General features: G+C 36.2%; 8 protein-coding genes across 24 annotated transcripts in view; 4 read left to right on the plus strand and 4 right to left on the minus strand.

Annotated features, from left to right (window-relative positions):
* The window catches only part of LOC150107813 (TRAF-type zinc finger domain-containing protein 1-like), a 337,022-nt gene extending 280,380 nt beyond the window's left edge, over positions 1–56,642 (minus strand). For 5 of the 8 annotated variants that reach the window (XM_090392067.1, XM_090392063.1, XM_090392066.1 and 2 more), the window contains exons 1-2: positions 56,402–56,580; positions 30,982–31,041 (exon numbers count right to left, since the gene is read on the minus strand). The gene's annotated coding sequence lies outside the window, so the exon portion shown is untranslated. Of the gene's footprint in view, positions 1–30,981; positions 31,042–56,401 lie in introns of all 8 variants that reach the window. The other 3 variants (XM_090392060.1, XM_090392062.1, XM_090392061.1) reach the window with 3 other exon arrangements.
* Positions 56,643–104,077: 47,435 nt separating this feature from the next.
* LOC150107815 (carbohydrate deacetylase-like) lies at positions 104,078–176,894 on the plus strand. 3 transcript variants are annotated; one of them, XM_090391577.1, is made up of 5 exons: positions 104,078–104,306; positions 116,597–116,736; positions 145,831–145,930; positions 150,817–150,994; positions 176,463–176,894. In XM_090391577.1, the coding sequence occupies exons 1-5, from the start codon at positions 104,195–104,197 to the stop codon at positions 176,773–176,775; spliced, it is 843 nt and encodes a 280-aa protein (XP_090247703.1). In that variant the 5' UTR covers positions 104,078–104,194; the 3' UTR covers positions 176,776–176,894. The 3 variants fall into 3 exon arrangements, with proteins under 3 accessions (XP_090247703.1, XP_090247704.1, XP_090247701.1); XM_090391578.1 differs by lacking the exon at positions 104,078–104,306 and adding an exon at positions 104,665–104,731 and having other exon boundaries at positions 176,463–176,893; XM_090391575.1 differs by lacking the exon at positions 104,078–104,306 and adding an exon at positions 104,796–105,516 and having other exon boundaries at positions 176,463–176,893.
* Positions 176,895–239,711: 62,817 nt separating this feature from the next.
* On the minus strand, positions 239,712–240,425 carry LOC150107816 (zinc finger MYM-type protein 5-like). Its single transcript, XM_090392190.1, has one exon. The coding sequence runs from the start codon at positions 240,423–240,425 to the stop codon at positions 239,712–239,714; it is 714 nt and encodes a 237-aa protein (XP_090248316.1).
* A 1,614-nt stretch (positions 240,426–242,039) lies between these two features.
* LOC150107817 (sodium-dependent dopamine transporter-like) lies at positions 242,040–603,223 on the plus strand. Its single transcript, XM_090392068.1, has 12 exons — positions 242,040–242,746; positions 270,607–270,741; positions 301,927–302,329; positions 321,827–322,094; positions 340,156–340,259; positions 370,962–371,086; positions 407,142–407,254; positions 502,377–502,517; positions 517,405–517,504; positions 563,234–563,334; positions 588,408–588,581; positions 601,004–603,223. The coding sequence occupies exons 1-12, from the start codon at positions 242,164–242,166 to the stop codon at positions 601,196–601,198; spliced, it is 2,442 nt and encodes an 813-aa protein (XP_090248194.1). The 5' UTR covers positions 242,040–242,163; the 3' UTR covers positions 601,199–603,223.
* Positions 603,224–603,242: 19 nt separating this feature from the next.
* LOC150107818 (uncharacterized) lies at positions 603,243–924,704 on the minus strand. 4 transcript variants are annotated; one of them, XM_090392071.1, is made up of 13 exons: positions 924,575–924,704; positions 881,371–881,503; positions 747,562–747,673; positions 738,477–738,570; positions 729,130–729,184; positions 712,893–713,033; positions 686,156–686,316; positions 665,476–665,574; positions 650,618–650,763; positions 638,148–638,319; positions 621,142–621,254; positions 613,962–614,046; positions 603,243–603,423 (listed from the first exon to the last, which is right to left on the minus strand). In XM_090392071.1, the coding sequence occupies exons 2-13, from the start codon at positions 881,483–881,485 to the stop codon at positions 603,370–603,372; spliced, it is 1,347 nt and encodes a 448-aa protein (XP_090248197.1). In that variant the 5' UTR covers positions 881,486–881,503; positions 924,575–924,704; the 3' UTR covers positions 603,243–603,369. The 4 variants fall into 4 exon arrangements, with proteins under 4 accessions (XP_090248197.1, XP_090248196.1, XP_090248195.1 ...); XM_090392070.1 differs by lacking the exon at positions 924,575–924,704 and adding an exon at positions 924,138–924,333; XM_090392069.1 differs by lacking the exon at positions 924,575–924,704 and adding an exon at positions 915,487–915,995.
* An 11,579-nt stretch (positions 924,705–936,283) lies between these two features.
* On the plus strand, positions 936,284–936,700 carry LOC150107819 (uncharacterized). The gene has a single exon (XM_090392191.1). The coding sequence runs from the start codon at positions 936,284–936,286 to the stop codon at positions 936,698–936,700; it is 417 nt and encodes a 138-aa protein (XP_090248317.1).
* Positions 936,701–998,954: 62,254 nt separating this feature from the next.
* Positions 998,955–1,058,936, plus strand: LOC150107820 (uncharacterized). 3 transcript variants are annotated; one of them, XM_090392075.1, is made up of 4 exons: positions 998,955–999,156; positions 1,005,126–1,005,440; positions 1,037,606–1,037,650; positions 1,058,080–1,058,936. In XM_090392075.1, the coding sequence occupies exons 2-4, from the start codon at positions 1,005,179–1,005,181 to the stop codon at positions 1,058,760–1,058,762; spliced, it is 990 nt and encodes a 329-aa protein (XP_090248201.1). In that variant the 5' UTR covers positions 998,955–999,156; positions 1,005,126–1,005,178; the 3' UTR covers positions 1,058,763–1,058,936. The 3 variants fall into 3 exon arrangements, with proteins under 3 accessions (XP_090248201.1, XP_090248199.1, XP_090248200.1); XM_090392073.1 differs by having other exon boundaries at positions 1,005,176–1,005,440; XM_090392074.1 differs by having other exon boundaries at positions 1,005,179–1,005,440.
* The window catches only part of Ypel (Yippee-like), a 349,317-nt gene continuing 254,811 nt past the window's right edge, over positions 1,058,928–1,153,433 (minus strand). For all 3 annotated transcript variants that reach the window (XM_090392078.1, XM_090392077.1, XM_090392076.1), the window contains 3 exons: positions 1,140,616–1,140,659; positions 1,073,894–1,074,002; positions 1,058,928–1,060,541 (listed from right to left, as the gene is read on the minus strand). In XM_090392078.1, the coding sequence (XP_090248204.1) occupies positions 1,060,452–1,060,541; positions 1,073,894–1,074,002; positions 1,140,616–1,140,659 (243 nt within the window). In that variant the 3' untranslated portion in view covers positions 1,058,928–1,060,451. The remainder of the gene's footprint in view (positions 1,060,542–1,073,893; positions 1,074,003–1,140,615; positions 1,140,660–1,153,433) is intronic.

The raw sequence follows: 1,153,433 nt of genomic DNA on the forward strand, positions 1-1,153,433 counted from the left end.
TAATGCATGATTTACGTGCAGTTTGGGCTGGTAGCACTGCAGTCCCACCACTACAAATTCTTACGAGTCACCACTGATGACTAGTATTGTAAGAATAGAAAAATTAGGATCTCAAGGAGTTTTTTCACTATGTGGTGACTAGGAGGAAAAATGATAGTTACAATGGGTGGAGATGGGATTTGGGTGACCAAAGCAGATGATACAGTTGAACTATTTAATGATCACTTTATTCGTGTTCCATCCTGGTACTACAGGCTTTATTCCCAGAAGGATAATGTGGTAAATGTTAGAAGTGAATGAGGATGATGTATTCTGAATACCGAGTACACTAAATGTCAACAATGCAGTGGGACAAGATGGAATTTCACCATGTATATTAAGGGAATGTGCTACAGAACTGACTCTGCAGTTAACTTGGCTGTTTAATGCAAGTCTTGGAATTGGGAGATTTCTATAAAGTGGAAGGAGGGTAAGACAGTACCACTGCATAAGGATAGTAGAATGGAGGTATAAAATTATAGTTCTGTTTGTATTTCTTCTGTAATTGTTAAGATTTTGGAGAAATTGATAAGAACTCATATACAGAATTGGGCAGGTGAGGATAAATATTATTTATGCAGGCCAGCATGGATCTGTTAAAGGGTGTTCTTGTTTTAGTAATCTCGTTACCTTTTACAACAGAGTAACAACAACAGTGTCTGAAGGTAAGGCATATGCTGTAATTTTATTTATTTTATTTTTTTGGGGGGGGGGGGATTTTCCAAAGCATTTGGCAGGGTGTTGTAAAAATAGGGGAGGGGTATTTCTCGTTAGTCACTTGTTTCTTGTTTTTTATTATTATCCTGGGATGCTTTACTTATATATATATATCTAGGTGAAGCCGCGACAGTGTATTATATCATCACTTAATTTTATAAGTTCCCCTTTTTATACTCTAGATTCCTACCTTCTGTATTCTATACTCCTTCTATCCGAGAGCAATGGAAATATTTATTTAGATTTATGACTGTGCCATCCATGCCTCGATATGGTGCAAGAAATATAGTACTTCCAGTAGGTTATTAAATCTTTCACAACAAAATCTCTAAATACTAAATATTATTATTCGCACAGAACAAGAAATTTCTAGGTGGGCATTAACAATCGTAATTAGTCATCAACCATGCATTACATTATATGACTTAGATTCTCATCTTAAAGACTTAATTAATTGACTGACAATCACATTGGCATATTTCATACCCTTTGATTAAAACAGCTCTATGATGTGATAATAAGCAATTAATTAACACACATTAATCACAGGAAATCTTAATTAGCCCAATCTTTCTTAGGGAAATTAACTATGCTCAAATTAAACTCAATAATAATTTTTTCACAGATCTAAGAGCAATTCATGAACCTTAAACCACTATTTTTCTATATTAAGTAGTTCAGCAGTTCCTTGAGGGGAATTCTCTTAAATCACAAACATAAAATAATTAACATACAGACTTACGTGGGTCTCTGACTGTCTTGCACACGCCTTCCCTCCTTGTTTCTTTTTCTTTTCTTTTCCGGGGCATCAGGGGTTTCTTCTCCATTCCGTGTTTTCTTCATTTCCTTCATGGGAAAAGAAGAAAACACAGTGGAAGAAAAACAAGGGAGTCACAGGGCAACGTTAAGGAATCGTGTCGGCCAAACGGGACACAAGACTAGCGTCTTCTTGAGTCAGGAACTGACCGGTGAAGAACTGCATAGGCTGATGGGCATGCACGTACTCGAACAGAGCAGCAAAGGCTTCAGGACCAGTAGCAGGAATTCTTCTTAGACTGTTGCCTCCGATTTTATCCTTGGCTTCAGACTGGAAATTCCCTTGGTGGACAGAACTCTGTCTATTCCCCCCCCCGAACTAACCAATGGCACTTCTTCCTCACGGCCTCTCGTAGATAGCTCACTCAAGATGGAAACAGGGAGTCTTTCTCCACAAAATTCCAAGCCTTATATTCATATCCCTGCACTTTGGTTTAAGTTTATTGGACCCCAAATGTCCCGGTACGTCTTGCGTATAGTTACGAGAACCACATACAACAGGACGTGACTGGCGGGTCTCGAACTTTCGCCGACAAATTCTATTCTTCCCCTTTGATGTCCTTAAACCGGCTACGTGGCCTACAGGACTTTCCGACTGATGGAGGCTGTCCCTTTTCAATACTGACCTTGAAGGTCACCTGCTACAGGACTCGTAAATGCGTTTCAAAAGGAACTGCCGACTTACAGACACTACCCTTGGTTTCAAACATCCTACTTCTGCTCTTAAACAATCATTGCATGTACCCTCAAGGGGTGTACAGGATATGATAGTACTACATGAAAAAAATTACATCATTATTAATTTCCTATCTACAATTTTCCTCCAAATCAGTCTGTTACTTGTCAACACTCCAATATTATCAGATCTTATATTTCTATCGTCTAAAGCACTTTGTACCGTATCAATCCACCTATATCTTGGTCTTCCTTTCGGTCGTTTTCCTGCCAACCTGGCAGAGAACACTTGTTTTGCAAATCTTTCCCCGCCCATTCTGTTTAAGTGACCATACCACCTGAGATTAGCTCTGCTAATGCATTCCTGGATGCTGACAATGTCAAGTTCTTTCCTAATATCCTCGTTTTTAATATGATACTGCCATTGATGCCATCTGTTCACGCCTATAATCTTTCTCAGGACTCTCATATCTGAAGTCTCTAGTCTTTGGTCAAGTGTTTTACTTCTGACCCAGCTCTCAGATCCATAAGTTAAAACTGGTTTGAACACTGTCTTGTATACAGCTAATTTAGTGTTCTGACTAATTTCTCTCTTATTCCATATGAATTTATTCAATTGACTTCCCACCATACCAGCTTTGCTGATTCTGTTGTCTATTTCTATATTTAATTTACCATCTTCAGTAAAAATCGTGCCTAAATAGCTGAAATGTTTTACTTCTTCCACAGGTTCTCCATTAACAACACAGTTGACATTTTCAATGATTCTGCCTATTTTCATTGTCTTTGTCTTTTTATTGCTGACCTTCATACCATATCTATTACAAGAGCTATTCAATTTAGTCAGTGAATCTTGCAGACTTGTAGCGGATTTATTTAGAAGTATAACATCGTCTGCATAAAGCAAAGAGCTGACATTAACATCTCCAATTTTGATATCATGTTTAATACCACTTTCCTTCATAATGTGATCCATATAGATAATGAATAACAGAGGGGATAATGTACATCCATGTCTCACACCAGAATTAACATTAAACCATCTTCCGGTACTTCCTTCAATTCTAACTGCTGACTTACAACTCAAATAAAGACTAAGTATTGCTTGATATAATGTCCCACTGACACCATATAACTGCAGCGTATTGAATAGCTTCTCTCTTGGGACCTTGTCATATGCCTTTTCCAGATCGACAAAACTTAAATACAGATCTTTGTTATATTCCCATGCTTTCTCGACTATTTGTCGTAAAGTGAAGATCTGATCCTGATAGCCTCTATTTGGCCTGAATCCAGCTTGTTCTTCACCAAGCTTTTCTTCCACAATTTTTCTCAACCGTTTCTCAAGTATACTTGGATAGATCTTGCCAGGAACACTCAGTAGGGAAATACCTCTGTAATTCTCACATGCAGTTTTATTTCCCTTTTTATATATGGGTACTATGAGAGCTCTACTCCAATCATTGGGAATTCGTCCCTCTGCCCAGGTTTCTGAACTATGCAGTGCAGCCACTGTAAGACTCTTATACCACCATACGTCAGCATTTCTGGTCGAATATCATCTACTCCTGCTGCCTTTCCACATTTCAAGCCTTTGATAGCTTTTTCTACTTCAAGCATGGATATGTATTCCTGACTGCATGCCTGGTCAGTGTTTTTTACCACTGTGCTCTCATCACTGCTTGTTTCATTTAGCAGTTTTTCAAAGTAATTACTCCATACTTCAAGGATATCTTTTTCTCCCGTTTTCATGTCACCTTTATCATCTCTAATTCCTTTTATAGCACTCTTTCCTCTATTCTTAAGCTTCTTCAACAACCTCCAGAATATTTTGTCACCTTCTTGATATTTATTTTCTATATTCTTGCCAAAGTCCTCCCATGACTTTGGCAAGAATAGCTAGTTTTACACAGTGTTTAGCATTCCTGCATTTGTCTCTATATTCTCTAAGAGCACAAGCTGACTTATTTGACAGGAACTTTTGGTATGCTTTCTTCTTTTCCTTCACTGCCTCTTTAACCTCCTGTGTCCACTAGGGAGTTCTGATATTTTTATCCTTACAAACAACCTCACCACATGCCTCTCTGGCAGAATCAATCAATGTTTTCTTCAGAGTTTGCCACTGAATCTCCAAGGTTTGATTCCTGTTCTCAAACTCTTTCATTTTTCCTTCAATAATCTTTGTGTATTTTAGTCTACAGCTCACATCTGAGAGCTGCTCAACTTTTATTCGCTTTAAAACTTTCTTACATGTTATTCTTTTCAATATGAAATTCAATTTTATCCTGCTCAAGACTAAATAGTGATCACTTCCAATTTCAAATCTTCTGTACACTCTGGTGTCCTGCACCAGGGAGAAAACATCACTATCAACAATAACATAGTCAATGAGACTTTTCTTATTCCTAGCCTCTGCTCTCCATGTGAATTTGTGCACATTTTTATGTTGGAACATGGTGTTAGTAATAACCAGTCCATGTCCTGAGCAGAAATCCAACAGATATTTGCCATTATTATTAGCTTTGCTCTTTTCTCCAAATTTTCCCAAAATATTTTTGTATGTCTCACAATCATTTCCTACTCTGCTGTTTAGATCCCCAACAAGGACCAACTTTTCATTTTTCATTGTGTCAGTTGCTTTTTCAAAAGCCTCAAAAAATTCCTCCACTTCTACCTTAGTAGAACCTTCTGTGGGACCATAGGCACAAATAAGTCTCATTGTCCAGTTCCCCATTCTCATATTTGCCCACATTACTCTACTTGAGACTGACTGCCGTTCAAGAAGATTAGCCTTGTATTTTGTGTTGAATACTATGGCTACTCCTTCTTTTCCTTGATTGTCATTGCCTGAATATAACATTTTGTATTTATTGCTCAGAAAGATCTCACCAGGTTTTGTCTTTTTTGTTTCAGTCACCCCTATTATGTCAATCTGGTACTTATCTAATTCCTCAGCTAGCTCCATTTCTTTGCCATTCAGGCTTCTTACATTGATAGTACCGATCTTTAACTCTGGTGATGTTGAGTTGGGGTTTATTTTCAGATTTGTTCCAGTAGCTGACTTTTCGCTGTTCGCCCTGGTTCCCTGGTGAAAACAACGGGGGCCTTGTTTAACCGGGCGACGCCCCAGCCGGCATGAAATTTTGTCATGTTGTACCATCATTCTATATTTTGGTTTAACCAATAAGAATACAATTTGGTCGGCTAAATCCAAAATTGCCAGCCCATCCTCGTCCGTTCAGTATCCAAGTAGATACCCAACAGGGTGCACCACGAGAAGGTGAGGATTGGACATTAGGTCAGAAGCCCTGGTCGGTTCTCCGCATTCCTTTAAAGGCTATATGAAGGTCTCCTCTCAGTTATACAGCTTTGACCCTTATGCACCCCCTCTTAAACAATGAGCGAGTTAATTCCCTTTGGGCTTATTTTGATCTTTATACAAAGTTTAAACATACAAAAGATAGATACATTACATACAAGGTTTTTAAGGTGTGTTCCTAAAGTAAAAATTGATGTACAAGAGATTTTATTAATTTTTGTAACATCGAGTTTTTACAGTGTCTCACGAGAGGTTGATTTTTAAGTCGCATCATATAACTGTATTGGATTGGTGACTGGCTCTCTGATAGATATCAGTGCTGTATATGTGGAGCAGTATCAGAGAGTAGGAAGGTTACAAGTGGAGTTCCCGTGGAACTCCACTTCTAAAATAAATATTAATAACAACAACAATAATAATAATAATGATATTGGAAATTTATTTTTCACTTGGTTAGACTATAATAAATTTAGTTTAATCCTTTATCCAAGTGTAAGCAAACAACGTTTGCACCTGAAAATATCTTCAGGACTTGGGTAAGGTAGTGCAACACCAGGCAACTCCGAGTAAAGGTGGACTAAGCTCTCATCACTCCTTGTCTCAGTATCTCCCATAATGCAAAGCACATCTCCTTGCAGACATGTATACTGCTATGCATTAAGGGAATGGCCACTACCCAGACTGGTTTCAACCTTTATTGAGGTGTATTTAAGTAAAGACCTCTCTAAAAATTAGACGATCCCGAAAGATCGCCCAACTCAGCTTTGTTCCACTCAGTGACAAGCTCACCACATCACCAAGAACTTCTCAGCGTTGGCTCTACCCAAGTGGTAGCCTCACCCCACTACCAGACAGAGCCATAATCGCAGCAGTGGCTCGACTCAGAGACAGGCAAAAATCTACCCCAAGCAGAGCCTCTCATATATCCAGCATGGGAGGCAGACCCAAACGTGGAGATACTAAGGCAGAAGCAATAGGAGAGGTCATATTTATGTAAAGGAGTTGCCAACAGGTGTACCATCTTTTTATTGAATTACTCTGGATTTAGAGAAAGATGTGGGAAGTTTATTTTTCACTTGGTTAGACTATAATAAATTTAGTTTAATCCTTTATCCAAATGTAAGCAAACAACACTTGGTACAACAGGTGGTATAACTGTTAGCAACTCCTTTAGGTAAATATGACCTCTCCTATTGCTTCTGCCTTAGAATCTCCACATTTGAATCTGCCTCCCGCTGACGAGACCTCAATAAAGGTTGAAACCGGTCTGGGTAGTGACCCTTCCCTTAATGCATAGCAGTATACATGTCCACAAGGAGATGTGCTTTGCATTATGGGAGATACTGAGACAAGGTGTGATGAGAGCTTGGTCCACCTTTGCTCGGAGTTGTCTGGTGTTGGACTACCTTACCCCAGGCCTGAAGATATTTTCAGGCGCAAACTTTGTTTGCTTACACTTGGATAAAGGATTAAACTAAATTTATTATAGTCTAACGAAGTGAAAAATAAATTTCCAACATCTTTCTCTAAATCCAGAGTAATTCAATAAAAAGGTGGTACACCTGTTGGCAACTTCTTTAGGTAAATATGACCTCTCCTATTGCTTCTGCCTTAGTATCTCCACGTTTGGGTCTGCCTCCCACTGACGAGACCTCAATAAAGGTTGAAACCGGTCTGGGTAGTGGCCCTTCCCTTAATGCATAGCAGTATACGTGTCCACAAGGAAATGGGCTTTGCATTATCGGAGATACTGAGACAAAGAGTGATGAGAGCTTGGTCCACCTTTGCTCAGAGTTGCCTGGTGTTGCACTACCTTACCCCAGTCCTGAAGATATTTTCAGATGCAAACTTTCTTTAAAAAAACGTTTAATTTTCTTGACCAAAAAGCTCTGGAAAGACTTTTATTGGGATTATATTGATCAAGTGCATATAATAAACAACTAAGTATACCAACTAGTTTCACCAACTAAGTCAGTTGGCATCTTCAGGGTACATAACTGATGTGAGGCACTAAAAAGTAAAAAAACTGTTACAAACTCTAATCAACCAATTACAATTATATTAAACAAAGAACAGAGTGCGTACAATACATTCATAGAGCGTGGATGATATCACTTGTTATTTAGGAACGTTCTATAGTTGGCACTATAATTCAGTCTGGCGAGTTGAAGGATCTGATAAGTCTTCCAGATCACGGGCAAGATTAGTCCTTGGTTCCTGTTAAGGTTTTGTATACAGCAGGCAACTGTTGTGGCCTCCTTAAAAATTCGGGAGCGGAAGTCCTCCTCCATGTAAGGAATTGTGCTTCTATCCCACTCTATGGTATGGTTCGTTCTTGAAATATGAAAAATTAACCCCGATTTTTCTTCTCTGTTATTATTGATGTCACCTATTTGTTCTTTTTGCCTAATTTCAAGGCTCCTTGAAGTTTGGCCAATGTAATTCAAGCCGCACGAGCATTGTAGGTTATAAACTCCAGCATATTTGGAGAAAGGATGGCTATTTTTTGGAGATCTTAAGAATTGTCTAATCGTTTCTGTGGGTTTAAAGCCACTCTTATTTTATGTGGTCTAAGGAGTCTAGCAATCTTATTGGAAACTGGTCCTAAGTATGAAATGATGATGGTAGAAATATAACGTACATCATCTTGTTGTTTTTGTCGGGGTTCAGAGAAAAGTATCTTGTGGACGAGTCTTCGAGGAAATCCATTCATGGTAAGGTTGGTGGATATCAGGGATAGTTCTTCCCAGAGGTCTTGTTGATCTGTTGTAAGGAGAGAGGCACGATTCTTCAACATGTGTACAATACTAAGTTTCTGAGAAATGTGGTGGTAGGAAGTGAAATGTAAATAACGTCCTGTATTGGTAGGTTTGCGGTAAACTAAGAGGTTGATACCACCATTTGGAAGCTTCTTAATTAAAGTGTCCAGAAATGATAATTGGTTATCTTCTTCAAGTTCTAGAGTGAATTTGATTTGATTGTGTTGAAAGAGTTGATTTTGTTAAGAAAGTCGAACAGGTCCTTTTTTGTATGGTTCCAAACGATAAAGATATCGTCCATGTATCTCCACCATACTGTGGGTTTACGGTCTGTTTGAGTTAAGATTTTACTTTCAAAATCCTCCATAAAGAGATCAGCACAAGATGGAGAGAGGGGGCTACCCATTGCAAGGCCAGTCAATTGCTGATATATGGTTTTATTCCATAAGTAAAAGTTTGATGTTAAACAATGACGGAACAGAGAAGTAATGTCTTGTGGGAGCAAACTTCCTAAAATGTTGATGACTTCCTCCACAGGGATGTTAGTGAATAGAGATGTAACATCCCGGCTGGTGAGTAAATCCGTATTGGAGATAGAGATGTTGTTCAGTTTCTCAACGAAATGTTGCGAATTTTGTATATAAGTGTCCGAATTATGGATGTGAGGTTTGAGGAGGCCTGCCAGGTGTTTAGATAACAGATAAGTTGGCGAATTGATTCCATCCACAATCGGGCGTAGTGGTATTCCATTTTTGTGTACCTTAGGAGCGCCATATAGTCTTGGTGTTAGTGGATGCATGGATTTCCATCTTCGTTTTAAGTCTGTAGACCAGTTCTCCATATGACATATTAAATCGTTGGTATCATTGCGGTTCTTTAGAGTTGGGTCTATGACGAGGACACGGTATGTTGAGGTATCCGACAACAAGCTGTTAATCTTATCTTCGTAATCACTGGTGTTTAAAATCGCTGTTGAATTTCCCTACAATATGATAATGTCTTTCTTTTTCTTCAAACTATACAATGTTCTTTTTTCCAGAGTAGTGATGTTTTTGTTAGGAGTTCTGGAAGATGACAGGATGATACTACTTTTTAATCTAATATCATTAGCTATGGGTTCCGGTAACAATGAGACTGCCTTTTCTATATTACAAATGATATCCACTTTAGGGATATTATGAGGTGTTATCGCAAAATTGAACCCTTTTTTAAGTATATTGATCTCTGGTTTTGTTAATACATGATCCGATAAATTAAAAATAACTTTCTGTCTGAGAGAAGGTTTTGACTTAAAATGTTTTGTATAAAGATCGTTAAATTTTTTTATTTGGTTTCGTTTGCTTGTTGTAAAGGCTTTATCATAGCTAGTAGTGACCATATATCTTGATCTAAAGTACTAGAAATTTTATGTGGTCTAAGGAGTCTAGCAATCTTATTGGAAACTGTCCCTAAGTATGAAATGACGATGGTAGAAATATAACGTACATCATCTCGTCTTTGTCAGGGTTCAGAGATAATGAGATAAAATAAGAGTGGCCTTTAAACTCACAGAAACAATTAGACAATTCTTAAGATCTCCAAAAAATAGCCATCCTTTCTCCAAATATGCTGGAGTTTATAACATACCATGATCGTGCGGCTTGAATTACATCGGCCAAACTTCAAGGAGCCTTGAAATTAGGCAAAAAGAACACATAGGTGACATCAATAATAACAGAGAAGAAAAATCGGGGTTAGCTTTTCATTTCTCAAGAACGAACCATATGTGGGATAGAAGCACAATTCCTTACATGGATGAGGACTTCTGCTCCCGAATTTTTAAGGAGGCCACAACAGTTGCCCGCTGTATACAAAACCTTAACAGGAACCAAGGACTAATCTTGCCCGTGATCTGGAAGACCCTTATCAGATCCTTCAACTCTCCAGAACTGAATTATAGTGCCAACTATAGAACGTTCCTAAATAACAACACGTGATATCATCCACGCTCTATGAATGTATTGTACGTGCTCTGTTCTTTGTTTAGTATAATTGGAATCGGTTGATTATAGTTTGTAACAGTTTTTTACTTTTTAGTGCCTTCATCAGTTATGTACCCTGAAGATGCCAACAGACTTAGTTGGTGAAACTAATTGGTATACTTAGTTGTTTATTATATGCACTTGATCAATATAATCCCAATAAAAGTCTTTCCAGAGCTTTTTGATCAAGAAAATTAACCGTTTTTTTAACATGAATAGAATCCATGGGGAAACCAAAAGAAAGGTACACCGTTTTGAATTCCTTAAATGTAAAAAAGCCAAACTATTAAATCACCTCACTTTGAAAAGATGTAGAGATAACAAGATAATTCCAAAGTTTCTATTTTTAAAAGAACAATTTCATTCAAGACGAGCAAAACATATTTATTTTAAAACATCTTTGGCACTTCTACGTGAACGGATACAGCATACCAGAATTCTTTTAAGCCAAACAGATTTAGACTGTTATCAGATTTATGACTTATTGATTTATTTTAGAAGTGGAGTTCCACGGGAACTCCACTTCTAAAATAAATATTAATAACAACAACAACAATAATAATAATAATATTGGAAGTTTATTTTTCACTTGGTTAGACTATAATAAATTTAGTTTAATCCTTTATCCAAGTGTAAGCAAACAACACTTGGTACAACAGGTGGTACACCTGTTGGCAACTCCTTTAGGTAAATATGACCTCTCCTATTGCTTCTGCCGTAGTATCTCCACGTTTGGGTCTGCCTCCCGCTGACAAGACCTCAATAAAGGTTGAAACCTGTCTGGGTAGTCGCTCTTCCCTTCATGCATAGCAGTATACATGTCCGCAAGGAGATGGGCTTTGCATTATCGGAGATACTGAGACAAAGAGTGATGAGAGCTTAGTCCACCTTTGCTCGGAGTTGCCTGGTGTTGCACTACCATACCCCAGGCCTGAAGATATTTTCAGGTGCAAACTTTGTTTAAAAAAACGTTTAATTTTCTTGACCAAAAAGCTCTGGAAAGACTTTTATTGGGATTATATTGATGAAGTGCATATAATAAACAACTAAGTATACCAACTAGTTTCGCCAACTAAGTCTTGGCATCTTCAGGGTACATAACTGATGTAAGGCACTAAAAATTAAAAAACTCTTACAAACTATAATCAACTGATTCCAATTATATTAAACAAAGAACAGAGCGCGTACAATACATTCATAGAGCGTGGATGATATCAGTTGTTGTTATTTAGGAACATTCTATAGTTGGCACTATAATTCAGTTCTGGCGAGTTGAAGGATCTGATAAGGGTCTTCCAGATCACGGGCAAGATTAGTCCTTGGTTCCTGTTAAGGTTTTGTATACAGCGGGCAACTGTCGTGGCCTCCTTAAAAATTCGGGAGCGGAAGTCCTCCTCCATGTAAGGAATTGTGCTTTTTTTTTGCATTTGAGAGTTCATAACATTAAAACTAGTATAAGAAAGCACCCTGGATTTGCAGGAATTCCTACATGACGTGGAAGAGCTTAGTTTATCAATTGCATTAACAGATGTTTCTGTGTTGGGACACAAACTCTGAATCAGTAATTCTTCTCTTAATTCAGGCTTCAATCCATTTTTGAATTGATGAAACAGAGTTCTTTTCAAAAACTTACTATCTTAATAATCAATTTTATAATCATATTGCAGTTTAGTTAACCAAAAATAAAATTGGGAGACAGATTCTTTTTGCATCTATACATATGAGTGAACTTTCGAAAGATTTGGACCAAATTCCTGTCTTTTGGAAAATTCCTCAAATCAGAAGATTTTTAAAGGTTGCATAGTCAGAAACTAATCTTTATCTTCTGGAATTCTGAGCAAGATGCTTAGCTTTACCTTGCAATTTAGACTTTAAAATTAAAAACATCTGTTCTTCAGACCATCTACCAATTTTCTTAACTGATTCTGTGGCTGCCAAAAATGATTCAATATTTTCATTAGAATCGTCATTAAAGGTTGGTATAACATAAACCAAGTTAACATACAGAAGACAACAGAACTCAACGGTTACACACCGAAGCAGGTTACACACCTGCTTCGGTGTGTAATCTCCTTCTGTTATCATTATTATTATTACCACCACAAGATCTCATGGAGTCAAAGACTCATCTGGGAGGTCCTTTTATCACAAACACACACAGCTCATCATACCGTCCCTTGAACACATTCAAACTCCTTGCACACACCACACTCTCAAGCAAGGCATTCCAATCATTTACAACTCTGCACGAAAAAAACCTGCCTCTCACTCCCTTACTGACACCCTCTTTATACAGTTTCCAGGGATGACCTCTGGTTTTCCCCAATCTCCCACTATTTTCTGTAGAACTTCTCCAGCATTGATCCTATAACAACCCCTTACCAACTTGTAGGTCTCTATCATATCTCCCCTCTTAGTCCTGGCCACCAGACTCTGCAAATTACATTTTCTCAATCTTTCCTCATACTTGACATTCCAGAGGTCAGAAACTACCTTAGTCAGTCGCCTTTGGACCTTTTCCAACATCTCTTCATCCTTCTGAAAACCAGGTGACCAAATCTGGGCATAATAGTCCATGTGTGGCCTAATCAAAGCCTTATACAACGGAACAAGAATCTCCCTACTTCTACATGTCAGTGTCCTCGCATCATTCCCAGAAGCATTTATGTTGTCTTCACAATTTTGGCTATGTGTTCCCTAATTTCAGATCCTTATCCACTATCAACCCCCAGATGTCTTATTTCTTCCACCTCCAACCAGGTCACCCTCCTTGCCTGGTCTTTGTAGACCTGGTGGAATTGGTTATTTCCACTTCTCTTATGCTGCCTTCACAATGCCCTTTTTCTCTGTATCGCATGCTTGCTTAATCACTTTATTCATCCATCTCACACCTAACTTATTTAATCTTCTCACCCTTGGAATACATTTAGACATTGCATCTACTAGATAGTTTTTGAAAACCCCCAAGCTACATTGATCTCTTTTCCAGCTAACTCTTCATTCCATGCTACACCTGCAAGCTGTCTCCTGAGCTCTTCATAATCAAACCCCTTGTAGTTCCACATATACCCTCTTCTCACAGAGGTCCTCACACTGCTGGCAACCACCCAGGTAATCACCTCATGGTCACTCTCACCAATTGGTGGATGATTTTACACCTCATTGATAATTACATCCTCTGATGAAATGACCAAATCCAAGACCCTCAATCCTCGGGTGTCCTCTGTTACATACTGTCTGAGGTAGTTATCCCTCAAAAACTGAAGAAACTCTTTTTCTTGATTTCCAGTTGCTATCTCATCATTCCAGTCTATATTGCCATAATTAAAATCACCCATAATGATCACCCTTTTCTTATTTGCTTGGCTAATTTGACCATACATTTCATTATCATCACCATCCACATTACCTGATCTATAACGACATCCCACCAAGTTCTGTGAAGTTACCATAATTTTAAAATAGTGAACTGCATTAAAGTGTAATTAAATAAGGCAGATGAGAAGAAGGGGATTGACCTTTTCTGCCTCAAAACCACTGGCACTATTTCTCTCTTGCATCTCTACTTTGTATGGACATAACTCTTTCTCTATCATCAATAGCACTCCCCTCCCTTTTAACCCCTTCTATCCTCATGAAACACATCATACCCTTCCATCTCTATTCCTGCCAGGATGTTGTCCTCTTCCAACCATGTCTCACTTATTCCGACAATCTTTGGGTGAACAGATGCAATTAGTGCAACCGTTTCATCTGCCTTGTTTCTTATACTTCTAGCATTTGTATACAAACACAACAGCTTATTTCTGGATCGACAGTTAGTTCCACTGTTACTACTCACTCGATGTGATCTCTCCATGCTCGACTGGGGCCATTTCCCTTTCTGCTTATTCATTTTAAAACCCTTTTCAATTCCAACTGTTTCCTCTTGATCCCAGGGCATCCCATTTCTTTCCTGTCTACACATGCTCTCACCTCCTCTCAGAGCCTTTCTCATGCTGTGTACCCCTGTCCACCCTCAGCCTCCCTGTTTCCCTGCTCCTCTTGCACACCCATTCTCTCATTTTCTATACTCATACCACTCACTTCCTCATTCATAACCACCTCTTCACCTGTCTTACTCTCCTGCTCTTCCACATCACTTCCCTGCTTAATCTGATTCATTCTCACACCATAACCACTCAAATGCAGTCCATCGCTCCCATACAGTTCACTTCGTCCTTCAAACTCATTCCACACATTAACAAACTGTACTCCCGTCTCCTCACATATTTCAGCCAGCATATCATTCATAATCCTTGCTCTCTGCCTCATCTCACCACAGTCATACCTAGGCAACATGCTGACTTCCCTTCCTGTCACACTATTCTCTTTTATTCTTCTAAGCAGCCTCCTGATATCCATTCTGACGTGCTCTTTGTCCTCTGTCAAATCATTCGTACTTATTAAAATCCTCAACTCCTTTGCTCGCTACCTCCTCATATCCTATGCCTCAATCATTCTACTCATTTTACCTCCTGGAAAACATACCTTGTGCATCCTATCATCCAGTACATCTTTACTAATGGAGTCGCCATACAACGGCACTCGCTCTTCTTTCGTGCCGTCATGATTTGTATTAATAGTTTTTACCCGAATTTTCTTAATTTCATTCCACATCCATTTCATCTCTTTCCTCATCCAATCCAATTCAACTTCCAAATCTCGCACCACATTCTCTCTATCATTCAATCTTCCTAATTTTCTAACTCTATTGACCCCCTCTTCTCACTTTCACTCTCGTTCATCCTTCTGTGTTTCCGTACTTTCGGTCCAATATGCGCCCAACTTTCGCTACCATTCATTCTTTCAATTTCTGCATCATGACATTTCCAGTTTCATTCATTCACTCAATTTCGTTTCCTTCTGCCACTCTCTCACCTCACTTTCGTCCTTTTTAACATCTATTACAGTTTTTAAATCACTCGTTTTCTTTATTATTGATTTTTTAACATTCTTTCGCCTCTCTTTCACACCATCCTTCCCTTTCGAATGTGCAGTCATTTTCCCCACAACATTCACACTACTAACAATTTCTGTCATCAATTTCATATTAGCATTCATCAATTCCTTGTTCAGGTCACACTTAGCACACACACACACATGCTCGTTCCATCTGCCCTAAACATCCACAAATCATTTATGTAATCGAAAGAATACATATAGCACACCTCACACTTAACAAAATGACTGAAGTCTAAATTAAAGTCATGGAATGACAAAGTCGCTGCCATGTTTCCTCTGCTGGTTACTACTCTAAGGTCTAATAATAAAGAATTTGTAATTACGTTCAGGCAAAAGAAAATCCGCCACACTAATAATACTGGTAGCGCACAACTTTTACAGCAACTCTTATTCAAACAAATACTCATATATACAGGAATACCTCAATTATCACGGTTATTGTTGCCACAAAAAATACCGCAATAATCGAATCCGCGATAATCAGGATAAATAATGTGTGTAAAATGGGTGATCAATGCCAAGGATTTTTCAAATCTATTAATTAAATTTTATCATCATCATCATGCATATCAAAGATTTAGGCCTAGCATGGCCTGTTCCATTTTATATATCAAGTAAAAAAGAAATGTGTTTAACGTGTTAATTAAAAAATGAAGGTTCATTAAGAAAAACAAGATTATTCTTTAATCTTTATTTATATATAAGCAGTATATACAATTATTCTTTCTGGGATAAAAATTGATGTAGAGTTGTCTGGTGGAATTTTTTCTTTCTTTTTTCTTCATATAAAACTCGGTAGCAATGGACGGAATTTTCAATTTCCTGACGAACTTTCAGTGATCGCTCGAGATTAGGATCGCCATTCAAGATTTTTTCTTTAAAATTTTCAGCAATTCTAAACATTTCGTCCATTTCTTTCAGGGTAAATTCCTTCTGTGGCAAGTCAATTTGTTCGTCATTATCATCGATTTGAGCATCATAAGCACGTTCTCTCTCTCGAGGTTAATTAGGTCTTCATCATCCAGCTCCTTATCATGTGAATGAAGCAGGTCCTGAGAACATCACCTTTTTCAATTTCTTTTAGTCCTAGATCGAAGCCCTAGAGTTTGCAGTGTGGTCTAAAATATGGCGAACAGTTGATTCATTTTGACCGTACTCTCTTGCAACTTTCATCATCATCATGATTATCAGGATTTAGGCCTAGAATGGCCTGTTCCGGCCTCCTTAGAAGTCATCATTGAATCATTTAAGAGGACATCCTGGTTTTCTTTTTCCTAATGGCTTGCAATTTTGGCTTTGGTTATGCCTGCTTCATACTTATTTATCATATGCAACTTATCTTCTAAGCTGATCACTCTACGTTTCTCCTTGATAGCTGCAGACTTGAAATCATCCTTGTTTATTTTAGCATTCATTGTAGGGGTAAATAACAAGAGAAATAAATATCCACATGTACTTCAGGCAAGGGTGGATAGATACTGGTAAGTGGTGAGAAGGTGCCATCAGAGAAAAACGAAGCACTACAAGAGAGCGATACCTGGAGAGTGGCGACTCGAACTGGTTGCATATGTAGTGGGCTACATCTCGCGGTCGCGATCATTTGAATTTGGAACACAATAATTGGAATTTTGGTATCAAATTATAAACCGTGATAAATCGAGAATCTATATAATCGAAGCTGCGATAATTGAGGTATTCCTGTACTTAATTATTCCAAGAATAACTTAACTCACTCCGGAGCTCTTCTTACACATCCGCCACGGTTGACTCGCGAGAGCCCTCTGATTATCTTTGCTTTGAAGAGATCATTCAGTGGCAACATGATCTGCAGCTGCGGCCTCACTGATCATGTTGAGATTGTGGAATGTATAGGGATTCTTATAGTGGTCAAACCACCACAACTTGCAGCAAAAGATGTCAATTGCTTTTTGTCTTTCGTAAGACCTTCATATTTACAGATAAATGCTATCACATAGACCAATAAGGCAGTAAGGGACACTGAACACAGTGGACAAGGGTAGGAAATAAGATGCATGTGTAAAAGCTTCCTCAACCTCAGATAGCAAACAGCAAAAGTCCTCATGTACTGAAATGAAACCATGTATGTGCAAAACTGCAAGTAACAAAAGTGTATATAACAAGAGTTACCTGTATTTTGAAAATTCTTCATTCTGCAATGAAGATGCAGAATTTTCACCTGTTACACTTGAATTATTCATTTTCTTAAGCTAATATTACTCAACATTATTCTTATGACTCAGTTTCTTAATTAATAATCATGTCAGCGAATGCACTATTCTATGTATATGTATGTGTGCATGAATATATATTTTTTACTTATTCCCTCACACTCCAAGTAGTTAAAACTCCTAAATTTAAAACAAAAAAGAAAATACCTGATACTCTAAATCCAGCTTGCACACAGGTTCATATCCTTGGATAATAACAAACATTTAATTTCTAAATTAACCCATTAAGAGACTGAGTCTTCAAACACCTTATAACCAAAATAAAAATTTTAATTTACAAAAACCACAAATATATACATCAAATCAACTACTTAACTATGCAAGTGCCAAAGTAATTTTCAGATTATGGCAAGAAAAACACTTTAATGTACACAACTTCCTTTCAGTCACATAAACCAACAGGTATTATCCTCTATGGACAAAACTTCTGGAATTCAGCTACTTTGCTTTTTATATAAAACTTTTATTCCTTCTTGAATTCACAGAGGAGAAACACTAACACAGAAAATTTCTTTCTATATGACAGCAACATAAGTCAGTCAGATTCTTCTTGTATCTTAAAATCACAGAACACTGAAGAAAACATATCTTGTCTTCATCCAAGACAGTTCAGAAACTTCACTTTTTATATCAAAGTAACAACAGTTCCACTCAATAAACTACTTAAAACCATATGAATCAACTTTTTATATGAAAGTCTCAGAATTCTTGAAACCTTATCAACAGTTTTAACACTTCAGAACAAATTTACCTTCTATATGAAAGTTTTATTCATATAGAAGCAATAACTAAAACCATATCGCCTGTTAGAAATGACTTATCAGACTGAGAATCCTAAATAAAACAAATAAAACACATTATGAAACTTATGGATACAACTATCGTGTTAGAGTAGAACTTTAGTTTAATATAAACCAAAATACACACTTGATGTTTTGACCTTCACATTAAGGTCATCTTCTGGAGTACACGTATATATACAGAGAAACAAGCTGCACTACAATCTACATGGCTAAAGTTACTGATCAACGGTTAAAACTATTTGCCTATCCTCTGATGTTGAAAAAAAAAACTCTCACTACATCAAAGCTAGAGTCCTGTTATTATTATTATCTATTAGGTTATAAAGTTAAATTAAGTGGAAAGTAATAATAGACAAACAAAAAATAAAATTACTTATATAAGGATACATATAAATTGCAACAACTGGTATGGATAGTGGCCAATAAACGATGAAAAATTGCTTAGAGTCCTAAAGGGTTTGCTGGAAATTTAAATGGGCTGAATGTGTGTCACTCTTGGGATTTTTAAGCCCCCATTATTATTAAGATTAGGGTGGTTAATCAAAATTTCACGGGCTTCTTTAAATTTCCATTCACACCAAGTTTTTGTATGATGCAAAGAACAAGTACTTTTCCAATCAATTCAATGTAGGGTATTAAAGAGTGTGATCCAAGAGGTCTGCTTCACCAAAATTATTATATGTTTGTTTTTTTTTTTTTTTTTTTTTTTTTTTTTTTTTTTTTTTTTTTACGGATAGGGATTGTACGTCCAGTTTCCCCAATATAAAGTAAGTTACAGGTGTAATGGATGCAATAAACTCCAGAGTATGCCAATGGGGGGAGAGGATCCTTAAAGGTGTTGAATAATTTTTTAATTTTAAAGGTGGTTTAAAAGTGGCATTAAGTTTATAATGATGTTGGATTCTATTAATTTTTTCTGATAACCCTTTAATGTATGGGAGTGTTATGGTTTTACTGTAATCTATATTACTTTTTTGATGAAGTTTTATGAAGAATTTTATTAATAGTATTTTTGCTATATCCATTATTTATAAATGTATTGCTAATAATTTTTAATTCTTGTTTAAGAGCTTGTTCATTAGAGAAAATTGTTATGGCTCTATTTTTGAAGGTGTTGATGACTCCAAATTTTTGCGAAGGGTGGTGATATGAGTTAGCATGTATATATATAGGCCGGTGTGTGTGTGTGTGTGTGTGTGTGTGTGTGTGTGTGTAGGCTTGCGGTAAACAGTGAAGGATAGACTGCCTGAGGGAAGACATGTCTAGTGTATCCAGGATACAGTATATGTGACTAGTGTATCCAGGAATGGGAGCGAGTTCTGATTTTCAATCAAAGAAAGAAAAGAAAGAAAAATAAATAAATAAAACTTTACTGGGTTCATTTCTATATGAACTGGAGAGCAATAAAGTTCTTTCAGTTTTAAATGAAATAAATCCTATATGGATTAATGACTACAAAAACTGCACTTATCTTTTAAAGGATAAATCCTCTCTGTTTACTATCATTTATAACTTTTCTTCTGATTTCCGTTCAGTCCATACTGAAGACACAGAATCCACAGTTTTTCTCATACTGTGTTCCTTTCCTACTCCCCAAATAGCTGAATGCTTAGTAGTATTCCATAATGTTCTCCTCACTTCCATGCATGCTCAGAAATACATTAAAGCAACTTCTGCTCCAGCCTACCATTGTGTGCACAGCACATTACTGCTGTCAGTGTAGAGCTTGAAATGAAGAAGTTCTTTCTTCATAGTTTTGGAAAGTTTATTTAATTATAATTTTTGTAGTAAAAGTAGCAGAAATTATAACAATTCTTCATTTCATGATCTTTTATGTACTGAGATAAGTTCATTTAATCACTTTCACAACATGAATTACAACAATAACTTTTGCTTCTCTTGTAATTGACGACATATTTTGTAAACAACGTTTGTCAACATACAAACAGCTCGGACAAAATTACAATTTAGCTTAGTCTAATAACAAATTTTAATAAATTTAAAAGCAAGACTTCAGTAGCCAAAAATAAAAATAACATTTCAAAACATCTTGTTCATGACATAAAAATTAACAACTTTTCATAATGGAACCATAAACTCTTTATTTCTACATATTAAGATCCTCTACATAATCAGATGTGATGACTGAACTTGTGCAATGTGACCCCTGAACTTCAGCTTCCTATCCACCACTACCAGATTTTTCATCTCCTCCATCTCCTTCAAATTCCCACTGAGTATACTTTGCATCCTATCCTTGCCGATCAAATTTCAGAACCTTACACTTTGCAAACTGATAGTTTGACTCACTTTTCCATCCATGCAATCTATTCTCATCTTTCTGTAAGGTCACACTACTTTCTCATCTTTCTACCTAGTTTTGCATCATCAACAAATAAATATATATCTCCAGTTAAAACCATTCCAAGGCTTCAAAACAGATCCCAGCAGGTGCACCACTAGTGACTTTTCTCTTTTCAGATAACATGGTCCCATACACAATTTGTTGATACCTATCTAAGAGCCAATCACCTATCCAACTCACTACTCTAGTATGCAATCCCATACATTCCAATTTAGTTATCCACCTACCATGTGACAGTCTATATGAAAAGTCTTTGCAAAATCTATGTATATCAATGTATGTGTATCTCCCTTATCCAATGCATCCATTACCTTGTAGTGCATAAGTAAACTGGTAAAAGATGACTGCCCTGTAACAAACAAATGTTGACTAGCATAGAGAATACTACTGTTATCAAACCACTTCTGTATCCTAGCTCTGTCAATCCAACATCTTAACCATAATTCCAAATATACAGATTGGCCTCTAATTTTTGTGAAGTGGAACAATTTTAGCCTCTTTCTACTCCTTTGAGATTGTGCTGTTGCACTGCAGAAATGACCATTAACAGCATCTTACCATAATCCTTTCTTCTATTTGCTACACATCAAACAAACTCGCTAGAATTTTTCTTAGTCTGATTTGATTATTTCTGCTCATATTTCTCTTTTGCTGTCCTTATCAACTGAGTCTAGAACCTCTGTAGTTCAGTTGGCACAGACGAAGCCCTTTGGTCAGAAAGACCTGTGTTCGATTCCTGTCCATGACGTGAGGAACCTTTATTTGGTCTCTTTTGACTAAAGGTGAGTTAGCTAGTCCCATACAGAGGTAGAGGGTTTTTCACCCAGAAACTCTGGTTTTTCATCTGTCAGAACATGGATTTACAACAAAAAATACATACTTAAAATCCCTCATTGCAAGGCCCAACCAGTCCTAAGGGATGGATGCTTACCAGTCCTTAAGGGATTGATGCTAATTATGCTTACCCTAGCAAGGCCTTCTAAGTCCTTCTCAGTGGTGTCAAGCGTAGGCACAAGTCCATATCAATGCAATATAAGTGTCAAAACAACTCGACCATAATGTTTTAGTGTGGAAACTGCTGTATGATATGGGTTCATCAACTGTTTATGATGTAAAGAAGCAAAGGGACAAAATACTGAAATTCTTTACAGAAACTGATTCCAAGAAACAAATGAGTGTTAGAAACTATAAAAAATGTATTGAGCATGATTGAGCAATGATGGAATAGTTTTCAACAACACAACACCAATACTAAAGAAATGATGGCACAAGTTTTGTTTCCCTTTAATTTTTCTCTTTTGTGCATGTCTTGATGTTTGATAATTCTCCTGATGAAAATACTGGTGATAGCTTTACAGGATTCAATGTATCAAACTTATGAACTTAAGAAGCTGTTCATAAATTGTTTGAGTATGCAAGAAAGTGTTATGGGATGACCTGCTGCCAAAGATATAGGAAGTAGATTTAATGAAAAAAATCTGGTCATGTGTTAATGGATAAACACTAACAAAGAAACATCTGTTGTTCATCACTATACTGACTAAAATTATATTGTTCTGATTCCTGATAAAAACAATAAATGATGATGAGGAGAAGGACTGTAATGAAACTGAAACAGAAGTAAATAAAAATTACTACAAGCTAACTGACTTGAATGGGTGAATTATTCAAAGGGATAGAACAATGCACCTTTCTAATGAAACAAGAGGTAATGAACTTTCATTTATGTATGAAAATTATGCAAGAGTAAGATTAAAGCACATAAAACAATTTTGTTTCAAGATATCCCCACTCCCTCCTGCACCATCAAAGATCCATGATAGGAAATGATTGACTTATACTTGTAGACATTTGCGATTAGATTTACAAGATCAGTAAAATTCTCAATTTTGCCACTTTGGAAGCAGTACTATTGCAACATTCTTTGTTAACAGAGCAATTAATAAACCTCTTTTCATTTATACTGTACTAAACTGATAAAGCTGTATTATTTCTATCTGTATGCATTTCATTAAATCATTTAATACCTGTTTAATTAATAATCCTGTTTCATTGATACTAATAAACTTGTATCATTTATACTAACACATTTAATTTAGTCACTTAACATTTAATTTACATTTCAAATTTGTTTGAATTTCTAGTGGTCCATAGTGCTTTAGATAAGGGAAGGGTAATTGGGGGATCATTATTATGACACGTATGTTGATCCAGCAAAGCTAATTTGGCAAGATTTTATTATTATTATTATTATTATTATTCAGGCCTCCATGGAGTCAAAAGACTCATCATGGGAGGTCCTTTCTAAGAAACACAAGTCTATCAAGACTTATCGAGGGAGGTCCCTCCTAGGAAACAAGTCTATCATACCACTCCTTAAACGCATTGACCATTCTCGATCTCACCACTCTATCAGGCAATGCATTCCATGGTTCAACCACCCTCCATGCAAAGAAACCACTCCTCACCCTCTTTCTCACAGTTTCCTTTTGCAACTTCTAGGGATGGCCCCTTGTCATGACTCCTTCCTGCTGTTCAACCAAGCGAAGGAACTCCCCAGTGTCAACCCTGTAACCACCTCTCAACAGTTTAAAAGTCTCTATCATATCGCCTCTCCTTCTTCTATCCACCAAACTCTGCAGTCCACACTCTCTCAGCTGATCCTCATAAGTAACATTGTACAGTCCTGACACCATCTTTGTTATCCACCTTTGTACCCTTTCCACAGTTAATTTATTCCCTTCAAATCCTGAGGATCAGATCTGAGAACAATAGTCTAAGTGTGGTCTGATCAGAGTCTTATACAACGTAATGATAACCATTTTATCTCTGCAGACCAGTGTCCTTATTATTGCAGCAATCCTCTGTGTTATCTTCACTACCTTTGCAATATGTCCCCTAAATTTCAGTTTTCTATCAATCATCAACCCCAGATCTCTTTTCTCCCCTACTTCCTCCAGTTTAACTTCTCCCATAGAGTATGTAGCGTCCCATCGATGTGTCCCAAACCTCAAGACCTTACATTTTGTTGCATTAAACTGACACCCCCCCATTCATTTGCCATCTGTATAGCTTATTCAAATCCTCTTGCAGGGCTACCACATCTGCACTATTGCTAATAACCCTTCCCAGCTTCGCATCATCCACAAACAACTGATATCCCCTTGCAATCCACGGACAATGTCATTGATATAAAGAGGCTAAACATATAGGTCCCAGCACTAAGCCCTGTGGAACACCACTTGTAACCTTCTGCCTCTTTGATCCACCATACACAACTCTCTGATACCTATCGGACAGCCAATCCTGAATCCAGTTGACCAATCTGATTTTTGATACGAAGAATGCCAGAAAATCAGTGGTGTACCTGTATTACCATTATTTGTCATGTGTTCCTCCAAAATACTTTCTTCCAGCTTTTATACTTAATCCCTTCATTTATCCATTTGACACTGCAGAATACATCCATGCACACTGATGATGTTAAATATCTTGGTCAACACCCAAGCAGCATTTATCTTGTTTCTGCTTAACTCCTCATTCCATGCTTTAGCTCCAAGTTGTCTAAGCTTTTCATAATCACCAGCCTTGTAGTTTCACATATATCCTTTTCTCACAGAGGTTTTAACATGGCTGGCCACTACCCAGGTTATCACCTCATGATCACTTTTGCCAAATGGGAAATGCAACACCTCATTCATGACACATCATCTGATGAAATTATTATATCACTCATTCCTCATGTCTCTTTTACATACTGCCTAAGACAGTTGTTTCCCAAGAACTGAAGAAATTCATTTTCCATATATTCCTCTTAATTTTTTGTGTTGCTTATGTTATTAAATTCTCATATTGTATTCCAGATGATGCCACCGTGACAGACAAAATATTAGAACCATTAACCTGTGTCTAATTCTTACATTGTGCTGTTCTCTTCTCTCTCTTCATAAAACCTCCATTAAGCCTAAATACAATATAAAGAGCATAAGCGGGACATATGAGCTTAGTGACAATATCTTAACATGTAATAATAATGAAGAACCCATGTTGCCTGTTATAAGAATTAAATGGAGATAGACTAGTGCATGATCCAGTAAGAAGAAGAATATGCAGAACTGAAAAGTCATATGACTATTAAATTCTTTAAGGAATTTCCAACATATACTGGAATATTAATTAAAAGAAACTTTAATAAATACCTCCTATATTTCGGCAATGTCACATTGCCATCTTCATGGGAACATACAACTATGACATGCACTACAAAAAGCAAATGAAGCAGAAGAGAGAAACCCACTGTTGTTCCTAGAGTCCTAAAGTTTCCCCCTAGCAGGCTACATTGGGTTGTCTTGGCTGTTGGGCTGAAGTTCTCAAGATACAAGCTTCCCAAATTTGGGGCAGTCTCATGCACCCAAATTTGTTGAGGTTTGGAAAGTTTTTTTAGAGCTGAGGCTGATTCCATGAATAATATTTCATATTTAAATTTGCTGAGGTGTATAATGTGTGGAATCTGCCTCAGCTCTAAAAAAAACTTCCACACCTCAACAAATTTGGATGCATGAGACTGCCCCAAATTTGGGAAGCTTGCATCTTGAGAACTTCAGCCCAACAGCCAAGACAACCCAATATATCCTGCTAGGGGACACCTTTAGGACTTTAGGAACACCAGTAGTTTTCTCTCTTCTGCTTCATTTGCTTTTTGTAGTGCCTGCATGCATGTGTCATAGTTGTATGTTTCCATGAAGATGGCAATGTGACATTGCCAAAATATAGGAGGCATTTATTAAAGTTTCTTTTAATTAATATTCCAGTACATGTTGTAAATTCCTTAAATAATTTAATAGTCATGTGTTACCAACGTATAAGCCTATCTACAAGAATGAAAAGTCATATACACTCAATGGACAAAACATTAGAGATAGGGGTGATGGGAAGTTGACAGACATTGGGGTTTCCTAACAGTGTGTTGCAATCAATGAACAGGTAAATGTGGAAATCTGAGCAACTTTGATCATGGACATATTACCGGTGCAAGACAGATATGGGTCATTCTATCGCCCAAGTGGTAAACTCATCTGAGTGTGGGACCATCCAATAGCTTCCAAGGTCCCTGGATTTAAATTTGATCGAGTCTCTGGGATGCCATAGAGTGAGTCATCAGATCCATGTGTCTAAGGTATAGTTGTGGACAATGCTGCAAAGATATGGCTGGAATTATCTCCTGTAACCCTATAGCATCTGGTGGACTCAATGCCTTGGAGAGTACAAGCTGTTACTCGCACTAGAGGATGACCAAAGCATTAGGTAGGAATCTCTAATGTTTGGTCCATTGAATGTATTATGAAAGGTAGAAAGGAGATTAGGATAGATGGCTGAAATTATTTTTGTCTTCATGAGCTTTAGTTGATTAAAGCTCATGAAGATAATTTATTGCATGTTAATTACATGTGTTCTATGACCACTTTTTTTTGAGAGAGGGAAAAAGTTTCTGGAAGAAAACTACCATGATTAGAAGACTAGCTAACTGACTTCCAGTTCAAAAATAAAACAAAAATGTTTCTCATGCTCAAACTCAGATTTTTCAAGGCAGTCATCAGAGACTGGAGGATAAACAGAGGTGCAAAAGAAGATGAATAATGAGATTATGTAAAGTAAGCCAAACAAAATCTTATGGTGTTCTTTAGTTATGTGGTGAAGCTGGTCTATCTGATCATGCTCTGAACACTTGACATAGAACTGACTGGAAAAGCACCTATTGTTTACATCACACCAAAACATGGTATGAACATAAATTTAAGGAGGCCTGTGAGATTCTTATCAATCACCCTAATCTTAACAATAATGACAGTCTAAAAATCCCAAGAATATGGAAGGCACATATTCTACCCACTTAACCTTTCTCCTAAGAGTTAATTATAAACAGGACTATATATATAGGTAATCCAGGATCCTAAATCTAATATAACAATTGCTATGTTAAATTAGGACATCATTTTTAATGTAACAAAACTATCTATATGAAGGAATGTTTCTCTGATGTTGACTACATCAAAACTATATTCTTAAACAGAATATAGCTTTGATGTAATTAATTGATTTTATTTCATTTATTTATTGTAATTTTATTTTCAATAGAGGTCAGGCCAGTAGAATAACCGTTGATCAAATCATTGTCTCTTCAGCATACTGTGTGAAATGTAATTTAGCTTGTCTCTGTATATATATATATATATATATATATATATATATATATATATATATATATATATATATATATGTGTGTGTGTGTGTGTGTGTGTGTGTGTGTATATACTCCAGATGATGACCTTAATATGAAGATTGAAACGTTGGAAAATTAAAATAATTATTTATAACAGGGTTGTAGAGTCCATAATTTGTGTAAAATGAATGCTGATCACCATGTAACACTAAAGGAAAGGGATCATTTACAGTTTGGATAAAAGTGGTATTTTGAAGCTTAGAGAGGTAGAACCTAGAGTCATCCTTGGAAGCAGGCTAGGTGTCTCTAGAACAAGTGTGTAAATGGACCTTCTCTCGATAAGTCCTGAGACTTCATCACTATGACTGTTCTTCCAGAAACTGCACAGATGCTACTTTATAACTTGATCAGTGACTGGCAAGACAGGAAAGATTGTTTACAATATTGCTCAGTCATGTTTCAGAGTCTATTGAGACTCATGACTGAGTCTCAGTAGAAGTTAATGGGCATCCAGAGATATTAACCACCTGATTGTCAATGGTGTGTGTTGAGTAGGAGAAGGGTAGTGCTTTGCAAAGTTTGAACAACAGTTCAAAGTTTCTGATTAAGAATGCATAAGTTGTTCTCTAAGGAAAAAAGTGGAGAATGTTTCCTTAGAGAACAGCTTATGCATTCTTAATCAGAAACTATTTTGAAATATTTAGTAAATCTGTACTAAGGATGGCAGAGATGATCTATCATAATTTAACAATGGACTGAATATTCTTAGCAAGTCCTCATTTAGTGGTCATAATCAATTATATACAGTACCCATCGACAGAGTGTAGCATAGAGGCAGCCTGCCTCATGGTGCGTCTTAATAAGGGCGTTCGTTCAGTCATATTGCGGTAGGCGGTGTCGCCACTTCTACGCTAACAATTCCTGTTAGCGTGCGGAAAGAAGTTTTTCCGAGCTTAAACTGATTAAAAATTATTTGAACAGCAATGACCCAAGAAAGATTGGTTGGTCTAGCAACTATCGATAGAGACAGACATAGCTTATAATTTAAATTTAGAAGAGCTTATAAAAATTTTATTGTGCGATATCCCCGTAGACCAAGCATTTAATTAATATTATTATGTAATCATTTTGCATTAATGTTTCTCTTGTAATAAAAACAAAATAGCAATTGGAGATTTTCTTATATTTTTGTCTTATCATGGGCGATATTTAATTGTTTGCCTCAGGGCATGATCTAATCTGGCAACGGCCCTGATTATACATAAATGTAATGACCTCCAGGAGACAAAGGTCTCATTAATTCTGGCAAACACAGGAATAATCAGCAAATCACATCTTGATTTACAGATTATTCCTATAAAAGAGCAAAGCATACTTTGCTGAACAGATAGTTTGCTTAATTTACCAATGTATTTAGTAATTATGTCTTCTCATCCTTCACAGAAAGGGATGAGAAGACATAATTTCAAAGGCAACCAGCCTGGTTGGCTAAGTTGTTAGCATATACACTCTTCAACCAGGAAGCTGCAAGTTCAAATTCCACTGTGATTATGGATGTTTATGATTGTCTTATAGGTCTGAGATGAATTTCATCATTCAGTGTGATCCTGCTTATTGAAGACCTGAAGCTTCATGGTTGGTCTCAAATGCATAATTTCTGGACTATGTAAAAAAAATAAATAAAACATTGCTGCATAGTTAATATTGATATAAACATGTAAACACAAGAGAAATAACAGAATGTTTTATGCTATTAATAATCAGATATTTTGGACAAAAAATAAGCACTGGATTTCAAGGCCTATAAGTGTTGAAAATCAATATTACTTGTTAAAAAAATACATAAAAATATTACTCCAGGAAATACACAAGAAGATAAGCTGTTGTAAAAGAAGATAGCAGTTGAGAGAATGAATGAAGAAGAGAAAAAATAAATTGTTTTATAAGTCTGGAGCTGAAATGTAAAATGAGTAGTAATTAGATACTGTACATGTCATATATATTTGGAAGAGGATGGAAGAATACCCAGTGCCAATTCTGATAAACAGCAATCATGAAAATATCTGTAGATAACGCATGCAATATGCTGATACTGGATGTTTAATTTATAACAGAAGCAAATAAAACTAGTATGAAGCAAAGATGCAACAAAATTTCTGTGAGAGAAATAGTCACTAAACAAAGAATTTTTAGGAAGTAGTATTTAGAGGCACAATCATTATTCAGTGATTAGATGAATTTGTGACTTTGTTAATGCTAGTAGCAAAAAAGAAAATCTAATGCTTTATAATAATGACAAGAAAAACTGAAAAAGCAAAAAAAGCAGTTACCCATGAAACAAATTCTTTATACAAATTTGGTTTAAAAAGTTAATTTTTTTGTTAAGAAATTGGATGGAAATGAAATCTGCTAGTATAGGGTGATGATAGAATAAACTATTCAAGGGTGTTTCTTTAAGTGTTTGAGTGTAGCTACCATTTTAAAGAAACACAGTCTGTACAGTGAGTATAAACAAAATTAAAGTGATACTAGATGATCATTATAATTAATTTTAACAAAGCCAAACCATTGAACCAAATCCATATTTAGAAGAGAAGTTTTTAAGCATTTGCACAATGAAATATGCTAAGAATAGCTGTAACAATGGATACCTGAAAAATGGATACATTCACCACGACCACTAATGTACATACATCCTGATTTCTGCTAAAATTTTTGCAAGATATAAGTAACCCACTAGCATAATATCTTCCAGACTTACCAGAATGGCTGTATGTCACTTTTTCTACATTCCTCAACTTAATTATTATTATTCCCATGGAGTCACAGACTCATCTAGAAGGTCCCTTTTGTTATACACATAGCTCATCATTGTTGTTGCTGCTGCTGCTGTTGTTGTTAGCCTATAGTATCCCACTGCTGGGCAAAGGCCTCCCGTATGTTATTTCATTTGGCTCTATTTTGGGCCGTTCTCAACCCGGTTGATCTTGCTGTTAGAGTAAGTTCATCTCTCCCTCTCATCTTCTGTCTACCTTAAACACATTCAAATTCTCTGCGGACACCACGTTCTCAGGTAATGCATTCCAATCATTCACAACTCTCCATGCAAAGAACCTGCTTCTCACTCTCCTGCTCACACCTTCCTTTATAATTTTTAGGGATGACCTCTTGTTCTCCTCCAGTCTCCCATCATTTTATGAAAAACCTCTTCAACATTAATCCTATAACAATCCCTTACTAACTTGTAGATTTCTATCATATCACTAATCTTCCTCCTATCCACTAGACTATGTAAATTGCGTTGTCTCAACCTTTCTTCATATTCAACATTCCAGAGATCAGAAACTATTTGGGTCAATCGCCTCTGGACCCTCCAACATCTCCATCCTTTTGAAAACCAGATTCATTACCTGAGCACAGTAGTCTATATGTAGCCGAATCAGAGAGAACCTTATACAATGGAACCAGAATCTCCTTACTTCTACAAGTCAATTTCCTCCACATCATTACCAGAATTCGTTGTGTTTTACTCACAATTTTGGCAATATGTCCACATTCAAATATCTCAGAGTAATAATTAGTCTACAAGTTACACAATATCAACACACATTTACTATAAAATTTACTTATCTTGCATAGCCCGATGACCGATGTTTAACTCATGCCACCTAGCATGAGATCCAAAGAAAGGCAAAATATTCGATATTAATATAATTCAAGAAAATGCAAATAGAACTCATATCAGAATTTGAAAGGTGTTTTTATAGTAAGAATAATAAAATACTTGAAAAAAATATGAAAGAAATTATACTGCATAATCAGGAAGAGAGAGAGAGAATACGGTTAGTAGGTTGGTAAGAGAATGGGAGGGGAAGGATGAATCTCATCCTTGTTATATAACATTTTTCACAGTTTCAAACTTGATTTTTTTTTCCCAAATAAATATTAAAATAAAAACTCAAACATAATAATAATACATAAAAGGGACATATACCTTCTAAGCAACAGATTTCAAGATTTCTGCTTGTGGTACATTGATTCTTCTGCTAGTCACCTAAGTAAAGGAAAACAGTGTATAACTTTAAATATATAAAAGTTTATATATTTAAATAGAGATAAAATGTCAATAATGAATACTTAAAACAAATAAACATCTGGAAAGGTGAAAACGGTCTCAGATAGAGGAAATGATATTAGGATAACAGTCTCTCCAACTGAAGTAGATAATTAATATCACAAAACATGCATAATGACATATTATATATATGATACTAATGAACAGACAAAAGTAAAAATTAACAAGTTACCATATATAACACAGAACCAATTTCTACCTCACTCCCTTAATATTTATATTAAGCAATACAATTTGTTTCACAAAATAAATCACATTACATAATATATACAGTAATATTTCAGTAATAGCTCAGAAGTTCTGTGAGTATCGAGACAAGATAAGAACGTGTGGACAGACTTATGTGTTCGTCGAACATGTTGTTTATTATTTTAACGGTATAATAGAACACAGAAACTAAGTAAATAATTAATTTATTGACTTGATGCTGATATTTCGCTGGTATTAGAACTCATATGTTTTTCCTTTACTTAGGTGACTAGCAGAAGAATCAATGTACCACAAGCAGAAATCTTGAAATCTGTTGCTTAGAAGGTATATGTCCCTTTTATGTATTATTATTATGTTTGAGATATAAGGAGACAGGTGAAGAGATGCATGAGGAATATAAGACACAGGCCAGAAGAGTGACTCGTGTGGTAAGGAAAGCGAAACTGGAATATGAGAGGAGATTGGCCCTAAGATCCAAAGAAAATCCTAGGGAATTTTTTAGCTATGTGGCCAGTAGGAGGAGAAATGACTGTGGAAGAATGATATTGTGGGATAAAAATGGGAATAGAGTGACTGATGCAGAGGACATAGTGGAATTGTTCAATGAACACTTTATTGGAGTATTTCATCCTAGAGGAGTCAGTTTTAATGCTAGAGGGATAGGACTGGTACGAGGTCTGGAGGTACAGGAGGAGAGTGTGTTTCAGATACTGAGTACTCTGGATGTCAGTAAAGCTGTGGGACTGGATGGTATTTCGCCACGAGTTTTGAGAGAATGTGCTAGGGAATTGACAATACCTTTAACGTGGCTTTTCAATGAAAGTCTGGCTTTGGCAAAGGTGCCCAGGGAATGGAAGGAAGGTAAGATAGTGCCATTGCATAAGGGTGGTAACAGACTGGAAGTGTCTAATTATAGGCCAGTCTGTGTGTCATCAGTAGTTGTTAAGATCTTGGAGAAAGTAGTGAGGGACCGTGTACAGCATTGGGCAGATGAGGGTAATGTTATCTGTGAGAATCAACATGGATTTGTGAAAGGACGCTCTTGTTTTAGCAATATGCTAGCCTTTTATAATAAAGTTACAAGAGCATTAGATGAGGGAAAGGCATATACTGCAATTTTCTTAGACTTGGCGAAGGCATTTGACAGGGTGCCACATGATAAGCTGATATTTAAGTTGCAGCACATGGGTCTGGATGTCAGATTGGTCAACTGGATTCAGGATTGGCTGTCTGATAGGTATCAGAGAGTTGTGTATGGTGGAGCAGTTTCCAGGAGGCAGAGGGTTACAAGTGGGGTCCCACAGGGCTCAGTACTAGGACCTATATTGTTTAACCTTTATATCAATGACATAGCCAGTGGATTGCAGGGGGATATTCAGTTGTTTGCGGATGATGCGAAGCTTGGAAGGATTATTAGTAATAGTGCAGATGTGGTAGCCCTGCAAGAGGATTTAAATAAGCTAGATAGATGGGCAAATGAATGGGGGTGTCAGTTTAATGCAGCAAAATGTAAGGTCTTGAGGTTTGGGAAACATCGATGGGATGCTGCATACTCTATGGGAGGAGTTATACTGGAGGAAGTAGGGGAGACAAGAGATCTGGGGTTGATGATTGATAGAAACCTGAAGTTTAGGGGACATATTGCAAAGGTGGTGAAGGTAACACAGAGGATTGCTGCTATTATGAGAAGGACACTGACCTGCAGAGATAAGAGGGTTATCATTCCGTTGTATAAGTCTCTGATCAGACCACACTTGGACTATTGTTCTCAGATTTGGTCCCCAGGATTTGAAGGGGATAAATTAACCGTGGAAAGGATACAAAGACGGATGACAAAGATGGTTTCAGGGCTGTACAAGGATAGTTATGAGGATCGGCTTAGAGAATGTGGACTGCAGAGTTTGGTGGATAGAAGAAGGAGAGGTGATATGATTGAGACTTTTAAACTGTTGAGAGGTGGTTACAGGGTTGACACTGGGGAGTTCTTTCGCTTGGTTGATCAGCGGGAAGGAGTGATGACAAGAGGCCATCCCTGGAAGTTACGAAAGGAAACTGTGAGCAAGAGGGTAAGGAGTGGTTTCTTTGTGCGGAGGGTGGTTGAGCCGTGGAATGCATTGCCTGATGGAGTGGTGGGAGCGAGAACGGTCAGTGGGTTTAAGGAGTGGTATGATAAACTTTGTGTTTCTCAGGGGGGGACTTCCCCTCGATGAGTCTTGACAGACTTTATGTCTTAGAAAGGACCTCCCTCGATGAGTCTTTTGACTCCTTGGAGGCCTGAATAATAATAATAATAATAATAATAATAATAATTATAACCAGCATCTTCAGAGCACAAAAACACTGTTTGTCACAATACGCGAGACTAAAACAACATGGTGTACTTAACCAAAATTGTAGCAGCAACACAAAGACTAGAGTCCTGATTTTGGCACCCTCTATCTGGAAAAAAAAAAAAAAAAAAAAAAAAAAAAAAAAACTGTGAATATCCGCATCAGCGAACATAAACGATACGTCCGAAAATATCATTATGGGAAGTCGGGCCTAGCAGACCATGCTCTGGATACCCCTGCACACAGGATCAACTGGAAAAACACAAAAGTACTACACAGAAACCCATATAAATCAGAGAGATTGTTCTTAGAGGCGACAGAAGCCCTAAAACACACTCCAAATCTCAACAAATATGGCTGTATTAACTTGCCGAAGATCTGGGAGACAGTCATATTAAGAAAAAACTAGCACTTTTCTAGGACTCTAGTAATATATGATAGCGTTTTTTTTTTTTTTTTTTTTTTTTTCAGATAGAGGGTGCCAAAATCAGGACTCTAGTCTTTGTGTTGCTGCTACAATTTTGGTTAAGTACACCATGTTGTTTTAGTCTCGCGTATTGTGACAAACAGTGTTTTTGTGCTCTGAAGATGCTGGTTATAATACCAGCGAAATATCAGCATCAAGTCAATAAATTAATTATTTACTTAGTTTCTGTGTTCTATTATACCGTTAAAATAATAAACAACAAGATAAGAACATTAGTGTGGCCAATTTTCACATATGGAAGTGAGACCTGGATATTCAAGAAGAGTACGGCAACAGATAATGGCCTTGTAAATGTGGTGCTATAGGAGAGCTCTGAAAATCCCATGGACAGAACATGTGACAAATACAGATGTCCTACAGAGAATGAGAACACAGAGATCTTTATTACAGGAAATGATCCAGAGAAAGATGAGATTGGCAGGACATGTACTGAGAGGTTCAGCAGGGCAGAGGATATTAACAGTTTTAGAAGGAAAAATTATGGGAAAAGGATGAAGAGGCAAAAAACGAAGGACATGGCTTGAAGATATAAGATCATGGACAGGATCACATGGCTATGCAGAAACAAAAAGGAAAGCCACTAACAGAAAGAACTGTAAGGACATGGTGCTGCACCCTCTCACTGAGGAAGCTACATGAAGAAGAATATTTCAGTTATTCAATCATGTTTGAAACTCAATTTGCTGGCTGATTAAATGAAAGCACAATTATATGACAGTTGGATTAACAAAGATCACTTTGTTTCTTAATGTGAATCCCACCAATGAAAAGTTATAAGCCTATCATAGATTCAGTGCTATGGACAGGCTATTAAATAATCCAGAAAAGAAAAAATCAAGTATGTAATTTTTCAATAAACTTCAAGCCTCCATCAAGCAGGATTGTGGTCATACCAGATAATGAAATTCATCCACTACCTGATGATATCAACAGGTATCATCCACAGTGATTAAAATGTTTTAATTAAAAGTTTAATTAAAAATTAACAGTTTGACAACACTCAAATTTCCAGACAAGATGAGATTTCTCTTCTTGGAATCACTCTGACATCAGCCTCTGCTAGCATAAACACGTCACAATCGTTGTGATAACCATTGCCTCCTCAGCTTAAAAAAAACTAGGATTTCTCTTTCACTCAAGACCAGGGCTCCCCACATCCTGAAGTAGGCCCCAGGCCAAGATTTTTGGCAGCCCCCTCCCTACCTGTCGCTTTAAGGACAACACATTGCTCTACAGGGTTTAGGATCAATTAGTTTAAATGATAACACAAAAGCTTAGCCAAATCATTTTCGATGCACAAAATTGCTGGGGGATTAAGTCGTTCTTAGCTATATCTAATATACCTAAGAAATTCCCATTATGAACATCTCAATCTTCATGTTCTCTCCTTGAAATGCTAAACCTCTGGATGATAAAAATAACGTTCATCTACAATCCATTGCAGAAGTGCTCTCCACTTATTTGTTTCATATTGAATTTGTAGTTGTAAGTCTTTATCGATTTGATGTCCTTTCAATGACTGCAAAAGGGATTTCCAAGCCAGAAATTGTTTTCTGTGTTCGTCACTATTTTCGTGAAGAGGCGACATACCATACAACTTTTTCCAATGCTTATTTCTAGGCGAAAATCCTTCTTGGGCTAAACTGCTTAAGTTTTCGTTATTAGAGTCGCAAAAAATACGACATGGTAGACAATAAAGAATTTCTTTCGATACACCCCCATGTTAACCATTCTCGTGGAAAATGTTCTCTTGTTCTTTCATCTTTCGTTTTCGTATAGAGCAAAAAATCTTGAAATTTCATACCATTAAGATCTCTTGGCAATTCCTTATAAATCTTTTGGAATTCTTGAAAGCTGATAGTTTGTACTATCTCTTGCCGCATATTGTTTGAGATTACTCTGGGCCAAATACCAGGGTCATCATATTTTATATCAAATTTTTCAACAGGGTCTGCAACTGAAGCATCAACTGTACCATATTCTATCGATACAAAATTAATAATGGAAAAAACTCACGTACAAAGATTATTTAATAGTATAATTTTCGCCTGTGTGTCACAGGCATCTTCAGTACATTAAGCTCAAATTAAACAATAACTGACAATTCCAAAAAGCACCACCTAAATAGCTGGTGTAAGATAACTAAAAAGGTCAATAACTTTCCTAAAAAAAAAAATTTTAAAAATCAATACAATAAAGAGTTAGGAAAGATTAGCTGATTTGTAAAGTACTATCTCCCATAAAGGGGACAGACGTAAGCCGTCGGATCTGTTTAAGGTAGGAGAATGAAGTAGAGTTTCACATGTTTCTTTATAAAGGTGTTCCATGAGAAACTGACTTTTGTGAAGAACTCTTGTCTTTCTCCAATGAACTCTGTCTAGTGAAGATGGCATGTTCTGCAAGTCCAGACTTTTCAGGTTTAAAGTATTCGATATAAGATTGGTGTTCTTCTAGCCGAATAGAGGCAGATCTTCTCGTTTGTCCAAAATAAGATAATCCACAAGAGCACGGAATCTGGTAGACACCTGGATGATTAAGATGTGGAAGCTTTTTCTAAACGGTCGAAAGGCAACAAAAATATTCAGTGGTTTTAAAACTTTTGCTATACATTCACTGATGCCTTGTTCATAAGGGATAATAATGTGTGTTATTTCTTCTGTGTTTGAAGAGGAAGACATATTAAAACTACTCAAAGTTCTTTTAATGAAGCAATTTTTATAACCATTAGGTAGAAAGGAAGAAGTTATATATTGTAGTTCTTTCTGTAAAAGATCGTCTGAAGAACAAAAGGAGTGGGCCCGATGAACCACTGTTTTAATAGTTCCTACCTTTTGACTGGGATGGTGATGAGATTCCGCATGGATATAATTGCTTGTATGAGTCTTCTTTCTATAAACTGAGAAATGTAGGTTACCATCTGGCTGGCGAAGAATTAAAAGATCTAAAAAGGCTAACTGCTTATTTGATTCTACTTCTAGGGTAAACTTGATCCTAGGATGAAATGCGTTTAACTTAGTGAGAAATTGTTGAAGTTCATCCAAAGAGCCATTCCATACAGCAAAAATATCATCGACATATCTGAACTAATGAGTAGGTCTGGGAGAAATATTGTCAAAGATACGTTGTTCAAAATGTTCCATAAAGAAATTGGAGATAACAGGAGAAAGAGGATTACCCATTGCTGTTCCTTCAATTTGTTGATACAACTTATTTTTAAAGGAAAAATAACCAGAATTTATTAGAAAATCAAATACGTTTACAATGTCTGAAGGAAATTCCTGTTGTAGCATTCAATGCTTTCCGAAAGAGGCACATTTGTAAATAAAGAAACAACATCTAAACTGATCATGATATCAGAAACGTCCAAATGAAGATCTGAAATTTTATTTTTGAAATCCAAAGTATATTTTATATAAGTATCGGTTCTTCTAGTTGAAGAGGAGAGTAAATTTGATAAAAATTTTGAGATTTTGTAAGTGGGGCAACCTATACAATCTACAACTGGTCTTAACAGAATGCCTGGTTTATGAACATTTGGAAGACCATACAATCTAGGTGGATGACCGAAGAAGGTTTTAAGTTTTTTCTTTTGATCTTCATTCCATGTAGATACATTATCTATAAGAGAATTAAGTCTCTTCAATTGACTCCGGGTAGGATCCGATGTAAGAGGCCTATAAGTTGAATAGTCGCAAAGTAAAAGAGACATTTTTCTCTCATATTCCTTCCTATCTTGAATCACTACAGCCTTCCCCTTATCAGCTTTCGTAATAATTAAATTATTGTTATTCTTCAGTAATTTCAATGCTTTAAGCTCAGAGTAAAAAAAAGATTAGGACGAGGGGGCTTGGCATGAAAAAGAATTTGTGCACATTCAAAACGTAACCTGTTGGCTGTTTTTTGGGATAAGGATCAAATACCCCTGACTGTGTTATGAAAAAAAATCCATAAGTGACACCTTATTCAGCATAACAGCGAAATCATGTCCTTTTGATAAAACAAAATGTTCACAGTCTGTTAATAATAAGGGGAAGGCTGTAGTGATTCAAGATAGGAAGGAATATGAGAGAAAAATGAAGTGGAGATACCAGGCAGAAGCATTAGCAAGGTCATCTCTACCTATAGGAGTTGCCAAATGGTGTGCCACCCTTTTTTAATAAATTGCTCTGGATTTACAGAAAGACGTTGAAAGTTTATTTTTCACTTGGTTAGAGTATAATAAATTTAATTTAATCCTTTATCCAAGTGTGAGCAAACAAAGTTTGCACCTGAAAGTATCTTCAGGACTGGGGTAAACTAAAATTATTATATTTTAACTAGAACATCTTTGTTTGCTTGAGAGCAATTTATTTAAATTTTTTAATATCTCAAATTTGTATATTCTGAAAAGAAATAATAATTAAGTTTGTTTCATACAAAAAAATCATAACTAAAAAAGCTTTATATTTTCTTTTACTTACTAACTAGCAAAATTTTAATTCAAATAAGACAAATCCTTCTCAAATAAAGAATTTTGTAGAAAATTTTCAGTTTCTTGAGATCAACTTAACCAACTAAAACTATCAAATAAAGCTTTCTCTTTTATGAATAAAATAAAATTCTCTCAGCATCCATAGCATAGGCACTGGTAGGGTAGTGTGCTGGTAACATTGGGGCAGCATCGGCATCGAAACAACGGCGTGCATAGAAAGCGAGATGGACGAACGAAAACCGAAAACTAAAGTAAATCCTTTCGATTTGGAAGTTGAAGCATAACCATAAGTCTGAAAAGATGGATAATGGGTTGGAAACGATTGCAAAAAGCTAGTTGTCCTTCTTAGCACATATTCATTCTTATTTGATAAAGTCTTTTTGTCTTTTGTTAGTCTCACTTAACTGGCCGACCCAACAAGACGGGCCCCCTAATTCTGGGCCCCTAGGCTAGAGCCATGTCAGCCCTACCCTTGTGGGGGGGTCATGCTCAAGACATTATTTCACCTCTGAACAGCTGTTAACCTTATACAAATCAAGAATCCATTCAGCTATTGAATACTGCTCTCACATTTGGGATGGGACCCCTAAGAGCCCCCTTAAAATGCTTGACTCAATACAGAGGAGGGCAATTAAAGTGATCAATAACCTATCTCTTACCAACCCACTACACCCACTTTTGCACAGCAATTGGTTTCTGCAATATGTGTATTCTATAAATATTTCCATGGCAAATGTTCATTTGAAAGAGCATCAATAATTGCTCCAATCAGTACTAAATCTGTAACATGTGTCACTGCTGCCCAACATCCCTTTACAGTACACCTTGAAACCCGCAGAACAAGTTTCTTTTTCTCCTCCTTCATCCCTGCTACTGCTGTATTGTGGAATAGTCTTCCCTCTTACGTGTTTCCTAAGGAATAAATATACAGGCTTTTAAATCAAATGAAAACAAGTTTCTCCTATCCCAACCCACTAACTGTACACAGTACTAAAGCACTCTAGGTTGATTAACCAACTTCTTGTTTATGGGTGCAACATAAAAAAAAAAAAAAAGTCTGGTTGGAGAGCAGAAATACTGTCCATCATGTGGCCAACAAGACTGGTTATATAATGCAATTTCATAATATCAAAAACGACAGTGCCTTGCTCCTGTTAAAATAGTGGGTCCTGTTTTAAAAAAAAAAAAAAACTATATTTAACATTATTACACTTGTAAAAACCTTAGGTAATGAGAAGTACAAACAGTAATCATTACAATGGGCTTTTTTACTGAGAAGAAATCTAGAAATTTTTTATAAATGGAAAGTTGCTAAATCTGCTGATTAACAGCACTGTCTTTGTATAAACTGGAACAATATTTTTTGAGGGGGGAAGACAATAAAAATTGGTAAAATCAGTTAACTACTACCTCTTGAGTCAATAATGGGATGAGAAGGAAGAGAATTCACACAAGACCTCCAGTCTTCTGTCACCAACAACATGATATAGGTCCTCTAGTGTGTTTTTAAAATAAGAGAGTAGATGCAAGATGCTTAAAGACAGTTGGTGTTAAGTGAAATTTGGTTATCTGAAAATGAAGTATTGTTGGGAATACATACAGAAGGATAAAAATTTTTCTGGAAGGACAGGAAGACAAAAAAGGGGAATGCTGTTAATGATAGCAGAGGAATTGTATCAACTGAGAGTGCAATTGAAAATGGTAGTGCGCATAAAGATTTTGTATCTGTTTGATGGAAAGTAAATTAACAGACCAGTGGCCTACATTCCCTGATCTATAAAATCTTATCTAATAGGATGTTGTTAGAGGCCAGGGAATACAGATTGCACAATGTTAATCTATGGAAACAAGGGGAGCAAATTTTGAATTTCTAGGAATAACTATATTAAGCAGTGTGTGATGGAGCAACTTGAGGTTTTAGTATTCAATTTGGTGATATCCTCAGAGGATGTGATTGTCAATGAGGTATCAACCCTGCCACCTACTGCTGAGAGGGATCATGACGTACTAGTTTAGGAAGTGTACAAACAGGAAACAGTTACTGTCAAAAATGGATACATGTGAAATTATAAGGCTTGGAGCTTATGAGAAGCTCCAAAGTCAAGTAGCATTAACACTTAAAGTTGACGAATTCTGCAGAGAAAGACAATTACAGAGCATGGAAACTAATCAGGCAGCATCTGGCAAGAGCAGTGCACCACTGTATACCAAGAATTAAACAAATGGAGTAGCAGTGAAATAGATGAACAGTGACATCAGCAAGCTGTGATGGAAAACATCTTATGGAGAATTTACAAGACAGTTAGTAGTGATCTGATGCATGAGAAATATAAAGTGCATGCTAGAAAGATGACAAAGCATGGTAAAGAAAGAAAAAGTGCACTAGGAAAAACAATGTGCAGTGGCAATGGTGTGTGCAGTAGAGTACTCTCTCAATGATTCCTTAAGCTCCTTGAAGGTGTGATGTAACAGTAATAATAAGAGGAGCTTGCATAGTCAGTTCAAAGGGAAGAGTGACACTAATGGACAATTATGGTGCAGAATGACCAATTCAATGGATGTAGTGGAGTTATTTAATGCACACTTTAAACAGAGTTTGTCTCCCTTTCAGAAGGGAGACAAACATTAGACGAATTCAGCTGTTAATTGGGTTAGATGCTAATAAGGATATGGATGTATCACCACGTATTTTTAAGAAATGCACGATTAACTATGCCCTTGAACTGGTTATTTAATGAAAGGCTTGTGGTGGGAAAGGATCCCTAAGGAGTGGGAAAAAGGTAAAAAGGCATTCTACGACCATGATTCTAGGATAGAAGTTTCCAACTGTAGACCAGTCTACATAGTTGCAGTCGAGGTATTGGAAAAGTTGATTAGGAATACAAACAAAATAGAAGTGCATTAATGGACATAGGATTCTTTATAATGGCCCGCATGGATTTGTAAATTATTCCAGCAATCTATTTACATTTTATAAGGTGACAGATGTATTGGATAAGGGAGATTTACATACAGTGATATTCTTGAACTTTGCAAAAGCCATTTTGATAAATTGCCTCATAAGTTGGTTCAAAGCTTCAGAGGATGGAAATGGATTACTGACTGGTTAGATGGACTGAAGACTGGCTCTATAAATGATACCAGCAAGTTGTGTGATGAAGCAGTGTTCTGTTCTAGGATCCCTGATATCATTAACTTATTTTTTAATATTTCATGTGGATTGACTGGGATCTTCAGATGTTTTCTGATGATGCAAAGTTGGGAATTATTATTATTATTAAGAGAGACATCCTGGGAGTCAGGGACTCATTGAGGGAGGCCACACACTACACGCACCAGTGATGCTACTTATTCTTGAATTCATTCACAGTGCTTGCACACACCACATCCAATGATAAATCCATCACAATCATGTACCATCCTATAAGAGAAAAATCAAGCCCTCACCCCCTTTTTAGTGGCATTCATTCTCAGCTTTCAAGGATGCTCTCTCTCTTGTCCTTTCTCCACCCTCCATAAAATGAAAAATTCCATCAATTGAAATCCTGTATGACCCTTTCAGAAGTTAGTAAGTCTTAATCATATCAGCCCTTTTACTTCTGTTTGCTAGTGTCTGCAGTATACAAATTCTCAATCTGCCTTGATAATTAGTATTCCACAATCCTGATATCAACAATCTCCTTTGCACTCTCTAAATTTAGAAGAGGAGGAATAAGTTTACCTCCTTCAACTACAATCATACAGTCTGCAAAAGCCTTGGCAGAAAATGGGACATTCAGTAGATCGTCAATATTGTTTCCCATTGCAAATATGGGCAAAAAAGTTATAAATTATTTATAGAAAATTACATATTAAAAACTTGTATATACCAGTGTCATAAACACATCAGTTCACACTTCATGAACACAAAACAGATGAAACACAGAAAACAAAAACAGCAACTCATGACAAATGACAATGTCCAATTGGATTGCTTCACACAAAACCAATCACAGCTACTAACATCTTCTAGGTGCTGTTGTCTCAGCACACACCCACCCTTGCCCTCTGAGCCATTTAAAACCACTGGAACGCTAAGAATGTGACACGCTGCACAATCTGTGTGTCTGCTAAAAAGGCTCAAAGGTGTCTGTAGTGATGCAATGTTTACATATTAAAAAGTGTCCTCTTCATGAAGCATTCAGGAGAAGCCAGGAAACAATTAGGGGAATCTTTAACAGGAATAAATGCAAAAATATAATATTGGTGATACTGCTATTCCATGAGTGTGCACTGCACGCCTGGCACACTCAGAACATATGCCCCTGATTCCAACATCAGCTTACGATGAAGCTGACCTTCTGGCATCACTCTCCTTATCAAGCCCCTGCACAGATGACCAAGGAAAATCACCTTCACCTGAAAAATTGCATTTCATTCCTCTTGTGATAGCCTTCCACCAGAAAGATGTCAAAAGAAACATAAACAACCTGGAGACCAAATGTGCTCAGGATATTTGCTTCTGAACTAATAGGTGTTCTTTATCATCTATACAATATATTATACTGAGTTCGCATTCATCCTACAGAATAGAAGTAAGCTCATGTACAGTCAATTTAATGATAAAAAAAAAAGTGATGTGTCTATCAAACTATCGACCCATTGCTCTCACCTCAGTGTTGTCTAAAGTAATGGCAAGGTCATCTTCTTTAGGTCAACTTCTCAGTTAACTTCTTTGAAAAACTTTCAACTAAACAAATCTTAGTATGGACACCCAGAGAACTCTCAACTAATCAGATGACAGTTTTCCATGTGATTGTTAAATCTTGAATGAAAGGTTTAAATTGTCATTAAAACATTTCATTCGAGATTTAACTAGGATACAAATAAATTTTCCTAAAGATGTACTTGTATATAAGTATAAATGAAATTGTCTGTGCGGTTAGCCTAGTGGCTATGCGCTTCGCAACCATATATGCTTGGGGAAGGAGTGTCCTAGGTTCGATTCCCGTCGGTGACATGAGGAGCTGAAGGATCTTCCTCAGCCATAGCCAAGTTAGCCAGTCTTGGGCGTGGACAGCAGGGTTTTTTCCCCAGTTTATTCTGGGGTTTTTCATCCCGCAAAGCAGGCAAACTGGCCTTAAGAACTCAACACTACAGGCCATAGGATACACCGGGGCATAAGGCTGACCACCTTATCCTGTAAATGGAGTTAGGTCCGATGATAATGGACCCTCGACACCGCAAGGTAAAAGAGGGTATAAGGAAGATGAGATGAGATTGTAAATAACGTATGTCCTTTGTTTTGTGAATTCCCCTGTTTTGCTATATTGTTAACTGTCCTATGTATAACCAAAAGGATACTGGTAGAAGTGGCATGAGCGAACAGGAAGGATGATGGTCAGCAGCGGCTAAGCGACCAGGCAGCAGTGCAGTCAAGGCATATCTACGGTACAGCTAGACAGTCAGCGAGAACTGAAGCTTCATGCCGAATCACAAGGACCTGTCCAGGCAGAGCAGTCTCGCCCACATTGGCAAGAGGGTGATTCATGAACATAGTCACTAGAGGGTCATATCCAAAACAACAGGCCGTAGAATGAGGTAACAAGCCACGTACTCACAAAGCACTGATCGGCAGAAAATACCAGCACGAACCAGATGGTCGGTAATGTAAAATCTTTCTAGTTCCGTTGTATTCTGAACTAAGCTGAAGTGCAGAAAAGTGCTGAAATATTATGTGGTAGGACTTGATAATTAGTAACAGGACTCAAGTACTTACCCTATCGATAAATTACTGTAACTCTAAAAGTACATAGTAGTAGAGCTTGACATTGAATTGTTGAGGTATGCCATTGTCTGTTAGCCTTAGATGAATGAGATAATCGCTAGCTTAATTGTCAACTTAAATTTGATATTGTCTCATTATGTGATGTATTGACTGTAGTTCAATTTTGTCTGGTTAATAATTGCTATGTGCAAGTGCAATTTAGTTTAGTTAAGTGAACTTTTGATAAATATACATCGAGCTAAAGAATGAATTAACGTTCATGTTTTCTTTACCTTTCTTTTAGGGTTACACGGTGATCAGCATTCATTTCAAAATTTTAGATACATTTGTCATTCTAGATACACTTGTCACAAGTCTTCCCTCTGGCAATCTTTCCTTCACTGTTTACTGAAACTGACACATACGGGACAATACATAAACTCCTACCACCACCCAACACAAAAACTAGGTGTCATCAACACGCTAAAAAACAGAGCTCAGACGATTTGTTCCAGTGAACAGGCACTGAAAGACGAATTTAAAATTATCAGTAATAACTTACAAAAAACCGGATACATCTAAAAAACTATAAACAAAATTCTCTACAAAACCACAATAAAAAACAAAGACAAACCAGACTACAGTAAAACTATAGCCATTCCCTACATTAAAGGAATATCAGACAAAATAAACAGAGTACTACAAAAGTACAACCTCAAAGCACCCTTTAAACCTCCTGCAAAATTAAAAAGCTTACTCAACTCATCCAAAGACTCACTCCCTCCACTAGCTCACCCGGATTTATTGTACTTGAAACATACCATATATAGGAGAAACAGGACGCACTATTCCTATTAGACAAAAAGAACATAAACGACACATTAAATATAATAATTATGGTGAAGCTGGCCTTTTTGATCATGCCCTGAATACCTTACACAGAATTGACTGGAAAACCACCAGCTGTCTACATCACACTAGAACATGGTATGAACGGAAATTCAAGGAAGCCTGTGAGATTATCAGCAACCACCCCAATCTGAATAACAAGGAAGGTTTAAAAATCCCAAACATATGGAAGGTATATATTCGACCTTCCTCACCAAGAACAACTATAAACAGCACTGTAGAAAATCCAGTATTGTAAATCAAAAATAAGAATTATAATACTAAAAATAGGACACCAATTGTTTCTGAAAGAAAACCATCTAAAAGAATGTTTATTCCTGTCATTGTAAAAATAGAATTTAGCTTGATGTAAAAATTTATTTTTTATTTTATTTTATTATTATTATTTTATTTTTTTTATTTTTTTTCCACCAGAGGTCATGCCAGTAGAATAACATGTGATCAAATCATTGTTTCTCTAGCTTACAGTTAATGATGTAACTCAGCTTGTCCTGTATATTTATGTATGCTCCAGATGATGACTTGATGTGAAAATCGAAACGTCAGGATAATAAAAAAAATTTTTTAACACTGTTGTAAATTCCATAAAATTTTTAAAATGATGTTTTCCTTACCTTATAAAGTTGCCTAATCTCTAAAATCAATGCACCACTCACTAAAATCAGAACCTGTATGAATTCAAATGCGAGGGGGTTTGGCTACGACTGCATGTAGAATAAGTTTGTTAAGGATTTGTAATCGGAATTGCTGTTTGCTAGATTCTAGAATCATAAAATAGTCTGTGTGTTAACTCCATGACAAGGAGATTTCTCTTGTAGAGGAAATAAGATGGTGCAGCATTATCAAACAAAATTTTCTTAATTCTGAAAGGGAGTTAATTCTGGATTTTGCATTCAAAGAGGCTTGACTCTAGTCTGAGACAGACTCTTTGTCTGCTGAGCTTTGCACTCATAACCAACCGAAGGAGTGGCCACTGAGGGGAATAGGATTTAGCTAAAGCAGATTATAGTAGAAGAGGGATCAAGGATTGATAAATAAATTACTATATTTGCAGGTACATCTAACAATTTTCGAACAGAGTTGAGTAAGGATAAGGGAGAGGAATTCTAGCACACCTTGAAAACACTAAAATGTAAGAAAACAAACAATAATAGCCAAAACAAACATGATGAAGCTGACCACCTACATTGATTTTGCCAATAAGATCTACAATAAATTTTGCCTACATTACCTAACTCTGGTTATGTGGAAAGGTTTGGAGAAATCTATGCTGTTGCATTTGACATTTCCAGAGCAGTTGATAGGGTTTGTCATTGAGAACTTCTCAGCAAATTGCCATCTTATGGTCTGTCTTCCTCCCTGTAACTGTATTGCCAGTTTTCTCTCAGGTTATTCACTCATCCTACTCAGATGAACAACCTTGTAGTGCTCAAACATCTCAAGATCTTCACACCATCTCTCAATAGAATAAGAACAATCAAGTCAGCTTCAATGCTTCCAAAACACAATGTAGTCTTCTTTTCTCAAAAGAAAAGCCTTAATTCTTTCCCTTATCTTTGATAATGCTTAATGTAACAGTCAAGACTAGGTTTTTCTTTTTGCAGAGTGATTCTTGCTCGTAACATAATTATATCACTTCAATAGCATCCTCAGTTTCCAAAAACATGGCATCCATTTTTGCTCAACATGTTACTTTTCATCTGTCCAGTTACTTAATCAGTACAAATTCCAAATCCCACCCACACACACACACACGCGCACCAATTTTGGAATACTGCTCGCATATTTGGATGGTGCACCTGAAACGTCTAAAAATTCTTGATGCTGTTCAGTAGAGGGGGGGGAGGGTCCAGTTGAACTGTCAAACCCTACAATGTGGCACTTTGGCTATTGTATTATAGAAAGCCAGTGCCCATCTGTTCAGCAGAACTAACATCCATTATGACAACCATCTGTCCCTGATTTCTGCTAAACCTACCAAGCAACAGCTGCCCAAAATACTTTCAGAGTTGAACTGCTGACTCAGTACCTGCTACTCCCAGCTGTTTTTTGCTCCATCTGTATCACCCCTGTGGAACAATCTTTATATTATTATTATTATGTGACACCTCCAGGGAGTCCAAAGACTCGTCGAGGGAGAGTGTGCCAACAGCATCGATCAATTGATTTCCTTCCAACTACTAACCCCGCTCAAACTTGCTTAACTTTTTGCTGAGCCGTTAGTAGCAGAGGCTCTATCAATCGACTAACCTTTATATAATCTTTGTTTTTAAGTAGGCTAATGATAAGGACTACAGAAAAACTCCAAAATGCCTGTGGGCTCCATATCACATTGTAATTCTTTTTTTTTTTATTGTTTATATTATACTGACTCCATACATGAGTTCATAAGATCTGCAACATGACAGTGCCATGTGTGGACAAATGATTAAGGAGAAAGAAGAAACCTATTAACAAGTTTCTTGAAAATTTGGAGTTATGCTCACAGAAAAAATAGGGGAAAGCTGTTAAAAAGAAGAGGTAGATGGAATGAAAGGAGTTCATAAGATCTGCAACATGACAGTGCCATGTGTGGACAAATGATTAAGGAGAAAGAAGAAACCTATTAACAAAATTCTTGAAAATTTGGAGTTATGCTCACAGAAAAAAATAGGAAAAGCTGTTCAAAAGAACAGAGATAGATGGAATGAAAGGAGATGATGAAACATTGGTTTGATATGTTTGTAGTTGGACTCTGTAGAGATGGTGACCAGTGGTTAGAAGAAAGTGAAGCAATGGTAGTGGCCGGTTCAACTGAGGAATGCCCATGAAAATACCTATAAAATATGCATAATTCAGAAACAGAGCACACATGGGAAAATGACTGGAGTAAGAGAGAGAGAGAAGTGGAATGTACTCTTCTGTTACATTCAAGAATTGTTTTGGAGGTTTTGGGTGTGCCACCTCAAATGTGAGAATATTCTAAAGTTGGCTGGATTTAAGATTTATAGTGTTAGGAATTGAGCAAGAGAGAAGTAGTGCTTTGAAAACAAAAAAAAAAAAAATACCAAGTTTTTAGAGACAGAGAAGACTAATGTAACATATTCATGCCGGGATAAGTTTGATATGAATGTTGATCCATGAATGGGGAACTGATCTAGAAAATTATATTGGAATATTATCAAAAATATAAAAGGACATGTAGTAGGATGATCTTCTTGAGGATAAATAAGGCAGGACTGTATTTTAGTAGTGCTGAAATGCACTAAGTTGTCTTCACTGCACATGAGACTGGGCAACAAGATCAGTGTTGAAGACACTGATTATGAAGTTAAAGAGAGAGAGAGAGAGATCTTTACATCAAAAGATGTAAAGATCTGTAGTCTCATGTGGGTAAGACTACAGAACCCTGGGGGTACTTCAGCATTGACAAAAAAATCTGATGAGGAAGCCATTCACCACAAATGATAAGAAAGAATGATCAAATAGGAAGCTTGTTGGTAGCCTATTGAGAAAGCATCAGTGTCAGACAAGATCAAATGACTCAGATATTAAGAGAGACTACATTAGTTTCTCCAAATCTTTCTTATGCGCATTTGGATGAATTCTGCTATAAAACAAAAATGGCAGAATCCATATTGGTAATCACTAATTAGCTGATGGGTGAAAAAGCTGGTTGTTTAAAACATTCTCCACCGCTTTTTAGAGTACTATGGTGAAAACAATGAACAATAGTTTGATGGCTGATTTTATCTTCCTTTGTAGGAGCAGGCTGGATAAAGGTTTGCTTCCATGCTGTTGGGTAGATGCCAGATAAATATGACAGTGATACGGTATGGGTGTTAATTATGGAGCACAACTGGAGGGATACTAGCTGAACCAGGAGAGTTATTACTATCAAGACTAATGATTTTTCTGATATCCTTAGGGTGAAAGATCATAGGACATAATCCATTTGACACTTGTAGTGCCATAAGGTTACAAGGCTGAGATGAAAATGAACTCCCTGGAAGGAGGAGAATGATCGCTTGAAAAGAAGTGGCCAAGAAGAGAGCAGACATCTATGGTGTATTTGGGAGAACTGGTTAAGAAAATATGAGAACTGTCTGGTATTCTAATTGGTATGTTAACTATTTGTGATAGTTTTCATGATAAATGATAATTCAACTTTCCTTCTGGCTTGATCTACAAAATTAGAAAAAACGGGGGCCAGTTTGTGTTATAACGTTATGAAAAATCTCTCATGATATGTGACTACGTAACTTATGTTCGTTTTTACATGTTTTTCTAAGGAGATTGCACTTAAAGAAATGTTAATTTTATCTGTAATCTTGTGTTTGTAATAACTTAACCATGAGTCTTTGTTAAAATAATAAAATGCACATGATGTCACATTATGTAACACTGTTAGCCCATGTCCATATATGACAATTTCAAAAAATGTGCAAAGTATGACATCATCATGTTCGGATGTCCATATATGACCATATATGGAAGTTTGGAGAGAAATGCTCGCATGCGTACAACAGAAGTTCGGGCCTTTATAAGGCGAAACGTCGAGAACAACTTTGTCTTCGTTCTCCAAACCTTCTCTTGCCTGAGTCCACCACTACCACGTGAGGTCCGATGTCAGTAATCAAAAGAGAAGCGTCGTAGGTCTGAGGGTTCTCAATTGTCTCCTACCTGCGTCTGCCACCATGAGAAGTATTGTGTCGATCGTCAGGATGTCTGGCTAAGAAAGAACTGCACATTGCTGCCATGTTAAGGGTCCTAGAGAGCATACAACAGTCAATGATTTGAACAAAAAGAAGAAAATTGGCAGGAAGTCATGAATGAGCCAACAGAAGAAAAGAAAAAGGAGCACTTTTGTGTGGACAAAAGATTCATGTAAAAGGAATGCTGAACGAGAATTGTAAGTACTTATATATGTGATATTCCCAAGCAAGAATGGACATCAAGTGTGTGTCTGTTTATAGGTACAATAAGATTGTGTAAATTAATATCGAAATAAGCTCACTCAAGGTGTGTCTTAATCTCTTAATTATTGTAAGAGTAAGAAGGACACAATAAAGAATCAAGAAAAAGAATTTTGGAAGAACTTGTTACAGGAAGATTTAAGAATAGAATGGGTACAGAAAATCACAAATGAAGAGCTCTACCGGAAGATACAACCAAAGGAAAATCTAATGCAGAAGATTACAAAATGGAAGCTGCAGTTATTTGGACACATCTGCAGAATGAGTGAACACCGGAAGATAAAGACATTCTTGTTTGGTATTATGGATGGTGTAAACAGAAGAGGTAGACCATACAGTGAATGGATAGACGACATAAAAGACTGGTGTGGAATGGATGTACAGAAACTGCGACACTGTGCACTGGACAAAGAAAGGTGGAAGAAGATAGTGAAGGGAAGCATCGGACACCAATGGGCAGTGAGCCCATGGTTCGTGATGATGATGAAGCATACTGTACTGGATAGTATACTTTAATATTGATTTAAGCTTACTCAAGATATGCTTTGTTTTCAGTTTGTGTATGTATGACTAGTAGGATATTCTAGATTGTGATTTAACTTTAAGGGAAGAAACATAGAACTAAGTCTGAATCAGGAAGAATTGAAATTGACAAAGACTTGTAATGCAATTGTGTATATATATATACTGGGGGGGCTCCGCCCAGCCCCCTATGGCACCCAACCTCCCGAGTGCCAGGCTGGTAAGCCAGTTCTCCTTCAATTCTGATGACTCAAGACATGAGACAACAATGTGTTTTTCTCATGAAAGCAAACACATTGTTGGACGTTTCAAAACAATGAAGTGACAAAAAACGTGACATAAAAACGTTTCAAATTTCGGCTTATCTTCTTTTTATATATAGAATAGATAGATGTGTGTGTGAGAGAGAGAGAGAGAGAAAGAGAGAGAGAGAGAATATTCCTTTTTTATTTAATTAAATGGTTTGTGAACACATTGGACTGATTCTGTCAATGCCTTATCCTGAAAATTTCAAACTTGCATAAGATAAAGTTTAAGTGATCAGTAATTAAGCCATGACTAATTAAAGGTAAAGATGAACATAAGCAGGGAATGCTAACAATATCTGCTTTGTCTTTAGTTTAAAATCTTATAATCTCACACTCCATACAGTCTTACTGGTGCAGTCATAAAACAAATAAATTTGTTAGACTACAGAGCATGAGAACATAAGATCTAGTATAAATAAATAAATGGCAACAGTTGACTATTCACGACAATTCGAAGTTTTAATTAAGTTTTGTTTGCCTGTCCAGCTATAAGTCTTTATAGATCCTAAATTCACTCAATCCTTAGAATACTGCTTCCACATGTGAGTAGTACACTAAATACCTCTCAAAAAATTCTCAATGAAACCTCTCTCTCACTCTTACAGATTTTCTCCAGCCACTGTCTCAGTGATGATCAGTTTCCACATTGTGTCTTTTCTAGAAATATTACCATGGATGTTGTTCAGCAGAACTGGCATCCATCATTCCTCTCTGTTTCTTCTGAAATTACAGTAATACAAGCAACACTTGCCCATTATCCATTTACAGTTCAACTACTAACCTACTGAACCTGCTAATCCCATTCATCTTTCATTTCATCTGCCTCTATTCTCTTAACAGCCTTTCTCATGAAATATTCTCCAAAAACTAAATGACTGGCTAATTTTCTCCAAAAGAAGATCAACCAATTTCTTCTTTTAAACACTTGCTCATACACATCAATTTGCTATATGTTCTGCAACCTGTCATGCATGTGTGTGTGTGTGTGTGTGTGTGTGGGTGGGTGTTATGATGATGATGATGAAAATCAATGAAATGTTTTCTGTAGTAAGGAATTAAATTAAATTCATACAATCATACTGCTGGCCTAGTTGGCCGAGTGGTTAGCATATCCACTCTACAGTCAAAAGGCTGCAGGTTCGAATCCCACCGTGGGCATGGACGTTTGTGATTGTCTGTGAAATACTAGGTGGTAGTGGGCGGTAGATGGTGATGATAGTTGATGAATTGAGTGGTGAAGACAGAGTTATAGAGTAGGTGCCCTCCTCTCGATGAGTCTTTGGACTCCCTGGAGGTGTCACATAATAATAACAACAACGTCTCAGCTATGCTGACTATCATCTTGGAACATATTCATATTCCTGTCTATTCACCTTGCAACAAATTCAATGCTGCAAGGTAAATAGACAGGAAGAGAGACCTCTGGTTACTGGACTAAAAATTCAACCAAAGCATAGGAAAAGGTTAATTAATGAATTAGCTGCTTTAATATTGGTGTGTAAGTTGACATACTTAGAAAAATTAAACATAAAAACTAAAACTTAGGTGAAATAAATTTATTAGTTGTAAAATTTTTGCTTATGTACCATAGGCATCCTTAGTATGTTGAAAATGGAACACAATATAAAATTACTATTAAAGAATCATTTTCAAAAAACTCCACTATCACATCAATAGGACATCTATGAGGAATCTACTTCTATGTAAAACTTAGTTGTACAAAAAAACTCTAGAATTGTTTGAGATGGCATGTTCTGTTAGGCCAGACCATCCTGATTCATGGTAAAGGATGTAAGATTTATGATCCTCACCACAGATAGCTGCAGCTCTGCTAGACTGTCCAAAGTAAGAAAAACCAGGAGCATGTGATTTTGGCTTTAGAACGTTAGATGTATGTTCAGAAATCCCTTTAATATAAGGAGTGGAATCTGAATGATATCTTCAGGATGTCTGGAGACTGGTTGTCTAAAGGTGTTAAAGGCTTTCTTAATAAAAGACTCATTGAAGCCATTTTTCATAAAAGCATATTTGATATAATTCAATTCTTGCTGTAAAAGGTCTTGCTGTGTGGGTTTAGGAGAAACATTTTTAAGGAGACAATCCTCAAAATTCTCCATGTAGTAATTTGCAAGGATAGGAGAGATAGGGCTACCCATGGCTGTTCCTTCAACTTCTTGGTATAATTTGTCTTGTACATTGAAATGACCAGAGTGGATTACAGTGTAACAATTTGATAATATTAGGAGAAGTGGGAAAAGAAGAATCGGAAGACCAAAAAAGAGATGGCATGAGACCGGAACAGGCCACATGGCCTATATTCCATGATAGGCAGAAGAAGAAGAAGAAGGAGAAAAAATCTTGTTTAAGTAAATTAATAGTATCTGCCAAAGGACTATTTTTGAAAAGAGATACTATATCAAGAAAATATATACTTGTCTAAATATGAGTTGCTCAATCGTGAAGTTTCTTCATGCACAAATTTGTTTGCTTACGCTTGGAGAAAGGATTAAACCAAGAATATAATTTCTTGGCATCTTTAATTTATAAACAAGTGGAAAAATTTCAACATCTACCTCTAATCCGGAGTATTTTAGTAATAAGGTGTGACACCTTTTGGCTACTTGTATATGGAAATATCACTTCTGCATTACTTCAAACTTTGATATCACTTCTGAGTCTGGCTCCCACTGATATGCTTTTGTGCCAAATAGGTTGCTTTCCCTGAGATGAGCTTTTTCTCTCTTAAGGTTTCTTCCAGACCTTCTCTCTTAAGGTTTCTTCCAGATCTAGCTCCCACTGACAAGGGGGGAGACTTAAAATTTTGGAGGAGTTTTGCTCGAGAGAGCAACTTGAGTGTCTGGGGATTGGCATTTTCCTGCAGGGCCTCTATCGGGGTTGTGTTGGTGATTACTCCCCTGGAATATGAGCGGCTCTGCTCAGTGATAAGGTGAGCCTGTAACTGAGTAGAACCAATGCTGAGTTGGATGATCTCCCAGTCACTTGTAGCGAGTGGTCTGGGGAACTGCCTAATTTATAGAGACAGCTTTACTTATATGGTGAAGTGGTCACCACACTGAGATATGAGAGACTCTGCTCAGGGGCAGGTTTTTTGCCTGTCTCTGAGTGGGGCCACTGCTGAAATTATGGCTCTGCTCAGTGGTGGGGTGAATCTGCCAATGGGCTGAGGAACCCACAACCACCGCCAAGGATTCCTCAGCAGTGACTGTGGGGGCATGGCAGTCCTGTCACTGAGTGGAACCACCTTTGCTGAGTTTAGAGTGATCTGGGAGATCGCCTGAGTTTTTGGAGACTTCCCTTTATTTATATAATGAAACCAATTTGGTTAGTGACTCTTCCCATGGTGCATAGCATTATACATGTCTGGAAGGATATGTGCTTTGCATTATGGGATACTAAGGCAAGTGATGTGAAGTCATTAGCCTCTATATACGAATTGCCCAGTTGTGAAGTTATTTCACATGCAAACTTTGTTTGCTTACACTTGGAGAATGGATTAAACCAAGAATATAATTTCTTGGCAGCTAGTGCACTGTACTTATATTTTTTCCACAGCAAGAATTGAATTATATCAAATCTATAAATTAAAAGATGCCAAGAAATTATATTCTTTTTAATCGTTTTTCCAAGTGCAAGCAAATAATGTTTGCACATGAAGTATCCTCACGACTAAGAAACTTATATATAGATGCTAATGACTTCACATCAATTGCCTTAGTAACCTGTAATGCAAAGCACACACCCACACTCTTTCACATGTGTATAATACTATGCATTATGGGAAGGGCCACTACTAAGACCAGTTTTGACCTTATTGAGGTATGTTTAAGTGTGGCAATACTCCCCAAAAATTATCTACAAGATCACTCTAAATCTCACTGAGTGACCCCAAAGGATCATTAATAAACTCATCACTCTTGACCTGAATCACTCCAGGACAGGAAAATCAGTGGTGGCTCCACTCAGTGATAGACAAAAACCTGCTATAAATAAAGGGAATTTTCCAAAAACTCAGCAATCTCCTAGATCACTTTAATCTCAGTGAGTGACCCAAAGAATCATTTAAATAATATCTCAGAAGTGATTCCACTCAGTGATAGGTCTGCCCTACCACCGAGAAGAACCCTCAGCAGCGAGTTCCTTTTGTCAGTCTGCTGCTCTATAATTTACAACTCTTTTGTTCAGTGAAGGCTGCACCTGTCTTTACTTCCAATGTCATAACTACATGATGAACCCCACAAAACCATAAAAAATTTCAGTATAAAAGATTTCAGTGGAATTCTGGTTGGGCTGGATTTTATATTTCGCTACATAATTCATATTTAAAAAAATATTTAAAAAAAATGGGTTTTGTGTATAATTTTTGAAATATTGTTTTCAAAGACATGATCTTGTAACATATGGGGGGGAGTCTAATTTTTCATGATTTTTTCTGTTTATTTATTTATTTCAATATTGTGAAATTTGCTTCTTCAGAAGAAAAAATGACTTTAAACAGTCTTAGCACAGATCTTAAGAAAAGAAAAAAAAGAAAAAAAAAACTCGGATTTAAAATTGTCTTCAATATTTCTCTGTAATGGATACATACTTTTTTTTACACGATCAGATAAACAACGCATATATATTGGCATGAATACACACGCACGCACACACACAATAGGAACGGATATTACATTTAATTTAAACTTCAGATTTTTAACCTCGCACTTTGAGAGATAATTTGGTAAAAATTCCGAATGAGTACTATTTATATTTATATTTAGAACTCTTGAGACTTGGCCTAATGTGTCATTACCATAAAATATCTTTGAAATGATTCTTTGTTTATGTAGAATGTTAATCGTGTAACTCAGTCATTCTCACACAAAATAAAATGTTGTAATTTTCTGATATAACGCGAATCTGATTACAAATTTCCTACATATCATAGGAGATATGAAAGCGAAATCAGTACGAAAGCGAAACTAAATTTCTTCGGCTTACATTTAACATTCACTTTTAGATTCGAAAAAAAATAATGAATACGAAATTGTTTATAGAAACTCTTCAAGTATTCAAAATTTTCACAGTAATAGTGAATTATTATGTTAGAAAATTATTAATAACTATTCAAAATTCAGTATTTTATGCTCCCTCAACTTTTATATAAAATAACCGTAACGGCAACTTGCGGTTATCAGATGAAAGTACCCCTGCGATTATCACTTATAATATACTTATTTTCATATATTATTATTATCTTAAGTGAACATCAATGACTATGACTACTAGGATGCTGAATGCTAACATTAAAATTTCAATGATTAAGATTATTTCAGAGTACCTAAATGATTATTTGCTGTGATCCTACTTAACCATGGGAATTATCACATAATGAAATATATCATGGTGCAAATCTAGTGAAACGGCATGAAACAATATATATCATGGTATAAAAATAAAACACACCGTTAAAAAATCTCTGGAAGCCAATTTCCAGAATTAAACTAAACATAAATAAACAATAACTCACAAACACAAATACAAACTAAACCTTGAATCACAAGGAGTACAACAGCTGATTCACGAATCCACGGGGATATATAGTAATGTGATGCGATAAACTATATGAAGACTTCTCCCTCAAACAATACTTTGCATCCCTGATTTTTATATGCATTTTTTTTTTTTTTTTTACAAAAGTAAGCAAAAACAAAGCTAAGTGGTTATTAGTGCGTTCTGTAGATATATTTAATTCAATTCTATCTAAGACCTGCCATACTATTATAATCATATATGTAAATACCCCTGTGTGACAACAGATTTCAGCTTATAAGAATATGAAGATTTTATGACATTGAAATGGAATGATAAAGTAAATTACAACAGTGTATAAAGCTATTTGGAGTTTCATGGAAAGAGGTAAGGGAAATATTGTAAATGTCTAATTATATGACGAGCCAAAGGCTTCAATTCGGCGACATGAACTTATTTAAATTAAGGGATATTACATCCCAAATCGTTTCTTAGCCGAATAAGAAACTCAAAGAGTTTCATGCCGAATATAGAAACTATATAAAGTTCGGCGATCCCAAGCGTAAGCAAATACCTGGATAGTGCAGCATCTAACCCATTTGGTAGTGCAAACTGAGGCAACTTAGTAAGGGTGGAGCAAGATCTGATCACTATTCTTGGTATTTACCAATAATGTGAACTTAGCTCCTAGGAGCTGTATTACTGTTCTACATTATGAGAGAAGGTCACTACCCAGACCGGTTTCAACCTTTATTGAGGTCTCATCAGTGAGTAGGTAGACCTAGTTAATACCAAGTTTGTAGCGAACAGAACTTACATCCCTTCTATGAGAATTGCCAAGAAGGTGTCCTAATAAATTACTAATTATATGAAGAGCCAAAGGCTTCAATTCGCTACAAACTTGGTATTAACTAGGTCTACCTACTCACTGATGAGACCTCAATAAAGGTTGAAACCAGTCTGGGTAGTGACCTTCTCTCATAATGTAGAACAGTAATACAGCTCCTAGGAGCTAAGTTCACATTATGGGTAAATACCAAGAACAGTGATCCGAGCTTGCTTCGCCCTTACTATGAGTTGCCTCAGTTTGCACTACCAAATGGGTCAGGTGCTGCACTATCCAGGTATTTGCTTACGTTTGGAATCGCCGAACTTTATATAGTTTCTATATTCGGCATGAAACTCTTTGAGTTTCTTATTCGGCTAAGAAACAATATGGGATGTAATATCCCTTAATTTAAATAAATATTGTAAATGTGAAAAAATTACTCCTCAACACGAGATAGCTCAAAATCTTAGCAATGCTAAATCCCATAATAAACGTAAAAAGAAATTGATTGTAAGAAACTTTTGAGAAAAGTTTACTTTGATTTCAATGGCATCGGATATTTTGTTTCTTTTTCTTTTTTATCTCAGAATTTACATAGTAATGTGATGCAATATCCTATATGAAGACTTGAACGCTTCAGGGAAACAGCTCATATGAAAAGATTATATCAGAAGATATCCACATGTATGCACCTGAAGTAGCTATGTTAGAACAAGAAATAATTACTAATTCTAATAAAAATGTACCCATCTTTTCATGTACAGTGTGGTGAAAAATGGAGTCCTCAAGTTTTCTTGAATACTGCATATCAAAGACAAACCATCTGCCATCATAAGTATAAAGATAAGGCACTGCACATATTAACTATCGCTTGGTTGGCCGAGTGGTTAGTGTATCTGCTGTCCAACCAAGAATCTGTGGGTTCGAATCCCGCTATGGGAATAGATGCTTGTGATACTGTTTGGAAAGGACATCTGCGACCCTGTCACTTCTAGCAAAAGGCTCAATCTCTTATGAGATATGGAAGTGACCAAACGGCGTCTGGTGATGCCTCGTGTGAATAACTAACTTGCACATTAAATGGCTTCAATTGCGTGCACAACTGTGGTGTATTTTGGAAGGAGAATGAACTAGAAAAAGTATCTCGTGATAGCGAAGAATTGAAACTCAAACTGTGTTAATATGCGATCGGAGTAGTTAGTGTTGCTAGCGGTATGAGTGAATAAAAATAAGGTGGTGGTAAGGGTAAGAATGGCACACATACGTGGAGTTCTCCATAGAACAAAACGTGAGACTGAGTGGTTGGAAAAATACCTAGCAGATGTTATGACACAGAAGCGAGAGAAAGCATGCAAGCAAAGATCAGATTTTGTATGGCGAAGTGAAATCGTTTAATCCTGAAGTTAAGATAAACGATATCAGTGATACTGAAAGATGTGGGGAGGTAAGGTAAAAGAGCAATGTTTATTTTGGCCGGTAAATGATTTAGCAGGAGACGTGTGATATGCGAGAAGACATCAAAAGTTTGCTAGTGCATGCAAAAAAGTGTGTGTGTGTGTGTGTGTGTGTGTGTGTGTGTGTGTGTGTGTGTGTGTGTGTGTGTGTGTGTGTGTGTGTGTGTGTGTGTGTGTGTGTGTGTGTGTGTGTGTGTGTGTGTGTGTGTGTGTGTGTGTGTGTGTGTGTGTGTGTGTGTGTGTGTGTGTGTGTGTGTGTGTGTGTGTGTGTGTGTGTGTGTGTGTGTGTGTGTGTGTGTGATAGAAGCGAGTTGAACAAAGAGCTATACTCAGGAATGATTGCTTGCATCAATGTGGATTTGGTGTCAGGGGTCTTGAGAAACGTTTCCTCAGTGAACGTTTGGAAGTACAGAGTCAGAGAAATTAGAATATTTAGGGCGATGCTGGTGAGCATAGGTCCAAGTAATCTAGAGGCTATTAAGTGGAAGAGTGATCACATGATGTAGAATGCAACACCTTAGTCTCTCAACTTTAGTAGGATAAGTAACACAAGGTATAACGCAGGTTGTGGGTTGAAGCAGGTATTGTAGTATATGTATACTAATTCCAGAAGTGTTCGAAATAAGGCTGAGGATTTTTGGCATTGGTTAGTGCAAATTGTTCAAACGTTATGGGCATTATTGAGAGGTAATTGGCCAATGATGATGTGATCATAAAAATAGAATGCGAGGGAGGATCAAGATTGGGAAGGGATTTTGCTAATCGTAGCAGACGGATTAAACCCAAAAAGAGTATAAGTGCATTATGGGAAAAGGATTTAGAAGACAGTTCATTTGAGCCTATCTGGTTTAAATTGGAGGCCAACAGAACTAATTTATGCACTTTATTGCTGCTGTAATCCAGGGAGTATACAGGATAATGTACATATCACGGTCACTGAATTCGCAGCAATTACCGATAGTCTTAGGCCAGCTACTATCTCTGATTGGTTGGCTACCGGTGGAGATTGAACCCCCACTCAGTATCCAAATGTTACATAGGGCTAAAACGCTTCGCCTACTCCCTAGAAGGGAATAAAAGGTGTCGCTATTTTTTTAATATACAGATATTCCTAAATATAATTTAAGCAGCCTATATGCAAAACACTTGGTTATGTGAGTCAACACATGTTCTAGACCAGCGTTTCCCAAATGGTGGGTCACTACCCGGCACCGGGTCACCAAAGCTGAATACCGGGTAGCCTAAAACTCTCGAAAACCTAGGTGTTAGGTTTGAATGTTTTCTTTTTTTCACGAAACTCTAAAATATAAGTAAATAGCGTTTAATCGGGACTAATGAATAAATAATTTAATTAATAGAGAAGAAACACGCGTTTCATCTGCGTCGCCATTCACAGTCTCTTTGTTCGCGGTAAAGTAGCTTAACTAATGGAGAGGCTGCGCGTGGCAACCGCGCCACCAGTCGAATTGTTTGGTGGTGTTGCGTTTTTTCTACTCGCTCGCCACGTACTCACTTTGCTTGCTCAGTTAAGCATCGAGAGAGAGTATGTTTTTTTGTATTTTCTGATTACGTGTACCTTGCCCATTGGTTCGGCTGAACAACCGTAATTATTATAATTGTTTCTAAATAATTTATTTCATTCTTTCTTCACCTCGCTTGCCATTACCTATTTAACGATGGGTAATATAACAACAAACAGACAATGTGCTGGTTACAAACCCTTCGATTAGCACCAGTGAACAATCGAGTGACGTGCAGCCAACACGAGTTCTAAGAACAGCACTAACAAACGGCCATACGATGTGTTGTCTACTACTCTTACAAAACTTATAGTTAAGAAGTGCTTGCATGAAGCAATGGCTGACTGTATACCTAGAGTCCGAATAATAAATCAAGTAGGGGTTAAATCGATGAATAACACCATTAAGCTTGAGTTGCAAAAAAAGAAACAACTATGGAGGGAATTTAAGGAGAAGGGTGACCGGCAGGCACATGAACGGTATAAAGCGCAGGCCAGAAGGGTGACGAGTGTGGTAAGAAAAGCAAAAAAGGATTACGAAAGAACATTGGCCATGCAGGCTAAAGAGAATCCTAAACAGTTTTTTAGATATGTAGCAAGTAAAAGGAAAAATGTACATGGCAGATTGATTTTAAAGAATGCCGATGGTAGGGAGGTAACTGAATCAGTTGAGATTGTTGAGTTACTGAGTGAGCACTTTGCAAAAGTATATCATCCAGGTGGTGACATTGCAGAAACGAATAAACCAGTAGATTATATGGGAACTGTGGTTAATGAAGTGGAGGTGAGTAGTCTATTGCATAACCTCAATGTCAATACATCTGTGGGATTGGATGGTATACCAGCTTGTGTTGTACGAGAAGCAGCTAAAGAATTGTCAGTACCCTTGACCATTTTGTTTAATTTGAGTCTCGGGTCTGGGTTAGTCCCGAGCGGGTGGAAAGAGGGGAAACTAGTTCCACTGCATAAAGGTGGTTCCAAGACTGCTGTTGTAAATTACCGACCGATTAGCATATCAGGAATCATTGTCAAGGTCTTAGAGAAAATAGTCAAGAGGAAAATACAAGATTGGATATAAGAAAATGGGATACTGTATCGGGGACAGCATGGTTTTGTGAAGGGTAGGTCATGCCTCAGTAACTTGTTCACGATTCATATCACAGTGACGGCTGAACTGGATAAGGGTAATGAGTTTACGGTGATTCTACTGGACCTTGCCAAGGCCTTTGACAGGATTCCACATGGAATTCTAATCAGTAAATTGCAGCATATGGGAATGGACATAGGGTTGGTGAGATGGATAGGAGGGTGGTTGACGGAGAGATATCAGAGAGTGGTTTACTCGGGAGTAGAGTCCACAAGACGGCCTGTGAATAGTTGTGTGCCACAAGGATCTGTTCTTGGACCACTGCTGTTTAATTTGTTCATAAGTGATATAGGAAATGATCTGAGAGGAACAGTTCATTTGTTTGCGGATGATGCGAAGTTGGGTAGGGCAATAGTGAATGCAGATGACGTCAAAATTTTGCAGGATGATTTGGATAGATTGGAGGTCTGGGCTAAGGAGAATGGATGTCAGTTTAATGTGGCAAAATGTAAGGTATGCATTTTGGAGTGAAAAGATTGGCGGCAGTTTACTGCATTGGTGGAACCCTGCTCCAGGAAATTGATGAGGCACGAGATTTAGGAGTGTTGGTAGATAAGGAATTGAAATTTAGGGGACACATTGCAAAAGTGACCAAAACAGCTAATCAAATCACTTGGTTGCTGAAGAATACGTTGACAAGCAGACACAAGCAGGTTATTGTTCCTCTCTATCGAGCCTTGATAAGACCCCATCTAGACTACTGTGCTCAGATTTGGTCACCTAGGTTTCTTCTTGATGGGGAGGAGGTGGAGAGGATCCAGAGGCGAGTGACCAAGATGATAGCAGGTCTGTGGAATGAACCGTATGAGAACAGGTTGAGGATTTGTGGGTTGCAAAAATTGGTTGATAGGCGGAGGAGGGGAGATATGATTGAGACATTCAAATTACTGAAGGGTTTCTATAAAATTAATTCAGAAGCTATTTTGAGAACAGGGCTGGTTGTGGGAGGACTAGGGAACATCCATGGAAACTGGGCAAAAGTGTGGTTAGTAAGGGTGTTAGAGCTGGGTTCTTTACTTTTAGAGTAGTGAATGAGTGGAATGCGCTCCCTGAGTCTGTAGGGGATGCTGTGACAGTGAATGAGTTTAAGGCGAGGTATGTTAGATACTGTATGAATGTCAAATAGTTGTGATGAATATGATTTGGGGCCTCCCTCGATGAGTCTAATGACTCCCTGGAGTTGCCCGTAATAATAGTAATAATAATAAAAAAAGAAGATGTACTGGACCCCACAGTATTCTGAGGATTACATACAATTCGGTTTCATCGAGGGGTGCTGATGTGGCACTTTCAAACGAGTCCACGAGACCTTCAAAGTTGAAGTGACATTTGGAATTGAAACATCAGAACTACAGTAATAAGGCAATAGATTTCTTTTTAAATGAAAAGAGAGAACTAATAGCTACCAAGAATACCATGTCTTCGAATTTTTCTCAGGGAGCTCAGTCTGAAAACCTTGTAATGGGGTTCTTATGAAATATCAAAATTAATTCCTGAAACTGGTTATCCTCACACAGTTGCCGAGAAATTAATAGTTCCAGCAATGAAAATGTTAGCATTTCGAATATGTGATAAAAAACAGGAGAGCCAAGTAAATATGCTTACGCTATCAAATAACCAGTGAAGCGTAGAATCATGTAGCTGGCAGATAATATCGAAGAAACTGTCATAGGTCACTTAAAAGAGTGCAATTTTTTTTCCTTGACCAGTCGATGAAAGTACAGACATATCGGACAATGCCAATTTAATGTGTTTTGTGAGATACGATTGTGACAATACAACTCACACAGAATTTCTTTTTTGTACACCTCTGACAACAAGAACAATAGCTGAAGAAATTTTGAATCTGATTGCAAATTACATCAATGAAAAGGGTATTGAATGGAAGAAATGTGTGGAACTGAGTAGCGATGGAGCCCGCGTAATGGCAGGCGCACGTACTGGACTTTTTCCCAAGATCAAAACCGAAGAACCAGACTGTTGATGGGTGCATTATAGCATTCACAGAGAAGCATTGGCCGTCAAAAGTATAATATGAGTTCCATTGCTTTTAAATGCAACTATTCAAGAGTGTGTACAACTTATAAACTTTTTAAAATCTCGTTCATTAAATTCAAGAATATTCTCTGCGTTGTGCAAAGAAATTGTGAGTGAGCATGAACATCTCTTACACTGCGAGGTCCTGTGGCTGTCAGTAGGGAATGTTTTAAGAAGACTTATTGAAATCACCGATTAAGTTTTAATATTCTTAGACCAACATCCCCCAATCGCTATGGATGTAATATTTGAATTCAAAGACAGTTTTCATGATGTCAGTTGGTTAATCAAGGTTGCCTACCTTTGTGACATTTTCGATTTTTTGAATAATTTAAATCAGACATTACAATGTAGCAATGTAACTATATTTAAAGTACAAGAGAAGGTGGAAGCTTCAACAAAAAAAAATTAATTTGTGGTCCCATCGTGTGGAAGCAGGGACTTACAAATATTTTATAAAGCTAACAGAATTACAAAAAGAGTATAATATGAGTTCCATGTCGGATGAGATTTTCAGCTTCATCAAGGAACATATGCTAGGACTGCAGGCAGGTCTGAAGGAATATTTCCCCCAATCAACAGCAACAAAACATGGATAAGGAAACCTTTTACAGTGAACGTAGAATCTGAGACAGAATTGCTGGATTCAGATATTGAATCTATAATTGAACTGTCGTGTGATACGCTCAAACACATCTTCAACACAATACCACTGATGGAGTTTTGGCTGTCTTGCCGTCAGGAGTACCCAGTTTTAGCAGAAAAAGCGATAAAATTTCTAATGCCTTTTGTCTCAACCTATAAGTGTGAAACAGGATTTTCAACACTGGTTTTTCTAAAAAATAAATATAGAAACCGATTGGAAGTCGAACCGGATTTAAAAATAAAGTTATCATCTTTTACAAACCTGAAGTTTCTAGTTAACAAGAATCACACTTCTCATTAATAAATTACTTGGTTTTAGTTTAATTTCTTTATATTTTTGTAAGAGTAAATGCTTCTTTATTATAATAATAATAAATGAAAGCTCTATGAACATTCAAATCTGTTTTATTTTACCTATTGGCCATAAAAAGTTTAGTGTGTCACGAAGATGAAGAATTAAAATAACCGGGCCAAGAAAAAAAAAAGTTTGGGAAACCTTGTTCTAGACAACTATATAAGAAAGCTGCTGGTCAGTAATGGATAGAGAGTTTATTGTGGGTGTTCATCTGGATGAAGCGACGATTTTAAAACTGCAGAGATCATCAGGTGTTCCATGTTGTGCCACACAGGTCTTCCCAAAGTGGTCCTGTTATGCTTTTCTGTAGGCTTCAACTCTTTGAAGATCAGGTACTCCAGACTTGCCATCAATCCATTCAGTCTGCTCCTTCCTCTGTTCCAGGAACTTTACCTTACCAGAGAGATATCCTGGATGTTTAATCAGTAGAATAATGATCAACATTGCTTGTCTAGAGGCATACCTGTGGTCCTAAAACAGTCTGTCAATAATAACATCACCGTCATCTGAGAAGGCTTGTACAGGCAAACAGAACTTCCTGCGTGCAGCAGTTGACCAAAGCGTTTAACCACCTAACTGCCCATTATGGATCAAATATGCATCCTCATACGCTTCGTATTCAACATCTAGTTCAATGTAATATCAATAGTATTACAATTTTAATACCCACTTAGCATCCATGATAACCTTGGCATCTTCACCGGTAACATGGTTAATGAAAGCTGTTCCAGACCAATATCTCACCGAAATCTGCACAATGAGTTGAAGTAGATGTATGGGAAGTTGCTAAAGGAAATCCAAAACGGTATTAAATAAATTATTCTAATTCAGTAGCCGATATGTATACTTGACTTGCACTTGCAAATTAGCATGAACAGTACTGCCTGAGTAAATATTAAAGGGGATTTCAATTATGGGGATATAAATAGGAATGCTCACAGATAGGGAAGGGAAAACAATTTATTCAGATTCTGAGAGAAAATCACCTTAGACAACATATAATGCACCCGACACGATGTTCGAGAGTGCTGGATCTGATCATTGCATCAAAGAATTGAACACTAACCAGTTTGCTATACTGTCTCCACATGGAGTAAGTGATCATGTAGTTTTGAACTGGGAGATTGCCACATGTGCAGAATTTTCTTTTAGTAAGGGATATATGGGGAAATACAAAGCAGGTGATTATGACAAGGTGATGCATCAACTTTCAGCACAGCCATTGCATAATTATTTGGAGGGGAGAAAAGATGGTAGTGAATGGGAGGTGGTTAAGGAGTGTTTGAAGAAAGTAGTATCTGAATGTGTAGCTAGAGGAAGCAGGATAAATGACATAGGAGTTTGAGTAAATAGCTTCATTAATAAGCAGGACTTGCACACAAACAAAAGGCTATGATGGTATTAAAAAGGAAAAGGTGATCAGAATGTCAATCAGGCATATGTAGCTCAGTGGAAGTAGTGCTTGCATCTTCTGCGCTAGGCTGCCCAAAAAGTACACTTAAATTCAAGTCTAATCGCTGACTGGAGGAACTTTTTCTAAGCATTTCTTCAACAGGTTCCCGAGTTAGTCGATCGCTAACATGGGCAAGCAGTTTTTTCTCTCGAAAACTCAGGTTTTTCATCCCATAAACTCAAAAAAATCGACCCTAGAACCCACATTATTTCATAGTCACATATCTTGTTACAAGAATAACCTTGTTTGCGTGTCTCTTCATCGGTGCTGCCTATAATTATTAATAGACAGGGGTCAGCTATCTCGGACTGGTTTATTTTTTTATTGCATACCAATGAGCAGTACAAGGCACATGCAAGAATGGAAGCAGGTATACGAAGGAATGATGAGAAAAACCTGTGTTTAGGGTGGCATGGTAACAGAATCAAAGAAAATATTTGAATTCTGAGTGAGCAGATTGCAGGGGTATACCATATAGGTGGTGATATTGCAATGTTAGATGTGACATTGACAGGAGAATAGAGGTTGAAAAAATGGAGGTGCATACAATATTGCAGAACCTCAATACGAACACTGTTATTGGATTACATAATATATTGATGAGAGTAAGCGAGGTTGTTTTAGCCTTATCTGACTTTCTGGAGACTGAGGGGCAGTTCAATCTCCACTGGAGGCCAATTAGAGATAGCTGGTCCAAGATTATCACTGAAAATATCCAGCATCCAGTGAAGAGAAGCGGCTGAAATATGCTGCCAGCTCGTAGTCCCTAATCTTAACACTATATGTTTATTGTCTGCGACAGTGTAAGTTGTACAGTTGATATTCGTGAGCTTACGGGAGAAAAAATCTGCTTGCCTATGCCAGGGACACATGATTATATACAAACAACAAATATTAAGGTGAGATTCTACTGTTTATAACTTCTTGCTAAAATGATTGCATACTACTTATACATTATATATTTACCACATATATAATGTATAAGTGGAATTTACCACAGATCTTTTAGCTAACCTATAATAATAAGAATAATATTTTTTTTTCACTTTGCATTCACTTTTGCATTGCCTGTCAGAGAAATGAAATACACAGTGTTAAAATTTCTAACGTTACCCTTTTCACTCGTTAATAACTTTAGAATTTGCATAATGTGGAATTCACATAAGAGAATAATAGCGATCACAGTAATCGTTTGCAAATATAGTTCACTGCTCCACTAGGTAGTTAATATGATTACATGCTGCATTTTAAATTTTATTATATATATATTTATTTCCCTTTTTTTTTTAATTTGACAAAGTGTTAGCATTTTCATACAGCTTTTTACCTTTAGACTATTCACACATAGTTTTGGTTTAGTACAGCATGTCATATAATAATAATAACAATAATAATAGCTATTCTTATTATCACCCTTGTTATAATCGGTTAAGGTATTGAGATATTGAAATTTATTGTAGTGATTGGCTAATCAGGACTATTTGTTTAAGCTGTGCTAATTCCACCTACTTCGAAAATAGGATTAGCTTTTATGAAGAGAGTGGGATTAACATACACTATTTAGGCTTGGTATTTTTTTATGGCTGGAAAGCAGGCGTTGGATGCTGGTGGTTTGCGAAGTGAAAATAGGTATGAGTGCTGTATTAATTGTGTTGGTATAGCTTCTACAGTTCGTGTTTTAATGCTCTGTAATTGTCTATGTGTTTTAAATTTTGTGGTTGGTTGTTCAGTAGCTGGGTATGTGATGTGATCTCAATGCAAAACCGTAGGAGTTGTTGAAGGATCTAGGTGTGTAAAGAGTTGAGGTATGTCGCATTATGTGACACGTGTCTCTGTTGTTATGATAGGTGTTGTTGAGGTAATTACTTAGTTACATTAATTAGTCTTTCAGATTTTTTTATGCTCAGCATTTTGTGCATCGATATACACAGTTCGCTTGTTGGCGATTGTGTTTGAGGCCTCCAAGTCATTGTTGAAATAACTTTCCGATGTAATTCCTGCGGAGGTTTCTATGGTTAAGAAGTTTAATATAGTTATTCCGGTTTTGTGACACATGTTTATTAAAGAAAACTGTTTTTAAAACGAAACAAGTACTAAAACCAACACCTGACAGTTTTCGTTAGTCGTCAGACTAACATCTTCAGGGGTAAAGAGAACTAAAAGTTTAAAGCACGAACTACTAGAAATTACGAAAATTAGTTCATTTGTTGGTACTGTGAACATCTAAACAGTTAGTTAAAAAACACAAGCAAAAATAGGCCTAATAAAAACCTTAAGGAATAAAGCATACAACATCCCTAGTACAGAAGACAGAAGATAAACGGAAAGAAGAAATACAATACTTAACACAGATCCTACAACTGAATGGTTTCAATACTAAGTTAATTAAGAAAATTCTCAATACAGCACCTACAAGAAACTTAAATAAACAAGATTTCAAGAACGCAGTCACCCTTCCTTATATCAAGAATAGAACAAATAAATTTGTCACACTTCTCTAGAAATACAACATAAAAGTGACTTTCCTGCCATTTGAAAAAATATCAAGATCTCTTCATCCTCCGAAACATCCACATCACCCAATGAAAAAAACAGGGGTTTATAATATTCACTTTTCCTATAGCATCTGTTATGTGGGCCAGATGGGAAGATCGGGAGAAATACGCATGAGCGAACATCAAAAGGACGTACGAAATAAGAGAGAACATAAATCCGAATTGGCATTTTACACAACCGCTACCGGTCATGGTATACTCTGGGATAGAACAAACATGTCCTATATAGATAAGAATTGTTTCACAAGAAAATTCAAAGAGGCAGCAAATATGATTAAAATTGCTACGCAATGCAACAAAAATCAAGGTTTGATTTTAAATCAAGTTTGGTCATCGTTTGTTAACAATTTACCAATTTCAGACCTCTGACAGAGTGAGCGTGAACCACAGAACGCAACAACAAATAGCATTGTCTCCAGCTAACACGCATTAACGCTTCTATAGATCTGTTATTCGGTTTTTTAAAGAAATGTTTAGATCACATATGGGCAACGCTCGGCCCGCGGGTCGGATTCGGCCCTAATCTATTTCAGCGAAGTTTGTCTGATTCATGGTGGGAGAAAACATGGTGTGTTCGACTAACTCACATTAAGCTGACGTCATATGACTTGCACAAAACACACTCTGTTTTCTCCAACCAAGATCTCTTTCTCACTTTGATTGGCGGCGTGTGTGAGCGTGTTACAACATGTCACTTCGGTACTTGCGTTGGTGTTGTACTTTGTTCAGTGCCTGCGTTGACGTTGTGTTCTGTTCAGTGCCTGCGGTGTAGAAGATAGTTTTGTTTTTCAATTCTGAATATCTTATAAATTTGGGACAATGTCAGATGTTATTGCAAAAAAAAAAAAAAAAGAAAAGCAGATGAAGAGAATCGTCAATTTCAAGACAACTGGACCGAGGATTATTATTTTATTCTGAATAAAGGTTTGCCTGTATGTTTGCTGTGCAACGAATCCGTATCCGTGAACAAAGAATACAACTTGAAGATACACTTTACTTCGAGACATGCGGATCACCCAAAAATTGATGGACAACTACGAAAAGATAAAATACAGAAGTTGAAGAAGAACCTGGTTACCCAGCAGCAAATGTTCAATAAGCAAAGAACGCAGCACCACAGCATTGTCAAAGCCAGCTTTGTGGTAAGCGAAAAAAATCGCTAAGCATTCTAAATCATTTGGTGAAGGAGAATTTATCAAAGAATGTCTGCTGGATGTTGCAAGTATAATATGTCCTGAAAAGAAAAAAGACTTCGAGAATATTCGTTTGTCGAGACATGCTGTTATCCGACGGATAGATATTATGGCTGATGATATCAAAAAAAGTTTAAAAGAGAAGATTGCTAGATTGGAAGCATTTTCAATTGCTTTGGATGACAGCACAGAAACCTCCGATACAGCACAACTAGCAATATTTATTCGAGGAGTTGATGCGGGATTGAAACAGTCAACACAGTCTTCGAGCGATCTAGGCTTAAATGGAGTTCACTATCTGGCATATGCACTGATGGAGCCCCTGCAATGGTTGGTGCACAGAAGGGATTTATTGGAATAGTTCGTGAAAGAGCAATGGAACTACAGATCCATCCAGAAAATTTAACAAATTTTCACTGCATTATCCACCAAGAAAATCTGTGTGCAAAATCGATTAAATTCACAAATGTTATGGAAGTTGTATTAGCCAGTATTAACTTTATTAAGTCACGTGCACTTAACCACCGCAAATTTAAGGAGTATTTGGCAGACCTATTTTCAGATTATGAAGATGTGTCTCTTTTTGTGAAGTGAGGTGGTTGAATAAAGGTAAAATGTTAAAAAGATTTTATGATCTGAGACAAGACATTGCAGATTTTCTGGACATAAAAGGAAACAGTTAACCAAGTAAAAGATGATGAGTGGGTGTGTGATTTAGCATTCCTTATAAATGTCACAGGATACTTAAACGAACTGAATCTTAAATTGAAAAACAAGGACAATTGGTTCATAAACTGCATGGACATGTCAAACCTTTTTGTAAAAAACTAAGATTGTTGGAAAGTCAGATAAGAGCTAAAAATTTACTCTGGCAACTCATAAAAATATCCCGTATAATTGTTATGGAGATGAACTGAAGGCATTAATAGAGCAATTTGATACAAGGTTTGCCGACGTCAAAAACAAAGACTCCACATTCGCTATATTTGCTCGTCCGATGGATGCTGATGTAAATAAGGCGGATTTAGTGCTAAAATCACAATTTAAGAACATTGCTTTGACGGATTTTTATAAATTTTATTTGGTGGAAGTAAAATATACAAATGTTTGCCTTTTGAAGAAAAATCATTTGTCTTTTAGGCAGCATATATATGTGTGAACAGTTTTTTTCGAGGATGAAATACAATAAATCAAAAATTTGGACAGGAATAACGGATGAAAACCTCGAAAAGTCTATGCGATTATCCTTAAGTAATATTAACGTCAATATTGATAGTCTCGTAGTTGAAGTACAAGTCCAACCTTCACATTAAATTGTTATGTCGTTCATTATATTATAAAATTTATGTAGAGCTTTATACCAAAGCATTACATTATAAACAAATGAAATATGAAATAGCAACTTGTTTTAATTCATTTAATATTAATTTATTTCATTTAATAATTTTGTCCGGCCCTTGACTCGGAGCCAGAATGATAATTTGGCCCCCGAACTAGGATAGGTTGCCCATGACTGGTTTAGATGTTCATAATACCAACAAATTAACTAATTTTCGTAATTTCTAGTAGTTCGTGCTATAAACTTTTAGTTCTCTTTATCCCAGCTGATGTTAGTCTGATGACTAACGAAACTTGTCGAGTGTTGTTTTTAGTCTTGTTTAGTTTTAAAAACAGTTTTCTTTAATAAGCATGTAGTCACAAAACCGGAATAACTATACTGAACTTCTTAAGCACAGAAACCTCAGCAGGAATATACCATTTATTATTAGTATTATTATTATTATTATTATGATTCAAGCATTCATGAAGTCACAAGTTTCATTGTAGGAAGCCCACCCTAGAAAACAGTCCATCATATCACTTCTTGGACTCATTGACCATTCACGCTCTCACCACTCTATCAGGCAGTGCATTCCACTGTTCATTTACCCTCCACGAAAAGAAAACACTCATCCTCTTCCTCACAACTCACTTTTGTAACTTCCAGGGATGGTCCCTTGTCCTTGTACCTTCCCCCATTCCACCAAATAAAAGAACTCTCCAGTGTCAATCCTGTAACTACCTCTCAACAGTTAAAACATCTGAATATCACCTCTCCTGTAAACATGTGGTCGCAAAACCGTAATAACTGTATTTCCGATGTAATGTTTCTGTTTTCGCTACATGGCTATTTGATGTGTTTGCGTAGACTTTTATTCCGTACCTGAGAAGCGAGTCGCAAATACTGTGATATAGGAATTTTTTTACGTTATATAGAATGATGTATTTTACCTGGAAAAGTTTTGCTGCAATGATGCGGAGTTTAGTATGTAAGTATTCTAAATGTTTTGTCCATTTGTAGTGGTAATCTATGTAAAGACCAAAGTATTTTGCATGTGTTAAGGGTGTGATTTCGGGACATTGGCAGCTATTTTTGTTTTAATGCAGTGGTATGTGTGATAGCATAGCGATAACAGTGCGGTGCTATTCATTATAATTGAGTTTTTGTAAAAGTAAGTTGTGATTTCATTTATGTCTTGTTGTTTGGAAAGAGCGTTGTTGATGTCTTTGTGGATTGCCAATAACACGGTGTCGTCTGCGTATTGATATACTGTATTTTACTTTGCGTGGTCAAGTTATGAATGTTGTTAATGTAATATGTTGAACAGGATAGGTGATAATATAGCGCCTTTTGGGACTCCTTGTTTTATCTGTATATCCCTGCTAATAGTATAACAGCCACTAGTGACAAAATCAAGATCAGGATAAGATAAGGAATCGTGACGTGAATTGATGACGTCATTGTGTTTGACGTCATTGGTATGGAATGTTTCGAATTTCCCTGTGGGCATATGTGTCAATGACTTCATTTCTTGTGTTTTGGTTCGCGTATGTCATTATGGGTGATGATAGAGATAAGGATTCGTGTTGTGAGTGGTGGTGTAGTAGTGACCAGATGAAGATCAAGATAAGATATGGGATCGTGTGGTGGGTGGGTGTTGTTATCAGATGTAGATAAATGACGTCATTTGTTATTTGTAAATAAATGACGTCATTTGTTATTTGTAAATAAGTGACGTTGTTGTTTTGAATGGAAAGGGAGATATATTAGTGTATAAGGAATTGTGTAGTGATTGGTGGGACACTTCTGACCAGATCAAGATCAAGATAAGATAATGAATCGTGACGTGATTGTTTGATGACGTCATTGTGTGTGACGTCATGGGTGTGGGATGTTTGGAATTTCTCCGTGGGCATATGTGTCAATGGCTTCAGTTGTTGTGTTTTGGTTCACGTATGGCATTATGGGTGATGATAGAGATAAGGATTCGTGTTGTGATTGGTGGGACACTTCTGACCAGATGAAGATCAAGATAAGTGATCGTGACGTGAATGTTTGCTGTTATAGAGAATGAAATGTTAGGAATTTCCCTGGGGGTATATATGTCAATGGCTTCAGTTCTTGTGTTTTGGTTCGCGTATGGAATTATGGTTGATGGTTGAGATAAGGATTCGTGTTGTTATTGGTGGACACTTCTGACCAGATGAAGATCAAAATAAGATAAGGAATCGTGACGTGAATGTTTGTTGTTATGAGATGTAGATAAGGGACATCATTTGTTAGTTGTAAATAAGTGACGTTATTGTTTTGAATGGAAAAGGGAGATATATTAGTGGATAAGGAATCGTGTCGTGATTGGCGGACACTTCTGACCAGATCAATACCACTTCTGACCACGTCACGATTCCTTATCTTATCTTGATCTGGTCAGAAGTGTCCCACCAATCACGACACGATTCCTTATACGCTAATATAGCTCCCTTTCCATTTAAAACAACAACGTCACTTATTTACAAATAACAAATGATGTCATTTATTTACAAATAACAAACGACGTCATTTATCTACATCTGATAATAACACACACCCACCACACGATCCCTTATCTTATCTTGATCCTCATCTGGTCACTACTGCACCACCAATCACAACACGAATCCTTATCTCTATCATCACCCATAATGACATACGCGAACCAAAACACAAGACCTAAAGCCATTGACACATATGCCCACAGGGAAATTCCAAACATTCCATACCCATAACGTCACACACAATGACGTCATCAACGAATCACGTCACGATTCTTTATCTTATCTTGATCTTGATCTTGTCACTAGTGGCTGATATACTACTTCTGCTGTAATCTGTGCCTATTTTTGTCACGTGTTCTGTTTGAGAGATAGTTCCTGAACCAGGTATGCAGCGTTTCTCTTATTCCGACGGAATGTAGTTTAGGCAGCAGTATATTATTATTATTATTATTATTCGTGACACCTCCATGGAGTCCGAAGACTCATCGCTGGAGGACACGTACTATACAACTCTCCGTCTCCCCTACTACACAGAACCTCTACTACCAATCACCTACATCAACGCCATCTACTTCCCACTACCACTATGTTCAGCTTGTTTTTATCGAGAGCTATATTTATGGCGTCGGTAATATCATGTAATAAGGTGATGGTGCCTTTTGTTTTCTGGAAGCAGTATTGATTTTGTGTTATAATATTGTACTTTTGTAAATCGTTCTGTAGTCTGGTGTGTGTGTTATTTTTTCAAGAATTTTGGAAATGACTGATAGATTAGTCATTGTCTGTAGTTTTGTGTATCGCTTCTTTTGTCATGTTTGTAGATTGCGTGATTATTGCAGTTTTTAGTTGTGGAATAATACCGGTGTCGAATAGTATGTTCACGAGTCTCAGAGGTATAGGATTTATTTGTGCAAAGTGTGTTAAAAGGTTTGTGAGTCTTATTTCGTCTATTCCTGGAGTAATCTTTGTGTTTAGCTCTGAGAGAGCTTCCTTCAGTTCCTATTTTGTTACTGGTGGAAAATACATTGTTTGCTGTTGATTTTGTACTGGTAATTTTTTGTCGATGTTTTTCTTTTTATTTAGTTTTTATTTAGTCTTTGTTTTTAGCTGTAAGAGAGATTCTTTCAATTCCTGCTTTGTTACTGGTGGAAAATATATGATTTGCGGTTGACAAGCTTTTTGCGATAAAATCTTGTGGCGAAGTTTTCTTTTTCCTAGTTATTAATTCGTTAAGTGTAACCCATGTTTTGTTCATGTTTTCATTATATTCCATAAATGTTTGATAGTATAGTACGCCCACACTTTGTAGAACTCCTCTTGGCTTTCTGCCAAGAATAGTCGATTCATGCTGAAGGGGGAGAGAGAGAAATGATGTACGAATTGGTCATCAACATGCGAAATCACGTGCTTTCTTGTCTGTCGCTGTAGTAGTTTAAAAACTACAATGTTTGTAAAAGAAAAGCTAAATTTTCCGACCTGTATAATAAACAAACTCATCCCAGAAGACGGATTGATTACTCTATTATCGGAATGATTCTCCTTTTTGTGATATGCGGAGAAGTGTCAAAGGGTCTCGAATTTGTGGGCGTACCTTAGTAGTGTCTTTTTGTTGTACGATGTTTGTTGTTAGCTGATTTCTTGTCTTTTTATATAATCTTTGTAGTTTAGTTACTGTGTGACTTCTTAGTCTTTTTATAGATTTTCCTTTATAGTAATGCTATTTACAATGTCGCTATTTATTCTGGATTATTGTCGGTTTGTCACGTCGTTTGTGTAGGCTTTGTTGCTTTTTTGTACTGTGAACATTAGTTGGAAGTTCTTATACAAAGTTACCGGATCATTTATTTTAAGTAGGCAATTCCAGTCTGAATTTTTTACAAGGTTTTCGACAATGCTCTTTAATATGATCGATTTTGTGTTTTCGGGAAGGGGGGGTGTGACATAATGAAACGAAGTTAAGAAAAAGTAGTGATCGGCACTTTTAAAGTTAATTACTGATGATGTATATGGATGGATGGGAGCGCGTATGCTGAGGTGGTCATTGCATGATTGTGTTAGTGAATTGTTGAATATTTCTTTTCTTGTTGGGGAGTTTATGGTCGGGTTTATGTTGTACTGAATTAGTATAAAAGGTATGTGTTAGTGGTTGATGAAGCATGGTCAAGAGTATTTATGTTAATGTCTCCTATTAGGATGAGCCTATAATAATAATAATAAAATATCACATTTTCGACGATATCAAGTCTATTCCTAGGCCTCTGCTTAAGGCCCCAATTGAACTCAAAGATTTCATTATTCTATGTGAAGTTTCGTGTTACTTTTTGACTCTGAACTCTGTTAATTGAATATAATAACTATTGTATATCGCAGTTTGTTATTATATGACGTATTTACATATATACTATCAAAACATTATCGTTATATTCAATGCTTTTTTCTGGCCAAAAGGTGCCGGTACTTACCATAAAGATGTTATTACATCAACTTCCACAATGTTAACATATCCTCCGATATACCCTCGTCATCTCTAGATCGCTTCTTGCTTTTGGTATCAACTGCAGAATGACGACCTCGGAGCAGCTGAGTTCACATATTTGCTAGGGTTGAACTGAGTGAGAGGAGGTCCTACCTTGATGAACATCAGTATAGAAGTTATCTGTACAAGCAGAGATGACCTAGATGAAGATTCTATAAGATTCATATGAAAGAAACCCTTTTCACATTCACTGGAAGAGATTGCTATTGTGCCCAAAGTGTGCTTTAGAGGAAATAGTATGCCCGGGACTATATTTTCTTGAAGATATTCACGGAAACCATGAACTGCTTCTCTTTCATTTAAGCGAAATTTGTGTGCTAACTTTTTAATGTCAGCTTCACTAAATGTCAGATGCTTCCCAGGATTTTCTGGCCAATACTTGGAATCTAAAATCTTAGCACATTCAAGCAAATCAGCACCATCTCCTTCAAGCAGACGCTTTCCCACAGCTTCTTTCAGACTTTTATGTAAAGTAGATGAACTTATTGCAGGACTGTGTCTTTCATTTTTGTGGATCTCAATCCCTTTGAACTTCATATTGTTCTGACTTTGAAGAGATATACTGTAGTGTTGACTAGGATTTTCAATTCTTTCTTCAAAAAGTTGAACTGTATTCTTTATCTTCCTGTCTGCTTTGTACAAGTCAATATTTCTCTCTTGTAAATCTAGATTTAGTTCACTAAGTTCTTGGAGAGCATCATACATGAGGCCCAAATCAAGAACAAAGCTCGCATGATGTTATTTTTCTTAAAAGACCCTCATAAAGAAATCGATCTGTTTTGCTTCTTCTGCTGTCATCTTTTGCCTCCAGAAAGTGATGGACAAGGGGCTGCAAAGTCTTGCCATACTGCAGAAACAGAGCGAAAGCTAGATGCAATCCAGCGAGTGCTTAAAATTCTGCCAATTTTAAGAAGTTGAAGTTCTAGAGTCGCTGCACATTCCTGTAATTCCCTAGCATTATTAGGTGAAGCATGATAAGTCACATAAAGTTTGTCCACGAAACTCTTAAATCGATTCACTTCTGCTACATTGTTCACTGTGCCACCAACAGACAATTCATGGCTATGGCTAGCACAATGCCAGAAAATAACAGTAGGAAACTTCTCTTGCATTATCCTCCTTACACCATTACGTACAAAAAATAACACGGCTGCACCATCACAAGTTACAGACAATAAATACTCCTTTAACTAATCTTCAAATAATCCTAGACCCTCAAGATGATTAATTAAAGAGTTTAGAATTAATCTGGCAGTTACATCTGATAATTCGATCAAAAGACTCAGGAGCCGAAAATTCAGGATGAACTACACGAACAATACAAATCAATATTGTTGTATTACTCACAGTTGTCGATGCATCAATAAGTAACGATATTTTGTTCTTGGAGTTCACTTTATTGTCTATTAATGTTTTTCTCCTTTCATTTGCGATATGGCTCACAATGTTAATGCAAGCATTTGCAGAATGAAGAATATATCCCATGGCTAAGCCATTAAGTTCCTGTAAATTTATTTCGTCTTCAAAGTTGTTAAATAATTGATTTCTCCTCGCAACTTTGTAAGTGATTCGAAACACTTTTCCTGTTACGTCTTTGTTATGAGACAAATTATTTAGGAAAACTTTCTATAATATTTTCTTTTTTGCTTCAGATTTTATTTTTTGGCACGCTTTGTGCGCTGCACTCTCCTTATGATCGTAAATCTTTTTTTTCTTAATGACATTAACTGTTGTTTGCGAGATTCTCCAAAATAACTGATGTTACCATTTGCCCACTCCGCTGAAATTTTCGTTTCCATGTGTTTATCGACGGCAAGACCGACATCACGACACACTTTACAGCCCAACATTTTATTACTGACGTACAGTCACTGATTTCTCTCGCAGAAGTCATTTTTCTGCAAAAGTGTTCAACATTCGGGCCAATCATTATCAGAAACTTCTTCCTTTTGACCACGTGGATCTTTGGTCTTGGTTTCGTGATCCTCTTCACCAGTTTTCTATTTCTTGATCCTCTTCACTAATTTTCTGTTTTACAGGATCACAAGTAGATTCAACAATTTCTGCTTCTTCAGCCTTCCTTTTTTTACTTATTGGCATAAAGTAACTACTTATTTTATTTATTTTGAACAATGATTGCACTGATTTAACTTAGATTAATTCAAAACTCACTTGAAGACCTGCCTGTTGCAGGGTGAATATAGAACTGATAAACTGATATTAGAACTAAATGGAAGTGAACGCAACTTCCTGTTTCCGGTTGGGTACCAACCTATGAAACAGGAAAGCAGGATACCAACTTATCAGCAATCAAAACTGAAAATTCAATTCGTGAACACAGTATCATCTACCGGAATATTTATAAAACATTTTCCTGTCAATAAATCGCAATTTTTACCGTTGCATACCGCCAGAAAAAAAAAAAACACTGGTTACATTTTCTATCACTGCAGAATAGTATACAAATCACAGAGTATATTCGTTTTTGATAAATTTGTTTCTTAATTTGGGTAGCATTCCTATTGATTCCTTGACGGCTTGTGCGTAGCTTACCTGAGGACGATTATAATCTAAATGGTCCAAAGATAAGCAAAGAAAATGAAGAACCATGCAAAGAAAAAGTGCATGTATTTTGGCTCAAATACTTGGCCAGTGCTTATGCTCGAGTAGCTCAACAATTTAACTATTGCAAACAGACTTTAGGAATATTATTCTTATGTAAAAAAGTATAGACTCTAGAGCAGGGGTCGACAAGCTTTTTTAGATCATTGACCGCTTCAGGGAATCTTTGATCCCTTATCGACCCCCCATCATGTTAAATAAATGAATAAATGTTATTCACAGTGGCGGCCTGTACATAAGCACTGCGACACTGCAGCACCCCCCCCCAAGGAAAAAACGAAAAAAATAAATATTTTGCTTTTGTTTATAAATAATAACAATGCTGATAACATTATATAAATGCAATGCAACATTTTAAAGGTTACAGCTTATGTTTCGACATTGATTGAATAGTTAATAATTGGAATTTTCGATTAACGCTTTAGATTACGAAACAAATGCACTGCGATCAAACGCAATGTCGGAATTATCACGTTCGACCAATTGCAGCTAGGCTCGCCGATATTCGTTTGCACTTGTCACTGCATGTAACAAGTGAATCCGACACTGCTCGTGGAGCAGTGTTGCTACAGATAAATTGTATGCTTGCGCATGTTATTTCTGTGTACGAAATTTTTATTATAGGTGTGTGTTCGTGGTAAGGGTGAAATATTTTTAAAAAAGCAATTCTTTTAATATGTAAATTTATTTATTAATAAATTGGTTACTGATTAGGAAAAAATGAATTATATTTCTTATTTTGTATATGCAGTACTCCCCACTTAAAATTTTCGTCGGCCGCCACTGGTTATTAATAATGAATTCTTCCTCAATTTAAAAATAATAATTCCTTCTTCACCTTTTGACTTGATTACTGCTTCTCGATAAGAAATATTTAAAGAAATTTAAAGAAAATACTTAAAGAAATTTGTAAAGAACATTAAAAATTTACATCCCCCTTTGGCCTCTAGACATTTATCGACCCCTTGGATAGCCACATCGACCCCTAGGGTTAGATATCGACTACTTTGCCGACCTCTGCTCTAGAGTATTTACGTTAATGGCCCCTATTAAAATGAGCCTGTGTGTTGTACGGGGTTCAATGCTGCTTAGCCATGCTTCTAATCCATGCAGAAAGCTGAGTGGATTTTTATCTAGAGGGCTGTATATTATGTTTATCGTGTATTTGTGTTTGTCGTTATTTGTGATTTCCCATAATAGTGTTTCCACGTGTTCGAAACGAGTTTATTTTTTTGTCACGTTCTATTTTTCTTTGAGAAATGCCATGATGCCGCCTCCTTTGTTTGGTCACTGATATTGACCAAATATTGATCTGATATTGACCAAATATCAGTGACCAATATCAGTGACTGATAGTCACTGATATTGTATGCATAAGCTTGTCTGTCATTTATTGCAACTTCGATCAGGATTAGTACATCTATGTTCCTCAAGGTGTATTTCTGCAGTGTTATCAATGTAAATCAGTGTTTCCTGATACTTGTGTTTGTGTGTATGATGGTGAAGTCAGTATTTGTGGAAATGTTGTCTGTCCATTTCTTCGAAGAGTCAATGACTTTGAAATTTATATTTTCTGACTGGATATGTTTACCCAGATTTGGGATCTCCTTGCTGTAGGTGTTATGGATAATTTTAAATCCTGCTCTTAAGGATGAGGAGAGTTAATGTGCTATGTTGGTAGAATGCTTAGATTGGATTCTCTTGCAGTTATATAAACTCGAGTGATTTCATTCTGTCTCATAAATATCTGTGAATCCTTAGTCCACAGATACCCGTAGTTTTTTTTTTATTTTGTTTTCCTTGCCTAGTATAGAAGATTTTTAAAGAGTTTTTGCTTGTCAGTTAGAACCGATGTTGTTGGCCTTGTTTTCTTGCTATCTGCTAGAATGCTGTCTCTCAGACTTTTGCTGGTAAAACGTGCGATGATTTGTGGCGGTCCCTATTTATTTTTTGTGGTCCTCGAGTAGCAGAGGTAATGTCCATGGTTGTGACTGAAATGCCGATGTTAGTGCCAGTCCACTTGTGCTAGATCTCGATTTTAACTTGCACTATGAAGCTTAAATTTTCTGTCTTTTCTTTTCTTTTGGTATTCCTCTATTTATACTTCTTTTATTCGTTCTTTATGTAGTATGTGCTCGATTTGGCATTTGCAAGGCCTCATTTATACTTTTGGAAGCTTTACGCGCATCATTATGAGGCCTCAAAAGAACAAATCTATTTCATTAATCAAATTCATATTTCATTAATGAAATCAATATTTCATTAGTTTATTGAAAATATAAGTCGACAATTCCATAATAACTCATTTTAATAAAATAAAAATAACACAACATTAGTGTGTGTGTGTGTGTGTGTGTGTGTGTGTGTGTGTGTGTGTGTGTGTGTGTGTGTGTGTGTGTGTGTGTGTGTGTGTGTGTGTGTGTGTGTGTGTGTGTGTGTGTGTGTGTGTGTGTGTGTGTGTGTGTGTGTGTGTGTGCACTAATATTGTGTTATTTTTGTGTTAATATATATATTATATTGATGGGAATATATATACCAATGAAAATGACATTCTAGCAAGTTTTGACATTATATCTTTGTTTACTAACGTTCCTACAGATGAGGTACTTACATTACTAAAGGACAAATTATCCAAAAAAATGTTTGCTTTATTAAAACATTGCTTTCATTTGGGTTACTTCAAATATCAGGACTCCGTTTACCAACAAAAACAAGGCCTGGCAATAGGCAATCCTTTGTCCCCAGTTCTAGCTAACATCGTCCTTGAAGATTTTGAAACGAAAGCCATATCTTCCTTCTCATTTAAACCGAAAGTTTGGAAAAGATATGTTGATGATATTTTCATTGTTTGGAATCACGGGCACACATCTCTCATAGCTTTTCTTAATCATCTTAACATCCAACATCCTAATATAAAATTTACTGCTGATCTAGAAAATAATAACTCCTTACTTTTCCTGGATGTCATGCTTACACGTTGCTCTGAAAGATTAAAAATCTCTATATACAGAAAACCTACTCATACCAATAGATATCTGCATAATCTTTCTCACCATTTTCCGGAACTATATCTACCTTAGGACACAGAGAACACTCTCTCTCTCTTGAATGAACAAGATGAACTACAAAAAGAAATAAATCAACTCTCGCTTATCTTTAAACAAAATGGTTACTCTGAAAACACGATTAAGAAATTTCTTCTGGATCCTCCTAGACAGTGCACTACAGGAACTAGTAATTTTAAAGGCAGCATCTCCATCCCATATATTAGCACAGTCTCTAACAAATTAGCAAAATTCCTTAAAAAATATAACATCAAGACGTTCTTCACCACCCTTCCAAAAATCCGTTCTCTAATCAGTCATCCAAAGCCTCCTCATCACAACCTAAAATATCCAGGTGTATATAAATTATGGTGCGATTGCAATATCCCTTATTTCGGACAAACTAACAAATCTGTTGAGCAACGTATAGAAGAGCATAAAAGAGACATCTCTTACAAAAGATCACATGCAACTGCGTTATCCAGTCATGTTCTTTTTTCAAATAATCCTAATGATGATCAACAAAGCCACTCCGTTTGCTGGGATAGATCAGTTTGAGAGAAAAATTATAGAATCAAGAGAAATCCTTCTGAATCCTGTCCACTTAAACAACAATTTGAGTTATAACATCCCAGATAGCCATGCTGCAGTTATTCAATATTGGCGTTCACGTGAGTCTGCACGCATACTTGCAATAAACAATGGCACGTCTGTTAGAACAACTTGAAAAAATACAACGATTTTTATGTATCAATTATGTGTGGCGATATTTTACCTGTATTTTCAAGTTTTTAGATACTTCAATGTTTATTACTATTCTCTTCCTTTAAGAATACCTGATGAAGGCTATTATTAGGCAGTACGTAACGGAGGGTACACGAGGATCAAGAGTATTGGATTTGATCATCTCATCAGATGATGTTATTATAAATGAGGTGTCAAATCTTCCACCAGTTGGTGAGAGTGACCACGAGGTGATCACGTGCAGGGTGACCAGTCATTCGAGGACGTCTGTTAGAAAGGGATATATGTGGAATTATAAGACTGGTAATTACGAAAAGCTCAGGAGACAGCTTGCGATAATAAATTGGAAAGAAGAACTGGATGGAAAGGATATCAATGCTGCTTGGGCCATACTCAAGAACTATTTGGTGGAGGCAATATCAGAGTGTATTCCGAGGGTCAAGAGGGTAAACAGAGTGGGTGTAAAATGGATGAATCAAGAAATAAGGTATGCAATATGGAAGAAGAAGGTATTATGGAAGAAACACAAAATGAGTATACGAGGGTATACTCATTTTGTGTTTCTTCCAGTTGCACGAGAAGTACAAAGAGCAGGCGAGGAAGGTGGTAAGCTTGATAAGGGTAGCAAAAATGCAGTATGAGCAGCAGTTAGCTAAAGCGGCCAAAAAAAATCCTAAGGAGTTTTTTCGATATATCGCCAGTAGAAGAAAGAATGATTATGGTAGAATGGGATTGATTGGTGAAAACGGAGGAATGATAACCGCTGCGGAGGATATAGTTGAGATATTTAATGAGCAATTTCTAACGGTATTTCACTCTTGCGAATGTGATATCATGCAGAACTTGAAAGTTGTGGGAGAAGAGGAGGAGGAGGAGGAACTGTTAGTAAGTGAACAGGAGGTATATGAGGAATTGAATAGACTTGATGTAAATAAGGCTGTGGGACTTGATGCTATTTCACCACGTGTCTTGAGGGAATGTGCCAGAGAGTTAACAACAGCTTTTGTATATCTTTTCAACATGAGTCTCTCACTGGGTCAAGTTCCAAAAGAGTGGAAAGAAGGTAAAATTGTTCCAATTCATAAGGGAGGTGATAAGAGTAAGGCCTTGAATTATAGACCAGTCTGTGTGTCTGGAGTTGTGGTCAAGGTATTAGAGAAGTTAGTTAGGAATAAAGTTCAGAATTGGGTTGACAACAGAAAAAATACTCTTTGGTGGCCAGCATGGATTTACTAAAGGAAAATCATGCTTTAGCAATCTGCTTACTTTTTATAATAAAGTGACAAATGCGTTGGATAAGGGTATTGCATATACAGTGGTATATTTAGATTTTGCAAAGGCGTTTGATAAATTGCCACATGACAAGCTGGTAATTAAATTGGAACGGATGGGGCTGAACAGTAGATTGGTTCACTGGATTGGAGATTGGTTGTCTGATAGGTATCAGCGAGTTGTCTATGGAGGAGCGATATCGCAGAAGAGGAAAGTTACTAGTGGTGTACCTCAAGGGTCTGTTTTGGGTCCATTGCTGTTTAATTTGTATGTAAATGATATCTGGAGAGGTCTGAATGGTGATGTGCAGTTGTTTGCAGATGATGAAAAGTTGGGCAGAGCTATCAGGAGTAGTGTGGATGCTGTAGCTTTGCAAGAGGACTTGAATACACTGTCTGAATGGGTAAATAAGTGGGGATGTCAATTCAATGTCTCAAAATGTAAGGTTTTGAAATTTGGGAAGCAGAGATGGGATGTAAAGTACACAATCGGTGCGAATATCTTGGAAGAGGTAGAGGAAATGAGAGATCTGGGAGTGATTGTAGACAAGGACCTAAAATTTCGGGGTACATGTTGCTAAAATAGTGAAGACAACACAGCGGATAATGGGAATGATGCGGAGGACATTGACTTGTAGAAGTAAGGATGTTATGGTTCCTTTGTATAAGGCTTTGATCAGGCCACATATGGATTACTGTGCACAGATCTGGTCACCTGGTTTTCAAAAAGATGAAATTGCGTTGGAAAAAGTTCAGAGGCGATTGACTAAGGTGGTTTCTGGTCTCTGGAATGTAGATTATGAAGACAGATTGACAAAATGCAATTTGCAGAAATTGGTGGATAGAAGGAGGAGGGGGGATATGATTGAGACATATAAGCTGTTGAGTGGTTATTACCAGATTAACGTCGGGGAGGTTTTGCACAGAATGGGTGAGGATAGCAGGAGAACAAGAGGTCATTCCTGGAAGCTGTATAAGGAGGATGTGAGCAAGAGAGTGAGGAGCAGGTTTTTTGCATGGAGAGTGGTGAGTGATTGGAATGCTTTGCCCGAGAGTGTGGTGTGTGCAGAGACAGTGAATATATTTAAGGCACAGTATGATAAACTGTGTGTATAACAGTGGACCTCCCACGATGAGTCTTTGACTCCATGGAGGTTTTTGTAATAATAATAATAATAATAATAATAATAATAATAATAATAATAATAATAATAATAATAATAAGCCGAAACTAGTTGTATTAATCTTATTAAATCTTTATAAGTAATCTCGGTTTTTAAGTCATTAAATCTATTTAAAAAAAAATAAATAAATATATATATATATATATATTTGCATTTAAAAAAAGTATAAAAATAAATCAGTTCAAATTTAAGTTTTTTTTAAAAAAAATAATAACTTAAAGTTGTTTTTTTTCTGGCTTTTGTTTTAGCTAATATATCTATAATGTCATCATAATTAATGGAGTCTACTACATCTGATGCAATGCATAATAACGACAGGTCACGTGTTTATTTTGGTGCAAGTTGCTTCTTAAATAATTTTTTATTCGTTTCAACACTGAAAATGAGCGTTCAGCACTTGAATTTGAAATAGGCATCATCAAAAATATTTTTCAAATTATTTCTTCTTTCGGAAAAGTAGACCTTCCCCCTATAGGAGATATCGATCTTCTAGTGAAGAGTATGGCTGTGCGCTTCTGGGGATTTACTTGTACTCTCCATTTGGAGAACCATTGCTCTAGCCTTAGGAGGTTTTCTTGAAGTTTTTTGGTAATATCTGGCTAATATTGCTGTATCGTCCACATAGAGGGCCATGATTGATAACATTGGTTTGTGCGGAATATCTGACATATATATTGAAAACAGTATCGGAGCCAGTAAGGAACCCTGTGGGACTCCAGCTAGGATATGGTGCTGGGGTAAAATTGTTCCGTTTATCTTGACTTGCATGCGTCTGTCCAGAAGATAAGATTTAATTATGTGTATTATTTTCAATGAGATGAGACTTTCTAAGTCAAGAAAAACAACTCCAGTATATTGATGCCAGTTGTAGCCGATAGTAGTGTAATTTTCATAATCAGTAACCAAGATTTATTTATTAATAAATTGGATCCTGATTAGGAAAAAAAGAATTTTTTAAAATTATTTTGTATAGACAGCACCCCCTAATAAAACTTCACGGGTGCCACTGTTCAAGAGTGATCTTGAGTCCGCAGATCGATGTCAAGTTATAGATGTTTTTGTAGGCCCGATGGATTTCAACCAAGACCAGAGGCATTGGACTCTTGTCAGCTTTGATCATTCTGCTGACCTTGAGGGTGGTAGATCTTGATAGCTGAGATCAGCGGCGATTTCATCTGTAGATAAGTCTTCAGAAACCCCTCAAAGAACCACCTTCAGGTTTTTCTCCGAGCAGAGGGAGCAGGTGTGATATTGTGCACCTTGTGAGTCTAATTCTTTGGTCAATCATTTGTAGTCCATTACAGCGGCGGGCTGGATCTTTATGCTCGTTGTCTACAATTTAGGCTGTTTTGCATGATATTTGCAGATCGGACATGATGGTCCTTATGGACGTCCATCTGCGCTTTTCACGGAGAATGATCGCAGATACCTTCTCTTTGGGAGAGAGGCAGGGGTGTCCAAGATGGGACCATCTTCATCCATTTTGTTGTCCTTGGGTGGCTCTATGGTAATTGTTTTGCACTTCTTGCGCGCCACATACCTCTTCAAAGTCTATCGGAGTGGAGACCAATAAATCCAGCTTCTCTTCCATGTGGGCAGTGAATTCGCCCTTATCATCTTCTCCAGACAAGGAGTATAAGTTATGAACGCCAGGCCACTCGTGTTCAAATTTTTTTATAAGTTTTTTTGAAAGTGCTGAGCGCCCAGCCACTATCCAGCGATTCTATGAAAGCATCATCTTCCTTCCAGCTAATGGCGATTACGGCACTTTATTACAGATTGAGGTGGTCTACTAGCAATGTTTCTGAGAATGTGGGAAGAAACCGTGAAACTTACTTGGCTCGACTCGAAATTACCTACCTCCATAAAACCATACATCCATCACTGGTTCTCATTACGGGTGGGGTCTACGCGGCCATTGACCTCGAACACATTTCGTGTAGAGGGGGAACGCGGTAGGAATTCGGCAGGGTCAGAGCCAGTGCAATGCAAGATTTACGGAATACCTCCTTAAGTAGCATAATACAGCCGCGCTCTTTTAGACTGTATTATAGGCTGTTTATTTAGGCTGTTTCTAGCAGAAGGAAGTAAACACGTCTGTCGTCGTCATACTCCAAACTCCTAATCAGTCAAACTCCCTCGCTTTTTACAGGAAAAATGTGATTAATTTACATTTCTGAGATATATTCTATTACGTTCTCCGTATTATTATTATTTTTTTAATTTTTGAGTTTACCAACATTCTGAGTATATTTATTAAAATATGATCAATAAGCTGGTTTTCCTTTTTCCTGAGTCGTTTTCTTTTACTAGCTCCATATACAAACTTACTTGGCATCATCATTATGTGTATTATACTATCAAAAGCGAAATAAATATTTATTATTATGTGACACCTCAAGGGAGTGCATGGACCCATCGAGGGAGGGATACCTGCTCTAGAGCTGTCTCCACTATTCAATCCACCAACTACAACAAACCGTAACTACACTAACGCAATCTACTGCCGACTACCACACCACCAGTATTTCCACAGACAATCACAAACATTCATGCTCATGGTGGGATTCGAACCCGCAGCCTTTTGGCTGCAGAGCGGATATAACCAGGTCGGCAACCAGGGTTATTAAATCCAAAAATCTAAAAAAATACAAAAAGAGAAACAATAGTATGTTGGTTTTGTTAAAATAAACGAGTAGCAGTAAAATAAGAATAATAAATTCGTTGAAAAATATATTTTTACCGACTGCGAGAACTAGTTTAACCAATATTAGCCAAATAACGGTATCTAAACTACCAGTTTATATAAATCAAGTAGATATTAAATCCAATATTTTTTCCAAATGAAGAAACTATGAAAGTTTAGTACAAAATTTCACCAGAGAGCTTACGGGAATACACTCGCCGGCATTTACGAGTTGCCCTTGCATGGACCTTATAGAAGACATGATCGCTTGCCCAAGGGTCCATATATTCGCCTCCTGTTGGTCCATTTTGATAAGATTTCACTGGCCTGACAGCTGTTTCGAACTGGTTGGTTCTCCTCAGAAATCAGTCAACTATGTAAGTAGCGTCCTTTCTAAGAATTAGGTGATCCCAGACCACTCCCTACGAGTGACCGAAGGATCGTCCAACTCGGCGTTAGTTCCACTCAGTGACAGGCTCACTCAACCAATGAACAGAACCGCTCATATTCCAGGGAAAAGCACCCACGACATGTCCCCGATAGAGGCCCTGCTGGAGAATGCAAATCCCCAAAGACTGAAAATGCTCTCTCAAAGCAAAACTCTTCTGAAATCTTAAGCCCTCTCAGAGGGACAAGCCCTGGAAGAAACCTTAAGAGAACAAAAACTATCGTTCATTATTAAAGAACGTTGACGTTAACGTTATTGATTCCATGGGTGAAGGTGTTGCTTTTTATACTCCCTGCTGTCTAATAGGGATACAGCGATGGAAAATTTTATGACCTGTTTGCTCGCCCTGAGAAGGAATGGAGATTATGCATCAATATTAGAAATTAATATGGCTTTTCGTCTTTTATGTTTGAATAGATCCGTTTCGTCGTAGTTTCCAGCTTGTGGAACCAGTTCATTGGGGGTGTGTAGACTTTTTAGGAAGAACTTTGTTGCTAAAGAATGTAAGAAAGAGTAGATATAAGGGATATTTGTGTCTCGATGAAGTTGAATGACTTTGACAAACCGCGGAGCTTTCAGAATCATTCGCAAACATTTGTTTTGCACACGTTGCAACCAGAGAATATTAGTATTTGATGTATGGCTCCAGACTGATGAAGCATACGTGATTAAAGGACGAATCATCAGCTGGTATTGAAGCACTTTAATTCTGATGTTTCACTTGCTGTTCCTGTCAATTAGGGAGTAGAGTTGGGCAATGGCTTTAGAGGCCTCTGCACATGAGGTCTTGAGTCTTGAAGTCTGGAAAGGATGACTTTCTCCGAAATTTTACCCAAGTTAGAGTTCAGGATGATGGGGCAATAATTTTGAAGTAAGTGTGGGTCTTTTCCTAATTTATGTATTGGGATTATAACTGCGAGTTTCCAAGAGGACAGAAAATATGAAACCTGAAGATTGCATTTATTGTGGGTAACATGCACAACAGCTTTGGGGGGGAAGTAGCTTGATGACTTTGTTTGTAATGCCATCAGGATGAGGAGGTTTTTTGTTCTTTAAGTTTTTATGATATCGTTCCACTGGTGAAGTAGGTGCGATTTGAGGTATCAGGGAGTTTTAATGAGTATCTGACATGTCGATGAATTTTGTACAAGTGGTTAAAGTTTAAGTTTTCGTATACAGGCTTACATTGCCTTTCTAAATTTTCTGCTATGGCTTCTGTCTTTTCTGCATCTGTATATAGAAAGCCCAGGTCTGATTGTAGAGGGGAGGAGGAAAGAGATTTGCTTCTGTTTCTCAGATTCCTCAGTAGTTTCCAGATAGAGTGATCGTATGTGAGATAGAAGCTAACTTTTCTTCTCACAGATGATCTCTGTAAGCTTTAAGAGAGTCTCTCACTACAAACAAAGACAGTAAGACAGTATAGAGCTAAAGCTCTATACTGTCTTTGTTTTTTTTCTCTAATAAAGTGCATGATGTCTTCTGGCAAACGACTAGGCTTGGGAATAGCTGTGGATAAGGTGACTGCCGTTACAGCTGAATTAATATGTTGGGCGATAGTTTTGACTGATGTTTCTACATCGTCCTTTGATCTAATATTAGGAATAGGGCCGGTGTATTCTGGGAGTTCTTTTGATATTTTTTCCAAGATATGAAGGAGTAAGGGGAAGGAGACTGTTGTTCTTGTGTTCCCAACTGGTGTAGAATTGGGTTATGATCGGATGATAATTCATTTAATGATTTTAGGCTCTACTGAAATTTAATATTTTGCAGAATTACTGTCTAAGTTATCAACAGTGCCAATCGGACTGTGATTAGTGGTTTAATAGTGCCTGTCACAACGTCGTAGTGAAATCCTGAGTAGTTGAAAAGAATGCGTCCGATCTTGTTGGTAGTTCTACTGTTCCATGCAGGATGCTTTGAATTTGAGTCCCCAGCAATAATGATTGGTTCACTAGTTCCCAAGACGGTATTTAGATCTGATTGTAGCAAGGTTTTTAATTGTGAGTTGTAGGCTGCATAGATGTTTAGTTATCGGCAGAGTTGGTGAGAACTTCTACTCCTGTAATCTCGAGATTGGTGGCTGAAGGGTTGAAGGGTTAATGTATGATGATTGATGTAATTTTTAATGAAGATGACACTGACGCCGCCTTTGTAATCGAGCCTATCGTTTCTATGTAGTTCGTATCCTTTGAGACTGGGATTGTCCGCCGGCCTCAAATGGGATTCATTTATCAATACGATATCTGAGTTCTATCTCCGGGTAAATTTTTGAAGTTCTAATATTTTGTTTTTGAGGCCACGCGATATTCTGGAGAGAATTTGGAATTAATTTAATTCATTCTGTTCATTGATGAAAGCAGAGAGGATGGATTGAGTTTCGTGTAGGAATCATTCTGTTGAGGACAATGAAGGGTTGGATTTGCTGAAATCTGGTAACATATTTGCCAGAGAGGCAGTGATGGTAGATGTTAGATTTGAATATGCTATGGCTGATTCCGCTCCTGTGTTGGCTTCTTTTAACGGGCCACTTCAGTATATTCAGGATTGTCTGTTGATCAGAATTTAATCTCTTGGAAGTCTCAAGCTGTGGTAGATGAGCATCTGTAGCTATATACTCTCTGGTGCCGGACTCTGGAGTCGGAGCTTCAGGAGATCTAGTTATAGATAAAGGGGAAGATTGTTTGTTTGCCTCAACCCATCTATTCTTTGGCTGATGAGTGCATCCTCTATAGTTGGCAGGGTAAGGGCTACCGCAGTTAGTACACCTAGCTGGGGTGGTTTTTGGCTTGGTGCAGGTGTTAGTGGGGTGGCTCTCATCGAATTTTAGGCATTTGTATTCTGATCTACATAACTTCAGAGCGTGGCCAAACCTCTAACACCTGAGGCATTGCCCTCAGTGATTCCGAGGTAATCCGGAGACCACAGATTGATTTTAACTCATGGACCAGTGGCATCTCCACTAGGACTAGTGGCATCAGACTCTTTTCAGCTCTAGTCATTCTGTTTACCTTTAGAGGTGGCAGGTCCTGCAAGCAGAGATCAGCAGTTATTTCATCTGCAGTTATGTCCTTGATACACCTCGGAGAACTACTTTCAGAATCTTCTCCGAGCCGAGGGAGAAGTTGTGGTATTATTTACCACTGGAGTCTAATGCTTTTGTCAGTTTTCTGTAATCCATAGTGGTGGCAAGCTGGATCTTAATCCCATCATCCACATTCTTTGCTGAAGTCTATTGTGTTTGAAGTTTAGTCATGGTGGACCTTTAAGATGTCCATCTTTGTTTCTCTCGGAGAACGATCGAGGGCACCTACTCTTTGGAGGAGTCGAACATGGTACCGTCTTCTTCCATTCCAATGTCTTTGGATAGCTCGGTGTTTGCAGTTTTGATCTTCTTGCACGCGTGGGTCTCTCTACTGTCAGAGGAACGGATACCACCAAATCTAGTTTCTGCTCCATTTGAGCAGTGTCTTCGCCCTCATCTTCATCTCCGGACAAAGCGTATAAATTGAGGAAGCTGGACCACTTGAGCTCAAACATTTTTAAAAGCTTTTTTAAATAGCTGAGCGCCAGCCCTTTGTCGAGGGATTCTATGAAGTCTGGATCAATCTCGCTCATGACGTTGACAGCGCGATTAGTCGCAAGCGAAATCCTGCAGGTCCAGGGACCTGCCAGCAAATTCCTGTAGACACTGGAAGTGTACTAGCAAAAATCAAGAAGTGATTGTAGTGTTGTGTGTGTGTGGAGGGGGTGATATCGTGATCTTACTTGGCTCAGCACAAACTACCTACCTCCCTAGAAACTAAAAATCGACCACTGGTTAGGCTGACCATATGTACCGTTTTGAACCGGACAGTACCGTTTTTTTTTTTTTTCATATTTCCCGGCCGTCACTTCGTTTTCAAAAAATGTCAGGTTTGTCCCGTTTTTAGTAAAAACTATAAATATACTTTAATATTTGTCAATAATAAATTATTATTCATAACCTATACTCGTATATCAATATCATGGATACCAGAAATTTGTATAATCACGGAGTAACATTCTTCGATACTAAATATCGATATCTGCAGTGATTTATTCAGAGAAAATAAAAAATACATGTTGAGGCGCGGCGTCTGTTCTGCTAGCGTTAGTTTTTTTTTGCCCGTATGCCAACCGGTGGTTTAAATTTCATATTTTTAAAAGTTTTAAGTCTATCCTTGCAATGTCAAAGAGGCGAAACTGCAGTTTTAATGACGATCTCCAGAAAGAATTCAAATTTATTAAACTGGACAAGCTGTGTAGTGATGGAACAAAAGTGGTATGCCAACACTGTAATGTTCATTTTTCCGTTGCTGATGGAGGAAGAAGTGACATATCAACTAACATCTACATAGCCAGAAACATAAGGATGGTTAAAAGATTGTAATAGTGGAAGCGATAAAATTGCAGGAAGTGAAACTCCCTTTGCTTATCAATTGTGCGTCACGGCCAATGTTTTCACAGAAATGACTGCTTGTCGACATTGATAAATAAAATTTATAAACCAAAATTTTCTTCAGCATGTACCAAATCAGAATGTTTAAGCTAGAGATGTAGCCATTACCCTGCCAAATATTGAAAATCTTGTAAACGATTTAGAGTCCAGAAAAAGTGAAGTGTTTTTAACTACTGATGTCAAAAACAACTGAAAATGTTAGTATTCAGGAGAAATTAATGAGGCTAATTTTTTTGAGGTAGTTGAGAATTTCTATGAAACCAGCTAGAATATGTCAAGAAGTGGAAGTGCAGTTTAGGAAACACTGAGAAGTTCAAATAGGTGTTACTAAGGAAGACACCTGAATGGAAAGAAATACAAGCAACCGGAACGAGGAACTCATCACACGCACAGAAACAGAAGAAACTCGTGTATGCGATAAGTGGACCATCATAATATCTGTAATTGTGAGGCAATTGGATACATGGAATAAAGAAATCATTCTTGTATCTGATAGATGGGTACAGATTTTTTTTTTCAAATGAGCGAAAAACGCCTAGATTTTCAAGACTTTTTTAATATTGTCGAGTTTATTCTATGTCTTCCAGGAGGTACAGCACCTCTCGAGAGAATATTTTCTGTTATGAACAATATGGTCAAAGGAGAAATCTGGATTAATGTACCAATTAAAAATCAGAAAGCGGTCGTTTTTCTGCCAATTTTTTGGGCGAGTTTTGCGCGTGCGGGATTTGCTGGATCAAATTTATCATTATTTGAAAAATAATGATGAATTTGTGCAAACGCAAACGAAATAGCCGATACGCGCCATTGGCAACTTTTCTCGGCTGAAAGGAAATAGGCATAAGATTGTCTAGCGTATATATTCGGTTGTATTTATATGTGAGACCAATATTCAAATCAATTTTGGTGCAATGAACAAAAGCCGTGTCACAGACGTCGTTGTATGTTAAGGGCTTAAGTGAGACAATGGGCGCTATGTTAGTTATAAGGTCTATTAACAGAACCTTAATGTGAATACATCTGTGGGATTGGATGGTATACCGGCACGGGTCTTGTGTGAAGCGGCTAAGGAATTATCAGTGCCCTTGACCATGTTGTTTAATCTGAGTCTCTGGTCTGGTTTAGTCCCGAAGGTGTGGAAAGAGGGGAAAATAGTTTCACTGCATAAAGGAGGATCCAAGACTACGGTTGCAAATTACCGACCGATCAGCATATGAGAAGTCGTTGTCAAGGTCTTGGAGAAAGTAGTCAAGGGAAAAATACAGGAATGGATTGATGAAAATGAGATACTGTACGGGGGAACAGCATGGCTTTGTAAAGGGTAGATCATGCCTCAGTAATTTGCTCAAGTTTTATAACAAGGTGACGGCTGAACTGGATAAAGGAAATGGGTTTGCAGTGATACTGCTGGACCTGGCAAACGCGTTTGACAGGATACCACATGGAATTCTAATCCGTAAACTACAAGATATGGGAATGGATATAGGGTTGGTGAGATGGATAGGTGGGTGGTTGATGGAGAGATATCAAAGAGTAGTTTATTCAGTAGTAGAGTCCAAAAGGCGGCCTGTGACTAGTGGTGTGCCGCAGAGTTCTGTTCTTGGACCACTGCTGTTTAATTTGTTCATTAACGATATAGGAAAGGATCTAAGAGGAACAGTTCATTTGTTCACTGATGACGCAAAGTTCGGTAGGGCGATAGTGAATGCAGAAGATGTCAAAATCTTGCAGGACGACTTGGGTAGATTGGAGTTCTGGGCTAAGGAGAATGGATGTCAATTTAATGTGACAAAATGTAAGGTTATGCATTTTGGGGTGAAAAGATTAGCATCAGTATACCACATTGGTGGTACCGTACTCCAGGAGATTGATGAGGCCATGGACTTGGGAGTGTTGGTGGATAGGGAGATGAAGTTTAGGGGGCACATTGCAAAAGTAGCTAAATCAGCTCATCAACTCACTTGGTTGTTGAAAAATACCTTAACGAGCAGAGACAAGCAAGTTATTGTACCTCTGTATCGAGCCTTGATAAGACCTCATCTCGACTACTGTGCCCAGATTTGGTCACCTAGGTTCCTTCTTGATGAGGAGGAGGTGGAGAGGATCCAGAGGCGACTGACTAAGATCATAGCGGGTCTATGGAATGAACCATATGAGAACAGGTTGAAGATTTGTGGGTTGCAGAAATTAGTTGATAGGCGGAAAAGGGGAGATATGATTGAGACATTCAAATTGCTAAAGGGTTTCTATAAGATAAATTCAGAGGATATTTTTGGGATCAGGACTGGTGGTGGGAGAACTATGGGACACCTGTGGAAGCTGGGCAAGAGTGTGGTTAGCAAGGGTGTTAGAGCTGGGTTCTTTACTTTTACAGTGGTAAATGAGTGGAATAAGCTGCCAGAGTCTGTTGTGGGTGCTATGACAGTGAGCGAGTTCAAGGCAAGGTATGATAGATACTGTGAGAATGTTGCACAGCTGTGTGAACATGATGTTTAGGGCCTCCCTCGATGAGTCTAAGGATTCCCTGGAGTCTCCCGTAATAATAATAATAATAATAATAATAATAATAATAATAATAATAATAATAATAATAATAATAATAATAATAAAGACAAAATTGTATCACGGATTTTGAGAAATTTTATGATAAAGTGATAAAAGACTTAAATTTGTTGCGCGAGATCACTTCATTGGAGAAATATTCATTTCACGATCGTGATGAAATACAGTTCCCCTCTATCTAAATTTTTGTATGGGTTCTGTCACTGAAGAATAATGGTGAGCTCAATATGCTTATCTAATAAAACTTTTTTTATCATCTTACTTTTTCATGAATACAGAATGTTACATAACGCTATCCCGTTTTTGTCTCAAGGAAATATGGTCAGCCTACCGCTGGTCCTCTTAGCGGATGAGGCCTATGAGTTCATTGTCCTCGTACACATTTCGTGCAGAGGAGAAGGAAGAGACAGTAGGAATTCGAATTGGGTTAGAGCCAGTCCGATGCAAGACTGACGAATACACCTCCGATAGTAGAACAGTAAAACCTAATACAATTTAGTTATCTAGCAGAAATAAATGAACACGTACGTCCTTGTCAATCGTCCAACTGAAAAAACTCTCTTACTCAACCTCGCTTTCACTACCCAATTCTTTTGCCATAGAATAAAAAATGCATATTAAGGAACTAGAACTAGAACTTTACTGTCTTTATGGATGAAGCATAATGCTTTTAATCCCTGCTACTGATAAAGTTACTGTGTAGGGAGAAATTTATGAACTACGTGCTCAGCCCGAGTTGGGCAAGTTATAGGTCCTGAAATGGAACTAGGATGGACTTAGATCGTCTATATTTGCATAATTTCAATTTATCATAATTTGCTGCTTGTTGAACTAATTCATTTGGGTGTGAGGACGATTTCAAGAAGTACTTTACCGCTAAAGATTGCGGAAAGAGTAGATATAACGGGCATTTGTGTCTCAATGAAGTTCAACATTTCTGATGTACCATGGTGTATTTAAGATCATGTGTAAGCATTTGTTTTGCAGTATTAGCAGTTTAAGGATATTTGAGCTTGAAGTATGGCTCCAGGCGGGTGATGAATAAGTAATAATTGGACGAATCATAAACTGGTAGAGGAGCAATTTGATTTTAATATCCAGTTTGCTGTTCCTATTGATAAGAGGATAGAAATTGAGCGATGACTTTTTGTTGCCTTTGCACATGAGGATTTTGCATGCGGTCTGAAGGTTAGTTTTCTATCTAGCAATACAAGGAGATATTTGGCTTCTGTTTTCCAGGGAATTTTGATGTTAAATAGGAAGATGTCTTCTATGGGAGATATCGAACTTTTTGTGACCAGCAGAGCTATGCTTTTTGAGGGTTTACTTGTAATCTCCAAATGTAGCACCAATGTACAGCAGTACTGGCCAGATCTCTTAAACCACATAGAAAGCAATGATAAATGACATTGGATTATGCGGGATGTCCGCCATGTAAATCGAGAAAAGTATCGGGGCCAGGAGGGATCCTTGAGGCACTCCAACTAAGATCCATCGCTGGGTAGATACTGTCCCATTTAGTTTAACTTGCATGTGTCTTCCAGAAAGAAAAGACTTTATGAGGTGGATCAGATCCAATGGAATGCTGGCTAAGATCAGCTTCTATAGGAGTCCAAAGTGCCATAGTTTGTCAAAGGTCTTTTCTAAGTCAAGAAAGACTGCTTCGGTGTATTGATGCCAGTTAAAGTTAGTGGTAATGTATTCAACTAGTCTGTGGATCTGTTGAGTAGTGCTGTGGAGTTTGCAAAAACCGAACTGTTCTGTAGGAAGGATATTTAGCTTGTTTATAGAGATTTGAAATTTGGAGAGGATGACTTTTGCAGCGATTTTGCCCAAATTGGATATCAGACTGATTTGACGATAACTTTGTGGCAACTCTGGGTCCTTACCAGGCGTATAAATAGGGACTAAATCCGCCAACTTCCAAGCATATGAAAAGTATTTAAATTTAAACATGGCATTTATTATTGTTGTAAGATGTACGATGACCTTTTGGGGTAGCAGTTTAATAACTTTATTAGGAATGCCGTCAGGTCCAGGAGCTTTTTTTATTCTTCAAATTCTGTATGATGTCATAGATTTCGGTTGTAGAAGTAGGTGTGAGTTGGCTGGTACAGGTATCAGACCGTCCCAACACGTATCTGACGTGACGCTGGATTTTATAAATATAATTGAAATTCAAATTATATAAAGGGCTACACTGCTTTTCTAAAATTTTAACTATGGTTTCGGCTTATTCAGTATCTGAGTGAAAAATGCCTAAATCTGATTTGGGAGGAGGAAGTGTTTTATTTTTATTTTTGATGTTTCTTAACAGTTTCCAAACGGTTTGATCAACATGTGAAATGGAAGCTAATTTATCTTCCCATAGCTTGTTTCTGTGGACCTTCAGTGCATCTATCACTGCGCCATTCAACCTGTTGAGCAACTCTTTATCTTGAGAAGCCCATGTATTAAGGTAGCGTATTAAGAAATTGAAAATTGACAATTGACATTTATGACTTAAGGGGTGAAGCGAAAAGCTTTTCATATTCCCCGTTGTCTGTTACGGTCAGAGTGAGGGAAAATATTATGAACAGTTTGCTCTCCCAGAATGGGCATGGAGATTATACATCACTGTAGGAAGTTAAAATGGCTTTTGTGTTTGAATGTATCCGTAGGCTCATAGGCTACAGCTTGCTGAACTTGATCATTGGGATGAGTGGACGTCATTAGGAAGAACTTTGCAGCTAAAGTTTGTAGGAAGGAGAAGATATAAGGAATATTTCGGTGAAGTTGATGATTTCTGACGAACCATGGGACGTTTAGGATCATTCTCAAGCCTTTGTTCTGAACCCGTTGCAATTTAATAATCTTTTTAGCGGAAGTGTGGCTCCAGGTTCGAGAAGCATAAATGGCTATAGGACGAATCATCAGCTGGTATAAAAGCAGTTTGATTCTGATGTTTAGCTTCCTGCTTCTGTTTATTAGAGGGTAGATCTGAGCGATGGCTTTAGATGTCTTTGTACATGTAGCCTTGATGTGTTGGTTAAAAGTTAATTTTTTGTCGAGGACGACACCTAACTAATTTGTTTCCGTCTGCCAGAGAATTTTGGTGTTGAATAATAAGATGTCTCCTACAGGAGATATCGACCTTTTTTGTGAAGAGAATAGCTGAACTTTTTAGGGAATTTACTTGTAATCTCCATTTGGAAAACCATCTTTCTAATTTTAGAAGGTTTTCTTGAAGTTTTCTAGTAACGAAATGTGGTCTGAGAGATCTGACTAATAATGCTGTGTCATCTTCATACAGGGCCATGATGGATGTCATTGGGTTGTGCGGGATATCAGACCTGTATACAGAGAACAGCAATGGAGCCAGTAGTGATCCCTGTGGCACTCCGGCGAAGGTGGGTCGCTGAGATGAGGTAGTGCCGTTAATCTTGAGCTTGCATGGTCCTGTTTTGCAGATGTAAACTAATTAAATGTGTCAATTTCATTGAGATACCAGCTGAGATAAATTTATGTAGCAATCCAAAGTGCCATATTTTGTCAAATGCTTTGAATAGGTCAAGGAAAACAGCTCCCGTGTATTGACGTCAGTTGTAGCTGGTAGTAATGTATTCCACAATTCTGCGGATTTGGTGAGTAGTACTGTGGTATTGCCGAAAGCCGAATTGCTCTTTAGGAAGGATGTCTAGTTCATTTATGGAGGCTTGAGGACGTGCGAGGATGACCTTCTCTACAATCTTGCCTTGGTTGGAGATAAGACTGATTGGACGATAATTTTGAGGCAGGTGAGGATCCTTGCCTGGCTTATGTATAGGAATTACATCGGCCAGTTTCCACGTGTAAGGAAAATAGTGAAGACCTAGGATTGCATTTATAATTGTGGTCAGGTGAACTACTGCTTTTCGGGGAAGAAGTTTAATCACCCGATTAGTAATGCCGTCTGGCCCAGGAGCTTTTTGTTCTTTAATATTTTAATAATGTCATATATATCTCAGCAGGTGATGTTGGTGCAATATGGTCAGTGCTGGTGTAAGGAAGTTTGAGTGAGTGTCTGACCTTGCTGTGAATCTTATACATGTGGCCAAAGTCAAGGTTTTCATACGAAGGCCTGCATTGCTCCTCCAAATTGTTTGCTATAATTTCTGCTTTGTCTACTTCTGTGTGAGCAAGGCCCTGGTTAGAGAATATTGGGGGAAGGGATCTGTCTTTGTTTCTGATATTTTTCAGTAGTCCCCAGATGGAGTGATCAATAGGTGAAATGGAGGTTAACGTTTCTTACCATACTTGGTCTCTATGAGCTTTGAGTGCATCTCTTACTGCCCCATTCAATCTGTTTAGAGCTGTTTTATCTTGTGGTGCACACGTGTTACGGAATCTTTTCCTAGCTCTGTTTTTGTCTCTGATCAAGTTCATGATGTCTTCATGCAAATGGTCTGGCTTGCCAGCAGATTTGTAGGAGGTAGCTACCGTTATAGCAGAATTAATTTGTTGTATGAGATTTGTAACTGCAGTTTCTACTTCTTCTTTAGTGTGTATATGAGGAACAGGTCCAATATAATTCTTGAGTGCTGTTGACAGTCTTTCTCATGCTATGTAGGAGTGAGAAGGAGGAGCCCGGTATTCTTATTTTCCCAACTGTACTAGAATTGGGTTGTGCTCGGATGATAGTTCATCCATAGATATAATGCTGTAATGAAGTTTGATATTCTGTAGGATAGCTATATCCGGGATGTCAGCAGTGTACTGAGATGAGCTGGTTCGGTGGGGCTGCCACAACAGGATTGCTTGATTCTAAGTAATTGGAAAGGATGCAACCATTTTTATTGGTGGTTGTGCAATTCCACGAAGAGTGCTTGAAGTTCAGATCCCCGGCTATAATGGTGGGCTCTCTGACGCATAAGATGGCATTTAGGTCAGAGTATAGTAGAGATTTTTGGGGAAGGGTTGTAAGCTGAATAGATTTTCAGTCTGCCAGCCGTGCTGGTGACTACTTCCACGCCTATGATCTCAAAGTTAGTGGTTGAAGGGTTGCTCACAGAGTGGTGCTTAATCTAACTTTTAATGAAGATGGCAGTGCCGCTGCCTCTTTAGAGTAATCTATCATTTCTGTATAGGCAATAACCCCTTATTTTAGGATTGCATGAGGGTCTTAATGAGTTTCACTGATTAATATAACATCTGGTTGATACCTATATGTGAAATCTCGGAGTTCTAGAATTTTGTTTTTGAGGACATTTGCATGCCAAGCAACGATCTGAAGAGATGCTGGAATGAGTTTGTTACTGTTCATTTATGAGAGCTGTGAGGATGACCTGCGTTATACGAAGAAATCTTTTAGTGGAGGTTGCAGTAGGGCTTGACAGGCTGAAATCTTGAGGCATGTTTGCTAGTGAGGCCGTAATAACAGCTGTTAGATTTTTAGGTGCTGTTGGTTGATTTTTCAGGTATTGGTCTATTTGTACGGGTCACCTTTGCATAACTTCTTGTTTGCTTTTGGGTGTCTCAATTATTGGAGGTCTCTGACTGTGGCAACTGAGTCTGTGGTTTTGATGCCTTGGCCTCTGGTGTTCTTATGCTGTAGGAGGAGGGCTGATGGACTGCCTCCATCCGTCTGTTCTTTGGGTGCTGAGTACATCCTTTGTAGTTCGCAGGATGAGGACCACCCCACCGCAGTTGGCTAAGGTGGTCCTCGGCTTTGTGCAGGTATTGGTTGGGTGGCTGTCCCCACATTTCAAACATCTATATTCCGCTCTACATAGATTCTGGGCATGGCCAAACTTCTGGCACCTGTGGCACTGCCCAGAAGATGATCTTTTCCGGAGTGGTTCTGGTGTGACGATGAGACCATAGACTGTTTTTAAGTTGTAGATATTTTTGTAAATTTTATGAATCTCTACCAGGACTAATGGCATTGGAGTCTTGTCTGCTTTGTACATTCTGCTGACCTTGACTGGAGGCAGATGATCCTGAGAATTAAGGTCAACAGCTATTTCCTCAGTATCAATGTCTTCACAGACACCACGAAGGACCACTTTTAAGTTTTTTCCGAGCTGAGCACAAAGGTATGATACTGGATGCCTCTTTCGTCTAGATCTTTGGTCAACCTTCTATAGTCTGTCATTGTTGCTTTTATTACATGCTTTTATTACATAAAACATGCTTCATGTTTTTGGCCTTAATGATGCCAATGTGCAGATGGACATTGTGGATCTTAAAGCTGCCCATTTCTGCTTTTCTCTAAGGATGATCGGAGGCACCTTTTCTTTGGGAGAAATAACGGCGTCCGAACCCTGAGCATCCTGTTCCATTTCGTTGTCTTTGTGCGGTTCTTCTGTTACTTAAATTAAGGGGATATTAAATCCCGCATAGTTTTAAAACAGAATAAGAAACTCAAAGATCGGAATCAGAGAGTTTCTTGCCGATTATAGTAAACTATAAAGTATCGGCGACACTAGTATTAGCCAATCCAAGTGATCCTAGTACATAGTACAATACCGGGCAACTCGTTGCAAAGGTGGGGGAAGTTCAGATCGCTATTCTTAGGTATTTTCCATAATGTAAAAACGCATTTCCTAGGAAATGTATGCTGTTATTACATTATGGAGGGAGGTCACTACCCAGACCGGTTTCAGCCTTTATTGAGGCTTCATCAGTGAGTAGCTAGACTTAATACCAAAGTGTATAGCGAAAAGAACTTATGTACTCTGCGAACGAGTTTTCCAAACAGGTGCAACCATTAAGTTACTTAAGTATAAAGAGCTAATAAGCTTCATTTCGGCAATGAAAACATTACTTAAATTAAGGGGATATTAAATCCCGCATAGTTTTAAAACCGAATAAGAAACTCAAAGATCGGAATTAGAGAGTTTCTTGCCGATTATAGTAAACTATAAAGTATCTGCGACACTAGCGTTAGCCAATGCAAGTGATTTGCAACGAGTTGCCCGGTATTGTACTACGTACTAGGATCACTTGCATTGGCTAACGCTAGTGTCGCCGATACTTTATAGTTTACTATAATCGGCAAGAAACTTTCTGATTCCGATCTTTGAGTTTCTTATTCGGTTTTAAAACTATGCGGGATTTAATATCCCCTTAATTTAAGTAATGTTTTCATTGCCGAAATGAAGGTTCTTCTGTTGTTGTTCTTCGCTTTTTGCCTGCCCACACTTCTACAAAGTCTGAAGAAGTAGAATGCACCGATTCTAACTGATCTTCTGTGATACTTTCCGGGGGAAACGTGTCGTAAAGGTTCACTTTTCCAGGCCAATAAGATGTTAAGTAGTTCACCTAGTCTTATAAATTCTCTATATACCTCCTCGAATATTGTCTCATTTAGCTGTTTTTCCCTGACTATCAATGTGAAGTATCTAAAGTTGGGAAAAAAAAAAAAATGCTTACCGTGCAGTTGAAGCCTTATCGGCACTTATGCAGGAGTCTGAATTTTTTGGGTAGGCGCACTGATATGTAATGGCGTGGTGTTCAGGACACATTTACAACAAATATCACTTGCCGGTCACTTGGTCCGTAATCCTCTCAATCTATCCGCGATTCACCATCAATAATACACGAAACTAATACGTGAGCCGCCATCTTAGTCATCATCCGATCAAATTTCCTTTTTAAGAAAGTTCTTAAGTTCTTAAAAGAACTGGGCGATGGACTGAGTCCTTGACTCTTTATCCCGTCATCTGAATTAAGAAAATCTGTGTGGATGGGGTGTTATTGAGCTAAAAGCTCTAGTCATGACTGGGTAACAGCAATAGCCGAGCCTCAGTTAAAACTTCAAGAAACTCAATTTTTTGGAAAAGTGTATTTTTCCTAAGCAAACTTTCGGTCGGTACGTAAAGTATTTACTAAAAATAAAGGACCTAACGTCTTCAGTTCGGCGATGCAAAATGATATAAATCAAGTGGATATTAAATCCAGCGTTATTTCAAAGCCGAATGCAGAAACTATGAAAGTTTCGTACGAAATTTTACTAGAGAGCTTACGGGAGTAAGTTTTCTAGTAAAATTACGAGTTGCCCTTGCGTGGATTTGGGAACAATCATGTCTTCTATGTTGTCCCCGCTAGGAAAACTCGTAAATGCCGGTTAGTGTATTCCTGTAAGCTCTCTGGTCAGATTTCGTACGAAACTTTCATAGCTAATACATTCCGCTTTGAAATAATGCTAGATTTAATTATTATTATTATTATTATTATTATTATTATTATTATTTTAACGGTGTCTCCACGGAGTCAAAAGACACATCGCGGGAGACCCGACATTGACACACTAACCATTATTTACACAATACCTGTCATACCTCTTCTTAAATTCATTCACAGTTAAAGCATTCACAACCAGTTCTGGCAAAGCATACCACCCATTCACAACCCTCCAAGTAAAAAATCTAGTCCTAACACCCTTGTTAACCACACTCTTACACAATCTCCAGGGATGGCCCCTCGTTCTCTCACAATATTCATTTGATTCGTATAATTTTGCACCGCTGAACTTAAGGGTTTTGGCTCTTTGTTTTTAGTAAACTATCAGTTGTTACGCGTGCGCACGAACGACACTTAACCTCCCTACCTGCCAAGGTGGATGAAATAGCCAGATTACCCCAGCTGTTTTCATGGATCAAAACTTCATCGGCATTCTACCTTTTATCATGCAATTACTCCCCTTCCCCGTTAATCCTTGAACTGCGATTTTAGAGCCGTTAACGGATTAACTGTGGTGGAGCGACCTCTGTGTCACTGGTCTTTACGTGTACTGTGTTACTTGGAATTTCCTTTACTTACCTATGATATTTCACTTTTTTTAGCTTGACAAATATTTTAGCAGCCTCTGATTTTTATATTATGAATTTAATATTTAAAAATGAGTATTTTATTTTGCAACTATAACTAGGCTGCTTTAATATTGTTGTTTGTGGGGAGTAAGGTTTAAAATGCGGTCCCCATAGAGAGTGAGGTCCCAGCTTGCGCCTAATGCGCTTTATGGTAAATGCGGGCCCTGTGCATACATCTCGCAGACATTGCACTGTACGAAGTCCCTTTGGTTGAATTTTTAATGAAGCCTTGGATGCCATTCTTCTGCTTCGCATCGGTGCCATGTGGTACGCTATGTACTTACTGTGCAAAAATACTATATTTAAAACAAAACTTCTAACTTAAATCTAATTAACACCACAGTACAATCTAATACTAACACAATTTTTAACTGATATGACTATTTTTTAAAAACTAAACACCAAAGTCTCTGATGACATTACCACTTCAGATGTCTTTACTCTTTCAATAATATCGTCAGAGACTTTGGTGTGATTTCCAATCCACGTATTCCATTTGTGATCCAGTTTTGTGATACCAAGCCCACTTCTTTCCATGCTGATGTTGTTTTCAATTTTGGAATTTCTTTTGCATTTTGTGTCATGTTTCAAAGCTATTTGTCAATATAGAAAGAATACATTGGTTAAAAACTTTCCTTTTCAGGCATTATGGTGACTAGCTGTAATGTTCCAACTGCTTTCCACAAAGCATTGTATGTCTTTTAATTTCTTCCATAATAATTTAATCCATTGTCCTAAGTATATTTAATGATTTACTGTTCAGTTTCACCATTATTGATTTTTATTATTTCTGGCTGTACATAACTATTGAACATAACTTGGGTATTCTTTAGGTTTAAGCCATCTGTTTTGCTAGCAGTTTGGCTTATGGATAAGAACCTGTTGTCATTATTATTATGTGATACCTCCCGGGAGTCCAAAGACTCATCGAGGGAGAACATCGAGCTTCTTCGAACTACTAACCGCGCTCAAACTTGCTTAACTTTTTGCTTGGCCATTAGTAGCGGAGGCTCTACCATTCGACCAACCTTTGCCGGCATTCTGTAATTCATGTGCAGTTGAAGTAAAGCTAACTGTGTCATCTGCAAAACGCAAATGGCTTAAATATCTTACGTTTATCTTCAGATCTTGGAACTATGGATACGTTTATCTTCAGACTTTGGAATTATGGATACGTATTTACTTGTAAATGTATTAGTGAATTATACGATATACGGATGCAAACCTATACTGGAAATGAATGTGTAAGCATGTTTACTGGAAACAATTGCACGTGGTAAAGGTTTGCAGCAAGCTAAGTTAACCATGAGAGCTTTAATAATCAATGCCGATGATTTTGGTTACTGCGAGAAACGAAACGATGGAATAGTTGAATGCATTACTAAGGGGTCTATTCGTTCCGTTTCTGTGATGGTTTCCGGGTGTGCTGTGGATGCCGTGAAACAACTAAAAAGTTTATTGAATACTGCTACCATTGGTAGGTTATGGTTTTGTTCTTTGTTTAATACTTGACTGGAACCCTAGGAACTAGGACTGTTATTTTTATTATTATTATATTTTATTGTATTAATTTTTTTGTCCGTGTTGATAGTTCTGGCTCTTAATATTATTGAGTCATATTTTGAACCGAAAATATTGCTATGTGACACCTCTAGGGAGTACAAAGACTCATCCAGGGAGGGCACCTAATCTACAACTCTCCGTCTCCACCACATAAAAATATCATTTTTGTAAAATTTGAAAAAGATAGTTTGAAGAGGAATGTATTAATAAAAATGTGAATAAAGATGATAATTTTTTTATAATTTTCAAAATACTGAGCTCCATGTCATTTATAGTTAACTTTTGTTATGTATTGTGGTAGTAAAATATTTGTTTTGAAAATTTGTTGTTGCTGATTTTTAGAATGGTAGGGACATTAAATAAAAAATTGTGTTTTAGCATGTTCTTATGAATGGTGATAGTTACAGATAAGTGTTCATATTCTATACTGCCTAATTATTACAATATATCTATAATGCCAAGCAGTTCATTAGAGTTACAACTTATGTACCTAAAACTTAGAGTTATAACATATTATTATTTTGGTAACCTCCATGGAGTTAACAGACTCATTGTGAGAGGCCCACTCAATCAGTAATGTGCCATTCATAATGAACTTTGAAGTTATTTACACCCCCAGCATTCACAAATAGCTCTGTCAATGCATTCCACACACTAACGACTCTCCACATAAAAAAAAAAAAAATTACTCCTCACAACCTTCTTTGCCATATCTTTATACAACTTCCAGGGATGGCTTCTCATTCTTCCCATCTTAACATCCACTCTTTTTATAATTCCTTCTGTATTAATCTGATAGAATCTCTTAACTAATTTGAAGATCTCTATCATATCTCCTCTTTTCTTACTATCCTGTAATCCACATTCTCTCAAATGCTCTTCATAACCAACTCCAGAATGACCAAAGACTCACTTTGGCCATTCGTCTTTGGGCCTTTTCTAGTGTTTTCATATCACAATGAAAAATAGCTGACCAAATTTGACAATAGTCCATATGTAGTCTTACCAATGCTTTATATAAAGGTGCCACCACTTCCTTATCCCTACATGTCAGTATACCTTTTTATCATAACAGCAGTGTGATGTGCAACATTACAACACTTGCAATATGCCTTAGGAACTTCCATCCACTGTTTATTATCACCCCAAGATCCTGAATCTTATCTGCTTCCTGAAGTACAGCTCCACCAATACAGTATGTAGCTTATATCCCAAAGTGTAACATATTAAAATTGCAATTCCCCCCTCATTAGTCCAAGTTAAAAGTGTATTCATATCTTCCTGTAGAGAAATAACATCAGCACTACTCCTGATATTTCTACCTAACTTTGCATAATCGGCAAACCTTTGAAGATCCCAGTCAATCCTCATGAAATATCATTAACAAATACGTTTAACAGTATGGGCCCAAGAACAGAACCCTAAGTTATGCCACTGGTCACCTTCTTTTTCTGAGACACTACTCCATCATACCAGGGCCAGTTTTATCATTAGGTGAACCTAGGCAATCGCCTAGGGACGATAAGACGTAGGTGTATGTGTGCTTGTGTGAGTATGACAAAATATATATAGAGAGACAGTGTATAGGGGCACCTAAATTTTCTTTGCCTAGGGGCATTGGATACTCTCTGACTGGCCCTGCATCATACACAACTTTCAGAAAGCCAGTCTTCAGTCTATCTAACCAATCTGTTATCTGATCCCATCTTCTGCATCTTATACACCAATCTGTCATGTGGTAATCTATCAAATACCTTTGCAAAGTCCAAGAAAATCACAAAGCAGGCAAACCAGCCTTGAGAACTCAACACTACAGACATAGGATACACTGGGGCGTAGGGTTGACCACCTTATCCTGTGAACAGTTTGAGGTCCGATGATTAATAAACCCTTGACACTGCAAGGTAAAAGAGGGAATAAGGAAGATGAAGATGAGAAGAAAATCACTGTATACGAATCTCCCTTATCCAACATATTCATCACCTTATCACAAAAATGTAAGCACATACCTAAAACAAGACCTACCCTTCACAAACCCATGCTCACCATCATAGAAATGTTATGTCCATCAATTCAGGCCTATATTCTATTTCTAACCAATTTTTCTAGTACTTTTTTCTGTATGTGAGTGTAGAGAGAGAGAAAGAAAGAAAGACACACACACACACACAGAGAGAGAGAAAGAGAAAGACAGACACACAGTAACGGACTTATACCAAAGTACTATGGAAAGAAGTATATTATTTGGGAATTGAAAGAGCATAGAAGGTTAAAAAATATACAGACATTAGACAGAACATGAAAACTGTTCATGTTATATTATTATTACTATTTGTGCTTCTCCTTGGAGTTTGAAGACTCACACTGTTATTCATGCGATACTTATATACCTCTTGAACTTGTTTACTGACAAAGCAACAAACTGTAGCAACCCATTCCAACACATTCATCTTTTTTTAAGCAAAAAAAACTTTTTCATGCTCTTGCTAACCATACTCTTTTGCAATAGTTTCCAAGGATAATTTTTTATTCTTATCAATTGCAAGAAAATTTCTTCTGCATCAATCTTATAAACATTTTTGGTAACCACTCTTCATATCTCAGTTAGTATCAACAGTACTCTTTGGTAAGAAAGATTGTGTTCAAATTCTGTCTAGGAAGTAAAGAATATAATGGCTTTTCAACTGAATGTGAATTAGCTGGTCTCATTTGGAGGTGGTGAAAATTTTCATCCTTCAAAACAGATAATCTAGCCAGAAGAATGTGCATTCAATTTACGGAATGAAAATTTGGAATGAACAAAAATTATGGAATGAACAAATATGCCCGAGGCACTAGCCTTGGGCATATTTGTTTTTGTTATTAAAAAAAATAATGAAATGAAAAGGAAAATAGAAAGCCCTGTGTAGCTCAATGAATGAGGCATTTGCACACCACTACGCTTGACCTCATGAAAGAAGACTTGGTTTCAAATTTAGTTGGCGACTAGAGGAAATTTTTCTAAGCCTTTTTTCGACCTGTTTGTGAGTTAGTTGATCTCTGATGCAGGCAAGTGGGTTTTTTTCTCCTGGAAACTTGGATTTTTCGTCTCGTAAATTCAAGAAAATTGACTGTAGAATCGACACTATTTCAGACATTAAAAATATATTATGTTAGGGTTAGGGACCACAAGATGGTGGCACTTGTTGAGCATATCTCTTCACTTCTCATGGAAAGACTTAGACGTTGATTATGCATTTTTACTAAACAGCTTAAGGAAATTACAATGTATACTAGGATATACATTAAAATAAATTTTAATACACTTCCAATATTTCGGCAACATCACGTTGCCATTTTCATAGGAACTTAACAACAAGACACGTGCACGCAAGCACAACAAACAGTAAATGAGAACGAAGCAGGAAGCTATTCTTTCTCCTAAAAGTCCTGATGGTGCCCCCTAGCAGGCAACATTGGTATTCTTAGGCGATTGGGCTGAATGTGTTCTGATGTAGGTTTCCCAAATTTGGGCAGTCTCATTTAACCAAATTTGTTGAGGTTTGGATTGTTTCTTAGGGCTGAGGCTGATTCCATGAAAAGCCTTTCGTATTTGAATTTACTACGGTGTATTATTATTATTATTCCTGACACCTCCAAGGAGTCTGAAGACTCATCGTGGGAGGATACCTACAACTGTCTCAACCACTACACCGAACCTCTACTACGAATCAACACCGTATCAACATGATAATACACCGTAGTAAATTCAAATACGAAAGGCTTTTCATGGAATCAGCCTCAGCCCTAAGAAACAATCCAAACCTCAACAAATTTGGTTGCATGAGACTGCCCCAAATTTGGGAAACCTACATCAGAAGACCTTCAGCCCAATTACCCAAGAATACCAACATTGCTCGCTAGGGGGAACCATCAGGACTTTTAGGAGAAAGAATAGCTTCCTACTTCGTCCTCATTTACTGTTTGTTGTGCTTGCGTGCATATGTCTTGTTTTTAAGTTCCTATGAAAATGGCAACGTGACGTTGCCAAAATATTGGAAGTGTATTAAAATTTATTTTAATGTATATCCTCGTTGTAATTTCCTTAAACTGCTTAGTAAAAAAAACATCTCTTCACTGCTTGCCGCTTAATTACTGATAGCCTTGGGCAAGCTATCTCTGATTGGCTACCAGTGGAGATTGAACTGCCCGCTCAGTCTCCAAATGTTTGATAGGACTAAAATGGCCTCACCATACTCCCTATATGGGAATAAAAGGTGTTAGCTGATTTTTTAACTGGAAAAATTACATACAATGTAATTTTTCCAGTTATGCTCCTTAAGGAACTTGCCAAATAAGTACTACATGATTAAGTTTTTCTTTATTTTCATTATTGCTAACTTCCTGTCAACAGTTTTCTTATGGGAATGAAAGAAGAGGAGAGAATGGAAACAATAGGAGCGATGGAATGGTAAGAGGTATAATGTATGGTGACTCAATGATCCGTGGTGTTCAGGATAGGATGCGTGAGGAGTGTTTGCCAGGAGGAACAATAGAAAGGGTGGCTATGGCAATTAAGAGAAGTGAAAGGGTGGATGAGATGATTGTGATGGTAGGAACGAATGACTTGAGTGGTAATGTAAGTCGGGCAGCGAGAGATATGAGATTTTTGCTTGAGACTGTACGGAAGAAGACAGAGAGAGGAAAAATAGTGTGCGTGTTGCCTAGGTATGATAATGATGAGCTGAGCAGAAGAGCGGTGATATTGAATGGCATAATAGCGAGAATGTGTGACAAGAGAGGACTGGTATATGTGGATGCTTGGAGTGCGTTTGAGGAAAGAGAGGAGTTGTTTGCGAGAGACCGTTTGTATTTGAATGAGGAAGGACGTAGGCATCTGGAGAGATTGCTGTTCTGAACGAGTCAGTGTATCCCAGGGAGGATGATAGCAGGGGTGGCCTCTTGTGGGAATGGATACTTGGGAGAAGGGAGACAATGTCAGGTAAGACTGAGCCCAGTGGAGTCTAGAAGGGATAATGCTGGGTATAGAAACAATGGCATTTATATGCTGTATACTAATGCCAGGAGTATCCGGAATAAGGGAGAGGAATTGGTGGCGCAGATAGCATCAGCCTGGCCAAAAATTATTGCGATCACTGAGACGTGGTTGACAGAAGGGGATATAAAAACAGGAATAGAAGTCACTGGGTATAGCATTTTTCGCCAGGATAGGAGGGGAAAGCGTGGTGGTGGGGTGCTGCTTATGATAAGTGATGACCTATGTCCTCTAAGAGTGGAGAATTTGGAAGGTAGTGAGACAAATGATTTTGAGAGCGTATGGTGTGAGGTAGAGGTAGGCAAGACAGGATATTTAGTGGGGTGTTGCTACAGACCCAGGAGCACAGAGGATGGGGACCAGGAGATGTTTAGACAGCTAAGTTTGGCAAGTGCAAGAAGAATGATTGTTATGGGAGATTTTAACTTCAGTAGTATAAATTGGAGAGAGGAAGATGCATGTAACAATAGGGGAATGGAATTTCTAGAATTCTTGAGGGACAAATGTCTTAGGCAACATGTAACAGAGGGAACAAGAGGTTCAAAAATTTTGGATTTGGTTATAGCATCAGAAGAGTTGATAATAACTGAGTTGACGTCTCTCCCACCAGTTGGAGAGAGTGACCATATGGTTTTGACTTGGAAAATGAATAGACATGCAGGAGTATCAAAGAGACGGGAACTTATGTGGAATTATAAGGCAGGTGATTATAATAGTCTTAGACGTCAACTTCGGGAAGTTTCATGGAGGGAGGAATTGGAAGGCCGCGATATCACCAGTGCGTGGGAAATTGTGAAAGAATATTTGTTATCAGCAATGGTAAGTTGTATACCACGAGTGAAGAAGAGGGCGCAATTTGGAGTAAAGTGGATGACAAACAATATTAAACAGGAATTGCATGCGAAAAAGAGGCTATGGAAGAGATATAAGGAGACAGGTGAAGAGATGCATGAGGAATATAAGACACAGGCCAGAAGAGTGACTCGTGTGGTAAGGAAAGCGAAACTGGAATATGAGAGGAGATTGGCCCTAAGATCCAAAGAAAATCCTAGGGAATTTTTTAGCTATGTGGCCAGTAGGAGGAGAAATGACTGTGGAAGAATGATATTGTGGGATAAAAATGGGAATAGAGTGACTGATGCAGAGGACATAGTGGAATTGTTCAATGAACACTTTATTGGAGTATTTCATCCTAGAGGAGTCAGTTTTAATGCTAGAGGGATAGGACTGGTACGAGGTCTGGAGGTACAGGAGGAGAGTGTGTTTCAGATACTGAGTACTCTGGATGTCAGTAAAGCTGTGGGACTGGATGGTATTTCGCCACGAGTTTTGAGAGAATGTGCTAGGGAATTGACAATACCTTTAACGTGGCTTTTCAATGAAAGTCTGGCTTTGGCAAAGGTGCCCAGGGAATGAAAGGAAGGTAAGATAGTGCCATTGCATAAGGGTGGTAACAGACTGGAAGTGTCTAATTATAGGCCAGTCTGTGTGTCATCAGTAGTTGTTAAGATCTTGGAGAAAGTAGTGAGGGACCGTGTACAGCATTGGGCAGATGAGGGTAATGTTATCTGTGAGAATCAACATGGATTTGTGAAAGGACGCTCTTGTTTTAGCAATATGCTAGCCTTTTATAATAAAGTTACAAGAGCATTAGATGAGGGAAAGGCATATACTGCAATTTTCTTAGACTTGGCGAAGGCATTTGACAGGGTGCCACATGATAAGCTGATATTTAAGTTGCAGCACATGGGTCTGGATGTCAGATTGGTCAACTGGATTCAGGATTGGCTGTCTGATAGGTATCAGAGAGTTGTGTATGGTGGAGCAGTTTCCAGGAGGCAGAGGGTTACAAGTGGGGTCCCACAGGGCTCAGTACTAGGACCTATATTGTTTAACCTTTATATCAATGACATAGCCAGTGGATTGCAGGGGGATATTCAGTTGTTTGCGGATGATGCGAAGCTTGGAAGGATTATTAGTAATAGTGCAGATGTGGTAGCCCTGCAAGAGGATTTAAATAAGCTAGATAGATGGGCAAATGAATGGGGGTGTCAGTTTAATGCAGCAAAATGTAAGGTCTTGAGGTTTGGGAAACATCGATGGGATGCTGCATACTCTATGGGAGGAGTTATACTGGAGGAAGTAGGGGAGACAAGAGATCTGGGGTTGATGATTGATAGAAACCTGAAGTTTAGGGGACATATTGCAAAGGTGGTGAAGGTAACACAGAGGATTGCTGCTATTATGAGAAGGACACTGACCTGCAGAGATAAGAGGGTTATCATTCCGTTGTATAAGTCTCTGATCAGACCACACTTGGACTATTGTTCTCAGATTTGGTCCCCAGGATTTGAAGGGGATAAATTAACCGTGGAAAGGATACAAAGACGGATGACAAAGATGGTTTCAGGACTGTACAAGGATAGTTATGAGGATCGGCTGAGAGAATGTGGACTGCAGAGTTTGGTGGATAGAAGAAGGAGAGGTGATATGATTGAGACTTTTAAACTGTTGAGAGGTGGTTACAGGGTTGACACTGGGGAGTTCTTTCGCTTGGTTGATCAGCGGGAAGGAGTGATGACAAGAGGCCATCCCTGGAAGTTACGAAAGGAAACTGTGAGCAAGAGGGTAAGGAGTGGTTTCTTTGTGTGGAGGGTGGTTGAGCCGTGGAATGCATTGCCTGATGGAGTGGTGGGAGTGAGAACGGTCAGTGGGTTTAAGGAGTGGTATGATAAACTTTGTGTTTCTCAGGGGGGGACTTCCCCTCGATGAGTCTTGACAGACTTTATGTCTTAGAAAGGACCTCCCTCGATGAGTCTTTTGACTCCTTGGAGGCCTGAATAATAATAATAATAATAATAATAATAATATGGTCAACTCTAGCTTCACCCCCCCACACACACACACACCTGCTACCATCTTGGTCACTCGCCTCTGGATCTTCACCTCCTCCTCATCATCAAGAAACCTCTAAACTCAGATCTGCATGCAGTAGTCAAGATTGGATCTTATCAAGGCTCAATAACCAGCTTGTCTCTGCTCATCAAAATGTTCTTCAGTAACCAAGTGATCTGATGAGCTGTTTTAGCCACTTTTGCTATGGGCCCCTAAACTTTAACTTCCTATCCACTAACACTCCCATGTCATCCCATCCCATCAGTTTTCTGGAGTACAGTTCCACCAATGTGGTATACACGTGGTAATCTTTTCATCCCAAAATGCATAACCTACACTTTGCCACATTAAACTGACATCCATTTTCCTTTGCTCAGTCTGCCAATTTATCAAATCATCCTGCAAAATTTTGACGTCATCTGTATTAAGTGTTGCTCTACCCAACTTTGCATTGTCGGCAAATGTTATTATTATTTGTCACCTCCAGTTAGTCGAAAGACTCACTGAGGGAGGGCATCTGCCCTACAACCCTGTCACCACCCACAATCCACCAATTATACCAACCACGCAACTACACCAACGGCATCTATCGTCAACCATCACCACTGGTATTTCCACTGACAATCACAAACATCCATGCCCACGGCAAGATTCGAACCCGCAGCCTTTTGGCTGGAGAGCAGATATGCTAACTACTCGGCTAGCCAGGCTGGCAAATAACTGGACAGTTCCTCTCAAATCCTTTCCTATATCATTAATGAACAAATTAAACAGATTTAGAGACTGGTTTTCTAATGCTGTTAAAGGCTTTCTTAATTCATTTAATCCATCTTTCATTAAAGCAGATTTGATGTAATTCATTTCTTGTTGTAAAAGACCTTCAGTGGAACAAATATTATGAACATAATATTTGTTCAGGAACAAATTTGAACTATTAAAACCCTGTTACATTATAACGTAACAGGGTTTTAATAGTTCCAATCTTTTACTAGTATGATGATGGAAATTTCCGGCCTGGTTGGCTGAGTGGTTAGCGTATCCACTCTCCAGCCAAAAGGCTGCGGGTTTGAATCCCATTGTGAGCATGTGTGTTTGTGATTGTCTGTGAAAATACTAGTTTTGGTGGTCGGCGGTAGATGCCGTTGGTGTAGATGCTGAAGGTAGTTGGTGGATTGGTGGAGATGGAGAGTTGTAGAGTAGGTGCCCTCCCTCAGTGAGTCTTTGGACTCTCTGAAGGTGTTACGTAATAATAATAAAATTAACATGAATTTTCATGTTAATCAATATGCATCTCTTTTTTTAAAAATAGGAAATTATAAACTACCCATCTGGTTGACAAAGAATTAAAATATCTAAAAAACCTAGTTAATTGTTTTTTTTGCTTCTTCTAAAGTAAAATTAATTCTCAGATGAATCATATTTATTTTTAAAACAGATAGTTTTAAATACTGATGATGAACCTTTCCATATTTCAAATATATCATCTACATATCTGTACCACTGTAGGTTTAGGAGAAATGTCTTTAAGGAAACAATCTTTGAAATGTTCCATGTAGTAATTGGTTTCATTTTAAATTTTACAACTAACAAATTTATTTTATGTAATTTTAAGTTTCCATCTTTAATTTTTCTAAGTATGTCAACTTACCTACCTATATTAAAACACTTAATTCATATTTCTTCATCTGTTAATCGTAGTTAATTAATAAAAACACTATTAATATTTAATAAGATGACTGCTTGCCAATTAGTTATTGACAATCAGTCACCTTATTGCAACTTAATGTCTTGCTCATCATTGCAGCAATTCTTTGTGATCACAGTCCTTTTTGATGCTTTGTCTTCTACAATTTGGTCCCTTATTGACAGTCACATCAAGATCTCTCGCTAGTAATAGTGCCGAGTGGTAGTCATGCAAGAGGATTTGAATAAGCTAGAAGATGGGCAAACAAATGGGGGGTATCGGTTTAATGCAGCAAAATGTAAGGTCTTGAGGTTTGGAACATATCGATGGGACACTACATACTTTATTGGAGGAGAGGTACTGGAGGAAGTAGGGGAGGAAAGAGATCTGGGGTTGATGATTGATAGAAAACTGAAATTTCGGGGACATATTGCAAAGGTAGTGAAGATAACACAGAGGATTGCTGCAATAATGAGAAGGACACTGGCCTGCAGAGATAAAATGGTTATCATTCCATTGTATAAGACTCTGATCAGACCACACTTAGACTATTGTTCTCAGATCTGATCCCCAGGATTTAAAGGGGATAAATTAACTGTGGAAAGGGTACAAAGGTGGATAACAAAGATGGTGTCAGGACTGTACAATGTTAGTTATGAGGATCGGCTGAGAGAGTGTGGACTGCAGAGTTTGGTGGATAGAAGGAGAGGCGATATGATAGAGACTTTTAATTAAACTGTTGAGAGGTGGTTACAGGGTTGACACTGGGGAGTTCCTTCACTTGGTTGAACAGCGGGAAGGAGTCATGACAAGGGGCCATCCCTGGAAGTTACGAAAGGAAACTGTGAGAAAGAGGGTGAGGAGTGGTTTCTTTGCATGGAGGGTGGTTGAACCATGGAATGCATTGGCTGATAGAGTGGTAAGATCGAGAACGGTCAATGAGTTTAAGGAGTGGTATGATAGACTTGTTTCCTAGGAGGGACCTCCCACGATGAGTCTTGATAGACTTGTGTTTCCTAGGAAGGACCTCCTGCAATGAGTCGTTTGTCTCCTTGGAGGCCTAAATAATAATAATAATAATAATACATTTATTTCTGGAAAATTTGCAAATCTTATAGAATTCCATTCTGTTTCATTTATATTATATTTCAGCTTCATCCTTCAAAATATTGTTCACTCCATGCAAAAGAATTTAATTCATTCTTTCTTATTCAAGAAACTTTTTTTATAATCATGCTAATTAATAATTATTGTTAAGGGCATTTTAAAACAAGTTAAATATTCACATGTTTAAAAATTAAATGAGACTGGCAAGGAAAGAAGCATTCATATTGTCTTTAATTAGTGAGATTTCTAATCAGTTTTGTTTTGGTTTTGTAGGTCTGCATTTTAATATTTCAGAAGGTAAGCCTATGAGTCCATTGAAAGATGTGCCATCTTTACTGAACAAGCAGAATCTTTTTAAGGGGAAATTTGGATTGAGAGAAGCTATATCAAAATCTGAAATTAACTTAAAGGAGGTTAGATTAATGTATATTTGAAAAATATAAAATTTGTTCATTATATGTATAACATTTGAAATTAGTTTCTATATATAATTTTTCAAAAATGAGGGACAATTCTGTATTTGTAATATAGAAAATTGGATTATTAACCATTGAGCTGTTTGTCATTTATTCAAAAAAAAAAAAAAATTACTCAGCATAGGGAATGTTTATTGTCTTTTCCAGGTGTCTTCTATATTATTATACTCAACAAAGTAAAGGACTTGGTTAACAAGTGGCTTAGAGATGAGCAAGGTAGATTAAGAAAGGAAAGAAGCTGCATAGACTGAATATTTTCACTGAGGCAGATCCTTGAGAAATGTTAGAATATCAGAAACCTTTGATCACATGTTTTATTTACTTCAAAAAGCTTTTTATTCAGTTGTAGTCAAAATTAATGGATGATTGTTTATACAATACTTGACAAACTTAGCCAACTTATATGATAACAGTGAAGCTTGTTTTAGCTCCTTTGATAAAAAAAAAATTACATAGAATATCTTGCAAGGATAAAATATATAAAACTGGTATCTTCAGAAATGATGGCAAGTTGACATGGTCTCTCTCTCTCTCTCTCTCTCTCCCCCCACAAGTATTCCTCATAATGAGACAATAGAATTTCTATCCCAAGAATTTCCATCAGACATTACTGACTTATTCAAATTCATGATCACAGTTGGTTACTTCCCATGGAAAGGTAAATTATACAAACAAATTGAAAGAACTGCAGTGGGCTTACTGCTATCAGCTAGCCTAACTAATTTTTATCTAGGATTACTGGAAGAAAGAATCTTCTCTCTCTCCACCCAAAACTGTCTATTTGACTATGTTACATAGATGATGTTTTTCCTATTTGGAAGTGCACAGAGGCAGAACTGTGTTCATTTCTACGAAAAAAAAAGCAACAGTTTACATCTTCATTAAATTTATATTGATTCAGGATTGATTGGCTGTCCAATAGGTATCAGAGAGTTGTGTATGGTAGGGCAGAGGGTCACAAGTGGGGTTACCCACAGGGCTTAGTACTGGGACCTATACTGTTTAACCTTTATATCAATGACATTGTCAGTGGATTGCAAGGGGATAGTCAGTTGTTTGCAGATGATGTGAAGTTGGGAAGGATTATTAGTAATAGTGCAGATGTGGTAGCCCTGCAAGAGGATTTGAATAAGCAAGGCAAATGAACAAATGAATGGGGGTGTCGGTTTAATGCAGCAAAATGTACAGTCTTGAGGTTTGGGACAAGATAAGCATGACAAGAGATCTGGGATTGATGATTGATAGAAACCTGAAATTTATGGGACATATTGCAAAGGTGGTGAAGGTAACACAGAGGATTGCTGCAATAATGAGGACACTGACCAGCAGAGATAAAAGAGTTATCATTCCATTGTATAAGACTGATCAGACCACACTTAGACTATTGTTCTCAGATTTGGTCCCCAGGATTTGAAGGGGATAAATTAACTGTAGAAAGAGTACAAAGGCAGATAACAAAGATGGTTTCAGGACTGTACAATGATAGTTATGAGGATCGGCTGAGGGAATGTGGACTGCAGAGTTTGGTGGATAGAAGAAGGAGAGGCGATATGATTGAGACTTTTAAACTGTTGAGAAGTGGTTACAGGGTTGATACTAGGGAGTTCTTTCACTTGGTTGAACAGCTGGAAGGAGTGATAACAAAGGGCCATCCCTGGAAGTTACAAAAGGAAACTGTGAACAAGAGGGTGAGGAGTGGTTCTTTGCATGGAGGATGGTTGAACCATAGAATGCATTGCCTGATAGAGTGGTGAGAGCGAGAACAGCCAATGAGTTTAAGGAGTGGTATGATAGACTTTGTGTTTCCTAAGAGGGACTTCCCATGATGAGTCTTCATAGACCTTGTGTTTCCTAGGAAGGACCTCCAACGATGAGTCTTTTGACTCTATGGAGGCCTGAATAATAATAATAATAATAATAATAATAATAAAAAGGACTCATCAAGAGGAAATTCCTTTCTAGGCATACATATCAAATGGGAACCTGGTGGATAACTTTCTACTTCTGTCTACGAAAAGCTAACTTTTACAGGATGATATATTCATAATGCATCTGTTTGCCATCCATCTCAAAAATATGTTATTGTAAATCCTTAGTTCTAGTGCACACAAAATTTGTTTCTCTGAAGGATTGCCCAAACATGAACTAGAAACTTTCAAACAAATAGCTACAACCGAAGAATAACACAAAAATTAATTAACAGCCCCCTCCTATACAACATGCAAGAGAAGAACAAGAAGTCCACAGTATTCCTATACTTTATATTTAAGGCACTTCTGAATGTGTAGCAAAGATTGTAAAAAATAAATTGCTATCTTCAAACTGATCAATCAAATTCACAATCTATTCACTTCTCCAAAGGACAAACTTTCACGAATAATGCTACTACCTAATTTAAAGTATAAGATTCATGCAAATTGTCTTATTACGGACAAACAGGAAGATCAGTCAAGAAACTTATTTCTAAATATCAGGAACATCCATAGCACAGCATGGAATTGAAACCTCTAGCCATGGGATCTAGCAGGATAACATCAAATGTTATATAGATCAATATATAAATCTGAACTTTTATTCAAGGAAAGTGCAGAAGCCCTACTTCATTGGCCAAACCGTAATCATAATGACTGCTTTACTGTCCATAAAGTTTGTGAAATGGTTATCTCCACTGTATTAAAGAGGTTGTATTTTATTTTTATTTTTGTTTTAATTTTACCCTCAACCCAATAGTGTTTTTATCCTAACCAATACGCTACTGCATATATAGACTGATTCTAATGTAACACAATGCCATTTTCCGTTTCTTTTGTTCAGACTCCTCACTGTTCTTTGCCAGCTACACTGAAGATGTCTTACAATATGCAAGATGAAAATGTGTACAGTAAATGATTTTTACTGTGGTACACTTGTGTTTTAGAATTAAGGAAAAGAGGTAGGCCTCAAAAGAGATACATAGACAATATCAGACAATACTAAATTGAAATGGCATGAAGCAGCTGTATACACCCAGGATGATATTTTGATGATATAGCATCCTAAGGCTGCATCACCAAATCAAACTTTTTCTAGGGAAAAGAAACTTATAAATTCATGTGTTACTAACTTCCTTATGTACTATAACAAGGTGACAAATGTCTTGGATAGGGAAGATGCATATACATTGATGTACTTGGATTTTGCAAAAGCTTTTGTTAGACTGCCACATGACAAGCTGGTAAATAAATTGAGACAGATGGGATTGGATAACAGACTTCTGAGTTGGGTCATTGACTGGCTGTGTGATAGGTATCAGAAAGTTGTATATGGGGGGGGGGGTGCAGTATCCTGAAAAAGGAAGGTCACTAGTGGTGTACTGCAGGGGTCAGTTTTGGGACCATTCTTGTTCAATTTGTATATTAATGATATTAAGATGGGTTTAACTAGTGATATGTAGCTGTTTGCAGATGATGTAAAATTGGGAAGTATACAGAGTCAAGCAGATATTATGGCCTTACAGGAGGACTTAAATAGATTGCATGAATGGGCAGGTAAGTGGAACTGTCAGTTCAGTGTTACAAAGTGTAAGGTTTTTGAAATTTGGTAAGCAGCAATGGGATGCAAACTTTGTGGGGAAACTTTAAAGGAGGTAGAAGAGATGAAAGATCTGGGAGTGGTGGTGGACGAGGACCTGAAATTCAGGGGCAACATTGCACAAGTTGTGAAGATGTCACATTGGATAATGGCAATAATGCGGAGGACCCTAACATGCAGAAATAAAGAGGTTATGATGCCACTGTATAAGGCCTTTATCAGGCCTCATGGATTATTGTGCACAGATGTGGGTGCTGAGTTTTCATGGTGATGAGGATATGTTAGAAAGGGTCTAGAGAAGACTCACAAAAGTGGTCAGTGGTCTTTGGAATTGACCAAAGACCACTGAGCATAAGGACAGATTGAGAGAATGTAAAATGCAAAGCCTTGTGAATAGGAGGTGGAGGGGGGGAATATGATCGAGATGTATAAGCTAGTCAGGGGTTGTTATCAGGTTGACATAGAGGAGATTTTTCATAGAATGAGAGAGGGAGATAAGACAAGAGGCCATCACTGGAAATTGTTTAAGGAGGAGTGAGAAGAAGGTTCTTTGGATGGAGAGTGGAATGCATTACCTGAGTGTGTTGTGAATGTAGACACATTGAATCAGTTTAAGGCATGGTTGGATGAGCATTGTGTGTGATAGTGTGTACTTCTCACAATGAGTCTCTGACTCCATGGAGGTCTGATGTTAATAATAATAATAATAAATAACGTGTTAGAGTATTCAGTTCTTGGAATATGGCTTTTCAACCTGCTAATGGTTTGGTAACAGCACAGAAGTAAATTCTGTTTCACCTGACAGTAACTAAAGCATTTTCAGGGATAAAGATAACAAGATAATGATATCAAGCAAGCATTCAAATATTTTGACTATGCACTCTGAGCACAGTCAAGGGTGGCTAGTTTTTTTTTTTTTTTTTTTTGTCAATTTAAATGCAGAATCTACCAGATATTTGGAAGTTTCCTATTCCTACATAAATGCTTGTTAAGAATTGGAACTGTTCTGTAAAGCATAGACAGATTTCCAGAATGATCTGTTGCATTTGAAGTGTAGTCTTTTTTTTTTTTTGAGTAATAGATTAACTGCACGTAGGGTATTGAGTGCTTGATTGAACTTGCTTGATATTTTATGTTCTTATTCAAATTACACTATCTACCAATAATTGTCCAGACACTTCAGCAATTTACAATTGATACCAGCAGGTGAACCCTAATATTGGGTATGTCCACTTTTGGCTTTGATCACCTCCTACACCCTTTGAGGGAGGCTTTCCACCAATGTGTGGCAGACATCAGGTGGAATTTGTTTCCATTCCTCCATCAAAGCAGCAATGAGTTTAGTGACAGATCGAGGATGTGCTGCTCTGGACTTCAGTTGCTGCTCCAATTCATCCCACAGGTGTTCGATGGGGTTGAGGTCAGGACTCTGTGCAGGCCAGAGTAGTCATTTAACACCCATCTCTTCATACCATTCCATAACAGCTGCAGCTTTGTGGCATGGGGCATTGTTGTCTTGATAGTAACATGGGTTCATTCCATAAAAACACCACAGTGTAGGCAGCACCTGATTATCCAGAATATCAAGATACTTAGCTGCCTTCATGAAACCACAGACAATGACCAGTGGTCCCACTCCAAACCAGCTGAATGCAACCCACACCATTGCTCCTCCACCACCAAACTTTACAACATACTGTGATAACAAATATCCACCAGGCTGCCACACATCTGCACCCTGCCATCAGACTAGAAACAGGTGAAACTTGATTCATTGCTCCAGAGTACCATTTTCCACTGGTCAGTTGTCCGGTTCACATGCTCTTTGCACCAGGCCAGATGAGCTGGCTTGTTCGTTGTTGTGATGTTTGGCTTGTGTTCTGCTGTTGCCCTTCCATGAAAACCAACTAAATGGAGTTCTTTTCATACAGTATTAGTGCTTACTATGGTATTATTGGCAATCTGGAACTCATCAAGGATGGTCTGTACTTCCTGCACTCATGATGTGATGCCAGAACATTTCCATTTGTTGATCACATCGCCAACCGTTGATTTTGGATGCTCCATTTGAGCAGCAATGGCACATATGGACATGCCACCAATATGACAGCCCACGATGACACATCGCTTGAAGTCATCGAGTTCCAGTTGTGTTGCCATACCACCTGCATTCAACTGCTACAATAAATACTGCTTTCTACTATCTGTACACCGGATTTTGTTATTAACAAATCTGGAATGTTCCATAACTTCAAATAATAGGAGTGAATGGATAATTATTTGTAGGGTGTGTATTTTGTTAACTTTATTATCTTTATCCTTGAAAGTGTCTCACTTACTGTTAGGTGAAATATTGGGATAAAATATTAATTTTTTTTTTTTTTTGCTTTTATGGTGTTAATAAAACATTAAAATTCTTTATTAACATGTATAAACAACACATATGTCTAAATAAATGCAACTTTAAACCTCTTTTTTAAATTATATCTTTGGTAGTACTGAAAGGAAGTGTTTCGTTTGCTTGTTAATATTGGGAAGTATGAGGGGAATATATTTTGTATTAGAAGGAACAGCTGACAAGAAAAAGGAAAGCCATTCGTGTTAAAGACCTAAAGCAGAGTAGGAAACAAATATAACATATATGAACATGTTTGAGGAAAATTTGCAGCAAAGTAAGTAATACTTAACAGATTTCTGTTTAGGCAGGGACTAATCATTACTAACACCAAGTTCCAACATACAAGTAAAGTGTGTATATATATATATATCATCAAATTCCTGCCATGTACCCTCAAGAGGTGTACAGGATATGATAGTACTACATGAAAAATTTACATAATTACTAACTTCCTGTCTACAATTTTCTTCCAAATCAGTCTGTTACTTGTCAAGACTCCAACATTATCAGATCTTATATTTCTATCGTCTAAAGCACTTTGTACCGTATCAATCCACCTATATCTTGGTCTTCCTCTAAACCGTTTTCCTGCCAACCTGGCAGAGAACACTTGTTTTGCTAATCTTTCCTCGCCCATTCTGTTTACGTGACCATACCACCTGAGATCAGCTTTGCTAACGCATTCCTGGATGCTGACAATGTCAAATTCCTTCCTAATATCCTCGTTTTTAATATGATATTGTCATTGATGCCATCTGTTAACGCCTCTAATCTTTCTCAGGACTCTCATATCTGCGGTATCTAGTCTTTGGTCAAGTGTTTTACTTCTGACCCAGCCTTCAAATCCATAAGTTAAAATTATTTGAACACTCTCTTGTATACAGCTAATTTAGTGTTCTGACTAATTTCTCTCATTCGATATGACTAAAAATCGTGCCTAAGTAGCTGAAATGTTTTACTTGTTCCACAGGTTCTCCATTCACAACACAGTTAACATTTTCAATGATTCTGCCTATTTTCATTGTCTTTGGCTTTTTATTGCTGACCTTCATACCATCTCTATTACAACAGTTATTCAATTTAGTCAGGGAATCTTGCAGACTTGTAGCAGATTTATTTAGAAGTATAACATCATCTGCATAAAGCAAAGAGCCGAGATTAACATCTCCAATTTTGATATCAGGTTTAACACCACTTTCTTTCATAATATGATCCATATAGATGATGAATAACAAAGGGGATAATGTACATCCTTGTCTCACACCAGATTTAATATTAAACCATCTTCCTGTACTTCCTTCAATCCTAACTACTGATTTAACAACTCAAATAAAGACTAGGTATTGCTTGATATAATGCCCATTGACACCATATAACTGTAGCGTATTAAACAGTTTCTCTCTTGGCACTTTGTCATATGCCTTTTCCAGATCGACAAAACTTAAATACAGAACTTTGTTATATTCCCATGATTTCTCAACTATTTGTCATAAAGTGAAGATCTGATCCTGACAGCCTCTATTTGGCCTGAATCCAGCTTGTTCTTCACCAAGCTTTTCTTCCACAATTCTTCTCAACCGTTTCTCAAGTATACTAGCATAAATCTTACCAGGAACACTAAGTAGGGAAATACCTCTGTAATTCTCAAATTTAGTTTTATTTCCCTTTTTATATATGGGTACTATGAGAGCTCTACTCCAATCATCGGGAATTCGTCCCTATGTCCACGCCTTCTGACCTATGCAGTGCAGCCACTGTAAGATATTTATATCACCATACTTAAGCATTTCTGGTCGAATATCATCTACTCCTGCTGCCTTTCCACATTTCAAGCCTTTGATGGCTTTTTCTACTTCAAGTATGGATATGTATTCCTGACTGCATGCCTGGTCATTGTTTTTTACCACTGTGCTGTCATCACTGCTTGTTTCATTTAGCAGTTTTTTGAAGTAATTACTCCATACTTCAAGGATACCTTTTTCTCCCGTTTTTATGTCACCTTTATCATCTCTAACTCCTTTTACAGCACGCTTTCCTCCATTTCTAAGCTTCTTCAACAACCTCCAGAATATCTTACCACCTTCTTGGTATTTATTTTCGATGTTCTTGCCAAAGTCCTCCCATGACTTTTGTTTAGCTAGTTTTACACAGTGTTTAGTTTTCTTACATTTGTCTCTGTATTCTCTAAGAGCACAAGCTGACTTATTTGCCAGGAACATTTGATATGCTTTCTTCTTTTTCTTCCTGTGTCCACCATGGAGTTCTGATTTTTCTATCCTTGCAGACAACCTCACCACATGCCTCTCTGGCTGAATCAATCAGGGTTTTCTTCAAGGCTTGCCACTGAATCTCCAGGGTTTGGTTCCTGTTCTCACACTCTTTCATTTTTTCTTCAATAATCTTTGTGTATTGTAGTCTACAGCTAACATCTGAGAGCTGCTCAACGTTTATTCACTTTAAAACTTTCTTTCATGTTATTCTTTCAATATGAAATTCAATTTTATCCTGCTCAAGACTAAATAGTGATCACTTCCAATTTCAAATCCTCTGTAAACTCTGGTGTCCTGCACCAGGGAGAAAACATCACTATCAACAATAACATAGTCAATGAGACTGTTCTTATTCCTTGCTTCTTCTCTCCATGTGAATTTGTGCACATTTGAATGTTGGAACATAGTGTTGGTAATAACCATGTCCATGTCCTGGTCAGAAAACCAACAGGTATTTGCCATTATTATTAGCTTTACTCTTTTCTCCCAATTTTCCCAAAATATTTTTGTATGTCTGACAATCATTTCCTACTCTGCTATTTAGATCCCCAACAAGGACCAACTTTTCCTTTTTCATTATGTCAGTTGCTTTCTCTAAAACCTCAAAAAATTCCTCTACTTCTACCTTAGTAGAATCTTCTGTGGGACCATAGATACAAATAAGTTTCATTGTCCAGTTCTCCATTCTCATATTTGCCCACATCAATGGCAAGCATTCTCTACTTGAGAATGCTTGCCATTCAAGAAGATTAGTCTCTTATTTAGTGTTGAATACTATGGCTACTTCTTCTTTTCCATGATTGTCATTGCCTGAATATAACATTTTGTATTTATTGCTCAGAAAGATCTCACTAGTTTTTGTCTTTTTTGTTTCAGTCACCCCTATTATATTGATCTGGTACTTATCTAATTCCTCAGCTAGCTCCATTTCTCTGCCATTCAAGCTTCTTATGTTGATAGTACTGTTCTTCAACTCTGGTGATATATCGAGTTGGGGTGTGCTTTAGGCTTTGTTCCAGTAGCTGGCTTTTTGCTGTTCGTCCTGGTTTCCTGGCGAAAACAACGGGGACCTTGTTTAACCGGGCCATGCCTCATCCAGCAGAAAAATTTGTCATGTTGTACCATCATTTTATATTTTGGTTTAAGCCAATAAGAATGCAATTTGGTCAGCTGAATCCTAAATTGCTAGCCCATCCTCATCCATTCAGTATCCAGGTAGATACCCAACAGGGTGCACCACGAGAAGATGAGGATTGGACATTAGGTCAGAAGCCCTGGTTGGTTCTCTTCATTCCTTTAAAGGCTATGTGGAGGTCTCCTCTCAGTTATACAACTTTAACCCTTAAGCACCCTTTATATATATATATATATATAAGAAGGGGTATATGTGGAACTACAAGGCAGGTGATTATGAGAAACTTAAGAGGAAGCTTAAATCTGTGCCATGGCATAAAACACTGCAGGGTAAAAATGTTAGTAGTGCATGGGCAATAGTTAATGATCATCTAGAGGAAGCAATATTAACACGTTCGCTGCCACGCTACTTTGGCATGGTCTGTTCCCCTACGCCGAGCAGTTTCACTTCTTCAAGGTCAGTACGATAATCTCATTACCGGAGGTAAGCGTCCTACGAGTATACTCGTAGTTGGCTTGTACAGAGCATATACGGTCTATGAGAATACACAGTTTTGATGCTAGCCCCACAAGCCAAGCATTTTCACTTCTTCAAGGTCACTACAATAATCTCGTTCCCGGCGGTAAGCGTCATACGAGTATACTCGTAGCTGGCTTGTGAAGCAGGTTTACCCACTACGAGTATACTCGTAGTTGGCAGCGAACGTGTTAAATTGTATACCACGGTTAAGGAGGGTTAATCAGTAGGAGTTAGATGGATGAGTAATATCATTATGCATGAGCTACAGAAGAAGAAAATGCTGTGGAGGGTATATAAGAAGAAAGGTGACCAAGAAACTTGTGAACAGTACAAGGCTCAAGCAAGAAAGGTGACCAGCATGGTAAGGAAGGCAAAATCAGGTTACAAGAAGAAACTAGCCAAGAAGGCTTAAGGAAATCCCAAAGAGTTCTTTCATTACGTGGCAAGTAAGAGGAATAATGTGCATGGAAGATTAACCTTAAAAAGTGATATTGATCACAAGTTGACAGAAGCAGATAAAATAGTTGAATTACTGAGTGACCCTTTTGCAAGGGTATATCATCCAAGTGGGGTTACTGCTTTGACATATGTGACAGACACTAATGTGGGAACAGAAGTGGATGAATTGGAGGTTCTTAGGATATAGCAGAATGTCGATGTAAATACAGCTGTGGGATTAGATGGGATATCAGCTCGGGTTTTGCCTCTGACTAGGCTCTTTAATTTAAGTTTTAGCTCTGGGAGTGGAAAGAGGGCAAAATAATTCCCTTGCATAAGGGAGTTCTAAGACTGCAGTAGCAAGTTATATATATAGCCAATCAGTATTTCAGTGTAGTAGTAAATTACTGGAAAAATTGGTCAAAAGAGAATTCAAGAATGGGTGGATAAAGATATGATATTTAATGAGGGGCAACATGGCTTTGTGAAGGGTAGGTCATGCCTTAGTAATTTACTAACTTTTTATAATAGAGTAAGCTGACTTGGATATAGGAAATGTCTACACGATGATTCTGCTGAATTTTGCAAAGGCATTTGACAGAATACCACATGGAACTCTGTTACATAAATAAGAATAAATGGGGATGGATGTGACACTGGTTTTGTGGATAAGAGGGGGCTGCTGAACAGACATCAAATAGAAAAAGTGGTATATGGAGGGACAGAATCAAGGCGAAAACAGGTGACTAGTGGTGTGTTGCAAGGCTCAGTGCTGGAACCACTACTGTTTAATTTGTACATAAATGATATAGGAAATAACCTGATAATGAATGTTCAGTTGTTTGCTGATGATACGAAATTAGGTAGAGTAATAGTTAATCAAGGTGATGTGGAGAGCTTGCAGGATGATTTAAATAGGGTGTCAGTTTAATGTGGAGAAATGTAAAGTTATGCCTTTTGAGATAAATGGATTACAAGCTGTGTACCACATTGATGAAATGGTAAATAGATGAAGCTAGAGATTTAAGGATGGTGGAGACAGAGTGCTAAAGTTTAGAGGACATATTGCTAAGGTTGCCATAAGATTACTTGGCTATTGAAGAACACAACACAGTAACAAGTAGAGATAAGGAAGTTATTATTCCTCTTTATAAGGCCTTGATATGACCACACCTGGATTATCATGGTCTCTTGGGTTTCTTGGGGATGAGGAAGCAGTGAAGAAGATTCAGAGGTGGGTGACCAAGATGGTGAGTGGTCTGTGGATTGTTCCCTATGAGGATAGATTGAGGATGTGTGGATTGTAGAAGTTGGTTGATAGGAGAAAAAGAGGGGATATAATAGAAACATTTAAGTTGCTTAAAGGGTTTTATAGGATTGATGCAGGGGAAATGTTTCAACACTTAGCTATAGTGGCCAGAACAAGGTGTCATCCCTGGAAGTTGAATAAAGATAACTTTATTCAACTTCCAGGTGTGGTTAGTAAGGGTGCGAGGACTAGATTTTTTGCTTGGAGAGTTGTGAGTGCTTTGTTTGTTAATGGGTTCAAGAAGAGATGATAGATTGTGTAGATAATTTGAGTCTCTCACAATGAATCTTCAGACTCCATGGAGGCACTCGTACAACAATAATAATAATATATGAACTCTCATATATTCATATAACAAAAAGAAAAATCTTATTGACTGTTATTTTTGATAGTGGTATCTTTCACTTGGTTCAGATACAAGAATATACAGGGGATAAGAAATGGGAGTTATCATTATTTAGTTTTGAGTAAGGCATAAATGAGTATCACATTAAAAAGAAAAAATATATACAAAAGTTTTAAAATTCATCAAAGAATCAGTTGTGCAGCTTTCAAAGGTGAACTGGTAAATCCTAATATACAAATGTAATATAAGAAACATTGAAAGAGTTCAAAAACAAAAACCAAACCTCTGAGATACATAATGGCAAAAACTAAATACAGTAAATACTTATTGATTCAGCCAGGAAAGAATGTGGCAGTATTATTAGTTAATTATTATTTGTTAATTATTATTATTGTTTTTGTTCAGAACAATAAGAAATCATATTACCTCATGATAAATTGACAGTCAAACTAGAGCAGATGGGGTTGGATGTTAGATTAGTGCATTGGATTGGAGACTGGCTATCTGATAGGTATCAACAAGTTGTGTATGGGGGTGCGATATCCAGGAAAAGGAAAGTCACTAGTGGAGTGCCTCAAGGGTCTGTTTTAGGGCCATTACTGTTTAACTTGTATATTAATGATATTAGTGAAGATTTGGATGGAGATATTCAGTTGTTTGCAGATGATGCAAAGTTGGGACGAACCATAAAGAGTAACGAAGATGTTGTGGCCTTGCAAGAAGACTTGAATAAATTGAGTGATTAGGCACGGAAATGAGGATGTGAGTTCAATGTTGCAAAATGTAAAGTTTTAAAATTTGGAAAACAAAGATGGGATGCAGAATTTATGCTTGGTGAGAATATATTGTTGGAGGTAGAGGAAATAAGAGATCTGGGGGTGATAGTGGATAAGGATCTAAAATTTAGGGGACACATCGTCAAAATTATGAAAACACAAAGGCTTCTGGGAATGATGCAGAGGACACTGACATGTAGAAGTAGGGAGATTCTTGTTCCGTTGTGTAAGACTTTGATTAGGCCACACATGGACTATTGTGCCCAGATTTGGTTACCGGGTTTTCAGAAGGATGAAGAGATGTTGAAAAGGGTCCAAAGGCGACTGACTAAGGTAGTTTCTGACCTCTGGAATGTTGAGTATGAGGAAAGATTGAGAAGATGTAATTTGAAGAGTCTGGTGGAGAGGAGGAAGAGGGGAGATATGATAGAGACCTACAAGTTGGTAAGGGGTTGTTATAAGATCAATGGTGGAGAAGTTCTACAGAGAATAGTGGGAGATCAGGGGAGAACCAGAAGGCATCCCTGGAAACTGTATAAAGAGGGTGTGAGTAGGGGAGTGAGGGGCAGGTTTTTTTCGTGCAGAGTTATAAATGATTGGAATGCCTTGCCTGAGAATGTGGTGTCTGCAAGGAGTTTGAGTGTGTTTAAGACACGGTATGATGAGATATGTGTGTGAGATAAAAGGACCTCCCAGATGAGTCTTTGACTCCATGAGGTCTTGGGGTAATAATAATAATAATAATAATATTTAAATTTCCTGGTAATTATCTCAAGGTGACCTTCATTTCTATTTATTTGTCTGTATCAAAGTTTTGAATAAAAGTAGTTAAACAAAAGTCATGGAGAAAATATAAAAGATAAATCTTATCACAGTGACAAAGTGTTTCAGTTATTTAAAAAGTTTAGAAGGAATATGAAAGGAATCAGATGATAAAGACAACATGAAAACTGAAGATTGCAATTCATAATTGTGCTTCACAATATAAATAAGAGATGAAAAAATAAATTTATTGAACTTACAGAATATTGTTATCCAGAAGATAACAATATTCTGGATGTCCTTACCCAGGTGTAAGCAAACAGCTTTTGTACATAAAGTATCTTCAAGTGAAAGAACCTCCTGTGGTATTCTGGATATCCAAAGTAATTACTTTGAAATGGTATTTATTAAATAAGATAAGCAGTGATAGCACTCTGGTAGAAAATATCCATGAGGTATACTGTCATGAGTACATTTAAGTATTGGTGATAGAAAAAGCTATTAGAAATCTGAATGTGAAAAAGGTAACTGGGAATGGTTGATATACACTGGGATTTGAAGGAAATGAATAAACTTTTAGAGAAGGTGCAGAGGCAAATACTAAATGGTATCAATTATTAATTATGAGAATAGACTGACAGTATCTTCACAGTCCGGAGGAAAGAAGATGAAAGACTGATTGATTATGACATTTAAGCTGGTGAAAGATGTTTATTGGATTACAACTGAGGAGCTTTTTCATATGGCAGAAGGAGGAGAAGGAACTAGGACAAGAGGCCATCCCTGAAAGTTACGAAAGGAAGTTATTATTATCAACAAATCTCCATGGAGTCAAGAGACTCATTGTGGAAGGTCCCCCCCACTCTCAGATGCACAGCTCATCATACCTTGACTTAAATGCATTCACTGTCCTTGCACTCACCACACTCTCAGGCAATGCATTCCAATAACCCACCACTCTTCATGCAAAAAATCTACTCCTCACCCCTTTGCTCACACCTTAGTGGGAGAACGAGAGGCCATCCAGGGATGGCCTATCATTCTCCCACTGTCTCCATAGATATTCTACGAAAAATCTCATCCACACTAATCTGGTAATTACCCCTTACCATATGGTGATATACCACTAAGCTCTGTAATTTGCATTCTTTCAATCTGCCCTCATATTCTACATTCCAGAGACCAGAAACCAACTGAGTAAATCATCTCTGGACCCTCTATAACATCTCATCATTTTTTTGAAAACCTGGCAACCAAATCTGTGCACAGTAATCCATATCCAGCCTGATCAAAGTCTTGTCCCATTGAATCAAAACATCCTTACTTCTACATGTCAGTGTTCTCTGCATCAGTTATCCACACAGTCGCCCAATCAGACAGTCTATTTAAGTCCTCTTGCCAAGCTACAATATCTGCTCTGCTTTTCATAACTCTTCCCAACTTTGCATTATCTGCAAACAACTAAGCCCTTTCAATGAAATTTACATACAAATTAAACAACATTGGCCCCAAAACAGACTCCTGGGGTATGCCACTAGTGACTTTCCTCTTCTTGGATATCACTTCCCCATATGCAATCTGTTAATACCTATCAGACAGCCAATTTCCAATCCCATCTGTTCCAATTTAACTACTAATGTGGCCATCTATTGAAAGCCTTTACAAAATCTAAATATACTACTGTATGTACATCCCCCTTGTCCAATGTATTTGTCACTGTGTCATAATTAGTGAGTAATAGATTGCTAAAACACAATCTTCCTTTAGCAAACCCATGCTGTCCATTAAAGAGAATTCTCCTGCTGTCCACCCAGTTCTGAATCCTTGTCCTCACTAGCTTCTCCAACACCTTGACTATAACTCCAGACAAGCAGATTGCCTGTAATTCAAAGACTTAATCTTATCACCTTCTTCATGAAGCAGAACAATTTTATAATCTTTCCACTCCTTTGGGACCTGGGCTAATCTAAGAATCATTAAAAATGTATGTTATAGCTGTTGTTAACTTCCTGGAACACATGTGGTGATATACCATCAAGTCCCATGGCCTTGTTGACATCAAGTTTACTCAATTCCTCATATACCTTCTGCTCACTCACCATCACTGGTTCCTCCCCCCATTTCCACTGCTCTCAAGTTCTGCATTTTGTTACAATCTGAAGGATGGAATACTTTAATGAAACTGCTCATTTAACACCTCTACTATATCCTTCTCATTGTTTAGCATTTTCCTATTATCACTCACCAACATCATCCTCCCATAATCATTCTGCCTTCCACTGGCTACATATTGAAAAAAAAAAAAAAAAAAACTCCTTAGAATTTCTTTTAGCAGCATTTGGTAACTGCTGCTCATACTGCACTTTTTCTACCCTTACTAAGTGAGTCACGTTCCTTACTTACTCTCTGTACTCCTCATGTAAGTGATTATCTCCACTCATCTTGTACTGCCTCCACAATGCCTTTTCCAGATTGCACGCTTCACCTCTTCAGTCATCCATTTTATGTAAACCCACCTTATTTAATCTCCTACCTTTGGAATACACTCAGTCATTACCTCTGCCAGATAATTCCTGAGTAGAGACCAAGCAGCATTGATTTCCTTTCCATGCAATTCCTCATTCCATGATTTCTCTGCAGGCTGCCTCTTGAGTTTGCCATAATCACCTGCCTTATAGTTCCACATATAACTTTTTGTCACAAATGTCCTTATATGGCTGACCATTACAGAAGTGATCACTTCATGGTCACTTTCACCAACAGAAGGAAGATGTGACACTTCATTTACAATATATTCTGATGAGATAATTAAATCCAAGACCCTCAATCTATATGTGGCTTCTGTTACTGCTTAAAGTAGTTATCCCTTATATACTCAAGAAAAAAAAAATCATTCTTTTTGGTTCCTGATGCCATGTCTTCATTCCAGTCTCTATTACCATAATTGAAATCACCCATAATAATCATCCTTTTCTTATTAGCCAGACCAATTTGTCTGAATATTTCCTTCTCACCACCTTCCACATTACCAAGTGTGTAGCAACACCCTACTAAACATTTCATTCTGTCCATCTCCACTTCACACCATACTGCTTCAAACCCACTGTCAGTATTTACTCCTTGCATCTCCACCCTGATGGACCCAACTCCTCTGCTATCATCAATAACACTCTTCTCCCTTTTTGCTTTGTCTGTCTTCATGAAAGACTGTATATCCTTCCATCTCTGTTCCTGTCAGAATGTCATCCTTGTGTCTCAATCAACAATTTTTGGGTTAATGAACTCTATCAGCACTACAGTTTTATTCCCTTTATTTTTAATATTTCAAGCATTTGTAAACATATACATGAGCTCATTTTTGTTTATATAACAAGTCTCACTAACCTCACTTCTCGGACATGACTCCTCTACACTCTCCTCTGTCTATTCCTGTCTATCATCACTGATATTATACTCCTCCCCAGACCTAAGTGTCACCCCCCACATCCTTGACTGTTGTAATCCTTTCTTGTGCACTCACATGTCTATTTCTGAAACCATCATCTGCACTTTTCATACAGTGTCTCCCTTCTCCACTCTGACCTCCCCTGTTTTCCTTCTCTCTTATTCTCTTCACTCGCTCCACTCACTTCTCCATTCACAAACTTGTCTATGTTATTCTCCTGCTCTTCCACAACACCGCTTGCTTCCTTAGGTCTTACATTCACTTCAGTCATTCTCTCTTGCAGCAACAGTTTCTCCAACTGACCCATACCTCCATTCAAATGTAGCCCATCTCTTTTATCCAGCTTTATTCATCCCTCAAACTCATCCCACACATTCACAAAATAAACTCCTTTTTCCTCGCACAACTCTGCTAGCATATCATTCGTAATCTGCACTTGCCTTCTCAACTCATTATCATACCTGGGTAACATGCTATCTTACCCACACTGTTATCTTTCACTCTCCTTGACAGCCTCACGACATCCATCCTTTCATTCTTCTTGTTACCAGTCAAATCATTTGTGCCAGCTACCACTACCAACTCTTGCTCATGTTCTCCTCTTATCCAATGGTTCAACCACTCTATTTATTCTACTTCCTGGAAAATAGACCTTGTGCACTTTTTCATTCACTACACCTCTTATTCAACCACCCTGCTCATTCTGCTTTTCGGAAAATAGACTTTGTGCACCTTTTCATTCACTACATCTCTTATCATCGAATCTCCATATTGCCACTCCCAAGTCATTTGATATTTCTTTCAAATCTTTCATCCCATTCTTCCTCACATTCGTATGCAAATCCATAATGAGTAAGGGTGAGAAGTAAGTTTTTTGCATGGAGAGTGGTAGCAGCATGGAATGCATCACTTAAGAGGATAGTAAGAGTGCAGACAGTGAACAAGTTTAAGGAGTGGTATGTAGTCTTATGACTCCATGGAGGTCCAGAATAATGATAATATTCAGCCAGAAATACTCATTGATGTATAAAAGTTTTGCAGTGGTTACACTGCATAATTTAGAAGGTTGAATTCTAGACGATTGAAGTACATCTCTTATAGTGCTCTCATAGTCATCTATAAAGAGGGAGAAAAGAGAAGCGGAAATGAAACATTGCAAATTTTGGAGAAATTTATTTAGAGTATGCCACAAAAGATTTATCCAAGTATACTTCACATGCTAAGATCAATTGTGGAAGAGAAACTTGCAAAAAATATTCTGGGATCATGCCAAACCAAACAGACTTGTTAGGGCTAACTTTGTTTTACTTTTAGACCAACAGTGAGAAATCATAGTAACCTAGCAATATTATTGATGTATGAATCTGTTTTTAATGTAAGAATGTGGAAAATGGTATATGATAAAGTGCAGAGAAAAAAGCTGCTCAAAATATTGCAACTATATGGTGCATTTTGAAACATTATGCAGAGCAGTTAGTGTAAATTTGTCTCATTCACTCCCATGAGGTATGGACTGACAAAAAAGATCTGAAATTGTAAATGATTTAATGAACATACTGTAAGAGAAATAGTGTGAAGTATGTAGGACAATTCTGATGGAATGAAGTATTTATATTTTTGTCAGCCTAGTTGGTTGGTTTGAGCCTGTGTAGCTCAGTGGATGTGGCATTTGCACACCACGGTGCTTGACCGCACAAAGGAAGACTTTGTTTCGAATCTTCGAATCTAGTCGTAAAGACTAGAGGAAATTTTTCTAAGCCTTTTTTCGACCGGTTCCCGAGTTAGTCGATCTCTGGCACGGGCAAGCGGGTTTTTTCTCCCAAAAACTCGGGTTTTTCGTCCCGTAAACTCAAGAAAATCGACCATAGAACCCACATTATTTCAGACATTAAATATATTGTGGTAGGGTTAGGGACCACAAGATGGCAGCACTTGTTGAGCCGTCTCTCTTCACTGCGTGCTGCTTAATTAGTGATAGCCTTGGGCCAACTATCTCTGATTGGCTGCCAGTGGAGATTGAACTGCCCACTCAGTCTCCAAAAGTTAGATAGGGCTAAACGGCCTCGCCTACTCCCTATATACGGGAATAAAAAGGCATTAGCTGATTTTTTATTTATTTATTTTTTTTTTTTTTGATTGTTGGTTGATTATTGGTTGGCATACCTTTTCTCGAACCAACAGATTATGTGTTTGAATCTAGCCAAACATGGATTTTTTTGATTGTCTTTAGGTGGGAGGTGAATTTCCTCATCTGATATGAGACCATCTAACCCTGCATAAAGTGGTGAAAAAAAGTTTCATGTTTGATCTTAGTGGAGGGTTTCTGAACTATTATTATTATTATTATTATTATTCAGGCCTCCATGGAGTCAAAAGACTCATCACAGGAGGTCCTTCCTGGGAAACACAGAGTCTATCAAGACTCATTGTGGGAGGTCCCTCCTAGGAAACACAAAGTCTATCATACCACTCCTTAAACTCATTGATCGTTCTCGCTCTCACCACTCTATCTATGTAAAAATAAATAAAAAGGGGAGAAATGATAATAAAAAAAAAAATCCCTTAGCCTACCCACATTACCAATGTACTATAGGTTTACAGGCAAATTGGCGAGTGAACACATACTATTTACAAAGTACTTTACAACCACTAGCATTATATATGATACTATACTTACCTGAATAGCCCTCATGGCAATTATGTCATCATACACTAAATAAATAGGTTTACAAACTTTTGTTGGTAGGTGACTTATAAAAATTTGAATGGATTTGCTGTCAGGAGACTAGAGAAATTGTTTAGTTGAAGAATAATTACAGTAGAGAAACTAAATATTTTGGAGTAGTTGCATGAGACCTTGGACACATTAAGATGAGTGATAAACATTATGAAATAGAGTATTGAAAGGATTATCCCAAGAACTGTAAGGACTGCTTTTTTCAAAAGTAGATAACAGCTGTTGAGATGTGAATTTAGTTGAGGAATAAACTTGGGCTGCTTATTTGAATGGGTCAGGTTTTAAGTTGCTTGAATATTCTTCAGACTGGTTGTTGGTTACCATTCATGTATGCTAATGCCATATATATCATGAATAAAAGTAAGGAATTTTAGCATTAGTGAATACATATAGACCACAAATTATTGGCATTTTGGAATAGAATGTAATGGGTACAGTGTATTCATGAAAGACAGAGTAAGGAATGTGGAGCAAGTATTCCTAATAATTAAAGATGGATTGAATCCGAGTAGAATGTAGAAATGCCAATGATACCATGAGTAATACATGCAAAAATCTTTCAGGCTGTCTGGTGTAATTATTATTTTATGTTATATGGGTATCTGCATCAGAGAAGACCTACACTAATCATTATTCACACAATACCCATCACACCTCCTTAAACTCATTCACTGTCAGAGCATTCACAACTACCTCTGCAAAAAATTTAGTCTGCACACTTTTAACCTCACTCTTACACAACTTCCAAGAGTGACCCCTTGCTATCTCTCCCTACTCATCATGTATTGAAAAATTTCTTTTGTATCAATTACATAGAGGTCCTTTATTAAGTTATAAATTTCTATCTCATGTCTCCTCTCTTCTGCTTATCAACAACCTTTAGCGTTCTTTTATGTAGAATTCCAAAGACCTGTCACCAGCTTGGTCACTTGTCTCTGGATTTTCTTTCCACACTTCCTGATTCCAGGTGACCAAATCATCTGTGCACAGTATGTACATCAAGATGCAGCTGAATCATATCTTATAAAGAGGAATAAGAACCTCCTTATCTTTACTTGTCAGTGTGTTCTTCAACATCCAAATAATTCTTTGAGCTTTGCCAACTTTTGCAATATGTTCTATAACCTGCAACTCTGTTCACTCCCAAATCCCCGGTGTTGTCAATTTCCTGCAATCCAATACCATCAATGTGATTTAAAGTATGTAATCTTTTCATCCCAGATGAAAAGATTACATACATTTTGCAACATTAAATCGACAACCATTATTCTTCACTCACACTGCCAATTTATTTAAATCATCCTGTAGGATATCTTACATCACCTTTATCAACTATCACCCTTCCCAGTTTTGCATCATCAGCAAACAATTAATTATCCCCCACCCCTTAAATCATTCCTATAACATTAACAGATAGAGTAATGGCCCTAGTACAGTCCTAAGATACTCCATCATATACTGCTGTGTCTGTTTGTCAGCACCCTTCCATCAGTGCCTATTCTGTTAGATGCCATTGCAAAGTCCAGCAGTATCATGGTAAAACCATTTCCTTTATCCAATTCTACTGTTGCTTTTATAATATGTCAATAAATTACTAAGGCAGGATTTGCCTTTTAAAAAAGCAGTGCTGCCCACCTTAGAGCATCACATTTCTATCCATTCATTCCTGAAATTTACCTTTAACTGACTTTTCCAGTATTTTAAACAACACTCCTGAGGTACTAATTGGTCTGTAATTTGCTACTTCTGCTTGGAGCCATCTTTATTTAGTGGAACTTTCTTTCATGGAACCTTTGCCAGGGCTGGGACGTTGATTAAACAACTTTGTCAGAGTCATTGTCAGCTCTTGCACATTCTCATATCCCCTGGGCTACCTGGATGATACACCCTTGTAAAGTGATTGATAGCTGAACTATTTCTTCTGCTTCTGTCACTTTCCTGTTATTAGCAGTGTTTATAGTTATCTTTCCATAATCATTCTTTCTCTTCTACATAGAGAGAAAGAAAAAAAAACTTTGGGATTTACTTTGACCTGCTCTTAGCTAATTTTCCTTCATAATCTGATGAAGCTTTCCTTACCATACCATACAGTCACCCTTTTTTGTTTGTGCTTTGTATTGCTCATGAGCATGTTGATCACTTTTGTCTTATATTCCCTCCATAATATTTTCTTTTCTTTTTTTTAGCTGCTGCTTTATATCATTGCTCACCCTTTTAACTTCTATTTGGTTCTATTCCCCTGACCACTTCCCATGCACTACTGACATATCTTTCTTTTGTAGCTTCTTATGCCATGGCATTGCTCCAAGCTGCCTCCTAAGTTTGTCATAATTGCTAGCTTTGTAGTTCTGTAAACTCTTTCTTGACTTAAAATTCCACATGTTGAGCAACCTCACAGAACAAGACTGCATAGTCACTTTCCCCCAGTTGAAGGCATAGTTGCTGCTACTGCAGTGTAATGTAGTGGTTTACAGAATTGAATATGTTGAGCACTGCTGCAGCCCGATACCATCTTAAGAGGACTGATTTGCACATGCAGAGTAACCTTATGAATATAAGAAGGGCTATCGTTATGGATGATTTCAGCTAGGGTTATATAGACTGGAAGGAGAAGAAAGCATGCCGGAGGGAGGAAAAGAGAAAATTGGTAGTTACTGAGGGACAATTTTCTTAAGTAGCATGTTATGGAAGGGACTGGCAATGCAAGAATATCAAGTCTGGTAAGAATTTATCTGTAAATATAATGATGTATCCATCATGAACGTGATCATGTACTTTTAACTTGGTTGGCAGCAAATCATATAAGAATTTTTGTTTAAAAAGGTGTGTATGCGGAACTGTAGAGTAGGTTAATATAACAAACTGGTTATAACAAATAGCCCAACTTGTAGCAGTGCCACAATATAAGAAACTGCATGTAAAAGGAATAAGCAGTGCATAGGAAGTGGTTAAAGGAGTGTCTGAAGGAAACTGTAACTGACTGCCCTAAGAGTGATCAGAATAAACGGAAGGGGAATTAAATGAATGATGTACACTACACTGGTTATCACATTGATCTCAGTACAGGTAAGAGTAATACAGATAGACTTTAACTGACTGATTTTTGAATGTTAATGAGTGTTGGTTCAATGCTATTAATCTGGCACTCATTAACAGCTGTCCATATTATTAGATATGGTTAACTTGGTTCATAGAAATGGGGAAACATTTGAAAATGTTCAGCAGGGTTGGGTTTTTGATTAAAGGGAAGAATTGAAGTCAAAAAGGAGTTTAGCAGGAAGACAGGAATAAGAGAACATATGTTGTGGCTTGTTACACCTGATATCTTGAGAATATAATATTCTCAGTTATCATGGTGTAACATGAAAAATAAATAACATAAATAAAAACCCCTGCATAAAAAGAATAATTTAATTAATAAAATATTCTTGCATCCAGTATAAAATGAATGAAATGTAAGGTTTATTGTTAAGTTAAAATAGCAAAAGAAAGGAAAGTATTAACATGTATTATGACTAAACAAGGAATTTGTATTAAATAAGTAGCTAACTAAGAATTAATATAGTAATGCGATTAAGAATGAAAGAGTTAAGTGCATAAGTAGAAAAGAATGAGTCATGAAATACGCTATGTGAGAGGCTACAGATTAAGCATTAAGTAGAATTCTGAGAAAAGGTTTGAAAGGGAGTTAAGATAGAGGCTAACAAGAGAAATAACGGAATATCTCTTAGGGCCTATACCCGGATAGAACCTTCGTTACGAGTTGCCGATCAAAATGACGTATGGCGGCCAAATGCTACCCAATTGGTAGACAGACGGAAAACAAGTAGGAGGCGGGAAAAGGAAGTAAGAAAGGGTGCCGTTAGGGAAGCAGCTATAAAAGGGTTGGTAACCCCCCCCCCTCAAGGCTTTTTTTCAAAGAGTAGGCTCTTGTGGTTTTTGGGGAAGACGTTTAGATAGTCAAGGAGGCTTGAGGCCTTTTTGCCTTTTGCCAGAGGAGAAGAAACGTGTGGATAGTCGCGGTGGTTTTAGTTTGGTTTTCTAGTGGATTTCACGGTGTTCCTGAGTGGAGAGATATGGCTTATATCCTCATGCCACCACAAGGAATCGAAGGTGAGCGGGAAAGCTATTCCCATATTCCTATGTAGAAAGCGAAATATGCCATAAAGTCATAGGAAACTGTGAAGATATCAATGTCCTCGTTTCGGATAGTATAGCCGACCGCGCAGATGTTTATATAGCCCTGAATTGTAAGAAGTTATGCAAGCAAGTTCGTTCAGTAGAAGGTAAAGGCCCGTAAGTGAAGCTAAAGAAAGGTATTGTGAATTTTGTCTTATGTTAACTAGAAGTTGTTTGTGATAGGTACCATTGTCATAATACAGAACTGTTAAAGTGATTAGGGAGAAAATATAATAGGACTTTAGAATTTGATAGAGAGTGTTAAAAGTAAGCTAGCTAGTGTTGATAAATTGTGAATAATTAATTATCCTAAGAATCTTGAGTGCCTACTATATTGTAAAAGGAAAATTAATGACATAGATGTGTTAATGAAGTAAATGGTTTTGTTAATATTGAGTTTGATTAATGTAAATTGAGTAATCAAATAGCCTGAGGAATTTGAATGCCTAGTGTGATGTGTAGAGAATCGGAATTGTCATAAGTATGTGCTAGAGTAGTTAATGACTTTGTTAGTGTACTTGAAGTTGAATAATCTAATAATGTGTGGTGATCTAATCTTTCCATGTTAAGTGAATTCATGTTTTGTATGAAATTTTGTGGCGGCATGATCGTAGTAACTTTTGTCGAATCATAGCCCAACTACTTGTATTGAGCTGATTTTAGTGTGTAAGTAATTTAGTTGAGTATTTAGATATGTACCATGTTTAGAGAAATAATAAACCTTTTGTTAAATGATAAATAAAGTTGTCTGATATTGCTAATCCGATGCACCGTTTAGAAACATTCGAGCCTAACCACGCGGGGAATTAATGTTAAGAAACGGGAAGTTTAAGGAATTAATGTTGAGTAACAAGAAATAGTGTCACGACTGCAATAGTTACACTTTCAGATATTTGAGTTCCTTTCTCTGTTTATGTATAAAATATCTTAAACTAAATATCCCAAAGGGCGCAGTTAAAATACAAATACTAGGGATACTACTGGGAACATTAACTCAGATATTAATAGAAACTTTGGTGATGTCTTGAAAGTAGAAGTTGGGAGAATATAGACGAAGGCAGTTTGTAAGACAAACAAAAATCGTAAGATAGGGACATAACAGGCTGTTTGAACTAGCTAGTTCCTGTTATAGACTAGGGCAGTGGTCGCCAAAGTGGTTGATATCGACCCCCAGGGGTCGATATAACATTGTTAGGGGTCGATAGAAAAATATAAGACATCATTGTATGGGTAATATTTAATTCGGTTAACTTGGATTACCTCCATCCTAAATGACAATGCAATTAAGAGTAAATTATGGGAATAGTGACATGAATAGGACCTGTAAGATGTCATGAAAATAGTTTGAGTAAACGAATAAACGGAACCAATAAACGGATGTCCATGGTTCCCGCCCGTGGTACATCCTATATATATACCTATACCTATAGAAAGATTGTATTATTATTATTTTGTTATCTAAATTAAATTTTATATTTTATATATTATTTATCCCTCCTATGAAATATGTAATGTTAATGAGGACGTCAAAAACAAAAATGTATACCTTTGACGCTAAGCCAATATAATAATATATACTATATTATACATACAAGAAACACTGTAACTATAAAACAAACAATCTAAAAACTCACATAGGCGTCTTTTTTGCTTCCTGTCATAATTACGTAATAGTAAAATAGAGGGGGTCGATAAAAAGTCAAGAAACTCTTGAAGGGGTCGACGGTCAAAGAAGTTTGGTGACCCCCTGGGCTAGGGCATGCATTAATAAATTAGTACAATGAATGTAGGGCAAGTATTGTATATTCCAGCATATAAGTCGATATTGGAATTTTTTTAGTTTGAGTTTTTATAGTATACTTGTCGTATAAGTCGACTAAAAATATTTATTTTTCGTATTGACCAGTTGACCAATAGTGAACTAAAGTGCAATGGCTCCTTTTAAAAGAATGAAATATGATGTGAGTTTTAAGTGCAAAGTGATTACATTTGCAAAAGAAAATACTAACTGTGTTGCTGCATGTCAGTTTGGAGTAAACGAAAAACTAGTTCGCAATTGGAGAAAAAATGAAACTTTAATAATGAAAATGCCAAAAAATAAGTGCGCATTACGGAAAGGAATTTGTAAGTGGCCTATTCTGCAAAATAATGTTGCGAATTGTGTTCGAGAAAATTGCCAAAATGGAATCATTATAACGAGAAATAATATTCGTTTATTTGCTTTGAAGTGGGACAAAGCAAATAAAAAGGACAGCGAAAACTTCAAAGCTACAGTGAGTTGGTGTAGGCGGTTTATGGAAAGGAAAAATTTAGTGCTTCAACTCAAATCGGAAATATGGATGAAACTCTAGTTATGTTTGATGTGATCTGGAATAGAACAGTAGAATTGAAAGGAAGTAAAACTATTTCTTTAAAAACAACTGGACATGAAAAAAGCCGTTTCACAATTGTGCTTGCTTATATGGCTGATGGTACTAAATTAAAACCTATGATAATTTTTAAAAGAAAAACAATGCCAAAGATCAAAATTTCAAGAAACGTTTTTGTCGATGTTCATGAGAATGGTTGGATGGACGAAGCAGGAGTTAAGCTGTGGATAAAAAATATTTGGAATACACGACAAGGTGCATTATAAAATCCAAACAGTCTTTTAGTGTGGGACATGTTCAAATCCCATTTAACGGAGAGTACAAAATCTTTATTAAAAGAGAATAATACCAATATGGCAGTGATTCCAAGTGGGTTAACTTCACTAGTGCAACCGTTGGATGTTTGTATAAACAAGCCATTTAAAGACAGTTTATGAAAACAGTGGAATGCATGGATGCACGAAGGAGAGAAAAGTTACACAAAAGGAGGACAAATGCGACACGCGTCTTTGGTAACGATGTGTGAATGGGTAGCGAAAGCATGGGATGAAATAAAACCAGATACAGTAATAAAATCTTTTAAAAAATGTGCTATATCTAACAAATTAGATGGCTTGGAAGATGATTTTGTTTACAATGATGATGAAATTGATGCTAAATTTGATGGAGAAAACAAATGCAATTTATATAATGATATACTGGAAGAAATTACAGAACCAGAGTACAATGACCTTTTCATACATTCAGACAGTGAAAATTAAATTTTAATTATGTAGTTACCTACCTATTTTCTTTTGTAAATAAATAATTATATAATGTAAATAATTTTTTCTGTAAATAAATTTGATATGTTGAAATATTTTTACTTATTTACCCTTTTTTGTATATTGCTAATAAAATTTAACAGAGTATGATACGTACTAGTTTTTTCTTGGAAAGCAATCAATTTTTGACTCGCCATATAAGTCAACCTAAAAAATGTAGTACTTTTTTTCAATGCTGAAATGTCGACTTATACGCCGGAACATACAGTAATTATTATCTACGACTTCAACTATAAGACACAGATTGAAAGGAGGAATAGTCACAGAGAAGAAAGGAAGAGGAATTTATACAGCTACTAAGAGAAAATTACCTGAGATGGCATGTAATGAAGGAGACTTGAGAGGTTTGAGAGTACTTGATCTGGTAATAGCATCAGAGAATTAGGCAATAACCAAAGTAGAGCCACATTGTCTCTATTTTGGGTATATGCAGACTTACAAAACAGGTGATTGTGACAAACTGGGGAGTCAGCTTGGAGCTGTGCAATATGGCATAAGAATAATATATCAGTCTATATATTACAAGAATGAGCAAGGGAATTGGTAGGTCCTTTTATAAATTTTAATTTAAAAATGAGCTCTGGAAACCAAGGGAGTGGAATGAGGGCAGAATGGTTACACTGAATAAAGAAGGCTCCAAGACTGAAGTAGCAAATTACATACCCAATCAGTATCTTAGGAGTGGTGGTTAAGGTATTGAAAAAATTGGTAAAAATTAGAATTCAGGAATGTGGGATGGGGGGGGGGGGGTACAGGATATATCATACTTAACAAGAAATTATATTCTTGCAGGGATAGAAAAGTTATCATTCCACTTTATAAGACCATATCTTGATTACTGATGACATGTCTGGTTGCTTGGATTCCTTGGTGATGAGAAGGTGGAGAGAATTCAGAGATGAGTGATGTAGATTATGATAGGTCTACAAAATGTTCCTTGTGAGGACAGATTTAAGGGTTACATCTGTACAAAGGCTAGTTGATAAGTGGAAAGATGGGATTTGATAGAAATATATATGTTATAAAAGGAGTGTTATAGGATTGACACACATAACTTTCATTTCAAATAAAAAATCCAGTCCTCACACAGTTGCTAAATCCACAAGGATTTAGCAACTGTGTGAGGACTGGATTTTTTATTTGAAGCATGGAATGGGTTGGTAAAGGTAGTTTTGTATGTTTTGTCAGTGAATGTTTCAAGAAGTATGATAAATTGTGTGAATAATGGTTTAGTGTTGTCCTCCCACATTGAATGTCTCCATGGAGATGTCTGACAAAATAAAAAAAGAAATAAATAAAAACAACAGGTGTTTGAGGCCAGAAAAAATCCCAGATCTAGGTGGAATGCAATGCATAGTAACTTAGAAATCCAAAATGTAAGAACTGACCATATTGAAGAGACCTGAAAAATAACAAGTTAATTCGGAAGAAAATATTTGATAGTAATAATGTAGTATTTTATGCATGCTGCGAGGGTGCACATTAGGAATTAACCTCCCTACCAGCCGATGTGGCCGATGAAATAGTGACACCAAATTGCACTTCTTATCCATGTTATTCAATGGGTGTTAGAGCTTCGTATCCAGATTTAGCTGAACATCTATAGACGTCGTGGCCGGTTGGGGGGGGGTTAATGATGAGTTTATCCTTGATTGGATTTGAACTGGGTTTTTCCAATAGAAGTACTTACTGGATGAGCACTGGAGAAATTTTCCAAAGGGTAGAACAAGGAGAAAATCTTCTATTCCTGGAAATTTTACAAGGAAGTGAAAAGTCAGATTTTGCATGAAGATCAGTGGGTGTATGGAATGCATTACCTTAGAGGATAATGGGAGTGCAAATAAATGACTTTCAATTATGATATAATAAACTTTATGAAACTTATAGTGGACTTCTATACTAAGTCTCTGACTATGATGATTTATAATAAGACATTCAATTATTCATTATACAGGTGGAAGGAGAGCTGAAACATCAAATACAACTGTTTAGAAAGATCGTTCATCAGTGTCCTAGTCATATTGATGGCCACCATCATGTGCATATTCTTCCTGGTAACATTTTTCATTTTTACCTGTATTCATTAATAAATTTCATTTAACTTTATGTATAAGCATGATGAAATCAGTTAATTTAGTCTATTACTGTTGCAAGATTAGAAAATCCCTAATTAGTTTTGATACTTAATGCTAGCAGTTAAAAACTTTTATCAAAGCTACAAGACAGAGATGCGTTTGCAGTGGTTTTAAACTGCCCAGGTGAGGCAGGGCAAGCTGTGAGGCAATAGCATCTAGAAATCATTGGCTGTTGATTGGTTATTGTCAACCAATCCATCTGAACGTTGTCATTTGTCATGAGTTGCTGTTTTTGTTTTCTGAGTTTCATCTGTTTTACGTGCGTGAAGTGCAAACTGATGTGGTAGGCAAGTTTTTATATATAATATAGACAAGTTTCTAATATATAATTTTTGATAAATTTGTAACTTTTTTGCCCATATTTACAATGGGAAGCAATGTTGATGATCTAATGAATGTCCTGTTTTCTGCCAGAACTTTTGCAGATTGTGTGACTGTAGTTAGCCTTGTCCTCCTCTTCCAAATTTACTGAGCAAGCACAAAGATGCAAAAACTGAGTACACGAGACACTTCTCTATTTCATAATATACAATGCAGTAGAATGAATTACTGGATGTGAAGTGCAGCGAAGATTTTTTTGTTGGGCTTGCTTATTATTCTTCAGAGAAAAAAGCATTTGGAATAAGCATGGATATTCCAACCTTAATCATTTACCAGCAGTAGTGCAAAAACACAAGTTCTTCTCACATGTCCAGTAATTTTTAAATCTTAAAATGTTTGGAAAACAAAGAGTTGACACTCCCATTGCCAAACAAAGAAAAATTGAAGTTACCCATCATGATGAACAGGTAAAAAAAAATAGAGACATTTTTAAAAAGATTAATTGATACTATTTGGCTTCCTTTGAGAGGTCATGAGTCTGAGGATTCAGCTAATTGAGGAAATTATATAGATTTAAAAATCTATATAATTTCCTCTGATCCTCTTTCAGACAGTCATTTAAAGGATGGACGGTATTTCAAGGAACTTCTTCCACAGTACAAAATGGCAGAGGGGACAGCCATTAGATATATCTAATGTGGTTAAAGATGTTATACAGTATGTTAGTTGCACTTCTTGCGGTAGAATTTTATTTCTAAAATTAGCATTTGTTAAGTGTCTGGATGATATTGAATATCTCAAATGCAATTCAAACTGATTTCAGTTTGAATTGCATTTCAAGTTATATATATATATATATATATATATATTATTGTTCATCTTTACATGGTAGAAAATATTATAAAAAATTAGTTTGAATGAGTATATACCGAGAATGAAAAAACAACAAGGTTTAATGTTAAGATACAACTAGTTTCGTTGAATGATTCAACTTCTTCAGGTATCACAGGCAAAGAATTATACAACAAATGACAGAGACATGATAAAATTACATCGACAGATCTAGTATAAAAGACAATCGTACAGTTTAAAAACAAGAATGCGAGCTTGAGTTCCAAATTAAAGTTGACTACGTGTGTGAGCTGCCACAAGTGTGCAAGTACTGAATAGAAGCAATTTGTGCATCAGAAAGGTTGAAGCTAAGGCTGTTGTTAATATGGGATGAATCTAGTGAAATTTCTCTAGATTCGATGATCTTTCTTTCGAGTTCATCATAACACACACAGATATTAGAAGTTTTTGGGTAGTCTACTAGGTTTTGGCAGCCTTCATCCAAGTTAATAGAGAAGAGTACATAGCTAGAGAGAGAGCGCTGGCTCTCTCTGGCCACATTTCCTACAATAAGACCAGAGCCAGCACTCTCGCTAGCCACGTTCTCTTCTCTATTAACTCTCATATGGCTTATAAATGATGGTTCACATATTTATACCTTTGAGTAATTCAAATTTACCAACCATATAGAGCATTCTCCTTTATTATTGTTTTCTAATATATTTTAAAACAAACACATTGTCCCCCATTCTATGCAGATTTGATTACAATTAAGTGATAAATTAAAGTATTCAAAGTTATTATTATTATTATTATTCAGGCTTCCATGGAGTCAAAAGACTTGTCGTGGGAGGCCCTTCCTAAGAAACACAAAGTCTATCAAGACTCATCGAGGGGAGGTCCCCCCCCCCCCCTAAGAAACACAAAGTCTATCATACCATTCCTTAAGCTCATTGACCGTTCTCACTCTCACCACTCCATCAGGCAATGCATTCCATGGTTCAACCACCCTCCATGCAAAGAAACCACTCCTCACCCTTTTGCTCACAGTTTCCTTTCATAACTTCCAGGGATGGCCTCTTGTCATCACTCCTTTCTGCTGTTCAACCAAGCGAAAGAACACCCCAGTGTCAACCCTGTAACCACCTCTCAAAAGTCTCAGTCATATGACCTCTCCTTCTTCTATCCACCAAACTCTGCAGTCCACATTCCCTCAGCCGATCCTCATAACTATCATTGTACAGTCCAGAGACCGTCTTTGTCATCCGTCTTTGTATCTTTTCCACAGTTAATTTATCACCTTCAAATCCTGGGGACCAAATCTGAGAACAATAATCCAAGTGTGGTCTGATCAGAGACTTATACAACGGAATGATAACTGTTTTATCTCTGCAGATCTGCATCCTTCTCATTATTGCAGCAATGCTCTGTGTTATCTTCACCACGTTTGCAATATATCCCCTAAATTTCAGGTTTATATCAATTATCAACCCCAGATCTCTTGTCTCCCCTACTTCCTCCAGTATAACTCCTCCCATAGAGTATGCAGTGTCCCATCAATGTTTCCCAAACCTCAAGACCTTACATTTTGCTGCATTAAACCGACACCACCATTCATTTGCCCATCTTCTAGCTTATTCAAATCCTCTTGCAAGGCAACCACATCTGCACTATTACTAATAACCCTTCCCAGCTTCACATCATCTGCAAACAACTGACTATCCCCTTGCAATCCACTGACAATACATCCAACCAATTAAGATGAGCACTGATGTACTATGCACTCTGAAAACTTTCATACATAAATAAAACAATCATATGGTCAAATTTTATAAATTTGACTGTATGATTGTAAATTTTGTAGTGCAGGTTGCATAAGCCACATGACTCCCAGCTAAATTGGGCAAATGATGTCACAATCTGCTGCCATACCTATGGTCAGTTAGGTCTAGTTGACTATGCCTTGGATTCTTGCACACAAACAAATGAGGGAAAAAACTATTATACTTCACTGCAACAAATACTGATGTACTATTCACTCTGAAAACTTTCATACATAAATAAAACAATCATATGGTCAAATTTTATAAATTTGACTGTATGATTGTAAATTTTGTAGTGCAGGTTGCATAAGCCACATGACTCCCAGCTAAATTGGGCAAATGATGTCACAATCTGCTGCCATACCTATGGTCAGTTAGGTCTAGTTGACTATGCCTTGGATTCTTGCACACAAACAAATGAGGGAAAAAACTATTATACTTCACTGCAACAAATAAAAAACTTGAAAGAATTTTTTCAGAATCAGCAGAAAATATGAAAAATCATAATCCTGATAAATATGGTTATATTAAACTTACTGAGATTTGAAAAACTTCTATTAGCTAAGGCTAGCCAATAGCATCCATAGAGGGGCACCCCCCTCATAGAACTTTGGACTTTTATTCTAATTTTTTTTCACTTATTGTTTTTGTGTTTTTGTGTGCACTTTTAGTTTTAAGATTATATACTTGATGATGTCTATGACTGAGATGAAATATAGAATCCATTAAACTTGTGTTTAATCGTTTCTCTATGTTGTATTCTTTCCATTAAACCCAATGATAAGTTATTGTTCAATTTCCCCAATTTGAAATTTGCTCACATTGCTCTTTATCTCTGAACTGAAATTGTGAGGGGGGAAGGGGGGGGGGGTAGAAAAGAGGATATGATGTAAGCATACATCTGTAATGAGAATTTTTATATGATAGATATAGAATAAAAAGAAGAGAATATATAGGATCACTTCTGAAGGTATACTAAGACTGTGCTTAGCTGGTTAGCAAAACAAGTGGACTTAATATTTTTCTTGAAGAGTAGGCGAATGATAGAATGGGTTACTAGAAGCAGTCATGAGTGCATCAGTAAGAAATATGATAGGCATGGCATGTGAATAATAGTTAATGTAGAGATCTCTTGGAATGAACTACAGACTACATGAAGATTTCTGGATTTGATATTATCATCAAATATTGTTATTTGATAATAATATAATATAATAATGCAAGTGCTCTTTCTCCAGTGCCACCAAGTAATTGGAAGTTGTAAAGTAAAATACATTGGGGATAGGGATCTTGAAAATAGTGTCACTTGAAATTTTCTTCCATCTCCTATAAGAGCCTTTAATTTAAAGGCTAATATCCAAAAATTTGACCCACTGAAGAGTTTAATGTTGAAAGAGGCGATTAGAAAAATCCACTTTAGTCTGAAACTTTCCTGTCCAACCACCCAGGTCTTTTTGAGTAGTGCATAAATAAGCATTTACAAGGGGAATCTGGAAACTTTTGATAAACACCTAGAACAAAAATGATATTGAAGCAGCTGATATAACCACAAGAAAGAACATGTGACAATATAAGAGCATAAGTTACCGTCATAACTCTGCTACTAGTATGTTCTTTCCCGTGGTTATATTAATTGCTTTAATATCATTTTTGTACTAGGTGTTTATCAGAACTTTCCAGATCCCCCCCCCCCCCCTTGTGTACAGAATTATCATGTTACACGATCAGTTAAAACTTTAGTTTCATATCTGCGTATTGATCAAGTATCTTTTTTTTTATTCACTTTGTTCTTAATTTAAATTTTCTAACATCAGCACCATTTTATTTTAGGCATTAGAGAAATTTTTGCAAAAGTCTTATGTGAGGAAGGTATTATTTGGACAAGACTGCCTAATGAAATAAATATAGCAAAGTGTGAATGGATTGAAGAATCTAGAAAGAAATTTTATGAAGAAGTTTCAAGAATGGCAGAAGCATCAAGTCTAATATTTCAAAGTAAAGGTTTAAAGTATGTACTTTGAATGAAATGTCATTGAGATTAATCTTGTATAATATTGATATTTCATTATCTGATAAAATGCAATTGTAAATTTATTCCTTTATGGCTCATCAAATGTTCTAAGATTTTTTGTATTTTAATATACACACACACCAAAAATAAAACAAATAAATGCTAGTAAATGTTTTAAGTTTAATAATGTAAATTTTTATTCAAATATCAGTTGACCACTTCAGCCAACAAACATTTGCTAAAACAAATAAAGAAGTCCTTGGTTAAGTTTAAGGAGATGGTAAATCCTGTATTATTCTACAACCGGGTACGAAACTTGGATCGAAATCCTAGAGTTTCATGCCGAAAAAACTATTGGCGAGCCCAAGTGTAAGCCTTTTGGCTTGTTATAGAAGTCCTTGGTTATTATTTTGGACCTTCATGGTGTAACAGGACTTGTATGGAAGGTCCACTTTGGACAACACAAAGTCTATTATATATATACTTGGTATGATAGACTTTTTCACTGTCTGTACTCTTACTGCCCTATTAGGTAATGCATTCCATGTTCCTGTCACTCTCTCCATGCAGAAACCTTCTTATCCCCTCACTACATCTTTTCAAATTCCAGGGATGGTCTTTTTTCCTTGTTCTTTCCCCTTATTGTGCCATATGAAAAATCCTGCTGTGTCAATCTACTAAATGCCTTTCAGCATATTAAATATCTCAATCATATCAGTGTTCTGTAGTCTTGATATCATTTTTGCTATCTATTTTGTAACTTCTTCAGTGACTTCATCTCCTTCAGATCTCATTAGTGAACAGATCTGAACAGAGTAATCAAAATCTCATCAGTAGTTTATACAATTAAACTATGACCTTCTCGTCATTGCTGTTGAACCAGCATCTTCAAGTGCTGTTATAAGTCCTCTGGGTTATCATCACAATCTCTCCAGTATGTCCTCTGAACCTAAAATATTTCATCATCATCATCATCATCAAATTCCTGCCATGTACCCTCAAGGGGTGTACAGGATATGACGGTACTACATGAAAAAATTACATCATTACTAACTTCCTATCTACAATTTTCCTCCAAATCAGTCTGTTACTTGTCAAGACACCAACATCATCAGATCTTATATTTCTTTCATCTAAGGCACTTTGTACTGTATCAATCCACCTATATCTTGGTCTTCCTCTGGACCGTTTTCCTGCCAACTTGGCAGAGAACACTTGTTTTGCTAATCTTTCCTCTCCCATTCTATTTAAGTGACCATACCACCTGAGATTAGCTCTGCTAATGCATTCCTGGATGCTGACAATGTCAAGTTCTTTCCTAATATCCTCATTTTTAATATGATATTGCCATTGATGCCATCTGTTCACGCCTCTAATCTTTCTCAGGACTCTCATATCTGCGGTCTCTAGTCTTTGGTCAAGTGTTTTACTTCTGACCCAGCTCTCAGATCCATAAGTTAAAACTGGTTTGAACACTGTCTTGTATACAGCTAATTTAGTGTTCCTACTAATTTCTGTCTTATTCCATATGAATTTATTCAATTGACTTCCCACCATACCAGCTTTGCTGATTCTGTTGTCTATTTCTATATTTAATTTACCATCTTCAGTAAAAATTGTGCCTAAGTAGCTGAAATGTTTTACTTGTTCCACAGGTTCTCCATTCATAACACAGTTGACATTTTCAATGATTCTGCCTATTTTCACTGTCTTTGTCTTTTTATTGCTGACCTTCATACCATATCTATTACAACAGCTATTCAATTTAGTCAGAGAATCTTGCAGACTTGTAGCAGATTTATTTAGAAGTATAACATCATCTGCATAAAGCAAAGAGCTGACATTAACATCTCCAATTTTGATATCAGGTTTAATACCACTTTCCTTCATAATGTGATCCATATAGATAATGAATAACAGAGGGGATAATGTACATCCTTGTCTCACACCAGATTTAACATTAAACCAGCTTCCTGTACTTCCTTCAATTCTAACTGCTGACTTACAACTCAAATAAAGACTAAGTATTGCTTGATATAATGCCCCATTGACACCATATAACTGTAACATATTGAATAGCTTCTCTCTTGGCACCTTATGATATGCCTTTTCCAAATCGACAAAGCTTAAATACAGATCTTTGTTATATTCCCATGCTTTCTCGACTATTAGTCGTAAAGTGAAGATCTGATCCTGACAGCCTCTGTTTGGCCTGAATCCAGCTTGTTCTTCACCAAGCTTTTCTTCGACAATTCTTCTCAACCGTTTTTCAAGTATACTTGCATAGATCTTGCCAGGAACGCTCTGTAGGGAAATACCTCTGTAATTCTCACATTCAGTTTTATTCCATATATAAAAAGGGTACTATGAGAGCTCTACTCCAATCATCGGGAATTCGTCCCTCTCTCCAGGCTTTCTGAACTATGCAGTGCAGCCACTGTAAGACTTTTATACCACCATACTTCAGCATTTCTGGTCGAATATCATCTACTCCTGCTGCCTTTCAACATTTCAAGCCTTTGATGGCTTTTTCTACTTCAAGTATGGATATGTATTCCTGATTGCATGCCTGGTCAGTGTTTTTTATCACTGTGCTGTCATCACTGCTTGTTTCATTTAGCAGTTTTTCAAAGTAATTACTCCATACTTCAAGGATATCTTTTTCTCCCATTTTCATTTCACCTTTATCATCTCTAACTCCTTTTACAGCACTCTTTCCTCCATTCCTAAGCTTCTTCAACAACCTCCAGAATATTTTGCCACCTTCTTGATATTTATTTTCTATATTCTTGCCAAAGTCCTCCCATGACTTTTGTTTAGCTCGTTTTACACACTGTTTAGCTTTCTTACATTTGTCTCTGTATTCTGTAAGAGTAAAAGCTGACTTATTTGCCAGGAACTTTTGATATGCTTTCTTCTTTTCCTTCACTGCCTCTTTAACTTCTTGTGTCCACCAGGGAGTTCTGACAAGGACAAGCTGAGTTACATTTCACACAGTATGCTAAAGAAACAATGATATGATCACTGGTTATTCTCCTGGCATGACCTCTAGTGAAAAAAAAAATAATACAGATAAAGTTAAAAATTAATTAATTATTTAGAAACTACATCAAAGCTAAAATAGCTATATCTCAATATTCCAGCATAGCTCCACCAAGTAAGTATTCAACCTCACATCTGTGGATCTCAAATTTCAGAACCGTATATTTAGCTGTATTAAAGTTATATTTCTCCTTCATTTTAGAAATTATGGACTTTACAACCATGTTATAAATAACTATTTTAATTTCCCAACGTTTCGACCCTTATATTAAGGTCATCATCTGGATTATATACAAATATACAAGGACAAGCTGAGTTACATTTCACACAGTATGCTAAAGAAACAATGATATGATCACTGGTTATTCTACTGGCATGACCTCTAGTGAAAAAAAAAAAAAAATACAGATAAAGTTAAAAATTAATTAATTATTTAGAAACTACATCAAAGCTAAATCTATTTAAGATAACATAAGAGAAACATTCTTTCATATAGATGGTTTTCTTGTAGTAACAATGATGTCCTATTTTTAACATGGCAATTGTTATATTAGATTTAATATTCTGGATTATCTACAGTCCTGTTTATAGTTAGCTCTTAGGGAGAAAGGTTCCGTGGGTAGAATTATGTGCCTTCCATATGCTTGGAATTTTTAGACCATCATTATTGTTCAAATTGGGGTGATTGATAAGAATCTCACAGACTTCCTTAAATTTACGTTCATACCATGTTTTGGCGTGATGTAAACAACTGGTGCTTTTCCAGTCGATTCTATGTAAAGTGTTCAGGGCATGATCAGAAAGGCCAGCTTCACCATAGTTATTATAATTTAATGTGTCGTTTATGTTCCTTTTGTCTGATAAGAATTGTGTGTCCTGTTTCCCCTATATATGTTAGATAACAGGTGCAATAAATACGGTATACTCCAGGGTGGACCAGCAGAGGGAGTGGGTCTTTCAATGAGTTGAGTAAGCTTTTTAATTTTGCAGGAGGCTTAAAGGTGACTTTGAGGCTGTATTTCTGAGTTATTCTTTATTTTATGTGATGTCCCTTTAATGTAAGGAATGGTTATAGTTTTCTTATAGTCTGGTTTATCTTTGTTTTTTATTGAGGTCTTGTAGAGAATTTTTAATTCGTCTTTCAGCGCTTGTTCATTGGATCAGATCTTCAGAGCCCTATTTTTTAGAGTATTAATGACATCTAGTTTTTGTGTTGGGTGGTGGTAGGAGTTTATATGTATATATTGGCTGGTATGTCAGTTTCTGGTAAACAGTGAAGGAAAGACTGCCAGAAGGAAGACATGTGACAAGTGTATCTAGAAATGGAAATGTGTTCTGTTTTTCAATCTCGATTGTGAACTGTATGCATTTGTGTTGTTTGTTTAGGTGGCTAAGGAAAGTGTCTAGTGTCTGGCAGCCATGGGGCTTGATCACGAAAACATCGTCAATGTATCTAAACCAGACTTTGGGCTTTAAAGGAGAGGAATCTAGAGCATGTTGCTCAAAATGTTCCATATAAAAGTTAGCAATAGGGGGGGAATAATGGTGAGCCCAGGGATCTGCCTTCTTTTTGTAGGTAGAAAGCGTTTTGCCATACAAAATAACCAGAACGTAATACATGCACAAAGAGCGCTGTGATATCTGGAGGGAATTTGTTCTGTAAAAGAAGGATTGTGTCATTGATTGGGGCATTCGTGAAGAGGGCAGAGATGTCAAAAACTGACTAATAAATCATCTTTTTCTAATGTAATGTCTTTGATTATGTTTATGAAGTGTTATGTGTTTCTGATATAGGAGGGAGAATGACCTACCAACTCCTTGAGTGTTGCTGCTAATTTCTTGGCTAGGTGATAATTCTGGCTGTCTATACCTTCGACTATCAGCTGGAGTGGTGTGTTTTCTTTGTGTATCTTTGGTAGACCGTAAATTCTCGGGGAATGAGCATAATGCGGAAGTAATTTTTTGACTGTATCTTTGGCCATGTGGTAATTGATTTAAGTAGTTTCTCTGTTTTCTTTTTTATTCTATTGGTTGGGTCATAGTTAACAAGTTGGTATGTACTATTGTCCGAGACTAGCAGATTCATTTTTTCTAAATATGTAATTCAGTTTAGAATAACAGCGGCACTTTCTTCATCGGCTCTAGTTATTATGATGTTTGGATTTGATTTTAATGATTTCGCCTCTGTTAATTCGTATTTCATTAAGTTGCTTTATTGTTTTTTATAATTTATATTTAAAATATTGGCAATTTCTAAACGTATTTTATCTGCTATGGTATTTGGGATGAATTTTAAGTCTCTGAATATTACAAATAAAATCCAGTTTATTCATCGATCTGGGTGCTACGGCAAAATTTAGACCTTTGCTGAGTAGCAAGAGTTCATCTTTGTTTAAGGCATGGTTGGATAGGTTAACTATGTTACTGCTACCTGCAGGCAATCAGTGGCTCCTGTTGTTTTTTGCTTCTGGTTGTTGACGTTCACTGTGGAGAAATTGAAATATGTCTGTTGGTTTTGTCGATATTTTAGTCTATGAGATTTTCTTTCTTTGTTTGAAGGATATGGTTCGGCATGTTGTCCGTAATCTTTTCGAGGATAATCCAAATAACTGCTTTCAAGTAATTTGAATGTTCAGATTTTACATTTTGTATCTGGTTTTGAGTTACGGCCAAGTTTTTTCTAGTAGCCTGGATCTGTTCTCTGAGTAAAGCTTTTTCCATGCGGTGGTATATTCATTAATCCTTTGTTGAGGTAAATTTTCTCTTTAGTTTGATGCAATTCGGAATGATATTGCTGTCCCTACAACATTTTAAAAATGCCAGTTGATTGATCAATAGCGAAAATGATAGCGATAAAAGAATGACTGATGGCGAAAGTTGGACGCATGTTGGAACGAAAGTACTAAACCAAAGAAAGATGAATGACAGTAAAAGTGAAAAGAATGATAGCGAAAGTTGGACGCATGTTAGTCCGAAAGTACGGAAACAAAGAAAGATATGTGAGAGTGAAAGTGAGAAGAATGACAGTGAAAGTTGGACGTATGTTGGACCGAAAGTACGGAAACAAAGAAGGATGAATGAGAGGGAAAGTGAGAAGAGAGGGTCGAGAGTTAGAAAGTTAGAAAGATTTAATGATAGAGTGAATGTGTCGCGAGGTTCAGAAGGTGAATTGGATTGGATGAAGCAAGAAATGAAATGGATGCGGAATGAAATTAAGAGAATGCAGGTCAAAACTATTAAAATAAATCATGATGGCATGAAAGAGTTAACAAAAGATGAGCGAGTGGCGTTGTATGGCGACTCCATTATTAAAGGTGTGCTAGAGGATAAAATGCACAAGGTATGTTTTCCAGGCGGTAAAATGAGTAGAGTGATTGAGGCATTGAACATGAGGCGGGAACGAGCAAAAGAGTTAATTGTATTAATTGGAACAAATGATTTGAGAGAGAACAAAGAGCATGTCAAAATGAATGTCAGGAGACTGCTTGGAAAGATAAAGGAGAATAGTGTGACAGGAAGGGTGGTCAGTGTGTTGCCTAGGTATGATTGTGGTGAAATGAGGCGGAGAGCAAGGATTATGAATGATATTCTGGCTGAAATGTGTGAGGAGATGGGAGTACAGTTTGTTAATGTGTGGAATGAGTTTGAGGGACAAAGTGAGCTGTATGGGAGCGATGGACTGCATTTGAGTGGTTATGGTGTGAGTCGCTTGGAGAGACTGCTGCTGGAAGGTAGAGAAGTGAATAGAGAGAATGAATCAGATCAAGAGGGGAGTGATGTGGAAGAGCAGGAGAGTAAGACAGGAGAGATTGAAGGAGTGGAAATGAATGTGGAAGTGAGTGGTATGAGTATAGATAATGAGAGAATGGGTGTGCAAGAGGAGCAGGGAAACGGGGAGGCTCAGGGTGGACAGGGATACACAGCGTGAGAAAGGTGGATGCTGCAAGAGGAGGTGAGAGAATGTGTAGGCAGGAAAGTAATGGGATGATCAGGGATCAAAAGGAAACAGATGGAATTGCAAAGGGTTCTAAAATGAAGAAGCAGAAAGGGAAATGGCCCCAGTCCAGCATGGAGAGATCACATCGAGTGAGTGGTATCAGTGGAACTAGCTGTAGATCCAGAAATGAGTTGTTGTGTTTGTATACCAATGCTAGAAGTATAAGAAACAAGGCAGATGAAATGGTTGCACTAATTGCGTCTGTGCACCCAGAGATTGTCGGAATAAGTGAGACATGGTTAGATGAGGATGACATCCTGACAGGAATAGAGATGGAAAGGTATGATGTGTTTCGTGAGGATAGAAGGGGTAAAAAGGGAGGGGGAGTGCTATTGATGATAGAGAAAGAGTTATGTCCATACAAGGTAGAGATGCAAGGGGGAAATGGGGCCAGTGGTTTTGAGGCAGTATGGTGTGAGATAGAGGTGAATAGAATCAAATACTTGGTGGGATGTTGTTATAGACCTGGTAATGTGGATGGTGGTGATAGTGAAATGTATAGTCAAATAAGCCAAGCAAATAAGAAAAGGGTGATCATTATGGGTGATTTTAATTATGGCAATATAGACTGGAATGAAGAGATAGCAACTGGAAGTAAAGAAAATGAGTTTCTTGAGTTTTTGAGGGATAACTACCTCAGACAGTATGTAACAGAGGGCACAAGAGGATTAAGGGTCTTGGATTTGGTCATCTCATCGGAGGATGTAATTATCAATGAGGTATCAAATCATCCACCAATTGGTGAAAGTGACCATGAGGTGATTACTTGGGTGGTTGCCAGCAGTGCAAGGACCCCTGTGAAAAAAGGGTATATGTGGAACTACAAGGGGGGTGATTATGAAGAGCTCAGGAGACAGCTTGCAGGTGTAGCATGGAATGAGGAGTTAGCTGGAAAAGAGATCAATGCAGCTTGGGGGATTTTCAAAAAATATTTAGTGGATGCAATGTCTAAATGTATACCACGGGTGAGAAGGTTAAATAAGTTAGGTGTGAGATGGATGAATAAAGAGATTAAGCATGCAATACAGAGAAAAAGGGCATTGTGGAGGCAGCATAAGAGAAGTGGAAGTAACCAATTTCATGAGTTCTACAAAGACCAGGCAAGGAGAGTGACTTGGTTGGTGAGAGTAGCTAAAGAGAGGTATGAACAGCAGTTAGCTAATGAAGCTAAAAAGAATCCTAGGGAGTTCTTTCGATATGTAGCCAGCAAAAGAAAGAATGATTATGGAAGGATGACATTGATTGGAGGAAATGGTATAAAGACAGCTGTTGCAGAATGTGTGGTGGAGATACTTAATGAGCAGTTCATAAAGATCTTTCAATCTTGTGAATGTGACTTCATGGAGAGATTAAGAGCAGTTGATGATGGGGAGGAGAGACTGACTGTAAGTGAGCAAGAGGTGTTTGGGGAGTTGAGTAAACTAGATGTAAATAAGGCTGTGGGACTTGATAATATATCACCACGTATTCTGAAGGAATGTGCCAGAGAGTTGACACCTGCCTTGACATATTTTTTTAATACGAGTCTTGCACTTGGTCAAGTCCCTAAAGAGTGGAAGGAGGGCAAGATTGTGCCACTTCATAAAGGAGGTGATCGAACTCAAGCATTAAACTATAGGCCTATCTGTGTGTCGGGTGTTGTGGTTAAGTTGTTGGAGAAGCTTGTGAGAGCTAGAATCCAGAGTTGGGTTGACAACAATGGTATAATCTTTGATGGACAGCATGGATTTGCTAAAGGGAGGTCGTGTTTTAGTAATCTACTTACTTATTACAATAAAGTGACTGCTTCCTTGGACAGAGGAGAAGGATACACAGTAATATACTTGGATTTCGCAAAAGCTTTTGATAGAGTGCCTCATGATAAGTTGACAGTCAAACTAGAGCAGATGGGGTTGGATATTAGATTAGTGCATTGGATTGGAGACTGGCTATCTGATAGGTATCAACAAGTTGTGTATGGGGGTGCAATATCCAGGAAAAGGAAAGTCACTAGTGGAGTGCCTCAGGGATCTGTTTTAGGGCCATTACTATTTAACTTGTATATTAATGATATTGGCGAAGATTTGGATGGAGATATTCAGTTGTTTGCAGATGATGCAAAGTTGGGAAGAACCATAAAGAGTAGTGAAGATGTTGTGGCCTTGCAAGAAGACTTGAATAAATTGAGTGATTGGGCAAGCAAATGGGGGTGTGAGTTCAATGTTGCAAAATGTAAGGTTTTAAAATTTGGAAAACAAAGATGGGATGCAGAATTTATGCTTGGTAAGAATATATTGTTGGAAGTAGAGGAAATAAGAGATCTGGGAGTGATAGTGGATAAAGATCTAAAATTTAGGGGTCACATCGCCAAAATTGTGAAGACAACACAAAGACTTCTGGGAATGATGAGGAGGACACTGACGTGTAGAAGTAGGGAGATTCTTGTTCCATTGTATAAGGCTTTGATTAGGCCACACATGGACTATTGTGCCCAGATTTGGTCACCTGGTTTTCAGAAGGATGAGGAGATGTTGGAAAGGGTCCAAAGGCGACTGACTAAGGTAGTTTCTGACCTCTGGAATGTCGAGTATGAGGAAAGATTGAAAAGATGTAATTTGCAGAGACTAGTGGAGAGAAGGAAGAGGGGAGATATGATAGAGACCTACAAGTTGGTAAGGGGTTGCTATAGGATCAATGGTGGAGAAGTTCTACAGCGAATAGTGGGAGATCAGGGGAGAACCAGAGGTCATCCCTGGAAACTGTATAAAGAGGGTGTGAGTAGGGGAGTGAGAGGCAGGTTTTTTTCGTGCAGAGTTGTGAATGATTGGAATGCCTTGCCTGAGAGTGTGGTGTCTGCAAGGAGTTTGAATGTGTTTAAGACCCGGTATGATGAGATGTGTGTGAGATAAAAGGACCTCCTAGATGAGTCTTTGACTCCATGAGGTCTTGTTTAATAATAATAATAATAATAATAATAATAATCAAACTAGAAATATGAATCTTCAACTTACTGTATTGACTGCATTGCTTGTGGGTCAAATCTCCATGAATTATCAGAATCCTTTCTTTTAGTGTTGCACAGTGATCAGCATACATTTTAGAAATTATGGACTTTACAACCGTGTTATAAATAACGATTTTAATTTTCCAATGTTTCAACCTTCATATAAGGTCATCGTCTGGAGTATATACAAATATACAAGAACAAGCTGAGTTACATTTCACACAGTATGCTAAAGAAACAGTGATTTGATCACCAGTTATTCTACTGGCATGACCATGAATTGAGATTGAAAAACAGAACACACTTCTGTTTCTAGATACACTTGTCACATGTCTTCCTTCTGGCAGTCTTTCCTTCACTGTTTACCAGAAAATGACGCATACCTGCCAATATATACACATAAACTCCTTCCATCACCCAACACAAAAAGTAGGTGTCATTAATAGTCTAAAAAACAGGGCTTTGAAGATCTGCTCCAATGAAAAAGTGCTGAAGATGAATTTAAAGTTATCATCAATATTTTTCTAAAAAATAGTTACAGCCAAAAACACTATTAACAAAATTCTCTACAAGACCTCTCTTACGTTATCTTAAATAGATTTAGCTTTGATGTAGTTTCTAAATAATGAATTAATTTTTAACTTTATCTGTATTTTTTTTTTCACTAGAGGTCATGCCAGTAGAATAACTGGTGATCAAATCAGTGTTTCTTTAGCATACTGTGTGAAAAAACTCAGCTTGTCCTTGTATATTTGTATATACTCCAGATGATGACCTTAACATGAACGTCGAAATGTCAGGAAATTAAAATATTTATTTATAACACAGTTGTAAAGACCATCATCATCATCAAATTCCTGTCATGTACCCTCAAGGGGTGTACAGGATATGACAGTACTACATGAAAAAAATTACATCATTACTAACTTCCTATCTACAATTTTCCTCCAAATCAGTCTGTTACTTGTCAAGACTCCAACATCATCAGATCTTATATTTCTATCGTCTAAGGCACTTTGTACCGTATCAATCCACCTATATCTTGGTCTTCCTCTGGGTCGTTTTCCTGCCAACCTGGCAGAGAACACTTGTTTTGCTAATCTTTCCTCTCCCATTCTATTTAAGTGACCATACCATCTGAGATTAGCTCTGCTAACGCATTCCTGGATGCTGACAATGTCAAGTTCTTTCCTAATATCCTCATTTTTAATATGATATTGCCATTGATGCCATCTGTTCACGCCTATAATCTTTCTCAGGACTCTCATATCTGCGGTCTCTAGTCTTTGGTCAAGTGTTTTACTTCTGACCCAGCTCTCAGATCCATAAGTTAAAATTGGTTTCAACACAGTCTTGTATACAGCTAATTTAGTGTTCCGACTAATTTCTTTCTTATTCCATATGAATTTATTCAATTGACTTCCCACGATACCAGCTTTGCTGATTCTGTTGTCTATTTCTATATTTAGTTTACCATCTTCAGTAAAAATTGTGCCTAAGTAGCTGAAATGTTTTACTTGTTCCACAGGTTCTCCACTCACAACACAGTTGACATTTTCAATGATTCTGCCTATTTTCATTGTCTTTGTCTTTTTATTGCTGACCTTCATACCATATCTATTACAACAGCTATTCAATTTAGTCAGAGAATCTTCCAGACTTGTAGCGGATTTATTTAGAAGTATAACATCATCCGCATAAAGCAAAGAGCTGACATTAACATCTCCAATTTTGATATCAGGTTGAATACCACATTCCTTCATAATGTGATCCATATAGATAATGAATAACAGAGGGGATAATGTACATCCTTGTCTCACACCAGATTTAACATTAAACCATCTTCCTGTACTTCCTTCAATTCTAACTGCTGACTTGCAACTCAAATAAAGACTAAGTATTGCTTGATATAATGCCCCATTGACACCATATAACTGCAGCATATTGAATAGCTTCTCTCTTGGCACCTTGTCATATGCCTTTTCCAAATCAACAAAACTTAAATACAGATCTTTGTTATATTCCCATGCTTTCTCGACTATTTGTCGTAAAGTGAAGATCTGATCCTGACAGCCTCTATTTGGCCTGAATCCAGCTTGTTCTTCACCAAGCTTTTCTTCCACAATTTTTCTCAACCGTTTCTCAAGTATACTTGCATAGATCTTGCCAGGAACACTCAGTAAGGAAATACCTCTGTAATTCTCACATTCAGTTTTATTTCCCTTTTTATATATGGGTACTATGAGAGCTCTACTCCAATCATCGGGAATTCGTCCCTCTGTCCAGGCTTTCTGAACTATGCAGTGCAGCCACTGTAAGACTCTTATACCACCATACTTCAGCATTTCTGGTCGAATATCATCTACTCCTGCTGCCTTTCCACATTTCAAGCCTTTGATGGCTTTTTCTACTTCAAGTATGGATATGTATTCCTGACTGCATGCCTGGTCAGTGTTTTTTACCACTGTGCTGTCATCACTGCTTGTTTCATTTAGCAGTTTTTCAAAGTAATTACTCCATACTTCAAGGATATCTTTTTCTCCTGTTTTCATTTCACCTTTATCATCTCTAATTCCTTTTACAGCACTCTTTCCTCCATTCCTAAGCTTCTTCAACAACCTCCAGAATATTTTGCCACCTTCTTGATATTTATTTTCTATATTCTTGCCAAAGTCCTCCCATGACTTTTGTTTAGCTAGTTTTACACACTGTTTAGCTTTCTTACATTTGTCTCTGTATTCTGTAAGAGTAAAAGCTGACTTATTTGCCAGGAACTTTTGATATGCTTTCTTCTTTTCCTTCACTGCCTCTTTGACTTCCTGTGTCCACCAGGGAGTTCTAATTTTTTTATCCTTGCACACAACCTCACCACATGCCTCTCTGGCAGAATCAATCAATGTTTCCTTCAGAGTTTGCCACTGAATCTCCAAGGTTTGATTCCTGTTCTCAAACTCTTTCATTTTCTTTTCAATAATATTTCTGTATTTTAGTCTACAGTTCACATCTGAGAGCTGCTCAACTTTTATTCGCTTTAAAACTTTCTTACATGTTATTCTTTTCAATATGAAATTCAATTTTATCCTGCTCAAGACTAAATAGTGATCACTTCCAATTTCAAATCCTCTGTACACTCTGGTGTCCTGCACCAGGGAGAAAACATCACTATCAACAATAACATAGTCAATGAGACTTTTCTTATTCCTAGCCTCTTCTCTCCATGTGAATTTGTGCACATTTTTATGTTGGAACATGGTGTTAGTAATAACCAGTCCATGTCCAGAGCAGAAATCCAACAGATATTTGCCATTATTATTAGCTTTGCTCTTTTCTCCAAATTTTCCCAAAATATTTTTGTATGTCTCACAATCATTTCCTACTCTACTATTTAGATCCCCAACAAGGACCAACTTTTCCTTTTTCATTGTGTCAGTTGCTTTTTCTAAAGCCTCAAAAAATTCCTCCACTTCTACCTTAGTAGAACCTTCTGTGGGACCATAGGCACAAATAAGTCTCATTGTCCAGTTCCCCATTCTCATATTTGCCCACATTACTCTACTTGAGACTGACTGCCATTCAAGAAGATTAGCCTCGTATTTTGTGTTGAATACTATGGCTACTCCTTCTTTTCCTTGATTGTCATTGCCTGAATATAACATTTTGTATTTATTGCTCAGAAAGATCTCACCAGTTTTGGTCTTTTTTGTTTCAGTCACCCCTATTATGTCGATCTGGTACTTATCTAATTCCTCAGCTAGCTCCATTTCTTTGCCATTCAGGCTTCTTACATTGATAGTACCGATCTTTAACTCTGGTGATGTTGAGTTGGGGTTTGTTTTCAGATTTGTTCCAGTAGCTGACTTTTCGCTGTTCGCCCTGGTTCCCTGGCGAAAACAACGGGGGCCTTGTTTAACCGGGCGACGCCCCAGCCGGCATGAAATTTTGTCATGTTGTACCATCATTTTTTATTTTGGTTTAACCAATAAGAATACAATTTGGTCGGCTAAATCCCAAATTGCCAGCCCATCCTCGTTCGTTCAGTATCAAAGTAGATACCCAACAGGGTGCACCACGAGAAGGTGAGGATTGGACATTAGGTCAGAAGCCCTGGTCGGTTCTCCGCATTCCTTTAAAGGCTATGTGGAGGTCTCCTCTCAGTTATACAGCTTTGACCCTTAAGCACCCCGTTGTAAAGACCATAATTTCTAAATGAATATAATTTCTAAATGAATGCTGATCACCATGCAACACTAAAAGAAAGGATTATATTTCACCAGATTCATTCCCGTCTTCCAGACCACCATTACTGGGGTCCATCTCCCTGCTTTTGGCGCCTCTGCTTCAGGAAGATGGGTGGCATGGCCCCCACATCCTGAAGCAAATCTCTAGGCCAGGAGTTTTGGCAGGTCCCTACTTGTCGCTTAGGTTAAGGACAATGCATTGCTATATAGTCTACAGGATTTAGGATCAAGTAGTTTATATGATAACACAAAAGTAATATTTATTTAAAAAACTACCAACATCTACATAATACAAACTAATTATAATATTCAGAATTACTTCAAAGTATATTTTCTAGCTTTTGTCAATATAAATTTATCAATAATGTCAGTAAAATCAACTTGCTTAGCCAAATCATTTTTGATGCACAAAATTGCTAGGTGATTCAGTTTTATTCTTGGCTACTTGTGCTTCTTTGCCATGTTTTCAATGAATTGGCCAGTCTGCTGAATGATCTCTCAGCTGAAAAAACAGTAACTGGTATTGTGCAATAATGGCAAGGCAGATATTGGCAAATATACCTTGCAGGTTTTTGTCATAAATTGCATTCAGAAGTCTCACCAGACTTGTTTCTGTGCCAAAAACTATCTTATGAATACTTTTAAGGTGAAAAATTTCATTCAGTAACTCTTCTGACAGATCTTTTTCATACATATTCACAAGTTTTGTTGCTTTTGCAATAAGCTGATCATTGTCAAAGTTGTGGAAATTTAAAATAGGTGAGAATAATTCACATATATTATCTGCTGCTTCAAACCTTGTTTTAAAATCATTCATAATGAAATCCAATACCTGATAAATTACGAAAAATTTGAAATCTTGTTCAGGTTCTACAGTAGTTTCTCAATTTTTGCAAAATTGAGGTTGCACACTGATTGCTTCAGCAACTACTTTTGCTTCTTGGACAGCACTTTCCCATGAGTCATGTAAGTGTTGTATCTCTTGCACTAATTCTCTTATAAGTGCAGACTCGCCCTCAAGAGATATTCCTTTACTTTGTATAATAATGTTCTTATTGTCAATATTTGCTAATATTTTGTGCCAAAACATTGTCATTAGCATGCCTTTATAAGATCTGAAATATTTTTTCAAGCCTTTAATTGTGTTCAGTGTTGAAGGAGTTAATTCTGTATACATCTCTCCGAGAATGACATCTAACACAGTAAGTACACCAGGATAATGTTTAACAATTGGGCACACAGCTTGAATTCTTTCACTCTACCTTGTTTCTGAAAGACTTGGAAGAGATAGTGGTATGTATTTTTTCGGTACTTCCCATCATGCAGGACTGTGAGCAAAGAAAGAGTAGAAGCTCTCTATATTCCCAAAAAACGTTATAACATCTGGGTTGATTTTAACAGCATTGACTCCTACGCAATTTAGTGAATGTGCTCCGCAGGGAGAGAATAAGGCACATTTGTTCTTTTGTAAAATGAGAGTTTTTATGCCACTTATTTTTCCTCGCATATTTGCGCCATTGTTGTAGCCTTGTGAATGGCAATCTTCGAACTATGTCCTTTTCGTTTTCAGATTTGAAAAATTTGGTTACGAATTGATGACACCTTGCAATGCTTTCAATTCTCTCTCAGATTTGTTTCCTCTTCTGAGCTATGGACTTATGTTTGTACTTTGAATCAGACATTGGGATTTTATTTATTTTAACTAGAACATCTTTGCTTGCTTGAGAGCAATTTATTTAAATTTTTTAATATCTGAAATTTGTATGTTCTGAAAAGAAATAATAATTAAGTTTGTTTCATACAAAAAAATCATAACTAAAAAAGCTTTATATTTTCTTTTACTTACTAACTAGCAAAATTTTAATTCAAATAAGACAAATTCTTCTCAAATAAAGAATTTTGTAGAAAATTTTCAGTTTCTTGAGATCAACTTAACCAACTAAAACTATCAAATAAAGCTTTCTCTTTTACGAATAAAATAAAATTCTCACAGCATCCATAACATACGCACTGTAGGCACTGGTAGGGTAGTGTGCCAGTAACGTCGGTGCGGGGATGGCATTGAAACGATGGCGTGCATAGAAAATGAGACGGGCGAACGAAAACTGAAAATTAAAGTAAATCCTTTTGAATAGAAAGTTTAGAAGAGTGACCATAAGTCTGAAAAGATGGATAATGGGTTTGAAACTATTGCAAAAGCTATTAGTCCCTCTCGGCACATATTCATTCATATTTTATAAAGTTTCTTTTTGTCTTTTGTTAGTCTCACTTAATTGGCCGACCTGACAAGACAGACCCCCTAAATTACAGGCCCCCAGGCTAGCACCCTGTCATTCCCCCTTGTGGGGGCCGTGATGGGTGATCCTAGATGGCCCCAGTCAGGAGCCATCGGCTAGTGGGCTTGCTTGCAAGGGTCAACAGTGTTGCAATATGTCTCTCACTCCACGGTTCAGGGTTGGAGCCCAAAGCTTGCTATAGTACTGGTATAGAATTTGAGGTAGCCCTGGCATTCCTCTCCCGAGTACAGTTATTGCTTGCCAGTGAGTGGGCATCCATGTGTTGCTCCATGGTGGATAGGGAGCTCTGGACAAAACTGAACAAAAAAATCCTTTGAGCATGAATTTTTTATCCTCAAATTTTTCAGAGACCCTCACAAGGTAGATCCCAAATAAGTACTGATACCATAGCTACACCATTTGATTACAGAAGTAAAAAGATGTAACAACTGTATAAATGTACCAATTTTTCCCATCATCCAATTGATGTAAAGACACTAGGAAAAGTGTCACCCTTCTTTATTCAAAAAAGGTTTAGAAGGACTGGCAGGATCTTCAGGAACAGTTAAAATCTATGATCTGGTGATATACCCTTGTGGAAACATTATGTCAGCAACATTCCAAAAAATTACTCAGTGCAGTGGGTTGAATATCAATAAAATGCAACTCATAAAATTCTGAACGCTTCTAGAGGATATCAGAATGGGATCTTTTTTGATGTTCCAGGTGTGGAAATACATTCAGAGCTTAAAGATCAGGGAGTGACCAGCAGCAGGTACAATCTGATATGTAGAGATTCTCACCTCATTCCGATCAGGAACATCATCCTTACTTTGATACACTACACCTAATCCTCCACCTCTGTAAAAGCAGGGTATCTTAATTGTCCTGTTAGAGTGTTCATCACTAATCCAGTGAGATGTTTTAAGTACCAGAAATACAGGTATGCCCAAACTCCTTGTTGTGGCTCTGCCACCTGTGCCTGATGTGGTAGTAAAGAGCATGATAATAAATCTTGTTCTGCAAAGAAAGCTAAGTGTGTCAACTGTCAAGAAGATCACTCTGCCTACTCCCATGCATGTCAAAAGTGGAAGGCTGAAAAAGAAATTCAGAAGAATAAAACAGAACAAAATATATCATATCAAGATGCAAAAAGAAGTTGGCCACCACCACACCTCTCCTGAAATCTTCTTATACTGAGAAGGTGGTAATTAAGAAAATATCAACAGCAACTCAAACTTATACAACTATTCCACCACCTGATAATTTCACCATATCTGAACTTTATGATCATGAGTGCCTCTCTGCAAAGCATATCACTTGTAATACCTATGGTCCTACTTCCAGAACAACTCCAATAAACGGTGCCATTCAGTGAGAATCCACTTGTCAAAAAAAAAATATATATATATAGCCAGAATATCACTAAAAAATAAACATTCAGATACCCCCACAGAAAAAATGGACACCTCAGTATCCTCTGAAAGTAAATTAAATTTATCAAATGACTCTGACACATTAGATCATGCATTGAACATTTTTCCAGGGAAAGAGATGGACACAGGCCATCCATATGTCACAAAATCAATTGATAAATATCATCATCATCATCATCATCAAATTCCTGACATGTACCCTCAAGGGGAGTACAGGAAATGATAGTACTACATGAAAAACTTATATCATCTACAAATTTCCTCCAAATCAATCTGTTACCTGTCAAGACTCCAACATTATCAGAACTTTCATTAGCAGTCTATCAAAAGGCTTTGTAAAATTTAGATATACTATTTTATATGCATCTTCCTTGTACAGAGAGTAACTAGTATTTTCTTTGATGTGATTGTTTAACTAAGTCAAGATGAGCAGGAGGGAGAGAAACTGCTATTGTATAAAGTACTCTCACAATGGGCGCTTTAAATTAGCAGGTGGTTTGAGTTTCTGTGTTTGTAGTAAAGATTTTGAAGAATTTGATGAGCTCTATATATAGGATTGTGTTAAGGAGTAGAGAACTCCATTTAGGGAACTAGTACATAACACATGGATTTGTTCAAGGGAGTTCTTGTTTCATATTTTAGTTACATTTTTGTACAATAACATTATGCTTTTCAGTTGTCCAGGGAGGATGCACACCATGGGCTTTTGGCAAGAATAATCCAGCAGAATACTGTATGATAAGTTATTATCACACATACATATCTTTGCACTCCAAACATTCATCATCATCATCATCAAATTCATCATCATCAAAAGAGGCTCACACTAACTTTGTTCACACAATACTACTCATGACTGACTGGCAGCCCAGTCCACTCATCTGCCACTACTCTCCAAGTGAAAAATCTAGTCCTGAACCTTTGCTGACCACACTTAGGCTCAGTTCCATGGATAATCTCCTTGTTCTTTCCTCCCACCAGTTGTGGCAAAAAATAGCCTCTGAATTAATCCTATGATACTACTTATCCAACTGACAACGATCTGTGATGCTGCATGGACAACAGTCAAATGAAAGATTTTTGGAAGAATTCAGACCAACAAAAGGACTAATGCAAGGAGTGTGGAATGTCTCTAACCCTTTTGTAAAATCTATTTAGAAAATAGAGACTGAAATACATCCTGTTATTATTATTATTATTCAGGCCTCCATGAAGTCAAAAGACTCATCATGGGAGGTCCTTCCTAAGAAACACAAAGTCTATCAAGACTCATCGAGGGGAGGTTTCCCCCCCCCCCCCCAAGAAACACAAAGTCTATCATACCACTCCTTGAACTCATTGACCGTTCTCGCTCTCACCACTCCATCAGGCATTGCATTCCATGGGTCAACCACCCTCCATGCAAAGAAACCACTCCTCACTCTCTTGCTCACAGTTTCCTTTCGTAACTTCCAGGGATGGCCTCTTGTCATCACTCCTTCCTGCTGTTCAATCAAACGAAAGAACTCCCCAGTGTCAATCCTGTAACCACCTCTCAACAGTTTAAAAGTCTCAATCATATCACCTCTCCTTCTTCTATCCACCAAACTCTGCAGTCCACATTCCCTCAGCCGATCCTCATAACTATCCTTGTGCTGTCCTGAAACCATTTTTATTATCCACCTTTGTTCCCTTTCCACAGTTAATTTATCCCCTTCAAATCCTGGGGACCAAATCTGAGAACAGTAGTCCAAGTGTGGTCTGATCAGGGTCTTATACAACTGTTGAAGGATAGGTATTCCATTTGGGGAGCAAGTGATAGATTCTTTACTTTTTTTCTGACAACCGGGTAATAATAGCTCAAAACAGAGATAATGTAGAATATATATATATGACTAAAAAGTTAATAGAAGTATGTGAATTGGGAGGAATTTAGATAAATCTTCAGAAAACAGAATATCTGGTAATAGGAGGATATGAGTATGATTTGGATATACCATGAGCAGGAAAATTAAATTAGTCAAGCATATCTAAGAACAATGTTACATAAATCTGGCACTTGTGAGAAAGGCATGGATTATCACATAAGTCAAGTGAGAATAATTTTTCTCAATAAAAGGGATTCTGTGAAGTCGAGAAGTACATGAAAGAACAAAGAAGACTGAGTCATCATTGAAAGTATTTTGATATAGGGAGGAAAAGAATGGTCATTAACTCTGCTCCAGAAACAAAAGCTGTGTGCAGTAGAGAGGAATGTTCTAAGAAGGAGCTCTCATATCTCTAGGATCCAGCATATTCAGAATTATGATGGAGAATAGATGGCATTGATGGTAGTAGTGTCACAGTAGGAAAAATAAGTAGTAGTGCAGAGAGTGAGATGTATTTAGCAAAGTAGAGTGCCCTCCCATGATGAGTCCTTGGACTCCCTGGAGGTGTCTTGTAATAATAATAATAATAATTTGGAATGAAATCATCAGAAAACAAATGCACCAACTAGATTCGGTGGTAGAAAGATTGGAAGGAAAAACCTTTATTGTGGTCCAGTCAGGTCAGAAGGATGCTAGATATGGAAAAAAAAAACTTGATTAGGCTCTTGCAGGTAGAAGAAAACATGGGAAACCTAGAGTGACTTGGCATGCAAAGTATAGAGAAAGGAATTTATATAATGATTTATGGGTGGATGGGAAAAGTTGGTACTAGCAATAAAAAGCAACCTCTGAACAGTAAATGTCAAGTATCAGCCCTGTGAAAGCCTTTTAGTAATTTATATTTTTCTGTCATATCCACTCTTTTCAACCTATTAGACAAAACTTCTGCAACCCACAAACCCTTAACCTATCCTTGTAGACTGATTTAATGTAAATATCATCCTCTGCAAGTTGACTTTAAATTAAAGGAAATGGAAATGGTTTAATAGAATGGTTGACAGATATACATATAAAGAAGTTATATGTGGAAGAGCAGTATCTATTTGAAATAGGGTGGTGGCTGCACTCCACCAACCGCAACTACGTTCACCATCTACACCAACGCCAACTACCGCCGACCACCACTAGTGTTTTCACAGACAGTCACAAACATCCATTCCCATGCCGGATTCGAACCCACAGCCTTTTGGCTGGAGAGTGGATACGCTAACCACTCAGCCAACTAGGCCACAATGTTCCCCTTACTGAAATTGAAGCCAAGAATTCAAATTATAGGTGAGTAAAAATATTTTTGTGACTAGTAGAGTCAAATAGAATTTCTGCAGACCTGCTAATAGGTGGTATACCATTTAATTTCAAATAGAAAAAAAACTCATATATCTTGGAAAATCATGGTCAAAGGGTACACGCATTGTTTCACAATGTGTATGTACCAAAAGTGTGTACCAAATATGGTAAGTTTGCCCACTTACCATATTATGGTAAGTGGACAAACTATATCATGAGTTAGTTTTTTCATGAGGAATCTGAATAGTTTAACAAATGCTACAATGATTTAGCTGGAGGTAATGAAATTCATGAATTCTGAGAGATGCTCATTTCAAAGGAGCAGTGTGCATTGCAGGTGAAGTGCAGTTCAAGAAAATGGTCTAACATTTGAAAGAATATATTCAGTTGTTCTTGGATGATGCACAGTATAACACTACAAAATTTTGATGTGGTAGCTATTAAAAAACCAGTCTTAATGTATGGAAGCAAAATCTGGACAATAAAACAAAAAGACAAACAAAGATTAACAACAGCAGAAATGAAGTTTGCGAGAAAAACTGCAAAGTATACCCTATTTGATCACAAAAGAAATGAAGAAATTATGAAAGAATTAAACCAAGAACCAGTAATAGAAAAAATTAAAAAATATAAACATAAATGGATGGAACACATTCAAAGAATAAAAACAGAAAGATTACCAAAACAAGCCTTAAAGTACAAGCCATTAGGAAAAAGAAAACCAGGATGTCCTCTTAAACGATTCAACGATGACATCTAAGGCCGGAACAGGCAATGCTAGGCCTAAATCCTTGATACGCATGATGATGAGCTATTTAAAAAAAATCAATGGAATCACAACATGGATAAATGAGTGGAGATATCATTTCAGTGTTTGTTGATAAGAGTATCTGGTTTTGCCACTTGTAGACCATGGAATGTAATATCAGTATTAGGACTGAAGGAATTAGATGATGCAAAGATCAATAGGTGATGGACAGTATGGGAGTTTGAGGAACATCACATTGTAAGAACATGAAAAACCATGTAAAGGACTGCTGCAATCAATCAAGAGAAGTCTACTTAATTACGATAAGGAAGTGGTTGTAGCACTTGGTAAAATCTCTCAACAAATTATAAGTGTCAGTAAGTATCCAATAAATAATATAGTATATAAACCCACCATCCCTGTGACCTTCATTTTTAATATACTTATAAGGTTTTCTGAAACTGGATTTGATGTAGCTACAGGTCCATCTCCAGCACATGACTGCACAGAAGCCCTGCCACATTTTCTTGTCCCTTAATAAATTGGAAGGGAGATATTCAGTTCTTGCAGATGATGTAAAGCTAGGGGATCTGTTGGGAGAAAAAAAATCTGATATTTATCTTCAGGTGGATTTGAAAGACTGCCATTGAACAGATAAACAAAATTATCAGTTTAGCATTTATTATTATTATTATCCCAAGATCCCCATGGAGTCATAGACTCATCTAGGAGGTTGCTTTTGTCATACACACAGCTCATTATACTGTGCCTTAAACACATTCAAATTCTCTGCAGATACCATGTGAGAGTGACACCCTCTCTCAGGCAATGTATTCCAATCATTCACAACTCTCCATACATAAAACCTGCTTCTCACTTCCCTACTCACACCCTCGTTATAAAGCTTCCAGGGATGACCTCTTTCTCCCACCATTTTATGAAAAACCTCTTCTATGTTAATCCTATAACAACCCCTTACTAACTTGTACATCTCTATCATATTGTCCCCTCTTCCTCCTATCCACTAGACTCTGCAAATTGTATCATCTCAACCTTTCTTCATAGATTTTACATTTTTACCAAAGGAAGTGAAATTCAGTATTGTCTTGGTAGAATTGCAGTACAGATAGTGGAGGAGACAAGGATTTGAACTTTGCTGTGAAGATCACTTCCTTATTCCAATGAGTTGGAATAAGGAAGTGATCATTGAGGGGAAAATCAGCATTCCAAAGATCAGAAACTATTTTGTCAGTTGCCTCTGGATCTTCTCTGACTCTCTTCATTCATTTCCAAGTGTAAGAATTTGCATTTTTACCAAAGGAGGTAAAAATCAGTATTGTCTTGGTAGAACTGGAATAGAGATTGTGGAGAAGAAGACAAGGATTTGAACTTTGCTGTGATTATCACTTCCTTATTCCAACTCATTGGAATAAGGAAGTGATCATTGGTGGGAAGGGGGGGGGGCAATAAAAAGACACTGGAGAAAGTTAAAGAGTAACTAAAATAGTCTTGGTACTGTGGACTCTTAGCTATGAGAATAGGTTAAAAAGTTTTATGTCAAATAGATAGAAGTGTATTTTAGAGTAGCAGATAGTGTGAGAATGAGAGATCATTCCACGAAGCTACATAATTATTGAGAGTAAGGAGGGATGGTAAGTAGTAATGCTTTTACTACTTGGAGGTGAATACACCACCCCAGTGAAAAGCATGGCAGGCATTATAATTGCTGAACTATGTAGATGTCTTGTAATTCCACAGAGGCCTAGAACAGGGGTCGGCAACCTTTTTGGATTGAAGAGCCATTTTTAAAATTATATCTGTTAAAAAAAAATTTAGGGAGCCGCATGCAGTGATGAGCAACCAATTGTCCGCGGGTTGCATGAGGCCCTCTCAGGTTTTTTTGTGCACGGTGTTCGTTTTGTACGCCAGAATTAGTATATTTTAATAAAATATCTATTTTATGAATGTTGATTTTTGCATGTGGATTTATTTGTGCAGGTTAAAAAATTAAAATATAGCTAAATAATGGAAAGTAAATTAATACTTTCTTATCAAAGAAAAAGAAAATATTCTTTATGCTGATCGAACGGAGTATTTGATTTACTATTTAATTGCTCATCACTGCTTTAAATTTAGAAACTACATTGAAGAAAAAAATATATATATATATATTTTTTTTTACAGTAACACGTTATCATACTTGTAAAATACAGGTGTGGCATGTCACACGAAATTATATGATGTTTATAAATATTAAATAATAAAAAAAGATTTGCTCCTTCTTACATAAACGTGTATAAAATCCAATAACATACTTATTTCTTTTAATTTTTTTTTTTTTAATTTAAAATATCTTCTCAGTGCGACTTTTGCTGTGGAACTTCTTGGGATAGTTTCTCAATATGCAGCGAATACGATGTAATTTTCATTTTCAAACATGACGAAAGACTCACGTTGTTTAGTAGGTTTCTCAACTTACTTTTAATAAAATTCATATTACAAAATATTTGCTCACAGAAATATGTCGATCCAAAAATCGATAGAAGTTCAAATGCGTATGTTTGAAATCACCGAATGTAAATGTCCGGTAAACAACTCCACGTGTCAAATACAATGTGATCTTGCTTTTTAAGATCTTCTATTTCAGACCTTTTTTTGTATTGCAAAGGTAGATTTTTTGTCTTTCCAACTCCTCCAGGTCAGCTTTAAGATTTCTAAATTTTGAATTCCACAAATCCTGGGTTTTCAGGTCCTCTAACTGAAGTTGAAATGCAGCCTCATCAATTCTAGTAAAAGGTGAAAAATTTAATTCGACAGGATTAATTTCAAGTGGTCGCAATAAAAATGACAGTTGCCTTGTTCTTTCTAAATTCGTCAAATCTCCCATTAAATGCAGATCGCATATTTACCACAATTTCTTTGAAAAAGGTTAAATTTATGGAATTATTATCAGTTTGTTATTGTTGATATTTCTTCAACGTAGGAAACTGCAATAATGTGCCTTTCTCTAAGTCTGTTGCAAATAAATATAATTTTTGTTCAAACGAAATCACTTCTTCTAAAAGCAAAACTGCTGTATTTCTCTTTCCCTGTAGTTTCTTATTTAGTGCGTTTAAATGGGAAGTCATATCCACCATAAAGTAGAATTTTTGTAAAATGTAAATAGAATATAAAGAAGGATTATCGCGTATGATTTCAAAGAGTTCAAACATGAAAGTATTAATTTTTTTCAGCATCGCATGTACTATTTTCGATTGTAAAATATCCTTGACTTAATGTAAAATGTCCTTAATTTATTGCAAATGCTAATTTTAGGGTTTTTAGTTTCTAATTTAATAAATAACATTAATTTTGAATTATTCAAAAATAGATTGTTTAATAACGAAAAGAGCCGCAATTACTCATTCAAAGAGCCGCATGCGGCTCCGGAGCCGCAGGTTGCCGACCCCTGGCCTAGAATAATGCTGATTTTTTAAAATTTTCTGTGATAAGTTACTTTTAATTTAATTAATGGAGATGCCTGGATAATATTAATTTTATCTTTATTTTAGATTTACAGATCATTTTCTTGGAATGAGATGCATGGGAAAAGACATGACTCTTTCTCGTCTTCAAGAAGGTATTCTAGAAGCATTTAATGAAGACTGTGATAAAGAACTTATCACATGTGAACTTATGGTACATGTTGGCTACAAGTCAATTCCTGGTTGTGGTGGTTGCGGAGATGCACTTGATCCATTCTCCCTGTCTGAAGAAAGGGAACATGAAATGGCAATTATTACAAGTCCTGACTGGAAACAGTTTCTTGTAGACCAAAATATCAAATTAGTTTCCCATGCAGAAATTGCAGAACTTTCAAAGTAGTTATTGTATAGAGTATGGATATGCATGTGAAGATATTTTGAATGTTCTCGCGTATTACTCTATTAGGTTTATAAAAATAAAGCAGAAAGTATTTTAAAATACTAATCTACTTTTAAAGTTGTTTTAACATTTATCACAAAGCTTTTTTGTCAAATATATATTTTCATAAAGTTCAAACTTTGATTCTACAGGTCTGAATACTTGAAGCACTCTTACCTGTTATCCAGCTTCCTCATGACCAAGGTGGAGTAAATAAATTAAAAAAATGACATACTATAAAATATGGATAATTCAGTTTCATATAATCTAATGTACAATGTAGTCTGAACTGTTGGCCACTTTGGCCAAGTAGATAGGATCCTTGCTCTATGGGTTCAAATGCTTGGGTTGAACCCTTGCTGTGAGTTCAAATTCCATTACATACATGGATGTTAGTGAATGCCTTTAAGTGATAGATAAATTTCATTACATAGTGTAAACTATCATCCTGCTTATTGGATCCTCAATTGGCTTGTAAAGTTCTAAGCCAATTCAGACACTTAGAGCAGGGTTTGGGATAATTAAACCTTAGTCCATCTGTGATACTAATGAGCTACATATAGCAGTGTGTTAAGACTTAAGTGCTGGGAGGAACTCATGTAGGAGGCTTAATGCAATGAAACAGCACTAAGAAAGGATTAAAAATATTATGTAATACTTCTAGGATTTTGTTTCAGTCACAGAGACATCTTCAATGAATACAATATGAGACTTGAAACATGTGGATGAAAGACTAGACTCCTAACTAAGTGGGACAACTTCAGATGTAAACTGGGATCTCAAAGTATTAGTGTTTCCAATATTTTGGGAAGTTTTATGCAACCATGTTTGTTCAGGTTAGGCTGATTTTTGAAAGTAGCTTCAGATTGCAAAAACAGTCTTTCGCTTTAAATTTGCTGCAATGCATGGTGGTCTTTTTCCAGTTGATTCTGTGAGCTGTATCCAAAGCATGGTCTGCAAGGCCCAATTGACCATAGTCATGTTGCAGATGAATTTTTTTATGTTCTTCTCTGTGGATGGTAGCTGATCATCTTATCTGTGTATAGTAAGCCAACTTTCAGAAACAGGGAACTATATACACTAGGAACTGAGAGAGAAAGGAGTCCTTAGTGGAGCAGATAAGAGAAGACTTTCAAGTGAGACTTCAAACCCGTGCAAAGGTTGCATTTCTTTAAGATTCTGGCTAATTTTTTAACATGCCTCAGGCACTGGAGATGGTATTAGCATTACTAAAATCCTGAAGAGAAAGTCTTGGATTGGAGGAAGGATCGATTATTTTTTGATTCTACAGAAACTATAGCCATTAGATAAGGTGTGCTTTATATGATTGATTGTATGTATGAGTGGGTTTCCTGTATATTGAAAAGGACAGATAGATAAGTAGGTGTGTTATCAATGTATCTAGAAAGGCTAGACTATTATTAGTTTTTTTTTTTTTTTTTTCATTGTAAATTGGATTTTAGGGGTGAAGACTATCGAGGTGACAGAAGAAAAGGCTATTGTGTGTCTGTGCTATGAGACCAAATAGAAAATATATCATGGATAAGGTTTAAGAGGGACTGATTCAGAAGCTAGTTTGTTTTTCAAAATTCTCCATGAAAAAATTGATGAGGGGAGAGATCCATAAAGGTGCCCTCTATCTGTGTGTAAATGTTGTTCTTCCAAGAGAAATATCTTGAATGGATTACAAAGGAGAAGAGATTTGTGATATCAGCAGGAAAAACTTTTTTTTAAAATTGATAAGCTGTCATTTAAGAGAATGTTGGTGAACAGTGAGGTGATATCAAAGCTAAGATACCTAAGACTAAGATTGACTATGGTCAAATTGGACCTTGATGGCCATGATTCAGATAAAGCTCGTGGAATCAAATTGAAAAAGATCCTTACCATGCTCCATCACAGCAATTTAGAAGACTGTTTTTAAAATTTGCATCTGCTCTCAAAAATTAGCCAGACCTGAATAAATATGGTTGCATAAAACTTCCCAAAATATGGAAAGCACAAATACTTTGAGATTACAGTTTACATCCAAAGCTGCCAACAGGTGGCCACAGAAGATTCTCCACATGCATGGTTAGTGTTCTTCACTAGGTTTTGTTGCTATTGTGTGTATGTGTTACAAGTCTCATATTGTACTTCCTGAAGATGTATCTGTGACATGACTGAGATGAAATATTGGAAGAAGTAAATGATATTGTAAATCCTTTCTTGGTGCTGTTTCGCTCCATCAAGCCTCCAACATGAATAGAAAATGGAATAGGCTACATATAGGTTTTACCACATTTTGTGGGTTTCATATTTAAGGATTCCATTTCTCTTGCACTTTTGGTTCCCTAGCACTAATGGGCTGAGGAGTAGTTAACCAAGAACAGGTTAATCATGTCAGGTGTCCAAGAACAGGGTGGTAGTGGTCTTATATCAGATGATGAAATTCACTACCATCTGAATTCATTCACAAACACCCATGACCACAGTGGGATTTGAACCACAGGTTCAAATCCCACTCACATCATCTGCAAACAACTGAATATCCTCCTGCAATCCATTGATATAAAGGTTAAGCAATACAGGTCCCAGTACTGACCCCTGTGGGACCCCACTTATAACCTTCTGCCTCCTTGATACTGCCCCGTCATACACAACTCTCTGATACCTATCAGACAGCCAATCCTGAATCCAGTTGGCCAACCTAACATCTAAACCCATGTGCTGCATATCTTTATAATAATTTGTAATAAAGGTTTGTAGTTCTGAATCTAACATCATAGATTTTAAGATGTTTATCATTTTGTTCCTATTACTGGAATAAAATGCTTGTTTGAAGTCAATAAAACTGCAGTATATATAGGTAAGTTGTATTGCTCAATGTTGAAAGTTTATTTTTCACTTGGTTAGACTATAATAAATTTAGTTTAATCCTTTATCCAAGTATGATCAAACAAAGTTTGCGCCTGAAAATATCTTCAGGACTGAATATGGTTTTCTACTACCTTACCGGGGTAGGTAGTACAACACCAGGCAACTCGTAGCAAAGGTGGAGCAAGCTACCAATACTCCTATCCTAGTATCTCCCATAATGCAAAACACATATCTCCTTGCAGATATGTATAATGTTATGCATTAAGGGATTGGCCACTACCCAGACTAGTTTCGACCTTTATTGAGGTCTCTTCAGTGGGAGCCAGGCCCAGAGTTGGAGATACCAGGCAGAAGCAATAGCGAGGTCATCTTTACAAATAGGAGTTGCCAAATGGTGTGCCACCTTTTTTTATTAAATTACTCTGGCTTTAGAGAAAGATGTTGAAAGTTTATTTTTCACTTGGTTAGACTATAATAAATTTAGTTTAATCCTTTATCCAAGTGTGAGCAAACAAAGTTTGCACCTGAAAATATCTTCAGGACTGAATATGGTGTTGTACTACCTTACTGGGATAGGTAAAGATAACCTCGCTATTGCTTCTGCCTGGTATCTCCAACTCTGGACCTGGCTCCCACTGAAGAGACCTCAATAAAGGTCGAAACTAGTCTGGGTAGTGGCTAATCCCTTAATGCATAACATTATACATATCCGCAAAGAGATGTGTTTTGCATTATGGGAGATACTGGGATAGGAGTGTTGGTAGCTTGCTCCACTTTTGCTACGAGTTTCCTGGTGTTGTACTACCTACCCCAGTTAGATAGTACAACACCATATTCAGTCCTGAAGATATTTTCCGGTGCAAACTTTGTTTGCTCACACTTGGATAAAGGATTAAACTAAATTTATTATTGGCTCAATACTTTTCAGCCAGGCTGAAACTGTAAAAATATGGTCTGTAGTAGACCTTGAAGATCTGAAGCCTGCTTGATCTTTTTTTTTTATTGTCTCATTCATTAAAGTCTGGATTCTGTTTTGAATAATGCATGTGAAGTTTTGTAGCTAAGACTCTTCAGTGTTATAGCTCTATAATTTTAACACCTTCATCTATCTCCCTTTTTTGAAAATTGGTATTAAGATGCCTGTCTTTCAGTCATCTGGGATTTCACCAGTATATAGTATTTGGTTAAAAAGTTCAACCAGGAAATTGATATCTGCTATGCCACCATTGAATAAATTGAGTGATTGGGCATGGAAATGGGGATGTGAGTTCAATGTTGCAAAATGTAAGGTTTTAAAATTTGGAAAACAAAGATGGGATGTAGAATTTATGCTTGGTGAGAATATATTGTTGGAGGTAGAGGAAATAAGAGCTCTGGAGGTGATAGTGGATAAGGATCTAAAATTTAGGGGACACATTGCCAAAATTGTGAAGACAACACAAAGGCTTCTGGGAATGATGCAGAGGACACTGACGTGTAGAAGTAGGGAGATTCTTGTTCCATTGTATAAGGCTTTGATTAGGCCACACATGGACTATTGTGCCCAGATTTGGTCACCGGGTTTTCAGAAGGATGAAGAGATGTTGGAAAGGGTCCAAAGGCGACTGACTAAGGTAGTTTCTGACCTCTGGAATGTCGAGTATGAGGAAAGATTGAGAGGATGTAATTTGCAGAGTCTGGTGGACAGAAGGAAGAGGAGAGATATGATAGAGACCTACAAGTTGGTAAGGGGTTGTTATAGGATCAATAGTGGAGAAGTTCTACAGAGAATAGTGGGGGAACCAGAGGTCATCCCTGGAAACGAAACTGTATAAAGAGGAGTGAGAGGCAGGTTTTTTTCGTGCAGAGTTGTGAATGATTGGAATGCCTTGCCTGAGAGTGTAGTGTCTGCAAGGAGTTTGAGTGTGTTTAAGACATGGTATGATGAGATGTGTGTGTGATAAAAGGACCTCCCAGATGAGTCTTTGACTCCATGAGGTCTTGGGGTAATAATAATAATAATATTTCCACAGTTCAGTACGAAGTTCATCATAACCAGGTGACTTAGATAAGTTCATTTGGTTTATTGCATTCAGAATTTCTTCTTTTATTATAAATGATGCTTTTCCTCTTTCTTTCTCTTCGTTTGTGTTTTTCCAGTCTTCTTCCCCTCTGGAAAAAAAGTATCTAGTAGTATTCTTTCCAAATAAGGGCAATCTGCAAGAGAAAATGCATCAGATTATAAGGAAATCGCAATGCAGTTTTTGTTAAGGATGAATCCTTAAAAAAACACACTTGAGCACATTGGGCAGTAGTTACATGTACTGTTCAGGTATAAAGTATGTGGGAGTTTGTTGCTGTTGCCATCCGAGATGCATTCTCTTTGTACCAGGAGATAGCTTTTAGTAATTGAGTAAGCACGTTTTTATATAAAAAAGAACAGCTGTTTGTAATTGCTATCAAAAACATGTCATAAAGTTATAGTATCTGCATATCCTTGCCAAAAGCAGTTTTCTTTTGATAAATCATAAAACTTTACCTCACTTATTTATTACCAGACATGAAGGATATTTGTTTTTCATTTTAAATAGTTCCATATCAAAATTAATGGGATGAAATCATTTTCAGGACATTCTTGGAGAAAATGAGTTTAAATAAATAAATCTACAGTCATATTAGCTAAAAGATTCTTTTTCTTTTCTTTTTTATATCGCTGATTTAGTCAAGTTTCTTTTTGCTAATTAGAATGAGCATTTCATCAATTAGAAGTTATGCTGGAGATGTTCCTTATAAAGTTATAGTATCTGCATATCCTTGGCAAAAGCAGTTTTCTTTTGATAAATCATAAAACTTTACCTAACTTGTTTATTACCAGACATGAAGGATATTTCATTTTAAATAGTTCCATATCAAAATTAATAGGATGAAATCATTTTCAGAACATCCTTGAAGAAAACGGTTAATTAGTCAATTTTTAGCTAATATGAGTTTAATAAATCTAAAGTCACATTTTTGGATCTGGATGTCAGATTGGTCAACTGACATCAGGATTGGCTGTCCGATAGGTATCAGAGAGTTGTATGTAGTGGGGCAGTTTCAAGGAAGCAGAGGATTACAAGTGGGGTCCCATGGGGCTCAGTATAGGGACCTATATTGTTTAACTTTTATATCAATGACATTGTCAGTGGATTGCAAGGGGATATTCAGTTGTTTGCGGATGATGCGAAGTTGGGAAGGATTATTAGTAATAGTGCAGATGCGGCAGCCCTGCAAGAGGATTTGAATAAGCTAGATAGATGGGCAAATGAATGGGGGTGCGGTTTAATGCAGCAAAATGTAAGGTCTTGAGATTTGGGAAACATCGATGGGACATTGCATGGGAGGAGTACTCTATGGGAGGAGTTATACTGGAGGAAGTAGGGGAGACAAGAGATCTGGGGTTGATGATTGATAGAAATCTGAAATTTAGGGGACAAAGGTGGAGAAGGTAACACAGAGGATTGCTGCAATAATGAGAAAGACACTGACCTGCAGAGATAAAACAGTTATCATTCTGTTGTATAAGACCTTGATCAGATCGCACTTGGACTATTGTTCACAGATTTCCCCACGATTTGAAGGGGATAAATTAACTGTGGAAAGGGTACAAAGGCGGATAACAAAGATGGTTTCAGGACTGTACAATGATAGTTATGAGGATCGGCTGAGAAAATGTGGACTGCAGAGTTTGGTGGATAGAAGAAGGAGAGGTGATATGATTGAGACTTTTAAACTGTTGAGAGGTGGTTACAGGGTTGACACTGGGAGTTCTTTCACTTGGTTGAACATCAGGAAGGAGTGATGACAAGAGGCCATCCCTGGAAGTTACAAAAGGAAACTGTGAGCAAGAAGGTGAGGAGTGGTTTCTTTGCATGGAGGGTGGTTGACTCATGGAATGCATTGCCTAATGGAGTGGTGAGAGTGAGAACGGTCAATGAGGTGAAGGAGTGGTATGATAGACTTTGTGTTTCTTGGGGGGGGGGACCTCCCCTCGATGAGTCTTGATAGACTTTGTGTTTCTTATGAAGGACCTCCCACGATGAGTCTTTTGACTCCATGGAGGCCTGAATAATAATAATAATAATATTAGCTAAAACATTTTTTTTTTTTAATATCTCTGATTTAGTCAAGTTTCTTTTTGTTAATTAGAATGAGCATTTCATCAATTTGAAGTTATGCTGGAAATGTTCCTTCCAGCGATTTGAAGATTTGCCATTTTTGTATCCAATGGAGATTATCAAGGAACGTGAATATAATGAAGGGATGGAAATATTGAAAATTTCGATCTCATTCCAGTGGTGTCACACCCCATCAGAATCATCATGCTAACTTGAGAACTCAATAAGGAAAATCGAATGTCTCAATCACACATTTTATCCTCAGTTCTCGACACTTATCTCAGCGATAAGAACATCAGATACCTTGCAGGAGTCACCTTACAAGTAAGAATTGAGTCCTCAATTTATTTTGAAAGCAAAACAGTTAATCATATTAATCTGTGTGTATGAATGAACGAAAGAGAGAATTCTGATTTAATAGTAGTAATGTAACATAAAAGAGCACTTTTTTTTTCTACAGAACTAATTAACGAGATGGTATTTCTTTTTCCCTCAGAAGGAGAAGAATTAAAAAGAAGAGGAAAAAGAAACATTTTGTTAATCATATGGATATCAATGTTATAAAAGTTTTGTGATACACTTTAAATAAATTTGTCCTTGAAATTTCCACTTACATTTTTTATCAGCTCCATGAACATTATTCAATTATCATTTAAAAAAAAAAAAATTTTCTATCACTCGTTAAAATAATACAAGGAAATATTGTCAGCCTGCAGGATAACATAAAGGAAAAACATCTGCCCCCCCCCCACTTCATTCTTCATTTTAAGACATCAAAGAGTAGAAAAGAGATAATTTGAGGAAGACTTCATGCAATTCACAAATTCCATTTGACTTCATGAAAACTGCAGTAAGAACCAATGGGATAAGATTGATAAAGCTGAAATATATGCTAAATTAGTACTGTTGTTAAAATTAGTCTTTTTGAAATCTGAAAAATAGGTTAAACACTTATAGTAGTGCCCTTCAGGTGAAAGGCCTGGGTTTGAATCCCATCTAGGAAGTGAAAAACTTTTGATGGGTCTCAATAAATCACAGTATGGTGGCTGCTCTTCTAAGCATGACACCCAAACCAGTACCTAGGTCATCTGCAGACGATTTGGTGCCCACACGTCACACCTGAATGATGCAGCATATTTCAAATTTATTATTTTTAATCATGACCAAGCACATGATTTCTTGTTTCCAAGAAATTCTAACTTACTATTAACTATTAGGTTGTAACTCTCGTCACTTATGGCGTCGTAACTGCATCCCCTTTTTGTTGATGCCTCCTCCTTTTATCTTGCTCACTTGACCTTGGGTTCTGCATGATTTTAATCCCTTGGGTACTTCGTAGGTCTGCACCCACCACCTTTTTCTGTCATTGCGTTAAGGCGGGAAAACCCCGTACTTCGCTATAGTAATTGCCTTAGGTCATAAGTTAATCCATCTGAAATATTTCTTTGTCTGGAACTTTCTTTTGTCACAATTTAATTTATACTTAACTTTCTTTGTTCTTTACTAAATTTTGGTAGTTACATTATTTAACAATTCACAAAAATTATTTCCACATTGCTAAACTATAAAAAGTTTGCTACTTAATAGTAAGTAATCTCACCAGCTAGACCAGAGCTCCATCCAACATGTCTACGGACTCTCATTGCAGGTTGATGTGTTGGATCGAGCTCTAGTCTAGTTGGTGAGATTACTTACTATTTCTATTGAAAACTTTTGTCAGGGGAAGCCTGATGAGTGCAAGATTGCACAATTTCTTATTTGGTGAGCAATTTATAAAGATATTACAGGTTAATAATAAATATTTTTCTAAGTTTTTCAGTAGCATACATCATCAGAGGTACCTGTTGATCGCTACTGAAAGTAATTCCCGGTGACTACTTTCGTTATACCGGGTCCGCGTGACCATCGAGGATCCTGAAGAGATATGCCTGGCTCCGTTGCATAATCCGAGAAGGATTGGGCCATTGTGCTGTCTTTAACATGGAGTTGGTCACACACACTGGTGTACCTGTGTGCCCATCATGGGGAATTAAGACCAAACGATGTCTTGTTGGGAAGAGGTGAGAGTGCCCTTAAAGACTCTCGCTGTGCCCCTATGCACATATACCAACTCATAGGCATTGGGTTTCTCGGCGGATTGCAGATCGTGGATCTCACTGAGTCGATATACCTAATAATGAATTACTCTGATTGATGAATATAATATTATTATTTGAAGTTCCCCGTTAGGAGTAGGAGGGAATCTAGTTCCTAGATGTAAGCTAGTCTAAGTTAGAATTAAGCTAGTCTGTAAGTTGGTAACAAGAAATCATGTGCTTGGTCATGATTAAAAATAATAAATTTGAAAGACAAATGGCATGTTGCTCTTCACTGAAGTATGCTGTACCTTCTGGGCTTGCTCCACAAGTAAAGTTCAGTAAAAGGATGAAACAGGAGAGAAAGACAGGTGGGATGGAGTGGGGTAGAGAATGATTTTGTTTGATTTGAATGATTTTGAGTCTGTAAACATGATAAAAAAAGAAATAAAAGAAAAGTCAATAAGTGTACAGACAGTGGTTTTGGAAAAAGAGAGAGGTATGGGGATATCATACTTGTAATGTTTTACAAGGAAGACAAGGTTTTACATGCGTTCAAGGAGAGGCATGATATATCGTTTTTTTTTTTTGTTGTTGTTGTTTTTGTTTCATTTTTCGAATTTGTAATGCTTTACCATTAATGAACATTTGTATGTCTTTCAATGTAACAGTAATAATGAATAAGATAATGCAAACGTAATTTGCCAAACTACCAAAAAATAAAACTATATATATATATATATATATACAGAAGATTCAGAGGTGAGTGGTCTGTGGAATGTTTCATATGAAGATAAATTGAGGGTTGGATTGAAGAAGGTTGTTGATAGGAGAAAAAGAGGGGATATGATAGAAACATTTAAGTTGCTTAAAGGAGTTTATAGGATTGATGCAGGGGAAATTATTATTATTATTATTATTTGACACCTCCAGGGAATCCAAGGACTCATCGAGGAAGGGTACTTGCTATACAGCTCTGTCTCTGCCACTCAATCCATCTACTGCCAACCACCACCACTGGTATTTCCACAGACAATCACAAACATCCATGCCCATGGCGGGATTTGAACCCGCAGCCTTTTAGCTGGAGAGTGGATACAATATTTCAGCACTTGTCTAGAGGGACAAAGCCAAGGGGTCACACCTTGAAGTTGAATAAAGATGTGGTTAGTAGGGGTGTGAGGACTAGATTTTTTTGCTTGCAGAGTTGTGAATGAGTGGAATGGGTTGCCAGAGGCAGTTGTGAGTGTTTTTTCTATTAATTGGTTCAAGGAGAGGCATGATAGATTGTGTGGATAGTTTGGGTCTCCCTTGATGAGTCTTCAGACTTCATAGAGGTACCTGTACAATAATAATTAACACGTTCATGTAATTATTTTCAATTATCTTTGAAATATACAGTGTATTATCATCTAAATTAATCTTGTTTGCATATATCTTAGTCCTAGTCCTAAATTGGATTAATTTACGAATATATTTCAGATTAATCAAAAACACATTTACCCATGCGTGCACGCATACCCACACACACAGAACGTGTGTGTGTGAAGCTTATTAGCTTTCAATTTTGGAAACTCAAGATACAGTTGATTTGCGGTATCCACATTATGAGACAAACCTCTGTAAATTATAATATGTTATCTACACAACAAAACTGCAACTATAGAAGTACCCCCTTCTCGTCATTGGTATATCACAATCAGTGTTCATAGTGATGTCAAACGAGAGATCTCTCTCAAGCTAGGAAGATTATTAATTTCTTTCAGACCTTCCAGATGTGAAATGAAATTTAAACTCTGATGATAAACATGAGAATCCTCTGCCTCTTAACTGGTTGGTTGGAATGCAGATGTATTATTTGTTCCTGCAGGAGGAGTCGAATGCGATGCATGCCACTTAATTTCCTTCATATGCTTTTTGAACTTTGACACTCGTAAAATACATGCTTCAATCTAGCTTCAGCATAAGTTACAGAAAGGGTTCCTGTTCCTATAGAACCTTTACATCTTGATGTTAACTGGGAGGTTTCCTTATGCTGTCCCACGTGTTATATCCTTTTTCAATTGATAGCCTTTATATTTGGCCAAGCTACCAAACAGAATGGTGGTGTTGATTCCTAGATCCAGGACGTCGATAGCAAATTAAGTTTGTTTAGTGAGCACTTGGCTCGTCCATTATGGGCTGTTAGCAGTGTATTTCATACTTTTCTGTACAATGCAGTTTTGGGACATTTGTGTCTTGAAGATGTGTTTGTCATTTCGCAGCAAAAAAAACAAACAAAAAAGTCACGGCCGTTTCGATTAGGAAGGTTTCGATACTGGAATATCGGCTTCTCGATGAAGGTGTGCATTCCTCATGAACCATGGAGTGTTTAACATCATGATGGATGAACTTGTTTTGTATGATTTGTATTTTTATTTATTTATTTTTTTTTTTTGAAGTTCGAGTCCTCTAGGTGTCCCAAGCTTGGTGATCCATAATTCAGTATATGTCTGATCACCGTTTTGTATAGAACAGCTTGTTTTTCGTGCCTAGCCAGCTGCATCTGTTCAGTAACGAGTCAAGTTTTGCTATTGTTTTGTTTGCTTTTGAGCAGGCTTAATCTTCACGGGATGCAAAGCGGAGTCCTTTTTATCCCTAAGTATTGGCAACTGGTTGCCAGGGGATGAGGGTGGCAAACATGACTACATCGCCTTCGCGTTATGCCTGTTTCCTCGTAAAGAGGACAGCGACACTCTCGTCTGCATTAATGTTGATGCACCATTTTCTGAACCCTGCTGCTTTTCGGTTACCAATCATGGCCTTAGGGAAATATAGATAGAGCCACTATTGTGGTGGCTGACATCCCCACCTCCCCACATGGCCACCACCATGATCTGATTTCCTGTAGTTTCACACGAAGCTTCTGATTCTCAAGATAGGAACCGATAGGGTTGGTCAGGCCTAATGGGAGTTTGATGTCGATTAGTTTATAAAGTAGCCCTCTATGCCAACCCTTGTCAAATGCATTTTGCAATATCAAGAAAGAAGGTACTGGTGAGGTGACTCCAATTGTATCCCATGCTGATGTGTTCCACGACTCGCAAGATGCAGTGGATTGATTCTTAGGAAACCAAACAGCTCATTGGGTATGAGGTTTACTCCTCTTGATTTGCATTGTCAGTATCACTCATTCAGCAATCTTTCCTAGACAGGAGAGTAGGCTGAATGGGCAGTAGTTCTGAGAGAACTGCTTTGCTGTCCCCAGTTTTGGGATTGTCAGCTTCTTTTCAGCCATTGCATTAATGATTGCTACAAGGTACATAATGGCTTTGTGGGATAGTTCTTTGATGACATTTGTGGAAATCTCGTCTGGGTCCGGTGCTTTCTTGTTCTTTAGTTTCTTGACTCTCGTGTTTCAGTGGGTGATGTTGGGTGAGTATCATTAGGGATATTTGCGCATTTCAGGGAGCTGGCGTGAACTTCCTGGGAATCTAGGTCTGCATGCGTGCATGCATGTTATTTGGGCTGCATTGGTTTTTCTAAACTGCTGGCGAAAGCTGCTTTCTCGGCATCATAATTGATCAAAGCTGTTTCACTGTGAATTGGTGGGAGGGGTTTGTGGTCTGTTCTGAAAGCCTTTCTCAACTTCTACAGTGAGTGGTCCTCGGTGTTTAGGGACAACCGTTTTTTTTCCTGCTGTTCCAATCGTCCATCAGTGCTTGTCAGACTGGATAGGTGGCTGTGATGAGGGTTTGTCAGTCTTCAAAAGCCAGTGTCCTGGAATACGGGAGCCTGGCTCTATTCCTCTCACTAATGAGGTTCTTGATTTCTTCTGGGAGGATGTCAGTGTGTGAGCATGGAATTATGGAGGTAGCATCATTATCTAGTTTTTCCAGGTTGTGTATTGAAGTGTTAATCATCCTTTAGATTCTGTAGTTGCGACTGGGCCTATGAACTCGAGGAGTGTGTTAGGTAACTTTTGCCAGTTGATTACTGATTGATGGTTAGGAGTATTTTCCTGTTCTAAGCCGAACATAGGTCGTATACCGCATTCAGCCTGTATTAGTGAGCAGGGTCTAAAACGTGGAACATGTTGTCGTGCTATAATGTGCAAGTTTTTGAGATCTGACAACCACGATTTTCCTTGTGGTGGTGAAATCGTTGAGGGTTTTGCTGTTCCAATTAGTGGTACTGCTATTCCTGGCGTTTAAGTCGCCTGTTACTAGCACTGCTCGGTTCGTGTCTATTATCTCTAAGTGGTTTCAAGTAGCCGTTTGCTGGTAGAGTTGAACATGGAGTAGCTTTTCAGGCTGCCTGCCTGGCTATCTGGATTTCCACTTCTGTGATCTGAATGATCGGTTGAGGTTTTTTCGATTTCGCTGTGGTCAACGTTGATATATATATATATATATATATATATATATATATATATATATATATATATATATATATTCATTTTTTAAATTAACTGACTTAAACCCGAGAATTATAACACAATGACATTTATTTGAAAAAAACGCAACATGTTTCGTCAAAAATGACTTCTTCAGGCGATAAGAACATAGAAAGACAATAAAAGACACTTAAATTAACATTGACACACTCTAAAGCTATACAACTATAAAGCCATAATATTCGACTGTAAATTACAGTTATGAGCTTGAACTACAGTCCGAGTTAAAGTTCTATTGTTGTACACCTGTGCGTGTGTGGAATCACGCGATCTCCAGTATCTAATAGTAGAGTTGAAAGAGTCTGCCAAATTATAGCTAAGATTATTATTCATTTGAATAATAATCTTAGCTATAATTTTATTATATTATTCATTTATTATTATTATTATTCATTTGAATAATAATCTTAGCTATAATTTGGCAGACTCTTTCAACTCTACTAATTCAGTTAAGTCAGTTAATTTAAAAAATGAACATATCCCAACCCCGAGTTAATAGTACGTTTCATATATATATATATATACACACACATATACATACATACCCGTGCCACGACAGGCTTTGGGCCTGTTGTCGCAATATAAAACTTAGTTTTTGAGCCTTGGATTGTTTGCTGGCCAGAGAATGGTTTCGCTCAACATGATCGAGTCGGTCATGGCGCGTCGTAAATTCTTGAGCTCATCCATTTTGTGTCTTAGGCCGTTGGCATTCCAGAAAAATATCTGATTGGAAAAAGTCTTCTACGTTCGTTAACCATTATTGATTAGTGTGAGAATTGCTTGAATTTGTCTCAAACAAGTTTGGGGCTTCTTGTCTCGAGTTGAATTTGTAATGTCCATTAAGCATGTCTGTCAAAATGGACTCAACCTTCGCAGTTTTATTGGTGGACATCCAATAAAACTGCATGGTTTTGCTGCCCTTTTAGAACACTACCAGCACTTCTGAGTATGAGGCATGTGTTTGTGCAGGTTGTGGTGCATCTTCCGATTTTTCAGGGACAGATGCAGTAGAGTTTTTCTCTGTCTTGTTCTCAAGCTGAGCTTGGGTTGGTTATGCCAATTTCTTGGTAATCGTGTATATTCTCTATCCCCTTGGCAGATGGCAGGATGTAATCCACCACAATTGGCCCATTTTATCAGCTCTGTTCTCTATTCTTGTATGTAGTCGTTGCTTGAGTTTCCCACATTTGACACAGCGAAACTCAGCCTTACAACAGCGTTGAGAATGGCAAAAATTTGCAGTGGTGGCATGGGCGATTGGATGTCCTTTGGCGTATAGATTCCGGCTTAATAACTAGGTCACAGAGAGTCGTGAGGTCAAAGATCTCGTGCTGCTCTTAACTGATTTCGTCCTGCAATTTGTCTACACTCACCATGGGGTTTACTATGATAGGCTGCAGGTGTGCTGATCGATCGCCACTTAACGTATTTACTCGAATATAACTCGCCCTCGCGTATATCTCTCACCCCTGATTTTACTTTACGAAAAAAATAAGTCCGCGCGGTTAGCCTAGTGGCTGTGGGCTATGGCTGAGGAAGGTTCGATTCCCGTCAGTGACGTGAGGGGCTGAAAGACCTTCCTCAGCCATAGCCAAGTTAGCCGGTCTTGGGCATGGACAGTAGGGCTTTTTCCCCAGTTTATCCTAGGGTTTTTCATCCAGCAAAGAAAGGGGGTTCCGTAAGGGGCGGAACTTCCTTTCGAATCTTCAAAATTCGAGTCATCAGAATTGAAGGAGAACCGGCCTACCAGTCCGGAACTCGGGGGGAAAGAACCCCCTTTCGAGTCATCAGAATTCAAGGAGAACCGGCCTACCAGTCCGAAACTCGGGGAGTTGGGCGCCAGGGGGAACCCCCCTTACCAGTCTTCAAAATTAGTCATCAGAATTCAATGAGACCCGGGGGTTTAGCGCTGGGGGGGGGGGATGATCCCCTTTCGAGTCATCAGAATTCAAGGAGAACCAGCCTACCGATCTGGAACTCGGGGGGTTTGGGCGTCAGGGGGGAGGAGCCCCTAGTATTATATAAATACTAATGACTAACGATAAATACTAATTATAAACATCAATTTTGTTTTTTCCTGAAAAATTTTAGTTCCAAAAATCCCCGCATATATCTCGCTCCATGATTTTTTAACTTTAATTGTGGGGGGAAAAGTGCAAGTTGTATATTTCAGTAAATACGGTATTAGGTTGTGATGGATTCGGTGATATCAGGAAGCACAACCTTTATCGACGTAATTGATGTCCACCATCATAATGGCGTGATGGACGCCATAGAGATAGTTATGACAGCTCTGGAAGACTACTGCTCTTCCGGATGCTTTGGCCAGAGCGTAGTTGTTCATGAACCTAGTGGTACAGCCCCACTACTTCCAGTCTGTGGCTAGAATTCTTACCTCTGGGTGTTCTGGAAGACTACTGGGAAACGGGAGGACTAGCATCGATACTCCAGCGCTGTATTTGTTCCAGATACGGCGTACTTTTTTTGACTTAGTTCCCAGATGTCTCTAAAATGATGGAGATGTTTCTTGCAGAAAAAGAAGCCTGATGTTAAAGCAACTACAACATCTTCCACACATCCTGTTATTTGAATGGTGAGCAGAGCTCTCTTACGTTTAGGTAGGCGATATAGAAAGGAGGGATCATTTAGAATGTTATTTATGATGTTATTTCTGGTCTAGGATCTTCTATCTTAGTTGTTTGATGTAACTACTCAATGATTCTATTCATAATGGTGTACTCTCTCTCTCTCTCTCTCTCTCTCCCACTGCAGACCAACTTCTACTTTCTCACATCAGCTTGCGAGAAACGTAAACTCGTGTTTACCATTTTAGAACTTGAAACTTATTATTTTACCTTCTGATGTTTTATGTTTATGTTCATAATTCGAGAACTGGGAGCTGGTGAACTTCTTCATGCATTCTTTGATGGAGGGGGGGATATTCCATGCCCATCTGTGATTCTGAACTTGTTGTTATTTTGAATTGGCTTCGAGATTTTCTTATCATTTTTGGTAATGATTCTTTTTCTTTGTTACCGTGGATGGTTCCTTAGGTGAAGACAGTTTTTTTTTTTTTTAGGTGCAAGTAGTTCTGTGATTTCTCCCTCCTGCACTTCCATTTTCATTTCATCTGCAGGGGGAGAGGTGTGACTACACTTTGCAGATGCTTGCTGTTCTGGGATTCTTCTGTTGATTCGGGTGCTGACAAAATGGTTGTCATTGGTAGTCGATATTGATATTCCTGGTATGGAATATCAATATCGACTGCCGATGACGTGGCCTTTGTTACTTTTCCTAGGGCAGTCTGCGAGAAGGTCTTCTTTCCGCTAACTTTGGTGGTAATTTGTGGGAAATCCTCTTCACTGACAGTTGTCTGCACTTAAACAGATTGTTCTACAGGCGTCCCTGCTGGCCATCGAAGGTCCATATACATTATAGTGGTCCCAAAACAAAACGATAGATGGCAGCACCACTAGAAACGTGTAGCGAAGTGAATATTTCCCTATCTCACGATGTTAAACTTCTTATTGGACTATGGTTGTCAGACATTCTCGGTATAGGATTAACACATCATGGACTTACTGCAAAAACCCGTGAAATGCATTACTGTGCACTTTTTAGTTATTTATGTAGTCAATAAAATACTGATAAAAATCGACTACACTTTTACAACCTTAATAGTTCATATCCGAACAGTCCAAGCAGTCACAATTTATACAACCGAAACATTGTAAAATGCACTTGAATGTCTGTGTTAAAAGATAACAAATGCTTCTACAGTAAAAATTCGGTAAGTCCGATAAATGCTCTCGATGAATCATCTAAGCCATGGACGTCCTAAATAATAATTATTATTGTATTATTATTATTCAAAAAGTATGCTAAACACGAAATTATAATCTTTAACATAATCTATATTAATTATTTTTCATAACGTCTGTTCAAGTGTTTTTGATAATAATGTTAAAATGAGTCGAGTCTGCCCGAATAGTTTCAAAGGTTAACACCTTTAGAGATGATATCAAAGGAAAAGAAGAACATTTTACTTACATAAGGATAAACCAAGTTTCAATTGCTATTGTTGCTTTGTTAGTTTTTTTTTTTTTTTTTTTTTTTTGTTCTGGCTGGCCCAGTATCACTAACAATATCCGGCATCCGGTGAAGAAAGGCGGCTGATAAGTGCTGCCATCTCGTGCTCCCTAATCCTGACACCATATATTTATTGTTTGAGATAGTGCGATTTCTATGGTCGATTTTCTTGAGTTTACAGGACGAAAAACCTGAGTTTCTGGAGGGAAAAAAAAAAACCGCTTGCCCGTGCCATAAATCGACTAACTCCGGAACCGGTCGAAGAAAGACTTAGAAAATGTTTCTGTAGTCGGTGACTAGATTTGAACCTAGATCTTTCTTCGGGCGATTAAGCTCCCTAGAGCGCAAACGCCACTTCCACTGAGCTACAAATTAAGAAATACGGTGCTAGATTAATACTTATACCTTCTGGTAAAATAATAACTTCGTCTAAAACTTACATTCTGAAACAAAATAGTAGTTGCATATTAAAATAATCTTGCATTCAATCAGTGAATTTTATTTACTTTGATAAGGAACATCAATGGTGCCATGTGAGAACAGAGCGAAGTTTTGTTGGTTTTCATTTACAAGAAATGCTGATGTTATTAAACACGTATTTATTGTTACACAGTTATTTGATAAAACCAGATTCTTCAAGAAAAGTTTACAACTATTTCTATTTTATTTCATTTATTGCGTTTCGAGGTATCCAAATTTGTACTGGATCAAAAAGTATAGAGAAGGGTGTATAAATAAAAACTTTTTTTTGTGTGTGTGTGTGTGTGTGTGTGTGTGTGTGTGTGTGTGTGTGTGTGTGTGTGTGTGTGTGTGTGTGTGTGTGTGTGTTTCTAAAGATACGTTGATATTGGTATGAAAATGTTTAGGAAGGAATTCTCCACGCAGTTTGACAGATTTGAGAGTTTAAAGAAAGTTGAAGATTGATAGAAAAATTTCCCACAATGTCATTACGTTATTCCAGAAAAGATGCAATTCCAAACCGGCTGCAGAGATAACCTACAGAAGAGTTTTCTTTACCAGGCACAAGTAATCGTTTATCAGCAACAACAAAAGCTCCAGCTGTGTATAAAAATGTTAATGAAAAACATTTATAGAGAACATGATTACAGGCAGCATATTCAACGAAAAAAATAATGTTATCAGGCCGAAGCAACTGATACAGAAAGGGATCAAAAGAGAGGGAAAGAAAAAACATTTATGTGCTGTACAGTTAAACTCAATTCAGTCTTTCCAGTACCTTGTAGTGATGCGAGTTCTACGTATCGTAGTGTGAAAATCTGCATGTATAATTTCACTGTTGATGTGGTCTGTGAACCATATTATTACAATTGGATACGGCTGAATGGAAAGCGAGGAAGTACAGAAATAGGTTCGAGTTTGCTTAAATAAATACTGCAACTGAAACCTGGAATCAAACTTGATGTCCGCGGTGGTTACAATTGCAATCAAAAGGTTTCCGACATATTTCTATATTTGGTTCAAAATACTAATATGGAAACCACAGAAAATAAATTTTTGGAAAGTGGACACAGCTTCTTGAAAGCTGACAGAATATACGTTGTTATTGAAACGGTAAAAAAAAACACGTGTCCCCTGTACACTATCCTGGACTACTTAAATAATTTTAGAATAGATAGAAAGAAGCAAGAAAAAAAAAACTGCTTTTACAGCGTGTAACACATTTTTAGAGAACTCCAATTTATTAAAATGCGTAACAAAAAAAAAAAATTAAAAAAATAATAGCAATAATACTAAAACTAAAGCAGTGAATTAGCTGAAAGTGAAATGCTTTCGATATCAAAAATGCAAGCCTAAAACGCATCATCATCATCTGTCCAAAAAGTCACATTTTTGGCAAAAGTCGTCCGAGAAATCTGGAAAAAGTGATTTTAAAAGATCTGTATAGTCAAAAATGTTAAGAAAAGAACACTTTATAACCATGTCAAAAAAAAAAAAAATTCCTGTGGAATTCCAAGTGACAGCGAGAAAAAAAATAATAATAAACTAATCAGAACAAAAGCTTGTTCAAATATAATTTTTAAGTTTTAGTAAACATGCTTATAACAGTATATTACACCAATAAAGGAAGTTCATATTAGCATTTCATTGTATGCCAAAAGCATGTAAGTACAATCTCATTTATCCAAATATAAAATAAAAATAAACAAAAATTAACTGTCATTTTTGAAACATTGAAACATCGTGAAGTAATAAGTAATTTGCCCTAATAAGTTCTTTTAGTATCCGTATAGTTTTATTTGTTTATTTTTTTTGTTGTTGTTGTTTATTTCATTTACAATATTTCGTAACAAAACAAACCTTAAAAAGCAATTTCCTCAATATTTACATAATTGTACTGGCAGTAAGCCCACATCTTAAATATTAAGATTTATTAGCTCTTATATTTGCTTGTTACAAGAGCATCTTCGGAGAGCGTGCACTTGGAAACAGTCAAGCTTTATTCAAGCACAGGCACAACACGCGTCACTAGTACGGAGCCATTTCATTTACAACTGTATAAACGATTAACGTTCAAAAGAAGCAGCGAGCATTTTTAAAACGATCTTTGCCTTAACATCATGCATATTATAATCATGAACATTTATGTGATCACATCTCATAATTTAATATTCGTATGCAATCAAATGATCTTTCATTAGTCACAATTAATAATTTCATTAGTCACAATTATGAACACACTAATTATGATATTGGCAATATGCGGTGATCGCTTCCTAGAATTTTGCTCTGTAACGCTGCCTGAGGGATTGAAATTTGAACCGTGGATTTGAACCTCGCAGGTATTCAAGAAAAGGCAACTTAACTTACTCGAATTGACTTTTGTGTAGTATCTTCATTTGGTTCCAGTTAGCTCAATATCTGGTGTCGATAACATGGGATGAGAAGTCAGATTTGACGGATTGTAAGAATCTGATGTAATCTTTGTGTCGTTTAGCTTCGATTTTAGGTGACCTGCCAGTGTGGCCGAAACAGAACAAATGAAAAGGAAATACATTCACTGAACACACACCAAGTAAGGATAGAAGAGACAATTTTTCCAGTTTATTATTATTATTATTATTTTAAGGTAGTAAGAACATTGAATTTGTAAAGATTTTTTGGCGAATAATGATATGACATTAAAAGAAGCATTTTGTTGTGTGTATGTGTGTCAAGTAAAGACCTCGCCTCCACTTTCAAATTCATATTTTTTCATTTCGTTGTAGAGAGGCTGGCGAAATTATGAATTTAATGAAACAGAAACTTAGCTGGACAAGACTGTTTAGGATGGAGAGAGCAAACCACTGTGAACTACTATTGGGTGTAGGGGAATCTGTTCTTCGCACGATTTGTTTCCTTAGTGGGAGTGCATAAATGCACGAGAATTTAGTATGATGAATAAGCAATTTGTCAACAACGAATCTGAATTCACTGATAATTGTTGAGCGTATTTGATATCCAGTATGATATCCTGATAGCATCACTTTTGGAATCTGATAATAAGAATCTCGTTGTTCCGTTATGGAAAACGAAGAGTTTGTAATTCTGAGAAAAGGGGGAGGGGAGGGGTTCGATTGTTATAAAAACTTGCGCAACCTCATGGCCTCATTCGTGGTGGGAATTTGCTAATTACTTTTTTTACATAATTTTTTGTAGACTACGCTGAGGCAAAGCAAAATCTGGACCTTTCCATGAAGATATTTATCCATCGCGTGCTAACACATTCGCGACTGCTTGTTAATGCCCACAGGAGTTGAAGTCGAGCGTTCTTGCATTTGAATTGTTCCACTTTTTGAATTAATATTCACTTCAACACGCACCTATGGCCGAAACTTGCGTTGTAAGCATGTGAAGCATGACGTGTGTCCTCGTTTGAATGTCGCGTTATCATTTCTTAGTGCACTCTCCTTTATCTCTCTTACAGTTTTCGCCCTCGTAACAAGCGGCGAAATATAACAGTCAGTAAATCTAATTTTACGTGTTAAATATATCTCGTCTCATATTTCGTAAGTCGGTTCCACTCACTTGAGTCGACTGTTACAAAGTGTCCTATTTTTCTTTTCCCTTTCTTTCCCCCTATTCTTCGCTAGCAAGATATGTAAATACATGTCTTTCCAGGCTTGTGTTTTCTAAGAAAAATTTCTCTATTATCGAAGAAATAAATAAAATAAAAGAATTCCTTATTTCTCTACGATCTTCTGCTTTTCCTATATGCATTTTAAATTTAATATATAAAAATTCCATAAGTTTTCAAGAAAAACAAAGCGCATGTGGGGGATGGGGGGGGATTACACTTTCAACTAACTCGAAACTTCGGAGTTCTTTCTCTTCGAGACAGTGTTATAGACTTCTTTATAAGGGGCAGTCGATAATGAAAGGCGTGACGGTGTTGATTTGTGTTACTGGCAAGCTTCTATATTTTACCGAACTCGCTGCGAACGTGCGAGGAGAAGCAATGCCCTTGCGATTGCTCAAGAAAAGAGTTGTTGCAATACAGCTCACAACCGCTGCAGTTACCGGCAGGAGACGTTGGCATTGATAGTTTTTCTTTCAGCTGCAGTCATTAAAAGTAAATTCCTACACTCTGAATATCCTACAAAATCGTTTAAGTGTGAACACTTAATTCTCTGCTGCAGTGCAAAGTTTCTGCAGCAGCGAATTAGGTTATTTTGATTATAAAATTTTATACCATGTTACTATTACGCCATCTGTGACATTTTAATTAATGCAATAAAACGCTTACTCAAGTCAAATGCAATCATGAATATTTCGAAAATCGGCGACTGAAGTCCAGAGGAGTGCACTGCATTTTTATAGATCTGTAAGTCAGTTGCCAATATATATAAGGAAATAACTTCCATATTTGGACAATTTTCTTTCAGTTAACAGCATAACGGTTTGAATTAAGCTTCTGGAAAAGTTCTTGACCAATAAATAATAATAATAAATCAGTATTCTTTAAAGTGTGCTGTAGTAGTTATTGTGGAACTTATGAGATCGATTTGAATGCATGTCATCGGCTATGCTGCAGTCCCTAGACCCAAATTTTTGCAACATTCTTCGTAAAATACTGATGACTAATACGCATTAGCAAATCAGTAATCCTGGTGATATCTTCAGATATCTCTATAAAAAAAACACAGAGCGACGACGATGCAGAAAAAAACATTCCTTATGCGACGATCCATTAAATGCAGAGAGCCTTCCCTTCAGTGAAGCACCAAAGCATGCAGTTTGTACTTGGTCTCCCAAAATGCTCTAAAAAATATAAAAAAAAAAGTCAAGAAGCGAACGAACACTCTTTAAGTTTTTGGAAGGTGAAGAGCTCTATTGATCTGTATATTATTATTGCCACTACTGCTAACAGACCTTCGTGGGTTTAACGGACTTATCTTAAGAAGTCTCACTCAGCCAGCAACATACTGAATGTTAAACTCGTCCAAACTCACCATGTCCGCAATGCATCCCTACCACACTCCATGTAAAAAAAATCAACTTCTCCCTCCCATGTTCGTCATACTCTAATACAACTTTCTGGTATACCCTCTCGTTTCCCCATTTCGCTCTCTACTGTGTGTAATCCGTTCTGTATTCACCATGACTGTAATGATTCCAAGAGACGTTCTAATTCCCTGTCGCTATGGTCTTTCAGGTTTCCTGATTTCCTCTTTTCAATAGCTTATAACTTCTTCCACTTAATAAGTATAACTAATAATGAATATTTGGGTTGTCCTCTTCTTCTTTTCCCTTCTGTATTAATTCTGTAAAATTCCCACAAGAACTTATGTATCCTATCATTTCTTTTCATCTAACACACTTTTCTTTGATTTGCATGTCACTAAATTGAATTAAAGTAGGTTGGATGAACTGCTTTTTATAACCAACATTCCTTAGTCCAAACATTGACTTAGTCATTCCGTATGAACACTCTTGAGGGTTTCCTCATCATAAACCAATTGACCAAATTTTGGTTACCGAGTTTATGATGAGGATTTGGTCTTTGTATTGTGCTATAACCACCTCCTTATCTCAACCTCCTCCTCACCATAACGACAATGTAATGTGTAAGCTTCGCAGCACTTGTAATGAGTCCTTTGAATTTCCGACCATTGTCCCCAAATCTCGAATCACATGCACCTTCTAGTGAATGCTACTAATGAACTTGCTGCCGCTATTTTAATTTGCAGCGGCAGAATGACGAGTAATAAAAGAGGGGTGAAGTGAAAAACAATATGGTTTTATTACTTCCACCTTCCCTAGCAGTTTTGTCAGATTTGAAGTGAACATATGTTATCCACATTTCAACCAATTGCTTGTTGTTTATTGAGATTTTTATTGTTGAATGTTTTCCTCCTTCAACCAAGGCTCAATATATCTTCAGAAGTGCTAAGGAATACTTGGACAAAATGTATTGTGAGTTAACCCCAGTATTTATATATTTTTTCGGAAATTGCGCGAAGGAAAGATAAAAGCAAGCTGACAAATGAGTTGAAATGCTAACTCTCTTCAACCGAATTCAAAAATATGTGAAACTGCCATAACAGCATTCACTATATATATATATATATTAGTTTTAACACGTTTGCGAATTTTAACACTTTCCGTTGAATTTTATTGCTGCCGAGCGAACTCACACAATCTAGTTAATAACAATAGTTTTTAGTTAGATACTGTGTTTTCCGGTGCAACATATGGTTTTGCTTGAGTCTATATATACAGCATAGTTTCTGTATGAGGTGACATGTAATTTATTAATTAGTGTCGTTTTTATCCCAGTTGTCTCTAATTGCACTATTTGTTGAGAAATATATTACACAGGCTGCTTATACCTTATTCACTGACATAATAAAAGTACTTGTTTTTCTTGCCTCTGCAATATAGTGGCTATTGTGGGGGGTGCGTGTTGTTTACTGAGGGAGCAAGTTACTATCGCCCTGCTCTAAACGTGTTTCAGCTGTTTTCATTTGCGAGTTATATGCGAAACTTTTTAATTTCTTTTTTCGAAAAGTAAAATCAGGGGTGAGAGTTATATGAGAGTTATATGCGTAATTGAAATACCTTTCCCCGGTATTTCAATTACGGATAAGTACATTGGTACCTTCTTTAAAAGGAAAAATAGCTCGGATGACAGTGATAATACAAATCGAGTTTGTAATGACAGTTCGTGTGTAGTTTCTGAAGAGAAAGAGGTCTGCAACGAATCCACAGAATCACAGAATTCCCATCAGTTGCAACGTGATAATATTAATGCGCTTAACGAAAGGAAAGATTTGCTGACTTGCTGGACACTCGACCAGTGGATCGCATTCAAAGGTAAATACAATTGGTTAGTTTGTAGGAAGATTTTTCTGTTTTGTGACTTTTCTCCTTTTACAGTAATTATGCCTACATTATTGTGTTATTATTCAACAATTGTTTACGGTTTTGAATGTGTATATAAAGTCAATATCAACAGTCGCCTGATTACGAACGCGTGATGAAAGGGACCGGGAGGTTTGGAGCTTTCCCCGGATAATATTCAAAAGGTAAATACAATTGGTTATTTTGTATAGGGCCCCGAAACTTATTAGTTTAGAATTTAACCACTGGGAAAAGGTTTGTGTCCACCTCAAAACTCTGAAAAAGAATTTGGAAACATTTTCCGAATAACTTTTTATAAGACATTTCTGTGGTTTCACGATCCATTTCAGGCTTGCAGTCACGAGAACGACCTTTCGTTATCGAAAAAAGAGCAGCTAATTGAGCTTTCAAGTGACAGCGGGCTTAAAATGCAATTCCGTGATCGTGGTTTGGCTCGATTCTGGATCTCGCCTTCAGTGAGAAGTGAATTTCCCGAATTATCTTAAGAAGTCGAAAATCATCATGCAGTTTTCTAGAACCTATCTTTGAGAGAAAGGATTTTCATCACTCCTTCAAATAAAAAACAAAATGCAGAATTCGTCTTAGTGCGTATGCCGATCTTCGACTGAAGTTGACCAATATTGAGCCAGATATCCGGTAACTCTGCAAGGGCGAGAAGCTCATCCGTCTCATTAAAAGTAAATAGTAACATAATTATATCATATTATTTATTTGTTTAATAAAAATTAAAACTGTTTTAATTTTTATCCACAAAATTTAATTTTTTATCTATATATCCGGCCTAGTTGGCCGGATATAATACAGGGTGTTTCAAACAAAATATCCGATTTGAAAATTATATATTCGAAAATTGTAATTGTAATTGCACATTGAGCATTTGTAATTGTGATGAGTGAAACTTTAAGCCTTATTTCATACTTGGTAATTTATTTTGTAAATGTATCACATTTTCATTATTAAATATAATTATTTGAAATCGGGTCATTCTTTTTGAAACACCCTGTAGTATAATATTAATATCTTTTAAGATTTATAATATCTTTATTTAGCTTGTAAAAAATATTTGCGTACACCTTACCATTTTCTAAAATAATGCAAATATCTGAGAGTGACCTCTTAATTGCCCTAAATTTTGTTGATGATGTTGTGGCTCAATTAAATACTGTTCGTGAAACGCCAAAGTCTTCATTTAAAGATATTTACGATGAAGCATGAATAAAAGCCAATAGTTTTAATATTGACATTAAAAAGCCAAGAACTTCATAAAAACAAACATTAAGGTCGAATGTTCCAGCCGATTCTGTAGAAGAGTATTTTAGGAGAACAATTTCATTCCATTTATTGACCAAATATTGACTCAACTTCATGAACCTTTTACTCGGCCTGTAATATTTTGAAATATTTTTTTTTTTCTCTTCTACCGAATGGAAAAGATGCTCCAACAGCAAGTGCAATGGAAGATTTTCGTCAATTGTGTGAATTTTATGCCGGTGATTTGCCTTATACAAATCCAGCAATTTTGAACGCCGAATTCAAGTTGTGGTATAAGAAATTTGAAAAACCGTTTGCAATAGCTCCATGCAAAAATGCCGTTGATGCAGTTTCAAAGTGTGACAAAATGATATATCCTAACATCTATAACTTATTAAAAATATTTGCAACGCTTCCGGTAACAACATGCGTCAGTGAAAGGTCATTTTCTAACTTACGCTTTTTAAAAACCTATTTAAGATCTACCATGACACAATCACGATTGAACGGACTGGCTTTGCTCTATATACACAGAGAGAGAGAGAGAGAGAGAGAGATTAATGTAACCATGACTGATATAATTCAAGAGCTTTGTAAAAAGAAAAGAAAACTGGATTTTATTCTTTAAATAAATTTTTATAATCACCTAATGAATTTTCTTTAATGAATTTTATTGAATGAATCAAATTTAACGAATTTTAGTTGAACAGATAAAAATACTTTTAATGCAAATTCATTGTATTAAAAATATTTTTATCCGTTCAATTCTCCCTCCCCCCCCAAAATTAAATCCTGGGTGCGCCACTGATTAGGCCTAATTATTGTAGCTTTCTGGTTTTCTTCTATTATAAAGTAGCATTCTTACACACTATTTAACTTCCACATTATAATGCAGAAAGCATTATTTATCAACTTGTAGATCTGTAGAGATTATTATTATTAAATTTAGATCATTGAAAGAATATGCCATTAAACTTGAAGTTTCTTTTTAACTTGTTTTGAAGTTAAAAAAAAAAATAATAATAAGCCATGAAACCATTCAAACAAGCAATACTGTCGTGGATTAATATGCAAGCAAAAGAGGACTGGCTTAAAATCAAGTATAAAATATAGCTAAAATTGTTTTGCTCGCATTGACAGGATGATAAAGAAAGAAGAATAAGATTAAGTATGCGCTTGCAATAAATTCAGAAAAATCACCACATCTTAACAACAGAATTACATTTTCCGGTTTCTGTACGATTCTAATCGCGACCAGCGGAACCATTTTCTAGGCTTTTTTTTCGGCCGGTTCCCGAGTTAGTCGATCTCTGGCACATATAAGTAGCTTGTTTTTTCACAGAGACACGTTTTATTTCTTTGCTTCTTCTTCTCTTTTTTTTTTTTTTTAACTTCGCATCTTAAATAAAATAAAAAAATTTAAAAAATCGACCGTTAGTTCACTGATAGCTTGAGCTAACATATAATGAAGACTGAAAGAAGTCAGACTGGCTGCATATTTATCCTCAGAGAGCTCCTCTTACTCTCTTTAAAGAATAAAAAAGCATGAAATCTTAAAAAAAGAAAAAAAAACGAATACAAATAGTCGCCACTTTGGTCCTACCTCTAAAATCTTATTACCCATATCATTCCCGTTCCAGGCCCACAAAAAAAAAAAAAAGTATTGATTGATGTACTTTTGTGAATTAGACGAAATATCTAATAAATGTCCCTGTTTATGAAAGATACGCAGCAGCACTCCGGTTTCCTGGCGAATCCCGAGAAATAACCAGAAGAAAAAGAATGTCCCCAGCAAGGATCACCACCACCTTCTCAGGATTCTCGCCGGTGTTTTATGCCGATACAATTGACGATGCCTTCGTTGTTTTGACGTTTCGGTGCCAGTTAGTACGAAAGAGGTCACGTCTCGTCCAATATCGCAATACGACCTCAACTTCATTCATCAGCATTGCTCTAGTTTCATGAACAAGTTCCGTTAAACTGTCACCGCAGCTGTCGCCACTTCTTCGTGAGATCAAATGCTGCACTTCACACACTCGCCATTTCAGTATTTATTCAATAATCGAATAAAAGAGACAACCTCTTCTAACTATTACTTTAGCAGAAAGGGGGGGGTCTAGAGGAGAGGGGGTTGCGTCTGTCAAAAGGTCGTTTGCCCCCTGAACTTTTCGTTTCTACTTGACGAAAGTGTGGATAAGATTAAACGTTTTATCGACTACTGTAGATTCCATTATACCAAAAAGCTCCTCTAATACAAATTTTGTTCTCTCTCTCTCTCTCTCTCTGTGTGTGTGTGTGTGTGTGTGTGTGTGTGTGTGTGTGTGTGTGTGTGTGTGTGTGTGTGTGTGTGTGTGTGTGTGTGTGTGTGTGTGTGTGTGTGTGTGTGTGTGTGTGTGTGTACGTGCACTCACGGCGTAAAAGTAGCAGTTGCTGACACTATGATAGTATATCTATACAGCCTGATGATAGTAATTAGTTTTAAATTTCATTGTATGTTATGTTATTAATTCAAATCAGTCCGACTCGTTGTGATCTCCTCCATCTTGCTTTCACATAAACCATTCAGAATTTCACGTTTACTGAAAGAGCGGCTCCAATTTACTTTCTTCACGTGACTGTTCTAAACGAACAAGCGTGCTCGCGCGCGTGTGTGTCATATCGCTATTATAACACCGGATACAAGGCTGTATTTTCTAATTTAATTTTATCAGTCTGCTCTTCAAATAAAGGACGCAGCTGGCTGCAGTGGTAAACAAAGCAAAACCAGTCATTTAATTAAACTTCAGGATTTACGAGCATAACACTGACGCCTACCGCTTCCTTCTTCCCATTCAAATGAATTAATTAGTTAAAATTAATAAAATAACGGACCTGATTGAAGAACTTTCATTCTTATAATTTGCTGGTGTCGCTGTACTCAATTTTGATGGAATATACGTGAAGAATTATGTCTGTTGATTCGAAATCACTAAGCTGGGGATTTTCTTCACTGACACTATGATATATATAGCCTGGTGAGAGTAATTAGTTTTAAAATTTTATTATTGTATATTATATTGAAATGAAATTTCAATATAATATACAATAATGAAATTGAAATGAGATCCAACAGATTTCAACTCTCTAAGATGCAAAGAACCTTTCTAAGAGTTTCTCAACTGAAGATAAATTCTTCTGGGGGGGGGGGGGGTTCTTAAGCCGCAAAACAGGCAAACCGGTCAGAAGAATGCACTCCACTAACAAAGCATAGCCTTTTGCTTCGGCCATAATCATATACAACAATAGCTCTCAGATACAAACCTGAACAGTCTGTCCTAAATTCTCATTCTTATTTATGCAACTTCCGATCAGAAACTTGTCTTTTTCATGAGTCTGTGTAGGAACTCTTATGTCTTCACACCGTTGACCTACCACTTCGAAGAGGAGGAGGGAATGTCCTGTTGCTATACTTCCCTTCTATTTATACCGAATAAAACATAATTAACGTAACGCTCTTCCCTCACACATCGAGACTTGCAGTGTTTCCTACACGGCAGCTCACTTCTTTAGCGTCGTGTCACACTAAGCACTTTCCTCGAACGATCAGTCTGCATCTGTGTCACGTATCAAAGGCCTCTCGCGCTTAATCTCTGTCAAAATCTACATTTCTTTGTACATATATGTAAAACGCGGATGAAAATGACAGTCATACTAAACGCGCATTTCGCAACCTCATTCTTGTGACGTCACTGATTATTACAGAAATTGAAGTCTGAGAACTGTTTTGGCTTAATATGCTTAGAGAGTGAATACAAGCGCAGTGCGTGCGTGTGTGAGTGTCTACTGCTCAATGTATTAACAGCAGAGATAGCAAGCGCATGTAGAGCGCTCCTATTTGTTAAGACTCAATCTATGACTTGTTTAAGTTAAGGGATATTACATCCCATATCGTTTCTTAGCCGAATAAGAAACTCAAAGAGTTTCGTGCCGAATATAGTAGAAACTATATAAAGTTCGGTGATTCCAAGCGTAAGCAAATACCTGGATATTGCAGCAACTGACCCTAAAGGTAGTGCAAGCTGAGACAACTCATGTCTAAGGTGGAGCAAGCTCGGATCACTATTCTTGATATTTACCCATAATGTGAACGTAGCTCCTAGGAGCTGTATTTCTGTTCTACATTATGAGAGAAGGTCACTACCCAGACCGGTTTCAACATTTATTGAGATCTCATCAGTGAGTAGGTAGACCTAGTTAATATCAAGTTTGTAGCGAACAGAACTTACAACCCTTCTATGAGTATTGCTCCACCTTAGACATGAGTTGCCTCAGCTTGCACTACCTTTAGGGTCAGTTGCTGCAGTATCCAGGTATTTGCTTACGCTTGGAATCGCCGAACTTTATATAGTTTCTACTATATTCGGCATGAAACTCTTTGAGTTTCTTATTCGGCTAAGAAACGATATGGGATGTAATATCCCTTAACTTAAACAAGTTATATGTCGCCGAATTGAAGCCTTTGGCTCTTCATATATCTAATAATTTATCAGGACACCTCTCGGCAATACTCATAGAAGGGTTGTAAGTTCTGTTCGTTACAAACTTGATATTAACTAGGTCACGAAGCCCTGAAGAAGGAAACATTAAAAAATCAAAACCAGGTAACACAGCCTCATCAGAAGAATCAGATGCTGATGAAATGGAGACCAAAACAACAATACAGGAAGAGGCTGAAGAATTTTCTGTAGGAGAAATCAAACTAGTTATGGGTGAAAATATGTTTAAATATGGGTTTGCAATAATAAAGAAATGGAGAGGACCCATCGAATCCGCAGATAGTGTATTCTTAACAATGTACAGAGAAGATGGGCCAACGTTCCTCCTTCGGAAGGGAATTATAAGTATGAAATGGAAGGATATATATATCGAGGACATAGCCACGGCCGTGCCCAACCAGGTAACGGGTCATCTGGGCCTGACAGAGGTCGAGAGTAAGTACTTCTGCAGAACTTTGAGAAAGTTAACAGAATCAGAGATCAAAGAAGACACTGACTTGGTTGGACGTAAATACTTCCAAAGGTTTCGACAGATAGGAAAGTTGAGTTAGTTCACGCAGGAGGGGGTAAAAAAAAATCGCTTGCCCCAACAGGTTTATGATTATTAGTCCACAAAGGAGGGGGTAGACCTGAGAACTTCGCTTCCCGGGTTCAATACGGATCCCGCTATCGCAGTTTTTATTATTATTTATTTATTTTTTTTCAGTTGTAAGGCATAGTTTAAGAATAATCGACGTCTCCAGACACCTGGATTAATGTAATCTAAAGTTATGTTTTTCGGGTAAAGGGAAGTGTAAATTTTAAGTTATTTTTTTCCGAACAGGTGTAAGGAGATTATGTTTTACAGACCTTTTAGCCACAACCTCTGGGTTATACAGCTAAACAGGTTGACTGAGGCCTCTTTTTACCTCCTACTATCCTACTCTACCTTTCTTTAACTTCCCCTATTACTACCTGCTGACCCTCAGCGATCTTTATATTCCAAAGGCCGATGATGAAAGACATGAACTCCCATTCTACCTACTCACTGATGAGACCTCAATAAATGTTGAAACCGGTCTGGGTAGTGACCTTCTCTCATAATGTAGAACAGAAATACAGCTCCTAGGAGCTAAGTTCACATTATGGGTAAATATCAAGAATAGTGATCGGAGCTTGCTCCACCTTAGACATGAGTTGCCTCAGCTTGCACTACCTTTAGGGTCAGTTGCTGCAATATCCAGGTATTTGCTTACGCTTGGAATCGCCGAACTTTATATAGTTTCTACTATCTACTATATTCAGCATGAAACTCTTTGAGTTTCTTATTCGGCTGAGAAACGATATGGGATGTAATATCCCTTAACTTAAACAAGTCATATGTCGCCGAATTGAAGCCTTTGGCTCTTCATATATCTAATAATCAATCTATGACTCTTCTCAATCTTATATTTAAATTATGATTTGAGAATTAAAGAAGAGCATAAATATCAAGTGTTGTACTTCTCCATGAAATAAATCCTTGCAGCATGTGAAGAGAAATCTGTGTTGGTATAGTTGAGGAGGAAGAGGAGAAATGAAAGAAGGTATTGGGCGGGGAATAGTATGAATTATAGGTGGAGATTCAGAGATTTTTATTAATAAGGTCTAGCACCTTTTGTCTGCTTGTATATGTTATAATATGACTTCCCATTACTTCAACCTTAATATCTCTCCCAGGTCTGGTTCCACTAATGAGACCTCAATAAAGGTCGAAACCGGTCTGGGTAGTGGCCCTTCCCATTATGCATTGCATTATACACGTCCGAAAAGGTGTGCTTTGCATTATGGAATACATACTAAAGCAAGTGATATGAAGTCATTAGCCTTTATATACAAGTATCTCAGACGTGAATATATTTCACGCGACAAAATTTCGTTTTGCTTACTTGGGAAAAATATTAAATCCAAGTATAAAATTTCTTGGTATCTTTAACAGCTCAGTGGATGTGGCATTTGCACACCACGGCGCTTGACCGCACGAAGGAAGACTTTGTTTCGAATCTAGTCATCGACTAGAGGAAATTTTTCTAAGCCGTTTTTTCGACCGGTTCCCGAGTTAGTCAATCTCTGGCACGGGCAAGTGGGTTTTTTCTCCCAGAAACTCGAGTTTTTCTCTCCGTAAACTCAAGAAAATCGACCGTAGAACCACATAATTTCAGACATTAAATATGTGTTAGGGTTAGGGACCATGAGATGGCGACACTTGTTGAGCCGTCTCTCTTCATTGTGTGCCGCTTAATTAGTGATAGCCTTGGGCCATCTATCTCTGATTTGCTGCCAGTGGAGATCAAACTGCCCACTCAGTCTCCAAAAGTTAGATAGGACTAAAAGGCCTCACCTACTTCCTATACGAGAATAAAAAGGCGTTAGCTGGTTTTTATATATATATACAGGGTGTTCGGGATAAATTTGACAGTTTCGTAAGGAAAAAGAAAATCTTCTTTGTATCTATTAAATTTAATGAATTGACAAAAAAACATTACAGGCAGAGTTAATTACAATACTATCAACAAGATTTACTCAAAATAACCACCATTAGCATCGATCACAGCTTCAATTCTGCTTCGGAACCTCGAACAAGCTGATGCTACAGTCTCCCTGGGAAGGGCCGCAAAAACTGTTTTAATTTTATCCATTAACTGGGCTTTTGTATTACTGGAAGTGCGATTGGTGTCTTTTTCAACTGCGCCCCATACAAAATAATCCATGGGGTTAAGGTCTGGGGAGTTTGGAGGCCAAACATTTGGACTGGTGAAGTCGTAGAAATTTTCAGACAACCATTTTTGACTTTTCCCAGAGGTGTGGCAAGGGGCCGAATCCTGCTGCCATACATACGGCCTACCATTGGCTACCCTTGTTATCCAGGGCTTGACTACAGTTAGCAACTCCACGAACAAAGCCCGAATTCCAATGCCAGGGTTCTTCAACACCTGTTCCTGCAGATTTGCGAGGAATTCTGCTGTACGAACGCAATCAGATCGTCTGCTAGGGATCTTTCTTCTTGCTACATCCTCGTAGTCACCATTGCAAGTCTCTAGTTCATGCCTGATTGTTTTTACTGTATTCAGGGAGCATTGGGCAGCAGTCGTAATATCCTTATTTTGATGGCGGGCACGAATCATCATGATACAAGTTATTCTCTTCCATGATTCAGGTGGGTTCCAGCTATCCATCCTTTCTGATATCTTGTATATGAATGAAGAAGGGTCCAAACTTTTAAATGAAGAGAAGTGTGTGTTAATACATGTAACTTACGGAAAAATATAATTAATTATAAATATGTCAAATTTATCCCGAACACCCTGTATATATATATATATATATATATATATGAGGGTAGTCTGAAAAGTTCTCGGCCTCGCCCATAGATAGCAACACTATCGGCAAGAAGTTGATACATCTGTCACAAGCACCCATGTGAAATCGCAAGTCAGTCTATCAAGTAGTTTTATACAGCTGTCCGAAATGTTTGTCTGTATCCCTTGAAAATTGAGTGTTGTATGGTTATAAAATTCTTTGTAAAAGAAGGTGTACCGCCAAAAGAAATTCATTCGAAGTTCATAAAAGTTTATGGGCACTCTTCTCCTTCGTTTTCGACAATTAAGAAATGGGTTGCCGAGTTTAAACGTGGCCGTACCAGCCTTGAAGATGATCCACTTGAAGGACGTCCAAAAAGTGTAACAACACCAGAAATCATTGATCAAGTGCACGGGTATGGTACTCGATGACCGGCGAGTCAAAGTGCGTGAAATTACTGAGACTATAAGCATTTCAAAAGAACGTGTAGGATATATTTTGCATGAAGAATTGCAAATGAAAAAACTTTGCGCAAGATGGGTGCTGCGCTTACTCACAGCAGATCAAAAACGCACTCGCATGAAAATCTCTGAACAGTGCTTGCAGCATTTCAACAAGAATAAAACTAATTTTGTGCGTCGATTTATTACTATGGATGAGACTTGGATTCATCATTATACATCAGAATCCAAACAGCAGTCAAAACAGTGGATAGAAGCTGGTTGTTCAGCACCAAAGAAGTCAAAGTCGGTTCCATCAGCAGAAAAGGTCATGCCATTGGTCTTTTGGGATGGTAAAGGCATTTTGTTTATTAATTATCTTGAAAAGGGTAAAACAATAACCGGGGATTATTATTCCGATCTTTTAACCAGATAGGACGAAAACATTCGTGAGAAAAAACGCGGTTTGCAGAAGGAAAAAAAATCATCTTTCATCAGGACAATGCATCTGCCCTCAAAGGTGTTTTCAGACCACCCTCGTAGCTTCTAGGAACTCATATTAACAAATAAGAATTACTTAAAGTTAAAAGGCCTCGTTTAATTCTTTGAGGGATAAAGACATTAGTGGGATAAAATATTTTCTTCCAATCTCCTTGTTTCGTATATATTACATTGTATCTTTTTACTCTTCAGATGATTTCCTTTTCTTTCATAGATTAATGTTTATTAGTTTTTCCTATTTATGACATGTATTACATTTATTACACTCATTTTAAATCTGCACAAAAACAGAACCAAAATGCTCAATGATACTAATTACTTGTCACTCATGCAATCGCTGCTTTTAAATTGTCGATAATACGAAAGTGTTCAACAATCGCCAAATGGATCAATAACGTATCATTCTAGAAAATTGCTATACTGCTCAGTTTATTAACTAGAGCCCTACCAGTCATTTACCAGTGATTTAGTGATGTGTACAGTTCATTTGCTAATAAATAAATAATAAAAATAAACAAACAAATAAATAATAATAATAATAAACAAACAAATAAATAATAATAATAATAAATAAATAATAAAAATAAACAAACAAATAAATAATAATAATAATAATAATAATAATAAATAAATAATAAAAATAATCAAACAAATAAATAAATAAATCAAAATCAAAATCAACTAACGCCTTTTTATTCCCTAATAGGGAGTAGGCGAGGCCTTTATACTCTATCTAGCTTTTGGAGACTGAGTGGGCAGTTCAATCTCCACCGGTAGCCAATCAGAGATAATAAATAAAAATAATAAAAATAAATAAAATAATAAAAACAAATAAATAAGTAAATAATAAACATAAATAAATAATAAAAATAAATAAAATAAAATAGTGGATATACGTAGAAACTTCGAAAGCATCAAAATTTTGACCGGAAAGCTTATGAGAATACAATCCTCAAAACATCGGAGTTGTCGTAGCTTGCACTACTTAAAAGAACAAGCACTGCCTAAGGGTTCGTATATTTGCCTTTAAAATAAATACTGTACACAAAGAAACAAATAAATGAATGAATAAAATAGAAGTGTCAAATTGTTGTGATCACGAATATTGCCACTATGTGCAAGAATGAGCTTTTCAAAATGAGCTTTTTATTAATTACTGTGTATGGCATACCTTACATGGTTACATACTGAGATTTTTTGTGAGCTATGTTTTTTTTTTTTTTTTTTTTTGAAAATTCAGTAAAACAAGTGAGGAATAATTCGTAGAAATCGGTTAAGCACTGCACATCTGTAGGATGTCTTTTTTGCTTCCTTTCACCCCTCCTAAGACTTAACACTGCTTTTGCCTAATTGTGCCGAAATCGTCCGGAGATTCTGAAAACATATGAAATTCCAAATTTGGTCGAAAACAGTTAAACAATAGGGCTTATCAATTTTCTATTTCATATTTACTCGAAATCAGTTTAACTTTGCAACCTGCAGAGCTAAGAATCCGTTGTTCGCTATTTTCGGAATGCGTAGTTCTATTTTATTTAATAGCAGGTCCTAATTAGCCTTGTAGTAAGAGCAACCAGTTGCTCGCTGTAGTATTTGGTTTAAGCGATAGTGTGGTGCATTTCATAGGGGACAGCTTGCTTTATCAGCTTGACGATTACAACAAACATACTCGTGTGATTCACGTTCATTTAAGTGGATGTACCGTAGTTCGCTCCTGATTGTTTATACAATGCCCATGTTTCCGATAAGAAAGTGTGTATTTTGAGGAGGCGGAGAATTTTCAGATTTGATATCATAAGCAGCTCGAGAGAAGCTGCTGAAAGAAGCACCAGCCGGCATGCCGTTTGTTTGAAGCGTGTTTTTTTTTATTTTTTATCTTCTTAACTTCCTGTTTAAATTCATTTCCTTGATAAGAATAATAAACAGTTCGGCAAGATGAAAGCGGACATTTCCTCCAATATTAAGCGAGTGTTTGGGCCGTTTTAACTAATAAAGAATAAGACTTTTTTTTAATATACATTTCTTGTTTGTGTGTTCAATGCTGTTTAAGCGACCACATCACCTGAGATTAGCTGCGCTAACACATTCCTGGATGCTAACAACGTCAAGTTCTTTCCGAATATCCTCATATTTAATATGATATTGCCATTGATGCCATCTGTTCATGCCTCCTAATCTTTCTCAGGACTCTCATATCTGCGGTCTCTAGTCTTTGGTCAAGTGATTTGCTTCTGACCCAGCTCTGAGATCCATAAGTTAAAACTGGTTTAAAAACTGTCTTTTATACAGCTAATTTAGTGTTCCGACTAATTTCTCTCTTATTCCATATAATTTTTTTATTGACTTCCTATCATGCCAGCTTTGTTGATTCTGTTGTCTATTTCCATATTTAATTTACCATCTTCACTAAAAATCGTGCCTAAGTAGCTGAAATGTTTTACTTGTTCTATATGTTCTCCGTTCGCAATGCAGTTGACATTTTCAATATTTTTGCCTATTTTCATGGTCTTTGTGATGTTATTGCTGACCTTCATACCATATCTATTACAACAGTTATCCAATTTAGTCAGGGAATCTTGCAAACTTGTAGCGGATATATTTAGAAGTATAACATCAACCACATAAAGCAAAGAGCTGACATTAACATCTCCAATTTTGATATCAGGTTTTGTACTACTTTCCTTCATAATGTGATCCATATGGATAATGAATAATAGTGGGGATAACGTACATCCTTGTCTGACACTAGATTTAACATTAAATCATCTTCCTGTACTTCCTTCAATTCAAACTGCTGACTTACATCTCAAATAAAGACTGAGTATTGTTTGATATAATTCCCATTAACACCATACAACTGTAACGTTTTGAATAGCTTCTGTCTTGGCACCTTGTCATATGCCTTTTCCAGCTCTACGAAACTTAAATACTGATCTTTGTTATATTCCTATGATTTCTCAATTATTTGTAGTAAAGTGAATATCTGATCCTGACAGCCTGTATTTGAGCTGAATCCAGCTTGTTCTTCACCAAGCTTTTCTACAATCCTTCTCAACCGTTTCTCAAGTATACTGGCATACTTACCAGGAATACTCAGTATTCCTGGTAAGTATGGTATGGGGATCTATGAGAGCTCTACTCCAATCAGCTAGAATTCGTCCCTCTGTCCAGGCCCTCTGAACTATGCAGTGCAGCCACTGTAAGACTTTTATACCACCTTACTTCAGCATTTCTGGTCGAATATCATCAACTGATATACGAATACATCCTGCTGCCTTTCCACATTTCAAGTCTTTGATGGTTTTTTTCCTACTTCAAGTACCGAAATGTATTTTGATTGCATGCCTGGTCAGTGTTTATTACCACTGTGCTGTCACTGATTGTTTCATTTAGCAATTTTTCGAAGTAATTACTCCATTCAAGGATATCCTTTTCACCAGTTTTCATTTCACCTTTATCATCTCTAATTCCTTTTACAGCACTCTTTCTTCCATTTCTGAGATTTATCAACGGTCTCCAGATTATTTTGCCACCTTATTGATATTTATTTTCCATGTTCTTACCAAAGTCTTTCCATGACTTTTGTTTGGCTAGGTTTACACAGTGTTTAACTTTCTTACATTTGTCTCTGTATTCTCTAAGAGTAAAAGCTGACTTATTTGCCAGAAACTTTTGATATACTTTTTTCTTTTCTTTCACTAACAACTTCCTGTGTCCACCATTGAGTTCTGATTTTTCTACCGACAACCTAACCGCATAATTCTCTGGCTGAATCAATCAATGTTTTCTTCAAGTCTGCCAGTGCAACTCCAAGTTTTGGTTCCTGTTCTCAAACTCTTTCATTCTTTCTTCAATAATGTTCGTGCACTTCAGTCTGCAGTTCACATCTGAGAGCTGTTCAACTTTTATTCACCTTAAAACTTTCTTACATGTTATTCTTTTCAATATGAAATTCAATTTTATCCTGCTCAAGACTAAATAGTGATCACTTCCAATTTCAAATCCTCTGTACACTCTAGTGTCCTGCACCAGGGAGAAAACATCACTATCAACAATAACATAGTCAATGAGACTTTTCTTATTCCTTGCCTCTTCTCTCCATGTGAATTTGTGCACACTTTTATGTTGGATCATGGTGTTAGTAATAACCAGTCCATGTCCTGAGCAGAAATCCAACAGATATTTGCTATTATTATTAGCTTTGCTATTTTCTACAAATTTTCCCAAAATATTTTTGTATATCTGACAATCATTTCCTACTCTGCTATTTAGATCCCCAACAAGGACCAACTTTTCCTTTTTTATTGTGTCAGGTGCTTTCTCTAAAGCCTTAAATTTTTTTCCAATTCTACCTTAGTAAAATCTTCTGTGGGACCATAGGCAGAAATAAGTCTCATTGTGCAGTTCCTCATTCTGATATTTACCCACATCACTCTACTTGATATTATTTGCCATTCAAGAAGATTAGCCTCGTATTTAGTGTTGAATACTATGTTTCCTTGATTATCATTGCGTGAGTATACCATTCTGTATTTATTGCTCAGAAAATCTCACCAGTGTTTTTTTTTTTTTGTTTTTGTTTCACTCATCCCTATTATGTCGATCTGGTACTTATCCAGTTCCTCAGTTAGCTCCTATTAATTATGTGATAATTATAATACCTTAATTGCACATATATCAGAATTGTGTACACACGACTACAACCATTAATGATAGCAATAAATATATGAACCAATGGGTATCTAGTATAAAACTCTTAGAAGTCTGATTATACTCAAACGATACTTAAGAGCAGGGGCGCGCCGGCCATTTGTGCAATGTGTGCGACGCACACAGGCGCCAGGATAGTAAAGGCGTCAAAGAGGAGAAAATACTTTTAAAAAATGTTTTTTAAAAGTGTTTTTTTATTGGAGGTGGGGTAGGGGGCACCACTTATAGTTTTGCACACAGGCGCCGGACACTACTGGCGTGCTACTGGGTATAGAGGTTCCAACTAAAGTTTTGCACACAGGCACCGGACACTACTGGCGCGCCCTGCTTAAGACATCTTCATAAAAGTCAAACATTGTCTTCGAAAGATGTGAAAAATATGTTAAATGTATTACTATGATTATGGTACCTACCACATGTATACATATGCAGTATATACAGTATATGTAATGTAAATTGATATGGTTATATATGAAATGTATATATATATATATATATATATATATTTATTGTAAATATACATAGATATATCTGTACTTGTATGCAATAAATACACACGCACACACACACACGCACGCACGCACGCACGCACACACACACGCACGCACGCGCGCGCACACACACACACACACACACACACACACACACACACACACACACACACACACACACACACACACACACACACACACACACACACGAGAAGTGTCAAGAAACGCTGGTTTACATTCATAACACTTTTCAACTACACCTTGAGAAGTTGCAATAAATGACACAGAGGATTATGCATATAACATTAATAACTATTAGTCCTACACCTTGTTTACATCAAACAAAAGAGGAGGTGGCATAATGGCATTTATCAAGGAAAAATACAGTGTGACTGAAAAACGTTCGAACATGCGGAAACACTAATATGGGAAATCACAAATAACAACAAGCATAGGGTCAAATACACGATAGACATAATATTGCTTAAAATGTAAGTCATTTTTGACAATAACATGACAATAAAATACTGCTATCCAAACGACACTCAATCGGAATAAGAGGGCATACCTGGTTTAGGAATTATCTCGCATATAGAACGCAAGTAACAAAAATAGGCACATATCAGAGCCGGAGAATAAAAATACAGCACTGAACCCCTCAAGAAGCAACATTATCACCCACACAGTTCAACATATACATAAATTACATTCAAAACCTGACTTTACAAAGCTAAATATATATATCAATAAGCAGACGACACAGCACTACTAACAGTCCACACAGACACAAACATTGCACTCTCCAAATCACAACATGACCAAAACAAAATAACCAGCTACTCTCTCACAATTTACTTATAACAAACAACACCAAAACGCATATGATAATTATAAAGAACCCTAGAATTATCCATCCTGCACCACTAACAATATATAGTCGCACCCACCATTGCATTAACCATGGATGCTGCCACTGTTCCGAAATCATACCGTACCACACTAAATACCTCGGTACTACGCACTATTGGTGGAAATCTCTTCGAAGCAAAAGATATGATGCCGACCAAAGTAAAAAAAAAACTTATATATCATGGAATTTGTGAAACATTACTGATATTACTGTCTACGCCAGGGGTGGGCAAATTGCAGGCTCCCAAAGCTACTCTGTGCGGCTCCCAAGACAATATTGATTTTCATTGCCATTTTTCTAAACTTTTATATAATAATCTATAGTAATATAGTATGTACCAATATTAGAATATTTTATTTCGTAAGTACTTTAAAGATAAGTAAAATACAGATATTTTGAAACTTTACATTTTTAGCTTTTATATGGTACCGGCCAAACGGGTTGTTAATGTGGATTTTATTATCGTATTTGGTTGGTAAAACGTGTTTCGAATTTTATGGCCTGAGTCTCTCCCGCCAAAATTAGTTCCAAAAGTGACTACTATGATCACTGTTTTACCCGCCGCCTCTATTGCCTGGACTCTGCTATCATCACTCTTCATGCAGTACACACAAGTTACGCGCTTGTGGTGGTAGCGGAACATAACTAGTGAATTTTAGTGTAGATAAGTACTTTTCTGATTAATAAATACTTAAGATTGATTTAAGTGAAAGTTATAAAATCCTTGTTTAATATGACTGAGCAACAGAAGAGTATAAAACGGAAATACAAACAACTGAAACAATACAAAGGATTGTTTCGATAAACGTAGAAACACTTTATAATGATTTTGAGAATAGGTTTGAGAAATTAAAAAAGTTAAAGGCATGTTTTGAATTTATTGTGAATCCTTTTGTGATTGATGTCACCAACGATGGATGTCCTATTGCACCTTTTACCGTGGATGTTGCTTCAACAGAGACAGAGTTTATTGTGCTGGTGGAAGATGTGGGTTTGAAGCTAGTACATAAAAGCTCATCTGTAACCGACTTTTGGAAACAAATCCCAGAAGCATAATAAGTTTAACAAATTTCAAACAAATCCCAGAAGCAAAGTATCCCAATCGTCAAAAAACTGGCTTCCGACTACTTTCTGTTTTTGAGACAACTTACTGCTGTGAATCTCTCTCTCTCTCTCTCTCTCTCTCTCTCTTCTCTGTAATGAAATTCGTCAAGTCAGAACATCGTGCTATCCTCACTAACATGCACTTCACCGAGCTTCTTAGAACAGCTTTGACATTCTACCAGCCATATTTTAAACTATTAACTGGCACAAATGAAGAATCAATCAAAGCCTTCAATGACTAGAGATTAACCATATTCTTATTTGTTGAGTAGGACTACTATATAGTTGTATTTTTTATTTATAAATATAATTTTAAAATAATATTTTCTGCGGCTCATGGACTATTATTATATGCGGCTCTTTTTACTGAAGAACTTGCCACCCCTGGTCTATGCAAACACATCAAACAATCCCTTATCGAATTTATAAAAACTTCACCGAAGAATCATTTCAACGGTGCTTTGGAGACCCAATACACACCTGGAAATAACTGAACCCGTAATGACGAAACACAAAATCCTGAGTATAAAGAATCTAAGACACCATGTACACTATTTCAACAACGCTTACCACAATAATAGAGAAATGTACCGCATAACCAGACCAAACAAAACCTGCTTCACAACCAGGCATTATAGAAATGTATATGGAGCAGCAATGAAGGAGTATCTTATACCCACATCACTCAACTACTTGCTGGCCTGGTTGGCCGAGTGGTTAGAGTATCCGCTTTGCAGCCAAAAAGATGCAGGTTCGAATCCCGCAGTGGGCATGGATGTTTGTGATTGTCTGTGAAAATCTATCGGTGGAAGTGGGCGATAGATGGCGTTGGTGTAGATGATGATGACGGTAGTTGCGATAGATGGTGGTAGTTGAGTGGCGGAGACACAGTTGTAAAAAAAGTTCCCTCCCTCGATGAGTCTCCTGGAGGTGTCATGTAATAATAATAATAATAATAATAATAATATAAGGTAAAACATCTGAACCGTCACAGAACATTAAAAGCCAACAATGGAAATTGTATCAGCACACTTAGAACTGCAACAGTTTCCATCATCTCACATAAAACATATTAAACACTAACAAACGCTAAAGAAAAAGGGGGAAAAAAAAGTTAATCCCACTGACTTCACAGAAACTAAATCAATCTTCGAAGTTACTCTGCCTCATCATTCATCATCCATTTATTGCGTATATAACGCACATTCCTATCCCTTATGTGCATGGCATTAGTGAACGTATAGCAAAAGTTTTAAACCCATTGAATATTTTTGTTGTCTTTTGACCTTTCAAAAAAATCTCCACCTTTCTCACTTCTCCAAAGGACAAGCTTCCACATCTTAGTTATCCAAGTATTTACCAGATTCCTTGCTCTTGTGCATTATCTTATTTCGGACAAACAGGAAGATCTGCCTCTATTCGGCTAGAAGAACACCAATCTTATATTGAATACTTTAAACCCGAAAAGTCTGGACTTGCAGAACATGCCATTTTCACTAGACACAGAGTTAATAGGGGAAAGACAAGAGTTCTTCACAAAAGTCGGTTCCTCATGGAATGGCTTTATAAAGAAACATGTAAAACTCTACTTCACTCTCTGAACTTAAACAGATCCGATGGTTTACGTCTATCCCCGTTATGGGAGATAGTACTTTATAAATCAGCTAATCTTTCCTAACTTTTTATCGTATATATATATATATATATATATATATATATATATATATATATATATATATATATATATATATATATATATATATATATATATATATATATATATATATATATATATATTTATTTATTTATTTATTTATTTATTTATTTATTTATTTATTTATTTATTTTATTATTTTATTATATTATATTAGTTAGGAAATTTATTGATCTTTTTAATTATCTTACATTATCTGTTTAGGTGGCGCCCTTTGGAATTCTCAGTTATTGTTCAGTCAGCTTTATAAATGTACTGAAGATGCCTGCGATACACAGGCGAAATTTATACAATTAAATAATATTTTACATGAGTTATTTTGTTATTATATTTTTGAATTCATTAGTTTTTCTTTATACAAAAAATTCAATATAATCTTCATTGTTAATACTAGAAGAACATGTGTTATAAATACATAATATAGAGGCAAAAAAAGTATTATTAAAATTTTTAATTGAAATCCAATGTAGAAAATGAACCACACATATGCAGCACTTAGTGCTGAATTTTGTAAAATTATAAGTTGGAATGTCACTCAAGATATGTTAAATATTTCAGAAATCAATAAAAAAATATAAAAAAAACCAAACCTAGAAACCAAACGTAAAAATTATTATTATTATTATTATTATTATTATTATTTAATAATAAAAAAACAATAAATAATAACCAACTAGTGTCATCCTCAGATAAGCTTACATATAAGCTTCGAGGATGAAAGCAGAGAAATTAGTTCTCATCCAAGATGTATCATATGTAACCAAATGCATGTAATGCATGTATCACATGTAAACCAATGTATGTAATGTAAGTATCATATGTAAACAAATGTAAGTAATGTATCATATGTAAACAAATGTAAGTAATGTATCATATGTAAACAAATGTAAGTAATGTATCATATGTAAACAAATGGAAGTAATGTATCACATGTAATCAAATGTATGTAATGTATCATATGTAATCAAATGTATGTAATGTATGTAATAACTGTAACAAAAGTATGCAATATAGAGTGATTATATCCATTGATATTGTATATAGAGTGTAAAATTTCAAAGAAACATCTGTAATAATCATCATTATGAATATTATAATAATATACGTTGTAAACAGTAATTGTTATTATTATTATTTTAAAAAAAATATGTACGAGAAAGTATTTTTTATGCATAATTGTGTTCCTATAATGTATGTAATTTATCTGAGAAATAATAAAAATGTTAAAATATGGAAAATGTTAAATTATTAATATTATTATTATTATAAATCTATATAAAACCTAATTTAAAAAAAATAGATTTATTTTCAGAAATTTTAAGTTGTGTATCTATGAATATTCTATAATAAATTTTGTCGCTGTCATAAGAAAAACAACAACAATAAAAAAAAATTCAGTGAAAGAAAATAACCACTTTAAGGAATATAGCAATTTTGTCAATGAATGCATTCATTGAGAGTCAACACAATTTAATAATAATAATAATAATAATAATAATAATAATAATAATAATAATAATAAAAGATATCTCTGAACTCTGCCAAAAAGTCGGTTTTTTTAAACAATATTAAGAACAGTTGGTAGAAGAAAATCAGAATTTATTGTTTAAGATCTTGAATAGTTCGCATACATTACAACACTTGTTTAGAAAAGTAAAAATAAAATGATCTCACATAACAGTGACGCTGAACCAATCATGACTGTGCTAGTAAATTTTATACATCTTGCCAGTGGCATAGCAAGGGGGGAGGACACGCCTCGAGCGGCACTTTGCGTTTAAGAAATCTTGCCAAACTCTCTATAGAACAGAAACTGAGTGATGAGATTGACTTCATCGACGATTATGGTAACGGAAAAGCAAGAAAAATAACATTTTAGGATGTTGGAATTAAAGTTTTACTTCAAAATAAACATATAGTGTTTTGATTTATTTCCCTATACGTCGTTTTTACTTTTTGTTATATTTTTGGTGTGTATTGAGAGGGGCCTGCAAACTCAGGGATCGCCCCGGGCGGCAACAGCTCTAGCTATGCCACTGCATCTTGCCTAAGAAAGAAGAGAATACCAAAAAGCTCAAATAATGTTGTCCAACAAGACGAGGTGGCCGAATGGTTAAAGCGATGGACTGCTAATCCATTGGCAGCTAATCCATCATCCAGAGAGAGAGAGAAGGTGGGAAAAAGTAATCAAATGCAGCAAGAAGTTTAGAATAAAAATATCACAATATTTTGCCGGCAAAGGTTGGTCGATTGGTGGAGCCTTTGCTACTAATGGATCAGTTAAATAAGTTTGAGCGCGGTTAGTAGTTGGAAGGGGACCAATCGTTCGATGCTGTTGGCACACTCTCCCTTGATGAGTCTTTGGACTACCTGGAGGCGTTTAATAATAATAAATAATAATATTATAGTTTTTAAAAAGGAAGATAGAAAAAATATTAAAACGCACCGCCTAGTCAACATCCTTTCAATAATTTATGATTTTTTTTTTTTTTTTGCCAGCCATTAGAACAAGCAAAATCGGAGTAAAACTACAGCATTAATTTCATAGTGGGGTGTTGTTACAGACCTGGTGGATCGGTTGCTAGTGATGAAGAAATGCATCACCAAATAGAAAAGATGAGCGCGAAAAGAGTAACCATAATAGGAGACTTTAATTATCCAAATATTGATTGGATAGCAGTAAAATTTTATGAGAAGAATGAAAATGCATTTTTTGAGTTGTTGCGGGACAACTTCATCAAGCAGCATGTCAGAGAAGGAACTCGAGAGCAATGAGTGTTATTTGATTATAGTGTCAGAGGGCGTTTCAGTTAAAGACGTAACTATTCTACCTCGAGTTGGTGACAGTGATCATGCAGTACTCACTTGGAAAGTGACTAAATTTATGAATGTTCCATTCAGAAAAGGATACATGCTGAACTTCAAAGCAGGAAATTATGACCAACTGAGGAGTATACTGAGGTTCAGTAGAATGGGATCGGTTCATGGATGGGAAGAATATCGACAGGGCATGGGAAGCATTTAAACAATACTTAAATGACGCGATATCAGAATGTGTCCCAAGAGTTCGAAGAATAAAGAGAGTAGGTGTCAAATGGATGTGTAATTAATCTTATTAAGCTAGAGATTCCTAAGAAAAGGACGATATGGAAGGAATACCGTGTGCATAAGGATGATGTCCGTTATGAAAATTATAAGCAGGCAGGCTAGAATAGTTATACGGAACTGTTGTACGGAAATCAAAGCCTGAGTATGAAAAGAAATTGGCTTTGTATAATAAAGACAAGCCACAAGAATTCTATCTATATGCTGCAAGTCAAAGAAATGATATGAAAGAATAACTTCTAAATGCAGATTGCAAGTCAAAGAAATGATATGAAAGAATAACTTCTAAATGCAGATTGCGTGAGGATTACAGATGCAGAAGAGGTTGTTCAACTAATGAGTGCCCATTTTATTAAAAGCTATCAACCTGGTGTACATGACATTGAGCTCACTGCTACCTCTTCACTGGATGAAGAAACGCAGGTGTATGAGGACGAGGTACTGGAGCTGTTGCACAAATTGAATAAGAATTCAGCAACAGGGACTGATGGAATATTAGTAAGTGTACTAAAAGAGTGTTCAACTGAAGTGGGTATTCCTTGACCAGGCTGTTTAATGAGTCTCGGAACAGGAAATATTCTGTAGGAATAGAAGGAATGTACAGTAATTCCATTGCGCAAGGTTGTGCAAAGACCGATGTATCGAACTATCGACCAATTAGTATCTCAGGAATGCTGGTGAAGATTTTGGAAAAATTGGTCAGGGCTTGCATTCACAAATGGGTTGACAGTGAATCTCTACTTTGCAATGAACAACATGGATTTACTAAGGGAAGATCATGTTTCAGCAACTTACTCACATTCAGTAAAAATATTGTCATTGGGCTAGACAAGGGATATGGATACACAATGATACTTTTGAATTTTGTAAAGGCTTTTCACAGAATACAGCATAATAAACTGTTGCATAAATCGGATAAAATGTGTTTGGATTATAGAATATTACCATGGATAAAGGATGGCTGACTGACAGATATCAAAAAGTGGTAGACGGGGGATATGAGTCTGTGAGATTTAATGTAACCAGTGGTCTACCACAAGGATCAGTGTTTGGTCCACTGTTATTCAATCTCTACATGAATGATATTGGGAAGCATTTGACAAGCAACATACAGCTATTTCCTGATGATATAAAAAAGTAGGTAGGGTAATCAGGAGTACTGATGATATCAGCACCTGCAGAATGATTTAAATAGGCTGGAATTATGGGCATGGGAAAATGGGTATCAGTTGAATGTCAGTAAATGTCAAGTCATTCACTTCGGCGTGTTAAATATTCAATATCGTATTATATTGGATTATGCTTGAAGAAACTGATGAGGCTAGGGATCGTGGATTGTTAGTAGATGGGAAGTTGAAGTTCAGTGTCCATGTGGCATAGATTGCAAATACAAACTCAAAAGATAATTGCAATGTTGAAACGAACGTTCCAATGTAGAGATAAGGATGTCATTTTGCCTCTTTACATGGCCTTGATAAGACTTCACTTGGACTATTGTGAGCAAGTCTGGTCTCCTGGTTTCCATTGTGATCTTGATATATTGGAGAGAGAGTAAAAAGGAGAGTGTTAAAATGATATCAGGATCGTGGAATACTGATTATGAAGACAGATTGAGAATTTGTAGACTGCAGACACTATTAAACAGTAGAAAGAGGGGTGATATGATTGAGACTTCCAAACTTTTGAAAGGGTCATACAGGATTTCAATTGATGGAATTTTTCAATTTATGAGGGTGGCGAAAGGAAAAGAGGGCATCCTTGGAAGCTGAGAATGAAGGCCACTAAGAAGGGGGTTAGGAATGCGTGATTGGAATGGATTGCCATTGGAGGTTTTGAATGCAAGCAGTGTGAATGAATTCAAGATATATGATAGCTGGTGTGTGTGGTACGTGACCTCCCCTCGATGAGTCACTGACGCTCTGGAGGTCTCTCTTAATAATAATAATAATAATAATAATAATAATAATAATAATAAGAAGAAGAAGAAGAAGAAGAAGAAGAAGAAGATAAATCATTGCAAACACACACGAATTCCAAAATACTTCAGATCTCCCTTTTATTGATTTTGAAATGGCAGTTGATGTATTCTCAAGGTTAGCTATTTTAGAAGCCCTAATTTTCTAAGCCTAATAAAAGGCTTAAAAAACACAAATTGGATGCTCTTCTTCGATTTCAACGATCAAGAAGGTGCAGAAGCCCAGGTATTTGCCATTAGTAATGACCCCTTCCAATTTCCCGATACACTCGATTTCTTCCTAAAGCTCCAATTTCAAATATACGGTGGGTGTCAGTTCTCCTCTTGGTAACTCAGATCGCGACCTCATACGTCTCTTTTGCCACAAAACCTTCGCCCACTAGGAAGGAACGTCCGTGCCCTCCCTTACGGAAATAGGAGGATGTCCGTGAACTCTATTGCTCCTTCCCATGGTCTGAATAATGCTTCAGTTCTCCTAATTCAAACGTTTGCTGAGTCTAAAATACAGAAATAATTCTCCTAAGAATGAAGGCCCACATTCCTCCAAATTCATAGCCACATCCCAAGCTTTTGTTCTGAAAACAACTGTAAAAGAATCATCACCAAATCTAAATCAGACTTTGAAAGGAATAAATGCTGTTAATTCGCTTTCCGCCCAAATTGTATTCGCTCCTTCTGGTCCCTTCCTAAGACTATTCAGAAAAATCTTTGCCCACCTATGTCACATCCGAATGGTACTGTAGTCACCTTACCTAAAGACAAGGCTAACATCACTCTTGTCTTCCAATTCTTGCATTAATGACTGGGGAAAATTTCCCTCCACTTTACCAAGAACCTCTCTCTCTCTCGCTCTCACTTCATGTCACCCATAGACTTCCCAGACAGAAAATAAATCCTTAATTTCCTGAACACAAACAAAGCATCTTGTACTGATGATATCCTGACTGTTGTCTTAAAAACGTATGTCACAGAACTAATACCTATCCTGTATTTCCTCTTCAATCTATCATATTCAACTGCATTTATCCTACAATGAGGAACAGGCCCATCCCAAACAAAGATGATAAAAGACAACCAACAAACTAGTGTCCAATTCGTCTCACTTCGACAACCAACTATTCAAACACCTAGAGACGGAGCAATTGATCAGTGACATTGCTTGTCATGGTGAATGATTTCCTCTTCGCCACTAATCTAGGAGTACCTCAGCAGTGCTTTTTTCTGAAAAAAAAGGTGCTTGTACTCACCATGAAGATGTTATTACAGCAACTTCCACACTTTTAATATATTCTCCGATATAAACCACGTCGTCTCTAGATCGCTTCTTGCTTTTGGTATCAACTGCAGAATGACGACCCAGGAACATCAGTCCAGAAGTTGTTCGTACAAGCAGATATGACTTAGATGAAGTTACTATAAGATTCATCTGAACGACATCTCCCTTTCACATTCACTGGGAGATATTGCAATTGTGCCCAAAGTGTGCATTAGAGGAAGTAGTATGTCCAAGATTTTATTTTCTTGAAGATATTCACGGTAACCACTAACTGCTTCTCTTTCATTTAAGGAAATTTGATGGTAACGTTTAATTTCAGCTTAACCAAATGTCAGATGCTTCTCAGGATTTTCTGGCCAATACTTGGAATGAAAAATCGTAGCACATTCAGGCAAATCAGCATCATCTCCTTCAAGCAGACGCTTTCCAACAGCTTCTTTCAGACTTTTATAGAAAAGAGATGAACTTATTGCAGGACTGTGTCTTTCATTTTTGTGGATCTCAATCCCTTTGAACTTCATGTTCTTCTGAACTTGAAGAGAAATACTGTAGTACCGACCAGGATTTTCAATTCTTCTTCAAAAAGTTGAACTATATTCTTTATCTTCCTGTCTGCTTTGTACAAGTCAATATTTCTCTCTTGTAAATCTAGACTTAGTTCACTAAGTTCTTGGAAAGCATCACACATAGGCCCAAATCAAGAACAAACTCACATGATATTATTTTTCTTAAAAGGCCCTAATAGAGAAATCGATCTGTTTTGCTTCTTCTGCTGTCTTCTTTTGCCTCCAGAACGTGATGGACAACGGCTTCAAAGTCTTGCCACACTGCAGAAACAGTGCAAAAGTTAAATGCAACCCAGCGACTGCTTGAAATTCTGCCAATTTTAAGAAGTTGAAGTTCTAGAGTCGCTGCACATTCCTGTAGTTCCCTAGCATTCTTAGGTGAAGCATGATAAGTCACATAAAGTTTGCCCATGAAACTTTTAAAGCGATTCACTTCTGGCACATTATTCTCTGTGTCACTAATAGACAATTCAAGGCGAGGCTAGCACAATACCAGAAAATAACACTAGGAAACTTCTCTTGCATGGATCTCCTTACACCATTACGCACACCAAACATCACAGCTGCACCATCACATATTACAGACAATAAATACTCCTTTAAGTAATCTTCAGATAATCCCAAACACTCAAGATGACTAATTAAAGAGTTTAGAATTCCTCTAGCAGTCTTAGAATTCCTCTAGCATGATAATTCGATCAAATCTAGGAAAACACTCACAGGAGCCAAAAGTTCAGAAAGAATTACACGAACAATAACAATCAATATTGTTGTGTTACTCACAGTTGTCGATTCATCAATAAGTAACGATATTTTGTTCTTGGAGTTCACTATATTGTTTATTAATGTTTTTCTTATTTCATTTGCGATATTGTTCACAATGTTCATGCAAGCATTTGCAGAATGAAGAATATATCCCATGGCTAGGTCATGAAGTTCCTGTAAGTATATTTCGTGTTGAAAGTTGTTAAATAATTGATTTTTCCTCGTAACTTTATAAGTAATTCGAAACACTTTTCTTGTTACGTCTTTATTATGCGACAATATATTTAGGAAAACTTTCTCTAATGTTTCCTTTTTTGCTTCAGATTTTTTTTTTTTTTGCACGTTTTGTGCACTGCACTCTCTTTATGATCGTAAATCTTTTTTCTTACTGACATTAACTGTTTTGGAGATTCTTCAAAATGACTGATCTTACCATTTCCCCACTCCACTGAAATTTTCTTTCCCTTGTATTTTTCGACAGCAAGACTTCCGACATTATGACACACTTTACAGCCCAACATTTTATTACTGACATACAGCCACTCGTTTCTCTCGCAGAAGCCATTTTTCTGCAAAAGATTCCAACAATTGGGTCAATCATTATCATAATCTGCTTCCCTTTGACCACGTGGATCTTCGGTCCTGGTTTCGTGATCCTCTTCACCAAGTGTATTTTCGGTGTTAGTTTTCTGTTTTACATGATCACAAGTAGATTCAACAATTTTTGCTTCTTCAGCTTTCTTTTTTTACTTATTGGCATAGAGTAACTACTTATTTTACTCATTTTGAACAATGATTGCACTGATCTAACTTAAATTAATTCAAAACTCATGTGAGCACCTGCCTGTTTGCAGAGTGAATATAGAACTGATAATGGAAACAATCGGTAGTGAACACAACTTCTTGTTTCCGGTTGCGTACCAACCTATGAAACAGGAAAGCAAGGTACCAACTTATGGGTAATCAAAACTGAAAATTCAATTCCTGAACACAGTACCATCTACCGGAATATTTATTATTATTATTATTATTATTATTATTATTATTATTATTATTATTATTATTATTATTATTATTATTATTACGGGCGAATCAAAGGAATCCTTAGACTCATCGAGGGAGTCACTAAACATCATATCCATCACAATTCTTTGACATTCACACAGTATCTCTCATACTTTGCCTTAAACTCATTCACTGTCACAGCACCCACACCAGACTCAGGCAGCTTATTGTACTCATTCACCACCACTCTCCAAGTAAAAAACCAAGCTCTAACACCCTTACTAACCACACTCTTGCACAGCTTCCATGGATGTCCCCTAGTTCTACCATTACCAGTCCTGTTCTCAAAAATATCCTCTGAATTAATCCTATAGACACCTTCAGTAAATTCAATGTCTCAATCATATCCCCTGTTTTCCGCCTATCAACCAATTTCTGCAACCCACAAATCTTCAAGCTATTTTCATAAGGTTCATTCCATACACCTGCTATCATCTTGTTACTCACCTCTGGATCTTCTCAACCTCCTTCCCATCAAGAAGAAACCTCGGTGACCAGATATGGGCAAAGTAATTCTCTCTGCTCGATTTGGAATCTAATCATTTGGATGCTGAAGTATTCTTAAGCATCCAAATGATTTGATGAGCTAATTTAGCCACTTTTGAGATGTGCCCCCTAAACTTCAACTCCCTATCCACCAACACTCCTAAGTCCCTGGCCTCATAAATCTCCTGGAGTACAGATCCACCAATGTGACATACGGCTGCGAATATAATCACCCCAAAATGCATAACCTTACATTTTCCCACATTAAATTGACATTCATTCTCCTTAGCCCAGACCACCAATCTATTCACATCATCCTGCAAAATTTTGACATCTTCTGCATTCACTATTGCCATACCCAACTTAGCGTCATCAGCGAACAAATGAACTGTTCCTCTCAGATCCTTTCCAATATCATTAATGAACAAATTAAATAGCAGTGGTCCAAGAACAGAAACAGAACCCTGCAGCACACCACTCGTCACAGGCCGTCTTTTGAGTCTACTCCTGACTAAACTACTCTCTGCTATCTCTCCATCAACCATCCTCCTATCCATCTCACGAACCCTATATCCATTCCCATATTTTGCAGTTTACGGATTAGACTTCCATGTGGTATCCTGTGAAAGGCCTTAGCCATGTCCAGCAGTATCACTGTAAACCCATTACCCTTACCCAATTCAGCCGTCACTGTGTTATAAAACCTAAGCAAGTTACTGACATGATCCACCCTTCACAAAGCCATGCTGTCCCCTGTACAGTATCTCATTTTCATCAATCCATTTCTGTATTTTTTTCCCTTAACTCCTTTCTCCAAGATCTTGATAACGACTCCTGATATGCTGATCGGTCGGTAATTTGCAACAGTAGTCTTGGATCCTCCTTTAGGCAGTGGAACTATTTCACCTCTTTTCACCCCTTCGGGACTAAACCAGACCCGAGACTCAGATTAAACAATAAAGTCAAGGGGCACTGATAATTCTTTAGCTGCTTCACGTAAGACTCGTGCTGATATACCATCCAATTCTAATATTTATAATACATTTTGCCGTCAATAAATCGCAAATTTTTAAAAACTTAAGAAAAACGATGCCTGTACTGCTTACCGTAGCGTACCGCCAGAAAATAAAACACCGATCTCAGAGTTCTGTTTTTCATGCACTCTCATTCTTTGTTATATAAATGACCTACTCTCACAGATTTCCAATCCTATCCTTGCCTTTGCTGATGAATTTATACACTAAATTCCTTCTTTTCTTTGACAAACCTTGTAGTGCTAAAGTATTTGAATCTTCAGGATCCACCACGATCAATGTCCAAACTCCACTCTTCCAGCTATATCTTAAAGAGACAAGAACAATCTTATAGATTTGAATGATGCCAAAACTTATTCCTGTCTGATCTCTCGCAAGAAAGAGCTCGCATCCCTCAGTAATATTCAAATATCCAAATTTGATTAGATTTCCCTTCTTGGTCTAATCTATACCTCTGACATTTTCTAGCACAACTACAGCTTATGCAGCCGTCAAAAACTTGGTGTACTTTTTCGCACAAGCTACTACTTCACTCCTGCTAAAGCTATACAAATCCCAAATCCTCTCGTCCATGAAATACTACTCCCATATTTGGGAGGAGTGTTCTCTAAGATTGCAGGATTCTATCCAGGAAAGTGGTCTGGTCAATGAATGATACCTCTCTCACATATCTAGTTCAGTCCCTCTCTCACAGATGTTCAGTTTCTGCCTTGTGCCTTTTCAACAAATATTTCACAGAGAGTTATCTTCTGAATTGGCCACTATTGTGCCCATAGTCGTTAGTTTTTGATTTGGACAAAATTATTAGAACAAGAGCCACTGCTTACAAACACCTTTTACAGTCCATCTTGAAACTCATCGAACCAACCTCCGTGCTGCTCTGTCTATTCCATGTACTTCTGTTCTTTAAACAGCTTTCCCCATTCAAAAAAAGATAAAGACACTCCTTCCTTCTATTCTCGTGCCCATACATGGCACTCGTCTGTTATACACTGAGCTAAGTTTGCATTATGAAGGCCCACCTAATAACGCGTTGGTCCGCTTTTCTGTGCAATCATAGCATGCAGATACCTAGGGACAGGTTCCATAAGGTGTCGAACACTGCCATACGTAACTCAACCCATGTAAACGGCAGTAATTCCGTCAGTTCACGTTCGTTCCGTGGGATTATAGCATATATCACTCATGATGTTGGGTTAAAATCAGGGAAAAAAGAGGAGATAAAGGTGTTGGTTGAGCATGAAGGATTATCAGGTATACTGTTAGGAAAGGAAACAGTTTGCAAAAGATTGTTATTACCGACATCGAATATCTCTACGTCTATGTGGAATTAGAGAAAAGCAGCTATTCTCAGTTATGAATATTCAACTCCCAATGAAAAACGATCTTATGTTTGGGTATTTGGACTCCAGTTCATCAGTATTCTCAGAAAAGCTGTGGAAAATACCAGCGCAGTTATTACAGTTTGTAGAGTAATAGAGATATCAAATCATTGCTACTAAATAGGAAAATTTGGAAGAAATTTTGAACTACAACTACAACAAATCATAAAGGGGGAACTGAACGTGACAAGGAATGTAAAACTTCAAAAAAGTACATATTCTGCAGACCGTAGAATATGCTGAATAGGACTTCTTCAGAGTGTAGTTAAAAAATATAAGGCGGACAGCAACAGTTGCAGACGATAGTTAAATCCTTGACTAACTGCAGGCGTCGGGTAATAGTAATAATAAATAGTAGTAATAGTAATGTTGTGGTGGTAGGTCTCTGTGTAACCCTATGGATATATGGAAATTTGCTTCGATAGCACTAGATTTCAGAAGAAATATTATTATAGGTTCCATTCTATTCGCAACTAGAGGAACATACTTTTTTCAGGCCTTTTCAAGGAGTTCACGAATTAACTCATCTTTGGCACAGGAAAAATAGTTATTTCCCCTGAAAACTCAGGTTATTAACCACCCAACTTAAGAAAATCAACCATAGGACTCATAATATTTTTGGACAAGAATATTTATATTTTTGGGGTTTAGAAGATTGCAGAAGTTGTCAACTGTCCTCTCTGAATTCCTATGAAATCATTGTAGCTGAGCTTTCATTTCGAGCTGAGCTATCAGTGATAGACAAGGATGGATACTAGCGCTAAAGTATAAAAATTCTAGTACTCCCTATGAATAATAAGACGTATTAGATAGATTCATCAATGGAAAAGATTTTAAACACATAATTTTATAAACTAATCTACCAAAAGTTAGGACTAAAAGATCCGAGGAATTCATAGACTAGAACCTGAACTATTCAACTCCTCGCTGTTAAATCTAGTCGTAAATTTTGCTAAGAAATCTGGAAGTTCAGCATATCATACATCTCAACAACAAATTTGGAAACTCCAAACAATGACTTCTTAGTTCCAGCAAACTGCCTCATAATAAGCGCCTCATAAATCACACTTCACATTTTGAATACTAAGAGTGAAAAGTTATTTTCTAATATCTTCATTTTAAATATTATTCTACTATTTCTGTAATCTGTTCGCTCCCATAATTTTATCAGAATTCTCATATCTGCGGTTTCTAGCCTTTGAACAATTGCTTTATTTCTGATCCAACTCTCTGATCTATAACTTATGCCTGGTTTGAATACTTTCTTGTATACCGTTTGTTTCCTATGTTGGCTAATTTCTTTCTCCTTTTTCCATACAGTTTTATTCAACCCTTGCCCTGCCTTACCAGCTTTTTTTTTAACTTTAACTAAATTTAACTAATTTTGATGTGAAATTTGTTGCAGCTGTTATTTGATTTAGTCAGAGAATCCTGGAGACATATTCTTGATGAGTTCAGAAGTACAGCATCATTTGCATAAGAGCAAAGAGCTAAGTTTGACACCTATGATTCTAATTTCAGGTTTAATGCCATTTTCTTTCATAATGCTGACCATATACATGATGAATAAACGTGCATTCTTGTCTTACCCTGATTTTGCATCAAACTATCTTCTTGTGTTACTTGTATTCTAACTGCTGACTTAAATATAGACTGTATCTTGCTTCGTATAATGCTTCATTTATATCGCATCATTGTGGTATTTGAAAAGCTTTTCTCCAGGCATCTTTTCGTAGGCCCTTTCCATATGTACAAAACTTAAGTGCAGATCCTTGTCACATCCTGATGAATTCTGAACTGTTTGTCATAAAATAAAAATCTGATTTTGACAACTTCTATTTCGCCTCAATCCAGCTTGCTTTTCTTCCAAGTTTCTCTTCCACATTATTTCTCAACCTCTCTTCCAGCATGCTTGCATAAATCTTACCTGGAGTTCTTAGTAGAGAAATTGCTCTATAATTCTCACATTCAGCTTTATATCCTTATTTTAATATATGGGAACTATTATATCTCTATTCCAGTCGTCTGGAATTCGACATTCTGACCAGGCTTTGAATATACTGAATTAATCTGCAAATCACTTATGTACTCATGTTTGCATTCCTCTTGAAAATTTTCTACTGTTGTTTTGTAATTTGATCTTTCGTTTAACAGTCTTTCAAAATAATTTAACCCAGACATCGAGTACATCCTTATCTTCAGTTTTTAAGTCATGTTTATTGTCTGCGATTCCTTTTATTTACTCATTTCTTTATTTCTGAGCTTTTTTAAGAGGATTCAGAACATTTTGCCACCTTCTTAAATATTTATTTTCTAAATTCTTACCGAAGTCTTCCAATGACCCTTATTTAGCTACTTTAATGCATAGATTAGTTTTGCAGCATTTTCTCTGTGTTTTACGGCATCTGCCAACTTGTTCACTAGGAACTTTCAGTATACTTTCTTCTTTTCCAGGGATGCTTCTATATTATTATTATTATTATTATTATTATTATTATTATTATTATTATTATTATTATTATTATTATTATTATTATTATTATTATTACAGGAAACTCTAAGGGTCATTAGACTCATTGAGGGAGGCCCTAACATCACGTCAAGAACAACTATTCAACATTCACACAGTATCTATCATACCTCGCCTTGAACTCATTCTCTGTCATGGCACCCACAACAGACTCTGGCAGCTTATTCCACTCATACACTCTCCAAGTAAAAAACCTTTCTCTAACACCCTTGCTAACCACACTCTTGCCCAGTTTCCATGGATGGCCAATAGTCCTCCCACCACTAGTCCTGTCCTCAAAAATATCCTCTGAATTAATCTTATAGAAACCTTCAGTGATTTGAATGTCTCAATCATATCACCCCTTTCCTGCCTATTAACCAATTTCGGCAACCCACAATTCTTCAACCTATTCTCATAAAATTCATTCCATAGACCTGTTATCATCTTGGTCACTTGCCTCTGGATCCTCTCCACCTTCTCCCCTTCATGAAGAAACCTTGGACCCCAAATCTGGACACAGTACTCAAGATGGGGTCTTATCAAGGCTCGATACAGAGGAACAATAACTTGCTTGTCTCTGCTCATCAAAATATTCTTCGGTAACCAAGTGATTTGATGAGCCGATTTAGCCACATTTGCAATGTACCCCCTAAACTTCAACTCCTTATCTATCAACACTCCCAAATCCCTAGCCTCGTCAATCTTCTAGAGTGCAGTTCCACCAATGTCATGGAACTGTATTCCAGTTCAGCAGTACTCCAGTATACTGCTGCTAATCTTCTCACCCCAAGATGCATAATCTTACATTTTGCCACATTAAATTGATATCCATTCTCCTTAGCCCAGTCATCTAAACTATTCAAATCATCCTGCAAAATTTTGACATTATGTGCATTCACTATTGCTCTACCGAACTTTGCATCATCAACAAACAAATGAACAGTTCCTCTCAGATCCTTTCCTAGATCGTTAAGGAACAAATTAAATAGCAGTAGTCCAAGAACAGAACCCTGCGGCACACCACATGTCACAGGCCGTCTTTTGGACTCTACTCCTGAATAAACTACTCTCTGAAATCTCTCCATCAACCACCCTCCTATCCTTCTCACCAACCCTATATCCATCCCCATATGCTGCAGTTTACTGATTAGAATTCCATGTGATATTCTGTCAAACGCCTTAGCAAGTCCAGCAGAATCACTGTAAACCTATTACCCTTATTCAGTTCAGACGCCACTCTTGTATAAAACGTGAGCAAGTTACTGAGGCATGATTTACCCTTCACAAAATCATGCTGTCACCCATACAGTATCCCATTTTCATATATCCATTCCTGTATTTACCTCCCTACCTTTCGTCATTCCGTAAAATCATTCTGCCGTATACATTTTTTATTTTGCTTGCAACATATCGAAACAAACTGTTTGGGATACTCTTTAGCTTGCGTGGCTAATTCCCTTTCATAATCCGCTTTCGCTTTTCTTACAAAACTCGTTACCCTTCTGGACTGTGCTTTATACCATTTATGTGCCTGCAGGTCACCTTTAAATTCGCTCCACAATTCTTTCTTTTTTTTACAGCACAAGCTTAATGTTGTTATTCATCCATTTAACCCCAACGTGATTAACTAATCGTTCTATAGGTATACAGTCAGCCATTATCTCTTGCCAACGCTCCTTAACCACCTCCCATGCACTATCAACATCCAGCCCTTGCAGTTTTACATGCCATGGCACTGAACCAAGCAAACTCCTAAGCTTGTCATACTTACCAGCCCGTTAATTCCACATGTACCGCCCTGTCTTAATTGAAAATTCCACACATTTAGTCACCTCCCAGGTCAAGACCGTATCATCACTCTCACCAATTGGTGGCAACGTGGTCATATTCATTATAGTCAAATTCTCAGATGCAATTACTAGGTCAAGCACTCTCGAACCCCTAGTGTTTTCCATTATATGCTGTATTTTAATAACTGCATAAATCCCAATTCCTTCCTCCCATGTGTCCTCTCCTCCTTCCAATCAATGTGACCATAGTTGAAATTCCCCATAATAATTACCCTCCTTCCACTCATTGAGTCTATTTGCTTATGCATACTATCTCCACCATCTATTCCATCACCTGGTTCTATTGCAGCACCCAACTGTACATTTTGTTCCGTTAGTCTCAATCGCACACCAAATAGCCTCAAATGAGCTCATTTCACTGTCCTACAATACAATGTCTGTTCTCTTTGGTTGCAGTTCATCAGCTATCATCAATTACACTCTCCCCCATTTTATTCTCTCTGTCCCTTCTGAACACACTATACCCCTCGCATTCCATCCCACTAGCTATATCATCTTCTGTCAACCATGTTTCACTAATGCCAATAACCTGTGGCCACAAAGAGCCAACCAAGGCCAAAAATTCTTCCTTCTTTTTCCTAATACTCCTGACATTAGTATACATGAAATGCAGAAGCCCATTAGTCTTACTCCTATAACTTGCAAATAACTTCACCACATGGATAATATGCCATTGAGTGAATCAGTCAATGTTTTTTTCAGTGTTTGTAATTCAGACTCCAAGGTTCAGTTTTTATTTCAAACAGTTTCCTTTTTTCTTCAATAATATTTGTATAATTAAGTCTACAGTTTACCAGTAGTCTACAATTTTATCAACTTCCTTGTAACTGAAATTCTCTTGGGAAACGAAATTAGGGTCTTACATTGAGCTAATAAAATGCAACGAATCTAGGCTTACTGGATTTAGCAATAAGCCAAAGGATTTTCTGGAATGAAATTAAGTACTACTCAGAGGTAAACAGAAATTCAAACATGGAGAAAAATTGATGGCACTCAGGTTTTTTCACGATAGTGAAAGTTCTTATTTTTTATGATGGTCTTACGATATAATGCAGAAAATTGTTATCTATTGGTAGCTATATTACTTTATTTTCTTGAAAAAAATATATTTACATTTGCACACCTACCTAATAGTATAATATTTACTTGGCACTCTTTCGCGACTACACCCGAAAATATAACTATTCTCCATGCCCTTGCATTGTTGTCTTTTGAATTGCCTTTCCCTGAATCCAGTTGCTTAATGAACTTAAACTAACCATCTGTGTAATTAATTATAAGTTATCAATAATGCTCTTACTATAAAGAGTAGAAAAATATGTTTTACTACTCTAGTTACCACAGTTCCTTCAAAATCGATGCTCAAGTGGCTACTAGGATATCATTTACAACTGTGATTACAACAATAATAATAATAATCAGTGCCCATGGGTCTAATGCCAGTTGGTATGTAATTCAGGGTCCGCGCGGTTAGCCTAGTGGCTTTGCGCTTCGCAACCATATGCCTGGGGAAGGAGTGTCCTAGGTTCGATTCCCGTCGGAGACGTGAGGAGCTTAAGGATCTTTTTCAGCCATAGCCAAGTTAGCCGGTCTTGGGCGCGGACAGTAGGGTTTTTTCCGCCAGTTTATCTGGTGTTTTTCATCCCGCAAGCAGGCAAACCGGCCCCGTGAACACACATGGATACAGCCAAGAATACCTTGAGGCATAGGAGTGACCATTCTATCCTCGTATTTCGGTTACGAAATCCAAGCATGCTTGGAAGGTTGTGGGCCTTAAAGGCCTGTTAAAGCCATTGGGATAGATAGATGTAATTCAGGCAACAATTAAAAAAACTATTTTTATTTGCCCATTGCCAGGTGACTCACATCCTGTAAACTCTTTCCGCACCACTTCATATCACCTAGCCACTCTCGATTTGGCCGTGCTCTTCTGTTTATACCATTCACGTCCGCCGTGCCAAGCATTAAGGTTTTGATCTTGCTATTATCCATTTTGCAGATACGTGCAAAAAAACTTTAGTTTCCTTCAAATTATTATTATTATTGTTATTTTATTTATTTTTTTTTTTGTGAATCGATATGTGGTTTGATCTAGTCCATTCTTTAGATACTTATAATTTTACTAGGAAATATATTGTTACATACAACCAGTGCCGGTGCCAGGTTATTTTGTGCCCTAGGCAAAGTTCACAAGTGTGCCCCTTATTTCACAAGTTGGATATTTTTTAAGATGAAATTTTAAATATAAAAAATAAAAATTATTTTGGCATGCTTTATTAATAATATACAAAGTAATATACAATATGTATAAATATATGAAAATCAAATTTTAATTTTTCTTGCCTTCAATTTTGCAAAATTTTCTACCATTTCTTTTAAATCTAGTGTAGAAGCTAGCTCGTGTTCGATTGAAATTTTTGCCAAATCTGTTAACCCGTTTTGGGACATTGTTGAGCGCAAGTATGTTTTAACAAGTTTTAACTTTGAGAAAGTACGTTCTCCACTTGAAACTGAAACCGGAAGTGTCGGGAGAAATCTTAGTCCAACAAAAACGTGGGGTATGCAGCCGACAAGCTTTTGCTGTACTATAAAGAATAGTACTTCTTGTGGCGGCATGGATTTTGGAAGTCTTCGAGCTATTGCTTGAAGTTCACTGCAGAGATCCACGGCTTCAGTATCTTTATTAGCATTATGAGTCGAAACATTTTCAAGATTTTTGCAATCGTTTAGTAAATCAGCAGTTGTTTTTTCAGTGATATTATATATATCATAAAGAAATCCAAATAGAACATTATGCTGCTGTAATCAAAGCATAATGTTGTTGGAATCAAAGAGAGCTATATATATTCAACAAACTTCAAAAAATTACCGTTACTGGCAGTGTACAACTTTTCGTTAGTACCGCGAAATGCAAGATTTTGTGTGCCAAGTACTCTAACTAAAGAAATCAAACGTTACAATATTTGACGCCAGCATTGTTCTTCTTCTCTGATTGTTTGCTGATTGAAATTATCAAGAGTTGTTTTTGCGATTAATCGCACAAGTTCTTTCCAAGTTTGATAGGTTTCTAAATGAGAAGTACTCCTCTCATGGGAAGAAAGGATTACTCCAATATTTTTCCAGTCTTTGACTCCTGATTTCTGTAGAGATAATGTAGTTTTTTTACTGAATATTTTACAGCAAAAACAAAAAACTGCATCCTTTGATACTGAATATATTAACCATTGACGGTACACTACTTCATTGTTCGGTAGTATCCTCTTGTGGTGTAAAGTGGAAAATCTTCTTTTTTTGTGAATCTTTGGGGAAATCGTATGACACAATCTGTTGTGGTCCATTTCTAAGATTTGTCGAAAATTATCGTTAAAATGAGAAGGCCAATCCGCGGGATCACTGTAATTTAATACCGGAATAGAAGTATCTTCTTCTGGTTTGTCTTTGGTATCTTCGTTTTCTTTATTTTGCACATCTGTTATTGGATCGTTATCGTTAATAAGAGTAACACAACATTCATCTTTCGTATATTCGGCAAAACAATTATCATGTTCATCTTTATTAGTTGTTTCTCTTGAGCAGAGATATTTCAGGAAAGAACCCTCTTGCTTCGCTAGTTCTTTAGCTTTTTCTGATTTTCTTTTCCGATACTGAGGTCGTTTTTTATCAGCCATAGCTAACTAAAAAATTATACTTTCATTAATAAAGTTTCTTATAAATATAAAAGTCACAGACTTATTAATTACTTACACGTTATTATTAATTAATTTATCGTTAATTTATTTTGGACACTAAAATTAACTAGAAAAATTAATAAATGTTTTTAAAATTATTTTTAACAAATTCATTTTTAATAATTGATTATTGAAAATAAAATGAACCTGATTCAATCGCTCGATACTTAGAACAACTTATGGAGATATTGAAGCAAGCTTCAATATCTCCATAATCCCCACACATTATTTGGAAAATATCCACTAAATTCCCACATAAACTAAAATGCTTCTAATTGACATTAAACAAAATAAAATTGTCTTTCAGGTTAAATTAATAGGTAAATTGATAGGGATTTTTTATTTTCTTTTTTAATTAATTTGAAAATTCTCTGTTATAATTCATTTACAAAAAAAAAAAAAAAAAGTTATAAAATACCGAAATTTAACATTTTAAAATGTTAACGTTTTAAAATAAAAAACAATGGACAAAAAAGAACCAAGAGTTAAATAGTAAAATTGTGTGATATGTGAGGGATAAGGAAAAAGAATCGATACCTAAATCATATATCACTATTTAATTTTGATGTTTTAGTAAAGTATGAATAAAGCATAGCTTGAAATTTTGTGCCACTTCATGACTTTCGCCCTATGCGGAAAGTTGCCGAGGTTGCCTACATGGTAACGCTGGCCTTGCATATACAACGGAAATAACAATGTAAAATTTTAAGTAATTACAACAAACTATCTTTCCAATCCGTTTAGGGATTGTTTTATTTATAACCATTACTATTAACATTGTGAACGTAAATACATTTTTAAAAACATTATTATTGTTGTTGTTATCACTATTCTTCTGGAGCGAAAGATTCCAGGAGGAAGAGTTACCACATATATTTTAAATAAAAGTATTTATTTAATTATTAAATTTAATAAAACTTTATTATTTTGTTGGTACTGCCACCTTCAAGCCCTTCGCTGCCATATAGAATTAAATTAGGGTGCTTGTCAACTTTTAGTGCCAATAATTATTTTGTATTGCTAATTATACCATATTTTTGTCTTTATGCAGTTACAATTGGCAATTGAATTACCCAGTCCTAGAAACTCTTTTGATTTCAAATTATAAACTCACTGTTCTGCGTTTCAATTTACTTAAAAAGACTGTATATCAAATGGTAACTGAAGTTTATTGTCATCTTGGTTACTAATGTTAAGAGTACATATATTAGATTACGGGAGAGCTATTATCTAATTAATCTCTCAGTTGCATAGTGTTTATTGTTTATGAGAAGCAACTAAAAGAAGAAAAAAAAAGAAGTTTAAGACATTTCTTAAATGTCATACATCCAAATCGTAGAACTTGATTTTATTTGTTTGAATAAAAGTGAACCACTATTTGCATTTTAAAAACAACCATTTTAAATTTATTTCTTACATTTTCTATATTATGTAGGGAAAACAATTTTTTTTTTTGAAAGGCCACTTTCCGTAATTGTTGCCTGATTAATTTTTTAGATATATTAATTTAACACCCTACTAAGATAACAGTACAGTAGTCGAGAAGTAGCGGAAGTATGGCGACTTGTGTTGAGTTCGTGTTGTGCATCGGCAGAAAACCTCCAACTTAATTACTGTAGTTAACATTTTGAGCAAATGTAAGAATAACAAATCAGTAAGTAACATTCTTGAACGAAATATGGATGGGTTTACTGTGAAACGTCCAAGAAATAAGAAGGAACGACCGCTTTCTGCTTCCGAAGAGTTCAGTAATACCAAACCCGTGCTGACGAGCAGTTCATCGGCAACAAGTTTGGATGGACGGCCGGTGCCCACGTTTTATCTTCCATCACCCGGTTTCAGCACGAAGGCAACAAAGTTTACTTTTGGAGCAGCCGATACCGTAGCATCAGAAGAAGAATTTGTGGATGAAAAGTTTGGTTTGATGAGATCTGCATCGTTCGCTTCCCGGCCTGCATCCTATCTCGGTCGTGTAAATGAATTTGACGTTGAAAATTTGTGCGTTCCCACAGTGGGCTGCAGTAGACGAATGTCCCGCTCATTACCCGAACTTCGAGATTTGAATTTTATGTCAGTATTACCAGCGGTGGATGAAGAAGAATCCGAAGTCTCAGAAAATGATCCTAACGAAGTTGTGTACGAAAAATCAACTCGACCACAATGGTACCGGAAATTGGATTGTTTATTATGTTTTGTGTGTCAAGCTCTAGGATTGAGTAATTTTTGGAGATTTCCGTATTACTGTTACATTAATGGTGGAGGTACGGTATAAATATATTTCGATTTTAATCATATTTCAGTAAATATTGTTGATATATGTTTTAATTTTATCGTAACTTATATAGCAAAGCCGCGTATATGAGGTGATATCGCTTTATTGAATTTATAGCAATTCATATTGTCCAGTTATATTGTTAGAAAGTTTTTTTCGCTTGATATGGAAATATTACAACTTCCATGGAATGACATATTTTGCAATGATTTTTCACCCAACCCCGAGCAAACAAAACGTTAAGTAACACCACGACTCCTGTGTAGAGATCGTTGACTTCACATCAGTTACCTCAGTATTTCATAACACGCAGTACTTCCTTCCAAATGTGAATATTTGCAAATGTATAATGGGAAAGGGTTCACTACCCAGATGATATGATAAGCAGTGTGTGAATTATTATAATAATAATTAGCCTAATCTTGTAAGTTGAATTGATCTCATATTTATGTCCAAGCTAAGTTTATGCTGGTTGTGAAGTCTGGCCAATCTGAAACAACCAAATGACTTTCCAATTCCGCCTTCACATTGACAGGCTATAACTATGCTGGATAAATTTCCACCAATAAGCACCATGGAGTGCTTATTGGTGGAAATCAGCATGGCGAAGGAGAAGTCAGAGTGTGGTGGGCCACAGATCTCAGAGGAAACGAACCTCTGAAGTGTTAGTTATTAGTTGGTATATATGTTAATTTTATTGCCAAGTGTAACTGCTTACTGGACGCTTGAAGTGAACAGAAGCTATGTTTAGACACCATATCAAATGAAAGTCCCCATTTTTTTCCCACCCTCATTTCTTCTGTATGTAACATGAACAGTGTATTCACAGTTATGTTGACCATTGTAAATAATATATACTAACACTTATACGTGTCAAAACCTAATATGTTATTCCAAACCCCTTCCATGACTACTGTCCACCTCAGCTATCCTAACTACATCTAGCATGATGCTTTTTGTAAAAAAAGGAGGAATATACTATTATTATTATTCAGGCCTCCATGGAGTCAAAAGACTCATCGCAGGAGGTCTGTCCTAAGAAACACAAAGTCTATCAAGACTTATCGTGGGATGCCCCTCCTAGGAAACACAAACTCTATCATACCACTCCTTAAACTCATTGACCGTTCTCGCTCTCACCACTCTATCAGGCAATGCATTCCATGGTTCAATCACTCTTCATGCAAAGAAACCACTCCTCACCCTCTTGCTCACAGCCTCCTTTCGTAACTTCCAGGGAGCTTACTGTGATCACTCCTTCCCGCTGTTCAATCATATCACCTCTCCTTCTATCCACCAAACTCTGCAGTTCACATTCTCTTAGCCGATCCTCATAACTAACATTGTACAGTCCTGAAACCATCTTTGTTATCCGCCTTTGTGCCCTTTCCACAGTTAATTTATCCCTTTCAAATCCTGGGGACCAAATCTGAGAACAATAGTCTAAGTGTGGTCTGATCAGTGTCTTATACAATGATAACTCTTTTATCTCTGCAAGTCAGTGTCCTTCTCATTATTGCAGCAATCCTCTGTTATCTTCACCACCTTGCAGTATGTCCCCTAAATTTCAGGTTTCTATCAGTCATCAACCACAGATCTCTTGTCTCCTCTACTTCCTCCAGTATAGCTCCTCCAATAGAGTATGCAGCGTCTCATCGATGTGTCCCAATCCTCACGACCTTACATTTTGCCGCATTAAACTGACACCCCCGTTCATTTGCCCATCTGTCTAGCTTATTCAAATCCTCTTGCAGGACTACCACATCTGCACTATTACTAATAACCCTTCCCAGCTTCGCATCATCCAGAAACAACTGAATATTCCCCCTGCAATCCACTGACAATGTCATTGATATAAAGGTTGAACAATATAGGTCAAATGTCAAATGCCTTCGCTAAGTCCAAGAAAATGGCAGTATATGCCTTTCCCTCGTCTACTACTCTTTGTAACTTTATTATAAAAGGCTAGCATATTGCTAAAACAAGAGCGCCCACCCCCCCCCCTTCACAAATCCATGTTGACTCTCACTGATAACATTACCCTCATCTGCCCAATACGTTTGCATCATATCAGACATTCATTGCTAAAGGTTATCAAACCTGAAATTTGATCTGCTCTCTCTTAAGATTTCCTTACTTTACTTATAGCTTTCACCTGCTGCCTTTGCTACTCTACTTATTCTGATAATCATGCTGCCTTCATTGATTGCTTATTTCTAAAAGTTGATTTTATACAGTCTAATTATCCAAAATTGTGAGATTATCTTCCTGGAAGATCTTAATATTCACAACACAAGCTGGCTTCTTTTCTTTACTTCATAGCCCAAGCCAAAAGGGAAGTTGAATTATTTGTTCTCAGTCATGATCTAAAAAAATGGTTAAACCACCAACCAGAATGCAAGACAATACTTATTATTCCCATGGTTTGGACCTTTTCTTAACTGAAATATTTCTCCCTCCCTACAGATGCACTTGAAGTCAATCTCCTCCCAGCTAATCTCAGCCTTATACTCTATGGCTCTACAAGTTCCAATTCGATGACCTCCTTTGATCTTTCACTGTCATAAGGATATCAGAAAAATCCTCATTAGTCTTGATACCAATAATTCTTCTGGTCCTTCCAGTTGTGATCAAAACTTGTGCTTCAGAATTAATGCCTGCCTGCATTGTCTATATAAGCTGTAATATTCATTTGGCAGCATGAAGCAAGCCTTTATCCAGCCTATTTCTAAAAAGAGAAAAAAGTCAGTCATCAAATTATCTTCCATTGTTCTTGCCCCAATACTCTTTGAAAGTGATGGAGAAGGTCTTCAACCAACCAGTTTTTTCATTATCTAGAGAAACATCAGTTAATTAGGGATCACCAATATGTATTCTGCCATTCTCATTCCAGAGCCTTTGTAAGTTCAAGTTGGTAAGTTCTTTCATGTTGTCCATTTATCTCTTTTGTGGTCTTCCTTTTCTTCTCATTCCCTTAAGTTTTCCCAACATAACTGCCTTTTCCAGTGATTCATCAGCTTGCCTAATATGTCTAATACTTGCCAAAGTACATCAACTTCTGTTTAGCAGTCATCATCTCCAAGTAGCATTCTGTCTTTATACTCTCTAAAACCTTCTTATTGATCATTCTTGCAGTCCATGGGATTCTTAATAGTCTCCTCGACACCCACAATTCAAATGAATCAATTCACTTTCTGTCTTTTTAATAATCCGGCTTTCACATCTATACGTTACTATTGGAAATACCATTGCTTTGACAAATCTAACTTTCATGGCGTCTCTACCTCTATCCTCACACCTCTATCTTTCATAATTTTTGTCAGGTTTAACATAGCTTTTTTCCCTGTGATTATCCTTCTTTTAATTTCATCTTCACATTTACCATCATTTCTGATTCCTCCTAACTAACCTTACTCGTTTTTGGAATCAAGCCATCGAGAAATTAATATGGTCATTCTTGATATTTCAATTGCATTTGATTGTATCTAGCATTGAAACCTTTTACCATCCTGGTTTCTCTCTCCCTTGCTCTTTGTGATTGGATTGCCTGTTTCCTTTCTGATAGTTGATGGCTTCCTCCCATCAGATTTCTTTATTAGTGCTAGAGTATCTTACTGTTCTGTATTCTCACCTCACGTCAGTGACCTATCTCTGTCTCCAATCCAATTCATACTTTGTAGTTTTGCTAATAACAGTATTACCATTGCTATTCTTCACTGCAGTACTTAAAAACGATTGAGTTTCAAGATTTTCTATAACCTATGTTTTAAATGCTGAACTCACTTTCTCAAGTGGGATGAAAACAACTTAGTAAATTTGAATGCTATTAAAACACAGTCGTATCTAATTATCTGGCAAAAAGCTCTTACTTCACTCCCTCTTACTTTTCATAATGCTCCACTTTTATGTATGTAACAGATTGTATGTCCAAGGAGCAATAATCTAAGCTCCAAAAACACTTTCAACTTCCACAATATCCAAAGCCATGGTGAAATCCTGACTGCCAAACAGGAGAAAAAAAAACAATAAAAAACATCAAATGAAGACCAGAGCTTGGATCATATCTCGTCATCATCAAATTCTTGACATGTACCCTCAAGGGGTATACAGGATAATTACGATAGTACTACATGAAAAACTTACATCATTACTAACTTCTTATGTACAATTTTCTTCCAAATCAATCTGTTACCTGTCAAGACTCTAACATTATCAGATCCCATATTTCTGTCTTTAAGGCACTTTTTACTGTATCAATCCACCTATATCTTGGTCTTTCTTTGGATCTTTTTTCTTGCCAACCTGGCAAAGAACAAACTTCTTTTGCTAATCTTTCCTCCTCCCACCCATTCTGTTTAAGCGACCATACCATCTGAGATTAGCTCTGCTAACACATTCCTGGATGCTCATAATGTCAAGTTCTTTATTAATATCCTTGTATTTAATATGATATTGCCATTGATGTTCATGCCCCTAATCTTTCTCAGGACTCATGTCTGTGGTCTCTAGTCTTTGGTCAAGTGTTTTATTTCTAACCCTACTCTCAGATCCATAAGTTAAAATTGGATTGGACACTGCTGTATACACTGTGTTGTATATAGCTAATTTAGTGTTTTGACTAATTTCTCTCTTATTTCATATAAATTTATTCAGTTGACTTCCTACCATATCTCCTACCACACCATAATCACCTTTGTTGATTCTGTTATCTATTTCCATATTTAATTTACCATCTTCACTAAAAATCGTGCCTAAGTAGCTGAAATGTTTTACTTGTTCTATAGGTTCTTCATTCACAGTGCAGTTATCAATACTTCTTCCTGTTTTCATGTCTTGTTATTGCTAACCTTCATCCCAAATTACAACAGTTATTCGATTTAGTTAGGGAATCTTGCACACTTGTGCTGGATTTATTTAAGTATAAAAGTATAACTCCAATTTTTATATCAGGTTTAATACCACTTTCCATCATAATGTGATCCATATATAATGAATGACACAGGGGATAATGTACATCTTTGTTGACACCAGATATAGCATTAAACCATCTTCCTGTACTTCCTTCGATTCTAACTGCTGACTTATAACTCAAATAAAGACTAGGTATTGCTTGATATAATGCCCATTGACACCATTCAGCTGTAGTGCTTTGAATAGGTTTTCTCTTGGCACCTTGTCATATGTCTTTTCAAGATCTACAAAACTTAAAAGACTGACTGATCTTTGTTATATTCCCATGGCTTCTCAACTATTTATCGTGAAGCAAAAATCTGATCCTGACAGCCTCAATTTGGCCAGAATACAGCTTGTTCTTCACCAAGCTTTCCTTCCACAATCCTTTTCAACTGTTTCTCAAGTATAAATCTTACCAAACTCTTACTGAACACTCAGTAGGGAAATACCTATGTAATTCTCACATTCAGTTTTATTTCCCTTTTTATATATGGATACTATGTTCCATAAGTTAAAATACTCAAATATTCCATAAGTTAAAAAAGCTCTACTCAAATCATCTGGAATTCGTTCCTCTGTTCTGGCCTTCTGAACTATGCATTGCAGCCACTGTAAGACTTTTATACCTCCATACTTCAGCATTTCTGGACAAATATCATCTACTACAGCTGCCTTTCCACATTTCAGGCTTTTGATGGCTTTTTCTACTTCAAGTATGGATATGTATTCCTGATTGCATGCCTGTTGAGTTTTTTTACCACTGCTGTCACTGATTGTTTCATTTAGCAATTTTTCGAAGTAATTACTCCATACTTCAAGGCTATCTTTTTCTCTAGTTTTCATGTCAACTTTATCATCTCTAATTCCTTTTACAGCACTCTTTCCTCCATTTCTGAGATTTATCAATGGTCTCCAGATTATTTTGCCAACTTATTGATATTTATTTTCCATGTTCTTACCAAACTCTTTCCATGACTTTTGTTTGACTAGGTTTACACAGTGTTTAACTTTCTTACATTTGTCTCTTATTCTGTAAGAGTAAAAGCTGACTTATTTGCTAGAACTTTTGATATACTGAAATAAGAGCCAAAAAGCTTCACTTCGGCAATGCAAAATTATTCAAATTAAGTGGATATTGAATAAAACATTATTTCAAAGTTGAATAGAGAAACTACAAGAGTTTCATGCCGAATATAGATAGCAACTATAAAAGTTTCAGCGGATCCAAGCATAAGCAAACGTTTCATGACAGGGGAAACTCGTAGTAAAGGTGGGTTAAACTCTGATCACTATCCTTAGTATTTTCCCATAATGTAAAACATATCTGCTAGGAGATGTATGATGTTATACATTATTGGGGGGGGTCACTACCCAGACCAGTTTCGACCTTTGTTGAGGTCTCATCAGTCAGTAGGCAGACCCATATTGTAAATACTCAGGTTGTAGTGATGTCATGAAAGGTTTGCTTATGCTTGGATCCACCGAAACTTTTATAGTTTCTATCTGTATTCGGCATGAAACTCTTGCAATTTCTCTATTCGGCTTTGAAATAATGTTGGATTCAGTATCCACTTAATTTGAATAATTTTGCATTGCCGAAGTGAAGCCTTTGGTTTTCTATTTCAGTATTCTTGGTGGCTTTTGTAATGTGACACCTCTTGTCAATTCGTATGGTAAAGTATAAACTCTGCATCACTACAACCTGAGTATTTACAATTTGGGTCTGCCTACTCACTGATGAGACCTCAACAAAGGTTGAAACCGGTTTCGGGCTGGCTCTGAGAGGCTCTGCTTGGGGATAGGTTTTTGCCTTTCTCTGAGTGGGGCCACCGCTGAGATTATGGCTCTGCTTGGTTGTGGGGGTGAGCCTGCCACTAGGTAGAACCAATGTTGAGAAGTTCTTCTCGGAACTTCTCAGCATGTTGTTCCACTTGGTGACGGGGTGAGCCTGTCACCAAGTGGAACAACTCTGAGTTGGGCGATCTTACATCATACATCTCCTGGGCGATGTGTTTGACATATTATGGAAAAATACTAAGGGGATAGTGATCAGAGCGTAATCCACCTTTACTACGAGTTGCCCCTGTCATGAAAGGTTTGCTTACGCTTGGATCCACCATAATAATTTTTATGGTTTCTATCTATATTCGGCATGAAACTCTTGCATTTTCTCTGAAACTCTTGTAGTTTCTCTATTTGGCTTTGAAATAATGTTGGATTCAATATCCGCTTAATTTGAATAACTTTTGATATATTTTTTTTTTTTTCTTCACTGCCTCTTTAACTTCCTATGTCAACCATGGAGTTCTGATTTTTCTATCCTTGCAGACAATCTCACCACATGCCTGTCATGCTGAATCGATCAAATATTTATAAAAAAATAAATATTAGATATCCTATTATTATTTTTTTGACATCCATGGAGTCACAAGGTTTATCATGAGAGGTCAGTGCTATTCAACACAAAGTCTGTCATACCACTCTTTGCACTCACCCAACATTTGCATTTTCACCACCACCTCAGGCAATGCATTCTGTACTCCTGCTGCTTTCCATACAGAAAACTTACTTCTTACTCTTTTACTCACTACTTTCTTTTGCAACGTCCAGCACTGGTTTGTTGTCCTTGTTCCTTCCCCTCATTCTACCATATGAAAAATCTCACCAGGATTAATCCAATAATGTTTCAACAATTTAAATGTCTCAATTATATACCCCCCCCCTCCACCTTTGTATTCTATCCACCAAACTCTGCAGTCTGATTTGCCCTCAGTCTGTCCTCATAATTAACATTGTACAGTCCTGATGTCATTTTTTTTTTTTTATCCATCTCTGTATACTCTCCAAGGTTACTTATTCATCCCCTTCAAATCTTGGGGACCAGATCTGAGCACAGAGATTCAGATGTGGGCTAATCAAAGCTTTAGACAACGAACCCACCACCCTTTTATTTCTCCTGGTCATTGTCCTCCTCAATATTACAGAAAATTCTCTGAGATGTCTTCACAACCTTTGTAATATAACCTTTGCTGGCCAAGTGGTTAGTGTATCCACTCTCCAGCCGAAAGGCAAAAGGCTGCGGATTCGAATCCCGCTGTGGGCACGGATGTTTTTGATTGTCTCTGGAAAAAATAGTGGTGTGGTCGGTGGATTGAGTGATGAAAACAGAGTTGTAGAGTAGGTGCTCTCCCTCGATGAGTCTTTGGACTTCTTGGAGGTGTCAAATAATAATAATAATAATATATCCTCTAAACTTTAAATTTCTATCTACAATCATTCCAAGATCCCTTGCTTCTTCCAGTATAACTTCACCAAGTGAGTATGAAGCATCCCCTCTGTGGAACTCAAATTTCAAAATCTTACAATTAGTTGCATCAAATTGACATTCCTATTTATCTGCCCAGCTTATTCAAATTCTTTTGAAGAACCAAAAATCAGCATTATTACTAATAAACCTCCCAAGCTTTACAGCATCTGCAAACAGCTGAATATTTCCCTGTAGTCTCATGACAACATCATTGCCATGATGATTGAACAGTAATGTGTCCAGTATTGCACCCTGTGGAACTTCACTTGTAACCCTCCTACTCCCATATACAACTCTTTGATATATATTAGAAAGCCAGTTACCAATCCAATTCACTAACCTGGTCTGTTTAAAAATGAGTCTGATATCCAGACCCATTTTTAAATCAGAATCCAAAAAATGGCAGTGTATGCCTTGCTTCATCCACAACTCTTGTTACTCTATTGTAGAAGGTACCAGAATACTGTCCCTTAACAAATCCAAGCTGGCCTACATAAATAATATTGCCCTCATCTACTCAATTCTCTATATGAGATTTTATCAATTTTTTCCAAAATTTAACAACTTCAGAAGAAATACAAACAGGCCTGTAGTTTGATAGCTCCATTCTATCACTACCTTTATGCAGTGGTATTGTCTTACCCTCCTTCCACTCTCCAGGAACTTGTCCTTTTGCACAAATTTGATTGGACAACCAAGTTAACGACATGGTCAGTTCCCACAGCTTATTCCCTTAAAACATCAGTCTGTCATGTTAAAAGTGTACATAGAGGATGTAATCTGAAGACTGAATACACTACACTGTGTACAATCCTCATTCAATTTTATAATTATTGTATAAAATGAAGATCCTTAATTTTGAATTCTGCTGGACTTCCAGCAGAGGTTGTGTTCACGGTTGTTTTGGATTTTCAGCCATATTAAAATTAAGAGAAATAAGACTGTAGCAGCTAGGTCACCTCATATTTTTACTGTTTTGTCAGTCCATACAGACATTTAGCAAGAAGAAAGTTAACTGATCGGTGGCAGTCATTATTACAAGAATCACTGACAAATAAATTACATGAGATTAAGTCTTAAAAAAAAAAAGTAAAATTAATCATTGGCAATCTAGTCAACATAGAAACAAAGGAGAGGAAGTTGTTCTTGTCGGGCTCCACGTATGTCACAGTAATCTTACACATTCTTATCTATTGAGGGCTGATGATCCACATGTGTGAACAGTGCAGCGCTCATCGTTTGACATGTTCTGGTAGAGTGTTTGTCAGATTGTCAGAGTAGGACAAATTGCACAGTTTTCAAATTTTTAAAAAGAATTAATTTATACAACTACACTTGATTATAGGACAAATTGCACAAAGTTTTCAAATTTTTTAAAATAATTAATTTATACAACTACACTTGATTATATGTGTAATTTATATGTAGTTATGACATTAATAAATTTTTTAAAATTTGTATTTTTACATAACCTGTTATTTACTTATTTTTTTATTACTTTATGTACTGCTATGACCATTGCTGCTATGACCACAAACCAACCAATCAACTTTTGGATCTTCAGAATTTTGCATGGTGCTAGTTGTTTTGAAATTGCACATCCTTTCCAAAGTGTAGCTATGCATCAGTGGTGCACCCAGGGAGGGGGCCCGGCCCCCCCACTAAAAAAAAAACACTAGAAAATTTTCCAAAAATCTTTTCCTAATTAAAATTAATTTTTTTTATTTATGTTGTGTTGTGTCTTCTATTTCTATACTACTTATGAATTAGCAATCATTGCAGATGCTCAGTCATTGGTCATATGCAATGCATAGTGTGTATTCTCAAATCGTCTACTCAACTCGGCTCCCCAAGATTAAATCCTGAGTGCACCACTGCTATGCATAATGGAAAGAGCTGCTATCCAGACTGGTTTGACCTTTACTGGGGTCTCATCGGCAGGAGCCAGACCCAGTAGCACTACCAAGGTTGAATTAATGTAGAAGGCATACATTTCCCATATGCAAGTAGTAGAAAGACGTCACCTTATTATTAAAATATTCTGGATTAGAGATAGTTCTGGAAAGTTTTTTCACTTGGTTCTAAATTAAATTTGCCAAGAAATTATATTCTTGTTTAACCACTGTGTACCGGCCTTGATGTGTATATACATCCATAATTACATGGGTGCAAAGTGTCCATTGAAGTCACTATAACCTTTGGATATTATAGAATTAATATGGATATGAAGCATATATTTTTATATATTTTATCCATTTGGCTGTTTCGATGGTTAATCCTTTATCCAAGTGTAAGCAAACAAAGTTTGCATGTGAAGAATCATCAACCAGGCTGCTTGTATGTAGAGGCTGATGGCAACAAAATTACATGATAGCCACAGTAATAAACTTTCATGAAAGTGCAGATATTTCTTATTGAAAATAACACTACATCATCAGTGTGTAAAAACGAACAAATCAAAGAACAGGAATACAATGTACGTATAACAATCAGTTTACCAATTAAAAACAGTTGCTGTGAGCTAGAAATTAATATTAATGAATAATATTAAAACTATTTTTGATTACTTAAATTAAGGGGATATTAAATCCCACATAGTTTTAAAACCGAATAAGAAACTCAAAGATTGAAATCAGAGAGTTTCTTGCCGAATATAGTAAACTATAAAGTATCGGCGACACTAGCGTTAGCCAATGCAAGTGATCCTAGTATGTAGTACAATACCAGGGGAGCTCGTTGCAAAGGTGGGGGAAGTTCAGATCGCTATTCTTAGGTATTTTCCATAATGTAAAAACGCATTTCCTAGAAAATGTATGCTGTTATTACATTATGGAGGGAGGTCACTACCCAGACCGGTTTCAGCCTTTTTTGAGGCTTCATCAGTGAGTAGCTAGACCTAATACCAAAGTGTATAGCGAAAAGAACTTATGTACTCTGCGAACAAGTTTTCCAAACAGGTGCAACCATTAAGTTACTTAAGTATAAAGAGCTAATAAGCTTCATTTCGGCAATGAAAACATTACTTAAATTAAGGGGATATTAAATCCCACATAGTACTACATAGTACTAGTACTACGTACTAGGATCACTTGCATTGGCTAACGCTAGTGTCGCCGATACTTTATAGTTTACTATATTCGGCAAGAAACTCTCTGATTTCAATCTTTGAGTTTCTTATTCGGTTTTAAAACTATGTGGGATTTAATATCCCCTTAATTTAAGTAATGTTTTCATTGCCAAAATGAAGCTTATTAGCTCTTTATACTTAAGTAACTATTTTTGATGTTTACATGAAATGAGAATCTCCCAAACTTTTGGGAGAGAGATACAATCATTCTGATTCAGGTTAGGCCAGTGTTTCTCAATGTGGGGCATATGCCCACAGGGGGAAATTTGAAGATTTTGGGGGACAATTAGAAAATGTACATATACATATTTATATTATACTCTTTCAGAATTTGGCTGACTATTATGCTAAGGGGAGGTATCAAAATCTTTGAGACGTTGAGGTGGGGCATGATCCAAAAAAGGTTGAGAAACACTGGGCTAAGCTGATGTAAAAGGACTTCACAACTTTTTTTTTTTTTTTGAAAATGCATTCATATTTAAAACTACTTCTATGGAGAAGATGAGCTTCATCCCACCAGATACCATGTTTAGGTTAATACCATGCCATGCCATGCCAGACTATACTTTTGAGGCTTCATGTATTCAATGCAATATTGATATTCATTAATTTAAAGATTAGAGGCTAATGGCTTAACACCAACTGCCTTAGTATCCTATAATGCAAAGCACACATCTAATTGGACATGTATTATGCTATGTATTATATATGTATTATAAGAAGAGTCACTACCTAGACCAATTTCGACCTTTATTGAGGTCTCATCAGTGGAGCCAGACCCAGACGAGATACCAAGATTGAATTAATGCAGAAGTCATATATTTCCCATATATAAGTAGTAGAAATGTGTCATGCATTATTAAAATACTCTGGGTTAGAGATAGTTGTAGAAAATTATTATTATTATTATTATTATTATTATTATTATTCAGGCTTCTATGGAGTCAAAAGTTTCATCATGGGATGTCCTTCCCAGAAAACACAGTCTATCATACTACTCCTTGAACTCATTGACCGTTCGTGCTCTCATCACTATCAGGCATGCATTCCATGGTTCAACCACCCCATGCAATGAAACCACTTCACCCTTTTACTCACAGCTTCCTTTCATAACTTCCAGGGATGGCTCCTTGTCCTTGCTCCTTCCCCCCGTTCCACCAAGCGAAAGAATTCCGCAGTGTCAACCCTGTAACTACCTCTTAACAGTTTAAAAGTCTCAATCATATCACATCTTCTTCTGTCTTCCAAACTCTGCAGTCCACATTCCCTCAGCAGTAGCAGCAGTTTTTTGCTTGGTTATAAATTAAACTGCCAAGTAATTATATTCTTGTTTATTCCTTTATTCAAGTGTAAGCAGACAAAATTTGCATGTGAAGTATCTTCACAACTAGGCTGCTTGTAGGAGATGCTAATGGCTTCACATTAGTTGCCTTAGTGTCTATCCCATAATGCTTTGCATTATGGGATAGATACTAAGATGGATAATGGGATAACTGCAGAAGCTTACCAAGATCAGAATTTTAGTTGCAGTATTTATTATTCAGCCTTTATAATATTTAGTAACACTAGATTTTTACTTAGTGTACTACATTCCATTTAATCAATCATCCAGTCAGAATAACAATAATATCTGTATATCTGTTCTGCAAATTGTACTAAGAATAAATAAATGTTTAAATGATTCATAGTTCATGTTCAGAAGCACCATGATAAATAATGTGACCTTATATGTTTACCTTGAACTTTGTTACCCCAACATTCAAACTTCTTGAATTTGTAACATCTGCAACATCCTGTATTTTAATAACCATAACTAAAAGTATAAATTTCTTCCTGTTTTATTTTATCACTTGTAGTTACAACTGCAGAAATGTCTGACATATGTCAGAAAGAGTTTTACTTACTCACACAAGGTTTGTTAATGCTAAGGAAATTCCATGAGTTGCAATTTTCTTTCAGTTATACTTCTCTGATTTATTTCAGAAGCTTGTCATGATGTACTGAATTTAATGTTAAAGTTAAAAATTATAGAAATTACAGAAGTTAGTATGCCCTCCTGCTATGAGTCCTTTACAGTGCCACGTAATAATAATAATATTGTATTTCTGTCTGAAACTAAAAAATTTAACTAACTGGAAAATTGGAAAAATATAGTTTGAATGAGATAATGGAATTTAAGAGTGTGTTAGAGATAGAGAAGCTACAGTGTGTATGAGAGAGAGAGATTTTTTGAGTGTATTGCCAAGGTATGATAGCTAAGATATGGATGTATAGGATACATTTGAAGTACATTTAATAGATGTAGAATTTTTGCCTAAGTATCAAAGGCATCTTCAGTATGTTAATAAAATGTAGTAAAATAATTAATTTTCAAAGTGCTACAACAGCAGGTGGTGAGAATATTTTTAATTAAAAAAATATTATTATTATTATTACATGACACTTCCAGGGAGTCCAATGATGGAGATGTCACCCATACAGAGAGCATCCAGTCACTATGCCCTCGACACTGACCCATGCATACTATTACACAGTCTCCTCAAGGCACAACTTTGCAGTATAGATGGCAGCAATATTATGTGCCAGCTGATCAGGAAGCCTCTGACGACGGGGAAGGTTTTGGATCTAAATAGCATGTTTGGCAAGTCCTTGGGGGGGGGGGGGATATCATTCACACTGCATGCTGAGAGGTTGGGGTATTGTACCTCTTTGGAAGCCAAACATTTCAACAGTCACTTTAGACCTCCACTTAACAAGATGATGGAGTTTCATTGAGCAGTGAAACATATCATACTGATCCCAGAGTCCCTTTGATGGAACCAGGCCACACCTCAAGAAGGTAGGGTTAACTTGACTGGCAGAGGTTGTATATTGTGCATAACCAGCACATAGTGGAATGTGGCTATATCCCTGGAATTGGACGGTAAAGACAAGGACATATTTAGCCAAATTGGCTAAATATGTCCTTGTCTTTAAGAAATGCTTAAGTTAAGATTTCTTAAATAGTGGTCTTCAGATCCTCAGTGAGTCTGCAGCTCTTCAGAAAATTAAATAATTTTTCAACACTATCATCTCTTGATGCCAAAAGATCAGGATACCTCAGTTCTGATATTTGGCTCCTTTCTGTTCTAGTCGGTTCTTTATGATGGCACATATTGCATCATGCCTTTAAGTCTAATGTTGTTGGTTCTAAAACAACAAACTCCTGTCAAACGCCTTTGCCAGAGGCAAAGGCGTTTGACAGGATACCACATGGAATAATAATCCGTAAACTACAACATATGGGAATGGATATAGGGTTGGTGAGATGGATAGGTGGTTGGTTGATGGAGAGATATCAAAGAGTAGTTTATTCAGGAGTAGAGTCCAAAAGACAGTCTGTGACTAGTGGTGTGCCGCAGGGTTCTGTTCTTGGACCACTGCTGTTTAATCTGTTCATTAACGATATAGGGAAGGATCTAAGTGGAACAATTCATTTGTTCGCTGATGATGCAAAGTTGGGTAGGGCAATAGTGAATGCAGAAGATGTCAAAGTCTTGCAGGATGACTTAGATAGATTGGAGTTCTGGGATAAGGAGAATGGATGTCAATTTAATGTGACAAAATGTAAGGTTATGCATTTTGGGGTGAAAAGATTAGCAGCAGTATACCACATTGGTGGAACTGTACTCCAAGAGATTGATGAGGTCAGGGACTTGGGAGTGTTGGTGGATAAGGAGATGAAGTTTAGGGGGCACACTGCAAAAGTAGCTAAATCAGCTCATCAACTCACTTGGTTGTTGAAAAATACCTTGACGAGCAGAGACAAGCAAGTTATTGTACCTCTGTACTGAGCCTTGATAAGACCTCATCTCGATTACTGTGCCCAGATTTGGTCACCTCGGTTCCTTCTTGATGGGGAGGAGGAGGGGAGGATCCAGAGGCGAGTGACTAAGATGATAACAGGTCTATGGAATGAACCATATGAGAACAGGTTTAAGATTTGTGGGTTGCAGAAACTAGTTGATAGGCAGAGGAGGGGAGATATGATTGAGACATTCAAATTGCTAAAGGGATTCTATAGGATTAATTCAGAGGATATTTTTGAGATCAGGACTGGTGGTGGGAGAACTAGGGGACACCTATGGAAGCTGGGCAAGAGTGTGGTTAGCAGGGGTGTTAGAGCTGGGTTCTTTACTTTTAGAGTGGTAAATGAGTGGAATAAGCTGCCAGAATCTGTTGTGGGTGCTATGACGGTGAACGAGTTCAAGACAAGGTATGATAGATACTGTGAGAATGTAATTGCATAGTTGTGTGGACATGATGTTTAGGGCCTCCCTCGATGAGTCTAAGGACTCCTAGAGTCGCCTGAAATAATAATAATAATATATATGTCATGCTCTGAACCCCACATCTAGTCCTACATGTAGTATCTATATTATGCCTACCATGGTCTATACAAGCCTTGGTAAGAAGGCCATTTATCCTAGCCCTGACCAGATGTATATACTCCCATCAAGGTAACATTCTTGTTCCTTTATGGACCCAAAGATGTTGAGACAGAACTTTCTCTGAGTCATTGACAGGCTTCCTGTTGACTATGATTGACTCATCTCTTCCTTTCAAGAGAGAAACAATATGCATTCTATTATCAAAGGTCCAACATAGTATTTTAGTTAATTCTTGTTGAATCAAAGGAGTTCTGAAGGCAGCTGTAGTAAAAGGCAAAGATTTTATGTTGGAGTATATTTAACCTTAGATATTTTAAGCAAGGAACCATCCATCTCATTGCAGGAATTCCTAATCCACAAGATTAACGACTTCATGAAAATAAGCAACTGGAACATCATGTGGTAATCTCAGCCAAGATCTAACTGCTTGATGATAAATTGATGATAGTATTAGGAAAACCAACTTGAATCAAAGTTGGTTTTCCTAATACTAAGGAATGGAATTATTTAGGTAACACAGATTGATTTAATGACACACTGCATTGCTGAGGCTTCCATGGAGTTTTACTAAAAGATTATCCAGAAATGTTGAGAGATGACTCAACCAAGGTCATTGTTCAGCAGCTGAAAACATTAATCCAAGTACTGCCATGTCCAAAATACTGATAGCTTAAGAGGGTGGTTAGAAACACCACCCTCTTAAAGGTGTAATCCTGGACTTTCATTTTCCTGTCATGACTTGATGGTATTAAGGTGATAGTAAAAGACTTGTCTTCGTTAATAGCAAGACTTCTGAAAGTAAAATACTGAGCAGCATGGTCTAACAACTCCTGAAGACCCATCTTAGTTTCAGCAACAAGTATCAAATTATCTGCAAACACCATTGCATTTATATGACATCCATTCAAATTAAAACCAATATGTGGTGGCATAGAAGCAAGAAAGCCATCAATAACGATATTAAAGATAAATGATAATAAGGGATCTCCTTGTCTAGCACCACATATATAAGGAATAGATGATGAAAAAAATTAATACACAAAAAATAAAAAGATATAAAGTAAAAATAGATAGAAAAATTTCTAAGCCCACCCACAGTACTAATGTACTATGTTAAAATATATGTTAAAGATACCAAGCAATTTTATAAGCTAGGTTTTAATTCTTTTTCCCAAGTCAGCAGACAGACAAGTAAGTCAAGTTTGCGCCTGAACATAGTTCAAGTCTGATGCAACTCGTGGTAAAGGTGGAGTATTATCTGATCACTTTCCTTAGTATTTTCCCCTAATGCAAAGCACATCCCCTTGCAGAGATGTATGATGCTATGCATTAAAGGCAAGTGCCACTACCCAGACCGGTTTCGACCTTTATTGAGGTCTCGTCAGTGGGAGCCAGACCCAAAAAATGCCAAGGTTGAAATAATGCAGAGCTTATAAATTTTACCTAAACAAGTTGCCACAAGGTGCTTAGACCTTATTAAATAAAAATCTCAGGATGAGAGTAAGATGTAGAAAGTTTTTTATCTTGGGTTTGTACCATGTTAAAGATACCAAGCAATTTTATAAGCTAGGTTTTAATCCTTTTTCCCAAGTAAGCAACCAGACAAGTAAGTCAAGTTTGCACCTGAACATAGTTCAAGTCTGAGGCAATTCGTGGTAAAGGTGGAGTAAGCTCTGATCACTTTCCTTAGTATTTTCCCCTAATGCAAAGTACATCCCCTTGCAGAGATGTATGATGCTATCTGGCTCCCACTGACGAGACCTCAATAAAGGTTGAAACTGGTCTGGGTAGTGACCCTTGCCTTTAATGCATAACATCATACATCTCTGCAAGGGGATGTGCTTTGCATTAGGGGAAAATACTAAGGAAAGTGATCAGATCTTACTCCACCTTTACCACGAGTTGCCTCAGACTTGAACTATGTTCAGGCGCAAACTTGACTTACTTGTCTGTTTGCTTACTTGGGAAAAAGCATTAAAACCTAGCTTATAAAATTGCTTGGTATCTTTAACATAGTATATACCGAAGGTAAAAAACTTTCTACATATATACACACATACAGGGTGTCCCTGAATTCATGGCCCAAACGTGAGGGAATGGTAGTACACACCGAAACTACCAATATTCGTCATAGAATATGCAGCCGCAAACACAGTGAGGAGTCGGAAATAAAGGACAGACACAGGTTTCCAGAGTGACATTTATTGGAGATCATTATAACAAATGCTCAAACATCTGCCCACCAACGTTGATACACGCGGCACAACGGCAAAGTAGTGATTGGTGTACCTGCTCGTATACACCAGGCTTGTCACGCACATCGCTGGCTGCGATGGACAGTCGGGCTACCAGATCCTCCGCAGACTGCACGGGCGTCTCACAGAAAGAAATCGAGACAAGAAAGATCGTGTGATCTTGGGGGCCACGGGATGGAACCACCATGCCCAATCCATCGGTTCCCAAATGGGGCATTAATATGCTGATGCACGTCCATACTGAAATGGACTGGTGCCCCATCGTGCTGGAACCACATACGGGAGCAGATGGGAACTTAAACATTCTGAAGCAATTCCGGCAAAACCTGTTGCAGAAAAATACGGTACGTTTGCCCATCGAGGCGGTCCGGCAGTAGGTAGAGTCCAATTAAGTAGTCATGCACAATCCCCACCCAGACATCGACGGTGAACCGTTGCTGGTTCGACTGTGGACGTGTACCATGGGGCTTCTGGGCTGCCCACAAATGCGTATTATGGACATTGACTATGCCTTCACGTGAGGTTGATTCATCTATAAAGAGCACATGAGTGGGGAAATCGGGCCGTACGACACTTTGCTGCAGGAACCACTGGGCGAAATCTATGCTCAGGGGATAATCAACAGCTGTCAATGCCTGCACTCGCTGCAAGTGATAGGGTTGTAGCTCTTCTTCATGCACTGTTCCAATGCACACCCAGGCTCCTGGAGGTGGTTTGTGTGCTTGTACCTGGGTTATCTGTCACCATACACAAGATGTTCTCGCTCATAGTTGGCGTTCTGACTGTCCATGCTTGTCCAGCATCATGTCGACTGATGTGGAAGGTGCCTGCCTCACACAGCTGAGGTGCAGTCGAGCAAACATTTTATGATTGGGCACACGCCGCATAGGATATTGCTCACGGTACAGTTTTTGCACCTCTCTACCATTGCCCTCAGCTACGCTGTACATCAGGTGCATATCAGCTTTCTCTGCGTTTGTAAACTGCTCCATCTTGTGTCCAGTCGATGCTGAGGATGCTGGGGTTTTGCCGATTCAGTGCTTTTAAGCCGTGTTGCCTTGTCTGTGCCCCTGCCAGCACCGGGCTGCATTTGCGGCCGCATATTCTATGATGAATATTGGTGGTTTCGGTGTGTACTACCATCCCCTCATGTTTGGGCCATGAATTCAGGGACACCCTGTGTATATATATATATATATGTATGTATATATATATTATATATATATATATATATATATATACGAAGCCTGTGTAATTCAGTGGGAGTGGTGTTTGTGCTCCTCAGCACTAAACTGCCCAAAGATATACTTAAGTTCAAGTCTAGTTGCTGACTAGAGGAACTTTTTCTAAGCCTTTTTTTAGACTGGTTCCCAAATTAGTCAATCTCTGGCACTGACAAGTGGGTTTTTCATCCCATAAAACTCGAGAAAATTGACTGTTGAACCCACACTATTTCAGACATTAAAAATATTGTGTTAGTAACCACGAGATGGCAGCATGTGTTGAGCCATCTCTCCACTGCAGGCTGCTTAAATTAGTGGATAGCCTTCGACCAGCTATCTCTGATTGGTTACCAGTGGAGATTGAATTGCTCACTCAGTTTCCAAAAGTTAGATCGGGCTAAAACGGCCTCACCTCTTCTCTATATGAGAGTAAAAAAAGGCATTAGCTGAAAAAAAAAACGAGAGGATTCTTTACATGGGCTTTTTTCAATTGAAGCTGAGTTAGGTAATCTCATATGAAGATAGCAGGGTTTTCCCTCCCATTTACAATCAAAATGTCCCTACTGCACACAAAGTTTAGACAAAATGTGTTATTGTGGTGATAGATAATGTTATGTGTAGTTAATTTCATTTTCATGGATTGTGAGAGGATTGAATAGTGTAGACCATGGATTGCATGGAGTAGAGTGCTGTCTCATGAGTCCTTGGACGTGTCATATAATAATAATAATAACAATAGTGTACATATCCAACATTTCTGTGCACTTCTGAAGGATTTTATTATTATTATTATTATTATTATTATTATTATTATCATCCAGGCCTCCATAGAGTCAAAAGACTCATCGTGGGAGGTCGTTTTTAGGAAATACAAAGTTTATCATACCACTCCTTGAACCCATTGACTGTTCCCACTCCGACCACTCTCTCAGGCAATGCATTCCAAGGTTCAACCACCATCCACGCAAAGAAACCACTCCTCACCCTCTTGCACAATAGCCTCTTTTTGTAACTTCCATGGATAGCCCCTTGTCATTGCTCTTTCCCACCGTTCCACTAAGTGAAAGAACTCTCTAATGTCTACCCTGTAACCACCTTTCAACAGTTTAAAAGTCTCGATCATATCACCTCTCCTTCTTCTATCCACCAAACTCTGCAGTCCACATTCCCTCAGTCGATCCTCATAACTCATATTGTACAGTCCTGAAACCATCTTTGTTATCTGCCTCTGTACCCTTTCCAAAGTCAGTTTATCCCCTTCAAATCCTGAGGACCGAATCTGTGAACAATAGTCCAAGTGTGGTCTGATCAGAGACTTATACAATGGAATGATAACCCTCTTATCTCTGCAGGTCAGTGTCCTTCTCAGTATTGCAGCAATCCTCTGAGTTACCTTCACCACCTTTGCAATATGCTCCCTGAATTTCAATTTTCTATCAATCATCACCCCCAGATCTCTTGTCTCGCCTACTTCCTCCAGTATAACTCCTCTCATAGAGTATGCAGCATCCCATCGATGTTTCCCAAACCTCAAGACTTTACATTTTGCTGCATTGAACCGACAACCCCATTTATTTGCCCATCTGTCTAATTTATTCAAATCCTCTTGCAGGGCTGCCACATCTGCACTATTACTGATAACCCTTCCCAACTTCACATCATCCGCAAACAACTGAATGTCCCCTTGCAATCCATTGACAATATCATTGATATAAAGATTGAACAATACAGGTCCCAGTACTGAGCCCTGTGGAACCCCACTTGTAACCTTCTGCTTCCTTGATATTGTCCCACCATACACAACTCTCTGATACCTATTGGACAGCCAATCCTGAATCCATTTGATTAACCCGACATTTAAACCCATGTGCTGCAACTTAAATATGAGCTTATCGTGTTGCACCCTGTTAAACGCCTTTGCAAAATCCCCCAAAAATGGCAGTATATGCCTTTCCCTCATCAACTGCTCTTGTCATTTTATTATAAAAGACAAACATATTACTAAAGCAAGAGTGCCCCTTAACAAATCCATGTTGATTCTCACAGATAACATTACCCTCATCTATGCAAAGCTGTATATAGTCCCTCACTAATTTCTCTGAGACCTTAACAACTACTAATGATACACAAACAGGCCTATAATTAGACACTTCCAGTCTGCTACTGCATTTATGCAGCAGTACTATCTTACCTTTCTTCCATTCCCTGGGTACCTTTCCTTCAGCCAGACTTTTATTGAAAAGCCAGGTCAACGGAGCTGTCAGTTCTTTAGCACATTCTCTCAAAACCCATGGTGAAATACCATGGGTTTTGAGAGAATTTCATTCCAACAGCTTTATTGGTATCCAGAGTACTCAGTATTTGGAACACACTCTCCTCTTGCACCTCTGAACCCTGTTATTAAGTGAATTCTTTTTATATCTGTAGTTTCAATTTGACAGTACTGTTATTGTCAACATTACAAACTGTGAATAAATTATGATTTTTATATGCACCTCCAGGGAGTCCAAAGACTCATCGAGGGAAGGCCTACTCTACAACTCTCTGTCTCCACCACTCAATCTACTACAACGAACCGCAACTACCATCATCATCATCTATGCCAATGCCATCTACCACCCACTGCCACTAGTATTTTTTACAGACTATCACAAACATCCATGCGCACGATGGGATTCGAACCCACAGCCTTTTGGCTGGAGAGCGGATACACTAACCACTCGGCCAATTAGGCTAACTGCTTGGTCGGTTTTTTAAATGAATTAAAAAAAAAATATATATATATATATATCATAAGGAGTGCTTAAGGGTCAAAGCTGTATAACTGAGAGACCTCCACATAGCTTTTAAAGGAATGCAGAGAACCGACCAGGGCTTCTGACCTAATCTCCAATTCTCACCTTCTCGTGGTGCACCCTGTTGGGTATCTACTTGGATACTGAATGAACGAGGATGGGCTGGAAATTTGGGATTTAGCCGACCAAATTGCATTCTTATTGGTTAAGCCAAAATAAAAAATGATGGTACAACATGACAAAATTTCATGCCAGCTGGGGCGTCGCCCGGTTAAACAAGGCCCTGCTTTCGCCAGAGAACCAGGGCAAACAGCGAAAAGTCTACTGGAACAAATCTGAAAACACACCCCCAACTCAACATCACCAGAGTTAAAGATAGGTACTATCAACATAAGAAGCCTGAATGGCAAAGAAATCGGAGGAATTAGATAAGTACCAGATCGACATAATAGGGGTGACTGAAACAAAAAAGACAAAAACTGGTGAAATCTTTCTGAGCAATAAATACAAAATGTTTTATTCAGGCAATGACAATCAAGGAAAAGAAGGAGTAGCCATAGTATTCAACACAAAATACGAGGCTCATCTTCTTGAATGACAGGCAGTGTCAAGTAGAGTGATTTGGGCAAATATTAGAATGAGGAACTGGACAATGAGACTTATTTGTGCCTATGGTCCCACAGAAGGTTCTACTAAGGTAGAAGTAGAGGAATTTTTTGAGGCTTTAGAAAAAGCAACTGACACAATGAAAAAGGAAAAGTTGGTCCTTGTTTGGGATCTAAATAGCAGAGTAGGAAATGATTGTGAGATATACAAAAATATTTTGAGAAAATTTGGAGAAAAGAGCAAAGCTAATAATAATGACAAATATCTGTTGGTTTTCTGCTCAGGACATGGACTGGTTATTACTAACACCATGTTCCAACATAAAAATGTGCACAAATTCACATGGAGAGAAGAGGCAAGGAATAAGAAAAGTCTCATTGACTATGTTATTGTTGATAGTGATGTTTTCTCCCTGGTGCAAGACACTAGAGTGTACAAGGATTTGAAATTGGAAGTGATCACTATTTAGTCTTGAGAAGGATAAAATTGAATTTCATATTGAAAAGAATAACGTGTAAGAAAGTTTTAAAGCGAATAAAAGTTGAGCAGCTCTCAGATGGGAACTGTAGAGTAAAATACACAAAGATTATTGAAGAAAAAATGAAAGAGTTTGAGAACAGGAATGAAACCTTGGAGATTCAGTGGCAAGCCTTGATGAAAGCCCTGATTGATTCAGCTGGAGAGGCATGTGGTGAAGTTGTCTGCAAGGATAGAAAAATCAGAACTCCATGGTGGATACAGGAGTTAAAGAGGCAGTGAAGGAAAAGAAGAAAGCACATCAAAAGTTCCTGGCAAATAAGTCAGCTTGTGCTCTTAGAGAATACAGAGACAAATGCAAGAATGCTAAACAGTGTATAAAACTAGCTAAACAAAAGTCATGGGAGGACTTTGGCAAGAATATAGAAAATAAATATCAAGAAGGTGGCAAAATATTCTGGAGGTTGTTGAAGAAGCTTAGGAATGGAGGAAAGAGTGCTGTAAAAGGAGTTAGAGATGATAAAGGTGAAATGAAAACAGGAGAAAAAGATATCCTTGAAGTATGGAGTAATTACTTTGAAAAACTACTAAATGAAACAAGCAGTGATGACAGCACAGTGGTAAAAAACACCGACCAGGCATGCAGTCAGGAATACATATCCGTACTTGAAATAGAAAAAGCCATCAAAGGCTTCAAATGTGGAAAGGCAGCGGGAGTAGATGATATTCGACCAGAAACGCTGAAGCATGGGGGTATAAAAGTATTACAGTGGCTGCACTGCATAGATCAGAAAGCCTGGACAGAGGGACGAATTCCTGATGATTGGAGTAGAGCTCTCATAGTACCCATATATAAAAAGGGAAATAAAACTGAATGTAAGAATTACAGAGGTATTTCCCTACTGAGTGTTCCTGGCAAGATTTATGCAAGTATACTTGAGAAATGGTTGAGAAGAATTGTGGAAGAAAATCATGGTGAAGATCAAGCTGGATTCAGGCTAAATAGAGGCTGTCAGGATCAGATCTTCACTTTGCGACAAATAGTCGAGAAAGCATGGGAATATAACAAAGATCTGTATTTAAGTTTTGTCGATTTGCAAAAGGCATATGACATGGTGCCAAGAGAGAAGCTATTCAATACGCTGCAGTTATATGGTGTCAATGGGGCATTATATCAAGCAATACTTAGTCTTTATTTGAGTTGTAAGTCAGCAGTTAGAATTGAAGGAAATACAGGAAGATGGTTTAATGTTAAATCTGGTGCGAGACAAGGATGTACATTATCCCCTCTGTTATTCATTATCTATATGGATCATGTTATGAAGGAAAGTGGTATTAAACATGATATCAAAATTGGAGATGTTAATATCAGCTCTTTGCTTTTTGCGGATGATGTTTAACTTCTAAATAAATGTGCTACAAGTCTGCAAGATTCTCTGACTAAATTGAATAGCTGTTGTAATAGATATGGTATGAAGGTCAGCAATAACAAGACAGAGACAATTAAAATAGGAAGAATCATTGACAATGTCAACTGTGTTATGAATGGAGAACCTGTGGAACAAGTAAAACATTTCAGCTACGTAGGCACGATTTTTAGTGAAGATGGTAAATTAAATATAGAAATAGACAACAGAATCAGCAAAGCTGGTATGGTGGGAAGTGAATTGAATAAATTCATATGGAATAAGAGAGAAATTAGTCGGAACACTAAATTAGCTGTATACAAGACAGTGTTCAAACCAGTTTTAACTTATGGATATGAGAGCTGGGTCAGAAGTAAAACACTTGACCAAAGACCAGAGACCGCAGATATGAGAGTCTAGAGAAAGATTATAGGCATGAACAGATGGCATCAATGGCAATATCATATTAAAAATGAGGATATTAGGAAAGAACTTGACATTGTCAGCATCCAGGAATGTGTTAACAGAGCTAATCTCAGGTGGTATGGTCACTTAAACAGAATGGGCAAACAAAGATTAGCAAAGCAAGTGTTCTCTGCCAGGTTGGCAGCAAAACAACCTAGAGGAAGACCAAGATATAGGTGGATTGATACGGTACAAAGTGCCTTAGACAACAGAAATATAAGATCTGATAATGTTGGAGTCTTGACAAGCAACAGACTGATTTGGGGGAAAATTGTAGATAGGAAGTTAGTAATGATGTAATTTTTTTCATGATCCACCCCTTGAAGGTACATGGCAGGAATTTGATGATGATGATATATATCATGTGCACTAATTTTTAAGCTTGTTTATGAAATATATTTATGATACTGTAAAAGATAAACATAATAAGTTATTCATGATTATGTGAGATTTTTACACTGCCTGAACTCTACTCTCACTATTTCTCCCTTGTAGCTCAATGGTAGTATGAATAAAGTATTAGCTCTAATTTCGTTGATCTCGTAAAAATAAAAATGTATTTATCTGGAAATTTTAAGGGGAAAACGTGATGGTGTTTTGTTTATTTATTTATTTTTTTTAAATATGACATCTTTGTGACTTGGTAGCATATACAAATATGTGACCATATTACAGTGAAAAGAGGGAAATTTTAATTTATTATTATTATTATTATATCTATAGTTGACAATCCTAGCATGTATTATGCTCCTGAAATCTATCATCCACACTAAATATGTGACTTAGACTCGCTTATGAACGATTTTAGTTTGCATTATTATCAAAACTTTGAATCCTTTTTTTATTTGGTTTAAATTAAAAAACAGTTTAGATTTGTTTTTCATTTTGATGGGTTATGATAGTTATTAGCTGAGGAGATGGACATTGTTATGACAGTTGGTTGCCAGAATGATGTCTTTGGTGGTGGGGGTATATTTGGTATGCATTTCAGTGATGAAAGGATTTGTATGCTTAGGATAGATTGTATCTGAGCAAGGAAATATGCATCTGGAAAGATTGTTGGTTGGTGAAAGGATGAATTTGTTGAATCAGAACTTATTGGCTAGGTTGGATGAGAGAGGAGATGGTCCTGGATGGGAATTAAAGCTTTGGGGATCAATTAGTTAGGGTGAAACAATACAGGACAATCCTGCAAATGAGGAAGTGGGAAGCAGTTGCACAAATAGTGGCAGGACTATTTCTCAAAGTCTGGTAATGCATTTCTGTCTTTATGTACTTATGCCAGAAGTACAGTTAGTAGAAATAAGGAGGCTGGAGTTGTGACTTCTATGGAGGCACTTGGTCCAAAGGTTATTAGCATCAGTGAAACATGTTTGTTTGAGGATGATGGACTAGCTGGAAAAGAAATGCAGCAGTTTTGCATATTTCAAGAAGATAGGAAGGATAAAATGTAAGGTGTAGGGGTTATTAATGGTCCAGCAGATGAGTGGCAAAAATCAGGAAAGAAGGTGGCAGCAGCATTGAGTTTAAGAGCATATGGTGTGAAGTAGAAGCAAGTAAGATAAGTTTTAGTAACGTGTTGTTGTTATTATTATTATTATTATTATTATTCAGTCCTCCAAGGAGTCAAAAGACCCATCGAGGAAGGTCCTTCCTAAGACATAAAGTCTGTCAAGACTCATCGAGGGGAGGCCCCCCCCCCTGAGAAACACAAAGTCTATCATACCACTCTTTAAACTCACTGACCGTTCTCACTCCCACCACTCCATCAGGCAATGTATTCCATGGTTCAACCACCCTCCATGCAAAGAAACCACTCCTCACCCTCTTGCTCACAGTTTCCTTTTGTAACTTCCAGATATGGCCTCTTGTCATCACTCCTTCCCGCTGTTCAACCAAGCGAAAGAACTCCCCAGTGTTAACCCTGTAACCACCTCTCAACAGTTTAAAAGTCTCAATCATATCACCTCTCCTTCTTCTATCCACCAAACTCTACAGCCCACATTCCCTCAGCCGATCCTCATAACTATCCTTGTACAGTCCTAAAGCCATATTTGTCATCTGTCTTTGTGTCCTTTCCACAGTTAATTTATCCCCTTCAAATCCATCTGTTCATGCCTAGAGGAAGACCAAGATATAGGTGGATTGATACAGTACAAAGTGCCTTAGACAACAGAAATATAAGATCTGATAATGTTGGAGTCTTGACAAGCAACAGACTGATTTGGGGGAAAATTGTAGATAGGAAGTTAGTAATGATGTAAATTTTTTTTCATGACTATCATATCCTGTACACCCCTTGAGGGTACATGGCAGGAATTTGATGATGATGATAATGATGATCTCCAGAGTCCAAAGACTCACTGAGGGAAGACACACTACCTACTCTACTATACACATCTCACTGTCTCTCCCCTACTTTATTCTTCTAACTACACACAACTTGCTATCTCCACTATTAATTCTCCAACTACACACAGTGATGCTACTACCATCAACACACAATGCCATCTACTGTCCAACAACAATATATATATATATATATATTTTAGTTTATTTTTTTTGTAAATTGCATATGTTCTTATATATTGAACAGTTTCTTTTGTATCAATCTTATAGAGCATCTTTAGTAATTTATAAGATTCTATTTTGTCCTCTCATTTCTTCCTATCAACTAAACTTTGTAACCCACATATCTTCAGTCTTGATGACTCATCTCTGAATCTTTTTCACTACCTCACCAACTATATTTATATTTGCAACACTTTTTATTTATTTATTTATTTATTATTTTTTATTTTGCAGGACCATTTGTGCATGCCTACCTAATTCTGCTTATAATTTGTGCTGTGCCTTTAATGTGCATGGAATTAGCTGTTGGTCAGCTTACACAATGTGGACCGATTTTAGCATTTGGGCAACTCTGTCCTTTAATGAAAGGTTAGTATTGCATTTGCGGCTCATAATCATAATTTGAATTTATTGAGGCATTGTTTGTACTTTTCTTAATCAGCATAAAGTTCACAATTTTTAAGAATGAATCAGCATGATAATACAGGATATTTTCCTTAATATAGCTTAAAGCTAAAGGTCACTTTATATATATTATTGCATTATATTTTGTATTATATGTATTTGAAAACACTTCAAAACATTTAATTGTAAACCAAAGAATTCAGCTTAAATGTGCGAAATAAACTTTTGAAATAATAGATAAAATTGAAATACCTTAAAATATGACAATGTCATACTAGTGGGGATATAAATTTGGACCTTTATAAGAGTAATAATAAAACTGAAGAATGTAAAAATGTATTATCTACTCATGGGTTTCTTGCTTACATCGATGGCAATACAAGAGAAGTATGCAACTCGACAAGTTGCATTGATCACATATTCATAAGAAACAGAATGGCCTATGAGGTATCCACTGCAATCTACATTAGTAATATACTAATGCAGATTGCATTAGACAGATCACCATTCGATACTTTTGAAATTATCTATACCTGATAATGTTAATGAGTTGCACAGGTAGACAGAATAAATTTGTATTTGGCACCAATATAATAAATTTGAAAGATACATAAAACATTATCAACTGCCACAAACTTATTAGACACTAATCTGTTATATGATGAATTTATCAAAATGATTAAATATGCAGACAGTAAATCGCAATATCATAAAACAGTTACTACAAAAAAGGACGTTCACGCAATCTGGATAACAGATGAATTTAAAAATATGATAAAGACAAAAGAGAAACTTTACTATAAGCATAAAAAAAATCCATACAATTTAAATATGACTATAAAAATTTCGTTAAACATCTAAAGCAAAAAATAAAACAGGCAAAAGAACATTATCTGCTATCGAAATTTCTTTCTTGTTGTAATGATAAAAGTAAAGAATGTAGGTTGGTCAATATGATAATAGGTAATGCAAAACAGAAAATGCGAGAATTCCCAGAGGCTAATGAAATCACTATAGTTTATCACCACCAAGATGTTAACAAAATGAACAACCACTTTACCAACTATGGCAGTTGTGTTTTCGACCCTGCAGAAAGGGCAAAGTATCTCAGTCACCTTCTGTGAATTAAGAATTCCATGTATCTACATGCAGTAAACACAGATGAAGTAAAGAGTGTAGTACTCGGATTAAAAAAGGGAAAAAAGTGGGATGTGACAACATAAATGTTAAAAAGCTAAACATTATCATTATGCATAAATTACAATTCTTTACAAATATCATTAACACTTTCATTGCCAAGCTGAAAATTGGAATTTCGCGTGGTGGCCAAATTTTTCATTTAGTTAGCGACGTCCACGCGATAACGCGTGATCGCCCACCCGCGAGAACTCGCATCATGCGATATCATTCATTGCCAAGCTGAAAATTAGAATTTCGCATGGTGGCCAAATTTTTTTATTTTTTTTTATTTAGTTAGCGACGTCCACGCAATAACACGTGATCGGCCGTTTGGTGAGGACTTGCATCATGCGATATCGCTTGATTGCCAATGAACATGTTAATAAATCCTTTGAACATGGTAAATTTATAGAACACCTGAAGACACTGCTTCAGTTGTACTGTTATTTAAAGGAGGAAATAGAAATGAAATCAAAAATTACAGACTAATATCTATACTATCCACAGTCTTGTTTTTCTTGATATATCTAAAGCATTCGGCTGTGTTCATCATGATCTATTACTACTGAAAATGTCCAAATACTGCATTAGGGGAATTACTAATGACTGGTTCAGATCCTGTCTGAATAACAGAAAACAATATACCAGCTATGATATATTTAAAAGCACAACAAACATAATAAAATACGGAATCCCTCAAGGGTCGGTACTATGACCCATCCTATTTATAATATATGTTAATGATCTATGTCAGGGGTGTTCAACCTGTCGATCGCGGAGTGATTTTTGGTCAATCTCTTGTGTATTCCTCCTTACTTACAAATTTAATTAAAATTGAAAACATAATATTTTATTTATCATTATTTTGTATTATTTTTAATTCGCTTTAAGTGTATTGCTATTGTTTATTTATTTTTTTGTTAAAATTGTCAAATCAATTGACTGGAAAGAGGAGAGGGCACATGGAAGGAAGGAATTGGATTTTATGCAGTTATTAAAGGACAACTATCTGTGACAGCATGTAGTGGAAAATACCAGGGGGCAGAGAGTGCTGACCTAGTAATTGCAACTGAGAATGTGGCTGTAACGAACATGATCATGTTGCCACCAATTGGTGAGAGTGACCCTAAGGTCATGACTTGGGAGGTGGCTAAAGGAGTGGAATTTACAATTAAGACAGGGTACATGTGGAATTACCGGGCTGGTAAGTATGACAAGCTTAGGAGTGTGCTTGGCTCAGTGCCATGGCATGTAAAACTGCAAGGGCTGGATATTGATAGTTCATGGGAGGTGGTTAAGAAGTGTTTGCAGGAGGCAATGGTTGACTGTATACCAAGAGTCCGAATAATAAATCAAGTTGGGGTTAAATGGATGAATAACACTATTAAGCTTGAGCTGCAAAAAAAGAAACAAGTGTGGAGGGAATTTAAGGAGAAAGGTGACCAACATGCGCAGGAACAGTATAAAGCTCAGGCCAGGATGGTAACAAGGGTGGTAAGAAAAGCAAAAGTGGATTACAAAAGAAAATTGGCCATGCAGGCTAAAGAGAATTCCAAACAGTTTTTTCGATATGTTTGCAAGTAAAAGGAAAAATGTTCATGGCAGAATGATTTTAAAAAATGCTGAGGGTAGGGAGGTAACCGAATCAGTCAATATAGTGGGATTACTGAGCGAGCACTTTGCGGCTAAAGAATTGTCAGTGCCCTTGACCATTTTGTTTAATTTGAGCCTCAGGTCTGGGTCAGTCCCAAGGGGGTGGAAAGAGGGGAAAATAGTTCCACTGCATAAAGGTGGTTCCAAGGCTGCTGTTGAATATTACTGGCCAATCAGCATAACAGGAATCATTATCAAGGTCTTGGAGAAAATAGTCAAGAGGAAAATACAAGATTGGATAGATGAAAATGAGATACTGTATCGGAGACAGCATGGTTTTTTGAAGGGTAGGTCATGCCTCAGTAACTTGCTCACGTATTATAACACAGTGACGGCTGAACTGGATAAGGGTAATGGGTTTATAGTGATTCTACTGGACCTTGTTAAGGCATTTGACAGGACATCACATGGAATTCTAATCAGTAAATTGCAGCATATAGGGATGGATATAGGGTTGGTGAGATGGATAGGAGGGTGGTTGATGGAGAGATATCAGAGAGTGGTTTATTCAGGAGTAGAGTCCACAAGATGGCCTGTGACTAGTGGTGTGCCACAAGGATCTGTTCTTGGACCACTGCTGTTTAATTTGTTCATTAATGATATAGGAAAGGATCTGAGAGGAACAGTTCATTTGTTTGCAGATGATGCAAAGTTGGGTAAGGCAATAGTGAATGCAGATGATGTCAAAATTTTGCAAGATGATTTGGATAGATTGGAGGTCTGGGGTAAGGAGAATGGATGTCAATTTAATGTGGCAAAATGTAAGGTTATGCATTTTGGGGTGAAAAGATTAGCAGCAGTTTACTACATTGGTGGAACTGTACTCCAGGAAATTGATGAGGCACGAGACTTAGGAGTGTTGGTGGATAATGAGTTGAAGTTTAGGGGACACATTGCAAAAGTGGCCAAATCAGCTCATCAAATCACTTGGTTGCTGAAGAATATGTTGACAAGCAGAGACAAGCAGGTTATTGTTCCTCTGTATCAAGCCTTGATAAGACCCCATCTCGACTATTGTGCCCAGATTTGGTCACCTAGGTTTCTTCTTGATGGGGAGGAGGTTGAGAGGATCCAGAGGCGAGTGATCAAGATGATAGAAGGTCTGTGGATTGAACCTTATGAGAACAGGTTGAGGATTTGTGGATTGCAAAAATTGGTTGATAGGCGGAGAAGGGGAGATATGATTGAGACATTCAAATTACAGAAGGATTTCTATAAAATTAATTCAGAAGATATTTTTGAGAACAGGGCTGGTTGTGGGAGGACTAGGGGACATCCATGGAAACTGGGCAAAACTGTAGTTTGTAAAGGTGTTAGAGCTGGTTTCTTTACTTTTCGAGTGGTGAATGAGTAGAATGGGCTGCCAGAGTCTGTGGTGGATGCTGTGACAGTGAATGAGTTTAAGGCGAGGTATGATAGATACACTATGAATGTCGAATAGTTGTGATGAATATGATTTGGGGCCTCCCTCGATGAGTAATGACTCCCTGGAGTTGCCCGTAATAATAAAAATCTCAAAGGTTTTTGAAATTCTGATAAAAAAAACCCGCTTAAATAGCTATTTAAATACAGTATCCTTTTACACAACTAATCAATATGGGTTTAGATCCCGATGCAATATTGAAAAAGCGCTATTGGAGTTTTATAAAAAGGTCTATAGTGAAATAAATGATGGAATGCACATATCAGCTGTTTTTCTTGATATATCTAAAGCATTTGACTGTGTTCATCATGATCTATTACTACTGAAAATGTCCAAATACTGCATTACTAATGCAGGGAATTACTAATGACTGGTTCAGATCCTATCTGAATAACAGAAAATAATATACTAGCTATGATATATTTAAAAGCACAACAAACATAATAAAATACGGAATCCCTCAAGGGTCGGTACTATGACCCATCCTATTTATAATATATTAATGATCTATGTCAGGGGTGTTCATCCCGTCGATCGCGGAGTGATTTTTGGTCAATCTCTTGTGTATTCCTCCTTACTTACAAATTTAATTAAAATTGAAAACATAATATTTTATTTTTCATTATTTTGTATTATTTTTAATTCGCTTTAAGTGTATTGCTATTGTTTATTTATTTTTCGTTAAAATTGTCAAATCAATAATTTTCTTATAAGTCCAGGTAAATGAATTAATTTGGATCAGTGGAAGTCAAACAAGGAGCCGAGTGAATACGATTATAAGCAAAGTGTAAAAACTCGATTCTAGCTTAAATATTAAATATTCCAACGCACATTACATCGATTTTTTACTTAGGTTAAGTCCCATGTGAATATTGTAAAAAAAAAATTTGTTTGTCTCGGTATAGTTTGTATTAGATGTTTTTGTAAATAACTCTTTTAAAGCTAACTGTATATACTGCTTTAATAAGAATATGTTAGAATGTTAAAAACAAAGGCAATTTTTGTCGCCGAAGCTGTACATGGCGGCATTAGAAAGATTGTTATTGAAACTCGTATGTATGAGAAAGGGTTGCAGGCTCTAAGTGTAAACATCTCCAAAGTCAGTCAGAAAGAATTTAAACAACTTTCCGATGGCCAGCAACTTACAATCAAAAGAATGGAGGAGATTAAAAGGTGTGCCGAACTTGAAACTTAAGATGGAAGACTCATACAGATTCTTTGGGGGTTGCCAAACTTCATGCGAGGTCTCAGAGGATGCCTAATAAAAAGGGACTGAAGCAAGCAGAAGGGGTCCCAGTTCCAGAATTTCTCTCAGAGAGGAGGCCGCCTGGTCCAGAGTTGCCGTCAGAGAGATTGCCCAGATCCACATTGCTTGAGAGAGGAGTTTCCCACTTCCAGAAAGGAGCTTCTCAGTTCAAGATGTCGCTAGAGAGAGAGAGAGAGAGAGACTACTTCTAGGCTGCAGACAAGGTTTCAAATTGCCGGAGAAATGTTTCCAGGCCAGGTTAATGTCAGACATTCACCAGTGTGTTGCGTTTTCATTACAATTTGATGAATCAAACAACTTCACTAATATTGCTCAGTGACGCAATATCATGAAGCAATAGCAAGAAGTTAATGGTATTTATTCGCATGGTATTTCAAGATTATTCAAGTAAAGAAGAACTTTTGAAAGTTATACCATATTGGGAAGGACTAAGGGAGAAGACATTTGCTGAATTTGTGAAACAACATAAACTTCCGCTTTTTAAACTTGTGTGTGTTACTACTGATGGTGCTCCTGCAATGATAGGTAATTAATCAAGCCTCATTTCATTATGTAAAAACGATGACAAATATCCAGATTTTTTAACATACCACTGTATTATTCACCAACAAGTACTGTGTAGTAAAAGATTAAACACAAAAGATGTTTTTGTATGTTACATTTAAAATTGTAAATGCAACGGCGGTTAATTAAATTACAGGCAGATGATGATAGGGAACATCTGTTGTACAATAATGTTCGCTGGCTCAACAGAAGTCAATTTTTAGAAAGATTTCTTGCATTAATTAACGATATAAAAAATTTTCTTGATGAAAAAGGAGATATTTATCCACAACTGAGTGATACAAGATGGTTGTTACACTTATCATTTTTAGTAGATTTCTGTACGAAATTAAGCAATTTAAATTTAGAGTTACAAGGTAGAGATAAAAATTTAATTGACATGTTAAGTTCAATAAAAATTTCCAACAATACTTACTTTTATTAAAGAAAAATATAAATGACCGTGAATTTAGACATCTCCCATATTTATTAAAATTTTTTGAACAAAATCAAGAAATGCTTTGCTATGATTTAAAAGAATTTATTTATGAAATAGAATTAGTCGAGGAAGAAATAAATTCAAGATATAAAGATTTTAATAAAACTGAAATGATTGTATCTTTTATCAATAATCCATTTCAGGAAAACTTGAACATCACAGAAATTTCAAATAAAATTAGTGGGCTGTTTGATATACACCAAGCTGAAGTAAAACTTGAGATAATACTTGGCGGGATGTTGTTATAGACCTGGTAATGTGGATGGTGGTGATAGTGAAATGTATAGTCAAATAAGCCAAGCAAATAAAGTGATCATTATGGGTGATTTTAATTATGGCAATATAGACTGGAATGAAGAGATAGCAACTGGAAGTAAAGAAAATGAATTTCTTGAGTTTTTGAGGGATAACTATCTCAGACAGTATGTAACAGAGGGCAAACGAGGATTAAGGGTCTTGGATTTGGTCATCTCATCGGAGGATGTAATTATCAATGAGATATCAAATCATCCACCAATTGGTGACCATAAGGTGGTTGCCAGCAGTGCAAAGACCCCTGTGAAAAAAGGGTATATGTGGAACTACAAGGGGGGGTGATTATAAAGAGCTCAGGAGACAGCTTGCAGGTGTAGCATGGAATGAGGAGTTAGCTGGAAAAGAGATCAATGCAGCTTGGGGGATTTTCAAAAAATATTTAGTAGATGCAATGTCTAAATGTATACCATGGGTGAGAAGGTTAAATAAGGTAGGTGTGAGATGGATGAATAAAGAGATTAAGCATGCAATACAGAGAAAAAGGGCATTGTGGAGGCAGCATAAGAGAAGTGGAAGTAACCACTTCCACTTCTCTTATGCTGGAAGTGGAGGTCTACAAAGACCAGGCAAGGAGGGTGACTTGGTTGGTGAGAGTAGCTAAAGAGAGGTATGAACAGCAGTTAGCTAATGAAGCCAAAAAGAATCCTAGGGAGTTCTTTCGATATGTAGCCAGCAAAAGAAAGAATGATTATGGAAGGATGACATTGATTGGAGGAAATGGTATAAAAACAGCTGTTGCAGAATGTGTGGTGGAGATACTTAATGAGCAATTCATAAAGGTCTTTCAATCTTGTGAATGTGACTTCATGGAGAAATTGAGAGCAGTAGGTGATGGGGGAGGAAAGACTGACTGTACGTGAGCAAGAGGTGTATGGGGAATTGAGTAAACTAGATGTTAATAAGTCTGTGGAACTTGGTAATATATCGCCCCATATTCTGAAGGAATGTGCCAGGGAGTTGACACCTGTCTTGACATATTTTTTTAATACGAGTCTTGCACTCGGTCAAGTTCCTAAGGAGTGGAAGGAGGGCAAGATTGTGCCACTTCATAAAGGAGGTGATCGAACTCAAGCATGAAACTATAGGCCTATCTGTGTGTCAGGTGTTGTGGTTAAGTTGTTGGAGAAGCTTGTGAGAACTAGGATCCAGAGTTGGGTTGACAACAATGGTATAATCTTTGATGGACAGCATGGATTTGCTAAAGGGAGGTCATGTTTTAGTAATCTACTTACTTATTACAATAAAGTGACTGCTTTCTTGGACAGAGGAGAAGGATACACAGTAATATACTTGGATTTTGCAAAAGCTTTTGATAGAGTACCTCATGATAAGTTGACAGTCAAACTAGAGCAGATGGGGTTGGATATTAGATTAGTGCATTGGATTGGAGACTGACTATCTGATAGGTATCAACAAGTTGTGTATGGGGGTGCAATATCCAGGAAAAGGAAAGTCACTAGTGGAGTGCCTCAGGGGTCTGTTTTAGGGCCATTACTATTTAACTTGTATATTAATGATATTGGCGAAGATTTGGATGGAGATATTCAGTTGTTTGCAGATGAATCAAAGTTGGGATGAACCATAAAGAGTAGTGAAGATGTTGTGGCCTTTGCAAGAAGATGTGAATAAATTGAGTGATTGGACAAGCAAATGGGGATGTGACTTCAATGTTGCAAAATGTAAGGTTTTAAAATTTGGAAAACAAAGATGGGATGCAGAATTTATGCTTGGTGAGAATATATTGTTGGAGGTAGAGGAAATAAGAGATCTGGGAGTGATAGTGGATAAGGATCTAAAATTTAGGGGACACATCGCCAAAATTGTGAGGACAACACAAAGACTTCTGGGAATGATGCGCAGGACACTGACATGTAGAAGTAGGGAGATTCTTGTTCCATTGTATAAGGCTTTGATTAGGCCACACATGGACTATTGTGCCCAGATTTGGTCACCTGGTTTTCAGAAGGATGAAGAGATGTTGGAAAGGGTCCAAAGGCGACTGACTAAAGTAGATTCTGACCTCTGGAATGTCGAGTATGAGGAAAGATTGAAAAGATGTAATTTGCAGAGTCTAGTGTAGAGAAGGAAGAGGGGAGATATGATAGATACCTACAAGTTGGTAAGGGGTTGTTATAGGATCAATGGTGGGGAAGTTCTACAGAGAATAGAGGGAGATCAGGAGAGAACCAGAGGTCATCCCTGTAAACTGTATAAAGAGGGTGTGAGTAGGGGAGTGAGAGGCAGGTTTTTTTCGTGCAGAGTTGTGAGTGATTGGAATGCCTTGCCTGAGAGTGTGCTGTCTGCAAGGAGTTTGAATGTTTTTAAGACACGGTATGATGAGGTGTGTGTGTGAGATAAAAGGACCTCCCAGATGAATCTTTGACTCCATGAGGTCTTGTTTAATAATAATAATAATAAACATTCAGAATAGTTTACAATTAAAATCAATAAACAATGAAGTCATTTGGAATTTCACGTAACTGATATTGCGCGAAAAATTCTGTCGTGTTTCAGATCGACATACTTGTCAGAATCTTTTTCAAATATGACCGTCATAAAAAATCAATTAAGAAACCAAATTACAAATGATCATTTGGATGATTGTCTGCAATTAGCCACTTCTTCATATCAACTTGACTATGAAAATATTGCGAGGTACAAAGAATGCCAAATTTCACATTAACTTTTTTTTTTTTTTTTAATCAACCAGCATTTCCTGTAACTTGTGAGTTTGTAATCCATCTATTGTTTTTTCTAACTTTGGTTTTCCAAAATAGAGAAGTAAATATTTTATTCCAATATATTTTTTTTTTTTTTTTTGTTGTTTTAAAATATTTGTTGTATTAAAATATGTGTTATAATTAAAAGTGATAAATTAATTTTTAAACACACAAATAAAGTTTTTAGTTATGTATTTTTTTTTTTAGTTGTTTATTTGTGCATAATCAGATATCAGGTTTTGAGAACGTGATCTATATAAGAGAGTAGATCGCCGAATAACTTATATATAAGAATGTAAATCAGCGAATAACTTTTTATAGAAAAGTAGCTTGCATAGTAAAAAAGGTTGAACACCACTGATCTATGTAAATACAAACTTTTTGGCAAAATGATATCCTTTGCTGATGATACAGCTTTAGTATACACCGAAACACCCCTTGAAGATCTAAAAAATCGGATTAATAGCGATATGTTAAAACTAAGTATATGGTTTAGCAACAACGGATTTAACATTAATACCAAAAAAACGAGATATATCTACTTTACATTAACAGACAAATTAGATCAGAGTATAACAATAAAATGGCATGAAAGGAAATGTAGTGATATTCTAAAATGTAAATGTTGCTTAATCAAAAAAATAAAAACAGTCAAGTATTTGGACCTCCATATCGATAGCAATTTGAAGTGGAACTCCAACACCACTTTCTTAACAAATAAGTTTAGGTTCATAATTAACAGAATATATTATGTTAAAAAAATTTGTAAATGCAGCATTCTAGAGATGTTTATACTATTCCTTGGGTAAATTCCTCACTGCAATATGGCATTACCTGTTGGGGCGGAGACTATTATAACAATCTGCTTCCATTAATAAGAATACAAAACAGAATAATTAGAGCCATAACTACTACCGACTTTGCACATTCAATCAATGATCTGTATGTTGTTCATAATATTCTACTACTTCAGAAACTATATCTCTATGGTTGTCTGTTATATGTAAAAAGTAACACTGAAAATTTCTTGGTTTATAATGTAGACTATGGATTGTGCTGCAGTCGAAACATGCTGGAAGTACCCAAGGCTAACAAAGAAATTTTTCATAAATCTTTCGAGTACATTGCGACGAGTAGCTATAATTAACTTCCGAATGAAATTAAATCTATAACCTCAGAATATGTATTCAGAAAAAGATTGAGAGACTACCTTATGGGATTAAACAATGCTGACAATTACTTCAAACATATAGTATAAGAGATCATTATAACTCATATATCATAACCAATAAAGATATTGATTTACAAATTGGTTCATTCAATTAGGTATTAAAATATCAACATGTATATTATTATAACTGGTAAGGGAGCCCTCTTAGATGCGGTCCCCGGATTCTCAGTGTCTGTTTTGAGCTAATTACTTTTCTAGTAACCAGTATGACTATGGCCCTTGGTTACACATATTTGCATTAACTAACTTACATTACTCTAAACCAGTTACTTATCGTAACTATGAAACCATTCGAAATATATTATATTCTACTTGCATATATGTGAAAACTTTTTATTAACCATAATAAAATAATAACCAAAATAAGTGTTAGTACCAATAGAATATAATAGTAATACTTGAATTTTATTTTGTAATATTCTACTGTGCACTGAATTATATTGTGAAATATTGTCATAATTATACAAGTTGAATAGTGTAATTTGTATATGTGATGTGAATAATAAACTGTTAACTGTTAAATACTTCCACACTTAATGAAAGCAGTTGAGAATATAGTAAGCTCTGCATTATGTAAATAGCTATGGAATCATCTTTGGTTAGTGAAGTTTTCCACATACTGGAGGTCCCTAGAATGACCGTTTCCCATGAGCATGGACAACAAAGGTGGTTTCAGAACTATACAATGTTAGTTATGAGGATTGGCTGAGGGAATGTGGACTGCAGAGTTTGGTAGATAGGAGAGATGATATGATTGACTTTTAAACTGTTGAGAGGTAGTTACAGGGTTGACGCTGGGGAGTTCCTTTGCTTGGTGGAACAGAGTTAAGGAGTGATGACAAGGGCCATCCCTGGAAGTTACGAAAGGAAGCTGTGAGCAAGAGGATGAGGAGTGGTTTCTTTGCATGGATGGTGGTTGAACCATGGAATGCATTACCTGATAGAGTGGTGAGAGCAAGAACGGTCAATGAGTACAAGGAGTGGTATGATAAACTTTGTTTTCATAGAAAGGACCTCCCACGACGAATCTTTTGACCCCATGGAGGCCTGAATAATAATAATATGTGTCAGAATGGAACCTGTGTCATATTATGTGAATTAGGTGCTCTTGGCTGGCTGCTCATGAATTTCATTAAAAAAAAAATAAAAACAAAACCAATTAATTTATAATGCATAGAAAAATTGAAATTATTGACAAATAAAAGAAAGGTGCTTGAACTATATTTTTATTTGAAATATGAAATGTTTGTTTTTTAAAATTAATACAGAATGCATGTAGCATCAAATTAATATGCAAAAGGAATTGGAGTACAAAAACATTTGGTGAAATACCAGCAAACCGAAGTTTGCACCATGAAAAGGGAAGTTTTTCTGCATATTGCACAAATAACAGTTATTGCACAAATAGCAAAAGATAAGTTTTATTTCATTATTCTAAATTATGGAAATAACTACCATGTTATAGCAAAACTTCAGTTTAATATAAACCAAAATAATCATTCAACATGTTTCGACCTTCATATCAAGTTCATCATCTGGAGTATACACATATATACAAAGAAACGAGCTATATTACAATCTACATGGTATACTAAAGTTACAGTAATACGATCAACCGTTACAACTACTGGCCTGACCTCTAGTGGGGAGGGAGAAACCTTATTGCATCAAAGCTAGAGTCCTGTTATTATTATTATCTATTTGATTACAAATCATTAAGAGATATATTAAGCTAGAGAGCAACATGCTCTTACATAAGTACTCATATACATTAGAACAAAGCAGTATAGATGATGACCAATAAGAGCTGAAATTATTGCCTAGAGTCCTAAAGTAAAGTTTTGCCGGAAACTTGAAGGACTTAAGTGGGCTGAATGTATATTTAGTAATGTAGCTTGTTTCTTTGTAGATATAGATATATATGTGTATACTCCAGATGATACCTTCATATCAAGATCATCATACCTCAGATGATGACCTCGATATGAAGGTTGAAACATATTGGGTGATTATTTTAGTTTATATTAAACTGAAGCTTTATGATAATTATTTCCATAATTTTGAATAATGCATGCTGCTCATTGTGTAACCATGAAGGACAGGATAAGTTTTATTTCTTGGAATATTTTTGAAGTATATGCATTTCACCAAAAAATTATTTAATTAGTGTTACTGAGACTGAATGCATATTATTTATCAATATCATTAGTAGGTTTAGCAGAGAATTTGAGTATAATAGTTAGCAGTTAATGAAGGCAAAAAAAAATGATCGTAAGACCAACGAGATATATGGCGTGAAAATAGTGTGTTGAGCATTGTGGATTTAAAATGTATGTGTGGGCAAATGTGGCAGATATGTTTATTGAGAAATTAAGAATGAGAATTGAGAGAGTGAGGATCTGCAGAAAGTGTGATATATTAATGGATTGCAGTGATTTGAATGAAAGTCATGAACGGGAACTGAAGAATGCCAGATGAAGGGCAAAAGGCAGGCAAGCATAAACTTGGAGCAGAAGTGAGCCTAACTGACAGCGCAAAAGTTGGCATGACTGTGGGAATGGAAGAACGTCTGAATGACTGACTGACAGAGCAATAGTGTGATCGATTGCTGGAATGCAAGAATTGAAGAATGAAATTATTAAGATGAGAAATGAGACAAGGCATGTGCAAAATGAAATTAGATGTATGGTGGATATGAATGGAAGAGTGCGAAAGAATAAAATGAAAGATAGTGGAGAAAAAAGAAGTAGCAAATGACTCGAGTAGCACTGTATGGAGATTTAATTATAAAAAGTGTGATGGATGAGAGGGTGCACAAGGTCTGTTTTCCAGGAGGGAGGATGAACAGGATGATAGTGGTGCTGGATATGAGAAGTAACCATGCAAAAGAGTTGGTGGTTGTGGTTGGAACAAATGATTTGGTTAAACATAGGAAAAATGGATATCAGGAGATTATTGAGGAGAGCAAAAGACAGAAGTGTGGTAGGAAGAGTAGTTTGTGTGTTGTTCAGGTATGACAATGTGCAAAAAGAAAGTAGTGCAGTTTGTGAATGTGTTGGATGAGTTTGGGAGACAAATGGAATTGTATAAGTGTAATGGACTGCATCTAGAAAGGCTGTTGCTTTAAGGAAGTGTAATCAGTGATGCAACCAAAGTATTAGTGGAAGTCACAGATAATATAAATGAGCAGGAGAGTGGACTAGGTGAGACCAATGCGAATGGAGATACAAATATGAGAATAAGAATGAAAGTTGAACAGGGAAACGAGGTTTGCCAGGGAGACAGTGTAATGAGAGTGGATTCTGAAAGCAGTAATGAATGTATGTATCGGGATGGTCAGTATAGGAATGGAATTGCCTGGAATATGTGGTGGGGTAGTCGCGTATGTGGGGGATATATGGGACAAAGAGAGGAGGGTTAAGGGTGAGCAGTGGGAGCAAGTATGGAAAAGTCACAGATGAGGGGCAGCATGAGTAGGACTAGTTATACACTAAGAAATTATGGCTATTTATGAATGCTAGAAGTATAAAAATAAGGGAGATGAAATTGTTGCATTAAGTTTATTTGCCTGAAAATGGTTGGAATAAGCGAAACATAGTTGGATGAGGATGATATTTTGATGGAAACAGAAATGATATGGGTGTTTTTTTGAAGATAGGAAGGGCAAGAAGGGAAGGGAAGTGCTATTGATGATAGTGGGAGCAATATGTTCATGCAAGATTGAGATAGAGAAAAGTGGCAGCAGTACGGTGTGAGGCAGAGGTTCATAGAATGAGATATTTGGTTGGGTGTTGCTACAGACTGGGGAATGCGGAGGGTGGAGACAAAGAAATGTATAGGTAGCTTTGCTTAGTGAGCAAGCAAAGAGTAATCATATAACAGCAACAATGTTAGAGTGTATTCCAAAGGTGAAAAGGCCAAATAAGATAGGAGTAAAATGGATGAATGAACAGATTATGTGTGAAATCTGGAAGAAGGCACTGTGGAAGCAACATAAGATGAATGTTGGTAATAATTAGTTGCATGAAGAGTACAAAGAGCAGGCCAGGAAGGTAACTCAGTTTGTAAAGACAGCAAAATTACAGTATGAGAAGAAATTAGCAATCAAGCTAAGAAAAATCCTAATGAGTTCTTTTGATATGTGGCAAGTAGAAGAAAAATGACTATGGAAGAATGATGCTTGTTGATGATCCTGGCAGATTGGTAATTGATGCATGCAGAGGAAGCAGAGATTTGTGATCCATACATACTCTTCAGTGGTTGGATCTTATCTACATTCAGGGAATATTATTATTATAATACAGGTATCTCCATGGAGTCAGAAGACTCATCATGAGAGATCGGAGATCCATTATTCACAATTCACAATCCCCCTCTGGAAATCCATTTCACTCATTCACCATCTTCCAAGTAAACAATCTAGTCCTAAACACCCTTGCTAACCACACTCTTACACAATTTCCACAAGTGACTCTTGTTCTCTCCCTTCCTGCCATGTACTGAAAAAAAGTCTTCAGTATCAATCCTATAAAACTACTTTAATAACTTCTATCTTTGTACCATATCTCTTTTTTGTTTAGAGCTAGTTTTTGAAGCCCACAGGCTGTCTCCGTAGACCTGTCACAATCTTTATCACTCGCCTCAGGATCCTCTCCACCACTTCATCTCCATGGAATTTGAGTGTCCAGATTTGCATGCAGTAGTCCAGATGTGGCCTTACATATGCTTATATAGGGGAACAATAACCTCTCTATCCCTGCTTGTTAATGTGTTCTTCAACAACCATGTAATCTGATGTGCTGTTTCACCATATGCTTCACCTCTAAACTTCAACTCCCTGCCTACAATCACTCCAAAGTCCCTAACCTCATCAGTTTTCTGCAGCTCAATTCCATCAGTATAGTGCACAGCTTGTAATGTCTTCCCAGTTTACATCATCAGCAAACAAGTCAATATTTACTGTCAGTTCATTTCCTATATCATTGATTTACAAATTAAACCAATTTTCTGATCAAATACTGAGCTGTGTTATACACCGCTGATCACTCCTCCTAAACTCAACTCCTCCATAAGCCACTTTTTGATATCTGTCTATCAACCATGCTCTAATCCAAATCACCATATTAATATCCATCCTCATTTGCTCCAATTTATGGAACAGAGCATGTGGAATCTTGTCAAATGCCTTTGCAAAATCACTGAGTAACCATTTTCCCTTATCCAACTCCATTGTTACTTTATTATAAAAAAGTAAGAAAATTACTAAGGAAAATCCTACCCTTAATAAAATCATATTGTCCCTTATAGAGTATCATTCCTATCCACCCAATCCTGAATTCTGTCTTTTACCAATTTCTCCAATACCGTAACTACCACTGCTGAGATGCTGAGTGGGATTATTTTGCTCTTTTTCTACTTCATTGGCACCTTACTAGTACCGAGGCTTAAACAGATTGGTCAATAGCAAGATAATTCTCTTGCACGTTTTCATAATATTCAGACTGATATGCCATCTAATCCCATGTCTGTGTTTGCATTGAGGTCTGCAATACTTTAAGCACCTTCATTTCTTGAACCTCTGTTCTCTCATCAGTCAATATTGCATCTTACATTGCAGTGTCACCACCTAGATGGTACATACCTGCAAAATGCTCACTCAGTAATTCAACTATTTGGTTTGATTCTGTTACCTCCCCATCATCAACACTTTTTAAAGTCATCTTCCATGGCGAAAGAACTCTTTAGGATTTCTTATGGCCTCATCGACTAGCTTTCTCTCATAATTAGCTTTAGCCTTCCTTACCATACATGCCCAATCTTGCCTCTGCCTTGTACTGCTCATGGGCATGCTAATCACCTTTTTCTTTATATTCCCTCTTTGTCTACAACTCTTGAGTAATAATGGTATTCATCCATCTAATTCCTACCTGATTCATCCTTCTGACTCTGGGTATACATTCTGATACCACTTTCTTCAAACACGCCTTAACCTCCTTCCATGCACCACCAACATCTCTTCCCTCCAGGTTCTTATGCCATGGCACTGCTGAAAGCTGACTCTTGAGCTTGTCATAATCACTTGCTTTGTAATTCCATGTATAGCATTCTCCTAGGTCAAGACTAAATGTCACTTTCTTCAAGTGGAGGAAGTGTAACTAGATTAGTGATCAGATCCTGATCACTAATCTAGTGATCTGATCTATCCACAACAAATTCTTCAATCACTGTATCAAATAAAGGTTGTTTAATCCATATATTTACTCATGCTGGATCCTCAACAAGTCAGAATTCAGTGAAGGGAGTTGCAGCTACAAGGTCATCTGAGACTTTCTCTACTTACTGTTTGTTAGTTCCTTTATATGGACCACAGACAAGTTAATAAAAGCAGAATTAACCCATCAATGACAGTTATCCTTGTAGAGCACAACAACAGATAAATTGCATCAGATCAAGATTGAAATTAAGCTTCAGCAGTACAGTTTATGTAGAAAAAGAGGAAGTTGTTCTTGCAACAGCCTATGCAGACAAATTGTCTGCATAGGTTGCACAAGCATAAGTTAGTCATCTTGAACATTCTTTTTTACCAAGGATTGATGACTGCACCCACCTGTGCTAGTACTAGAAAAAGCATCTTACCATAAGGTGTCCTTTGGTGTGGCATCACCACTTTTCTTCTGAGTGGCACATAATATACTTAACAAGAAATTATATTGTTTAATCCTTTACCCAAGCATAAGCAAACAGAATTTGTGAGTGAAGTATCTTCATGACTAGTCTACACAAGACTGTTGACTGCACATCAGTTGCCTCAGTTTGTAACCAGTGAAAAAACTTTCTGTAACTATTTTGAAAGTTGTTTAACTTGCTTATACCATATATTAAAGATGCCAAGAAATTATATTCTTGCTATAATCCCTTATCCAAGTGTAAGCAAACAAAGTTTATGCGTGAAGTAACTTGACAACTAGGCTACTTGTGTATAGAGGCTAATGACTTCACATCATAATCAAAGCACATCTGCTTATGGACATTTATAATACTATGCATTATGGGAAGGGTCACTATTCAGACCAGTTTTGACCTTTATTGAGGTCTCATTAGTGGGAACCAGCCCCAGAAGTGATACCAAGGTTGAAGTAATGCAGAAGTCATATTTCGATATATAAGCAGTCAAAGGGTGTCACACCTTATTACTATAATGCTCTGGATTAGAGGTAGATGTCGAAGTTACTTAATGTGCAAACTTTGTTTGCTTATACTTGGATAAAGGATTAAACCAAGAATATAACTTCTTGCCATCTTTAATTCATAGTATAACCAATTGAAAAAAAACTTTCAGTATCCGTCTCTAATCCAGAATGTTTTAGTAATAAGGTGTGACATTTTTGAACTACTCGTATGTGAAAATATGACTTCTGCATTACTTCAACCTTCTGGGTCTGGCTCCCACTGATCTCATTAAAGGTCGAAATCACTCTGGGTAGTGACTCTTCTCATTATGCATAGCATTATACATGTCTGTAAGGAGATGTGCTTTGCATTATGGGATACTAAGGTAAGTGATGTGAAGTCATTAGCCTCTATATACTCATTTTAGAAATTATGGACTTTATAACCGTGTTATAAATCTAACAGATAAGCTTAGATAAGCTAGCACGCCCAGGAGTGTATGAAGTTCCGTGTGACTGTGACTTGGCCTATTATGGGCAAACAGGAAGATCAGTGAACATCCGCCTGGAAGAACATGAAAGATTCATTTGCTACTATTACTATGGCAAGTCGGGACTGGCAGACCACGCTTTGGACACTCCTTCACACAGGATTAGATGGAGGAAAACGAATGTACTATTTAGGAGTCGTTATAGATCTGAAAGATTATTTTTTGAGTCAGCAATGGCTTTGAAGAATTCTCCCAACCTTAACAAATATGGTTGCATTAATTTGCCAAAAATTTGGGAGACGGTTATCCTAAGAAAAACTCCTGGATAACTGCATTTTTTTTTTTTTTTTTTTTTCCCGTTAGAGGGTGCCAAAAAATAGGACTTTAGATCTTTTGTCTTTTACAATTATATTGTTTCACTCGCTCACTGTCGCGTTTACATGTGTGTTGTGCTCCGATGATGCTGAGTTGAAAATCAGCGAAATATAGTTAATAAAACATCTTTGTTGTTAAAAGTGTTTGTAGTGTTGTTAATACCGTGAAAACTAAGTCATGAATAACCGTGTTATAAATAACTCATTTATTCAAATTAAGTGGACGTTGAATTGAACATTATTTCTTAGCTGAATAAGAAATTCTAAGATAGAAAATCTAAGAGTTTCACGCCGAATATAGAAAACTATAAATGTTCGCCGAGTCCAAGCGTAAGTCAACACCTGGTACATGCTGGGGAAACTCGTAGTAAAGGTGGAGTAAGCGCTGATCACTGTCCTTAGTATTTTCCCATAATGTAAAACACAACTCCTAGGAGATGTATGTTGTTATACATTATGGGGAAAGGTCACCACCCAGACTGGTTTCGACCTTTTTTGAGGTCTTATCAGTGAGTAGGTAGATCCAGATGTAAATACTGAGGTTGCAGTAGTGCAGAGCTTATTTCTTTACTGTACGAGTTGCCAAAAGGTGCACTACTAAATTACTGAGATAAACTGATCTGGGTAGTGACCTTCCCCCATAATGTATGACAACATACATCTCCTAGGATTACATTATAGGAAAATACTAAGGACAGTGATCAGAGCTTACTCCACCTTTAGTACGAGTTGCCCCAGCATGTACCAGGTGTTGGCTTATGCTTGGACATGCCGAACTTTTATAGTTTTCTATATTCGATATGAAACTCTTAGATTTTCTGTCTTTGAGTTTCTTATTCGGCTAAGAAATAATGTTGGATTCAATATCCACTTAATTTGAATAAATTTACCTCGCCGAAGTCAAGCAGCCTATTGGCTCTTTATCTCAGTAATAAATAACTCATTTTAATTTCTTGATGTTTCGACCTTCATATTAAGGTCATCATCTGGAGTATATACAAATTTACAAGGACAAGCTGAGTTACATTTCACATAGTAAGCTAAAGAAACAATGATTTGATCACCAGTTATTCTACTGGCATGACCTCTAGTGGAAAAAAAAAACATAAAATTAAATAAATATTTAGAAATTACAACAAAGCTAAATTCTATTTAACATAACATGGGAGAAACATTCTCTCATATAGATAGTTTTCTTACAGTAACAATGATGTCCTATTTTTAACATGCCAATTGTTATATTAGATTTAAGATTCTGGATTATCTACAGTCCTGTTTATAGTTAGCTCTTAGGGAGAAAGGTTCTGTGGGTAGAATATGTGCCTTTCATATGCCTGGAATTTTTAGACATCATTATTGTTCTGATTGGGGTGGTTGATAAGAACCTCACAGGCTTTCTTAAATTTGCGTTCATACTAGGTTTTGGTGTGATGAACAACAAATGTGCTTTTCCAGTCAATTCTATGTAAAGTGTTCAGGGCATGATCAGAAAGGCCAGCTTCACCATAGTTATTATGTTTAATGTGTCGTTTATTTCCCCTATATATATGGTAGATTACAGGTGCAATAAATACGGTATACTCCAGGGTGGGCCAGCGGAGAGAGTGGGTCTTTGGATGAGCTGCTGATTGCCGTGCAACACTAAAAGAAAGGATTCTGATAATTCATGGAGATTCGACCCACAAGTGATGCGGTCAATACATAAGTTGAAGATTCATGTTTCTGGTTTGATCAATCGACTGGCATTTTTAAAACGTTGTAGGGACAGCAATATCATTCCGAATTGCATCAAACTAAAGAGAAAATTTACCTCAACAAAGGTGCAACGTATATACCACCACATGGAGGAAGGGTTACTCAGAGAACAGATCCAGGCCACTAGAAAAAACTTGGCCGTTACTCAAAACCAGGTACAAAATGTAAAATCTTAACTTTCAAGTTACTTGAATGCAGATATTTGGATTATCCTCGAAAAGATTACGGACAACATGGCGAACCATATCCTTCAAACTATTCAAACATTCATGAATGTTTATTTAAAGAAAGTTCTGAAGCCCTACTTCACAGACCAAATCTAAACCGTAAAGATGTTCTTGCTATTCCTAAAGTATGGAAAATTGTCATACAAAATTGTTTAAAATCATTTTTTATATATGTTATCTAATTTTAATGTAATTTTTTTCCCCCTCAAGTTATATTCTAATTTAATTCTATAACACTACTGCATGCATGTTGGGATTCCATGCCTTAACTGTGTGTTATTCCTAGTATTGTTTGAATTAACTGTACTGACGATATCCTAAGATACTTAGGATGAAATATTTACTTATTAAAACTTATTACTGTGGTTATTACATGTGTTTGTTTAGTCATGAATTATCCACAGATTTCATTGTATAATAATGTTGATAGTGATGTTTTCTCCCTGGTGCAGGGCACTAAAAAGTGTACAGAGGATTTAAAATTGGAAGTGATCACCATTTAGTCTTGAGCAGGATAAAATTGAAGACTAAATTGAAACTGTAGACTAAATACACAAACATTATTTTAAAAAAAATTGAGTTTGAGAACAGGAACCAAACCTTGGAGAATCATTGGCAAGCCCTGAAGAAAGCATTGATTGATTCAGCCAAAGAGGCATGTGGTGAGGTTGTCCAAACTCCATAGTGGACACAGGAAGTTAAAGAGGCAGTGTAGGAAAAGAAGAAAGCATATCAAAAGTTCCTGGCAAAAAAGCTAAACACTGTAGAAAATTTTGTTTAGCTAAAATTAGCTAAACAAAAGTCATGAGAAGACTTTGGTAAGACAGAAAAAAATATCAAGAAGGTGGCAAGATATTCTAGAGGTGGTTGAAGAAGCTCAGAAATAGAAGAAAGATGCTGTAAAAGGAATTAGAGATATAAAGGTTGACATGAAATCTGGAGATTTCATGTTACCTTTATGTCAGGTGACCATAATGGGAGAGGAAAGATTAGCAAAACAAGTGTTCTCTGCCAGGTTGGCAGGAAAACGACCCAGAGGAAGCCCAAGATATAGGTGGATTGATACGGTACAAAGTGCCTTAGAAGATAGAAATATAAGATCTGACAGTATTTTATTCTTGCCAGATAACAGATTGATTTGGTGGAAAATTGTAGATAGGAAGTTAGTAATGATGTACATTTTTTTTTTTTAGTACTATCATATCCTGTACACCCCTTAAGGTAAATATCAGAAATTTGATGACAATGATGAAATCTGGAGAAAAAGATATTCTTGATGCATTGAGTAATTACTTTGAAAAATTGCTAAATGAAACAAGCAGTGACAGCACAGTGGTAAAAAACACTAACCACGCATGCAATCAGTAATATATATCCATACTTGAAGTAGAAAAAGCCATCAAAAGACTGAAATGTGGAAAAGCAGCAGGAGTAGATCATATTCGTCCAAAAATGCTCAAGTATGGAAGTATAAAAAGTCTTACAGTGGCTGCACTGCATAGTTCAGAGAGCCTGGACAGAGGGACAAATTCCAGATGATTGTAGTAGCGTTCTCATAGTATCCATATATAAAAAGGGAAATAAAACTGATACGGTACAAAGTGCCTAAATGTGAGAATTACAGAGGTATTTCTTTACTGAGTGTTCCTGGTAAGATTTATGCAAGTATACTTGAGAAACAGTTGAGAAGGATTGTGGAAGGAAAGCTTGGTGAAGAACAAGCTGAATTCAATCCAAATAGAGGCTGTCAGGTCAGATTTTCACTTTGTGACAAATAGTTGAGTAATCATGGGAATATAGCAAAGATCTGTATTTAAGTTTTATAGATCTGGAAAAGGCATATGACAAGGTGCCAAGAGAGAAACTATTCAAAATGTTGCAAAATGTTGTATGTCAATGGGGCATTATATCAAGCAATGCTTAGTCTTTTGTGTGAATTGTAAGAATTGTAAGCAGTTAGAATTGAAGGAAGTACTGGAAGATGGTTTAATGCTAAATCTGGTGTCAGACAAGGATGTACATTATCCCCACTGTTATTCATTATGCATATGGATCACATTATGAAGGAAAGTGGTATTAAACCTGATATCAAAATTGGAGATGTTTATGTCAGCTCTTTGCTTTATGTGGATGATGTTATACTTCTAAATAAATCCTGTACAAGTGTGCAAGATTCCCTGGTGCAGGCCACTAAAAAGTGTACAGAGGATTTAAAATTGGAAGTGATCACCATTCTTGATTAATGGTGAAAACTGACTAATTGAATAACTGTTGTAATAGATTTGGTATGAAGGTCAGCAATAACAAGACAAAGACAATGAAAATAGACAGAAGCAAAATATCAAATGCATTGTGAATGGAGAACCTATAGAACAAGTAAAACATTTCAGCTACTTAGGCACAATTTTTAATGAAGGTGGTAAATTAAATATGGAAATAGGCAACATAATCAACAAACATGGTATGGTAGGAAGTCAGCTGAATAATTTTATATGGAATAAGAGAGAAATTAGTCGGAACACTAAATTAGCTGTATACAAGACAGTGTTCAAACCAGTTTTAACTTATGGATCTGAGAGCTGGCTTAGAAATAAAACACTTGACCAAAGCCTAGAGACTGCAGGTATGAGATTTCCGAGAAAGATTAGGGGCATGAACAGATGGCATCAATGATACTATCATATTAAAAATGAGGATATGAAGAAAGAACTTGACATTGTTAGCATTCATGAATTATTATTACCACCCCAAGACCTCATGGAGTCAAAGACTCATCTGGGAGGTCCTTTTATCACACACACACAGATCATCATACCGTGTTTTAAACACATTCAAACTCTTTGCAGACACCACATTCTCGGGCAAGGCATTCCAATCATTCACAACTCTGCACAAAAAAAACCTGCCTCTCATTCCTCTACTCACACCCTCTTTATACAGTTTCCAGGGATGATCTGTGGTTCTCTCCTGATCTCCCACTATTCTCTGTAGAACCTCTCCACCATTGATCTTATAACAACCCCTTACCAACTTGTAGGTCTCTATCATATCTCCCCCTCATCCTCTCCACCAGACTCTGCAAATTACATCTTCTCAATCTTTCCTCATACTCAACATTCTAGAGGTCAGAAACTACCTTAGTCAGTTGCCTTTGGACCCTTTCCAACATCTCTTCATCCTTTTGAAAATCCAGCGACCAAATTTGGGCACAATAGTGTGTGGCCTAATCAAAGCCTTACAAATGGAACAAGAATCTCCCTACTTCTACATGTCAGTGTCCTCCGCATCATTCCCAGAAGCCTTTGTGTTGTCTTCACAATTTTGGCAAGGTGTTCCCTAAATTTTAGATCCTTATCCACTATCACTCCCAGATCTCTTATTTCCTCTACCTCCAACAATATATTCTCGCCAAGCATAAATTCTGCATCCCATCTTTGTTTTCCAAATTTTAAAACCTTACATTTTGCAACATTGAACTCACATCCCCGTTTCCATGCCCAATCACTCAATTTATTCAAGTCTTCCTGTAATGCCACAACATCTTCACTACACTTTATGGTTCGTCCCCACTTTGATCATCTGCAAACAACTGAATATCTCCATCCAAATCTTATATAGGTGAAGATTTGGATGGAGATATTCACTCTATCTTCACCTATATGCAAGTTAAACAGCAATGGACCTAAAACAGACCCCTGAAGCACTCCACTAGTGAGTTTCCTGGATATCGCTCCCCCATACACAACTTGTTGATACCTATCAGATAGCCAGTCTCCAATTCAATGAACCAATCTCATATCCAACCCCATCTGCTCTAGTTTGACTGTCAACCTATCATGAGGTACTCTATCAAAAGCCTTTGTGAAATTCAAATATATTACTGTGTATGCTTTTCCTCTGTCCAAGGAAGCAGTCACTTTATTGTAATAAGTATGTAGATTACTAAATTATGACCTCCTTTAGCAAATCCATGCTATCCATCAAAGATTAATACCATTGTTATCAACCCAACTCTGGATCCTAGTTCTCACAAGCTTCTCCAACAATTTGTGTTAGGGATGTGTTAGGAATGTGTTAGCAGAGCTAATCTCAGGTTGGTAATCATATTATCTTATATGATTGATTGGCACGTAAACAGAATGGGAGAGGAAAGATTAGCAAAAGAAGTGTTCTCTGCCAGGTTGGTAGGGAAAAGACCCAGAGGAAGACCAAGATATAGATGGATTGATACAGTAAAAAGTGCCTTAGAAGACAAGAAATATAATATCCAATAGTGTTGGAGTCTCGATAGGTAACAGATTGATTTGGAAAAAAATTGTAAATAGAAAGTTAGTAATAATGTAAGTTTTTCAAGTAACACTATTGTAATTATCCTGTATACTCCTTGAGGGTAGGTGTCAGGAATTTGATGATGATTTATTTATACCTTGTGTATAGCTGTATTCTTTGCCATTGTGCAATATGGGCTTAGTTGTCCATTTTTTCAGTAAACCCTGAACTCACCTACCTAAACTCTCCATTGCTCTATCTTATAAAAATGAAGCTGACTTAAGTTCTCCAGTTCTTAAACTATAAACAGTTCTCCTTCATTACTTCCAGCTTCTCTTCTCTCCATGATATTAATGATAACATTACTATTTGCTTTTTTTTTTCCTAATGTTAATTAAATTTGGTGACTTTTAGGTAAGAGTGTGTTTTACTGCAGCATAAGTACATACTTTGTGCTAATTTATTTTAGTAACACTTTAATTGCTGATCACCGTGCTAGGTATGTATTTTGAAGTGATCAGTTATGTAACAATATGTACTGGAATTTTTTCATGATTGAATGGCATTGTTGTTTAACACAGAACAGGAATATCAATTAAACAGAATTTTAGTCATTTTTATTCTACTTGTACTTACACTTTATTTGTGAACTTTAGGCTACACTTAAATGGCTGTTAAGTTTGGTCATTGTGTAGAGCTCTTCAACGATTCTGACATATCTGCAGTCTGTCTTTGAATATGACAGATTAATAGAAGGCTGGGGATTTGTCAAGTAATGTGTATCTTAAACTGCTTATTTATAAAGATAAATAAGCAGTTTAAGATACACTTATCTATAAAAGTATCCATATTTGTAAATTTAGGGACACAAAAACACATGTGTCGAACAGATTATTTTATTAATTACTAATAAAATAAACCTTGACGTTTCGACACCTGTATCGAGGTCATCATCGGAAGAATACAAGTGTATACGGAACCAAGCTACACGCTCATGCCCTGTATACCGGTAAACTAAATCTACGTAGTTAGTTAATCCTTTTCCCTAGCCTGACCTCTAGTGATAATAAAATAAAATAAATAAATAAATAAATATTAAAAAAAAAAAAAAATATATATATATATATAAAGAAAAGGGGTGCTTAAGGGTCAAAGCTGTATAACTGAGAGGAGACCTCCACATAGCCTTTAAAGGAATGCGGAGAACCGACCAGGGCTTCTGACCTAATGTCCAATCCTCGCCTTCTCGTGGTGCACCCTGTTGGGTATCTACTTTGATACTGAACGAACGAGGATGGGCTGGCAATTTGGGATTTAGCCGACCAAATTGTATTCTTATTGGTTAAACCAAAATAAAAAATGATGGTACAACATGACAAAATTTCATGCCGGCTGGGGCGTCGCCCGGTTAAACAAGGCCCCCGTTGTTTTCGCCAGGGAACCAGGGCGAACAGCGAAAAGTCAGCTACTGGAACAAATCTGAAAACAAACCCCAACTCAACATCACCAGAGTTAAAGATCGGTACTATCAACGTAAGAAGCCTGAATGGCAAAGAAATGGAGCTAGCTGAGGAATTAGATAAGTACCAGATCGACATAATAGGGGTGACTGAAACAAAAAAGACCAAAACTGGTGAGATCTTTCTGAGCAATAAATACAAAATGTTATATTCAGGCAATAACAATCAAGGAAAAGAAGGAGTAGCCATAGTATTCAACACAAAATACGAGGCTAATCTTCTTGAATGGCAGTCAGTCTCAAGTAGAGTAATGTGGGCAAATATGAGAATGGGGAACTGGACAATGAGACTTATTTGTGCCTATGGTCCCACAGAAGGTTCTACTAAGGTAGAAGTGGAGGAATTTTTTGAGGCTTTAGAAAAAGCAACTGACACAATGAAAAAGGAAAAGTTGGTCCTTGTTGGGGATCTAAATAGTAGAGTAGGAAATGATTGTGAGACATACAAAAATATTTTGGGAAAATTTGGAGAAAAGAGCAAAGCTAATAATAATGGCAAATATCTGTTGGATTTCTGCTCAGGACATGGACTGGTTATTACTAACACCATGTTCCAACATAAAAATGTGCACAAATTCACATGGAGAGAAGAGGCTAGGAATAAGAAAAGTCTCATTGACTATGTTATTGTTGATAGTGATGTTTTCTCCCTGGTGCAGGACACCAGAGTGTACAGAGGATTTGAAATTGGAAGTGATCACTATTTAGTCTTGAGCAGAATAAAATTGAATTTCATATTGAAAAGAATAACATGTAAGAAAGTTTTAAAGCGAATAAAAGTTGAGCAGCTCTCAGATGTAAACTGTAGACTAAAATACAGAAATATTATTGAAAAGAAAATGAAAGAGTTTGAGAACAGGAATCAAACCTTGGAGATTCAGTGGCAAACTCTGAAGGAAACATTGATTGATTCTGCCAGAGAGGCATGTGGTGAGGTTGTGTGCAAAGATAAAAAAATCAGAACTCCCTGGTGGACACGGGAAGTTAAAGAGGCAGTGAAGGAAAAGAAGAAAGCATATCAAAAGTTCCTGGCAAATAAGTCAGCTTTTACTCTTACAGAATACAGAGACAAATGTAAGAAAGCTAAACAGTGTGTAAAACTAGCTAAACAAAAGTCATGGGAGGACTTTGGCAAGAATATAGAAAATAAATATCAAGAAGGTGGCAAAATATTCTGGAGGTTGTTGAAGAAGCTTAGGAATGGAGGAAAGAGTGCTGTAAAAGGAATTAGAGATGATAAAGGTGAAATGAAAACAGGAGAAAAAGATATCCTTGAAGTATGGAGTAATTACTTTGAAAAACTGCTAAATGAAACAAGCAGTGATGACAGCACAGTGATAAAAAACACTGACCAGGCATGCAGTCAGGAATACATATCTATACTTGAAGTAGAAAAAGCCATCAAAGGCTTGAAATGTGGAAAGGCAGCAGGAGTAGATGATATTCGACCAGAAATGCTGAAGTATGGTGGTATAAGAGTCTTACAGTGGTTGCACTGCATAGTTCAGAAAGCCTGGACAGAGGGACGAATTCCCGATGATTGGAGTAGAGCTCTCATAGTACCCATATATAAAAAGGGAAATAAAACTGAATGTGAGAATTACAGAGGTATTTCCCTACTGAGTGTTCCTGGCAAGATCTATGCAAGTATACTTGAGAAACGGTTGAGAAGAATTGTGGAAGAAAAGCTTGGTGAAGAACAAGCTGGATTCAGGCCAAATAGAGGCTGTCAGGATCAGATCTTCACTTTACGACAAATAGTCGAGAAAGCATGGGAATATAACAAAGATCTGTATTTAAGTTTTGTCGATTTGGAAAAGGCATATGACAAGGTGCCAAGAGAGAATCTATTCAATACGCTGCAGTTATATGGTGTCAATGGGGCATTATATCAAGCAATACTTAGTCTTTATTTGAGTTGTGAGTCAGCAGTTAGAATTGAAGGAAGTACAGGAAGATGGTTTAATGTTAAATCTGGTGTGAGACAAGGATGTACATTATCCCCTCTGTTATTCATTATCTATATGGATCACATTATGAAGGAATGTGGTATTAAACCTGATATCAAAATTGGAGATGTTAATGTCAGCTCTTTGCTTTATGCGGATGATGTTATACTTCTAAATAAATCCGCTACAAGTCTGCAAGATTCTCTGACTAAATTGAATAGCTGTTGTAATAGATATGGTATGAAGGTCAGCAATAAAAAGACAAAGACAATGAAAATAGGCAGAATCATTGAAAATGTCAACTGTGTTGTGAATGGAGAACCTGTGGAACAAGTAAAACATTTCAGCTACTTAGGCACAATTTTTACTGAAGATGGTAAACTAAATATAGAAATAGACAACAGAATCAGCAAAGCTGGTATCGTGGGAAGTCAATTGAATAAATTCATATGGAATAAGAAAGAAATTAGTCGGAACACTAAATTAGCTGTATACAAGACTGTGTTCAAACCAATTTTAACTTATGGATCTGAGAGCTGGGTCAGAAGTAAAACACTTGACCAAAGACTAGAGACCGCAGATATGAGAGTCCTGAGAAAGATTAGAGGCGTGAACAGATGGTATCAATGGCAATATCATATTAAAAATGAGGATATTAGGAAAGAACTTGACATTGTCAGCATCCAGGAATGCATTAGCAGAGCTAATCTCAGATGGTATGGTCACTTAAATAGAATGGGAGAGGAAAGATTAGCAAAACAAGTGTTCTCTGCCAGGTTGGCAGGAAAACGACCCAGAGGAAGACCAAGATATAGATGGATTGATACGGTACAAAGTGCCTTAGACGATAGAAATATAAGATCTGATAATGTTGGAGTCTTGACAAGTAACAGACTGATTTGGAGGAAAATTGTAGATAGGAAGTTAGTAATGATGTAATTTTTTCATGTAGTACTGTCATATCCTGTACACCCCTTGAGGGTACATGGCAGGAATTTGATGATGATGATGATGATATAAAGAAAATAAATAAATAAATAAATACAACTACAATAAACTGCTAAAGTCCTCATGTATTAATATTCTTCTGGATAGTTCTGATTGTTATAATATGATTATATAATATAATATAATATGATTGTTATAATATAATATGATCATATTATAACAATCAGAACTATCCAGAAGAATATTAATACATGAGGACTTTAGCAGTTTATTGTAGTTGTATTTATTTATTTATTTTATTTTATTTTTATATATATATATATATATATATATATAATAAAATATATATATATAATAAAATATATATAATAAAAATAAAAAATATATATATTATATATATATATTTTTAATATTTATTTATTTTATTTTATTTTTAAATTTTATTTTTATTTTTTATTACTAGAAGTCAGGCTAGGGAAAAGGATTAACTAACTATGTAGATTTAGTTTACCAGTATACAGGACATGAGCATGTAGCTTGGTTCCGTATACACTTGTATTCTTCTGATGATGACCTTGATACAGGGGTTGAAACGTCAAGGTTTATTTTATTAGTAATTAATAAAATAATCTGTTCAACATGTGTGTTTTTGTGTCCCTAAATTTACAAATATGAGTGCTGATCACCGTGTAACCTTATAAAAGTATCGGCGATTACTAGCGTGAGCTAATGCAAGTAGTCCTAGTACGTAGTACAATCTCGGGCAACTCGCAGTAAAGGTGGTAAAGTTCTGATCGCTATTCTTGGTATTTTCCATAATGTAAAAACACATTTCCTAGGAAATGTATGCTGTTATTACATTATGGTGGGAGGTCACTACCCAGACCGGTTTCAGCCTTTATTGAGGCTTCATCAGTGAGTAGCTAGACCAAATAAATACCAAAGGGTATAGCGAAAAGAACTTATATACTCTGCTATACGAGTTGTTTATATCGCCGAAATGAAGCCTATTGGCTCTTTATATTTAAGTAACTTAATGGTTGCACCTTTTTGACAACTCGTATAGCAGAGTGTATAAGTTCTTTTCGCTATACCCTTTGGTTTTTATTTGGTCTAGCTACTCACTGATGAAGCCTCAATAAAGGCTGAAACCAGTCTGGGTAGTGACCTCCCACCATAATGTAATAACAGCATACATTTCCTTGCATTAGCTCACGGTAGTAATCGCCCTTAATTTAAATAATGCTTATTTATGTCCAAATGCTATTAGTTCCATTTACAATTATAATATATGATGTTTATAATCTTTAAAAAAGTTTCATGTAAAAAAAGTTACAAAACCACATTGTAATCAAATATCATCTTTAAAGATAATTTCCACACAAATCATAAAGGAATAGTAAACTAGGTTGAAAGTGTAAAAATTATTCCATTTTTTTTTCTTATTAATTCTGTTGATTAAATTTAATTAAATAATTTCTATTTTTAAAGAAGTGTATTTTATTTACTTATTTATTATTCTCTTATATGATTGATGCTGTTAGTGTCAATCTTTAAAATATATTTAATATTTTAATCACTTATATTTAGTTTATTGTAAAATTACTTATTTTTTTAGGAGTTGGCATATCAATTACACTGATTTCATTTTGGATGACAGCTTGCTACAGTATTCTGATTGCTTGGTCACTTTTCTACATGTTCAATTCATTTTATTCTCCTCCTCGTTGGACTCGATGTAGCAACACCTGGAATACCAAACAATGCCGGGAGCATTTTACATCATACTCACCAAATTCTGTACCAGTTGAAACTTCTAATTGGCCATCTCCTGAAGGCATTTTATTAAATGCAACAAGTGATAGCTATTTAACTGAAAACCAGAATTTTCCCAGAAATAATACCTATGAAAACCAGATGTTAAATTTTTCTGCAGAAGTAGCTGAATTGTCATTTAATAATATTTCTTTGTCTTCTGAAAGTGAAATTAATGTCACACATCCTTCCATTGAATTTTATGAGTAAGTAAATTTTATAAAATTTTTAATCTTAAAATTCAAACTTATAATTATTTTCATGATATCCATATGTTCAGACTGTCTAATGTGGTGGTTAAGGTTCTAGCAAAATTACTTAATTTAACATGAATTTAGGAATGGGCAGATAAGAATATTATTCTCTATTGGAGAGGAACATGACTTTTTGAAGGAGAGACTTTCCTTAGTAATAGACTCCAGTATTCTCAAATCTTAACTTTCTGTCTTTTAATGCACTTCTTAGTATCAGTCCACTTAGATCTTGGTCTTCCTCCAGGTTATTTTACTACCATCTTGGCAAAAAAAAAAAAAAAAATTGTTGCTAACCTTTTCCTCTCCATTTTATTTAAGTGACCATACTATCTGAGATTAGTTCTGTTCACACATTCCTGAATGGTAATAATGTCAGGTTCTTTCCTAATATCTTTGTTTTTAATAAGATACTGCCATTGCTGCTACCTGTTCACTATCTTAATTTTTCTCATAACTCATACCTTTGGTCTCCAGTCTTTGATCATTTTATTTTTAACTCATCTTTCAGATCCACATGTTAAAATTAGTTTGAACACTGTGTTGCATACAGCAAGTTTAGTACTTTGACTAATTTCTCTCTCATTCCATATAAGTTTATTTAGTTGACTTTTGACCATACCACCTTTGCTAATTGTGTTGTCTATTTACAAATTTCATTTGTCATATTCACTAAAATTTGTGCCTAAATAGCTGAAATGTTTTCTGCTATTTTCATTGTTTTTATTGCTGATTTTCATACCATATTTATTACAGAAGTTAATTCAGTTTTGTCAGGGAATTCTGCAGACTTGTGCTGGATTTATTTAGAAGTATAACATCACCACCATAAAGTAAAGAGGTGTGTTGAATATCTCCCGTTTTAATATCAGACCTAATACCACTTTTTTCTTCTATAATGCGATCCATATAAATGATGAATAACAGTGGAGTAATGTGTACCCTTGTCTCCAGTGCTGGATTTACATATAAGCTAAAAAAGCTACAGCTTAGGGCCTCGCAATCTGCCGGGGCCTCAAATAAAAAAACAAAAAAATATAAAAATTGATAAAAAAAATATTCGTAGAAAAATCACTCAAATGAAGTCAGACATATCAGGATGATAATTTCTAAATAATTTTAAATATACAAAATATAACATTAAAATAATTTTGGCGCATTGTAAAAGTGATCGAGATATTTTGTCTTCTTCTTTTTTTTTTTTTTTCGAGCCGTATTTGTCGTTTTTAAAACCCTTTAATTATATAATTATTTCTGTGATTTTGTAAATGCATACTTTATTATTTTTTAAATAAAAATTAAAAGACAATATATTTTCATATATTAAAAAGGCATATATATTTAAAATTTTTCTGAGACCAGCTGATGTAATTTAAAACAGTAGGGGGCCTCTGGGTTTTGTATAGCTTAGGGTCTCAGCAAGTCTAAATCTGGCCCTGGTTGTCTCACACCCAAATCATCTTCCTGTACGTCCTTCATTTCTAACTGCTAATTTACCCTCAATATAGACCTTGTATTGCTCAATATAATGTCCCATGTACATCGTATAATATTTTGATCTGCTTTTCTCTTGGCACCTGTCATATGCCTTTTTTAGATCTACAAAACTCAGATATGGATCCTTGTTATATTCCCATGATTTCTCAGCTATTTGTCCTAAACCGAAAATCTGATCCTAACAACCTTTATTTGGCCTGAATCCAGATTATTCTTCTAAAAGCTTACCTTCCATACCCTTTCTTAGCTTTCTCTCAAGTATGCTTTCATAAATCTTTCCAGGAACACTGAGTAGAGAAATTTCCTGGAATTTGACTGATCTCAATTGCAGCCACCGTAAAACTCGTATATCTCCACATTAGAGAATTTCTGGTCATATATCATCTTCTCCAGCTGCCTTTCCACATTTCAGGTTTTATATGGCTTTTTTCTACCTCAAGTATGGAATATAAATTAAAGATACCCAGAAATTATATTCTTGGTTTAATCCTTTATCCAAATGTAAGCAAACAAAGTTTGCACCTGAAGTATTTTCAGATTGGGGCAACTTGTATAAGGAAGCTAAGACTTCACATCACTTGCCTTAGTATCCCATAATGCAAAGCACATCTCCTTGCGGACATGTATATTGTTATGCATTATGGAAAGGGTCACTACCCAGACTGGTTTTCGACCTTTATTGCAGTCTCTTCAGTGGGAGCCAGACCCAGAGGTGATACTAAGATTGAAGTAATGCAGAAGTCATATTTTCATATACGAGTTGCCAAAAGATGTCACACCTTGTTATTAAATTACTTTTCCAACAAGTATGGATGTCATGTTGGAGGCTTAATGGATTGTATACAGCACTCAGAAAGGATTAAAACAGAATTTAATACTTCCTATATTTTGCCTAAGTCAATGAGACATCTTCAGGGATTACAAAAAAAAACTAATGTAACATGTACACAAATACCACACAATACTAAGCCAACCATGTGGGTGACTCTAAAATTCTATCTAGGTGGAGTGCCCTCTATGGGTGGTTGTTGGTAGCCTGGAATGTAAGGTGGGATCTCTGATGATTAGTGTTTCCCAAATCTTAGGAAGCTTAATGCAACCGTATTTATTTAGATTTGGTTGATTTCTGAGAGCTGCTGCGGATTCTGTTCCTCTAGGTGGATGGTTGCTGATCTGCCTGTCTGTCCAAAGTATGCCATCTTACAGGAACAGGGTACTTTATAAACTCCAGGCACTGAGAGAGGAGGGAGCTGATCTTTTGTGAAACGGATAAGGGTAGCAAGTTTGCAGTAAGGCTTAAATGCTGTGTGTAGGTTGTACTTATTTAAAATCTTGGCTATTTTTTCTGATGTGCCATGGATAGGGTATGGTGATGACATTTCTGAACTCTTTCTGAAGAGATGGCCAGGGGAATGGGGGAGGGGAGGAACTGATTATTTTTTTAATATTATGATTGCTGTTGCCATTGGAGAGGAAGGTGTTGTGTATGTGGTCGAGCTCAGTTGCAAGAGTGGTTCCACTGGAACAAAGATTGTGGGCTCTCTTGGTGAGAGTTTTAATAATGCCATATTGTTGAGTAGGGTGGTGGTCGGAGAGTTTGTGAATCTATCTGCCTGTGTGCATAGGTTTTCTGTATACAGTGAAGGAAAGTGTACCATTAGGAAGCCATGTAACTAAGGTGTTTAGGAAGGGTAAACTATTGTTCTTTTCTTTTTCCATCGTTAACTGGATTCTTGGATGTAAGCTGTTGAGGTGACTAAGGAAGGAGTCTAATGTATCTGGTCCAAGAGGCCAAATAGAGAACTTATCATCTACATATCTTAGCCAGATAGAAGGTTTTAGAGGGGAAGAGTCTATTGCTCGTTTTTCAAAATTTTCCATGTAAAAATTGGCAAGAGGGAGGAACCCATGGCCAGTTCCCTCTATCTGTTTGTAGATTTTGTTCTTCCAAGAAAAATAACCAGATTTGATGGCAAAGGAAAAGAGATCTAAGATGTCAGAAGGAAAAATGTTTTCTAAGAGTGTTAAGGTATCAATTAAGAGAATATTGGTAAACGGTGAGGAGATGTCAAAGCTTACCAATATGTTTGTATTATTTAAGATTAGATTTCTATTAGGATTTTAAAATGGGTAGAGGTTTTTTATATAGGCTGTGGAAAGTCCAGTGAGGGAGGGGGGGGTCAGAGAGTTAGCCAGCTGTTTTGACAGTTTGTAGCAAGGTGTGTTAGTGGCATCTACAATAGGTCTTAGTGGGGAATTAGAGTTGTGGATTTTTGGTAAACCATATATTCGGGGGGGGGGGACAGAAAGGTTTAAGTTTTTCCGGAGGCCAGGAAGATACTTTTTTTAAGTATCTTCCTTAAGTATACACATAAATGTAAACTAACTTATATTATCACTAAAACCACTTATTATAAACTATGAAACCATTCAAAATATATTATACTCTACTTGCATATGAGAAAACGTTTTATTAATTATAATAAAATAATAGCCAAAAATAAGTGTTAGTACCAATAGAATATGATAGTATTATTTGAATTTTTATTGTCTAATACTGTACTGTACATTGAATTGAAATTGTGAAATATTGTACATTGAATTATACAAGTTGAATAGTATAATATGTATATCTTGTATATGTGATGTGAATAAACTGTTAAAAAAAAGGAAAAAAAAGTAAGTTTTTTAATTTTTTAACTTGTGTTTTTGTGGGATCATGTTCTAGTGGGATGTAGGTAGAGCGATCTCAGAGGATAATCTCCATTTTTCGATTGTATTCCATGGCATTAAGGACGATTGTGGCATTAGCCTTATCTGCTCTGGTGATGACGATACTGTTGTCTTTCCGTAATTTTCTGAGAGCAGTGCATTGGCCGGACGATAAATTACTATTTTGGAGGCGAAGACTGGGTGAGGATGTTGGCGATGTCAAGTCTGATGTTATTTGCTATTTCTGGTGCTAAGCAACAGATCCCACATTCGATATTATACATTACATCTAGCACTGCCACTTCTTTTGGTGCGACCGTAAAATTGTGGCCAAGGCTTAGGGCACTGATGGCATTGTTGTTGAGCCTTTTGGAAGATTTACAGTCTTTTTTACAGTACAATCTGCACAGCTTTTAAGTCTTTCCTGAAACTTGCTATCCTTATCTGTTTCACTAAAGATCAACTCCCTCCTCTCTCCAGTTCCTGGAGTCTATAAAGTTCCCTGTTCTTGTAAATTTGCATACTTTGGACAGGCAGGTAGATTTAGCCACCATCCTTATCAATGAATACATCTGCAATCATGACTAAAATCAATCTGGGGTTGTGGATCATACATTGGATACCACTCATAGGATCTTCTGGAAAAAAAAATCATGCTCCATTATAGCATGTTTAGAAAAGAAAGACTGTATTTGGAATATGCAGCTGTCCTCAGAAATCAACTGAATTTAAGTAAATAGAGATGCGAGAAACATTAATCCTCGGAGATCTCAGTTTACAACATTGATCTGCTATAAACGCCCAGAGAGGAAGCTCCACCTAGTTAGGACTCTAGTGTTATATCCGCATTTCATTTTTCATTTAGAATTGTGTTGCCTTGGTGTGTGTGTGTGAGAGAGAGAGAGAGAGAGACAAGCATTAGTTTTCACTCCCTGAAGATGTCTCAGTGACTTTTATGAAACATTGGAAGAATTTAAAGTAGTTTATTTCTTCCCAGAGATATTAATACTCCATTAAACCTCCAACATGATAATTATTCCAAACATTTAGAATATCTCTGTCTTCGGTTTTCATATGACCTTCATCATCTCCAATTACTTGTACAATCTTTCCTCTATTTCTCTTCAATAGCCTTCAGAACATTTTGCCACTTTTCTGATCAGGAGAAGACTGTCCTGGCTGGTGGTAGGCTACTAGGAATTTCCTAGTGGTCTGTTGTGTGAATAGGCTGAAATTGCCATTGTGTTTTTTTAAACACATTCAAGCATCATATTTATTCAGAAAATATAAACATAAATAAAAATGCTTCTTAAATGCTAGCAGCAAATGTAGCAGTGTGAAACAAAAAAGAAATCTATTGATAATTCTATTGATGGAACCTTCATTATGGAAGTAAACACAATGGATATTCTGTGTGGTTTAGTGGGGAAACCATTGAATGTACATATGGTGCTAAGCATATGTGTTTTGAACTTGATTATAAGCAAAATGTCGTGCACAACAGTATACACTATTTTGCTTTTTGGAATTATTAACTTCTGTATTTTAAAAAAAAATTTTTTTTTAGAAAATCATACCTATGCCTGAATGTATGAGTGAATTTAGTAAATGAAGTACATTTCGGTTCTTGGAGAAACCCACTGATATGCAAAAACAGCTTTAACTGCAATTTTTGTAGTTAAAGGTCATTTTGATACTGCCGATGTTATATTTTATGTGATATGTTACAAAAATTTTATGAAATTTCAGCATTCAAAATTTAATAAAGATATATGCATCACAAAGCAAAAACTATTTTTGATTCTCTCACCAGTTTTGAAACAATTGTAACCACTAAACTATTTTTGTGAACACTTTTGGAAAAACATCTCCATTACATATATTTGCAATCAAATTTAGTACACATTATAAAAGTGTATCAGTTGGTTTAAACTACATCTGAGGCATTATTAGAGATTTCAAGAAATTCTGATCCATTCTTGCATCATCACAGTTTGCAATAATGGCAAATGAAGACTTAGAAATCAGAAACTTCAATATGTTTGTTGAAACATTTTAAAGATATTAAAGAAATTCTTGAGATCCAAATTTTCATATTTGGATCTCAAGAATTTTGATAATATTCAAAATTGTCTCTGAGAAATGCCTTTTTAAATATGGTCACATTATTAAAAAAAAATTGCAAACATATCATACAAAAAATTACAAAAAGAGCTGGTAGATTTTGCAAGAAGAAGAAAATTCAGTTCAACTCTCACTGTAGATGTACTGTGTGTAATTATTGACACCGGCTGTGATGAACTGTTACTGCTATTGAAAATTGTACGTCCTGCAAAAACTATATCATGCTGTTATTTGGTTTCAACTAAATTTGATTTGCACATATTGGTATTTAGGAGCATTTTTTGTCTATAAACATGCATTGCCCTTATCATTCAACCCAAGTATCCTGTAAGTTTTTCTGAAAACTAAAATATTGAATGATATATGCATGTAAACACAAGAAAGATATTTAATTAACCAAATATTTCGGTCTGGAAATAGCAGACCATCCTCAGTGGTATTACAAGAACAGTTTTAAAAAAAATCCAAGCTAGAATACTAACAATAGATCGTTAAAAATAGAACACGCCGCGTGATGTTATATCACTAAGTATTAAGTATAAAACGGAATATTTTGAAGTAGAGACATGATCGAAAAAAAAAAAATTAATGAGTAATCTTGATTAGACTTTCCTAGATTTTTGATATAGATATACAGTCATTACGATTCACGTTGGGATGATGGAGCAAGGCCTCCACGCTTTCCTTGAACAAACGTTCAAACCTATAACGGGATCTATGTAAGAGGCGAGTCCTGGACCAAAGATGCTGTGGTCAGTTTCAATCCTGTGTTGAGCCAATCCAGACTTTTCAGGTTTGTTGTGAAGAATGGAGGATTGATGTTCTTGGATTCTTTTTTCAAGAGAATGTCCAGTCTGTCCAAAATAGGAGAGATCACAGTTGCAAGGAATTTGATAAACTCCAGGAAGAGATAAAGTTGAGCGTTTGTCTTTAGGAGAAGGAAAATGAGAAGACAATTTGTTAATAGGTGAATACGTAGTTGTTAAATCATATTTCTTTAAAATTCTTGCGATAGGTTCTGAAATACCGGAGATATTTCAGAACCTAGTTATGCTAAATGTTTAAGTTAATAAATAGTTATTTTCTTATCAATCTGTGTTCGTATCAATACCATTTAAATCCAATTCAACATGTGTGACGAACACATAAGCCTATCCACGTGGTTAAATTTCTAAAAATATTCATAATTTTAAATTATGATTATTTTTACAATAGTAAGTTGTAGGACATTTTAATTATTATTATTTTCAGGATACTCGCATGGCATCGCTAGACTCACTGTGGGAGTTTCTTTCACTTTAAGCATTATAATACTACTCTATCTTAGTGAACTCATTCAAAAGCCACTTTGGTAACACATGCCTCTAATCTATGTGGAAAAAAATCCACTTCTCTCCCTTGTGTTCACAATGCACCATAATTATAGGGATGATTTCCTAACAACTATATCATAAGGATTAATAGATAGGGGGTCATTTCATTATCTCCCCAGATTCTCTCATCTATCTGTTATTTTCCATCTTTCTCTTCATTTTATTTTCTGTTATTTCCATCTATACCTTTCTCTTAAATTCTTTTTGCCAACTTATGTCAATCATATCAACTCTCTTGTTCTGATCTGCCAAGCTCAGTAAACCATGCTCCCTTGACCTTATACTTAACATCCCACAGTCCCAATGCAAACGTGGTTACTCATTCAGAATCCTTTCCAGTGATTATCTATCTGCCAAATATGAATAAGATTTGTGTATAGTCCAGGTGGAGTCTGGAAGCTAAAGAGGCAGTCAAGGAAAAGAAGAAATGCATTGAAAATTCTTGTTCAGTAAGTCAGCTTGTGCTCTAAGAGAATACAGAGAAAAAGTAAGGAAGCAAAGCACTGTGTAAAACTAGCTAAACAAAAGTCATGGGAAAACTTTGGTAAAAAAATAGAAATAAAGCAGGAACAGCAGAAGACTTGACCAAACAGGCCCAGGGAAAGTACTTTACAATGGTTCACAAAGCTATTATTTTATATTATTAAATATATTTTTAAAATAAATTGCTTTTTGATGCTAAGAATTAAGAACACCCTCATTATTTATTTTATTAAGTGTTTTACACATGACATTAACATGTTATACATAATATAAATATTATATTATTAAGAGAGACCTCCAGGGAGTCAGAGACTCACCGAAGGAGGCCACATACTACACACACACACGCTATCATACTTATTCTTGAATTCATTCACTGCTTGTACTCACAACATCCAAAGGCAATCCATTCCAATCACGCACCACCCTCTGAGAAAAAAATCTAGCCCTCAACCCTTCTTTGCGGCCTTCATTCTCAGCTTCCAAGGACTCCCCTCTCATCCTTTGTGAACCATTGTCAAGTACTTTCCTTCGGCCTGTTTGGTCAACAGTCTTCTGCTGTTCCTGCTTTATTTCTATTTTTTTACCAAAGTTTTCCCATGACTTTTGTTTAGCTAGTTTTACACAGTGCTTTGCTTCCTTACTTTTTCTCACCCTCCATAAATTGAAAAATTCCATCAATTGAACTCCTGTATGACCCTTTCAGAAGTTTGTAAGTCTCAATCATATCACCCCTCTTTCTCCTGTTTGCTAGTCTCTGCAGCCTACAAATTCTGAATCTGTCTTCATAATCAGTATTCCACAATCCTGGTATCATTTTCGACACTTTCCTTTATACTCTCTCCAATATATCAGAATCACAACGGAAGCCAGGAGACCAGACCTGCACACAATAGTCCAAGTGAGGTCTTATCAAGGCCTTGTAAAGAGGCAAAATAACATCCTTATCTTTACATGTGAACGCTCGTTTCAGCACGGCAATTATCTTTTGAGCTGTATTTGCAATCTTTGCCACATGGCTCTTGAACTTCCTATCTATTAACACTCCAAGATCCCCAGCTTCATCAGTTTCTTCTAGCCTAATCCCACCAATATAATATGACATTGGATATCTAATCATTCCGAAGTGAATTACTTTACATTTACTGGAATTGAAGTGACATTCATTTACCCATGCCTTTAATTCCATCCTATTCAAATCACTCTGTAACTACTTTATATCAACTGCATTCCTGATTACCCTACCTATCTTTGCATCATTAGCAAATAGCTGTATGTCGCCTGTCAAATTCTTCCCAATGTCATTAATATACAGATTTAATAACAGAGGACCAATGACTGATCCTTTTGGTATGCTATTGGTTACCTTAAATTTTGAAGTCGCACATCTCCATATACCACTTTTTGATATCTGTCAGCCATTCTCTTATCCATGCTAATATTGCATAACTCAAACACATTTTCTCCAATTTACACAACAGTCTACCATGCTGTATTCTGTCAAAAGCCTTAGCAAAATCCAAAAATATCATGGTGTATCCATTCCCCATTGTCTAGTTCAATGTAACATTGTTATAGAATGTGAGCAAGTTGCTAAAACATGACCTTCCCTTAGTAAACCCATGTTGTTCATTGCTAAGTAGAGATTCATTGTCAACCCATTTCTGATATTATGTATAAATCAATATGTATAATACAAATATTATGCATATACATTTTTTATTTATATTTATATAAATTTATTTTATATAAATAAATATTTATGTATTTATTTTAAATAATTCTTTTTGATCCTAATCATTAAGAATATCCCCATTATTTATTTTATTGAGTAAGTCTTTATCACATGATATTAATAAGAATAATTCATGATGCAACCGTATAAGACAATTTCTGAGTCTGGTTAGAAAATATTTTAGTTTGCTGTTTTAAGGATACTTGTGACATAAGACTGAATGATATATGCACGTAAACACAAGAAAGATATTTAATTAACGAAAAAATAAGTCCGCGTGGTTAGCCTAGTGGCTATGCTCTTCGCAACCATATGCCTGGGTAAGGAGTGTCCTAGGTTCGATTCCCATCGGTGACGTGAGGAGCTGAAGGATCTTCCTCAGCCATAGCCAAGTTAGCCAGTCTTGGGCATGGACAGCAGGGTTTTTTCCCCAGTTTATTCTGGGATTTTTCATCCCGCAATGCAAGCAAACTGGCCTTGAGAACTCAACACTACAGGCCATAGGATACACCGGGGCATAAGGCTGACCACCTTATCCTGTAAACGGAATGAGGTCTGATGATCAATGGACCTTCGACACCGCAAGGTAAACGAGGGTATAAGGAAGATGATGATGATATATAGATGACATCTTTACTACTTGACCTCACAGCAAAAACTCTTTACCTTCTTTTTTAAACAGTATTAATTCCTTGCATCATCATATAAAGTTTACTATGGAAATAGAAGAAAACAACCAGTTATCTTTTTTAGATGTTCTCCTCATCCGGTCACCTTCAAATATTCTTACAACTACAGTATACAGGAAACCAACGTTCACAGGTCGTTATATTCTTAAAGAATCAGCCCATCATCCATGTCAAAAAACAGGAATTATAAAATGCCTCATCAGAAGAGCCAAAACTAATTGTTCTACTTTTGATTATCTACAGAAAGAACTTTCTACTATCCAACAACACATGAAACTCAATGGCTTTTCTAAAAAAAGTACTCAATATCTTCTCAATTCTTATAACCCTCCACAAAACAACAAAGTTTCAATACATCGAGTGCCTATTCCTTATATTATTATTATTATTATTATTATTATTATTTGACACCTCCAGGGAGTCCAAAGACTCATCGAGGGAGAGTGTGCCAACAGCATCGAACGATTGGTCCCCTTCCAACAACTAACCACACTCCAACTTACTTAACTGAGCCATTAGTAGCAGAGGCTCTACCAATTGACCAACCTTTGCCGGCGCTGAAATATCTCTAAATCCAGAGCAATTTATTAAAAAAGGGTAGCACACCATTTGGCAACTCCTATATGTAGAGATGACCTGCTAATGCTTCTGCCTGGTATCTCCACTTGGGCCTGGCTCCCACTGAAGAGACCTCAATAAAGGTCGAAACTAGTCTGGGTTGTGGCCCTTCCCTTAATGCATGACATTAGACATATCCGCAAGGAGATGTGTTTTGCATTATGGGAGATACTGAGATAAGAGTGTTGGTAGCTTGCTCCACCTTTGCAAGGAGTTGCCCTGGTGTTGTACCACCTTATCCCAGTCCTGAAGATACTTTCAGGCGCAAACTTTGTTTGCTCACACTTGGATAAAGGATTAAACTAAATTTATTATACAGAATTAACAACGCATATAAAGTATATTAATTAAAGGCAACTTTAATGAATAACCTCTATATTTCGGCAATGTCATGTTGCCATCTTCAGGAACATAAAAATATGGTATGTGCATGCAGGCACTAACAAAAGCAAATGAGGAAGAAAGCAAAGAAAGCTTTTGTTAGTGCCTGCGTGTACATACCATATTTTTATGTTCCTGAAGATGGCAACGTGTCGTTGCCGAAATATAGAAGTTATTCATTAAATTTGCCTTTAATTAATATACTTTATATGTATTGTTAATTCCGTAAGCTAATTACAGTTATGTATGACCAACATACAAGCCTTGCTACTAGAATTTAGCCCAACTACTAGCCACTTGCACAAACAATTCTCCCTCTTTTGTTAAAAATTCTACCTACCTAAAAAGTATTTTAGAAAACCACATCTTAAATAGTTCAGACCTAATGGTGTGTTTTGATATCACCTCATTATTCACTAATCTACCATTGACTGAAACACTTAACTTACTAAATTCACAGTTTACCCCTGATATATTTCAGCTATTTACGTTCACAGTACAGGCAGTTTATTATACATGGAAAGGGAAAATATACAAACAATTAGATGGGATCCCCCCCCTTTCTCCCCCTTAGCCAACTTCTACATAGAACATCTGGAAAAGTAGCTATCAACACAGCCACTCTCAAACCCAGTCTCTGGGTACGCTATGTTGATGATGTGTTTGCTATTTGGCCACATGGCCCAGACATATTGAATACATTTTTAGTGCATCTAAATAGCCAGCACCCTAAAATCCACTTTACAATGGAACTAGAAGCCAATGACTGCCTGCCTTTCCCGGACACACTGATCATACGTCTTCCAGAAGGTTCCTTATCATTTTCGGTTTATAGAAAATCCATACATACAAGGAGATATTTACACAAACCATCACCCTTCTCAACAATATGGTATCTTAAAAACACTAACCCATAGAGCTAGAGCATTCTGTTCGATTGGCATTGCTCTCACTGCTGCACTTTCTCACCTGCGTCACATCTTCCTAACCAATGGCTATAATCCCCATAAGATAGATAAAATATTAAATGTTACCCAGAAATCCCCCCCCCCCTACTATCTACCACAAAAGACTACAACAAAACTATCACCATCCCATACATTAAAGGCACATCTGAAAAGATATCTAGGGTACTTAACAAACACCAACTGCGCACCATATTTAAACCTTATGTGAAATTGGCAACTCTCATCTGTTCACCTAAGGACAGATTCACTCCTTTATCACATCCAGGAGTCCATGAAGTGCCCTGTTCATGTCATCGAGCCTACTACGGACAGACAGGAAGAACTGTGAATATCTGCCTCAGTGAACACAAAAAAAATATCTGGCACTTTCGCTATGGCAAGTTGGGTCTGGTAGACCATGCTTTGGATACCCTGGCACACAGGATCAATTGGAAAAAAACAAAAGTACTGCGCAGAAGCTTCTACATGTCAGAGAGGTTGTTCCTCGATTTAACAGAAGCCTTAAAACATACTCCAAACCTTAACAAGTATGGCTATATAAATCTACCAAAGATTTGGAAAACAGCCACCCTATGTTACACTGGATTGTGGTTGTCTCGCATTTGTAACAAACTTTTTGTGTGCTCTGAAGATGCTGGATATAATACCAGTGAAATATTAGCTTTTAAGTTAATAAATAATTATTTTCTTATCAATCTGTGTTCGCATCAGTACCTTTTAAATCCAATTCAGCATTTTTGCAAATTGTTTATGTTAGTATATTATTAGTTTTGGTTTCATAACACGTATTGTCGGCACTTGTGATGTGCCCGTTATTGATGTTATTTTGTCAAAATGAAATGTAAAGCATTTAAAAAATGTATGTACTTACTGGATTTGGATAGTTGTGTTACTTTCAGAAATTTTATTGTAGTTTAAAATTATTAAGTGTTGTGTTTTATAAAGACATTCTCACGTAACTTCTCGCTTTCCACTTTCATGGAGTGCGCATGCTCGCAGAGGATTTTGATGCGTGATTAACAGCTGACAGAGAGAGTGTTCAGTATCCAGGTAAATGAGAAAAACAAGAGAGAGCTAATGGAAGTTTAAGAACGCAGACTGGAGGAATTTTATTCTTATGAAGTTTATTTAGTTTTATGTGACAATCGGAAGAATATTAATAGTGGATTCCGAAAAAGGAATAGTAAAACTGTGAGTCTTTAAACTGGAGGAGTTGAGAATGTCAACATTAGTGATATCTTCCTTTATTCACAATTAGTGAATAAAGGAAGATATTGCAGTCAATGTTCTAAAGGAATGTTTGAGGAAACGCTGATTGGAAAGTTTCATCTGTCTTAAGGACACCAGATATATTTGTTATTTCTACTGGAGAAGGCAACGGAATTAGCTCAACTTAGATATATTGTTTTTGAAGTAGTAGAAGAAACTTTTTTCCCCTCCAGTACAAAGAATTTAGAAAATTGCGTGTCAAACTGAACTGCAAGAGGTAAGAGTATTTACACTTCAGTGAGAAATAATATTGTAGACTACATAAGGGTAATAAGAAAGGATCCTATGGAAAAGAAGAGAATTTTATATTTTCGGAAAAGGCCTTAACAAAGAAACTATGAACATTTTTATTATTGTGAAAACAAGGTTCATATTTATAAATTAAGGACACAAAAACACACGTGTTGAACAGATTATTTTATTAATTACTAATAAAATAAAACTTGACATTTCGACCCCTGTATCGAGGTCATCATCGGAAGGATACAAGTGTAGATGGAACCAAGCTACATGTTCTAGCTCTGTATACCGGTAAACTAAATCTACGTAGTTAATTAATCCTTTTCCCTAGCCTGACCTCTAGTGATAAAAAAAAAATATATATATATATATATATAAATAAATAAATAAATACAACTACAATAAACTGCTAAAGTCCTCATGTATTAATATTCTTCTGGATTTGTACATTTCTGATTGTTATAATATGATTTCTTTCAGTTGCTGTTGAATGTTACAAACACTTCACAAGGTTGTCTTCTTGTAGTGGGATCTTTTGTATGGCTAGTTTAGGTTGTTATACAGGTTGGAGATGGGTCCTCCACATTCTTGAAATGGTTAGGCCATCATTTTTGTTGAGATTTGGGTTGTGTTTGAGCATTTCACGTGACTCTTTTAAATTTTCTCTCAAACCAGGTTTTGGTGCAGTGTAAGGGCTTGGTATTTTTCCAATCAATTCTGTGGTATGTTTGGAATGCGGGGTCAGAAAGGCCGGTTTTTCCAAAATGGAGATATTTAATGTGTCGTTTGTGTTCATCTTGTCTGATTGGGATAGTTCGGCCTGTTTCCCCTATGTATGGTATGTTACATATGCATTGTATTTTGTATACCCCTGGGTGGGCTAGGTGTGGAAGAGGATCTTTAGAAGAACTGAGTAGGTGTCTTAACTTATTTGGGGGTTTAAAAGTGGTTTTAATGTTGTATTTGCATAGTGTTCTGTCTGTTTTTTCAGAAATGCCTCTAACATAAGGAATGGCAATAGCATTCCTGAAATCTTTTTTGTTCTTACTGGTATCTTTATGGAGGATCTTGTGATTAGTTTTTTTACTGTATCCATTTTTTATAAATGTTTGGTTGATGATCTTGTATTCCTGATTTAGAGCTTGTTCATTAGAACAAATTGTTAGAGCTCTGTGTTTAAGGGTGCTTATGACACCTAGTTTTTGTGTTGGGTGGTGGTAAGAATTTTTGTGTATGTATTGGCCTGTGGGTGTAGGTTTGCGGTAAACTGAGAAGGAGAGACAGCCAGAGGGAAGACGTGTGACAAGTGTATCTAAGAAAGGAAGAGAGTTGTTTTTTTCCATTTCAATGGTGAATTGGATACGTTTGTGTTGTTTGTTTAGGTGGCTAAGGAATGTATTTAGAGCTCTGTGTTTAAGGGTGCTTATGCCATCTAGTTTTTGTGTTGGGTGGTGGTAAGAATTTCTGTGTATGTATTGGCCTGTGTGTGTGTGTAGGTTTGCGGTAAACTGAGGAGAGACAGCCAGAGGGAAGATGTGTGACAAGTGTGTCTAGGAAAGGAAGAGAGTTGTTTTTTCCATTTCAATGGTGAATTGGATACATTCGTGTTGTTTGTTTAGGTGGTTAAGGAATGTATTTAGAGCTTCGCGGCCGTGGAGCCAAATGGCAAAAATATCTGCGACGTATCTGAGCCAAATTTTGGGCTTTAGACATGCTGTCTCTAGAGCACGTTGCTCAAAGTCTTCCATATAAAAGTTAGCTATTGGGAGGGAAAGCGGTGAGCCCATGGCTGTACCTTCTTTTTGAAAGTAAAAATTCTTTTGCTACACGAAATATCTGGAGCGGAGTACGTGGGCAAAGAGGGCCATGATGTCGTGTGGAACTATGTTCTGTAGGAGCATGATAGTGTCATTGATTGGGACATTGGTGAAAAGGGAAGTTATGTCAAAGCTGACTAATAAATCTTGGTCGTTGAGTGTAATGTTTTTAATTTTATTAATGAAATGTTGTGTATTTTTTATGTAGAAAGGGAACTGACCTACCAATTCCTTGAGTGTGGCCGCTAATATTTTGGCTAAGTGATAATTTGAGCTGTCAATTCCTTCAGCAATCAGATGTAGTGGTGTGCCTGGTTTGTGTATTTTTGGCAGGCCATAAATTTTGGGCGCACGGGCATAATGAGGTATTAATTTTTTTGTTGTTTCTTCGGGCCATGTGGACGGATTTGATTAATTCAGTTGTTTTCTTTTTGTTACATTTTGTGGGGTTGTAGTTTACCATTTGGTAAACTACAACCCTAAAAGAAAGTGAAAACAAGGTGTTTAGTCTGGTAGATGTGATTAATTATATGTTAAACGATCCAGTAATAGAATGAGTCAGAGGGTGGGTGATTTTAATATTTTTGGATTGTAATTATGTAATTTTATCTAAGGTGTATATATTGTTTTAGTTTTATTAAATGCGTATTTTTTTGTATTTGATCTGGAGTCAGTGATATTCGGATTCTAAAAGAAACAGTTAAAAGTCATTGCACCAATCGGAATTGAACCCTTGTGTAATAATAAACACTCGGAATATAAAAATATCTTAATAGAGATAATCTCATAACAAATGATGATTAATACTCTCATCTCTAAACACTATGGTCTGTAATGTCAATTTTGAGTACTGGTCTCATTAAATATCATTATGGCTTATGTATAATATTGCATTTGTTTTCATAAGTCTGTTAGTGTAATATACACTGATATGCATACCATTGTATATGCTTGGTATATACTTATGGGTTTCTTTTTTGTTTGTTTATTTATACAGTGGAACCTTTGTTGTCAAACTTAATTTGTTCCCCAAGGCTGTTCGGAAACCGAATTGTTTGAAAACTGAAACTATTTTCCCATAAGAATTAATGTAAAATGGATTAATCCTTTCCCAAAACACAGATGATTGTTTATTTAAACCTTTACAACAGTACTTCATACATAAGATCGTATACATACATAATGAAAATGCATAAAATCTTACATAAAAAGAATAAACACAATAAATAGTTAAAATAAAAACGAAAATTTAACTTCACTTTCACTATACATACGGAGGAGAGTTGATGGCGTAAGTGGAAGGAGGTGAGTAAGGGGAGTCCCCCCTTCCATAAAAACTTCAGGTTACTGTCCTGGGTTTTTTTTCTTTCTCTTGGCACCACTCGCCTCTGCTTGATGAGACACACTGGACCTCTGTCTCACTGAAAACCTGTCCAGTGACATTTGTTTTTGCCTGCATTTTAAAATGTTTCTGAAGTGAAACATGGCACTGTCAGTGAAATGGCATATGATGCGGTTTGCTACAGCTTTGTGAGGGTGATATCTTGCCACAAAACTTTGCACCTCACCCCATTTTGCACACATTTCTTTGATCAAAGTACTAGGAACATCCTCAATCCTTTCCTCTGTGTCTGAAGACATTTCCTCCACCTCCGTCTTTTGCTGCTCCTTCTGAAGGTGTTCCAGTTCTTCCGTGGTGAGCTCATTCCTGTGATCCTCCACTAACTCCTCCACATCAGCATTGTCAACTTCCAAACCCATGCTTTTACCCAGAGACACAATATCATCAACAAGAGCAACATGCTCAGCCTCAATGTGTCTGTCTGCTACACAGTCTGGCCACAATTTCCTCCAGACTGAGTTCATCATCCTGTAAGTCACTTATGCCCAGGCTTTGTCAAGGATACTTAAGCAATGGAGGATGTTGAAGTGATTTTTCCAGAATTCTCTGAGTTAATTCTGTGTCAGAGGTCACTTCAAAACACCTTTGAGACAGTGCTTTGGTGTAGAGTTTCTTAAAGTTCGAAATGACCTGCTGGTCCACGGGCTGAATTAGAGAAGTTGTGTTAGGGAGCAGGAACTTCACTGTGATAAAATCAGACTCCTCCACTAACTCGTCCTCCAAGCCTGGAGGGTGAGCAGGAGCATTGTCCATTACAAGAAGGCATCTAATTGGCAAATTTTTTTCTTGAAGGTATTTTCTCACACTTGGGGTAAAGACTTCATGAATCCATTCAATAAACAATTACCCAAGGCCTACTATTAGCCCTCCACATAACAGGCAATTTACTTTTCATCACGTTATTTTTCTTAAACACCCTCGGATTCTCAGAGTGGTACGCAAGCAATGGCTTGACCTTGAAGTCCCCACTTGCATTTCCAAAAGAGTCGGCCTGTCCTTCATTGGCTTGTGTCCTAGCAATGCTTTTTCCTCCTGAGTGATATAGGTCCTCTTTGGCTATTTTTTCCAAAATAGGCTGGTTTCATCACAGTTGAACACTTGTTAGGTAAGAAAACCCCTCAACCTTTACATAGTCACTAAATTCTTGCACATATTTCTCAGCAGCTTCTCGGTTCAAACTCGCAGCCTCCCCATGCCTAACCATACTATGTATGCCGCTTCTCCTCTTAAATTTCTCGAACCACTCTTTACTAGCTTTGAACATATCAGTATCAGCACTTGTACCAGGGTTTTTCTTTAACAGGTCATCATGTGATTGCCTCGCTTTTTCACAAATTATAGCCTCAGAAACACTATCACCAGCTAACTGTTTCTCGTTTATCCAAATCAGCAGCAATTTTTCCACTTCTTCCGTCATCTGCGATCTTTGTTTAGTAAGAACTTTCACTCCTCTTGCAACATCAGCTCTCTTGATCGCCTCTTTATTTTTGAGTATTGTACATATCGTTGATTCGCCTTACCGAACTGCATAGCAAGATTCGAGACACGAACGTCGTTTTCATGTTTGGATATGACTTCTTTTTTCATCTCTGTCGTGGTTCTAACAACTTTTTTTTTTGCTTTGCTGCTATCACTATTCTTCTGCGGCCCCATGGTGGCTTAATTAATAATAATTTATGAAAAAATCAAGAAAACTCACTGCAAATTCGAGCAGGTGTCTGCACTGAACGAAGGCTGCCGCTTAGCACATGGTTGCCGTTTGCTTGTTCAGAAACCGGGGCGTTTTTTGTTCGGAAAATATGTTCGGGAACCAAATTGTTCGAGAACAGAGGTGTTCGACAACCGAGGTTTCACTGTATATTTATTTATTTATTTATTATTATTATTAAAAAAATTTTTTTTTTTTTGTGAATCTCACCCATGAAGAGGATGTAATCATATAGCACCTATCCACAATATCTTCTGTTTAGATATTGTGGATGGATGAATATTATAAAATCTTGAAATCCTGCTCTAGAATCGGGCTCTTGTAAGCAGAGTGGTGGTCTCACATTCAGTTACCCTAATGTGTGTGTGTGTGTGTTTAATATATTGTGTATCTTTAAGAACTTAGTACTTATATAGTATATTATATGTTTTTATAGGTTCAAAATATTAGATGTCAGTGGGAATATTGAAGATCTTGGAGAACTCAGATTTGAACTACTGGCTGCTGGACTTTTTGTGTGGGTTCTTGTGTATTTTGCACTACGCAAAACTACTTTTTTCCGTGGTACTACTATTTATGTATTGACTATTGTTTCCCACTTGCTTCTCTTTAGCTTGTTTCTGCGTGTAATGATGCTGGATGGTGCTTCTGTTGGCATACATTATTTTTTTAAGCCACATTGGGAAGGAATGTCTGATGGAAAAGTAAATTGATTTTTTTTTTTCCATTAGATTTAATATGCTATCTTTAGTGAAAATATTTTTTGAAATGCAACATTAGAGTTTCTGAAAGTATTGTTATTTATTTATTATTTTTCTTTCTTTCTTTATTTTTTTTTACAGTAGCATTAGTAAAACAATGAATGCCTTATAAATTTCATTGAAATCGATTTAAGTGTAACAATGTGAAACCCTTTATGTGCATTCATTCAGAGTAATTCATTTCTATTATTTGTTTAATAATAGTTAAAAGATATATCTTTAAAGGTACCTGTGGCATGACTATAAACAATAAATTACATGATAACCACAGTAATTAACTTTAATGAAATGAAAGTATACATATTTCTACTGAAAATAACAGTACTTCATCGCCGTGTAGAAACAAGCAAATCAAAGAAACGGGAATACAAGGTACATACAGCATTCAGTGGTTTACCAATTAAAAACTGTTGCCGTGTTTGGCCAGATAGGCCGTTCTATGGAACAAAACAATTAATGAACATCAATATTATATTGAATACACGAAACCTCAAAAGTCTGATCTGGCACAACATACTATTGACACTAAACACAGTATCCAGTGGGATGAAGCTCGTCTTCTCCATAGAAGCAGGTTTAGATATGAGCATCTTTTCAAAGTAAGTTGCATTAGTAAAACAATGAATGCCTTATAAATTTCATTGAAATCGATTTAAGTGTAACAATGTGAAACCCTTTATGTGCATTCATTGCCGAATTCTGAATCGGAACAATTGTCTCTCCCCCCCCCCCATAAGTTTGGAAGATTCTTATTTTATGTAGAAATCAAAAATAGCTTTTAATAATATTATTTATTGATATTAATTTTTAGCACACGGCAACAGTTTTTAATTGGTAAACCACTGACTTCCGTATATACCTTGTATTGCTGTTTCTTTGATTATGTACTGTTATTTTCAGTACGAAATAGCTGTACTTTCATTTTATTAAAGTTAATTACTGTGACTATTGTGTAATTTATTGTTTATAGTTAAAAGATATATTTGACAAAATTAAATTAATTAAATAAATTGAATTATTATTTATATGAGCACTCCATGGACTCAAAAGACTCATCTTGGAAGACCCACTCTATCCATTAACACAATATTTATCATACATCTCCTTAAACCTATTCACTGTTGAGGGATCATAACCACCTTTGGCAATCCATTCCACTCATTCCTGCTTTCCAAGTAACGAACCTAGTCCTCACTTCCTTACTAACCACACTCTTAGATGGTTTCAAAGTGTGACCCCTTGTATTCCTCCTGCTTACCATGTATTGAAATCTTCTCTGTCAATCTTTTAGTATCTCTTTAATGACTTATAAGTTTCTATCATATCTCCCTCTCCTCTGCTTGTCAGCTAAACTCTGCAACTCACACACACTCAATCTATCTTCACAAATAACATTCCACAGACCATCACCAGTTTGATCACTTATCTCTGAATCCTCTCCACCGATCCCCAAGAAACTCAAGTGATCAAATCTGTGCATAATAGCCATTTCCTTTCTTCAACATGTGGCGAATCATAGCCTCATGAAGAGATATAATAACCTCCTTATCTTAACTTGTCAATATGTCTTCAGCATCCAAGTAATCCTCTGAGCTGTTTTGCTAACTCTTGCAGTATGTCTTCTGAATTTTCACTCACTATCCACCATCACCCCCAGATCTCTAGCCTTGTCAGTTTCCTGTAAACTAGTATCATCAATATGATATGAAATGAGTAATCTTTTCATCTCGAAGTGCATTTCCTTACATTTTACAACATCCAATTGATAACCATTGTCCTATGCCCACACTGCCAATTTATTTAAATCATCTTGTAAGATGTCTACATAACCTTTATCAATTATTGTGCTTCCTAGTTTTGCATCATCAGTAAACAACTGAATGCCCCCCCCCCACCAAATCTTCTGCTATATATCATTAATGTACTAGGACCACTATTCTTGAGAGTAGTAGTCCTAGTACAGAGCTCTGGAGAACTCCACTAGTCACTCTCATTTGCCTTGATTCCACTCCACCATCTTCTGATGACTATCAGCCACCCTCTTATCCATGCCAACAGCCTCATATCCATTCCCATGTAAAATATATGTCTTTCTTTGTCTTTAATTTATCTGTTTATTTATTTGCGTACATACTTAAACTTATTCTTGTCCACCTTTTCTGTTTTTAGTTAGACCTCGTGTTATAAGTCTATCTAATATAACAGTCACTGAGCAATCGCACAATGTTGATTAAGAAATTTATTTATTCGTAATGACTGCGGCACTTAATTGATCTTTTTGTATTTAAAAGTCAGGGCGTGAAGATGACAAAAGTTTGAATTAATACCTCTATACAATATCTTTATATGCAAGTCGTGGCTCGTTACTATATTCTATTCCCGCAGGCTCGTTAATATTTTCAGGATAGTGCATTGGCTAAGGCAGGGTTTCTCAAACTGTGTTCCGCAGAAGGTGAACAGGTGTTCCGCGAGAAGTTCTGGAATTTGTCATTTTAGTTTTCTAAGCATTTTTCATGAATAAATATTTTATAGTAGAAATATTTTGAGGAGTATAATATTCGCGAATATGTTGAAAAACTCAGACCCAGGATGCCTAATAACATCTGTGTATCGTTAATTTTCACACATCGAAACCTTTCAACATTTGGGAAAGGGAATACCGCTGTTTATGACGGGTCATAAAAATTGCCTGCAAGCGGATTATAACAATGGGTGGCATATCTTCTGTTCTCAAAACTGAAGGAAATGACATCTGTGTAGCAAATGTCAGTGACAAAGCAGCATATTTTTAAACATGGAAATATTCATGAATTATCGTTAATTTTCACACATCAAAATCTTTCAACAATCGAGAAAGAGAATACCACCGTTTATGACCGATCATAAAAATTGCCTGCAAGCCGATTACAACAATGGGCGGTGTGTTCTCAAGACTGAGCAAAATAACATCTGTGTTGCATATGTCAGTGACCAATCAGCAAGGAAGTATAAAGAAAATTTTTCCACTGAAATTGAAGATCAAGATAGTCTGTATCTGGTTCTCAGATCTAGTAATACTGAATATTTTCTTCGCAAGTTTGTATTGCAGTGTGTAAGTGCTTGTTCTGAAACCGGAGTGCTGTGATTTTTTTAAAAGTAATAGGAATACAGATTTAAATTCTAATATGAATAAGAGACAGGGCACTTTGTTTAATTTTGGTATTAAGAAAACTCTTATTGAAGGTGTTTGTGATGGAACAGATAGTGAGTTATCCACCTCAAGCCTACAAAGATCTCCAGGATACAAAAGGAGGGGGAAAACTACTAGCAATCAGGAGAAAAAGTCTGCATTCACTCGTAAGTACTTATAATAATAATATAAATATATTTGGTGATCAGAATAGGTTATGCCAATGAAAATCAGCACAAATTAATTTAATGATGGTTAATTGATGCTTTAATTAAATCAATTAACTTAATTAAAATATCAATTAAACAAACTTTAATTGATGTTTAATTAATTATTAATTATCAACATTAAAATAAGCTTAATTACAAATTAATTAATAATTAATAAATTACAAAATAACCAAGGTGTTCTGTGAAAATTTCAGGATTTGTGAAGTGTTCCGTTGTAGAAAAAATTTGAGAAACCCTGGGCTAAGGAATGAGAACCAGGTAATTACTAAACAAAAACATGTTTATTATCAAACTAAAAGCTGTGATACAGAGCAATAAAAGTTAATTAAAGATTAACTTAATCAAAACCACTTTAACACACCAATTTACTTGCTATCTGAGCAACAGAAACTTAGTGCTTTCACTAGCAGAAAATAACTTAATCACATCACTTAAAAGATTAACATAATCAAAAGCACTTTAACACACAAATTTACTTGCCATCTGAGCAACAGAAACTATAGTGCTATCACTATCAGAAAAACCCTTTTTGCCTTGATATAAAAGTGTCTTCTATGACACAACTTGACTTATAAGTATTCCAGGAGGGATTACATTCAACTTTCTTTCAATATATTCAAAGCAAATGACACTAATTCATACACTATCACAATCAACCTGCGAATTAGACATACTTAACAATACATAATTTTCCGTTATTTCACATTCACTTTTCCTGCTAGTTAACAAGTAACCTCTCTCAATCCTTTACGATTTTGAGTTACATACATATAACATACTACAACAAATTAATGGCTTACTTGCTGACAATCTCGAGAGGAAAGTCCAACATACATTCCGCTATACACATTGGAACTGGAACGTCCTTCATCCGGTCGATCCTCGAGAGCTTTTCTTCCTCGGACGTGCAACTGGGAGCTTAGGGCGAGCTGGTGGCGGTAAAACATCAGGCAACGATGGCGGGAAAACGAACCTCCTGGATTCGGAAAGGAACCCCGTAGAACAGTAGGTGAAGAGCCAAGGACCAAAAAGCCCAGAACCACCACGTGCTGCATTGCCTTTTATTCTATTCTCAGTCCTTTGTTCTAAATTCTGAGTATTCCAGGATTAGCCAGAAGCAATGAAAGAACTGACGTCATTGCTGGCCGCCAGACCTCATGATTTTGGTGGTATTCAGCGCTAATCCGGCTTAACTCCTATTAAGCTCTTAACAACAAGTCTAAAGTGCAGGTGCATTTTAACAGCAATTTATACTTTTACATTTTTATATTATTACAACTAAGTACATTTTTTCCTTATAATTTCAGACAAAAAATATTGTAAAATATTTAGCGAAAATTCTCTAAAAAAATTATTTCTCACGATATTTTACACCCATTTGCTTCAACTTATGTAATAGTTTTCCATGCAGTATTCTGTCAAATGCCTTTGTAAAGTCTAGCAGTCTCATGGTATAGCCATTTCCTTTATTCAGTTCTGCTGTCATCTTATTATATTTTCGTAATCATTCTTTCTCTTACTTGCTATGCAGTGAAAAAAAAAAAAAAAACTCTTTTAGATTTGCTTTGGCATACTTCGCTAATTTTCTCTCAAAATCTGATTTAGCCTTCCTTACCATACTTGTTACCTTTCTTGCTTGTGCTTTATATTGCTCATGATCGTTTTGATTATCGTTTTGTTTATATTTTATCCACAATGCTTTCGTTTTTTGCAGCACCTCCTTTATATTACTACTCAGTTTATCCTGTTAACCCTAGGTATGCTGTCTGATACTGCCATTCGCTCAAACAATCCCTGGAGCTTCCCTTACACTAATGACATTCATTCCATTTAGCTTCTTGTACCATGGCACTGCTCTTAGTTGCCTCCTAAGTTTGTCATAACCACCAGCTTTGCAGATCCATATAAACAACCCATTCTTGACTGAAAATTCTACATGTTGAGCAACCTCCCAGGACAAGATAGAATGGTCACTTTCTATCTTGTCCCAGGAGTTAGCAACTCCAACCCAATCAGGGTTAGAGTTGCTAACTCTGACTGTGGGGGTTTACTTAAGGGTCAAAGCTGTATAACTGAGAGGAGACCTCCACATAGCCTTTAAAGGAATGCAGAGAACCGACCAGGGCTTCCGACCTAATGTCCAATCCTCACCTTCTCATGGTGCACCCTGTTGGGTATCTATCTGGATAGTGAACGAATGAGGATGGGCTGGCAATTTGGGATTTAGCCAACCAAATTGTATTCTTATTGGCTTAAACCAATATACGAAATGATGGTACAACATGACAATATTTCATGATGGCTGGGGCGTCATCTGATTAAACAAGGCACCCATTGTTTTCACCAGGGAACCAGGGTAAACAGCGAAAAGTCAGCTACTGGAACAAATCTGAAAACACACCCCAACTCAACATCACCAGAGTTAAAGATCAGTACTATCAACATAATCAACATAAAAATGTCCATAAATTCGCATGGAGAGAAGAAGCAAGGAATAAGAAAAGTCTCATTGACTATGTTATTGTTGATCGTGATTTTCTCCCTGGTGCAGGACACCAGAGTGGACAGAGGATTTGAAATTGGAAATGACACTATTTAGTCTTGAGCAGGATAAAATTGAATTTCATATTGAGAAGAATAACATGTAAGAAAGTTTTAAAGCGAATAAAAGTTGAGCAGCTCTCAGATGTGAACTGTAGACTAAAATACACAAAGATTATTGAAGAAAAAAATGAAAGAGTTTGAGAACAGGAACCAAACCTTGGAGATTCAGTGGCAAGCCTTGAAGAAAACCCAGATTGATTCAGCCAGAGAGGCATGTGGGAAGGTTGTCTGGAAAGATAGAAAAATCAGAACTCCATGGTAAACTCAGGAAGTAAAAGAGGCAGTGAAGGAAAAGAAGAAAGCATATCAAAAATTCCTGGCAAATAAATCAATTTTTGCTCTTAGAGAATACAGAGACAAATGTAAGAAAGCTAAACACTGTGTAAAACTAGCTAAATAAAAGTCATGGGAGGACTTTGGCAAGAACATAGAAAATAAATATCAAGAAGGTCTAATAATATTCTGGAAGTTGTTGAAGAAGCTTATAAATGGAGGAAAGTGTGCTGTAAAAGGAGTTAGAGATGATAAAGGTGGCATGAAAACTGGAGAAAAAGATATCCTTGAAATATGGAGTAATTACTTCGAAAAAATTGCTAAATGAAAGATCAGTGATAGCACAGCGGTAAAAAAAGACTCGACAGGCATACAGTTAGGAATACATATCCATACTTGGAGCAGACAGTTGCCTTTCCACAATTCAAAGGCTTGAATTGTGGAAAGGCAGCTGGAGTAGATGATATTTGTCCAGAAATGCTCAAGTATGGTGGTATAAAAGTCTTACAGCGGCTGCACTGCATAGTTGAGAAGGCCTGGACAGAGGGACGAATTCTCGATGATTGGAGTAGAGCTCTCATAGTACCCATATATAAAATGGGAAATAAAACTGAATGTGAGAATTACAGAGGTATTTCCCTACTGAGTGTTCCTGGTAAGTTTTATGCAAGTATACTTGAGAAATGGTTGAGAAAAATTGCAGAAGAAAAGCTTGGTGAAGAACAAGTGGGATTGAGGTCAAATAGAGTCTATCAGGATTTGATCTTCACTTTATGACAAATAGTTGAGAAATCATGGGAATATAACAAAGATCTGTATTTAAGTTTTGTCGATCTGGAAAAGGCATATGACAAGGTGCCAAGAAAGAAGCTATTCAATACGCTACAGTTATATGGTGTCAATGGGACATTATATCAAGCAATACTTTGTCTTTATTTGAGTTGTAAGTCAGCAGTTAGAATTGAAGGAAGTACAGGAAGATGGTTTAATGTTAAATATGGTGTGAGACATGTATGTACATTTTCCCTTCTGTTATTCATTATCTATATGGATCACATTATGAAGGAAAGTGGTAATTAACATGATATCAAATTTGGAGATGTTAATGTCCGCTCTTTTCTTTATGCAGACGATGTTATACTTCTAAATAAATCTGCTACAGGTCTGCAAGATTCCCTGACTAAATTGAATAACTGTTGTAATAGATATAGTATGAAGGTCAGCAATAAAAAGACAAAGACAATGAAAATAGGCAGAATCATTGAAAATGTCAACTGCGTTGTGAACGGAGAACTTGTGGAACAAGTAAAACATTTCAGCTATTTTATTGAAGATGGTAAATTAAATATGGAAATAGACAACAGAATCAACAAAGCTGTTATGTTAGGAAGTCAATTATATAAATTCATTTGGAATAAGAGAGAAATTAGAAGGAACACTAAATTAGCTGTATACAAGATAGCGTTCAAACCAGTTTTAATTTATGGATCTGAGAGCTGGGTCAGAAGTAAAACACTTGACCGAAGACTAGAGACCACAGATATGAGAGTCCTGAGGAAGATTAGAGGTGTGAACAGATGGCATCAATGGCAATATCAAATTAAAAATGAGGATATTAGGAAAGAACTTGACATTTTCAGTATTCAGGAATGCATTAGCATAGCTAATCTCAGGTGGTATGGTCACTTAAACAGAATGGGAGAGTAATGATTAGCAAAACAAGTGTTCTCTGCCAGGTTGACAGGAAAACGATCCAGAGGAAGACCAAGATATAGGTGGATTGATATGGTAAAAAGTGCCGTGGATGATAGAAATATAAAATCTGATAGTGTTGGAGTCTTGACAAGTAAACACTGATTTGGAGGAAAATTGTAGATAGGAAGTTATAATGATGTAAATTTTTCATATAGTACTATCATATCCTGTACACCCCCCTTGAAGGTACATGGCTGGAATTTGATGATGATGAACTCTGACTGTAGTTATAGATATCTTCCAATGCTGTTATCAAATCCAACAATCTTAAATCCCTGGTCCCTTCCCTTATGTACTGCTTCAGACAGTTATCCCTTTAACTGTATAAATTCCATTTCCAGTGTGCCCTTTCTTTCTTCCAATCTGTATCACCATAGTTGAAGTCTTCTCTCATGATAATTGCTTAGCCTGTATTCATTATGATATTCTGCTGATGCATGTCCTTCACATTTTCTTCCAGATCTCCAGGTCTGTAGCAGACCAATGATATATTTGTCCTATTGGCCTCTATCTCACACTAGACAGCCTCAAATGAGTTATTTTCATCAGATTTACAATCCCCCTTAATTTATATTTTTGTTGGTTGAGGCTCTTCAGCTGTTATTAACAATCCCCCTCCTACTGCCTTATTTCTCTTTGAAAATACAGTGTCCATTACATTCTATACCTGTAACAACATCATTCTTTGGCAACCAAGTGTCACTGATACCAATAAATTTTGTCTAAGTTGATCTGATCAATGCCAAAAACTTCTCAATTTTATTTCTGACACTTTGGACATTCACATACATGTATTTTAATATCTACTTGGTTCCACAGTTACCCTTACATAATGTCATTACCTGCTCATTCAGATTCTAAACGTGGGAAACTGCACCCAGCTCTTCATAATCATTCCTTGGTGAGACACATGCTTGCCTTTCCCCTCCCCTAATATCTCTACTTTCCCTGGTTTTGCACTTCCAACCTCTCACTGAACAACACTTTCTCCAAGCACCTGACTCCAAAACTATTTAAATGCACTCCATCAAGCATATATAGGTCTTTACTTCAATCGAATTCACTCCACACATCTATCAACTGTACACCATTCCTCCTACACATTCTTCTCATTGACTCATCACCAATCATAGTCCTTCTCAGTTCTGTCTTATGATACCAAGGCAACACACTCACAATCTTTACTTTCTTACTTTTCATTTTTTGCTTCTTCTAACAGATCTTTCATACCTTCCTCTCATTGCATATTTCTCTCCTTTCAAATCATTTGTGCCTGCCAAAACAATTAATCAATTTGCTTCTTTCTTCTGCAGACTTAAAGCTTCACTAATATCCTTTATCTTCGCACCTGGAAAACATGCTTTTGTCACTTTCTCATTAAGTATACCTCTTATCATCAAATCCCCCCAATAAATTAAATTCATCTCTTTTAACAAAAAAGGATATACTTAATGAGGAAGGCACCTTTATTTGGCAGAAGAATTCTATTTTACCAGTGATGAACCAAGATTGAGTTGTTATTATTATTATTATTATTATTACCCCAAGACCTCATGGAGTCAAAACTCATCTGGGAGGTCCTTTTATCACACACACACATACACTGGTAAAATAGAAGTCATACCATGTCTTAAACACACTCAAACTCCCTGCAGATACCACACACTCAGGCAAGGCATTCTAATCATTCACAACTCTGCATGAAAAAAACCTGCCCCTCACTCCCCTACTCACATCCTCTTTATACAGTTTCCAGGGATGGCCTCTGGTTCTCTCCTGATCTCCCACTATTCTCTGTAGAACTTCTCCACCATTGATCTTATAACAACCTCTTACCAACTTGTAGGCCTCTATCATATCTCCCCTCTTCCTCCTCTCCACCAGACTCTGTAAATTACATCTTCTCAATCTTTCCTCATACTCAACATTCCAGAGGTCAGAAACTACCTTAGTCAGTCGTCTTTGGACTCTTTCCAACATCTCTTCCGAGTTATCAAGTCATTTAAATCCTCTAGATTATCCAACCTCTTCTTCCCCTCAAACCATTATTACCAAAATGGATCTTTAGCCAAAAAATGGCTGTCAACTTCCTTTTTTAGAATATTGCTTAACACAAACATACAACCAGATTTTGTTTTCAGTGTAACCTTATATGAAATAAGTGCAGGAATATGAGTGGAACTCATTTATTTAATTAGTATAAATGAAGCATACTCATAAATTAAGTCAAGTTTAATATCCACCTGTATATTAAACTTGACTTAATAATATTAAACTAACCACACACAGTTTTTTGCGTGCATCATATGCAATAAACATTTTTGAAATCAGCATGAAAAACTCTGTAAAATGAGGAGTCACTTAATATTGGGGAACAACCCCCCCTCCTTCCAGAGTAATAATCTGATTTTGTAACCAAATACCTAAATCTTGAAGTTGGAAATTATGACAATAATCCTTCTTTGGTCATCACTACCACATCATCATTTTCTCTGTACTTTCAAGGAGTGTTAGGAGAGTGTATTAGCATTAGGTTTATGTTATTATTAGCTCCTTAATAACAACTTTCTTTCACATTAATCTTTTGTTTGTAACCTCTCAATATAGTCATCACATTTTTATCTTCTAAGGTGCTATTAACTGAACCAGTCCATCTAGATCTTTGACTCCTCTAGATCTTTTTCTTGCCGTGAGCTTTTTTTTTTTTTTTTTCAAACACCTATTTTGCTAACCTCTCCTCTCCCATTCTATTTAATAACTATACTACATCAGATTAACTCTCCTCACATATTTTTTGTGACTAGGTTGTTTAACTTAAGTCTATCGCTAAAGTCCCTAGGAAGTAAAACAGGGCAAAATAGTTCCATTGCGGAAGGGGGGGACTCAAAGACTGAGGTAGAAAATTATAGACCAGTCATTTTGGGAGTGGTGGTAAAGGTGTTGGAAGAGATAGTCAAAGACAGAATTCAGGAATGGGTGGATAAATATAATATTCTATGGGAGGACAGCATGACTTCATTAAGAGTAGGTCATGCCTTAATAAATTACTCACTTTATTATGGAGTGACAGTTTGAATTGGACAAAGGGAATGGTTATACATGATAATGCCAGATTTTTGCAAAGACATTTAACAGGATAACATTTCAAATGATTTGTAAATGATTCAGTTATTTGCTGACAGTGCAAAATTTGATAGTGTGATAATTAATCGAGGTAAGTAGAGAGCTTGCAAAATGATTCAGATAGCCTAACAGCATGTGCAAAAGATAATGAGTGCAAGTGTAATGTGGAAGAAGTGTAAAGGTATGCCTTTTTTTAGAATTAAATGGAACTGTACTCCAGGAAATTGATAAACCTGGATATTAGGGGATGTTTATTTTGTAGAATTACTTGGTTATTGAAGAACACACCAACAATCAGAGATGAGGAAGTTGTCATTTCTCTTTTTAAGGCTTTGATATAACTACATCTGAATTACTGTGTACAGGTGTTCACTTGTATTTTTTGGGTATGAGGAAGTAGTGGAGATGATCCAGAAGCTAGTAATGAGATAAGAAGTGGTCTGTGGAATGCTCCCTATGATGATAGACAGGATTTTGGAGTTGAAGAATGTGATGGCAAAGAGGGGATATGATGGAAACATCTAAGTAGTTACTAAAAAGTGTTTTATAGGATTGATGCACAGAAATTTTTCATTACTTGGCTGGGGGCAGGAGGCAGAACAAGGGGTCATCGCTGAAACTTGCATTAGAACAGTGTTTTTTAAACTGTGTTTTGTGGAATCCTTGGGTTCTGCTTAAACTTTTAGATGTTTTCCAAAGTGTACAGACATTGATTATTACTATTATTACTTTATTCATATAATTGATACACAGTCAAAACAAGATAACATTTAAACAATAATTTGACAGGTGATACAGAGCAATTCAGATTCTACCCAAGAATCTAAGAATAGTCTGTGAGGTAGCATTGTAAAATATGGACTGTTCCAAGTAATGCTGTTTTTTGTAGATCATATTGGGTCACTTTGATGATGTTTAATTGCTGTAAATAATTGGATAGCTTCTTTGAAATTGCACCAATAACTATTGAGATGACTTTGGTATGTTTAAGCCACAGCCGACCAACTTCGATTGCTAAAACTCAATATTTAGTAATTTTTTCCAGTTCTTTGTTGTTAATGTTTTATTACTGGGTACTGCGATATCAATAATCTAAACCTGTTGATGTTCGATAATTGTGATGTCAGGTCTGTTGTGTACCAAATGCTGATCAGTTTGTATTCTAAAGTCCCAGAGAATTTTTGCTGTTCTGTTTTCCAATACTGTCTCTATTTTATGCTGCCACCAGTTATCAGAAGTAAGAAAGCCATATTTTTTGCATACATGAGAATGAATTATTTTGGCCACTTGATCATGGCAGTATTTATAATCAGTTTCAGCTATCTTGCTGCAGGAATTGATTAGATGTTCTACAGTCTCAACTTTCTGATCGCATAATCTGCATGTGATGATGATATTATTATACCGGCACCTCTATGGAGTGCCCATATAACAACCGCATAATTGGGTTTCGTGCGAAGACTCATTGAAGGAGACACAATCTATCATACCTTGAACCCATTAACAGACAAAGCACTTGCAACTGACTCTGGTAACCCATTCTACTCATTCACAACTCTCCAAGCAAAAAATATAGTCCCCCAACTCCTACTAACCACACCTTTATTCAACTTCCAGGGATGACCCCTTGTTCTGGTCTCTCTAGCCAACCGCTCTGAAACATTTTCCTGTCATCATTCCTATAAAACCCTTTAAGCAACTTACGATGGTAGTCTGAAAAGTTCTCACCCTAACAATGAAAAAACGAATTTATAATTTCAAAATTATTTTTATTTTTCAACATAATCTCACTTAAGACTAATACATTTGTTCTGGTGATGCTCCAGTGCCATTATCCTATCCCTGTAGTGGTTCTCAAGATTTGCAAAATACCCCTCTACAGCTGCCTCTTGATTCAAAGAAAAACGCTGACCAGCAAGGAAGAGTTTTAGTTTTGGGAAGAGATAGAAGTCAGAGGGAGCCAATCTGGGGAATAGGGTGGATGTTCCAACAATTCATAGTGCAGATTCCTTAATTTTCCCATTGCCAAAACACCTTTGTGGTAGGTGCATTGTCCTGATGAAAGATGATTTTTTCTTCTGCAAACGGGTCTTTTCTCACGAATTTTTTCGTCTAATCTGGTTAAAAGATCGGAATAATATTCCCCATTTATTGTTTTACCCTTTTCAAGATAATTAATAAACAAAATGCCTTTAGCATCCCAAAACACCAAACTGGCGCTGAACAACCAGCTTCTGTCACTGTTTTGACTGCTGTTTGGATTCTGGTGTGTAATGGTGAATCCAAGTCTCATCCATAGTAATAAATCGATGCACAAAATCAGTTTTATTCTTGTTAAAATGCTCTAAGCACTGTTCAGAGATTTTCATGCGAGTGCGTTTTTGATCTGCTGTGAGCAAGCATGGCACAAATCTTGCATAAAGCTTTTTCATTTGCAATTCTTCATGCAAAATATATCCTACACGTTCCTTTGAAATGCCTATACTCTCAGCAATTTCATGCACTTTGACTCGGCGGTCATCCAATACCATATCATGCACTTGATCAATGAATTCTGGTGGTGTTACACTTTTTGGGCATCCTTCGCATGGATCATCTTCAAGGCTGGTATGTCCAAGTTTAAACTTGGCAGAAGAGTGCCCATAACTTTTATGAACTCCGAATGAATTTCTTTTGGTGGTAAACCTTCTTTTACAAAGAATTTTATAACCACACGATACTCAATTTTATCTATTTCAAGGGATACAGACAACACTTTTGCTTCACACAGCTATATAAAACAAACTACTTGATAGAATGACTTGCAATTTCACATGGATGCTTATGACAGATGTACCAACTTAGAAAAAAAAATCTTGCCGATAGTGTTGCCATCTATGGTCGAGGCCGAGAACTTTTCAGATCACCCTCATAAATTCTTTATCATATCCTCTCTTTTTCTCCTATTGACCAACTTATGCGATCCACATGCCCTCAATCTCTCCTCATAGGGAACAATTCCACAGACCACTCACCATCTTGGTCACTTGCCTCTGAATCCTCTCCACTACTTCCTCATTCCCAAGAAACCCAGGGGACCAGCCTTGAGCACAGTAATCCATATGTGGACATATCAAGGCCTTAATAAAGAGGAATAACAACTTCCTTATCTCTGTATGTTAATGTGTTCTTCAATAGCCAACTAATTTTCTGGGCTACCTTAGTAATATGTCCTCTAAACTTGAACTCTCTGTCTACCACCACCACCCGTAAATCTCTAGCTTCATCTATTTTCTGGTTTACACTGCCATTAGTGTGATACACGGCTTGTAATCTATTTTTCCCAAGATGTATAACATTACATTTCTCGACATTAAACTGACATCCATTATCTTTTGCCCATACTGACAGCCTGTTTAAATTGTCCTGCTAGCTCTCCACATCATCTTGATTAACTATTACTCTACCTAATTTCTCATCATCAGCAAACAACTAATTATTTCCTTTCAGGTTATTTCCTATATCGTTTATGTACAAATTAATCAGATAGTCCCATCACTGAACCTTGGACACACCACTAGTCACCTGTTTTTACTGCTGTTCTGTCCCTCCATATACCACTTTTTTATAACTTATATATTAATGTAAATATTAATTATTTACAAAAAATTATATAAATATTACTAAATTTAATTAAATTGATTTATTTCTAGAATAGTTAATGTTACTTTATTATTTATAATATTATGTGTGATATGTTTTCTTGATTAAAATATTTTGCAGATAATGGTTCATTATTATGACTTCTTTCCAATAAATTTTATGGTAATTTTTGTAGGAGTTCTGAAAAAAAATTTTTTTATGTAAGGTTTCACAGTCTCATTTTAAGAAACACCGAGTTAGTGGGCTGGTAGCAAGGGTTTGAGGACTATTTTTCACTTGGAGAGTGGTAAATGGATTGCCAGAATGTGTTGTGAGTACTTTACTGGTGAATGCATTCAAGGACAGATACGATTGGCATGTGGATAGTATGGGTTTCCCTGAGTGAGTTTTCAGACTCCATGCAGTAATAATAATAAGCATATTTTATACATATTACAGAGTAGCTGATAGCTCAAAAATGAGTTGAGTTAATGGTAGGCAAGATGTCATTGTTCCAGGAATTTCATAAGATGTAGCGTGTGTGTGAGAGAGATAGAGAGGGAATGAGATCTATTCACTATATATTTACAGTGAGCAATTTGTGGGTAATAAGTGAAAATGGTGAGAGTATATTTGGAATGTTGTCTGTGTGTGTGTGTATCAGAAGCATGGATGTTAAAAGTCATGGCAGCAAGTAAAAGCTATGGAATTGCATGCATTGTAGAGAATGAAGAGATGATTACAGTGAAGAAAAAAAAGTAAACGATGAGAAGAATATTGATGTTTTAATAGTAAAATAGCATGCTTGTGTAGCATCTTTCACAAGACAAAAGCTGAGCTAGAGCATCTGAATTTGTATCTGACAAGCAGTATGGCAACAAAGAGTAAAAAAGAGCACTGAGAAGGAAAAGTGAGGAGAGTATTAGCAAAAAAAGGAGACAATATCATATAGTAATTCCATGACTAGCAGCTGTGCTTGATGGGAATATGACTAAATTATGCTTATTTGAAGATTCAAGCTATTAGTGACACTGTCAGATTTCATAAAGGGAAAGTATGAGTTAATAATTTTTGGCAGAACAAGTTATATAAAACTTGAAAAGTTTGGAATGTCAGGGGATATTAAAGTATTACAGGGAAAAAAAAGAGTGAGACAGTAAAGTAGATAAGTCTCTTGCTATGGTATGATAAAAATGATTTGGGAAGGACTGTAATTTCAAATGAATCAACACATCACATAGGTTCTTTCAGAAGAATGATGTAAAGTTTTTAGATGTCTGGAGTAAATTTATTGAACTTGTATGCCTAATGGACTGCACTTGAATGGATTTGGAGTAAGATGCATGGTGAAAGTTTTATTCGTTGAATAAAATTAAAACTATTAGGGAGGATATTGGGAGATATGTTTGCTGCTGCTTCCCTTGAGATTAGTGATTGTCAGATTGAGAAAGATCATACAATGCTGAATGCAATTTCTCAGGTCTTAAATCTGAATGAGATGCTCATTCTGATTTAGCCGCTCAAAATCCTTTTACAGTCAATGCAAGATGGGCAGTTCTGGATGGCCCAGGATCAGTTACTGTTGGGCATGCCTGCAAGGATCAGTCATGTTGTAGTAAGTCTCCTTCTCCATGGTGTAGGGACCCTATTCATACTCCATGGAGAAGGCTTGCTGCTGTGCTGAGATAGCATCTGGAGTAACTGGCAGTAGACCCCCTGAAGGCATTTATTGCTTATGGCATCAATATGTGGCTCAATGGTTAATGGGGACCTCTATCACAGAACCTCCTTCTTTTGGATGATGAATCATTTTTCATTCTTATGTTATCTCCTCCCCCACTACCACCACTCCATGAAACTTGGTGGGGGGGGGGGGAGATGAGATTTCCAGATTACAGCCTACAACGAGCTCCAATCCAGTACAGAAACCATATGCACATCAACAGAAAGCAAAAATGCTTGTGCCTAAGCAAGATATATCATTATTATAGTCCAAAGGACTCCTGGATATAAATACACATCCTCTACAACCAGATGAACTAACACCAAAGTGATTTGGGATAAAATCTGGGAAATGAAGGGCAGATATACTACCCACCCACTTTTAATCCTTCAACGTAGAGGATGTATAATTACTGACCCAGAAACAATTGCTGATACTTTCGAGATTTTGTCAAAACATCAGCAGTAATTTTTTATCCTCCATTGAATTCCTGGCCAAAAAAAGCAAGCAAAAAAACAGTAAATTATATTCTGTTTGAAGATTATAATAGACTATTCACATTAAAAAAAAAAAAAAATAAAATAAAATAAAAACCTGAAATCTCTTTGCTTAAATGTTGTGCAACTGCTATTGGACCATCTATCATGAGATGGTTAAATATCTTTCACCATCATCCATGGATCAACTACTTTACCTATCGAACATAATTTTCTGTGAGAACATGTTTCTGGAAGCTTGTCAAAAGATACTTTTTATTGGCTTTCCAAAGCCAGGTAATAATGATTCAAAAATTCCAGTGAGCTGTTGACCAATTGCACTGAACTGGCTGCTTGTGCAAGATCCTGGAAAAAAGGCTCTCATATTTTATGGTTTCTGGGCTTTCCAAAGCCAGGTAATAATGATTCAAAAATTCCAGTGAGCTGTTGACCAATTGCACTGAACTGGCTGCCTGTGCAAGATCCTGGAAAAATGGCTCTCATATTTTATGGTTTCTGAAGAGGAATAGCGTTTTTTTTTTTTTAAACCCCAGAACAGTCATTTAATCATCTGGTCTGACTGGCTGCTTCAATTAGAGATGCCTTCCTAGAACAAGAGCACTCAGAATGCATTTTCTTTAAGATGTTCAAGTGTTTGGCACAACTTAGGGATTTGGAATACTGACAGGCCTGTACTTTTTTTTTTAAAATTTCTACAGAAGATTAATATTTATAATCATATATAAATTGTACTTAGATTTTATATCTTCCTTTTTCTTGATTGTTTTCTTGTACATAAGATGTTATTTATTTTTTTAAGTAGTTATTACTTATTACTTTTTTTACTTTTTTTTTTGTACATCAAATGTTATTTATTTATTTATTTAACTTTTATCACTTATTACCTTGTGTACTGCTTTAATCTTTGTTATGGCACAATATGACCTTTGCTGCCATTGTACCAGTAAACCCCAAAGAAACTAAACTAATTTTTAGTTTGATCTGTTTAAATTTCTGTTTATTATTTCAGATGTGGCTGTATGCTGCAGCTCAAGCATTTCATTCATTAAGTGTAGTTCTTGGACCAAACTTAGTTATGGGATCATGTCACAAACCGTACAATAATTTACTCAGGTGACAAATAAGATTTCTCTTTATTATAGAAATAAATATAAGAAAAAGAATAGAAATCTAAGAAAAAAATTACCCAGTGAAAATTTTTAGATTTCATTAGATTATGTAATTTATGAACCTTCATTCTTATGAAAAGATTATTCTTAGAAATAGCTGTATTTATTTTGATGGCTTTCTTCAATATATGATTTGTATCATCATTACCAGATTGACTGTGATCATTTGTTTTGGTCTGAGAAATACAATGGAATAGCTGAAAGGGCAAATCACTTGCTTTTTTTTTTTTTTTTCACTTGATGTATTTTTTTTTTAAGTTGGTACATCTGTCATAAGCATCCATGTGAAATTGCAAGTCATTCTATCAGAGGTTTAGTGTGAAGAAAAAGTGTTGTCTGTGTGAAGAAAAGTGTTGTCTGTATCCCTTGAAATGGATAAAATTGAGTATCGTGCTGTTATATCTTTTGGCTTTCTATTATTTTTATATTTAACTTATCTTTATACTTTGTTATTTTATGCTACTTATTATCAGTTATTTCGTTTGCCGACAAATTTATATTATTTTATGACTGCGCCAGCCGGCAACTGAATTCTGATATACTATTCTAGGATACTAAGAAAAAGAATGCAGGGATCAAGAAGTTTGCAGTCGTGGTCGCGTTTCTTATGTTACTAATGGATTTCCCTCTTACACGGTTCGTGATTTTCCAAGCGGTAATTCAATCCACAGAAAACATGACAAACTCGGTTGGTTTACACATAAGAAATACATTTATTTTGCCACAAACATAGAGATACATATTAGTTAAACCTTCAATTCTAAAAAGAGTCTGAGTTCTCTCCCTTTTCTTAAATTAACACATCCAAAAAGTTCTACACTATAACTTCTTATACTGACAAAATCTTACACTTCTTTATTTACCTATTCTCAGACTCTGCTAAGTTATACTAAATTATCCATTACTATCACTCATATAAATTACATATATATATAGGCTTACTCTGCATAGATTTCATGAGATAATATTCCTTCTTATATTTCAAACTTTGTCCCCCCCCCAGAATTTTAGTAAGCATTCAAATTAAACTTTGACATAATGACATTTATTTCCTTCTCTCGACACAAACAGTCCGAAGCCTCGGTTTCCTATTCGGCTCAAGCCTAAGATGCCTTTTATTCCTTAGATGTAGACAAAATGTTCAAATGCAGACAGTTCTTTAGACACTGCACGGAAATTGGCTGTTTTCTCAACTTTCAGTTCTCTTTTCTCCACGGTTACTCTAACTTAATACAAAAGGTTTCGGCTTACCATTCTTGCTTTATCTGGTAGATTTAGGACCTTCTTATCTGGATACTCGGATCTCCTCATTGTATTTCCTCCAATGGCGTCTCCGCTATTCTTTTGTTCTACTCAAAAATTAGCACTCTTTCGCTGACTTATACACTGGTGTAAATTCACCAGTGGCCCTTTCTTCTAGGAATCTGGATGCATTATAGCTGCAGCTTTGATCCACGTGGCACTTATAGCAAAGGAATTTCTTGCTATGCATGGCGGGCAAGCTTTCCACAGCTACTCAGCTCTCTGCTCAGGAAACCAGGAACCAACGAAAATGAGAAGAGAGCGATTCAAATCCCCGCCGAAACCTATATACCACAAAACAGCGCCCTCAATTGGTGGTGTCGTCATGCATACGGCGGCTGCCGATTGGATACCGCGGCTGCGAACTGTCTTTGACATGGCCTAAAACTTGTATTACTTATACACATCTTTTTGGCAATTTTACATGATTTTCTATCTTAATTAATTTACAAACATTCTCTATTCAGTTTATGGGCTACTTGAACATTACTTAAAATTTACAAAACTGAATATATACATTTCCTAGATCATTAATAGGCACATTTTCTATCTGGAGGCATAAGTATGTCCTTATCCATCCCTTCTGAGGTTACCTTATGTTGGGTCGGAAAAAGGATGATTCATCAAAAGTGAATCAGCACTTTTTCCGACACAACAGTGCAGTTATAAAATTCTTTGTAAAAGAAGGTTTAACGGCAAAAGAAATTCATTCGAAGTTCATAAAAGTTTATGGGCTCTCTTCTCATTCATTTTCAACAATTGAGAAATAGGCTGCCGAGTTTAAACGTGGCCATACCAGCCTTGAAGATGATCCACACAAAGGATGTCCAAAAAGTGTAACAACACCAGAAATCATTGATCAAGTGCACGACATAATATTGGATGACCGGCAAGTCAAAGTGTGTGAAATTGCTGAGACTATAGGCATTTCAAAAGAATGTGTAGGATATATTTTGCATTAAGAATTGCAAATGAAAAAGCTTTGTACAAGATTTGTGCCATGCTTGCTCACAGCAGATCAAAAACGCACTCGCATGAAAATCTCTGAACAGTGTTTGCAGCATTTTAACAAGAAGAAAACTGATTTTGTGCATCAATTTATTACTATGGATGAGACTTGGATTTACCATTACACACCCGATTCCAGAAGCCAGTTGTTCAGCACCAAAGAAGACAAAATTGGTTCCATCAGCAGTTAAGGTCACGGCATCAGTGTTTTGGGATGCTAAAGGCATTTTGTTTATTAACACGTTGACTGCCAACTACGAGATAATTCGTAGTAGGCGATCTGGCTGAGAGGGCCGACTACGAGTCATCTCGTAGTTGCTGGACTTGCCTTTTTCATGCAGCTGCGAGTATATTCATAGTATATAAGCGTAACTAAGGATAGTTGGCTTCTGGGACAAGAACAAAAAATCAAGGCTGGCGTACATGAACAGAAATTTTATTCATACAGTGAAAATCAAATACAAAGTAATAGAACAATTTTATTTTTTGAGATATTTTTTAAAACAACCTTCCACACACAGTGCTGGCTTCTCTTCACAGGCTGGACAATAATAACGCATTTTTCGCATATTTTTTAGCTTGGGTAGAAATTCGACATGACTTTGTTCGATGCAGTTTTTTTTGGTAGGTGGGATGCTCTCTAAATACTGAATTTCTTCCGATCTAACTTTCTTTGAAACTGGTAGAATCTCTTTTCCAATCAATGCTTTGATGAATGCTTTTATAAATTTTATAAGTTTTATGTTAGAATTAGTTACTTTATGAAAAATTTTGAACACATTGTGTATATATTTCTATAATATGTAATGCAATTTTTTTCAGCCATGTAATGGTTTTTCTTAGAGCTGAATAGTACGACAGCATTTGATCTGAACGGTCAATGCTGGATATTCTCTTATTATAATCTTGAATTATGTTTGGTTTCATTGAAAATTTTCCACTGCGGTTGGACACTTCTACCATTTCAACAACATGCATGTTAGAAATACAAAGTACTTCTCGTTTATCTTTCCATTTACATACTATAGCAGGACCATTTCGCTGCCAAAAAACCTGCCCTTTTTCAATTTTCGATTTATCAACTCTATGGGATTTCCCTTTCTGTTATTATGTAGTGTTCCACACACATAAGTTTTTCGTGCAGTGAATAATTTTGTAAGAGTAACAGAATTATAAAAATTATCCATATATAATATGTATCCCTTATCGAGATATTCCTCCAGTAAGTGCAAAACAACTTCAGTAGTGTGACCCAAATTATGGTCAGTTTCTTCAGATTTACCAGAGTAAATTTTTATTTTCATAACAAGACCATCAGAATCACACAGTTCATAAAGTTTGATTCCATATTTGTGTTTTTTATTTTGTATATACTGGCGGAAATTTAATCTTCCATGCCACAGCATCATTGATTCGTCGATACAGATATTTTTATCTGGTACGTAGTTTTGACGCATAATATTATTAAAATGATTCAATATCGGTCATACCTTGTATAGTCTGTCGGAAGATGATATTGAGTTATCAGCGAAGTGAAAATATCACAATAACAACTTGAATCTATTTCGACTCATATGGGATCGCCAAAACATTATATTATCAAGTGTATTTCTACTCCAGTAATGCTCTATTGGTGGAAAAGAACAAGAGCCCATTTGTAATAAAAGTTCAATAAAAACTTTCATTTCTGCGATGCTGACGTCCTTCCATTCTGATGCCCTGTGAGATTTTCTTACTCATGGAAGTTTTGTAATTTCTTGCTCAGCATATAAATTAGTTTGTTCAACCAGTAATGCAAGAAACTCTTCTGAAAAAAATAAGTCCACCAATACTTGTACTGTAAAATCTGTTGTGTCCAATTTCAAACCAACATTCTCTTGGAAAATAAATTGTTCAGGATCTTGTTGTATTTCGGTCCACAAATTATTGTTCTTTTTGATGCTGTTGCTTGGGAAGTATCAGAGGATTATCTTCAGGCTCGGGGACGACTTCATTTTCACTATCCTCAGAAGGTTCATAATCGCTACTGTCGTAACCATCCTCGGCAAAAATCTCGTCAAATTCTGACTCAGATTAGCGTACTAAAGTTTTTCTTGAGTCAGTGGTCTTTTCTTAACCATATTGTGGGGTTATAAATATATATTATAATAATAATTATAAAACAGAATACTCAAGAAAGAAGTAAATGTAACGTACTCGACTAAGTGTGATTCATTACTGACAAATTTACACACATATCGCTAACTCTGCTTTAGCAAAATGACAACAAGTCAAAGCATGTATGAATATGAATTAACTCGTAGTTGGCTACTGCAAAGAACTTTCTGTTACACATATCAACTACGAGATAACTCGTGAGACCTTTTTTTTCCAAAAAAACACATTCTGTATATTTTTTTTTTTTGGTGATTACTATGCATTATAATTAGGATTTTGAATAATATGATATGATGGCAGTCAACATATTAATTATCTTGAAAAGGGTAAAAATATACAGGGAATTCGTGAGAAAAGATCCAGTTTCCAGAAGGAAAAAATCATCTTTCATCAGGACAATGCACCTGCCCACAAAGATGTTTTGACATCTTTGTGAGCACCTTTGTGAAGATAAGGAGTGATGTCTGGAGTGATTCTTTTGAAAGGCTGTTAAGTGAAACAAGCAAATTACAGAAGAGTAATAGAAAATTTTCAAGAGAAATGCAAACAGGAGTACATATCAATAAGTAAAAAGCACTGGAAAGGCAGCTGATATTCAACCAGAAATGCACAAATATGGAGGTATAAAAGTTTTGCAATGGCTAAATTATACAGAGGGCCTGAACAGTGGATTGAATTAGAGGTTGATTGGAGTAGAGCTCTCATAGTTCCCATCTATAAGAAAGGGAATAAAGCTGAATGTAAGACAGGAATTTCTTTACTAAGTGTTCCAGGTAAGATTTATGAAAGAATACTTGAAAAGAGGCTGAGAAAAATTGTGGAAGAGAAACTGGGAGAAGAACAAGCTGGATTCAGGCCAAAAGTGAGATTGTTAGGATCAGATTTTCACTTTAAGACAAATAGTGTTGAGAAATCATTGGAATATGACAAGGATCTGCACTTAAGTTTTGTAGATCTGGAAAATGCATATGATGAAGTGCCCAGAGAAAAGCTTTTCAAAACACTACATTTATATGGGGTAAATGGAACATTATACAAAGCAATACATAGTCTTTATTTATATATGATATTTATATGACTGATAAATATATACATAGTCTATATTTATCAGTCAGCAGTTAGAATTGAAGGAAATGCAGGAAGATGGTGTGAAGTAAAATCATGTGTGAGACACATTATCTCCATTCTTATTCATCATCTATATGGTCAGCATTATGAAAGAAAGTGGCATTATAGCTAATATCAAAATTGGAGATATGAAACTTAGCTCTTTGCTTTATGCAGATGATGTTGTACTCCTAAACACATCCAGTGCAAGGCTCCAGGATTCTTTAACTGAACTGATTAACAATTATAACAAAAGGAAGAAGACCAAACTCTGAAAATAGGCAAGAACATTGAAAACTTTAGTTGCATTACTGAATGGAGAGCATACAGAAAACAAGCACAATATTTCAGCTATTTAGGTACAGTTTTTACTGAAAATGGCAAGTTAAATCTGGAAATAGACAACAGAGTAAGAAAAGTTGGTATGATGGGGAGCCGGTTGAATAAATGTATAGGGAATAAGAGATAAATTAGCCAAAACACTAAACCAGCAGTATACAAGATAGTGTTCAAACTAGTTTTAAGTTATGGATTTGAAAGTTTAATAAAGCATTTGATCAAAGATTAGCGATCCTATCTGTCATCTCGAATCTTTGACAAGAAATTCTGAGAAAGATTATGGGAGTGAATAGATGGCAGAATCATATTAAAATGAAGACATAGGAAGGATCTTTTACTTTATATTCTTAATTTCACTGAGGGAAAACTCGAAGTTATAACTCGCTCATCAATAGCATGTTTTATTATAGAGTCACCATACCAAATAACGTCTTTCTTTTTACTGACGTCACTTACCTGATTTCCGTTACTTCCTGCCTTTCAGTGTTCTGTTGTTTTTTATTTTACTGATTAATTTTCATTTTCTCCCTATGCTCATTTAAATGCCTCTCACTTTTTCTAATTCCCACATCATCTCTCTCTGATGATCTGCTTCAATTTTGCTATTTTCGAGGTTAATTCATTTTTATTAACCTCCTCCACAACTCCAATAACTAACCTTGTTAGCAGGGCTAGCCTTCATCTTGCCTGTGGTGCTCTTTTTAACATTACTTTTCTTGTGCATTTTTAGCACCATTTTAAAACTTATATCATCATCATCATCATCATCATCAAATTCCTGCCATGTACCCTCAAGGGGTGTACAGGATATGACAGTACTACATGAAAAAATTACATCATTACTAACTTCCTATCTACAATTTTCCTCCAAATCAGTCTGTTACTTGTCAAGACTCCAACATTATCAGATCTTATATTTCTATCGTCTAAGGCACTTTGTACCGTATCAATCCACCTATATCTTGGTCTTCCTCTGGGTCGTTTTCCTGCCAACCTGGCAGAGAACACTTGTTTTGCTAATCTTTCCTCTCCCATTCTATTTAAGTGACCATACCATCTGAGATTAGCTCTGCTAACGCATTCCTGGATGCTGACAATGTCAAGTTCTTTCCTAATATCCTCATTTTTAATATGATATTGCCATTGATGCCATCTGTTCACGCCTCTAATCTTTCTCAGGACTCTCATATCTGCGGTCTCTAGTCTTTGGTCAAGTGTTTTACTTCTGACCCAGCTCTCAGATCCATAAGTTAAAATTGGTTTGAACACAGTCTTGTATACAGCTAATTTAGTGTTCCGACTAATTTCTTTCTTATTCCATATGAATTTATTCAATTGACTTCCCACGATACCAGCTTTGCTGATTCTGTTGTCTATTTCTATATTTAGTTTACCATCTTCAGTAAAAATTGTGCCTAAGTAGCTGAAATGTTTTACTTGTTCCACAGGTTCTCCATTCACAACACAGTTGACATTTTCAATGATTCTGCCTATTTTCATTGTCTTTGTCTTTTTATTGCTGACCTTCATACCATATCTATTACAACAGCTATTCAATTTAGTCAGAGAATCTTGCAGACTTGTAGCGGATTTATTTAGAAGTATAACATCATCCGCATAAAGCAAAGAGCTGACATTAACATCTCCAATTTTGATATCAGGTTTAATACCACATTCCTTCATAATGTGATCCATATAGATAATGAATAACAGGGGGGATAATGTACATCCTTGTCTCACACCAGATTTAACATTAAACCATCTTCCTGTACTTCCTTCAATTCTAACTGCTGACTCACAACTCAAATAAAGACTAAGTATTGCTTGATATAATGCCCCATTGACACCATATAACTGCAGCGTATTGAATAGCTTCTCTCTTGGCACCTTGTCATATGCCTTTTCCAAATCGACAAAACTTAAATACAGATCTTTGTTATATTCCCATGCTTTCTCGACTATTTGTCGTAAAGTGAAGATCTGATCCTGACAGCCTCTATTTGGCCTGAATCCAGCTTGTTCTTCACCAAGCTTTTCTTCCACAATTCTTCTCAACCGTTTCTCAAGTATACTTGCATAGATCTTGCCAGGAACACTCAGTAGGGAAATACCTCTGTAATTCTCACATTCAGTTTTATTTCCCTTTTTATATATGGGTACTATGAGAGCTCTACTCCAATCATTGGGAATCCGTCCCTCTGTCCAGGCTTTCTGAACTATGCAGTGCAGCCACTGTAAGACTCTTATACCACCATACTTCAGCATTTCTGGTCGAATATCATCTACTCCTGCTGCCTTTCCACATTTCAAGCCTTTGATGGCTTTTTCTACTTCAAGTATGGATATGTATTCCTGACTGCATGCCTGGTCAGTGTTTTTTATCACTGTGCTGTCATCACTGCTTGTTTCATTTAGCAGTTTTTCAAAGTAATTACTCCATACTTCAAGGATATCTTTTTCTCCTGTTTTCATTTCACCTTTATCATCTCTAATTCCTTTTACAGCACTCTTTCCTCCATTCCTAAGCTTCTTCAACAACCTCCAGAATATTTTGCCACCTTCTTGATATTTATTTTCTATATTCTTGCCAAAGTCCTCCCATGACTTTTGTTTAGCTAGTTTTACACACTGTTTAGCTTTCTTACATTTGTCTCTGTATTCTGTAAGAGTAACAGCTGCCTTATTTGCCAGGAACTTTTGATATGCTTTCTTCTTTTCCTTCACTGCCTCTTTAACTTCCTGTGTCCACCAGGGAGTTCTGATTTTTTTATCCTTGCACACAACCTCACCACATGCCTCTCTGGCAGAATCAATCAATGTTTCCTTCAGAGTTTGCCACTGAATCTCCAAGGTTTGATTCCTGTTCTCAAACTCTTTCATTTTCTTTTCAATAATATTTCTGTATTTTAGTCTACAGTTCACATCTGAGAGCTGCTCAACTTTTATTCGCTTTAAAACTTTCTTACATGTTATTCTTTTCAATATGAAATTCAATTTTATCCTGCTCAAGACTAAATAGTGATCACTTCCAATTTCAAATCCTCTGTACACTCTGGTGTCCTGCACCAGGGAGAAAACATCACTATCAACAATAACATAGTCAATGAGACTTTTCTTATTCCTAGCCTCTTCTCTCCATGTGAATTTGTGCAGATTTTTATGTTGGAACATGGTGTTAGTAATAACCAGTCCATGTCCTGAGCAGAAATCCAACAGATATTTGCCATTATTATTAGCTTTGCTCTTTTCTCCAAATTTTCCCAAAATATTTTTGTATGTCTCACAATCATTTCCTACTCTACTATTTAGATCCCCAACAAGGACCAACTTTTCCTTTTTCATTGTGTCAGTTGCTTTTTCTAAAGCATCAAAAAATTCCTCCACTTCTACCTTAGTAGAACCTTCTGTGGGACCATAGGCACAAATAAGTCTCATTGTCCAGTTCCCCATTCTCATATTTGCCCACATTACTCTACTTGAGACTGACTGCCATTCAAGAAGATTAGCCTCGTATTTTGTGTTGAATACTATGGCTACTCCTTCTTTTCCTTGATTGTCATTGCCTGAATATAACATTTTGTATTTATTGCTCAGAAAGATCTCACCAGTTTTGGTCTTTTTTGTTTCAGTCACCCCTATTATGTCGATCTGGTACTTATCTAATTCCTCAGCTAGCTCCATTTCTTTGCCATTCAGGCTTCTTACATTGATAGTACCGATCTTTAACTCTGGTGATGTTGAGTTGGGGTTTGTTTTCAGATTTGTTCCAGTAGCTGACTTTTCGCTGTTCGCCCTGGTTCCCTGGCGAAAACAACGGGGGCCTTGTTTAACCGGGCGACGCCCCAGCCGGCATGAAATTTTGTCATGTTGTACCATCATTTTTTATTTTGGTTTAACCAATAAGAATACAATTTGGTCGGCTAAATCCCAAATTGCCAGCCCATCCTCGTTCATTCAGTATCAAAGTAGATACCCAACAGGGTGCACCACGAGAAGGTGAGGATTGGACATTAGGTCAGAAGCCCTGGTCGGTTCTCCGCATTCCTTTAAAGGCTATGTGGAGGTCTCCTCTCAGTTATACAGCTTTGACCCTTAAGCACCCCTAAAACTTATATTTATTGTTGAAATATCTTAATAAAAATATGTTATAAAATACTAAATGCACTAAAATCTATAGTAATATACTATCATCATCATCATCATCATCAAATTCCTGCCATGTACCCCCAAGAGGTGCACAGGATATGATAGTACTACATGAAAAATTTACATCATTACTAACTTCCTATCTACAATTTTCCTCCAGATCAGTTTGTTACTTGTCAAGACTCCAACATTATCAGATCTTATATTTCTATCATCTAAGGCACTTTGTACCGTATAAATTCACCTATATCTTGTTCTTCCTCTGGGTCATTTTCCTGCCAGCCTAGCAGAGAACACTTGTTTTGCTAATCTTTCCTCGCCCATTCTGTTTAAGTGACCATACCACCTTAGATTAGCTCTGTTAACGCATTCCTGGATGCTGACAATGTCAAGTTCTTTCCTAATATCCTCGTTTTTAGCATGATATTGCCATTGATGCCATCTGTTCATGCCTCTAATCTTTCTCGGGACTCTCATATCTGCAGTCTTTAGTCTTTGGTCATGTGCTTTACTTCTGACCCAGCTCTCAGATCCATAAGTTAAAACTGGTTTGAACACTGTCTTGTATACAGCTAATTTAGTGTTCTGACTAATTTCTCTTTTATTCCATATGAATTTATTCAATTGACTTCATACCATACGAGCTTTGTTGATTCTGTTGTCTATTTCCATATTTAATTTACTATCTTCACTAAAAATCGTGCCTAAGTAGCTGAAATGTTTTCTTGTTCCACAGGTTAACTGTTCACAACGCAGTAGACATTTTCAATGATTCTGCCTATTTTCATTGTCTTTGTCTTATTATTGTTGACCTTCATACCATATCTATTACAACAGTAATTCAATTTAGTCAGGGAATCTTGCAGATTTATTTAGAAGTATAACATCGTCCGCATAAAGCAAAGAGCTGACATTAACATCTCCAATTTTGATATCATGTCTAATACAACTTTCCTTCATAATGTGATATACTATAATATACTATAAAACATATTTTCTAAGGAAAAAACACAATAAAACACAAAAATTGCCAATTTTATAGGAGCACTAAATTCACCGACATCCACAATGTATCCTTGAACCAAAACCTCTGTGTGATGATCCTGTAATATTTTGAAATTTATTTACTTATCAGATCTTTCTATACATCTGGACTTTAACTTTTAAACCGATTATCTGCACACAACACTGAATAATAAATAGGCTGATCTGTGCCACCTCACGTTTTGCATGTTCTGTTAGTTTATATTGAATGTGAACGTATACAAGTAAAACATTTCAGCTATTTAGGTAAATGTTTAGTGAAGATGGTAAATTAAATATGGCAATAGACAACACAATTAGTAAAGCTATGGTAGGGAATCTAATGAATAAATTTATATGGAATGAGACAGAAATTAGTCAAAACACTAAAGTAACCATATACAAAACAGTATTCAATTCAATTTTAACTTGGAATTATCTATTATTATTATTATTATTATTATTATTATTATTATTATGCCGCCTCCAGGGAGTCCAAGGACCCATCATGGGAGGACACACTACGCTAGTTTGCTAAATACATCTCATCCTCTCCACTACTACTTAATTCTCCAACTACGATACTACTAATATCAATGTCATCTATCACCCATCATCACCAACAATGGTATTTTTTTGTCTGTAAAGGCTGATTGGTCTGTACACAGGATGAAAAACCGAGTTTCTGGAGAAAAAACCCTGCTACTACTGTATGAGATCAGCTAACTCACCGTCAATTGAAAAAAAACCATATAAGGATTTCCCTCGTCACGAAGAGAATCGAACCCAGTCTTTTCCAATCGAAGGACGCAATGTTCCATTGTTCTTCCAATTATGCTACAGCAGCCATCTTGTTCTCCTTTCACACATACCTTACTAAAGTGAACACTTAACTCGGCTATTTCTAGTGCACCTGATTATTATTATTGCATAACACATCCAGGAAGTCCAAGGACTCATCATGGGAGGTCATAATACTCCACTACAATTCACCATTCTCCTTACTTCAACTACACACTATCTCCATCAACATGATGCAATTTACCACCCACCACCACAATAGTAATTTTGTTCTGCAAATTTTGTGAATTGGAGAAAGAAACCCTGTTAATCAGTATGAGATCTAGCTAACTTGCTTTCAATTGGAAAAGCCCATATAAATATTATTTTCAACACAACAAGAATCAAACTCAGGTCTTTTCCAATTAAAGAACACAATGTTCAATCATTTGTTTTGTTGTTCTTCCAATTGCACTATGGAGGCTATTAGGATTAATTCATTAGGACTTTTCTTCCTTTTAGTTGCTACATAGCAATTTCATTCTCACAGATTTCCTTTGGCCTGTTTGACTAACTTCTTTTTATAATCTAATTTCACCTTTCTCACTGCCATCAATCTCTTAACAAGCTATTTACAGTGCTCACAAGTCTCTTTGTCATTTTTCTTCTATATCAGATTCACACATTATATTTTTATGCAACTCTTGATTTAATGAGTTATTCCTTTTAACTCCCATGCAGTTAATTCTTGTAACTGTGGGGATGCAGTAAGATATAATCTTTGACTGATTCCCATGCTCTATTGATATAGAAATTTTATAGCACTATTGATTCATAGAAAGGCACACTTTATTAAGAATTAAATAGTGGTTAGCACATTTTACATACTATATCATTTATCATCATCATTTCCTGATATGTACCCTCAAAGGTATTTAGGCTATAATATAATATAAAGGTAGCAATTCAAAAACAGAAAAGAAAAGTAAATCAGATCATAATTGTAGTAGGTACTAACGACTTAACTAGCGATAAGTTCAGTACAAAAGAGTACATGAAATGGTTGTTGGAAGAGGCGAGAGTGATGAGTGAGAAAGTGAAAATCGTCAGTATTTTACTTCAATATGATAAAAATGAATTAAGAAGAAGGGCTATGATGGCAAACGATTCAATGCATAGGTGTAGAAGGAATGGAAGCGAGTTTTTAGATGTGTGGAGTGAGTTTGAGGGATGGTTGGATTTGTATAAGAGGTGACTCCCTGGAAGTCTCTCTTGATAATAATTAATCCCTAATTCCTTTTTTTTTAAAAAAAAAAAATATTTTTATTATATATTATTATTATTTTTATATATATTACTCCACAAAGGCAGAACAGTCTATAGCAAACAAATGCTGTGTTGTATGGGCATAGGAGTAGAGTATTCTTCTGGAATGTTTGAGATTGTAGTTCTTTAGAAATGCTTCATGGGGGAGGTTGTTCCACAGAATTGCATTGGAAGGAATAAAAGAATCAATCATTGCATCGATTTCAATTCTGTGCATTGAAATCAATGCACCTTTTAGCTCCACAACTACATGGATTACCTTAGGCTCACAAGGCAAGCATTCCTCTTAGACTGATTGCAGATGGTATCAGTTGGCTGGCATATCTTTTATCCAAGCATCTTACTAAAGAACTATATCAGACACACAAGATGCCTTCATAAAGAACTCTGAACACTGTCCAAAAATTATCTGAAATTTCCATCATGCTGTTGGACATTTTAGAATATAAACTATAGATGAAATCCTAGAGCTTATAGGTGATCTGTTCCCCCCTGATATCTCTCAGCTGTTTAAACATTATCTCTACTACAATTACTTCAAATGGAATGGAAAATTTTTCAAGCAGCTTTTCAGCTTTGAAATGGGAAGGTCCCTGTGTCTTTCATGTGCTGATTTATTTGTGCAAAATTTTGAAAAATGTTTTTTCACATCAACAAACTGTAAACCTTCAATCTGTTGGAGATATTTAAATGACATATTCGTCATCTGGAAATATCATTTTGCTGATTTACACAATTTCCTTTCGTCTATCAACTCATTCCACCAAAAAATAAAATTGACTTTGGAACTTGATAACGAAGGAAAATATCCTTCCTAGATGTTTTAATTGCCAAAAAAGCTGAAAAAGGCCTTTCACTTGGTGTATATCACAATTCTTCTCATACATCTTGTTACCTTTACTCATTTTTTTTGCACTATGTGTCACAAAAACTAGGTATTATACATCACTCAAAAAAAAGGGCAATCCTCCTAAGAAATGAAGAACTACAAACTCCAACAACTTGTTTGCAATGGATATTTATAGAAACTCTTACAGAAATTTATTCTTTTATCTTGCTTCACTGCAAAATCCTGACTTCAGGACTTCATTTATAACTGCAGTACTTCAGTTTTCCATCTCTTATATTGGTAGACTTTCTTTCAAGATTAATGGTCTCCTCAAAGCTCATGATCTGAGGGTGGCTTTCAAGCATATTTTGATTATACAGTATTTATTTTGTTTTCCTAAAGACTACAAGCCCTTTATACAGACATCCTGTAGTCTATAATATCCTGTGCCTGCTCTTGTGTCTTCTTTACATAGGTCAGACATCAAGAAGTTTGAAATAAGATAAAAAGAATATGTTGGAGACATCAACAACAGCAGAGAAGACAATGTGGACCTGGCTTTTCATTTTTCCCACACACACCACAACAACGAGTGGAATAAGAGCTCCATGCCTTACATAGAAGACAACTTTACTTCACAACATAAAAGAATCTCCTATGGTCATCATTTCACATAGTATACTTAATAGGTTAATAGCTTAAGGAAATTACAACGTACAATAGAATATACATTAAAATAAATTTTAATATGCTTCCAATATTTCGGCAATGTCATGTTGCCATTATCACAGGAACTTAAATACGAGACACGTGCACACAAGCACAACACATAGTAAATGAGGAATGAAGCAGGAAGCTATTCTTTCTCCTAAAAGTCCTGATGGTGCCCCCCTAGCGGGCAATGTTGGTATTCTTGGCCGATTGGGCTGAAGGTCTTCTGATGTAGGTTTCCCAAATTTGGGGTAGTCTCATGCAACCAAATTTGTTTAGGTGTCGATTATTTCTTAGGGCTGAGGCTGATTCCATGAATAGCCTTTCGTATTTGAATTTAATACGGTGTATTATCTTGGCTTTCTTCAACCTTATTCTATGACGGGTATCCAGCGCATGGTCTGCAAGACCAGAGTGGCTGTATTGGTGAAATGCTCTATTGTTAGATCGGCCTCCCTATCGAGTACAATCCCATCAACTCACAAATTAGAAAAATCCACAGGCTCCTTAAGAAGGTCACTTCTTGGCCTGTAGAAGTCACTAACAAATTAAAACCGTTTAAACTCCATACCCCCCCCCCCCCCATATATATGGACTCCCAAAAATATATAAAGAAAATGTGCCATTATGTCCCATAGTGGATGGCATTGATTTCCCCACATACAAACTAGCTAAACATTTGGCCAAAGTGCTATACTGGCAACACACCTTCACACATAAAAATACTCAGTCCACTTCAAAGCCAGCATAGAAAAACTTACACTCAAACACACGGACGTAATGGTCAGTTTTGATGTCTCTTCCCTATTCACAAATGTCCCACTCAAAGAATCCTTAGAGCTAATCCAAGCTAAATTTCCTCCCGATATCACAGCCCTATTTCAGTTCACAATGAACTCAGGCTATTTTGTTTGGCAAGGAAAATTCTACAAACAAATAGAGGGGACAACCATGGGTTCTCCCCTCTCCCCACCCTTGGCCAACTTTTATATGGAGACTTTTGAAGAGAAAGCCTTAAACTCTGACCCACAAAAACCAACCATATGGCTTCGCTATGTTGATGATGTGTTTGCTATTTGGCCACATGGCTCCGATGCACTCCTCTCCTTCCTAACACACTTAAACAACCAACACCCCCAGAATCAATCAGACAGTTGTTTTTTTCTTCTCTGGAAGAAGAAAAAAACAGCTGCCTTCCTTTCTTAGACACACTAGTCACCCGCCAGCCTGATGGAACCGTGGTTTTCTCAGTTTATAGAAAACCCACCCATACAGGCAGATAAATTCACCAACAATTCCTCCCCCCCCCCACAACAATATGGAGTCACTAAGACACTACACAACAGGGCTAAACTTATCTGTTCAAATGACAGTGCCCTAACCACAGAACTAAACCACATTCTCAACACTTTCTTAGCCTATGGCTACCCACCAAAAAAATCCAAAAAATATTAAAACCAATACCCCCCCCCATCACTACAAGGATTATTCTAAATCTATCACCATTTCCTATATCCGCGGCATCTCGGAAAAATTACAAAAATCCTAAAAAAACATTACTTAACTTCTTGTTACAGACCTTATAAAAAATTGGCATCTCTTATCCGCTCCACTAAAGACCAACCTCCCCCCCCCCCCCCCCCAGACCTACCTGGTGTATGCCAAGTCCCTTGCAGCCATAAGCTGTCCTACTTTGGCCAAACAGGCAGGACAGCTAATAACAGAATTTCAGAACACAAGTACTACATCTGTTTCACTAATACAGCCACTCTTGTCTTTCAGACCATGCGGTGGATACCCATCATAGAATACGGTGGGAGAAAGCCACGATAATACACTGTAGTAAATTCAAATACGAAATGCTATTCATGGAATCAGCCTCAGCCCTAAGAAACAATCCAAACAAATTTGTTTGCATGAGACTGCCCCAAATTTGAGAAACCTACATCAAAAGACAGGGATGCTTAAGGGTCAAAGCTGTATAACTGAGAGGAGACCTCCACATAGCCTTTAAAGGAATGCGGAGAACCAACCAAGGCTTCTGACCTAATGTCCAATCCTCACCTTCTCGTAGTGCACCCTGTTGGGTATCTACCTGGATACTGAACGAATGAGGATGGGCTGGCAATTTGGGATTTAGCCAACCAAATTGTATTCCTATTGGTTTAACCAAAATACAAAATGATGATACAACATGACAAAATTTCATGCCAGCTGGGCTGTCGCCTGGTTAAACAAAGCCCCCGTTGTTCTCACCAGGGAACCAGGGCGAACAGTGAAAAGTCACCTACTCAAACAAATCTGAAAACACACCCCAACTCAACATCACCAGAATTAAAGATCGGTACTATCAACATAAAAAGCCTGGATGGCAAAGAAATGGAGCTAGCGGAGGAATTAGATAAGTACCAGATCGACATAATAGCGGTGACTGAAACAAAAAAGACAAAAACTGGTGAGATCTTTCTGAGCAATAAATACAAAATGTTATATTCAGGCAATGACAATCAAGGAAAAGAAGGAGTAGCCATAGTATTCAACACAAAATACGAAGCTCATCTTCTTGAATGGCAGGCAGTGTCAAGTAGAGTGATTTATGCAGATATCAGAATGGGGACTGGACAATGAGACTTATTTGTGTCTATGGTCCCACAAAAGGTTCTACTAAGGTAAAGTGGGGGAATTTTTTGAGGATTTAGAGAAAGCATCTGACACAATGAAAAAGGAAAAGTTGGTCCTTGTTGGGGATCTAAATAGCAGAGTAGGAAGTGATTGTCAGACATGCAAAAATGTTTTGGGTAAATTTGGAGAAGAGAGTAAAGCTAATAATAATGACAAATATTTGTTGGATTTCTGCTCAGGACATGGACAGGTTATTACTAACACCATGTTCCAACATAAAAGTGTGCACAAATTCACATGGAGAGATGAGGCAAGGAATAAGAAAAGTCTCATTGACAATGTTATTGTTGATAGTGATGCTTTCTCCCTGGTGCAGGACACCAGAGTGTACAGAGGATTTAAAATTGGAAGTGATCACTATTTAGTCTTGAGCAGGATAAAATTAAATTTCATATTGAAAAGAATGACATGTAAGAAAGTTTTAAAGCGAATAAAAGTTGAGCAGCTCTCAGATGTGAACTGTAGTCTAAAATACACAAAGATTATTGAAGGAAAAATGAAAGAGTTTGAGAACAGGAACCAAATCTTGGATATTCAGTGGTAAGCCTTGAAGAAAACCCTGATTGATTCAGCTAGAGAGGCACATGGTGAAGTTGTCTGCAAGTATAGAAAAATTAGAACTCCATGGTAGACACAGGAAGTTAAAGAGGCAGTGAAGGAAAAGAAGAAAGCATATCAAAAGTTCCTGAAAAATTAGTTAGCTTGTACTCTTAGAGAATATAGAGACAAATGTAAGAAAGCTGAACAGTGTGTAAAACTAGCTAAACAGAAGTCATGGGAGGACTTTGGCAAGAACATAGAAAATAAATATCAAGAAGGTGGCAAAATATTCTGGAGGTTGTTGAAGAAGCTTAGGAATGGAGGAAAGAGTGCTGTAAAAGGAGTTAGAGATGATAAAGGTGAAATGAAAACCGGAGAAAAAGATATACTTGAAGTATGGAGTAATTACTTTGAAAATTTGCTAAATGAAACAAGCAGTGATGACAGCACAGTGATAAAAAAACACTGACTAGGTATGCAGTCAGGAATACATATCCAAACTTGAAGTAGAAAAAGCCATCAAAGGCTTGAAATGTGGAAAGGCAGCAGGAGTAGATGATATTCGACCAGAAATGCAGAAGTATGGTTCTATAAATGTCTTAGTGGCTGCACTGCATAGTTCAGAATGCCTGGACAGAGGGACGAATTTCCGATGATTGAAGTAGAGCTCTCACAGTACCCATATATAAAAAGGGAAATAAAACTGAATGTGAGAATTACAGAGGTATATCCCTACTGAGTGTTCCTGGTAAGATATATGCAAGTATACTTGACAAACAGTTGAGAAGAATTGTGGAAGAAAAGCTTAGTGAAGAACAAGCTCGATTCCGGCCAAACAGAGGCTGTCAGGATCAGATCTTCACTTTACGACACATAGTGGAGAAATCAATTAGAATATAACAGATATCTGTATTTAAGTTTTGTCGATTTGGAAAAGGCATATGACAACGTGCCAAGAGAGAAGCTATTCAATATGCTACAGTTATATGGTGTCAATGGAGCATTATATCAAACAATACTTAGTCTTTATTGATGTTGTAAGTCAGCAGTTAGAATTGAACGAAGTACAGGAAGATGGTTTTAATGTTAAATCTGGTGTGAGACAAGGATGTACATTATCCCCTCTGTTATTCATTATATATATGGATCACATTATGAAAGAAAGTGGTAATAAACATGATATCAAAATTGGAGATATTAATGTCAGCTCTTTGCTTTATGCAGATGATGTTATACTTCTAAATAAATCCGCTACAAGTCTTCAAGATTCTCTGACTAAATTGAATAGCTGTTGTAATAGATATGGTATGAAGGTCAGCAATAAAAAGACAAAGACAATGAAAATAGGCAGAATCATTGAAAATGTCTACTGTGTTTGAATGGAGAACCTGTGGAACAAGTAAAACATTTCAGCTATTTAGGCACGATTTTTAGTGAAGATGGGAAATTAAATATGGAAATAGACAACAGAATCAACAAAGCTGGTATGGTAGGAAGTGAATTGAATAAATTCATATGGAATAAGAGAGAAATTAGTCGGAACACTAAATTAGCTGTATACAAGACAGTTTTCAAACCAGTTTTAACTTATGGATCTGAGAGCTGGGTCAAAAGTAAAACACTTGACCAAAGACTAGAGACCGCAGATATGAGAGTACTGAGAAATATTAGAGGCGTGAACAGATGGCATCAATGGCAATATCATATTAAAAACGAGAATATTAGGAAAGAACTTGACATTTTGAGTATCCAGGAATGCGTTAGCAGAGCTAATCTCAGGTGGTATGGTCGCTTAAACAGAATGGGCGAGGAAAGATTAGCAAAACAAGTATTCTCTGCCAAGTTGGCAGGAAAACGATCCAGAGGAAGACCAAAATATAGGTATGTTGATACGGTACAAAGTGCTTTAGATGATAGAAATATAAGATCTGGTAATGTTGGAGTCTTGGCAAGTAACAGACTGATTTGGAGGAAAATTGCAGATAGGAAGTTAGTAATGATGTAAATTTTTCATGTAGTACTATCATATCCTGTACACCCCTTGAGGGTACATGGCAGGAATTTGATGATGATATCAGAATGCCTTCAGTCCAATCAGCCAAGAATACTAACATTGCTTGCTAAGCGTCACCATCAGGACTTTTAGAAGAAAGAATAGCTTCCTGCTTCGTTCCGCATTTACTGTGTGTTGTGCTTATGTGCACGTGTCTTGTATTTAAGTTCCTGTGATAATGGCAACGTGACGTTGCCGAAATACTGTAAGTGTATTAAAATTTATTTTAATGTATATTCTATTGTACATTGTAATTTCCTTAAGCTATTTAGTAAGAATGTATTTCTTTGCTATCTTGCTAAGTCATTTCGTCTTATGTAGCCACTGAAGGAGGCAATCCAGCCTCAATAGGTGCTGGTCCCAAGCCTGGATAAATGTGCGAGGGTTGATGTCAGGAAGGGCATCTGGTCTCAAAACTTCACTGCCAGCTCTAGCTTAGCTATGATATGAGTTGAAGAGAAAATGATACAAGGGCTACGGCATACCCCTTAAGCAATGCAGAGCCTCATCGTCCTACATGTGCGAGAAGTGGGCGAGGGCTACTGCTTCAAGGGCGGGTGCGGTTAAAGAAGCGAGCCCAGAAGGTGGAGAGGATGTTGCACGTGGGAACAATGAATGTTTGGAAGCATGACTGGTAGGGGAAGAGAGGTGGCAGACATGATGAGGAAGAGGAAGTTGGACATTTTATGTGTGCAGGAGACAAGGTGGAAGGGGGAAAGGCAAAGGAACTGGGAGATGGATATAAATTGTTCTACTCTGGAGCGAATAATGAAGAAAGAAATGGTGTAGGAATTGTGGTGTGTGGCAGAATGAAGGGCAAAGTACTGGAAGTGGGTAGAAGGAACGACAGGATGATGTGAATGAAATTGGGTCTTGGAGAAGAGCAGGTGGTCGTATTATGTATATATGCCCTGCAAGTTGGCTGTACAGCAGAGGAGAAAGATGGGTTCTGGAACATGTTAGATGAAGAAATGAGGGAACTGAAGAAAACGAGATGGTGATTGCTGGAGGAGACTTGAACGGACACATAGGAAGACAGAATAGAGACTGTGAAAGGGTGCATGGTGGCCATGCAGTGGGAATAATGAACCATCAAGGAGAGAGGGTTGTGGGCTTTGCAGTAGCATTTGATCTGGCAATTGTGAACTTGTTTTTCTACAAGAGGGAAGAACATTTGATAACATTTAGGAGTGGTAACAACAGTTCATAAATTGACTACATTTTGACTAGAAGAAAACATCTTAAGGTTGTGACAAATTGTAAAGTAATTCCAACAGATCAAGTATCACAGCAACACTGACTACTGTGCTCAGACTTTAAAATAAGATTGAAGATATGAACCTCTGGAAACCATGGGATGAAGACAATTAAGTGGTTTCACTTAAAAGAAGAGAGTGTGAGGAATCGCTTTAGGGAGAGGGTGTTAGAAAGGATTTCGGATGGACTGGAAAGTGTACAAGATTGGTGGAAACATAATTCAAAAGGAATCCTGAGCTGTGCAATCGAGGTGCTTGGTGAGACATCTGTAAAGATTAGAGAGCAGAAGGAGGGTTGGTGGTGGAATAATAATGTACAAGTGTCAGGGACAGCTAAGAGGAAGGCAGAGCAGAAGTGGGATGAGTTAAGAGTGGAAGAGGACAGAGAGGTGTACAGAGAGAGAAAGCAAGAAGCTAAGAGAGTTGTGGCACAGGCGAAGGCAATGGCATATCAAGATTTGTATGATCAATTAGAAACAAAGGAAGGACAGAGAAAAATTTACCAACTAGACATAAAGCAGCAAAGGACATCTTACATGTGAGGCAGATCAAAGATGCTGAAGGAAGAGTATTATAGAGGGATGTGGACATAAGAAACAGATGGAGAATATACTTTGAGGGACTTTTGAATGAGGAAAATGCAAGACTCACAGAGAAGATGGGCAGTCTTCTGTGGGGATGGTGCAGAACATCAGTAGAGTGGAAGTTACGGAGGCCATGAAAAGGATGAGGAATGGAAAATCAGTGGGCCCTGACAGGATTCCAGTGGAAGCATGGAAGGCACTGAGGGAAGAGGGAATTGACTTGCTGTGGGACCTGTTCATGAAAGTTTGCCAACAGGATAATATACCTGAGGAATGGAGGGAGAGTACTCTTGTTCCCATCTACAAGGGTAAAGGGGATGCAAAAGATTGTAAAAATTACAGAGGAATAAAGTTGAGTCCCACACAATGAAAATCCTAGAAAGGGTTCTTGATGGAAGATTGAAGAAGGAGGTGGAGATTGCAAAGGAACAATTTGGCTTCATGCCTGGTAGATCCACAACAGATGCTATCTTTGCGTTACGGCAGATGATGGAAAAGTTTCGAGAGACACAATGGGAGCTACATCTGGCATTTATTGATCTGGAGAAAGCATACGATAGAGTGCCAAGGCAAGAAGTCTGGAGGTGTCTGAGGGAGAAGAAGGTTCAGGAAAAATATGTCCGGTTGATGCAGGAGATGTACAGAAATGTGAAGACAAGTGTTTGGACCTGTCTGGGACTGACAGAAAGTTTTCAAGTAACAGTTGGCTTGCATCAAGGGTCATCATTAAGTCCATTTCTGTTTAACATTGTGATGGAGGTGGTGACGAAGGAGGTGAGAGAAGATGCGCCTTGGACAATGTTGAATGTTGTATGCAGATGACATCGTGCTGTGTGCAGATTCAAGTGAAGAAGTGGGAATGAAACTGGAAAGATGGAGAAAAGTACTGGACGAGAGAGGTATGAGACTGAGCAGAAGTAAGACAGAGTATATGTGTTGCACAGTGGACAGCGGCCAGGAGACAGACCTGGAGCTGGAAGGAAATGTCATCAGGAAGGTGAGGGACTTTAGATACTTAGGTTCAACAGTGGAGGAAGATGGAGGAGCTGAGAAGGAAGTGGGATGCAGGATACAAGTGGGTTGGAGGAACTAGAGGGAGATGGCTGGAGTGTTATGCGATAAGATGGTGCCGATCAATCTGAAAAGCAAAATCTATAGGACAGTAGTGAGGCCAGCCATGACTTATGCTATAGAAACTGTGGCCCTGAAGAAAAATAACATCAGCAGGATGGAAGTAGCAGAGATGAGAATGCTTAGGTGGATGTGCGGTGTGACCAGAAAGGATCGTCTGAGAAATGACTATGTGAGGGGAACAGTGAAAGTTACGAACTTAGGAGCGAAGATATAGGAGGCAAGGTTGAGATGGTTTGGTCATGTGATGAGGATGGAGGACGAATATGTGGGAAGAAGGGGCATGCAGATGGATGTGCAAGGAAGGACGAAGCATGGGCGGCCAAAGAAGAGATAGAGGGAACTGGTAGAAGAGGACCTGAGGATGAAGAACTTGGATGTGGTGACAGCCCAAGACAGGAGGATGTGGAGGAGACTCATCATCAACAGTGACCCCACTTAAGTGGGAGAAGCTGTAGAAGAAGAAGAAGAATTTAGTAAGAATGTATAACCAACATCTAAGCCTACCACGAGAATTACACTTAATAGGAATTAAGGATTAATCTTGTGCAATATTTGGAAATCACTTATCAGATCTTTGTGTATATCAGACTTCAACTTTTCAGCCAACTGTCTGCACACATTGCCAAACAATAGCTAACTCATGCTGCATTCCATTTGGTTTCAGTCAATTTATATTGTAAAGATTCCTACATAGTTTATTTTAGTAATGTTATAGTACATGCTTACCTTTATTACATTTAATTTTATGTGTTTTTTTACCCAGAAGAAGCTGCAAGTCTTAGTCGAGAAACTAATAGGTTTCATTATCTTCATAGTTATTTACGACCAAATAAAAACCACTTTATTTCTAATTATACATAGTGTTTGAAAGTCTTTCTATCCAGTATAACATAATCTTGCATAATTAGTAAAGAGCTGAAATTAATATCTCCAATTTTGATATATGGGTTAATGTCACTTTCATTCATAACGAGGTGTGTGTGTGTGCGTGCGTGCGTGCGTGCGTGCGCATCCTTCTCTCACACATTTTACATAACACCATTTTCCCACATAGTATGACATATATATGAGTTACAAGTGTCTGCTGACACTTGCAACTCATATATAGACTATAGTATAGTCCTCGCAATGTGGCGAGGACTATTGTGGAACATCACCAAGCATATGAGTGACCATATGGCACCTGTGGATGTCCAATGAACATATGGATGGACTATGTTTTGCAATGTATAGTGTCCCATTTATACCATTGTAGTGTTTCAGTTGCAGTGTTTTGGACAGCTTTTCTCTTGTCACCTTGTCGTATGATTTTTCCACATCTTCAAAATAAAGAACCTTGTTATATTTTCACAATTTGTTAACTATTTTTCATCATCATCATCAAATTCCTCAAGGAGTGTACAGGATATGATAGTACTACATGAAAAATTTACATCATTACTAACTTCCTATCTACAATTTTCCTCCAGATCAGTCTGTTACTTGTCAAGACTCCAACATTATCAGATCTTATATTTCTATCATCTAAGGCACTTTGTACCATATAAATCCACCTATATCTTGTTCTTCCTCTGGGTCGTTTTCCTGCCAACCTGGCAGAGAACATTTGTTTTGCCAATCTTTCCTCGCCCATTCGGTTTAAGTAACCATACCAACTGAGATTAGCTCTGCTAATGCATTCCTGGATGCTGACAATGTCAAGTTCTTTCCTAATATCCTCGTTTTTAATATGATATTGCCATTGATGCCATCTGTTCACGCCTATAATCTTTCTCAGGGCTCTCATATCTGTGGTCTCTAGTCTTTGGTCAAGTGTTTTACTTCTGACCCAGCTCTCAGATCCATAAGTTAAAACTGGTTTGAACACTGTCTTGTATACAGCTAATTTAGTATTCCGACTAATTTCTATCTTATTCCATATGAATTTATTCAGTTGACTTCCTACTATACCAGCTTTATTGTTCTGTTGTCTATTCCCATATTTAATTTACCATCTTCACTAAAAATCGTACCAAAGTAGCTGAAATGTTTTACTTGTTTCACAGATTCTGCATTCACAATGCAGTTGACATTTTCAATGATTCTGCCTATTTTCATTGTCTTAGTCTTTTTATTGTTGACCTTCATATCATATCTATTACAACAGTTATTCAATTTAGTCAAGGAATCTTGCAGACTCGTAGCAGATTTATTTAGAAGTATAACATCATCCGCATTAAGCAAATAGCTGACATTAAAATCTCCAATTTTGATATGTTTAATACCACTTTCTTTCATAATGTGATCCATATATATAATGAATAACAGAGGGGATAATGTACATCCTTGTCTCACACCAGATTTAACATTAAAACCATCTTCCTGTACTTCGTTCAATTCTAACTGCTGACTTACAACTCCAATGAAGACTAAGTATTGTTTGATATAATGCTCCATTGACACCATATAACTGTAGCATATTGAATAGCTTCTCTCTTAGCACCTTATTATATGCCTTTTCCAGATCTACAAAACTCAAATAGAGATCTTTGTTATATTCCCATGATTTCTCCACTATGTGTCGTAAAGTGAAGATCTGATCCTGACAGCCTCTGTTTGGCCAGAATCAAGCTTGTTCTTCACCAAGCTTTTCTTCTCAACCGTTTCTCAAGTATACTTGCATATATCTTACCAGGAACACTCAGTAGGAAAATTCCTCTGTAATTCTCACATTCAGTTTTATTTTCCTTTTTAAAAACGGGTACTTTGAGAGCTCTTCTCCAATCATTGTGAATTCGTCCCTCTCTCTCCAGGCCTTCTGAACTATGCAGTGCAGCCACTGCAAGACTTTTTTACCACATACTTCAGTATTTCTGGTCGGATATCATCTACTTCTGCTGCCTTTCCACATTTTAAGCCTTTGATGGCTTTTTTCTACTTTAAGTATGGATATGTATTCCTGACTGTATGCCTGTTGAGTGTTTTTTACCACTGGGCTATCGCTACTTGTTTCATTTAGCAATTTCTCGATGTAATTACTCCATACTTCACAGATATCTTTTTCTTCAGTTTTCATGTCACCTTTATCATCTGTAACTCCTTTTACAGTACTCTTTCCTCCATTTCTAAGCTTCTTCAACAACCTCCAAAATATTTTGCCACCTTCTTGATATTTATTTTCTATGTTCTTGCCAAAGTCCTCCCATGACTTTTGTTTAGCTAGTTTTACACAGTGTTTTGCTTTCTTACATTTGTCTCTGTATTCTCTCAGAGAACAAGCTGACTTATTTGCCAGGAACTTTTGATATGCTTTCTTCTTTTCCTTCACTGCCTCTTTAACTTCCTGTGTCCTCCATGGAGTTCTGACATGCCTTTCTGGCTGAATCAATCGGGGTTTTCTTCAAGGCTTGCCACTGAATCTCTAGTTCCTGTTCTCAAACTCTTTCATTTTTTCTTCAATAATCTTTGTGTATTTTAGTCCACAGTTCACATCTGAGAGCTGCTCAACTTTTATTCGCTTTAAAACTTTCTTACATGTTATTCTTTTCAATATGAAATTCAATTTTATCCTGCTCAAGACTAAATAGTGATCACTTCCAATTTCAAATCCTCTGTACACTGTGGTGTCTTGCACCAGGGAGAAATCATCACTATCAAGAATAACGTAGTAGTCAATGATACTTTTCTTATTTCTTGCCTCTTCTCTCCATGTGAAGTTTTGCTCATTTTTATGTTGGAACATGGTGTTTGTAATAACCAGTCCATGTCCAGAGCAGAAATCCAACAAATATTTGTCATTATTATTAGCTTTGCTCTTTTCTCCAAATTTTCCCAATATACTTTTGTATGTCTGACAATCATTTCCTACTCTGCTATTTAGATCCCCAACAAGGACCAACTTTTCCTTTTTCATTGTGTCAGATGCTTTCTCTAAATCCTCAAAAAATTCCTCCACTTTACCTTAGTAGAACCTTCTGTGGGACCATAGACACAAATAAGTCTCATTGTCCAGTTCCCCATTCTGATATATGCCCACATCACTCTGCTTGAGACTGCCTGCCATTCAAGAAGATTACCCTCGTATTTATTGTTGAATACAATAGCTACTCCTTCTTTTCTTTGGTTGTCATTGCCTGAATATAACATTTTCTGTTTATTGCTCATAAAGAACTTACCAGTTTTTGTCTTTTTTGTTTCAGTCACCCAACCTATTATGTCGATCTGGTACTTATCTAATTCCTCAGCTAGCTCCATTTCTTTGCCATCCAGGCTTTTTATGTTGATAGTACCGATCTTTAATTCTGGTGATTATGAGTTGGGATGTTTTTTCAGATTTGTTCCAGTTGCTGACTTTTTTCTGTTCACCCTGGTTCCCTGGTGATAACAACGGGGGCTTTGTTTAACCAGCGACGCCCCAGCTGGCATGAAATTTCGTCATGTTGTACCATCATTTTGTAATTTGGTTTAAGCCAATGAAAATTACAATTTGGTCGGCTAAATCCTAAATTGCCAGCCCATCCTCGTTCGTTCAGTATCCAGGTAGATACCCAACAGGGTGCACCACGAGAAGATGAGGATTAGACATTAGGTCAGAAGCCCTGGTCAGTTCTCTGCATTCCTTTAAAGGCTATGTGAAGGTCTCCTGTCAGTTATACAGCTTTGATCCTTAAGCACCCCATTTTCCAGTTTCTCTTCCAAACATTTTCTTAGCTCATTCTCAAAGTATGCTTGCATGATTAATCTCAAGTGTTGCACAAAAATGGTAAATGAGTTTAAGGAGTGGTATGGTAGACTTTGTGTTGTCTAAGATGGGCCTCCCACAATGAGTCTTGACTCCACAGAGGTCTTGAATAATAATAGTAATAATAAAATATTATCTGGAGCACTCAGGAAATTCCTCTGTAATTCTCACATTCAGTTTTATCTCTTTTCTTATAGATGGGAATTGAAACTGAATATGGACTATACTCCAATCATCTAAAATTCAACCTTCTGACCAAACTTTCTAAATTCTGCAATGCAGCCACTGTAAAACTCTTTCATTACGTATTTCAGCATTTCTGACCATTCCAGCTGGCTTCCACATTTCAGGTTTTTGATGGCTTTTCTTTTTCTGCCTCAAGTGTCGATGTATACTTCTGTTTGAATTTCTTTTGAATATTTTCTGAAACTGTATCTTGCTGTGGCTATGGATGTTTGTGATTATCTTTAGGCAGGAGATGATTTCATCACTCAGTTTGAGACCACTGCCCTGCCGTCTGGAGACCAGAAGTAATCTGAGCAAGTTTTATGTTTGGTTTCTAGAGCAGGGTTTCTGGACCTGGTAAAAATGAATAAACGAAATATAAAAACGAAAAGATATAAAGTAAAAATAGATGGAAAAATTCCTAAGCCCACCCACAGTACTAATATACTTGTACTCTGTTTCCCAACTTTCAGGTGGGAGTTAAATAAAATATATATATATATGTGTATGCGTGTGCGTGCACACACACACACACACACACACACACATATACACACACACAGTTGACCCTTGAAGAATGCAGATTTGAACTGTGCAGATCCACTTATATGTTTTTTTTTTTTTTAATATATTGGAAATTTTTTTCAGAGATTTCAACAATTTGAAAAAATTAAGACAAAGTTAGGTATGTCATGAATGCATAAACTATATGTAGATACTAGTCTATTTTATCACTTTCTACCATAAAATACACACAAATCTATTATTAAAAAAAATCTAAAATTTATCAAAACCTACACACAAAAACATGTACATGGCCATTCACTGTTGGGAGAAAGGTAAACAAACTTAACAGTGCACTATTATATCATAAAATAACTTATTAATTGATTTAATTAATTACCATAAAATAATAAATTTATAATGATTCATTCATTAGTGTATAGGCTAGACTACTGTGAAGCAATTGCACTAGGCTACATGATTGCTTGAGCAATCATGTAGCAAATTTGCAAATATGATTGCTTTGTCTGTTTCTTCTTTGTTATCAATGCATAAATTGTTATACCTGTAAATAAGCATGAATAATTTCTTTTTCACATTATCTTTTCACTTTTGATATATAGTGTTAGTAATATGTATAATATCTACAGTGTTTTGAATCATATAAGACAATATTGATGTAGGTACTGACAGACAGACCATTTTTCTTGTAAACATATGATGCAAACTTATGGTATTGATAAATGCAGTACAGTACTGTAAATATATTTTCTCTTCCTTATTATTTTCTTTTCACTGGCTTATTTCATTGTAAGAATAAGTATATTATACATATAACATACAAAATATGTGTTAATCGACTGTTTATGTTATCGGTAAGGCTATTAATAGTTAAGTTTTTGGGGAGTCAAAAGTTACATGAGGATATTTTCAAACCAAGCAGGAGATTGGTGCTCCTAACCCCTGCATTGTTCAAGGGTCAACTGTATATATATTTATATTTATGTGTGTGTGTGTGTGTGTGTGTGTGTGTGTGTGTGTGTGTGTGTGTGAGCCTGCAGTGGAAGTGGTGTTTACGCTCCTCAGTGCTAAATCGTTCGAAGAAAGATTGTTGTCAGTTCAATTCTAGTCGCTGACTAGAGAAACTTGCTAATCCTTTTTTCAACCAGTTCCTGAGTTAGTTGATCTCTGGCATAGGCAAGTGGGTTTTTTCTTTCGGAAACTCAGATTTTTCATCCCATAAATTCAAGAAAATTAACTGTAGAACCCATGCTATTTCAGACATTTAAAATATTGTGTTAGAGACCATGAGATGGTGGCACTTGTTGAGCCGTCTTTTCACTGCAGGCCACTTAAATTAGTGATAGCCTTGGTCAGTTATCTCTGATTGCTACCAATGGAGATTGAACTTCCCACTCAGTCTGTGGAAGTTAGATAGGGCTGAAACAGCTCACCTACTACCTATAAGGGAATAAAAGACATTAGCTGATAGCTGATCTAAGCTGATATATAATATTATTGATCTGATTTTTTGCATAGTTTTTATTTCAATATTCTTCATATCCCAAAATTGTTTTCTGTCATTCTTTAATCATAGTTTCAACTTATCTAATGATCCCACAAACATTTAATTAGAAATGCAAAGATCCATTTTAATTCTTACAAAATATTTGCTTTTGAGGTTTATACCCCAAATTTTTATTCTTATCTTTTGTTTAAATATTAGTTGTGATATTATTTGGTTTCTTTACAAGGCTATCCTTATCAAGAACCTAATACTGATGCTATAAGCAAATATCAGTTAATGTTAAAGGTGCAGTTCCAAGTCATCTTGCCTATCAAATTATATGACATAAGCAAAGTTTATGTCATATAATTTGACAGGCAAGATGACTTTGGTATATATATATCCAGGGTTCCTCAGCTTTTTGTTTTAAAGAAAAAATTCAGTCATGACAATCCCTTATTTGGGTTGAATCTATCCTTCGAATTTGTCCTTTTCCAAGTTTGTCTTGAATAATTATTAGTAACAAAAATATTATTTTAATAATTTGAATAACCCAAAGTGATAAAGATCCATCTTTTAATAATTGACATTTTGGATTATTCACATTTTTCTTCTTATTTTTTTTATTATTGCTGAATCTCATTGCTAAATCATTTAAAATATCATTTTATTATTAATACGTTAGTAATTTTCAGCAGTATGTATATTTCTAGGGATACTATCGTTCTAACCATTGTAAATATAGTTACTGTGGTTATTATTGGTTGTGTGATGTTTGGCACTCTTGGTCATTTAGCTTTGAAGATGGATAAACCAATAAGAAATGTTCTCCACAAAGGTAATAAAGATTCAAATTATATTTTTGTGTAGTATAAAGACTTTAAGTATATTTTTACCACAATCCCAAAAATAGAAATTCTGTTGAATGTACAGTATAGTGAAGTGGGTTAGCCAATCTCATATAGGCAAGAGGTTTTTTTCTTCTGGAAACTCAGGTTTTTCATCCTGCATACAGACAAAGTGGCCATGAGAATGCACATAGTTTACAGGGAAAAAATACTGTTGGTGGTGGTAGCAGGTGGTAGATGGCATTGTGTGTTGATGGTACAGCAGTCCATTCTGCAATTAGTTCTTGGATGTTTATGTAATAATAATAATAATTATTATTATTATTATAGCAGTGCACTAGAATATTTCTAACTGCAAAAGAGAAAGAAAAAACTTATTAACTGAGATCTGAATATCCATAGGTCTTAATTTTTAAGAAATCCAGATCAAGGTTTATTCCAAAGAAAGTACAATGAATAAATGAACAGATTAAAAAAAATTAGTTCGAAATCATTAGTTTTAGAAGGCAAGGAGATTATCATTATTATCATGTCTCTTCTAAGGACTCACCAAGGAAGAGCCATTTAGACACTCAAGTAACTTTAGTATCTCTCCCATCTCTCCTTGAAACCATTTATGAAAAAGCACTCGCTCACAACATCTACTGGTGGTCCATTCCACATGCTCACCACATACCAGGAGAAGAACCTGGACTGTCTAACCCCACTTCTAGTCATCTTTCAGTGATGACTGATTTCTGCCTCCACCATCCATAAGCTGCAAAATCTCACTTGTGTCTATACTTGTAAGATTCCTTTACTAGTATGTTTCTTTTATATAGACACTCAATGTAGTGACGCCCCCCCCCCCAGGCACCAGAGATGTAGTTTGTTGTGGTGTGAGGTATGCAATAGTGAATTTAGGGAAAAAATACTGTCCCCAATCTGTTCTTGTGAAACAAAAGAAATCACTAAAAATAAAACAAAATTTTGTTTTATTTCTAGTCTTTTCTTTTGTTTTGCAGAAACAAAACAAAAGAAATTGTGGGGAAATGAAACAAATGAAATTGTGAGAAATAAAACAAAAGAAATTGCAGGAAACGGAAAATAAATGAAATAGCAAAGTACTCTTATTATCCTGAAACCTTCATGTAGTCAAAGACTCATTGTTGAAGGTCTCTCTATCATACACACAGCTCATACAATGTCATACACACTCTCAGGCAGTGCATTCCAATCGTTCACCACTCTCCATGCAAAAAAAATCCACTTCTTACGCATTTTTAACACACCACTCTTATGCAGTTTTCAGGGATAACCTCTTGTTCCCCCCCCCCCCCCCCCATCTCCCACATTCTATGAAAAATCTCTTCGATGTTAATATGATAAGAGTCTCTTATCAACTTATACATTTATCATATCATATCTCCTCATCCTATCCACAAGACTTCAATTGCTTCTCAACTTTCTTCATGCTCAGCATTCCAGAAACCAACCTTAGGCAATTGCCTCTGGACCCTTTCCAATACATTTTTATCTTTTTGAAAACTAGGTGATTATATTGAAGTCTACGTCCTATCTTTGTTTTCCGAATTTTAAAACCTTACACTTTGCAACATCTAACTTGCAACCCCCTTTCATGAGCACATTCACTCAGTCTATTTAGGTCTTGTAAATCCACAAGACCTAAATAGACTGAGTGAAATCCCTTCCTTCCCTCCCTAATATCACTAACATACAGGTTAAATAGCAATGGCTCTAAAACAAGCCACTCATCCATTGATTCATTGGCCATCATCAGATGCCATATGTCACTCTGTTCCTGGGCAGTGTGTCATACCTGCCTAGCCATATGGTTCTGTTGTATGCTTTTCTGGAGGCTTCAACTCTCTGAAGACCAGTCACTCCATATGCACCATCCATCCATCTTATTAAAGGTCTACCAATTTTTCCAGAAATTTTACATTCTGTTGCTGTTTTGAGAAGTCATCTTCAATTTTTCAATGTGTCCTTTGGACACACTGTCCCTTAAGAAGTCTTAAAGTTCTATGAATTCTTTCTAACACCCATCTGTCTCTCAGTATATGAGATTATCAACAGTCTCTTGTAACACCACATCTCAAAGGCAGCTATCTTTTCATATCAGACTTCTCTTTAGGCTCCATGTTTCACATCCATAAGTCACTATTGAAAAAGCACCTGCATCCAGAATCCTCAGCTTTAGATAAATCCATTCTTCCAGATTTTGGACAAGTCTCTGACTGTTGTTTTAGCCATTCCTAATTTACTTCTTCTGTTTTCCAAACAGCAATTCTTAATATATTAATGACAGATATCAGATACTTGATTTGTTGACTTCAAGTCTTTCTGCATTAAGGTATATTTGTTTCTAGGTGCTTCACTGCCTATATTTCCTTTGAGAACCATAATATTTGTCTTGCTAGGGTTGAGTTCAAGCTCTCTCTTCCTGCTGATCTCATTAACTCTGTCAAGGATTCATTATAGTTCTTCCTTGTCATTACAAAGAAGTACTGTGTCCTCAGCATACCTCAGATTACTGATTTATCTGCTGCCTTCACCCTCTATATGAGGCACTTGTTCAAGGTGGAGGGGACAAAAAGGACCAGTACCCCAGTGATGGTACTGGTCCTTTTTTGCTCTTATTCTTTTCTAGGTTTTTTTTTTCCCTTTGCTCCAATTCTCCTGAGTCTTTATTACTGTCCTGTCTTTCAGACCCTCATTGGGATCCAATTCCTTGCCACCATGTTTGCCATGTGGTGTGACCTGTGGACAGGTGCGATCTGATCTGATGATCAGATCGCATCCTAAAGCAAACAATTAAATATCGCCCCTAATGGATTATAAGACAAAAATATAAGAAAATCTCCAGTTGCTATTTTGATTTTATTACAAGAGAAACATTAATGCAAAACCATCATTTTGTATATTGGTTTAAGCCAATAAGAATACAATTTGGTCGGATAAATCCCAAATTGCCAGCCCATCCTTGTTCGTTCAGTATCCAGGTAGACACCCAACAGGGTGCACCACGAGAAGGTGAGGATTGGACATTAGGTCAGAAGCCCTGGTCGGTTCTTTGCATTCCTTTAAAGGCTATGTGGATGTCTCCTCTCAGTTATACAGCTTTGACCCTTAAGCACCCCCGAGATTGATTCATGGTTTTTAAATGAAAGCAAATGGAGATGATGGTATTATTTCAAACAAAATTGCAGGACGTTCATGGATTTAGTCTCATCCCTCAATGAATAGACCAGCACAAAGATGAGGCTTTATTTCAATGAAAATGATAGGGACTTTACCATGATGCTTGGTTTGAATTTTTCATTTGTTCACATTTAGCATCTCAAGTGGTAGAAGCAATCAGAAATCATTTGAGCACTTTCATTATCAATTTTGAAGAGTATATTGTTGCATCAACTGACAACAGTTCTAGCTCCAGAATATTTCTGAAATAGTGGCAGTAATAGCTGTTGAATTATCATTTAAATACTTTTAGCTCAGTTAAAATATTTGAGTTATACATTTGTTGAATAAACTCTTAAGGACCTATTTTTAGAGAACAGTTGTTTTATTACCCAGATAGGATAGTTTCCAGTGTTTCGAATATGTATGGAAACTTTTATGTATAAAGCATATGATTTCGTATGTTGGTAACAAATTCGTACATCACCTTATTCCTTTCTCCCCTTCATCATGAATTGACTCTTCTTGGCACATTTCTAGCATATTTTTGTACATATAAATAGTATACAAAAGGGATATCCATGTATGTAATTTAATTTCACAAATTTTTGGACTTTTCAATCTACATTTTTCCCTATCTACTTTCTGAATATATCCCTTTCCCTCAAAGCATTATTACATGTTTTTTTCTTTCAGTTATTTACAAAAAAAGGCTAAAAATCATTCAAAAGGAATGAATTTATTCTTGAATACGTAGGAAGAAAAAAAATTAAAAAATATATTAATTAATTTGCTTAGTTGTACTATTATTTGTCGGATCTTCATACTTTTTAAATTTTCTTTAGATTAAACAGCATCATGTCCAATTTAGCACATAAAATTACAATAAAACAATGTTTAACTGCATGTTTCAGAACTCTTTTAATAAGACTGCTCATTGTACATCATATATGACTGAGTGTATTCCAAAGGTCAGGAGATTAAATAAAGTAGGTGTAAAATGGATAACACTGAAGAGGTGAAGTATGCAGTCTGAAGGAAAAAGGCATTATGGAGGTAGCACAAGATGAGTGGCAATAATTTGTTACATGAGGAGTGCAAAGAGCAAGCAGTTAAGGTGACTCGCTTGATAAGGGTGGCAAAAGGGCATTATGAGCAGCAATTAGCAAATGAGGCTAAAAGAAATCCTAGGGAGTTTTTTCGATATGTGGCCAGTAGAAGGAAGAATGATTATGAGATTATGAAGATGATCAGTGTTAATGGGAGAATGATAAACACTGAGGAGGACATAGGTGTTTAATGAGAGGAATTGAGTAAACTTGATGGCAACAAGATGGGACTTATATAACATTAAGTCACATCACTGGGTGTCTTGTGTCTTGAAGGAATGTCCTAGGGAGTTAACAATAGCTTTTACTCACATTTTTAACACGAGTCTTAGATTAGTCCAGGTCCCAAAGGAATGGAAAGATGGTAAAATTGTTCTGCTTCATAAAGGTGGTGAAGACTAAGGCTTTGAATTACAGGCCAATCTGCTTGTCTAGTTGTGGTCAAGGTGTTGGAGAAGCTACCGAGGACAAGGAGTAGAATTCTCTTTAGTTGATACCTTGGATTTGGTAAAGGAAAATCATGTTTTAGCAAACTGCTTACTTATTAAAACAAGATGATGAATACATTGGAGAAGGGGTATGCATATATAGTAGTATATTTAGATAAGCAAAGTGGATATTAGATCCAGCATTATTTTATCACCGAAATATCTGGGATGCAGATTGCATTGGCGAACTGAAGCCCTTTGCTCTTTATTTTAAATTTTAGTATATTGAGATGTTGCAAAGGCTTTTGATAGATTGTCACATTAGTAGTTAAATTGGAACAGATGGGGTTGGGGAGTAGATTAGTGTGTTGGATTGGAGATTGGGTGTCTGATAAGTGTCAGCAGGTTGTGTATGGGGGTGGATGATGTCCCAGAAGAGGAAAGTCACAAGTGGTGTGCCCTAGGGATCTCTTTGGGGACCATTGTTAATTAATTTGTATGTAAATGACATTGGAAAAGGCTTAAATGATGATATACAGTTGTTTGTAGATGATATGAAGTTGGGGAGAGTTATGAGAAGTAGAGGTAGAGCAGATGTAGCTTTGCAAGAGGACCTAAATAGGCAAGTGTGTGGGAATGTCAGCTTAATGTAGCAAAGTATAAGGTTCTAAACTTTGGGAAGCAAAGTATAGGATTGGTGGGGATATTTCAAAGGAGCTGGATGAGATGGTGTATAGGGACTTGAAATTTTGTGGACATTTTGATCAAATTGTGAGGAAAACACAGCTGATTATGGTAATGATGCAAAAGAACACTGACATGTAGAAGTAAGATTTCATTCCATTGTTGCAAGGCTGCATATGGATTACTGTGCACAGATTTGGTTGCCTGGTTTTCAAAAGGATGATGAGATGTTGGAGAGGGTCCAGAGACTGACTAAGTTAGTTGTTTCTGGAATGTGAAATATGAAGACAGATTGAGAGAATATAAATTACAGAGCTTAGTGGATAGAAGGAAGAGGGGAGACATGATCATGTTGGATGAAATTTTTCATAGAATATCTGGAAACTTGTGGAATGTGAGAGGCCATCCCTGAAAGCTGTATAAGGTAGGTGTGAGCAAGGGGATGAGAAGTAGACTTTTTGCACAGAGAGGAGTGGGTGATTGGAATGCATTACCTTAGAGCAGGGGGTGTTCAACCGGTCGATCGCGGAGCGATTTTTGGTCAATCTCTTGTGTATTCCTCCTTACTTACAAATTTAATTAAAACTGTAAACATAATATTTTATTTATCATTCTTTTGTATTATTTTTAATTCGTTTTAAGTGTATTGCTATTGTTTATTTATTTTTCATTAAAATTGTCAAATCAGTAATTTTCTTATAAGTCCGGGTAAATGAATTAATTTGGATCAAGGGAAGTCAAACAGCGAGTCGAGTGAATACGATTATAAGCAAAGTGTAAAAACTCGATTCTAGCTTAAATATTAAATATTCCAAAGCACATTACATCGATTTTTTACTTAGGTTAAGTCCCATGTGAATATTGTAAAAAAATGAACTTTGTTTGTCTCAGTATAGTTTGTATTAGATGTTTTTGTAAATAACTCTTTTGAAGCTAACTGTATATACTGCTTTAATAAGAATATGTTAGAGTATTAAAAACAAAGGCAATTTTTGTTGCCGAAGCTGTACATGGCGGCATTAGAAAGATTGTTATTGAAACTTGTATGTATCAGAAAAACTTGCAGGCTCTAAGTGTAAATAAACATCTTCGAAGTCAGTCAGAAAGAGTTCAAACAACTTTCTGATGGCCAGCAACTTACAATCAAAAGAAAGCGGAGGAGAACAAAAGGCATGCCGAACTTGAAACTTAAGATGAAAGACTCATACCGATTCTTTGGGGGTTGCCAAACTTCATGCGAGGTCGCAGAGGAGGCCTAATAAAAAGGGACTGAAGCAAGTAGAAGTGGTCCTGGTTCCAGAATTGCTGTCAGAAAGGAGGCTGCCTGGTCCAGAGTTGCTGTCAGAGAGACTACCCAGATCCACGTTGCTTGAGAGAGGAGTTTCCCACTTCCAGAAAGGAGTTTCTAGGTTCGAGACGTTGCTAGAGAGAGAGAGAGAGACTACTTCTAGGCCGCAGACAAGGTTTCAAATTGCCGGAGAAATGTTTCCAGGCCAGGTTAATGTCAGACATTCACCAGTGTGTTGCGTTTTCATTACAATTTGATGAATCAAACGACTTCACTGATATTGCTCAGTTAATGGTATTTATTCGCATGGTATTTCAAGATTATTCGAGTAAAGAAGAACTTTTGAAAATTATACCATTATTGGGAAGGACTAGGGAAGAAGACATTTTTTTCGGCATTTGATGAATTTGTGAAACAACACAAGCTTCCGCTTTTTAAACTTGTGTCTATTACTACTGATGGTGCTCCTGCAATGATAGGTAATAAATCAGGCTTCATTTCATTATGTAAAAACGATGACAAATATCCAGAGTTTTTAACGTATCACTGTTGATAGGTAATAAATCAGGCTTCATTTCATTATGTAAAAACAATGACAAATATCCAGAGTTTTTAACGTATCACTGTATTATTCACCAACAAGTACTGTGTAGTAAAAGATTAAGCACAAAAGATGTTTTGAATATTACATTTAAAATTGTAAATTCTGTTCGAGGAAAAGCCCTGCAACGGCGGTTATTTAAATTACAGGCAGATGATGATAGGGAACTTCTGTTGTACAATAATGTTTGCTGGCTCAGCAGAAGTCAATTTTTAGATTAATACATCGTTAATTAATACAAAAAGATTTTTGTATTAATTAACGATATAAAAAATTTTCTTGATGAAAAAGGAGATATTTATCCAGAATTGAATGATAAAAGATGGTTGTTACACTTATCATTTTTAGTAGATTTCTGTATAAAATTAAGCAATTTAAATTTAAAGTTACAAGGTAGAGATAAACATTTAATTGACATGTTAAGTTCAATAAAAACTTTCCAACAATACTTACTTTTATTAAAGAAAAATATAAATGACCGCGAATTAAGACATCTCCCATATTTATTAAACTTTTTTGAACAAAATCAAGAAATGCTTCGCTATGATTTAAAAGAATTTATTCATGAAATAGAATTAGTTGAGGAAGAAATAAATTCAAGATATAAAGATTTTAAAAAAATTGAAATGATTGTATCTTTTATCAATAATCCATTTCAAGAAAATTGAACACACAGAAATTTCAAATAAAATTAGTAGGCTGTTTGATATAAACCAAGCTGAAGTAGAACTTGAGATAATAAACATTCAGAATAGTTTACATTTAAAATCAATAAAAAATGCAGTCATTTGGAAGTATACACATGAAAAATCCCCAATATTAACTGATATTGCGTGAAAAATTCTGTCGTGTTTTCGGATCGACATACTTGTCAGAATCCTCTTTTTTCAAATATGACCGTCACAAAAAATCAATTAAGAAACCAAATTACAAATGATTGTTTGGATGTTTGCTGCAATTGGCAACTTCTTCATATCAATTTAACTATGAAAATATTGCAAGGTCCAAAGAATGCCAAATTTCACATTAACTTTTTTTTTTACTCAACCAGCATTTCCTGTAACTTGTGAGTTTGCAATCAATCTGTTGTTTTTTCTAACTTTGATTTTCCAAAATAGAAAAATAAATATTTTATTTCAATATATTTGTTTTTGTTTTTTTTTTGTATTAAAATAATTAAAAGTGATAAATAAATTTTTAAATACACAAATACCTCCACATAGCCTTTAAAGGAATGCGGAGAATCGACCATGGCTTTTGACCTAATGTCCAATTCTCACCTTCTCGTGGTGCACCCTGTTGGGTATCTACCTGGATACTGAACAAACGAGGACGGGCTGGCAATTTGGAATTTAGCCGACCAAATTGTATTCTTATTGGCTTAAACCAATATAGAAAATGATGGTACAACATGACAAAATTTCATGCCGGGGCCATCGCCCGGTTAAACAAGGCCCTGCTGTTTTTTCCAGGGAACCAGAGCGAACAACAAAATGTCAGCTACTGGAACAAATCTGAAAGCACACCCCAACTCAACATCACCAGAGTTAAAGATCGCTATCAACATAAGAAACCTGAATGGCAAAGATATGCAGCTAGCTGAGGAATTAGATGAGTACCAGATCGACTTAATAGGGTTGACTGAAACAAAAAAGACAAAAACTGGTGAGATCTTTCTGAGCAATAAATACAAAATATTATATTCAGGAAATGACAATCAAGGAAAAGAAGGGGTAGCCATAGTATTCAACACAAAGTACGAGGCTAATCTTCTTGAATGGCAGGCCGTCTCAAGTAGAGTGATGTTGGCTAATATCACAATGGAGAATTGGACAATGTGATTTATTTGTGCCTATAGTCCCACAGAAGGTTCTATTAAGGTAGAAGTGGAAGAATTTTTTGATGCTTTAGAAAAAGCAACTGACACAATGAAAAATGAAAAGTTGGACCTTGTTGGGGATCGAAATAGCAGAGTAGGAAATGATTGTCAGACATACAAAAATATTTTGGGAAAATTTGGAGAAAAGAGCAAAGCTAATAATAATGGCAAATACCTGTTGGATTTCTGCTCAGAATATAGACTGGTTATTACTAACACCATGTTCCAACATAAAAATGTGCACAAATTCACATGGAGAGAAGAAGCAAGGAATAAAAAAAGTCTCATTGACAATGTTATTGTTGATAGTGATGTTTTCTACCTGATGCAGGACACCAGAGTGTACAGAGGATTTGAAATTGGAAGCGATCATTATTTAGTCTTGAGCAGGATAAAATTGAATTTCATATTAAAAAGAATAACATGTAAGAAAGTTTTAAAGCGAATAAATGTTGAGTAGCTCTCAGATGTGAACTGTAGACTAAAATACACAAAGCTTATTGAAGAAAAAATGAAAGAGTTTGAGAACAGGAACCAAACCTTGGAGATTCATTGGCAATCCTTGAAGAAAACCCTGATTGATTCAGCCAGAGAGGCATGTTGTGAAGTAGTCTGCAAGGATAGAAAAATCAGAACTCCATGGTGGACACAGGAAATTAAAGAGGCATTGAAGGAAAAGAAGACAGGATATCAAAAGTTCCTGGCAAATAAGTCAGCTTTTGCTCTTGGAGAATACAGAGACAAATGTAAGAAAACGAAACACTATGTAAAACTAGCTAAACAAAAGTCAATCGAGGACTTTGGCAAGAACATAGAATATAAATATCAAGAAGGTGGTAAGATATTCTGGAGGTTGTTGAAGAAGCTTAGAAATGGAGGAAAGTAACCTGTAAAAGGAGTTTGAGATGATAAAGGTGACATGAAAACAGGAGAAAAAGATATACTTGAAGTATGTAGTAATTCCTTCGAAAAATTGCTAAATGAAACAAGCAGTGATAGCACAGTGGTAAAAAACACTCAACTGGCATACAGTCAAGAATACATATCCATACTTGAAGTAGAAAAAGCCATCAAAGGCTTGAAATGTGGAAAGGCAGCAGGAGTAGATGATATTCGACCAGAAATGCTGAAGTATGGGGGTATAAAAGTCTTACAGTGGCTGCACTGCATAGATCAGAAAGCCTGGACAGAGGGACGAATTCCCGATGATTGGAGTAGAGCTCTCATAGTACCCATATATAAAAAGGAAAATAGAACTGAATGTGAGAATTACAGAGGTATTTCCCTACTGAGTGTTTCTGGCAAGATCTATGCAAGTATACTTGAGAAACAGTTGAGAAGAATTGTGGAAGAAAAGCTTGGTGAAGAACAAGCTGGATTCAGGCCAAATAGAGGCTGTCAGGATCAGATCTTCACTTTGCGACAAATAGTTGAGAAAGCATGGGAATATAACGAAGATCTATATTTAAGTTTTGTCGATCTGGAGAAGGCATATGACAAGGTGCCAAGAGAGAAGCTATTCAATATGCTACAGTTATATGGTGTCAATGGGGCATTATATCAAGCAATACTTAGTCTTTATTTAAAGATGGTTTAATGTTAAATCTTGTGTGAGACAAGGATGTACATTATCCCTTCTGTTATTAGTTATCTATATGGATAACATTATGAAGGAAAGTGGTATTAAACATGATATTAGAATTGGAGATGTTAATGTCAGCTCTTTGGTTTATGCGGATGATGTTATACTTCTAAATAAATCTGCTACAAGTTTGCAAGATTCCTTGACTAAATTAAATAACTGTTATAATAGATATGGTATGAAGGTCTGCATTAAAAAGACAAAGACAATGAAAATAGATAGAATTGTTAAAAATGTCAACTGTGTTGTGAACAGGGAACCTGTGGAACAAGTAAAACATTTCAACTACTAAGGCATGATTTTTAGTGAAGATGGTAAATTAAATATGGAAATAGACAACATAATCAACAAAGCTGGTATGGTCAATTGAATAAATTCATATGGAATGAGGGAGAAATTAGTCGGAACACTAAATTAACTATATACAAGACAGTGTACAAACCAGTTTTAACTTATGGATCTGAGAGCTGGGTCAGAAATAAAACACTTGACCAAAGACTAGAGACCGCAGATATGAGAGTCCTGAGAAAGATTATAGGCATGAACAGATGACATCAATGGCAATATCATATAAAAATGTGGATATTAGGAAAGAACTTGACATTGTCAGCATCCAGGAATGCATTAGCATCTCTGCTAATGCATTCCTGCTCAGATGGTATTGTCACTTAAATAGAATGGGCGAGGAAAGATTAGCAAAAGAAGTGTTCTCTGCCAGGTTGGCAGGAAAACGACCCAGAGGAAGACCAAGATATAGGTGGATTGATATGTTACAAAGTGCCTTAGACGATAGAAATATAAGATCTGATAATGGTGGAGTCTTGACAAGTAACAGACTGATTTGGAGGAAAATTGTAGATAGGGAGTTAATAATGATATAAATTTTTCATATAGTACTATCATATCCTGTACACCCCTTTAAGGTACATGTCAGGAATTTGATGATGATGATGATGATGATGATAAAGTTTTTAGTTGTGTATTTTTTTTAGTCGTTTATTTGTGTGTAATCAGATATCAGGTTGGGGGAACGTGATCTATATAAGAGAGTAGATTGCTGAATAACTTATATAAAAGAGAGTAGATCGCCGAATAACTTTTTATAGAAAAGTAGCTCACATAGTAAAAAAGTTTGAACACCACTGCCTTAGAGTATGGCGAGTGTAGAGTCAGTGAATGCCTTGAAGGCAAGGTATGATGAGCTGTTTATGTGAGAGTGGGGCCTCCTGCGATGAGTCTCTTGACTCCATAGAGGTCGTTTCATAATATATTTGTTTAGCGATTAGTTTGACCTATATCTACTGTGCTATATTTCCCGTGATTCTGCTTGAATAAACAGTTTGCCAATCTCATCAACACCCAAAATTTCTAATTCCTTTGTTTCATACAACTTTCTTAATATTAATTAAACAATGTGCATTTCAATTAAAATGAAAAGCCAAACGGCTAGTTTTCTGGCAACTTAATAGATATTAAAACACAGCTCCTAGGAGATGTAATACTGTCATTACATTATGAGGAGAGGTCACTACCCAGACCGGTTTCAACCTTTTTTGAGCTCTCATCAGTGGGTAGGTAGACCTGGAAGATATATTATGAGAAGATATATTCTCTCATAATGTAAAATATATATATATTATACATTATAAGAGAATATCAAGAATAGTGAGGGATCTTGATCCACCTTTGCTTCGAATTGCCTTCGCCGATAGTTTTTTGGCATTGAAACTCATAGATCGTAGTTCTCGATCTTGAGTTTCACTTATTGGCTATATAACAACATAGGATTTTTATCCCTTTAATATCTATTAAGTTGCCAGAAAACTAGCTGTTTGGCTTTTCATTTTAATTACAAAATATAAGTACACCTTTTTGGCATTCGTATAGTGAAGGTATGTAAGTTCTTTTCACTAAGCTTTGATATCGTCCAAGTCTACCTACTCACTGATGAGACCTCAAAAAAGGTTGAAACCTGTCTGTGTAGTGACCTCTCCTCATAATGTAATGACAGTATTACATCTCCTAGGAGCTGTGTTTTACATTATGAGAGAATATCAAGAATAGTGAGGGAGCTTGCTCCACCTTTGCTTCGAATTGCCTTCACCGATAGTTTTTCGGCATTGAAACTCATAGATCGTAGTTCTCAATCTTGAGTTTCACTTACTGGCTATATAACAACATAGGATTTTTATCCCTTTAATGTGCATTACAGTTTGCTTTCATTAACTAATAAGTCTGAGGGTGTTATTTAATGTGTTATTATCCTGCTGCTTTCCTTGTGAGGTCAGAGTATTAGTTTGTATCACCGATGGTACAGTAGTTGATCCTTAAATACATGCTCATTGCATGTGATATTTAAGTCATTTCCCTTTATTGCAGTTTCTGTGTTCATGAAAATATAATTCTCTAATATTTTCTTGGGCTGTTTTTTAAATCAAGCTCAAAAAATAATTTCTGAGAGTTTTGCGATTGTTTATAACACAACGTCAAGAATAAAATTTTGTTCCACTTCAATATTTTGCAGTAAAGTAAGATATAAATCAGTTTAGTGTTAGTATGTGGCCAATAATCTGCATATAGACTTACTCATGGTCAAAATGAATAGTAATCTTAGCTCTGTTCTCTATTGTTAATAATGGGTGAAAAGAAGGAGAGTGAACATTTTATCGACTTACTGCAGAGGCTATCAAGAAACATTCATTTCCTTACAACATAGCTCCAGTTTTAAATGCAGTTATTCGATAGATTAAGCCATATACAATATACAGGGTCATTATAAAGCCCTTGTGCAGTTTTAGATTCTCATAATTTCCATTCTATACATGATAAAATCAATTTTTTTTTGGGGGGGGGAAGGTGATGAAAGAATTTATTACAGCTTTATCTACATTTATTCTTAGGATTGTTAATTCTCAACACATACACTGTCATTACACATACAAACCAAGATACAATTCTGTAGTTCTACATATACATTTTGCAGTTGATTTTCAGTGACATTCTAAATCATATTAGTTATCCTATTCCACAGTTCGGAGGAGGATGGGCTGGCAATTTGGGATTTAGCCAACCAAATTGTATTCTTATTGGTTAAACCAAAATACAAAATGATGGTACAACATGACAAAATTTCATGCCGGCTGGGGCGTCGCCCGGTTAAACAAGGCCCCCGCTGTTTTCGCCAGGGAACCAGGGCGAACAGCGAAAAGTCAGCTACTGGAACAAATCTGAAAACAAACCCCAACTCAACATCACCAGAGTTAAAGATCGGTACTATCAACGTAAGAAGCCTGAATGGCAAAGAAATGGAGCTAGCTGAGGAATTAGATAAGTACCAGATCGACATAATAGGGGTGACTGAAACAAAAAAGACAAAAACTGGTGAGATCTTTCTGAGCAATAAATACAAAATGTTATATTCAGGCAATGACAATCTAGGAAAAGAAGGAGAAGCCATAGTATTCAACACAAAATACGAGGCTATTCTTCTTGAATGGCAGTCAGTCTCAAGTAGAGTAATGTGGGCAAATATGAGAATGGGGAACTGGACAATGAAACTTATTTATGCCTATGGTCCCACAGAAGGTTCTACTAAGGTAGAAGTGGAGGTATTTTTTAATGCTTTAGAGAAAGCAACTGACACAATGAAAAATGAAAAGTTGGTCCTTGTTGGGGATCGAAATAGCAGAGTAGGAATTGATTGTGAGACATACAAAAATATTTTGGGAAAATTTGGAGAAAAGAGCAAAGCTAATAATAATGGCAAATATCTGTTGGATTTCTGCTCAGGACATGGACTGGTTATTACTAACACCATGTTCCAACATAAAAATGTGCACAAATTCACATGGAGAGAAGAGGCTGGGAATAAGAAAAGTCTCATTGACTATGTTATTGTTGATAGTGATGTTTTCTCCCTGGTGCAGGACACCAGAGTGTACAGAGGATTTGAAATTTGAAGAGATCACTATTTAGTCTTGAGCAGGATAAAATTGAATTTCATATTGAAAAGAATAACATGTAAGAAAGTTTTAAAGCGAATAAAAGTTGAGCAGCTCTCAGATGTGAGCTGTAGACTAAAATACACAAAGATTATTGAAGAAAAATGAAAGAGTTTGAGAACAAGAATCAAACCTTGGAGATTCAGTGGCAAACTCTGAACAAAATATTGATTGATTCTGCCAGAGAGGCATGTGGTGAGGTTGTCTGTAGGAATAAAAAATAAGAACTTCCTAGTGGACACAGGAAGTTAAAGAGGCAGTGAAGGAAAAGAAGAAAGCATACCAAAAGTTCCTGTCAAATAAGTCAGCTTGTGCTCTTAGAGAATATAGAGACAAATGCAAGAATGCTAAACACTGTGTAAAACTAGCTAAACAAAAGTCATGGGAGGACTTTGGCAAGAATATAGAAAATAAATATCAAGAAGGTGGCAAAATATTCTGGAGGTTGTTGAAGAAGCTTAAGAATGGAGGAAAGAGTGCTATAAAAGGAATTAGAGATGATAAAGGTGACATGAAAACGGGAGAAAAAGATATCCTTGAAGTATGGTGTAATTACTTTGAAAAACTGCTAAATGAAACAAGCAGTGATGATAGCACAGTGGTAAAAAACACTGACCAGGCATGCAGTCAGGAATCCATATCCATACTTGAAGTAGAAAAAGCCATCAAAGGCTTGAAATGTGAAAAAGCAGCAGGAGTAGATGATATTCGACCAGAAATGCTGAAGTATGGTGGTAAAAGAGTCTTACAGTGGCTGCACTGCATAGTTCAGAAAGCCTGGACAGAGGGACGAATTCCCGATGATTGGAGTAGAGCTCTCATAGTACAAATATATATAAAAAGGGAAATAAAACTGCATGTGAGAATTACAGAGGTATTTTCCTACTGAGTGTTCCTGGCAAGATCTATGCAAGTATACTTGAGAAACGGTTGAGAAGAATTGTGGAAGAAAAGCTTGGTGAAGAACAAGCTGGATTCAGGCCAAATAGAGGCTGTCAGGATCAGATCTTCACTTTACGACAAATAGTCGAGAAAGCATGGGAATATAACAAAGATCTGTATTTAAGTTTTGTCGATATGGAAAAGGCATATGACAAGGTGCCAAGAGAGAAGCTATTCAATACGCTGCAGTTATATGGTGTCGATGGGGCATTATTTCAAGCAATACTTAGTCTTTATTTGAGTTGTATGTCAGCAGTTAGAATTGAAGGAAGTACAGGAAGATGGTTTAATGTTAAATCTGGTGTGAGACAAGTATGTACATTATCCCCTCTGTTATTCATTATCTATATGGATCACATTATGAAGGAATGTGGTATTAAACATGATATCAAAATTGGAGATGTTAATGTCAGCTCTTTGCTTTATGCGGATGATGTTATGCTTCTAAATAAATCCGCTACAAGTCTTCAAGATTCTCTGACTAAATTGAACAGCTGTTGTAATAGATATGGTATGAAGGTCAGCAATAAAAAGACAAAGACAATGAAAATAGGCAGAATCATTGAAAATGTCAACTGTGTTGTGAATGGAGAAACTGGAGAACAAGTAAAACATTTCAGCTATTTAGGCACAATTTTTACTGATGATGGTAAATTAAATATAGAAATAGACAACAGAATCAGCAAACCTGGTATGGTGCGAAGTCAATTGAATAAATTCATATGGAATAAGAGAGATATTAGTCAGAACACTAAATTAGCTGTGTACAAGACAGTGTTCAAACCAGTTTTAACTTATGGATCTGAGAGCTGGGTCAGAAGTAAAACACTTGACCGAAGACTAGAGACCACAGATATGAGAGTCCTGAGAAAGATTATAGGCGTGAACAGATGGCATCAATGGCAGTATCATATTAAAAACGAGGATATTAGGAAAGAACTTGACATTGTCAGCATCTAGTAATGTGTTAGCAGAGCTAATCTCAGGAGGTATGGTCACTTAAACAGAATGGGTGAGGAAAGATTAGCAAAACAAGTGTTCTCTGCCAGGTTGGCAGCAAAACGACCCAGAGGAAGACCAAGATATAGGTGGACTGATATGGTACAGAGTGCTTTAGATGATAGAAATATAAGATCTGATAATGTTGGAGTGTTGACAAGTAACAGACTGATTTGGAGGAAAATTGTAGATTGGAAATTAATAATGATGTAATTTTTTTCATGTAGTATTATCATATCCTGTACACCCCTTGAGGGTACATGGCAGGAATTTGATAATGATGATGATGAACATTATATCGTTACTACAGCCAATGGACCAAAGAGTCATTTCTGCATTTAAGGCATACATTCCTGCAAGCAGTTAGGGCTTCGGAAGATGATGTGATGACCTTGAGAGATTTCTGTTAGAATTATAACATCTATGATGCCATCAAAAACATTGCTGATTCTTGGGAGGAAGTGAAGCAATCAACAATGAAAGGGATGCAGAATAAACTGTGCCCTCATTTCTGTGATTTTTGTGGCTTTGCAGAAGAAGACATCACCACAGCCAGAAAAGCTGCAGTGGATAGTGGCAATGCACTGCAATTGGACATCAATGAAAATGATGTCATTGACTTACTAGAGACCACTCACAAAAAATAACCAATGATAACTTTATGGAGATAGAGAAGCAGCTAATAGAAACACAAGAACATGAAGAATCAGGAAATCCAAAGCCAAGAAAATTTATGACAAAAGAATTAGGTGAAGCCTTTGTCTCATTGAAGCAGGATCCTAACATTGAACAGTTTACAAAGATTTACTGTGCAGTTAGTGAGAACATCAGCTGCTACAAGGCCATTCATGATGAAAAAAAGAAAAAGGCTGTACAAACAACCCTAGATACCTACTTCAGTGGTAAGTTCCCCTCCTCCAGCAACAGAATCAAATCCTGATTCTCCAGCACCAGGTCCATCCTCTCTAGCACCAGAATCTGATCCTGATTCGTCAGCACTCCATCCTCTCCAGCACCATCTTCTTCTGATTAATTTTAGGTTTTGTTTTTATGTTCTGTTTGCTTGAATTAAACGAAAGAGCACAATAGTTTCTGTAACTTATTATTACAGTACAGAGATTTTATTATTATTACTATTACACTGTATTATTAGTGCTACATATGAGCCATTATAGTATTGTCATTATTATTATTATTACTGTATATGGGCTGTTCATCAGGGATCCGAGTTACATTCAAATCCAACCTAAAGACATTCTCAGGAACATATTATTATTGTTCCGGGAAACTCCAAGGAGTCGACAGACTCATCGAGGGAGGCCCTAACATCATGTCAAGAACAACTATTCAACATTCACACAGTATCTAACATACCTTGCCTTGAACTTATTCACTGTCGTAGCACCCACAACAGACTCAGGAAGCTTATTCCACTCATTTACCACTCTCCAAGTAAAGAACCTAGCTCTAACACCCTTGTCAACCACGCTCTTGCCCAGCTTCCATGCATGGCCCCTAGTCCTCCCACCGCCAGTCATATTTTCAAAAATATCTTCTGGATCAATCTTATAAAAACCCTTCAGTAATTTGAATGTCTCAATCATATCACCCCTTTTGCCTATCGTCCAATTTCTGCAACCCACAAATCTTCAACCTATTCTCATAAGGTTCATTCCACAGACCTGCTATTATATTGGTCACTCGTCTCTGGACCCTCTCCACTTCCACCCCATCACGAAGAAACCCTGGTGCCCATAGCTGGGCACAGAAGTCCAGATGGGGTCTTATCAAGGCTCGATACAGAGGAACAACAACTTGTTCGTCTCTGCATGTTAAAGTATTTTTCAGAAGCCAAGTGATTTGGTGAGCTGTTTTAGTTACTTTTGCAATGTGCCCCCTAAACTTCAACTCCCTATCCACCAACACTCCCAAATCCCTGGCCTCATCAATCTCCTGGAGTATGGTTCCACCAATGCGATATACTGCTGCTATTCTTTTCACCCCAAAGTGCATAACCTTACACTTTGCCACATTAAATTGACATCCATTTTTCCTAGCCCAGTCCTCCAAACTATCCAAATCATCCTGTAAAATTTTGACATCCTGTGCACTCACAATTGCTCTACCCAACTTTGCATCATCAGCAAACAAGTGAACACTTCCTCTCAGATCCTTTCCAATATCATTGATGAACAAACTGAAAAGCAGTGGTCCAAGAACAGAGCCCTGTGGCACTCCACTAGTCACAAGACGTCTTTTAGACTCCACTCCTGAATAAACCACTCTTTGATATCTCTCCTTCAACCAACCTCTTATCCATCTCACCAACCCTATATCTATACCCAACAGCTCCAGTTTACTGATTAGGGTTCCATGTGGTATCCTATCAAAGGCCTTGGCAAGGTCCAGTAGTATCACTGTAAACCCATTACCCCTATCCAGTTCAGTCGTCACTGTGTTATAAAACGTGAGCAAGTTACTGAGGCATGATCTACCCTTCACAAAACCATGTTGTCCCCCATACAATATCCAATTTTCATCTATCCAATCCTGTATTCTTTTCTTGACTAATTTCTCTAAGACCTTGACAGTGATTCCTGATATGCTAATCGGTCAGTAATTTACAACAGCAGTCTTGGAACCACCTTTATGCAGTGGAACTATTTTCCCCTCTTTCCATCCGCTCGGGACTAACCCAGACCCGAGACTCAAATTAAACAAAATGGTCAAGGGTACTGACAATTCTTTAGCTGCTTCTCGTACAACACGAGCTGGTATACCATCCAATCCCACAGATGTATTGACATTGAGGTTATGCAATAGACTACTCACCTCCACTTCATTCACCACAATTCCCGTATAATCTACTGGTTTATTCGTTTCTGCAATGTCACCACCTGGATGATATACTTTTGCAAAGTGCTCACTCAGTAACTCAACTATCTCAACTGATTCAGTTACCTCTCTACCATCGGCATTCTTTAAAATCAATCTGCCATGTACATTTTTCCTTTTACTTGCTACATATCTAAAAAACTGTTTAGGATTCTCTTTAGCCTGCATGGCCAATGTTCTTTCGTAATCTTTTTTTGCTTTTCTTACCACACTCGTCACCCTTCTGGCCTGCGCTTTATACCGTTCATGTGCCTGCCGGTCACCCTTCTCCTTAAATTCCCTCCATAGTTGTTTCTTTTTTTGCAACTCAAGCTTAATGGTGTTATTCATCCATTTAACCCCTACTTGATTTATTATTCGGACTCTAGGTATACAGTCAGCCATTGCTTCATGCAAGCACTTCTTAACTACCTCCCATGCACTATCAACTTCTAGTCCTTGCAGTTGTACATGCCATGGCACTGAACCAATCAAACTCCTAAGCGTGTCATACTTTCCAGCCCGATAATTCCACATGTACCCTGTCTTAATTGAAAATTCTACACCTTTAGCCACCTCCCAAGTTAAGACCCTGTGATCACTCTCGCCGATTGGTGGCAATGTGGTCATATTTGTTACAGCCAAATCCTCAGATGTAATTACTAGGTCAAGCACTCTCTGACCCCTAGTATTTTCCATTACATGCTGTCGCAGATAGTTATCCCTTAATAACCGCATAAAATCCAGTTCCTTCCTCCCGTGTGTCCTCTCCTCATTCCAATCAATGCGACCATAGTTGAAATCTCCCATAATAATCACCCTCCTTCCACCCATTTCTTCTATTTGCTTGTGCATACTGTCACCACCATCTTTTCCATCACCTGGTCTATAGCAGCACCCAATTGTATATTTAGTTCTGCTAGCCACAATCTCACACCAAATGGCCTCAAATGTGCTCTTTTCTCTATCCTGCAATTCAACTTCTATTCTCCTTGGCTGGAGCTCATCAGCTATCATCAACAATACTCCTCATCATCATCATCATCATCAAATTCCTGCCATGTACCCTCAAGGGGTGTACAGGATATGACAGTACTACATGAAAAAATTACATCATTACTAACTTCCTATCTACAATTTTCCTCCAAATCAGTCTGTTACTTGTCAAGACTCCAACATTATCAGATCTTATATTTCTATCGTCTAAGGCACTTTGTACCGTATCAATCCACCTATATCTTGGTCTTCCTCTGGGTCGTTTTCCTGCCAACCTGGCAGAGAACACTTGTTTTGCTAATCTTTCCTCTCCCATTCTATTTAAGTGACCATACCATCTGAGATTAGCTCTGCTAACGCATTCCTGGATGCTGACAATGTCAAGTTCTTTCCTAATATCCTCATTTTTAATATGATATTGCCATTGATGCCATCTGTTCACGCCTCTAATCTTTCTCAGGACTCTCATATCTGCGGTCTCTAGTCTTTGGTCAAGTGTTTTACTTCTGACCCAGCTCTCAGATCCATAAGTTAAAATTGGTTTGAACACAGTCTTGTATACAGCTAATTTAGTGTTCCGACTAATTTCTTTCTTATTCCATATGAATTTATTCAATTGACTTCCCACGATACCAGCTTTGCTGATTCTGTTGTCTATTTCTATATTTAGTTTACCATCTTCAGTAAAAATTGTGCCTAAGTAGCTGAAATGTTTTACTTGTTCCACAGGCTCTCCATTCACAACACAGTTGACATTTTCAATGATTCTGCCTATTTTCATTGTCTTTGTCTTTTTATTGCTGACCTTCATACCATATCTATTACAACAGCTATTCAATTTAGTCAGAGAATCTTGCAGACTTGTAGCGGATTTATTTAGAAGTATAACATCATCCGCATAAAGCAAAGAGCTGACATTAACATCTCCAATTTTGATATCAGGTTTAATACCACATTCCTTCATAATGTGATCCATATAGATAATGAATAACAGAGGGGATAATGTACATCCTTGTCTCACACCAGATTTAACATTAAACCATCTTCCTGTACTTCCTTCAATTCTAACTGCTGACTCACAACTCAAATAAAGACTAAGTATTGCTTGATATAATGCCCCATTGACACCATATAACTGCAGCGTATTGAATAGCTTCTCTCTTGGCACCTTGTCATATGCCTTTTCCAAATCGACAAAACTTAAATACAGATCTTTGTTATATTCCCATGCTTTCTCGACTATTTGTCGTAAAGTGAAGATCTGATCCTGACAGCCTCTATTTGGCCTGAATCCAGCTTGTTCTTCACCAAGCTTTTCTTCCACAATTCTTCTCAACCGTTTCTCAAGTATACTTGCATAGATCTTGCCAGGAACACTCAGTAGGGAAATACCTCTGTAATTCTCACATTCAGTTTTATTTCCCTTTTTATATATGGGTACTATGAGAGCTCTACTCCAATCATCGGGAATTCGTCCCTCTGTCCAGGCTTTCTGAACTATGCAGTGCAGCCACTGTAAGACTCTTATACCACCATACTTCAGCATTTCTGGTCGAATATCATCTACTCCTGCTGCCTTTCCACATTTCAAGCCTTTGATGGCTTTTTCTACTTCAAGTATGGATATGTATTCCTGACTGCATGCCTGGTCAGTGTTTTTTATCACCGTGCTGTCATCACTGCTTGTTTCATTTAGCAGTTTTTCAAAGTAATTACTCCATACTTCAAGGATATCTTTTTCTCCTGTTTTCATTTCACCTTTATCATCTCTAATTCCTTTTACAGCACTCTTTCCTCCATTCCTAAGCTTCTTCAACAACCTCCAGAATATTTTGCCACCTTCTTGATATTTATTTTCTATATTCTTGCCAAAGTCCTCCCATGACTTTTGTTTAGCTAGTTTTACACACTGTTTAGCTTTCTTACATTTGTCTCTGTATTCTGTAAGAGTAAAAGCTGACTTATTTGCCAGGAACTTTTGATATGCTTTCTTCTTTTCCTTCACTGCCTCTTTAACTTCCTGTGTCCACCAGGGAGTTCTGATTTTTTTATCTTTGCACACAACCTCACCACATGCCTCTCTGGCAGAATCAATCAATGTTTCCTTCAGAGTTTGCCACTGAATCTCCAAAGTTTGATTCCTGTTCTCAAACTCTTTCATTTTCTTTTCAATAATATTTCTGTATTTTAGTCTACAGTTTACATCTGAGAGCTGCTCAACTTTTATTCGCTTTAAAACTTTCTTACATGTTATTCTTTTCAATATGAAATTCAATTTTATCCTGCTCAAGACTAAATAGTGATCACTTCCAATTTCAAATCCTCTGTACACTCTGGTGTCCTGCACCAGGGAGAAAACATCACTATCAACAATAACATAGTCAATGAGACTTTTCTTATTCCTAGCCTCTTCTCTCCATGTGAATTTGTGCACATTTTTATGTTGGAACATGGTGTTAGTAATAACCAGTCCATGTCCTGAGCAGAAATCCAACAGATATTTGCCATTATTATTAGCTTTGCTCTTTTCTCCAAATTTTCCCAAAATATTTTTGTATGTCTCACAATCATTTCCTACTCTACTATTTAGATCCCCAACAAGGACCAACTTTTCCTTTTTCATTGTGTCAGTTGCTTTTTCTAAAGCCTCAAAAAATTCCTCCACTTCTATCTTAGTAGAACCTTCTGTGGGACCATAGGCACAAATAAGTCTCATTGTCCAGTTCCCCATTCTCATATTTGCCCACATTACTCTACTTGAGACTGACTGCCATTCAAGAAGATTAGCCTCGTATTTTGTGTTGAATACTATGGCTACTCCTTCTTTTCCTTGATTGTTATTGCCTGAATATAACATTTTGTATTTATTGCTCAGAAAGATCTCACCAGTTTTAGTCTTGTTTGTTTCAGTCACCCCTATTATGTCGATCTGGTACTTATCTAATTCCTCAGCTAGCTCCATTTCTTTGCCATTCAGGCTTCTTACGTTGATAGTACCGATCTTTAACTCTGGTGATGTTGAGTTGGGGTTTGTTTTCAGATTTGTTCCAGTAGCTGACTTTTCGCTGTTCGCCCTGGTTCCCTGGCGAAAACAACGGGGGCCTTGTTTAACCGGGCGACGCCCCAGCCGGCATGAAATTTTGTCATGTTGTACCATCATTTTTTATTTTGGATTAACCAATAAGAATACAATTTGGTCGGCTAAATCCCAAATTGCCAGCCCATCCTCGTTCGTTCAGTATCAAAGTAGATACCCAACAGGGTGCACCACGAGAAGGTGAGGATTGGACATTAGGTCAGAAGCACTGGTCGGTTCTCCGCATTCCTTTAAAGGCTATGTGGAGGTCTCCTCTCAGTTATGCAGCTTTGACCCTTAAGCAATACTCCTCCCCCCATTTTATTCTCTCTGTCATTCCTGAACACACTATACCCATCACATTCAATCCCACTAGTTATATCATCTACAGTCATCTATATGTTTCACTAATATCTATAACCTGTGGTCTGGAAGTGCCAACCATGGCCAAAAACTCTTCCTTCTTGTTCCTAATACTCCTAGTAATAGTGTACATGAATTTAAGACCCCCATTAACCCCAACCCTACCTTGATGCCTTATATTAACTATCCCACTCAGATTTGTTGTCCTTATTTGCTCTGGCATATTATATTCATTCTAGTTTCCCTGAATTTGCACATCCACTACATTCAGCAACACTTTCTCAAGTCTTCTTACACCGTAACCATTCAAATGCAAGCCATCCATCTTATATAGATCCTTTCGCCCATCAAACTCACTCCACACATCCACAAATTCCACACCACTCGTCATACATAACCCACGCATAAAGTCATTCGCAATTATAGCCCTCCTTTTAAACATTTCACTGTCATACCGTGGCAAAAGACTAATCATTCTAACTTTCTCACTCTTTTCTTTTGCTACCTCAAACAATTCATTCAGGTCTTCTATCATTTCCATTTTATCTCCTTTCAAATCATTCGTACCTGCCACAACAATCATTTCTTTCACCCTTTCCTTTTGCTCTCTAATAGACTCAGTTACGTCCTTTATGGTCGCACCAGGTTGGTACGATTTTGTCAAATCCTCTACTAACACACCTCATACTAACGAGTCTCCATACAGCACTCTATCCTTCATTTTGTTCATGTTCACATTCATATGTCTATTTTTCCTGTCATACAGTCTACTTTTGTTCATGCACTCTAGCTGCTGTTTTGCTCTTTCTATCGCACTATTCAACAACGCGATCTCATTCAATGCATCTATCTCATCTTTTCTGTTCTCTGAGAAACCATTTATACTATCATTCACACTTTCTACATTCACACTCTCACAATTTTCATTTACAACCTTGCCGTTTCTTGTCATATCCCTATTTCCTTCATTCTGAAGGTTTACAAAAATATCACACTCACGATCCGAAATACACTTCAATTCCTCATTCTCCCTACATTTTCTACACACATTCAATCCTTTATTATCATCTAACCACACTCTGACCGCACTCCGCAAAGCATACATTTCACAGCTAGTACACTGACTCATTTCTTTTATGCTACCGTTCTTTGATAACGATGGCAAACCTTCATTACTGGCCGCCATTTTCCTTCGCACAGATGCCATACTTATTTGCAACGTGTTTTGTCAAATTATACGTTATAACACACCAAAAATAGACGCACTAAAATACGCAAGGCAAACAAAACAAAACTACACAATATTAAGTAATTTGTATCGATAACTGAAAATGATACTTATCTTATCTGGAGCTTGCACGAACACTACACATTACGAATTCATCTAGCGGCGACTTCCCGACATAGATTATGTTATAAAACACTTTAGTACACTAACCACGCTAATAAAGCTCCAATAATATACCAAAATTACACACTTAAGTCCATTAAAATGAATCCAAAACATCAATAAATCAACAAAACACAAATCTCTCAGGAGCTCTCCGATAGCACGTCCGTTCACCAGCTAGCCTCGACACCAACCTATTATTATTAGTGCTACATATGAGCCATTATAGTATTGTTATTATTATTATTATTATTATTACTGTATATGGGCTGTTCATCAGGGATCCGAGTTACATACAAATCCGACCTAAAGACATTCTCAGGAACATATTATTATTGTTCCGGGAAACTCCAAGGAGTCGACAGACTCATCGAGGGAGGCCCTAACATCATGTCAAGAACAACTAAAGACATTCTCAGGAACATATCTTGTCCATAACCCGGGGACTGCCTGTATTCTAAAAGCTTTCACAAGTATATATGAAAATAACCAAATACAAATAAGATTGAATTATAAACTATCATGTACAGGAGAAATAAACCAAGGAATCCAAGAGGGATGTCCCCTTTTAGCAACTCTTTTTAATATTTATCTAAATGAAATTATAATAAAATGGAATAAAAATTTCCATCAAGGTAGTAAATTTTCTACTGTGAAAGTTGATAGTAGAACTTTCACAGTTCTACTGTGAACTCCTTTTTGCTGATGACCAAATAATAATTAAAAATTCTGAAGAAAACTTACAGAAAGATATTTTAAATTTAAATGAGATATCCAAAGATTATGGAATGATAATATCAACAGAAAAATCAAACACAATGGCCTTTAAAGGATCCAGTACAGGACCCAAGATCCAGTAACTAAAATAGTAATAGATAACAAGATTTCAGAACAGGTGAATTCATTTAACTATGTAGGATGTATGATTACAAGTGAAAATGAAAAAAGATATAAATGTAGATATAAAATATTTAAAAATAACAGGTGTAATTAACTCTATATTTAAACCTAGCCTAGTTCAAAAACAAACTAGCTAAAAGTATACAATACATTAGCCCTACCAGTCCTATTGTATGAAAGTTAAATCTGGACAATATCTCAATGCTCCATTCATTTCTTGTTCTCCCCCCCCCCTTCCCTCCCTTGCATTACCACTTACCTCTCATCTCTTGATACCTGGCTCCTACTTCTCTAACTCGCTCTCCCTCCCTTTTATTACCACTTACCTCTCATTCTCCATATCTGGCTCCTACTTCTCTCTCTCTCTCTCTCCTTGCACTCCCACTTATCTGCCTTCCTGTCATCTGTTTCCAAACTCATTTTTCATATATTCCACCTCTTCTCTCAGTGTGTGTGTATATATCTCCAAGCAACCTACTCTTGATCAACATTCATCTGTCCAATCGTTGCCATCCTCTAAATTTACTGCATTCATTTCTACACAGGCTTTCCTTCCTTACCCATGATCACACTATTCATTTCTCTCTGTCAGCATTCACTCATTTCTACAGACTGCTACTGAAGCCTCTTAAATCTATGCTGACATCAATGTCACCAAGCTCTTCCAATCGCCTACATTTTATGCAGACATGCACATCCCAGTCTCTTACCTGCCATATTTCTAACAGCTGAGACAAACAATCTGCAAACACTACATGCCACAAAATCCTGTAGTTGTGATGTAAAATGTAGTCTTTGAATGACGGCCTAAGCTGGATGACAATGTACTGGCAAACAGACTTATGGCATCAACCATTATCGTAACATAATATATGACACTGACAAGATATACTAAAATTATACGTTAAACAACAAAAACCACAAAACAAAGTATCCATAGCCAATATACAATCTAACAGACAAATCTCCTTGTAAATTTAGAACAAATACTCTAATAATTTATATCAAAACTAATTTTTTTTTTTCTGACACCAAGTTAATGCATTGGTCCTGATAGATGCCCTCTTGTGGCAGTTTCTGAATGAAAATTTTTTAATTCAGAAAATGCCACATGACCTAATGGCCACCATGATCACCAGATTTGACCCCACTGAATTTTTTTCTATGGGGACATATTAAGACTAGCATCTAAAGAATAAAGTTTTCTTGTTTATTCAACAAAAATTTAGGATTCAAGTAGATACCCAACTGGGTGCACCATGAGAAGGTGAGGATTGGACATTAGGTCAGAAGCCCTGGTCGGCTCTCCTCATTCCTTTAAAGGCTATGTGGAGGTCTCCTCTCAGTTATACAGCTTTGACCCTTAAGCACCGCAGCTCCATCACTATCTTTAATATTTTCTGATAATGTAAAATGCAGCTCCTAGGAGATGGATTACTGTTTTACATTATGAGGAGAGGTCACTACCTAGGGTCTCGACCTTTATTGAGGTCTCATCAGTGAGTAGGTAGACCTGGTTAATACCAAGGTTTAAGTGAAGCGAACTTACATACCCCTACAATACGAATTGCCAGAATGGTGTACCCATATATTATTTCTACGATAAAGACTCAAGAGGCTATTTTTTTCCGGCGGCATAAATTAAGTTAAGCGGATAATAAATCCCTCATTATTTTAAAGCCAGATACGAAACTCGGAGATCAAAATCTAAGAGATTATACACTTAACTTAATTTACGCTGCCAGAAAAAAATAGCTTCTTGGCTCTTTATCGTAGTAATAATATATGGGTACACCATTCTGGCAATTCGTATAGTAGGGGTATGTAAGTTCGTTTCACTTAAACCTTGGTATTAACCAGGTCTACCTACTCATAATGAGACCTCAATAATGGTCGAAACCCGTCTGGGTAGTGTCCTCTCCTCATAATGTAAAATAGTAATACATCTCCTAGGAGCTGCGTTTTACATTATGAAAAAATATTAAGGATAGTGATGGAGCTTGCTTCACCTTTGCTCCGAGTTGCCCTAGTGTTGTACTACCCAGGTGTTGACTTACGCTTGGACTCGCCGATAGTTCTTTGGCATGAAACTCTTAGATTTCGGTATCCGAGTTTCATATCTGGCTTTAAAATAATGAATGATTTATTATCCCCTTAACTACAAAAAATCTTATTAAAATTATTCATATTATTCATGAAATATAAATTTGCAAAGAGTATATATAATTTTAAAACACCTTGTTGTGCATTGTTAACCCTTTAACTGCTACGGTCGAGTTAACTCAAGCATGGAAAAAAATGATGCCCTCAAGTGGACACCCCTTGCAGATCATGCAAATTTTATAAAACACTATTATTGCCATTTTTGTGAGTGAACAAGTGTATATCAAGAATGTATGATGCTGTGTGGACTTCTTGTAAGAATTTTAATTGATTTTTTTATAAATTTTTTGCAAAATTAATTCAGCACATGGAACAATGTCAGTAGAATATAAAATCAGCAGTTAAAGGGTTAAATAACATAAGTGCAAATTAAACTTTCTCCATTTAAAATTTATTTACAAATGTAAATTATTTACCATCAGATTATTTTCAAAAAAAATTTTAGTTTATCAAATAAAATAATTTTTATAAATTGTTAAGAATAACTGGGTGTTGGACTCATTGAGTCTCAAAACACTGAGTCTTCTCAAATCCTAGTCAACAGCTTATATGTATAAGTAGCCTATTTGTGAGGACATTTAAAATATAAGCTTTTATTTGCTTATGCTTGGATAAAAGGATCAAAACAGGAATATAATTTATTGTCCAGTAGACTTTACTTGTAAAATTTAGTATTAGCTCCCAATCAGAATTGCCATCACATCATGATAATATAATTTCATAGAATTCTATGCATTTGTTCCATTATTCGATAAAAAGGTGTTGGATATAATAAGTGGAGAGCTATGGAAATTTTAACAAAGGGCTCACATTGCTGAGCAAAAAAAAAAAAGCCTAACTTAGCCTTCATAATACTTATATTGCGACTTTCTAGAGCCTCTGACAGATATGATAATCCCTGCAGGATATCATTCATTACTGAAATTGAGAAGTCGGTTTAAAAAGCCCTTATATTTATTGTTCGATACAAAATGCTTGTATAAAGCTGGGTAATTTCTCCACAAAGCAAGAGCCACTCGTAAACGGCAAGCTGCCCATCGTGGTCCAAACACACAGCTGATCTTTAAAATTTCGATACCAAGGTCTTTTGCAATCGTATTTAATTCTCATTGATATTTTGGTGAGTGATGATAAAAAGCATATAATTTATCCATAAATATTTCAAAATGGTTTATTTCTTTAATGTCGTTTATCGAATTGTCTAATGCTAAGTGTAAACGATGAGCTCTGCAATGCCAAATCACAACGTTGGGAATTTTTGTAGAAGTTTGATTGCAACACCTGATATTTTTTCTAACATTACACTAGCTCCATCAGAACAAAATGCAATGAAATGATTTTTTATATAGTTATCAGAAAATCCATATGAATTTAAAGTAGCAATTATAGTAGCATATATACATTTCATGGCGGTATTTTCTACTTCTACAAGATTATTAAACAAGAAGAAGAACAAGGAGCTCGCAAATTTTAGAAAATTTTAACAAAGGGCTTGCACGAGCCCCTTATAGCTCACCACTGGATATAATGAAGTTTCCACGCATGAAAGTTCTTTCTGAGTAACTGTGTAAAGTGGTAGTTCAATCTCTCTCGCTCTCTCTTGATCCTTTTTCATATGATTTCCACCAATGAAAAGTTGCAGACCTATATAAAAAAAAAAAAAAGTCCTCAGCCTTCTCATGGTACTAATGTACTATAAGTAGACTGAGGTTTTTTTTCCTGTTTTTATTACATTTTTTTATATTTTTTAAATTTAAATTTTTATTTATTTCACTTATTTATTTTTACCTGGTCTAGAAACCTCTGGAGGCCAAAAATGGAACATTTTCAAGCCTCTAATAAGCAGGGCAGTGGTCTTGCACTGTGCAATTAATCTACTACCTATAGACAATCACAAACATTCCATGCCCACAAGGGGATTCAAATCCACAGCCTGTTGGTTGAAGAATGGATATGCTAATCACACGATCAACCATATTTTGATTTCACGTGAAGATGTCACATAGTTTTCTGAAAGTGATGCTGTGGTCTTTCAGATCTCTTTGTCTTTTACAGTATATTTATCTTTACTAACATGCTTTTAATTGATTTCAAAGGACTGATTTCTGGCTAAGTTCAGCTCTAAGGCAATCAATTAATTAACTAGAAATACAGTAGCATCTTTATATTTAAATAACCAAGTGCTGTAATTGATGTAATTTTTGATAATTTTATACTTATTATTTCATTATTAACCTGCAGCAAAAATGATAATGGTTATGCTTAAAAATCAATGACAGGAAGATTTGGCTTGGTTGACTAAGTGCCAAATTTCCGGTCCATCATTGTTCATTCAGTATCCAGTGAATACCTACTGAATGTGGTGCTCCATATGAAGGTATGAGAATTGAACATTAGATCAGAAGCCCCAGTCAGCTCGCACATTCCTTGAAGGCTATGTGGAGTCTCCTCTTAGTTTTCTGGCTTTGATCCTTCAGCTACCACAGTTTGCTGGCCTACATAGTAAATTCAGCATGTGCGATGTATACTTTGTAAACTCTTGGTTTTTTTAATGGTAGAAGAAGTGGCTTCAATGATTGTAGAATGGTAAATATTTTGTTTAGAATATAATGTTTATGTTGTTGTTCTGTGGTTATGTTTTTTATGTAAGAAATTTGATCTGTAGTTTTAAATACTTTCTCTCTCAAAGTGCTGATGATACACTGCTCTTCTCTGCTAGGCGGTTATGCAGTAGGTATTTCACTGTGTTCAGTTTATTTCTGTAGACTACATAATTTTGTTTTGAATTGAGATTAAATTAATATGTCCAAAAAAATAAAAGCATTCTATGTCTTTTAGTTTAAAGTGGGAAACTGATTTGAGAATGTAAATTGCTAAATACCGTATTTGCCAGCGTATAAGATGCACCCCCTTTTTTTGTACACATATTTTAGAAAAAAAACCTTATCACTGAATATTATAATGAATTTACAGTATTTCAAATATAAAGTAATAAGTAGGTCTACTTTCAACAAATACCTAATCTAACTAGGAAAGAGTACCCACCTTTTAATCTTCTTCATCGAAACCCAGAAATTCATCTCCAGAGCTAAAGGAAGAGACATTTGAAACCTCTTCTGAATCAAAATCTTAGTCCTCATACAACAAATTGTCCTCTATACCATCCAGTGCATTACTAATGCCACACTTCTTAAATGATTTAACCACTGTCTCAGTTTTCACAGCATCCCTCCTCCATCCATCCAGCCTTTTGTGTGAACATGTACAAACACTCCTTTAAGCAGTTTTTCTTTGGGTAGCGTCTTCCTTTTAAAAATCAATAGTGGCAGCAATTTTTCCCGATCAGCACAGCAGAATAAAACAACCATGTAGTGAGTTTTTTCGTGCCCTGAAATTTTAACAGTAACACTTTTTGTGCGCTTGGAATCTACATAACTCGGAACAGAGAAAATTTCCAGAAATGAAAGTAATAAAAAACTGAGTATCGGCATATAAGACGCACCCTGTTTTTCAGACCTGTTTTCAAAGAAAACGTCGGCAAATACGCTAATTTAAACTATAACATTGGAAATATTCAGCTGAAAAGTCTTGCATTGCACATAATAGTTAAATTCAGAATTTCAAAGATTCATTGGAAATGATTTGTTCACCTGCAGTGCAACAGAATGCTGTCTTGTGTCCACCACTAGTGGTCTGTTATTATAAAATAATTTAACTAAGCTGAGACACAATATATCAGTCAAACCTATAATGATATGTGTTTGATATATTAAGTCTAATTTTGGTTTTTACTTAGAATCCTTTGTTATGTTTTTTTTTTACTTTTAAATGACATAGTTAATTTTATCTTTCAAGCATATCTTTATGTTACCTTTATCCTGAGAAAGTAGGCTACAGAGCCTTTGAAATTTGTAGATATAAGTAAATTACTGCACATCATCATATTGGTCGATTGGTAGAGGCTCTGCTACTAATGGCTCATGCAAAAAGTTAAGCAAGTTTGAGCGCGGTTAGTAGTTGGAAGGAGTTAAATCGTTCAGTGCTGTTGGCACACTCTCCCTCGATGAGTCTTTGGGCTCCCTGGAGGTGTCACATAATAATAATAATAATACTTTCAGTCATTTAGGCCGAATGGCTTGTTCTGATCTCATTCCATCTTTTCGTTAGCCATCCCTGACTTCTTAGTTATGGTATTGGTGAAATAATTCACAAGTAACTTACTTTTACTTTTGAAATCAGATCATTATGATTTGTCGAAAATTATTCTAAATGTATTTAAAAAAAAAAAAACTTAGAAGACATTTTATTATTATTATTTACAGCATCTACATGGAGTTCGGAGACTCATCATGGGAGACCCAAAACAACCATCATGCACACAAATCCTATCATACCTCTCCTTGAATCCATTCACCATCAGGGAGCTCACAACCAATTCTGGCAATCCATTCCATGCACTCTCTATGCAAAAAATCTAGTCCGCACACACCCCCTACTAACCACACTCTTACACATCTTTCATGGATGGCCCCTAGTTCTCTGACTGTTTGTCATATATTGAAAAATTTCAATTTGACAGAAATATAAGTTATATATGAGACTTAAGGTAATAATCATAAAACAATCTTGTATCTAATTTTTCATAGTGTCTCAATTAAAACCCAGGGTGAGTGCAATGTCCTTGGGTATGAACATAACAGTTTCTCATATATTAAAAGTTTTTATCTTAAAATACTTTTGAAAATCAGCTGTATCAGAGATATTACATTTAAATATTAAATTATGTATACTGTAAGTATTCTTCTATAAGTTTGAAATTTGTTTCCAATATTTTAATTCCAACCTTTTCATGTGTATAGTGGCAAGGTGGAGGCTGGAAAGCCTTTTAGAGAGATTTTATTCAAAATTATTATTATTATAAACAAGTGTTCTCTGCCAGGTTGGCAGGAAAACGACCCAGAGGAAGACCAAGATATAGGTGGTTTGATAGGGTACAAAGTTCCTTAGACAACAGAAATATAAGATCTGATAATATTTGAGTCTTGACAAGTAACAGACTGATCTTGAGGAAAATTGTAGATAGGAAGTTAGTAATGATGTAAATTTTTCATCTAGTACTATCATATCCTGTACTCCCCTTGAGGGTACATGGCAGGAATTTGATGATGATGATGTTGATATATATGTTTTTTTTTAGTAGTTTAGTACTAATTATCATATATATATATATATACACACACACACACATTGCTTGGAAATAAGTCAATGGACACCATAGTGTAAGGAATAAACAGCCATGACACCCACCTTAATAAGATTTGGATTACCTTTCGCTGCAATGACTGCAAAATCCTAGAGGTCATACTTTCCACAAGCATACGATAGTGATCAGTGGAAAATTTGAGGCCATTCTTCCTGAAGGCATGTAATGAAGTCCTGAGGTGGACATCTCTTGATCTCACCTGATGCTCCAGTTCATTCCGCAGATGCTCAGTAGGGTTAAGATCAGGGCTCTGTGGAGGCCAGTCAAGTGTGGTGATGTTCATGTCCACAAACCATTCATTTACAGCAGCAGCAGCATAATGACACAGTGAATTGTCTTACTGAAAGAGACAATGGTCAGTTCCATAGAAACACCACAAATTAGGAAGCATTGTATTGTCCTGAATGTTCAGATATTTCTTGGAGTTCAATGTTTGTGGCACCACAGATAAAGGTTCTATACCAAACCAAGAAACAATCACACCACCTCCAGATTTCATAGTTGGGTTTATGCACTCTGATAAGATGTTCACAGAGTATCTGCCACACCCACCCTCATCCATCTGCTCAGTAGAGAGTGTAGCATGATTCATTGCTCCATAACAGAGCATCCCATGCTTCTGCATCTCACTGTACATACTGTTTGCACACTGAAGACAATGCTGCATGTTAGTTTGGGTAATGTGGGAGCTTGCATATAGTGATCCTACCATGGAAACCCATATTGCCAGCCTCAATTCTGAATGTTTTTTGTGCAGATTTGTGTTCCAGTCCAGAACAAATTCAATGCTTTGTCAACAAATGGTAGTTTTTACGTATTATCCTTCATAGCACCCTACAGTCATGTTCAGTGAGTGTGGTGGGTCGTCTACCACATTTCAGTTGCCCCTGCACTTCCATCTCAGTATAGTATCACTGACTGTTGACCATAGGGTGCTATGAAGGATAATATCATTTTTGTAATAGATTTCACGGTTTGATATGAACACAGATGGATAAGAAAATAACTATTTATTAACTTAAAAGCTAATATTTCGCTGGTATTATATTCAGCATCTTCAGAGCACACAACACAAAGTTTGTTACAAATGCAAAACAACCACAATCCGGTTTAACAGTGTGGCTAGTAAAAGTAATTGCAGCATGTAACACAAGACTAAAGTTCTAATATGGCGCCATCTAGGTTAAAAAAAAAAAAAAATTCAAAGTTTTGAAATAGTAGTCCAAATGATAGTCTTAAAAAGTTTGAAAAAATGAAATAAAATAGAAGTAATAAATATTAATTTGGTCTTAAGATGACTGTCTCCTAAATCTCTGGTAGATTTATACAGCCATACTTGTTAAGGTTTGGAGTATGTTTTAAGGCTTCTGTTGATTCCAGGAACAACCTCTCTGACTTGTAGAAGCTTCTGTGCATTGTCTTCAGTGTGCAAACAGTATGTACAGTGAGATGCAGAAGCATGGAATGCTCTGTTATGGAGTAATGAATCATGCTATACTCTCTACTGAGCAGATGGATGAGGGCGGGTGTTGCAGATACCCTGTGAACATCTCTTATCAGATACAAGTCAGAGAGGTTTTTCCTGGAATCAACAGAAGCCTTAAAACATACTCCAAACCTTAACAAGTATGGCTGTATAAATCTACCAAAGATTTGTGAGAGAGTCATCTTAAGACCAAATTAAGATTTATTACTTTTATTTTATTTAATTTTTTCAAACTTTCTAAGACTATCATTTGGACTACTATTTCAAAATTTGAATTTTTTTTTTTTTTTAAACCTAGATGGCGCCATATTAGGACTTTAGTCTTGTGTTGCATGCTGCAATTACTTTTACTAGCCCCACTGTTACATCGGGTTGTGGTTGTTTTGCATTTGTAACAAACTTTGTGTTGTGTGCTCTGAAGATGCTGAATATAATACCAGCAAAATATTAGCTTTTAAGTTAATAAATAGTTATTTTCTTATCCATCTGTGTTCATATCAAACCATGAAATCTATTACAAAAATGTCTGAGGAACACATAAGCCTATCTACGAGGATAATATCAGTTCATCAGTTTACTTCTCGCAGCCATTTCACCTGGACACAGTTGCAATGACTTGGGAGTATCATATTCCTCCAGTATATACCAGTTACATTCATGCGAATTGTTACATGGCACAATGCACTTTGCCATGGGAGTGTCTGTTGACTTCTTTCCAAGAAGTGTGTGTTTAATTTCTTTTTTTTTTTCTTTCCTCATTAGTACATTTAATTTTCAGATCCTGGCTCAGTATTTGTAATCTACTCGGTAATACTTGGAGCAATGCCACTTCCATCATTCTGGGCTGTATTGTTTTTTATGATTCTGATCTGTCTTGGTATGGATTCAGAGGTAAAGATATATAAAGATTTATTCATTTAAAATATAGTTTTATGGGATTAGTAATGATAATGATTTTTATTATAATATTGAATCTAATAAAATTATTTTATGGATATCACATACATCAAATTTATTTCTTGAAAATTTACCTATCATCAAGACCATCATTGACACATTGTTAACAGTTACAAAACTGTCAAAACAAGCAGTGGAATAGAATATTTCAAGTTAAAAAGTATAATAGTGAACATTATGATGTGATTGATGCAACATTACAAGTAAGCTAGATCTAAAATGCCATTAGAGTCTGTCAGGAATTAAAAAGATATATTTACTAAAATAAAGAACCAAAAGGCTTCAGTTCAGCGATGCAAAATTATATAAGTGGATAGGTAATGATAAATAATTTTATCATTACTCAGGCAGACGAAGGCAAAGCAGTAGTCATACAAGATATGAAAGAATATTTTAAAAATATTTCCTTAATGCTATATGATTTATCTACTTATCGTCCCCTCACATCTGATCCAAGTTAATAAAGTCAGTGAGTTGATTGATAATATTTCCAGTTGGGATAAAGAATCAAAGAAAAAAAACTAAAAATTTTCACTTTACTTCAGAAGAAGAAAAAAAAAAGATCAGCTAGTTTTTTGAGATATTTTAATTCTTGTCAACCAGATGGTAATTTACAATTTTCTGTTTTTAGAAAAGAAACTCATACCGATCATTATATCACATTCTAATTGTCATCATTCTGATCAAAATGGAACCACTAAAATCTTGTTATATCTGTGCTCTTAATATTTGTTCCACTAAAGACATTTTACAAGAATTGAATTATTATATCTACTTTTATGAAAAATGGCTTTAACAGATCTTTTATTAAGAAACCCTTTAATGGCTTTAGACAACTAGTCTCTAGATCTCCTGAAGATACCATGCGGATTCCACTCCCTTATATTACAAGGATTTCTGAATGTATAGCTAAAATTCTAAAACCTCTTAATATTGTATTATCCTTTCATCCTCTCAGGAAGATATCTACTTTCCTTTCTTCACCTAAAGACAACCCTTCTCTATTCAACCTTCCAGATATCTGCTGGTTCTCATGCTCCAGTGGTTTGTCTTACTTTGGACATTGTGGAAGAACAATAGCCATCCATGCATGAAGAACATAAATCTTGCATCCAGTCCCATGAACCAGAATGGTCTGGCCCAGTGGAGCACTTATCTTGAGTAAGCATAGAGTTCTGAAAAAAGGCTTAGGTGTTATTCATTATTCATCCATGTGTTGAATAATGAATAACACCTAAGTGTTATTCATTATTCAACTTTCACCTCTTAGGTGTTATTCATGAATAACACCTAAGAGGCTTAAGTGCTGTGAGGACATCATGCTGGAGGCTTAATGGATTTTTTACAGCACTCAGAAAGGATTAAAACAGAATTTAATACGTTCTATATTTCGTCTTGGTCACTGAGACATCTTCAGGGATTACAAAAAAACTAATGTAACATATACACAAATAACAAATAATACTAAGCCCAACCACGTGGATGACATTAAAGTTCTAACTAGGTGTAGTGCCCTCTAAGGGCGGTTGTAGGTGGCTTGGAATGTAGGGTGGGACCTCTGGTGATAATTGTTTCCCAAATCTTAGGAAGCTTAATGCAATCGTATTTATTAAGATTTGGTTGATTTCTGAGAGCTGCTGCTGCTGATTCTAAGAATAGTCTCTCTTTTTTGAATTTGCTGTGGTGGAGCATGGTGGTTTTTTTCCATGGTGGTTTTTTTTATAACTAGGTGTAGTGCCCTCTAATGGCAGTTGTAGGTGGCTTGGAATGTAGGGTGGGACCTCTGGTGATAAGCGTTTCCCAAATCTTAGGAAGCTTAATGCAATCATATTTATTAAGATTTGGTTGATTTCTGAGAGCTGCTGCTGCTGATTCTAAGAATAGTCTCTCTTCTTTGAATTTGCTGTGGTGGAGCATGGTGGTTTTTTTTTATGAGATCCTATGGGTTGTATCCAGTGGTGAGCTATGGAAATTTTAACAAAGGGCTCGCATCGTTAAACAAACAAAAAAAACTACACCAACGCCATCTACTGCCGACCGCCACCACTAGTATTTCCACAGACAATCACAAACATCCATGCCCACGGCAGGATGTTAGGATGTTTGTGAACGCGAATGGATGTTTGTGGGGTTTATAAACAAAATAAATTTGTTTTGTTTACGATAGAAGTTTTTATGACAAACAATCTATAAATAATACATAAATATTATCTAAAACACAATAATATTGAAATACGTTATATTTCTCTTTTGTTTTTATACTTTAAGTAATAATCAACGCTACCAATCAAGGGACATTATTTTATAGTCCTATTTATTTATATGTGATTACCAAAAGTGAATTCTTATTTGTAAAATGGTAGTAACAGTAACTATAATATTTTATTTAATAAAATCACTTTCGAGACGATGAGACGATTTTACATAAAAAAAAAAAAAAAAACTCACTGTCTGGTACAATATTTATCCTGAAAAAAACTCTCTCCTTTACAGGTTAACATTTACAAACAATTACTTTAAGGAAATATGACAACAGCTGCCACACCTTATTTCCTTCCTCCTTCACGTCTTGTGTTCTTCTAGGAGGATCTATAGCCAAGCGATGATTTTCTAGAAAATATTTCACATAGGGATTCGGATTAAATTCATTCAAGGGTTTCCCATTTATACATATTGTCATTAAATCCGAAATATGTTATATTGAGAGAAGATCTCTTCGTCGTTATGATATTATTTATAAAACTAAACGCCCATTTGGCTTCAGCGCTGTAAACTGCAATTGTTGCCATTAATCACTTTGGCTTTTTTCACCATACTGGGAATTTCGTTTTGTAACTTTCCAGTCAAAGCCATTTCCACTAAATCTCTAAAATCATTAATTTTAATTTCATATTTCAAAATAAAATTTAAAGATCTTATTCTCTTTTTTTTCCTTCTAACCATGGATATGCAACTTCTTTCATATTCCATATTTCAGGATAACATACATTTAAAATGTTTTTCAGTTCTTCATCTTCCAAATCCTCATAATTTTCATTTTTAAGTTTAAAATTTCTTTGCTGCATTAATCTGTCCTTTAACGACATTAAGAGGGTTTAGTAATGTTTCTCGCGGTAGTTTGTGAAATCTGATTTGCTTTCACTTGCTATTCCTTCAAATTCTTTTGATTTTAACATGGTATCAATTTTAGATTCACAAGAACCTACAGAATTTTTAAAATCATTAATTGCATTAATTGTTCACATGATTAAGGAGTTAGCTCTCATAATAACTTACATTGCGACTTTGTAGAGCTTCTGACAGATATGATAATTCCTGTAGAATGTCACTCATTAATGCTAGATCTTTTAAAAATTCAAATTGAGAAGTCGGTTTAAAAAGCCCTTATATTTATCATTCGATGCAAAATGCTTGCATAAAGCTGGGTAATTTCTCCACACAGCAAGAGCCGTTCGTAAACTGCAATCTGCCCATCGTGCTCCAAACACACAGTCGACCATTAAAATTTTGATGCCAAGGTCTTTTGCAATCGTATTTAATTGTCGTTGATTTTTTGGTGATTGATGATAAGAAAGCATATAATTTATCCATAAATATTTCAAAATGATTTATTTCTATAATGTTTTTTATCGAATTGTCTAATGCTAATTGTAAACGATGAGCTACGCAATGCTAAATCACAATGTTGGGAAATTTTTGTAGAAGTTTGATTGCAACACCTGATTTTTTTCCTAACATTACACTAGCTCCATCAGAACAAAATGCAATGAAATGATTTTTTAAATACTTATCAGAAAATCCATATGAATTTAAAATAGCAATTATAGTAGCATTTATACATTCCGTGGTGGTATTTTCTAGTTCTACAAGAGCTACAAAAATCATACATGGTTCAGTGAGCTCAACTTATATGTCAATAGCTAAAACACTTATTTTCTATAATAGCAGACGAATTGACAACATTATTGATTCGTCTGCTATTATAGAAATTTTGCAATTTTTTTTTTCTATTATTCTGGAGAATATTTTAAATTTTATTTGTTTAGAAATATGTTCAACTATTCTAATTCCTGAGAATCTAGAATGCAATGATAATCCTAGATCAATACTATTTTTAATTTGCAGCTTGATTAAATCTGATAAATCAGACAATGGTCGGTTTCTCTTAACCAGATTATAAACAGAATTAAACATTTTTGAAGTTATCAAAATTTCTTTTTCATTTAGTTTGTCAATTAGATTTGGTGATATAGATTACCAAACTATATTCTTCATTTATTTTTATGATTTTATTATGAGCAAATGATTCATTGTATTTGGATAACTTTTTACACAAAAATGCAGTTCTTGAGTCTGTAGTGTTTCCATTCGGTTCCATTTTCATTTCTACCCATTCCTTTGATAGGTGACAACTTTTTTTCTCCTTCAACACCCAAGTTTTTATATTTTGAGCAAACACGACATCCTAATTTACCATATTTAATTTCTAACCACTTATACTGCGTTTAGAAATATGATGCTTTCTCATTTTCCAGCAATCAGGTAAATGATTTTCTTTTTCTCCTCCAACTTGTTGCATCTTCATTGAATCAGTGTGTGTATTATCTTCGACTTCATTTTCAACAGCAGTAGAATCAACAGAATCACTTTTTGTTATTTTTTTCCCAAAAAAAATTTAATGAATTTCACTGTCTTTTCATGTTTCACAGGTAAAAATACTTCTACAATTATAAAATAAAATTTGCTGAATATACAGTTTTTAAATTTATTATTATTTTTAAATTTTAAACACAAATAATTGTTATACATCAGTTTACTGACGAACACTGAACTAATGTCCAATGGAACAACCAACTGATGTCAGTTTTATGAATGTTTGATTGTCTATTGGTTTTACCATGCGATTGGCTACCAGAAGGGAGAAGGGTCAAGATAGAGCATGCTATCTTTATTTATTTTCAAACTTTCATTATAGAGGTGTTATAGAGGGTGCATTTGTTATAGAGGAGTTGAAACAATAATTCCAAATACTGTAATCTATACACTGTTGAATAGAATAATTTTTGTTAGGTTACTGTACGAGTTTGTGGCTTAATATATTTCAAAAAATTATGTTTTTTTTTTTAAATAAAAAGTAAACAAGAAGAACAAGGGGCTCGCAGATTTGAAAAAATTTTAACAATGGGCTCATGCGAGCCCCTTATAGCTCACCACTGGTTGTATCCAAGACATGGTCAGCAAGGCCTGACTGACCATAGTCGTGGTTGCAGATGTATGACTTGTGTTCCTCCAGGCAGATAGTTGCTGATCTGCCTGTCTGTCCAAAGTACACCAGCTTACAGGAACAGGGTACTTTATAAACTCCAGGCACTGAGAGAGGAGGGAGCTGATCTTTTGTAGAACGGATAAGGGTAGCAAGTTTGCGGTGAGGCTTAAATGCTGTTTGTAGGTTGTACTTGTTTAATATCTTGGCTATTTTTTCGAATGTGTGGATGTAGGGTATGGTGATGGCATTTCTAAACTCTTTCTGACGAGAAGACCGGGGAATGGGGAAGGAACTGATTTTTTTTTTTTTTTTTTTTTTTTTTTTTTTTTTTTTTTTTGATACTGTGATCACTGTAGCCATTGGAGAGGAAGGTGTTGTGTATGTGGTCGAGCTCAGTTGCAAGGGCGGTTCCACTGGAACAAAGATTGTGGGCTCTCTTGGTAAGAGTTTTAATAATGCCATATTGTTGCGCAGGGTGGTGGTGGGAGAGTTTGTGAATGTATCTGCCTGTATGCATGGGTTTTCTATATACAGTGAAGGAAAGTGTACCATTAGGAAGGCATGTAACTAAGGTGTCTAGGAAGGATAAACAATTGTTCTTTTCCCTTTCCATCACAAACTGGATTCTTGGAGGTAGGCTGTTGAGGTGACTGAGGAAGGAGTCTAATGTGTCTTGGCCATGAGGCCAAATAGAGAACACATCATCAACATATCTTAGCCAGATAGAAGGTTTGAGAGGGGCTGAGTCACTTCATTATTTATAATAATGCATAATGGTATAAGCAACACAAAGAGAGAAAAAATACATTATTAAAATCACTATTATTTAGCTGGTTTTCTACCTAGCATGATTAGAGCACAATGATAACTGTGACAGGCACACAGCACTAAGTAATTGTAGAAACAATTTCAATTGTAACTGACACCTAATATCCTTAACATGGCACCCTCTGTGGCTTGGATAACTGCAAAGTTAATTTAGAGAAGTCCAGCTAAAGGTCTTAAAATGATAATCTCAAGATCTTTGGTAAATTAATGCATAATCATATTTATTGAGGTTGGGAAAGTGCTTTATAGCTGATGCTGAAAGAATAACCTCTCAGACTTCTAACAACTTCTATATAATATAGATGTTTTTCTCTATCTGATATTCTATGTGAAGGATGTTGAAAGTTTTTTCAGTTGGTTATACTATAAATTAAAGATGCCAAGAAATTATATCCTTGGTTACATGCTTTATCCAAGTGTAAGCAAACAAAGTTTGCACATGAAGTCACTTCATGACTGGGCTACTTGTATATAAAGGCTAATGAGCTAATGACTTCACATCAATTGCCTTAGTATCCCATAATGTATATGGAAATATGACTTTTGCATTACTTCAACCTTGGCATCACTTCTGGGTCTGGTTCCCACTGATGAGATCTCAAAAAAGGTCAAACCGATCTGGGTAGTTGCCCTTCCCATAATGCATAGTGGGAGTGGAAGTTAGGCAAAGTGGTTCCTTTGCATAAGGGTGGCTCTAAAACTGTGATAGTTAATTACAGACCAATCACCATCTCTGCAGTAGTGGTAAAAGTATTGGAAAAGTTGGTTAAAGACAAAATTCAAGAATGGGTAGATCAGGATATGATACTCTATAGAGGCCAACGTGGTTTTGTTAAAGGTAGATCCTGCCTTAGCAATCTATTAACTTTTCATAATACAATGACATCTGAATTGGACAAAGGAACTGGCTACACAGTGGTACTTCTAGATTTTGCTAAGGCTTTTGACGGGATACCCCATAGAACACTGTTAAACAAACTGGAGCAGATGGGAATGGATACTAAATTGGTGATATGGATAGGAGAATGGCTCAGGGAGAGATACCATAAGGTGGTGTATGGAGGAGCCGAGTCCAGAATGGGTTAGGTGACCAGTGGTGTGCCTCAGGACTGTGTGCTTGGGCCATTGTTGTTTAATTTGTATATAAATGATATAGGAAATGGCTTAAAGGGAGATATTCAGTTGTTTGCTGATGATGCAAAGTTGGGTAGCACAATAAAAAATCAAGCTGATGTTGAAAGTTTGCAGGATGATTTAAATAAGCTGGTAAAATGGGCAAAAGATAATCAGTTCAATGTGGAAAAGTGTAAAGTCATGCATTTTGGGATTAAAGATTACCAGCTGTGTACTACATTGATGGAACAGTACTCCAAGAGATTGATGAGGCTAGGGACTTAGGGGTGTTGGTAGATAGGGAGATGAAATTCAGAGGACACATTGCTAAGGTGTCCAAGATTGCGCATAGGATTACTTGGTTGTTGAGGAATACACTGACATCCAGAGATAAAGAGGTTATTATTCCCCTTTATAAAGTGTTGATACTTCCACATTTGGATTACTGTGCTCAGGTCTGGTCACCTGGATTCCTTGGAGATGAGGAGGCTGTGGAGAGGGTTCAGAGAAGAGTGACCAAGTTGGTGAGTGATGTAAGAAATGCTCCCTACATTGATAGATTGAGAGCTTATGGATTGCAGAGGTTGATTGATAGGCGGAGAAGAGGGGATATGATAGAAATATTTAAAATACTGAAAGGTTTTTATAGGATTGATGCAGGGGAAATGTTTCAGCTGTGTGATAGTGATGGAAGAACAAGAAGTCATCCCTGGAAATTAAAGAAGAGTGTGGTTAACAAGGGTGTGAGAAATTTTTTTGCCTGGTGGGTGGTGAATGAGTGGAATTCATTGCCTGACTTAGTTGTGAGCTCTTCGTCTGTAAATGAATTCAAGAAGAGATATGACAGATATTGTTTTGCTAGTTTGGGTCTCCCGCAAAGAGTCTACTGACTCCATGGAGATACCCATAATAATAATAATAATAATAATAGTGTTATACATTTCTGTAAGGATATATGCAGCATTATGGGATACTAAGGCAATTTATGTGAAGTCATTAGCTTCTATACAAGTAGCCCAATAGTGAAGTGATTTCACATGCAACCTTTTCATCCTTTATCCAAGTTACACTTGGATAAAGGATGAAAGCAAGAATATAATTTCTTGGAATCTTTAATTTATAGTTCTTGTAGATAAGCTTATATGTTGGTTAGGCATACTAATAATTTTTTAAGAAATGACAATGTAAACTAAATTCTTAATTATAAAAACTTTAATTAATAACTACCTATATTTTGGAAATGTTACATTGCCATCTGATACTAAATCATAATATGTGCATGCAGTCACTCACACTAAGCAAATGAGGCTGAAGAAAGGCAACAGAGGTCGGTCCTAGAGTCCTAAATGTGCTCCCTAGCAGGCTAAATTGTATCTTGGCTGTTGGGCTGACAATCTTAGAATGAAAGATTTCCAAATTTGGGGCAGTCTCATGCACCCAAATTTGTTGAGGTTTGGGAAGTTTTTCAGAGCTGAGGCTGATTCAAGGAATAATCTTTTGTACTTGCTGCTGTGTAATAAAGTTGCCTTCTTCTAGCATATTCCATGGTGGGTGTCCAATGCATGTTCAGCAAGTCCTGAGTGGCAGTATTAGTGGATCGGATGTAGTCCTTGTGTTCAGATATCCTGATATTGGCTGTCCTGCCTGTTTGGCCCTAGTAGGACAGTTTGCAACTGCAAGGGACCTGGTATACTCCAGGGAGGTCTAGGAGAATTGACTGGTCTTTAGTGGAGCAGATAAGAGATGCCAATTTCTTATGTGATTTGTAACTAGTTGTGAGGTTACATTTTCTTACTATTTTTGTTACTTTTTTGGATGTACCCTGGTATGGAATGGTGATAGATTTAGAGTAATCTCTGTTATGAAGGGGGGGGTAGTTGTGGTTTAACTGGTTTTAATATTTTTTTTGGGTTGTAGCCATTGGCTAAGAAAGTGTTAAGGATATAGTTAAGTTTGGTAATTAATTGATATTTATCTCTGAACTGATTAATTTTGCCTGTTATATAGGGTTTTTATAACCCCATATTGTTGGGAGGTGGGATGTGTGTGTGTGTGAGTGACTGCTAGTGAATGTATGTATGTGTAGGTTTTCTGTAAACAGAGAAAGCCAGGGAATTGTCAGGTGGGCATGTAATCAGAATGTCGAGGAAAGGGAAACTGTTGTTGTTTTCCTTGTCCAAGGTAAACTGGATCCTGGGATGTTGATTGTTTAAGTGTGTTGAGGAATCGCGGAATATATGCAGGCCATATGGCGAACATATCATCCACATAATGTAGCCAAACAGTGGATTTATGTGGGGCAGAGTTAAAGGCTCTTTAACTCTGCCCATGATCAACTTGCATGAAGATCTCAGATGTAATTTTTGTGTTTTTCAAGCCAGATGTTAACTGATCTACCAACTGTACGAAGCAGGCTGAACTGCAAGCAAAAGGAACTTTCTACTTTCTAAAGATGTTCAAAAGGATGTAATCAATCTTTAGGAGAATGTATTGAAAGTAGCATGAGATCATATTTGCAGAGAACTTTGGCTATTTTTTCAGAGGTACCCTTAACATATAGGATTGGAATGATTTTCCTGTGATCCTGTGTGTTGAGTGTAGGAAAGTGCATGTAATATTTTATCTATTTTATATAGACTGTAGCCATTGGCTAAAAAAGATGTTGAGAAGGTTCCTGAGTTCAGTTTCAAGGACTGTGTCATTTGAACAAATAGCCTCGGCTTGGTAAGTAAGTGTTTTGAGGATGCCATACTGGAGGGTGGCGGTGATGTGATTGTTTATGTAATCACCTACCAGTATGAGTGGTTTTTCTATAAATGGAAAAAGATAAGATAACAAGCAGTTAGGAATTCCTGTCACTAGTGTGTCTGAAAATCTAGATGTAAACGGAAGAATTCATTATAAAATACCATCATCATCATCAAATTCCTGACATGTACCCTTGAAGGTACATGTCAGGAATTTGATGTACAGGATATGATAATACTACATGAAAAACTTACATCATTACTAACTTCCTATCTACAATTTTCCTCCAAATCAATCTGTTACCTGTCAAGATTCCAACATTATCAGATCTTATATTCCTATCCTCTAAGCAACTTTTTACTGTATCAATCCACCTATATCTTGGTCTTCCTCTGGATCTTTTTCCTGCCAACCTAGCAAAGAACACTTGTTTTGCTAATCTTTCCTTTCTCATTCTGTTAAGTGACCATATCACTTAAGATTAGCTCTGCTAATACATTCCTGGATGCTAACAATGTCAAGTTCTTTCCTAATATCCTTGTTTTTAATATGATATTGCCATTGATGCCATCTGTTCATGGCCCTATTCTTTCTCAGGACTCTCATATCTGCAGTCTCTAGTCTTTCGTCAAGCATTTTACTTCTGACCCAGCTCTCAGATCCATAAGTTAAAATTGGCTTGAATACTGTCTAGTATACAGCTAATTTAGTATTTCGGCTAATTCTCTCTTATTCCATATAAATTTATTCAGTTGACTTCCTACCATACCAGCTTTGTTGATTCTGTTGTCTATTTCCATATTTAATTTACCATCTTCACTAAAAATCGTGCCTAAGTTGCTGAAATGTTTGACTTGTTCTAAAGGTTCTCCATTCACAATGCAGTTGATATTTTCAATGTTTCTGCCTACTTTCATTGTCTTTGTCTTTTTATTGCTGACCTTCAGACCATATCTATTACAACAGTTATTCAATTTAATCAGGGAATCAAAATCTGCATTAAGCAAAGAGTGGAGATTAACATCTCCAATTTGGATATCAGATATAATATCACTTTCCTTCATAATGTGATCCATATAGATAATGAATAAGAGAGGGGATAATGTACATCCTGGTCTGACACCAAATTTATCATTAAATCATCTTCCTGTACTTTCTTCAATTCTAACTGCTGACTTACAACTCAAATAAAGACTAAGTATTGCTTGATATACAGTCCCATTGACACCATACAACTGTAGTGTTTCGAATAGTTTTTCTCTCTTATGCCTTTTCCAGATCTGCAAAACTTAAATACAGATCTTTGTTATATTCCCATGATTTCTCAACTATTTGTCATACAGTGAAAATCTGATCCTGACAGCCTTTATTTGGCCTGAATCCAGCTTGTTCTTCACCAAGCTTTCTTCCTTACATAATCCTTCTCAACTGTTTCTCATGTATACTTGCATAAATCACTCAGTAGAGAAATATCTCTGTAATTCTCACATTCAGTTTTATTTCCCTTTTTATATATGGGTACTCTGAGAGCTCTACTCCAATCATCTGAAATTTGTCCCTCCGTCCAGGCCTTTTGAATTATGCAGTGCAACCACTGCATAGTTGAGCATTTCTGGCTGAATATCATCTACTCCAGCTGCCTTTCCACATTTCAGGCTTTTGATGGTTTTTTCTACTTCATGGATATATGGATATATATTCCTGATTGCATGCCTGGTTAGTGTTTTTTACCACTGTGCTGTCTCTGCTAGTTTCATTTAGCAATTTTTCAAAGTAATTATTCCATACATTAAGGATATCTTTTACTCCTGTTTTTATAACACCTTTACCATCTCTAATTCCATTTCTGAGCTTCTTCAGCAACCTCCAGAATATCTTGCCACGTTCTTGATATTTATTTTCTATGTTCTTACCAAAGTCCTCCCATGACTTTTGTTTAGATAGTTTTACACAGAGTTTAGCTTTCTTACCTTTGTCTCTGTATTCTCTAAGAGGATATCGGTTCTCCACATTCCTTTAAAGGCTATGTGGAGGTCTCCTCTCAGTTATATAGCTTTGATCCTTAAGTACCCTGTTATGAAATACTAATACTAGAAACACGTTTAATGTTTTTATTGTAAAGTTTTAAGCGAGGTTTCATAGCAATTGTCAATACAGTAATAAGAAAACTCAAAAAAAGCATAATTTAATTGAAAGCACGTGATATGTGCAGTATCGGCTGAAGGGAAAAAAGTCTTAGGCAATAGTTTTTGTTCAGATTTGGGTTGTCAATGTGTGCTTCACAGCTTTCTTTGTAGAATATTTCTACAAGAAATTACCTTTTTTTTTTTTTTTTTGCCTAATGAGATGTGCACCATTGTATTGGACACATTCCATTTTTCCTGTCAAATTTTTGTAAAAAAATTTTTTTTTGTAGTATAAGACACAGGGTTTTCTAATTTATTTATTTTTTCTTTGGAGTCAACAGTCTTGTTCGAGGGCCAAAAGTCAGAGGCACTTCATCCATATTTGCGAAAGTTGAAAACTGTCTTGTTTCATTCAGCATTTATGATGAATCTGAAATGATTAATTAAAACTCAATAATTTTATTTTTGAATTCACCTGGAATTTTTTGTGATATTTTTGTTTTTGTTTTTGTTTTGTTTTTGGAAAAAAAATTTTTTTTGCAGTATAAGACACGAGGTTTTATAATTCTCCCCCCCCCCCTGTGGAGTCAACAGTCTTGTTTGAGGGCCAAAAGTCAGAGGCACTTCATCCATATTTTTGAAAGTTCAAAACTCTCTTGTTTTCTAGCATCTATGAAGAATCTGAAATGATTAATTGAAACTGAATCATTTTATTTTCGAATTTGCCTGGAATTTTTTTGTGATATTTTTGTTTTTGCACACATGCATAAATCATTTCTCTTCATAGATCTAATGCACGATGATGCAACCCTGTAAAATCGATATTTATTTCTTTATGTTGCCAATGATTTTGCTTATTGAATAATCATTTTTGTAGATACTCAGCAACCCAATCTTCTTTGATCCATTATCTAAGTTTTTAATTCATTTTCAATTTCTGAACATTTTGTCGGTTTTCTGCATAGATTGAGTTTTTTAGAATTTGCTTCTATTAATTGCTGCTCTTGTTTCCTCCAAGTTCATGCCATTTTTTTCTGTAGGCGAAGGCCCAAAGTGCTGCTCTGTTGCCCTATTGCCATTATTTTTTGCATACTATGCTTAAACGCAATCTTATAGCTGTGTCTGTCTTTTGTAGAATCCATGGGTTATAAAAAATGTAAATATAATAATGTATTAATTACATTAAAACCTCAATATAATGGACTAATTCAGGCGAGGGGTTATCTGTTAAATCCAAAAGTCATTTGTATAATAATGTAGATTTTCCAAATGCGTATGTTAAAAAATTGACAAATTGGCTAATTTACATGTTTTTACTTATGTAGAAACTTTTATGTAATTAAAATTAAGTACTGTATCTATGAAAAGTTTAATTTCACAGAAAAGTTTGCTATATGTATTATTGCTTATTTTAGAGTCTCAAAACTATGGTTTTGAGATTCTAAAAAACAAGTCTGCGATCTATATCGAAATAAATAAACAAACATTTTTCTGAAAATAAGCTTTAATTATATTTAAATGAACAATTATTTCTACGGCTATTTTGCCTGCTTTTGTTTAAGAGTGCCCCTTTTTTAATGTCATTGACTTTTTTACTCAAGAATTCTTAGGGCATTGCAGATGTATTTTTAGAGACAAATATATGTAGCATAATAAAAGAAAATTCGCACGTACCTTTTCTTGGATGTTGTTTCCTGTCTTCTTTCTGCAATGTGCATACTTCTGCTGTTATGGTGTAAAAGGGAAGTGGGGGGGAAGGTTAGGCAATGTGGGAGAATTAATTTGAAACATCCAGTTTTTTTTTATATATAATATATACATATATTATTTTAAGGGTGGGCAGAGCGCTTTTTTGTAGGGTGGGAAAGAGATGAAAGAGGCGGCTGAAAATAGAAACTGTTTTTTTTTGAGGAATGGGAAGGATTTATGTGAAAAGAGGGCCAGGGAGAGGGTTAACGGGTTGCAAGCCATTTTGACCGTGTGCGTGTGTCATTGTCTGAACTCATGAAGGAAGTGAAAACAAAATTTAAATTTTATAAAAACACAAAATATTTTTCCTATTTATTCATCTTCAGATGATGATATATCCAGACACTTCTGTTCTGGCGTGAAGTTAATGTTCAATGCTGAGCCTCTTGGTTTAGGTAATCCTACTTTGAAAAAACTATCAAGTTTTTTTTTGAACTTTTGAATTCTGCTGTTTTTTTATCATTAACTCCCTTAAATTACAAAAATGTTTGTAATAAAGCTGAATTTCGTTATCTGATGAATTGTCAATAAATGTTATTAGATCGTCGAGATGCAATCTAATCACTGATAATTTAATATTTGGGCATGTTGTTTCTTCTTCCTCATTATCTTCACTCCCATCCTCATCTTCCAAGGCCATAACCTCATCTGCTATTTCATTTTCAGTCATGATATGATCCAGGATCACCTTCTATCATAGTGATCACCTTCTATCTATGTAAAGATAACAGCATAATGATGACTATGCTGTTATCTTTACATAGTTTATTGAAGGCATTTAGCTGGCAGGGAGATAGATTTCTTTTGAGAGGCAAAGATCTAGAAAGTGAACTTGTGACATCAAGCCTAATATTATTAGCTATCTCAAGAGCTAAGTTATGGATTCTGCATTTGATATTGAATGTTAGGTCTAGTACCAGTACTTGTTGAATTGCAATGGCAAAATTGTGGTCCAGAATTAGGATGCTAATGGCAACTTCATTAAGCCTTTTTGATGACAAGCTTACTATAGTATGAAGAGGTTGCACTTGAGGAATGGGTTTAGAGTCTGTTGAATTGCAATGGCAAAATTGTGGTCCAGAATTAGGATGCTAATGGCAACTTCATTAAGCCTTTTTGATGACAAGCTTACTATAGTATGAAGAGGTTGCACTTGAGGAATAAATGTTATTAGATTGTCAATAAATGTTATTAGATCGTCGAGATGCAATCTAATCACTGATAATTTAATATTTGGGCATGTTGTTTCTTCTTCCTCATTATCTTCACTCCCATCCTCATCTTCCAAGGCCATAACCTCATCTGCTATTTCATTTTCAGTCATGATATGATCCAGGATCACCTTCTATCATAGTGATCACCTTCTATCTATGTAAAGATGACAGCATAATGATGACTATGCTGTTATCTTTACATAGTTTATTGAAGGCATTTAGCTGGCAGGGAGATAGATTTCTTTTGAGAGGCAAAGATCTAGAAAGTGAACTTGTGACATCAAGCCTAATATTATTAGCTATCTCAAGAGCTAAGTTATGGATTCTGCATTTGATATTGAATGTTAGGTCTAGTACCAGTACTTGTTGAATTGCAATGGCAAAATTGTGGTCCAGAATTAGGATGCTAATGGCAACTTCATTAAGCCTTTTTGATGACAAGCTTACTATAGTATGAAGAGGTTGCACTTGAGGAATGGGTTTAGAGTCTGTTGTACTTATTGATATGTGTATATTTTATTTTCAGGATTTCTTTTTGAGCATGAAGATTCTGAAATATAAAGAGAATAGTATAGAGTTCCGTGTGAGAATCATTGAGAACTCAGACTGTAAAGAACTCGTGGCTGCATTGATAGCATCAAGAACAGTGCATGTAGCTGTGATAGGATAATTCATATAGCAGAGCAAAATTGGCATGCTTGTGGATATGGAGGGCTTTTTTTGGATTTGAACTTGACTTGAACTTGTTAATTTAATGCAAGTAGGTAAAATTCCAGTATCCTGACTTGGCTGATAATTGAAGGTATCGACAGCCCCAACTATCAGCTAGCCAAGAAACTAGCATCAACATTCAAGGAGTTGGTAGGTCATTCCCTCCTTCTATATAAAAAACACGCAACATTTTGCAAACAAAATTAAAAACATCATACATGATAAGTGATTTCTTAATCAGTTTTGACATGTGTCGCTAATCAGTGACACAATTATTCTACAGGACAAATTTCTGCATATCCTGAATATCATGACCTTCTTTGCATGTTCTATGTTCTGGTTATTTTGTTTGGGCAAAATACTTTATACCTGCAAAAAGAAGGTACAGCCATTATCTCTCCTATTGCTAACATTTATATAGAAGCTTTGAGCAATGTGTTTTAGAATCTGGCTTAGGCACATTGACTACATTTTTGTTATCTGGTCCCATGGCCATCAGACTTTAGATACCTCTCTCAGATACCTGAACAAACAACATACAATTCACAATTGATATTGAAAGTCACACACAGACTCTTACCACTGCCCAACGCAAAACTAGGTGTTATTCTTCTTCTTCTTCTCTTCCGTCTAAGACGGGTTGAGTCTTCTCTATTCTTTGCTGTTCGAAAAAGTTACTTATATGTTCTGCATCCCGAGATGTTCTTTATTAATTTCAGCCAGGTAATTCTTGGTCTTCCAGGTCTTCTTTTTTCAGTTGGAAAAGTATTGATTAGGACGTTAGGAAGTCTGTCTGCATCCATGCGTATAGTGTGTCCAAACCATCTCAGTTGTTGTTTTCTAATTTTTTCTATTATTGTCTTTTTATACAATAGTTCTTGTCTGTTCTTTCATTTCAAATGCCAGCAGTTTTTTCTCCTCTCTTTTTTTAACTGTCCACGCTTCTGCTCCATAGATGACTGTTGGTATAATTATTGCTTCATATAATTTGATTTTGGCTTGTTTAGATATCTTGTTTGTTTTCCAGATTTTTTGTAATTTTCCCATGGTGGTCCATCCCATCGCTATTCTGTGTTTGATTGTTTTGAGTTCATCTATTGTTTCTGTTAGTTTTGATCCAAGGTATATGAAGTTGTCTACTTGTTCTAATTGTTCTCCATTTAGGGTGGCTGAGATGGTAGTTCTGTTCCTCCCTATTTTCATCACTTTTGTCTTTTGTATATTTATTGTCATGTCTTATGTTTTACAGGTTTCATTTAGCTTGTTGATCAACTTTTGTAGTTCATTTGGGGTTCTTGCAAGAAGGACGAGATCATCTGCATATTTGATATTATTTATGTTTAAACCGTTGACATTGATTCCAGGCTCATTGTCTATTGCCTTGTTTACAGCTTCTTCTAGATATATGTTGAATAGGCATGGGGATAATGGGCATCCTTGCATTACTCCTTTTTGGATCTCTATGGGTTCTGTTGTGAGTGTGTCCTTTTTAATTACTGCATTTGTCTTAGAGTAATATTTTATCAGAAACTGTATTATATATTTGTCTATTGCTTTTTCTAGTAGAATTTTGAGAAGGATTTCTCTGTTGATGTTATTGAAAGCTTGTTTGAAGTCCACAAAACAACAATATAGTTCTTTATAGTCTTCCCAGCTGAGTTCTGCTAGTTGGTGCAATGTGAAAATTTGGTCTATTGTTGAATAGTTTCCTCGGAAACCAGCTTGTTCTATGCCTATCATTTCTTCATAGGTGTTTTTTAATCTATTTTGTATAATTCTTATGAATATTTTATAGGTGTGAGGGAGTAAATTGATTGGTCTGTAATTTCTGCAGTCTCTTTTGTCTCCTTTCTTGGTGTCATTAACATACTAAAAATCATGGCTTTAAAGATTTGCTCCAATGAATGAGCTCCTAAGCATGAATTAAAAATTATCAGCAATACTTTCCTAAGAAACTACAGCAAAAATACTATCAACAAATGAAGACTGCACCTAATAATAAAAAAAACTTGATCACAATAAAATTGTAGTCATTCCATGCATTAAAGGGATCATCATCAACAGCTTTCTTCAGTCCACTGTTTGATGACTGCCTCTCCATGCTTCTTTCATTTTGGCCTATCTTGTGCATCGCTTCATCATAAATATCCGTAAAATCTTGTTATCTTAGCACTGGTCTACCAGGTTTCTGATAACCAGTTCTTGTTGTCCATTCTCCATTTGTCTTGCTGTCTAAAATCCCCCCAAAATTATGGGTATAGACCATATTGGTCTGTTCCGGTCTCATTATCCATCCAATATTCTTTTTTGAGGTCTATCCTGCCTAATCTTTCCAGTTGACTTATATTTTAGTATTTGTTTAGGATGTCGGGTGTTGGCCATTCGGTTTACATGTTCAATTCATTTTTGTTTATAACTGTTTAGTTTTTCTTCTATTGATTTTGTTTTTAGTTCCTTTAAAATGTCTTCGTTCCTTTTTTGATCTAATAATGTGTATTTTGCAGTTCATCTCATAAATCTCATCTCACTTGTTTTTATTCTTTGTTTATCTTGTTTCTTTATACCATTATATACCATCCAAAAATTTGGATGACACATATTCATACTCCAGATCTTAGTCTTAATATAACACTTATGTAAAATTAATTATGTGATTAGTTACTACTGTGCTGTATTAAAAGTATAAAATATAATATGAATTGTTATCTGGCTGGCTATGTAAAAAAAAAAATGTATATAGTTTTGAAAATTTTTTTTTTCTTTTTCTTTTTTTTTTTTTCATTAGAGGTCAGGCCAGTTAAATAATAATTGATAAAATTAGTGTCACTTTGACATACTATTTGAATTTGTAATGTAGATTGCCCTTAACATGGTAATAGTTTCTGTAATTTTATCAAAATGAAAGTAACATGTCTATGCCAAGAAAGATTGAGGATTGGGATGATCCAAAAAGAGATATCTTATCTTACTAGAAAGAAATAAGATAGGATCATGTTTTGCAGGCATTGAAGATTATTTGGATATCAGAATTCAGGATTGTAGAATTATGGAAGTTTTGGCGATTTATGTAATACAAAATTTATCAAATGAAAAGTGTCTGATATGCTCTTATCAGCAAAATTTTTATCTGAAAGGACATATAAAAGATTTTATACAGTAGAAGTAGGTGAAATCTTTCATTATGTGGTTGGTAATAGGGGAAAGAACAAAGAATCATCAGAAATTCATTAAAAATGCACCTGGACCTAGAAAGGCTTGATTTGAGGGCTAGATTTTTTCATTTGGTGAGTGAGGGAGTTAGTGAACTGGATTGCAAGTAGCAGCTTTGAATCCTCATTGAACAATCTAAGATGGGGTATAATAATAGATATATAGGCTGAGGGCCTCCTTTGATACTTCCTTTAACCTCAAAGAACAAATTAATATGTGCACACAGGCATTACATTACATAGGGTGCAGAAACAACAAAGGTTAGTCTGAGTCCTAATTAGCACCCTTTAGCTGGCTGAGATGGTATTGGCTGTTAGGCTGAAGTTCTCAGGATGCGTGCTTCCTAGATTTGAAGCAGATTTTCTTCCTAGATTTTTCCTCAATAAATAACAAAATTTATTGAGGTTCAGGTAGTTCCTTAAGGCCGAGGCAGATTCCAGGAAAAGTCTTTTATGTAGTACTATATTTTCATGTGTACCAACTTTTCACGAAGTAACATCCCTTCATACATGCATATACCTTCAGGGTACGTATGAAAAATTTGATGCTAATATTGACCCGGCTCAAAACTGTTTTGAGTGTGGATGTGTTATTTCAAGCTCCTTGTAAGAGCAATGATTTTTTTTTTAGATTTATTGAGTGTTTTCTTAGAATAATTAGTGCATTTTTAGTATATTACTATGTTTTTACAGAATTTATTTTATTTACTGTATTTAATATATTCCTAAATATTGTTAGTTTAAGATAATGTAATTACTTAATGAAATTAACAACATATGTTATTAAATTAATTAGAGAAACTTTTAATTAACACTTCCAATATTTTGGCAAAGTCAAATTGTAATCGTCAGTGAACAAAGAACACAGTGATGTATGCATTCAGTCACTACATAGGGCAAGTATGACTGAAGCAAAAACAACAAAGTTAAGCCTAAAGTCCTAAATAGTGTCCTTTAGTGAACTGGGATACAGTATGCTATAGGTGTTGGCTGTTGGGCTGAAGTTCTCAGAATGAATGCTTCCCAGATTTGAGGCAGTTTCATACAACAAAATTTATCGAGATTCAAGTTGTTCCTTAAGGCTGAGGCAGATTCCAGAAAAAGTCTTTCGTATTTGATGTTCCTGGGGCATTTTCCTATCATATCTTCTGGTGGGTTTCTAATGTATGGTCAGCAAGCCCTGAGTTGCCTAGTAGTGATGGGACTGGATTATGTTCAGCAATTTTGATGTTGGCTGTCCTGCCTGTTTGGACATAATAGAACAGCATACAGTTGCATGGAACTTGATAGTTGCCTGACAGGTTTGGGGAGTGAATAAGGGATGCCAACTTTTTATATGGTCTATAAGTGATTATAAGGTTGTATCTTTTTAGATTTTTTGTCTGTTTTTCAGATATATATGTACCTTGGATATATGGGATGGTAACAGATTTGGTGTAGTCTCTGTTCTGGATGTGGGGAGGAGGAGTGTGGTTTAGGGATTTTAATATTGGAGATTGTAGCCATTAGCTGAGAAGGTGTTGTGAATGTATTCAAGTTCAGTGGTGAGGATGTTATTATCAGAGCTAATTAGTTTTGCTCTGTTGTACTGAATTTTTACATAATCCCATAATGTTGGGGGTGAGTGTTGGTCACACCACCAATTTAGGAGACTTTAGACTTGCCTTTGTTGTTTCTGCTTTAGTCATACTTACCCTATGTAGTGCCTGTGTGTACATATCAGTTTGTTCTTTGTTCCCTGTTGATGGCAGTTTGACTTTACCAAAATATTGGAAGTATTAATTAAAAGTTTTTTAAATTAATATGTAGCATATGTTATTAACTTAAGTAATTAATGTGTAAGTTCAGCTAGGATATGTAAATGTGATAATGATATGAATGTCAATGAGTTATGTATAATCAGTGTATAAGCCTTACCACTAAAACTAATTTAAAATAGTCTTAAAAAACTGTGCCAAAAACCCATCAGAACAAAACAGTGTCAAAAGCAAGCTAACATAGATGCTGGAGATGAGACTTTCACCTGAAGAGCAAAAAATTGCAACATTGATATTTGATTATATAATAAAGATAAATTGAGATACAAAATTTCCAGATTCAAACATATTATATCGACAGTTTACTTACAAAATCAGAAAAAATAGCAAAATGTTAAAAAAAAAAAAAAAAAAAAAAACTGATGCCAGAGAATAAGAGTCAGGAAAGCACAGAAGTTGGTAAGATAACACTGAATAATAATAAGGTAAGTCAATCAGAATAAGAAAAAAGGAATAATATGGTACACTGATTGGCTCATTTAATTTACATTTAAAAATTGAGTCCCTGTTTAGAGCTGCTGGGGAGCCGAAATTAATGATGTGATTAATGCAATAGAGAAACAGATAAGAAAAGTAAAAGAAATGATAGGGCTCATAGGAACTAATAATTTAAGGGGTGATAGAGTATGAGAGAGAGAACATGAACGGATTGCTGGAAGAAGCAAAAACAAGAATAAGAGAGCGGAAATTGTTAGTTAGTCTATTGCCAAGATATAATTGTAATAAGTTAAAAAGGAAGGCTATGATAGCAAATCAATGCACACACACTGTGTAGAAGAGATGAGTATGAGTTTTGGATATATGAGTGAGTGAGTATGATGGCAGAAAATACTTACATAAGTGAGAAGTCGTGCACATGAATGGATTTGGCATCAGTTTGGAGGTATTTATTGGATAGAGATCTGATGCAGAAAATCAGGGAAACTGGATCATCATAGGAGGATTGATAAGACTGTGTGTGTACTTGAGAGAGAGAGAAAATTCAGTTAAGATATGTAAATATGATAATAATATGAATGACATTGAACACGGTTATGAATCTGGTGAAGAGGTCACCCTATATGCTTTGGATTTGAATTTTTTAATGTTTGGCAATGGGATGGAAAGATAAAGTTGCCCTGGGCCAAGCAGATTGTAGATGTAAGTGTATGAAGAAAGCTTGAAGGTAACTTGTAATTAAGCTGATATATAAATGGTAGGAACATCAGGAACAAAGGAGTTGAGTTCATAGTCTTGGTGAATATGTTGTGGCCTAAGTTTGTTGACATTAGTGAAATCTGGCCCTTGAGAGTCAGTTGTAGTAACCAAAAACGAGTGTAAAGAATATGGTATTTGTAAGACGATGTAGAAAAGGAGGGGGTTATTATTAATGATTTCAGATAATTTGAGTCCATTTAGGGTAGAGATTAATGTATGTAATAATAGTAATAATGTTTTATGTAGCAACAAGTTTGAGGCTATCTAGTTTTGAGTCGAGGCTAACAGAATGAAATATATGGTAGGGTGTTGCTACAGACCTGGTCGTTCAGTTTCTGGAGATGATGAAAGGCATCACGAAATTATCCTGATGGGTACTAAATGAGTAATCATTATGGATGACTTAAATTATCTGAGCATTGACTGAGTAACAAAGAAAACTCGTGGCAAGAATGAAAGAAAATTTATTGAGCTGTTGCAAAATAGTTTTCTCAAGCAGCATGCGAAAGAAGGAACTCAGGGTCAAAGAGTTAGATTTGATCATGCATGCATCAGAAGGAGTCTTAGGATGTAACTGTTTTATTATCAGTTGGTGATAGTGATCATGCCATACTGATCGAAGGGAAGTAGCAAATTATATGGATATTCCAGTTAGAACAGTTTATGTGCTGAACTACAAATCTAGAAATTATGACAACCTCAGGAGAATACTATGTTTGGTCCCATGGTGTTGTTTACTGAATGGAAAGGATGCATGGGAACCTCTGAAAGATGCTTAAATGATGCAGTATCTGAACATAACCGAAGAGTTTGAAGAACAAATAGAGTGGAAATGAAATTAATGTGCAGCCTTATTAAGTAAGAAATCCATAAGAAGATATAACGTGGAAAGAATATCTTTAGAATGAGGGTGAGAGGAGTTATGAGTATATAAAGTGCAAGCTAGAAATGTTATAATTATTTTACATAAAGCTGAATCAGAGTGTGGAAAGAAATTAGAACTGCAGGTTAAAACAATTCAAAAGAATTGTATTGTCATGCTGCAAGTAAAAAAAAAAAAAATGAATGCGGAATAATAACTTTAATGAATAGAGATGATGGTGGTGCTCTTGTGTCAGAAGCACATGACATTGCCCAGATCACGAGTGCTCAATTTGCTAAGATGTATCATCTAGGAGTATGTCTCATGTACCTCTATCTTTTCATTTAATGAAGAGATAGATTTCATTGGATAAAGAGACAGAGGCAAATGAGAAGGAGGTTCATGAGTTGTTGCATAACCTGGATAAGTATTCTATAATAGGGGCCATGGGATATCTGCATGTATGCTAAAGGAATGTTTAGCCCAGATGGCTAGTCCCATGGTATTTTTGTATCATTTGAGTTTCAGCTCAGGAAAGATCCTGCAGGAATGTATTATAGTTCCATTGTACATAATGGAAAGGTTGTTGCACAACCTCTATAAGAATTCAGCAAAGGAATAGATGGGATGTCTACATGTATGCTAAATGAATGTCATTCAAACTGGCTAGGTCTCCTTGACATGTTTGTATAACTTGAGGCTCAATTCAGGAAAGATTCCACAGGAATGGAAAGCATGCATAATAGTTCTGTTGCACTAGTGTAGTGCAAAAAACTGATGTGTATTATCTATCAACCTATCAGTATCTTTGGAGTGGTAGTGAAGATTTAGAGTGGTTGGTAAGAACTTGCATGCAGAAATGGATTAACAGAAAAGGTATTCTTTGAAGGAACAACAGCATGGGTTTACTAAAGGGAGGTTATATCTGAGCAATTTGTTCATATTTTATAATTAAGTTATGGCTGAGTTGGATAAAGGGAATGGATACACTATGATTTTGTTGGATTTTGCTAAGGGATTTGATAGAATACCACATGATAGGCTGTTGCATAAATTAGAGAATATAAGATTGGAATGTAACCTATTGACTTGGGTAAAAAACAGGTATCAGAAAATGGTATATTGGGGAGGGGTGAATCTGCCAAATTTAGGTTGACCAGTGGTAGCCCAAAAGATAAATCCTTGGACCATTGTTGTTTAGTCTGTATATTAATGATATTGGGAAAGACCTAACAAGAGATGTTCATTTGTTTGCTGATGATGCAAAGATAGGCAGAGCAGTCAGGAATGCCATTGATATAGTACTGTAACGAAGGCTGTTTTGTAACAAATGCTGTTATTTGCCTATATCGTAATATCTTCTTTATTCTTTATATCAGTGTGCTTTTGCTTTCGTAACATTTCTCACTTATTCTATTGTGCACTATGTTTATCCGCCTTTCGTATTTACTAGACGTATGCCTATGAACACCGGAAAATTTATTTGTTAAGACTGCGCCACCAGTATTTCTATATCGGCATAAGACTCAGTAATACATCTGGTAGATCTCTCTCTTACTAGCATATATTCCTTCAATAAAGTTTGCATAAACAGTTGTGGTTCTTAAGTACTTAAACTACACTTTTAATGCCTTAATTGTTTCCCACTCACAGATCCCAGTTTATTTAGGAACAGTGCTTTGTAAAATAAAAGATCAGGTGGCACTCTATTGACATATAATTAAAACACATTTATTTACATTAATAACAAAGTACATTAATTAAATGATGGGGAGGTTACTCTCTCTACCTATCCATTAGACTTTTAGCATAAAGAAACAAACTTTTCCTTTTCAATACTAAATGACTATACAGTATAATTACTCAATTACTTCTCCACTTATTAAATCAAATTATTGAAACTCTAATTTACTTACAAAGAGGTTAGCTAGCTATGTCAAGTTATCTCACAAATTATATTCCAATTAATAATAAATTAGAGGACTCTTTTATAGACACTTCTTATTACTATTTCTTATCAGTCCATCTATAACGTATCTCCTAGATTACAAAAGGAATGTACAACGAAAGATGGAACAAACTTACAGAGGCTCTGTGTCGCACATTCATCCAAAGATCATGCACTAAAGTCCCTATGGATGAATGTGCAACTAAAGTCCCTATGGATGAATCTCGAGCCTTAGGCTTCCATCTGGAGAGTCTTGCTTCAGGGGGGCGTTTCGTCGGGATATTGGCGGGCTTTGGACTGCAATTTTCTGCTACTCGAAAAGCTCAGGCAAGAGATTTCAGTATACGGGCTTGAAGATCGCTCTGCGGCTTTTGGCTTCGGTTTACCTACTGCAGCAAAAAGACATCCAACCGACACTGCCTCGGGTGTTTACATAGGCTATTCTCTCGTCATTCCGATTGGCTTCTCCTCTGGCTGGTTTTCTTATAAAAAGGGTCCCATCCAAACTTTGAGGCAGTTTTACACATGTGTGCAAGGTGATAAGGAAAATGTAACTAACTACTTTAATAGATTGTTGACCATTGCTCAATCCATAAGAACCTCCGATGAGGAAAAACCTCATCTGGAATGGATCACCTTCCAACAGTTTAGATTGGGATTACATGACAAATTAAGGGAAGTAATCTAAAAAGCGAGCTAAAAACTTGGAAGGGTGTTATAATTTAGCCAGGGAAAGAGAAAGGATATTAGAAGAAATGACCCAGGTTTCTTCCATGAGACAATTATTGATGCAAGACTGCAATACTGTAGTCCCCCTCCTCTTCAATTCTCAAGTGCAATTTAGAACGTTCTCATGACAGAAATACTGATTGTCAAGAGCTCCTCAACGGCAATCAAGTCTTACTGAATAAAAAGTCAAGGATAGAGGATCACCAGTGGTACAGAGAGATGGGAAGGGAAACCCTTATGTCAGATATAAAACAGACAACAGATCCTGATTTGATAAAATATGTTAATCATTATAAAGGAATAAATCTCCTTCTACAAGATATCCCACAGAAAAAAGGAAATGGGCCAGATTCATTGAGTCACATACCTACAAGATGCAAAATGTAGCCACAGCAGAAGTGAAGGGAAAACTACTCTTGTCTCTTGTATGAGGATTAGTTGAGGAAATCCCGTGTGACATATTGCTCTACACTAGAGCTCATGTATCCGTTATTCCCTTTTCCTTGGCAAGAAGGTTCATTGATAAGTTCCCTGATAACACCACCCAGTTACAAAATCCCGTGAAGATAATTGGAATTACTAAGATTGAGATGTTAGCAATTTTGAGAGTGAATGCAAGACTCTTCATACCCTGTTTTCCAGTGGATTTCTCATATGATCTCCTTGTTCTCCCGGAGGTTGCTGACACAAGTGATAAATCATTTTGGGTCTTGATTTCCTGGAGAAACACCAATTCATGTGCGATTTTACCACAGGAACTATATCACTGTGTGGAAAGAAGTATCAACCAAAATTTAAGACAAGGAATGAAAGAAAAGTGCGTGAAGCACTAGAAATAGAAATAATAAATTCAGAAAGGGAACTAAGTGTTAGAAAAGGGAAGTTGTTATGCGAGGCCATCAGTTCATCGAGGTCTGAACAAGATAAGATAGAGATCGGAGAGTTTATTCATTTGATGTTCCAGCATTATCCTAGTATTTTTACCGATGATATTAGTTCATTGTCCTGCACTAACAAGGTAGAACATGCTATCCAGATCACAACAGAGTCACCTGTGTATGTTAAACAATATCAGACCCTTCCCCCCCCTTAAATACCTGGATAAACTTTAGACACTGCTACAAGACTATGAAAAGGCTGGCATCATTGAAAAATCAAATTCCCGATGGAACAGCTCCTTCATATTGGTGGAGAAACCTAATGGAAGTCTGAGGTTTATACTGGATTTACGTGAGGTTAACGAGGTCACCAAGCCCATTGATTTCTCTCTATGCAACATCGAAGAATTGTTAATAGCTATGGAGGGAGCACAATACTTCTCAAAATTAGACCTGAACTCTGGTTATTTTCAGATTCCCCTTAGGCAGGAAGACAGGAAATACTTTACAATGGCAAAATCAACTCTGTTGGCTTCCTCAAGGAGCCAGAAACTCAGCCATGAGTTTTCAGTGTCTAATGAACTCTGTTCTCTTCAACAGGTTAGGGAGGGCAGTCATATGCTTCCAAGATGACTCGTTAATCTACTCTTCTGACTTAAAAACACACAAAGAAATCCTACTGGGTGTTCTAAACAGGATGAGCAAGGCACAACTCTCTTTGAAATGCTCAAAATGTCAGTTCTTCATGAAGAAAGTTGAGTATCTGGGGCATGTTGTAAGTGAGGATGGAATAGTCCCCACTCAAGAGAACGTCACTGCCATATTAAAGGCGAGAATCCCCGCATCTGTAAGACAGGTTCGGAGATACTTAGGAATGATAAATTTCTACAGAAAATTCATTCCTGAGTGTTTAAAAAATTGATGGAACCTATTGTAAAATTAACCAAAAAGGGAGTGAAGTTTTCTTGGGGGGGAGGAACAAAGGTATACCTACCAATCCTTGAACCTGTCCCTGACTAAATCGCCTATCCTCACTTACCCTAAACTTGGAAAACCATTCTACCTTTCAGCGGATGCCTCAAATGACACCATTGCATCCATCGTAGAACAAGAGGAGGGGGAAGACCTATTGCTTTCCTCAGCAGGAAACTCATCCTCCAAAAAGAATTATTCAGTCATTAAGAAAGAAACACTGGCAATTGTGCATGCCCTCAGAAAGTTTAAGTATATGTTGTTGGGACAGAAAGTCATCCTAAGATCCAATCACAAACCTCGATCTTTCCTATCCTCCATGAAAGATAAGAATCAAAGGATTATTCGATGGGCTCTGGAGATGCAAGAGTTTCAAGTTGAAATAAATTACATCCCAGGAAAAAACGACGTAATTGTGGATTACCTATCCAGATCATTAGACACTGAACCAGAGGAGAACGACTGTTCAGGTAGTGGGATAATCAACTCAATACTCAAAACCGAAGGGATGGAAGAAAACAAGAACAAACCCCCACATCTTCAAAATTGGGAAAAATCCATCATAGAGACCCAAAAACAAGACCCAGTATGGAAGGGAGTATATCAAAAGTCTTTGAAAGGTGAGAAACTCACAGGAGAACATTCGTTTCTTCATACATTACACATAGACAGTGATGGTCTTCTGTTATCAAAACAAGGCATCACTGGAAAATGGAAAGAAAATATATTAGTTCCGACAGTTATGATTCCTTGGGTGCTACACACCTTTCATGATATGGATATAGCAGGTCATCAGGGGTTTTTTACAATCTGGAATAGAATAAAAGATAGATATACGTGGAAGGGAATGCGGGGGGATGTCGAGGCTTATGTGTCCTCATGCCTATTGTGTCAGAAAAGGTCAAACTGCAGTGGAAAAGCCCCCCTCCAGCCTTTCCCCACCCTCATGTGTCCTTTTCAAGCTGTGGCAGTGGACATCATTGGTCCTCTTCCAACTAGTTCGAAGGGAAATAAATATATATCAGTTGTGATTAACATGTTCTCCAGATTCCCAGAGGCCACAGCTATGAAGGACCAAACTGCACAAACCATAGCAAACAAACTATTCAAATTAATTATCTCCAGATATGGAACACCCCAAACTCTCCTTTCAGACTAAGGCTCAAACTTTACAGCTGAAGTCATGATTCAGTTGTGCAAATTGCTGAAAAAAAAAAAAAAAAACTATTCACCACTCCTTATCACTACTTATCACCCCAAGGCAATGGAATGTGTGAGAAGATGAACAGAACCCTCAAACAGACACTCTCCATACTAGCTAGCAGTCAAATATCGAACTGGGATGATTACCTCTCACACACCCTCTTTGCATGTAGAACTGCTCTACATGCAGCCATCAAAGAAGCCCCGGCTGTTATATTATATGGGTTTGAGCCATTGTTCCCCAGCGATTTTCGAAGCTCGAGAGCAGACACAGGATTCCCAGACATTGATAAATATCTAAATAATCTGATAATGGAAAACAAAATTGCATATGAGTTAGTGGCGGAGTCTAGTAACAACGTTTCGCAAAAGGCAAGGGCATACGCAAAGAAACTAAGGAGATATAAGGATTTAAAACCAGCGAACTTAGTCCTCCTAGAACAACAACCTAGCAACAGGAAGGGAGGTAAACTATGGAAGAGTGCTGCAGGACCGTATGAAATTATCGAAAGAACATCCCTGGTGAACTTCAAAATAAGAGAAACATCGAGCCGAGGAAAAATGTTTACCGTTCATTCAGATAGACTAAAGTTATTTAGGAGCAGACCTGACTGACTGGTTTGTCTTGGAGACTCGATAGAAAGGGTGTTGGGGAAAAAGGGGAAATCTCTCAGAACAAATAACCACTGGAAAGGCACTGACGAGATTAAGCATATGAACCCGAGGCAGAAAAGGTCTAATACTCAAGAAAGGGAGGAACAACCTGTCTCGGATGACCAATTCGCTAGTTATAGATATAGGACTAATGCTACCCCAGAACATAAGGATGATACAGCTTTAAATAAAAGAAAATAAGGAGAAGAATGTATAAGTAGTGATGCGACAGGGAAATTTGTCCAAACTAGATATTCTTTGAGATCTCGAAAGGGAGATAAGAAATCTATTTTCTCCACTCATGAGTCTAGCGCGAAAAATTTTTCAGAGTAAAAATAAGCCTTTGTTAAATTGTGAATGAAGAATTTTATGATTTATTAATACTTCATTCATGATTTAACATATATTGTATTTACTGAGCTAAGTTTGCTCCTATGTAAATTGTAAATTAAACACTTACTGTTAAATTTTTATTGAAATAATAATTGTAATTTTTTTAGTTATTTATTCTGTATAAATTCTTTATATAACTTGTAAATATATCCTAAATGAACTCTGATATATGTTTTTTATTATTGTAAATGAAAGAGAAAGTAAATTTAAGCAATTCTGCTAATGAGATTTGATTGGTCACTGTCAAGGAAACGGAGTTATTTTTAGGTAGCGCGTGATTAGAGCGTGAGTACTGTATACAAAGGAGAGAAGCAAGTTGTTAAGAGCTGAACTGGTCAGAACCGGATTTTGGTGGGAAAGAGGAGAACAGAGTTAATTCGAAAACGAAAGTAAGATATGGGAGAAGCCGTAGAGAGAGCATGGAGTGCGGTAGCGAGTGGCAGAGGGGGAATTTATATATGCCGTAAATTGACTAGGAAGGACCGGGAATTAATAGGCATTTCGAATTATTTCTATGGGAGTTCTGATACTATGATAAATTCCAAATGTTTAGTAGAAGAATAGTGCAGAACTGAAGTTGATACATAGAAGAAAATAAGGAATTAGTAGATAACTTAAACCAAGTGCATCACGATTTGTGTATTTCTGTATCCACAATCCAATTATTATAGTGGAAGATTTCCTTTGAAATGTGTTGCCATTAAGTAAAAGTCAACGAGAATTTCAAATGTGCCTATGTGACTTCGATGTGTAGAAGCAGTAACCCAGTAAGAGTTGCCCTTTCTATAACCTGTGAAGTTATAACTGTTAACTCCGTCGGATATATTTTGACCTTAACTGTGGTGTTATATCAATTAATGGTTGGATATAAGATGTACTGAAGTACTTTCCCCTCGAAATAATAAGTGTTATATTGTTCTAATAAGTGTTAGCTGACTGAGAAAAAATATAGTGTAGCCTATCATAACAGTTATTGTAACATTAGGAAGCTTAAACTTTTAAGAACTATTCTCAACTTGATTGACTGAGCATAAAGAACTGAAAAGTGAATGTTTGATGGTTAATGGATTATAATTATTCTGAATACTTTAAACTGAGCTAATATATTTGTAATATGACTCATCTAATTCGATAGAGAGAACTATGTGAAAGAAATACTAATGCTTTAAGAATTAAGAAGTGTTAACATTAGTCATGATCCTCCAACCTAATTGAGAAGTTATTAATGTCTGAATGTGAATTCTTGTAATTTTTCAATTGAATAACTTTTTCAGATAGTTATGCTTGAATGTATATGTTGTACTATTCCACATTAAATGCTTTCTTTTGTTGAGTTAAATTTGATGTTTGCCTGATTTTCTTTCATTCCACTACTCATAAAATTAATCGGACTTTTGCAGAAGCCTTAAAAGCTATTGATAACCTCAGCCTGAAAACAAAGTGGTAAAATAAGTATAGTTGATGATTGATTCCTCTTTATTGTTTAGACTAATCTAAATATAGGGTGGCACAGTATAATATAAATTTCTTTATATTCAGATGAGCATCAATCAACAACTATCGAAGAGAAACGGAATTTAAGGAGGTAAGGATAAGTTTAACAAACCGACATATTTGGACGACAGTCAGTTAGGCAGGATGTTCCAACACTAGCATGTCTTTGGAAATCTGCACTCAGTTGTCTAGTCCTTTCTTTGTTTCTCTGAAGTTTCATTTTTCTTCTTTCCTCTGCTATTTGAATAGCTTCTTCGGACAACCATTTACAATCTTTCTTTCTTCTTGCTTTACTTAGTGTTCTTTTCTGCTTCTATGATTGTACATTTTGTTTCTTCCCGTAGGTCTTCTAATTCTCTTTCTGTCTTCTCCAAATTGTTTAATTCCTTTCTGACTTCTACTTTAGATGCTTTATTTATATGATTTGAATCATACCTGATACAGTCCTTTTATTTCTTCTTAGCTGTTAATTTCCATTTAACTTCAGCTATCAATAATTCATGATCTGCCCTGCAATCTGTGGGAGATAGTTTTTTTGCTGCTTGGATAGCACTTCTCCACCTTCTACTGGCAACAATATAATCTACCTTTCTTTTAAGCTTACATGGTGATCTGAATACATTTTTGAAAATTATGGAGACAACTACCGTCTTTGAATAAAAACTTTAGTTTAATATAACTAAAATCTACATTCGATGTTTCGATCTTTATGTCACGGTCATCTTCTGGAGTGTACACACTATACGCTTAAAGTGTGTTTTTTAAACACAGTTAAAAAAACTCAAACCCCACTATGCCCATCCCCCCCAGAATATATGGAGTCCCGAAAATACACAAACAAAATGTGCCTCTTCGACCAGTTGTGGAAGGAATAGACAGCCCTAATTACCACTTAGCCAAGAAATTAGCGTCAACACTCAAGGAGTTGGTAGGTCATTCCCCCCTCCTATATAAAGAACACACAACACTTTATAAACAAAATTAAAAACATAACACTCGACAAAGACGACTTATTAGTCAGTTTCGATGTTTCTGCCCTTTTCACAAATGTTCCCATCAATGACACAATTCTCCTACTACAGAACAAATTTCTGCCCGACATTATGGCCCTCTTTGCCCACTTACTACAGTCCGGTTACTTTGTGTGGCAAAACAAATTTTGCCTACAAAAAGAAGGTACAGCCATGGGCTCACCACTATCCCCCTCCCCCCAATCGCTAGCTTCTACATGGAAACTTTTGAGCAAAGGGCTCTATGTCAGTCTTAGCATGGTGGAATCACACCATGCTAAGACTGACAGTCTGGCTTAGGTATGTTGACGAACATGTTCACTATCTGGCTGCACGGGCGACAAATGCTAAACACGTTCCTTAGCCACCTGAATAAACAACACGAACACATACAATTTACCATCAAAATCAAAACGCGCTCCTGTTCCTAGACACACTAGTCACACTTCTTCCTTCAGGCAGTCTATCTTTCACAGTCTACTGAAAACCGACACACACAGGCCAATACATACATGCTAATTCATACCACCACCCATCACAAAAATATGGAGTCATTAACACCCTTAAAAACAGAGCTACAACAATTTGCTCTAACCCAGCAAGCCTGAAACAAGAACTAAAAATCATCAGCGACACATTCATAAATATTGGCTATAACAAAAATACTATTAATAAAATACTCCATAAAACAACAATAAAAACGAATCTAGATTACAGTAAAACCATAGCCATCCCATACATTAAAGGGTTATCAGAAAAAATCAACAGAATCCTACAACATTATAACCTCAATGCCACCTTTAAGCCACCCACCAAACTTAAAACCATATTCAGCTCCTCTAAGGATCCTCTCCTCCCATTAGCACATCCTGGAGTCTATTGCATCCGCTGCACCTGTAACTTACTGTATATTGGTGAGACAGGACGGACAATCGCTATACATAAGAAAGAACACATAAGACACATTAAATATAACCATTATGGTGAAGCAGGTCTCTCAGATCACGCGCTCAACGCCTTACACCAAATCAACTGGAAAAGCACCCGCTCTTTACACTATACAAAAACCTGGTATGAAAGGAAATTTAAGGAAGCCTGTGAAATCCTGATAAACCATCCAAATATCAACAACAAAGATGGCATGAAAATTCCAAGGATCTGGATGGCACACATTCAGCCTACCTAATATATAAGATCCAGCATAAGTCAAGACTCTAGCCAATCTTCAGCTGGTATTAGAAACCATTCCATACCAACTGGCTGGAATGTACATGTATGATCATGATGTTAATTTATGTATATAGATAGATACATAGACTTGTTGTTGCGCCCAATGTATTTCTACAACCAACAGATAACACTAATAAGAGGACTCTAGCGTTGATGTGTATATATATATATATATATATATATATATATATATATATTTTTTTTTTCCACCAGAGGTCAGGCCAACAATTGTTGTAGCGGTTGGTCAGTAACTCTAACAAACAGTTTAATTGTAGTGCAGCTTGTTTTCTGTGTATAGTGTGTACGCTCCAGAAGATGACCTTGACATAAAGGTCGAAACATTGAATGTAGATTTTAGTTATATTAAACTAAAATTTTTATTCAAACATGGTAGTTGTCTCCATAATTTTCAAAACTGTAATATAATCTACCTGTTTCTATATTCACCATTAGGTGAATTCCATGTGTATAATCTTCTTTTATGTTATTGAAATCAAGCATTTGCAATGAAGCAACTGTTCTTGACACAAAAAACATCCTTTCTCCTGCTTCATTTCTTAGTCATACTTTTTCATTCCAATCACTTAATATCAAGAGAAAATCTGTTTTATCAATACTGTATACAACTTGTTGCATGCTACTGTAAAATTCTTTGACCTCATCTTCACTTGAATCTGTAGTGGGCACATACACCTGTATAAGTGTAACATTCACTGGATATGCCTTTATTCTGATTAGAATTATTCTATCAGATACTGGGTTGTAACCTAAAAAGTATTTTCTGTATTTTCTTCTAACTATGAATGCTACTTCATTTCTTCAAAGGTTTTCATGTCAGAGTAATACATCATGAAATCATCGGTATCAAAGTTACCCATTTCTGTCCATCTCAGTTCACCGATTCCTAAAATCTTAACTTGAGTTCTTCTCATTTCTTTCTTTACCAGTTCCAGTTTTCCTTGATACATGCTTCTTACATTCCATGTACTATTTTATGTAAATCAGAAAAGCAGAGGCATCTTCTTTCGAGATTAACTCGATCAGAAGTTGAACTTCCAGAAGGCTTTGATTCAGCTTCTTCATTCTTATTAACTTCATTGGAAGTTCCTCTCTGCTCTTCCCCAGTAGCTATTTCGCTGCCTTCCGACCTGGGTTTCCCATCTTCCAGCACTATATCACAATAACTTCAGCCTCTGTTCATAAGAATATCTTGGTAAAATATACAAAAGTGGTGTACCATGGCCTTCTTCTGTGTTTGTTTAGCCTACTAGGTAAGGCAAATACCTGGGAGAGAAAGCAGACTCCCACTGCAAGAGATGAAGAAAAGCAAAATAGGAAAGATTGATGGGGAAGGAGCAAGAAGGAAAGAACAGTAGGGACCAGTCTACAGATAATATAACAGATATTTATTACATGAAATAAGGCATGTAACAGATGATACGAGAACATATAAAACTGCAACAACTGCCAAAATACTGAACTAACACACACTCACATTTTTACCTGTCCAGCAATTACAGCAGCCTTGCAAGCATTAGACCCTAATACTAAACAACAGCTCTATACAAACAAAATCATCGATATAGCCAAAGCAGTTCAAGGAGCACATGGAAACATCTAAGACTCTTCAAGAGACAAGACAACAACAATAAGGTATGGTCCAGAATCAGGTACCTCGGGTTTGCTCCCTCCCATACTCACTAAAGTGAGCCTTGGAGGTTCCAAAGGCATATTATATTTTATTCATGGGGTTATGCTTGGAAAAACTAGTGAAGTTATGTTGGATAGTGATTAAAAGTTTAAAAGTTGCAAAAAAAAAATTTACTTGGAAGATAATTGCAATGTTAAAACAAACATTGACACGTAAAGATAAGGAAGTCATTTTGCCTCTTTATAAGGCAAACAATAGTCCAGGTGCAGTCTGCTATGTACATATTTGGTCCTTCTGGATTCTGAGGGGATAATGAAGCTGTGGAAAGAAGTATGCATGTGAAAAAGAGTTACCAAGATATTGAGATCAATAAGAAAGTTTGAGAGTGTGGACTATAGGTAATGGTAAAGAGGAGTGATATGATAGAGGTCTATAAACTTTGGAAAAGGTGCTATAGGATATTGGTTGATAAAATGTTTCATTATATGAAAGGCAGTGAGAGGACAAGGGGGGGGGGCAACTGTGGAAGTTGAGCTTGTATGCAGTTAAGAAATGGATGAGAACTAGATTTTTCTCTCAGTGAAATTGGAACAAAAGTACCTTTGAAATGACAAGTGTCTCTAGCGTGAATGAGTTTACAAGAAGTTATAACAGCCAACTGGCATTTGTAATGTATGAACTTCCTTGATGAGTCTGTGGTTCTTTGGAGGTCTCTGATGATGATAATAATATTTACTGTGTTACTAGAGGTGAACATATGGGATCCATGTAACTTGCAGCACTTGGAATGACAGCCTGGTACCTGTTTGTGTTAATATGGTGCTTGATTTTTACTTTCCCTAAAGTAGTTTTAGAGATATGAGTACAGGTATCCCTCGATTAACGAGGTTAATTAATCCCTCAATGTTACCGCGTATATGAAAATCACGTTAATCAAATCTAATAATCAATGGTAAAAATTTCAATTCGTCCATGATCGATTACTTTATTAATAATTCGTTTTATATGGTGCTCTTTTAGGAAAGATAAAAAATGAATGCAAAGTAAATGTTTAATAAATGCTTGTACCTATATTATCTACTGCAATTTTTTATCAAAAGAAGTTATCAAGAGTCGTTTGAACAGTTTTAGTTTTTTTCTTCTCAGCATAAATTCTATGATAACAAGCAAAATGACTCTCCAGACCTCGGCAAAAAAGCAATAAAACATAAAGAAAAAACACTGCAAATATAATACATGATGGTACAAATTAAGTGGATATTGAATCCAACGTTATTTCATAGCCGAATATAGAAACTACAAGAGTTTCATGCCGAATATATAGAAACTAAAAGTTTCGGCAGATGCAAGCATAACCAACCTTATGGGCAACCGTAGTAAAGGTGGAGTAAGCTCCAGATCACTTTTGCTTAGTATTTTCCATAAATGTAAAGCACATCTCCTAGAGGACATGTATGATAAATAAGTCTTTGGCTCTATTGTAATACTTGATGGTTTCTTTATTTTCAGTTATAATCTAAAAATTATTGAACAAAGAATTTAAAAAAAAAAAAAAAAAAATTAAACCATACTATACTGACATCGGAGGTTGCGGTATCTCTCAGATACAGTTTACTGTCAAATATTAAAAACCTTTACATAACATGTGTTAAACCAAACTGATAGCAAAAAAAACAGTGTGGAATATCACTCGTAACATATGAATGCACAGCTACTCATGACCTCCAAGCTATACACTGAATTGTGTGAGAATATTTATATTAAGCATTTTGCATGTATCTGTCAGATCAGCTGCAAGCTCCTCAGGGTTAAAGGCACGTTAATCAAAACTCTTGCCACGTATATCAAGGGATTGGCGCAATTAATTTCGCTGGGATAATCAAAACCGCGTCTTCACCATTTACAAATACAGGTATACCTGTATTTGTAAATGGTGAAGTCTTTATGAAACATCTTGTATCTGAAGTATTAATATCCTAAAGATGGAGCCAGATGTAAAAGTAAGTTTACTCTGTATCTATAAGATGTTACTTTTTTTTTAATACGTATATTCGTAAATCTCAAAGGAGAGCTGAATGAGAACTTGATGAGTGCTAATATGTTCGTAACTGAAAGTGTTAGTAGCAAGAATGTCACAAGAGGATGAGTGCTCACCTGATAGAAAAAAAGAATGGTGTAAAAGAGCAGTGAAAAAATGTTAAAAAAGTTTTGAAAAAGAGAATGAGCAATCTGAGAAACTTAACAGTCGATGGTAAGAAAGACGAAAGTGATGCGAATATGGTGGAAATTAAAAAACAAAGTGCAGTTAAAGATAAGGTGCCGAGCAGCATTGCCTGCAACCAAGCATATGTGGACGGCAACAAAATTGAGAGAATGAATGAGAGCAAAAGTGTGATGCAAGGTTCAAAAGTTCAAAAATTTGAAAGAATGAATAACAGCAAAAATATGATGCAAGATTCGAAAGTTGAGTTGGTTAAGATGAAGCAAGAGATGAAATGGATGCGGAATGAAGTTAAGCAAATTCAAGATATGTATGGAAGAGTGAAAATGATGAAAACAAATAATGTTGGAATAAAAGAGGTAACAAAAGACCTGCGAGTGGCGTTGTATGGTGATTCAATTATTAAAGGTATGCTGGCTGGCAGGATGCACAAAGTATGTTTTACTGGAGGAAGAATGAGTAGAGTTGATTGAGGCATTAGATATGAGAAGTAAGGGAGCAAAAGAGTTGGTAGTTGTAATAGATACAAATGACTTGACTGTGAACAAAGAACGTGTCAGATTGGATATATGGAGGTTGTTGAGACAGATAAAAGAGAATAGTATGATAGGAAAGGTAGTAAACGTGTTGCCCAGGTATTGACAGTAGTGAGATGAGACGGAGAGCAAGGATTATGAAGGATATGTTAGTGGAAGTGTGTGAAGAAAAAGGAATGCAGCTAATGTGTGGAATGAGTTTGAAGGATGAAATGAACTGTGTAGGAGCGATGGACTTCATTTGATTGGTTTTGGTGTGAATCGCTTGGAGAGACAGCTGCTGGAAGGCAGAAAAGTGAGTGCAGAGAATGAATCTGATCAAGTGGGAAGCAATGTGGGAGAGTAATACAGGAGAGATTGAAGAGGTGCTTATGAATAAAAAAGTGAGCAGCATGAATATAGAGAATGAGAGAACAGGTATGTAAGACAGACAGGAAAACGGTGGCTCAGGGTGGACAGAGGAACACAGCGTGAGAAAGGTAGATGCTCCAAGAGGTTGTGAATGCATGTGTAGACAAAGAGGGAAGGGACCTGGGATCAAGGGAAAACAGTTAGATTTGAAGAAGGTTCTAAGATGAACAAAGAGAAAAAGAAATGGCTTGAGTTAAGCATGGAGAAGTCACATCAAATAAGTGGTATCAGGGGAACAAGCTATAGATCTAAGAATAAGCTGCTGTGTTTGTATACAAATACTAGGAGTGTAAGAAACAAGGCAAATGAAATGATTGCATTAATTGAGTCTGTTCACCCAAACATTGTTGGAATAAGGGAGGCATGGCTGGATGAAGATGACATCCTGACAGGAATAGAGATGGAAGGGTATGATGTGTTTCGTGAGGGTTAAAAGGGAGGGGGGGGGGAGTGCTATTGATGTTAGACAAAGAGTTATGTCCATACAAGTAGAGATGCAAGAGGGAAATAGTGCCAGTGGTTTTGAGGCAGTATGGTGTGAGATAGAGGTGAATAGAAAGAAATATTTCGTAAGCTGTTGCTAAAGGCCTTGTAATGTGTAGGGTAGTGACAAGGAAACGTATAAGCAAATTAGCCAAGCAAATGGGAAATAAGTGATCATTATGGGTGATTTTAATTTTGGCAATATAGACTGGGATGACAAGATATCAACCGATAGTAAAGAAAATGAGTGAGTTTTTGAGGGACAACTACCTCAGGCAGAATGTAACAGAGAGTAGATGAGGAACGAGGGTCTTGGATTTGATCATCGATATTTCACTTTACTCTTCTAATTCAGTTTTCTCTGGTCTTTCATTTTTTGCATGAAGTTCTTCGATGTATTCCTTCCATCTTTCACTTTGTATTTCAATATCGTAAATTAATTTTCCTTGCTTACTATGCTTTTCTTTTTAATATTTGTAAGGTCTTTTGCTTTTTCAAATATTTTATCATATCGTCCCCTTCTATCCATTTTTTCAATTACTTTACATTCTTCTTTTAACCATTCCTCTCTTGCTTTATTAGTTTCTCTTCTCAGTTTGTTGTTTAATACTTTGTATTTTCCTCTTCCCTCTTCAGTGTTTACATTTTTTTCCATCTTCTTCTTTCCTCCATTTTTCTTATTTCATTTGTAATCCATGGCTTCTTAATTCTTTTTCCTTCCACAAAACCTATCTCTTCAGTGGCTGTTTCATATATCAAGTTTTTCAATTAGTTCCATTTTGCATTAGCATCAGTAGTCTCTTCAGGTATATCTTCTTTGTTCCTTAATTTATTCTCTGGTTCTTCTTACCAGCATCTCTTTTGAGTTTTTCTAGGTTCCACCTTTTCTTGCTTTTACTTTTATTTATTTTCTTAAATTGTATTCTTAATTTCATAACAAGTAAATTGTGGTCTGAATCAGTGTCAGCTCCTGGATATCTTATACTTTTTACACTGTTTTTACACTATTTTTATTAATTTATTATTTATCATATTATTATATAGCATTTTTATTATTATGAAAGCCTCCGTAGCTCATTCGGTATAGGTGAAGTCATTTGGTTGGAAAAACATGGGTTCGATTCCTGTCTATGATGTGAGAAACTTTATCTGATCTCTTTTGACTAAAGGTGAGTTAGCCAGTATATGAATATATGAATGCTATATAATAATAATATATAATACTATATAATATATCTTCTTCTTCTTGTGTCTTATTATTATTATTATTATGTAACATCTCCAGGGAGTCCTAAGACTCATCGAGGGATGGGTCTTTTATCCCATCTATTTGGGATTGGCCTTTTACATGATGCAACTTTATGTGCGCAATCCCAACTGACTTGTCACATGGCCTGATGTTGTGGGGAGGGGGGGTATGGCTGTAGAATTGTGTGTTCATGGGGCCGGTTTGAGACTGGTTAACTCATCTTTAGTTGAAAGAGATCAGATAAGGTTTCTCACATCATAGATCACATCTCACATCATCTCATCTATATCGGCTGAGATACGGAGACTATCATAATAATAATATACGAGGGTGGTCTGAAAAGTTCTCAGCCTAACAACGAAAAAACAAATTTATAATTTCAAAATTATTTTTATTTTTCAGCATAATCTCCCTTAAGACTAATACATTTATTCCAGTGATGCTCCAGCACCATTATCCATATCTGTAGTGATTTCTCAATAAGCTCTGCAAAATATCCCTCTAAAGCTGCAATCACCTCTTGATTCGAAGAAAAACGCTGACCAGCGAGGAAGAGTTTTAGTTTTCGGAAGAGATAGAAGTTAGAGGGGGCCAAATCTGGGGAATAGGGTGGATGTTCCAATAAATCATAGTGCAGATCTCTTAATTTTCCCATTGCCAAAAACACCTTTGTGGGCAGCTGCATTGTCCTGGTGAAAGATGATTTTTTTTTTTTCTTCTGCAAACCAGGTTTTTTCTGACGAATTTTTCCATCTAGTCTAGTTGAAAGATCGGAATAATATTCCCTGGTTATTGTTTTATCCTTTTCAAGATAATTAATAAACAAAATGCCTTTAGCATCCCAAAACACTGATGCCATGACCTTTCCTGCTGATGGAACCGACTTTGTCTTCTTTGCCGCTGAACAACCAGCTTCTGTCCACTGTTTTGACTGCTGTTTGGATTCTTGTGTGTAACGGTGAATCCAAATCTCATCCACAGTAATAAATTGATGCACAAAATCAGTTTTATTCTTGTTAAAATGATCCAAGTGCATTTTTGATCTGCTGTGAGCAAGCATGGCACCCATTTTGCACAAAGCTTTTTCATTTGCAATTCTTCATGCAAAATATATCCTACAAGTTCTTTTGAAATGCCTATAGTCTCAGCAATTTCATGCACTTTAACTCGCCGGTCATACCATAGCGATCACATTTTCAATGATTTCGGTGTTGTTACACTTTTTTGGACGTCCTTCACATGGATCATCTTCAAGTCTGGTACTGCCATGTTTAAACTTGGCAGCTCTTTTCTTAATTGTCGAAAACAAAGGTTAATTGTCCATAAACGTTTATGAACTTTGAATGAATTTCTTTTGGCGTTAAACCTTCTTTTACAAAGAATTTTATAACCATACGATACTCAATTTTATCCATTTCAAGGGATACAGACAACACTTTTGCTTCACACAGCTATATGTAACAAACTGCTTGATAGAATGACTTGCAATTTCACATGGATGCTTATGACAGATGTACCAACCAAAAAAAAAAAAAAATCTTGCCGATAGTGTTCCCATCTATGGTCGAGGCCGAGAACTTTTCAGACCACCCTTGTATAATGCTATATAATAATAATATAAATAATAATCAGATGGGGTTGGATATTAGATTAGTGCATTGGATTGGAGACTGGCTATCTGATAGGTATCAACAAGTTGTGTATGGGGGTGCAATATCCAGGAAAAGGAAAGTCACTAGTGGAGTGCCTCAGGGATCTGTTTTAGGGCCATTACTATTTAACTTGTATATTAATGATATTGGCGAAGATTTGGATGGAGATATTCAGTTGTTTGCCGATGATGCAAAGTTGGGACGAACCATAAAGAGTAGTGAAGATGTTGTGGCCTTGCAAGAAGACTTGAATAAATTGAGTGATTGGGCAAGCAAATGGGGATGTGAGTTCAATGTTGCAAAATGTAAGGTTTTAAAATTTGGAAAACAAAGATGGGATGCAGAATTTATGCTTGGTGAGAATATATTGTTGGAAGTAGAGGAAATAAGAGATCTGGGAGTGATAGTGGATAAGGATCTAAAATTTACGGGACACATCGCCAGAATTGTGAAGACAACACAAAGACTTCTGGGAATGATGAGGAGGACACTGACGTGTAGAAGTAGGGAGATTCTTGTTCCATTGTATAAGGCTTTGATTAGGCCACACATGGACTATTGTGCCCAGATTTGGTCACCTGGTTTTCAGAAGGATGAAGAGATGTTGGAAAGGGTCCAAAGGCGACTGACAAAGGTAGTTTCTGACCTCTGGAATGTCGAGTATGAGGAAAGATTGAAAAGATGTAATTTGCAGAGACTAGTGGAGAGAAGGAAGAGGGGAGATATGATAGAGACCTACAAGTTGGTAAGGGGTTGCTATAGGATCAATGGTGGAGAAGTTCTACAGCGAATAGTGGGAGATCAGGGGAGAACCAGAGGTCATCCCTGGAAACTGTATAAAGAGGGTGTGAGTAGGGGAGTGAGAGGCAGGTTTTTTTCGTGCAGAGTTGTGAATGATTGGAATGCCTTGCCTGAGAGTGTGGTGTCTGCAAGGAGTTTGAATGTGTTTAAGACCCGGTATGATGAGATGTGTGTGAGATAAAAGGACCTCCTAGATGAGTCTTTGACTCCATGAGGTCTTGTTTAATAATAATAATAATAATAAATGGAATAAAAAAAATAGCATTTTATTGTGAATAGATTTATATAAATTTTGTTTATGTAATTTGATTTTCTATTATTTGACACCTTGAAAGAGTCTGCCATCTACCTACTTAATCCTCCGTCTACTCACTATGCTACTATCTATCATCTAAACATATGCACCCACTTCATCAATACCCACTACTAGCAATTTTTTTTATCTTTTAATTGTATGCAGAACGAAAAAAAACTCAAGTCTCAGGGAAGAAAAAATCCTGTTTACATGTGTATGAGATTGGCTTAACCCAATTTCAGTGGGAAAAGCCCATATAAAATTTTCTCTTCTTCAGATGAGAATCAACGTTGGGTCTTTTCTAATCATAAGGTGCAGTATGCTCTCTTTCTTCCAAATGTGCCATTGATTTGCTTATTTGATATATGAATGATTACAGTTGACTATTTTTATGCTAATTGATGTGCAACTTTTAGTTAAGATAGCATCATATCAAAACGTAATCACTCTGACCCAGCTGTAAGTTGGACTTTTCTTCATTGATGCATAATGCATGACATTGTATTTGTTTTAAAATAGTTTAACTTCACAGCAGGAGTGTAAATTGTGTTATTCTTGATAATTTTGAGAGTACTTTCTTCTTTTCTGTTCTATATACATGATGGACAAGTTTCATTTCTGTATATTTTTATATTATATAATTTAAACACATTTCATGAATATGGGTTTTGTTATAAAAAGAATCAACCACATTTTAGTTTCACATTCATCTAGTGATACTTTCTATTATGTAAATGTCAAGTGCACTGTTGCTAAAATTGGTATGCTCCAATTTTAGGAGTTTTTTTAGGAGTGCACAGGTGAATTTTTATTGTTATTATTTTGATAATATGAAATTAGCCACTCAGATATATTTCAAATATAGTAATAGTTTTGATGTAGTATTTAATTTTACAGAAATTTATGAATAAATATTTCTTATTTCAAAATGCTGCAGATGGAAAAGATTTTTTAAATGGTAAGGAATTTTAAGTTTTTTTTTTTTTTTTGATGCTATTATATTGAATCTAATAACTGAGTGTCTATAAATTATAAGTTAAAATTTCACATTAAATAACAAACAAACAAACAAAAAATCCACCACTAATTGCTATTCAGACTATTAGTTCGATGCTGGAAATGTATCTATTTTAAATATCATTTCTAGCCAGTCAAACTTTATATAATTATTATTATTATTATGTATAATCTTGAGTGCTTTATCTTTAGAAATGGAAAATAGTAAAGTAAATAAAGTAAGATACTCCATAATAATTAATTATTATGGAGTAACACATGTTTCTTAGATGCAATTTTTATGTTGATTTAAGATATTTTTGGTTTATTATTATTAGCACCAAACCTCCATGGAGTCAAAAGTCTCTTTGTGTGTGTGTGGGGGGGGGAGAAACACTGGGCCGGTTTTGCTCTCTCTCTCTCTCATATACAGAGTTAATCATATCAAACTGTGTATTTTTTCTCCCTTATCATACTCTCAGGCATTGCATTCTATTCACCAACTACTCACGATGCAAAGAACTCCCCCCCCACACACACTTGTTTATGCTCTCTATATACAGTTTCATAGATTCTTATCTTTCTAACCCTATCTCCATTTTATGAAAAATCTTATCTTCATTAACCTGGCAACAACTTCTTACATTTTTATGTCTCAATTATATTACTCCCTCTGTTCCAATTTAGTTACCATCTAGCTGCTTTCTTCCTCACTAGCCTCTGTAAATGACATTCCCTTAATTTATCTTTGTAGTCCACATTCCTCAGACCAAAAACCACCTTAGTCAATCTTCTCTAGACCTTTTTCAGTATAGCTTCATGAAAACCAGGTGACCAAATCAGTCTTCTTATCCTTGCTATAATCTGATGTGGTGATGAGCACTTTGCAAGAGTATATCATCCAGGTGGTGACATTGAAAGAATGAAAGAACCATTAGTTTATACAGGAATTGTGATGAATGAAGTGGAGGTGAATAGTCCATTACAGAACCTTAATGTGAATACGTCTGGGGGATTGGATGGTATACCAGCACGGGTCTTACGTGAAGCAGCTAAAGAATTATCATTGCCCTTGACCATGTTGTTTAATCTGAGTCTCGGGTCTGGTTTAGTCCCGAAGGTGTGGAAAGAGTGGAAAATAGTTCCACTGCATAAAGGAGGATCCAAGACTACTGTTGCAAATTACGACCGATCAGCATATCAAGAGTTGTTGTCAAGGTCTTGGAGAAAGTAGTCAAGGGAAAAATACAGGAATGGATTGATGAAAATGAGATACTGTACGGGGGACAGCATGGCTTTGTGAAGGGTAGATCATGCCTCAGTAACTTGCTCAAGTTTTATAAAACAGTGACGGCTGAACTGGATAAGGCCTTTGACAGGATACCACATGGAATTCTAACATAAACTGCAACATATGGGAATGGATATAGGGTTGGTGAGGATAGGTGGGTGGTTGATGGAGAGATATCAGAGAGTAGTTTATTCAGGAGTAGAGTCTACAAGACGGCCTGTGACTAGTGGTGTGCCACAAGGATCTGTTCTCGGACCATTGCTGTTTAATTTGTTCATTAATGATATAGGGAGGGATCTAAGAGGAACAGTTCATTTGTTCGCTGATGATGCAAAGTTGGATAGGGCAATAGTGAATGCAGGAGATGTTCAAAATCTTGTAGGATGATTTGGATAGATTGGAGTTCCGGGCTAAGGAGAATGGATGTTAATTTAATGTGACAAAATGTAAGGTTATGCATTTTGGGGTGAAAAGATTAGCAGCAGTATACCACATTGGTGGAACTGTACTCCAGGAGATTGATGAGGCCAGGGACTTGGGAGTGTTGATGGATAGGGAGATGAAGTTTAGGGGGCACATTGCAAAAGTGGCTAAATCAGCTCATCAACTCACTTGGTTGTTGAAAAATACTTTGACGAGCAGAGACAAGCAAGTTACTATTCCTCTGTACCGAGCCTTGATAAGACCTTATCTCGACTACTGTGCCCAGATTTGGTCACCTAAGTTTCTTCTTGATGGGGAGGAGGTGGAGAGGATCCAGAGGCGAGTGACCAAGATGATAGCAGGTCTATGGAATGAACCTTATGCGAACAGGTTGAAGATTTGTGGGTTGCAGAAATTGGTTGATAGGTGGAAAAGTGAGTTGTGATTGAGACATTCAAATTCCTGAAGGGTTTCTATAGGATTAATTCAGACGATAGGTAAATGAGTGTCTTAGCACCCAGAGTCTGTTTTGGGTGCTATGACAGTGAGTGAGTGAGTTCAAGGCAAGGTGTGATAGATACTGTGAGAATGTCGAATAGTTGTGTGGACATGATGTTTAGGGCCTCCCTCGATGAGTCTAAGGACTCCCTGGAGTTGCCCGTAGTAATAGTAATAACCCCTAAACTTTAGGACATCCCCCCCACACACACACTCCCAGATCTCGCATCACCTATAGCCCTTCAAATTTTCTCCACCAATTTTATCCTTTGCATCTCATCACTACCTACTAGATTTTCAGAACATTACCTTACTAGGACAAAGATTCCACATGTCCTAGCTTCTCTTTAAAGACCTTTCCTGACCATCACAGAATATGCTTTCAGACCAGTTCTGTATCCAAGCTCTCATCAGCCTCTCTAATATCCTAAATTGTCTTATCACCATCTTTGTGATATGGAATGATTTTATACTCTTTTTCTTTTGGAGTTGCTCTGTTACAAGACCTGTTAGAACAGGTATGCCAAATTTGTCATCGAATCCTATTACTTTATTACCTCATTGAGTTTACTTAATTCTTCATGCATCTTGCTCATTTACAATCAGTTAATCTTCTCCAATTCTCTCTTCACTCAAGCTTCTCATGAAGTCACACCTCATTATCCTCCTTATATTCCTGATATGTACTCTCAAGGGTATACAGCATACTATAATAGCACTTCAATTTATATTATTACTAACTTTCTATCAACCATTTTACTCCAGATTAGTGTATTATATGTCAGGATTCCAATATTGTCATCACTCCACCTAAACCTTAGTCTTCTTCCTCTGGAAGACCAACACCTAGGTGGATTGATGACTATTATCCTGGCATCAAACACTTGCTTTCCTAATCTTTCCTCTCCGATTCTGTTTTCAGTGATCATATTACCTGAGTTTAGCTCTACTCACACATTCCTGAATGCTAACAATGTCTGGTTTTATTCTGAGAATAAAATACTTCAATTATATCATCTGCAGCAGTTACCAATGTACCGTTTGCATTTCTTGTATTCTTTCACTTCCTCAGCTTCACTAGCTTCCATTTCTTTCATTTATGCCATCTTCTATCTTTTCTGTGTGTTTCGCATTCATTGCCTCATGGTCTAATAATATATTGCACTTCCTACAAATCGATTCATTCTCTCTCTCCACAAACATACCTCTTACATTCCATCATGCATACATGTTACACTCATGACATCAAATCATTTTTGAAAATATTATGTCATTAATGCTGCTTGATTTTCACTGTGCTTACTTAGTGTCGCATCGGTCGACTCCTGTGTGGTTGACCTCCTAAGTACCGCCATTGTGTTATATTTAAAGAAGGCAATTTCAACTAATTAATCATGCCAAAAATCACATGGACACACTTCATTATCAAAAATAAATATTACAACACTAAAATTCATGAAATATTGCCAAGTATCACTCAATAGCACTTACCGGATCTCTTTATAACACCACACAACTTACGGCCCTCTAGCGTAATTTGTGTGGTGTTAAGTTATTAGCAGTATTTATCTTGTGCTGCCTCCACTGCGCCTTCTTCCAGATTGCATGCTTAATCATTTCATTCATCCATTTTATACGTTACATATTATATTCAGCCTTTTGACCTTTAGAATACATTCACACATTAAACAGTACATTACACAATTCAAATAATAAATTAAACCATTCATATAAAGATGCAGGCATCTTTACTGAAAGATCTAATCTATCAGTAAAGATGTCTGTGTCTTTGTATGAATTGCAAGGACAGTGAATGAATTTAAGGCATAATTATAGTTGAGTACAGTCACAATAATAATTACAGTTAACCTCCTGTGGTGGATCATGTTTTGTGAGGATCATATGTTTAAAACAATTTTGTAGGTTCTTTCAAACAAGTTATTTGGTCTGTAATGGCAGAAGGGTAAGGTTTTTATTTCTCAGAAGAACAGGGTTTGTTGTAAACCCTGTGTGTCTGCGAAAGACAGTGTAAACAGTGCACTGTGTATGAAGTGATGCATTCCACAAATGGAGCTAACCATCATAGATTATAGTGGTGTCTAACCTTTTCAAGTATGGAGGGGATTACATGCATGTATGCTCATGCACAAATACAGTAGATCATGCACAAATACAGTAGATCATGCAAGCACAGTGGATTTTATATAAATACAGTTAAGTGCTTTTAAAATAAATTTCTTCATATATTCTTGAGGACAGATAAAGAAATTTATTTTAATTGTTTTCTCAGTACCAAAGGCCGACCTGGTTGGCTGAGCGGTTAGCTATCCAACCAGGCCAGTATTTGGATAAAAAGAAAATCAAACTAAAAATGATAAAGGATTTCCTAGTTACAAAAATATTTTGTACATTCAATACAAATTTCTTCTACTCTGGCTATGGAGAAACTGTTTTCTTTTGCAGTCAATTCTCCAAAAAAAAAAAGTTTTTTAATTTTAATGATCTGTTTAAGAAACTTGTATAAAAGAGAATAGAAAGTTTGCATAAAAATATGAAAAATTAACGTTACTCATTTCCCATTTTTGTAGCATTGATGCAGCTGTTATTTGAAAAATTACTTTACATTTGTTATTAAGAAATGCACTTATTTCCTGAAGTTACCTTATTAAATCAGTAACTAAACAAATTTTTTGTGGAAAAATATGTCTATTCTGTTCAGTAAATGGTTTAAAGCACAATTCATTGCCTAAAAAGAATAAAAACTAGATTAAAGATGCGAAAGCTACTTTTACTTTTTATGAGCTTTCTTTAGACTTTTTTTTTTTTTTTTTAATAAGTCCCTGTGCTACACAGTAACTGAAGTTTTTCTATAAGTGTCTTGTTGTTATAGTTCAGCTAAAGAGCTTGCCCAGCTTTATGTGTAATGTAGCAGGCATCATAGACAATAAATACATTGGTTAAAAAAATAATTTTTGTGGGCAGAAATAAATTTTGAAATAAGTAGGAATTAGGTAATATTTATATAAGAATTACTGAAATAAGAGAGCCAAAAGCACTTCGGCGATGCACAACTATTCAAATTAAGTGGATGTTGAATCCAACATTATCTCAAAGCCGAATAGAGAAACTACAAGAGTTTCATGCCGAATATAGAAACTATAACAGTTTCGGCGGATCCAAGCATAAGCCAACCTTTCATGACAGGGACAACTCGTAGTAAAGGTGGAGCAAGCTCCGATCACTATCGTTAGTATTTCCCATAATGTAAAACACATCTCCTAGCAGGCATATATGATGTTATACATTATGGGGGGAGGATCACTACCCAGACTGATTTCGACCTTTTTTGAGGTCTCATCAGTGGGAGCCAGATCCAGATGTAAATATAAATACTTACGTATGGTAAAGTATATAAGTTCTGCATCACTACAACCTGAGTATTTACATTTACATCTGGGTCTGGCTCCCACTGACGAGACCTCAAAAAAGGTCGAAACCAGTCTGGGTAGTGACCCCCCCCCCCCAATAATGTATAACATCATACATATCCGTTAGATGTGTTTTACATTATGGGAAATACTAAGGATAGTGATCGGAGCTTGCTCCACCTTCACTACGAGCCCCTGTCATGAAAGGTTGGCTTATGCTTGGATCCGCCGAAACGTTCATAGTTTCTCTATTTGGCACGAAACTCTTGTAGTTTCTCTATTCGGCTTTGAAATAATGTTGGATTTAATATCCACTTAATTTGAATAATTTATATAAGAAATTTTGTTTATTTTTTTTAAAGGAGTACCTAATTCATTGTTTGGATTTTAATGTATTTGATATTCTATTTCAAATATCAAATTACAAAGCCATATTTCAGTTTGGTTTAAACTGTACATTTTGAATACATAAATAAACTTTTACCCTATTTCTGTCTTCTTTTATTTATTTAAATCCAAAGGATCTTTCTCAGTCATAGCCAAGTTAGCTGGTCTTGGGCATGGACAGTAGGGTTTTTTCCACCAGTTTATCTGGGGTTTTTCATCCCACAAACAGGCAAACCAGCCCCATGAACAAACAGGCTACAGTCATAGGATATAGTACAGCAAGGAAGGCAATGGGAAACCACCTTGCTCATAATCATTTCCCTAGATGGTGGCATATATAGCTACCCCCAGACAGCAGTAAGGCTAAATACTATCAATATCCATTATAGTTGATCTGAAAAGAAGAGGATAGATGTCTCAATCACCTCAACTGAACTTTCTGAATTGTTTCTATTAAAAGTCTTTATTGGCTTTTTTCATGAGATGTGTATTGATCAAAGGTATGTTGTCCCAAAGCTATTGATGATATTAGCTGTTCCTTCATTGACTGGTGATGATCCATGTCTGGGAACTATATGCAAGTAGATTTGTACAGACGAATTTTGGTGGTGATGAGTTAGGATTTCCAGATATTTGTTAAGCTTTCATGGAATTGAAGAGCTAATATACAATATCTATGTATTAATGTAAGAACCAAGGTACTGAAAATCTTTTATTTCTTCAAGAGTATTGTCATTTAGTTTAATGTTTCCTTGTATTTCCTTTTTTTAGTACTTCAGTTTTGCTACTGTTGACTGCCAACTCTGTTAATGCTGAATTTTTACATAAATTATTTAGATAGTTTTGGGGGCATTCTGAATGTTAAAGTCGATTAGCACATCATCATCTCAAAGTAGAATCTGCTTATTTAAATTTGTTTTACCTACCAGATTATTTATTATTATTACATGACACCTCCAGGGAGTCCAATGACTCATCGAGGAAGGGCAGCTACTCTACAACTCTGTCTCCACCACTCAATTCACCAACTACCTACACCAACGCCATCTACTGCCCACCACTACTAGTATTTTCAAAGGCAATCACAAACATCCTTGCCCATGTTTGGATTTGAACCTGCAGCCTTTTGGCTGGAGAGTGAATATGGTAACCATTTGGCCAACCAGGCTGGCAAGATGTTCAAGTGTTATTCCGTACTCATTTCCTGTGAGTCTGAAAACATAGTCAAGGGTAATAATAAAAAGTTTAGGTATCAAAGAGTCTCTCTGAGGAAGAACTTCAATGAAAATCAGAAAGCTCTCAGTCATCTCTCCGTTAATCATATTCAGGTATAGGTATACTGTTGTTTGTGTTTTACTTGCCTGATTTTGAAACAGAAGAGGTGTTACATATTATTAATATTCTTAGACCTCCAGGAAATTGAGGACTCATCGAGGGAGGCCATACATCACCCACCTCAACTGTCATACCTTTTTGTTAAACTCCTTTACACTAGATGCATCGATGCATGCACTACTTCAACAGGCTAGCTCTCACCCCTTTCATAATTGTAGACAAACTTTACTTCCATGGATGCATGCTTGTCCTCTCTCTGCCTTCCATATAATGAAAAATTTTATCATCCGATATCTTATAATGCTCTCTCAAAAGTTTATAGACTTTTATCATAATACCCTCCCCTCCTCTCTTTCTTTGGCCTGCTGGTGTCTGCAGTCCACCTACTCTCAATCTATCCTCATAATCTACATTCCATAATCCTGATATAATCTTTGTGTAACTTTTCTTTGCTGCCTTTATGCAGCTTCTTTATCCCTTTGGAACTAAAGAGATGGAATCCATGCACAGTAGTCCAGATGCAGTTGTATCAAGGCCTTGTAAAGAGGCAAAATGTCTTCCATTATCCTTACGTGTCAATGTTCGCTTCAACGTTACAATTATCCTCTGAGTTGCATTTTGCAATTTTTGTTATGTGATCTTTTAACTTCAACTTTCTGTCCACGATAACTCCAAGATCTCTAGCCTCATCAGTTACTCCAAGCATAATCCCATCAATATAATATGCTGTTAATATCACATCATGGCAAAATTAATAACTTTACACTTAATTAACGACTGAATTAACTTTTAACTGAATTAACGACCATTATCTGTTCACCACACTTCCAGGCTATTCAAATTGCCCTGGAAATGCTGTATATCAGTAGCATTTCTGATTGCTATATATCTTTGCATCATCAGCAAACCACTGAAGATCTGTCAGCCCATTTCCAATATCGTTAATGTATAGTAAGTAAGAGGAAGAATGATTATGGAAAGATAACTTTACTCACTGCTGATGGTAGAGAACTGACAGAAGAAAGAAATAGTTCAGTTACTAAATGATCACTTTGCAAGGCTGTATCATCCAGGTGGTGACTTTGCAGTTACCGAGGTGACAGAGACAGATGTGAGCATTGAGCATGGAAGAACTGGAGGTACTCAGTATATTGAAAAAGATGAATGTGAATACATCAGTGGTAGGCCTAGACAGAATGCTCGTGTGTTACGAGAATATGCAAGTGAACTGGTAGTGCTTCTGATGAAGTTGTTAAATCTAAGTGTCAACTCTGCCAAAGTTCCAAGGGAGTGGAAAGAAGGTAAGATAGTTCCATTATAAAGGTGGATCCAAGAAGACAGAAGTAGCAAATCAAAGGTCATTTAGTATCTATGAAATGGTTCAAGTATTGGAAAAGTTGGTTAAAAGTAAAATTGGGGAACAGTTGGATAGGAATATGATACTCTATAAGGGACAGCATGGCTTTGTTAACAGTAAGTCCTGTTTCAGTAATTTATTCACATTGTATAATAGGGTGACAGCAGAATTGGATAAAGGAAATGGCTACACCATGATACTGCTAGACTTTGCAGAGGCATTTGTCAGAATACTGCATGGAAAACTATTACATAAGTTGGAGCAGATGGGAATGGATATGAGACTGGTGGCACGGATAAGCTGATAGACATCAGAGGATGGTGTATACCAGAGTGGAATCAAGGCGAATTAGATGGACTAGTGGATTGTCTCAGGGCTCTACTAGGACCACTGTTTAATTTCTACATTAATGGTGATATAGACTATTACAATCAGACAGAAAGTCTGTTAAATCTACCTCGAAGAATATAAGAAATACATTCTCTACCATTATTATGTAAAGCCTGGAATGGCAGATCAATCTTTAGACACCCCTTCACACAGGATTAGATGGAAGAAAACCATTGTTCTGTCAAGTCATTACAGGTCAGAAATTAGAGTCAGGAATGGTTCTGTAGCATTCTCCTAACATTAACAAGTTTGGCTGCACATTAATCTGTCAAAAATATGGGAGACTGTCATTATAAGATCAACTCATATGAAACTTTAATACTTCTTTTATTGAACATTAGAGAACATCAAATTAGGACTTTTGATCTTTTGTCTGTTACATTTTGAATTTTTTCACTTACTCATTGTTGCATGTTAACACGAACACTTTGTTTTGCTCTGAAGATGCTGATTTGAAATCCATTGAAATATAAGCCAGTTAATAAACATCCTTTCATAATATAGTCATGTTGTACCATCATTTTGTATTTTGGTTTAAGCCAATACGAATACAATTTGGTTGGCTAAATCCTAAATTGCCAGCCCATCCTCGTTCGTTCAGTATCAAGGTAGATACCCAACAGGGTGCACCATGAGAAGGTGAGGATTGGACCTAAGATCAGAAGCCCTGGTCGGTTCTCCACATTCCTTTAAAGGCTATGTGGAGGTCTCCTCTCAGTTATACAGCTTTGACCCTTAAGCACCCCCAACATGTAAGAAAGTTTTAAAGCAAATAAAAGTTGAGCAGCTCTCAGATATGAACTGTAGACTAAAATACACAAAGATTATTGTGAGGATAGAAAAATCAAAACTATATGGTGGACACAAGAAGTTAAAGAGGCACTTATTTGTCAAAAGTTCCTGACAAATAAGTCAGCTTGTGCTCTTAGAGAATACAGAGACAAATGTAAAGCGAAACACTGTGTAAAACTAGCTAAACAAAAGTCACGGGAGGACTTTGACAAGAACATAGAAAATAAATATCAAGAAGGTGGTAAGATATTCTGGAGGTTGTTCAAGAAGCTTAAAATGGAGGAAAGAGTACTGTAAAAGGAGTTTTAGATGATAAAGGTGACATGAAAACTGGAGAAAAAGATATCCTTGAAGTATGGAGTAATTACTACAAGAAATTGTTAAATGAAACAAGCAGTGATAGCACAGTTAAAAAAAACACTCAACAGGCATACAGTCAGGAATACATATCTATACTTGAAGTAGAAAAAGCCATCAAAGGCTTGAAATGTGGAAAGGCAGCAGGAGTAGATGATATTCGACCAGAAATGCTGAAGTATGGTGGTATAAAAGTCTTACAGTGGCTGCACTGCATAGTTCAGAAAGCCTGGACAGAGGGACAAATTCCCCATGATTGGAGTAGAGCTCTAATAGTACCCATATATAAAAAGGGAAATAAAACTGAATGTGAGAATTACAGGTATTTCTCTACTGAGTGTTCCTGGCAAGATCTATGCAAGTATACTTGAGAAACGGTTGAGAAAAATTGTGGAAGAAAAGCTTGGTGAAGAACAAGCTGGATTCAGGTGAAATAGAGGCTGGCAGGATCAGATCTTCACTTTACGACAAATAGTTGAGAAAGCATGGGAACATAACAAAGATCTACATTTAAGTTTTGTCGATCTGGAAAAGGCATATGACAAGATGCCAAGAGAGAGAAGCTATTCAATGCACTACAGTTATATGGTGTCAATGGGGCATAATATCAAGCAACACTTAGTCTTTATTTGAGTTGTAAGTCAGCAGTTAGAATTGAAGGAAGTACAGGAAGATGGTTTAATGTTAAATTTGGTGTGAGACAAGGATGTACATTATCTCCTCTGTTATTCATTATCTATATGAATCACATTATGAAGGAAAGTGGTATTAAACATTATAAAGGAAAGTTCAAATCTGATATCAAAATTGGAGATGTTAATGTCAGCTCTTTGCTTTATGTGGATGATGCTATACTTCTAAATAAATCTGCTGTAATCTGCATAAGTCTAAATTGAATAACTGTTGTAATAGATATGGTATGAAGGTCAGTAATAAAAAGACAAAGACAATGAAAATAGGCAGAATCAGTGGTATATCCAGAGGGGGGATGGGGGGGGGGGCAAGGAGCCCTGACACCCTCCAAAGAAATAGGAAAAAAACAGTAGAAAAATTTCCAAAAATCTTTCCCTAATTAAAATTCTTTTTTTCTAATTTATGTCATGTCGTGTCTTCTATTTCTATACTACTTATGAATTAGCGATCATTGAAGATGCTCAGCCATAGGTCGAATGCGATGCACAGTGTGTATTCTCAAATCTTTTACTCAACTCGGCCCCCTCCAAGATTAAATCCTGAGTGTGCCATTGGGCAGAATCGTTGAAAATGTCAACTGTGTTGTGAACAGAGAACCTGTGGAACAACTAAAACTTCAGCTACTTAGGCATGATTTTTAGTGAAGATGGTAAATTAAATATGGAATTAGACAACAGAATCAACAAAGCTGGTATGGTAGTAAGTCAATTGAATAAATTCATATGGAATAAGAGAGAAATTAGTCGTAACACTAAATTAGCTGTATACAAGACAGTTTTCAAATCAGTTTTAACTTATGGATCTGAGAGCTGGGTCAGAAGTAAAACACTTGACCAAAAGACTAGAGACCCCGGATATGAGAGTCCTGAGAAAGATTAGAGGTGTGAACAGATGGCATCAATAGCAATATCATATTAAAAACAAGGATATTAGGAAAGAACTTGACATTGTCAGCATCTAGGAATATGTTAGCAGAGCTAATCTCAGGTGGTATGGTCACTTAAACAGAATGGGCAAAGAAAGATTAGCAAAACAAGTGTTCTCTGCCAAGTTGGCAGGAAAACGACCCAGAGGAAGACCAAGATATAGCTGGATTGATACGGTACAAATTTCCTTAGACAATAGAAATATAAGATCTGATAATGTTGGAGTCTTGATAAGTAACAGGCTTATTTGGAGGAAAATTGTAGATAGGAAGTTAGTAATGATGTAAATTTTTCATGTAGTACTATCATATCCTGTATACCCCTTGAGGGTACCTGGCAGGAATTTGATGATGATCATAATATAGTTTTATTTGGTGTTGTAATGCCATTAAAATAAGTTATGATTGACTCTGCTATACCATAATAAATCTTGTTTACAAAAAGACTAGGATAGACTTGTTTACAAAAAGACATGTTAGGCCAGACAACTGTCTGGCCTAACATGCTAATAGAAATTAAATATAATTTAAAAAAAAAAAAAAATGAACCTAATGATACCACTTTAGGAAGCTGGACATCTCCATCTTTAACCCCATAGATTGTGCAGTGACTCGATAACCATGTTGTATTGTGCTGATTCCTTGAACACGCTTTCAGCTGGTAACAAACAAGTGCACACTTTGCACAATGGAATACTTGTGATTATTGTGAAATTGCTTTATTGTATATGTATGTATATATTCTTTGTTTTCTTGCTTTAAACTTCAGTTTGTTCTCTGCAATACTCCAATGTAGGGTATGCCCATCATTTTCTTGGTTGACCAACTAGTCTTTTCATATTTGGTTTCAAGTCACTTACTAATTTAATAGTTATTTTTGGGTCCATTGTACTTATATCTTTATTCCATTTTGATCTTTTTTTTTTATCCATTCAATTATGGGTTGTAACTGACGTTCTTAGTAAATGTTTTCATTTCGTACTCTTTCAAAGTTTGTTTTATTAATTTTTTTTTCTTAATCTTTTCATTCCATATGTTATATTTATCTGTAGTATTTTTGATGTTTCTATTCTTCTTTTCACATTCATAATTCAGTATTGGTTCAGACTACTGATTTACATATATACACGAGGGTGGTCTGAAATGTTCTCGGCCTAACAATGAAAAAACGAATTTATAATTTCAAAATTATTTTTATTTTTCAACATAATCTCACTTAAGACTAATACATTTATTCTAGCGATGCTCCAGTGCCTGTAGTGGTTCTCAGTAAGATGTGCAAAATATAACTCTACAGCTGTAATCACCTCTTGATATTCAAAGAAAAATTCTGACCAGCGAGGAAGAGTTTTGGTTTTGGGAAGAGGTAGAAGTTAGAGGTACCCAAATCTGGGGAATAGGGTGGATGTTCCAACAATTTATAGTGCATATCCCTTAATTTTCCCATTGCCAAAACACTTTTGTTGGCAGATGCATTGTCCTGATGAAAGATGATTTTTTTTCTTCTACAAACCGGGTCTTTTTTCACGAATTTTTCTGTCTAGATTGGTTAAAAGATCGGATAATATTCCCCGGTTATTGTTTTACCCTTTTCAAGATAATTAATAAACAAAATGCCTTTGGCATCCCAAAACACCGATGCCATGACCTTTCCTGCTGATGGAACTGACTTTGTCTTCTTTGGTGCTGAACAACTGGCTTCTGTCCACTATTTTGACTGCTGTTTGGATTCTGGTGTGTAATGGTGAATCTAAGTCATCCATAGTAATAAATTAACTCACAAAATCAGTTTTATTCTTGTTAAAACGCTCCAAGCACTGTTCAGAGATTTTCATGCGAGTGCATTTTTGATCTGCTGTGAGCAAGCAAGATCTTGCACATTTCAAAAGAACATGTAGGATATATATTGTTGTCTCAGCAATTTCACACACTTTGACTGTTCGGTCATCCAATACCATATTGTGCACTTGATCAATGATTTCTGGTGTTGTTACACTTTTTGGACGTCCTTCACATGGATCGTCTTCAATGCTGGTACGGCCACGTTTAAACTCGGCAACCTATTTCTTAATTGTCGAAAACGAAGGAGAAGAGTGCCCATAAACCTTTATGAACTTTGAATGAATTTCTTTTTGTATTAAACCTTCTTTTACAAAGAATTTTATAACTGCACGATACTCAATTTTATCCACTTCAAGGGATACAGACACTTTTGTTTCAGACAGCTGTATAAAAGAAACTACTTGAAAGAATGACCTCCAATTTCACATGGATGCTTATGACAAATGTACCAACTTAGAAAAAAAAATCTTGCCGATAGTGTTGCCATCTAGACCGAGGCCGAGAACTTTTCAGACCACTCTCGTATACTTGTTTCTTTTGTTACATCTTTATTTTTCCATGTACCTGGTCTAGCCATAAATACTATTACAACTTGAACAGTGCATTAACCTTTAATCTATTAGTAAATCATTTACAGCTTTCAGCACATACAAACCACATATATAACATGCATATAGCAGCACTAAGTGTGTGAAATGTCTCCTTTTTTTACCTTCATTCATGCCCAAATTCTGTGAGGCCACATATCAGTGGCGTCACACACAACATCCAAACAGAAATGCTGCCACTGCTCACTCTAAATCCACCTTCAGGCTAACAGTGGTGGGGTGTGTCTTTTCTTGCAGGCTACTCTCTCAAGCTACAATCAGAATTTGAAGTCCAGTGGATTCAGATTGGAATTTCCAGGCAGCTAATCAGATGGTGATATGTGGTCAGGTACATTTGCCTCCAACTATTGTTGTGTGGTCCTCGTCTTCCAACAGGTGCTGTTGCAAGGTGTCATGTCCCAATTTATGATTATTATTCTATCTAGTGAAATTCTGCTTATCTATATTCAACTTTTATCTATGTACGAGATATCACCCCAAAATACCAATATTTAAGCTATTTCTCCCCTTAGTGTCCCTAATATTTATAATATACTGTGCCTTTTGGGACATTTAGTTTGAGATATTAAATACAAAAAGAAGGAGCAATTACTAAAATATGTCTGAATGTGAATCAATATTGCAGTCGTGACACTTTATCTCGTTACTCTCATTTAAATATTCTCCCCTCCTGCGTGATTAGGTTCATACGTTTTCAAGGTGGTGCATTGGGTAGCAATTTCAGACAACTGTTTTATCAGTGAACAAAGGTTTATTAAACTCATTAGTATGGTACAATTCAATTTCTAATATAATTCAATTCAATACTAAGAAAACATTTACAAAATAACATTAGCTTATCACAAGTAATTTGGCTATGATCCTATATGGGTATTGCGATCATGCCGCCATAACAAATTCAACTCATACAATCATATGTATAATCCCAGATCTAATTAACACATTAGTTAACCCTATATTAGTCTGAATACGCTATATGCTGTAGCACCTGGACATATGTGATCAACTCACTCTATTTAACTGTCTAAAACTATGTAGATTAAATTATCCTTTCACTGTGTTAACACATAACTTTGACATTTAAAACTTTCCTATAAGTTACAATACACATGCATAAATCTCAGGACACATAATTATTTATATAATATTAATATTAAACAAGCATACTCTCGGTATAATCAGTCATGTACTAAAATCCTAGTATAAATTTCCTTAGTCTCTTCAACAGTTCAGTAATAGAATAATGATTACAATTACAGACGATTTTCAGTTAACACGAGATTTTTACAGTACCTTTTTCTCTTGAGTTTTCTATATTGGCCTCTACCATGTTGTTTATTATTTTAACGGTATAATAGAACACAGAAACTAAGTAAATAATTAATTTATTAACTTGATGCTGATATTTCGCTGGTATTATAACCAGCATCTTCAGAGCACAAAAACACTGTTTGTCACAATACGCGAGACTAAAACAACATGGTGTACATTAACAAAATTGTAGCAGCAACACAAAGACTAGAGTCCTGATTTTGGCGCCCTCTATCTGGAAAAAAAAAAAAAAAAAAAAACGCTATCATATATTGCTAGAGTCCTAGAAAAGTGCTAGTTTTTCCTTAATATGACTCACCCAAGGACAGCATTCCTCCTTTATCACATCCAGGAGTCTACCAAGTACCCTGCTCATGCAATCAAGCCTACTACGGTCAAACAGGAAGAACTGTGAATATCCGCATCAGCGAACATAAACGATACGTCCGGAAATATCATTATGGGAAGTCGGGCCTAGCAGACCATGCTCTGGATACCCCTGCACACAGGATCAACTGGAAAAACACAAAAGTACTACACAGAAACCCATATAAATCAGAGAGATTGTTCTTAGAGGCGACAGAAGCCCTAAAACACACCCCAAATCTCAACAAATATGGCTGTATTAACTTGCCGAAGATCTGGGAGACAGTCATATTAAGGAAAAACTAGCACTTTTCTAGGACTCTAGCAATATATGATAGCGTTTTTTTTTTTTTTTTTTTTTTTTTTTCCAGATAGAGGGCGCCAAAATCAGGACTCTAGTCTTTGTGTTGCTGCTACAATTTTGTTAATGTACACCATGTTGTTTTAGTCTCGCGTATTGTGACAAACAGTGTTTTTGTGCTCTGAAGATGCTGGTTATAATACCAGCGAAATATCAGCATCAAGTTAATAAATTAATTATTTACTTAGTTTCTGTGTTCTATTATACCGTTAAAATAATAAACAACATGTTCGACGAACACATAAGTCTGTCCACACGTTTAAGGATTCTTCACGGAGACGATATCGTACGCAAGACACGACGATATGGTAAGTGGAAGTTGAAATTGGCGCGGCAACTAAACAGGTTAGCCTTCTTAAAGAGGTGCCGAGACACCAAATTAATACCGAACTGTTTTAAAATCAAAAACAAGTTCCACTCGGCCAAAGCCCAACGCATCTATAAACGAGCGAGTGTAGCGCTTTTACGCGAACAAATTAACACCACTCGCCGGGAATTAGCACAAGCAAATACAACCATCAGCGCATTACGAGAATCACTGCATAATATTCTAAATACGGAACTTTGGCAGATCTTAGAGAACATCACCGACGCAACAGCAAAAAAAGAATTCGACAGAGTCAAAAACCGGCACCAAAAGAAGTTCGAAAATCTACAACAACGGAACACCATACAACGACCGCAATTACAACAAGACCTCGTCGTTGTGAATCTATCGTCACTCACCTTAAGCAAAGAAGCCACAACTGCTTTAAGTCGAGGGCACAACTTTGCCATAACTCCCAAGCAAGTTCCAAAAGCCGAAATAATGGCGTCCATCGAACGAGGAATTTACGACCTGCCTCCAACAATAGCTAACAACATACGTTTAGATGTGGCCAACATCCTAATCAAGTCCAAGCCTCCAAAAAGTAATATCCCACATAAGGAATTCATGGCTATAAAAGAGCTACACAACAACAGCCAGATTACCATAACAAAAGCAGACAAAGGAAATGCAACCGTGGTGATGGACACAACTGAATATGAAAACAAAATGCACACACTATTACAAGATCAGTCAACATACAAAATTATAGATCGCAATCCCACCAACACACAAAAGAATAAGGCACGAAAATTATTAAAAAAAGTCACTTCCTGGCCCAAAGACACAGTTAACAAACTCAAACCCTTCCATGTTAGAACACCGAGGATCTATGGATCACCAAAAATTCACAAACCAGGCACACCCCTACGCCCAATTGTGGACAGTATAAATAGTCCCACATACAAACTGGCTAGACATTTAGCAAAGCTACTAGCCACTCTCACTAATAATTCTCCCTCCTTTATCAAAAATTCAGCACACCTAAAAAGCATCTTACAACACCTCACCCTAAAAAGCTCAGACTTAATAGTAAGCTTTGACATCACTTCACTATTCACAAATGTACCACTAATAGAAACCCTCAATCTACTGAAGTCACACTTCCCCCCTGATATATTTGAACTATTCAAATTCACAATACATGCAGGATATTTCACATGGAAAGGGAAAATATACAAACAAATTGATGGGACAGCCATGGGCTCCCCCCTTTCTCCCCCCCTAGCCAACTTTTACATAGAACACCTGGAAAAACAAGCAATCAATACAGCCACTCTCAAACCAACACTTTGGCTACGCTATGTTGATGATGTGCTTGCCATTTGGCCACATGGCCCTGAGACATTGAAAACATTCCTAGCACATTTAAATAGCCAACACCCAAAAATCCACTTTACTATGGAACCGGAAGCCAACAACTGTCTGCCCTTCCTGGATACACTCATTACACGTCTCCCAGATGGTTCCTTATCATTTTCAGTTTTCAGAAAACCCACACATACAGGCAGATACTTACACAAACAATCACACCATCATCCTTCTCAACAATATGGCATTTTAAAAACGCTAACCCATAGAGCGAGAGCAATCTGTTCAAATGACAAGGCTCTTACTGCTGAACTGACTCACTTACGCCACACCTTCTTGGCCAACGGCTACAATCCACAAAAAATAAACAAAATACTAAACACTCCTAAGAAACCCCTCCCACCATCCACCACAGAGAACTACAACAAAACAGTCACCATCCCTTACATTAAAGGCACATCCGAAAAGATCTCAAGAATTCTCATTAAACATAAACTACGCACTACATTCAGACCATGTAGCAAATTAGCCACCCTCATCTGCTCACCCAAGGACAGCATTCCTCCTTTATCACATCCAGGAGTCTACCAAGTACCCTGCTCATGCAATCAAGCCTACTACGGTCAAACAGGAAGAACTGTGAATATCCGCATCAGCGAACATAAACGATACGTCCGGCCTAGCAGACCATGCTCTGGATACCCCTGCACACAGGATCAACTGGAAAAACACAAAAGTACTACACAGAAACCCATATACAGGGTGTTCGGGATAAATTTGACAGTTTCGTAAGGAAAAAGAAAATCTTCTTTGTATCTATTAAATTTAATGAATTGACAAAAAAACATTACAGGCAGAGTTAATTACAATACTATCAACAAGATTTACTGAAAATAACCACCATTAGCATCGATCACAGCTTCAATTCTGCTTCGGAACCTCGAACAAGCTGATGCTACAGTCTCCCTGGGAAGGGCCGCAAAAACTGTTTTAATTTTATCCATTAACTGGGCTTTTGTATTACTGGAAGTGCGATTGGTGTCTTTTTCAACTGCGCCGCATACAAAATAATCCATGGGGTTAAGGTCTGGGGAGTTTGGAGGCCAAACATTTGGACTGGTGAAGTCGTAGAAATTTTCAGACAACCATTTTTGACTTTTCCCAGAGGTGTGGCAAGGGGCCGAATCCTGCTGCCATACATACGGCCTACCATTGGCTACCCTTGTTATCCAGGGCTTGACTACAATTAGCAACTCCACGAACAAAGCCCGAATTCCAATGCCAGGGTTCTTCAACACCTGTTCCTGCAGATTTGCGAGGAATTCTGCTGTACGAACGCAATCAGATCGTCTGCTAGGGATCTTTCTTCTTGCTACATCCTCGTAGTCACCATTGCAAGTCTCTAGTTCATGCCTGATTGTTTTTACTGTATTCAGGGAGCATTGGGCAGCAGTCGTAATATCCTTATTTTGATGGCGGGCACGAATCATCATGATACAAGTTATTCTCTTCCATGATTCAGGTGGGTTCCAGCTATCCATCCTTTCTGACATCTTGTATATGAATGAAGAAGGGTCCAAACTTTTAAATGAAGAGAAGTGTGTGTTAATACATGTAACTTACGGAAAAATATAATTAATTATAAATATGTCAAATTTATCCCGAACACCCTGTAAATCAGAGAGATTGTTCTTAGAGGCGACAGAAGCCCTAAAACACACCCCAAATCTCAACAAATATGGCTGTATTAACTTGCCGAAGATCTGGGAGACAGTCATATTAAGGAAAAACTAGCACTTTTCTAGGACTCTAGCAATATATGATAGCGTTTTTTTTTTTTTTTTTTTTTTTTTTTTTCAGATAGAGGGCGCCAAAATCAGGACTCTAGTCTTTGTGTTGCTGCTACAATTTTGTTAATGTACACCATGTTGTTTTAGTCTCGCGTATTGTGACAAACAGTGTTTTTGTGCTCTGAAGATGCTGGTTATAATACCAGCGAAATATCAGCATCAAGTTAATAAATTAATTATTTACTTAGTTTCTGTGTTCTATTATACCGTTAAAATAATAAACAACATATTCGACGAACACATAAGTCTGTCCACACGTTTATTGGCCTCTACCTTTTTCCGATTGAACTGTCCTGGTATGATCTCTCCTATAATCGGTCACTCCTAAGTTCTTTTGGCATTAAACTGTGCTTATGCGATCTTTACTTTCGTACTTGAATTAAGAACACACTTTAGAATCGTCTATACCATGGTGAGTTTCACAGCCATGGTTTCACACCGACTACTTTACAGATTTCCTTTTTTCGTAGTTGTCACTGGATGATGAAACACATAGATAATACCTTCTTTCTTTTAGCTAAATGGCATTCCTCATTTCTTACCATAGGAAATACGGAATCGAAATCCTGCTCACTTTTGTTTTCTTGTTGTGACAACGGAGATAACTCCAATCCCGCCACTCAGGAAAACCACGTGAAAACCTATATGAAGGAGCTCATGAAGAAACTATCTGGGAAAAAGCGTTTTGGGAGGGGGGGGAGTTCTAACCCTTTTATACCTTGACCCCTACCAGCACCTTCTTTAATTTCTTTTCTCCACCCCTTACTGGATTCGACTTCGTCGACCAATTAGGGTGGCGTTTTTCTGCCAAACATCCTGAGGTCGGCGAGCACGCTACTCACACGTGACGATGTCTAAATCCGGGAATTGACTCTGAGCAATAGTCTATTGTTTTCTTTTGCTAGCTTCTAAATTAATCCCCTTTCCAAAATTTTCTAAGAATTTACTTAATATTTTAATCTCTAGCCTCTCACATACAATTTCTTATGACTAATCTTTTCTGTCTTACTAAGCTAATTTTTTCATATCACAACTGTAATATATTCCTTCTTTTATTAGTTAGTTTAACAAACACTTTTTTGTTATATATTTTACTTGGATGCAAGAGTATTTTTCTTTCTTTAAATAATTTGTGTATTAGCTTTTATACAGGGATTTTATTTTATTTTCTCTTCATGTTACACCATGATAACTGAAAATTCCACATAGTAAAGGTATCAGGGTGTAACAAAGGTCCACTGCCTACAGTAAAACTAGGTGTTATTCAAGGGCCTTACCACATACATATTCTATCACAGTGTCTTGCTACATTTTGGCAGAGGTTTTGATTCCTTTCTTGCAGAAATTTAACTTGGATACCCCCTGATGCATTACCCCCCCCCCCCATCAAACCATCACTGATGCAGAGTGATGACCTCTCTGAATCCTGGGTACTATGATACGTTCTGTGTGACTATCCAAGGCATATACCAGATTTTGGCAGTTAAACAACTCTTCAGTGGTGAAAATCTTCTCATCTGTGAAGAGGATATCTGTGTCTGTTGTTCGTATACAGCTGGAGAAGTGCTTTTAATTTTATCACTCTCTGCCACATAAGTTGTAGTGTTAGGAAGTGTCCAGTAGAATGGCAATAAGCTCTCACTCCCAGGTCATCAGTTAGTATATGTGACATTGTTTTCTTCGAATGTTCATCTCTCACAACATCACTTTCTGTGTTCTCACAGGATTACGGAACATAGCATGGTCGACCAGTTCTCTGGTGGTCAGATATGTTTAACTATTAACCATTGTTATAATGGTTAATAGTTAAACAGTGCCATTAGTGGCGCTGCATAAACATGCAGTGTCACTAATGAAATCAGGCATGTGCAATTCTGTGGACAGTGTGTGGGCGTGCAGAAGTTGTAACAAAATTTGATGGCAAGACTGTGTAGTTGAATTTGGACATCCTGATATTTTATTAGTCTTGAAGGATTGTTCTTTTACTTCACTCTTGAATAGTTTATGTGGCAACTGACTTCTGGTACAGCACCACATAAAAGTCTCCCTTCAATTAACTGACCCTTCAGATTATCCAGCCAGCAAATTCCATACCCAGTGTGGTCAGACAATTGAGGGATTACTGCATCTTGAAGGAGAGTTACCTCCATGTTATTGATTAATAACAAGGATGCCCATTGATTAGAAAGATCTCGGTTGAAATTCCATCTTGGATATGAAAAATAATTTTAATGTTTTTTACCAAGGTTGAGTTAGCTGATTTTGTGTGAGGTGGCTGGATTTTTACTCTTGGAAACGTGGATTTTTAGCCTGCAAGACAAACCAGTTGACCTGAGAATACTTGCAGTTGACAGATGTTATAGACTATAGACAAGAGTAAGCTCTATTATAGCATTAATTAGGTTTCCATAAAGCCAAATTAGTTGACTGTTCATAGATCATTGAACCTGACACATGGGGGAAGATGAGATGAGATTTTGAATGAGGTCATGGTGGATAAGGACTCGAAATATAGGGACTTGTTTCTATCTACATTATAAGTTTGTAAAAGTCAATAAAATTATTACACAGTGAATTATGACTGTGATGAAGGGTATGCTTATGTATGTAATTCAGTAATCCATGTGAACAAGTCATATGGATTACCATGTATAGATTTAGTTACCTGGCTTTATAAGGTGATAAAGATATTTTGAAAAGGGCTCAGAGAAGAGTAACAAAGATGGCATAATCGAGAGAGAGAAAAAGTGGTCTGTGCTATAGTGGCTAGAGTAGAGAATGTTGGTATTGGTAGAATGGCCTCAAACACACAAGGATTGTTGTGTTTGTATACAAATGTAAGGAATATTCAAAATAAAAGAGCTGAATCTGTTGCATTGATTAAGTCAGTATATCCAAAGATAATTGGTATAAGTGAAATTTGGTTGATGATTGCACAAGAATTGTGTCCACAAAATGAAAAGTTGAAAATGATGGTACATGTGCAGATTTAGAATGTGTGTGATGTGAAGTTGAAATTAACAGCAACCAGTATGTCTGATAGGCTGCTGTTATAGGCCAGAGAATGTAGAGAATACTGATTGTGAAATGTTTAATCAAATTGGTTGGGTATGTAAAAAGAAGTTGATTCTGATGGTTAATTACCCAGAGAGGGCGCTAGTGGGTCAAGCGCTACGAATGTGCTTTGAAGAGCTCCTGATTCAGATAAGTTTTACTAGGAATAATTAAGTATATATACGTAATTGTTTAAGTAAGAGCGGCTGTAAACGTTGTATGCTACCGATATTATTAGTGTGGGGTTTTTTTTCTTGCTTAAACTAAATACGAAAACGTTAATATTAGACCTAGTAACCTGCAGGGAAAAAAAATGGCGGCTGCATTGTCATTCCATGATTTTAATTTGGATTTCAGTAGGTTCGTTAAGTGTGAGGTCTGTTATATGTATTCCTTCGATTACATAAATGATTTGTGGATGTTTAGTGCGGATGGAAGAAGGGTGTGTGCGAAATGTGACCTGAACGAGGAATTGATGAATGCGAATATGAAGTTGATGACAGAAAGTGCTAGTACCGATTGTGTCGTGAGTGCACGTTTGAAAGAGAATGGCGAGAAAGACAGGCGAAAAAATGTTAAAAAATCAGGAAAAAAGAAAAAGAGCGATTTGACAACCGTAACGGATGTTAAAAGGGACGAAAGTGAGGCGGAAAGAAACGAAATTGAGAGAACGAATGAAAGTAGAAATGGCGTGGTGCAGAAACCGCAAGTAAAAAAAATCGAAAGAATGAATGATAGCGAAAAAAGAATGACTGATGGCGAAAGTTGGACGCATGTTGGAACGAAAGTACTGAACCAAAGAAAGATGAATGACAGTAAAAGTGAGAAGAATGATAGCGAAAGTTGGACGCATGTTAGTCCGAAAGTACGGAAACAAAGAAAGATATGTGAGAGTGAAAGTGAGAAGAATGACAGTGAAAGTTGGACGTATGTTGGACCGAAAGTACGGAAACAAAGAAGGATGAATGAGAGGGAAAGTGAGAAGAGAGGGTCGAGAGTTAGAAAGTTAGAAAGATTTAATGATAGAGTGAATGTGTCGCGAGGTTCAGAAGGTGAATTGGATTGGATGAAGCAAGAAATGAAATGGATGCGGAATGAAATTAAGAGAATGCAAGTCAAAACTATTAAAATAAATCATGATGGCATGAAAGAGTTAACAAAAGATGAGCGAGTGGCGTTGTATGGCGACTCCATTATTAAAGGTGTGCTAGAGGATAAAATGCACAAGGTATGTTTTCCAGGCGGTAAAATGAGTAGAGTGATTGAGGCATTGAACATGAGGCAGGAACGAGCAAAAGAGTTAATTGTATTAATTGGAACAAATGATTTGAGAGAGAACAAAGAGCATGTCAAAATGAATGTCAGGAGACTGCTTGGAAAGATAAAGGAGAATAGTGTGACAGGAAGGGTGGTCAGTGTGTTGCCTAGGTATGATTGTGGTGAAATGAGGCGGAGAGCAAGGATTATGAATGATATTCTGGCTGAAATGTGTGAGGAGATGGGAGTACAGTTTGTTAATGTGTGGAATGAGTTTGAGGGACGAAGTGAGCTGTATGGGAGCGATGGACTGCATTTGAGTGGTTATGGTGTGAGTCGCTTGGAGAGACTGCTGCTGGAAGGTAGAGAAGTGAATAGAGAGAATGAATCAGATCAAGAGGGGAGTGATGTGGAAGAGCAGGAGAGTAAGACAGGAGAGATTGAAGGAGTGGAAATGAATGTGGAAGTGAGTGGTATGAGTATAGAAAATGAGAGAATCGGTGTGCAAGAGGAGCAGGGAAACGGGGAGGCTCAGGGTGGACAGGGATACACAGCGTGAGAAAGGTGGATGCTCCAAGAGGAGGTGAGAGAATGTGTAGGCAGGAAAGTAATGGGATGATCAGGGATCAAAAGGAAACAGATGGAATTGCAAAGGGTTCTAAAATGAAGAAGCAGAAAGGGAAATGGCCCCAGTCCAGCATGGAGAGATCACATCGAGTGAGTGGTATCAGTGGAACTAGCTGTAGATCCAGAAATGAGTTGTTGTGTTTGTATACCAATGCTAGAAGTATAAGAAACAAGGCGGATGAAATGGTTGCACTAATTGCGTCTGTGCACCCAGAGATTGTCGGAATAAGTGAGACATGGTTAGATGAGGATGACATCCTGACAGGAATAGAGATGGAAAGGTATGATGTGTTTCGTGAGGATAGAAGGGGTAAAAAGGGAGGGGGAGTGCTATTGATGATAGAGAAAGAGTTATGTCCATACAAGGTAGAGATGCAAGGGGGAAATGGGGCCAGTGGTTTTGAGGCAGTATGGTGTGAGATAGAGGTGAATAGAATCAAATACTTGGTGGGATGTTGTTATAGACCTGGTAATGTGGATGGTGGTGATAGTGAAATGTATAGTCAAATAAGCCAAGCAAATAAGAAAAGGGTGATCATTATGGGTGATTTTAATTATGGCAATATAGACTGGAATGAAGAGATAACAACTGGAAGCAAAGAAAATGAGTTTCTTGAGTTTTTGTGGGATAACTACCTCAGACAGTATGTAACAGAGGGCACAAGAGGATTAAGGGTCTTGGATTTGGTCATCTCATCGGAGGATGTAATTATCAATGAGGTATCAAATCATCCACCAATTGGTGAAAGTGACCATGAGGTGATTACTTGGGTGGTTGCCAGCAGTGCAAGGACCCCTGTGAAAAAAGGGTATATGTGGAACTACAAGGGGGGTGATTATGAAGAGCTCAGGAGACAGCTTGCAGGTGTAGCATGGAATGAGGAGTTAGCTGGAAAAGAGATCAATGCAGCTTGGGGGATTTTCAAAAAATATTTAGTGGATGCAATGTCTAAATGTATACCACGGGTGAGAAGGTTAAATAAGTTAGGTGTGAGATGGATGAATAAAGAGATTAAGCATGCAATACAGAGAAAAAGGGCATTGTGGAGGCAGCATAAGAGAAGTGGAAGTAACCAATTTCATGAGTTCTACAAAGACCAGGCAAGGAGAGTGACTTGGTTGGTGAGAGTAGCTAAAGAGAGGTATGAACAGCAGTTAGCTAATGAAGCTAAAAAGAATCCTAGGAAGTTCTTTCGATATGTAGCCAGCAAAAGAAAGAATGATTATGGAAGGATGACATTGATTGGAGGAAATGGTATAAAGACAGCTGTTGCAGAATGTGTGGTGGAGATACTTAATGAGCAGTTCATAAAGATCTTTCAATCTTGTGAATGTGACTTCATGGAGAGATTAAGAGCAGTTGATGATGGGGAGGAGAGACTGACTGTAAGTGAGCAAGAGGTGTTTGGGGAGTTGAGTAAACTAGATGTAAATAAGGCTGTGGGACTTGATAATATATCACCGCGTATTCTGAAGGAATGTGCCAGAGAGTTGACACCTGCCTTGACATATTTTTTTAATACGAGTCTTGCACTTGGTCAAGTCCCTAAAGAGTGGAAGGAGGGCAAGATTGTGCCACTTCATAAAGGAGGTGATCGAACTCAAGCATCAAACTATAGGCCTATCTGTGTGTCGGGTGTTGTGGTTAAGTTGTTGGAGAAGCTTGTGAGAACTAGAATCCAGAGTTGGGTTGACAACAATGGTATAATCTTTGATGGACAGCATGGATTTGCTAAAGGGAGGTCGTGTTTTAGTAATCTACTTACTTATTACAATAAAGTGACTGCTTCCTTGGACAGAGGAGAAGGATACACAGTAATATACTTGGATTTCGCAAAAGCTTTTGATAGAGTGCCTCATGATAAGTTGACAGTCAAACTAGAGCAGATGGGGTTGGATATTAGATTAGTGCATTGGATTGGAGACTGGCTATCTGATAGGTATCAACAAGTTTTGTATGGGGGTGCAATATCCAGGAAAAGGAAAGTCACTAGTGGAGTGCCTCAGGGATCTGTTTTAGGGCCATTACTATTTAACTTGTATATTAATGATATTGGCGAAGATTTGGATGGAGATATTCAGTTGTTTGCAGATGATGCAAAGTTGGGACGAACCATAAAGAGTAGTGAAGATGTTGTGGCCTTGCAAGAAGACTTGAATAAATTGATTGATTGGGCAAGCAAATGGGGATGTGAGTTCAATGTTGCAAAATGTAAGGTTTTAAAATTTGGAAAACAAAGATGGGATGCAGAATTTATGCTTGGTAAGAATATATTGTTGGAAGTAGAGGAAATAAGAGATCTGGGAGTGATAGTGGATAAGGATCTAAAATTTAGGGGTCACATCGCCAAAATTGTGAAGACAACACAAAGACTTCTGGGAATGATGAGGAGGACACTGACGTGTAGAAGTAGGGAGATTCTTGTTCCATTGTATAAGGCTTTGATTAGGCCACACATGGACTATTGTGCCCAGATTTGGTCACCTGGTTTTCAGAAGGATGAAGAGATGTTGGAAAGGGTCCAAAGGCGACTGACTAAGGTAGTTTCTGACCTCTGGAATGTCGTGTATGAGGAAAGATTGAAAAGATGTAATTTGCAGAGACTAGTGGAGAGAAGGAAGAGGGGAGATATGATAGAGACCTACAAGTTGGTAAGGGGTTGCTATAGGATCAATGGTGGAGAAGTTCTACAGCGAATAGTGGGAGATCAGGGGAGAACCAGAGGTCATCCCTGGAAACTGTATAAAGAGGGTGTGAGTAGGGGAGTGAGAGGCAGGTTTTTTTTCGTGCAGAGTTGTGAATGATTGGAATGCCTTGCCTGAGAGTGTGGTGTCTGCAAGGAGTTTGAATGTGTTTAAGACCCGGTATGATGAGATGTGTGTGAGATAAAAGGACCTCCTAGATGAGTCTTTGACTCCATGAGGTCTTGTTTAATAATAATAATAATAATAATTACAGAAATGTAGCTTGGAAGTAGATGGAGATAGTGTGTGGGAACAAGGAGGGCGAGTTTTTTTCTGAGAGATAACTATCTTAAGCACCATGTGACAGATACAAGGTTTTTAGACTGTTGGATTTGGTGATATCTTTACAAGATGTGGTTGTTAAAGATGTATTAACACTGCTGCTAGTTGATGACAAGATACTTGTTTGGGAAGTGGTGAAACAAGAAAAGTTTACTTCCAAAAAGATGTATGTTGAACTATAAGGTGATTGACTGTGGGAAGTTCTGTAGTCAACTAGCATCAATATGTTGGGTAGATGAGCTGTGCAGAAATGATATTGACAGTGCATGGGAATTCATAAGGCAGTATCTTATACAAGTAGTGCATAAATGCATACCAATAGTTAAGTGTTCAAATAGAGCGCGAGAGAAATGGATGAACAGTGAAATCAAGCAAGCTCTGTTGGAAAAAATAATGTTATTCAGGATATACAAGACAGTCAGTGGTGATCAGATCTATGAGGAGTATAAAGTGCAGACCAGGAAGGTGACGAACATGGTAGAGAAAGAAAGGTGAGGTGTGAGGGAAGATTGGCTGGTCAAGCCAAGGAATTCAATTCAAAGAAAGTCAAGGGAATTTTGCTATATTGTAAGCAAGAGGAAGAATATGGCAGGTTGACATGGTTAGTCATGTTAGCAAAGTGACCATTACAAAGGATACAATGGAATTATTGAATGAGCACATCATCAATGTATATCATACTGGTGTAAATTATGTTGTATATTATGTAGAAGGAAGGCAAGTATTAGAAGAATGAAAGTGAAAGAATCAGAGGAATAACAGCTGTTGATTGAGTTAGATGTTGATAAGGCTGTGAGAATGGATAACTAGACTGTGAGAATGGATAACTATCATCACTTATTTTTAAGAAATGTACACAACAGTTAGCCATGCCCTTGACCTGGTTATTGAATGAAAATCTTGTAGTGTGTAAGGCTCCTAAGGGATGGGGAAAAAAGGCAAAATAGTACCACTCCACAAGCATGGTTCTAGGGGACAAAAGTTTCCAATTATGGAACAGTGTGTATAACTGCAGTTGTAGTCAAGGTATTGAACAGATTTGGTTGATACACACAGGATCCTTTATAATGATCAGCATGGATTTTTAAAGGGTAGATCTTGTTTTAGCCATTTACTTGCATTTTATGGTTATGTAATAAGTGTTTTAGGTAAGGAAAATCAAATACAGTGATATTCTTGGACTTTGCAAAAGCATTTGATAGATTACTGCATGAAAAGTTGGTGTACAAACTGCAGAGGATGGAAATGGACAATATATATTACCGACCTAGTTGGCCGCATGGTCAGTGTATTCGCTCTCCAGCCAAAAGGCTGCAGGTTTGAATCCCACTGTGAGCATGGATGCTTGTGATTGTTTGTGAAAATACTAGTGGTGGCGGTGGGCAGTGGAAGGCATTGGTGTAGATGATGCATTTCACTGTAGTTGGTGGATTGAGTGGCGGAGACGGAGTGCTGTAGAGTTGGTGCCCTCCCTCGATGAGTCTTTGGACTCCCTGGAAGTGCATCATAATTATAATAATATTGATTAGATGGATTGAAAAGTGGCTTTCTGAATATTGTGTATGATGGAGTAGTGACTCGGAAAAAGAAAGTAATCAGTGGTTACCTACCTCAGGATTCTGTTCTTTGACCCTATTTATTGGGCCCCTAACTTATATGTTAATGATATTTCATGTGGATTGACTGGGGATCTTCAAATGTTTGCTGGTGATGCAAAGTTAGGTAGAATTATCAGGAGTATTACTGATACTAATTCTCTTCAGGAAGATTGGAATACACTTTTACTTGGACAAATGAGTTGGATTATAGTTTTAATATAAGTGCAAGGTGTTGCATTTTAGAGTGCAGAAATATAAAGCTGTATACTATACTGGTGGCACTATATTGCAGGAAGTGGATGAGATTTGAGTTCTGGACGTAATGGTTGACAGTAGACCAACATGTAGAGGCCATATTGCAAGTATTGCAAAGACTGCACATTGTATTGCTGCTAAGATAAGAAGTACATTAACATGTAGGTGGTTATGCCACTCTATAAAGCACTGGTCAGACCATGCTTGGATTTTTGTGCTCAGATTTGGTCACCTGGTTTTCATTGTGATGTGGAAACATAAGAGAGGATGCAGAAAAGATCGACTAAGACAGTTTTATGGCTATGGAAGGGAGATTAAAGGAATATGGATTACAGAGTTTGGTGGATAGGAGGCAAAGAGGTGATATGATAAAAATGTTTAAGTTAGTGAGGGGATTTTATCAGATTAATCCAGAGGGGATTATAAAAAGAGTAGATTGCGAGAGTTAAAGAACCAGAGGCCATCTCTGGAAGTTGTTAAGAAGGGTGTGAGGAGTAGATTTTTTAAATGGAAAATTGTGGGTGAATGAAACACATTATCAAAATATGTTGTTAATTCGGGGAGTGTTAAAAATTTTAAGATTCAGTATGATAATTGTCAATTGAATGAACCTCCCACAATGTGATCCTATTGTGCTTTAAATGCATTACCCATCTCCACATTAAATGCAATCTAAGACATTGCATTCCAGTCACCCACAATACAAACAAAATCCAAGTTGTCTTTGCATATCAGGTGCAATATTTTTTCATACTTAACATTCCAGAAACCATCTTAGTCTGACATTTACCTCCAGCATCTTTTGGCATAAACACAGCACATCTCAGCACATGCATTCCATGCATGACAGGAGAGGATGGTGAAAATTCTTGCAAAAAACCTACTTCTCCTCCTTTACAGCTTTGAATTACTTGTTGTTCCTCTTCATTGTTCTGTCACAAGGAAAATCTCACCAATATTCATCTAGTAACTACCTCTCAATCTGTCTGTCTGTCTATCTATCTGTCACACTTCATTATTTTTATATATTTAGCTTATGATGATACAAAGGCTGTGAGGCCTCTTTTTACTGGGAAGTATGAGACCATCTCAATCCTCCCGATTTTTATCCTGGCTCGGTACCTGCATATAGGTGATGAATCAAGCCTATGGCTGGGTCTTAAGTATTCCTGACTGTAATCTGTGTGTATGTGTGTTTATGGGGCCATTTGCCTGTTCTGGGGAACAAAAAAACCCGAATTCCCAAATGAAAAAACCCCTACCTCCATATGAGACCGCATCTTTTGTCAAAAGAGACCAGATAAAGGTTCCTCACATCACGGATTTCTGACCAAAGGGCTTCATCGATACCAACTGAACTACGGAGACTCTTAAGCCTTGTCACATGGAGTGTGACAAGGCTTAAGTGCTAGGAGAAAATCATGTTCGAGGCTTAATGAAGTAAAACAGCACTGAGAAAAGATAATATTAAAAATATTAAAAAAAAATATTATTTAATTCTTGCAATATTTCATCTGTCACTGAGACATCATCAGGGAGTACAATATGAGACTTGTGCTGCACACAACAGCAACATGAAACTAAGTGAAACACATGGATGAAAAACTAGTCCTAACTAGGTGGGACGTCCTCTGTTGGCGGCTAGTATGTAAACTGGAATCTTGAAGTATTAGTGTTTTCCATATTTTGGGTAGTTTAATGCAGCCGTATTTTATTTAAATTAGGCTGATTTCTGAGAGCAGCTGCAGATTCCAAAAATAGTCTTTCTCTTATTTACTTTTCAGCTGAGCATGGTGGTCTTTTTCCAGTTTCTATGAGCTGTATCTAAAGCATGATCTGCAAGGGCTAAGTGACCATAGTCATGACTGCAGATGTATTTTTTATGTTCTTACATGTGAATGTTGACTGATCTTCCTGTCTGTCCATAGTAGGACAACTTGCAGGAACAGGACACTTTATATACTGCAAGCACAGAGAGAGAGAGAGAGGGAGAGCTGATCTTTAGTAGAACATATAAGGATAGCAAGCTTTTGATAGGGTTCGAAAGTCTTGCCAAACTTGTATTTCTTTAAGAATGCTATTTTTCTGAAGTGCCTTGAACATAGGGGTTGATGATAGCATTACTAAAATCTTTCTGGAGAGAAGGTTGAGGATTGTGGGAAAGATTGATTTTTTTTTGATATTCTGGCGACTGTAGCTATTAGATAATGTTCTAGAAATATAGGAGACATCAATACTGTAAAATCTCAGTTTACATCCAAGGCCACAAACAGGCCTAATGCAGGGTTCTCCACCTAGTTAGGATTCTAGTCTTTCGTCCACCTGTTTCACTTAGTTTTGTGTTGCTTGTGTGTGTTACAAGTTTCATATTGTACTCCGCGATGATATCTTAGAGACTGAGATAAAATATTGAAAGAATTAAATAATATTTTCTATTTTACTCAGTGCTATTTTACTCCATTAAGCCTCTAACATGAGATTACATGTTAGAGGCTTAATTACATATCCTCATAGCTAATGTTTTATACCAAATTTTATACCATTTTTTGGTATCTGCTTTTTTTTTTCCCCATGACATTCAGCAGAATAGTTTCTGGCATAAAATGTTATTATTAAATCATCATCAAATTTCTGAACATGTACCCTCAAGGAGTGTACAGGATATTATGAGAGTACTACATGAAGAACTTACGTCATTACTAACTTCCTATCAACAATTTTCCTCAAAATCAACCTTTTATCTGTCAAGACTCCAACATTATCAGATCTTATTCTTGTCTGCTAAGGCACTTTTTACTGTATCAATTCACCTATATTGTCTTCCTGTGGATCTTTTTCCTGCCAACCTGGCAGAGAACACTTGTTTTGCTATTCTTTCCTCTCCCATTCTGTTTAAGTGACCATACATACCACCTGAGATTAGCTCTGCTAACAACGTCAAGTTCTTTCCTAATATCATTTTTAATATTATATTCCATTGATGCCATCTGTTGATGCCCCTAATCTTTCTCAGGACGCTTATCTGCAGTCTCTAGTCTTTGGTCAAGTGTTTTACTTCTGACCCAGCTCTCAGATCCATAGGTTAAAATCGGTTTGAACACTGCCTTATATATAGCTAATTTAGTATTTTGACCACCTAATTATCTAATAGCTACAGTTGCCAGAATATCAAAAAAATAATCAATCCTTCCAACAATTGCTCTCCTATTCCATATAAATTTATTTAGTTGACTTCCTACCATACCAGCTTTGTTGATTATGTTATCTATTTCCATATTTCCTTATTGTGCCTAAGCAGCTGAAATGATTTACTTGTTCTATAGGTTCTCCATTCATGATGCAGTTGATAGTTTCAATGTTTCTGCCTAATTTCATTGTCTTTGTCTTTTTATTGCTGACCTTCATATGAAATTGATTACAACAGTTATTCAATTTAGTCAGGGAATCTTGCAAACTTGTATTGGATTTATTTAAAAGTATAATATCATCAGCATACAGTAAACAGCCGAGGTTATCTTTTCCAATTTTGATATCAGTTTTAATACTACTTTTCTTTATAATGTGATCCATATAGATAATGAATAACAGAGGGGATAATGTACATCCTTGTCTGACAGCAGATTTAACATTAAACCATTTTCTTGTACCTCCTTCAATTCTAACTGCTGATTTACAACTCAAAGACTAAGTATTGCTTGATATAATGCATCATTGACACCATATAACTAGTATTTTGAATAGCTTTCTCTTGGCACCTTGTCGTATGCCTTTTGCAGGTGTACAAAAGTTAAATGCAGTTCTTTGTTATATTCCCATGCTTTCTCAACTATTTGTTGTGAAGTGAAGATCTGATCCTGACATCTTCTATCTGGCCTGAATCCAGCTTGTGCTTCACCAAGCTTCCCTTCCACAATCCTTCTCAGCTGTTTCTCAAGTATATTTGCATAAATCTTACCAGAAACACTTCTCTAATTCTCACATTCGGTTTTATTTCCCGTTTTTATATATGGGTACTATGAGAACTACACACTAATCATCTAGAATTCGTTCCTGTGTCCAGGCCTTCTGAACTGTGCAGTGCAGCCACTGCAAGACTTTTATACCTCCATACTTGAGCATTTTTGGCCGAATATCATCTACTCCTGCTGCATTCCCACATTTCAGGTTTTTGATGACTTTTTCTACTTCAAGTATGGATATGTATTCCTGATTACATGCCTGTTGTTTATTTTTTAACAGTATATATTAGAACACAGAAACTAAGTAAATAATTAATTTATTAACTTATTGCTGATATTTCACTGGTGTTATAACCGGCATCTTCAGAGCACAAAAACACAGTTTGTCACAATACGCGAGACTATAACAACAACATGGTGTAATCAGCGGACTAGTTAAACAAAATTGTAGCAGTAACACAATGACTAGAGTCCTGATATTTGGTGCCCTCTATCTGAAAAAAAAAAAAAAAAACTGATTACATGCCGTTGAGTGTTTTTTACAACTGTGCTGTCACTGCTTGTTTCGTTTAGCAATGTCTCGAATTAATTACTCCATACATCAAGGATATCATTTTCTTCGCTTTTTATTTTACCTTTATCATCTCTGATTCCTTTTACTGCGCTCTTTCTTTCATTTCTGAGCTTTTTCAGCAGCCTCCAGAATATTTCGCCACCTTCTTGATATTTATTTTGTATGTTCTTACCAGTCTTCCTATGTCTTTTGTTTAGCTTAGCTCTCTTACATTTGTCTCTATATTCTCTAAGAGCACAAGATGACTTATTCAACAAGAACTAAAAAAGTGCAAGTGGATCTAGTTATACATAGTCATAATTAGTTCTATGTACAGTTATAAAAATCATTTAACCATTATTTTGTCATCATCATCAATCTCCTGGTATGTACCCCTATAAGGGGGTATTCAGATTTAGATCAGATTATTATTAATATCGTCTCAACAATTTTCCTCCAAATCACTCTATTACTTGCGAGAACTCCAGTATTGTCATATCTAACATTTCATACTTCTAGGGCAGTTTTATTGAATCAATCCACTAGACCAGTGGTGGCAAACCTTATTATGTGTGCATGCCAAAAATTTACAAATCGAGTTGCTGACATGCTGGGCAGTTTTTAATAGGTGAAAAATTAATAGAAAATTAATCTAACTTAATTAATTTATTTATAATATATATATATTTATTTATTTATAATATTTTATAAATAATTATTTATAATTTTATAAATAATATTTTTTTAATATTTATTTATATATAAATTTATAATATGCAGGGTAAAATTGATTATTGTATTACTAAATTGATTTTAATGATGTTGATTTGAAAAAAAAAACAGTAGTGAGAAAAATAGTTATGCATTGTAACTTACCATAGAAGTCAGCTGAGCAGGGGAAGCAGCAAAAGGATATCAACTTGTCGGCGAAATGCTTACCGTATTTACTCGAATATAACTTGCACTCCTGATTTTTACTTTATGAAAAAAAAGACATTAAAAGGTTTCACATATACCTTGTACACGAAAAATGTTTAAAATTGTTCACATCGACGTGATAGTAACTCGCACCCCGTGGTTAACAACACGCCCTTCCCAACAGCCATTATACTGCAAATGTAAGAAAAACAAGTAGTTTTATTGCATCCCTGATTAAGGTACAGAGCCTTTTGCAGTCTGTGTAATATATTTCTCAACAAATAGTGCAATTACAGACAGCTGGAACAAAAACAGTGCTAACTAATGAATTGCATATCTCCCTCTCACAGAAACTATGCTGTATAGACTCAAGCAAAACCATATGTTGCACCGGAAACACAGTATCTAACTAAAAACTATTGTCCAATTTTTCAATTACATGACCGGCTGGCTCAACTCACGTAAAGTTTCAACCCTTGGTTGAAACTTTGTGAGTTGAGTCCGCCGGTCATGAGAAGTTCCATCAGAACGATAAATGACACCTCATCGTGAATGTGTTAAAACTAAGAAATATATAATGAATGTTGTTACGACAGTTTCAGATGTTAAGGAATTCAATTGAAGAGAATTAGCATTTCAACTCAACAATTGTCGGTTGCCTTTATCTTTGGGTCGCATGATCTTTTGTTAATACTGCACCAATCATATGCATGTGTTTATAGCTGCTCTCTCCTGTAAAACAAAATTTAACTTGTAAATATTGTAACAAATAAAAAAAGGTTGAATAATTTATAAGCATATAAAAGGATATCACCTGTAAATTGTTGATGTACCAGCAAAATTCTTGGATGTGCCACCTCTGGCACATGTGCTATAGGTTCGCCATCTAGGACCTAGACTATGGTCTTCCTCTGGATCTCTTTCCTGCCATCTTGGCATCAAAGACCTGCTTTGCTAACCTTTCCTCACCCATTCTATTTAAGTGGACAACACCATCTTAGATGAGCTCTGCTTACACATTATTGAAGGCTACCATGTCAATCTTTCTTTCTAATATCTTCATTTTTAATATGATTCTGCCATTCATGCCATCTGTTTACTCTCCTAATTTTTCTCAGAACCCTCATATCTGTGGTCTCTAGTATTTGATCGAGTGCTTTATTTCAAACTCAGCTCTCAGATATGTAGCTTAAAACCAGTTTGAACACTATTTTGACTAATTGCTCTCCTATTCCATATAAATTCATGGGCAATTTTAATTATGGCAATATAGACTGGAATGATGAGATAGCAACTGGAAGTAAATAAAATGAGTTTCTTGAGTTTTTGAGGGATAACTACCTCAGACTATGTAACAGAGGGCACACGAGGATTGAGAGGTCTTGGATTTGGTCATCTCATCAGAGGATGTAATTATAAATGAAGTGTCAAATCACCCACCAATTGGTGAGAGTGACCATGAGGTGATTATCTGGGTAGTTGCCAGCAGTGTGAGGACCTCTGTAAGAAAAGAGTATAATGTGGAACTACAAGGGGGGGGGGTGATTATGAAGACCTGAGGAGACAGCTTGCAGGTGTAGCATGGAATGAGGAGTTAGCTGGAAAAGAGATCAATGCAGCTTGGGGGATTTTCAAAAACTATCTAGTAGATGCAATGTCTAAATGTATTCCAAGGGTGAGAAGGTTAAATAAGGTAGGTGTGAAATGGATGAATAAAGAGCTTAAGCATGCGATACAGAGAAAGAATTCTTTCTTTCTCTGTATCGTAGCTTGGGGGATTTTCAAAAACTATCTAGTAGATGCAATGTCTAAATGTATTCCAAGGGTGAGAAGGTTAAATAAGGTAGGTGTGAAATGGATGCATAAAGAGATTAAGAATGCGATACAGAGAAAGAGGGCATTGTGGAGGCAGCATAACAGAAGTGGAAATAACCAATTCCATGAGGACTACAAAGACCAGGCAAGGTGGATGACCTGGTTGGTGAGAGTAGCTAAAGAAAAGTATGAACAGCAGTTAGCTAATGAAGCCAAAAAGAATCCTAAGAAGTTCTTTCGATATGTAGCCAACAAAAGAATGATTATGGAAGGATGACATTGATTGGAGAAAATGGTGTAAAGACAGCTGTTGCAGAAGGTGTGGTGGAGATACTTAATGAGCAGTTCATAAAGGTCTTTCAATCTTGTGAATGTGACTTCATGGGGAGATTGAGAGCAGTTGGTGATGGGGAAGAGAGTCTGACTGTAAGTGAGCAAGAGGTGTATGCAGAGTTGAGCAAACTAGATGTAAATAAGGCTGTAGGACTTGATAATATATCACCAAGTATTCTGAAGGAATGTGCCAGGGAGTTGATGCCGGCCTTGACATATTTTTTTAATACGAGTGTTGCACTCGGTCAAGTTCCTAAGGAGTGGAAGGAGGGCAAGATTGTGCCACTTCATAAAGGAGGTGATGGAACTCAAGCATCAAACTATAGGCCTATCTGTGTGGCAGGTGTTGTAGTTAAGTTGTTGCAGAGGCTTGTGAGAACTAGGATCCAGAATTGGGTTGACAACAATGGTATTATCTTTGATGGATTTGCTAAAGGGAGGTCATGTTTTAGTAATCTACTTATTACAATAAGGTGACTGCTTCCATGGACAGAGGAGAAGGATACACAGTTACTTAGATTTTGCAAAGGCTTTTGATAGATTACCGCTTGATAAGTTGATAGTCAAACTGAAGTGGATGGGGTTGGATATTAAATTGGTGCATTGGATTGGAGACTGGTTATCTGATAGGTATCAATAAGTTGTGTATGGTGAAGCAATATCCAGGAAAAGGAAAGTTACTAGTGGTGTGCCTCAGGGGACTGTTTTAGGGCCATTGCTGTTTAACTTGTATATTAATTTAACTTGTAGGTCTCTATTTTTAGAGATCTACAAGTTATTAAGGGGTTGTTATAGGATCAGTGCTGGAGAGGTTCTACAAAAAAAATAGTGGGAGATCAGGGGAGAACCAGGGGTCATTCCTGGAAGCCTGTATAAGGAGGGTGAGATGCAGGTTTTTTTCATGCAGAGTTGTGAATGATTGAAATACCTTGCCTGAGAGTGTGGTGTCTGCAGAGAATTTGAGTATGTTTAAAGCACGGTATGATGACTGTGTGTTTGGTAAAAGGACCTTGTTGTGTCGACTTTCTACTGTTACAACTATTTTCTTGTCTTTGTGTTATATCTCCGTTATACTCTCAATCGGGTATCACATGGTACCTCTGAGGGACAAGGGAATTTCCTCGAGATCGAGGCAATACCAGAGTATCAGATTGTCTGAGATTTACCTCTCGTAAAATGCCAAGAAATTTATTTGTTTCGCTGCGCCACGTAGTGCTATTAGATTAGTAATATTAACAATCAAGAGGTAATCTCAGGACAGTACTTAATGATACCTAGCAACTCTGCAGACGTGGCCAAAATTTACCCTTTTCTAATGTCCCGCATAGGTTCATAATATTTTATAAGAGGTGCATCGGATTCCAGAAATCACAGAAAGTCTTTGTTAGAATCAAAAGCAAGGTTTATTATATATCAAAAGTTGGTACACTCAATATCATTAGTTTAAATCCCATCTTAAGGGAGTTCCAGACAGAGTTAAAAATATTCAAATACTACTAATATACTTATAACAGATTATGCAGTAGCTTTCTAAAGCAAGAATTATATTAACACTCACAAATGCATTAGTCATGTATTATTATCACAGTCTTTCTAAAACTCCATAGTTCTGTCAGACTACACAAGATAACATTCATATCTTTCACAATCTCTTTAAAATTTATCACTTCCTTACTCTAAACATATTCGTAGCTTCTTTCAATATATTAATGAACTTTAATATAGCGACAGACAGTAAGATTATATTCAACCCTCTCTAACCAATAGCAATACAATCTTATTCTATATCAATAATGTTCCTTTTCCTTAACATATCAGTGTGGCACAAATCTCTCATTCACATTCAGTCAAACACAAATAAAGTCTACTTATCTTCCCCTTTGGTCCTATATTGCATCTTTGGTCTACAGGAAACTGGCCTTCTGTGGACTGCCGGGCTTGCTTTTTCCACGGAGAACACGGTTGCCGAGTCCTGCAACTGCCTTAATCGGGATCCTCCGGTATGGAGGCACTGCCACCCTTCACCACCGCAAGAGACGAACACCAGGAGATCCAGGAACAAAAAGCCTTCTTTCAGGGTTGCATGACCCTTATATTTCCCTCTTTTCTTCTCGGCGTTTCTCGCACTTTTCGATGTCCAGCCAACTCTCACGTGCTCTTACGTCATGGCGTCCAGCCTCTCTCCCGCTATTGCACGTACACTGACGTCATGCTGTTTGCTTGGGGTGAGCCGCTCCCTCACGTTACGGCTCCGTGACCTTTGGACTTCACTCTCCCCAACTGTTGAATTTGTGCTTGCATTCTATAATTCTTTGGTGCATATTATTTTATAATGCTCTGCTAATGTTTTACACTTTCAATATTAATTTAACCTCATTCGTGAATGGCACAAAATACATACTTATTTAACCTCTCATAACAGAACATGCTTGATATATATATATATACATAGCAATTATTTTATACTCAGAGGCAATTTACTGTATTTATCTTCCTTTTTTGTTTGGAAACGCATGTTAGATTGTGATAAGATAGGCGTTCATAAAATTCCACTCTATCACAATCCAACAACCTCCTAGATGAGTCTTTGACTCCATGGGGTCTTAGGTAATAATAATAATAATAATTTATTCAGTTGACTTCCTACCATACCAGCTTTGTTGATTCCATTGTCTATTTCCAGATTTAACCTACCCTCTTCACTAAAAACCATGCCTAAATAGCTGAAATATTTTACTTGTTCAATAGGGTCCATTCAGAATGCAGCTGAAGTTTTCCATGCTGCTACCTATTTTCATAGTTTTGGTCTTTTTATTGCTGATTTTCATGCCATATTTGTTACAGCTTTTTAGTCAGAGAATCCTAGAAACTTGTACTACATGTGCTTAGGAGTACATCATCTGCATACAGCAAAGAGCTAAGTTTGACATCTCCAATTCTTATTTTAGGTATGATGTCACTTTCTTTCATAATGTGATCCGTATAGATGAATAAGAGTGGAGATAATGTGCATACCTCTAATTTTACATAAATTTTCAATTTCCTTCAATTCTAACTACTGACTGACAAATGTAGAGCTGTATTGCTCTGTATAATTTTCCATTCACCCCATATCTTCTTCTTTTTTCTCAGATTCCATCAGGTACATCAGAAGTCTGTAAATGCTTTCCATCGGTTCTTTATCCTTGCTATTGGTCTTAGGTCAGCAAAACTCTACTTCCCACATTCTATTAAAGTTAATCTCCTCTATATATTTTTAGGATGGCTACGCTTTCTCTTTCCTTCTGGATTCCATTCCAGGGTTGCATTGACAGATTTCTTCATGATCTTTCCTAAGTGTATGTCCAATCCATCTAAATTTTCATTTTCTGATTGCAAGGTTTACTTTTTTTTTGCTGATTTGTTCTTTTCGAGAGGTCTTTGTTAGTAATAATTGGGGTCACCAAATTTGAAGTATACTCTGCAGACATCGGTTTATGAATGTTTATAGTTTTCTTTGCATTTCCTTTGAAACCAACCATGTTTCACATCCATATAAAGAACTAATTTAATACATGCATTAAATATTTAAAATTTGTATCTATGTGAATGTTTTTTATTTTCCATACTCCACTAAATTTAGCATATCCACTTCTTGCCTTTTGAATCCTTATCCCAACATATCTAGTTGCTCCTCCATCTGCAGATAAAACACTGCTGAGATATGTAAAATGTGAAACAGTTTCGATTTTGCCATTTTCAGTTGTACTTGGTGCCTTGTTGCTCACATTTATTCTCATTTCTTTTGTTTTGTTTGTATTTATTTTCAAATCGACTTTAAGTGATTCTTCTTTGATGTGGATATCTGCATGTCTGTGAGCAATTAGACATACATCATCTGCATAATCTAGATCACCCAAAGTTTTATTTATTTTCCATGATATTCCTTTGGCATGTTTCACTGTCTGTTCTAGAACTTGATCTAGCATCTATATAAATAATGAGGAAGATAACAGACATCCTTATTGCACTCCAGATACAGTTTGAAAGGGTTGTAATAGATATCCATCATGCAGCACCTGGCATTGCAATTTGTTATATCCTTCCTGTATGAGGTTTATTATCTTCTGTGGTATTCCTTTGTTTTGAAGTGCATTCCACACGCAATCTCTGGTAATTGGCATCTCCAATTGAATTGGCATCTCCAATCAAATTAAGTCTTTTCATAATTCACAAACAGCAAATATAAAGGAGAGTTAAATTCACCTGACTGTTCGATTATTATTCTTAAGGTATTAATGTGGTCTATACATGCTCTGTTTGGCCTAAACCCAGACTCTTCTCATTCCCTCATATAAAATATTAGTTTCTTGTAAGAATAATTTTGTTAATGACAAATAGCAGGTTTATACCCCTCCAATTATTGCAGGTTTCCTAAATCTCCTTTCTTTGGTATTTTTACTATTATTCCTGTATTCCAATCCTTAGGGAATGTCTCCTTTTTTCGGATATCATGGAATAGCAGATAAAGCATATCTGTTATTGTTGTCGTGTCAGACTTTAGACCCTCTGCCAGGATATCATCATGTCCTGCCGCTTTCCCATTTTTTATTTCTTTTATAGCTTTTTTTTTTATCTCCAATTTAGATGGTGGGCTGGTATTAATTTTTAATTCATCTACTCCTTTATTTTATTTCTGTTTGTATTCTATCACTGCTATTGTTAAAGATTTGACTAAAATGTTGTCTCCACCTTTCCAATTGTTCTTCTGTTGACACTAGAATTTTTCCATTAATATCCTTCACTGGGACATTCTTTTGCATGGCTTCTCCAAAAAGTCTTCTTATAATACTGTGTAACTCTCTACTGTTGTACTTGTCTACAGCTTGTTGTGCCCTCGAATCCAGTTCTTCAAGCCATTGCTGTTTATCTTTTCTAGCACTTCTCTTAACCTTTTTATTTAAAATCTTATATTTGTCTTTAAGTTCATTTTCCTTTTGGGGAATATTTCTTGCACATAATTTCAGCTTTATTTTTTTCCTTTCATCCACTAGTCTCCAAGTTTCCATCGATAACGATTCTTCTTTCTTTCTTTTAGCATATCCTAAAACATGTTCTGCTGTGTCATTAAGGACTTTTTTTACCTTTTTCCATTTAGCCTCTACATCATTATTCCTTATATCCTCTCTTCCTTCAAAAATTACTATCCATATTTTCCCTTAACTTTATTTTAAACTCATTGCAGACTTCAGCATTTTGTAATTTAAAAATATCAAATTTTCATCTATTAAATGTTTTCCCCTGATGACTTTTTCAAATATAAAACTGCATAGATCCTATTATTAGGTGATGATCTGAGCCAATATCAGCAATTTTTTTTATTTTGGACATCTGATAGCATTTTCCTGCACCTTTGGCTGATGGCAATATGATCTATTTGATTCTGTGTTTTGCCATCTGGCAGGTTACTTTATATACAGTCATACTCCGACTTACGCGAATCCAGAGTTACGCGGTTTTTTATATGTACATATTCCCGTCCCACTTCACACCTCACCACTAATCGTATCTTTCAGGTGCCAGCCGCATTCGCCAGTGTCGCACATGCTGTGAACAAGCACTGACGTGTTTCGCGCGGTCTCCATTCATACACGATTTTTATAGTCTACAAACCTTGCGATTGTTTAATGTCATGTTCTTGATAAAAATTTTATCACATAAAAAATAATAATGTCATCCAAAAGAAGCAAGTCCGATTCTTCTACAGCTAGCAAGAAAAGAAAAACATTGACTTTGGAAACAAAACTCAACATTATTAAGGATTTTGAAGGCGGAATGAAAATTTGTGAGCTAGCAAAGAAGTTTGATCTACAGGAATCCATAGTAAGAACAATCATAAAAGAAAGGTTTACTGATTTTGGAGGACATAGATTCTAATGAGGAACAAATTGTAGCCACAAGGCAAGGAATAAAAAAATCATTAGCTTCCTATGAAGAAATTTTGCGTGACAAGAGAAAGACATTATGTCGTCAGACGAATCTATTAGATTTTATGAAACCATCGACATCAAAATAACTTTTTTTTTTATGTATGAAAAACTACAATTATGATTATATTTCTTAAAAAATATAGGTGTTTTGTCAACCTCAACCTTTGGTCCCAATTGTATGTTTATTTTTGCATATATAAATTACATATTTTTTGCATATATTAATTACATACAAAATTATACCCGAGTTAGGCGAATTCGACTTACGCATTTTTTTTGTTGGTCCCACCTACTGCGTAACTACGGGGTTTTACTGTATTCTCTTATGCTGGAAGATTGTGCCACCTATTACTAAGTTATATGCCACACAATTCCACCAACAGTTCGCCATTTACATTTCTCTTTCCCAAACCATACTTGCCCATTACATTTTCCAGCCCCTCATTATTTGTACCAACTTTAGCATTGAAGTCACCCATGAGAAGTATGCTCTCGTTACTGTGTCATTATCAAGCAGACTGTAAAACTTTTCTTTTACTTCAAAGGATGCATTCTCAGTTGGGGCACAGCACTGAACAACTCTTAGTCTTCTAAATTTAGTTTTAAGATTAACTGTTATTATTCATTCTGAAATTGGTTCCCACCCAATCATTGCTTGACTAAATCTTTTGCTCATGAGGACTCCAACTCCATTTTGATGTTTATCAGTTATATTAGGCATCCCTGAATAAAGAAACACATTCCCACTGGGAAAATTTATTCTACCAGTACCATTCCATCTTACTTCGCTAACTCCCAATAATTCAGTTTTATATTTTTCCATCTCCTTTCTTAGTTGTACTAGTTTTCCTATTTGATAGTGTTTTAACATTCCATTAGCCACATGCCAGCCTGGTTGGCCGAGTGGTTAGCATATCCACTCTCCAGCCAAAAGGCTGTGGGTTCAAATCCCACCATGGACATGCATGCTTGTGATTGTCTGTGAAAGCACTAGTGGTGGTGGTAGTCGTCGGTAGATGGCGTTGTTGTTAGATGATGAATGTTGGTGGAGTAGTGGGACGAAGAGTTGTAGAGTTGATGCCCTCCCTCGAAGAGTCTTTGGACTCCCTGGAGGTGTGATGTAATAATAATAATAATTCGTATCCTCATCCTCATTTTCCAAGCTTTAGTCGATTCCAAGGAGTCTGTCCAATTCCTGCATTTATCCGACTTGAAAACAGCATTTAAATTTTCAGAGACTTGCGAGTTGTTAGCCTACACAGTTCCTATTCTGGTGACAGGGCTGCTACCTCAGCATCCAGACATGCATTTTATACACAAGCATTTACTCTCATGTAGATGTTTCAGTTATACGACTGATACACGGTCATCAGAGCCTCATTTGTAATAACAGGTTCTACTACGAGAAGGTGAGAATGGTATTTAAGTGGGATAGGCTATGTGCGGTGGTGAGCAATAAGGGGCTCACCCGAGCCTTTTGTTAAATTTTTCTCAAATTTGCGAGTTCTTTGTTCTTATTGTTTACTTTTTTATTTTTTTAAAAAAAAACAACAACATAATTTTTTGACATATATTAAGCAACAAACTCATACGGTAACCTAACAAAGTGATTTTATTAAATAAAATATTATATTACCATTTTACAAATAAGAATTCACTTTTGGTAATTACATATAAATAAATAGGACTATAAAATAATGCCCCTTAATCTATGGATTATCACTTGAAGTTGAAAACAAAGAGAAATATAACATACTTCAATATTATTGTGTTTAGATAATATTTATTACTTGTAAACTGTTTGTCATAAAAACTTCTATCGCAAACAAAAGAAATTTATTTTGTTTATAAAAAATGCAGACTATTTCATATGTGCGATTATAAAAGATTTTATTCTTATTATATTTTCATTATTTATAATGTTTTTCTTATGTAAGATAAATTAACACAGATGATTGTGTGCAAATATTTCATGTTTAGATCATGAAATATTTGTTTAAAAATGATAGCCTTTACAGGTTGATTATTCCCTCATACTTTTTGATTGGCATTTGTACACAAGCTGTATTAATAAGTTTTTATGTGAAATATGGCTTTTTTTTTCTTTTTTTTTTTGCTCGACGATACGAGCCCTTTTTTAAAATTTCCATAGCTCACCACTAGCTATATGTTATATATCACGAAGTCCAGGACTTCATAATATTACACAGTCACCACCCCTTAGAACCCATTCACCCCATATAATTGAAGTATTTTGAAAAGCTTATCTCTGGGCACCTTGTCATATGCCTTTTTCAGATCTACAAAACTCAAGCGCAGATCCTTGTCATAATCCCATGATTTCTCAGCTGTTTGTCTTAAAGTGAAAATCTTATCTTGACAACCTCTATTTGGCCTATACCTAGCCTGTTCTTCTCCATGTTTCTCTTCCAAAATCTTTCTCGACCACTTTTCAAGTATGTTTACCTTATAAATCTTATCTGGAAAACATAGTAAAGAAATTCCTTTGTAATTCTCACATTCAGCTTTATTCCCTTTTTTCTAGATGGGTACTATGAGAGCTTTGCTCCAATCATAATTGGAATTTGACCGTCTGACCAAGCCCTCTGTATTATGCAGTGTAGCCACTGCAAATCTTTTATACCTCCATGCTTAAGCATTTCTGGTTGAATATCATCTACTCTAGTTGCCTTAACACAATTTAAGTTTTTGTTAGTTTTTGCTAACACAAGTACTGATATGTACGTCTGTTTGCATTCCTCTTGAAAATTTTCTATTATGGTTCTGTCACTGATTGGTTCGTTTAACAGTCTTTCAAATTAATTACTCCAGACCTTATCTTCAGTTTTCATATTTATCATATTTGATTCCTTTTACAGTACTCTTTCCTTCTGTTGTGTCGGAAAAAGTGATGATCCATCCCTTTTTCCCACCCAACGTTACGTTACCTCAGAAGGAAGGGATAAGGACATGCTTATGCCTCCTGATGGGAAATGTACAGAATAATATCCCATGAAATGTACAGAATAATATCCCATTGGGATATTGGGATAGAACTGTCTTGTATACAGCTAATTTAGTGTTCCGACTAATTTCTTTCTTATTCCATATGAATTTATTCAATTGACTTCCCACGATACCAGCTTTGCTGATTCTGTTGTCTATTTCTATATTTAGTTTACCATCTTCAGTAAAAATTGTGCCTAAGTAGCTGAAATGTTTTACTTGTTCCACAGGTTCTCCATTCACAACACAGTTGACATTTTCAATGATTCTGCCTATTTTCATTGTCTTTGTCTTTTTATTGCTGACCTTCATACCATATCTATTACAACAGCTATTCAATTTAGTCAGAGAATCTTGTTGCAGACTTGTAGCGGATTTATTTAGAAGTATAACATCATCCGCATAAACCAAAGAGCTGACATTAACATCTCCAATTTTCATATCAGGTTTAATACCACATTCCTTCATAATGTGATCCATATAGATAATGAATAACAGAGGGGATAATGTACATCCTTGTCTCACACCAGATTTAACATTAAACCATCTTAATGTACTTCCTTCAATTCTAACTGCTGACTCACAACTCAAATAAAGACTAAGTATTGCTTGATATAATGCCCCATTGACACCATATAACTGCAGCGTATTGAATAGCTTCTCTCTTGGCACCTTGTCATATGCCTTTTCCAAATCGACAAAACTTAAATACAGATCTTTGTTATATTCCCATGCTTTCTCGACTATTTGTCGTAAAGTGAAGATCTGATCCTGACAGCCTCTATTTGGCCTGAATACAGCTTGTTCTTCACCAAGCTTTTCTTCCACAATTCTTCTCAACCGTTTCTCAAGTATACTTGGATAGATCTTGCCAGGAACACTCAGTAGGGAAATACCTCTGTAATTCTCACATTCAGTTTTATTTCCCTTTTTATATATGGGTACTATGAGAGCTCTACTCCAATCATCGGGAATTCGTCCCTCTGTCCAGGCTTTCTGAACTATGCAGTGCAGCCACTGTAAGACTCTTATACCACCATACTTCAGCATTTCTGGTCGAATATCATCTACTCCTGCTGCCTTTCCACATTTCAATCCTTTGATGGCTTTTTCGACTTCAAGTATGGATATGTATTCCTGACTGCATGCCTGGTCAGTGTTTTTTGTCACTGTGCTGTCATCACTGCTTGTTTCATTTAGCAGTTTTTCAAAGTAATTACTCCATACTTCAAGGATATCTTTTTCTCCTGTTTTCATTTCACCGTTATCATCTCTAATTCCTTTTACAGCACTCTTTCCTCCATTCCTAAGCTTCTTCAACAACCTCCAGAATATTTTGCCACCTTCTTGATATTTATTTTCTATATTCATGCCAAAGTCCTCCCATGACTTTTGTTTAGCTAGTTTTACACACTGTTTAGCTTTCTTACATTTGTCTCTGTATTCTGTAAGAGTAAAAACTGACTTATTTGCTAGGAACTTTTGATATGCTTTCTTCTTTTCCTTCACTGCCTCTTTAACTTCCTGTGTCCACCAGGGAGTTCTGATTTTTTTATCCTTGCACACAACCTCACCACATGCCTCTCTGGCAGAATCAATCAATGTTTCCTTCAGAGTTTGCCACTGAATCTCCAAGGTTTGATTCCTGTTCTCAAACTCTTTCATTTTCTTTTCAATAATATTTCTGTATTTTAGTCTACAGTTCACATCTGAGAGCTGCTCAACTTTTATTCGCTTTAAAACTTTCTTACATGTTATTCTTTTCAATATGAAATTCAATTTTATCCTGCTCAAGACTAAATAGTGATCACTTCCAATTTCAAATCCTCTGTACACTCTGGTGTACTGCACCAAGGAGAAAACATCACTATCAACAATAACATAGTCAATGAGACTTTTCTTATTCCTTGCCTCTTCTCTCCATGTGAATTTGTGCACATTTTTATGTTGGAACATGGTGTTAGTAATAACCAGTCCATGTCCTGAGCAGAAATCCAACAGATATTTGCCATTATTATTAGCTTTGCTCTTTTCTCCAAATTTTCCCAAAATATTTTTGTATGTCTCACAATCATTTCCTACTCTGCTATTTCGATCCCCAACAAGGACCAACTTTTCCTTTTTCATTGTGTCAGTTGCTTTCTCTAAAGCATTAAAAAATACCTCCACTTCTACCTTAGTAGAACCTTCTGTGGGACCACAGGCATAAATAAGTTTCATTGTCCAGTTCCCCATTCTCATATTTGCCCACATTTCTCTACTTGAGACTGACTGCCATTCAAGAAGAATAGCCTCGTATTTTGTGTTGAATACTATGGCTACTCCTTCTTTTCCTAGATTGTCATTGCCTGAATATAAGATTTTGTATTTATTGCTCAGAAAGATCTCACCAGTTTTTGTCTTTTTTGTTTCAGTCACCCCTATTATGTCGATCTGGTACTTATCTAATTCCTCAGCTAGCTCCATTTCTTTGCCATTCAGGCTTCTTACGTTGATAGTACCGATCTTTAACTCTGGTGATGTTGAGTTGGGGTTTGTTTTCAGATTTGTTCCAGTAGCTGACTTTTCGCTGTTCGCCCTGGTTCCCTGGCGAAAACAACTGGGGCCTTGTTTAACCGGGCGACGCCCCAGCCGGCATGAAATTTTGTCATGTTGTACCATCATTTTTTATTTTGGTTTAACCAATAAGAATACAATTTGGTTGGCTAAATCCCAAATTGCCAGCCCATCCTCGTTCATTCAGTATCAAAGTAGATACCCAACAGGGTGCACCACGAGAAGGTGAGGATTGGACATTAGGTCAGAAGCCCTGGTCGGTTCTCCGCATTCCTTTAAAGGCTATGTGGAGGTCTCCTCTCAGTTATACAGCTTTGACCCTTAACCACCCCATGTAGATAGGAAGTTAGTAATGATGTAATTTTTTCATATAGTACTGTCGTATCCTGTACACCCCTTGAGGGTACATGGCAGGAATTTGATGATGATGATGAAAATGTAAATAACCAGATGTGTAAATTCTAAACACTGTTAAGATAGCCCATATGTTTATTGAGATAGTAATTGTGAATGAATTAAAGTGGAAAGTTATGTAATACTAACAAGTAAATATGTATAAGCTAAGTACAAGTTTTAAGACATGTGAAGACAGTTTGTAGCCACGGCGTCCACTCGGCTGCCGCCATATGCGTGACGACACCGCCGAGTGAGGGAGCTGTTTCGGAGTATAAAAGTTTCGGCGGGAGTTCGAATCGCTCTCTTATCTCTTGTCTCTTACCTCTCATCGGTGTCTCGTCTCCGAGGTTCGTCGGCACCAAGTTTCCCGTAGGAGAGCTATGTAGAGCATGCCGCCACGTGTAGCAAGAATCTCCCCTTGCTATGCATGTTACATCGGTCAAAGCTGACTACAATGTGTTCAAACACATTAGGAGAAAGAGCCGCTGATGAAATCTATGTCAGCGTACAAATCTATGTATGAGTGCTTTTGGTTCATGTAGAACAAAGGAACAACGAAGCCCGCCATCAGAGGAGGTACAGTGAACAGATCAGAATACCTAGTCAAAGCAAGAACGGTAAGCGAAGATTTTCTTATATTAATGTAGGATTAAAGTATCCGTGGAGTAAAGAAACAGAAGTTAAGAACACACGCATTTACATATTGTGCCATAAGAACAGTCTGCAATTTGGACACTTGTGTCTACTGTTAAGAAGAAAACATATTAGGCTCCAGCCGAAACAGGAGGCAGAGCTCCGGACTATTTAAGTGATTTAAGAAAAGTAATGTCATATGTTCAGAAAGTAGTTAAGTGTTAACAGATATTTTGGGGGAGAGAATTAAGTAGAATTAAGTACTATTGTCCTAGAGAATTACATATCAGATTTATTCTAGTGTTTATATGTTATGTTCCATGTATGATATTATCAGGTAACTTAATTGTGAGGGTCTGAGGATAGATATATGTACAGAAGTGAGGAATTTATGCCCAGTAAGCGATCATAGTGCAGAACTTTAAATGTGTTTAATTAAGCAAGGGGAACCCAGATTCTTTTAAGGTTAAGAATTTAAATAACATGTATACTTGTCTTTGTGAAATAATAAATGTGTTTCTTTTTACATAATCAATTGAGTTTGTCATATCTTCTGCGGATTTGAATTACCGTTTGGAAAATTTCGTACCATTGCATTTAAAGGGGAAACCAATAGTGATATAATAATAGGGACCACGACTGCATATATCTTGATCCCTACATATTTTCCTTAAGTATTTTAGATAGTGTATCAGAATTTAGTTGCTGGCTGGCACAGTCTATAATCTATACAAATTTGTCGGCAACCGAAGCATGAGAAAAAGAGATACAAAAATTTAATATAAAAAGTAAAAGGCAATTAAAGAGATTAAAGATAAAACAACTAAACAAAACGGGGACATAACGCTTCATTTTTAAGCTTTTTCAGCAGCCTCCAGAATATTTTACCACCTTCCTGATATTTATTTTCTATATTCGTACCAAAGTCTTCCCATCACTTCTGCTTAGCTACTTTTACACAGAGCTTAGATCTCTTACATTTTTCTCTGTATTCTTTTAGGACATTTGCTGACTATTTGCTAGAACTTTGGTATGCTTTCTTTGTTTCCAGGACTGCTTCTTTAACTTTTTGTGTCCACCATGGTGTTGTTATTTTTCTATCCTTGCAGACAACTTCACCACATACCTCCCTACCTGAACCAATCAATGTCTTCTTCCGAGTTTGGCACTGAGACTCCAAGGTTTGGTTTTTGTTTTTGATTTGTTTAATTTTTTCTTCATTAATGTTTGTATAGTCAAGTCTACAATACAGGTTACACTTCAGATTACTCTGAATAGGGGTATATCCCTTGTATATACCCCTATTCAGAGTAATCTGAAGAGAGAACCAGTAGATGAAATACCCTGATTATTTTGTTATAAAAATTATTGAGATATTATTTCTTTAAATTTAATGTCAGGGCAGTAACTTTCTTTTAAACCACTGCACTGAATCAGATACATAATTCATGATTCATTTTAAACATATGTGTGTGTGGTTTATTATAGGTTCACTGTAAATTTGTAGATTAGGAATCTGTTCTTAATAATTATTTTTTAAAAGAGATATCATTATGATTTAGGTGAGACTGATGGCAACAGTTGTTTCATCTCTTAAAGAAGCATATAGTCACTTCATCAAGCACAGATTCCGAGGCCATAATTTGTTCCTCGCTGTTCTATGTGCTGCATCCTTTTTCACAACAGTGCTTTATGTTACCCAAGTAAGTAGATGGATAGAGTTAACATAAACAATTTTATTAAAACATTTTATATATTGTATGTTACCCAAGTAAGTAGATGGATGGTATTAACATCAACAATATTATTAAAACATTATATATATATATGTTTATGTTTATATATGAGGGGGGGGGATCAGCAATAAAAAGACAAAGACAATGAAAATAGGCAGAATCATTGAAAATGTCAACTGTGTTGTGAATGGAGAACCTGTGGAACAACTAAAACATTTCAGATACTTAGGCACTAATTTTAGTGAATATGGTAAATTAAATATGGAAATAGACAACAGAATCAACAAAGCTGGTATGGTAGGAAGTCAATTGAATAAATTCATATGGAATAAAAGAGAAATTAGTCGTAACACTAAATTAGCTGTATACATGACAGTGTTCAAACCAGTTTTAACTTATGGATCTGAGAGCTGGATCAGAAGTAAAACACTTGACCAAAGACTAGAGACCGCAGCTATGAGAGTCCTGAGAAAGATTAGAGGTGTGAACAGATGGCATCAATGGCAATATCATATTAAAAATGAGGATATTAGGAAAGAACTTGACATTGTGAGTATCCAGGAATGCGTTAGCAGAGCTAATCTCAGGTGGTATGGTCATTTAAACAGAATGCGTGAGGAAAGATTAGCAAAACAAGTGTTCTCGGCCAAGTTGGCAGGAAAACAATCCAGAGGAAGACCAAGATATAGGTGGATTGATACGGTACAAAGTGCCTTAGACGATAGAAATATAAGATCTGGTAATGTTGGAGTCTTGACAAGTAACAGACTGATTTGGAGGAAAATTGTAGATAGGAAGTTAGTAATGATGTAAATTTTTCATGTAGTACTATCATATCCTGTACATCCCTTGAGGTTAGATGGCAGGAATTTGATGATGATGATACACTCCCTTGTCTCTCACCTGCCACATTTCTAACTACCAGGATGCATACATGCGGCATACCATAAAATCTTGTAGTATGCTGCATAGAATGTGGTCCTTAAATGGCAGAGGACTTGGGCAAATAAAAGGCAAATATGTGGACTCTTGGACTGGGTTCATGTCTTTTAAGTAAAACCAAATACAGCTCTCAGGAGAATATAATCTGGCCATAAAATAAAAATGAATATATATTATCCTTCATAAAAATAGCAATATTTGCCAGAATGAAACCTTTAAACCGAATATTTTAATAATTAATATCTTAGGAAACGTTTTTACAGAAGAATCAACTAAAATTATTAAGTCTAGAAGAAAGCCTTTGTCACACACAGAAGGTATTCTTAAGTGTTGTGCATCTCTACTGTTTGCATTGTAATGAAAAACATATTTTGAAATATTATAAATATTGTGTATAATTATATGCATAATGAGAACCTTCCCCTTTCTGTTGTTCATAGAATGTCACAACAGAAAAGGGGAGGGGAATTAATTAAACTATAATGAAGATCAAAAGATTTGATCTTCACTATAGTTTAATTCATTGCTCATTTGTTCTGTGTTCTGATCAGTGAGTCTTATTTATTTTTCTTAAGTATTTCATTTCAAATGCTCGTTTTCTGTATTTTCAGATTATCTTATCATACAACAAAAACATATTTATCGTTAATGAAATTTTCACAGTTTCATAATACTGTTTAAAAATTTTGCAGTTGTGATGCTATTCAGACAGTCTACACCTAGTCATAGCTACTTCTGGACCATAATCTTAAATGGACTATTCACATGCATAGTCACTCACAAACATGATACATATGATACACAATTTATAATAATGTTATTATTCACTGTTTTTATTTATTTATTTTTATTTATACATATATGTATTTCTTCCACATATGAAAGCCAGAAGAGATTATAGCAAACAAATACCATGTATGGACAGGAGCAGATTTACATATATTTTAGACTCCCTATGTTGTGCTACTCCTTGCATTATAATACATTTTGATTTTGTTAAGGCTTTTGACAGAATACAGCATGGAGACTGTTGCATAAAATGCATTATAACCTATTGGCAAGGATAAGAGGATGTCTGACTGACAGATATCAGAAAGTTGTATATGGGGAGTGTTCAAGATTCAAGGTAACCAGTGCGTGCCTCATGGATCATTCCCTAGTCCATTGTTATTCAGTCTGTACATTAATGATATTGGGAAGGATTTGACATGTGACATACAGCTTTTTATTTTTTATATATATGTTGAGCCCATACACGAGACTATAATACATTAGTACCATGTATGGGTTAGGAAAGAAGATACTTGTTCACATTAGATTTGAATGACTGTAGATCGTATTCCCTAGGGAACACATCAAGGTGAAGGCTGGTCCATAGTACAGCAGTTGCAGGGACGAAGGAGGAGGAGAAGAAATTTGTTCTGTGGGTTTCAAGGTGCAATGTGTAGGGATGTTGAGCAGTAGCTGCACGTGTTCCAATCAGCTTAGAACTAAGTGGGAGAATTATTGATGCTATTTTGGATGAACATTTTCCATGGAAATATTTGTAGAAGACACATAGTGCAGAGACCGATCACCTGTATGAAAGTGGAGGAGGGAGTTGGTAAGAGATGGGTCATTAATAAGCCTGATTGCTCTCCTCTGTAAGGAGTCGAGCAATTTGAGGGAACTTTTAGGGGCCCCCGCCCCATATGTGGGAACAGTATTCAGTGATTGACAGATTTGTGATTTGTATAAGGTTATAGCTGTTCAACATTTGCTGGTGATGGAAAGATGGGTAATCACAAATGTGGCTGATATGCAGTGCTTGCAGAATGATTTGAATAGGCTGAAATTGTGAGCAAGCTACTGACACAATGAAAAAGGAAAAGTTGGTCCTTGTTGGGGATCTAAATAGGAGAGTAGGAAGTAATTGTCAGACATGCAAAAATGTTTTGGGAAAATTTGGAGAAAATAGCAAAGCTAATAATAATGGCAAATACCTGTTGGATTTCTGCTCAGGACATGGACTGGTTATTACTAACACCATGTTCCAACATAAAAATGTGCACAAATTCAAGTGGAGAGAAGAGGCAAGGAATAAGAAAAGTCTCATTGACTATGTTATTGTTGATAGTGATGTTTTCTCCCTGGTGCAGGACACCGGAGTGTACAGAGGATTTGAAATTGGAAGTGATCATTATTTAGTCTTGAGCAGGATAAAATTGAATTTCATATTAAAAAGAATAACATGTAAGAAAGTTTTAAAGGGAATAAAAGTTGAGCAGCTCTCAGATGTGAACTGTAGACTAAAATACACAAAGATTATTGAAGGAAAAATGAAAGAGTTTGAGAACAAGAATCAAACCTTGGAGATTCAGTGGCAAGCCTTGAAGAAAAAACTGATTGATTCAGCCAGAGAGGCATGTGGAGAAGTTGTCTGCAAGGATAGAAAAATTAGAACTCCATGGTGGACACAGAAAGTTAAAGAGGCAGTGAAGGAAAAGAAGAAAGCATATCAAAAGTTCCTGGCAAATAAGTCAGCTTGTACTCTTAGAGAATACAGAGACAAATGTAAGAAAGCTTAATAGTGTGTAAATCTAGCTAAACAAAAGTCATGGGAGGACTTTGGCAAGAACATAGAAAATAAATATCAAGAAGGTGGCAAAATATTCTGTAGGTTGTTGAAGAAGCTTAGGAATGGAGGAAAGAGTGCTGTAAAAGGAATTAGAGATGATAAAGGTGAAATGAAAATGGGAGAAAAAGATATCCTTGAATTATGGAGTAATTACTTTGAAAATTTGCTAAATAAAACAAGCAGTGATGACAACACACTGATAAAAAAACACTGACCAGGCATGCAGTCAGGAATACATATCCATACTTGAAGTAGAAAAAGCCTTCAAAGACTTGAAATGTGGAAAGGCAGCAGGAGTAGATGATATTCGACCAGAAATGCTGAAGTATGGTGGTATAAAAGTCTTACAGTGGCTGCACTGCATTGTTCAGAATGCCTAGTCAGAGGGACGAATTCCCAATGATTGGAGTAGAGCTCTCATAGTACCTATATATAAAAAGGGAAATAAAACTGAATGTGAGAATTACAGAGATATATCCCTATTGAATGTTCCTGGTGAGATATATGCAAGTATACTTGAGAAAAGGTTGAGAAGAATTGTGGAAGAAAAGCTTGGTGAAGAACAAGCTGTATTCAGGTCAAATAGAGGCTGTCAGGATCAGATCTTCACTTTGCGACAAATAGTGGAGAAAGCATGGGAATATAACAAAGATCTGTATTTAAGTTTTGTTGATTTGGCTATTCAATATGCTGCAGTTATATGGTGTCAATGGGGCATTATATATCAAGCAATGCTTAGTCTTTATTTGAGTTGTAAGTCAGCAGTTAGAATTGAAGGAAGTAAAGGAAGGTGGTTTAATGTTAAATCTGGTGTTGTACAAGGATGTAGATTATCCCTTCTGTTATTCATTATCTATATGGATCACATTATGAAGGAAAGTGGTATTAAACATGATATCAAAATTGGAGATGTTAACATCAGCTCTTTGCTTTATGTGGATGATGTTATACTTTAAATAAATCCACTACAGGTCTTCAAAATTCTCTGACTAAATTGAATAACTGTTATAATAGATATGGTATGAAGGTCAGCAATAAAAACACAAAGACAATGAAAATAGGCAGACTCATTGAAAATGTCAACTGTGTTGTGAATGGAAAACCTGTGGAAAGTAAAATATTTCAGATACTTAGGCACGATTTTCAGTGAAGATGGTAAATTAAATATGGAAATAGACAACAGAATCAACAAAGCTGGTAGTATGGTAGGAAGCCAATTGAATAAATTCATATGGAATAAGAAAGAAATTAGTTGGAACATTAAATTAGCTGTATACAAGACAGTGTTCAAACCAGTTTTAACCTATTTATCTGAGTGCTGGATCAGAAGAAAAACACTTGACCAAAGACTAGAGACCGTAGATATGAGAGTCCTGAGAAAGATTAGAGGCGTGAATAGATGGCATTAATGGCAATATCGTATTAAAAACGAGGATATTAGGAAAGAACTTGACATTGTGAGTATCCAGGAATGCGTTAGCAGAGCTAATCTTAGGTGGTATGGTCATTTAAACAGAATCCGCGAGGAAAGATTAGCGAAACAAGTGTTCTCGGCCAAGTTGGCAGGAAAACAATCCAGAGGAAGACTAAGATATAGGTGGATTGATATGGTACAAAGTGCCTTAGACGATAGAAATATAAGATCTGGTAATGTTGGAGTCTTGACAAGTAATAGACTGATTTGGAGGAAAATTGTAGATAGGAAGTTAGTAATGATATAAATTTTTCATGTAGTACTATCATATCCTGTACACCCCTTGAAGGTACATGGCAGTAATTTGATGATGATGATGTCATATTATATTGGTGGGTTTATCCTAGAAGAAACTGATCTGACTAGGGATCTTAGAGTTTCAGTTGACAGAAAGTTGAAGTTCAAGGATCATATGGCAAAAATTGTAAATACAGTTCAGAGAATAATTGCTATGATCAAACGAAATTTGACGTGTAAAGATAAGGAAGTCATTTTGCCTCTTTACAAGGTCTTGATAAGACCTCACTTGGACTATTTCACACAGGTCTGGTCTTCTGATTTGGTGATTCTGATACAGTGGAGAGGGTCAAAAAATGATATCAGTATGATGGAACACTGATTATGAAACCAGATTGAGAAATTTTAAACTACAGACACTAGCAAACAGGAGAAAGAGGGGCTATACAATTGAAAGTTACAAATTTCTGAAAAGGTTATACAGAATTTCAGTAAATGGAATTTTTCATTTTAGAGAGTGGGGAAAGGACATGAGGGCATCCTTGGAAGTTAAGAATGAATGCCATAGAGTGGTGTTTGTGATTGAAATGCATTGCCTTGTGTGTACAAGTAGCATGAGTGTCAGTAATAGGTATGATAGCTGGTTCGACTAGTATGGCTTCTCTCAATAAGTTCCTGACTCCCTGTACATCTCTCTTAATAATAATAATATGATACATACCATTTAGATTATGCATCATTAAACATGCAGTATCTAATAATTTTTAACTGGCACTGTATTCATAATATGGTGTCTGTAATGTAATATTTAAGGATTCGGTATGGAATTTCTAGTTGGGGGGGGGGGACATACAAAAATATCCTTGGCAAATTACACTATTTACATAACAGAAGATTAAAGTAGCATAACCCTTAGGGAGATATAACTTTATAGCATTCTTCTCTTTTTACTTTGAAATAAACCTTAGATTAGTCTCCATGACCAGCACTAAGATATCTGCTTTTGCAGATATCTTAGGCAAAAAAATGTCCCTTGCAGTACCAATTCACATGACAAACAATAAGAATTTTTAGCTCTCTTAAAATGCCCAGAATGAAGTATCAGAAGCAATCTTTAAGAGAGAATTAAGATTGTTGTTTCTTGCAGCCATAAATTGCTCACTTTATTCAGACAAACAGTAATGCACTTCAGTATAATTTTTCTGCTAATATATTCAATGTACCAAAATTATTTTTGATGTATAATCATTATCCTTAATATATGCCACTTTCGGTGCTTAAAGATCAAAGCTGTATAACTTGGAGGAGACCTCCATGTAGCCATTTAAGGAATGTGGAGAACCAACTGGGGTTTCTTACCTAATGTTAATCCTCACCTTATTGTGATGCACCTTGTTAGGTATCTACCTGAATACTGAAGGAACAAGGATGGGCTGGCAATTTGGGATTTAACCAACCAAATTGTATTCTTATTGGCTTAAACCAAAAGAAAACGATGCTATAACATGACAGAATTTCATGCCGGCTGGGGTGTTTTTGCCAGGAACCAAGGCAAAGAATGAAAAGTTAGCTACTGGAACAAATCCAGAACACATACCCCAACTCATCACTACCAGAGTTCAAGATTGGTACTATTAACATATAAAGCCTGAATGGAAAAGAAATGGAGCTGACTGAGGAATTGGATAAGTACCAGATCAACATATTAGGCATGACTAAAATAAAGAGGACAAAAAAACAGGTGAGATCCTTCTAAGCAACAAATGCAAAATGTTATATTCAGGCAATAGTAATCAGAAAGAGGGAGTAGCTATATTATTCACCACTAAATATGAGGATAATCTTCTTAAATGGAAGGCAATATCAAGTAGAGCGATGTGGGCAAGTATCAGAATGGAGAACTGACCATGAGATTTATTTGGGCTTATGGTCCCATAGCAGGTTCTGCCAAGGAAGAAATGGAGGAATTTCTTGAGGCATTAGAGAAGGAAGCTGACAAAATGAAAATGGAAAAGTTGGTCCTTGTTGAAAATCCAAACAGGAAATAATAAATTTAGTTTAATCCTTTATCCAAGTGTGAGCAAACAAAGTTTGCGCCTGAAAATATCTTCAGGACTGAATATGTTGTTGTACTACCTTACCGGGGTAGGTAGTACAACACTAGGCAACTCATAGTAAAGGGTAGAGCAAGCTACCAACTCTCCTATCTCAGTATCTCCAATAATGCAAAACATATTTCCTTGTGGATATGTATAATGTTATGCATTAAGGAATTGGCCACTACCCAGACTAGTTTCGACCTTTATTGAGGTCTCTTCAGTGGGAGCCAGGCCCAGAGTTGGAGATACCAGGCAGAAGCAATAGCGAGGTCATCTTTACCTATAGGAGTTGCCAAAAGGTGTGCCACCTTTCTTATTAAATTACTCTAGATTTAGAGAAAGATGTTGAAAGTTTATTTTTCACTTGGTTAGACTATAATAAATTTAGTTTAATCCTTTATTCAAGTGTAAGCAAAAACAAAGTTTGCACCTGAAAATATCTTCAGGACTGAATATGGTGTTGTACTACCTTACCGAGAGATAGGAGAGTTGGTAGCTTGCTCCACCTTTGCTACGAGTTACAACACCTTGTAAGGTAGTACAAGGTGTTGTACTACCTTACCTACCCCGGTAAGGTAGTACAACACCATATTCAGTCCTGAAGATATTTTCAGGCGCAAACTTTGTTTGCTCACACTTGGATGAAGGATTAAACTAAATTTATTATAGTCTAACCAAGTGAAAAATAAACTTTCAACATAGAGTAGGAAATGTTTACCAGACATATATAAACGTTTTGGAAAATTTGGAGAAAAGCACAAAGCTAATAATAATGGTAAATGCTTGCTGGATGCTGGATTTCTGCTCAGGACATGAATTAGTTATTACTAACTCCATGTTTTAACATAAAAATGGGCAGAAATTCACATGGAGAGAAAATGCAAGAAAAAGATGGGGTTCGAGGCCACACTATAATTGGTCAGTGAATTTTGTTTTCTTGTAAATTTGGTGCTTTTTATCTCTTTTGTTGTTTTTTTTCTTTTGAAAATTAGTATTTTATAAGATATATTTGTTAAGATATTGTAATATTAAATATAGTTTAAAATGGTGCCAAAAATGCACAAGAAACGTAATGCTAAGAACAGCAGCGAATTCGAGAATTTCCAAAATCCTCCTTGTTGGTAGGACAAGGAGGTTATTGAAAATGAACTAACCTCCAAAATTGCAAAGTTAAAGCAGATTATTAGAGAGATGATGTGGATATCAGCAGGGTTGGTGCTAAAAGAGTGTTTAGCTGAATTGGCTGTTCCTTTAACCAGACCATATAATTTGAGTCTGAGAACAGGGAAGATTCCACAGGAGTAAAAAGAACGTATGGTAATACCATTGCACAAGGGTGGTGCAAAGAAGACTGATGTATCCAAGTATTGGCTAATCAGTATCTCAGGAGTGGTCATGAAGATTTTGAGAAAAGTTGGTTAGGGCTCGCATCCAGAAATGGCTTGACAGTGAATCTCTTCTTTGCAATGAACAGCATGGGTTTACTAAGGGAAAGTCATGTTTTAGCAAATTGCTCACATTCTGTAATAATGTTACCATTGAGCTAGATAAGGGGAAATGGATACACTGCAGTCTTCAATGCTGTATTCTGCCAAAAGTGTTAGCAAAATAAAAACATATCATACTAACACTTTTGGCAGAATACAGCATTGAAGACTGCAGTATAAATTGGAGAATATGGGTTTAGATTATAAAATATTAACATGGATAAGAGGATGACTTACTGAGAGATATCAAAAAGTCATATACGGGGATACTAGTCTGCACAATTTTCCAGTGGTAATCAATGATGTACCACAAGTAACCGTCCTTGGTCAACTGTTATTCAGTCTGTACATTAATGTCATTGGGAAGGATTTGACAGGTGACATACAATTATTTGCTGATGATGGAAAGATTGGTAGGCTAATCAGGAATGTGGCTGATATGCAGTACTTGCAGGATGATTTGAATAGGCTGGAACTGTAGGCATGTGAAAATGGGTGTCAGTAAATGTAAAGTGATGCACTTTGACATCATTAAATAGCCAATGTCATTTATATTGGTGGGATTATGCTAGAAGAAACTGATGAGGCTAGGGATCTTGGAGCATTAGTAGATAGAAAGTTCAGGGACCATGTAGCAAAGATTGCAAATACAACTCAAAATATAATTGCAGTGCTTAAAAGAAACTTTCACATGTAAAGATAAGGATGTTGTTTTGCCTCTTTACAGTGTGCAGGGCTGGTCTCCTGGTTTCTGTTGTGATTCTGATACAGTGGCGAGAGAGAGAGAGAGAGAGAGTGCAAAGAAGAGTGTTAAAAATGATATCAGGATTGTGGACTAATCATTATGAAGACATATTGAGAATTTGTAGACTACAAACAGGAGTAAAAGAGGTGATATGATTGAGACTTACTAACTTCTGAAAGGGCCATACAGGAGTTCAGTTAATGGAATTTTTTATTTTATGGAGGGTAGGGAAAGGACAAGAGAGCATCTTTGGAAGCTGAGAATGAATGCCTCTAAGAAGGGGTTGAGATTTAGATTTTTCTCTCATAGAGTGGGGTGTGATTGGAATGGATTGCAATTGGATGTTTTGTGTGCAAGCAGTGAATGAATTCAAGAAAAAGTATAAGAGCTGGTGCATGTAGTATGTGGCCTCACTTGATGGGTCCCTGGAGGTCTCTCTTAATAATAATAAGAAAAGTCTCATTGACTATGTTATAATTGATAGCGATGTTCAGGACATGAGTATACAAAGGATTTGAAGTAGGAAGTGATCAGTATTTAGTTTTGAGCAGGATGAAATTGAGCTTTCAGAGGTGAATTGTAGAATGATACACAAACATCATTGAAGAAAAAATGAAAGAGTTTGAAAATAAGAACCAAACTTTGGAGATTCATTGGCAAATCCTAAAGAAAACATTGATTGATTCAGCCAGAGAGGCATGTGGTGAAGTTGTCTTGTAAGGTTTGAAAAATCAGAACACCATGGTGGACCCAGAAAATCAGAGGCAGTCAAGTAAAAGAGGAAAGCATATTGAAAGGTCCTGGCAAGTAAGTCAACTTGTACTCTTAGAGAATACAGAGAAAAAAGTAAGAAAATAAAGAACTGTGCAAAACTATAAGATTTATAATATTTATTTATATTCATAAATAAATAAATGTAAAATAAACATTCTTAAGCTTTTTTTTTTTAATGAAAAAGCTTAGAAATGGAGGAAAAAGTACTGTAAAAGGAATCAGATATGATAAAGGTGACATGAAAACATGAAGATAAAGATATTCTAGATGTCTGGAGTAATTACTTTGAAAGACTGCTAAATAAAAAAAGCAGTGTCAGTATGTTTGTAGAAAACTCCCAACAGGAATGCAGTAAGGAATACATATCCATACTTGAAGTAGAAAAAGTAATCAAAAACCTGAAATGTGAAAGGCAGCTGGAGTAGATGATATTCGGCCAGAAATGCTCAAATATAGAGGTATAAAATTTTACAGTGGCAGCATTACATAATTCAGAAAGCCTGGTCAGAGGGTTGAATTCCAGATGATATTCCAAATAAATGAATACCCATTTATAAAAAGGAAATAAAACTGAATATGAAGAGAAATAAAACAGAGTTACAAGTATGCTTTCAAAGTATACTTGAAAAATGACTACAAAATTTTTTGCAGGGTGGCTTGGTGAAGAACAAGTTGAATTCAGCTTCACAGAGGCAGTCAGGATCAGATTTTCAATTTTAAGACAAATTGTTGAGAAATCTTAGGAATATAAGTTTGTATTTAAGTTTTGTTAATTTGGAAAAGGCATATGACAAGGTGCCAAGAGGAATGCTCTTCGATATGCTATAGTTATATGGTGTAAATGGAATATTATATCAAGCAATATATGGGCTCTATTTAAGTTTCACTCAGCAGTTAGAATTGCAAGAGTACAGGAATATGGTTTTATGTAAAATCAGGTGTGTGACAACGGTGCGTGTTATAAAGGAAATTGGTATTAAATCTGATATCAAAATTGGCAATGTTAATCTTAGCCCTTTACTTTATGCAGATGTTATACCTCTGAATAAATCCAGTACAAGCCTGCAAGATTCCTTGGCTAAATTGAATAACTGTTGTAATGAATTTGGTTTGCAAATCAGTAATAAAAAGACAAACATAATGAAATTAGGTAGAAACATTGAAAACATCAAGTGTATCCTTGAATGGTGAACCAATGGAACAAGGAAAACATTTCAGCTTATTTAGGTACAATTTTTAGAGATGATGGCAAATTAAACATGGAAATAAACAATGGACTTAGTAAAGCTGGTATATGGTAGGAAGTTAGCTGAATAAATTCATATGGAAGACAGTGGTGGCTTGTACGTAAGCACTGTGACACTGCAGCACCCCCCAAGGAAAAATACAAAAAAAAGTAAATTTTGTTTGTGTTTATAAATAATAACAATGCTGACAACATTATATAAATGCAATACAACATGTTAAAGGTTACAGCTTATGTTTCGACATTGATTGAATAGTTAATAATTGGAATTATTCTATTAACGCTGCAGATTATGAAACAAATGCACTGCGATCTAACACAGTGTTGGAATTATCACATTTGGCCAATTGTAGCTAGACCCGCCGATATTTGTCACTGCACAGAACAAGTGAATCCGACACTGCTTGTGGAGCAGTGGCAGTACAGATAAAGTGTATGCTTGTGCGTGTTATTTCTCTGAGATACGAAATTTTTATTATTGGTGTGTGTTCGTGGTGAGGATGAAATATTTTGCTAAATCTTGTTTTATTCTGTTAAAATAACATAATTATTTATTTATTATAGATACAAAGCTGAATTATGACGAGTGTCACTGTCGAAAATATAAAAAGAATTATAATTTTCAATTATCGTTACATGAAACAAATGCACCGCGATCTAACGCAGTGTCGGAATTATCACATTAGGCCAATTGCAGCTAAACTCACCGATATTCATTTGCACTTGTCACTGCACATAACAAGTGAATCCGACACTGCTCCATGAGCAGTGTCGCCACAGATAAAGTGTATGCTTATATTTTTAATAAAGCAATTTTTTAATATGTAAATTTATTTATTAATAAATTAGTTACTGATTAGAAAAAAATGAATTATTTTTCTTATTTTGTATATATAGCACCGCCACTTAAAATTTTCACCGGCCCCCCACTGATGGAAGAAGAAAGAAATTAGTTCAAAACACTAAATTAGCTGTATACAAAACAGTGTTTAAACCAATTTTAACTTGCAGATCTGACAGCTGGATTAGAAATAAAACATTTGATCAGACTGCAGACCTCTGATATGAGAGTTCTGAGAAAGATTAATAGAGTGAACAGATGGCATCAATGGCAGTATCACATTTAAAAAAAAAATGAGGTTATTAGGAAAGAACTTGCCATTGTTAGCATTCAGGAATGTGTTAGTAGAGCTAATCTCAGGTGGTAATATCATTTAAAATGGGAGAGGAAAAATTATTGAAAAGTTGAGAATGAATGAATGCAGTCAAAAAGGGTTAGGGCTATATTTTTCTCTCATAGAGTAGTATGTGATTGGAATGGATTGCCTTTGGATGTTGTGTGTGCAAGTAGCATGAATGAATTCAATAGCAGGTATAACAGCTGGTGCGAATAGTATGGCCTCCCCTTAATGAGTTCCTGACTCCTGACTTAATAATAATAATATCTATTAAGTGGATATTAAATCCAACATCATTTCAAAACCGAATAGAGAAACTAAAAGTTTCGTGCAGAAACTATAAAGGTTTCGTGCAATAATTGACTAGAGATCTAGTGGGAATACACCGCCGCCATACTACGAGTTGCCCTAGCCAAACTATATAGGTGACAACGATCGCTGTGAGTGTCCATATATTCGCCTCCTATTGGTTCATTATAAGGTTTCACTAGCTTGACAGCTGTTTTAAACTCATTGGTTTTCGACAGAGACTAGGCAGAAACCTAGAGAGCAAAAACTCTCAGTACTAAGGAACTTGAAGTGCTGGAGAGGTGTATTTTCCGTAAGCGAACTCTTGGTCGGTGCGTAAAGTATTTACTAAAATAGAGAGCCAAAAGGCTTCACTTTGGCGATGCAAAATTATCTAAATTAAGTGCATATTAAATCCAACATCATTTCAAAGCCGAATACAGAAAATATAAAAGTTTCGTGCAGAAACTATAAAGGTTTCGTGTGAGAGTTCACTTACGGAAAATACCCCTCTCCGGTGCTTAGTTCCTTAGTACTGAGAGTTTTTGATCTCTAGGTTTCTGCTTAGTCTCTGATGAAAACCAGTGAGTTTGAAACAGCTGTCAGGATAGTGAAACCTTATAATGAACCAATAGGAGGCAAATATATGGACACTCACAGCGATCGTCATCACCTATATGGTTCGGCTAGGGCAACTCGTAGTACGGCAGTGGTGTATTCCTGCTAGCTCTCTGGTCAATTTTTGCACGAAACCTTTATAGTTTCTGTACGAAACTTTTATAGTTTCTGTATTCGGCTTTGAAATGATGTTGGATTTAATATTCACTTAATTTAGATAATTTTGCATCGCCAAAGTGAAACCTTTTTGCTCTCTATTTTAGTAAATAATAATAATAATAAAAACAAGTGTTCTCTGCCAGGTTGGCAGGAAAAAGACCCAGAGGGATACCAAGAAAGTGCCAAAAAGGCAGAAATATAAGATCTGATAGTATTGGAATCTTGACAGATAACAAATTAATTTGGAAGAAAATTGTTGATCAGAAGTTAGTAATGATTTAACTTTTTCATGTAGAACTGTACACCTCTTGAAGGTACATATCAGGAATTTGATGATGATGATAATGATGTATGCTGCTTATTTTTATGTAGCATAATCTAATTTATAACAGATTTTGTATATAATTCCTCTTATTTACCTGCATTTCTTTTAAAAATCAAAATGAATACTTGAAATGCTTGTTCATTCGTGGAGTATGTGTAAGTTTGGAATATATAGTGTATAGCGTATCCTCTCCAGCCAAAAGTTTGCGAGTTTGAATCCTGCTGTGGGCATGGATGTTTGTGATTGTCTATGGAAATACCAGTGATGATCGACAGTAGATGCCGTTGGTGTAGTTGCGGTCGGTCAGTTGGTTATTCAATGGTGGAGGTGGAGTTGTAGAGCAGGTGCCCTCCCACGATGAGTCCTTGGACTTTCTGGAGGTGTCAAATAATAATAATATGTAATATTGCATCTTCAATGATCATATCAATTATTCACATTCAAGTTGTAGAATTATAGAAGGGTATTCCACTGCTATGTAACTCAGATTTCACAATTATGACATTATGTGTATACTACTGCATGTGGTATTCATTATACTGGATTTTGTATTAAATATAATAGATATCTAGAAGATATCTATCTCTGAAAAAAAAAACTTAAATAATACATCATTTTACAAATAAATAGGTTGAACATTGATTTACATAATTATATTCTTTCAGGCTGGTATATATTTTTTCCAACTCACAGATCATTTCATTGCTGTATTAACAGTTGTGATTCTTGCCATTCTAGAAGTTGGTACAATAAGCTGGCTTTTTGGTAAGTTCTTTTTATTCCAATATACTAGTCTGGTATTTTAATATTATAGCTAACACCTTTCATAAACTACAGACAGATTAGTGAATTTTTCAGACTATGGTAGGTTATTAAACTTAATTTATATCTTTGTAAAGTATTATTAGACCTTCATGGAATTAACAACCCACTGTGGGCACAACACAGAGCTCATTGAATCATGTCATAAACTCTTTCACTATTTCTTCCATGCCTACATGACAAAACCTGCTGCCCACACTCTCCTTTTACAGTTCCCAGGGATAACCTCTTGTTTTACTCCTTTCTGTCTGTCTCTGTCTTTGAAAAATCCTTCACCTTCTTATATGTCTATCATAATGTACATTCCAGGATTTGATTCCTGTTATTCTTCTTTACGTTGTACCCTTTCCAAAATATTTTTATCCCTTTGTATACTGCTTGTTATATAAGTATCCAACACAGTTTAGCACTGTGTAATAGACTTGATTAAGCATGCATGTATAAAAGAAATATGAGATGTCAGATACTATTTTATCTACTTACTTTATCATGCACAGTACATTGTGGTGAAGATGGCAAAATGTAAGTATTTACATGTTATTTCCTTTTTAATGCTTAAACTTCTTATCTCTTAATTCATTTAACATATGCTACCAGTATTATTAGTGTGGGTGATTTTTCTTGCCTAAACTAAATTACGATATCGTTATTATTAGACCTAGGAACCTGCAGAGAGGAAAAAAAAAAAAAAAATGGCGGCGGCATTATCATTCCATGATTTTAATTTAGATTTCAGTCGTTTCGTTAAGTGTGAGGTCTGTTATATGTATTCCTTCGATTACATAAATGATTTGTGGATGTTTAATGCGGATGGAAGAAGGGCGTGTGCGAAGTATGATCTGAACGAGGAACTGATGAATGCAAATATGAAATTGATGACAGAAAGTGTTAGTACCGATTGTGGGGCGAGTGCATGTTTGAAAGAGAAGGATGGTGAGAAAGAGAGGCAAAAAATGTTAAAAAATCAGGAAAAAAGAAAACAAGCGATTTGAAAACCGTAATGGATGTTAAAAGGGACGAAAGTGAGGCGGAAAGAAATGAAATTGAGAGAATGAATGACAGTAGAAACGGCGTGATGCAGAAATCACAAGTGAAAAAAATCGAAAGAATAAATGATAGCGAAAAAAGAATGAATGATGGCAAAAGTTGGACGCATGCTGGACCGAAAGTACTGAAACAAAGAAAGATGAATGACAGTAAAAGTGAGAAGAATGATAGCGAAAGTTGGACGTATGTTGGACCGAAAGTACTGAAACAAAGAAAGATGAATGACAGTAAAAGTGAGAAGAATGATAGCGAAAGTTGGACGTATGTTGGACCGAAAGTACTGAAACAAAGAAAGATGAATGACAGTAAAAGTGAGAAGAATGATAGCAAAAGTTGGACGTATGTTGGACCGAAAGTACGGAAACAAAGAAGGATGAATGAGAGGGAAAGTGAGAAGAGGGGGTCGAGAGTTAGAAAGTTAGAAAGATTTAATGATAGACAGAATGATAGAATCATTTACTGTGTCGCGAGATTCGGAAGGTGAATTGGATTGGATGAGGCAAGAAATGAAATGGATGCGGAATGAAATTAAGAGAATTCAGATCAAAACTATTAAAAAAAAAAATCATGATGGCATGAAAGAGTTAACAAAAGATGAGCGAGTGGCGTTGTATGGCGACTCCATTATTAAAGGTGTGCTAGAGGATAAAATGCACAAGGTATGTTTTCCAGGCGGTAAAATGAGTAGAGTGATTGAGGCATTGGATATGAGGCAGGAGCGAGCAAAAGAGTTAATTGTATTAATTGGTACAAATGATTTGAGAGAGAACAAAGAGCATGTCAAAATGAATGTCAGGAGACTGCTCGGAAAGATAAAAAAGAATAGTGTGACAGGAAGGGTAGTCAGTGTGTTGCCTAGGTATGATTGTGGTGAAATGAGGCGGAGAGCAAGGATTATGAATGATATTCTGGCTGAAATGTGTGAGGAGATGGGAGTACAGTTTGTTAATGTGTGGAATGAGTTTGAGGGACGAAGTGAGCTGTATGGGAGTGATGGACTGCATTTGAGTGGTTATGGTGTGAGTCGCTTGGAGAGACTGCTGCTGGAAGGTAGAGAAGTAAATAGAGAGAATGAATCAGATTGAGAGGGGGAGTGATGTGGAAGAGCAGGAGAGTAAGACAGGAGAGATTGAAGAAGTGGAAATGAATGGGGAAGTGAGTGGTATGAGTATAGAAAATGAGAGAATCGGTGTGCAAGAGGAGCAGCGAAACGGGGAGGCTCAGGGTTGACAAGGGTACACAGCGTGAGGATGCTCCAAGAGAAGGTGAGAGCATGTGTAGGCAGGAAAGAAATGGGATGACCAGGGATTAGGAGGAAACAGATGGAATTGCAAAGGGTTCTGAAATAAAGAAGCAGAAAGGGAAATGGCCCCAGTCCAGCATGGAGAGATCACATCGAGTGGGTGGTATCAGTGGAACTAGCTGTAGATCCAGAAATGAGCTGTTGTGTTTGTATACCAATGCTAGAAGTATAAGAAACAAGGCGGATGAAATGGTTGCACTAATTACGTCTGTGCACCAAAAGATTGTCGGAATAAGTGAGACATGGTTAGATGAGAACGACATCCTGACAGGAATAGAGATGGAAAGGTATGATGTGTTTCGTGAGGATAGAAGGGGTAAAAAGGGATGGGGAGTACTATTGATGATAGAACAAGAGTTATGTCCATACAAGGTAGAGATGCAAGAGGGAAATAGGGCCAGTGGTTTTGAGGCAGTATGGTGTGAGATAGAGGTGAATAGAATCAAGTACTTGGTGGGATGTTGTTATAGACCTGGTAATGTGGATGGTGGTGATAGTGAAATATAGTCAAATAAGCCAAGCAAATAAGAAAAGGGTGATCATTATGGGTGATTTTAATTATGGCAATATAGACTGGAATGAAGAGATAGCAACTGGAAGCAAAGAAAATGAGTTTCTTGAGTTTTTGAGGGATAACTACCTCAGACAGTATGTAACAGAGGGCACACGAGGATTAAGGGTCTTGGATTTGGTCATCTCATCAGAGGATGTAATTATAAATGAGGTGTCAAATCACCCACCAATTGGTGAAAGTGACCATGAGGTGATTACCTGGGTGGTTGCCAGCAGTGCAAGGACCCCTGTGAAAAAAGGGTATATGTGGAACTACAAGGGGGGGGTGATTATGAAGAGCTCAGGAGCCAGCTTGCAGGTGTAGCATGGAATGAGGAGTTAGCTGGAAAAGAGATCAATGCAGCTTGGGGGATTTTCAAAAACTATTTAGTAGATGCAATGTCTAAATGTATTCCAAGGGTGAGAAGGTTAAATAAGGTAGGTGTGAGATGGATGAATAAAGAGATTAAGCATGCGATACAGAGAAAAAGGGCATTGTGGAGGCAGCATAAGAGAAGTGAAAGTAACCAATTTCATGAGGTCTACAAAGACCAGGCAAGGAGGGTGACTTGGTTGGTGAGAGTAGCTAAAGAGAGGTATGAACAGCAGTTAGCTAATGAAGCCAAAAAAAGTCCTAGGGAGTTCTTTCGATATGTAGCCAGCAAAAGAAAGAATGATTATGGAAGGATGACATTGATTGGAGGAAATGGTATAAAGACAGCTGATGCAGAATGTGTGGTGGAGATACTTAATGAGCAGTTCATAAAGATCTTTCAATCTTGTGAATGTGACTTCATGGAGAGATTGAGAGCAGTTGATGATGGGGAGGAGAGAGTGAATGTAAGTGAGCAGGAGGTGTTTGGGGAGTTGAGTAAACCAGATGTAAATAAGGCTGTGGGACTTGATAATATATCACCGCATATTCTGAAGGGATGTGCCAGGGAGTTGACACCTGCATTGACATATTTTTTTAATAAGAGTCTTGCACTTGGTCAAGTACCTAAAGAATGGAAGGAGGGCAAGATTGTGCCACTTCATAAAGGAGGGTGATCGAACTCAAGTATCAAACTATTGGCCTATCTGTGTGTCAGGTGTTGTGGTTAAGTTGTTAGAGAAGCTTGTGAGAACTAGAATCCAGAGTTGGGTTGACAACAATGGTATAATCTTTGATGGACAGCATGGATTTGCTAAAGGGAGGTCATGTTTTAGTAATCTACTTATTTATTACAATAAAGTGACTGCTTCCTTGGACAGAGGAGAAGGATACACAGTAATATACTTGGATTTCGCAAAAGCTTTTGATAGAGTACCTCATGATAAGTTGACAGTCAAACTAGAGCAGATGGGGTTGGATATTAGGTTAGTGCATTGGATTGGAGACTGGCTATCTGATAGGTATCAACACGTTGTGTATGGGGGTGCGATATCCAGGAAAAGGAAAGTCACTAGTGGGGTGCCTCAGGGGTCTGTTTTAGGGCCATTACTATTTAACTTGTATATTAACAATATTGGTGAAGATTTGGATGGAGATATTCAGTTGTTTGCAGATGATGCAAAGTTGGGACGAACCATAAAGAGATGTTGTGTCCTTGCAAGAAGACTTGAATAAATTGAGTGATTGGGACACGGAAATGGGGATGTGAGTACAATGTTGCAAAATGTAAGGTTTTAAAATTTGGAAAACAAAGATGGGATGCAGAATTTATGCTTGGTGAGAATATATTGTTAGAGGTAGAGGAAATAAGAGATCTGGGGGCTGATAGTGGATAAGGATCTAAAATTTAGGGGACACATCGCCAAAATTGTGAAGACAACACAAAGACTTCTGGGAATGATGCGGAGGACACTGACGTGTAGAAGTAGGGAGATTCTTGTTCCGTTGTATAAGGCTTTGATTAGGCCACACATGGACTATTGTACCCAGATTTGGTCACCGGGTTTTCAGAGGGATGAAGAGATGTTGGAAAGGGTCCAAAGGCAACTGACTAAGGTAGTTTCTGACCTCCGGAATGTTGAGTATGAGGAAGATTGAGAAGTTGTAATTTGCAGAGTCTGGTGGAGAGAAGGAATAGGGGAGATATGATAGAGACCTACAAGTTGGTAAGGGGGTGTTATAAGATCAATGGTGGAGAAGTTCTACAGAGAATAGTGGGAGATCAGGGGAGAACCAGAGGTTATCCCTGGAAACTGTATAAAGAGGGTGTGAGTAGGGGAGTGAGAGGCAGGTTTTTTTCGTGCAGAGTTGTTAATGATTGGAATGCCTTGCCCTTGAGTGTAGTGTCTGCAAGGAATTTGAATGTGTTTAAGACATATATGATGGGATGTGTGTGTCATAAAAGGACCTCCCAGATGAGTCTTTGACTCCACGAGGTCTTGTTTAATAATAATAATAATAATAATAATAATAATTTCACAAAGTGATGATTATATAGCTTTCACATTTTAATTTTATTGTGAATGGAGTAATATGTAGGTCAGCTTTGTCTAATTAAATTAAAGACACCAAGAAATTATATTCTTGTTTAATACTTTATCCAAGCATATGTATGCAAACAGATTTTGCATGTGTAAGTATCTTCATGACTGGGATACTAGTATACAGAGGCTAATGATTTCACATTAATTGCCTTAGTATCCCATAATGGAAAACACATCTTTTCACTACTTGTATATGGGAAATATGACTTGTGCATTGTTATCTCAACCTTGGTATCTCTTCTGGGTCTGACTCCCACTGACGAGACCTCAATAAAGGTCAAAACTGATGTGGGTAGTGGCCCTTCCCATAATGCATAGCATTATACGCACCCAAAAGAATGTGTGATTTGCATACTAAATCAATTACTGTGAGGTCATTAGGTTCTATTATACAGGTAACCCAGTCGTGAAAATACAGGATGGCCATGAAGTGAAGTACAGGGTGGCCATAATTAAAGAGGTGTTCAGAGCCCTGTAGCGAAATATGTATTGACGAAATCCAACCAGAGTTATCTGAATGACACAAATCTGTTTCGGTCTTCCTTATATCCTGAAGTTGATGCTAGAATATCACGTGATTCTAGCATCAATTGCTGGTGGCAGAATTTTGTACTTTTTTTTTTTTTTAACCTGTAATTCAAAACTCAATATTCCAGAATTCACTTAACCAAGTTTGGCTCAGTTTCATCCAATATATTTTTCACAATAGGGCTCTGAACATCTCATCTTTAATTATGGCCACTCTGTGCTTCATGTGCTTTATTCAAGTGTATGCAAACAAAGTTCATACACTTGAATATATATACACACAAAAATATAATTCCTTTGCATCTTTAACTTAATGTATAACCAAGTGAAAAAAACTTTCAACAGCATTGTTCAATTTCTATATACGAACTAATTTTTTTTTTTCAGATGAATGATCACTGAAAAAAAAATAAATAAATAAGATAAAATAGGTTTTATTTCTGGGAAAATTCCCATGTTACTCCTTCAAGAAAATATTATTTTTATGGCTATTTAGCCTACTTTTGTTTAGGAGTGTCCCTTTTTATGTCATTGGCTTTTTACTCAAATTTTAGGGCATTACTGATGTTTTATATGGATAGATATATGTAGAATATATAGGAGGAATAATTCGGACATACCTTTGTAGGATGTTGCTGGCTGTCTTCTTATTCAGAGAGAGAGAGAGTCACTTCTTTCACTCCTCTACTTAAACTCCATTCTTTGCTCAGTACACCCAACAAAAACATAGCAGCTTGAAATATCCTGGCATTTACTGTATTTGGTGCAACTGTAATATGCCTTATTTTGGCCAGACTGAATAATCCATCAAATTGCATCTAGAAGAACACAAAAAAGACATCACATATGCCAGAACTAGAGCAAACATTCTGTTGAACAACGTCCTGAATTCTGCTAATGCTAACAACAAAAAAACCCTATCATTCATCCAGTCATGTGGGACAAATCGGAAAATGTCTTTCAATACTATGATGAACTGGAGAGAAGAATTGTAGAATCTGAAGAAATCATCCTCAGTCCAGTACATCTCAACACTAACCTCAGCTATAATCTCTCAGACTGTCATTGGGCTGCTATCCAACTTTGGCATTCATGAGAGCTTGAAATCATGCACGTGCCCAACAATGAAAGATACACAGAATACCTTCAAATGTTGATACATTAGCATTTTAATATTTAGATATTTTATCTCACAATGTTTGTTACTATTTCCCTCATGTTATATGCCCAAAGAAGTCTTCTAAGAAGCTGAAACTAGTTGTGCAGTTTATTTAAAATTACTTGTGTTTCTATTTTTTATCTCTCAGCTTATAGTCATGTTGAAGTCTTTGCATTCCTCTTGAAAATGTTCTCATATGATTCTCTCACTGATTGGTTCATTTAACAGACTTTTAAAGTAATTACTCCAGGCTTCTAGGATATCATTATCTTCAGTTTTCATGTCACCTTTATCATATCTGATTACTTTTACAGTACTTTTTTTCTCCATTTCTAAGTTTTTTTCAATAACTTCCAGAACATTTTACTACATGTTTAGCTACTTTTACAGAGCTTAGCCCTCTTGAATTTTTCTCTGTATTCATTTAGGGCATCTTCTGACTTATTTCTTAGGAACTTTTGATATGCTTTCTTCTTCTTTTCCAGAACTGTTTCTTTAACTTCTTGTCTACCATGGTGGTCTTATTTTTTCTATCCTTACAGACAACACCACATAAATCTCTAGCTGAATCAATGTCTATTTCATAGTTTGCCATTGAGACTCCAAGGTTTGGTTCTTGTTTTCAAATGGCTTCAAATTTTCTTCAATAATGTGTGTTTAGTCGAGTCTACAGTTTACCTGTAAAAGCTGCTTAACTTTAATTCTATTTAAGACTTTCTTGCATACTGTTCTTTTCAGTGTAATATCTATTTTTATCTTGCTTAGCAATAAGTAATGGTCACTTCTAATTTCAAATCCTCTGTATCCCGAACTAGCATGAATATATCACTATCAATAAAGCTATAGTCAATCAGGCTTTCTTATTTCTTGTGTCTCTCCACGTGAACTTACCCATATCTTTATGTTGGAACATGGTGTTAGTAATGACTAGTCCATGTCCGGAGCAGAAATCCAGCTAATACTTACCATTATTATTTGTTTTGTCCTTTCTCCAAATTTTCCCAAAATGCTCCTATTTGCCTGGTGGGATTCATTTCCTTCTCTGCTTTTTAAATCTGTAACAAGGACCACTTTTTCCATTTTTTTTTCTCTGTCAGTTGCCTGTTCTAATGATGCAAAAAATACTTAAATTTCTTCCTTAGGAGGAAGAAATTGAACATCCAACACTGCTCCTTCCTTCCTTTCTTTGCTCATTATTGCCTGAATATAATGTCCTATACTTGTTATTTAGTAAGATCTGATCTGTTTTTAAGTTGTCTCAGTAATGTTTTTAAGCTGTCTCAAACTTGCAGAAGTGGAAAAGTATGATTTCCTTTCCATTGGGTTTATTCTTCTTCTTCCAGATGTTGAGTTGGAGCTTGACTTTTCACTGTTTACCCTAGTTTGCTGATGAAAACAGCGAGGCCTTGTTTAACTGGGCAGTGTCCTGGCTGGCATGAAATGTCATCATTTGTGGTTTAAGCCGATAGAGAGTACAGTTTGGTCAAAGAGAGTACAGTTAAATCTCAAATTGCCAGCCCATCCTCATTCTTTCAGTACCTACTAACGGGGTGCACCATGTTAAGGCAAAGATTGGACATTAGGTCAGAACCCCCCAATCGGTTGGTGGGTTCTGAAAGGTGATGTGGGGGTCTCCTCCCAATTATTTGGCTTTGATCTTAAGCAACCCCTAACCATTTCACTTAAAGTGAGGATCTGATTTTTGCAACCTTTATTTGGCCTGAACCAAGCTGGCTTTCTACAGGTTTCTCGTCCATAATTTTTCTTAGCATCTTCTCAAGTATGTTTGCTGGAATTTTTGCTGAACACTCAGTAGGGGAATACGTATGTAACTCTCACTTTCAGTAAAGGTCTCTCATATTGCTCAACACGGTATCTAATAATAGTCCATTCCACAATTTCACAACTCACTATGAAAAGAATCTGTACTTCATATGTGTCCTACCCACACTTTAGCATCCATAACTCTGAATTCTGCTCACACCAAGTACATATTTATATACCTTAAGATTCTCTTACTAACTTAACTTACTAACTCCTGGTTTCCGTTGTGATTCTGATATATTGGAGAGAGAGTACAAAGGAGAGTGTTAAAAATTATATCAGGATTGTAGAATACTGATTATGAAGATAGATTGAGAATTTGTAGACTGCAGACACTAGTAAAAAGGAGAAAGAGGGGATGATATGATCGAGACTTACAAACTTCTGAAAGGGTCATACAGGATTTCAATTGATGGAATTTTTCAATTTATGGAGGGTAGGGAAAGGGCAAGAGGGCATCCTTGGAAGCTGAGAATGAAGGCTGCTAAGAAGGGGGTGAGGGCTATAATATTTTGTAGACTGCAGACACTAGTAAACAGGAGAAAGAGGGGATGATATGATCGAGACTTACAAACTTCTGAAAGGGTCATACAGGATTTCAATTGATGGAATTTTTCAATTTATGAAGGGTAGGGAAAGGGCAAGAGGGCATCCTTGGAAGCTGAGAATGAAGGCTGCTAAGAAGGGGGTGAGGGCTAGATTTTTCTCTCAGAGAGTGGTGCGTGATTGGAATGGATTGCCATTGGATGTTGTGAGTGCAAGCAATGTGAATGAATTCAAGAATAAGTATGATAGCTAGTGTGTGTAGTATGTGGCCTGCCTCGATGAGTCTCTGACTCCCTGGAGGTCTCTCTTAATAATAATAATAATATCTCTTCTAATCTGTCTATTTTTCAAATTTTGAAGACCACATTCCTTCACTCTTTTTTGATAAGTGCAATTCCATAGGACAGTTATCATCTTGATCTCCTGCCTCTGAATCCTTTCATCTATCTCCTTTTGTATTCCAGGTGACCATAATAGTACACAGTAGTCTAGATGTGGACTTCTCAAAGCTCTGTAAAAATGGGAGAATAATGTCCTTTTTTTTATAAGGTAGTGTTCTCTTCAAAGGGCATATCAGATACAATGGCTTAATCACCTTAGCAATGCAGTCCTTAAACTTTTATAATCCCCAAGCCTCTACCTTCATTGACTACTTGCAGTAAATTCCCATTACTGTGATTCTCTGCCTTCATTGTCCTTCATACATAATACGTAATCTTGCATTTAAAAACATTAAACAAACACTCATTAACATTTGCCTAGAATTAGTCTGCTCACTTCAACTTGCAGCTATTCTTCATCAGATCCCTTACCATTGACCAAACATAGCATATATCATATATCTTTTTATTTGAATTTATAAATGTTAACACATAGTAAAGATGGAATAGATGTAGTACAATACAAGATTGCAATGTAGGGTGATATAAAATAAGACAAAATTTATAATGCAGGATGATTAAAAGAAGATGATGCAATTTACAAGGTAAAATTTATAAGAATAAACATAAAATACATATGTGTAACTAAGAATGTAAAGAATGAAGAGTTGGCTGCAATGAGGGAGATAGCTCTGTTGCACAGAGTGATACATAGGTTGAAGCGGCAGCTGGAGCAATTGCAGAAATGTCTACCAAATGGATCAGCTGATAACAAAAAGAAAGAAGTGCGAGATAAGAAAAATTTGGGCATGTTTGGGAGAGAAAGAAAAATTAAAGAGCATGTGTTATATGGCAATTGAATCATAAAAGTGTGATCGATGAGAGGTTGATAAAATCATGCTTTCCTAGTGCAAAAATTAATAATGTTAGTGAGGCTATTTGAGCACAGAAGCATAGGGTGAAAGAAATGATCATAGTGGCTGAAACAAATGATTTAAAAGGAGAAAATTATTGCATGAGAGAGGACCTGAAAGAATTACTGGAAGTAACAAAAGAAAAGAGTGAGAGAGTTAAGATAGTGAGTCTGTTGCTGTGGTATGACAGAGTAGAGCTGAGAAGGAGGGCCATAATAGCAAATAACTCAATGCACAGGTTATGCAGGATGAGTGGTGTGGAGTTTGACAGGTAAAAGGACTTACATAAGATGGATGATTTGCATCTGAATGGATTTGGTGTTCGAAGACTAGAAAAATTGTTGTTGAATGAAGTGAAAGTGGATCTACAGAATCAGGGTAACTAGAGCTTTTAGGGGAAGTGGGTAAGCTGTTGAGTGGATATGCAGATATCAATGAGGTGGTTGGGAAAGAATGTGTATAATATGCCTGAGTTAGTACAATGGTAACAAACCAGAATGGGGTATTTAGTATAAAGTGTCAAGATAGGGGTGGGCCTAAGGAACTTTTGCACTTTATGTACACGAATGTCAGGAGCATTAGGAACAAGCAGGAGGAATTTTTGGCCTTGATTAGCTCATCCCAACCAAAGGTTATTAGCATTAGTAAGACATGGCTAACAGAAAATTATATAGTTTGGTGTGATAGAATGTGAAGGGTATAGTGTGTTCAGGAAGAATAGAGAGAAAAGAATGGGGGAGAAGTGTTATTGATGATAGCTGATGAACTTCAACAAGGAGAGTAGAAGTTTGGCTTCAGGACAGTCAAAATAGCACGCTTGAGGCTATCTGGTATGAGATTGAGGCCAGCAAAACAAAATATACATTTGGATGCTGTTATAGACCAGGGGATAGAAAAGATGATGGATATAGTATGCATCGGCAAATAGACTCAATGAGTAGAGGACATGTAATTATTATGGGGGATTTCAACTATGATAACACTGATTGGAAGGAGGAGAGGACACATAGGTGGAAGGAAATGGATTTTATGCAGTTGCTAAGGGATAATTACCTTAGACAGCATGTAATGGAGTATAGATAGTAGGGATTCAAGAGTGCTCAATCTAGTAATTGCATCTGAGAATTTGTCTATAAGGAATATACCACGTTACCACCAATTGGTGAGAGTGATCATATGGTCTTAACTTGGGAGGTGGCTAAATGTATGGAATTTTCAGATAAGACAGGGTGTATGTGGAATTACTGGCTGGTAATGGTAAGTATGCCAAGCTTAGGAGATTGCTTGGATCAGTGCAGTTTTACATGCCATGGCAGGATATTGATAGTGCATGGGAAGTGGTAAAGGAGTGTTTGAGGGAGGTAATGGCTGACTGCATACCTAGAGTCAGGAGAGTAAATCCAAACACCAAATGAATAACACCATCAAGTGGGAGTTAAATGGATGAATAACATCCATTAAGCTGGAGCTGCAAAAAAAAAGAAACAATTGTGGAGGGAATTTAAGGAGAAAGGTGACCTGCAGGCACATGAACAGTACAAGGCACAGGCCAGAAGAGTAACTAGTGTGGTAAGAAAGGCAAAAGCAGATTATGAAAGGAAGTTAACAATGCAGGCTAAAGAGAATCCCAAGCAGTTCTTTCAATATGCTTGAAGTAAAAGAAAAAATGTATATGGCAGATGATTTTAAGGAATTCCGATGGTAAGAAGGTAAAGGAATCAATTAAATAACAATGAAAAAACGAATTTATAATTTCAAAATTATTTTTATTTTTCAACATAATCTCCTTTAAGGCTAATACATTTATTCCAGTGATGCTCCAGTACCATTATCCCATTGCTGTAGTGGTTCTCCAGATCTGCAAAATACCCCTCTACAGCTGCAATCATCTCTTGATTCGAAGAAAAACGCTGACCAGCAAGGAAGAGTTTTAGTTTCGGTCAGAGATAGAACTCAGTAACTAGCTCACATTTTATAACACACTGACAGCTGAATTGGATGAGGATAATGGGTTTACAGTGATACTGCTGGATTTTGCAAAGGCCACATGGAATTCTAATCAGTAAACTGCAGCACATTGGGATGGATATAGGGTTGGTGAGATGGATAGCAGGGTTATTGATGGAGAGATATCAGAGAGTAGTTCATTCAGAAGTAGAGTTGAAAAGAGGGCCTGTGACTAGTGGTGTGCTGCAGGTTTCTGTTCTTGCTATTTAATTTGCTAATTTAATTTAACACTGCTATTTAATTTGCTCATTAATGATATAGGAAAGGATCTTAGAGGAACTGTTCAGTTATTTACCAATGATGCAAAGTTGGGTAGAGCAATAGTTAATACTCAGGATGATTTGGATAGATTGGCAGACTGGGCTAAGGAGAATGGATGTCAGTATAATGTAGCAAAGTGTAAGGTTATGCATTTTGGGGTGAAAAGATTATCAGCAGTATACCACATTGGTGTAACTATACTTCAGGAAATTGATGAAGCCAGAGACTTGGTAGTGTTAGTGGATAGGGAGTTAAAGTTTGGGGGGGAGGGGGGACACATAGCAAAAGTGGCTAAAGCAGCTCATCAGATCACTTGGTTACTAAAGAATACTTTGACGAGCAGGGACAAGCAGGTTATTGTTCCTCTTTATTAAGCCTGATAAGACCCCATCTTGACTACTGCGTGTAGATCTGGGCGCCAGGGTTTCTTGATGATGGGGAGGTGGTAGAGAGGATCCAGAGGCGAGTGACCAAGGTGGTAGCAAGTCTATGGAATGAATCTTATGAGAACAAGTTGAAGTTTTGGGGGTAATAGAAACTGTCTCATAGGTGGAAAAGGGGTGATATGATTGAGACATTCAAATTACTGAGGAGTTTTTACAAGATTAATTCAGACGAAACTTTTAAGAACAGGTGTGGTGGTGGGAGAACTAGGGGCCATCCATGAAAACTGAACAAGAGTGTAGTTAGTAAGGCTGTTAGAGTGTGGAATGAGTGGAATAGGTTGCCAGAGTCTGTTGTGGATGCTATGACTGTGAATGAGTTCAAAGCAAAGTATGATAGATACTGTACAAATGCTGAATATTATTGACATGATGTTTAGACTCATCTAAGTATTGTAATTTTTGTCTTTTTTAATCATCCTGTATTGTAAATTTTGTCTTTTTTAATCATCCTGTATTGTAAATTTTGTCTTATTTTATATCACCCTATACCGCAATCTTGTCTTAACGTTAAGACTTAGAGGAGTCTAAGTAATGATAATAATAAGGGTGATTGCCATGCTGGTTACTAGAAAAAAATACTGATTGAGAGTAGGATACACACAGTGTATCTGAGATTTACATGTCTTTAGGTATATGATTATTGGATCGCATAGATTCTTACAACAGTAGATTATACACAATTTACACATTAGATTCTGTATAATTTTTATGTACATAGTTATTGATTCATCTGCTGAGGCTTTTGATGTGTTTGAAATATACTTCTGTCATTTAACTTCAACATGCAGCTATTTATTCTTCATCAGATCCCTTGTCACTGACCCAAATTGGCATATATCATATATCTTTTTATATGAATTTATTAATGTTAACACATTAATGCATTCAAATAGTGCAGATAGATAGTGCAGTTGGGTATCTACTTGGATACTGAACGAACGAGGATGGGCTGGCAATTTGGGATTTAGCAAACCAAATTGTATTCTTATTGGTTAAACCAAAATAAAAAATGATGGTACAACATTACAAAATTTCATGCCGGCTGGGGCGTCACCCGGTTAAACAAGGCCCCCATTGTTTTCGCCAGGGAACCAGGGCGAACAAGGAAAAGTCAGCTACTGGAACAAATCTGAAAACACACCCCCAACTCAACATCACCAGAGTTAAAGATCGGTACTATCAACATAAAAAGTCTGAATGGCAAAGAAATGGAGTTGCTGAGGAATTAGATAAGTACCAGATCGACATAATAGGGGTGACTGAAACAAAAAAGACAAAAACTGGTGAGATCTTTCTGAGCAATAAATACAAAATGTTATATTCAGGCAATGACAATCAGGGAAGAGAAGGAGTAGAGATAGTATTCAACACAAAATACGAGGCTAATCTTCTTGAATGGCAGGCAGTCTCAAGTAGAGTAATGTGGGCAAATATGAGAATGGGGAAGGAACTGGACAATGAGACTTATTTGTGCCTATGGTCCCACAGAAGGTTCTACTAAGGTAGAAGTGGAGGAATTTTTTGATGCTTTAGAAAAAGCAACTGACACTCTGAAAAAGGAAAAGTTGGTCCTTGTTGAGGATCTAAATAGCAGAGTAGGAAATGATTGTGAGACATACAAAAATATTTTGGGAAATTTTGGAGAAAAGAGCAAAGCTAATAATAATGGCAAATATCTGTTGGATTTCTGCTCAGGACATGGACTGGTTATTACTAACACCATGTTCCAACATAAAAATGTGCACAAATTCACATGGAGAGAAGAGGCAAGGAATAAGAAAAGTCTCATTGACTATGTTATTGTTGATAGTGATGTTTTCTCCCTGGTGCAGGACACCAGAGTGTACAGAGGATTTGAAATTGGAAGTGATCACTATTTAGTCTTGAGCAGGATAAAATTGAATTTCATATTGAAAAGAATAACATGTAAGAAAGTTTTAAGGCGATTAAAAGTTGAGCAGCTCTCAGATGTTAACTGTAGACTAAAATACACAAAGATTATTGAAGAAAAAAATGAAAGAGTTTGAGAACAGGAATCAAACCTTGGAGATTCAGTGGCAAGCCTTGAAGAAAAAACTGATTAATTCAGCCAGAAAGGCATGTGGAGTCATTGTCTGCAAGGATAGAAAAATTAGATCTCCATGGTGGACACAGAAAGATAAAGAGGCAGTGAAGGAAAAGAAGAAAGTATATCAAAAGTTCTTGGCAAATAAGTCAGCTTGTGCTCTTAGAGAAAACAGAGACAAATGTAAGAAAGCAAAACGCTGTAAAACTAGCTAAACAAAAGTCATGAGAGGACTTTGGCAAGAATATAGAAAATAAATATCAAGAAGGTGGCAAAATATTCTGGAGGTTGTTGAAGAAGCTTAGGAATGGAGGAAAGAGTGCTGTAAAAGGAGTTAGAGATGATAAAGGTGACATGAAAATGGAAGAAAAAGATATCGTTAAGTATGGAGTAATTACTTTGAAAAACTGCTAAATGAAACAAGCAGTGATAGCAGCACAGTGGTAAAAAACACTGACCAGGCATGCAGTCAGGAATACATATCCATACTTGAAGTAGAAAAAGCCATCAAAGGCTTAAAATATGGAAAGGCAAACAGGAGTAGATGATATTCGACCAGAAATGCTGAAATATGGTGGTATAAAAGTCTTACAGTGGCTGCACTGCATAGTTCAGAAAGCATGGACAGAGGAGCAAATTCCCGATGATTGGAGTAGAGCTCTCACAGAATGTGAGAATTACATTCTATGAGAGCTCTCAAGTATACTTGCATAGATCCTGGCAAGATCTATGCAAGTATACTTGAGAAACTATTGAGAAGAATTGTGGAAGAACAAGCTGGATTCAGGCCAAATAGATGCTGCAGGATCAGATTTTCACTTTACGACAAATAGTGGAGATAGCATGGGAATATAACAAAGATCTGTATTAAGTTTTGTCTATTTGGAAAAGGCATATGACAAGATGCCAAGAGGGAAGCTATTCAATATGCTACAGTTATATGGTGTCAATGGGGTATTATATCAAGCAATACTTAGTCTTTATTTGAGTTGTAAGTCAGCAGTTAGAATTGAAGGAAGTACAGGAAGATGGTTTAATGTTAAATCTGGTGTGAGACAAGGATATACATTATTCCCTCTGTTATTCATTATTTATATGGATCACATTATGAAGGAAAGTGGTATTAAACATGATATCAAAATTGGAGATGTTAATGTCAGCTCTTTGCTTTATGTGGATGATGTAATACTTCTAAATAAATCCGCTACAAGTCTGCAAGATTCTCTGACTAAATTGAATAAATGTTGTAATAGATATGGTATGAAGGTCAGCAATAAAGACACAAAGACAATGAAAATAGGCAGAATCATTGAAAATGTCAGCTGTGTTGTGAATGGAGAACCTGTGGAACAAGTAAAACTTTTCAGCTACTTAGGCATGATTTTTAGTGAAGATGGTAAATTAAATATAGAAATAGACAACAGAATCAACAAAGCTGGTATGGTGGGAAGTCAATTGAATAAATTCATATGGAATAAAAGAGAAATTAGTCGGAACACTAAATTAGCTGTATACAAGACAGTGTTCAAACCAATTTTAAACTTATGGATCTGAGAGCTGGGTCAGAAGTAAAACATTTGACCAAAGACTAGAGACCGCAGATATGAGAGTTCTGAGAAAGATTATAGGCATGAACAGATGGCATCAATAACAATATCATATTAAAAAGGATTATATTAGGAAAGAACTTGACATTGTCAGCATCCAGGAATGCGTTACCAAAGCTAATCTCAGGTGGTACAGTCACTTAAATAGAATGGGAGAGGAAAGATTAGCAAAACCAGTGTTCTCTGCCAGGTTGGCAGGAAAACTACCCAGAGGAAGACCATGATATAGGTGGATTGATACAGTACAAAGTTTCTTAGACGATAGAAATATAAGATCTGATAATGTTGGAGTCTTGACAAGTAACAGACTGATTTGGAGGAAAATTGTAGATAGGATAAGTTAGTAATGATGTAATTTTTTCATGTATGTGAGGGTACATGGCAGGAATTTGATGATGTCGAAATGGTGCAGATGGAAATAGATGTAGTATAATGCGAGATATATCTTGTTAACATTAAGACAAGATTGCATTGTAGGGTGATATAAAATAAGACAAAATTTACAATACAGGATGATTATAAAAGACAAAATTTACAATACATGATGATTAAAAATCAGACAAAATTTACATGCAGAATGATACAATTTACAAGGTAAAATTTATAAGAATAAATGTAAAATACATGCGTAATTCTGTATAATTTTATTGTACATTGATGGAGAAAAGAGCAAAGCTAATAATAATTGCAAATACCTGTTGGATTTCTGCTCAGGACATGGACTGATTATTATTAACATGATGTTCCAACATAAAAATATGCACAAATTCACATGGAGAGAAGAGGCAAAGAATAAGAAAAGTCTCATTGACTATGTTATTGTTGATAGTGATGTTTTATCCCTGGTGCAGGACACCAGAATATACAGAGGATTTGAAATTGGAAGTGAACACTATTTAGTCTTGAGCAGGATAAAATTGAATTTCATATTGAAAAGAATAACATGTCAGAAAATTTTAAAGCGAATAACAGTTGAGCAGCTCTCAGATGTGAACTGTAGACTAAAATACACAAAGATTATTGAAGGAAAAATGAAAGAGTTTGAGAACAGGAACCAAACCTTGGAGATTCACTGGCAAGCCTTGAAGAAAACCTTGATTGATTCAGCAAGAGAGGCATGTGGTGAGGTTGTCTGCAAGGAGAGAAAAATCAGAACTCCATGGTGGACACAGGAAGTTAAAGAGGCAGTGAAGGAAAAGAAGAAAGCATATCAAAAGTTCCTGGCAAATAAGTCAACTTTTGCTCTTAGAGAATACAGAGACAAATGTAAGAAAGCGAAACACTGTGTAAAACTAGCTAAACAAAAGTCATGAGAGGACTTTGGCAAGAACATAGAAAATAAATATCAAGAAGGTGGTAAGATATTCTGAAGGTTGGTGAAGAAGCTTAGAAATGGAGGAAAGTAACTTGTAAAAGGAATTAGAGATGATAAAGATGGCATGAAAATGGGAGAAAAAGATATCATTAAGTATGGAGTAATTACTTCGAAAAATTGCTAAATGAAACAAGCAGTGATGACAGCATAGTGGTAAAAAAACACTCAACAGGCATACATTCAGGAATACATATCCATACATAAAGTAGAAAAAGCCATCAAAGGCTTGAAATGTGGAAAGGCAGCAGGACTAGATAATATTCGACCAGAAATACTGAAGTATGGTGGTATAAAAGTCCTACAGTGGCTGCACTGCATAGTTCAGAATGCCTGGACAGAGTAATGAATGCCTGATGATTGGAGTAGAGCTCTCATAGTACCCATATATAAAATGCAAATTAAAACTGAATGTGAGAATTACAGAGGTATTTTCCTACTGAGTGTTCCTGGTGTTAGATTCTGAATGGAGAGCTTTACAAGTAAATTCTTTATTCAGGATTTAACATGATAAATACTACTAATTAAGGAGATATCTGCATCAGCTAATAATTATGAAGTATTATTTTATGTTATGTAATAATGTGTTGTCCATGTAGTGAGAGTTATTCCTGCATAACTGAAATGAGAAGCAGAGAATTTTGTGTCAAAATAGTAAGAATTGTGTAAGGGAATTGTTAAGTTATTCGTAATTCCCATTAAGCTGTCTAGTACATTACGAAATTTTGAGAAAAATTATAAGTAGTAATCCGGAATAATCGCGTATAATCTGTACAAGTCGAGCATAGCGATGGAGGCTATACCTACACGGAAAATGACGTCAGAACGGCTATCTGGAATAATGTAACCTAACAGATTAGGGAGAGTGTAGGATCACCCGAGGGGCATGAACGATGGGGTTCGTGGGTGAAAACCACATCGAATAGAGGGCACACGAAAAGGGTGAATAAAAGATGATGTGTGCCATTTTACAAGGCTTTTTCCTTTTTGGTTTCTGTAATCGAGCTTTAGGAGGTTTGTTGGGGTAGTCGTGAGAGAGAGCAGTGGATTGACTACGGTGATGACGGATGGCAGGTTCTTTTCTTGAGAATGCTTGAAGATTTCCAAGTGGAGCTGATCACAATATGACGGCCTATGCAGAATCGAGCCTTAGCAGAATGTCCCATTGGAGAAAGTTTCCTTCGGAGCGATAGCCAGCACGCCATTAAATCGATATAAATTATTGGAAACGATAATTTATATCGATTTATTTTTTTATTTATATCAATTAATTTATAAAACAATACAAAGAAAAGCATAGTGCATCGCCAGGCGCAAAGGCAGCCTATGAATATACAGTAAGGTAATCCAGATCTACATGAGATGGCGGCATGAAATCTGAAAGGATCCGGTAATGTAAAGATTTTCATTCTTTGTTAAAAATTGCTTAGAAGAATAAGAAATTTGTGTATACTGTAAACTAAAGGACACTAGTAGAGAACTTTTAAGTGAGAATTTGATTGAATTAATTAAGACCCTGTGGAACAAACAAGAATTGTTGATGGGCAGCATTTTGATTGAGAATGGCTAGGCTTGCTTAATGAAATTTAGAATTATTATAGTTACTGATAGAGTATTAATGAAAGTGTTCAATGCGTGTTCTGTGAATAACTTGTGAAAGGAATTATATCCTAGTAGTATTATGCTTACACTTAATCTTATCCTTTTGTAATTGAAGGATTTAGCTTTCTCAGATTCATTGTGATTTAGTATGAACCTTAACTTAGAGTGAATTTTGATCCATTGAGTATTTGAATTTTCTTAACTGTAAATGTTTTACGTTTTTCCAATAAATATGTTTTGTACCTTATACCTGACTTTATGCCTGAATATGAATTCAAACCACCACTTATGAAATAGAACCTTTTTGGCGGGAAGGAATTTTGATATAATTGCTTAAGTGAGATTCGAGTCATGACTGCTAACCGAATCTGCACAGTGCTAGGGCGAGACTAATTATTGTGTGTATCCCTTTTGAATTTAGAATTATTTCCCTGAACAAGAGTCTCTTCTGTTATAGGATGTTGGCTGGCGCAGCATAATATAAATTTTGCCAATATCCGAAGAGGAGATAAATCTGAATTAATATTTTAAGGGTACGACAATAGATTAGAAGGAGGGCTATTTAGAGATAGAATCAGATATAATATAGAGGAAACAACGACATAACAATAGAGTAGCTGGTAGGACTTAAATTGAGTAAGGTTAAAATAAGAAAGGATTAAATCAGTAAACAAACTAAATCATTATAAATCACATATAAATAAATATATATAACACTGGCAAGATCTATGCAAGTATACTTGAGAAACAATTGAGAAGAATTGTGGAAGAAAAGCTTGGTGAAGAACAAGCTGGATTCAGGTCAACTAGAGGCTGTCAGGATCAGATCTTCACTTTACGACAAATAGTGTAGAAATCATGGGAATATAACAAAGATCTGTATTTAAGTTTTGTCGATTTGGAAAAGGCATATGACAAGGTGCCAAGAGAGAAGCTATTCAATACACTACAGTTATATGGTGTCAACGGGGCATTATATCAAGCAATACTTAGTCTTTATTTGAGTTGTAAGTCAGCAGTTAGAATTGAAGGAAGTACAGGAAGATGGTTTAATGTTAAATCTGGTGTGAGACAAGGCTCTACATTATCCCCCTCTGTTATTCATTACCTATATCAGCGTTTCTCAACCTTTTTGCCCTTGTGGATCTCTTGAAATAATATCCATGTTGTAGGGAATCCCTACATAATAATTATTATATATCATTGTTAGTATCTTTCTTTATTATATATGAATTTAAAGATCATGAGGAAAACAAATAATAAACGCTATAATAACTTTATCGTTTATTTGTAGTTTTCAAAATAATCAGATAAATCAAAGTAAAATGTCATATAAACAGAAACATGTGCTAAAGAATTGTTATTTTTGAAACAAATATGAATAATAAACTTTAATTTTCTAATGTGAAACCTGTGCTTGTCTTTTGGTACACAAATACTTAATTCGGGATCGGATTTCAGATAAACAAACACGGATTTCATCTTCAACAGAAAGGATACGATTTCTGTCTTGGCTCTTAATACTTGTCATACAAGAAAAAGCTTGCTCACACATGTAAGACGTTGAAAACTGTAGCAATATATTTATTGCTTTCCTATGAATAGTAGGATACTCTTCTTTAACAGAAATTGAGAACTTGTCCAGGGATAGATCAGTAAATCTCATCTTGAATGTACGATCAAATTGCAGCCCACAAAGTTCTTCCTCTTCTCTTAAGGTCACGCTCTCATGATGACCAGAAGATTCCGAGTATGGATCTCTCACCTAATCACACATTTGTGTTGGAAGGGACAGAAAATAATGTTTGATTTTTATCATCAGTTCTTCCAGATGGTTACAATAAGACTTGAAATTTGATGATATCTGTCTTTACTTTTAAGCCCCACCAGTAATTGATACATATCAAGATTCCATTTTTCAACATGATTTTTCCAATTCCAAAGATTAAGCCTTCTTTTAAATCCAAGAATCTTGTCACTTGAAGTTAATATATTTTCTCCAGTGACATGTTGTTCAGCATATTAATGTAATGAAAAATGTCGGTTAAATAGGCTAGCATCTGCACCTTTTGATCTTTAAAACACTTGGCAAAATCTTGTTTATTGTTTTCTTGAAAATATCTTTGCAATTCATCTTTTAGCTCAAACATCCTATTTAGAACTTTTCCTCTACGTAGCCACCGGATTTCTGTATAGAGCAAAAGATTTATATGCTCTCTGTCCAGGTTTTCACACAGAGTTTTAAACATTCTGGAGTGAACTGGCCTTTATTTAATGAAGTTGACCATTTTGGTAGCATCATCAAAAACTTTTTTCAGCTCATCTCCAAGAGATTTTGACATCAACACTTCTCTGTGAATAAAACAGTGTATTGAGATAACATTAGCATTTTCTTCTCTTACATGAGAAACAAAACCTGGGAGTTAATACAACTAACTCGAATTTATTCCTTTCAGAGAACATTTATTATTTTCTTTCACTGTTTAAGTTCATTTATTTGCCACTGCTATTCATTATTATTTCTTGCAGAACCTCGGTTGAGAAACGCTGATCTATATGGATCACATTATGAAGGAAAGTGGCATTAAACACGATATCAAAATTGGAGATGTTAATGTCAGCTCTTTGCTTTATGTGGATAATGTTATACTTCTAAATAAATCTGCTACAAGTCTGCAATATTCCCTGACTAAATTGAATAACTGTTGTAATAGATGTGGTACGAAGGTCAGTAATAAAAAGACAAAGATAATGCAAATAGGCAGAATCGTTGAAAATGTCAACGATTCTGCCTATGTGAATGGAGAACCTGTGAAATGTTTTAACCAAGTAAAACATTTCAGCTACTTAGGGACGATGTTTAGTGAAGATGGTAAATTAAATATGGAAATAGACAACAGAATGAACAAAGCTGGTATGTTAGGAAGTCAATTGAATAAATTCATATGGAATAAGAGAGAAATTAGTCGGAACACTAAATTAGTTGCATACAAGACAGTGTTCAAGCCAGTTTTAACTTATGGATCTGAGAGCTGGGTCAGAAGTAAAACACTTGACCAAAGACTAGAGACCGCAGATATGAGAGTCCTGAGAAAGATTAGAGGCGTGAACAGATGGAATGAATGGCAATATCATGTTAAATACGAGAATATTAGGAAAGAACTTGACATTGTCAGCATCCAGGAATGTGTTAATGGTGATATGGTCACTTAAACAGAATGGGCGAGAAAAAATTAGCAAAACAAGTGTTCTCTGCCAGGTTGGCAGGAAAACGACCCAGAGGAAGACCAAGATATAGGTGGATTGATACGGTACAAGGAGCCTTAGACTATAGAAATATAAGATCTGATAATGTTGTCTTGACAAGTTACAGACTGATTTGGAAGAAAATTGTAGATAGGAAGTTAGTAATGATGTAAATTTTTCATGTAGTACTATCATATCCTGTACCAACCTTGAGGGTACATGGCAGGAATTTGATGATGATGATAGTTATTGATTCATCAGTTGAGGCTTTTGATGTGTTTGAAATATACTTCTGTCATTTAATTTCATGATATATTGTACTTCCTTGATTGTTTTTTAAATGTAGTTAGAAGATACAGATTTTATATTGTTTCATAATTTATTGTAGCTGTATCTTGAAAGGATTTGTGGAATATCTCATTGTTGCCTTTGGGAACTACCAACAAGTTACTCCCACAGTGCAGATTATAATCCACACACACACTATATATACATATATATATATAGTGTGTGTGTGTGTATATATATATATATAGTGAGCATTGCTTTTACTGATTTACCGTGTTTCCCCGAAAACGAGACTGGGTCTTGTGTTAATTTTTGCTCCAAAAGATACATTAGGGCTTAATTTCATGGGATGTCTTATTTTTTTCATGTACAAGATGTACATTAAGTCCGTCGGTTACAACACACGATGTATTGAATTATGAAGATTCATATTAGACACAACCATGTCCGTTTGTTATCAAGTGCGCACGGCATTCGTTGTTGTGTCTGTACTCCGATTGGTCATTCGGCAATAAGTCTCGAGTTCATCTGTTTAAATAGGCGTTTACCTCTCATCCAAAGGCGCCCATTTGGGTATTTACAAATACTTAATTATAATTTATATTATCATTTATTTTAAGTATTAATGTCAATAATATTATTTATTTATGTGTATTAATATTATTATTTTATAATTCAATACATCCGTCATGTGTTGCAATGGATGTACTAAATGCATCCGTCTGGCTGACGATCTTAACTGGGGCTTATTTTTGGGGTAGAGCTTATATTATGAGCATCCTGAAAAATCTTGCTAGGGCTTATTTTCAGGGAAATACAGTACATGTCTTGTTTTGGATTCTTATCAAGGAGAGCAGGTTATTGTAATAATCTCCACCCTTCAGGTGAGCTCTACTGGAGTGAGGAATTTACTCATGCACAGAATCAAATGGAAGAAAATGACACTATGCTTCATCACAACAAATACAAATTTGAAAGACTTTTTTCAGAATCAGGAGCAAATTTAAAAAAATCAACCAAAAATTATGATCACCATTATTATTATTATTACATGACACCTCTAGGGAGTTCAATGACTCATCGAGAGAGGGCACTTACTCTACAGCTTTCTTCCTCCACCAACAAACTACAACTAACTGCAACCATCATCTACACCAACGCCATCTACAGACTACCGCCACCACCACTAGTTTTTCACAGACAATTGCAAACGTGGCGGGATTCGAACCCGCAGCCTTTAGGCTGGAGAGCGGATATGCTAACCACTCGGCCAACTAGGCCTGCTATCTTCACCAAATTTAAAGATGTTTACTCTGTTTCTGTTGAATTCTCATGGAAATCTTTTGCTAGTAATGAATAATCTGATTATTTTATCTATGACATTCTGCAATTTTTTTTATAAAAGACATAATTTTCTCCTTTTTTTTTCTTCTAAGTTGTTTATATGGCAGTTAATGTTTTTAGTCTAAATTTCTAATAATCTTTTATTCCAGTAGTTATAATAATTTTTTTTTCCTCATAGTTTTATGTGCCATAGTCTTTCTGCCTGCTTTTGCTCTTTCCTCTTGTTTTATTTTGTTTTGTTACACATATCTTTATGTTGACCTGGTTTAGTTGTTCATCATGTTCAGTCTTCTTTATACATAATACTCCTTACATTTCATGTTGCAGTTTTTATTATATGTTCTTTTTTCCAATTTTTTTTTTCCTTTCCTGAGTCTTGCTCTTTTCTTTAATGATCCATTCATCAGATAGTATGCATAAGCAAATATAAGTAATGAATGGAAGGAAGGTAATTATTATGGGGATTTCAACTATGGTAACATTGATTCGAAGGAGGAGAGGACACATAGGAGGAAGGAATTGGATTTTATGCAGTTATTAAGGGGTAACTATCTGCGACAGCATGTAATGGAAAATACTAGAGGTCAGAGAGTGCTTGACCTAGTAATTCCATCTGAGAATTTGGCTGTAACGAATATGACCACGGTGCCACCAATTGGTGAGAATGATCATAGGGTCTTGACTTGGGAGGTGGCTAAATGTGTGAAATTTTCAATTAAGACAGGGTACATGTGGAATTACTGGCCTGGTAAGTATGACAAGCTTAGGAGTTTGCTTGGTTCAGTGCCATGGCATGTAAAACTGCAAGGGCTGGATGTTTATGGTGCATGGGAGGTGGTTAAGGAGTGTTTGCAGGAGGCAATAGCTGACTGTATACCTAAAGTCTGAATAATAAATCAACTAGGGATTAAATGGATGAATAACACCATTAAGCTTGAGCTGCAAAAAAAGAAACAAATGCGGAGGGAGAGAGGTGGCCTGCAGGCATGTGAACGGTATAAAGCACATACCAGAAGGGTAACGAGTATGGTAAGAAAAGAAAAAGCGGATTATAAAAGAAAATTAGCCATGCAGGCTAAAGAGAATCTCAAACAGTTTTTTCGATATGTTGCAAGTAAAAGAAAAAATATATACGACAGAATGATTGTAAAGAATGCCGATGTAGGGAGGTAACTGAATCAGTTGATATAGTGGAATTACTCAGCGAGCACTTTGCAAGAGTATAGCATCCAGGTGGTGACATTGCAGGAATGAAGGAACCAACAGCTTATATGGGAATGGTGGTGAATGAAGTGGAGGTAAGTAGTCTATTGCAAAACCTCAATGTCAATACATCTGTGGGATTGGATGGTATACCAGCTTGTGTTGTACGTGAAGCGGCTAAAGAATTGTCAGTGCCCTTGACCATTTTGTTTAATTTGAGTCTCGGGTCTGAGTTAGTCCTGAGGGGGGGTGGAAAGAGGGGAAAATAGTTCCACTGCATAAAGGAGGTTCCAAGACTGCTGTTGTAAATTACTGACTGATCAGCATATCAGGAATCATTGTCAAGGTCTTGGAGAAAATAGTTAAGAGGAGAATACAGGAATGGCTAGATGAAAATGAGATACTGTATGGGGGACAGCATGGTTTATGAAGGGTAGATCATGCCTCAGTAACTTGCTCATGTTTTTTAACACAGTGATGGCTGAACTGGATAAGGGTAATGGGTTTACAGTGATCCTTCTGGACCTTGCTAAGACCTTTGACAGGATACCACATGGAATTCTAATCAGTAAACTGCAGCATATAGGTAGGTTGGTGAGATGGATAGGTGGTCAATGGAGAGATACCAGAGAGTGGTTTATTCAGGAGTAGAGTCCAGAAGACAGCCTGTGACTAGTGGTGTGCTGCAGGGTTCTGTTCTTGGACCACTACTGTTTAATTTGTTCATTAACGATATAGGAAAGGATCTGAGAGGAACTGTTCATTTGTTTGCTGATGATGCAATGTTGGGTAGAGCAATAGTGAATGCACAGGATGTCGAAATTTTGCAGGACGATTTGGATAGTTTGGAGGACTGGGCTAAGGAGAATGGATGTCAGTTTAATGTGGCAAAATTTAAGATTATGCATTTTGGGGTGAAAAGATTAGCAACAGTATACCACAATAGTGGAACTGTATTCCAGGAGATTGACGAGGCCTGGGATTTGGTAGTGTTGGTAGATAGGGAGTTGAAGTTTAGGGGGCACATCGCAATAGTGGCTAAATCAGTTCATCAAATCACTTGGTTGCTGAAAAATACTTTGATGAGCAGAGACAAACAGGTTATTGTTCCTCTGTATCGAGCCTTCATAAGATCCCACCTAGACTACTGTGCCCAAATTTGGGCACCAGGGTTTCTTCTTGATGGGAAGGAGGTGGAGAAGATCCAGAGACGAGTGACCAAGATGATAGCAGGTCTATGGAATGAACTTTTTGAAAATAGGTCGAAGATTTGTGGGATGCAGAAATTGGTTGATAGGCGGAAAAGGGGTGATATGATTGAGACATTCAAATTACTGAAGGGTTTCTATAAGATTAATTCAGAAGATATTTTTGAAAATGGAACTGGTGGTGGGAGGACTAGGGGCCATCCATGGAAGCTGGGCTAGGGTGTTAGGGCTAGGTTTTTTACTTGGAGAGTGGTGAATGAGTGGAATAAGCTGCCAGAGTCTGTTGTGGGTGCCATGACTGTAAATGAGTTCAAGGTGAAGTATGATAGATACTGTGTGAATGTTGAATAGTTGTTCTTGACATGATGTTAGGACCTCCCTCGATGAGTCTAAGGATTCCTTGAAGTTGCCCGTACTACTACTACTAATAATAATTCATCTTTTCTTCAGCTGAAACATAGAAGTAATTCAGATTTCCTCGGGACATGTTACTAGCTTGATACAGAGTATGACCAGTGTTGGAGTAGCTATCTGTAACCTTTAAATAGGCATTTCTAAGAAATAAATTTGATATGCTCTAGATCTCAAATGTCGAATTAATAATTTGAATTCTCGTATAGTGTGCTGTTTCAAAGTCATAATCAGATAAGAGAACTAAAAATTGACTGCTAAAAAAAGTATTTTTAATTAGTGTATAGTGTGGCTTTTTATTGCAAATTGTACTGCATTTTTTTTTTGTTTGGATACAAGTGTTCCTCAGTAGTGTTGTTGGAATTTTTTGTTGTTCATATTGTGTTTTGCTACTTGTTTGTTTGTACTTTTCTGCTTCTGAAAATGGTGTCCATAAAGAAACACAAGTCGGTGGTACGTAAGGCTTCCACATGGAGATCTAGCCCTGCCTCGGATCTTTTGTAGTGGATTGTGTTGCGAAAATTGCTATATGTATGCACTGAAAAATGTGAAAGACTTGTGGACTGTTTGGGTAAATGAGAAGGAAAGCATTAACGTACGTGAAAAATGTCTTGATCGATTAGATTGATTAGAAATGGGAACAAATGTTGGGACTGTAGTAGAAGAGCTTGAGCAAGAGTTAGTGAAAATGAAAAGCAAAATGAAACATCTGGAAGAGGATAATAAACATGTGGAAAGGCTTATGTGTTCAAGTACATATTATTTATTTTCGTGGTATTGATGACAACACAGAATGATAAGAAAATAATATTTATTAACTTATTTGCTGATATTTTGCTGGTATTATATCCAGCATCTTCAGAGCACAAAAACAGTTTGTCACAGTATACAAAACAACAACAATTTGGTATAACAGCGGGACTAGTTTAAAAAAATTGTAATGGACAACACAAGAAACTAAAGTCCTAATTAGGTGCCATCTATGTTGGAAAAAGAAAGAAAACAAATATTAATTAGATCTTAAACTGACTATTTCCCAGATTTTGGTAAATTTTTACAGCTATACTTGTTGAGGTTTGGAGCATGTTTTAAAGCTTCTGTTGATTCCAAAAACAATCTTTCTGACTAGTAATAACTTGTTGTGGCAATTTTGTTTTCTTCCAATTGATTCTGTATGAAGTGGTATCCAAGGCATGGTCTGCTAGACCTGATTTACTAAAACGATAGTGCTGGATGTATTTTTTATGTTCACCAAGGCGGATGTCAACAGTTCTTCCTGTCTGTCCATAGTAAGCCCAGTCACAAGAACAGGACATCATAAACTCCTGAATTTGATAAAGACGAGAGTTTGTCCTAGGTGAATGGATTAGAGCCAATTTGACATAAGGTTTAAATACGGTGCATAGCTGATATTTATTGAGCATTCTAGATATCTTTTCAGATGTGCCTTGAATGTATGGGGCAATAACAGTTTTGCTGCAGTCTTGTATGGTAGGCAATTGAGGGGAATTTCTGGGAAGCATTTAGTATTTTTGCTATCCTATGGAGATAATAGCCATTGGCTAAGAAGGGATCAGTAGTAAGAGCATTGTCATTGAAACAAATAGCTCTAGCTCTGTGAGTTAGTGTTTTTAGGATTCCATACTGTTGAGCTGGATGATGGTGTGACTTTGTGCAAATATCTTCCTGTATGTGGTGGTTTTCTATAAACAGAAAAAGATAAGGAACCATCTGGAAGCCGTGTGATTAGTGTATCTAGGAAGGGTAGACAGTCATTACTTTTCTGTTCCATTGTGAAGTGAATTTTAGGGCGTTAGCTATTTAAATGCACTAGAAATGTATCCAATGTGTCTGGACCTTTTGGCCATATAGCAAACAGATCATAAATAGCATAGCCAAACCACTGGTTTGAGAGTGGCTTTATTCGTAGCTAATTTTCCAAGTGTTCTGTGTAGAAATTGGCTAAAGGGGAGAGCCCATTGCTGTCCCGTCTTGTTGTTTGTATATCTTCCCTTTCCATGTAAAATTACCTGCATGTACTGTAAATTTAAATAGTTCAAATATATCAGGGGGGAAATATGACTTTAAGTAAATCAAGGATTTCAATTAATGGTACAGTTGTAAATAACGAAGTGATATCAAAACTAATCGTTACATCTGAACTTTTTAAGATATGGTTTTCTAAAATACTTTTTAAGTGAACAGAATTTTTAACAAAGGAGAGCAAATTATTTGCAAGGTCAGCTAGTAATTTAGCAAGTTTGTATATGGGACTGTTTATACTATCCACAATAGGGCATATGGATATATCTAGTTTGTGAATTTTAGGTGCTCCATCACTAGTGCACTCAGGATTTAATCTTGGGGGGGGGGGTGAGTTGAGTAGATGATTTGAGAATACTCACTATGCATCGCATATGACCTATGACTAAGTATCTATAATGTTCACTAATGCATAAGTAGTATAGAAATAGAAGACACGACACAGCTTAAATAAAAAAAAAAAAGAATTTTAATTAGAAAAAGATTTTTGGAATTTCTAGTTTTTTTTCCCTTTTTCTTTGTCCATATATTCTAGGTGTTTTAACATAAAAAGACTTGAATTTGTTAACTGTTTCTTTTGGCTAAGAAGTGACTTTTTTCAATAATTTGCAAACTTTATTCTTTTGAGAGTTGGTGTGATCATGATCTATAATTTGGTATATACACTGGTCTTGTAAAAGTATGTGCATTTTGCTTTCATATTCAGCTAAATTCATTACCACAGTTGCATGAAGCAAATAACTGATGCGTTGCTGAAAGGAAAGGCTGGGTACTAAAATTAGTGATAGCCGTGGACACAAATGACTTAGTTGGGGGAAAAACAGAATTGATAAGGACTTGAGGAAGTTATTGCAGCAGGCAAAGAAGAATAGTGTTGTTGGAAAAGTCATAGGCATGTTGCCCAGATATGACAACAGTGAATTGAGAGGGAGAGCAGAGATAATGAATAGTAAGATGGCTGAGTTGTGTGAAGCAAAGGGAGTTCAATTTGTAAAACTGTGGAGTGAATTTGAAGGAAAGTTGGAATGGTTTCAAGTTGACGAATTGCATTTTAATGGGTTTGTTGTTGTTGGGCATTTAGAAAGGCTATTGTTTTCTGAAGAGGCACAGAGTCGAAAAGTTAATATAGTAAAGGATCATAGTTTACTTGTGAAGCAGGATAGCACAACTAAACGGATTGTACGACAGGAGAAAGATGGATATGATGTTGAAGATGTGGTTGTAGCAGCACAAGGTGATGGAATGCATGAAGTTGAGGATGAGACTGGTAGGAATGGAAAATGTCAGGATCAGGGAAATAGGAGTGGTCAGACCGAAGAGAGTGGTATAGCAACTAGAATAGAGAATGTTGGTACTTGTAGAATGACCTCAAGGTTGTACATAAATGTATGGAGTATTCAAAACAAGATAGCTGAGTTTCTTACATTGATTGAATCAGTATGTCCAAAGATAATGGAATAAGTGAAACTTGGTTGTCTGAGGAGGATATGATGTCGGGAATAGAAATAGAAGGATATATAATTTTCCAGAATGATAGAAATGTGAAAAGAGGAGGGGGGGGGGTGCTGTTAATGATTACAGAGGAATTGTGTCATCACAGTTCCTCTGCACAGATTCAAAATCTCTGAAATCAAAATAAACAGGTTAGTATATCTGATAGTAGATAGGAAATTAATAATGATGCAATTTTTTTCATGTAGTACTATCATATCCTGTACACCCTTGAGGGTACATGGCAGGAATTTGATGATGATGATGATCATGATCATGATGTATATCTGATAGGATGCTGTTATAGGTGCCAGGGAATGTGGAGAATAGCAATTGTGAAATGTTTATGCAAATTAGTTGGGCATGTAAAAGAAGGTAATTCTGACGGGAGACTAATTACAGGAATATAGAATTGGAAGGAGGAGATAGTGTTTGGGAACAAGGAGAATGAGTTGAATTTCTGAGAGATAATGAAGATAATCTAATATCTTAAGCAGCATGTGACTGAAGCAACTAGAGTCTTTAATGTTTTGGATTTGTTGATGACTTCACAAGATGTAGTTGTTAACCACCTTACTGGCCATTATGGATCAAATACGCATCAGTATACGCTTTGTATCCGTTATATATTTCAGTGTAATATCAATGGCATTACAATTTTAATATGCACTTTGCATCTATGATAACTTGAACGTCTATAGACGTCTTGGCCGGTAGCGTGGTTAATGAGATGTTGACACTGCTACCAGTTGGTGAGAGTAATTATGAGGTGCTTATTTGGGAAGTGATAAAACAATAAAAGATTATTGTTTTAAAACTGCCAAAAATGGATATGTAGAAGTATAAAGTGGGTGATTATAAGAAGCTCTTATAATCACCCAGTTAGCATCAGTACGTTAGATAGATGAGCTGAGCAGAAAAGATGTTGACAATGCATTGAAACTCACAAGGCAGTATCTGTCAAAAGCAGTGTATAACTGCATACCAAGGGTTAAGTAAGTAAATAGAGTAGGAGTGAAATGGATAAACAGTGAAATCAAGCAAGCTGTGCTGGAAAAGAAAATGCTATGGAGGAAGTACAAGATAGTTGGTGTAATCGGATCCATGAAGATTATAAAGTGCAGACTAGAAAGGTGACAAGGATGGTAAAGAAAGAAAAGGTGCAGTATTTTAAAGGAAATTGACTTGTCAGGCCAAGGTTAACTCAAGGGAATTCTTCTGCTATATGGCAAGCAAGAGAAAGAACAATTATGGCAGGTTGCACTGGTGGATAGTCATGGCAGCAGAATAACAGTTGCAAAGGATACAGTGGAATTATTGAACAAGCACTTTATCAGCTTATAGCATATTGGTGCAATATATATATAGTAGGGAGGCAAGTACTAGGAGAATTGGAAGTGAAGGAATCAGAGGTATGTCAGGTGTTGGTTAGCTGTTAATAAGGCTGCAGGAATGGATGACATATCACCATGTATTCTTAAGGAATGTGCACCACACTTGACTGTGCCATTGACCTGGTTATATAATGAAAATCTTGCAGTGGGTATGGTTCTAAGGAGTGGAAAGAAGGCAAAATAGTACCGCTCCACAAACAGTTCTAGGACAGAAGTCACCAATTATATACCAGTCTGTATAACTGCAGTTGTAGTCAAGGTGTTGGAGAAATTGTTTAGGAATAGAATACAAGATTAGGTTGAAGGACACTGTATTCTATGATTAGCATGGATTTGTAAAGGGTAGGTCCTGTCTTAGCAATTTACTTGCTTTTTATGATAACGTAACAAGTATGTTAGATAAGAGAGAATCATATACAGATGTATATTCTTGAACTTTACAAAAGCATTTGATAGATTACCACATGATAAGTTGGTGTACAAGCTGCAGTGAATGGGAAGAGATAGTATATTGCTTAGATGGATCGGAGATTGGCTCAGCTCCAGGTATTTCGTGTGGCAAAACAATTTTTACTTACAAAAAGAAGGTACGGCCATGGGCTCACCACTTTCTCCCCCCTCCCCCAATAGCTAACTTTTACATGGAAGACTTCAAGCAACTAGCTCTAGATTTAGCCAGCCTAAAGGCAAAAGTCTGGCTCAGATATGTCAATGATATTTTCGCCATTTGGCCCCCGCATGGCCACGAAACATTAATACATTCCTTAGCCACCTGAACAAATAATGCAAACGTATATCCAATTCACCATTGAAATCGAAAACAACGACTCTCTTCCTTTTCTAGACACACTTGTCACACGTCTTCCCTCAGGCTGTCTCTCCTTCTATGTCTACTGCAAACCCCCCCCCCCCCCCCCGCACACACACAGGCCAATACATGCACAAAAATTCATACCACAAACCAACACAAAAACTAGGAGTCATAAGTGCCCTCAAACACAGAGCATTAACAATTTGCTCAAATGAACAATCTCTAAACCAAGAATTCAAAATAATTAACCATGCATTTGTAAAAAATGGCTATAATAAAAAAAAAACAGTTCACAAGATCCTCCACAAAAATACCACTAAAAACAAAAAAGACTACAAGAATGCCATAGCCATACCGTACGTTAGAGGCATTTCAGAAAAAATAGAACGCTACATAAATACAACATCAAGACTACCTTCAAACCCCCGAAAAAATTAAAAAATTTACTCAGTTCTTCCACCTGCAATAATTTTGTAAACCCCTGGCCCTCCCAGGGGTTTACAAAATCCAATGTACATGTAACCTACCCTACATAGGGGAAACAGGATGCACGATCCTAATCTGAAAAGATGAACACAAAATACACGTTAAATACCTCCATCATGGAGTAAAACAGTCATATCAAACCACACACTCAAAACATACCATAGACTTGACTATAAAGGCACCAAGTCCCTACATCGCACCAAAATCTGGTTTGAGAGAAAATTCAAAGAAGCCTGTGAAATGCTAAAACACCATCCAAACCTGAACAAAAATGATGGATTAATCATTCCAAGAATGTGGAGGACCCATCTGCAACCCTTATAGCAACCAGAACAAGCCCAGAAGAAAATCTCAATACGAGAGGACTTTAGAAATGTTTAATGTAGTTCTGTTTTTAATTTATTTTTGAAAAATATTTGTGTTTATTTTTTATTTTTATTTTTTTTAATTCAATTTAAGTTTATTTTTATACTTATCATTTTTTTTAAATTACAGAGGTCGAAACGTTGATTGTTACTTTCCTAATATTAAGTAATTATTTTAACATGTGTCTCCATAAATTCCTAACTATGAAAGTATATAATCATGTGCTTAAAATAGAAACTGATATCTCTGTTTGCTAATTAATTAATTAATTATATCAAGTCAGATATTAAATAGCAATTTTAAATGTTCATTTTTTCAGTTAACTATTTCCCAAATGTTGAGAGATTGACATAGAATCAACTTAATCGAAATTTGGTTTGATGCAAAAAGTATTCTTTACATGATTCTTTGAATAATCTTGCAAATTAATGTGCAAATCTTGCTTTGAATGTACAATAAAAAGATAAAGACAAGTACCAGTACAAGCTGTGTTTTAGAATGCACCAATTACAGAACTATTGCATTAATGAGTCATCTTGGCAAAGTGCCGATGAAAATACTAACAGAATGCCTGAAGGGGTATATGGAGGCACATCTTCCAGATGAGCAAACCGGATTTCGACAGGATCGAAGTACATTGCAACAAATACTCACACTAAGACTAATAGCAGAGAAAGCTCGAAGAAGGAACAAAACAATATATTGCTGTTTCGTGGACTTCCAACAAGCATTTGGTTCTGACAGTTGTAGGTGTCCTCCCGCGATGAGTCTTCAGACTCCTTGGAGGTGTCACAAATAATAATAATAATAATTTGATAATATTGACCAAAATATAACATGGGCTGTCTTGGAATCCTATGGTGTGGACAATAAATTGATCCGCCTGCTGAAAGATATAAACAGCCAAGCACAAGCAAAAATCAGGATAGCAGGTGAGACTGGAGATCATTTGCCACTAGTCAAGGCACAAGACAAGGGGACCCAATATCACCAATCATCTTCATCACACATCTGGAAAGAACACTAGATAAGATTAAAGAAGAAGGTGGAGGCATTTCAATAAATGGCATGAGAATAAACTACCTCTGCTTTGCAGATGACATCGTCCTGATTGAAGAAGATGCAGCAAGGCTGGAACAGACATTGCAAACACCATACACAGAAGGAAAAAGATATGGACTAAATGTCAACTTTGAAAAAACTAAAACAATGATATTCGGACAACAGGAGTTACTGAACAGAGTTACGATAGACAGATTTCAACTGGAAAATGTGGAACACTTCACATATCTTGGATGCCACATGACTTGGACCCCAAAAAAAGAGAGAAAAATTAGAATAGCCAGAGCAACAACTATTTTAAAAGCCATGGACAAAATATGGAAGAGCTAAGCTATAAAGATGCAAACTAAACTGCGCATTGTAGAAACCTGTATCTTCAGCAGCATCCTCTATGGATGCGAGGCCTGGGTACTCCTGAGAGAATCTGAGAGGAGGAGGAGGATATTGGCATTTTGAGAGAAAGTGCTATAGAAAGATCTTGAGAATAAGCTGGATACAGAAAGTGAACAATGAGGAAATCTACAGACAAATACAACCAAAAAAAACCTGATCCAGAAAATAATCAAAAGGAAACTATATCTATTTAGCCATATATGTAGAATGAATGATGAGAGAAAACTAAAAACATTGCTAATTAAAATGAAAAGCCAAAAGGCTAGTTTTCTGGCAATTTAATAGTTATTAAATGGATAAGAATCCTATTTTGTTTTATAGCCAGTAAGTGAAACTCAAGATCGAGAACTACGATCTAAGAGTTTCAATGCCGAAAAACTATCGGCGAAGGCAATTCGAAGCAAAGGTGGAGCAAGCTCCCTCACTATTCTTGATATTCTCTCATAATGTAATACATCTCCTAGGAGCTGTGTTTTACATTATGAGAGAATATCAAGAATAGTGAGGGAGCTTGCTCCACCTTTGCTTCGAATTGCCTTCGCCGATAGTTTTTCGGCATTGAAACTCTTAGATCGTAGTTCTCGATTTTGAGTTTCACTTACTGGCTATAAAACAAAATAGGATTCTTATCCATTTAATAAAAACATTGCTGTTTGGAATAATTGAAGGAAAGAATAAAAGAAGACGACCAAACAGAGAATGGGGTGATGACATCGTCAAATGGTGCGGAAACTCTATACACAAACTGAGTCATCTTGCACAAAATAGAATGCAATGGAAGAATCATATCAAGATGGCAGCAGACACCTACGGGCATTGGACCCATGGTTGTTGATGATGATGCCAGTACAAGCACCTTATAATCAAAAATAATATGCTGATAAGTACACCACCATTGTGGAGGTTGAGGGCTTTATTAGTAACTTAAAAGTTTTTTATAAGTTACTAATAAATTATCCAAATAATTCTTTGAGCTATTTTGCCAACTTTTGCAATATGCCCTCTGAACTTCAGTTCTCCCCTCCCCTCCAATGCAATTCCCTAGTCTCATTAGTTTCTGCATTCTAGTACTATCACTTTAATATGCAATGCACAGTATGAATTCTTTTAATATTGCAGAATGTAAGGTTATGTACTTTAGAGTGAATAATCTTATATTTTGCAACATTAAATTGATAACTGTTATCCTTCACCCACACTACCAATTTGTTTAAATAATCCTGCATGTTGTCTATATCACCTTTATCAACTATTGGCCTTTCCAGTTTTGCATCATCAGCAAACAACCAAAAAGCCCCCCTTTAATCATTCTTTATATCATTAATATAACAAATTAAACATTAGTTACTTTAGTACAGAGCCTTGAGTCACTTCACAAGTCAACATCATTCTTCTAGATTCCATTTCACTGTATACTACTCTCTAGTGTGTGTGTGTGTGTCTCTTGGCCATCTCCCCATCCATGCCACCAGCTTCGTATCCATTCCATTTGCTTCAACATATGTAATAGTTTTCTGTACAATATTCTGTCACATGCCTTTGCAGTATCATAGTGTAGTGATTTCCCCTATTCTATTCCATATAGTGATTTAATACAGTGATGTATTAAATCACTATATTAATTAATTAATACCGTGATTAATCCAGACTTAACAAACTGGCAGAAACAGATGCAGTTCATATGATCTTCACTCCTAATCTCAGGTGATTTACTTAACTATAGTAGTTGAGGCCATATAAGCTAGGAATGTTAGGTGTGAAGAATGTATAAATTACAGCTGCTCCCTGATTTATGTAATACCTGTCTTACATAAATTTGACTTTATGTAAATTTTTGACAGCCAGTGTTAAAAGACTTCAAAGGATTTGAAAAAGATGATCACATAAAGAGGTTACAGATATGATTTTAAAGCTCGCAAAACTACTTCAGTTGAAGGTTGACCAAAAATATGTAGGAGTTAATAGAGGAAGAGGAGTATCTAATGAAGAACTTTGACTTGCAAGCAGTGATAGTGGGAGAAGAAATTACTGACAAGACTCAAGATGAACCAAATGAGGATCCATTATGTTTCACCACCAGAGAGATGGCAATGGCATTTCATGAAATTGCATCAGCAAAGATGAGGTTTGAGAAGATAGATCTCAACAACAAAAAATTCTTAAAAGCTAACAGAAGTGTGAATGATATTGATATCCTTATTAAAATATTAAAAGAAGTCCAAGGGTGTTAAATCAGAATGTGGGGGGAACTCAACTGTACCTCTTTGTCCTATCCATTGTCTCTGCAAATACTCATCGAGGTAAGCTCTCACGTCTCGGTGGTAGTGTGGAGGTGCACCATCTTGTTGGAAGAGAAATTGATTATTCCCATAAAGTGCATGAATGGCAGGTAAAATGGATGTGCATAGTATGTCTAGGTACACTTGACCAGTAACAGTGCCTTCAAAGAAGAATGGTCCTATTAAACCCCTAGATGACAATCTACACCAAATATTGAGCCCCGGTAAATTGACTGCCTTGTCCACATGAACGCCCAGATTTTCTTGAGCCCAGTAAACACAATTATGCTGATTAACTGTTCCATTAAGCTTAAATTGTGCTTCATCAGACAAACCATCTTCCTCACAATACTGCATTCTTTGATCAGGATCGTCTTCATTCATTGCATGTAATAATTTTGGGATGTAAACTTTCCATTTAGCTGCTTTAAGAATGCACCATATGCTTGCACTGCTTACTCCTGTCTCATATGCACATTGTGTGGTAGACTTCTGTGGTGAGCGTGTAAACTGTTTCAACACCATATCCAAGGAAGCAGGACTTGTTGCTGTGCGAGACCTCCAGGATCTTCCCTTGTGCATGGGTCTCAAACTTATCACGAATACATGCAGTTGTCAGGCGTGTTGGAGGTTGTGTTGCAAACTCCAACATGCCTGAGTTTTGAGTTTGACTGTCCTACTGGTCACATGTTGATGCTAGTATTCATGTGAGTAACAGCATCTTTTGAGAGAACATCATACTACACATTGTTACTGGAATTCAATCCAACTTTTAAAAAAGTCCATAAATGACATCTGTTAAAGTGTGTATACATTTTTTTGACAGACTGTATATACAGGAGTGGCATGATGGTAGGGCTAGCCATTTTGTTAGGATTGTCATCAGATAATGCACAGTGCAAAAATTACTGAGCTGTCCCACGGTTTACCTACTAAGTTCTACTAATTTTATATTATCTGACATTAGGAGCAACATAAAACTTATTTCAGAAAAATTAAGGCTTGTTATTTTTCTTTAATTTTTTTATATTCTTTATTTTTATTGTCTTTTTATTTATTTTTTGTGTAGTCATACTTGAGATGAGGCAAAGAAATATTGTAGGAGGGAAACTGGAGAACAACAAGGTGGATTCAGGCCAAATAGAGATTGTTATCAGGATTAGATATTCACCTTAAGTGTCATATGACAAGTTGCCATATGTAGAGGTGTTGATAATGCTACAATTATAAGGTATGGATGGTACAGTAGATCGAGCAGTATATAGTCTATATTTGAGTTGTAAATTCAGCAATTAGAATGGAAGGAGGTAGGAAGGTGATTTGATGTTAAATTAGGTGTGAGACAGAAATGCACATTGTTTTACTGCTATTCATCATATATCTGGATCACATTATAGAAGGAAAAAGTGACATTAGGCCTGATATAAAACTTGGAGATATTCAACACAGCTCTGTACTTTATGTAGTGATTTAGATATACTTTTAAATAAATCCAGTACAATTCTGCAGGATTTCCTGATAAAACTGAGTAAATTCTGTAACAATTTAGTATGAAAATCAGTTATAAAAAAAGCAGACTAAGAAAATAGGCAGGAACACTGAAAACATCAACTGCATCCTGAATTAAGAATGTATAAAATAAGTAAAATATTTCAGCTGTTGAGGCACATTTGTTTAGTGAAGATGGCAAACAATATAGAAATAAACAACAGAATTAGCAAAACTGGTATGGTAAGAAATCAGCTGAATATATCACTTAAACAAAATGGTAGAACAAAACAAGTTTTGGCAGGAGGAAGACCAAAATCTAGGTAGATTGGTTCAGTAAGAAGTGCTTTAGAAGACTGAAATATAAGATATGATGATATTGGAGTCCTGAAAGGTAACAGATTAATTTTGAGGAAAATTGTCCATAGGAAGTTGGTAATGATGAAAACTTTTCATCTATTACTACCATAATATCCTGCATGCTGCCTGGGGATATATATCAAGACTTTGATGATTTTTTTATTATTTTTCTTTATTTATTATTATTATTACACCCTCCATGGAGTCGACAGACTCATTGTGGGAGGGTCATTCAACTGACAACATATTTATCATATAGAATCTTAAAGTCCTTAACATTCCTTGCATTAACAACACATTCTGGCAATGCATTCCGTTCAGTGAAAATTCTGCATATAAAAAATCTACTCCTCACACCCTTCTTCACCACGCTTCTACATAACTTCCAGGAATGACCTCTGGTTCTTCCCCTCTCACCTTCTACTCTTTTTATAACCCCCCCTCTGGATTAATCTGATAAAATTGTTTCATTAACTTAAACATCTCTATCATATCACCTCTCTTCCTCCTATCTACCAAACTCTGCAATCCACATCTCTTCAACCTCTCTATCTCTCTCCATAGCCAGCATTCCAAACTCCTGATATTGCCTCAGTGGCGCATCCAGAGGGGGGGAAAGGGGCCCGGGCATCCCTCCCAAAGAAAAGGAAAAAACTCTAGAAAATTTTCCAAAAATCTTTTCCTAATTAAAATTCAATTTTTTTGTTTATGTTGTGTCGTGTCTTCTATTTCTATACTACTTATGAATTAGCGATCACTGTAGATGCTCAGTCATAGTCACTGTAGATGCTCAGACCTATGACTGAGCATCTACAGTGATTGCTAATAGTGTGTATTGCGAATAGTGTGTATTCGCTAATAGTGTGTATTGCGAATAGTGTGTATTCGCAAATCGTCTACTCAACTCGGTCCCCCCCCTCCAAGGTTAAATCCTGACTGCTTGGCCCCCTCCAAGATTAAATCCTGAGTGTGCCACTGTATTGCCTTAGTCACTCGTCTCTGGACCCTCTCCAATTTCGCCACATCACATTGAAAATGAGGTGACCAGATCTGAGCACAATAGTTGTGATCTGACCAGTGCCTTATACAGTGGCACAACCACTTCCTTATCCTTGCATGTTAGAGTAATTCTTATCATAGCAGCACTACGATGTGCAACCTTTGCAACACTAGCAATATGCCCTCTAAACTTTAGTCTACTGTCTACCATCACTCCCAAATCTCTAATCTCATTCACTTCCTGCAGTACAGCACCATTGATATAGTACACAGCCTTATATTTCTGCATTCCAAAATGTAACACCTTGCACTTATTGATATTCAAATCTTCCTGAAGGGATTCAGCATCAGCAGTGCTATTTATAATTCTTCCCAACTTTGCATCATCAGCAAATAACTGAAAATCCCCAGTCAGTCCACATGATATATTGTTTACAAATGAGTTAAGCAGCAGGGGCCCAAGAACAGAACCCTGGGACATGCCACTGGTTACCTTCTTTGTTGAGACACTGCTCCATCATACACAACCTGCTAGTATCGTTCAGAGAGCCAATCTCTGATCCATCCAACCAATATACTGTTTATTCCCATCCTCTGCAGCTTGTACACCAACTTATCATGTGGGTAATCTATCAAAAGCTTTTGCAAAATCTATCACTGTATATGATTCTCTCTTATCTAACACACTCATCACCTTATCATAAAATGCAAGTAAATTACTGAAACAAGACTTACCCTTTACAGATCCATGCTGACCATCATAAAGAATGCTATGTCCATCAACCCAATTCTGTATTCTATTCCTTACCAATCTCTCCAACACCTTGACCACAACTGCAGTTATACAGACTGGCCTATAGTTTGAGACTTCTATCTTAGAACCATGCTTGTGGAGTGGTACTATTTTGCCTTCTTTCCACTGCTTAGGAGCCCTACCCACTGCAAGACTTTCATTAAATAACCAGGTCAAGGGCATAACCATCTGTGGTGCACATTCCTTAAGCATACATGGTGATATGGGTTTACAGTGATACTGCTGGACCTGGCAAAGTCGTTTGACAGGATACCACATGGAATTCTAATCCGTAAACTACAACATATGGGAATGGATATAGGGTTGGTGAGATGGATAGCTGGGTGGTTGATGGAGCGATATCAAAGAGTAGTTTATTCAGGAGTAGAGTCCAAAAAACGGCCAGTGACTAGTGGTGTGCCACAGGGTTCTGTTCTTGGACCACTGCTGTTTAATCTGTTCATTAATGATATAGGGAAGGGTCTAAGTGGGACAGTTCATTTGTTCGCTGATGATGCAAAGTTGGGTAGGGCGATAGTGAATGCAGAAGATGTCAAAGTCTTGCAAGATAACTTAGATAGATTGGAGTTCTGGACTAAGGAGAATGGATTCAATTTAATGTGACAAAATGTAAGGTTATGCATTTCGGAGTGAAAAGATTAGCAGCAGTATACCACATTGGTGGAACTGTACTCCAAGAGATTGATGAGGACAGGGACTTGGGAGTGTTGGTGGATAGGGAGATGAAGTTTAGGGGGCACATTGCGAAAGTAGCTAAATCAGCTCATCAACTCACTTGGTTGTTGAAAAATACCTTGACGAGCAGAGAAAAACAAGTTATTGTACCTCTGTACCGAGCCCTGATAAGACCTCATCTCGACTACTGTGCCCAGATTTGGTCACCTCGGTTCCTTCTTGATGGGGAGGAGGTTGAGAGGATCCAGAGGCGAGTGACTAAGATGATAGCAGGTCTATGGAATGAACCATATGAGAACAGGTTGAAGATTTGTGGGTTGCAGAAACTAGTTGATAGGCGGAAAAGGGGAGATATGATTGAGACATTCAAATTGCTAAAAGGATTCTATAGGATTAATTCAGATGATATTTTTGAGATCAGGACTGGTGGTGGGAGAACTAGGGGATACCCATGGAAGCTGGGCAAGAGCATGGTTAGCAGGTGTGTTAGAGCTGGGTTCTTTACTTTTAGAGTGGTAAATGAGTGGAATAAGCTGCCAGAGTCTGTTGTGGGTGCTATGACAGTGAGCGAGTTCAAGGTCAGGTATGATAGATACTGTGAGAATGTTGAACAGCTGTGTGAACATGATGTTTAGGGCCTCCCTCGATGAGTCTAAGGACTCCTGGAGTAGCCCGTGGTAATAATAATAATAATAATAATAATAATAATAATATGTCATTCATTCCCACAGCCTTATTCACATCTAACCCAACCAACATATGATATACCTTATCTTTTTATTATTGTTTTTTCTTCATTTTTCTTTAGATTTTTTATTTGATTAAATTTTTTAAACTATTTTTATTTACTTTACATAATCTGGAAGCTCTGCTCTGGACGTGAAACATGGGACTTTTTCCATCCACTTTAGGCCTTCAAAAAATGGGGCAGTTGTCTCATACAAAGCAGTGAAATTTATCTCATGCCTAAAGGCATTCACATACACGGATGCTTGATGAGATATGAACTATGGCCTGTTTATTGGAGAGCAAGTACTTTGACCACTTAACAAACCAAGCAGGCAAAGAATTTCATGAAGACTTTCTCCATCAGCCAATAAGACTTGATTCTTTGCTATTCACTTTCATTTCGAAATTTTAAATGTTCATATCCAAAAATGAACATTTAAAATTATTTTTTAATATCCAACTGCTGTAAATTAACAGAGATCACTTTCAATTTTAAAGCAATTATATAAATAATTAATTCACATTTGTCTGTTAATTATTTATCTTGTAGTCCTTTTTTATTGACAGTGCTAGTGTTGGATTCTAATTATGTAGAAAATAGAATAAATGTTGTTTGATTCAGAATCCAACATGACTTTCTGTCACAAGAACTATATTTGTAAATATTATTTGATGTAAATAACATAAATTGTAATTGATATCATATAACTACCTTAATTATGTCAAATATTTAATTGCTTAATCAAAGAAATGTTTTAATGGTAAATAGATTCTGTATTAAATATTATTAAGCTGTTTTATTTATTATTTTGTCAATATTGTAAGAACTTATATTTGTAATTTAACTACGCATTTATTGGAATGCAAATATTATTCTTTTCATGAAAGTTAACGTTATGTAATAACTGAATGTAGTTTTATAGCCTAATGTAACAATCGCGAGAATGTTTACGTCTATCGGTTGTCATAGAGACGCATGGAAATAAACGAGCGCGTGTGAAGGGAGCGTTTGTAGAGGAGAAGAAAAAATAGATACGTAGTAGTAAGTAGGGAGTCGGAACGGAACTTTGGAACTATAAGGTAGCAAGGAAGTAAACTAAAGAAGTAGAAGTAATTAAAAGATTCCTAAGGATAGGAGTTGAGTAGATATTTTTTTTTATAAGTGAATCTTATAGTTGGCTGAAAGCAAAATCAGCCGTAGTAATAAAAGGAAATTATTGCCGTAATCGGATAATTAGAGAACTGGACATTCAACGAAGAATTCTGAATAAATCCAGTCAGTCTACAATTACGACTTATTTCTATACTACGAAAAAAGGAATTGTACAGAGTTAAACTAGTTGATGAATGAAAAATAAGAATAATTAATGTACCTTATAGTTGTTATCTGGAGTTTTTGAAGCGCAATTAGTAATGTTTTAGTTATTTGGTATCTCGCTAGTGTGATAAATACAATTTGAAAGTGTGCTCACAAAATATTGGAAGTACTGAAGATTATTTCTGGTAAGGACAGTCATATTAGTTTATTTCAGTGTATGAAGATTTAAGTATTAGTTCCGTTGCGCTGTTTCTAACATTAACTGTAGCATACCATCGAGGCTGAGAGTTGAAAATATAGACATTGAAATGATATCTGCCGTGGTTAGTGCCTGTTATGAGTCAATCGTAGAGTGTAGTTGAGAGATATAAGGAAACTGATTAATTAAGAATTTCTATTGTGATAAGTTGGGTATAGGAAGTTAGTGATTCTGAAACTGTGAATTTGTATGTGAAAGTTTGGAAGGTTGGATTAATATGAATGACTTGACTTGATATGCTAACTTGACTGGTTTGTCATATTTAGAAGTGGAATTTATTTAATTGTTATATAACCATATATTAAATGTTTTGTTTGTTAATTTAAATATTGTGTTAGCCTGAATTTCTTTTTACTGCACTGTTCACAAAAATTCGAATCTAGCGGGAATCCCAGAAAGAAAATAAATACTTCGGCCTGAATGAATGAAAAGAGTGCTAACTAATTTTGAGTTAATCCTACTAATTCATATAGACTTATCTAAGGATAGAGTGGCGCAGTATAATAGAAATTTCTCTACCCTTAGATCAGTGATTAATTTGCAATTAGTTTTCCTTTATTTTATGAAAGTGACTTTTAGCAAGATGGCGGATTCGAACCTCAAGAGAACCCGTCACGACACTAGTGTTATAACCACTAGAAGAATATAACCTGTAAAGTTTTTAATGAACTTTAATTATTTTTCCTCTACATTTTTTATTCTTAAAATCTATTATGATAATGTTAAAATCAAGAATTCATGTCCATACAGTACTTGAGGGTACATATCAGGAAATAGTGATGATGATTATTTTAAGAAAATTGGTTCTCTTTCTGTATGTTGACTTTTGATTTGTTCAAAATTTGTAATGTTATCATGCAATTTTTAACACTAAATAGATAAAAAGTATGTATGCATGTGTTATTTTATTTTAGGATCAAACAAGTTATCCAGTGTTATTTCTCAGATGAGTGCAAAGGTACCTTCTATATATTTTCGAATTTGTTGGGTTGCCCTTGGGCCATTAACCCTGATGGTGAGATATTAGTTCTTTTAAGATTTTGTTATCTGTTTAAATAGATTAATTTTATGTATAATATTTAGGAAATGAATTGCTAATTTAAAATTAAACTATCTCTAATTAGTTTCAGTAGAAGGTCTAAAACGATTTGGGGGGGGGGCTAAAAATTGTTGTCCCAAAATGACTTAGAGGAAAAGTCAGCAAACAATTAACTCCAGTTTCAAACTTTTGCAGTTGGATCTAGAAACAAACTCAGAATTGGGTTCACAGTCCTTTCACATTATTTCAGAACATTTCAGAATTATTAAAGAACATTATTTAATTTATTCTAATATTTCCAATTGAATTTTATTCCTTAGGTAAATTCATTCAAAATTATATCACAGAAAATTGTAATTCCACTGCTTTTACAAGTTCTTTACATTTGGTTTCATATGTTTCTTTCTTTTGTTCAATAAAATTATTTCTAACTTATTCTCAACTTGTTCATACCATTGTTTACTCTGTATTCATCACACAGTTCTGCTGAGAGCATGCATTATGTCCTGTAAAGCTGAAATCTTTCACTGTGCTTGACATTGTGGAGTGATATTTAAGCTAAGCTCAGCAGAAATTTAGTGAAAGAAGCAAATATTCGTATGTATATAGAAAGGCTTAAGTGTCATTGATTATTCATAATAGTGATTCATGGTTTAGCTAAGACAGATGAAAATGAATTTATTGAAATTACTAATATTTCACTGGTTTTCTACCCAGCATCTTCAGAGCACACATTATAACTATGACATGCATCTGTTGGATTCTGATTATGTAGAAATTAGAATAAATGTTATTTGATTCAGAATCCAACATGATTTTCCATCACAGAGGCCGCGTTGTAAATATTATTTATTGTAAATAACATAAATGTAATTTGATATCATATAACTGCCTTAATTATATCAATTATTTAATTATTTAATCAAAAGAAAGTGTTAATGATAAAGAAGTTCTGTATTAAATATTATTAAGTTATTTTATTTATTGCTATGTCAATATTATAAGAACTTGTGTTTGTAATTTGACTACGCACTTATTGAAATGCAAATATTCTATTTATTCTTTTTTGTGAAAGTTTAACGTTATGTAATAACTGAATGTAGTTGTATAGCCTAATGTAACATTCGCGAGAATGTTTACGTTTATCGGTTGTCATAGAGACGCGTGAAATAAATGAGCGTGAGTGAAGGGAACGTGGGCAAAATAAGAGAAGAAAATATATACGTAGTAAGAGAGTCAGAACGGAATTTTTGGAAGTAAAAAGTAGCAAGGGGATAAACTAGAGAAGTAGAAGTAAATAAAAGGTTCTTAGGGTAGGAGTTAAGTGAATAATTTTTATAAGTGAGCAAGAACGTAACGAATTTTATAGTTAGCTGAAATTGAAATCAGCAGTAGTAATAGAAGGAAATTTAAAGCTACAATCGGATAAAGTAAAAAGCTGAACATTCAAAGAAGAATTCTAAATAAACCCAGCTGATCTAGTACTGCAGCTTATTTCCGATTTGCCCTAAAGAGAACCTCAGAGTGTTTTAATTAATTTATGAGTGGTAATAACGATAGTTGAAGTGCCCTAATTGATGTCAAGAATTCTGAAGCGTAATTGATAGTGCTTTGAGTATAACTGCGGATAAGTTTTGTAAATGTGTTTTTATTCTTTAAGTGTGATAAGTGAATTCCAGAAGTTTGCTCACAACATAATAGATGTTCTAGGAACTATTTCCGGTAAGGTCTATCATAGTGAATTGTTAACTTTAACTGTGTAAACCCTTCGTGATTGAGAGTTGGAGATAGGAATTGTTTGAAAGATTATTTTCAACTATTAGTGCCTGCGATATTTTGAACTTATAGCATGACTGAGAAGTGTGTGAAACTGATTAAATAAGAAATTCTATCGTAATAAATTGAGTAAGGAAACTTTGTGATTCTGAAACTGTGAATTTGTATGTGAAAGTTTGGAAGATTGAATTAATATGAATGACTTGACCTGATGTACTAACTTAACTGAGTTGTCATATTTAGAAGTGGAATTCAAGTATTTGTTATATAACCATATATTAAATTTTTTGTTTGTTAATTTAAATATTGTGTTTGCCTGAATTTCTTTTTACTGCGCCGTTCACAAAAATTCGAATCTAGCGGGAATCCCAGAAAGAAAATAAATACTTCGGCCAGAATGAATGAAAAGACTGCTAACTAATTTTGAATTGATCCTACTAATTCATATAGACTTATCTAAGGATAGAGTGGCGCAGTATAATAGAAATTTCTCTACCCTTAGATCAGTGATTAATTTGCAATTAGTTTTCCTTTATTTTATGAAAGTGACTTTTAGCAAGATGGCGGATTCGAACGTCAAGAGAACACGTCACGACACATCCAGTAATCAACTAAATCATTGGAAACAATTCAAATTGTAACTGAAAAGAGAATCAATGTCCTAACATGGTGCCCTCTTTAAAAAAGGCATGTGGAATAATATATATATATACAGTGGGGTCTCTTTTTATGTGGTAGATACGTTCCACAGAAAACCGCATATAAAAAATCGCACGAAAAAGGCCTAAACCTATGTTGAAAAATTAGGGATATATGTTCCATTTCTAAAACCGCATAAAACCGAAGCAATGAATTAAAATAAGCCTAAAATCGCATAAAAAAAGTTTATGAAAATTCAGGGAAATAAGAATGCCTAAGTTTGTTTTAAAGCTTTATTCATTTAATTTTATTGAAAAGTAACAATTTTTTTTTGTCATCAGAATTATCATCGCTATTAGACAATATTCGGCAACGTTTGCGAACCGTTGCAAAATCACTTTCATCAGAAGAGATAGTCAGCGCATCAGATCTGTATGGTAAAGGCAATGGTTCTTCACAAACAGAATTAGCTTCACCCTTGTTCTGTGCTAATTTTTTTCTTTTGACAATGTAATCAGTGATTAAACTTTGCGATGATGATTTCACTAATTTTTTATACAGCTCATGATATCCAGACATGCAGTTCTTCAGCTCACATTGGAATTTAAAAGCTCGTTCAGAATTTGTGTCATTAACAAGAAAATGATTTTCCAATTTATTGCACAGTTCAAGATCTTCTCGAATTATATTTGCAGTGAGGGGGAGACAGGTTTTTCTTCTGCTTCACTATCGTTTTCTGGATCTTCGACAATATCTAAAGTTAATCGATATTCAATAATATAATTGTCACTTAAGGCATTATTCACAAGCAATTCATCTACATCGTTCTGGCCAAATGTATGAAAACCTTTTCCACGTGCCAATTTCATGTGCCAAAGTAATGATTTCAGCTGATAATGTAGATGTTTGCAGTTGCGCTGTTTGCAACACATCCAGGCCAAGCTGCTTTCCTTTTAAGGCATTTAAGGTTTGTGGTCTTATTTCAGCGACAGCAGATGCAACGTGATTTAAGCAGTCCAAAATAGAAAATTTTTTCCAAACGTCAGTTACTGTTAATGATTCATTTTCTAGTTTATCCAATATAAATTGAAAAGTGTGCTTAACATAATATTTTTTAAAAGTAGCAATTATGCCTTGATCTAATGACTGAATAATGCTTGTTGTATTGGATGGATAAAACACTACCTGCACATTTGGATGTTCTAAATGCGGGTGACTTGGTGTATTGTCAACAATTAATAAAACTTTAAAATGTAGAGCTTTTTGCTTCACATATGTTTCCACTTCTGGTACAAAGCAATTATTGAACTATTCAGTAAATACAGCAGTTGTTATCCAGGCCCTATCCAGGTATTAGCCAGCCAATGTACCGGCAGCTGTTTTGGATCTTTGCCTTTTAGAGCATGTGGTCTTAGAAATCGATTTACTAGGAGGGATTTCAACATTCGATCTCCTGATGCATTGCTACAAAGTAACAATGTCACTCAATTTTTTCTTGCTTTAAACCCACTTCCTTTTTTCTCAGACTTTGCGATGTAAGTTCGACTAAGCATTTTCTTCCAAAACAATCCTGTTTCATCAGCGTTAAACACTTGATTGGGACAATATCCATCATCTTCAATAATTTTTGGCTGCTTCTTCATCTGCTGCTGCAACCTTGCCTGTAATCTTCATGTTATAAAGTGCATTCCTTTTTAAAAACCCGATTAACCATCCTTTGCTAGTTGAAAATTCTTTATCAGCCTGGGAAGTGTAAGTAGATGGCTCCAATTGCTTCATCTGTTCATAAAACCGAAGAGCTTTCTGTTTGATTAAATAACCACTTATAGGAATTCTTCTTTGAGTTAATTTTTCAATCCAAATTACGAGCGCTCATTCCGTGTTTTCTAATAAAGCATCTCTTGAGTACGATGATAATTTGGCACTTATTTTCTTTGTGGCTTCATTCTTTTTAATTGCTCTTATAGTAGATTCGCCTAAATTAAAATGTTTACTAATCGCCGTAGATCCCTCTCCTTTTGCTAAGCGATCTAAAATTACAATTTTCATTTCCAAAGAAATTGCTTTTCTTTGGTGTTTTTTTTTCTCCATTGGGCCAAATTAAATCTTTAAAATAACAATTAGCAAAATTTAGACTTTCGATAATAAAAAGACAAACACTTATTAAACTTCATGAACACTCACTGCTTACATTAAAGAAGAATTACTTATAGGAATTCTTCTTTGAGTTAATTTTTCAATCCAAATTATGAGCACTCATTCCGTGTTTTCTAATAAAGCATCTCTTGAGTACGATGATAATTTGGCACTTATTTTCTTTGTGGGCTTCATTCTTTTTAATTGCTCTTATAGTAGATTCGCCTAAATTAAAATGTTTACCAATCGCCATAGATCCCTCTCCTTTTGCTAAGCGATCTAAAATTAACAATTTTCATTTCCAAAGAAATTGCTTTTCTTTGGTGTTTTTTTTTTCTCCATTGGGCCAAATTAAATCTTTAAAATAACAATTAGCAAAATTTAGACTTTCGATAATAAAAAGACAAACACTTATTAAACTTCATGAACACTCACTGCTTACATGTTATGCCAGAATGTGCTGCAACATGCTGTTCATTATGTACAATGGCGATGAATGAATTAGTCAACAACACGCGAAATCACATGCTTTATAGGTAAAATTTTTAAACTGTTATACAAGCAAAATAGTTAACACTTTAAAAACTACAATGATCATAAAAGAAGTTAATTTTCCGCCGTGTAATAATAAACAACTCATCCCACAATACGGATTGATTACCCCAGGTGTTTCCCAAACTGTGTTCTGTGGAAGGTGAATAAGTGTTCCATGAGAAGTCTCCTGGAATTTGTCATTTTAGTATTCTAAGCATTTTTCATGAATAAATATGTTATAGTGGAAATATTCTGAGGAGAATAACATTCGGAATATGTCGAAAAGCTCAGACCCAGAACGTCTAAATAATATCTGTGTAGCAAATGTTAGTGATGACCAAGCCGTGTATTTTTAAACGTGGAAGTATTCATGAATTATCGTTAATTTTCACACATTGAAACTTTTCAACATTCGGGAAAGGGAATACCGCTGTTTATGACCGGTCATAAAAATTGCCTGCGAGCCGATTACAACATTGTGTGGCGTATCCTCTGTTCTCAAAACTGAGCGAAATAACATCTGTGTTGCAAATGCTAATGACCAATCAGCAAGGTAGTATAAAGAAAATTTTTTCACTGAAATTGAAGATCAAGGTAGTCTGTATCCGGTTCTAAGATCTAGTAATACTGAATACTTTCTTCACAAGTTTGTATTGTAGGGTGAAAGCGCTTGTTTCGAAACCATAGTTCCATGATTTTTTAAAAGTAATAGGCCTACAGATTTTAATTTTAATATGAATAAGAGACAAGGGACTTTGTTTAATTTTGGTGTTAAGAAATCTCTTATAGAAGGTGTTTGTGATGCAACAGATAGTGATTCATTCATGAAAATTATTAATTAATAATAAATAATCAGTTAAATTAACAATTAATTATTAATTAATACATTACAACATAACCAAGGTGTTCCATGAAAATTTCAGGATTTGTGAAGTGTTTTTCTAACAGCAATTTTTTCACTCCACTTTTACACCCTAACATTACAGCAGTGCCATCGCATGCTAGAGAAACTAAATATTTTTTTAAATAATCTTCTGCCATCCCATAATAGTTTTAAGACATTGGAGTAAGGGATCAAATACACTTTTTGCCGTTACATTTTCAAGTTCAATCAAGTCCAAAAATAAATTTATCGGTGAATTAATTCCAACACCTTCGATACAGCATCGAATATACACTATGAGAGTGGTTTTATTGCTTATTGTTGTTGATTCATCAATTATCAATGAAATTATATTTTTGGATTCAACGATTTCTTTAAACACATTTTTTTCTCATTTCTTCACTTACATGATTCACAATATTAATACATGCATTTGTTGAATTCTGTTCAGTTCTTGCAGATCAATTTCACTTTCAAAATGATGGAATGATTAGTTTTCCTTTGCTATTTTATATGCAGTTCGAAAAATGTTTGCGGTTATTTCTTTTTCACTAGATAATGATTTTAATTTTGAGAGGAGATTGGCCCTAAGATCCAAAGAAAATCCTAGGGAATTTTTTAGCTATGTGGCCAGTAGGAGGAGAAATGACTGTGGAAGAATGATATTGTGGGATAAAAATGGGAATAGAGTGACTGATGCAGAGGACATAGTGGAATTGTTCAATGAACACTTTATTGGAGTATTTCATCCTAGAGGAGTCAGTTTTAATGCTAGAGGGATAGGACTGGTTCGAGGTCTGGAGGTACAGGAGGAGAGTATGTTTCAGATACTGAGTACTCTGGATATCAGTAAAGCTGTGGGACTGGATGGTATTTCACCACGAGTTTTGAGAGAATGTGCCAGGGAATTGACAGTGCCTTTAACGTGGCTTTTCAATGAAAGTCTGGCTTTGGCAAAGGTGCCCAGGGAATGGAAGGAAGGTAAGATAGTGCCATTGCATAAGGGTAGTAACAGACTGGAAGTGTCTAATTATAGGCCAGTCTGTGTGTCATCAGTAGTTGTAAAGATCTTGGAGAAAGTAGTGAGGGACCGTATACAGCATTGGGCAAATGAGGGTAATGTTATCTGTGAGAATCAACATGGATTTGTGAAAGGACGCTCTTGTTTTAGCAATATGCTAGCCTTTTATAATAAAGTTACAAGAACATTAGATGAGGGAAAGGCATATACTGCAATTTTCTTAGACTTGGCGAAGGCATTTGACAGGGGTGCCACATGATAAGCTGATATTTAAGTTGCAGCACATGGGTCTGGATGTCAGATTGGTCAACTGGATTCAGGATTGGCTGTCTGATAGGTATCAGAGAGTTGTGTATGGTGGAGCAGTTTCCAGGAGGCAGAGGGTTACAAGTGGGGTCCCACAGGGCTCAGTACTAGGACCTATATTGTTTAACCTTTATATCAATGACATAGCCAGTGGATTGCAGGGGGATATTCAGTTGTTTGCGGATGATGCGAAGCTGGGAAGGATTATTAGTAATAGTGCAGATGTGGTAGCCCTGCAAGAGGATTTAAATAAGCTAGATAGATGGGCAAATGAATGGGGGTGTCAGTTTAATGCAGCAAAATGTAAGGTCTTGAGGTTTGGGAAACATCGATGGGATGCTGCATACTCTATGGGAGGAGTTATACTGGAGGAAGCAGGGGAGACAAGAGATCTGGGGTTGATGATTGATAGAAACCTGAAGTTTAGGGGACATATTGCAAAGGTGGTGAAGGTAACACAGAGGATTGCTGCTATTATGAGAAGGACACTGACCTGCAGAGATAAGAGGGTTATCATTCCGTTGTATAAGTCTCTGATCAGACCACACTTGGACTATTGTTCTCAGATTTGGTCCCCAGGATTTGAAGGGGATAAATTAACTGTGGAAAGGATACAAAGACGGATGACAAAGATGGTTTCAGGACTGTACAAGGATAGTTATGAGGATCGACTGAGAGAATGTGGACTGCAGAGTTTGGTGGATAGAAGACGGAGAGGTGATATGATTGAGACTTTTAAACTGTTGAGAAGTGGTTACAGGGTTGACACTGGGGAGTTCTTTCGCTTGGTTGAACAGCGGGAAGGAGTGATGACAAGAGGCCATCCCTGGAAGTTACGAAAGGAAACTATGAGCAAGAGGGTAAGGAGTGGTTTCTTTGTGTGGAGGGTGGTTGAGCCGTGGAGTGCATTGCCTGATGGAGTGGTGGGAGCGAGAACGGTCAGTGAGTTTAAAGAGTGGTATGATAGACTTAGTGTTTCTTGGGGGGGGGGACCTCCCCTCGATGAGTCTTGACAGACTTTATGTCTTAGGAAGGACCTCCGTCGATGAGTCTTTTGACTCCTTGGAGGCCTGAATAATAATAATAATAATAATAATTAAAAAAACCTTTTCGAGGGTCTTTTATTCGGCTTCAGAAACAATTTTTAATGCTGTTTTGTGTGCAGCAGATTCTCTGTGATCGACATTTTTTTCGAAGTGAGCTCATCTGTAGCTTCCTATCTTTGCCAGAATATGTAATCTCATTGTTAGTCCATTCTTTGGAAAATTTCATTCCCATCTTTGTTTCAATTCCAAGAGTTCTAACTTTTCTGCAAGGCGTACAGCCAAGTTTTTTTTTACAAATATACATCCATTCATTTTTCGAGCAAAAATCATTTTTTTGATCTAATGTCCAGCAATTTGGCCAGTCATTTTCAGTTTGACCTTGCTTCTCAAGATTAGCTTGAGATGATTCGAAAACATCAACTGGCACCATTATTTCCATATTTTTTGATGTCATGTCTGTTATTATTCTGGACTTTTTATTAATGGCACCGGTGGTTGAGAAGTAATTACAAATCTTTTTCATTTTCAAACTTGGGGTCAGACTTTTACACTAAAAAGTAAAAAAAAAAAAATGCTAAAAGAATATGAAAATAATGATGTTAAATTTACGTCAATTCAATAAAGATATTTTTTAGATAAGTGTTTTACCAAAAATCTTTCGCATGTTGTCAATCACACGTCCATACAGTCACAAACATAGATGCTAATGGTGTGCGCAAGTGTGTTACCAGGCGACGCCTGGTAACACTCGTGTACGTGTTAAGTACGCACGAACATTGTTTCAAAAATTACTTTTGAAAAATTGAAAAAACTGTTAAAAAAAAAAATAGGTGCCAGAACGCCGTTCCAGTGCATTATGCCAGAAAAAAAGCACTGTATATATATATATTTGTTAGGGTTACCAAGTAATTTTATAAGCTTGGTTATTTAACTCCTAATCCCAAGTATGCAAACAATTAAGTTTGCGCCTGAAACATAGTTCAAGTCTAAAGATGGTACAACACCAGGGCAACTCATTGTAAAGGTGAGTAAAACTCATCTCATTAAAAGATGTATACTACAATACATTATGGGTGGGGGGTCACTAACCAGACCGGTTTCAACCTTTTTTGAGGTCTCCTCAGTGAGTAGCTAGACCCTAAATACCAAGGTTTAGTAATACAGAGCCTTATCAACTTTACCTATAGAAGTTGCTACAAGGTGTTTTTAATTTTAATAAGAATCTCTGGAGGAGATATAGATGTAATTAATTTTTTAACTTGGGGATACTGTATATTAGGGTTACCAAGTAATTTTATAAGCTTGGTTATTTAACTCCTGATCCCAAGTATGCAAACAATTAAGTTTGCGCCTGAAACATAGTCCAAGTCTAAAGATGGTACAACACCAGGGCAACTCATTGTAAAGGTGGGTAAAGCTCTGATCACTATTCTTAGTATTTTCCCATAATGTAAAGCACATCTCACTAAAAGATGTATGCTGCAATACATTATGGGTGGGGTCACTACCCAGACCGGTTTCAACCTTTTTTGAGGTCTCCTCAGTGAGTAGCTAGACCCTAAAACACCTTGTAGCAATTCTATAGATAAAGTTGATAAGGCTCTGTATTACTAAACCTTGGTATTTAGGGTCTAGCTACTCACTGAGGAGACCTCAAAAAAGGTTAAAACTGGTCTGGGTAGTGACCCCACCCATAATGTATTGCAGTATACATCTTTTAGTGAGATGTGCTTTACATTATGGGAAAATACTAAGAATAGTGATCAGAGCTTTACCCACCTGTACAATGAGTTGCCCTGGTGTTGTACCATCTTTAGACTTGAACTATGTCTCAGGCACAAACTTAATTGTTTGCATACTTGGGATTAGGAGTTAAATAACCAATCTTATAAAATTACTTGGTAACCCTAATATACAGTATCCTCAAGTTAAAAAATTAATTACATATATATATATATATATATATATATATATATATACGTGGTGTGCCTAAAAAGTTTGGTGAATGGTATCAGAAAACAAACAAATTACCTTTATTGGCCTTCAAAACAATTGCCATCCTTCACACTTTTGGCAACTTTCATAAAGCTGGAAACTGTCAGCAAAGGTCTCTTTAGGAATCGATCGCAGAACCGCTATCACACGCTCTTGGATTGCCGTCACATCTGCAAAACGTGCACCTTTCATGACGCTCGAACTGGTAGCACCAGGTCTCATCTCCTGTGACAATGGTTCGCAGAAAGGATGGATCCTGGTCACACATGGTAATGAAATCTCCAGAGGTTTCCATCCGTTTTGATTTCTCTTCGTCTGTCAGCTTGTGCGGGAACAGATGGGAACAGATCTTCCGCTTTCCCAAATCTTCATGGACAATAGTGCGCACTGTGTCTTTGCTAATGCCCAATTCCTCCACCATCAATCGTAGAGTCAGTCGCCGATCTCGTGCCAGCATTTGTCGCACTCGCTCGATCATGTGTGGGGTTCTGCTTTGTTGACAGCTGACCCGAACATGGCTCATCATCAGTCGTTTCCTTCCCATCGTGAAAGCGTTTGAACCAGTCTTAAACACATTTTCTGCTCATGGCTTCTGTCCCATACACTTGCACCAATATTTCATGCGTCTCCTTCACTGTTTTCCCCATTTTGTAGCAGAACTTGATGTTCACTCATTGTTCCATTGCACTGTGACCCTACCTCTCACACTGACTACGTTCGACTGCCTGCAGCAGGTTCATCCTGATGATCATGTGTGCTCCACACTAGGTGGTGCTTCTCGACGTGTCTCTGAATAGTCATGTGCACGCACGCGCACCTGTTGCTGTTGAGATATCGGACCATTCACCGAACTTTTTAGACACTCCTCGTATATATATATATATATATATATACTGTTAAAGATACCAAGCTATTTTAAACCTGGTTTTACTCCATTTCCCAAGTAAGCTTGGGAAATGGAGTAAAACCAGGTTTAAAATAGCTTGGTATCTTTAACATTTATTATACCCAAGGTAAAATACTTTCTACACACACACACACACACACACACACACATATATATATATATATATATATATACTGTATATATATATACTGTATATATGTGTGTGAATTTAACTTTTATAATATTTCCTTTGTGTTTTTCCTGCACTTATGAAGCCAGGTAGGCTCATATCGTATTATTTAAATGTTCTAAACGAACACCTTTGGCATTCTAGTACAATCAGTTCACTCAATTTCCAAATGAGAGTCATCTCACTAATTCAAAATCAACATTCTTTCCCAATAAAAGAACCTTTTCCTAACTCAGGACGTCAGTGTCAAAATTACTCTTCTTCAAGAAAGTTATCCATGAAGAGAAAATACATAAACTGTTTTTACACTTCTCTGAACAAATCTACATTACATGAATTCAGTTCCTTTCTTTATCTGAATCATACAGTTTTCTTCAGTATTCTGTAACACACACACACACACACACACACACACACTATTGTGAAGACACTGTTTTTTTTTGTTTTTTTTTGGGAGGGGGGGATGAAAACTGAATTAAAATGTTCTGTCTTCAGTTTCATTCATTGACAGGAATGCAGGGTTAAATAAATAGGCCAAACACTAGACCAAAACTAGTCTTGGAATTTGTTCTTTCTAAACTCGAGTTCCTGTTTATTCTTTAAAAATAAGAACATTAGAGGTCTTTTTCTAGATTTTATCTTCTGGTGGTCATACACCATTTGAGAGAATAAATACTTTCAGGATTACATTCCTATAACTCAGGAGAAAGACTTATAGGAAGAATGTAATCTATAGATCTCTGAATACATTCCTATAACTCTTTCTCCTTTCTAAACAGAACCTATATTTTCCTTCCAATTCTAGTCTCCATAGTAATGTAAATATAGCAAAAATACTTAGCTGCACTGATGCTTCAATTGTCTGCACATGCACAGCAGCTTCAAACTGCTGGCACTCTCCTCATCTGATAGGATGAAACGACGTGCAAAATAAATTTTCAAGTAAGAAAAATAGTTTTATTATACAGCATTCACTTTATTAAAGTAAAATAATGATAGTTTCTTTATCTGTTGGACAAAATGTAAGCAATTTTCATAGTTTAAGAGCTGCACAACTCCATGGCAATGCATGATTGTCTCTGTTGCCTTTATGAAACATTGCAAAAGTTTAGCAATACTTTATAACAAATTAGATTTATAAATTGTTTTAGTAAAACAATTTATAAATTGAATTACATAATTTTTATTCTTTGTAGTGAAAGATAAGTGAATTTAATTATAACACTAAATCATTCGTGACAGAGTATTAAAAGAAACTATTACATGGTAAACATAATGAATAAATTCACTTATACCAATTTCTTTCCAATTTTTTTTAAGACTACTTAATATGTAAGTCACGTAATTTAAAATAAAAAAATAAAAATTTAGTGTATCTGAATGAAAGTAATCAGATATTCCACAGTCCTCTGTGGATCAGATAACCATATGGTTAATTTGGAGAAGTCAGGTGATCTGGTCTCAGAATGACTGTCTCCCAGATCTAATGCAACTGTATTTGTGTTTTTGTTCCTTGTTCCTGCAGTTTAGCCTGCTTTGGGAAAGACTTGTAGATTAATTAACATCCACCTTGAAAAACACAAAAATTACATCTGCAGTCATCTATATGGTAAGACATTGATATTACAAGAAATTAGCTATAGATCTGAGAGGCTATTTTTGGAATCAGTATTGGCTATGAATGATTATCAACCTATTGCTCTGTCTTTGTACAAGGATTGTTTGAAAAGTTTGGTAAAAAAAATAAGTTAAAAACTGTTTTTTTTGAAAAAAATTACCTTTATTTCTCAACATAGTCTCTATCGAGGTCTACATATTTGGTCCAGCGAGTTTCCAATTTTTTCATCCTATCTAAAAAGTAGGATTTGTCAAATTATGCAAAATAGTCATTGACAGCCTTTATGACATCCTCGTTTGAAGAAAGTTTTCTCCACCGAGCCAAATTTTTAAGTTTGGGATAAGAGGAAGTCACACAGGGCCAAGTCTGGAGAATACTGTGGATGTGGAACCAATTCGAACCTCAATTCTTGCAAATTGCGATGGCCGATGTTTGGAACGGTGCATTGTCATAATGAAAGAGCACTTTTTTCTACTTCATACCTTCAGAATAACCTGCAGTGGTTGGATCCTATCCATCATCGGGTTATACGGATAGCTACTGGTGCCTTTCACGTCACCCACTCAAACTCTATGTTGAAGCAAATGAACCAGCTCCATCACTTAGACAGAAACAGTTGTCTCTTAATTATGCCCTGAAGATAAAGTTTCTTTCAGATCATCCTACATGAACTAGTGTTTTTTCTCTGCATTGAAAAGCTCAGTATCACATACACATCAGACTGCCATACTTCCTTTTGGTATGCATGTTAAAGAGACTATGCAAGCTGCTAGCATGAATGTTGACACCAAACATAACAGCATCCCTCCATGGCAGGTTTGCACTCCATTTTGCAACCTTTCAATTTGTCATCTGCAGAAGTCTCATACTCCATTATCTTTCTGCCTGCAATTGTTTAATACACGCTGAGCAGCCCATTCTGATTTCTTGCCCATCCATACTGATGGCTCAAGAAATGCCACCCATGTTAGCTGTGTTTTCTAACATTACTATATCCAACCTGATTGCAGTATTATACAGCAGAGTTGCATGCCATTCAGCTTGCACTTGTGCATATAAAAGAAAACTTCTACCAAAAGTGTGTAATTTATACAGACTCTTTGAGCTCTTTACAGGTTATCTCCTGTCCTATGTATAATCCACATCCATTGCTGTATGAGGTGTTACACTTGTTGTACAAAATGAAACCTCTTAATTTTGATGTTTGGTTGTGCTGGATTCTCAGCCACATTGGAATTAAGGGAAATGAGACTACAGATGCTATATCAGCTCATACTTTCTTCGCATACTGCAAAACAGTATGTGAAGAAAGTATGTGGTGACTTCCTAACACACACTTAAATAATCAACACTCCAGAATCCAGTTCATTTTGGAAAAAGAAAACAACAACAGTCTCCCTTTTCTACACACTCTAATTACATGCCAGCCTGATAGATCCTTGGCTTTCTCTGTTTACAGAAAACCTAATCATACAGGTTGATACATTCAACAGCAATCACACTCCCCCCCCCCACAACAATATGGGATTATAAAAACCCTATATAACAGGGCTAAATTAATTTGTTCAGACAACCATGCCCTAACTACTGAACTAAACTACATAACTACATCCTTAACACCTTCTTAGCCAATAGCTACAAACCCCAAAAAATCCAGAAAATACTAACCCTCCCCCCCTGTTTTTAACACAGATTACACTAAATCTATCAACCATTCCATATATCTGGGGCATGTCTGAAAAGCTCACAAAAATCTTAAAAAAATATGGCCTGACTACCTGTTACAAACCACATAAGAAATTGGCATCCCTTATCTGCTCCACCAAAGACCAGCCACTTCCCCTAGACCTACCCGGAGTATACTAGGTCCCTTGCAGCTGTAAACTGTCCTATTACGGCCAAACAGGCAGGACAGCTAACATCAGAATATCTGAACACAAAGACTACATCCGGTTTCACCAATACAGCCACTCAGGACTTGCGGACCATGCTCTAAATACCCACTACAGAATACGCTGGAAGAAAGCCACTTTACCACACCGTAGCAAATATAAATATGAAAGATTGTTCCTGGAATCAGTCTCAGCTCTAAAAAAACTTCCCAAATCTCAACAAATTTGGGTGCATGAGACTGCCCCAAATTTGGGAAGCTTGCATCCTTAGAACATCAGCCCAACAACAAAGACAACTCAATTTAGCCCGCTAGTGGGCCCCTTTAGGATTCTAGGACCAACGCCAGTTCCCCTTCTTCAGCCTCATTTGCTTGTTGTTAGTGCCTACGTGCACATCATAGTTTTATGTTCCCAGAAGATGACAATGTGACATTGCCGAAATATTGGAAAGTATTGATTAAAGTTTTTTAATTAATATTTTAGTATATGTTGTCATTTCCTGAAAAATTTAAAGTCATGTGTAACCAATATATAAGTTGATCTAAAAGAATGTTTGACAGTGCCATATACAGACTATTATAAGATCAACACTAATTGCCCAATGGCAGTCATCATTAAGCATTGGCATTCTAGTCAATGTAGAAAGAGAAGATAGGAAGTTGTTCTTCCTAGACTCTGCATAGGTCATAATCATCTTACACATTCTTATTTACTGAGGGTTGATGATCCAACTGTGTGTAAAAAATGCAACACACATCTTACTATTTGTCATATTCTTGTGGAGTGCCACAAGAGAGGAATGAAATTTTTACCTGTCTAGCCAAGTCATATACACTCAGACAGCTGTTATCAGACTCAGACAAATTGTATGATGTTTTTAACCTTTTACAAATAATTAATTTGTACATACATATTATTTAATAATTTATCTTTGATTATTTATGTACTATTACTACTACTATTATTACGGGCAACTCCAGGGAGTCATTAGACTCATCGAGGGAGGCCCCAAATCATATTCATCACAACTATTTGACATTCATACAGTATCTATCATACCTCGCCTTAAACTCATTCACTGTCACAGCATCCACCACAGACTCAGGGAGCGCATTCCACTCATTCACTACTCTAAAAGTAAAGAACCCAGCTCTAACACCTTTACTAACCACACTTTTGCCCAGTTTCCATGGATGTCCCCTAGTCCTCCCACAACCAGCCCTGTTCTCAAAAATATCTTCTGAATTAATTTTATAGAAACCCTTCAGTAATTTGAATGTCTCAATCATATCTCCCCTCCGCCTATCAACCAATTTTTGCAACCCACAAATCCTCAACCTGTTCTCATACGGTTCATTCCACAGACCTGCTATCATCTTGGTCACTCGCCTCTGGATCCTCTCCACCTCCTCCCCATCAAGAAGAAACCTAGGTGACCAAATCTGAGCACAGTAGTCTAGATGGGGTCTTATCAAGGCTTGATACAGAGGAACAATAACCTGCTTGTCTCTGCTTGTCAACGTATTCTTCAGCAACCAAGTGATTTGATGAGCTGATTTGGCCACTTTTGCAATGTGTCCCCTAAATTTCAATTCCTTATCTACCAACACTCCTAAATCTCGTGCCTCATTAATTTCCTGGAGCACGGTTCCACCAATGCAGTAAACTGCCTCCAATCTTTTCACCCCAAAATGCATAACCTTACATTTTGCCACATTAAACTGACATCCATTCTCCTTAGCCCAGACCTCCAATCTATCCAAATCATCCTGCAAAATTTTGACGTCATCTGCATTCACTATTGCCCTACCCAACTTCGCATCATCCGCAAACAAATGAACTGTTCCTCTCAGATCCTTTCCTATATCATTTATGAACAAATTAAACAGCAGTGGTCCAAGAACAGATCCTTGTGGCACACCACTAGTCACAGGCCGTCTTGTGGACTCTACTCCTGAGTAAACCACTCTCTGATATCTCTCCGTCAACCACCCTCCTATCCATCTCACCAACCCTATGTCCATCCCCATATGCCCCAATTTACTGATTAGAATTCCATGTGGTATCCTGTCAAAGGCCTTGGCAAGGTCCAGTAGAATCACCGTAAACCCATTACCCTTATCCAGTTCAGCCGTCACTGTGTTATAATACGTGAGCAAGTTACTGAGGCATGACCTACCCTTCACAAAACCATGCTGTCCCCGATACAGTATCCCATTTTCTTCTATCCAATCTTGTATTTTCCTCTTGACTATTTTCTCTAAGACCTTGATAATGATTCCTGTTATGCTGATTGGCCGGTAATTTTCAACAGCAGCCTTGGAACCACCTTTGTGCAGTGGAACTATTTTTCCCTCTTTCCACCCCCTTGGGACTGATCCAGTCCTGAGGCTCAAATTAAACAAAATGGTCAAGGGCACTGACAATTCTTTGGCCGCTTCACGTACGACTGCTGTACTGCTGTAACCTTTGCTATAATTTTAACTGGCATAGGAATTCAGCAATAGTGACAGCTTGGATATCAGCATGTACGCTAAAAGAATGCTCAGCCAAACTAATTAGGCCCTTGAAGACTTCATGTTCTTTTCTATTAATGACACTACTTCTTACCTCTACAACTTTAAACATATAAACATCCCAAATTCACTAAAACCCTTAGAATATTGTTTTCACATTCAGGATGGTAAACCAGGAACTGTCCTAGATGTTAAAACTTGATGCTATCCAGAAGAGGTCAGTCCACTGAATGAATAACCTTTCCCTTTCTTGCAGATTTCCTCGTATCACTTTCTCATTGATGCTCTCTCTCTCTCTCAGCATTATGCTTTTTCCATAGGTATTTTTGTGGATACGTCAAACCACCACATCTTCACTTTCCTCTATACATGAGTAGAAACATGATTAACTGTGAGGCAACATCTGTATACATTTCAGCTTCAAACTTATTGAGTCAACCTCTTATTCTCTCTCTTTATGTTTTCATTCCAAAGACCTCTGTTCCTTGGAACAGCCATCACCATGCCATCTTCCCCAAAGTAAGATCAAACCTCCATCTGTTCAAGAGCATTAAAAATTTCTTCTTTCTCACTTAGTCAGATCAGTATTTGATTATGTCTTCCAGTTTCACTCATTGAAGTTTTTAATGAAGGTCAAGAAAATCGAGTATATATTTGTACACGTAGCTTTCTGTGGTTAAGCAGTTCTGTGGCAAGTTTTCGGTATTGGGACCACATTATAATATAAATAACGAGTTTAATAAAAATAAGCAATTAAAACCTGACAAGTTTTGTACATCATAAGACTTACATCATCAGAGGTAGTGCTACATGATAGTTTTACACAACAAAAGCCTGTTAACAATTAATTACACATATTAGATGTTTTTGATAACTTCACAACTGTTAAATATAATTGATAAACCAAAATACAAATGATAATTTCGGTGCTGTATGTGTGTTGGAACATTACTAGTTGTCGCTATCATGTTCTGTGATATCACGTGTGCTATATCCTAGGTCCATGGCAGTTAATTTTTTGATGAAAGCAGACCTTGCTTGATGTAAAATTAAGCCATGATTTTTATTGCATTGTGTGGGGATCCTAAGCTATTATCAATATATGACATTTTTGTTTATTGCCACAGTACTTATGGGAAGTAGTGGTTGTGTGGAATGCCAGGCCTGATTTATGCTCTCTTCTTTTTTCGACATCTTTTACAAGTTCAGACATGCAGATCTCTCCTGACCTTCCTATCTAGCCTATATAATAGATGCATGGTTTTTTCATGGGGTGATGTAGAGGTTGTGGGTGTAGTAATTCTGATATTTTTTGTAAAGGAAAAAAAAGCCATTTTTATGTTGTACTCGCAGAGCAACACTGCCAATTTGTCTGCGATATTCTTGATATAAGGTAAGACAAATATTGGGAATTGGTTCCCCCTTTCTCCGGCCTTAGCCAACCTATTTATGGAAAATTTTGAAACTAATGCATCAAAAAACTATCAGAAGAAACCAAAATTTGGTTACATTACATTGATGATATGTTTGGTCACGAACAGTCAATTAGCTGATTGCTTTCAAAAATTATCTGAACAACTTGCATCCCAATACAAAATTCACTTTTGAATTAGAACAACACAAAAAAAAAAATTACCATTCCTTGATTTTCTTGTTTTGAAGTAACCAATGAGGAAAAATGGTTATCCTTTTCAGTATACAGAAAATCTACCACAGCAGGAAGATTTTTAAATGTCGCTTCACGCCACCATCCATTGCAAAAGATAGGCATAAGTAAAACTTTACGAGACAGGGCATACAATATATCAAGCACATCATTTAAAAGGAATGAAGAACTGCACTACCTCAGACGGAACCTTGTACTTAAGGATTTTGAACCTAAGACAATCAGAAAGGGGTGCTTAAGGGTCAAAGCTGTATAACTGAGAGGAGACCTCCACATACCCTTTAAAGGAATGTGGAGAACCGACCAGGGCTTCTGACCTAATGTCCAATCCTCACCTTCTCGTAGTGCACCCTGTTGGGTATCTACCTGGATACTGAACTAACGAGGATGGGCTGGCAATTTGTGATTTAGCCGACCAAATTGTATTCTTATTGGCTTAAACCAATATACAGATGGTACAACATGACAAAATTTCATGCCGGCTGGGGCATCGCCTGGTTAAACAAGGTCCCCGTTGTTTTCACCAGGGAAACAGAGCGAACAGCAAAAAGTCAGCTACTGGAACAAATCTGAAAGCACACCCCAACTCAACATCACCAGAGTTAAAGATTGGTACTATCAGCATAAGAAGCCTGAATGGCAAAGAAATGGAGCTAGCTGAAGAATTAGATAAGTACCAGATTGACATAATAGGGGTGACTGAAACAAAAACAGACAAAAACTGGTGAGATCTTTCTGAACAATAAATACAAAATGTTATATTCAGGAAATGACAATCAAGGAAAATAAGGAGTAGCCATAATATTCAACACAAAATACAAGGCTCATCTTCTTGAATGGCAGGCAGTCTCGAGTAGAGTGATGTGGGCAAATATCAGAATGGGGAATTGGACAATGAGACTTATTTGTGCCTATGGTCCCACAGTAGGTTCTATTAAGATAGAAGTGGAGGAATTTTTTGATGCTTTAAAGAAAGCAACGGACACAATGAAAAAGGAAAAGTTGGACCTTGTTGGGGATCTAAATATAGCAGAGCAGGAAATGATTGTCAGACATACAAAAATATTTTGGGAAAATTTGGAGAAAAGAGCAAAGCTAATAATAATGGCAAATACCTGTTGGATTTCTGCTCAGGACATGGACTGGTTATTACTAACACCATGTTCAACATAAAAATGTGCACAAATTAACATGGAGAGAAGAGGCAAGGAATAAGAAAAGTCTCATTGACTATGTTACTGTTGATAGAGATGTTTTCTCCCTGGTATAGGACACCAGAGTGTACAGAGGATTTGAAATTGGAAGCGATCACTATTTAGTCTTGAGCAGGATAAAATTGAATTTCATATTGAAAAGACTAACATGTAAGAAAGTTTTAAAACAAATAAAAGTTGAGCAGCTCTCAGATGTGAACTGTAGACTAAAATCCACAAAGATTATTGAAGAAAAAATTAAAAAGTTTGAGAACAGGAACCAAACCTTGGGGATTCAGTGGCAAGCCTTGAAGAAAACCCTGATTGATTCTGCCAGAGATGCATGTGGTGAGGTTGTCTGGAAGGATAGAAAAATCAGAACTCTATGGTGGACACAGGAAATTAAAGAGGCAATGAAGGAAAATAAGAAAGCATATCAAAATTTCCTGGCAAATAAGTCAGCTTTTGCTCTTAGAGAATACAGAGACAATGTAAGAAAGCAAAACACTGTGTAAAACTAGCTAAACAAAAGTCATGAGAAGACTTTGGCAAGAACATAGAAAATAAATATCAAGAAGGTGGTAAGATATTCTGGAGGTTATTGAAGAAGCTTAGAAATGGAGGAAAGAGTGCTGTAAAAGGAGTTAAAGATGAAAAAGGTGACATGAAAACAGAATAAAAAGATATCCTTTTGAAGTATGGAGTAATTATTTCAAAAAATTGCTAAATGAAACAAGTAGTGATAGCACAGTGATAAAAAAACACTCAACAGGCATACAGATCCATACTTGAAGTAGAAAAAAAGCCATGAAATGTGTAAAGGCAGAAGGAGTAGATATTCGACCAGAATGCTGAAGTATGGTGGTATAAAAGTCTTACAGTGGCTGCACTGCATAGTTCAGAAAGCCTGGACAGAGGGACAAATTCCCAATGATTGCAGTAGAGCTCTAATAGTACCCATATATAAAAAGGGAAATAAAACTGAATGTGAGAATTACAGAGGTATTTCCCTACTGAGTGTTCCTGGCAAGATCTATGCAAGTATACTTGAGAAACGGTTGAGAAGAATTGTGGAAGAAAAGCTTGGTGAAGAACAAGGTGGATTCAGGCGAAATAGAGGCTGTCAGGATCAGATCTTCACTTTACGACAAATAGTTGAGAAAGCATGGGAATATAACAAAGATCTGTATTTAAGTTTTGTCAATCTGGAAAAAGCATATGACAAGGTGGTAAGAGAGAGAAGCTATTCAATATGCTACAGATATATGGTGTTAACGGGGCATTATATCAAGCAATACTTAATCTTTATTTGAGTTGTAAGTCAGCAATTAGAATTGAAGGAAGTACAGGAAGATGGTTTAATGTTAAATCCGGTGTGAGATAAGGATGTACATTATCCCCTCCATTATTCATTATCTATATGGATCATATTATGAAGGAAAGTGGTATTAAACATGATATCAGAATTGGAGATGTTAACGTCAGCTCTTTGCTTTATGCGGACAGTGTTATACTTTTAAATAAATCCGCTACAAGTTTGCAAGATTCCCTGACTAAATTGAATAACTGTTGTAATAGATATGGTATGAAGGTCAGCATTAAAAAGACAATGAAAATAGGTAGAATTGTTGAAAATGTCAACTGTGTTGTGAACGGGGAACCTGTGGAACAAGTAAAACATTTCAGCAACTTAAGCATGATTTTTACTGAAGATGGTAAATTAAATATGGAAATAATCATAATCAGCAACGCTGGTATGGTTGGTAGTCAATTGAATAAATTCATATGGAATAAGAGAGAAATTAGTCGGAACGTTAAATTAGCTGTACACATGACAGTGTTCAAACCAGTTTTATCTTATGGATCTGACAGCTGGGTTAGAAGTAAAACACTTGGCCAAAGACTAGAGACCACAGATATGAGAGTCCTGAGAAAGATTAGAGGCATGAACAGATGGCATGAATGGCAATATCATATTAAAAACGAGGATATTAGGAAAGAACTTGACATTGTCAGCATCCAGGAATTCGTTAGTAGAGCTAATCTCAGGTGGTATGGTCACTTAAACAGAATGTGCGAGGAAAGATTAGCAAAAGAAGTGTTCTCTGCTAGGTTGGCAGGAAAACGACCCTGAGTAAGATCAAGATATAGGTGGATTGAAACAGTACAAAGTGCCTTAGGCGATAGAAATATAAGATCTGATAATGTTGGAGTCTTGACAAGTAACAGACTAATTTGGAGGAAAATTGTAGATAGGAAGTTAGTAATGATTAAATTTTTCATGTAGTACTATCATATCCTGTACATCCCTTGAGGGTACGTGTCAGGAATTTGATAATGATGATGACAATCAGAAAAATTCTTTATACATCTCCTGCAACTTCCTTACTTAAAAGATTTGAAGAATGCAGTCACGTTATCTTGCATCAAGAAGGTCACAAGTTCCTGCGTTGCTCTGGAAGTACAACATAAAAGTGACTCTTTTTACCTTTTCAAAAAATATCTAGATTCCTACATCCACCAAAACCTCCATATCACCTCATGAAAAAATCAGGCATCTATGAGATTCATTGCTCTTCTGGCATTTGTTACATAGGCCAGACAGGAAGGTTGGGAGAGAACTGCATGTCTGAACACATAAAAGACATTGAAAAAAGAAAAGAAGAATCAGGCCTGAGATTCTACACAACCACTACTAGCCATCAAGTACTCTGGCAACAAACAAAAATGCCATATATTAATAATAACTGTTTCACAAGAAAATATAAAGAAGCCTCACAAATGCTTAGGATCCCTACACAATAAAAATGCAATAAAAAGCAAGGCTTAATTTTACATCAAGTATGGTCTGCTTCCATCGAAAATTTAAATGCCACAGTCCTAGGATTTAGCGATTGATACCACAGAACGTGATAGCAGCAACTAGCAATGTTCCAACATGCATACAGTAACGAATTTATCATTTGTATTCTGGTTTATCAATGATAATTAACAGTTGTGAAGTTATCAAAAACATCTAATATGTGTAATTAATTGTTGATAGGCTTTTGTTGTGCAACACTTTCATATACCGAAAACCTCTCACTGAGTATATGTTTATACAGAGAAGATTGACTAACTCTATAGATTACATCATGATACCTATTAGAATTAGTTAGGGAGATATAATCTAAAGAGCTTATCTAACAAGAGATAGAAAGGAGATTTAATTGAATTATATGAGTTTAGTCCATTTGGTTAGTTGAGTGGCTATGCACTTTGGAACCATATGCCTGGGAAAGGAGTGTCCTGGGTTCGATTCCCGTTGCTGACATGAGGAGCTTAGGATCTTTCTCAGACCAAGTTAGCCAGTCACTGCAGGGTTTTCCCTCCTGCAAGCAGGCAAACCAGCCTTGAGAACTTGTGCTTCTGCAGGCATAGGGCTAACTACCTTATTCTTGTGTATGGTTGCAGTTAAATGAATAGAAAAACCCTTGACATCACAAGGTAAAAGAGGGAAAAAGGAAGAAGAAGAAGTATATAAGTTTATGAAATATACAGGACATAATAGAAATATAGCAAAGAACAAGTACATTGTATGAAGCTTGTTTTTTACTGTTAGAGTAGAAAAGGTGTGAAATGGTCTTCTTCAATAGATTAAAAAAAAAGCAGTGAATTTATGTAATTTTAAGAATGAATTAGTTATAGCTGGAGGATTTATGTGTAATGGTTATCTAATTTGGCAGTACTGCATGTGTCAATAATTAATGTGTTTGTGCATAAATGTATGGAAAAAATATAAAAATGAAGATAAGCTGAATGAATATATACAAATCAACATTTGATATATGGAATGCATACTGGTTTGACTACAGTGGTGATTACTCAATATATGGTTCACTTGCTGCTTTCTCTCTCCTAGGTATTGAATTAATCTTAGATTATGGGGGTTAGTTTTTCCCTCAGGTTGTTCCAGTTTTATCCTCATAAATGGAAAATTGATCTTAAGCACATTTAGGTAATTTGTGCAGTTTATGCTATTGCCAGCCTAGTTGGACTTGTGTCTCCTGGTGAAAAGTCAAAAACAATAAAATGCAGTTTAATCCTTTATCCAAGTGTAAGTAAGCAAAGTTTGCACTTGAAGTATCTTCAGGACTAGGGCAACTCAAAGATGGACTGAGTTCTCATCACTTTCATTAGTATCCCATAATGCAAAGCACATCTCCTTGCAGACATGTATAATGCTATGCATTATGGGAAGGGTCACTACCCAGACCGGTTTCGACCTTTATTGAGGTCTCTTCAGTGGGACCCAGAGGTGATACCAAGGTTGAAACAATGCAGAATGGAAATATGTCTTCTGCATTGCTTCAACCTTGGTATCACCTCTAGGTCTGGCTCCCACTGAAGAGACCTCAATAAAGGTCGAAACCGGTCTGGGTAGTGACCCTTCCCATAATGCATAGCATTATACATGTCCACAAGGAGATGTGCTTTGCATTATAGGATACTAAGGAAAGTGATGAGAACTTAGTTCACCTTTGCCATGAGTTGCGCCAGTCCTGAAGATACTTCGGGTGCAAACTGTGTTTGCTTACACTTAAAGATAAAGGATTAAACTAAATATATAATTTACAATAAAATGCAAATACTATTGCTGCAAAAATGGAAAATATATATAGGATATTTAATATATTATATGATTATCTCACTATCCTGTAAATACAAATTTTGAACATCACCTTATTTTACGTTCTTTTTTTTCTCCTGTAGGTAGTTTTTGTTTATAGCATGGTATGCAAAGCTAATGAAGAAATAAGGCCTGGTTATATATATCCAGACTGGGGATTGGTTCTAGGTTGGTTAGCTTTAGCTTTTACCCTTGGTTGGATTCCAGTATTGGCTTTTGTGGCTTATAAACGAGCACCAGAAACTAATGTTATTACAGTAAGTGTATATCTGTTTTATTCTAATAATAAGATACAACATAATTATGTATATACATCTTTATATTACACTTGACAAGAAAAATCTTCTCTTCTAGGCTACTTGCATATAGAGCAATTGACTTCAATCAAATTGCCCTTGTATCCTGTAATGCATAGTGTACTCTCTTCTGGAGCATATAACATTATGATGGCAGTCACTGCCTAGACAAGTTTCAATCCTTATTGAATTGAGCTCTCATTAATGAGACTTCAGTGAAGGCCATAACATCTGGGTTATGATTCACTGTAATGCATGGCACGGCACGGCACTTCACATCAAGTCAGCTGCTACATATACAATATCTGGGTCATGAAGATATTTCAGCGAAAGTTATACAGTGAGTTACCTATTATCTGGACTGCTCTGTTTAGTTATGCAGCTATTTGGCAAACAGTAATCTGCTGTTGTTGTTGTTTTTTTTTTTTTTTTTGTATAGTATTTGTGGTCTATAAAAAAAAGTAGATGCAATGATGCACCATGTAATAAGTCTTCATATAACTGGAATACCTTAATCCGGTATTTGAATGGGTAAGCAGAATAACTAACTCATGCAACAGCAATTTGTACCTGTGCTTTTTTTTGTTAGTTGCCCGAGAAATAATTTCCCACAACAGTGGATAATTGAGAAATCACTGAAACGTATGCTAACTTTTCAGTGATTTCTCAAAAGTATTCTAACTTAAGTGTGCTGCATTAAACACAATGAGCATATAAAAATTGATGTAACATATCTGCTATTAATACATTTAGGTTTTTGATAGTAATTATTATGATATTCTAATGTTTTTGATTGAGCAATATGTTGAATTAATCACTGAGTTGCCAGTTTATAGAATAAAAATCATGTCATGAATTAATTATTGTTAAGTAACAAATTAATAGCATTCATAATAATTGGAATCATATTATTTTAGAGAAAATGTTAAGTTATATTTCAATTACTATATTGTGGTCTTCTTAGGACTAGTATGGCAGATGGTTGGAGAAATTTTTTTCCTGCTTGGTTACAAAGTTATACTAAGCAAGAAATTATGTTCTTGTTTTAATCTTTTATCCAAATATGAGCATACAAAATTTGTGCACAAAGCATCTTCATCACTAAGATACTTTTTATATGGAGGCAGATGACATCACATCATTTCTAGTATCCCAAAATGCCTAGCACATTTCCTTTCAGATGTGCATATTGCTATTCGAGGGGGTACCCAAAAATAACTGGAATTATTTTATTTTTTTAAATTTTTATTAAAGTTTATAATACCATATTCTAGTCTCCTTCAAAGTACTGCTAGAAACAGTTCTTGAACTGTTCAATTGGAATACTGTTTATGGCAACTTTTCTTTCACTTTGTTGACACTAACAAATCGCTGCCCTTTCATGGTTTTCTTTATCCATGAAAATAAAAAGTCACATGGAGAGAGAGAGAGATTGGGTGAGTACAGAGGGTGGGGGAACAACTGCTCTGTTGTTTTTTGTCAAGAACTGTTGGACAGTTTAATGCCCCAGCCCACAAGATCATGTGGGCTTGGAAATTGTTGTGGTGTAGCAACCAATCTCTGCTACTCCACGTTTCTGACTGTTTTCATCGCACACTATCATGCAGTCTTCTCAAAACATTGAGATAAAAATGTTGGTTCACTGTCTGTGTGGGAAGAAAATTGCCAAACTTGCTTTTAAGCACTAACAAAAAAAAAAAAACAGCCAGAACAACGAACCAGTTCACACAAGATGATGCCACTTGCTTGTAAGCACTAACAAAAAAACAGCCAGAACAATGAACCAGTTCACACAAGATGATGCCACTTGCCAGATTTGTGCAGAAAACTGCACATTCACGATGTCCAGCGGCATCATCTGTAACTAGAAAATGCACGTGCCAAGTTCAGATTCTGGTTATTTTTGGGTACCCCTCATATATCATGGGAAGAGTCACTACTCAGATTTGTTACTGCATTTATTAAGGTCCCTGGGAGCTGTACCCTATGGAGATACTCTCATGGTGATATATCATTTTACTACTTGCATTGATTTAGCTTTCAGGTAAATTTAAAAGTTTGTGCTCCAGAACTTACACCCATAATTTTTGCCACATGAGAGGCAGTAGATAGTGCAAGAGTTGAATCTGGGTCCGGAAAGATGTGAAAATTAAGCACAATTACCCTTACAGTTAATCACACAAACACTCAGAAGTATAATGATGCACAAAGAATGGCTTCATCATCATGAACCATGGGCTCACTGCCCATTGGTGTCCGATGCCTCCTTCACTATCTTCTTCCACCTTTCTTTGTCCAGTGTAGAATGTCGCAGTTTCTGTAAACCCATTCCACACCAGTCCTTTGTCATCTAATCCATTCTCTGTATGGTCTACCTTTTCTGTTTACACCATCCATAATACCAAAGACATTCATGTTTGGTACTATCCTTGCTCATTCTGCAGATGTGATCAAATAATTGCAGCTTCCGTTTTATAATCTTCTGCATTAGATTCTGTTTTGGTTGTATCTTCTGATAGAGCTCTTCATTGGCGATTTTCTGTACCCATCCTATTCTTAGAATCTTCCGGTAACAAGTTCTTTCAAATGCCAAAATTCTTTTTCTTGATTCCTTATTTATTACCCATGTTTTAGATCCGTACAGTACACCGCTGAAGATGCATGTTTCCAGTACTCTTAGTTTTGTTTGCAGACTGATCACTTTACTTTTCCAGATGTTATCCATGGCCTTCAGATTTGTTCTTCCCTTTGCAATCCCGATCTTTATTTCTTTTTTACAGTCCAAGTCACATGTCAGTTTACTTCCCAAATATGTGAATTGTTCTACATTTTCTATATCAGTTCCATCCACTTGTATCTTTTGTTTCATGTTCTTCTCACCAAATACCATTGTCTTTGTTTTTTCCAAGTTCATAACAAGTCCAGATCTCTTCCATTCCTCATTTAACAGTTTCAATGTTTTCTTGAAAACATTGAAATAGTTATCTTTCGTATTCTTCAATAATACCCATTTCATTGCGAATCTGAGATTGTTAATTCTCATCCTGTATATTGATATTCCTTTTGCATCTTCCTTCATTTTATCCATTGCTCTTTCTAAATGCACAATGAAAATGCTTGGTGATATTGGGTCCCACTGTCTAGTACCTCTGCTTGTTTTAAACCATTTCCCAAAATCACCTATTCTAACTGCTGCAACTGCATTCTTATAAACATCTTTTAATATAGCTATTAGCTTTCTATCAATTTCATGGGATTCTAGCACTGCTAATGTCACTTTCTGATACTGTCAAATGCCTTCTGAAAATCAATAAAGCAAGTATATATGTGTTTGTTTTTCTCCTAGATTTCTCTGCTATTAACTGCATTGTCAAAATCTGTCGAATTGTAGTTCTATCTTTCCTAAACCCTGCTTGCTCATCTGCAAGGTATGCTTCCAATTGTGTTATCAGTCTTTCTGTCAATATCATCATCACTTTACCAAGATGACTTGTCAAGGCAATTGTTCTATAATTTTTACATTCTATCTTATTTCCTTTCTTGTATAATGTCACTAATATCGATTTCACACTCCTCTGGCATTTTCTCTTCTTTCCATACCATATTACATAGTTGGTGCATTTCTGTAACCATACTTTCGCCACCATATTTAATCATTTCTCCAGTGATGTTATCATTACCAGGACTCTTGTACTTTAGCCATCCTATTGATTTTTCTACCTCTCCTCTCAAAATGTCATATTGTATTCATTACCTGGTGGTGATATCTGCTTCAATTTTTTATTTATTTATTTATTTTTTCAATTTCAGGAATTAAGGGTTCCTTTTTCCTAACAAGAATTAAACGCTAGCACTTCTCACCTTGTCCAAAATTTTTAGTTATTTTTACAATGTTATTTTCTGTAGAGTGAGACAACTGAAACTTGGCAAGTTCAACAACTTACATTCCAGATTCACAAAGCTTAAAGATGTCATTGCTTTCTGCTTCTAAATGTAAATTTTTGTATTTTCAAATTCACTTTTCCTGTTTCCAGATATTTGAGGGCATAAATATGTACTATACTGTAATCTAAATAATTTTAAATTAAACTTATAATAAATGAAGAGATTTTGTCATGTTGTGCATTCATTTTATATTTTGGTTTAAACTAATAAGAATACAATTTGGTCGGCTAAATCCCAAATTGCCAGCCCATCCTCGTTTGTTCAGTATCGAGGTAGATAAATAACACGGTGCACCACGAGAAGGTAAGAATTGGACATTAGGTCAGAAATGCTGGTGGGTTCTCTGCATTACTTTAAAGGCTATGTGGAGGTCTCCTCTTGGTTATACAGTTTTATATGGAACAAGAGAGAAATTAGTCAAAACACTAAATTAGCTGTATACAAGACTGTTCAAACCAATTTTAAATTATGGATCTGAGAGTCCTGAGAAAGATTAGGGGCATGAATTAGATGGCATCAATGGCAATATCATATTAAAAATGGGGATATTAGGAAAGAACTTGACATTGTCAGCATCCAGGAATGCATTAGCAGAGCTAATCTCAGGTGGTATGGGCACTTAAACAGAATGGGAGAGGCAAAACAAGTGTCATGTGCAGGTTGGCAGGAGGAAGACCAAGATATAGGTGGATTGATACAGTAAAAAGTGTGCCTTAGAAGATAGAAATATAAGATCTGATAATACTGGAGTTTTGACAGGTAGCAAACTGACTTGGAGGAAAATTTTTTTTTTGTTGAAAGTTTATTTTTCACTTGGTCAGAGTATAATAAATTTAGTTTAATCCTTTATTCAAGTGTGAGCAAACAAAGTTTGTGCCTGAAAGTATCTTCAGGACTGGGGTAAGGTGGTCTTGAAGATACTTTCAGGAGCAAACTTTGTTTGCTCACATTTGGATAAAGGATTCAACTAAATTTATTATATTGGAGGAAAATTGTAGATAGGAAGTTAGTAATAATGTAAATTTTTCATGTAGTACTAGCATATCCTGTACATGGCAGGAATATGATAAATGAAAAGTAAGGGCAAATTTTAACTGTTCCCTTCCTCTGCAGGCTCATTCCTGTCTGCATTCTGTAATCCAGACCTAGCATCCCCGCCCCCGTTTTAATGCAAATATAGATACAGTATTTTGTGATGTGAAACTTAGTGACATGATAAACATAAATAAATAAACTATGTTGATTTATTAGAATTGTTCATATTAGTTAAAATTCTTGGTCCACTTAGTTGCATTATGAATAGCTACTGTTTACCAAAATTTTTATTACTGGCTAATAAATGTGTTGTACTAACTTGAACTAATTCAACATGCTGGCCAGATTGGCCGAGTGGTCAGCGTATCCACTCAGCATCCAAAGGGCTGTGGGCATGGATGTTTGTGATTGTCTGTAAAAATACTAGTGGTGGTGGGCGGTAAATGGCGTGGCGTAGTTGCAGTTCATTGTAGTTGGTAAATTAGTGGTGTAGAGTAGGTGCCCTCCCTCGATGAGTCTTTGGACTCATTGGAGGGTGTTACATAATAATAATAATATTTATTCAAAGTGAATACCACCTCATCCCAATCAATCAAGTACAATTTTGTATGCTTTTTGTGTTCATTTGAAAATATAAATTAAAGATACCAAGAAATTGTATCATCATCATCAAATTCCTGACATGTACCCTCAAGGGGTGTACAGGATATGATAGTACTACATGAAAAATTTACACCATTACTAACTTCCTATCTACTACTTTCCTCCAAATCAGTCTATTAGTTGTCAAGACTCCAATATTATCATTATCAGATCTTATATTTCTATCGTCTAAGGCACTTTGTACTGTATCAATCCACCTATACCTTGGTCTTCCTCTGGATCATTTTCCTGCCAACCTGGCAGAGAACACTTGTTTTGCTAATCTTTCCTCGCCCATTCTGTTTAACTGACCATACCACCTGAGATTAGCTCTGCTAACACATTCCTGGATGCTGACAATGTCAAGTTATTTCCTAATATCCTTATTTTTAATATGATATTGCCATTGATGCCATCTGTTCACGCCTCTAATCTTTCTCAGGACTCTAGTCTTTGGTCAAGTGTTTTACTTCTGACCCAGCTCTCAGATCCATAAATTAAAACTGGTTTGAACACTGTCTTGTATACAGCTAATTTATTGTTCCGACTAATTTCTCTCTTATTCAATTGACTTCCTACCATACCAGCTTTGTTGATTCTGTTGTCTATTTCCATATTTAATTTATCATCTTCACTAATAATCTTGCCTAAGTAGCTGAAATGTTTTACTTGTTCCACTGGTTCCCCATTCACAACACAGTTGACATTTTCAACAATTCTTTGTCTTTTTAATGCTGACCTTCATACCATATCTATTACAACAGTTATTCAATTTAGCAGGGAATCTTGCAAACTTGTAGTGGATTTATTTAGAGTTATAACATCGTTCGCATAAAGCAAAGAGCTGACATTAACATCTCCAATTCTGATATCATGTTTAATACCACTTTCCTTCATAGTGTGATCCATATAGATAATGAATAACAGAGGGGATAATGTACATCCTTGTCTCACACCAGATTTAATATTAAACCATCTTCCTATACTTCCTTCAATTCTAACTGCTGACTTACAACTCAAATAAAGACAAAGTATTGCTTGATATAATGCCCCATTGACACCATATAACTGTAGCGTTTCGAATAGCTTGTTTCTTGGCACCTTGTCATATGCCTTTTCCAGATTGACAAAACTTAAATACAGATCTTTGTTATATTCCCATGCTTTCTCGACTATTTGTCGTAAAGTGAAGATCTGATCCTGACAGCCTCTATTTGGCCTGAATCCAGCTTGTTCTTCACCAAGCTTTTCTTCCACAATTCTTCTCAATCGTTTCTCAAGTATATTTGCATAGATCTTGCCAGGAACACCCAGTAGGGAAATACCTCTGTAATTTTCACATTCAGTTTTGTTTCCTTTTTTATATATGGACACTATTAGAGCTCTACTCCAATCATCGGGAATTCGTCCCTCTGTCCAGGCTTTCTGAACTATGCAGTGCAGCCACTGTATGACTGTTATACCACCATACTTCAGCATTTCTGGTCGAATATCATCTACTCCTGCTGCCTTTCCACATTTCAAGCCCTTGATGATGACTTTCTCTACTTCAAGTATGGATGTATGTATTCCCGACTGCATGCCTGTTGAGTGTTTTTTAACACTGTGCTATCACTGTTTCATTTAGCAATTTTTCGAAGTAATTACTCCATACTTCAAGGATATCTTTTTCTCCTGTTTTCATGTCACCTATATTTTACAGCACTCTTTCCTCCATTTCTAAGCTACAACCACCTCCAGAATATCTTACCACCTTCTTGATATTTATTTTCTATGTTCTTGCCAAAGTTCTCCCATGACTTTTGTTTAGCTAGTTTTACACAGTGTTTCGCTTTCTTACATTTGCCCAAGAAATTATAGTCTTGGTTTAATCCTTTATCCAAGTGTAAGCAAATAAATATTTGCGCATTAAGTAGCATCACGACTGGGCTACTTGTATATAGAGGCTAATCACCTTCACATTCATTGCTTAGTATACAATAATGCAAAGCACATATCCTTACAGACATGTATAATAATGCTATGCGTTATACTCAGTGCAGTTAGATTATCCCATTATGTACATGCAATTGTCAGCTGTACTTAAGTAGAAATTAGTGATGATTATTGCACTGTCCCCTTAGTAAAAGGAGAATATGACAAAGGATATGTATTACTTTATAACATTTACAGATTCATCAAAACAAATAAAAACCCATTGAAATTAATACAGGGGTGCTTAAGGTCAAAGCTATATACCTGAGAGGAGATCTCCACATAGCCTTTAAAGGAATGCAGAGAACCGACCAGGGCTTCTGACCTAACGTCCAATCCTCACCTTCTCATGATGCACACTGTTAGGTAACTACTTGGATACTGAAAGAAGAAGGATAGGCTGGCAATTTGGGATTTTGCCGACCAAATTGTATTCTTATTGGCTTAAACCAAAATATCAGATGATGGTACATGACAGAATTTCATACTGGCTGGGGCATCGCCCAGTTACACATGACCCCCCCCCCCCCATTGTTTTCGGGTGGGAACCAGGGCAAACAGCGATTAGTCAGCAACTGGATCAAATCCTAAAACCCACCCCATATCAACATCACCAGAGTTCAAGGTCGGTACTGTCAATATAAGAAGCCTTAATGGCAAAGAAATGGAGCTAGCTGAGGAATTTGATAATACCAGATCGACATAATAGGGATGAGCGAAACAAAAAATGCAAAAATTGGCGAGATCTTTCTGAGCAATAAATACAAAATGTTATATTCAGGCAATGACAATCAAGGAAAAAAGGAGTAGCCATAGTATTCAACACTAAAAAGAGGCTAATCTTCTTGAATGGTGGCAGTCTCAAGTAGAGTGATGTCGGCAAATATGAGAATGGGGAACTGGACAATCAGACTTATTTTATTATTATTTGACACCTCCAGGGAGTCAAAGGACTCATCGAGGGAGGGCACGTGCTCTACAGCTCTGACTCCACCAACTGACCGCAATTACAACAACGGCATCTACCGCCGACCACCATGACTACTGGTATTTCCACAGACAATCATAAATATCCATGCCCACGGTGGGATTCAAACCCGCAGCCTTTTAGAGAGCGGATACACTAACCACTCTGCCAGCCAGCTGGCAAATTTCTGCCTGTGGTTCTACTAAGGTAGAAGTGGAGGAATTTTTTGAGGCTTTAGAGAAAGCAACTGACACAATGAAAAAGGAAAAGTTGGTCCTTGTTGGGGATCTAAATAGCAAGGTAGGAAATAATTGTCAGACATACAAAAATATTTGGGAAAATCTGGAGAAAATGGCTAATACCTATTTAGATTTCTGATCAGGATATGGACAGGTTTTTACAAACACAATCTTCCAACATAAAAATGTACACAAATTCACATGGAGAGAAAAGCCTCATTGACTATGTTATTGTTGAAGGTGATGTTATCTCCCTGGTGCAGGCCACCAGAGTGTACAGAGTATTTGAAATTACAAGTGATCACCATTTAGTCTTGAGCGGGATAAAATTGAATTTCATATTGAAAAGAAAAACATGCAAGAAAGTTTTAAAGCGAATAAAAGTTGAACAGCTCTCAGATGTAGACTGAAATACACAAATATTATTCAAGAAAAAATGAAACAGCTTGAGAACAGGAACCAAACCTTGGAAATTCATTGGCAAACCCTGAAGAAAACACTGATTCAGCCAGAGAGGCATGTAGTGAGGTTGTCTGCAAAGATAGAAAAATCAAAACTCTGTGGTGGACACAGGAGGTTAAAGAGATAGCAAAGGAAAAGAAGAAAGCATATCAAAAGTTCCTGGGAAATAAGTCTGCTTGTGCTCTTAGAGAATACAGAGACAAATGTAAGAAAGCTAAACAAAAGTCATGGGAGGACTTTGGCAAGAACATAGAAAATAAATATCAAGAAGGTGGTTAAATATTCTGGCGGTTGTTGAAGAAGCTCAGAAATGGAGAAAAGAGTGCTATAAAAGGAATTAGAGATGGTAAGGTGACATGAAAACAGGAGAAAAAGATATCGTTCAAGTATGGAGTAATTACTTCGAAAAACTGCTAAATGAAACAAGCAGTGATGACAGCACAGCAGTAAAAAACACTGACCAGGATACAGTCAGGAATACATATCCACACTTGAAGTAGAAAAAGTCATCAAAAGCCTGAAATGTGGAAAGACAGCAGGAGTACATGATATTCGACCAGAAATGCTCAAGTATGGAGGTATAAAAAGTCATACAGTGGCTGCAATGCATAGTTCAGAAGGACTGGACAGAGGGACGAATTCCAGATGATTGGAGCAGAGCTTTCATTATACCCATATATAAAAAGGGAAATAAAACGGAATGTGAGAATGACAGAGGTATCTCATTACTGTGTGTTCCTGGTAAGATATATGCAAGTATACTTGAGAAACAGCTGAGAAGGATTGTGGAAAAGAAGCTTGGTGAAGAACAAGCTGGAATCAGGTCAAATAGAGGTTGTCAGGATCAGATCTTCACTTTATGACAAATAGTGGAGAAATCATAGGAATATAACAAAGATCTGTATTAGGCATATGACAAGTTGCTAAGAGAGAAGCTATTCAAAACGCTTTAGTTACATGGTGTCAATAGGGCATTATATCAAGTAATCTTTATTTCAGTTTTAAGTCAGCAGTTAGAATTGAAGGAAGTACAGGAAGGTGGTTTAATGTTAAATCTGGTTTTTACTGAAGATGGTAAATTAAATATGGAAATAGACAACAGAATCAACAAAGCTGGTATGGTAGGAAGTCAACTGAATAAATTTATGTGGAATAAGAGAAAATTAGCTGTATACAAGACAGTGTTCAAACCAATTTTAACTTATGGATCTGAGAGCTGGGTCAGAAGTAAAACTCTTGACCAAAGACTAGAGACCACAGTTATGAGCGTCCTGAGAAAGATTACGAGAGTGAATAGATGTCATCAATGGTAATATCATATTAAAAACGAGGATATTAGGAAAGATTAGCAAAAGTGTTCTCTGCTAGGTTGGCAGCAAAACGACCCAGAGGAAGACCAAGATATAGGTGGAATTTTCCTCCAAATCTTGACTGATTTGGAGGAAAATTGTAGACAGGAAGTTAGTATTGATGCAAATTTTTCATGTAGTACTATCATATCCTGTACACTCCCTAATAAAATAAATAATATAAAACATTCTACACTTCTGAATCAAAAAATGAGAATAATCAAAGAAAATGTGTTGAGTGATTTGCAATTCTAATTTATTTCATAGAAAATAATTATTACCAAATATGAATTAGTATAATCTATGTAGTTTGTAGATTACAAAAACTATAATATAAATTATAAGAAAAGTTATGTGAGAACATTTACAAAGTTATAATAATTTTTAATGTGAAAATGACAAAGGGAAACAACAATAATTAGTACTTTGTTGCATCCCCCTTAGTTTATGACTGTTCGTAAATGGTTGGGCATATTATTTACTAGCAGTTCACAATCTTTTTTTTATCTAAACGTGTCCATATGGTCTGCAGATTAGAAACAAATTCATTTTTGTCTCCTGGGACAACTTCTTGATGCTTCTTAATTCCCTGCAAATTCTCAACAGGATTTCAATCTGGTGAGTTTAGTTTACCAGCCAACAAATTACATTGAATTGTCTCTTTTTGAGCCATCCAAGTAGTGGTTTGAAAGTGTGACAAGAAGCTGAATCTTGCTGAAAAACAAAATCACAATCACCTAAATCTTCCATTGCCGGTAACAAAGTGCTCAAGAATTTCTTGATACACTTTGGAATTGACTCTTTGTACACAATACACAGACTACCTGTACCTTCTGCAGAGGCTGAAAGTTTCATGTATTCTTTATCAAATGCTTCTTAAGATGCCAAACTGATATCCCTTGATGAGCATGGCCCACACAAAACATACTTCCATTGCTAAAAAGTACCTCTTTCCAGTCCTCTTGACCCCACAACAATCTTTATTTACACTGTCGCACTCTAGCTGCCTTTTGCTTGGAAGTCATAAGCAGCTTTGTCTTAGCCACACGTGATTTAAAACCCAATTTGTGAAGTCGTCTCAACATTGTAGATTTAGACACATTCACACTTAGTTCTTTCCATATCCTGTAAAAATATCTTACACTTCGGAAGTGGTTTTTCTTCCCGATATTCTTCAATCTTCTCTCATCTCGATGTAGTTATTACCTTTTGACTGCTATTGTAACGATTATTTTGAAAATTCCAATTATTAGAATACTCTATTCACGCTCTTGCTTGAGAACATTTCAATTCTTTTGCTATAAACTGTTGAGTTTGGCCTTCTTTGTGTAGAGACACCATATGAAACTTCTTAGCTTCTGCTATGTCACTTGTTCGACCCATGTTTAGCAAATGATTAACTGAAATCCACACGCAAAAAATTCCTCATACATGAATCCATCCTGCAGCTATTGAAATATATGCCACTTCTATGCTCTCTCTCCTCAAAACCAATCAGAAAAATTTGGAATATTCTAATATTTTGAAGCACATTAAAAATTATTCTAATTTTGTGAATGTTTTCAAATAATGGTTATATAATCTACAAAATATGTAGATTTAGATGATGCTAACTCATATTTGTTAATTATTTTCTATGCAATAAATTAGAATTGCAAATCATTCAACACATTTTTTTCTCTAATTTTTTGATTTGAAGGTGTATTATATGCTGAGAAATTACTTTAATCTTTATTAATAGCAGCTGATTTCTTCTTTCTTCATGTCTAGCGTCTTGAATTCACCATTCAGCCACAATTTCGTGCTCCTGCAGATTCAGCAACAGACCCAAAACCAATTATTGTGCTGAATGGAACATCATCTATACCTGATTATGCTGATTTTGATGTGAAGCAAAGTGATATGTATGTTATTGGACCACCATCTTCTTACAAAGATAAAGCAGATGTAGAAACTTCATTTTAAGTATGTTTTTCAAGTTGGGATAAGTATTAAGTTTGTTTTAACCAGCTTTTTTTGAATTTCATAATTGGTAAAACTGATCACCTTAACATATTCATGCTGGCACAAATCACACAAGATGGAAAAGATCAAAAAAATAATTTGAAGTGCTTGAAAGCACCGTATGTCTTACTCTTTATCATAGTAGTAGTTGATATTTGATGGCCTTGTCAGGTGAGAAGATAGCATACCCACAGGTTCCTGTGATGGGTTATAGTTGTTTTTGAATGTTTTTAGGCAAGCGATGAAATTTAATCACTCCATGTAAAACCACCATCATGGTTATTGGAGGCTTGAAAATGCTCAATATTTGGTCTGTAGAGCAGGGTTTTTGGATTACATTAAAAAAAATGGTATGGATTTTCTTTTTTATATCTCAAGTTGTAAATTTTTAGATTAGCGTTCTAGCTCACTATATTAGTAATATTAATTCATTGCCATCAACAATTTTGACTTCAAGTTTTAGAAATCGTAACTAGCAAATGTAGGCTACTGCCTACACACACATATTATATTTTTTTAATTTAAGAGCTGCAGTCAGAAAATCTGATCCAAGAGTGCTCTTTAAAAAATAAAGCCTTATCTCTTTTGTGCTCTGTCAATTAATCCCAACAAAATGGAATAATATTCTGCTTAGTGAGATAGCAGAGCATGAATATGTTAATTTTTTTCTGAAATTCTTTATGCAAATACTGAATTTCATTAAAAATAGTCTCGTCAAGGAACTGTTTTATTACATATAAAAACTGGTGAAACAAAGTTTGATTAATTGCAGCTGTATAAAATTTTAAGTATTCTTGTAGTTGCAGAGGTTGGTTTTGATACTAATTTGATATAAATGCTGTTTTAGCCTGGTTTCTAGTCTTTGAACCAGTTAAAAAGCTATGGTGTGATGTTTGTTAGTGAAGAGAAAGAATGAATATTTTTATATAGAAAAATTATTTATGTAATTATAAGTTGTTGCTAGTCAAATGTTTAATAGATTTTTTTTTAAATTTGTAGAATTTATATGTAGCATTTTTATTTTTGTTTTGCTATGCATTTTATCTTTATGGATATGTATGTATGTATATCATGGTTCAGCCTCTTAGTAGAAATTCATCTGAATTGAATTGCCATTCCCAAAGTAGCATTTAAAGAATTACAAGGATATAAAGAAAATACTGCACTCCTTATAGTTCATGACAGATTTGCAGATTTTTAGTGGACATCAAATCTAGCTGGAGATAGGAATTCCATGACATTGTTCCCTACATGTGAAATCAAATTATGCTACATAAATTATTCTTAATGCTTTGTTAAATCAATACAGATTTCTTGATTTAAAAAAAAAGTCTGCACAGAACAAGATTTTGTTTGCTAAGAAACATCATGTTGCCTTTTAAATCAAAACTGGAGTATTTTTAATATAATAAACAGATTAGCATAACTGGCATATGTTTTTTTTTTTTTTTTTCAAGAGATTCTTGAACTAGTAATTTATGTAGCACTACTATATTACTGCATAAAGAGTTCTTATAACTTTGGAGGAATTTTTATGAAGTAGTGCAGCTTTGTATTTATCATAGCATCATCCTCAATTGTTAGCAATAATGTGTATGCTTGTGATACACACTTATGGAAACCTTAACATATCTGCTAACTATTATGTAAATGTTATGAACTGCAGCTTTGTTGTCTCAAACATAGTGGAAAATAAGCTTTATTTATTCATGTTAATTTTCTACTTAAAGATACTCAGAAAATTGCATATCTTTTATTTACAAAGCAATCAATTTTGGTTGTTTATTGCAGATTTTCTAATTTTTTATTGTAACATTCCATCATTTAATGTGCAGCAGCACAGATTTTTCTTATGATGCTATTTTTTTGTGCATGTCGTTTAAATGAATTGTAGTATTTTTTTTTCTCCCAATCCTGTGAAATGTATATTAGCATTCATCTAAAGACATGTTTGGTCAAAATATTAAAGAAATTGAAAAAAAAAAAAAGAGTAGCATATCAAGTATTCGATTATGTAAAAAAAAATTTATTGAAAAGCAGTTCAAGAATAGAGCATGAATTATTACAAATTCGAGAATTTTTTTAATTACAGAACTTTCTACAACTGTGCAAAATATTTCTTTTTATTTTTATCACATATCATGGTCGGCAACACTCTGTTGTAGGTATTCCTGATACAGCTGATGCTGAAAAGAACAGTAGTAAATTAAAAACATTTAATAAATTCAAATTTATACTTTATCCCTAAAATAAAAAAAAAGGGTGTAAATATAAGTTCATTTGCTCTTAATTACTAAATGATAAGGAAATCCACAGGTTACTTGCATTTGCTTCTATATTATAATAAATTTAGTTTAATCCTTTATCCAAGTGCGAGCACACAAAGTTTGCGCCTGAAAGTATCTTCAGGACTGGGGTAAGGTGGTACAACAAAGTATTTGCTCACACTTGGATTAAGGATTAAACTAAATTTATTATAGTCTAACCAAGTGAAAAATAAAATTTCAACATCTTTCTCTAAATCCAGAGTAATTTAATAAAAAGGTGGCACACCGTTTGGCAACTCCTATAGGTAGAGATGACCTTGCTAATGCTTCTGCCTGGTATCTCCACTTGGGCCTGGCTCCCACTGAAGAGACCTCAATAAAGGTCAAAACTAGTCTGGGTAGTGGCCCTTCCCTTAATGCATAACATTATACATATCCACAAGGAGATGTGTTTTGCATAATGGGAGATACTGAGATAGGAGTGATGTTAGCTTGCTCCACCACCTTACCCCCTAGTCCTGAAGATACCTTCAGGCGCAAACTTTGTTTGCCCACACTTGGATAAAGGATTAAACTAAATTTATTATAGTCTAACCAAGTGTAAAATAAAATTTCAACATGCTTTAATGTTCTAGCAATAAAACTAGCCAGGTATTTGAGTATTGTTAGGAAGACTGATCAAAATTATTTTCTTTAAAGATTTGCAACCATGATCGAAGTCTTTTCGAACACTACTGATTTTTATAATTAAACAAGGCCCATTCATCTAAGGAACTATTGAATATCACAAATACATTATGAAATATGAAACAATTTCCTTACTGAATTCAGCTATATCAGTTTTCTGTAATATGAATTAATATAGAAAAGTGGGTATGTATGGGTAAGGACTTCACACATGGTGGTTGCAAGAAACTCCCAAAGACCTGGACTCTTCTGCCAAAAGCAAACAAAACTAGTTATCTTTGACAGCACAATCAAAGTGTTGGGCTGTCAACATCTGTTTGAAATCCTTGGCAATTCACATAAGAAGCTTTGAAATGTCCATTTCGACCTCATCTCTCACAGTAGAAATGACACTAACGTGATGTCAGCAATATATATTTTGGATTGCTAACACATGACTATAATAAATTTAGTTTAATCCTTTATCCAAGTGTGAGCAAACAAAGTTTGCGTCTGAAAATATCTTCAGGACTTTGCATTATGGGAGATACTGAGATAGGAGTGATGTTAGCTTGGTCCACCTTTGCTATGAGTTGCACTACCTTACCCTGAAGATATTTTTCAGGCGCAAACTTTGTTTGCTCACACTTGCAAAAGTTTAAACTAAATTTATTATAGTCTAACCAAGTGAAAAATAAACTTTCAACAGTTACATGATTGTAGGATCATTACTTCTAGGGACACCTAGTTCTATCCTATCAACCAATTTCTGTAATCCACCTGGCACTCATCTCTGGACTGCTCCACCTCTTCCTCATACCCAAGAAATCCTGGTGGGTTCTTATCAATAAACTAATCCACTGAACTGTTTTAGCCACTTTTGCAATATATGCTCTAAACTTCACCTCACCATCCACCGCCACTCTAAAATCCCTGGCTTCCGTTTTCTTGAGCACTTCCATCAATGTGGTACAGAGCTAGTAATCTTTTCTGCCCAAAATTCATAACCTTACACATTACAGATAAAATTTTGTTAACTTTCAACTTCATATTGATTATTGCTTTATTCAATTTTGTTTCATCAGCAAACAACTGAATATCCCCTCAGATCATTTCTTATATACAGAGATCGGTGGCATGCCACTAGCCACAGGCCTTCTATTGAACTTAACTCCTGAATAAACTATTGTATGGTATTTCTAGCAATCATCTTCTTATACGCATCACCAACTACTGCAATTTATCGGAATTTCATGCAGTACCCTGTCAAAAACCTTTGCAAAAGTCAGCAATATCACAGTGTAGCCACCCTTTATCCAACTAAGCTGTCACTATATTCCAAAAAGTTACTGATGCATAACCTACCTTTCCGAATATCATGTTGCAGTCCCTCCCTGGACTTTTCCACTAACTGACTAACATCACTCCTGAGATGCATTGTTGGATAATTTGCTACCTCAGTCTTGGACCCTTCTTTATGCACTGGAACTACTTCCCCCTCTTTCCATCCCCTTGAGACTAACCTAGAGTTGAAATGGAAATTAAACTATATGGTCAAAGGCAATGCAATTCTCTAGCAAATTCTCGTAACACCTGAATCAACGTACCATCTAATCACATAGCTGTGTATTCTCACATCAAAGCTCTCTAATATCCTATCAATCTCTATTTCCACATCAGCCTTTTCTGCTGTCAATATCTCCTAGCAAAGCGATGACTTCGTAATTTAACTATTTCGTCTGCTTCAGTTATCTCGCTACTATTGGCCATCATCAAAATTATTATTCTTTTTACTTGTCACATACTGAAAGAACTCTTTGGGATTACTTTTATTCTGCACAGCTAATTTCCTTTCGTACTCTGATTCTGACTTCTTTTCCACACTGGTCACCCTTCTTGTCTGGGGTTTGTGTCTGATGATCATCATCAAATTCCTGCCATGTACAGGATATGATAGTTACATCATTACTAACTTCCTATCTACAATTTTCCTCCAAATCAGTCTGTTACTTGTCAAGACTCCAAGATTATCAGATCTTATATTTCTATTGTCTAGGATACTTTGTACTGTATCAATCCACCTATATCTCGGTCTTCCTCTGGGTAGTTTTCCTGCCAAACTGGCAGAGAACACTTGTTTTGCTAATCTTTCCTCGCCCATACCACCTGAGATTAGCTCTGCTAACAATGTCAAGTTCCTTCCTAATATTCTCGTTATTAATATGATATTGCTATTGATGCCATCTGTTCATGCCTCTAATCTTTCTCAGGACTCCTATCTGTGGTCTCTAGTCTTTGGTCAAGTGTTTTACTTCTGACCCAGCTCTCAGATCTATAAGTTAAAACTGGTTTGAACACTGTCTTGCATACAGCTAATTTAGTGTTCTGACTAATTTCTCTCTTATTCCATATGAATTTATTCAATTGACTACCTACCATACCAGCTTTGTTGATTCTGTTGTCTATTTCCATATTTAATTTACCATCTTCACTAAAAATCGTGCCTAAATAGCAGAAATGTTTTCCTTGTTCCACAGGCTCACTGTTCACAACGCAGTTGACATTTTCATTGCTGACCTTCATATCATATCTATAACAACAGTAATTCAATTTAGTCAGGAATTCTTGCAGACGTGTAGCGGATTTATTTAGAAGTATAATATCATCCACATAAAGCAAAGAGCTGACATTAACATCTCCAATTTTCATATCATGTTTAATACCACTTTCCTTCATAATGTGATCCATATCGATAATGAATAACAGGAGATAATGTACATCCTTGTCTCACACTAGATTTAACATTAAACCACCTTCCTGTACTTCCTGACTGCTGACTTGAGAGGAGACCTCCACATAGCCTTTAAAGGAATGCGGAGAACCGACCAGGGCTTCTGACCTAATGTCCAATCCTCACCTTCTCGTGGTGCACCCTGTTGGGTATCTACTTTGATAATGAACGAACGAGGATGGGCTGGCAATTTGGGATTTAGCCGACCAAATTGTATTCTTATTGGTTAAACCAAAATAAAAAATGATGGTACAACATGACAAAATTTTATGCCAGCTGGGGCGTCGCCCGGTTAAACAAGGCCCTCGTTGTTTTCGCCAAGGAACCAGGGCGAACAGTGAAAAGTCAGCTACTGGAACAAATCTGAAAACAAACCCCAACTCAACATCACCAGAGTTAAAGATCGGTACTATCAACGTAAGAAGCCTGAATGGCAAAGAAATGGAGCTAGCTGAGGAATTAGATAAGTACCAGATCGACATAATAGGGGTGACTGAAACAAAAAAAGACCAAAAGAGAATGGGGAACTTGACAATGAGACTTATTTGTGCCTATGGTCCCACAGAAGGCTCAACTAAGGTAGAAGTGGAGGAATTTTTTGATGCTTTAGAAAAAGCAACTGACACAATGAAAAAGGAAAAGTTGGTCCTTGTTGGGGATCTAAATAGCAGAGTAGGATGATTGTGAGACATACAAAAATATTTTGGGAAAATTTGGAGAAAAGAGCAAAGCTAATAATAATGGCAAATATCTGTTGGATTTATGCTCAGGACATGGACTGGTTATTACTAACACCATGTTCCAACATAAAAATGTGCACAAATTCACATGGAGAGAAGAGGCAAGGAAGAAGAAAAGGCTCATTGACTATGTTATTGTTGATAGTGATGTTTTCTCCCTGGTGCAGGACACCTGAGTGTACAGAGGATTTGAAATTGGAAGTGATCACTATTTAGTCTTGAGCAGGATAAAATTGAATTTCATATTGAAAAGAATAACATGTAAGAAAGTTTTAAAGCGAATAAAAGTTCAGCAGCTCTCAGATGTGAACTGGAGACTAAAATACAGAAAGATTATTGAAAAGAAAATGAAAGACTTTGAGAACAGGAATCAAACCTTGGAGATTCAGTGGCAAACTCTGAAGAAAACATTGATTGATTCTGCCAGAGGTGCATGTGGTGAGGTTGTGTGCAAGGATAAAAAAATCAGAACTCCCTGGTGGACACAGGAAGTTAAAGAGGCAGTGAAGGAAAAGAAGAAAGCATATCAAAAGTTCCTGGCAAATAATCAGCTTTTACTCTTACAGAATACAGAGACAAATGTAAGAAAGCTAAACATTGTGTAAAACTAGCTAAACAAAAGTCATGGGAGGACTTTGGCAAGAATATAGAAAATAAATATCAAGAAAGTGGCAAAATATTCTGGAGGTTGTTGAAGAAGCTTAGGAATGGAGGAAAGAGTGCTGTAAAAGGAGTTAGAGATAATAAAGGTGACATGAAAACAGGAGAAAAAGATATCCTTGAAGTATGGAGTAATTACTTTGAAAAACTGCTAAATGAAACAAGCAGTGATGATGACAAAGTGATAAAGAACACTGACCAGGCATGCAGTCAGGAATACATATCCATACTTGAAGTAGAAAAAGCCATCAAAGGCTTGAAATGTTGAAAGGCAGCAGCAGTAGATGATATTTGACCAGAAATGCTGAAGTATGGTGGTATAAAAGTCTTACAGTGGCTGCACTGCATAGTTCAGAAAGCCTGGACAGAGGGACGAATTCCCGATGATTGGAGTAGAGCTCTCATAGTACCCATGTATAAAAAGGGAAATAAAACTGAATGTGAGAATTATAGAGGTATTTCCCTACTGAGTGTTCCTTGCAAGATCTATGCAAGTATACTTGAGAAACGGTTGAGAAGAATTGTGGAAGAAAAGCTTGGTGAAGAACAAGCTGGATTCAGGCCAAATACAGGCTGTCAGGATCAGATCTTCACTTTACGACAAATAGTCGAGAAAGCATGGGAATACAACAAAGATCTGTATTTAAGTTTTGTCGATTTCGAAAAGGCATATGACAAGGTGCCAAGAGAGAAGCTATTCAATACGCTGCAGTTATATGGTGTCAATGGGGCATTATATCAAGCAATACTTAGTCTTTATTTGAGTTGTGAGTCAACAGTTAGAATTGAAGGAAGTACAGGAAGATGGTTTAATGTTAAATCTGGTGTGAGACAAGGATGTACATTATCCCCTCTGTTATTCATTATCTATATGGATCACATTATGAAGGAATGTGGTATTAAACCTGATATCAAAATTGGAGATGTTAATGTCAGCTCTTTGCTTTATGCGGATGATGTTATACTTCTAAATAAATCCGCTACAAGTCTGCAAGATTCTCTGACTAAATTGAATAGCTGTTGTAATAGATATGGTATGAAGGTCAGCAATAAAAAGACAAAGACAATGAAAATAGGCAGAATCATTGAAAATGTCAACTGTGTTGTGAATGGAGAACCTGTGGAACAAGTAAAACATTTCAGCTACTTAGGCACAATTTTTACTGAAGATGGTAAACTAAATATAGAAATAGACAACAGAATCAGCAAAGCTGGTATCGTGGGAAGTCAATTGAATAAATTCATATGGAATAAGAAAGAAATTAGTCGGAACACTAAATTAGCTGTATACAAGACTGTGTTCAAACCAATTTTAACTTATGGATCTGAGAGCTGGGTCAGAAGTAAAACACTTGACCAAAGACTAGAGACCGCAGATATGAGAGTCCTGAGAAAGATTAGAGGCGTGAACAGATGGCATCAATGGCAATATCATATTAAAAATGATGATATTAGGAAAGAACTTGACATTGTCAGCATCCAGGAATGCATTAGCAGAGCTAATCTCAGATGGTATGGTCACTTAAATAGAATGGGAGAGGAAAGATTAGCAAAACAAGTGTTCTCTGCCAGGTTGGCAGGAAAACGACCCAGAGGAAGACCAAGATATAGGTGGATTGATACGGTACAAAGTGCCTTAGACGATAGAAATATAAGATCTGATAATGTTGGAGTCTTGACAAGTAACAGACTGATTTGGAGGAAAATTGTAGATAGGAAGTTAGTAATGATGTAATTTTTTCATGTAGTACTGTCATATCCTGTACACTCCTTGAGGGTACATGGCAGGAATTTGATGATGATGATAAAGACTAAGTATTGCTTGATATAATGCCCCATTGACACCATATAACTGTAGCATATTGAATAGCTTCTCTCGTAGGACCTTGTCATATGCCTTTTCCAGATCGACAAAACTTAAATATAGATCTTTGTTATATTCCCATGCTTTCTCAACTATTTGTCGTAAAGTGAAGATTTGATCCTGACAGCTTCTATTTGGCCCAAATCCAGCTTGTTCTTCACTAAGCTTTTCTTCCACAATTATTCTCGATCGTTTCTCAAGTATATTTGCATAGATCTTGCCAGGAATACCCAGTAGGGAAATACCTCTGTAATTCTCACATTCAGTTTTATTTCCCCTTTTATATATGGGTGCTATGAGAGCTCTACTCTAATAATCAGAAATTCGTCCCTCTGTCCAGGCTTTCTGACTTTTATACCACCATACTTCACCATTTCTGGTCGAATATCATCTACTCCTGCTATCTTTCCACATTCCAAGCCTTTGATGGCTTTTTCTACTTGAAGTATGGATATATATTCCTGAGTGTATGCCTGTTGAGTGTTTTTTACCACTGTGCTATCACTGCTTGTTTCATTTAGCAATTTCTCGAAGTAATTACTCCATACTTCAAGGATATCTTTTTCTCCAGTTTTCATGTCACCTTTATCATCTCTAACTCCTTTTACAGCACTCTTTCCTCCATTTCTAAGCTTCTTCAACAACCTCCAGAATATCTTACCACCTTCTTCATATTTATTTTCTATGTTCTTGATAAAGTCCTCCCATGACTTTTGTTTAGCTAGTTTTACACAGTGTTTCGCTTTCTTACATTTGTCTCTGTATTCTCTCAGAGCACAAGCTGACTTATTTGCCAGGAACTTTTGATATGCTTTCTTCTTTTCCTTCTTGTGTCCACCATGGAGTTCTGATTTTTCTATCCTTGCAGACAATCTCACCACATGCCTCTCTGGCTGAATCAATCAAGGTTTTCTCTAAGGCTTGCCACTGAATCTCTAAAGTTTGGTTCCTGTTCTCAAACTTTTTCATTTTTTCTTCAATAATCTTTGTGTATTTTAGTATTTTAGTCTACCGTTCACATCTGAGAGCTGCTCAACTTTTATTCGCTTTAAAACTTTCTTACATGTTATTCTTTTCGATATGGAATTCAATTTCATCCTGCTCAAGACTAAATAGTGATCACTTCCAATTTCAAATCGTCTGTACACTCCACCAGAGAGAAAACATTATTATCAACAATAACATAGTCAATGAGACTTTTCTGATTCCTTGCCTCTTCTCTCCATGTGAATTTGTGCACATTTTTATGACGGAACATGGCGTTAGTAATAACCAGTCCATGTCCTGAGCAGAAATCCAACAGGTATTTGCCATTATTATTAGCTTTGCTCTTTTCTCCAAATTTTCCCAAAATATTTTTGTATGTCTGACAATCATTTCCTGCTCTGCTATATTTAGATCCCCAAAGAGGTCCAACTTTTCCTTTTTCATTGTGTCCGTTGCTTTCTTTAAAGCATCAAAAAATTCCTCCACTTCTATCTTAATAGAACCTACTGTGGGACCATAGGCACAAATAAGTCTCATTGTCCAATTCCCCATTCTGATATTTGCCCACATCAATCTACTGGAGACAGCCTGCCATTCAAGAAGATTAGCCTCGTATTTTGTGTTGAATACTATGGCTACTCTTTCTTTTCCTTGATTGTCATTGCCTGAATATAACCTTTTGTATTTATTGCTCAGAAAGATCTCACCAATTTTTGTCTTTTTTGTTTCAGTCACCCCTATTACATCAATCTGGTACTTATCTAATTCCTCAGCTAGCTCTATTTCTTTGCCATTCAGGCTTCTTATGTTGATAGTACCAATCTTTAACTCTGGTGATGTTGAGTTGGGGGTGTGTTTTCAGAATTGTTACAGTAGCTGACTTTTCACTGTTCGCCTTGGTTCCTTGGTGAAAATAACGGGTGCCTTGTTTAACCGGGTGAAGCCCCAGCCGGCATGAAATTTTGTAATGTTGTACCATCATTTTGTATACTGGTTTAAGCCAATAAGAATACAATTTGGTCGGCTAAATCCCAAATTGCCAGCCCATCCTTGTTCATTCAGTATCCAGGTAGATACCCAACAGGGTGCACCACGAGAAGGTGAGGATTGGACATTAGGTCAGAAGCCCCTTGTCGGTTCTCCACATTTCTTTAAAGGCTATGTGGAGGTCTCCTCTCAGTTATACAGCTTTGACCCTTAAGCACCCCAAGCCTTGACCTATGCTATTTAACTCTGCTCTTTCAGAATCCCAAGAGAGTGGAAAGTAATTCCCTTGCTTAAAGGAGGGTCTTAAGATAGCAGTAGCAAATTATAGGCCAATCAATATCTCAGGAGTGGTGGTAAAAGTACTAGAAAAATTGGTCAAAAAGAGAATTCAGAATGATTGGATAAGAATGACATTGTGAAGGGTCAGTCATGCCTTAGTAACTGACTAACTTTTTATAATAGAGTGACAGGTGAGATATATTAAGAGAATGGGGAATAGCTACATGACAATACTGCTGGATTTTGTAAAAGCATTTTACAGAATACTACATGGACCCCTGTTACACAAGTTAGAACAAATAGTACTAGAAAAATTGGTCAAAAAGAGAATTCAGGAATGATTGGATGCAAAATTGGTGATATGGATTCGAGTGACTGATGGATAGATACCAAAAAAGTAGTATATGGAAGAGCAGAATCCATGAAAATAAGTAGGTGACTAGTGGTGTGCTAGGACCACCACTAATTAATTTGTACATAAATGATATAGGAAATAATTTATTCATAGCCTTATTAAATTCCAAAATAACATGTTTTCTTCTGCTCAAGACACTACTACTAATTACACCTGCTGATTTTATATAAAATGCCACATCTTGTCTAACCTTCAAATACACTTATTGCATTTGGAGTGTGTACCAGAAATATCCCTAAAGATGTTTGATATTATCTAGAAAGCGCAAAATGGTTAACAGATGGTTCTTTTCTCACAGACACACTCCAATCACTTATTCCTTTTAGAGAAATTTTCATCAGAATTATTCTGGCAAACTGGCCACTATCATTCCTCCACTTTCTTTAAGCATACAAGCAGCTGTTGGTCCAAGCCTAGCCTACTGAACCAGTTTCTCATCTTCATTTGTCGCTAGAAATGCAACCTGTTTAACATGCTCTCACCAGGACAAGCTTTGGGCTGTACTAGTGCAACATAAGGCATGAGTACACCTGACATGAATGTGTTAAGAAACACAGCAATTTCTTTCTTTCTCCTTAACCATGTACTACGGGGAGTTTTTTGCAACTTCTTGTTTGTTGGACTGATATAAAAACTGACTGCACCAAAGTTTAATATATTAAATAAGTATATATATTTATTTTTTCATCTGCCCTGTAATTTGCAGATTGCCTTTTTTTAGAATACTGAAAAATGCCACCTGAAAAATTTCCTCTAAAGATTTCTGCTTAGTTGCTGATGAAAATCAACAGTTGAAAACAACTGTCAGGTCAGTGAAACCTAAAAGCACCAATGAAAGGCAAATTGGGCTGGTGGGCAGAAGCCATGTCTTTTAAATAGTGCAAGTCCAAAACAATTCCAATGCATAGATTTGTATTCTTATAAGCTGCCTGGTCTATTTTTCAAAACTTGCAAAGTTTCTATACATTCTGCTATTGAAATATGGATGAATTTATGATATCCCTTATTTCTATTAATTTAATTTATGTTTATCATTAGTAATATCAAGTGAATATATCATCATTTTACCTTTTTAAGCTTCACATAATTCTGGACATAATCTCTTTTCTCCATTAAGGCACGTTTCTGTTTCCTTGTGAGAGTTGGTTTTAACCTGTTAAAATCAATAATTTGTGCATGAATTTTTTAAAATAAAATCAATGGCCATAGTATTTATTATGTATAAATATTTACCAACATTCTTGTTTTCTTCTGAATAATTCTGAAGTTCACTTTATATAACTTCTTTAAATAACAGTGAAACCCATTTAGTATGTCTGAACATCTAGGCTGCATTTATTCCAAGATCACAATACATTGGAGTAGAGCTCTCGTAATACCCAGCTATAAAAATAAAGCTAAGTGTGAGAATTACTGAGGAATTTCCTTACTGAAATTCAGGGACCACATTGCACAAGTTGTGATGACATTACATCGAATAATGGCAATGATGCAGAAGACCCCGGCATGCAGAAATAAAGAGGTTATGATATAAGGCCTTGATCAGGCCTCATATGGATTACTGTGCACAGATTTGGTCACTGGGTTTTCGTGGTGACGAGAATATGTTAAAAAAAAGGGTCCATAGAAGATTCACAAAGGTGGTCTTTGGAATGTAGAATATAAGGGTAAATTGCAGAGTGTCATGAATAGGAGGAGGAGGAAGGGTGATGTGATTGAAACATAATTTAGTCAGGGAATTGTTATCAGGTTGACATAGAAGAGATTTTTCAAAGAATGGAAAGGGAGGGGAGAAACAAGAGGCCATCCCTGGAAACTGTGTATGGAGGGTGTGAAGAGCAGGTTCTTTACATGGAGATGTTACTTGGATTTTAACGGTATAGATGCGAACACAGATTGATAAAAAAATAACTATTTATTGACTTTATTGCTAAGATATAGTTATTTTCTTATCAATCTGTGTTCGCATCTATACCATTAAAATCCAATCAACATATATGACGAACACATAAGCCTTTCCACACAGTTTACATGGAGATGGTTGGCGAGTGGTTGGAATGCACTGTCTGAGTGTGTTGTGAATGTAAATGTAGACACATTGAATCAGTTTTTTAATGCACGGTTGGATGAGCTTTTGTATGTGTGATAGTGTGTAACTTCCACAATGAGTCTGACTCCATAGAGGTCAGATGTTAATAAGATTTATACAAGCAATACTTGAGAAAAGGCTAAAAAAATTATGGATGGGAAACTTGGAACAAGCCCACTTTTCTAGATCTGGAAAAGGCAAAAGACAAGGTGCCAAAACAAAAACTGTTCAAAATGCTACATTATATGATGTAAAATTGGGTTTGGCTTGGTTAAGGGTTTAGTGCTACAAGGACAGCTAAGGTCATACTGCACCAATAGAAATCATAGCAGTATGTAAGGTAACAAATAAATAAAGCAACAGCAAAAAAACAAGTGCAAAAATCTGTATAAAGAAGTTCATAAAAACACAGATAAAATCAACAAGACCTATTAGTATAATGTTCTAAATAATGGCTATAATAACACATGTAAGAAAAAACTAAATAAATGCCAGGCATGGACAGAAGTGATATAATGTTCTAAATAATGGCTATAATAACACATGTAAAAAAAAACTAAATTAATAAATGCCATGCATGGACAGAAGTGATAATGCATCTTTGATAGGTGGTAAGGAAGGTGACCACTTCCAGGCTGGTCTGAAAGTGGTATACAAATTATATCTGCAAAGGGTCCTTGCTATTTGTTTAGATGTTCCTTTAAGGTAGGGTATGCTGATCTTTTTTAACATCAGATTGCAATCTGGAAGAATGATAATTATCAAATATTTTCTGTATCAAGGTCTCGTTGTATCCATTAATTAATAAAGTCAGTTCTATTTTATTTAAATGTAATAGAAGAGACTTAGAAGAACAAATTGTGTGCATGCACTCGGTAAAACATCACATCAGATAATGGCAATAATTCAGAGGACCCTGATGTGCAGAAATCAAGAGGCTATGATATCATTTTATAAAGCCTTTGGAAATACCTATTTTTTTGTGAAAGATGATGATGATGTGAAGCTATGTGGATGTCTGTCTGTAAAGGATGGCTTCCTGTAAACAGAAAATTCAATATTATCAGCAGAGTTATGATGTATTCAAGTATCCAAAAAGAGGAGACTGTTGTTAGATTCATGTTCAATAGTGTACCTGATGAGAGTATGTAAGGAGTTAATTTTATCAAGAAAGTAATGTTTCAGAGTGAGACCAGATTGCAAAGAGGTCATTCACAAAACATAGCCAAATGCGAGGTCAAGGAGAAATGGTGTTGGAAATCATATCCTCTAAACGAGTCATAAAATATCAGCCAAAGCAGGTGATATACAACTACCCATCGGAGTACCTTCAATCTGCTGAAATAATTTATTACGCCTTGTAAAATAACTAGCATTGATAGTGAACTTGAATAATTTGATGATGCCATCAGGGACATCTACTTGTAAAAGCTGTTGAGTTTCTGGAAGTGGTATATTTAGTAAACAGTGAAACTACATCAAAGAAAACCATATTTCAGACTCTTGAAGATCTTTAATTTTTTTTTATTGAAGTCAAAACTTATTTTTCCAGCCAAATAATAAGTAGGCAATTCTATGCAATCATTGGACATAATGGATAACCAGATTTGTATACTTTAGGAAGGCCATAAATGTATGGGGAACAAGCATGATGTTTCTGCAATTTTTCAATAGTATTAGTGTCTAAGGAAGATCTCACAATTTATTCAGCTGGCTTTGCATAGGATTTCTGTTAATAATATTATAAGTAGATCTATCTCTATCCTGCAGTGAAACATTAAGTTTGTGATTAGAGTCACTGGTATTCATGAGTACTGGTCTATTTCCTTTGTCAGACATTACTACAATGTTATTATTTCAGTGTAAAGAACAGAGTATGTAATTCAGGTAAAGAAATATTCAGAGGAGGAGGTTTAGCTTTATACAAAATCTGTGCAATCTCAAACCTCAACTTGTTAATGCCATCTCTATGTATAATTTCCTAATGTCTTTTTCTACACCTATCCCATAAAGTCTAAATGAAGCAAACAACAAGGTGTTACAAGCAAAATCTGGACCTTTTGACAATACATTTAATTCATCTTTGGTAAAATGATGGTTAGTTAAATTTATGTCTCATTTGTCATGGAGAAAGCTGGGTGGTTGCTGAATGAACCAACAGCTTTTTTGTTCCAATAATTCAAACTTACAATTCAACGTCCATTATTACAACAAAGAAGCTGTTGATTCATTCAGCAACCACCCAGCTCTGTCCATGAAAAATAGGTCATAAATTTAACTAACAGTCCTCCTTGTCATCTTTGCCACTTTGAACAGACTGGCTGCTACTATTAGAATCCAAGAACATCAAGATCATATAAAATTTTTGGAATCTGAAGGTTCAGGTCTTGCTTCTCATGCCATCAACACTAGACAGAGTTCACTGGAACCATACTAAGATGATATACTATAATAGGTTCAAATATACTCATCTATTTTTTGAATTGTGTGAAGCCCTACAGCACTGTCCTAATCATAATGGGACGGAAAGACTGTATGCCTATCTCTAAGTTTTGGGAACGGATTGCTATTAATTGTTTATAAATTTTTAAAATTAATTAATTATACATCTATAGATGGTAGACAGCTATCAGTAAATTCGAACTTGATGAAAGAATGGAGAAGCTACTTTCAAGAATTACCGAATATTGATAATCCCCAACATTCAAGTCAGCTAGCAGACCTGCATCTAACCACCACTCTACCAATAAATTGTTAAGACTTCACTAAAAATAGCAATAGATCAAACCAAAAGCAGGAAAGTCCCCGGGGATTGATGGAATTAGAGCAGAAGCTTTCAGAAATGCTGGGAATAATACCTCAACAATGGAAACAAGGCCTTATTGTCCCTATACCCAAAAAGGGCAGTCTTAATAGAATGGATAACTACAGAGGTATTACTTTATCAACCACAGTTAAAATCTACAATAGGATGATACTCAATAGAATAAAACCTTACTTAACACCACTTTTAAGAAAAAACCAAGCTGGATTTCTAAAAAAACGATCTACAATAGAACAGATACATTGCATCAGAAGAATCATAGAAGGTTCACGTGATAAAAGCTTACCACTCATTTTAACCTTTATAGACTTCAAAAAAGCCTTTGACTCCATTAATAGGGAAGCAATGTTTAAAATACTCAGCTTCTATGGTCTACACTCAAAGCTCATACAAGCAATCTCAGTGCCTTATAAAGATTACAATGCTACAGTAATCTTTAAAACAGAAACACCTGAATCATTTCCAGTGACAACAGGAGTCCTGCAAGGTGATGTACTAGCACCTTATTTGTTTTTAATATGCTTGGACTACATCTTCCGGACCATCAACACAGAAGATCTTGGTTTTAACATTAAAACATCCACCCACACCATGCAAATAACTGATCTTAGTTTTGCTGACGATGTTGTACTTATTGATACAGAACCAACAAATGCACAAAAACATCTCAGTCTAATTAGAGGCACAGGCTAAACTTATTGGTCTGCAGATCAACATCCAAAAGTCCAAAGTATTCTCAATAAGTTGTAAAAACTTCATATCAACAATAAACCCATAGAAAGAGTAAAGGACTTTCAATACCTTGGATCGTACATCAGCAATACAGAAATGATATCAGAAAATGTAAACAGCTGGCTCTGGTCTTCCATAACAAACTCTGCCCCATCTGGAAATCATCATTAGTATCATTAAAGACAAAATTAAGACTATATCATGCAACCAATAGATCCATCTTCTAGTATGGTTCTCAAACCTGGACAATAAGCACCAAAAAAACTACAGATCTAATCAACTCCTTTGGAACTATGTCTCAGACTGATCCTTGGATGGACCGCATCACTAACTCTGCTGTGCTAAATCTGGCTAAGCAAGAACCACTTGTCAGTGTAGTCAAAAAAACTACAACTCAGACATCCTGAAGTCTCGCCCTTTTTGGAATCCCTCATCCTGTACAAACCAGAAGATGGCAAATGCAGTAGAGGAAGACCATACAAACAATTTTGGCAATACATATGTGAAACCATTAGTAGGCTGAACTGCAAAACTTCATCTGACATCTACTAGTTAGCTCAAGATAGAGAGACTTGGAAGACCATAAATTTGCAATATCTAATTTTAATATAAATCTCTTTTCCCTTTTCACATCATATCATATTGTGAATAAACTATGTGTGTGTGTATGTATACATCTATATATCTCTGAACTCAAATAGTGTTTCCTCTTACTTAAAGCTGTAACCTAGACATGTGATATTATATGCATGCTGTATGACTTGTTCTTGTATTCAGAATGTAAATGTTACTTGTTCTGGCTTATCTCTGGATATGAAGCTCAGGATATATTGACCAAAATATATAAGAGTAATAAATTTATTTAGTTTTCTCTTACATATGTGAAGCTGTTATTATTTAAAACATTATACTATGTCTAATGTACATGTCTACGTTCTATAAATAAAAATAATACATACCATATTTACACAATTATATAGTGATAAACATTGACATCTGTAAAAATTTAGAAATGAAAAACATTTGATGAATCTGATAAATCTGCTGAGTGTATACGGCTCAGATGGATTATGAACGAAACTAAGTGACTGTGTTCACTGATGAAATGAAGGCAGTCGATTAAATGTGAACGATGTAGCATTCATAGTGTGATTCTATATTATTAAGAGCTCAAAGAACACTCACTTTCAAATACTACTCAGAAAGGGATTTTCCTGTTCAGCAGAAAACTACACTATGCCACATTGTCAGTAGCATTTGAAAGTTGTTTACCAACATGAGAGTAACTTCCAGGTGTTACCATGGCTACTAAATTCAGCAGACTTGAATCCCACATGAAACATCTCTGGGATTACATGGATGAAGAGATTCTGCATTTAAATCCTCTACCTCGAACATTCACATATCTATAGGAAGCAATCCTGATGCCATGGTACATCATACCTCCTGCAATGTTCAAAGGTCTTATAGAGTTCCATGCTACTCTGTGTTGCAGCAGTTCTGGCACCAAGAGAGAGAGTTCTTCAAATTATTAGGATGTTGATTATAATGTTTTTAGCTGGACATATATGTGTGTCTCTATATATAGACAAGTGCATGCGCACGTGCACACACGCACATGCTTTCAAGCAGAGTAGCAGTAATTAAAGCATCATCGTCTAGGACAGAGATCGGCAGCCTTTTTAATATGAAGAGTACAATATAAAATTTTAAAATTGCGGAGGGCTCATGACACAGCCATTTTTTTTCTCTCAGTTCAGGCTTAGATATTCTATGATTAGTTGTTTTTAAGAAAAATGAGATTACAAATTTTAACATTATTTTATTTAACTTGGTTAGTAAAAAAACCTTTTCTGTTTAGTAATGGATAATTTCACAGATAAAATCTTTTTATTTTCTTATTTTGGATTTCACTGGATAATCAAAATTAAAATTGGCATGAATGGTTTTGAAATGTCTTTCTATATTACTTTTTTTTTTAGAAATAGCCACACTATTATTGCATAATAAACAAATACATTTGCCATTAAGATTGATAAAGCAATACTCTTCCTCCCAATCGTCATTAAAATAGTATGTTCTTTTCCTTTCACGTTCATCCATTATAAAGGGTTAAAAATATCTTTGTAAACAAAGTATTTTATATTTGCACTGATAGCAGGAGTGATTCAACAAACACACATACTAAAAAACAAAGGGTTCTAACAACGTTTAGAAGCGGTGTGAAGGGTAGTGAGAGTGGTCGCATTGATAACTAGATGACATCAACAACTCAAACTACTTATGATCAGTGGTCTCTCGTCTTAATAGGCACAATTAAAGCAGTTTACAATGATTTCTCTGAGGGTACACTAGAAATTCACTGCGGGTGCCATGATACTCACGGGCTTGCATTGCTGACTCCTGGTCTATGATGTTTTGATAGTTTGTTATAGTAAAAGAGTTCAGTATAAGTGTTGGTGACAGTGCAAGTTGACTATATATCATTTTTATACATCAGCATAAAATATAGGCTATATAGTGTTATTTAACATACAATTTATAGAAAACCTTTTAATAATATATTATGTTTTAAATGTATTTTATCAGAAACAGACAATTACCTCGAAAACCATTTGGCTAATAGCAGCAAAATAATTGAAAGTGTTAGCATTATTCCTAATGCAGAGCTATGATAGTCTGAAGGAAGACTCTTCCAGAAGCCATGAACTGGAGCCTTAGATATTACAAAAAAAATGAAATTTATTTAAAATGATAAAAAATGAAATTTTAAACTTGTTCAAACTTAATTTTTTGTTAATAATTAAATGAAAATATATTTTCTATAACTCTTTTTTTTGCAATACTTCTTTTGGCTACAAACCACTAAAATATAATTATTACAACTGAACTCGATAGAGTCAAAAGACCCATTGAAAAAGATCCATACCTAAATGTATCAGTCACGCTACACTTTAAATTCATTCAATGACTGAACACTCACAATACTGGAAATTCTGCTAACACGAAATCCCCCCCCCCTCCTCCTACACACACACATACCCTTTCTCTTCCCTTATATAATTTCAGAAGGCTTTTCTTTTCTTTTTCAGCCCTTTGGCAGTTACCAGCAAAATCCATCAGATAAACTCTCAAATCAGCATCTTTTTCTTTCTATCTATTCAATCAACTTTTCAGTCTATCCCCACAGATGAAATTTCAAAGCCCTGATATTATATATTACATTCAGACATTTGGACTCCTTAAAAAATTCAGCACTTTTGTACATAAAATATTAAACATCAAAATTAACCACTGAGATATTTTAGCCACTTTAGAGTCATTATTCACAAATGTACCAAATGAAGAATCCATTGCTCTCCTAGAACTATTTCCACCAGATATCATGAAATTCTTGTTGAGAGGCTTATACGCTGGTTATACATGATAACTAATAATTAAGGAATTGGCAGCGTTCGCTATTTGGCCACATGGCCCAGATTCACTCCTCTCCTTCCTAAACAACTTCCTCCACTTAAACAACCAACACCCTAGAATCAAGTTCACCCTGGAAAAAGAGGCAAACAATAACCTCCCCTTCCTAGACATACTAGTCACCCGCCAACCTGATGGAACCTTAGTTTTCTCAGTTTATAGAAAACCCACCCATACAGGTAGATACATTCACCAACAATCATATCAACCCCCCCTCACAACAATATGAAGTTATTAAGACACTATTCAACAGGGCAAAAATAATCTGTTCTAATGATCAAGCCTTAACTACTGAACTAAATCACATCCGTGACACTTTCTCAGCCAATGGCTACCCCCCCCCCCCCAAAAAAAAAAAGAATCCAAAAAATACTTAACCCAGTTATCCACAACCCACCACTCCCCCCCCCCCCTTCACAAAAAAGATTATTCTAGATCCATCACCATTCCCTACATCCAAGGCATCTCGGAAAAAATCAAAAAATCTTAAAAAAAACATGACTTGACCACCTGTTACAGACCACATAGAAAATTGGCATCCCTTATCTGCTCCACTAAAGACCAACCACTTCCCCTAGACCTACCTGGTGTATACCAGGTGCCTTGCAGCTGTAAACAGTCCTACTTTGGCCAAACAGGCAGGACAGCAAATATCAGAATTTCAGAACACAAGGATTACATCCGATTTCACAAGTACAGCCACTCTGGGCTTGCAGACCACGCTCTGGATACTCTCCACAGAATAAGATGGAAGAAAGCCACAGTAATACATCCCAGCAAGTTCAAATATGAAAGACTATTCATGGAATCAGCCTCAGCCCTTAGGAACATGCCAAACCTCAACAAATTTGGGTGCTTGAGACTGCCCCAAATTTGGGAAACAATTATCAGAAGAACTTCAGCCCAAAGGCCAAGAACTACCAATATAGCCCGCCAGGGAGCACCATCAGGACTTTAGGAAAACGTTAACTTCTTAGCTTCTGTTCTCATTTGCTGTTATGTAGTACTTGTGTGCACGTGTCTTTGTAATAAGTTCCCAAGAAGATGGCAACGTGACGTTTACCGAAATATCGGAAAGTATATATTAAAGTTTATTTAATTTATATTTCTAGTGTACGCTGTCAATTCCTTAATTATTAGTTATCAGATATCATGAAACTTTATCAAAGGCAATATACTCATTGCCTCTAATCATCAATTTCCACATGGAAAATTTTATGAAAAAGCTTTGTCACAAGCCACCAAAAACATGTATGGCAGGGATATGTAGATAATATATAATACATTATATGGAAATATACCCTAAAAGAAACTAAATAGTTTTGTTTGTTTCCTGAATAGTTGTTATCTAAAAATTCAACTTACATCAGAAATTGATAAACCTCCAGCCTTAGATGTTTTAATTAGCAAATTAAATTAATAAAAGAACATTTTTAGATGCCTACAGGAAGCCATCCATCCAAATCATTTCATCATCCACAAAGATAAATACCAAACCTGATATATACGTTTTTTTCCTATACGTACATACCTATGATAAAGTTTAAATATATAAATTAGGCAGAGTAAGAGATTAACAACAACTAATAATAAAATAGAACAATTATAACAATATACTGTCATAAAAGTTATGTGAATGGAATCTTAGCAACTCCCTCCCCCCTTAAAGGAAACGCTTGAAGGCTTCTTTTTGGCATATCTGAAAAGCCAGCATCACTACTCTTGTGCTTTGGGGCCATTATTAAGTAAAATAGAGGTTACTTGAACAGAAGCACTGCAACACCATGACAGTCGATCTGATAACCAAGACAGCTACTAAGTTACTAATGGGTGGGTAGCATATACAGTACAGCATGGATAAGCTGGACAAAGGGACAATTCACATCCCGGGTGGGATGGCGCAAGATTTAATAATGCTACTCAGAATGACGCACAATTTAAAACTTATGAATTGTTTATTTCTGGAATTTTCTATTTAATATTTTCGGACCATGGTTGACTGGGTAACTGAAACCACAGAAAGCAAATCCACGGATGGGGGGTGGGGGGGGGTACTGTATATGGAAGATACGGTATTGATAACAGAGTTATGACTAAGACTAGAAATTTTGTCTGATAATTACATAGGTTCTCTCAATGGCCTTTGTTTTGCAATGTGTAAAACTAGACTTTCCAGGAAGGGGAATCCTCTCACATAACACTGGTTAACTCATCTTCAACTGAAAAGCCTCTATAAAGGTTCCTTGCATCCTAGACAGGATTTAAACTTGGGTCTTTCCAACTGAAAGGAACGTGTCATCACATTATCTTTGCAACTGTGCTATGGAGGCTTATACAACACAGTACATGACTGCATTCCCAGTTATGGGCCACTAAACAAAAACAAGATCTTTTGAAAGGAGAAGTATAAAAATACACACTAGAAGAGCAAAAGCAGTAAAGAAAGCAAAAACAAATTAGTCTGTTGAACTTAGAGTAAATTGGTTGTTTTAGCCACAGTGTGAACACAAGCAGTCCTGGCTGAGGCAACCAATGGCCATGTGTCTGGTTTATTTGCAGGAAAGAAAAAATAAAGTTCAAAAAACTCAGTCACCTCTGCACAAGACCTGTTAATTCATCTACAGTTTAGAGGACAAAAGTTTTTTGCATCTGGATAAGATACACACCCAAGTAAATAAAGGGGACCTGTCTCAGCATTTCAAACCAATGGAATGGTACTGCTTACCATCCATTGTGAGAATATTCTTGAAAGGGATAGATATGGCAGTCATGGTGCAGGGCAGTATTATGCTTAATGGATGCACCAAGCTACAAGTGCTGGAAAAAGGGACTATGACTGGTGAATAATATTGCGACGAAGTTCTTCAATGTCATGTTCGATTATTCCATGGTGCTGTAAGCAAAGAATTCATTTTATGGATGACAATGCCACACCGCATCGTACATGAGCAGTGGAGATACTTCTGGAGACTGAGGATATTAATCAAATCAAGTAGCCTCATAAAACATGTTTGGGACACTCATTGCTGCTCAAAATTCCACTCCAGAAAACAAACAAGATCTTATTCCTGCTCTGAAGGAGAGTGGGCCAGTTTGATTCAAGAACTCCTAAATCATTTGGTGCTAAGCATGGTACTATATTGTGAGAGCTGCATTGCAGTTCAGTGTGGACATATTCCATACCGAAATGTCTCCATATAGTTTTCTGTAATCACTGTGCATTAATTCCTTAGATATATATATCCTTAGGAAATATATATATCTAAGGACATATATCTTTTGCCAAAAATGCATTGCAATTTAATTTATACGAAATTTATAACACATTTTTTGTGTAATATATTTATTAGTATGCAGGCAATAAATTTATGTTCACATTTGTCTAGTCATGAAAATTTTTTCATATACAGGTAAAAATGTAGTTCATCATTAGCTTTTGGACACCAGTGTATAATTAAAAAAAACAAGTTATATAAGTATTTGACCCTAACACTTACTGTGAACAAGTCACAGATCATCCTCACTGGAATAAAGGCCTTCATCCCCATTCTATCCCAAAATCTTCATCCACTTTTCAAGTCCTGGTTCAACAGAAAGTATATCAAAGCAGTTATAGAAAAAATTTTAGCTTACCACAGGTGGCTTGCATCAAAAATCACAGATTCATACTCGGCCTATGCCAAAGCACACAACAAATGCAAAACAGTCATCAGCAGATCCAAATCTGATTTCATAAAGACCAACAGCAGAAACCTTGCCTCCTCCCAAATGGAAGCCATGCCTTCTGGTCTCTTGTTAAGACCTTCTGCTTACCTACACTTCCACTTTTCTCCCATCCTGAAGGCATCATTCTTTTCCTTGAGCTTCTGCATAGATGACCAAGGTATCTGCTACCATACCAAAATCTGAGCACCTTATGCCTCCTGTAGTTTTTTGGCAAAAAACATCAGAAAATTACTAAATAACTTGGACACTAAAGTCTTTTGGTTCTGATGGCATTTCTCTAATTGTTCTCAATCATTGGGCTCCAGAGCTAATATACATACTGTATCATTACTACAATTTTACTGCCATTCAAGACCCAACAAATGACCTCTTAGCCTATATCACATACCATTCGACATGTCTGTACAGAGGCCTGCTAAACAAATTGCCATCATCTAGTCTACTTGCCACCCTCCATAATTGGATAGCCAGCTCTCTCTCTCTGCTTGTTCACTGTGGGTTATGGTGGATAACTTCCTCTCTTTCAGCTCAGGACTCTGTCTTATCACCTACTCTTTCTTCTGTACATAAATGACCTACTCTGAATCATCACTAATTCTATTCAGAGCTGCTGATGATAGTAGTCTCCATTCATCCTACTCATTTGACAAGCCATGCAGTGCTCTAAATCCAAAGCTTCAAGATCATCTACACCCACACAGTGCCTTAAACATGGATCTGCATACCATCCTTCAATGGGCAAGGACAATCTGGTCATCTTCAAATGCCACCAAAATGCAGTCTTGCCTTTTCTCTCCCAAAAAAAGATCTCAGTTCACCTACCCTTACCCTCAGTAATACACAAATCATCAGACATGATCAGATCTCTCTTTCCTTAGACCAGGGGTCGCAAACTGGCAGCCCACAGGCCAGATACGGCCTACGAAGGCTTTGTATCTGGCCCGCGACCTTAATGATTTCTTTTCTAAAAATCAATGTTTCTAACATCCTGCGGGGATTAAAACAGAAAAAATTCAAACTTCTAAATGTTTTATGACAGCTTTAAACAAAAGTAAAACTTATTACTACAATTCTTTGCACCATATTTCTATCATCAAATGTTGGCAACCCTGAATGGAAGTTACTTGTCACGCAGCCATTTTAAGCCACGTGATACAATGTCAATAATTTACAGGTTACCATTGTAACATGATAGTGTGTTAATAAAAAGTTACAGAGGAAAAGATGTCAGGTTTCAGGATCAAAATCAATTTTAAAAAAGGACTTGTAGATAAAAATATTTATTTTTGCAAGTCAAAATTATGTATTTAAATAATTTTCTTAAAGTATGAATAAAATGTAATTGAACTTATAATAGCAAAACTTGCAATGTTTTGGCACTATGTTCTATTTTACAAGTACTTCAATTATTGCTCCACTGAATTGGCAATCATCATTCCCTCCACTTTCCATTGAGCCTGTTGGCATGAGGGTAGCAGCTGTCCAGCATCCCTTTTCAATACAAGTGCAAACACCAAACCTACTTCTCTTCTTCCTCTTTTATTCTATCATCCTCTCTCCTCTGGAACAGCCTTCCTCATGAGCTATTCTGAAACTACAACCTACAACCCTTCAGGACTTCTATGTCAATCCTCACCTGCATCTCACACAAAGCACTGATGAGCTCATGCTTATAGGTTCTTTGACATCTCATGTTAATATATATATATATATATATATTAACAACATTAAGAGAAATTTTATATTTATTTCTATGTTTAAATTTCTAAAACGTACACAATTATATTTGTCTAATTTTTAAAGGTATACCTGTCCATGATTATAAATAATCAATTACAAGATAACCACAGTAATTAACTTTAATGAAAGCACAGATATTTCGTACTGAAAATAAAGTACATCATCAGTGTGTAGAAACAAGCAATCAAAGGAACTGGATTACAAAGTACATACAGCAGTCGGTGGTTTACCAATTAAAACTGTTGCTGTGTGCTAGAAATTAGTATTAATAAATAATATTATTCAAAATATTATTAAACAACTATTTTTGATGGTTACATAAGAATCTCCCAAACTTTTGGAAGAGAGAGAGAGACAATCGTTCTGATTCAGATTTGGCTGATGTAAAAGGGCTTCACAATTTTCTTTGAAAAGACATTCATATTTAAACCTGCATCTGTGGAGAAGATGAGCTTTATCTCACTGGATATTGTGTTTAGTGTCAATACTATGTTGTGTCAGACCAGACTTTTGAGGTTTCATGTATTCGATATAATATTGACGTTCTTTAATTCTTTTTTTCTAACGGCCTGTTTGTCCAAAATATGTTCGATTATATTCACAACGCCAGCAAATGATAGAGGTGCCAGTTTATCTTTTGTAGATGGTAACAGATGAGACTTCTTCCAAATTCTACCAATCGATTCCGAGATGCCAAAAATAACGGATTGGAACCCTGCAGTCTGTTGAAGAATCCTGAGGTGTTGGAACATAGGAGTCCATTATCTGCTGGATTTGATTAGGGTTGTAACCATTAAAATTCCATTAACTTTTTGATAGTGAGAAGTTCTTGTTGTAAGCTTGAGGGAGAGGAGCACACCTTATGTGCTCTATTAAATAACGACTTAATAAACCAATTTTTTGAGAGGTGTGATGAGCATACTTTTGAGGATGTATCTGTCGGTAAAGGTAGGTTTCCGATAAGTAGTGGTTGATGAATTACCAGAGGCTGTGCATGTAGGGTGGATGTCCAAGAATGGGAAACTACCAGCCTTTTATTTTTCTATGGTGAACTGAATGCGTGGATGAAGACTATTGATCTGTTTTAGGAAAGTGGTAAGGTCATTTTCAGAATGAGCCAAATAGCAAAGACATCATCAACATAATGAAACCAATGAGAGGGTTAGGGATGAATGGATGAGAACAAGGTATCTTGTAGATGGTTCAAAAAATAGTTTGCCAAAGGTAGAGACAGAGGGCTACCCATAGCAGTACCTTCAACTTGTCTATAGATTTTTTCCAGCTGAAATATCCTGATTGTATAACAAATTCAAAAATCTTTGCAATATCAGAAGGGTAATCATCATATAGTAAATTAACAGTGTCAGATAATAGAATGTTGGTAAAGAGGGAAACATGTCAAAGCTGACTAACAAATCCGACTCTTGTATTTGAATATCCTTGATTTTTTTTTCAAGAAAATGTGTGGAATTCTTGATCTGGACTGTCCCATGTGGGCAGTTAATAAACGTGATGGAAATTTAGCAATTCTATAGGTGGGAGAGCCAATACATTTCACAATGGGCTTACTGGATAACTTTCTTTATGAACTTTTGGGAGGCCATATAAACGAGGAGTTCTTCCAAAATGAGTGTGCAACTTGTCCACAGTATTTTGATCCCAGTTAACAACTTCATCAATCAGTTTATTTGTTTGATTTGCGTTTTTGTAGGATCATAATTAATTTTTTGATAGGTGGAGGTATCTTGTAAAAGGCAGTCTATTTTTCTCTCACAGTCAGCCTTATCCATTACCACTACTGCTTTTCCCTTATCTGCTTTCAAAATAGATATTGCTATTTTTTTCTTAATGAAACTAGCGCCCGGATTTCAGCACTCAATAAATTGCATGGAGGTAATTTGCTTTTAAAAAGTGAAGCAGCAACTTCAACATCAATTAAATGTGAATTGTTTACATATGACGTGTCTCGGGAAAAAAATAGGCTAAAATAAATAATAATCAGCTAACACTTTCATTCCCTTATAGGGAGTAGGTGAGGTCTTTTAACCATATCTAGCTTTTGGAGACTGAGTGAGCAGTTCAATCTCCACCGGTAGCCAATCAGAGATAGCTGGCCCATAACTATCCTATCACTAATTATAAGTGGCAACTGATGAAGACATGGGCAAACAAGTGCTGCCATCTCTTGGTACATTACCCTAACAGGATGTGTGTGTTACTGTCTGAAATAATGTGGGTTCTATGGTTGTTTTTCTCGAGTTTATGAGACGAAAAATCAGAGTTTCCAGGAGAAAATACCTGCTTGCCCATGGCAGAGATCAACTAACTAAGGAACTGGTTGAAAAAAAGGCTTAGAAAAAGTCCTCCAGTCAGCAAGTAGATAGCTTAGCATAGATGATGTAAGCCACTTCCACTGAGCTACACAAGCCTAATACCCCAACTGCAAATAGCTGATTTGCAGTTGGGGTATTATGAGTGCTGCAATAAATTACATATCCTATAAACTCTAGTTATGCATGTATACATTTATAAACAGCTTTGATAGAACAAGCTGTTCATAAATGTATGTGGGTGGAAAGGATTTCTAAATAAATAGTACATTTATTTGCACAGGCACAAGCAAAACAGAGTAAGAGTTTTACTGCAGCAGGAAATACAGTCAAATACCAGTATACCTCAAAAAACATATATTTTCAAAATAATGGATAAAGGTAAATTTTTTCCATTGATTACCCCAAGAAAGAAATGAAAAAGAAAATTTCTTGAAAATAAATTCTGAATTTTCAAAGTTTATTTTCAAGAATATAATTGGCTAATCCTACAATGGTTTGTGAAGTTGATCTGGTTTGTGAAAATCATCTGAATTAAAAAAGTGAAATAAAGATTTGTAAAGCTTTATGCAAAATATGCATTTTCAAACCTGGTGATGTATCAGAGATTTCAAAGAGAGTGCCAGGATTTTTCTACATTGTCCCAACCTGAACCTCAACAATGGACTATCTAAGCCCAACTTTAGATAATTGTTATTAGCAATTAATTGTAACAGAGCAACAGTTTGCAATCTGGCAACTGCACATGAGAAGTTAACCATTCTTTATCACACACAGTTTATCTATTGCTGAATTTACCATTATTTATTCCATGTCAAAAATGGTTTGTGATACAAACTAAATCTGTATTTTATAGTATAATCATATTAAAATATTCTTCCTGTGGCTATCGTATCTGGGCAATTCATCGTGGAGAAAATTAATCGCAAGAAAATTTGAAATCCTATTTCACGTCATTTCTATATATGAAAATATATATATGAAAAAAAAAATATATATATATATATTTTTTTTTTTTATGTGTTATTTATTATTTTGATTATATTTAGCGTTGTGAAATTTTTCATTCCATATAAAATTATTAATATTCTTTCTTACTACAGACTCTGTAGATGGAATATTAATTGTTACAAACTGGGATAGGATGGTTAGGGATAAAGAGCACCATACTGAAGAATATTTAGGGATAACAGTTATATCCAACTAATATTTATAGTTAACTATTTACATATTCCTATTAACTATTCTATTAAAAGTTTATTTTTCACTTGGTTAGAGTATAATAAATTTAGTTTAATCCTTTATCCAAGTGTGAGCAAACAAAGTTTGCGCCTGAAAGTATCTTCAGGACTGGGGTAAGGTGGTACAACACCAGGCCACTCCTTGCAAAGGTGGAGCAAGATACCAACACTCCTATCTCAGTATCTCCCATAATAATGCAAAACACATCTCCTTGCAGATATGTCTAATGTTATGCATTAAGGGAAGGGCCACAACCCAGACTAGTTTCGACCTTTATTGAGGTCTCTTCAGTGGGAGCCAGGCCCAAGTGGAGATACCAGGCAGAAGCATTAGCAGGTCATCTCTACCTATAGGAGTTGCCAAATGGTGTGCCACCTTTTTTTTTAATAAATTACTCTGGATTTAGAGAAAGATGTTGAAAATTTATTTTTCACTTGGTTAGAGTATAATAAATTTAGTTTAATCCTTTATCCAAGTGTGAGCAAACAAAGTTTGCTCACACTTGGATAAAGGATTAAACTAAATTTATTAAACTATTCTATTAATAGAATAGTTATTAGGGAGAACAAAATTTTTAAGAATAGTTAGGAAGAAAGGACAAAATATTTAAGAATATTTATTCTTTTAACGTTTCGCTATTTTTCTGTTTTGAACATTTAGACATCCATCCAGGCGTGACATTTTTTATCTGAACTAATTCAGAAAGTGACATGTTTCAGTTATTGAATAAACATGTATTTTGAAAAACACTGCACTTTTCCTGCATAGTAAAGACATCTTGCTATCGTTTGCAGAGCTAGCTTAAGATCATAGGTGCACTTTTGAGAAATTATATTAAAGAAAATGATAATAAAATTATGTAAATGTATATGTGTATCTATATATAAGTAAATTGCCATCTGCAGCTTCAATACTAGTATTTTATGAAACTAGGAAATTTAAATTTTATATTTAGTCTTTTTTACTGAAAAAAAATAAAATAAAAAAAAAAAATATATATATATATACACACACACACACACACACACACACATATATATATAGATGGATGCTCCCAAAGTGAAATACATAATTAATTCTCATGTGAATCATTCAAAAGTAAACTGTGATCAAAACTATCATGTCATTAACAACTGACTCATCTTTATCCAAGGTGCAACAACACCTGGACAAACTATGCCAAGCTGCAGAACTATTTAGATTGACAGTTAACTGAAATCAAACTAAAACACTTACAAATATAGTACAAAGTTCCATCATTACAGAACACAACCAACCTTTAGAAAAAGTAGAAGACGTCCAATACTTAGGCTGAAATATAAATAATACTGTAAATGACATAATATTAAGAAAATATAAAGCTCTCAATCAACACAGGAATCTAAGAAATATATTGAAATCACCCCTCATTACCTTGGAAACAAAAATTAGGTTTTACAAAGCAACCTCTCAGGCTATCTTCTTATATCATGGAGAAACATGGAATGTTTCCACCCCAAAACGCAATATAAACCATTAATAGCTTTAATACAACCTGCTTAAGACTGTTACTTGGTTACTCTTAGAAGGATCATATTTGTAATTCCACTATTTTAGAAGAGGCAAACCAAAAATCCTTGATTGAAACCCAACACAGACATCAACTTGACTGGTTTAGACATCAACTGAGGCATCTTTCTTCTCCATAATTTGACATCTTAGTTTTATACACTCCCTCAAATGGACAAAGATGGAGAGGAAGACCAACTAAACAATTCTGGCAGTATATTAACCACCTTATCAGCACAGATACTCTCTCTCTCCATGAGAAATAACTCAAGTGGCTCAAAACAGAGATGCCTGGAAAGCTACATATAATAATAATTAACTTTTTCTTATTCCTATTTATTTAGTTTGTTTCCCTATTTACAAATTGTAAATTACCCATGATGATGAACAACCAACTAGATAGCGCACTCTCTCTCTCTCCCACCAATGAGCTGTGGATTCGAAACTCACAATAGGCATGGATGTTTGTAATTGCTATTAGGTGAGAGATGAATTTCTTCATCTGAAAATACTAGAACTGGAGGAAAAGGTAAAAATGTATTGCAGCCGGAGGTGGCAATTTAGCTTATGCTGATTTAGATCATTATGATAGCATTCACACAATTTTATTATCATTTTCTTTAATATAATTACTCAAAAGTGCACCTACGATTTTAAACTAGCTCTGTAAATGATAACAGCATACCACATATCTGTCCTATGTAGGAAAAGTGGAGTCATTTACAAAATATACGTGAATTCAATAACTGAAACACCTCATCTTCTGAATTAGTTCAGATAAAATGTGTTTGTGTGTCACATCTGGATGGGTGTCTAAGTGTACAGAAAAACAGTGAACAGTTTGCAGAATAAATATTCTTAAATATGGTGCCCTTTCTCCCTAAACCACCCTATTCCAGTTTTGTAAATATTAATATTCATCAGCAGAACCTGTAGTTATCTAAGTAAGAAAGAATATTTACAACTTATTAAAACAAAAATTAGGAAACTCACTGATCAATAAAATATTACTTTCATTGTATAAGAATAAAAATATTATGCAAATCTAATTAAAATCTAAATAAATAATACATAAAAAACTATTTTGCAAAATTTATCTTGCACTTTACTTTTCATATATCAGTATCAATGCAACATCATTTCAATTTTCTAGCGAATAACATTTTCAGTGAATTTTTTCCATGATTAATAGTAGTTCATGCAATGATTTTTCCTTGCGATGAATTGTCCATAAACCATGGCTATGTGTGTGTGTAAACTGAAGAAAGAAAGCCACCTGCCATGATGTGGAGAACAACCAAAGAGAATTTTTCCTCTGGTTGATCACATGTTAAGATGCAGACATGTCCTTAGGTAGTAGATGAAATTGACCGCCTGGTGGGGAGCCACCATCATGCTTACTTTAGGCTTGAAAATATTCCATGTTTGGTCTCTAGGTCATGGTTTTATCAAATCTTTAGTCCATCGACTATACTAATGTCTATACTACAGGTTTGCTGCAGCCTTTCATAGATGGGATTCACATAACAAATAAATAAATAAATAATAAGAATTATAAAGAGCAGGTAGCAGATTATAAGTAGGCCTTTGTGTTGTCAGATCCAATCAATTTCTCCATAAATGTTAAGAGATGAAATGGATGGAATAAAAAACGAGGAAGAGAAGTTGGTATGATAGGTTTGAAGCTAGACAATGAATGGATCATGAACCACCAGCTGCATGTATGATCAGAGTAGAGGAATGATAATTGCCAGTTGAGAATGTGAGAAAAAGGACAATCACATAAAGTCTAAAATTCTTCCACTGTGCCAATGATTATTTGGCACAATGGAAGAATTTCTTCAAAATGTTAATCAGGTTGGTTCTTCACCTCACCTCCCAATAAAATATTTTAAATATGTTAATCTGTTCACGGGGTGCTTAAGGGTCAAAGCTGTATAACTGAGAGGAGACCTCCACATAGCCTTTAAAGGAATGCGGGGAACCGACCAGGGCTTCTGACCTAATGTCCAATCCTCACCTTCTCGTAGTGCACCCTGTTGGGTATCTACCTGGATACTGAACTAACGAGGATGGGCTGGCAATTTATGATTTAGCCGACCAAATTGTATTCTTATTGGCTTAAACCAATATACAAAATGATGGTACAACATGACAAAATTTCATGACGGCTGGGGCGTCGCCCAGTTAAACAAGGCCCCCGTTGTTTTCGCCAGGGAACCAGGGCGAACAGCGAAAAGTCAGCTACTGGAACAAATCTGAAAACAAACCCCAACTCAACATCACCAGAGTTAAAGATCGGTACTATCAACGTAAGAAGCCTGAATGGCAAAGAAATGGAGCTAGCTGAGGAATTAGATAAGTACCAGATCGACATAATAGGGGTGACTGAAACAAAAAAGACCAAAACTGGTGAGATCTTTCTGAGCAATAAATACAAAATGTTATATTCAGGCAATGACAATCAAGGAAAAGAAGGAGTAGCCATAGTATTCAACACAAAATACGAGGCTAATCTTCTTGAATGGCAGTCAGTTTCAAGTAGAGTAATGTGGGCAAATATGAGAATGGGGAACTGGACAATGAGACTTATTTGTGCCTATGGTCCCACAGAAGGCTCAACTAAGGTAGAAGTGGAGGAATTTTTTGAGGCTTTAGAAAAAGCAACTGACACAATGAAAAAGGAAAAGTTGGTCCTTGTTGGGGATCTAAATAGTAGAGTAGGAAATGATTGTGAGACATACAAAAATATTTTGGGAAAATTTGGAGAAAAGATCAAAGCTAATAATAATGGCAAATATCTGTTGGATTTCTGCTCAGGACATGGACTGGTTATTACTAATACCATGTTCCAACATAAAAATGTGCACAAATTCACATGGAGAGAAGAGGCAAGGAATAAGAAAAGTCTCATTGACTATGTTATTGTTGATAGTGATGTTTTCTCCCTGGTGCAGGACACCAGAGTGTACAGAGGATTTGAAATTGGAAGTGATCACTATTTAGTCTTGAGCAGGATAAAATTGAATTTCATATTGAAAAGAATAACATGTAAGAAAGTTTTAAAGCGATTAAAAGTTGAGCAGCTCTCAGATGTTAACTGTAGACTAAAATACAGAAATATTATTGAAAAGAAAATGAAAGAACAGGAATTAAACCTTGGAGATTCAGTGACAAACTCTGAAGGAAACATTGATTGATTCTGCCAGAGAGGCATGTGGTGAGGTTGTGTGCAAGGATAAAAAAATCAGAACTACCTGGTGGACACAGGAAGTTAAAGAGGCAGTGAAGGAAAAGAAGAAAGCATATCAAAAGTTACTGGCAAATAAGTCAGCTTTTACTCTTACAGAATACAGAGACAAATGTAAGAAAGCTAAACAGTGTGTAAAACTAGCTAAACAAAAGTCATGGGAGGACTTTGGCAAGAATATAGAAAATAAATATCAAGAAGGTGGCAAAATATTCTGGAGGTTGTTGAAGAAGCTTAGGAATGGAGGAAAGAGTGCTGTAAAAGAAATTAGAGATGATAAAGGTGAAATGAAAACAGGAGAAAAAGATATCCTTGAAGTATGAAGTAATTACTTTGAAAAACTGCTAAATGAAACAAGCAGTGATGATGACAAAGTGATAAAAAACACTGACCAGGCATGCAGTCAGGAATACATATCCATACTTGAAGTAGAAAAAGCCATCAAAGGCTTGAAATGTGGAAAGGCAGCAGGAGTAGATGATATTCGACCAGAAATGCTGAAGTATGGTGGTATAAGAGTCTTACAGTGGCTGCACTGCATAGTTCAGAAAGCCTGGACAGAGGGACGAATTCCCGATGATTGGAGTAGAGCTCTCATAGTACCCATATATAAAAAGGGAAATAAAACTGAATGTGAGAATTATAGAGGTATTTCCCTACTGACTGTTCCTGGCAAGATCTATGCAAGTATACTTGAGAAACGGTTGAGAAGAATTGTGGAAGAAAAGCTTGGTGAAGAACAAGCTGTATTCAGGCCAAATAGAGGCTGTCAGGATCAGATCTTCACTTTACAACAAATAGTCGAGAAAGCATGGGAATATAACAAAGATCTGTATTTAAGTTTTGTCGATTTGGAAAAGGCATATGACAAGGTGCCAAGAGAGAAGCTATTCAATATGCTGCAGTTATATGGTGTCAATGGGGCATTATATCAAGCAATACTTAGTCTTTATTTGAGTTGTAAGTCAGCAGTTAGAACTGAAGGAAGTACAGGAAGATGGTTTAATGTTAAATCTGGTGTAAGACAAGGATGTACATTATCCCCTCTGTTATTCATTATGTATATGGATCACATTATGAAGGAATGTGGTATTAAACCTGATATCAAAATTGGAGATGTTAATATCAGCTCTTTGCTTTATGCAGATGATGTTATACTTCTAAATAAATCCGCTACAAGTCTGCAAGATTCTCTGACTAAATTGAATAGCTGTTGTAATAGATATGGTATGAAGGTCAGCAATAAAAAGACAAAGACAATGAAAATAGGCAGAATCATTGAAAATGTCAACTGTGTTGTGAATGGAGAACCTGTGGAACAAGTAAAACATTTCAGCTACTTAGGCACAATTTTTACTGAAGATGGTAAACTAAATATAGAAATAGACAACAGGATCAGCAAAGCTGGTATCGTGGGAAGTCAATTGAATAAATTCATATGGAATAAGAAAGAAATTAGTCGGAACACTAAATTAGCTGTATACAAGACTGTGTTCAAACCAATTTTAACTTATGGATCTGAGAGCTGGGTCAGAAGTAAAACACTTGACCAAAGACTAGAGACCGCAGATATGAGAGTCCTGAGAAAGATTAGAGGCGTGAACAGATGGCATCAATGGCAATAACATATTAAAAATGAGGATATTAGGAAAGAACTTGGCATTGTCAGCATCCAGGAATGCGTTAGCAGAGCTAATCTCAGATGGTATGGTCACTTAAATAGAATGGGAGAGGAAAGATTAGCAAAACAAGTGTTCTCTGCCAGGTTGGCAGGAAAACGACCCAGAGGAAGACCAAGATATAGGTGGATTGATACAGTACAAAGTGCCTTAGACGATAGAAATATAAGATCTGATAATGTTGGAGTCTTGACAAGTAACAGACTGATTTGGAGGAAAATTGTAGATAGGAAGTTAGTAATGATGTAATTTTTTCATGTAGTACTGTCATATCCTGTACACCCCTTGAGGGTACATGGCAAGAATTTGATGATGATGATGATGATGATGATAATCTGTTCACACTCTCATTTGATTTGGTAGAGGGAAAAAAACTATATTTTGTGAAATATATGTTACTGTAATGGAACATTAATAAAATATAAAATTTAAGAACAGAATAGTGAATTAAGAATTCACTATTCTGTTTTTAAATTTTGTATTAAATGTGTAGTAAATTAATTTTGTATATTGTTTTGATTATTTCTCTTAAATATATAAATTGTGGAAATATATAAATTTTGCTCTAAGTGACAAAATAACAATTTAGAAAATAATGAATTTTAAGATTCTGTACTCACCAAGTAAAACTGAAGAGAGACTACACCTGACTCTCCTAATATGCTGCTCAAAAGTTCATCTGAAGCACTACTGGCAAGAAAGTTGATAAACAACAACACAGGGAGAAATACACCAATTATGCCCAAAAGAACACCTTTCCCACTGGCACGTAAGTTTTCAATTCGTGCAGAGCTAATAGAAATGCCAAATATAATTTTATGAAAGACTAAATAAAATAATGCTAGTATAATGAACTGAATTATAATAAAAAAAAAGCAACATACCACACGTCTCTGGATGTATTATGCACATACACTGCTTGGAAAGAAGTCAATGGACACAATAGTGTGAGGAACAAACAGTACTGGCACTCACCTTAATAAGATGTAGGACTTGTTTTCGTTGTGATGACTACAGCAATCCTATGGGACATACTTTCCATGAGTGTATGATAGCAATCAATGGGAATTTTGGACCATTCTTCCTATAAGCATATAATGAGGTTCTGAATTGTTGTTGAGAAGAGACATCCCTTGACCTCACTGATGCACCAGTTCATCCTACAGATGTTCAATAGAGTTGAGATCAGGACTCTGTGGAGGCCGGTCAAGTGTGGTAAAGTTCATGTCCACAAACCATGCGGGTACAGCAGCAACCTTATGACATAGTGCATTGTCCAGAATGTTCAGATACGTCTTGGAGTTCAATGTTCAAATTGTACCACAAAGAGAGGTTGAAGGTCAAACCAGGACCATACCATCACACCACCACCACCACCTCCAAATTTCATAGTTGGGGTTATGCACTCTAGTAAGACATTCACCAGGCATCTGCCACACCTGTCCACTTCTTTATCTACTCGATAAAGAGTGTAGCATTATTAGTTGCCCCATAACACAGCTTTTCAAGCTTCCCACATCCCACTTACATGCTCTTTGCACTCCTGAAGATGATGCTGCATGTTGGTTCAGGTAATGTGGAGCTTGCATGTTGCAGGCCTACCATGGAAATCCACGTTGTGAGCCTTGATTCTGAATAATAAATTTAGTTTAACCCTTTTTCCAAGTGCAAACTTTGTTTGCTTTCACTTGGATAATATCTTTCTCTAATCCAGAGTAATTTAATAATAAGGTGAGACACCTTTTAGCAACTCGTATAGGTAAATATGACTTCTCCATTACTTCCATTTTAGTATCACCACTTCTGGGTCTGGCTCCCACTGGCGAAACCTCAATAAAGGTCGAAACCGGTCTGGGTAGTGGCCCTTCCCTTAATGCATAGCATTATACATGTCTGCAAGGAGATGTGCTTTGCATTATGGGGGATACTAAGACAAGTGATGAGAGCTTAGTCCACCTTTACCACGAGTTGCCTCAGTCCTGAAGATACTTCAGGCACAAACTTTGTTTGCTTACACTTGGATAAAGGATAAAACCAAATATATAATTAGGAGATCTAGTGTATCATCTACTGGAACCTTTGTTAAAAGGGACAACACATCAAAGTTCACTAAGGAATTACTCTCCTCTAATCGAAGTTCTATAGCCAGTTTATAAGTGGGGAAATTTATGACATTCATGATGAAAACCAAGTGTGATCCAGGTTTGTGGACCTTAGATTAAAAAAATCATTAATTTGGACATAGTTTCAGGTGGGCAGTTAACATAGTTAGCTGTATTTTGTCATTCCAAAGTGGCTGTGTAACCTCTGAAAAGTAACAGCAGCATTAACAAAGTGCACTTTACTATCGTGTTTGGACTGGCCATCTCTGTGTTGTACCTCTCCCAGGTAAGCGAATCTTCCTATTTCTTCCAATTTTTTATCATTAACTAAAATTTTCATTGGTTGTTTGCCTATGAGAAACTTCATTTCTGATTTGTGAATACTGATCTTTTACCATAATCAGTGTTTACCAAAACCTGTGTAAAATCTCGTATAGAAAAAAAAATAGAAATAATTTTTTTATGTTGATTTTACATGGGCAATTAAATTACATAGAAACAAACAATGTATTACTCACTGTACTGAGATAAATCTTGTAACTAAATGTTAAAATATTTGAATAAGAACCACTAGATTTGTAACTAAAATTGAGCTCAGACAGGATTAGGCTAAGAGACCTAAGGCTAGCGACAATCGCGAAGGTCACCGGATTATGAATTTTCCTGCCAAAACCCAGAAATAGTGTGAGTGATGGAGAAAACTCTCCAGTAAATCCGGGGGACTTTAGAAAAGAAGGGCCAAGGTTGGGAGAATGATATAAAAGACAGAGAACGAGTGGCTAGGGGACTCTCGTTTAGAAGTTTGTTCCTGTGCCGAGGATTGGAGAGTCGCGTTCCCGCGAGCAGCAGTTCTGACGAAGATGGGAAGTTTGCTAATAGCAGAGATGGCCTTTTCAAGATCCCACCGTGAGCTTCCCCAATGATCTACTTGAATGCTGAATTATCGCAGCCGTATCCTAGTGCCCGATCGAGATTTAGCTGGGAAGAAGCGGAAAGTGCCCGTAAGCCTTGAGGATCTATGACTGTGTAATGAACTAGAAAGATTGTAAGTAGAATGTTTATGTAACATCTTAGATTGTGAAGTTCAAACGAAAAATGTTGGATCTGTTATCTAGTGGCATAGAAGGTGTTAGAAAGAATTGGAAAGTCGTAATTTAGTTTGAGTGTGAATAGTAGAATTCAGAGATTTACAGATTTGCTTAATATATGTAATGCTAAGAGTGAATGTGGTTTAAGTTTTGCCTTTTATTGTTTACAACGTGAAAGAAGTATTATCCAAGTGTCTGAAAAGTTATGTGTAATTATGATTTCTTTGTCTCAAAGCTTAAGTGAAATGCATAATTGACTTTGTGGAAAGTTAGACACGCGACAAGTATTGTCTCCAGTGTACTCTTGTTGTCTTAATTAGAACCAGACACGTGATATGTGTTGTTTAAATGTTGTATATAATTTGTCTTAGTAAGAATAAATATGTTGTTTTTGTTAATAGCTTGCCTGATCTTGTTTAACCAATTCACTTCTCATAAAAATACCAAACCTGTGTGACCTAAGAGTAGTAATAGCCAGGACTGACTGACTGACTGATTAATTAATAGGAGTTGCTTGAGATAGAGTAAAATTACGAGTTATTTTGTGCTTAGCTGAATATTTCTCTTGTATGTAAGGGAAGGAACAACAATTCTTTTACGCATTCCTTAATGGCACAGTCAATAAAAAAAATTAATTTTTCGGGATCAATACAAGTGAAATACAGTAAGGTAGATTAAGGACTTGGTAAGAGTATACCTACGGCCTTGAGAGGGGGGGGGTAAAACTAACTTAAGGACTAAAGGATTACGATTAATTGCGAGTTTTATGCTTGAATTAGAAATTGAAGTCTATGGACAGTTTGAACTAGCTCAAGCAACCATGATATAAAATAAATAAGAAAAATTTTACAAAAGGCGCAGTAGACATCCATTCATAAACATTTGTTAAATAATTGATAAATTCAAACAAATTAAATATATTAAACTTTACACCTGGATTGCATGCAGGTTTTGTATAGCTCATACCTCACAACTGTGGGTATTCACAGCTCCATTCAGGCGAAAGTAAGCCTAATCTCCTCACAAAATCATCCATGGCCATGCAGTATTCACTCGAGCAAGGAATATTAAAGTGAACGTCAGTTGACTTTCAAAGTCCTGCAGGCACAACTTCTGTGACAGGGTTATCTTCATTCACTTGTGAACCTATTGGTTTGTGATCACTGTCAGGTCTAACTTACAAAGATTCTGTTTCTCCAAAATGACTAATCATTCATCACAGAGCATATGGAGATAGTGGATCTCATTGATATTGTTCAAGTGACGAAATTCACAGAGTGCAGCAACAGCATTGCAATTGTTTAGATAGTACAGCTTCACAAGCAAAGCACACTGGGGCAAGGTTAGTGCCAACATTGTGGATGGTATTAACAACCTGAATGAAGAGAAAAATCCTGTATCTGTTCCTGACACCCTGCATAATATGCAAATTCCATGTATTTGCCGTTTACAATGCCACTGGTGGTGAATTTCGAACTACCCCCCCACCCCCCAGATATCACTTCCACATGATGCATAATGTATGCCTGCAAAGTTTTGCAGCATTTAGATCACTGGATAGTGCTCCACAAGGCTTAAACAGGGATACTTTTATTTTGATCACCTTATACTAAAAAAATACATTAAACAGCAAAATCTCAAAACAAATGATCTACAATCAATTATGATCTAAATGGAGAAGACTCACTGTAAATTTAAAACAAATACTCTAATAATTTATATCAAAACTTATCATTTTTCTCTGCCACCTCATTAATGATTCTAACATGATTCTCACCCCTCTGGCAGATTATGGAAAATTACAACTGGCAAACGATGCTAGACACCACTTCACACAGGATTAAATGGTAAAAAGTGTAGTACTATATAGAACCTTTATTATTTTTTATGACTATTTAGTCTATTTTTGTTTAGAAGTGCCCCTTTTTATAATGTCATTGGCTTTTTACTCAATTTTTAGGGCATTACTGATGTTTTAAAGACGCATATGAAGAATATAAAGAATATATCCTGTCCTGTCAAGTGTCTTCTCCCTCCAGGAGATTGACTACTATGTGTCTCCACCATGTCCTATTCTGCACCTCTCTACTGCATTCCTCATATGAGAGATAGGTCCAGTCTTCTGTATTTTTCATCCACTCCAGTCTTTGTCTTCCTCTCTTTCCCTCAACAGTTCCTTTCAGAAGTGTCCTTTGTAGGCAGTTATGTCTCAGAATATGTCCAAAATATCTGACTTTTCTCTTTTTAATTTCTTTCATCATGCTCCTGTTGATGCCCACCATCTCTAGTACCTCTTCATTTGTCTTTTTTTCTTTCCATGATATTCTCATAATTCTTCACAGCATCCACATTTCAAAGGCCTTCAGTTTTTTCACACTCGGATTGGAGAGTGTCCATGTCTCTACTCCATATAATAACGTAGACCATATGTAGCATTTGGAGATTCTTAGTCTTGTTTTCAGATTTAATTCTCTAGATGTTAGTAGATTTTTCATACTGTTGAAAGTTGACCTTGCGATTTCAATCCTTTTTCTAATTTCATCTTCTGTTCTGCCATTCTCTGTGATCAAGTGTCCGAGGTATATGTATTTTTGCACCTGTTCTAATTTATTTCCTTTTATATCGATGCACATTTTTGGTATTTTCTTTTCTCTTGAAATTATCATGATTTTTGTCTTTTTAAAGTTGAAACTGAGGCCATACTGTTTGCTATACTTGATGGTTTCATCTATAAGAGTTTTGAGGTCATATTTGTTTTCAGCTAGAAGAACCGTGTCATCTGCATATCTTAGGTTATTAATATTTCTGCCCCCTACAGTGATTCCTTTGAGGTTACTAATTTTATTAAATATTTCTTCTGTGTATAGGTTAAAGAGAATCAGAGAAAAGACACAGCCTTGTCTCACACCTTTCTGAACTGGGAATTCTTCTGAGGTCTCTCTATTTATTCTCAAAGATGTAGTCTGTTTCTAGTAAAGATTAGTTAATAGCCTAATGTCTTTTCCATCCATGCCTATTTTTGAAAGGATTTCAATTAACTGTTCATGTTGGACATTGTCGAATGCCTTTTTGTAATCTATGAAGCAGAGGTACACATCTTTTTGTTTTTCTAGATGGATATCTTTCTATGATGGTTCTGACATTGAAAATACCTTCTCTTGTACCTACATTTTCCTTGAAGCCACTTTGTGTATCATTTATTTCTATGTTTATTTTTCTTTTATTTCTTTCAAGAATAACATATAGGAGGACTTTTGACACTTGACTGATGAGGCTGATTGTCCTGTACTCTTCACATCTTGTAGCTTTTGTTTTTTTGGGAATTGGAACAAAAATTGAGTGATTAATATCTTTGGGTAGAAATCAGTCTCGTATATTTTATTGCATAATTTTGTTAGAAATTTCAGTCCTCCTTCATCAAGAGCCCTCAACCATTCTGCCAAGATGTTATCTATTCCTGCAGCTTTATGTGGTTTTAGTTTTCTGACGGCATTTTCAACTTCAGAGTAAAATGGATGGTCCTTCTAAATCAGTCTGTTCAGGAATATCATTTCTTTGTTGTTCATATAATTTCCTTGTGTATTCAATCCATCTTTCCATGATTTCTTTTTTATCCATTAGAATATGGTCTCCTGAGTCTCTAATGACACTTGCATGGTTTGCTGAATTTGTCCTGCTTGTCATTTCTCTGATCTTTTCATGCATTTCTCTGCTTCTGTGTTTTCTATCAAGGTTTTCTATATCTATACATTTATATTTAATCCATTCCTCTTTGGCTTTCCTGCATTTTTTTTTTTATTTCTTTATTCATGTTTTTATATTCAGGTTTGTTCTTTAACTTTTAATATAATAAGATAATATAATAATATATAATAAATAAATATAATAAGATAATATAATAATTTTTCTTTGTTCCATCATCATCATAAAGAATATATAGGAATAATAATTTGGACATACCTTTGTAGGATGTTGCTGGTTGTCTTCTTATTCAACGGCATCTGGCATATGGCGATATACATTTATCTGCTGTTGACGTATGACTGAAAGGAAGGGGGGGGGTTGGAAATGTAGGGATAGAGAGATGTGGGAGACCCGGATTTTTTAAGGGTCGGCAGAAAATTCTTTGGGAGGGAGGTGAAAGACAGAAATTTTTGGGGAAGGAGAAGGATATGATGGGATAAGATCACAGGTGGAAATAATGGGGTGTGAGCTGTTTCGACAGTGTGTCATCTTTGAAGCTCATGGGGGAAGTGGAAGCTATGTCATGCTGGCTTGGTGTTTTTGTTCAAGTGACTTGGTGTATCTGTGTTGCTTTCTATTGGTCGATTCACAAACAAAATTAACACCCAGTGATATCAGAAACCTAATCAAAGCAAACTTCTTTAAATTTAACATCATCATAATCGAATTCCTGACATGTACTCTCAAAGGGTGTACAGGATATGATAGTACTACATGAAAAATTTACATCATTACTAACTTCTTATCTACAATTTTCCTCCAAATCAGTCTGTTACGTGTCAAGACTGTAGCATTATCAGATCTTATATTTCTATCATCTAAGGCACTTTGTACCGTATCAATTCACCTATACCTTGGTCTTCCTCTGGGTCGTTTTCCTGCCAACCTGGCAGAGAACACTTGTTTTGCTAATCTTTTCTCAACCATTCTGTTTAAGTGACCATACCACTTGAGATTAGCTCTGCTAATGCATTCCTGGATGCTGACAATGTCAAGTTCTTTCCTAATATCCTCGTTTTTAATATGATATTGCCATTGATGCCATCTGTTCATGCCTCTAATCTTTCTCAGGACTCTCATATCTGCGGTCTCTAGTCTTTGGTCAAGTGTTTTTCTTCTGATCCAGCTCTCAGATCCATAAGTTAAAATTGGTTTGAACACAGTCTTGTATACAGCTAATTTAGTGTTCTGACTAATTTCTCTCTTATTCCATATGAATTCATTCAATTGACTGCTTACCATACCAGCTTTGTTGATTCTGTTGTCTATTTCCATATTTAATTTACCATCTTCAGTAAAAATCGTGCCTAAGTAGCTGAAATGTTTTACTTGTTCCACAGGTTCCCCGTATACAACACAGCTGGCATTTTCAACAATTCTACATATTTTCTGTGTCTTTTTAATGCTGATCTTCATAGCATATCTATTACAACAGTTATTCAATTTAGTCAGGGAATCTTGCAAACTTGTAACAGATTTATTTAGAAGTATAACATAGTCTGCATAAAGCAAAGAGCTGACATTAACATGTCCAATTCTGATATCATGTTTAATACCACTTTCCTTCATAATGTGATCCATATAGATAATGAATAACAGAGGGGATAATATACATCCTTGTCTCACACCAGATTTAATATTAAACCATCTTCCTGTACTTCCTTCAATTTTAACTGCTGACTTACAACTCAAATAAAGACTAAGTATTGCTTGATATAATGTCCCATTGACACCATATAACTGTAGCGTATTGAATAGTTTCTCTCTTGGCACCTTGTCATATGCCTTTTCCAGATCGACAAAACTTAAATACAGATCTTTGTTATATCCCCATGATTTCTCAACTATTTGTCATAAAGTGGAGATCTGATCCTGACAGCCTCTAGTTCGCCTGAATCCAGCTTGTTCTTCACCAAGCTTTTCTTCCACAGTTCTTTTCAACCGTTTCTCAAGTATACTTGCATAGATCTTGCCAGGAACACTCAGTAGGGAAATACCTCTGTAATTCTCACATTCAGTTTTATTTCCCTTTTTATATATGGGTACTATTAGAGCTCTACTCCAATCATCGGGAATTCGTCCCTCTGTCAAGGCTCTCTGAACTATGTAGTGCAGCCACTGTAAGACTCTTATACCACCATACTTCAGCATTTCTGGTCGAATATCATCTAGTCCTGCTGCCTTTCCATATTTCACGCCTTTGATGGCTTTTTCTACTTCAAGTATGGATATGTATTCCGACTGTATACCTGTTGAGTGTGTTTTTACTACTGCGCTATCACTACTTGTTTCATTAAACAATTTTTCGAAGTAATTACTTCATACTTCAAGGATATCTTTTTCTCCTGTTTTCATGTCACCTTTATCATCTATAACTCCTTTTACAGCACTCTTTCCTCCATTCTTAAGCTTCTTCAGCAACCTCAAGAATATCTTACACCTTCTTGATATTTATTTTCTATGTTTTTGCCAAAGTCTTTCCATGACTTTTGTTTAGCTAGTTTTACACAGTGTTTCACTTTCTTACATTTGTCTCTGTATTCTCTAAGAGCACAAGCTGACTTATTTGCCAGGAACTTTTGATATGCTTTCTTCTTTTCCTTCACTGCCTCTTTAACTTCCTGTGTCCACCATAGAGTTCTGATTTTTCTATCCTTGCAGATAACCTCACCACATGCCTCTCTGGCCACTGAATCTCCAAGGTTTGGTTCCTGTTCTCAAACTCATTTTTTCTACAATAATCTTTGTGTATTTTAGTCTACAGTTCACATCTGAGAGCTGCTCAACTTTTATTCGCTTTAAAACTTTCTTACATGTTATTCTTTTCAATATGAAATTCAATTTTATCCTGCTCAAGACTAAATAGTGATCACTTCCAATTTCAAATTCTCTGTACACTCTGGTGTCCTGCACCAGGGAGAAAACATCACTATCAACAATAACATAGTCAATGAGACTTTTCTTATTCCTTGCCTCTTCCCTCCATGTGAATTTGTGCACATTTTTTATGTTGGAACATGGTGTTAGTAATAATCAGTCCATGTCCTGAGCAGAAATCCAATAGATATTTGCCATTATTATTAGCTTTGCTCTTTTATCCAAATTTTCCCAAAATATTTTTGTATGTCTCACAATCATTTCCTACTCTGCTATTTAGATCCCCAACAAGGACCAACTTTTCCTTTTTCATTGTGTGAATTGCTTTTTCTAAAGCATCAAAAAATTCCTTCACTTCTACCTAGTAGAACCTTCTGTGGGACCATAGGCACAAACAAGTCTCATTGTCCAGTTCCCCATTCTCATATTTGCCCACATCACTCTACTTGAGAATGCCTGCCATTCAAGAAGATTAGCCTCATATTTTGTGCTGAATACTACTTCTACTCCTTGTCATTTCCTGAATATAACATTTTGTATTTATTGCTCAGAAAGATCTCACCAGTTTTTATCTTTTTTGTTTCAGTCACCCCTATTATGTCGATCTGGTACTTATCTAATTCTTCAGCTAGCTCAATTTCTTTGCCATTCAGGCTTCTTATGTTGATAGTACTGATCTTTAACTCTGGTGATGTTGAGTTGGGGGTGTGTTTTCAGAATTGTTCCAGTAGCTGACTTTTCGCTGTTCGCCTTGGTTCCCTGGCAAAAACAACAGGGGCCTTGTTTAACCGGGCGACGTCCCAGCTGGCATGAAATTTTGTCATGTTGTACCATCATTTTCTATATTGGTTTAAGCCAATAAGAATACAATTTGGTAGGCTAAATCCCAAATTGCCAGCCCATCCTCGTTCGTTCAGTATCCAGGTAGATACCCAACAGGGTGTACCACGAGAAGGTGAGGATTGGACATTAGGTCAGAAGCCCTGGTCAGTTCTCCACATTCCTTTTAATGCTATATGGAGGTCTACTCTCAGTTATACAGCTTTCACCCTTAAGCATCCCTTAATTTAACCCCTTAAATATAACAATAACATTTATATTTATATCCAAATTTTCGAACTCCCTATGAGCCAAAATATTAGCGGACAATTAGCTGAAGTATTCCTATCACATAAAATCACACCTACTCAGCCCTTCCCCTTTCCATCCCCCATGCATCACCTTTTACAGCCAATACACGTACGATATTCTATGCATTTGAAACCAACATCCATCACCACTTTACAAGCGTCCTTTTAACGACTTCAGCAAAAGACTAAAATTCACTATAGAAACAGAACATGAAAAATCCATAAACATGACATTAATTAGAACAAACAACAAAATAGTGACAAAAATATTCCACAAACTCGCACATATCGGAAACTACCTCCACTTTAATTCATACCATCCTTATTCTATTAAAAAATCAGTCATCCTAGCACAATTTATAAATGATTACAAGTTTTCGACTACACAGAAATAAAGAAATTCACACAGATTTTAAAAAACCGAAATTACCCAATACAGCTAATAAATTATGCCAACAAAACAGCAAAAACCCGACAAAACAATCCAACAACCAAAACTAACTACCCAACACAAAAAAAACCATCAAACTGCCATACATCCAGAAACACATGCAAAGCCTACAAATACACCTTCAAACACACCAACTATAAGTTGGTGTTCACCATCAACCAAAAACTGCAACACTTCTAAAACCAACAAAATCTCACACACACACAAAGAAATACTAGAACGCCACAATGTAGTTTAAAATTTCCTTGCCAACAAGACTAAGATGTCACCTACAAAGGTTCTATGTTCAGATCTTTATGGGCAAGACTATAAGAACACTTCCATGACTGCAACATCCAATTCTAGATCATTTTAACAAAAAAAAGCATGATAACCAAAAGAAAAACAGAATACAAAATGCAGAATATGAAAAACAGAAATAGCCACACCCTTGAACAGAAGCATACCCTACAAATCGACAAAACCATAATAATAGACATACAGAAAAATGAGACAATGCTTAGAATATCAGAAACAATAGCCATAAAATGTGACAAAAACTCAATAAAAGTCCACCACCCCTACATAATCTCTGAGAGTTGGAAGCTACAAAACATAAAAATTAGGTCACAACTCCAACCAATGACAAAAACACCAAGGTGGCATATGACAAGTATCCACTTCCCCCATGAGCTCCGAAGACAACACACTGTTACTCCCACCCCTGATCTTATCCCATCATATCCTTCTCCTTCCCCCAAAATTTTTATCTTTCACCTCCCTCTCAAAGAATTCTGTGCCCACCCTTAAAAAAACGCAGGTCTCCCACATCTCTCTACATCCTCCCCCCTTTCGGTCATATTTCAACAGCAGGTAAATGTATACTGCCATATGCAAATACTGCTGAATAAGAAGACAACCAGCAACATCCTACAAAGGTATGTCCAAATTATTCTTCTTATATATTCTTCAAATACATGTCTTTAAAACATTAGTAATGCCCTAAAAATTGAGTAAAAAGCCAATGACATTATAAAACGGGGTACTCCTAAACAAAAAAAAGGCTAAATAGCCATAAAAAATAATATTTACTTAGAGAAATAATAACATGGGAATTTTTCCAGAAATAATACATATAGAACCTGTTTACAAGTCTGAGAGACCATGTTTGGAGTCAGCATACACCAGCTAGATGAAAACTGTAGTATTATTGCAAAGAGATGTTGCAAGCCAGAAAGGCTATTTTTGGAGTCAGCACCCAATGAAACTCCCCACACCTCAACAGGTATGGCTGCATTAATATACCAGAAATTTGGGAGATGGTCATTTTAAGGCCACTTTCAGCCCAACAATCTGTAAACTACTTTAAATTTAGATCTAGAAAGCAGCATGATGAGACATTACTTCTGTTGTTCATATATAATTTTGAACTGTTTCTGCAATTACAGTTCAGTCACTTCTTTGTTAGTGTGCTATGATCTTTAACGAATGTTTTTTGTGCTCGAAGAATGCTGGTTTGAAATATGAAATTCAGCTCAATATCAAGCAGCTTAATAAACTACATTTCCAGTGGTGCTGTGAGTTAATATTGTTAAATAATTAAAATAAACAACTGTCAATACTTAACACGTGTCAGCAAAATAATCTGTTCTGTTATACTTCTTTTCCATTTTATAATACATTTTATATACAAACATAATATAAGGTAATAAAACTTACTCATCTTTTTGTAGTTCTCTTTGTATGAGATTCTCAATTTGTGCACAATCATATTCTAAAGTATTGAGGGTATTCTGGATTGTTTGACTGATCGTTTTTTCAATATCCTTGCAAACTATTTCTATTTGGTTGACACAGCGATTGGGCTATAAAATAAGAAGCAATATTTATTTAAACATTTATGACAAATTAATATTCATAACTCAAATGCATTACTGCAAACTGAAATAGATAATATACATACTAATTACACAGACCAGAAAGTCCTTATAAATAATCCTCTCGTGCTACAACAGGAACTTAATGTCCTTTCCACACATTCCCTCCCACCCATGCTCTAAACACTGTTATTAATAAATTAGGGAGCAAGCACCTTCTCCATCTGAGGTAAAGTAGTAAAGAGGTTCTGCAGGCCAGCTGCTAAAGAGTACACAGGACCAAACAAAATGGTAATCATTCTTGAGACTTTCAAATCAGCTGTCAAATAATCTTTGTGAGGTCATGACTGGAGGGAGTCCATAGCAGAATGCATGGGAAGAACTGTCAAGGTCATGCTTGGAGTGTGGGCAATAGCTGTGTGGGATTTATGTGTATAAGTGCATTGTCTTGCTACATTCCTCTGGTTTACAAGTTTCCTGCACTAACTCAACCATGAAATATATTCAAACACATCCTTGCAGATTAAAAATCCTCCCACAAAAGCAACAAAAAATTGCAAAAATTAACAAAATAACATCTACACACAATACTATATCCATTTCACCAATAGAAACATTTATGATATGCTACCATTTACAGAGTATCAAAACCTGATCTGCTATGCCTAAACTGAATCCAAATTAGCACCTCAACTACTACAGCATGCATGTGATTTGGAGGACTACATGTTTTTATCAAATCAAACACTCCTTTCCAAAGGATAAAGCTAGATCCTCACTTTACATTCTTCTCTGACTCAAGATTTCTTTGCCTCACTTTGTAACCTTCAATTGCTACCATTTTCTCCTAATTCAGATGACCATACTGACTGCTTTGATTATTCATAAATGATTTCATCAGAGTCTAATTACCCAAGTGAGATTATCTTCTTTGGAGACTTTAATGTTCATCATTCAAAATGACTCCTTGTTTCTAACTTCACAGATCAAGTTGGAAGGGAAGCCAAATCGATATTACTCATGATTGAACAAAAACTGTTCATGCCAACAAGAATAACAGCAATTTGCTCTATTGGCAAATTCAACCAAAATCGTACCACATCTCCTTTTTTATAGATGATCACTTCTCAGCCAATCTCGAGCTTGTACCCTATGGCACTAGAATGGCACCAAGTGGGATGACTGCCTAGATTTCTATGCTATTTTTCATAGTCTGGTTATTGTTTCTGCTCTTGCAATCCAAACACCTGTTCTGATCAAATAACTGAAATAATCCTTACTGGAACTATTGTTTTTGGCCTTCCAACTCTAACATGTGCACTGAACGTATCACTGAAGTAATCCTAACTGGCATGGAAATATAAATTCACCATACTAGTTTGAACAGCCATCCCCTATCTAAGCCTGTCATTATGCCATCAGGTCCATCTCTAATTTTTCTCAGAAACTGCATCTCTATGGTCTCTAGTCTATTCAGAGTAAGATTTAATAAGTAAATCTTACTCTGACAACTACTACCTGGCCTCGATTCCATTTAGAGGATCTCAGTAACATTATCTATGGGAACTTTTCTAATTCTCACAGAGTTTTATTTCCCTTTATTATAGATGGGTACTATGATAACTGTATCCAGACCTATCATCTGTAATTTGATCTTCTGACCAGGCCGCCTCAATTATGCAATGCAACCACTATAATATATTTGAGCATTTCCATTCAATATATTCTACTTCATTGCAGGTTTCCGATGGCTTTTTTTCACCCGACACTAATAGGTACTTCCAACTGCATTCCTCTTGCATATTTTCTACCACTGTTCTGTCACTGTTTTATTTAGCAATTTTTCAAAGTAATTACTTCAGACAACTAGAATATCTTTGAGTTTTGATGTTGCCTGCATCATCTCTCTGATTCCTATTATAGTACTTTCCAGTCCATTTCCAAGCTGTTTCAATAGCCTCAAGAGCATTTTGTGACTGTCAAGATATTTATCTTCTGTTTTCTTACCAAAATGTTTCAATGATTTCTGTTAACTGTCTTACATTTTTCTCTATATTCTCTCACCCTGCTGACTTATTTTCCAAGAACTTTCAATACAATTATTTTCCAAGACTGCATCACACTTCTTGAGTTCTCCATGAACTTCTAATTTGTCTATCTTTGTAGACAACTTCACAACATGCCTCTCTAGCTAGATCAATGTTTTCTTTGCTGAATCTCCAAGATTTGATTCATGTTTTCAAAGTCTTTTTTTTCTCTCCAAAAATATTTGTATATATCAGTACAATTCATCTTTAAAAACTACTTGACTCTTAATTCTTTTTAAAACTTTTCTACATATTTTCCTTTTAATATAATATAAATATAATATTCATTTTCATGTATCAATACAGTGAAATAAGGCTTTTATTTCCTGTTTCTTCTCTCACCCCCCCTCTCTATGTGAATTTATGTGCATCTTTTTGGAAACATGCTGTTTATAATGAATTGTCCATGTCCTGAAGAGAAAGCTAGCAAGTACTTACAACTCATTTCCCAATTTCTCTAAATTTTCCTAAACATTTCTGCCTATTTAGATCTCCAATAAAAACTAGCTTTTCTTTTCCCTCTGCAATGATTTGAAAAACTCCTCTCCTTCAAGTAAAATACAGTAGTAGAAATAAGATTTTTAAATAAAATTAAAGAATGCATAAAATTAAATCATATAAAAGTGAATGCGATAATTATAGTTTACATGAAAACATTCAAGAATATAAGGAGAAATTAAAAATAAAACTACCAAAAGAAGTAGATTAATTTATGCCAGGGAAGGAGAAGAACAATAGCGGAATGAAAAGCCCAACGAAGAAGGAACAGAAATATGTCTAATCCTATAAATTAAAGATGCCAAGAAATTATACTCTTAGTTTAATCCTTTATCCAAGTATAAGCAAACAAAGTTTGTGCATGAAATATCTTCAAGACTGGGGTACTTGTAAGTAGAGGCCAATATCAATTCCCTTAGTATCCCATAATGCAAAGTACATCCCCTTTCAGATGTGTGTAATGTTTATGATGGGAAGGGCCACTACCTAGACCAGACTTGTCTATATACAAGTAGGCCAGTCATGAAGATGCTTCATGCATAAACTTGGTTTGTTTACATTTAGATAAAGAATTAAACCAAGAACATAATTTCTTGGCATCTTTAATTTATAGTATAACCAAGTGAAAAACCTTTCAACGTCTAATACCACATGAGAAGAAAAATAACAATGGAGACATCGATGTTTTTGCATAACTGATCACAAAACACACTTCAGAATGTACTCAAATAAACACTAGTTAGTACAATGAAACACTGCCTCTCTTCTGGCAAATTACTGGAATGCATTCAACCATTAGTGATGACAAGAGATGGAAGCAGTTTCAAAGTCAAAAAAAAGAGAGCCACCTACTTCCTTTTCAAAATGAAAAGGTGTTAGATGTGTTTTTATATCTTTAAATTTTAGCTGTTGAACATCAATGTAACATGGCCTTTTTATAAGATCGATAAGAAATTATAAATTCTTATTATGATTTTTCCAAGCAACTGCTTCTAACATGCAAAATATCCCGAATGTTTATATTATCTTTCATTCTTTTGTGCATTTCCTCCTTTTCTAAGTTTAGCTTAGAAAAGGATTAAAATGTTTTGACGACTCAACAGTCGTCAAAACATTTTACCATGCTGACAACATTTAACACATATTCTTTTCAAAAATAACATTCTCTAAGAGCATATGCTGATTTGATAGTCTGGAAGTTTGTATATCTTTCTAGTTTTCATGGCCTGCATTTTTAACTACTTGTGTTTACTTTAAGATCTGATCAATCCTTAGTAAGGGCTCATATACAGAAATGGGTTGACAGAGAATCTATATTTTGCATGGGTTTACAAGAGGAATGGATAAACCACGATGCTTTTAGACTCTGCTAAGATTTTTGACAGGATACCACATGGAAGACATAAATTATATAGTTACATAAATTGAAGAATATGGAATTGAATTATAAAATATTACTATAGATAAGAGGATGGCATATTATAATACTGGGATTATGGTAGAAGAAATTAATCAAGCTAGGGATCTTGGAGTTTTAGTGGATACAAAGTTAAAGATCACAGACCATATATAGCAAAGATTGCAAATGCTACTCAGAGGACAATTACAATGCTGAAGCAAACTTTAACACGTAAGTTTAAGGAAATCATTTTGCCTCTTTACAAGGCCATGATACAACCTCACTTGGACTGTTGTGCACAGGTCTGGTTTTTATGGTGATGTTGGTAAAGTGGGGGGGGAGAGAGAGAGAGTGTGTGTGTGTGTGTGTGTGTGTGTGTGTGTTAAAGATGGTACTGTGATGTGGAATACAGATTATGAAGCCTGATTGAGAATTCGTAGACTGCAGAAGTAAACAGAAGAAAGAAAGGTGATATGATTGAGACTTATACTTCTGAAAAGGTCATACAGGATGCTTGTAAATCAAATTTTTCATTTTATGGAGGACGGGAAGAGGATGAGAAGGCGTCCATGGAAGTTGAGAAGGAATGCAGTGAAGAAGGAATAAGAGCTAGATTTTTTTTCTCATAGAATAGTGCATGATTGGAATGGACTGCCTTTGGAGGTTGTGAGTGAAGGTGATATGTGGCCTTCCTCAATGAATACCTGTCTCCCTTTAAGTCTCTGTTAATAATAATAAAGTCACAAAGGAGAACACAAAAGAAATAATGAAGATGACAGAGCAATAGGTAAGGAAACATGTAATCAAAGAAATAAGAATGATGATTTACTGTTAGCATTTTGTAAAATGAATAATCTTATGTTAGGAGGAAGTTAATCTCAGAGGAAGACGCCTCTGCTTTATTGATTTACATAAAATAGAAACATGGAATGTAAGAAGCATGTATCAAGGAAAACTGGAACTGGTAAAGAAAGAAATGAAAAGAACTTGAGTTAATATTTTAGGAATCAGTGAACTGAAATGGACAGGAATGGGTCACCTTGATACCAATCATTTCATGATGTATTACTCTGGATATGAAAACCTTTGAAGAAATGGCATAGCACATATAGTTAGAAGAAAATACATTTTGAGTTATAACCCAATGTCCAATAGAATAATTCTAATCACAATAAAGGCATACCCAGTGGATGTTACACTCATATAGGTGTATGCGCTACTACACATTCAAGTAATGATGAGGTAGAAGAATTTTACAGCAGCTTGCAACAAGTAGTATACAGTATTGATAAAACAGATTTTCTCTTGATATTTGGCAACTGGAATGCATGGTGAAAAAGAAGGACAAGGCATCTGGAAAATTTGGTTTAGGACTGAGGAACGAAGCAGGAGAAAGAATGTTGGAGTTTTGTCTTGAGAACAGTTGCTTTATTGCAAACACTTGCTCTCAACAACATAAAAGAAGATTGTACGCATGAACTTCACCTAATGGAGAATACAGAAACTAGACAGCATGTCAGCAGAAGGTGGAGGAGTGCTATCCAAGCAGCAAAAACACTCCCTTTCTTTTAGTGTTCCTTCATGATCAGCATTCATTTTAGACAAATTATGGAGATTACAACTGTGTTAGAAATAATTACTTTAATTTCCCGACATTTTGATCTTCATATTAAGGTCATCGTTTGGAGTACACACACACACACACACACACACAGAGAAAAGCCATGTGACATTTCAAACAGTATGCCAGAGACAATGATTTGATCAGCCATTATTCTACTGGCCTGACCTCTATTGAAAAAAAAAAAAACCTACATCAAAGCTATATTCTATTTATAACATTATCAGAGATCAAATTCATATATTTAGTTTTATTTGGTGTCCTAATTTAACACGAGAGTTATCTTATATATATTATTAGGGTTATATATTAGAGTTAAGATCCTGGATTACTTGCAGTCCTATTTATAATTAACTCTTGGACGAAAAGGTTATGTGGGTAGAATATTTGCCTTCCATATTCTTGGGATTTTTAGATCATCATTATTGTTAAGATTAAGGTGGTTGATAAGAATTTCACAGTCCTCCTTAAATTTATGCCCATACCTCGTTTTGGTGTGATGTAAACAACAGGTGCGTTTCCAGTCAATTCTATGTAGAGTATTCAGGGCATGGTCAGAAAGACTGGATTTACTAGTTATTAAATTTAATGTGCTGTTTATGTTCCTTTTTTTCAGATAGGAATTGCATGTCCTGCTTCACCTATATAGGGCAAATTACAGGTGCTGAATATGGTATACTCCAAGGTGGACCAGTGAAGGAGTTGAATAAGTTCTTTAATTTTGCAGGAAATTTAAAGGTGGCTTTAAGGTTGTATTTCTGTAATATTCTCTTTATTTTATCTGATATACCTTTAATGAATGGAATGGTTACAGTTTTATTGTAATCGAGTTTATTTTTCTTTTTAAGTGAGGTCTTGAAGAATTTTTTTTAGAATATTTTGGCTATAGCCATTTATCAAGAAGGTATTGCTGATAACTTTTAATTCATCTTTAAGTGCTTGTTCACTGGAGCCAATCTTCAAAGCTCTGTTGTTTTTTAGTGTGTTAATGACACTTAGTTTTTGTGTTAGGTGGTGGTAGGAGTTTATGTGTATATATTGGCCAGTATGTGTATGCTTCTGGTAAACAGTGAAGGAAAGCCTGCCAGAAGGATGACAGGTGACAAGTATATCTGGAAAAGGAAATACGTTCTGACTTTCAATCTCAATTTTTGAATTGTGTGGGTTTCTGTTGTTTGTTTAGGTGGCTGAGGAAAGCATCTAATGTCTGGTGGCCATGGGAACAGATAGTGAAAACATCATCAACCTATCTAAGCCAGACTTTGGGTTTTAAAGTAAAGGAATCTAGAGCATGTTGCTCAAAAGCTTCCATATAAAATTTAGCAATTTGGGGGGATAACAGTGAGCCCATGGCTGTGCCTTCTTTTTGCAGGTAGAAAGTGTTTTGCAACACAAAATAGCCAGAACACAGTACATGTGCAAAGAGGGTTGTGATATCTGGTGGAAATTTGTCCTGTAAAAGAGAAATTGTGTCACTGATTGGGACATTTGTGAAAAGGGCAGAGATGTCAAAACTGATTAAGAAATCACTTTTTCCAGTGTGATGGCTTTAATTTTGTTTACAAAATGTTGTGTGTTTTTAATATAGGAAGGGGAATGACCTACCAGCTCATTGAGTGTGGACGCTAATTTTTTGGCTAGAGGATAATTGGGGCTGTCTTTACCTTCAACTATCGGCCAGAGCAGTATGTTCTGCTTGTGAATCTTGGATAAACTGTAAATTCTCGGGGAAACAAGCATAATGCAGAAGTAGTTTTTTAACTACATATTTGGCCAAGAAGTGACTGATTTTAGTAATTTTTCCTGTTTTTTATTTATTTATTTTTTTTTTATTTGATTAGTTGGGTTAACAAGTTGATAGGTGCTGTTGTCAGACAACTAATTGATTCATTTTTTTCCAAGTAAGTTGTTCAGTTTAAAATAAGAGTGGCAGCTTTATCAGCTAGATTTATTGTACCTGTAATCTGCCCTATATATAGGTGAAACCGGACACACAAATAACAGTGCCACTGTTATTTTAAACCTAACAACTTACTTGGAAAAAAATTAATCAATTAGTCTCAGACAACGTAGGGAAATTAAAGTAATTATTTCTAACAAGGTTGTAGTCTCCCTAATTTGTCTAAAATGAAAAACACTACCTGGTGCAGACTGTGGGACAGATCATGAATTATTGATTGCTGAAGTTAAATTGAAATTAAGAGCTAAGAAGAAACAAAAGAATGGTATCAGATTTGATTTAAATCCTATAAATGAAGCATTTAAAGTAGAAGTCAGAAGGAAATTAAAAAGTTTAGAAAAGACAGGAGGAATATTAGAAGAACTATGAGAAGAAACAAAATGTACATTCATAGAACCAGAAAAGTAAACTAAGTAAAGCAACAAGAAAGAAAGACTAAACGGTTGTCCAAAAAAACTATTCAAATAGCAGCAGAATGAAGAAAAAGAAATTTCAGATAAACAAAGAAAGGGTTAGGCAACTAAGTGCAGATTTCCAAAGACAGGCTAGGAAAGATAAGGAAAACATCTGAACAAAAGGTGCAAGGAAATTGAAGAAAGCAATGTTATATATAGAACAAGAGATCTGTTTAGAAAAAAAAAATGTTACAGGGAAGTTTATCCCTAGATTAGGAATTTTTAAAAAGTCCTTCAGAAAAATGCCTGATGGAAGAAGAAAAAAAAGCAATGAAATAAAGACGGAAAGAGAATGTAGAGGATTTGTACAAGAAAGATAACTATATCGAGGTTGAAAGGAAAGAATTTGTTGAGGAGCCCATGATAATGAAACGTGAAGTGATAACAGCAATGGAACAGCTACCAAAAGGAAAAGCTCCTGGAGCTGATGGTGTGTCAGTGGAATTATTGCGAGTAGCTGGGAATGAAGTAGTGAATATATAGATGAAATTTGTCAACAGGTTTGGAAGAAAATATACTGGCTTAGAGATTGAAAAACATCAGTATTCATCCCAATTCCAAAAAAAATCAAATTCCAGAGACTGTGAGAATTATAGAACCATCACTTTAACTTCACATGCAAATAAAGTTATGCTGAAAGTGATCCAACACAAGTTGCAGCCATATGTGAATAGAAAAATGTCACAAGAACAGGAAATAGAGATCAAAGAGCAAACACAAAGAACAAGAGAGTTTCAGAACTATTCACCTGTTTTACTGATTATAAGAAAGCTTTGAGTGCATAGATCATAACAGACTGTGGATTGTAATGAGATCAATGAGAATACCTGATCATCTAATTCTCCTAATAAGAGAGCTATATGACAACCAAGGAGCTTCAAGTAAAATGGAGAAACAGACAGTGTTTGAATGAGTGGTAAAAAGGGGTACAGAATGGTTATATACTGTCACCCTACCTATTTAATATTTATAGTGAATATATTATGAGAATGGCTGATTTAGACAAAGATCCAGCTGGAATTAAGATTGGTGGTAGAAAAATAATTTAAGATATGCAGAAGATACAACTCTCATAGCAGAAACAAAGGAAGATCTGGAGTGGTTGATTCTATTGGTAATGATGGAAAGTAACAAAGCTGGGCTTAATTGAAACATCAGCAAAACAAAAGTGATGGCTTCTGGCAATTTAAATTAATTTATAATAGAGGGAGATAAAATCGAAATTGTTGAAAGTTATGATTTTCTGGGGTGCAGAATAAGAAAGGATGGCAAATGTGAAGATCAAATTAAAAGAATGGCAGTCATGGGAAATAAAAGCTATGTTACACCTGACAAAAATTATGAAAATTAAAGGTGTGAGTAAGGCCACAAAAGTTAGAATTGTCAAAGCAATGGAATTTCCAGTAGTGATGCATGAATATGAAAGCTGAATTATTAAGAAGAGAGACATTTGAATGATGGGTGTGAAGGAGACAATATTCCCATGCAATACAAGAATGACCAATAAGAAGATTTTAGAGAATATAAAGACAGAATGCTCCTTGGAGGTGATGATCGCCACACAGAAGTTGATGTACTTTGGACATATCATGTGAGCTGATGAATCATTGGAAAAGGCAGTTATGTTGGGGAAGAGTGAAGGAATGAGAAGAAGAGGAAGACCACAAAAGAGTTGGATGGAAAAAAACAAAAAGAACTTACCAACTTGAACTTACAATTACTGTAAGAAAGGAAAAGAGACCGAGTGGGATGGAGAGCCTTTGTTCACAGGATCACCAAGAATCAAAAACGACTGGATGGCACATCACAACAAAGGAGGAAATTTATTTAAATAACAAAAAAAGACCTGGATATGACCAGATGGTAAAAAACAAAAACCAAACTGATCATTATAATCAATCATCATCATCAAATTCCTGATATATACTTTCAAGGAGTGTACAGGATATCATAGTACTACATGAAAAGTTTACATCATTACTAACTTCCTATCTACAATTTTCCTAGAAATCAGCCTGTTACCTGTCAAGATTCCAATATTATCAGGTCTTATATTTCTGTCTTCTAAGTCACTTTTTACTATATCAATCCACCTATATCTTGGTCTTCCTCTGGGTCTTTTTCCTGCCAACCTAGCAGAAAACACTTGTTTTGCTAATCTTTCCTCTCCCATTCTGCTTAAGTGACCATACCACCTGAGATTAGTTCTGCTAATATCAAGTACTTTCCTAATATCCTCGTTTTTAATATGATATTGCCATTGATGCCATCTGTTCATGCCCCTAATCTTTCTCAGGACTCTCATATCTGCAGTCTTTAGTCAAATGTTTTACTTCTGACCCAGCTCTCAGATCCATAAGTTAAAATTGGTTTGAACACTGTCTTGTATACAGCTAATTTAGTGTTTTGGCTAGTTTCTCTCTTATTCCATATAAATTTATTCAGTTGACTTCCTACCATACCAGCTTTGTTGATTATTTTGTATATTTCCATATTTAATTTACCATCTTCGCTAAAAATCGTGTCCAAGTAACTGAAATATTTTACTTGTTCTATAGGTTCTCCATTCACACAATGAAGTTGATATTTTCAATGTCTTTGTCTTTTTAATGCTGACCTTCATACCATATCTAATACAAAAGTTATTCAATTTAGTCAGGGAATCTTGCAGACTTGTAGTGGATTTATTTAGACGTATAACATTATCTGCATAAAGCAAAGAGCTGAGATTAATATCTCCAATTTTGATATCAGGTTTAATACCACTTTCCTTCATAATGTGATCCATATAGATAATGAACAACAGAGGGGATAATGTACATCCTTGTCTCACACCAGATTTAACATTAAATCACCTTCCTTTACTTCCTTCAATTCTAACTGCTGACTTACAACTCAAATAAAGACAAAGTATTGCTTGATATAATGTCCCATTAACACCATATAACTGTAGCGTTTTGAATAGCTTCTCTCTTGGCACCTTGTCATATGACTTTACCAGATCTACAAAACTTATATACAGATCTTTGTTATATTCCCATGATTTCTCAACTATCTGTCGTAAAGTGAAAATCTGATCCTGACAGCCTCTAGTTCACCTGAATCCAGCTTGTTCTTCACCAAGCTTTTCTTCCACAATTCTTCTCAACCGTTTCTCAAGTATACTTGCATAGATCTTGCCAGGAACACTCAGTAGGGAAATACCTCTGTAATTCTCACATTCAGTTTTATTTCCCTTTTTATATATGGGTACTATTAGAGCTCTACTCCAATCATCTGGAATCCGTCCCTCTGTCCAACCCTTCTGAACTATGCAGTACAGTCACTGTAAGACTTTTATACCTTCATACCTGAGCATTTCTGGTCGAATATCATCTACTCCTGCTGCCTTTCCACATTTCAGGCTTTTGATGGCTTTTCTACTTCAAGTATGTATATGTATTCCTGACAGCATGCCTGGTTAGTGTTTTTTACCACTGTGCTGTCATCACTGCTTGTTTCATTTAGCAATTTTTCGAAGTAATTACTCCATATTTCAAGGGTATCTTTTTCTCCCGTTTTCATGTCACCTTTATTATTATTATTACCCAGGCCTCCATGGAGTCAAAAGACTCATCATGGGAGGTCGTTTTTAGAAATACAAAGTCTACCTTACCACTCCTTGAACCCATTAACCGTCCCCACTCCAACCACTCCCTCAGGCAATGCATTTCAAGGTTCAACCATCCTCCACGCAAAGAAACCACTCCTCACCCTCTTGCGCACAGCCTCCTTTTGTAACTTCCAGGGATAGCCCCTTGTCATCACTCCTTCCCGCCGTTCCACCAAGTGAAAGAACTCTCCAGTGTCTACCCTGTAACTTCTTCTGAACAGTTTAAGAGTCTCGATCATATCACCTCTCCTTCTATTCACCAAACTCTATAGTCCACATCCCCTAAGTCGATCCTCATAACTCATATTGTGCAGTCCTGAAACCATTTTTGTTATCTGCCTCTGTATTATCATCTCTAATTCCTTTTACAGCACTTTTTCCTCCATTTCTGAGCTTCTTCAACAACCTCCAGAATTATAATCAAGGATAGTTTTAAAAGCTTAGTCTTAGTTGTTAAAGCAAGGCAAGAAGCTGATAAAGGATCTGATCATTACTTATAAAGTAGTGATAGCTAAACTTAAAGGTGTGCAAGAATAAAAAAATTAAACACTGTAGGATCTATATAATTAGCCTATCATCATATATGTCATCAGTCTACACTGATGTCCACAAAATAATTACTAACAAAGCTAAGAATTACTTTGAAAGGGCTAAATTTAAAGGAAGTGAAAAGGAGATTTTTTGCATGGTGAATGAGTGGAATTCATTGCTGGAGTGGATGGCGAATGCTCGAACATTAAGGCAAGGTATGAATAATTACTGTAATCGGCAAGTGTTTGACTTCCTGTAATGAGTCTTTGGACTCTATGGAGTCTTGGAAGTAATACTAATACTATAAAAAATTTTAGGATACAGACATCAACTAAAATAAATTTCTACTGGTTTTATATCTTTAATAGATAAAAATAAATTTTAAATGTAGTACACAGTATAATATATTGTAACTAGATTAAATCATGGTTTTTCTTGTTAATTAGTAAACCAAATAAAATCACTCCAATTAAATTATCCAAATTAGACAGGAATATTCTTAATACTAAAAATGCAGTTAAAGGTTTCATAAACAATTATAAATAGTTGGTAAAACAGTGTGTGTGTGTTGTATTAAGGAGCACCCTACATAGTCAAACCTTGTTGGCTTCACCTTGTGGTATAATTAGAGCATAGGAACACTATGCTCAAATCATACCACAAATCATTTCATTTCATTGCATCATTCATACAGTAAGTTTTTTTTATATTATTATTATCATAACTACAGTTACACCCTGAGTTACGTAACATGCAACTTGCGTGAATTCGCAGTTATGTAATAAATCTACTAGCGCGTATGAACACGTTTGCGGCTTTGCGCAGGTGCATCTTTGACAACTTTATTGCAGTACAGGAGTAGATGCCTTGCAGGGTTAGCTCAGTCACTGGTTATCACTGCTAGTTTCTCGTTGTTGTTTTTTTTACCCTTAAAATGGAATGCAAACACAAAACTGAATGCTCTGGTAATAAATCTAAAAAACAAAGGTCTGCAATTACTTTAGAAGAAATGTTGAAAATAATTTGTATGTATGAAGATGGGAAAATTCTATCAACAATCAATAGCTCGGGAAATAAATAGACCTATTTCGACAGTGAATACAATATTGAAGGATAAAGTTCACGCTGTTGAAAGCACGAAAGGTGCGGTAGCGTTGAAAGGCACAATTATTACCAAGAAGAGGCTGGGCCTGATATCATTCCTTAGAATAGCCAACTTAGCCGTCACAAGACATTTTTTTTATTTGAAAAGTGAATATTTCAGTTTGTTTTTATATTCTTTTATATTATGTATTTTTCATACTTGCATATTTACAGTATGTATATTATTCAAATACAATTGATACATTTTTTTATAATTGAATTTTATTTAATCACCCCAAAAATGAAAAATATTAGAAATGGAAAATAAAATATCTGATTATTGGCAAAAAAAAAAAAAAATTAATGTAAGACAGTGGTATGAGTAGCTACTGAACATTTTATTGTATGAATGTAATTTACAAATTTGACTTGCGTAAAATTCAAGTTATGTAAAGATTTACGGAACGCATTACTTACGTAACTTGAGGCGTAACTGTATTTATGATATACAATTTTTAGGTTTTATGTTCACTTCTAATCCATTTTATATTGTTCACCCATCAACTTCATCTTTGGACCTTTTTTAAAAACCAGTATATTCATCATTCTTGCAGCATGGCATTATTTTTACCTTCTATTCAATCTACACTTTGGTACTATTATATAAGTTTAAGTCTGTGTTCAACTGCCTTCCCAATGTTTAAAGAACAGAAAGAGGCAATTATACCAACTCATTGCCAAAGCAATTCAAAGGTAGGTCTTATCTTCCTGTTGGTAAACTATCCAGCATGATTTACTCATTTTATATTAGTACAAGAATTTCATAGTATTCTATGCTCTAATCTTTATACCAGTATAAAGTAACAGCCAAAGATGTTGGCTATGATGAGTACTCCTCGATACAACAAGCATACTATTTTACAGCCTGTGTAGAAACAGAAAACACTGCATTTGTTCTGTTACTAGATTTAAACAAGTGCAGTTATGTTTAGAGTTACAGTCAATCATCATCACAGTGCACAAATGTCTTCATTTCAAAATTTCATCTCCTTTAAGAAAAAGGAATTACAATTAAATGAGAACTTAAATGCCAAGAGAATATTGCTGATCCAGATCTTTACCTTTCAACTTGATTTTATATAGCAATATTGTATTTCTACTTATCACATTACTTATCACAAAGATATCCATATTTCAAGGGTATCTTTTTCTCCCGTTTTCATGTCACCTTTATTATTATTACCCAGGCCTCCATGGAGTCAAAAGACTCATCGTGGGAGGTCGTTTTTAGGAAATACAAAGTCTACCTTACCACTCCTTGAACCCATTAATCTGTACAATTTCAATATTTTGTATTATTACCCACCATAGTCAATGCAAAGATTAAATTAATAAATTTAAATAAAATGCATACCTTACTAGGATTAGGAATGTACACTGTTGGCATGTCAAAACCACACTTATTAAGTGATGGTCGTTTGCATAGTTCCTGTACAATCTGCATTAATACTTTCTAGAAAAGAGAACAACTAGATATTATACATAAGAAAATATTCGTGAATTAAAATGAATTAGATATATATTATTATATCTTAGCATTGCTAAACTGTAACAAAATTATCTGTATGCAGTTTTGTTGCAATTAAAAGCAATTATAACATATTGGTAACTATTACATGCATGCAAAAGCAAAATCTGTGAAAACTTAAAAGCACTGGACATTCAGAGTCAAGGTAATAATCACACTATCCTATGCTAAAAGAGAAGATTGAAAGCTAGTTTCTGGCCTCCGGAATGTTGAGTATGAAGACAGATTGAGGGAAGAGAATGTAATTCTCTTCCCCTCAAATGTAAGTCTAGAAGTGCATAGGAGGAGGAAAGGGGGGAAGGAATACGATTGAGATATACACTATCTACCAATAATTGTCCAGACACTTTAGCAATTTATAACTGATACCAGCAGGCAAACCCTAATATCAGGTATGTATGTCCACACTTGGATCACCTCCTGCACACTTTGAGAGAGGCTTTCCACCAATGTGTGGCAGACATCGGGTGGAATTTGTCTCCATTCCTCTATCAAAGCAGCACCGAGTTCAGTGACAGATCGAGGATGTGCTGCTCTGGAACTCAATTGCTGCTCCAATTTATCTCACAGGTGTTCAAAGCAGTGAGGTCAGGACTCTGCACAGGCAAGGTGGTTGTTTAACAGCCATCTCTTCATACCCTTCCATAACAGCTGCAGCTTTGTGGCATGGGGCATTGCCATCTTAATAGTAACATAGATCCATTCCATAAAAATTTCCCAGTGTAAGCAGCACCTGATTATTCAGAATATCAAGGTACTGAGCTGCCTTCATGGAACCACGGACAATGACCAGTGGTCCCACTAAACACTCCACACCATTACTCTTCCACCACCAAACTTTATTGTGAGTACAACACATTGTGGTAACAAACGTTCACCAGGCTGCAGACTGGAAACATGTAAACCTGTTTCCAGTCTGCAGCCACACCCAGCCATCAGACTGGAAATATGTGAACCCTTATGCATCGCTCCAGAGTACTATTTTCCACTGGTCAATTGTCCAGTTCCCATGCTCTTTGCACCAGACCAGACAAGCTGCCTTGTTCGTTGTTGTGATGTTCAGCTTGTGTGCCACTGCTCATCCATGGAAACCCAGTAAATGGAGTTCTTTTCGTACAGTATTAGTGCTCACCATGGTGTTACTGGCACTCTGAAACTAATCATGGATGGTCTGTGCTGATTGTTGCTAGTTTTTGCATGCCACCCATTTTAACACGCTCCTGTCCCTGTCAGTCATTTTCAGTGGCCTCCTTGGGTGTTTTCCTGTGCTAGTGATGCCAGAATGTCTCCATTTGTTGATCACACTGCCAACAGTTGATTTTAGATGCTCCAGTTGAGCACAATGCCACATATGGACAAGCCACCAATGACACCTCTCTCAAAGTCACGGAGTTCATGTTGTGTCGCCATACCACCTGTATTCAACTGCTATGATGAAATACTCATTTTAACACGCTCCTGTCCCTGTCAGTCATTTTCAGTGGCCTCCTTGGGTGTTTTCCTGTGCTAGTGATGCCAGAATGTCTCCATTTGTTGATCACACTGCCAACAGTTGATTTTAGATGCTCCAGTTGAGCACAATGCCACATATGGACAAGCCACCAATGAGACAGCCACCAATGACACCTCTCTCAAAGTCACGGAGTTCATGTTGTGTCGCCATACCACCTGTATTCAACTGCTATGATGAAATACTGCTTCCTATTTGCCTACTATCTGTACACTGGTTTTTATGTTATTAACGAACCTGGAATGTTCCATAACTTCAAATAACAGGAGTGGCCAGATAATTATTGTTAGATAATGTATAAGTTAGTAATGGTTGAAGGGACAGGGAGGACAAGCTGGAAGCTGGATAAGGAGGATGTGAGTGGGGGAGATGGGTAAACTTTTTGGATGAAGAGTAATAGGTAATCCAAATGCATTGCCTAGGTGTGTGGAGATAGTGAATGCATTATGATAGCTCTATGTATGTTTCCTATCCATCTCCTTTTTGATCTTTCTCCAGGAAAATCAAGAGGTCCTGGAGAAGTCTCAAAGTCTCTTTCCTTCTATAATTTTTGAGAATTTGAAAATGCTTTTTCAATAGCTTTCTGTAAATGCTCATATTAACTGCTTTTCTTTAATTCTTACTCTTAGTAGGATACAGAAGTTTAATTATTTTCTGGTATTTTTGATGGGTTTCATTTCAAACCATACTGTTATATTTATTTTTCTTAAAAAAACTTATTTTCAAACCATGATAATCTTGTCATTCTGTTTGACAATTCAAATTTCTGCATATAAAGAACATGAAAAGTACTCTGAAATTACATACTTTGCAAGATATGTATTTTTTAAAATATTTGTCAAGTATGGTCAATGGTGGACTAATCTATATTTAGTTTTTAATAGTTTGCGATTTAACTTTGATTAATGTATCTAAGTAATTAATTTTTAAAAAAAACTTTTTTTTCATAGAAAAACTTCATGAAATTACATTACACACAGAAAAGATTTATTGAAAATTGGGAATGAATATTTTGGACTCAATATTTGGACAACCATAGGGGGGTGGGCAGCCCCCCCCCCCCCCCATGTATGGAAATTCCTGTTGTAGTAATTCAATACTTTCCGCAAGAGGCACATTCGTAAATAAAGAAACAGCATCTAAACTGATCATGATATCAGAAACGTCCAAATGAAGATGAAATATAGGGTGCCCCACTTACAAAATCTCAAAATTTTTATCTAATTTACTCTCCTCTTCAACTAGAAGAACTGATACTTATATAAAAAATACTTTGGATTTCAAAAATAAAATTTCAGATCTTCATTTGGATGTTTCTGATATCATGATCAGTTTAGATGTTGTTTCTTTATTTACAAATGTGCCTCTTTCGGAAAGTATTGAATTACTACAACAGGAATTTCCTTCGGACATTGTAAACGTATTTGATTTTGTAATAAATTCTGGTTATTTTTCCTTTAAAAATAAGTTGTATCAACAAATTGAAGGAACAGCAATGGGTAATCCTCTTTCTCCTGCTATCTCCAATTTCTTTATGGAACATTTTGAACAACGTATCTTTGACAATATTTCTCCCAGACCTACGCATTGGTTCAGATATGTCGATGACATTTTTGCTGTATGGAATGGCTCTTCTGATGAACTTCAACAGTTTCTCACTAAGTTAAACGCATTTCATCCTAGGATTAAGTTTACCCTAGAAATAGAATCAAATAAGCAGTTAGCCTTTTTAGATCTTCTAATTCTTCGCCAACCAGATGGTAACCTACATTTCTCAGTTTATAGAAAGAAGACTCATACAGGCCATTATATCCATGCGGAATCTCATCACCATCCCAGTCAAAAGGCAGGAACTATTAAAACACTGGTTCATCGGGCCCACTCCTTTTTTCTACAGATGATCTTTTACAGAAAGAACTACAATACATAACTTCTTCCTTTCTATCTAATGGTTATAAGAATTGCTTCATTGAAAGAACTTTGAGTAGTTTTAATATGTCTTCCTCTTCAAACACAGAGGAAATAACGCGCATTATTATCCCTTATGTACAAGGCATCAGTGAACGTATAGCAAAAGTTTTAAAACCACTGAATATTTTTGTTGCCTTTCGACTGTTTAGAAAAATCTCCACCTTTCTCACTTCTCCTAAGGACAAGCTTCCGCATCTTAATCATCCAGGTGTCTACCAGATTCCGTGCTCTTGTGGATTATCTTATTTCGGACAAACGGAAAGATCTGCCTCTATTCGGCTAGAAGAACACCAATCTTATATTGAATACTTTAATCCTGAAAAGTCTGGACTTTCTGAACATGCCATCTTCACTAGACATAGAGTTCATTGGAGAAAGACAAGAATTCTTCACAAAAGTCAGTTTCTCATGGAACGCCTTTACAAAGAAACATGTGAAACTCTACTTCATTCTCCTACCTTAAACAGATCCGACGGCTTACGTCTGTCCCCTTTATGGGAGATAGTACTTTAAAAATCAGCTAATCTTTCCTAACTTTTTATTATATTAATTTTTTTTTTTTTTTTGGAAAGTTATTGACCTTTTTAGTTATCTTACACCAGCTACTTAAGTGGCGCTTTTTGGAATTGTCAGTTAGTGTTTAATTTTGAGCTTAATGTACTGAGGATGCCTGGTGACACACAGGTGAAAATTATACTAATAAATAATCTTTCAACGTGAGTTTTTTCAATTATTTATTGTGTACCGATTTGTTAATCTTTCCTCGCCATTTCTGTTTAAGTGACCATACCACCTTAGATTAGCTCTGCTAACGCATTTCTGGATGCTGACAATGTCTCAAGTTCATTCCTAATATTCTCATTTTTAATATCATATTGCCATTCATGCCATCTGTTCATGCCACTGATCTTTCTCAGGACCTTCATATCTGCGGTTTCTAGTCTTTGGTCAAGACTAGAGACCGCAGATATGAGTGCGGTCTCTATATTTATAACCATTTTACTTCTGATCCAGCTCTCAGATCCATAAGTTAAAACTGGTTTGAACACTGTCTTGTATACAGCTAATTTGGTGTTCTGACTAATTTCTCTCTTATTCCATATGAATTTATTCAATTGACTGCCTACCATACCAGCTTTGTTGATTCTGTTGTCTATTTCCATATTTAATTTACCATCTTCACTAAAAATCGTGCCTAAGTAGCTGAAATGTTTTACTTGTTCCACAGGTTCCCCGGTTACAGCACAGTTGATATTTTCAACAATTCTACCTATTTTCATTGTCTTCGTCTTTTTAATCCTGACCTTCATACCATATCTATTACAACAGTTATTCAATTTAGTCAGAGAATCTTGCAGACTTGTAGTGGATTTATTTAGAAGTATAACATCATCTGCATAAAGCAAAGAGCTGACATTAACATCTCCAATTCTGATATCATGATTAATACCACTTCCCTTCATAATGTGATCCATATAGATAATGAATAACAAAGGGGATAATGTACATCCTTGTCTCACACCAGATTTTACATTAAACCATCTTCCTGTACATCCTTCGATTCTAACTGCTGACTTACAACTCAAATACAGACTAAGTATGGCTTGCTATAATGTCCCATTGACACCATATAACTGTAGCATATTGAATAGCTTCTCTCTTGGCACCTTCTCATATGCCTTTTCCAGATCGACAAAACTTAAATACAGATCTTTGTTATATTCCCATGCTTTTGTCGTGACGTTCTATTTTCATATAATGTTCTAAATCCGCCATCTTGGTTCGAGTCACACTTATCAATATAACAACTAATTGCAAATTGATCACCAATCCAAAAAATAGGGAAATTTATAATTATAATGCGCCACCCTATTCTTAGATTAGTCTATATAAAATAGTAGGATCAATTTTTAATTAAGTTAGCAGTCTCCTCATTTATTTAGGCTGAATGATTTACTATTCCACTCGGGGTTCCTGCAAGATTCGAATATTTATGAACGGTGCAATAAAAAGGAATTCAGGCAAACACAATATTTAGATTAACAAAATAAACCATTTAATATAAGATATATATAACAAATACAAGAATTCTGCTTTAAAATGAAACAATACAATCAACTTAATACATCTTGCTAAGTCACTCATGCCAATTCAATGTTCTAAACTTTCACATACAATTCAGTTTCAAAATCACAAGCTTTCTTAACTCAAGTTAATAAAACGAAACTTCTTATTTAAACAGTCTCCACATATCTATTAGCTGTACTTAATGTTTAAAATTCACAGGAAGCACTAATCAAGGTAGACAATATTCCAAGCAATCTTATTTCGGACTTTGAACTTCGAAGATATGTTAATGTTAGAATAAACAAACAAGTATGACTACTCTTACCAGATACAATCTTCAATACAATAATTGATTGTGAGCACACCTATAAATTAACTTATTTACGTTAGCAGAACACATTAATAAAGATTCTCCAACGATTTAGCTGAACTACTGTTAATCGCGATTCACTATTTAAAAAAAAAAGGCACATCAACAAGGCACTGATAATTCTCCTTGTTTACTTTTCTCAAACTAGTTAATTTCAATATAATTCTTCTCAGGGCAACATAGAATTTAGACGTAATCCTAGACTAACTGGAACTAATCAGAATTTTCCATTGAATGTCCAGTTCTTTACTTATCCGGTTACGGCATTAATTTTCCTTTTCAACACAGCTCACTTCACTTGCAGCTAAGTATATGATTCACTATGTTCTGGCTCACTTCTAAACACTATTCTCATGAATTTCTGCCCTAGAGAACATAAATTTTCTTCCACTTCCTTTGCTTGTATCCTACCTTCCTTTCCGCTCCGCAAAAGCTTCCTCTCTTCTCTCTAATTAAAAATCTTCTATTATTTTTCTTCTCCTTTCAGTCCGAAGGTCACGCTCTCTTCGACTTGTGCTTGTTTATTTCATGCATCTCCATGACAACAAATGAACGCAAACATTTCGCTAATATAATACAATGCTCTACTACTACATGAGTGATTACATAACGTTAAATTTTCACAAATAAGAATAAACAGAATATTTGAGCTACTTAATCAGCCTTTTCGTTACGTATAGAATTAATTATAATAATACTTTTCGTTACATCTTATATATTTTAGTTATTATAAATTCTGCACATATTATTGCTTAATAAATTAATAGTAGGTTAAGTTTAGAATAAATATTTAAATAGTAATCCTAAATTAAGGAATAATAAATAATTTTTATACAAATCATGATTAATACATAATAAGCAATGTTAAATGTGAATGAAAAAAATAAATTACACAACGTAGTTTCATTCACAATTTAACACTTTCTCGACTATTTGTCATAAAGTGAAGATCTGATCCTGACAGTCTCTATTCGGCATGAATCCAGCTTGTTCTTCACCAAGCTTTTCTTCCACAATTCTTCTCAACCGTTTCTCAAGTATATTGGCATAAATCTTGCCAGAAAGACTCAGTAGGGAAATACCTCTGTAATTCTCACATTCGGTTTTATTTCCCTTTTTATATATGAGTACTATTAGGGCTGTACTCCAATCATCAGAAATTTGTCCCTCTGTCCAGGCCTTCTGAACTATGCAGTGCAGCCACTGTTAAGACTTTTATACCACCATACTTCAGCATTTCTGATCGAGTATCATCTACTCCTGCTGCCTTTCCACATTTAAAGCCTTTGATGACTTTTTCTACTTCAAGTATGGATATGTAATCCTGACTGTATGCCTGTTGAGTGTTTTTTACCACTGTGCTATCACTGCTTGTTACCATCTTGTTCATGCCCCTAATCTTTCTCAGGACTCTCATATCTGAGGTCTCTAGTCTCTGATCAAATTTTTTTACTTCTGACCCAGCTCTCAGATCCATGAGTTAAAATTGGGTTGAACACTGTCTTGTATACAGCTAATTTAGTGATTCAACTACTTTCTCTCTTATTCCACATAAATTTATTTAATCAACTTCCTACTATACCAGCTTTGTTGATTCTGTTGTCTATTTCCATATTTAATTTACCATCTTCACTATAAATGGTGCTTAAGTAGCTGAAGTGTTTTACTTGTTCTATATGTTCTGCATTCACAATGGAGTTGATATTTTCAATGCTTGTGCCTATTTTCATTGTCTGCACATATTATTGCTTAATAAATTAATAGTAGGTTAAGTTTAGAATAAATATTTAAATAGTAATCCTAAATTAAGGAATAGCAGATTTATTTAGAAGTATAACATCATCTGCATAAAGCAAAGAGCTGACATTAACATCTCCAATTTTGATATCAGGTTTAATACCACTTTCCTTCATAATGTGATCCATATAGATAATGAATAACAGAGGGGATAATGTACAATGTCTGACACCAGATTTAATATTAACCATCTTCCTGTACTTCCTTCAATTCTAACTGCTGACTTCCTAAGTACTGCTTGATATAATGTCCTGCTGACACCATATAACTGTAGCGTTTTTGAATAGCTACATTGTGGAAGAAAAGCTTCAGCAAGCTTTTCTTCCACAATCCTTCACAACTGTTTGATCCACATCCAAAAGACCATGTTGGATTCTGATTATGTAGATATTAGAGTAATTATTATTTGCTTCAGAATCCAACATGATCTTCCATCACAAAGGCTACATTTGTAAATATTATTTAATGTAAATAACTTAAATTATAATTTGATATCATGTAATTACCTTAATTATATCTAATATTTAATTGTTTAATCAAAGATATGTGTTAATAGTAATAAGATTCTGTATTAAATATTATTAAGCTATTTTATTTATTGTTATGTCAATATTATAAGAACTTGTATTTGTAATTTAACTACGCATTTATTGAAATGCAAATATTCTATTTATTCTTGTTTGTGAAAGTTTAACGTTATGTAATAACTGAATGTAGTGGTATAACCTTATGTAACATTAGCGAAAATGTTTACGTTTATTTGTTGTCATGGAAACGCGTGAAATAAACGAGCGCGAGTGGAACAGAGCGAGGACTGGAAAAAGAATAATAAAAAAATATAAGAGGTAACAAGAGAGTGTTGGGACGGAAACTTGGAAGTGAAAGGAGGCAAGGGCATAAACTAGAGAAGTAGAAGTAAATGAAAGGTTCTTAAGGGCAGGAGTTAAGAGGATAATTTTTTATAAGTGAGCAAGGATGAAGTGAATTTTATAGTTAGCTGAAAGTGAAGCCAGCAGTAATAATAAAAGGGAAATTGATGCTGTAATCCAATAATATAAAAAGCTGGGCGTTCAAGGAAGAATTCTGAATAAACCCAGTTGGTCTAGAATTGCGGCTTATTTCCGATTTGCCCTAAGGAGAACCGCACAGTGTTTTAATTAGTTTATGAGTGGTAACAAGGATAGTTGAAGTACCCTGCAGTCGATGTCTAGATTTCTGAAGCGCGATTGATAGTGTTTTAATTATAACTGTGGATAAGTCTTGTAGATGTGTTCTTAAGTGAAAAAATAATAATTTAAAAGTTTGCTCACAACGTATTTGATGTACTAGGAACTATTTCCGGTAAGGACTATCTTAGTGTATTATTTCAATGCTTGAAGAATTGAGTGTTAATTACGCTACGCTTAACCTAACCTCAACTGTGTGGAAGCTCTTCGTGATTGAGAGTTGAAGTTAAAAATTGTTAGAGAGATATTTTCAACTATTAGTGCCTGCGATATTTTGAACTTATAGCATGACTGAGAAGTGTGTGAAAACTGATTAGATAGGAAGTGCTATTATATTTATATATGTGTAGGAACTTTGTAACTCAGAAGCTGAGAAAGTGTATGTGAAAGCTTGGAAGGTTGAACTAATGTGATTGACTTGGCTTAATGTTTGACTTGGCTTAATGTTTGACTTGTTTTTATTGTTTAAATTAGAAGTAGAATTTATGTATGTGTTATATAGCTTATATTAAATGTTTGTTTGTGTTAATCAAAAGTTGTATTTTGCCTGAATCTCTTTTACTGCACCATTCATAAAATATTCGAACCAAAGCGGGTAAATTAAGTAAGACAAATATACTCAGCCAGTATATATATTAGGGAGAAATAGTTGAGGGTTGATTTTTCTTCAATTCTTGAACTAATTCAGATATAGAGTGGCACAGTCTTTAAATATAAATTTTCTCTATATTTGAATTAGAAACCAACTAGCAACTATTTTTAGGTTAAGAACATCGTAGTAAATAACATGTCGGATCCAAGGTACAGATTATGACGAAGTAGGATCCAACAACCACAAGACCTATAGCACATTAGTGCTGTGTGTGTGGGCAAAAGGAATGGAAGAAATGAGGAATCTGTTCCCATTTTGCTTGAACAGCTGAGGATTGTAATCTTTGGGGGAAAGCAGAGTAAGGAAGACTGTTCCAAAGGACAGAAGTAGATAGAATGAAAGGGAGGCAGTGAAGTTGAATCAATGAAATTAAAGATTGACTGTAAAAGGGAGTTGGTTAACAGTGGTTCTTGTTTTAATGAATTTGAACGAGAGTGGAGGAGTAATAGTGACAATTCAGTAGGGCACTGTCCATGAAAGAATCTGTAGAACTAAATGTCTGTGAGAGAGAGAAATTAAAGTGGGTATGTAAGAGAGAGAGAGATCATAATTTAGCCAGATTGTCCTCTTCTGGGTTGATTAAGCAATCTTAGAAAGGATTTTGGTGAACAACCCAAAATATGGGAGCAATAGTTTATGGTTGGGCAGATTTGAGCTTTGTACAGAGTTAGTGGCTGTGAAGATGTGAAGTAGTGTCTTGTGTGAAAAAGTGCACCAAGTTTTTTGGTGGCTGCAGAAGCTACAAATGATATGTGGTTATGCCAGGAAAGATCAGAGGTGCAGGTCCAATAAGAGAAATCTGATTGTGTTTGGATATCTCAGTATTACTGAAGTTAGGGATGCAAGTTCTTTCTTGTGAGATCAGACAGAACTGAGTTTTGGTGGCATTGATGTTTACATGGTTGTCCTTGCTCCATAGGGATATAGCAAGGAGATCTGAGTTCATCTCATTGGTCATGGTAGATCTCGAGGATTCTAAAGCTTGGGCACTACAAAGTTTGTCAGAGGAATGGAGTGTACTGTCATTAGCAAAACCATGGATATGACTGGAAGTCTGTGAGAACAGATCATTTATACACAAGAGGAAGATAGTGAGTGAAAGAACAAAACCCTGGGGTACTGCTGCTTTGGTAGGGAAATCAGGAGAGAGTAAACCATCCACCATGACATGTAGTCAGCGACCAGTGAGAAAGTTGGTGATCCAGTTGCAGAGTGAGGAAAGTAGACCATAGGATGGCAGTTTGTTGAGTAGGCCTTGTCTCTGTGCCAAATCCAATCAAATACCTTTGAAATGTCAAGGGCAACCATGCGAGTTTCTTCAAATTTCTCCATGGCCTGAGTCCAGAGGTGGGTGGTGAAAGCAAGAACATCAGCTGTAGATCGCAATTCACAGAATCCATACTGCTGATCACTGATTAGTTGGTATGTCTCTAGGTGGCTCAAGAGTTAGTTGTTGATGACCTTCTCCATAATTTTAGAGAGAACAGATGTGAAAGCAATTTGATAGTAATTCAGTGGTTGACTTTTATCACCTTTCTTTGGGATGGGTTGGATGTGGATCTCTTTGCATGTTGTAGAGTAGATGCCAGTTGAATAGTATAGATTGAAGAGGCGTACAGGATGGGTGTTAGTTCTGGGGTACAATTTTTAACAAAATAGGTGGGATACCATCAGGACCAGATGACTTGCTTGTGTTCAGGTTATTAAGGATTCTTTGGATTTCTTTTTGTCAGAAGACTATGGGAGACATGAAGGGAGCCATTCTTGGTGGAGTGGAAGGAACTTTGCCTGGATCATAAATGCAGGAATTGGAAGAGAATAATGATGTGAGTAAGTTGGCCTTGTCTTTAAGTAAGGTAACTAAAGTACCATCCAGATGGGAGAGTGGAGGAAACTTGGGTGAGCAGAAGTTGCACCCAATGGCCTTGGCAAGGGATCAGAAGGAGCGATTGCCATTTGAGCACGAGGCGAGTTTGCAGTATGCGACCCTTTCATAGTTTGACATGGACTTGGTGATGATTCTTTTACAATGATTGCGAGCTTCAGTACAGGCAGCTGGAGTTTTGGTCTTGAGCCACACACGGTAAGATATTCGGGTAGGAAGATTGATGATTTGAAATAGATCATTGCTGATGGCAAATTCCTCAGCATTCCTGCCTGCTCGATCAGTAAAACTAGAAAAGGAGAGCCAATATGAGTTGTGGACATTGAAATCCACAAGAAGGATGACCTCACTATTGGAGTATTTTGACTGCAGAAAGTCAAGCTTTAAAGAGAGATAGTTGAAGAGGTCTGAGTGGTTGACAGAGTTTGGAGAGCAATAGAAAGAACATATGAAAAGAGTAAGTTGATTTTGGTGGAGAAATTTTGAGTAAAAGCAGATTAAACAGTTGGGATTCAAGGATTTGTACTCTCTGGCATGATATGTCAGTTCTGATGAATGCGCAAGTGCTCTCCTTGTGGAGGAAAGAGCTGTGTAGTTTGGGCAGTTGAGGTGGAGCAGACAATGGCTTGAGGTTGCCAGTTGGGTTCTGATAGGGATAATAATTCTGTTTTTGATGACCATAGGTGGTGGTGGTGCACATCGTTTATATTGCTGTTTAGGCCACAGATGTTGGTGAAGTAGATGTGGAAACTTTTTTTTTTTGATAAGAATTAATGTTGGTGGGTTGTTTGCTTGGAATTCTGTTGTTTTTTTATGATTTTTTGATTGGATTTTGGATGCTTTTTTTAACTATTTTTTGTGCAAGAATTTTTGAGGTCCACAGTAAAATAACATTTCTTTGTGTTGTGGTCCATTGCATTTGGTGAGAAGAGATAAAGAGGAAGTGGGACATGCAGTGAGAGTTGACAGACTTGCAAACATGACATGGCATTGATAGTTCCCCTGCAGCCACAATATTTGGTCTCCCTCCTGTCATAAACTGACAAAATACATGGTTTCAAGATTTGACACTAGCTGACTGGGAAGCAAATAGATTCGTTACTAATCAGAAGCCACCTCAGGAACCATTTTACTGCTGTACCCTCGAATGGGGGGAGGATCAAAGCCCCTACAGTAAGACTGGTTGTCACTGAGGGTATCACTCTCATTGCGTGTGGGAAATGTGTGTGTGTGTGTGGGGGGGGGGGGGGAGCAGAAACCAGTACCCTTATTTAAGCAAGGGTAAATAATAAACAAGGTGGTGGTATTTCACCAGGTGATATATTTTTGAAGCAGCAATGCTTGCCAGCATATATTGCTGAGAATATCTCATTTACATCCCATATAAATGTAGGGGTTTGAACAACTTTTTTGACATGTCACATGCATCTTTTCGAGATCTATGAAAGTTGAATACAGGTCTTTGTTATATTCCCACAATTTCTTGACCATCTTAAAGTGAAAATCTAATTCAGCAATCCCTATTTGGGCTGAATCTGGCTTGTCCACTTCCAAGTTTATCTTTCACAATTTTTTTCTTTCTTCGAGTACTTTGGCATTTAAATGTTACTTTGAACACTTTGCTGTTTTAAGGATACTTGTGACATAAGATTGAATGATATATGCACATAAACACAAGAAAGATATTTAATTAACCAAATATTTCGGTCTGGAAATAGCAGACCATCCTCAGTGGTATTACAAGAACAGTTTTAAAAAAAATACAAGCTAGAATACTATGTAGAAAAATTAAAACATGTCTCATTACAACATACAGATCTTATGGTTAGCTTTGATATAGAATCTTTATATACCAATGTACCTCTCAAGGAAACTTTAAAATTACTTGTTGACATCTTTCCTCAAGACATTATAAAACTATTCGATTTCGTAATACATTCTGGATATTTGGTATGTCAAAATAAATTTTACAGCCAAGTAGAAGGAACGGCCATGTACCCTCAAGGAGTGTACAGGATATGACAGTACTACATGAAAAAATTACATCATTACTAACTTCCTATCTACAATTTTCCTCCAAATCAGTCTGTTACTTGTCAAGACTCCAACATTATCAGATCTTATATTTCTATCGTCTAAGGCACTTTGTACCGTATCAATCCACCTATATCTTGGTCTTCCTCTGGGTCGTTTTCCTGCCAACCTGGCAGAGAACACTTGTTTTGCTAATCTTTCCTCTCCCATTCTATTTAAGTGACCATACCATCTGAGATTAGCTCTGCTAATGCATTCCTGGATGCTGACAATGTCAAGTTCTTTCCTAATATCATCATTTTTAATATGATATTGCCATTGATGCCATCTGTTCACGCCTCTAATCTTTCTCAGGACTCTCATATCTGCGGTCTCTAGTCTTTGGTCAAGTGTTTTACTTCTGACCCAGCTCTCAGATCCATAAGTTAAAATTGGTTTGAACACAGTCTTGTATACAGCTAATTTAGTGTTCCGACTAATTTCTTTCTTATTCCATATGAATTTATTCAATTGACTTCCCACGATACCAGCTTTGCTGATTCTGTTGTCTATTTCTATATTTAGTTTACCATCTTCAGTAAAAATTGTGCCTAAGTAGCTGAAATGTTTTACTTGTTCCACAGGTTCTCCATTCACAACACAGTTGACATTTTCAATGATTCTGCCTATTTTCATTGTCTTTGTCTTTTTATTGCTGACCTTCATACCATATCTATTACAACAGCTATTCAATTTAGTCAGAGAATCTTGCAGACTTGTAGCGGATTTATTTAGAAGTATAACATCATCCGCATAAAGCAAAGAGCTGACATTAACATCTCCAATTTTGATATCAGGTTTAATACCACATTCCTTCATAATGTGATCCATATAGATAATGAATAACAGAGGGGATAATGTACATCCTTGTCTCACACCAGATTTAACATTAAACCATCTTCCTGTACTTCCTTCAATTCTAACTGTTGACTCACAACTCAAATAAAGACTAAGTATTGCTTGATATAATGCCCCATTGACACCATATAACTGCAGCGTATTGAATAGCTTCTCTCTTGGCACCTTGTCATATGCCTTTTCGAAATCGACAAAACTTAAATACAGATCTTTGTTATATTCCCATGCTTTCTCGACTATTTGTTGTAAAGTGAAGATCTGATCCTGACAGCCTCTATTTGGCCTGAATCCAGCTTGTTCTTCACCAAGCTTTTCTTCCACAATTCTTCTCAACCGTTTCTCAAGTATACTTGCATAGATCTTGCCAGGAACACTCAGTAGGGAAATACCTCTGTAATTCTCACATTCAGTTTTATTTCCCTTTTTATATATGGGTACTATGAGAGCTCTACTCCAATCATCGGGAATTCGTCCCTCTGTCCAGGCTTTCTGAACTATGCAGTGCAGCCACTGTAAGACTCTTATACCACCATACTTCAGCATTTCTGGTCGAATATCATCTACTCCTGCTGCCTTTCCACATTTCAAGCCTTTGATGGCTTTTTCTACTTCAAGTATGGATGTGTATTCCTGACTGCATGCCTGGTCAGTGTTTTTTATCACTGTGCTGTCATCACTGCTTGTTTCATTTAGCAGTTTTTCAAAGTAATTACTCCATACTTCAAGGATATCTTTTTCTCCTGTTTTCATTTCACCTTTAACATCTCTAATTCCTTTTACAGCACTCTTTCCTCCATTCCTAAGCTTCTTCAACAACCTCCAGAATATTTTGCCCCCTTCTTAATATTTATTTTCTATATTCTTGCCAAAGTCCTCCCATGACTTCTGTTTAGCTAGTTTTACACACTGTTTAGCTTTCTTACATTTGTCTCTGTATTCTGTAAGAGTAAAAGCTGACTTATTTGCCAGGAACTTTTGATATGCTTTCTTCTTTTCCTTCACTGCCTCTTTAACTTCCTGTGTCCACCAGGGAGTTCTGATTTTTTTATCTTTGCACACAACCTCACCACATGCCTCTCTGGCAGAATCAATCAATGTTTCCTTCAGAGTTTGCCACTGAATCTCCAAGGTTTGATTCCTGTTCTCAAACTCTTTCATTTTCTTTTCAATAATCTTTCTGTATTTTAGTCTACAGTTCACATCTGAGAGCTGCTCAACTTTTATTCGCTTTAAAACTTTCTTACATGTTATTCTTTTCAATATGAAATTCAATTTTATCCTGCTCAAGACTAAATAGTGATCACTTCCAATTTCAAATCCTCTGTACACTCTGGTGTCCTGCACCAGGGAGAAAACATCACTATCAACAATAACATAGTCAATGAGACTTTTCTTATTCCTAGCCTCTTCTCTCCATGTGAATTTGTGCACATTTTTATGTTGGAACATGGTGTTAGTAATAACCAGTTCATGTCCTGAGCAGAAATCCAACAGATATTTGCCATTATTATTAGCTTTGCTCTTTTCTCCAAATTTTCCCAAAATATTTTTGTATGTCTCACAATCATTTCCTGCTCTATTTAGATCCCCAACAAGGACCAACTTTTCCTTTTTCATTGTGTCAGTTGCTTTTTCTAAAGCCTCAAAAAATTCCTCCACTTCTACCTTAGTAGAACCTTCTGTGGGACCATAGGCACAAATAAGTCTCATTGTCCAGTTCTCCATTCTCATATTTGCCCACATTACTCTACTTGAGACTGACTGCCATTCAAGAAGATTAGCCTCGTATTTTGTGTTGAATACTATGGCTACTCCTTCTTTTCCTTGATTGTTATTGCCTGAATATAACATTTTGTATTTATTGCTCAGAAAGATCTCACCAGTTTTGGTCTTTTTTGTTTCAGTCACCCCTATTATGTCGATCTGGTACTTATATGACTGTATATCTATATCAAAAATCTAGGAAAGTCTAATCAAGATTACTCATTAATTTTTTTTTTTTTTCGATCATGTCTCTACTTCAAAATATTCCGTTTTATACTTAATACTTAGTGATATAACATCACGTGGCGTGTTCTATTTTTAACGATCTATTGTTTCTAGCTTGTATTTTTTTTAAAAAATTGTGCTTGTAATACCACTGAGGATGGTCTGCTATTTCCAGACTGAAATATTTGGTTAATTAAATATCTTTCTTGTGTTTACGTGCATATATCATTCACTTTGAACACTTGGTGGGATAGTTCTCATCTTCGAGTTTATTTTTTTTCTTCTTTATAGAGGGTATTAGTAAGAGCTCTATTCCAATTACCCAAAATTCAACCATCAGTATTATGCAGTGCAACCAGTGCATAACTTTGATACTTTCATATTTGATTTTAGTTAAATATCATCTACCTTTCCACATTTCTGTTTCTGATGACTGTTGCTATATTAGGTGTTTACAAGTACTCTGGATTGCATTCCTCTTGAATATTTTCTACTATTGTCACTGCTTATCTCATTTAATAATCCTCCAAAATAATTACTCCTGACATCAACACTGTCTTCACCTTCAGTTTTTATGATTATATCTGATTCCTTTTAGAGTATACTCATTTCTAATTATTTTCATGCACACCTAAGAGATATTTATATTCTATATTCTTAGCAATTAATTATTTTTAAGTACCTCTAAGAGCTACTCAACTTGTTTTTTTTTTACACACAGCTGAACTTTCTTATTTCCTATGTAATATCCTCTTGGAACACCTAATTATTAGAACCTAATTGTTAGAAACTTGCATGTTTCTCTCTCTCAAACTCTTATTTTTTGCTTAAATAATATTTGAATATATAGTTCACCTCTGAAAACTACTGAACTGATTCTTTTAAAACTTAAAAGAATATTCTTCTTTTCAATATGATATATTCATTTTTATCTGGCAAGACTAAATGGAAATTACAAATATCAAATAAAATAATAAATAATAATTTATTGAGTTACTAATAATTGCTGGATCTCAAACCAGCATTTTCAGAGCACAAATTACAACTGCATACAACACTCAAATTGATGCAGAAGCAATTTAAACAATAACTGAAAAGGACTAATATCCCATCACGGCACCCTCATAGGGACTAGATAAAAGAGTTAATTCAGAGAAGTCAAGCTGAAGAGGTCTTGATGGCTAATTACATTGTTGCAGAAACAATTCAGATTGCATTTGAAACAATTTAATTAAGTGCTGTGAGTCTTACTATTGTCATTTGAATATGCTAGTTTGAAAGTTATTAGAAAAATCAATAAATATTTGTTTGATGTCATTAAGTACTTATTTTTCTTCTGGTACTGTTTATATTGTTAAAGCGCTGTTATGAATAACCACAAACACTTAAACCAATCATTATGTCTGAACTTCATTGTGGATTCAAAGACAAAGACCCAAAAAACAAGAAATCAAAGCAAAAGTTTGTGTGTGAAAGTAAGCAAGTGCTATGAGAGAATACATAGAAAAATGTGAGAAAGCTTAGTAATGTGTATATTAAGCAGCTACATAAAAGTCAAGGAAGACTTTGGTGAAAATATAAAAGACAAAATCATAAAGGTGGATGTTTTGAAGGCTACTGAAGAAGTTTAGAAATGGAGGAAAGGGAATACCTTAAAAGCAATCAGAAATGATGGCATAAAAAATGATCTGCACGATATAAGCAGTGAATAAACAATGGTATAAAATATTCAAGGGGAATGGAACAGAACAGGTAAGCATTATTTCTTGTGTGTGCTTGTGTACACACACACACACACACACACACACACACACACTTGGCATTTTACACGAGGGTGGTTTGAAATGTTCTCGTCCTAACAATGAAAAAAGAAATTTATAATTTCAAAATTATTTTTTTATTTTTCAACATAATCTCCCTTAAGACTAATACATTTATTCAGCGATGCTCCAGCACCATTATCACATCCCTGTAGTGGTTCTCAATAAGATCTGCAAAATACCCCTGTACAGCTACAATCACTTCTTGATTTGAAGAAAAATGCTGACCAGCAAGGAAGAGTTTTAGTTTTGGGAAGAGATAAGTCAGAGGGGGTCAAATCTGGGGAATAGAGTGGCTGTTCCAACAAATCATAGTGCAGATCTCTTAATTTTCCCATTGGCAAAACACCTTTTTGGACAGGTGCATTGTCCTGATGAAAGATTATTTTTTTTCTTCTGCAAACTAGGTCTTTTCTCACGAATTTTTTAGTCTAGTCTGGTTAAAAGATCAGAATAATATTTCCTGGTTATGATTTTATCATTTTCAAGATATTTAATAAACAAAATGCCTTTAGCATCCCAAAACATTGATGCTATGATCTTTCCTGCTGATGGAACTGACTTTGTCTTCTTTGGCGCTGAACAACCAGCTACTGTCCACTGTTTTGACTGCTGTTCGGATTCTGGTGTGTAATGGTGAATCCAAGTCTCATCCATATTATAATAATAATAAATTTAGTTTAATCCTTTATCCAAGTGTAATCAAACAAAGTTTGTGCCTAAAGTATCTTCAGGACTGGGGCAACTCGTGGTAAAGGAGGACAAGCTCTCATCACTCCTTGTCTCAGTGTCTCCCATAATGCAAAGCACATCTCCTTGCTTAAAAAAAAAAGGATTAAACTAAATTTATTATAACCAAGTGGAAAATAAACTTCCAACATCTTTCTCTAAATCCAGAGTAATTTAATAATAAGGCGGTACACCTTTTGGCAACTCTTATAGGTAAATATGACCTCTCCATTGTTTCTGCCTTAGTATCACCACTTCTGGGTCTGACTCCCACTGACGAGACCTCAATAAAGGTCGAAACTGGTCTGGGTAGTGGCCTTTCCCTTAATGCATAGCATTATACATGTCTGCAAGGAGATGTGCTTTGTATTATGGGAGATACTGAGACAAGGAGTGATGAGAGCTTGGTCCACCTTTAACACGAGTTGCCTCAGTCCTGAAGATACTTCAAGCGCAAACTTTGTTTGCTTACACTTGGATAAAGGATTAAACTAAATTTATAGTCTAACCAAGTGGAAAATAAACTTCCAAAACCTCTCATCCATAGTAATAAATCGACGCACAAAATCAGTTTTATTCTGGTTAAAATGCTCCAAGCACTGTTCAGAGATTTTCATGCAAGTGCGTTTATGATCTACTGTAAGCAAGCAAGGCACCCATCTTACGCAAAGCTTTTTCATTTGCAATACTTCATGCAAAATATATCCTACACATTCTTTTGAAATGCGTATAGTCTCAGCAATTTCACGGACTTTGACTCGCCGGTCATGCAATAACATCGTGCACTTGATCAATGATTTTGATGTTGTTACAATTTTTGGACATCCTTCACGTGGATTATCTTCAAGGCTGGTATGGCCATGTTTAAACTTGGCAGCCCATTTCTTAATTGTCGAAAATGAAGGAGAAGAGTGCCCATAAACTTTTTATGAACTTCGAATGAATTTCTTTTGGTGTTAAACCTTCTTTTACAAAGAATTTTATAACCGCACGATACTCAATTTTATCCACTTCAAGGGATACAGACAACACTTTTGCTTCAGACAGCTGTATAAAACAAGCTACTTGATAGAATGACTTGCAATTTCACATATATGCTTATGACAGATGTACCAACTTAGAAAAAAAAATCTTGCTGATAGTGCTGCCATCTATGGTCGAGGCCGAGAACTTTTCAGACCATCCTCGTACATAATCTGTAGTTTATATCAAGATATAAATTTCAAACATTTATATCCAGAAAAATTACGTCACTTATTTTTCTACTTTGCTACATCAGGACTGATGGATTCTGTTCATCAGATATTTAGAAAACAAATATTGATATTTATGGTTCAAATATAATTGGATAATATACATACATACATACATATATATATATATATATATATATATATATATATATATATATATATATAAGAAAAGTTGGGTAGTCTGCAAGGTGAGTGGATTTTAATAACATCCAAAATCAGTTTCTTCAGTCTGTAGTTAAGATTAAAGCAAAACGATTTAAAAAAAAAAAAGAAAATATTAAAGTTATTATAAACTTTCCTAATTACCTGGCGATCACTTTCATGGCCTGCTTCATCAGCTTTGCTAAGATACATTCTGATGTGTTCACTACGTTTTGCATTTAACTGTTCTACCAAGTTTAATGTTCGCTTGCATAAGGCTTGTCCAATAGGATCAAAAAACACAAATATTAAATCAGCTATATCACCTAAAAAATTTAAGATAGGGGAATATTAAAATATAATGCAGTAAGGCTAGAAAAATATTAGACCAAATATCTTATTAAAAATTTATTAAATACAATTTTAAATTTATCAACAGAATAATCATCCATTGCTGTCTTTCCACTCATTAAATTTAGATTTATTTCATACATATTTCCTTCATTAAAAATTTTATAGATCTCTTCTATAAAATATCCACCTGACATCATCATTATCCTGTTCAGTCAATGGTTAATGTATGGAAAAAGTATTCTGTCTTTAGATCTAGCAAATCACAGATCCTGAATTAAGTGGTACATGGATATTTGAAAGGAAGCTTAGGACATTATTTGGTAGTTTCCTCTCACTGCTGCTTATGGCACATTCAACCATGGATTTCTCAAAGTTTATAGCATTATCAAGGACTACAAACTTGCAGTCCTTCCAACAGTAATAACATTTTGTGGCACAGGCAAAAAAAAAAAAAAAAAAGGTGGGGGGGGAGGAACCACAATGGAATTTAGGTCCTCTTCTTTTTGACATCTATGTCAATGACCAAAACCAATTTATTGTGGCATATGAAGCTTACATATGCAAATGATCTAGCTTTTGTGACACAAGCCTCTGACTTTAATATGACTAAAGATTAAACTGTTCTTGAAATTTTTCATGTTGATCCAGTTAAACCCAAGTAAGCCTATTTTATCTGAAAATTTCTCAGCTTACTAAGAACTAAACATTATATGGAATATTCATAATAATACTTAATGGTATGAACCACACCAAGAGGGAAAACATACATTTATTAAACTAGCTAATATTTTACTGGTTTTCACCCAGCATCATCATAGCACAACGATAACTGTGATAGGGTACACAGGACTAAATTAAGTAATTGTAGAAACAATTTAAACTATAACTGACACCTAATGTCTTTACATGGCATCCTCTATGGGTCAGATAACTACAAAGTTAATTTAGAGAAGTCCAGCTATTAGGTCTTAAAACGATAGTCTCCCAGATCTTTGGTAAATTAATACAATCATACTCGAGGTTGGAAGAGTGCTTCGTAGCTGATGCTGATTCTAAGAATAGCCTCTGAGACCTGTAACGACTGCTATGTAATATAAATGTTTTCCTCCATCTGATCCTATATGAAGGAGTATCTAGAGCATGGTCTGCCAATCCCGACTTACCATACAGATGATCAGTCTGTCTCAAAGTACACTAAACAGCAGGCACCAAGATGTTCAAGAGGATATCATCAATCTTTAAGAGAATGTATAAAAGTAGCTAGCTGAACGTAAGTAATATGGAGATCATAATTGCAGAGAACTTTGGCTATTTTTTCTGATGTACTCTTGACATATGGGATGGGAATTCCATATTTGCTGTGATCCTGTGTTTGGGGTCATGTAATATTTTATTGATTTTATATGGGCTGTAGCCATTGGCTAAAAAAGGTGTTGTGAAGGTCCCTGAGCTCAGTTTCATGGGATGTGTCATTTGAACAAATAGCCATAACTTGGTTAGCAAGTGTTTTGAGGATACCATATTGTTGGGAAGGGTAGTGGTGTGATTGTTTATGTAAATACTAGTATGAGTAGGTTTTCTATAAATGGAGAAGGATACTTAAGAAGTCATGTCACTAGTGTATCTAAAAAGGTTTTAGTGTGGCTGTATTGAGTGCTTGGTTTTCAAAATGCTCCACACAGGAGTTTGCTAGAGAGGAACTCATAGCAGTCCCATCTAGCTGTTTGCATATTTTTCCTTTCCACAGGAAATTATTATTATTATGACACCTCCAGGGAGTCCAAAGACTCATTGAGGGAGAGTGTGCCAACAGCATCGAACGATTGAACTCCTTCCAACTACTAACTGCACTCAAACTTGCTTAACTTTTTTGCATGAGCCATTAGTAGCAGAGGGTCTACCAATCAACCAAACCTGCGTACATGATATATGGTGAATTTGAATAATTCAATTATGTCGTGGGGGGGGGGGTTGCTTAAGGTGAAGGATCTCTGTCAAAGGTACTTAGTGAAAAGTAAAATGAGGTGATATCAAAACTGAACATGTCAGAATCTGTTAGTCAGATTTTCTTTTAATGTTTTAAAGAGGAGTTTTTAATAGATGAAGGAGAGTTGCTGTAAGATAGGAAAGTGATTTAGATAAATATTTAGCCAATTTGTAGGTGGGGCTGTCTATACTATTAGAAGGTATTGGATTTGGGAATTTTAGGAATAATAATACATGGAATAATACACTCCTAATGCCAGAAGTATACAGTACATTTGGATATCACTCTTGACTGGATCACGACATTTAAAAAAGGAAAACAAAGGCTAAATTACACGTGTCAAGAAATATTGTTTCCTTGACCCAAGTGTAAGCAATACAGCCTCTATATATAATGCTTTACATCAATTGATTTAGTATCCCATAATGCAAAGCACACTTCCTTTTACACATGTATGTTGCTAAACATTCTGGAAACGCCACTACCAAGACCGATTTTTGACCTTTATTAAGGTCTAATCAGTGGGAGCCAGAAAGATACCAAATTTGAATTAATCCAAATTATGCTATTAATAATCATTAATAAAATAATTTCAATTGAGACAGTTGTAGAAGTTTTTTTACAAAGTAAATAATACTTACCAAGAAATTATATACTTGTTTAATCCTTTACCGAAGTGTAAACAAGCAAAGTTTCCACATGAAGTATCTTTATGACTAGTAGCTACTTGTTTATAGAGGTGTTGACTTCATTATGATATACTGAGGCAACTGATGAAGTCAACAGCCTCTATATACAAGTGGACTATAGAGCTGGAGGTTAAAATAAAAAAATAAAAAAAAAGCTAGCTCTACAGCTGAAACTAACTTGGTTAGTCATAATCGTGAGGACAGCATGTATGCATATATTTCATAGTGTAGTTTTTCATTTCCCTGTTCTTTCTGTTTAGTAGGATATTTTTTATTTTATATTTTTAATGTCTAACCAGTTATTGCTTTACGAATAATGCACATTTTTATTTTTTCAGAAATGTCTGGTGGTGGCATTGTCCCCTTACTCAAGCCAGTGTAGAGCATTTATTTTCAACTCTAAGAATCATTGCATCAGATTTGAAAGCATCAATGAAAGACAAGTTGCTTGAAGCAGTCTTCTTAAGAACAAATAGCTATACATAATAAAAATTTTGAAAATTCAGTTTTTTAAGGGAAATAAAATTAATTTTCATGTGTTTAAATATGGCAAATATAAGTCAATGTTTTTTCCTACAATGCAATAAGTTGTTTACAGTTGTTCAGTGTCTTCATTCATTTTTGTTCCTTTTGTTCATTAAACTAAAAGTCAAATTAACTGTATTTTCAGCTTATAATGTAAGCATCATTCCAACAGCGTTTTCATTTGTCAGCTGGGTATGATCATTGCTCACTTCAACAGTTCAAAATAAAATTAGGATGAATAAAAGAAACTGGACCACAAAATTTTCTTACGACTCCATGGCAAAGAGTATCTTCAGCTATAGTCAAGAAGATATTTCACATGCAAACTTGTTTGCTTACAGTTGGATCAAGGAAACAATATTTCTTGACACGTAAATAATTACAACGATATATGTTATGGAGTAAATGGGTTTATTAACAAAGAAAAAATGTTTACACATGATGATATGCACATCCACACCTATCCGTGTGTTGAAGCTTAAGTGCCGTGAAGAATTCACGCTGGAGGTTTAATGGAATATTATCAGCACTGAGAAAGGATTAAAACTAATTTTAATGCTTCCGATATTTCGTCTGTCACAGAGACATCTTCAGGGATTACAAAAAACTTTTTGTAACAACACACACAAATACAATACAACAGTGAGTAAAACTAAAGTCCTATCTAATAAATTTAGTTTAATCCTTTATCCAAGTGTGAGCAAACAAAGTTTGTGCCTGAAAGTATCTTCAGGACTGGGGTAAAGTGGTGCAACACCACCTGGCTCCCACTGAAGAGACCTCAATAAAGGTCGAAACCCTTCCCTTAATGCATAACATTAGACATATCCGCAAGGAGATGTGTTTTGCATTATGGAGATACTGAGATAGGAGTGTTGGTAGCTTGCTCCACCTTTGCAAGGAGTCGCCCTGGTGTTGCACCACCTTACCCCAGTCCTGAAGATACTTTCAGGCACAAACTTTGTTTGCTCACACTTGGATAAAGGATTAAACTAAATTTATTATATTCTAACCAAGTGAAAAATAAATTTTCAAAATAAAGTCCTATCTAGGTGCACCCTCTATGGGCATTTACAAGTAGCCTAGGATGTAAAGAGGGATCTCTGATAATTAATGTTTCCCAAACTTTGGGAAGTTTCATGCAACCGTATTTATTTAAATTAGGTTGATTCCTGAGTGCAGATGCAGATTCAAAGAACGGTCTTTCTTTTTTGAATTTACTATGGTGGAGCATGGTGTTTTTTTCAGGAGATCCTGTTGGTTGTATCCAAAACATAGTCTGCAAGGCCAGATTGACCATAATCTTGATTGCAGATGTATGACTTGTGATCTTCTAATCGGATGGTTGATGATCTGCCTGTCTGTCCAAAGTAAGAAAGTTTACAGGAACAAGGTACTCTATATACTCCAGGGAGCTGATCTTTGGTGGAACGGATAAGGGTAGCAAGTTTACAGTGGGGCTTAAAAATTGTATGGAGGTTGTACTTTTTTTAATGATCTGGCAATTTTTTCTGATGTGCCATGGATGTAAGGTATGGTGATGGCATTTCTGATGTCCTTCTGAAGAGATGGTCAGGGAATAGGGAAGGACTTGATTATTTTTTTAATTCTGTAATCATTGTAGCCATTGGAAAGGAAGCTGAGAAGGGTGGTAGGAGAGTTTGTGAATGTATCCACCTGTATGAGTAGGTTTTCTATATACAGAGAAAGAAAAGTTACCATTAGGAAGACGTGTTACTAAGGTGTGTAGGAAGGGTAAACTATTGTTATTTTCCTTTTCCATCGTAAACTGGATTCTTGGATGTAGACTATTGAGGTGACTAAGGAAGGAGTCTTATATGTCTAGGCCATGAAGCTAAATAGAGAACACATCATCTACATATCTTAGCCAGATAGAAGGTTGTAGAGGGGAAGAGTCTTTGGCTTGTTTTTCAAAATTTTCCATGTAAAAATTGGCAAGAGGGGGCGAACCCATGCCAGTTCCCTCTATGTGTTTGTAGATTTTGTTCTTCCAATAAAAATAACCAGAATTGATGGCAAAGGAAAAGACTTTTAAGATATCAGAAGGAAAAACGTTTTTTAAGAGTGTTAAGGTGTCAATTAGGGGAATATTGGTAAACAATGAGATGATGTCAAAGCTGACCAATATGTCTGTATTATTTAAAGTAAGATTTTCAATTAAGTTTTTAAAATGGGTCGAGTTTTATTACATAAGATATGGAAAAACCAGTGAGGAGAGGAGTCGGAGAGTTTAGCTAGCTGCTTTGACAATTCATAGCAAGGAGCATTAGTGGCATCTACTATAGGTCTGAGGGGAGAATTAGGTTTGTGGATTTTAGGTAAACCGTATATATGGGGGGACAAGAACTGAAAAGTTTGAGTTTTTTTGTAATATCAGGTAGCCAGGAGGACACTTTTTAAGTGGGTTTTTTAAATTTTTTAACTTGAGTTCTTTTGTGGGATCATGTTCAAGTGGTATGTAGGTAGAGCAATCCCGGAGAATAATATCCATTTTTCGATTATATTCTGAGGCAACTTCTTGAGTTATCTTCCAGACAACTCTCTGCCTTCAGAAAATTGCAGAAAGAAAAAGTATAGTCATCACCAGAGCTGATAAGGGTAATGCCACGGTTGTTCTTAACGCCTCAGAATATAATCGAAAAATTTACATTATTCTCCAGAATTGCTCTACCTACATACCATTTGAACACAATTCCACAAAAACTCAAGTTAAAAATTAAAAAAACCTACTTAAAGTGTCCTCCTGATATTACAATAAAAACTCAAACCTTTCGGTTGTCATCCCCCCCCCATATATACGGTTTACCTAAAATCCACAAATCTAATTCTCCCCTAAGACCTATAGTAGATGCCACTAATGCTCCTTGCTATGAATTGTCAAAGCAGCTAGCTAAACTCTCCGACTCCTCTCCTCACTGGTTTTTCCATATCTTATGTAATAAAACTCGACCCATTTTAAAAACTTAATTGAAAATCTTACTTTAAATAATACAGACATATTGGTCAGCTTTGACATCATCTCATTGTTTACCAATATTCCCCTAATTGACACCTTAACACTCTTAAAAAACGTTTTTCCTTCTGATATCTTAAAAGTCTTTTCCTTTGCCATCAATTCTGGTTATTTTTATTGGAAGAACAAAATCTACAAACACATAGAGGGAACTGGCATGGGCTCGCCCCCTCTTGCCAATTTTTACATGGAAAATTTTGAAAAACAAGCCAAAGACTCTTCCCCTCTACAACCTTCTATCTGGCTAAGATATGTAGATGATGTGTTCTCTATTTGGCTTCATGGCCTAGACATATAAGACTCCTTCCTCAGTCACCTCAATAGTCTACATCCAAGAATCCAGTTTACGATGGAAAAGGAAAATAACAATAGTTTACCCTTCCTACACACCTTAGTAACACGTCTTCCTAATGGTAACTTTTCTTTCTCTGTATATAGAAAACCTACTCATACAGGTGGATACGGTCACAAACTCTCCCACCACTACCCCTCTCAGCAATATGCCATTATTAAAACTTTAATCAATAGAGCCCACAATCTTTATTCCAGTGAAACTGCCCTTTCAACCAAACTCAAACAAATACACAACACCTTCCTTTTCAATGGCTACAATGATTACAGAATTAAAAAAATAATCAAGTCCTTCCCCATTCCTCGACCAGTCTCTTCAGAAATGCCATCACCATACCTTACATCCGTGGCACATCAGAAAAAATTGCCAGATCGTTAAAAAAAGTACAACCTCCATACAGTTTTTAAGCCCCGCTGTAAACTTGCTACCCTTATCCGTTTCACCAAAGATCAGCTCCCTCCTCTCTCAGTGCCAGAGTATATAAAGTACCTTGCTCTTGTAAACTGGCTTACTTCAGTCAGACCAGCAACCATCCAGTTAGAAGAACACGTCATACATCTGCATTAACGATTATGGTCAAACTGGCCTTGCAGACCATGTTTTGGATACAACCCACAGGATCTCCTGGGGGAAAAAAAAAACCGCCATGCTCCACCACAGTAAATTCAAAAAAGAAAGACTGTTCTTTGAATCTGCATCTGCACTCAAGAATCTACCTAATTTAAGCAAATATGGTTGCATAAAACTTCCCAAAATTTGGGAAACATTATCAGAGATCTCTCTTTACATCCTAGGCCACCTGCAAACGTCCATAGAGGGTACACCACCTAGATAGGAGTTTAGTTTCACTCACTGTTGTATTGTATTTATGTGTGTTGTTACAAAAAGTTTTTTGTGATCCCTGAAGATGTCTCTGTGACTGAGACGAAATATTGGAAGCATTAATGTTAGTTTTAATCCTTTCTCAGTGCTGATAATATTCCATTAAACCTCCAACATGTATTATTACTATTGTCCTTTCAACTATATGTTTCAAACTGTTCTTATTTTATGATCTGTGTAATTTAGCTGCTGAATTTTATGTTCTTTCCAATTGACACAAAATAAATAAATGCTAGAAGTGACCTATGACCTTCATCTATCTATCCATCTATATATATTATTATTATTATCTGAGCCCTCCAGGGAGTCAAGGACTCATCGAGGAAGGCTGTAAATTACCCAACCCAGCTATCATACCTACCCTTGAATTCATTCACACTAGATGCACTCACTACCCATAAGAGAAAATTATTCCATTCACTCACTGCTTTCTGGGAGAAAAACCTAGCTCTTACCCCTTTGACTGTAAATAAATTTAACTTCCATGGATGTCGCCCCGTGTTCTCTCCCCACCTTCCATATAACGAAGAATTTCATTGAAATGCTATAACACCCATTCAAAAGTTTATAGACCTCTATCATATCACCCCTCTTTCTCCTGTTAACCAGTCTGTAATCCACATACTGGCAATCTGTCCTCATAATCCAGATATAATCTTTGCAACTCTTCTTTGCACCCTTTCCACAGTTTCTTTATCCCCTTGGAACCACCCAGGACACCAAATCTGTGTACAATAATCCAGGTGTGGTCTTATCAAAGCCTTATAAAGAGGCAAAATTACTTCCTTATCCTTACATGTCAAGGCTCGCTTCGACATAGCAATTATCCTCTGAGTTGTATTTGCAACTTTTGCTATGTGACCTTTGAACTTTAAATTCTTATCCACCAAAATCCCTTGCCTCTTCAGTTTCTTGTAGCATAACCCTGCTAATATAATATGCCACTGGAACTCTAATCACACCAAAGTGCATAACTTTACGCTTACTAACATTAAACTGATAGACATTTTTGTTTGCCCAGATTCTATTCAAATCATTTTGTAATTACTGAATATCAGTAGCATCCCTGATTACCTATCTTCACATCATTGGCAAACAATTGCAAATCTGATGATAGACCCTGCTTGATGTCATTAATGTATAGATTGAACAATAATGGCCCAAGGATTGAACCCTGAGGTACACCACTGGTTATTTTAAATTTGGCAGATTCATACCCACTGTATACCACTTTTTGATATCTGTCTGTCAACCATCCTTATAGGATATGCTTCGTGTCACTACTCCATGGAAATTTCTAAATAACAGCCTTCTTTTCTGTTGCAATTCATTCAAATATATTGTTCAGATATACTGATGATGTCTTTACAATGTGAAAATGATTCCTCAGATGTGTCATAGTTCACCCAAGAATAAAATGACTTATAGAAAAGCACCTCACTATCATTTTTCAAGACTGAGTCACCTTGGTTTTTCACTGAAGAAGCTTTAAAAATGAAACTATAATCTTGAAAAGATTCTTCATAGCACTCAAAACTGTAATGTGGTGACAATATATCACTGTCATCCATTGTTCAGGAAAGTAAAAAAAAAAAAGAACATTTATGCATGAATTACTAGAACTCTTCATGTATCACCTAACAAGCAGTTGTATAATAACAAATTTGCTTACTATCATGAAAAGGTCCTGGCCATGTATGTCTCAAATTTTCTATGTGGCTAAGATATATTCCTGTTTTCTCCATTTGGTCACATGGCTCAGACACATTAGTCACATTCCTTCTCCACCAGAATCTAGTTTACCATAGAAAAAGAAGATAACAATAGACTTTTCTGGATACTTTAATCACTTGACTCTCACTCTTTCTTTAAGAAAATTTATGCAAACAACTAAATACATTCGCAAACTTTTCCATCATCTCCCCTATATAGAGAACTGAATGCTCTATATAGGGGAATTTAGAATGCATGGTTGCCATTTAGACAGGATGCAAGTTTCCTGTTTTTAGCTATCTCAAATCAGTTTTTTACATGATGATAGTTCCTTGCAACTGTTCTGGGCTTTGGTATAAATGGTATAGGTGGATGGAGTTTTGGATGCAAGCCATTTATAGTATGCTTGATTCTTCTCTTGTACAGTTTTGACACACCTATGGAAGAAGGGATAGGTAGGGATAGGAAATAAATGTTTTCATGTCGATAAGAATAATTTTGGTGATATGTTCAGCACACAGGGTTGGATCAAATGGCCAGAAGCAATAATCCATCCAAGGAAATGTGGTGGAAGCAGTTGCACAGATCATCTAACTTGGCTTTCTCGTAGTGCCATATGAGGTTTGGATGCAAGTGATTATGTTCGTTTTGTTTCATGGGAGAAGAGATCAGCATGAGCTTGTGGTCTGAACTACCTAGAGGACAGATTGCATTAACTGTGTGCTTGGATGGGTCACTAGTGAAGAAGAGTTCCAAGGTGTTTGGAGAGCGATTGGGATTGTCTGGTATCCTGGTACCAGAATACCAGACAATACCTACACCAATATACACAGCCTCTGTTCAACCCTCACTAATGTGAATTTCCATCTCCAGTCTGGAAAATCCCACTTACTTTTCCTGACAGAAACCCAAAATTCTACTTCCCCAAGCACTACTCATCTCAGTTTTCCCAGTTACACACACTTTGACTTCTTTCATCCAAAGGTGGGGTATGTGCATAAGCTCGCTTCGACATACCATATCAAGAGTGCCCAACCTGGAATCTCCCACTTTTGACCTTCTTTGGCTGAAAATATCTGTACCCCATTCTATCAAATTCATTTGCTGTCTCTACCACTTTCCTAAATGCCACCAACCATTCTGAACTTTTTTATTATTATTATTGCGTGACAACTTCAAGGAGTCCAAAGGCTTATCGAGAGAGGGCACCATTCAAGTCCACCAAATACAACGAACTGTAACTCCATCATCATTATCTACACCAACACTATCTACCACACAGCACCACCACCACTAGTATTTTTACACACAATCACAAACATTCATGCCCACAGCAGGATTCGAACCTGCAGCCTTATGGCTGGAGAGCGGAACCAGGCCCTTAAAAGTTGATCCAACTTTCCTAAAAGTGAGGTCATTTTCCTGGAAACTTCAATATTCACAACATCAGCTGGCTCTCCTACTCCAATTACAAATCTCAAGTAGGTAAAGAGGCTGTATACTATTTGTGTAAGGTCACTGCTGATGGTGTTTTGTGAACACTGAAGTCTCCAAGGAATATGGTGTGAGGTGCAGAGATTTTCAGCCAAAGAAGGTCAAAATTGGGAGATTCCAGGTCAGGCACTCTTTGGGATGAAAGGAGTTAAAGAGTGTGTAAGTGGGAAAACTGAGATGAGAAGTACTTTGGGGAGTAGAAATTTGGACGTTATTGAGGGTTTGAATGGAGGTTATGTATATTGGTGTAGTGTATTATGAAGATTCTGCAAGGTTTGCTGTTGACCACATCAGTCACACATACATTCTCTATGCAGTGATAGAGTTCAAATTTCTATGCTAGCTGGTAGTAGAATTGGATTTTTGCATTAGTACTTATTTTTGCATTGTCTCCACTTAGTAATTTCTCTTCCAGTTATTGTCATGATTTTCTTTGTCCTTGCTGTATGTAAGTGAGATCTCACTGAGCTCGTACACGTAGCATGGCAGTGAAACCTTCTGATGTGTTATTCATGCTGGTTATGAATGCTGACCTGCTCACTGACGTATAACAAGTCACTTTGAATAGGTGCAGGAGATTCGTACCATCACAGAGTGACAGAACAATGGCCCAAAGCAGTGACAGCTGATGATTTTCCAGGGTGAAATTTGCATCATTTGGTGAGTTTGCAGATGTTGCCATTCAATGGCACATCTTTTTGAATGAAACTTCAGTACATTCTCTGTCTTATCTAACAAGTGTCTCATCTCTGATCAGTTTATAACATTTTGTGAATGGGATATACATTAAACAAGTAAATAAATAAATCTACACCTATGAATCAAAAAATTAGAATAATCAAAGAAAATATGTTGAATGATTTGCAATTCTAATTTATCGCATAGAAAATAATTACCAAATATGAATTAGCATCATCTAAATCTTTGTACTTTTGTAGATTATATAACCATGTAAACACATAAAAATGTAATATAAATAATAAGAAAATTGTTATTTGAAAACAGTCACAAAATTAAAATAATTGTTAACCTGATTCAAAATATTAGAATATTCCAATATTTTTCAATTGGTTTTGAGAGCATAGAAATAGCATATATTTCAATAGCTATGGAACTGATTTATGTGAGGAATCATTTTCACATGGATTTCAGTTAATCATTCGCTAAAAATGGGTCGAATGAGTGACATATCGGAAGCTAAGAAGTTTCATATGGTGTCTTTACACAAAGAAGGCCAAACTCAACAGTTTATAGCTAAGGAATTAAAATATTCTCAAGTAGGCATGAGTATTGAAACAGTACTCTAATAACTGGAGTTTTCAAAATAATCGCTGCAAGAGATGAAAGAAGATTGAAGAATATCGTCAAGAAAAATCTCTTCCAAAGTGCAAGGTATTTTCACAGGAGATAGAAAGAACTAGGTGTGAATGTCTAAATCTACAACGTCAAGACAACTTCACAAATTAGGTTTTAAATCCATGTGCCTAAGATGAAGCCGCTTATGACTTCCAAGCAAAAGTGTAATGGTGTAAGCAAACACTGTTGTGGGGGTCAAGAGGACTGGAAAAAGGTACATTTTAACAATGAAAGTATGTTTTGTGTGTGTCCCATGGTCATCAAGGGATACATGTTTGGTGTATTAAGCAAGAAGTATTTAACAAAGAATGCATGCAACATTTGGTGAAATTTGCAACCTCTGTCATGGTATGGGCTTGTATGACCGCAGAGTGGTCCAGATATTGTGTATGAAAATAGTCAATTTCAAAGTGTATCAAGAAATTCTTGAGCACTTTATGTTAGCATCAGAAGATTTATATGATGATTTCCCTTTTCAGCAAGATTCAACTTCTTGTCACACTTCCAAGACAACTACTAGATGGCTCAAAGAAGGCTTTGCATTATGGGATACTGTAAAATCTCACACGATAAGTTAATATAATTAACTTATCAAGTTCGATTTTACAGGGGTTTCAAACCTAAATTTGTCTGAATATAAATTAACTGTTTTAAAAAATGTGTTAAATATTTCCTGTTTGAATATTGTACTTAAAATTAGAAAAAATGGATTAAGTGATATTAACATTGTAAGTCAGCAAAAATAATAGTGTATCAGAAAAGTTCGCAACAACTTGTGAACAAACTGAGTGCCTGAAGCAAAGTCTTCTGGCAAGAAGACCAGAGTGATGTCACTGCATCAACGGGTAATCACGGACATTCCAAAGTTGGGAACAAAGAGCAAGGAGAGTATTTAAGGGGCTGAAAGGGGAAGAGAAGCAAGCAGGCTCCGATGACTAATGCTGCTGCAATTGCTGGTGTTTTGGTTCCTTTATCAGCTGAGCGGAAGAGAGGAGAAGAGGCGATGACTCAGAGTATGTGACTGGAGGCTTGGCACCCATCGTCAGAGCTATGTCATCAGCGATTCCTCTTAGAATGTTCCAGAAAGCTTCAAAGGAGTGTCCGACAACGTGTCCCACCATATAGCTGACTGCAATTCCCATGAAAGATTTGATGTCGGGTAAACAAATACCCACCAGTGGAGCAAGAGCAATAGAGTATGAAGTCCAAGACAAGAATGTGTCCTGTATAATCAAAGATTCAAGAAATCCTGACAGAGGTTTTGTTCATGAAAGACGACCGTGCATTTACAGAAAGAATTGTAAGTAAAGACGTGATATTGTTGTTATTTTCTTTGGAACATAGATAAGTAAGAATTGTATATAAGTGTTGTAAAAGGTTAGTGGTAAAGTTTTGTAAAGTATCAGAGTAGAGTAAGTGTATACGTTACATTGGCGTAAGAAAAAATCCTGAAGACAGCTATGTAAGAGGGAACAGTTATTCTATACCTTTTGTAAAGTATGTATTTTATAGATATGTTGAGTGAACACAAAATGTATATAATTTAATGGTAAAATATTTTGTTGGAGTTTAATATGTTGAGAGAATCTGTTACTCCCCACTATATTGTAATCTCAACTATTTAGTTAGAATAAAATTTTTTGTTTTGAACAACAGTTGAACTGATCATTTGTCAATACACTATCTCAAATAAATTTCTTAAACTATTATTTCTTCCAGACTAGCACAGTCGTAAATAAAAATAAATTTGTCTGGAAGAAGAGTCTGAGAAAATAAGTATATCACAATTGTATAGCAGATGATAGTTAGATATAGAGTCATCTTTGTGTGAGGTAGGAGCAAAGGGGTGGGGAACAAAACTTTAAGACAGAAATGGTTAGAAAAGAAAGAAAGTAGGGAGAGTTAGAGATTAACAAGATTAGGCAAAATTCAGTAAATAGCATAAGTTTTACATATGGCGCAGCCCAACTAGAAAGCAGATTAGTAATAAAATAGAAAAACCATACATCCGAAAGTAATGAATAAAACAAGTAACACCCGAGAATTGTACAATACCAAGGCAAGATGTGAAGTCATTAGCTTCTCTATATGAGTTGCCCTGTCCTGAAAATACTTCAGGCACAAACTTTGTTTGCTTACACTTGGATAAAGGATTAAACCAAGAATATAATTTCTTAGCATCTTTAATTTATAGTATAATCAAGTGGAAAAACTTCCAACAACTATCTCTAATCCACAGAATTTTAATAAAAAGGTGTAATGGCTACTTGTATATGAAAATATGATTTCTGCATTACTTCAACATTGATATCATCTCTGGGTCTAGCTCCCACTGGTGAGAACTGAATAAAGGTCAAAACTGGTCTAAGTAGTGATCCTTCCCATAATGCATAGCATTATACATGTCCATAAGGATATGTACTATTGGGATACTAAGGCAAGTGATGTGAAGTCATTAGCTTCTATATATAAGCTGTCCTGTCCTAAAAATACTTCAGGTGCAAACTTTGTTTGCTTACACTTGGATAAAGGATTAAACCAAGAATATAATTTCGTGGCATCTTTAATTTATGGTATTAGTGAGTCAGATGTGTACTGATGAACTGTTATTGCATGATCTTCATTGTTCTGGCAAGGTTCTGGAACCAACAGTACCAGAAAATTGGTGTAATTGAAAATGTGTAAATATGAAAAATATGTAATTGAAAACTTACATAAAAATAGTAAAGACTGTGAAATGCAGGTAAGGTGAAGAGACTTGGGTTATCAAATAGGAGGAACAACGATTGACAGGCTTTGTAAACAAGTATTTGAGGAAAATAATAATAATAAATTAAAAAAACACTATAGACTGAAATAAAAACCAATCAGGATATTAGAGAAAAATTACACAATATTTCAATAATGAGTCTGCCATACTCTATGGAGGGAGTAATAATAACAATATTTCAATAATAATAATAAAAAAAAAAGAATGAGAGAAAATCAGTTACAGAATGTATATGTACTTCTAGGTCTTCCTTCTACTCTTTAAATTCTCCAAAATAGAAGAGTAGAAGGAAAGATAGAAAACATGAAGAGTGTAAGTGGTCTACACTCATAAAAATTTAAATAACTTGGCTGCTGATAGATTGAACTGGAAAGATATTTTGTTCACTGCAGCCTCAACCCACCTTTGGTGGATAAATAAAGTGATGTTGAAAGTTATGTCTCTAATAATTTCATCTAAAAAAAAAAATATTACAAAGAAATAGGCCTAATAATAAAGCCTGACTAAACAAAATAGCCTACCTTTTTCTGATTGTCATCAGTTGTGTCTGATAATCTGAAGCATTTTCTCCCTTTATTTTGATAACCATTTTTTCTGATGCTGTTAGGTTCAATGTCATCATCAAATTCCTGGCATAGACCTTCAGGGGTTATACAGAATCTTATGATACGGTATGGTGGAAAAAAACTATTGAACTTGGACACCCCTTCAGTACACAAGCTATGGGATATGCCATTTGACTGCATGCACATTAATAGAAGAGCAAGCACATGTAGAGTCTACGCCATTACATTTAGCTGTGTTGTTGACATTGCAAGAAAAGACGTTTATTGTTGAGCATTATTACTGTTCATACTGAGTTCGTAGAGCAAATGGTCAAAGCCTACGACATGTTTGTAAGCATTTTGTTCATCGTTTCTGTGGGAATGCCCCAAACAATAGTGTCATCATTGCCTTAATCTAAACATTTCGAAGTATAGAGAATGTTCTGACACAATACAAAGGGCATTCAGGGAGTCCATGAACTGTCAACAAAAATGGGAATCACAGACAAGTGCTGGAGCACGTATTACAGTCTCTGAAATGCAGTCAATGCTGAACTGTGGTAAAACTTGAGATACCGAGACAGTCGATACAGAGAATCCTTCAGAGCTGGGTGCCTTTTCGTACATCATTCAGGTGGGTCAGTGTTTAACAGTAATGGATTACACTGCGCGGTGGGAATACTATGCATGCATGCTGGCCAATATCTATGAAGATACGTCTTTCCTCCAGAATTTCTGGTTTTGACAAAGTGCATTTCTATCTAAGCAGACGAAACTACAGGTTTACCGAGACATGAATTTGTCCAAGAGAAACCTCTTCACAGCGAGAAGGTCACCGGCATGGTGTATGCTTTTCAGTCATGGCATAATTGGGCCCTACTTCACTGAAGAGAGTGGTTTAACTGGGACCGTGAATAGCCAATGCTAGATCAAGAATGTGTTGGTTCTGTTCACCCAGGATTTGCATGGGAGTGTCATGCAAAACACATTCCATTTCATGCACAGGTATTCCAACAGGACAAAGCAACCTGTCACACATCATGTGGTTCTAGACCTGATTTACCAGAATATTTTCTCGGGAGGTTCATTCAAGATTCGCAGAATTCCTGTACCCCTTCAAGTTCTCCTGATCGCACATCACGTGATGCGTTCATTTGAGGTATGCTGAAGGAATGGTTATTCCACCACGACTCACATTCAAACCTCGATGAACCAAGGGAAAAAAATTACATGATGAATCAAGCAGATGACCCGATCATTACTCTCCAAGATGACAGTGAACTTTTGTAGCTCATGTGAAGGTTTTTATGGGCACCTCGAAAGACAAGGGGGCCCATTTAAAGCATGCAATCTGCCATCATTAACATGTTATTTGACCAAGATTATTTCATCGATAGTTCTGGATGTACATATAATCATGTGTAAACATTTTTTTTTGTTAATAAATTTGTTTACTTTATAACATATCTTTGTACAGTAGTGAATAAATTAATCTGAGCACTCACATTTTAAAGAAAAATTGTAGTTTTTCACAAGAAAATAAGTAGGAAAGTTAAACTCCATCTTTGCCAAATAATTTATATACAATATACACATGAAAACACAAACTAAAAGTATTATTTATTAAATATACTGCCATATATTTCAGTCTGAAATTAACAAACTATTGTCAGTGGCTTAAAAACAATTTTTACAAGGTAGAATGCAAACAATTGATTTATTCGAAATAGAATGAGCTGAATGACGTTAAATCGCCACCAATAGCTTTATACTTTCACTGAAGAAACGGTTAATCATAAAATAAAATAAATATTTTTTATTTAAATAAATTGCAAATATATATATGTGTGTGTTATTTATTATTAGAATTAAAAAATAAAAGCAGATTTTATTCGCAGTTTCGTTTTTCGCAGACTTCTTCAGGTGCAAAAAACAGAGAAATAACCAGCAAGATAACCATAGAACAGGGTTCAGGAACTGGCGGCATCAGACCCGCATTCGGCACTTGGTTGAACAAAGTGTGGCTCTTTTATATTGAATTAAAAGATACATAATTAATACAAACAACTAAATATTGTTTTTTGACACAGCCAGTTTGTGGTGCTAGATACCATGCATGTGATGTGCGTTACGCATGCCTAAGGTAACTAGCACCATTGGCGAAAATTTGAACTAATTGATCAGCTGTCCTGTCAAACACCACGGTTTTTAGATACATACGGATTTTAACTGTCAAAATAAATATTCTGTTAGTTAACTTATTTATTGTGGTACTAAACTGGTATTTAATTTAGTGTCAGGTAATGTTATGCACAAATTAATTTTTATTATGTTATTATGTTGAATTTGTGTTTTTACTTACAGGTAAATCTGTGATAATAACCCTCCTAATGAGTTCAAGAAAAAGAAAAATAATCGAAGAAAACAGAGGATTCAATAAAATGTGGATAGAGAAATTTGCATTTATAGAAGTAAATGGAAATCCACAATGTTTAATTTGCCATCTACGACTTCAAAATAACAAATCAAGTAATGTCGAACGATATTTTCAAGGAAAACATTTAGACTTCAGTAAAAAATATCCTGAGGGTGATAGAAAAAAAGCTATTGAAGAATTACAAAAGAAAACATTGCTTCGGCAAAGAAATTTGTCAACTTGGACGAAATCTTCATCAAATGCTACTGAGGCAAGTTTTTTGTTATCCCTTGAAATAGCAAAAGTGGAAAAACATTTTACCGATGGTGAATTTCTAAAAAATTGCATGTATAATGTCTCTGAAATTCTATTTAAGAATATGAAAAATAAGGACGAGATATGTAAAAAAAATTAAAGATTTACCTCTTTCGGCTCGAACTGTCAAGGAACGAATTGTAGCAATTTCTGCAGAAGTTTCAAATATGCAAATTATGGATATTAATTCTGCCGATTTTATATCTATTGCAGTTGATGAATCAAATAATATTTCCGATATGGCACAATACTGCGTGATGGTTAAATATATCACATCTTCCGGTATTTGAGAAGAACTTCTTGATATGCTAATACTTAAAGGACACACTACAGGTCAAGATATTTCAGAAAACTTTCTAACAAGTTTACAGAATAAAAATATAAATATTAATAATATAGTATGCATTACGACTGGTGGCATGCCTTCTATGACTGCGAAAAATAAGGGGTTTGTTAAATCATTCTCCACGTGGAGTTATTTCATTTCATTGCATTTTGCATCAAGAAGCTTTAGTTGCAAATTCTTTGGGATTATTACCACAACTAAAAAGAGTAATGGATGTTGTTGTTGTGCCAATGATCAATTTCATCCGATTTCAGGAATTTGACACATTTTTAGAGGAACTATGTAGTCAACATAAAGATTTAGTGACATTTACATCTGTACGATGGTTATCAAGAATAAAAGCATTAAAATCGTTTTTTTTTTCAGTGCTTAAAAGAAGTAATAGTTTTCTTAACCACTAAACATTATAATGTAAATCATGTGGAACTTCTCAGTAATCCCGAATGAATACAAAATTTTTGTTTTTTTACTTGATATGACAGAACCTTTTAATAGGCTAAATTTGAAGTTGCAAGGGAAACACAGCCTTACAATTACTAGAGGAAGTCCTTAGCTTTGAACAAAAACTAAGAGTGTTTTTTGAAGATGTTACTCAAGAAAAATTTATCAACATCATCAAATTCCTGCCATGTACCCTCAAGGGGTGTACAGGATATGACAGTACTACATGAAAAAATTACATCATTACTAACTTCCTATCTACAATTTTCCTCCAAATCAGTCTGTTACTTGTCAAGACTCCAACATTATCAGATCTTATATTTCTATCGTCTAAGGCACTTTGTACCGTATCAATCCACCTATATCTTGGTCTTCCTCTGGGTCATTTTCCTGCCAACCTGGCAGAGAACACTTGTTTTGCTAATCTTTCCTCTCCCATTCTATTTAAGTGACCTTATCACCTGAGATAAGCTCTGCTAATGCATTCCTGGATGCAGACAATGTCAAGTTCTTTCCTAATATCCTCATTTTTAATATGATATTGCCATTGATGCCATCTGTTCATGCCTCTAATCTTTCTCAGCACTCTTATATCTGCGGTCTCTAGTCTTTGGTCAAGTGTTTTACTTCTAACCCAGCTCTCAGATCCATAAGTTAAAACTGGTTTAAACACTGTCTTGTATACAGCTAATTTAGTGTTCCGACTAATTTCTCTCTTATTCCATTGAATTTATTCAAATGACTTCCCACCATACCAGCTTTGCTGAATCTGTTGTCTATTTCTATATTTAATTTACCATCTTCAGTAAAAATCGTGCCTAAATGGCTGAAATGTTTTACTTGTTCCACAGGTTCTCCATTCACAACACAGTTGACATTTTCAATGATTCTGCCTATTTTCATTGTCTTTGTCTTTTTATTGCTGACCTTCATACCATATCTATTACAACAGTTATTCAATTTAGTCAGAGAATCTTGCAGACTTGTAGCGGATTTATTTAGAAGTATAACATAATCCGCATAAAGCAAAGAGCTGACATTAACATCTCCAATTTTGATACCATGTTTAATACCACTTTCCTTCATAATGTGATTCATATATATAATGAATAACAGAGGGGATAATGTACATCCTTGTCTCACACCAGATTTAACATTACACCATCTTCCTGTACTTCCTTCAATTCTAACTGCTGACTTACAACTCAAATAAAGACTAAGTATTGCTTGATATAATGCCCCATTGACACCATATAACTGTGGCGTATTGAATAGCTTCTCTCTTGGCACCTTGTCATATGCCTTTTCCAAATCGACAAAACTTAACTACAGATCGTTGTTATATTCCCATGCTTTCTCGACTATTTGTCATAAAGTGAAGATCTGATCCTGACAGCCTCTATTTGGCCTGAATCCAGCTTGTTCTTCACCAAGCTTTTCTTCCACAATTCTTCTCAACCGTTTCTCAAGTATACTTGCATAGATCTTGCCAGGAACACTCAGTAGGGAAATACCTCTGTAATTCTCACATTCAGTTTTATTTCCCTTTTTATATATGGGTACTATTAGAGCTCTACTCCAATCATCGGGATTTCGTCCCTCTGTTCAGGCTTTCTGAACTATGCAGTGCAGCCACTGTATGACTGTTATACCAACATACTTCAGCATTTCTGGTCGAATATCATCTACTCCTGCTGCCTTTCCACATTTCAAGCCTTTGGTGGCTTTTTCTACTTCAAGTATGGATATGTATTCTTGACTGCATGCCTGGTCAGTGTTTTTTACCACTATGCTGTCATCGCTGCTTTTTACATTTAGCAGTTTTTCAAAGTAATTACTCCATACTTCAAGAAAATCTTTTTCTCCTGTTTTCATGTCAACTTTATTATCTCTAACTCCTTTTACAGCACTCTTTCCTCCATTCCTAAGCTTCAACAGCCTCCAGAATATTTTGCCACCTTCTTGATATTTATTTTCTATATTCTTGCCAAAGTCCTCCCATGACTTTTGTTTAGCTAGTTTTACACACTGTTTAGCTTTCTTACATTTGTCTCTGTATTCTGTAAGAGTAAAAGCTGACTTATTTGCCAGGAACTTTTGATATGCTTTCTTCTTTTCCTTCACTGCCTCTTTAACTTCCTGTGTCCACCGGGGAGTTCTGATTTTTTTATCCTTGCACACAACCTCACCACATGTGCCTCTCTGGCAGAATCAATCAATGTTTTCTTCAGAGTTTGCCACTGAATCTCCAAGGTTTGATTCCTGTTCTCAAACTCTTTCATTTTCTTTTCAATAATCTTTCTGTATTTTAGTCTACAGTTCACATCTGAGAGCTGCTCAACTTTTATTCGCTTTAAAACTTTCTTACATGTTATTCTTTTCAATATGAAATTCAATTTTATCCTGCTCAAGACTAAATAGTGATCACTTCCAATTTCAAATCCTCTGTACACTCTGTTGTCCTGCACCAGGGAGAAAACATCATTATCAACATTAACATAGTCAATGAGACTTTTCTAATTCCTAGCCTCTTCTCTCCATGTGAATTTGTGCACATTTTTATGTTGGAACATGGTGTTAGTAATAACCAGTCCATGTCCTGAGCAGAAATCCAACAGATATTTGCCATTATTATTAGCTTTGCTCTTTTCTCCAAATTTTCCCAAAATATTTTTGTATGTCTCACAATCATTTCCTACTCTGCTATTTAGATCACCAACAAGGACCAACTTTTCCTTTTTCATTGTGTCAGTTGCTTTTTCTAAAGCCTCAAAAAATTCCTCCACTTCTACCTTAGGTGAACCTTCTGTGGGACCATAGGCACAAATAAGTCTCATTGTCCAGTTCCCCATTCTCATATTTGCCCACATTACTCTATTTGAGATTGACTGCCATTCAAGATTAGCCTCTTATTTTGTGTTGAATACTATGGCTACTCCTTCTTTTCCTTGATTGTCATTGCCTGAATATAACATTTTGTATTTATTGCTCAGAAAGATCTCACCAGTTTTTGTCTTTTTTGTTTCAGTCACCCCTATTATGTCGATCTGGTACTTATCTAATTCCTCAGCTAGCTCCATTTCTTTGCCATTCAGGCTTCTTACGTTGATAGTACCAATCGTTAACTCTGGTGATGTTGATTTGGGGTTTGTTTTCAGATTTGTTCCAGTAGCTGACTTTTCACTGTTCGCCCTGGTTCCCTGGCGAAAACAACGGGGGCCTTGTTTAACAGGGCGACACCCCAGTTGGCATGAAATTTTGTCATGTTGTACCATCATTTTTTATTTTGGTTTAACCAATAAGAATACAATTTGGTTGGCTAAATCCCAAATTGCCAGCCCATCCTCGTTCGTTCAGTATCAAAGTAGATACCCAACAGGGTGCACCATGAGAAGGTGAGGATTGGACATTAGGTCAGAAGCCCTGGTCGGTTCTCCGCATTCCTTTAAAGGCTATGTGGAGGTCTCATCTCAGTTATACAACTTCGACCCTTAAGCACCCAAGAAAAATTTATATATTTTGAAAATCTAAAAAAAAATATAGATTGAATTTAAATCAAGAAAAAGTTGATTACAAAATATTTGCTGAAACTATTACTGTAATTTTAGATTCATTTACACGCAGATTTCAGGATTTTAAAAAACATCAGGAGATGACGAAATTTATACTACATCCATTAAATTGCAATTTAAAATTAATAGATATTGACGCTTTTCCCGGAATATCAATTGCAGAACTACAAATGGAGCTTCTGGAAATTCAGAATAAAAGCATCTGGGTACAAAAACTTCAGGAAATGGTAGCACAAATTGAAGAAAATGAGGGAACGATGGAAGAAACACCACAGGAAATTATATTTAAATGTTGGAATTCCTTCCCAACTAATTATTCAAATGCCAGGCGACTTGCTTTTGGCGGCTTTGACACTCTTTCTGGTTCAGCGTACAATTGCGAACAATTTTTCTCTTCAATGAATTACATTAAAAATAAGTATAGGAACAAATTGACTGATGAAAGTTTGAAAGCCGAATTACTATTAACATGCATGACATACAATCCAGATTTAAGTAAATTGGCTGAGAAGATACAAAAGAAAAAGTCTCATTAGTGAATTTTAAATTAAAACAATCAAATATCTATTAAAATACATAATATTGTATTTTTGTTCAGACTTGTACTTTTTGCAATACAAATTCTGACTTTTTGCAATATTATACTTACTTAAACATGTTTTGTGATTAAAAACTTAACCAAACTAAATGCTGTTTTATTTATTGAACATATAAAAAAATTTATATGCAACCATAAAAGTGGTATTTGATATCTGGAAGTACTGAATTAAAAACAAATTTACCTAAGTTTGAACTAACTGCAACTTTGAGTCACCAGGAAAAATCGAATTGAAGTTGCGGCTCCCAAAATTTTGTTTTAATTAATTTTTTTTGGTGGAATGACTCTTTGGTTCAAAAAGGTTCCCGACCCCTGCCATAGAGGAACTGGCTCTCAACAGTACAAAAAAGTGCTAGCAAATAACTGTTAAGGTTCAAGCCTTGATGAGTTTAAAAATGAACTAACTGTATCATTAGGCATACACGTGAGTTTAAGATGCTGAGCACACCAATATTGGATAACAGAGCAGTGACAATCTGACAAGTTGTAACTAAGGTTACTGTTGATATGTACAGGGTTAAGGATTATTTCTTTTGATGCTATTATTTTCCTTTCTATTTTGTTCTAACAACAATGAATGTTATTAGACTTTTCCCAAAGAACTGGATGTGGGAACCCTTCGTTGGTATTTGCAGAAAACAAAACATGGCTAGATAAAGCACTGGCTTGTGTTCTCTTGTAATTTATATCTCTTTGATGTTCCTCGATGCAAAGTTCAATTGATTTTTCCATCTGGCCAAAGTATGGTTTACCACAATAGCAGAAAATCTAGTAGACACCGTGATATTATTTATTATTATTATTATTTGACATCTCCAGGGAGTCCAAAGACTCATCAAGGGAGAGTGTGCCAACAGCATCGAACGATTGGCCACCTTCCAACTACTAACCGCGCTCAAACTTACTGAGCCATTAGTAGCAGAGGCTCTACTAATCGACCAACCTTTGCCGGCGAGATTGTAACGTCTAGTCTTCGGCTGACTTAAAAGGGAACGTAGCTTTGGTAGTGTTGCGAAGAAAGTCCATATTTCTGCATCTGTGGGACCACTCTTTTCTGCAGTATTTTTATGTATTGGTTGCGTTTCTTCATACTGCTAACAGGCACAAGTGATCTTGAACCATCATGTGTAAAACAATGAATGTTATTAGACTTTTCCAGAACATCTTTTTAGCTGGGTGTTTAGGAACTTGTTCAAGGTGGACCAGAGAAGTCTTCTAATCTGCTGATTTACAAACATAATGTACTTGTTCTCCTTGGACAAAGAAATGCCTCTCAGAATATGACCTTCTTCCACTTCTCAACAGTCCGATCTTTGTACATTTTTGCCCACAGCAGCCTCTTTTTCTGAATAGCCTTTGTCAACAATTGTTTCTCGTTTGGTATGTGCGCAATCCTCCTGTCTTCCAACAATCTTTGATGAATTGTCATGTCAGAAACATTAATCCCACTAGCTACCAAGTCTCTAAGTCTACAGCAGACAATCTTGGATTCACTTTGCCTTTCCTAACTAGTAAATGAGTTTGAGTAAGTGTAATTTTCTTTTTTTGCCCACATTTTCATTTTCTGTAGGAGAAAAGGTACCTGTCTCCCTAAACTTTAAAATCACATTAATAGTACCCAAACCAACACCACACTTGTTGGCTATTTGTCTTGGAGCATGGATGTGTGCTGAGAAAGAGTACATATTTTTTAACTATTTTTAAACTATTCAAAATGCACAACAATATTAATAAACATTGTAGAGACTGTTAAAACACGCAGTGCTGAACCAAACTAGTGAACTAAAACCAAAACTATTGCAAACTGAAACAAAAACCAAACTAACACCTTGATGAAAATTTGCCATGTTTGGATTAATTTGTTTGTTACTGTATTTATTCAGTACTTTTTTCTTTTTCTTGCTATTATTTGATATTAAGATAGGAAGTTAGTAATGATGTAACTTTTCATGTAGTACTACATGAAAAGTTACATCATTACTAACTTCCTATCTTAATATCAATGTCATACATAACAAAAAGCTTCACTAGACTTTTCTTCTGATTTGACTAGGAACTCAATCATTGGCAGCTGCATGTGGACATCAAGAGAACAGGTCAGTGTTAAAACCCTACAAATAAAATAATGCTTGTATTGTAGGAAGTATGCAAAATTTTCAGTTAAAAATTGAAGCCATAGATATTAAATTTTGAATTTTAGTAGGCATTACTTCTCAGCCTATTCCTGAAACATCAATAAAACCTGTATTACAAGTGAATAGTCTTCATACCAGATAGGATTTGAACCCAGGTCTTTCCACTCAAGGAGTGAGTGAGTCATTTTCTGACTGCACGACAGAGGTACTACACAAACGATACAATAGCAAACCCAGAAAGAAGTGGAAGAGAAAATACCATACATATGTGCCTTATTCATTAATTATAAAATAATTAACACTAAAATATAAAAATAAAAAATTTTTAATTTTAGTCAAAAGTAATAAAAAAAATTTATAACTATTAATTTTAATTTTTTTTTCCAAATTTTGAATGGTACATTTTTCATAGTAAGTGACAAAATAAAAATTCAATTTCAGGTAAACAAGGTCTGACTGATTTTGAATGCATATATCTCTAATGCTACTTTAACGACTGTAAACAATCAAACATTTAGCAGAGCTGTAAGTAATGAGAGTTCTGCATGTATTAACACAGCAAATCTGTGCGCATTCAAATTCATTCATGTAATTATGTTTCTTGGTCCATGCGGTTAGCCTAGTGGCTTTGCTCTTTGCAACCATATGCCAAGGGAAGGAGTGTCCTAGGTTCGATTCCCGTCACCGACGTGAGGAGTTAAAGGATCTTCCTCAGCCATAGCCAAGTTAGCCGGTCTTGGGCGTGGACAGCAGGGTTTTTTCCGCAAGTTTATCTGGGGTTTTTCATCCTGCAAGCAGACAAACCGTCCCTGTGAACACACAGGGATACAGCCAGGAATTCTTAGCGGCATAGGAGTGACCATCCTGTCTTCATACTTCGGTTATGAAATCCAAGCATGCTTGGGAGGTTGTGGGGCCTGTTAGTTAGCCAGTCTTGGGCATGGAGAGCAGGGTTTTTTCTGCCAGTTTATCTGGGGTTTTTCATCCCACAAGCAGGCAAACCAGCCCCATGAACACACAGGGATACAGCCAGGAATTCTTAGAGGCACAGGAGTGACCATCCTATCTTCGTACTTCGTAACCGAAGTACGAAGGCCTGTTAAAGCTATTGGGATAGGAATCATGTTTCTTGACAGTTGAAAAGGATTATGGGATAGTTAGAAGATCCTGGTGGCAACCAGACAAATTGATTTTTTTCATGAGAAGAGCAGCTTTTCTTCTGATTATGTCATTTTTCTTAATAAGTGGATACAGCACCAATGCTCTAGTGATTTATTACTATTTCTGAAGCAGCATTAGAGACAATGCATTTGTAATCTGTGGTCTTTATGAAATACTTCATAATGATATTGTTCATTCTTATATCTTTATAACTTACCGAGGAATAAAATGGCTTTATTAACATCAAATGGGTACTTCATGTCACCATCTACAAGTCCTGGAGTATCAATGAATGTTACTAAACTAAACTTTTTCTGTTTGGAGGTAGAAATTTCAGTAGCCAGATAATCAACCAGACCTAAAATATTCAACTAATGTAGTTGTTTTAAAACAATCGCAATCACTCACACACACACACACACACACACACACACACACACACACACACACACAAAACATTAAATTCTCTCTCTCCCTTTCTCTCCATAAGAAGACATTTAACTTTAATAAATTCATGCTCAATAAATATCTTCTTATTAATGTGAGAATTATGGCGACTATGTAATACATATATTTCTTTCTGCAGATTAAACAAGATCAGTAAAAAAGAAGATAAACAGTATAGTAAGAGCGAAGATTTCAAGAATGGGATTGCAATTTCCTTCCCAATGGGATAACTCCTTGTGCTCTTAGTATCTTTCTCTAGAAGACATATACTCCAAAATAAACACTTATGATTTGAATACTCGGGAGGGATGTTAGGAGAAAGATCCAAGCATAAAAATTGCATATATGATGCCACCATATTATGCAATTTTTATATAATAACTCTTGCAAATTTTATATCATTAGTCTTTCAATGTTTATGCATCATTTTATATTATTTAAATCATATTATATAAATATGATTTAAATAATATAAATAATTTTATATTATTTTTTTTTTTTAAATCAGTCCCATACATAGAGGGATTTAGACCTATAACAAATTAGTGCCATTTAAGTACAGTGTTAAGAAAAATAACCTAGGATAATGCTCTTTCTGGAAAAGCTGGAGGTATCAGTCTTTGAGGAATGCTTTGTGAGGAAGGCTGTTCAGAAGGCAGACAAAATGAAAGATGAGTGGAAAAAAGCAATCGTCTTTCATTATAAGATAAGCAGATGTTAGGCTGCTACTATGGCAGATGACAGTTGTGTGGAATACTGAAAAACTGAGCTGTTGTACAGAATAGCTAATTTAATTCTACCTTTTTTTTTGTTTGTTTCATGACTAAATTATGCAATAGTTTGTATTTTTAAAGATGTGCCCATGTATTGTGTACTTTTAAATATTGATAGCATCCTTAAACATAATCTAAACTAAAATAACCTAAATATATCTTTATCAAATATGAAGCACTGCTGCAAAAAGTCAGCTTCTTGTATGTTATATTGTTAGTGAATTTAAATTCTGAAAATATATTTGCAATGTTATAAGAATGTACATCTTTATTTTAAAAAGAGGTTCTATGAATCTGAATTTTGAAGTACTGTATAACAACTAAACTACCACAACTAATGAAGAATTTTAAATATGTTTCTTCAAATGTCATAAAAGCATTCTTAGCAACGTGTGGTGAGAATAAGAAGAATGATAGCAGTGAGCTGAATGATAATACCATTCAGAATTGCATTTTCTTGCAAGATTGATATTACATACAATAAGAGTGACAGCAAAAATGAAATGATGGAAAATGAAGAGAATGACCAGATGGTAATGAGAGAGTAGTGTGCTTATGTGGAGTTCTCAATAAAACAAAATGCAAGATTAAATGGTTGAAGAAACATCTGTTGGATGGTATGACAGAGGTGAATGATGGGGAGATATGTAAAGGAAGAGAAAGCAGAGCAAGACAAAGCAAAAGGGGAGAATAAAAATAAAATTTTGTATGATGACTCAATGGTAAGAAGGATGCTCAAGGAGAGTGTGACATAACTGCTTCCCTCAAATCAAGATAAAGGATATTAGCAATGCTGCTAGGATGCAGAGGATGAAAGATATGTTTATTTTGGCTAGTGTGAATGATCTAGCAGGTGACAAGTATGGTATGCAAGAAGATATGAAAGAGATGCTAATACAAGAGCATAAGAAGAGTGAGAAATAAAAGTTGCGAGTCTGCTTCCACATATGATAGAAGCGACCCGAGATGAAGATCTATGGCCACAAATGACTCTGTGAAAATTGTGTAGGAGGAATGGTGTGTAGTTTGTGGAGTGAGCATGATGAAAAAAAAAAAAATTATATAAGGTGAACGAACGAACGGCTTGAATTTAAATAGATTTGGAGTCAGGTGTCTTGAGAAAGCAATACTGCTCAATGAGAGTCTGGAAGTGCAGAGTGAAGGAAACTAGAATGTTTGGATGGGAGCAGGTGAGTATGGGTCCCAACAACCTACAGGTTAGTGAGTGGGAGAGTGATCATACGATGCTGAATGTAACTCCAAGTTCGTAGTTTAGTAGGCTAATTTAAACTTTAAAGTAAACTTTAGTGGGCTAATCAACACAAGGTGTAAGGGAGGGTGTGATGTGGGGGGGGGATACTGCAGTTTATATATACTGATGTTAGAAGTATTCAGAATAAGGGAGAGGAGTTTGGTGCATTGGTTAGCTCAACTTGGCCAAAAGTTATGGCCATTAGTGAGATTGGTTGACTGAAAGAGAATGATACAGTCATATGAAGATACAAGAGATACAGCATTTTCAAAGAACAGAGGAAACAGAATTTGAGGAGGGGTGGGGGGGGGGTAATGATAACAGAAGAACTGAAGCCAAAAAGAGAAGCGCATCAAGAGGACAGGAATACAGAAAGTAGTTCATTTGAGGCTATCTGATGTGAGATGGAGGCCAAGAGGATAAATATATATAACTGGTCACATCTATAATTCATGAGTATAATGGCAAAATGACATGCACTGGAAAACTAGCATGGTGCATGCAGGTCAAGCAATTCTTATAGATTTCAACTATGAAGATAAAGACTGGATCACAAGGAGGGAAAAAAATGAAATTTATGTAGCTGCAAACAGATAATTACATATGACAACATGCAATGGGAGGGACATGAGGTTTGAGAATGTTGGATCTCATCACTGCATCAGAGAACTTAATAATGAATCTAGCTATGCTGCTTCCACATGAGAAAATAATCACATAGTCTTGACCTGGGAATTGCCAAACATACAGAATGTTCTGTTACGGAGTGTATGTGAAACTAAATAAAGCAAGCGTTTATGACAAACAAATTGAGAAGTAAGCTTAGAGGAGTGCAACATCATAAGAACTCTGGAGGGGAAAGAGATGTTGGCAGTGCATGGGAGATGGTCAAGAAGTATCTGAAAGAAGCAGTATCAAACTGTATACCCAGATAAATTTAGTTTAATCCTTTATCCCAGTGAGAGCAAACAAAGTTTGCACCTGAAAATATCTTCAGGATTGAATATAGTGTTGTACTATCTTACCTGGGTAAGTAGTACAACACCAGGCAACTGGTAGCAAAGGTGGAGCAAGATACCAACACTCCTATCCCAGTATCTCCCATAATGCAAACCACATCTCCTTGTGGATATGTATACTGTTATGCATAATGCATTAAGGGATTGGCCACTACCCAGACTAGTTTCGACCTTTATTGAGGTCTCTTCAGTGGGAGACAGGCCCAGAGTTAGAGATACCAGGCAGAAGCAGTAGCAAAGTCATCTTTACCTACAGGAATTGCCAAAAGGTTTGCCCTTTTGGCAACTCCTATAGTTGTACTAACTTACCCAGGTAAGATAGTACAACACTATATTCAGTCGTGAAGATATTTTCAGGCACAAACTTTGTTTGCTCTCACTGGGATAAAGGATTAAACTAAATTTATCATAGTCTAACCTAGTGAAAAATAAACTTTCAACATCTTTCTCTAAATCCAGAGTAATTTAAAAAAAAAAAAAAAAAAAGGGTGGCAAACCTTTTGGCAACTCCTATAGGTAAAGATGGTCTTGCTTCTGCCTCGTATCTCCAACTCTGGGCCTGGCTCCCACTGAAGAGACCTCAATAAAAGTCGAAACTAGTCTGGGTAGTGGCCAATCCCTTAATGCATATGCATAACAGTATACATATCCACAAGGAGATGTGGTTTGCATTATGGGAGATACTGGGATAGGAGTGTTGGTAGTTTGCTCCACCTTTGCTACCAGTTGCCTGGTGTTGTACTACTTACCCAGGTAAGATAGTACAACACTATATTCAGTCCTGAAGATATTTTAAGGCGCAAACTGTGTTTGCTCTCACTGGTATAAAGGATTAAACTAAATTTATCATTGTATACCCAGAGTTAGGTGGATAAATCAGGTGGAAGTGGTTAAACAGCATCATTAAGCACAAAATTGCAGAAAAATTTGTGGACAGAATATATAGAAAAATAATCAGCATACCCATAAACAGTACATGGTAAGGAAAGCTAAAGCTAATTATGACTTTTAAATTAAAACTGAGACCAAAAGAAATCTTAAAGAGTTCTTTTGCTATGTGACAAATAAAAAAGGAAGAATGAATATGGAAGAGTGACTTTTGTGCTGATGGTATGGAGGTAACAGAAGCAAACCAAACAGTTGAGTTAATGAATGATCATTTTCAAAGGGTATACCATATAGGTGGTGACACTGATAGGAAAACAGAGGTTAAAGAACTGGATGAGCTTAAGATATTGCAGAATGTTAATGCAAACAAGACCATGGGATTAGTGATCGGTCTGGGTATTAAGAAAATGTGAAAGGGAATTAGCAAGGAAATTAGTCATTTAATTTAAGCCTTAGTTCTGGAAATGTTCCAATGAAGTAAAAACAGTATAAAATACCCACTGCATAAAGGAGGTTCCAAGACAGAAGTAGCAAATTACAGGTCAGTCAGTATTTGAGGATTGGTAGTTAAGGTATTGGAGATGTTGACAAAAGACAGAATTCAGGACTGGGAGGACAGGAATATGATACTTTATAATGGGCAACATCATTCTGTGAAGAGTGGGTCATGCCTCAGTAATCTTACTTTTCATAATAAAGTGACAATGGAGTTGGATAAAGGAAATGGCCACTCAGTGATACTGTGAACTTTGCAAAAGATTTCTGACACCAAGTACCACATGGAACTGTTGTTGCATAAATTGGAACAAATGATGATGGATGTAAAGCTGGTGATTTAGATTACAGGATGGCTGATGGACATCAAAGCATGGTTTATGGAATTGCCGAGTACAGGAAAAGCAGGTGACTAGTGGTGTACCACAGGGCTCAGTACTTAATTCTCTGTTTGTAATTTCAACAACAAATATTCAGCTGTTTGCTTATGATGCAAAACTGGGAAAAGCAATAGTCAATGAATATGATATAGAGATCCTGCAGAATGATAAAAAGAGTGGCAATATGGACAAAGGTAATTTGCTGCCAGTTTAACATGGTCAAGGGTAAGGTCATGAATGCACTATGTATGAGAAAAAGAAGAGATCACAAGCAGTGTACTATGCTGATGCAATTTTTTTTTAAAATCTGATCCACCAGTGGCAGCTCATGGCTTGAAATTGTGGGGGTGCTGCAACTTTCGAAACATACATACACACTGTAAGTACAGTGTATACCTGTTTGGATAAAATATCAAAATTATGGTAAAAATTTAAAAAAAATTAAACATGAAAAAACATTGTTTATTATCGATAAAATTATACAGTTTGATATAATTCAAAATTACTTAAAAATAAAATATATTCTTGTTTTGTTTCATGAAAATATATTATTTATTATTAATAAAATCCATTCCTTTAATTGTAATTAAAGGATTGGATTTACAATTTTTGGGCATTACAATTATCTCCTTTAATTGTAATGTCCAAATATTTAAAGAGTAAACACGATAAGCACTACGAACACTACTACTGATGCAAACTGCATATAAACAACAATGGAACTGCACGACAGACAGTGCTGCATTATTACCCTAATAGCTCGCATCTTACTATGACATACATATGCTTGTGCGCATAGCTATATGACACTGTGGTAAACACAGAGGTGCTAGCGTCCTTTGCCCTCCTAAGTGCTGCAAGATGGATTTTTATTATTTTTTTATACAAAATAAGAGAATTGTATAGGAATGTTGATGATAACATTAAATATTACAAGCAAATATAAATAAATTAATAAATATATTTATATATTGAGAAAAATAGGGGGTGCTGCAGTTCCGCAGTGCTTATGCACGAGCCACCTCTGTGATCGATACATGAAAGGTCACAAGCCCTATAAGCAGATTAGTGCTGTGCAAAAGGATAAGAAGAAAGGAGTGAGCAGCTGAAGGTTATATTCTATGGGGAAGGCAGAGTGGGAGAGGCTGTTTCAAAGAACAGAAGTGGATGGAATGAAAGAGCAGGCAGTAAAGTTGGTTTTCGGTGAGTTTCAAGATGGACTATAAAAGGGTGCTGGTTACATATAAAAGAGTTCTCCGTTCACAACGCAGTTGATATTTTCAATGATTCTACCTATTTTCACAGTCTTTGTCATTTTATTACTTATCTTCATACCATATCTATTACAACAGTTATTCAATTTAGCAAGGGAATCTTGAAGATTTGTAGCAGATTTATTTAGAAGTATAACATTGTCTGCATAAAGCAAAGAGCTGAGATTAACATTTCCAATTTTAATATCAGGTTTAATACCACTTTCCTTCATAATGTGATCCATATAGACGATGAATAACAGAGGGGATAATGCACATTTTTGTCTCGCACCAGATTTAACATTAAACCATCTTCCTGTACTTCCTTCAATCCTAACTGCTGATTTACAAGTCAAATAAAGACTACGTATTGCTTCATATAATGCCCCATTGACACCATATAACTGCAGCATATTGAATAGCATGTCTCCTGGCACTTTGTCATATGCCTTTTCCAGATCGACTAAACTTAAATACAGATCGTTGTTATATTCCCATGATTTCTCGACTATTTGTCGTAAAGTGAAGATCTGATCCTGACAGCCTCTATTTGGCCTGAATCCAGCTTGTTCTTCACCAAGCTTTTCTTCCACAATTCTTCTCAACCGTTTCTCAAGTATACTTGCATAGATCTTGCCAGGAACACTCAGTAGGGAAATACCTCTGTAATTCTCACATTCAGTTTTATTTCCCTTTTTATATATGGGTACTATGAGAGCTCTACTCCAATCATCGGGAATTCGTCCCTCTGTCCAGGCTTTCTGAACTATGCAGTGCAGCCACTGTAAGACTCTTATACCACCATACTTCAGCATTTCAGGTCAAATATCATCTACTCCTGCTGCCTTTCCACATTTCAAGCCTTTGATGGCTGTTTCTACTGCAAGTATGGATATGTATTCCTGACTATATGCCTGTTGAGTGTTTTTTACCACTGTGCTATCACTGCTTGTTTCATTTAGCAATTTTTCGAAGTAATTACTCTATACTTCAAGGATATCTTTTTCTCCCGTTTTCATGTGACCTTTATCATCTCTAACTCCTTTTACAACACTTTTTTCTCCATTTCTAAGCTTGTTCAACAACCTTCAGAATATTTTGCCACCTTCTGGATATTTATTTTCTATAAACTTTTGTTTAGCTAGTTTTACACAGTGTTTAGCTTTCTTCATTTGTCTCTGTATTCTCTAAGACCACAAGCTGACTTATTTGCCAGGAACGTTTGATATGCTTTCTTCTTTTCCTTCACTGCCTCTAATTTCCTGTGTCCACCACAGAATTCTGATTTTTCTATCCCTGCAGACAACTTCACCACATGCCTCTCTGGCTGAGTCAATCAGGGTTTTCTTCAAGGCTTGCCACTGAATCTCCAAGGTTTGGTTCCTGTTCTCAAACTCTTTCATTTTTGTTTCAATAAGCTTTGTTATAGTTTAGTCTACAGTTCACATCTGAGAGATGCTTAACTTTCATTTGCTTTAAAACTTTCTTACATGTAATCTTTTTCAATATGAAATTCAATTTTATCCTGCTCAAGACTAAGTAGTGATCACTTCCAATTTCAAATTTTCTATAAACTCTGGTGTCCTGCACAAGGGAGAAAACATCACTATCAACAATAACATAGTCAACGAGACTTTTCTTATTCCTAGCCTCTTCTCTCAATGTGAATTTGTGAACATTTTTATGTTGGAACATGGTGTTAGTAATAACCAGCCCATGTCCTGAGCAGAAATCCAACAGGTATTTGCCATTATTATAAGCTTTGCTCTTTTCTCCAAATTTTCCCAAAATATTTTTGTATGTCTGAATCATTTCCTGCTCTGCTATTTAGATCCCCAACAAGGACCAACTTTCATTGTGTCAGATGCTTTCTCTAAATCCTCAAAAAATTCCTACACTTCTACTTTAGTAGAACTTTCTCTGGGACCATAGGCACAAATAAGTCTCATTGTCCAGTTCCCCAATTCTCATATTTGCCCACATCACTCTACTTTAGACTGCCTGCCATTCAAGATGATTAGCCTCGCATTTAGTGTTGAATACTATGGCTACTCCTTCTTTTCCTTGATTGTCATTGCCTGAATATAACATTTTGTATTTATTGCTCAGAAAGATCTCACCAGTTTTTGTCTTTTTGTTTCAGTTACCCCTATTATGTCGATCTGGTACTTATCTAATTCTTCAGCTAGCTCCATTTTTTGCCATTCAGGCTTCTTATGTTGATAGTACCGATCTTGAACTCTGGTGATGTTGAGTTAGGGTGTGGTTTCAGATTTGTTCCAGAGGTTGACTTTTCACTGTTCACTCTGGTTCCCTGCTGAAAACAATGGTGGACCTTGTTTAACCGGGCAACGCCTCAGCCGGCATAAAATTTTGTCATGTTGTACCATCATTTTGTATTTTGGTTTAAGCCAATAAGAATACAATTTGCTTGGCTAAGTCCCAAATTGCCAGCCCATTCTCATTCGTTCAGTATCCAGGTAGATACTGAAATTTTATTTGAAATAAAAGTTGGAATTTTATTTTCCACTCGGACAGACTATAATAAATTTAGTTTAATCTACTTCAGGTGCAAACTTTGTTTGCTAACACTTGGATAAAGGATTAAACTAAATTCATTATAGTCTAATGAACAAGACTTCCAACATCTTTCTCTAAATCCAGAGTAATTTAATAATAAGGTGGTACACCTTTTGGCAACTGGCATAAGTAAATATGATCTCTCCATTGCTTCTGCCTTAGTATCACCAATTCTGGGTCTGGCTCCCACTGACAAGACATCGATAAAGGTCGAAACCGGTTGGGTAGTGGCCCTTCCCTTAATGCATAGCATTATACATATCCGCAAGGAGATGTGCTTTGCATTATGGGAGATACCGAGACAAGGAGTGATGAGAACTTATTCCACCTTTACTACGAGTTGTCTCAGTCCTAAAGATACTTCAGGTGCAAACTTTGTTTGCTTACACTTGGATAAAGGATGAAACTAAATTCATTATAGTTCACACTTCACGCATGTAAAACAGATGAAACTCAGAAAACAAAAACAGTAACTCATGACAAATGACAACTTTTGATTGGATTACATCAGACAATAACCAATCACAGTCACTAACAACTTCTGGGTGCTTGCTATTGTCTCAGCACACACCTTGCCTCGCCTTCTGGACTGTTTAAAACCACTGGAATGCTAAGATTTTGACATGCTGCACCATCTGCATTCTGTTTAAAGGGATCAAAGGTCTGTATTTGTGACTGTACACTTAGGCTATTAACAAGAATGTGATGTAATGTTTATGTGTTGAAAAGTGTCCTGTTCATGAAGCATTAATATGTTGTGTTTAATTTTAGGAATCATGTGAAGCTAGTAAACAATTAGGGGAGTCTTTAGATGGAATAAATGCAAAAATATAATATCGGTATACTGCTATTCTGTGGGTGTACACTGCACATCTACCACACCCAGAATATTCGCCCCTGATACATTCTCTCTTTCTCTCACTCTCTTGTGTCCATCAGATGTTCATTTCATATCACAGTAGAACAACCACTACATTCTCTCATTTGCAACTGCATGAATGACATACAGCTTCCTTGTCCACTCATTTCTGTATGCAAGTTCTTATTAATATTTTTAAAAAATTCACAATTACTCCAGAGATATTAATAGGTCGATAGTTGGATTCATCAGTCTTTGCACCACTATTGTGCAGTGGTATTATCATACATTCTTTCCATTTTTGTGGGATCTTTCCTGAGCTATAAGACTCAAATTGTACAAACAAGTCAAGGGCATAGAGTTTGGTTGGACATTCCTTTAGCAAATGTGTTGATATCCCATGCGTCTCGATTCATGAATTCTTAGTGGTTATGCAACAGCTCTAGAACCTTCTCATGCATCTCTTATCTCTTCATCCAATGTAGTGATAGTACCGTGCGCTATTATATACACCAATTTGACAGATCTTGGCAAAGCAAGCACTCATTATTTGAACTACACCTCATCTAGTTCTGATACTAGGATACTGTCTGAATTCAGTAAATTTATTCTTTCATGGTCATTCTTTCTTTTACTTGCTGCATAATGATAAAATTCTTTTGGGGTGCTTTTAGCCTGTGGAGCCTATTTCTTTTCATATGCAAATTCAATTTTCCATTATTTGTAACTTTTCTGGCCTGAGCTTTATTTATATATTTCATAATTCCCATCTCTCTTATTCTCATGATATTCCTTCCACATCATTATCTTCTTACGGATCTTCTCACTCGATTTGTTCTCCAACAGAGGCGAATGACTGTCTTGAAATTCACGCTTGCTCTTGTTATCATTCAGGGAATGAGAGGTGTGAATGAAGTCTGATTAGCAGAATAATGAATTACTGACTATTTAAAACTATATATTTAGAAATTTATGTACATTTAATCATACAAATACAACATTTATTTTACAAATGATATTCTATCTTTTTCAGTTTAGCTACTTGAATACAAATTCTCCCATACGGTTCTTTATGAACTGGTCAATAACATCGTCATAAAAAGTTGGCTGTAACTTAATTTTCCCAAGCAACACGCACACTTGTAAAGGCTGGCTGAAGCTCACTGGCTAGAGCTACTTTGACTGTGTATGGCCTTATGTTTAAGACGACATGAAGGGAGCGGAAATGGCTATGCGCGCACATGAAATCATAGTGCTGCAGCAAGGACTTGGAAGCTCCTACAACAGAGCAAGCCAAGGTAGCTTTGACTAGACGAGCAAGCATCGGCCTTCGATACACAACGCAAAGCTCAATTATTGCCGCGCAAGCTTAAGATGTCTTCTATCTACAAAAATAAAAGCCTAAATGAAATGCTTATAAATGCATGCATTTATTAACAAATAAATATTACAAATAAATATTACTTCTTTCTTAATTAATGAGCTTATGCAGCAAGCATGGAGAATTTGCCACTGTTCTCCAAACTCTTAGGACACATTCAGATACTACATCAATTTAAATATCTTTTAAAAACCTCCCATGCACTACTGATATCCTGTCCATTCAACAACTGATACCATGGAAGGAAAGACAGCATTCTCCTAAGTTTGTCATCATTTCCAGATTTGTAGTTCAGCATATAATCTGTCCTGATTGGAACACCAATACGGTTGGCCACTTCCCAGATCACTGTCACCAACTGATGGCAAAATAGTCACATCCTTCACTGAGACTCTTTCTGATGCTGTGATCAAATCTAACACTTTGTCCTAGAGTTGCTTCTTTCACACCTGCTGCTTGAGACAGTTGTTTATATTCCAAATAGTCTATCATGATAATTCCTTGGGAATCCCAAAAAACAGTGACCATCACCTTTCTAGTTGACAAAACAGTTTTTGCTTTTTTCTGTGCTCTTTCAGCAGGTATTGTCCAATGGACTCAAGTGTGTAGCGGTGGATCCAAGTTTTGTCTACAGTCACGAATCGATGCAAAAAGTCCTGCGAATTGTGATTAAACATTGCCAAACGATGCGTTGAAATGTCTTTTCGCATGCATTTTTGATTGACAGTCAACTATCTTGCGCACCCTTTGCGCATACAGCTTTTTCATGTGCAATTTTTCATGCAGGATATTATCAGATTCATTTTGTTGAGATGCCTACAATCTTAGCAATCTCACTCAGCAGTCTTCCATAATGATACCATGGATTTTGTCAATATTTCCTTCGTAGTGACCTCAGTTGGGTGTCCGGTGTGCGCTTCATCTTCGATGGACTTACGACCATGTTTAAACTCATTTATTCAAAAATAAATAGTCTTTAATGCAGAGTTCCCATCAACTGCATGTAACTCGGCTTTGATCTGCATGGCTCCACTTCTTCAAACAAAAGTGTTTTATTGCTGCAACTCGTTTGGGAGAAATTTCGATTTTCTCCAAAACGAGAAATGGAGAAAAACGAAATTTGGAGAAATTTCGTTTTTCTCCATTTTTATGAAAAATGAGAACATGGTCATTTTAAATGTTTGCCAAACAAGAACTACGCATCACACGTGGCTAAAACTTTGCCAGGGGTCATGAAAAAGATGATATGCGCCGACACTGGTATGAATGAATGAATTGTGTCCCCATCTATTGGAAATTTACCAAACTTTTTAAACAACCCTCATACTGCACCTTTTATCTTTACCATGATTGTGACCTTTCTAGCCTGCACTGCACTTTGTACTCTTCATAGATCTGTTCATCACCACCTTGTACCTTCTCCATAATATTTTTCTTTTCCAGCATGGCTTGCTTGATTTCACTGTTCATCCTCTTTACTGCTACTCTATTTACTCACTTAACCTTTGATATACAGTTAAAAATTGCTTTTGTCAAATACTGCCTTGTAAGTTTCCATGCATTGTCAACATCTTTTCTGCTCAGCTCATCTACCCAACATGTTAGTCTGGTTGGTCGAGTGGTTAGTGTATCCGCTCTCCAGCCAAAAGGCTACAGGTTCGAATCCTGTCATGGGCATGGTCTAACCACTCATTTCCCTGATCCTGACTCTGATTTCCATTCCTACCTGTCTCATTCTCACCTTGTACTGGTGCAAACCACATCTTAAACCTCATATCCATCTTCCTTCTGTCATACAATCTATTTATTTGTGCTATCCTGCTTCACAAGTAGCCTGATCATTTACTACATTAACTTCTTGATTCTGTGCCTTCTCAGAAAACAATAGCCTTTCTAAATGCCCAACACCAAACCCATTCAAATGGATTCCATCAACTTTAAACCATTCCAATTTTCCTTCAAATTCACTCCACAGATTTAAAAATTGAACCCCCTGTGCCTCGCACAAATCAGTCATCTTACTATCCATTATCTCTGTTCTCCTCAATTCACTATTGTCATTGTCGTATCTGGGCAGCATGCCTATGACTTTTCCAACAACACTTCTTCTTTACCTCCCATAACTTCCTGAAGTCTCTATCAGCATTCTTTTTTGACCAACTAAATCATTTGTGCCCACGACTACGGATGATTTTGATACCATGTCATTCCTTTTCTAACACATCAATTACTTGTTTCACTGTTCCAGAGGAAAGCACTTTATTAGTCATTACATCTCTAATGATTAAGTCTCCATAAAATGATATATGACTATCCTTTGACTCTTTCATCATAATACTAACTTCCTCCTTTTCATCAGCCAATCTCTTCTTTAGATTTTTTTTTTTTATGTGAGTCCATACAGGAGAAGTTGGTTGATCAACCTATAGTACATTAGTACCATGCATGGGTAGTGGATTGGGAAATGAGAAACTTGTGTACATTTGATTTAAATGACTGTATATTGCATTTCTTTGGAAACACAACAGGAGGAAGACTGTTCCACAGTACAGCAGTTGCAAGGAAGGAGGAGGAAAAGAAACTTGTTCTGCGAGTTTCAAGGTGCACTGTGAAGGGATGTTGAATAGCAGATGCACATATTCTAACGAGCTTAGTACTGAGTGGGGGAAATTATTGATGTTATTTCAAATGAACATTTTCCATGGAATATCTGAAGAATACATATATCACGGAAACAAGGCATCTGTGCGAAAGTGGGAGGAGTGAGTTGGGTCTTTAATAAGTCTGATTGCTTTCCTCTGTATTGAGTAAAGCATTCTGAGGGAGCTTTTAGGGGCCCCACCCCATATATGAGAGCAGTATTCAATAGTAAGTGAAATCCTAGTTTTTAAGAAGTTGAGGATGCAATGGTTGTGATGTACTCATGCCAGGAGAAGCTTAATGTCAGGGTAATTCCAAGAAGAGAAATCTCGAATTGTCTAGAAATTTTTTTTTTAAATGAAAAATAAGACAGTGCTGGGTTTCATCGTCATCACGGAAATTGACAAGGTTATCCAAACCCCATTGGAGGATGACTTGAATATCAGAATTGAGGGCAGTTGTGGTTGGTGTTCTGTAGGTTGAGGTGAATTGTGCAGAGTAAGGTCAAATGAAAGAGAGGAGTGCAATGTGTTGTCATCTGCAAAACTGTGTTTTGGGTTGGAGGTCAACTGAAGTAAGTTTCTGATATATAGCAGGAAGAGGGTTGGTGAGAGGACAGAACCTTGTGGAACCCCGGCATTAGTCGAATGGTGAGAGAATAAGGAACCATCTACCATCACACATAATGTGCATCCAAACAGAAAGCTGGCAATTTAACTACAGAAGTCCTGAAACAGACCAAATGATGGTAGTTTGCTTAGTAAGCCTTTGTGCCAGCCACGGACAAACACTTTGGGGATATCAAGTGCAACCACTTGAGATTCGCCAGATTTCTCCATGGCATTTGTCCAGAAATGGGTGACATATGTGAGCAGATCTCCTGTTGATTGGCAGCGATGGAATCCATACTGGTGGCTGTTTACTAGATGGGTGCCTTCAAGGTAGCATAGAAGTTAGGAATTTATGATTTTTTTTCCATTACTTTAGACAGGACTGAGGTAAGCGAGATAGGACAGTTGTTGGATGGCAGTGCCTTGTTGCCGTTCTTGGGAATGGGCTGAATATAGGCCAATTTCCAGGCTGTGTTGGTGAGACATGGGATGCTTGTTCATTGTTGGCCTTTGTTGGCACCATCTTTGCTTCGTATGGTATGCATAGTGGGCACTTACACGTGGATGATTTTTAACTGGAAAGATAACTGATTTAATGCACTGTAAGTACTTACAGGTTGTGCAGAAGTAATCACATCTTTAGTACCCACTGTTAAGATTTCAGTTTAATGATTAATTTGAATGAAAAATACTTGCAGTAATGATAAAATGCAGGAGCATAAGTTTAGATCAGCTTATTCACAGATGACGCCTGGTACTTAGATGTTTCACACTAATTCTTGCTTAAACTCTTCTACTATGGTCACGACACTTGCTCCCATTTCTAATCACTCTAATCTATCAAGACACTTTTTACATCTGTTAATGCTTTCCTTCTTCTCATTAACCCAAACAGTCCAACAACGGCACACACACATATAGCAATTTTCGCAACGCATCCACTGCGAAAAATCTAAGACAGAGCTAGACCTCCATATGGAAGACTTAAATGTCATCGACATGCATTTCTTTGTGGATGCCATTTTTAAAAGCAGTATGAACAAACAAGTAGCAAAACCCAATATAAACAACAAAAAATTCCAACAACAACAACACTACTGAAGGACACTTATATCCAAACTGAAAAAAATTCAGCACAATTTGTGAAAAAAAGCCGCACTATACACTAATTAAAAACGCTTTTTTTTTTTTTTAGCACAGCTCAAATCTACCACCATGTTTCCTTTCTTTTAGGTACCACCATGTTTACTTGCAACACTAGTTCTGCTAACGCCACAAATTACGATGGCCTATATGTTTACAAAGATTCCAAATACCAAACTTCAATGAAATCTGTCCAGTCATTCCAGGAATAGCTTGCATACAAAAGGGGGGGAAAATGGACCAATTTCTTTATGCATTCCTGTGCAAGAAAGGCTGTAAACTTATAGCCTATTAGTGCTGTGGGTGAGTTTTTTTTTTAATAAATATGAAATATAAGATAGATAAAGAAACTATTTCTTGATCAAAAAAGAAACCATTTCATCAATAATTCTGAATCCAGAAAATCAACAATCCAAGAACCAATCATAAGTTCGCTTACTAGAAAATAACACATTACTAATCTGTACAGGAGTTTAACCAAGTCATCACTTTAAATGTTTATATTACTTTCCTTCCTGTTGAATTCAAATAAAACAGCCGTTGTAGCTAATGCCAAGAAAGGACAGCCCTTCACTGGGCAGCTCGCATCTATTTCAGCTAGCAGCCCGATGATGGACTATCCTGCCAAGACTAATCTTCTGGGTTTCTGAAGTCTTAAGCAGCAATAAATATAAGGAAAAAATAACAGTAGAAACAATAATAATAATAATAACAACAACAACGGTGAGCTTACCTTTAATTTCTTGTAGTGGCTTAAAGTGTGGATAGAGATGTAAAGTTGCATTACCCTGAAAGAAATATGCCTAATAAATTAAGCTTCATCATTAAGCAAGCATATTCATAATTGATTTTTGTAAAATTCACTCTGTTTTCCTAAGTTATGTCCACAGTTTCTCATGATCAGTAATTGATAGTAAAAGGAATTACTGCAACTTTTACAAAACAGTATTAGTCTTAGCTCAAGAAATACCTGTGGATGAGACATCTTAATGTAAACACATTCAGACAAATTGATTAAGACTATTGCAGCAATTTTTTTGCTACATAAGAAAGTAAATTATACCTAACAGGAAATTATTTTATTGTTGTCATCTTTTATCCAAATGTGAGCAAACAATAGCATGCACATGAAGTAAATTTATTAAATTTACTTCATGTGCATGAAGTAAATGTGCATGAAATGTGCATGTGCATGAATTAAAAACTAAATTACTTATACAGAAGCAGCTGAGTTTGCAATCAATCTGCCCCAGTATTGACACCATACATACTGGGGTAAATTGATTGCAAACTCAGCTTTGGATGAATATATTGCCACCATACATGGCAATATATTCATCCAAAAGAGAATATGCTGCACATTATGGGATACAGAAATTGATGTGAAACTAACTGCTTCTATATAAAAGTAGCCTACATGCGAAGATACTTCATGTGAAAACTAAATAATGAAAAGTAAAACAATTTTTCAAACAATAAATTACACAATAACCACTGTAATTAACATTAATAAAATGAAAGTACATTGATTACTGTGGTTATCGTGTAATTTATTATTTATAGTCATGCCACAGGTACCTTTAAAGATTATAATTTTTCAAGTATAATTTACCTTAACTTAATACTAGTTTAACAAACAAGTCCATTTTCACTCTTCAAGTTGAAAATATGTGGAAGGGCACTAAGCAAAGGGTTTAATGTGTGCAGTTATAAGAAAAAACTAGATGGCTGTGATTAGCAGGATGCGTTAATTAGAATGTGTGTGTTAAGGCTTAAGTGTTGGGAGAAACTCATGTTAGACACTTAACATGAAACTTAATGGAGGTAAAACAGCACTGAGAAAGGATTAAAAATAACATTTAATACTTCCAATAGTTCATCTATGGCTGAGACATCATCAGAGAGTACAATATGAGCATTGCAACAAACAACAGCACACACAAACAAGATAAGAAAAAGAAGATATATAAACAAATATATATATATATATATATAGCAATTTGTAGTATTAACTCGGTACTGGGATATGTTCATATTTATATATACTGACTATAACCGAGACTAAAACAACAATTAAATTTATTCAAAACGCAACATGTTTCATCGGATTGTCCGACTTCTTCAAGCGTGGGAACATAGAAAGCAAGTAAACACTATAAGAAACATCGTATCACTATAAAACGACTATTATAAAATCAGTTAGCTTTGAACTGTAGCTACAGTCCATGTTGAAGTTCTATTGTTAAGATATTGGCACATGCGTGAAATCAGACGCACGCAGCTACTTAACAATAGAACTTCAACACGGACTGTAGCTACAGTTCAAAGCTAACTGATTTTATAATAGTCGTTTTATAGTGATACGATGTTTCTTATAGTGTTTACTTGCTTTCTATGTTCCCAAGCCTGAAGAAGTCAGACAATCTGATGAAACATGTTGCATTTTGAATAAATTTAATTGTTATTCTAGTCTCGGTTATAGTCAGTATATATAAATATATATATATACATACACACACACATATTTGAATTCATTTACTCGGTGAAAATGATATGGAAATTAATAAGGTTTGAATGACTAAACACCGAGAATAATAAAGAATGGAGTTTAATAGGAACACTACTAGTTTTGTTAATAAACAACTTCTTCAGGTGTCTAACTACAAAGAATTATATACACAAAAAACTACAAAAACATTAGATAATAACAACAACAGATCTAATATAAACTGTGGTACAGTTTAAACTGGATTACGTGCTACAGTTCCAGCTGTGTGTAACTGCATGCGAGAGAGATATCGCGAGAACATCAGTACTGAACAGTAGAAATGTGGGTATCAGATAAATTGTAGCTGAGGCTATTATTCAGGTGGGTTGAATCAAGTGAAATTTCTTTAGATTCGAGAATGCGTCTCTCAAGTTCATTATAACACTTATGTATGTTTGAAGTTTGAGACCAGTCTATAAGATGTTGGCAGCCTTCGTCGGAGTTTATAGAGAATAGAACATGGCTGGAGAGAGCACTAGCTCGGGTTCTGTTGTAGGAAATATCTCTTTGAAATATCACGGAAAAGGATAGATTTATCCATCTGACTGTAGTAAGACTTTCCACGATTACACATAATCTTGTAAACTCCTGAATATTGAAGGAAATGATGTTTTTCTTTAGGTCGACTGAGGATGGAACGGAGTTTAGGAAACGTAGTTCCTAAACTCCGTTTCAGGAACTACATTTCAGCCATGTTTTGATGTTGAATTCCTTAAGAATTTTAGCCAGTTTGGGAGAGAGAGAACTGATAAAAGGCAAAGAGATATACGCGCTTGGGGAGGAAGAGTCTTCCGTAGTAGGTTGACGATGGCGGAAATGAAATTTTTCAATATTTTTTAGAAAGAAACCACTGTTGAGAAAGGTCCTTTTTAGAAAATTAAGTTCATTTTGAAGTTCTATCTTATCGGATAATAATGATGCTCTGACAATATCAAAATTCTCCATCTTCAGAAAGCCTACACATAGGGATAGATATCTTCATGCATCATCCCATCACTACCCTCCACAGAAAGTTGGCATTATATCTACCCTGGCACATCGAGCCAGATCATTATTATCCGATGAGATAGATCCAAATGAACTTAATTTTCTACAAAGGACCTTTGTCAACAATGGTTTCTCTCTAAAAAATATTGAAAAATTTCTTTTCTGCCATCGTCAACCTACTACGGAAGACTCTTCCTCCCAAAGAGCGTATATCTCTTTGCCTTTTATCAGTTCCCTCTCTCTCAAACTGGGCTAAAATTCTTAAGGAATTCAACATCAAAACATGTTTCACTACGTTTCCTAAACTCCGTTCCATTCTCAGTCAACCTAAAGAAAAACATTATTTCCTTCAGTACCCAGGAGTTTACAAGATTATGTGTAATTGTGGAAAGTCTTATTACAGTCAGATGGATAAATCTATCCTTTTCCGTGTTGAGGAACACCAAAGAGATATTTCCTACAACAGAACCCGAGCTAGCACTCTCTCCAGCCACGTCCTATTCTCTATAAACTCCGACGAAGGCCACCAACATCTTATATACTGGTCTCAAACTTCAAACATACATACGTGTTATAATGAACTTGAGAGATGCATTCTCTAATCTAAAGAAATTTCACTTGATTCAACCCACCTGAATAATAGTCTCAGCTACAATTTATCTGATATGCACATTTCTACTGTTCAGTACTGCCGTTCTCACGATATCTCTCGCACGCAGTTACATACAGCTGGAACTGTAGCACGTAATCCAGTTTAAACTGTACCACAGTTTATATTAGATCTGTTGTTGTTGTTATTATCTAATGTTTTTGTAGTTTTTTGTGTATATAATTCTTTGTAGTTAGACACCTGAAGAAGTTGTTTATCAACGAAACTAGTAGTGTTCCTATTAAACTCCATTCTTTATTATTCTCGGTGTTTAGTCATTCAAACCTTATTTATTTACATACACACACACACACACAGAATAAGAAAAGAAATGAAAAGAGTATATAAAGAAATATATAAAAAAAAAAGCACTGTAAAAGGAATCAAAGATGACATGAAAAGTAAAGATAAGAATATCCTACATGTCTAGAGTAATTACTCTGAAAGACTGTTAAATGAAACTATTAGAATATTTTCAAGAAGAATGCAGACAGGAGTACATATCAATAGTTCAGGCGGAAAGGCAGCTGGAGTAGATGTTCAACCAGAAATATTCAAATACAAAGATATAAAGGTTCTGCAGAGGCTACACTGTATAATTTAGAGGGTCTGGTCAGAAGGGCTAATTACAGTTGATTGGAGTAGAATCCTCATAGTTCCCATCTATAAAAAAAAAAAACAAGAAATACAGCTGAATGTGAGAATTACAGAGGAATTTCTCTATTGAACATATCTGAAAATAGGCTGAGACAAATTGTGCAAAAAAAAAAACAGAGAACAACAAGCTGGATTCAGGCCAAATAGTGGAGATATCATAGGAATATGAGAGGAATCTGTACTTAAGTTTTGTAGATCTGGAAAAAGCATATGACAAGGTGCCCAGGGAAAAGCTTTTCATAGTCTACATAGTCTATGTTTAAGTTATAAGTCAGCAGTTAGAATTGAAGGAAATACAGGAAGATGATTTGATGCAAAATCAGGCATAAGACAAGGATGCACAATATATCCTCTTATTCATCATCTATATGGATCAATTATGAAAGAAAGTGATTAAAACTTAGATCTTTGCTTTATGCAGATGATGTACTCCTGAACACCAGTGCAAGTTTCCAAGATTCCTTAACTAAATAATAGCTCTAAATTTGTTACAGCTGTTATTCAGTTATGTTATTGTGAAAATCAGCAATAAAAAGACCAAAACTATGAAAATATCAAGAACATGGAAAACTTCAGCTGCATTCTCAATGAAGAACTTATAGAACTAATAAAATATTTCAGCAATTTAGGCACACCTTTTAGTAAAGATGGCAAATTAAATTTGGAAATAGACAACAGAATAAACAAAGCTGGTATGGTGGAAACCAGCTGAATACATTTATATGGAATAAGAGAGAAATTCACCAAACTAGAAATATACAAGACAGTGTTCAAACCAGTTTTTAAGTTAGGAATCTGAGTGTTGGGTTAGAAATAAAGCATTTGATCAAAGACTAGAGACAGATTATGTATGAGGACAGATTAAGAGAATGTAAATTGCAAAGCCTCAGGAGTAGGAGGAGGGGGGGGGTATGAGTGAGACATAAGTTAGTCAGGGGTTATTAGGTTGACATGGAAGAGATTTTTAAATGAGTGGGAGAGGGGAGGTAGAACAAGAGGACATCCATGGAAACCTGTATAAGGAGAGTATGAGCAGAGGAGTGAGTCCTTTATATGGAGAATAATTGGTGAATGGAATGCATTGCCAGATTGTGTTGTGAATGTATATACATTGAATCAGTTTAATGCATGGTTGGATGAGCTTTGTGTGTGTGTGTGTGTGTGTGTGTGTGTGTGTGTGTGTGTGTGTGTGTGTGTGTGTGTGTGTGTGTGTGTGTGTGTGTGCCTCCTACAATGAGCCTCTGACTCCATTGAGGTCAGAGGTTAATAATAATGATGATAATAACAACATATATTTAATTATTTATGTGTGCTGCATTTCTTCCATTAACACTCATAATGAAAAGTGTCAGAAGATGAGCAGGAGAGAAGTGTTACTGGAATGAAAAAGAACACCAAATTTTTTGTAGGCTGAGGAAGCTATGAACCTGATATGATTATGCCAGGATAGATCAGATATGAGAGTTAACCCAAGGAGAGAAAGCTGGTCCTGGTTGGCAAGAGGAATATTGTCAAAGGTGAGAGAAAGAGCAGCATGGTCTTTCTTCCTGGAACTAACAGGATTACATTTTGGTGGCAAAGTTCATTAGGTTATCCTCGCCCCATTTGAGAATGGCAAGATGAGCTGGTTAAAGTGAATTCATTGCACCTGTCAGAAACAGAGATTTCCTGAATGACTACACATTAAGTAGTCATAACTATTTAAAAAAAGATATATATATATATATATATATCATCTTCATCATCATCTTCCTTATACCCTCTTTTACCTTGCGGTGTCGAGGGTCCATTGATCATCGGACCTCACTCCGTTTACAGGATAAGGTGGTCAGCCTTATGACTTGACTTATTGCTCTTTACACCTATAAGGTGCATGAAGCCATGAGTTTAGCATGCCATCCTTTTCAGTCCAGTGCTGCTTCTCTTGCTTTCTCCCAGCTCGACCATCCTAGTTTGTTTCTTTCTTGGATTACCATCCGGCAGCATGTCATTTTGGGTCTTTCCCCTCTTCCTTTTATCATCAGGCATCCATGTCAATGCTATTCTTGTATGTTCTGATGTTGGCATTCTCAATACATGGCCTATCCATGTCCATTTGTGTTTCTTTAACTCTATTGTAATGGGTTTAGTTTTGTTGTAAATTTCAATATTTGAGATTTTATTTGGCCAGTAAATTTTGAGAATTCTGCGAAGACATTTTGTTTAGAAGGCATCTATTTTATTTTCTTGTTGTTTGGTTATTTCCATGATTCACTTCCATAAAGTAATAGAGATTTAACAGTTGAGTTAAAAATTTGCATCTTTAAGTTTTTTTATATTGGATGATTTCCAAATTTTCTGTAAAGTTTTAAATGAGTAGCAAAATTTTTTTATTCTTATTGCAATGTCTTCGTTGGTATCACCTTCCGTGTTGACAGTTGCTCTGAGGTAATTAAAAGTGTTTCTCACTTCTACTTGATTTCCATTTATAAAGATTGGGTCATTCTTTTTACTGTTGATTTTTAATATTTTGGTTTTCTTTTCACTGATGTATAAGAATATTTGTTTAGCAGTTTCCTCTAACTTTGCTGTCTTAATTTTCATGTTTTCAAATCTAGATGATAGTAGCACAATGTTGTCAGCATAGTCCAAATCTTCTAATGTGGTGTAAACGTTCCATCTTATTCCAGTTTTCAGGGTATACCGCATTATCCAATGACAATGGTGAAAAGTGTTCCACGCATGACACAACCTTGCTTAACACCAGTTTTAATGTAAAAACTTTCGGAAGCTGTTCCATTTAATAGAATTTGTCCTTTACTTCCATCATACAAATCTTTTATAATATTTATTATTTTGTCAGGAAATCCATAAATTTTGAGGATTTTCCATTGCCATTCTCTGTCTATGCTGTCGAAAGCTTTGGCAAAATCAATAAAACTGAGATACATAGTTGAATTGAGTTCAACACTCTGATCAATTATGTTTCTAAGAATAAAAATTTGATTCATTGTACTTCTTCCATTTCTAAAGCCTGCTTATTCTGTTCTCAGAATTTTCTCAATGCTATTTTTTATTCTGCTTATTATGATTTTAGTGAAGATCTTTGATGGTACTGACAATAGGCTGATTCTTCTCCAATTGGTGCATTCTGTAAGATCATCTTTTTTTGGAATTTTGACTATTTGTGATTCTTTCCAGGTACTCGGAACCTTCTCAGATGCCCATATGATATTAAAAACAGTTTATACAGTATAGTTGATGTTTTTTGGTCAACTTTGAGCAGTTCATCACTAATGTTATCATTTCCACTTGCCTTTCTATTCTTTTGGATCTTGATTGCTCCCATGATTTCTTGCACTGTGATCTCTCCCATGTTTACATGAAATTCGAATTGATTTGGCATCTCTTCAAAAGGGGATTCGATATTTGGATTTATAGAGTCGTGTTTAACATTTAATAATTCTTCAAAGTACTCTTTCCATCTTTGTTGGAGACTTCTTGCTCTTGAGTTAGTAGTTGACCATTTTTATCTTTAACCCCACATTCATTCATCTGATAGGTTCCTCCAAGTTGTCTTATAATTTTATAAACTTCTCCAAGATTTCCAGAATCATTCGCTCTCAGCATCCTCAGCCAACAGCTGATAGTAGTTTCTCTTGTTATTTCTAGTGGAGTGCTTTACCATCTTATGTACTTCATGGTATTGCTTCTGATATTCTCCACGTAATCTTTCTGATTTGAAGTGTTTATTTTCACTTTTATCTTCTTCCTTTCTTCAATTAGTTTTAATGTCTTCCCTGTAATCCATTCTTTGTGTGACTTCCCACTTGTCACTCGTAAAATATCTTTTGTTTTATTGAAGGCTTCTTTACACTTTTCCCAGTTGGCTTCAATCTTATTTTCCCTCATAATTTTCATTTGATTCTTCCAAAACTGAGAATCTATTCTTCAGTTCACTGGTCAATTTCTCTTTTATTTTATTTTCCTTCAGTTTATCAATGTTATATTTAATTTTCTTATTCTTTCTTAGTTTTGAATTTCTTGCTAGCGTTAATTTAACTATTGCAGTTAGCAGAAAATGGTCTGAAGCTGCATCAGCTCCTCTTTTAACCCTTACAACTTGTAATTTCCTCTTGAAAGTATTACATATAGCAATGTGATCGATCTGGTGTTTTGTTTTTCCATCAAGGGTGATCCATGTTAGTTTGTGAATTTCCTTATGTTTAAAGATACTACCTCTTATAATGAGGTTATTTAATTTACAGAAGGATGTAAAAAGTTCTCCATTTTCATTTTGCTCACCACTCGCTTCGTTTCCTATAGAACGTCCATCCTCCATGTTTCCTTTTCCTACTTTAGCATTCATGTCTCCCATCAAAATTAACAAGTCATGTTTAGGGACTTTATCAAATCACTTTTTGGAGTTGTTCATAGAATTGTGCTTTCTCCATTTCTTTGGCATCATTTGTGGGTGCATATACTTGTACGATGATCAATTTCATGAACCTGGAGAAAAATCTAGTTTTATTCATTTGGTTATTTATTGGGTTCCATTCCATCACTTTCCTTGCTTTCTCACTTACAATCACTGCAACTCCTTTCTCATGTCTTTCATCATCTCCGGAATACAATATGCAATATTTGTTGGTTGTTCTCTTATCTCCCCAAAACCTTATAATAAATTTAGTTTAATCCTTTATCCAAGTGTGAGCAAACAAAGTTTGCACCTGAAAGTATCTTCAGGACTGGGGTAAGGTGGTAACAACACCAGGGCAACTCGTTGCAAAGGTGGAGCAAGCTACCAACACTCCTGTCTCAGTATCTCCTATAATGCAAAACACATCTCCTTGCGGATATGTCTGATGTTATGCATTAAGGGAAGGGCCACTACCCAGACTAGTTTCGACCTTTATTGAGGTCTCTTCAGTGGGAGCCAGGCCCAAGCTGAGATACCAGGCAGAAGCATTCGCAGGTCATCTCTACCTGGGAGACCACAGGTCGTAGCACTCTGCCCCATGGGATTTCTTGCTTCACTCGTGGTTTCTGTAATGTTTTGTTTTGTTTTTTTATGAGGATGGGTGATTAGCCAGTCGTTCAACCTTCCTCTTTTAACCGGGCTTAGGACCAGCATATGCTCCACCTATGGCAGAGTGTGTGTGTGTGTGTGTGTATATACACACACACACACACACACACACAGTATATATACTTTGCCATAATTATAATAATAATAAAATAATAAAAAAAATAACTTTACAGTTAAGGATTCTCGTTTCTTTCCACTTGTAACAAGCGTAAAACCCTGAGTTTCAATAGCGACTCCAGTTTTTTGAACATGTTCTTCAATATACCTGAACAAGAAGAAAATAAAATTCATTAGTAATTTGTATGTACTTATAGAGGAACAATTGTGGGTTATAAGAAAATTTAAATTTAATTTAAATACATAAGAAATTTTTATTTAAATAAGAAAGCACACACAACTAAAGTAAAGATATTTAAATAACACTATACTGTTAAAATGTGATATTTCAGTTTGTATGTCAGGGACAGTGGAAAAACTCAAATACAACAAATTAAAACCACGTTCTATTTGAAGCACATGGTTTTAATTTGGATGTTTTATGATGGTTAATTTCATTGTTTAGATTATATTTGGTCATTCAAACATAATTAAAATGAAATATATATTGATCTTTAAGTGACCATGATTTATAAACATCTAATACCAACAAGTTTCACCGACATGGCTGTCCGACTTCTTCAGAGCTTATAATGGTAAGAGAAATAAACTCAAAGTGGCTAAGTACAGAGAAAATGGAGTAACACAATCGTATAAATTGAACATTAAAACAGAACGAGTAACATTACACGCATGAAGCGTGTTGTGTTAGTCACTATTATGAAAGCACATTCTGTAGTTTTGAATGAAATTAAATTCTGGCAGACTGAGTGATCTTAAGGTTTTCCATATGTCAGCTATTATCATTCCCTGGTTTCTGTTAAGATTTTCTCCAGAACGGAGGACTACAAAGGCTTCTTTTGAAATTTCTAAAATGGAAATCTTACCATGCCTTACCTAGAAGAAGATTTCCATTGTAGAAATTTCAAAGAAGCCGTTGTAGTCCTCCGTTCTGGAGAAAATCTTAACAGAAACCAGGGAATGATGATAGCTGACATATGGAAAACCTTAATAAGATCACTCAGTCCCAGAATTTAATTTCGCTCAAAACTACAGAACTCTCATAACAGTGACTAACACAACATGCTCCATGCATGTAATGTTACGCATTCTGTTTTAATGTTTAATTTATAGGATAGTGTTACTCCAATTTCTCTGTACTAGCCATTTTGAGTTTTGTTCTCTTACCATTATAAGCCCTGAAGAAGCTGGACAGCCTTGTCGGTGAAACTTGTTGGTATTAGATGTTTATAAATCATGGTCAATTAAAGATCATTATATATTTCATTTTAATTAGATGGTTAATTTCTTTACACTGAGTTGAACCCTTAAGTTTGAAATCAGTAATAGCATTTATTAAGGATGAACCTCATTAGCATTTCATCATTAAAAAGAGAAAAAAAACACAAAAGATAAATCATCAATGGTTACAGCTGCATATTTCCTATAAAAACTTGACTTGCATCCTACAGTCAAATTTACCCTGGAAAAACAGTCATGTGGAACTTTATCCTTTCCTGACATTCTTATAGAGCAAGAAGCAGATGTCATTCTCTTCACATCAGAGTACTGTAAACCTACTTTTCATGGTCAGTATATTCAAACACCAGCTGTAAAAAGATTTGCTGTGAACTTGAATTATCTTTAAGATGCCTTGCTTCTGGACAGAAGCATGCAAATATCTTGTAGTGCTGAATTTTTTACTATATACCACAAAAGATAGTCAAGCTTTGATCAGTTATTAAGAACTTCCAGAAAAGGAAGTGTTCCAAACTTCCAATGGGAAATGCATTTTGTGATTTAAGTTATTCAGGAAGTTTGTAAAACTATATGGTGTTAGGACTGGCTGGATGAAAATATCATCAACATACCTTTGCCATATTTTGAGCTTTGTGTGGTATTTTTCAATGGCCATTTTTTCAACTATCTTTCCATTCTTTTCAAACACTGTACAGAAAACACCTTCAAATCTAGAGACTTTTACTATGAAGAGAACAAGGTCTAGTAATGAGAATTTCAGTTTTTCAACAGTTAGCAAATGTGTACATGGCATCCTTGGAATAGATGGACACTGAAAAATGCCACACAAATCCAAAAACAGCTAAGGTATGTTGCTGCTATTTTACTTGTCTAGCTGGGTCCCAAAGAAACACTATAGTTTTACAAACTAACTGAATAGCTGAAATCCCAAAATATGTTTTGGAGTGCTAAGTTGAAGAAATCAAGATACTTCTGTTATACTGAATATTCTAATCTCAGCAATTGATCAAAACTATCTTTCATGGTATACAGAAAAAATTCACTAGAAGATATTTAAATATAGTGGTATCTCGCTAATCCGAACTAATAAAAACTGTGCATGTTCAGATTATCGAAAAGTTCGGATTAGCGAATTTTCCTCCAAGAGGCAACATTAACTAGATTCTAAAGACAAAAGTAATCAAATTCTAATAGTACATGAATTTAATTCTGTAAATAAATGAAGTAACTGATAGAAAAAAAAAGCTACTGTACTGTAATGTAAAACAAACAAAAAAAAAAAATAATAATACAGTACACAAGTATATTTTAGTAAAAAAATTTAATTTATACGTACCTTATTGTTGAGGATTCTGATTTAATAAAATTGCATAGTTTAGTACGTAACTTAATTTGCGTAAAAAATATCACTTTCTTGTACACAACACACAAAAAAAAGTCACTGATTTTCTTTTGCTTCTTGGAAGCTAAACGTTTTTCGAATGCTTCTTCTTGGAGCTGCATTAGCAATAAAATTTTGTGGAATGGCATTTCATTCTGCTTAGCACATTCTATACACATATTAAAACTGTCAACTACCTCTTCACGTTTTACTTTTTTTCTTCAAGTTCTTCATCATCGTCTTCTAATTCATTCTGTAGTATCATATTTATAATTTCAGCATCTGATTTGATTTCGAATTCACTTTCGGTAACCCATTCCATAACATCTGTTTGTGAAATTTCAACATCTGAATTTATATTTTTAACCAAATTATGCACATTTTGAATTTCCTCTTTTTGTGTATACTGTATTTGTGATTCATGCTGACAATACAGTATGTACTGTACAGTATAAAAAAGCAAACATGAACACACAATAAATCAAAATATGCCTCCAGTATAACGGTACAATTGACAGTGTGAAAAAAATACTGTACTGTAATAATAATAAAATAAATAATAATAGTTAAAATATTAATTATTAAATAAAAATAATAGCACACAAAATAATACGCAATAAATAAAACTTTTTTTTTCAAACCGCAGTTCGGATTAAAGAGGTTCGGATTAGAGAGATACCACTGTACTACTTCTCTCCATCCTGTCCACAAATAAGGTGTCATAAAGACATTCAAAGATAAAGCATGCTCCATATCAAGAGCATGTATACATGCTCTTGAAATTTGTTAGATGTGTCTTGAAATTCTAAGAGCATGTATACATGCTCTTAGAATTTGTTAACCAACCTCTGGTTGGTTAACAAATTCTACAGATAATGCCTTACTCTTAAATAAATCCAGCAAGTTTTATTTAAGATGATATTATTTGCATAAAATAAACGGCTGAGATTAACATATCTAATATCAGCTCTAATACAACTTTTCTTTATAATGTGATACATATAAATAGCATCCTTATCTTGTACATTATATTGAGCAACACAATTTAATGCTCTCTCTCTCTCTCTCTCTCTATATATATATATATATACAGGGTGTTCGGGATAAATTTGACATATTTATAATTAATTATATTTTTCCGTAAGTTACATGTATTAACACACACTTCTCTTCATTTAAAAGTTTGGACCCTTCTTCATTCATATACAAGATGTCAGAAAGGATGGATAGCTGGAACCCACCTGAATCATGGAAGAGAATAACTTGTATCATGATGATTCGTGCCCGCCATCAAAATAAGGATATTACGACTGCTGCCCAATGCTCCCTGAATACAGTAAAAACAATCAGGCATGAACTAGAGACTTGCAATGGTGACTACGAGGATGTAGCAAGAAGAAAGATCCCTAGCAGACGATCTGATTGCGTTCGTACAGCAGAATTCCTCGCAAATCTGCAGGAACAGGTGTTGAAGAACCCTGGCATTGGAATTCGGGCTTTGTTCGTGGAGTTGCTAACTGTAGTCAAGCCCTGGATAACAAGGGTAGCCAATGGTAGGCCGTATGTATGGCAGCAGGATTCGGCCCCTTGCCACACCTCTGGGAAAAGTCAAAAATGGTTGTCTGAAAATTTCTACGACTTCACCAGTCCAAATGTTTGGCCTCCAAACTCCCCAGACCTTAACCCCATGAATTATTTTGTATGGGGCGCAGTTGAAAAAGACACCAATCGCACTTCCAGTAATACAAAAGCCCAGTTAATGGATAAAATTAAAACAGTTTTTGCGGCCCTTCCCAGGGAGACTGTAGCATCAGCTTGTTCGAGGTTCCGAAGCAGAATTGAAGCTGTGATCGATGCTAATGGTGGTTATTTTGAGTAAATCTTGTTGATAGTATTGTAATTAACTCTGCCTGTAATGTTTTTTTGTCAATTCATTAAATTTAATAGATACAAAGAAGATTTTCTTTTTCCTTACGAAACTGTCAAATTTATCCCGAACACCCTGTATATAATGTCCCATTTACATCACACAACTAAAGCATTTTGAACAGCTGTTTTCCTGAAACCTTGTCATATACCTTTTCCAGATCTGTGAAATTTAAATACAGATCCTTGTCATATTCCTATGATTTCACAACAATTTGTCTTAAAATTGAAAAATGTAATCCTCAGCGCTTCTACTTGTTCTTCCCAAAAAATAAGTAATTCTCACATTTAGTTTTATTTCCCTTTTATACATGGGTATTATGAGAACGCTACTCAAATCAAATGGAATTAAACTTCTGACCTTGCCTTCTGAGGGTATAAAAGTAAAAACTTTTATACCTTCATATTTGAGCATTTCTGATAAAATATTATATACTCCAGTTCCCTTTGAGGTTTCTGATGCCTTTTTCTACCTCAAATATTGATATATATACTCTTCATTACTTTACTCTTGAATATTTTATACCATTGTTCTGTCATTGCTTGTTCTGTTTTGAAAGACTGATAAATGGAACAAGCAAACTTCTCAATTATCAGTTTTTGTGTTAACCTTTATCATCCATGATTGCTTTTATACTGCTCTTTTTTTTTCTTTTTCTTTTACCCCCCCCCCACTTCCAGGAATCCATATCTAGAGGCTTTTTAAATAGTGTCCAAAGCATTCCACCAGCTTCATGATATTTACATAATATACTCTTGGAAAGACTTCCCAAAATGTCTATTTAGCTACTCATACATACAGCATTCTTACATTTTGCTCTGCATTCTCTCTCTCTCACAGCACATAGTGACATACTTGATAGGAACTTTTGAAATACTTACTTTTCCAAGACTACCTCTAACTTTTTGAGTCCAACACATGAAGTTGTTATGTTGGAGGTTTAATGGATTTTTTACAACACTCAAAAAGATTTAAAATAGAATTTAATACTTCCTATATTTCGTCCTAGTCACTAGGACATCTACGGGATTACAAAAACAATTAATGTAACATGCACACAAAAACTTACAATACTAAGCCCAACCACGTGGGTGATACTAAAGTCCTATCTAGGTGGAGCGCCCTCTAAGGGCAGTCATAGGTGGCCTGGAATGTAAGGTGGGACCTCTGGTGATGGGTGTTTCCCAAATCTTCGGAAGCTTAATGCAACCGTATTTATTTAGATTTGGTTGGTTTTTGAGAGCTGCTGCTGCTTCTAAGAAAAGTCTCTCTTTCTTGAATTTGCTGTGGTGGAGCATGGTGGTTTTCTTCCATGATACTCTGTGGGTGGTGTCCAACACATGGTCAGCCAAGCCTGAATGTCCATAGTTGTGTTTAACGATGTACGACTTGTGTTCCTCCAGGCGGATGGATGCTGATCTGCCTGTCTGTCCAAAGTACGCAAGCTTACAGGAACAGGGTACTTTGTAAACTCCAGGCAGAGAGAGAGGAGGGAGCTGATCTTTCGTAGACTGGATAAGGGTAGCAAGTTTGCGGTAGGGCTTATATGCTGTGTGTAGGTTATACTTTTTTAGTATTTTGGCTATTTTTTCCGAAGTGCCACGGATGTGGGGTATGGTGATGGCATTTTTAAAATCTTGTTGACGAGAGGGACGGGGAATGGGGGAGGAATTGATTTTTTTTTTTTTTAACTGTGTTCGCTGTAGCCATTGGAGAGGAAAGTTCTGTGTATGTGGTTAAGCTCAGTAGTGAGGGCGGTTCCACTGGAACAAAGATTGTGGGCTCTCTTGGTAAGAGTTTTAATGATGCCATATTGTTGCGAGGGGTGGTGGTGGGAGAGTTTGTGAATGTATCTGCTTGTGTGTGTGGATTTTCTGTATACAGTGAAGGCAAGTGTATCATTAGGCAGGCGCGTGACTAAGGTGTCTAGGAAGAGTAAACAATTGTTCTTTTCCTTTTCCATAGTAAACTGGATTCTTGGATGTAGGCTATTGAGATGACTGAGGAAGGAGTCTAACGTGTCTGGGCCATGAGGCCAAATAGAGAACACATCATCTACATATCTTAGCCAGATAGACGGTTTGAGTGGGGCTGAGTCTAAGGCTCGTTTTTCGAAATCTTCCATATAGAAATTGGCAAGGGGGGGTGAGAGGGGGAACCCATGGCAGTTCCCTCTATCTGCTTGTAGATTTTGTTCTTCTAAGAGAAATACCCAGAGTTGATAGCGCTCCACCTAGATAGGACTTTAGTGTCACCCACGTGGTTGGGCTTAGTATTGTAAGTTTTTGTGTGCATGTTACATTAACTGTTTTTGTAATCCCCATAGATCCTAGTGACTAGGACAAAATATAGGAAGTATTAAATTCTATTTTAATTCTTTTTGAGTGTTGTAAAAAATCCATTAAACCTCCAACATAATGTCCTCACAGCACTTAAGCCTCTACACAAGAACATGAAGTTGGTATTTTCTATCCTTGCAACCACTAGATGCCTTCTTGGCTGATTAAATCAATAAAACTTTTGTTTAGAGTTTGCTAGTAAGCCTTCAGGATTTGGTTCTTCTTTGCAAACTCAATTTCAATCTTCCTTAAATAATACTTGTTATTCAACATTATTTTCATAACTTGTATACTTTTTTCTTTTATCTACATATGTTTTATTTTAATATACTTAATTTTTATGCTGCTAAAAACTAAATAATGACAAATATACCTTGAGCATGATCAATGCTTACTATGCTTCTTTATATAAAAGATACACATAAAGGCTCAGAGAATCCAAGTGACTGTGAACACATCATCATTCACTAGCATCCCTCAAAACCACAAAATGACATTGCCACCAAGTATCTTCTCCCCCCCCTCAGGGAACATTTTCCAGACATACTCCACAAACGGCATACACAAAATAGCAATTATTCAACCCATTCCATATTATATAATAATTTAAATGATTCATCACTGATCAAAACACAAAACAATGCAGACTGACAAATCATTATTCTTTTAATTTAAGAAATACATTCTTTTAATTATATTTCTTATAATGCTTCATAAGATAGTATTCATAAAGTAATATAGATTGGATATTATGTTTTAAGCCAAAATTATTCTCAGAAGGATAGCTTTGGTTAAAACAATCCTTATGATGATTTTGAGTCAAAACACATTTAAGTCAGAATCTATTTAGACAACCAGAAAGCAATCACACAAGGGAAAGGCAATACTGCCATTTTTTTTTTTTTTTAACAAAGGATAAGCTGATATTGAAGAGTTAGTGTGTGGGTGTGGATATTAAGTTAGTGAACTGGAATGGAGATTGGCTGTTTGATAGATATCAGAGAGTTGTAAGAGGGAACAGTATCAAGGAAGCAGAAGGTTAAAAGTAGGATCCCTTGGGGATCAGAATTGGGACCAGAATGACAATGTCATTGGACTGCAGAGAAATATTCAGTTGTTTGCAGATGTGAAGTTGGAAAGGGTTATTAGTAATAGTGCTGATGTGAAAGCCCTTCAGGAGGATTCAAATAAGCTTGAGAGGATGGGTAAATGAATGGGAGTATCAGTTTAATGCAACTAAACGTAACATCTTGAAGTTTGGGATCCATCGATTGGAGCTGCATGCTCTGTTGGAGGAACCGCACAAGAGGAAGCGAAGAAGGCAAGGGATTTCGGAATGATGATCGATAAAAACAAAGTTTAACGGACACATCATAAAGATAACCCATGCTGCAATACTTAGGATGCTGACCAGCAGAGATAGAAAAGTTGTAGTTCCATTGTATAAAGATCAGACCATATCTGGATTACTGTTCTCAGATTTTGTCGCTGTAATTTGAAGGGGATAAATTAAACTTGAAGGGGAGGGAATGCAAAGGTTTATAACAAAAATTATATCAGGACTGTACAATGTTAGCTATAAGAATAGGCTGAGGATATTAGAACTGCAGAGTTTGGTTGACAGAAAGAGAGGTGAAATAAGACTTTTAAACTGTTGGGAGGTAGTTACAGAGTTGACACTGGGGGGAGTTCTTTCATATCAGGAGAAAGGAGTAATCTCTGGAAGTGGTCAGTAAGAGGGTGAGGAGTGGCTGTTTTGCATGGAGGATGATTTGACCATGGAATGCATTGTTTACTATTTCATGTCTATCAGTTAATCTACCTTGATTTCCTTAATTTCCTTTTGGATTGCATTTATTCTACAATTTCTAATGTTCTTCCTATGCAAATTACTTTATAAATTGTTTTGTTCAAATTACCAGTCAGTTCAAAAGAATCAAAACTTCCTGTGGATACCCTTCCAAGTTGTGTTTATAATTATTTTACTTAAATACCATAAATTTCAATGGAAAATTCACTACCAGTCATAGTAGGCATTTAATGCATTCAGCAGTCACGTGTCTCATACATGACAAACTTGAACAATACAATAAAAATATGTTGCATGCAGTGAATTCTATATTGAACTATGATGTGTGGGATAAGCACTTTTTATTCATCAAGCAACTTTCTAAATCCTGTATATGTGCATTAGACCTTCATTCACTTTATAAATGAAAATTATTAAAAACAATTATTAAAAACTTAACCTACCAGTTAATAAAGGAACTTTTCCCTGCCGAATGATTTCCTATTAAAAGAACTGTAATTTTTCTTCGTGGTGCCAGAAGACATAGATTTAATCCAGATGCAATTTTTATCAACCCTAAAAACAGAAATGACAACTTTCATTTTCTTGACATGTGAATCCCAGATATGAAGTAATAACTATCATAGTATTTTAAATGATCCTTTAAGTGACAAAGTGTAAAGAAAAAAAAGAAAAGAAGAAAACAAAAAAAGAACTCGTATGGAATATTTTTAGCCAGCCTGGTTGGCCGAGTGGTTAGCGTATCCACACTCCAGTCAAAAGGCTGTGGGTTCAAATCCTGCCATGGCATGGATGTTTGTGATTGTCTGTGGAAATACGAGTGTGGTGTGGTGGTGGGCAGTAGATGGCATTGGTGTAGTTGCAGTTGGTGGAATGAGTAGTGGAAACGGAGCTGTAGAGTAGGTACCCTCCCTCGATGAGTCTTTGGACAACCTGGAGGTGTCAAATAATAATAAATAGTTCAACATGAAGGAAAACAGTTCTTCTGACAACAACACACAAAAATTATCTAGGAAGCAAATTTCAGATGCATCACAGAGAACTGCAATTCATAATTAAACGTCAACTGTTTTAAATGTTTGATTGATGAATCCTTTAAATTATTATATAATGCTTTACATCTGTATAGGGATGTTTCTCGTCAGAATGCAAATACATCAGAGCTAATAAACAAGGAATCCAAAGAAATAGTGATACATCACTTAATATCTATATACAGCTATAGATATCTTGAACACAGATTCATCAATAGTAGTACTGTTACTGAGCAGTCGAACAACATGAACACAGAAGTTGTCATATTGCCAAATATTCTGCATAATTTCAACCAACAAATTCAAAATTTCTTTACAAACAGCCTGTTCACTTGCCTAATAAGGCCAACAATCTAAACTGAACAACACTTCTTGGATTTCAAATCCCCAATCCACCAGTTCGAATCCTGTCATTCAGTCCCACCAATGTAGCACACTAAAAAAAAATTCCATCTCCTCTAACCAAAATGAAAACCTTACACTTTAAAACACTGAAATAACAGCCCAACTTACCTGCTCGTAGTGCCTGTCTATTCAAATACTCCTGAACATGAATCATGTTAGAATTCTCTGCAACAGTGCCCTCCAACTTTCTAACATCCACAAACAAATGAATATCTCTACCTTCAGACTATATAGAATAATGGATCCAAATAGAAAACCCTGCATTTTCTGCTTATTATTCTACTTCTTTCCCATACACGCTTGAAGCACTTTTTTGAAGCCCATTTTATGCAATTGTAATTTACAGCTGTTGATGAATCCTAACCCATCTAATCTTATCCATCCTCAATCCTCTGATTTTACTACCAACTTATGTGATATCATTCAAATGGCTTTGCAAATGCAAAGTCATTTGAAAAACAATAGATCATATATTTCCTTCTGTCCAATGCAGTTGTGACTTTATTATAAATGCAATGAGATCATGGAAATAAGCTCTTCTCTTCCACTATTGATTTCTCTTTTCACTGATATGATCCTGTATTTTAGTTCTAATCATGTCTTCAAAATATTCAACACTCTAAGGACACACAAATCAGATGACTGTTTAAAGCCACTATTCTGAAGCACCCATTTTATACAATAGCAAAATATTTCCTTTTTACCTATCATCTGGGCTTTTCCAGATGTAAGACTTCCTTCAAACAGCCAAGTCAAGAACACTGTGAATTAATTCATATTTATAAATTTAGGGACACAAAAACACGTGTTGAACAGATTATTTTATTAATTACTAATGAAATAAAACTCGATGTTTCGAACACTGTATCAAGGTTATCATCGGAAGGATACAAGTGTATAAGGAACCAAGCTATATGTTCTAGCTCTATATACCGATAAACTAAATAACTAAATCTACATAGTTAATTAATCCTTTTCCCTAGCCTGACCTCTAGTGATAAAAAAAAAAATATATATATATATATATATATAAATACAACTACAATAAACTGCTAAAGTCCTCATGTATTAATATTCTTCTGGATTTGTACAGTTCTGATTGTTATAATTTAAACAAAACAACCAATTTAAACAAAAAACTAAGCACCAACTTAAACAAAACCAAAAATCTAGCCCTTAAATCCATAAAAAATAACCAAAATAATTATAATCACGAAAGCAGATAAAGGCAATGCCACTGTCCTTTTAGACCGTACAACATACATTGAAAAAAATGAACCATTTCATATCGGACCGCAACACCTACCAAATGGTAAACTACAACCCCACAAAACGTAACAAAAAGAAAACAACTGAATTAATCAAATCCATTCACACATGGCCCAAGGAAACAAAATAATTAATACTTCATTATGCCTGTGCGCCCAGAATTTATGGCCTGACAAAAATACACAAACCAGGCAAACCACTACATCCGATTGTTGAACTAATTGACAGCCCAAATTATCACTTAGCCAAAAAATTAGAGGCCACACTCAAGGAATTGGTAGGTCAGTCCCCTTCCTACATAAAAAATACACAACATTTCATTAATAAAATTAATGAAATGTTGTGTATTTGACATAACTTCCCTTTTCACAAAAAGGGAAGCTATGTCAAAGCTTCCCATTAGTGAAAAGGGAAGCATATCAATGACGCTATCTTGCTCCTACAGAACATATTTCCACATGTCATCACGGCCCTCTTTGCCCACGTATCCCGCTTCGGATATTTCGTGTGGCAAAACAATTTTTACCTTCAAAAAGAAGGTACAGCCATGGGCTCATCGCTTCCTCCCCCCCAATAGCTAACTTTTATATGGAAGACTTTGAGCAACGTGTACTAGAGACAGCATATCTAAAGCCCAAAATTTGGCTCAGATACGTCGACGATATTTTCGCCATTTGGCCCCACGTCCATGAAGCTCTAAATACATTCCTTAACCACCTAAACAAACAACACAAACATATCCAATTCATTGAAATGGAAAAAAACAACTTTCTTCCTTTCCTAGACACACACTTGTCACACGTATTCCCTCTGGCAGTCTCTCCTCCTCAGTTTACCGCAAACCTACACACACAGGCAATACATATGCAAAAATTCTTACCACCACCCAACACAAAAATTAGGTGTCATAAGTACCCTTAAACACAGAGCTCTAACAATTTGTACTAATGAACAAACTCTAAACCAGGAATACAAGATCATCAACCAAACATTTATAAAAAATGGATACCGTAAAAAAAGTATTCACAAGATCCTCAATAAAGATACCAGTAAGAACAAAAAAAGATTTCAGGTATGCTATTGCCATTCCTTATGTTAGAGGCATTTCTGAAAAAATAGACAGCACACTACGCAAATACAACATTAAAACTACCTTTAAACCCCCAAATAAGTTAAGACACCTACTCAGTTCTTCTAAATATCCTCTTCCACACGTATCCCACCCAGGGTATACAAAATATAATGCACATGTAACATACCATACATAGGGGAAACAGGGCGAACTATCCCAATCAGACAACATGAACACAAACGACACATTAAATACCTCCATTTTGGAAAAACCGGCCTTTCTGACCATGCACTCCAAACATAACCACAGAATTGATTGGAAAAATACCAAGTCCTTACACTGCACCAAAACCTGGTTTGGGAGAAAATTTAAAGAGTCATGTGAAATGCTCAAACACACTAAAAATCTCAACAAAAAAAACTGAGAGGAGACCTCTACATAGCCTTTAAAGGAATGCAGAGAACTGACCAGGGCTTCTGACCTAATGTCCAATCCTCACCTTCTCTTGGTGCACCCTGTTGGGTATCTACTTCGATACTAAACGAACGAGGATGAGCTGGCAATTTGGGATTTAGCTGAGCAAATTGTATTCTTATTGGTTAAACCAAACTAAAAAATGATGGTACAACATGAAAAAATTTCATGCCGGCTGAGGCGTTGCCCAGTTAAACAAGACCCCATTGTTTTCGCCAGGGAACCAGGGCAAACAGCAAAAAGTCAGCTACTAGAAAATCTGAAAACAAACCCCAACTCAACATCACCAGAGTTAAAGATCGCTACTATCAACATAAGAAGCCTGAATGGCAAAGAAATGGTGCTAGCTGAGGAATTAGATAAGTACCAGATCGACATAATAGGGGGTGACTGAAACAAAAAAGACAAAAACTGGTGAGATCTTTCTGAGCAATATATAAAAAATGTTATATTCAGGCAATGACAATCAAGGAAAAGAAGGAGTAGCCATAGTATTCAACACAAAATATAAGGCTAATCCTCTTGAATGGCACTCAGTCTCAAGTAGAGTAATGTGGGCAAATATGAGAATGGGGAACTGGACAATAAGACTTATTTGTGCCTATGGTCCCACAGAAGGTTCACCTAAGGTAGAAGTGGAGGAATTTTTTGAGGCTTTAGAAAAAGCAACTGACACAATGAAAAAGGAAAAGTTGGTCCTTGTTGGGGATCTAAATAGCAGAGTAGGAAATGATTGTCAGACATACAAAAATATTTTGGAAAAATTTGAAGAAAACAGTAAAGCTAATAATAATGGCAAATATCTGTTGGATTTCTGCTCAGGACATGGACTAGTTATTACTAACACCATGCTCCAACATAAAAATGTGCACAAATTCACATGGAGAGAAGAGGCAAGGAAGAAGAAAAGTCTCATTGACTATGTTATTGTTGATAGTGATGTTTTCTCCCTGGTGCAGGACACCTGAGTGTACAGAGGATTTGAAATTGGAAGTGATCACTATTTAGTCTTGAACAGGATAAAATTGAATTCCATATTGAAAAGAATAACATGTAAGAAAGTTTTAAAGCGAATAAAAGTTGAGCAGCTCTCAGATGTGAACTGTAGACTAAAATACTAAGATTATTAAAGAAAAAATTAAAGAGTTTGAGAACAGGAATAAAACCTTGGAGATTCAGTGGCTAACTCTGAAGAAAACATTGATTGATTCTGCCAGAGAGACATGTGGTGAGGTTGTCTTCAAGAATAAAAAAATCAGAACTCCCTGGTGGACAGAGGAAGTTAAAGAGGCAGTGAAGGAAAAGAACAAAGCATATCAAATATGTCAGATAAGTCAGCTTGTGCTCTTAGAGAATACCAGAGACAAATGCAAGAATGCTAAACACTGTGTAAAACTAGCTAAACAAAAGTCATGGGAGGACTTTGGCAAGAATATAGAAAATAAATATCAAGAAGGTGGCAAAATATTCTGGAGGTTGTTGAAGAAGCTTAGGAATGGAGGAAAGAGTGCTGTAAAAGGAGTTAGAGATGATAAAGGTGACATGAAAACGGGAGAAAAAGATATCCTTGAAGTATGGAGTGATTACTTTGAAAAACTGCTAAATCAAACAAGTGATGACAGCACAGTGGTAAAAAACACCGACCAGGCATGCAGTCAGGAATACATATCCATACTTGAAGTAGAAAAAGCCATCAAAGGCTTGAAATGTGGAAAGGCAGCAGGAGTAGATGATATTCGACCAGAAATGCTGAAGTATGGTGGTATAAAAGTCTTACAGTGGCTGCACTGCATAGTTCAGAAAGCCTGGACAGAGGGACGAATTCCCGATGATTGGAGTAGGGCTCTCATAGTACCCATATATAAAAAGGGAAATAAAACTGAATGTGAGAATTACAGAGGTATTTCCCTACTGAGTGTTCCTGGCAAGATCTATGCACAAATACTTGAGAAACGGTTGAGAAGAATTGTGGAAGAAAAGCTTGGCGAAGAACAAGCTGGATTCAGGCCAAATAGAGGCTGTCAGAATCAGATCTTCACTTTACAACAAATAGTCGAGAAAGCACGGGAATATAACAAAGATCTGTATTTAAGTTTTGTCGATTTGGAAAAGGCATATCACAAGGTGCCAAGAGAGGAGCTATTCAATAGCTACAGTTATATGGTGTCAATGGGGCATTATATCCAGCAATACTTAGTCTTTATTTGAGTTGTAAATCAGCAGTTAGAATTGAAGGAAGTACATTACACTCTCTGAAAGTTTATTTTTTCACTTGGTTAGAGTATCATAAATTTAGTTTAATCCTTTATCCAAGTGTGAGCAAACAAAGTTTGCACCTGACAGTAACTTCAGGACTGGTGTTGTACCACCTTACCCCAGTCCTGAAGATACTTTCAGGCCCAAACTTTGTTTGCTCACACTTGGATAAAGGATTAAACTAAATTTATGATACTCTAACCAAGTGAAAAAATAACTTTCAACATCTTTCACTAAATCCAGAGTAATTTATTAAAAAAGGGTGGCACACCATTTGGCAACTTCTATAGGTAGAGATGACCTGCGAATGCTTTTGCCTGGTATCTCAGCTTGGGCCTGGCTCCCACTGAAGAGACCTCAATAAAGGTCTAAACAAGTCTGGGTAGTGGCCCTTCCCTTAATTGCATAACATTAGACATATCCACAAGGAGATGTGTTTTGCATTATAGGAGAAACTGAGACAGGCGTGTTGGTAGCTTGCTCCACCTTTGTAACGAGTTGCCCTCGTGTTGTACCACCTTACCCCAGTCCTGAAGATACTTTCAGGCGCAAACTTTGTTTGTTCACACTTGGATAAAGGATTAAACTAAATTTATTATTATCCCCTCTGTTATTCATTATCTATATGGATCACATTATGAAGGAAAGTGGTATTAAACATGATATCAAAATTGGAGATGTTAATGTCAGCTCTTTCCTTTATGCGGACGATGTTACAGTTATCAATAAATCTGCTACAAGTCTGCAAGATTCTCTGACTAAATTGAATAGCTGTTGTAATAGACATGGTATGAAGGTCAGCAATAAAAAGACAAAGAAAATGAAAATAGGCAGAATCATTGAAAATGTCAACTGTGTTGTGAATGGAGAACCTGTGGAACAAGTGAAACATTTCAACTACTTAGGTACGATTTTTACTGAAGATGGTAATTTAAATATAGAAATAGACAATAGAATCAGCAAAGCTGGTATGGTAGGAAGTCAATTGAATAAATTCATATGGAATGAGGGAGAAATTAGTCGGAACACTAAATTAACTGTATACAAGACAGTGTTCAAACCAGTTTTAACGTATGGATCTGAGAGCTGGGTCAGAAATAAAACACTTGACCAAAGACTAGAGACTGCAGATATGAGAGTCCTGAGAAAGATTAGAGGCATGAACAGATGGCATCAATGGCAATATCATATAAAAATGAGGATATTAGGAAAGAACTTGACATTGTCATGATCCAGGAATGCATTAGCAGAGCTAATCTCAGGTGGTATGGTCACTTAAATAGAATGGGCGAGGAAAGATTAGCAAAACAAGTGTTCTCTGCCAGGTTGGCAGTAAAATGACCCAGAGGAAGACCAAGATATAGGTGGATTGATACGGTACTAAGTGCCTTAGACGATAGAAATATAAGATCTGATAATGTTGGAGTCTTGACAAGTAACAGACTGATTTGGAGGAAAATTGTAGATAGGAAGTTAGTAATGATGTAATTTTTTTCATGTAGTACTATCATATCCTGTACAATCCTTGAGGATACATGGCAGGAATTTGATGATGATCATGATATATTTATTTTTTTTATCACTAGAGGTCAGGCTAGGGAAAAGGATTAATTAACTACCTAGATTTAGTTTACCGGTATACAGAGCTAGAATAGCTTGTTTCCTTATACACTTGTATCCTTCCAATGATGACCTCAATACAGGGGGTCGAAACGCCAAATTTTATTTTATTAGTAATTAATAAAATAATCTGTTCAACACGTGTGTTTTTGTGTTCCTAAATTTATAAATATGACTGTGAATTAATGAAAGACCAAATGCAAAAAGTGAGGAATTAGAGTTGTTAAGATAGAAGCTGGAGATGGATAAATAATACAGAGATGAGCGACTGAAAAGTAAAAATTAATGTTAGCAGCAGAAGCAGTGCACAAGTATGAGGGGTTTTCTCATAGCATGTAGTGAAACATAATAGCAGAGAATATAGTGAATGCATAGATTATGAATCAGTTTAAAGTATCATGAGCATTGCATGAAATAGAATGAATCTAACAGTGAATTTTGGGATTTGATGAAGAGTCTAACTGAACAAATTATTAATTATATTCCTCAACTTAGTCAATTTCGTAATGAAAGATTACCAGATGTGAAATATTCATTTGTAATATTCAAATATTTGAAATATTCAAATGTAAAGTTATTTCATATACTGGAAGTCTCAATGAATTTTCTTAAGTGTCAGTAATTTGAAAGGGTTTAGAACTCACAAATTGCTTATGTACAGTACCAGCTCTAAATAAAATTGAGCTTGTGATATGAAACCATTTAGTTGTTCTGAAATTAGGCCTTTTGTTTAGACCAAATTTCATTACAGCTGTGTGAATGAGTGAATAAAATAACTGATATACTTGTTGTTGGAAATTTATATAGTAAGTTTTTTTTTTTTAAATATACACACATAAATGTATATTTGAATATATTTTATTTTGGAAAAATTTAAACGAGGACATACCATATCAAAGAAAAAGTGCATAGTTGCAATTATTATAAGTCACCTATACTATATAACACTACACAGCCCACTGTTTAAGTTATATTATTTGTATATTAACTGCATGTGCTTGCTGGTGGGTTTGCCTGTTTTGCAAGAGGAAAAAATCCTGTAACTAAGTATGAGACTGGTTAACTCAGCTTCAAATTGAATATAAAGATTTCTTGCATCATAAGAATTGAACCCAGGTCTTTTTCCAAAACGAGATATTGTTCTCAGATTTGGTCCCAGGATTTGAAGGGGATAAATTAACTCTGGAAAGGGTAAAAAAGGGATAACAAAGAGGATTGGCTGAGGGAATGTGAACTGCAGAGTTTGGTGGATAGAAGAAGGAGAGGTGATATGATTGAGACTTTTAAACTGTTGAGAGAGGGTTACAGGGTTAACACTGGGGGGGTCTTTCACTTGGTTGAATAGTGGGAAGGAGTGATGACAAAGGGGCCATCCCTGGAAGTTACGAAAGGAAACTGTGAGCAAGAGGGTGAGGAGTGGTTTCTTTGCATGGAGGGTGGTTGAACCATGGAATGCATTGCCTGATAGAGCGGTGAGAGCGAGAAAGATCAATGAGCTTAAGGAGTGGTATGATAGACTGAGTTTCCCAGAAGGGACCTGACCTCCCGCGATGAGTCTTTTGACTCCATGGAGGCCTGAATAATAACAATAATATCAATTTTAAAACAACAGAAGATAACCAAACAAACGCCAGTAGCAATAATCTCTCTCTTTACCAACAGAATCAAGCCAAATCATAAGGAGGCCAATGATCAGGAGTTAATTATCTGATGTAATTTGTGTTTTTTATTTTATCTTTTTTTTTTTCATTTGTTAAATGAGAATACTCAACTTCTAACAAAGAATAGGAAATTGTATATCTACTTAATAAAGCGAGAATAAGAGCTTTTGGTTAATTCTATTCTGACTACAAAATTTATTAAGTGAATGACTTTGTCCATTCATTATCTCTTAGTTATGAACGACTAAGTGCAACTGTTAAGGTCTACTCATCTGGTGTTTTGTAGCTATAGCACATTTAATTCATATTTGCTTCCTGGATTTAACATATTTCTAATTATCAACTCCATGTATGTTGTGCTGTTATACATAACATTATAAAGGAGTACAATGACAAAATAATATAATGTTCATAAAAATTAGAATGAAATCTAATATAAGTTAGTAAAAAATCGCATACAGAAATGAGTAGACAAACAAGCTATACTCTGCAAGGAACAGCATGGGTTTAATGAAGGACAGTCATGTTTTAGGAGGGAGGAGGAGTACTACTAATGATATCAGAAGTCCAGTTAGGGTAGAAACGCAAGAAATGGTATGAAGTGGCAGCTAAGAGAATGAAATACATGGTGGGGTGTTGCTACAGACCTGGCAGCTCAGTTGCAATAAAATAGCCAATTTACATTCATGAGTACTAAACGAGTGATTATTATGGGTAACTTTAATTATACAAACATTAATTGCGCAAAAGAGACATCTCATGATAAGAACAAAGAGGAATTTATTGAATTGTTGCGAGACAACTTTCTCAAGCAACATGTGAAAGAAGGAACTCGAGGTCAAAGAGTGTTAGTTTTTCATATCATCAGTAGGGGTCTGATAAGAATATGACTAAGTAAAGGGGATAAAAATCCCTAATTGTTTTTCAGCCAGTATGCGAAACTCTAAGACTGAAACTACGATCTAAACGTTTCATGCCGACGAACTGTCGGCGGATCCAAGCGCAAGTGACCACTTGGTAGTGCCACACCAAGGCAACTCGATGCAAAGGTGGAGCAAGCTCCCTCACTATTTTGACATTTTCTCATAATGTAAAAACACACAGCTCCTAGGAGATGTAGTACTGCTTTACATTATGAGGAGAGGTCACTACCCAGACCGGTTTCAACCTTTTTTTTGAGGTCTCATCAGTGAGTAGCTAGACCCAGATGATATCAAAGTTTGAGTGAAAATAACTTGCATACCTTCGCTGTACAAATGCCAGAAAGTGTGCCACTATATTATATTATTACATATTATAACTAAGATGAAAAGCCAAACGGCTATTTTTTCTGGCGAGGTTGATAAGTAAAGGGGATAAAAATCCCTTATTGTTTTTCAGCCAGTATGCGAAACTCTAAGATCGAAAACTACGATCTAAACGTTTTCATGCCGACGAACTGTCAGCAGATCCAAGCGCAAGTGACCACTTGGTAGTGCCACACCCAGGCAACTCGATGCAAAGGTGGAGCAAGCTCCCTCACTATTCTTGACATTTTCTCATAATGTAAAAACACACAGCTCCTAGGAGATGTAGTACTGCTTTACATTATGAGGAGAGGTCACTACCCAGACCGGTTTCAACCTTTTTTTGAGGTCTCATCAGTGAGTAGCTAGACCTAGATGATATCAAAGTTTGAGTGAAAAGAACTTGCATACCTTCACTGTACGAATGTTTAAATGAGGCAATATCTGAACGTATTCCTGGAGTCCAAAGAATAAATAGGTTGGGAGTGAAATGGATGTACAACCTTATTAAACAAGAGATCCATAGAAAGAAGATGTGGAAAGAATAACGTGAGAATAACAGTGAGAGGAGGTATGAAATATATAAACAAAAGTAATAAGTATTGTCAGAAAGCTAAATTGGAATACGAAAAGAAATTGGCTATAGTCTAAAGGCAACCAAAAATAATTTTATCGTTATTTTGCAAGCAAAACAAAGAAAGAATGAATGAATGAATGAATGTGGACGAATAACTTTAGTAATTAACTAGTGTCAGAAGCCAATGGAGATTGTTCAATTAATGAGTGCTCACTTTGCTAGATATATGTAACATGGCGCATAGTGTTAGTACTGCATTGGATGAAGAGTCAGAGGTGCATAAGAATGAAGTTGAAGAGCTGTTGCATAACCTCGATAAGAATTTGTCAATAGGGAAAGATGGAATATCAGTATGTTTGCTAAAGGAACGTTCAGCCAAACTAGCTAAACCTTTCACATGTTTGTATAACTTGAGTCTCAGCTCAGGAATGACACCACAGGAATGGAAGGAATATATCATAGTTGATGCAAAAACTGATGTGTCTAACTAATGACCTATCAGTATCTCGGGTGTGGTGGTGAAGATTTTAGAGAAGTCGGTAAGAACTTGCATGCAGAAATGAGTAAACAAGCTATACTCTGCAAAAAACAGCATGGGTTTACTAAAGAAAGGTCATGTTTTAGATTTGCTTATACAATGGTACCTTGGTTTGCGAGCATAATTCATTCTGAAAACATACTTGTAATCCAAAGCACTAGTATATCAAAGCAAATTTCCCCATAAGAAATAATGGAAACTCAGATGATTCGTTAAAAAACTCAAAAATATTCATATAAAAATGATTAATACAAAATACAGATACCTTCGCATACCTTATACTAGGGATGCACAGACCGCTGCCCGCATGGAGCCCTCCACTGATTTGCTGACGGCCTGCCTCACCATGTATTATTTTAACTTTAACAAGTTACACTATAGGTAATTTTTAAAAATGGTACATGCGCAAAGCAAAGTAGCTGTGATGTTCACAATTGCCTGTCTACTTACGATAATCGGTTAGTAATAATGTGAACAAATTTTATAATTCGTCTATTTGTCATATGAGTATTTTGTTGTTGTAGGTGCAGCTGCTACAATTAATTATCACCCCTAGGAAACAATAAAAAATAAATTCTACAATGGATAAAGCAGGGCCAAGTAGGAAATGCAAACTACAAGATGAAAAAAAGCAGTTTCAGGATAGCTGGACAGAAAAATATGGTTTTGTGCAGTCATTTAATAATATCGTGTGCTTGATTTACAAAAGTGCTGTAGCCATACCAAAAGAATACAATATAAGGAGACACTATGAAAGTCTACATTCTACATTTTCAAATCTACTCAAAGATTTGAAAATGTAGAATGATCAAAAATGAAATCTTTTGTAAACAAAAGATTTCATTTTTGAAACGAGAATTGACAGGTCAGCAAGTGATGTTTACAAAACCTATTCAAGATTTGGAAATCGCAACAGAAATAAGTTTTGAAATATCTCGCCTTATAGGTGCCGACCATTTACAGACGGAGATTTCGTTAAAGATTGCCTTGAGATAGCTGCTAAAAAAATTTGTCCTCAATCAGCCAAAAATGTTGAGTTAAACAGGATGACTGTGCAAAGAAGAATTATTGCAATGTCGGAAAACGTAAAGGACCAATTAACATCTTATTCAAAGAAATTTTCCTATTTTTCATTAGCTATTGACAAATCAACTGACGTTACTTCCACAGCCCAGTTGTTAATATTTGCATGTGGAATAACGTAAGAGTTTGAGGTATGTGAGGAGCTGATTGGAATGAGTTCATTGTCAGATCAAACGAAAGGTAACTGGGCTTTTGGAACAGTGTTCCAAAATTGATTTAGATCTGACAAAATTATCAGGTATCACGACAGACGGAACTCCTTCCATGATAGGAGCTAATTCTGGATCGGTAACATTATTGAAACAGTATTTAGGACGGCACGACGATGAGTTGATTGATACAATTCCACTGTATATTCCACCAGGAGAGCTTGTGCCCTAAGAAACTTTGATTTGAACATGTCATGAAAGTTGTGGTTTCAACGATTAATTTTATAAAATCCCATGGCCTTAATCACCGACAATTTAAAAATTTTCTTGAAGATATTGAAAGTGAATATGGTGACTTAATTTTTTACACAGAAGTGAGGTGGCTAAGTTATGGACAAACATTGGAGTGTTTCCTAAATTTAATATTGATGAAATTGAAATCTTCATGACTGAAAAAAACAAAAATGTCCCTGACATAAAAAATCCAGATTGGTTATGTGACTTAGCCTTTCTGGTTGACATTACTAATCATTTAAATACGTTAAATATGCGACTTCAGGGCAAAGATCAATTGGTTACTCAACTTTACGGCCACATTTTGTCTTTTCAGTGCAAGTTAAATCTATTTCAAATCCAACTAAAGTCAGGGAATTCATTTTCATAATTATAAGAAAGTTTCTGAAAAGTTCAATATCAACTTCAAAGCTGTGTGTGTGTTGAAAAGATTGATAACTTTATATCAGCCTTCAAGGATAGGTTTTCTGACAAACTTTTCTTTTCTGATTTTAAAAAAGTGAAACCGTTGCTACATTTATTTAGCAATCCTTTTGCCATTTTGCCTGAAAATGCACCCGAATCAGCACAGCTTGACCTCATCGATATTCAAAATGATGAGAGCCTGCGAAATAAATTTAACGAAGGCAATTATTAAACTTCTATCATTGTGTCGATAAAAACAATTATAAATGGTTGCTAGATAATGCATTAAAATGTGCAAGCCTCTTTGGCTCAACATATATTTGTGAACAAACTTTTTCGGTCATGAATATTAACAAATTGAAAAATAGGAACTGCTTGACTGATGAAAATTTAGAATCAATTTTGCGGTTGGCTACTACAAAACTCAAATCAAATATCAAAACAATTGTCAAATCAATGCAATGTCACGCATCAAATTAAATTCACTTACTTTTTATTACCTTTTTTGTAACAATTATGATAGGTATAAATAAAATAAACAATATATGGTATATAACTTTCAAGTTTTTTTTTGGGAGCCCTCCCATAAGTAACAGTGGAACTATGCAGCCCTTGGCCTTAACAAGTTTGTGCATCCCTGCCTTATACATTATATGCATACCCTTTTATATTTTTATTTTATTATTTAAATGTAATATACATAAAGTAATCGAATTTATTAATTACATTACAATTACATATTACAGTAATTGTATTGGGTAGGACGACTTTCATTGTCACTAATGGAATCACTGCTATCTGTTGACTCTTTTTCTTTTTGTGCAACTTTAACAAGGAACCTATCCAATGACACTTGCTTTTGCCTCCTTTTGAGGATTTCACGGAAATACGACATTGCATTGTCGTTAAACAGATTCATCGCTCGCACTGCCACAGCCTTACTCAGGTGGTGCTTTTCTACAAAATTTTGCACGGTTTCCCACATTTTCCACACCTCCCTAATCTCATTTGAAGAGAGGGATGTCTCTGGCCTTTTTCTCTTCCTCCTCAGATGAGATCTCCACCATAACCTCTTGCTGTTGCTCACGATGCAGATCCATCAGTTCGTCGGTGGTAGACTCCTGGCCATGTTCCTCCACCAGCTCTTGAATGTCATCCTCGTTCATCTCCAGTCCCATGGTCTTCCCCAAGGACACAATTTCATCGACAACTGGCAGCTCCTGTTCATGAGCAAACCCTTCAACACAATCAGACTACAGTTTTCTCCAAGCAGAATTAAGGGTTCTCTTGGTGACCCAGGCTTTATCGATGATCTTGACGCAGTTTACGATGTGGAAATGATTTTTCCAAAACTCTCGGAGGATAAGGTTAGTTCCTTCGGTCACCTCAAAGCATCGCTGAAATAGTGCCTTGAAGTAAAGCTTTTTAAAGTTTGAAATGACCTGCTGATCCATGGGCTGGAGTAGTGTTGGGAGGAAGGAACTTGACCTTAATGAACTCTAATTCTTCCAGTAAATCGTCCTTAAGGCCTGGAGGATAAGCAGGAGCATTATCCATAACCAGCAAGACTTTGAGTGGCAATTTTTTTCTTAAAAGTATTTCTTCACTGCAGGACCAAAGACCTCGTTAATCCACTCAACGAACAAGATACGAGTGACCCAAGCCTTGCTGTTGGACCTCCACATAACGTTTAACTGGCTTTTCTGCACCTTGCATTTCTTGAAAGCTTGTGGATTCTCAGGATGATACACGAGCAGGGCCTTGACTTTGAAATCACCGCTTGCATTAGCACACAGCAAGAGGGTGAGACGGTCTTTCATGTGACCAAGCATTGCATTCTCTTCTGCTGTAATGTAGGTCTTCTTTGGCATCTTTTTCCAAAAAAGCCCCGTCTCATCGCAATTAAAAACTTGCTGCGGCAGGTAACACTCGGAAACCATGAGCTTCTGGAACTCGGCAACGAATGCCTCAGCTGCCTTTGCATCCGAACTTGCAGCCTCTCCATGCCTCACAACACTATGGATGCCACTTCTCCTCTTAAAGTGATCAAACCATCCCCTGCTTGCCTTGAAGCCTTCTTCGTTTTCTGTAGATGTACCTGGAAGTTTACTTACGAGGTCAGCGTACAGTACAAGGCCTTTGCCTTCTCACAGATCAGGTTCTCGGTCACAGCATCACCTGTTAGTTGCTTCTCATTTATCCACACCAAAAACAACTTTTCTACATCTTCCAGAATATGTGGATGTTGCTTTGATACGCTCGTGACTCCTTTTGCTACATCTAGCCCCATTAGTTCTTCTTTCTTCTTTAATACTGTGCAAATCGTTGACATAGACTTCTTATAAAATCTTGCGATGGCGGCCACTTGCATACTTTGTTCGTGCTTCCTGATGATTTCCTTCTTAACTTCCACCGTAATCATCTCCTCCTTCTTACCGCCTTCCTTTTCAACCCTTTTTTCCATTGGGGCCATTATCGTAGTACAGTTAATAAAGAACTGTCACTACACTTGGACACAAAATAAAAAAATGCTTTACGCGCACACACACATGGTCACAAAGCTAGCACAAATGTTGACTATACGAATGAGTTACCGACTGAGACCGAGCATGTGAGACGATTACCCACAATCCCGAGCGGCTTGTGATCATGTGACGCTCAGCAGACAAAACGTATAGCTAATACTCATATTGCAAGAAGACCTCACTCGTTTATCAAGTTAAAATTTATTAAAAATTTTTGCTCGTCTTGCAAAACACTCACAGACCAAGTTACTCGCAATCCAAGGTACCACTGTATTTTATAACAATGTTACAGCCAAGCTGGATAAAGGAAATGGATACACTATGATATGTTGGATTTTTTCTAAGGTATTTGATAGGATACTACATGAAAGACTGTTGCATAAACTGGAAAATTTGGGATTGGAATATATACTCTTGACTTGGATAAGTGGATCAGACATCAAATATCCAAAAAAGATATTTGAAAGATATCAAAAAGTGGTATACAGTAAGTGTGAATCTGTCAGATTTAAGGTATCAGTGGTGTATCTCATGGTTCAGTCCTTTGGCCACTGTTGTTCAATCTATACATTAATGACATTAGGGAGGGTCCAACAGGAAATATGCAATTGTTTGCCATTGATGTGAAGAGGCAGGACAATCAAGGATGCTACTGATATCCAGCACTAACAGAAATGTTTTGAATACGCTGGAAATTTGGGCAAATGCAAATCGCTATCAGTTTAATGTTAGTAAGTGTAAAGTTATGCACTTTGGCATGATGAGATTTCCTGTGGCAAATAATATTAGCAGGGTTATGCTACAAGAAACTGATGAGATAGGATTGTAGATAGAAATCTCAAGTTCAAAAAGTCACACAGCAAAAGTCACAAATACAACTCAGAGGATAATTGCGATGTTGAAGCAAACCTGACGTGTAAGGATAAGGAAGTCATTTTGCTTCTTTATAAGACTGCACCTGGACTAATGTGGGCAGATTTGGTCTCCCAGGTACCAAGGGGATTAAAAAAGCTGTGGAAAAGGTGCAAAGAAGAGTTATAAAAATTATATTGGGATTATGGAATTTAAATTATGAGGAGAGATTGTATGTGGATTATCATCCCTCTTTCTCCTGTTAGCAGGAGAAAGAGGGATGATATGACAGGTCTATAAACTTCTGAATGAGTGTTATAGAATATCGTATGATGAAACTTTTCTTATATGGAAGGTAGGAAGAGAACATGGGGAGACCATCCATGGAAGTTAGTTTGTTCACAGTCAAGAAAGCGATGAAAACTGGGCTTTTTCCCCCTCACGGAGTGGTGAATGAGTAGAACAGTTTGCCTTTAGAGGTAGTGAGTACATCCAGTGTGAATGAATTTAAGGAAAAGTATGACAGTTGGTTTAGGTGATAAGCCTACCTCAATGAATCCTTGACTCCCTGGAGATCTCAAGTAATAATAATAAACTAGGAATGCTGGAGCAGCATCAATTACTTTAGATAGCAAACAAGTGCTTTCAAATTACAGCTCACAGTACATCCCAACGCAAACAAATTATTTTATGCTAGTTTCATAGACAATTTTAATCCTGTAAATCATGTAAAAGGAAGTTAGTAATGATGTAAGTTCTTCATGTAATACTATCATAATATCCTGTACACCCCCCCCCCACTTGAGGGTACATGTCAAAAATTTGATGATGATTTAATGTAAAAAATAAATTCAGTAAAGTATCTTCTGACATTGTAGAAACCATCCACCAGAAGTATTTGATAATGACGTCTGTTCTTTGATTCAATACGATAAGTGATTTCCAAATGCTATAAAAATGAGATTTTGATTTCTGTTCAGGCTACCATGCAAACAAACTATTTCGCTCCACTCCCTGAAAGGAAGAGACAGCAAGTCATTTTTGCAATAAGGCATTGAAATAACACAACCAATTTAATGATTTTCTGTAGAAAAATGGCAAATGATCAGATATTAAACTAATTTCAAACTAAACTATTCTCTTCAGCTGGGAATGACAATGCTATGGTCTTCAAAACTTCCCCCTTACATATTTAAGTCATGGCATGGGAACAGTACATTTTACAGAGACTAGGATAATTCTTGAAAAGAATAAGAAAGAATTTGAAGCAGCAGCCTTATTAGAAGGTGTTTGGAGTCTACACAATCTTGCCATAAATACTTCTGCACTCACATGCACTGGCCACAGAATTACATGAGCCCAGTTCCATTAGTGGTGCTGTGTGCAGTGAATATTTGCATGTTTATCACTGCACATAAGCTGGAATGAAGTCACCTGTTATTTTCAGCAAGCTAAAAACACTTGGGATCAGTAGGATGCTTGTGTATAAAAACTATTAACCATTATAACAATACAGAAGACATATCCAACTGGTATATGCCCCAGATGATAGCACAGCATTTGCTATAGAACCCAGGATCAGAGAGGTCATCACCTCTCTGATCCTGGTGATCAGAGAGGTGATGACCCCGCTTCAGTGATGGTTTGGTGTTTGTAAAAGGGGGTGACATATCAGGAGGTATCCAAGTTGCATTTCTGTGAGAAAGAGATCAAAACCTCTGCCAAAGTGTATCCATGCTAGAATATGTGGTACAGCCCCTGAATAACAACTTGTTTCATTGCAGGCAGTGGACCTTCTAACAGGACTCAACCCCTGCACACAAGGCAAGGACCACAGAACAGTGGTTGGAGGCAAATGTGCCCAACCACGTCACCATCTCAATGGGCTGTCTGGAAGTCCCGATCTGAATCCATTAGATTCAAATTGTAATTGGAGATTGAGAGAGTGCAGCCTGCAAGAAATGACACCCCATCATCGCTAGCCTGAAGGTGGATTGGGAGCAAGCAGTAGCAATGTTTCCACTGGATGTTGCATGTGCCGCCATTGATATATATGGCCTCACAGACTTCAGGCATGCATGAAGGCCATAGGGGACATTATAAACATTGAGTGCTGCTATATGCACATTATACATGTAGGTTTGTATGTGCTAAGGCTGTAAATGATTTACTGTGAGATTAAAGTTTTATGTGCTGTTCAAGTTGTAACGGTATTTATGGCTAGACTAAAAAAAAAAAAAATCAGCTAACGCCTTTTTATTCCTGTATACGGAGAGTAGGCGAGGCCATTAAGCCCAATCTAACTTTTGGAGACTGAGTGGCAGTTAATATCCATATTAATGCAACCTAGTGGTAAAAATATTACTATTATTATTAGCAACATAGCTTGGAAGATCTGAATAACTTCTTGAATTTTCTTAATAGTTGCCATCATAAAATCAAATTTACCAACTTTCCAAGCATAATTATCTATTAAGGAAAAAACTGCCATATCATTTGATATTTATAGAAATATCCTCATACAGATCAATATCTTCATAAGAATGGAATACAAATTATTATTATTTTACAGCATCTCCATGGAATATAAGAAATAGCAGGTGAAAAGATGCACCTGTCAGAGAGCTCCTGAAAGATTTGTGATTTCTGTTGATTTATTAAGTGTTTTCTAAGATTTAATTGTGTATTTTTAGTATATTATTGTAGTTTTTTAGTGTAATTATTGTAGTAAAGCATTTTATAACATAATTTCAGAAATATTATTAGTTTTTAGTACTCTTAAAATTAGCACCAAAAACTCGTCGTAACAAGGCAGTGACTAAAGCTAAAGTTGTTGCTACTGAGGAGAGCGTTTGTCCTGAACAATAGCACTGCTACAGTGATGATAATTTATCTGATGATACATTGACATTAGAAATAACTCGGTTAAAAGAAATTATTAGGAAATCGACCAGGGCATTGTAAAAGGTGGAAAAACATTCTAGACTTCGACAGGATAAGAAAAAGGATGAGGACAAGAACAGGCAGGAAAATACTGAACATGGAAATCAAAATATTCATAACATCAAGGTAAGTCAGTTAATATCTAAGAAAAAAGAGGTAATATGGTATGGTGACTCAATTTTAAAATTTGCGCTTGCCAAGGGAGTCACCACTTCTAGTTTCCCAGGAGTGAAAATTAAAAATATGACAAACGTAACTGAAAACCAAAAAAGAAACGGTAGCGTTGGTAGGTACTAATAATTTAAGTGGTGACAAACATAGTATGAGAGAAGATATGAAAGGTCTGTTGGAAGAAGTGAGAAAGAAATGTGAAAGAGTAAAAATTGTAAGATTACTACCTAGATATGATAGTACTGAGTTAAGAAGAAGAGCGATGATAACAAATGATTTCACGTGCAGGCTATGTAGAAGATATGGATGTGAGTTTTTAGATGTGTGGGGTGTGTTTGATGGCAGAAAAGATTTGTATAAGAATGATGGCCTGCACTTGAATTCATTTGGCATCAGAAACCTGGAGAAATTGCTTTTTGGTATGAGACCCAATGCAGTCAGGGAAACTATCTTCATCAAGGGAGGAATGGGGAAAATGTGTCTGAAAGTTCAGCTATGGTAAACAAACATGATAAAGATATGAATGCCTTTGAAGATGGTTATGTACGTGGTGAAGGAGTGGAAAAATATGCTTTAGGTTTGGACCTTTTAAGTATGTCTAGGGAGGGAAAAGAGAAAATTCTAGAACAAGACCAAATAGATTGCTTATCTTATTATAAGAATAGGCAAGGTCTTACTTTATTATGCCTATACACAAATGCCAGGAGCATTAGAAACAAAGGGGTTGAAAGTTTGTTGAATAGGATGTGGCCTAAGATTGTTGGCATTAATGAAACCTGGCTATCAGATATGGTAAGTGGGATCGAGTGTAACGGATATACTATTTTTAAGAATGACAGAAGAGATAGGAGAGGAGGAGTGCTACTAATGATATCAGATGACTTAAGTCCAGTTAGGGTAGAAATACAAGAAAACAATGATAACAATGTCCCATATAGCAATGAGTGAGTCTATCTGGTGTGAGGTGGAGGTTAACAGGAAATATATGGTGGGTGTTGCTACAGACCTGGTGGCTCAGTTGTAGGGGACAAAGAAATGCATAGCCAATTTAGCCTTATGGGTATCATTATGGGTGACTTTCCAAACATTGATTGGGTAGAAGAGAAATCTCATGATAAGAAAGAACAGGAATTTATCGAATTGTTGCGAGACAACTTTCTCAAGCAGCATGTGAAAGAAGAAACTCGAGGTCAAAGAGTGTTGGATTTGCTCATAGCGTCAGAAGGGATCTCTGTCAAGAATATGGCTATTTTACCACCAATTGGTGACAGTGATCATGTTGTTCTTTCTTAAGAAGTACCTACTTATATTGAAGCTCCAATTAAAACAGGCTACATGCTGAACTACAAAGTCGGATATTATCAACTTAGAAGAATACTATCTTTGGTCCCATGGTATCAGTTACTGAATAGAAAAAACGTCAGCAAAGCATGGGAATCTTTGAAAAAGTGCTTGAATGAGGCAGCATCTCAATGTATCCCTAGCGTTCAAAAAATAAATAGGTTGGGAGTGAAATAGATGTGCAGCTTTATTAATCAAGAGATCCACAAGAAGAAGATGATGTGGAAAGAATATTGTGAGAATAAGAGTGAGAGGAGTTATGAAATATATAAAGCTCAGGCCAGAAAAGTAAAGTATTGTGAGAAAAGCTAAAACGAAGTATGAAAAGAAACTGGCCATGTAAGCTAAAGGCAATCAAAGAGAATTTTATCATTATGCCGCAAGCAAAAGAAAGAATGAATGTGGAAGAATAACTTTACTGAATGCAGATGGTACACAAATGTCATAAGCTAAGAAGATTGTTCAGTTAATGAGTGCTCACTTTGCTAATATATATATCAACCAGGTGTATATAGCATGGTGCACAGTGCTACTGCTACATTTAGGATGAAGAGATAGAGATTCATGAAAATGCATGAAGAGCTGTTGCATAACCTGGATAAGAATTTGTTTATAGGGACAGATGGAATATCAGCCATTTACTAAAGGAATGTTCAGCCGAATTGGCTATTCCCTTCACATGTTTGTATAACTTGAGTCTCAGCTCAGGATTGATACCACAGGAATGTATGATATTTCCATTGTACAAGGATGGTGCAAAAACTGATGTGTCTAACTACTGACCTATCAGTATCTTTGGTATGGTAGTGAAGATTTTAGAGAACTCACATACAGAAATGGGTAGACAAACTTACTATACTCTGCAAGGAATAGCATGGGTTTACTAAAGGAAGGTCATGTTGTTAGCAATTTGCTCATATTTTATAAAAATGTTACGGCCAAGTTGGATAGAGAGAATGGATACACTATGATAATGTTGGATTTTTCTAAGGCATTTGATAGGATACCGCACAATACGCTGTTGCGTAAACTGGATCATGGGATGGTTGACAGACAGATATCAAAAAGTGGTATACAGTGGGTATGAATCTGCCAAATTTAAAATAACCAGTGGTGTACCTCAGGATTCAATCCTTGGGCCATTATTGTTCAATCTATACATTAATGACATCAAGCAGGGTCTATCATCAGATTTGCAATTGTTTGCCAATGATGTGAAGATAGGTAGGGTAATCAGGGATGCTACTGATATTCAGTAATTACAAAATGATTTGAATAGAATCTGGGCAAACAAAAATGTCTATCAGTTTAATGTTAGTAAGCGTAAAGTTATGCACTTTGGTGTGATTAGAGTTCCAGTGGCATATTATATTAGCAGGGTTATGCTACAAGAAACTGAAGAGGCAAGGGATCTTGGTGTATTGGTGGATAAGAATTTAAAGTTCAAAGGTCACATAGCAAAAGTTGCAAATACAACTCAGAGGATAATTGCTATGTTGAAGCGAACCTTGACATGTAAGGATAAGGAAGTAATTTTGCCTCTTTATAAGGCTTTGATAAGACCACACCTGGATTACTGTGCACAGATTTGGTCTCCTGGGTTCCAAGGGGATAAAGAAACTGTGGAAAGGGTGCAAAGAAGAGTTACAAAGATTATATCCAGATTATGAGGACAGATTGTGAGTATGTGGATTGCAGACTCTGGTTAACAGGAGAAAGAGGGGTGATATGATAGAGGTCTATAAACTTTTGAATGGGTGTTATAGCATTTCAAATGATGAAATTTTTTGTTATATGGAAGGCGGGAAGAGAACACGGGGGCATCCATGGAAGTTAAGTCTGTTCTCAGTCAAGAAAGGGGTAAGAGCTAGGTTTTTCTCCTTGAGAGCAGAGTGAGTGAGTGAGTGGGATAATTTGCCCTTAGGGGTAGTGAGTGCATCTAGTGTAAATGAATTTAAGGGAAGGTATGATAGCTGGGTTGGGTAATTTATAGCCTCCCTCAATGAGTCCTTGACTCCCTGGAGGAGTCAGAAAATAATAATAATAATAATCCAGAGACTCATCATGGGAGACCAAAATCAACCATCATACACACAAATCCTATCATACCTCTCCTTGAATTCATTCACTGTCAGGAAATTCACAAACAATCCTGGCAATCCATTCCACTCACTCACCATGCTAAAAATCTGGACTGCATACTCCAACTAACCCCACTCTTACACAACTTCTATGGATGATCTTGCTCTCTATTTGTCATATATTGAAAATTTTCATTTGCATCTTTTATAAATTTGCATCATTTGCAATTTTATAAAACCCCTTTAATATCTTAAAAGTTTCTATCATGTCCCCTCTTTTTTGCCTATCAACTAAACTTTATAATCCACAAGCCTTCAACCTATCCTCGTAGTGAGTTTTCCACAAACTTGTCACTATCTTGGCCACTCATCTCTGAATCCTCTCTACCACCTCCTAGTCTTCAAGAAACTCAATTGACCAAATATGTGCACAGTAGTCAAGATGCAGCTGAATCAAAGCCTTATAAAGAGGGATAATAATTTCCTTATCTTTACTTATTAACATATTTTTCAACATCCAAGTAATTTGTTGAGCTATTTTACCAACTTTTGCAATATGTCCCCTGAACTTCAACTCTTTGTCCACCATTATTCTCACGTCCCTTACCTCATCAATTTCCTGCAATTCAATACCATCAATATGATACACCATATGCAACCTTTTCAACCCAAAATGCATAACCTTATATTTTGCAACATTAAATGGACAATCAGTATCCTTTGCACATTTAATGTTGAAAAATTTATTTAATCATCCTGCAGGAGCAGTGGCCCCCAATACCAAACCCTGAGGTACTCCAATAGTCACCATCCTTCTCCTAAATTCAACTCCACCATATACTACTCTCTGGTGTCTATCCATCACCTTTCCCCCCACCTCATCTATGCTACTAGCCTCATATCCATTCCCATTTATTTCAGTTTTTGTAATAGTTTTCCATGTGGCATTCTGTCAAATGCCTTGGCAAAGTCAAGCATTATCATGGTGTAGCCATTACCTTTATCCAATTCTGCTGTCACTTTATTATAAAATGTGAATAAATTACTAAGACAGGACCCTACCCTTTACAAAATTATGCTGCTTGATATACTGTATCGCATCTCTATCCATCCACTGTTGTATTTTACCTTTCACCAACTTTTTCCAATACTAACCACTCCTGATATATTAATTGGTCTGTAGTTTGCTACCTCTGTCTTGGAGCTACCTTTATGCAATGATATGAGTCTATGTAACATCAGCAACTTGTGTCTGACAACCCTGCAATAAATGAGAATGTGTACAGTAATGATTATGCAATGTCGAATGGGATTTCATGGGTCTCCAATTTGAATGAGTTGGAAATGACATTACACAAGAATAACTATGAGTACAAAGGGATGTTCTTAGATATAACCTCAAAATACATCACTCAATACTTTTATAAAACATGAAGAATGGACTCTCATCTTTTTATCTGTTCTTGTAGCAAGGCTTACCTAGTTCAGACTGGTAGATGTTACAAAACTGGAGAGAACATCGAATGCTATAAAAATGAACAGCACTCATACCAGGACCAGATGCTCGTCTCTTCACAGAAAACAATGAAACAGATCATTTCATAGTTTTCAAGCCTTATCTTAAAAATTACTCGTCTCACAGCAAACAGCTTCAAATATGCTACCTCCCTCAACTCTACCTTCATTATGTTTGCTAGCTGCAATTCTTCTAATATATGTGGATTGAATGTGGCATCAGGAAATGAGAAATTTCCTGTGGCCAAATCAGCTCATCAAATCACTTGGTTGTTGAAGAATATGTTGACAAGCAGAGACAAGCAGGTTATTGTTCCTCTGTATCGAGCCTTGATAAGACTACTGTGCCCAGATTTGGTCACCTAGGTTTCTTCTTGATGGGGAGGAGGTGGAGAGGATCCAGAGGCAAGTGACCAAGATGATAGCAGGTCTGTGGAATGAACCTTATGAGAACAGGTTGAGGATTTGTGGGTTGCAAAAATTGGTTGATAGGCAGAGGAGGGGAGATATGATTGAGACATTCAAATTACTGAAGGGTTTCTATAAAATTAATTCAGAAGATATTTTTGAGAACAGGGCTGGTTGTGGGAGGACTAGGGGACATCCATGGAAACTGGGCAAAAATGTGGTTAGTAAAGGTGTTAGAGCTGGGTTCTTTACTTTTAGAGTGGTGAATGAGTGGAATGCGCTCCCAGAGTCTGTGGTGGATGCTGTGACAGTGAATGAGTTTAAGGCGAGGTATGATAGATACTGTATGAATGTCGAATAGTTGTGATGAATATGATTTGGGGCCCTCCCTCGATGAGTCTAATGACTCCCTGGAGTTGCCCGTAATAATAATAATAATGCAGAGAGTAACACATTTTCGCCATAATCTCACAATGATGAAATGTGTGTATGAGTGCAGCTAAGGTATGCAAATATGATAATGATAGAAATAGGCATGGCTATGAATCTGGGAAAGAAGTGTGCCCATGTGCAGGATTTGGACGTTTTGAGTATGTGTGCGCAGGCAGGAAAGAGAAAGTTGTCAAACTAGGTCAAGCAGATTGCAGATGATAGTATATAAAAAAAGCCAGATGATAACTTGTTACTATACTCAAATGTTAGGGGGAACAAGATTTTGGCAAATACACCATAGCCTAAGATTGTTCACATTAGTGAAACCTGGCTCTCAGCATCAGGTGCAGTAACCAGAATTAAGATTAAAATGTATAATATTTTTCAGGAAGGATGGAAAAGACATGAGAGGAAGGAAAGTTACTACTCAAACAGAGTGCAGATATAAGTTTAGGAAAACGCTAGGAGATAAAGTAACGTATGTCAATATACAAATGTCAGGAGCATAAAGAATAAAAGAGTTGAGTTTATGGCCATAGTGAGTAAATACGTTGTAGGTCACAATTGTTGCATTCATTAGAGAAACCCAAATCTCATATATGATAAATCAAATCTGGGGTAGAGTATTTACTATTTGCAGGGCAGGAAACCATAAAAAAGCAGAAAGGAGAGTTACTATTAATGATATCAGATTGGCAATATTATTTAAAAGACTTGATGGTTCAGTGCAGGGGATGATGAAATGCATTGAAAAATTAGCCTTCTTCTTTTCAGCCATTTTCTGTCCACTGCTGGACGAAGGCCTCCTCCAGTTCCTTCCACCTTTCTCTGTTCTTGGCAATGGTGTTGACCAATTTTTCCTAACAAAATTTGATAATTCATCACTCCAGCATTTAATACGTCCTCGTTTTCCTTCTTTTGGAATCTAGTTTGTTAGTATGGTGGTCCATCGTTCATCTTCTCTTCTGGATAGATGTCTAGCCCATTTCCATTTTAGTCGCTTGTGGTGAAGAATGATGTTAGTGATACGAGTCTGGCTTCTTATCTTTTAATGTGATGCCTAGCATCAGCTTCTCCATTTTTCTGCGAGTTGTAGCTAGTTTGTCAGTGCTTTTGTTAGAGACAAAGTTTCACAACCATATGTGATGACTGGAAGTATACACTGGTTAAATGTCTTCCTTTTTAAACAGAGTAGGACATCATTGTTTTTAAAATGCTTTTCACTTTTCTGAATACACTCCAAGCAAGTTGAACTCTTCTATTTATTTCCTTTTGGAGTCCATAGTTTAGATCAATGAGATGACCTAAATATGTATATGAAGAGACTCTTTCAAGAAATTGTTTTCTATTATGTTTTTTGGTGTTACAAAATGATTAAACATGATTTTAGTTTTTTTCTCTTTTATTTTTAGACCTACTTTTCTGCTTTCATGATATAGGTCTTCTGGAGTGTTTGCAAAAATTACGATATCATCTGCATATTTTAGGTGTGTTAAGTTTCTGTTATTAATTTTTATACCACGGTTTGGTTTGTCTAGTTTATATTGTTTATATTATTAAATATTTCTTGAAAAACTGCTGTAAAGATTTTGGGCGTAGAATCTCCTTGTTGGACATCTTTTTCAATTGATATTTTATTGCTACTCGTGTGAAATTAAATTGGATTGTTGCTGTTGCAGTGTAGCATATTTCCTGGGAAGGTCCATATATTCTCTAGGAACTCCCTGATTCTGGAGTGTTTTGATTATTGCATTAGTTTTGATGGAATCAAATGAGTTTTCATAATCAATAAAGACTAAACAGAGAGGCAATTGGTTTTCTTCTGCTTTTTCTATTATTTGTTTTACTGCATGAATATGATCAATTGTGCTTGTTCTGCAATTTGATTCGAGTCTAGAAGAGGGGTTAAACTGTTTGTTATTACTTTTGTGATATTTTATACAGATTAGAGAGGATACCAATTGGTCTAAGCTATACTTGGGAAGGAACAGCATGGGTTTACTAAAAGGAGGTCAAGTCCAAGTAATTTGCTCATTTTACAACCATGCTACAACTGAGAAAAAGGAAACAAAGGATTGCAGAAACTACAGAGAAATATCCTTATTAAATACATGCTATAAAATACATCTAGATATAATTAAAAGTAAATTAACACCATGGGCCGAGGAAATTATTGGAGAAGAACAATGCAGCTTTAGGAAAGAAAGATCTTGCACGGATCCCTCATTTACACTCAAACAAATTATATAAAAAAAGGATAGAATTTAACCTACCAACTATATATATATATATATATATATGTAGAAATAGAAAGTATTTTTACCTTGGGTATAAATATGTTAAAGATACCAAGTAATTTTAAACCTGGTTTTACTCCATATATATATATATATATATATATATGGCCTTCCTGGATTAAGAGAAAGCATACAATCAAATCAACAGAACAAAATTAATCAATATACTGTGTGAATTGAAAGCTCAACCTCAAACCACAAAAGCAATAACAAATATAATGGAAGAAAGCTATATTAAAATTAATAATGAAATAACTGAAAAATTAAAACCAATAGAGGTCTCATTCAAGGAAGTGGATTATCACCAATAATTACTACGATTAATAAATAACTTAAGGAATTCACAACATATACTGGAATATAAATTAAAATAAATTTTAATATATATTTCCTATATTTCGACAATGTCACGTTACCATCTTCATGAGAGCATAAGATTAAGACACGTGCACGCAGGCACTAAAAACAGCAAATGAGGTCGAAGCGAGAAAACTACTGTTTTTCCTAAAGTCCTGATGGTGCCCCCTAGCGGGCTATATTAGGTATTCTTGGCCGTTGGGCTGAAGTTCTCAAGATGTACGTCTCCCAAATTTGGGGCAGTCTCATGCATCCAAATTTGTTGAGGTTTGCCATGTTTCTTAGGGCTGAGGCTGATTCTATGAATAGTCTTTCAAATTTATATTTGCTGAGGTGTGTTACTGTGGTGTGTATCAAGAGCATGGTCTGCAAGCCCAGCGTGGCTGTACTGGTGAAACCAGATGTAGTCCTTGTGTTCCAAAATTCTGATATTCACTGTCCTACCTGTTTGGCCAAAGTAGGACAGCTTACAGCTGCAAGGGACCTAGTATACACCAGGTAGGTCTAGAGAAAGTGGTTGGTCTTTAGTGGAGCAGATAAGGGATGTCAATTTTCTATATCATCTGTATCAGGTCATGTTTATTCTATGAGAATTACTATCACCAATACTCTTCAATATATATATATATATATAAAATCATAGGAATTAAAATAGGAAATAAAGAATTAACCAGCCTTTTGTATGCTGGCGATCAATGATTTTTGCTGAAAATGAAGACCAATTAGAGAAAAATATGGGATCATATCGAACAAAACAATAGAACAGTATGACATGAAAATCTCAATAAATAAAACGAAATCAATAGCATTTCAAGGTAAAGAAATGAAAAGATGCAAACTAGTCATCCACAACAAAGTAATAGAACAAGTGAACAAATTTAAATATCTAGGAAATTACATAAGCCCCAATAGAGAAATCGACATTGCATATAAAAAGCAAAAATTCCTAGCAGCCATTGGAATTTTGAACAGACACTTCAATAAAGAGATGTCTAGAACAACTCAAATGAAACTATATAAAATAATAGCCAAACCAATTCTGAAATATGGCAGTGAAACATGGACTTAGGGAGAGTGAGATAAAAGAGAAGTGGAAGCTGCTTACTAAGACGTTACAGGATTACCAAATGAAAGCTGCTGCATAAATTAGAAGATGTAGGATTGAAATATAAACTGCTTACTTGGATAAGAGGATAGCTGACAAGTTTCAGAAAGTGGTAGACAAAGAGTGAGGTAATCCAAGTTTGCCAGATTTAAAGTGACCGGTGGAATTCCTCAGAAATCAGTCTTTTGACCATTATACATTACTAATACTGGAAAGCACCGGACAGATGTTCAATTGTTTGATCATGCAAAGATAGGCAGGGCAATCAGAGATGCTACTAATATGCTGCACTTACAGAACGACTTAAACAGGCTGGAACTCTAGGCAAATGATAATGGTTGTCAATTCAAAGTTGTAAAGTGTGAAGTTATGTGCTTTGGTGTGATGAGATTTCCAAAAGCATGTTATATTGGTGGAATTATGCTTGGCGAAACTGATGAATGCTAGGGATATGAATTATAGTAAAGTTAAGAGGTCAGACAAGATAGCTTTGCAAATAAAACTCAGAGGATAACTGCAATGTTGAAACAAACAATGACACGTAAAGATGAAAAAGATCATTTTAACTCTTTACAAGGCCTTGATATGAATGCATATAGACAACTGTATGCAGATTTGGTTTCCAAGGGGAGATGAAGCTAGTGGGAAGGTTTAAAATACCAAGATGATATCGAGATTATGGAACTTAGATTATGAATATATGGACTGCAGATAAGCAGGAGTAAAATAGGTTATATGATAAGGACTTATAAAAATTTCTTTCAGAAATTTTTATAGGTCATCTTTTTATATGTCTTCTGAAATAGTATTATGGGATAATGAAGGAGATATAAATCTTTTGATGTTTAACTGCCAGTAAGCGAAACTCTAAGAACTCAGACTAAGATCTACGAGTTTCATACCAAAAAACTATCGGCAAATCCAAGTATAAGTAACCACTTGGTAGTGCAACACCAAGGCAACTCGAATCAAAGGTGGAGCAAGCTCCCTCACTATCCTTGATATTTTCTCATAATGTAAAAACACAGCCCCTAGGGGATGTAACACTGTAATTACATTATGAGGCGAGGTCACTACCCAGACCGGTTTCAACCATTTTTGAAGTCTCATCAGTGAGTAGGTAGACCTGGAAGATAACAAGGTTTAAGTGAAAAGAACTTACATACCTTCACTATACGAATGGCATAAAGGTGTGCCTGTATATTATAACATAGATTGAAAGCCAAACGGCTAATTTTCTGGCAACCTTAATAATAATGAAGGAGATATAAATCTTTTTGATGTTTAACTGCCAGTAAGCGAGACTCTAAGAACTCGGACTAAGATCTATGAGTTTCATACCAAAAAACTATCGGCAAATCCAAGTGTAAGTAACCACTTGATAGTGCAACACCAAGGCAACTCGAATCAAAGGTGGAGCAAGCTCCCTCACTATCCTTGATATTTTCTCATAATGTAAAAACACAGCCCCTAGGGGATGTAATACAAATAGCTTCTCTTATTTGTGTTGTAATTGAATGTTAAAATTATTCCCCATATATCTGTTGCATATTTTCTTGCTGAAACTTGTGGGGGAGGGTAAGCTTTGAAGATAAACTGTTAATGTTCCCTCATCACTTAATGGAAATTAAACATTAAGTACACTGCCCCACATCAGCCAATGGATGGAGTTACACCTTACTGCAGAATAGCCCACAATGGACTCCATAACAGAAGAAAGATGGAATATACCAGGAATGGCTAAGTATATTATTTATTATGCCATTTACTTCAACAAAATTTGATATTTTAATGTATGTATCTTTTTCATCTCCCTATGATAAATCACATCCTAGGCATATGAAGGTATTGTTGATATGTACTCTAAATAATATATTATTAATATTACATTAACTCACCTGGAGTCATAGACTCATCAAGGGGGAGAGAGATGTTACCCCATTAAAAATTACATACATTATCACTATTTTATTTCTCACTAGTTTATCTTTAAAAGCCATATTGTAAAGCAATACTGTAAAATGATATTGTACAGTACTGAATTGGATATACTGTTAAGTATACATAGGGAAAAAGGAATAGTGTATGGAATAAGAGATAATGGTGGCTCAAAACTGAAGATATTCTAGCTATCTGGAGTAATTACTTTGAAATACTGTTAAAGGAGAGCCAAAAAAAAAAAAAAAAAAGTAGAAAATATCCAAGAGGACTGCAATCAAAAGTACATATTAAAATTTGAGGTAGAAAAGCCAGCAGTGCTGGAGAAAATAATATTCAACCAAAAATGCTCTAATATGGAAGTATGAAACTTTTACACTGGCTGTACTTCAGAATTAGAAGTGCCTGGACAGAAGGTCAAATTCCAAATGACTGGAGTAGGGAATCTGTGGTACTCATCTATAAAGACAAGGAAATAAAATTACAGAAGAATTTCATATCACCAAACAGTCGAGTAATCCTTGTGGGAATATAGCAAGAATCTACAATATAAGTTCTCTAAATCTAGAAAAAAGTATATGAGGGCTAAGAGATAGAGATAGATAGTAAAATCTGGAAGACAAGGTGCCCACTATCTCAAGTAATGTTCATCTATACAGATCACAATATGAAGGAAAGTGGCATTCAATTTGATATCAAGGAGACGTTAATCTCAGTTGTTCATTTTATGTAGACAATGTTATTCTCTTAAATAAATCCAGTACACTTCTGAAGGATTTCTTAACTAAACTGAATAATTGCTGTAACAAATTTGGCACAACAATCAGCAATACAAAGGCAAAAACTATGACATATGCAGGAACATGAAAAATATGGAATACAGAACTATTAAACATTTTAACTATTTAGATACGATTTTTAGTGAAGATTATTATTATTATTATTACGGGTATCTCCATGGAGTCAGTAGACTCATCGCGGGAGACCCAAACTAGCAAAACAATATCTGTCATATCTCTTCTTGAATTCATTTACAGACGAAGAGCTCACAACTAAGTCAGGCAATGAATTCCACTCATTCACCACCCTCCAGGCAAAAAACCTTGTTCTGACACCTTTGTTAACCACACTCTTCTTTAATTTCCAGAGATGACCTCTTGTTCTTCCATCACTTTCACACAGCTGAAACATTTCCCCTGCATCAATCCTATAAAAACCTTTTAGTAATTTGAATGTTTCTATCATATCCCCTCTTCTTCGCCTATCAACCAATCTCTGCAATCCACAAGCTCTCAATCTATCAATGTAGGGAGCATTTTTTATATCACTCACCAACTTGGTCACTCTTCTCTGAACCCTCTCCACAGCCTCCTCATCTCCAAGGAATCCAGGTGACCAGACCTGAGCACAGTAATCCAAATGTGGAAGTATCAATGCTTTATAAAGGGGAATAATAACCTCTTTATCTCTGGATGTCAGTGTGTTCCTCAACAACCAAGTAATCCTATGTGCAATCTTGGACACCTTAGCAATGTGTCCTCTGAACTTCATCTCCCTATCTACCAATACCCCTAAGTCCCTAGCCTCATCAATCTCTTGGAGTACCTTTCCATCGATGTAGTACACAGCTGGTAATCTTTTAATCCCAAAATGCATGACTTTACACTTTTCCACATTGAACTGACATCCATTTTCTTTTGCCCATTTTACCAGCTTATTTAAATCCTCCTGCAAACTTTCAACATCAGCTTGATTTTTTATTGCACTACACAACTTTGCATCATCAGCAAACAACTGAATATCTCCCTTTAAGCCGTTTCCTATATCATTTATATACAAATTAAACAACATTGGCCCAAGCACAGAGCCTTGAGGCACACCACTGGTCACCTGCCTCATTCTGGACTCGGCTCCTCCATACACCACCTTATGGTATCTCTCCCTGAGCCATTCTCCTATCCATATCACCAATTTAATATCCATTCCCATCTGCTCCAATTTGCGTAACAGTGTTCTATGGGGTATCCTGTCAAAAGCCTTAGCAAAATCCAGAAGTACCACTGTGTAGCCAGTTCCTTTGTCCAACTCAGATGTTATTCTATTATGAATAGTTAATAGATTGCTAAGGCAGGATCTACCTTTAACAAAACCATGTTGGCCTCTATAGAGTATCATATCCTGATCCACCCATTCTTGAATTTTGTCTTTAACCAACTTTTCCAATACTTTTACCACTACTCCTGAGATGGTGATTGGTCTGTAATTCAATACTGCAGTTTTAGAGCCACCCTTATGCAAAGGAACCACTTTGCCTAACTTCCACTCCCTAGGGACCATACCAGAGTTCAAACTTAAGTTAAATATCCAGGTGAGAGGGGTTGACAATTCATTTGCACGTTCACGCAACACCCGAGCTGATATTCCATCTAAGCCTACCGCAGTATTTGCATTTAAGTTTTGCAATATATTTAATACCTCTGATTCTTTAGCTTCAATTCTCACATTAGGTATTGCTGTAGGTATAGAGATATCCTCACTTGGGTGATAGACTTTTGAAAAGTGATCACTCAGTAACTCGACTATTACATCTGATTTTGTCACCTCAATACCATCAGCACCCTAAAAGATGGCAAACTAAATATGGAAATAGAACAGAACAACACAAACAGGGATAACAGACATGAAATTTTTGAAAAAAATTAGAGTAGCAAACCATCCATCCAATTCTCATCCATCCTTGGACAAATTGAGTCCTCTGATTAGAGAATTTTAGCCAATTTAATGCACTCAGATTTCCAATCCTATGCTCCATCCTTGTAAGAGTAAGTATTTTGTGTATGTAGATGTGTATTCACAGGTCCAGTTTGAAGGATGAAAAACCTGATTCTTTCTAGGAGAAAAAAACCCTCCACCTCATATGAGAATAGCTAACTCACCTTGAATTAAAAATACCTGATAAAGTTCTCTCGCATCATACATGGAATTCAAACTCTGGTCTTTCCAACCAAACTTCATCAAAGCTCAGTTACAGAGGCTCAGGTTAGTGAACAGATGGTATCAATGGTTGAATCATTAAAAAATTAAGAAGGACCTTAGCATTAGGGATTGCAATGGAGCAAAAATTGTATTGGCAATCTGGCATTTTCATTTGCCATCATTTTGGTAAATCAAAAATATTTTAATGCAAGTTATAATAATTTTATTCTTGATGAATTTGTAAAATATAGTTCCTAGTTTGAATGAACTGCTTGGATCCTAATGAGTCTTGTGGCTACACATGCTTATGTTAGCTAGCAGTCGACTGATTCATTATTATTTAAAATATTTTGTGATTAATTTAACTTTGTAGCATTAGTATATTGTAAAGTTAACACAAAGTTAAAATAAAAACAGATAAATTCAAAGTAGAAAAAGGAGTTATGCAGGGTTGTCTGCTCTCACCAAATTTATTTACTATCTATCTCAAAGAAATATGCACAACTATCGCCAAAGAACTAAGTCTATAAATAAATGGCATTTGTATGCAAACAATGTTATCTTGCAGAATCTAGAGTACAACTGGAAAAGACAATAAAAATTTTAAATGAAGGGTGCAAAACTTTTGGAATGAAAATCAATCTAAGCAACTAAAACAATGAAAATAGAAAGAGATTAATAAAAAATTTCGATAAACCTAGAAATCATATACTTGAACAAGTAAAGCAATTTACATATCTTGGCAGTCTTGTAACTCACAACCTCAACAACACAGAAACAGTAAAATACAGACTTAACAAAGGATGGTCTAATATGAATAAATAAACAAAAGATGGAAAAATAACAGCATTTCAAAAATGCCTGAAACTAAAACTCTATAAAATCATTATTATACCTACAGCAATGTATGGAGCTGAGACATGGAGACAATCAGAAAGAAATATAGAAAATCTGAGTATTCGAAATGAAATGCTTAAGAAAAATAAATAAGATTTACTGGTCAGAACACAAAACAAATAAGCAAGTCAAACACTAATTAAACTATAGAAAAGATTTCATAGCTATAAATGTTAAAGAGCAAGTAAGATGGTTTGAACACATCTAGAGATTACCAAATATAGTCTTGAATGGAATCACTGGAGGAAGACAATCAACAGGCAGACCAAAATAACTTGGCTACAGGAAGGAAAGGTCACAATTACTGAGCTGCAGAAATGGCCAGAGATAGAGCCAGATGGCAAAGTTTCAAAGTTTCATATGGGACTCAACCCGTCATCTGACACGAGAAAGAAAAAAGTTAACATGTTCAAACCAGCCTGTGTCCTGAGCACTTTGTGTGTCAAGCAGGAACTCGCTTGGCCATGGCAGCCGGTGTGCACATTTTTACAAATTGCTAAAGAAATATAGCATGCCAATTTCAATTCAGTAAATTCTTATTTCTAAAAATAGTATTTTTAAGCCATCTTAAATGGTATGAAAAATCCCAAATTTAATGTTCACTTATTTCGTCATAAAAAAGAGAAAAAAAAAAAAAAAAAGCAGTATTTATTTTCAAAATGCATTACCCAAATCCATTTGTTTCTGCACTTAGTGAATATGGCATGCCAGCACTTATATGAATGAATCAATTTCCCTCATTATTTCAATGAGGGAAATTGTCCTCACAACCTATTTCAATTACTCTGAAATAGGTTGTGAGGACATTGTACTTAATTTAGTGCTACAATAAAATTTCTACATTGGCTCATTATTATTATTATCAACATCTGACCTCCATGGAGTCACTTTTCACTATACAGGGTCCTAAGTTCCAGTTCTCTCTGTCACAAAATACAGTGCATTGGCTCTATAATGCATTTAATGATACAATAAAACTGTTTTGCTTCAGCTGTGTAATATGGTGTTGACATTTTGGAGTGAAATGTTTTTCTGGTCAACTTTCAATTCAGCATTAAGCTATCGATTGGGTAGTTTAAATATACCAACAAATATACAATTTTCCTTAATTATTAGTTTCTAATACGCACTGAAACAAAGAGATTTTTAAATAGTTTTTTTAAGTTTATTTATAATTTATATTAATAATTTTTTTATTAATAACTAACTCTATACAAATACCAAATCCACCCATCCTTGAAATACTGTTCACCTGTTTGTGATGGTGCACCTAAAACATCGCTAAAAATTCTTGATGCTGCCCAGAGAAGAGCAATTCAGTTCACAGATGCTCCTTTCCTTACAGATCAAGAAAAATATCAAAAGAAGAATACAGATGTACTTTTTTTTCTCAATAATCACCTATGCTCCACACATGGCACTGATATATAATAGGTTCTTCTACCACTCTTGTATGGGATAAACAAAATTTTTGTACACTACCTAGTGTACATAGCTAAAATCTGGTTATGATTATATTAGAACAGCTAATTGATGTATTTCAGTAAAAATAAATACAACAAAATGATTGCTTTGGTAGCCGAGTGAATAATACATTTAATCTGCCACCAGTAATCTGTGGATTCAAATCATAATGTGGTATGGCGAATGTACAATTTTTGAAGCTTTAGGATTTTTTTTTTAATAGTTGTGTGTGGGGGGGGGGGACTGTCAACATTATGAATGAAATTGCTTAAAAATTTCTTTGGCATCCATTAAAATTTTCTTTTTGAATTATAAGATATGGATTTTGTGATATTTCAGATGTTTATTTTTCACTAGAGGAAGTACAGATTTATGTATTCTTCAGCTTTTACAACCAAAAAAAAAAACCTGATGAGGAATCAAAAAATATATCAGCATTAAGATATATTTTCATATAACACTAAAAATATTAAACTTTATTATGTTAAAATTTATGTGAAAACAGCAACTTCCGAAGCTACAATTCCCAATTTAATTCTGCAAGTCATTATACATTTACATGCAAAACAATTTTTACCTATTTCCTTTCAACCTGCAAAATCTCTTACCATTTCTTCTTTGACAGAATAAAATAAAATCTGTGGCAGATTGCAAAAACAGTCTCTCATATTTATATCTATACGAGTACTTTTCCAATGGATCTGATGATCTGCAGAACCAGAGCAAATGTAATGGAGATATTGCATGCACTTTCTGTGTTCATCCATTGGCTGTTCTATTTAGTTTGACTAAAATATTTCAGTTTACAGGAACAGCGAAAATCAGCTACTGGAACAAATCTGAAAACACACCCCAATTCAACATTACCAGAGTTAAAGATCGGTATTATCAATATAATAGCCTGAATGCAAAGAAATGGAGCTAGCTGAGGAATTACATAAGTACCAGATCGACATAATAGGGGTGACTGAAACAAAAAAGACAAAAACTGGCGAGATCTTTCTGAGCAATAAATACAAAATGTTATATTCAGGCAATGACAATCAAGGAAAAGAAGGAGCAGCCATAGTATTCAACACAAAATATGAGACAAATCTTCTTGAATGGCAGCAGTCTCAAGTAGAATAATGTGGGCAAATATAAGAATGGGGAACTGGACAATGAGACTTATTTGTGCCTATGGTCCCGCAGAAGGTTCTACTAAAGTAGAAATGGAGGAATTTTTTGATGCATTAGAAAAAGCAACTGACACAATGAAAAAGGAAAAGTTGGTCCTTGTTGGGGATCTAAATAGCAGAGTAGGAAATGATTGTCAGACATACAAAAATATTTTGGAAAAATTTGAAGAAAACAGTAAAGCTAATAATAATGGCAAATATCTGTTGGATTTCTGCTCAGGACATGGACTAGTTATTACTAACACCATGTTCCAACATAAAAATGTGCACAAATTCACATGGAGAAAAGAGGCAAGGAATAAGAAAAGTCTCATTGACTATGTTATTGTTGATAGTGATGTTTCCTTCCTAGTGTAGGACACCAGGGTATACAGAGGATTTGAAATTGGAAGTGATCACTATTTAGTCTTAAGCAGGATAAAATTGAATTTCATATTGAAAAGAATAACATGTAAGAAAGTTTTAAAGTGAATAAAAGTTTAGCAGCTCTCAGATGTGAACTGTAGACTAAAATACACAAAGATTATTGAAGAAAAAATTAAAGAGTCTGAGATTCAGTGGCAAGCCTTGAAGAAAGCCCTCATTGATTCAGCTAGAGAGGCATGTGGTGAATTTGTCTGCAAGGATAGAAAAATCAGAACTCCATGGTGGACACAGGAAGTTAAAGAGGCAGTGAAGGAAAAGAACAATGTATATCAAAAGTTCCTGTCAAATAAGTCAGATTGTGCTCTTAGAGAAAACAGAGACAAATGCAAATTTGCTAAACACTGTGTAAAACTAGCTAAACAAAAGTCATGGGAGGACTTTGGCAAGAAAATAAATATCCAGAAGGTGGCAAAATATTCTGGAGGTTGTTGAAGAAGCTTAGAAATGGAGGAAAGAGTGCTGTAAAAGGAGTTAGAGATGATAAAGGTGACATGAAAACGGGAGAAAAAGATCCTTGAAGTATGGAGTAATTACTTTGAAAAACTGCTAAATGAAACAAGTGATGAAAGCACAGTGGTAAAAAACACCAACCAGGCATGCAGTCAGGAATACATATCCATACTTGAAGTAGAAAAAGCCATCAAAGGCTTAAAATGTGGAAAGGCAGTAGGAGTAGATGATATTCAACCAGAAATGCTGAAGTATGGTGGTATAAAAGTCTTACAGTGGCTGCACTGCATAGTTCAGAAAGCCTGGACAGAGGGACGAATTCCCAATGATTGGAGTAGAGCTCTCATAGTACCCATATATAAAATTTCCCTTTTTAGGGAAATAATTATTTTATTTCCCTTTTTAGGGAAATAAAACTGAATGTGAGAATACAGAGATATTTCCCTACTAAGTGTTCCTGGCAAGATCTATGCAAGTATACTTGAGAAACAATTGAGAAGAATTGTGGAAGAAAAGCTGGATTCAGACAAAATAGAGGCTGTCAGGATCAGATTTTCACTTTACGACAAATAGTCACAAAAGCATGGGAATATAACAAAGATCTGTATTTAAGTTTTGTCGATTTGGAAAAGGCATATGACAAGGTGCCAAGAGAGAAGCTATTCAATACGCTACAATTATATGGTGTCAATGGGGCATTATATCAAGCAATACTTTGTCTTTATTTGAGTTGTATGTCAGCAATTAGAATTGAAGGAAGTACAGGAAGATGGTTTAATGTTAAATCTGGTGTGAGACAAGGATGTACATTATCGCCTCTGTTATTCATTATCTATATGGATCATATTATGAAGGAAAGTGGTATTAAACATGATATCAAAATTGGAGATGTTAATGTCAGCTCTTTGCTTTATGCGGACGATGTTATACTTCTAAATAAATCCGCTACAAGTCTGCAAGATTCTCCGACTAAATTGAATAACTGTTGTAATAGATAATGGTATGAAGGTCAGCAATAAAAAGACAAAGACAATGAAAATAGGCAGAATCATTGAAAATGTCAACTGTGTTGTGAATGGAGAACCTGTGGAACAAGTAAAACATTTCAGCTACTTACGCACGATTTTTAGTGAAGATGGTAAATTCAATATAAGCAAAGCTGGTATGGTGGGAAGTCAATTGAATAAATTCATATGGAATAAGAGAGAAATTAGTCGGAACACTAAATTAGCTGTATACAAGACAGTGTTCAAACCAGTTTTAACTTATGGATCTGAGAGCTGGGTTAGAAGTAAAACACTTGACCAAAGATGAGAGACCACAGATATGAGAGTCCTGAGAAAGATTAGAGGCATGAACAGATGGAATCAATGGTAATATCATATTAAAAACGAGGATATTAGGAAAGAACTTGACATTGTCAGCAACCAGGAATGCGTTAGCAGAGCTAATCTCAGGTGGTATGGTCACTTAAATAGAATGGGAGAGGAAAGATTAGCAAAACAAGTGTTCTCTGCCAGGTTGGCAGGAAAACGACCCAGAGGAAGACCAAGATATAAGTGGATTGATACGGTACAAAGTGCCTTAGACGATAAAAATATAAGATCTGATAATGTTGGAGTCTTGACAAGTAACAGACTGATTTGGAGAAAAATTGTAGATTGGAAGTTAGTAATGATGTAATTTTTTCATATAGTACTATCATATCCTGTATACCCCTTGAGGGTACATTGCAGGAATTTGATGATGATGAGGAACAAGTAACACTGTAGATACTTGGATGATATAATGGATAGATAAATTATCCATTAAATGATTATCCATATTGACAACATATGAACTTTTTTGTGAGGTATCCTAGATGTAAAGGGATGATGGCAATGGATTTTGTGTGCCCTAGGTTTCAGGGGGGGGGGGGGTGTATAGAAGTCAAAAGTAGTCTTGTTGATTTTGTAGAAGAGGGAAAGCCACTGGTTAACACTGTCACTGATGTGACTGATTTCAGCAGAGAAGTGAGTATAGTGTGAACAGACACACAGCTCTAAATGGTGTACCTTTCATTAACAATTGTCATCACCTGGCTATCCAATGGATTCTTATTCTTTTCTGTCTGTGGGAAATCCACTCACACCAATTGATACATCTATCTCTTGCACTGTCATCCCCTCCTGACATAAACACCACTAACTGAAAGATGATGGATGTATCTATTGGTGTGAGTGGATTTCCCACAGACAGAAAAGGATAAGAATCCATTGAATAGCCAGGTGACAAGTGCCAATGAAAGGTAGACAATTTTTGAAAGACTGGTGATAGGAGGAAAGAGGAGAGTAAGCCCATAAATGTCTTTGGAATCTGCCAGAACTCTGAAGCGGTTAGAGGTACTTTGGAAGATCAAAAATGATAAAATAACCAATCAATTGGGAAAATTTGATCATAAACCTGAAACACTATGTTAGAATATCATAATAACCAGTATGCCTCTTGAGGATATTATACCAGAGAAATGATAATATATTATCACTTAACCAACCTCACTATTCCAGCAGACAATCTATTATGCATACCAGGTCATTTGAATATCATGTCATGGATTATCTGAAATTATACCCCCCCCAACTTCCACAGAAGTATCATATGATTGGAAAATGTAATAATTACTAATACAAGACCTCTTCCTTAGCAAACTTATATCTTCCACAAAGATTCCTGTAATTTTTTATCCAATCAACCCAGTATTCTAAATAACCATTCTAGACTTTATGGATACCTAAACTGACTCAAAACAAGCACTGTTTCCTCTCTAGAGAAGGATCCTCCAGATCTATTTCTTAGCTCATTCATGGCATACAAGCATGCTTGCTGTAGGTATATATCTTTTCACGAGTGGAAAACGTCAAAAATATAATCTGCCAGTTCCATATAAAACTGGCTAATAGTCTGATGCCTTTGTATAGTACCTTCCTTGGCACTATCTTACTATTCATTTGCTCTCCTCTAGAACCTCTTCAATTGTTCACTGTTTGAAGTCCTGCAAAATCAAACTGGTAACTATTTTTCCCCTTGGTACTGTTGCAAAAATTAAGGACATTATCAAGCGAAAATCTGTTATACAGACAAATACTTTGAGTACAACTTTTATTATGCTTTTCATGTTAAATTATAATACAATTATTATAAAAATGTGAAATATAATACTATAAAAATGTGCAGGAAGTTTTTCTCCTGACTGATTATGATAGAAATGACTGTCACACTGTATGTTAGCAGGTCATCTATTATTTATAGAGAAAATTAAAAAAAGCAACATGAAATAGATAAGGGAGTTATCGCTCCTCTTTATAAGCCTTGATACAACCACATCTGAATTACTGTGCTCAAGTCTGGTCACCTGGATTTCTTGGGAATAAGGATCCAGAATGAGAATGGAATGCTCCCTATCTGAGGACAGATTGAGGGTTAGTGGATTGCAAAAGTTGGTTAACAAGCAGGGGGTATGATAAAAAAAAATTTAAGTTACTTAAAAGATAGGACTGATGCAGGGTAAAATGTTTCAGCACTTAGCTAGAAGTCATCCCTAGAAGTTGGGTAACACTGTGGTCAACAAGGGCAGGAAAACTAGATTTTTTGCTTGGAGAGTGGTGAATGAACAAATAGGTTGCCTGAGTCAGTTGTGAGTGCTTTGTCTATTAATGATTTCAAGGAGAGGTAATAGATATTGTGAACTGCATGCAACAATTTCATCAAAAAATAACAACAAATGAAAATCATTAATTTTTAGTGTTATAGTTATTAATTTATGACAGACCAGGTTAATAAACAGTACAGGAAGAGAAATGAAAACTAAGTTTTGAATATTCCTTTTTTATGATGATTTAAAAAAAATAAATATTTTTAAAAAATGTTTTACATTAAGACATTTTATTTGAAATCGGTTTTATCTTAAAATTACTCAATTTTAGTGACTGGCGAAATTGCATGACAGAAATTAACCTTTGGATGGTGGGGGGGGGGGGGTTCACATGTAATTTATATAATTTATATTTTTTCAGGAAAAAAAAAAAGTTTAAAGAAGAACAATCTATTTCTAAAAATAGAACAAGATTACAAAAATTCAGCTGGTATTTATGTGATGTGTGAGAATTTAATGACAAAATTAAACAATAGTGAAGGCGAATCATTTCAACATCTGGCAAGCCAAACATCTTTCTTCAGGTACTCGAAATTGACAACTTTAATAAATTCGAATTTCTCATTTACAGTTTATAGTAGAAATCCGTTGTCAAATCACACGGTATAACAAAATTAAAAGGCTTATATCTTACTTGTTTCTAACATAGTGGTTAATTCATAATTGAAATTTTAATTAATATATGAAAAAAAAATATTCAGAAATAAAGAAAATGTTCAAAATATGATCTTATAGAGATGTAAAACGAAGTTCATATGCTATAGGATACATAAATATATTCACAAGTGATTAATTAAACTACCTACCTATATTATATCTGAAAATATTACAATCCACATTTTGCTGTATGTCCAAACAATAGACATGTAAATAATATGCTTGTAAGATTGAGAACTGATGAGATGAAGCATACGGATACGTTCGACTGGTGGTAACATTCAACGCGACAGTCTGACAAGACTTACAGCACACAATTATGATTGGAATAAGATGCGTCAATACATCCTCTGCCAAATAACTGCGTTTTAATAATACGATGAAACTACAAAATCGCGATAATGCAGCATTCGCACTACTTTGTGCACCTTTTTATAAACATGCATAGTATACTTACGGCAGATCAATGAAAGATTCTTCTCCGCTACACGCACCGCAATATCAGGCCTTAACTTCCACTGCCCTCGTGTGACGACCATGCAATATTACAAAACTAGGTCTAAAATATGGCCGTTTCAACCTGGCCGAGTGCGCTCGGATTAACATTGTTCAAGACAGGTGTCTAGATTCTGAATTACGACTAAAATATCGCAAAACTGAACTGTTCTGATGCATTTGCGTTTCGAAAGGGAAGAATCATCACATCACTCTAAGCCAGCTGGTTATTACTCCCAAGAAGCGCAGGTGACGCTTTTTATACGAACTGCCTCACCGAGAGGGTAATTTAGTGGGCCGAGTCGAAGTTCCCGAAAATGCCATGTGTTCTAAGCTGATACTCCTTACATTACCAGCCTCCGGGATATCTAAACCGCTCGTATGCCTGCTAGTCACGTGAAATACTTAGCAGAGCCATACCCAGGACTAAAACTACGGGGAAGCGGACGCAAACAGAAGAGGGTGGCTGAGTTCCGGTGCTGCATCCCTCACTTCCTTGATAAACTCGACCGGAGCAGGAAAGAGTTTTTATCGCAGGTTTCCATGGATGTCGCTGCAGCCTGCGGGAAGGAAGCATGGAAATATCCGTTTTGTGACAGTCTATGACAACGGCTGTGATTCAGTTAATTCACATGAAACTAAACTGGACAATGATAATTTGTCTTCAGCACTGAAATAACAAGATAGATTAATGGATGGGAAATGAATCCAGGTACACTGGATACTGCATTTTTTTTTGTTTATTTTGTTTTAGTGCGTGTGTGTGTGTGTTCAGTACGTGAACTGAAATGATGTTGCGCTGTTTCGCTTATCTAGTTAACAGAAATAATAAAATTCAGTTCCTTATATCCCAGCGAACGACTATTTCGGTTCAGAAAATCTTCGATCGCAAGCATTAATTACTTAATATATATATATATATATATATATATATATATATATATATATATATATATATATATATATATATATGTAGAAAGTATTTTTACCTTGGGTATAAATATATGTTAAAGATACCAAGCAAATTTAAACCTGGTTTTACTCCATTTCCCAAGTAAGCAAACAGACTAAAAGTCAAGTTTGCGCCCTTCTTGGAGATGTGTTTTGGCATTAAAGGTAAATATTAAGATTACTGATCGGAGCTTGTTCCACCTTTGCCACGAGTTGCCCTGTTCCTGCACTACCTGTGGGATCAGTTAGACTTGCATCAATTGCAGGCGCAAACTTGACTTTTAGTCTGTTTGCTTACTTGGGAAATGGAGTAAAACCAGGTTTAAATTTGCTTGGTATCTTTAACATATATATATATATATATATATATATATATATATATATATATATATATATATATATATATATATATATATATATGGGGGGGGGTCATTCCATACATATTTTAACAAAAGTTTCTCGTTTCTTTCAAGACAGCCATAAAATGTTTATTATCAAATGGCAATCTGATGTCAGTCCTGCGTCTCGAACAGAATTTTATAATTTCAAAGAACAGGAAAAAAAAAAAAAAAAAGAGGGGGACCATTTTTATTTATTTATTACCATTTAAAATAAATATGCGTATGAACTCAGGAGAGCAGAAGTTCTAAGCTATAGATCTTAGTTCAACTTGAAGTTTGTGCATATGCGAGACTCGAATATTCGATCGATTCGGAGGTGGGGGGGGGATCCAGATCTGCATATGAAATTTCTGAAATCCATTTTGGAAGCTCCAGTTAATGCAGTCGATATTTACACATTAAGATACACTACATATGATATTGGTTATGAGATAGACATGGGAAGTGGTAGTGAACTCTCATGCTTGGCAGCTGGCTAAATTGGATTCAAATTTTTGAACTGCTTTTGTTTTCTTAATTTTCGTTAACCATATCGATATTACAAGTTTGCTGCTGACACTAGAATTGGTATGATAGTAAACAGCAGTAGCGCACTCAGGGTTTAATCTTGGGGGGGGGGGGGGGGTTGAATAGACATACAACCTATGACTGAGCATCTGCAATGATCGCTAATTCATAATTAGTATAGAAATAGAAGACACGAAACAACATAAATTAAAAAAAATGAATTTTATTAATTAAGAAAAGATTTTTGGAAATTTTTCTAGTGTTTTTTTTTCCCTTTTTCTTTGGGGAGGACAGAGTTTCTTCCCCCCCGGTAAACAGGATAACTGCGTTAGTCTACATAACGATTTGAGTGGGCTGAAACTACTGTTTAAATTTCGTAAGAGGTAAAATCGATACATGGTTTAAGGGCAAGAATAGTTCGTGAAGTAAATTTCAGTTGGGAGATCTTGAATTTGATGCAGTTGATAATGAAAACGCAGAACCGAATATGAAATAAGATATGCAATACAGAAATCTGCACAACGCGTCAACAGAATTCGAGCACATGAAATTCTGCATTGCGAAAAGAACAATTAGATCTAACTTCAGAAGGCATTTGCGATTGCAATAATATTGCATTCAAGTATGGAAGTCTCATTACAGGAAGGATACTGATTTGCTATAGAAAATACAAACGAAACCGAGAAATGAGGAATTGCAACTAAAGGCATGACTTATGATGAAAAGCGGTCTGTTGAGTTTTTATTAGAAACAAGACCTTCTGTGCTGTACATATTATGAATAAAGTGCATGGCATTTAAGTGCATAGAGCTCAAAAAAAAAAAAATGTTTTTTTTGTTTCGTTTTGTGTGTTTGTTTCTTCTTCTTCTAATTTTATTTATTTATTTATTTTTGCTTGTTTTGGAATGAAAGATGAATGGACAAGTCATGTTTTCAAACAAAACCAACATAAACAGCATGCTAAGCAAGGAAATACAGTTTAGATTACATACAGAGTAATAACTGGAATGGTCGATGGCAGCTAATATGAACTGTCTGCATAACAGAAAAGAGTTAATTAGTATATAATAATTGGTAAAGAGCCTGAAAGACTTCATCTTGACATTGAAACTATTATAAAGGATAATTAAACATCCGTTACCGTTTTACAATTAAGTAGATAAACAATGTTTGCTTTTGAAACTTTTTTTATACCATGTAATAGCAAAATTTCACTGATCGGGAATTTTTAGGATGAAACCTACTTAGTTACGAGAAGAGGACGAACTCAGCTCAAGAACCGAACTTATGAGAAATGTCCTCAGAGAAAGCGATTTGGAGACACTTTATCCCCTTTTTCTCTCCTCAAAGGGCTTCTGCCTTATCTGTTTATAAAAACTAAATAGTTCAAACAGGCTAGTGAAATCCTTAATCAAAATCCCCCCCCCCAAAAAAAAATAGAATGTACGGCTCTAGGCAGAATCTGTCGGCTCTTTTAATTAGCGCAATACTAAGAAAAATCTCATACTGAATGTATTCTCACGATTTCTCCGTCACTTTCGAAACTTTTTTTTAAAGACTCTTCAACAGTTTCGGTAGCTCAGTCGTGATATTATAGAATCGCGCTTAGAACCTTCATAAGAACTTTTCAATTAGAGAGTCAGACAATCTTATAGGAGAGGAAGTAGAATTATTCCTCCAGAAAATTCAAATTTTTCATCCCTAAAGGCAACCAATTAATACACTCGATTAATAAACAAGGCAAACCAATCGAATAGGCTTAATTAGATTTCTTTTAAAACAATGTTACTTGGACATGACAGGCCATTGAGTTGAATACGTTAAGGGAAGAATGTGATGGCATCACATTCTTGCTGGGAAGAACGGCTATCTTGCTAGCTATTTATGTAGATTAAGAATGGCATTCTCTCAAAGTTTAACTTTCTGTGTTTGTTTTGTCTACAACAAGACTTCCTGGCATCTGAGTCCCCCCCCCCCCCCAACACACACACACACACACACACACACCAACTCAATGTATTAACACATTTAGACTTCGGTTTGTCTATATGCGGTCTTGTGACTATTACAAGGAATAACTTTTTGATATACTTAACCTGAAAATGTTTCAATGATTTTTAATGGGATTTATTACTTTCATTAACAAATGCTTAATAAATCTCTAAATTATTTGGGATTCTCTAATAAATCTTCCGGTAAAAATGATATTTTATCTTCATTATCGATATACTTGCAAGGAAATTGCAACTGTTGGATGTTATCACTCCAGTGAGACTAAAAGTTAGCTGAATAACCTGGACATGTATTGTTATCCACAGGAGCAACACGCTAAAACATCGAATGTATTTTGCATGCATGACTCACTGAACAGGCAGCACCTAACCGCAGATCTGGAACAATCAATCATTCTAATACGAAATGTTCTAACAGGGCGAATTAATTCACTAATTTACTACCAAAATACAACCGTGTTTTTTCTCGAGGGAAAAAAAAAATCCATCCGCACATTCACCTTCGTAATACTCAGCTCACCATCCAAGATTCTCTTCGGCTCAAATTAACTTTAGCCCTCCCTAGCATAAACACATCACATCATCTGTAGAATCTTCAACTTCAAAATAATAATAATAACCGGTCCTTCTCTTCCACGTGGCACTGTGAAGGTAAGGTTTTACACACCGCAAACCATACAAATATTCTTTATGATGTCCAAAAGAGGGAGTTTCACTAATCCATGGTCCTTCTCTCACAGTCATTCTAACTGATGATTCACATGCGATACGTTTTAGCTTTGTCTCATTTTCTACAGGGACTCCAAAAAGACATTATTCCACTGAAATTGAATCGATCTTTTCTTCCAATAAGCCTACTGCTTGAGCAGCAGCTATCTAATATCCATTCCCAGCTTCCTTAAGGACTACAACCTCCAGCTGTTTAAAAATTCCTTTAATTATGTAAAGCAGCTTTGTAAATACAAAAAGTGTTGAATTCTCAGCAATGCCAGTAAAATTGAATTTTATAATATATATATATATATATATATATTATACTATGTAGAAAGTAAAACCAGGTTTAAAATAGCTTAGTATCCTTAACATATATTATATTATATTATATATATATATATATATATATATATATATATATATATATATATATATATATATATATATATATATATATATATATATATATCATTGTAAAAAAAAAAAAAAAAAGAAAGAAAGCGAGCCAAGTATTAAAAAAGCATGAAGCGCGCTGAAATACTTTACCGACATTATTTTTAATAATTAGTAGTATTGCTTGGATTTCAGAGAAAAATTATATTCTCAACAATTAAAACAATAATATCAACCAAGTACCGCTTATAAATTGCAGCTAACCTCTCTTTCCGTCAGTGTTGTATGAGATATCGCATTTTTTTTTCCTTTCAGATAGAGCAGGTCAAGTCGACAAATAACTGGACGAAATCGGCAGCAGTATCTGTCTGCGGCATTTTCCATTCTTCTCCCTCTTTTACAATCCCAGCTCCATTTTGGTTCGGTTCTACAAAAACTCTTAGATGACCTTAAAAAACATTAAGAAACCACTACAATATATCGCAGATTTTGTCGAAAATGGTTTAATGCGACCACTATATAGGTGCCTGAAGAGGATCGCACCCCCTTCTCCAACATCTCTTTTCGTTTTAATCCGAGTGTGCCGGATTTTCTAGATGACATTAGAAAACAAAAACAATTATATTCCAAATCTGCTTGGAAGATGATTGTGAACCGTAGAGGGAGAGGGACCGATCTCATCCGGCAGCCTCTTTCACAATATTCCAAATGAGTTGAGTTTTTCGGATATCCTTAAAGAAATATTCGAAACAGCTATATTCTAAATTTGGACGAAAGCGTTGAATCTGACCTATACAGAAGTGAAATCTCGTCACATCTCCCTTTATTTCTGTCCGCTTGGATTGCAACTGAGGGGAGTATAAACAACATGAAAAAAAAAATAAATAAAATAACTATATTCCAAATTTAGTCAAACTTGGTTGAACAAAGCAACCTAAAGAAATGCTAGCAGAGGAAGCCCACCTTCATTTCAATCCCGTTAGGCTATATTTCTGAGGGAATCTTAAGCAACGCAAGAAACTATCTATAATCCAAATTTAGTAAAAATTACTTGAACAATACGACTTGCAGAAATGTCTGCGAAGAATGAGGAGCAAGAGATGAAAAACTTTCTGAAGATCTGTCCCTATTTTCAAAGTGCTCTAGTTTTCACATTAACTGAATTTAACGCTTCAAATTTGGCAAGCTGTGTCCTAGTGGATTCCTTTCAAATGAAAGTAGCAGATCCGAATAACTTTCATCTTAAAATCGGAAAGCTACAGTGGGCTCGAATTTTTGTCCTGTTTTTTACAATAATAGTCAGTGACTCGCACAATATATAGTATAATTACCATGCTGTGGAATCTTGCAATACACAGCAGTGGCGAATTCTCCATGCTTGCTGCGCAAGCTCAGTAATTGAGAAAGAAGTGCCATTTATTTGTTAATAAATGCATGCATTTATAAGCATTCCATTTAGGCTTTTATTTTTGTAGACAGAGACGTCTTAAGCTTGCGCGGCAATAATTGAGCTTTGCGTTGTGTATCGAAGGCCGATGCTTGCTCGTCTAGTCAAAGCCACCTTGGCTTGCTCGGTTGTACGAGCTTCCAGGTCCTCGCTGCAGCACTGTGATTTCATGCGCGCGCATAGCCATTTCACGTCGGCTCACTCTGTTGCTTAAAAACAGGCCATAAGAAGTGCCATTTATTTGTTAATAAATGCATGCATTTATAAGCATTCCATTTAGGCTTTTATTTTTGTAGACAGAGACGTCTTAAGCTTGCGCGGCAATAATTGAGCTTTGCGTTGTGTATCGAAGGCCAATGCTTGCTCGTCTAGTCAAAGCCACCTTGGCTTGCTCGGTTGTACGAGCTTCCAGGTCCTCACTGCAGCACTGTGATTTCATGCGCGCGCATAGCCATTTCACGTCGGCTCACTCTGTTGCTTAAAAACAGGCCATAAGCAGTCAACGTAGCTCTAGCCAGTGAGCTTCAGCCAGCCTTTACAAGTGTGCGTGTTGCTTCGGAAAATTAAGTTACAACCAACTTTTTATGACGATGTTATTGACCAGTTCATAAAGAACCGTAGGGTAGATTTTTTTTTTTTTTTAACTAGTAAAATTTATTTGTAAGCTTCCTATGTACAAAATGTTGAACAATCATATGTGTAACCTAAGAGCAACAGCTCATCCAGGTTACGATATGCATAAAGTTGCAAAAATTTATGTAATTCATTTTCATTATATACATATATGTACATTATATTCATATAATATACATATTACATATTATTATAATATAATTACATAATAAAATCGCAGGAGACATGCTAATTATGTACAGAGAAAGTTGCATAACAATTACTTAGGAACAAAATAAAGCAGTTAAATAGCATTAAAATTTTTATGATCTTTGAATACAAATATGCTAAAAAGCAATAATTTATACAATTATTTTGAACAGAGATTCCTAATATCTGTGGGAAAATAAATACTCTTTGATTTGTATTTGTTTGGGTCAGTTTCATTTCTTATTGTTAAAGGTAGTGTGTTGAATACTTTTGGCGCTAAATAAGTATAATATTTGTATATTGCTTCTTTATTTGCTTTTGGAACTATATATTTTAGGCCCTTATGTCTACTAAGGAAGGCATCTTATTTGATATTTACGTATTCGTTGTCGTTTTTTATGAATAATAGTACCCTATAGACGTATAAATATCTAAGGGATAGTATGTTTAGTATGGTGTATTTATTACACATTGCAGTATCCTTATATTTGTTTCTAGTTAAGATTTTAATTACTTTATTCTGAGTCGAGACTAAAGGCTTCAGCGTAGTGCGATAGATTCCTTCCCAACTTAATATACCATATTGTAGTGCGCTTTGAATCCAGGCAGAATATATTTTTAGCATATTTAAATTTAAGAATCTGTTTAGGTAGTAAAGTCTGTTTAACATAATCCTTACTTTATTTACGACATCGGTAATATGCGGTTTCCAGGTTAAATTACTATCAATTTTTAATCCCAAGTAAGTTATTATACTGACTTTTTCTATTTTCTCGCAGTTGCAATTTGAATTTGTCCTGCAATTCCAATCATGCAAAATTAATTGTGCAGTAAAGTTCAGTTTGCCAGTTGTATTTCGCAAGTTAAAATTTATGTATTTAATTTTTGAGAGATTCAGACTGAGTTTGTTTGACTGGAACCAATTTGTTACTTTCAAAAGATCAGCATTCAAGATGGTTTTCATTTGTTCGATTGTGTCTGTAGAGAATATTAGTACTGTATCATCTGCAAAAGTATTTATTTTACTGTTTAGTTTAAGATTGCAGAAGTCATTGATATAAATATTAAATAAAATTGGTCCCAAGACAGATCCTTGTGGTACACCGCAGTCTACTGTTTTGGAGCTGCTATAGCTGTTGCTTATTTTTACAATTTGTGATCTGGCATTTAAGTAATTTTTGAACCAGTTTAGGGCAGTACCTCGTATTCCTATGACTTCTAATTTTTTTTTATTAAAATTTCATGTGATACAGAGTCAAAAGCTTTGTGTATATCTAGAAATAGTAAATTTGTATTCAAATAGCTCAATTGAAAAATATAGAATATCATTTGTAAAATAAATGTTGTATTTGTATGATTAAATGTACATAAATTTCTAAATATATAGTTTTAAATGTCAGTACAGGTAACCCTCGTATAACGCGGTACTTATACAACGTGGTTTTGACAAAAGCACAGTCTAGAAATTATAGTAACCCTTTATCTTTTCATATATTTTTCACCACGCGACTTAAAAATCAAATTTTATCTTCGTTAAATTCGTGTCTGCCCATATCGCGCAGGTAGTTATAAGTGGCGAATTTATATTAGAAGAAACATCCTTTAGCACGCATGAACGTCAATTGTATACCGTATAATGTGTTTATTGTTGAAAATAGTCTTCGTTTTCTGCCAGGAAAGCGCATTAAAAATCATAAGTGTGTTATCTCAAGCTGAGCACTTTACTTTCTGATGAGTTACATACATAATTAATATGTAATGCTTTTTTATGTAAAAAAAAATTATTTTTATAGTAATGGCCACAAATTGCACTGAAAGGGAAAAAAATGAATATTGAAAAGAAAATTCGTCTCGAAGAAAAAAAATTAAAATCATGGATCGGTTGAAAAATGGAGAAAAACCGGTTGTTGTTACGAGGACTTTGAATTTAAATGAATCAACAATTCAAACAATCAAACACAATGAACATAAAATCCGAGAAAGTGCTTATTGCTAGATCAACGGTAAGTGCAAAGCTCGTGTACGCAATTTTCTAAGAGAAAAATGAAGAAATCTCTAATGATTTGGAAAGAAGATGCACTCAAAAGAAAATTCCTTTGGATCGAAATCTTATCAAACAAAAACTCTCAACGTTTATAAACATTTATAATGCAGATCAGGTGTTCAATGCTGATGAATCCGGGTAATATTGAAAAAAAAAAAAAAAGCCAAAACGCACATATATTTCGAAAAATGAAAGATCAGCTCCTGGATTCAAAGTTTCCAAAGACAGAATTACTCTACTGTTTTGTAGTAATGCATCAGGTGATTACATGACAAAACTAATGTTTATTAACCGATCCTCAAATCCTCGTGCTATGAAAGATTAAAATATGCACTTATTTTTATTTTGCCTAAAACATTTATGCATTACGTGCAATGAAGCTTAATTACAATTTGTAATTTTTATAATTTTATACTATGCATTTGTGTCATGGTTTATGTTTTCTTAACTTACATGAATTACCTGACTTAAATAAAAATATATTTTTGTTTGATATGGCATTGTTGTTTATATAATTTTAAAAAAAAAAAAACGATTTCGGAACATAACCCTACGTTTTGTATGTGATCTGAGTCTCGCATAATACGATTTATATAACGCGGCATTTCTATGAAACCTAACATCCGCGTTATACGAGGGTTACCTGCCTGATACAGCCTCCAAGAAGTTTTGCTACGCTGATGACATTGTTCTAGCCACCAGACACACCAATTTTACTACAATAGAAGATACACTAACAAACGACCTTGCAGTCCTAAATGAATACTTCAGCAAATGGAGATTACGCTCAAATCCTAGCAAAACAGAAGTTTCATGCTTCCACCTGAACAATTCATGGCCAACTTCAACCACAAACTGCTACGCTACAACAGATTCCGGAAATATCTGGGTCACTCAAGATAGAACACTATCTTTTAAACCACATCTCATTAACACAGCATCCAAGCTAAAAACAAGAAACCATATACTGCAAAAACTATGTGGAACAACTTGGGGTGCCTCAGCAACAGCACTTCGCTGCACTGCTCTTGGCCTCGTTTACTCTACAGCTGAATACTGCTCACTCGTATGGGTGAACAGCACTCATGTGTATTTGGTTGATGCCCAGCTTAACACCACTATGCGCCTTATATCTGGAACTGTAAAATCAACCCCAACCTACTGGCTCCCAGTGCTAAGCAACATCCCGCCTCCGCAGAGAAGTGGAAAGAGTCCTGGTGTAACACTTCATCAGGGATTTTCCATGAATTAGTGGACACAACATAGATACCTTCGGGTTTTGACCTACCTCGGAAAACTTGGTCTGCCCTTAACCAAATCCGCACCAACCATGGCAGATGTGCAGACCACCTTTACAAATGGAGGCATGAATGCCTCACCCAGGTGCGACTGTGGATCACCCCGCCAGACAATTAATCATATTACAGCAGAATGTGTCCAACGTGCATATAGTGGAAACCTGTCAGACTTCATCCATGATACACCAAGTACAGTTGACTGGATAATCAACCTAGACATTCAGTTGTAGCCGATTCATAAAAGAGACACTCAAGTGTCTCTTTTATGACTGTATTGTCTTATTATTGTACATTAATGTATTATCTCTAGGTTGATTATCTATTATTGTAAATAAATAAATACCTGTAATTCATTATTCCGATAATCAGATTTCAATCACACCTCTCACTCCCTGAATGATAACAAGAGCAAGCGTGAATTTCAAGACCAGCATTCGCCCCTACAGAAACAATTAATATGGGATAAAATCCCGATTTTCTTCTAACTGAAGTGTCAAGTTTGAATACGGGCAATTAAGGATGTGAAGCCAGCATGTTATGCTTGTTAACAGTGCGTTTCACTGACTAGTCTGAGCGTTTTGCTGGATGAAAAACATCTGCAACCTCCATATAAGATCGGCTAGAGAAATGCGGAGATGGAATATTATTATCACGATTTTAGATCACAAGTTGCAAACTATACTATTAAATGACTGGGAAAATGAGTTCTACTGGTCACAAATTAATACAAAAGGGCAGTGAATGACACATCATGAAGATGCCTTGATTCAGAAAAGAAGAGTTCTTTATGGACAAAATGCAAAGCGTACTCTATAAAAAGAACACAGAGCTTTCAAAAGCATTCTTTACTGAAATTTTTCAAGGCCAAATAAATGGCTTCGTTATTAAATTGCATTTACTATGGCATTCACTGACCAGTGTATAACTATCTACAACAGCACAGTTTTATGTAATGCCAAAAGCTGTTTAAAAAAAAAAACTTTTACGACTTTCTTTAACCCTCTCATGAGGACATATAAAAATGATGTCCTCAGGTGAGGACATTATTTTTAACATATATAGGGCACAAATTTAGCAAAATTAATGAATTCATGGTAATACTGTAAGATTAAATGGTACTGTATCATCATTATATATTTTTATAAATGAATATAAAAATTCATGCATGAGAGGGTTAATTTAAAAAAAAAAAGTCATCAAAGAAGAATTTCCAAAACGATGGTCGGCGGAATATATAAGCGTTCCTACGAAATTTTAATCATGGAGAGGCACTAGGCCTATCCATGAGCATAAAAATGATTCATAAAGCTTTTAATAACTTTTCACAAAGAACAGAGGCTCGAATTCTTAATGACCTGAATACATATATTACAGCCTAATACCTAGATATTGTATTATTTTCCACATGGAACTCTTCGCACAGCTATCGAACTTCATTTAAAAAATCCTAGAAGCTACAAACTATTCGGATCTACCAGGCTCTGGCCTTATCTTGATCCTGAGGCGAGGGGAGCCCGAAGCGCTAGTGCTCCGGGGCTTCTCATTGTTTGGACCCCATAATTTGGTCCAAATTTTGCGGGATCCCCGGTTAGAGCCTCGTGTGCCTGTACATAAGTAAGGCCCTGTCTTGCGCTCCGAATGACGAAAAATGCCAAGGAAATGCCGCTTACTATCTTATCCCAGCAAACTATGAGACCGGGTGGTCTAGAATCGCATTCTTTACACACACTATTATCCCACAAAGCGCTAACGATACCCTTTGTTGAAAGACCTGTATTCGAATTCTGTCTAGGACGTAAAGAACTTTGATATGGGATTTTCAATTGAAGGTTAGCCGGACTCATACAGAGGTAACAGGGTTCGTCCGCACGAAAACTCGAGTTTTTCGCGCAGAATAGGCAAACCAACCTGAAGAACACACATGCAATTAACAGAGTCAACACATCCTCATAGCTTTAGTTTACTTTAGACATAAATCCAAATAACATAAACAGCCTCCCTGCCCCCCAGCGCATCTGTGAGGATGATTGCACTATGGTGTCATCTACTCTTGGGGTGAAAACAAATGGTTTCTACCCGAAGAGTAGATGATAAGATGCGAAGAAACTTTTCAACCGCTTTTAAGCCGAAGGTGGATAATCGCCGTCTCATCCATGAAAGGCAGTTTTCATTCCGCGAAACAAACAACCCGGCCAGAGAAACACGATTAACAGCTAATACAGTGGTTAGGAATTCTTATTCATTTCGACGGTAATTACAACTAGCCACCTACATAGCTTTAGTTTTCTTCAGGTAACTCATATTGCACTTGAGAAAGGATCGCATTACAATGACATTCTAGATTTATGATTACCTCTGGATACCTATTCTCCACAAGTAATCAGTTTAATAACTGAGCTCAAGTATCTCACTGAATTAGTACAACAAGCACAAATCTAATGCAATAGAATTCTTTCTTTTTCTCTCTCTCCTCAAAACCCTTATGATAACTTATACAAAAATGCAAGGTTGCCTATTTGTAAATAAAATCTTAACAGAATGGAATCTTAATTAACTCTCTTCTGAATGAAATACAAATTAATTTTTAAGATGTCAAGTTAGATGAGATTTCAAAATAGATGGAAGATAGCTCTTATCCTAGAATGAAATCACAATTGTGGTTACTTAAAGCTGAAGTGGCTTGAAAGATATGTTAGTTCTTAACAACATGGATTTCAGATTAGTATAAGAATTAGAATAAAGTGCTATATATTGACAAACTTTCGTGAGTAAAATTATCATATTCAGAGTGTGCTAGGTGTGTGGAGCATACTCACGGAATAGCACTATCACCGATATTATATTTTTGCATTTATTCCTGTTAAAGATTCCTCTAATAGTTTCCTGGCTTCACGTAATTCCTAAAATTAAACACAGTATATCAATGCTTCATGAAGAGGGCACTTTACGAGTGTCCTCTTCCCAAATACGGATACCTTTGAGCGCTTTGCGCAGAGGGTTAAATTCTTAACGTTCCAGTGGTTTTATACTACCCAGAAGGCATTGCAGGATGTGCAGTGAGACAATAGCACCCAGAAAACAGTGGCTGAGATTGGTTATTGCGTTAACCAATGCAACTGAACGTTGCCAATTGTCATGGGTTGCTGTTTTTGTTTTCTGAATTTCATCGTGCGTGAACGTGTTTAGGACACCGATATAGACAAGTAATTTTCTATAAATAATTTATAACTTTTTTGCCTATATTTATAATGGGAAACAGTGTTCACGATCTACTAAATGCCCCGTTTTCTACCCGAGTTTTCGCGGAGCGATGTTCGAAACAAAAGGGAAGAAAAACCAGACTCGCAGCGCACTTCTCAAAGAACGTCACACAATTAATTGGCAAGCATCCTCCTTGCCTTACGTAGAAGAGAATTACTTCGACAGATTGTTCAAGAAGTCTTCCGAGGTCATTCGCTCAAAAGGCACACTAAATAGAAACCAAGGACTGATATCCTTCACGACATTTGGAAATCTCTTAATATGTGTAACATTCAAGAACTCTCCATGTCCGAAATTACATAGTTTACACAATGTAGAGTTTTAGATATTGCGGATAATATGCCTAATGATACGTGATTAACTATAATTCAACAACCGTTTTTTTTTTTCAGTTTATAAAAAAAAAAAAAAAAACGGTTCTTGAGAAAGTTTACTTTGTTGTTGTTTTTTTTACTTATGTTAAATAACTTCCTGAAGATGCTGTCAGCCATATAGACAGCAAAGAAATACATCTAGTGTTAATAATAATAATAAACCGTCTACGAGTTAAAAACTGGTTACTTATTAAGTGAAACGGTATAACCACAATTTAACAATTGCTTTTCAATACAAGCAATTTATAATTGCATGTAAACTTAAATTGTATTGTTATGACCGGGTATTCCATGCAACTTTAATGCTCATCAAAGAGGTTCATCTGTGCGCTAAACATTTCCTTAAATAACATATTCCACATACTCACTCAGTGGGAGAAAAACTGGTCTTCACCTCCTTACCCAACTTCCAAGGATGCTCACTTATTCCTCTTCGTCCTGAAAATCCACCTTGAAAATCCACTCCTTATCTGTCCAGGCAAAATCCCTTTACTTATGTCTCTATTACATTTCCTCTTTTCCGGTATACTAGCCAAAGCAATCAACAGTCCATTAATCTATCCTGGTATTCAACATTCCATAGTTTTATTATTCTTCTTGTTGTTTTTTTCAATCAATTATACAACAAGAGTGGTCACAAAACTATAGCACGAAAGAGGAGTGTGTGTGTGTGTGTGTGTGAGAGAGAGAGAGAGAGAGAGAGAGAGCAAGCGCAATTAAAGGGAGGGAGAAAGAAGAAATGTATTGGCGTGTTTTTTTTTTTTTTTTAATATCTCATCTAGAGGATCGTAGTTCTATGAAAGGGTATGGATACGGTTATTACAAAGAGCAGTACACGGAATGAAAAATACGATGATTCTGTTCAACTAACATGTACAGTTAGTTGAACAGAAGTTGTTCAACTAACTGTACATGTACCGCAGGTGATACTGTTTTTACATGTTTAGAGAAAAGCAAACGAACGGTCGTGTCTAGTTCGGTGAGCAGCACCCATGAAAATATCTACAGAAAAGTATAATGCAAAAAGAGAGTATCCATGAGAAATTTGGAGGGGATCTCAGAGTGGGAATCACCTATTACGAGGAATGCCTTCTTCTGGATAGCATCAAGCATCCTAGAAGAGGATTTTGCTGCATCACTCCGAAATGTGAGAACAGTATGCTGGTGTTGATTTGGTATTTGGTGTTAGGAATTGTCAAGGCGGGTAGTACAATTTGGAACGGAGAGTACACCAAGTTTTTGAAAACTGTGGTGGCTCTTGATGAAATATAGCAGAAATAGGTCCTAGGTCCTTTGGAGGGGGCGGTTCCCAGATTTCCTTTAAAGAACTGCATCTTGCACCGATGCAGTTCTTTCAAATTAATTTACAATTTAAATACTTTAAATATAATTTTAAAAAAAGTGGTTAGCGTATCTGCTCTCCAATCAACAGGTCACGTGTTCGAATCCCACGACGTGTCGATAGTTAATGCTGCATCTGGGGAAAAGAACTTACCGGGCCGTCCGAAGTGGGGAAAAAAAAACAAAAAAACTTGCGTCTGGGTCCTTAAAAATTGCGGGCCCGGGGAATCTTATCCCACCCCCTTCTCGTCGGGGCTGCGAATCCCGCCGTAGGCATGAATGTTTATGATCGTCTTTTGGTGAGAGGTGAATTTCATCGCTCCGTGTGAGACCACCGATCCCGCTTACTGGATGCCTAAAACGGCTTGAAATGTTTTGGTTTCTAGAGCAGGGTTTCCAGGACTACACAGAGACTTTTGGAATACTTTGGACAAATTAAATAGCAGAGACCGGAGAATAGAACCTTATGTATCCCATTTGCCACCTTCACTGTTTTTCAATTCTGCTCGATATATACCCCCCCCCTTCCTATCCATGTCACCAGCTTACTGCACATCCCAGCCATTCTTTATGTAAATAATCTACAGCGTAGCACTCTGTCAAGATCCAGAAAATGTCACTGCACAGTTCTTAGCCACATCAATTGTCATATTATAAAATGTAAACAAATTATAAGAGATCTCTCTCTTTATGAAAGACCGTCTTTTCCTCAACGGAATTCCATATCGTTACCTACTTCTGATTCCGGTACTCACCAACTTTTCCGAGACTAACCACCATTACAGAAATACTAACACGCCTATAAGCTGGTTTCCGTTTTGGCATTGCGCAATGGAGCTATCACCGTTGCCCTTCCGTTTTTCCTTGGCATTATGCCAGAGTTCAGATTCAAAGTAAACAACCATGTCAAAGGTACATGCTAATGCCTTTGCATATTTGTTCATGATAACTGTTGATATCCTTCTACTGATTAACATCGTGATTTTGATCTCTCTAAGACTTTCAAATTCACCTATTTCCAATCGTTCATCTATTCTCTCTCCATCAGGTAGTATCAGGTATTATATCATATTTCGCCTTGGATGACATATACAGTGGCAAAAATGGTTAGTCAATGACTGAACAATTACCTCTACCTCAGTCACTTTCCTCCTGTAGTACAGACGGCAGGAAAGTGACTACAGTAAACGTAGATGAACAGAGTTACTGTTCAGTAACGTGATTTAATAATTCATCGAAATTATTCTACGATACTCACTTTTACTTAACCATATAACGAAAAGAACTTGGCTAGTCTCCTCTCATAATCCAATTTTACCATACCTGTAAGTTTTCGAACTGATGATGATGTACTGTTCATGCACGACCTCATCCTTTTCCCTATATTTCATCCATATCGACTTCTTTTTATGTAGTTACTGTTTAATAATGCTATTTGTCCATTTAACTCCTACGTTTAATTCTTGGGGGATAATCTTACAGCGCTCATTTCAAATATCTTTTGACTGCTTTCAATGTGCTATTCACGTATTTCCCTTGTAGTTCTTCCTGTCTCGAAACAGTTCTAAACTTACCATACTTTCCTGTTCAGCTTTCCTAAGAGAAAATGCTACATTTGCATGATCCCTCTCCCTTCAACATGCCACCTAATTACTCAACCTAATTTTGTATCTTCTGCAAACAACTGAATATTTCCCCTCAGATTATTTCCTAAATGCAATGAATCACTGTTCACACAGTTCATATACGAATAAGAGCTAGCAACTAAAAGAACGAGTCAGCTGTACACAATCGCAAAAAACAGTAGATACATCGTTTGCCAACCGGTGATGATATACCTTCTATTACAAGACATCCGAAAATATTACGCTAATTAATGATTATTATTTTTTAAATTCGAACTATATTTTCCACTCTCTATATTCACCTAGTTGCCAGGTTTTCAAAAGGATGAGGAGATATTGGAAAAGGTCCAGAGATGATGGGCTAAGGTGGTTGCTGGAATCTTGAGTATGAAGACAGACTGGGGAAATGCCAGTTGCAGAGACTAGTGGATAGGAGAAGGGTTGGGGGATATGAGACATATAAGTTATTATGGGGTTATTAACAGATCAATGTAGATGTTTTATTTGGAATGGGGAAAAACAAGAGGTTATTCGTCGAAGCTGTATAAGGAGGGTCTTCACAAGGAGGTGAGGTGCAGATTTTTTGCAAGAATTGCGGGTGTTTGGAATGCATTGCCGAAGTGTTATGAATGCGGAAACGGTGAATATATTTAAGGCACAGTGTGATGAACTGTGGATGTAATAGTGGGACCTCCTGCGATGAGTCACTTAACTCCATGGAGATTTGGCAGCTTTCACACAAAAAGGCAGCCAGTTATATGATAGTCACACTGTTAGATATGGCAAAGACACTGTATGAGAAATAAACTAGTGAGCAAAACCCAACGAAATGAAAGAACAACTATTTTCAATAAATTATTATTATTCATATTAATTACTGACGTTCCACCAGAAGACGGTAAGTCCATCTTGAGAAGCAAGGACATAATATCAGGAATTACCAATTCTTATTTTCGTTTAATTAACTATAAAAAAAAATCAGCTAACGCCTTTTTATTCCCGTATACAGGGAGTAGGCGAGGCCATTTAGCCCTATCTAACTTTTGGAGACTGAGTGGGCAGTTCAATCTCCACTGGTACCCAATCAGAGATAGATGGCCCAAGGCTATCACTAATTAAGCGGTACACAGTGAAGAGAGACGGCTCAAATGTGCCGCCATCTCATGGTCCCCTAACACAATATATTTAATGTCTGAAATAATGTGGGTTCTACGGTCGATTTTCTTGAGTTTACGGGACGAAAAACCCGCTTGCCCGTGCCAGAGATCGACTAACTCGGGAACCGGTCGAAAAAAGGCTTAGAAAAATTTCCTCTAGTCGCCGACTAGACTCGAAACCAAGTCTTCTTTCGTGCGGCCAAGCGCCGTGGTGTGCAAACGCCACATACACTGAGCTACACAGGCTCTCTTAATTAACTATGAAGCATAAAATTAATAAAAAATAAATTAATTAAGCATAAAACTATTAAGTATAAAATTCCATTGTCATATTTGATGGGAATAAGTTTTATGTTTAAAAAAAATTAACTGAGCAACCAGTGAGTAATAAACACAATCAATAATGTGGCTGAATTAGTAAGGAAGAAAGAGGTTCACATCACGTATAGAGAAGTTTGTAATATATTCATTTTTTTTATCGTCGCTATTTTATAAACTTCTAATTATTTTTTTCACTATTTTGTAATATTTTTCTTTAAAGCATCCATGCCTATTTGCAAACATGCAAAATAATACAAAGATGTTCAGCAATGGTAAATTAAATATCATTATAGATTAATTTAATTTTATCAAATTACTTTTATGATGTTTCTGAAACGTATTCCACATATTTAAATCATAACAGTAACCAAACATACTGAATTCAATTTTTTTTAAGTTAATAAATAGTTATTTTCTTATCCATCTGTGTTCATATCAAACCGTGAAATCTATTACAAAAATGTCTGACGAACACATAAGCCTATCCACACATATACTGAATTCAAGCTCTGATATTGTTACAACTCCTAACACTTTATTATGCATTGTAGTATAGCCTTTTATTTACATTATATATATATATTCTGTAAACTAACTTATATGTGCTTCAATTAAATCTCACCATGCTTTCTATAGAATGCCCGCTTTTCACACTTTGCCGGTAACATATATATATCAAACCTATACGCGAGATGTTGCAAACCAATAAACACTATCGCCGCGTGTCGCTAACTGAGATCGTAGTCCTTGTAAAAACGATATGAAAAAGGCTATTCAAAACAAGAGATAGATAGAATCAAAAAGGTAGAATAATAGCTCCCATTTTTAGTGGAGTAGATCCATGAAAAGGTATAGACAACTTCTATGAAAAAGCGACCTGATGAATCCATGCAAAAAACCTGCTCCTAACCCTCTTGTTCACCCGTCTTCTCCCGTTCTATGTAAAGTCTCTTCCACATTGACCTCATAATAACTCCTTAGCAACTTATGTCGCAATTATATCCCCCCCCCCAATTCTATCTACCAGTCTATAAATTACATATCCCCAATCTGTCTTAAATACTGAACATTCCAGAGACTACATCAATCGATCGCGTCTGCACCCTTTCGATTTCTCATCTTTTTGAAAAACCAAGTGACCAAATCTGTGCACTGCAATCTGTATGCGGTCTGATCAAAGCATTATACAATGGAACCATAACATACTTCTACACGTCAATGTCCTCTGCACTGCTGTCATAATCCGCTGTGATGTCTTTACAAATTTAGTCCTTTACTCACCCATTCAGTGTGTCCACGAAATTTTAGATCCCTGTCCATGTTCACTCCAGATTCCACATTTATTCCACCTCCTCTAACATATACCCGCCAATTTTATGCTCTGCATTTCATCTTTCCTTTCCAAATTTTAAAACCTTACGTTTTGCAACATCGAACTAGTAACCTCACTCACTTGCAAAATCACATCTACTCTACTAATAGTTTAGATTTAGGTCGATAACAGTAGCAATCCCCAACTTTACATCATTTGCAAAACTGCATATCGCCATTCAAATTTCTCTCAATATATATACAAGTGAAACAGTAACGTTCTCCAAAACCCTTGGGGCACTGCGAATGACTTTCCTCTGCTGGCATATCGTTCCTTCATACACAACTTGCTGATACCTATCACGCAGCCAATCTCCAATCCAGTACTAATCTTCTATCTAACCCCATTCGTTCCAATTTAATACTAGCTAGTTATATGGCAATCTATTAAAGGCCTTTGGAAAATTTAAATATGCTACTGAATAAGTAGCATATTTAAATTTAAATTTAAAATATTTTATTAAAAATTAAAATATTTTAAATTTAAAATAAATTTAAATTTGTAAAACTGTTATAGTTAAACAGTTTAACTATAACTCCATACAGACAGGTTGGCCTATAATGTGAAGAATTAGTAGAATTAGAGAATTAGTAGCGAATTAGTCGTGGAACAAGTTTTCACGCTTTCCACTATTTTGGAACTTAGCCCAAAGCAAGAATTATTAAACTATTAACTTCTTGGAACAGTCCCTCAAAACAGGTGGCGATATGTCATCACGCCCTACAGGCTTACCTCCAGCTCACTCAACATCAATGCCTCCGTTCTCACTGCATTCGAGTTTATGAAATGCTCATTAAATACCTCAATTATATCCTCTGCAGTATTATTCTACCATTTTCACCAACCGATGTCATCCTTCTATATTTTTTCTTCTACTAGCCAGGTATTGAAAAAATCTCTCTCTGAGATTTTTTTTTTATAGCATCATCGACTAACCTCTGCTCATACTCTACTTTTGCTGCACTTACAAAACGAGTCACCTTCCTTGCTGCTCTTTGTATTCCTCTTGTAATTGGTCATTACCATTCTTCTTCCAGATTGCACACATTACTATTCATTCATTTCACACCCACTTTATTTATCCTCTCTATTTATCCATCTATTTAACCTTTGGCATACATTCTGACACTGCCTTCACCATAATAGTTCAGATATTTCTTGCGCAAGACCCAAGTATGACTGATACCCTTTCCATCCAGGTCCTCATTCCATGTTATTTCTGCAAGCTATCTTCTGAGCTTCTCATAATTACCAGCCTTACAGTTCCACAACAGAAGTCCTCATATGGTTGGCCACCATTCAATGGTGGTTTGGCACGATGATCAAATTCAAGATCCTTGATCGTCGTGCGTCTTCTATTATGTACTGCCTAAGGTAGTTGTCACTCAAAAATTTCAGAAATTCATTCTCTTTGTACCCCGATGCCATCCTTCATTTAAATCGGTATCACTATATTTAAAAGCCACCTATAATGAGCACTTTTTTCTTGTTTACCAGGTTATAATTTGCCTATGTATTTCCTTCTCACTGCTCTTCCTGTCCACCTCTAACTCACACCATACTGCCTCAAAACCATTGCTACTATTTGCCCTTTGCATCTCCGCGTTGAAAGGGCATAAATCTTCTGCTACCATCAACAGTAAAACTTCTCCCTTTCAGCTCTGTCATCATGAAAAATATCATATGAGTATCTCTCTATTCCTGTCAGGATGTCATTTTCATCCATCCTGCTTATTCCAACAATTTTGGGACAAAAACACTCTAGCAATCTAACACTCTCGTTACATTTCTTTCGCCTGGCATTAGTAAACAAACATTGATAAATCATTTCTAGTTTTATAACAAGTCTTACCAATACCACTCGGATATAACTCCTTGATACCTTCCCCAGTTCTTTCTTCCCTATGACTGCGGATCTTACAACCTTATCCAGAAACACTTCCCTCGCATCTAAGGCCATCTCAATCCTTTCTTGCCTACTCGCATTCATTTCTGAATCAAAGTCGTCTCCGTCCATGTTGACTCTTCTCTGTTTCCCTGTCTGTGCAGTGTTCCGGCCCTCATTTCCTTCTCTCGTGCTACTCGCCTCTCCATTTACAGCTCCTCTACCCTGCTTTCCTGCTCTTTCATATCACGTCGCTCTTCCTCAGATCGTCTATTCACTACAGTATATTTTCTACAATAAATACATAGTACATAAATTTACTGATAAATTTATGATACATATATCTACTGATAAAAGTATGACAAATATGTTTACTGATAAAAGTACGACAAATTTGTTTACTGATAAACTTAAAACCACTTAAGATTAAAGAACTCATTCCATCAATAACACAAAAAATTACATAGCAAGTTTAAACAAAGAAAAATATGACAATAGGCTAATTGTTTCAAGGCAAGCGCTGCAGACAAAAGACGATGCGTTTCACTGTTGGAATTCTTTCGGGTGGACTAAAATTTGTGAGTAAAGTATATTATACTTGCGGACTAAAATAAGGATCAGTATTTCCCACACCACTGCTAACTGTTCTGTTTGAAGTTAACACTGTCATAATAAAATCATATAAACTACTCCTATGAATAAACTTCGTTAGTGTCGACAGTGAGTAAGAATGGACTTGAACGATTGATCATATCGGATGTTAGTGTAGTGTCATTAATCCTCTTCTCAATGGAGGGGCCATGGTGACAACTAAAGGAGAATTTAAACCCAAAACCTACACACACACACACCATACGAAGAGCAGCAGCTAGTTTGTCCTTAGCAATGGTTAACCCCCCGTCCTTGAAAACTAGTTGCACAGTATATAGGTCGTAGAGAACCTTTCCTCTTAACGGCGGGAGTAGGAGTAATAGGTGCGTAATTGTAATTTTCTTTGAATGTTACAGGACTAAATCCATTTTCCTACATCAATTATTTAGCAATGGTGTGCTAAATAATTAACATCAATTATTTAGCAATGGTTAACCATTGCTAAGGACAAACTATCTGCTGCTCTTCGTATGGTGTGTGTAGGTTTTATGTTTAACTTCTCCTTTAGTTGTCACCCTGGCCACTCCATTGAGAAGAGGATTAATGACACTACACTAACATCCGATATGATCAATCGTTCAAGTCCATTCTTACTCACTGTCGACACTAACGAAGTTTATTCATAGGAGTAGTTTATATGATTTTATTACGACAGTGTTAACTTCAAACAGAACAGTCATCAGTGGTGTGGGAAATACTGATCTTTATTTTAAGTCCGCAAATATAATATACTTTACGCACAAATTTTAGAACAAACAGGAACAGCTGTTTGTACATGATCTTATATGGGGAATGAAGATGAAAAGAACTAACTTCTATGATAAAATCCCTCAGATCTTCAAGAAGCATATCGGAAAATTAGTTCATTTCTTTCTTCTAACCACTTGTATACACATAACGCAATCATGTCACAGGGTCAGGGGTGTTCAACCCATCGATCGCTTGTGTATTCCTCCTTACTTATTTACAAATTTAATTAAAACTGAAAACATAATATTTTATTTATCATTATTTTGTATTATTTTTAATTCGCTTTAAGTGTATTGCTATTGTCTTTTTCGTTAAAATTGTCAAATCAGTAATTTTCTTATAAGTCCAGGTAAATGAATTAATTTGGATCAGTAGAAGTCAAACAGCGAGCCGAGAGAATACGATTATAAGCAAAGTGTAAAAACTAGATTCAAGCTTAAATATTAAATATTCCAAAGCACATTACATCGATTTTTTACTTAGGTTAAGTCCCATGTGAATATTGTAAAAAAATAAACTTTGTTTGTCTCGGTATAGTTTGTATTAGATGTTTTTGTAAATAACTCTTTTGAAGCTAACTGTATATACTGCTTTAATAAGAATACGTTAGAGTGTTAAAAACAAAGGCAATGTTTTTTGTCGCCGAAGCTGTACATGGCTGCATTAGAAAGATTGTTATTGAAACTTGTATGTATGAGAAAGGCTTTGCAGGCTCTAAGTGTAAACAACTCCGAAGTCAGTCAGAAAGAGTTCAAACAATTTTCCGATGGCCGGCAACTTACAATCAAAAGAAAGTGGAGAACAAAAGGCGTTCCGAACTTGAAACTTAAGATGAAAGACTCATACCGATTCTTTGGGGGTTGCCAAACTTCATGCGAGGTCTCAGAGGAGGCCTAATAAAAGCTGAAGCAAGCAGAACGGGTTCCGGTTCCAGAACTGCTGTCAGAGAGAAGGCCGCCCGGTCCAGAATCGCTGTCAGAGAGACTGCCCGGATCCACGTTGCTTGAGAGAGAGGAGTTTCCCGCTTCCAGAAAGGAGCTTCTCGGTTCGAGACGTCGCTAGAGAGAGACTACTTCTAGGCAGCAGACAAGGTTTCAAATTGCCGAAAGGAAGAGTTCCAATTGTCGGAGAAAAGTTTCCAGGTCAGGTTAATGTCAGACATTCACCAGTGTGTTGCGTTTTCATTACAATTTGATGAATCAAAAGAGTTCGCTGATATTGCTCAGTTAATGGTATTTATTCGAATGGTATTTCAAGATTATTCAAGTAAAGAAGAACTTTTGAAAATTACACAATTATTGGGAAGGACTAGGGGAGAAGACATTTTTTCGGCATTTGATGAATTTGTGAAACAACACAAACTTCCGCTTTTAAAACTTGTGTCTATTACTACTGATGGTGCTCCTGCAATGGTAGGTAATAAATCAGGCTTCATTTCATTATGTAAAAACTATGACAAATATCCAGATTTTTTAACGTACCATTGCATTATTCACCAACGAGTACTGTGTAGTAAAAGATTAAGCACAAAAGATATTTTGGATATTACATTTAAAATTGTAAATTCTGTTCAATTGCGGTTATTTAAATTACAGGCAGATGATGATAGGGAACTTCTGTTGTACAATAATGTTCGCTGGCTCAACAGAAGTCAATTTTTATAAAGATTTCTTGTATTAATTAACGATATAAAATTTTTTCTTGATGAAAAGGGAGATATTTATCCACAATTGAGTGATAAAAGATGGTTGTTACACTTATCATTTTTATTAGATTTCTGTACGAATTCAGCTATTTAAATTTAGAGTTACAAGGTAGAGATAAAAATTTAATTGACATGTTAAGTTCAATAAAAACTTTCCAACAATACTTACTTTTATTAAAGAAAAATATAAATGACCGCGAATTTAGACATCTCCAATATCTACAATTTTTTGAACAAAATCAAGAAATGCTTTGCTACGAGTTAAAAGAATTTATTCGTGAAATAGAATTAATTGAGGAAGAAATAAATTCAAGATTTAAAGATTTTAATAAAACTGAAATGATTGTATCTTTTATCAATAATCCATTTCAAGAAAACTTGAACATCACAGAAATTTCAAATAAAATTAGTGGGCTGTTTGATATAAACCAAGCTGAAGTAGAACTTGAGATAATAAACATTCAGAATAGTTTACATTTAAAATCAATAAACAATGAAGTCATTTGGAAGCATGCACATGAAAAATTCCCAATATTAACTGATATTGCGGGAAAATTATCCGCTTTTTCAAATGTGACCGTCATAAAATAACAAGAAACCAAATTACAAATGATCATTTGGATGATTGTTTGCGATTGGCCACTTCTTCATATCAACTTGACTATGAAAATATTGCGAGGTCCAAACAATGCCAAATTTCACAATAACTTTTTTTTTTTTAATCAACCAGCATTTCCTGTAATGTGAGTTTGTAATCAATCTGTTGTTTTTTCTAACTTTAGTTTTTTTAAAGTTATTTAAATTGGAATAAAAAAAACAAATTTATTACAATTTTTTTTTTGTTGTTGTATTAAAATAATTAAAAGTGATAAAAAATTTTGAAATACACAAATAAAGTTTTTAGTTGTGTTTTTTTTTTTTAGTTGTTTATTAGTGTGTAATCAGATATCAGGTTGGGGGAACGTGATCTATATAAGAGAGTAAATCGCCGAATAACGTTTTATAGAAAAGCAGCTCGCGTAGTAAAAAAGATTGAACACCAATGTCATAAGTCTGAAAAGTTCTCGGCCTAACCATGAAAAAAACCAAATTTATAATTTCAACATTATTTTTATTTTTCAACATAACCTCCCTTAAGACATACATTTATTCCAGCGATGATCCAGCGCCATTATCCCTTCCCTGTAGTGCAGTGTTTCTCAAACTTCAGATATCCGCGTACCCATTCTTAAATTTTCATTATTACCAAGTACCCCCTAATTGATTAATTAAAAAAATAAATGCATTAATTAATTTAAAATATTAATTAAACGCAAATATCTATTTTATTTGAATTTATATGTTCATGTAAACAAAAAAAAAAAAAGATTTATTTTTAAATTTTGGTTCTCTAGAGATGTCAAACGACACACTCATCAATTTCATTGATCCAGATGCAATATTAACGTTTTCTTGTTGCTTACAGCTACTTGTATTTGCTATATTGGTCTCTTTTGGGAGTTTTATAAATCCAATCTTTAACCAATGATCCATACATAAGAATACTGTATTTGCTCGAATATAACTAACTTTTTTCCCAAAACTAAAGCTAAAAAATCGTGTTGCGAGATACGTGCTGGAATTTTCGGAAACTAAAGTTTTCAGAAAAAAACTAAAAATGGTGCGACTTACCAAGAAGCTCCTACTCGCTATCACTACTTTTGGCATCGAGAAGAGTTTCTTTGTGTGCATCGTCAAAGTCATCGACCCAAATAGCGTCATCTTCTTTCCCATTATTTCAAGCAAAAATTACCAGTAATTTACGAGACTTGAGATATGTAAAGCAGCGAAGAACTGCATATGATTGGTGCGGTATTAACAAAAGATCGCGCGAACCAAAGACATATTAGCATTTCAACAGTTGAGTTGAAATGCTAATAACATTCAACCAAATTCCATATCTGAAACTTTTTACCAAAATTAAAGCTAAAAACATTAAATCCCACATAGTTTTAAAACCGAATAAGAAACTCGAAGATTGGAATCGGAGAGTTTCTTGCCGAATATAGAAAACTATAAAGTATCGGCGAACACTAGCGTTAGCCAATGCAAGTGATCCTAGTACGTAGTACATTCTTGGGCAACTCGTTGCAAAGGTGAGTAAAGTTCAGATCGCTATTCTTAGGTATTTTCCATAATGTAAAAACACATTTCCTAGGAAATGTATGCTGTTATTACATTATGGAGGGAGGTCACTACCCAGACCGGTTTCAGCCTTTTTTGAGGCTTCATCAGTGAGTAGCTAGACCTAATTATAATACCGAAGTGTATAGCGAAAAGAACTTATATACTCTGCGAACGAGTTTTCCAAGTAGGTGCAACCATTAAGTTACTTAAGTATAAAGAGCTAATAAGCTTCATTTCGGCAATGAAAACATTACTAAAATTAATTTTAGTAATGTTTTCATAAAGAGCTAATAAGCTAATAATTATAAAGAGCTAATAAGCTTCATTTCGGCAATGAAAACATTACTAAAATTAATTTTAGTAATGTTTTCATTGCCGAAATGAAGCTTATTAGCTCTTTATACTTAAGTAAAGCTAAAAAGTTTTAAAACATTTACTATATATTTCTTAGTTTTAACACGTTAACGACGGGGGTGGTGTCAAGCAAAACCGGGGGTACGCGAAAGGTCGTTAGTGGGTACGTGGCAATTTTCGGCTATGCATAATTAAAACAGTCATATTTTTCAACAAAGAGTGCCCTTAGAGACAACCGGAATAAAACGGCACTAACTAATGAATCGCATCCCCTCTCCAACAGAAACTGCTGTATAGACCAAGCAAAACCACCGGCAACATATGGTTTTGCTTGGTCTATACAGCAGTTTCTGTTGGAGAGGGGATGCGATTCATTAGTTAGTGCCGTTTTATTCCGGTTGTCTCTAAGGGCACTCTTTGTTGAAAAATATGACTGCTTTAATTATGCATAGCCGAAAATTGCCACGTACCCACTAACGACCTTTCGCGTACCCCCGGGGGTATGCGTACCACACTTTGGGAAACGCTGCTGTAGTGGTTCTCAGTAAGATCTGCAAAATACCCCTCTACAGCTGCAATCAACTCTTCATTCGAAGAAAAACGCTGACAAGCGAGGAAGAGTTTTAGTTTTGGGAAGAGATAGAAGTCAGAGGGAGCCAAATCTGGGGAAGAGGGTGGATGTTACAACAATTCATAGTGCAGATCCCTTAATTTTCCCATTGCCAAAACACTTGTGGGCAGGTGCGTTGTCCTGATGGAAGATGACTTTTTCTTCTTCTGAAAACCGGGTCTTTTCTCATGAATATTTTAGTCCAGTCTGGTTAAAAAATCGGAATAATATTCCCTGGTTATTTTACCCTTTTCAAGATAATTAATAAACAAAATGCCTTTAGCATCCCAAAACACCGATGAGAAGACGTTCTCTTCTTTGGCACTGAACAACCGGCTTCTGTCCACTGTTTTGACTGCTGTTTGGATTCTGGTGTGCAATGTGGTGTGTGAATCCAAGTCTCATCCACAGTAATAAATCAATGCACAAAATCAGTTTTATTCTTGTTAAGGTGCTCCAAACATTGTTCAGAAATGATTTTCATGCGAGTGAGTTTTTGACCTGCGCGGCACCCATCTTGCACAAAGCTTTTTCATATGCAATTCTTCATGCAAAATATATCCTACACGTTCTTTTGAAATGCCTATAGTCTCAGAAATTTCACACACTTTGACTCGCCGGTCATCCAATACCATATCGTGTACTTGATCAATGATTTGTGGGGTTGTTACACTTTTTGGACGTATTTCACGTAGATCATCTTAAGGGCGATGATCTACGTGATCATCGCCCTTATCATGGCGACGTTTAAATTCGGTAGCCCATTTCTTAATTGTCGAAAACAAAGGAGAAGAGTGCCCATAAACTTTATGAATTTCGATTGAATTTGTTTTGGTGTTAAACCTTCTTTTACAACAACAGAATTTTATAACTGCACGATACTCAATTTTATCCATTTCAAGGGATCAGACAACACTTTTGCTTCAGACAGCTGTAGAAAACAAACTACTTGATAGAATGACTTGCAATTTCACATGGATGCTTATGACAGATGTACCTACTTAGGAAAAAAAAAATCTTGCCGATAGCGTTGCCATCTATGGTCGAGGCCGAGAACCTTTCAGACCACGTATATGACCAACTATCCCAGCTGAGGGATAGTAGTCAGGAAAACCCTGACTACCATCCATTGGATATTAAGGCAGCTCTGGAATATAATGAATAAATACAGCCATGGACTAGTAGTGGTTTGGGAGCTGGTAATCCCATGTGAAAAACATTCTGCCATTCACCAATCCGCGGTGGGCCAGCTTGGTAAATTATGGCTCAATCTTCTAAGATGAACCAGATATGAATAAACTGGTCCTCATTCCCCGAAAGAAATATTGTTGCTATCTATGTCAGCACGCAGTCAAACATGGAGGCAGAGGATGTTGAGAATAACCTAGGTAACCAGATCGCACTGTCACTGGAAACTAGACCTTGGGAATTTAAACCGTAGAACTCTGAGCAGTGATGCAGGAAAATCGAGAAATTCACAGATAATGGAAAACTGGAATCCTCTCAAAGTTCTTTTGGGAAAATCGTAGATTACTTTATTTATATATATATATATATGGCATTTTCGAATATGTTGCCAGAATGGTGAAGAAGTTCCAGTTCGCCACCAAATCGGTATCATGCAACAAACGTTACTTGTAACCAAGAACAAACATGAGCTTTCTTTCCTTACTCGATGTGCAACAGATTTCATTTGAGTGTAATCTCTCTAATTTTTAGCCAGACTGGCAACTTCATTTGTGAAGCAAATTAGCAAACACCAAAGTAAAATAACCATAATAAAATAATAAATCAACAAAATCCTTTTAAAAGAACAAGTTCACAAACTACAGCAGCAGTCTGGAGTTCCTGCTACACTGCCCCAACTTCGATCAGAACGATGGATTATCCAAGCTAATATTATGGGAAATTCTGATCTTAAATGGTATGAATTAAATCATTTTTAAGGTCATTAATACTATATGCATAAATCTGTCATTTTAAAAGGCTTGGATCGGAAATATAAACAGATTTGAAAAATGCGCTCGTCTGTAAAAAACAGAAGACAGGTTTCGGTTTAACTGTCAGTTTCATTTACTTAATGCTGATTTTGTTCGTGATATAAAACATAGATTCCATAAATAGGTTTTTTTTTTTTTTTTTTTTTTTTTGCATGTTTATCTTGTTCATCGCATCTATCGGGGAACAAGGAACGAAAACGCTTACTGCAAAAAAGATGGATGTTTGGGAATTAGTGTGCTGTGCCATGAAAAATAGTCGGGCTACTGCTGAGCAATTGTGTGAAAAATTCAACGCCAGTCGTAGAAAACTGATTTCAACAAAAACTGTGCCAGGAACTAAAGAGATGGAGTCAGGTTGCCTTATTAAATTAAATTTCGTGTGATGATACTGCGTTCCCCCTTTTTACGGAAGTTCACAATACCATCTAGTCCCCCCCCAAAAAAAAAAAAAAAATTTATCTGGGCTCCGGAACCGGCATAGGCTGACGAATCAGACCTATGGCTGGGTCAGTATTCCTGACTGTAATCCGTGTGTCCTCAGACCGGTTTACCTGCTCTTGCGGGATGAAAAACACCAGATAAACTGACGGGGGAAAACCCTGCTGTCCACGCCCAAGACCGGCTAACTTGGCTATGGCTGACGAAGATACTTAAGCTCCTCACATCGTTGACGGGAAAATCGAACCTAAGACACTCCTTCCCCAGGCATATGGTTGCGAAGCGCTAAGCCACTAGGCTAATGGCGCGGACAGGTTGCCTTATATAAGCCTTTGATCATTCCTGCAAACGCATGTCATTGCATCCAATGGTGCAGAGATCACAGGCAGTGGACTACACAATAGTGAAGAGATGGGATATAGTCTGATGAATCCATGTTCACACTTTTTGCTGCAAATGAATGATACGTGTGTGGCATCAGCCAAAGGAAGCTTACCAGCCAGAGGACTCGTTTCCAACTGTGAAAGGTTTTAGTAGTTCTGTAATGGTCTAGGGGTGTATTCTCATAATGGTTTGGGTCCACTTTGTTGTGGACCCAAACTGCATGTTATTTTTCAGTCATAAGTGATCATCTTCATCCCATGTTGACACTCTTTTTTCCTATGCAGCCAGCCATGTTTCAATGAGATAATGCTCCCATTTATCAAACAAATGCGGTCAGCTAGTGGTTTACAGAACATGATGGTGAGGTGTCTTTTCTGCCATGGCCACCCCAATTGCCAGACTTAAATCCTAAAGGACATTTTGGAGTTCTTGGGCAACATTTTCTACCTCCAAAGAACAAGTGCGAATTGATCAAGTTTTTGTCTGACTAATGGTGTAAAATTCCTCCTGTTGAGTTCCAAGCATTGACAGTCTCTTCCTCGAAGAATACAGGCTGTACTAGATGCCAATGGTGGACCAACACCATATTAATCAAAATGTGTCACTGTTTCCATTTCTTTGTCCATTACCTGTAGTTAGCCAAAGCAATCTTTCTGCTTCCCAATTCTTGACTAACTTATTCCTTTCCTAATGTTTATGTCTATGCATCTCCCTTCCATTTGATTGTTCCTCTTTCCAGTTAATGTGTAGCTTATCTCTTCCAAGATTAACTGATTTTTCATATGAATTAATGAAATGGGGGTGGCCTCATCCCATTTCATTCTGCAAAAAGGAAACCCAGCAGAACAGACAACTAGCAGATATAGTACACTAGCATTATGAACTACACCTACAGTCCAATGTAATCTCTGCTGTGTTTTCACTGTTTCCAGGCTTTTGGGTAAATCTTGTATTCCTATCAGCAAACAGTTTTTGGTGTATTTAATAACAAGTTACTTTATAATACTTTTTTCAGTGGTAGTTATTCTTTTGATTTAGGGAACAAATTGAAGTCTGGAGGGATCATGCCAGAAATGATCCAATGGTGGTGAAATATTGGTGAAATTATGCTTGAAGGAACTGATCAGGCTATGGATCTTGCAGTATTAGTAGATAGTCCGCGCAGTTAGCCTAGTGGCTTTGCACTTCGCAACCATATGCCTGGGGAAGGAGTGTCCTAGGTTTGATTCCTGTCGGAGACGTGAGGAGCTGAAAGATCTTCCTCAGCCATAGCCAAGTTAGCTGGTCTTGGGCGTGGGCGGTAGGGTTTTTTCTGCCATTTTATCTGGTGTTTTTCATCCCGCAAGCAGGCAAACCGGACCCTTGAACACACAGGGATACAGTCAAGAATACCTTGAGGCATAGAAGTGACCATTCTATGCGCGTATTTCGGTTACGAAATCCAAGCATGCTTGGAAGGTTGTGGGCCTTAAAGGCCTGTTAAAGCCATTGGGATAGATAGTGTTAGTAGATAGCAAGTTGAAGCTCAGGAGCCACGTAGCAAAGATTGGAAATACAACTCAAAAGATAACTGCAATGCTGAAACGAACGTTCACATGTAAAGGATGTCATTTTGCCTCTTTATAGGCCTTGATAAGACCTCACTTGGACTATTGTGCACAGGTCTGGTCTTGATTGCGATTCTGATGTGTTGGAGAGAGTACAAAGGAGAGTTAAAAATGATATCAGGATTGTGGAATATTGATTATGAAGACAGACTGAGAATTTGTAGACTGCAGACACTAGCAAACAGGAGAAAGAGAGATGATATGATTGAGACATAAACTTCTGAAAGGGTCATACAGGATTCCAAATGATGGAAATTTTCAATTTATGGAGAGTGGGGAAAGGACAAGAAGGAAGCTGAGAATAAATGCTACTAAGAAGGGGGTGAGGGCTAGATTTTTCTATTATAGGGTGCTGCGTGAGTGTAATGGACCGCCATTGGATGTTGTGAGTGCAAGCAATGTGAAGACAAGAATAAGTGTGATAGCTGGTACATGTAGTACGTGGCCTCCCTCAATGAGTACCTGACTCTCTGGAGTTCTCTTTTAATAATGATAATAATAAAAAAAAAAAACATTGTGATGAGTTCCAAAGCACCAGTAACACCATGGTGAGTACTAATACTGTACGAAAAGAACTCCATTTACTGAATTTCCATGGAACAGCAGCACACAAGCTGAACACAACAACGAACAAGGCAGCTCATCTGCCCTGGTGCAAAGAGCATGGGAACTGGACAATTGACCAGTGGAAAGTGGTACTCTGATGGTGTGGAGGCAGCCTGGTGAATGCTTGTTACCACAGTATGTTGTACCCACAGTAAAATTTGGTGGTGGAGGAGTAATGGTGTGGGGTGCATTCACACCATTGTTGTTGTGAATGACACGGACACTGGTCGTTGTCCTTGGTTCCATGAAGGTAGCTAAGTACCTGGATATTCTGGATAATCAGGTGCTGCCTACACTGCAGAGTTTTTATGGAACGGACCCGTGTTACTATCAACATGACAATGCCTCATGCCACAAAGCTGCAGCTGTTATGGAATGGTATGAAGAGATGGGTGTTACACGACTGTCTTGACCTCACTGCTTCGAACACCTGTGGGATGAATTGAAGCGGCGATTGAGATTCAGAGCAGCACAGCCTCGATCTGTCGCTTAACTCGGTGCTGCTTTGATGGAGGAATGGGGAAAAATTCCACCTGATGTTTGCTGCACATTGGTGGAAAGTCTCCCTCAAAGGATGCAAGAGGTGATCAAAGCTAAAGATGGACATGCCCGATGTTAAGGTTCACCTGCTGGTATCAATTGTAAATTGCTAAAGTGTCAGGACAATTATTGGTAGATAGTGTATAATAACTTCACTCCGTTTCTGAATTCTGATTAGCTCCAAAACATTATTGGATGCCCGAGGCTAGTGATGTCATATGACAAGGTGTCACCTCAGAAACAATTGAAAAACATTTAGGTTTGAATCAATATAATGAATACTATCTAAAGATAAAATGATTATGACAAAATTTCATGTTTTGAAAAAAAAAAAAATAATAATAATAATCCTATGACCCAAACACCAAAAATATCTAAAAAATTAGAAATTGATGGCAAAATCATCAGCAATACCTTAATGATATGATGACCATATCAAGAAATGGTAAAGTGTGTAGACCTGATGAACTACCAGCAGAAATTATTAAAGTAATCCATGACAGTAATATTGATAAAATTGTAAAATTATTCAACAGAATTTATGATACTGGTAAACTACCCTCTGACTGGGTGACCTCAATTTTAATTGCATTGCCTAAAAAACCTAATAGAAAAACTTGTGATGATTTTAGATTGATTAGTCTAATAAGCCAGACTCAAAATATTCCTAAAAATTTTTCAAAACAGAATATACCAAAAGTGTGATGATCTCATTAGTGAAACTCATTAGTTTGGTTTCAGAAATGGCCTAATCACAAGAGAAGGACTTCTCTGCTCATGTATCTTAGCACAAAGATGCAGACAACAATAATAAACTGAACTTTATATTTATTTTATTCATTTAAATTCGAAAAGGCTTTTGATAAGGTGCAGAATGATAAACTCAATCTTAGAACAACTAGGCCTAGATGATAAGGATGTTAGAATCATTAAAAACCTCTACTTGGGAAAGACTGCATCTGTTCTAGCAGATAATATCAGAACAAGCAATATTAAAATTGAAAGAGGAGTGAGGCCAGGATGTGTACTATCTCCACTTCTGTTTAACATCTACTCAGAAGTTTTATTTCCTAAGGCCTTATGAGGAAGAAAGGGAGTAATCATAAACAGCCAATTAATAAATAACTTACGTTATGCAGTAGCGATCATCAACTATTCCAAGAATGCATCAACAAAGAAAGCATAGAAATGGTCTAAAAATTAACAGACACACACCAAAAAAAAAAATTATCATAATAAGCAACAATCCTTCGATAACAGCTGACCTACTTCTAAATGGAAATAAAAACGAACAAGTGAACAATACTTGGGATTTTGGCTAAATGATAGTTTGGACTATGAAATAGAGATAAGATCAAGAATTGAAACTGCACAACAGTCCTTTATCAACATGAAACCCATTTTATTTTAACAATGACTTAAATATTGAAATTAAGTAGAATGATGAAGTACTAAGTATAGTCAACTTTACTATATGGAGTTGAGACATGGACATTAAAAGCAAATACAATAAAAAAAAATGGAAGCCTTTGAAATGTGGATATTTAGAAGGATACCGAATATCCCATGGACAAAAAAGGTGAAGAATTAAGAGGTACTGAGAAGAATAAATAAAAATTGAGAATTAATCAATATTGTGAAAAAGAAGAAAAACTGCCTCCTTAGGACATCTAATGAGAATCCATAAATACAACATTCTCCAGGTAATACTAGAAGGTAAAATCAAGAAAGAGAAAACCTGGAAGAAGAAAAATATCATGGCTAGACAATATAAAAAATTGGATTAAACTGAACACAGAGCTCTTAATCAGACACTAAAGATAAGTAAATTTGCAAAGGTGTTGCTGAAATCCATTAGAAAATAGCACTTAAAGAAGAAGATCTAGTAGAAGCAATGTCTAAATGCATTCCAGAGGTCAGAAGGTTAAATAAAGTACATGTGAAATGGATGAATGAAGAGATTAAGCATGCAATACAGAGAAGAAAAAAAAAGGCATTATGGAGACAACAGGACTAGTAATAATCAATTCCATGAGGTATAGAAAGTACAGGCAAGGAGAGTGACTCGGTTGGTAAGGGTAGCAAAAGTTCAGTATGAGCAGCAGTTAGCTAATGAAGCCAAAAAAAAAAAAAAGAAAAGAAAAAAAGACTGATTATGGTAGAATGACAGTGATTTGAGAAAATAGTATAAATAGTATAAGGACAAGTGCTTGATAATCTTTGATAAACAGCATGGATTTGCTAAAGGGAGGTCATGTTTTAGAGATCTACTAATTTATTACAATAAGGTGGCAGCAGCATTGGACATAGGAGATGCATATACAATAGTATACTTACTTTTCAAAGGCTTTTGATAGGTTATGGCATAAGTTGATAGTCAAACTAGAGCAAATGATATTGGATATTAGATTAACATGTTGGACTGGAGATTGGCTGTCTGATAGGTATCAACAAGTTGTATATAGGAGAGCAATATCCCAAAAGAAGAACGTGACTACTGATGTCCCTCGGGGGGGGGGGGTCTGTTCTAGGGCTACTGCTGTTTAACCTGTATGTTAACGATATTGGGGAAGATTTGAATGGTGATATACAGCTGTTTGCAGATGATGCAAAGTTAGGATGAACTATGAGGAGCAGAGGATGTTGTGGCCTTATAAGACTTGAACAAACTGAGTGAATGGGCATGGGAGTGGAAATACCAGGTCAATGTTGCAAAATGTAAGGTTTTTAAAATTTGAAAAACAAAAATGGAATGTAGAATTTTCTTTTGACAGGGATATATTGCTGGAAGTGGAGGAAATAAGAGATCTTGGGGTGATGGGAGATAAAGATCTAAAACAGAGAATACTGCCAAAATTGTAAGGACAACACAACGAATTCTGGCAATGATGCAGAGGGCACTGACTTGTAAAAGTAAGGAGATTCTGGTTCCATATAGACTACTGTACACAAATTTTGGTCACCTGATTTTCAAAAGGATGAAGAGATGTTGGAGAGATTCCAGAGGCAATTGACTAAAATAGTTTCTGCTCTCTGGAATGTTGAATATGAAGAAAGGCTGAGATGATGAAATTTGCAGAGTCTAGTGGATAGGAGAATTAGTCTAGTGGATTAAAGGCATGATATGATAGAGACAAGTTGGTAATGGTTGGTAGAGGATTAATGCTGAAGAGATTTTTCATAAAATGGTTGAAAAAAGAGGTCATCCCTGGAAGCTATATAAAGAGGGTGTGAGCAAGGGAGGGAGAAGCAGGTTTTTTGCATGTGTATTACAAAAGGGACCTCCTAGATGAGTCTGTGACTCTAATGAGATTTTAGGATAATAATAATAATGTTCTTCAAGGAGAATAGTACAAGATTCCACCGGAAACTATTCAAAACTTGAGTCCATTCCAAGAAAAATCCAGGCTGTACTGAAGGCAAAAGGTGGTCCAATCCCTGTATATCAGAGGCTGCCAAATTCAAATCAAATTGCCTTGATATCTTATAATGCACAGCACACTCAGATGTATGTAGCTGCCACTGATGAGGCTTATCAGAAGGTCTCAATAAAAGTCTAAACATCTGGTCACTGACCTCTTCCATTATCATGACAACATACAGAGTCAAAAGGGGATGTGATATACATTATGGAATACTCAAGCAATCTGAATCTGGAGCCAACAGCCTCTATATACAAGTAGGCTTGTTCTGAAGAATCATCACTATCATTGAATTCCTGATGTGTATCCTGAAGGGATAAAGGATGAGCTGAATGTAAATGCAATACAAACTTCTTATCAATAATTTTCCACTAGATTAGTCTGTTATTTGTCAGGACTCCATATTGTGGCACTTATATTTCAGTCTTCTGAATAGTGCCAGATTTTCCTATCACCTTGAAGTCTTTAAGGCTTGCAAGTTTGTAATTTTTTTTTCATTACTTTTCTTCATAATATTGAGCATTAATAAAACTTAGAAGGTCCAACATATAATTTTACACAATTGTTTCTCCAGTGCACATGTTTTTCCTTTTATTTAATTATTTAGCTTTGCTATTTCTCTTCTGCAATATTTACAGAATATCAATCAAATATGGCCTCATGTTTATTTCTAATTTAGAGGCACATAAAATGTAAATCCAGCACTTCTTTAATCAATCCAGATTCTGGTCATTCTCTGGGTCTTTTTCCAGCCATCACACGCCACTTTCGCTGATCTTTTCTCTTTCATTCTGGATGATTTCAATCGAAGGTGAGTTAGCCGATCTCATACGGAGGTAGCAAGGGTTTTTTCTCCCGGGAACTCGGGTTTTTCATCCCGCATACAGACAAATCGGCCCTTCAGAACACACGCAATTTACAGACAAAAAATACTAGTTGTGGTGGGCGATAGATGGCGTTGATGGAGATGATTCATAGTAGAAGTGCGATGTAGTGGTTGAGGCTGTTGTAGGTATGCTCCCGCGATGAGTCTTCGGACTCCTTGGAGGTGTCAGGAATAATAATAATAATAATAAATTCTGTTTCCATCAACTGATACTTCATGTGCAAACTTTCGTTTGCTTACTATTGGGTAAAAGATAAAAACAATAATTTCTTCTAAATAAGTTTTTTACCTTGGGAATAATGTATATTAGGGTTACCAAGTTGCACCACCTTTAGACTTGAACTACGTTCAGGCGCAAACTTAACTGTTTGCTTACTTAGGATTAGGAGTAAAATAACCAAGTTTATAAAATTACTTGGTAACCCTAATATACAAAAATTTCTTGTCAAATATAATTTTGTTAACTAAATTATACTCACCAAGAAATTACTGCACAAAAGAATATGCAATAATTACGTTTACTTTTCATTTAAAAGAATCGAAATAAATAACCGAAAACGCCTACGAATCAGATTTAAAAAATAAATAAAGGATATATTAAAAAACAGTCGAGATCCCAGACAAGCACCATAAATAAAGTCATGTGACGTCATTATCACGTGAATTTATAACAAAGGAGTGTTAATGGTAAAAAAGTTGAATTATATATAAATTGCTAGGAATTTCCTAAACTGTACTGACAGAAAATTTTAAAAACTACTTTTACTATTTATTATGAGATATATAACAGATGTTACATGTCAACGATAAGGACTTGAAACCACAACATATTACACTTAACGGTCACCCTCTAGGTGCGAGGATATCGTACGGCCCACTAATGATTTTAATCGGCACGCAAAAAATACTAATACCCGTTTTATATAAACATTGAATAACGGTTAGTATGTCAATGTTGGGTCTCCCGTGGTGAGTCTTTTGACTCCATGGAGGCACCTTACATAATAATAATAATAATTTACATAAGAAACCATCAACGGGTGCGCGTTCTAGCATCAACACGAACGAAGTGCTGTAATTCTTTAACATGCTTCAACATCCAACCGCCGCCGACGTGTTTTGTTTCTTAATTCTATTTCAGATATCGCATCGTCGACAGACATTTACCCTCCAAATTTTTCTAGTGTGAAAGTGAACAAATATAAGAAATTGGATATCATGTAATCATCTATTATTCGCAAATTTGAAATCCCAGGAAGAAGAAAAAAAGAAAAAAAAAAAATATATATATATATTAAATTAAAACTACCAAGAAATTATCTTCTTGTATAGCCATGGATGCGCATTCAGGCGTTCATACGAACGAAGCGCATGTAATTCTTTAACACACTTGACCATCAGAAAGCCATCGATGTGCTTCTTAATTCGATTTCAGATATCGTATTATTATACGGACATCTCCATGGAGTCAGTACTCATCGTGGGAGACCCAAACTAGCCACACAATATCTATCATACCTCTTCTTGAGCTTTGACAGACGAGCACTCACAACTGAGTAGGGCAACCTATTCCATTCATTCACCACTTCCCAAGCGAAAAAGCTAGTCCTCACACTCTTGTTAACCAGTCTTAAGGGATGACCGCTTGTTATTCCACTGCTGAAATATTTCCCCTGCATCAATCATATAAAAGCCTTATAGTAACTTAAATGTTTCTAGCATATCCTATCCTCGCCTATCAACCAACTTCTATAACCCACAAACTCTTGATCTATCAATGGTCATTCCTTACACTCACCAACTTGGTCACTCTCCTCTGAATTTTTCTACCAATTCTTCATCTCCAAGAAATCCAGGAGAGCAGAGCGGAGCACTGCTCCGTATCCATATGTGGACGTATGGATACGTCCACATATGGACGTATATGGATTACGATAGTAATCCATATGTAATCCAAAAATATGGATTACGACAGTAATCCATATGTGGACGTATCAACGCCCTACAAAGAGAAATAACTTTTTTTTTTCTCTGCATATCAGTGTGTTCTTCAATAGCCAAGTAATCCTATGAGTTACCTTGGACACCTTAGCAGTATGCCCTCTGAACTTCAGCTCTATCCACCAACCATCCTTAAGTCCCTAGTTTCACAAGTTCCTGGAGTACAGTTACATCAATGTGGTACACAGCTTGTAATCTTTTAATCCCAAAATTCATAACTTTACACTTTTTCACATTCAGCTGGCATCCATTATCTTTTGCCCATACTGCCAACTTATTTAAATCATCCTGCAAACTGTCAACATCACAGCTTGATTAATTATTACGCTACCCAATTTTGCATCATCAGCAAAGTTGGGTCGAGTAATAATATCTCCCTTCAAGTAATTTCCGATATCATGTACAAATTAAATAATCATGGTCCAAGCACAGAGCCTTGCGACACACCACTGGTCATCTGCTTCATCCTGGACTCTGCTCCTCCATACACTAGTTTTTGGTATCTGTCCATGAACCATTCTCGTATCCACATCACCAGTTTAATATCCATCCCCATTTGTTCCAATTTGAATAAAAGTATTCCCTGGGGCATCCTGTCAAAAACCTTAGCAAAATCCAGCAGTATCACTGTGTAGCCATTCTCCTTATGCAACTCAGCTATTACTGTATTATGAAAAGTTAATAAATTACTAAGGCATGACCGACCTTTAATAAAACCATGCCCCCCCCCCCCCCAAAGAGTGTCACATTCTTATCCACCCATTCTTGAATTCTGTCTTTAACCTTTCCAGTACTTTTACCACTACTCCAGAGATGGTAATTGATCTGTAATTTTCTGCCGCAGTGTTAGAGCCTCCTTTATGCAAAGGAACTATTTTAATTTCCTTCCACTACCAACAGACATTACCAGACCTCAGACTTAAGTTAAACAGCCAAATAATTATCGATATACATTTGCTCTCCAACTTTTTCTGATATGAAAGTGAACAAATCTAAGAAATGGTGTATCTGGTGGAATGAGTGAGTGGTGGAAACGGAGTTACAACTCCGTCTCCACCACTCCCTCCCTACCTCGATGAATCGTTGGACTCCCTGGAGGTGTCACGTAATAATAATAATAATAAAATCTAAGAAATTGGATATAATACGATCATCTATTATTTGCCATTTTGAAATCCCAGCATATGCCAAGAAATTATATTCTTGTTTAGTAACTTTATCGAAGTATACGCGTGAAGTATCTAATACTAGCTACTTCTATATAGACGAATGACTTCACATTAATTGCTTTAATATCCACAATGCAAAGCACATATCCTTTCGGACTCGTATAATATTATGTATTATGCAAAGGGCTTAATAATAAGATGATACACCTTTACACTATTTGTATAATGGGAAATATATGACATCTGCATTACTTCAATTCTGGGTCTGGCTCGCACTAATGAGATCTCAATAAAGGTCGAAACCGGTTTGGGTAGTGGCCCTTCCCTTAATGCATAGCATTACCCACGTTCGAAAGGATGTATACTTTGTATTATGAGATATGAAGTCAATTAATGTGAAGAGATTAGCGTCGTGAAGATACGCAAACTTTGTTTTGCTTATCCTTACATGTAGATAAAAGACTAAACAAGAATATAATTTTTTGGCCAGTTCAATTTAATTATAACCGAGTGGAAAAATTTTCAACACACACACATATATGCGTGTTCTATTAACATTCTTCGATACATCCTCTCTTTCTACAGTTTCTATATCATGATGGCGGTACAATCTCGGATCACTTTTCATTTGAAATCCCGTCCCCATGTACGAAAGGGAACACTAAATTTTAAGCGCTATGACACAAATCGAAATGTATACAGCATGGGTGTCCAACCTTTTGGCTTCCCTGGGCCACATTGAGTGAAGAGGTATTGTCTTGGGCCGCATATGAAATGTATAATATAGTTAATATATATAAGTAACAAAACTTCCTTTATTTTTTGAAATTTTTTATTATAATATAAAAAAGGGGCAGTATAAACACAAAACTAGTGAGATATTTGGCTCTTCGCATGCTTCATTCTTGAAAATAGTTGTTCACAAATGCACGTACTACCAAAAAGCGATGACATGAATAAAGCATGATTGTGAAGCGAAGGATATTTTTCTCTGGGAAGATAGGTGTTATAAAAATCTAGGAAAGAGACTTTGAGAATATTTGATTGCAACTCTATACATTCCATTTGAAAATTCGAAGGTAATGCATTTATGTCGACTGAAAATGGAGTCGCAAATATACACAAAAAAAATGATATTTTTTTTCTGAACTCTTGAAACCTATTATCCAATTCCTGTATCAAAACGGAAAGAAAGACAACATATTTTTCGCATCACATAATAATGTGAAATATATATGTGTGAAATAATGCGAAACATAATAATGTTAAAAGTTTAAGATCTTGTGGGGCCGCATTACTAACAGTTCAGGATCGCCCACGGGATGGACACCCCTTGTATACAGCATTGCCCTGAAGACATTAAATCTTTAAAATATATATATATCACATACGATAAACACTTTTTTTTTTTTTTTAACTGTAAATCACACTTTGAAACGGATATTACCCAGCTCACATATATTACATTTGTGAAGGGAAAGAGCATTGGGGGGGGGGGGGGGGGAGATAAGGAGGCGAACACACGGGAGACCGAAATGCTTTGTCAGCTATCTCAACCATTCTGTTTCCTGTCTGCCCGGATGAGAGCCAGTTTCGAAAGTGGCTGGCGCCTTAGAGGGAGGAAAACAGGGTTGTCAGAAATTTAATCGACGTTAAACTGTAACGTTTATTCGATACACAGGAAGAAAGATATCAGATCATACTAAGCTCACATCGACTGGTTTACATGACACTGTGCACGTGTCACGAACGAATTACAATGTTGCAAATTTGGATAAGTATTTGTTCTATCAGATGACCAGGCCATCAGAACACAAAAATTATTTGGCATCTGCTAGCTGCAATCAAAATACTGTCCTATATATTTTCACTTTTGCAACTAAATTCGGAGTAAGTCAAAACTAACGATCTACAATGTTTTCCACGGTATTGCCAGATTTTACTTAAATACAATAGCGAGGTGATGTGAGCTAAACACAAACATAATAAAGGGAAGCAGTAAATGAATTTGTGTGCGTGTTGTAAAATCGATTCAGCACCTCCATTAATTATTAATAACTAAAAGACAACAAAAAAAGAACATAAAGGCAAATATATTCCATATAATAATCAATTATTATTGATTATTATATGGAATTGATTACATGGAATTTTTTTTTACGTGAGTCAAATCCGATTTGTTAGATATGCACACAAAAATCTGGGATATATTAATTATATAAGCATAACAGCATGTGAAGAAATACACAACTCGCACAGCTAAATAGTAACCGACGTAAGAAAGTTTTTAGATGTCTCCATGTTTTGGGGACCCCTTGTCTATCGCACCTCACGTTTCAAGAAATTGTGCTGTTTACCATGAAAAAGACTGGTCTTATCAAAAATTACACTTGTTTTCAAAATCATATGCTTTTATCTGTCATATCGATTACGTGTTTTACGACATCTTCTAATCAGTACCATCTCTTTAAAGAAATACACAACTCACACAGTAATAGTAACCGCCCGTAAGGCCTAATTACCGATTCCAATCTATTTTAATATGACTTTTCGGTACGATGTACATATACACTGTATGAAAATTCTTCTAACCTCAAAATCCCATCCTAGTTAGCTAAAATATCGACTGTGGCCCTGACTAGTTATCTCAAACACATATGAATAACAAAACAAAGGACTGTTCTAATTTGGCATACAGGTTTGAATGCCAATTTGATAATATAAATTAAAAATTTTATTTATGGATGCTGCCCATACAGATGGCATGTTGACTGCTTCCAGAAAGCTCGTACTATCCGAGTTCTTGCGCGAAGTCTTAGATAGTGGTCCATTTTTTTTTTTTTTTTTTTTTTTTCAATGCAATCGTTTCCTCGAGAGCGTACCTTCGATTACTACTATAGTGCTCATTCTAATACAGAATGATTATTTACTTGGGAGCAAAAAACGTTTTAATTATTACCTCTCTATTTCTAATTCCAGAGCACAAACAAAGGACTGTTCTAATTTGGCATACAGGTTTGAATGCCAATTTGATAATATAAATTAAAAATTTTATTTATGGATGCTGCCCATACAGATGGCATGTTGACTGCTTCCAGAAAGCTCGTACTATCCGAGTTCTTGCGCGAAGTCTTAGATAGTGGTCCATTTTTTTTTTATTTTTTTTTTTTTCAATGCAATCGTTTCCTCGAGAGCGTACCTTCGATTACTACTATAGTGCTCATTCTAATACAGAATGATTATTTACTTGGGAGCAAAAAACGTTTTAATTATTACCTCTCTATTTCTAATTCCAGAGCACAAACAAACAGATATATCTCAGAACAACAAACATAAACACTTGTGTGTTTGTTGTTCTGAGATAAACTGAGAATGACTTTGCAAAGTGGAAGTGTTTAGTGTAGGTCTAGAAAAGGTTATATACCTAATTCTGTACATGCCATCGACGTACATATCCAAATTAATAAGTTTCTGTGACGTTTAATTACTTAGCACTCGAGATTCCATAAAGAGCCCTGCCATGAGAGGAAGGAGGTGATTCATGTCACCCCCTTCCTCTGTCAAAACGTGTTGATTCTACGCAATGGCGAAACAGATCTATCATCTACGAAGAGAACATTTTTAAGCTGTTAAACGCTTACCACTGAAGAGTGGAACATCCAGGATAGAAAGATTGTCATACACCATAAAATTTCAATAAAATCGTACCCACCGAATTATTATTATTATTCTATGATTCAGTGTTGCCAGGATAGTATCTGAGATATTCTAGATACCGAAATGAAGCTTATTGATTCTGTCAGCAACTGATCCGAGTAGTATGCCTACTTTACAGTAGGTCTAATCTGAATCCTGGGGAGAGCACGATGCTGATATTTTAGCTCAGAGGTCGGTTTGGCTGTACTGTCAAAATCACCGTATGGTTTGTGTACCATAGAGTGTTTCCATATCGTGTTCGAGCTGATTCTGCCTCCTAACATGGCATACACCTTTAGCTCACAATCTGTCGTATCTAATATCACAGTTGCATTACTTTTACAAAACATTAGAACAGTATGTCCCCCCCCCCACTTTTTTTCCCTCTCTCAGTTATTCTAATGATTTCTACTAGTCTTGTTTCACTGGGAAGAGAAAATCGAACATAAAATTAGCAGTTGTTGTAGATTACGACCGAAGCAACTAAGGATATAAGGCAAAAAAAATTTGATAAATATATAACTAATAATAATACTAATACTGTGTAGCTGCACGTGACTGTATTCCGTTGTGTTAAATCACTGTCGTTCCTTTCGAGGAGAAGCTGTCTGGGGATATCTCGGTAAGCTGTTTTACCAAAAAAAAAAAGGGCAGGCCAATCGTGTTGTATTTCTTAAACGGTGCAACAATATCGGCAAGATTTTTTTTTTTCCTAAGTAGGTACATCTGTCATAAGCATCCATGTGAAATTGCAAGTAATTCTATCAAGTAGTTTGTTTTCTACAGCTGTCTGAAGCAAACGTGTTGTCTGCATTCCTTAAAATGGATAAAATTCAGTATCGTGAGGTTATAAAATTCTTTGTTGTAAAAGAAGGTTTAACGCCAAAAGAAGTTCATTCGAAATTCATAAAGTTTATGGGCACTCTTCTCTTTCGTTTTCGATAATTAAGAAATGGGCTGCTGAATTTAAACGTGGCCATACCAGTCTTTAAGATGATCCACGTGAAATGCGTCCAAAAAGTGTAACAATCCCACAAATCATTGATCAAGCGCACGATATGGTATTGGATGACCGGCGAGTCAAAGGCGTGAAATTTCTGAGATTATAGGCATTTCAAAAGAACGTGTAGGATATATTTTGCATGAAGAATTGCAAATGAAAAAGCTTTGCGCAAGATGGGTGCCACGCTTGCTCAGAGCAGATCAAACACGCACTGGCATAAAAATCTCTGAACAGTGGTGGAGCGTTTTAACAGGAATAAAACTGATTTTGTGCGTCGATTTATTACAATGGATGAGACCTGGATTCACCATTACATAACAGAATCCAAATAGCAGTCAAAACAGTGGCCAGAAGCGTTCAACACCAAAGAAGACAAAGTCGGTTCCATCAGCAGGAAAGGTCATGGCATCGGTGTTTTGGGATGCCAGGCATTTTGTTTATTAATTATCTTGAAAAGGGTAAAATAATAACCGGGGAATATTATTCCGATCTTTGAACCAGACAAGACGAAAAAATTCGTGAGAAAAGACACGGTTTGCAGAAGAAACAATCATCTTTCATCAGGACATCGCACCTGCCCACAAATGTGTTTTGGCAATGGAAAAATTAAGGGATCTGCACTATGAATTGTTGGAACATCCACCCTATCCCCCAGATTTGGCACCCTCTGACTTCTATCTCTTCCCAAAACTAAAAACTCTTCCTCGCTGGTCAGCGTTTTTCTTCAAATGAAGAGGTGATTGCAGCTGTAGAAGGGTATTTTGCAGATCTTACTGAGGACCACAACAAGGACGGGATGATGGCGCTGTAGCATCGCTGGAATAAATGTATTAGTCTTAAGGGAGATTATATTGAAAAATAAAAATAATTTTGAAATTATAAATTCGTTATATATATATATATATATATATATATATATATATGACACATAGCCTCGAAGACATCCAAAGTAATTGCCCAGCTCTACCCTGTGATCAACAAAAAAAAGCAAACTGGATACACAAACAAAGTTAATAATTTACAAGATGGTAATAAGACGGGTTGTCACTTACGTATCTCCCGCATGGAGCCACACCGCGAATACAAATATATTCAAAAACTACAGAGATTACAGAACAAGTGCCTGAGGATGATTCTAGATGCCCCTTGGTTTATTAGAAACTCCCAGATCCATAGAAAAGTCAACATTCCTTACATCTCCTCCTCCCTTCTCCTAGATCTAGCCGAGAAGTTCTTTACCAAGACAAGCAACCACCTTAACCCGTTGATCAAGGAAGCTTCGGAATATAATGAACGGGAAATTTCATACAAATATAAAAGGCCCAAGTCAATCTTACGTCCAGCTGAACACAGCTAATTTCACTGGGCGAGCTTATATTGAGTGTTTATGAGCTATAAGCTCGCCAAGAAGCATTTTCGCTTCACCCAACTCGCCAGAAATTATTCGTTATTCATTACTTGATAAAGAGCTAAACTTCGCAGCACCTAGAACTGTTAATAAATTGGATGTTATATACCACATAGAAAGAGGCATTAAGTCTCTTCCAAATAATATAGCTGAAAAATTCGTTTAGAAACACATTGCTGGTTTTCAAAACCATATGTATCAATCTCAAAAACAGAGCTAGCAGCAATCAAGTCATTAAAAGCTAATCAAGATATTATCATTATTACGTGACACCTCCAGGGAGTCCAAAGACTCATCGAAGGAGGGCACCAACTCTACAACTACTGCCCACCACCACCAGTATCTTCACAGACATCCATGCCCAAGGCGGGATTCGAACCTGCAGCCGGCTGGATACACTAACCACTCGGGCAAACAGGCCGGCTGATATAATTATATATACTGTATAAATATAATTATAATAAAATTGGACAAAGGTAATGCAACGGTCGTCCTGATCAACTTACATTGCTGTTATTGGAGACTAGTTGATACATCCATCAGATGAATCAACTAGTCTCCAATAACAGCACTTATCAGCTTGTTAACTATAATCCGACGAACAGGATAAAGAAAAAAACTGAAATTACTTAAGTCTGTCACTTCTTGGCCATCAGACACTGTTAAAAAACTAATACCCCCCCCCATTACGCCCGTTCTCCCAGAATACAGTAATCCCTCGATTAGTGCGTCATTTTTTTTTTCGATACCCAAATTCGATTAGTGCGCCTATATACATATTAAAAATAAATGTTACAGATTTTAAAATATTTCTATCTATACATTTTTATGGCTAACTATTTTAAAAATTCACTAACCAGAATGAAATAATTTAGTTACCGATTTAAAACATTTTACAAAGTTATTTTTAATGGCATACTACACTACTTCCATGTATACTATGTTCCAAATTTTTACCGCCAAATACAATTTCTCTCATACAACCTATGGACCTGGGGATTATGGCAACCTTTAAGGCATACTACCTGAGAACATTTAAACAGGCAATAGAAGCAACATCTGGTGAGAATTCTATGACATTAGTAAAATTCTGGAAGAAATTTAATGTTAAATCTGCTATTGAAAATATTCATCAATATTGGAATGAAATTACAGCTAGCAATATGCGAGCCGTTTGGAAGCACATTCTTCCACATTGTGCAAAAGATTTTGGAAGCTTTTCAAATGAAATGGATAATGTTGTTGAGGAAATTGCCAACATCGGACATGAACTGGGTTTTGATGAGATTGACAATGATAACGTCCAAGAGTTAATTAAATCTCATTCTGAAGACTTGAGTGATTCCGACCTGCTAAATTTAGATGCACAGCGGGAAGATCCCGAAGAATATGAAGAAAATTTAAGCACTGATAGTCAGTCAAAAGAGATTTCGCAGAAACAACTTGAAAATATTTTTCGTACAATCAAAGTTTTTAAGCAGCAATGCTTGGAGGGCTGATCCTGATGAAGCGAGAAGCAGTAAAATTTGCAGAAGAGGCAATAGGGTCTTACCGTCGGTTGTATGAAAAAAAAGAAACAGAATGCCCGCCAAACTACGTTAGCTCAATTGTTTGCTAAGAAGCAGAATAATAAAATTTATATTCTGAATATGTTTTATTGTCTTTCAGCTTCATGGTTTTCCTTTAACTAGTCCCTGAGACATACCTTAATTCTTTTATAAAAAAAATTAAGGGTCAAAAGAGAAATCTGAGGAATGAATATTGTCTTTCAGCTTCATAGTTTTCCTTTAACTAGGCACTGAGACATACCTTAATTCTTTTATAAAAAAATTAAGGGTCAAAAGAGAAATCTGAGGAACGAATTATACATTTTCCCATAGATTATTATATTCGATTAGTGCGTTTTCGATTAATGCGCCTGTTTTAAGGAACGCATTAGGCGCACTAATCGAGAGATTGCTATATGGTGTTCCCAAGGTACACAAGCATAACGTTCGGCTTCTGCTTGTAGTTGAGGGGATAAAAAGTCCTAATTATCACCTAGCCAAGAAATTAGCGTCAACATTCAAGGAGTTGGTAGGTCATTCTCCTTCCTATATAAAGAACACACAACACTTTATAAACAAAATTAAAAACATAACACTCGGCAAAGATGATTTATTAGTCAGTTTTGACGTTTCTGCCCTTTTCACAATTGTCCCAATCAGTGACACAATTCTTCTCCTGCAGAACAAATTTTCGCGCGATATTACGGTTCCCTTTGTCCACGTACTAGGTTCTGGTTACTTCGTGTGGCAAAATAATTTTACCTACAAAAAGAAGGTACGGCAATGGACTCACCTCTATTCCCGCCAACTGCTAACTTTCATATGAAAGCTTTTGAGCAACGTACTCTTGATTCCTTTATTTTAAAACCTACAGTTTTGCTTAGATACGTTGAGAATGTTTTCGTTATCTGGACACACGGTCGCCAAACTTCAAACTTCCTTAGCCACCTGAACAAACAAGATGAGCGCATGCAATTTACTATTGAAATTCAGAATTCGCTCCCTTTCCTAGATACACTAGTCACACGTCTTCCCTCAGGCTGCCTATCCTTCACTGTTTACCGCAAACCTACACATACCAGCCAATATACATGCTAACTCATATCACCACCCTTCACAAAAATTTAGTCATTAACACCCTCAAAAAACAGAGCTATAACAATTTGCTCCAATGAACAAGCTCTTAAACAAGAATTAAATGTATTAGCAATACATTTGAAATAAATAATGGCTATAACAAAAAATACTATTAACCATAGCTATTCCATACATTAAAGGGTTATCAGAAAAAATTAATAGAATCCTACACCAGCGCTTCCCAAACAGGGGGCCGTTAGTTTTGTTGAGGTGGGCCGTGAAATAATGAAAACAAATTTAAAATGTTTTAAGACTAAGTATGCCATGTCAAATGTGTATGTAAGATGCTAAAAATATAATATTTGCATTTGATTTTTGCGATATTCGCTGTGTATGTTTGTATTGAATATAAATATAATATGTCTGTATTACGATTTTTTTTTCCGATGGGGAGCCGTAAAATATTTTAATTTTTCCAATGGGGGGGGGGCTTTACATCCATAAGTTTGGGAAGCACTGTCCTACACCACTATAATTAAATGCCATTTTTAAACCACCTTTAAAATTAAAAAACATATTCAACTCCTCTAAGGATCCTCCCCCCCCCATTGGAGGGAGAGATCCTGGAGTTTATTGCACCTGTAACTAACCTTATATTGGAGAAACTAGACGTACAATCCCTATCCACAAAAAAGAGCACAAATGACACATTAAATTTAACAATTTTGGTGAAGCAAGCCTATCAGATCACGCTCCGAACACACTACACCAAACTGATTGGAAAAGTACTTGCTCATTACATCATACATAAACCTGGTATGAACAGAATTTAATATTAAACAACCTGTGAAATTTGGTCAGTAACTTTAGCATGCTATGTAGATTGTAGTGCAGCTTGTTTCTTTGTATATATGTGTATACTCCAGATGATGACCTTAATGTGAAGTCGCAAAGGTTTATTTTGGTTTCTATTAACCTAAAGTTTTACTCTAACAGGTAGTTGTTTCCATAATTTTCATGATGTATTCTGATCACCGTAAGCATGAAAGAAAGGATATCATTAGGCATGTTACGTGCAGTCTCTCCATTGTTGTGTAAACACCGTATGTGATTGCTGGCATAGGGGAGGTCTTTAATATTACACGTTAATTAATGACTTTCAGATGTCGTGAAGGATTATTCCTTGATTTCTATTTAGTGTACTTTTTTTGAGTGAATGACATCTGAGGACTACTGGAACAACCTGTCAAAGTAATTCTCTTCTAAGTACTCTATTATATTATATTCTTGAACCAAAACCAAAAATATGGCTACGATATGTTGATGACGTCAGTAGTAGTCCGGTCACTAGTGACCAGATCAAGATAAGATAAGGAATCGTGACGTGATTGGTTGTTGAGATGAAGTCATTGTGGGCATGACGTCATGAGATTGGCATGTTAGGAATTTCCCTGGGGGCATATGTGTCAGTGAGGTCAGTTCTTGTGTTTTGGTTTATATATGGAATTATGGGTGATGGTAGACATAAGGATTCGTATCGTGATTGGTGGTGCACTTCTGACCAGATCAAGATAAGATAAGAAATCGTGACGTGAATGTTTGTTGTTATGAGATGTAGATAAGTGACGTCATTTGTTAGTTGTAAATAAGTGACGTTATTGTTTTGAATGGAAAAGGGAGATATATTAGTGGATAAGGAAATGTGTCGTGATTGGTGGTGCACTTCTGACCAGATCAAGATAAGATAAAGAATCATGACGTGAATGTTTGTTGTTATAGGGTTTGGAACGTTTGGAATTTCGCTGGGCCCTTGTCTGTCAGGGACATCACGTGGTTGTTTTGGTTCGCTTAGTGCATTGTGGGCGATATTTAGAGATAAGAATCGTGACGTTATGTGTTTGGAAATTTCTGGGGATGTCTCTCTGTGATATCACATGGTGCTTTGGTTTGGCTATGGAATTGTGGGCGATGTTTTTGAGATAAGATATCTTGGAATTTTCCCAGGGTGACACATATCCATCATTGTCGTCATGTTTTGTTTGGTTGTCTATAGACGGGTGTACTAATTTCCAATACATTATGGGGTATTTCTTTCCTGTTAAAGGGTGGGAATTCTTAGAGCAGAGTAGAGTCGTGATGGCAGTCGTGTTTAGGGTTTTCTGAATAATTTTCTGAAAAACTCTTTTGCGTGACGCTATTTTGATGAAATGTAACCAAGAAACAGTGAGTAACAAAAATTGTATTCATTGAACTCTTTGGAAAATGTTAAGAGTCTAAACTAAATATTGGAAATATTTTTAGGTAATTACATGTTTCAAATTTTTCTCAGTGAATATACTTGTAAATAATATTTCAGCAAAATAAAATATGCATTTGTAAACTTAAATGAACAGATATGTACTTTTGTTGTGTTTTTCCACAGTGAGTTTTTTACTCAGTTATTCTGATTAGAACTTGATATTTAAATCCACTTTATATCTTAATGCAATTTTGTTTAATTAATTAAAAAAAAAATCACAACTGTGAAATTAATGCCAGGAACGGGGGGGGGGGAAGTGTTGAAAACCGATATCCATGTTTTGATTATTTTAGAAATTGTCTAATGCTACCTAATGACATTGTTTGAAAACAATTCGTTCACATAATCGAAAATCTGAACTGTTAGAATTTGGTTGTTTTATAGAGAGATAGCAGATAATTAACCCAAAACATGACTTTAACTCTTAAAGTTTGGTATAGAAAAAATGTTTGTACTCTTCAAATAACACATATACCAATTTTACCTTTCCCCCACACAAAGTAAGATAAAAACACACCAACAGTATATCCAGCACCATGTGAAAACATGTCGTTGAATCATCTGTGCGAAAGGTTCATTTTTGAAGGAATGGTCCGGGTAGGGCATGGTAAGTGTAAACAGTACTATAATAAAATACCATAGAGTCAAGTGACTTTGGATTTAAGGTAATCATTCATCCACTGCAGCTGCTGTTTTGTGTTATGGTGTTTTGTGTTTGGTAATGTAAGAATAATTGGTGAGCCACAAAATTCTTTGAAAGTTTCTTTGTGAAAAGTTCTAATTGTTTAGAATTTTGTAACAGAAAGTTAACATAAAATACACGATCAGAGCTAATAATCAGTGAAATGATAATAATAATAATAACAAATAACTATTTATTTGTGGTGCCATATGAAGTAATCTAAGAAGAAGAAGAATGAAGGAAAACATTTATGAAAAATAAAAATCAACAGTGGGTGAAAAATACGAATTTTCAGTTATCATTGGGATAATTGATTGCCAATTTCTTTTGAATAAGGCTTCAAATTTATTTCCTAAAGAAATTTGTATTTCTGATGAAATGATTCTAAGATATTCATTGACAAAATCACCTTGTAATTGGAAAGAATTACCTGAAGGAGTTAAAAAACAGAATTCTTGGTTAATAAAATATAACCATCAGCTTAAGTGGAAAATTGGTTCACTATCTCTGGACAAACCTAAGAGATTGGATGATAGAATCAACATGCAAATATCAAATATTACTCGCCAAAGGAAGAGAAATATCAAACATTAACGAGGTTAATAGGGAGGCCTGCTCTTGATTTAAATGAAAGTGGATGCCCAAAACGTGAAACATAACGTGTACTTTTAAATGCTTTTGGAAACATAACGAAAGATTCTGTGCTTTTAATAATTCTCAGAAGTATATGTATTGGTTTCAAAAAAATAAATATGCAACCCTTAATTTTACTACAGTAATAAATTCCCAACGATCACCAAATGAAAAATTAACTTTCAGATGAGAGTCACATTGTCAAAAATCACATGATGGCAATTCCACAAGCATGGGAAGAACCTTGGATGTATTTTTCAATTTATTTATTTTCTGTATGTTAGATTCAGTAAATACAATTTGTAAATAATATTTCATTCAAATAAAATGTGTAAACTTAAATGAACAAATTGGGTGGTGTCGTTGATGTGTTATACAAATTGAAGTAAGACCATAACTTTTTTTTTTCCTTGTGAAATTCCATGCCACAAAGTAACCAGACTTTTTTTTTTTTTGACTCAGTGAATTAAAAGTCTTATTTGTTCATGCAAGCCCTCAAATATGTCATGGAACTGTCAACTCTTGGAACCAAAAGGAATAATCAGGTATTAAATTAATAGCCAGAATTTTAGTGGAGAAGATTTCACCTGAAAAGTTACAATACTGTAAGAATTTGGCTATTTTACAGAGCCATTTGTTATAATATTAGTCAAATAAAAGATAACATAGAAATTAACAAAGTATATATTACAGAGCTAATATTCATTTGAAATAATAAGAAATAACTATGTATTTGTTGTGCTGACAAAAGAAATTTCTAAAAGAAAACGCAATGGCGAGTTCAAAACCTTGTTTGTCGCATATCCGTTACTTAAAATTACTAATGCTAAAGAAAAAATAAATAAAATAAATAAATTTCAGTTACAGAAATAGGTTAAGAGCACAAGGAATAGCAGGTAAAATTAATAGTCAATATTGGTTTTAAAAAAATAAATATAAGCATTAATTTACTACAGCAATAATTTCCCACGGGAACGAAGAAAGAATAATTTTAGAATATGTGTCATCACAATCATGTGAATGCTAATCACTTAGTCATATGTAAGTATTTGAGAAACATCTAAACTTGGGAAAATGATACCTTTTGAACAATACCGCAATTTACGGATGTGACTCATGTCTTCATGAAAAACTCCTTTGAAGAAAACCGCAATTTGTAGTAACCATTCGCTGAGGGGATATTGCTCATGATGATAACATAGCATCTATGGGCTGAAATCTAAAGGAAGAAGTACTCAACTATTTCAGGTTACAGTATTTACAAAAATTTCGTTATTTGTGGTTTTTGTGTTTGTGTTGTGGATATAAAATTCAACTATTTTGGAATATTTTTTTTTTGGAATATTCGTATTTAGAAGAGCCATTCTGGAAAGCTACAAGTAATTTTAAATTATCATTAGAATTTCTAGAATACATACAAAAGGCTTTGTAATCCATTTAACTGTCCGTTTATTTTAATTTATTTATTTTAAAATGCTGTAGAGACACCAGCATATAATTCAATTATTCAGAAAAGCTCGAAATACTGTCGCTGTGTAAACTTAAAAGAACAAGCACTGTCGTTTATGTGTTATGTATGTTTAAGTAAGATCACTTTTGAAATCACAATGAATTCACACAATATTTGTTTATTTATTTATTAAAATTTAAGATCTTAATTTAGGCAAATCAAAATATTCGGATGAATTATGAATAAAATATGAACTTGAATTAGAATATGAATATAGAAGAAAATACGGATGAGTTATGGGGAAAAAAAGTGTGTTTGAGGGACACCAGTATATAATTAAATTATTCAGAAAAGCTCGAAACATTGTCGCCACAAGACTCTACTCTAAGAATTCCCCCTTTAAAAGGAAAGAAATACCCCAAAATGTATTGGAAAATTATTACAGCCATCTATAGAAGAAAAAAAAATGTATGTTTGAGTGACATTAGCATATAATTAAATTATTCAGAAAACCCTAAACACGACCGCCATCATGACTCTACTTTACTCTAAGAATTCCCACCCTTTAACAGGAAAGAAATACCCCATAATGTATTGGAAATTAGTACACCCATCTATAGACAACCAAACAAAACATGACGACAATGACAGATGTGTGTCACCCTGGGAAAATTCCAAGATATCTTATCTCAAAAACATCGCCCACAATTCCATAGCCAAACCAAAGCACCATGTGATATCACAGAGACATCCCCAGAAATTTCCAAACACATAACGTCACGATTCTTATCTCTAAATATCGCCCACAATGCACTAAGCGAACCAAAACAACCACGTGATGTCCCTGACAGACAAGGGCCCAGCGAAATTCCAAACGTTCCAAACCCTATAACAACAAACATTCACGTCATGATTCTTTATCTTATCTTGATCTGGTCAGAAGTGCACCACCAATCACGACACATTTCCATATCCAGTAATATATCTCCCTTTTCCATTCAAAACAATAACGTCACTTATTTACAACTAATAAATTACGTCATTTATTTACAACTAACAAATGACGTCACTTATCTACATCTCATAACAACAAACATTCACGTCACGATTTCTTATCTTATCTTGATCTTGATCTGGTCAGAAGTGCACCACCAATCACGATACGAATCCTTATGTCTACCATCACCCATAATTCCATATACAAACCAAAACACAAGAACTGACCTCACTGACACATATGCCCCCAGGGAAATTCCTAACATGCCAATCTCATGATGTCATGCCCACAATGACATCATCTCAACAACCAATCACATCACAATTCCTTATCTTATCTTGATCTGGTCACTAGTGACCGGACTACTACTGACGTCATCAACATATCGTAGCCATATTTTTGGTTTTGGTTCAAGAATATAATATAATAGAGTACTTAGAAGAGAATTACTTTGACAGGTTGTTCCAGTAGTTCTCAGATGTCATTCACTCAAAAAAAGTACACTAAATAGAAATCAAGGAATAATCCTTCACGACATCTGAAAGTCATTAATTAACGTGTAATATTAAAGACCTCCCCTATGCCAGCAATCACATACGGTGTTTACACAACAATGGAGAGACTGCACGTAACATGCCTAATGATATCCTTTCTTTCATGCTTACGGTGATCAGAATACATCATGAAAATTATGGAAACAACTACCTGTTAGAGTAAAACTTTAGGTTAATAGAAACCAAAATAAACCTTTGCGACGTCACATTAAGGTCATCATCTGGAGTATACACATATATACAAAGAAACAAGCTGCACTACAATCTACATAGCATGCTAAAGTTACTGACCAAATTTCACAGGTTCTTTAATATTAAATTCTGTTCATACCAGGTTTATGTATGATGTAATGAGCAAGTACTTTTCCAATCAGTTTGGTGTAGGGTGTTCGGAGCGTAATCTGATAGGCTTGCTTCACCAAAATTGTTAAATTTAATGTGTCATTTGTGCTCTTTTTTGTGGATAGGGATTGTACATCTAGTTTCTCCAATATAAGGTCAGTTACAGGTGCAATAAACTCCAGGATCTCTCCCTCCAAATGGGGGGGGGGAGGATCCTTAGAGGAGTTGAATATGTTTTTTAATTTTAAAGGTGGTTTAAAAATGGCATTTAATTATAGTGGTGTAGGACAGTGCTTCCCAAACTTATGGATGTAAAGCCCCCCCCATTGGAAAAATTAAAATATTTTACGGCTCCCCATCGGAAAAAAAAATCGTAATATAGACATATTATATTTATATTCAATACAAACATACACAGCGAATATCGCAAAAATCAAATGCAAATATTATATTTTTAGCATCTTACATACACATTTGACATGGCATACTTAGTCTTAAAACATTTTAAATTTGTTTTCATTATTTCACGGCCCACCTCAACAAAACTAACGGCCCCCTGTTTGGGAAGTGCTGGTGTAGGATTCTATTAATTTTTTCTGATAACCCTTTAATGTATGGAATAGCTATGGTTAATAGTATTTTTTGTTATAGCCATTATTTATTTCAAATGTATTGCTAATACATTTAATTCTTGTTTAAGAGCTTGTTCATTGGAGCAAATTGTTATAGCTCTGTTTTTTGAGGGTGTTAATGACTAAATTTTTGTGAAGGGTGGTGATATGAGTTAGCATGTATATTGGCTGGTATGTGTAGGTTTGCGGTAAACAGTGAAGGATAGGCAGCCTGAGGGAAGACGTGTGACAAGTGTATCTAGGAAAGGGAGCGAATTCTGAATTTCAATAGTAAATTGCATGCTCTCATCTTGTTTGTTCAGGTGGCTAAGGAAGTTTGAAGTTTGGCGACCGTGTGTCCAGATAACGAAAACATTCTCAACGTATCAAAGCAAAACTGTAGGTTTTAAAATAAAGAAATCAAGAGTACGTTGCTCAAAAGCTTTCATATGAAAGTTAGCAGTTGGCGGGAATAGAGGCGAGTCCATTGCCGTACCTTCTTTTTGTAGGTAAAATTATTTTGCCACACGAAGTAACCAGAACCTAGTACGTGGACAAAGGGAACCGTAATATTGCGCGAAAATTTGTTCTGCAGGAGAAGAATTGTGTCACTGATTGGGACACAATTCTTCTCCTGCAGTATCGCCCACAATGCTCTAAGCGAACCAAAACAACCACGTGATGTCCCTCACAGACAAGGGCCCAGCGAAATTCCAAACGTTCCAAACCCTATAACAACAAACATTCACGTCATGATTCTTTATCTTATCTTGATCTTGTCAGAAGTGCACCACCAATCACGACACAATTCCTTATCCACTAATATATCTCCCTTTTCCATTCAAAACAATAACGTCACTTATTTACAACTAATAAATTACGTCATTTATTTACAACTAACAAATGACGTCACTTATCTACATCTCATAACAACCATTCATGTCACTATTCCTTATCTTATCTTGATCTGGTCAGAAGTGCACCACCAATCACGACACGAATCCTTATCTCTACCATCTCCCATAATTCCATATGCAAACCAAAACACAAGAACTGACCTCACTGATACATATGCCCCCAGGGAAATTCCTAACATTCCAATCTCATGCCGTCACGCCCACAATGAAGTCATCATCTCAACAACCAATCACGTCACGATTCCTTATCTTATCTTGATCTGGTCACTAGTGACCAGACTACTACTGACGTGTTTGCAGTCTAGAGTCACTGAACAAGAACTATACTCATTTCTAGATAAGATCAACAACCGTCATCCTTGCATCAAATTCACACTAAAAAAAGAATCATCACAAGGCATCTCCTTTCTTGATGTATACATCCAACGAAAAAAAAAAAAAAGATGGTTCTATTTCTACTTCTATCGTAAACCAACTTTTTCAGATCATTACACCCACAATTCATCAGTTCACCATCCATCTCAAAAATATGACATCATAAAATCATTGGTATCCAGAGAACACAAATTTTGTTCCTCTGAAAAATCTTTAAAACAAACATTGGAAATTATTAAAGATACAGCCTTATTAAATGGATACAATCCAAAAACAACTCAAAAAATCATCAGCCACTTCCCTACACATCAACTTAGATAAGAAGCCAGTCTGTCAAAAATTATGAAGAAATACAAACTTGCCGCTACCTATAAATCAATCAACCAGATCAACAATTTGCTACCTTCTCCAAAAGACAAACTCTCACCTATGATGCTACCTGGCATATACAAAGTTCCATGTTCTTGTAAGATGTCTTACTACGCACAGGCAAGAAGATCTATTAGTAAACGCATCTCTGAAAATCAAAACCACATCCGTCTTATCAAACAGCACAAATCTAGCCTCGCACAACATGGAGTTGAAAACCCTTACCATGGAATCCAATGGAAAAACACCAAGTTGCTACATAGATCCTTATATAAATAAACATGAGCGTTTATATAAAGAAAGTGTTGAAGCCGTACGTCACAGACCCAATCTGAACCATAATGACTATCTCACTATCCCAAAAGTCTGGGAAATTATTATCCTCAATTATATATAATAAATTTATCAGATATATTTTAAGTTAATTTTAAATTCCTCAAATACGCTACTGTATGCATAGAGGGATTCCCATGCAACATGCACACTAACTGTTCCTTTGAATGTAATTCCTAGTATTGCTTGTAATAACTGTACTGATGATGTCTTAAGATACTTAAGACGAAATAGCTACATATTATTAAAAATTTAATTACTGTGGTATACGTGTGAATCTTTAGTTCTCTTCTAAGTATAGAGAATGCTTGACGTACTCTGAGGATGTGCACGACGAGAGTCCGCTTTTTTTTTTCATGTTTGTTTTCAACGTCGCCTATGTGTTTTTTGTGGCAGGTTTCAAAACTTCTAGTATGATTTCCATATATCTTTCCACAAAAGCATGGAATCTTGTATGCACCAGGATGTTTATAAAATGGAACTTTGTCTAATGACAACATTCCAAACATCAATGCCCACAGTAGAATTCAAAACAGGCTAGCATATTTGCTCTATAAGAATAATGGCTCGCCACCAGAATTATGATCGTATTCAGTGGGGGAAAATAATAATTATTAAGAGAGACCTCTACAGTCAGTGACTTATCAAGGGAGGCTACATAATCCCCCAAACAAGTAGTCATACCTGTTCTTGAAATCATTCACACTACTTGGGCATCTATGTAGCTCAATGGAAGAGACATTTGCATCCTCTGTGCTAGGCCACCTAAAGAAAGACAAATTTTAGTGTAGTCGTCGACTAGAGGAACTTTTCCTCAGCCTTTCTTTGGCCGGTTCCCAAGTTAGTCGATTTCTGGCACAGGCAAGCAGGGTTTGTCCAGTAAACTCGAGAAAATCGACCGTAGAACCCACAATATTTTAGACAATAACATATTATGTGCTAGGGTTAAGGACCACGACATATCCAGATGTCAATCATCTCTTTATTAGATACCACTTTTATAATTAATTATAGTCTTGGGCCAGCTATCTCTGATTGGCTACCACTGAAGACTGAACTACCACTCAGTCTCTAAAAGTTAAATAGGGCTGAAACAGCCTCACCTACTCCCTATACAAGAATAAAAGGAGTTTGATGATTTTTGATATTTGGACACAACATCAAAATGGCATTCCATTCACGCACCATTCTATGAGAAAAAAAAATCTAGTTCTCATCCCCGTCTTGAGAACATTTATTCTCAACTTCCAAGAATGCCCTCTTGTCCTTTCCCCACCTCCATAAAATAATTCATTGTGTTCTACAAAAACATATTCAAGTAACCAATATTTTAGATATCTTTCAAAATTTCTTTTCCTACATGAAACACAGTCCTCAAAGTCTTCTGCATGAACACTCTCCTCTCCTAGCTGAACAGCAGAAGCTATAAATTAATATTTACAGTAAAGAGGTACACCACCTATTCAAGTATGACACAATTATTGCTGTCTTAACTACGCTTAAAAATAAAATTCACTAATGGTCACACGGTTACAGAATTCTGTGTTTTATGGACAACCAACTGGACATACTGCTGAAATAATAAAACGCATGAATGAAATCCGATTTCTTCAGTGGGGAATCCATCTTAGTTGACTATGCAATTCAATGGAACCAAAGGGTGTTGATTTTTCAGTTCTTTCAAATTTGTTTAAAGTTGTGAGAATTTTTTCATCGATCAAACGTTAATAATAACACTTCTATGCCAACCTTAAGAATATGAGTAGTTAGAAATGAAAGAGAAACATTTAAAATTTAATAGTATTTTTTATCATTATCTAACAATTACATGTAAGTCATATTAGTGCTGCTGAAATTATCTATTCCGACTGCGTCCATTATGCTGCATACTGCAGTCTCTTCTGCATGAACACTCTCCTCTCATAACTGAACAGCAGCAGCTATAATTAATATTTCTTATTTTTTCCCTATTGCTCATGCTTCTACTGAAATGTCTGACTTCTAGATAAGCTGATTGTGAAATTCTATAATTTTGTGCATCTGGTCATCTTTTATTAAAAGCAAAAACATATAAAATCAGCAAACAGATCCCAGGAAAGGTATATATGTACAAACTTTCACAAGAAATGAAATATATAATAATAAACTAAAATTACCACTATAAGTTTGTAACATACTTAATATGTCATCAGGAAATTCAAATCAGACTTTCAAATTGCCAAATGCAGAAACCAGCCTCCTACTCAACTGACAGCCAAGCTTTCTGGTCCCTTGCTATAGTTCATCGTCACTACTTCCTGCTTGTCTACGCTTCCGCTTCACTTACATCAAGACAATCTGTTAATATCACCCGAAGATAAGACTGATATCAGTCTTCTCCAACTCTTGTACAGATGAGTGAGGAAAAATGCCTCGCACTATGTGTCAGAAACAATTCACCCCATGTCCCTTGGATTTTATGCAAGGCACTCAAAAAAAATCCTCAATAATCTCAATACTCTCAATAGTCCAGATAGCATCCCCTCAACTGTACTACTCAACTGAACTCCTGAATTAACACCCAGCCCATATTGTTATTCATGCTGTCAAACTCATCTGGTATCAACCCAACAGATAATCCTACCATAAGAGAGATACTACGAGACTTTTAAACTGTTGAGAGGCAGTTAAGGGTAGACATTGGGGATTTCTTTTGTTTGGTGGAATGAAATTTGGTGGAAGGAGCAATAACAAGGGGCTATCCCTGGAAGTTACGAAAGGAAGCTGTGAGCAAGAGGGTGAGGAGTGGTTTCTTTGCATGGAGGGTGGTTGAACCATGGAATGCATTGCCTGAGAGAGTGGTTAGAGCAAGAATGGTCATTGAGTTCAAGGAGTGGTATGATAAACTTTGTGTTTCCTAAGAACGACCTCCCACGATGAGTCTTTTGACTCCATGGAGGCCTGGATGATGATGATGACAATAATAATAATAATCCCACAAATGTAACGCCCACAATAATAATAATAATCCCACAAATCCCACAAAAATTTCACCATGGGAATAAGAAACTAACCATTATTAACACATTGGATATCATACCCCCCCCCTTAAACTGATTCACTGACAATGACCTCAGCCACCCACTCATTCACCACCCAGGTAGCAAAAAAATCTAGATTTCACATTCTTGCTAACTGAACCTTAACTCAATTGCTAATGATGACCTCTTGTTCTGTCACCACCTGCCATACATTGAAAAAGTTACCCCTACCTCTATTCTGTAAAATTCTTTTATCAGCTTGAACATTTCTATCATGTCACCACTCTTCCTTCTATCTGCCAATTTTTGTAAATCACAAATTTTCAATCTATCCTTGTAGGGGACATTTCACAGGCCTGCAACTATCTTGGTTACTTGCCCCTGAATTCTTTCAACTACCTTCACATCTCTAAGAAACCCAGGTGACCAAATGTGATGCCAATAGTCACATGTGGACATAACTTTTCTGTTCCTAGTAGGCAGCGTATTTTTGAGCATCCAAGCAATCGGAACTGTTTTGCAAATTTCTGCAATGTGACCTCTGACCTTTAATTCGCTATCAACCATAACTCCCAGATCAATTTCCATCATCAATAAGAAACCCCATCAATAAGAATACACAAATCGCAACTTTTTCAATCCAAAGTGAACTTTGCATTTTGCCACATTAAAAAATGTGGTTTAATGTGGCAAAATGATAGCCAATTCAAATCATTTTGCAGGATTGCTACACGGTTATTAAGTACTATAGCTCTTCTCAACTTAGTATCAGTCTGTAAATTGTTTCCAATATAATTAATATACAGATTAAACCATGGACCAAGAACAGAGGCTTGTGGAACACTGGTGACTTTTTGGCCTTTGACTCCACCATACACTACTCTCCGATAAGAGGATGTCTGACAATCATCCTCTTATCCACAGATTCACATGCAGTATTCTGTCAAATGCTTTTGCAAAATCCAATAATATAACAGTAAAGGTATTACCTTTATCCAACTCAACTTTGCTTCTATATAAAGTAACAAAGTTAGGCATTCAGCCTCCATAGCTCAGTTGGTATAGACGAAGCCCTTTGGGGTGGAAAGACCTGTGTTCGATTCCCATCCATGATGTGAGGAACCTTTATCTGGTCTCTTTCAACTAAAGGTGAGTTAGTCAGTCTCATACAGAGGTAGAGGGGTTTTCACCCAGAAATTCAGGTTTTCGTCCCTTAGAACAGACAAACCGGCCTGTGAACACACACACAGAGTACAGTCAACAATACATACTTAAAATCCCTCACTGGGAGGGCTCAGCCGATCCTGAGGGATGGATGAGGAAAATTGGGGAATCCCACATGACAACGACAACAACAAAGTAAGTTGCTAAGGCAAGACATCGCTATAACAAATCCATGCTGACCTCTAAAAAATATCAGATTATTTTCTAACCAATCGTGAATTCTGGTTTTAACCAGATTTTCCGAAATCTTAACCACCGCACCCAAGACAGAAACAGGTCTGTAGTTTTCCACCTCTGATTTTGACCCACCTTTATGCAATGGAACTATCATACCGTCCTTTCATGCTCTTAGAACTTTACCTGAGCTGAGATTTAAATTAAAAAGCCTAGTCAATGGCAAGGCCAGTTCACTTGTACGTTCATACAACACACATGCCAAAATCCCATCTAATACTATGGAAGAATTCATATTAAGATTTTTTTTAATATCCCAAGCACCTCTACTTCGTCTACTTCAAAGATCATATTCATGTCTGTCTCATAAGCTACTACTACTACTTCATCCTGATGATAAATCTTCACAAAATAATCACTCAATAATTCAATTATTTCTTCCAGTTCTGTTACCTTCCTATCAGTGGCATTCAAAGACAGCTTTCCATAAACATTTTTCTTTTTACTTGCAACATAGTGAAAGAATTCCATTGGATTCACTTTGGAATGTTCAGCGAATTTCATCTCATAATGTGATTTAGGCTTCTATACCATGTATGCTTTCTTGACTCTACCTTGTATTCGTTCATGGATTTATTGGTCACATCTCAGCTTATATTCCCGCCACAACAACAACTGCCTTCACAACTCATGCTTGATAATGTTATTTATCCATAACTCCAACCTTTGTTATTCTTCTCACCTTAGGAATGCAGTCTGATACTGCTACCTTCAAATACCCATGAAATATTTACCATTCACTGACTTCTTTTCTTTGCACTATATCATGCCACGACACTACTCCAGGTTGTCCTCTGAGATTAACAAAATCACCAGAATTGTAATTCCACAATTATTCATTCTTAACCAGGTATTCAACATGACTAAATACCTTCCAAGATAACACTGAATGATCACTCTCACCAATTGGAGACAAAATGGCAACCTTGGATAATGACCATTTCTCAGATGTTATCACCAATCCAGTACTCTTGATTCACAAGTTCCCTCAAAAACATGTTGCCTCAAAAAAATTCTCTCTCTCAGAGGAGCTGTATAAACCTCAATTCTCTTTGTACATATCCTCATTCTAATCTATATCCCCATAATTGAAGTCACCTATAATGATTACTTGGCCCTTACTCATTGAAATGATCTGCTGGTTCATGTCATCTACACTGAGTTAGCTTGGCATTAGGAATCCCCCCATTTACATATTCGACACAACAACAAAGTACCATGTGATATCAATGTCACTTACAGCTGCTATAAATGGGCACACCTATCTTCAGTACATAATCAGTAATGAAGAAACATGGCAACGTAAGCTAATTTTACCAGAGCAGATAGTTGGGGCCCAAGTGCCAGTATTCAGAAACATTCTTTGAAACAACAAACTGTTGGTTGCTTCCATACTACTGTATCAAGGATGTACCATGACCGGATTAACCATGAACAGACATCCAGCAGAAGGGCTCACATTGGTCAGCTGTGTGTGGTTGATCCTAGAGGTGAGAATCGGGTGTCATGATTAGTACCCCAGCAATGACATGCAACAGTCACACAGCTCACCTACAACAGCAGGGCAGTTTGACTCATTTCCACATGCACCATGCACTGTCCCCTGCATGGGCCAAGGAATGCCAGCAATGGACCCTTGACAGATGGAAGGTCATCTGTGAATGATGAGTCCTGTTTCCTGCTGCACCATGTTGATGGACGGGTTCACATTTGGCATAAACAGCATAAAGCCTTATCTCCTAGTTGCACAGTTGGGGTTCAACAGGCCAGTGGAGATGGTGTTATGGTCTCGGGAGCTTTTTCATGGCACACCTTAGGTCAGTTAGTTATCATCCAACAAACACTAAATGGTAAATGCTACAGGGACCTGTTAGCCAACCATCTCCATCCATATCTGCAAGAGGTCTACTCCAACCACAGTGCCATCTTTCAACAGGAAAATGCACTTGTCATTGGGCTCATACAACCGTTCAGTGGTTAGAGGAACAGGACAATGGATTCGCCACATGCCTTGGCCCCTCAACTTCCCTACCTATAACCCAACTGAACGTGCGCGGGATATACTAGAATGGGATGTAAGAACTGCTAATCCTCCTCCAAGGAATGAATATGAACTGATGGAGTTGCTGCAGCTGACATGGATTGAGTTACACATGGAGGATGTTCAACACCTTATGGAATCTGTTTCTAGGCATCTGCAAGCTGTGACTGCACAGAGAGGTGGACCACTGCATTATTAGGTGGGTGTTCCTAACGCAAAGCTAGCTCAGCATAAATCTACCTTTCACCCCTAGGCCAACAGCAGCAACATACAACAAACATAACCCTGTTAATCCTTATCTCAACCAAACAGATTCAAAGGCACTGCCCTTCTGACAAACCTCAAACTTAGTTGGCAGCAACTCCTCAGATATCATTAACAACACCCCACTGCTGCCCCCCCCACCACCACCACCCATTTTTTTCCTCTCTATCTTCTCTAAAAATAGAACACCCCTTACACTTTTACACTCTGCTGCTGAAACTACATCTTCTGAAACAATATCTGGCCAAGATGTATTAATTAAAGATATAAATTCTTTGCACTTATTTCCAATACTTCTAGCATCTGTATATATACACCTAAGAGAGCTGAACCCACCAGAACCATTTGCTCTAGTTATCCATGCATACATAGCCACCTGTTTTGGCCAAAAAATCAGTTTTCCTGTTTCTACACATTAGACCAGACTTCACTCAACAATTCCTTCAAACATTGAATGCCTAATTTATTTAGATGAATATCATCCAGGAGCCTGTGTAGCTCAGTGGATGTGGCGTTTGCACATCACGTTGCTTGAGTGCACGAAGGAAGACTTCGTATCAAATCTAGTCCAGAGGAAATTTTTCTAAGCCTTTTTTTTTTCGACCAGTTCCCAAGTTAGTCAATCTCTGGCACAGGCAAGCAGATTTTTTTCTTCTGGAAACTCGAGTTTTTTGTCCCATAAACTCAAGCAAATCGACCATAGAACCCACACTATTACAGACATTAAATATATTTTGTTAGGGACCATGAGATGGTGGCACTTGTTGAGCCGTCTCTTCGCTGCATGCCACTTAATTAGTGATAGCCTTGGGTCAGCTATCTCTTATTGGGTACCAGTGGAGAGTGAACTGCCTACTCAGTCTCCAAAAGTAAGATAGGGCTAAAACGGCCTCGCCTACTCCGTATACAGGAATAAAAGGCATGAGTTTTTTTTTTTTTTTTTTTTGATACCATCCTTCAAGTATAATTCATTTTTTCCCTCAAATTCACTCAAAATATCAATGAATTGTTCACCGTTCCTCTTACACAGTCTATGAACTGATTCATATGCAATCTTGGCTCTTCTATTCAAATCATTTTTATCAAAATGCAGCAGTACACTTATAATCTTCACTCTTTCTCCCCAGCTTTATTCAATAATACTTCCTATTCTCTTGCATTCCATTTTTCACACCTTTAAGATCATTTGTATACCTGCAAACACAATCAACTCATCCACTTTTCTAACATGTTTACTAAGGGCAACAGTGATATCCATAATTTTGGATATAGGAAAACACAATTTAGTCACATTAACAGCATAACATACACCTTTTATCATAGAATCTCCATATAATATTGATCATTTATTGCTCCTTACATCATTTTCATATTCCCCTGACAATTTTCAAAAACCTTCCCTCCTTTGTTCATCTGTCTTGGTCACCAAACTTTGTACATCAGTTTAACTTTTATGTCTTTGATTATCTATCTCTTTCAAATGCTCTCCTCCTCTTTCACCAGACTAATTATCTCTTTCATTTGAGCTAATAGCGTTAGCTTAACCTCATTATGCACACTCAGCAACTCAGCCTTCATGCATTCCATCTGCTCTCTTACCATTTCCATGTTTCTTTCCAAAGAGTGAAACACAGATAAAGAATGGCAAGAAACCAGTGATTCAGTGTTTTTAGAAGACACTATATCTAAGTTAACAGTTTGTGAAACCATTGAATAAGCATTGTCAGGATGAATGGACAAACAGTTTGTACCATCCGACTCTTCAATCTCTCTAAAGGATTGGAGACCAAAATCTATGGATAATGGAATCTGCTGCCATAACTTCCTGCTTATTAAGACATCAATCCTTCACAATAACCTAGGGATACATTTCCAAATGAGAATGCTGCCTGTACAACCAACAAATATTGGTAACTGGAACTTAAGATATATCAGATGAATCCTTATATATCATTTGAAAACTAATGTTTGGATGTGAAGAACCAACAACAGAAGATGGTAGAGAACCAAAGTTTGAATCTTTTGCCCTGACTTGAGAAGATAGATCTGATGCTAATGGCTCAGGTAGTACATAAAAGGGAGAAATAAATAACTGACTATTACCAAAAAAATTTTCAGTAATAGCTGAATCAACATTTGTAAAAGCAAAATTATTAGTGAATGGAGTTAATATAGGAGAATCGAGCGAACTCTCAGAACATGCTGCCAAATTATCTGCTGCAGTACCTGATCCTATTTCCAAAGGAATATCTTCACTTATTTGAGGTTGACCTATGCAATGCTTAACTTTGTTTTGAAACTTCTCTTTGCCAAAATACTTTAGTACTTCTACTGAGTCCCCAACTGTGTTTTTAGATAACATTTCTTCACCAGTAACAACAGAGTTAGAATCGCTAAAAGATTTCACAACTTCTTACTCTTCCTCCTGTGATGATTTGCGATTCTTTTCTGCACTGTTGTTAGCGAACACTAGGCGAGAGAACATGAGTATTTAAGATATGTTTGGACTTATTTTGATGCACAATACCCAAATTCAGATATTCACATATGATCTTCTTCCCTTAGCATCTCAGCTGTTTTTAGAAGTGAAGAAAGGTTATCACATGAAATATTCAGTTTACCAAAGTACATGAAACCAACAACCTTTTTCAGATCTAAAATATGCTACATCATTGAATATTATTATAGGATGATCACAAGGTTTTTCAGAGAATAAACTATAAAAAATGGATTACTTGCTTGCCAACACTATTTTGTGAGCCTTAAGATTCAAGCTCTCTCACACTGTCAAATCCACCAGAACATCACTAGAATAGAATTCATCAAAAGAGCTAAAAAATTGGTTAAGTGACTGTCATTTTCTAAGCAAAACTACTGAAATTCCATCCTATATAGTTTACAGATAATTACTCATGACATATGACATTAGTCAATAATGAATTAAATCTGATAACATGCTTATTGAAAGTTTCTTATAGATCAAAGCAAAGGAGCCTACTACATTCAAGAATATATACACGTGGCATCTTAAGTCATTTACAGATCGACTTGCATTCACCTTCCTATTAGAACAGATTTCCTATTGATGCAACATATTTTTCCACAATATGTAATGAAGAAAACTAGGCTTAACTTTAGCTGCAATTAGTCATGAAATTACCGAATTACTCATCTACTACTTAAAAAAAACTTTGCAGGTATTGCCAGAATGCTTCATCAAACACATCATTACATGAACAAACATTAAAGACAAATCAAAAATACTTAACACAAAATTTACACATGTAGCTTCAAAGAAGCATTTACTTTTACAACTGAGAGTATTATATGTGTTTTCAAGGAACCAATTAGGTAATAAAAGCAAAAATCTACTGTACTGTATCCTGAAGTACATGGTGGGATCCAGCACTATCCAGATGCAAAACAACAGTTGATGTTACCCTCCTGAATCACTGATGACAGGACACAATTCATTTACTATCAGTAAAAGTACTCAGTGCCCTTTTCTTCCTTTCTGTCCTCTTGACTTGGATAAGTGGATGGTTGACAGACAGGTATCAAAAGGTGGTATACAGTGGGTGTGAATGTGTCAGATTTAAGGTGACAAGCAGTGTACTACTCCAAAGATCATTCACTGGATCATTGTTGTTTAATTTATACATTAATCACATAAGGAAAGATTAATAGGGGTTCGATTGTTTACTGATGACGTAAAGATTCTTTGCATCATCTGAACAGATAAAGGAACATTCGTAAACAAAGATACATATAAACTAATCATAATATATATATATATATATATTATTATTTTTTTTTTTTAAATAAGTTGGGAAATTATTAGTTATCTTGCAAATTAATAATTTCTACATTTTTCGTAATTAAAGTTGAGACATATTAAAGCTTATGTATTGCTTTGAGCTCATACTTATGTTTAATGGAATAAATACAGCACTGAGAATTAATTAACCTCTGGTTTAATAGTTTCAGTATTTTGTCTCTGTCACAGAGACATTGGAAATATAATATAAAAATCATAATAACACATAAAAACACACAAAATAAGTGAAAGATGATAAATATGTTGTTTCTTCAACCAAAAAAACTAATGTAATTAAAAAATAACTAACATGGGTTTATGGGTCATAAAGAATTAATAAACCTACTAGTTTCACCACTTAAGCTACACTAATAGCTTATTTTTTTAATTAAATAAGTGAAAGATGTTAGCCTAAAGCACTACCCTCTATGGGCTCTGGTAGATAACTGTCGCTATTGGGTGAGAGATCTAAAAATTACACTTCCAAAATCTACAACCATATCTATTTAGTTAGGTTGGTTTTTTAAATCTCTTGCTGATTCTAAACAAAGTCTTTCAAGTTTATATGTGATGTATTCGTTTCTATTTAGAGGAAATTCATCAAGTGAATTTATTATTTCTTGCTCAGATTTTTTATAAACATGAACTGCAGTATTTTAAAAATTTCCCCCAGCAATAATAGTTATAATACAAACATTTAAAAATTCTTATACAGATAAGTTATCTTCACAACATTTTCTGACCTTACATAAAAGATACATTAGATAAACTTAACATCTTAAGCACAAGTCTATGCTTAAGATGTTCAAAATATGCAGAGAATGCTAAAGACATAATGTGTGTCATAACTGCAAGTGTTTACCAGCCCATCAATCTATTTTGTGAGAAGGAAAATAAAAGTTAAGTGGATATCAAATCCAACATCATTTCAAAGCCGACTACAGAAACTATACAAGTTTCATGCAGAATTTAACCAGAGAGCTTACGGGAAATACGCTCGCTGCCATACTACGAGTTGCCCTAGCCGAACCTAATAGGTGGCATGTACGCTATATATATAGTGCCCTTATATATTCGCCTCCTATTGGCTCATTTTGAAAGGTTTCACTGACCGACAGCTATTTCCAACTCATTGGCTTTCATCAGGGATCAGGCAGAAATGCTTCGAGTTTCCTAGTACTGAGAGTTTTTGCTGTCTTAGGTTTCTGCCTGATCTCTGGCGAAAGCCAATGAGTTTGAACAGCTGTCGGGTCAGTGAAACCTATCAAAATGAACCAATAGAAGGCGAATATACATGGACGCTATATAGCTTGCATGCCACCTATTAGGTTTGGCTAGGGTAACTCGTAGTATAGCAGCGAGCGTGTTTCCCGTAAGCTCTCTGATCAAATTCTGCACGAAACTTCTAGTTTCTGTATTCGGCTTTGAAATGATGTTGGATTTGATATCCACTTAATTTGTATAATTTTTCATTCCCGACATGAAGCCTTCTGGCTCTTTATTTTTAGGAAAATAAAAGTTTTTACAAGCTTACCAGCAAGCTTTTATAGGCTTTACAAGCTTAGGATCATCTTTAAACCTTTTGCAAAAATTAAGCCATACATATATACTAGATTCTGTTTTAAAGACTGTCATGACACACTCACATATTCAAAAACCACTGCAGATTTAAAAAAAAAAAAAAAAAAAAAAAAGCTGCATCAATGAATTTGAAGAAAAACAAGAGATGTTAGGTCCCTCTCCAGTATAGCACTACTATGAATCACAAAGTGTACAAGAAGAAGAAACTGCATTACATTGATTAAGAGAGATTACGTAAAAATTTTAGTAGCATTACGATGAACATTCCTAATGTCAATTGTAATGACACTACAGAAATTAAACAGATCAGGTCAACCCTCATTTGATACTTAAAGTCGATGAATTAATACTGGCATGACATATGTCATATCACGCACATGCTTGGTGAATCACATGACAAGTCCAATTTTTATTTTGCCTAAAAGAGTATTTTTAATTTTATATCCAATAACATCTATGAGGCAATAGTGAAACCGGAGCGTATTAAATGTATTTTTTTAAGAACATATTTTACTACTTCTGTGTACCTTCCACATGCATTACTTAACAGTTTGAAACAGAGGAATTTCTCTAGTAAGTGTTCCGAGTAAATTTTATGCAAGCATACTTGAGAAGAGACTGAGAAAAGCTGTGGAAGAACAAACTTGGTTCAGGCCAGAGATTGTCAACATCAGATTTTCACTGTACAACTAATAATTGAGAAGTCATGGGAATATAACAAGTATCTGTAAAATATTCTTATCTTCACTTCTCATATCACCTTTATCATCTTTGCAAAAAATAAATTAATAATTAATATATAGGGTAAATGGAACATTATACAGAGTATACATGGTCTATATTTAAGCTGTAAGTCAGCCATTAGAATTGAAGGAAGTACAGGAAGATGACTTGGTGTAAAATCAGGAATAAGACAAGAGTGCACACTATCTCCAGTCTTATTCCATCATCTACATGGATTGCATTCTGAAAGAAAGTGGCATAAACCTGATATTAGAATCAGATATCAAGCTTAGCTCTCTGCATTATGCAGAGGATGGATGTGCACCTAAATACATCCAGTGCAAGTCTTCAGGATTCTATAACTAAAAACTTGTTTTATTTTTCAAATTTGGCATGAAAAGCAGCAGTAAAAAGACAAAAACTATGAAAATAGGCAGGAACATAGAAAACTTCAGGTGCATTCTCAATGGAGAACCTATAGAACAAGTAAAATAATTCAGCTATTTATGCACAGTTTTTAGTGAAGATGGCATAATGCATCTGGAAACAGACAATAGAATAAGCAAAACTGGTATGGTGGGATGCCAGTTGAATAAATTTATATAGAACAAGAGAAAAATTAGCCAAAACACTTAACTAGCAGTATTTCAATGTTTAAATTTCCATAGCTGTTGCTGTTATGCATGTTGAAGTTTCTGGAAGATAAAAACTATGTAGACATGAAATGCATAGCTCAACTTAATTATTTACAATCCGATGGTTTTACTAGCATTATCAAAGGCAATTTAACACTACACATTTATTGAACATGGAGGGTGACAGTGGCACTCTTCGTGGTCATTCTTGTTGTTAATGTTGATGGGTAGATAGTGAGGTGTGGCAAAATCGATGTAAAATCATACTGTCCAAATATCCGGAATGAAGAAGCAAAAAAAGCAGACTATCACAACATGCCTTAGAGAAAGACCACTTCATAATGCTGGCCTGGTTGGCCGAGTGGTTAGCATATCCACTCTCCAGCCAAAAGGCTGTGGGTTCGAATCCTGCCTTGGGCATGGATATTTGTGTTTGTCTATGAAAATACTAGTTGTGGTGGTGGGCAGCAGATGGCATTGGTGTAGTTACGATTCATTGTAGTAGGTGGATTGAGTGGTGGAGACAGAGAGCTGTAGAGTAAGTGCCCTCCCTCGATGAGTCTTTGGACTCCCTGGAGGTGACATATAATAATAAGAAGAAGATGAAAGAAAGCCAGGCGACTTCACAAATTTTGGTTTAAATCGGAGGGATTGTTCCTGGAAGCAACACAATTTCTACAGAACCCAATTAACTACAACAGAACAGATGGTATGATTTTACATAGATTTTGGATCATACCCTATCTACCTATCAGCATGAACAACAGGAATCACTACAATGATGCCCCAATGAAAGTGACAGTCCTTGTTATCCAAGTCATTTTGGTTAGTTGTCTTAATGTGTCCATAGTGTTAAATTGCCTTTCATAATGCTAGCCTAAGCTAGCAAAATGTCAGTTTATAAATAATTAATTTGAGAAACTAAATTAGTTATTTGCATTCCGTTTCTACATAGTTTTATCTTCCAGAAAGTGCGACATGAATACTAATGATACTACAACAATCCAACTTCGCAGTGTATAAGAATGTTCAAACCAGTTTTTAGTTAACGATCTGAGAGTTGGGTTAGAAATAAAGCACTTGATCAAAGAACAGAAACTTCAGATATGAGAGTTCTGAGAAAAATTAGGGGCGTGAACCAATGTTAGCAATGGTAGAATCACATTAATAATGAAAATATTAGAAAGGATCTTGACATTGTTAGCATTCAAGAATGTGTGAGCAGAGCTAATCTAGTGTGGTATTGCTACTTAAAGAGAAAATGGGAGAGGAAATGTTTGCAAAGCAGGTGTTTGATGCCAAGATAGTAGGAAAGAGACCCCCCCCCCAAGAGAGAAAGCAAGGATTTAGATGAATGATTCATTCAGCAGTCCTTTAGAAGGAATGGTTAGATACTAAAATATTGGAGCAAAACAAATAATAGAAAAAGCAGGAAAAAACCAATTGCCTCTGTGTTTAGCCCTTTATTGATTATGAAAAAGCATTCGATTCCATCAAAACTAATGCAATAATCAAAGCACTTCAGAATCATGGAGTTCCTGGAGAATATATGGACCTCCTCCAGGAAATATACCACACTGCAACAACAACAATCCAACTTCACACAAGTTGCAATAAAATATCAATTGAAAAAGGTGTCCGACAAGGAGACTATCACCCAAAATCTTTACAGCAGTCCTTCAAGAAATATTTAATAACATAAACTGGACAAACCTTGGTATAAAAATTAATAACAGAAACTTAACACACCTAAAATATGCAGATGATATCATAATTTTTGCAAACACTCCAGAAGACCTTAATATAATGATAGAAGACCTATATCATGAAAGCAGAAAAGTCGGTCTAAAAATAAACAGAGAAAAAACTAAATTCAATGGTAATCATTTTGTAACACCAAAAAACATAATAACAGAAAACAATTTTTTGGAAAGAGTCTCTTCATATACATACATAGGTCATCTCATTGATCTAAACTGCGAACTCCAAAAGGAAATAAATAGGAGAGTTCAACTTGCCTGGGGTACATTCAGAAAATTGAAAAGCATTTTTTAAAACAATGGATGTCCCACTCTGTTTAAAAAAGGAAGACATTTAACCAGTGTATACTTCCAGTCATCACATATAGTTGTGAAACTTGGTTGCTGACAAAAGCACTGGCAAACAAACTAACAACAACTCAAAGAAAAATGGAGAGGTTGATGCTAGGCATCACATTAAAAGATAAGAAGCGAAACACCTGGATAAGAAGCTAGACTCACATCACTGACATCATTCTTCACCATAAGCAACTAAAATGGAAATGGGCTGGACATCTATCCAAGAGAGAAGATGAGCAGTGGACCACTATACTAATGAACTGGATCCCAAAAGAAGGGAAATGAGGCTGAGGATGTCCTAAAAGAAGGTGGAGTGATGAACTGTCAAAATTTGTTGGGAAAAATTGGTCAACCATTGCCAAGAACAGTGAAAGGCAGAAAGAAATGGCAGAGGCCTTTGTCCAGCAGTGGACAGAAAATGGCTGAAAAGAAGAAGAAGAACAACAACAGACAAATTTGGAGGAAAATTGTTGATAGCAAATTAATAATAATGTAAACTTAATCATATTATTATTATACAAGCACCTCCACGAAGTCTGAAGACTCATCACAGAAGCCCAATCTAGACACACAATCTATCATACCTCTCCATGAACCCATTAACAGACAAAGCAGACAACTGACTGTGGTAACCCATTCCTTCACAACTCTCCAAGCAAAAAATCTAGTCCTCACATCATATCCCTACTAACCACACCTTTATTCAACTTCAAGAGATGAATTGTTTTGTTTCCTTTAGTCAAGTGCTGAAACATTTCCCCTACATCTATCCTATAAAACCCTTTAAGCAACTTAAATGTCATGTCCTCCTCTTTTTCTCCAATCAACCAACTTCTGCAATCCACACGCCTTTAATCTATCCTCATAGAGAATGTTCCACAGGCCACTCACCATCTTGGTAACTTGCCTCTGAATTCTCTCCACCGCTTCCTCATCCCCAAGAAACTCTGGGGACCAGACTTGAGCACAGTAATCCAGATGTGGGCATGTCGAGGCCTTTTAAAGAGAAATAACTCATCTCTACTTGTTAATATGTTCTTCAACAGCCAAGTAATCTTATGGACAACCTTAACAACCTTTATGTTCTCTAAACTTTAACTCTCCATCTACTACCACCCCTAAATCAGCTTTATCTATTTTCCTGGAGTACAGTGCCATCAATGGGATACACAGCTTGTAATCTATTTATCCAAAAATGCATTACTTTACATTTCTTGACATTAAACTGATATACCCATTAACTTTGCCCATACTACCAGCCTATTTAAATCCTCCTGTAAGCTCTCCACATTGCTTTGATTAGCTATATAAAGTGGCACACCACTAGTCACCTGTTATTGCCTCGATTCTGCTACCCTCCATATACCACTTTTTGATGTGTCCAGAAGCCACTCTCTTATCCACATAACCAGTGTCATATCCATCCCCATTTGTTCTGATTTGCATAACAGTGTTTCATGTGGTATTCTGTGAAATGCCTTTGCAAAATCCAGCAAAATCATCATGTAGCCATTTCTTTTATCCAACTCAGCTGTTACTCTATTATAAAAAGTTAGTAAATTACTAAGGCATGACCAATCCTTCACAAAGCCATGTTGATCCTCATACAGTATCATATTTTTATCTACTCATTCTTGAATTCTCTTTTTTAGCAATTTTTGTAGCACTTTTACCACTAATCCTGAGATACTGATTGGTCTATAATTTGCTACTGCAGTCTTAGAACCTCTCTTATGCAAAGGAATTATTTTATGCCTTTTCTACTCCCTTGGAACTCTACCAGAGCTGAAACTTAAATTAAAGAGCCTAGTCAAAGGCATTGGGCATTGCCAGTTCCCTTGCACATTCTTTCAAAACCCTAGCTGATATCCCACAGCTGTATTTACATTGAGATTCTGCAATATCCTAAGCACCTCTGTTCCACATTAGTGTCTGTCACATAGGTTAAAGCAGTAACCTCACTAGGATGATATACCCTTGCAAAGTGATTGCTCAGGAACTCAACTATTTTATCTGCTTCTGTCTCCTCGTGACATCACTCATTAAGGTTAGTCTTCCATAGTCATCCTTTCTGTTACTTGCCACATAACGAAAGAACTCTTTGGGATTTCCCTTTGGCCTGCTTGACTAGATTCTTCTCATAATCTGATTTTGTCTTCCTTGTCATGCTGTCACCTTTCTTGCCCATTTTAAACAGTCTTGTACTGTTTATGAGTTTGCTGGTCAGCTTCTCTTTATATACCCTCCACAGCATTTTCTTCTTCTGCAGCTCACTTAATGATATTACTCATTCATCTTACTCCTACTCGATTAAGTCTCCTTACCCTAGGTATACATTTTAATATTCTTTCATCTAGATGACTCTTAACTATATCCCATGCACTACTAATCCTATGGTCTTCCCAATTGCAGAGTATTGTTTACCAGTTTGGAGTCAAAGTCACCACCCAACTCTTGTGGACACACAGCTTAGCATAACAATGAGAACCATCTCTGGTACCTTCAGATCTACTCCCCTCCCACAGTTACCTGTTCTTTCCCACATCACAACTCCATACATCAGAAGAGAAGAAGCTACCATCAGAGAAATAAATAAAAACAGATATAATATGTGTCTTCCTATACATCAAGATATCTCTCCTCCTTCAGCTCAACTTCTTACCTCCAGATCTCCCATCTGGCTTGTGGAAATACCAGATGATGGTCCACAAGACTGATGGAGAAGACTCTAGAAAAAAATACAAACAAATACCTGATTACAGATCCAACTATCAAATCTCCAGGATTCAATCAATCTACCTCGACACTTCTGGAGACAACTAAACAGATTTAGGAGCTCACTTATTACACAGAGGTAATAAGTGGGCCTCTGTGCCCACTTATTACATCTGTGTGAAATTTCACAGTCACCCTTTTGCATGTATGGTGCTGTGCAGACTATGCATCATATCACTGATGACTGCCCTACACACTTCTTTGGAGGCCTTGGAAACTTGCATTTACTACCAGATAACTGATTGGTTAATCGAACTGTCAGTCTATATATAGTTTTGCTCATTAATTTCTTGTAGTACATTTACCCATATCCTAAAGCAATCAATCAATCATAAAAAAGAATTCTGGAAACAAAGTATACGATACTATAAACACTGCATCTTTCATTGGAGGAAATGCTAACCACACACTCTGTTTCTTCTATGAGTAAAATCTGGAGAAAGGAAAATCTAGAAGGCCTTAAATTAGCAGCACTACCACTGAATTGTCTCACTATCCAATGCAGACTAATCATCTATAGTGGAATTTTACCTTTCTTTTAAGCCATTAAAAAACATTTGGGTAGATTTCTCAGAAAATGATCCTGGAATGAAAACAGTATAATGAATATGGAAAAAAATATGAGGAATACCATTGCACAAAATGTAAGAAGAATAGCTTATAAAGAAACAGAATGCATTACCATCAAATTCCTGACGTGTATCCTCATAGAGTGTACAAGATAAGATAGTACTACATAAGTTACATCATTACTAACTTCCAATCGACAATTTTCCTCCAAATTAATCTGTTATCTGTCAAGACTCCAATATTATCAAGATCCTATACTTTCTACTGTATCAATCCACCTAAATCTTGGTCTTCCTCTCAGTCTTTTTCTTGCCAGCATAGCAAAGAACGCATGTTTTGCTAATCTTTCCTCTCCCATTTCTTTCTGTTTAAATGAACATACACCTGAGATTAGCTCTGCTAACAGGAATGCTAACAATACCTGACATTAACTTCAAGCATTGACAATGCTTGAAGTTAATATAATCTTTATATATTATAGAAGGGGTGCTTAAGGGTCAAAGCTATATAACTGAGAGGAGACCTCTACATAGCCTTTAAAGGTATGCGGAAAACCGACCAGGGCTTCTGACCTAATGTCTACTCCTCACCTTCTCGTGGTGCACCCTGTTGGGTATCTACCTAGATACTGAACGAATGAGGATGGCCTGGCAATTTGGGATTTCGCCAACAGCGAAAAGTCAGCTACTGGAACAAATCTCTAAACACACCCCAATTCAACATCACCAGAGATAAAGATCGGTACTATCAACATAAGAAGCCTGAATACCAAAGAAATGGAGCTAGCTGAGGAATTAAATAAGTACCAGATCGACATAATAGGGTTGACTGAAACAAAAAAGACAAAAACTGGTCAGATCTTTCTGAGCAATAAATGCAAGATGTTATATTCAGGCAATAACAATCAAGGAAAAGAAAGAGTAGCCATAGTATTCAACACAAGATATAAGGCTAATCTTCTTGAATGGCACTCAGTCTCAAGTAGTGATGTGGGCAAATATGAGAATGGAGAACTGGACAATGAGACTTATTTGTGCCTATGGTCCCACAAAAGGTTCTACTAAGGTAGAAGTGGAGGTATTTTTTAATGCTTTAGAGAAAGCAACTGACACAATGAAAAAGGAAAAGTTGGTCCTTGTTGGGGATCTAAATAGCAGAGTAGGAAGTGATTGTCAGACATACAAAAATATTTTGGGAAATTTTGGAGAAAAGAGCAAAGCTAATAATAATGGCAAATATTTGTTGGATTCCTGCTCAGGACATGGGCTGGTTATTACTAACAACATGTTCCAACATAAAAATGTGCACAAATTCACATAGAGAGAAGAGGCAAGAAATAAGAAAAGTCTCATTGACTATGTTATTGTCGATAGTGATGTTTTCTCCTTTGTGCAGGACACCAGAGTGTACTGAGGATTTGAAATTGAAAGTGATCACTATTTAGTCTTGAGCAGGATAAAATTGAATTTCATATTGAAGAGAATAACATGTAAGAAAATTTTAAAGTGCATAAAAGTTCAGCAACTCTCAGATGTGAACTCTAGATTAAAATACACAAAGATTATCGAAGAAAAAATGAAGGAGTTTGAGAACAGGAACCAAACTTCAGAGATTCAGTGGCAAGCCTTGAAGAAATCCTTGATTGATACAGCCAGAGAGGCATATGGTGAGGTTGTCTGCAAGGAGAGAAAAATCAGAACTCCATGGTGGACACAGGAAGTTAAACAGGCAGTGAAGGAAAAGAAGAAAGCATATCAAAAGTTCCTGGCAAATAAGTCAGCTTGTGCTCTTCGTGAATACAGAGACGTGAATGTAAGAAAGCTAAACACTGTAAAACTAGCTAAACAAAGGTCATGGGAGGACTTTGGCAAGAACATAGAAAATAAATATCAAGAAAGTGGCAAAATATTTTGGAGGTTGTTGAAGAAGCTTAGAAATGGAGGAAAGAGTTCTGTAAAAGGAGTTAGAGATGATAAAGGTGACATGAAAACTGGAGAAAAAGATATCCTTGAAGTATGGAGTAATTACTTCAAGAAATTGCTAAACAGAACAAGCAGTGATAGCACAGAGGTAAAAAACACTCAACAGACATACAGTCAGGAATACATATCCATACTTGAAGTAGAAAAAGCCATCAAAGGCTTAAAATGTGGAAAGCCAGCAGGAGTAGATGATATCCGACCAGAAATGCTGAAGTATGGTGGTATAAAAGTCTTACAGTGGCTGCACTGCATAGTTCAGAAAGCCTGGACAGAGGGACAAATTCCCCATGATTGGAGTAGAGCTCTAATAGTACCCATATATAAAAAGGAAAATAAAACTGAATGTGAGAATTACAGAGGTATTTCCCTACTGAGTGTTCCTGGCAAGATCTATGCAAGTATACTTGAGAAACAGTTGAGAAGAATTGTGGAAGAAAAGCTTGGTGAAGAACAAGCTGGATTCAGGTGAAATAGAGGCTGGCAGCATCAGATCTTCACTTTACGACAAATAGTTGAGAAAGCATGGGAACATAACAAAGATCTACATTTAAGTTTTGTCGATCTGGAAAAGGCATAAGACAAGATGCCAAGAGAGAGAAGCTATTCAATGCACTACAGTTATATGGTGTCAATGGGGCATAATATCAAGCAACACTTAGTCTTTATTTGAGTTGTAAGTCAGCAGTTAGAATTGAAGGAAGTACAGGAAGATGGTTTAATGTTAAATCTGGTGTGAGACAAGGATGTACATTATCCCCTCTGTTATTCATTATCTATATGGATCACATTATTAAGGAAAGTGGTATTAAACATGATATCAAAATTGGAGATGTTAATGTCAGCTCTTTGCTTTATGCGGACGATGTTACAGTTATCAATAAATCTGCTACGAGTCTGCAAGATTCATTGACTAAACTGAATACCTGTTGTAATAGATATGGTATGAATGTCACCAATAAAAAGACAAAGACAATGAAAATAGGCAGAATTGTTGAAAATGTCAACTGCATTGTGAATGGAGAACCTGTGGAACAAGTAAAACATTTCAGCTATTTAGGCACGATTTTTAGTGAAGATGGTAAATTAAATATGGAAATAGACAACGGAATCAATAAAGCTGGTATGGTAGGAAGTCAATTGAATAAATTCATATGGAATAAAGAGAAATTAGTTGGAATACTAAATTAGCTGCATACAAGACAGTGTTCAAATCAGTTTTAATTTATGGATCTGAGAGCTGGGTCAGAAGTAAAACACTTGACAAAAGACTAGAGACCACAGATATGAGAACCCTGAGAAAGATTAGAAACGTGAACAGATGGCATCAATGGCAATATCATATTAAAAATGAGAATATTAGGAAAGAACTTGACATTGTCAGCATCCAGGAATGCGTTAGCAGAGCTAATCTCAGGTGGTATGGTCGCTTAAACAGAATGGGCAAGGAAAGATTAGCAAAACAAGTGTTCTCTGCCAGGTTGGCAGCAAAACAACCCAGAGGACGACCAAGATATAGGTGGATTGATATGGTACAATGTGCCTTAGGCAATAGAAATATAAGATCTGATAAATATTGGAGTCTTGACAAGTAACAGACTGATCAGGAGGAAAGTTGTAGATAGGAAGTTAATAATGATGTAAATTTTTCATGTAGTATTATCATATCCTGTACACTCCTTGAGGGTATATGGCAGGAATTTGATGATGATGATGATATGTTCTCTGCAGGTTCGCAGGAAAACAACCCAGAGGAAGACCAAGATATAGGTGGATTGATACTGTACAAAGTGCCTTAGATGATAGAAATATAAGATCTGATAATGTTGGAGTCTTGACAAGTAACAGACTGATTGGAGGAAAACTGTAGACAGGAAGTTAGTAATGAAGTAAATTTTTCATATATAGTACTATCATATCTGGTAGGTACATGGCAGGAATTTGATTATGATGATGATATATTATAGAAATAATATGGATACGAAGCTTATATTTTTGATATATTTGATCCATGTGGCCATTTGAGTGGTTTCTTTTTGTTGTTGTCACTATATATGGTGAATCGTCTGTCTTTAAGTGCTTTTATGACACTCTGTTTCAGAGCAGGGCGATAAAAGAAGTAGAACATCTACTATTATTGAATTTAAAAAAAAAATGATTTGATTAATTTTTACTAATTGAGATGTTTTTCGCTATACCCAGAGAAGAAACCATATTGCAGAAGAGCTATTCCGTCTAGACACCGTCTCTAGATCAGTGTTTCTTAAATTATTTTCACTGAACATCAAGGTTCCATGCAAACTTGTATGCTGTTAGATGTTATTTCTGAAAGAAAAACTTGAGTGAATGGGGAAAATATGATCTGGAAAAACTATATGTGTGGGATGATCTATCATTGGTAGGAGACATGGCTTGCCATTTATTATGGCGCAGTGAAAGCATTAATATTACAGCAATTATTTATTAAATTTATTTACTCGTAAGAGAAAACAAGCATAAGATATCTGGTTTTAAACAATGGCAGTTAGTGGAACTAATAATGAAGAGCATATGCCATTAACAAAAGATCCAAGTATGAAAGCAACTACTACAGCTGAAAGTATGGAGAAAAGTACACAGTGGTGTGCTGATAATTTTTAACAACTGGCTTGCTTAAAAAAATAAATAAAAAACAAAAAAAGACCAAGAATATATGTGTGTCGTATTTATTTATTGTAAGTTTCACTGATTTACAACAATTTCGAATACAAAAATTTCAGTCATCATCATAAATTACCTGAATATATATACCCAACAAGGGGTGTTCAGACTTAACAGCACAACATGATTAACTTTACATTATTATTAATCTCCAAACAACAATATTCCTCCAAATTAGTGTAGTCTACTGCCATATCTAACATTTTGTTCTTCAAAAGAACTTCTAACTGAATTAATCCACCTAGATCTTGGTCTTCCTCTGAGTCTTTTTATTGCCACCTTGGCATCAAACACCTATTTTGCTAATCTTTCCTCTCCCATTCTATGTAAGTGATCATACCACTTTAGCACTGATCACACCTTCTTGAATGCAAACAATGTCAAGTTGCTTCCTAATATATTCATTTTTAATATGATTCTACCATTGATGCCATCTGCTCAGGCTCCTAATTTTTCTAAGAACTCTCATATCTGTGGTCTCTAATCTTTGATCAAATTGTTTACTTCTAATCCAATTTTCCGATCCATACCTTAAAACTGGTTTGAACATTATCTTGTATACTGCTACTTTAGTATTTTTGCTAATTTCTCTCTCATTCCACATACAAGGCGTGACAATTTAATTCCATGAATGCACCTGTAAAAAATCTACGTTTGGAACTATACATTAGTGACTACTGTCGCCTTCGAAGTAGTCCCCTTGAAAGAGTCTGGAACTCTTTTTCCAGAATAATCTTGAGTTTCTTTATCACATTATGCTGGATATCAGCAATGTCACAAAATCTTCGTCCTTTTAGAGCCGTCTTTAATTTTGGAAACAGCCAAAAATCAAAAGGAGTTAAGTCAGGTGAATAAGCAGGATGACCTAATTCGGTAATCGATTTTTTCAGCCAGAAACTTTCTCACGATGAGCACACTACAGCTTGGCGCACTGCCATTATGGATGATCCACTTGTCAGGACACAATTCAGGTCTTTTTCTCCAAACAGAATCTCATAATCTTTTCAGTACCTCTAAATAGCACTGTTGTTTGACCGTTTGTCCCTATTCAATGAATTCATAATGGACTATCCCCTTGTGATCAAAGAAACACACCAGCATGGTCTTGAACCACGAACGTGACATGCATGCTTTTTTCGGACATGGCAAACTCTGGGTTTTCCCTGTATGCTCTAGCATTTTGTTTCGGGATCGTACTGGAAGCATCAAGTTTCGTCACCCATAATTACTCTCTGAAACGTGCTTATTTGCAGAAAGATCAGTCACAACTTGAAGCCACCACTGATTCTGTTCGTCTGTCAAGATCCGAGGCACAAACTTTGTAGAAATCTTTTGCATACCCAATTCTTCAGTTAAAATTACCCTATTTCTCGATTCATTTGCAATTCATCAGTCATTAATCATACAATCGTTCAGACTGTACCAAATCTCGCACTCTGTTCATATTTGCGTCTGTCATTTTTATTTTTGGCTGCCCAGTTCTGGGGTCATCGTTCACATCTTCTCGCCCACCTTTGAATCTCTTATGCCACTCAGGCACATGACTTTTTCAGAGCATCCACACCATATACCACTTTCAACAGCTCCAACGTTTCAGTAGCAGTTTTGCTGATTTTCACACAAAATTTGATGTTAACATGCTGCTCCAAATTTCGATCAAACATTTTTACACCAAAGTTTACATGCAGATCTCTTTTGTTTTTGCAATAGCCAACCAGCAAATGGTTCTATCGGCTTGAGGTTTATGCACACATTAGTTAAAATATATATAAAGATGATTACTCATGTGACTCCTACCAAATCACCACATGGGTAACACTATGCAGCTGTTCTGGGAATTTAATTGTCACACCTAGTAAATATATTCAACTAGCTCCTCACCATACCAGCTTTGCTTATTCTGTTGTCTATTTCCAGATATAACTTGTATCTTCACTAAAAATGTGCCTAAATAGCTGAAATATTTTACTTGTTCTATAGGTTCTCCATTCAGAATGCAGCTGAAGTTTTCTATGTTCCTGACTATTTTCATAGTTTGTCTTTGTATTACTGATTTTCATGTCAAATTTGTTACAGCTGTTATTCAATTTAGTTAGAGAATCCTGGAGACTTGCACTGGATGTGTTCAGGAGTACAACGTCATCTGCATAAAGAAAAGAGATAAGTTTGATATCCCCAATTCTAATATCAGGTTTAATGCCATTTTCTTTCATTTTCTGTCTTACACCTAATTTTACATCAAACCCAATTAAAACTTAAATACAGACTATTCATTTCGGTAAAATTGTGGACACTACAACCATGTTAGGTATAATTATTTTAATTTGCCAACATTTTGACTTTCATATTAAGATCATCATCTGGAGTATACACAATGACAAGCTATATTACATTTCAAACAGTATGCCAAAGTGACAATGATTTGTTCAACCATTATTCTACTGGTCTGACCTCTAGTGGAAAAAAAAAAAAAAAAAACTACATCAAAGCTATATTCTATTTATAACTTCATCAGAGAACAAATTCATACAGATAGTTTATACAGCAAAAGTGGTGGAGTAATCCATAATTTAACATGAGTGTTCTTATATTAAAGTTAAGATCCTAGATTATTTATAGTCCTAATTATAATTAACTCTCAGACCAAAAGGTTATGTGGATAGAATATGTGCTATTCATATTCTTGGAATTTTTATACTGTCATTATTGTTAAGTTTGGGTGGTTGATAAGAATTTCACAGGCATCCTTAAATTTACACAAGTAGAGATCCCTGTCATACTCCCATGATTTCTCAACTGTGTCATAAAGTAAAAATCTGATCTTGACAACCTCTATTTGGCCCGAATCCAGCATACTGTTCTCTCAGTTTCTCTTCCACAATTCTGCATAAATCTTATCTGGAACATTTAAAAGAGAAGTTCCTCTGTCATTCTCACATTCAACTATATTTCCTTTTTTTTTTTATAGATGGAACTATGAGGGATCTATTCCAATCAACTGGAATTAGCCCTTCTGACCATGCCCTTTGAATTAAACAGTGCAGTCACTGCCAAACTTTTATAACTCTATATTTGATCATTTCTGGTCAAATATCTTCTCCAGCTGCCTTTCCATATTTCAAGTTTTTGATGGCTTGACATTTAATGGCATTGGGAGGGATTTGACAGGCAACATAATGCTATTTGCTGATGATGTAAATATAGACAGGGTAATTAGGAATGTGGCTGATATACTAGGGTTGTTTGAAAAGTTTGGTAAAAAAAATAAGTCAAACACATTGTTTTTGAAAAAATCACCTTTATTTCTCAACATAGTCTCCATCGAGGTCTACACATTTGGTCCAAGGAGTTTCCAATTTTTTCTGACTTTCTACTGCCAGGGAGAAGACATTCCACACCATTCCATGCTCTGGTATTTCATTTCTGGATCAAACTAAAAACACCAACTTTCATCACCAGTGACAATTCTTTGTAATACATCAATCTTGATGAACTGCATAGATGCAATTTTGGCAACATGAAACCAAGTGCTCCCTGTTTGTGTGTCAATGTGTGTGGCATGAACCTCGAACAAATCTTCCTCTTGTGCAAATCTCTTTCTAAGATTAATCTAACTATTTCCTTACCAACACCAAGCTGTACAGTGAGTAGCCTAGTGGTTATTCGCCTGTCATGGGCAACAATTTACCTAGGTTTCATCACATTTTCATTTGTCTGTGCAGAAACTGATGAGCCACAGCAAGATTCATTCTCCAGGGACTCCTGTCCCCTCTTTAAACATTGAAACCTATGAAACATCTGTGCACAGCTCAGATGGTCATTGGAGTAAACTTTTTTTTTTTTTTTTTTTTTTAGGTCTTGGTACACTTCTGTAGAAATTTTTCCTAATTTACAGTAAAATTTTATCACAGCTCTTTGCTCCATGATGCAACTTCTGACAATGTCTTTGCCTAGGCTCTTTAATTTAAGTCTCAGTTCTGATAGAGTTCCAAGGTGGAAAGAGGGCAAAATAATTCCCTTGCTGAAAGGGCGGTAGCAAATTATATACCAATCAGTATCTCAGGTGTGGTGGTAAAAGTACCAGAAAAATTGGTCGAAAAAAAAGAATTCAAGAATGGGTGAATAAAAATATGATACTGTATGAGGAACAACATGGTTTTGTGAAGGGTTGGTCATCCCTAGCTATTTACTCACTTTTTAAAATAGAGTAACAGTGAGTTGGATAAAGGAAATGGCAACATGATGATTCTGCTGGAATTTGCAAAGTCATTTGAGAGAATACTACATGGAACTCTGTTATGCAAATCAGAACAAATGGGGATGGATACGACACTGGTTATGTGGATAAGTGGCTGCTGGACAGAGGTGGCATATGGAGTGGTAGAATCAAAGCAAAAACAGGTGACTAGTGATGTGCTGCAAGGTTCAGTACTGGGAACAATACTGCTTAATTTGTACATAAATGATACAGGAAATAACTAGAAAGGAAATATTCATTTCTTTCTGATGATGTGAAATTAGGTAGAGTAATAATTAATCAAGATTAAGTGGAGAGCTTTCAAGACAATTTAAATAGGCTGTCAGTGTGGACAAAGAATGTCAGTTTAATGTGGAGAAATGTAAAGTTATGCATTTTAGGATAAATAAATTACAAGTCACGTACCACATTAATGGAACTGTACTAGAGGAAATAGAGGACGTATTGCTAAGGTAATATTACTTGGCTATTGAAGAACACATTAAGAAGTAGAGATAAGGAAGTTATTCCTCTTTATTAAGGCCTTGACATGCCCACATGTATGACTGGATTACTGTGCTCAAGTCTGGTCCCCCTGGGGATGAGGAAGCAGTGGAGAGGGTTCAGAGGCAAGTTACCAAGATGGTGAGTCACCTGTGATTGAAGGTGTGTGGATTGCAGAAGTTGGTTGATAGGAGAAAAAAAGGGAATATGATAGAAGCATTTAAGTTGTTTAAAGGGTTTTATATGATAGATGCAGGGGAAATGTTTCAGCACTTGGCTAGAGGGGCCAGAACAAGAGGTCATCCCTAGAAGTTGAATAAAGGTGTGGTTAGTAGGGGTGTGAGGACTAGATTTTTTGCTTGGAGAGCTGTGAATGAGTGGAATGGATTGCCAGAGTCAATTATGAGTGCTTTGTCTGTTAATGGGTTCAAGGAGAGGTGTGATAGAATGTGTAGATAGATTGGGTCTCCTGTGATGAGTCTTCTTATTGTATGGGTGTCTCCATGGAATCTGCTAAATAATAAACCTCCCACAATGAGTCTGCTGACTACATGGATTGGCAAAAGTATAAGAAACCGAACAACCATAAAAGAATAAATCACAAAAGAATTAAACATGACAACTGTAAAGGATTAAAATTAGAAGGTTAAAAATACATGCTCAATGATTAAAACACTAGAAAAGGATAAATAATGTGGGAAAATAATTTAAAATCTCAGAAAGGATGAAAGAATAAACATGATATCATAATGATATTGCAGTATATATGGCGTTTCGAGTGACATTGTCTTCAGAAGTGTGAAGAGTGCTCTACTGAGAGAAAGAATGAGAAATGAAAAAGTGAAATAGATGGTCGAGTCCACAATATTAACATTCAGGAATGTGCGATTGAATCTAATCTCGGGTGGTATGGTCATTTAAACAGAATGGGAGAGAAAAGGTTAGCAAACAAAGCTTGTTTGGTTTTTTTTTCAATATGACAGTAAAAAAAAAGATGCAGAAGAAGACCAAGATCTAGGTGGACTGTAGCAATTACAAGTGTCTTAGAAGACCAAAATAATACCTGAGAAATGGAGTCCTCATGGACTAATTTGGAGAAAAATTATCAATACAGACTTAGCAATAATATTAACTTAGAATGTATGACAATGAACCCAGATGGCAACTAACAAATTGTGATTTAAATAAAACCCATTTAAGAAACCCAGCACCCAGAGCCTATCACTTGAAATGAAGAACAATTTGGAGTACATTTCTGATTATGTTTTTCACTTTTTAAATGTGGGAAAACACAGCATTTCTTTGCAGTAACAAAGAAATTGAGGGAATAATGGTATGCATTTTATCTTTTTTGTCACATGGAGCATGCAACAGAAAACACAAACATCCCAGTCTTAAGGATAGGTCTGACTATGTGAATATACTGAGTGACTACTTTATTAGGAACACCTCCCCATTTTCTTGAATGGGGCGGGGTAACTTCCTAATATAAAGTGACCACTTTATATTATACCATTATATAAAAACAATCTAGAATAGCTTTCTAATTTACAATATAAACAAAAAATGTTATAGTGATAAAACAACATAATGCAATACTTGAAGTTACATTTCAAGAATGTGTCAGAGTGACTTTTTATTATTATTACGTAACACCTCCAGGGAGTCCAAAGACTCATCCAGGGAGGGCACCTACTCTACAACTCTCCGTCTCCACCAAACGCAACTACCTTCATCATCTACACCAACGCCATCTACCGCAGTCCACTACCACTAGTATCTTCACAGACAATCACAAACATCCATGCCCATCGCAGGATTCAAACCCGCAGCCTTTTCGCTGGAGAGTGGATACGCTAACCACTCAGCCAACCAGGCCGACTTCCCCAAATAAAAATTACAAAATATTGAGAGCATTTCTTAGGAAAATTTTTATAAGTTATTTCTAGTGGTCATCCCTACACTTAAATATAAATTAAGTAGTCTTTGCTTTACATTCAGCACAACGTTCAAAACTAACCATTTTCTGGATCAGTATACAGAGCATGACATTCCTTAAGAATCCTTTCATTGACAGAGAGGGTAGCCAGGTCTGCTGTATTTGCTGCATTTTTTTGTCGCACTCGACCAGACATTCTTCTGATATCTGCAAACTAATATTTAAGTATATGTTAATAAAAATGATAATCAAAAATATCTCCTATTATGAAGAAAATTTAAGCTGTTACACTACTTGCAGAACTAAAGAAAATCAAAACTATAATATATAATCAACAGATATACATAATCAGTACACAGCAGTCTTCTTTTAAATAATCAATAATGGATTTTAATATACAAACATGAAGACATGAATATACTGATAAGGATAAAAAATATGAAGACACTCAGACATTCTGTTAAAATATTATCCTTCAAGAAAGACAAAAACAAAATGACCATGGAAAATAGGTCTCCATTGTGAAGAGGAACAGTCAAAAGAATGTTCCCAAACTTTAAATAAATAATTTAAATAACCACAAATTATTAAAATAGTAATATTACAATATATTCATTGTTTTCAGACTGCATTTATCTGAAAAAATTAAAAAGGTACATATGCTAATTACGATTACAATTTACTGTTGCATTGCAGTTATTTATTCCCCATTCCAATCTCACAAGAAAATTTATTTATTCCATTGGTTGAACAACTCTAATAAACCATGTGCCAGTCATGTACAGAGTGAGAGAGAGTGTGTGTGTAGCAAAAAAAGCTAATACATCTAGTTAATTTTTTAATTATGCTTGATTAATTAAACATTGATCCACATTTTATTTCCATATTTGAATTTTTTCCCCCTATAAACCAGGTTGGGGAAACCAGTGGTGTAATTCATTCAGCTGAATCCAATCTTTCACTGTATGCAAGTAAATGAAGTTATTTGGAAGGGAAGGGAGTAACTATTTTCCTAAATCAGTAAAAGAAAACGATGCTGCAAAGGAAAACTGGGAACAAAATGTACACAGATACAGAAAACAAATAATAACAACAACACATGTTTGAACTAATTCAAATTTTATTAAAAAATTTAAAATTTTCCTAGGCATAAGGTCTCAAAAATGTGCTTCTCTGTGATGAACAAGAATTTTCAGGTGATGAATAAAGAAATCAAAATAGCTGTTGATTATCGATGCTAGTGAACATTCCAATAGTAAACTAATGCATGTTTTGGAAGATTTTCCACGTGATTATACTATAAATTAAAGATGCCAAGAAATTATATTCTTGGTTTAATCCTTTATTCAAGTGTATGTAAACAAAGTTTGAGCCTGAAGTAATTTCAGGTGCAAACTAATGACTTCACATCATTTGCCTTAGTATCCCATAATGCAAAGCACATATCCTTACAGACATGTATAATGCTATGCATTATAGGAAGGATCACTACCCAGACGAGTTTCAACCTTTATTGAGGTGTCATCAGTGGCAGCCAGATTCACAAGTGATACTAAGGTTGAGGTAATGCATAAGTAATATTTCCATATACGAGTAGCCAAAAGGTGTCTTAGAGATGGATGTTGGAAGTTTTCCCACTTGGAAAATGCAAACTTTGTTTGCTTACACTTGGATAAAGGATTAAACCAAGAATATAATTTCTTGACATCTTTAATTTAATGCAAGTTTTGTAAATTTCAAAATTTCCAGAGGAACTACATATTTGGCATTGATAACACAGTTTTCTGTTATTAAAAGTCATTAATAAGGGTTGATTTTATTAAAAATCTTTAATTTATAGTGAACAGATGATTTCATTGCCAGAATAATATTAAAAATGAAGGTAGGAAAAGCTTTGCACTGTTAACATTAAAGAGAGTGAGTGTGGGGGACTAGCAAAGCAAATAATTGATGACAGGATAGCAAATAAAAGACTCAGAAGAAGACCAAGATCTAGGTGAACTACAGCAGTGTTAGTGATGTTTTAGAAAACTGAAATATAAGATTCTCAATATTGGATTCCCAAATATTATACCTAATTTGAAAAAAAAATTGTTCATAGATAGTAATGTTGTGAATTGGAGTAGAAGTCCCATAGTAGCAATAAATACATATTTCTTTTTCATTTGGCTCCTGCCCACAAAAAGATTCTTGCAAATCTTAGTTCACCCCTTTATGAATGAACTAAGATTTTTTTTTTTATTTTGTGTATATGCACAAAAATCTGTGTTTTTAATTCTTTCTCACATGATCGTTATACAGATTCCTGGTTGAACATCCCATGATATTTCTATTCTCATCTTCTTCTCCTCCCATCTGCCAAGCTCTGTAAACACAGTCACTCAATCTATTCTCACACTTCTTACTTCATAGTCCTAAAATAGTCTTGGTTGCTTGCCTCTAGATTCTCTTCAATGTTCCCTAATCAACCAGATGTCGAAGTATCATCTTAATATCTATTTATCATTGTCCTATGTCTCATAGCTGAATTTTCTGAGAAACTTTTACAAGTTTCACAATGTGTGTCACCTGAATTTCAACTCCCTGTCCATTAAACTCCACATCCTTGGCCTCCTAAACATTCTGGAGAAACTTCCATCAGTATAATGCACACAGACCATCTCCTCATGTCAAAGTATTAGTAACCTAACCATGCACTTGGCAACACCATATGTCATCATCAATTCATCTAGCCACAGCAACATCACATAGAACTCTCTGCCATTACTCTTCCCAGTTTAAAACCAGCAACAAATGAATATCTCCTCTCAAAACCCAAACTATATCATCAATACATACATATATACAGGTATCCCTTGCTTAACACGGGATTTGATTAATGCAGCGAAATTAATTGCGGCAATCCCTTGATATACACAGCAAGAGTTTTGATTAATGCGCCTTTAACCCTGTGGACCTCGCAGCTGATCTGACAGATAAATAAAAATGTTTAATATAAATATTCTTACACAATTCAGTGTATAGCTTGAAGATTATGAGTAGCTGTGCATTCATATGTTACGAGTGATATTCTGCACTGTTTTTTGCTGTTAGTTTGGTTTAACAAATGTTATGTAAAAGTTTGTGATATTTGACAGTAAATTGTATCTGAGAGATATAATACCTCCGAGTCAGTATAGTATGGTTTAGTTTTTTTTTTATTCTTTGTTCAATAATTTCTAGATTGTAACTGAAAATAAATAAACCATTATGTATTACCGAAATATAGAGCCAAAGGCCTTATTTATCATACATGTGCTCTAGGAGATGTGCTTTACATTATGGAAAATACTAAGGAAAGTGATCTGGAGCTTACTCCACCTTTACTACGAGTTGCCCATAAGGTTGCTTATGCTTGCACCCACCAAAACTTTTAGTTTCTATATATTTGGCACGAAACTCTTGTAGTTTCTATATTCGGCTATGAAATAATGTTGGATTCAATATCCACTTAATTTGTACCATCATGTATTATATCTGCAGTGTTTATTCTTTATGTGCTTGCTTGCCGAGGTCTGGAGAGTCATTTTGCTTGTTATCGTAGAATTCATGCCGATAAGAAAAAAATTAAAACTATTCAAATGACTCTTGATAAAAAAAATTGCAGTATATAATGTAGGTACAAGTATTTATTAAACATTTACTTTGCATTCATTTTTTATGTTTCCTAAAAGAGTACCATATAAAACGAATTATTAATGCAGTAATGGATCATGGACGAATTGTAATTTTTACCATTGATTATTATATTTGATTAATGCGATTTTGATATACACGGTAACATCGAGGGATTAATTAACTGCATTAATCAAGGGATACCTCTGTGTGTGTGTGTGTGTGTGTGTGTGTGTGTGTGTGTGTGTGTGTGTGTGTGTGTGTGTGTGTGTGTGTGTGTGTTGCCAAAGTACAACAATGATAAGTTGAGATGGAGAGCCAGAATCATGAATGGCATGCTAGCAGAGTTATGTGAAGAGAAGGGAGCACAGTTTGTGGATGTATGACATGTGATGAGTTACATTTGAATGGCTTTGGAGTGAGTGCACTGGAGAAAGTGTTGCTGGATGGAAGTAAGCTGTGTGATGCATGCAAGAGATGAAGTGGAAAATCAGCAGAGTGGTATTGAAGAGAAAAAAGTGCTTGGCAGTGAAAACAGTAGTAGCGTGAGAGATGAAAAGAGAATGGGAATGTAAGAGGAATATGGAAACAGGGGGAGCCCGGGTAGATAGGGAGACATGGCACAAGGAGAGTGGATGTTGAAAGTAGCAGTGAATGTGTATAGAGATGGAGTATATTGCGATGTGGGTGGGGAAGTTGAGATTCAGCACACATATGTGGTAAGTGGTGATAAAGTTGATTGGGCAAGGGTAGGTGTGGTAGGGAAATCACAACCAACAAGTGGTTTGGATAGGACTGGTTATAGACCGAAAAATGAACTGCTGTGTTTGTTTACAAATGCCAGAAATATCCAAATTAAGTGAGATGAAATGGTTTCACTGATTGAGTTTATTCTTCCCAAAATCATTGGAACAAGTAAAACATGGGTGAATGAATATGATATCCTAATGGGATAAAAATGGAAGGATACAGTGTTTTTAGTGAGGATAGAAAGGACAAGGAAGGGGGGGAGTGCTGCTGATGATAGCAGGGGAATTATATCTACATAAGGTAGACATGAAAGAGGGAAATAGTGGCAATGGTTATGAGGAGTGTGGTGTAATGTGGAGGCTGACAGGAAGACATTTAGTTATTTAGGCCATAAAGATATTTAGGCCAGGAAACGTGGAGGGTGGTGAAGAAGAAATGTATAAAAAAACTTGGATTAATGAACAAAGGAAGAGGAATTATTATAGGCAATTTTAATTATGGAGAAATAGATTGGAATGAAAAGATGAATTTGGGAATAAGGAAAATTAATTTCTCAAGTTCTTGAGAGTTAACTATCTCAGGCAGCAATGTACAGGAGGGCATGTGAGAATCGAGAGTTTCAGATCTGATCATTTCATCAGAGGATGTAATTGTGAGTAGGGTTTCACACTTTCCTCCAGTTGGTGAGAGTGATCACCTGAGTTGTGGCTAGTCATATGCAAACTTTTGTGAGGAAAGGATATATGTGGATTATAAGGCTGGTGATTATGACAAGCTTAGGAGACAGCTTGGAGCTATGGCATGGAATGAGGAGCTGAGTGGTAAGTAAATAAATGCTGCTTGGGAACAGGCAAAGAAATGCATAACAACATCGTATTCCGAAGGCCAAAAGGTTGAATGGATGAATGATGGGCTTAAGCATGAATTCTGGAAGAAGGTACTTTGGAGACAGTATAAGACAAATAATGGAAATAATCAGTTGCATGAAGAGTAGAAAAAACAAGCCAGGAGAGTGACTCGGTAAAGAAAACAAAAGAGCAGAAATTGGCAAATCAGGTGAAGAAAAGCCCTAGAGAGGTTTTTTAGAAGGAAGAATGATCATGGTAAGATGATATTTGGGTAGATCATGCCTCAGTAACTTGCTCACGTTTTATAACACAGTGACGGCTGAACTGGATAAGGGTAATGGGTTTACAGTGATTCTACTGGACCTTGCCAAGGCCTTTGACAGGATACCACATGGAACCCTAATCAGTAAACTGGAGCAGATGGGGATGGATATAGGGTTGGTGAGATGGATAGGAGGGTGTTTGATGGAGAGATACCAGAGTGGTTTATTCAGGAGTTGAGTCCAAAAGACGGCTTGTGACTAGTGGTGTGCCACAGGGCTCTGTTCTTGGACCACTACTTTTCAATTTGTTCATCGATGATATAGGAAAGGATCTGAGAGGAAGTGTTCACTTGTTTGCTGATGATGCAAAGTTGGGTAGAGCAATTGTGAGTGCACAGGATGTCAAAATTTTACAGGATGATTTGTAGAGTTTGGAGGACTGGGTTAGGAAAAATGGATGTCAATTTAATGTGGCAAAATGTAAGGTTATGCATCTTGGGGTGAAAAGAATAGCAGCAGTATATCACATTGGTGGAACCGTACTCCAGGAGATTGATGAGGCCAGGGATTTGGGAGTGTTGGTGGATAGGGAATTGAAGTTTAGGGAGCATATTGCAAAAGTGGCTAGATCACCTCATCAAATCACTTGGCTTCTGAAAAACACTTTAACATGCAGAGACAAACAAGTTATTGTTCCTCTGTATCAAGCATTGATAAGACCCCATCTGGACTACTGTGCCCAGTTATAAGCACCAGGGTTTCTTCGTGATGGGGAGGAAGTGGAGAGGATCCAGAGACGAGTGACCAAGATGATAGCAGGTCTGAGGAATGAACCTTACGAGAACAGGTTGAAGATTTGTGGGTTGCAAAAATTGGTAGATAGGCAGAAAAGGAGTGATATTATTGAGACATTCAAATTACTGAAGGGTTTCTATAAAAGATATTTTTGAAAATAGGACTGGTGGTGGGAGGGGTAAGGGCCATGCATGGAAGCTGGGCAAGAATGTGGTTAACAAGGGTGTTAGAGCTAGGTTTTTTACTTGGAGAGTGGTGAATGAGTGGAATAAGCTGCCAGAGTCTGTTGTGGGTGCTACGACCATGAATGAGTTCAAGGCAAGGTATGATGGATACTGTGTGAATGTCGAATAGTTGTTCTTGAGATATTAGGGCCTCCCTCGATGAGTCTGTCGACTCCTTGGAGTTGCCCGGAATAATAATAATTCATTCATTAACGATATTAATCGTTAATGAATTATTGATTGGAGTTGCCTGGAATAATAATAATTCATTCATTAATGATATTAATTATCAATTCATTAATGATATTAGTGAATGAAAATGGTAGAATGGTAACTGCTACAGAAGACATTGTTGAGCTTTTCAGTAATCAATTTGATTACTGAAATAGTTGATTACCCTGAAATTTGATTACTGAGATATGTCGAATAGTTGTTCTTGACATGATGTTAGGGCCTCCCTCGATGAGTCTGTCGACTCCTTGGAGTTGCCCGGAATAATAATAATAATAATGATATTAATGAATGAAAATGGTAGAATGGTAACTGCTACAGAAGACATTGTTGAGCTTTTCAGTAATCAATTAATAAAGGTGTTTCATCCTGATCAAGGCAGAATCATGAGGAACTTAAGTGTAGAGAACATAGGAAAGGTTGGTTAACTGTGAGTAAGCAGGAGGTATTTGAGGAAATAACCTTGTTGTCAATAAAGCAATAGGATTTGATGATATATCACTATGCATCTTAAAAGAATGTTCCAGGGAACTGGCAATAGCATTGGCATGCATGTTTAATAAGTCTTACTGCAGCACAGGTTCCAAGGGTAAAATTGGGTAAAATTGGGAAAGAAGGTAAAATTGTTCAACTGCATAAAGGTGGTGATAAGGCTCTGGAGTTGTGGTGAAGGTACTAGAGATTGGTGAGAAGTAGGATACAAAACAGGTTGATAACAGCAGTATTCTCTGTGGTTATCAGCATGGGTTTGTTAAAGGGAGATCATGTTTTTCTAACTTGCTTATGTATTATAATAATGTGACAAATACGTTGGACAGGGAAGATGCACATACAGTGGTGAACTTGGATTTTGCAATAGCTTTTGATAGACTGCCACACAACAAACTGTTAAACAAATTGAAACAGATGGGATTGGATAACAGACTTCTCAGTTGGATCAGTGACTGTCTGTCAGTCAGGTATCAGAAAGTTGTATATGGGAGTGCAGTATCCCAAAAGAGGAAAGTTACTAGTGGTGTAACACAGTTGTCAATTTTGGGACCATTGTTATTCTATTTGCATATTGATGATATTGGGATACGAGGCCTTGATCAGACCTCATATGGATTATTGTGCACATATTTGGTTGCTGGGTTTTCATGGTGATGAAAATATGTTGGAAAGTTTCCAGAGAAGATTCACAAAGGTGGTCACATTGGTCTTTGGAATGTGAAGTATGAGGACAGATCGAGAGAATATAAATTGCAAAGCCTCATGAACAGGAGGAAAGGGGGAGATACGATCAAGACAAGCTAATCAGGAGTTGTTATCAGGTTGACATGGAAGAAATTTTTCATAGATTGGAAGGGGTTGGAGTATCGCTGGAAACTGCATAAAGAGGATGTGAGCAGGTTCTTTGCATGGAGAATAGTTGGTAGGTGGAATGCATTGCCTGAGTGTATTGTGACTGTAGACACAATGAATCAGTTTAAGGCACAGTTGGATGAGCATTATGTGCAGCTGTGTGTACCTCTCATGATGAGTCTCCGACTCCATGGAAGTCGGATGTTAATAATAATAATATTATTAACGTTATTTAAATTATTAACAATGTATAAATTAAACAGAAGTGCCAGGATCTTGTGATAAGCTGTAGGTTGCTTTTCTTCTCCTACATAACTCACTGTTTTCTGTTGGTCAGTATTTCTTGTATTCAAGATACCATCAACTATTAAACTCCATCCCCCCCCTCAATTTCAACAGCTATTTGTCATGTAGTATTCTACCAAATGCTCAAAATCCAAAAACACTGTTGTTTGCAATCTCCTCTTTCTCACATTACTGTTATTTATAATACGATAACTTGAAAAAATTCAAATTAGAAAATCTGAAGAACTTTACAAGAAAAAATACCAGACACACAAAGGCCTCCCAGATAACAAAGTGATTTTCAACATGTTGAATCACTGCCTTTCCAAACATGAATCAGATATCCTAAAGAAAGGTTTTAACTTTTCAATCACTCCAAATTACATTCCTAAAATGGACTTTATGTGTGGAATTGAAAAAAGTCTCTACCCACTACCACAAGTTGTAGCCAACGATATTAGATTCCAAAGCACGATCATCCTAGCAACAGCAAAACAACCAAAACTGAATACCACTCCATATGATACGACAGCTATTCGGAACTTGAGGAAGAACAAAGAAATAATAATAACTAAAGCGGACAAGGGGAATGCCACCATCATCCTAAACTCAAACAACTATTTCAAGAAGATAAACGACTTACTATCAGACAGTTCCACATACAAAATCCTCAACAAAGCCCCTACCATGAAGAACCATAATGAGACAAACTTCCTGATTCGTAACATGAATACTTGGCATGAAGAACTAAAAGGAAAGCTTAAATCCTCACATCCCATCACCCCTAGACTGTATGGGGTGCCTAAAGTGCATAAGGAAGAAGTGCCACTTCAACCGATTGTGGATGGCAGGTCCTTCCCCATTTACCTATTGGCTAAGCACCTAGCGAACTTACTTAAGGGAAAAATTAGACAAACAGAATCCTACATAAAAAATTCTGAACACTTTGTTGACAAACTCAAAAACGTGAAGATAACACAAACAGACATAATGGCCAGTCTATACATAGTATCCTTATTCACGAACGTACCAGAAGAAGAAGACATGAACATTATCAAAGATCTCTCTCTTTCCTGCTGATATTACAAAGATGTTGAAGCATTGCCTACAATCAAATTTCTTCCAAGTTAACAACAAGGTATACAAACAATTAGAAGGCCTAGCCAAAGGCAGCCCTTTGTTACCACCATGTGCAGACCTTTTCATGGAGAAATTTAAAAATGAAATCTTCACCAACATTACTCCTAAACCTTCAATATGGTGGAGATATGTAGATGATATCTTCATCATATGGCAGGACAACATGGAAAACCTACATGTTTGTCAATAGAATCAACTCACTCCACAATAAAATCAAATTTACTCTAGAAGTAGAAAACAGCTACACTTCTTGGACATACTAGTTAAAAACAAGGTAACAATTTCAAACTGTCCATTTACAAAAAACCTACGGACATTGGACATTATCTACATTACTCTTCAAACCATCATAGGTCACATAAACAGAGCATCATCCACATGTTGAGAAATCAAGCCAGAAACTTTATCTCCGATGATGAAGAAGTTCAAACAGAACTGTCCCAAATCGCTATAACACTATCGCAAAATGGTTATTCTCGAAACATCATCAACAAATTTCTATACAAAGATAACCAGCAAGAGAGAACAGTCTCCCAGCAAATTTCAACAGCAATCATCCCCTTTATGGGTTCAATTTCCACCAAAATTGCGAGATTTTTAAAGGCCCATAACATCAGGGTTGTATTTAAACCAACTACTAACATCAGACAGGTTCTGAGATCTCCTAAAGACAGTGTTCCATTTTATAAATATCCAGATGTGTATAATATTCCATGTATGTGCAGTTTTTCCTGCACTGGACAAACATCGAGAAGCCTGGAAATAAGACAGAAGGAACATGTTGGCGATGTAAATCGCAACAGAACGATCACCTCCAGGTTAGCACATCACTTTTCAACGTCGAACCACACAACAGACTGGAATAACAGCTCTATGTCCTACGTAGACGAAGATTACAGACATCGATTATTTACAGAAACAGCAGTAGTGCTACGTACAGGCAGCTACCCAAACAGTAATCAATGAGCCATACTGAACGATACTTGGAAAAATCTAATTAATTCCCTCAGTTCAACAAAATTACATTGTGCAAATAATCATATTATGCATTTGCATGTACCGCATGTTCATGATACTGAGTAGAAAGTCACAATTTCATACAGACACGTGAACGTATTACCTTAGCTACCTAACAGGTACTAACGTTTTTTTGTATTCTTAAACCTTTTTTGCATTTATCATTTTCTTGTACTGTGCAAGCCTTGAGAAAGCTAGTCGGTTACTAGAGAAACCGGTAGGCAATATTGTATGAACATACGTACGAATTAAAAATATATGGTCAGTTTAACAATAAGTCTTATATGTTTTAATGTTATATGTTATCATTAATAATGATCTTCATACTTATGCAGGATACAAGATTATCCTCATTGGGGTCAATAGTATATAGGGAATCTGAACAGTATAAAATAGTGAGAAAGAGTATAAAAGGAATCTGAAATAGAAAGTGATCACATTTTGGTTTTAAGCCAAATAAAAATTAATATATTAAAAGTTTTTAAAGAGTTAGTCAAGAAGCTTTCAGAGTTGAAAACTGTAGACTCAAATATTATTTAAGAAAAATTATTTCAAAACAAGAATTGGAAATAGGAGATATAGTGGCAAAATCTAAAGAAAACAATGACTGATTTAGCCAAGGCACGTGGTGAAGTTGTTGGCAAGCATAAAAAATTTATAACTTCCTAGTAGACTCGAGAAGTTAGAATCCAGAAAAAAAAAGTTCCTGAAAAATCAGCAGATGTCCCAAAAGAATACAGAAAAAAGATAATAAGAAACTTATGCTATGTGTAAAAGTAGCTAAACAAAAGCCATGGAAAAATTTGTAAGAACATCATGGTGGTAAAAATGTCTGGAAGCTACTAAGACTTAGAATTGGAGAAACAGTAAAGTAAAAGGAATTAGAGATGTTAAAGGTGACATAAAAATGAAGATAAAGATATTCTGGATGTCTGGAATAATTACTTGGAAAGAATGATAAATGAAAGTGACAGAAGCGCTAACAGAACAGCAGTTGAAAATAGTCAATAGAAATGCATTCAGGAGTATATATTAATAGCTGAGGCAGCAAAAAAAGCTACCAAAAGCCTGAAATGTGAAAAGGTTGCTGGAGCAGATGATATCTGACTAGAAATACTCAAAGATAAGTTTTGGACTTACTTAAATTCTGCAAATTTAAAATTGCAAGACTGTCAAAGTTCTTGGTAATGATGAATAGTCTCCATATATGGTTAAAGACTAGAAAAGAGAAACAGCTCTGTTTGCAGATGATGTGGTGATTTAGGAAATTCAGAACTGCAGAAGTTTCTTTTATTACATATCCAGGAAAAGGAAAGTCACTAGTGGAGTGCCTCAGGGGTCTGTTTTAGGACCATTACTATTTAACTTGTATATTAATGATATTGGCAAAGATTTGGATGGAGATATTCATTTGTTTGCAGATGATGCAAAATTGGGATGAACCATAAAGAGTAGTGAAGATGTTGTAGAATTGCAAGAAGCCTTGAATAAATCGAGTGATTGGGACACGGAAATGGGGATGTGAGTTCAATGTTGCAAAATGTAAGGTTTTAAAATTTGGAAAACAAAGATGGGATGCAGAATTTATGCTTGGTGAGAATATATTGTTGGAGGTGGAGGAAATAAGAGATCTGGGAGTGATAGTGGATAAGGATCTGAAATTTAGGGGACACATCACCAAAATTGTGAAGACGACACAAAGACTTCTGGGAATGATGTGGAGGACACTGACGTGTAGAAGTAGGGAGATTCTTCTTTCATTGTATAAGGCTTTGATTAGGTCACACATGGACTATTGTGCCGAGATTTGGTCACCGGGTTTTCAGAAGGATGAAGAGATCTTGGAAAGGGTCAAAAGGCGACTGACTAAGGTGTAATTTGCAGAGTCTGGTGGACAGGAGGAAGAGGGGAGATATGATAGAGACATACAAGTTGGTAAGGAGTTGTTATAAGATTAATGGTGGAGAAGTTCTACAGAGAATAGTGGGAGATCAGGGAAGAACCAGAGGTCATCCCTGGAAACTGTATAAAGAGGGTGTGAGTAGGGGAGTGAGAGGCAGGTTTTTTTCATGCAGAGTTGTGAATGACTGGAATGCCTTGCCTGAGAGTGTGGTGTCTGCAAGGAGTTTGAGTGTGTTAAAGACACGGTATGATGAGATGTGTGTGTGTGATAAAAGGACCTCCCAGATGAGTCTTTGACTCCATGAGGTCTTGGGTCATTTTTTTTTTTTTTATTACATTGCATACATTTGTTACAGTTATTATATACATTACATATATTTGATTACATATGATACATTACTTACATTTGTTTACATGTGTTACTTACATTACGTACATTGGTTTACATATAATACATATGTTACATACATGAGTTTTCATGTGATACATACATTACATGCATTTGGTTGCATATGATACTTCTTGGATGAGAACTAATTTCTTTGCTTTCATCCTCAAAGCTTATCTGAGGATGACACCAGTTGGTTATTATGAATTGTTTTTTTTTTTTTTGCAGTGTTGGGAAGCTGCGAAATCTGTGATTGAGAAATTCACGCGCACTAACACATACACACACACACGCACGCACAATAACTTGGAATGCATTGATGCATCGCTGAACTGGAAGCCTGAACGAATATATTGTGTTTCATTAAATTTGTATGGTATTTTGGGTGCGTGTTTCTTGTTCATAGTATGTCCTTACAGCTCTTTTCAGGCTATTGTAATTTGTAAGGTTTCTGTATTCAAAAGGTAATTTGTTTATCATGTCTGGGATGTAGAAGTTTCGCGTGGCCTTTCCGTAGTGATTATCGTATTTATATGTGATATAATTAGTAGTCTGAGGTCTTGTTATACGGTATTTCTGACTGTCCTGTAGTTGGCATCGAAATAATGTTTTAGCAAAGCTGCATAGTGACATAAATATTTTGCTGTCAGTATTTTTTGTTCTGACATTGCAATGTTTATAAGGTCGTGATTTTCTCTTTGTTCCCAAAAGATCAGTTTTGTCATTTTGTATTGTAGCGACATTAATCTATTTAATTTGTAGGGTGCGCAGAAAGCATACGTTGTTATAGCGTATCTTAGTATATTTTGGCATAGTGCTTTGTATATTAGTGTTTTTAGGCATATGGGAACTATGTCTTTTAACCTGTAGAGTTTGCCACTTATTGTTCGGAGTTTGTTGTGTAGGTGGTTTATGTGGCTATTCCAGTTCATATCTGCATCGAAGTAAACTCCGAGGTATCGTATTGTTTCAACCTGAGTGATTGTAGTGGTTTTGCTGTTCTGTGTGTTTTGTATGTTGGAAAGTGGATGTTGGATGGTTATATATTTGTTATCAACTGGTCGAGTCAGTGGATTTCTGAATATCATTAATTTTGTCTTTTCCGAGTTTAGGTGTATGGAGTTTTTCGTGAGCCAGTCTATGATGAGGTTTATGTCATGTTGCATATTTGTTTGGGCTATGCTTGCGTTATTATATGGATGGATATTATTGCTGTATCGTCTGCGTATTGGAATATCTTACCTTTCAGTGGTAGCTGATTAATATCATGTGTGTAAATGTTGAATAGAGTTGGGGAGAGTACAGTTCCCTGTGGTACTCCACAGGTTACTGGTAGCTCTCTGCTTCGGTTTGACCCGATACATGTGATATGCGTGATATGCTTTCTATTTTGAAGGTAGTTTGTAAACCACCTGTGAAGAGGCCCATCTATATTCCAACATGCCTCAGCTTTTCTAACATGGTTTGATGTGTAAGTGTATCGAATGCTTTAGTTAGATCAATAAAGACTACCATGGCAATTTTGTTTTTGTCTAAGGCGGTATTAATTACGTCTGTAAAGTCTTCCAAGAGAGATATTTTTCTGAAAACCATATTGTGTTTTGGGGATAACATGAAAGATCTCAGTGTATGCTGCGAGTTTCTTCAGTGTGATCCGCTCCAAAATTTGATTGATAATTGATAATGTTGCTATGGGTCTGTAATTGCTGATTAAATTTCTTTTTCCATGTTTGTATATGGGTGTGATTATGGCTGTCTTTAGCATATAATAATAATAATAATAATATTAATAGCAAGAAGAGTGAGAGCACAGTTGTATATCATAGTGGAAATATAAGAATTAATGGTATGAGATTCAATGAGCAATATTTGATGAGTATTTCCGATTTGTATTATATATTTGATTCTGAAAACTTCAAATATCTGAGAAGTATACTTTCTAGTGATAGAAGTTTAGACCAGGAGATAATAAGGAGGATTTCACTAGGTCAATTTTTTTTTTTTTAACAGTAAGTAGTCTACTTTGAGACAGTGAGGTTCACTTAAATGCAAGCTTCGGATTAATAAAAAGTTACTTTTTGCTCATTGTGATTTGTGCAGCAGAGATATGGAGTCTAAAAAAAAAAAATATATATATATATATATATATACAGTAAAACCCTGAAGTTAAGTGGTAGGTGGGACCAACAAAAAGCACGTAAGTTGAATTTGTGTAACTTGGGGAATTTTGCATGTAATTTATATATACAAACACAATTGGGATCAAAGGTTTACAAAAACATCTGTATTTTTTTAAGAAATATCATCATAATTGTAGTTTTTGTACATAAAAAAAAAAGTTATTTCAATGTCAATGGTTTCATAAAATCTAATAGATTCGTCTGACGGCATAATGTCTTTTTCTTGTCAGGCAAAATTTCTTCGTAGCAAGCTAATGATTTTTTTTATTCCTTCCCTTTTGCCTTGTGGCTACAGTTCGTTCCTCATTAGAATCTATGTCCTCCAAAATCTGTAAATCTTTTTTTTATTATTGTTCTTACTGTGGATTCCTATAGATCGAACTTCTTTGCTAGCTCACAAATTTTCATTCTGCTTTCAAAATCCTTAATAATGTTGAGTTTTGTTTCCAAAGTCAATGTTTTTCTTTTCTTGCTAGCTGTAGAAGAATCGGACGTGTTTCTTTTGGATGAAATTATTATTTTTTATGTGATAAAATTTTTATCAAGAACATAACATTAAACAATCGCAAGGTTTGCAGACTATAAAAATCGTGTATGAATGGAGACCGCGCGAAACACGTCAGTGCTTGTTCACAGCATGTGCGACACTGGCGAATGCGGCCGGCACCTGAAAGATACGACTAGTGGTGAGGCGTGAAGCGAGATGGGAATATGCACATATAAGAAACCACGTAACTCCAGATTTGTATAAGTCGGGGTATGACTGTATATATATAGAATACAATCAATGGAAATGAAAGTTTTAAAGACATTGTTGGTAAAAACAAGGAAAGACAGAATAAGAAATGTGGACATTAGAAATAATTTAGGGCTAAAAAGTGTTGAAGAAATGCTTATGCACTTTCACTCGAAATGGTTTGGACATCTAATGAGAATGAACTTAGAAAGAACACCAAGAAAAATGTATGAAATGAAATTTCAAGGAAAGAGACAGAGACCAAGAGGAAAAGGTGGAGAAAGAAGATCTAGAAAGGAGAAATCTGAAATAGCACAGTGTTCATGAAGGAAGATTTGATCTGTCTGACCTGACAGTTTCAGTCAGAATTGTTTTTGTTGCTAAAACAGCAGAATGTCAAATTCATAATGGAGAACACATCTTGAAAAGAGAAATAAAATTGAATGAGAAAATTAAAAAGGAATTTCTTTCTGTCTGAGTGTTTCAGTTAAGATTTATATAAGCACAATTCCAAAGAGGCTAAACTGTAGTACAAGAAAAAAAAGCCTATCTTAAGGTTGTAGAATAGTTGTAACTTACCAAATACTTGAAAAAATCAGAATATAACAGGGATTGTATTTAAGTTTTGAGAATACGGAAAAATTATATGAGGCACTAAGAGAAAAGCTGTTACAAATCCTACAATTACTGTATATGTGTAAACAAAACATTATACAAAGCAATATACAGCTTATACTTAAATTATAAGTCAGCAGTTAGAAATTACGGAAGTACAGGAAGATGGTTGAATGTAAAATCATGTGTAAAACAATGGTATAATGCTATCTTATCTGTAGTCATTATCTATCTTAGTGTTTTTCAAACTTTTCTGAATACGATCCACAATAATAGATTATTCATTGTGACCCAGTAACTTAGAAAGAATACCAAGAAAAATGTATAAAATGAAATTTCAGGGAAAGAGACGAACAGGAAACCATGACTGACGGCCTGGTTGGCCGAGTGGTTAGCATATCTGATCTCAAGCCAAAAGGCTGTGAATTCTAATCCCTCCATGGGCATGGATGTTTGCGATTGTCTGTGAAAATACTAGCGGTGGTGGCGGGCGGCAGATGGCGTTGGTGTAGATGATGATAGTAGTTGCAGTTCGTTGTAGTTGGTGGACTGAGTGATGGAGACAGAGTTGTAGAGTAGGTGCCCTACCTCGATGAGTCTTTGGAATCCGTGGATGTGTCATGTAATAATACTGATAATTTACTAAGATAACGTGTTTGATGTTACAATAAAATTAAGTTGCCTGCATGCAGTATAATGTCTGTGGAAGGGAAGTTGTTTTTTATTATGATACGTTGTTTTCAATCCAGGTGTCTCCAATTTGCATTAATTGTTGCTACATATAGTACACAGATTCTAATTATCTCTGTTCTGGCTTTAGTAATACAGTAAAGTTATTTGTTTTTCTTACATCTGCAGTATGGTGGCATTTGGGGAGAGGATGTTTATCACCCACTATATAAAGATGTTTTCATTTCAGTCTTCCAAAAGAATAAGCACAGAGAGCAAAAATTTATTTATTCCCATGAATAAAAATGAATTTTTTTGTTTTATGCCAAACACACTTATCGTATTAAATAAAATATTTCCTAAATTTCTGCTTTGTATTGTTTATTTTTGTGACACTTTTAATTACAGATATGTTATATTATTATTATTACCCCAAGACCTCAAGGAGTCAAAGACTCATCTGGGAGGTCCTTTTATCACACACAACTCATCATACCGTGTCTTAAACACACTCAAACTTCTTGCAGACACACCACGCTCTCAGGCAAGGCATTCCAATAATTTACAACTCTACATGTAAAAAAAACCCTACTCACACCCTCTTTATACAGTTTCCAGGGATAACCTTTGGTTCTACCCTGATCTCCCACTATTTTCTGTAGAACTTCTCCAGCATTGATCCTATAACAGCCCCTTACCAACTTGTATGTTTCTATCATATCTCCCCTCTTCCTCCTGTCCACCAGACTCTGCAAATTACACCTTCTCAATCTTTCCTCATACTCGACATTCCAGAGGTCAGAAACTACCTTAGTCAGTCGCCTCTGGACCCTTTCCAACACCTCGTCATCTTTATGAAAACCAGGTGAACAAATCTGGGCACAATAGTCCATGTGTGGCCTAATCAAAGCCTTATACAACAAAACAAGAATCTCCCTACTTCTACACGTCAGTGTCCTCCACATCATTCCCAGAAGTCTTTGTGTTGTCTTCACAATTTTGGCTATGTGTCCCCTAAATTTCAGATCCTTATCCACTATCACCCCCAGATCTCTTATTTCCTCCACCTCCAACAATATATCCTCACCAAGCATAAATATTGCATCCCATCTTTGTTTTTCAAATTTTAAAATTACATTTTGCAACATTGAACTCACATCCCCATTTCCATGCCCAAGCACTCAATTTATTCAAGTCTTGTAAGGCCACAACGTCTTCACTCTTCATGGTTCGTCCCAACTTTGCATCATCTGCAAACAACTGCATATCTCCATCCAAATCTTCACCAATATCATTAATATACAAACAGTAATGGCCCTAAAAGAGACTCCTGGGGCACTCCACTTGACTTTCCTTTTCCTGGATATCGCTCCCCCATACACAACTTGTTGATACCTATCAGATAGCTAGTCTCCAATCCAATGCGCTAATCTAATATCCAACCTCATCTGCTCTAGTTTGACTGTCAACTTATCATAAGGTAGTCTATCAAAGGCCTTTGCAAAATCCAAGTATATTACTGTGTATCCTTCTCCTCTGTCCAAGGAAGCAGTCACTTTATTGTAATAAGTAAGTAGATTACTAAAACATGACCTCCCTTTAGCAAATCCATGCTGTCCATCAAAGATAATACCATTGTTGTGAACCCAACTCTGGATCCTAGTTCTCACAAGCTTCTCCAACAACTTAACCACAACACCTGACACACAGATAGTTTGATGCTTGAGTTCGATCACCTCCTTTATGAAGTGGCACAATCTTGCCCTCCTTAGGAACTTGACTAAGTGCAAGACTCTTATTAAAAAAATATGTCCAGGCAGGTGTCAATTCCCTGGCACATTCCTTCAGAATACGTGGTGATATATTATCAAGTTCCACAGCCTTATTAATATCTAGTTTACTCAACTCCCCAAACATCTCTTGCTCACTTACAGTCAGTCTCTCTCTCTCCCCCATCATCAACTGCTCTCAATCTCTCCATGAAGTCACATTCACAAGAATTGAAAGACCTTTATGAACTTCTCATTAAGTATCTCCACCACACATTCTGTAACAGCTGTCTTTATACGATATTCTCCAATCAATATCATCCTTCCATAATCATTCTTTCTTTTGCTGGCTACATATATTTAGAGAATGCCTTGGGATTCTTTTTGACATCATTTGCTAACTGCTGTTCATACCTCTCTTTAGCTACCCTCACTAACCAAGTCACCCTCCTTGCCTAGTCTTTGTAGACCTCATGGAATTGGTTATTTCCACTTCTCTTATGCTGCCTCCACAATGCCCGTTTTCTCTGTATTGCATGCTTAATCTCTATATTCATCCATCTTGCACCTACCTTATTTAACCTTCTCACCCTAGGAATACATTTAGACATTGCATCTGCTAGATAGTTTTTGAAAATCCCCCAAGCTGCATTGATCTCTTTTCCAGCTAACTCCTCATTCCATGATACACCTGCAAGCTGTCTCCTGAGCTCTTCATAATCACCTCCCTTATAGTTCCACATATACCCTCTTCTCACAGAGGTCCTCACACTGCTGGCACCCACCCAGGTAATCACCTCATGGTCACTCTCACCAATTGGTGGATGATTTGATACCTCATTTATAATTACATCCTCTGATGAGATGACCAAATACAAGACCCTCAATCTTCGTGTGCTCTCTGTTACATACTGCGTGAGGTAGTTATCCCTCAAAAACTCATTTTCCTTACTTCCAGTTGCTATCATCATTTCAGTCTATATTGCCATAATTAAAATCAACCATAATGATCACCCTTTTCTTATTTGCTTGGCTAATTTGATTATACATTTAATTATCAACACCATCCACATTGCCTGGTCTATAACAACATCCAACCAAGTATTTGATTCCATTCACTTCTATCTCACACCATACTGCCTCAAAAACCACTGGCACTATTTCCCTCTTACATCTCTACTTTGTATGAACATAACTCTTTCTCTATCATCAATAGCACTCCCCTCCCTTTTTACCCCTTCTATCCTCACAAAACACATCATACCCTTCCATCTTTATTCCTGTCAGGATGTCGTCCTCTTCCAACCATGTCTCACTTATTCCGACAATCTTTGGGTGAACAAACACAATTAGTGCAACCATTTCATCTGCCTTGTTTCTTATACTTCTAGCATTTCTATACAAACACAACAGCTCGTTTCTAGATCTATAACTAGTTCCACTGATACCACTCACTCGATGTAATCTCTCCATGCTCGACTGGGGCCATTTCCCTTTCTGCTTATTCATTTTAGAACCCTTTTCAATTTCAACCGTTTCCTCTTGATCTCAGGTCATCCCATTCCTTTCCTGTCTACACCTGCTCTCACCTCCTCTTGGAGCATCCACCTTTCTCACACTGTGTACCCCTGTCCACCCTGAGCCTCCCTGTTTCCCTACTCTTAAGTTTTAAAAGAGGTAAACCGTGAGTAGACATAACTATACATAATAAATAACGGAAAAACTCACGTAGAAATATTATTTAATGGTATAATTTTCGCCTGTGTGTCACAGGCATCTTCAGTACAATTAGGCACAAAAATTAAACACTAACTGACAATTCCAAAAAGCGCCACCTAAGTAGCTGGTGTAAGATAACTAAAAAGGTCAATAACTTTCCTAAAAAAAAAAAAATATTAATACAATAAAAAGTTAGGAAAGATTAGCTGATTTGTAAAGTACTATCTCCCATAAAGGGGATAGACGTAAGCCGTCGGATCTGTTTAAGTTAGGAGAATGAAGTAGAGTTTCATTTTATGTTATTTCGGACAAACGGGAAGATCTGCCTCCATTCGGCTAGAAGAACACCAATCTTATATTGAATACTTTAAACCTGAAAAGTCTGGACTTGCAGAACATGCCATCTTCACTAGACACAGAGTTCATTGGAGAAAGACAAGAGTTCTTCACAAAAGTCAGTTTCTCATGGAACGCCTTTATAAAGAAGCATGTGAAACTCTACTTCATTCTCCTAACTTAAACAGATCCGACGACTTACGTCTATCCCCTTTATGGGAGATAGTACTTTACAAATCAGCTAATCTTTCCTAACTTTTTATTGTATTATTTTTTTTTTTTTTTTTTTTTTTAGGAAAGTTATTGACCTTTTTAGTTATCTTACACCAGCTACTTAGGTGGCGCTTTTTGGAATTGTCAGTTGGTGTTTAATTTTTGTGTCTAATTGTACTGAAGATGCCTGTGACACACAGGCGAAAATTATACCATTAAATAATATTTCTACGTGAGTTTTTCCGTTATTTATTATGTATAGTTCCCTACTCTTGCACACCCATTTTCTCATTTTCAATACTCATACCACTCACTTCCCCATTCATAACCACCTGTTCAATCTCTCCTGTCTTACTTTCCTGCTCTTCCACATCACTTCCCGCTTGATCTGATTCATTCTCTCTACTCACTTCTCTACCTTCCAGCAGCAGTCTCTCCAAGCGACTCGCACCATAACCACTCAAATGCAGTCCATTGGTACCATACAGTTCACTTCATCCTTCAAACTCGTTCCACACATTAACAAACTGTACTCCCGTCTCCTCACACATTTCAGCCAGCATATCATTCATAATCCTTGCTCTCCACCTCATCTCACTAGTCATACCTAGGCAACACGCTGACTACCCTTCCTGTCACACTATTCTCTTTTATCCTTCTAAGTAGCCTCCTGATATCCATTCTGACGTGCTCTTTGTCCTCTGTCAAATCATTCATACCTATTAAAACCATCAACTCCTTTGCTCGCTACCTCCTCATATCCAATGCCTCAATCACTCTACTCATTTTACCACCTGGAAAACATACCTTGTGCATCCTATCATCCAGCACACCTTTAATAATGGAGTCGCCATACAACGCCACTCGCTCATCTTTCGTTAACTCTTTCATGCCATCATGATTTGTTTTAATAGTTTTTACCAGAATTTTCTTAATTTCATTCCACATCCATTTCATCTCTTGCTTCATCCAATCCAATTCAACTTCCGAATCTCGCATCACATTTTCTCTATCATTCAATCTTTCTAATTTTCTAACTCTCGACTCCCTCTTCTCACTTTCATTCTCATTCATCCTTCTGCGTTTCCATACTTTCGGTCCAACATGCATCCAACTTTCGCTATCATTCATTCTTTCGATTCCTACATAACGCCATTTCCGGTTTCATTTTCATTCGTTCTCTCAATTTCGTTTCCTTCCACCACTCTTGCCTCACTTTTGTCCTTTTTAAAATCTGTTACGGTTTTCAGATCACTTGTTTTCTTTTTTTACTGATTTTTTAACATTTTTTCGCCTCTCTTTCACACCATCCTTCTCTTTCGAACGTGCACTCATTTTCCCCGCGACATTCTTGCTACTAACACTTTCTGTCATCAATTTCATATTCGCATTCATCAATTCCTCGATCAGGTCACACTTTGCACACACACACCCTCCTTCCATCCGCCCTAAACATCCACAAATTGTGGATGAAAATATTTTAATTTAATATAATGGCTCTCCTCCTCCAATCGCATAGATCATGCAGGCAAAGATGCTGAGACCTCACAGCAATTGTTCACATGCCTACCAGGATACCACATAACCTTAAATGCCCTAGATCTCTTCCTCGTGATCCTCTTCCAAGTACACTGCGAATATTGTATATCATCTAGGTAATTCACTGTATGTCCCCTAGGTGCTCCTTAGTGGCATGGAAACATACATTCCCCCACACCATCCTAAATTGCCGTGCCCCTAAACCTGGGTTCATCAAAAGATGTGCCAAGGCTGTACAAATGAAAAATCAAGCATATCAGCATTGGCATTCATCAAGAACTCCATCTTCCTTTAGTGCTTATATCCTAGTCCAAAAGAGCTGCAAGAAACTATCAATGCTTTTGCCCTTTAACAAAGATTTTGTAAGGGCAAAAAAAAGCAAGAAAACTTGCATCTTGTCCAAATGGCAGCAACTTTTAGGTCTCTTGCCAAAGCAACTGAGCAACACTCCTATCACACCAAAATGGCTATCACTCATAAAAAAGCAACATCCTGGCTTCGATTCCGATGCATACATAACTGATCCTGGTAAACGCATCCCAAAACCATTACAAATGCCTAATAATACTCAATGCCAACCGTGTCCTTTTGCCTTTCCTTCATTTGACTATTGCTTCCATCCAAACACCTGCATCAAGGGAGTCACAGAAATTAACTTCACCAGCATGAAGGCCTTCATTCTCATCTATTCATTTCTGAAATTAAGGATTCTACAACCGTATTAAAATAACTCTTTTTATTATCCCGACGTTTCGATATTCATATCAAGATCATCATCTGGAGCATACATAAATATACAAGACAAGCTGTGTTACATTTCAAACCGTAAGCTAAAGAAACAATGATTTGATGACATGCTACTCATTGGCATGACCACTAGTGAAAAAAAAAAAATGAAAAAAAAAATTACATAAATTACATCATCATCAAATTCCTGCTATGTACCCTCAAGGGGTGTACAGGAGATGACAGTACTACATGAAAAAATTACATCATTACTAACTTCCTATCTACAATTTTCCTCCAAATCAGTCTGTTACTTGTCAAGACTCCAACATTATCAGATCTTATATTTCTATCATCTAAGGCACTTTGTACCGTATCAATCCACCTATATCTTGGTCTTCCTCTGGGTCGTTTTCCTGCCAACCTGGCAGAGAACACTTGTTTTGTTAATCTTTCCTCGCCCATTCTGTTTAAGTGACCAAACCACCTGAGATTAGCTCTGCTAACGCATTCCTGGATGCTGACAATATCAAGTTCTTTCCTAATATAATCGTTTTTAATATGATATTGCCATTGATGCCATCAGTTCATGCCTATAATGTTTCTCAGGACTCTCATATCTGTGGTCTCTAGTCTTTGGTCACGTGTTTTACTTCTAACCCAGCTCTCAGATCCATAAGTTAAAACTGGTTTGAACACTGTCATGTATGCAGCTAATTTATGTTCCGACTAATTTCTCTCTTATTCCATATGAATTTATTCAACTGACTTCCCACCATACCAGCTTTGCTGATTCTGTTGTCTATTTCTATATTTAATTTACCATCTTCAGTAAAAATCGTGCCTAAATAGCTGAAATGTTTTACTTGTTCAACAGGTTTTCCATTCACAACACAGTTGACATTTTCAATGATTCTGCCTATTTTCATTGTCTTTGTCTTTTTATTGCTGACCTTGGTCGAATATCATCTACTCCTGCTGCCTTTCCACATTTCAAGCCTATGATGGCTGTTTCTACTTCAAGTATGGATATGTATTCCTGACTGCATGCCTGGCCAGTGTTTTTTTTAGCACTGTGCTGTCATAACTGCTTGTTTCATTTAGAAGTTTTTCAAAGTAATTACTCCATACTTCAAGGATATCTTTTTCTCCCGTTTTCATGTCACCTTTATCATTTCTAACTCCTTTTACAGCACATTTTCCTCCATTCCTAAGCTTCTTCAACAACCTCCAGAATATTTTGCCACCTTCTAGATATTTATGTTCTATATTCGTGCCAAAGTCCTCCCATGACTTTTGTTTAGCTAGTTTTACACAGTGTTTAGCATTCTTGCATTTGTCGCTATATTCGCTAAGAGCACAAGCTGACTTATTTGACAGGAACTTTTGATATGCTTTCTTCTTTTCCTTCACTGCCTCTTTAACTTCCTGTGTCCACCAGGGAGTTCTGATTTTTTTTATCCTTACAGACAACCTCACCACATGCCTCTCTGGCAGAATCAATCAATGTTTTCTTCAGAGTTTGCCACTGAATCTCCAAAGTTTGATTCCTCTTCTCAAACTCTTTCATTTTTTCTTTAATAATCTTTGTGTATTTTAGTCTACAGTTCACATCTGAGAGCTGCTCAACTTTTATTCGCTTTAAAACTTTCTTACATGTTATTCTTTTCAATATGAAATTCAATTTTATCTTGCTCAAGACTAGATAGTGATCACTTCCAATTTCAAATCCTCTGTATACTCTGGTGTCCTGCGCCAGGGAGAAAACATCACTATCAACAATAACATAGTCAATGAGACTTTTCTTATTCCTAGCCTCTTCTCTCCATGTGAATTTGTGCACATTTTTATGTTGGATCATGGTGTTAGTAATAGCCAGTCCATGTCCTGAGCAGAAATCCAACAGATATTTGCCATTATTATTAGCTTTGCTCTTTTCTCCAAATTTTCCCAAAATATTTTTGTATGTCTCACAATCATTTCCTACTCTGCTATTCAGATCCCCAACAAGGACCAACTTTTCATTTTTCATTGTGTCAGTGGCTTTTTCTAAAGCCTCAAAAAATTCCTCCACTTCTACCTTAGTAGAACCTTCTGTGGGACCACAGGCATAAGTCCCACATTACTCTACTTGAGACTGACTACTATTCAAGAATATTAGCCTCGTATTTTGTGTTGAATATTATGGCTACTCCTTCTTTTCCTTGATTGTCATTGCCTGAATATAACATTTTGTATTTATTGCTCAGAAAGATCTCACCAGTTTTGGTCTTTTTAGTTTCAGTCACCCCGATTATGTCGATCTGGTACTTATTTAATTCCTCAGCTAGCTCCATTTCTTTGCCATTCAAGCTTCTTATGTTGATAGTACCGATCTTTAACTCTGGTGATGTTGAGTTGTTGTTTGTTTTCAGATTTGTTCCAGTAACTGACTTTTCGCTGTTCGCCCTGGTTCCCTGGCAAAAACAACGGGGGCTTTGTTTAACCAGGCGACGCCCCAGCCAGCATGAAATTTTGTCATGTCGTACCATCATTTTTAATTTTGGTTTAACCAATAAGAATACAATTTGGTCGGCTAAATCCCAAATTGCCAGCCCATCCTCGTTCGTTCAGTATCCAAGTATATACCCAACAGGGTGCACCACGAGAAGGTGAGGATTGGACATTAGGTCAGAAGCCCTGGTCGGTTCTCCGCATTCCTTTAAAGGCTATGTGGAGGTCTCCTCTCAGTTATACAGCTTTGACCCTTAAGCATCCCATAAATCATAAATTACATCAAGCTAGATTTAATTTATGATTACATGAATAAACATTCTTGCTTACAGATGGTTTTCCTTCCAGTAACAGTGATGTCCTATTTCTATTATTACAATTGTTATTTTTGATTTAAAAAAAAAAAAAAAAAAATGTTTTTTTTCACCAGAAGTCATGCCAGTGAGTAATATGTGATCAAATCATTGTTTCTCTAGCTTACGGTTTGAAATGTAACACAGTGTACTTTTAAATGTCCTGGTACACAACAGAAAATGTACCAAAGCAGTTGGGAAAAAAAAGAAAGCTCAGAAGAAAAAAACTGTAGCCATTGTGGTGCCAACTTTGTATGGGATTTCAGCCACATAGATGGCAATAGCAGGGAACCCTAAGGGGGGGGGGGGGGGGGGTACGGACTGTGATTTTGCATTTCCTTCATCAATTTCTTGATGTGTATGCTCAAGGGATGTTTATTTTACTATGACAGCACTGCAGGGTTAAGTTTACATTATTATTAATGTCCTATCCCCAATTTTCGTCCAAATTAGTCTATTACTTGTAAGAATGCCAATATTGTCATTTATTGTCAACCTTTCCTCACCCATTCTATTTAAGTGGAAATACCACCTTACATTAGCTCTGCTTACACATTCTTGAATACTAATAGTGTCAAGTTCCTTTCTAATATCTTCATTTTTAATAAGATTCTGAGACTGATGCCATCAGTTCACTCCCCTAATTTTCTCATAGCTCTCATATCTGCGGTCTCTAGTCTTTGATCAAGTGCTTTATTTCTAACTCAACTCTCAGGACCATAAAATAACACTGGTTTAAACACTGTCTTGTATACTGTTAGGTTAATGTTTTGGCTAAATTTCTCTCTTATTCCATATAAATTCATTCAGCTACCAACCATACCAGCTTTGCTTATTCTGTTGTCTATTTCCAAATTTAACCTGCCATGTTCACTAAAACTATGCCTAAATAGTTGAAATATTTTACTAGGTGGTCTCCATTCAGAATGCAGCCGAAGTTTTCTATGTCCATGCCTATTTTCATAGTTTTGATCTTTTTATTGCTGATTTTCATGCCAAATATTTTACAAATGTTAAACAATTTAGTCAAGAGAATCCTGGAGACTTGCACTGGATGTATTTAAGTGCACATCATCATCATCTGCATAATGCAAAGAGCAAAGCTTGATATCTGATTCAATGTCACTTTCTTTCAGAACGCAATCCATGCAGATGATGAATAAGACTGGAGATAGTGTGCACTCTTGTCTTTCTCCTAATTTTAAACCAAACCATCTTCTTGACTTACAGCTTAAATATAGACCTTTTGAATTATGCAGCGTAGCCCTTACCTAACTTCTATACCTCCATACTGAAGCATGGAGGTATATGGAGGCATCCTCTTTGCATTCCTCTTAAAAAATTTCTTGAAAAGTATATTTCTTTCACTGCTTGGTTCATTTAACAGTCTTTCAAAGTAATTATATCGATAGGAGAAATAATGACATTGATAGGAGAAAATGGTATAAAGACAGCTGTTGCAGAATGTATGGTGGAGATACTTAATGAGCAATTCATAAAGATCTTTCAATCTTGTGAATGTGACTTCATAGAGAGATTGAGAGCAGTAGATGATGGGGAGGAGAGACTGACTGTAAGTAAGCAAGAGGTGTATGGAGAGTTGAGTAAACTAGATGTTAATAAGGCTGTGGGACTTAATAATATATCACCACGTATTCTGAACGAATGTACCAGGAAGTTGATGCTGGCATTGACATAGTTTTTTACCCAGTCTTGCACTCAGTCAAGTCTAAGGAGTGGAAGGAGGGCAAGATTGTGCCACTTCGTACAGGAGGTGATCGAACTCAAGCATCAAACTAAAGGCCTATCTGTGTGTCAGGTGTTGTGGTTAAGTTGTTGGAGAAGCTTGTGAGAACTAGGATCCAGAGTTGGGTTGACAACAATGGTATTATCTTTGATGAATAGCATGGATTTGCTAAGGGGAGGTCATGTTTTAGTAATCTACTTACTTATTACAATAAAGTGACTGCTTCCTTGGACAGAGGAGAAGGATATACAGTAATATACTTAGATTTCGCAAAGGCTTTTTATAGAGCACCTCACAATAAACTAATGTTAAACTAGAGCAGATGGGAGTTGGATATTAAATTAGTGCATTGGATTGGAGACTGGCTATTTAATAGGTATCAACAAGTTGTGTATGGGGGAGCGATAGCCAGGAAAAACACTAGTAGAGTGCCTCAGGGACCTGTTTTGGGACCATTACTGTTTAATTTGTATATTAACGATATAGGTGAAGATTTGGATGGAGATATTCAGTTGTTTGCAGATGATGCAAAGTTGGGATGAACCATGACGAGTAGTGAAGATATTGTGGCCTTACAAGACTTGAATAAATTGAGTGATTGGGCATGGAAATGAAGATGCGATTCAATGTTGCAAAATGTAAGGTTTTAAAATTTGGAAAACAAAGATGCGATGCAGAATTTATGCTTGGTGAGGATATATTGTTGGAGGTGGAGGAAATAAGAGATCTGGGGGTGATAGTGGATAAGGATCTGAAATTTAGGGGGGACATAGCCAAAATTGTGAAGACAACACAATTTTGGCTTCTGGGAATGATGCGGAGGACACTGACGTGTAGAAGTAGGGAGATTCTTGTTTTGTTGTATAAAGCTTTGATTAGGCCACACATGGACTATTGTGCCCAGATTTGGTCACCTGGTTTTCATAAAGATGAAGAGATGTTGGAAAGGGTCCAGAGGCGACTGACTAAGGTAGTTTCTGACCTCTGGAATGTCGAGTATGAGGAAAGATTGAGAAGGTGTAATTTGCAGAGTCTGGTGGACAGGAGGAAGAGGGGAGATATGATAGAGACATACAAGTTGGTAAGGGGCTGTTATAGGATCAATGCTGGAGAAGTTCTATAGAAAATAGGGGCGATCGGGGGAGAACCAGAGGTCATCCCTGGAAACTGTATAAAGAGGGTGCGAGTAGGGTTTTTTTTCCGTGCAGAGTTGTAAATGATTGGAATGCCTTTCCTGAGAACGTGGTGTCTGAACAGAGTTTGAATGTGTTCATGGCATGGTATGATGAGCTGTGTGTGTGTGATAAAAGGACCTCCTAGATGAGTCTTTGACTCCATTAGGTCTTGGGGTAATAATAATAATTACTCTAGATATCCAAGATATCCTTATCTTCAGTTTTCATATCACCTTTATCATCTTTGATTCCTTTTACAGTACTCTTTCCTCCTTTTCTAAGCTTCTTCAATAGCTTCCAGAACATTTTACCATCTTCCTGATATTTATTTCCCATACTCTTACCAATCTTCCCATGACTTTTGTTTAGCTTCTTTTACACATAGTTTAGCTCGCTTACATTTTTCTCTGTATTCTTTCAGGACATCTGCTGACTTAATTGCTAGGAACTTTTGGTATGCTTTTCCAGGACTGCTTCTTTAATTTCTTGTGTCCACCATGTCATTCTTACTTTTCTATCCTTGCAGACAAATTCACAACATACACACGGGTCTCTTTTTATGCATATCTTTTTTATGCAGTTTTGAAGTTATGCACTGCATAACTTCAAAACTTATGTACCATTGTACATAATGAACAGCATGTTGCAGAACATTCTGGAGTAACTTGTAAGCAGTGAGTGTCCGTGAAGTTTAATTTTGCATGTGAGTAAGAGTTTGTCTTTTCATTATCATAAGTCTAAATTTTGCTAATTTTAAAGATTTAATCTGGCCAAATGAAGGAAAAAAAGCACCAAAGAAAAGCAATTTTTTGGAAATGAAAATTGCAATTTTAGATCACTTAGCAAAAGGAGAGGGATCTACGGCGATTGGTAAACATTTTAATTTAGGCGAATCTACTATAAGAGCAATCAAAAAGAATGAAGTTGCAATAAGAAAATCTGTCATTTCTGGCACAAAACTAAGTGCTAAATTAACATTGTACTCAAGAGATGCTTTATTAGATAAACCAGAATGAGTGCTCATTATCTAGATTGAAGAATTAACTCAGTGGTTATTTAATTAAACAAGAAGCTCTTGGGTTTATTCAAATTAAGTAGATATTAAATCCAACATTATTTCTTAGCCGAATAAAAAACTCAAAGATAGAAAATCTAAGAGTTTCATGCCGAATATAGAAATCTATAAAAGTTCTGCGAGTCCAAGCATAAGCCAGCACCAGGTACATGCTGGGGCAACTCGCAGTAAAGGTGGAGTAAGCTCCGATTACCGTTCTTAGTATTTTCCTATAATGTAAAACACAACTCCTAGGAGATGTATGTTATACATTATGGGGGAAGGTCACTACCCAGACCGGTTTCGACCTTTTTTGAGGTCTCATCAATGAGTAGGTAAACCCAGATGTAAATACTGAGGTTGCAGGTAGTGCAGAGCTTATTTCTTTACTGTACGAGTCGCCAAAAGGTGCACTACTAAATTACTGAGATAAAGAGCCAATAGGCTTCACTTCGGCGAGGTACATTTATTCAAATTAAGTGGATATTGAATCCAACATTATTTCTTAGCAGAATAAGAAACTCACAAATAGAAAATCTAAGAGTTTCATGCCGAATGTAGAAATCTATAAAAGTTTGGCGAGTCCAAGCATAAGCCAACACCTGGTACATGCTGGGGCAACTCGTAGTAAAGGTGGAGTAAGCTCTGATCACCGTCCTCAGTATTTTTCCATAAAAGCTCTTGGGTTTTATGAACAGATGAAGCAATTGGAGCCATCTACTTCCGCTTCCCAGAATGATAAAGAATTTTCGGCTAGCAAAGGATGGCTAACCAGGTTTTTAAAAAGGAATGCACTTCATAACGTGAAGATTACAGGCGAGGTTGCAGCAGCAGATGAAGCAGCTGCCAAAAATTTTCAAGAGAAGTTAGCCAAAATTATTGAAGAGGGTGGATATTGTCCCAATCAAGTGTTTAAAGCTGACGAAACAGAATTGTTTTTGGAAGAAAATGACTAGTTGAACCTGTATCGCAAAGTCTGAGAAAAAAGCAAGTGGGTTTAAAGCAAGTAAAGATCGAGTAACGTTACTTTGTAGCAATGCATCGGGGGATCAAATGTTGAAACATCTCCTAATATATCAATCTCTAAAACCACATGCTCTAAAAGGCAAAGATCTAAAACAGTTGCCGGTACATTGGATGGCGTATAAAAAAGGCCTGGGTAACAACTGCTGTATTTACTGAATGATTCAATAATTGCTTTGTACCAGAAGTGGAAACATACGTGAAGCAAAAAAACTCTCGATTTTAAAGTTTTATTCATTGTTGACAATGCACCAAGTCATTCACATTTAGAACATCCAAATGTGCAGGTAGTGTTTTTTCCACCCAATACAACAAGCATTATTCAGCCATTAGATCAGGGCATAATTGCTACTTTTAAGAAATATTACGTTAAGCACACATTTCGATTTATATTGGATAAACTAGAAAACGAATCATTAACAGTAACTGACGTTTTGAAAAAAATTTCTATTTGGGACTGCTTAAATCATGTTGGATCTGCTATTGCTGAAATAAAACCACAAACTTTAAATGCCTGCTGGAAAGAAGCTTGGCCTGGATATGTTGCAAACATTCAAACATCTACATTATCAGCTTAAATCATCACTTTGGCACATGAAATTGGTGGAGAAGGTTTTGATACATTTAGCCAGAATGATGTAGACGTGCTTGTGGATAATGCCTTAAGTGACAATGATATTTTTGGTTATCGATTAACTTTATATATCATTGAAGATCCAGAAAACGATAGTGAAGCAGAAGAAAAATCTGTCCCCCCCTCATTGCAAATATAATTCGAGAAGGTCTTGAACTGTGCAATAAATTGGAACATAATTTTCTTGTTGATGACACAAATTCTGAACAAGCCCTTAAATTCCAACGTGAGCTGAAGAACTGTCTGGATATCACGAGCTGTATAAAAAATTAGTAAAATCATCATCTCAAAGTTTAATCACTAATTACACTGTCAGAAGAAAAAAAATCAGCACAGAATGAGGGTGAAGCTAATTCTGTTTGGGAAGAATCATTGCCTTTACCTACAGATCTGATGCACTGACCATCTCTTCTCGTGATGAAAGTGATTTTGCACCAGTTCGCAAATATTGCCGAATATTGTCTAATAGCGACGATAATTCTGATGAAAAAATGTTTAAAAAAAAAATGTTACTTTTCAATAAAATAAAATGAATTAAGCTTTAAAACAAACTTAGGCATCCTTATTTTCCTGAATTTTTATAAACTTTTTTATGCAATTTTAGGTTTATTTTAATTCATTGCTTCAGTTTTATGTGGTTTTGGAAAATTATGGAATGTATCCCTAATTTTTCAATGTAAGTTAGGTCTTTTTGCGATTTTTTATATGCGGGTTTCTGTGGAACGTATCTATCACATAAAAAGAAACCCAACTGTACCTCTCTAGATGAATCAATGTCTTCTTCAGAGTTTGCCACTGACACTCCAAGGTTTGGTTCTTGTTTTCAAAGTTGAGTCTATAATTTAACTGTAAAAGCTGTTCATTTTTAAACCTTTCTTACATACTGTTCTTTTCGATGTGATATCCATTTTTATCCTGTTTAGTATTAAGCAATGGTCACTTCTACTTTCAAATCCTCTGTATATACTCTTGTATCCTGAAACACCTTATGATATCACTATCAAGAATGTAGTCAATGATGCTTTTATTTCTTGTGTCTTCTCTCCATGTAAATTTGTGCATATCTTTATCTTGAAACATGGTGTTAGTAATGACTAGTCCATGTCCTGAGCAGAAGTCCAGTAAATGCTTACCATTATTATTAACTCTGCCCTTTTCTCCTAAGTTTCTCAAAATGTTCCTATATTCATGTTGGGATTCATTTCCTACTCTGCTGTTCAGGTCTCTAACAAGGACCACTTTTTCCATTTTCTTTATGCAAGCTGCCTGTTCTGACTCAAAAATTTCCTCCATTTCATCCTTAGAAGAATCATCTGTAGGACTATAGGCACAAATAAGTTTCACTGTCCATTTCCCCATTTTGAAGTATACCCACATAACTACTTGAAACTGTCCAATCAAGAAGTTTATCTTCATGTTCAGTGTTGAGTGCTATCGTTACTCCTTTTCCTTGATTGTTATAGCCTAAAAATATTTATTATTTATGATTTAGTAAGATCTTATATTTTAATTATTTATTTGTCTCAGTAATGCCAATTATGTCCACATGGTACTTTTTCAATTCTTTTGCAAGTTTGATTTCTTTTCCATTAATACTTCTTAAATTGATGGTTCCTATCTTCAGTTCTTCTGATGTTGGGTTTATTCTTCTTCTAGATGTTTTTGGTGCTGATTTTGCATTCAGACTATCTAATTCCCTGTAGTTAACGCAGAGTTTGTGATCGCTGAAATACAATTGAGTAAGGTTGACCAGTCCTAGTGGAAATTTGGCCTGCAAGAGTTTGAAAAGGAGCCTATCATACTATATTTTGTGAAATACTTTGGCGATATCCAGGAAGATTGTCCCTGTGTGCTGCTTTCAGTTGAACCTTATGCTGAGGTTTTCCGCAACTCTGAGAACTTCTTAAGTGGAATGGTTCTCCCAGAATCTAAATTGCTCATCAAGGATGAGATTTAATTCTTTAGTGACTTTCTGCAGTCTTATTAGTATTACCCTCTTTGGCTATTTTTCCTAGGCAGGAAAGTAAGATGATTGAACAATAGTTTTGGGGAAGTTGTGCTGCTTTGTGAAAAAGTGATACACCTTTTCACAAAGGATTAGAGATAGATGTAGAAAGTTTTTCTACCTTGGTTATAATTTAAATTATATTAAATCAAATTAACTGTATTAACTCGAATATAACTCGCACTTTTTCCTCAAAATTAAAGTTAAAAAATTGTGGTGCAAGATATATGCAGGGATTTTTGGAAAATTAAACTGACGTTTATAATTAAATCCTCAGTATTCATTATAATTTATAACTGCTCACATTATTTATAAAATGAATGCATTTAAATGTTAATTATCAAAGTTATTTGTGCGATTGGCTGCTCACCTTCATCACCTGATATATTTGAATCTTCAGTGACAATGCTTCTGTAATCAACCTAATACATACAGTTTGATTCTTGAAGTTTGCATATTTCAATCAAAAATTACCAGTAATTTACAAGACTTGAGATACAATGAACAACCCTTCAGGAATGACTAATGAGAAGTGAAAGCAGAGCACGAATTGGAGAGCAATGGTAGGCCAGAAGAGATAGAGCAGGTATGAAGACATGCATATGATTGGTGTGGTATTAACATAAGATCACATGACTCAATGACAAAGGCAAGACAACAATTGTCGAATTGAAATGTTGATTCTCTTCAACCAAATTCCAAAATATCTGAAACTGCCATAACAACATTTGCTATATATTTCTTAGTTTTAACACGTTCATGTTGGTGTGATGTTTCGTCCATTTGTCGTTCCGTTGAATTTTATTACTGATTGTTTGCATGCCGCTTCTGCTTTGGTTGGCGCATGGACTCTCTTTCTCTCTCTCCCTCTGTGTTTCTATGAGATTTAATTCTTTAGTGATTATTAATATTACCCGTCTTATTAGTATTACCCTCTTTGACAATTTTTTCCTAGGCAAGAATGTAGGGTGATTGGATGATAGTTTTGGGGAAGTTGTGCTGCTTTGTGAAAAGGTGATAACAACATTCGAGTGTTTCCAGTTTTTAAAAAGTAATGCAGATGTTACTTTTTTAATTCCTACTTTAACAGTAGGAAGTAAAATGGTGAACAAATTGTTATATCAATAGTAAATGTTTGGGTAGGCATGTTAAGGTGTTACTTCCAGTGTTTGGAAGGAAAAGATTATTGTTGTCAAGCATGTGCACCCACAGCATTGTAGCTATTTAAATCCTCCATTATAAGTATAAGGAGATAGCAAATGCAACAAGATCGAAGTCATTCTGGGATACATGCTATAATAAAGAGATCCTACTAAGATAAATGGCAACTGCTTCTATATTAGAACACATAGGACTTGTTGGAATAGGGTATGATTATGACTGTCAACAAGGTTGGCAACTTCTCAATGGGCAGTTAATTGGACACTAAGTTCTCTTAAATAAACTGGAGTAAATGAGTATGAAGCCAGTGATATGTATAAGAGCATGGCTGATAGATAGACATCTCAGAGCAGTTTATGGAGTACAGTCCAGGAAAAGGTATATGACTAGCAGTGTGCAGCAGAGTTCGGTACTCAGACCACTGCAATTTAATTTGCACATTAATAACATAAGAAATTACCCAAGTGGAAATATTCGATTGTTTGCTGATGATGTGCAACAACTAAGTAGAACAATAAAGATGATGCAAAGATTTCGCAGAATGATTTAAATAGGCAGCCAACATGGGAAATAGATAATGGCTATCAATTTAATAAGGCAATGTGTGAGCTATGTATTTTGGGATGAAAACATTACTAGCTTAAAGGAATTACTTAAAGGAATGCGGAGAACCGACCAGGGCTTCTGACCTAATGTCCAATCCTCCCCTTCTCGTGGTGCACCCTGTTGGGTATCTACTTTGATACTGAACGAACGAGGATGGGCTGGCAATTTGGGATTTAGCCGACCAAATTGTATTCTTATTGGTTAAACCAAAATAAAAAATGATGGTACAACATGGCAAAATTTCATGCCGGCTGGGGCGTCGCCCGGTTAAACAAGGCCCCCGTTGTTTTCGCTGAACCAGGGCGAACAGCGAAAAGTCAGCTACTGGAACAAATCTGAAAACAAACCCCAACTCAACATCACCAGAGTTAAAGATCGGTACTATCAACATAAGAAGCCTGAATGGCAAAGAAATGGAGCTAGCTGAGGAATTAGATAAGTACCAGATCGACATAATAGGGGTGACTGAAACAAAAAAGACCAAAACTGGTGAGATATTTCTGAGCAATAAATACAAAATGTTATATTCAGGCAATGACAATCAAGGAAAAGAAGGAGTAGCCATAGTATTCAACACAAAATACGAGGCTAATCTTCTTGAATGGCAGTCAGTCTCAAGTAGAGTAATGTGGGCAAATATGAGAATGGGGAACTGGACAATGAGACTTATTTGTGCCTAAGGTTCCACAGATGGTTCTACTAAGGTAGAAGTGGAGGAATTTTTTGAGGCTTTAGAAAAAGCAACTGACACAATGAAAAAGGAAAAGTTGGTCCTTGTTGGGGATCTAAATAGTAGAGTAGGAAATGATTGTGAGACATACAAAAATATTTTGGGAAAATTTGGAGAAAAGAGCAAAGCTAATAATAATGGCAAATATCTGTTGGATTTCTGCTCAGGACACGGACTGGTTATTACTAACACCATGTTCCAACATAAAAATGTGCACAAATTCACATGGAGAGAAGAGGCTAAGAATAAGAAAAGTCTCATTGACTATGTTATTGTTGATAGTGATGTTTTCTCCCTGGTGCAGGACACCAGTGTACAGAGGATTTGAAAGTGGAAGAGATCACTATTTAGTCTTGAGCAGGATAAAATTGAATTTCATATTGAAAAGAATAACATGTAAGAAAGTTTTAAAGCGAATAAAAGTTGAGCAGCTCTCAGATGTGAACTGTAGACTAAAATACAGAAATACTATTGAAAAGAAAATGAAAGAGTTTGAGAACACGAATCAAACCTTGGAGATTCAGTGGCAAACTCTGAAGGAAACATTGATTGATTCTGCCAGAGAGGCATGTGGTGAGGTTGTGTGCAAGGATAAAAAAATCAGAACTCCCTGGTGGACACAGGAAGTTAAAGAGGCAGTGAAGGAAAAGAAGAAAGCATATCAAAAGTTCCTGGCAAATAAGTCAGCTTTTACTCTTACAGAATACAGAGACAAATGTAAGAAAGCTAAACAGTGTGTAAAACTAGCTAAACAAAATTCATGGGAGGACTTTGGCAAGAATATAGAAAATAAATATCAAGAAGGTGGCAAAATATTCTGGAGGTTGTTGAAGAAGCTTAGGAATGGAGGAAAGAGTGCTGTAAAAGGAATTAGAGGTGATAAAGGTTAAATGAAAACAGGAGAAAAAGATATCCTTGAAGTATGGAGTAATTACTTTGAAAAACTGCTAAATGAAACAAGCAGTGATGACAGCACAGTGATAAAAAACACTGACCAGGCATGCAGTCAGGAATACATATCCATACTTGAAATAGAAAAAGCCATCAAAGGCTTGAAATGTGGAAAGGCTGCATGAGTAGATGATATTCGACCAGAAATGCTGAAGTATGGTGGTATAAGAGTCTTACAGTGGCTGCACTGCATAGTTCAGAAAGCCTGGACAGAGGGACGAATTCCCGATGATTGGAGTAGAGCTCTCATAGTACCCATATATAAAAAGGGAAATAAAACTGAATGTGAGAATTACAGAGGTATTTCCCTACTGAGTGTTCCTGGCAAGATCTATGCAAGTATACTTGAGAAACGGTTGAGAAGAATTGTGGAAGAAAAGCTTGGTGAAGAACAAGCTGGATTCAGGCCAAACAGAGGCTGTCAGGATCAGATCTTCACTTTACGACAAATAGTCGAGAAAGCATGGGAATATAACAAAGATCTGTATTTAAGTTTTGTCGATTTGGAAAAGGCATATGACAAGGTGCCAAGAGAGAAGCTATTCAATACGCTGCAGTTATATGGTGTCAATGGGGCATTATATCAAGCAATACTTAGTCTTTATTTGAGTGTTGTGAGTCAGCAGTTAGAATCGAAGGAAGTACAGGAAGATGGTTTAATGTTAAATCTGGTGTGAGACAAGGATGTACATTATCCCCTCTGTTATTCGTTATCTATATGGATCACATTATGAAGAATGTGGTATTAAACCTAATATCAAAATTGGAGATGTTAATGTCAGCTCTTTGCTTTATGCAGATGATGTTATACTTCTAAATAAATCCGCTACAAGTCTGGAAGAATATCAGACTAAATTGAATAGCTATTGTAATAGATATGGTATGAAAGTCAGCAATAAAAAGACAAAGACAATGAAAATAGGCAGAATCATTGAAAATGTCAACTGTGTTGTGAATGGAGAACCTGTGGAACAAGTAAAACATTTCAGCTACTTAGGCACAATTTTTACTGAAGATGGTAAACTAAATATAGAAATAGACAACAGAATCAGCAAAGCTGGTATCGTGGGAAGTCAGTTGAATAAATTCATATGGAATAAGAAAGAAATTAGTCGGAACACTAAATTAGCTGTATACAAGACTGTGTTCAAACCAATTTTAACTTATGGATCTGAGAGCTGGGTCAGAAGTAAAACACTTGACGAGAGACCGCAGATATGAGAGTCCTGAGAAAGATTAGAGGCGTGAACAGATGGCATCAATGGCAATATCATATTAAAAATGAGGATATTAGGAAAGAACTTGACATTGTCAGCATCCAGGAATGCGTTAGCAGAGCTAATCTCAGATGGTATGGTCACTTAAATAGAATGGGAAAGGAAAGATTAGCAAAACAAGTGTTCTCTGCCAGGTTGGCAGGAAAACGACCCAGAGGAAGACCAAGATATAGGTGGATTGATACGGTACAAAGTGCCTTAGACGATAGAAATATAAGATCTGATAATGTTGGAGTCTTGACAAGTAACAGACTGATTTGGAGGAAAATTGTAGATAGGAAGTTAGTAATGATGTAATTTTTTCATGTAGTACTGTCATATCCTGTACACCCCTTGAGGGTACATGGCAGGAATTTGATGATGATGAAGATTACTAGCTCTGTACCACATTGATGAAATTAACAGTAGGAAACTGATAAAGCAAAAGAAAGATAAGAGAGAAAGAAAGATAAAACTAGAGATCAGGAAGTGCTGGTTTAGAGGAGAAGTTCAGAGATCATACTGCAAAAGTGGCTAGAAGAGCTCATAGGATTACTTGATTATTGAAAAATACATTGACAAGCAGAGAAGAAAGTTATATCTCTCATAAACCTTTAAAAGGCCACCACATCTCCAAGAGCACACAAATTTAGTCACCTGATTTGCAAAGGATGCCAACTTTGCAACAACTAAGTTTCAGAAATTTCTACCCTGATCAACAGTAAGTGATGTTATAGTGAAATGGAAATGTTAAGAAGCAACAACAACACAATTGCGATCTGGTAGGCCACATAAATGCATGCGTTACATTTTTTATTTTATTTTATTAATTTTTTTATGTGATTTTTATGACGTTAAGACATCAAAGATCATAATGTGCCAGGACACAAGTTACAGCAGTATATATATGTGGTAAACAGTTAGTAGAACAATCACAAACATCCATGCCCTTGGCGGATCCAAACCGGCAGCCTCTTGGCTGGAGAGCAGATACACTAACGATTCGGCCAACACCAGACCGGCAATTGTTTTGTGAAATGTGAAGTGTACTACATGTATTCATTGGATTATGTCGATAAGTTATGGATTTTTAAGATAGATGAAAGGAAAGTGTGTGCAAAGTACAACTTTGCTGTGCTGGTGGGTGGTGATGTATATCAGTGACTGAGGTGATAGAGCAAGAATGTAACAAGAAAAAATATTGCTCATCTGATACTGTGAAACAGCAACAAAGAAATGGTAAGAAAGTTATGAAAAAGCAATCAATGGTGACATGAATGACATCATCGATACAAGCTAGCAAAACTCAGGAATAGCAAATGTAGTACAAACAAAGTGAATAACACAGCAAAGTATAAAAATACAGCAAAAATGCAAAAGAAAGTGAAATGGTAGAAGAACAAATGATGAATGGAAAAGAAACTAGTATGAAAGATATGAACAGAAATGACAATATTAGAAAAGAATGGTCAAGTTGATGAATGAATTGAGGTGTATATGCAGAGTGAGAAAGGACATTTAAAGAAGAGTTAGTAGCTGGAGGTGTAAGAAGGAAAGTGTCAGTGGCAGATGAGTTCAAAGATGAATGACTGCAGTGGAATGGTGAAAAGCAGTGTATTGCTGTATGGGAATTCTATGGCAACAAATGTCAAATTGAACAAGTGTCAAAAGTTTTGAGGCGAGCAATGGCAGAGACTGAAGTAGAGTGGAAAGAAAATGCAGAGGAGTTGAATGTGCTGGTTGGGACAAATGATTTGTGGGGTAGTGTGTGAGATCTGAATGTTGCTAGAGGCAGTGAAGTGGAAGAGTGTGAGAAGAATTATGAGTGTGCTGCCAAGGTATGGTAGTAAAGAGTTGAGGAGAAGAGCAATGGATCACAAATGTTGTGATAGTTAGAATATGCAGAAGTGAAGACTTGAGTTTGTGGGTGTATGGGATAAATTTGAAAGTAGGGGAGAACTGTTTGCTACAGATGGTTTGCATTTGAATGAAAGTGATAGTGTAAAGAGAGGTAGATTGTTGATGAGAGATGGAATGTGTATAGCCAGAGGAAATGAAACAGTAAGGATACATAAGATACCAGAATCAGTATGAGATAATGGACAAAAAAGGAAGGCAAGATAAGGATGCAAGAGAAGCATTAAAATTCTTGGTAGGAGCAATAAAATCAAAGGACTTGAATGACAGGGGTAAGGAAAGGAGAACCAGGAAAAACTACTGTATTTATACACCAATGCAAGGAATATGGGAATAAAGATGCAGAGTTTGTGGCCTTATACAATTAGTCGGTCCACAAATCATTGGTATCAAGTGAGACATGGTTAACTGAGGATGACATACTCATTGCAATAGAATGCCATAGTTATAGCATTTTTTTGAAAAGACAGAAAGAATAAAAAAGGAAGAGATATTATTGATGATTTCAAAAGAGTTCAATGTAATGATAATGGCTTCAAGGCCATTTGCTAAGGTCAGCACAATTTCAGATATTTAGTGAGATGCTGCTACAAATCACAGATGAAGAAAGAAATGATTCTTAAATGATCAGACAAATGAGTGATAAAAAGTGGCAGGAGAGCAATAATAATGGGTGACTTTAACTATGGAAGTATCGACTAGAAGCAGGAAATATCACATATGAGTAAGGAGATTGAATTCCTTGAGCTACTTAGGGACAACTATCTTCTTATTTTTATTACGTGAATAATAATAATAAGATATAATAATAATAATAATATAGTGGAGATAAGGGAGAACAAAAGATGTTGCCTAGAAGTTACATAAGGAAGGGGGGGGGGGGGTGAACAAAAGAGTGAAGAAATTTGCAGCATGGAAAGTGTTAAATAATTGTAATGCATTGCATGGGAATGTGGTGTCTGCAGGGAATTTGAATGTATTTAAAGCATGACATGATGAGCTGTGTATGACAGGGGCCCTCCATTGATGAGTCCTTGAATCTATGTGGGTCTGAGGATGATAGTAATAATAACAGCATAATCATGTCCCATTTAAAGTATCATATTCCTCTCCATCTGTTCTGAATTCTGTCTTTTGCCTACTTCTCCAATACCTTAACTACCACTTATGAAATACTGAGTGCTTTATAATTTGCCACTTCTGTCTTGGAGCTTCCTTTATGCACTAGAACAACAGTTCTAGTCCATAAATTAAACATCTCAGCTGCAATATTGTAAGCACCTCCAATTCATCAGTATCACATCTAGCATTGCAGTGTCACAACCTGGACAGCATACACTTGCAAAATGGTCACTTGGTAACTCAAGTATTTCATTTGTTTCTTACCTCCTCCTCATCAACACTCAGTCATTCTCCATAGAAATTTTTCCTTCTATTTGTTACATAGCAAATGAACTCTTTGGGAGCAGATACAGCACTTTTGAATCACCTCCATTACATGTTATCTCAAGTAATTATTGCTCAATAGCTGTATATAAATTCACTTCCTCCTCCCCTCTCTCTCTGTGACCATTCCTTCTTCCTATCTATGTCTACACTGTTGAAGTTCCACAACTGCACTAATTTACCAATGCAAGCCATCTACATTCTCTCTTATACCCCCCCCCCTTTGGCCTCTAGCAGCAACCAAGTATATATTTCATTCTGCTGGTCTTTACCTCACATCAGATGGCCTCAGATGAACTGCCATCCACCTCCATTCTTCTTTTTCAGTGCCTCCATTCTTCAATTCTTCTTCAACTATCATTAGCAAAACTCCTCCTCCCATTCTCTCCCTTATTCTGAATACTTCTGGCATTTGTATAAGTAACATACAATAACCAACAACCTCCGTTATACTCTGTGTTGATTTTCCCGCTAAAGTTAAGAACCTGGAGAGGGTAGCTACATGCAGCATCATGTGATCACTCTCCTACTAACTCCAGATTGCCTGCATCCTTCCCTTCCCTCCCCCAAAAAAATACTTTCCCTGCCTCTGCACTACCGAACTCTCACTAAACTATACGTTCTCAGGACACCTAACTCCGAATCCATTCAAATGCAAATCACAGCCTCATAAAGTTCTTCCATCCATCAAACACACCGCGTGCACTTAAATAAAACACCTACACACTTGTTTTTGTCTCTCGTTACTAGTGGTTCGCAATTTTTGAATAAATTCAATATCGTGCAGGTAAGAAAACATCCATTTATGTTAACCGAAAAAGTATTCAGAAGTAGATCAGGTACTGGGGAAGATTCAACAAATCATCCACAACATTACAAAATAATGTATAATATAATAATTTGCCAAAAGCGTAAATAGCAAAATACAGGCAAGACATTTCAAAAACTACAAACCTACAACAAAACGCCTCACGCAACTTCTCTATCAATTTGTCCCCTCCATCTTATGGCAATAAATGAAACTACGCAATTTTTAAATAATATTATTAAAAAATCAAAAGTGAGATTGATAAATCTCCTTCATTATTTTATAATTAATCCTGAAACAATATTTGGTTCTGAAAGTCAAGCTTATAAGTAACACAACCAAAATGCCAGACACGTTTAGAAGTGTCAACAAAGAACCAAAAACATTGCATAGTTTATTTCATTTATATATTTTTTTATAACGAACACCCTCGATTTATTATGCGCTTCTAAGGATACAACGTGCTATATAAAAGTATAAAATATTAAACAAATAATTAGTAAAAGATTATCTTATAATTAAATTATATATTTAATTATATTAAATTAAATATATATTTTAATTATAAGTTCTAAAAAGGAACCTGTTGGAAGGAGATATTGTATGTTAATTGCAGAAAACGTTTTGGGTAACCACAAATCTTCAGATTACAAAAAATTCGTTTCTTCTATAGTCAGAGCATATCATGACATGATGAAATAACTCTCTGAAAATACACTTTCTGGACTCACGTCTAGACTTTTTCCCAGAATAACTCGAGTCCGTGATTGGTAAACACGGCTAGAGGTTTCATTATAATAACCAGCAGAATAACTTAAATGTTACAGAACAAGAATTGCGACGTATTATGTAGAACAAATGCAGAACAACAGAGAAAAACAGCGACTACCGACATTGAAATAATGCCGAACACAAGATCTAGCTGCAATATTGACACCATAAATTTTATAATAGAAACAAAAAAAAAATCAGCTAACACTTTTTATTCCCGTATCGGCAGTAGGCGAGGCAATTTTAGCCTTATATAACTTTTTTCTTTTTTTTTTTTTTTTGGAGACTGAGTGGACAGTTTAGTCTCCACTGGTAACTCATCAGAGAAGGCTAGTCCAAGGCTATCACTAATTTAATCGGTATGCAGTGAAGAGACGGCTAACAAGTGCCGCCATCTCATGGTCCCTAACCTAACACAATATTTTTAATGTCTGAAGATAGTGTGGGTTTGGCGGTTGATTTTCTTAAGTTTATGGAAAGAAAAACCCAAGTTTCCGGAGGAAAAAAATTCGCTTTACGGTGCGAGAGATCGACTAACTCGAGAACTGGTAAAAAAAAAAAAAGGTTTAGAAAATGATCATCTAGTCGGCAACCTGATTTTCACCGACGTCTTCCTTCGTGCAGTCAAGTGCGATGGAGTTCAACTGCCACTTCCACTGAGCCACACAGGCTCCTTAATCGAAAAAATTCCTACAAACAACTGGAAAAAAAATAAGCTGATGTGTGGTGCTTCAGTTATAGTTACAAGCAGAGGTGGCTCGTGGCTAGAAATCGTGGTGCTGCAACTTTCGAAATATACATACACACTGTAAGTACAGTGTATACGTGTTTGGATAAAATATCAAAATTATGCTAAAATTTTAAAAAAAATTGAACACGGAAAAATATTGTTTATTATCGATAAAATTATACAGTTTAGTATAATTCAAAATGACTTAAAAATAAAATCCATTCCTTTAATTGTAAACAATTTTTGGACATTACAATTAAATCCTTTAATTGTAATGTCCAACCTAAGCACCATGAACACTCTACTACTGCCGCAAACTGCACATGAACAACAGGGGAACTGCGCAACGGACAGTGCCGCATTACGCTAATAGCTCGCATCTCACTGTGAAGTGCATATGCTTCTGTGCGTAGCAATATGACACTGTGGTAAACACAGTGCTGCTAGCGTCCTTCGTCCTCCTAAGCGCTACAAGATTGATTTTTATTATTTTTTATACAAAATAAGAGAATTGTATAGGATTGTTGATGATAAAATTAAATATTACAAGCAAATATAAATAAATTAATAAATATATTTATATATCGAGAAAAACTGGGAATGCTGAAGTTCCATAGTGCCTATGCAAGAGTCGCTCCTGGTTACAAGAGAACTTGGTTATACAGTAAAACAGATTACGTTTAGTATCAAAAGTAAACAAACTTCAAGCAGATGATGTGAATTTAAAAAATATAAAACAAGGAAAACTTTAGCATGAAAATATAAAGAGCAGTTTAGTAAAGCGATGCAATCTTGAAAAATAAATTAATAACAGAAGTGTCAGAAGAACGTGGATACAACAACAACAACAAAAAAAAAAAAGATTACTCGCAACGAAAACAGCATAAATCAATACAGGCTAAAAATATTCGCTTCAAAACTGATTAGCATGCATCAGCTTTATCAAAATACTGATAGAAATCCAAATACAGTGTTGAACTACTAAACTCAGAAGAAGCATTAAAGTGCTGAAAGTAGTGTTGGGATAATTCAAATAGAACATAATGAAAATGCAAGTGCATTAAACATGTTTAATGCACAACACTGAACATTGAGATGGAAGGCTTTGTTATAAAGACAGAAATGATTCAAAGACAATCAAAGAAAAAGAAGAACTGTAGTGCACTAGGCAAAGTTGAATTGCATGTATTTTGGCTCCGATACTTGCCCAGTGCTCATGCTCGACTAGCCAACAATTTAACAACTAATTGCAAACAGGTTCAATTGATGAGTGAATGATAATAGGAAAGACAATTCTGACATTGAAAAACAAATAAATAGGATCTGTTCAGAGAATTGCGATTAACAACTTGCGTGCCAAAAACATTCAAGTCACTGGGCCTTTCTAGCTACTTCGATTAGGCAATATTTATCATGGCAGCAACTTCTGTCTTTTGAAAACAAAAAGGGTATTGCAGAAAATCCAGAGAAATAGAAAGCCAATTGTTAATTGACAAAATGATTTTGAAAAATTCCAAAAGACCAAAAGTCATCTTATGCATGGTATGGATTAATTACCAGAAAGTAATGGACTCTCTGCCACATAGCTGGATAATAAACTGTTTAGAAAATTTTGGATTGAGTAAAAACAACAAAAAATTCTTGACAGCTGTTATATTCACTGGAAAACTCGGTTAATAATCAATGGAGATAACATGGGTAGAGTGAATATCAACAGAGGAATTTTTCAAGATGACTCATTATCATCTCTATTGTTTATCATAGCACTGATACCTTTAACATTATTTTTAAAGAAAATTGGCTTTGAATATCAAAGAGAAAAAAAGAACTCACTTGTTATACATGGATGACCTCAAGCTATACAGAAAATCATCCAAGGAAATTGAGTCATTACTCAATATAGCCCAAATCTTCAGTAAAGACCTTGTATGGACCTTGGAGTTGCGATATACGAAAGACACTAAATAGGTCGAGGAAAAAATATCAGGCAACACAGTAATCTCATGAAGATGGAAGGAAAATTATAAACTTGTCACAGCACAAATCCTATAAATATCAGGGAATTCGTAAGGCAGGCTATATTTTAAGTTCAGAAGTAAAAAAGAAAACAATGTGTGGATATTTAAAAAGAGTGAGTTAGAAAAGTTCTCAAGTCCAAGCTGGGTAGAAGCAACATTGTAACAGCAATCAATACATGGACCATCCCTATAATCACATAAGCAGCAGCAACAATTGACTTGACATAAGCCGATTTAGATGCACTTGATCGTAGATCATGAAGATTAATGATATTGAATCATTTCTTGTACTCATATAGTGATGTGGATCGGTTATAGATAGCCAGAAAAGTAGAGGACATGGTCTTTAGCAGATAGTAGAAGCAGAAAAATGAGAGTTGAATGATTACAAAGCACAGATTAAAGCGAACAAAGAAAAAGTAGTGAATGTAGGAGATTCAAAAGCAGTACAAGGAGGAGGAAATGGCAAAAAGTTCAGGTTAAAAAAAATAAAGCACTCCATAGTCAATACTTAAAAGATATGGAATAGAAAGTTGACAGTGGCTTTAGCAGGGAAGCATGAAATAAGAGACAGGATCTGATACTTGCTGCTCAAGATTAAGCACTACAAGTGAATGCAATAAAAGCAAAATTGAAAGGATCTGTAATGATAGCAAATTCCGAGTATGTAGAGATAAAGTAGAGATAGTGGACTAACTAATTATTTCTTGCAGCAAAATTTCCAATACAGACTATAAAAAAGGCATTATCAGGTAACAAAAGCTGTACAGTAGAGCTTGTGCAGGAAATATGGTTTCCTAGCTTGCCAGATCCTTTGAAAACACACACAGTTGAAAAATTATTAAAAATGAAAATGCCAAGATGTTATAGACTTTAAAATTCAGAGAGACAGACAGACATCTTGAACATAACATGGCATACATAACTGTAGCCAACAACATGTGTGGTTTATTGATGTGGTAGTAGCAGGGGATAGTAGAGTAGAAGAAAAAGTACATGAAAAACTGACTAATCATAGGGATCTTTTGATTGAAAATTAACGACTTTGGAGAAAGAAAGCAAAAGCAAAAGCAACAGTTCTAATCGTCATAGCAATGCCAGGAGAAATACCAAGAAATATCTATGAAACATCTGGAAGAGTTTTCCCTCCCAAATATAACACCATCTCAACTCCAGAAAACGGCACTTTTAGGGACATCTCACATTCTATGACGATATCTCGTCGATTCCTAAGCCTACGAATAAGTCCCAAATTGGACTCAATTGCCAATCAATGATTTGATTTTCTATTTCATGTTTCTTATTACTTTTTATAGTTAATTCTGTTAACTGAATATTAATGAAAAAGCTAGCTCCCTTTATTCCTTTATAGGGAGTAGATGAGGCCTGTTTAAATCCTTTGGGAGACTAAGTGAACAGTTCAATCCCACCGATAGCCAATCACAGGTGAATATATATATATAAAAAAAAAATCATCTAACGCCTTTTTATTCCCGTATACGGGAAGTAGGCGAGGCCATTTAGCCCTATCTAACTTTTGGAGACTGAGTGGGCAGTTCAATCTCCACTGGTACCCAATCAGAGACAGATGGCCCAAAGCTATCATTAATTAAGCGGTACGCAGTGAAGAGAGACGGCTCAAATGTGCCGCCATCTCGTGGTCCCTAACCCTAACACAATATATTTAATGTCTGAAATAATGTGGGTTCTACGGTCGATTTTCTTGAGTTTACGGGACGAAAAACCCGAGTTTCCGAGAGGAAAAACCCGCTTTCCGGTGCCAGAGATCGACTAACTCGGGAACCGGTCGAAAAAAGGCTTAGAAAAATTTCCTCTAGTGGCCGACTAGACTCGAAACCAAGTCTTCCTTCGTGCAGCCAAGCGCCGTGGGTGGCAAACGCCACATCCACTGAGCTACACAGGCTCAGGTGAATATAATAATAATAATAATAATAATAATAATAATAATAATAATAATAACGATGACGATGACGATGATGATGATGATGATGATGATGATGATGATGATGATGATGATGATGATGATGATGGAACCTGTCCAGCTCAGTGGAAGTGGAATATGCATTCCAGAGCGCTAAACCACCTGAAAAAAGAACGTCGAAAGTTCAATTCTAGTCATCAACTTGAGGAAATTTTACCAAGTCTGTTTTCGACTATTTCCTGAGTTAGTCGATCTCTGACACAAGCAAGCGGGTTTTTTAACCCAGAAATTTGAATTTTGTACAGTGACCTCAAAAGAATCGACCGTATTACCCAAATTATTCTCAGAAACTTAATACAGTGTTATTAGCATTAGGAACACCGAAGTTCCGGCGTTGTCACCTGCCTCTCTTCACCATGTTATAATGAGTGATAGTCTTGGGCAGTTATCGCTAATTGTCCACTGGTGGAGATTGAACTACCCACTCAGCCTCCAAAAGTTAGATAGGGCTAAAATAGCCTCGCTTACTATCTATAGAGGAATAAAAGGGAGTAGCTGGTTATAATAATAATAACAATTTTTTCTACATTAAAATTTAAAAAAAAATTTTGATTACATATTTAGATTAGATTTGATTACACATGATACAAACATTACATTACATACATTTGATTACATATCACATATACTATGATTACATATGACACATACGTGTCATATGTAATTGCCATATTACATACACACATCCTATTACATGCATACATCGATTACATATTTTTTAGTTCAATCTTTTTTTATTATTAAAATTATGATTACATAAATTCAACACATGATTTATGTATAATTATATATTTATAACACATATAGTTTTATGTAACAGTTTTATGTATCTGTTACATAAATTAGAGCAAATGGGTTTGGATCCGAAGATGGTGATTTGGATTAAAGGATGGCTGGCGGACAAATATCAAAGAGTGGTTTACGGAGAAGCTGAGTCCAGGAAAAGGCAAGTGACTAGTGGTGTACCTCAGGGCTCAGTTCTTGGTCCTCTATTGTTTAATTTGTACATCAATGATATTGGAAATACCTTGAATGGAAATATCCACTTGTTTGCTGATGATGCAAAATTGGGAAGAGCGATAATCAATTCAAATGATGTGGATATTTTACAGGATGACTTAAATATGCTGACGCTATGGACTGAGGTAAATGGCTGTCAGTTCAATGTGGCTAAGTGTAAGGTGATGCACTTCGGGAGGATGACATCGAATGATGTTTACTATATTAACGGAACTGAACTGCAGGAAGTTGATGAGACAAGAGACTTGGGAGTTATTGTGGACAGAGAACTTAAGTTTAAAGGGCATATTGCTAAGATTGCCAAAACATCACATCAAATTACATGGTTGTTGAGGAACACACTAAGAAGCAGGGATAGGGAAGTTATTATTCCACTCTATAAGGCATTAATAAGGCCGCATTTGGACTATTGTGCACAGATCTGGTCGCCAGGATTTCTTGGTGATACGGAAGTGGTAGAGAGGATTCAGAGGCGGGTTACAAAGATTGTTGCAGGTCTGTGGGATGTTCCCTATGAGGATAGATTGATGATCTGTGGGCTCCAAAAACTAGCTGATAGACGTAGGAAAGAAGATATGATAGAGGTATTTAAATTGTTAAAGGGATTTTACAGGATTGATACTGATGATATTCTTAAGACCAATGCAGGATGTGAGAGAACGAGGGGCCATCCCTGGAGATTGTGTAAGAATGTGGTTAACAAGGGTGTTAGGACTAGATTTTTTACTTGAAGGGTTGTGAATGGGTGGAATGCTTTGCCAGAACTGGTTGTGAATGCTTCAACTGTGAATGAATTTAAGGAGAGGTATGACAGGTATTGTGTAAATAATGGTTAGTGTGTCAATGTCGGGTCTCCCGCGATGAGTCTTTTGACTCCATGGAGACACCGTTAAAATAATAATAATAATAATAATAATAATAATAATAATAATAATAATAATAATAATAATAATAATAATAATAATAGTTTCGTTTTTTTGTAACAGTGAAATACAAGTTTTCCTTTTTTTCTGTATATGTATTAATAATGGGTACTTAATTGGTAATTTATAGTTGCTGTTGAATAACATTAACTTTTTACAGTAACATAATATACAATTTTAATATATAGTAACAATGAGTCATACATATTTACAATTTTTCATTTAATGTATTTCAGCGCTGTAACTACAGCATTTATATATAATATACGGATGTTTTTTCCTTTTTTGTTGATCTTGATTGAGATGTAATTTCTCAGTTTTCATCCTCGAAGTTTTTTATTAAGCTTTTCTGAGGATGACACTGGTTAGTTATTTTTTTATTGGTTTCATGTCTGTGTTGGAATTAGGCTGATGTTTGATAAGTCTGATCTCTACTACAGTCATAGGTTGAGATATTCATTCACATGCACAAGCACGCACGCACGCACGCACGCGCGCGCACACACACACACACACACACACACACACACACACACACACACACACACACACACACACACACACACACACACACACACACACACACACACACACACACACACACACACACGATAATTTGGAATGTCTTGATGTGTCGGTGAACTGAAAAGCCTGAACTAATATATTGTGTTTCATTAAGTTTGTACAATATAACATGGATCTCCCCGAAAAACAAACAAAAAAAAAAAAAAATCGACTATATGGAACAATTTCAGTGGACATTACAAGATGTAAGGGTTAAAAGAGTAATTTGATACATCTTCAGACAATTTTTTGCTAACCGCAATAGTTAAATTGAAGCTAGCTAGAAATTCAAAACTAAGAAAGAATAAGAAAATTAAATATAACATTGATAAACTGAAGGAAAATAAAATATAAGAGAAATTTACCAATGAACTGAAGAATAGATTCTCAGTTTTGGAAGAATCAAATGAAAATTATGAGAAAAATAATTGAAGCCAACTTGATTGAGATGGCTTCAATTATTCTTCAAGATTTGCTTCAAGATGCAAAGAAGCCTTCAATAAAACTGCAGTAGATATTTTAGGAGTGCAAGTGGGAAGTCACACAAAAGAATGGAGTACAGGAAATACATTAAAACTAATTGAAGAAAGGAAAAAGATAAAAGAGAAAATAAACAACTGCAAATCAGAAAGCCTACATGTAGAATATCAAAAGCAATACCAAGAAGTACATAAGATGGTAAAGCGCTCCGTCAGAAATGACAAGAGAAACTACTATCAGCTGTTGGCTGGCAAGCCCGGCGCGAGGCAGGGTGCGGAAAGAGCGAAGGCCACAAGCGGAAAAGTAAAAGAGCGGAAAACTTATAGAGTCTATGTTACAATTATACTGGAGGCAGAAAAAATTAAAAATAAAAAAAAATTAAATTGGATATATCATATATTTAAAAAATATTAAATTTATATATACATATTTATAAAGATAATTATTTTATTCTAATTATATAAGTTCTAAATAATTATTTATATTTTGATAATCCCTGGGACAGAAACATTTAGATCCAATTTCGTTGAGAAAATTTGATTCTCTTATAAATAGAATATTTTTATTTAAGAAACAAAATTAATCTGAAATTTTCGGAAAACGAAAAAAAATTCGAATTTGCGTTTAGATGATAGTCAGGCTCATGAGAAACATCCAATAGCTTCGGCTTCAAATACAAATACCTCGACACTAAATTATGAGCTTTTTGACGATCCAGTTTTATGGCCAAACTTGTCCAATAATTGATATATTAGTAAAACGAGGTCCTCCTGCTGAATCAAAAGAGACTTTTTTTTCCCCACGCGATGAGCATAATAGATGTTTTCATGTATCGCATTAAAATAGGATTTTGAGTAACGGAGAAACCATTAAAAGATCTTGGTTAATTTACTCAAGTTCAAAAAATGTAGTATTTTGTTTCTGCTGCAAATTCTTTTCTAATATTTGAAATATGAACTTAATTTCGGAAGGAAATAACGATTGGAAACATATGTCCCAAGTTCTTCAGCGCCACGAAAAATATCAAGAACATTGTAATAATTTTGAAAAATGGATTGATTTGGAAAAGCGTTTAAAAAATGAAACTACAATTGATCAAAATCAGCAAAAATTACTCAAAAAAAGAACAAGAACACTGGATGCATGTTGTAAAACGCATAATATCGGTTATTAAATTTCTTGCAAAAGAAAACAAAAGAAATACAGAAAATATAGAGTATCTGAACTTCCTCTGAAGTTCAGATACTCTATATACAAATAATAATGAAAACATTTTTTTAAAACTGATCAAATTATTCGCCGAATTTGAGAGCGGATTACAAAAACATGTAGAACGCATATAAAAACAATGAAATTCACGTTCATTATTTAGGGAAATGTATACAGAACGAAATCATTAATATATTGAGTAATGAAATTAAAAAAAATTGTATCTAAAATAATGAATGCTAAGTATCTTTCAATAATTGTTGATTGCACCACTGATATTCTGCGGCAGAAGCAAATGTCCTTAATTGTAAGATATGTTTCTATAAAAGAAAAAAAATGAAGAAACCCAAGATATTATACAAATAGTGGAAAGATTTCTAGATTTTATTAAAATTAATGATACAACAGGAAGTGGTATGGCTGAAGTAATTTTAAAATTATTAGAAGAAAAAAATCTTTAATATTCAAAATATCGGAGCCTGTGTAGTTCAGTGGATGTGGCGTTTGCACTCCATGGCACTTGACCGCAGGAAGGAAAACTTTATTTCGAATCTAGTCGTCGACTAGAGGAATTTTTCTAAGCCGTTTTTCTACCGGTTTCCGAGTTAGTCGATCCCTGACAAGGACAAGTGGGTTTTTTCTTCCGGAACTCAGGTTTTTCCTCCCATAAACTCTAGAAAATCGATCGTAGAACCTACATTATTTCAGACATTAAATATATTGTGTTGGGGTTAGGGACTACGAGATGGCGGCGCGTGCTGCTTAATTAGTGATAGCCTTGGGCCAGCTATCTCTGATTGGAGACTGAATGGAGACTGAACTGCCCACTCAGTCTCCAAAAGTTAGATAGGGGTAAACGGCCTCGCCTACTCCCTATACGAGAATAAAAAGGTGTTAGCTGATTTGATTTTTGATTTTATTCAAAACATCCGTGGTCAGGGATATCACAATGGAACAAATATGAAGGGGGAAAATGCAGGGGTATTAGCACTTTTAAGGAATAAAAATCCTACAGAATTTTTTGTTCCGTGTTCTATGCATTCCTTGAAATTGGTATTGAGCGATGCAGCAAGCTGCAACGTAGATACGGTTTTATTTTTTGACATTATTCAGACAATCTTTAATTTCTTTTCTTCATTGAGTCATCTATGGGAAGTTCTTCTAAACCACATCCAAAATTTTACTTTAAAAACCTTCATGCACAACGAGATGGGAAAGTCGCGTTGAAGCTGTAAAAGTAATACGAAATCAAGTAAAAGAAATAAATGAAGCTTTAATTTTCATCACCGAAGATGACAGCTTAATTCGGCAACAAGGCATTAAAACAATATTGGAAACTAGTTCATTAGCAAAAAAAAATAATTCTTTCAAGTTTATATTTGGCACATTCGTTTGGTATGACATTCTAAGTGAAGTCAATACATCTAGCAAACAATTGCAAAATATCTCTTGCAATATTAGGAAGCCTTGAAATCATTAGATGTCACGAAAAAATTCTTGACGTCATACAGAAGCGAAAATAATTTTTTGAAACTTAAGCACCAAGCCCATAACTTTGCTCTAAATATTGGGTTAAATGCTAATTTCCCGACTAACGACAACACACGAACTCGACATGTAAAAACTCAATTTGATTATGTATGTCCTGACAAATTAATTACTAATTTTGAGCGACATTCTCAAATTAATTTTTTAATGTAATTCTTGATTCAGCAATAACATTAATTACTGAGAGATTTGAACAGCTAAATAAATATGAATCGATTTTGGGGTTTCTCTTTAACATTGGTAACTTAAAATTTGATAATGATACAGTAAAAAAAAGCTTGTTTCGACTTAGAAATTGTTCTGTCTGATGGTGATCAAAACGCTGTTTCAGCAATAGATTTAGTAGATGAATTAAAAATATTGTCTCGGAGGATATCAAATAATTATTCTCCCAAAGAAGTATTAAATTATATCAGTGCAAACAGCTGCATAAGTCTTTTTCCTAATGTGTACACATCACTACAAATTCTTTTAATAATCCCAACTACAGTTGCAAGTGCAGAACGCAGTTTTTCTAAATTAAGAGTTATTAAAAATTATTTGAGGTCCACAATGTCCCAAGAGAGATTAGATAGCTTAGCCACTTTATCTATTGAAAGTGACATAGCCGAGACATTAGATCTAGAAGAAGTAAAGTCTTTTGCCGAAATTAAGGCTAGAAAGGATTCTTTTTTTTAAATAATTAAAATTGTTAATTCTTAATTTAGCTTTTTTCATATTTGTTTTGTCATATTTAATGTGATTTAAGCAATATTTATAAATTGTGTTAAACTTATGTACTCATTATATAATAAAGACAAAAATATTTTATTTATTTATTATTATTATTATTATTATTTATTCAATATATATATATATATATATATATATACAATTCCGACCGAGGGGCGGGAAAAAATATTGCCCACAGTTCAAAATTTGCTCGGCCTTGCTCTGGCTCTTGGCTGAGTATGCTCAGAGAGCGAATGATACCAGAAATCTTGGAGAAGTTTATAAAATTATAAGACAAATTGGAAAACTATATCAGATGAATGAATGCGGGGTTAAAGATAACAATGGTCAACTACTAACTCAAGAACAAGAGGTCCAACAAAGATGGAGAGAGTACTTTGAAGAATTATTAAATGTTAAACACGACTCTATAAATCCAAATATCGAATCCTCTTTCGAAGAGATACCAAATCAATTCGAATTTCACGTAAACATGGGAGAGATCACAGTGAAAGAAATCATGGAAGCATTCAAGACCCTAAAGAATAGAAAAGCAAGTGGAAATGATAACATTTCTGCTGAACCGCTCAAAGCTGACCTAAAAGCATCAACAACTATACAGTATAAACTGTATAATATCATATGGACATCTGAAAAGGTTCCGAGTACCTGGAAAGAATCACAAATAGTCAAAATTCCAAAAAAAGATGATCTTACAGAATCCACCAATTAGAGAGGAATCAGCCTATTGTCAGAAAATCAAAGATCTTCACTATAATCATAATAAATAGAATAAAAAAATAGCACTGAGAAAATTCTGAGAATAGAACATGCAGGCTTTAGAAATGGAAAAAGCAAAATGAATCAAATTTTTATTCTTAGAAACAATTGAACAGAGTGTTAAACTAAATTCAACTATGTATCTCAATTTTATTGATTTTGCTAAAGCTATCGATAGCATAGACAGAGCCTATGAAAAATCCTGAAAATGTATGGATTTCCTGACAAAATAGCAAAAATTATAAACCATTTGTATGATTGAAGTAAAGGACAAATTCTATTAAATGGAACAGTTTCCGAAAGTTTTTACATCAAAGCAGGTGTTAAGCAAGGTTGTGTCATGTCTGGAACACTTTTCACCATTGACATAGATTGAATAATGCGGCATACGCGGAAAACGGGAATAAGATGGAACATTGACACCAAATTAGAAGATTTGGACTATGCTGACCACATTATACTACTATCATCTACATTTGAAGACATGAAAATTAAGATAGCAAAGTTAGAGGAAACTGCTGAACAAATAGGCCTACATATCAATGAGAAGAAAACCAAAATATTAAAAATCAACAGTAAAATCAATGACCCAATCTTTATAAATGGAAATCAAGTAGAAGTGACAAACCTTTTTAATTACCTCCGAGCAACTGTCACGGGAGACTTGTGGTCCAAGTAGGGGATCACTTGGACCACAAGTGATCCCCCACTTGTGGTCCAAGTGGGGGATCACGTTTTCTGATTGGAGGGATATTTCTGTGCAGTTTTTGGATGGAGTCTACAAAGTATTCGTTAAAGTCATTTGCTAGTTGTTGGATGATAGATTTCGATTTAGCGTCTTTCATGAAGCTGTGTTTTATGGTTTCAGAGGTCCTATTTGGAGCACAATCTAGCATCTCCTTGATCAGATTCCAGGTTTCTTTAATGTTGTTTTGTGCAGAGGTTAATTTGTCTCTGTAGTAATTTCTTTTTGCATTGTAAGGCATTTCTTTATTATCTTATATTCGGTTTTTAAAGCTGCGTTATTACGATATCTCTTTAATTGTTTCCATAGAGTGTCCTTTCTGTGTATATATTGGATTAAATTTTGTGTTTATTAAATTATCCAAGTATTTTGGCTTGTTTTTAAGGAATTCTAACTTTCTTTGGAGCTTTATATATTTCTTCATGTGTGAGTTTATATGTATTAATCAAAAAGAAAAAAAATCAGCTAACGCCTTTTTATTCCCATAAATACAGGAAGAAGGCTTGGCGGTTTTTACCCTATCTAACTTTTTGGAGACTGAGTGGGCAGTTCAATCTCCACTGGTACACAATCAGAGATAGCTGGCCCAAGGCTATCACTAATTAAGAGGCATGCAGTGAAGAGTGACGGTTCAACAAGTATCGCCATCTCGTGGTCCCTAACCCTAACACTCGTATTTAATGTGTGAAATAACGTGGGTTCTACGGTCGACTTTCTTGAGTTTACGGGACGACAAACCTGAGTTTCCGGGAGAAAAAACCCGCTTGCCCGTCCCAGAGATCGACTAACTCAGGAACAGGTCGAAAAAAGGCTTAGAAAAATTTCCTCTAGTTGCCGACTAGAAACGAAACTAAGTCTTCCTTCATGCAGCCAAGCGCAATGGTGTGCAAACGTTACAACCACTGAGCTACATAGGCTCCTATATGTATTAATATATAATTTATATATTATATATTATATATTACATATTATGATTATATACATTAATATGTTAATAATAATAATAATATTATTATTATTGTTGTTGTTGTTGTTATTGATCCCAAAATATTTACATATATACAATAATCTTCTTAAGTGACACTCCAGCATGTTATTTTGCAAAGTGCTGCAGATTATGGTTCATTTTTACACTAGATTTCTATAAAAAGTTGAATTTACAAAACACATTGTTCTGGTTTTTTAACAATGAAAATTCATACTTCTTTTCTTTTTTTTGTATAATATATAAATAATAATTATTACTGTAGTTGGTAAATTTATGGTCATGATTAATTAAGATTACAATTTTACAGTATTTATACAATAACAATAAATTATATATATATATATATATATACCATTTTTACTTTAATATATTTAAGCGCTGTAAATACAGCACTTAAATATAACAAATCGATTTTTTTCTTTGTGTTGATCTTGGTTCAGATGTATTGTCTCAGCTTGCGTCCTCGAAGCTCTTCAGTAAGCTAATCTGAGGATGACACTGACACCGTTTAGTTATTGTTCATTGGTTTGATTACTGTTTTGGAAGTAGGCTTATGTTTGACAGGTCGTGACATATTTGCTACAGCTGCAGGATGAGAAATTCATTCGCATGCGCGCACGCACGCACGCACACACACACACACACACACACACACACACACACACACACACACACACACACACACACACACACACACACACACACACACACACACACACGCGCGCGACACAAGCGCTTCCATAACGCAATTGGAAGAATGACGGTACATTGCGCCCTTTAATTAGTAAAGGCCTAAGTTCGATTCTCGTCATGACGGAGGAATCTTTATGTGGACTTTTTCAATTGAAGGTGAGTTAGCCGATCTTATACAGCGGTAGCAGGGTTTTTCTCCCGGAAACTCGGGTTTTTCATCCCGCATACAGATAAGGCCTTTCAGAACACACGCAATTTACAGACAAAAATACTAGGTGGTGGTGGTTGTGAGTAGTGGATAGTGTTGGTGTAGGTGATTGGTAGTAGCGGTTCTGTGTAGTAGCCGATACGCAGAGTTGTACAGTGGGTGTCCTCCCGCGACGAGTCTTGACTCCTTGGGTGTGTCACGGATAATAATAATAATAATAATAATTTGGAATATCACTGAACTGGAAAGCCTGAACTAATATATTGTGTTTCATTAAGTTCGTATTCTTGTTTCATAGTATATTGTCCTTAAGGCTCTTTTCAGGCTGTAGTAATTTGTAAGATTCCTGTATTCAAAAGGAAGTTTATTTAGCATGTCTGAGATGTAGAAGCTTCGATTGGCCTTTCGTAGTGATTAGTATATTTATATGTGATATAATTAGCGAGAAATACGGTATGTATTTTTGGCTGTCCTGTAGTTCGCATCGAAGTATTATTTAAGCATAGCTGCATAGTGACATAAGTGGTTTGCTGTTAATATTTTGTGTTCTGACACAGCAGTGTATATAAAGCCAGTATTCTCACTTTGTTCCCAAAAGCTGAGTTTTATTATTTTGTAGTGTAATGATATTACTATTACTATTATTACGGGCAACTCCAGGGAGTCATTAGACTCATCGAGGGAGGCCCCAAATCATATTCATCACAACTATCTGACATTCATACAGTATCTATCATACCTCGCCTTAAACTCATTCACTGTCACAGCATCCACTACAGACTCAGGGAGCGCATTCCACTCATTCACTACTCTAAAAGTAAAGAACCCAGCTCTAACACCTTTACTAACCACACTTTTGCCCAGTTTCCATGGATGTCCCCTAGTCCTCCCACAACCAGCCCTGTTCTCAAAAATATCTTCTGAATTAATTTTATAGAAACACTTCAGTAATTTGAATGTCTCAATCATATCTCCCCTTCTCCGCCTATCAACCAATTTTTGCAACCCACAAATCCTCAACCTGTTCTCATACGGTACATTCCACAGACCTGCTATCATCTTGGTCACTCGCCTCTGGATCCTCTCCACATCCTCCCCATCAAGAAGAAACCTAGGTGACCAAATCTGAGCACAGTAGTCTAGATGGGGTCTTATCAAGGCTCGATAGAGAGGAACAATAACCTGCTTGTCTCTGCTTGTCAACGTATTCTTCAGCAACCAAGTGATTTGATGAGCTGTTTTGGTCACTTTTGCAATGTGTCCCCTAAATTTCAATTCCTTATCCACCAACACTCCTAAATCTCGTGCCTCATCAATTTCCTGAAGCAGGGTTCCACCAATGCAGTAAACTGCCGCCAATCTTTTCACCCCAAAATGCATAACCTTACATTTTGCCACATTAAACTGACATCCATTCTCCTTAGCCCAGACCTCCAATCTATCCAAATCATCCTGCAAAATTTTGACGTCATCTGCATTCACTATTGCCCTACCCAACTTCGCATCATCCGCAAACAAATGAACTGTTTCTCTCAGATCATTTCCTATATCATTTATGAACAAATTAAACAGCAGTGGTCCAAGAACAGATCCTTGTGGCACACCACTAGTCACAGGCCGTCTTGTGGACTCTACTCCCGAGTAAACCACTCTCTGATATCTCTCCGTCAACCACACTCCTATCCATCTCACCAACCCTATGTCCATTCCCATATGCTGCAATTTACTGATTAGAATTCCATGTGGAATCCTGTCAAAGGCCTTGGCAAGGTCCAGTAGAATCACCGTAAACCCATTACCCTTATCCAGTTCAGCCGTCACTGTGTTATAATACGTGAGCAAGTTACTGAGGCATGACCTACCCTTCACAAAACCATGCTGTCCCCGATACAGTATCCCATTTTCTTCAATCCAATCTTGTATTTTCCTTTTGACTATTTTCTCTAAGACCTTGACAATGATTCCTGATATGCTAATCGGTCGGTAATTTACAACAGCAGTCTTGGAACCACCTTTATGCAGTGGAACTATTTTCCCCTCTTTCCACCCGCTCGGGACTAACCCAGACCCGAGACTCAAATTAAACAAAATGGTCAAGGGTACTGACAATTCTTTAGCTGCTTCTCGTACAACACGAGCTGGTATACCATCCAATCCCACAGATGTATTGACATTGAGGTTATGCAATAGACTACTCACCTCCACTTCATTAACCACAATTCCCGTATAATCTACTGGTTTATTCGTTTCTGCAATGTCACCACCTGGATGATATACTTTTGCAAAGTGCTCACTCAGTAACTCAACTATCTCAACTGATTCAGTTACCTCTCTACCATCGGCATTCTTTAAAATCAATCTGCCATGTACATTTTTCCTTTTACTTGCTACATATCTAAAAAACTGTTTAGGATTCTCTTTAGCCTGCTTTGCCAATGTTCTTTCATAATCCTTTTTTGCTTTTCTTACCACACTCGTCACCCTTCTGGCCTGCGCTTTATACCGTTCATGTGCCTGCCGGTCACCCTTCTCCTTAAATTCCCTCCATAGTTGTTTCTTTTTTTGCAACTCAAGCTTAATGGTGTTATTCATCCATTTAACCCCTACTTGATTTATTATTCGGACTCTAGGTATACAGTCAGCAATTGCTTCATGCAAGCACTTCTTAACTACCTCCCATGCACTATTAACTTCTAGTCCTTGCAGTTGCACATGCCATGGCACTGAACCAATCAAACTCCTAAGCTTGTCATACTTTCCCGCCCGATAATTCCACATGTACCCTGTCTTAATTGAAAATTCTACACCTTTAGCCACCTCCCAAGTTAAGACCCTATGATCACTCTCACCGATTGGTGGCAATGTGGTCATATTTGTTACAGCCAAATCCTCAGATGTAATTACTAGGTCAAGCACTCTCTGACCCCTAGTATTTTCCATTACATGCTGTCGCAGATAGTTATCCCTTAATAAAGGCATAAAATCCAGTTCCTTCCTCCCGTGTGTCCTCTCCTCACTCCAATCAATGCGACCATAGTTGAAATCTCACATAATAATCACCCTCCTTCCACCCATTTCTTCTATTTGCTTGTGCATACTGTCACCACCATCTTTTCCATCACCTGGTCTATAGCAGCACCCAATTGTATATTTAGTTCTGCTAGCCACAATCTCACACCAAATGGCCTCAAATGTGCTCTTTTCTCTATCCTGCAATTCAACTTCTATTCTCCTTGGCTGGAGATCATCAGCTATCATCAACAATACTCCTCCCCCATTTTATTCTCTCTGTCATTCCTGAACACACTATACCCATCACATTCAATCCCACTAGTTATATCATCTACAGTCAGCCATGTTTCACTAATACCTATAACCTGTGGTCTGGAAGTGCCAACCATGGCCAAAAACTCTTCCTTCTTGTTCCTAATACTCCTAGTATTAGTGTACATGAATTTAAGACCCCCATTAGCCCCAACCCTACCTTGATGCCTTATATTAACTATCCCACTCTGATTTGTTGTCCTTATTTGCTCTGGCATATTATATTCATTCTTACATTCAACTGCCTCCATAAGGACTGTATCTCTACCCCCCCCGCTAACAAATCTAGTTTCCCTGAATTTGCACATCCACTACATTCAGCAACACTTTCTCAAGTCTTCTTACACCGTAACCATTCAAATGCAAGCCATCCATCTTATATAGATCCTTTCGCCCATCAAACTCACTCCACACATCCACAAATTCCACACCACTCGTCATACATAACCCACGCATAAAGTCATTTGCAATTATAGCCCTCCTTTTAAACATTTCACTGTCATACCGTGGCAAAAGACTAATCATTCTAACTCTCTCACTCTTTTCTTTTGCTACCTCAAACAATTCATTCAGGTCTTCTATCATTTCCATTTTATCTCCTTTCAAATCATTTGTACCTGCCACAACAATCATTTCTTTCACCCTTTCCTTTTGCTCTCTAATAGACGCAGTTACGTCCTTTATGGTCGCACCAGGTTGGTACGATTTTGTCAAATCCTCTACTAACACACCTCGTACTAACGAGTCTCCATACAGCACTCTATCCTTCATTTTGTTCATGTTCACATTCATACGTCTATTTTTCCTGTCATACCTTTTATTATTGGTTGGTTCATTCAGTCTACTTTTGTTCATGCACTCTAGCTGCTGTTTTGCTCTTTCTATCGCACTATTCAACAACGCGATCTCACTCAATGCATCTATCTCATCTTTTTTGTTCTCTGAGAAACCATTTATACTATCATTCACACTTTCTACATTCATTCACACTCTCACAATTTTCATGTACAACTTTGCCGTTTCTTGTCATATCCCTATTTCCTTCATTTTGAAGGTTGACAAAAATATCACACTCACGATCCGAAATACACTTCAATTCCGCATTCTCCCTACATTTTCTACACACATTCAATCCTTTATCATCATCTAACCACACTCCGACCGCACTCCGCAAAGCGTACATTTCACATCTAGTACACTGACTCATTTCTTTTATGCTACCGTTCTTTGATAACGATGGCGAACCTTCATTACTGGCCGCCATTTTCCTACGCACAGGTGCCATATATATCCGTAACGTGTTTTGTCAAATTAAACGTTATAACACACCAAAAATAGACTCACTAAAATACGCAAGGCAAATAAAACAAAACTACACAATATTAAGTAATCAAAAAAAAAAAAAAAAAAAGGGCTAAATGGCCTCGCCTACTCCCCGTATACGGGAATAAAAAGGCGTTAGCTGATATTAAGTAATTTGTATCGATAACTGAAAATGATACTTATCTTATCTTTAGCTTGCACGAACACTACTCATTACGAATTCATCTAGCGGCGACTTCCGACATAGATTATGTTATAAAACACTTTAGTACACTAACCACGTTAATAAAGCTCTAATAATATACCAAAATTAAACACTTAAGTCCATTAAATTGAATCCAAAACACCAATAAATCAGCAAAAAACACAAATCTCTCAGGAGCTCTCCGAGAGCACGACCGTTCACCAGCTAGCCTCGACACCATATTAAGTATGCTTTTTCGTGTTGAAAAGGTATAGATTGTTATATTGTATCTTCTTTTTATTCTTCTAATTCTTCTTCTTATTATTATACTGGCACCATTAAGAGCCTGTGGCTCAGTAGAAGTGGTGTTTGCACACTATGGCGCTTGACCGCATGAAGAAAGGATTTGGTGGTTCAAATCTAGTCGCCGACTAGAGGAAATTTTTCTAAGCCTTTTTTCGACCGGTTCCCGAGTTAGTCGATCTCTGGCATGGGCTAGCGGGTTTTTTCTCCCGGAATCTCGGGTTTTTCGTCCCGTAAACTCAAGAAAATCGACCATCGAACCCACACTATTTTCAGACATTAAAAATATTGTGTTAGGATTAGGGACCACGAGATGGCGGCACTAGCTTGTCGCGTTCTTCAGTGCGTACCAATGATTCAGTGATTGCCCTGGGCCGGCTATCTCTGATTGGCTACCAGTGGACATTGAACTGCCCACTCAGTCTCCAAAAAGTTAGATAGGGTAAACGGCCCCGCTTACTCCCTATATGGGAACAACATAGGCGTTAGCTGATTGCTGGCACTACTATGGAGTCTGAAGACTCATCGTGGGAGACCCAATCTATACATACAATCTATCATACCTCTCATTGAACCCATTGATAGAAAAAGCACTTACGACTGACTCTGGCAACCCATTCCACTCACTCACCACTCTCTAAGCAAAAAATATCATCCTCACACCTCTACTGACCACACCTTTATTTGGAGCCGCTGTAGCGCAATTGGAAGAACAGCAGAACATTATGCTCTTCGATTGGAATAGACTTGGGTTGGATTCTCATCGTGACGAGGGGAATCATTATATTCGCTTTTTCAGTTGAAGGTGAGTTAGCCGATCTCATGCGTTGGTAGCAGAAAAACCGAGTTTCCCTTCCGGAAGTTCGGTTTTTCTTCTCGCGTACAGAAAAATCGGCCTTCAGAACACACGCAATTTACAGGCAAAAAATACTGTTGTTGGTGATGGTGGACGATAGATGGCATTGATGGTATTATTGTCGTAGTTGGAGAATTAAATAGTAGCGAATTGAATGAGATGTATTTAGCGAAGTAGAGTAGTGTGCCCTCCCACGATGAGTCCTTAGACTCTCTGGAGGTGTCACGTAATAATAATAATAATAATAATAATAATAATAATAATAATAATAATAATAATAATAATAATAATAATTCCCTGCATCTATCCTAGAAAATGCTTTAAGCAACTTAAATGTTTCTATCATATTCCCTCTTTTTTCTCCTATCATCCAACTTCTGTAATCCACACACCTTCTTGGTGTGTGGATTACAGAAGGGGATATTTCACAGGCCACTCACCATCTTGATCACTCATCTGTGAATTATCTCCATCTCTTCCACATCTCAAAGAATCTCAGGGAAACAGACTTCAGCACGACAATCCAGATGTGGGTAGATCAAGGCCTTATAAATAGGAATTACAGCTTCCTTATCTAATAGCAAATAATCTTATGGACATCCTTAACAACCTTAGTAATATGTTCTCTAATGTTTAATTCTCCATCTACTGCTACCCCTAAATCTCTAGCATCATCTATTTCCTAAAGTACAGTGCCATCATTGGGATACACTGCTTTTAATCTATTTACCCATAATGGATAACTTTACATTTCTCCATATTAAATTTAAATTTAAATTCAAATTTAAATTTAATGTGTTTAAATTTAAAAGCTCTCCACATCGCCTTGATTGACTATTACTCTACCTAATTTCGCATCATCAGCAAACAACTGAATATTTCCTTTCAGGTTATTTCCTATATCATTTATGTATAAACAGCAATAATCCCAGCAGTGAATCATGTGGCACACTACTAGTCACCTGATTCGCCTCGATGCTGCCCCTCCATATACCACTTTTTGATATCTGTCCAGCAGCCACCCTCTTGTCCACTTAACTAGTGTCATATCCATCCCCAATTGTTCTAATTTGTGTAATGGTATTCTGTCAAATGTGTTCGCAAAATCCAGCAAAGTCATCGTGTAGCCATTTCCTTCATCCAACTCAGCTGTTACTCTATTAAGAAAAGTTAGTAAATTACTAAGACATGACCGACCCTGCATAAAGCCATGTTGACCCTCATACATTATCATATTTTTATCTAATTCTTGAATTCTCTTTTTTACTAATTTTTCTAATACTTTTAGCACCATGCTTGAGATACTGATTGGTCTATAATTTGCTACTGTAGTCTTAGAACCTCCCTTACAAAAGGAATTATTTTGCCCTCTTTCCGCTCCCTTGGAACTCTACCAGAGCGGAGACTTAAATTAAAGAGCATAGTCTAAGACATTGCCAGTTCTCTTGCACCTTCTCGCAAAACCCTAGCTGATATCCCATCTAATCCTACATCTATATTTACATTGAGATTCTACAATTTCTTAAAGATTTCCTTTGGCCTACTCGGCTAAATTCTTCTCATAATCTGATTTTGCCTTCCTTTCCTGAGCTTTGTACCGTTCATGAGTTTGTGGACACCTTTCTCTTTATATACCTTCCACAGGCAACTCATGCATAATGATATTATGCATCCATCCGACTCCTACCGATTAACCCTCCTTACACGAGGTATACAATTTAATACTGCTTCCGCTAGATGAACCTTAACTATATCACATGCATTACTAACATCCTTACCCTGCAGAGTTTTATGTCATCATACAGATTTAAGCTTCTTCCTAAGCATATCATAATCACCTGCCTTGTAGTTCCAGAAATGCTCCTCCTTGATAGAATATTCCTCATGTTTTACAATTTACAGATTCAAGACCGCATTTTCACTTTCACCAATTGGAGGCAATGTTGTCAACTGGGTTATGGATAGCTTTTCTGATCCTATGATCAGAAAAGCTATCCATAACCCCTCCATAACCTCCATATCCATAACCCCTCCATCACATGCTGCCTGACGTATTTATCTCTCAGCAGGTGTAAAAATTCTATTTCCTTTCTGCCATGTAATATTTCTTCCTTCTAGTCTATCTGAATAGTTATTGTCCCCCCATAATAATCACTCGACCTGTACTCATTTTACTAATTTGGCAATGCATGTCTTTCAGATCATCTGCAGAATTCCCTGTCCTATAGCAACATTCAATTGTATATATTGTCTCACTGGCCTTAATTTTTGGTTGCAATTAATCTGCTATCATTAACAGTATTCCTTCTCCATCCTATCTTCCCTGAAAATACTAGACCCTTCGCATTCAATCCCTGTAACTAAATCATCTGGTGTTAGTCAAGTCTTACTAATGCTTATAACTTTTGGCGAGGTTGCACTAATCAATGCAAAAAACTCGTCGCTCTTGTTTCTGATTCTTCTGGCATTAGTATAAAATAACGGCAACATCCCTTTATTCCCACACCCACCTTTACTTTCTGAATTGACTAACCTATCTAATATTTTTGCTTGAGAGACTAGATTCCTCACTTGGTCATTCTCACACTTACTCGTTTCATGGTTGACTTCACATAAACTCACTTGTTTCCACCCTAATTGCTTAAGTTTCCCTGAACTTGCACGTCAGCATGCGGTGAACAAAGCTCTCTCCAGACATCTAACATCAATACCATTCAGATGTAGTCCATCCTCATTGTACAAATCCTTCTTTCCTTCAAACAGAGACCACAGATCCCCAAATTCTACATAATTTCTTTTCCATAATCAACATATATTCATTAGCTATCAATGCCCTCCTCAGTTCACCTCTATCATAGCGTGGTTGTAGCAGTTGCGTAGCTAACGGGGGTCGGCAAAAAGGTCCGGTGAGTCTTTTTTTTTTTTTTTTTGGAGAGGGGGGGGGGTACGTGAGACGCAATTTTATTATTCGACGATTCTTTTATCTATCTTAACTTAGTAATTTTTATTACTTAATTAAAAATTAGTTTTAAATATAGTTGTTAACTATACTTACAACTAAAATAAATAAAATATAAATATAACAAAACCGTTACTATAATTCCTATCATACTATAATTCAAATTTTTAAAAATAAAACAATAAAACGCATGCACGGCGATTCAGAACTATTCAGAACGAGTTTATAGAAATTCCGAGAAAAAGTAAAAAGAAAAGTTATTGAGCAAGTAAAAGAAGCAAAGTATTTTTCTATGATATTCGACAGCACCCCTGATATTTCTCGTAGCATCAAACGAGCCAAGTTTTACGCTACTTTATGAACGATGGAAATCAAAGTGAAGGTTGTGGATTCTTTTATTTTTTGTTTGTTTGTTTTTTTAACAGTTTAACAGTTTATTACAGTGATGGCGAACCTTTTTACCCAGGTGTGTCAAACATCTTTTTTTTTAAATATTGACGTTGTTGATGTGCCACTTGCATACATGCATTATAAAATTAACTATATAATCATAGATGGTGACTTATACCTATCATATTAGGCTATTTATTTAATAGGACATTGATATGTTGGTCAATTGGTGGAGCCTCTGCTACTAATAGTTCAGTTAAGTAAGTTTGAGCGCGGTTAATAGTTGTAAGGGGATCCAATCGTTCGATGCTGTTGGCACACTCTCCCTCGATGAGTCTTTGGACTCCCTGGAGGTGTAAAATAATAATATAAAATCTATAAATTCATATTATACAATTAATTTAATAAAGTGAAATTACAAACTTACATTACATTTAATGACTTTTGTGTTCCTTCGCCTTAACTGAGAGCGATCTTACACGATTTACCGCAGTTTTTTCATCAGAATACCAATGTCTTTCAACATCCAAGGTATGTCACCTGAAACCTTGAAGTGTGTCAGTGCTGATGAATAAACCATTTACTTAGTTTTAACATATCACTATTAATCCGATTTTTTAGATCTTCAAGGGTTGTTTTGGTGTATATTATTGTCGTGTCGTAGGCGAAGGATATCATTTTGCCAAAAAGTTAGCAGTGGTGTAGCCAGTGTCGTATTTAGGTATAGGCCGTGTAGGCCCTGGCCTAGAGCGACAAATTTCCGGGCTCTCATTTTTGTAATTATATTTATATTACGAATTTATGATATAAATAGGTTATGCATGTAAATCAACATGTTCATTAAATATGGGGGGCGGGCTTAGGGGTGGGAAATACCTAAATACGCGACTGGGTGTAGCTAGAGCTTTTTCTGCCCGGGGAGGTCCCCGAGTTTGTCGTTTGCTCTCAATACACACCAAAATATTAGAAAAAGTCAAAATGACGTATAGGGAAATAAATTAAAACACTATGTTTATTTTTGAAGTAAAACTTTAGTTTCAACATTCTAAAATGTTATTTTTCTTGCTTTTCTATTAGCAAAATCGTCGATGACATTGAAAAAGTCTATTTCATAGTAATGTAGGTAATTCTTAATCAATTTTATTTAGAAAAGTTCCTCTCACAACTAACAACACTTACAGCAATTGTGAGGAAAATTCGCAGTGGTATTACGATATTTGGAACTGAGTTCTCGAGACTGTATTTTAGAATTAACTGCAAAAGTTCAAAAAGGTTCAAAGTGTCACCCGGTCGGACACTTTGAACCTCCTCCCCCCCCCCGCCAGCTACGCCTCTGAAAGTTTGTATTTACATAAATCATTAACATATATTAAAAATAGGATGGGTCCTAGTACAGACCCTTGTGGGACTCCGTATTTTATTATTTTTGTTGCGTTATTGAATGTGCCGTAGCTGGTATATTGTTTTCTATTATTCAGATTGGATCTGACCAGTCATTAATAATTCCACTGATGCCGTATTTGGACATCTTCAGTAGCAATAGGTCATGATGAACACAGTCGAATGCCTTATATATATCAAGACAAATGGCTGCTGTGTGCATTCCTTTATTTATTCCACTGCAGACCGTTTTATGAAACTCCAATAGCGCTTTTTCGGTATTGTATCTAGATCTAAACCCATATTGATTAATTGCGTAAAATATTTAAATAGCTATTTAAGCGTTTTTATATTAGAATTTCAATAACCTTTGAGATTGTGGACAGTATAGATATTGGTCTGTAATTTTTTTTTATTTCATTTCTGTTACCTCCTTTATATAGAGGTACAACTGAATCAGTCTTTAAGTGTTCTATAAATTTACCGTGTTCAAAGGATTTATTAATGATATTTGTAAAGAACTGTAATTTGTCTCCTTTCTTTTAGGCTTGCACGGTGATCCGAATGCATTTTTGGAAATTATGGAGACAACTACCGTGTTTGAATAAAAACTTTAGTTTACTATTACTAAAATTTTTACAATTCGACGTTTCGACCTTTATGTTAAGGTCATCTTCTGGAGCGTACAAATATACACAGGAAACAAGCTATACTACAATCATACTGGTTCGTTAAAGACACTGACTAACCGCTACCACAATTGTTGGCCTGACCTCTGGTGGAAAAAAAAAAAATTATACATCAACGCTAAAGTCCTATTATTTGTGTTGTCTACTATATACATATATTAACATTATATTAACATCATTCCAGCCAGTTGGAGTGGAATGGTTTCTAATAATAGCAGATTGGCTAGAGTCCTGACTTGTGTTGAATCTTTCAAATTAGGTTGGCTGAATGTGTGCCATCCAGATCCTTGGAATTTTCATACCATCTTTATTGTTGATATTTGGGTGGTTTATCAGGATTTCGCAGGATTCTTTAAATTTTCTTTCGTACCATGTTTTTGTACGGTGTAAGGAGCAGGTGCTTTTCCAGTTGATTTGGTGTAAGGTGTTGAGTGCGTGGTCTGAGAGGCCTGCTTCACCATAATGGTTATATTTAATGTGTCTAATGTGTTCTTTTTTGCGTATAGGGATTGTCCGTCCTGTTTCACCAATGTACGGTAAGTTACAGGTGCAGCGGATGCAATAGACTCCAGGATGTGCTAATGGGAGGAGAGGGTCCTTAGAGGAGCTGAATATGGTTTTAAGTTTAGTGGGTTTAAAGGTGGCATTAAGGTTATAATGTTGTAGGATTCTGTTGATTTTTTCTGATAACCCTTTAATGTATGGGATGGCTATGGTTTTACTGTAGTCTAGATTCGTTTTTGTTGTGGTTTTATAGAGTATTTTATGGACAGTATTTTTGTTATAGCCATTGTTTATGAATGTGTCACTAATGATTTTTAGTTCTTGTTTCAGGGCCTGCTGGTTAGAGCAAATAGTTGTGGCTCTGTTTTTAAGGGTGTTTATGCCTCCATATTTTTGTGCTGGGTGGTGATATGAATTCGCATGTATGTATTTGCCCGTGTGTGTAGGTTTTCGGTAGACCGTGAAGGATAGATTGCCTGAAGGAAGACGTGTAACTAGTGTAACTATTACTCTACCTAATTTCGCATCATCAGCAAACAACTGAATATTTCCTTTCAGGTTATTTCCTATATCATTTATGTATAAACAGCAATAATCCCAGCAGTGAATCATGTGGCACACTACTAGTCACCTGATTCGGGATCTATTTAGGTAGGAAAGAGGCATCAGATCCCTACCTAACAACATAGCAGACAAAATACGACTAGAAACCAGTAATGTCCTAAATACCAAGAAAACCATACAGAATAACCTGACTAAAACAGAATTAGCAGCAATTAAATCGTTAAAAGCCAAACAAAACATAATAATAACGAAAGCTGATAAAGGCAGTGCCACTGTTGTCCTTGACAGGTCAACATACATACTGCAAATGAACCAACTAGTAGCCGATAACAACACATATAAAATGGTGAATTATAACCCAACAAAGAGGATAAAGGACAAAACAGAAAAACTATTAAAGTCCGTCACTTCTTGGCCACCAGACACAGTTAAAAAACTCAAACCCCACTACGCCCGCCCCCCCAGAATATATGGGGTTCCGAAAATACACAAACAAAATGTGCCCCTTCGACCAATAGTGGAAGGAATAGACAGTCCCAATTACCACCTAGCCAAGAAATTAGCGGCAACACTTAAGGAGTTGGTAGGTCATTCCCCCTCCTACGTAAAAAACACACAACACTTTATAAACATAATCAAAAACATAACACTCGACAAAGACGACTTATTAGTCAGTTTTGACGTTTCTGCCCTTTTCACTAATGTCCCCATCAATGACACAATTCTCCTACTACAGAACAAATTTCCGCCCGACATTACGGCCCTCTTTGCCCACGTACTAAAGTCCGGTTACTTCGTGTGGCAAAACAAATTCTACCTACAAAAGGAAGGTACAGCCATGGGCTCACCATTATCCCCCCCCCCCCTCCCCAATCGCGAACTTCTACATGGAAACCTTTGAGCAAAGGGCTCTTGATTCCGCCACGCTTCGACCGACAATCTGGCTCAGATACGTTGACGACGTGTTCGCGATCTGGCCGCACGGTCGACAAACACTAAACACATTCCTCAGCCACCTAAACAAACAACACGAACGCATACAATTTACCATCGAAATCGAAAACCAAAATTCGCTCCCGTTCCTAGATACACTAGTTACACGTCTTCCTTCAGGCAATCTATCCTTCACGGTCTACCGAAAACCGACACACACGGGCCAATACATACATGCGAATTCATATCACCACCCAGCACAAAAATATGGAGGCATAAACACCCTTAAAAACACAGCCACAACCATTTGCTCTAACCAGCAGGCCCTGAAACAAGAACTAAAAATCATTAGTGACACATTCATAAACAATGGCTATATAGCAAAATGGCAAAATCCATAACAAAAATACTGTCCATAAAATACTCTATAAAACCACAACAAAAACGAATCTAGACTACAGTAAAACCATAGCCATCCCATACATTAAAGGGTTATCAGAAAAAATCAACAGAATCCTACAACATTATAACCTTAATGCCACCTTTAAACCCACTAAACTTAAAACCATATTCAGCTCCTCTAAGGACCCTCTCCTCCCATTAGCACATCCTGGAGTCTATTGCATCCGCTGCACCTGTAACTTACCGTACATTGGTGAAACAGGACGGACAATCCCTATACGCAAAAAAGAACACATTAGACACATTAAATATAACCATTATGGTGAAGCAGGCCTCTCAGACCACGCACTCAACACCTTACACCAAATCAACTGGAAAAGCACCTGCTCCTTACACCGTACAAAAACATGGTACGAAAGAAAATTTAAAGAATCCTGCGAAATCCTGATAAACCACCCAAATATCAACAATAAAGATGGTATGAAAATTCCAAGGATCTGGATGGCACACATTCAGCCAACCTAATTTGAAAGATTCAACACAAGTCAGGACTCTAGCCAATCTGCTATTATTAGAAACCATTCCACTCCAACTGGCCGGAATGATGTTAATATAATGTTAATATATGTATATAGTAGACAACACAAATAATAGGACTTTAGCGTTGATGTATAATTTTTTTTTTTTTCCACCAGAGGTCAGGCCAACAATTGTGGTAGCGGTTAGTCAGTGTCTTTAACGAACCAGTATGATTGTAGTATAGCTTGTTTCCTGTGTATATTTGTACGCTCCAGAAGATGACCTTAACATAAAGGTCGAAACGTCGAATTGTAAAAATTTTAGTAATAGTAAACTAAAGTTTTTATTCAAACACGGTAGTTGTCTCCATAATTTCCAAAAATGCAACTGTAATTTGTATTTAATGATAATGTTTAGTTTTTTGGCATTTACATTGTCAGCTGCCATTTTTTCCCCCTTTTTAAATCCGATTACTACACACTCTACCTCTTCTTCGTACTGCGTATGGAATTCTTAATCCATGGAAGGTGACGCACGTACTTTGTCCTTTCTGCAGGGTCCAATTCACAACATTGTTCGTAAAGTGGTTGTTCATTTTGTTAAGTACATTGGTGATGTCATTGCCCTCTGGGAATTCGCGTGTTTTGTTCTACCTATTATCATATTAACCAACCTCCATTCTTTACTTTTATCATTATTACAAGAAAGAAATTTCGATAGAAGAAAATGTTATTTTGCCAGTTTTATTTTTTCCTTTAGGTGTTTAGCGAAATCTTTGTAGTCGTGTTCAAACATAAAATTGTAGAGATTTTTCCTATGCTTATGATAGAGCTTCTCTTTCGTCCTTATCATATTTTTTAGTTCAGCTATTATCCAGTTTGTGTGAACATTCTTTTTTGTAGTAACTCTCTTGTGATATTGCGATTTGCTGTCTGCATATTTAATCATTTTGATAAATTCCTCATATAGCTGATTTATGTCTAATATGTCGGGTTGAGGCAGTTGATCATGTTTTATGTAGTTCTCGAATTTATTATAATTGGTGCCTATTTCGAATTTTATGACTATCTGCACAGCCCGTGTCAACGCTATTAGGAAAGGATAGTTTCAACAGTATCGAATGGTGATCTGTTATTTTGCTAAAGTAGATTGCAGGGGATATCTCATCGGCCATTCTGTTTCTTATGAATATGTGATCAATGCAACTTGCTGAGTTGTTCGCTTCTCCCGTATTGACATCGATGTAAGCAAGAAACCCATGAGTAGATAATATACAGGGCCGGCGGAAGCAGGCATGAGGGCGCCGCTAAGAAAGGGGCGTCGCCGCCGGAGCACCGTTCATAAGTTAATTTTTAAGAAACAAACTTTTTATCACGAAAACAAAAAATTCTTAGAATGATCAATATTAAAATAAATAAGGCCGGATACACCGAATAAAAATTTTAAAAAATTGTATATTGCCGCCTCTTTGATCAGCCGGCTGTTTACAATTTTGCAGTGAGAGCAGGCTAAATGCTTGCCTGCAGAGTTGTGTCTATGACAGTCTATCTAAAGTGAAACGGTGAACGGTTTTTATGTGCAGAAACGAATTTTCGTACAAAACATTTGTTGCTAGTTAACCAGTCATATGGTACGCATCTCAGTAGGCTACTGACAGTAGCGCAGTGCGGACTATTATTTCGTCTCTGTGTCGTGTTGTTTAATAATTTCTTGTGGGTATAAAATAGAAATGGAATCAAAAATTTAAAAAAAAGTTATCCAGTACACAAAATCATAAGCGTCATGCTGCGAAAGAAGCATATGTTAAGAAACAAACTGGGGCTCTTAATAAATTTGTTAATATATTAAAATATTCTGATGCAGATTGTAACCAACTCGATACATCAGAAATCAGAGTTGAAGAACCGTGCACATCATCCAGTTTGCATGAAAACACTATTGCAACTATTGAACAAGATAACAAGATGCAGGATTTAAGTGAAAAAACAGTTAGGAGAAGATTTAGTTGTAGCTAACTAACACATTGTTAGTCTCTGTAAATTTAGAAGATCCAGGTGAATGGGGAAATATTGATGAAAAATTACGAGTTGTTTTAATTGAAATGGGGCCTGTTCAAAAGAAAAATATAATATATCGCAGAGATACATATGGTCGTAAATTTGGTGACACGGATTATAATAGAAAAATGGAAAACGGTGAGCTCGTGCCAAGAACATGGCTAAATTATTCCGAAACTTTAAATTCTATTTTTTGCTTTTGTTGCAAACCTTTCGCACCTACCAAATCAAGTAGTCTTGTAGAAGGTTATAACGATTGGAGAATTGTAAGTACAACTTTGCATATACATGAGACTAGTTTAGCTCACATGAAAAATTTCTTAAAATGGAAGGAAGTTGATAAAAATTTAAAAAACAAAACTATTATTGATTGCCAGACTCAATGGAAAAGAAACATTGGACGAGTGTTTTAGAACGCTTGATTGAAATTATAAAATTCCTTGGTAGCCAAAGTTTAGCTTTTCGCGGATCATCTGAAAAATTATATCAAAGGAATAACGGCAATTTTTTTAAAATTAGTCGAACTGTTTGCGAAGTTTGATCAAGTTATGGAAAATCATGTTGAAAGGACCCTACAACGAAACAATACAGTACACTATTTGAGTAAAGAGAGTCAAAATGAAATATTGGAAACTTTAAGTAACGCAATCAGGGATATAATTTTATTATCAATTCGAAAATTCAAATATTATTCCATAATTTTAGACTGCACACCTAATGTAAGTAAAACAGAACAAATGACCATTATTATTCGCTTTGTTTCCTGTGACAATGGAATTGTCAAGATCAGGAAAAACTTTTTAGGTTTTGCAGATATATCAGATTCCACAGGATGTGGTTTATGTGCAACAATAATGGAACAACTGGAAAAATGTAACATTCCCATTGAAGACAATCGAGGCCAAGGGTATGACAATGGGGCAAATATGAAAGGGAAAAATTATGGGCTCCAATATTTGCTTTTGAACAAAAATCTTCTAGCTTTTTACGTGCCATGTGCTGCTCATACTCTAAATTTAATCATTAATGATGAAGCCAAAGTGAATGCAGATACAATTAGATTCTTTGCAATTATTCAAGAAATATACAATTCTTTTCATTCTCTTACAAACGTTGGGCAATCCTTTAAAAGGATTGCCCAACGTTTATAAGAGAATGAAATGTCCTTCATGCTGAGTTCGTAAAAAAATTAACATTGAAACAGCCATCAGAAACGCGATGCGAAAGTAAAATTAATGCAATCCGCCCTCTACGATATCAGTCAGGAGAAATTTACGATGCATTTTTTGAAATTTGAAATAATCAAAATTTTAATAAAGAAACTCAGCAGGAAGCACAAACATTATGTGCTAAAATAAAGGACTACAAATTTATTTGCTCTCTTATAACTGGGCATGATTTACTTAACAGAATAAACCCTGTGAGTAAAATGCTTGAAGACAAAAATATGAACATTACACTTGCTTTAGAATCTATCGAAAACTTAAAAATATTCTTACAAGAGTATCGATCAGATACAAATTTTAAAGAAGTTCTAAAACGGCAAAAGAACTGAGTGAAGAGGTGGACGGAGAACAAGAATTTAAAACTGGTACGGAAGTTCGACGACGAAAGAAGACACGACAATTTGACTACGAGCATCATGACGGAACGCCACAATCGCCAGAAGATGCATTTAGAGGTAAATGTTTTATACACTTCTAGACGTTGCAATGTGTTCGTTAATAGAACGTTTTGAACAACTAAAAACATATTATGATAATTTCAATTTCTTGTATAGATTACTACAAATTAATAACGAAGATTTACGAAAAAATTGTGACGATTTAGAGATTCTCTTGAAAGACGTCGACAATAAAGACGTAAATGCGATAGAACTATATGACGAGTTATGTGCTTTCCGGGATATTTTTCGGAAGGATAATTCAAATATTCAAAACCATTTCGATATTCTTAATTTTATTGTGTTTAATAATTTATCTTTCCCTAACTTTTCAATTGCTTTAAGAATACTATTAACCTTACCTGTTAGTGTAGCGAGCGAGCGGTGAACGTTCCTTTTCCAAGTTGAAATTGATTAAAACCTACTTAAGAACAAATATGTCAAAAAAAAAGGCTTGTAAGTTTGGCGTTAATGGTTATTGAAAATGATATATGTGCTGAATAAGACGTTAAGACCATTATTTCTAATTTCGTGAATATGAAATCAAAAACCATAAAATTTTAATTAAAAAAATTCAAGTATATTTATGTAATTTAATATTTTTTCTGTTATTCTGAAGATGTTATTTTTTGAATACTTATATTAAATGTTCTAATTATTTCTGAATTCTTTTCTTATTTTCTCAATCTATCTTGAGTTTCTTTTATTTTCCTAAAAGATAGTTCCACTTATAAAAATTATTAAAAATTTTTTACAAGTTAGTAAGAATTTAGTAACTTGTAAAATGCAAGAATTTTTTAAACCTTAGTTCAAATAAATTTTAACTTTAATTAAAATTCATTCTAATTTTGTTAGCCATTCGGGTCGGTGAAAAGACTATAATCCCTGTATCATTATATTCAACGATTAAAGTGAAGTAGCTTTATCAAAATTTGTTTTAACTTTTGAGAATTTTTAAATATTCAGGTTTTTAACGATTATCCTGCCTAGTCAACAACCCCGGTTCGTTACATTTAGCGAACCAACGTGTGGCTGTTCTGTCAAAATTTATTTAAGAAATTTCAAATAATTTAAATTTTTATTATCGTAAAAGAACCACACACGCCCGGATCGTTACAGAGGCGCTTAGATAGAAATTGCATGCGGGCGACAAAGACCCTAAATAAATATTTTTATTTTTTTTTTCAGTTTTACTATTATTCTTATAAGGGTCCAAATTTATATCCCCAATAGTATGACATTGTCGTGTGTTAAGGTTTTTAGGACATTATTTAGCTCTGATGGAACGATATCGAGTGGGTCATCGTATGCACGGTATATAGCAAATATATGTATATTCATTGCTGTGTCGTAAATCATTACAGTTTCAGCGTGTTATGTCGTTGCTTTCTCTATATTTTATATTATTCTATCTCTAATTAGCCCGCTATCTAATCTACTGTTGTGCCTCTTAAATATTAATTCAGTATTATTTCCTTTTCGGATACTGGCAAAATTTATTTTTATGCTGCGCCAGCCAATATCCTATAACAGAAGACACACTTGTTCAGGGAAACAATTCTAAATTCAAAAGGGATACACACAATAATTAATCTTACGCTAGTGCTGAGCAGATTCAGTTAGCAGTCTGACCTGAATCTCACTTAAGCAACAATATCTTCCTTCCCTGCAAAAAGGTTCTATTTCTTAAGTGGTGGTTTGAATTCGTTATCAGGCATAAACTCAGGTATAAGGTACAAAACATATTTATTGGAAAAGCACAAAACATTTACAGTTAAGAAAATTCAATTATTCAATAGAACGAAACTCACACTAAGTTAAGGTTCATGCTAAATCACAACTATGAAGTTAAGTAAGCTAAATCTTTCAATTACGAAAAGATAAGATTAAGTGTAAGCATAACACTACATAATTCTTTTTACAAGTTATTCATAGAATAAACTTTAAAGACTTTCATTAATACTCTATCAATAGCCATCTTAATTCTAAGTCTCATTAGCCAAGCCTAGTCATTCTCAATCAAAATACTGCTGCCTATCAACAATTCTTCTTTGTTCCATTGGGTTTAACTAATTCAATCAAATTCTCACTTAAAAGTTCTCTAGAAAATGTCCTTAGCTTACAGTATACACAAAATTCTCTTTCTTCTAAGCGATTTTAAGATAGAATGAAATTCTTTACATTACCGGATCCTTTCTGATTGTCTTGACGCTATTACATGTAAATCTGGGTTATCTTCCTGTATGGTTATTGGCTGTCTCTGTGCCTGGCGATGCACTTCACTGTCCCTGAATCATTTCCAGCCTTTGGCGTGTTTTCTACCGCTCCACAGGAAACTTCCTCCGTTCTCTACGATGGGACTTCTTTTTACGAAGGCTAGATTCTGCATAAGCCGTCATATCACGGTCAGCTTCAAAATCTTCAAGCATTCTTAGGAATAGGCCTCGTCGTCCGACATCGTTGTAGTCGATCCACCGCTCTCTCACGAATCACCCGACAAACCTCCCCTAAACTGGAATTCAGGAACCTGTTAACTTTAATAGCGAGATGGACGTCAATCCCTTGGATTTTTATCCCTTCATCGCTACATTGTGATTATTAATAATGAGAAATTTTTGAGCGCCTGGCTCGCCCGAATTAGGACTGTGTAGAATCGTTTGAAGCGATGATCAGAGCTGCCTTCGGACGTTTGTGTCTCTATCTGTCGTTTTCATCATAAGTTGATGCATCACGAATCAGCTGATTGGGACGAAGTGATGCCTGGGCGAAGTACTTGGCAGCAGTCTGGTTGAGATACGAAGGTATGTCTGGCATGTTTCCGTCTTGGTGGAGGAGAGCATTCCTAACAAACCACGGGGTGTCGAAGATCATTCAGAGGCATTTATTTTGTAGTACCTGTAGTCTTTTGATGTTGCTGGGGAAGGTGTGGCTCCATGCCGGCGATCCGTACGTTAGTATTGGTCTGATGATTCTTTTGTATATTGTTAGTTTGTTTTCTGTACTGACTTTGCTTCTTCGGTTGAGTAGCGGGTAGAGTTGAGCTATTGCTCAGTTGGCTTTGTTGCAAGCATGTGAGATGTGGGGGTTGAAGCTGAGTCGGTTATCCAGTTTGATTCCCAGGAATTTATTCTTTTTGCCATGGGATATCAGTGTTGAACATCGTGACTGTTCCGTGGTGGGTTGCTTTCCTTCTTGTAAAGAGCATGGCCATGCTCTTGTCGGCGTTGACATCTATCCTCCATTTCTGAAACCATTCTTCAAGATGTGTTGCTGCGTCTTGTAGTCGTTATGCAGGCCACACTTAGCCAGAGTGATCTGGTCAGTATTACCATGTCGTGTGCATAGAAAGCCATGGTGGTACGTTTGAGATGAAAATGTTGAAGAGTAGCGACGATAGGAGGGAGCCTTGCCCTGCTGTGATGCTTCTCATGGAGGATCTGAGACCATGTAGCTTAACTTGAAATTTTCGGTCTTTCAGATAGGATTCTATGATTTTGGCGTTTAGTGGGTATTTTGCAGCTATTAGTTTGTGGATGAGGCCTTTGTGCCATACTTTGTCAAAGGCTTTTGCCACATCCAGGAAGATTGCACCTGTGTGTTGTTTCCAATTGTATCCAGTAGTTATGAATTCTATAAGTTTGTAGACCTGTTGGGTTGTGCAGTGGCCTTTGCGAAATCCGAATTGTTCTTTTGGGATTAGGTCGATCTTGTCCATTTCATTTTGTAGGCGGTTCAGAATTATCATTTCCGCGATTTTTCCTAGCTATGATAGGAGGCTGATAGGTCTATAGTTCTGGGAGAATTGAGGTGCTTTTCCTGGTTTGTGGATGAGGATTACATCTGCCTGCTTCCAGCGAGTGGGGAAGTAGTTGAGTCTTAGCATCGTGTTGATGATAGCTAGATGCATAACTGTTTTATGGGGGGAGTGCTTTTACGGTTTGAAATCCCTCCAGGACCTGTGGGCTTTCTGTTGTTGTGGCTCTTGATGATTTGGTGTACTTCCTTTAGTGTAGCATAGCTTGTGTTTTCTTGGCTGCTGGTTTGATGGAGTGCACAGTGGACTTGCCTGTGTGTTTTTTCAATGAAGTGCAACTCCGCATGCACATAGTTTTGGCTGAATTGCAGTTCCAGGGCACCCGCGAAGGCTTCTACTTTCTCGTCGTCTCGGTAGGCTATGCCCCTTTCTTCGTGGATTGGCTGAATGTTGGGGCAATCGCTGCGAAGGGCTTTAGTCATTTTCCACAATGAGCTGTCTTCAGTGTTTAAGCATCTGAGCTTCTTCTCCCAGAGCTGATTCTTGTGATCTTTGATCGCATATGTTTAGCTCTTGTCTTTCCTGGGAGGATAGTGTTGTATGGTAACGGTGTCTGATCCTGTTTTTGCTGCGGATGAGCTTTATAATCTCTTCTGGGAGCAGGTTGGCTTAAGCTGGAGCAGTAACTCTGGAAGCGGCTGCTAGGCCAGTTTGGATTGTGCTTTCCAGTTTTCTGATCGTGTTATCTATTTATTTAGGAGAGGAGATGGTTGGAATGGATCCTGTGAGGTTGCAGAGAGTAGCGTTCAGCTTTTCGAAATTTGTGGAGGACTGCCTGGGGATGATTTCTATTTCCCCGTCTAGGCTTAGTAGTACCGGATTGTGGTCGGAGCTAAAATCATTGACTACTTGTAACTGGAATTGGTGCAAGGTGTTCTTGAAAATGGCTATATCCAGCACATCAGGTCTTCACAGCGGCCCGTAGTGTGTTGGTCTGGCGGGACCAGCTATGATGATGTTTCTTGTCATAGCGAACGTATGTAGGTTCTTCCCGTTGTTGTTGGAGTTCCTACTGTTCCATGCGGGATGTTTTGAGTTTAGGTCTCCCCACAATTGTTGCTTCGTTTGTGTCGAAGAGCTGGGAGAGATCCGAGGCTAGTAGTGGTTTGCCTAGAGGGTTGTAGACTGAATATAGCTTTAGGTTACCTGCATTGTTGGTGTGTATCTCAATTCCAGTTTCTTCCAGGTTTATAGTCGTTGTCTTCTTGATCTTGTTGTATCTTATGTCTTTTTTGATGAAGATAGCCGTTCCACCTCTTCTAGCATTGAGTCTGTCGGTTGTTGCAGGGCCAAAGGTGCATCTTGTTGATTAAGAGGATGTCTATTTTATGTCTTGCTGTAAGTTCTTGTTGTTCCAGGAGTTTGTTGCGTAGACCGTTGGCATTCCAAAATGCGATCTGTATGAAGTTGTTCGAACTAGGCGTATTACTCATTACTTATCATTGTGAAGATGACTTGAGTGTTTTTTAAGAACTTGTTTGTGTCACTCTGATTGGGATTGGACTTGCTGAAAGCCGTTTGCATCTCCCATAGGGTGGCAGCTAGGATAGAAGCTGTATTTTGACTGTTGGGCATAGGTTTTGCTGATTTAGCCTTTGGGGTGACTGCTGCAGCATATGAGCTGTGTGGTGTTTGCTGATGGATTCCTTCTTCAAGGGGTGTTGCACGTTTTTGAGCTAGTGGAGTGCCTGCTTTTCTGTTTCTTGCCAGGTTATCTGGGTGGAGAGTGCAGCCTCTATAGTTGGCTGGGTGTGGGCTGCCACAGTTTGCACATGTCGCTGGAGTTGTGCGTGTTTTGGAGCATGTGTGAGTAGGGTGACTGTCCCCGCACTTCACACATTTGTACTCTGCACTGCACAGTTTCTGTGCATACCCATATCTCTGGCAGAGATGGCAATGTCCTGCTGTTGCCTTCTTTCTGAGTGGTTTTGTTTAAATCATGAAGTTGCAAACTGTTCTGAGATCATAAATCTCTCTCTTTGCTCCTTACTAATTTCCACGAGAACCAGCGGCATGGGACGTTTGTCTGCCCAGTACATTCTTGATATTTTTATGGGCTCCAGTCCTTGAGATCTAAGGTCAATGGCTTTCTTTGAATGTGATTTCTTCTAACAGTCCTCTGATCACAACTTTTAGGTTTTTTTCGCTTTTCAGTTCGAAAGTGTAGTATGGGGTTTTTAGCTCGTCCATTAACTTTGTTAGTTGATGGTTGTCTGATATCCCTTCCGGCTGGATATGGACTCCTTCGTCGGAGTTTTTGGCTGTTTTGATTTTAATCTCGGAGTTTCTCATGTCCTCCGAGATTGTCGACCATTGTTTTTTGTCTCTTACGATTACCGGCGGGACTCGTTCTTTGATGTGTGCTGCTGTGTCCATTGGCTGGTGTTCCAGTTCTTCGGGTGTCTCTTTTCGTCACTATTTTTCTGCTCACTGTTTGGTAGTCGTCCGGTTCTTCCGGGGTCTGGGTATCTGTGGCTGGGTTGTTGTCTCTTGTGTCATCTTGAGAAGTGCTGGGAGAGGTTCTGAAGGTTGATAGTCCTCAGATTCGACTTCCCCAATTTGATGGATCCCTACTTTTCCCGGACATTTTGTATGTAACAGGTTTCCTACATGTTGGAAAATGCAAGCAGCTGCTTAAAGTCTAGTTCATCGTATGGACTGTTTATGATGATTAAGCCTAGTCTGCAGTTTGCTGCACAATCTTCAGAATCACTATACTCTCTGATCACCTCTCTCAATCTTTACCTTTACCTTACCTACTTACCTGAAATTTTGGCATCTGCAATGTATATTTCTTATACTTATATTAATAAAATGTTCTCAAATAACTCTGGTTTAAATAACTCCTAAAAGAAAGATTCGATTATCCTTATCAAGAAAGATCAACCTTTTATTATGCTTATCATTATCTATTTTTTTCTTCTCTTCTCTTATCAAATTTAAATAAATAAATATTTATTTAAATAAATATTTATTTGTTATTTACTGTATATTAATACAGTAAATAACAAATTAAATAATAAGACATAAAAGGGATTTCAGTTAGAACCATACATAAAAAGCCTTTATGTATGGTGATAATAAAATAAAGGAAATAAAAGCCTTTTATCTGGCGCGCATCGTCCTTTTTTTCACCATTTCGTGCGCCCTCTATTCGATGTGTCTTTTACCGCACGAACCTCACAGTTCCTGCCCTTGGGTGATTCCACACTATCCCTAATCTGTTAGGTTACCATAGTCCAAGTTGTTGCTCTAACGTCACTTTCCGCGTACGTACAGCCTCCGTGCTACGCTCGACTCATACAGATTACATACGATTATTCTGGATTACTACTTATTATCTGTTTGGAAATTTCGTAATGTACTAGACAGCTTAATGGGATTTACAAAATAATTTAGCAATTCAATTACGCAATTCTCACTATTCCAACACAAAAATTCTCTGTTTCTGAATTCAGTTTTACAGGAATAAACTTCAGTATATAGCACCTATAGAATTCATATTATCACATGACACAAGGAAATTTTCATAAATATGTGCTGATGTGCAGGTATCTCCTTAATTAGTAATATTTCGTATGTTAAATCCTGAATAAAGAATTTGCTTGTAAAGTTCTCCATTCAGGATCTAACAAGCGCTTTGCATTTTTGATTCCAGTCTATGAAATTTATAAATATTTTTTTCTAGCGTATAGAAGTAATTCACCTGAACGATTATAGGCGCGACAATAATAATAAGTGTCGTAATCTGCGAGAGAATAACGATAAACATCAAGTTGTTTGATCCATATTTAACTTAAGACTAGTACATCTATATATGATTGGATTTCTGTGAAAAGTAACATTAAATTATCAAAATGTGACCTTATCGACCTAATATTGACATGATAATGTTGAAATTATTGGATGAGTTTGTAGTAGTGTCAAAAAAATTATTTTACGGAGGTTAGATTATACAGTTTTTTACAGTTTACAGTTGCATTAGAATCTAAACTATTCATGTGGCATCTTAAATCCATTTAGGTATTTATTGTTCAGTTAAGGCCTGTGTAGCTGAGTGGAAGTAGCAAGAGAAGTGGCTGGACTCAGACCAGAGCAGACGTGTGTTTGTGTCCTTCTTAGTGTTCGAGCGTAAGAGGATTAGTGCTGCTTAAGCCTTTACCAGTGCGGGCACGTAGCCCTTAACGTACCGTCTGCTTTCATACAGCATGTCGTCGATCGCGGAAAAATCTTCACTTGCTAATACAAGCTCACCTATTAAGGCTACTAGCTTTCAACAACTACCGGAAGGAAATGTTTCATCTGGCAATACTTCTTCAAGTACCAAGGCTACTGGATCTCTGAAGGATACATCCCCAGTCTCTACAGTAACAAATCTACATAACACAATGGAACAGGCATCAGCGACCGTCTTTCAGTCACCTGCTGCCAGTACAACGAAGGATTTCAATTCAGATGTTCTCTCATCGTTGAATCTCTCAGATGAACTAGATTAGAGCAAGGCCTGCATCCTAAAGTGTGATCCTTCTGGCGCCCCATATACAGAACTGGATATCATCGAAAGTTTGAAAGGCAAGGTAAGAGGTTCCGATGTATGGCACCTTGGCTCCTTAAAGTTCAGTTATATTTTCATAATTTCATTTAAACATGTTTCTTTGAAAGAAAAATTTGCTAAATTAAAATCACTTAATGTTAATAACCATACATGTGAAATTATCTCCATTGTGAGATCTAGAAAATTAGATATTTTAATTCATTGGTTGCCACCCCAAATATCTAATAGACTAGTTGGCATGCACTTTGAATCATTTGGTAAAATAGAATGTACTGAAAATGTATCCAATATAAAAGATAAAGAATGGGCACATGTATTATCTAACAAAAAAAGATTAACTATTACATTGAATGACGATGCCAGAATAGAAAATATCCCGTACATTATAAAAGTTTCTAAAATGCCAGGCTTAGTGATTCTAGGAAGACCTCCTGTATGCTTCAGATGCAGGCAGGTAGGTCATCTAAGAAGAGAATGTACAGCATCGAAATGTGAGCGATGCAAGAGAATCAGACACGATATTAAACAGTGTCCAGGGCAGACATATGCCTCCATGTTGGCCGCGCGCCCTTCGGGCAGTCATCCGAACACATGCGATGAGCTTGAAAAAGCAGAAGACTTCCAGGAAATAACCTCAAGTATTGAATATGAGGCAGAGAATCGGGTCAATGAGAGCAGCACCCCAGGGCTTAACACCTACGGGCACGAGGAATGTAATGAGAATAACTCTCCACTAAAGGCAAAGGAAGGGATTATTCGGGCGGGCGAGGAGACTAACAGCCAAAGGTCAGTTTCAAATTCAGAAAAAGTAACAAAACCTGAAACTACAGAGAAAAAAAAATCACTCCGAATAACACAAATGAAGAATTAAATAATAATTGCCCGGTTGAAGATGAAGAACTTCCAAACATTGAAATAATTCAAACCATCTCGGTAACACAAATTACAGAAAAAAGTAAAATGGATTTAGAAAACGAAGTAGAGAAATCAGAATGGAATACTAAACAGACCCCAGTAAAGAGAGCAAAAATGAAGTTTACGCCTATAACATCACCAAAAGCCAGAAGTCAAAACCCTAAGGGAAAAAAAAATAGCTAAGAGTCCGGAAAGAAAAGGCTCTAGAAAACTTTCAACTTTCTAACTATGACTCACAATCTAAAAATCATCACATTAAATGTAAACGGGCTAAATAATAAAACATCGATTCAACTAACAGTTAATTTAATCTTTCAACACAGACCCGATATACTTATGATACAAGACACTAGACTACACAACAACACTGACCCATCAAACAGCTTCAAATACAAGTTACAAACAATGTACCATATCGTTGCCAAAGAGGCTCAGACCAATGGAATAGGTGGAGTTACTACACTAATAAAAAAATCGGGTAACCTCCAAATATTCTCCCATAATGTCGTAATCAGGCATAGAGTCTTGAGGAATAATTCAAACCATCTCGGTAACACAAATTACAGAAAAAAGTAAAATGGATTTAGAAAACGAAGTAGAGAAATCAGAATGGAATACTAAACAGACCCCAGTAAAGAGAGCAAAAATGAAGTTTACACCTAACATCACCAAAAGCCGGAAGTCAAAACCCTAAGGAAAAAAAAATAGCTAAGAGTCCGGAAAGAAAAGGCTCTAGAAAACTTTCAACTTTCTAACTATGACTCACAATCTAAAAATGATCACACTAAATGTAAACGGGCTAAATAATAAAACATCGATTCAACTAACAGTTAATTTAATCTTTCAACACAGACCCGATATACTTATGATACAAGACACTAGACTACACAACAACACTGACCCATCAAACAGCTTCAAATACAAGTTACAAACAATGTACCATATCGTTGCCGAAGAGGCTCAGACCAATGGAATAGGTGGAGTTGCTACACTAATAAAAAAATCGGGTAACCTCCAAATATTATCCTATAATGTCGTAATCAGGCATAGAGTTCTGGAGCTCGAGCTCCTTTGGCAGAAAAAAATACACAACATAATTAACATATATGGACCAGCCACACATAATCATAAGACCACCTTCTGGGAGGAAGTGCGACACTATATTCAACAAAAAAATAACCCAATAACAGCAGGAGATATGAACTTTACAGAACAACCACAAAAGGATCAAGAGCACCAAACTTACTTCCGCAGAAAAATTTCACAAGAGTTTTCACCCACTGTGGCCTATCAGATGCCTTCAGAATCTTGCATCCCCAAAAGAAGGAATTCACATATTTTGCACCCGGAAACGCCTCTAGAATAGACCACATATACATCCAAACATTCAGAAATATAAAGATCAAAACTGTACAACACACACCTGTCATGTTCAGCGATCACCGTATGGTGATGGCTGAACTACAATATCAACAAACAGAAACAGCTGATAAGTTTACAAACAGAAATTTCCCCCTATGGGAATTTAATAAACACCTTAAAGATGCCGATGAATTCAACAATAACATAGAGAAAATAGTTGAGGAAATAGAATCCATAGAAAATGCTGTAACAGCCTGGGAGAAATTTAAACACATGACAAAACAAACAGCAATCAAAATTAGTAGAATAAAAAAGCAGCAACAAAGGAACAAACAGAACGCTTACACGAAGAAATTATCAAAATTGAATCACCACCATGACAGGAATAATGAAAACATCAGAACAGAAATAGAAGAAATTAAAAACAGCATAACAGCGAAACAGTTTCAGGAAATAGAAGGAGCGTGGCTACGTGCTGGTCTCAAAATAATTGAAAATGATGAAGGGAAGACCTCGACAGCATGGCTGTTTGAGAAACAACGGAACGCAAAACAGAGAATAAAAACCATAACATACGAAGGCCAAACCCTAAATAAAGACTCCGAAATAATTCGTGGTGTTCAAAAATACTTTTCTTCACTATTTCAAGAAAAACCCAGCAGTCAGGAAGAAAGAGAAAGATTCCTTTCACTCCTCCCCAAAATCACCCAGCAACAAAGGAACAAACAGAACGCTGTTTGTTCTGTTTGTTCCTTCAGGAGGCTGAGGAGATCGACGCACCAATCACCGTAGCAGAATGCCGTCTTATAGTGAAACAGCTCCCGGATAACAAATCACCAGGTGAAGATGGACTAACAGGCGAAGTCTATAAAGAATACTTCCCAATTTGAACATATTTTTATTAAAATGATCAACACGATGATTACAACACAGACAACGCCAGCAAAATTCAACACAGGACACATTGTACTACTACCAAAGGTTGGGGATCAACAGAAGTTACAAGACATAAAAAACTGGAGAGGCATAACCCTACTGAATACTGATTACAAAATAATATCTAAAATACTTACAAACCGAATACAAAAGCACCTCCATAAACTTATCTCACCAGCACAATCATGTGCAGTGAAAGGAAGAAATATTCTTGACACAATAATGCACTTCCAATGCATTTGCGATTATTACAGCCTCACAGAAAATCCATGTATTGTAATGGGTCTAGATATTCAAAAGGCATTTGACACAGTTAGCCACCAATACCTGTTTGAAACACTAGACCGAATAGGAGTTGGAGTAAACTGGAAAGAAACGATTAAGCTTTTGTACAGAGACGCGGAAAGTAGGCTGATCATCAATAAAAATCTCTCAGCCTCCTTCCCAATGACATGTTCCATCCGGCAAGGAGACCCACTATCCATGGCTCTATTCGTTCTAGCCCTAGAACCACTCATTATAGCCATTAACACAAACAACAATATCAAAGGAACACATATACACGGAGAAAGTGACGCCAAAATTTTGGCATATGCTGATGACGTCGCTTTAACACTAGGAACACAAAAATCTTTGGACACAACACTCAAAATAATAAAAGACTTCAGCAAAGCCTCAGCACTGAATGTGAATCTGGCAAAATCCCACTGCAAAATAATTGGAAAGTGGGAAAACCAACCAAGGATTCCTTCAGGAATACAGGTGAATAATTACATACCGGTTCTAGGCATCAACATCGGAAGCTCAGAATCACACGAAGAACAGTGGAAAGAACTCCATGACGGCATAAAGAAGAAAATTAATGCAATGTGCCCTAGACAGCTGTCCGTCAGAGGAAGGGCCCGGGTTTGCAACATCTACCTAACATCTCGCCTGTGGTACAAGATACACAACACCCCGTATCACGGAAGGTGGACCGAAAAAATACACAGGCTCTGCGCTACATACATCTGGGGCTCTCAGTATGAACCCATGCGCAGATCAACACTCTTCCATGAAGTTGAAGCTGGAGGTTTAGCATTGCTAAACATCCATCTGAAAACTCTCATCGGCAGGGCAATAACAGCAGCCCGAGCACACACACAAAACCTATCATGCCTATGCGGCAACATTCTTACAAAAGTGTTTGCCGCATAGGTTTATAAGCTCACTTCCAGATATTAAAAAACCAAGCCCGAGAATGTTCAAAGAAATAGGCGAAGGGTACACATATATAATGAAACACTCAGATACCGAAACCTTACTGACAATCAAACCAAGAAAACTATATAAAACATTAAGTCAAGTGACATTCCCACCTCCCCAACACAGGGAAATAAGAAAAGGAGAAATTAGGCTAAGTCCGGTGCTTAGCAAAGTTTCCGACTTCCAATATCACCAAAATACAAAACATTCTTCTATAAAGTACATCATGCCTGTCTCCCCACAAAAATGTGGTGTGTAGCAAAAAAAAAATCCCACTACAAGGCCCAGCGAAGTGTCGTTTCTGTCCCGACCCAGAAACAATATATCATATTATGATGTTCTGTAGCAAAACGTCCACAGTATGGAACACCATACAGAAATTCCTACATAAGACACAACTATTCTCTGAAAACACATTATTTTGGCTGGAAGACCAAAAAATGAAAAAAACAGAACTAATAATCATAATAATAACAATGTATGCAATATGGTCCCACAGATGTGACAAAATACACGGAAGAGACACCAGACCAGACATACTAACAAAAATTAACAATTATTTAAAGGAAATTATCATAAACACTACACAAACCAAAAGCATAACAACACAGCAATGGAGAAAACTCGGCCTAATTGAAGAAGGAGAAGAAGAAGGAAAAATAAAACTTATACCGATAATGGAACCCCCGTAGTTAGTGGTAAACAATAATGATAACCCACTATCTGAACAAAAAGCATAATCCCAGACAAAGGTGCTGGTAACGTAGGCCCATTCGCCACAATGAGAGGAATAATGACAACAAGATATCAAATCTAATAAAAAAAAAATGAAATTAAAAAAAAATAAAGTATACTGTATATGTATATAAAATAATAATTAAAATAAATAAATAAGTAAAAGTTTAAAAAAATAATAAAAATATTAATAATAATATATAGGTACGCCTATATATAAGGGATAAGAATGTTATATATATGTATATCTAATTGTGTAAGAGAAAAAAAAAAAAAAAGAAAAGAAACGTAAATAGCAAATTACTCCTTAATATGTAGATTAAGATATATTACCACAAATATGTATATGTTCTTGTATATACAGATACTAGGACGGTAGAAATGTCAATTGTAAGAAATGCAGATAACATAAGTTCATAACATGATAATAACCCAAAATGTTAATAGGATATATTATCCATTTATATACCTGTAACTAATCCTGCAATTCAGAAAACTTTGTATGTAAGAAATTACAGATTTACCTCTTAAGTTAAGCAAACAATATAATGTTAAAGCAAGATGGAATTCTTTTTTGTAAAAATAAGAGTGCCACAAAAAAATAAAATCTGCATGAGATATAGAGATACTACCAAAATATATGCATATATAAATGTAAATAAAAACATAAGCAATGTATGTATTTTAAGAATAAGATGTGCTTTTAAATTAAGTTAATAAAATAATCATCCAAAATATGTGAACAAAGATATAAAATGAAGATATATGTAAAACGAATTGTACATATGGAAAATATCAACTAACATATATACAGAAGTTTTTCCAAGCTTAAACTGATTAAAAATTATTTGCGAACAGCAATGACCCAAGAAAGATTGGTTGGCCTAGCAACTTTATCGATAGAGGCTGACATAGCTTATAATTTAAATTTAGAAGAGCTTATAAACAGTTTTATTGCGCGATATTCCCATAGAGCAAACATTTAATTAATATTATTATGTAATCGCTTTGCATTAATGTTTCTCTTGTAATAAAAACAAAATAAAAATTGGAGATTTTCTTATATTTTTGTCTTATAATCCATCAGGGGCGATATTTAATTGTCTTATAATCCATCAGGGCGTGATCTTATCTGTACTCGGCCTTGCGAACTCCTTATCCTTTAATGACACTAACTTATCTATGACGCTCTCACTTGAGTTGTCAAATGATGTTTTCAAATATTCACCTAGCTTTATTCTACTATTTGGGAGAGACCAGCTTTTCTGAATGCTTAACCCCTGACAATGTCTGCCTATCATCACCTATATCTAGGCAGACCATATTTCTTTAAGACAAAAACGGGATATTTGGAAGGCAAAAACGGGACGGTGCTATGTAATATTCTGTATTCATGAAAAAGTAACATAAAAAATTTTATTACATAAACATATTGAGCTTACCATTATTCTTTAGTGACAGAACCCATATACAACATTTAAGTAGACGTAAAGGAGGACTGTATTTCACCACGATCGTGAAATTACTATATCTCCGATGAAGTGATCTTATGCAGCAAATTTCAGTCTTTCAACACCTTATCATAAAACTTCTCAGGCTGAGAAGTTCTCACACTCCATGACACAATTTTGTCTTACAACTAACATAGCCTTCATTGTCTCAACAGTTAATCTAGATTTCTTCTTTGACCACATACTGTTCATAGCAGAAAATATTCTCTCAACAGGCGCTGTACTTCCTGGAAGACAAAGAATAAACTCTATAACATTACAAAAGTCTTTAAAGTCTAGGCGTTTTTCGCTCATTTCAGAAAAAATCTGTACCCATCTATCAGATACAAGAATGTTTTCTTTATTATATGTATCCAACTGCCTCACAATTATAGATATTATTGAGGGTCCACTGATCGAAGACACGAGTTTCTTCTGTTTCTGTGTGTGTGATGAGTTTCTCGTTCTGGCTGACCTGTATTTCTTTCCATTTAGGTATCTTCCTTAGTAACACCTATTTGAACTCCCCAGTGTTTCCTAAACTGCACTTTCACTTCTTGACATATTCTAGATGCTTTCAACCTTAGCCTCATTAATTTCTCCTGAATCTACTAATATTTTCAGTTCTTTTTTGACATCAGTAGTTAAAATCACTTCACTTTTTCTGGACTCTCAATTGTTTACAAGATTTTCAATCTTCATGGCTACTTCTGTAGCTGAAATATTCTGATTTGTACGTGCTGAAGAAAATTTTGGTTTACAAATTTTATTTATTAATGTCGACAAGCAGTCATTTGCGCGAAAACGTTGACCGTGACGGATATTATGATAAGCAACCGGAGCTTCACTTGCAATTTTATCGCTTTCACCATCACCATCTTTTCAGCATTCTTATGTTTCTAGCTACATAGATGTTGATTGATATGTCACTTCTGCCTCCATGAGCAACGGGAAAATGGATATTATAGTGTTGCATACCACCTTTGTTCCATCACTACACAGCTTGTCCAGTTTAATAAATTTGAATTATTTCTGGAGATCATCATTAAAACTGCAGTTTCGCCTCTTTGACATTGCAAGGATAGATTGAAAGTTTTAAAAAATAAGACTTAAAACTTTTAAAAATATGAAATTTAAACCACCGGCATTGAATAACAAAGCCACCGGTTAGCATACGGGCAAAACAAAAACTAACGCTACAGCAGAACAGACGCCGTCCTTAAACACGCAACTGTTGCCAACATACAGTTTTTATTTTCTCTGAATAAATAACTGCAGATATTTAGTATCGAACAATGCGATTCCATGGTTATACAAATTACTGGTATCCATGATATTGATATACGATTTTAGGTTATGAATAATAATTTATGATTGACCAATATTAAAGTATATTTATAGTTTTTACTGAAAACGGGACAAAATTGACATTTTTATTAAAACGACGGGACGACCAGGAAATATTAAAAAAACTGTACTGTCCCTTTCACAACGGTAGGTATGGTCAACTATATCCGCTACAGCATTAGATAGTTCAGTTCCTGAAGACATTTCACTTTTTATAACATTGTGATCTAAGCCCATCACAGGTCTTTTTGCTGATTTCCCTCGTTAATTCTTACTTATCAGTGTCTCTGTAATTGACTGCAGCTTTCTTCCATCAGACACATATGACAAATCTTATTCAGGTTCCCTGCTTCCTGATAATCATTACCCAAAGCTCCCTCCTATGTTGCTTCCACAGTATCATAGTACTTACTAGCATCTTCCAAAAAATAACTTTTTTAGCAACTCTATAGCCATTAACAATGACGGAAGCCCATCCTGAGAAATACACTTTGCCACGGTATATATATATACTGAACCATCAGCTTTAAGTCAATAAACTTCATATCCCTAAATCGATACTCAGATAAGTTATAGTTAATATACTGGGTGAGTGTGCGCGCGCGCGCACGCACACACACACACACACACACACACACACACGCACACACGCACGCACGCACACACACACACGGTATGGCTCAAAAAATAGTAGTCAACTTTTACACCCTCTTCAGCACACGCACTATGAGCAATGCTGTTCGAATGTTAAAGGAAGATCACGTGTATCTACAAATCGCATTTAGCTGTAGCAATGGTGTTGACGTTGGAAGTTCAGCATTATTTTCGTTCAAAAGGGGTTGAGTAGTTTGTTTGTCGTTTCTGTAAACGTTCCCCAAGCAATAATGTCATCATTGCCTTAATGGAGGGGTTCCGACGTACTTAAAGTGTTCTGCGGCAATGCAAAGAGCATTGGGGAGACCACGAACTGTTAACACAAATGAGAATCGCGCAAGTGCTAGAGCAAGTGGTACAGTCTCAGAAAGGCAGTCAACGCCGACCAGCGATAAAACTTTGGATACTGAGATGGTCACGACAGAGAATGCTTAAGCAGCTGCGTGCCTTTTCGAACTCATTCCGCAGGTCGGTGTTTAACAGCAACGGATGAGGCTGCGTGGCAGGAATAATGTACAAGCATGCTGGCTAATGTCTCTGAAGATCCGCACTTCCTTCATAATGTCTAATTTTTGGACGAAGCGCATTTCAATCTAAGCGGTCATGTAAACAGACCAACCTACAGGTTTCATGGTTTCTTGAGACCTAAATCTGTCTCTTCACGTTGAGAAGGTCACCACATGGTATGCTGTTTCCAGATATTGCATAATTGGGCTTTACTTTATTGAATAGCGTGGTGGGGTGGTGTAACTGTGACCTGCGACCGCTACATCGACAATGTGTTGGTTCCTTTCATCCAAGATTTGCACAGGCTGTATCGTGCAATAAACATTCCATTTCGTGCACAGGTATTCCAATAACCTGTCACACATCACATGTTCTAGAGCCTCTTTATTAGAACACTTCCCACGGTACTCATTTCGAGGTTCCCAGAATGCCCGTTCCCTAATCCTAACACTATGTTTGCTGTCTGAAAATAGTGTGGGTTTTACGGGCGATTTTTTTTAGTTTTCCGGACGAAAAACCCTTTTGCCATTGTCAGAAATCGACTGACTCTGTAATCGGTCGAATTAATAATAAGCTAACACCTTTTATTCCCTTATAGACAGTAGGCAAGACCTTTAAACCCTATCTAGGAGACTGAGTGGATAGTTTAATCTCCACCAGTAGCCAATCAGAGATAGCAGGCCCATGTCTATCACTAATTATAGGCGCACCAATGAAGAGACGAGAAAACAACTGTATCTTGGTACCTAACCCTAACGGGATATGTTACTTTCTGAAATAATGTGGGTTCTACGGTCGTGTTTCTTGAGTTTACGGGATAAAAACCCGAGTTTCCGGTCGAAATAACCCGCTTGCCCGTGGCAGAAATTGATTAACTCGGGAACCAGTCAAAGAAAGGCTTAGAAAAAGTTCCTCTAGTCGGCGAACTAGACTCGAACTATAAGCAGGGCCGGTTTAATACGGTAAGCAGCCGATGAATCACATCGGGGAACTGAAGATGGTAGAAAAAAATAAAATATATTTTAATATTAGTGTTTACTAAATGTGGATATACGCACTAAATATATTATAATAAATACTGCGACTTTGAATAATATTTAGCAAAAACTGCAAGCTGTTTTTCACTCTGTGTAGTATAGAGTTAGCGGAAGCACTAATGAGCCGGGCGTCACGTTACAGGGGCGCCCTTACACTACAACTTTCTTTGTTTTTCTTTTCTTTTCTTTTTCTTTTCTTTATTTTTCATGCAATTCGCATTTGCCAGTTAGGACGTGAAGCGCGCACGTGTACCCGGTTCTTAAACTATTAGGAAGTGTGGATATTGTTTGTAAATCACAGAATTGTTGATTGATAAACACACAGTGAATGGGCAGTTAATTCACACTGAAGTAGATTCAAAATTTAACCTAAGGCTTTACAAATCAAAGAAAAATTTATGCATTTCTTTTAAGTTTTCATTTTTTATTTACATTTATATTTTGTTATACCAAATTTTTTGTTCAATAGATTTTTTTTTCTATCTGAATGAACTCCTGGAACTCAATTGCAAATAATTATATTATCTAATTTTTTACTGGTTTGAAAGTTTTCACAGACAGTTATCAATATCTATTACTTTATTTCATCGTTTGATAAAAGAAGTAAGCAAATAATATTGTTTTATCCGCCGAAGCAGATACTTCTAATTCCGGTATATTTCTTTGCAATCTACAATCATTTGTTCAGCTGTTTGTTGACATTATTCTAAGTTTTAGAAATTCTATTCTATAGTTTTACCGTATAAAAACTGCTTACTTGTATGCAACAGAAAAGAAAGTTCAGTAGTGTTAGTTTCTATTTTATTTTTCTTAAAAAATTTCCAAATATGATGACTTTTACTGCTGCTGCTGGAAATAACGTTTGTCTTAGAAATACTAGACTAACGGTGGGCAAACTGGGGCTTCTAAAGCTACTCTGTGCGGTTCCCAGAAAATATTGGTTTTCATTGTCATTTTTCCTAAACTTTTATATTAATAATCTATAGTATTATAGTATGTACCAATATTAGAATGTTTTATTTCTTAAATGCTTTAAAGATAAGTAAAAAAGAGATATTTTGAAACTTTAAATTTTTAGCTTTTAAATACTACCGGCCAAAAGGGTTCTTAACGTGAATTTTATTAACGGGCACAATATTTTCTGCGGCTCTTGAACATTCAAGAATGTATAAAAAGTATTATATGTGGCTCTTATTACGAATGACTTCCCCACCCCTGTACCAGAAAATAAGTTTTTAAATTATAATAATCACTATTTCACTTTTATTATTGAAAACTTATAAATTATTTGATGCGGTTATTTAAGAAAGGAATATTTGCATTTAATAAAATAGGTGCATATGTGTTGCATAAGCTGAACGCTTATGTAACACATATGCACTTTTTAGGACAGGGGGAAGAGAAGAGAACCTACCTATTCATCCTACTGATGTTTGAAATAATTTATTTTCAAAACCATACACAAGACAATTGTTATAAACTCAAATCGCTTGGGGAGCATACTCATACATTTTAGTGTAACATTGTAGTAAAAGTATAGCTACTTTGCCACCTATCTAAACTAGCGGTAAATTTCTTTTCCAAATATGCGAAAATTTCTTCTTCTTTATACTAAAAGAAAATGCCAAATAATGATGATAATAAGAATAATAATAAGAAGAAAATGCGTAGTATTTACTGCGTAGTATAATCTTCCTTAAGACTAATACATTTATTCCAGCGATGCTCCAGCGCCATTATTCAGTCACTGTAGTGGTTCTCAGTAAGATCTGCAAAATATCCCTCTACAGCTCCAATCACCTTTTGATTCAAAGAAAAACGCTAACCAGCGAGGAAGAGTTTTAGTTTTGGGAAGAGAGAGAAGTCGGAGGGAGCCAAGTCTGGGGAATCGGGTGGATGTTCAAACAATTCTATATTATGCAGATCTCTTAATTTTCCCATTGTCAAAACACCTTTGTGAGCAGGTGCCTTTTTGTATCTTTCGGTAAGCAGATAAGGGTGGCTAAGTTTTTAACCTTTAAATTTTAAGTACTATACGTTTAAAAAAAAAAAAAGCAAGAGGTGTACAACTTAAAATTGCATCGAGGCACCAGAATCCCTACAGCCACCACTAACTATAAGTCTGTCTTATATATATAAGACAGACTTATAGTTAGTTATATATATATATATATATATATATATATATATATATAATATATATACAGTATAATATATAATATAATATATATAATATAATATACAATATAATATATATATATATATATATATATGTGGTGGGATTCAGCCGGTTCGCACCGGTTCGGCAGAACCGATACCTACTTTTTTTTTGAGTTCGGCGAACCGGTTGTTAAAATGGCACTTGTAATCAGGATTCTCTTTAAGGTGGGCCTTGGCAGTCGCCCAATGTGGAAATCACAAATTTACATTCCTTACACTTTTTTAATTTTCATCTGCGCAACGTCGTATTCTAAACGCCGTAGTAATGTTTATTCCGTCCATAGGTGAAAGAAATTAGATGGCACTATGCTTGTAATATTTATTTATTTATTGATAAGATATATACTATTTTTCATCAATCTAATAAGAACCAAACTGAACTTTCCAAAATACCTGAACAATTTGGAATTGAAATTATAAAGATTGGTAGAGTTTCGCGACCAAGATGGGCTGCCTGTAGTTTAAGATCAACTCTAGCTTGTGTGGCGCGCTTATCCAGCGCTACATCACTATTTTTATTCAAATAAAAAGTACTTGGGTAAGGCTGCCCGTCTTGAAAATATATATTTTATAACTGATTTGGCATTGATGATTGATATTTTAAAAGAAATTTCTCTTATTTCAAATGCACTACAAGCAAGAAATATAGACATAATAAAGGCTGAAAAACTCGTGATAAGATCTATTAAAGCATTTCAAATGCTTGGAAAGGAAGAAGATCCATATGAAAAAAAAATTGGTGAATTAATTACTTCAGAAACCTTCAAAAATATAAAATTTATAGAAAATCATCGATTTCTCGGGCTTCCTCGGGAAAGACTTTTAGAAAACATCCTAACGAATTTGAAAAAAAAGACTAATGGATTGTGAACATTTAAAAACAAGTTATAGCCAATTTCAATACAGGAATAAATTACAATTTCTCAATTTTTTGCAGCCAGATTATTGGAATAGTGAAGAAATACCAGTTCCATCGAAATCAGCTGAAGAATTACTGCTCGCATTTAATGACATTTTTAATTATCAAATTGATATTAATGATTATCGAGATTTCGTGGAAAACGTTTTAAAAAATTCCCAGAATTATGCAATTCCTGAAAGTGTTCAAAGAGCTAAAAATATTGTCAGAATAATTGCTGAAAGTTCAGCAGAAGCGGAAAGGGGTTTTTCAAAGATGAACATAATATTTTCAGAGAAGAGAAGTCGCCTAACTGTTTCTAATATATCAAACACAATCACTATTAGTCTAATCGGCCTACCTATAAAGGAATGGGATCCTACTCCTCCAGTGAAAAGATGGTTAAGGATACATCACACAGCCGATGATGCTCGGTTAAAAGCGAAGAAAATTGAAAGCGACACCAATCAATAAGCAATATGGAAATATCTCAAATAACAGTTTTATTGTTTTTTTGTCAGGTATTAGTTAATATTTTCTCATTAATCTTTTAAAACTCTTTCTTATAACATAATCTAGTTTTGTGCACCTCTTTTATTGTTATTATTTAAGTATTAACTGTATGAAATAATAAACTACCATTCGGAATATCGTTTCTTATAATTAAAATGTCATTAAGGCAGCGAACTGGTTGTTAAATTATTTGAATCCCATCACTATATATATGTGCGTGCGAGCGTGCGTGCGTGCGTGTGTGTGTGTGTGTGTGTGTGTGTGTGTGTGTGTGTGTGTGTGTGTGTGTGTGTGTGTGTGTGTGTGTGTGTGTGTGTGTGTGTGTGTGTGTGTGTGTTAAAGAGATACCAAGTTATTTTAAATATAAACCTGGTTTTATTTACTCCATTTCCCAAGTAAGCAAACAGACGAGTCAGTCAAGTTTGCACCTGCAAGTGTTGCAAGTCTAGCTGATCCTGTATGTAGTGCAAGACCAAGGCAACTCGTGGTAAAGGTCGAATAAGCTCTGATCACTATTCTTAATATTTACCCTTAATGCAAAGCACATCTCCTGGAGGAGATGTATGGTGCTATGTATTAAAGGCAAGGGGCCACTACCCAGGCCGGTTTCGACCTTTACTGAGGTCTCATCAGTGGGAGCCAGGCTAAGAAATACTAAGTTTAAGTAATACAGAGCTTATAAATATTTTACCAACACAAGCTACCATAAGGTGCTTTAACCTTATTAAATAAAAATCTCAGGATGAGAGATAGATGTAGAAAGTTTTTTACCTTGGGTATAATATATGTATGTTAAAGATACCAAGTTATTTTAAATATAAACCTGGTTTAATTTACTCCATTTCCTAAGTAAGCAAACAGAGAGACCTCAATAAAGGTCGAAACTGGTCTGGATAGTGGCCCCTTGCCTTTAATACATAGCATCATACATCTCCTCCAGGAGATGTGCTTTGCATTAAGGGTAGTAGTAGGGTAGGCACTTTAAACCAAATCAAGATCAAGATAAGATAAAGAATTGTGACGTGATTGGTTGACGTCATTGTGGGCGTGGTTTCATGGGATTGGAATTTCCCTGTGGGCATATGTGTCAATGGCTTAAGTTGTTGTGTTTTGGGTCGCGTATGGCACTATGGGTGATGGTAGAGATAAGGATTCGTGTTGTGATTGGTGGGACACTTTGAACCAGATGAAGATCAAGATAAGATAAGGAATCGTGACGTGAATGTTTGTTGTTATGAGATGTAGATAGGTGACGTCATTTGTTATTTGTAAATAAGTGACGTTATTGTTTTGAATGAAAAAAAAAGATATATTAGAGATAAGGAATCGTGTCGTGATTGGTGGGACACTTTAAACCAGATCAAGATCAAGATAAGATAAGAAATCGTGACATGAATGTTTGTTGTTTTCAGATGAAGATCAGTAACGTCATTTGTTAGTTGTAAATAAGTGACGTTATTGTTTAGAATGGAAAAGGGATATATATTAGTGTATAAGGAATCGTGTCGTGATTGGTGGGACACTTTAAACAAGATCAAGATCAAGATAAGATAAGGAATCGTGACGTGGATGTTTGATGTTATTGATTTTGGAATGTTTGGAATTTCGCTGGGCCCCCTTCTGTCAGAAACATCACGTGGTGTTTTTTGGTTCGTTTATTGCCTTGTGGGTGATATTTAGAGATAAGAATCGTGACGTTATGTGTTTGGAAATTCACAGTTTCGAGGTTTTCTGAATAATTTAATTATATGCTATGTCACTCAAACATACAGTTTTCTTTTTTTTTTCTTATATAGATGGTTGTACTAATTTTCCAATACATTTTGGGGTAATTCTTTACTGTTAAAGAATTAGAGTAAGTCGTGATGGCGGCAGTCTTTCGAGCTTTTCTGAATAATTAATTATATACTGGTGGCACTCAAATACACTTTTTTTTTTCCATAGTTCATCCGTATTTTCTTCTATATTCATATTCTAATCAAGTTCATATTTTTTTCATAATTCATCCAAATATTTTGATTTGTCTAAATTAAGATCTTAAAGTTCAATAAATAAATAAATAAACTAATCGTGTGTGAATTCACGTATGTATGTATGTTTAAGTATTCTTACTTAAACATACATAACAAATCAAAGACACTGTTTGTTCTTTTAAGTTTACATTTTTATTTCACAGATATTATTTACATTGCAATATGCAGAAATAGGAATTTACATATATCACCAATGGAAATAGTGTTTTTCTTGGCGTAACATTTCTTTGATGAGGCAAGTTTGGTTTCCTGATTTTGATACTACTTCCCAAATGATTATGGCAATTTCTCCAGTCACTAATATTACCAGTATTGCTATAAAAGCAAGTATCTGGCACTTTTGCGATAGTTCTTGATTTTCACCTGCAAAGATAAAAAAAAAATCATTGATAGTAATGGAAAAGTTAGCAGATTACTATAATCCTAATACAGTAGTTAATTTTGGAAGTATCAAAGCTTTACAGAAACATAAATATGTGTCACATGAAACCGTGAAAAGTTGGTTAGCAACACAACCTACTTATGTGAGACATAAACCCATTAGAAGAAAGTTTAAATGCAATCAAATCAAAGTCCCGACACTTTTACACACTTTTCAATGTGATTTGGCAGATACATCATCCCTTGCAAAAGAGAATGGGGGTGTGTGTTTCCTGCTTGTATGCATTGATTGTTTTTCCCGATTTGCGTGGGTTCGAACACTGCAGAAGAACTCAGCAGACGATGTTGTTAATGCTTTCGAGTCTATTTTTAAAGAGGAAGTGCCATGTTACATAAACACTGATCAAGGAAAAGAGTTTTGCAACAAGAAAGTTCGTACAATGTTTAAAAACCATAATATTCATTTCTACACGACCAGGAGTGAAGTGAAAGCACCCATTGCAGAGAGATTTATCAGAACATTGAAAACAAAGATCTACAAATGGATGACGTATACTAAAAGTAAACGTTACACGAAAGTTTTTCCGACCCTTGTTCATACTTATAATCTCACACCACACCGCACTATCGGTATGGCTCCTTCGCAAGTTAACCTTCACAACGAGGATCGTGTTTGGGAATATTTGTACGGAACCCAAGAGGAGACTACCAAACCAAAATTTCAAGTAGGTGATAGTGTGGTTTTAAGTGATGATACCCACAAATTTAGAAAAGGGTATTGGGGTAACTGGACACGAGAATTGTTCTCTATTGCTCAGGTTATTAATAGAAACCCTGTAGCATATAGAGTTCGCAGTCGGGATGGAGAGATAGTGGAGGGAACTTTCTATGAACCTCAACTGCAAAAGGCTAATATTCCCAATGAACTTCCGGAAGACGTGTATCTAATCGAACAAGTACTTAAGCACCGCAAACAGAAAGGAAAGCTTCAGTATTTTGTTAAGTGGCTCGGTTATCCCTCATCGTATAATTCTTGGGTTCGTAGCGAAGATGTTTTACTTAACCCTTCCCAGTAATGCCAGTATGAAAATGTTTCCTACAAACACGCAAACGAAATTTCAAGTGGAATTACCAAACGAGATCAGACTTAAAGGTAAATGGGAAGTTGCTCTTGCCGAAATTCATCTTCCGGGAGAATTTAATAACACAGATTCCGGTTACGATGAGTTTCATATGATACGTGCAATTGGAGGAGGAGTCAACAATATTGACAACAACAACATCACAGGAAATAAAGTTTTCGAAAAGTCTAAAGAAGGATTTTACAAAGTGTACAAGATTCCCATGGCAGTTACAATTCACCCTCTGAACTTCTTCAAGCAATGTTTGATATGAGTTCTGTGATTACTGGAAAAAAGAACCCAAACAATACCATTTCTCTGACAGTCCCAAAAGATTACAACCTGTTGTTTCCCAAGGAGGCCTCGGGTTTGGGGCTTCTACTGGGTTTTAATCAGATTGGTGTTAAACTGAAAGGTACAATCACAGGGAAATATCCAATTGATATAAAGAGGGGTGTAGCCGCATAGTTTGTTTATTCTGATTTAATCCAAGAACAGATAGTTGATGATACATGTGCACCATTGTTGCGAGTTGTTCAGTGCAGCACTAAGTGTTCCTTCGTTTTTGCTCAACCTGATTATTATCCGTTACGAAAACAAACATTTCAGTCAATTAGCATTGAAATTCGTTCTGACAGCGGCGAGTTGTTCCACTTTCGTGGTGGCAAGACAATAGTTAAATTACAGTTCCGATAAGTGAAGGATGACTGATTATCTCAGATATTACACATTGCAGGCAGGTGGGGCTTAAATGTTTATGCCCCCCCAATACAACGTGGGTACGGATTAGGTAGCATTTTCAGAAGTGCCTTCTCCTTTCTAAGTCCACTTTTAAAACCTGCAGCTCAATTTGTCGGTCGTCAAGCCTTAAAAGCCGGTCAGCATATGATAGGAGATGTATTGGAAGGGGTACCTGTACGTCGAGCCTTTATAAACAGAGCATCAGAAGCTGGGAAAACCATTGCTGAAAAGGCTCAGAGTCGATTACTTCAGAGAGGTCAAGGAAGCAAGAAGAAAAAAACGAATACTAAAAAACGCAAGCGAGATGACATCTTTTGCTGAGGATATGATGTCAGAGTTAGATCTTTTTTCCCACCCTCGTGTCAACATGTGTGTGGAAAGAAGTTCTTATGTTACCTACCAACCAATATCCAGTACTGATAGTGGAGGTCCTGTGGAATTTTGCATACCAGGTACATCTGAAGAATACTTGGATTTGGGAAAATCATACCTACGCGTTCGTGTGCGCATCACTGATAATGATAATAAACCTATCGAAGATTCTTCAGTTGGTGTTGTGAATAATTTTTTCCATTCCCTGTTCAGCCAAATTGAATTTTTTCTCCAAGATAAACTAGTGAATGTGGCATCAGCCACATATCCTTATAGGGCTTATATTGAAAACCTACTAAATTATGACAGAGATGCTAAAAACAGTCAACTGACAAATGAACTATTTGTTAAAGATGATGTGGCTAATGCTAGTGATATGTTTACCAAAAATGATGGTGGGATGCGTAGACGACAAGGTAGAATTAACCAATCGAAAAGTGTCGAGATGCTTGGGCGAATACACGCTGACATCATGCATCAAGACCGGTACTTGATCAATAACGTTACTGTTTGTATTCGTATGTTCGCAGTTCTCCCAAATTTTGTTTACTGACTGCAAATGCTGATTCTAAGGCTAAAGTGCAAACTGAAGAGGCTACACTTTTTGTCCGCAAAGTCAAAATAAATTCAAAGATTCAGCTGGCTCACCTGTCTGTGTTAGACAAGTCAAACATGATATATCCCATCAATCGTGTGCAAGTGTCTTATTTTTCGATTCCCAAGGGTATGTCAGATACCACACGAGACAATCTGTATCTAGGTGAAATACCATCTAGATTAATTATTGGACTGGTCGCTAGTGATGGATTTAATGGCACTTTCAACAAAAATCCATTTAATTTTCATCATTTCAATCTGAATTTTCTTGTAGTGACAGCTGACGGTATTCAGTATCCTTCACAACCTTTGACTCCGAACTTCAAAGAAAGGCATTACAGCAGATGTTACATGTCACTGTTAACATCACTAGGTAAATGGAACCGAGACTGTGGTAATGACATTTCTTATGAAGAATGCGTAAAGGGAAACGTTCTCTATAGATTTGACTTATCGCCAGATCAAAATGCCGTTGCCCCCCATGTCAGCCTGTTAAGAAGAGGAAGTGTGCGATTCGAAGTTAAATTTGCTCAACCTCTTCCTGAAAACATCACAGTGGTTCTTTATGCAGAATTTGAGTGTATCTTATCCGTAACAAAGGATCGTTCTGTGTTACTGGACTATGAACACTGAACAATTAGTAAACATACTAGAGTTAGAACCCACCACGAGAAAAGTGGGTTTAGGAGTTTGTGCTCGTGATGAATTGCCACAATATCCGATCAGAAAACAACAGTCGATGTTCGTCGTGAACACAGATCCGACCTGGTTGCCAGGACAACATTAGCAAGCTATCTATATTAAAGACAAAAACGGTGATTTTTTTCTATAGCTTCGGTCGTCCACCCGAAAACGATATTGTTAACTTTCTGAATATTAACACTAATAAATGGCATTATAATTCTGTAGCTGTACAAGCTAAGGAATCTGTCTCGTGTGGTTTGCATTGTGTGTATTTTTTAATATTGAGATGTCGTGGTCTTTCTATGCAAAATATTATTAGCAAATGTTATTCTAAGGATTTGTAGTTAAATGATATTGTAGTAACTAATGCTGTTACAGATCATTTACTGAAAATAAAAAATAATTTAAAAAAAATGTTTTTTTCACTTACCATTTTTTCCAAACCAGTTTCTTATTCCCACGCAGCTTTCGGGGAGATAGAGAGATGAATTTGGTACTCCTTCTTCGAGCTCTCTTGCGGGGAGGGATTGGAGTGGAAGCATTTTCTTCACTGGGACACTGGCTGACGTTGACGGTAGATAGGAATGGTTCTGGGTATTTGGTTTGTTCAGTAAAGGTTCTGGACGTGGTAGTCTATGTTCCTGTTGCTCTCCTTCTGTGTGAGCCAATTGGTTTTTCAACCCTAAATACTTTTGCAGAACATTTAAATATGCTTTTACTTTTTCATCTGCATGTTTATTTCTTATTTTTAAAATGGCACTCATTTCGTCATCGAGTGTGTACAGTTCACGCTCCTCTGGTGATTGGAGAAGTGTAAATTTTTAATGGGAACAGTGCTCCCCGTGATGTAAAACCAGTTTTCTTCTGGTAATGAAGGGAAGCGATCTGTTACTTAGTGCTCTTATAATTTTTTTTTTCCTTCGTAGGTGTGACTTCTGTTTATGTTTTAATGGAATATTTCCACATAAAACATTTTTGCATATTTCACAGAGTGCAGTGATATGGCTGGAGGTGCAATGTTTTAAAGCATCATTTGCTTGTTTGGGAGAGCAATGAGATAAGTACTTGATGAGATATTCATAGCGTTTGAGTCTATCAGCTATTCAGGGATAAATACTGTATTGGGTTCTTCTCCTGGCAAAATCCGTGACCTCAAGCGTAAAATATCAGGTGTTTCCTGTCTAAAGTCTAAAACTAAATATGAGTGGGGTTCGCGTGTTGCATCTTTATAAATCTGAACTAACACATTCGTTTGTCCTGGAAATACTTGGGAAGCTAAATGAGAAAACTGCAAAGAGTCTCGGGGATTTTTAAAAGCAATAACATAATGGCTATTGAGAGAAATTGTACAAAAATGTGTACCTTTACAGAATAAATTTTGTGTCAGTAGAATGACACTGAGGTTATGGTGATGTGAACCTTTTATGAATACATGAGCTATTTCCGTGCTGTCCTTAGCCTGGTGAACCAAATCATCGATTATGAGTAAATTTCTCACATTAGATCAAATTCAGGTAACTTCAAACCATTCACGAATTCTATATTGGTAAATTTTTTAAATTTATCTTGATTTTCACTGTAACAGTAAACGATTCGCTCCGGTGGTGGTGTGATTAGTTGATTACAATGTTCTATGAGAGACAACACGAATGTTGTTTTTCCTGACTGAGTAGCTCCCGAAATTATGCATGTAAATGGATGTATGAACATATCGAAAATGATAACATAATAAGACTGTGATTATTTTTATATAATCAGAGATCATGTAAAAACAAATAGATACTTGTTTTTAATATAAAAAAAATCTCATTGTCAACAATTTTTTTCCACAGTCACCATGTAATCATGTCAAGACGAATTTTTTCTATTTTAATTCTAAGGGAAAAAAAAAGCTATTGTGGAATAATAGTAAAAATAACATTGATGTGAAAAATGTACAAGAGAAGGGCGACACTGCAAATTATCGTGTTGGGACTTATGGGGTATGTGAGTGTAAGGAATTATTCTTTAAAATACCCATAGGGAAAAGTGCATGTGTCTGTTGACACTGTGCGCTTTGCAAAAGTGTATCCAAATCTTTTTGTTACGAGGCCTTTTTGAGTTGACAGCTCCATTTGTCTCTGTGGACAGAAAATGGTACAGGAATTTGGATGTTTTGTGGCTCACCCCTTACTGCTGCTATCATAGATTCCAGATTAATCTCAGTGGCCGCACGAGAATTTAAAGTAATGCCTTTGCATTTGGTCACAATCTTACCCCCCCCCCCTGCGTTCTGTAGGAATAAGATTTGGGGCCTGTGGTAACAAACTCAACAATAAAGTCACCGTCGAGTTCATCACCTAGCTCCCCATGGTAGTGACCAGTGGATGGTGAGTAATCGCCCAGTTTTTCAATGAAAATGACAGAATCAGTATCTGTGTATAAAAGCTGTCTTTGCAAAGGTTCCATGACCTCATATAACTTTATCCTTCCATAGGCAGCTACAAATGAGGAGATGACAGCATTCCCTTTCCTATTTTCAGGCTCAGTGCCTTCAATAGGAGAGTAGGCAACCATCATCTGCTCTTCTGAAACTAACCTGGCATCTTGGACAACTTTACTGTTATCTAAAAAAAGTTATCTAAAAGGAAATCACCTGGGTCTGAGTTCTTAACATTCTCATACCAAGCCTTCCCCATAGAGAATTCAAACAAAGCTTAACTAGTGAACGTTTACCAGGGTTTTTGCTAATGTGTTCACTATTTAACATAACAACTTCCTTTAGCAAAAACTCATCCAGATAAGCCTGTCGGTTTTGACCTTCAGGCCATCCAGATGCTTCCTGTTTCGGCTTCAGAAAGGTATCAATATAGTGAGCAAAGAAGTTTTCTTCCCCTTCAAATTTTTGAAAAAAATGCCACACCTCGTAAAATTCAATAACTTTATAACCGCAAGCACGTGCGAAATCTAATTCTGGACTGCACCAATAACCTGTAAATGATCGGTCCGTATGAGAGCATAATGGGACCATTTCGAAAGCACACTTTCCACACAGGGGGAAGATTAATTTTTCGTTAACTGTGATGGGAAAACCCGGTAAAAAGAGATCGGTAGGTGCTTCCACTTTTGCATGGCAAATACCAAAGTATACCCCAGGAGAATAGTCGAAAATTATCGATAATAACTTCGGGATGCCCCATAGGAAATACCTGGTATTTCATTACCCATGGATAAAGGCTATTGAAGTCCAAATAGCGAATAACTTCCCATTCTGACTGAATTTTGTGATACATTTTGTAGCAGTCGGTTCTGCCACCATGCAGAGCACTATGAAGTAATATAGGATCTGGATATTAAGAGCAGCAATAAAGTTTTTCAAGGCTGTGTTTTCAGAAATTTCTGCATTTACCTGACATTCCCAAATTGAGATAATGTCGAATCCTTTACTACGAAAGTAGTTTCGCGATCCTTCGTTTGCTCAAAAAGGGAAATCATGTCAGTGTTTCTGTATGGTTGGAATGTATTTGGTCTCTAGCATTTTTGACAACCATGGAAGAAGCAACCGTAGAAATCATATAAAAAGCTTCCACATTTCCCATCGACAAAATAAGGTCCGATGCGGACTTCCCCTCCACAGAACATGCATGCTGTATGGTTGTGTTGTTCTGTTGTTCTTGCCATTTGATCCAAGCCAAAGCCTTTCGACTTTGCACATTTTCCCCTATGTAACCCCGAGCAGGAAGTATGGCCAATGTGTTAGGTTTCAAAACGTTTTGGAGAAATACTCTCAAACATACTCCCGCAATTGTAATGTCATGGAGAAAGGGATCAATCTGGGTGAGCTGTATGAAGAGAGTGCGAAAAGTGTTGCAACTGTCACGCAAAACATGCACGTCATCTTTCGTATAAGCTAAAAGTTCCGCTTTCAGACAGTATTCAGTGTCTAGCCGATTTTCATACCAAGTCTCGAACTCTGTACGAGTTTCATTGTTCATAAATTCCAGCTGGAAATATGCTTTTTCGGGGATGACTCCATGATAATCCAGAGAATCAGATGTATGAAACTTATGAGGAAAGAAACCCTTACGAACTTCTGGGAGATTGAACATGGCTGGCAGTTTCCTAAGAGCAACACTAATGTTGGAAAAACTATCAAGAAATATGATATTTGAAGGGTCATAATAGATAGCAAGTATCTTCGATCCGTCAAACACTACACGAGGTTGGAAATTTTTTGAAAAAAGATATTCCAAAATAAAATACCGTCAAAACCACGAAAATTGTGTGCAATCACATGAACATTTTTTCGCATTTTGGTTTGACAGTCCGAAGGATCCTATCATCTTGTCCCCGTTTCATGATATTCTTGACAGAAAACAGCTCATCTAGCAATTGACCCACACAGTTTTCACCCCAGAACTCGTACTCGTGTTCGTGACTACCAAAATCAGCTAGACATAAGACTGGTACATGACGATGATTTTTAGCTATAGTTTCTGTGTCAAAAAAACCATAGAAACTTGTTTATTTGAGACCTACAATTTTTGCACAAAGCATTTCTGTTTTGAGTGAACTAATTTGCAGTGAGTGCAGAAATTTTCAGGTGGACAGACATGGCTTTTATCTGTAGAGAAAGTAGCCAAACACTCTCCGCAACGATGGAGTTTTGAACAAATATTATTTTGTATGTGCAAATTCAGACATTCGTTGCCGTAGAAAAATCTATTGCATGACTTGCACAAAATAAGCTCCTGCACACTATGATTGACGTTTGTGCGACAGCGGATGCACACATTTTGGCATCTATGAATTTGCAATTTGATAGATTGTTTGAATGTATTCAAACAACTGGGGCAATAATAGCTATTCCCAAACACAGCTGCCACACTACGCACAAAATCATAATGAGATGAGTGATATAAAAGACAGATCTGTTTACTTGCATTTGGACCACGAAATACCACAGAAAAATCAGCATCTGCCGAAAAAATTAAAATTTGGTATTCCAGTCAAATGCTTTTGAAAGAGATCTGCTTCTGGAATACCACAAGAAATGAGCGGAACCCCTACAATTTTGTGGAGAGTTAAAGCCCTCTTTGTTTGTAACTTTTTATAATCTAACTACACTTGTCTGTATGTTTGGGCATCATCATCATGTGCAGAAACACCCAGAACAAGTGCTTGGGCATGCAAAGATTGTCTTTGTTAGAAATTTCCACAATAGATTTTTTTATTTTCACAAATTCATCCAGGCTAATCAGCGTTCTTCTTTTAACATTGGTTCTGCCGCCACCATTGTTACTTATATTGATAAGTATGACATCGATAATCAGATCATTCGCCAAAAGAAACTCACGTTTCGATTGGGCGACAGTATAAAAAGCATCAATTCATGTTGCTTTCTGAACTAGCTATCCTTTGGATAGTTAGTTCAGAAAGCAACATGAACGGTAAGTTAATGTTGCTTTCTAAACTTGATGCACTAACGCCCAACCGCACGTGAGAAAAAGGTCCTGAACTCGCTAAACGCTGAATGATCTCATTAATCATATCTCGAAATATTTCAAAAAACACTCTGGTGAAAAGAGTTCCAAATCACGAAATCGAACTTGATACTCCAATTGTCGGGTTTGATACTTGATAGATTTACGTGATCGGGCCACCGAAACAGTATAAAAGTCCCTGTAGAGTGAGGGTTCAATAGTAGTAGAAATAGAGAGTTTAGTTTCACACCCAGTAACTGAATGTGAATTATATAAATTTTGGGGAGGGTCGCGACTTCCTCCAGCCACACCAGCGATTGTTACATTAGAATTGATACCACGTCCTGTGATTTCTTCATTTTCGCAACCATTTTCTCAAGTCAAATCAACCTCTACAATGGTGGGTTGATGATTGAATATATTCCCATTACCATCAACAAAACGAATAACAGATGATCGCTATTAAAAAAAAAAAATAACTTTCTAGATTTCAGAAATATCATTCAGAAATAAAAAAACTCAAGGTGATTTTAGCAATTTCGACACTACATGAGAGTTTCACTAACAAATTTTTACTAAACATCACCCTCAAAAATTTTCCCCCAAAAATCCTAATAACCAAAAATAAAACTAAATGTTACTCATCATAATGTTTTTAGCAATTTTGACACTACGCGATGGTTTCACTAACACAATATTACTAAATAACCACACTCAATATTGTGTTAGTGAAACCATCGCGTAGTGTCGAAATTGCTAAAAACATGGGATTTCACTTAACACAAAATAGATTGAATATCATGAACACTAATTTTTATTTTTTTTTCCATTGTAAACACCCCTTATAACTTTATAGACAAAAATCGCTAATGTAGTCACTAAAATTCATATGACATTGCTATAAAATGACAAAATTAACTTACCATTTCTCCAGAAAAACTCATTTTGAAACTACAATCTTCTGAATGCATACAAATATTACAAATACTACTAGAAACTCAAATGAAGCGAGCGACCCTTTTGTCTATTTATAAAAAAAATCAGAACCAATGGAAAACCAATAACCACATCATGTGACAATGATTCACTTAGTTCTCAACGATCACACAAAGTCAAATTGCGAACCTTTGCTACCTCATTATCAGTAGTGTAATCAATTCATGTGTTAACCTCTAAAAAAATTAGTCACAACAGTAAGCTTGAGTAATACATATAATCCTGTGGAATTATACCTTTGAAGAAACCGCGATACGTGTAGGAAAGGAAGTTATTCGAATAACTTAGGTCTCAAAAGATCACACAAGGTCAAATTACAAACCTTTGCTACCCATCAGTAGTGTAATAATCAATTCCTATATCACCTCGAATACAATTAGTCACAACAGTAAGTTTGAGTAATATATAATCCTGAGGAATTTACCTTTGAAGAAGCCACGATACATATAGGACAGGAAGTGATTCGACAACTTAGTTCTCAGCATCACATGAGGTCAATTACAAACTTTTGCTACCTAACACTACTGTAAACATTAGTCACATCAGAAAGCTTGACTACTATACAACCTGGGAGCAAAATTTTACCTTTGAAGAAAGCGTTATATGGTTAAGAAAAGAATGATGACTGACTGACCCGGAAATGACTCGCTCAGTTATCTACAAACAAGGTTAATGAAAATTACCAGTGTGGAAAAATAATTCACACACAATTTATTTATTTTACTCACTTATTCTGGTTATGATATGTAGTTAACTGAATTTTAAAGTAAAACTTATAATGAAAAAAGTCAAATGGATTTTCAGAGTTGTGTTTGTGTTCTGTGCTGTGAATATATGTTAATAATCAACAATTTGGAATATTCAGAAAACTTAGATAGTACCAAGATGTTCTCATTCTAGAAAGAAATGTAAGTTAATTTTTAACTTAAACATAACAATTGATAATTGTAATTCAATAATCATTGCTCGTATGTTTTTGGTAAGCGTAATTCTAATACTGGATAGTTTTTTTTTCATAAGAATAAACATAGGGTATATATTAGAGTATCAACATGGATACATTAGCGATTTTTATGTCTAATGTGTATGTGTGTGTTTAAGGGACACCAGTACATAATTAATTATTCAAAAAAATTCGAAACATGACAGTCATCACGAATTCTCTAAGAATTCCCTTTAACTTTCGTTTTCGTATTCAAAATTCGGATGAATTATGAATAAAATATGAACTTGATTAGAATATGAATATAGAAGAAAATACAGATGAGATATGGAAAAAAAAAGTATGTGTGTTTGAGTGACACCAGTATATACTTAATTATTCAGAAAAGCTCGAAAGACTGCCGCCATCACGACTTACTCTAAGAATTCCAAATCTTTAACAGTAAAGAATTACCCCAAAAGGTATTGGAAAATTAGTACAACCATCTATATAAGAAAAAAAAAAGAAAACTGTATGTTTGAGTGACATAGCATATAATTAAATTATTCAGAAAACCTCGAAACTGTGAATTTCCAAACACATAACGTCACGATTCTTATCTCTAAATATCACCCACAAGGCAATAAACGAACCAAAAAACACCACGTGATGTTTCTGACAGAAGGGGGCCCAGCGAAATTCCAAACATTCCAAAATCAATAACATCAAACATCCACGTCACGATTCCTTATCTTATCTTGATCTTGATCTTGTTTAAAGTGTCCCACCAATCACGACACGATTCCTTATACACTAATATATATCCCTTTTCCATTCAAAACAATAACGTCACTTATTTACAACTAACAAATGACGTTACTGATCTTCATCTGAAAACAACAAACATTCATGTCACGATTTCTTATCTTATCTTGATCTTGATCTGGTTTAAAGTGTCCCACCAATCACGACACGATTCCTTATCTCTAATATATCTTTTTTTTTCATTCAAAACAATAACGTCACTTATTTACAAATAACAAATGACGTCACTTATTTACAAATAACAAATGACGTCACCTATCTACATCTCATAACAACAAACAATCACGTCACGATTCCTTATCTTATCTTGATCTTCATCTGGTTCAAAGTGTCCCACCAATCACAACACGAATCCTTATCTCTACCATCACCCATAATGCCATATGCGAACCAAAACACAACTGAAGCCATTGACACATATGCCCACAGGGAAATTCCTAACATTCCAATCCCATGAAGCCACGCCCACAATGACGTCAACCAATCACGTCACAATTCCTTATCTTATCTTGATCTTGATCTGGTTTTTAAGAGCCTACCCTACTACTAAGGGTAAATATTATGAATAGTGATCAGAGCTAATTCTACCTTTAGACTCGTTGCCTTGGTTTCCTCGATTCTTGTCCACAATCGAGGAACCTTTATCAGGTCTCTTTTGACTAAAGGTGAGTAGTCAATCTCATACGGCGGCAGAGAGTTTTTTCGCTGGTGAATAATCTTTTTCATCCCTCAAAACAGGAAATCCTGCCCCCTTGAACACACACATCTACATTCATAAATACTTTGGGCAAGGAAGGCAACAAGAAACCACACTTTTTCATTCATATTTATGAATTTAGGGACACAAAACACACGTGTTGAAAAGATACCATCTTTCCACAAATGCATATTTATATATTTTACTGATCAATAATAAAATAATAACTTGACGTTTTCTGATGATGACCCCTGTATTGAGGTCATCATCAGAAGGATACATGTGTATAAGAACCAAGCTACATGCTGTTGCATTCTATACAGGTAAATTACATCTACGTTGTTAACTAATCTTTTTACTTAGCCTACCCCCTAGTGATTAAAAAAAAACTACAATAAACTCTGCTAAAATCCTCACGTATTAGGATTCGTCTGGAATTATACAGTTCATATTGTTATATTACGATTATCTTCTGGATTTGTACAGTAAGGTTGCTATTGAATGTTCAGGAGAAAAAAAAAGAATAAAAAAACACTTCACCAAGTCTTCTTGTATTGAAATTCTTCGTTGTGATTGCTATTAAGGTTGCAGATGGATCGTTCATATTCATGGAATGGTTAGACCATCATTTTTATCCAGACTCGGATCATGTTTGAGCATTTCACATGCTTCCTTGAACCACCCGAACCAGGTTTTGGTGCAGTGTAGGGACTTGGTACCTTTCCAATCAATACTGTGGTATGTTTAGTGTGCGTGGTCAGAAAGGCCGACTTTCCAAAATGGAGGAATTTAATGTGTCGTTTGTGGTTCATCTTTTCTGATTGGGTTGGTTCGCCCTGTTTCCCCTATGCATGGTATGTTACATGTGCATTCTATTTTGCAAACCCCTGGGTAGGCTAGGTGTGGCAGAGGATCCTTTGAAGAACTGAGTAGGTGTCTTAATTTTGTCGGGGGTTTAAAGGTGGTTTTGATGTTGTATTTGTGTAGTGTTCTGTCTATTTTTTCGGAAATGTCTCCAACATATGGTATAGCAATAGCATTCTTGAAATCTTTTTTGTTATCAATGGTATCTTTGTGGAGGATCTTGTGAATGGTTTTTATACTGTATCCATTTTTTATAAAGGTATGTTTGATGGTCTCATATTCATGGTTAAGAGCTTATTCATTTGAACAAATAGTTTGGGCTTTGTGTTTAAGGATGCTTATGACCCCTAGTTTTTGTGTTGGGTGGTGATAAGAAGTTTTGTGTATGTACTGGCTTGTGTGTTTAGGTTTGCGGTAAACTGAGAAGGAGAGACAGCCTGAAGAAAGACGTGTGACAAGTGTATCTAGGAACGGAAGAGAGTTGTTTTTTCTATTTCAATGGTGAATTGGATGCGTTTGTGTTGTTTGTTCAGGTGGCTAATGTATTTAGTGCTTCGCGGCCGTGGAGCCAAATGGCGAAAATATCGTCGACGTATCTGAGCCAAATTTTGGGTTTTAGGCAAGCCGACTCTAGCGCTTGTTGCTCAAAGTCTTCCATATAAAAGTTCATTATTAGGGGGAAAGTGGTGAGCCCATGGCTGTACCCTCTTTTTGAAGGTAAAAATTGTTTTGCCACAGGAAATATCCGGAGCGGAGTACGTGGGCAAAGAGGGCCGTGATGGCGTTTGGAAATATGTTCTCTAAGAACAAGATAGTATCACTGATTGGGACATTGGTGAAAAGGGAAGTTATGTCAAACTGACTAATAGATCTTGGTCGTTGAGTGTAATGTTTTTAATTTTGTTTAAGAAATTTGTATTTTTTATGTAGGAAGGGGAATGGCCAACCAATTCCTTGAGTGTGGCCGCTAATTTTTTGGCTAAGTGGTACGGGCGGTCGATTTCTTCCACAATTGGAGGTAATAGTGTGTCTGTTTTGTGTACTTTGTGCAGGCCATAAATTCTGGGCGCGCGGGCATACTGCGGTATTAATTTTTTAATTGTTTCTTCCGGCCACGTGTTAACAGATTTAAGTAGTTCGGTAGTTTTCTTTTTCTTGCGTTGCGTGGGGTTGTAATTTACCGTTTGGTAGGTGTAGGTTGTCCGATTTAAAACAACAGTGGCATTCCCTTTATCCGCTTTTGTGATAATAATGTCACAGTTATTTTTTAGGGATTTGAAGGCCAGTTTTTCAGCTTTGTTTAGGTTGCTGCTTAATTTTTTGGTTACATTTAGTAAACTGGCAGTTTCCATCTGTATTTTGTCAGCTAAATTGGCGGGAAGGGATCTTAAACCTTTCTCGATATGATAGATGATATCGAGTTTATTTACTGACCTCGGAGCAATGCCGTAATTTAAACCTTTCTCTAGTAAAGAGAGTTCACCTTGGGTGAGGTGGTAATGTGATATAATGAGTTAGTACGTGAGGACTTTAGCAGAGTTTATTGTAGTTTTTTTTTAATCACTAGAGGGCAGGCTAGAGAGCCTGTGTAGCTCAGTGGATGTGGCGTTTGCACACCACGGCGCTTGGCCGCACGAAGGAAGACTTGGTTTCGAGTCTAGTCCGTATACCCCCCGTATACGGGAATAAAATGGCGTTAGCTGATAGAGGGCAGGCTAAGAAAAAAGATTAGTTATAGTTCGCCCACCATTCATCCCACAGCAACAAACAAAACGGTCTCAACAGCAACGCCACACACAAATTTAGAATAGGAAAAACTGGAGACTTGAAGTAAAACATGCACTTTGGCTTTCATAGATTATGAAAAAGCATTTAACTCAATAGATCTATGTAAATAATGCTTGAAGCTTTAAAACATATAGGAACACTCATATATACGAGAGAGAGATTCATCAGTAATAAATTTAAATGGGAAAGAAAGAGAAATAGAAATAAAAAGAGGAATCCGACAGGGAGACTATCTCGTCAAAATTATTTGCTACAGTCCTCGAATATGCTATGAGAAAATTGAAATGGGTGAAAAGATGACTGAATATTGATAGAGAGTGCTTCAGCAATCTATGATTCACTGATGATATCTTTATTATACCAGCATCAATAGCAAAGAACTAGAACACACGATTATTGAATTAAATGAAAGTATGGATATAGGCCTAAAAATTATTGCTGTTGTTTAGCCCTTAACCTTATGGTTGGTGGGATAGCGATACACTATTTTACCAGGGAATAATAATTATGACACAATGTGACTCTTTCTTTTAAAGTTACACAGTGATCAGCATTCATATTTATGAATTTAGGAACACAAAACACACGTGTTGAAAAGATTATTTTACTGATTAATAATAAAATAATAACTTGACGTTTCTACCCCTGTATTGAGGTCATTATCAGAAGGATATGTATGTATAAGAACCAAGCTACTTGCTGTTGCACTCTATACAGGTAAATGGCCTCGCCTACCCCCCGTATACGGGAATAAAATGGCGTTAGCTGATAGAGGGCAGGCTAAGAAAAAAGATTAGTTATAGTTCTCCCACCGTTTGTAGGTCCCTGCTTCGCGTCTTTCCAAGAATAGTCGATTCATGCTGAAGGGGAGAAAGAAATGAAGGACGTCCGAATTGGTCGCCAACATGCGAAATCACGTTATTTATAGGTAAAATTTTCCAACTGTTATACAAGCAACATAGTTAACTACAATAGTCATAAAAGAGAAGTTAATTTTCCGACCGGTAATAATAAACAACTGATCCCACTATACGGACTGATTACCCTATCATCGGAATGGATTCTCCTTTTTCTGAGATGCGCAGAAATGTCGAAGGTTCTCTAATCGGTGGGCGAACTATAACAACTTAGATGTAATTTACCTGTATAGAGTGCAACAGCAAGTAGCTTGGTTCTTATACATACATATCCTTCTGATAATGACCTCAATACAGGGGTAGAAACGTCAAGTTATTATTTTATTATTAATCAGTAAAATAATCTTTTCAACACGTGTGTTTTGTGTTCCTAAATTCATAAATATGAATGCTGATCACTGTGTAACTTTAAAAGAAAGAGTCACATTGTGTCATAATTATTATTCCCTGGTAAAATAGTGTATCGCTATCCCACCAACCATAAGGTTAAGGGCTAATATAATAAAGATATCATCAGTGAATCATAGATTGCTGAAGCACTCTCTATCAATATTCAGTCATCTTTTCACCCATTTCAATTTTCTCATAGCATATTCGAGGACTGTAGCAAATAATTTTGACGAGATAGTCTCCCTGTCGGATTCCTCTTTTTATTTCTATTTCTCTTTCTTTCCCATTTAAATTTATTACTGATGAATCTCTCTCTCGTATATATGAGTGTTCCTATATGTTTTAAAGCTTCAAGCATTATTTACATAGATCTATTGAGTTAAATGCTTTTTCATAATCTATGAAAGCCAAAGTGCATGTTTTACTTCAAGTCTCCAGTTTTTCCTATTCTAAATTTGTGTGTGGCGTTGCTGTTGAGACCGTTTTGTTTGTTGCTGTGGGATGAATGGGTTTTAGTGAGTCATGATGATGATTCTATATTATAGAACGGTAAAGAACTTAGCAAAGGGGGACAAAAATTGCTGCTCTGTTCGTTACAAGAAAGTTTTATAATGGGATAACAGTCTTTAGAATTGCATGTATGTAGTGTTTTATAGGCATTTACCTAACAGAATGATACCGGTGGTTAATCGATGATAAAAAAAATTGTAAGTAATTGTTTTAATCGTATATGTAGGGAAGCTTATTATTAGTCAGTTTTATTAAATTGTCATGAACTTTCCATGATTGGTGAATTTATAACATACTTTGCAAAAAAATATGTTGTGAATTCATTAAAAATTTTGTAATATTTCTAATATGAGCCTTGAAAATGTTTTCATGAAAACTATTTAGAATAAATACTTGAAATTAGTGACGTCATCAGCATATTAAAAGTTGTAAGATTCTGAGACTTGCTTTGCAATGAATTTCTTGACTGGGTGTGACATATTTAAATATTTATTGTTGTTTTAGATTTTGGAATGGCATTTTGACACAATTCTACAGCTGGAGGCCCTCCAAAACGCCCAGGTGTTGCTACTGTGTGGGACATTTCATGATTGAAGAATTACTAGAGGGACTGGGTATTGATGAAACTGGAACGTTATTACCGTTATTATTCCTTTTGTTATGACACACCTCCAATGAGTCCAAGGACTCATCATGAGAGAGCCCTCAACATTTTGTGATATATTATTTTTATTATTTCACAAGACCTCATGGAGTCAGACTCATCTGGGAGGATATCTTGTGGTGCAGTTTATCTGAAATGTATGAGAACTGGAGATGAAAAATATAACCTATATTTTAATGTACTTCCCTGAAGATCTTCCACTGTTTAATTATATAAATTGTAAGACAGGAATTGAGTATCATAATTCATAGTCCTCCTAACATTTTTGGAGCAGCAGGAAAAACAAATATTTGCATAAATAAACATAACCATAACAATATGTTCCTGTCTCTCCATATGTTCTTTTGAGACATAACAGGTGCAATTACAAAAAAAAAAAAAATCACAGATAGAAAACTTTGGCCTCCTTCTATTAAAAAAGCATTTCAAGGTTTTTAGAGTATATTTGTATCCAATTCTATCACATTCAGAGATTTGATGATAAATTTCAGTTCTGAATATCTATACAGAGTTCATGACTTATGTAAGAGTTATGTTCCACAAATTTTATTTGAATTTTACTTAAGTTTACATATTATCCACATATTTGAAATTTACATAACTTCCTCACCTGTTAATCACACCCTACTGCTTACATGTTTACTGTACATGTATGTATGCAGTAGGTTGTTTTTAAAAGTTATTTCAGTTAGCTTGACGTGCACGGAATGCATACATAAATTAGATTTCATGCAAAGTGATAAATTGTATGTGAAAATAAAAGGGAAAAAAAGTTTAATTTGTCCATTCAACCTTCTGTATGAAATTGTTAAGAGATGTTCAGTAGTAGTTTCTTCCTTCTCTTCATAAGCTCTCAGTAACATGCTGAAAGCTTATTCTATCTTTTTGGACTTTTAAGACCATGAGGCATTATGATCCATTCTCCAGATGCTTTGTCTAGCTTTATGTTGTCAGTATAAACATCTGTATTGGCATTAACCAGAAATTTTCATAATGAAAAAAAGCATTGTTCAAGAATTTTGTATGCACATGCAGCAGGGGGAACTTCGTTTTTAGTGCTTGCTGTGACACAAAAATCAACTTCAAAAACTTCTAAATATGTAACAGGAAACATTATGAACCTGGTGTACAGAATTTTTTAAAAGATAAGTATGTTACATGCAAGAGGAAAAAAAATTTTTTTTTTTTTTCTCCTGCATGTAACTTTTTCCCACTGGTGTGGTGAAGGCCTCTCCCATTGCAGGAGGGTTGGGTCTACTTCTCTCAATGTGACCCACTTCATCTTGGGAGAGTGTTTATTCACTTATGTAAATGAAGGTGGAAGACAATCACAAACATCCATGTCTAGGTGTATATATATGTGTGTGTGTGTGTGTATGTGTATTATTTTTTCTTTATAATTTTTATTTTCGTCTCAAGATCAGTTTTGGTATATTAATTCAAGGGATCTTTGCTTTTTCCACTTCTGTTCCTTTTTCCAGTCATGATTATACTTTACCTCATTACACACAAACACTAAAGGGAAAATCCCAGGGAGCATGGAACAATGCATTAATAATTATTATTTACAAAAAATGAGTAAAAGAAAAATATCAAAAATGACAGCACTATTATATAAATAAATTGATTAATTCATCATATTGACTGTATGCAATCAGTTATGCTGATGCATTTATATTAGTAGGCAGGGATGAGCAATATACAGCCTCTCCATATCAAGTGAACCCCTTCTTTCCTGCAGTATGGCCTGTTTCCACAAAAGGGCTTTGGCAAAACCAGCGAGCATTTCCACTACAAAGGAATACCTTTCTAGTTGGAGATTTCATTTTATTTTATTTATTTATTTTTTTAATGAAAAGGTGTCAACCTTTTCACTACTTTTATGTGGGGAAATACATGACTTCTGCATTACTTCAACCTTGGTATCTGTTGTGGGTCTGGCTCCCACTGATGAGACCTCAATAAAGGTCAAAACTAGTCTGGATAGTGTCCCTTCCTATAATGTAGTATTATACATTTCCGAAAAGGTGTGTGCTTTGCATTATGGGATATTAAGACAACTGATGTGAAGTCATTAGCTTCTATATACAAGTAGACCAGTACTTCATGTGCAAACATTATTTGTTTACACTTGGATAAAAGATTAAACCAAGAATATAATTTCTTGGCATCTTTAATTTATCAAATGATACAGTTGAAGTTCAGGGGAGACTTTATAAAGGCAGTGAGGCTTGTCCAAGGAATTGCTGCAACAGAAGGACACCTGACAGACATAGGGATATGATGCTTATATTGTATATGGTCCTGATTTAACCAGCTGGACATTTGTGTTTAGATCTATTTGTCAGAATTTGAAAGAGTTGGAAAATCCAAAGCATGGGCAACAAAAATGATATTGCAACTGTGGAACATCTGCTGACAGGATATGCAGTCTGTAGAATTGTGGGCAGAAGATTGGTTAGTTGATTAATTAGGTTATTATTGGCACAAGGACAGTGAAGATCATTCTGCTCCAAATCAAAGGCTACAGCTATACTCGAGGTAATAATAAGCAGTAATAAACAGATAAAATAGTAAATAGCATGTTATGTACAAATAGTAGATTTTTAAATATTTAGTAAAGCAAAGCACTATCTACACTAGTGGCCAAAATTGTGGAAACCTTTTGGAAAAAGTGTATTTCTGAGGTTCGATGGCTCCTAAGACCACTTTTTTTGGGAGTAATACCATAAAATTATATATCAATGGAAAGATAATTTAATCAAGAATGTAATGCAATAACTTTTATGAAGAATTTTTTATTAGAACACAGTTATAAAGAAGAAAAATGAAACACATAGAAAAAATGTGATATACAAAAATTCCCACAATGTGAGTTAATACTTAGTTGGGTAACCTTTAGTGTTAATTACGACCTTACAATGCCTTCCCATGGAGTAAACCAAGTTTTTTAGTTCTGCAGCTGTTGTAATGTGAAACCAAGATTGAATTATTGCTTCTATTAATTGGATTTTATTGATGGGGTTGCTTCTGCCTAACAAGTTTCTTTATTCGGCTCCATAGATTTTCGATTGGGTTAAGGTCTGGGCTATTCCCAGGCCATGGAATACGATTATCTTGAAACCACTTTTTGCACACAGCAGTAACATGACATGGAGCTGAATCCTGTTGAAATATAAATGCTTCATTATCTTGGAAAAGATCACATGCCGGAAGGCTTCAGTTTGGGCTCAAGTATTTCATTTATGTATGTTTATTATTTATTTATTATTTATAATAATAGAAATATATTATTTATTTCATTTATATTCCCATTAATCACGCAAATTCTGCCCACACCTTTTGATGTCATACAACCCCAGATCATAACACTAAGTGGATGTTTCACGGTAGGTGTAATGAAATCAGGATGCAAATCTTCTCCGATTCTTCTCCTTACATATTTTATGCCATCACTACTAAACAGGGAAATTTTGGTCTCATCACTCCATATAACACTGTCCCATTGTTCCGCTGTCCAGTTAACATGGGTTTTAGCCCAGTTTAATCTTTTCAACCTTTGTTTGAGAGATAAAAATGGCTTTTTTCGTGGAATTCTAGCATTTAGACCAAATTCCTGCAGTCTGCACCGAACAATCCTTGCACTCAACTTCACATTGTATTGCATCATTTCATCTTGTATACACCCAGATGATTTTATTCTGTCACATAGGCACACTCTCTAAATTCTTCTATCATCACTTGCTGTTGTGCACATTTTCTTGCCTTTACCAGTCTGGTTTTGTAGTCACTGAGTCTCCTTATACCTCTTCAACAATTTAGAAATGCCACCTTTGATTAACTTTCCACAGATTTTTCTTCTAATTTCTTCATAAATGTAGCCTTGTTCACTTAATAGTACTATTTTACATCGCTTACTGGGTGACCGTCAACTCTTTGCACCATTTCTTTAATTTTATTATGTTTTACAAGCTCACTAAATGAAAGAACACAAAAAAACCCGACTAACTTGTAGCAATCACATAACACACTGACAAATGTTCTCCTCTCAGCTCCAATACATGACATCATAGCTGAATCCTACTATGATCTTATTGGCTCATTGCCAAAACAAGATGACACCTGATTGGCTCTCTAAACACTCATGCTCATTGGCTACATTCAAATGAAGGAAAGTTACTTCATATCAACCTAAGCAACTTGTGCTTCTTTTTTCTGGTTATTTGGCTATAACTTTTAATAGAATACAGATAATTGAACAAACTTTGTTGCATTTGATTAAATTATCTTTCCATTGATATATAATTTTATGGTATTATATCAAAACAAAAGTGGTATTATGAGCCATCAAACCTCAAAAATACACTTTTTCCAAAAGATTTCCACAATTTTGGCCACTAGTGTACATATAAGTAGAATCTGTAATCAATTGTTTTTGTATAAATCAATTATTTTTAAAAAGTTAAAAACGTCAAGCACTTTATTTACGTGATCTGTCTGAGTATATATGGCTCAGCCAGTGTAGTAAAAAATTCATTCCTTTCTCAAGTGAAGTGCTGGCACTCCACCACCAAAATGTGACAAATGGCGAGTCACATGTTGCATTGTTCAACATAGGGAGATCTTCAGCCCTCAATAAGGATTGTGTAAGATGACTGTGACCCATGCAGAGCCTAACAAGAACAACTTCCTCTCCTGTTTCTCTGACTTGACTGCCAACGCTTAATTTCAGGCTTAATATCATGCAATTTATTTGTCAGTGCTTCCACTGACAAATTCATTTTCATTTTCCAGTGTGGCTGGGAACACAGCTGAATATGACAGAATACGGAGACGTGATAACCGAGATGTATAAGCTATCAAGAGTACGTTTACTGAATGGACAACTTTCAGTACATAATGAGGTGGTGCATGGATGGTAAGAGAGTGAGATTAGGTTCTTTACTAAGGTGGGTGACAAAAGTACTGACAGTGGTGGCACTGACAGTTTGGTATTATAAACTTTGTGATGTCTGAAATAGGATTTTCAACCATTACAAGAGGTGTGACATTGCACCTTCTTCAATGCGTCACAAGACTGGAGGTCCTGTGATAATGATCATATTTATTCTCAACCACCACCAAGGATTAAACTGATGGAATCATGTCAGCAAACATAAGAGCTCTTTCTTCTTATAAACTAAGAAATGAAATATTGGAATTGTTTTTTAGTACTTTAGTGAAGGTCCTAAATACAGTACAAAATTTTGTGAAAATTTCTGTTCCGAATTGTAATGATATTCACATGTGCCAACAAATGCATGTATAAAATGATGTTAATTGGTATATATGCATACTGTGAAAAGTATACCATAATAAAATGGGTATATATTTATAATAAATATACTTTTCATTTTTTAAAAAAATTCTCCACCACTCCTAAATTTCAGATTTTATTATTATTATTACAGTGATCATTATTTTACAGATTTGTACAAAAAAAGTTTTCATTTATTTTTGTAGCCAGTTCAAAGAATATTTGTAATCCACTTCAGTTTTTTTATTTTTTTAAGAAGATGGAAGTAGCACAATCTTTTGCCAAAACCTCCAGATTTATGAGATCTTCTACTTGGTATTCTCCAAGAAAAGACACTACTACTGATGCTCCACCTGTAGCAGACTCGTCTGTTTCATCTCTGGTAGAAAGTCTTTGCAATGTATCCTTAGAAGAAAAACTTACAAATGCATATAGTAATATTCAGTTTCTTCAAAAAGAGCATGCGTTGACAATCAAAAGTCTTCATAGAGAAATTGAAAAACTTCAGCAAATGTGTCAAGGTAACTTTCAGAATTAGCATGTGAATGTTCTCAAGAAATCAAAGCTTATTCTTTTTATAATACATTTTTGGGTATAATATGCACATTAAAAAATAATAAAATTTCTAAAAAGTTCATCTTTAATCACAAAATTTAAGAGATTAAGCTTTAATTTATTTTGAGAATAAACAACATTGGAATATTTTTGCCTTTTGGACACAGTATTTTGCTTTCTTTTATTAGGTATGTTTTACAGAATGTATGAACATTTTTATTAATAGTTCATTTTCGCATCTAATTATACATAAGTCATTCCAGAACTTTGACTGTGCAGATTTCACTGAAATTGTGTATTTCAACTTTTTAAAAAAAAATTTGTCAAGTCATCCCAGTTTTGTTATAAATGGGCCATTTGTAGTAACATCACAAAGGAACGAAACGTGTCATATACCTGGCAACAAGTTGGCCCTGGCAGGATGGAATTTAATAAAATTTAGTATTTACAATTTAATTATTGTCTTTTAGTTTAATTGCAAAGGAATTGGCAGAATAATCAGGGTTCTGAAACACAGGCTAGGTTCATCTAAATAACACATGCAAGATGTCGTATTTCAGCAGTAATGATCAGAAAGAAAGAAAGAAGTGGCTATAGTATTTAGCTCTAAACTTCATGACTGGTTAATTCGTGACGTTATCTTCATGTGTAAACTTTCTTTGCTTACACTTAGATAAAGGATTAAACCAAGAATAATTTCTTGGCATCTTTAATTTATAGTATAACCAAGTGGAAAAACTTTCAACATCTCTCTGTAATCCGGAGTTTATTTTAGTAATAAGGTGTGACACCTTTTGGCTACTTGTATATGGAATTATGACTTCTGCATTACTTCAACCTTGGTATCACTTCTGGGTCTGGCTCTAACTGATAAAGGCCTCAATAATTATTATTATTCAGACCTCCATGGAGTCAAAAGGCTCATCATGGGAGGTCCTTCCTAAGAAACATGAAGTCTATCGAGACTCCTCGCAGGAGGTCCCTCCTAGGAAACACAAAGTCTATCATACCACTCCTTAACTCATTGACCCTTCTTGCTCTCACCACTCTATCAGGCAATGCATTCCATGGTTCAACCACCCCTCCATGCAAAGAAACCACTCCTCACCTCTTGTTCACAGCTTCCTTTCGTAACTTCCAGGGATGGCCCATTGTCATCACTCCTTCCCGCTGTTCAACCAAGCAAAAGAACTCCCCATTGTCAACCCTGTAACCACCTCTCAACAATTTAAAAGTCTCAATCATATCACCTCTCCTTCTTCTATCCCACCAAAATCTGCAGTCCACATTCCCTCAGCCAATCCTCATAACTAACATTGTACAATCCTGAAATCATCTTTGTTATCTGCCTCTGTACCCTTTCCACAGTTAATTTATCCCCTTCAAATTCTGGGGGCCAAATCTGAGAACAATAGTCTAAGTGTGGTCTGATCAGGGTCTTATACAATGGTATGATACTCTTTTATTTCTGCAGGTCAGTGTCCTCAGTATTGCAGCAATCCTCTGGGTTTCCTTCACCACCTTTGCAATATGTCCCCTGAATTTCAAGTTTCTATCAATCATCAACCCCAGATCTCGTCGCCCCCTACTTCCTGCAATAGAGTATGCAGCATCCCATCGATGTGTCCCAAACCTCAAGACCTTATATTTTGCTGCATTAAACCGACCCCCCCCCCATTCATTTGTCCATCAGCCTAGCTTATTCAAATCCTCTTGCAAGGCTACCACATCTGCACTATTACTAATAACCCTTCCCAGTTTCACATCATCTGCAAACAACTGAATATCCTCCTGCAATCCACTGACAATGTCATTATTGATATAAAGGTTAAACAATATAGGTCCCAGTACTGAGCCCTATGGGACCACACTTGTAACCCTCTGCCTCCTTGAAACTGCCCCACCATTCACAACTCCCTGATACCTATTGGACAGCCAATCCTGAATCCAATTGACCAACCTGACATCCAAACCCATGTGCTTCAACTTAAATATCAGCTTATCATGTGGCACCCTGTCAAATGCCTTCGCTAAATCCAAGAAAATGGTGGTATATGCCTTTCCCTCATCTACTGCTCTTGTAACTTTATTATAAATGGCTAGCATATTACTAAAACAACAGTGCCCCTTAACAAATCCATGTTGACTCTCACAGATAACATTACTCTCATTTGCCCAATGCTGTATACGATCCTTCACTAATTTCTCCAAGATCTTAACTACTGATGACACACAAACTGGCCTATAATTAGACACTTCCAATCTACTACCACCCTTATGCAATGGCACTATCTTACCTTCCTTCCATTCCCTGGGCACCTTTCCCATAGCAACTTTCAACTGGGCAACTTTCATTGAAAAGCCAGGTCAAAGTAGCTGTCAGTTCTTTAGTACATTCTCTCAAAACTCATGGTGAAATACCATCCAGTCCTACAGTTTTACTGACATCCAGAGTGTTCAGTATTTGGAACACACTCTCCTCCTGCACCTTAAACCTCGAACCTGCTCTATCCCTCTAGTATTAAAATTTACTTCTCCAAACACTCCAATGAAGTGTTTGGACTTTATGGCTTCAGAAACCAGAGTACCCTAAGCAATGTTAGGTAGGCCTCCTTTTTTGCCCGGACAGTTTTTTGGACTTCTTGGTTCCACCAAGGTGTCCTTTTCTTACTGCCCGTTGCCACACTGAGCCGCTTTCTGCCACAGCATGAGAGTGCAGAGGCAGTGACAGCTGTTCTGAACAGCTTCCACTCCTCCTCAACATCTGCAGTATGCTTGGGAATCTCTTTGAACCTGGAGGAAATGTCATCTGCAAAATTCTTCCTCACAGCCTCATTTTCCAATGTCTCCCATTTCACGCGGTATAGCTGCTTAGGCCTACCAGCGTCGATGGTAGCATCTGGTTTCTGAAGCCATAGAGTGCACACAACAAGGCAGTGGTCAGTTGACAGTTCTGCCCCTCTTTTCACACGAACGTCCAACACTGAGGAAAATAGGTCTGCTGAGACTATAAAGAAGTCAATCAGAGACCTTTGTTCTAGTGTATCCCTGTACCAGGTATACTTATGCTTATTTAATAATAATTTATTAAAAAAAACCCACAAAATATAAAGAAAATCAAGAAAAGGCACAGCAAATTCAAGAATGTGAATGAGTTTAAGGGGAAGTATGACAGGTATTGTGTGAATAATGGTTAGTATGCAATGTTGGGTCTTTCGCGATGAGTCTTTTGACTCCATGGAGGCACCTTATAATAATAATATACAATAGGTGTCAAAATAATTAATTCTCAAGAAATTCCAGCAGGTGTCTGCACTGGGTAGAGGCTACGGTGAAACTGACGCTCTCCTGTCGTAATCTCAGCCTGTGGAGCACATGGTTTCCAGTTTACCTGTTCGGGAACCGAGATTCTGTTCGAAAATATGTTCGGGAACTGATTTGTTCAAGATGAGAGTCGTTTGACAACCGTGGTTCCACTGTATTTTAATAATGTTACACCTTTCACCACTTGCATATGGGATATACTTCATATACTTGTATGTGACTTCTGTATTACTTCAACTTTGGTATCTCTTCTGGGTCTGGCTCCGACTGGTGAGACCTCAGTAAAGGTCGAAACCAGTCTGAGTAGTGGCCCTTCCCATAATGTGATATGAACATACACACATCCTAACAGATGTGTGTGTGTTTTATGGGATACTATGGCAATAAAGTCATTAGCTACTATATACAAGTAGCCTTGTCATGAAAAACTTCAAGCGCAGCTTACTTGGATAAAAGACGAAACAAGAATGTAATTTGGTATTTTTAATTTAAAAAAATGACAGTGTTGCAGTAATTTGCAAGCTCATCTACTATATAAAGAGATAAGGTTAAGTTTTATTTTAATTTTAAAGATAGGCATTTTTATGTTATGCATCACAAATAAGAATTATGCTGTTTTTTTGTACTGACACACTATAGGTTTACAACCTCTCAGCCATGAAAGGTTGTAAACCTATAGTGTGTCAGTACTGTGAATGGGCTAATGATTTTTTTCTGTTTTTTTTTTAATTAATTATTTATTTTTATTTTTTGTTGCATTTATAGTCTGGTAGCCTGCTCTATAGGCCAAACATGGACTTTTTCCAAGTCACATCAGGCCTTCAATAAGCATGTTTCTGGTCCCACACCAAGCGATGTTTTATATCCTATGACTGAGCTAATGGGTGTTTTTTTATTAACTATATATATTATTATTTTTTATTTATTTTTATTGTATTTATAGTCTGGAAACCTGCTCTATAGACCAAACATGGACTTTTTCCAAGTCACATCAGGCCTCCAATAAGCATGTTTCTGGTCCCACACCAAGCGATGTTTTATATCCTATGACGATTAATCAAATTCTAGTGTTGCCTTATGGATGATGCTGTTGTGGAATAATGTTGTTCTTTGATAAGTATTGCAGATTGCAAGGTATAGTATACCATCCAGTGATGTATTATTAACTGAAAAGTATGAGTAAGCACATAACCAGTATGTGCATGCATGTGTATGGCTATATGTACACACACACAAAATGTATGTATACACATCCAAGTATACACACATGTATATATATGACAGTATGTTTAATGCTCCTGTGAAATTAGTAATTTTTATTTTGCTATTTTCATACAATTATTTTTTTATAGTATTATTACTGTTGATTGTCTTGTATTTATAGTATTTGATAATTTCCTGATATTTTACTGTAATATTAAAGTGGTACCATAAAATAACACCAAAACATCATAAGAACAATACAGCAGAGGAATCACAACAAAGGGAAATTGTAGTGAAATTGTTAAAAAAAAAAAAAAAAAAAAAAAAAAAAAAGAGTTGGCTTTTTCCAATGATTATAATCATGCCATTTCAGAAACTAATGAAGATATCTGGTGTGTATTAACTTTGGAAATGTCTAGACTAAAGCGAATCATTAGACAGATGAAGAGGGAATTGGAAGAAGTTGAAAAGCAATTAGAGAGGTATCGGAAGGACATGAACAGTAAGCAGCAGAAGGAGAAACATAAAAGCACTGAATTAAGTAAGAAATTGTGTAACAATAATCAGGTAGGTAAAATTGACTATAAAAAGATGGAAATTGTATGGTATGGAGATTAGTATGGTTATGTTCTCCATTGTCAGGCTAGTCCCCTGACATGGAGAACATAACCATACTTGTAAGCTGACAGAAAAAGATAATCGGATTGAATCTATGGGAAACGACCCTGGAATGGAAAAGGGAAAACGACAAAATATAATACACATAGCAAACTGGAATGTAAGAGGAATAGCATATAAAGAAATAGAATTAGACCAGTTATTAAGTGAAAGAAATTTTAAAATAGCAGTAATCACTGAAACAAAAAAGAAATTAAAAGGAACTATGAGAACTGAAAATTTTAATGTGATATACAGTGGAGTTGACAGAGACCAAAGAGCACAAGCAGGAGTCAGGATTTGGATTCATAACTCCCTTTCAAAACAGTTAAAACATTATAAATTATGGAATGAAAGAATAATAGAAGCTAGAATAAAAATAGATAGAGGCTATTTAACAATAATTGGTTTATATGCCCCAGAAGAAGGAAGAGAACAGGATAATATTGATTTTTATAATCAGCTACAAAACATATATAATAAAATAAATAAAAATGATTACATAATTTTAGCAGGAGACTTAAATGCAAGAATTGGAAACACGAAAATTAATAATAATATAGGAATACATGGAGAACACACTCTAAACAGAAATGGTAAAAAATTGATTGACTTTGTAGTTTATAATAACCTAAAAATAATGAATTCCTTCTATAAACATAAAGACATACATAAATATACTTGGGCAGCAAGAGGATGGAAATCAATATTAGATTACTTCATATTAAATGAAAAGACATCAAAATTTTCACTAGATGTTAGAGTTCACAGAGGATATGAAATAAGCAGTGACCACTTCCTTGTTAAAATAAAATTAAGATTACCACCTAAATGGCTACAAGTAACAAGAACAGAAAGAAAAATTGAAACATTTGTTTATAAAACTAGACTATTGAATGACACAAACGTACAATGGCTATATGAACAAAGAATTAACCAGTATCTAGATAAAATAAAACAAAATGAAGAAATAGAAATAGAATGGCTTAATATAAAAACGATACTAAATGCAGCAGCAAATGAAAGCTTAGGAAAGACCAAAAAATTCAATAAAAGAAAAAAACTGAAGATCTGGGATGATACAATCAAAGAAATAATCAAAAAGAAAAAAGAAGCCTATCACAAATGGTTAAGCAGTAAAAGATTAGAAGATGAAATAGAATATAAAAGAATAAGAGCCATAGCTAAAACAGAAGTCAGAAAAAGACATAGAGAATCATGGAATAAATTTGTTTCTAATTTAGAACATGATTTATATAAAATAAGACCCAATGTATATAAGATTTTGAAACACCTAAATGCAGATACCAAAGAAAACATAAAATTAAACACTGAATTGAAATTAGGAGAATTTCTAAATTACTACACAGAACTGTGGACAGACAAATATTTTAAAAAAGACAACTGGCAAACAATTAACGAAAATGAAAAGGAAATAACTGAAGAAGAATTAGAAATCAGCCTGAAAGAAACAAGAAATGGAAACTCACCTGGAGAAGATAAGCTAGGTTCAGAACTATATAAATACGCAGGAACAAGATTCAAAGGAAGACTCTTATTATTTTTAAATAAAATTTACTCAACTGGTATCCCCCCAATAGAATGTAAAAAAGCAATTGTGATTCCTATCTTTAAGAAAGGTAATAGAGATGACCCTAAAAACTATAGAGGTATCAGTATACTAAATTCATGTTACAAAATATACAGCAGAATCTTAAATAACAAACTAATGAAATATTCCAAAAACTTTATTCTAGAGGTACAAAATGGATTTAGAAAAGGACGATCATGTATAGATCCAGCCTTCTGCCTAAAATTAATAATAGAGAAAAGAAGAAAATATAATTTAGAAACACATATTGCATTTATTGACTTTGAAAAAGCATTTGACAAAGTTAAAAGAAACATATTATTTAACATATTAAAAGAAAGACAAATACCAAATAATATCCTAAAAGCTGTCACAAGTATATATGAAAATAATCAAATACAAATAAGATTAAATCATGAGCTATCATATACAAGAGAGATAAACCAAGGGGTCCGACAGGGATGTCCCCTCTCAGCAACTCTTTTTAATATCTACTTAAATGAAATAATAATAAAATGGAGTAAAAATTTACATCAAGGAATTAAACTTTCACCTACAGTTAACTTAAACACTCTCCTCTTTGCAGGCGACCAAATAATAATTAAAAATTCTGAAGATAACTTACAGAAAGCTATTTTAAATCTAAATGAGATATCCAAAGATTATGGTATGATAATATCAACGGAAAAATCGAAAACTATGGCCTTTAAAGGACAAGATCCAGCAAGAACTAAAATAGTATTAGATAACAAGATCTTAGAACAGGTGAATTCATTTAACTACCTAGGATGTATGATCACTTATGAAAATGAAAAAGATATAAACATAAAAATTGCAAAATATTTAAAAATAACAGGAGTAATTAACTCTATATTTAAACCAAACCTAGTTCAAAAACAAACCAGGCTAAAAGTATACAATACATTAGCCTTACCGGTCTTAATGTATGGAAGCGAAATCTGGACAATAAAACAAAAAGACAAACAAAGATTAACAACAGCAGAAATGGAGTTTATGAGAAAAACTGCAAAGTATACCCTATTTGATCACAAAAGAAACGAAGATATTATGAAAGAATTAAACCAAGAACCAGTACTTGAAAAAATTAAAAATAGATGGATGGAACACGTTCAAAGAATAAAAACAGAAAGATTACCAAAACAAGCCTTAAAGTACAAGCCATTAGGAAAAAGAAAACCAGGACGTCCTCTTAAACGATTCAACGATGACTTCTAAGGGCGGAACAGGCCATACTAGGCCTAAATCCTTGATACGTATGATGATGATGATGATGGAGATTAGTTATAAAAAAAAATTCGATTATGACTGGGTTACGGCATCAAGTTTTCGGGCTGCTAAATAAAAAATGTAATGAATGTAATTGAAAAGCAGAAAAGAAAAGTAAGAGATGATAGTTCTGTTAGGAACAAACAATTTGCCTAGTGATAAGTACAGTATGAGAGAGCGAGGATATGAAAGAACTTCTGGAAGAATCAAGAGTGAAGAGTGAGAAAGTGAAAATAGTATATTACCTAGGTATGATGACATGGAATAAAAAAAAATGCTATGGTAGCAACGGCCACAAGTATTTGGATGTGTGAAATGAGTTAAAGGAAGAAGGGATTTATATAAGAGAGACAGCCTATGTTCAAATGTGTTTGGTATCAGGAGTCGCAAGAAATTATTTATTGGTATGAGATCAAATATAGAGAGTCAGGAAAACTAGATTATGATGGGAGGAATGGTGCAGATCTGTGTGTAAGGTCAACTAAGATATGCAACTATATTAATGATATGAATATACTTAATTATGATGAAAAGATGATTGTGTGTTCATCCAATTCAGACCTAAGTGTGTGTAAGGATGTCTGCATAAATGAAGCATTAGATATATGAACAGAAATCTGAAAGTTCTCCAACTGGGTCATACAAACTACAGAGGAGAGAGTCTACAAAATAGCATGGAGGTAACATGTCTGTATACACAAATGCCAGGGGTATAAGAAACAAAGTTTTCTTATACTCCTGGCATTTCTTAAATCTCCCTGAGAGGCCCCCCCCCCCAGGAAATTTCAGGGGGGGTTGGAAATTGAGATCATAGTGGGGATGGTTATGTATTAGGCACAAATTTTATGGTATTATTAATAATCTACAAATAAAGTTTTCTTAATAGTTTATCATTATATTAAAACTTTTTAAATTAATGGCCATAGTTACTGAAGTCATTAGACAGAATGAACTATAGTTTGAATCCATAAATTTAAGATATTAGGACACTTGAAAGGAAATCTGTAAAAAAATTTTAGATTGTAACCTATAAATTTTATTTAAGTACATATTTATCTGTGAAACTGAATATGATTTTCAGAGTTTTTAGATTTTTTAATTGTATGATTTTTACACCCAGGAACTGCACAAATATTCACTATTTTTAAAGAGATTAACAAACATTTGATATGAACCAATATATATTCAACATATTTAGAAAATGTGATGTGGCGCACACACGTGACCCTCACTCTAAAACATGGCCGAATATGCCCTACTTGTCAAACTCAACTATCTGTATTAATTGCAAACTGATAACAGCAAAGTAGCATAGCAACAGTGACATGCTGAAGTGGTAAGGGTAACATTAAGATTATCATCGCTCCCCTTTCACTTGCAGTATTCGGAGATATGTATAGTAGTATGCACATGTGCATTTTTTTACTTGTACATTATTTTTGCCCATCATGAGCATTAAATAAAGAATATATGATGATTCATATATTCAGTATAGATTCACATCTATCATCATAAATGGAGAAGAAAGGCTTCAATGTGTTATTTGTAGCAAAACTTTGTTAAATGATTCTATGAAACCAACAAAGTTGAAGCAATATTTGCGAAATGTTCATCCTCAATACAAGGACAAGGATAAAAGCTTTTTTGAATGTCATGGGAATGATCTCAAAAAAATGAAGCTCGATTCAACAGGGGTATTCCAAGAAATGAACCATAAGGTTACTGAAGCTTCTTATGTCATAGCATTGGAGATAAAAACCACGTACGGTTGAGGAAACTGATCAAACCTTGCTCTCAAAATGGTGGAAATTATGTTGGGAAATGGATTGGAGATGAATTTCTGGAGCTAAAGACTGATTCAATATGTTCAATGAGAAATCGATCACAGAATTTTGGTCCTTGATGTGCGATTCCTACCCAAAAGTGGCAGAAAGAGCTATTCATACATTGCTTCCATTTGTGTCAACATACCTTTGTGAGTCAGGCTTTTCAACTTTGTTACAAATGAAAATGAAACAACAAAGTAGGTTGTAGGTTGAAAATGACCTGTGTTGTATCCTTTCAAGCACTTCCCCTTGTGTCCAAGAATTGGTGAAGGAAAAACAATCGCAGATTTCTCATTGACTTTAGTCTTCATCTGAATAAAATGAAAATTGCAATATCCTAGCATTCTTTTGAATGCTAGGATATTGCAATTTGTATATTGAGAAATGCTTTAAGTTTAGTCCATTAATTAGTTATGAATATAAGAAAATTACTTTTATTCAAATTTTAAAATCTATCAACATTTTCTATTGCTACTAAATTTGTAAAACTCCACTATAAAAATAATCTCATTGAATGTATATGTATTAATATAGAAAATTAATAAAAGATTTTCAATATTGTGTCCATATAATTTGAACAAACCTTTTAGTCAAACAAACTTGGAAAGGAAGAATGATATTCAGACAAACACAGGTGGTCTGAATTCAGCAGCAAAATGGAAAACAACAAAGCACAGAATCACATAAGTTAGTGTGTAATAACAAAAATCAGGTAAGTAAAGTTAATTGTAAAAAGGATGTTATTTGGTATGGTGACTATCATAAAATGTGCCATTGATGAGCAGGTTATAATGTCAAGTATTCCTGGGGCATAATTAAAAATATAGTTTAAGCAGTTGAAAAACAAAAGAAAAGCAAAAGAGGTCATAATTCTGGGGTACCAATGACTTAACTAGTAATCATTCAGTATGAGAGGATATAAAAATGTTGTTGGAAGAAGCGAGAGTGAAGAACAGGAATAAAAATTGTTAGTATATTACCTGGATATGATGTAAATGAATTGCAAAGAAGGGCTATGATGGCAAACAGTTCGATCCATAGGCTGTGTAGAAGAAATGGATGCATGTGTTTGGATGTGTGGAGTGAGTTTGAGGGAAGAATGAATTTGCATAAGAGGAACAGCCTACACTTGAATGCGTTTTGGATCAGGAGTCTTCAAAAATTATTAATTGATATGAGACCTAACACAGAGTCAGGGAAACTGAATTATGATGGAGGAATCATGAGAATCTGTGTGTAAGGTTTGGTTTATAATTTATTTGGCACTAAGACAACACAGATCATACTGTGCCATACTAAAGGTTACAACTATACATAAGCAGTTACAGAAAATTGTAAACAATTTGTTTACAAATTGTACAAAAATCTAGTTCCACAAAGCAGCATCTACAGATAAACAGAACTGCTGCAGAGGGCACAGCAACACACAGGTCAGAGGTTATTTCAGTAGTACAAAAATAGTTAACAATGCAAGTTAATATGCAACACCAAGCCAAGGAATGCAGTATCTACATATATGTAAAATTATAACAGATGCTTTTACAGCAGTAGAAATATAGGCAAAAAGAATTATTATACAATATGCATGGATGAAAATTAAATTTAGCAATGCAGTATAAACAGGATTTAGCAATACATATAAACAGAATTACTAGAAGGTACACAAATAGACAAGGTGTCCTACAGCAATACATGATTAGTCGAAAAATAAACTAGTAAATGATATGCATATACAAAATTAAATTAAACAATGCAGTATCTATATATAAACAAAATTACTGCAACGGTTTCAGCAGTACATAAATAGATAACAGTACAGGTTAACATATGCATATACAAAACAAGTCAAGGAAAGAAGTATCTACATATAGTAAGATTACAATAAATGTTATTATACTAATACATAAAGAGTCAGAAAGGAATTATTATACAGCATATGTGCATAAAAATTAAGTTTAGCATTGTGGTATTTACATATTAACAAAATTACAACAGGGTGATACAAATATACAAGATCAAGGCCTACAGTATGTATAAAAGTTAAGTTAATCAATAAAATATTTACACATAAACAAATTTACAGTCAAATGTGTTTGTACAAATTAATTCTTTCTAAAAAATTAAAAACATCGTGCAATCTGCCTGAGTTTGCTAGCATTTCCCTGGGTGTATATGGCTTGGTTAGATAGGTAAAAATTTCATTCCTCTCTCATGTAAATTGTTGCCGCTCTATCAGAATATGATAAATAGTGAGATGTGTATTGCATTTTTCACATATGGGAGAGTCGTCATCTCTCAGTAAATAACGCATAAGGTGACTGTGACCTATGCAGAGCCTAGCAAGAACAACCTCTTCCCTTCTCTTTGTATGTTGACTAGAATGCCAGTGCTTAATTTCAGGTTTAATGTCATATAATTTGTTTGTCAACGTTTCCTGCCATGTTGACTCCCACTGAGCAATTAGCTTTGATCTTATAAGCTGTCTGTAGTCCATATATGGAACCTATCAAACAGTATGTGGAGAAGGTATGAGCTGCACCTGCAGCCTCATTTCCCTTAATTCCGATGTGGCTAGGAATCCATCAGAACTGAACTTCAGAATTAAGGATTTTCATTTCGTGAAACAGGTGTAGCACCTCATAACGTACTGGATGTGGATATACATAGGAGAGGAGATAGCCTGTAAAGAGCTTAATGAGTCTGTGTAAATTATGCACTTCTAGTAGCAGTTTTCTTTATATGCACAAGTGCAAGCTGAATGGCATGTGACTCTGCTGTATAATTACTGAAATCTGGTGGGATCTGATTTGAAATAATGTCAGGAAACACAGCAGCACAGCCAATAGAAGTATTAGTTCAACCATCAGTATAGATGGGTAAGAAATCAGCATGTGTTGCTCTGTGTGCATTAAACAATTGCAGGTAGATGGATGGAGTATAAGATTTCTGTAGCTGACAAAGTGAGAGTTTGCAGGATGGTGTGCAAACCTGCCATGGAGGGATGCTGTTATGTTTAATTAGCTAATGTTGTCAACAGCTTGTACAGTTTCTTTAACATGCAGACCAAAATATTGTATAGTAGTTTGACGTGTGTGATATTGAGCTTCCCAATGCAGAGAGAAGATACTAGTCCATGTAGGATGATCTGGGAGAGATTTTATTTTTAGGGTATAATTAAGAGATAACTGTTTCTATCGAAGTGATAGAGCTGGTTCATTTGCTTCAACATTAAGACTTTGAGTGTATGATGTATGATGTGCGAAAGGCACATCACCCACTCAAAGTTGCTATCAGTATACCCTGATGATGGATGGAATCCAACTATCGTAGGTTACTCTGTCTTACAGAACCATAGACTTAGGACCCATAATCCAGCTTTGAGTGTATAAGTGCAGCATAGAGTGCGGGTTCAAAGTTTTTTTTGCACTTTTCTCTTAGTTGATGAATGTGTGCTAGAAATGTAAGTTTTCTGTCAAAGATGAGTCCCAAGAACTTGGTTTCTGTAGCTACTGGAATAACAGTATGCCCCATTCTTAATTCAGGATCTGGGTGATGAGTGTGTTTTCGACAGAAGTGTACACAGACACTTTTTTCTGTCGAAAACCTAAACCCATTATTAAGAGCCCACAGAGAGACATGATCAATTGCTTGCTGAAGTTGTCTTTCAATTATCCTCATGTTACGTGAGTGGCAGTAAATTGTGAAGTCATCAACATATAGAGCATTGTCTACAGTGGGAGGAAGCTGTTCAATGATTGAGTTAATTTTAATAGAAAAAAGGGTCACACTTAAGACAGAGCCTTGGGGAACATCCTGTTCTTGATGATATGGTCGAGATAGCGTACTTCTCGCTCTGACTTGGAAAGTTCTCCTGGACAGAAAATTTTTAATAAATACAGGGAGGTGTCCTTTGAGACCTAGGTTATAGAGGTCTTTTAATATGCCATATATCCAGGCTGAGTCATAAGCTTTTTCCATGTGAAAGAAAACTGAAATGAGATGTTCTCGCTTCAGAAATGCATCTCTTATACAAGTTTCTAAATGAACCAAATGGTCTAAAGTTGAACGATGTCTACAGAAACCACACTATGTACTGGAGAGCAGACTGTTGCTTTCTAAATACCAGAGAAGTCTGGCATTGACCATTTTCTCTAGTATCTTACAAAGACAGCTGGTCAGAGCAATGGGTCGATAATTATTTGCTTGTGTTGGATCTTTTCCTGGTTTTGGGATATCTTACAAAGACAGCTGGTCAGAGCAATGGGTCGATAATTATTTGCTTGTGTTGGATCTTTTCCTGGTTTTGGGATAGCAATGATAATTGATTTATGCCAAGAATTTGGAAACTCTTCCTCTTTAAGTATTCTATTGTATAATAAGAGAAGAAGATCCATAGAAGATGATGGTAGATGTTTTATCATTTCATAATGGATGTCATCATAACAAATGGCTGAAGAATGTTGGTAGAAAAATTAAGCCTTTGTTTCTCTTGTTGCTCTTTCAGTATTAATTCAGGAGAATATGAAGCTGTTGCTGAGATTCTAGCAAACATTTCTTCCAAAGTGTCTGCAATAGCTTTGGGATCAGCAATAACACTTCCATTATGGTCTAAGGTAGACAAACAATGTGTACTATATCTGCCTTTCATTTTCCAGATTTTATCCCATACAATTTTTGGACTAGTAATTTGATTAATTGACGTAGTAAATTGGATCCATGATTGTTTTTGACTCTGACATCTCACATAGCGTGCTTTGACTCGAGCATGCTTGAAAGCTATTAAGTTTGATGTGTTGGGGTATCTATGAAATATGCCCCATGCTCTGTGTTGATCTTTTTTGGGTTCCACCAAAGCTTTGGATAGAATGGAAACTGAGATGATGTTTTTGGGATGGAGGCTGCTGCTGCCGCCTGGACAATGCACTCTGTTATATACTTTACCGCTTCATTGATAGGTGTTTGACTGATAGTATTAGCATTAAATTTTGCAAGATGAGAAAAACTATTCCAATCAGCCTGGTCCATTTTCCATATAGGTATTCATGTGGGTGAACATGGTTCTTGTGAGGACATTGTGTATAGAACAGGGAAGGGATTGCTTCTGTATATGTTCTCCTCAACATCCCATGTGAGCAGTGGAAGAATGGAAGGGAAACAGATTGTAAGATCAATTGCAGAATATGAATGGGTAGGCATATGAAAGAAAGTATTAACTTTATTATTTAAAAGGGAGAGGTTATTATTATCAAGGACTCTTTCAATGATTCGACCTCGTCTGTTAGTGTTGGCAGTACCCACAGAGTATTGTGACCATTAAAGTCACCCATCAAAAGTATGGGTTCTGGTAGTTGCAAGATAAGATTGTTAAGATCAATTTCATTTAACTCAGCACTTGGTGGTAAATAAATTGAACATACTGTAACAAGAAATCTCACAGAGAGCCGAATCGCTACTGCTTCCAGAGTAGTATTAAGCTGGACATGGTGGAAAGGAATATGACTGCCCACTGGAATAACTACTGCTCCATGAGCAGGACATTTCTCCAGTTCTGTCCTTACGTACAACAGTGAAATTCCTATTAGGTCTTAAGTACGTTTCCTGTAGACAGAAACAGAAAGGTTGTGTTAACCAACAACATCTTGATATCATCGATATTCTGGCAAATCCCACAACAGTTCCATTGTAAAAATTTTCCTGTCTTGATTTTATTGACTTGTCTGGTTTTCGAGAGGTTGAGAACTTACCTTTGTCAGATTTATATTTATCCATTGTTTTAGGGAAGTATGGATGGCCAGTGTCCATCTCTTCCTCTGGTAGAGTGTTCAAAACATCAAATGTGTTAGGGTCAGTTGATAGGTTTAGTTTACTTTTAGTGGGTACAGAGGTATCCATTTTTTCTGTGCGAATGTCTGGTGATTTATCTTTGAGTGATATCTCCGCCATAATTTTTTTGACAGATGAGTTTTCATTGACTGGGACCATTTTTGAAGTTGTCTCTGGAGTAAGGCCATAGGTCTTCTGATTAATGCACTCAACAGAGAAGCACTTGTGATCATAAAGTTCAGGTATGGTGAAATTATCAGATGGTGAAACAGGCATGTTTGAGTTGCTGTTGGCACTTTTTTAATTGTTACTTTTTCAGCATAAGAGGATCTCAGAACAGGTGCAATGGCAGCCAGCTTTCTTTCTGCATCCTGATATGTTATGTTTTTTTCTGTATCTCTTTTTTATCTTTCCATTTCTGACATGCACGAGAGTAAGCTGGATGATCTCCCTGACAGTTGACACATTTATCTTTTTTTTGCACAGCAAGATTTGTTATCATCACCAGAGTTAAAGATCAGTACTATCAACATAAGAAGCCTGAATGGCAAAGAAATGGACCTAGCTGAGGAATTAGATAAGTACCAGATCGACATAATAGGAGTGACTGAAACAAAAAAAGACAAAAACTGGTGAGATCTTTCTGAGCAATAAATACAAAATGTTATTTTCAGGCAATGACAATCAAGGAAAAGAAGGAGTAGCCATAGTATTTAACACAAAATACGAGGCTAATCTTCTTGAATGGCAGTCAGTCTCAAGTAGAGTAATGTGGGCAAATATGAGAATAGGGAACTGGACAATGAGACTTATTTGTGCCTATGGTCGCACAGAAGGCTCTACTAAGGTAGAAGTGGAGGAATTTTTTGAGCCTTTAGAAAAAGCAACTGACACAATGAAAAAGGAAAAGTTGGTCCTTGTTGGGGATCTAAATAGCAAAGTAGGAAATAATTGTGAGACATACAAAAATATTTTGGGAAAATTTGGAGAAAAGAGCAAAGCTAATAATAATGGCAAATATCTGTTCTCTGTTCGATTTCTGCTCAGGACATGGACTGGTTATTACTAACACCATGTTCCAACATAAAAATGTGCACAAATTCACATGGAGAGAAGAGGCAAGGAATAAAAAAAGTCTCATTGACTATGTTATTGTTGATAGTGATGTTTTCTCCCTGGTGCAGGACACTAGAGTGTACAGAGGATTTGAAATTGGAAGTGATCACTATTTAGTCTTGAGCAGGATAAAATTGAATTTCATATTGAAAAGAATAACATGTAAGAAAGTTTTAAAGCGAATAAAAGTTGAGCAGCTCTCAGATGTGAACTGTAGACTAAAATACACAAAGATTATTTAAGAAAAAATGAAAGAGTTTGAGAACAGGAATCAAACCTTGGAGATTCAGTGGCAAACTCTGAAGGAAACATTGATTGATTCTGCTAGAGAGGCATGTGGTGAGGTTGTCTGCAAGGATAAAAAAATCAGAACTCCCTAGTGGACACAGGAAGTTAAAGAGGCAGTGAAGGAAAAGAAGAAAGCATATCAAAAGTTCTTGTCAAATAAGTCAGCTTGTTCTCTTAGAGAATACAGAGACAAATGCAAAAATGCTAAACATTGTGTACAACTAGCTAAACAAAATTCATGGGAGGACTTTGGCAAGAATATAGAAAATAAATATCAAGAAGGTGCCAAAATATTCTGGAGGTTGTTGAAGAAGCTTAGGAATGGAGGAAAGAGTGCTGTAAAAGGAGTTAGAGATGATAACGGTGACAAGAAAACCAGAGAAAAAGATATCCTTGAAGTATGGAGTAATTACTTTGAAAAACTGCTAAATGAAACAAGCAATGATGACAGCACAGTGGTAAAAAACACTGACCAGGCATGCAGTCAGGAATACATATCCATACTTGAAGCAGAAAAAGCCATCAAAGGCTTGAAATGTGGAAAGGCAGCAGGAGTAGATGATATACGACCAGAAATGCTGAAGTATGGTGGTATAAGAGTCTTACAGTGGCTGCACTGCATAGTTCAGAAAGCCTGGACAGAGGGACGAATTCCCGATGATTGGAGTAGAGCTCTCATAGTACCCATATATAAAAAGGGAAATAAAACTGAATGTGAGAATTATAGAGGTATTTCCCTACTGAGTGTTCCTGGCAAAATCTATGCAAGTATACTTGAGAAACGGTTGAGAAGAATTGTGGAAGAAAAGCTTGGTGAAGAACAAGCTGGATTCAGGCCAAATAGAGGCTGTCAGGATCAGATTTTCACTTTACGACAAATAGTCGAGAAAGCATGGGAATATAACAGAGATCTGTATTTAAGTTTTGTCGATTTGGAAAAGGCATATGACAAGGCCAAGAGAGAAGCTATTCAATACGCTACAGTTATATGGTGTCAATGGGGCATTATATCAAGCAATACTTAGTCTTTATTTGAGTTGTAAGTCAGCAGTTAGAATTGAAGGAAGTACAGGAAGATGGTTTAATGTTAAATCTGGTGTGAGACAAGGATGTACATCATTACCTCTGTTATTCATTATCTATATGGATCACATTATGAAGGAAAGTGGTATTAAACATGATATAAAAATTGGAGATGTTAATGTCAGCTCTTTGCTTTATGCAGATGATGTTATACTTCTAAATAAATCCGCTACAAGTCTGCAAGATTCTCTGACTAAATTGAATAGCTGTTGTAATAGATATGGCATGAAGGTCAGCAATAAAAAGACAAAGACAATGAAAATAGGCAGAATCATTGAAAATGTCAACTGTGTTGTGAATGGAGAACCTGTGGAACAAGTGAAGCATTTCAGCTACTTAGGCACGATTTTTACTGAAGATGGTAAATTAAATATAGAAATAGACAACAGAATCAGCAAAGCTGGTATGGTAGGAAGTGAATTGAATAAATTCATATGGAATAAGAGAGAAATAGTCGGAACACTAAATTAGCTGTATACAAGACAGTGTTCAAACCAGTTTTAACTTATGGATCTGAGAGCTGGGTCAGAAGTAAAACACTTGACCAAAGACTAGAGACCGCAGATATGAGAGTCCTGAGAAAGATTATAGGCGTGAACAGATGGCATCAATGGCAATATCATATTAAAAATGAGGATATTAGGAAAGAACTAACTTGACATTGTCAACATCCAAGAATGCGTTAGCAGAGCTAATCTCGGGTGGTATGGTCACTTAAACAGAATGGACAAAGAAAGATTAGCAAAACAAGTGTTCTCTGCCAGGTTGGCAGGAAAACGACCCAGAGGAAGACCAAGATATAGGTGGATTGATAAGGTACAAAGTGCCTTAGATGATAGAAATATAAGATCTGATAATGTTGAAGCCTTGACAAGTAACAGACTGATTTGGAGGAAAATTGTAGATAGGAAGTTAGTAATGATGTAATTTTTTTCATGTAGTACTATCATATCCTGTACACCCCTTGTGAGTACATGGCAGGAATTTGATGATGAGATTTGTTATCATGTTCTTTACTACCATATCGGACACAGGTAGTAGAACCACGACAGGCAGTTTGGGCATGTCCATATCTCTGACATTTACATTCTAACAGGACAGCTGAGATACCCTGCTTTTATAGATGTTGGAGGCCTAGGTGTATTAAAAGTAAGGATGATGTTCTTGGTTGAAACCAGGCGACCATCCCTACGTATTAGGATGCGCCTCACACCTGTTATTCCTTGATCTTTAAGCTCTGAACATATCTCCTCATCAGGAACATCAAGGAGATTCCATTCTGATATCACTCCTCTACTGGAATTGAGTGTTTTATGAGGTGTTACGATTTGTATTCCACCTGTTGTCATTGCACTTAGTAGTTTCTTGGAATGTTATTGACACAGTGTTTCCATAAGGCTATCGCCAGAACACAATTTCTTAACAGTTTTAGGAGGTCTTGCCAGTCCTAAACCTCTTTGAATAAAGAAGGGTGACATTTTCCCAATTGGTTTTTCACCTGTTGCATGAAGGTTGGTACATTTATGTTATTATCCGATATCTTTTGTTTCCTTATGCTGTATCTATGGTATCAGTACTTGGTTGGGACTTTGTTAGGGTCCCTGAAACATTTAAGGATGAAGGATTCATGCTCAAGTAGTTTTTAGTTCGGCACCAGAGCTCCCCACCCACCACAGAGCCACACATGTATGCCCACTACCTGTCAAGCAAAGGCTGCGCTCCGGAGTGGAATGCCAGGGCTACCCTGGACGCTATACCAGCACTGCAGCAGGTCTAGGATCTGGACCATGCGGTGAGAGAGTTACTGCAGCACCCGTTGACCCTTGCAGGCAAGCCCACTAGCCAGATCCTGGCTAGGCCATCCAGGATCTCCTGTCTTACCGAAGCAGGAGCCAAAGTAGTGCAAGACTACCAGGATCCCCCTTTCCGGAAGTCCACAGGTCGCACCGCACAGCAAACACGGTGGCAAGGCGTTGGATCCAAGTGATGGTGGTCTGGAAAAAAGGATAGTGAAAAAGACTCAGGAGAAGCAGAGCCAAGAATACAGGAAGTAGAGCAAAGAAAAAGAGGAAGAATGAAAAGAGCCAGTACCATCACTGGGAGGTCCTCTCTACCATGGACAGGTGCACCACATGGAGGGGCAGTGTGTAAGAGAAACAGTGTTAGGTAACTGTGTTAATGATTCCAATGGTTATTATGGAAATGATTATGAAGAGAGAATGATTCTGTGTTTGTCTTGTTTACCTATCAAGCATGTACAGAGATGTCTACCTAAGTAAAGAACTAGATAAGAACAGAGTTCTTCAAGTTGTCGAACAGCATCATGCAGACCACAGACAAGTATACAAAACAGTATGCGGGTAAGTTTTGTCTGTACACGCATGCTAGGAGTATCAGAAACAAAGTAGTGGAGTTTGTTGCCCTGGTTAATATATTGGAATCTCATATTGTAGTGAGATCTGGCTATCAGAAGCAGATGTACTATAAAGTGCAAAGGGTATAGTACTTTTAGAAAGGATAGGAGAGGAGGTAATCTGCTGCTAATGATATCAGACAACTTGAATCCAGTTAGAGCTGAGACTTATGACTACAATACTGGTAACAGTTTTTCATGTGGCAGTGAGTTTGAATCCATCTGGTGTGAGATGGAGTCAAACAAGATCAAATACATAGTGGGGTGTTGTTACAGATATGGTGGATTGGTTACTAGTGATGATGAAACGCAACACCAAATAAAGGTGATGGGTAGAAAAAGAGTAATCATAATTTATCTGAATTTATTGAGCTGTTGCAAGATAACTTTCTCAAGCAACGTGTGACAAAAGGAACTTGTTGTTAAAGAGTGTTAGATCTCATTATAGTGTCAGAGGGGATTTCAGTTAAAGATGTAACTATACTGCCTCCAGTTGGTGACAGTGATAATGTGATACTCACTTGGGAAGTGGCTAGGTTTATGAATGTTCCATTCAGAAAATATTACATGCTGAACTACAAAGTAGGAAATTGTTACTAACTGAGGGGTATGCTTGATTCTGCACCATGGTATCAGTTGTTAGATAAGAAGGATATTGACATTGCATGGGTATTGTTTAAAAAATACTTATCAGAATGTGTCGCCAGAGTTCGAAGAATAGAGTAGGAGTGAAATGGATGTGTAATGTAATTAAGCAAGAGATTCAAAAGAGAAGGATAATGTGGAAAGAATACCTTATGCATAAGGATGTCAGTTATGATAATTATAGGCAGCAGATCAGAAGAGTCACAAGTGTTATACAGAAAGCTGTCTGAGTAGGAAAAGAAACTGGCTCTGCAAGTTAAAGACAACCCAAAAGAATTCTGTCTTTATGCTGCAAGTAAAATAAAGAATTAATTGAAAAGAATAACTATTGAATGTAGATTGTATGCAGTTTATTAATAAAGAGATTGTTCAACTATTGAGAAGCCATTTTGCTTAAAGCTATCAGCCTGGTATATGCAACATTCAACTCGCTGCTAAATGAAGAAAGTTGTGTATGAGGAGAAAGTACTAGTGCTGTTGCGCAAACTGAATAGGAATTCTGCAATAGGAACTGATGGGATATCAGTATGAATGCTAAGAGTGTTCATCTGAACTGGCTATTATTTTGTGACCAGGCTGTATATCTAAGTGTGAGAAAAGGGGAAGATTCCACAAGAGTGGAAAGAATATATGGTTATTCCATTGTACAAGTGTGGTTCAAAGACCAGTGTATCCAACTATCAACTAATTGGCATCTTACAACTGGTTGAATATTTTGGAAAAGTTGGTTAGGGCTGTTCAAGAGTCAAATGATGGATTATAAAAATGCCACAGTTGTAAGGTAATAAAAATGTTCAACAAATTCCTGATTATACATATATAAATACATAATTAAATAAGCATATTGGCAAATATCAGCACGTTGAAAAAGGACCATCTTCCATCAAGGAGATAAATGTAAACCATCAGATCTATTTAAGTTTGGATATGGAAGTTAATGCCAGCCCAGTTTGCCAAGTACTTAGCATATCCGCTCTCCAACCAAAAGGCTGCAGGTTTGAATCCCGCTGTGAGCATCGATGTTGTGATTGCCTGTGAAAATACTAGTGGGCAGTAGATGGCATTGGTGTAGATGATGTGGTTCACTGTAGTTGGTGGAGACAGAGACTTGTAGAGTAGGTGCCCTCCCTCGATGAGTCTTTGGACTCCTTGAAGGTATCACGTAATAATAATCATTTCGCAAGTTCCCATATAAAGACATTCCACAAGGTCTTTTCTCTGGTGTAGGATTTTAATTTTATTCCAGAGGACTCTGTGCTTACAAAACATAGCATGCTCAGCATGACCAATTATTCATGCTAATGATACCTGATATAAGACTTATGTGAAGGGAATATCAGAACATAGTGCAAAAATTTCAAAGCCTCTCAACATTTTTGTGGCATTTTGTCCTGTCAGAAAAAAATCTCCACATTTCTCTCTTTGCTTAAAGACCAGCTTTCACCACTTACTTTTCCAGGTGTGCATCTACCAGATTCCTTGCTCTTGTGACTTGTTTAATGTGCGTCTTCTAGTTATTTTATTTTTAATTGCATCCTAATATTTTCCAATGCAGGAAATGTCTTGCTGATCTGAACAAACTTGTTCTGTGGACATATGATAGTGTATGTTAGTTTAGTATTGATAAGTGAAATCTTGTGCTCATTTTGGACTGAGGACATTACGGGAAGTATTAAGTGATTGGTGAAGCTAGAGACAGTTAGTTTAGGGGGCCACATTGCTAAGGTGATTAAGTCATCATATCAGATAACTGCAATATTGAAGACAAACCTGAATTGAAGGCATATGGAAATTATTCTTCTTCTTTACAAGGTTTTGATAATACTACATAATTAACTAATTATATGATTACCTAACTTCAACTAAGATGAAAAGACAATTGAAAAGAGGTTCAGCAGAAGGTAATTGTTCACATGAGGATACTAAAGGAGTGCAATGTCAAAGTTTTGGTAATAGACTTCTGTCTATTACTCAAATTTTGAAAGGGAGAGAAGATATGATAAACATATGTTGGTGAGAGGATCTTAAAATTTAGACACAAGCGTAATTTTACAGTTCATAGCAAGCATGTGGTTTTTTTTTTTTTTTTTTTTTTGCCTTTACTGAGTATACACTTAGAAGAGACACTGAAACTAAGTGAAAAATATGGACTTAATTTCAACTTCAAAAAAACCCCCAAAACTATGCTGGTAACAAGAGAAAAAAGGAAAATGCCCAATATGAATATTAAGATCAGAGGAAATATTTTAGATCAAGTAGAGAGCCATATATATTTGGATCAACTAATTACAGAAAATGGAAAGTATGATAAAGAAATATTAAGGATAGAAATTGCTAGATCAACCCTCATAGCATGAAAAACATTCTGACCTGAAGAGAATTCCCACAAAAATGAGAACTAGGCTGTCCAAATGCTACATATGGAGCAGAAACCTGGACATCAAAATAGTGTGAAAATAAACTAAAAGCCTTTGAGACGTGGATCCTCAGAAGAATACATGGAGTCCCATGGGCTGCCAAAAAAAACTAATTTAGAGATGATTGGAGAAGAAAGGACTCTGTTGAAAATCCTTACGAAAAGAAAATCGCCCACACCCACCTTGGTCATATATAAGGCATGTATTCCTACAAAAAAACACTTTTAGAAGGAATGGCACTAGAAAAAAGAAGACAAAGAACAGATTGAACAGGGAAATATCAAGGACTGGACCTTTTTTGTCTTATGAAGAATGTAAGAGCGAAACACAAAACCATTCATGGTAGTCGACCTCCTGGAAGGAAATAACATCTGACAAGACAAGGGTATATACTTAACATCATAATTAGTGTTAAGTGTATACCCAATAAATAATTTTAAAGAAATAAGTATTTAAGCATTGTGTGACCTGGAGGAAGTCCTCCCTCAATTAATCCGACTCCTTGGAGGAGCCTTTAAATTTTATTGTAAATAGATACATTAATAAAAAAAAATGTACTTTTTCATCGGCACTTTTTTTTCAAGAATGTTGAATTAGATTTGTACTTTATGTATATAGCAGTTTGAATATGTCAGTGGTTAGGTGATTCAATTGTCTTGAGTGTATAATTCAGTGTTTTTGTCACACTCCATATAAGAGGACCCATGTACAAATATTGAGCTAGGCACAAAGCAACTACTCTGTGCAGTTCTGAGATCTGTCAGTTGACAACTTTTGCCATAATAAGAGTCGGTGCATTTTTTTTTTGTTGTCCTTTCATTTTTGCAGATACCTCCTGTATAAGACCTAACTTGCCTTCAGTTTAAAAAAAAAAAATTATCACATTCATAGACTAGTTAGATTCACAGTAAGGTATTTCTAAGCATTGTTACTACCAGCTCTGCTATAGAGGTGCTCAACTGTTTAACTAAAATAATAATCTGGTCCTTACCATTCTATTTCAGCCGAAGATGAGTTATCCAGTCTCATATGGAGGTGGCAGGTTCTCCCTCTCGGAAACTCGAGTTTTTTTATTCCGCAACCAGGCAAACTGGCCAGTATAACACATGTAATTTACAGACAGAAGAATACTTAAAGGCATAGGGCTAACCACCTTATTCTCAAATTATGGTTACAAAATCCAAGGATACTTGGAAGGGTGTGCTTAGGTGCCTGTTAGAACCACTGATGATGATACAACTTCTATTTGGCTTGAACCCAGCTTGTTGCTTTCTAAGGTTTGTCTTCAGCAACCTTTTCTTATCGTTTTCAAGTGGACTTGTATAAATCTTAACTAGAACACTCAGTAAGGAAATTCCTTTGTAACTCTTTTTTTTTTTTTCTTTTCATTTTACAGATGGATGAATGAGTACTGAGCTCCGGTCACTTGTAATTTCATATTCTGACCACTGTTTTTTCTGAATTATGCAGTATAACCTCTGCAAAACTTGTATACCTTCATATTTGAACATTTTAAGTAAAACATCACTGCTCAAGTCAGAAGAGATGCACAGCTGTTTCCCCTAAGCAGTGAATTATTTGGATTTGTGGTTGAAATAACTAAAGCTATGAGACCATGTATTACAACTGTTAATTGTGAAGAATGTAAGAGCGTGGCTTTTAGCTGGTTGGTCTGTTTTCTGGGATGAAAAATCTTGATATCTCACATCAGACCAGCTAACTCTAAGCAGTGACACAAGTTGTCCATTTACCTGTCAGAAATACCAAATAACTCTCAGCTTTTTTTTTCTTTTCTTTTTCACAGCTTATATATATATATCTGGCTGACACACTCTGTTGGAAAGGCATAGACTCAAATCCCATCCAGAGCATGAACCTTTAGAAGAGTTTTTCAACTGAAAGTGAGTTAACCAGTCTCATAATGGAGGTGGCAAAGGTTTTTTTTCTCCTGGAATATCTTGGGTTTCTCATCCTGCAAAACAAACTAGAAACACACAATTAGCAAAACATGATATGCTTGCCTCAGCTTAGTTGCTCAGACTATAATTCAAAAGAAACCAACCTAACTGAGCAGTCCTGTGACTATAACCTTGTCAATGCTTCCTTTGTTATGGCATGTGCCTTTCCTTCATTCTTAAGTTCTCTGGCACTGCAGTGGTACCATTTGGAATGATTTCTGCTATTCTAGTTGACAAGTTTAGGTGTTGGACATAATTTGTTTTAACTGTATTATAATGCCGAACAACACTAAATTATAAAAATGTTTATTCAGTGGCTTATGTTTTGCTGGATTACATAACAGCATCTTCAGAGCAAACAATATGTTACAGTTTACATGTACATGTGAAATGAGCATGTGAAACAATTCAAATTGTAATAGACAAAAGATGTACAGTCCTAATTTGCTGCCCTCTAATGTATAAAAGAAGTATTACAACTGTATAGGAGTTGATCTTAGAACAACAGTCTCCCGGTTGAATTCTAAAACCTCATGCACAGAGCTAGGGCTATTTGATATATCGAATAGCTCTAGCAAATTTGATATAGGGCTGTTGTTCTAATGATGCAACTTTCCACAGAACCCTACTATCTTTGTCATACTTTGTTGACATATGGCTACAGCTCCCACAAAACAGATAAAGCACTACATTACCCTCCTACTTCTTCCTCCCCACAGAACAAAATACCACTATTCCTATTTCATATATCTGAAAAGATCACCAACGTACTAATAAAACATAACCACACCACATGTCAAATTAGCAACTTTGGTCTGCTCTTCTAAGGATAAACTCCATCCTCTAGCATATCCTGGAGTGTATGAAGCTCCCTGTGACTTAGCCTATTCTGCACAGACAGGAAGATCTGTTAACCACTTCTGTCTTGGAGAACATAAATACATTCGCTATCATTATTATGGCAAGTTGGGTTGGCAGACCATGCTTTGGACACCCTTTTACACAGGATTAGATGAATGAAAACCGCTGTGCTATATAAAAGTTGTTACAGGTCAGAAAGATTATTTTTAGAGTCAGCAATGGCTATGAAGCATTCTCCTAACCTTAACAAGTATGGCTGCATTAATTTGCCAAAAATTTCAGGGCTATTTGATCAACTCTTACACAACTGTAATACATCTTTTATACAACATTACAAGGCACCGAATTAGGACTATAAATCTTTTGTCCATTACAATTTGAATTGGTTCTTTCACTTACTCATTGTCATGTGTAAACTGTATTGTTTGCTATGAGGATTGTTGGTTTGAAATGCAGAGAAATATAAGCCAGTGAATAAACATTTTGCTATAATTTAGTTTTGTTTAGTGTTACAACACTGTTTAAAATAAGTTTTTTGTTATGATCTTTTCTAGTCAGATTACTGTTTCCAGTCTCCTGATTCGTGTATTTGCTGAGATTGAATTACTGAAATAACTTGTCAGCATGATAGGTCCTTCATACCAATTTCTTATGTGCTGTTATACTGAAATAGCATCCACCATTACAAAAAAAAATTTTTTTTTTTAATTAAGTCTTAGAAAGAACCTTTCTAGCAAAGGAAGAGGAGATAAATTCTCTTTCTCTTGGTCCACAAAATGCAAGCATTGGTTGTTAAGATATATAGTCTGAAGACACATCTGCTACTAAATCAGTTTGTCCTCCTTTCATTCTAGTTTCCTCTATTTTCTGCAACTGTCTTCCCACCTAGTGTGTTCCATCGACTACCACCTCTAACTATTCAAAGAAGAAAATCTTCAGGTTTTCTCTAGCCTACGAAAACTGCACTAATATGCTATATAGGCATTATACTTCCTTACATTTTAATCCATTAGGATTAAAATGTAATGTATATCTAACATTTGATCAGATCACATCAAGTAACATTTAAAACCTGAATAAAAATGTCATCTCAGTTAAGTTGAAGGATAATTTTCCAACTTACTTTTACATGTTAAGTTCAAAGGCTTGCTGTGGTCAGGGATACTTGGCTCTTGTAAACTTGATTGTTACTTTTTTTTTTTTAATGTGGTTCCCACTCACAAAAGGTTATTAGTAAACCTGTAGTACATTTGTACCATGGGAGGGCTAAGGGTTTCCCCCCCCCCCCAATTTTTACATGTATATTATAATTTTTTTAACAGGTCCAGAAACACTGCTCTAGAGACCAAACATGAAACTTTTTCAAGCCACTTCAGGCCTTCAATAAGCAGTGCAGTGATCTCACACTGGAAGATGAAATTCATCTCCCACCTAAAGACAATTGCAAACATCCATGCCCATGGTGGGACTTGTTACTAAATAGTTAATTCTATCTCTTTGTTCTCTCACCAGTTTGTTTGTTATGCAGGAGGTAAAAGCTTAACACATTTACATCATAGTCCTCTTGCTGTCACCTTAACTATCTGTCAGGGCAAGAGAAAATATTGTCCCACAGAAATTTCGTACTTATGTTTTGGCAGAAGCACTATACATCATAGTGATTCTTTAATTGTAAGACCAGTTATTTATACTTTGCAAAGTATAAATAACTAATAAACAGCTGCTGTATACATATGGTAGTTCAGTAAATAACTGTAGGGAATGGTTAATCTAATGAACTAATAATGTTATCAGGCGATTCATTATGCATGGCAGGAATACATGTGGGTTGATGGAGCAGCAAATCATCATGTAAAATTTGTTGTGCTTTTTTATGTGTATTTATTTCTGTGTTTTATTTATATTTTGCTTTGTTTTGTATGAATTTTCTTTTGTTTACTAAGGATCAGTATACATTTCATGCAATAATAGGATACACATATCCAATTACCATAGTCCCCTGCTGTCTATGCTTCTATAACTAATGCTGTAGTATTAGAACGCTACCTGCAGTCGACCCCGTTTCGAAAATATTAAATGGAAAATTTCAGAAACAAACAATTTATAATTACATCAGCAACATTATGTTCTAGATCAGGTGTCTCCTGCGATATGATTTTATCCAGCCTGCCAATTGGACATTTTTCAATAAGAATTCGCAAAAAAAAACAAAACACTGGTTGTTGATAGACTTCAAATGCATTAATTAAAATTGTGTTCAAAATATATTCCTGAATAGCAAAAAACCTAATCCAAGTTATGGTCTTTCTGACTGTAAAAGGTCGGTTAAAATGGACTAACGAAGAAAAAAAATTTGAATTTTACAAGCAAATTTGAAGAAATTTGCTTGTAAATTTATCTATTTTTGGGAGACAATGTATCTTTGCGAACAAACTTTTCTTGAATGAAATATATCAAGTCAAAATGCAGGGCAAATTTATCTAATGAACATTTGAAATTGCTACTTGTAATTAGCACTTCAAAATTTGAACCAGAGTTTAATAAGATTTTAAAAACACACAGTTACATCATTCACATTAATGGTTTTATTATAATTTGTGATAAAAATATGAGAATTTGCTGATATTGTTCATTGTCATTAATATATGATAATTTAATCCCACATACTCTGTAATCAGTTTTTATCTGCTTTCAATAAAACTCATCTAGTTCTAGAGTTTTTTTTTTTTACTACGTCCCGCTGAACAGTGCTGACATACCCAATGTGGCCCTCACAGTGAAAAGTTTGGAGACCACTGTTCTAGATCAACAAAATAAATACTAAATAAATTAAATATAAATGAATACTTCTTACAATACATAGAAATATTCATTTTTATTCATGAATACATAGTAAAACTTTGTTTCCAAAGCCTGGAATAAAAATGTTCTTATGCATGAAAAACTTTCTAACCTTAATGGGCACTATTCTGCAGAAGAAAAACAAGTAACTTTGTTTATCACTAAATACAGTATACAGGAATATTTAACATCTCTACTATATTTAGCAACATATTTTGTATAATTAGAGCAGTGGTGGCCCGTATATAAGCACTGCGACACTCCAGCATCCCCAAGGAAAAAATGAAAAATTTAAATTTTGTTTGTGTTTATAAATAATAACAATGCTTACAACATTATATAAATGCAAATTTTGTTTGTGTTTATAAATAATAACAATGCTTACAACATGTTAAAGGCTACAGTTTGTTTCAACAGTGATTGAATAGTTAATTGGAATTGTTCCAATAACGCCTTTAGATTACGAAATAAATACACTGCGATCTAACACAGTGTCAAATTATCACATTCAACCAATTGCAGCCAGATTCGTTGATATTCGTTTGCGCTTCTCATTGCACATAACTAGTGAATCTGACACTACTCTTTTGGGCAGTGTATCGTATGCTTTATTTGTGTTTATAAATAATAACAATGCCTACAACATGTTAAAGGCTACAGTTTGTTTCGACAGTGATTGAATAGTTAATTGGAATTGTTCCAATAACGCCTTTAGATTACGAAATAAATACACTGCGATCTAACACAGTGTCAAATTATCACATTCAACCAATTGCAGCCAGATTCGTCGATATTCGTTTGCGCTTCTCATTGCACATAACTAGTGAATCTGACACTACTCTTTTGGGCAGTGTATCGTATGCTTGCGCACGTTATTTCTGTGAGATACGAAACTTTTATTATTGGTGTTTGTTCGTGGTGAGGATGAAATATTTTTAATAAAGCAATTTTTTAATATGTAAATTTATTTATTAATAAATTGGTTACTGATTAGGAAAAAAAGAATTTATTATTATTTTATTTTTTTTATTTTGTATATGCAGCACCCTCACTTAAAATTTTCACCGGCTGCCACTGAATTAGAAACAACTGGAATGATACTCATAATGGAAAAACACTCCTTTCCCATTAGATTAGATTAGAGAAGCACTTTGATTAGTTTCAGCACCAAAAAGGGAACATGAAAATTAAAAGAGCATGACTTTTGGTATGTTACATGTTAAAAACACTCCTTTCTCATAGACAGTGCTGCATGCATTCAAACAAAAGATTTATTATAGCACTAAACATAGCAGCTAACTAAACACATTTGTCCTAACATCCTCTTTCAAATTTTCAGTTCAAGAAAATACTTATAATAGCTGTTTATAATGCAGTTACATTAGATACAGAAATCACTCAATTTATGTAAAGCAAAAAACATATAACTTAAAATTAGTTTGAATTACAATTGACATATTCTGTATCATCTAAGACATTCAGAAGAGGACAATCCGGCTAATTAATGATCTCTCTCTCACTCACTCACAGACATTCAATTTCTGCCTTGTGCTTCTTCTACAGATACTTTCATGGACAGTACTCTGCTGAATTGGCCACTATCATTCTTCCACTCTCCTCCAAAATCATTAAAACAAGAACCACTGCTAACCAACACCCTTTTGCAGTCCAGTCTTGAAACTCACTGCACTAGGTTCGCTGCTTCCTCTTTCATTTCATCTGCTTCTTTGGAACAGCCTTCCCCAAAGATTACAACCCCCCCCCCCCCCCGTTTTTCAAGCAAAATGTGAACAGATTCCTCCTTTCTTCTTGCCCCACCACCACGCTACTAATGTGATATGGGTCTTGTGGCCTTTCACGTGTGGATCGGATATTAAAAAAAAACTTCGCAAAATGCTAATTTTCAGACTAAAATTCTACTGAAAAAGTTGCAACTAATATGCCATATAAGCTTCATGAAAATTTGTGTGAAAGTGCCATACATATACTAAAGCTAGTTCCCACCAGTGGTTTGCAAATGGCAGACACTACCTGGTGCGAACATGCTAAGTTATCAGGAAGAAAAACCCTGAAAGACCAAAGCTTATTAAGAGCTTTCCAATCCCTGTTTGAAAAGCTTTTAATAAATAGTTGCTCCTTGGATCATAATGGGATATGTATCTAGGTTCTCTTCATTCAAAAAGTTTTGTTTAGACAACTTTTGTTACATTAGACATGAAATATGAAACTTACTTTACTTTCTATACGTGTAAAGGAAAAAAGGGGAAACTTGTTCGATTTGAAGAAAGAATGGCTGTTTTCCAAAAATTGGAAAGATGGGGAATGAATGACGAGCAAGCAATCAGTTATGTGTACATATTCATCATCTGCCTAAGGTGAGTTGAGGCTATCATGAACAATAGCTTTCCAGTGCATCTTCAGCAGTTTAATACATAGGTATTTTAAATTTGATTTGCTGGCCTGGTTGGCCGAGTGGTTAGCGTGTCCGCTCTCCAGCCAAGAGGCTGCGGGTTCGAATCCCACCGTGGGCATGGATGTTTGTGAATGTCCTACAATCACAAACATCCTGTCTTCTAGCAGAAGACATCATTGCCAAAACTATATGAGGTACGGCAGTGACCATACGGCGTATATGGACGTCAAATGTGAAAAAAAAAGATAGGTTATAAAAAATGATGGGATGAATGTTGCTCTTAGAAATATACATTTGTAGATTGCTATTATTTATTTATGATCTGTAATGATTATTCTGTGTGAATATTAATCATTTGCTTAAAAATGCAAATTTTGTATTTCAGAGCTTCAGTTTAAGGTGGATGTCCAGAGTGCACTTGTTGATGAAGGTAAGCTGGATCTCCAGTTAAGTGAAAACTATTTTCATTCAACATAACTTATTAATATATAGTTATAGATGCTCTTAAGATGTTGACAAAGATAGTTAATGAAAGTGGATATTTGCTTTTGTAAAAGATTTTACATATTTTGACCCGTGTTTTGAATTTGAATTATTTTATTCAAAGTTAGATCAAACGAAAGCACTTCAATTAGTTTCAGCAACAAAAAAAAAAAAAAACATGAAAATTAAAAGAACATGATTTTTGCTATGTTATTACCAAAACGTATTTCCTTTATGATACAGAATAAAGGCTAGCAGGGAGTATATGCTGTGTTTTGAACCGTGCTGAAAAAATAGTGGTTTCATATTGTATTGTTTAGATCAGGCGTGGCCAACTTCATTCTATACGAGGGCCAATATATGATGAGTGGTAGCTTCATGGGCCGCACACTTTCAGACAGAACTTAAATAAAAATAAACTGCATTTTTTCAAGGCAATAGTTATATGTATTGAATTACTATATTTGTTAAATCATTTTATTACTGGGAGAACAATATAAAATACTTGATTGATTTAAATATAAGTTAAATTAAATTATATATAAAGCAATTTTGATTCCATGTTGAGAATATGAATATATATTCATTATTTCGTCATCAGAAATAATGAATATAACTAGTATATCAATCAGAAAATCTGCAGTCAAAACTAATAGCTAAATTGATAATACATATAATTTAATATAGTTTTTATCATGCTGTGGGCTGCATGCGGCCCATGGGCTTGCTGTTGGCCACCTATGGTTTAGATATATTGTATAATAATAATGCTTGCTTTTTTTTTAAGATTTAATATACACATCATTTGTTTTGAATTTTATTTTGGTATACCACTGATAGTCAGAATTTTAAAAATGGCATAAAAGGTTTCATTCAAGAGATCAAGTTTTGTGTTTGATTATTCCTTCTACATAGAATATTGGGGTACATGAGAAGTGCAGTGGCAAACTAAAGCATTTGAAAAAATGAGAACAGTGTGGCCAATAACAACAGGAGGGAATAAATGTTAGTAATGGTGGAAGAACTTAAATCAAAGTTTATGAGAATGGAGGATGAAATTAAACATTTGAAGAAGGTTGAATGTTATTTTCACTTGGTTATACAATAATTTAAAGATGCCAAGAAATTATATTCTTTGTTTCAATCCTTTATCCAAGTGAGCAAACAAAAGTTTGCACATGAAGTAACTTTACGAAGTTGCCTTAAGTATCTCATAATGCAATGCACATTCTCATGGGCATATATATAATGATATGCAGTATGGGAAGGGCCACTACCCAGACTGGTTGCAACTTTTATTGAGGTCTCATCAGTGAGAGCCAGACCCAGAAGTGATACCAAACTTGAAGTAATGCAAGTCATATTTCCATATAAAAGTACTCAAAAGGTGTCACACATTATTACTAAGTTACTCCAGATTAGAGAGAGATGGTTGGAAGTTTTTTCACATGGTTATACTATAAATTAAAGATTGAAACCGGTCTGGTTAGTGGCCCTTCCCATAATGCATAGCATTATACGGGGTGTCCCAAAATTCACTCAAGAAATAATTTATAGAAAACACAGGTTTTTAATTAAAAATTGTAATTTCTTATTGATTCATAAAGTATACAGTATAGGGTTATACGTGGAATAGTATATCGGGTAAATGGCCTCCACGGCTTTGCTGACACATACGCACTCTTTTGTCGAAATTTTCCATGACTGTTTTGCATAAATGTGGCTGAATTTCGTTGATACAGCGCTCAATTTCCTCCTTCAAGGCGTGGGTGGTCATGGGCTTGTTGGTATAAACCTTAGACTTCAAGAAAACCCGAAGAAAAGAGTCCAACGGCATTAAGTCACATGATCTGGACGGCCAATTCTGATCACCAAAACGGGAAATTACACGACCAGGAAATGACTCATGCAGTAATTGAATTGTTTCTCAGGCTGTATGGCATGTGGCACCGTCTTGTTGAAACCACATGTCGTCCACATCCATATGTTGCAATTTAGGCACAAAAAACTGGATTATCATGTCGCGATAGTGAGCACTATTAACTGTTATTGCCTTACCAGCCACATTTTCGAAGAAGAATGGACTGATGATGCCTCCAGCCCAAAATCTGCACCAAACAGTGACACGTTGTGGATGCATTTGTTTCTCAACAATCACTCATGGATTTTCTGAACCCCAAATGCGACAATTTTGTCGATTAACAAAGCCATCAAGATGAAAATGAACCTCATCGCTGAAGATGATTTTGTTCGAAAAATAAGCATCCACTTGTTGTTGTTCCATAATCCATTCAACGAACTCTCTTCGCTGTGTGTGGTCAGTAGGCTTGAGTCAATTGAACTTTGTAAGCATAAAAATGCAAATCTTTCGTGAGAATACACTGTAGAGAGCTTCTCGAAATGCCCAATTCAAGACCACGGTGCCGAATTGATGTTCCTGGACTCTCAGCAACACTCTCACGAACTGCTTCGATGTTTTCTGTTGAATGACTTGAAGGATGGCCAGAGTGTATAAGATCACTAATTGATCCAGTTTCCTTGAATTTTTTAATTAATCTTTTCACAGTTCATGAAGTTAAATTCATCAACTGTGAAAAGCTGCCAAAACCTTCATTATTTTTAAAATATTGCTCAACAATGAAAATGCGTTGTTCTTTCGTGTAGCGCTCCATTTTTAATAACCCTGAACTGTCAGCTGTCACGCTGTCTTTTTTTTCTCGTTGGCAACACTTTACTGCACAAATGGCGCTAAATTTAAATCTTGTGTGAATTTTGGGACACCCTGTATATGTCCATAAGGATATGTGTATTGCATTATGGAATACTATATTATGGAATTGCATTATGGAATACTAAGGCAATTTATGTGAAGTCATTAGTCTCTATATAAAAGTAGCCCAGTCATGAAGTTACTTTTTCTTATACTTGTATAAAGGATGAACCCAAGAATATAATTTCTTGGCATCTTTAATTTATAACATTTGTAGAAGCAATTGAGTGATGTGAATAAGAGAGAGAAGTTAGTAAAGTAAAAGAAGTGTTAAAGGGTGACTGTTTGTGTGTGTGTGACAGCAATTGGTTTTGTTAGAGGTGTGATGAATAACAGGATGCATAAAACATGTTTTCCAAGATAGTACAGTGATCCACTTGTTTGTTGCCCAGATGATAATGAGTCGAGAAGAAGAATGAAATGAATGGCATGATAGCTATGTGAGGCAGGTGGGCAATTTTGGAATTTATGGAGTGAATTTCAAGAGAAGTTGGAATGGTCCATGAACAATAGCTTTCCAGTGCAATTATCAGCAGCACCCCTGTTCACATATAGTAATCAGTTTGCTGGAGGTTCTGCAACTTGTGGGAGAAAAAAAATACATCTTTAAAAGAGAGAGAGAGAGAGAAAGTAGAATCCAGTGATGAACATAAGGCTTAAAAGAAAAGCAGTTTCCTAACAGAGAGACTCATAAGAAAGCTGTAAAGGTTAATCAATGCATGTTGAAAGTTTTTTCGCTTGGTTTTACTATAATTAAAGATGCCTAGAAATTATATTCTTGGTTTAATCCTTTATCCAGTGTAAGCAGAGAAAGTTTGTGCATGAAGTAACTGCACAACTGGGTTACTTGTATATAGATGCTAATGATTTCATATCACTCCTTAGTATCCCATAATGCCAAACATATCCTTACAGACATGTATATTGCTCTGCATTACGGGAAGGGTCACTACCCATACCGGTTTCGACATTTATTGAGGTCTCATCAGTGGGAGTCAAACTCAGAAGTGATACCAAGATTGGTGTGTATAAGTCATATTTCAATATACAAATAGCCAAAAGGTGTCACACCTTATTGCTAAAATACTCTGGATTTAAGATAGTTGTTGAAAGTTTTTTTCACTTGGTTATACCATAAATTAAAGATGCCAAGAAGTAGCCCAGTTGTGAAATTACTTCATGCCCAAGCTTTGTTTGCTTACACTTGGATAAAGGATTAAACCAAGAATATAATTTCTTGGCATCTTTAATATATGGTATAACCAAGTGAAAAAGCTTTCGAGATCTATCTCTAATCCAGAGTATTTTAGTAATGAGGTGTGACACCTTTTTGGCAACTTGTATATAGAAATATGACTTCTGCATTACTTCAACCTTGGTATCACTTCTGGGTCTGGCTCCCACTGATAAAGACCTCAAAGGTTAAAACTAGTCTGGGTAGTGACCCTTTCCATAATGTATAGCATTATACAATACATGTCTGTAAGAATGTGCTTTGCATTATGGGATACCAAGGCAAGTGATGTAGAGTCATTAGCCTCTATATACAGATATCCGAGTCCTGAAGTTACTTTACACACAAACTTTGTTTGCTTACACATGGATAAAGGAAAACCAAGAATATAATTTCATGGTATCTTTAACTTATTAATGCATGTTCTGAATTTTAATAGAAATGACTATCTCTGCCTATCCCACTTTTGAAAAGTCATTTCATTAAACATATTTTACAGTTGCCTAAATACTATTTTTCTTTGGATTCTAATGGTTTCAGGACCTTATGACTCATTATCCTGTAATTATGTCCGTGCATATATGAAGAAAACAATTTTTTGGGGACAAACATTTATTTTTCAACATAGTCTCCTTTGAGGTCTATACACTTAGTCCAACGATGCTTGAGTTTTTTGATTCCATCCATATAGTATGATTTATCCAACTCTTCAATATAGGCAGTTTATTTTCAATAATTTCTGGAGTGATGACCTCAACAGGGCGTACAGAACGTGTTTCAGCAATCACCTCATCGTTTGATGAAAATCTTTCCTGCCAGCCATTTCTTCATGTGTGGAAACAGATAGTAGTCCGAGGGAGCCAAATCTGGAGAGTAGGGGATGCGAAAGGACTTCGTAGCGTAAATCGAACAATTTTGTGGTCACGATTGCAGAAGAGTGAGCAGGTGCGTCGTCGTGGTGAAAATGAATCTTCTTTTTTTCCACGTGTGGTCGTTTTTCCTTTATTTCATTATTTAAATGACCCAGCAAAGATGCATAATACACTCTAGTAATTGTTTTGTCCTTTTCCAAGAAGTCTATGAAGATTATGCCACGAGCATCCCAGAAGATGGTAGCCATAACCTATCCTGCTGAAGGAACGGTTTTCACTTTCTTTGGTGCAGATTCCCGCTTGCAACCCATTGTTTTGACTGTCCCTTGGTCTCAGGCTGGTAGTGATGAATCCATGTTTCGTCCACTGTTACGAAATGACGCAAAAATTCCTCTGGATTCCGTTGAAACAGCTTCAAGCTATCCTTGCAATGGTTCACACGTTGATGCCTTTTGATCCGGTGTGAGTGAGCAACCATGGCACCCATCTTGCAGATAGTTTTCTCATATGTAAATGTTCATGTAAAATATTATGTAGGTGGTCATTTGAGATGCCCACAGCCTTAGTAATTTCACGCACCTTCACTCTTCCATCACCATATCATGGATTTTTTCAATAATTTCTGGAGTAGTGACCTCAACTGGGCATCCAGAACATTCAGCGCCACTTGTGCTCATATGGCCACTTCAAAAGTTACTAAACCACTTATAAACCATTCTAATCGAAGATGCAGACTTACCATAATCTTTACATGAACATGTAAAGATTATGGTAAGTCTGAGCTGTTTTGCCTTTCAAAAAGTAATGTTTAATCACTACACAAAATTCTTTCTCGTCCATTTTTCACAAATCACGGTACTTGATCGATTCAAATGAATGCCAAACACAGAGTAATCGATCTGTCTGACTGAAACTTAGTGTACGATCCTCCAACAATTGCCAGCAACTAAAAATAACCTCGATACGTACTGGTGGCACCATCTCTTAGACTTTGCATGGACTTATTGAACAGCCCTCGTACAATACCATCCAGTTATATACTATTTGCTGTGTTTTATGTAGTGAGGCCAGCTATGACGTATGCTATAGAAACTGTGGCCCTGAGGAAAAATAACATCAGCAGGATGAAAGTAGCAGAGATGAGAATGCTTGGGTGGATGTGTGGTGTGACCAGAAAGGATCGTCTGAGAAATGACTATGTGAGGGGAACAGTGAAAGTTACAAACTTAGGAGCGAAGATACAGGAGACAAGGTTGAGATGGTTTGGTCATGTGATGAGGAGGGAGAACGAATATGTGGGAAGAAGGGTCATGCAGATGGATGTGCAAGGAAGGAGGAAGTGTGGGCAGCCAAAGAAGAGATGGAGGGAGCTGGTAGAAGAGGACTTGAGGATGAAGAACTTGGATGTGGTGACAGCCCAAGACAGGAGGATGTGGAGGAGACTCATCATCAACAGTGACCCCACGTAAGTGGGAGAAGCAGAAGAAGATGCTATTTGCTGTCTATATTCAAAACTAAGTGCTTCTCTAATTTTATACACATTATATAAAAACTTTGTAACACAGGTTGAAATATCTTTTACATAAATAAGATTGCATATTCAGACTTATTAGAGGACAAATTAGATAAGCAGTAAATTACTTGTCATTTTTCTTTGATGAAGTAATCCTTCAGAAGATTGTATACTGACATTAAAAAAAAAAAAAAATTGGTTTGCAAAATTTGACTGCTAAATGAATAATAGTTATGAATTTTGATATAAAATTAATAGCACTATATACAGATATATATTGAAAATGCAAGTTTTTAGAATGAGACATGTCTAACAGGGTATGAAACAGAAAAAAACTGCAAAATCTCTTTGATACTAACATCAAATGAGATTTTTTCCATTTTGCAGTCAACATAGAAAAACAATGCATATAACATTCTCAGATTGTCTCTTTTGAGAAAAAAATTTTTAATGGGACTTGTTAAGAGTTGGAGAATTGGGACAAATTTTAAACATGAAAACTAGAAAAATAATCGGGATTCAGGATGTGATAGTTGAATAGCTTTTCTACACTTTCAGTAACCTTCCACAGATAATTCACCAAATCATCTCAGATAAATTGATAATGTTCATTTTTCAGTTGTGTCTAATAATTTTTTTTTTTTTTTTTTATGGATGAAATCTGTCATTTATTTTATAACTTGAGAAATCTCTAAGCAAAACAGTTTTGTTGTATTCAGAGATATTCCTAATAATTGCAATATTACTTTTGTCTGAAGTTTCTCTATAATATCTTAATAAGGATGATGCAATATTTGCTCTTTAGTTTGGAAAGAAGTTTGAATCCTATCCAGAATTGCAAGGAACGTTTGTAAGAATTATGCAATTGAAGTTATTCATCATCATCATCTAATTCCTGATAAGTACCCTCAGTGGGATGTATAGGATAATATGATAGTACTACACGAAAATGTTACACCGATCAATAATTTTCCTCCAAATTAGTTTCCAATTTCAAAATTCCAATATTATCAGATCATATATTTCTGACTTTTAAGGCATCTTTTACTGTATCAATCTGTTTACATCCTTTGGGTCTTTTCCCTGGCAAACAACATTTCTTTTGTTAATCTTTCCTCTCCCATTCTGTTTAAGTAACCATACCACTTGAGATTAGCTCTATTGACACATTCATGAATACTAACAATGCCAACTTCTTTCCTAATTTTTAACTGATACTGCAATTTGCCATCTCTTCACTCCACTAATCAAGTGTTTTGTTTCTAACCCAGCTCTCAGATCCATAAGTTAAAATTGGTTTGAACACCATCTTGTATATAGCTAACTTAGTGTTTTTATTAATTTCTCAAATTTCCATAAAAATTTATTCAGCTGAATTTCTACCATACTAGCTTTACTAATTCTGTTGTCTATTTCCATATTTAATTCACAATTGTGCCTAAATAGCTGAAATGTTTTACATGTTCTCTAGACTCACCATTCAGGACACAGTTGATGTTTTCAATGTTTCTGCCTATTTCATGAATATGTATTCCTATTCCTAATTGCATGCCTGTTCAGTGTTTTTTTTTTTTTTTTTTTTTTAATCACTATGTTACCACTGCTTGTTTCATTTAGCAATTTTTTTGAAGTAATTACTCCATACATCAAGGATATCTTTTTCTTTTTCTTGACATAATATTTGTGTATTTTAGTCTACAGTTCACATCTGAGAGCTGCTCAACTTTTATTTGCTTTAAAACTTTCTTAAATGTTATTCTTTTCAATATGAAATTCGATTTTATCTTGCTCAAGACTAAATGGTGTTCGCTTCCAATTTCAAATCCTCTGTGCATTTTATGTCCTGCACCAGTGAGAAAACATCACTATAAACAATAACATAGTCAGTGAGGCTTTTCTTATTCCTTACCTCTTCTCTCCATGTGAATTTATGCACATTTTTTTGTTGGAACGCTGTGTCAGTAATAACCAATCCATGTCCTGAGCAGAAATCCAACAGGTATTTGCCATTATTAGCTTTATTATCTTTACTCTATTCCCAAAATATTTCTGTATGTCTGACAGTCATTTCCAACTCTGCTATTTAGATCCCCTCACGGACCAGCTTTTCTTTTTCTATTGTGTCAGTTGCTTTATCTGAAGCCTCAAAAAATTCCTCCACTTCTACCTTAGCAAAATCTTCTGTGGGACCATAGGCACAAATAAGTCTCTTTATCCAGTTCCCCATTCTCATTTTTGCCCACATTACTCTACTTGAGACTACCTGCCATTCAAGAAGATTAGCCTCGTATTTAGTTCGAATACTATAGCTATTTCTTTTCCCTGATTATTATTGCTTGAATATAGCATTTTGTATTTATTGCTTAGAAAGATCTCACCAGTTTGTCTTTTTTGTTTCAGCCACCACTATTATGTCGATCTGGTACTTATCCAATTCTTCTGCTAGCTTCTTTTCTTTGCCATTCAGGCTTCTTTTGTTGATAGTACCGATCTTGAACTCTAGTTACGTTGAGTTGGGGTGTGTTTCATTAGCTGACTTTTCACTGTTCCCCTTGGTTCCCCAGCAAAAACAACGGGGACACTGTTTAAGCAACACCCAATTGTGTGATGCCAAATTGTATTCTTATTGGCTTAAACCACAATGGTATAAGTTATTCATAACCTATTTTAATTTTTAATGGCATTACAATACCAAACAAAGCAAAATTATAAAAAGGATGTTAATTTACTGGTTTTTAAACCAGCATCTTCAGCACAAAACTACTTGTGTCATTGAGTAAGTTAAACATTGAAACAAAAGATCTGTGGCTATGACTACTATGAACAGACAGGAAGATCTGTTAGCATCTGTCATTCACTGACATGTAGTATTTTGCAAGGTGTTATAGTAATCATGCTAAGTTTTCATTTTGTGGATGACTCCACAGATAAGATTCATTTAATATAGAAATTCAGCAGTGGAATCCCATGAATTGTGTGATTCATCATTACTAGATGTTTATATTTTTGGATCCTCTTATGCCTTAATATCATCCAAGTATAAAACTAATTGCATGCTTTGCTGTGGTATTCTTTTATACAAGAGCAATTATACTAGATTAAAATTGCAATTTAAGCAGGCTTTTCTTTTCATCAATTATAACAGGTCATCCCAAAATTAATGTCGTTTTTAACATTAAGTTTGTAAAGATATTTAAAAGATAAATCACTTGCTAATTTAATCAAGTATGTATTCTCCATTTGAAGAACAATGCTTTTCCAATGTTGTGAAAGCTTCATAATGCCATTTCTACAGAATTTAACAGGGGAGGTTTGTAAGCAAAGAAGTTGCATAGGCTCACTTTCGTTGTCTCTAATATATTGTATTGTTTTTCATGAATGAAATGTTGCAAACCTTAAGGGTCAAAGCTGTACAACTGAGAGGAGACCTCCACATAGCCTTTAAAGGAATGCGGAGAACCGACCAGGGCTTCTGACCTAATGTCCAATCCTCACCTTCTCGTGGTGCACCCTGTTGGGTATCTACTTGAATACTGAATGAACGGGGATGGGCTGGCAATTTGGGATTTAGCCGACCAAAATAAAAAATGATGGTACAACATGACAAAATTTCATGCCGGCTGGGGCGTCGCCCGGTTAAACAAGCCCCCCCCCCCCTGTCGTTTTCACCAGGGAACCAGGGCGAACAGCGAAAAGTCAGCTACTGGAACAAACCCCAACTCAACATCACCAGAGTTAAAGATCGGTACTATCAACATAAGAAGCCTGAATGCAAAGAAATGGAGCTAGCTGAGGAGTTAGATAAGTACCAGATCGACATAATACGGTGACTGAAACAAAAAAGACCAAAACTGGTGAGATTTTTCTGAGCAATAAATACAAAATGTTATATTCAGGCAATGATAATCAAGGAAAAGAAGGAGTAGCCATAGTATTCAACACAAAATACGAGGCTAATCTTCTTGAATGGCAGTCAGTCTCAAGTAGAGTAATGTGGGCAAACATGAGAATGGGGAACTAGACAATGAGACTTATTTGTGCCTATGGTCCCACAGAAGGTTCTACTAAGGTAGAAGTGGAGGAATTTTTTGAGGCTTTAGAAAAAGCAACTGACACAATGAAAAAGGAAAAGTTGGTCCTTGTTTGGGGATCTAAATAGCAGAGTAGGAAATGATTGTGAGACATATAAAAATATTTTGGAAAAATTTGAAGAAAACAGTAAAGCTAATAATAATGGCAAATATCTCTTGGATTTCTGCTCAGGACATGGACTAGTTATTACTAACACCATGTTCCAACATAAAAATGTGCACAAATTCACATGGAGAAAAGAGGCAAGGAATAAGAAAAGTCTCATTGACTATGTTATTGTTGATAGTGATGTTTCCTTCCTAGTGTAGGACACCAGGGTATACAGAGGATTTGAAATTGGAAGTGATCACTATTTAGTCTTAAGCAGGATAAAATTGAATTTCATATTGAAAAGAATAACATGTAAGAAAGTTTTAAAGTGAATAAAAGTTTAGCAGCTCTCAGATGTGAACTGTAGACTAAAATACACAAAGATTATTGAAGAAAAAAATGAGAGTTTGAGAAGGAATCAAGCCTTGAAGAAAGCCCTCATTGATTCAGCCAGAGATGCATGTGGTGAGGTTGTCTGCAAGGATAAAAAAAATCAGAACTCCCTGGTGGACACAGGAAGTTAGAGGCAGTGAAGGAAAAGAAGAAAGCATATCAAAAGTTTCTGTCAAATAAGTCAGCTTGTGCTCTTAGAGAATATAGAGACAAATGCAAGAATGCTAAACACTGTGTAAAACTAGCTAAACAAAAGGCATGGGAGGACTTTGGCAAAAATATAGAAAATAAATATCAAGAAGGTGGCAAAATATTCTGGAGGTTGTTGAAGAAGCTTAGGAATGGAGGAAAGAGTGCTGTAAAAGGAATTAGAGATGATAAAGGTGACATGAAAACGGGAGAAAAAGATATCCTTGAAGTATGGAGTAATTACTTTGAAAAACTGCTAAACGAAACAAGCAGTGATGATAGCACAGTGGTAAAAAACACTGACCAGGCATGCAGTCAGGAATACATATCCATGCTTGAAGTAGAAAAAGCCATCAAAGGCTTGAAATGTGGAAAGTCAGCAGGAGTAGATGATATTCAACCAGAAATGCTTAAGTATGGTGGTATAAGAATCTTACAGTGGCTGCACTGCATAGTTCAGAAAGCCTGGACAGAGGGACGAATTCCTGATGATTGGAGTAGAGCTCTCATAGTACCCATATATAAAAAGGGAAATAAAACTGCATGTGAGAATTACAGAGGTATTTCCCTACTGAGTGTTCCTGGCAAGATCTATGCAAGTATACTTGAGAAACGGTTGAGAAGAATTGTGGAAGAAAAGCTTGGTGAAGAACAAGCTGGATTCAGGCCAAATACAGGCTGTCAGGATCAGATCTTCACTTGACGACAAATAGTCAAGAAAACATGGGAATATAACAAAGATCTGTATTTAAGTTTTGTCGATTTGGAAAAGGCAATGACAAGGCGCCAAGAGAGAAGCTATTATACGCTGCAGTTATATGGTGTCAATGGGGCATTATATCAAGCAATACTTAGTCTTTATTTGAGTTGTAAGTCAGCAGTTAGAATTGAAGGAAGTACAGGAAGATGGTTTAATGTTAAATCTGGTGTGAGACAAGGATGTACATTATCCCCCCTGTTATTCATTATCTATATGGATCACATTATGAAGGAAAGTGGTATTAAACATGATATCAAAATTGGAGATGTTAAAGCTCTTTGCTTTATGTGGATGATGTTATACTTCTAAATAAATCCACTACAAGTCTGCAGGATTCTCTGACTAAATTGAATAGCTGTTGTAATAGATATGGTATGAAGGTCAGCAATAAAAAGAATGAAAATAGGCAGAATCATTGAAAATGTCAACTGTGTTGTGAATGGAGAACCTGTGGAACAAGTGAAGCATTTCAGCTACTTAGGCACGATTTTTACTGAAGATGGTAAATTAAATATAGAAATAGACAACAGAATCAGCAAAGCTGGTATGGTAGGAAGTCAATTGAATAAATTCATATGGAATAAGAGAGAAATTAGTCAGAACACTAAATTAGCTGTATACAAGACAGTGTTCAAACCAGTTTTAACTTATGGATCTGAGAGCTGGGTCAGAAGTAAAACACTTGACCAGAGAAGAGACCACAGATATGAGAGTCCTGAGAAAGATTATAGGCATGAACAGATGGCATCAATGGCAATATCATATTAAAAATGAGGATATTAGGAAAGAACTTGACATTGTCAACATCCAAGAATGCGTTAGCAGAGCTAATCTCGGGTGGTATGGTCACTTAAACAGAATGGACAAAGAAAGATTAGCAAAACAAGTGTTCTCTGTCAGGTTGGCAGCAAAACGACCCAGAGGAAGACGAAGATATAGGAGGATTGATACGGTACAAAGTGCTTTAGACGATATAAATATAAGATCTGATAATGTTGGAGTCTTGACAAGTAACACACTGATTTGGAGGAAAATTGTAGATAGGAAATTAATAATGATGTGATTTTTTTCATGTAGTACTATCATATCCTGTACACCCCTTGAGGGTACATGGCAGGAATTTGATGATTTTTTACATCCACACATTGATTTCTACTTTCCTTCCGAGTGTGATCCATGTAGATGATTCTGCATGAGTGCCATTTCCTCGGTATTTTGTAGGATCACCTTTTATTACTGCAGCACATCTGTGGCATGCTACTAGAAATCAGATTGCATGCAAAATTTGTACCACATTTATGATACCACTATTCTTTATTACTGTGTTGCAATTCTCTTTTCATATTATTCTACTCATCAAATGCTAATTTTTTCTAAATAGGATTAAGATCTGAGCACCAGACCATGGTAACATTCTCATATTTGGTTCAGCAGTATTATTTTGCCTAAGAAAGGAGGATAAAGATTTATTAAAAATTGAATATTTTGGGTTCTAGGCTATATTGAGAGTGGTTGATTGATTTTAGTGTGCATGTAAATTAATGATTTTTTTTTTGTTTTTTCCCTAAAAAAATTAGTATTTTATAGTGCACTAGTGGTGATTTGTGTTTTTATAAGTTTTTCTGGATTTATTATTATTCTAAGACCCCATAGAGTTGCAAACTCATCAAGGAGATCCCTACACATAGCTCATCATACTATGCCTTAAAACACGTTCAAATTCTCTGCAGACACCATGCTCTCTAGCAGTGCAGTGCATTCCAATCATTCACAACTTTCTATGCAAAAAAAACCTGCTTCTCACTCCCTTACTCACCTTCGCGGATGACTTGTTCTTCCCCAATCTCCCACCATTTTATGGAAAACCTCTTCACTGTTAATCCTATAACAATCCCCTTACCAACTTGTCTCTATCAACATCATCCCTTTTCCTCTTATCCACTAGATGCTGTAAATTGCATCATCTCGACTTTCCTTCATATTCAACATTCCAGAAATCAGAAACTACCTTAGTCAATCCCCTCTGGACCCTTTCTAATATCTCTTGATTCATTTTGAAACCAGGTGAAAAAACGTGCACAGTAGTCCATATTTGGCCTAATCAAGACCTTATACAATGGAACCAGAACCTCCTTACTTCTACAAGCCAACGTCTTTTGCATCATTGCCAGAATTTGTGTTATCCACCAACACCCCAATATCTATTTTCTTCACCTCCCAGAGTATTTTCTACATCCCATCTTTGTTTTTAAATTTTTAAAACTTATATTTTGCAACACTGAACTAGCATCCCTACTCCAGTGCCCATTAATTTAGATTCAAGTCTTGTAAGGAAGGAGTGCTTAAGGGTCAAAGCTGTTTAACCTGAGAGGAGAGATCCGACCAGAGCTTCTGACCTAATGTCCACTCCTCACCGTCTCGTGGTGCACCCTTATGGACGAGGACAGGCTGGCAATTTGGGATTTAGCCAAACAAATTGTATTCTTATTGGCTTAAACCAAAATAAAAAAATAAAAAAAAATGATGGTACAACATGAGAGAATTTCATGCCGGCTGGGGCGTTGCCCAGTTAAACAAGGTCCCCATTGTTTTCACCAGGGAACTAGAGCAAACAGTGAAAAGTCAGCTACTGGAACAAATCCTAAAACTTACCCAAACTCAACAGAGTTCAAGATCGGTACTATCAACATAAGAAGCCTGAATGGCAAAGAAATAGAGCTAGCTCAGGAATTGGATAAGTACCACATCGACATAATAGGGGTGACTGAAACAAAAAAGACCAACTGGTGAAGTCTTTCTGAGTAATAAATACAAAATGTTATATTCAGGCAATGACAATCAAGGAAAAGGAGTAGCCATAGTTAGTATTCAACACTAAATACGAGGCTAATCTTCTTGAATGGCAGGCAGTCTCAAGTAGAGTGATGTGGGCAAATATGAGAATGAGGAACTTGACATGAGATATTTGTGCCTATAGTCCCACAGAAGGTTCTACTAAGGTAGAAGTGGAGGAATTTTTTTGAGGCTTTAGAGAAAGCAACTGACACAATGAAAAAGGGAAAGTTGGTCCTTATTGGAGATCTAAATAGCAGAGTAGGAAATAATTGTCAGGCATACAAAAATATATTAAGCAAATTTGGAGAAAAGAGCAAAGCTAATGCTGTTTCATTTCAATTATCCCTTAGCAACTATATAAATTCTACTTCCATGTTGCCATGCTCCCTTTCCTCCCTCCAGTCTATGTTGAAATGTATGCCCATAGTTGAAATCTCCTGTAATAATTACTAGCCTGCACTCATTGTGATAACAGTGCCATGCATTGGCTTACATCTTCCTGTTGACCCCCCCCCCAGTCTATAGTAGCAACCAATAACATTTTGTTCTATTGCCTTTATCTTACACCTAATAGAAACAATAGTTACGGCAACAGAATACAAAGGGTTTCATTTTCTGTCCCTAACTGATCCCTATAATTTTTGGCCAAGTCAAGTTGACGATGCCCAAAACTCCTCTCCCTTATTTCTGGCATTTGTGTACATACATTTCAGCATCTCCTTGGACCCACATTTATCCTTGTGTAATGTCATTACTAACCCATTCAGATCTGAAACTTGTGAGATTGCATTCATTACTGCATAATCATCACACACACATTTATTCTAAGAGTGGCAAGACATATGCTTGATTATATCCTCTTAGTATCTTGAGTTCTGATTTTGCACTTCCAGACCCCCAATAACACTTTCTCCAAAATTTAACTCCAATACCATTCAAAAGTCCACCAGGTATATACAAATCCTTTTGTCCATCAAACTCACTCCATACATCTATAAATTATCTTCTCATTTTGTTCATCAGCAGTCATGGCCCTTCTTGATCTCCGCGCCTAAGAAACGTGCTTTTATCACTTTCTTATTAAGTTACCTCTTATCATCAAATCTCCATACAATACCTTTCCTTATTTCCAGTTTCTCATACCTTCATACTATCCCCATTTGCTTTTTTTCTTTCATTCTCCCACCTGCTATACCACACAATCATTTCAGTCACTTCTTTCATGCTCTCATTCATATTTTGCACCATATTGTTCACTATTTGCACATTGTCCAGAACGTGACCGTTCTGGACAATGTTGTCTATCTTTCCTTACCTTATGATTAGTCATTTCATTCTCCTGCTTTCTACATGACTTGTAATCACATGGGAAACATTTATCATCTTGGCAATGAATACATAGAACATGTATCGTGCAAAATCTCTGGGGGAACAAGGAAGCCTTCTTGCCATTTTCCTTGTACACATTGGTGCGATGAAAAAATTCTTTCTAAACAATATCACATTTCACAAACACACATGTTCAACTAAAGACTAATCTTTATAGTAAGGAAGATATAACCAAAAATAATTACTAAAATAACACTTACTGCAGAACATGTGCAATGCTATACTAACATCGCTTATGAGTTGTAAGCGATGTTACATAGCATTTCATTTTAGTTTGTCCAACAAAACCTTTTGCAGTTTTATGTTTATCAATAAATAGCAGACTTTAAATGGATTGCATCTGTCTACAACATACCAGACATTCAACAAACAGTCATTATCTGGCTCAGATTTTACAAAAGAGGAATTTGCTCCCAAATCTGTTTTACTAACATGTCCCATACATTCACAGTAGTGTTCAGATCCAGGGAAGTTGCTGTCATGCTTGCTGAACAGTTCTTCTACAATGGACAGTAGAATTAGCATCAAATCAAAAGCAGTCATCTGATGGATAAAAGGTCAACATTATAGGATGGATTTGATCAGCAACAATGTTCAGAAATTCCTTGGAGGGGACCCATTCCATACCAACAAACATGGCTCATACCATGTCACCACCTCCAGAACCTTTTACAAGGTAAGCTGGGTTCGCTGCTTCATGGGAATCCTGCCAAACTGCATACCGTTGGTACAGAACAAGGTGTACCATGACTCATCAGACCACGACTTTGTACCAGTGTCCAGTCACACTGAAACTGCAGTAAATGAACTTTCCAGTTCTTTGCAGAAATCAATGGTTTCCATATATAGGCATGCAACTGCCAATACTGATCCTCTTCAATGCCCTGCCGACAGTTTGGTGAGGATATGGGTCAGGAACAGCCTTCATTAAATACTTTGGTCAACTGCTGAACACAGTGAGTTCTGTTAATCCATACGAGCTTTTTCTGATGCTGCCAATCTTGTTCTGACAGACTATCTTAGGACCACAGACCTTTTAGGCTGGTTATTTTTCCACTGATTAAACACAAAGGATACCTCACCTTTTAAAAACCAGTCAGTTCTGCTGTTTTCAAAATTGTGGCTCCAGCCAGACAGGCATGCACAATAAGTTCTTTATCGAATTCTGAAAGATCCTTAGAAAAATAGGATCTTTCAGAGGATTTTCCCCCAGTGTGATCAATGCTCTTGATTAATGACCATTAGCATTCTTAAATAGTTGCCTAGAACACTTGGTGATGCATGGGACATCTGCATAAAGGTTTCTAAACTCAGTGGTTGGTATGTTTTTCTAGTCAAGTTCTTTTCATGCAGTTTCTGATTTCATCATCTCTTGCATTTCATTCTGCTGAAGTGTTACAAACTGCATCAAACAATGGGTCTTTTTTTCTGACATTAGCAAAACAAGTGTTCGAAGCAGAAATCTTTCTCTTCCATTCTAGTAGCTTAATGCTCTGCTTATTATTATTGTTATTAAGCGAGACTTCCAGGGAGTCAGGGACTCATCAAGGGAGGCCACTTACCACACACAAGCTATCATATTTGTTCATTAAACTATCTTTTGGTATGTTTTTCTAGTCACGTTTCTAGCGCATAACATTACACGCTCCATGTGTGTGTTATTACGTGTCTGTTTCAATTTATACAATAGTGTCACTCCATTTTCTCTGTACTAGCCACTTTGAGTTTTCCCTTACCATCATAAGCCCTGAAGAAGCTGAACAGCTCAGTTGGCAAAACTTGTTGGCATTCTATGTTTATAAATCACTGGTCAATTAAAAAAAATCAGTATATTTAAGTTTAAATTATCATGCTTGCTCACTCACCATCTGATGAGAGAAAAATCTAGCCCTCACCCTCCCCGCTTCTTAGCTACCTTCATTCTAAGCTTCCAAGGTGTGCTGTTGTCCTTTTCCCACCCTCTCCATAAAATGAAAAATTCCATCAACAGAAATCCTGTATGACCCTTCCAGAAATTTGTAAGGCTCAATCATATCACCCCTCTTTCTCCTGTCTGCAGTCTAGAAATTATCATTCTATCTTCATAATCGGTATTCCACAATCCTGATTATTTTTAACATTCTCCTTTACATTCTCTCCACTATATCAAAATCATAACAGAGACCAGATCTGCACACAATAGTCCAAGCGAGGTCTTATGAAGGCCTTGTAAAGAGGCAAAATGGCATCCTTATCTTTCCGTGTCCAAGTTTGTTTCAGCATTGTAATTAACTTTTGACTTTTATTTGCAATCTCTGCTACATGACCTTTGAATTTCAACTTCCTGTCTACTAACATTCCAAGATCCTTAGCCTGATCAGTTTCTTCTAGCATAGTCCTGCAAATATAATACAACACTGGATATCTAATCACGCCAAAGTGCACGCCTTTACATTTACTGATATTGAACTGACCTCTTGCTCACAATTCCAACCTATTCAAATCATTCTGCAAGTACGTACTGCATATCATCTGCATTCCTGATTATCCTACCTATCTTTGTATCATCAGCAAATATCTGTATGTTGCCTAAGAAGAATGCAGTGGTACTGTACTTACTGGATCACTTGGGAATGTTCAGATGCCCAAATTCTGCAGTTGTGAGCGTTGATCAACCCATTCAGATAAAAATGAGTCTCATCACCCCACAATATTTTTCAAGGCCAGTCATTGTCGACCTCCATTCGGACAAGAAATGTTAGCATGAAGGTCATGCCCTTATCATAATTGGCGGTAGTTAGTGCTTGCACACGACTGAACTTATACGGATAGAAGTGAAGCATTTTCCAGACTATATCATATCAAGTTTGCGAACTATGGCACAAGCGCTTGGACCAGTGGTGGTCCCTGTGTCATCGAACACTGCAGTAGCAAAGTCTGTTACTGTCTCTTCTTGCAGTGCTTTCCGTCCTCTGCCAGGTCTAACTCCTAGTGATCCAGTTTCTTCAAACTTCTTAATCATAGCTCTCAGTGCTACAGCTGACATAGGACCTGTACGCAGGTTATGAAGCCTTCTAAATTCCCGAAGGGCCGCTATGTCATTGCACTTTTCTTTTAAGGTAAAACAACTTAAAGCACTCTGAGGCAAGATAGGAAGCATATTGAGCAAAATTCGTCAGTCATTCATTCGAATGAATTTCGTCATTCATTCGTCAGTCATTTCATTCGAATAACTGCCTGAACATTCCCAATTCCTTTTTAAGGAATTGGGAATGTTCAGGCAGTTATTCGAATGAAATGGTGGCGCTGCTGTCACGTACGCACAGTAAAATTTGCATAATCCTTTTTACCTGCATTTACTGCAAATATGACTGCTTTCGGCTCCGACAGCACTAAATTTCCCCTATTGGCGACTTTTGGTAATAAATCTTTTTTTTTGCAGAATGCCTTGCCTTCGAAAGTCTCAATATAAAATATGGTCTCATTCCGTGTATTAGTTTTAGCTACAGATAATACCTCCAAAGAGGGAAAGTTAATTTATGGCCACCCTGTATATATATATATATATATATATATATATATATATATATATATATAAAGAGAGAGAGAGAGAGAGAGATTTTTTTTGTTCATCACACATTTCAGGTGTTGTGCTGAAGCAGCAAAGAATATTTACTTTCCTAGATTATGTATAATTATATTTTACACATTTCATATAATTAAAGTTGTACAACCAATTTTCTAAAAATAGTTTTCCTATAAGTTGTAGGTAGGACTTTAGGATTAGTTTTTGCTTGTTTAGCAAGAGCAAAAACTTTGCCCTAGAAAAGGAATAAAAACAACAAAAGAATGTCTTAAATCGAAGTACTCTCCCCCCCCCCCTTCCAACCATATATTGCCTGGTTTGGGATGGGACTATTTTGCATACAATTTTTCTTTTTGTATGTGGCAAAACCACTTTGCTTTGCCATGTACAAAAAGAAATGGTGTTATGATAATGAATTAAGCAAATGAATAATAACAGCTTTTTCTTTCTCTTACCACAATTTATACCTGCACATTATTTCTTTAACTCAGTAATGTTAATGATATAGTTATTGAACTATTACAAGATATGCAAAAAAAAAAAATCCTAATTGTATTCCAGTTAAATAGAATAGAGCAAACTAACAAAGTTTGATATCTCAGACACAAAAATTAAATCTGAATGCAATGTCCATGTAAAAAAACTCACTCATTTTAACTGATTTTCTTTTACAGATGCTTATAAGAAAAATATTGCTACTCTGCAGAAAGAAGTAAAGATTTCTCTTGATAAAAGTGAATTACTACAGAAAAGCCTGGAAGAAAAGACCAAAGAAGTAGAAGACTTGAAACAGCATGAGAGACTACTGATATGGCATCACCTACAGGAACTTGAAGAACGAGATCAAATTATATTAAGATTACAAAAAGAGCTTGAAGCAAAGTGTGCCATTCTAGCTGAAATAAATGCTGCCTTAAATAGGAAAAAGAAAAGCTTCCTGAAAAGGTTTTCTTTTAATTCTTTTCATGAAGCAAGTTTATTTCAATTACAAAACCATCCCATATGCATGGCAGTTAAGAAGACCATTATAAAACAACACACTTGTCCAGATCCAAGTGATCACTCTAGTCACAGCAGTCAGAATTCTGATGGCATAAGTAGGATAGCAGATGATATAAATTGTTTTTCTCCATCTCAGAAAAAATTGTATGCAGAAGAGTATGATACTCAGCTATCAACTAAAAATTTTGTTGCAAGCAGAATACCTGATTCTTCCATAACAAAACTCCCTCCAGTAGACAATACCTCTATTCAAAGGAGGCTTGTGAGAAAGCAATTAAGAATTGAATCCTTAAGGTATTTACCTACTCTAGCAATAGATCACACATCTAAAATAAAAAAACAGAATACTTCATAAATTTGAATTTATATATTTAAGAAAAATAACTACTGAAAGCAATCAGATCAAAATCTACCTGCTTTAGCAATGATGTGATATTTATTGTATACATATAACCTGATAGCAGCTGAATATACTTTGTATTAAGTGTGATTTTTGTAAAAGGGATGAAAAATAAACACATTTTCTTGAGACAAACAGCTTTATTCCTGAAGACAAGGAAGACAACAATGTTTGACTAAGCACTCCATCTACCTAAGTATAATAAATAGATGTTAATTTAAGTGCAAGTTGTATAACAGCCAGCAGCTTAGATACACACAATTCAAAATAGTACCACTTTTTAAGACTGTACAGTATGGGGAAAGGAAGTTGTACCAAAATATACGAATCTGTTTCAGGAGGCTTGAGAAGCATGATTTGTTGATTTATCATGTACAAACAAACAAACATAATACAACTTCCCACATTTCCCCTCCAGCATGTGACAAACATTTTAATCAAAAGTGTATTATATACACTATGTAAATTTTGTAAGAAGTTACAGGGTAATTATTTACAGTACTTCTATTTATGCAGCTTTTTTTTCCCTTTTTTTTTTTTTTTTTTTTTTTTTTTTTTACCATTTTAGCAACAACCACAACCATACTAAAATAAAAACATAAATAGTGTGCACTCCTTTAAAGAGCTAGATTGCATTGTAATTACAATGTCAAGGACATTAGCTTGCTGGCACTGATATTTTCATGCATAAAGGGTAGAGTGATGCTTCAACCCTACTATCATAAATGTAAACCACAACTCACAGTGTTTTCGTAAAAAAAGACAGACAATTTACACGGTCTTAGGAGTTTTGTATTTTTTTTTCCTAATGACAGTAATACAGAATAAGTAAACTGCTAATATCTAGTTGTAAATAAAAATTTAAACTCGCGTATGCTCCAAGAAGCAAATGAAACAAATATTACAAAAGTTATTTACAAAATGTTGAATGTAGATGATGTACAGACGACTGATGATTTGTACAACATGCAGTGGCAAGCCAGTGTTAGCTTTCTTATACCAGTGCACAGACTGCGTGTTACAACTGTATATAGTTCAAACAGGCTTAAAACAATATTTACTTTACATTAATAGCAGTTTTGGTTTAGCTAGACCAGACCTAACTGCAACTTAAGAATGTTTGATTTTTAACACATTCAGTGAATGAATTTTAAAACTAGTTTAATAGACCAGTTTGCCACTAATTTTTTTCCTTTTTTTTTCTTCTTTTCTTTTCCCCTCAATGGATAAGGATGCATTGACAATTAAAATTATCATAGATGAAAACTGGAAATGCAGAAGTTAAGGAAGTACCAATATAAAAAAAAATTATTTTTTGTTTTGCTAACTGATGAAGTTAAATTTTTTTTTTAGGCCAACTAATCTTCTCTTCATTACTGGTAGCAAAAAATCACATTCCTCATAATAGTAGGAGTACCACAATATGCACGTCATGCTTGATGTTAAGTTTCACCTGTTTTCTGATTTCTCAATGACAAGGCTTGGATTTTGCAGATAAAGCTTGACTGCAAGTATGAGAATAAAATGTTTGTAAAGTGCAAAGTACTTCCTATAACCAATCACTAAGAAATTCAGTCTGGTTTTGGAGAAAATGCTCAGCACTTAGAAACCCAGTGGGTAATAAAAGTTTCATTGTTACTACGGTTAATCCCAACCATTTTCCTTTATCATATGAGCTAGTTCAATAATAAATTTTCCTTCTTTATACTTCTGACTGGATTCAAAAGCATGCTCCTAAAATAAAAATAAAAAGATTTTAGATAACATGAATATATAAGCATTTAAATATTTCAATTCAGCTTCAATATATTACTGATTCACTTGTAAATGCATACACCAAATCATCAGTACATAAGAAAATAAATGCTATTCAATTTGAATTTTAGTAAAACTGAAAATTATAGTTTCAAAATGTGAAGATAGAGGATAGTTTATTTTAATTTTAAGTGATAATGAGAGGTTAAATTTACATATATAGCATTGATCATGGTTAATGTGTTAGATTTTTAATGCTGAAAGTAAAATGTAGCATATCTTGAAAATAAGTAAAACTATCACTTTTTTTTCTACCAAAGATTATCATAATAAACTCCTTAACATTATTGGCTCTATCAAGAGTATGAAACAAGAGTTGAAATGGTTTTGAACCAAAATAAAATGTTCCTCTTGGAACAATTCAAAAGGAACTTTTTTTAAAAAAATAATGCAAATTAATAATCTGACTGTTCAGGATTAATTAAAGAATTATGACAGTGAAAAAAATTATGCAAAATTAGTATTTCTTTGTTTATTGTACTAAAGAGAAAAAAATAATATTGATAATTTAAATTTACTGAAATTCAAAATGGAAATAAGTTTTATTTATAAAGAAGATATAAGCAAGTGCATGTATGTCATGGATTTTAAATACAGGAAAACCTTGCGCGACTAAGTGAAATTATACTATTTCCCGCTTTAAGTGAGTGATTAATCAGTTGATGCGATTTTTTTTACGTTACGCAAAATTTTTTGTCACCAATCTGCAGCTACCAGCAGCACTTGTCAATGTAATGGGCAGTAGGAGTGCTGCGGGCCGATGACACTTGGCAGCTGACTCAAAGCTATCTTCACAAGCGCACGTGCTAACTCTGTTCTCTTGCTCAATCACTTTTCCTTCATTTTGCTTTCATTTAGATACCTATAAGGCTTTATTATATTCAACCCCCGATATGGAAAAGAGAAAGACTGATAAAGAAAACGGCAGTAATAAAAAGAGAAGAAAAATAATTATGTTAGAGGAAAAGCTGAAAATCTTGCTTTATTCCCATTCAGAACAGTTAAGCGAGAATGATCTCCTTCAACTAGAAGAACAGAGTGCATATAAAGAAGATGCTGAGGAGTGCAAACAAGAAGAGAATGTGATGACTAAGAAGCCAACTGCAAAAGAACTTGAGCTACTTTTCAATCACATTGCGCATCATCATTATGCATATCAAGGATTTAGGCCTAACGTGGCGTGTTCCAACTTTAGAGGTCATCCTTGAATCTTTTAAGAGGACATCCTGGTTTTCTTTTTCCTAATGGTTTGTACTTTAAGGCTTGTTTTGGTAATCTTTCTATTTTCATTCTTTGAACGTGTTCCATCCATTTATGTTTATATTTTTAATTTTTTTCTATTGCTAATTCTTGGTTTAATTCTTTCATAATTTCTTCAGTTCTTTTGTGATCAAATAGAGTATACTTGGCAGTTTTTCTCGTAAACTTCATTTCTGCTGTTTTAATATCCAGATTTCACTTCCATACAATAAGACTGGCAGGGCTAATGTACTGTATACTTTTAGTCTGGTTTGTTTTTGAACTAGATTTGGTTTAAATATAGAGTTAATTACACCTGTTATTTTATGTGATCATACATCCTAGGTAGTTAAATGAATTCACCTGTTCTAAGATCTTGTTATCTATTACTATCTCAGTTCTTGCTGGATCTTGTCTTTAAAGGGCATAGTTTTTGATTTTTCTGTTGATATTAATTTTTGTGTTTCCAATTCTTGCATTTAAGTCTCCTGCTAAAATTACATAATCATTTTTATTTATTTTATTATATATATTTTGTAGCTGATTATAAAATTCAATATTATCCTGTTCTCTTCCTTCTTCTGGGGCATATAAACCAATTATTGTTAAATAACCTCTATCTATTTTTATTCTAGCTTCTATTATTCTTTCATTCCATAATTTATAATGTTTTAACTGTTTTGAAAGGGAGTTATGAATCCAAATAGTGACTCCTGCTTGTGCTCTTTGGTCTCTGTCAACTGCACTGTATATCACATTAAAATTTTTGGTTCTCATGGTTCCATTTAATTTCTTTTTTTTATTTCAGTGATTACTGCTATTTTAAAATTTCTTTCATTTAATATTTGGTCTAATTCCATTTCATTATATGCTATTCCTCTTATATTCCAGTTTGCTATATGTATATTTTGTCGTTTCCATTTTCGTTTTACCTTTCCAATAGATTCATTCAGATTACCTTTTTCTGTCAGCTTAAAAGTAGAATTATGTTCTACGTGTCAGGTGACTAGCATGACAATGGTAGGGCTGCTGAACTAGCCTTCTTCCAAATTTAAACCCATAGGAGGAATAGATCATATTGAAAGGGAAAGAGTAGATTATAGGAAAAGAGTAGAATTATAGTAAAGGTTTATAGAGGGGACATAGTTGTAAGGCCAGAAATGGAAAGACCCCATGGCCCTCTTGTACTCTAATAGCATAAGGGTCATAAAATAAGAGTTGGCTGAATAGGCCTTATAGGAAAGATTAAAGTGAGTGGATCTTCCTCAAAGTAGAAGAAGAAGAGGATAGATTTAGCTAGGGGTCCATGGGAGTGCCACTTCCCTTACAATTAAGATGATTGGCCCTGTTGGTCCATGAGTCCTTATTCAGTATATTCGGACCACCCCACCATATATCCATATTCACACACATACATGGTGGGCTCCTCTATCCGCCACCCAGGGGATGCATTCTCTAGGGGTTACAGGGTCCCTCTGAGAGCACATTGAGCATGCTAAGGAAATTTTGTTCGATGCTGATCTTGATATGGAACGAAGCTTCGAAGTCTGCAGAAATCTTGGTAAAATGATCGCAAACTGCATGATAAGATGAAAAAGTCTAGCACTATTCAAACACCTTTACTTAATTTTATTGTAAAAAAGTAGCTCAATCAAATGTTTAGACAGCAATTAATTTTTATTAACTGATGATTTTATTCTTTAATACAGCTTAAATTTTTTCTTCCAAATTTACAATAATTGATGGATGAATTATAATTATTCCTGTTTATTATATTCGCATAATGCAATTTCGCTTAGTGTGCATTAATTGATGATTAATTAAATCATCAAGCATTAATCATCACATTGAATGAGGTTTTCCTGTACATATATGTTGTTTTCAGATGAAGCAATATTTCGTGAGAGTGAAATTTACAAAAAAAAAAATTTCACTCCACTCTGGAATAACTGTTTGAGGATCAAAAAAGATCAACTTCACTGCCAAACACTGCAAGCTCTTTGGATAAATCAAATTTCACAAACCTGGGAACTAGAACCTATCTGTTATCCAGGTTTTTTTGTTGGGCCTTTTCCATTCCAAATTCTCTATCAAAAACACATCCAGTCCCCATGATGTACTTAAAGACCTAATAGTTCCTGATAACTACATACTTGAATCAGTAGATAAAGTCTCTTTTCACACCAACGTCTTGATCTCCCCATCACACACAACTCCTCTGTGACATAAACCGAACACAATGTATCAACTTAATTTCTAGTTGGTATACTCTTCAGTGGCAAAATTGACCAACAGATCTTCAAGTCTACCCATGGGAGGCAATTTCAGTGCAGCCTAACAACTTGTACAACAAACTGCATTTCTTCCTTGAAACTGCAAGCCATGATAGGACTATGTTCTGTTGTGAGCTCTAAAAAATGCCATGATGGGACTTTAAAGTAGTCCACAGCTATTGGCTGAAGGTGGTTTGAAAATAATCTTCCAAATTTTTGGTAAAGCAGTCGCAGTATTGTTCCTAAACACATTTCAGGTTTCGGCAATACAAGTGTTGATGCTGACTACAAAACTGGTTTCTCAGACTAAAACATTTCTCTCTCTCTCTCTCTCTCTCTATATCTATATATATATATATATATATATATATATATATATAGTGCTATGGTTTACTTCCATTTAATCCTATGTGACATGGAATTCAATGGAAGTAAACTTGAGCTTGGGATTTACTTATGGCCTACCAGTCCCTCACTTGCCATATTTTGATTTTCTTATGTTCTTCAAGATGGATCAAAGTTCATTCTATGTCCACTGTGGAACAAGTTGTAGGCACAAAACACTGTCTACTCCTGGATGCATCAATGGATCAAAATCCAGGACCTGATATCGTCCAATAAACACATCTTCACAGCTGTGCCAATGACTACAGCCCAGAGCTCCTGTCTACAGAAGGAGAGAAGCTGCACAGCACTTAGAACTCAAACATTTCCAATTTCATTGTGTTCAAACAATTGCACAGCTGAAAAGAATAGTGTTTTATATGTTTGCCAGAACTTTTAGCATAATTGCTCACGTGCCACATTGCATTCACTTCATGTAATGTTCCTAACCAAATGTGTTAACTCGTTTTTATACCATTTAATGATGATATGTCTTATCCCAAAAGCATGTGATGCAAAAAGATTTGAGGTTAGTGCCATTTGCATCAAATATGATTGACAGGTAAAGGGTTAAAATGTCATTTGTTGCACTGTGTTTAATATAAAAAGCATTGAAATACTGAGAAATTAATAAATTTTGGAAGTGTTTCCACTTGATTATACTATACATTAAAGATGCCAAGAAATTATATTCTTGGTTTAATCCTTTACCCAAGTGTAAGCAAACAAAGTTTACTTATCTTCTGGGTCTCTTTCCAACTGATGAGACTTCAAAGGTTGAAATTAGTCTGGGTAGTGGGTTCTAAGGGGTGGTCACCGTGTAATTTATGAAGTCCTGGACTTCATAATATTGCTGTATCTAATGCTAAAAACTAGCACAACTAAAGGAGATGGAAAATTATAAAATTGAATTATTGGGTTGAGTGAAGTAAGATGGAATGGTACTGGTAGAATAAATTTTCCCAGTGGGAATGTGTTTCTTTATTCAGAGATGCTTAATATAACTGATATGCATCAACATGGAGTTGGAATTCTCATGAGCAAAAGATTTAGTCAAGCAATGATTGGATGGGAACCAATAATAACAGTTAATCTTAAAATTAATTTGAAAGATTAAGAGTTGTTTAGTGCTATGTCACAACTGAGAATGCATCCTTTGAAGAAAAAGAAAAGTTTTACAGTCTGCTTGATAAAACCTTGATGATGACACATGGTAACAAGAGCATACTTCTCATGGGTGATTTCAGTGCTAAAGTTGGTACAAATAATGAGGGACTGGAAAATGTAATGGGCAAGCATGGTTTGGGAGAGAGAAATATAAATGGTGAACTGTGTGGCAAATATAACTTAGTAATAGGTGACACAATCTTTCAGTATAAGAGAATACATAAAGTAACCTGGGTGTCACCAGATGACAAAACACAGCAATCAATAAATCATATTGCCATCAGCCAAAGGAGAAGGAAAATGTTATTAGATGTCTGAAATAAAAGAAGTGCTGGTATTGGCTCAGATCATTACCTAATAATAGGATCTATGCAGTTATACGTTTGAAAAAATCACCAGGGAAAAACATTTAATAAACAGAAATTTGATATTTCTAAATTACAAAATGCTGAAGTCTGCAATGAGTTTAAAATAAAATTAAGGAGAAACGTGGATAGTAATTTTGAATGAGGAGAGGAGATAAGGTGATAATATAGAGGTTAAATGGAAAAAGATAAAGTCTTTAATGATACAGCAGAACATATTTTAGGATATGCTAAAAGAAAGAAGAATGGTTATCGATGGAAACTTGGAGCCTAGTGGATGAAAGGAAAAAAAATAAAGCTGAAATTATGTGCAAGTGCTCCCCGAAAGGAAAATTAACTTAAAGACAAATATAAGATTTTAAATAAACAGGTTAAGAGAAGTACTAGAAAAGATAAATGGCAATGGTTTGAAGAACTGGCATCAAGGACACAACAAGCTGCAGAAAAGTATAACAGTAGAGTTATATAGTATTATAAGAAGACTTCCTGGAGAAGCATCTCAATGGAAAAATTCTAGTGTCAACAAGTGTTACATGGCATGTGGCCTGTTTAAATAACACATTTTATAATATGAATAATAAATTAAAAATAATTTTATACCTATACTTCGTGATATCGCTGTGTGCAACTTGATGCGAGTCAACCGTGTAAGTCATCATGAGTGGGAATAACAAAGACGACTTCATCCGATGACAACCAAGATTTTGGCAGACGGACCAGGGAATGCGACTGCGTTCCCTGGTCTGTCTTTTAATATAATTCAACAACATCAACTATTATTTTCAGAGGATATATATTTGTTAAAATTAATTTCAAAACTGGGTTCAAGAAAATGTAAAATTGCAGATGAAGGAAAGTATAATGCTGAATGGAACAGCAAGCACTTTTTCATTGAAAAGGAGATAAGTCCCTTTGTCTTATTTGTCATAAAAGTGTTGCTGTTATGAAAGAATATAAAGAATATAATATTCAACGTCAGTACAAGAATGTAGTACTTTATCTCTTACTTTAAATATTTCTGTTTTTTAAGATTGATATAATAAAAATTGCTAACTATTTGTTTCACTCACTATTTTCTCTTAATTAAACGCTTGCAGCCCGATTATAAAAAATAAAAGTGAACAATTGAAAAAAAAAAAAAAAAAAAAGCAGAAGAGACTGCTATGAGAACTAGAAGAGCCACATGCAACTGTGGTGGTTTTGGAACTCCCACTAGAGCAATCCCTCGATTAATGCGCCTGTATACATCTTAAAAATAACTGTTACAGATTTTAAACATATTTTTTTGGCTAACTATTTGAAACTCACCAGGATGAAATAATTTAGTTACCGATTTAAAACATTTTACAAATGTTTTTTTTTAATGGCATACTACACTATGTTCCAAATTTACCACAAAAATTTATGTCATCTGCTAATTACATAGCATTTTGATGATCATATCTCATTCCTCCTTTGCAATTGTTTTCCTTACTATTTTTTTATTTTAAAGTATTTTCCAAACCTTTCATTGTGAGCAAAAAAGTGGAAGTGTGAAAATGATTTGAAAAGTAATCTCACTGGAAGAAAAACTTGAAATAATAAAGAAAAAGGAACAATGAGAGTCTACAGCAAAGATAGGACAAGAACACAAAAATGGGTGAATCAACTATAAGAGCAATTTTAAGCAAAGCTGATGAATACAAAGAGAAAGGTAAGGCTGCTTCAAGAGCTCCGTAGTTCAGTCGGTATAGACCAAGGTTTCCCAAACTGTGTTCCACAGAACACTGGTGTTCTGCGAGAAGTTCTCTGGAATTTGTCATTTTAGTTTTCTAAGCATTTTTCATGAATAAATATTTTATAGTGGAAATATTCTGAGGAGAATAATATTCGTGAATATGTCTAAAAGCTCAGACCCAGAACGCCTAATAACATCTATGTAGCAAATGTTAGTGACCAAGCCGTGTATTTTTAAACGTGAAAGTATTCATGATTTATCGTTAATTTTCACACATCGAAACCTTTCGACATTTGGGAAAGGGAATACCGATGTTTATGACCGATCATAAATTGCCTACAAACAGATTATAACAATGGGCAGCATATCCTCTGTTCTCAAACTGAAGGAAATGATATCTGTGTAGCAAATGTCAGTGACCAAGCGGCATATTTTTAAACATAGAAATATTCATGAATTGTTAATTTTCACACATCGAAATCTTTCAACAATCAGGAAAGAGAATACCGATGTTTATGACTGATCATAGAAATCGCCTGCAAGCCGATTACAATAACAGGTGGTGTATCCTCTGTTCTCAAAACTGAAAGAAATAACATCAATTTCCTGCCATGTACCCTCAAGAGGTGTACAGGACATGATAGTACTACATGAAAAATTTACATCATTACTAACTTCCTATCTACAATTTTCCTCCAAATCAGTCTGTTACTTGTCAAGACTCCAACATTATCAGATCTTATATTTCTATTGTCTAAGGCACTTTGAACCGTATCAATCCACCTATATCTTGGTCTTCCTCCAAGTCATTTTCCTGCCAACCTGGCAGAGAACACTTGTTTTGCTAATCTTTCCTCACCCATTCTGTTTAAGTGACCATACCATCTGAGATTAGCTCTGCTAATGCATTCCTGGATGCTGACAATGTCAAGTTCTTTCTTAATATCCTCATTTTTAATATGATATGGCCATTGATGCCATCTGATCATGCTCTAATCTTTCTCAGGACTCTCATATCTGCAGTCTCTGGACTTTGGTCAAGTGTTTTACTTTTGACCCAGCTCTCAGATCCATAAGTTAAAGCTGGCTTGAACACTGTCTTGTATACAGCTAATTTAGTGTTCTGACTAATTTCTCTCTTATTCCATATGAATTTATTCAATTGACTTCCTAACATACCAGCTTTGTTCATTCTGTTGTCTATTTCCATATTTAATTTACCATCCTCACTAAAAATCGTGCCCAAGTAGCTGAAATGTTTTACTTGTTCCACAGGTTCTCCATTCACAATGCAGTTGACATTTTCAGCGATTCTGCCTATTTGCATTGTCTTTTTATTGCTGACCTTCATACCATATCTATTACAACAGTTATTCAATTTAGTCAGGGAATCTTGAAGATTTGTAGCAGATTTATTTAGAAGTATAACACTGTCTGCATAAAGCAAAGAGCTGAGATTAACATCTCCAATTTTAATATCAGATTTAATACCACTTTCCTTCATAATATGATCCATATAGACGTTGAATAACAGAGGGGGGATAATGTACATCCTTGTCTCACACCAGATTTAACATTAAACCATCTTTCTGTACTTCCTTCAATTCTAACTGCTGATTTACAACTCAAATAAAGACTAAGTATTGCTTAATATAATGCTCCATTGACACCATATAACTGCAGCTATTGAGATGACCGAGGAAGGAGTCTAACGTGTCTGGGCCATGAGGCCAAATAGAGAACACATCATCTACATATCTTAGCCAGATAGAAGGTTAGCCAGACTCAGCCCCACTCAAACCTATCTGGCTAAGATATGTAGATGATGTGTTCTCTATTTGGCCTCATGGCCCAGACACGTTAGACTCCTTCCTCGGTCATCTCAATAGCCTACATCCAAGAATCCAGTTTACTATGGAAAAGGAAAAGAACAATTGTTTACCCTTCCTAGACACCTTAGTCACGCGCCTGCCTAATGATACACCTGCCTTCACTGTATACAGAAAACTCACACACACAGGCAGATACATTCACAAACTCTCCCACCACCACCACCACCCCCCTCACAACAATATGGCATCATTAAAACCCTTACCAAGAGAGCCCACAATCTTTGTTCCAGTGGAACCGCCCTCACTACTGAGCTTAACTACATACACAGAACTTTCCTCTCCAATGGCTACAGCGAACGCAGTATCAAAAAAACAATCAATTCCTCCCCCATTCCCCGTCCCTCTCGTCAACAAAATTTTAAAAATGCCATCACCATACCCTACATCCGTGGCACTTCGGAAAAAATAGCCAAGATACTAAAAAAGTATAACCTACACACAGCATATAAGCCCTACCGCAAACTTGCTACCCTTATCCGTTCTACGAAAGATCAGCCCCCTCCTCTCTCTCTGCCTGGAGTTTACAAAGTACCCTGTTCCTGTAAGCTTGTGTACTTTGGACAGACAGGCAGATCAGCATCCATCCGCCTGGAGGAACACAAGTCGTACATCGTGAAACACAACTATGGCCATTCAGGCTTGGCTGACCATGTTTTGGACACCACCCACAGAGTATCATGGAAGAAAACCACCATGCTCCACCACAGCAAATTCAAGAAAGAGAGACTTTTCTCAGAAGCAGCGGCAGCTCTCAGAAACCAACCAAATCTTAACAAATACGGTTGCATTAAGCTTCTGAAGATTTGGGAAACACTCATCACCAGAGGTCCCACCTTACATTCCAGGCCTCCTACTACCACCCTTAGAGGGCGCTCCACCTAGATAGGACTTTAGTGTCACCTACGTGGTTGGGCTTAGTATTGTAAGTTTTTGTGTGCATGTTACATTAATTGTTTTTGTAATCCCCGTAGATGTCCTAATGACTAGGACGAAATATAGGAAATATTAAATTCTAGTTTAATTCTTTTTGAGTGTTGTAAAAAATCCATTAAACCTCCAACATAAAAAGTCCCTCTGTCCAGGTGTTCTGAGCTATGCAGTGCAGCCACTGTAAGACTTTTATACCACCGTACTTCAGCATTTCTGGTCGAACATCATCTACTCCTGCTGCCTTTCCACATTTCAAGCCTTTGATGCCTTTTTCACATTCAAGTATGGATATGTAATCCTGACTGCATGCCTGGTCGATGTTATTGTTTTTATCACTGTGCTGTCATCACTGCTTGTTTCATTTAGCTGTTTTTCAAAGTAATTACTCCATACTTCAAGGATATCTTTTTCTCCCATTTTCATGTCACCTTTATCATCTCTAACTACTTTTACAGCACTCTTTCCTCCATTCCAAAGCTTCAACAACCTCCAGAATATTTTGCTACCTGCTTGATATTTATTTTCTATAAATATCAAGCAGGTGGCCAATGACTTTTGTTTAGCTAGTTTTACACACTGTTTAGCTTTCTTGCATTTGTCTCTGTATTCTCAAAGAGCACAAGCTGACTTATTTCCCAAGAACTTTTGATATGCTTTCTTCTTTTCCTTCACTGCCTCTTTAACTTCCTGTGTCCTACATGGAGTTCTAATTTTTCTATCCTTGCAGACAACTTCACCACATGCCTCTCTAGCTGAATCAATCAGGGTTTTCTTCAAAGCTTGCCACTAAATCTTCAAGGTTTGGTTCCTGTTCTCAAACTCTTTCATTTTTTCTTCAATAATCTTTGTGTATTTTAGTCTACAGTTCACATCTGAGAGCTGCTCAACTTTTATTCACTTTAAAACTTTCTTACATGTTTTTCTTTTCAATATGAAATTCAATTTTATCCTGCTCAAGACTAAACAGTGATCACTTCCAATTTCAAATCCTCTGTACACTCTGGTGTCCTGCACCAAGGAGAAAACATCACTATCAACAATAATATAGTCAATGAGACTTTTCTTATTCTTTGCCTCTTCTCTCCATGTGAATTTGTGCACATTTTTACGTTGGAACATGGTGTTATAATAACCAATCCATGTCCTGAGCAGAAATCCAAGAGATATTTGCCATTATTATTAGTTTTGCTCTTTTCTCGAAATTTTCACAAAATATTTTTGTATGTCTGACCATCATTTCCTTTGTTATTTAGATCCCCAACAAGGACCAACTTTTCCTTTTTCATTGTGTCAGTTGCTTTTTCTAAAGCCTCAAAAATTTCCTCCACTTCTACCTTAGTAGAACCTTCTGTGGGACCATAGGCACAAATAAGTCTCATTGTCCAGTTCGCCAAAAATTCTCAAAATTGTCCACATTACTCTATTTGTGACTGCCTGCCATTCAAGAAGATTAAAGATTAGCCTAGTATTTGTGTTGAATACTATGGCTACTCCTTTTCCTTGATTGTCATTGCCTGAATATAAAATTTTGTATTTATTGCTCAGAAAGATCTCACCAGTTTTTGTCTTTTTTGTTTCAATTACCCCTATTATGTCGATCTGGTACTTATCTAATTCCTCACCTAGCTCCATTTCTTTGCCATTCAGGCTTCTAAGAAATAACATCTGTGTTGCAAATGTTAGTGACCAATCAGCAAAAGGATAAAGAAAATTTTTCCACTAAAATTGAAGATCAAGGTAGTCTGTATCCATTTCTCAAATCTAGTAATACTGAATACTTTCATCGCAAGTTCGTATTGTAGGGTGAAAGTTTCAAAACCGTAGTGCCATGATTTTTTTAAAAGTAATAGGCCTGCAGATTTAAATTTTAATATGAATAAGAGGCAAGGGACTTTGTTTAATTTTGGTATTAAGAAATCTCTTATTGAAGGTGTGTGTGTGATGCAACAGATAGTGAGTCATCCACCACCAGCCTACAAAGCGATCTCCAGGATGTACAAAAAGAGGAAAAAACTACCAGCACACATGAGAAAAAGTCTGCATTCACTCGTAAGTACTTATATTATAAATTTTTGGTTATCAGAATGGGATATGTCAATGAAAATCAGCTAGATAGGAGACGGCACATGAATGGAAGGCAGCTTCAAGTTCATCATGCATGCACTCGAAATCAAAGCATCATAATGAATAAATTAGAAAGACTTCTTTCTACATGGATCGAAGGTTGTAACCAAAAACAGATTCCGCTAAGCACTGCCCTTATTAAAAAAAGCATTAAGCATCTTTGCAACCTTGAAAGAAAGGGCTATCAATGATGGAAAAGAAGAACTATACGTTAGTAGTGCTGGGTGGTTTGAGCGTTTCAAAAAAAGCAATAGCCTACATAATGTTCTAATCACAGGTGAAGCTGCGAGTACAGATAAGGAGGTGGCCACAAATTATCCAGAGATTTTGAAGAAAATTGTGGAAGAAGGGGCTAATTCTAACCAACAAATATTTAATGTTGATGAAATCTGTGTTTTTTGGAAGCGATTGCCTTCCAAGACTTTTCTGGCCAAATCAGAGAAATCTCAGCCTGGTTATAAATCGCAAAGTCAAATGAAATTACCACTAGCAACATGAAAGCCATTTGCATGCACATTTTTTCACATTGTGGAAGGTTTGTGCTTCCACATTGTGGAAGCACAAACAATGTCTTCCACATTCATTTTTCAAATGAATGTAAGTTAATTAAATCTCATTCTGAGAAATTGAGTGATTCCAACATGCTAAATTTAGGTATACAGCAGGAAGATCCTGAAGAATATGAAGAAAATTTAATCACTGACAAACCCAAGAAATTTCACAGAAACAATTTGAAAATATTTTTCGTACAACCGAAGTTTTTAAGCAGCAATGCTTAGAGGCTGACTCTGATGAAGAGAGAAGCAGTAAAATTTGCAGACGTAGTTGAAGAGGCAATAGGGCCATACCATCAGTTCTATAAAAAAAAAAAAAAAACAGAAACAGAATGCTCACCAAATTATGTGAGCTCAATTCTAAGATGTAGAATAATAAATTGATATCTGAATATGTTTTATTGTCTTTTAGCTTCATGGGTTTTCCTTTAACTAGGCCCTGAGATATACCCTAATTCTTTTATAAAAAAATTAAGGGTCAAAAAAGAAATTTGAAGAACGAATTATACTTTTCCTTCCCCATAGGTTATTATATTCGATTAGTGCACCTGTTTTAAAGAATGCATTAGGCACATTAATCAAGGGATTGCTGTATTTGCTCCCCAAATATTTAAAATGATACTTGCATATTTCCAACCAAGAGTAGTTTTACAGCATTCACAATAAATATCCGCTACAGCATGTAATCCTGTCAAGAGAACCCGTTCTTCAGCTGGTCCGCAGCCAACATTTACTCTAAAGAAAAAAAAAAAAAAATTTCATAATCACTGTCAAGCATATGTAAAATATAATTCTGTGGACAGAAAAAATATATTAATTTTAAGATGGAGGCTAATTAAGATTATCCATAATTATGATTCAAGCATTAGTATGGTAAACTATCTTATTGGTTATGTTCTATTGCAATTCAAACATAGTTTTGTGAGAGAGAGAGAGTCTTATAAAGTATAACCAAGTGAAAAAACTTCCATCTTTAATCCAAAGCATTTTAACCACCTTACCGGCCATGATGGATCAAATACGCATCCTCATATGCTTCACATCCATCATATATTTCAATGTAATATCAATGGTATTACAATTTTAATATGCACTTCTAATCCATTGAAATTTGGACATATATATACGTCTGGGGCCAGTAGCATGGTTAATAATAATGTGTGATACCTTTCGGCTACTTGTATATGGAAATATGACTTCTGTATTACTTCAACCTTAGCATTACCTCTAGGTCTGGCTCTCACTGATGAGACCTCAATAAAGGTTGAAACAAGTCTGGGTAGTGTCCCCTTCCAATAATGCATAGCATTATATGTGCTTTGCATTATGGGACACTAAGGCAAGTTATGTGAACTCATTAGCTTCTATATACGAGTTGTCCCAGTCCGGAAAATATTTCAAGCGTAGGATAAAGGATTAAACAAAGTATATAATTTCTCGGTATTTTTAATTTATAGTCTTATACAAAAGTTTGGAAATTCATCACATTAGCACTGTGGGTGGGTTAGTAAACTTGGAATCCTATTCCAGAAACCAAATGTAATTTTCAGGCTTCCAGTGAGCAGTTTTCCTGAATAACGTAAATCATTTTCCACCTTTGCAAATATGTGTATCCCAATGGGATTCAAATTCACATAGTGATAATAGCAAAATGGAAAATATAGGAATTCATTAAGACTAGGTGGGGTCCATGGGTCTCAAATTTTTCCTTTTTTCCTAAAAGTACTTTTTTTTTTTTTTTAAATATCATCTACCCATATACTGTCAATTAGCAAGATAATTCATTAGTGATAAAATCTGTCAAAATGCAAGTCACTCATTATGGTAAACTAAAATACTGATCTTTTGGCAGAGAGGTACATAACTTTCTGAAGAGCAACTGGCCCAGATCACTTGGACATCAAGTGTAATTCGTGGATTGCAGCTGAAGAAATTAAGATGAGCTAATGAAATTTGCAGTATTTACTCTACAAAATTCATTCTCAGGTTTCTCTTGAAAAACAAGTACATAAATTTTTGCACATAATATTTGTATAAATTAAGGAGCTAGTATAATGAAAAGTGAATTTGCTTATGTATAATTTTTATTAAAAATTAGTAATAAGTCAGTTAACATAATAGCCAAAATACAATTATTTAAAGAAGATCAACATTATCCAATTAAATCATCAATAAACTTACTTCTGCATTAAAAAACTTTCTCAAAACTGAAAGTTTCAGGTAGTGATTCCTATTTACATTTGGAAAATGGAATGGGGAGGGGAGATTCACTACTTTCCTTACTTTTTCATTCTCCATTAATGGAGAATGAAAGAATAAGGAAAGAAAAAGATACTGCCTGCATTCCATTTCACTCTGTGATGATGAAATCTGCCAAGAAGAAGATCATTAGGGCCCATAATATTATTTTCTTGATTTGCAGAGATGCTGTCAATATCATGCACAAAAGGTTTCAGAATATCAAAATTGGGTTCTAAGCTAAAGTAACTACAGCAGAGTGCTGCTGTTTCTTTCTGCCTCTTCAGTATTTGTATTGTAGCAGTACTTGCATAACTTATTGTAAACAAACATGGTATTCTGTGCCACATGTACAAGAGAAAATGTGCAGTCAATAGTTGCTCTCGAAATCATTACACGCACCTTCACTCCACACAACAAACAATTTTTAAAAAAGCTTTAATAAAAATTGAAGCAACCAGCATATTAGTATTGGCATATAATTCACTTACCAAAAATTCCAGTAATTTTATGTTTCCTCAATGACCTGATATTAATATTTCTTTGCTTCAGCAATATGTAAATATACAATACACTGAAACAAATTGTGAATGCCATTCTCCATTAATCAATTACTTTGCAAAATTCATGAGCAGTGTAAAAGAGCAAAGTAGAGAAGAACATTACTTAAATTTAGGGGATATTAAATCCCACATAGTTTTAAAACCGAATAAGAAACTCAAAGATTGGAATCAGAGAGTTTCTTGCCGAATATAGTAAACTATAAAGTATCGGCGACACTAGCGTTAGCCAATGCAAGTGATCCTAGTACGTAGTACAATACCGGACGACTCGTTGCAAAGGTGGGGGAAGTTCAGATCGCTATTCTTAGATATTTTCCATAATGTAAAAACACATTTCCTAGGAAATGTATGCTGTTATTACATTATGGAGGAAGGTCACTACCCAGACCGGTTTCAGCCTTTTTTGAGGCTTCATCAGTGAGTAGCTAGACCTAATACCAAAGTGTATAGCGAAGAGAAGAACATATTTGATAAGAAAACGTACAATATGAGTGTCAACTAATCATGCAAAAAAATAAGAAATCTGATAAGGGACCAGCAAGAAAAAAGGATTATAGCAAGATATTAATTAAGATATTAATTAGTGGAAATAGGAGGTAACCTACAAACAGAGGACACAGCTGAATTATTTAATAAGCATTTCATTAAGGTATTTCATGCTGCTAAGTGCAGTTTCAATAAAATGCTAGAAGTAGATGAGTAAAGAGCCCTCAAACTGTTAAATAAATTCAGTATTAATACTATGGAGAAGTTGTGATATATCACTTTAATGTAATGTTCCAGGGAGTTAATCACTCACCTCACCATGAGGTGTTTTAACATGGTTACAAAGTATATCACTGAAATAACAGATACAAAGCATACAATTGATACATTTCACTACCATAGCAATATATCAGTAATTGTATTATCTAGCTCATGGCTTATTAATGGCTTCTTTGATATGGAAGTATTTTCACTTGGCTATGCTACTAATTATGTATTTGTCTTTTTTTTTTTTCCTTTATCCAAGTGTAAGCAAACAAAGTTTGCACCGGAAGTACTTTCAGGACTGCAGCAACTTGTTGTAAAGGTGGTATAAGTTTTCATCACTTGCCTTAGTATCTCCCATAATGCAAAACACATCTCCTTGCAGACACGTATACTGCTATGCATTAAGGGAAGGGTCACTACCCAGATCGGTTTCGACCTTTATTGAGGTCTCATCAGTGGGAGCCAGTCCCAGAGGTGATGATACTAAGGTGGAAGTAATGGAAAAGTCATATTTACCTATGCGAGTTGTCAAAGGATGTCACACCCTATTATTAAAATTCTCTGGATTAGAGATAAGTTTATGGAAGTTTTTTCACTTGGCTATGCTACTAATTAGAGTCACACCATGAGTTACGTAAGAAATGTTCCGTAAGCCTTTACATAACTCAAATTTGTAAATTACATACATACAATAAAATATTCAATGGCTACTCATACCACTGTCTTATATTAATTTTTTTGCCATTAATCAGATATTTTCCATTTTTAATATTTTTTCATTTTGGGGGCGATTAAAAAAAACTTCAATTATAAAAAAAATGTATAATTAAAATTTTCTGGATTTGAATTTAATTGAATTGAATCTGGATGACCAGGGACATTGTCCAGGAAGAGAAGCACTTTAAACGGGATTCCTTTCTCAGCACAATATTCCTTCACCTGGTGAATGAAGTGGTTACTGAACCAGTCTCCGAACAGCGCAAGCGTAACCCAAGCCTTGGTGTTGGATTTCCAGATCACGGGCAGCATACTCGTGTCAATGTTCTTAAAAGCGTGCGGTCTCTGGGAATGGTACACTGTAAGCAGTTTAAATTTAAGTCCACTGACATGTTGCCGCCAATCATAACAGTAATCTGATCTTTTGCAACCTTGAATCCAGGCATTGGTTTTTTTTTTTTTTCTTTCAATAAATGTCCGTGTTGGCATCCTATTCCAAAAATATTTGTTAAACATTTGCTCAGGCAAATATTCCCCCTCAATTATTTCTGTCAGAAGTTCGGGAAATTGACTTGCTGCATCTGTATCTGCACTTGCTGCCTCACCCTTGATTTTGATGCTGTGCAGATTTGTACGTTTCTTGAATCGTTCAAACCATCCAGCACTAGCTTTAAATGTACTCTCCACGTCCGTGATGCTTGCCTGCTCTTTTAAATCCTTATATAAGGACATAGCCTTCTCCTCGATAATCAGTCAACTTAACGGTATCCGCTTCGGTGTTAGATCATCGATCCAGTGAGACAACAATTTCTCCATCTCTGATATCGGGGCCCAGCCTCTTCTTGGTAATAATTGTGCCCTTCAACGCTACCGCACCTTTCGTGCTTTCAACAATACAAACTTTATCCTGCACTATTGTATTCACTGTCGAAATAGGTCGATTTATTTCCCGAGCTATTGTTGATAGAATTTTCCCACCTACATACGAATTATTTTCAACTTTTCTTCTAAAGTAATTGCAGAAGTTTGTTTTTTAGATTTATTACAAGCGTATTCGGTTTTGCATTTGCATTCCATTTTAAGGGTAAAAAACAATGAAACTAGCAGTGATAACAAGTGACTGAGCTAACCGCACGAGGCATCTACTACTGTATTGCAATAAGGCTGTCAAAGACACACCTGCGCAAAGCCGCAAACGTGTTCACACGCGCTAGTAGATTTATTATGTAACTGCGAATTTACATAGGTAGCATGTTACGTAACTCGGGGTGTAACTGTATATATTGGGAGGCAACTCATATAGGTAAATATGACTTTTTCAATTATTTCCATCTTAGTATCACCATCTCCGGGTCTGGCTCCCACTGTTGAGACCTTGATAAAGGTCAAAACCAGTCTGGGTAGTGGCCCTTCCTTTAATGCATAGCAGTATACATGTCCTTGCGGACATGTATACTGCTATGCATTAAGGGAAGGGCTCATCACATGCCTTAGTGTCTCCCATGAGACACTAAGGCATGTGATATAAAGCATGTGATATAAGGCATGTGATATAAAGTTGTCTCCCATGATATGGGAGACAACTTTATGGGTGATGACAACTTATACCTACAATCATACAATATGCACTATAGTTACAGTGACCATATTTTTTTGGAGAAAAATAAAGGACAAATCAGAAATTGTTTCATAATAAAAAAAAAGCAGGTTGCATTTATTCATTTCACTAAAACTAAAAAAAGCTTTATAATATTTATTATAAAATAATAAGTATATACATAGCATTTTAAATAAACAACTTAAATAATTTTTTAAGTAATAATCATATTATTACTTAAATTTTAATTTTGATACTTTTCACAAGAAATAACATGTTTTTTTTTTGAATAAATCAGGTTTGTGTTTTAAAAATTCATAAAACTGTATACAATTCATATCCAAGTTACATTTGGTATAAATGCATGCTTGCAATGTTTCGATTTTTAATTGGGTTTTTTCACTGGTCCACATATTGTTCACTAATGAAAATATTCATTCATTGGGGGCATTAGATCCAGGGAGACATAAGCAAAACTTCAAGACGTCCACTCACTCCTACCACAGATTCTACACTACACACACAGACAAGTACAATATGTACACATGCACACCAATGACGTAGCCATATATGCCACGCCACTAGTGAGTGCCAGTGAAATGACAGTTTCATATTTCTATGGGCCGTGTGCTGCGCACCAATATTCAATTTACTATTTCATTTCACAAAATAAAGGACAAAATGGCCAGTTTAGAAAAAAAATAATAAAAATCTAAAGGACAGAGCAGTGAAATAAAGGACTGTCCTCTTAAATAAAGGACGTATGGTCACCGTAACTATAGTGCACCCCTAGAGACTACACAAATAATTTGTTAAAGTGCAAGGTTTGCTATAGTACGTGTGCGTGTGTGTGTGAAAGGAAGGGGGTTTCCTAGGAATGGAGTGAGGTATCAAAGGAAAATTTACCCAACATATATAAATCATAGAAAGAACAATAATGAAAAATACCCTTCTAGTTCTTATGTTTTCTGCAAAACTCAAGAACTAAAAGAGTACGAAATTATAAAAATGAAAATCCAGAATGTAACACTTAAATTTTGAATTATTACATGGAATCTTCACAATGAACTAAGTACTTGCAGTTTCGAGCATTAAATCAAAAATAATCTGAAAACTTAAGTAAGTCAAGTTCATAATTAGTCAGCTTAAGGCAGGGATTGGCATGACTCATGTGAACAAGTCAACTCTGTATCATAACTGGACAGAGACCTAATGACAGCAAGTTTAATTAGTAATAACCTTTGTTCACATTAGCTGTGTGAATCACTTTTCCCTTAGGACAACTAATACAGGCTAGCTGTTTATCATTTGTGTCTCACTCATCTTTGTAAATGGAAGTAAACAACTATAAATTCGACTAATTGTTCAGGTTTGGTACAGACTAGATATTTAGTTCACTATGAAGATTTCGAGTAAGTAACATTTTGAAATTTAAATATTAATTCTGGATTTTCATTTTATAAATTCATACACCTCTAGTTATCTTCTTTCTTATGTTTCCTATTTGCTTGCATTTATACTTTTTCATATTTTCATTTATTGCATGGTTCTTTTGCCCTTTTTTTTCATTATTAAAAAATTATGAAAACAACTATCATGTTACAGTAAAACTTCAGTTTGATATAAACCAAAATCATTTAACATTATGACCTTCATTATCAAGATTATCATCTGGAGTTTACACACGCACAAAGAAACAAGCTATGTTACAATCTAGAGAGTATGTTAAAGGTCTCACTAATTTGCTCAATGCTTTTCTTGAGCAAATTATATAGTGATATATATCAGCCTCTTTCCATCCACTGTTAGATATAGTTCTCCCCATCCTTAACTTTCAAATTGTGTCTTTAAGCCAATGTCTACCATCTCCTGCCAAACCTTTGTATATCATCCCTCTATCTTGTACTCTGGTGACCTTTCCTTCTCTTGGTATTCATCAGTGCTTAATGTCCACTGTTCGTTCGGCAATCCACTAATATTGCCAACCCATCTCCATTTACATCCTTTAAACACTCCACAATATCTTCTACTCCAGTCTTCTAATTCTGATCCTTTTTGTTGTTATTACACCCTCCATGGAGTTGACACTCATTGTGGGAGGTTCATTCAACTAACAATATATCATACTGAATCTTAATCTCCCTGCATTAACAACATATTCTGGTAATGTATTCCATGTAAAATTATATGTACACCATGTAAAAAATCTACTTCTTAACACCACATTCAGGGACAGCCTCTGGTTCTTCCCCTCTTGCCTTCGACTCTTTTTATAATCCTCTCTGGATTAATATGATAAAATCCCATCACTAACTTAAATGTCGCTATCATATCGCCTCTTGTCCACCAAACTCTGCAATCCACATTTCTTCAATCTCTCTCTCCATAGCCCTAATATTGTCTTAGTCACTCTTCTCTGGATCCTCTCCAATGTTTCCACATAACATTGAAAACCAGGTGACCAAATCTGATCACAACAGTCCAAGTGAGGTCTGACAAGTGCTTTATAGAGTGGCACAACCACTTCCTTATCCCTACATGTTAGAGTACCTCTTATCATAGTGGCATTATAATGTGCAATCTTTGCAAGATTTTCAATATGCTCTCTAAATTTCAATCTACTGTCAGACATTACTCCTAAATCTCATCCGCTTCCTGCTGTACAGCATCTTTAGTATAGTACACAGCCTTATATTTCTGCATTTCAAAATGCAAAACCTTGCACTTGTTAATAGTAAAACTACAACTCCACTCCTTTGTCCAAATCAAAAGTCTATTCAAATCTTCCTGAAGGGAAGTAACATCGGCAGTGGTACTTAATTCTCCCCAACTTTGCATCATCAGCAAACAAATGAAGATCCCAGTCAGTCCATGTGATATATATCATTTACAAACAAGTTAAACAGCAAGGCCCAAGAACAGAACCCTAGGGCACACCACTGATTACCCTCTTTTTTTGAGACACTGCTTCATCATACACAACCTGCTGGTATCATTCAGAAAGACAATCTCAAATCAATCTAACCAATACATGATCTATTCCCATCCTCTGCAGCTTGTACATCAACTTATGTGGTAAACTATCAAATGATTTTGCAAAGTTCAAGAATCACTGTATATGATTCTTATCTAACACACTCATCACCTTATCATAAAATAAGGTGATGAGTTATCAAAACCTATCTAACAATACCTACCCATTACAAATCCATGCTGACCATCAAAGAATATTATGTTCATCAATGCAATCTTGTACTCTATTCCTAACCAATCTCCCTAACACCTTGACTACAACAGCAGTTATACAAAATAGTCTATAATTCTTATTGGCTATTTATTATGTAGACCATTCTTCTCTCCAAGGTTCTTTGGGCCACAGACAACCTTGTCTTCCTGGTTTTTATATAGTTGTTACCCATGTCTCACTTCCATAAGTATAAAATAATACATATATTAAAAGAGCTTTCTCTTTAATACAGGGAAATCTAACAGATAATCTTTACATAGCCAAAACCGTAATTCATTAGAGTGCATCATTTTCTTATAGCCGTATTTGCACTGTACATCTAGATTCTGCAAATGCTCTTGATAGCTTGCCACAGGATATTGACACAGTTGGGAATATCTATTTTAACACCATTCTTTGCCTCATATATTAATGCTATTGGGCAAGGTTTAAATGAATATATGCAGTTGTTTGTGGGTGATGCAAACTTGAAGAAATGAGGTAAAAAAAAATGGCACTCTATAAAGACTTGAATAAGACTGTGTGAGGAAAAAAGTAGGCTACCAATTCAATATTACAAGTTTCAATATGAGGGATGGACTTTATTATGGCAATAAAAAGGACAATTGACAAGTAGAAGTAAAGAGTTCCACTATACAAGATCTTGATCAGGCCACATATGGATTACATATGTAGATTTTGCAGGTATTTTTAGATGTTGAAAAGATTTTAGAGAGGGTCCAGAGAAGAATGATTAATGTCAATTATGAAGACAAGCTGCAGGAATGCCATATTCATAGCCTGGTGGATAGGAGGAATGATACGACAGACATAAGTTGGTAAGGAATTTGCATGCCTGATTAATGCATTAATGCAGAAGAGATTTTTCACAAAGCAGAGGAAGACAGAACAGGAGCCAGTTTCTGGAAGTTGTACATGAAGGGAGTGAGAGGCAAGTCTTTTAAAGGGTAATAACCATAAAAGTGCAGTCAAGCTACAATTTCAACATAGCCACAAGGTGCTTGAAATTTGTGTCAAGCATCTCTTGCAACATAACATGGAAATCTGCAAACTGGAAAATCTCAATACAGAGGAAAGCAATACTAATTTGAGGGGGGGGGGGGGGGGGCAAATGGGTCAAAAATTTGAAATCTCACTTAAAACAGAGAGCAGGCAGTTACACCATTAATGCAGGAGTGTCACAAAGCTATTATTTTGCTTGCCCTTTTCCTTCTGTGCATCAATATCTTTGCTAATTGAATGCAAATCATGGCTTTGTTTACAGCATACGGCATTCCTTCTCATCTGAGAAACTTTGCAGTTCTCAATCTTCACCAATCTTGTAAGGAATGAGAAATGGACTTGAACTTATGTGAAAATGAAAGATTTATTTACATGCACAAAATTACTTTACAAGCTTACTTGTGAGTTGAGCAGCACGGTCCATAATTGGCATTAGCATTCTTTGGAAAAGAGAAATCCAGATTGCATTCTATCTAAAAAAATAAATAACTGTAAGGGGGTTGTTAAACAACACGTCCCAAAATTGGAAAAGACGAAAGCTTCAAGTTTGTTTTTCATTCCTTACCATGCTTCTTACTTAAGTTTCATATTTCAAGACATCTAAAGAATCATTACCAGTTTGGATCTCAAAGCACTTAGAAGTATAAATCATACTTGGGATAGCAACATATGCTACATTAAAATTAAGGAATAAGATTTAGTTATAGACATTAAAAATACACAGAAACAGGGGATACTATAAATCCATCCTTATTTTTCTAAACCTAATGTATAGAAACTTAGTTTTGGAAACAGATCAGAGATTTTATGAGAATACAATCCTCAGCATTAGAATTGCCTTGGCTTACACTACTTAAAACATGAGCTCTGGCCACAGGAGGTCACACCTTTCATAGGGATGCACTGATTAGGTTTCACTGTCTGACAGCAGTCAGACAGTGAAACCTTGATTTTCTCATCAGAGAGCAGGTAGAAAAATTAAGAGAGCAAAAACTTGCTGTTTGATACCACAGCAATTCAGCCCCAGCTTGGTTGGCTGAGTGGTTAGCATACTCATTCTCCAACCAACAGATTGCAGGTTCAAATCCTGCCATGGGCATGGTTGCTTGTGATTGTCTCTAGGCAGGAGATGAATTTCATCACCCAGTGTGTGAGACCGCTGCCCCTGAAATGGCTTGAAAAAGTTCCATGTTTTGTTTCCGTAGCTCAGTCAGTATAGACTAAGCCCTTTGGTTGGAAAGACCTGGGTTCGAGTCCCGTCAGTCACATGAGGAACCTTTATCTGGTCTCTTTCGACTAAAAGTGAGTTAGCTGGTCTCATACGGAGGTATGGAGTTTTTTAACCCGGAAACTCAGATTTTTCCTCCCCCAGAACAGGCAAACTGACCCCATGAACACATATGGGTTACAGTTATGAATACGTCCCAGCCATATGCCGGTCCCGAGCCCGAATAAAATTGGGGGATTGGGGAAAGCAATGGTGAACCACTAAAAATCTCACCAGGAATACTTTGTGGGTAATGCCTACAACATCACTTATGGTCGGAAACGACTGAAAAGGGAAAATCAGATCAGATCACAAAATTGATAAAAACTGGGGGGGGGGGGGGTCCTTAGCCCACCCACATTACAAATGTACTATAAGTTTGCTAATAACCTTTTATTTTTCACAAGTGAACTCTGTCAGAATGCAATTCTAATTATTGAAGAGGAGCTTAAAAGGGCTTCATTATGGTGATTATAAGTGAACAGAAATAGGGGATATTATATCAATGCACTAACAAAAGATGAACATGTGGGCTTCTGTGCAGAGTTCATGTCTTAAGTAGTGCAAGCCAGGACAAACCCCCAATGCCAAGAATTGTATTCTTAGAAGCTCTCTGGTCTATTTTTGAAACAAGTTTCTATACATTTGGCTATGATATAATGACAGATTTATATATACCTTATTTCTGTTAAGTTGTAATCACTGAAATGAAGCCTTTTAGGCTATTCTTCAATAATTAAAAAATGCACGTTTTACAACTGAGTCTCTAAGTGCATTACCTACATTAAAAAAAAAAAAGGTTTAAAACATACAGAACACAGATATTGTATAACAACTGGTGGTAATTCCAGGTAAGTGCTGTTCCAGGAAGATACTTTTAACAGATCACATGCATGTACCCCCCCCCCCCATAACAGATTTTTTCAATTTACAGCAGGTGAAAGAGAAAATTTAAAAAAAAAAAAAAAAAAAAAAAAAAAAAGGTGTCATCCCTAGATGGCAAGCAAAAGTCGTCACAAGAAGCATGCACGTTGTTTTTCTCAAAATATGTTATCGGCAAATGGAATAAGTTTCCAGTGGACGTTACAAGTGCTTCTTCAATCAATGGAAATTGCAACGTAACCCATTCTGTAATGTTCTAACTTAACTTTGTCCTTTCTATATCGATAGAAGCAAAAGCAAGAATGTAGAAGAGATAGAGAGAGTAAAAGTGTTGAATGAAAGTACAGAATGACTGACATAAAAAATGAAGAGTTAGCTGCAATAAGGGAGATAGCTCAGTTGCGCAGAGGGGTATAGGGTGAAGTGTGAGCTGAAGCAAATGCAGAAATGTCTGGCAAGTGGATCATCTGATAACAGAAAGAAAAAAAATGCAAGATAAGAAAAATGAAGACTTAACCAACAGTGAAAGAAAAATCAAGGAGTAAATGTTGTACGGCAATTCACTCATAAAAAGGTATGATCGATGAGTTTGACAAAATTGTGCTTTCCTGGTGCGAAAATTAATGATGTTAGTCAGGCTAATTGAGCACAAAAGGGTAGGATGAAAGAAATGATCATAGTGGCTGAGCAAAAGGGGAAAAAGTATATCATGAGAGAGAGAGAGAAGAGATGAATTACTGAAAGTAGAAAAAAGAAAAGAGTGAGAGACTTAAGATAGTGAGTCTGTTGCCACGGTATGACAGAGTACATCTGAGGAGGGCTAAAATAGAGAATGACTATGTGAAGGTTATGCAGAACAAGTAGTGTGAAGCTTGTAGATGTGTGAAGTGAGTTTGACAGGCAAAAGGACTTATACAAGAAGGATGGTTTGCATCTGAATGGATTTGGTGTTCAGAGACCAGAAAAAAGTATTGCTGAATGAAGTGAAATTGTATGTGCAGAATCAGGGAAACTAGAGCTTTTAGGATGGGGATAAGCTATCGAACAGATATACAGACATCAATGACGCAGTTGAGTGTAAGAGTGTATATAATATGCCTGAGTTAGTACCATTGGTAACAAACCAGAATGAATGTGAGTTAGTATAACGTGTCAGGATAGTACTGAGCCTAAGGGGGCTTTTGCACTTGATGTACCAGGAGCAATCGGAACAAACAGGAGGAATTTTTAGCATTGGTTGGCTGATCCTGGCCAAAGCTTATTGACATTAGTGAGACATGGCTAACAGAAGATGATATAGTTAGTCGGATAGAATGTGAAGGGTATAGTGAGTTCAGGGAGAATAGAGAGAAAAGAACGGGGGGGGGGGGGTATTATTGATGACTCCCGATGAACTGCAACCAAAGAGAGTAGAAGTTCAACTGCAGTCTAGTGAAAATAGCACATATGAGGCTGTCTGGTGTGAGATTGAGGCCAGCAGAACAAAATATACAGTTGGATGCTGCTATAGACCAGGGGATAGAAAGATGATGGAGATAGTATGTACTGGAAAACAGACGACTCAATAAGTGGAGGGCAGGTAATTATGGGGAATTTCAACTATGGGAACATAGATTGGAAGGAGGAGAGGACACAGAGAAAAGAAATGGATTTTATGCAGTTACTAAGGGATAATTACCTAAGATAGCATATAACAGAATATACTAGGGGTTAGAGTGCTCGATCTAGTAACTGCCTCTGAGAATTTGTAACGAATATAACCAGGTTACCACCAACTGGTGAGAGTGATTATATGGCCTTGACCTGGAAGGTGGCTAAATGTGTGGAATTTTCAGTTAAGACGGGGTATATGTGGAATTACAGGGCTGGTAAGTATGGCAAGCTTAGGCGATTGCTTGGATCGGTGACATGCCATGTAAAACTGCAAGGGCTAGATGTTGATATTGCATGGGAAGTGAAGGAGTGTTTGAGGGGGTAATGGCAGACTGCATACCTAGAGTCGGGAGAGTAAATCAAGTGCGAGTTAAATAAATGAATATCATCATCAAGCTGAAACTACAAAAAAAAGAAACAACTGTGAAGGGAATTTAAGGAGAAAGGTGACTTGCAGGCACATGAACAATATAAAGCACAGGCCAGAAGGGTAACTAGTGTGGTAAAAAAGGCAAAAGCAGATTATGAAAGGAAGTTAGCAAAGCAGGCTAAAAAGAATCCCAAACAGTTCTTGCAATATGCTGCAGAATGTATATGGCAGAATGATTTTAAGAAATACTGATGGTAGGGAGGTAAGTGAATCAGTCAAAATAGTAGAATTACTAAGTGAACACTTTACAAGCATATATCATCCAGGTAGTGATGTTGCAGGAATGAGAGAGCCAAAAGGCTTATATGGGAACTAAAGTAAATGAAATGGAGGTGCATAGCATATTACAGAACCTTAATGTGAATGCAACTATAGGATTGGATGGTATACTAGCTCGAGATTTATGTGAAGCGGCAAGAGAATTATCAGTGCCTTTGATCGTATTGTTTAATCTGAGTCACAGCTCTGGGTTAGTCCCAAGGGGATGGAAAGAGGGGGAAAATAGTTCCATTGCATAAAGGAGACTCCAAGACTGATGTAGCAAATTATCGACCGATCAGTATGTCAAGAGCTGTTGTCAGAGTATTTGAGAAGTTGCAAAGTTCTCAAATACTCTGACAACAGCATTCTTGAATTGCAAAATTAAAGAGCAAAATACAGGAATGGATAGATGGAAATGGGATACTGTATGGGGAGCAACATGGTTTTGTGAATGGTAGGTCATGCCTCAGTAATTTGTTCATGTTTTCTAATACAGTGACAGCTGAGTTGGATAAAGGTAATGGATTTACAGTGATACTGCTGGACTTTGCAAAGGCCTTTGACAGGATACCACATGGAATTCTAATCAGTAAACTGCAGCACATTGAAGATGTATATAGGATTGGCGAAATGGATAAAAGGGTGGCTGATGGAAGATATCAGAGAGTAGTTTATTCAGGATTAGAGTCCAAAAGAAAGCCTGTGACTAGTGGCGTGCTGCAAGGTTCTGTTCTTGGACCACTACTGTTTAATTTATTTGCCAAAGTTGCCTACTAAAGGAACTTTGCCGGCCAATGGTTAGAGTATCCACTCTCCAGCCTAAAGGCTGCAGGTTCGAATCCTACCGTGGGCATGGCTGTTCGTGATTATATGTGAATATACTAGTGGTGGTCGGCGGTAGATGACGTTAGTGCAGATGATGAAGGTAGTTGCAGTTGGAGTGGTGGAGATGGAAAGTTGTAGGTAGATGCCCTTCCTCGATGAATCTTTGGACTCCCTGGAGGTGTTAATAATAATAAAAAAAAATCACCAACAAAACAAAATTTGTTCATTAATGATATATGAAAAGATCTGAGAGGAACTTTTCAGTTATTTGCAAATGATGCAAAGTTGTGTAGAGCCATAGTTAATACAGATGATATCAAAATTTTGCAGGATGATTTGGATAGACCGGCAGACTGTACAAAGGAGAATGAATGTCAGTTTCATTGGGCAAAGTGTAGGTCATTTGGGGGTAAAAAGATTACCAGCTGTATACCAAATTGGTAGAACTGTACTCCAGGAAATTTATGAAGCCAGACTTGGGAGTGTTAGTGGATAGGGAATTAAAGTTTAGGGCAGAGGTCAGCAACGCAGTGCCTGCTGACACCATGGTGCCCAAAGTGAATTTTTAGTGCGCCCTCAGAGAAATTATTATAAACTGCTTTGGAGCTCAGCGGTAATTTTGCAGCGTAGATCGCAGTATATCTGAGAGATATACTGCGATTACAAGTATGTGCTAAAATGCAAGAAAACAAAGAAAAAACACTGCAAATATAATACATGATGGTACAAATTAAGTGAATATTGAATCCAACATTATTTCATAGCCGAATATAGAAACTACAAGAGTTTCGTGCCGAATATATATAGAAACTAAAAGTTTCGGCAGATGCAAGCATAAGTAGTGCCTTATGGGCAACTGGTAGTAAAGGTGGAGCAAGCTCCAGATCTCTTTCCTTAGTATTTTTCATAAATGTAAAGCACATCTTGCAGAGGTGCTTTACATTTAACCTTTTTAATATGAAGAGCAACCTTTTTAATATGAAGAGTGCAATATAAAATGACACAGACATTTTTTCTCTCATTTCAGGCTTAGAAATTCCATGACTAGTTGTTTTTAAGAAAAATGAGATTTCAAATTTTAACATTTTATTTACCTCGCTTTTATAACATTTTTGTCATATATGAATGAATATAAAATACCATAAAAATAAAAAATGAATACAAAAATATTCATGTTAACAATCAGCATGTATCTGTCAGATCACATGCGAGCACTTGCTTTATCAATCATAATAGCAAATGTATTTGTTTATTATGCAATAATAGTGTGGCTATTTCTACAAAAAGTAATATAGAAAGACATTTCAAAACCATTCATGCCAATGTAATTTTAAGTTTAATTATTTAAATTAGGAGGAGTTGGAAACACAGCGCCCGTGGCGTCATGGCACAGGCAGTATTGTGCCCTTCATATTAAAAAGGTTGCCGACTGCTGGTTTAGGGGGACATAGCAAAAGTGTCTAAAGCAGCTCATCAGATCACTTGGTTACTGAAGAATACTTTGACAAGCAAGTTATTGTTCCTCTTTATCAAGCCTTGATAAGATCCCATCTTGACTTCTGGGTGCCAGGGTTTCTTAGTGATGAGGTGGTGGTGGAGAGAATCCAGAGGCAATGGAATGAACCTTACGAGAACAGGTTGAAGATTTGGGATTACAGAGACTTCTGGATAGGTGGAAAAGGGATGATATGATTGAGACAAATTACTGAGGGATTTTTACAAGATTAATTCAGAGGAAATTTTTCAGGACAGGTGTGTTGATGGGAGAACTAGGGACCATCTGTGGAAACTGAGCAAGAGTGTAGTTAGCAAAGGTGTTAGAACTAGGTTTTTTGCTTGGAGAGTTGTGAATGAGTGGAATAGGTTGCCAGTCTTTTGTGGGTGCCATGACTGTGAATGAGTTCAAAGCAAAGTATGATAGCTACTGCACAAATGTTGGATAATCCTTGGCATGTTTAGGGCCTCCCTCGATGAATCTAAGGACTCCTTAGCTTTTACAATTTCTATAATTAAACTTTTTCTTTAGCATTAATATGGTACATACGTTTAGATTCTAAAAGTACTAAAAGTACGTAAATACTGTACTTTTCAATCCTCAAAGAAACTTCAATATCTAGAACTAGTACTTAAAATGCTGAAATCAGTGCTATTCTTCATTGGAAAAGGTCTTAGAAAAAAAAAATCATCTTCCTTATTATTATTACATGACATCTTGACACAGTGGGCCACTAATAGATAGGGATGTGCAATATACAGCTTCTCCCTGTGGAAACACACCACCTTTCTGTGGTGTGTTTCCACAAAAGGGGCCCTGGCTCTTGCAGCAAACATTCCTGCTGCAAAAGTATATCTTTTTAGTTGAAGGAAATGCCAACTAGGTCATTTACTACCTAGACCACTAAGCAGTAAATGACCTTCATTGCCTGATGAAACACCATCCTCTTATTGGGATGGTGTTTCACCAAGTGTCTCTGAAGTGACAAATGCTATGTTTGGCCTCCATCCCCCCCCTCTCCATGCAGTGTGACTGATACTCTTCAAGGGCAGGCCTAACATATGTGGAGACCCAGACCCTTCTCCATTTCATGAGTGTAGAAACTAAAATGATGGTAATGCAGGCTGGCTGCCAGATACCAATTTGGGCTCATATACTAACAAGTCAAGTGGCTTCCCAGTAAACTAACTGGCAAACAAATCCTGCTGCCACATGCTCTGCCAGGTCATGCCTGGTGAGAAAGTCCAAGTAGTGGTATGCACTGTTGTAGCCAGGGAATGACAAGGAGACTGGTCACTCTCTGTATGGTGTCATGCTCATGAGTCTACCCCCCCCCACCTGTATGTCTCCAACTCTTTCCTTTAATCTAATAATAAAGAAAAATCAAACAATGGGCTCCATTGTTTGATTTTTCAATGGCAACACCGCAAAGAAAATAAATCTCCCTCAACAACTAGTTCATCTGAACAAATCAAACTAAACTCAATATTCCAAACTTACCAGGATCCCAACCAAAAATCATCACTTTACAAACATCCATGGCATAAATTCCAACATAAATGGCATATGCCCACTCCCACACATTCAAACTAGACCTCTTGGCAGAAATCAAAATTGCAGCTATGTCAACCATAGTTCACCTTCAATGCCCAAATTATACTCATGGTTCATTTCTTCACAATGATGCAACTGTGCCTTTGTACATTCTGATATTGCCTACCAGAGAATGTCAAATTTATAATCCCCTGAATCTGAACTCCTCTGGCTGAAGGGTTTTCTTGACCCATTTAGTACAATAACATTCATCTGCTGCATTTAATAGTCTCTCCAAACTCTGAAAACCAGAGTTTTGGAGAGACTACCTTCAAATATCTTCACCTTCCTCTCCACAGTCATCATCCTAGGTGACCTGAATGTCCACGACTCCAGCTGGCTCTCCCTTCTCCAACACTAAAAATCAAGCTGGACGTGATACAGAAATTTTTGCTATAAGCAATGATCTAACGCAAATCCTGTGGCTACCTACCTGAATTCCAGATAATCCCCTCCACTTTCCCAATACCTTGGATTCTTTTTTAACTAGTTCTTCCAGACACGCTGTAGAGGTTACCTCCCTTCGGCAACTCAGATCACAATCTTGTACAAGCTTCCAGTTTCACAGAACACCCCCTTCTCTGACAGCACCTCGTGTCCTCTATACTACAAAGTGGGATGATCTCCAGAACTACTACTTTTCCCATCACATGCCTGCTTCTGCTCTTCAAAGCTAGACGCCTGCACGAAGCAAGTCACAGTGGCTTAAAGGCATTCATCCCTCATTCCACCCCACTTTCGAAGCCTGGTTCACAGAAGATGTATGAAAGCAGTCGAGAGAGAGAGAGAGAGAAACTTCCCACAAGTGGCTAAAACCCAATCTTCAAACTAAGCCTATGCATGCAATAAATGTAAATCAACTATCAACAAATCCAACTTCATAAAGGCCAACAGCAGAAAACTCCATCTCAAACAGTAATCATGCCTTCTGATCTGTTGCAAAGGCAACTGGATGCAACTTCTGCTCACCTGTGCTCCCATCCAGATGGTGCCACTGTTACAGCACCCAAAGAAAAACCCCAACCTACTAGCATCACTTATTTTCTCTAACTTCTGCACAGATGATGAAGGCAAATCACAGGAGTCATATGGTGCTCAGTAATTGAGCACCATATGATTCCTGTGGCCTTTCAGCAGAAAATAAGAATATTAGACATGAACACTACAAAGTCACCTGGTCCCAATGGCATCTCCTACTATATGCAAATGCTGTGCTCCAGAGCTAAGACCTGCCCTCTATTATCTCTTCAATCTTCTATACTCAGTTGGCAGCTAACCTATCTGATTGAAACTAACATACGTTATATATCATGTCAGCTGTTCCAGTTATGTTAAAGTTTGCCTGTTCGTAATGACATGGTGTTTACGAAAGCACCAAAGTCACCCATCACTCGCCTGGAACTGTATGCCCATGTGCTGTGTCAGTTTTTCAGCAGCTGACCTTACAATTTCAACTCCATGAACTAGACCGCTGTTGAAGAAAGTCTTATATGGTTGGCCAACTTCACATTTCTCATCCTCCACAGTGAAACCACTTTTGGAGATCTCAACGCTATAATTTAGTGAAAACTAAGAAGTCTGTCCTCATTTTTGCATATGTCTGAAACTGTTTTGCTTTTTCACTCCATAAAGTTCACGAACATGAGCAACAGATGCACCACTTTTCAACTTGCTTATTAACTCAAGTTTCTGTGCTATTGTCAAGTTTACTCGTTTTATTTTAATCCCAGACATATTACCTGATATTAATCATGATTAATAACGGTTTAACTAAAAATTACTCCATCAACAGCCTAAACACTATGTGTTTTACGCTAGCAATGCTACTGATGCTATGCTACCGAACCAAAGCACATGCACCCACATGAACGATTACGTGCAATATATCATGAATGTATCTGAAGATGCAATTTATAAACACTGCTGATCGCTTCTGATTAACCATCGTATTATTTATTTTTTATTAATTTTTTCATTATCTGTATTAATTTGTCAAATTATGTCCGTTAAATCTGAAGTCCACTGAATCGGTGTCATTTAAATCGAGAGTTTACTGTATCATAAAACACGCCATTAATGAGCGGGTTATAACATCAAGTTTTACCAGGGCAAAACTTAAAAATATAGCACAGGCAATTGAAAAACAGAAAACAAGCGAGCAATTCTGGTAGGTACCAATGACTAACTAGTAATGTTCACATTTTACTTGAAAAGATATGAAAAGATTGTTGGAAGAACTGAGAGTGAAGAGTGTGAAAGTAAAAATTGTTAGTATATTACCTAGATACGATGGAAATGAATTACATAGACGGGCTATGATGGCAAATGATTTAATACATAAGCTGTATAGAAGAAATGAATGTGTAGAGCAAGTTTGAGGGAAGAATGGATTTGTCTAAGAGGGTTGGCCTACCCTTGAATGTGTTTGGTATCAGGAGTCTTGAAAAATTATTAATTGATATCAGACCTAACACAGCCAGGAAAACTGAATTAAGATGGCAGGAACTGCAAGAATCTGCATGTAAGAGCAACAATGTTTAGGCAACTGTATTAATGATATGAATGGTTATTATTATGGGAATGATTATGAAGATAGAACAATTTTGTGTTCATCCAGTTCAGACCTATCAAGCATGTGTAAAGATGACTACATAAGTAAGGAACTAGATAAGAACATATCTGCAAGGTGTTGAACTTCCTTACAGATCACAGACAAGGGTATGCAAAAAACATGCAGTTAACCTATGCCTATACACGAATGCTAGGAGTATCAGAAACAAAGGAGTAGAGTTTGCTGCCTTGGTTAATATACTGGGATCTCATATTGTAGGCACTAGTGGTTATCAGAAGCAGACATACTAACTGGTATCAAGTGCAAAGAGTATAATATTTTTAGAAAGGATATCAGAGGAGGGAGTGTACTGCTAATGATATCAGATGACTTAAATCCAGTTAGAGTTGAAACCTATGACTGCAATATTAGTAACAGTTTTTTTTCAAGTGGGAGTGAGTTTGAAACCATCTAGTGTGAGGTGGAATCTAACAAGATTAAATACATACTGGGGTGTTGTTACAGACCCAGTGGAAGTGTTTAAAAAAATACTTAAATGATGTGATATTAGAATGTGTCCCTAGAGTTCGAAGAATAAATAGAGTAGGCAGTGCTGTAACGAGGGCATGGCGAAAGATGCGCCCACCACAGGCGCAACTAGGTTTGGGGGTGCAAAACGTACAAAATGTAAATAATAAAAATAAATAAATAGATATAAAAGTCCACTATTTTATATTGTATTTTTAAATTTCAGCAATACGCCACTTTAGACATACAAATTCTGCAAAACAGTGGAATTCTGCTACATTTGGTAACACAGGGGAGTTCCAATTCATTTAGAGTTAGATGGCAATGACAGTGCTTAATATCACCACCTGAACATAACATTTCTTTGCAATTGCTCTCGTTTTTGTCTCAACTAAATTGTTCCATCGCACCATTAACTATTAATCAATGTATTTTCCCATTTTATGATTTTGTATCTCCAAATTCCCATCTAATCCTAAACAATTGCATAGATAATCTAATACATTCTTCCGTTATCCTCATGATGTGTCTATCTGCCCATCCCAAGTTTATTACCTTCCATATTATAATTTAATTCCTTTATGACCTCCTTCGATATCATTCCATCTACCTGATTCCCTCGTTTCATGACCCACCCGCAAAAATTATTCGCCAGCGCTTATTTACACCCATCAAATTAATAACGGTTTAACTAAAAATTACTCCATCAACAGCCTAAACACTACATGTTTTACGCTAGCAATGCACCCAGCCCTTATTTACACCCATCAAATCCACCCAGGATCCAATAAAAATCACAATCTTCCCACTCTCAATATTTCCACTCATTTCTACTTTTTGTAGATAAGAGAATTTCAAAAATCATGTAATTATTATTAATCTTGTTATAATTAATTTAGTTTAATCCTTTATCCAAGTGTGAGCAAACAAAGTTTGCTCCTGAAAATATCTTCAGGACTGGGGTGAGGTAGTACAACAACACCAGGCAACTCGTAGCAAAGGCCGACCAAGCTATCTCCCATAATGCAAAACACATCTCCTTGCAGATATGTATAATGTTATGCATTAAGGGAAGGGCCACTACCCAGACTAGTTTCGACCTTTATTGAAGTCTCTTCAGTGGGAGCCAGGCCCAGAAGTGGAGATACCAGGCAGAAGCAGAAGGTTAGACTATAATAAAGTTAGTTTAATTGTTTATCCAAGTATGAGCAAACAAAGTTTGTGCCTGAAAATAGCTTTAGGACTGGGCTAAGGTAGTACAACATTGGGCAACTCGTAGCAAAGGTGGGCTAAGCTGACATCACTCCTATCTCAGTATCTCCCATAATGCAAAACACATCTCCTTGCAGATATGTATAATGTTATGCATTAAGGGAAGGGCTACTATCCAGACTAATTTCGACCTTTATTCTCTAAATCCAGAGTAATTTAATAGAAAGGTGGCACACCTTTTGGCAACTCCTATAGGTAAAGATGACCTGGCCATTGCTTCTGCCTGGTATCTCCACTTCTGGGCTTGGCTCACACTAAAGAGACCTCAATAAAGGTCAAACCTTGCTATGAGTCTAAACTAAATTTATTATAGTCTAACCAAGTGAAAAATAAACTTTTAATATTAATCTTGTTGTCATTCATAAGATCAGCTGTGTTGTTGCTTTGTCATAATTATTGTTAGATATTTTCGCTCTTTTGTGGAACAAAACATACTGGAAAAGACATAATTTTGTTTATATACAATGTACTGAGTAAGTACTATAAATAATTATATTAATAAAAACACAAATTTAAATTTAAAAAAATACTTCTAGAGTAATATGCCACCAAAAAAACCTTCTGGTACACAGTTTAAAAAAAAAAAAAAAGAGAACAGAAGATTGGAAATATAAAGAAAAATATAACTCCAATTGATATGCTTGGTGAGAATATATTGTTGGAAGTAGAGGAAATAAGAGATCTGGGAGTGATAGTGGATAAGGATCTAAAATTTAGGGGACACATCGCCAAAATTGTGAAGACAACACAAAGACTTCTGGGAATGATGAGGAGGACACTGACGTGTAGAAGTAGGGAGATTCTTGTTCCATTGTATAAGGCTTTGATTAGGCCACACATGGACTACTGTGCCCAGATTTGGTCACCTGGTTTTCAGAAGGATGAAGAGATGTTGGAAAGGGTCCAAAGGCGACTGACTAAGGTAGTTTCTGACCTCTGGAATGTCTAGTATGAGGAAAGATTGAAAAGATGTAATTTGCAGAGTCTAGTAGAGAGAAGGAAGAGGGGAGATATGATAGAGACCTACAAGTTGGTAAGGGGATGTTATATGATCAATGGTGGAGAAGTTCTACAGAGAATAGTGGGAGATCAGGGGAGAACCAGAGGTCATCCCTGGAAACTGTATAAAGAGGGTGTGAGTAGGGGAGTGAGAGGCAGGTTTTTTTCGTGCAGAGTTGTGAATGATTGGAATGCCTTGTCTGAGAGTGTGGTGTCTGCAGGGAGTTTGAATGTGTTTAAGACCCGGTATGATGAGATGTGTGTGAGATAAAAGGACCTCCTAGATGAGTCTGACTCCATGAGGTCTTGTTTAATAATAATAATAATATTTAAAAAAAAAATCATCTACACGTCTAGTTCATTCAAGCTTAACAACTGAATTAAATCTGCCTTCTACAAGCAGTCACGTTTAATGTGAAATTGAAACAGAAGAGAAAAGCACAATTGAACATCAAAACCAGGAAATCAAGAAGCAATGTAATAATGATAATTATATGGTGGATGTTAAATTAGAAAATATTGATAATACAAAAATAACAGATTTTAATGATCCCACAACATGGCACATAACCAATAGTAACATACAAATATTTGTTCAACATGGACCCAAGTTGTGTGATAATATAAGTGTTTATCCTGATACAGAAAATCGGCATTTTGATAAAAAAAAAAAAGGTTTGTAAAAACCATGTCAACCGGAGAACAAGTACTCAGAAATTGGTTGATATATTGCAAGCGAAAAGATGCACTGTTCTGTTTTCCATGTATTCTTTTTGAAAAAAACCAGAATGTATGGACCACTGCGGGGTTTCGAGACTAGTAGCATTTGAATCCTATGTTACCACGTCATGAAAATTCTTTATATCATAAAAAAAAAATACATCGAATGGAAAACTTTCAAATCCAAAATTAAGAAAGGTGTTTTATAGACAATCAATTACAAGAAGCAATTTTAAAAGAAAAAGAAAAGTGGAGGCATATTTTAAAAGTTATTTTGGATGCCATTCTGCACTGCGCAAAAAATAATGATGCTTCGAGAGGAACTTGTGAAAAAATTGGTCATCCCGAATGTGGACAATTTTCGAACACAATAGAATTAATTAGTCATTACAATCCTATTATTGTGCAACATGTTGAAAGTTAAGAGAAATCAGGTTAATTATTTCTTTCCTATAATACAAAATGATATAATTAATATAGTTGCTTCTAAATTTAAATAGCGTATTATTTCAAATATTCAAAAAGCAAAATATTTTTCTATTTTATATGATAGCATACCTGACACTTCTCACCAGGAACAGATAACTCAAATTTTGCGCTATGTTAACATTGATCCTAACACGAATAAATATAGCAGTGAAGAAACCTTCATAGATTTTATTGTGAGACATGAAAAAACTGGTGTAACACTTGCGAATGACATCGAAAAAAGTTAATATCAGACGGATTAAACATTAGAAATATAAGAGGACAGTCATATGATAAAAGAGCAAATATGGCAGGCAAATACAAGGGAGTACAAGCCAGGATATTACATTTAAACAACATGGCGAGGTTTGTTCCATGCACTGCTCACAGCCTTAATTTAATAGGTGTTCATGCTGCACAAACATCTGTTAAAATGAAAGCATGTTTTGGAACAATTCAACAATTGTTTCACTTTTTTTGTAAATTCTATTAGTAGATGGGATCTTTTAAAGGAAAAATTATCTGTTCGTCTTAAAGTTTAAGTGACACAAGGTGGTCCACAAAAGCTAACGCCGTAAAAGCCTTACGAAATCAAATCCTTTAATAATACAACTTCTTAATGAAATGTGCGATGGACAAAGACAAGGTACAGTAGACTCTGTAACAAATGCTTGAATGTTGCTAAAATTATTAATAAAATTTAATTTTGTTGCACTATTAATATTTTCGGGTACAATATTAGGAAAGATAAAGTAAATTTACTTTCACAAGAAAAAAAAAACCACAGTCAAAAATGCTGCGAAAATGAAAAAAGCTCTAAAAAATGAAATTCAACTTTACCAAAATGATTTTTTTGATTCGCTTCACAATTCGGCAAAAAGTTTAGTCGAAACAATAAATATTGAAACTTGCATTCCAGAAAAGAGATTGTGAAAAATAAAAAATATGCCTGGTGAGAAAGCTACTGATGATTTGTTTACCATGAATGAATGAAACTGCATTACTAAAAAACTAAATGTGTGAAGTTTCAGATCTAATACTCAATGATAGATTTACTGCTTTCCGTTTTTTAAATGGACATGCTTTAAAAATCATGCAGTATGATGATCTCAAATGATGTGCAGCTGACCTGGCATTGAAATATTATAGCGACTTAGATGCTTCAGAATTTGTATGTGAAATTGAGAGTTTCAAATATCAACGCATGGAAGTTTTTGAAAATTTAGGCGATGTGGACACTTTTCAAATCTTGCAAAAATATTACGAACTCTCATTTCAAAACATGTATCCAAATCTAGACGCAGCATTAAGGATTTTCATAACAGTGCCTGTAACAACAAATTTTTGCAAACGTTCGTTTAGCAAATTGAAAATTGTATCTTCGTTCTCCTATTGGACAAGAGCGATTGACAAACATGTCTATAATATCAATTGAAAAAGATATTGCAAAAACATTAAATTATGAAGATATAATAGATGTGTTTGCAAATGAAAAACCTAGAAAAATTTATTTATAAAATATGCTGAACTTATTTATGTTTTTATTATGTTATACCTATGTCGTGTATTTTTAAATTTATTTGTCATTGAATATGAATAAAAATTTATTCTTATTTAATAGATTATTTATTTATACAAATACATAATTGGATTTACAGACAACTCATTTTGATGGGATTAATAGTAAGTATTAAAGATACTGCATTTAGTAAAATTTAACTTGTTACATTTAAATTTTTCAAAATTTTTGTCATTTTTGGGTTCGATGAAGCGCAAGTTAGACACTTGCCACAGGTGCTTCATACCCTCGTTACGGTACTGAGAGTAGGAGTGATATGGATTATTATTATTAAGGCTATCAGGGAGTCAAAAGACTCATCGTGGGAGGTCCCTTCTAGGAAACGAAGTCTAACATACCACTCTTTAAACCCATTGACCGTTCTCGCTCTCACCACTATCAGGCAATGCATTCCACGGTTCAACCACCCTCCATGCAAACCTCACTCCTCACCCTCTTGCTCACAGTTTCCTTTCATAACTTTCATATGGGGATAGATATAGGGTTGGTAAGATGGATAAAGGAGAGATACCAGAGAGTGGTTTATTCAGGAGTGGAGTCAAAAAGACGTCTTGTGACTAGCGGAGTGCCGCAGGGCTCTGTTCTTGGACCACGGCTTTTCAATTTGTTCATCAATGATATTGGAAAGGATTTGAGAGGAAGTGTTCACTTGTTTGCTGATGATGCAAAGTTGGGTAGAGCAATTGTGAGTGCACAGGATGTCAAAATTTTACAGGATGATTTGGATAGTTTGGAGGACTGGGCAAGAAAAAATGGATGCCAGTTTAATGTGGCAAAGTGTAAGGTTATGCACTTTGGGGTGAAAAGAATAGCAGCAGTATATCGCATAGGTGGAACCGTACTCCAGGAGATTGATGAGGCCAGGGATTTGGGAGTGCTGGTGGATAGGGAGTTGAAGTTTAGGGGGCACATTGCAAAAGTAACTAAAACAGCTCACCAAATCACTTGGCTTATGAAAAATACTTTAACATGCAGAGAGAAGCAAGTTGTTGTTCCTCTGTATCGAGCCTTGATAAGACCCCATCTGGACTTCTGTGCCCAGTTATGGGCACCAGGGTTTCTTCGTGATGGGGAGGAAGTGGAGAGGGTCCAGAGACGAGTGACCAAGATGATAGCAGGTCTGTGGAATGAACCTTATGAGAATAGGTTGAGGATTTGTGGGTTGCAGAAATTGGACGATAGGCGAAGGAGGGGTGATATGGTTGAGACATTCAAATTACTGAAGGGTTTTTATAAGATTGATCCAGAAGATATTTTTGAAAATATGACTGGTGGTGGGAGGACTAGGGGCCATGCATGGAAGCTGGGCAAGAGTGTGGTTGACAAGGGTGTTAGAGCTAGGTTTTTTACTTGGAGAGTGGTGAATGAGTGGAATAAGCTTCCAGAGTCTGTTGTGGGTGCTACGACCGTGAATGAGTTCAAGGCAAGATATGATAGATACTGTGTGAATGTTGAATAGTTGTTCCAGACATGATGTTAGGGCCTCCCTCGATAAGTCTGTCGACTCATTGGAGTTTCCCGGAACAATAATAATAACAACTTCCAGGGAAGGCCCCTTGTCATCCCTCCTTCCTGCTGTTCAACCAAGCGAAAGAACTCCCCAGTGTCAAACCATGTAACCACCCCTCAACAGTTTAAAAGTCTCAATCATATCACCTCTCCTTCTTCTGTCAAACTCTGCAGTCCACATTCCCTCAGCCGATCCTCATAACCAAAATTGTACAGTCCTGAAACCATCTTTGTACCCTTTCCACAGTTAATTTATCCCCTTGAAATCCTGGGGACGAAATCTGAGAACAATAGTCTAAGTGTGGTGTTGTGTCGGAAAAAGTGCTGATTCACTTTTGATGAGTCATCCTTTTTCTGACCCAACATAAGGTAACATCAAAAGGGATGGATAAGGACATGCCTATGCCTCCAGATGGAAAATGTGCCTATTGATGACCTAGAACAAGTATATAATCAGTTTTGTAGATATTAAGTAACGTTAGAGAAGCCCATAACTGAAACAGAGAATGTTTGTGAATTATTTAGGATAGGAAATCTATGTAAAAATGCTAAAAAGATGTATATAAGTTGATACAAGTATTAGGCCAGGTCAAAGACAGTTCGGAGCTGCGGTAACCAATCGGCCGCCGCTGTGTGCATGACGACACCACCAAGAGAGGGCACTGACTTGAGGTATATAGGTTTCGGCATGGAATTCAATTGTCCTCTTATTCGTCTGTTCTTGGTTTCCTGAGCAGAGAGCTGAGTAGCTGCGAGGCTTGCCACCGTGCGCAGCAAGAATTTCCCCTTGCTGTACGTGCCGCGTGTATCGTAGCTACAACTAAAATGCAACCAGAGTTCCAGAGGAAAGGGCAGCTGGTGAACCAATGCCAGTGTATAAGTCAGTGAAAGAGTGTTCTTTTCGAGTAGAATAAAGGAGTAGCGCAGACGCCATTAAAGGATATACAGTGAAGAGATCCGAGAATCTAGCTAAGAAGGTCCTGAATCTACCAGATAAAGCAAGAACGGTAAGCTGAAACCTTATGTATTAAGACAGAGTAACCAGAGAGGAATAAGAAACTGAACGTTGAGGAAATAGCCAATTTCCATGTTGTGTTTAAAGAACTGTCTTCCTTTGACCTTTTTGTTTACACCTAAAGAATAAGCGGCATCTTAAGCTCAAGCTGAGCTGGAAACCGAGGCTTTGGACTGTTTATATTGGAGAAAAGTTTAATGTTATGTTAAGTTCAATTTTAAATGCTAACTGAAATTTTGAGTGAGGACAAACTTTGAACATAAGAAGGAATGCTATCTCATGTAAAATTTGCTAGACGAATCACGTCATATAATCTATGCCAGGATTGTAGAATAAGCTTGTATATGTGTGCATTTTCTATGTATGATAACTGAGCAACTCAGTAGAAAGTAACAGAGTCTGAGAGTAGATATATAAGAGTATGATTTTGATAGTATAAGAAATTATAGAGTAGAACCTTTTTGGATGTGTTAACTTAAGAGGGGGGGAAGCTCAGACTCTTTAGAATTGAAAGTTTGACTAAAGTGTATCTCTATGTTTTGCCAAAATAAATGTATTTCTTATGTTTAAACCAAATGAGTCTGTCATGTTTCTGTGGATTGAATTGCCGCTTGAAAAATCACGAACCATGCATTAAAGGGGAATCCATTAGTAACTAAAGAATGGGACCACAACTGCAAACCTCTTGATACCTGCATTCTTTTTTCAGTAATTTAAGATTGTATATCAAAATTCAGTTGCCGGCTGGCGCAGTCATAAAATAATTATAAATTTGCCAGCAAACAAAATAACTGATAATAACATAAGTAAGATAAAAGATAAAGGATAAAATAAAATTAAGTTTAGACTAGATGGAAGAAAAAATAAGAAACATAACAGTGGTCTGATCAAGGTCTTATACAACGGAATGATAACTTATCTCTGCAGGTCAGTCCTCATTATTGCAGCAATCCTCTGTGTTACCTTCACCACCTTTGCAATATGTCCCCTAAATTTCAGGTTTCTATCAATCATCAACCCCAGATCTCGTCTCCCCTACTTCCTCCAGTATAACTCCTCCCATAGAGTATGCAGCATCCCATCGATGTTTCCCAAACCTCAAGACCTTACATTTTGCTGCAATAAACTGACGCCCCCATTCAATTGCCCATCTATCTAGCTTATTCAAATCCTCTTGCAGGACTACCACATCAACACTATTACTAATAACCCTTCCCAGCCTCACATCATCTGCAAACAACTGAATATCCCCCTGAACTCCACTGACAATGTCATTGATATAAAGGTTAAAACAATATAGGTCTCAGTACTGAGCCTTGTGGGATCACACTTGTAACCCTCTGCCTCCTTGAAACTGCCCCACCGTACACAACTCTCTGATACCTATTGGGCAGCCAATCCTGAATCCACTTGATCAACCTGACATCCAAACCCATGTGATGAAACTTAAATATCAGCTTATCATGTGGCACCCTGTAAATGGCTTTACTAAATCCAAGAAAATGGCAGTATATACCTTTCCATCTTCTACTGCAATTGTAACTTTATTATAAAGGACTAGCATATTGCTAAAACAAGAGCACCCCATCACAAATCCATGTTGACTCTCACAGATAACATTACCTTCATCTGTCCAATGTTGTATACAGTCCCTAACTAATTTCTCCAAGATCTTAACTACTGATGACACACAAACTGGCCTATAATTAGACTCTTCCAGTCTACTACCACCCTTATGCAATGGCACCATCTTACCTTCCTGCCATTCCCTGGGCATCTTTCCCATAGCTAGACTTTCATTGAAAAGCCAGGTCAAAGTAGCTGTCAGTTCTTTAGCACATTCTCTCAAAACTCGTGGTGAAATACCATCCAGTTCCACAGCTTTACTGACATCCAGAGTACTTGGTATTTGGAACATGCTCTCCTCCTGCACCACTAAACCTCGAACCAGCCCTATCCCTCTAGTATTAAAATTTACTCCTACAGGATGAAATACACCAATAAAATGTTTATTGATCAATTCCACTATGTCCTCTGCATCAGTTACTCTATTCCCATTTTTATCCCACAGCATCATTCTTCCACAATCATTTCTCCTCCTACTGGCCACATAGCTAAAAAATTCCCTAGGAGGTTCTTATCTTAGGGCCAATCTCTTCTCATATTCGAGTTTCGCCTTCCTTACCATACTAGTCACTCTACTGGCTTGTGTCTTATATTCTTCATGCATCTGCTCTTCACCTGTCTCTTTATATCTCTTCCATAGCCTCTTTTTTGCATGCAGTTCCTGTTTAATATTATTTTTCATCCACTTTGCTCCAAATTGTGTCCTCTTCTTCACTTGTGGAATGCAGCATACTATTGCTGCTAACAAATATTCCTTCACAATTTCCCAAGCACTAATGATATTCTGGCCTTCCAATTCCTCTCTCCATGAAACTTCCGAAAGTTGACATCTAAGACTATTATAATCACCTGCCTTATAATTCCACGTACGTTTTCATCTCTTTGATACTCCTGCATGTCTATTCATCCTCCAAGTCAAAACCACATGGTCATTCTCTCCAATTGCTGGGAGAGATGTCATCTCAGTAATTATCAACACTTCTGATGCTATGACCAAATCCAAAACTCTTGAACCTCTTGTTCCCTCTATTACATGTTGCCTAAGACATTTGTCCCTCAAGAATTCTAGAAATTCCATTCCTTATTGTTACATGCATCTTCCTCTTCCCAATTTATACTGCTGTAGTTAAAATCTCCCATAACAATCATTCTTCTCGCACTTGCCAAGCTCAACTGTCTAAACATCTCCTGGAAGTGTAATCTAATTAAGGAGATTCGTGAGAAAAGATGTGGAAAGAATACTGTGTTCATAAGGATGATGTCAGTTATGATAATTATAAGCAGGTCAGAAGATTCACAAATGCTGAACAGAAATAAAGAATGAATTTGAAAGAATAACTCTACTGAATGCAGATGTTATGTTGGTGACCGATGCAGAGGAGACTGTTCAACTAATGAGTAGTCATTTTGCTAAAAGCTATCAACTTGGTGTATGCAATATTCAGCACACTGCTACTACCACTTCACTGGATGAAGAAACTCAGTTGTATGAGGAGAAGGCATTAGAGCTGTTGCACAAACTGAATAAGAATTCAGCAATAGGATAGGACTGATGGAATATCAGCATGGATGCTAAAAGAGGGCTTCAGCTGAACTGTCTATTCCCTTTGAACAGGTTATATAATTTGAGTCTCAGAACAGGGAAAATTCCACAAGAGTGGTGGAAAGACCAATGTATCCAACTATTGACCAATCATTATATCAGGAGTGGTGGTGAAGATTTTGGAAAAGTTGGTTAGGGCTTGCATTCAGAAATGGGTTGACAGAGAATCTCTGCTTTGCAATGAACAGCACTGGTTTATTATGGGTAGGTCATGTTTCAGCAACTTGCTCACATTCTATAATAATGTTAGACAAGGGGAATGGATGCACAGTGATACTATTGAATTTTGCTAAGGCTTTTGACAGAATACAGCATTTCTTTTTATTTATATATCTGATCCACACACAAAAGGCCACAAGATCTACAGCACATTAGAGCCCTGTGTGGGCAAGAGGAACAGAAGAAAGGCATAATCTGTTTGCATTTTGCTTGAACAGCTGAGGGTTGTAATCTTTGAGGAAGGCAGAGTGGGGAAGACTGTTACAAAGGACAGAAGTAGATGGAATGAATGAGGAGGAAGTGAAGTTGGTTTGGCGAGTTTCAACATAGACTGTAAAAGGAGTTGGTTAGCAGTGGCTCTTTTATTAATGATTTTGTAGGAGAGTGGAGGAATAATAGTAGTCAATTCAGCAGAGCACTGTTCATGAAAGTATCTGCAAAAGAGGCACAAGGCAAAAACCAAACATCTGTGAGAGAGGACTGAAGTGGGTATGGTATGACAGTTAGCAGCTATGAATGTGCGAAGTAGCATCTTGCACAAAGAAGTACACCTAGTTTTTTGGTGGCTGCAGAAGCTATAATTGAAATGTGGTTGTGTTAGAAAAGATCGGAGGTGCACATCAGCCCAAGAGAAATCTGATCATGTTTGGATATCTCAGTATTACTTAAGAGGAAGGGATGCGAGCTCTTTCTTGCAAGAGATTAGACAGGATTAAGTTTTGGTGGCATTGAAGTCCACAAGATTGTCCCACTAAGATAAATAGCTAAGAAATCTGTATTAGAATCTCAAGTATTAGAATCCTCAAGTATTAGTTTAGATTTGCTGATTATAAGCTTATTTATATTAGTTGATTATAAGTTCAAGTATTAGAATCCTCAAGATCTACCACGACCAGTGGTAGATCTTGAGGATTCTAATACTTGAGCAATACAAGATTTGTCAAATGAAAAGGAGGAATGGAGTGTACTGTCATTGGTAAAACTATGGATAGGATTAGAAATCTGTGAGAGTAGGTCATTTAATACAAGAGGAAGAACCCTGGAGTAACTCCTGCACTGGTGGGGAAATCTGAGGAAAGCAAACTGTCCACCATTACACACAGTGAGCGAACAGTGCAGTGGTGAAGCTAGAGCTTTTGCCGCCCTTCTCAATAAACATCGAAAATACTACAAAAAGTCAAAACGACATATAGGGAAATAAATTAAAACACTATGTTTATTTTTGAAGTAAAACTTTAATTTCAACATTCTAAAATGTTATTTTTCTTGTTTTCTGTTAGCAAAATCAATGACATTTGCGATGCATAGTAATGTAGGTAAATCTTAATCAATATTATTTAGAAAAACTTCTCTCACAACTAGCAAAACTTACACCATTGTGAGGAAAATTCACAGTAGTATTACAATACAGTATTTGGAACTATGTTCTCGAGACTATTTTAGAATTAACTGCAAAACTTCAAAAAAGTTCAAAGTGCCGCCAGGGATGGATCGCCCCTCCACACACCCCTAACTATGCCACTGGACCAGTGAGCATGTTGAGATCCAGTTGCAGGACCATGGGCTGGCAGTTTGTTAAGTAGGTCACTGTACCAAATCCAATCAAATACCTTTGAAATTTCAAGGCACATGGAAGACTGTTGTATAAATTGAAGAAATAGGAGTGGATTATAAACTACTGAAATAAATAAGATGGCTGATATCAAAAAGTTGTATGTGCGTGTTGGGGGGGTATGAATATTGAAGATTCTATGTAACCAGTGGTGTGCCTCAAGGTCCTTACTCTACTGCTATTCAATCTGTGTATTAATGAAAATGGGAAGGATTTGACATGCAACATACAGCTATTTGCTGATGCAAAGACAGGTAGGGAAATCAGCTGATATGCAGTACTTGCAGAATGATTTGAATAAAAGAATTGCGGGAGGCATGAAATGTAAAGTGTGCACTTTAGCATGATTAAATATCCAATGTTGTATTATATTAGTGGGATTATGCTAGAAGAAACTGAATCCGGCCTGGGATCTTGGAGTGTTAGTAGATAGAAAGTTGAAGTTCAAACTTTATGCAGCAAAAATTGTAAATACAACTCAGAGAACAATGGCAATGCTGACACTTGACAAGCAAAGATACGTCATTTTTCCTCTTTACAAGGCCTTCATAAGACCTCACTTGGACTACTGCACACAGGTCTGGTTTCCGTTGTGATTCTGATACAGTGAAAAGATAGTGCAAAGGGGAGTGTTAAAAATAATATCTGGATCGTGGAATAATGATTATGAAGACAGAGTTGTAGATTGCAGACACTAGCAAACAGGAGAAAGAGGGGGTGATATGATGGAGACTTACAAATTCTGAATGGGTCATACAGAATTTCAGTAGATGGAATTTTTCATTTTATGGAGAATGGAGAAAGGACAAGAGGGTGCCCTTGGAAATTGAAAATGAATGTTGTCAAGAAGGGAGTGAAGGCTAATTTTTCTGTCACACAGTAGTGATTTTTAGAATGGATTTTTGTTTGATATAGCATGTACAAGTAGCATGAATGATACAAGAACAGGTATGACAGCTGATTAGAATAGTATGGTCTTCCTCGATTAGTTTGACTCCCTGGAGGTCTCTCCTAATAATAAATATTTAACTTGCATGTAACAAATTTTACATTTTTTTTGTTAATTTTGCCTAGATCTAAAATAATCACAAGGTTCTTGATTAAACTAAACATATTTGGTCATTTATATAATTCAAGTACAAACTTATTTATTAATTACTGACCATTTACGAAAAATAAAACTACATTAGAGCCTACCAGTTTCGCCAGCAAACTGGCTTTTTCAAGGCGTTTACAGAGACATAAAAACTAGTAAATGCAAATTGAAAGGAACATAAAAAACATAAAAATAATAAACCAACTAGTAGCTAAGGTTACACGTTCATGTGACAGAGAGGACTTATTGTTCTTATTATCATGCATGTGTGTTTGTTGTAAACGTGTAATGTGATTACTGGCTAGCCGTAGTTCAGATTGATATAGACATAGGATCAGGTTTTTCAACGTACTGTTTAGGATTACACCCTGATTTCTGTTGAGGTTTCCACCAGTTATTAACACGATTGTGGCTTCTTGAATAAACGATGTCTGTAGTCGTCATCCAGATATGGCATGGAGCTGTTTTGCCACTCTATCGTGTGATTAGATGTACAGAAATGATGTGCTAAGCCAGAAGAGATACTTCTGTTGTGGTTTACATCACCAACATGTTCTTTTTGTCTGATTTCTAAACTCCATGAAGTTTGTCCAATGTAGGCAAGACCACAGGAGCAAGGAATGTAATATACTCCTGGATATTTGTAGAAAGGCACCTTATCTTTTGGGGATCCTAAAACTTGTCTGATGCTGGTGGTTGGTTTAAAGACCACTCTGATGTTGTAGGCTCTTAGTATTCTGGCTATTTGATAAGAAATTGACTTGATGAAAGGGATCACTACAGTAGAAATGTGCTGGGAGCGTTTCTTCTTGTCTGGGGTTGTCACCGTATAGATATTTTTTGATGATGTTCGGAGGATATCCATTTTGTGATAATGTGTTGGCTATTAGTGAGGGTTCAGTCTGTGTATCCTCTTCTTCTGATATAAACTTTCTGGCCCTATATTTCAACATGTGGATAATGCTCAGTTTGTATGTCTTGTGATGGTTTGAAGTATAATGAAGATATCTTCCCGTATCTATGGGCTTTCTGTAAATAGATAATTTGACACTATTTGATTGTTTCTTTATCAAGATGTCTAAAAAATGCAGTTGGTTGTTGTTTTCCACTTCACACAGATGTTTAGACACTGCCTTCAATCTAATTTCTTCAAGGTTAACAACACCATATACCAACAATTAGAAGGCCTAGCAATGGGAAGCCCACTATCACCATCTTGTGCAGACATTTTCATGGAAAAACTTGAAAAAGAAATTCTCTACACAATCTCCCCTAGACCATCTACATTATTATTATTATTATTATTATTCGTGACACCTCCAAGGAATTCGAAGACTCATCGCAGGAGGACACCTACAACTGTCTCAACCACTACATGGTGGAGATATGTTGACGATATCTTCATTATATGCTTAAAAAACCTAAAATCGTTTGTGGATAAAATCAACTCAATACATAAGATAAAATTCACTGGAAGTGGAAAACAACAACCAACTGCATCTTTTAGACATCTTGATAAAGAAACAATCAAATAGTGTCAAATTATCTATTTACAGAAAACCCATAGATACTGGAAGATATCTTCATTATACTTCAAACCATCACAAGACACACAAACTGAGCATTATCCACACGTTGAAATATAGGGCCAGAAAGTTTATATCAGAAAAGGAGGATACACAGACTGAACTCTCACTAATAGCCAACACATTATCACAAAATGGATATCCTCCAAACATCATCAAAAAACATTTATACAGTGACAACCCCAGACAAGAAGAATCACGCTCCCAGCACATTTCTACTGTAGTGATCCCTTTCATCAAGTCAATTTCTTATCAAATAGCCAGAATACTAAGAGCCTACAACATCAGAGTGGTCTTTAAACCAACCACCAGCATCAGACAAGTTTTAGGATCCCCAAAAGATAAGGTGCCTTTCTACAAATATCCAGGAGTATATTACATTCTTTGCTCCTGTGGTCTTGCCTACATTGGACAAACTTCATGGAGTTTAGAAATCGGACAAAAAGAACATGTTGGTGATGTAAACCACAACAGAAGTATCTCTTCTGGCTCAGCACATGATTTCTGTACATCTAACCACACGATAGAGTGGCAAAACAGCTCCATACCATATCTGGATGACGACTACAGACATTGTTTATTCAAGGAAGCCACAATAATGTTAATAACCGGTGGAAACCTGAATCAATCTGAACTACAGCTAGCCAGTAATCACATTACACGTTTACAACAAACATGCATGCGTGATAATGAATAAGAACAATAAGTCCTCTCTGTCATGCAAATGTGTAACCTTAGCTACTAGTTGGTTTACAATGTTTTTTTCTGTTCCTTTCAATTTGCATTTACTAGTTTTTATGTCTCCGTAAACGCCTTGAAAAAGCCAGACAGTTTGCTGGCGAAACTGGTAGGCTCCAATGTAGTTGTTTTTCGTAAATGGTCAGTAATTAATAAATAAGTTTGTATTTGAAGGTTCTTGATTATTATGTGATGATTAATTATTTACAATTTCTGAATGAGTAATATTTTCAGAATTGTTTGATTCCAGAGACAATTGGGAATTATCATCTGCTGATTCATTATATTTACATATTTCATTTCTATACTTGCAAATATTTGACTTAATTACTAGAATTCTGTTCTAAGCTAAGAGAATCATCACTATCAGAATCAAATTCTAAATGCTGAGATTCATTATATTCTCAAACTAAATTAGAGGGCCTTCCCTTTCCTGTGGATTATTTAATTCTAAGTTAAGCAATCTAAGATACTGTCACTATTTCATCCATATTATATTCTTTATGATTAATATCAATCTGATTGTACATTATGTGAATTATTATTATTTGACACCTCCAGGGAGTCCAAAGACTCATCGTGGATTATGTCCTTTGGAGATTCTGGAATTTTTTGCATTAGATTTTGTTTTAACTAAATTTCTCCTTTGCAGTGTATTTGAATTATGAGAATTTACACTATTTCTTTTCCTACTATTCTGATTGTGAACACGGTGCACAATTTGTATCAGGAAAACCTTCATCCTTCAAGATTTTATTCATATTCTCACCTAACATAATTAAATTTCTACTACCTAAAAAAAGTTATCTTTTTAACTAATCAAAATGTACTGTTTTGTCGGAAAAAGTACTAATTCAATTTTGATGAGTCATCCTTTTTCCAACTCAACATAAGGTAACGTCAAAAAGGATGGATAAGGACATACTTATGACTCCAGATGAAAAATGTGCTTTTTATGACTTAGAACATGTATATAATCAGTTTTAGTGGATATTAAGTAATGTTAGAGAAGCCAATAACCTGAACAGAGAATGTTTGTGAATTATTTAAGATAGGAAATCCATGTAAAATTGCTAAAAAGATGTATATAAGTTGATACAAGTATTAGGCCATGTCAAAGACAGTTCGGAGCCACGGTAACCAATCGGCCACCGCTGTGTGCATGACGACACCACCAAGAGAGGGCGCTGACTTGAGGTATATAGGTTTCGGCGCAGAATTCAATTACCCTCTTATTCGTCTGTTCCTGGTTTCCTGAGCAGAGAGCTGAGTAGCTGTGAAGCTTGCCGCCGTGCGCAGCAAGAATTTCCCCTTGCTGTACGTGCCACGTGTATCGTAGCTACAACTAAAATGTAACCAGAGTTCCAGAAGGAAGGGCTGCTGGTGAACCAATGCCAGTGTAAAAGTCAGTGAAAGAGTGTTCTTTTTGAGTAGAATAAAAGAATAGCGGAGACGCCATTGAAGCATATACGGTGAGGAGATCCGAAAATCTAGCTAAGAAGGTCCCAATAACAACCAGATAAAGCAAGAACGGTAAGCTGAAACCTTTTGTATTAAGATAGAGTAACCAGAGAGGAATAAGAAACTGAATGTTAAGGAAATAGCCAATTTCCATGTTGTGTTTAAAGAACTGTCTTCCTTTGGACATTTTGTCTACTCCTAAGGAACAAGCGGCATCTTAAGCTCGAGCTGAGCTGGAAACCGAGGCTTCGGACTGTTTATATTGCAAAAAGGAAATTAATGTTATCATGTTAAGTTTAATTTTGAATGCTAACTAAAATTCTGGGGGAGGACAAAGTTTGAACATAAGAAGGAATGTTATCTCATGTAAATTTGCTAGACGAAACACGTCTGATATAATCCTGGCATGGATTATATCAGAATATATACAGGCTTATATCAGATTATATCATGGATTATATCAGAATATCACATATATACAGGCTTATTGTAGAATAAGCCTGTATATATATGTGTATTTTCTATGTATGATAACTGAGTAACTCAGTAGAAATTAACAGAGTCTGAGAGTAGATATATAAGGAAGAGTATGATTCTGATAGTATAAGAAATTATAGAGTAGAACATTTTTTAGATGTGTTAACTTAAGAGGGGGGGGGGGAGCTCAGACTCTTTAGAATTGAAAGTTTGACTAAATTGTATCTCTGTGTTTTGCCAAAATAAATGTATTTCTTATGTTTAAACCAAGTGAGTCTGTCATGTTTCTGTGGATTGAATTACCGCTTGAAAAATCACGAACTGTGCATCAGAGGGGAATCCATTAGTAACTAAAGAACGGGACGACGACTGCAAACCTCTTGATCCCTGCATTCTTTTTTCAGTAATTTAAGATTGTATATCAGAATTCAGTTGCCGGCTGGCACAGTCATAAAATAATTATAAATTTGTCGGCAAACGAAATAACTGATAACATAAATAAGATAAAAGATAAAGGATAAAATAAATTAAGTGTAGACGGGAACAAAAAAAAGTGCGTTTGAGGAAAGAGAGGAGTTGTTTGCGAGAGACCGTTTACATTTGAATGAGGAAGGACGTAGGCATCTGGAGAGATTGCTGTTCTGAACGAGTCAGTGTGTCCCAGGGAGGATGATAGCAGGGGTGGCCTCTTGTGGGAATGGATACTTGGGAGAAGGGAGACAATGTCAGGTAAGACTGAGCCCAGTGGAGTCTAGAAGGGATAATGCTGGGTATAGAAACAATGGCATTTATATGCTGTATACTAATGCCAGGAGTATCCGGAATAAGGGAGAGGAATTGGTGGCGCAGATAGCATCAGCCTGGCCAAAAATTATTGCGATCACTGAGACGTGGTTGACAGAAGGGGGTATAATAACAGGAATAGAAGTCGCTGGGTATAGCATTTTTCGCCAGGATAGGAGGGGAAAGCGTGGTGGTGGGGTGCTGCTTATGATAAGTAATGACCTATGTCCTCTAATAGTGGAGAATTTGGAAGGTAGTGAGACAAATGATTTTGAGAGCGTATGGTGTGAGGTAGAGGTAGGCAAGACAGGATATTTAGTGGGGTGTTGCTACAGACCCAGGAGCACAGAGGATGGGGACCAGGAGATGTTTAGACAGCTAAGTTTGGCAAGTGCAAGAAGAATGATTGTTATGGGAGATTTTAACTTCAGTAGTATAAATTGGAGAGAGGAAGATGCATGTAACAATAGGGGAATGGAATTTCTAGAATTCTTGAGGGACAAATGTCTTAGGCAACATGTAACAGAGGGAACAAGAGGTTCAAAAATTTTGGATTTGGTTATAGCATCAGAAGAGTTGATAATAACTGAGTTGACGTCTCTCCCACCAGTTGGAGAGAGTGACCAAATGCCAGGAGTATCCGGATGATATGGTTTTGACTTGGAAAATGAATAGACATGCAGGAGTATCAAAGAGACGGGAACTTATGTGGAATTATAAGGCAGGTGATTATAATAGTCTTAGACGTCAACTTTGGGAAGTTTCATGGAGGGAGGAATTGGAAGGCAGGGATATCACCAGTGCGTGGGAAATTGTGAAAGAATATTTGTTATCAGCAATGGTAAGTGTGTATACCACGAGTGAAGAAGAGGGCGCAATTTGGAGTAAAGTGGATGACAAACAATATTAAACAGGAATTGCATGCGAAAAAGAGGCTATGGAAGAGATATAAGGAGACAGGTGAAGAGAAGATGCATTAAGAATATTAGACACAGGCCAGAAGAGTGACTCGTGTGGTAAGGAAAGCGAAACTGGAATATGAGAGGAGATTGGCCCTAAGATCCAAAGAAAATCCTAGGGAATTTTTTAGCTATGTGGCCAGTAGGAGGAGAAATGACTGTGGAAGAATGATATTGTGGGATAAAAATGGGAATAGAGTGACTGATGCAGAGGACATAGTGGAATTGTTCAATGAACACTTTATTGGAGTATTTCATCCTAGAGGAGTCAGTTTTAATGCTAGACGGATAGGACTGGTACGAGGTCTGGAGGTACAGGAGGAGAGTGTGTTTCAGATACTGAGTACTCTGGATGTCAGTAAAGCTGTGGGACTGGATGGTATTTCGCCACGAGTTTTGAGAGAATGTGCTAGGGAATTGACAATACCTTTAACGTGGCTTTTCAATGAAAGTCTGGCTTTGGCAAAGGTGCCCAGGGAATGGAAGGAAGGTAAGATAGTGCCATTGCATAAGGGTGGTAACAGACTGGAAGTGTCTAATTATAGGCCAGTCTGTGTGTCATCAGTAGTTGTTAAGATCTTGGAGAAAGTAGTGAGGGACCGTGTACAGCATTGGGCAGATGAGGGTAATGTTATCTGTGAGAATCAACATGGATTTGTGAAAGGACGCTCTTGTTTTAGCAATATGCTAGCCTTTTATAATAAAGTTACAAGAGCATTAGACGAGGGAAAGGCATATACTGCAATTTTCTTAGACTTGGCGAAGGCATTTGACAGGGTGCCACATGATAAGCTGATATTTAAGTTGCAGCACATGGGTCTGGATGTCAGATTGGTCAACTGGATTCAGGATTGGCTGTCTGATAGATATCAGAGAGTTGTGTATGGTGGAGCAGTTTCCAGGAGGCAGAGGGTTACAAGTGAGGTCCCACAGGGCTCAGTACTAGGACCTATATTGTTTAACCTTTATATCAATGACATAGCCAGTGGATTGCAGGGGGATATTCAGTTGTTTGCAGATGATGCGAAGCTTGGAAGGATTATTAGTAATAGTGCAGATGTGGTAGCCCTGCAAGAGGATTTAAATAAGCTAGATAGATGGGCAAATGAATGGGGGTGTCAGTTTAATGCAGCAAAATGTAAGGTCTTGAGGTTTGGGAAACATCGATGGGATGCTGCATACTCTATGGGAGGAGTTATACTGGAGGAAGTAGGGGAGACAAGAGATCTGGGGTTGATGATTGATAGAAACCTGAAGTTTAGGGGACATATTGCAAAGGTGGTGAAGGTAACACAGAGGATTGCTGCTATTATGAGAAGGACACTGACCTGCAGAGATAAGAGGGTTATCATTCCGTTGTATAAGTCTCTGATCAGACCACACTTGGACTATTGTTCTCAGATTTGGTCCCCAGGATTTGAAGGGGATAAATTAACTGTGGAAAGGATACAAAGACGGATGACAAAGATGGTTTCAGGACTGTACAAGGATAGTTATGAGGATCGGCTGAGAGAATGTGGACTGCAGAGTTTGGTGGATAGAAGAAGGAGAGGTGATATGATTGAGACTTTTAAACTGTTGAGAGGTGGTTACAGGGTTGACACTGGGGAGTTCTTTCGCTTGGTTGATCAGCGGGAAGGAGTGATGACAAGAGGCCATCCCTGGAAGTTACGAAAGGAAACTGTGAGCAAGAGGGTAAGGAGTGGTTTCTTTGTGTTGAGGGTGATTGAGCCGTGGAATGCATTGCCTGATGGAGTGTTTGGGAGCGAGAACGGTCAGTGGATTTAAGGAGTGGTATGATAAACTTTGTGTTTCTCAGGGGGGGACCTCCCCTCGATGAGTCTTGACAGACTTTATGTCTTAGAAAGGACCTCCCTCGATGAGTCTTTTGACTCCTTGGAGGCCTGAATAATAATAATAATAATAATAATAATAATAATAATTTAGAATTTCACTAGGATTTCTTACATCTCAAATTGTAAAATTTACAGAAAAAAAATTAGTCTAAAATTCTATGGACCTGAAGCTTTTCTTCCTAATTTTCTTACACTTTTTATGCTAGATTTATCATCTAACAATACTAAATTTCCTAGTGCAAATAACATACTTTCTGAAATGATTAATATATTGTTTTGTTATTTGTGAACCAGGTTCCTCATTCATCTTACCAACATGAATTTGGAACTTCTTTTCATCTTGATATAAAGGATTATCCTTAGCTGACTGATCATCATCAGATCCTAGAGATCTAGACAGGTAATCTGCTACCACATTTCTTTTCCTGGAATATAAGCCATATTAATGTTATATTCTTGTAGTTCCAGTGCCCACCAAATTTATACATTGATGTTTATCTTCCACACGACTATGGAATGACAAAGGCTGATGATTGGATTTTATTTTAATATGCTGTCCTAAGAACAATCTAAATTTTCTCAAAGATAAAATAAGCATTAGTGCCTCCTTCTCTAAGATCAAATAGTTCAATTATGAATCTGAAAATTTCCTATTCACAAAAGCTACTGGCCTAAAATCATTTCCTTTCTGATACGGCAGTAATGCATTCATTTGAAGCATCAGCAGAAAGAATTTCACCAAATTTAGGATAAATGAGAAGTAGAGCTTTAATGCTGTCAAATGCTTCTTGCTACACTTTACCTCAACTAAACCTACCACCTTTCTTTGTCAAATATATTAAGGGTCTCAGTAGTTGTGAACAGTTAGATTAATTCTCTATAGAAATTTAACAAGCTAATATATCTGCAAACCTGCTTAACTGTTGAATCTTTAAATGCACCTGTGGCATAACTATAAATAATAAATTACACGATAACCACAGTAATTAACTTTAATGAAATAAAGTACAGATATTCGTACTGAAACTAACAGTACATCATCAGTGTAGTTAACAAGCAAATCAAAGGCATGGAATACAAAGTACATACAGCAGTCGATGGTTTACCAATTAAAAACTGTCGCTGAGTGTCAGAGAAATTAATATTAATAATTATTACAAATATTATTAAAAACCATTTTTTTGATGGTTACATAAGATAAGAATCTCCCACTTTTGGGGGAGAGAGAGACAATCGTTCTGATTCAGATTTGGTAGATTTAAAAGGGCTTCACAACTTTCTTTGAAAAGCGTTCATATTTGAACTTGCATCTATGGAGAAAATGAGCTTTATTACATGGGATCTTGTGTTTTGTGTCAATACTATGTTGTGCCAGAACAGACTTTTGAGGTTTCATGTATTCGATATAATATTGATGTTCATTATTTTTTCCACAGAACAGCCTGTTTATCTAAAGTATGTTAGATTACATTCACACTGTATCTGGTAAACACCAGCTAATGATAGAGTTACCAGTTTGTATTTTGTAGACGGCAACAGGTGAGAAATTTTGTTGATTCGAAAATATATGGGAACAAGATATTTCTTCAAAATTCTGCCAATTGGTTCTGAGATGCCAGTGATATAAGTGATTGGAACCTTGAAGAATCCTGAGGTGTTGGAACATAGGTGTCAATTATCTGCTGGATTTGATTAGGTTTGTAACCATTACATTTCATTACATTTTGATAGTGGAAAGTTCTTATTGTAAGAGAGAGAGAGGAGCACACTTTATGTGCTCTATTACTTAACACCAATTTTTTGGGAGGTGTGATGAGCAGACTTTTGATTAATGTATCTGCCAATAAAGGTAGGTTTTCGATAAACACACTTATTGATAATTTACCGGAGATTGTGCATGTAAGAAGGATGTCTAAGAATGATAAACTACCAGCCTTTTCTTTTTCCATGGTGAACCGAATGCACTGATGAAGGCTATTGATCTGTTGTAAGAAAGTGGTAAGTTCTTCAGAATGACGCCAAATAGCAAAGACATCATCCATGTAACGAAACTAATGAGAAGGTTGGGGATAGATGGATGAGAACAAGAACCATCTAGACGATACCTTCTAGATGGTTCAAAAAATAGTTTGCAAAAGATGGAGAGAGAGAGGGCTACCCATTGCAGTACCTTCAACTTGTTCATAGATCTTGTTTTCTCAGCTGAAATATCCTGAATGTATAACAAATTCAAAAATCTTTGCAATATCAGGAGAGTAATCATCATAAAGTAAATTAACAGTGTCAGTTAATGGAATATTGGTGAAGAGGAAAACAATGTCAAAGCTCACTAACAAGTACGACTCTTGTATTTGAATATCCTCGATTTTTTCAAGAAAATGTGTGAAATTTTTGATGAAGGATATCAGGATTGTCCTGTATGGACAGTTAATAAACGTGACAGAAATTTAACCATTCTATAAGTGGGAGAGTCAATACAATTCACGATAGCTGGATAACTTTCTTCATGAATTTTTGGGAGACCATATAAATGAGGAGTTCTTCCAAATAAGTGTGCAACTTGTCCACAGTATTTTGATCCCAACTGACATCATCAAGGCAGCTTATTTATATGTTCAATTTGCGTTTTTGTAGGGTTATGATTAATTTCTTGATAGGCAGAGGTATCCTGTAAAAGGCAGCCTATTTTTCTCTCCTAGTCAGCCTTATCCATTACCACTTTACCTTTATCTGCTTTCGAAATAGATATATTGCTATTTTTTCTTAATGAGATTAGCACACGTTTCTGCAATCGATAAGTTTGATGGAGGTAATTGCCTCTTATCTTAAGTAACCATCAAAAAAAGTTTTTAATAATATTTGTAATAATTATTAATATTAATTTCTATCACTCAGCAACAGTTTTTATTTGGTAAACCACCAACTGCTGTGTGTACTTTATATTCCGTACCTTTGATTTGCTTGTTGTCTACAATGATGATGTACTATTATTTATTATTATTATTACTCCAAGACCTCATGGAGTCAAAGACTCATCTGGGAGGTCCTTTTATCACACACACACATCTTATCATACCATGTCTTAAACACACTCAAACTCCTTGCAGACACCACACTCTCAGGCAAGGCATTCCAATCATTCACAACCCTGCACGAAAAAAAACCTGCCTCTCACTCCCCTACTCACACACTCTTTATACGGTTTCCAGGGATGACCTCTGGTTCTCCCCTGATCTCCCACTATTCTCTGTAGAACTTCTCCACCATTGATCTTATAACAACCCCTTACCAACTTGTAGGTCTCTATCATATCTCCCCTTCTCTTCCTTCTCTCCACCAGACTCTGCAAATTACATCTTCTCAATCTTTCCTCATACTCAACATTCCAGAGGTCAGAAACTACCTTAGTCAGTCACCTTTGGACCCTTTCCAACATCTCTTCATCCTTCTGAAAACCCGGTGACCGGTGACAAATCTGGGCACAACAGTCCATGTGTGGCCAAATCAAAGCCTTATACAATGGAACAAGAATCTCCCTACTTCTACACGTTAGTGTCCTCCGCATCATTCCTAGAAGCCTTTGTGTTGTCTTCACAATTTTGGCGATGTGTTCCCTAAATTTTGGATCCTTATCCACTATCACCCACAGATCTCTTATTTCCTCTACCTCCAACAATATATTCTCACCAAGCATAAATTCTGCATCCTATTATAATAAATTTAGTTTAATCCTTTATCCAAGGGTGAGCAAACAAAGTTTGCACACCCTTGGATAAACATCTGAAAGTATCTTCAGAATTGGGGTAAGGTGGTACAACACCGAGCAACTCGTTGCAAAGGTGGAGCAAGCTAACATCACTCCTATCTCAATATCTCCCATAAAGCAAAACACATCTCCTTGTGGATATGTATAATGTTATGCATTAAGGGAGAGGCCAGACTAGTTTTGACCTTTATTGAGGTCTCTTCAGTGGGAGCCAGGCCCAAGTGGAGATACCAGGCAGAAACATTAGCAAGGTCATCTCTACCTATAGGAGTTATGCATAACTCCTATAGGTAGAGTTATGCATAATATGCATTATACTATATATGCATTAAGGGAGTTATGCATAACTTCCTTAATAGAGTGATGTTATCTTGCTCCACCTTTGCAATGAGTTGCCCAGTGTTGTACCACCTTACCCCAGTCCTGAAGATACTTTCAGGCACAAACTTTGTTTGCTCACACTTGGATAAAGGATTAAACTAAATTTATTATAGTCTAACCAAGTGAAAAATAAACTTTCTGCATCCCATCTTTGTTTTCCAAATTTTAAAACCTTACATTTTGCAACATTGAACTCACATCTCCATTTCTGTGCCCAATCACTCAATTCATTCAAGTCTTCTTGCAAGGCCACAACATCTCCACTACTCTTTATGGTTCATCCCAACTTTGCATCATCTGCAAACAACTGAATATCTCCATCCAAATCTTCGCCAATATCATTAATATACAGGTTAAACAGTAATGGCCCTAAAAGAGACTCCTGGGGCGCTGCACTTGATTTTCCTTTTCCTGGATATCGTTCCCCCATACACAACTTGTTGATACCTATCAGATAGCTAATCTCCAATCCAATGCACTAATCTAATATCCAACCCCATCTGCTCTAGTTTGACTGTCAACTTATAATCAGATACTCTATCAAAAAGCCTTTGTGAAATCCAAGTATATTACTGTGTATCCTCCTCCTCTGTCCAAGGAAGCAATCACTTTATTGTAATAAATAAGTAGATTACTAAAACATGACTTCCCTTTAGCAAATCCATGCTGTCCATCAAAGATAATACCATTGTTGTCAACCCAACTCTGGATCCTAGTTCTCACAAGCTTCTCCAACAACTTAACCAACACCTGACACACAGATAGGCCTTTAGTTTGATGCTTGAGCTCTATCACCTCCTTTATAAAGTGGCACAATCTTGCCCTCCTTAGGAACCTGACCAAGTGCAAGACTCTTATTAAAAAAATATGTCAATGCAGGTGTCAACTCCCTGGCACATTCCTTCAGAATATGCGGTGATATATTATCAAGTCCCACAGCCTTATTTACATCTGGTTTACTCAACTCCCCAAACACCTCCTACTCACTTACAGCCACTCTCTCCTGCCCATCATCAACTGCTCTCAATCTCTCCATGAAGTCACATTCACAAGATTGAAAGATCTTTATGTACTGCTCATTAAGTATCTCCACCACACATTCTGCAACAGATGTCTTTATACCATTTCCTCCAATCAATGTCATCCTTCCGTAATCATTCTTTCTTTTGCTGGCTACATATCAAAAGAACTCCCTAGGATTCTTTTTGGCTTCATTAGCTAACTGCTGTTCATACCTCTCTTTAGCTAATCTCAACCAACCAAGTCACCCTCCTTGCTTGGTCTTTGTAGACCTCATGAAATTGGTTATTTCCACTTCTCTTATGCTGCCTCCACAATGCCCTTTTATTACTATTATTATTATTATTACTATTATTACGGGCAACTCCAGGGAGTCATTAGACTCATCGAGGGAGGCCCCAAATCATATTCATCACAACTATTTGACATTCATACAGTAACTATCATACCTCGCCTTAAACTCATTCACTGTCACAGCATCCACCACAGACTCAGGGAGCGCATTCCACTCATTCACTACTCTAAAAGTAAAGAACCCAGCTCTAACACCTTTACTAACCACACTTTTGCCCAGTTTCCATGGATGTCCCCTAGTCCTTCCGCAACCAGCCCTGTTCTCAAAAATACCTTCTGAATTAATTTTATAGAAACCCTTCAGTAATTTGAATGTCTCAATCATATCTCCCCTCCTCTGCCTATCAACCAATTTTTGCAACCCACAAATCCTCAACCTGTTCTCATACGGTTCATTCCACAGACCTGCTATCATCTTGGTCACTCGCCTCTGGATCCTCTCCACCTCCTCCCCATCAAGAAGAAACCTAGGTGACCAAATCTGAGCACAGTAGTCTAGATGGGGTCTTATCAAGGCTCGATACAGAGGAACAATAACCTGCTTGTCTCTGCTTGTCAACGTATTCTTCAGCAACCAAGTGATTTGATGAGCTGATTTGGCCACTTTTGCAATGTGTCCCCTAAATTTCAATTCCTTATCTACCAACACTCCTAAATCTCGTGCCTCATCAATTTCCTGGAGCACGGTTCCACCAATGCAGTAAACTGCCGCCAATCTTTTCACCCCAAAATGCATAACCGTACATTTTGCCACATTAAACTGACATCCATTCTCCTTAGCCCAGACCTCCAATCTATCCAAATCATCCTGCAAAATTTTGACGTCATCAGCATTCACTATTGCCCTACCCAACTTCGCATCATCCGCAAACAAATGAACTGTTCCTCTCAGATCCTTTCCTATATCATTTATGAACAAATTAAACAGCAGTGGTCCAAGAACAGATCCTTGTGGCACACCACTAGTCACAGGCCTTCTTGTGGACTCTACTCCTGAGTAAACCACTCTCTGATATCTCTCCGTCAACCACCCTCCTATCCATCTCACCAACCCTATGTCCATCCCCATATGCCCCAATTTACTGATTAGAATTCCATGTGGTATCCTGTCAAAGGCCTTGGCAAGGTCCAGTAGAATCACCGTAAACCCATTACCCTTATCCAGTTCAGCCGTCACTGTGTTATAATACATGAGCAAGTTACTGAGGCATGATCTACCCTTCACAAAACCATGCTGTCCCCGATACAGTATCCCATTTTCTTCTATCCAATCTTGTATTTTCCTCTCGACTATTTTCTCTAAGACCTTGATAATGATTCCTGTTATGCTGATTGGCCGGTAATTTTCAACAGCAGCCTTGGAACCACCTTTGTGCAGTGGAACTATTTTCCCCTCTTTCCACCCCCTTGGGACTGACCCAGTCCTGAGGCTCAAATTAAACAAAATGGTCAAGGGCACTGACAATTCTTTGGCCGCTTTACGTACGACACGAGCTGGTATACCATCCAATCCCACAGATGTATTGACATTGAGGTTCTGTAATAGACTAGTTACCTCTACTTCATTCATCACAATTCCAGTATAAGCTGTTGGTTCTTCCATTCCTGCAAAGTCACCACCTGGATGATATACTCTTGCAAAGTGCTCGCTCAGTAATTCCACAATATCGACTGATTCGGTTACCTCCCTACCCTCAGCATTTTTTAAGATCATTCTACCATGAGCATTTTTCCTTTTACTTGCAACATATTGAAAAAACTGTTTGGGATTCTCTTTAGCCTGCGTGGCCAATTTCCTTTCGTAATCTGCTTTTGCTTTTCTTACCACCCTTGTTACCATCTTGGCCTGAGCTTTATACTGTTCCTGCGCCTGATGGTCACCTTTCTCCTTAAATTTCCTCCACAATTGTTTCTTTTTTTGCAGCTCAAGCTTAATAGTGTTATTCATCCATTTAACCCCTAATTGATTTATTATTCGGACTCTTGGTATACAGTCAACCACTGCCTCCTGCAAACAGTTCTTAACCACCTCCCATGCACTATCAACATCCAGCCCTTGCAGTTTTACATGCCATGGCATTGAGCCAAGCACACACCTAAGCTTGTCATACTTACCAGCCCGGTAATTCCACATGTACCCTGTCTTAATTGTAAATTCGACTCCTTTAGCCACCTCCCAAGTCATGACTTTATGGTCACTCTCACCAATTGGTGGCAACATGGTCATGTTCATTACAGCCACATTCTCGGTTGCAATTACTAGGTCCAGCACTCTCTTCCCCCTGGTATTTTCCAATACATGTTGCCGTAGATAGTTGTCCCTTAATAACCGCATAAAATCCAATTCCTTCCTCCCATGTGCCCTCTCCTCTTTCCAGTCAATGTTACCATACTTGAAATCACCCATAATGATTACCCTCCTTCCACTCATTTCTTCTATTTGCTTATGCATACTATCCCCACCATCCACTCCATCACCCGGTCTATAGCAGCACCCAATTGTATATTTTGTTCTGCTGGATTGTATCTCACACCAAACAACCTCAAATGTGCTTTTTTCCCCATCATGCAGTTCAACTTCTATACTCCTTGGCTGAAGATCATCAGCTGTCATCAATAACACTCCTCCCCCCTTTTTATTCACCGTCACTCCTGAACACGCTATACCCGTCGCATTCAATCCCACTAGCTTTATCATCTTCTGTCAGCCATGTTTCACTAATACCGACAACCTCTGGCCTGGAAGTGCCAACCATGGCCAAAAACTCTTCCTTCTTGTTCCTAATACTCCTGGCATTAGTGTACATGAATCGCAGAAGCCCATTTGTCCCATCCTTACTTTGATGCCTTATACTAACTATCCCATTCTGATTTGTTGTCCGTCGTACTTGCTCGGGCATAATATACTCATTCGTACACTTAACTGCCCCCCCCCTAAAGTCAGCATATCTACTCCCCCCCCCTCTTAATAAATCTAGTTTCCCTGAGTCGGTACATCCACTTCCACATCATTCATCAACACTCTTTCAAGTCTCCGTACACCAACTCCATTCAAATGCAATCCATCCATCTTATATAAGTCCTTTCGCCCATCGAACTCATTCCACACATCCACAAATTCCACACCACTCTCCATGCATAACCCACGCATAAAGTCATTGGCAATTATGGCCCTCCTTCTAAACACTTCACTGTCATACCGCGGTAAGATACTCGCCATCCTAACTCTCTCACTCTTCTCTTTTGCTACCTCAAACAACTCCCTCACATCCTCTATCATTTCCATTTTGTCCTGTTTCAAATCATTCGTTCCTGCCACGATTATCATCTCTTTCACCCTCTGTTTTTGCAGTCGAATAGATTCGCTGACGTCCTTTATGATCGCACCCGGCTGGTACGACTTCGTTAAACTCTCAATTATTACGCCTCTTAATAGCAAATCCCCATACAGCACTCGCTCCTTCATTTTATTGACGTTTGCAAACATTCTATTATTTGCCGTCACAGACTTCCGCCGGTTATTTGTCGGTACGTTCAACACACATTTTTCCATACGCTCCAGTTGTCTTTTAGCTCTGTGTATGGCACCATTTAAACGGGCAATTTCGCTACTCGCATTTATCTCACCATTTTCATTATCGATCAAATCATCCATTCTTTCTGTGTTTCTACCTTCAATTACATTTTCGGCGATGCTCTCACACCTATCTGGCACTACCACGCAATTCTCTAGCACACCGCCATTTTCTACATTCTGACTATCGTTCACGATATCGCTCTCGACACACGAAACACGCTTGAAGTCCTCATTCTCTTTACACTTTTTACACATATTAACTCCACTATCACTTTCTAACCAGACTCCCACCGCTCTTCGCAAGGCATACATCTCACAGACAGCAAGCACATTGCATAAATTCGTTTACATCAAAACTCTATTTTTCTCTCTATCATGCTTAATCTCTTTATTCATCCATCTAACACCTACCTTATTTAACCTTTTCACCCTTGGAATACATTTAGACATTGCATCTGCTAGATAGTTTTTGAAAATCCTCGCACTGCTGGCAACTACCCAGGTAATCAACTCATGGTCACTCTCACCAATTGGTGGATGATTTGACACCTCATTTATAATTACATCCTCTGATGAGATGACCAAATCCAAACCCTTAATCCTCGTGTGCCCTCTGTTACATACTGTCTAAGGTAGTTATCCCTCAAAAACTCATTTTCTTTACTTCCAGTTGCTATCTCTGTTATGTACTGTTACTTTCAGTACAAAATCTGTACTTTTATTTCATTAAAGTTAATTACCGTGGTTATCGTGTAATTTATTATTTACTGCTTAACGGTTTCTGGAGGTTTATCTGATAATATTATTGTTATTAGACAATATCTCCATGGAGTGTAGAGACTCATTGTGAAAGACCCAAACTAACTATTATACATGAAATCTATCATAGATCTCCTTAAACTCATTCACTGTCAGCAAAATGTCACTGTCAACTAATTCTGGCAATCATTCCACTCATTCACCACTTTTCATGCAAAAAATCTGGTCTGCACACCCCTGATAACCACACTTTTACACAACTTCCATAGATGACCCTAGTTCTCTATTTGCAATATATTGAAAAATTTCCTTTGCATCAATTTTATAAATCGCCTTTAATATCTTAAGTTTCTATCATGTCTCCTCTTTTCTGCCTATCAACTTAACTTTGTAACCCATATATTGAAAAACTTTTCATCTGTCCTCATAGGGAGCATTTTATAGATCTATCACCAGCTTAGTGACTCATCTCTAAATCTTGTCTGCCACCACCTGGTCTCCAAGAAACCCACTTGACCAAATCTGTGTACAGTAGTCAAGATGCAGCCAAATCATAGCCTTATAAATAAGGATAACCTCTCTATCTTTACTTTTAGCATGTTTTTTCAACAAACATGCTAACAAGTAAAATAGGGTCGGCTTAACATGGTAAACAGGCAATGTGTCACATCGGGGTACCTTCTTCAAGGGGTGCTGAAGTGGGTACAAAGAATAAAATAAAAATGCATTTTAATATTAGCATTAGTGCATATCCAGATTTTAAAAAATGTGGATACGCACTAAATATATTGTAATAAATACTATGACTTTTAATAACATTTAGCAAGAAGTGCTAGTTGTTTTTTGCTATGTGTAGTATAGAGCTGTCAGAAGCACTAAACGAGCTGGGCACTTGACCGGGGCGTTCTGTTACGGGGAGGTGCCTTACACTACTGACCTTTTTTTATATATATATATATATATATATATATATATACACGCAGCGCATTTGCCAGTTAAGCCAGAAAGCATGCACGAGTATCCGGCTTAACTTCTATTACGAAGTGACATCTGAGCATTTTTTATGGAACAGACCTCAAGCATTGTTTGTAAATCATTGAACTGTTGATTGCTAAACACATTGAATGTGTAGTTAATTCACAGTGAGATAAATAGATTCAAAATTTAATCAGCAAAACATTTATACAAGTATTTATTTATTTACATTTATTTTTATGTCTTACCAAATTTTTTGTTCAATAGATTTTTTACTTTGGAATAAATTTGGGCATAATGGAGATGAAAAAAAATTATCCAGAGCTGCAAATAAAAAAATGAACAGTAAAAGAACTTGAAAAAGAAACAAAAAGGGCAACTAACTAAATTTCTCAAAAAGCCTGAAAGTTCATCCACGTACCTCTTAGATAAATTAAAAGATTTAAATTTAGATATTAAAAATTTGCAGAAAAATATACAATAACAGGGCAAACATGTGAGGAAAACACACCGGTGTTCAGACGCATCGAATATTAACCCTTGAACACTTTGTCCTGTTTGCAGCATGCACACACACACATTAAATTTGGTGATCACTGATGCTGCTAAACTTAATACTGAAACAGTTTTTTTTTTTTTAGCACTATACAAGAAATTTATAATTTCTTTAGTACTTTGACTAATGATGGGATGTACTGAAAAAGTACACCAAAACTGAACTTTATCAGATAGGAAGCAAGGATTGACGCTCTTTGTTTGCTTAGATATAATATTGGAGAAGTTTTAATGATAATATTCAAATTGACAAGAGCACAAAATATAAAGCAAAAACATTAACTTTGAAAATTAAATATTATGGTTTTTTTATGTTCATCAATAATCTGGTATGAATTTTGTGCAGGATCAACGTAGTGAGTAAAATGCTTCAGAATCCAAACGCAAATTTAAGTGAATCTATAAATGAATTAAATTATGTAATCGACTTTACTAAAAAATTCAGATCGGATGAAAATTTTAATGTTATACTTGAATTGGCAAAAAAAGTGTTAGCATTAGATTTAAAAATTTCTTGAGTTCAAAAGCAGTACACTACGCAGACGTAAGAAGAGATTGTTCTGTTAGGAATGTTCTGGCGAAGCACCACTTGATCCACAAGATAACTTTGAAGTTACATTTTTCCTTCCAATTGTGTACTCTATTATTAATTCTTTGGCTGAAAGGTTTGATCTCTTGACAAGTCGCTTTATAACATATTTCAGTTTTTATCCAATTTCTAATATGGGTGAAGATACTTTAAGAAAACACTGTGATGATTACAAGTTGTGTTGACTGATGGTGAAGAAAAGGGTATTTGTGCCATGAATCATATAATGAAATACAAATTCTAAAGGGCATCATACAGGATAGCAACAGCTTTAGACCCACTGAAAATATTGCAATGTATATACACAAATGATTTTGAAAGTGCCTTTATTAATTTAACAATTTCTCTTCAAATATTTTTGACACTTCCAGTTTCAGTAGCAAATGGTGAACAATCATTTTGAAGACAAACTAATGTAAAAAAATATAGATCTAGTATTTTACAAGAAAGAGAGGTTAGACTGTCAATGATTGCAATAGAAGGTGATATCTGCAAGAAACTAGAAACAAGTGAAATTTTGAATGAATTTGCTTCCATAAAATTAAGAAAAGTAAACTTTTAAATCATTCAATTTTTTATTACATAAAATTAAATTAAATTAAATATTATATTAAAATTTTATTACATTTGAAAAATTTGTTGCTGCAATGCTTACATTGGTGGATAAGGCACTGTTAGTGAAGTTGCTTTATATAAGTGGAGGAATCGGTAGAAGCCTTAAGAAAGTTTTGAACACAGAAAAGAATGAAGAAAGGTCGAGGTCCTATCACTCCTGCCAGACTATCACTACTGTCTCTAATACGACGTTTCGAAGAAACTGGAAATTTGTCAGATCGCCCTCGCACCGGCAGACCAGTGTTATCTGAAGTCCATGCCAGCATTGTGGCATCACAAATGAATGCCCTAGTGCCACAATCAACAAGCAGTGTAAGCAGTGAACAGGAAGCTGCAAGAATCACAGGCATAGCAAAAACGTCTGTATTCCATATCCTTCATGGTGTGTCAAAATTGTATCCATACAAGCTGGGCAGCTTGTATGAACCAACTTGTTACTAAGTGACACCACTAAGAAGGAGGAATTCACAAGATGGGCTTTGATAAGTCGCAGAAGATCACAATGGCTATACAACTGGACAGAAGCGCATTTTTCATTGCATATGCATTTCAACTGTCACATGCAATGAAAAAGGAGTGATAGGACTTTGATCTTTCTTCATTCTTTTCTGCGTTCGAAACTTTCGTAAAGCTTCTGCTACCCCACTTACACAAAACAATTTCACTAACAATGCCTTATCCACCAATGTAAGCAATCACAGCAACAAATTTTTCTTTTCACAAAAATAATTCTGTTCACCCCAATGACTGGAAATTCTCATGTATTCATTATGAGCTGCCAGTGGTACACCCTGCATTTTACAGAACTCTCATTTGCACGCATTTGCAAATGCACACAAATGAGGCATGTGGTACAGCACCCTCTATCAGTGCAAATTTGAACTAAATTTTTTCTACCTGCCAAAAAAAAAAATTCCCCTCATTGCGATTCACTTTCATGCAAACTGCACTCTAATATATCAATTTTCCTGATTTTTATGAATTACAGAAATATTTTGGGACTTAAGAGACACCCTGTATGTGTTTCGAAATTTTAACCTTTACATTTTAACTACATTTTAAAAAAATATAAGGGGGGGGCACCTCAACTTAAAATTGCATTGGGGTGCCAGCTACTGTTTCAACATCCAAGTAATCCTTTGAGACATTTTACCAACTTAGCTGCTGCCTCTGTCTTGGAGCCACCTTTATGCAATGGAACTATTTTACCTCTTTCCATATGCCTGGAACACTATCAGAGCTGAGACAGATTGATCTTCATCAGAGGCAATGCCAATTCTCTTGCACATTCATGTAGTACACAGGCTGACATGCCATCCAGTTCCACTGCTGTTTTCACATTCATATGTTTAAATATACTGAACACCTCTTCACTTTAAAGATAGATCTCTTTAAAACACTCCATAGGATTTTGCAATGGATATCTAGGTCCTCCCCGTATACTGGAATAAAAAGGCGTTAGCTGATTTTTTTTTTTTTTTTTTTTATCATCTAGGTCCTTTGAATACACTAGCAGAGCATTCTTGAAAACAGATGACTCCATTTCCCCACATATTTGATAAGACAGAATTCATTAAAAATTGAAATAATTTGGCAGAATTTCTTGCACTTTGTGGTAATCTACATAGCTGATATTTCTGCCATCTAGTAGTAAAAGAAAAGTATTCTTTATCTTCTTTCTTCAAAGGGATCTGAAAGTGGCCAGAATTTAAATCTAGTATTGTGAAATACTATGTTCCTTTCAGACAGATCAATAATTCTTCACTCTTACAAAGTGGGAAATCAATAGCCTTTTTAACTTTATGGATGGCTCTCAAGACCAAGACAAATCTTAGACTTCCATTTGGTTTTTCAATTAAGCTGAATGAGCAATTCCATTGAGAATTTGATTTCAAAATTATTCCTGCAGTGATGCTCTCTGGAAATGCTCCATGTACTTCAATGGAGTCTGATATTGCCTAATATAAACAGGAGATTGAGTACAAATTTGTACTGAATGTTCTACTGCATTAGTGCAAAAAACAAACAATATCCTCTGTGAATATACCAGAGAAAAATTCAAAAGCAGATTTAAAGAATTTTGCAATTCTATTCTCTCTTCAGTTTGCAACTCTCTTCATTAGTATTTGCTAATTTCATTAAATTCTTCACTAGGTTCTCTTTTATTTCTTTAATGTTTTCCTTCTTATCATTACTTAGATTCTCAATATTAAGCATGTGATTTTTTTTAAACTATTGGAAATTGCTCTAATTTCCTTTGCAACTTGATATTCTGTCAAAACAGTATTCCTGTCCACACAAGGATACTGTACCATCCACAAAATCACATGTGAAAAGCATGATGCTTCAAAAAATCAATTCCAAATATTACTTGTAGAAAGTAATACTAGGGCAACTGATGTGAAGTCATTAGCCTCTATATATACAAGTTTCCCTGTCATGAAGTTACTTCATGTGCAAACTTTATTTGCTTATACTTGGATAAAAGATGAAACCAAGAATATAATTTATGGCATCTTTAATTTATCCATGACTTGTACATTGAATTTAGAGATTCTAGAAGAACTAATAATGGATGACAAACTTCCAAAGGAAAACAAGGAATTGAAACAAGTGTTTATTTGCTTATCAGCTGAAATTTCTGATACAAAGATGCCTTTAGCTTAACTGGATAACTTAAAACTGATATGTCATTTGGAATTAGTTTTAATGTTGTTAAACTAACTATAAGATGTGAGTGCAATATTTCAAAAGGCACATTTTAAAATCCTTGTAGAACTGCCAAAGGATTATCTCCATTAGTATAAAGAGCTAAGGTTACATTAAACTCTTTCAGGGTTTAATCTACATTTAGCTTTACCTATGTGTGATGAATGGTTTGACATTTCTGTTCTTGCTAATATTATATTAGAATAATAAATATTTCTGAATTTTCTATACTCTGATTTCTTATATTGATAATTTATTCCTAACACAACAGCTCATTTTAGAAAAATGACCGAGTCTATTACATCTAAAACATGTTGGAACATATCTCTTTTGAGATGTTTTATTCTTGTCAGGAACATTAGATTTGTACGAGAAAGACTGATTATCTATAGGAGGATTCTGCATTAAATTAAATTAATTTAATTATATTGTTAAATCAGATATCATTTTAAACAGAAGTTCCTGTCCTTTTACAATTGGTCTATGATGTCTTTCTATTTCTTCACTAAGAAATTCTTTTAGTGCCTCTAATTTTCCCATGGACTCGGATTCTGGAACATCATCAGTTAAATCATTAGAAAATACCTCAAACTGTTTCTTTTTCTTGGCACATATTTGAAACTACCCTTCTCTCTCTTTATCTGCAGTCGCTGTGTCAGGAGAATGGTTTTCTCTGTAAAAGTTTAGCCATTTAGTGTTTGTGGAATGGAATATGTCTTAGTCTTTGTTCTTTAACAAGCTGATAACACTCATCCAGAGTTTTAACCTTTTTTTGATATGTCATTTGAAATGACAGCTGTTCTTTCAAATTGTCTCTAAGGCCATGCCTAAATTGATGAAACAGTAAGCATTCTAAACAGGGTCTCTCTCTTCAAAATGGAAGATTAAATCCATGAGCAATAATCAAAGTCTGTGATAATACTCCAAAAGAGACTCCCTATTACCTGAATGCAATGATAAATTTTCCAAATATCAGGCCCAACTCCCCCATATTTGAAAATTCTGATATCTGCATTCTTTTAATATTGCAAATTGTCAGTGTCTCTTAATAATGGGAAATGTGTTTAAGAATGTTTTGGCTTTTCCCAATAATTTATTACTAAGTATAATTAACAAATGGAAATCTGACCATTTTCCTAAATTCCTAATTGTTTATGCATATTTCAAAAATGTTTCTATGCATTCATGACTATCACCTGAGAGTGAGATTGTTAAAAGTTTGGATTAATTAACCTAAAAAATTCTTCATCCTTAATGGAAGAAACTTAACTAAAAGAATTAGCCATTTTTCTCGAATCAAAATTACTTGGAGTCTAAAATAAAGTTAAGTCACAATCAATCCTGTCGACTGCGCCATTGTTATTTATCATGTTGGCTGTTCCAGTTATGTTCAAGTCCTGTCAGCTGCACCATTTATGTTAATATCTCTGTAATAAGATTGTTTTTACACCAACAGTTAAGTAATTATACAAGAGTTCAATCCAATTGGTGCAATGATTTAGACATAACTCTTATTTTTAAGAGTTAAGTCTAAGATCCAAGAAATGATTGACTCACGGTCATATATATAAACTAAAACTAAATAAAACTATATACATCATAAAGAAAATTAATTTAAGAACTATAAAAATTATTTGGATCCGATGCCTAAATTAAAATTATACATTAGAGATCTCCTTTATCATTATAGGATAAATCCATTCTCTCTCTCCCCTTCTAGTAACTTAGGCAATTTTAATTACAAGAAACATAACTAATTCTTTACCAGAGAAACAGTTGCTTTTACTACTTTATAAACGTTATATCAGTTGCTTTTACTACTATTATTTATAAACGTAGAATTCTTCGTTAAAGCCACTTTACAGTTTCAGATCTGATTTGCAAACTGCTATCATCTGTAAATGGATAGTCAGCTTTCTTTCTGGTCATGGTGGACAGCACCCTCTCTTCAAGCTTCGCCACCAATGTAGGAGTGCCTTGGCTCCATTCTCTCTTCTATCCTCTTTCTCTTATACATAAATGACTTATTCTCAACCACTACAAATCCTATCCATAGCTTTGCCAATTACAGCACTCTGCATTCATCATCCTACTCCTTCAACAAACCATGTAGTAGCCAAATTCCCTTACATCAAGATCATCTGCAACCAGTGACTTACACATTGATTTCCACAGCTTCAGTGGGGCAAGGATAACCTAGTCACCTTCAATGTTGCCAAAATGCAGTCCTGCCTTTTCTCTCGCAAAAGGGATCTCAGCTTGCTTTCCCTTATCCTCAGTAATACACATCACAAGACAGGATTAACGCCCCCCCCCCCCATTGACATTTACCTCCAACCTCTCCTGACACACACATATCATTAGTTTCCTCAGCTTCTAAAAAACTAGGCATTCTTTTCTGCTCAAGAAGCTATTTTACACCCACCCAGCCACTAACTCTATATAGTCCCAAATCCACTCATTCTTAGAATACTAGTCACACATTTGGGGTAGTGCACCTAAAACTTTCTTAATGCTGTCCAGAAGAGAACAATTTGGCTCAATGACCTCAATCTCTATTTCAGCTGTCTCTTCTATAGGTACTTCCATGGTCACTGCTCCAGTGAACTGGTAAACATCATTCCTTCATTTACTGTTAGGCCTGTTATAACAAGAGCAGAAGCTGTTCAACATCCCTTTTACAGTACACCAAACCTGCTTTTCCTTATTTATTCCATCTACCTCTGTCCTACAGAACAGCCTTCCCCATGTGTTTTCCAACAATTTCAAATCTACAGCTCTTTAAGAATATCAATAGGTTTCTTCTTTCTCAACCCCTATCTGCACCTCACACATGGTACTAATGTGCTACGGGTTCTTGTACTTCCTCCAAATCATGATGGCAAAAATATTTTAAACAAAGGTGTTGAAAGAATGGCTACAAGTTTTTGGATGTCTCAGAAGGAAGAATGGATTTATATAAGCGGAATGGTCTGCAGTTGAATGCATTTCATTATATCAGAAGTTTAGAGAGATTTATAGGCATGAGACCTAATATAGAAAATTAAGGAACCTACATTATGATAGGGGCAATGGAGAGAATCTATGCATAAGAGCATCTAAATTATGCAACTATATGAATGATATGAATATGCTTAATAATGGAGATGATTATGATGAAAAGATGATTGTGTGCTCATGTAGTTTGGACTTATATACATGCAAGAATGTCTATAAGCGAAGAGATGTGAAGATGAATCAAGTTGTCCAACTAGGTCATGAAGACTACAAATGGGAGTTTTCAAAAAAGCATGGGAGCAGTTTATTATGTCTGTACATAAATACCAAGAGTATAAGGAAGAGAGGGCTTGAGTTTGTTGCTTCAGGGTATAGGTTGTGCCCTCAGGTTATTGGCATTAGTGAGACTTGGCCAAGAAGATAAATTAACTGGTATTGAATGTAAAGGGAAACTGTATATTTAGGAAGGATAGACAAGATAAGAAAGTCAAGATGTGATGCTAATGATACTGGATGATTTGAGTCCAGTTAAAACAGATAGCTATGACTAAAATATTAGTAACAGCTTTCCATGTAGGCAGTGAGTCTGAAGCTGTATGGTATGAGATAGAGATTAACAAGATCAAACACAGTGTGGTGTTGCTACACACCTACCGGATCAGCTGCTAGTGACAATGAAATGCATTACTAAATAAACCTAATGAGTACTAAACCATTAATCCTTAACAATCAACAACCATGGGTTCAATGCCCATAGGTCTGATGCCATCTTGATATGATTCTTCCACTGTATCTATTTTGTGCAAGATGGCTCGGTTTGTGTACAGAATTTTCACATCACTTGACAATGTCATCGTCCCTTTCTCTGTTTGGTCTTCCACTTTTGTTGTTTCCTTCAATCATCCCAAATAGCAGCGTTTTTAATTTCCTTTCATCGTTCATTCTACATATATGGCCAAATAGATGTAGTTTCCTTTTAATTGTATTCGGTTATATATTTCCTCGTTCACTTTCTGGATCCAGATTTTATTCTCAAGATCTTTCTATAGCACTTCCTCTTGAATGCTAATATCCTCCTTTCAGATTCTCTCAGGAATACCCAGGCCTCATATACATAGAATATGCTGCTGAAGATACAGGTTTTCACAATATGCAGTTTACTGTATATCTTTATAGCTCAGCTCTTCCATATTTTGTTTAGGGCTTTTAAGATAGTTGTTGCTCTAGGCTATTCTAATTTTTAACTTTTTTTGGGGTCCAAGTCATGCGTCATCCAAGATATGTGAAGTGTTCAACATTTTCCAGTTGAAATCCTTCTATGGTAACTTTGTTCAGTAACTGCTGTTGTCCAAATATCCTTTTTAATTTTTTCAAAATTGACATTTAGCCCATATCTTTTTCCTTTTGCATATAGTGTTTGCAGTGTCTGTTCCAGCCTTGCTACATCTTCTTCAATCAAGAAAATGTCATCTGCAAAGCAGAGCTAATATATTCTCATGCCATATACTGAAATGCCTCCAAATTCTTTAATCTTATCTAGTGTTCTTCCCAGATGTGTGATGAAGATGATTGGTGATATTGGGTCCCCCTTGTCTTGTTCCTTGACTGGTGGCAAATCAATCTCCAGTCACACCTGCTATCCTGACTGTTGTTCGGGTAGCAGTGAAATCTCATAAGAAGAATGAAGCCAAATTTATTGAGCTATCGTGAAACAACTTCCTTAAGCAGCATGTGACAGAAGCAATTCAAGGTCAAAGAGTATTAGACTTGATTATAGTGTCAGAGGAAGTTTCAGTAAAAGATGTGAATGCTCTGCCACTTTTACACATAGCTTTAGCTATCTTACATTTTCTCATTATCCTTTTAGAGTATCTACTAACTTATTTGATGAACTTTCGACATGCTTTCTTCCTGTCCAGGACTGCTTCTTTAACATCCTGTGTCCACCATCATGTTCTTATTTTTCTAGCCTTGTAGACAACTACACTAAATACCTCCCTAGCAGAACCAATGTTTTCTTCATTTGCCACTGAGACTTCAATGTTTGGTTCTTGATTTCAAACTTTTATTTTTGCTTCAATAATGTTTGCATAGTCGAGTCTACAGTTTACATGTAAGAGCTGCTCAACTTTCTTTTTAAAACTTTCTTTTCAATGATATTCATTTTTATCTTACTTAGCACTAAGGGATGGTCACTTCTGATTTCAAATCCTATCTACACTGTTGTGGTCTGAGCCAGCATGAAGATATCACTAACAAAAGTGACAGTCAATAAGGCTTTTATTTCTTGCAGCATCTCTCTCTCCACATGACCTTGGACATCTTTATACTGGAATACAGTAATGACTACTCAGTATCCTGAGCAGAAATTTGGCTGATACTGTTATTATTAACTTTGCTCTTTCTCCAAATTTTCTGAAAATGTTTGTATATACCTGCTAGGATTCATTTTTACTTTTACCATGCCAGATTTATTGCATTTAAAAGGTCTTAGTATCAGCTGCTTTGAGAAACAGCGAATGGGAAATGTGCCCGACTGTTTGCAAGAAAGTGCATATGCATGCATTAAATTAAGTGACAGAGTGTGTAGAGAGAGAGAGAATGACTGCTTGTGAGCAATGACCCAGGAAATACAAGACTAGTTTTATTAGAAAAGAAAAGTGTACAAAAATAGGAGAGAAGGATTTGGATCAGAATTCAGTTCATCAGCCCAGTAGTTAGCAGTACATGCATATACTAATTCAGTCTGTTTAGGGAAGGGACACTACTAATGATTTACAGAGGAATCAAATCCAACTAGAGTAGAAATCACTAATGGTGGTGGTAGCAGTAGAGTAATATATATAAAATGGATTTCAGGCTGTTTGTTGCAACAGAGGTTGGCAAAAATGGAAGTAAAGAATAAAATAAGCAAAGCTCGCACAGTGGAGAGGCAGCTAAATAAATTTATATGAAATACAAGAAATTCGCCTGAAACTAGCAATCTATAAGACAGTGTTCAAACCAATTTTAACTTATAAATCTGAGCTGAATTAGAAATGTAAGTGTTCAAAGACTACAGATGACAAATATGAAAGTTCTGAGAAAATTGGAGAAGTGAACAGATGGTATCAATGGCAGCATTACATTAAATTGAAGATATTAAGGAGGAACTTGGCTACTGGCATTCCAGGATGCATGTGAGCAAAAGTCATCAATCATCATCAAATTCCTGCCATGTACCCTCAAGGAGTGTACAGGATATGATAGTACTACATGAAAAATTTACATCATTACTAACTTCCTATCTACAATTTTCCTCCAAATCAGTCTGTTACCAGTCAACACTGCAACATTATCAGATCTTATATTTCTATCTTCTAAGCACTTTTTACCATATCAATCCACCTATATCTTGGACTTCCTCTGGGTCTTTTTCCTGCCAACCTGGAAGAGAACACTTGTTTTGCTAATTTTTCCTCTCCCATTCTGTTTAAGTGACCATACCACCTGAGATTAGCTCTGCTAATGCATTCCTGGATGCTGACAATGTCAAGTTCTTTCCTAATATCCTCGTTTTTAATATGATATTGTCATTGATGCCATTTGCTCATGCCCCTAATCTTTATCAGGACTCGCATATCAGTGGTCTCTAGTCCTTGGTCAAGTTTTACTTCTGACCCGGCTCTCAGATCTGCAAGTTAAAATTGGTTTAAACACTAACTTGTATACAGCTAATTTAGTGTTTCGACTAATTTCTCTCTTATTCCATATAAATTTATTCAGATGACTTCCTACCATATCAGCTTTGATTCTGTTATCTATTTCTATATTTAATTTACCATCTTCACTAAAAATCGTGCCTAAGTAGCTAAAATGTTTTACTTGTTCTATAAGTTTTCCATTCATGATGCAGTTGATATTTTCAATGTTTCTGCCTATTTTCATTGTCTGTCTTTTTAATGCTGACTTTCATATCTATTACAACAGTTAATCAGTTTAGTCAAGGAATCTTGCAGACGTGTACCGGATGCAGTTAAAATCTCCCATAACAATCATTCTTCTTGCACTTGCCAAGCTCCTGGTCCCCACCCTCTGTGCTCCTTGGTTTGTAGCAACACCCCACTAAATATCCTGTCTTGCCCACTTCTACCCCACACCATATACTTTCAAAATCGTTAGTGTCACTGCCTTCCAAAGCCTCCACTCTTAGAGGACATAAATCGTCACTTATCACAAGCAGTACTCCACCACCATACTTTTCCTTCCTATTCCTACAGAAAAATGCTGTACTCTGTTACTTCTATTCCTGTTATTATATCCTCTTCTGTCAACCCCTCTCAGTGATCCCAATAATCTTGGGCCAGGTTGATGCTATCAGTGACACCAATTCCTTTCCTTTATTCCGGATACTCCTGGCATTAGTATAAAGCATAAAAATGCCACTGTTTCTATACCCAGCATTATCCCCCCTCTAGACTCCACTGGACTCAGCATTACCTGAGCTTTCACTCGTTCAGAATAGCAATCTCTCCAGATGCCTACATCCTTTCTGTCCTCAAATGCCCTCCAAGCATCCACATATTCCAATCCTCTCTTCTGACATGAAAGTTGTCAGAAGACCACTCGCATACAATTCCTTTCTGTCCTCAAATGCCCTCCAAGCATCCACATATTCCATCCCTCTCTTCTGACACATTCCAGCTATTATGTTATTCAATATTACTGCTCTTCTGCTTAACCCGTCACTATCATACCTAGGCAGCACGCACGCTATCTTTCCTTTCTGCATCTTCTTTCATACAAGCAAGAATGGAATCTCATATCTCTCGCTGCCAAATTTACATTACCTCTCAAGTCATTTGTTCCTACCATCATCTTATCCACCCTTTCACCCCTCTTAATTGCCATAGCCACACTTTGGTTCCTCCAGGCAAACACTCCTCATGCATCCTATCTTGAACACCATGGATCATCGAGTCCCCATACATTATCTCTTACCACCCTGTTCCTCAATTGCTCACATGCATCCCTCACTCTCTCTCTCTTCTAACACTTTCTGTGTTCCCCTACTTACCTGCCTTCCAGATCACTATCCCTGGTTCCAGTGCTCGCTCACATTCTTCTCATTCCCTCGCTTCCTATTCTCTCCTCTTCTATCATTCCCATAACTCTCTCTCACTCCTACTTTGATTCAATTTGCATTCGTCTCTTCCATTCACCTAATCTCATCTTTCACACTTCTCATTTCATTCCTTAAACATTCTGCCTACTCTTTGATCTCATCTCTCTCTCTCTCTGCAAGTCAGCCACTCTTATTTGCTATTCATCCTCCCAAATAAGACCATTTCTGAAAACTTCACAATCCTTCAACCTTTCCATACGCCACACCCTCATTATTTTATTCCTATTTCTCTCATCATTCTCGCCCTCTATCATACCACTCATCTCTCTAGGTGGAGAAGTCTTCTATAAGAAAAAAAAAGTCTTCTATACAAATTAAGTAATGAAGTATTAATTACACTGCTTTCTTTCATGTTTTACATTCAGTAGGCTGTTTACAGCTATTAACTGACTTCTGAAATCAAATTTTGATACAATGAGGTTGGTAATCCATCTGCCCATAGTCGTGTATTTGTTATGCACATGTATACATTTGGACTAATGTCTATTTTGCAGGAGAAAAATCTTGCAACATATTCTAAGGCTCACTAACTTAGCCTTACCTGAAAATGATTTCGAAGATTCCCCTCATCAGAGATCATTTACAAACATTGATCACTGTGTGATTTTACTACATGCAACAAGCACGCAATATGTGAAACCATTCAGCCAAACGAACAATTATAATATTTCAAATAAAGTTAAACAAGAAATCTTGATTAAACTTACACTGAATTGAAGAGATATGCACGACCTTGACTTCCTTGGAATGACTGTAAAATGCAACAATTTTCATGAAAACATGTTTTGATACACCTCAAAATTTGTTATTTTGATTGCATATCAGAAACCATTTATAGAAAACTGCAAAACAGAGTTTTTGAAATAATCAATTTTGTTCTTATAAGCTACAACAGTAGAAAATGAATTATTTTATCTATGTATCTGACTAAAATTTGTCAGTATTACAAATAAGATCAATCATTGAGTCTTTTATCAGTTAAAATATTCATTTCTGAAAATTCTATTCGGTTTTTTTTTAATACTTAAAACTGAGAAGTTCATTTTAAGTATCAAAAATTTTGAGTTTCAATTACCTACTAAATTTGTTTATTTGAAAGTGCATGTGCCATGACTTAAAAGAATGCAAAACTTTAAGTGGGCAGCATGCCAGAAAAAAAACATAAATCAGTGATTAGCATTCTTTTCTGGAACACTGTTGCATGGCCCTGTACTTAGGCCTGTACCATGTAATTAATTGTGAAAACCTGCATGCTTGCTCATTTCCCCCTGCCTTATACAGCTTCCAGGAATGATCCCTTTTTTCTCCTATCTCCCACCATTTTATGAAACATCTCTTCAACAATAATTCATAAAAATCTTACCAATTTTCTAGGAGGGGCCTCCCACGATGCATCTTTTGACTCCATGGAAGCCTGGATCATAATAATTTCATTGTAGATTAAGAAAAGATGGTCAATTTGGTAATGATGCAAAGTTATGAAAGCATAAGGAGTAATGCTAATGTCTTTTCAGGCAGATTTAAAAACACATAACTTGGATGAATGAATACTTTGTGTTCACATTGTTTTCTCTTTTATAGATGGCACTATCAGAGCTCTACTCAAGTCATGTGAAAGCCAACCTTCAGAATTATGCAAATCCATTGTAAAACTTTTATACCCCACCACTGATTATTTGGTCATATACCATTTATCTTCAGAACTCAGAGTGAAAGAGTTATTGTTAGAGGTCTTTTTATCACTCACAGTTCATTATACTATGCCCTAAATACATTCGCAATCACTCAAACAATGCATTCCAGTCATTATTTACCACTCTCCGTGCAAAAAAATCTGCATGCTCACTCCTTTTCTCACATCCTCCTTATACAGCTTCCAGAGATGACCCCTTTTTCTCCTATCTCCTGCCATTCTATGAAACAGCTCTTCAACATTAATTTGATAAAAATCTTACCAATTCATCTCTCTATAATGTCCTCCCTTCCTCCTATCTGCTAGACAAGAGGATATCCAAAGTCCTAAATAGTCTGGAGACCAATATCTTCTAGTCCTGATGGTATCACCCTCTTCTATGCTGAAAGTTTACCCTAGGATTAACATATATCCTATACTCATCTTTGTAATCTCTCATGCTCAACCCAACACTGACCTACAGCATGGAAATAAGCTAATATCCAACAAATCCAGAAGAAACAGACATAGCTATCATCCTGCAATCTCCTCACTTCTGTTGAAAATAAGAGAATGTTTATCAATGGTCAACTTCATCACATGCAGTTTCAATCAATCAATCACTACATGGATTTCTATTCACGATAAAACAGCAGCTCTCCAAAATCACCTAAATTGAAATACAAACCATGGAAAGGTTTGGAGAAACTCATGCAGTTGATGTGGATATTTCCAGGACATTTGACTAGGTCTTGCAAGAGCTCACTTATGAAACTACCATTATATGGTCTGCTGCTCAGTTTTTTTTGCAACTGGATAGCTAATTTCCTTTCTGGTCCTTCATTATTATTATTATTATTATTATTATTATTACGGGCGACTCCAGGGAGTCCTTAGACTCATCGAGGGAGGCCCTAAACATCATGTCCACACAACTATACGACATTCTCACAGTATCTATCATACCTTGCCTTGAACTCACTCACTGTCACAGCACCCACAACAGACTCTGGCAGCTTATTCCACTCATTTACCACTCTAAAAGTAAAGAACCCAGCTCCAACACCCTTGCTAACCACTCTTGCCCAGCTTCCATAGATGTCTCCTAGTTCTCCCACCACCAGTAAATTCATTACATATCATCATAGTGGGCAGATTTCTTTCTGCAGACTTCACCACTAACATTATCCCAAAACTGTACTTTTCCCATGGACTTGCCTCCTATTCATAATGACCTTCTTTCCCTAACCTCAAATTCTATCCATTTGTTGTTGACAGTGAATTCCTCTTTTCTGACAATCCCACAGTGCTTAGATATCCCAAACCAGAATATCACCATAACCAATATTTTAACAGTGATCTCCACATCATAATTCAGAAAATAAGGACAATTCTTCTGAACCTTAATGATGATGCTGAAACATTCCTGCCTTATTTCATGCAGGAAATACTACATGTCACCTCCTACTCATCTAACATTTGATAATACATACTCAACCCGATCTGTATGCAAGACTTTCTTTCTCTCTTCTTGGGTTTATACTTCTAAACTTTCTTGGTATGAGCACATCATATTTATAGCCCCCTGCCTCTGCCATTGAAAACACTGTTCTTTTCCACTCAAGATATTACTTCTCACCTATACAAATCCCAAATCTACTTTAACTTAGAATATTGTTCTCACATTTTGAGATGGTGCACATCATTTGAGATGTGCATCATTTGAGAAGGTCAGATGATGACCTTCCTAGAAATACCTGATACTATCCATCCATTTAATTGATCTTTAACATAACTCCCTTCCTCATAGGTAACATATCTACCCTATGCCTCATCTACAGATTTTTTCCATGGGTGAACTCTCTACTGAACCACCACTACCATTCCCCCAGCTTTTTGTTGAGCTGTAGAATCTGAATGATTTACTGGTGGATAGCAAAAGTACTATCCAATTGCATTTCCTTCGAACTTTGGAAGTATTCCTCACAATTCCCCCCCCCCCCCCCCCACACACACACCTACACACCAAGGACTACAAATCCAACTGTTCAAGAAATAATGTTCATTTTGCATTACAGATCTCAAAATGCACTGTCATCAGGTGTCAATGTTATTTGTTAATTATAAAAAAATTAATTCATGCAGATGGGATATTAAGCTAATTTCAAAATTAATTGTTTACACACTGTCATCATATTCTTGATACTATACAGAAGTATATATATATATATACACACACCCACACGCGGCAGGGGTGACCTTAATGTGGCTTGCGAGGTGCATTGCAGTTCGCGTCTACTCATCACACTCTACCAGGAAAAAAAAAACAAAAAGAGAAGAGGAGACAACAAAAAAGAGGAACGAAAAAAAAAAAAAGAGAAAAGAGAGAAAAACAGTGTCAATAAAAATTACTGTAAAAAAAAACGAATTAGAAACACATTAAATGAAGTTTACTTTTAACAATTAGAATCATTTTAAAGTCAAAACACAATTTTAGTTATTTAATAAGTAGAGGCCTTCATTGTATCCATTTTTATTAGTAAGCTCTTAAAATTAGGCGAGTAATTAGTCAAAGCAGTTCTTATAAGTTTGTTCAAATGTTCATCATTTAAAACAGATCTATATTTAGATTTAATAAATTTAAGAGTTGAATATAGTGCTTACCAGGAGCACGTGGTCCTAAAAATGAAGATAGTTTTCTGGCACATGCTTAAGTGTTGGATACTGTTGGTCCCGAACTTGCTTCCAAAACTCAATTACGGAACATGCACTTTGCTTCAGTCCTTCATCCTCTTGAAGTTCCAAAAGCTCCAGTTCTGCAGTTGCGACATCCATCACAATTGGTTTTGAAATAGTATAACCTCAAGCACATTTGGATTTTCAAAAAAAGCAAATGTTGGCTTAAGTTCTCAAAGGTCGCAAAATCGATTGTTCAGTTCTTCGGCTAGATTATTGTTAACATAAGATCCCGTTTCTAATTCCACTCTTGGCAAATTTGTCAGTATTTTCTTCAATCGAATTGATTGAAAGTTTTATTTTCCAAGTCTCTCTGGAAAAAAGTTGCAGTTTGCTTTGGATGCTTAGCACGGTCTTTGCAAGATCAGTTATTAGTTTTTCTTTCCCTTGAAATGAAATGTTTATTATCTGTAGATGCTGGAAAACATCAGTGAAAATGCCATGTCTATCAACCACTGAGTGTCTTCGAGATGAGGGAAAAATTTCTTCTTTTCTCTAAAAAACAGTTTCATTGGGTCTAACAATAACAGAAAAAAAAAAAGTTTAATACATTGCTAACTCAGAGCCGCCTTACTAAGCAAAACCATGATACGTCATTAGGAATCTCGTCCCAGTTCAACTCATTGAGAAAGCTTTTGAACTGTCAGTGTGTTTTAGCACTCGAATGAATAAAATTGACAATTCTTAGAACTACTTCCATTACGTGTTCAAATTTAAAACATTTGGCAGCTAGATGTTCACTGTGAATAATGCAATGTACAGGTAGGAAAGCAAAATATGATTCATCATTCTCAAGAAGCCTCATGAGTCCTTTAGTTTTATCTCTCATAGCTGGAACAATATCGTCGCAATGCTGGCAATTTTTTCGCACGATACCGAAGCTTTTGTAAGTGTTTTGAGAGTTTCTTTGATGTCAGAGCCACATGTTGTATCTTTCAACGCAGTCAAGTCCAATAGCTCTTCCTTGACATCCAAGTCGTGAGATAAAAAGCAGAAAAATTAGCTGGTTGTGGTTTGTCCTGAATATCTGCAGATTCATCCAAAGCCAGACTAAATGCAGCACAGTTTTTCGAGTTATGGTGTAAATTATTTACGATGTCAGCACTGATAACAGAAATTCTCCATTCAATTACTCCTGGAGACTGGCATCTGCTCAATCAGTCTGCGTAATTGTTTATTATGCAGGTCTAAAACTGAAATTATTTGTGCAATATTCTTCTTGACAAATTCATCTTTTGTACGGAAGTTTTGCCTGCGCAATATTAAGTGTTAAAATAAAACCAGCCTCGGTAGTAACATCAGCCTCTTTAAGTAAAGATGGACATCAATTTACTCTGACTATGGAGTTCTTTCAAAGTCGAAAGTTTAGTTTGCCTCAGATCAGAGCCAAGAGAAATTCTTTACTAAAATTACTGTGATGTGTATCATAATGATGCTTGGGATTTCTGGCTTTGAATTGCAAGAGTAAATAACTCTTTGTTGTTTCATGAAAAGAAACCCCTCTTCCCACTCTGGCCTAAAAGTTTTGTGTTGCTCTTCATATTTACGTTTTTTATATGACATTTCTAAGCAATTGAAAAAGAGTGCAATGATAGCACTGTCAATGAACTCGCACAACAATATGTGTTGAACAATACTGATAGATAACCGCTGGAAGTATAACTAACATGTTGTGGTGGGCAGGCATAGCTTCTGCATCCCCACCACCCGCCTCGCCATGCGCACACTCACTTACTCACGTATCATTGCGTCGGTCAAAGGCTGCGGCTCTTCTAAGTCTTATTATTTTGGCTCCAAAAGGATGCGTAGTTTGCCACCCCTGATATACGGTATCATTTTGCTATTATACTAGACAAATTATTATATATATAGTATATTACTATACTAGACAAATATTATACTAGACAAATTATATTCTTGGGTTAAGGATTAATCCTTAGCCCCAGAATGAGCAGAATTTATGTGTGAAGTATCTTCACAACTTGAAAGTAGAAACTTTACATCAAATTAACCTAAACATCCCATAATACACATTACATAATACACTTCCTTTCAGACTTAAATTATGGGAGAGATCGCTAACCAAATCAATTTCAACTCTTATTAAGGTGAAAAATTGAGGCATCACTTTTTTCACTAGAGTAAAATAAGAGTAAAGTGAGCCTAATAGTATTAGGAGGAAAAAAGATATAGCAGGAGAAAAAGTCCTCCTGTATATCATGTAACCAAAGGCTCTTTTTCTTTATTTAGCTGAACTGACAAGGATCAACTGGAACCAAAATCCAGGAATGGCTGGTACTAGACAGCCTGTCCTAAATTAGCCTTAAGTTGGGCTTCACTGCCTGGGATTGCTCCTCAGTCTTATCCCTGTGGTTAATTATAAGACCACAATGAACTAAAAGAATAGGACAGTGTGAGAAACCTCTCAAGAACAGAGAGAATTTTATTTCCCTGTGATGCATACTGACTGCACCACATTGACAAATTTGATATCTCCAAGGAGGCTGCTTTCTAAATGTAATGTGTCATCGTGTTTGTAAAAGCATGTTTTTTTCCTCCAATACTTTCCATAAATATTTATAATTAATGAGTTAAAATATTATTAAAAAATTTGTTAACCAGTGAGTAATAGAATGCCTAACATATTACATAATCTATTCAAAATACTCAGGGCAAGAAGGAAGCTATAAAGCATGGTCTACTGTTTCTAATTTGTAATAGATCTCACAGATCGGATCTTTGACATTCAAGTATCTATTTTAATAGAATTCAAGGCTGTGCAATTCTTCCACCAGAATATCCTTCAAACTTCATTAAACTTAAATAGAATGTTACTAGTAATGCTCAGGTGTGAAAGTTCATGACAGAAGAGATTAAATATTTCTATATACCAGGTTCTGCTGATACTGATGAATAGAATATTTAGATTTTCAGAATGATGTAGCAGTCTCAAGATTAGATGTTGAAAGTTTTTTTTTCTCTTGGTTCCTTTATCTAAGTGTAAGCAAGCAAAGTTTGCACATGAAATAACTTCATGACTGAGCTACTTGTATATAGCAGCTAATGGCTTCATATCAATTGCCTTAGTATCCCATAATGCAAGGCCATTATAATGTGGACATTATACATGTCCACATATCTGAGTGGACATGTATAATGATGCTATGCTTTACGGGAAGGGCCACTACCCAGACCGGTTTCAACCTTTACTGAGGTCTCATCAGCTGGAGCTGGACCCAGAAGTGATACAAAATTTGTAGTAATGCAGAAGTCATATTTCCCATTACTAGTAGTGAAAAGGTGTCACACCTAATTAGAGATAGATGGATTAGAGATAGATGTTGAAAATTTTTTCACTTGGTTATACTATAAATTAAAGGTGCCAAGAAATTATATTCTTGATTTCATCTTTTATTCAAGTGTAAGCAAACAAAGTTTGCTTATGAAGTAACCTCACGACTAGGCTACTTGCAAATGAGCTACGTGGGCTACTCCAGAATATTTAGTAATAACGTGTGAATTCTGTATTACTTAAACCTTGGTATCTCTTTTGGATCTGGCTCCCAATGATGAGACCTCAGTAAAGGTCGAAACCAGTCTAGGTAGTGGCTCTTGTCATAATGCATAACATGTATAATGCTCCCGCATTATACATGTCCATAAGGATATGTGCCTTGCATTCTGGGATACTAAGGGAACTGATGTCAAATCATTAGCCTCTACAGTATATACAAGGTAGCCCAGTCGTGAAATTACTTCATGCACAAACTTTCTCTCTTTCTTTTAAGGTTACACGGTGATCAGCATTCATATTTATTAAATTAGGGAAACAAAACACGCGTGTTAAAAAGATTATTTTCCTGATTAATAATAAAATAATAACTTTACGTTTCGACCCCTGTATTGAGGTCATCTTCAGAAGGATACATTCAGAAATATACGAACAAGCTACATGCTGTTGCACTCTATACAAGTAAATTACATCTACGTTGTTAACTAATCTTTTTCTTAGCCTGCCCTCTAGTGAGGGGAAAAAAAATAAAATAAACAAAAATAAAATAAAAACTACGTGGACTTTAGCAGAGTTTATTGTAGTTTTTATTTTATTTTTGTTTATTTTATTTTATTTTTTTTTTCCCCTCACTAGAGGGCAGGCTAAGAAAAAAGATAAGTTAACAACGTTGATGTAATTTACTTGTATAGAGTGCAACAGCATGTAGCTTGTTCGTATACTTCTGAATGTATCCTTCTGAAGATGACCTCAATACAGGGGTCGAAACGTAAAGTTATTATTAATCAGTAAAATAATCTTTTTAACACGTGTGTTTTGTTTCCCTAATTTAATAAATATGGACAAACTTTCTCTGCTTACACTTAAGCAGAAAAAGGATTAAACCAAGAATATAATTTCTTGACACCTTTAATTTATAGTCTCAGTATTAAGCATAGAATGTTGTAGTATTTAAGAACAAACTCAGCCTTTAGGCCATTGTAATAATGTATTCCAAATAATATATAACTCTAGGTAATGATGGAAAAGGTATACCTATATGTCTAATATGTTTTATGGAGTTTTGAAATTGTATTGTTTAAATAGCAGAAATTTACATTTAATAGAAAATGGAAGTCTCAGTTCTCTAATAGTTGAAGAAATTCCTTTTTAATGTATTTGTACTAGCCAGACAAAAAAACCGCACAAGTTTTACTTATGTATAGCTACTACAGCCTTAGAAGGTAATTAATTTACGGAATTCACAACGCATATGAAGTATATTAATTAAAGATACTTTAATGAATCATTAAAGTATCTTTAATTAATATACTTCATATGTGTTGTGAATTCCGTAAATTAATTACCAGTTATGTCTAACCAACGTATAAGTCTTACTACTAGAATCACTACAGCCTTAGAAGAAAAATGGCCTATATCCTAAGGTTTCTAAGATTTTTATGCTTTTATGTATAAGTTAATGAACCAGTAGTAGTGGCAATGGACAGATGAAAAAGGGAATTTCAAGTATAATTAGCAGTCCTCCCAAAGGAAATCACCCCAAGATCCTCTATTCTATAAACTTTTAATTTTGCTCTGCAGGGGCGAATGCTGGTCTTGAAATTCACGGTTGTTCTTGTTATCATTCAGGGAATGAGAGGTGTGATTGAAGTCTGATTAGCAGAATAATGAATTACTGACCATTTAAAACTATGTACAGGTAACCCTCGTATAACGCAGATGTTAGGTTCCGCAGAAATGCCGCGTTATATAAATCGTGTTATGCTAGTCTCAGATCACATAGGAAAGGTAGGGTTATGTTCCAAAATCTTTTTTTTTTTTTTTAATTATATAAACAACAATGACATATCCAACAAAAAGATATTTTTATTTAATTCAGGTAATTCATGTAAGTTAAGAAAACATATTGTACTTAAATTTCATTGCACATAATGCATAAATGTTTTAGGCAAAATAAAATAGTGCATATTTTAATCTTTCATAGCACGAGGATTTGAGGATTGGGTAATAAACACTGGTTTTGTCATGTAATCAACTGATGCATTACTACAAAACAGTAGAGTAATTCTATCTTTGGAAACTTTGAATCCAGGAGCTGATCTTTCATTTTTCGAAATTTAGGTGTGTTTTTGCACTTTTTCCCAATATAGCCTGGATTTATCCGCATTGAACACATGGTCTGCACTATAAATGTTTATAAACTTTGAGAGTTTTTGTTTAATAATATTTCCATCCATAGGAATTTTCTTTTGAGGTGCAATCTTCTATCGAAATCATTAGAGATTTCTCCATTTTTCTATTAGAATATCGCGTACATGAGCAACGCGCTTTGCACTTATCATTGATCCAGCAATAAACACTTTCTCGGATTTTATGTTCATTTTGTTTGAATTGTTGATTCATTTAAATTCAAAGTCCCTGCAAAAGCTCCTGGTTTTTCTCCATTTTTCAACCGATCCAAGATTTTGAATATTTTTCTTCGAGAGAAATTAATTTTGTTTTCAATGTTGGTTTGTTGCAGTTTGTGGCCATTACTATAAAAATAATTTTTTACACAAAAAAAAGCAAGCATTACATATTGTATGTAACTCACCAGAAAATAGAGAGCTCAGCTTGAGATGAACACACTTATGATTTTAATGCACTTTCCTGGCAGAAATGAGGACAATTTTCAACAATAAACGTTTTATACAGTAAACAATTGAGGTACATGTGTGCTAAAGGGTATTCCCCCTAATATAAATTCGCTACTTATAATTACATGTGGGATACAGGCAGATACAAATTTAACGAAGATAAAATTTGATTTTTAAGTCGTGCAGTGAAAAATATATGAAAAGATAAAGGGTTACTACAATTTGTAGACCGTGTTTTTATTGGAACCGTGTTGTTTAAGTACCGCGTTCAACAAGGGTTACTACAAATTTAGACTGCGTTATATCGAAACCGCGTTGTATAAGTCCATGTTGGATAAGTATCGCTTTATACGAGGGTTACCTGTATTTAGAAATATATCCACATTTAATCATACAAATACAACATTTATTTTACAAATGATATTCTTTTTCAATTTAGCTACTCGAATACAAATTCTAACCTACAGTTCTTTATGAACTGGTCAATAACATCGTCATAAAAAGTTGGTCATAACTTAATTTTCCCAAGCAACACGCACACTTGTAAAGGCTGGCTAGAGCTACTTTGACTGTATATTTAAGCAACAGGGTGAGATGATGTGGAGGGAGCGGAAATGGCTATGTGCGCGCATGAAATCACAGTGCTGAAGCAAGGACCTGGATGCTCCCACAATCAAGCAAGCCAAGGTGGCTCGACTAGCATCGGCCTTCAATACACAACACAAAGCTCAATTATTGCCGCGCAAGCTTAAAACATCTTCTGTCTACAAAAATAAAAGCCTAAATGGAATGCTTATAAATGCATGCATTTATTAACAAATAAATATTACTTCTTTTTCAATTAATGAGCTTGAGCAGCAAGCATAGCAAGCATGGAGAATTCACCACTGTTGCTCTGTCAGTACTGGCAGTTAGTCTACTACTAAATTTTTGTAAAATATCAAAAAGTACAGTAGTTCTACCCACCCCTCTATCTGCAGGGGATATATTCCAAGACCCCCACTGGATACCTGAAACCACAGATAGTAACAAACCTTATATATATACACTATATTTGTTCCTACCTATGATAAAATTTAATTTATAATAACGTAATTTTTAATTTAATTTACAATAACTAATAATAAAGTAGAACAATTATACTGCAATTAAAAGATATGTGAATGGAATCTTAGCAACCTCAGCATAAGTTTTTTTTTTTAATTTCCTTATGAAGTTGAGAACTTTCACTTAAAGGAAGCACTTGACAGCTTCTCTTTGGCATATCCGAATTGGCAGCATCACTACTCTTGGGTTTTGGGGCCATTATTAAGTAAAATAAGGGTTATGTGAACACAAGCACTGCAATATCACGACAGTTGATCTGTAACAGAGACTGCTACTAACTAACTAAAGGGCATTAGTGGATTTATTTTATATACAGTAGTCCTCCTTATCTACAGGTAGCATATATATATTACTAAAATTAAGGGGATACTAAATCCCACATAGTTTTAAAACCGAATAAGAAACTCGAAGATTGGAATCAGAGAGTTTCTTGCCGAATATAGAAAACTATAAAGTATCGGCGAACACTAGCGTTAGCCAATGCAAGTGATCCTAGTACGTAGTACATTCTTGGGCAACTCGTTGCAAAGGTGAGTAAAGTTCAGATCGCTATTCTTAGGTATTTTCCATAATGTAAAAACACATTTCCTAGGAAATGTATGCTGTTATTACATTATGGAGGGAGGTCACTACCCAGACCGGTTTCAGCCTTTTTGAGGCTTCATCAGTGAGTAGCTAGACCTAATTACAATGAAGCTTATTAGCTCTTTATACTTAAGCATATATATATAATAAATAAATTATTGCCTAGAACATGTCCTACATCAAATACCATTATCCTGAGCAGATTAAACTCCAAGTACAGTGCAAATATGCTAAACAAAGGAATGATATACATCGCAGGTGGGACAACGCAAGATTTCATCATGCTACTCAGAAAATATATATACATGCATATATATATATTTTTTCAGACCAGGGTTGAGCACAGATAAGAAACTGCAAAAAGCAAACCTGCAGATAATGGGGGACTACTGTATATCAAATCATATTTCTCAAAGTGTATATCACATCTGCATATGCTAATATCTTACTTTCCTTCAAGAGTTATTTCTCACATGAACTCTCAATAAAATACAAGAATGGAAAACGTACATGAAAAATCTTGCTTATTTGTAAAATTTTCACCTATGTTTCATATGCATCTTCAGTACAAAAATGGAACAGCAATTAAATAACAGAAAAATTCTAAAACTACCAGTAACTAATGCAAGATTGCTCCGATTGTTAAGTAATAATACAAGAGTTCATTCTGATTGGTGCAATGACTATTTCTTTTAGAATCTGGAAAATTACTGACTTAAGACCAAATAAAAAATATATAGCTAAAAAATTAATTGGATCCAAGGCCTAAAATAAGTTTACACTTGAGATTTTTTAGTTAAACTGGTTTGTTTAACATATACTTAACCATGTCTACCAGACTAAACACTTGTTTACAATAAAATGTTCGTCAGTCAGTTTTCTTGTTAGGCCATTTCCTCAAAACATAAAATTTTACTTCTTTTCCATAGGATCCTTTTTTTTTTTTATTATCTCCCTTACGTAGCATACAATATTATTCCTCCTGTCTCACTTGACTACAAACATTCTTACCTCTCACAATTCAATATGATGTACAAATTACCGATTTTTGTACCAGAGAAAGAAATTTCTTCTACTTCTTCATAAACAACATATATAAGTAGAGGTCTTCAATATTAAGCCACTCGAGCGTTTCAGATTTTACTAATTCTGTCACCTTTTCCAGTAGATGAGGTGTCCTTAAGACAGAAGACGAAACTTTTCATTTCCTTGAACACTAAATTAGAATGTCAACAACAAATAACTTCTTTAATAAACACTTGTTGGCAGTCTCAACTC

The sequence above is a fragment of the Typopeltis vanoorti genome, chromosome 4 (genome assembly GCF_054136105.1).
Source record: "Typopeltis vanoorti isolate ZY-2024b chromosome 4, IOZ_Tvanoo_1.0, whole genome shotgun sequence".
Classification (NCBI taxonomy): domain Eukaryota; kingdom Metazoa; phylum Arthropoda; class Arachnida; order Uropygi; family Thelyphonidae; genus Typopeltis; species Typopeltis vanoorti.

Excerpts from the sequence above, each read along its gene's own strand:
- LOC150107816 (XM_090392190.1), bottom strand. The coding sequence starts at position 240,425 with ATGGCTGATAAAAAACGACCTCAGTATCGGAAAAGAAAATCAGAAAAA.
- LOC150107817 (XM_090392068.1), top strand. The coding sequence starts at position 242,164 with ATGGATGGGTTTACTGTGAAACGTCCAAGAAATAAGAAGGAACGACCG. Across the intron at positions 371,087-407,141 it reads AAGAAATGTTCTCCACAAAG|ATCCTGGCTCAGTATTTGTA; the intron begins GTAATAAAGATT and ends TTTAATTTTCAG. Across the intron at positions 517,505-563,233 it reads TACAATAAGCTGGCTTTTTG|GATCAAACAAGTTATCCAGT; the intron begins GTAAGTTCTTTT and ends ATTTTATTTTAG.
- LOC150107819 (XM_090392191.1), top strand. The coding sequence starts at position 936,284 with ATGAATGAATGCGGGGTTAAAGATAACAATGGTCAACTACTAACTCAA.
- LOC150107815 (XM_090391575.1), top strand. The coding sequence starts at position 105,345 with ATGAGAGCTTTAATAATCAATGCCGATGATTTTGGTTACTGCGAGAAA. Across the intron at positions 145,931-150,816 it reads TCATGTGCATATTCTTCCTG|GCATTAGAGAAATTTTTGCA; the intron begins GTAACATTTTTC and ends ATTTTATTTTAG. Across the intron at positions 150,995-176,462 it reads TTTCAAAGTAAAGGTTTAAA|ATTTACAGATCATTTTCTTG; the intron begins GTATGTACTTTG and ends TCTTTATTTTAG.
- LOC150107820 (XM_090392073.1), top strand. Across the intron at positions 1,005,441-1,037,605 it reads ACTTCAGCAAATGTGTCAAG|AGCTTCAGTTTAAGGTGGAT; the intron begins GTAACTTTCAGA and ends TTTGTATTTCAG. Across the intron at positions 1,037,651-1,058,079 it reads GAGTGCACTTGTTGATGAAG|ATGCTTATAAGAAAAATATT; the intron begins GTAAGCTGGATC and ends TTTCTTTTACAG.
- LOC150107818 (XM_090392069.1), bottom strand. Across the intron at positions 747,674-881,370 it reads GTATACTGATCCAGAAAATG|GGTTGATAAAAATTGCATCT; the intron begins GTTAGTTTTGAA and ends TTCTGTTTTTAG. Across the intron at positions 603,424-613,961 it reads ATTATGTGAAGCTTAAAAAG|CATCAGCTGTATCAGGAATA; the intron begins GTAAAATGATGA and ends TGTTCTTTTCAG.